We start from the raw sequence: 1153433 nt of genomic DNA on the forward strand, positions 1-1153433 counted from the left end.
CGGTAGAGAGCTGAAATTGCCTTCCGTGAGAAAAAGTGGTGTTTGGGAACCTGCCACCGAGGAACCACACATTGTAAAAACTCACGGAAGGGGACAGAATCTACCAACTGAAAAGGCAGCAGTTGAAGTGCTAGCAATTTAGCCAAGCTAGCATTCAACCCCTGGGCATGTGGATGACTGGGAGTGAACTTCTTTCGACGGTCCAGCAGCTGGGGCAGGGAAATTTGCCTGCTACAATCGGACATCGGTGTACTGCTATCAGATTGGCCGCAAGTACTTGGCTGTAACACACCTAATTCTACACCTTCATTCCTCTCAGTGCAGGTTTCAGGGAGGACTGAAGGTCTAGTGGGGTTGGAGATCCCAGCTGATGAGGAGCAAGGAGAGGTTTGCTTTGTTCTTTAGTGCGGGTCTTTAAGGTGCGCTTGCGAACGAGCTGCATGGCAGATCAACATATGTCTGGTCAAGCATGTGGTGCCCAAGCGGCTGATGTTTAAGCCACGTGAGATACGCTTGAGACATATGTTGCAAATAGCAGCGGTGCGATCTGATGCACTTGTCTCAAAAAAGGCCCACACCAATTTTGGAATAACACGCAAAGCTCTGCGCTGTGATTCAGTCGGTGTGCTGCCCTTAAGCTGGCCCCCAGAGGGCATCCTGCCTCATTGGAGATGTGCCTCCTCCTCCTCCTCTCTCCTATCAGGCACCCACATGGAGTCAGTGACCTCGTAATCCCCTCCCTCTTCATCACTGGAGCAAAACTGTCAGTATGCTGATGGAACATGACTGCCAGATTGCTCTCCTTCTTGAGCATCCCCTCTCTCTGCACTCACGCTACGGCCTTCCTGGTATCATCATCAAAGCCTTCAAAATGCTGGGCATCCTCCTGGAGCATGTACCCAACACTGTGATCAAACAGTTCGGGGGACTCCTCAGGAGGTCATGGTGGGTCTAGGGAAGGAGTGACTGATGACATTGAGACGAGGGAAGAGGATGCATTGGCAGGTGCTTTGCTAATACCCTGAGCCTGGGTAAGAGAGGATGAGGAGGATGAGGAGGGCTTGGTCATCCACTCTACCAAGTCTTCAGCATGATTCGGCTCAACGCTTCCAGCTGCCGAAAATAAGGACAAGCGTGTCCCATGGTCACGTGCTGATGACGATGCACCGCGTCCACGACAAGCACTGTTGTCTCTAGACACAGAGCCTGCTTGCCCTCTTTTATTGGCTCGTGACCGTCTGCCTCTCCTTGTTGGCCTTCCAGACATAGTAATGGCCTGCAAGGAGATGGGAAAAACAGCAATTGGATAGCTTTAGGTGCACACTGAGCAGATGACACAGTACACCGACTGTAATTGCTGCAGCTGCCTGCCTGTGTTACAGAAACAGAACAACACCAGCAATAAGGGGTATCCAGGTGTATACTGTGCAGGAGGCACACAACACCCACTGTAAATCCTGCAGATGCCTGTATTACAGAAACAGAACACCAGAAATATGGGGTATCTTCAGGTGTATACTGCGCAGGAGGCACACAACACCCATTTTAACTTTTGCAGATGCCTGTATTACAGAAACAGAACACCAGTAATAAAAGGTAGTTTCAGGTGTATACTGTGCAGGAGGCACACAACACCCACTTTAACTGCTGCAGATGCCTGTATTACAGAAACAGAACAGCAGCAATAAGGGGTATCTTCAGGTGTATACTGTGCAGGAGGCACACAACACCCACTCTAACTTCTGCACTGCAGATGACTGTATTACAGAAACAGAACACCAGTAATAAAGGGTAGCTTCAGGTGTATACTGTGCAGGAGGCACACAACACCCACTGAACAAGCACTAGGTTCCCAAGCAGTAAAAACACTGTCCCTGCCTATCGTCCTCTTTCCTTGACCGCTGCAACACACTACACAAGGCCATCGCACTGGCGGACTTATAAAGTGTGGGGCATGTACTAAACCCCCCTGAGCTTTAATTGGCCACAGTCATCCTTCCTGTGGCCAATTATGGCTCTCCTCACTGCCGACACTATGATTGGCCAAGCATGCGGGGTCACAGTGTGTGCTTGGCCAATCATGTGCTTGGCCAATCATGAGCCAGCAATGCACTGCGATGGTGCAGTGCATTGTGGGCTGTGAGCGCCACACAAATATGGCACGAACGGCCCACAGAGTTCTGGCATCACCAAACAGGCGAACAGCCAGTGTTCGAGTCGAACATGCGCTCGACTCGAACACCAAGCTCATCCCTAGTATTGTTTTAAACATGCCTGTTTACCACAAAAAAGGATATATCTACTGTCCCCAAAAAAAAAATAAAAAAAATATATATGTGTGAATGTGCAGTGTAAACATTTTTCTACTCAACAAGGTGTGGCTTTTTCTTTCATTGGCTAATAGCAGTTTTTTGCTTATGTTGATGTTTACAGTGACAATGGGGGTTATTTCTTAAAGGCAAATCCACTTTGCACTTTCAGTGCAGTTTCAGTGCACTTTCAAGTGTACTTTTGCAGTGCACTTGTAGTGCAAAGTGGATTTTCATTTAGTAAATAGCAACCACAGTGCTTTATAATTTGCAGGCCATTATCATCACAACAAAAAAATTAATTCAGGGTGCTGAAAATTATGAATATTATTATCATTAATACATTACATACATTAAAAACAACAACAAAAGGTGTGTGTGTAGCAGACCCACAACATAATAGTTAGCTGAAGAAGAGATTGTCACCTCATGTATCAAAGAAATTATGTTGGAACTATTGAAGAAAATGGCCAAAAAAAAGCCCATTGGAGAACCTAGGAGACAGCTAAAAGAAACCCAAGCAGTAAATCAAAGGAAATATTTTTCATTTTTAAATACAAATTTATTTAAAAAATACATTTATTTAAATACATATAATGTGATGTTAAAGGATAAAACTTACCCTAAAAGAGTCCTTCTGCAGGACCTCAATGATGGCAAAACAAGTCTCTAAAAAAATGATTCCCAGAGCCTGGGGGGGGGGTGCCTGATGAGAACTTGATATCCTGCAGACTTCTCCCCGTCACCAAGTACCGAATGGTTGTGACTCTAGCCTCTGCTTCATAATATAAGGGGACAGCAAAGCCAACAGATGGTGAAAAACGGGGTCCGTCATCTGGAGATAATTCCTAAAATCATCAGGATTATTCTCACAGATCTCCTGCAACAAAGGCATATGAGAGAATTGGTCACAATGGAGCAACCAATTCTTTGTCCATGAACTCCTCCTCGCCCTGTTCATGGACTGGGCTTGGGTCAAAGTGAGAACCCCAACACCAAGCTCCTGCACAGCACAAACTCTACGATAAGTACGTACCTGCAACATGGCTTAAAAATGGTCGGCTGGTCAGAACGAACTAACAGAACACACTGGAAATCAGAAAGGCCTGAGAAGAGCGAGCTGAAATTCTGAAACGCGTGGACAAGAACGCACTGAAAAGCAAATACGTAATATAAAAATAAACACTGAAACCCAGATGCGAACTGACTACACACACTGAAAACCAGATACGAACCCACAAGCATAAACTGAAGAGCAGTAACGAACTGAAAAGCACGAGGCTGAAAATCGCGAATCACCTCTCACCAAACTTCTACTAACATGAGATAAACACAAGATTAGCAGAAGGAGCCCAAAGGGTGGCTCACTGGCTATTGAACTTCCTCCTTATAGTGCCGTCATACGTGTTGTACGTCTTGACGATTGGAACAACATTTGTGCGACCGCGTGTATGCAAGACCAGCTTAAGCCAACATCCATCAGAAAGAAATCCCAGGATTTCGTTGTCGGAATGTCCGATCGTATGTACGCAGCATTAGAATGTAATATCTGCCAAGCAACGGTTATTTAACTTTGACAAAATTGCGCATTAATAACAGCTTATACAATTACTGGCATAACAACATTTTTTGTTTAGCAACTTAACTTTACTGGTCTCTTGCAAGGATTTGAAAACTTTAGAATGATGTCTTCTAAGTGTATCCATCTTTAGTTGCGTTCTGACCTTGCAAAAGATTTGCAGGTGTTAGGAGACCAAATAAGCTACTTAGCATGTAAATTACACATTATGATTGATGGACAAAGGTATGATGGTGCCTAAGAAACATTTTTAGTATATTAAACATATGTCGGTCACTGAGAAAGGGCCCTCTATGATTTTTATAATGTTTTAACTATTATAATAACATTTCCAGTCTTGTTTTAAGGTGGATCTTTACTCAAAAAAATAACTTAAAGATATGTCGATGTCATGCTGGAATAGATAAAAAAAAGTGTAATAAGGACGAACGAAACTGTCTTTGTGGATGGTCGATGGAGGATCCCTGGACGGATTTCTCTCTTTTTTCCTCCTTTTTTTAAAATTTCTATTGTTCTTCTAATTCTTACCAGCCTTAGCATCAGGCTAACAGATTCTCTCACACGTTTCTTACTTAAGTTACTCAAGTCTACATTTGGTGGATTGGAGCCCCTCATGTGGGAAAGTTATATTGTTTGACAATGGGCAGTATTTTGTCTCATTCTTGCTGTAAGAAATATAATATTTTAAAAGAAGATTTTTTTTTATATTTTTTATATATGAAATCAAATTTGATATTTTTTATACTATGTATTAGTCTAGTATCTTGATTCAGGCACCCTTAATCACTTGGTATGAAATGTATTCCTTTGCTATTCTACTTAAAACTAAATAAAAATGTTTGGCTAAACTTACACAATAAATTCTGTCTATGAAGTTTTTGAAATATTTTGGGCTGCAAAACTGCATGCAGTTTGTAATTTTCAAAATTAATTGATTGAAATAGTCTGCACAGTATATGCAACATTTAATTGCTATAACAGTGAAGTAAATTTAAATTGAGTTTTGACCTCAAAAGCTGCATGAGGAAAATGTTTTTTTTTTTTCAAATGAGGCTTCTCCGAAATGTATTATAATTATGTCTTTGAAGTATTTCTTACATGTTAATATGAAAAATATAAACTCAACATTTCTGGTTTCTGTCCACAGCTAAATATGAATGTGGTTTAGTCAATGACGTCTACAAGAGATTGTAGAAATAATATGCAAGCTGTGTATAGCATGTTACTTCTACTAATAAAAGTGGTCAGCCTTCGCGCCGCTAAGTGGTAATAAGTGACTAAAGTGGAACAAAATCCAAAATCAGATATAATGAAACACAGGTGCTGTGAAAAAGAGCCTGAGTGATATAAAGTGCAAATGCTAACTAAAAAATGCAGCAGGACAAAATAGTGAGCACAAACTATCAAATAATGAATATAAAGGGGTGGGTCCTGCGCAAATCGTGCCACTCAAATAAAATACACAAATTCAAAATAATATAAATATGTGCATACATACAATGCCGTGAAAAAAAATATAGTCCAAAAAACAGCACACATAAAAATATATAAAAAATATATAAAAAAATGGAAAAAAGGTTTAATGATAGAACAATAATAAAATGTCCGCTACTCAAGGCTCCCAGAACTCTCATCTTTAAACGAAGTGAATAAGCAAATCAAACAAACTCCAGGATTCTCTTATTTCATTCATAAATAATAAATAATAGCCATCAGGAAATCCAAAGGAGGGATGCAATGATACAATTCCGCCACTAGAGGGCCAGTCCCAGCTTCCAGAACAGGTGAAATGGATCTTCACTTCTATTTCACAGTGTATGGCATCCCCATGAAGAAGTCACATGACGTAACGCGTAGGGATTGGCCAGAGGACGAACCGGAAGTAGAGTAAGGCGGGAGGAAGTTGTCATTATACCCTCTTCCTGATTGTGCTTGTTTTTGCAATTAAAATGTGAGAGTCTTTACTGCTTTTTAATAAATCTACCTGCCGTTTTTTAAACTACTACACTATGGAAGTCTCCTGTTTCTCTCTCTCCCCCTCCTCTCTCTTATTTTGAGCCATACACTGTGAAATAGAAGTGAAGATCCATTTCACCTGTTCTGGAAGCTGGGACTGGCCCTCTAGTGGCGGAATTGTATCATTGCATCCCTCCTTTGGATTTCCTGATGGCTATTATTTATTATTTATGAATGAAATAAGAGAATCCTGGAGTTTGTTTGATTTGCTTATTCACTTCGTTTAAAGGTGAGAGTTCTGGGAGCCTTGAGTAGCGGACATTTTATTATTGTTCTATCATTAAACCTTTTTTCCATTTTTTTATATATTTTTTATATATTTTTATGCGTGCTGTTTTTTGGACTATATTTTTTTTCACGGCATTGTATGTATGCACATATTTATATTATTTTGAATTTGTGTATTTTATTTGAGTGGCACGATTTGCGCAGGACCCACCCCTTTATATTCATGTTACTTCTACTGCAACCTTAAAAGTCAAAGCTTTAATTTTTTTTGTTCCTCAAAACCTCAAAAGTGATGTGATTTAGGCAATATGGCCTACTAAAATTTAGCATAATACTTCTATTCTATTTAGAAAAATAGAAACCTTATGTTTTCTTTTTGGTCCTACAAATTTAGAGATATGCTTTAGGCAACAAGTTCTACAAGAAATAGTAGACATTCTATGTATGCTGTAGCATGGGAATTATTTTTAAACTAAAAAAAATATAAACTTTAGTTTGTTTTTTGACATCCAAAGCTAATATGACAAGCTTTAGGTTCCAACGCCTACAATTATTTGTAGATATACTAGGTATGCTGTCCGTTGCCCATTGAATCTGTTTTAATCAGAAAAATATAAAATGTATTTAGATTTTTTGGCCTCTAAAGCTAAATGGGGATGTGGTTTAGGCACTGGAAGCTACATGAAATTGCACCTAGCAAAGTCAATTGTGGTGTAACATGAAGGGCAGAGTATGAAGAATACACAAGCTGGAGGGCTTTCTATACACCTTTCTAATCACCTGTTAGCACTTTTGTTATGGAAGCAGTAGCCTGGACAGGATAGCACGATGCAAGCCCCTCTGGATCGTGCAGCATGTAAGTGTAATAGTTTAATAAATATTTTAAAGTATTTTTGAATATATGGAAATCACTATAGATTGTTTTTGTTTCTTTTGAGATAACATTCTTGGTAAGGATCCACTAAAGGTGGGTTACCCACAAATGATCACTTGCCAAATTCCCAGCTTAAAAAGGAAAAACAAAAAATGTTTTGTAAAATGCCTCTATAAAGGTGATAGTGTTTTCACAAGAGGAAGGTGGAGGTCACATTAAGTTTGAAGTTTTTCTGTGCCATAAGAGTTTAAAGATTTGCCACATTTAAAGAGGGATTCCACCTACAAAAAAAATATTAAAAGCCAGCAGCTTTTAATAAATGGACACTCACCTGTCCCGGGTTCCAGCGATGCCGGCAGCCGAGGCCGATCGATCACTCGGCTCTCGGCTGCTGCCGCCACCATTCTAGGTGAGGGAATCAGAAAGTGAAGCGAATCGGCTTCACTTCCCAGTTCCCTACTGCGCATGCGCGAGTCGCGCAGCGCAATAGGAATTGTCCGCGCTGTCTCTGAGACCCGTGTGTGTCCCAGCAGACAGCGCGGGAGCACAGGAAATGGCGTAGACTCCCACGGGAGTCTATGCCCAGAAGTGGGTGAAAATACCTGTCTTTGACAGGTATCTGCACCCCCCTCGCCCCTGAAAGGTGCCAATTGTGACACCGGAGGGGGGGAGGGTTTACGATCAGCGGAAGTTCCACTTTAGGGTGGAACCCCGCTTTAACTGCTAAAATGACAGTGTTAGACTATATGGACATTTTTGGATGATTTGTTTCACATATTTATATCTAATGTATAAATAACTTTTGGTTGTAATTGCTTTTTAAACACATATTTATTATCATTTGAGCACATTCAAGAGAGTAAAGAGGAAATTGGATATAATCATGTTTGGAACGCCAACATCCTAAACATACAAAAGGTTTGTACACCTACACCCTAGTGCAGGATTGGAGTAGCCTCCTTGGACTTTTTAGGCAGAAATGGTCATAAAGATAATTTTACAGTAAAAGGCAATATAATGCCACTTTTATTAAAACAAAACATAAAAACTTGTTTATATATAGACATAGCCAACAAGACAAATAATGTAAAACACACAGTACAAAATTGAAAAAATTAAATGGTGGTACATCAAAACATATTTGTCAAACCCAACAAAAGGTGTTCAAGACTCTTAATACTACCAAGACTCTTAATACTAAACCTCTGTGGCTAGGATGTAGGTGATCCAAAGCCAGAAAATGTACCTTAGGGATAGATGCAGCATGGACTGAGGCCACATGTCAAGCAATAGGTACGTCAGGATCACGTGTGCGTATACTTAATATATGTTGATACATGCATTTCCAGAATTCATTTATAGATTTCCTAACATAGTAACATCCACAGATGCAAGAGAATAGATATACTATGGTGGGGGTCATGCAATATACATAATGTTTAGGGGGAAAAGTATGCCCATTGAGTAACTGAATATTTGTTAGTCTGTCCATATATTGACAGTAGGCACATCTCCCGCAGGGAAAGTGCCCAAAGTTTTACACATGTCACCTCTTGAAGCCCTATATTCACTTGATACCAGCTTCTCGCCCTCAGAGGGGGCCTTCCTGTAGGCAATAGCTGGTACCTCCAACACAAAAGGAGCAAGCAAAGGATCCATAACAAGCAGATGCCAAAACTTGCTTAGGATATGTCTAATTTACTTGTGTTATGTAGAGTCGGTAGTGATGACACGTGTTGTGTCATCATTTACACGTTTTTTAAGGATGTAAAGCAATTTTTAGACAAGATAGCTTAATTGTTTTCTGATGCGCCTTTTTGAGGGAGGACTTGGAGTATCCTCGCTCAAAGAGTCTGGTCCTCAGGACATCAGCTTCCTTTTGAAATCTGATGGAGCAATTATGGTGAGCCCTTAGGTAATGGCTGTAAGGGCTAGATGCCATCAATGGCTTGGGGTGGAAGCTCGAGGCGTAGAATAGCAAATTCCCCGCCGTGGATTTGTGGTAAAGCTTGCTAGGTAAACTGCCATTATTTTGCTTTTGAATGGATACATCCAAGAAAGTAATTTCACTCATACTATGTGACAAAATTTTAAATTAAAATCATTGGTATTGATACGAGTCTTAAATTCATATTGAAGATCGTTCAACTCTTTTTCCAGAATATGAGAATGTCATCTATGTAACTATGCCATGGTATAACATGGGTCATGTACAAAGACAGCGTGTCATCTGCCAACAACTGACGTTCCCACTCCCCCAGGTACAGGCTGGCATAGGATTGGGCACAGCAGGTCCCCATAGCCACACCCTGTACCTAGAGGAAGTGGGAGACGTTGAAGGGAAACATATTGCATTTCTTGTGGATATTTGTGTTGGGATTAATATGGTATTTCTATATACCTGACAAAGACCAGCTAGGTATAATTACGGCAATTACCATACTTACGAAACCCGCTCAGCACTGCAGCACTAAGGAGACAGCATTTTCTGACCACAAGAAGAGATGAGTCAAAGTTGGTGTTAAGAGCTTATCTGGTTTAATTCTGGGCGGGTCTACAACTTATATGCACTATTATTAGCCAATCATTGCATAGAACATGGGTGTGTTTAATACAGAGGTGTAAATGACATATCGTTACATATCAGTAATTATGTCATCTGCTTTCATGAGTCACAGTCATGAGTCCTGTGGCCCAGACATATTGAGACACAATTTCTTTATTTTGACAATACAGAATAAAACTGCTTATGCAAGCTATATCTTCTTATATGTATGCTTTATAGTAAAACTGCTACAGTCTGTAAATACAGAGTTTAAACTAACTAACAGAGTCACTCCGGTTCAGCCATATCACAACAATCCCCTCTTTAAATCATGAAATCAAATCATGAACATGACTTACTTCTTCTAATTGTGACATACTCATCCCAGTGAGCATAGTAAAAGTTAAGATATATTCTATTAGCTGTAGCTGGGATGGAAGGTCAAGTACCTTGGGAAATCATGCACATAATAAACTTGAAATGGGCATATAACAGTAATACCACAAGCAAAATCAGTACAACAAACAAAGCAATATCCCTAATCCAGGACTAATCCAGGATCAATCCAGGATCCAGCATTGAAACCAAACCCCCCATGTTACCCAGGGGGCTCCCAATCAATTATTTTGCCTTTTTATCATGTCAATATCCCCTTAGGCTCCTGAAGAGAACCATGCCCAGGTCATGTTCTTTTCCAGAAACATTGACCCAGCATAACTGTGTTTGAGGGGGCATCCAGGATGAACTCTAGCCTTGAGCAAGTGACGTTCCCCACTGTCCCTGAGAATCACCACTATCGGAACCAATGAGGCCAAGTAACACCATCCCTTGGAATCATTCAGAATCCATGGATGGCATGTCCTTCCACAACATATGTACGTGCTGTTGCCCAAGACCAGTGGCTGTCTGCTTAAGGACCTGTTGGGTACCCTCAGAGAATCCTGCAAGGGCAAGCTGTGAAAGTAGCTTGGCCATCTCAGTATGGTTGTCAGAGGTATGCATGAAGTGTGATGTAGGGCATGATGTCAAACACTGTGGAGTTCCTGTAGACTCTGAATACACATCCCCTCTATGTCCAATGAGTGTGTTATTAGTGGTGTTATCAGGTGGGCCACATATAATCTTAATAGAAAACAAGATAACGTCTTTTGCTGCCACTGTCTGAAGGCTTCACAATTGTTGGCTCGGCTATGTGTAGTGGTGAGTATAGGGCCTCCATTTATTAGGCCCCTCTTACCCTCTGCCTTTAAAATACCAAGTATTCACCATATACCAAACTGTATCCTTTCACCTTAGGTACAATTCATACACATCTACCCCTGAAGAGTGAGCTGGGACTCGCAAAAGATGTCGGTTACACCTGATGTTTGTATGTTATGTGACTGTTCATACACAATTGTACTACTACTACTACTACTACTACTACTACTACCAATTGTATTCAATCCAGTTCTATGTACCTTGTACTAAGTGGCTTTCTTTGATGACAATATGCTTGTAATATTTTTACTGAATAAAAACATATACTGTACTTACCCTTGTTACTCTTATTGGCTTAGTGGTGCTCACCTCATCTAAAGTCCCAGAGCGAATTTCTCTTTTTTTGTTACATATAATCTTAAAGCTCCCCCTAGAACACAGAGGCTGATAGATGACATGTGAACCAATACATATATAATGCAGTGCCTATGCCAGCATCCCTTCAAACAGTATACATACTGAAATGGTCGAGCATGTCCTGGGCACACTACAAAAACAATCCCAATATGCCCCCTGACCCTCACCCGGACCGCCTTCTAAGCATGCAAAAATAGAAAACAACAAACACGTAATCTCAGCTGCATAGCAATTGTTCATGGAATGCAAAAGGGAGGAAGGAGCGTGACAGTCCATAGAAACAAGTGGGAGGGGCATGACAGCCTTTAGGCCAAATAAAAATAGTCCCAAAGAAAAGCTCAAAAAGAAAAGTCTCTTGGATGGCTTCTGAATGTCCATTAAATTCGCAAAAAAGAAATGTCCACATTATAACTCTCATTCTGCTCAACTTTTCCCAAAACCTTTTGGTTCAATTCTGTGATCACTCATATGTACAAACGTGAATTCTCTACCCCAAAACACTGCCTCTTTGTAAGGACAGAACTTGATATCCACAGACTGGAACTGATGCGTTGGGCAAGACCAGGGACTTTGGGCTGGCGCATCTGGATCTCTTTCATGTGGTGCTCACAGGAATTTTGTACCCCATGTTTGTGTCATCTGGCTCCCCCTTGAGGTGTCATTTGCAGGAACATTTTCCAGCAGGAGTTCGCCTTTAGTCATCTGGGCACCTCCTATGGTATTTGAACAACAAAGATGAACAACGAAGATTTCCATGTTAACCACTTACCGACCAGCGCATGACGATGTACGTCCTATTTTTGAAGAGGGATATCTCGGTAACGGCAGCAGCTGCTGCCACAACCGAGATATCTATCTCTTCAGGCGCCGGTAGGCTGTATGATAATGGTGGTCTGCACGGCGGATTCACCGTGAGATCACCGCTATCGGCGGCGGGAGAGGTGCCACCCCCCTCCCGCCGCCCTCCCGCACCTTCCGCCGCTTACCGGAGCCGTCGGTAGTGGCGGAGGCGATCGGGTCCTTTCGTTAGCTGGGTATGGAGACGAGTGAGGCTAAGATGGCCCCCACTCGTCTCTATATCATAGGAGGGCGGAAGTGATGTCAAAACGCCACTTCCGCCCATACCTCTTAAAGGTATATTTTTTTTAAATGTAATTGTTTTTTCTTTTTTTTTTTTGTTGCATTTTAGTCCAAATATGAGATCTGAGGACTTTTTGACCCCAGATCTCATATTTAAGAGGACCTGTCATGCTTTTTTCTATTACAAGGGATGTTTACATTCCTTGTAATAGGAATAAAAGTGATCCATTTTTTAAAAAAAAACTGTGTAAAAATAAATAAAATCAATTAAAATAAATAAGAAAAAAAAGGTTTTTAAAAACACCCCGTCACGACGAGCTTGCGCACAGTAGCGCCCGCATATGAAAACGGTGGTCAAACCACATATGTGAGGTATCTCCACGATCGGTAGAGCGAGAGCAATAATTCTAGCCCTAGACCTCCTCTGTAACGCAAAAAATGCAACCTTTGGAATTTTTTTAATGTCGCTTATGGAGATTTTTGAGGCTAAAAGTTTGACGCCATTCCACGAGCGGGCGCAATTTTGAAGCATGACATGTTGGGTATCAATTTACTCGGCATACCATTATCTTTCACAATATAAAAAAAATTGGGCTAATTTTACTGTTGTCTTATTTTTTTATTCAAAAAAGTGATTTTTTTCCAAAAAAGTGTGCTTGTAAGACCGCTGCGCAAATACGGTGTGAAAAAAAAGTATTTCAATGACCGCCACTTTATTCTCTAGGGTGTTAAAAAGAAAATATAAAATGTTTGGGGGTTCTAAGTAATTTTCTAGCAAAAAAAAAACTGTTTAAACATGTAAACACCAAATCTGAAAAAGAGGCCTGGTCCTTAAGTGGTTAAAGCTGTAGTCATCACTTCATCTGGATAGGGTATAGGGCAGGGTATGAATGGGGTGTAGGGTATGACTGGGGTGGGCATTTCTTCACGTGCATAGGGCTGTGGGTGAATGCAGGCTGGCTGGGGCAGATACTCCTCATCTGACATGAGTAATCACAGAATCTACCTGATCAATTCAGGCCTTAACCATTGGAGGTATTAAAAATAATATTCTTAATTGACTCAAACATAAGTAAAACATGCAGGAATGAAAATGTTTCTCAGCAAGGGTTCTCATTATATAGATTCAATATATTTAACTAAACATTTTTCCAAATCCAGTATTATAGCAGAACTTCAACAAAACTTAAACCTCTTTAGTTTCTTCTATTCCCGGGACCCAAGTGGACCCAAGGGACTTAGGATAGAACATTTTACCCAAACACATATTCTGACTTAGAAGTCCCCGGACTTTGCAAATATGTCTGATCATCAGCAACAAACAAAACATTTATGGATAAACAACATTTCATCATCAACACTTCATAACTGACACCCTGGGAATTCAGAAAGTAAATATCCAGAATAGTCATTCTGATTGCTTATTTCACATAAATCCTTCCCATCACATTTTAGTACTATGGACTCAATATATGCAGCAATGTATATTGATCCCAGTCATTTAATTTCAGTAACTTCTTCAAACGTTTTTTTTTAACTTTCACCCTTCCTTTACCAAAATTCCTTTATCAATTCTTTTAATTTAATTTAACCCCAACCTTTTAGGGAAAATATAACATGGGCAGAGAATCGGGGAGTGATGAGGGAATCTGGGGGAATCTGAGGGGGGAGATTCATAATCTCCCTCTACCTCATTCAGACCCCCCAAAACAATAACCATGTCCCCCTGTCAGTGCATCCAGCAGCAATTTAATCACTGCCCAATAAAATGACATCTTGGTGTCTCTATGAATCTCTGGTACCGTAATCCCGCAAAAGTCTCACCAGACCCCAGCATCAGGGACTGCTCATTGCACGAGGTGGGGGTGCTTTCAACAAGGGTTCTAGCCTCCCCACCAACTCTCTCTCTTTTTACCCTTGGTTGAACCCTTTCCCGTGCCTGTTGTCAAACAGTGATCTGCACTGATCTGCACATTCTACCGGAACCCTCTTGTCCTGACTCAGCAAAGAACAATAAACAACAATAAACAAATAATCAACAAACAAAGGCACAAACAGACAAACAAACAGACAAACAGGGTAACAGGGTAAGTCTACACAAAAAAATCCTTATTTTAACAACAACTGTTATCTGATAATCCAAATGAAACTAGCTGTGACACTTTAAAAATCCTTATTTTAAACAAAACTCTCTCTGTGTTAATTTCCTTACCTGCTCAAAACCTCCTATCATGGCTGTCCTTTAAAATCGTTTCCTCAAAGATACTTCTTAATCAATAAATGCATGACCACGAATATTTCCACATTGCTACAGCAAACATGAGAAAAAATCCCCAAGCTCGATATGCAATGCCAGTAAAATGTCCCCTTTAAATCTCAAAACAACTCTAACTGCTAACTTCCCATTTTTAAAAGTACTTTCCTTCACTTTTTTTTCTTTCTCAATGTGTCAGTCTTAAAACAGCTTTGAAGTCGGCTTGTCTAAAAAGAACAATGCATTGAAAAACCTTGCAAAATGCACACCTTCCTTTATTAAATAACTCAAATCTCTCTTTTACCTTCTTACTTCACTTACCTTACCCTCAACAATGTAGGATGTTCTTATTAACACCCTTACTAAATCACTTAATTAATCTCATTACACCGTAGGGCGTTTTCCAAAACACTCACTTACCTTACAACCCCCTCTCCCATCTAAACACAAATTCTTCCACAAAATTCAAAAAATACCATTCTGATACCATTCCAAGAGTTACCAAAACACATGTTAAACATGTCCAAACAAATTATGCACTTTTCAAGCAGCATCAAGCACCTATCATTCCAGAGCTCCATAACCAACATACTAGCAAAGGGGAGAAGTCATATTATTCATATATTATACCATTGTCTCTTAAAAGAAAACCTTAGCAAACTTATATGAACATGCACATAACAGTACTCACCCTTTCCATGATACCTGAACATAACAAGGGAAATTTATTTCACTCTAATCTAATTTTCCCCTTTTGGGACATCATATAACAGTGAAAACAGTAGCTGCCTTACCCCATACAGCCCTGTATTCCACACAACACAACAGATATCTTATTACTTTAATGTAAATGCGATAGACAAGAAAAGCCAGATAGAGCAAAAGTTTTGGGGGTCCCGGTAGTAATTGGTAATTGCCCCATTACCCTTTTCTTATTCTCTTTCCCAAAAAGAGTGTAATATTACATTTTAAACTTCTCAACGGTCCCACAGGACACAGGCTTCCCAAGAGCCGCTTCTTAATAGCCTGGCCCGTCTCACAATTCTCTTCTTAATTAAAATTTATCAGACCAGGGTTGTGTCTGTCAAAGCTAAGGCAATAAACAATTATTAGTTTACTTCAAAATCAAAGTTTGACCACCCACCCCATCATGTCCTAAATTCAAATCTCAGCAGTGCCTCCATCTGTTGTGATTAAAATGGTATTTCTGTATACCTGACAAAGACCAGCTAGGTATAATTACGGCAATTACCACACGAAACCCGCTCAGCACTGCAGCACTAAGGAGACAGCATTTTTCTGAACACAAGAAGAGATGAGTCAAAGTTGGTGTTCAGAGCTTATCTGGTTTAATTCTGGACGAGTCTACAACTTACATGCACTATTATTAGCCAATCATTGCATAGAACATGGGTGTGGTTAATACAGAGGTGTACATTACATATCATTACATATCATTAATTATGTCATCTGCTTTCATGAGTCACAGTCATGAGTCCTGTGGCTCAGACATATTGAGACACAATTTCTTTATTTAGACAATACAGAATAAAATTGCTTATGCAAGCTATATCTTCTTATATGTATGCTTTATAGGAAAACCACTACAGTCTGTAAATACAGATTTTAAACTAACAGGTTAAAGATGGAGTGACTCCAGTTCAGCCATATCACAACAGTTTGTAGCTTGTTCATCCTGGAATGCACGCCCATGCATCTGCTGCTCTGCGGACTGCTTCAGCCACTTTGGGAGTCCTCAGTGATTTTATTCTTTGTGTTTCCTTTTTTGTTTATAATACCGTGGAAACATCATGTGAGTATTAGAATGGTTACATATATTATATACCAAATGTATACTGTTATACATGGCTTGCTATGTTTACATTGTGCTTTACAGTGCAATTATATTGAGAATATATTTACATTTCAGATAATGAGAATTAAAGTCACCCAGACATAATCTTCCCTGATGAAGGAATACACATTGTTCATTCTGAAACATGTTGGGCTATACACAAGAAATCCCTATTGACTGACCACAGCTCATCTCTGGCAGCACAGTACATACTTTCCTTTTGTTGGGTTTGACAAATATGTTTTCATGTACCACCATTTTTACTAATTTTGTACTGTGTTTTATTTGCCTTGTTGGCTATGTCTGTTGTGGTAGTGAGGGTCGTAGCGATCCGGGTGGGATGAAATCCCCAGTCCTGGGTCCAGGTTTTGAGATCCACCAACATACTGACTGGCCAGGTGTGTGCTGGGCTATTTGTAGACACCTGACCATGGTTCTGGGCTCCACCCTCCCGAGGAGTCCAGGCAAGCAAGGGAGAAGTGTGCATGTCTGCACAGGTCGGTCTGACAGAACAGACAGAGGGTCCAAGCCTGTGGGCTGGAAAAGGAGGCTGGAAAAGAGCGCTGAGGTACTGGATGTACAGGAACTCTGTTATAGAGCCGAGATGGCTGAAGCATAAGTCTGAGCAGCAGTGCTGCTAAAGAGAGCCAGGTGGCTTGGTATTTTTGGTTTTACTTACATTGTTGCTGTGGAAAGCTGAAACCCCTGTGTGGGCAACTCTTCTGCTATCAGACTTTCTTTCTTTAATAAAAGGACCTACAAGCCCTTAAAACTGCATATCTGGCGTGGACTCAGCTCACTGGTAAGCTCTACCCTTAAGCTAAAACAACCCCCGATGTTACACTATATATAAACACGTTTTTATGTTTTGTATTAATAAAAGTGCCATTATATATAACGGGTCGTGGCCTGGGCATGGCTGGATAGAGACGTGTTGTCTGGAGCTCCCGGCCGTCTCCCGGTTATCCCGACCGATATACACTACCCACCACTGCATGCCCTCCTCAAGGAAGAGACCCTCACAGCGACAGAGCAAACCCAGCCATCCCTCGCCTAAAACCCCCGGCTCCCGGCGAACTGAGACGATTTTTCCAGCTCCCACAGCGGCACACTCCGGAGGCAAACATGGCGGCTGCACGTGAGGACCGTCCGGGCTCTCCGCAGTCAGAGAGGGAGCCGGACGATACGTTTCATGACACGCCGCCTGACCTGCACTGTGCATCGGGTAGCTACCAGCAACCTTCCTCGCTCTCCCTCCAGGCGGACACAGAACTCCGTTCCCTGATTCAGGCGTTACCCACCAGAGCAGATATTGTCGCACTGATAGGCACAGTGGAAGCGGCCCATAGGACAGAGATGGCGGCGGTGAGAACGGACGTACGCAATCTCGTGGCCAGGGTGACGGAGGGAGAATCTTCTGTGGCATCTATAGACCTCCGTGTGGCGGCCCTAGAGGAGAGACAGGAGCTACAGATGGAGATGTTAATCGACCAGCAGCTACACCAGGAAGATCTGGAAGACCGGAGCCGGAGGAATAATGTCCGGCTCCGCGGACTCCCGGAGGCCACGGGAGGGGAAGACCTGAACGATACAGCTCTGGCCATCTTCCGCAGTATCGCAGGTGTGGAGCTGCCTGAAAGAATGACGCTGGACCGAATACACAGAACACTTGGACCTAGATCGCCCAACCCAGAACGGCCCAGAGATGTGATCTGCAGGATCCATCACTACACACTTAAAGAGCAGATCGTTAGAAAAGCGTGGGAATCGGGAGTTCCTGACTTTGATGGGGCAGCAGTTAAAATACTCCCAGACCTCTCTCGCGCTATGCTGCAACGCAGAGCACTTCTCAAGCCCCTGCTGGATCTCGCCAGGCGACAGAACTTTACCTACAGATGGGGCTACCCGTTTTCTGTAACTTTCCGGAGAGACCAGCGGTCCTTTACACTCCGGAAACCTGCATCGCTCCCAGCCTTGTTTGCCTTCCTGGAGGTGGAGCCGATAGCAGTCCCCAACTGGCTGGCACTCATCCCCCGGTTCCCTGCACGCCAGGACCAGCCGCCCCAGCGGAGAGAAGGGCCTATCCCAGGACAGTCGAGCAGCCGCCGTCGTGTGGGAGCACTATCTGCGGAGGGAAGTCGGGAAACGTAACTCGGTGATGCTGTAAGTACACTCCCCGGTTGCATTGCCAATTGTTTTACCCCTGCCCTGCTTCTGTGGACCTCTACAACCCCCCTGTTGCTTTCGCTCCCTGTGGGCGCTGACTGTCCGAAGCCGTGCTAGAGAACAGGAAAGATTCTCACGCCTCATAATCCCTATGCCCCCCTCCACCGGTTTTGCGTCGCCTGCTGACGCCTGTCCAACATGGAGGACAGAGGACCCTTCATCCCTCACGCACTCGTAGGTTCTCAGGGGACCTGCAGGGGTGCCAAATGCGGGCAGAGACCAACCCTAGGTTCGTTCTGCCTGGGAAGTGTGTCTACCCTTACAATTCACCATCCATTGGAACTGTCCATACAGGCGGGGGGAAGCGACACGGGCTTTGCTATGAAGGTGGACATTTGGGGGGGTGCGGGTTCATGGGGGAGGGGGCAGGAGATATGGCGGTATTGTGGGGATGTACAGCTTTATTATCTGTTAGATTCCGATGCCCTGCTTGCAGGTTCAGGTTTAAAGGTTAAGTTCGAAGTTTTTTTTTCTTTCCTGTCAAATTCTGAGTAAAACTGGTTGTTTCTTCCTTGCTGATGTGTATGTTTAACTGAATGTCATGTGAATATACGCGGTCGGGTGGGGAGGGGCGGTTGCGGGGGCTCATCTATGGAGCCCTGCCCTCCCTCTTCCCCCAATTAGGATTGCATATCCACTCGGGATGCACCTGAGCACCTGAGTAAGATGTATGCTAGCTCCGTGCAGTCGCACGAACTCAGGCCCCCGGGCCGAGGTATAGTGGTTGTAGTTCTTTTTTCTTTTCTTCTCTCTTTCTCTCCACTCTTCTCCCCTCTCTCTTCCCCTGTAATCTTCCGTCTCCCTTGTTCGGAATACTCTCCTCTTTTGCACCCTCCTGATTTTTCGACCCCTTACCTGATCTCGGCTAACCCCACCGACCGGCTACCCCCGCCCCACATCCTCCCCCTTCCCCCCCCTCCCTTGTCTGCCCTCACTCACCCTCCCTCCTTTTCTTCCTCCTCCCTCTCCTCCTGTCCTGGACATGGCCCTAGACGCTGTAAGGGTGTTGTCCCTCAACGCCAGAGGGCTTAACACGCCGGAGGAAAAGGCGGATGTTACTGCATGATCTCAAAAAAACGTTTACTGACATCGCGTTCATCCAAGAAACACATTTCAGGTCTGACAAACTGAATTACTTACAAAACAAACACTTCCCCTTGGCTTTCCACTCTACTAACCCATCGGCTAGATCCAGAGGGGTATCCATCTTAATCTCTAAGCATATCACATGGTGCACCCAGGCTACCATGGCAGACCCCTTGGGACGCTTTTTGTTTCTCAAGGGGTTGGTGGGAGAAACGCAAATAACACTAGCAACTGTATACGCCCCGAATGATGGCCAGACCGCATTCCTGGAAACCACGCTGAACAAACTACAGTGCTTTCAACAAGGCCACTTGATACTAGGCGGGGACTTCAATGTCCCATTAATACCGTCCACGGACACCTCTACGGGTAAATCTTCGATTCCCCCAAGTCACCTCAAACGTATCGCCAAAAGATTTCATAGAGCCCAATTAATTGATGTATGGAGATTACACCATTCTGGTGAAAGGGACTACACGTTCTATTCTCCCCCGCACAGAGTCTATACTAGAATAGACTACTTTATGATTCCACATGGCCAATTACATGCAGTAAGCGCTACGTCGATCGGACACATTACCTGGTCCGATCAAGCCCCTATTCTCCTTACCTATTCCTTAGTTGGTAACGCGTCACCTAGGCGACGGTTCTGTTTGCTACAGACTCCGGAGGTATTGGCAGAGGTGACCAGAGAACTCGACCTGTACTTCCAGACGAATGACAGGCCGGACTGTGACCCCGGCGTGCTGTGGGAGGCCCACAAGCCAGTCATCAGGGGCATCCTGATTAAGCATGGTGCCCGTATTAAAAGGGAACGAGCGAAACATCTTACCCAACTGCTGCAAAAATTAGACGCCCTAGAAGCTCGGCATAAACACGCCCCGTCCCGAGTGACGGAGGCGGACCTGACAACGGTTAGAGGACAGATTACTGATCTGCTGTGGTATAGGGCCAAGACGGCGTTACAGTTTTGCCGTAAGGCGAATTATGAATCCGGGAACAAGTGTGGGAAACTGCTGGCGAAACAAGTGAGGGAACATAAACTCTCCTCCTATATCCCCAGAGTATCCAGGAATGACGGGCAACAACTGACCCTCCCAGAGCAGATTACTCAAGAATTTAGAGAATTTTACTCTCAACTGTATAATTTGCAGTCACCTGGGTCACCTCTGGCCGACATGGTCGACTACATTAGGGAGTCCCAAGTGCCATCACTGCCTCCAGAAATCCGAGAGGAGTTAGACTCACCCATCACTCTCATGGAGCTCCAGAAAGCGTTGAGCTCTATGAAACCAGGGAAAGCACCGGGGCCAGACGGCTACACCACACAATATTACAGAACACTGATGCCAATTCTAGGTCCCCGTCTGCTACAACTGTTTCATGCATTAGACTCAGGGTCGGTTTTCGCCAGTGACACACTAAAAGCCCACATCTCGGTAATACATAAAGACGGGAAAGACCCTATATTGTGCAGTAGCTACAGGCCCATCTTGCTCCTAAACATGGATCTGAAACTGTACACCAAGATTTTGGCCACCCGCCTGGCCCAACATATACCACGGATAGTACATCTAGACCAGGTGGGATTTATACCCGCGCGAGAAGCAAGAGATAGCACATCCAAGGTGCTTAATCTGATACACATAGCCCGATCTAGCGGTACACCCTGTGTCCTTCTTAACACGGACGCAGAGAAGGCATTCGACCGGGTGGACTGGTCGTACATGTTCTCCATCCTGAGGCAGGTGGGGCTGGGAGAGGTGATGTTGCGTCGCATAGCGGGAGTGTACTCTAATCCCTCGGCACAGGTAAAGGCAAATGGGATATTGTCCGATTCCTTCCAGATTAAAAATGGCACTAGACAGGGCTGCCCACTCTCCCCCTTACTGTTTGCTATCTCCTTGGAACCATTTCTGGCCACGATCAGACTGAACCCCGACGTCCAGGGCATACGGGTTGGTAAAATGCAACACAAAATTGCGGCGTACGCGGATGACCTCTTATTCACACTGACAAACCCAGAAATATCTCTCCCAAACTTGCTTAAACAATTTGAGCTCTATGGGAATATGTCCAATCTAAAGATTAATTTCACGAAATCGGAAGCGATGGGGATAGCGATACCGCCAAACACCCTACAGACGATGCAAAATGACTTTAGATTTAAGTGGACGTCTACTGCGCTGACTTATCTTGGCACGAAAATTCCAGCCCACCTTTCGCGAATATATGAGCTGAACTTCCCGCCCCTGCTTACAACTACTAAAGCACTGTTGTCTAAATGGCATACGAATCTACTCTCCTGGTTTGGGAGATGTAACTTGCTAAAGATGAGTATACTTCCAAAATACCTCTACCTCTTTCAGGCCCTTCCGGTGGCTATACCGAGCACATTCTTTAAACGAGTGCAGGCTCTGTTTACGGAGTTTGTCTGGGCCCACAGGAAACCCTGCATCAAGCGCTCACAATTGACTGCGCCCAAACATTTTGGAGGCCTTGCCCTCCCGGATGTCAGAGGCTACTACTTGGCGGTTCAATTATGCAGAGTCGTCGATTGGCAACGACACGGGGCACTGAAGCTGTGGGCCCAGATAGAACAGGAGCAATCCACCATCCCCCTGAATAGGGCACTCTGGTGCTGGGACGGGATCCCAACTGACCTTAAGACACATCCCCTGATTGGAAACACTCTGACACAAAGTGCAAAAGCTATACTGAGGACACAACAAACCACTCAGACATCGCCTCTGACCCCTATCTTAGGGAATCCTAGATTTCCACCGGGCATGTCAACCGCACACTTCCGGACTTTAAGAGACACAGACAGGACCATGGCGTCAGGCTTCATGAGGCAGGACAGATGGCCTACCATTGCGGAATTGATGGACCCCTTAGGCCTTTATCGACTTACATTCTGGCCGGCAGTACAACTACACCATTTCCTTCAAACCTTGAAGGATCCGCAAGCATATGATAGGCGACTTACGACTTTTGAAGAGTTATGCTCAGGGGTGGAACCCCTTCCACATGTGCTGTCCAAGACATACAATCTGCTGAACACCCCCCCTGACCAGCCTTTGCTACCCAGCATAAGACAATGGGAAGCTGACCTGCAGTGTACATTCATGGCAACACAAATACAGAATATGATCCACTTGTCCTTTAAATCCTCAATTTGCACCAAAACACAGGAAAATAACTATAAGATTTTGACGAGATGGTATCTGACACCCAGCAGACTCCAAACTATCTTTCCCGAGACATCGGATAGATGCTGGAGATGTGGGACGGGCAGGGGTACGATCCTACACATTTTCTGGTCATGTTCCAAATTAACCTCCTTCTGGACAACAGTCCGCTCGATCTCTCAAAAATTTACGGATTTCATAATCCCGGAGGACCCCGCTTTCTTTCTGTTGCACGTCTCTACCATGTCTGTCAAAACGTACAAAAATGCCGTCCTACGTCATTTGGTGAATGCAGCCAAGTCCTGTATTCCCTTACTCTGGAAACAGCAAAACCCCCCTACTGTAACACTCTGGTTAAAAAAAGTAGAGGAAATTAATAGAGTGGAAGATCTGATAATGACCACGAATAACAAACACGAGATGTATCAGAGAACCTGGACCCATTGGAATATTTTTAAATACTCAGAAGAGGGCAAAACCCTCCTTGGTTTGGGTCACACTAGTTAATGCTAGGATTGGATAAGCTCTAGTACAGTGAACCTGGCTGTTTCAAGGGCCATGTTCATAATTGTTTCCCATCCCCCTTTCCCCCCCACCCCACTCCCCCTCCCCACTCTCCCTCCCTTGACCCAACTCTCCCCACTTACCTTTCCTGGCCTGTCTCCACCCCCCCTCTCCTCTCTCTCTTGCCTTTTCTCCCCTTCTCCTCTCTTTCCCATCTTCACTCTCTCTTCAGTCTTTCCTCTTTCCTCTTCGGTAAGGCCCACGGGTCGCCGACCTTCTATGATCTGCGTGTCAGAGGGGTGCTGAAAATATGAGAACATAGCGCAAGAGAATTGTACTATAGACAACATTACTCACATGCCAATGTGTTCTAGCTGGTAGCGTGGATGTCTTGTGCTCACTTGCAGAAGTTACCTTTTTTCTGTATGTACGTTTTTGTATCTGACCTCTTGGGACCGGGATTTGTGGGCCTATCTTCTTCTATTTTTTGTTTCTGTATTCATGTGTTATAAAACCAATAAAAAAGATATTTGCAAAAAAAAAAAAAAAAGTGCCATTATATTGCCTTTTACTATAAAATTATCTTTATGACCATTTCTGCCTAAAAAGTCCAAGGGGGCTTCTCCAATCCTGCCCTACGGTGTAGGTGTACAGACCTTTCACATTTAAGAGAGTATTTGACTATGGCACATCTTATGTATCTATTTAGATATATATAGTTAGGTGTCTGCAGCATATTAATAAACATTTTCTCTTATGCTGCATAAACACGACCGGACTTTTCGAGGGACTAGGACCGATGGTCTTTCCGACAGACTTTCGGACAAGTTCTGACGGACTTTCCGAATGAACGGACTTGGCCACACAGAATCACACCAAAGTCCGACGGATTCGAACGTGATGACGTACGACTGGACTAGAATAAGGAAGTTCATAGCCAGTAGCCAATAGCTGCCCTAGCATCGGTTTTTGTCCGTCGGACTAGCATACACACAAATGGATTTCTCAGTCCGGCGGAGTTCCGGTGGAAAAATGTAAAACATGTTCTATTTCTAAAGTCCACCGGATTTTTGGCAAGCAAAGGTCCGATGGAGCCCACGCAAGATCTAATTGCCCGACGGACTCGTTCCATCAGACCTTTGCTGTCAAAAAGTCCGGTCGTGTGTACGTGGCATTAACCTCCAAAGCTAAATAGGGAAGTGAATTTGCCAAAATGACCTACCAAAAGTGGTAGAAATAGAACTGACACAGTGTTCCCAATATTCCTTCCTTTTTTAGTGTACAAAATAAACTTTATTATGGATATTTTTCCCAAACAGCTGCAGGAATTGTGTCAGATTTAAAATAAAGTTTGCACCAACTACTGAATTGCTGTCTATGTATATTCTATACAATATTTTTTCTTTTTTTTCTGTAACATAGAGCATATGCACTTAGACATACAGTTTAAGCAGTACGGCATGTTTTATTGAATGAAAAGCTGGATGCCGTGTGTCACTTTCTAAATATGTTCTACTCCAACTGTATCAGTGCTGACTGTTGAGTCAGTACCATATGTTTGGTCTTTTGTCTTCATAAAGAATAAAGAATATACTCTAACATGTATTTCAAGATAAAACTTGTCTTGTCTCTCACTCCTCAACTGTCTGTGACATAGCAAAACCACTAACATGATGAGCAGCTTGTCCGTGCAATATTTCTGTCTCTTGCATAATACACAATTTTTTGATAGCTACTTTCTCTGTCATTGTAGTTAATACAACATTTTAGGAGTTATCTGAACAACAGCAGTAAACAACCCTAAAAGGAATTATCATTACACAGCACACGCACAGCACCCACATAACTAACACAGATATGCCTATATCCATACAAATATTTATCAACATATACAATCACATTGTCCCGTAAATAATTTCCAAAATACCACAAAAACCTAAAAACAAAATACTAAGAGTAACACAGATATTCAAAAACCCTAACTAATACTTTAAAACAAATGTAAGAAGCTGGCTAGGGATGAGCTTGATGTTCAAGTCAAATGTAAGGCATACAATGCCAGTGTTTGGCTGGCTGACATTCAAAGGGAATGCAGCTTGCCCATTGATTGCCTCATTTGTGACCTGCTCACCAGGTAGAACTCAACATTGGCAATGCTGCAGTGGCTGGACACACAGCAGAGGGCCATCAATGAATACCTGTGAGAGTATGGCACCAGGACAGGATCAGGGAGCTTAGCTTATTTTTTCCAAGCCAGTGCATGCACTCTCCAGTCACCATTTGAGGAGGCCACAAGGACGATGAGCAGCAACAATGCATGCATCAGTAACACTGTCCCTCTAGTCTTCCTGCTGGAGCACACATTTCATGGAATCATGGACAGGGCACTTGAGGCAGAACAGTGGGAGAAAGAGGAGGAATTCCTTTCCTCTCAAGGCCCCCTTTATCCAGATAGCATTCCTGCAGGTCTGTCAAATACACAGGAAGAAGAGGAGGAGGATTGTGTCAGCATGGATGTCGAGGATACCACGCAGCAGTCTTCAAGAGATGGCTTTCAGTCCCCAGAAACCCAAGGAGTTGTACGTGGTTGGGAGGAGGTAGTTATGGATAATGTGATCCTTAGTGACCCAGAGGACTCAGAATTGAATGCCTCTGTAAATGTATGCAGCATGGCCTACATGATTCTGCAAAGCCTGCAAAAGGACCCTAGGATTTGTGGTATTAAGGAAAGGGATCATTACTGGCTGGCAAACCTTCTTGATCCACGTTACAAGAGTAAGTTTGCAGAACTCATCCTTCCTACAGAGAAGGTGTCACACAGCTGCAGTGGAATCGAGTGCTTCGATACAAAGGCAGCATCAATGAACAGGCCCACAGCCCCAGAGTTGATTAGAGCCTGTATCTTGACGTACGACTCAGTCTAAGAAAGGGTAACCCAAACCAGGGGCTTATCCTTCTGGATAACTGGGGACAAAACAAACCCCACCTAAGGTCTGTCCGTAACAGGACCTTAAGGTTGGGGCGTTCCCTGGATGGGTAGGACAAGACTTCAAAAAGTGACCTGCCTGACCACAATAAAGACACAATCTCTCCCTCCTCCTAAAGGTTCTCTTATCCGTAGAGAGACACGTGAAACCCAAATGCATGGGTTCACCTTCACTGACCGACTTGGTACCAGAAGGCATGGGAGGTTAAGGAGGCAAGGGTGGGACTGCAAAAATCGGAGACCAATGTACAGGAGGCTTTCACAAGCGCTCCTTAAAAGAGACTCTTTGTCTGAGTCTGGAGTTAATGAGGATGGCAAACGTGATCAATTTCTCCAGCTCAGTGGTTATATCTCGGGCTGCTATCTCATCCTTGATGGTATCCGGGAGACCATGAGAAAAACAGTCACAAGGGCCTCATTGTTCCAAGCAACCTCTGCTGCCAGAGTACGGAATTCAATGGCGTAATCGGCAACAGTTCTTGTACTCTGTTTGATGGACATGAGGCACTTGTCAGCAGAAGTGGAGTGTGCGGGAACATCAAATACCCTTTTAAAAGAAGCCACAAACTCAGGGTTTGCCCAGGCCAAGGCTCTCTCGGAAAGCAAAGATATCACAAAACCTACTTTGCTTCTGTCCGTATGAAACGACTGGGGCAGCATTTAAAAGTATATCTCAACCTGGTTGAGAAATCCTCTGCATTGGACTGGATCACCCCCAAATCTCTGGGGAAGTGGAGCGGAATCAGACATACCTCTTATAGAGGTAATACTCAAGGCGGGTGCCTGCCCAGAGACTGGAGCAGCAGCAGGGATGGCCTGCCACAAAGGTTGTACTGGAGCTGCCACAGTGGGATATTCCAGGTGAGCCGTATGACTCAGGAGTGTTTGTAATGCCACGGCAAACTTATCCATGCGGTGATCCTGCTTATCCAGTCTGGAAAAAATATTACCAACAAGTGGATTAACTGCATCTTCTGAATTCATGACCTTCACCTACTGTCAGAAATCATGAATCAAACTGAGACAGAAGTACAGTTAAATCACACTTGTTTAATAATAATAAAAAAGGTAAACAGAGTAAACATAGTCAAAACATAGCCAAAGTTCAGAAACCGTAACGGATAGTCAGACAAGCCAAAACGTCAGGGAGCCAGAGAACAGCATAGCAGAACAGTAAGCAGGATCTGGAGCCAGAGGGAATGTCAGCCAAGCAAGTCTTTAACAGGAACACAGGAGAGTGTCTCTAGAGATGTGACCAAGGCGAAGGCAGAGATCATCTGGACTGGACGGCTTAAGTAGGCAGGACTGACAAGCAGGATCATCAACAGGTTGCATCACTGTGGAGAGATAGGAGCTGACAATTAGCCAACAGCTGAGTGGCCAGCTCAGAGAAGGAAGGGCTGAGCCGAGCCCAACAGAGGTTTTGTAATTGATCAAATGCCCTGTACACACAGTCGGAAATTCTGACAGAAAAGTTCTGATCGAATTATATTGTTCCGACAAAAAAATCTGATCTGACTTTTTCCGATCGTTTGTAGAGATTTCCGATTGGACAAAGTGCCACGCATGCTCAAATCAAATTATGAGAACAAAGCTATTGGCTAGTAGCCTCAACGTAGTCCCGTCATAACGAATGAATGTCATCAAATTCTAAACGATCGGATTTTCCAACAACTTTGTCCGACTGTGTGTATGCAACACCAGTTTAGGACAAAATCCGTCGGAAAAAATAAGATGGATTTTGTTGTCTGAATGTCCGACCATGTGCTCAAGGCAAAAGAGTGCGCCTGCTCACAGACTCCGTTGATAGGCTCACATTTATCAAAATGAATCGGTCCTGAATCAGCAGCTATCAAGTAACTTATGTTGATTTAACTGATTGAATTTGCTATGGATCTGAGATTCCTTGAAAACTGCCTATGCTGCCTGTCCTATTCCTCCTCAATCATGATGATGCTAGCTGATGCTAGCTTCCAACAATATTTTTGGTTTAGGGCACCACCACAACCCAAGGCCCAATTTTTCTGCCCCTGTTTAACAAGGACATGTAAATACATTTTTTTAAATAATATTTAACAGCAGAGCCCCTTCCTGCGCCCAAAAAGAGTGACTGTGTTTCCGCGTACACATGACCGGACTATCCGGCAGACTTAGTCCAGCAGACAACCCGCCAGACTTTGCAGCGGAGGTCCACCAGACTTTCCAAACGAGCGGACCTGCCTACACACGAACTGACTTTTCCAGCGGACTTTTGAAATTAATGGACTTGCCCACACATGGAGTAAAGTCCGTTCATTTTGAAAGTGGCTCCAGGTAGCCAGGACTAGCAAAGGAATTGAATGTCACCACCTCCATTGGCGAGATTGACACCTCGCTAGCCCCATCACCTGGTATGGATTTAAAGGGGAAGCCCTACGCCGAAAAAACAGAGTGGGGGTCCCCCCAAAGTCCATAGCAGACCCTTATCCGAGCACGCAGCGGAAGGGGGTGGGGACGAGAGAGCGCCCCCCTCCTGAGCTGTACCAGGCTGTGTGCCCTCAACATGGGGGGTGCTTTGGGGAAGGGGGGGCCCTGCGGCCCTCACCCCAAAGCACCTTCTCCCCATGTTGATGAGGACAAGGGCCTCTTCCCAACAGCCCTGGCTTATCAGAATCCGGGAGCCCCCTTTAATAAGGGGGCCCCCAGATACCGGCCCCCACCCTATGTGAATGAGTATGGGGTACGATGTACCCCTACCCATTCTCCTGGTGAAAAAAGTGTAAATAAAAAAACACAACACAAGTTTTTAAAATAATTTATTAGACAGCTCCGGTGGTCTTCTCTTCTTCCGTCTTGGGGGTCTTCTTGCCGAACTCCTCCGCTATATTTTGCTCTTTTGCTAGCTTTTACTAGTGGAGGAGTCCGGCTTTCTTCTTCGTCGTCGCCGCCATCCGAGGGTCTTCTTCCGACTTTGGGGTCTTGTCCCGCTCTTCGGTTCTTCTTGCCGGGCCTCTGCTATCTTCTTATAGCTCTTTTACTAGTGTTGGCCCCGTCTTCTGTCGCCGCTGCCTTCTTCTCTTCTTCTCTTCTTCTTCCTTGTGATGTTTTTAAAAAATGGTTTGGAGTTCCCCTTAAGGGGGGGGGGGGGGGGGACCCATGCTGTTTTTTTCAATGATTTTTGTATGTATATTGCCAGGATCTGGCAATACATTACAGTTGTGAGCAATTTTAAATGAAATTTTCTTTTTTTGAAATTTTCTTTAGAAATGTAATTTTGCTCCTGAAAAAACGGTTGTTTAAAAACTTTTTTTTTGCATTGATACTGTAACCAGCAAATATGAAAGTGAAAGAGCAGATGTGCTAGAACACACATACACATTCTCCTCTGTTCAGGCACTGTCTGTGTCTCTCTGTTGACCTTATCCCAGAGGAGCATTTCATTGGGAAACTTGTTAGGTATACAGAGTTCTGTAACCTGGAAAGGGCATAGTATTCAGGAGTAAAGTGTCAAACTTACTGGGATCCTCTGAAGAGCAAAGGCATCCAGGTTCCCTTTCTGCAGTTCCAGGTTTTCTAACTGCTTTCATGCTTCTCAGCAGAGGGGGATAAATAACACACACACCCTGCATCTTGTGATCTGCCTTTTATCTGCTCAGCCTGGCTAGTATGTTCTATTCAGGTAGTGTGGGAGTGGACCCCTCTCAGAGTGCATTGCACTTTGAGCTGCATATGGTGGTGGGAAAATTATGTTAAAATGCAGGGTCCGCCCCAGAGTGCCATCAGCCATCACTCTAAGCTTGCTGCATTCCAAGTTTAGCTGATAAGGAACAGCTAGCTGTTAAACTGTGCACATACAGTTTGTGTTTTCCAGCAGAGTTGTCATTATTACTGACAGCTCCCCCATGTTTACAGACTTTCTTTCAAATAGTTTTTATTGGTATTTTGCACATAGTACAAATATTTTCACATACACATTATAAACTAAGATAAACAGATAATTCCTTGCTATCTTTAGTTATATACCTTACTGAGTATTAGAATGCAGAGCTATTACCATCAATACTCTGATAGTATGTCCAAATTGCGTTATTCACTTTGACATAGAAATCGGGATGTTTTCTATGGAAGTGTTTTATTTGTGCTGCACTATATAAGGTTTGCATATCCTGGGACTTTAGCATCTCGTCTAAGGACAGTTGATCTGTATTGGATCGGGGGACCATTGAGAATGAGGGAATGAGATATTCATAGGCTGTTCATGTTTACAGACTTTCACAGTTTCACATGTTCACAGAGTGGCAGAAACTTGTGCACCTGGGGCCCTGGACAGTGCCCAGGGGTGCCCATGTGTTAAAACGGCCCTGCTCAGTATAGAAGTGCCTAGAGGCCAAAAAGAATGAGCTAATCTAAGTGCACAATAGGTCCCAGCAATATTGACAGCCATCCATACAGCCATCAATAATGTTGATAAGCAAATTACAATTTCTGAGGAAGACACATGGCAAAGCTGGTCTATATAAATACCCTTTGCTTATTTATCCTTTACTTATATACCAGATCTCTTAACTTTTTTGTTTTCTTTATTTTCAATAACCCCACTGCCAGCACGATTCTTATCTAAGCACATAATAGTTCCAGCAGCAGTGTCAGTAAGCTTCGGTGATTATAAAATCTCCAACTGAAGTTTTTGTTCACAATACCACTGTTGCCTCTATTACATCTCCAATGAGACTGTAAATGCTGAATCAGCTGCTCCAGTTGAGACAGCAGCATCTTTAGTGGCAGCCCCAACTAGCTCATTTGAGCACAGGATCATCATAGAAATCCAGAACAGGATGTACAGCAGGGCATCTGATAGATGAAGACATTGGGCAAGTGGTTAAAAACAGTCCAAACCTTCCAAGTATGACTGTGCTGTATACTCTGGTGTAATGTTCCACAGTTCTCCTCATCTAAAGCATACTAAAGCATACTAGCTGGTGCAAAAAGTGCCCAGCTGCCCTTGCAGAGAAGAAGGTAAAGACTGCCTTGTCCATCCATCCCCCATTGCGGTCTTGTAAAACTGCTTACGTGATGTGCAGAATGTCTGTGCAATATTTCTGGCTCTTGTCACTGACATAATACACTGTCAATGGCTTCCCAGGGTGCCAGAGAAGGGTGGGGCCACCTGGTTATGTAACCTGGTGTCCCCACCCCTCTGACTACAGGGAAGCCATAGGGAAGTCCCCGTGAGTCAGAGGTGGGCAGGGTCACCCGGGAACGTTGCGGTGTGGCCCCGCCCTCAGTTATAAAAGAACTGTCAAAGCAAAGACGCTTCATACAGCAGTAGCCTCCCATGGAGGCGGGTCGTTCACATTTTTTTTTCGGTCCATCGGCAGAGCAAGAGAAGAAGAAGAAGACTTTGTGGGACATTTTTATTTTTTCATTTTTTAATAAAGGACTTGTCCCAAGCCATGTCATGTCCTTTTTAACATTTTCACACTTTTTTTGTGAAATGGTAGGAGTAAATTTGTACCTCGTTACCATTTCACATGAGAGGAAGGCTGGGATCTGGGGGTCTCCTTGTTAAAGGGGACTTCCAGATTCCAATAAGACCCCTGCCCACAGACCCCCACAACCACTGGACAAGGGTTGTGGGGTTGAGGCCCTTGTCCCCATCAACATGGGGACATGGTGCTTTGGGGGGCTACCCCAAAGCACCCTCCCCATGTTGAGGGCATGTAGCCTGGTATGATTCAGGGGGGGGGTGTTCTCTTGTTCCCCATCTTTTCCTGTGGTCTGCCAGGTTGTGTGCTCGGATAATGGTCTGGCATTTTTGGGGGACTCCCACGCCATTTTTTTAAAAAATTTGGCACGGGGTTCCCCTTAATATCCATACCAGACCTGAAGGGTAGACCTGGTATGGAATTTGGGGGGACCCCCATATAATTTTTTTTTACATTTTGGTTCGGGGGTTCCCCTTAATATTCATACCAGGCCTAAAGGGCCTGGTAATGGACTGTGGGGGAATCCCATGTTTTTTTTCAATGACTTTTTATGTGTGTTACCGGGACCGACAATTCATTATAGCCACAAGTACTTTTAAATTACTTTTTTTCCTTTAGAAATGTCATTTTGCTCTTGGACTGTTCTAAACACGGGAAACATGTGCCACTTTACAGGCATACTATAGACACCCCCAGGTACGAAATTTAATGGAATATTTCACTTTTATTGTTTTATTTTAAGCATTATTAAAATCACATTGCATTGATACATGTCCCCTGGGGCAGGACCCAGGTCCCCAAACACTTTTTATGACAATACCATGCATATAAGCCTTACAAATTAGCACTTTTGATTTTCTAACAGGCTTTAGAATTTGCTGCAAACACCCCAAATTGTTCGCTATTTGGCAAAAAGGCGAACACCCGAACATCGGGCTCATCTCTAAATAACACATCCATCTTATAAGTGATATATATATATATATATATATATATATATATATATATATATATATATATATATATATATATATATATATATATATATATATATATATATATTTAAAACAGAAGAAGGAGACTCAGGTTACATACATTAAAACATACATGAAAATAAGGTAGACAATTCTGAAGATTTTTGTATGCACAATAAATCGTATTAGTGGCTTCAGGGGATAAATCTCTTATAACTGTTTGGCATTGTGTTTTAGGGCTAGTCATGTTGCTACCTAAAAGTGATAAAATAAACAATACTTAAGGGGGATAAAACGGGATAAAATAGTTGGATGGAAATAAAATAGGACAGAAAATATGGGAAAGATAGATCCTCATATACTCTATTAGTTAATCAAGATTTATAGGACTGTAACTTATGGAGTCAAAGCATGGAGTCAAAGATAATTAAAGTTTTACATACAGTATATCATACAGTATATTGAAAAATTAGAACTGTGTCCCTCAGGTTATGTCTGCTATCACCTTATTATCAGGGGGATTCCTTGCTGAAAGCAGAATATAAACAAACCAGTGCTGGCATGGTATGGATTGTGGGGAAATCCCACAGCGTTTAAAAAAAAAATAATGTAATGCTGGCACTGGTTTGTTTATATTCTGCTGACACTGGGAAATCCTGCTGACAGTAGATGAGTCATGGTTGTGAAGGACAACCAGCTTTTATTGAAATAATTCAAATTCGGATGCTTCAAACATCTGAATGAAATTAATGAATTTCGTTTATTTCATTAACCACTTGCTTACTGGGCACTTAAACACCCTTCCTGACCAGACCAATTTTCAGCTTTTGGTGCTCTCGCACTTTGAATGACAATTACTCAGTCATGCAACACTGTACCCAAATGAATTTTGTGTCCTTTTTTCCCACAAATAGAGCTTTCTTTTGGTGGTATTTGATCACCTCTGGGGTTTTTATTTTTTGCGCTATAAATGAAAAAAGACCGAAAATTTTGAAAGAAAACGCATATTTCTTTGTTTCTGTGATAAAATTTTGCAAATTATAATTTTTTTTTCATAAATTTTGGCCACAATTTATACTGCTACATATCTTTGGTAAAAATAACCCAAATTAGTGGATATTATTTGGTCTTTGTGAAAGTTAGAGAGTCTACAAGCTGTGGTGCGAATCGCACAAAATTGATCACACCTGATGTACTGGTGGCCTATCTCATTTCTTGCGACCCGAACAAGTCAGGAAAGTACAAATACCCCCCAAATGACCCCTTTTTTGAAAGTAGACATTCCAAGGTATTTACTAAGATGCATGGTGAGGTTTTTGATGTTGTCATCTTTTTCCCACAATTCTTTGCAAAATTAAGATTTTTTATTTATTTTTTTTCTCACAAAATTTTCAATGTAATAGGTTATTTCTCTCACATGGCATGTGTATACCACAAATGACACCCCAAAATACGTTCTGCTACTCCTTCTGAGTATTACGATACCAAATGTGTGAGACTTTTACACAGCCTGGCCACATACAGAGGCCCAATATTGAAATAGCACCATCAGGCGTTCTAGGAGCATAAATTACACATCTTATTTCTCGACCACCTATTACAGTTTTGAAGGCCCTGGAGCACCAGGACAATGGAAATGCCCACAAAGTGACCCCACGTGGCACTGATAACACGTGGCACTGACGACACGTGGCACTGACAGATGGCACTGGAGGCAGATGGCACTGGAGGCAGATGGGGCTGACAGATGGGGCTGACAGATGGGGCTGACAGATGGGGCTGACAGATGTCGCTGGCAGATGTCGCTGGCAGATGTCGCTGACAGATGGCACTGGGGCTGGCACTGGCAGATGGTGCTGGCTATTTGCTCTGGCTAATTGCTCTGGCAAATGGGGCTGGCAGATGGCACTGCGGCTGGCAGATGGCACTGGCAGGTGGCACTGGCAGGTGGCACTGGCAGGTGGCACTGGCACTGGCGGCACTGGCGCTGACGGCACTGGGGCTGACGGCACTGGGGCTGACGGCACTGGGGCTGACGGATGGCACTGGCGCTGGCAGGTGGCACTGGCGCTGGCAGGTGACACTGGCACGTGGCACTGGCGGCATTGGGGCTGGCAGCACTGGGGCTGACGGCACTAGGGCTGACGGATGGCACTGGCGCTGGCAGGTGGCACTGGTGCTGGCAGGTGGCACTGGTGCTGGCAGGTGGCACTGGCAGGTGGCACTGGCACTGGCAGGTGGCACTGGCACGTGGCACTGGCGGCACTGGGGCTGGCAGCACTGGGGCTGATGGCACTGGGGCTGACGGATGGCACTGGCGCTGGCAGGTGGCACTGGTGCTGGCAGGTGGCACTGGCAGGTGGCACTGGCGGCACTGGCACTGGCGGCACTGGTGGCACTGGTGCTGGCAGGTGGCACTGGCAGGTGGCACTGGCGGCACTGGCACTGGCGGCACTGGGGCTGACGGCACTGGGGCTGACGGCATTGGGGCTGACGGATGGCACTGGTGCTGGCAGGTGGCACTGGCGCTGGCAGGTGGCACTGGCACTGGCGGCACTGACGGCACTGGGGCTGATGGCACTGGGGCTGACGGATGGCACTGGCGCTGGCAGGTGGCACTGGTGCTGGCAGGTGGCACTGGCGGCACTGGCACTGGCGGTACTGGTGGCACTGGCGGCACTGGGGCTGACGGCACTGGCGGCACTGGGGCTGACGGCACTGGGGCTGACGGATGGCACTGGTGCTGGCAGGTGGCACTGGTGCTGGCAGGTGGCACTGGCACTGGCAGGTGGCACTGGCGCTGGCGGCACTGGGGCTGACGGCACTGGGGCTGACGGCAGGCACTGGCGCTGGCAGGTGGCACTGGCGCTGGCAGGTGGCACTGGCGGCACTGGCACTACTGGCAGATGGCACTGGGCTGACAGATGGCACTGGGGCTGACAGATGGCACTGGGGCTGACAGATGGCACTGGGGCTGACTTACAGATCGCTCTCCCTCCTCACACGCTGTCTCTGTGTGAGGAGGGAGAGACACGGCAATGGGAGATGATCTCATATGTTTACATATGAGATCATCTCCCATTGGCAGCTGCGATCGCGCTGTGAACGGCCGCTTTGATTGGCCGTTCGCGGCGATCTGTATTTGCCTGTCTCCGGGAGACACAGCGAATACAAAACTTCCACAATGCGCGCCCCCGGCGGCGCGCATTGCGGAAGTAAACACAAGGCCGTCCAGGGACGGCCAGGCGAAGTAACCCGCCTGCTCTACGGCCGTCATTCGGCTATAGGGCGGGCGGGAGGTGGTTAATGTTCTTTTCTGATTCATTGAAATTGGTTACTGTTGTAATAATGAACATTTCGTCAGAATTTCAATTCAGGAACGAAATGAACCACATAACTCTGGATTTTTTTTGTCTGTTTTTTTTTTTTTTTTTGCATGTCTCTGGAGCTCCACTCATCTGATCATCTGGCAGCATTAGTTTCAGCGTAAGGTATTTTGTCAGATGGCTATATTTTGGATATGTATGCATAAATATTTATATTTTAGATTATATTTTGTGATTGTTTTTCATTGATTTATTTGTATTTTAATTTTCATAATTTTTATACATCCTACTGCCTACTTATAAGGTACCCTTATTGCCATCACCCCACAGCATAGGGATAGGTATTTATATGTATTCTTTAGTTTCAGCACAGGTTGCTCCTTGAGCCCTTATCATTCATTTTTTGTCATTTTTTGTAAAACATAGTATAACAAGTGCAGTGATCAGGACTATGTCATATATAATCCAGCAGTAGTCAGAAATACTGTATAAAATGTACAACATTTATAAAGTGCAAGAGTGCATAACACACAAAGTACAGGGCTCGGAAGTTAATAATGCATGAAGTGAAGGGCTTAAAGTGATTTTAACCACTTGCTTACTGGGCACTTAAACCCCCCTCAGTCCCAGACCAATTTTCAGCTTTCAGCGCTGATGCACTTTGAGTGACAATTACGCGGTCATACAACACTGTACCCAAATGAAATTTTTATCATTTTTTTCCCACAAATAGAGCTTTCTTTTGGTGGTATTTAGTTACAGCTCGGAGTTTTATTTTTTGCTAAACAAACAAAAAAAGATGCAAAAAAAAAAAAAAAAAAATCATGTTTTAATAGTTTGTTATAAAATTTTGCAAACGGGTCATTTTTCTCCTTCATTGAAGTGCGCTGATTAGGCGGCACTGATAGGCTGCATTGGTGGGCACTGATGGGCTGCATTGGTGGGCACTGATGGGCTGCATTGGTGGGCACTGATAGGCTGCACTGGTGGGCACTGATAGGCATAGTTAAGGCGGCACTAATAGGCACAGATAAGGCGGCACCGATGGGCACAGATAAGGCGGGACTGATGGGCAAAGATGGGCACAGATAAGATGGCACGGATGGGTGGCACGGATAAGTGGCACGGATGGGTGGCACGGATGGGCACTGATAGGTACCACAGATAGATGGGACTGATGGGCACTGATAGGTGGCACTGATAGGTGGCTCTGATAGGTGGCACTGCTGGGCACTGATGGGCGGCACTGCTGGGCACTGATGGGCGGCACTGCTGGGCACTGATGGGCGGCACTGGGGTGCAGCACCTTTGAGGCAGATTGGGTGGCACTGTGGGTGGCACTGTGGGGTGGCACTGTGGGTGGCACTGTGGGTGGCACTGTGGGTGGCACTGTGGGCACTATGGGCACTGACAGGGGGCACTGACGGGGGCACTTACTTTTTCTTTTATTTTACTTCAGGATGGCACTGCGGGAGGCAGGTGGGCACAGGCAGGTGGCAGGTGGTCCCTTTTATTGATGGCCGTGATCGGGACTGATGTCCCGATCACGGCCGCCGGTGATCGGCTTTTTTTTTAGCTCTGGCTAGGCCCCACCTCCTCTCTCTCTTCATCGGCTCACTGACTTTGACAGCAGCAGGAGCCAATGGCACTCTGCTGCTGTCTCAATCAATGAGGAGGAGAGTCACGGGGCAGCCAAGTCTCTCCTGAAAAGTTGCTGGATAGAGATGGGTGCAGGTAAGTATTAGAGGGGGATGGGGGGAGCTGCTGTTGAACACAGAAGGTTTTTTATCTTAATGCTCAGAATGCAATCTAATAGAAAAAATGTCTGGCCTTACAATCACTTATGCATAAGAGTGCATATTGCACAGACTGCAGGGCTTAGTGGTGCATATTAAAGTACTGGGGTACAGGGATATGTGATCCACAGGTTACAGGGTTAAGGGATGTTTATTCAACAGAGTGCAGGGCAGGGGAATGCATTTTACACATGGTGCAGGGATCAAGAGTCCATATTGTACAAGGTATTGGGGTCAGAAGTTTATATCACAAAGGGTGCAGGGCCCAGGGCTCAAGAGGGCATATCCTACAGGGTGTAGGGCTCAAAATTACTTGTTGCTCAGAGTTCAGAAGTTAAGAGTGCATATTGCATAGGGCTCTGGAACATGTAACAGAAAGAATGAAGAGCGCAGGAGGGGATATTGCACAGGGTTCAAGAATATGTAACACATGGGGTAAAGGGGTTAGCAGTGCAAAAAGTACAGGGGTCAGGAGTAATTAATGCACAAGAAACAGAGGTCAGCAGCAGGTAACACAAAGGTCAGTGTACAACCAACAATTACTACCCCATCCCTAAATCCTCCTGCACTACAGAGCTCTCTCCACAAAACTTTACCCATGACAGCGTTCTTTCCCCAAATCCTCCCCTGGTACAGAGCTCTCTTCCCCACCCTCAAATGCTCCCCAGTACAGAACTGTCAACCCCATCCCCAAACATTCCCCAGTACTAATCTCTCTCCAGTACTCCTTCTAAGTACAAATATGCTCTTAGTAAAGACCTCTCATTTCCACCCCAAATTGTCCCCCAGTACAGAACTTTTACCCCCACCCCCAAATCTTGTACAGTTACAGAACTCTTACCCCACCCCCCATACACCAGTACAAAGTTCTCATGCATTCCCTCCATTCACCAGACCTCAGATACAGAGCTAGTGCATTGCAAGGGGAAGGCCTGTGATCAAAGCTGAGGAGAAGCCTAGGGGCCTTGGATTTAGCATTGAAAATATGCTTTTTATGTAACTCTTTGCTGCCATGATTGCATATCCTACATCATGGTTGCATTATTTATTAGCTTGTCAGTGATATATGTAACACATCATAGCAAACAAAGAGGTAAAACATGCTTACAAGTGCATTGGCACAGCTGTCTGCTGCTCTTTTTGCAGACCAGAAAGATAGATGCATCCATTGAAATGTTCAATAAAAAAAAATGGTTACCATAGAGCAGTGATTCTCAGCCAGGGTTCCGTGGAACCCTAGGGTTCCTCCAGAGGTTGCTAGGGGTTCCTTCAGCATTGGGCAATTTATGCCTCTCAGATAAGTTCCCAGTCACGCCATTGATCTTTTTAGCTATCTGTAAGGAGGTAATTCTTCCCAATGACCACAAGTGTAAGGACCATTCTTCCCACTGACCATCACATTAATATATCATGAGTTGTAGATTTCTAATTTTTAGAAGGGGTTCCCCGAGACCAGAGAACTATTTCAAGGGTTCCTCTGTGTTGAAAAGGTTGATAAAGGCCGCCATAGAGGCTAGTAAGTGACCCATGACTGTAACAGAGCAAACAAAATGTTGTCCCCTTATTTAGTGTTCAACACTCTGTCACATGCATCTCCTTTTGGTGACAACATGTAATTTCTCAGAGATTCTAAATCTGTAAATATAATCACGCAAGTCAGAACTTTTAAGAAAAACTCTCCACTATATACCGTATCACCTCCAAAGCAGCAGAGTCAAATGCTTAAAAAAGCACTACTCTTATATGAATAGGAAAAATCTCTACTAGCTATGTGATAACTTGGAGCAAACTCAGCTAGCTTCCTTCACAACTAGATTTCCTTATAAAGAGTAACTAGTGATCTTGCTATAATACGATTTTTTTTGCATTTGGAAAGCAGGTTGTCATTTTGTTTGCTTTATGGTAAGGTATGGTAATGTTTGTTGGACAGTAGTTGATAATTAATTTTCAAATTCGGTATACTAAAATCAGTATTTATGTAGGAAAAATAGGCACATTTTTAAAAAAAAACACATTGCAATGCTTTTATCAAGAGAGCTGAAAAGGTCTTTGCAACCTCAATAAATGAACAACTATACCTATTTAAGAACAAATATAGGTGTTTTTTTCCACAAAATATATTGCTGTTTTAGGTCCTAGTACTGCCCATTTTGTTTTATAAATTGAATTCTAACAGCGGTACTATTTGGAACTAAAATTACAATCCTTTTCCATAATCTGTATGAAATCTGTATTTTTAAAAAAGAGTTTAGGTGATTTATGAAAGAACACATTGCTATTATAGTTAAAAAGTGGACAGTCTGTTTCCATTGTCATGTTGATTAACCTGTTTTTAAAAAAAAATCATGCTTTCCTGATTAAAATACCTGACTGATTACAAAAACTGGCAACCTATTTTCCTGAAAGACTGCCAACACTGTTCAGTACTGCTAGAGAAAAAAATGAAGCTTTGTATGCTCAAAATCCTGTTACAGAGGAGGATGCAAAGCTACTTAGAGGCTCCCAAATTTTAAAAGACAATCATTCCTTGAAGATACTGTATATGTTCCAAGGAAGGAAACCTTCTACAGCTTCCCATGTTTACTCTTACATCAAATAAGTATCCAAGAAACAATGCCATTGGCCATAATGATTTTGTAGTTTTAAGTAAAAAAGTATGAAGCACAACCCCATTGCTGTCATGCCTCCAACACCGATAGCTGCTTAAAAAAGAAGCAGACACAGTTGCTCATAACCAACACCATAACCATCACCTAAAGCTGCTCTGCTAGCTAAGTCATTACTAGTATTTAATCTAAACAGAAGTTTATTTGCTAGATGTGTATGGGGGGTTGTTCAACTAAATATGTGCCAGTGGAGGTTGTCATCCTTGTTAAAAGTGTATAGCACAAAAGTAAATGGTAGGACTTTAAATACCCCTCCAGTGAACACGCAGATACATTCATATACAGAAACATACTAAAATGTTATTTCTGAAAATACAATGTCTAAACACTCATATAAATGTCATATTAATACCAACAAACATTATCCACAGCAAATATCCATGGCTATTGATCGTAATAGAGAGCTAAGGTCAAGGTCAGGTCAGGATCTCCTGTCTTTCACATGGGTGAACATGACCAAATAAATATATTCTAAAGACAAAAGAAACATATGTATAAGTTACAAATCATCAAGAAACATAATTGAGTTTGTTTATAATGATCATTAAGTAAGAAATGTATATGATATCTATCCCCAAAGAGAAGCTTTTATATATAAATATATAATCTACCTTTTTCCATAATGATTTCATACATGTATAATATATATTTTTCAGCAGCCAAATCGTATACAGAGATGTAATAGTGGGAAACCATGTGGTGTTGGTAAAGGTCTTGCCAGCCCATGGGAGAGTGATCATCCCCAGAGTAGAGCTCTACAGAGGATGTCAAAAATATATAGTAAATGAATAAAGGAGCATGATGGCTGGCTAATAGGTTGAAAGTGTGAAATTGTGTTGAAGGGTGTGAGAGGTGTGTGAATGAGAGTGTATAATGAGGCAATGCAGCATAATGATGTTTTAACAGGTGTGCATAGGTAAGCTTGCGATATACCATATTTATCGGCGTATAACACGCTCCGGCGTATAACATGCACACCAAGTTTAGGAGGGAATTTAAAAGAAAAAAACTTTTAGGAGGGAAGTTTAAGGAAAAAAAAAACTTACATTTAAATGCCCATCAATGCAGCCTTTTCAGTCATTTGCAGCCTTTCATTGCAGCCTTGTCAGTCATTTGCAGCCTTCCATTGCATTTAGCCTTGTCAGTCATTTGTAGCCTTGCATTTAGCCTTGTCAGTCATTTGTAGCCTTGTCTGTGGCTTTGCCATTTAAAAATGGCACCACCGAGATACAGAGCAGATGTCCTGTGTATCTCGACAGCGCTCGGTAATTCTCGGCCACTCTCTGTGGCTTTTGGTTATTTTCGGATGCACTCGGCCACTCTTGGCTATTTTTGGCCGTTCTCGGCTATTTTCGGCCACACTTGGCCTTACTTGGTGGCTTTCGACTTTCCAAAAGCCGCCGAGAATAGCCGAGTGCAGCCGAAAATAGCCGAGAATAGTCGAAAATAACCGAGAACGGCCGAAGATAGCCGAGAACAGCCGAGTGCGGTCGAAAATACCCGGAAGCCGCAGAGGGCAGCAGAAAGGGTTAAAAACAGCAATTTCCCCCTGATTTTTGGGGAAAAAAGTGTGTGTTATACGCCGATAAATATGGTAAGTAAGACCTGTAAATAATGTAAAATGTGAAATGGGAAATGTTGCCTGATAGGTGAAAAACAAATGGTTTGTGAGCACTTATTTGTAAGGTTGTATGTCAGTGAAAAACAAAAACAAAACTGTGAATTAAACTCAATAACATAGATACATGTATATGTGAAAGGTGATCAAGTGTCATAGAAGAAAGGAATAGAATGGTGATAAAAACAGCTAAATGTAATATAATCTAAGAGTGACTCCTTTCTAAATGTTGCAGTCTGAAATTATTACCTGTGGCACTGGAGCACCCTCTCAGTGTGATAGTAAGAGGAGCAAGCTTGGGTTGATTGTCCAAACCTGCCTGTATGTGTATATATATATATATACCCCACCTGGGGAGGTGATCACCTCCGGTGGTCGCTCATAGCAGTTGGGCAGGGACCAATACAATGGTCCCAGGCTCGATTGCAGTGGGAGGGATCCTTCCCCCCCCCCAATCAATTAACCCCTGATGGACTGCTGATCGCCCACTGGACTTTACAACTTAGACAAGGGACATGACTATGCAGATATCAGGACTGAATTGTAAGAGTTGTAAAGTCCGATGAGCGATCGGTAATGGCAGTCAACACCAGCGTGGAGGGGGTAAGATTGCCGTGAAAACCGCTATCGGATTCTTGTACATAAAATGCTGAATACAAGTTTTTAAAATGTGAGTGTAATACTGGACTTTTAAATAAACATTTTTTTATGGGAATAATGCACTATGAAAGCTTTTCTGTTCCTTATTTCCTATATATATCTTTGATGAGAGGAGAACAATCTTTTTAATGTGGAAAGTGACCAAATTTTTCTGAGATCCAAAATTAGATCCAATCTAATATCAAAACGTTTGAGCCTACCCAAGAGAGTGGGAGGCAATTTCTTCTGGTGAGTGAGTTTACAGAGGGAGAAGGGTTCACTTGTGTCACAAATGGTGGTGGAATCAGGGTGTATTATTTACCCACAACTTCTCGAATGAAGGGTGTGATTATTATTTGGACTATACACAGTGGAAAATTATTAATATTCTATTTGGACTGTATAGAGGCCACAAATATTTTTTCAATATCTTTTTTTTGTTTATTTATTGTTGTCAAATTGTATTTATGTTTGCACTTATATACTAAATATATGTGCTACTGTAGAACATTTGATTATTTGAATGCAAAAAAGGGTTTCACACGTTTTAATATATAAAAAGGTGGTTGAAGGTAAAGACTCTGTAAGATGCTTAGAATAGGGACTGGTGTCGAAATAGCCCCAAAACAAACTGGCAAGAACTACATCCAGAGTAGTTGGCCAATGGTGAAGCTGGAAGACATCGGAGTCAATCACAGAGGATGTTGGTACAGTAACTAAGTTGATGTTTCACTTATGTAAATAAGTACAAACAATAATAGCTTTAAAAAAAACGAACTAAGGAAACATTACTTATTGCAATGCATCTTATGATTAGATTTATTTCTCAACCGCATCATTACCAAGAAACAGTAACAGATTATATAAATAATAAAACAAAGGTGATTCTTAAAGGTTGTTCAGTAAAAAAAAAGAAAGTGGTGTATATTAAATGTTGTTTTCAAAATCAGAGACTTTCAAAAAAAAACAAAGAAAAGAAAAAAGAAAAAAAAAAACAATTTATAGTTTAGTCTCTGAAAAAGTCTGCTTTACAGATATTAAAAATAAAAGGACAATCAGGTCAAGCATTTTTGGACCTTGCATTGAAAATCTAGTTTCAACCAATGCATGAATAATAACTGTCAAATTGACATTCCTGTGATTGCTGATCCCAGAGAGGATTCAGATCTAGCCCTTTATCTTTCGAAATGCCAAGACTTTTATCTCTGTGGTCTCTGTCTGTAGATGAGGTTACTGATATGTTATGCACTACACCTTGGTGAACTGTGCCAGTTAAGTCACTGCTATTTGCAGTGTCTGCATGTGGTCACGAATTGTACTTCTGTAATGAATGACATTTTCTGATGGAAAAAAAAACTTGTATAAAATGTATGCTTAAAAAAGTGTATAACTTCAAAACAATTCAATTTTTTTCCTCTCCTGAACATTTTGACTTATATTTTAATGGCAAATGCTATTCACGTTTTTGTTCTTTAAACAACAGTACATTTTGTTTCCATGAAATGATATCTGCTGTACATTATGTTATTCAAAAGCAATAAGAAACAATGATGATAAAATGCATTTATACATTATTATGAAAGCTCTTAAATAATAGTAGTAGTAGTAGTAGTAGTTAGCAATTGACCTTGGAGGGCAAATAATAATAAAAAGGTATGAGTTCTTACAATAGTTGGAAAGTCTGAATAAAGCAAAGGTCTATCACGCTGACTTTGATTAAGTGGATAAAAATGCATACATAATCCATAGCTCCTAAAAAAGCCAGTTTGTAATTTGTTTTATCAAAATGTAATGTTATGTTCTAAGCAAACCTGGCTACATCTATTATCTATATACAAGTTTTCGATACAGCTGGAAAGAGTTGGACTTTTTGTCAAGTTCCTTTTTCTGTCCCTGCTGTAGAGATTCACTTCTATATTTGTCCTGTTGACTATTGTCCCTGAGATAGACAGTGATTAAAAATGCTAAATTTTGAATCTCTAAGATGTGAACACCATTTACTTTGGAGTGATTTCCACTTATTTTTTTAGGACAGAAATTGAAGGGAAATCTAATCAAAACAAAAATGTTGAACTTTTGATTTCTTAGTATTATAATTATCATTATAAGGGATTTCTATAGCAACAACAGTTTGCACAGCACTTTATAATATGTAGGGAGAATGTATAGTAACAATACAAGAAAATACAAGAAGGTTAAGAGGGCGCTGCTCATAAGATCTTACAATTTATTAGGGTGGGACAAGTGATGCAAAAGGTAATAAGTGTGGGGGATAAGCTGATGGAAGAATTAAAAGTTCAGTTGTAACTTAGGTGAAGGAGGAATAGGCTTCCCTGAGGAAAGTTTTCAGGGATTGCCTAAAGGTGGCCAGAGTAAGAGAGAGATGGACAGATTGAGGTGGAGAGTTTCATAAAATGGAGAAGGCTCAAGAGATGTCCTGGAGATGAGCATGGCAGGAGGTGACAAGAGAGCTAAAGAGCAGAAGGTCTTGGGGAGGAGCAGAGAGGACAGTTTGGGTGATATTTTGAGGCAAGATTGGTGATGTATAAGAGTGTTTTATTAAGGGGTGCAGCTTGTAAGACGTGTGAGTGCTGAGCTCCTCATACCCAGCACCAATCCAACACCATCCGCTGCCCTTCTTTGCATTAACGGGTCCACAGACCATATACATCTGTTCCTGGACCCCTCCTGCTCCAATCCAGGCAACCATTTGGGACTTTAACTGGCTGGATCCGATTCTAAACCACGGTTACCTCCACGCTGCCGGGGCTCTCCACCATCGTGAGGCCTACGGATCATCTGAGGTTTCCTACAGACTATGGCCGCGATCCGTGAGGCAAACAAGCATCCCATACTCGCCAAACAGCGCGATTCACCTCCTGAAGAAACAGGACAGACCTTCAGCTCAGGGAAACCACTAACGGTCCCCCGACAACAAGCTCCGGAATATCCTGCAGCCTGCCATCTTATTGCAGCCTACAGACTCGGCTACAGGCACTCTCCCAGGGCACAGTGAGTAATACAATATACATACCCTTCCACAGTCGAGCCCCCCAGAGGTGTCTGTCTATTTGGGATCCTGTCCCAAGGGTTTTTTGGCCTTAATAAAGCGTAACTCACTCACCCGGAGGCCATCCCTTAGAAAAGTCCGTGGCTTCGGCCTACCTTTGGAGGACGGTGGCCATCTTGCTACTCCAGGGACACCCTGCCTCATTCCTTTCCACTGATGCATGGCTAACCTCCTTTCTTTAAAGCTTGGCGAACCACCTGAATTATCACTCACCCCTCACAGCAATTACACAAGTCTCAGGTGCCTGTCAGCCCTGCAACACATTCTCTTCTAAACCGGCATCAAGCCTTTAAAGAGACATCCCCCCTACAATTACAATTAGATTTAATGACACTAGTTCTTCTGCTCATGCCCTAACAGAGCAAAATGCTGGACATGTAAGCCTTCTGATCATGGCAGACATGTGAGACTGGGGCTCTCTTGCTATCTCTCCAAGACCACTTCTGACTGATCTATAGCTTCAATATACACAGGAGTCACCTCCTCAGCTTTCCGTAGCAGCTGCGCACCCGATGGGCAAAATTGGAGCCCAACCCTTAAGCCTCAGACCTCTTCTATGGTGGATCGCTTTTTAAAGCGGGAGTAAACCCAGTTTCAAAAAACACTTGCATTCCCGGCATGCCGGAAATGCTAACTTTCACATTGGTTGTCCTCTCAACCAAACTTTCAAACCATCCAATGGCTGATTTCATAACTGATCACATGTGCAGCATTATGGCAGTTGAAGAATCGTTAGAGGCCAAGATGGCAGCTTCCTCGACTGAAAATGATAGAAGGGTTTACTTCCACTTTAAGTAGACCATCAGCACACAGACCACATCGGAGCAATCAGAACTGAGCACAGGTACTCTTTTTGATATTGCCCCCACTCCTATATCAGGACCTTCCCCCCCACTGACAGCGGGAGTTTTATATGCTAAATTACATTCCTTGCTCCAGGCTATTATCCACAACATCGCACAAGAAGTGGGAAAACTAGCCAAAGAATTAAAAGGGGAAATCGACCAACTAGGAGAAGGCACCGACTCCCTAGAATATAAATTCGATGAGATGGTGCAGTATGTACAGGTGCTGGAGGAGGACAATGCTATGATAAAAAACACAATCACCTAGCTCCAAGCCCAGCAGGAAGACCTGGAAAACAGAGAACGCAGGCAAAACTTGAGATTCAGAGGTATTCCTGAAGCTGTGGAAGATAGAGACCTCCGTTCCTACCTTTTAAGCCTTTTCAATGTGGTTGCCCCCAATATCCCTGACATAGACTGGCGTTTGGATAGGGCTCACAGGTCACTGGCCCCTAAACCTCCAGAAGGAACTAATCCCAGGGATGTGATTGTCACGTTCCATTACTATGATAGTAAGGAAGCTCTGACCTTAGCAACCCGCAACCAATCCAGAATTGAATTCAAGGGATCCAAGATCCAAATCTTTAGTGATCTCTCACCTATTACTCTAGCTAGAAGGAGAAACCTTCGCCCTCTAACCCTGCATCTTCAATCCCACAAAGTAATGTATCGATGGGGTTTCCCCTTTTGCCTTTCTGGATCCCGGGATGGCATACAATACTCCTTACGTGATCTGCAGGAGAGTGACACCTTTATGCGTAATTTGGGTATACCACTCCTCCCTGACGAGGACCCTCTGCCTCTCCTAGCTACTCCTAAACCACCGATGGCTCTGAGTTGCATTTGGACCCCGGTGAGACAGAAACCAGCCAAGTCAAATTTCACACCCCAGAAGCGCCATTCCTCAAGATTTCCAACTTGAACGCCCTTGCCACTGGCTGAGGCTGAGTATACCATTTTTTTTGACCCCCAGTTACTTTGTTTTTTGAGTGGTCAACAACCCTTTAGTGGATTCATACACCTCCTGGCCCGTGGGGTGTGCGGCTTGTTATATTGCAGCTGCCCTGGTTTAACAGTTTGTTAACAGTTCATTTTTTTGTTTTTGGATTCCGGGCAATTTTTACTTCGGAGAGTGGTGGGGACCCCCCGGTCCCTATGATCAGAGGTCCCTATGCTCCCTCTCCTGACCCATGGCTCAGACCTGGGCTTCCTGGTGGCATCCGGCCTTCAAGGTTTCTACTTGGTGGACGTTGAGTTTTTTATTTTTATTTTTTTTACTTTTCTTTTTCTTTTTTGTCTTCTTCATTTTGTTTTTTCCTCGGTTTCTTTTTTTCTTAATCTGGGGCTGCTAATTTTTATAGAGACAATATCACTCAGTCACTTTGCTACCACTGTTGCACATGTTCCTATGATACTTGATATGTATTTCATTTATAATATACCATGGAATTCTTCCCCTATTGTATGCTGTATAAAGTATCTAATGCTTTTTCTTTTGTCTAAGTTGTTTTGGCACTGAAATTCCTGATGTATAATGTAGAGAAAATTGAGTACTGTCCGTAATACTTTTTTTACTTTTATTTGCACTAACATACAATTTTTCAGAACAAGCTTTCGGGGTAGGTCCGCTTCTTCAAGATCCAAGCAGTACTGATTTACAAATTTTTTAATTTAAAAAGCACATATCTCTGAGGGAAAGGAGAGAGAAAAAAAGGGAGAAAAACAAACACATACAAATCAATGGTAATAAAGATAGCAGCAGAGTTAGTGAGATAAGACAGAGGAAGAGCAATAGAATGGAGGGGAAGAACGCTAGTCACAGAGGGGGTTGTAAAACTTTAGTATAATGGGTAAGGAAACCTATATCTAAATTCAGGCCATTATTTTTTGTGTCAAAAAGAATTATCATTCTTAGTTCAAAGCTTTTACTTTCCTGGATAGTTCTGAAATTCCCTTTAAGAACTAAAACATTGAGGGCTTCTATAGTGTAGTCCAGTTGTCCAGTTGTGAGAAGTGATGTCCCACAGGTGTGCATAAACTGTCTTCTTTATGTTCCTTGATGGTATGTCTGTGCAAATTCATTCTCGCTTGCAACTTCTGTCCTGTTTCACCAACATAAGATCTTTTGTTGCACCTTTTGCATTGGATGAGTTGCTGTTCTTTTCCTTTTTGTATCCTGCTATTGTCCTAGGTTCCTTTCATTACTGTGACAGTTTATGCACGCCTTTGGGACATCACTTTGGGACATCACTTCTCACAACCGGACCATACTACAGAAGACCTTGATATTTTAGTTCTTAAAGGGAATTTCAGAACTATCCAGGAAAGGAAAACCTTTGAACATATTATAGCTCTCCCCCTGTCTTATCTCACTAAGCCCTTGTACACACGGTCAGAGATTCCGACAACCAAATCCGTCGGATTTTGTCCGTCGGATTTTGTCCAAAGGATTTTGTCCGAAACTGTTTCATACACACGGTCGGACAAAGTTGTCGGAAAATCCGACGTGATGACGTTATTTCGTTACAACAGGACTACGTTCATGCTAGTAGCCAATAGCTTTGGTATATTTGATCTGAGCATGCGTGGCACTTTGTCCAATCAGAATTCTCTACACATGATCGGAGTATGTCCGATCGGAGCATTTTGTCGGGAAAACATTTTTTTGTAATCTTTTTAACATTCTGCTTAAAAATGTGTAAATCAGTACTGCTTGGACGTTGAAGAAGGGGACATACCCCGAAAGCTTGTCCTAAAAAATTGTATTATAGTGCTAATAAAAATAAGTTTCACATACAGTACTCAATTTTCTCTGGCACAATTGCACTAATACGGCTACAATCACATGACATATAATGTTAAAGGTTTAAACTCCATTCAAAAAAGATAACTGGCTTTGAAGAAGTTTAAAGCTTCCAAAGCAAACATAATCCTAGTTCGGGAGACTCATTTACGCCCTGGGGGATCCCTCAAATTCGCTAGCAAGCACTTCCCAACATCTTTTCTGGCTTCAGATCCATCTGCAAAGGCAGGCGTAGCAATTTTGATTAACCAATTTTGCCCTCTATGAGTTAAATCTTCCCACCTGGACCCCCAGGGCAGATTTATTATCCTAGAATGCTCATTTCTCACCCAATCCCTCACTATTGTCAATGTTTATGCTTCCAACTCTGGTCAGATTAGCTTCCTATCCTCCAGGTTTGACACTATAGACAAATTCTCCCAACCCTTTATGGTGATCGGAGGAGATAGACGTACATTATTTCCATCGACTTCACCTTCCAAATCCAACCGCCTCTCTAACTCATTTCATAAACTAATAAGAGCTAAAAATCTCTTGGACATTTGACAGATTAAACACCCCACCCACAAACAATAGGCATCCCCACAAACTCTATTCTAGACTGGATCACTTTTTCATTTGTACACCTCTGCTGACATCAACGGTTTCTTCTGAAATCAACCCCATAACATGGTCGGATCATTCCTCCGTCCATCTTGACATTCACCTCTCCTCTGCTTCCCCTAAAACCTGTCACTGGAGACTTAAAGAGAAGTTTCTTCGCACACCTGAACCTAAAAACCTCCTATCTAATGGCCTGATGGAATATTTTCAACTTAACGTGGGCACAGTCTCAGAGCCCTCCACTCTGTGGGAGGCACATAAAGCCATTTTCCGGGGACAATGTATAGCTATAGGTTCCCATCTTAAAAAAGACGCAGCATTCCAATACTCGTCTATCATGTCTAAATTTCAATTGGCTGAGAAACTATTGTTAACTTCCCCCACAGTGGCTGGACTCCGGACTGTAGTGTCATTACGAACCAACTTAGATCCCTGACGATGAGCAAAATTGATAAATCCCTTCTATGGTCCAAGCAGAAATTCAACGAATATTCAAATAAACCCCATAAAATGTTGGTAAACAAGTTGAAAACCTTGTCCCTTTCAATCTTCCCCTGACTTTCTCAGACAAATTGATGGAACTCCCACCTATTGCCCCTTTACTATGTCTAAACTTTTTGGAGAATTTTATACAATTATATAATTGTCTACAGACAGATCATAACTATAGTATCACACAAGAGAAATTCAATCTATTCTTTGAACACCTGCAGCTACCCAAACTTTCACCCGAACCCCTTGCATTCCTGAATTCAGCAGTTACACCCACAGAGTTGGAAGAGGTAGATAATCATCTTCCCACCCAGAAAGCCCCTGGTCCGGACGGTCTACCCTACTCTTATTATAAAACCTTACTTCCAAATCAAAGCCCCCATATGATTTCTCTATATGCTTCACTGTTCAAAGGGACTATACCACACCCACAATTTCTTCATGCCCATATTTCTGTGATCCCGAAACCTGGCAAAGATCCCTACCTTCCTGATAACTATAGGCCCATTGCATTACTTAATTCAGACTAATGGCTAATAGGCTATCCCATATAATCCCTAGACTTATACATAAGGATCAGGTAGGCTTTGTACAAGCCAGACATGCAGGAGACAATACGAGACGTACAGTTGACCTCATAGATCTATTAAACAAGGCATCCCGTCCAGCTCTAGTCTTTAGTCTTGATGCGCAAAAAGCCTTCGACCGGCTTAGCGGCCAAATCTGTTTGATACCCTCTCCAACTATGGATTTGAAGGTCCTTTAATAGCAGCCCTAAGTGCCCTTTATTCCAGTCCTTCATCCCAAGTTCAATTAGCTTCTTACTTATCATCACCTTTCTCGTTAAGTAATGGGACCAGACAGGGAAGCCATTTATCCCCCCTCCTTTTCATTCTTTGTCTGGAACTCCTAGCTGCAGCTATTCACATCCACCCTGATATACGGGGAGTTCTGCTATGCCAAAAAGAGTATAAGCTGTCCTTGTTTGCAGATGATGTCCTTTTGACTAGGCCTCATATCGCTCTCCCTACTCTTTAGCCTTGTTGAAGGACTTCAGCTCTATATCTGGATATAAAATCAATACAAGTAAAACAGAAGCTCTACCTCTACACATTCAGCCTTCAGATCTCACCATTCTCAAACAAAACGACTCTTTTCATTGGTGTCCAAAAATATCTAGGTGTAAACATAACCTCCTCGTACTCAACTTAGTATAAAGCTAACCATCCCCCACTCTTTCGGGACATTGACCGTCTCTTACGACAATGGGATATTTATCCCATTTCTCTCTTGGGCTGCATCAATGTCCTAAAGATGTATATAATGCCAAGACTCCTTTACCTATTTGACACACTCCCGATTTCTATTCCCATGTCACAACTTAAAGCCATGCAGAGAACATTTCTTAACTTCATCTGGCACTATAAAGCACACAGGATCGCAAGCTCAGTAATGTTTGCACCCAAGTCACGAGGTGGGTTGGGAGTCCCAGATCTTATTAAATATTATTTTGCTACACATCTTAAAACAATTATCACTTGGTCCTCCAGACCAACATATGGGCAGAAATTGAAATGAGCATCACTAGACTGGTACATTCCAGTGCCATAATCTGGGCGGATCTAAACTCTTCCATGTGCCAACTTAGAGACATATGCCTAGACCCAATGTTATTCCCCCTTGCCATATGGAGGAAATGCTCCTGTCAGTTCTCTCTCGCATTCCCTGTGTCCCCCGCTGTTAAATGTGTTTTTCAATCCCGATATCCCTGACAGCCTATCATACAATTGAATGCTTCCATGGACACAGGCAGGCATTTTCCAGCTTCAAAACATTGTACATGCCCTTACTCATACACTTTTACCCTTTGAAGAATTGCAAAAGAAATACCAGATCCCTAAACAATTATTCTATTCCTACCTTCTGATTAGACACTACTTTGCCTCTAAATCCTCTACTGTGAGCCTTGATAGACCTTCCCCGTTTGAACTCCTCTGTGCTCAAGGACCATATCAGACTCATCTCATTACTGACATTTACAGGTTCTTACATAACGCAACCCCTATTACTGGCACCTCTCATTCTTATATGCAAAAATGGTCCCAGTTGGTGAATCGCTCTCTCTCTCTCTCTGAATGGCAGAAGATTTGGGAAGCTATTTCCAAATTATCACAATGTGTGGAACAAAAAGAGACGGCTTATAAAATATTATTTTTCTGGTATAAAACCCCTGAAATTTTGCATAGGTATGATCCCAAGATTCCTCGAGTATGTTGGAGATGCCGGGGAGACATTGGCTTGCATTTCCACATTTTTTGGAACTGCCCCCTGATACACCCATTTTGGATAACCATTCAGACCTTTATACAGGATTTGTTTAGTATTTCCCTCCCACTTTATCCTGTCCACTTTCTGTTAGGTCTGCCAATCCCTGGACTCTCCAAATATGCCCAAAAATTGGCCACCTTTATTTTGCTTGCTGCAAAAAGGGCTATACCCTTGTGGTGGCTTTCCCCCTCCCAGGTCCTACCAACGTTGGAACAGATATGTAGAATGGAATGCCTTACTGCAATAGTACATGATACCCTCCCACAATTTTCCAAAACCTGGGATCTGTGGGATCATTTGGACCTTAATCCTGGTATTAGTTCTCTATCATCCGCTGACCTACCACTCCCCTGAAATGCCCACCCATTGGGTACCCATTTATCTGCCTCATGTCCTTTTATCATATCATTATTGTTTTTTTTTCTTTTTTTACCTGATCCTCTTCATCTACTTATATCTCCATTGAACTATATAGCTAAAGTCTAGATTTTTTCTGTATTGGTAGCGATGTGACTGTTTTGAAAACATCTTTTTTCAGATATGTTATATGTTGTATACAAAACTTGAATGTTTCTACACATGTTTTTGTATGGAATTTTTTTTCAATAAAATCACAATTAAAACATTGATACTGTTTGGATTACTGGCAAATTACATTTCATTGCTAGTACATAAAGGCACATAGACCACTCCAAAGGTCCCCGAAATACACAGTAGACCCTTAGATAGCAGATAATGTTAGAAATATTAGCCAATTGTCCATTCTCCAGTTTATGGACACTCTCCCCTAGTCATAGCTGAGTGGTTCTAAAAATATCTACATATTTTAGTTTTTGTACTAAAAGTTTCTCTCTGCTCTGCTGTTTCATGAACTGTGTTTCCAGGTGGTATGTCAGGGGCATACATCATATCCACCACCCAGAATTCACAGCAGCCCTATTGGATTCTGACATTTCTTGGCGCCGCCCCCCCCCCCCCCCCCTCCAGGCAGTCAGTCACAAAAATAAAAAAAATGGAAAAAAAAATTGAAATTTTTTTTTTCGGGGTGGGGGTCCTAACTGGTTCGGGCATTCTTTGCACCCCCCCCAAAAAATGGTACCCAGCCGCCACTGGCGCCAGCATCAATCATGGGTGCGCAAAAGCGTCGGATGTGCGACGGCTTGTGTTTGTGTGCGAGTTTGTGTACACATCTATTTGCCAATGCCAAATTCTTATGAGCAAATTGAACCAGTGATAGCTTGCACCCAGGAGTTCTTCTGGAGGGATTAACTTGTCTGCTGGCATGTGTATCTTGACACTGTGTATTAAAAAGGTGTGATTAGTTGTTCGATTTTTCAGAGTTAAGATGCGTTCGCTATATAAAAATTTTCCATCTTGTAAAGAAACAACTGGTTGGGCCAAAGGATTGTACTATCGTGTCTAACCTTTCGCTATACAATAGAGCCTTTAGATCAGGGGTCTCAAACTGGCGGCCCTCCAGCTGTTGCGAAACTACAAGTCCCATGAGGCATTACAAGGTTGACAGTTACAGGCATGACTCCCACAGGCAGAGACATGATGGGATTTGTAGTTTCGCAACAGCTGGGGGGCCACCAGTTTAAGACCTCTGCTTTAGATCATTTTTGACTGTCAACATTGGTGGAGTAGATGATGTCCAAGTTTTAGTATTGCTTTACGAGCAGCTAAAAGGTATAACAAATACCACTTGGGCATGTAAGAGTTTCAAAGTCTTTCAGATATGTCAGATTTTTCAGTGTAGCCAAATAGGCAAATTGTCGTGTTTTTGGGAATATGTACTGATGTAATTCTAAAAATGTATTTCAGCATTCGGTCCCAAAATATTGTGAAATTTCAAACATTCCCAAAACAGTGTGGTAAAGTCGGACAGAATGAAGCACACCAGGAACAGGTGGAGATAGACGGCTCCCTTTTATTTATTAGACTTGGGATAAACGTCCTGTGCATAAGTTTAAACTGTGTTTTGCTCCAGTTTATTCTAATGATTAGACATTTCGTTTTGAAATATTTTTTTTGATAACTCTCGGTCTGTAAAATCTCTTTCCTAGCTTTTTAGAAGAGTATTTCTCTGGCGATGTCAAAAATTAAAGTTAAGGGGTGAGTATAATTCTGATATAGTATAAGAGCAACGTTCTATTGCTTGGACAATAAATGATTGTTGAAAAGGGTTTTTTTTTTGCAGTGCACACACAACCAGACTTTTCGACGGACTAGGTCTGACGGAATGAATCCGCCGGACAATTCAATTGTGTGTGGGATAAAGTGCTAAAAGTGAAAAAAATGTGCAAAAGAAAAATTCATATATTTACAAAAAAGTGCAAAAAGGCATCAATCATAAAAAGTCATAAAAAGTCTACAATCCTCTGTGCATATATTTCTATATGTGCTCCCCACATATAGAGGAGGCGTGGGTAATACTATATCATTCTTTGTGGCAGCGCCGTAGACCCTACAGTTATACTCTTTTAAAAACCCTTTTTAAGATAGTTTGCTAGACTTTTATAGGGACTCTCATGGTGGGGAGGCAGATAAAATTCCTGAGATAATGAAGGATCATTAAAATAGACTGAGTGTGCTCATTTTTGGAGCATGAAAAATACTTAAGGTTCAGGCACAGCTCAGGCTGTCAAAGTCCGATGAGTTAGATGCCACTGACCCATGAAGGTGCAGGCTAAAGAAAGGTCCATCCAGACCAAAAGCATGCTGCAAAGATAGAAAAAGGGATGCCGCATGTAACGAAAATGTAAGCGTAGGATAGTTTTGCCTTAGCAAGATGTGATGTGATCTGTCGAAGTAGTGTAATTGTAGATGTAGTTTAATTCTGGGTTATTAAAAATATAGTATTCAATGTCAGTCATGCGCATATGTTCTTTCATTAGCATTTGAAAAGGACAGAGACAGTTTTCTAGGATCGAAGTGACACCTAGATGGCAATAAAAGTTCCCATTAGAGTAAAAATAGATTGCCACCTTCCTGAGGCTTCAAAGACAACTGCTAGTCATTTTGGCTACATTGATCCGCAGGGAACATTTGCAAGGCCCCAGCCGGTCTGCAAACTTTGATCAATATCAACAGACCTAAGGAACCTATTTTATCTCTCATAAAAGCTAAAATATTAGCGGCAGAGATGTGTGGAATCCTAGAGAACCACACAAAATCGTTCTATGGCACCTGATTGCGGCAGAAAGGCAGTAATTGGTACCGCTGTGATCGGACTAATGCACTGGTTTTGGAAATCCTATCCATGACTCAGCAATTAGCGTCCTTCTGGGTAATTTCAGAACACAAAACATTCTATGGGCTGATACAGGAACACTCCCAGGGTTGATTGGCCAAGGGCTAATGTCCAGCCCACATCCATATTTTAATAAATTGGGTAGCTTGAGATATGGACATCGTTCTTCCATGAAGCCAGTTCAAAACTGGGGAGTTTCCACATGTTCCAGTATGCTTCTACTAACTTCGGGTAACGTTTATTTCTGTTTTTATCCCCTTTTATTTTCATAGCAAATTGCCAATTTGTTTGTCTTTTTGTGTATTTTTTGTATCTTTTTTGGTAAATCATTTTTCTTTGTATATCTTACTGCCCACTTTCGAGGTATTAAATAATAAAATGAACAAGTGACTTCTGTGTACTCAGCTAGGACTCGTATATCTGGAGTAAGGATGAGCCGAACACCCACCGGGTTCGGTTCGCACCAGAACCTGCGAACAGACCTAAACTTCGTGTGAACATTAGAACCCTATTAAAGTCTATGGGACTCGAACATTCAAAATCTAAAGTGCTAATTTTAAAGGCTAATATGCAAGTTATTGTCCTAAAAAGTGTTTGGGGACCTGGGTCCTGCCCCAGGGGACATGTATCAATGCAAAAAAAAGTTTTAAAAACTGCAGTTTTTTCGGGAGCAGTGATTTTAATAATGCTTAAAGTGAAACAATAAAAGTGTAATATTCCTTTAAATTTGGTACCTGGGGGTGTGTATAGTATGCCTGTGAAGGGGCGCATGTTTCCCGTGCTTAGAACTGTCCCTGCACAAATTGTCATTTCTGCAGGAAAAAAAGTTATTTAAAATCACTCGCGGCTATAATGAATTGTCAGCTCCCGTAATACAGAGAACAGCCATTGAAAGTCATTGATAAAAAAACATAAACGTGGGGTTCCCTCAAATTCAATTACCAGGCCCTTCAGGTCTGGTATGGATATTAAGGGGAACCTCGTGTCAAATTAAAAAAAAAAATTATGTGGGGTTCCCCCTAAATATCCATACCAGACCCTTTATCCGAGCACGCAACCTGGCAGGCCGCAGGGAAAGAGGGGGGACGAGAGAGCGCCCCCCCCTCCTGAACCGTACCAGGCCACATGCCCTCAACATTAGGAGGATGCTTTGGGGGTCTATGACCTCTCAAAGCACCTTGTTCCCATGTTGATGAGGACAAGTGCCTCATCCCCACAACCCTGGCCGGTGGTTGTGGGGGTCTGCGGGCGGGGGGCTTACCAGAATCTGGCAGCCCCTTTAACAAGGGGACCCCCAGATCCCAGCCCCCCCTGTTTGAAATGGTAAGGGGTACAAAAGTAACCCTACCATTTCACAAAGAAAGTGTAAAAGAATGTTAAAAAAGGCAAACCCTCTTTTGAAAAAGTGCTTTATTAAAAATATTTTTAAAAAAAAAAGATTCCAGCGATGGTAATCCACTCTTGCTATCCAGCGACGGATGATCATCTCTCCGGGGTCCAGCGATGGCTGATCTTATCCAGTGACGCATGATCTCTCTGTCCAGCGCAGCGCAGTCCAACCATCCTCTGTCTACACTGGCAGAGACACTGCGGGGATCCCGGCAGCCTAACATTTCTTATATGAGGGGGGCGGGGCCACCCGTCACTTGACTCCGCCCTCTTCTGATGCAAGTGGGAAAGCCTGGCTTCCCCAATGACATGTGGGTGACTATCTGATGTAACAGAAACCTGCGTTACATCAGAGGGGGGCGGGGTCACCCACTGTGGGTGTGCATAATCGCTACACTGCACGCTCCAAAACTCCAGGATTAAGCCCCAGTGGTGGGGAGAAACATGTCGGACACATGGTGTGGATGAATCGAGCTGAGGCTGATTTTACTTGCTTCTACCTGCTTACCACTGAGGCCAGGTGAGCTGTGTGGCAACTGGGCTACCTCTTTCTATTTTGGCAGCATCTTTGGACCACCCTTGGGCAGTTGTTGACTCACTTGTTAATACAAGGGGTCAAATTAATCCAGTGAGTGCGGTGTGTATTGTGAGTACCACGTGTCTACTGGGAGAGAGTCTAACACAGAGTACTAAATGTATTACAGAGCACCTGTTTGGAGGACGTTTGGAATGACACTGAGCACTTTGGAGTTTTTATTTATTTTGTGGACTTATATTTATGTTTTTGTTTTTTTTCACATTGTTTACACTAGTAGAATTTCCATAAGGGATAGCACTGCTTCCAAAAGTTTATTTCTTTCTTATTCACATTTTGAGATAAGTGCCTTAGGCACTTTATACCAGCAGCTCTTATTGATGTTTTATGAGCAGGTGATTTTTTTTTTTTAGGCACATTTAAGGTTTGACATGTTGGGTATCTATTTATTTGGTGCAACCTCAATAAATTGGGTAATTTCTGTGTGCCCTACAAATAACTTTGCAGTAATATCATATAACATAAAAGTTGGGACTACCACTATTTTACTCTCTAGGGTGTCTGCTTTTAGAAAATATATAATGTTTTGAGGTTTGTATGCAATCTCCAGGCCTAAAATGATTTTTTTTTAACGTGTGTAAAAAATGCAAAAATAGCTCTGGTAGCGAAAGGGTTTTTAAAGCACTTTGCTAAAAAATCGTTTCTGCACTTAATTTTATTACAGCTGCATTTTATTTTTTATAAAAAAAAGATTTCACTCAACTCACACAATTTTGTATTTCAACAACCTTAGATTTTGAAAATTAAAATGAAAATGAATGAGCAAAAGAAATAATCCATAATATTAACAAAATATGTAAGAGCTTTACTGATTGATATAATGGATTAATGAATTCCAATTTTCATGTAATATTTATGATATGCACTGAAGAAAATTAAAAGAGGCACAATGTTTTCCTACTTCAAATGTCTGTAATTTTTTTTGTCGGATCATTCTAGGAGATTACAAATTGACTGCAAAGTATGAAGTGCTTCTATAATTGACTTTAAAATGCAACTACGCTTAAAATACTAGTTGATTCATTATGTAAAACATCTTCTAAATGTAAAAGTACATTTCATGTAATAGTCCATGTTTTTTTCAACAGACGATCTGCAGGCAAATGTAAAAACCTTTATTTTCCCCACAAAAATATCTAAAATATAACCCTAAAACCTGAGGTTACATTTAAACCCTAACTTGTAAGAAATGGATGATATGTTATCACTGGAACAGGGAAACACAGACAGCAAAAGCAACCTAATGCAACTGAGGTCTTTTGTTCAGTGGGAATGCAGGAAAGCAGTTCTGGCACCTCCAGCACCGATTGTATCTAAAAGCAAGGGGTGGTAGGGTGTTTTGGAGATTCTATTGATGCCGGCTGCTGGTAAATAAATTGTTCCTGGGGAGATCAAATTTTGCAGGGGGGTCTATCATTGCTGGTGGGGGATATACTATCTATTGTTGCTGGGAGGTATCTACTGTTGAGGGAGAGTTCTACTGACTGCTGGAGGATGCATTGTTGTTGGGGGATCTATTGTTGCTGGGGGATCTGTTGTTGCTGGCTACAGGGAATCTATTTTACTGCTTTTCTTGTTATCATTAACAAATCACTTAACACCACAAAATGATACTTGAGTCTCTAAAATGGGTAGTACTGGAAGGTGGGCAGGGGCAGTGCTAGGAGGTGGGTAGAGGTGGAGATAAGGGTACCTGTACCTATTCTCTGAGAAAAAAAAGCCCTGATTCAACTAAGTAAAAAAGTCCACACAATAATTTCCAAACACTTTATATTAAATCATAAATCCTCAGTTGTGTGGACATTTCTGCATGAACCTTACTCTTTGCTGAATAGTGTTTCATTAGGGCAAAGATGCAGTCACACAGTGTTCCTAAGGTGGAAGTTGGGCAAGTTCCCTGGCACCAGTGGTATGCATTTACCAGAAGTTTTAACCCTTTTTCCGTTCTACTAAAAAGTGTTGTGAAATAAGGGTAATCTCCCTGTTAGAAAAGTTTTAAATGTTTATTGTGTGACTATTAGAAAAACAATAGTCCTGAGACTGATTTGTTAAAAAGCTTACTTCTGAGCACATTATTGTATTAACTCATTGTATTGTTTTGTCCTAATTAACTCCATAGTAAGTAGGATGATTAGATTTAACTAAATATGATAGCCTAAGAATGTACGGGAATATGGATAGCTAATAAAGGTACTAGTTCGTACCATGACAACGTTATTTATGTTCCCTCAGCCAATAGAATCATAGAGATGTTATTCTTGTGGGATATGTGAGGGCGGAACACTTTCTTTTGTTGGGACTTTTTTCCTGCAGCTTGTCCTGTAAGCATGTCTCCCTGTTGTGGGCCACATCAGAAATAAATTGTTTGCTTCTCAAGAACACCCGGAGTTTTTTTACTGATCACAAGGGAAATTCCTAACATTTTTGGTCTTTCGAGCCGGGACCCGACAAAACTTCGGTGCGTATTGGACTTTGAAGCTCACCGAACGCTTACAAGTCCCCCCAATCAATGTTATTGGTGAAAAAGGGGCGGGGCCACAGATCTGAATTCCACTGTCTGTTTCCGAACCTTGTGTGATCCAGTCCAGGTGTTTGAGAGGTAAGATAATTTAAATTATTCTTAATTCTTTCCAAGAGTCTTTTCTTCTTTCTCTTTGCTTCTGGTTTAATGTGTTGTAATTGCCGACATTGGTATTGATCGTATAATATCTAGATGATCCAGTGCTCGTAGACAGAGACACTTGGGGACGTTGTCTAAGGTAAAAAATTACGTCGCCCGCTGTCCGGACAGATAACAAAAAGATTTGAGGTATACGGAATGTCAGAGGTTGAATGCCTGACTATTTCAGCGCTGTTTAGTTAAGTGATCTACAAAGATCGCAAGGCTATCTTTTTTCTGTGTGTGTTTACTTATCTTTGTTCATGTTTAACCCTTTTTGATTCTCTCGATAGTGTGGGGAGTGCTGATGTTTTTTCTCTTGTATTGACATGTTTTTTGTGCTGGTATTTCTCAGAAGATAAGAAGCCAAGCACTGCTCTCTCTCCCCCTCCCCCTCCCCTCATGGAAGGATTGCTTCTGCAAGAAGTTGTAAAAGTTAACCCTTGATTAGCTATGCCAATACAGAAGGGTTATATTGTAAATATTGAAACTTAGCATAAAAGAAAAAGAAGGTAGATTGCATTTTGGAGTAAATAGAATGTGTAGAATTATCAGGTGGCTTGATGAATGTGAAAAGAAAAGAAAAAAAAAAAAAAGGCTGAGGATGTTTTCATTGCTATGAAGGTCAAGAAGCTGTTTCTCAGAAACAAGAAAATGCAGATTGCCTGACAGAGGTTAATTTGTGCATCTGTGAAAATATTAGGACTTTTGGTGGGAAAGAGTCTGAATAATAGTTTTAAAGTAAATATTTATATTGGATTGGAGTTGATGATGCAATGCTGTTTATATTTGGGTACATTTATAAAGTCAAAAGGCTAAGTTCAAAAAAGGTATGGGTTGGAAATGGCGGAGTATTGGCTTCAGCATGCTAGAATTAGGGTAGAAGGAAGAACAAAGGAAAAAATGCCAAGCCCAATTGTCCCTAGTGGACAAAGAGGATGATCTCATCTGCTGTACCCAGAGACCACCTCCCTATAATGGTCCTCCCCCTCAGGTGCAAGTAACTGCCCAGAGTAACACCTTCCCTGTGACATCCACCCCTGTCAAAGGAACCGCCTCTGAACAAAACCCCAACTCCACTTCCTCAATCTCTCCAGACAGTAGTTCAGTCCTGGAGATGAACAGATCGATCCTTGAAACATTAAATGACGCCATAACTCATGCACTAGGTGCCCCAGCAGGAGCCAAGAGACTAGGTAAACCTCCTATTAGGTATGGTGTGGAGGACGGTGAGGAATACCCCTGCGCCCCAGAAAATGCACAGGGACGGGGGGATCCATTGCCTCCAGAAAGCCCAGACTTAGGGAACAGGTTGACTGCCTTATTGAACAGATGCCAGCTTAGATGGGTACAACGGACTGATTGGCAAAAAAATAAATATGACAGTACAAGAAGATAAAGAAAGTGTCAGTGACTACCTAAATAAATTACGAGAGATTTTTAGAGTGTTCTCCGGGCTCCCCGAAGCTGAGGATGTGAATAGTGCATATCAGCAACAGCTAAAGACTGCTTTTTTAAATGGATTGAAACAGGATCACAAGGATTACATTGTTAAAAACATGGTTACTTACCGAACTGCATCAGTTTTAGATGTTTTACAATATGCTAAGCATTCTGAGAAGTATTTAAAAGCAAAAAAGAATGTGAAAGTAAAGGTTTTTGTGCAAGGTGATGAAGGAGAGGAGGACGCAGAAGAGTACACTGCTGAGGCAAAACCAGAGGGGTCTCATAGAGGAAGAGGCGCAGGTGGTTTTAGAGGAAGGATTACTCTACAGAAATAGACAGTGCAACGAGAGTACTTCCACCCTGTGTACAAGCACTGGTAGCATCAGCGGTGTAGTGGTTAGCACTCTCGCCTAGCAGTGAAGGGGGTCACTGGTTCGAATCCCAATCATGACGCTGCCTGCCTGGAGTTTGCATGTACTCCCTGTGCCTGCGTGGATTTCCTCCCGGTGCTCTGGTTTCCTCCCGCACTCCGGGGACATGCAGGTGGGTTGATTGGCTTCTGTCCCGGTTTGGCCCTGGTATATGAATGGGGACGTTGGATCCTTGGGGGTGGAGAACGATGTGGGTGTACAGGGGTAGAGGCTAGACACTCACTCAGGCTGAACCGGATGGACTGGTGTCTTTATTCAACTTTACTAACTGAAAAGGTACCACATGCAGTGTTTGTTATCCTGTTACAGCAAAAGATATCACATTTGAGCCCAGCACAGCATCTTTCCTGCATGACAATACTCTTGACAAAACCTCACTTAACAATACAGAGGTGTACTACATTAAAACCATCCACACTACTACCACTTCCTACTGACGGGTATAAACATGACTGCACTGCTGCCATCATTGAAAAGGTACTGCCACGAAGTGATCTGAAAGATGTACCATTATCTAACCCTGACATGATACTTTTTGTTGATGGTTCTAGTAAGAAAAATCCAGATGGCACAAATGCAACAGGATATGCAGTAGTGACACAGGATGAGATTTTGGAAGCGGGGCCACTACCAAAACATTATTCAGCACAAGTTGCAGAACTTGTAGCACTGACAAGAGCATGTATACTGTCAGAAGGAAAATCTGTAACCATATACACAGTCAATATGCCTTTTCAACAGTGCATGTTTTTGCACAACAATGGAAAAACAGGGGGATGGTCACCTCCAGTGGTAAACCAATTTCACATACGGACTTCATTTTAGAACTCCTAGATGCAATACAGTTACCAAAAAAGCTTGCAATCTGTAAATGTCAAGCACACACAAAATATACGGACCCTATCTCAAAGGGAAATAAAAGGGCAGATGAAGCTGCACATAAAATAATGACGAGAAATCATAGTGATAGATCATACAGTCCTTACTGATATGCAGCAAAATGCCCCCCTGGGGAAAAACAATATTGGAAAACAAAGGGTTGCACAATAATTGATGATATTTACACATCACCTGAAGGGAAACCGGTATTACCAAAATCTTTATTTAGGTATGCAGCAGTATTGACACATGGAGTAACGCATGTGTCAAACAGGGGGGTGACTGAGATGTTAAATAAAGTATGTACAGCCTATGGATTCACAAATTACTAAAAAAACCTTTTGCTCTCAATGTCTTATATGTGCAAGACACAATGCTCAGGGAGGTATAAGACCACAGAAAGGGAAGTTCCCTACACCACAATATCCATTCCAACACATTTGCATGGATTTTATTGAATTAGACAAATGTGAAAGGAAGAAATATTGTTTGGTACCCAGGCACCCTGACCAAATGGGTGGAGATATTCCCGACAGGAAGTGCAGATGCATAGACTGTAGCCAAAGCATTACTAAGAGATTTTATTCCTAGATTTGGAATCCCTGAAAGGATTTACAGTGATAATGGACCCCATTTTGTAATTAAAAAATATACAACATTTGATAGAAGTGATGAGAATTAAAGGGAAATACCATTGTGCCTATCATCCCCAATCAGCTGGATTGGTAGAAAGACATAATGGCATTCTAAAAAGCAAACTGAGAAAAGCTATGGAAGAAATAGGTAAAAATAATTGGATGTATTGCCTACTAGTAGCTGTGACCAGTATGTATATCACACCCCCAAAAGAAGATGAAAAAGGTGCATGTGGGAGATTGGGTCTCAATAAAAAGTAATAAGAAAAAAGCAGTGGTAACTCCCCAAGGTGGGATGGTCCTTTCAAAGTCCTTTTAACTACCCCTACTGTGATAAGGATTGCAGAAAGGTCTACCTGGATTCACCAGTCCCATTGTAAAAACGTTTTACAGGCAGAGTAGGGCCAGTTGGCTACAAGAGGTCCAGAAAATCCAGCTACAAAGGGAGGTCTCACACAAGGTGGGACTTGTCTCAAACCGGTGAAGTCTCCCTCCCCTTCCAACTCCCCTATCCTATCCGCTGGAACTCTGTAGCTGGTTAGGATGAAAGGGACAGTAATTATCCTTGGGTTACTGATGACTCTAGGAGAGGCATCCATAAGAGGGGGTAGGCGCTATGGAAGAGTAGAGGACCCTTTGGATTGGGAAAGAACAGGAAAAGCATTAAATCTAACCTTTATAGAGGGAATAACTAGCACTATACTGGTAGACTTCTGTCAGGTTGCAGATTGTGGGAATACAACTGGGGCTAGAGGACTTCTATGGGCAGATAAATATATCTGCTGGGTCTGGAATAAGGCAGGATGTCAAGCATGGGATCAGGCCCTGTGGACTACAGTGCATCAAGATTGGGGGTATAATCAACCAAGGGCTAAAAAGAGTGGTATAAAGGAGAGACTCATAATCACAAAAGCGGCCAACTCCCACTGCATACATAGTAAGAACTGTAACCAACTATTAATAACATTAAAGGAGCCGAGGAAGGAAGATCAGCGGTTGTATTCCATGGGAGCATGGGTGTCAGGAACTGATCCCTCAGGAACATTTTTCCTTGAGGTATTACCACCTAATAAAATTAAACAACAGGAAAAAGTAGACTCAGAAGGGAAAGAAGAAGGCCATACTAAAATAGAAGTTCTGAGTATAACTATAAGATTCACTAACCTAACAATAGAAGATGCCATAGCTTTGGAGACGGGCTACCAAGAAAAAAATGAGTGGTTAGAATGGTTGAGGTACACGGTTAGAACTCTGAAAAAGGAAAACTGTTTAGTTTGTGCCGGAGCCAGACCACATTTAGCAACAGTTCCTTTTCCTCTAGATCACAATACAGATCCAGAAGGTTTAAAATGTATGTTGCAATTGTATAATAAGAGCTATAAACCTGAAACAAATTCTACTCGTCACACATTGAGTTTGTTGTTTCCCCCAGTACAGAGACCTCAGATACCTCCAGCGGTTGCCGCTTATCCGGGCAACTTTACTTGTTTTGCACTCCCAGGGAACCGTAGCGTGGTGGATCTTGGGTCACTACCTGATGACTACTGTGTGGAGAGGATTAACACGGACAACGGTGACTGGGTTGGACATGACATTCAGAGAGCTGATGTCTGGTGGATGTGTGGGGATAAGAAACTGCGAGCTAGACTACCGGCCAATGCCCAAGGGGATTGCGCTATGGTCCAGCTGGCTATGCCCCTGAGAATCCTGTCAGAATACCCGTGGACTAAGAGTCACCGACAGTATCGTAGGGACACCTCTCCCTTGGGGTCATTTGACTCTCAGATCTACATAGATGAGATTGGGGTTCCTCGCGGGGTGCCGGACGAGTTTAAAGCCAGGAATCAGGTGACAGCTGGGTTTGAGTCTCTTCTCTGGTGGGTGACTATAAATAAAAATGTTGACTGGATTAATTATATATATATTATAACCAACAACGATTTGTAAACTATACTAGGGATGCTGTGAAGGGCCTAGCAGAACAGTTGGCCCCCACATCTCTAATGACCTGGCAGAACCGAATGGTTTTAGATATGGTCTTAGCTGAAAGAGGAGGGTATGCAAAATGTTTGGTAGCATGTGTTGTACCTTTATCCCCAACAATACAGCTCCTGGAGGGACAGTGACCAGAGCCTTGGAAGGACTGACTGCGCTATCGAATGAATTGGCGGAAAACTCAGGTATTAATGATCCATTCACAACTTGGCTTGAAGGATGGTTCGGTAAATGGACTGGATTTATCACATCATGTTTGATCTCAATCGCTGTGGCTTTGGCTGTTTTGGTCACTTGCGGATGCTGCTGCATTCCCTGTATTCGAGGACTTTCACAAAAACTCATTGAAACTGCAGTCTCAAGAACAATGTATCAAACCCTCTCTACCTCTGAGGATACCTATGTGGACATTGAAGCTCAACTTAATGACATACAGTCCGAAAGTGTATAACACAGGGACTTTCATCGAAATATGTGGAGATAAAATAGTCACACAAAGAGGAGGGAATGTTAGAAAAGTTTTAAATGTTTATTGTGTGACTATTAGAAAAACAATAGTCCTGAGACTGATTTGTTAAAAAGCTTACTTCTGAGCACATTATTGTATTAACTCATTGTATTGTTTTGTCCTAATTAACTCCATAGTAAGTAGGATGATTAGATTTAACTAAATATGATAGCCTAAGAATGTACGGGAATATGGATAGCTAATAAAGGTACTAGTTCGTACCATGACAACGTTATTTATGTTCCCTCAGCCAATAGAAGCATAGAGATGTTATTCTTGTGGGATATGTGAGGGCGGAACACTTTCTTTTGTTGGGACTTTTTTCCTGCAGCTTGTCCTGTAAGCATGTCTCCCTGTTGTGGGCCACATCAGAAATAAATTGTTTGCTTCTCAAGAACACCCGGAGTTTTTTTACTGATCACAAGGGAAATTCCTAACACTCCCCAATAGGGACACACGTCAATAAAAATCCCAAAGCTCCAAAAAAAAAAAAATTGGCTGGTGCAAGACTTTAATCTGTGCAATTAAAAAAACACATAATCTTGTTTTAAACACTTTCATATTTTAAGCTAAATATGTTAATAGCTAAAATAAGATTCAGTCTGGCAGCAAAAAAGACAGCGCTTTTAATAGACAAACTAATTTAAACAAATGTATTTTTGTTTAAAGTAGAAGTATGGCAACACTTTTTTAGCCCTACCTCTCCTATGGATCACAGGAGAGCAGTTTGTTTTACACTCTTGTGACCAGTTTTCAGCTGACAGTGGGCTAAAGCCCACTGAGGCAGTGGGTATTAAAGTGGGAGACCGAGCCAGCGGCTCCTGTCCCCTCCACAATCTAGCACTCCAGTGGCCACAGTAGGGCCAGGAAAAAGAGCCAGATGACTGAGAGTCACCGCTGTCTGCACAGAGTGGAGGGGAGAACTGAGCGATCAGCTGTCTTTGACCAGAATTCTCAACATTGAATTGATGCTGCATCCATCTAGGTGAGCATATACACTATATTGCCAAAAGTATTGGCACACCTGCCTTTACATGCACATGAACTTTAAGGACCCCAGTCTTAGTCCATAGGGTTCAATATTACATTGCAGCTATAACAGCTTCAACTCTTCTGGGAAGGCTGTCCACAAGGCTTAGAAGTGTGACTATGGAAATGTTTGACCATTCTTCCAGGGGCGTATTTGTGAGGCCAGTTACCTATGTTGGACAAGAAGGCCTGGCTTGCAGTCTCTACGCTAATTAATCCCAAAGGTGTTCTATCGGGTTGAGATCTGGACTGTGCAGGCCATTCAAGTTCCTCCACCCCAAACTCACTCATTCATGTTTTTATGGACCTTGCTTTGTGCACTGGTCCAAATCATTTGGTGGACAGGGATTATGGTGTGGGGTTGTTTTTTTCAGGTGTTGGGCTTGGCTCCTTAGTTCCAGTGAAGGGAACTCTTAAGGCATCAGCATACTAAGAAATTTTGGACAATTTCATGCTCCCAACTTTGTAAGAACAGTTTGGGGATGGCCCCTTCCTGTTCCAACATGACTGTGCAGCAGTGCATAAATCAAGGCAAAGCAGAGGAATCTTTGAGCAAACTTATATTAAAAAGTGTATTTTTCTGTTCACAGCAGATATTGCCCTCTAAGGTTATCCTCTGGGGGGAAAACAGCAAATAATGTGGTTGATTTACTAAAGGCAAATAGACTGCTGCTTTAGAGCTTAGTAAAGGAACAAAAAAAACAGAATGTTTCCTTGCACATGATTGGACGATGGAAGTCAGCAGAGTTTCTGCCCTTATACTAAGCTCTGAAGCGCCTGCTCCAAGTTTATTTACCTTTAGTAAATCCACCCCAATGTCTCTGTCAGTTCAAATGCTTAGGGCAAAAGCTCAGTCCACTGCTGCTTTACTTTACTCACAGACAGAGTTCAGAGTCTTTCCATTCCTTCCTTCCTACAAGCCTCCATGTCATCACAGGATTTACACCACACTCCTTCCTTCCAGTGCTCTCCTGTGATGAACACTATTAACCCCTTCTTCTCCAAATGTGCTATATTGCAAACAGAAACACACACTCTTCTTTGAATAATATCACAAATATTGTTTATTGTATAAGAACATCATTGTAATCAGTGCTGGGACAAGATCGCCCATCGCCCAGGGTGAAGATGCCAAACTGCGCCCCCCTTTTAGGGTTAGGATTCGCAGTGATATTGCTGTCACTACTCCTGTCAGCCCTGTAACAGAAGCTTCTGGCACAGGGCACCCCCATCCCTGCAATAAATCATTGTGCCCAGGAAAATTGTCCCTCCTGCCCTCCCCCTTGTCCCAGCTCTGATTGTACATACAAGCAGATCTGTAATATAGGCTTATCAGAACAGGCATTCCCGCTAGGTTTGTCTGCTGGAAGTTGGCTCTCCTATTGCAATAACCAGATGTAATTGATTCAAACACCACTACAGTGCTCTGCTCTCCTTTACCCTTCTTCATTACTTTATTATTTCTACCCACTTCTTAATCAGTGGGAAGGAGCAAGCAACTGAAACTGCTTTATAACTGGTTAGTAAATTATCCTTACCTGATTTGCATATAAATTATTTGTAGCACAGATCAAGTAAAACCATAAAAACATACACCAAGCATAAATATAAAACAGTGAAAGCAATAAAAATGTACATACAAATAAATAAGCCAATAAAAAGATGTATCCCAATAATGTTTTTAACATTCAACAGTATTGTGCATATTTTTTAGGCAGGTGTGATCAAAATGCTTTAAATTAAGAATCCTTTCAAGAAATAGGAGTGTTAACAGTTTATTTTTTATCAATTTACAAAATGCAAAGTGAGCGAACAGAAGAAAAATCTAAATCAAATAGAATTTTGGTGTGACCACCCCTTTGCCTTCAAAACAGTATAACATCTTCTAGGTACACTTGCACACAGTTTCTGAAGGAACTTGGCAGGTAGGTTGTTCCAAATATCTTGGAGAACTAATCACAGATCTCCTGTGGATGTAGGCTGCCTCATATCCTTCTGTCTCTTCATGTGATCTTAGACAGACTCAATGATATTGAGATCAGGGCTCTGTTGGGGCCAGACCATCACTTCTAGGACTTCTTGTTCTTTACACTGAAGAAAGTTCTTATAGACGTTGGCTGTATTTTTGGGTCATTGCCCTATTGCAAAATATATTTTGAGACCAATCACATGCTTCCCTGTTGGTATGCCATGTTGGATATGTATCTGCCTGTATTTCTCAGAAAAAAAAAAAAATATATATTTTTGAAAACATTCTTACTTTATAGCATTTTTTCACTCCTCCTTAAAAATTTACTTATGAAGAAGTTAAATAGCACTACACATAAAACCTCATCTAATTCAAAAAGCCTTTATTACTCAATACCTCCAAATCTTACAGAGAGGTACTAATCATGGTATATACCCTCCAGTTTTTAGAGGGCTATAGCAAAATTATTGGAGTTTAGCTTCAATTTGATTGTGTATCTAAATCTTGAGGCCCTTTTCACACTGACACCAGTGAATCTGTCTGCTCACCTGGAAATCTATCACTGATTAGGCGGATGACATGTCCATGTCCCCTGAACTGATGTAGAGTGGACACAGACACAGCTCACTTTCCTCTATGGGCTGCCGGATGGAAACGGACCATCTGTCCGTTTACATCCAATCCAGCAGACAGAAGCGGAACAGATCCCCCATCCATCTGTTTTTTAGCAGATATAATCGGATTGCATGTCCGTTGACATCCATCGCTCCATAGATGGCAAGGACTGTCTGATCAGGTCCACCTAAAAAACTCACTGTGTCTAAGGAGCCCAAGAGGGAGAGTGGATGCTCGGGTTGGGGACATTATACACAGGGTGTTTGAAAGTGGATTTTATTGTTAATTAAGACCTTTGATGAATGAAACAGGGCAGAGAAGCTATCTGGGCCTGTTCTTTTAGGCTAGGCAAGATTTGCATCTTGCAGGAATTCAAGAGAGATGATGGAGAGATCAATTTTGAAAGGATGAGATGTGTTCATTATGTGGAAAGAAAGAGTCAGAGTATAATTTTGACAATTGAAATTGGGATTTCTTGCTAGTTTGGACATTACGACTTTAGGGATATAAGGTGGGATTGAACAAAGTTTATTACCCAACATGGTGCCTGCCTTGTTGGCTTTGGCATAGAACTTTTGTTTAGTTTTATCTGAGGTGGCATTCTGCATGAGCACCAAACATAGATTAAGATCCATATGAATTTATGTCCTATTAAAATATTCAGTCATTTGAATTAGGAACTGTTTATTCCTTGTCGGGTATTTGAAGTGAACATGGTTTATTGGGTTCAAATAAAGCGGTTACATTTTTAATACACCATTTCTATAATCTTTTACTTTATTTTAGGGAGCAGTGAAGAAAGTGTACCAGGATAATTCATTAAATGTATGATCAGTAGTGGGGCAGGTAAGGTGTGCACACATTGTCTATTATGAACTGTTGACATGATCCTTTGGAATCAAAAACGCAAAGTTAAAACTGAATTCTCTGCGACACTTTCAGTTGTGAATAGATTGGGTAAATGTTTGATCTTCTGTCAGGTTTGTACTGCTGTGTGAGTCTGTCTTTGGAATATTTCCCATCACTTAATGTTTTGGTCACTGGGGCCACCTGGAAGAGCAAGTAAAGGAAATTTTTCTCAATCGGTAAATCATAAATTTTCCAGTATAATACATATAACTGATTTTATAAGAATCTTAGACTACATCACAGCTATTACCTCTATGGTGTATATTTGTTCATACGGAATTCATGTCATTACATGCAAAGCAAAAATGATTACTCGTCTAGTAACTTTGTGAGTATATATTCATAGACGTTTGCAGGTGTATATATTAATATATGTTTGTTTACATATATATGGAATTTGGTAAGTATTGGCTAGATAAGACAGGTGATAGCTCAGCTTCTGACATTAATTGGATTAAAGATTAAATTCACATTATATTTAAAAAGTATACCTTGAAAACGAGCTGTGCCAGCACTGCGAGGGATAATAGCTCTTTTTGTCTACGACAGAGGAGAAAAGATTCACTTACCTGATCTTCTGCTCCTCTACGACTCTAGACTGTCTTTTATCATGCAACTATGCCTGCGCAGCCGTTGACTTTGCATACAGGTACAGCACAGAAAGAACAGGTGCACCCACTTGAATGAGCCCCAAATCTGCTAACCCATGCACATGAGCTAAAAGCCTGTGTACATGGGGCCTAAAGCTAGTCACTGCAGCAGGAATTGTAATGTGGAACACCTAAATCTAGGGAAAAGTAATCTCTCTCTCCCTTCGCCCTTCCTTCATGGGAACATGTACACTCGATCATTTCAGATGTATAAAGGTGGCCATACACTATTCAACCTGATTTTACAATCCCCTTTAGATTTACCAAAGCTATACATTAAGAGGACACACATATCTATCCAATCACCAGATTGTCTAGTGTGTGGTGGGCTTTACAAACCTCCAGGCACACACTTCTACTGTTTTCAATACTACAGCTCTGCTCCACGTAGTCTGTTATTTGATTAATTAACATCTTCTTCTGCGCCAGTATGCACACTCTGGCAAATGAACAATCTATGCAGGAAGAAGGAAAGTTATAAAATGATCTATCAGCAATAGAGGACACTTGTTATGTCCAAAATATATGATAAAAGCTAAGGGGGTACCTCATCCTAAATAACGTTAACAAAAAAAGGAAAGGAAAAAGACGGACTATATCGGTACCTGAACAAGATATACAGACAAAAATTAATACATTTCTAGTTTTATTGATACAAAACACAGACCATATACATATAAAAGTTAAAAATAAGAACACATGTTCAAGTATACTGTAATAATCAAGATCATAGATACTGGTTGATGCGTTTCGCCAATAGCTTCCTCAGAACCAGATAAGTATGACCCTATAACCTAAAAAGATCAAAAAAATGGGAGAGCAGAGGTATATAAGTCAAATCCTTCAAGTATACATTCCTTAGGATGCTTCTACTTTACTTACGCCTATATACTTTATGAATTTGTTATGAATTTACTTTTTTAACTATATACTAAATTTATTTTTGTTTTACATCTAGTGGATGCATATGTATTATGTGGATGTACTTGCTGATGTCGGTTTTGCTGTCATAGGCACTACCATACCATATTACCCAATTATTTTATTTATTACTACTATGTGCTGCTATATGTGAATACTATATATCATGCTTCTACTGTACTTACGCCTATATACTTTATGAATTTGATCTTTATTATTTTTTATGATCTGTTACTGAACAATCAATAAAAAATTATATATATTTTTTTCAATGTGGTTAAAACCTACCTCCATTATCCTAGTGCTTCATTTTAAAGTCCCAAACTCCCTCTATTACGTACCGATTAGCGGGATGGAGGCACATACTTGTGCTTCATTTAAAGTCCCAAAATTCCCCTCCTTTTTTGCATATATATCGGGATGGAAGTACCTGGATATACGGGATTGATAGTGTCCCCCTATCTTCCCGGCGTGAGGTCCATTTATATATTGCTGATGTCTTTAGTATTTTTTATGTACCTACATACATTTATTCTATTCATGTTTATGTTGTACATTGACAGCATTACCGACACCGTATAAACGTCCCACCTGGATATCTAATTAATAGGGTCCAGTGCACACTCGCTGGCCGATTGCGGTTATTGTTATGTGTGGGGCGGTTGGGTATTTGGGTGTTGCTGGGGTCTTTTCTTTCCTTGCGGGAACTGCGATGCGCCAGTTGGTCCTCCCCTCCTCCCCCTTCACATCTGATTGGGAGGTTCGGGTGGACTCTACTTTGCGCATCGGCGCCACGCGTCCTACGTCGTGCGTGTGACGTCACCTTTGACGTCATCACGCCGACGTTTTAGTGATTTCCGTCTCCGTGTCTCTATTGGGGGGGATCTGGCGCGCCTGTCGCTGGTTTTTTTATCCAGGTTAGGTGTGGCTCCTCCCCCTATGTTTCACGCACGTGGCGTTGGCGGCATATTTAAACCCCACTCAGAGATGGCTGTGTGTGCAGCTGGTCTCTGCATGGAGTCTGCACACACTGGCCGTCTTGTCTGCTGGTGTTGTTTTTAGGAGCGATGTTTAGGTGAAAAATCTCTTTTCTCCTTCTACTCACACTTCATCTCTGTTCTGATTGTACTTGACCCTGCCTATGCTCATGGTTACTACCTTTTGTCTTAAGCCACTATACTAGCTTTTATAAATATCACCATTACTATCATTAAAGTTTACCTTATATTTTTTTTTTTTCTTTTCTCCATGCTGGTTGTGCAATCAGTATCAGCTGTGGATAGTTAAAGGGGCCTTTATTTTCAGAGCCGCCCTGACCGGTGTCTGCAGACCTTATTGGCAGGACGCCGGCTGGATGGATCTCTCATCCTAATATCTTGTCTGCTGGTGTTTTAGGAACGATTTTTAGGTGAAAAATCTTTTTTCTCCTACTACTCTCACCTTTTCTTTTCTTGCTGACTGGTAATTCTGTCACTCTCCTTGTCTATCATGGTCTATGTACACCCTTCATCAATTTTCTTCACTTTTTGTTAAACTGCACACTCACACTTTCTTTTACACTATTAAATTTCTTTAATTTTTGCACACCATTCACTGTTTACATTCATCTGCATATACTTACTACATAGTATATACTTGGCTTATGGCCAGCACTCTCTCTGTACTCTTTGAGGGTCACCATCAATTTTCAATTACTTTTGCATCACATTATTTTCATTAATCATACATACTATTAACATTTTGTTTTTAGATATGTTGTTTTCAACAATTGCCACACATTCCATATCTGATACTCTTCAACACTGCTGTATCTTTTTGGTTTCGCCTGATATCGCATCCATGTCTATGCTGCCTCAGTTCCCGGGGAGGGATCTTGCCCATGGCCCACCCTACGCCCACTGCCGCACACTGCACTTTCCATCCGGATTGGTGAGTCTGCCCTGGCTAACCATTTACACGCATTAAATCCCCATTAATTAATTTTTATTTATATGGTTAGTATATTATATTATTCTTTATTCTATTCCATAGGAATTTTTTGGTCGCATCAGCTCCTGATGAGTGGGGAGACACCCACGAAACGCGTCGAGCTTTTGAAATGATGTCCCAGTTATACTTTATATGGAACTATATTTATTTTATTATGAATTTACTTTTTTAACTATATACTAATTTTTTTTTTGTTTTACATCTAGTGGATGCATATCTATTATGTGGATGTACTTGCTGATGTCGGTTTTGCTGTCATAGGCACTACCATGCCATATTACCCAATTATTTTATTTACTACTACTATGTGCTGCTATATGTGAATACTATATATCATGCTTCTACTGTACTTACGCCTATATACTTTATGAATTTGTTATGAATTTACTTTTTTAACTATATACTAAATTTATTTTTGTTTTACATCTAGTGGATGCATATGTATTATGTGGATGTACTTGCTGATGTCGGTTTTGCTGTCATAGGCACTACCATGCCATATTACCCAATTATTTTATTTATTACTACTATGTGCTGCTATATGTGAATACTATATATCATGCTTCTACTGTACTTATGCCTATATACTTTATGAATTTGATCTTTATTATTTTTTATGATCTGTTACTGAACAATCAATAAAAAATTATATATATTTTTTTCAATGTGGTTAAAACCTACCTCCATTATCCTAGTGCTTCATTTTAAAGTCCCAAACTCCCTCTATTACGTACATTCCTTAGGAATAATCAAATAACCATCATTATAAACTCGTATTAAAAATACTTACAACTGTCCTATCAAGATATCCCCTCTGAGTAACCAAGGTGGTTACTTTGATTATTCCTAAGGAGGCCGAATACTATGAGTTATATTTCAAATAATTGTTTCTACAGATAGATCTATTTGAATGTTATCCCGGGTCCTAGGCTTGCACAAACATCGTCCACTTTTTCCCTAAGTTTCATCTAAGGGTATTACACTGCCTCCACCTTACGGGCCTTCTCTTGATGTCGGCCTGTTTGGGGCTGTACACATGTAAGTCAGTCCGATCCAATGTATAAGTAAAATAAAATATTTATTAGGGATGTATGTATAATGAAGTATTGTTAATGTATACTTGAAGGATTTGACTTATACACCTCTGCTCTCCCATTTTTTTGATCTTTTTAGGTTCTAGGGTCATACTTATCTGGTTCTGAGGAAGCTATTGGCAAAACGCATTAACCAGTATCTATGATCTTGATTATTACAGTATACTTGAACATATGTTCTTATTTTTTAACTGTTATATGTAAATGGTCTGTGTTTTGTATCAATACAACTACAAATGTATTAATTTTTGTCTGGATATCTTGTTCAGGTACCGATATAGTCCGTCTTTTTTCTTTCCTTTTTTTTGTTGACACTTGTTATGTATTAAGGGAGAATGATACCCACTGACAATGACTGCATTAGGGAAGCATGTAACTGCAAAGCTGTAGGTGGGTTTTAGAAAGTGCGCTGAAGAAAGTGGAGAGGTGGACAAAAGCAATCTCCCGGAGGAGGATTGCAGGATCAAAGTGTGGTTTAATTACATGAAACACCTACTTGAGTTCTCTAATATCCATCACTGTGTCCTCTGCCGCAGCACTGCCCATGCCTCGCTGAACAGGGCGGTCAGAGGTAAGGTGCATATTGCTGCTGACTTATGGTCCAGCAGGCATGGACAGGGATGTTACCTATCTTTCACGGCCCATTGGGTCACTCTTCTGGCAGCTGGGAAGGATGCAGGACAAGGTGCAGTAGTGTTGGAGGTTGTTCCGCCACCACGCCTCCAAAATGCTATTACTGGTTGTGACACACCTCTCTCCTCCATCCCCTCCTCTTCTTCTTCCTCCATGGCCTCTTCCAGTGCTTTGTCCTCGGAACCAGTGGTGCTCAGAAGGCGTTCAAGGGGCTACGCAAGTATGCAGGCAAAAAGATGCCATGCCGTGATTGCACTGGTTTGTTTGGGGGACAGGAGCCACACTGGGGCAGATATTTTGTCAGCTCTGCAGGTGCAGGCTGAGAGGTGGTTGACGCCACACCAGCTTAAGCCAGGAATGATGGTTTGTGGCAATGGCACCAACCTCCTCTCCGCCCTCCGACAGGGACAACTGACCCATGTGCACTGTGTGGCTCACATCCTTAACCTGGTGGTGCAGCGGTTCTTGGGCAGGTAACCTGGCTTACAGGATGTCCTGAGGCAGGTCAGGAAAGTCTGTGTGCATTTCCGCTGATTATTTAATGTCAGTGCTCGGCTGGCTGAGCTCCAAAAGGAGTTGAACCTGCCCAAGAACCGCCTTATATGTGATATGCCCACCAGGTGGAACTCAATGTTGGCCATGCTGCAGCGGCTGCACATGCAGCAGAGGGCCATCAATGAGTACCTGTGTGACTATGGCACCAGGACAAGGTTAGGGGAACTTGTTTTTTTTCACCACGCCAGTGGGGCATGATCGGGGATGCATGCACTGTCCTGTCACCATTTGAGGAGGCCATGAGGATGGTGAGCAGTGACATTGCATGCATCAGTGACACTGTACCTCTTGTCCACCTGTTGGAGCATACGCTGCGTGGAATAATGGACAGGTCACTTGAGGCAGAACAGAGGCAGGAAGAGAAGGACTTCTTTGCCTCTCAAGGCCCCCTTTATCTAGACAGTGTTCCTTCTGTCCCACCCATTACACAAGAAGAGGACGAGGAGGAGGAGAAGGCTTGTGTCAGCATGGAGGTGGAGCCTGGCACTCAGCATCAGCAGCAGCAGTCTTTTAGGGATAATTTACAGTCCCAAGAAACCCGTGGACTTGTACGTGGCTGGGAGGAGGTGGCTGCGGATCATGTTGTCCTTAGTGACCCAGAGAACTCCGGAACGAATGCCTCAGCTAACCTACACTGCATGGCCTCCCTGATCCTGCAAAGCCTGCGGAAGGATCCTAGTATTCTTCGGATCAAGGAGAGGGACCATTACTGTCTGGCCACTCTCCTTGATCCATGGTACAAGGGTAAGGTCCTTATCTTGCCATCGCAGAGGGAGCAGAGGATGAGACATCTCCTGGAGGCCTTGCAGAAAGGTCTGTGCAATGCGTTCCCAGAGACTAGGATGTTACAAACTCCTGGTCCTGGACAACATGTTGCTGAGGCTTCGGTCAGTCACAGAAGGAGCGGTGGAGAAGGTGGCTGTCTGACCGATGCATTCAGACAATTTTTTAGTCCGCAGCCCCAAGGTATGATCGGTTCCAGCAACCATCGCCAGCGTCTGATTTACATGGTGCAAGAATACCTAGGGGCAAGGTCAGACTTGGACACCTTACCCACTGAAAATCCTCTGGCTTACTGGGTCTTGAGGATGGATCACTGGCCAGAGCTTGCACAGTATGCAATTGAGCTACTGGCCTGTCCTGCATCCAGAGTTCTTTCGGAAAGCACCTTCAGTTCTGCTGGAGGCTTTGTAACCGATCACAGGGTGCGCCTGTCCACCGGCTCGGTTGATCGACTGACCTTCATGAAGATGAATCAGTCTTGGATCACCACCAGCTACCAAGCACCTGAAGCTGATGTAACCAAATATTTTTTTTTTTAAATGTCACATCCCTTCAAGACTGCCTATGCTGATGCTGAGTGACTGTCCTGTTATGTTGACTGACTATCCTCTTCCTCCTCAATGATCCTGCTGATAGCTTGGAAGAACATTTTTGTTTCTGAGTGACGCTACCAGTGGCTAATGCCCAATTTTTCAGCCCCTGTTTAACAGGGGCATGTAATTAAAATTTTTGATGCAATGCTTTGCAGCAGGGCTCATTCCTGCACTCCAACTAGAGTATCTGGGAGAGGTTGCAGTGTCGTGGCACCAGCACCAGTGCCTAAGGCCCAATTTTTCAGCCCCTGTTTAACAGGGGCATGTAATTACAATATTTGATGCAATGCTTTACAGCAGGGCTCATTCCTGCACTCCAACTAGAGTATCTGGGAGAGGTTGCAGTGTCGTGGCACCAGCGCCTAAGGCCCAATTTTTCAGCTCCTGTTTAACAAGGGCATGTAATTACAATTTTTGATGCAATGCTTTGCAGCAGGGCTCATTCCTGCACTCCAACTAGAGTATCTGGGAGAGGTTACAGTGTCGTGGCACCATCACCAGTGTCTAAAGCCAAATTTTTCAGCCCCTGTTTAACAGGGGCATGTAATTACAATTCTTGATATAATATTTCACAGCAGGGCCTGTTCCTGCACCCACCGAGAGTAACTGTGAGGACTTATAGTGTTGTGGCACCAGCACCACCAACACCACAACCACCAATTTTTCTACCACTGTTCAACAATGACATGTAATTACAATTCTTGATATAATCGTTCACAGCATCGCTGTAGCACAGTGACTGCAGGATTTACATCTGAGGCAAAAGAATCTGAACTCACATGGCGAGTCAATTTTTCAAAGGGAGCCAAGATATTGAACATCTTCTCCATGAGATTCCACTGATTTGCAGTGATAGTTGCAGGCAGCTCATGTTCTGACACATATACTCCAATCGCCCGCTTTTGATCGGAGACTGCAGCATGTAAAATGTGCTGTTCCAGCGAGTCTGAATATCTTGTTGAAGTCTTTTAATGGGTTGACCAAGCTGGATCTGAATAACTTGCAGCCAAGAATATGCTAGGTTTGAATGTTTAAAGTGGCCGACTATTTTGCGCCCAACTCCCGCAGCATCCGTAATGCTGCGCTGTGATAAAAGCCCTTCTGAGACAGCCAGCTGCAGTGTATGTGCCACACATGAAAGACTCTGAAGACCAGCATCTTGTACACCTTTTATCATATTTCTGCCATTATCAAAGACTACCACATGGAGAGAACTTTTGGGAATCGCCCAATTGTCAAGCCTTTCTTCAAGTATGCTCCTTATAGCTTGGCCTGTGTGAGAGCCTTGAAATTTCTTTGTGTGCAGCATGACTTGGTGCAGAGTGAAATTGGCATCAATCCACTGTGCAGGTAAGCTAATTATAGACACGGGACTCACACTACTGCTCCAAATGTCTATGGTGAAACTGATAGCCTTTATGTCCTCCTGTAGCATGTTGGTAATGTGTTTTTTCATTGTGTTGTGTAATTGTGGAAAGATGACATCTGTGACATGACGGTGGCTGGGAATTTCATACTTTGGCTCCAAAACATTCATAAGTCGCCAAAAACCCACATTGTCAACTATTGATAGTGGCTGATCATCAAGAACAATGAATTGGGTAACTGCCTCAGATAGCTTTATAGCCCTTGGGTTATCCATGGAAATCAAGTCTGGCAAGGGTTTGCTGCAGTGTCAGCTGCTGAGTGCAAGTGCTAGTGACAGCTGTAAATTCTCCATGCATAGTCTTGCATTTCATTTTTAGGTGTTTTATGAGATTACTGGTATTATAAGAACTAACCTTTGAACCTCCTCTTGATATTTTTGCAGAACAAAGTTTGCAGTCTGCAGTGCGTTGGTTGGTTTCATTCATTTTAAAAAACTTCCAGACAGATGATATTTTGCTGGCAGTGGCATTCTTTTGCATTGCACTTTAAGCCAGAAATAAATAAGTCTCCAACTTAGGGGGGAAAAAATTAGGTAAATGGGAAAAAAATTTGCGCCAAAATGTTTTTTTCACACATGACACTTTGTATTATTTTTCGAGATAATGAAGCTGCTCTCACCACTGCTTGTTGGTCGTTTTTCCTGCTGCATCCAGCATCTTGGTATGGCCAAGTAAACTAGCGGGAAACATGAAAACCATCTGTCGTGTACGATCGGTGCTGTAACGGTCAGTAACTCTACAATACAAAAAGCAGAGGATGGTCTCAGAAAGACACATGCAGGAAAATGTTAGGCAAGAGACAATGTGGAACAGTGATCTAACAGCACTCATCGGTCGCCATGCGGGACATGTTAGGCAAGAGAGACAATGTGAGACAATGTAACAGCACTCACCGGCCACCATGCGGGACATGTTAGGCAAGAGAGACAATGTGGGACAATGTGACAGCACTCACCGGCCACCATGCGGTACATGTTAGGTCAGAGAGACAATGTGGGACAATGTAACAGCACTCACCAGCCGTCATGCGGGACATGTAAGAAGAAAGCAACAGAACAGACAATGTGGGACAATAACAGCAAGAGAAGAGGGAAGAAGACAATGGAGAAGACCGAGCAAGAGCTAGCAAAAGAGTGGGCAAAAGAGCAGAAGAACCCAGTAGAAGGCACCGGGCCATGGGAGAGCATAGAGAAGAGAGTGGAGAAGTCTTAAGAGACCCTGGAGCTGCCTAATAAAAGACTTGTCAAAAACTGTCTGCTGTATTTTTTAACACCAGTAACAAACCAAAAGGCCCCTGCACCCACCTATAATTGGCCTTCATAGCAACGAGCACATGGAAGGGCAAACACATGAAAGACTAAAACAGAACATACCATAGCTCAACTCACCAGCCAGTCTGCCAACTGACCAAATTAACCTTCCAACAGTCTGCGTTAAAAACAGGGGTTTAGTTAGCACACATTTGCAAATGCATGCATAAGCTGCAAGGCCTCTTCACAGAACCCTGTGTATGCTTGCAGTCCTAACGCTAATGAATTTATAAGCGTCTCCACAATGGAAGCACATGCATTAAATGGATAGATGAGGGGCAGGTAGGCCTGGAGGAAGCCCAATCCCCCTTAAAGGACCAGGAGCACACTGGACACCCAGCAAGAGCACAGTGGTAGAAAAGGTGTACAGTGTGTCCCCGGACCATATTTTACACCAGTACCAAACCAAAAAGCCCCTGCTCCCACCTATAACTGGCATTCACAGCAAAGAGCACATGGAAGGGCAAACACAGGAAAGACAAAAACAGAACATACCATAGCTCAACTCACCAACCAGTCTGCTAACTGACCACTGGCCAAGAGTTGTTGGGAAGAGGCCCTTGTCCCCATCAACATGGGGGCAAGGTGCTTTGGGGTGGGGGGCAGAACCCCAGCCCCAAAGCACCCATCCCCCATGTTCAGAGCATGCGGCCTGGTATGGTTTGGGGGGGGGGGGCGCTCGCTCGTCCCCTCCCTTTCCTGGCCTGCTGGGCTGCATGATTGGGGTAAGGGTCTGGTATGGATTTTGGGGGGGACCCAAAACTGATTGGGGCAGACTGACAACTGATGACTCATCGGTTGTTAAGGATGTGGCGGCCGGCTTCCCGGTCCCGTCCTTAGCAACCAGCTATATACAGTGTAAAAAAAACACAAATCGTGGTAAAATCGTGGTAAAAACGTGTGTCCAAAAACGCGGCAAGCACTTCAAAAAGCACTGCAGAAATGCTCAAAAGCAACATGCATAGATGCAAATCGAGCCTTAGAAATTAGCTGGGGTTCTCTTTTCAAATAAGAATGGGTGTTGGGATTTACAGATTTATGAGCTGGGGCAGGTTTTATGACTCATACACACGATCAAACAATCCGGTGGAAAAGTCCAGCGGACTCAAGTCCGCCGGACAATCCACCCGTGTGTAGGGTCCGGCAGACTTTTTTTACCCAAAAGTCCGGCGGATTAAGAAAGTAGTTTTGCACTCCAATCTGTCCGCCGGACTCGGTCAGTACGGCCGGGTGTGTGCCAGTCCGCCGTACTTTTGAAATGAACAGACTTTTCCCGCCCGGAGAAAAGTCCACTCATTTTGAGCTCAGCTCCAGGTAGACGGGGCCAGCGAAGGAGGCGTCGCTGGCCCCGTCACCTGGTATGGACTTAAAGGGGAATCTCTATGCCGAATTTTTCGGCGTGGGGTTCCCCCCTAGGTCCATATCAGACCCTTATCCGAGCACACTACCCGGCCGGCCAGGAAAGGGGATGGGGACGAGCAAGCGCCCCCCTCCTGAGCCGTACCAGGCCGCGTGTCCTCAACATGGGGGGGTGCCTTTGGGAAGGGGGGCCGTGCGGCCCCCCACCCCAAAGCACCTTGTCCCCATGTTGATGAGGACAAGGGCCTCTTCCCGACAACCCTGGCCATTGGTTGTCGGGGTCTGCGGGTGGGGGGCTCATCGGAATCCTTGAGCCCCCTTTAATAAGGGGGCCCCTGGATCCCGTCCCCCCACCCTATGTGAATGAGTATGGGGTACAATGCACCCCTACCCATTCACCTGTGAAAAAAAGTAAAAAAAAAAAACACACAAGGATTAAAATAGTTTATTGCACAGCTCCGGGGGTCTTATTCTGTCTTCGGCGGTCTTCTCGCCGGCTTTCTTCTTCGCCGCTGCCCTCTTCTTCCGACTTCGGGGGTCTTGTCCCACTCTTCGGGGGTCTTGTCCCCCTCTTTGGTTCTTCTTGCCAGGCCACCGCGCCTTCTTCTAGCTCTTTTACAAGTGGTGGCCCGGTCTTCTGTCGCCGCTGTTGCCATCGCCGTCTTCTGTTCTTCTGTTATTCTCTTCTCCTCTTCTGGAGATGTTGCCTCGTCGCTGTCTCCGGTCAAAATGACAGGCACGCGGCATGCGGCGACTTATATAGGGACATCACCGGATGATGTCCCCGCCCATTATGATGTCACAGTCCCAGAGGATGCCGCACGGCCCCCACTTCCCCAAAGCACCCCCCCATGTTGAGGGCACACGGCCTGGTGCAGCTCAGGAGGGGGGGGGGGTCGCTCGTCCCCACCCCCTTTCCTGGTCGGCCGGGTAGCGTGCTCGGATAAGGGTCTGATATGGACCTAGGGGGGAACCAGGTGATGGGGCCAGCGACGCCACCTTCACTGGTCCCGGCTACCTGGAGACGCGCTCAAATGAGCGGACTTTACTCCACGTGTGTGGGCGAGTCCGTTCATTTCAAAAGTACAGCGGATAGTCCGGCGGACTTAGTACACCGTATTAGTCCGCCGCAAAAGTACCGTGTGTGGGCAGGTAGCTCGTTCGGAAAGTCCGGCGGACAGTCCGGCGGAAAGTCCGCCAGACTAAGTCCACCGGATAGTCTGCTACGTGTTACGGCATTAGAGTTTTAGTTACATAATAGGGGTTAATTTAAAGGAATAGTTTAAGCTAGTTTAACTGTTGAAAAATAAATAGACACAGATAACCTTATCCTTCATACAGAGACAAGTAAGTTGTGACCCATACAGCACTTACAGTAAAGTATTCCTCAGATGCTCTTTTGACCATGCCTGCATTTTGTCAATTGTACATGGTGTTCTTTGATTAGCTCCTCCTCTTTCAAGACCCCTTTACCTGATGACACCATGAATGTATACTGGAGTTCACATTTAGTCACCATGCTTAGATACAGGCACAGGCCACTTTACCTACATCTCCAAAACTTCCTGGGCTCAGTTAACATATGAAAATGTTAACTCTGTCTATGCAGTACCATGAAAAATGTACATTTGTTGGAAATTTCCATATGTGAGCTTGCCCAGGCACTCCTGTGCCTATTTCATCACAGCTGTATACCCTTAAAGTGAAATGCAAACCTCTGACTTGTAGTCCCAGTAGATTTACTGACATCACTTATCAGGGAATGATTAGACCAGACTGTGTGGACTGCACAGAGGAAACCCAAAACGCATGTGAGTGAAATAACAAAAGTGTTTATTATAAATTAAAGGAAAGTGAAAACAAACAGTGCACTACCAACCACAACAACAAGTAATATATATATATATATACAATAAATGGGAACTACCAGAGACGTCAACGAAAGCCAGGCCGAGGTCATACACCGGGGAATCAGTAGATGGGTAAGGACGGATGGATGGGCTGCAGAGCAGGGATCTAGGTAGCAGGAGACAAGAGGGACAGGTCCAGGATGGGCTCAGGATCGGGAAGGAACAGGTCAGGTAGATACAAGGTTCAGGCTCAGGCTCAGGCTCAGGCTCAGGCTCAGGCTCAGGCTCAGGCTCAGGCTCAGGCTCAGGCTCAGGCTCAGGCTCAGGCTCCAAGGTCAGGGCGCATGGAGAGAGTGATACCAAGGCAAACATGTTAGGGCTTGCCGGGTATTTATAAGACTACCACTGATTACCCTCACGTGACAGCTGAGCGCAGCAAGTGCTGTCTGCTCCACACTGCCAGAGTACACCCGCTGGTGGGCACCGGTACTACAGTCCAAGGATCCAATAGTGCCACCAGGAGGTAGGTCCTCTTATTACAGGCCCTGGATGTTAGAAGACACCCGCTGGTGGATACTGGTACTGCAATCCAAGAGATCAACAGTGCCACCAACGGGTGGACCTTTTTATGACATCACTGTTGTGCTTCTCTGTATTTCTTTTTGGATTCTCTGACATTTAGGAATCAAAGCCAAGATGACTACTTCCACACATACAGTGCCTTGCAAAAGTATTCATCCCCTTGGTTTTTTACCTATTTTGTTACATCGCAGCCTTTAGTTTAATGCTTTTTTTTTAATCCTAATTATATGTGATGGATCAAAACACAATAATCTAAGTTGGTGAAGTAAAATTAGAAAAATATATAGACAAAACTATTTTTCAGAAATAAAAAACTGATAATTGGCATGTGTGTATGTATTCATCCGCTTTGTTATGACACCCATAAAAAGCTCTGGTGCAACCAATTACCTTCAGAAGTCACATAATTAGTGAAATTATGTTCACCTGTGTGCAATCTAATTGTCACATGAGCTGTCATTACATATACACGCCTTTTTGAAAGGCATCAGAGGCTGCAACACCTAAGCAAGAGGCACCACTAACCAAATACTGCCATGAAGACCAAGTCAGGGTTAGGTTATAAAACAATATCTAAATCTTTGATGATCCCTAGGAGTACCATCAAATCTATCATAACCAAATGGAAAGAACATGGCACAACAGCAAATCTGCACAGAGACACCAAATCTCATGGACCGGGCAAGGAGGGCATTAATCAGAGAGGCAGCACAGAGACCTAAGATAACTCTGGAGGAGCTTCAGAGTTCCACAGCAGAGCCTGAAGTATCTGTACATAGGATGACAATAAGCCGTACATTCCACAGCGTTGGGCTTTATGGCACAGTGTCCAGAGGAAAGATATTAATTTCAGCAAAAAACAAAATGGCACGTTTTGAGTTTGTGAAAAGGCATGTGGGAGACTCCCAAAATGTATGGAGGAAGGTGCTCTGGTCTGATGAGACTAAAATTAAACTTTTTGGCCATAAAAGAAAACACTATATATGGCGCAAACCCAACAGATCACATCACCCAAAGAACACTATCCCCACAGTGAAACTTGGTGGCAGCAGCATCATGCTGTGGGGATGTTTTTCAACAGACTTTGAAACTGGTTATAGTTGAGGAAAAGATGAATGGTGCTAAATATAGCGATATTCTTGAGCAAAACCTGTACCACTCTGTCTGTGATTTGAAGCTAGGATGGAGATTCCTTCCAGCAGGACAATGACCCCCAAACACATTGCTAAAGCAACACTTGAGTCGTTTAAGGGGAAACATGTAAATGTGTTGGAATGGACTAGTCAAAGCCTAGCTCTCAATCCAATAGAAAATCTGTGGTCAGACTTAAAGCTGCAAACCATCCAACCAGAAGGAGCTGGAGCAGTTTTGCAAGGAGGAATGGGCAAAAATCCCAGTGGTAAGATGTGGCAAGCTCATAGAGACTTATCCAAAGTGACTTAGAGCTGTGATAGCCGCAAAAAGGTGGCTCTACAAAGTAGAATGAATAATGAATAGTTATGCACATTGACTTTTTCTGTTATTTTGTCCTATTTGTTGTTTGCTTCACAATAAAAAAAACAAAAAATCTTCAAAGTTTTTGCCATGTTCTGTAAATGAAATGATGCAAATCCTCAAACAATCCATGTTAATTCCAGGTTGTGAGGCAACAAAACACGAAAAATGCATGAAAAAACATGAAAAAAAGGGGGGTAAATCCATTTGTAAGGCACTGTAGATAATACAGAAAAGGCATGGTATGTAGTGATAGATGAATCAAATTTTTGGACATTTATGGAGCTAATATGTTAACTATTGTCAAAAAAAAAAATCGTACAGCAGGGAGAGGATCTTTTAATTTTAATGAGACTTTTGAGGATGTAATCAATATTGTATAGGTCATACCATCCACAGTGGGAGAATGCTGATGAGGGGGTTAGGGGGTTAATGTGCATGATACAGGAGGTGAAGACGTTTATTCACAGGCCACATGGAGACAGCATGCATTTGAGATGTACATTTGAGGAGAAAGGGGTAAATACGTTAAAAAAAAAACAATCCCACAATCTATTAATAGACTTTATCATTGATTCTGCTCTTGCTGCTGCCGATCCCTTAATTTATAACTCTTCTTTTACAAATAAACCTTCCTCCTATTGCTCTGTTGTGAGAAGAAGAGGAGGGCTCTCAGATGTAAACATGGGGAGTGTTTACATTTGTGATCATTTTGATTAGTCATCACAGCAATGATCACAACATACAGAACCACTGGGATTGATTGTTTATATCTTGTTTAGGAGCTGAGCTGTCTAATGATGGTTCAGATTACTGTCATTCATGGGTGCAGTGACCACCCATCTGTGTTTTTCTGAAGTGCTGTTTTATTTTTACCTTGCAATTAAAGGTCTAATTAATTATCTGAGAGACAATAGCCAGACATTTTGTTCAGGGGCTGGACAGTATGTAAGCCATTTGGTTAAGACTCAATATAAGAGGGAGAGATGAGGCAGATTTATCTTGAAATAAACATCAGAGTTTATTATCTGGGAGACAATAGCCAGATATATTGTGAATGCCTGGGCACTGAAATGAGCTGTAAACCTTGATACACAAAGCAGAATTTATACATATGTAGCACTAACCCCCGAAGGAGCTGCTGGTTTGATTGGGCTTACCGTTACTTTCTTTTCCTCAATTCATGTCTAGGGGTGTCCCGTGGTAGATGGCCCAGTAACTTGAGAGACTGACGATAGATCCGCATAAAGGGATTTTATTTGCAGAAATTTAAACAATGAACAGTCTCTTAAATCGGGATCAGAGGGTTAGGAAGAAAGATCAGGTACTCTTAGTGTCAAAGTCAATAATGAAGAACTAGCTTACTTTGACTGAATCCAGAGAATAGCCATTCACAACTGGATGTTCACTCAAGTTGGATAGTCCCTCTCTCACAAGGTCTAGCAGCCAACAAGGTGCTTAACTTCAGGAGGAACAAGTCTCTGCCACAGACGTTGTTGTAGAACATACAAGAATAAGTCTCTGCCACAGACTCTGTTGTAGAACACGTAGGAAACTAGGACTTGTAGAACACTCGTGGGATACCTGGATCTTTCAGCCAGCTTGGCGATATCCATGAGACCGGATTCACTTTGGTACTTCAGCCCTTCCAGGCTCTTGCTAAGAAACCAACCCGTACGTGGTCTTCCCCTGAAGAGTCCTCCCCTGGAATGCTATGAAGCTAATGTGTCTCTCCCAAACCAGAGACGGCACCCAAACACCTCATAATCCTCCTTTAGTTTCCTTGCCTTGGGCTAACCAGCCCCGAGGCAACAAGTCGGGTGGATCCGCACCCCAGGCCATAGCCTTCCTGGAGGCTGGTCAGGAGGACCATGACCATGAAGTCAGCACATCCTTCTGGACCGAAATCCCGAACCACGTGACATCCGCATCTTAAGTACCCTCTCCCAGAAAGCACAGCAAGAGCACCACTCCAACTCAGCAGGCTCTGAGAGAGGATAATCTTAAAGCACCCTACCAGACTGTAGTTCCATGCCTGCCAGAAGAGACAATGCCCCGTGTGGCCAGGCTGAACATCCCATAGTCCAGTCAGAGTTATGCCGAGGTCCAAATTCAGACAATTTCACCCAAACCAAACTGCAGTTCAGGTGTAACCTTAAATTTATAAAAACATAGCTCGTGCTCTTCGGGAGCCGGCGCTACACATACAAAAAGACTCCCAAAGAATCTGAACACAGACAGCCAGGACAGAGAGACAGAAACTGAGTACACTCCCACCACCGAGCATATACAAATATAGTGTATTTATTATTATTTTTAATCAAAAATCTGTATATCTACCTGTGTACATATATCCCACACCAGTGGGAAAACCATCAAATCAAAAACATTTACTGCAATACTGGCATATTTGTTTGAATCCAATCCTGTAAGCAGAATGATGCAAACTGTGCCACTGTATGGCTAAGAGTAAGATAATCAGATACAAATCTCCACTGCTGGAGATTTGTGGCAAATCTGACTACATACAAATTATCCAATAATGAGACATTGGAATTAGCCCTACTTCTTAAATCCAGATCAATGATGGACCACTGAATCCACATAAAATTGAGTCTAATTCCAATAAATGAATTTCAACATCTCACTAAGGGTCCCGAAGGATACACATAAATTATGTCTGAGGGCAGATTATTGCAGCCCCTTACCAATAAATATTATTGCTGCTGTGAATGGAAATCAAAGTTCAATTTAAGTGGATAAATTCCCCTGTAACAAAACACATCAGAGGCAGTAGGCTAAGCACATCTCTGGAACAGATCCATAGAAGGCATTTGCAGAGAGGCACTTATTGCTACAGTTAGTGTTGTTGGGTGAGTTATGCGGCTCAGGACTGTGAACGCTGCAGTCATATGGATCTGTTACATAGTATGCAGGTAACTAGTCTCGGTTTATGTACTTGTAAATGTGGGTGTGAAAGTTTTTTTATTTTTTGTGCTTTAATAAATAGTTTTATTTACACTGTTTGCAGCAATTTTTTTATGTGATATGAAATGAGGTGAGGGCATTGTACTGGGCTGGAGGAAGAGTCTGAAGCCTAAAACAAAATTATCTTACAATAAAGCATCTTCTGACCTGAATCTGCAGTAATGCTAGGTTCACACCTATGCATTTTGTGAATGCTGCATTGGGCTGCTATGCCTGCGTTTCTACAGAGCAGGGCATTTTTACTGTGGGTGGTTGCGGGTGTGGGAATTGGTGCAGAAGTGTGAACCTAGGGTTAGATCACATGGGCTGGTTCACACCACATGTAGTCAAGTGCATTTTTTTCTACTTGAAAAATGCATGGACAGTAGGTTACATGGATTCCAATATCAAAGTTCACACCATTGCAGTGCGAAGCAAAATGAATCAAAAATACACTTGAATACATCAAATTGCATCAAAAACACACTGGAATGCATTACACCTTAGAAAATTAATAAAAATAAAAAAAAAGCATTCAGACTGCACTTCTGTGGTGTGAGTCTGGGTTCACAATGGTAGGACACGACTGTTGTATGACTGTCATGCTACGTTGCCCTGCTACATATTGGCTCAATGCTCTCTTCTGCTCTAATGCTATGTGCACGGTGTACTACTACTTATATTAGCATGGGGCTTATGATGTCACATGCCCTGGGCGGTGAATTCATAAGGAGGGGGGGCTCCGTATGACATCACAGGGTGACTCCGCCCCATGTCAATATAAGTAGTGGCACACTGCGCATCCGGCATTAGAGAGGGAGAGAGCATTAAGTCAACATCAGAAGAAGAACAGAGGGAGAAGACAGTGGACAGAGGGACAAGAACTGGAGAGAGAGTGAAGAAGACCCGGAGAGGGGAGACAAACCGGAGAGGGCTAGAAGACATCAGCAGAGGAGGCAGAAGATCCGGAGAGGGGAGAAGAGATCCGGAGAGACGACAAATTTAAAAACCTGGGTAATGTGTTTATTTTTGCCATTTTATTTAGGTGAATGGATAGAGGTACATACTCATTCACATAGGGTGGGGGTCTGGAATCTGGGGGGCCCCTTGTTAAAGGGGGCTTCCAAATTCCGATAAGTCTCCCACCCGCAGACCCCGACAACCAACGGTCAGGGTTGTCGGGAAGAGGCCCTTGTCCTCATCAACATGGGGACAAGGTGCTTTGTGGTGGGGGTTACAGTGTGCCCCCTGCCCCAAAGCACCCACCCCCCATGTTGAGGGCATGCGGCCTGGTACAGTTCAGGAGGGGGGGCACTCGCTCGTCCCCACCCCCTTTCAATGATATTCAGTGGGCTGAAGTAGGATCAAAGTCGGACCAAAGTAGTGTAGGGAGCATTTTCGAAGTCAGACCGACATGTGTCGGATCAGTTAAGACGACTCCCATAGGGAAACTATGATTTTTACACGTCATGCGACATGAGCTCCCAATGTCGGAGCGTTTGTCGCACCAGTGTAAACCCAGCCTCATACAATTGTCATCCTACTTTGCTCTGTGACATCAGTCCTACATCCATCAGACTTGAATGAATAGGATACTACTTTGATCCGATTTTGTGATAGTCTGACTTGTCCTTTGACCAATCAAAATAATCCCAGTTTGACATAAATTCCTTTTACTGCTGCTGTAATCACCATGTCGGATGTCACAAGTTGGATGGTTAGAACAAGGATCCTACTTTTCGAAAGATATTCAATGGGCTGAAGTAGGATCAAAGTCGGACCAAAGAAGTGCAGGGAGCATTTTCAAAGTTGGGCCGACTTGTTTTGGACCAGTTAAGACGACTCTCATAGGGAAACATTGATTTTCACACATCATGCAACATGAGCTCCCAATGTTGGAGCATTTGACGTACAAGTGTGAACCCGGCCTTAGTCTGGTGAGTTCGTTTTGGAGCACAGGTATTGTGCATGTTTGATTTGCAGTTCTGACATGGTGAAAATACACCGAATACCAAAAACATACTTGATCTTCACTTAGGCCCCTTTCACACTAGCGGACCGATTGGGTCCACCTGTCCATTTTTCAGGCCGACCTGATCGGACTACTCATTGTTCTCTATGGGGCAGTGGATGTCTGCTGTCACCCCCTGACATCCAATCCATTACGGTCCACTAAAAACAGACGGATGGGGATATGTTCACAGATTGGATGACAATCAGATGGAAATGAACATGCAGTCTGTTTACATTTAACCACCTCATAAAGAATAGCGGTCTGTGTTTGTGTCCGCTCTGCATAGCGGAGCGGACTCTGCATAGTGGAGCGGACACAGATCTGTTATCCGCCTGCTCAACGGGGATTGGTGCAGAGATTCCCCATTGAGCAGGCGGATCCACTTGGATGGATTCCGCTCTGTCTAAAAGGGGCCTTATGTGAACTTTGTTTTGATTTTATGTTGATGCAAATTTAGCTTTTCTTGGTCTTTTATAATAGAAATTCTTTGTATTTATTTTGATATACAATTTTTATTGATTTATAGATACAACATATTCTTTTTTTTTTTTCCAAAAATTTTTTATTTTCAGTATAACAAGATACAGAGAATTACAACCTCATTACATATATGCATCATAAAAGGAAAAAGAGGTGGACAGTCAGCATGTTGTTTCTCAATTAACAAACAATTCAGATGTAACATAGGACATATAACTGATACGATGGGACTCATCTGATATAGAATAAAACACAGTTACGAACCGTATATAAATCTAACTAAGACCGAAGCTTGAGCTTTAGTAACCTGTATGGTACTATCGATATCTTGATTTACTGAAGTGGATATAGGCCATGTAGAACATGGCTGTGTGAGGGGTATGGAAGGGGGAGGGGTAATAGAGAGATAAAGGGATTGGAGTAGGGAATGGGACGGGGACACTGATAGGTGCTCCACCACTCGTCTCACAATATTGATCAACAGATTGTACCATTATGGTTATCATCTTGTTAAAGCTTGAAAGGTATCAGAGGTTATGAATATTTGCCAAGGAGTCCACTTCGAACCAAATTTAGCCGGCGCATCTTTAGTAATATGGATCAGTTTTTCCATGTTAGCAATTTTGTCAACTCTGTGTAACCATTCTTTAATGGAGGGTGCATTAGAAGACTTCCAATGGATCGGAATGCACAGCTTGGCTGCGCTAATAAGATGTAGTGTCAGTGATTTTCGATAAGAGGATTTCAGGGAGGTATTATGATGTAGAAGATATTGGGCTGGAGTAAAGGGGATATTTACGTTTGTTATCTTGTGTATTAGTTCATGAATTTGTTGCCAGAAGGGTTGTATAGCTGGGCAGGACCACCACAGGTGTAGAAGAGTGCCGCGGTGGCTATGGCATCTCCAGCAGGTATCTGGAGTATGAGGGTCCCAGGTGTGAAGTAAAGCTGGAGTTCGGTACCAACGACTTTGAATTTTGAACCCGTTTTCCTGTGTGGAGACATTTAGTGTGCCTTTATGAATGTTAAGCAATATCTTTTCCCATTCCTCGCAGGAGAAGGATGTTTCTAGATCTCTTTCCCAGGCCTTACAGGCTAAAGAGGTTGTGGGGTTGTGATCTTGAAACAGGAGAGAGTGTGTTAGAGAGATAAGATGGGTCATGGGTGTCGTGGAGGAGCAAAGTTTCTCAAATGGGGTCAGTGGTCTAGAATAATCTGAGTGTTGTGCAGAATGGTTCAGGAAATGTTGAATTTGTTGGTAGGTCCATAAGGGTATGGGTGGTGATCGCATAGCTAGAGCCAATTGTCCAGCTGTGAGCATTCGTCCATTTTTGTAGAAGGATTTAACCAATATCGGTTCCTGTGTCCAGTGCTTAATGAGAAAGGACTTGTGCATACCTGGTGTAAAATTTGGATTCAGTTTCAGTGGAGTTAGGGGACTTGAAATAGAAGATACGTTATTTTGTATGCAAGCAGTGTGGAAACATTGTAGAGTGGGAGCGACAAGTGGATGGGATTTAACCGTGGCCATCCGATTAGAGTGTTTAATCCATGGTAGGTATCTCAGGGGAGCGGCCATGAAGGAAGCTTCTAGGGCTACCCAATCTTTAAAAGGCGAATGAATGTTCCAATCTATTATCCTGGTTAAGTGAGTAGCTTTGTAATAATTACTAATGTCTGGAAGGCCTATTCCACCTTTGTCTTTAGGAAGGGAAAGTTGAAGGAAACTAATTCTGGGTCTTCGCCTATTCCATAGAAAGTTGGTGCAAGTCTGTTTGTAGGATTTGAAGAAAGCCAAAGGGAGTTTGATTGGCATAGCTTGTAGAAGATAAAGAATACGTGGCAGTATATTCATCTTCAAAATGGAGGCTCTACCAAACCATGAGAAGATCGGTTTATTCCACTTTTTTAGGTCTGATATAATTTTATTAAGTGTAGGTATATAGTTTTTTGCGTATAAATTATCCAGGTTTTTTGTGATTTGGACACCCAAGTAAGTGATGTTCTCGTCAGTCCATTGGAAAGGGAAATTATGTTTACATTGTTCTACTACCGTAGAGGGTAAGGATATATTGAGGGCGTAGGATTTCTTGAAGTTTATTTTAAGGTTGGAGAGGGAATTGAATAGGTTAAATTCTTTTAGCAGGGAGGGGATCGTTATGTGAGGGTTAGTGAGGAACATTAAAATATCGTCTGCATATGCGGCAATTTTATATTCTTTCAGTGTGGAATGGACCCCTTTGATGTCTGTGTTTTCTCGTAAGCTATTCAGAAAAGGTTCTAGAGTAAGGATGTATAAAATTGGGGACAGAGGGCAGCCTTGTCGGGTCCCATTGTGTATGGAGAAGGCATCCGATAGGGTGTTATTGACTCTAATCTTCGCTTTTGGGTGTACATACAATGAGTCCACAAATCTAAGTAATTGGGGTCCCAAGCCAATGGTCTGGAGGACACACTGCATATAATCCTATGCCACCCTATCGAATGCCTTCTCCGCGTCAAGTGAAAGGAAAAAACCCCTCTGCCCAGTAGACGTAATCAGGTGATGAATGTTGAGAGCTTTAAGCGTGTTGTCCCTGGCCTCTCGGCCAGGGACAAAGCCAACTTGATCAGAAGAGATTAGTTTGGGGATAAGTGGGAGAAGTCTGTTAGCAATAATTTTTGAGAATATTTTCAAATCAGCGTTTAGGAGGGAGTTAGGCCTATAGTTTTCAGTCTTGGTCGGGTCTTTGTCGCCTTTCGGTATCACTACTATGTGGGCTTCAAGCATGTCCTGATGGAGAGGCATAGTGTCAGATATGGAATTGAAGGCTCTTCTGAAGGGCTCTTGAAGAACCTCTGAGAAGGTCTTATAGTAGACTGATGGCAGACCATCTGGGCCAGGGCTTTTGCCACTCTTAGTTTGTTTGAGGGCATTCGTCCATTCTATCTGTGAAATAGGGTTATCCAGGTCTGACACTATGTCTGCGTTGTCGATTTTGGGACAGAATTTTTCCAAGAAATCAATGATTTTACGTTTTCTAAGAGGGTTAGTCGAGAGGGATGTATCAGACTGGTTAATGTTATATAAGTTAGAATAGAAACATTCAAACTCCTTGGCTATATCTCTGTTGGATGTGAGTTTTTTACCTGTGGGGGTATGTATGGCGTGAACAGTGTTTTTAGATTGTTTAGCCTTCAGAGCCTGGGCTAGAAGATGGCCGCTCTTATTGCCGAATTCGTAGAATTGTCGTTGGGCAAGTATATATTTCTTGTGAATAGCCTTTTCTAATTCCTCTCTAATGGAGGTACGAATGAGTTGAAGATCATTCAGAGTTTGGGAGGCTAATGTGCGTTTATGAGTCGCTTCAAGGACCTTAAGTTTCTCATATAAACCCGATAAGCGTTGTTTCCTATCTCTTTTTAGTTTGGCCGTGATAGATATTAGTTTCCCCCTTATCACACTTTTATGCGCAGCCCATTGTGTAATGAAGGAGGTGTCTGGTGTATTGTTGTTTATGAAGTATTCCTGAAGACTTTGCTGAATTTGTGATGTCAGTTCAGTATCGGTCAGTATGGTGGGGTCCAGTTTCCATGTATGTGTACGGTCTTGTAATATAGGCATCGTCAAAGTGATTGAAATGGGATGGTGATCTGATAGTATCATAGGCTCTATCGTAGCATGCTGAAGATATGGAAGGTCAGATTGAGTCATCAGTAAGTAGTCGATTCTAGAGTACCGGTCGTGTGGATTGGAGTAAAATGTATAGTCTTTCTCGGTCGGATGTAGGGTCCTCCAAGTGTTGTGGAGTAGAAGTTGTTGGAAAGATAGCTTGATCTGTTTAAGGGCTCTATATGGAAGATGAGAGGTACCTGTTGATGTATCTAAAAGAGGGTCTAGGGGGAGATTAAAATTGCCCCCTAATACTAGAATACCAGATTGAAAGGCCGCTAGGTGATCTGTGATTGATCTAAAGAAGGGGACTTGCGAGGTGTTAGGGCTATAGATGTTGGCTAGTGTGATGGGTTTGTTATGCAGAACGCCCTTGATGAAAACATATCTGCCCTGATCATCTATAGCAGAATCAGTTAATTGAAAAGGAGTATGTTTGGCAACCAGAATGGAAACGCCTTTCGTCTTGGAGTTTGGAGTAGTTGAATGATAACTGTGGGGAAAGTGGTAGTTGGCTAATTTGGGTGTAGCTTGAGAGCTAAAGTGAGTCTCCTGAACGAAAACCACATCAGCTTTCAGAGACTTCATATGTGCTAAGAGACTAGATCGTTTTTCTGGGGTGTTCAACCCTTTAGCGTTCAAAGACACTATCTTTAGTGAATTAGAATTTGGCATCTTGGTACACGTTCTGGGGTGTGTGTTGGGAGAGAAAAATGTAATATTGCAGAGATGTGTATGTCGAGTGGTGGAGCTCTAAGTAAAGCGGAAGGGGGGTATGAAAGAGAGAGGGTATAGGGAAGGGAGAGCAATGTTAAGGAGTGGTCAGAGATACGAATGAGTAAGTACGATAACAATAGGTAGATCGATCAGTAGCGTGTGGGATGGAAACTCACTGGGGTCGGGAAGTACCGTAAGGTATTCCCAACTTAATATAAAAACCAGTATAGGTCAGGAGAATCTCACAGAGATTTCCGATGTGGAGAGTGATTGGTGGCCGAAACAAGATGAAGCGATCTCGTGTTTCCTTGAGGTCAGAGATGTGGGGTTATAGGATACCAAGTATAAGGGGTGGTTGAGTTGCACGGGGAGGAGATTAAGATGTTCATGTTCGAAATTGGTAGTATAAGAGGAGCAAACTGGACCTAAGTGGGGGGTCACCTTAGAGTGTTAGTGATAGGTAAGTGATTGATCGTTATATATGTGTAAACCTAAAACCTGAGAAAATAGCATAGCAGTATATCAAAGAGATGTCACCCATCTACATATTAATCTTAACAAAGTATCATAGGAGTCAAAAGAGCATTATTGAAAAGGAGAATCGTGGTCTAAAGACCAATGCATAACAGAACGTTCCATCTACTGCATATTCAGGATATTAGTCAGATTGGTAACCACCTTATTGGCCTATGAGATAGGTGCTGCTAAATAACAATGGTAAGTAACAGAGAGCTCTTAGGACTGTAACGTAGTGGAAAAAGGACCATTAAGTAAACACAAAGCAGAGTAGATAAATCATATCTTTGGAGCCAATAAGGAGCAGTGGTGAAGACAGATATTATGCTTATTATAAAGGGTGTATACTCACAGATAGAGAGATGGGCAGATGGGAATAGAGTGTCTTCCCCCTCCTCTATGTCTATAGTACTAAACTTGACTATAAGAGATAGTAAAACTGAGAGAGGCAAGCCTCTAAAAGCTAACAATTTAGAAAACAGGTATGAGCTAACAAACTCGTAAAACAGGTAAGCAAAGAGGCAATGCGGTATAAGATCAGTGCAAATACCAGTATTGTGCTGTACAAGCAACAAACGGAGTTCCATCAGAAGTCTTCCCCTCAAGGGTTACAAGAAGAAGATGAGATGTGTCGTCTTGAGGAAAGGGAACTCCCCTTGAGATGGCAACGATAACTAGCCCGTGCATAACTGGAAAATAAACAAAAAAGATGAAAAGGAAAAACAGTTTATCTCTGAGTTGGAGGTATGCTGCGTGTCGTAGCATAGCAGTGAGCTGTCTTTTTGTCACAGCGTTGTGGCAGAGAGTTAATGGCTGGAGCCTGTGGTGTCTGCATCGCTGCGTCTCAGCCAAGAAGTGGGTTAGCAAGTCTTATAGGACGATCGTTCCTGTAGTCAGTGCGAAGCCCAGAATGGAAAGAGGAGGGGGGTCTGTTGCAGAACTGCCCACGATCCAGAACAGTGTAGCGATGGAGAACTGAAGCTGTAAGTAGTGAGCTGGGTAGAGGCGTACAAGCATCTTAGAAGTGGAGAAAGTTAAGATCTTCGTGGTTTCCTGTGATCAGGCGAGGCAGTGGGGCTGTGGTTTCTATAGTTGCCTCGGGCGTTCGGAGAGGGTGGAGGGGGGTGAGCCCTCCTGCGTCTGTTGACATTGTAATTCCCAGCCTCAGATATTCCGTCCATGGAATCTGCTCTCTGTAATGTAGGCAGACAAAAATCGCTGTACCAGTCAGGTACTTCCACAGGTGGTAGGTTAAGCGTACTGCAAAAATGTTCTAAGTCTTCTGGTACCCTGAGATTGACGGTATGGCCGTTGTACGTGACAGATAGACATAGAGGAAACTTTCATCTGTATGGGATGGCACGGGCCCGTAGCACATCCAGTACAGGTCTCAGCTCTCTTCTTCTTTGTAGAGTGATGGCTGATAGATCCTGGAAGATCTTTATTTCAGAACCTTGGTGATGTATTCTTTCTCCATTTCTGGCCTTTCTCATAATCTCTTCTTTTAAAAGAAAGTCAGCGAGGCAGCAGATAACATCCCTGGGGGGATCGGTCTCTCTGCCTCTGGGTCTCAGGGCCCTGTGGATTCTCTCAAGAGTAATGGGTGCATCTGGGGGTCTTTCTAGTAGGCCGTTGAATATGGCCGTAACAGAGCGGGGTAGTTGGGACGGTTCGATGGACTCAGGCAAACCTCTCACTCGTATATTATGTCTCCGTCCGCGGTTATCAAGATCTTCTAAGTGGCGATTCATATCGCGGAGGTGAATTGCATGGGATTCGGACACTTGTTGAACTCTGCAAAGGGTGACATCATGGCGGGCTTGCGTCTCTTCTACTTCCTCTACTCTCAGGACCATGGTCTGAAAATCTGCTCGCAGCTCAGATACTGCCGCCGATAGTGCCCCTTTGATGTCCGCTGTCATTGCCTTCAAATCCGCTAGACTAAGCGCCTGTGTCGGTAATGGATCGAGCGATGCAGCTTGTGGGCTTCTGCTCCTGGATCTGTTAGATCCTCTTCCATGAGGGGATGCCTCGTGTGGAGCGGCCTGGTTGTCTGTCTCCTGTCTTCTAGGCCGCGCTCGGAAAATCTCCGGAATCTGCTGATTGCTGTGGGTGTCCTGGCTCCTAGAAGAGCGGGAGGACATCCCCAATGGGTTCTGCGGTGTGCTCCCCATTTTATTCGTATGAGAGGTATCCGATTGTATAAAAGCAGGACCTCTGGGAGTGAGAGCTCAGCAACTAGCGTCCATCTTCCTCGGACCTCAAGCCACGCCCCCCACAACATATTCTATACACGATTGCATTGCTTAGAATCATAATTTGACATCATTTTAATCTTTTGGTTTAGGAACCACATGCAATTGCTGCATGTGACTGTGTTCTCTACAAGCTGCTCCTGGACAAATTTATTCTACAATATACTTTTGCCTCTCCACTCAGAACTTTCCTCCTCTTTAACCACTTGCCTACTGGGCACTTAAACCCCCCTCCTGCCCAGGCCAATTTTCAGCTTTCAGCGCTGTTGCGCTTTGAATGACAATTGCGGGGTCATGCAACACTGTACGCATATCAAATTTTTATCATTTTTTTCACATAAATGGAGCCTTCTTTTGGTGGTATTTAATCACAACTAGGGTTTTTATTCTTTGCTAAAGAAGCAAAAAGAGCAGCTCACACAGTTTCATTTATGCCCTTTGAATTTTGGTGGAAGATTTTTGGCACCTGCCTATGGACAGTCACGTTTAAAGTTTTTTATTCACACTTGTTTTTCATGGACAATCATTTTCTTTTTTCACATTTGTTTTTTATGAACAATCACATTTAAAACCTTTGTGTAGCGCTGCACTATTGGACTTTACACTTATGGGCAGCACTGAATGGCACTAATAGGTGGCACTGATATGTAGCACTGATAGATGACCCTGATGGGCATTGATAGGTGGCACTGATGGGTTGCACTGAATGGTATTGGTAGGTGACGCTGATAGGCAGCACTGATGATAAGGCAATGATGGGCACTGATTGGCAGCACTGATCAGCACTGATAGGTAGCACTGGTGTGCATTGATAGGTGGCATTAGTGGGCACTAGTAGGTGGCACTGGTGGGCACTGATAGGTAGAACTGATTTTTTACAGATAGGAGACAGTGGTGGGCACAGATGAGGTGGCAGTGGCTCTCTGTGTTTGGGACTCATATCCCTCTGACAGATGTCACTGATTGGCCTTTTCTTTTCTTCTCACGCTGCCAGCATGAGAAAAAAAAATGCTGATTACCGGCTCTGTTTACATCACGTAATCAGCTGGTAAGGGGTCGGGATGGTCCCCTTTCTCCAATCTATAATCAGTCAAGTCTCGTGGACTCACTGATCACAGACCGCACCGCACGCACCCGGCAGTGGGCGTGCAGGCAGATCATGCACAGGAGAACGTACATGGAAGCCCTCCCGGCAATTTAGGCCTGTGCTGTAGCTGTCTTTCAGCTATAGTGCAGGCACAAAGGGTCTAATCAGTGACACCCAAGGACAGTCTGCCACCTCATTATCCACCCCCTCCTTATTGCTGGCGCCCACTTTGCAATAAGCTTCATCTACTGGAACATCACTGCCTCTTGCTGCCTTATGTCCCCATGATCATACAGCTATTGTCATCATCCTCAATATCTGAAGAGAAAGGCCTGTGCAAAACCAAGATCATCTTCCTTTGGCAAGTCAGCAATCATGTTACATAGTTACATAGTAGATAAGGTTTAATAAAGACAAAAGTCAGTGTCGATAATTATTTCCCATATCCCTGTATATTGGGTTTTTTCAAAATATCAATACTCCCCACTGACACCACCACATATGGAAGAGAGTTCCACATTCTTACCACCCTGACAGTGAAAAACCCCTGAGCTTCTTAAGGTTAAACCGCTTCTCCTCCAATCTCATTGTGTTGCCCCATGTCCTCTTACACCTCCTGCGATTGAATAGCTTTTTTCCTATGCTGGGATCACCATTGAGGTATTTGTAAATCGCTAGCATGTCCCCTCTCAAGCGTCTTTTCTCCAACGATCAAAAAATTCCACTGATTCCTCACTGCCACTTTGCGAGGCTATGGGAGAGCTAGCAGAAGAAAAGGGAGTAGGAAAAAGAGGGTACATTAGTCCAGGAAAGAATATTTTTTCACTGCCCCTGAACATGTTATGGACTGGCTTCATGCTAAACACATCCCACCTGTGCCCCACCTTGGTCTGTATGATTAGTATAATGGCAGTTATTCCATCTTGTTAATGGTACGGATACTCAGATAATCTTTTCCACTTCTACTGGATGACCAGAACTTTATTTCTCCACTACTACAAATTTTCCCCGTTGGAGAAACATTTCTGTGGTTCCTAAGTGCTTATATTTCTCCCTGAGATATTTTACCATATTTTACCATGGAGTTTTCTCCTCTACAACTACTTAACACAGGATGTTTCTTTCCTATTATTTTCTATACTAACCCCGCTGGTTACAAATAATTCATCTTGTGAATTTCCACATTGTTTTGCCTGGGCCAGGAATTTCAAACACACTGCATCCATCACAAACCCATAGCAGTGGCATACTGGAACCTCATCCCTAATTGCAAGTCAGTAATAAGAAAAGATCAGCTGCAATAGCCAATAACTATACTAATGGTGTTTTCTATGCTATTAGAGTCCCCTTATCTGCTTTCCTGGTTGTCAAGTTTTGCTCATATATACTTTAAAAATACACTCTTATGAAAACTGACATAGAACATCTGTAATTGGGTAATATGAGAGCCACTGACTGTGATGTAGGAGAGCTCATTACTGTGGGCTCTAATGTACAAAAAGCCTTGTATAGAAATTACAACATTAAAGTATTTCTCACAGCTACATATCAGACTCAAACTTACCTTGGAAGTTTTATACAAGCGGCAGAATAGGAAACAGAAAGGGAAAAGTTATGCCTCGTACACACGAGCGAAATGTCCGACAGAAAAAGTCAGACAGAAGCTTTTCATCGTATATTCTGATCGTGTGTGTGCCTCAACTAACTTTTTTTTTTCCGAAAATTCTGAAGGACCTAGAAATAGAACATGTTTTAAACATTTCCGACGGAACCAATTCCTATTGGGAAAACCGCTCGTCTGTATGCTGTTCCGAAAGAACAAAAATGACGCATGCTCTAAAGCAAGTACAAGACAGAAGCTATTGGCTAATGGCTATTGCACTTCCCTTTTCTAGTCCTGTCGTACGTGTTGTACGTCACTGTGTTCTTAGCGGTCAGACTTTGGTATGATCATGTGTACGCAAGACAGTTTCAGTGGAACTCCGTCGGAAAAACCTTCAGAGTTTATTCTGATGGGAAAACTGGTCGTGTGTACAGGACATTACACTTGACCAGCTTCATACTTCCCAAGAATGTGTGAGCTGCTCTTTGGATTTGTAAGGTGCATTGCACAGAACGTAGTAAACAAAGTAACTTGACTGAGCTTTCTGCCATATTTTCTAGAAAGAAAGCCATAGCTCAGTGATTATTTTCACTTTTTGCCTTTAATTGATCTTTAGGCAAGCCTAAATATTAAATTTGCATAGGCTCATCTCTACTGACCTACAGTATATGTTTGGAGTTGTGCTGTGACTTCAATTCATGATTATTGGTTCATTTTTGTAATGAGACAGAATGGCTTTGATTTAATTTTCTGCAGAGCTTTGTTCACAGAATATGGTACACTGATTGGAATTCAACTAACTAAAGCATTTCTTTTTCTATAGCTTTTATTAACATTTATTACCCCAGCAAAGATTTTACTGTAATTTTTACAGATTTTTATAATACTATGTTATATAATTATTTACATCAAATGACTTGGATTTTGCATACTGTTAGTAAATGTGTGATTTTGTTACCATACCAACGACAATACTAATACTCATTAGTATCACAGTATAAAAGATACAATCAGCCACAAAGTGATAGTCAAACAGCTAATTATACTGTCTGAAGAATTCAATGGCTAACTTCAGATTTTTTTACAGGAATAAATATAAACTGTGCGAGCCGATCAATGACCTAATCAAATTTAAAAGCTTGTTAAGGAACCTATAAATAATTTGCTTTAGGTCACAATAAAAAACAGTGATAACTAATGATCTATAATTCATAACATAACATAACTTAAAATGTAGGTATCGGTCTTGTGACAATTAATTAATTTGCAATATAACTGGTGAGATGGTCGGTTTGAAATAATACATAGATGGACTATGCTATTATTTAACCGTGACAGTAAAAAACAACAGCATATGTTTACTCTGTTGTAAATATCGCCAATAAATTCTCTGTTATTTAATCATCTTTCTTGAGTGCTATTATTACGAAATATATATACACCTACACACAATTCTGTATATGTGGTATTTTGAAGAGTATGACTTAGCACTGTCAGATAAAAGGTATAATCCCTCTTTTGGAAGTGTAGCACTGACCTCTTATGGAGCTGCTGATATGCTGGGTCTTCCTGCTTCTCCCAGTGGTGGCTCGGAACTGAACTTAATGCTCACCAACACACTAGCAACAATGCAAAGAGTTTTGTTAGGGCTGGGAGAAGCATGGAAATAAAAATACAGTACTGATCATGATATGATTATCATGTTAAAGGATACCAAATTGCCTGTGGTGGGCCTAGCCAGACCACACCAGGAAGAAAACCAATAGCAAGGTGCTTACTCCCTACCTACACCCCTGGCCAGTGGGAGAATAAATATAATCTGCCTCCAATGGTGCCTGTACATTCTCATTGGAGTGCTCAATCAAAGTGAGAGTATCTGCAATTCACCCAAAGTGTCCTGAGCAGGTACTCTTGGTGGCTGACAAGTTTGTGTCAGCTGTCTTTTCCCTGAAAGCCAGACAGGAAGTCCCACCTTACTCTAAAGCTCCCCTCTCAAACCTGCAACTGTGACTCATATCCATTTGGATCCTTAGCCTAAGTACCCTTCTTTCTTCTTCCTATGAGTTCACAACCCATGTCCCTGTACACAGAACTCCTCGGGGCTCAACCCGCAAAGCCCCAGCAATCTGTCCTTCACAGCACACAACTATCCCTGGGTTCCTTGAACTTGATTATCCCTTCTCTTTATAGAAAAAAATCTGTGTTAGTGTGTTGTAAAAAGTAAATGCAGCAGCTGTGCACTAAAACTTAAATACCAGGTTAATCAAATATGTATGTCTTAAAGGTGCAGCACTAAATAAAATTACCATGTGTAAAACACCATATATGACAGTGCAAAACCTTTGAAGTGAACAGAAAACCCAATCAAAATATTATTCAACCCAAAAATGCCTTTATGCAAAAGTGCAAAATATAACATATTCATAAAGTGAAAAGTTCATAAATTGATCAGTAAAGTGCTCATGCATGCCAGTGACCCACACTGGATAGATCGATCCTGATGGCACAGTGCTTGGTGACATTCACCGTTGTGACACCTTCACCATAAATCAGATGGGGGTTTACCAGATCACCAGCGACCTTCCTTACTAAGGAAGATCATCCAAATGGAAATCCGGAAATGTTCCCCCGCCAGCCTCACTGTGTTCCCCTTATGGTGACAAGATGATCCAGCTCACCGTCTCCAATGGGATGGATGGATGACTCCTCAGAATTAAAATGGGTAAAAAACAGGGAGACTCCTCATGGTGTAGTATGGTCTCAACCATTTTATTTCAAAGTCAGTGCACTTACATATAAAACAAAGTTGCTGCTGGCTGTAAATCTCTCCACTATAGCCAGTGCTATCCTTCAAACAGCCTTTAATTCAAAAAGCTTCTGTGCAGCAGCGTGTGTGCATCGTCCCTACAATAGTTTCATTATATGCAATGTCATCAGGAACATTAATTAATGCGCTTACATTTCGTTTTGCATTTCACCCTGCACCTGGGTTTACACACATGCAGCATCCTCTAGTGTGCTAGGATGTAGCTGTTAGTGTAGAAAAATATAAGGTTAGCTCAGAGCTAAGCCTGAGCTGTGAATCTGGGTCAGGGTTCAGTGACTCAGGGCTGGATGACTCATCTTCTGGTGCCTCCCCTTGTTTTCTGAGACATTGGAGAATATTCTAGACATAGTGGGTGGAGGCTAGGAAGAGCTTCATGGAATATTTATAAGGATCTCAGCCATGCCCCAGCAAGGGGCTGGCAGGGGGCAGTCCACCTCATAAATAGGCATGATTCATGCTAGCAGGGAGAGTCAGGTGGAAGATGGAGATGGAGTGCTGAGGAGGCTGTCCGTGGCCCTTGTGGGTGCCCCCTTGTCTAGGGGAGTGACCTCGGGCTCACACGGAGGAAGCCCTTCCTGGAGGCATGTGAGCAAGGAGAGAGGATAGCAAGAACAGGTCAGCATGTCTGGAAGATCTCCTGAGAGTCAGCCGTTTGAGTGTCAGTCTGGAGGACTGTGGGTAGAAGTTAGAATGGAGGACTAGTGGAAGAGGCAGCTGCAGCCAGGCGGTAGGCAGTGTCTGGAGAGGTGGTGCTGGGATCAGTAGCCACAGGAGTGATACAAGTTGGACACTGTAACGCTTGCTACACAATAAGGGGCCTTGGGTTCCTGCCTGTAATGGACTATTGCCTTTTATCTGACTGAGTGACTGTCAGATATTCACAGTGATCCAGCTGGGTTCTGCAAGCAAGTGTGTGCTGGAGGAAGAAGAGGAGTTGTATATAGAGACTGTTATTACCCTCAATAAAAAAAAAGAAAAAAAAAGAAAAGGTTCTCTGTCTCAAGAGTGCCTGTGAAAATCCAGTGTGCCTGGCTGTGCAGGGTGGGGAATCCCAGTTTTCTAGTGGCTTCCCAGGGGGTTCGCTAGACACATTATGTTATTTCCAGTTGGCTCCACTCTGTGACAGTCCGAGCATGGTCCATGTGTAAGCTCACCGCTTCCAGCTGTCACCTCATAGATGCTTGCTTCTTGTATGCCCCTAAGTACGTATCATCATAATAAGATTTGATCAATTATGGATGCACTCGATTAATTGAGGATTGATATATATATGCACCATAGCACTTCATATGTAAGAAGAGAGTGATTTGTTTTGGTTGATATGTTTACATTGTAGCATATAGCAAAATTACAGTGGCAATGTGGTTTCAATATCCTGACCGGACGTCATATGATGTCCAGCAGGATATCAGTCGCCGTGGGCCCGTGGGGGGCGCACATCGTGGCGATCGGTGGTAAAGAGTCTCTGATGGAGACTTTTTACCAAGTGATCAGCCGTGATCAGCCGTGTCCAATCAGGGCTGATCACAGTATAAACAGGAAGAGCCGTTAATCACTTTTCCTCACTGTCATTTGCGAGTAGAGGAGAGCCGATCGGCTGCTACTCACATAGGGTGGCTCTGTGCTGAATGATTATCAGCGCAGCCCCCTGAGGATGCCCACACTGGACCACCAGGGATGCCACCACCAGGTATGCCACCCTAGACCACCAGGGATGCCAATCAGTGCCCATAATGGGCATCACTGATTGGCAGGCATTATTGTTTGGCACTGATTGGCATCCATCCATACCATTGATTACTGTACATCAGTGCCACCTATCAGTGCCCATCCATGCCCACCCATGCCACCTTTCAGTGCCCATCAGTGCCACCTATGTGTAACCATCAGTGCTGCATATCAGTGCCACCTATCAGTGTCCATCAGTGCCGCATATTAATGCCCATCATCATTGCCCATCAGTGCCACCTCATCAGTGCCACCTCATTGGTGCCACCTCATCAGTGCCCATCAGTGTCACCTTATCAGTGCCCATCAGTGTAGCCCCATCAGTGAAGGAGACAACTTACTTATTTACAAAGTTTTGTAACAGAAACAAAAAAAACATTTTTTTTCAAACTTTTCAGGCTTTTTTTATTTGTTTAGCAGAAAATAAAAATTTCAGAGGTGATTAAATACCACCAAAAGAAATCTCTATTTGTGGGAACAAAATGATAAAACTTTTGTTTGGGTACAGGGTAGCATGACCACGCAAATGTCATTCAAAGTGCGACAGCGCAGAAAGCTGAAAATTGGTCTGGGCAGGAAGGTGTATAAGTGCCCCGTATTAAAGTGGTTAAATACTGCAAAAGATGTAGTTCTTGCACTTTCCTTTTATTTGAAAATAACATAGTATTGGGTAGAATTCCCCTTTAACGGACAGGTCACTTAGAGTTCAACGAGATATAAAACCATTTAAATGGACCAATTCAATTCCGGTAAAGACAGCAATGAAAAACACCATCCCTGACCTTCATTACAGAGGTAAAATGGAATCCATGTAATTGAATTTAGAAATAACTGGCATAGGGTTAAACCTATTTATGTTCCTTGTTTAAATCATATATGGCAGAGTGCCACAATATAAACAATCCTTTTCATTTCCAGAATATTTTTTTTTCTATTAACATTTTTTAAAATATTGACTTTAGAGAGTTTAGAAAGAAGTTGCGATAACACCAAGACTATTTCCACCTTTTATATGGAGCTAAAGTATTTACTAAATGTTCTGTAGTTCTGAAAGGTTTTATTTAGTAATGTCTATACCTTTGACTTCCATTATAGATTCCCCTTAAATAAATAAAGTATTCTCAGAGGATTCTGGATGTGAGTTCTGTACAGTATAGTTGCACACTAATTACGAATCATTCTTAAATGGAAATTACCAATTAGCACAGAATGCAAGTTACTTTATTATATGTTACTTGGACATTTGGCACATTAACTCATTTTAATTACTAAACTGTATTTTTGCAGAACATGGAGAGAGAAGTGTTATAGTCAATATTTTCTCCTTAAAAATTGACTTGAGGTTTTTATTTTATTAGTATTTTAAGTATTTATGCAGCCTAAACTATAACAATGTAACTTAACTCATTATTAAAGGAAGCTTTAAATCTGAACTCCAGACAGACGCAATTAAATACATAGTAATTGTTTTACCATCTAAGGATTTTTTTTGTAATGGCCTTTTTTTCTAAATTTGGCACCCCTGTCAGACAACATATCCAGGTCATTGGCCTCACTTTTTTTCTACTGTAATTAAGTAATACAGATCATTAATCTCCTTAGGGTGGCACAATGGTGTAGTGGTTAGCCCCCAGATCCCCCCCCCCCTATGTGAATAAGTATGGGGTACATTGTACCCCTTACCCATTCACCAAAAAAGTGTCAAAAAAGTAAAAACAACAGCAGACAGTTTTTGACAAAACCTTTATTTAAAAAAAAAAAAGTGTCCTGTGATGTAAATCCATTGTCAATCACAGCATCCGACTGTCCCAAGAAAGAAAAAATGAAAAACTCTGCTACCATGGGAGGCTTTGACAGCGTTTCACTTTGACAGCTGTTATGTAAGCAAGGGCAGGGCCACCCAGTAATGTAAATTGGTGACCCCCGCCCCTCTAACATCACATGACGTCAGAAGGGGTGCAGGGTCACCCGGTGATCACCGAGTATCCCAGCCCTTTCCTATATAACAGCTGTCACCGTGAAAAGACTGCAGTCGGCAGGACTGGAGATTTTCAGGTTTTTCTTTTTCTCTGGATCATCGGCACCATGATTGAAGATGGATTTACATTGCAGAACACTTTTTTTTTTAAAGGAATTGTCAAAAACTGTCTGCTGTCACACTTTTTTTGGGTGAATGGGTAAGGGGTACAATGTACCCCTTAAATGGGTAAATGGGTAAGGGGTACAATTTATATGGGGGGCGGGTTCTGGGGGCCTGGTATGGATTTTGGGGGGACCTCCAAGCCATTTTTTTTTAAATTAGTGCAAGGTTCTCCTTAGAATCCACATGAGACCTGAGGGCCTGGTATGGATTTTGAGGGGACCTCATGCATTTTTGTTTTATTTTGGTGCAGGATACCCCTTAACCACTTCAATGCACTGTGCAATATAAACAACACTGCCTGCATTGACTGAATATCTGAATATAGAGTCTATACTGAATATCTAGTCTACACTAAATATATATATATATATATATATATATATATATATATATATATATATATATATATATATATATATATATATATATATATATATATATTACACTGCCACTAACTAACCTGCCTGGCCTAGCTTAATCTATCTTGTCCACACACTATACACGGCGGCTATGTAAGCAGCCTTATACAGTGTGGGGCGTGGACTTATTCCCCCTGAGCTTTGATTGCCCAAAAGCACCCTGCCTGCATGGTGTGATCCCCTATGTATACCATCAGATTCCTCCAGGTGCTGGGATTCCACTTTCCATCATAGATAGCTCTACATGTTTTGAGACCTAGTCACTTCTTCAGGACCCTATAGTGCATCTACTTAAAAAGGAAATACATTTTATAAGTACACAATTACATACATACACAAAACTCATATATCTCAAATGGTTTAATACTTACTGGTATTGCAACACAGATATTTATACGCTCACTCTCGTGGTCAGAGAGGAAGCTTGTGAAAGACCACCACATCAATCCCTGTGTGGGTGTACATTCTTCTGTTGGAGGAAAGGCAAGGGACAAGATAAGGTATAGATTTTAGATTGTATATGACAGTATCACACGGATAGTTACTTACAATACATTGCTATGAAATCATTAGGTCCACTTATGCCATGGTTGGGAGTTAATGGGTCCAGAATAGAGCGGCCAATAATCCTACAGCAGTGATGGCGAACCTTGGCACCCCAGATGTTTTGGAACTACATTTCCCATGAGGCTCCACTACACTGCAGAGTGCATGAGCATCATGGGAAATGTAGTTCCAAAACATCTGGGGTGCCAAGGTTCGCCATCACTGTCCTACAGCATAATCTAAAAATGGGTCCATCTGATAGTATAAGCAATTTTTAGGGCGCACCAAATCTGCCTAAAAGCTCATATACCTTGATCTGCATGCACAAAGAGACTGCCAATTATAGGATGCGAGGCCACTTGCGCACATAGAGAGACAACACCTCACAATTCCATAAGGAGCACATTACACATCACAGTGTGGTTCATCCTTTGAGAGTGATAACAAACCCAACCATTCTTTACAATCATTACAATCTCTTCCAAAATTACTATCCAATTACGATCCAAAACCCCACAAGGGAATTTGCACCAATGCCAATCGTCACTGCTCTTTACAACACCGCTTACAACAATTGTGGCAGGATCACCTGTTCCTCCACAGAGCACATCCCTGAGCTACTCAAACCCCCAGCCTTAAATGCATCCCAACCGGAGAGTATGTGTCGTGCCCGGCATGAAAAATCACTCTGCCCGCCTGCGAACCTACTGCACACGCGCCGCCATCCAGCGCATGTGCCCAGGACCAATCCTCAGAAACGCTGGATGCAAACACCCGCACCAAGGTATTGGGACCAATGTGGCAAAGTCACAATGATCCCCAACTAACTGCAGACGACTGCAGCGGCCAGCTGCCAGATTTTTTCAATTTAGTACCCCTGTCAAACAACATATCCAGGTCATTGACCTCAATTTTCTCTACTGTAATTAGGTAATACAGATCTGGAGTTTGCATGTTCTCCCTGTGCCTGCATGGGTTTCCTCTGGGTATGCTGGTCCACACTCCAAAGACATGCAGGTAGATTAATTGGCTTCTGTCCAAAATTGGCCCTAGTATATGAATGAGGACCTTGGATTGTGGGCTCCTTGAGGGTAGGGACCAATGTGAGTGTGCAATGTACAGGGATAGGGACAATTGTAGATACTCACTCAGGTTGGAATGGTGTCTTTATTCAACCTTAATAAACGATATAACTCCTTCTGTACCTGTACAATACTGTAAATAGAAGCAGCCCAATAATGAAGTTATCACTTTACTAGTTGTTCCTGTTAATTTACATCACTGTGGAAAAATATAGAGCTTGTTTTGGCTCAGAGTGCTAACCCCCTCTCCCAATTTGAAGTCAACTGTACTGGGAATAACAGGACACTAAAATCTGTACACATTTAGGTATTAATGCCAAGAATACAATAAATAGCATTTGCCTTAAAGTGGTTTTAAACCGCTATATATACCCAGGAAAGTGAATAGCAGTGGCGGAATTTTAGGGGTCACCAAGATCGCCATGGTGACTGGGCCCCTTGCTGCAGGGGGCCCTTGAGGGCCCCCTGTACTCTTCAATAGAAGGGGAAGCTGAGATTAGCTTCCCGATCATCAGCCGAACTGAAATCGGCACTGTGCAGGAAGCTCCTCACATTAGCCTAAGTAAAAGCACAGTGTGTGCTCTTTGTTTCCCCCTAGAGTGCAGTACCCGGCAGGAAAAGCCAAGGTAAATGTCTGCCTTTTTTTTTTATAAGACTATCTACTTTATTTGTCTTTATATGTATGTGTGTGAGCATGCTTGTATGTATGTGTGTGAGCATGCTTGTATGTGTGTGTGCGTGTGAGCATGCTTGTATGTGTGTGTGTGTGTGTGTGTGTGAGCATGCATGTGTGTGTGAGCACGCTTGTATGTGTGTGTGTGTGTGTGTGTGTGTGTGAGCATGCTTGTATGTGTGTGTGTGTGTGAGCATGCTTGTATGTGTGTGTGAGCATGCTTGTATGTGTGTGTGTGTGTGTGAGCATGCTTGTATGTGTGTGTGTGTGTGAGCATGCATGTATGTGTGTGTGCATGCTTGTGTGTGTGTGTGTGTGAGCATGCATGTATGTGTGTGTGTGTGTGTGTGTGTGAGCATGCTTTTATTTGTGTGTGTGTGAGCATGCTTGTATGTGTGTGTGTGTGAGCATACATGTATGTGTGTGTGTGTGTGTATGCTTGTATGTGTGTGTGAGCATGCTTGTATGTTATGTGTGTGTGTGTGAGCATGCTTGTATGTGTGTGTGTGTGTGTGTGTGTGTGTGTGTGTGTGTGTGTGTGTGTGTGTGTGTGTGTGTGTGTGAGAGAGAGCATGCTTGTATGTGTGTGTGTGTTCATATATGTATGTGTATGTATGCATGTGTGTGTACATGTATATGAGTGTGAATGTATGCATATGTATGTTTGTGCATGTGTTTATCAGTGGCGGTGCATCCAAAAGGGTGCACAGGTGCCGCCCCCTCTCTTCAGCCACCCCCTCTATGACCAATGGATAGATTCATGCATAGCATAGCATGAATCTATCCATGGCCACCACTGCCATCCCCATATTTAGGTGTCTGGTCCCTTTTGGGGTGCCGGACGCCTGAATTACAGCAGCGGGGGGTGTTTTTGCAGCACCTGATTAGAGCCATAGGCTCTAATAGGCTTCAAAATAGGTGAACTGCGAGCACCATGCTTGACGCTCACAGTCCACCCAGGTGTGTTAGAAAAGTGAATTAATATTCACTTTCCTAACACTGAACGGCATCTCCGCCAATCAGGTGTGCGGGTCTGTTACCCGTCACCCGATTGGCTGAAATGATAGGCGCAGCTATTGGACGCCTATCAGGAGGAGAGGACGGGAGATGAGGATGGCAGGAGATGCATGGAGGACCCCGCTCATGGCCGTTACCCACTGCCCCACCAAGACAGGGTAAGTGGCAGGCAGACAGCGAACGGGCGGTGGGGATTCACAGTGGCAGCATTTGATGGACACACCAACAGCATTTGATGTGCACAGTGCGCCATTTAATGGCCACAGTGGCAGAGCTTGATGGGCACAGTGGCAGAGCTTGATGGGCACAGTGGCAGCATTTGATGGGTACACTGGCAGCATTTGATGGGCACACTGGTGGCATTTGATGGCACAGCGGCAGAGTTTGATGGCACAGCGGCAGAGTTTGATGGGCACAGTGGTGACATTTGATGGCACAGTGGTGGTGTTTGATGGTACAGTGGCTGCAATTGATGGGCACAGTGGCTGTAATTTATGTTTTTTTCTGAATTTTTCAGTTTGCTTGCTCCCCCCTAAAAATTTTGAGCACCGGCTGCCACTGGTTTATATGTGTGTGCATATGTGAATTTTCCTCCTGCAGCCGCTGAATGCCTATGGGTGGGAGAGGAGGAGAAGCGGGGGGAAATGGAGAAATCAGTTCCTTTATATGCAGCCACCCACTTGGGACTGGGCCCTGGTGTTCCACCATCGGGCTCAGAGAAAAGAGCCCTGTCCGGAGGTCGGGGGAGGGGGGGGGACCCTCCATGGTTTCTTGCATCGGGGCCCTGAAGGTTCTAGTTACGCCACTGGTGAATAGCCTTTAGGTGATACACAGAGATTAAACTAATCATCTTGCATAAGTTGTACCTGTTTATCTGCAGCCCTCCCTTTCTCCACATCAGTTCAGAGCACTCAGATCAAATGATTTTTCTTAGCAGCAGAAAGATCTGATGTCACACATACTACAGAGCTAAAGCACAGAGTTGCGTGTAATCTGAGAGCTGATTGGAGGGAACAGACACAACTCCTGCTACAGATTGACATAATAAAACATACAAAGCTGAGGCTATGAGTCACCTGCTGTGTGTTGGGGGGGGGGGGATAATCTCCCTGGGTGGTGTCGGCATAGAGTATTATCAATGACTCATGCAGATAGCAGAGTTATTAGTGATCAGAAAGAAATAGAGGCGATTACACACTATAAAAGGAAGTGCTTTGTTCATTTTTCATGCTAGAGGTTTACAACTACTTTACACCACAATTGGATTAAACTGTACTGTTATATATGTCTACAAATACATCTTAAAGAGTGTTTTCCATTTTAGAGAAAAAGGTAAAACCTCTTTGCTTTTCTTCCTTCACTTACTGGCTTGAGAGCCCAATTTTAACCCCTAGTCATCAATTGTTTTTTCCAAGCATCAGAGCAGCTGGACAAAAAAAAACTTCTATAATTGTGATGAATGAAGGTACTGTCAGATAAGCTGTGCAATACAAAGCCTTTATATGGTTTCTTCAAACATGTAAAGAAATTATAGAAAACCCAAATAACATCAGTGCACTTTTATAACATATCACCAAATCGCACAAATGGCTAAAGCATTTGTTTTAGATATTTGTTTATCTTATGATTGTGTGTGTTTAATAGCATACATTTACTCTCAGAGCAGAACTATAATCGGCTGTTTTAATTAATACGCCATTTCTCCTGATTCCTGATTGGTAACAAAGGCTGATTGTGCATTCTTCTTGTTCTTATTGTATTTAAAAAAAAAAAAAGGCAAAACATAAAAAATTCACCAAATATCCCTTCCTTCTTATGTGCTTCCAAGCGGTTTGATAGTTGAGGTTGCCTGAGGGCTGTAATCTAACAATGGTTTGTAACACACATTACAGAATGATGATGTTACTACTGCTGTGCTAAAAGAATACAACTTAAATTCCCTTCTGTAGATATGTCTATGATTAAAATGTAATGGTGATTCTATGCTCACTCAATAACATCAGCATTTGCTCTGTAATACATTGTTATACTGTATAACTGTGTACTATCAGTAAGCCGTGATAAGCTATATGTATCACAATGCAATTTTATCCCTTGCCCATTTTAATAACTGATCATGTTGTTCTACATCACTGAGTAGTCAGTCCATCTATATATACAGATGACAAAAAAACTGAGCAAATCACTAAAACACTGCTGTTAAAAAACACTGTACTACTGTCACTACATGGATGGCAAGCCTCATTATTTCCTATGACAGGCAGTCCCTCTCCCAGGACAGGACATCACCATGAATTCTATTTGGTTGTAATGGAGTTTTGGACTGGAACTCTGTATACTATCACTCAGGTCATTTAAGCTACTCAAAGTTAGCATTAGCTTCCACTGAATGATTTCCAATTAGTTCACTCAAGTGAGAAGCCATCACTCAGGTTAAGGGGCTAGATATTAATGTAAATGTCAACTTTGACAGCACCTAAGACCAAGGTCCATCTTGGAAGGCTAGTTTAGGAGTACTAAATTTCCCATTTATAAAAGTGGGCTAAGGGATGTGCCCATTCTTACTGCCATTACAGGACTGATGAACACGCCAATCCTTGCCTTTCTGATATTTGCAGTATAACTATATTAGATTATTTTTTTCATAAAGCAATCAATTAGGTTTCCCAACATGTTAGAAGCACTGCAATTAATTATAGGAGTTATGCATTTGTGTTTTGTCAGGTTTTTCCCATATCACTGGAACATACTTTCTGAAATAATAATTGCATATGCAAAATACAGCTGGCAAGAAGGCTTATATAGCATCCCTGTCCATGAAATATGATAAGTTACAACAAATTCTCTTACAAACAATATAAGCATGGTTACCCATAAATACTGGGTTACTGTATATTCCTGAAACCTAAGAGATGAGAAGCTTATGTGGATAGTAGTCAAGTATAGTCTCAATAACAGAGCAAGATCATTTAAATGTGGATAACAATTATACCATGACAAGGATAAATGAGAACCTTCACAAACATTTTCTTGGCAATGTAAAAAAGGTTTACATACTGGTTATTCATACAGTCAATGCAACCATAAGGAGAAGCGCTATTCGAGCCATTCTTGTGTGTACAGATAAACAGAGCTAGCCGAGGGAAGCATTGAGAAAGCACACAGCCACACGCTCTCCTGGCTTCCCTCGGCTTGCTCTTCATCATCCTGAGCTCCAAGCTTCGCTTTGAATTTGGTCTCCCTGAGCTTTTGACATCATGCCCGGGAGTCTCACGCTCACTGGTTCCTATTGGGGCTTGCTTTGACTGTCTCCCGGCCCCTTTCCCAACTACGGCTGGCTAGCTGTGCTGCCGCTCACCGCTGGATACCATCAGGGACTCAGTTGAGGCTCTACATCGCTTCCTGGTCCACACTAAAGTTGGGTTTTCCCTCCCGCTTCCCCGTTTGTGAAGATTTCATAGGGGATGCATGAGGATTCCATCATTGAAGCAAATCTATCAACAAGGCGGTTCATTGTCCACCACCATAAGGTACCATTATAGTGGTGAGCAAGCTGATTGTCTACCATCCATGAAAAGGACACTTTAATTGTTTTTTTAACAACTTCAGCCCCAGAAGAATTTACCCCCTTCCTGACCAGAGCACTTTTTGCTATTCGGCACTGCGTCACTTTAACTGACAATTGCGCGGTCGTGCAACGTTGTATCCAAACAAAATTGAAGTCCTTCTTTTTCCACAAATAGAGCTTTCTTTTGGTGGCATTTGATCACCCCTGCGGTTTTTGTTTTTTTGCGCTATAAACAAAAAAGAGTGACAATTTTGAAAAAATGCATTCTTTTTTACTTTTTGCTATAATAAATATCCCCCAAAAATATATAAAAAAATGTTTTTTTCCTCAGATTAGGCCAATACGTATTCTTCTACATATTTTTGGTAAAGAAATTAGCAATAAGCGATAATTGATTGGTTTGCACAAAAGTTATAGCGCTTACAAAATAGGGGATAGTTTTATGGCATTTTTATTAATATATATATATTTTTTTTTTAAATGGCGGCGATCAGCGATTTTTATTGTGACTTCGACATTATGGCAGACACATTTTTGGGACCATTGTTATTTATACAGCAAGCAGTGCTATACAAATGCACTGATTCCTGTGTAAATGGCACTGGTAGTGAAGGGGTTAATCACTAGGTGGCAGTGTAGGGGTTAAGTGTGTCCTAGGGGCGTGTTGCTAACTGTGAGGGGCGTGTGTTTTACAGATCACTGGTCTCTGCTCCAATCACAGGGAGCAGAGATCAGTGTCACTTGTTGCTAGGCAGAACGGGGAGATGCTGTTTATAAAGGCATCTCCCCGTTCTTCCTCTTCGTGAGGTGATCGTGGGTATCCCCGCCACCTCTTAAATGGCAACATACAGGTACGTGATTTTACCTGTACGTGCCCTTCTGCCGACGTATATTAGCGTGAGGCAGTTGTGATAGCTTCTCCACGATTTGTGTGTACCCATGCACAAGACTACATTAGGTGATGATCAGATATATATCTCAAGTTACATATTTTATGTAAAAAATGATACTTCTGTGTAAGGTTTACTCAATATATAATGAAAAATACTAGTCCCTATTAATTTGTATTGACTCCTTTGCAGTTGTATATAGTAATTGATATTCAAATCCATAAATGAGCAGTAACAAAATAGTGTGCACTATTTTGATTCACATATTTTAAAATCAAAATAAAGAAATTTACTGTAAATTGTATTCACCATGTTGGCATTTGAAAATTGTAGAGAAAGGCAACAATTCCAGATAGAGAAACATACTGGGCCAGACAACCTTGCCACAAAACCATAAAAAAAAAAAAAAGTCCAGTTTGGAAATCTGAGTGAAAAAAAAATGAAAATTTTGACTTTCATGCCAAATAAGTCTTTGTAAGATGTTTCATCTGAACACTCACAAACACACATACAAATGCAGCGTGCAAGGCCATTATTATACTAGTGTCATGATCTGGATAATATATCTGCCAGGATGTGGTTAATGTACTGTGCATGAAATAAATGAAGCTAGATGCCAGCATAAAATACTTCTGTTAACTCATCTACATATCCCATCAATACATTAAAGTAGTGACAAACCTAAACAAGATCTACATCCTTGCAGGGTTTGAAACTGCTATGTCAATTGCTCTTATGGTATGCTGTATGTATCTTACTTTTAAAATACTTACATTGTAACTTAGTATAAGAAAAATATAATCTGTATATGTTGTTTTTTCACCTTGAGACTACCAAGGCATGGTCACCTTCAGATTGTATCATCTTGATTTATCCCTTGTAGAGTTTGTGTAGACTCTTCACCGTTCAGGTATATATGTTCTTTAATAATGACAATAAATGCATCACCGTGACTATTTAAAAAATGGTTACATTAAACTTTACCAAGGTAAACAAAACAATTTATTGCAAGAACTTCACAGGAATAAATACATCTCAAAACTCTGTCATGACACTGCAACTCTATTTGTGTCAATGCAAAAGTCTTGCATATTAAATATGCATAATGAAGTTGACAAGAAGGCTCACATAGCATATCTAACAACAGTGAACTAAAGGTCCCTTTTAGTACCATTCTTCCTCCTCCTTGTACCAGAGGATATTTATATTTATTATAGTTAAAAATGATTGCATATATAAAATTAATACATGTAGTTTATGCATATCACATGTGCTGTCCCTGTACTCGTTGCCATTTTATTTGCAAATTGCTGGACCCAGATTGAAGTTACTAAGCACTGGGCATTACTGCGGAAACTGTTGGTGCTATATAAATCCAGAATAATAATAATTAACCGTTCTTAGTGGACGGGACCCTTATATTTGAAGGGCTTTAAAATTTACATAAAAACCCATAATAGCATAATAATAGCAAAACCAAGAATATAGTCATCAGCAATCAGTTATCTCCTTGCGCCTGCCCCTAATCTCCATGCTGGGAGCCATATGCATAGATTTCTACAAGCTTTTTTTTTAACCACATGATTACAGCCTGAGGCTCAAATTGGCTTCAAAAAGGTTGAGCCCACCCACTTGTGACATTAGCCAATCAACATTTGCTATTGTCTTCTTGCTTCAGGTCTTAAGACCAGATTGGCCAGGAGAAGAATCCGGGGGAAGCCACCTGCAACCTGGATCCTGGATGGGGTAAGTGTGGACCTTGTGGGGGGACTTTGTTTGCCGCCGCCGCCCCCCCCCCCCCCCAAAAAAAAATAGAGTACAAACAGCCACTGATAGTCATCATAAAAACTATGTTGATCTCTCTTCTGTCAGGAATATAAATCTGAATTCACAATTGCAGCCTGACAGGTTAGTACAAGCACAACTGATCAGACAGTTTCTGCATGCATCAATCAAAATCTAAGAGGGAAAATACTGTCTGCAACCTGCAATTTGCAGTTGCAGATGGAGTGTTACCAATCCAAGTTGCCCTTTATATTTGAAGATTTTTTTTCTCACATCTAAAGCATTCCTACTTGAGTGTTAGACATTGTTGAAAGAAAATGTGAAAGTAAAAATGGCAAGAAAATAGAGACCAAGCTTTAAAGGGAGATATTATGGGTATGTCAGGCCACCTGAGACCAGGTGACAGATGCACTCCATAGGAGTCAGAAGTGCACCGCTAAGGTAATGGACCCTAGAACTGACTGCTGCGGATAGTACCCAAAGAGGTTCAGGAAGCAGGTCACAGATTCCCCAGTCTAATGCCCTGTACACACTGTCGGAAATGCCGACGGAAAAGGTCCGATCGGATTATATTGTCGGAAAATCCGATCGTGTGTGGGCTCTATCGGACTTTTTCCATTGGAATTTCCGACGGAAAAAATGTGAGAGCAGGACCTCAAATTTTCCGGACTTTTTCCGATCATTTGTAGAGATATCCAATCGGACAAAGTGCTCAGATCAAATTACAAACCCAAAGCTATTGGCTACTAGCCTCAACGTAGTCCCATCGTAACAAACGAACGTCATCACGTTCCGAACAATCCAACAACTTTGTCCGACCATGTGTGCAACACCAGTTTCGGACAAAACTTTTTGTTGTCAAAATGTCCGACCGTGTGTATGATGGCTAAGAGCCAGCAGGTGTTCACCAGAGCCTCTAGTGGTGAAGATGGACTGCATTTCAGTCTGGCTCCAGGTCACAGGCCCCAGGGTCTCTCAGCTCACGCTCACGGCAGACTACAGGAGAAGGAAGCAGCAGGCTGGAACAACAAGGATAGTAAGGGATAAGGTAGAGGTCAGGGCGACTAGCAGACAGGAACAACAGAGTACACGTCAAAGGTTTAGGGTCACAAGCAAACAGGGATAGTCGGGGACACGCCAAAAGGTCAGGATCACTAGCAGACAGGAATAGTCAAGAACACGCCAAGGTCGGTAACAAATGAAGAGCACAAGGCAAGCAGGAAACAGGAAGCCAAATACACAATGAATACACAATGGTTGATCAACACCTCTGGCTTGCAGTACACAGGTTAATATCGGGTTCCCTGATAAGGCCTGGGGTAGAGCCATGATTAGAGGAGAGGTTATAAAAACAGCCAGGTGAGAGTGGCTGGCCTCTTTGTCTGAACACATGAGGAGAGGTAAGCTGACAGAGAAAGATTACTGCATAACCATGACAAGGTAATTATGTAATTATTTAAATGTGTATTTATTTTAATTAATTCTATTGTAATTTGTGTTTAATGTACAAGAACCAATGACATCAGCACTGACTCCTATTCATAGGTGTGTGCAGCCTATTGCATTAGGGTACACATACATGCTTTTATAAATAAATGTAAACAAACATTTTAAAATGTATTTAAACATGTTTTAATGAAACACTTATAAAATGTAAAAAAAAAAAAGAAATTGAATTTTTTTAAATTTATTAAAACATTAAATTATTCACACTAGAACCCTGCTGTTGAGCTGTGCTTTTACCGCCCCTCAACCACTACTATCTTTTAGCTTCAGAGGCAGTGGCTGGGCATGTTCACATGCCGCAGCTGAAATTGTACTCCCTGTTGCTTTCAGCAGGTATAGCACCCACTGACCGTGACATATTCAAGTGATAGCCGTCACTCTGCAAGCAGCCTGCAACTGCGTTCAAAGTGGAGTTCAAGGGGTTAAAGCAGGTTGTGTGGAGACGATATAACCCCTCCTCACTGCCTCTGAAATTCTCTCTGCAGGTGCGGGAGTGACATCATTGCGGTTCCGGCCACTCATACAGCTGAAGCCCGTGAACCTGAAAGGAAGACCAGGGAAGATGTACGCCCTGTCAGAGGGCTTTGTTGTACAGTGAGTATTTCATAATGCGCCAGTATGTGATGCATACTAGCACATTATGCAATTGCCTTACAGGGGAAAGTTTATACCGCGCAATTGTCAGTTGAAGCGACGCAGTGCCGAATCGCAAAAAGGGGCCTGGTCCTTTGGCTGCAAATTGGTCCGGGACTTAAGTGGTTAAAGAAAAGTAACTATAAGGCTCCTTTCACACGGGGTGGATCAGTGATGATCCGCCCCGTGGATAGCCGCTTGCAGAGCGGGGATCACCGGAGCTATCTCCGCTGAGCAGGCAAAGGACAGGTCCATCTCTGCACACTGTGCAGGGATGGACCTGTCACAGCACCGCTCTCCCCTATCCGATGATGGATGGAAAAATAGCTTTTTCCTCCGTCACACTTTTTCGGACCGGAGCAGGTCAGATGTCAGCGGATATGTCACCGCTGACATCCGACGCTCCATAGAGCTCTATGGAGCATCCGTTCAGGTCCGCCTGAAAAACGAACAGGCGGACCTGAACGGATCGTCCGTGTAAAAGGACCCTTAGACTTTGAACACCTTTTGTATTTTAGAACCTGAAATATATTAAACATGCAGTTCTTGTATTCTAATTATTATATTGTGTTTTTTATATGTATGAATGTTAATATCATTTTTTTCTGTTCTTAGAAACAAAGTTGATGCTTGCTCTGTAAATACACATCAAGCCCCTGAAGAAGCAGAAGTTTATACACTAAATATGTTGAGCAATAGCTATACAAATGACATGTGACAACATGTTAGCCCTTTAGTGTCACTGCATCTGTGTGTTTTTGACTTTATAGAGAATTTAAGTGTCCCACAGTGACACATATTACTGTCCTTTTATATAGGTATGTCTTTTTTACCTAATTATCTTTGTAATAAAATGTATTTTGTATAATTGTGTTGTGTGTGTAAAGCCTTTGTATGGTACCATGAAAGTCCATGATAGCCTCAACCAAATATTTCCCTTTCGTTACTAAATAGTATAGGATTAAAAAAGTCCTATACAGTGGAAAAAATAATGGTATATTAAAAACTACTTTTAATGTATGATGTTTTATTAATTTAAGAATTTAATGACAGATATTATATACTAAAAAATCATTGGCCATTATTGCTGAAAGAAAACGAAACCCAGGAAGATAACAGGATTATCTTTAACAAATTATACTGTGACCGTGTAAGAAGTTTACATTAAAATGTATTTGGTAAGAATGTTATGGCAGACTTTTAAGGTTGATTTGGCTATAGATATATATATATATATACGTGCCTGGTACTAAATTGCTTTTATTAACCAATTACTGTGAAAGACAAAAATTCCACATCGTAATTCCTAAGATGGACATATACGGCCAGATAATGTGAAGGAATGTTACCATCTAGAGTAGCATTGCACACAGTTGCTGTGAAGTTGCAGCATGGCCCCATTCACACTGTGACAGGGGGATCATTTTTGTTTTGCAACGATTGTGGCCATGGCATAAGTGTGTCCCTCTATGACTGCATTTGAAACTTAGGGGGGACATTTGTGGGTTGGCAAAAATGTGGCTGAATAGTGTATTTTACCCCCCACACCCCATCTGCAAGGGTAAACTAAGCCAGATATATTTACCACCAACATTCTGTCTGTCTATGGCTGCCCTACACAGCTGTATTTGCGAAGCAAGCCAAGTGTCTCTTATAAACTGCACAGAATACTCTGTTCTTATGTTTCCTAATCACGTTATGAGCAAGAACTAGACTCCCCTGGTTAATGACAGGCTAGCAGAATATAGCTAAAAATTTCATTAAATACTATACCAATTACATTTGCATGGTAAAGAAGAGAAAAGAATTACTGAAGTGATATCTCCAATGCTTAATGGAAAATTAATAAAGTTCCAACTTAAGAAACACTGAAACACCTTTGTTGGAACTTAGGATAAAATAGCACAAAACTCTTTACACATTTCAACCTGCTGAACAGAGTGGGTTGATGTGACTGCATTACATTCTTCAGTTACATCACTTTGATATATTATAACAGCCTGATATGGACCAATACCAGATACACTAGCTAGGAAGAAATTAAATGATAATCCTAATTTGGTTGCATCATGCTAACGGCATGTGCATAAATAAGCAGAAAAATATAGCCATAGATTGAATGATATTGTTTTAAAGAGGAAGTATACCCTGATGAACTTTACTTCCTCTTTATTCCCTTGCAAAGTAAAAGTATAATGAGCTAGTATGCATCGCATACTAGCCCATTATTTTGCACTTACCTGCAAACGAAGCCTGCAATGTCCCCGAGGTCCCCACTGGTGTCCTTCCAAGCCAAGGACTCGACGGTCACGACATGGGCCCTATAGAAACAGCACGATCGTGCACTTCCTTCAGTGCGCATGCACCAATGACGTTGGTGCAAATGTATATGGTAAGTATCTCCTAAACAGTACAGGTTTAGGAGAGATTTCCAGTACCTACAGGTAACCCTTATTATAGGCTTACCTGCTGGATAAACATGGTGTGTAAGGGTTTACAACCACTTTAAGGGTAGCAACAATCTGTATTAAAGTAAATCTCTAAATTTAAAGTGACCCTTTAGTGAAACATACATATTAAGATCTCTTTTACGTATAAAAGAAGATTATAAATACCCACTTTTCTTGATGTCCGTACCACCCAACACTAATCTATAAGGTCTAGGGGTATTGATCACATGAATAACCCACAGCTCTCACTTGTTGCACCTGCTGAACTTGTGGAAGTCACCAGAAAACGTTGCAGGGGACTCCGCAGATGGACACTCCTGCAAGCGTTGGTTTTCCAGCGGACTTCAGGGGCTGAGAACTCATGATTGGTGTGGTAAGTGGCACTGTGGGCATCAGGAAAGATGAGTATGTACATCCCTTTGTTTAAATAGAGGCTTTATTATTTATTTTTCAGAAAATACTATTTTAGAGTAATTTGGATGAAAAAAAAGGGTACCCTAGATGTTTTAATGTAATTGTATTTGGCACCAGATCTAAGCAAGACAAAGAGGTTATTACAAAAGAAGTTTCGTTTTTCTTTTGTTTCTGTTAGTGTGATGGAAATGCATCTACATCTCTATTCTGAAGCAAATGACGGGTCCTTTTTTCCAGAGCCCTCACTTCTAAATTCTCATTACCAATAAGTGTTTCAATCAATGTGGCTCTGTAATCAGATTGCTGAGCTGAAACTATTGTTTAATGTTTTGTGTATTTTAAATCGACTATCCTCTTTAATCAATAATAATTATATTTCTCCTGATTGTGTTTAAAATAGATATTGATAGAAAGAAAGAAAAGGCCAGTTCCCTTTACATAGCTCAATGCTACCTATGTTTCAGGCAAAGTTTGCAACTGTTTGTTGCAAATGTCAGGAGTCCGGTTAGAAACCAGTCATAAACATACTTCAAAAGGTCACCTGCTTCAAATGTTAGGTCTTTCATGTATTACACCAGATTGTTATATTTCAAATATAATTAAAGTCAGAAAAATTTATTTTATATTTTGTTTCTGAATTACCAAAAAAATAAACAATGAAAGGGGTCTAAAAAAAACAAATAGAACTGCATTTGTCTTTTTTTCTCCCTGACTTTATCAGCTGGATTTATAATTCAGGCATTTTATAGGCATTTTACAGGTAATTACTAAACAAACAGAAACATTGATCTCAGGATTTCAAGTATTTCCCAACCACATCCTACCCCTTGGACCTACACTCATGGTCACATGATGCTCCGGGCTCTGAGCCCACTACTATCAATACTGCAGATTGGGAGGGCCCTTCATTTGGTGTCCACATTGGTGTCTGGGGAATAAGGACACTTCCTATTGGCTGTACTGCATGACATGGTGAAGTCACAATGAGAAGAACAGTCTGTGGTGGGTACAAATTGCAGTGCTGGATCTACTCCCAAGAGGAGATGCCAACAAGAGACATGTGGTTGCAGACTTAGGTAAATGTAAAACTATTTCAAATAGCTTTAATAAGGCTTAAATAAGGCAAGGAGATGTGTGGAACAATCAGAATCATATAGCAACCAGTCAGTATTCACCTTTCACTCGTCTGACATTGGCAAATTCAATTATAATTGGTTAAGCTGGGCTGCCATGTTTTACTTATCTTCATTATACATTTAATAAGCCAGAGAAAATCTTATTTACTAAATTATAAATTGATTTGGCTCTGTCACAAAGAATGTGTGCCAGTGATGTTTGATTTTACACAATGTTTCATCTGGTAACATATAACACTTCTGGCTATTGGAACATGGCACTTTTATGACAGTGATGTCAACACATCATTATTCTGATTCTTATAAAATAAAATATTTTATTTCTGACAAATACTCTGACTCTAGCAATAATATCTAGAGCAGCTGGGTCAAATGGGGTAATATTTTAGTGCAACAGTTAATTGTATGCATATTTAAAATTACATGTCTGGTCACTTAATAGGCAGAGATTAAGGTGGTGGACATTCTATACATACGGAAATAAAAAAGAAAAGGGAGAGAGTAGCAATGTTATTAAAGGTACCAATTGAATACCAAATTGAATATGCATAACAAAACCCAAAAAAAGAAAAAACTACTGAACTTTTAAAGCACCAAACCCCAATATCAAATAAAATCACTTGTTTATTCATATCATAAGAATTATAAAAAACATTTTTTACTTGCTATTCCACATACCTAGCTTAATATACATAAATTCACCCCAGAAAACCTAGTATTCATTTTTACATTTTAATCATTTTACAGTACATGATTCCAGTATTTGATGCACATATTTATCAGTATATCCAAAATTCAACGTGTTTCTTGGGTCAAGCCTACTTCATCAGGAATAATAGGGGGACAGAAACATGCCATGAAAATCACAAACACATTTGTAACATATCATATCAACAATGTCATACAATTAATCTATAGGCATCAGATACCTGACTGTGGAGCCCATGATGACAAGGATGGGCTCTTGAGCAATTCCCATCCACATCTGGTAGTGAAGACAGGGACTACTAGGTCAGTGGTAAGATAGAGGTGCCAGAAAGCTGCAACGGTGAACTTGAGTTTGGAAACACAGAATTCCTTCCAGTGGCAGTGTCGAGTCAGGTCACAAGCTATGTTCAGCAGCAGCCAGGCAGACAGGTGCAGAGTCAAGTTCAAGGCCAGGAACAGGCAGGAGTTGGTAACGTGCTGGTGGTGAGGTGCCAGGTCAGAAGTCTAAGTTGTGGTCAATAACATGAGTAAACAGCAGACATAGCTGGCAGGGGTGATCAAAGAGAAGTGTCAGACATAGCTAGGGTCAGGAACAAGGTAAGCAGACTTTCAGGAGCTCTGGATACATGAACTAGAGCTGAAGACAACCCAGCATGAGGCTGCTGGGCACCAGGATCAGTGGGCGCACCTGTGTGCACACGTATGCGCTAATGCCCATACACATTCTTGTCCTTGCCCTCTAGACTTCTATGCTCATAACTGTCATGAATCGTCAGTAATACCTTCATGCCTTGTCTGTCTGCTTACCTCTGGTCAGTACATCAGCCTTGGGCCTGCACTCTCAAATCTGCTATCTTCTCTCAGAGTGGCTCTACCCTAGCCTCTACAGGATACACTATTTAACACAGTGCTATCCAAGCCTAAATTGCCCGAGCAATATTGTGTGTTTGGTTTCCTGTCTCCTGCTTGCCATGTGCTCTATGTCTATTTCTGTTACCAATTTTGGCGTATTCTTTGACTTTCCCTGCGTGTTTGTTAAACAGACCTTTGGCGTGTTCTCTGTCTATCCTTGTCTGCTAGTTGCCCCAACCTTTGCCTTATTGCCTGACTATCCCTTGTTGTCCTGGCCTGCTACTTCCTCTCTATCCTCCTGTAGCCTGCCATGAGCGTGAGCTGGGAGACCCTGGGCGCCGCGATCTGGAGCCAATTGCAGCACAGTCCATCCTCACCACTGGAGGCTCTGGTGAATACTTGTTGGCTCTTAGACTCTGTGCCCTGGGGAATATTATGCTCTAGCTCCCAGTGGGATCCTTGTTGGTGCTCCAGTGGACCTGCTTTCTTGAACCACCCAGAGTTCCATCCGCAGCAGTCAGTCATAGGGGCCACTACCTTAGAGGTGCACTCCTGACTGCAATGGTGTACATCTGTCACCTGGCCTCAGGTGACCTGACAAAAAATGTACACATGTCCATGAAGATGAGCACTTGCTGCAGGGGACTGAGCACTTACTGTGCAAGCTCCCTGACAACGTATCTACCTCCTGGACAGCAACAGCTCATAATTACATTCATTTTTATTTATTTATTTATTTTTTACTAGTAATAGCGACGATCTGCAATTTTTACCAGTACTGTGACATTTCGGCAGACAGATACAGACACTTTTGACACATTTTTGGGACCACTGACATTTATACAGCGATCAGTGCTATAAAATTGCACTGAATACTAATGTCACTGGTAGGGAAAGGGTTAACACTAGGGGGCTATCAAAGGGTTAAATGTGTTCCCTAGTTATTGTATCTTACTGTATAGGGATGTAACTGACTGGGGGAGGAGACATATCACTGTTCCTACTTACTAGGAACAAACGATCTGTCTACTCTCCCCTAACAGAACAGGGATTTGTGTGTTTATACACACAAATGCCCGCTCTGGCTCTCATGCCCGTAGGTGGCCTGTGGGTGACATGCGGGTGGCTGGCAGGCGAGCGCTCCCCTCCTGAACCATACCAGGCCACATTCCCTCAACATGAGGAGGTTAAAGTGAAACAATAAAAGTGTAATATTCCTTTAAATTTCATACCTGGGAGGTGTCTACAGTATGCCTGTAAAGTGGCAAATTTTTCCCGGATTTAGAACAGACCCTGCACAAAATGACAATTTAAAAGTACTCATGTCTATAATGAATTGTCAGTCCCAGCAATACAGATAAAAGTCATTGAATCTGAACCATAGCCTCCCAAAGCACCTTGTCCCCATGTTGATGGTGACAAGGGCCTCATCCCCACAACCCTTGCCTGGTGATAGTGGGGGTCTGCGGGCGGGGGGCTTATCGGAATCTGAAAGCCCCCTTTAACAAGGGGACCCTCAGATCCCAGTCCCCCCCTTGTTTGAAATGGTAACAGGTACACTGTACCCATACCATTTCACAAAAAAGTGTCAAAATGTTAAAAAAAAACACAAGGCACACTTTGGGACAAGTTCTTTATTAAAAAATAAAAAATAAAAATGTCCCACGAAGTCCATTCATTTTCTTCTCTTGCTCTGCTAATGGACTGAAAAAGAAAAAAACAAAAACAAAGCCGCGACCGACCGACCCGCCTCCATGGGAGGCCCCCACTGTACTACACGTCTTCGATTTGACAGTTCTTATATAACTGAGGGCAGGGGGACCCGGGGACATCACATGTGGCCCCGCCCTCAGTTATATAAGAACTGTCAAAGCGAAGACGTGTCATATTGTGTTGAGGGCATGTGGCCTGGTACGGTTTAGGAGGAGGGGCATTCTCTTGTCCTCCCTCTTTCCTGCGGCCTACCATGTTGCATGCTTGGATAAGGGTCTGGTATGGATTTTTGGGGGACCCCTATGCCATTTTTAAAAAAAAGTTTGGCGCAGGGTTCCCCTTACTATCCTTACCAGACCTGACCTGAAAGGCCTGATATGAAATTTGTAAAGTATTTAAAAAAACTGTTCTCTGTATTACCGGGAGCCGCGAGTGCTTTTAAATGACTTTTTTACCTTCAGAAATGACACTTTGTGCAGGGACAGTTCTAAGCATGGGAAACAAGTGCTACTTTACAGGCATGCTATACACATCCCCATGGTATGAAATGTAAAGGAATATTTGACTTTTATTGTTTCACTTTAAGCATTATTAAAATCACTGCTTCCGAAAAAACTGCCGTTTAAAAAAAAAAAAAATTGCATTGATACATGTCCCGTGGGGCAGGACCCAGGTCCCCAAACACTTTTTATGACAATAACTTGCATATAAGCCTTTAAAATTAGCACTTTTGATCATTCATGTTTATGTCTCATAGACGTTAACAGTGTTCGTGTGTTCTGCTGAATTATTTGCCTATTCAATATGTTCTGGGGGGTGTTCGGCCCATCCCTAATTGTATGGCCAAAAATGCATTTTTTTCATGTGTGCAAAGATGAAAAAAATGTTCTAGAGCAGAAGTGATTCAATTTATAATATTTAGTACAAATTACACTTAAGACCAGTAATACTGTACTATTACAATTTGCATAATTTATGCAGATATTGGTTCCATGTAAGTTGTTTGTTATATAAAGAATTATTTCTATTTAAATTGTGCAGAGCCCTAAATTTTGGTTTTAAATGATTTTAACCTCTTAGGCTCCGGAAGATTTTACCACCTTCCTGACTAGAGCACTTTTTGCGATTTGGCACTGCGTGCTTTCACTGACAATTGCGCAATTGTGCGACATGGCTCCCAAACAGAATTGACGTCCTTTTTTACCCACAAATAGAGCTTTCTTTTGCTGGTATTTGATCACCCCTATAAACAAAAAAAGCGACTATTTTGAAAAAAACGCATTTTTTTTTTCATTTTAATATAATAAATATCCCCCAAACATATATAAAAAAAACATTGTTTCCTCAGTTTATGCCGATACTTATCTTCTACATATTTTTGGTATAAAAAAAATCACAATAAGCGCTTATTGACTGGTTTGTGCAAAAGTTATAGCGTTTACAAAATAGGGGATAGTTTTATGGCATTTTTATAAATTTTTTTTTACTAGGAATGGTAGCAATCATCGATTTTTATCGTGACTGCGACATTATGGCGGACACATTTTTGGGACCATTGTCATTTATACAGCAATTAGTGCTATACAAATTCACAGATTCTTGTGTAAATGACACTGGCAGTGAAGGGGTTAACCACTAGGGGTCAGTGTAAGGGTTAAGTGTGTCCTGGAGAGTGTTTCTAACTTGGGGGCGTGGCTATGTGTGATACGTCACTGATCTCTGCTCCTGATCACAGGGAGCAGAGATCAGGGACACTGTCACTAGGCAGAGCGGGGAGATGTTTGTTTTTCATTCACATCTCCCAGTTCTTCCTCTCCGTGAGGCCATCGCGGGTATCCGCATGGTGATCGAGTCCGTGGGACCCGCAACCTAACTCACTGAGGTCACACGCTATGGCACGGCAGCAAATTTAAAGGGACGTACAGGTGCGCCCATTTGCCCAGCCGTGCCATTCTGCTGACGTATGTCGGCGTACGCCAGTCGGGAACCGATTAAAATTGTACTTCTTCATTGTAAGGGAGCACTTCTTCACTGACCATCAATGTAAAGGGGCACTTTTCTAGATACCGCCAATCTTAGGGGGCACTTCTCTACTAACCAGCAATGCAAGGGTACTCCTTACTGACCATCAATGTAAAGAGTAGGGATGAGCTTCGAGTTCAAGTCAAACTCATGTTTGACTCGAACATTGCCTGTTCATCCATTCTCCTAACAGGGAACAATTTGGGGTGTTCGCGGCAAATTTGAAAAGCCACGGAACTCCCTGTAAAAGTCTATGGGGGAAATCTAAAGTGCTAATTTTAAAGGCTTATATGCAATTTATTGTCATAAAAAGTGTTTGGGGACCTGGGTCCTGCCCCAGGGGACATGTATCAAAGCAAAAACATTTTTTTAAAACTGCCGTTTTTTTCGGGAGCAGTGATTTTAATAATGCTTAAAGTGAAACAATAATAGTTAAATATTCCTTTAAATTTCGGACCATAGGGATGTGTATAGTATGCCTGTAAATTAGCGCTTGTTTCCCGTGCTTAGAACTGTCCCTGCACAAAGGGTCATTTCTGAAGGTAAAAAAGTCATTTAAAAGCACTCACGGCTATAATGATTTGTCAGCTCCCGATAATACAAAGATCAGTCATTGAAAGTCATTGATAAAAAAACATGCGTGGGGGTCCACCCAAATTCAATTACCAGGCCATTCAGGTCTGGTATGGTTTTTAAGGGGAACTCCACGCCAAATAAAAAAAAAATGGCTTGGAGTTCCCCCCAAAAATCCATACCAGACCGTTTATCCGAGCATGCAACCTGGCAAGCCGCAGGAAAAGAGGGGGGGGCGAGAGAGCACCCCCCCTCCTGAACCATACCAGTCCACATGCCCTCAACATTTGGAGGGTGCTTTGGGGGCAGCCCCCTAATGCACCTTGTCCCCATGTTGATGGGGACAAGGGCCTCATCCCCACAACCCTTGCCCAGTGGTTGTGGGGTTCTGCGGACGAGAGGCTTATCAGAATCTGGAAGCACCCTTTAACAAGTAAGAATGTAAAGGGGCACTTATTCACTGACCACCTATAACTTTAGTACTGATTACCAATATTAGGAAACATTAAAATGTTAATGGTCTGCATTTTTTTTCTAGTAGTATTTGTTTAATTTATTGGATTTTCCTGACAATATTGTGTTATGCCAGTCATTGTTCTGACCTAGTAGCCTAAGGGTGTATTTATCTTTATTTAGAAATGTTTTGTTCAACCTTTCCCTGACTCCCCAGGTGGATAAAAAAACTGGAAGTAGGGGCAGCGATTAAGTGGAAACTTTTACCTACTTCAATGTACATCCTACTGACAAACGGGAGATATATTCAGCTTTGTGAAGGAATCATTTAATAATCCACTTCCCACATTACAAGCACAGTGTATTAGTAAGTGGGCATACATCTGTATAGTGTAAATCTGATAAATGTGATATTATATATACAGAACTAGCAATTATTTATTTTTTATTGGAAAATCAATCCAAAACTAAGATTCCAAGTCTGAGCAAATGCAGATTGATTGTCTTTATTTTTTATCTTTTTAGAAATCTTCAAATTCTTTTCTTTTGAGTCATTATATGTAGTTATATAGCATTATTAAAGGGTTATACTGTTCTTGGATTATCCATTCTTTCCAGTTTCAATCAGTTTTATTTCTATTTTTATCCACTTGTTATGGAAGTTGACACTGAGTATGTTACAGTGATATTACATGTTTTTAAAATCAAGAATCAGATATGGTATTTATATGAGAAATGTGATTTGTGAAATAAGTCTCTAATTAGCCATTTAAACATTTGAGGCATATGATGTTCCTATTTTAGTTTTAGCGATGCATCAAATGCAGATAGCAATAATAAGACTTGAAGATTAAATTCATAATACTGGTTTACTTTACTCTGTTTCCAAACACTAAGCAGTAGTTGAGCAACAGCCATGATAGAAGCAGTCATAAGAAGTATAAACATCCTGGGAAAAAAAATTAGCTTGGCCATGAAAAGACCATTGGCACATTAACAAGCATAAGTAAAGAGCCAAATATGTGAGTCAGTCCTGGGCATCGGACGATTTGTTAGTGCCATTCTGGATGATGATTTATGACTTTGCCTTAAGTGGAAGATCTCTGAGACTCTGCAATCTGTTGCCTCAGTGCTAGAGTCAGTTTAATTAGCTATCTGGGTGGATTCTTCAAGATGGTGCACCATCTGCTCTTGCTAACAAGCAAAACAATCATATTGAAAGGGGATGGCAAAAATAAATAATAATGAATCCTGAAGGCCAGTTGGTAAAACAGGTCAAAACTGTTAAGCTACAGGATACAAATTACAGCAGCTGATTACTGGGAAGAAAGGCAATAGGTGTGACATATGGCATAATGGGTCAGGAACTCCAGTATATTAACTTGTGATGCCTAGACATGAGTCTTAATGAACTGGAGGGGCTTAATAAATTTTTAGAAAGGATAAAATGAATTTAGACATTGCAAGCATGTTGTTACATTCCAAAATAAATTTTAAATTCCACTTGAGCATACTAGCTTGTACAAATCATAACTATAGAAATAGCTTAAGAGTGTTTCTTTATAATTTAGATATAAAAAGCATATATAAAAGCATTTTGTCATGTATAGTGAAATATAAGTGTTTTCACTCAGTTACATTTGTGTTTTTTCTTGTTGCATGGCTTTTCAGTTTAGTCCAAACAATGCTTTGTGTTTGACTGAAATATAAAACCTTTGTTCTATAAGTCCTAGGGATAAGTGAACAGTGACTGTCTAACACAATCAGCTTTGTTCGCTGCATCTTTCATTTAAACTGCGAGTGCAGACTCTACCACTATGAGCCAAATTACAAGTTACATGGTAAATAATGCTGGAAAAACACAAGTCCACCCAGTCCAACATGTGTCTGTGTGTGTGTAAATATGTCAAGAATCCTAATTGATCTAGCTACCTGGAGAAAAAGTGCCATATTTTGTTGCTCTGACCTTCTCCACCATTCCAGATTAAACCTCTTTTCCTTAACCCTAAATTGTGTCCATTTGCTCTCATCGGGGATATATGATTAATCAAGGTGTTGCTGCCTTAGTCACCATTAATTGATTAGTAGATAGCGGCCGTGTCTCCTTTTAAGTGCCTTCTATCTAGGGAAATATGTTTACAGTAACTTACTTAATCATTAGCCATAGCTGAGGTCCTCCAGCCTGCATAATAATTTTTTATTGCTCTTCACTGGACTTTGTCTAATTCTAGGACATCCTTTCTATTGTTTAGGGGTCAAAACTGAACTGCATATTCAAGATGAGGCTGAACCAATGTCTTGTAAAGGGATAAAAATATGGATTTGTCCCTCAATTAATTACCATTTTTAATGCATGTGTGGTATGTAAAATGTGTTACTAACAGCCTACATGCTTTTGCTGTGGTCCACTAAGATGCCAAAATCAATTTTTCCTTTTTTTTCCCATTACTGCTTCTACCAGTGTAACTCCACCTAGTGAAAATCGTGACTGCAATCTCTTAGCACTCAAATGCATAACTGCATAAGCCAAGCCTCCATTCATCCCCCTATTTTTCCAGGTACTTTTGTAATGTTGCTACATCCTGTGTGGATGTACTGCCTTGCATAATTTTCTACCATTAGCAAATACATAATTAAACTTGATACTCCAACCTCAATGTCGTTTATAAATATGTTTAACAGCATAGTCCCAAGACAGAACCCCAGGGCTCACCACTCACAACCCCTTAGCTCACTTAAAAGTAATTTACCAATACCCATTCTTGAAGCCAGCTTTTTATCTAAATACATACCTTACATCCACTGCAATAGACTTTACTTTAGAAATTAAGTGTTTCTTGGGTATGATGTTAAATGCTTTTGCAAATTCTAGATAGATTGCATGTACTGCCCTTCCTCGCTGAATGTTACCAGGTTGGACTGACAAGAGGGACCTTTAAGAAATCCATATTGATTGTTATCTATAATAATTTTCGCAAAAAAAATTCTCCAATGGAGTTTATTACCATTACTCCAAACAACTGGCAAACTATTGATGTTAGGCTGACTTGTCTGTAGTCCCTTTGTATATATCTAGACCATTTTCTGCCACGTTAACTATATGCCAATCAGCAGGCACTATTCCAGTCATTAAACCATCTCTGAGTAAATCTCCCTGAGGACTCAGAATCCTTCTTTTTCAAAAGTACCATATTTGACCTTCATAGAGCCCATGTTTTACCTTCATGGAGCTACAGCAATCCTGCTTTTAATCCTGCACCATCTGTGCATCTGATGGCCTGGGGGGCATTCCTACTCCAATAGATTGTTTATCTGCCTCCCCTACACCGATCCTGACCTGTATATTTCTTCCTGCCTACCCGATCGCTGGATAATTCTGGCCATTGCTTGCTACCCCCAATCGCGGCCTGCCACTATCTTCCAGGCCTCAATCCAGCACCATCCTCACTCCTGCTGGCCCGGGGAGTGTTCTTACTTTCACAGACTGTACATCTGCATCCCCTGCTCAGGTCATTACCTATATTTTTTCAGCCTGCCTGCTGGATTAACCTGGCTGCCATCAGCTCCACTCAATAGTGGTCTGCTGGCCTTCTGTGCCTCAATCTAGCACCATCTTCACACTTGCTGGCCTGGAGAGCAGTCCTGCTTACACAGATGGTACATCAGCATCCCCTGCTCTGGTCCTGCTCTGTATTTTTGATTCTGCCTGAGTGATTGCTGGATAAATCCAGCTGTTTGCCATGTTACGGCCTCCTGTGCTGACGGTGGCCATCTTGCTACACCTGGATCAGCCAAAAGGACATAGAAAGTGTCGGCAACCATCTTGCTACACCCTGGACAGAAAAAAAGGACATAGAATTTTACTAACTTTAAGACTTTTAAACTTTTTTCTAAACTTTTTTTTTAACTTGAAATCTTTAGCTTTTCAACGGACAGCTCCTCCCGATATTGCCCGGGTTGCCCCAGCCTGCAGCACCTGCTGGCCACTACCCCTTCCACCACCACACAACCGATCACTGACATGCCAACTCTGCTCCAGGACAGAGCCCGAGTGTCACCATGGCAACTCAAGCCACTCACTTCATAACACGCACCTCAGAGCACTCTCCTATCAGGTGTGCCATCAATTATTCAGTTGACACTCTCTGCAACCTAAGGAATACCTCTACAACATTACCAACCACCACCCAAACATTACTACGAAAAGAACAACTTTTAAAAACAAATTTGAAACCAACCATCCAAAACAGGCATACACCACATCCAGCACAACACTTATCATGCGCCCTGATCAAAACTAGATCAGCAGTCAAGCACACACACGAAATTCATGATTTTATCACTCAACACAACACAGACTCTCTCTTCATCACGGAAAGCTGGCTAACACCTGACTGTAACACCATTCTAGCAGAGTTAGTGCCTGAGAACTACCTAACTGAGCACAGAGTCAGTCAAAGAGGAGGCAGCCTAGCAGTGATCTACAAATCTCACCTCACGTTCACAAAACCAACTTTACAGATCTCACTGCCATTCATGGAAACACTCACACTTCAATGTCAAACAACACCCCAGGACACCATTCATATATACTGTGCTACAGACCACCGGGACCAAAGACACACTTCCTTGCACCTTTTATCGAATTCCTCTCTACATACACCTTGAAAACCAAAAATCTCCAACTACTTGGGGACTTTAATCTCTGGACAAACTCCTCCCAGGACTCCATTGCTACTGCTTGCATCAACCAACTGGAAGCACTAGGCCTGCAGCAACTGATAAATGCTCCCACGCAGGCTTCGAGCCATACCCTCAACCTCATCTTCAAACAAAGCATTGATATTAACACACTTGATAATGTGCCATTGCCTTGGACTGGTCACCATGTGATCAAATTCAAAATAAACATCACTTACCAAAATACCAACATACTCAATGAAAATACACTGCACAAGATCACAGAAGAAACTATACTCACAAGTCTTCAAAACTACATTATCCAACAAAATAGTGGTGTTAACCCAAAACTACTCAACTGAAGACACACTCAACTCCCTTAAGACAGCATTATCACAGACAGCAGACATAGTCGCACCAATACGCAGAGCACCCACCAGCAAAAACAATTCGGGCTGGTTCAATGACTCTCTTACATCACTCAAACAAGAACACAGAGCTGAAGGAGCATGGAGAAGGAACCCAACAATGGAAAACCACACAAATTACAAATCACTCACCACAAAGCCATCTTCATAGCAAAAAAAATAAAATTTCTCCAAAACCATCTCAAAAGCCATAAACCACCCTCGAGCACTCTCCAAACTAGTTGCCCAGACTATGAACCCCACCTGTTTAGAGTCTCCAGCAAACGAAACACAAGAATTCTGCAATGCGTTATCTAATTTTTTCATTGACAAAATCGCAACCATTCGGGAAATAAATCAGCAGAATATAGCAAGTAACCCCACTGGGCCAGAACAAGAAGACAAAAACTACACAAAGATTCTACAACCACCGAGATTTACTCTGGTCCCAATCACTATTGATACCACCAAAACCATCATCAGAAACCTGCGAGACAGCACATTGCCAAGCGACATTATTCCCACAAAACTTCTGAAAGAATGTACCGACATCTTGGCACCTATCATAACATACCTCATAAACCAGTCATTTAAAGAAGGAATCGTCCCGACCTCCCTCAAGCAAGGCACAATCAAACCCCTCCTAAAAAAGCCCAACCTCAATCCCAAAGACCCAAACAACCGCAGACCTCACAGAAGTAGCTGCAGTTGCAGACTCAGACTTACCCTGGTCCGCATCCTTCCTAGAGAACCGATCTCAGAAAGTGAAACTAGGAGCTTTCATTTCGGAAGCAAGAAAAATTACGTGCAGCGTCCCTCAAGGATCACCCCTGTCACCCATGCTCTTTAACATCTATCTCCACCCACTCCTCAAAATCATCAGCAACCAGGACCTACTTTATCACTCCTATGCGGATGACATCTAACTCTACCTACGCATCACCAACAAAAAAGACCAATAACAGGCACTGGAAAACTGTCTCTCATTGATCGACGATTGGATGACGGGGAGCTCCCTTACACTCAACGGATCCAAAACTGAACTCCTCTTCCTCCACACAAACTGAAACAAAAACTCTGGCATGATGTCCACACCACTCACCAACCTCGGATAACCCAGCACTAAAGCCAAAAGCCTTGGAGTCATCTTTGACTCAAATATGATGATGGATGCACAAATAGGATCAGTAGTCAGCAGATCCCACTGCCTTCTTCGCCTACTGCGTAGACTCATCCCCTTCATCCTGGAAAAAGATACAGCAGCAGTAGTTGAAACAATCATCAATTCCCAACTCGACTGCACAAATTCCCTCTACCTAGGACTTCCAAAATACCAAATTTCACGTCTATAAACCATCCAGAACACAGCAGCCAGACTGGTAACTGGAAAAAAAACATAGGAAACAATCACCCCATCCCTGAGGCGGTGAAGGATCGAGTTACATTTAAGACCCTCTGCCTCACTCACAAATGTACACAAGGAAAAGCCCTGCAATAACTCTGTGACAAAATAAAGCACTACACCCCAGGTAGCACTCTCCGGTCAACTAACCAGAACTTCCTCCACATCCCCAAGATTCGTTATAAATTAAAAGGCGAATGAAGGTTCACATTTCAAGGACCACGGCTATGGAATGCTCTACCCGTGGACATCCACTTGGAAGAAAACAATCTGGCCTTCAGGAAGAAGCTCAAGACCCATCTCTTCTGAAATCCCAGATGGACATTGGCGGCAAAAGCGCCCTGAGGCGATTTACTTTGCATATGTAGCACTATAAAAGTTATTCATTCATTCATACTTACCTTTTTACTCTCATAATCAATTTTAGCTGCTCTAATTGCATTCTTGCAGGTTTTTTTTTTCTTTGCGATCCTTGTCTATAAATGCAGAAGCTGTCCCTTGTTTTTTTTTTCTTTTTAAGTCTAGAATTGAGCCACATACTATAGGTTTACATTTTGTTCTCTTGCATTTTATATAAAATATAACCTGGTCTAGTAGAGAATTGTTTCTAGCTGAGATGTCTATAATTTATCCCATAAGATAATGCTAAACTGTGTTTAGGAACTGGCAAGTCTTATTTAGGTGTACAGTACCATTTTTCAAGTCAGTTTCCAGCTTATTGAAATCCCCCATAATACAAATATTACCATGTTTCTGAGCTAATTTTATTTTTGAAAGTAGATTCTGCTCTTCCTCCTTCTTAAAGCTTTACTAAATGCAGGACCGTGCATTCACTATAACTGGTCTCTCGCAGTACACAGAATATTAAAATGCAATTATTGTAGTAAGTATAAACTGCTAAATACCTTTTCTCATCAGCAGTTAAATCAGTATAGTGACTTCTATGAGTGTCTGGTTAAAGCTTGTTGGAGGGGGTTTCATTCTGCACAAACCTCTCTAGCAATACACACCAAACTAAGCATGTGCTTAGTATTATCAGAAAATGTATTGGGGACAGTGTAAGAAGGGGAGGATGAGAGAAGGCAGAACCAAACAGCCTTTTGACATAAAACAGAGGATTAACCCCTTAGGTTCCACAGTGATTATAACAAGTATGCTTTACTGGATATTCAGACTGATTTTACTGTTGTGGGTTTAGGAACACTTTAATGTCAGGCAGCCTTTAACATACTCCTATAACAAATTTACTGTTAATGTTACTCATATGCAGCTTCAGTTAAAAAGACTCTGCACCATCACAGCCCCCATTGCTGATTTCCTCTTTCACACTCACTTTCAGATGGATTTTGACATATAACCATACCCCTCAACCTCTCCTATAAAGTCTGGGCACTCAGAGAGTGAAATATTGGCAACCCGGTCCTGTGCGCAGTTCATCCCGATTTCTTATATTCCCTCAAAGCCAAAACTCTCCTCAAATATTAAAAGTACCAGCTCATCCATTTTATTTGCAAGGTTTTTAGTATTTGTATTTTTTAGTATTTTGTTTTAGCACCTAGTTTTTTATTATTTAGTAATGCATGGAAGAATCTTTGATAGTTATACTTTGGCACACTTTAAAAATAATAATATAAATATATACTTTAGAAATGACGTGTAGTTGCATATAAATATCCACTTTGCAGTCTATTTAGAAATATTTTCAACCAAGATCTACACAACTATTTACCCATGATTCACACATTTTTCTAATTAGATTTGATTGGAAATGTGTGTCTTTCAGGTGTTAGTTGTGTGAAACCTAAATAGACTCCAACTGTACATGTACATAGTATTATAATCTATTGTTTGCCACAAACCTCTTTAACTTGATACATGATACATGTCCCCTGTGGCAGGACCCAGGTCCCCAAACATTTTTAGGACAATAACTTGCATATTAGCCTTTAAAATTAGCACTTTTGATTTTGAACGTTCGAGTTCCATAGACTTTAATAGGGTTCTAAAGTTCACGAAAATTTTAGGTCTTTTCGCAGGTTCTGGTGCGAACCGAACCGGGGGGTGTTCGGCTCATCCTTAATCTTCATATATAAAGTTATATCACATGGTGGGCTGTGTCTAATGTATATGTAATGCATGGAAGAACCTTTTGATAATTATACTTTGGCACACTTTAAAAATAATAATATAAATAAATATTTTAGATTAAAATAAAGATATATACTTGCATATAAATATTCACTTAGCATTCTATTTATAAATGTTTTCAACCAAGATCCACACAACTTTTTACCTATGAGTCACACATTTGTCTAATTAGATTTGATTGGAAATGTGTGTCTTTCAGGTGATAGTTGTGTGAAACCTAAATAGACTCCAACTGTAAATGTACATAGTATTATAATTTATTGTTTACTTTTACCACAAACCTCTTTAACTTTTAACTTTTGTTTTGTATGTGTTTTATTTTTGAGTTTATAAAGTTTTGGACATATGATCTACAATTAAGGACTATGGGAACACAGGCAAAAGTGTTTTTTTTTTTTTATTATTATTATAGGAACCAACAGTGAAAATCAATAAATGGATTGGACAAGTGTGTTATTAGTCAACAACTACTATTACATGTTACCATAAGCAATTGTAAGTGATATGATACACACTGTCAAATGCTACTTAAAGTACCGTATTTATTGGGGTATAACACGCACCGGCGTATAACACGCACCCCAAGTTTAGGAGGGCATTTTAAGGAAAAAAGTTTTAGGAGGGAAGTTTAAGGAAAAAAAAACTTACATTTAAATGCCCATCAATGAAGCCTTATCAGTGTGCATCTGCAGCCTTGTCCATCATTGCAGAATGATCAGTATCATTTGCAGCTTGCCCAGCATCATTTGCAGCTTGCCCAGCGCTGTTTGCAGCCTTGCAGAGTGTCATTTGCAGCTTGCCCAGCACCTTTTGCAGCCTTGCCAGTGTCATTTGCAGCTTGCCCAGCGCCGTTTGCAGCCTTGCAGAGTGTCATTTGCAGCTTGCCAGTGTCATTTGCAGCTTGCCCATGTTTAAATTTCCCGCCGCCGAGACAGACCGAGCGAGCGCCGCCGAAAAAGACCGAGCGCCGTCGAAAAAGACCGAGCCGACTGCTCGGCTCCGCTTGTAGTCCCGCCTCCCTGCTGTTTCTGGAGCGACGCTGCCGAAAAAGACAGAACCGACTACTGTGTATTTGGCTTGGCTCAGCTCGCAGTCCCGCCCAGTATGGGCACTTATCTTATTAAGATAAGTGAATATAGATATAAAAACACCTCCGATACCAAACAGTGTACAACTAGACAGTGACCCACAAATAATAACAGACAAAACAGGTATGTACAAAAGATGGGGAATACCGGAAATCATAAATGTAGCCAGGCCAGGGTTATAAACGGGAGATCAGCAGATGAGGGCAAGGAGCAAGATAGGACAGGGAAATAGTGGAAGGAATCAGGCTGTAGTGCAGGGGTACAGGGATACAGGATCACAGGGTGGACAGGAACAGGCACAAATACAGGTTCAGGTTCTGGTTCTCAGAATCACAGGACACAGGTCGGGGCTCACGGACAATACCAAGGCAAGTGTGTGAGTGCTTGCCAGGTATAAGTACACATCTCCTGCAATTAGCCTCAGGTGATGCCTGATCGCAGGAGATGATGTCAGCTCCACACTGCCAGGCGAGACCCACTGGTGGACACCAGTACTGTGGCCAGAAGTTCAGACAGTGCCACCAGCAGGTGAAACCTTTCCTGACAGTTCCAGACTTCTAGGAGACACCCGCTGGTGGGCACCAGTACTGCGGGTCAGAGGTCTGACAGTACCACCAGCAGGTGAAACCTTTCCTGACACCCTCTCTCCTCATTGGCTCAGTGACTTTGTTTGACAGCAATGGGAGCCAATGGCACTTTGCTGCTTTCTCAGCCAATATGGAGTGAGAGTCCCAGACAGCCTAGTCTCTTGTGCAACATCACTAGATAGATATGGGGCTCAGGTAAGTATTAGGGGGGCTGCTGCACACAGAAGGCTTTTTTATCTTAAAGGGCATGTAAAGTTTTTTGTTTTGTTTTAAATATCAAACATGTTATACTTCCCCTCCACTGTGGAGCTCGTTTCGCACAGAGTGGCCCCGAACCTGGTCTTCTGGATTCCCTGGGTGGCTGTCTCAGCTCCCCCCTGCAAGGACTTCTCACGTTCATGGGAGCTCTCTCGCATGGTGAGGAGTGCTCGTGGGCACGCTCCAGTGATACATCCGGCAGCCATAGCTGCTCACTGTATCACCTGGCCCCGCCCCCTGGTGCACCGCATCATTGGATGTGATTGACAGCAGCACGAGCCAATGGCTACGCTGCTTTCAATCCATCCACTGTAACCATTCAACGGCCAGGCTGAGCGGCGAAGAGGATGTCGCGGGCGAGTGCTGGATTTTCGAGGGGTCAGGTAAGTAAAACGGGGAGCTGGGGGGGCTGGCATTGTCGGATGTTTTTTCACCTTAATGCATAGAATGCATTAAAGTGATATTTTTTTACCTTTACAACCCCTTTAATGCATAGAATGCATTAAAATAGAAAATTTTCTGCCTTTACAACCACTTTAAGTCATGTTTTATGTAACTTTGTGACAGATTGATGCTCCCCGCTGAGACCACTGACTGTAGAAGGGAATTCCACATCCTTGCCGCTCTTACAGTAAAGAACCCTCTAAGTAGTTTAAGATTAAACCTCTTTTCTTCTAATTTTAATAAGTGGCCACGAGTCTTGTTAAACTCCCTTCCACAAAAAAGTTTTATCTCTATTGTGGGGTCACCAGTATGGTATTTGTAAATTGAAATCATATCCCCTCTCAAGCGTCTCTTCTCCAGAAAGAATAAGTTCAGTGCCCGTAACCTTTCTTCATAACTAATATCCTCCAGTCCCTTTGTTACCTTTCTCTGTACTCGCTACATTTCTAGTACATCCTTCCTGAGGACTGGTGCCCAGAACTGGACAGCATACTCTAGGTGAGACCGGACCAGAGTCTTGTAGAATGGGAGAATTATCGCTTTATCTCTTGAGTTAATCCCCTTTTTAATGCATGCCATTATTCTGTTTGCTTTATTAGCAGCAGCTTGACATTGCATTCAATTGCTGAGCCTATCAGACTCCAGGTCTTTTTCCATCCTAGATTCGCCCAGAGCCCCCCCCCCCCCATGTATAGATCGCATTCATATTTTTGCGACCCAAATGCATTATTTTAAATTTTTCCACATTGAACCTCATTTGCCATGTAGTTGCCCACCCCATTAATTTGTTCAGATCTTTTTGCAAGGTTTGCACATCCTGCATATATTATTGTTATTGTCTTGCTTAGCTTAGTATTATCCGCAAATACAGAGATAGAACTGTTTACCCCATCCTCCAGGTCATTTATGAACAAATTAAACAGGATTGGTCCCAGCACAGAACCATGGGGTACCCCACTACCCACCCCTGACCATTCAGAGTACTCCCCATTTATCACCACCCTCTGAACTCGCCCTTGTAGCCAGATTTCAATCCATGTACTCACCCTATGGTCCATGCCAACAGGCCTTATTTTGTAAGTAAACGTTTATGGGGAACTGTGTCAAATGCTTTTGCAAAATCCAGATACACTACTTCTACGGGCCTTCCTTTATCTAGATGGCAACTCACCTCCTCATAGAAGGTTAATAGATTGGTTGGGCAAGAACAATTCTTCATGAATCCATGCTGATTACTGATAATCAGAAGACTCAAGTTTGGAGCACTGGAATTTCTTAATGTAGCACTACTAATGAGTACTCGCTATACGTTTAGTTTTTGCCTAAAACTGTAGAGTTTTGGGACTAATTGTGCTAAATTGTACTTTGGCATCAGTTTGGCTGGGCTGTATAGAAGTTATGCCTGGTCATAGGTGAGGTTGTACACCTGTGGGAGGCTATAGAACACAGTCTGGTTGGGCGCATTGGGTACCAATCTCTGTCATGGAACCAATTTGTGGGCGTTTGTCTCGCTGCGTGATCCGGGAAGGGGTACTTAAGGTGCTAGTCTAGAAGTTGTTGCTGAATCCGTGGTCCTGGTCCTCCTGACCAGCCCCCAGGGGCCCTCATGGCCTGGGGTGCGGATCCATCCATTTCCGAGCCTCAGAACTGGCTAGTTTGAGGCGCAGCAGCTGGAAGGAGGATTCTAAGGGGATCCGGTGCCGTCTCGGGTTTTGGAGAGGCCCAGCAACTCTACATGCGACCAGAGGAGGACTCTTTGGTAAGAGAGCCACGCAAAAGGCTGGCTGCTCGGTAAGAGCCTGGAAGCTGAGCTGCCATAGGCATTGATTGAACTCACAATTCTTACGGTATTGCCGGGCTGGCTGAAAGATTCTGGTACAGTAAGAAAAGTTCCTACCTCTACCCTTCCAGTTGTAACTAAGTTTCCAAGTTTCCAACCAAGTCTGCGTGAGAGACTTTGAAAAGCTAGAATTACCTGTTGGCTGCTAAACCCAAAACTTAAGGATTTATCCAACAGCTAAAGAATCCAGTTGCGAGCGGCTGTTCCCTGGATTGTGTACATAGAGAGAGACTTTTATTGAAGTCAGCAGTTCCAAGCACCTGAGCTAAACTTTACACTGATACCCTCTATTCCCAACTTAGAGACTGAGTTTGTTCAACTGTTCTATGCAAATTAAAAATCCTAACAAGGAATTCAAGTGTTGGCCTCTACAGTTTCTGGGTTATCAACCCTGGGAACCCCTAGACTAGGACAACGAGTACGAGCTGGAAGAGGTAATCGGTAGGCCCAGAAAAATTCAGCAGCTCCTTCGGGGGTAAGTGCTACATTAATACAGTGAATTATTACTGATTAACAAATCTCCTCAGTGAAAAAAGCTAGTGTGATTTCTAGATAATATATGAAATACATTTGTGACTGCATCATAGTTAGCACACAGGCGGGGCCTGTATGTAACGCCATCACCCACAAGCTGCTGATTGTAATCAGGCTTTCTTTGACTGGATTCTAGCAGGGTTTTTTTTCTTTGCATTCCTTGTCTATATATACAGAAGCTGTCCCTTCTGTTTTTTTACTTTTTAAGACTAGTAAAACCACTTACAGTAGGTTTACATTTTTGTTAAAGATCAGCTGGTCTAGCAGAGCATTGTTTCTAGCTGGGACGTCTACAATTTATCCAATAAGATTATGCTAAACTGTGTTCAGGAACTGGCAAGCCTTAGGCCCCTTTCACACTGGGGCGGTTTTCAGGCTTTACAGCGCTAAAAATAGCGCCCGTGTAGCGCCTGAAAAAAACGGCCCCTTTCACTCCAGTGTGAAAGCTCGAGGGGCTTTCACACTGTAGCGGTGCGCTAGCAGGACGGTGAAAAAGTCCTGCTAGCCGTGTCTTTGGAGCGGTGAAAGGCGCAGTGTATTCACCGCTCCTAAACCGCTCCTACCCATTGAAATCAATGGGACAGCGTGGCTATACTGCTGCAGCGGCACTGCAGCGGCATTTTGCGGCGGTTTTTACCCTTTTTTGGCCTCTAGCGGGGGTTAAAACCACCCGCTAGCGGCCGCATACCGCCGCTAAAACGACGGCCGCACCTCCCCAGTGTGAAAGGGGCCTTAGTTAGGTGTGCAGTACCATTTCTCAAGTCAGTTTCCAGCTTATTGAAATCCCGCATAATAAAAATATTACCATGTTTCTGAGCTAATTTTATTTTTAAAAGTAGATTCTTCTCTTCCTCCTCCTCAAAGTGTTACTAAACCCAGGACCCTGCATTCACTATATCTGGTCTCCCACAGAACACAGAACATGGAAATGCAATTATTGTAGTAAATATAAACTGCTAAATACCCTTTCTCATCAGCAGTTAGAGCAGTATAGTGACTTCTATGAGTGTGTGGTTTAAAGTTTGTAAGAGGAGTTTTCATTTTGCCCTGACTGTCCTTTCAGATTGCAAAACCAAACATTTTTTTTTAACACAATGTAGAGGATTAACCCCTTAGCTTCCACAGTGAGTATAACAAGCATGCTTTACTGCATATACCGACTGATTTTACTGTTGTGGGATTAGTAACACTTTAATGTCTATGTGGCCTATAACATACTCCTACAACTAATTTACTGTTAACGTTACTCATATGCAGCTTCAGTCAAAAAGACTGCACCATCACAGCCCCCATTGCTGATTTCCTCTTTCACACACACTTTTAGATGAGTTTTGGCATATAACCATACCCCCAACCTCTCCTATCAACCTTGGCACTCAAAGAGTGCAATGTTTGCAGCCCGATCCTGTGAGCAGTTCATCCAGATTTCTGATATTCCCTCAAAGTCAAAATTTTCCTCAAATATTAAAAGTACCAGCTCATCCATTTTATTTGCAAGGTTTTTAGTATTTGTATTTTTTAATATTTTGTTTTAGCACCTAGTATTTTATTATTTATTGTTTTTATATTACAGTTTTTGATTGTTAGACTTCCTAAATTCTTGTAGGTAATAATATTTTCCCTCTGCCTTGTTTATGCCCCACTTTGCCACCCACCTCTACAACAGATATCCTGTATCTTCATTAGGGATGAGCTTCGAGTTCGAGTCGAACTCATGTTTGACTCGAACATTGCCTGTTCGCCTGTTCGTCGAACAGCGAACAATTTGGGGTGTTCGCAGCAAATTCGAAAAACCGCGAAACACCCTGTAAAAGTTAATTATTCAAATTAATTGTTAAAATTAAAAGCTAATTTTAAAGGCTTATATGCAAGTTATTGTCATAAAAAGTGTTTGGGAACCTGGGTCTTGCCCCAGGGGACATGTATCAATGCAAAAAAAAAGTTGAAAAAAGTGACGTTTTTTCGGGAGCAGTGACTTTAATAATGCTTAAAGTGGAACAATAAAAATGTGATATTCCTTTACATTTTGTACCTGGGGGGTATGTATAGTATGCCTGTAAAGGGTCGCATGTTTCCCCTGCTTAGAAATGTTCCTGCACAAAGTGCAGGAAAAAAAGTGATTTAAAAGCACTCGCGGCTATAATGAATTATCAGCTCCCTGTAATACGGACAACAGTCATTGAAAGTCATTGATAAAAAAAAAAGTGTGGTGTTCCCCCAAATTCAATTACCAGGCCCTTCAGGTCTGGATATTAAGGGGAACCCGCGTCAAATTGAAACAAAAAATTATGTGGGGTTCCCCCAAATATCCATACCAGACCCTTCAGGGCCAAATTAAAAAAGTTCCCCCCAAAAATCCATACCAGACCCTTTATCCGAGCACACAACCTGGCAGAACGCAGGAAAAGAGGGGGGATGAGAGAGCGCCCCTCCTCCTGAACTGTACCAGGCCACATGCTCTCAACATTGTGAGGATGCTGTGGGGTCTGTGACCCCTCAAAGCACCATGTCCCCATGTTAATGGGGACAAGGGCCTCATCCCCACAACCCTGGCCGGTGGTTGTGGGGGTCTGCGGGCGGTGGGCTTATCAGAATCTGTAAGCCCCCTTTAACAAGGGGTACCCCCGGATCACAGCCCCCCCTGTTTGAAATGGTAAGGGGGTACAAAAGTGCTTTTAAATTACTTTTTTTCCTGCAGAAATGGCACTTTGTGCAGGGACAGTTCTAAACACGGGAAACATGCGCGCTTTACAGGCATACTATACACACACCCCAGGTACGAAATTTTAAATATTCCACTTTTATTGTTTCACTTTAAGCATTATTAAAATCACTGGTCCCGAAAAAACTTTAGTTTTTAAAACTTTTTTTGCATTGATACATGTCCCCTGTGGCAGGACCCAGGTCCCCAAACATTTTTAGGACAATAACTTGCATATTAGCCTTTAAAATTAGCACTTTTGATTTTGAACGTTCGAGTCCCATAGACTTTAATAGGGTTCTAAAGTTCACGCAAATTTTAGGTCTTTTCACAGGTTCTGGTGCGAACCGACCGGGGGGTGTTCGGCTCATCCTTAATCTTCATATATAAAGTTATATCACATGGTGGGCTGTGTCTAATGTATATGTAATGCATGGAAGAACCTTTTGATAATAATACTTTGGCACATTTTAAAAATAATAATATAAATACGTATTTTAGATTAAAATAAAGATGTATACTTGCATATAAATATCCACTTAGCATTCTATTTAGAAATGTTTTCAACCAAGATCCACACAACTTTTTACCTATGAGTCACACATTTGTCTAATTAGATTTAATTGGAAATGTGTGTCTTTCAGGTGATAGTTGTGTGAAACCTAAATAGACTCCAACTGTAAATGTACATAGTATTATAATTTATTGTTTACTTTTACCACAAACCTCTTTAACTTTTAACTTTTGTTTTGTCTGTTTTATTTTTGAGTTTATAAAGTTTTGGACATATGATCTACAATTAAGGACTATGGGAACACAGGCAAAAGTGTTTTTTTTTATTTTTTATTATAGGAACCAACAGTGAAAATCAATACATGGATTGGACAAGTGTGTTATTAGTCAACAACTACTATTACATGTTACCAGACGCAATTGTAAGTGATATGATACACACTGTCAAAAGCTACTTAAAGTATATTGCGTTCAGTTTAGAATGTTTTATTTCCTACAGTAGACCATATCCACCTACAAGAATGCTCTCACAAATAAAAGTATCAATACTTTGCAACGTTCAATTATAGTACTTTTAGTACAGGGAAAAATCTTTCAAAAGCATCCCTTGTTAACTGAATTGTTTCTGATTACAGAATACAGAAACTCTATCCTCCTTGCATAGAGGTTTTATTCTGCAAAATTGTATCCAAACCAAGTTGTACAAAAGCTGGATTGCTCAGTTGTCCAGCCAGCTCCATATATGGCAAGAAGCGATGAGGCTTGGCCTTGAGTTTGCTGTGATGCAAGGTTTGCAGCTAACTGTATCTGTACGAAGTTCACTAAACAGGCAAACCTAATGGACAGATTTGGCCTGTTCCCTTATAAGACCCCCTGGCTTTTAACCAGAAGTGCTAATTAATTTAGTAGTGGTATTATTACTGCTGCTAAATGGCAATGTCTCTCTGTGTGGGACAAGTGTCTTTGGTTGCTAGAATGCAAGTGGACACATTACATCATTGGTTGCTAGAATGCAGATGACTGCCTGCATCCTGGCTTCCAAGGATCTGTGCTGGATAGCCAAATGTGTCCTGTAAACCAATGACATCATTGATTGCTATGACACCAACAGCCGCACAGTCACTGCAAAGTCAAAATGATGTGAGCTCACCCCAAATATTTTCACCATACTCTTATCATATATAGGAGTCTGGAATGGATTTTAAGGGACGACCCTATGCAGAAAACAAAAAATAATGCATTGAGGTCCTTCCAAATTCATATCAGACCCTTATCTTAGCATGCAGCCTGGCTGACAAGGAAAGGGGGCAGCAAGCATGCCTTTTCTCCTCCTGAACCATGTGCCAGGTTACATGCCCTCAATATGTGGAGGGTACAATGTCTGGCCCGGTAAATGTGGGGGACTGTGGGGGAAATATGGAAGCCTCCTTTTAAATAAAATAACCAGACCCCCTACGTGAATAAGGATCTGGCATGGATGTTGAGGTGGAACACTTACAATCAATTCAATGTTGAGGGAAACCCTGACCTGTTTGCACACAGTGCAAAGTGGTTGTCATTTAGTGGCAATTCAAATGGTAACTCCGCTTTCATTGGGAAAAAAGCAAATAAAAATATAGCATATACAATTGCCACACTGCTATGATGCTCATACATCTTGGGGGGTGGGGGGGTGTAGGTGCGCAATTTGGCATGTTCGCACTGGGATCTGGATGGCCTTTTCCCAGCACTGATTGGGTGTATGGGCCTTGTATATGAATTTGTCTTGCATACTTGCACATTTGCACTTCATACGTGTTTTTTATTCTTCTACTTTAATATGTATTGATTGTAGGGTGGGTGTACACTTTCTTTTTTTTTTTTTTAACGCTACTTTTCTTTTTCTTATTAACTGGTATCACAATTGCACAAGTGGCTACTTACAATATATATTAATTTATTGTTGAACTACCCTGAATTTAGTTATATATTTAATGCAAGTTAAAGCGGTAGTAAACTACAATTTTTTTTTTAAACCTGCAAGGCAATGTCATAATGTGCTAGTATGCATCGCAAAATAGCACATTATGTGAAACTTAATTGTTTAGTTTAAAAGGGGATCAACTCCAGAGAAAAAATGATAATTCTCCAGCTCTACAATACTCTGGTCCGGCCGCACCTGGAGTATACTGTTCTGGGCACCAGTACTCAGGAAGGATGTACTGGAAATGGAGCGAGTACAAAGAAGGGCAACAAAGCTAATAAAGGGTCTGGAGGATATTAGTTATGAGGAAAGGTTGCGAGCGCTGAACGTATTCTCTCTGGAGAAGAGACCCTTGAGAGGGGATATCATTTTAATTTACAAATACCGTACTGGTGACCCCACAGTAGGGATAAAACTTTTTCGCAGAGGGGAGTTAAACAAGACGTGGCTACACATTAAAAGAGGTTTAACATTAAACTATGTAGAGGGTTCTTTATTGTAAGAGAGGCAAGGATGTGAAATTCCCTTCCATAGGCGGTGGTATCAGCGGGGAGCATGGATAGTTTCAAAAAACGATTAGATAAGCATCTGAATGACCACAGCATACAGGAATATACAATGTAATACTGACATATAATCACACACATAGGTTGGACTTTTTTTTTTCTTTTTTGTAATTCCTTTATTTTTCCAAAGAAAGTTACATACAACAGCCAAAGAAAGCAATGTTTACAATATCACAGTCAAATACAAAGAGGGTCTCAAAGGCAGAGTCAAGGAACAACAGGCCCAGCGTTGCACAGAATAGGTGGTCATATAAAACGATTATGGCTGTGAAGATAGTGCTCAGTGTGTCATGCTGGGATTCCCAAAATGCATTTATATAAAGGACTAAGACAGATATACTTTGATGCATGAAACAGTAAAATAAAATATAATAAAGTGAAATAACTTAGATTGGAACTTTTTTTATTAACTTAGCGGGGAATAGTATTTCCCTAAGGCCTGCCTAGCCCAGAGATGGGGCAGCATAAAAAGCGGAATGTAGGCAGGGATATACACCATATCTGAAAAGCATATCCCATCACTGATTTCGGGAGACAGAGGAGGGGGAGCAGCCAGAGGGGGAAAGGATGTTGAGATTAGAGGAAATGGAGGGATGCAGAGAGGGCCTCTAGCCCAGGGAGTAGAGTTGAATCCAGGAGGTTAGCTCGATTGTGCCACCTCCTGAAGATAGATGTTAATGTACACAAAATGGTTCCAGAGTCGCCAGGTCTCTTGGAAGGTCTCCTCCTGGTTATGCAAAGTAGTGGTGAGATCCTCCATGTCTCTCAATTCGTTCACTTTAGAGAACCACAAAGATTTTGATTGGGGGTTTTCCGATCTCCAGCAAAGGGGGATGCATGCCTTAGCTGATTTCAGCAGCTGGATTGTGAGGGAGGCCTTATACTTCTTGATCAGTCTTTCTGAAAGGTGAAGCAGATAGGCCGCAGGGTTCGCTTCCATGTCAAAATTTGTCAGGTGCTTGACTGTGCATATCACCTCACGCTAAAAGTGGCCAAGTTTAGGACAGTCCCAGAAAATATGCAGCATTGTTCCCTCAGCATTTCCGCATCGCCAGCATACACTGGGTATCTGAGGGAAGAAACGATGCAAGGTGGTAGGCACTCTGTACCATCTGGTCAACATCTTGTAACATGTCTCCTGGATCGTGGGGGCTATAGAGGACTTTTGGGTAAAATGGAGGATCTTCTCCTTCTGAGAGCCCGTAAACTGGGTGCCTAAGTCTGACTCCCATTTGGTTAGGAAGGGTGGAACATACCCATCCGCCGGTCGAGTCAAAGCAGCATATATCATTGAGAGGCTATGGTGGACAGGTTCCCCCCAACGACATATATATTCCAATTCCGTGAGTTGACGCCGGGTTTCTGTAAACACCCACGCAGAAAGTTGCGTAGCTGTAAACCACTCCAGAAGTCCAACGGAGGGTCAGTGGCAAACACCCCTGCAGAAGGGGAGAGTTGGCCATCGGAGCCCACAAAGCCACAAAGGTGGAGACGTCTGCTTGTGACTAAATGCTGGAAATGGGGATTCAGGAGGCCGGGTGGGAATTCCGGGTTGCTCAGTACCGGTACCATAGGAGAGGGTAGTGGTGACACTGAAGTATGTCTAAATGCGTCCCTGGCCACCAGAAGAGTGCTAGCCAGTGTAGGGTGATCAGAGAGGGCCTTTGGGAGAGGTGATGATATCTAAGGCCAGCTCTTGGCTGTGTCATCAGAGTCCTCCATCTCTATGGCCACCCAATGTTTCACCTTTTCATGACAGTGCCAGTCCACCAACTTGGTGACATGTGCTTCTCTGTGGTAGGCTTTCACATCCAGGAGACCCACTCCTCCCCTATGCTTCACCAGAGGAAAACTCTAAACATTGAGTTTACCCGTTTAAAAAACACTGGAGGAAGGCAGATGTTAACTCATGTTAACGTGAGTGAATGCCAGTGAAGAAGGTCTGCTTTAAGAAGGGTAAGTAATGGTACGAAATTTTCTGAGTACAGAGTGGAGGGGTTGGGAGTTATATCGACACACAAGTAGTGAATTGAGTCAGTTGCCCAGTGGAAGGAGAACACCGGGCGTAGTGATTTGATCATGTCCTTTTCCCCTCGATGGACTATTTGGATAAATTAATTTGAAAAAAGGAGAGGGCATCTTACTCTTGGAAAGACTGGAGCAGCTTCAGAAGGGAGGTAAGTGGATCCGTTAGGAAAAAAATCAAGTCATCTGCAAATAAGGCCACCTTGTGTGTCCCAGAAGCTTTTTGAAAGCCAGCAACAGCAGAGTCCGCCCTAACCCTACACAGGAAAGGCTCTAAGGTGAGTATAAAAATCAAAGGGACAGGGGGCATCCCTGTTGTGTGCCGTTATGGATGTTAAAAAAGTGAGATCTTGTCTCATTGACCTTGACTGTGGCCGTGGGGTTTGAATAGAGGGACAGTATCCAACTCAGCATGGAGGACCAGAGACCAACATGTTCTATGGTGGCTCGCAGGAAGGTTCAGTTTACCCACTCAAAGGCTTTCTCTGCATCTGTAGACGTCAAGATAAGAGGCTGATTGGAGGCCCTGGCTGCATGGATCAAGTTCACCACCCAGATGGTATTATCATGTGGTTAACGTCGTAGGGGCACAAAACCCGCTTGGTCTCTGTGGACAAGACTTGGAATATGTGAGAGTAACCTATTGGCTTGAATTTTTGCAAATTGTTTCAGATTCCGTATTCAGGAGTGCTATCGGGCAGTAGTTCCCACAGCGGGTCCTTCCCTTCCTTCGGAATAAGGAAGATGTAGGCTCATAGTGTTTGAGAAAGGGTCTCAAAAAAGACTTTGTAATAACTCGGGGTGAGGCCATCTGGGCTAGTGGCCTTCTTCGGCTTTGAATGGGCCAGGGCCACTCGCAGCTCCGCAACCATGCTAGGCTCCTCTAATTCCTCTTGAACTGCAAGAGGAAGAGATGGGATGCTAGAGGAGGCCAGATAGGACTGAGCGCCACCAAAAGGGGGATCCAAAGGAGGGGAACAGTCTAAGCTGTATAGGCCCTCATAGAAGGATCTGAACTTCGTCACCATGTCAGAAGAGGTATGAAGCTTCTGCCCTAAGGAACCCATGATGTGGGAGATGTAGGTTTTTGTGCGTGGACCTCTCAGTGCCCTAGTCAACAGCGTGCCAGGTGGTTTAGAGAATTTGTACATTGTACAGTGATCCCATGCTAGTTTTTGCTTCGTTTTGTGGAATAGGAGCACATAGAGCTCCTCATGAACTCTAAGAAGGTCCTGGTATGTGGAGCGTGCAAGGCTGCTCTTATGGGATCACTTCAGACTACGCAGCCGGGCAAAAAGTTTGTTTTGACCTCTCCCTCTTAAGACAGGCTTCCATTCTGATCAATGCACCCCGGATCACTGTCTTGTGGGCCTCCCCTACCACTAGAGGATTAGCGACAGAGGCTTTTTGATGGCAAAGTATTCACGCAGGGTGGTCAGAAGCTTGTCTGATTGGAGCAGGGACTGGTTCAATCTCCAGGATGGTGGAGATTTAGTCACAGGGCCCAGTTGAAGGGTCATATGAACCGGGGCATGGTCTGAAAGAGAGATAACAACAATGCTAGTAGACACCACTCTGGAGAGGTCCTTATGCGGGATCAGCAGATAGTTTAGCCCCGAGTAGGTTTGATGTACCAGGGAGAAGAAGGAATAATTACAGTCTTGGGGGTGTAACAATCTCCAGGGGCAACCAGATGCAGAGTATGCAGGTTTGTCTTTAGGGGCTTGAGACGAGAATAAGGGAGATGAGAAGAGCCACGTGAGACATCAAGAATGGTATCCATAGCAAAGTTTAGGTCATACCCAAAAATGAGGAGCCCCTCTGCAACTCTAAGATTTCAGAGAGAAGCTTCCAAAAAAATTGCGGGTGATCCACATTTGGAAAGTAGACATGGCAAAAGTGACCTGTCTGTCAAACACCCTTGCTTTCAGGATAAGGAAGTAACCCAGCTCACCCGTCCGCTGTTCCTCATAGATCCAGGGGACTGATTTGGCCAACAGAATGCTAACCCTCTTGGACTTGGAGATAGGAGACACACTGTGGTATACAGTACCCATTTGTCAGCTTAGGGATTCCTGTAGGAAAGCGACTTGAATCTTACCCTTCCGCAATCCAGCTAAAAGTTGAGGACGTTTTTCCAGTGTGTTAAGGCCACGCATGTTGAGGGAGATGACCTTGAGGAGACTCATGGTATAGACTGGCCAGGATGAGGACACAATAGAGTGCGGGGGACTTACCCCAACCGGGGCAGTCCCCCTTGGTGAGAGGCAGAGAGTGAAACTGGAAAAGGAGAGGAGGAAATGAAAAATAAGAATATAGATACAGTATCTCACAAAAGTGAGTACACCCCTCACAGTCCTGTAAATATTTGATTGTATCTTTTCACGTGACAACACTGAAGAAATTACACTTTGCTACAATGTAAAGTAGCTTGTATAACAGTGTACATTTGCTGTCCCCTCAAAATAACTCAACACACAGCTATTTTTGTCTAACAAATTGACACTGTTACACAAGCTGTACACTCACTACTTTACATTGTAGTAAAGTGTAATTTCCAATGAGACAATGGGGGGCAGACAGGTGCAGATGGAAGCAAAATCATTGTGGCCCTGAATGCCACTGGAAAATATGAAATATATATATAGGTGTAACACCTATAATTCAGATATATAATCAATATAAACAGGTATAGAGTATATACATTTCAAATGAAAAAAAAGAAAAAGAATAAACACCAAATGTGAATATAAAGACAAAATGATACATGAAAAATCCCGTAGTGAGAATATGCCTTAAAATTGTTGAACAACTCTGTAATATGTAACAACTCATGTAGTTGTAACAATCACGGCTTGAACACCAAATGTCCGCCCCTAGACAGCGCAGGAGCATGCCCAACAGAAAGCCATTTTTTGGACACACAGACTGCATGAGCCAAAATACACCACTTAGGCCGTGTACACACGCGCGGACTGTTCGCCCAACTTTGTCCGTCCAACAGTTTGAGCGAACAGTCCGCTCAAACTTAGCATGGACGGACATGGCCACACACGACGGACGAACAGTTTGCTGAAACCGTGCGCGATGACGTTTCGGCACGCACGACGGATCGAAAATTTCGACGTCCAATACACTGCAATGCAACCTTCCGACGTGGAAATCCTTTCTGAGCATGCGCGAGACTTAGTTGGCCGAACAAGCCTACACACGAGCGAACAGTCCGCTGAAACCTTGTTTCAGCGGACAGTTTTTCGGAATTTCCGTAAGACCTTGTTCGTCCAACTGTCCGCTGAAACTGTCCGCTGAAGCCCCACACACGAGCGGACTGTCCGCCCAAACACTGTTCAGCGGACAAGGTTGGGCGAACAGTCCGCCCGTGTGTACGCGGCCTAAAACAGAATACTGTAAAGCTCCTTAATGCAAAGAAAATCGGAATGTAGTCACTCATACCTAAAGCCCTGCAGCAACACACTGTCACCACTGAAGGAGCTTCCATCTTCACCCCGTCTTCCTTCCAGGTTTGCAGACTCCGTTTTTGTGAATGGCCGGAATCGGGATGATGCATGCATGCGCGGGAGCTGCCGTTTACGGCACAGGACAAGGAATGGCACGGGTATGCCGTTCCTGCAGAGCGCATGCACCAGTGATGTCACCAGCTGCATCTACAGTAAATATCTCCTAAACAGTGCATATTTAGGGGATATTTAAAGTACCTACAGGTAAGCCTTATTATAGGCTTATCTATAGGTAAAATTCATGCATGGGCGTTTACTCCTTTACTACTACTTTAAGTGTGTTGGCACTAAGGGTCCATTCACATCAGTGAGCACACATATTCTGTATTTAAAGTGAACTAATTTTAAACATATAGGCCTCACTTAGCAACATCCTGGGGGCATTCCAGTAAAGTTTCATGAGGTACAAATTGCTTACACCTATATCAAGTGCATTATTCAACTTTAGTCAAAATTTCTGATTTTTTTTTTTTGTGTATAGACGATCCTTATCTGCATATGCAGTTTTTTTGTGAAGGTGTCCGCCACCTTTGTATAGCAATAAAGGTAAAGAGAAAGAATTTTTTAAATTTTTTAAATTTGAGTTTAATAAAAATTAATTTAAAACACTCATTCCTACACACATAAAAATGCCAGTGTACAAAGACCGAATTGTTCCACATATATTAGGCAATGCTGCACATGCCGGAGTGACAGCAAGAATTCTAGGACCATAATTCAGCTACCTGTCACTATGACAGGCTTAGCCCACGTACACACGGTCGGAGATTTTGGCAACCAAATCCATCGGATTTTGCCCGTCGGATTTAGTCTGACGGATTGTGTCCGAAACTGTTGCATACACACGGTCGGGCCAAGTTGGCGAAAAATCCGATCTTTCAGAACGTGATGACGTAATTTCGTTATGATGGGACTACATTCAGGCTAGTAGCCAATAGTTTTGATGTAGGAATTTGATCTGAGCATGTGTGGCACTTGGTCCGATGAAAATGCTCTACACATGATTGGATTAGGTCCGTCCGGCCCAGTTGGTCGGGAAATATTTGGTGGGCTGAATTAAAAAGAAAACTCAATTCCTGCATCCACACAAACAATGTGGATGCAGGGATCTCCCCTGTTGCACTATTGTATTCTAACATTGTGGAATACCCCCATGTCAAAATACAATGATCAGCACTGCAACCATTGATTGCAGTGCCTGATCAAATTCAAGTTTTCCAGTAAGACCGTTTGACGGAAGCCAGTCTTAGCCCTTGTACACACGGTCGGAAATTTCGACAACCAAATCCGTCGGATTTTGTCCGTCGGATCTTGTCCGAAACTGTTGCATACACACGGTCGGGCCAAGTTGGCGAAAAATCCGATCTTTCAGAACGTGATGACGTAATTTCGTTACGATGGGACTACATTCAGGCTAGTAGCCAATAGTTTTGATGTAGGAATTTGATCTGAGCATGTGTGGCACTTGGTCCGATGAAAATGCTCTACACATGATTGGATTAGGTCCGTCCGGCCCAGTTGGTCGGGAAATATTTCCAACATGTTGGAAAATTGGGTCGGACGGAGATTCGGATGGAATCAGTCCGATGCATACCACACACAGTCGGATTATCTGACGACACTGTCCGATAAGACTCATTCCGACAGATTCTCCGACCGTGTGTACAAGGGCTTACAGATTCTTAAAGAAATACTACCAGTTAACAGATTAGGTAACTGGCTGTAAAATGTTTTTTTTTTTTGCTTAGAACACTAATTGAGAATAAATCTTCCAATTTGGACACCAGTTCTAGTGACCCTGGTAACTCACTGGGATTTCCTCACTTTGGAGGGATTTCCTCTCACTTTCTTTTCTGGGTATGGGACAGGAAGTGAAGGGAAGTCTCCACAATGGGACACAGTTGGCAAAAAAACCCTCCCTTACTCTATCCAAAAAAAAAAAAAGTTTACGTTTAGTTACACTTTAAAGAGGAAGTAAACCCTGATGGGTTTACTTCCTCTTTGGCTCCCTGCAAAGGTAAAGCATAATGAGCTACTATGCATCGCATAGTAGCTCATTATGTGTCACTTACCTGACACAGGAGCCAGCGAAGTCACCGCTGTCCCCTGTAGTCTGGAGCGTCTATCTTCTTTCGGGTATCGCTGCTCCGGCCACTCACAGTGCCAGAGCAGCAATTACGTTACTTCAGCACATGCGCACGGGAGCCGACAATAATGGCATATCGCCGTTAGCAGCGGCATGCTGCTAACGGCAATAGTGCACCTGCACTGTCTTTTAGTAAATATCTCCTAAACCGTGTAGGTTTAGGAGATATTTCTTGGACCTACAGGTAAGCCTTAATCTAGGCTTACCTGTAGTTCAAAGTGGTTTGTAAGGGTTTACAACCACTTTAAGGCCAACTCTGAACTGGTGAACACAGGTTTGTCAATACCTAGGTCAAGCCGTGCCTGTCATGAATGTGATAGCTTCTTCCCATTCAGCTGTCAGTCAGCAGATTCCTTGTCCGAATGCTAAAATAAATGGGGATACAGGCAATGTTATTACCCAATAACTTTACTTTTGATTGACAGCATATGGCAGTGGGCAGATCTGAAAGCCATTATTTGACTGAATAGCAGCTCTCAATCCCTTCAATGTCCTGCACTGTCAGTCTAAAGCAGGGATCTCCAAACTATGGCTCTCCAGCTGTTGCGGAAAAACGCGTCCCATGAGGCATTGTAAAACTCTGGAGGACCATTGTTTGAAGGCCCCTGGTGGACCTGATGAGGAAATAGTCTCTTAGTTACCCATCAGGATGCACCCATTGCAGTAGAGAACACCTTGGCCATGCATCTGTCAGCATGTGGGCACAGTGCCGGGGAAGGTGAGAAGGGAATGCACTGAGGAAGAATATCCAATGTGGACACTCTTTCCTCAGTTCAGGCAGGGACAGATTCATGTAATCATCTGTAATGAGTACATGAATTAAGTGCAAGCACTGACACTTTCTAATTTCTCTGATAATGTTTTAATACTATTTCAAAACTATCTTCAGTAAAAATGTAGCTTACATTTTTTTATTTTTTTTAGTTTTATCTTGATTAGAGATTTTAAAAAGATGATTACAAATTGTTTCAGCAGGTGAAATTATACAATACAGGGAAGAAAGTGATAACCGTAGGTGAGTGATTGGAGATATGTATTGGAGAAAAACAGAAAGTTGTGTCACAAAGTTTAACATCGAGGACTACACCTGCCAGGAATTATTAAACAGCTAAGAAGTGAAGAAAAAGTAAGGGACCAAAATATGATCCTGCACTGAAAGGCAAATGAGATGAAAAAAATCAAAAAAGGTAAAAGATATAATGAGGTGTAGTTTCCATTTTTTCAGTTTTAAACAAAACTCAAATTTTAAACTTTCCAGTCTAAAGCCTAGTACACACTGTTATGCCCTGTACACACGGTCGGACATTCTGACAACAAAATCCATCAGATTTTTTCAGACGGATTTTGTGCCAAACTTGTCTTGCATACACAAAGTTGTCGCAAAATCGCTCCTATCGAGGTGACATACAACACGTACGTCAGGACTATAAACGGGCCAGTAGCCAATAGCTGTGGTCTCTTAATTTATTCTGAGCATGCATGGCACTTTGTCCATCGGAATTGTCCACACACGATCGGAAATTTAAACAATCGGATTTTGTTGTTGAAAAATTTGTGTGTTGGAAATTCCAACGGAAAAGTCCGCTGGAGGCCACATACGATCGGATTTTCCGACAACGCGATCTGATCGCACATTTTCCGTCAGAAATTCAGACCGTGTGTACAGGGCATTCAAACAAAACCCTGACAGCTCAAGTCGGAGCGCTGTACTAACAATCCAATGTTAGTTTATCGATTTCTCCTACTTTTCTATTGTGTTCTGACAGGGGGACAGCCCCTCCGCCAGGACACGAAGAGCCCGCTTCTGTTGGACAGGCTACAATACACATGGACTGAATGTTGGCTGGTTTCTATTTAACCGATCAATGCTGCCTGACATTCGGCCCATGTGTATGGCGCTAAATGTAATTTTTACAATTGTTATACCCTGGAAAAATTTTAATGTTCATGCATGTAATACTGTGCAATCTTTTACAGGCTTTCTACAAATTCAATTTTTGAGACTTATTTTTTCTTGGACATACTTTGTCATATTCTCCAATACCCGAGAGAATAAACAAAATATATAAAATCGAGTGGGTTTTATTGCATTCATTATGTAAAACAAAAAAAGTATAGTCTTGATATTTTCCACAAAAATCAACGTATTTCAAATGCAGATTTATATACTTTACTTTGGAAATCTAAATAGAACAATTCAGTCGGGGTCATGCAAGAGTTTCATTTTGGACAGAGCAGGGAATTGTTATGATCCTTGCAAGGTTTCTTTTTGTTATATGTGTCCTGTAGACACAACAGGTGGTAACAGTCTAATAATTCAAAAGGTGCATGATGTGCTTGGAACCTACAATTTTCAACTGCTACCAAGTTTGAATAGATTTCTTATGCATGGCATCAGTGGAGGTGCACAAGTTGCCCCAACTGCATTTCTCAATATACTGTAAACCAGCATAAGAGTGCCTAAAGACATGAACAGGGTGAGGAAGAAGTCCTTTACAGCAGTGGTTATCAACCCTGTCCTCAGGGCCCACTAACAGGCCAGGTTTGCAAGATAACTGAAATACATCACAGGTGATATCATTTGCTGCTCAGTGATTGCAGTATTATAGTCTGCATCTCCCCAAGATAATACATAAAACCTGGCCTGTTATTGGGCCCTGAGGACAAGGTCGATGACCACTGCTTTACAGACCAAAAGAGCAACAAGGAGACCAGGTGAGAGGCAGGCTGATTTAGCTGCCAAGAAGATGCAGGATGCTGGAGAACCTCCGCCCACAGCATGGGCTTCTTGCCCTCTGCTGTCTTGGCAGTCTGCCTGTGAACTGTTCAAATTAACTGGGCAATAACCAGGGCCATCTTTAATAATAATGGGACCCTGGGCAAAATTTTTTTGCCCCCCTCTCCCTCACTCTGAGGCATACAATAAATAGCAGCTAGGCTGAAAAATCAGTTTATGGCAGTAGATCAGGCAGCGAATGTGATTGGTTGCCAGAGTTTAGAGCATATCATTACCGCTCACTGATTGGTTTCTAGAGGTTACTTCACATCATTACTGTTCACTGATTGGCTGCTAGAGGTTACTGCACATCATTACCGCTCATTTGTTGGTTGCTAGAGGTTACCATACACCATTACTGCTAACTGATTGGTTTCTAGAGGTTACTGCTAATCATTATTGCTCACTGATTGGTTGCTAGAGATTACAGCAGATCATTACTGTTCACTGATTGGTTTCTAGAAGTTACTGCACATCATTACCTCTGCATCAAATTGTGGGTGGGGCAAAACTGCACTAACATTGAGGCATTGTTACATATCAGGAGTGCACAATATACAGAAGTGTGCGCTACATACAAAGTGCAGGAGTACAAGGTTGAGGGGTGAGCTATATACAGACTGCAGTGTTGAGCTACAGACAGAGTGTAGGGTTTAGGGGTGAGCTACGTAAAGAATGCTTAGTTGAAGGGTGTGCTAATTACAGAGTGTAGGGTTGAGAGGTGCGCTTTGTATGGAGTGAAAAATTGAGGGGTGCGTTACGTATAGGATTGAGGGGTGCACTTTGTATGGAGTGTAGGATTGAGGGATGTGCTGTGTACAGAGTGCAGGGATGAGGGGTGCGCTATATACATGATGCAGGGTTCAGGGGTGTGCGATGTGCAGGGTTGAGGGGTGCGTTATGTACAGAGTGCAGGGTTCAGGGCTATGCTATGTGCAGAGTACGGGGTTCAGGGGTGCACTATGTACAAAGAGCAGGATAAAAAGGTGCGTATGTGCAGAGTGCAGGCTTGAGGGGTGCACTATGTACAGAGTGCAAGGTTGAGGGGTGCGTTATGTACAGAGTGAAGGGTTCAGGGGTGCCCTATGTACCAAGTGCAGGGTTGAGGAGTGAGTTACATACAGAGTACAGGGTTGAGGGGTGTGCTACATACAGACTGCAGGGTTGAGTTACATACAGAGTACAAGGTTGAGGGAAGAGCTACGTACAGAGTGCTTTGTTAAATAGTGCACTTGTACAGAGTACCGGGCTGAGGTGTGCGCTATGTACAGTGTAAAGGGTAGATCTACATACAGAGTGCAGAAGGGAGGGGTGTGCTACATACAGAATGCAGGGTTGAGCTACATACAGAGCGCATTGTTAAAGGGTGGCTATGTACAGAGTCCAGGGTTGAGGGGTGCACTTTGTATGGAGTGCAGGGTTGAGGGGTGCACTATGTACAAAGTGAAGAGTAGAGCTACTTACAGATTGCAAGATTGAGGGGTGCGCTATATAAAGAATGCATAGTTGAAGGGTGCACAACATACAGAGTGCAGGGTTGAGGGGTGCGCTATATAAAGAATGCATAGTAGAAGGGTGCACAACATACAGAGTGCAGGGTTGAGGGGTGTGCTTTGTACAGAGCGCAGGGCTGAGGTATGTGCTATGTAAAGAGAGCAGGGTTTAGGGGTGTGCTATGTAAAGGATGCAGGGTTGAGGGGTGCGCTATGTATGGGATGCATGGTTGAGGGGTGCGCTATGTATGGGATGCAGGGATGAAGGGTGCACGATGTACAGAGTGCAGGGTTCAGGGGTGCTCTATGTACAGAGTGCAGGGTTCAGGGTGCATTATGTACAAAGGGCAGGGTAAAGAGGTGTGCATGTGCAGAGTGCAGGGTTGAGGGGTGCGCTAAGTACAGAATGCAGGGTTGAGGGATGTGCTATATGCAGAGTGCAGGGTTGAGGCCTTGAGGGGTACGCTATGTACAGAGTGAATAATAGAGGGGTGTACTATGTACAGAATACAGGATTGATGGGTGCACTATGTGCAGAGTGGAGGGTTGAGGGGTGCATTATGTGGAGAGTGCAGGGTTGAGGGGTGCGCCATATGTAGAATGCATGGTTGAGGGGTGTGCTGTACATCCAAGTTTTCCTCCCCACATACAAAGCTCTCCTCCCCTCAGGTTCCAGTTCAGAGCTAACCCCCCAGTACAAAGCTTTCCCCCCACCACCTAGAAAACAACAGAGTGGTGCTGCAGAAGAGCAGCTACAACTCACAGCATGTCTGTGCATTCTACCGGTCTCTGGAGAAGTGTCCGCCTATGTATATGCCCCTCCCTCTTCTGCTCTCATAGAGATCAATGTGTGGAACAGGGAGGGTTCTGAACAGCCACTGGGGGAGGAGCGCTGTCAAATATAAAAGCAGCGTTCCTCTCCTGGAGGACAGCAGCAAGAAGGGGCAAATTCTTTGGGCCCCCCCAACAGTGACTGGACCCAGGGCAGCTGCCCTTTTTGCCCTGCATTAAAGACCGCCCTGGCAATGACACCAAAAATAGCCAGATAAATTGATAAAGGTCCATTGGGTGCAGTAGAAAACCAATATTATTTGAGTTTTTGTGTTGAATAATTCGGCTCAATGCTTTATTCCAATACCAGGCATCAAATAGTGCTCTGTAATCTCCAGCTTTTGTCATGTGTACTAATTGGATATATGCATGTACTTAGCTAATAGACAGAAAGAGCATGCATTTTAACTCCAGTCAGACCATTTCCAGTTAGTGGGTTTGCTAACCTGGACATGTCTTTTAAAACTGTATAAGGATATACTCAAGAGATAAATCGAAAATTCTATCAATTTACAAACTCTGGTTTGGCCACATCTTGCGTATACCATCCACTTCTGGTCTCCAGTGCTCAGGAAAGATGTACTGGAATTGGAGAGAGTTCAGAAAAGGGCAACTAAACTAATAAGGGGGCTGGAGGATCTCAGGTATGAGGAACGGCTAGGCACATTAAGCTTGTTTTCCCTGAAAAAGAGACACTTAAAGGAGAAGTCCAACCAAAGCTTGTTTGTACTTCTCCTATAGATCACAGGAGTGCTATTTGTTATGCACTCCTGTGACCCGTTTTCAGCAGAGAGCGGACTGAAGTCCAGGCACCACGTCATCCTGACAATGGGAGTCTGGATCCACCAGGTGCCTGGACTGACACCCCACTCAGCCTCCCAGAGACCCCCCGCTTCCTCCACAGCCCAGCACTCCAATGAGCAAGGAGGGAAAAGAGCAGAGAGCTGTGACTGACAGTCTACAGCTCTCTGGTTGGGGGAACTGCCAGAACCAAGTGATGTTCTCAGTGCAGAAGCGCCAGGGGACAGATGAAGCATCGGACCCATACTGCTTCCACCAAGGTAAGTATGATTCTAAAAAAAAAAACGACAAACCCATGCTTCTCTTTTAAGAGGAGATTTGATTTCAATATATAAATATCTAAATGGTGATTCTAGCATAGGGAGAAAACTGTTTAGTCTCAGGTTTCTCAAGTTGACATGGTAACTCAATGAAGTTGGACGAGTAGCAATTTAACCTTAAACTGGGTAAGAGGTTCTTTACTGTTAGAACAGTAAGGATGTGGAACTCCCTTCCACAATCAGTGGTGTCACCAGGAAGTGTTGCAATTAAAAAAAAACTCTTACATAGGCTTCTTAGTGTAACCAAAATACAAGGATGTGGAAAGTGTTAGACACATACAGTAAAGGCATACACACGCACACATATTGAACTGGAAAGGCTGATGTCTTTATTTAACCTTACCAATTATGTAACTATAAGCACAGAGCATCCATTATAAAAGCAAAAACTGACTGGAGTAATTGAATGAATCAAAACAGGATTTTTTATATTACATGTATACAGTGATTTACTTCTTGTAGATTTGAAACATCCGTATTAAATAAGAAATAATATATCGTATTGCTATGCATGTAATCATAGATGATTTGATTATAATGTTAACAAAATTATTTTCCTCAAATTCTGCTGAAAATTCCATTACATTTTGCCAGTATTCATTATAAATGATCACATTATCTGAAGGCACAAAGGCTTTGTAGTATTTCATTTAATGTCATCCTTGGCTTAATATATGGATCTTACTTTGCTTAGCAGAGCCACATTCCACAATTTGTAAAAAGAAGAAGTCTTCCTTTAAATTGCTCTTTAACTTCAGGAGACAAAGAATTGAGCTGTTGCTCCTTGACATTGAGAATGTCCTCATGTGCCTCTTTGAAGACTTCTGGACCCAATGCTTCCTCTACTCTTTTTTTCCAGGCTTCGAGCTTTGGCCTTTGTTCAAACACTGGAACCCCACTTGCAACTACCTACAAAACAAAGAATTGCTGAATCACCTTCTCTCTACTTTTTATTTCAGAATTCTGGCCATTAAATTAAATGTTCTGCAACACTTTTAAAATATCGTTTCAAACACAATAGCTACACAGCTACACAACTGCACCTACAATAGGTGGTATCCCAGTCTTTACTCACCAATGTAGGAATGTGGATAGATGCTTTTAGCAAGTGATGATAAACACTAGAGTGGTGGCAACAAGATTGACCAGAGACCAAAGAGCAGCTTTGGTAGACTGGTTGTCAAAGAATGGTGTTTTTTTATCACATAGTTGAAGTTATGATTTAGGGTGCTTATTCCGGTTGAACTGTACATATCATAAGGAATTTAGAAAATGTCATTTGGTTTTGTTCTAGACGCATTAATTAGGCCTTAGCAAAGCCTTCCTAAAACTGATCAAGCTCAACTTCATTACATTTTTTTTAGCTTTGGACAGAGCTAGTAAGGGATAGAACCAATATCAGGCTTTTACAGTGGTCTGTGCTCTCCAGCTTGGATTCATACTGAAACAATATACATCTTTCTCAGTAAAATGGGGAAGGGTTAGAACCACTATCAGGTTAGTCAGGTTAGTATGGTATGTGTCCTCCTATTCTGGTAACAATAACTCCTTTCATTCTAGATCTGCTGTCACAGGAACAGTAAGGCAGGTCATACACGGCCTGCCTTAGCCCTCGTACACACGGTCGGACATTCCAACAGAAAATGTCCGATCGGACCGCGTTGTCCGATAATCCGACCGTGTGTGGGCTCCATCGGACTGTTTCCGTCGGAATATCCGACCAACAAAATTTTAGAGCTGGGCTATAAAATTTTCTGACAACATGATCCAATCGGACCTTGTCCGATCGTTTGTAGAGAATTCTGATCGGACAGAGTGCCACGCATGCTCAGATCAAATTCCTAGACCAAAGCTATTGGCTACTAGCCTAAACGTAGTCCCATCGTAACGAAATAACGTCATCATGTTACGAACGATCTGATTTTCCGACAACTTTGTCCGACCGTGTGTATGCAACACTAGTTTCGGATAGAATCCGACGGATTTTGTTGTCGGAATGTCCAACCGTGTGTACAAGGGCTTACTGTTTTTACTGTTTTACTGAATTTCTTTTCTGCAACCACAGGAAGTTTACTAGATGCAATGTGAATGCATTTTATTTGTGTTGTTAATAAATTCCGGAATGTATTGTACCATTAATGCTCTTTTTGTAAAAATATATTTACCCTTACTGATGGAGTAGAGGTTGTATATCTGCGATTAGTTTGGTGCTGGTGCTATGCAAGTTCACTATACTGTATGGATTGGATTTGAATGCAAAACATTTTCTTTTGGTATGGCATATAATAATAAGTGGGATTTATGGTGAATTATTTTTGCACTATACTGTATTTATGGATAAGATTTAAATGCAAAAATGTTTTGGTTATAGCATTTAATTATTAGTAATATAAATTTATATAATTTTTTATGTTTGTTTTAAAAAAAATGCTGGTTGACTGTACTAAGCTGTAATTAATTTTCCCTATATTTTGTCTAATAATGTTACTTACTTTGATCATAAGCTCCATCTAGTGGCTATAATATGGCATTTTCCTAAAATACCTCAATCTGTAAAATACCATAGTAAGGTCAGTGGTGGAGCTGATGCTCATAGGAATTAATCATATTGGACAAAATACAAGGACAATTCATGAAGACTGAGTAATTGTGATGTTTCTCCAATTATTTATTTATTTTTACACCCCCAAGGCGTTTGATCATTTAGGAAGCGCTGATCATACTTGATTTCTAGCTAAGATTATGCAGAATTGTCTAAACTGGTTAATTAGATTAAATTAGATTTAATGGTATTCAGGAATAACCTTTTCATCAAAATGTATATTTAGTTACATAGTAGGTGAGGTTGAAAAAAGACACAAGTCCATCAAGTCCAATCTGTGTGTGATTATATGTCAGTATTGAATTGTATATCCCTGTATGTCATTATGGTGTTTATCTAATAGTTTTTTTAAACTATTGATGCTCCCCGCTGAGACCACTGCCTGTGGAAGGGAATTCCACATCCTTACCGCTCTTATAGTAAATGTAGATTGAGGTTAAACCTGTTTTCTTCTAATTTAAATGAGTGGCCACGTGTCTTTTTATACTTCCTTCCGTGAAAAAGTTTTATCCCTATTGTGAGGTCACCAGTACAGTATTTATAAATTAAATTCCTATCTCCTCTCAAGCGTCTCTTCTCCAGAGAGAATAAGTTCAGTGCTCACAACCTTTCCTCCTTTCCTCATAACTACTATCCTCCAGACCCTTTATTAGCTTAGTTGTCCTTCTTTGTACTTGCTCCATTTCCAGTACATCCTTCTTGATATATAGGCATACCCCTCCCCCTTTTTTACCCTCTCTATCCCTGTGATAAAGGATATACACTTGAATGGTTGCCAGTCAATCATGAGAGCTGTTGAACCAGGTCTCTGAAATTCCCACAAAATCCAAATCCTCCTTGTACAACAGTATTTCTAGTTCACCCATCTTGTCCGCCAGGCTCCTGCCATTGGTGAACATGCCGCGTAGTTTAGTCGCATGCTATCCTCTTATTGGGTGTTCTGAGATTGCAACTCGGACTTCTTACTATATTTACCTTGGGTTGATGTGCTTTAGTCAACCTACCACTAATGCCCCTAATACTACCCTCTGGAATATGTTCCACGCTGACTATCTCTACCTCTGGTCCCTCCTCCCACTGCCTAGTTTAAAATTCCCTCTAACTTTTTGGCCATCTTTACTCCCAGCTGATCTGCACCCTTCTCATATAGGTGCAGTACATCCCTTCTATAGTACTGGTGATCGACTGAGAAGTCGGCATAGTCCTCCAAGAAACCAAACCCCTGCTTACTAAACCAGCTCTTCAGATACTTGTTTACTTCCCTAATCTCCCTCTGCCTTTCTGGTGTGGCTTGATGTACCGGTAGTATTCCTGAGAATATAGAGAATACTACCTTGGAGGTCTTTTTCACCAATTTAGCTCCCAAGTCCCTAAAATCGTTCTTTAGGACACTCCATGTACCATGACAGCTGGGTCTTCCCCAGCCCCTCCCAGTAATCTGTTTCATAGTTTCATAGTTAGTAAGGTTGAATAAAGACACTAGTCCATCCAGTTCAACCTGAGTGAGTGTCTACCCCTATCCCTGTACAATGCACACTCACATTGGTCCCTACCCTCAAGGAGCCCACAATCCAAGGTTCCCATTCATATACTAGGGCCAATTTTGGACAGAAGCCAATTAACCTACCTGCATTTCTTTGGAGTGTGGGAGGAAACCGGAGTACCCGGAGGAAACCCATGCAGGCACAGGGAGAACATGCAAACTCCAGGCAGGTAGTGTAAGTGGTTGGGATTTGAACCACCGACCCTTTTTACTGCTAGGTGAGAGTGCTAACCACTACACCACCGTACCTCCCAAGGTCACCTGTTCACCAGGTCCGTGATGCGTCAAACCCGAGCATCCGGTAGACAACACACAGTTCGTCTATTCAGGTCTTTGTTACAGATTGTCCTCTCTGTCCTTCTAAGAATTGAGTCCTCTGTAACCAGAATCTGTCTTTCCTTTCCCTTCACTTTCCCCCACTCTCACTGGAGGAGTTCTTCCCCCAGCAGCTAGGAGAGTACCTCAGCTCAAACAGTCCTGGTCCTTGACTGGTTTCACAAATGCCACTCAATGGAGAGTACTTATTGGGATGCTCCAGCCCTGGATTAGCTTCCCTGGCACTTCCCCCTCTACCCTCCCTGACTGTCACCCATCTACTCTTTCCTAGTGGCTGCACCTCTTTGTCTCCACCCGCTTCTGTGCTGGCCCCTGCCGACACCTGCCGTGTACGTTCCTGGCTCTCCATTAGTATGGAGGGACTTCTCAGTGCTGACTTTTGCTTCCCAAGATTCAGAACCTGGGCTTCCAGGGAAACGATGTGCTTACATTTTGCACAGCAGTATTCGCCCTTGATCGCATGATCAAGGAACGTATACATGCCGCAAGATGTACGCCGAGTCGCATCTCCACACACATTGGGCATCATACCTACCAATTTAATGAGGATTGGGGATTTTACCCTGTCAAAATGATCTAACAACAAGCTTCCTGACACTAATACTCAACTTTAGGTAATGCCCACTACAGTATCTCACAAAAGTGAGTACACCCCTCACATTTTTGTAAATATTTTATTATATCTTTTCATGTGACAACACTGAAGAAATGGCACTTTGCTACAATGTAAAGTCATGAGTTTACAGCTTGTATAACAGTGTAAATTTGCTGTCCCCTCAAAATAACTCAACACACAGCCATTAATGTCTAAACCGATGTCAACAAAAGTGAGTAAACCCCTAAGTGAAAATGTCCAAATTGGACCCAAAGTGTCAATATTTTGTGTGGCCACCATTATTTTCCAGCACTGCCTTAACCCTCTTGGGCATGGAGTTCACCAGAGCTTCACAGGTTGCCACCGTAGTCCTCTTCCATTACGACATCACAGAGCTGGTTGATGTTAGAGGCCTTGAGGCTGCACCACAGATGCTCAATAGGGTTTAGGTCTGGAGACATGCTTGGCCAGGCCATCCCTTTACCCTCAGCTTCTTTAGAAGGCAGGGGTCATATTGGAGGTGTGTTTGGGTTCCTTATCATGTTGGAATACTGCCCTGTGGCCCAGTCTCCGAAGGGAGGGGATTATGCTCTGGTTCAGTATGTCACAGTACATGTTGGCATTCATGGTTCCCTCAATGAACTGTAGCTCCCCAGTGTCGGCATTACTCATGCAGCCCCAGACCATGACACTCTCACCACCATGCTTGACCGTAGGCAAAACACACTTGTTTTTGTACTCCTAACTTGGTTTCACCGCACACGCTTGACACCATCTGAACCAAATAAGTTTATCATGGTTCCAGTTATCCATGTCCTTAGATTACTTGTCTTCAGCAAACTGTTTGCAGACTTTCTTGTGCAGCATCTTTAGAAAATACAAAAAAATAGAAAAAACACAGACCAATGTGATGCAGTGTGTAGCGTATGGTCTGAGCACTGACAGGCTGACCACCGACACCTTCAACCTCTGCAGCAATGCTGGCAGCACTCATACGTCTATTTCCCAAAGACAACCTCTGGATACGACGTTGAGCATGTGCACTCAGCTTCTTTGGTCGACCATGGCAAGGCCTGTTCTGAGTGGAACCTGTCCTGTTAAACTGCTGTATGGTCTTGGCCACCACGCTGCAGCTCAGTTTCAGGGTCTTGGCAATCTTCTTATAGCCTAAGTCATCTTTACATTGAGCAACAATTCTTTTATTTTCAGAGCCTCAGAGAGTTCTTTGCCATGAGATGCCATGTTGAACTTCCAGTGACCAGTATGAGAGAATGAGAGCAATAACACCAAATTTAACACACCTGCTCCCCATTCACACCTGAGAGCTTGTAACACTAACGAGTCACATGACACCAGGGAGGGAAAATAGTTAATTGGGCCCAATTTGGAAATTTTCACTTAGGAGTGTAGTCTCTTTTGTTGCCAGAGGTTTAGACATTAATGGCTGTGTGTTGATTTATTTTGAGGAGACAGCAAATTTACACTGTTATGCAAGCTGTACACTCACTACTTTACATTGTAGCAAAGGGTAATTTCTTCAATGTTGTCACATGGGAATATATAATAAAATATTAACAAAAATGTGAGGGGTATACTCACTTTTGTGAGATACTGTAACAGTGGGCTCACCCACTGCGTCCCACTGCATCCCTAGGAATGATTGAATCACTGGTAATTCCCACCATTTAAGCCGCTGGCCATAAAGAGGGATTCCAGATTTCAGTAAGTCCCTCTGCCCGCAAACCCCCACAACTACCAGCTAGGATTTTGGAGAAGAATCCCTTGTCCTCATCAACTTGGGGTCAAGGTGCTTTGCTATGGGATATCCCCTCTGGCAGGGCACCTGCCATGTTGAGGACTTAAGGCCTGGTAAAGTCCAGAAGGCCACACACTAGAACCCCCACCCCCCTTTTAATAGCTACAGCAGAAGTGACATTTATAAAGAAATTGACTCCTAAAAAAGCCTGCCAAAATACATAGAAAACCCTTGGTAGGGACTGTTTGCTATATAAAAAATAACAACAACAAAAAATAAAAGCTGGGAATTAAATGTTTCCTGCCAGCAATTGTAACTGCTAGCCTACTGGGCACTTAAACCCCCTTCCTGCCCAGGCTAATTTTCAGATTTCAGAGCTGTCACACTTTGAATGACCATTGCACGGCCATGCAACGCTGTACCCAAATTCAATTTTTATCCTTTTTTTCACACAAATAGAGCTTTCTTTTGGTGGTATTTAATAATTGCTGTTTTTTTTATTTTTTGCTAAACAAACAAAAAAAAGACCAAAAAAAAAATGTTTTCATAGTTTGTTATAAAATTTAGCAAATAGGTAATTTTTCTACTTCAATGATGTGCGTGATGAGGCTGCACTGATGGGCACTGATAAGGTGGCACTGAGAAGCATGGATAGGTGGCATGGATGGGTGGCACTTATGGGCATTAATAGGCGGCACTCATATATAGCACTATGTGGCACTGTGAGGTGGCACTGATGGGCACTGATAGGCACTGGTAGGTAACACTGACAGGCAGCACTAACAATGAGGCACTGATTGACAGCACTGATCAGCACTGAGTGGTAGCACCAATGAGCATTTATAGATGGCACTGATGGGCATTGATAGGTGGCACTGGTGGGCACTGGCAGGTGGACTGGTGGGCACAGATGAGGCAGCGGTGGCTCTTTCTTTGAGGAACCCATGTCCTTCTGACAGTAGATGATGATCAGGGTTTTTTTTTCCTCCTCACATTTTCAGCGTGAGGAGAAAAATAAAATGATTACCGGCTTTGTCTACATCACATAATCAGCCATCATTGGCTGACAGCGGATCACGTGGTAAGGGGTCAGGATCAGCCCCTTAGTCTGATCTATGTTCAGTCGAGTCTCCTTGAATTGCTGATCTCAGAGCACGCAGGCCCCTCGAGCATGGGAGGACATACATGGACACCCTCCCAGAAATTTAGGCCCATGCTGTAGCCGTATTTTGGCTATAGCATGAGTGGGTTAAACAGTTTTTTACTCTGTAAATATTGCTGCAGCACTTTCTGTACATCAGATATGCAGCTATTCACAAGCATGTTATTTAAAGAAATTGGACATTTTGTAATAGTTTATTTTAAGCATTTGAGTATTCGCTGCTGGCTGGCTGCATTTAATAAAAAAAAAAAAAATTGCTGCTATCTTTTTAGATACCTGCCTATTTGCCCAGATAATGACATTTTTAATAAATGGATACAGTCCCTTTGGGCAGACTCGGAGGTAGGCCTGTGTAAATGGACACAAATCTGTTTATATCTGATTGTCCATAGAGGTGCAAGGAGCTTCCGATCAGGTTAGCCTGAAAAACTGGCAGGCTGACTATTAGGAAGCCAATCTGAAAGGGCTCTAATTGTAAAAATAAAGTTAGGGTTAAATGAAAAATTATAATGACTATGGTAATTTTTTTTTACTTTAAATGTTTTTTTAACTGTCATAGTAATGACACAGGATTCCTAGAGCTTTATAGGGAGAGAGAGGGATCGACGAGCCACTGCTCTAGTTAATTCAGCTGTGCATAAAAATTTCAATATGAGTTAGGGCTCATTTACACTTGCTTTGGCTTCAACACACATTAACCGCTAGTTTACACTTGCTTCAAAACATGGCTTCGGGCAGGCTGCCACTAAATAAGATGGTTAGCTTAAAGTCCTGTTTACACCTTGCTTTTGCTTTGCTTCGGCTTTGCTTCAAAAATTTATATATATATATATATATATATATATATATATATATATATATATATATATATTAGTTTTAGTCATGTTTCAAAGTGTCTTCAGAGTCTCCATAGAAGTCTATGACAAAGCTCGCTTGAAGCTCCGCAAAAGCCCAATCTAAACCCCATTGAAGCGCAACCAAAACCTCATCGAAGCACCAAGCAAAAGCAGGTGGAAACAGGACTGTAAGCTAACCATTTTATTTAGTGACAGGAGCTTTGACTGGCATTCAGAGAGCTGTAAACTAGCTCTAACTCATATTGAAATCTCTGAACAATAGGTGTATGAGGGCTGGAAAATATTAGATAGAAGCCTAGAGCTTCATACGCTAAAAAAATTTAATATTTACATAACCTAAAAAAAATCATATTTTTATCAAACCTACTTTTTGGTTCTCACCTTAATTAATAAATAAAATAGGTACAAACCACTACACATTTCTTTTAACTCAGAATTTTCAAATGAAAGTTCTCAGAATGTTGATCTTCATTTGATTTAGAACTAGGAGCACATCAACTACTAATTTACACTAATGACCCAGAGTCAATCAGTGTGGTTCCCAGTCATGTAATCATAGCTCCCAACTGTCCCTGATTTCAAGGGACTTTCCCTGATTTGGAGCAATGTCCCTCTGTCCCTCTTTCCTCCTCATTTGTCCCTCATTTTGGTGTGATCTATATACAGTAGCTGTATATAAAATGTACTTTCTATCTATCAAAACGTGTTTTCCAGTGCTAACCCTTTCATCTGATTTCTAAATCGCTGCATTTTTAAATTCCAAAAGCCAATATAAAGAAATAGTAGTGGTAAAAAAAGCACTTGTGGGTTTAACCAATCTTGTGTTTTTTGTACCATTCTCCTTTAAGGGGGCGTGGCAAGGGGTGTGTCCTATGCCTACATTATTTTTCTGATAGGTGTCACTCATTCCCATCTCAAAAATTTGGGATGTATGATGTAATCACCATGACAGTCAGCCACAGTGATCACATTTTTCAGACTTCTGCTGGGTACCGCCATCTTGGATGTGACATCAGCAGACCCATACAGACTCAGAGGTGTCACTATGAGAGGGTAGAAAAGCTCATAGCAGAACTTTGCACAGAGCAGATACACTTCCTCTGCTATGAGCATACACCAATCAGCTCCTACTTGGTTTACGTGTTTTTGCACTCTGCTCCAATAAGCACTTCTGTTTCATTAGTTTATGGATGCACAGATAACTTATTTTGCCCAAAACTTTACCATTTTAGAGTAATTAATGGTGCAGGTTCCTACTATGTGTTTATACAGGACCAGGGAGAGAGGACAGAAGCAGAGGTCAAGACAGACAGTAATAGACATGGGTAATAACATAAAAAAAGTGGGGACATTTTTTAGGTAGGCATTGTTGTGTAAATTGTGTAATTAGTCACAGAATTACTGTTAACCAACACTTACTGACACTGCTAAAATTGGCATGTAGATCTCAGTCATTTCTGGTCAGAAAGGGGGTAAAATAATATTGTTCTTGTATTGGCAGTATCTCACCTGCATAATCTCCACAATAGCCACAAGATCTGCCAGTGAGATTTCATCACCGGCAAGAAAAGGTCTGTCCTTCAAAAATGTTTCCTCCAGATGTTTCATGACAGCAATGAACTCAGCGAGGACCAGGTTCAGTTGGTCTGATTCAGCATTTTGGCCCAATATTGCTGGAGTCATACACTGTAAAAAAAAGAAGTATGCAGGTTTTTACAAAATTTCCTCAAATTTATATAACTATGCACATTAACATTTAGTAGATAACAAAAATCAAAGAATGCCAATACCTTTTCTATATTAAAGAAAATCTATACTGATAAAAATATTGAGTGAGTCTTATTCTAATGTTTCAGTTGGGGTTGTCTAGCTATGTTGGGTTTAAGACTTTGAGATATTGATACTGATGAGCTCTAAGTTTGGTCCAAACACAAGTTCAAACTAAACTTTGGCTAGTCAGACATTTGTCTGAACACCAGAATTTTTATGCATTTGGCAGGAGCCGAACATCATACATAGTAGTAGTTTTTCTACCACTACTATCTACAACAACTTCCTGTCAATGATTGCTAAGGAAATGGTCCTTAGGAACCAGTGACATGAAAGGGGCTGGGATAGCTCTAACATCATTGTCCAAATATGCCCACACTACTGCACTTCTAAAATTGCTGCTCTCCAACAAATGTAGCTTTAAAGAAAATGTGTTTTTGCTTAGGTACATGCTCTTTGGAGCTCAGTCCCAATTAGGTTATTAGCCTAGAAAATAGCCATTACTGCTTTTCACCATTTGGTTCCCATTCATGTCAAAGGGGTTTAACTCATCACACAAACTTTAGCTTTATTAACTGAAATTACCTTGAACCAAACCCAGTTATATTCAGGTCATCCCTATTGATGATCTGGAACAAGCATGCAGTATCAAGGCCTTTTTGTAAAGCAATCTACTGAGCTGAGGATCATCATGAAAACTGGAAACTGACAGCCTTCACAAATTTCCTTTAATATTCCTAGCTCATGGGTAAGGATGAGCCGAACACCCCCCAGTTCGGTTCGCACCAGAACTTTCGAACGGACCCCAAATTCGTACGAACTTTAGAACCCCATTGAAGTCTATGGGACTCGAACGTTCGAAATTAAAAGTGCTAATTTTAACGGCTAATATGCAAGATGCTGTCCTAAAAAGGGTTTGGGGACCTGGCTCCTGCCCCAGGGGACATGAGTCAATGCCTAAAATGTTTTGGCGGGAGCACTGATTTTAATGACGATTAAAGTGAAAAAAAAGAGTAAAATATTCCTTTAAATATCGTGCCTGGGGGTGTCTGTAGTATGCCTGTGAAGTGCCACGTGTTTCCCGTGTTTAGAACAGTCCCTGCACAAAATGACATTTAACGGAAATAACATCATTTAAAACTGCTTGCGGTTTTAATGTTATATCTGGTTCCTGCAATATGGTTGAAAATCATTGAGAAAAATGGCATGGGTAGCCCTCCCTGCCCATTACCAGCCCCTTTGGGTCTTGTTCGCATATTAAGGCAAACCCCGTACCCATATTAAAAAAAGGAAATGCGTGTGGCCCCCCAGGCCCTATATACTCAGAACAGCAGTATACAGGCGGTGCAAACAAGACAGGGACTGTGTAGGTTTGTTGTGTTAAGTTGAATCTGTTTGTAATTTTCAACTGGTACATTTTTAAAGTGTAGCTCCAGTAAAAAAAATGATTTTTAAGCTTTTTGGAAAACATAGGGAAGGGTTATCACCCCCTGTATAATTTGTTTTGTCGTCCATCTTTTTTCATCTCACTTGCTGTTGTCTCCTTCCGTTTGCAAGTAGGAGATGTTTGTAAGTTGGATGTTTGAAAGTAGGGGCCTGCCCTATATGCTCTGTAGAAATGGTGGAACAAGGTGTTGGTTTTGCCACAACATTGTAAGCCCTCAAAGTGACTCTTGGTGGGCGCTGGAGTGCTCTGCTGTGAACGATTATATCAAGAATTGTAATTACATGCCATTATTGAACAGTGGTAGAAAAATTTACCTTTGGTGGTTGTGGTGCTGGTGCCACAACACTATAAGTCCTCACAGTTACTCTGGGTGGGCACAGGAACGGGCCCTCCTGTGAAATATTATATCAAGAATTGTAATTACATGTCCCTGTTAAACAGGGGCAGAAAAATTGGGCCTTAGGCACTGGTGCTGGTGCCACCACACTGCAACCTCTCCCATATACTCTAGTTTTATTGCAGTAATTAGCCCTGCTGCAAAGCATTGCATCAAAAATTGTAATTAAATGCCCCTGTTAAACAGGGGCAGAAAAATTGGGCCTTAGGCACTGGTGCTGGTGCCACCACACTGCAACCTCTCCCATATACTCTAGTTTTATTGCAGGAATTAGCCCTGCTGCAAAGCATTGCATCAAAAATTGTACTTAAACGCCCCTGTTAAACAGGGGCAGAAAAATTAGGCCTTAGGCACTGGTGCTAGTGCCACGACACTGCAACCTCTCCCATATAATCTAGTTTTATTGCAGGAATTAGCCCTGCTGCAAAGCATTGCATCGAAAAATGTAATTGAACACCCCTGTTAAACAGGGGCAGAAAAATTGGGCTGATGGCATCACCCAGAACCAGAAATGTTCTTCCAACATATCAGCGGAGGAGGAAGAGGATAGACAATCAACATAACAGGACAGTCACTCAGCATCCGCATAGGCAGTCTTGAAGGGATTTGATATTTTAAAAAAAATTATTGGGTTACATCAGCTTCAGGTTCTTGGTAGCTGTGGGTTATCCAAGACTGATTCATCTTGATGAAGGTCAGTCGATCAACTGATTCGGTGGACAGGCGCACCCTGTGATCGGTAACAAAGCCACCAGCAGCACTGAAGGTGTGTTCCGAAAGAACGCTGGATGCAGGACAGGCCAGTAGCTCAATTGCATACTGTGCAAGCTCTGGCCAGTGATCCATCCTCAAGACCCAGTAAGCCAGAGGATTTTCGATGGGAAAGGTGTCCAAGTCTGACCTTGCCCCTAGGTATTCCTGCACCATGTAAATGAGACGCTGGTGATGGTTGCTGGAACCGATCATACCTTGGGGCTGTGGACTAAAAAATTGTCTGAAAGCATCAGTCAGACGGCCACCTTCTCCACCGCTCCTTCTGACCGATGCCTCAGCAACACGTTGTCCAGGACCAGGAGTTTGTAACCTCCCAGTCTCTGGGAACGCGTTGCACAGACCTTTCTGCGGAGATGTCTCATCCTCTGCTCCCTCTGCGATGGCAAGATAAGGTCGACAACCTTACCCTTGTACCGTGGATCAAGGAGAGTGGGCAGCCAGTAATGGTCCCTCTCCTTGATCCGAAGAATACGAGGATCCTTCCGCAGGCTTTGCAGGATCAGGGAGGCCATGCAGCGTAGGTTAGCTGAGGCATTCGGTCCGGAGTCCTCTGGGTCACTAAGGACAACATGATCCGCAGCTACCTCCTCCCAGCCACGTACAAGTCCACGGGTTTCTTGGGACTGTAAATCATCCCTACAAGACTGCTGCTGCTGCTGATGCTGAGTGCCAGCCTCCACCTCCATGCTGACACAATCATCCTTCTCCTCCTCTTCCTCCTCCTCATCCTCTTCCTGTGTGATGGGTGGCACAGCAGGAACACTGTCTGGATAAAGGGGGCCTTGAGAGGCAAGGAAGTCCTCCTCTTCCTGCCTCTGTTCTGCCTCAAGTGCCCTGTCCATTATTCCACGCAGCGTATGCTCCAAGAGGTGGACAAGAGGTACAGTGTCACTGATGCAAGCACGGTCACTGCTCACCATCCTTGTGGCCTCCTCAAATGGTGACAGGACAGTGCATGCATCCCTGATCATGCCCCACTGGCGTGGTGAGAAAAAACCAAGCTCCCCTGACCCTGTCCTGGTGCCGTAGTCACACAGGTACTCATTGATGGCGCTCTGCTGCGTGTGCAGCCGCTGCAGCATGGCCAACGTTGAGTTCCACCTGGTGGGCATGTCACATATAAGGCGGTTCTTGGGCAGGTTCAACTCCTTTTGGAGCTCAGCCAGCCGAGCACAGGCATTAAATGATCGGCGGAAATGCACACAGACTTTCCTGGCCTGCTTCAGGACATCCTGTAAGCCGGGGTACCTGCCCAAGAACAGCTGCACCACCAGGTTAAGGACGTGAGCTACACAGGGCACATGGGTCAGTTGTCCCTGTCGGAAGGCGGAGAGGAGGTTGGTGCCATTGTCGCAAACCACCATTCCTGGCTTAAGCTGGCGTGGCGTCAACCACCTCTAGGCCTGCCCCTGCAGAGCTGACAAAACATCCGCCCCAGTGTGGCTCCTGTCCCCCAAACAAACCAGCGCAAGCACGGCATATCATCGTTTTGCCTGCGTACTTGCGTAGCCCCTGGAACGTCTACGGAGCACCGCTGGTTCTGAGGACAGAGCACTGGAAGAGGCCATGGAGGAAGAAGAAGAGGAGGGGGTGGAGGAGAGAGGTGTGTCACAACCAATAGTAGCATTTTGGAGGCGTGGTGGCGGAACAACCTCCAACACTACTGCACCTTGTCCTGCATCCTTCCCAGCTGCCAGAAGAGTGACTCAATGGGCCGTGAAAGACAGGTAACGTCCCTGTCCATGCCTGCTGGACCATGAGTCAGCGGTAATATGCACCTTACCGCTGACCGTCCTGTCCAGCGAGGCAAGAACATTGCCTTCCACATGCTGGTAGAGAGCCGGAATCGCCTTCCGTGAGAAAAAGTGGCATTTGGGGACCTGCCACTGAGGAACTGCACATTGTACACGGAAGGGGGCCGAGTCTACCAACTGAAAAGGCAGCAGTTGAAGTGCTAGCAATTTAGCCAAGCTAGCATTCAACCGCTGGGCATGTGGATGGCTGGGAGTGAACTTCTTTCGCCGGTCCAGCAGCTGGGGCAGGGACATTTGCCTGCTATAATCGGACGTGGGTGTACTGCTAGCAGAGTGCCCGGAAGCACTTGGCTGTGACACACCTAATTCTACACCTTCATTCCTCTCAGAGCAGGTTTCAGAGAGGACTGAAGGTCTAGTGGGGTTGGAGATGCCAGCTGATGAGGAGCAAGGAGAGGTCGGCTTTGTTCTTTGGTGTGGGTCTTTGAGGTACGCTTGCCAACGAGCTGCATGGCAGGTCAACATATGTCTGGTCAAGCATGTGGTGCCCAATCGGCTGATGTTTTGGCCACGCAAGATACGCTTGAGACATATGTTGCAAATAGCAGCGGTGCGATCTGATGCACTCGTCTCAAAAAAGGCCCACACCAAAGAACTTTTGGAATAACGCGCAGAGGCAGCGTCCTGCACAGGCGGAGCTCTGCGGTGTGATTCAGTCGGTGTGCTGCCCCTAAGCTGGCCCCCGGTGGGCATCCTGCCTCGTTGGAGATGTGCCTCCTCCTCCTCTCTCCTACCAGGCACCCACGTGGAGTCAGTGCCCTCATCATCCCCTCCCTCTTCATCGCTGTAGCAAACCTGGCAGTATGCTGCAGCTTGTGGAACATGATTGCCAGATTGCTGTCCTTCTTGAGCATCCCCTCTCTTTGCATTCACGCTACTGCCTTTCTCTAGCTGAGTGTCATCATCAGAGCCTACAAAACACTGGGCATCCTCCTGGAGCATGTACCCAACACTGTGCTCAAAGAGTTCAGGAGACTCCTCAGGAGGACGTGGTGGGTCTAGGGAAGGAGTCACTGATGATGACATTGAGACGAGGGAAGACGATGCGTTGGCAGCTGCTTTGCTAGTACCCTGAGACTGGGTGAGAGAGGATGAGGAGGATGAAGAGGGCTTGGTCATCCACTCTACCAAGTCGTTGGCATGTTGCGGCTCAACATGTCCAGCTGCCGAAAAGAAGGACAAGCGTGTCCTATGGCCATGTGCTGATGATGACGATGCACCGCGTCCATGACCAGCACTGTTGTCTCTAGACACAGAGCCTGCTTGCCCTCTTTTATTGGCTCGCTCCTGTCTGCCTCTCCTTGCTGGCCTTCCAGACATGGTAATGGCCTGAAGGGAGTTGGGTAAAACAGCAATTGGGTAGTGTATATTGTGCTGGAGGCACACAACACCCACTAACTCCTGCAGATGCCATTATTATAGAACACCAGCAATAAAGGGTAGATAAAGGGGTATACTGTACTGGAGGCACACAACACCCACTAAGCCCTGCAGATGGCTCTATTAGAGAACAGCAATAAAGGGTAGATACAGGTGTATATTGTGCTGGAGGCACACAACACCCACTAACTCCTGCAGATGCCATTATTATAGAACACCAGCAATAAAGGGTAGATAAAGGGGTATACTGTACTGGAGGCACACAACACCCACTGAGCCCTGCAGATGGCTCTATTAGAGAACAGCAATAAAGGGTAGATACAGGTGTATATTGTGCTGGAGGCACACAACACCCACTAACTCCTGCAGATGCCTTTCTTATAGAACACCAGCAATAACGGGTAAATACAGATGTATACTGTGCTGTGCTGGAGGCACACACAACTTCCAATAACTTCTGCAGATGGCAGATGGCTCAAATAGAGAAGAGCTATGTAGGTGGATATAGCGGTGTGTACTGGGTACAGAGCACGCAGACAGCACGCACAAGCTCCTAACACTGACTGCAAGCTCTATTATAAAAGATAGATATATCGCTAGCTATATAGGTGAGGTGAATATAGCGGTGTATACTGTGGTCAGGGCACGCAGACAACAACCACTACAGAAAAACAAGATCGAAAAATCGGCTGATAACGATCGGTGTATACTGTGTTGAAGGTACACAGAACACCCACTAACTGCTTCAGACGCCAACACACTACACAAGGCCGCCGCGCTGGCGGCCTTATATAGTGTGGGGCGTGTACTACACAGCCTGAGCTATGATTGGCCACAGGCATCCTGCCTGTGGCCAATCATGTCTCTCCTTGCTGCCGGCGCTGTGATTGGCCAAGCATGCGGGGTCACAGTGCATGCTTGGCCAATCATGAGCCAGCAATGCACTGCGCCATCGCAGTGCATTGTGGGCCGTGAGCGTCACACGAATTTGGCACGAACGGCCCATAACGTTCGGAATTCGCCGAACGGGCGAACAGCCGATGTTCGAGTTGAACGTATGTTCGACTCGAACACGAAGATCATCCCTACTCATGGGATTAGCAAGTTTTTCTTTTGATATGCACAAGACGTATTAGTACTTGTGCAAAGGTGTCGTCATTTGTATATAACCATATGTATATAACCATTGAATCAGTGAAGCGGCTCCCCCTTTGGTGTCCCCACTCACCAAAATGATTGGATCCTCAGCTTCGCAGTCTGGGATAAAAAAAGCATTGATCAAATGATCTGGGGATATGCTGGATGGTTCCTCAGTAAAATTTTGCGGGGAGATGTTTTAAGACAGGAAGGATATACCACACTCCATAGATGGGGAAACAGATAGAGAACTCATAGTGAAATAAGGTTTGACATCAATTACCAAGCGCATGCAATGAACAACTTACAGGATTTTGGGCATTAATACAGACAGTGAGCTGCAGTATTTTGTTTTAGTGTCCTTTGCACAGTGTGCACCTAAAGCTTTACCTGAATACAATTGCCGGCGTTCTCATACAAATACAGGTAGGGAGCTGCAGTATTTTGTTTTAGTGTCCTTTGCACAGTGTGCACCTAAAACTTTACCTGAATACAATTGCCGGCATTCTCATACAAATACAGGCAGGGAGCTGCAGTATTTTGTTTTAGTGTCTTTTGCACAGTGTGCACTTAAAGCTTTACCTGGGGTCTGGTCTGGGCCTGGTAATGGACTGGGGGGGGGGGGGGAGTACCCATGCCGTTTGTCTCACTGATTTTCATCCATATTGCCGGGACAAGACATTACATTAAAGCCGCAAGCAGTTTTAAATGACTTTCATTCCTTTAAAAATGTAATTTTGTGCAGGGACTGTTCTAAGCACAGGAAACATGCACCACCTTACAAACATACTATAGACAACTACCAGGTATGATGTTTATTGGAATATTTCACCTATTTTTCAGTTTAAGCATCATTAAAATCACTGCTCCTGAAAAAACTTTCATTTTTAAAACTTTTTTTTGCATTGATACATGCCCCCTTTTTAGGACAATACCTTGCATATTAGCCTTTAAAATTAGCACTTTTGATTTCAAACGTTTGAGTCCCATAGACTTTAATAGGGTTCTAAAGTTTGCGCACATTTTCGGTCCGTTCGCAGGTTCTGGTGCAAACTGAACCAGGCGGTGTTCGGCTCATCCCTAGTCCTAATATAGGGAGACTATGGGTTAAGGGGCTGACTTGGTGGTTGGCTCCTTTTCCCACCCCTCTCAGATCTTGCAAAACAAACAGAAATCAAATTAGGAGTATTTGCAGAGGCAATGAATTTTCAGCAGCCCTGACATGTCTATAGATACCTGAAATATCACACTCAAAACTGGCAATGCATTGATATCTCGAGGAGCATTTTAGGCATTCTTATGTCAGGAATGTTATTTGCAATTTATACAGGGAGCCCCTTGTTGGCCACGTCATTTGTATATAACCATGGTCTGTATTGTACTTGGAGCCATGTCCTCTTATATTGAAATTTCTGTATTGTTAACATCTTTAATGAAATCTTTACAAAAAAAAAAAAAAAAAATGAGTGTTCTTCATCTGGATATATAGCAAATGTTTTATTGCTAGAAAGAATATCAAAGGAAAAGTATAGTGTATTTTAAGTACTATAAAAGAGATATCAGCCAGTGTATGATTTTTTTTTTGTTGTTTTTTTTACACTATCACCTCTGTTTTTTTTTTTTTGCATTTAGGTCCAGTTCATACTGGTGTGACCTTGCGCTCCGACTTTGAGAGCGCATGACATCTAAAAAATAATGATTCCCTATGAGTGCCATCTTAACTAGACTTAACTAGATTTAACTAGAGTAGTGTCGGCCCGACTTTGAAAAAGTTCCTGTACTACTTTGGTCTGACTTGTGTGCAATTTCAGCCCATAGAATTGACTGTAAATTGCATTCAAGTCGGATCACCATCTTAACTGATCCGACTTCTGGAATTTGACGTGTGATCTGAGGTCAAGTGTGTGCAATGTTAGCAATGTAAAATGACAAAAAAAAAAAAAAATGGCCATACCAGACCCTTATCTGACCATGCAGCCTGGCAGGTCAGGAAAATGGGGGGGGGGGAGGGACGATCACCCCCCCACCTGAACCATACAAGGCCACTTGTCCTCAACATGGGGGGGGTGGGTGGTCTGCCCCCCCACACCAAAGCACTTTGCCCCCATGTTGATGGGAGCAAGAGCCTTTTCCCCACAACCCCGGCCAGTGGGTCTGCGGCAGAGGGCTTGCCGGAATCTGGAAGCCCCCTATAAGAAAGGGTACCCCTAGATCCTGGCTACCCCCATGTGAATGAGTATGGGGTACATCGTACCCCAACTCATTCACCCTAAGAAAAGCAGTGTAGTGTAAATAAAAACATGAGACGATTTTTGACAAGTCCTTTATTAAAAAAAATAACATTCCCCATTGTAGCCTCAATGTCAATCACAATGTCTTTCTCTGCCGCCGACTCGCAGAAAACAACGAAAAACGCTCCTCCACCGATGCTGGCTCCCACCGTTCTGCCAGCTGCAGGGGGCTAACAGTCCTTTTACAACTATAGGTCGTAGCCATCTGGTTGATGTCACCTAGAGACCCTGCCCTCTTGTGACGTCATGGACCAAGTCTTCCCCAGAACTATTTGCAGGGGAAAGGCAACAATGAAACTATTACACACTTTAGGGGTATCATTTGCTAAATTTTCACAAATGTTGATACATTCACAAAGTTAAATATCTTTAAAAATAGCCCCTTAAGTGTACAGTATGTTCACGGAGTATAGTGAGAATATGAAGCTACTGTATGTTCAACATTAAATAACTAACCATGTGCAAGGGGAAAAATAAACAGGATTTATGCAAGCATGTGATTTAAGCTGGCCATAAATGGATAAAAAATTTGGGGCAGGGATAGGACTCTGAAGCTGTTCTAATATGGAATGTTGTAATTTTACAATGAAAGATGTGGTGTGATACCACAAAACAATTCAATAACCAAACATGTTTTAGCTTTTCTTGGTCAAATCTAGTGATAAGATACAGCTAGTTCTCTAATTGCACATCTGGATAAGGATTTTCACCATAGCCTGCACAGCTAATACGCATTTCTCACAGCAGAGGGTTTGTAAAGAAGATATAAACTGAAAGTTTTGCCTTAAGGAATATACAAGATCTATATCAGCATCTGCATTTGCAGACAGTGAAGCTTTCCATGGAATGTGCTGAATCACAAATAACATAATGTATTACTGGGTCATATTAAAACAGTTGATTTATATTATGTGGCAATGAAGGCAGTCAATTTAATAACAAACAAATAGGGATCGGATTGGGATAACTGCTACCATGGGCGTCCACAGAATTTGTTTTGGGTGGGGGGCATCATTTTAAGGTCACCCATGCTCCGTCCCTTTTCGACAATGTCATTATGACAGTCAGAGACTGCAGACATAGTACAGATACACCCAGATACTTTACACCCTCATACACACAGATACATTACACCCCCATACAAACAGATTACATCCAGATACATTACACCCCCATACACAGAGATACAATAAACCCCCATACACACAAATTACATCCAGATACATTACACCCCCATACACACAGATACTTTACACCCCCAATACACACAGATACTTTACACCCCCAATACACACAGATACATTACACCCCCATACACACAGGATTACACCCAGATACATTACACCCCCATACACACAGATTACACCCAGATATATTATATCCCCATACACACAGATTACACCCAGATACATTATATCGCCATACACACAGATACTTTACACCCCCATACACACAGATACATTACACCCCCATACACACAGATACATTACACCCCCATACACATTACACCCCCATACACATTACACCCCCATACACATTACACCCCCATACACACAGATTACACCCAGATACATTACACCCCCATACACACAGATTACATCCAGATAAATTACACCCCATACACCCAGATACAATACACCCCCATACACACAGATTACATCCAGATACATTACACCCCCATACACCCAGATACAATACACCCCCATACACTCAGATACTTTACACCCCCATACACACAGATACTTTACACCCCCATACACACAGATACTTTACACCCCCATACACACAGATACATTACACCCCCATACACACAGGATTACACCCACATACATTAGACCCCCATACACACAGATTACATCCAGATAGATTAGACCCCCATACACCCAGATACATTACACCCCCATACACACAGATTACATCCAGATAAATTACACCCCCCCCCCCCCACACACACACAGATCACACCCAGATACATTACACCCCTCATACACACAGATTACACCAAGATACATTACGCCCCCATACACACAGATTACACCCAGATACATTACGCCCCCATACACACAGATTACACCCAGATACATTACACCCCCATACACACAGGCTACACCTGGATACATTACATCCCTTCTACATTGCATACACAATCATTAGTATGGAGAACTCCCCTCCAATCAATTTCTATAGTGCAAGCTTCGGATGACATTAGAGAGAATTAAATGGATTACAAACCCCAGAAAAGGCAGATGGAAGGCTCCAACAACAGCTGTACATGCCAAGCAGCTCAGATGAGGCTGGGGACCCATGCAGTGGATGTTCTTGGGGCCCCTATCTAGAAGGGAGCACTGGGCCTCCCACACATGTCCAAGCAGAGCACACACAGCCAGCAGTCCGAGCCGAGGAGGAGAGGAGGGAAGAGAAATCATCAGTGACCTGGTCAGCCTGAGCATTAGCAGATGCTGTCCAGGCAGCAGGTGAAAGGTAACAGGCAATCTGCGGGAGAGCTTTGTATTTCCTGCTTCTGGCCGAGGTGCCTCCCCTCAGCTCAGGGGCCGCAAACACCACCACTCCCTGACACTCCATGTTGTGTATGTGACTCCCAGTCCTGGAACAGCGCAGCACCCCCGACTGATTGTGCGCACTTGTCTATAGGTAGCACCAGCCCTGCTGGGGGGGACTTGACCCTCCTTACCCCTACCTGCAGACGCCCATGACTGCTACCATGAGTTTGTAATGGATCCTGCTTGTTCATGGTTTACAAATCTAACAAATATATGTGGGAATTCATCATAGTAATCATAATGCACTGCATGACTTTTTAAACTTGGATCTACTGGCTTATGCCTTGTACACATGACCGGTTTTCCAGACGGAATTCGGCTCAAGCTGTCTTGCATACACATGGTCACACCAAATTCCAACCGTCAAGAATGCAGTGACGTACAACACGTACCAAGGCACTATAAAAAGGAAGTTCAATAACCACTGCGCCACCCTTTGGGCTCCTTCTGCCAATCTCGTGTTTATCTTGTGTTAGTAGAAGTTTGGTGAGAGACGATTCATGCTTTTCAGACTCATGCTTTTCAGATCATTTTACTGCTGTTCAATTTGTCAATAATACAAAAAAAAGGAGATCTTGATGAAATAAAAATAAAGAAAAGACTATAAAAAATAATTCTAAACATTATTATGGAGATCTGGCTTTAAAAAAAAAACAGATTATTCATGAGATCATGAGAAATAATAAAGAAATACGTTTGTCAGAACTCTGTGATAATATTAGCAGCAAAACAACTTCACTATCCTAGCATTATAAAGCACAAAAGAATGCGCTGCATTAAAAGGTCAATTATGGACGCTAGTTTTACCACACCGAACGCTTCCATCTCGTACTTGCTTCAGAGCATGTGTGGCTTTTGGTGCGTCAGAACAGCATACAGAGGAGCGTCTTTTCCTATAGGAATATTTTCAGTCGGAAAAATACAGAACATGTTCTCTATCTAAGTCTGTCTGAATTTTTGAGGGAAAAAGTCAGATGGGGCATACACAAGGTCAGAATATACAATGAAAAGCTCCCATCTGACTTTTTCTGTCGGAAATTCCGACCGTGTGTACACGGCATAAGAAGGGCCAATAAGGTGGAATTTGAATGAACCAGTTCATCAGTTCGAGGTGAGTTCCCAGCAGCCATATTGACAATGTGCTCTAGCTGTGATAAGAAAAGCGTATAAAGAGCATAGGCAGAAATTAGTTTAACACTTTTGCGCCTAAGGGTAAAACAATTCCTAATGCCTAAGCACAATTTTGCAATTTTGACATGTGTTAGAAAAACTGTACATATCATCACAACTACTTTGGTCATCCAGGTGGCTTATGCCTTGCGTTTTTCAGGAAAAATGTAGCTTTCATTTAGTGGTAAATGGTAATAAACATCTCCTGATTTTTGTTTTATTACCAAGAGAAAACTGGCCCATAATAGTAAAAAAAAAAAAAATGATATAGCTGTACATTTCTTGCTACTACCATAATCTTCCACCAAAGAACAACCCGCAATAATTTTTTCTACTCCTGATGATCACAGCAATACCACATATGTGTATGTGATTTGTTGTTTGTACCCATAGTACAGCCCAGAAACAATAATGCGCATTTTGCTTTTTTTTTTATTTTTTTTATCTTACCTAAACACACTGACAATAACTGACACTGATACTAATTAAAAAAAAAAATCCTGTCCAAAAAATACTGACCTTGACCTTTGAGCCAGACACTAACCCTGGCACTGACCTAGATCTAACCTTGATCTAGGTTTTTTTTTAATTTATTATTATTAATTACAAAAAATGTAACACACATTTTTTTTTCCTTTCTCTGGGGTCTCTACAATGTATCTCTCTCCTCCATTCACAGAGAGAGAAAACAAGGGGGTGGACTTCACAGTGACTGATCACTGGGATAGCCAGTAAGAGGCTATCACAGCGATCAAGTGACCTGGAATCAGAAGTTCCAGGTCCTGATCGCTAGTATGGGGCCCGGGGCTCTTGTGAGACCCCGATTCCTGTGCCAAGAGCACACTGTGCAGCATGCTCCCAGCACAAAGGGAGATAAGTAAATATGCAAACCCCATGAAAAAAAAACCAGTCTAGTGGGTGTGCAAATTTGTGTATGCTCTGCGCCAAGGGGGTTAAAGCTGGATACACACTGTGAGTTTTTTTTTGTTCTGGTGGGCTGAATTAAAAAGAAAACTCAATTCCTGCATCCACACAAACAATGTGGATGCAGGGATCTCCCCTGTTGCACTATTGTATTCTAACATTGTGGAATACCCCCATGTCAAAATACAATGATCAGCACTGCAACCATTGATTGCAGTGCCTGATCAAATTCAAGTTTTCCAGTAAGACCGTTTGACGGAAGCCAGTCTTAGCCCTTGTACACACGGTCAGAAATTTCGACAACCAAATCCGTCGGATTTTGTCCGTCGGATCTTGTCCGAAACTGTTGCATACACACGGTCAGACAAAGTTGTCGAAAAACCGATCTTTCAGAACGTGATGACGTCATTTTGTTACGATGGGACTACGTTCAGGCTAGTAGCCAATAGCTTTGATGTAGGAATTTGATCTGAGCATGCGTGCCACTTTGTCCGATCGGAATTCTCTACACATGATCGGAGTATGTCCTATCGGACCAGTTTGTCGGAAAATATTTCCAGCAAGTTTGAAAATTTGGTCCGACGGATATTCCGATGGAAACAGTCCAATGCATACCACACACAGTTGGATTATCCGACAACACGGTCCGATAGGACACATTCCGATGGATTCTCCGACCGTGTGTACAAGGGCTAACAATTGGCTTCTGCTGACCAGAGAGGACTACACACAAATCAAAATTCATCCATTTCCAGTTGCCAAATTTTCCTATGTGTGTGCCCAACTTAAGGCTTATAGGCACTGGCAGGTTTTTTGAACTACATGTAAACCCTTGCTGAATTCCATGTAGGAAACAAAATGTTGTGCATTTTGGAAAAATTGCCCGAAGTCGAATCAGCTGTAATGGTAATTGTGAGAGAGAAGAACCTTTACAGAAGTATCACCAGTTGATGTTTTCATGAATGCTAACAAATAAAAATAGACTTTTAAAGTGATTTTATAATGTTAAAGCTTTTATTTTATTTTAGTGATCAGGATTCTACTTTAACAAACTAAGCTTGAGTTTTTTAAATTGCAGTGCTGCAGTATATTTATTTATTTCCCTGCCTGTGTGCACCCAAGACAAATATCTGTCTGCAACAGCTGATCAATAACTAACTCTTCAATCGTCAACCTGAAACTATAACTTTCACGTTGGGGTGATTTGTTGCTAGTTTTTTCTTTTTTGCAGATGCTGAGTTACAGAATAGTACAATTCTCCAGAACAGCTTCAATGTTACAATACCATTCTGCCATCCCATAATTTGTACGTGATAGATTTTTTTATTATACATTGTTCCGGGGCTTAGGTAAAGAAAATTGTAACTTTTTAAAATATCTCTTTTCAGGTAGCTATTGTTATGGTGCATTTTTTTTTATCTAGCAGTAATGGGCTAGAATTGAGCAGTTGATGAAGTAAAGAGAACAGATCAATAATCTATGGGAAGGTTTACTCTTCAAAATCTCTCAAATTTGTAACAGCCGGAAATTCTTTTTTTTTTTTTTGTAGCATAGTTTGTGATCTTCTTTTAGTGTGGAACTACAAAGTATTTTTTTTACAAAGTTAAATAAAATGTCTGCAGGTCATACATCCACCATACAGCCGGAAAGCTTGATAGGGGTGTGAACTAAAGTGCAGAGACTATGGAGCCATTGGTGTGCACCAGACCTCCTAGTGGTAGAGATGGATTTGCTGTGGATGGTTCCCAGGTGGCAGCCCTTGACAAGGTCCATTCAGATTGCAGCTGACTATATACAGAGAAGCACAAAAATGCTGGACTCACAATAGTGATTGAAGTGCTAGGGTGTCTATGGCACCAAAGTTTTGGAACTGCAGGAAGGCAGAAGTGCAGTTATATCACGCAGCACTGAGATGCTAAACTTCACTGGAAGACAGAATAGGGTTGCCACCTCAACCCTTAAACCCGAACACATATTAATTACACAGGTTCTGAGGGTAATTTAAAGCAGGTAAGGCACCAAGTGAGTTTAATCACCAACTTAATCAGCCACGGAACCTGTGTAATTAATACGTGTTTGGGTTTAAAGGGATGAGGTGGTAACCCTAAGGCAGAAGTGAGTGCTCAGGGGCACACAGAGGCACTGGAAAACAGTGGAGAGTACAAAGTCTTTGGCATTACTAGGCTGAAATAATTTCTAAGGGTATTGGATACATCCCAGAAGATGCAGGTATGCTGGGTGTGTGGGTGGAGTACACAGGGAAAACATTATGGCAGAATTCCTGAATGTGGCTGGAACGCACAGCGAACACACTAAAGGAGGGATGTTGGAGGTGACTGGAGTGCATGGGGAACTTATTAGAGCTTTAGGGCTGGATGCAGCTAGAGTGCACAGGGAACACACTGGAGGTGGTAAATGGGGTCATTTGAGTTGGATACAGGCAGGAATGCACAGAGATACAGGAGCAGAACACAGGATGTAATGCGCAGAGTCAAAGGATCAATAGCAGCCTGAGAACACACTGGAGCTGGAAGACTGTCTGGAGTACTTAGAGTCACTAAAGCATGATATAGGCAAGAGTGCATGGAGACAGTAGCAGGACACAGACCGTAATACACAGGGTCATAAGATCAGCATGCATGCTAAAAAAAAAATCACACTGGGCTAAAGGATGCAGGGCAGTGGGGACACTGAATGTTGCTAGAGGTACACGGCCACAAGAGCCTCTGGAACATGAAACAAGGAATGTTGGTTATCACGAGAAACACTCCCACAGGAACTAGGGCCTGGAACTGGCAACACTAGCTGTTGATCCAGCAACAACTGTGTGTGTGTGTGTGTATGTGGGCGGGGGGAGGTTGAATTTGTGACTAAGGCCTGGTTCACACCTATGAATTGTTTAGTGTGTTTTCAGTTTTGCAGAAACACACTTCAGTCCATTTAACATGGTTTGCTATGGATGTAGTTCACATCTGTGCATTTTATGGAAAGAATCAGGGACTTTTTTCTGGTTTTTGGTTCTATAGGCATTAAATGGATCAAAAAAGTGTATTGAAAAAAGCAAAATGCAACTGGAATATGCAAACTGCAGCCTGCATAGGTGTGAATCAGGCCTAAGAAGCTGACTTAAACTCACTTCCCTGAACACCTTCTCTGTCGGTCATCAACCGATGATGAGCAAACAGAACCGCTACGCACAACCCACACGATCCCGCCACTCCACTGCAGTGTCAGCGGGAAGGAACATCTCAGAGATATTTAAAAACCAAGCAGCGATACAGCGAATCCCACTCTGCTATAGAGGATAATGGTAGGAGAAATGCGAGACCCGACCATCCCCTCACTTATGCAGATATGTCAGGCTTTGCAGCTGACATCAAGGCCTCATTTTCTGCAGCCATCACAGACCTTAAAACTAATTTGTTAGTCCTCACTGAAAAGATGGCCACCACTGAGACTGCAGGGAAGAATAGGGACAAGGCAATACACAGGCTGGATAGAGTTGCTTCCTCCCACGCAATGCATTTTATTGAGATGAACAGACATATGGAAGACCTCGATAATAGGGGGGAGAAGGAACAATATCGGAGTCCGAGGCATCCCAGAGTCAGTTATTGCAGAGCAAATAACACCTGTCCTCCAGAGGGTTTTTTCCAGCTTATTAGAGAGGCCTGAGGATTCAGACATCAAATTTGTCAGGGCCCACAGAGCCCTCAGAGCCAGAGGGCCTGACACACTGCCTCCACGTGACATTATCTGCTGCCTGCAAAATTTTTCTCTGAAAGAGGAAATTATGTACAAAGCGCACAGAAATGAACAGATAGTGTTTAATGGCGAGAATATAAAACTCTTCCAAGACCTCTCACAGATAACACTTAAAAATCGCAGGGTTCTGCGACCCCTATTGGATGCCTTGCAGGAAAAAGGTCTATGCTACACGTGGCGCTTCCCCTTTGCCCACTTGGTGTCTCATAATGGCAAGCAACACACACTCCGCATACCAAGTGATCTTCCGGAATTTTGCAATGCCTTGCATCTAGACCTTATTGACCTTCCGGAGTGGTACCAAGAGTTCACGCTGCCACCAAAGGATAGAAGCCTACCTCATTCTCCCTTGGCGACACTCGAAAACCACCACTCCAAAAAACAACGACAGAACCGGTAGGAGGGACATTGCACGGGTACACCTCGCAGCAGGGCCCATTCCTCCAGGTCCTCACTAGAAGATTAACCGTCACAGCTACAAACCTTCCAGATTCCGGATTTCACTACGCACAGACTGCCACCACAATACATCCACTAGTTACACAGAGAGCCTGTACCTCAATGTACAGTGTCCCAAACTGAAAACCTCCCTTTGCAGACCGTACGTTAAGCAGCACATGTTTATTATGGCAACTACCTTTCACATTAGCTTGTCAATGTAGGAGAAGAAACTTGCATTCAGCACACATTAGGAATCGTCTGACCACCTGCTGAGCTCACTCAGCATGGTCACACCAGCTCCATGAATATGATGAGTTCAGATGTTGGAGAAGTGGCGATCTTTTCTGGGTCCTAGACAAGCAAGTACAGCACCCAGAGACAGACTCATTTGCTTTCCAGCAACAGAGCATACATTGCAGGAGGTACTGTCTATGCAATTTTCACTGCAGGATCATATTGCTAAGGTCTGCTCTGAGGCATCACAGGAACTAGACGTCAGTCCACACTCTGGTGATATATCACCCTATGATTGAAACCCATGATGTAAAGAAGTGGTACAGTCACAGAATGCGTTCACTCGGGGTCACATGAGGCTCATTATATTCAACCAGAAGTCGCCATGAAGGGGAGGTTGAACAGGATGGGAGGTGATCACACTTTTCCCACCTTGGTCACTCCTCCCTAAATTATTCCTTTAAAGTTCAGATTAACCGATGTTCTGTTATTATGCTCCATTACTAAGTTTGGTTTACAGTCTCCAATAATTCATTCTTTAACACAAGATAGTTAAATATATTTCTTCTCACGGCAGAGAAGATCATTAAGCACAATTAATATGCTTAGTTGGGCCAGGGTTTGACATCTCCATGTCACTGATAGTTCTTTATTGTTATCCTCATTTGGATAACAGTGGTTGCCACTTTGACCGCAAGTCTCCCCTGCCCCTCTCCCCCCAAAGAAGTGTACCTGAGTGGGGAGAGTAGCCCTCACTTGGGCGCTAGAAGACTGACCCACCCGGACGGATTAACTGTTTAGGTGGGTCGCTAACACCAAATCTCCCTCTATCTTTACCTGCTTCTCTCATTCTAATGTTTCACTGTGTTTTTCTCTCCTATCCTAGTTGCTAACAAAAGTGATACATCCAATACAAGTGTATAAATCTAACAGGTTTCAATCTCTACCTAGTTGTGATTGCAGGCATAGTCCACCTTCTCTCACTACTCCTGAACAATGGCTTATTCGGCACTGGGCAGAGCGCCTATTTTGGTGTCCTACAATGTTAAGGGCTTATGTTAGGAACTTCAGGTATTGAGTCTGTCTTAGTAGAAGGGGACCTCTCTTACGGCTCTGGTTCTGGTCTCACTGGAATGGGAACAGGGAGACCGGAGCGCAGTGGGGTAGGAGAGTCCAGCCAGGAGCAGTAGCAGGTATCCGGAGATGAGGGTTCTCAGAAGCAGGGACTCTCTGTAGTAAGAAGGCTGAGGACTGCAGGCCACTGGATCAGGTTGGATGGGTCCTCAGGATACAGGGTAGCGATGCAGGAACAAGCAGAGGTGTCAGGTACAAGCAGAGTTCGGCAACAGGAGATCAGTTCAAGAAGGGTCAAAACAAGCCGGGGTCGAAGCAGGAGAGGTCAACAAGGTCAGACGGAGCCGGGTCGGATATCAGGTAGGTAGCAGGTAGACAAGCAGGTATACACAGGCACAAGCTGCAGACGAGACAGCACAGAGCTGCTGCAACTGTGCCTTTAAAAAGGGCTACTGGCGCCAATCGTGCTAACGCTCGCCCGTGCGTGCGTGTACCGCGCGCACACACGAACGGCGTGCACCCGCGCGCGTTGGAAGACGCTCGTACCTACGACGACCCGCTGCACGAACGTGCACGCGCGCACGGAGAGCCGATCGCGCAGGACGAGCGGATCCCTGACAGCTTATATATAGCGGAGAAACGCTCTACCCTCCTGAGAGAATTTAGAAAAGGTAAGCCAAAGATTGTCTTCCTACGGGAGACCCACTTCAAGACAAACCAGGTTCCTAGGCTCACCGACTCCTACTTCACAGAAGCTTACCACTCGACAAACGACACTTCCAAGTCAAAGGGGGTATCCATCTTACTGAGTAGGGAGGCCTCATTGGAGGTAACGGATAAGTTGGTAGACCCAGGAGGGAGGTTCATTTTCCTCAAAGGGACCTACTCACGAGTGCCCACCACTCTAGCAAATGTTTACTCCCCAAACACCTCTCACTTGTCATTTTGCAGAACATTAGTGAGGGAACTTGAGGGATTTAGCACATGATGCCTAATTTTGGGAGGGGATTTTAATGTCCCTCTCAACCCTCTAATGGACACCTCCTCAGGGAAGACATTCATCACCTTCCAAATCCTAAAAAAAAAAACACTTCTGCACATCTTTGACCTAGTAGACACATGGCGCTATTTACACTCCGATGACAAAGACTTTTCCTTCTATTCGATCTCTCATGACTGCCACTCAAGGATTGATTATCTTTTTATCTCTCAAAGGGACTTACATACAGTGTTGGAAGCAAATATTGGGATTCAAACAATCTCTGACCATGCACCAGTGTCAGTTGGCCTTAGCCCAGCCAGCACCACCTATAAATCTTCATTGTGGAGGCTGAATTCCTCCTTACTAACAGATCCAATTTTGCTTCCAAAACTTAACACGGCCCTGAAAGAATTTTTCAAACACAATGTGACACCTGGTATGGACCCATTAACAATATGGGAAGCTCACAAGTGTTCTATAAGGGGGTGCTGATGAATATGGGAGCTCAAAGAAAGAGAGAGCGAGACATAGAAATCCAACAATTATCACAAACAATACGACACCTAGAAACCCTTCACAAGCAGTCCTTATCTGCGCAATCAGCAACAACACTCCTTGAGACCAGGAAAACCCTCAAACAGCTACTAGAATCTAAAACCAAACAAATCCTTTTTTTTCCGAAAAAGGTTTATTATGAACAAGGGGACAAATCTAGACACATGCTCGCCAGAGCCCTGAGAGATCTTACAACCAAAAACAATATCACGGGCATCCAGAACAAGGGAGGGCACATAGAAAGGACGACTGACAAAATAGGCCAACACTTCCAAGAGTTCTATACCAAACTCTATATACCAAACTCCCTCCACAGCACAAACCACCTGACCTACGTGGAGAAAGGCTCCAGGTGATACAGGAGTTCCTGAAGGACTCTGACCTCCCCTCACTCACGACAAATGACTCTAATACTCTTGACAATCAAATATACCAATCAGAAATCAGACTAGCTATCAAGGAACTAAAAACAGGCAAAAGCCCGGGCCCAGACGGGTACACAGCCATATATTATAAAACGTTTGTGGACACATTAGTCCCACATCTTCAAGACGCACTGAACTCCCTAGCGGACAGAAAGACGATTCACCCAGACTTTTTATCAGTGTACATCTCAGTAATACCAAAACCGGACAAAGATCCGGCACAATGCACCAGCTATAGGCCAATATCTTTGCTGAATCTAAATCTCAAGATAATGGCGAAAATCATCTCCACAAGACTGAAACACCTACTTCATGACCTGATAGGACCAAACCAGGCAGGTTTATGCCTGGCAGAGAGGCTAGGGATAACGTCACTAAAGATCTAGACCTGATACATGCCAGCCACGAGTGAAAAATTGAGGGCCTTCTCCTGTCGACGGATGCGGAGAAGGCCTTTGATCGAGTAGCATGGGACTACATGTTTGAGACCTGCAGACACATAGGCTTAGGACCAAACATGTTAAACTGGATATCCTCCCTCTACCAAAATCCATCGGCCAGACTTAAAATAAACTGCTCCCTGTCCAATAAGGTAGATATAAACAATGGTACCAGACAAGGCTGCCCATTATCCCCCCTACTATTCATCATATCACTAGAACCATTCATCAGGAGCATACTTGCCAACAGTTCCATTCGGGGATTTAAGGTCGCAAAGAAAGAGTTCAAGGTGGCGGCTTAAGCTGATGACCTTTTATTCTTTTTGACCGGACCTCACATTTCTATCCCCTCCCTCTTGGAGGAGTTTTCAACATATAGCTACAGCTCTAATCTTAAGATAAATCACTTTAAGTCAGAAGCGATAAATATTATGCTTCCAGTCACAAAATTAAAGACTATCATGGAAAACAGCTCCTTCAAGTGGGTTACTCACGCCATTAAATATCCACACCCAAGATCAATTCCGTCTTCACCCACAACTTTATATCCCTTCTCAAATCTATTGAGAGAGAGTTACTGCACTGGCAAACTAAATTCTTCTCCTGGTTTGGCAGGGCGGCAGTTTGTAAAATTACCATTTTACCCAAAGTCCTATACTTACTACGCACTCTACCTATCAAAATACCCCAAAAAAATTTCAGGTCCCTCCAGGCCCTTCAGATGCGATTTATATGGGCCCATAAAACACTGCGCATCAAATTCTCCCTACTAACAAGATCCAAAACCTTAGGAGGGATGGGGATACCAAACTTTAGAAACTATTATCATGCCACACATATTGCGAGAATATTAGACTGCCACTGCCACTCTGGCCTGAAGGACTGGGTGTCATTGGAAAATGACTCAAGTCTGATTCTCTTACTTTTCTCCCCGTTGGTTCCGAAGTCTATTTATCCCCCAAAACTAAGAAACATCCTTTAATAGGGACAACCTTGGGAATCTTTCATCTTCTATCCAAACAGGACAAACTTTCTTCTCCTCAGGATCCCCTCACCCCACTACAAAACAACCCAGACTTCCCACCAGGAATGGGGAACCAACTTCTACAACCCAATAACAAACAACTTCCACCCCTCGCACTCCACTGCTTCAACAACAGGACAGTAAAAGACTTGACCAACCTCAGGACCGACAATAACATACCATCCTTACCTCTGTGGACATACTTCCAGATACTTATGTCAATAACTCCTCTTGTAAAAAACATTTCACCAGAGATCTTACTGAGATGGAATCAGTGTGCCTGAAAGGGGAGTAGGTGTTAAAAACTACCTCTACAGCCTATGAGTGGCTGCAGCACCTGAAGGAGATGACGAACGATAGGTTTAGAGAGAGATGGTCAGACAATCTGAACATGGACATCACAAATGCACAATGGGAAAGAGCCTGCATATTGGCTCATAAATGTTCTATTAGTACAAGAATGCAGAAAACAGCATATCAAATTCTCACTCATTGGTATGTAACACCCGAAAAGATCCACAAATGCTATTCCCAATCAAGTGATACATGCTGGCGTTGTAATAGAGAAAAAGGCACCTTGTTGCATATTTGGTGGCAATGTGAGAGAATGACACCATACTAGAACAGAGTAATAGAGATGATATACCGAATCACGGAGACAAAACTTACATTAAATGCAGCATGCTGCCTACTTCACATCTCCAACTTCACCTTGAAGAAATACAAGAACTCCCTTTCCAGGCACCTGATAAATGCGGCCAAAAACTCTTATTCCATTATATTAGGAAGCTACAACCACCCCCACCTTGAAAGAATGGCTGCACAAAATCTCTTTCATCTGTGAAATGGAAGATACAAGGGCCCAATCTGAGGAAAAAGTTGAGCGCTACCATAACACTTGAGCCGCGTACACACGGGCGGACTGTCTGGCCTACTTAGTCCGCCGAAACACATTTCAGCGGACAGTCCGCTCGTGTGTGGGCTTCAGCTGACTTTTTCAGCGTGCAGTCTGGCGGACTAAGTATTTCGGAATTTCCGTAATACAGTCCGTCGGACTCGCATTTCGGCGGACAATCCGCCCGTGTGTGTGCCAGTCCGCCGTACTTTTGAAATGAGCGGACTTTTCCTGCCCGGAGAAAAGTCCGCTCATTTCGAGCGGGTATCCAGGTAGGCGGGGCCCGCGATGGAGACGTCGCTGGCCCCGCCGCCTGGTATGGACTTAAAGGGGAACCCCAACGCCGAAAAAAATCGGCGTGGGGGTCCCCCCAAGTCCACAACAGACCCTTGTCCGAGCACGCTACCCGGCCGGCCAGGAAAGGGGGCGAGCGCCCCCCCCCCCTCCTGAGCCGTACCCCCCCACCCCAAAGCACCTTGTCCTCATGTTGATGAGGACAAGGGCCTCTTCCCGACAACCCTGGCCGTTGGTTGTCGGGGTCTGCGGGCGGGGGGCTTATCGGAATCCGGGAGCCCCCTTTAATAAGGGGGCCCCCGGATACCGGCCCCCCACCCTATGTGAATGAGTATGGGGTACAATGTACCCCTACCCATTCACCTGTGAAAAAAAGTACAAAAAAAAAACACAACACAGGGTTAAAATATTTTATTGCACAGCTCCGGGGGTCTTCCGTCTTTGGGGGTCTTCTCGCCGGACTCCTCCGCTATCTTCTTGTAGCTCTTTTGCTAGCGGAGGAGTCCGGCTTTCATCCTCACCGCCGGCCTCTTCGCCCGACTTCGGGGGTCTTGTCCCCCTCTTCGGTTCTTCTGCCGGGCCACCGCGCCTTCTTATAGCTCTTTTACAGGCGGTGGCCCGGTCTTCTGTCGCCGCCGTCGCCGCCGCCTTCCGCTCTTCTTCTTCTTCTTCTTCTCCAGGAGATGTTGCCTCGACGATCTCTTCGGCCGGAATGCCAGGGACGCACTGCGCGGCCACTTATATAGGGACAATGGGGCGGTGTTACATGGCTTTATGTCACAGGGGTTGGTGTCACATGGTGACCCCGCCCCCTTACGATGTCATAGTCCCCATGTGACATCAACCCATGTGACCAACCCATGTGACATAAAGCCATGTGATACCGCCCCATTGTCCCTATATAAGTGGCCGCGCAGCGCGGCCCTGGCATTCCGGCCGGAGAGATCGTCGAGGCAACATCTTCTGGAGAAGAAGAAGAAGAAGAAGAACGGAAGGCGGCGGCGACGGCGGCGACAGAAGACCGGGCCACCGCCTGTAAAAGAGCTATAAGAAGGCGCGGTGGCCCGGCAGAAGAACCGAAGAGGGGGACAAGACCCCCGAAATCGGGAGAAGAGGCCGGCGGCGAGGAAGAAAGCCGGACTCCTCCGCTAGCAAAAGAGCTACAAGAAGATAGCGGAGGAGTCCGGCGAGAAGACCCCCGAAGACGGAAGACCCCCGGAGCTGTGCAATAAAGTATTTTATCTCGTGTGTTGTGTTTTTTTTGTACTTTTATTTTACAGGTGAATGGGTAGGGGTACATTGTACCCCATACTCATTCACATAGGGTGGGGGGCCGGTATCCGGGGGCCCCCTTATTAAAGGGGGCTCCCGGATTCCGATAAGCCCCCCGCCCGCAGACCCCGACAACCAACGGCCAGGGTTGTCGGGAAGAGGCCCTTGTCCTCATCAACATGGGGACAAGGTGCTTTGGGGTGGGGGGGCTGCGCGGCCCCCCCTTCCCCAAGGCACCCCCCCATGTTGAGGGCACGCGGCCTGGTACGGCTCAGGAGGGGGGGCGCTCGCTCGCCCCCCTTTCCTGGCCGGCCGGGTAGTGTGCTCGGACAAGGGTCTGTTTTGGACTTGGGGGGGACCCCCACGCCGATTTTTTTCGGCGTTGGGGTTCCCCTTTAAGTCCATTCCAGGCGGCGGGGTCAGCGACGTCTCCTTCGCGGGCCCCGCCTACCTGGAGACGCGCTCAAAATGAGCGGACTTTCCTCCGCGTGTGTGGGCGAGTCCGTTCATTTCAAAAGTAGGGCGGATAGTATGGCGGACTTAGTACGCCGTATTAGTCCGCTCAAAAAGTGCCGTGTGTGGGCAAGTCCATTCATTCGAAAGTATGACGGACTGTCCGTCGGATTGTCTGACGGACTAAGTTGGCCAGACAGTCCGCCCCGTGTGTACGCGGCTTCGGTCTCCCTGGTTCGAATATAGATACTCTAAGGAGTATGAGACAATGATCAGGTAACAAAGTTGAAGTTAAACACTCGTTATTCCAAAACCTAAGCAAAATGCTGATTAGGCACTAACTTAGATCGATCTGTCACATTAATTAAAGATAAATCACTAGCAGTTACCTCACTGAATGTTTTCAACCACTCCCTACGAAGCCACAATGTATAGGAACTTTCACTCTTCCTCATAATGTCTTTACTTCCTTTCTTTTCTACTCTGTCTATACTGAATTCTCCACTTCTCATTGAGTACAGACCCTGGCTTTAAGTTCGGAGGCGGACATAGCCCACATAAGCTAAAACTGTTTGAACTGACCCACCTGCTTTCGTTAGGCTAGATTAAATGCCTATGAACCACCGTTATAGCGTTATAGTGTAATCAATATTGTTTTTCGCTTGATATCATACATATGTATGAAATTTACTTGTTCATCTGTACTTAAGTTTGTATACTTCAAGCTCTTCAATTAAAACTTTTATGCAAAAAATAAATAAAAAATAAATAAAATAAGACCTGCATCACTGAGGACTACCAAACATCCAGAAGATTTTACTGGTAAAATCAATTCCTTTTATATACAGTAAGGGGAAAAAATTGTATTTGATCCCCGGCTGATTTTGTACATTTGTCCACTGACAAAGAAATGATCAGTCTATAATTTTATTGGTAGGTTTATTTTAACAGTGAGAGACAGAATAACAACAAAAACATCCAGAAAAACGCATTTCAAAAAAGTTATAAATTGATTTGCATTTTAATGAGTGAAATAAGTATTTAACCCCTTCACAAAACATGACTTAGCACTTGGGGGCAAAACCCTTGTTCACAGAGGTCAGACGTTTCTTGTAGTTGGGCCCCGGGTTTGCACACATCTCAGGAGGGATTTTTCCCACTCCTCGTTGCAGATCCTCGCCAATAGGAATGGGCGAACTGTTTGCCTGTTTGGCCGTTCGCGGAACACCTGAATTTGCAAGGTGTACGCTGAGTGTTCACCCCGACAAACACCCTGCAATGCACTGAGCACTGCCCAGTGCATTCTGTGCCCCGATTGGGTAAAGCTTTGTCCAATCAGGGCACAGTGTAAGCTGGTTGTTAAGGAACAGGGCCGAGAGGTCGTTTGCTGCATCCTTAAGAACCGATGAGTCATCAGCTGTCAATGGGTTTCCCTGCTGACAGCTGAATAAAAAAAAAAAGTGCATGTAAAAAACATTAAGAAAAAAACAACTGCATTATTTACAAGTAATTGGCCATAAAAGGGGTATGGGGTAAGGGTATGGGGGTTATATCAATAACCTTTTTTTCGTTTTTAAATGATCATTGTTCAGGAGCAGTGACTTTAATGATGCTTAAAGTGCAACAATGAAAATTAAAAATTCCTTTAAATATCGTGCCGGGGCTATGCCCCAAACAGTGCCTTTTGGGTGTTTTCCCTGATCCGGACTCGGACAAGTACCACAAGATATTTTTGCATGAATCTCTATTTATGGCTAGGTTACTGGTGGCGAGAAAGTGGCTACAAGTCCAGCCCCCCACGCCTCAGGAATGGGTGGCTGCGATTAATCAAGTACTCCCATACAAGAAAGAACTATATGCCCATAGGGGTTGTCACTCTAAATACGCTAAAGTTTGGGACACATGGTTGAATGAGGCCGCCACATGCGATGAGCTTCCCTCATAGGGGCTAGGTGATCCTGCATAATTGGACCGGGGAGGGTCGGGACTGCACTGCGCAATGATGATACTGCAATGTTGAAACTTGTGATCCCCTGATGTAGTGTCCCCTTGGATTCGCCTTATGGACTTGTTCCCCCTGCTATTTATGTCTGTTTTTTTTATTAGTTTCTTTCAGCTTCTTGCTCATATTGATGTATTGGGGACCTGCGCCCCCCCTGCCACACCGAATGTATTTCTTCTAACTCTCCCGCTGTCGTGATTTCTGTATTGACCAATGTCTGTACATTCTCTTTTTTGTATTCTCAATAAACCACCACGTTGTTTGTAAAAATATCGTGCCGGGGGGGGGGGGGGGCTTTAATGTGCCTGTAAAGTGGCGCATTTGTAGCACATGCTACAGTAAAACTGACATCTCCAAAGAAAAAAATCCAATTTAAAATGATTTGTGGTTACAATTGCCGGCACCTGGCTACTATAACATGAAGAAAAAAATGACGTGGTGTCCCCCCCCTCAAATTCCATACCAGCCCCTTATCCAGGCATGCAGCCTGGCAGGTCAGGAAAAGGGGGGGTGGGGCGAGCGAGCCTCCCCCCTCCTGAACCATACCAGGCCACTTGCCCTCAACATTGAGGGGGTGGGTCCTTTGGGGCAGAGGGTGGCTCTGCACCCCCCCACCCCCAGGGCCATCTTTAAGGCAGGGAAAAAAGGGGCAGCTGCCCTGGGGCCTGTCATTGTTGTGGGGCCCAAAGCAGCTGCCTCATACTTGCCAACTATCCCAGTTTAAATTCCCTTGTCCCTTGAAGTTTTAGTCCTGTGCTGTATCCTGATATCTCAGTGTGAATTGCTGGTACTAATGCTGCCCAGCTCTGCCCTATTGTTGTGTACAGATGACTCACCTGCAGCCCCTGTATTTACATGAAAATAACCGTCATTCATATGTAAATAGCGGCAACATTACTAAGTAAATAGTTGCGGCTGGCAGCATTGATATGTAAATAAAGGCAGCATTCATATGTATATCATGCTCCCCTACAGTGAGGAGATGATGTGCTACAATCTCTAGCAACTAATCAGTGAGCCGTAATCTGGTCTGTAACCTCTAGCAACCAGTCAGTAAGCAGTAATGATATGGCAACCAATCATAATTTCTGCCTAATCTGATATAGTAAATTGATTTTAAGTCTAGCTGCTAGTTATTGTATGTCTCAGAGCAAATGGAGAGTGAAATTGCATGGGGGGGAAAGAAAATGTTTGCCCGGGGTCTAATCAATATTAAAGATGGCCCTGCCCACCCCATGGCAACTTGTCCCCGTGTTGATGGGGACAAGGTCCTCTTCCCAACAACCCTGACCTGTGGTTGTCGGAGTCTGCGGGTGGGGACTTATCAGAATCTGGGGCCCCCTGATCCCACCCCCCATGTGAATGGGTATGGGTAAGAAAAACAGAGACAATTTTTGAAGTCACGTGATGAGGGCTTGTGGCCTGGTATAGTTCAGGAGGTGGGGGCACTCGTTTGTCCCCATCTTTTCCTGGCCTGCCAGGCTGTATGCTCGGATAAGAGTCTGGAATGGATTTTGGGGGACCCCACGCCGTTTTCTTCTTTATTTTTTAGTAGCCGACAATTGTAACCGCGTGTCACTTTAAATTGAATTTTTTTCTTTAGAAATGTCAGTAGCATGCTCTGTATAGGCTACAATTACAGGCATATTAAGAGGCATTCCTACTCTCCAGGTCATTAAAGTTTTGAGGCTGACATTTGGTAACACGAACCTTCAGCTCCCTCCACATATTTTCTATGAGATTAAGGTCTGGAGACTGGCTAGGCCACTCCAGGACTTTAATGTGCTTCTTCTTGAACCACTCCTTTGTTGCCTTGGCCATGTGTTTTGGGTCATTGTCATGCTGGAATACCCACCATTTTCAATGCCCTGGCTGAAAGAAGGAGGTTCTCACCCAAGATTTGATGGTATAAGGCCCCCGTCCATTGTCCCGTTGATGCGGTGAAGTTGTCCTGTTCCGCAAAATACCTCCAAAGCATAATGTTTCCACCTCCATGTTTGACGGTGGGGATGGTGTGCTTGGGGTCAAAGGCAGCATTCCTCTTCCCCCAAACACAGCGAGTTGAGTTAATGCCAAATAGATTGATTTTGGTCTCACCTGACCACAACACTTTTACCCAGTTCTCCTCTGAATCATTCAGATGTTCATTAGCAAACTTCAGGCAGGCCTGTCTTGAGCAGGGCGACCTTGCGGGCACTGCAGGATTTCAGTCCTTCGTGGCGTATAGTGTGTTACCAATTGTTTTTTGGTGACTATGGTCCCAGCTGCCTTGAGATCATTGACAAGATTCTCCTGTGTAGTTCTGGGCTGATTCCTCACCATTCTCATGATCATTGAAACTTCACAAGATGAGATCTTGCATGGAGCCCCAGACCGAGGGAGATTGACAGTTATTTTGTGTTTTTTCAAGACAACTGTTGCAGTAAACCTGGAGTGTGAGGTGTTTGGGGTACACAATGTTTTTACAATTTTTTTTCCCAATCAGGCAGCGAGCTAATAAAAGTCAGCTCTTAAACAGAACTGTGCCCGAGGGTAGCAGTTCTCTCCATTCTCGCTCTCCTTACTGGGCAGAGAGGCAGCAGCGGGAGCCATTGGTTCCTGCTGCTGTCAATCAGTGCCAAGTCACACTCTGTGTGTCAATGGACATACAAAGCATGGCTTGGGATTGGGCCCACAGATGTCCCACAATAGGATGCAGAGGAGGAGCCAAGACCGCTGGGGGTTGGGTTTGCCCTTTGCAATACCAGTACACATAGCAGATGTGTAAAACATGTTTGTTATTTAAAAAAATTTTAGGTTTACAATAACTTAAGATGTAACAAAGGATATACAAAAAAAACTAAAACCATTTTTTATGGGACTTTAAATGGGGTAAAACATTTTTCTCTCTTTTCCTGTGGGACCTGGAGTCATGTCTGGGATAATTTCTCACTCACACATGTCAGCACTTGCTACTGCTCCTTGTTTTTCTCATTGGAGTGCCATGTCTCCACCCCCCCCCACAACTACTGAGCCAGACACCTGTCAGTGGTTTCCATTTAGAGGTGTTAGCTTAGATTGCTATATAGCTAATTTTATTTTATTTGTTTTACAAGGGCATCTGTTCTTGAAGAAGTGAGATTATTGTTACAAAACGCGTTGAGATAAAGGATGTACCCATCATTATGTTTTGTGAAAAACTCGGAAGAGTGGAATTTGTATATATTTCATTATATGAATACTATGTTAGCCTTTTCCAACCAGGGTGCCCAGGCACCCTGGGGTACCTTGAGGTTTCTTCAGGGGTGCCTTGGCAAAATGCCTAAAAATGCCTAAAAATTGTATACACATTGGCAAGTGGATGAAGCATGCCTTTTAGTTACACAAAACCACAGGTTTTTATTGTGCACCATTACGACCTTCTAGCTGCCGACCTCCTAATGACTAATGGCATCATCAGTTGATGACATGGATGCTTGCATAGTGATGAGTGATGGAGAAAAACTAAGAAGAGAAACATAGGAAGTACAAGCTTGAAACCCTAATCTTGGGTATCCTAAGTGTGTGGATGTTGCTGCATTATGTAAAACTATTAGAATAGTTTTTACATTTTAGAGAGCAGTGCTTCAAGACTGTCTATAATTTTGTAGGGTGCATCAAGATTGTCCATAACTTTGGAGAGTACCTCAAGATTGTCCATAATATTGGAGGGTGCCTTGAGATTGTCCGTTATTTTAAAGGTTGCCTTGACTGAAAAAAGGTTGAGAAACACGGTACTATATTGACTGTATACCGATACACAGTGGTATTTACAAATCAGCTTGCTTTTTTTTAAAATGTTCTTATGTAAAAGATTTTCATCTATTGCTCAATAAATCTTTTTATGCAAATGTTGTACCTCATTTAAAGTTCCATGAAAAACGGTTTTAGTTTTTTTTGTATATGCAAATAGGAGATGGAGGCATGACATTATAAGGCACCAGCACACATTATTATTTATATGTAACAAAGGATGGGAAAAAAAAAACATAACTTCTCCCCACCCCCTATTCCCCTAAAAAAAAAAAAAAAAAAAAAAACACAGCATTTTGCTACCAACAGGACATTCAGTAAGCGTGTATATCTACTCAGCACTAAAAGAGAGTCAGTGCTGTAGGCGGAGTTATCTCCACCCACAGTAAAGTAAAGTCCCGGCCTGAGGATAGAAAGTGGCATGGAAGCCTGTGATCAGGTAAAGGGGATGGATGAGGATAGTAAACTTTCACTACCATGGCCTGAAATGAAAATAATTCTTGGGGGTGAATATTCAATGGCCTGACCAGCAATGGAAAGGATTATTGGGGGTTAACTTTCACTAATAGAGGAGATTACAGGGGGGGTTAACTCTCACTGCCATGTCCAGCAATGAAGAGGAATATAGCGGGGTTTAACTTTCACTGCCATGACCAGCAATGGTGGGGATTATTGGAGGTTACTTTTTACAGCCACTGACCACCAATGTTGGGGGGAGGGGTAAAATTTCAGTGCCAGTAGCCACCAATGCAGGAGTGGGTGTTACCTTCCACTGCCAGTGACTACCAATGTTGGGGGAGGTAATGGTACCAGCACTAGTACTGGGGGCTTTTATTACACCCACTGACACCACTGTTGGAAGTTATTATTGTACTTACTGAAACCAATGTTGGGGGTTACTATTGTGTCCACTGACATCAGTGTTGGGGGTTATTATCGCACTGAGGGACACCAATTCTAGGGATATTGTACTCCAACTCCTTCAGTTGCAATACGCTGCAAAAAATACAGTAGGACCTAAATGCTGCTATTGTCCCTCTGGAAGTGTCAGCGGCCACGCGTAAGGCCTTCTATCATTTTTAGGTTGACCACTACTGCTCTACTTTATTAGCAAAACTTCCTATGTATTCACTTTCACAGCTAAAGTCAGCTGGCATATTGGATCCTCTAAACTAACTGATAAAGCTCAGCTGACAAAAATCTCAAAGGCCAGGCAATTTATTAGAGTTACTAAGGAAGAATTTCTGAATACATTTTTCTGATCCATGAAATTCAAACACATGGTTTGCCTCAAACCACTGGTAATAGTGAACTAAAACCTCATCCCTATGCTGCAGACTACTGGGATAGGGTGCTACAGAGTGTTCGATGTTGAGGGCAGCAGGAAAAGTATGTTTTAGCATTGTTCCTTCATAGCATGAGTTTGGCAAGGTTTAATTTTAATGATGGGGTCACTTTAATGTAGGTTCTTTAACCACTTGCTGTCATAGTACATAAATTGACACTCCTCTGTAAAGGCACAGGGATACAATAGATGCCCAGCAAAAGCACAATGGCTCTTGAAAACATCCCATGCATCCCCACACACAGTTCAGCTGACAAGCTGTGCAGAAGTGGCAACCACCCCAATCTATAACTAGCCTTCACAGTAAAGTGCTCATGGAAGGGTCTTAGCACATTACAAACAACAAAAAATGTCCCAGCACACTTACCAGCTAGCCTGCAAAATGAAGAAATTAGCCCAGTCTAACAGTTCATGTCAAAGACGGAGGGTTACTGTGTCATCAACCTGAACATCTCTGCAGTAGGCAAGTACCAGCAGTGCAGTACATCCTGGTGAAATGGCAAGCACAAGTAATGAGATGTTACCTCAGCCATGCAGAATTAAGGCCCATGCTAGTGTACCAGAGGCACATTCAAATTTTTTGTGGCTACCCTCTACTTCAATAGCACCTGTCACCCCCCCCCCCCCCCTATTTACAGCCCAACTGTATATACAGGTAGAAACAGAAAATGTTATTCAATAGCAAAATGTGGGTGCTGCCCACATTGCCTCAATAAATTAGATAGGCAGTCCGAATAACAAGAACACATTTTTATTTATTTTTTAAACTTCAGGTTTTTTTTTTTTACCTCCTTATCCTCTTACCTCTTATACCACCAAAAGAAAATGCTATCTGTCTCAAAAAATAAAATAAAATGAATTTGAGTTTTGTCAAGTAATTTTTCAGTCAAAGCATCCCAGTGCTGAAAATAGAAAAATTGCCTGAATAGGGACTTTAATGTGAAGGTCTTTAAAATTTGTGATGGTCTTTTAAGTCGTTACTACTGAGAGAAATGTAAGGGTTGAAAATGCTTGTTGTCTGACTCTTTTGTTGATCAAAAAACAAATCAAAGGCCAGACTTCACCTCAATATGACGTACTGCCAATTAACCAGAGACAGCCAATGAATTTGTGTTCTAAGAAAGATGTCTGTAATGGCTGTTTTAATATTTCTCTCAGTACAGGACTAATTAGCACTATAACAGTAACTAATTATATTCTGTTGTATTAGGCCTAGTCAGTTAGGTTGGAAAATTAAAAAAAAGAGTGTTTTGCTATTTTTAGTTAATTTAAATGCAAATACACCCAGAATTCTGGTTTGGTCACTTGGTGAAGTCAGCTGTTATACATACAGTAGATATATTGGAGGCTGTCATTATTCATACTTTCATTTCTTTGCCCAGCTTCAAAATAGTACACAGGGGAGTGCGGAAAATGTTTATTCTTTTACATCAAATCATTTTCAGCCCCAATGGAACTGCCAACAAGCACCAAAAACCACTGATGTCAATTTTGTCAGAAGTGATTTACTGGAAGAATATTTTTTACAGTTAGATCATAAGAGGGAGGTGAAGGTTTTATGTTAGCGTGTTATGCTAAGTGAAAATTCTCGACTTCTTTGGTAAATCAATCCTATTTCATAAATTATACTAGTGAGCTTGTTCTGTTTTAAATGTGAATAGCAGGCATGTAAGTGGCGCAATCATCCTCCTTGATAAATAATAAACATTGTTTGACTTTTGGCTATTAATGGATACTATACTTAAAAAATAACACTTAGGCCGCGTACACACGCGCGGACTGTTTGCCCAACCTTGTTCGTCAAACAGTTTGGGCAAACAGTCCGCTCAAAATTTGCATGAGCGGACTTGCCCACACACGAGCGGACTGTTTGACGAACAAGGTTGGGCAAACAGTTCGCTCAACTTTTGAAATGAACGGACTCGCCCACGTAAGAAGGAGGCAAATCCGCCCATTTCGAGCGCGTGTACAGGTAGGCGGGGCCCGCGAAGGAGACGTCGCGGGCTCCGCCGCCTGGAATGGGCTTAAAGGGGAACCCCAACGCCGAAAAAAATCGGCGTGGGGGTTCCCCCAAAGTCCACACCAGACCCTTGTCCGAGCACGCTACCCGGCCGGCCAGGAAAGGGGGGCGAGCGAGCGCGCCCCCCCTCCTGAGCCGTACCAGGCCGCGTGCCCTCAACATGGGGGGGTGCCTTGGGGAAGGGGGGGCCGCGCGGCCCCCCCACCCCAAAGCACCTTGTCCCCATGTTGATGAGGACAAGGGCCTCTTCCCGACAACCCTGGCCGTTGGTTGTCGGGGTCTGCGGGCGAGGGGCTTATCGGAATCCGGGAGCCCCCTTTAAGAAGGGGGCCCCCGGATACCGGCCCCCCACCCTATGTGAATGAGTATGGGGTACAATGTACCCCTACCCATTCACCTGTGAAATAAAACACAACACAGGGGAAAAAAATATTTTATTGCACAGCCGGGGGTCTTCCGTCTTCGGGGGTCTTCTCGCCGGACTCCTCCGCTATGTGTGTGTAGCTCTTTTGCTAGCGGAGGAGTCCGGCTTTCTTCCTCCCCGCCGCCGGCCTCTTCTCCCGACTTCGGGGGTCTTGTCCCCCTCTTCGGTTCTTCTGCCGGGCCACCGCGCCTGGTCCGGTGGCCCGGTCTTCTGTCGCCGTCTTCCGTTCTTCTGTCGCCGCCTTCGGTTCTTCTGCCGGGCCACCGCGCCTTCTTGTAGCTCTTTTACAGGCGGTGGCCCGGTCTTCTGTCGCCGCCGACTTCCGTTCGTGTTCTACTTCTTGTTCTTCTCCAGGAGATGTTGACACGTCGCTCCCTCCGGCCGGAATGCCAGAGCCGCCCTGCGCTGTCACTTATATAGTGACAATGGGGCGGGGTCACATGGTATATGTCACATGGGTTGGTCACATGGGTTGATGTCACATGGGGACTATGACATCGTAAGGGGGCGGGGTCACCATGTGACCAACCCATGTGACATATACCATGTGACCCCGCCCCATTGTCACTATATAAGTGACCGCACAGCGCGGCTCTGGCATTCCGGCCGGAGGGAGCGACGTGTCAACATCTCCTGGAGAAGAACAAGAAGAAGAACACGAACGGAAGTCGGCGGCGACAGAAGACCGGGCCACCGCCTGTAAAAGAGCTACAAGAAGGCGCGGTGGCCCGGCAGAAGAACCGAAGGCGGCGACAGAAGAACGGAAGACGGCGACAGAAGACCGGGCCACCGGACCAGGCGCGGTGGCCCGGCAGAAGAACCGAAGAGGGGGACAAGACCCCCGAAGTTGGGAGAAGAGGCCGGCGGCGGGGAGGAAGAAAGCCGGACTCCTCCGCTAGCAAAAGAGCTACACACACATAGCGGAGGAGTCCGGCGAGAAGACCCCCGAAGACGGAAGACCCCCGGCTGTGCAATAAAATATTTTTTTCCCCTGTGTTGTGTTTTTATTTGTACTTTATTTCACAGGTGAATGGGTAGGGGTACATTGTACCCCATACTCATTCACATAGGGTGGGGGGCCGGTATCCGGGGGCCCCCTTCTTAAAGGGGGCTCCCGGATTCCGATAAGCCCCCCGCCCGCAGACCCCGACAACCAACGGCCAGGGTTGTCGGGAAGAGGCCCTTGTCCTCATCAACATGGGGACAAGGTGCTTTGGGGTGGGGGGGCCGCGCGGCCCCCCCTTCCCCAAGGCACCCCCCCATGTTGAGGGCACGCGGCCTGGTACGGCTCAGGAGGGGGAGCGCGCTCGCTCGCCCCCCTTTCCTGGCCGGCCGGGTAGCGTGCTCGGACAAGGGTCTGGTGTGGACTTGGGGGGAACCCCCACGCCGATTTTTTTCGGCGTTGGGGTTCCCCTTTAAGCCCATTCCAGGCGGCGGAGCCCGCGACGTCTCCTTCGCGGGCCCCGCCTATCTGTACACGCGCTCGAAATGGGCGGACTTTCCGAGCGGGAACAGTCCACTCATTTCGAAAGTACAGCGGACAGGCCCACACACGGGCGGACTGTTCGCTCAAACACAGTTTCAGCGGACAGTTTTTCGGAATTTCCGAAAGACTTTGTCCGTCCAACTGTCCGCTGAAACTGTCCGCTGAAAGCCCACACACGAGCGGACTGTCCGCCCAAACACTGTTCAGCGGACAAGGTTGGGCGAACAGTCCGCCCGTGTGTACGCGGCCTAAGGGGTCTATTTAGCTGGCAAAACTGCTCAGTGAATATTAACACAAAAGTTCCCCCCAAAGATTTAGGGGGATTCAGTTTCTGGCAATATTCACTTTATTTACTATATAGGCAGGTGACATCCAATGCCACACGGTCGGACTTTCCGATGGAAAATGTGAGATCGGATTGTGTTGTCGGAAATTACGATCGTGTGTGGGCTCCATCAGACTTTTTCTGTCGGAATTTCCAACACACAAAGTTTAAATTCCGATCGTGTGTAGACAATTCCGACGCACAAAGTGCCACACACGCTCAGAATAAATTACGGGATGAAAGCTATTGGTTACTGACCTCTTTATAGTCCTGTCGTACGTGTTGTACGTCACCTCGTTCTGAATGATCAGATTTTCCGACAACTTTGTGCGACCGTGTGTATGCAAGACAAGTTTAGGCCAAAATCTGCCGGAAAAAATCAGACGGATTTTGTCGTCAGAATGTCCGACCATGTGTACAGGGCTTTAGTCTTAATTTTTTAGAATGTTACTGAGGTGACTCTCATTCAAATATCAAATAGTGTGTTGGGATCTGGGTCCTGCCCCAGGGGACATGTATCAATGCAATTTTTTTTTTTTTTTAAACGGCCGTTTTTTTGGCAGCAGTGATTTTTTTAATTTTTTTTTTAATGCTTAAAGAATAAAAATGAAATATTCCTTAAATATCATGTCTGTGGGGTGTCTATAGTATGCCTGTAAAGTGGCGTAGTTTTCCCGTGTTAAGAGCAGTCCCGCAGCAAAATGACATTTCTAAAGGAAAAATTGTCACCTAAAACTGATCATGGCTGTAATAAATTGTCAGGTCTCGGCAATATAGATAAAACTCATTGAAAAAAACAGGATGGGGTCCCCCCCACCAGTCCATTACTAGCCCCTTTGGGTCTGGTATGAATATTGCGGGGAACACCAAACCAAAAATGTAAAAAAAGTTGGGTGGGGGTCCCCCCAAAATCACTACCAGGCCCTTCAAGTCTGATATGGAAATTAAGGGGAACCCTGCACCAAGATGAAAAAAAAATGGCTTGGGGTCCCCTTCAAAATCCATACCAGACCCTTATCCGAGCACGCAACCTGGCAGGCCGCAGGAAAAGAGGGAGGAGAGAGAGCGCCCCCCCTCCTGAACCGTACTCGGCCACATGCCCTCAACATGGGGAGGGTGCTTTGGGGTCTGACCCCAAAGCACCTTGTGTTGTGTTTATGGGGACAAGGGCCTCATCCACACAACCCTTGCCCAGTGGTTGTGGGGGTAGCAGGTAGGGGGCTTATCAGAATCTGGAAGCCCTCTTTAACAAGGGGAACCCCAGATCCAGCCCCCCTAGGTGAATTGGTAACGGAGTACCATGTACCCCCTACCATTTCACAAAAAAAGTGTCAAAAATGGTAAAAAAGATAAGAGACAGCTTGGGACCAGTCCTTTATTAAAAGATAAAAAATAAAAATGTACAGCGATGTCCATTCATCTTCTAGCATGTCTCCGATGAGCCATAAACGCAACACCTCCACCTCCATGGCAGGCTCTCGCTCAGTGACGTTTCCCATTGGTGACAGCTGTTATAAAGCTGAGGGTGGGGTCACCCGTGACGTAAACGGGTGACCCCACCCCCTCTGACTACACAAAATGAGCACTGATTTTTCATGTTAGTGTCTCATAGACTTTAACGGTGGTTGTGTGTTCTGAATTTTTTGCCTGTTTGGAACTTCTGGTGCGAACCAAACCGGGGAGTGTTCGGCTTATCCTTAGAGGCTGCAATAATGACACTTGTGAGGCTACAGATGGGCAATGACCCTTATTTTGCTTCAAAGTTCCTTATTTAAAATGTTTAAGTTTTTTTTTTCCTGAAAGTTAACTCTTAAAAAGAATGTGCGTGTTATATGCCTCGATACATCGATAAATACGGTAGTTACTTTGATCCTCTCTGTGTTAGGTCAATGTTTAATGCAGTGTGTGTTTGCTTAAAATTATAATGCCAAATACCTTTTTTGCACAGTGCTGCTGTGAAGTCATGTGTTCCTCCCTCTGCTTCCCTTACCAATCTAAGAGACTATAGTGGGAGAAGCTGAGATTCCCTTCTGATGTTTGCAAGATGGCAGATGGAGGACACGTGCCTGCACAGCAGATCTGTGCAAAGAAGGTATGTGGCATTATAATTTTAAGAAAACACACACACTGCACCAAACATGGGCCTAAAACAGAGAGGATCAAAGCAATTAATAGATGTTTCTTTAAAAGCACTGGAACAGCTGCAGAGAATAGTATTACTCAAGGCAAGAGGGGTGGGCAGGAGATTAGCTTCACAGTTAACACACAGATTATGGAAATGACAGGGAGAGAGGGAGAGGGAGAGACATTGAGATGAGAGCAGAATGACGAAGGCACGTAATCTGACCATGATATCATGGTTTAGCAGCCATGATAAGTGTGCTCATATTACAGAGGGGGACACAGAAACAGGCTGGATCAACCAAGTATTGTACAAGCAAAGGGCCAACTGAGGGCCATCTGACTCTGCAAAAGCACTATGCTATATATCATGGCTTTAAAGGGACAGTTTATTTTTTTCTAGGGTTACAACCACTTTACCTTAACATCTTTAACTGCAATATGAATAATAATACTCTAACTAGTCTAGAGTGATCTCTAGAAGTATGGCTAGGATATGGTGAAAGGTAGCTGAGAGGTACTGTACCTCTAAGTATAAGCACTATGTAAAGGTCTTTAGTCCTAACTCTTCAGCTTGCTTGCGTTGGGGCCACATTGTACCATTGCTGCACATGACAATAGTCCCAGTCATGCTAGCAAGCAGCAATAAGGTTACTAGAAGGCTGCATGTTCAGTTCTTAAAGGGCTTAGTCGTTCTAGCAGCAGTAAGTCCCCACAGCAGCAGCTCACCAGTCCCAGCGATATTGCAGCTCACCAGTTGGTCACACATAGGAATTAGTCTACTCTCTGCCCTGCACCCAGGTAACTCTGGCTGTCAGCAAACATGGACCAATCAGTCCGGACCCTGCTCAGGTTGCCATTTTGCAGCAGTGGTAGTGCACACTGGACAGCAATGTGCACTCTCATGGCAAGAGGAATCTGTGTCCTCTACAGCCTGAAAAAATGCATCTCTTTTCCCTAATCCTTGTATCCTCTGTTTGGGAAGTGCAGTACAAAAGTGTTTCTCCTCTGGACTACAGTTCCCACAGTGCAAGGCTGTCTGACTCAGTCTGTTGAACTCTTCTTGCTCAGCAGCTTCCTCCTCTTGTTGATATAGCTGTTAACCAGTTCATCACCACCAGAGCAGCTGCAATCAGTGTTTCTCTTACTCTTCTTTCTTAGCCAAGCACCTGGCTGCGTATTAAAAAAAATGTCCTGCCAGGGCCAGTGAGATAGCAAGCCCCTTTTCTCCCAGCTATTTGGATACTTGCTCACAGAAATAGGAGTGCTTAAAGAGGAGTACCCAAAAATGGTAGTTCTCCTCTAATACCACTGGTACCCCATAGTGATGGGTACCAGACTCTTCAGCAGCCTGGTACGCAAAGGTGGGCTTATGTACTACATACTTGCTTCCCAACTTTTTGGTATTAAAGCCCCCTTTGCTGGTGCCCCAATCCTGGGCAGCTGGGGTGCCAGTTAGCCCAGTAACATCAGCATCAGACATGGTTTCTTTTGGAGGTAGAGCCCCATTTGTGTGGGGAACCCCTATGAATGTACCCCCTCCCCCAATACCGAAGAACTAGTATCCAAATAGCAGGGGGGTACTTAGTTTGTTTGAATCCCTTGCTAGGTGAAAAAATTGTAAATGTTGGGTGAATTTCAGAATGAATCTACATTTTCAGAGTGATAAACAGGGTTAATTGTACAGTAAAATTTTTTTCTCATTGATGAACAGATGTAGGCTAACATGAGTAAATGTTATTTGATTCAATTTGCACCTGATGAGTCTTCTTTGAAATTTGGTTAAAACAACTGTGATAAAGAGTGGATGTGAAAATGTGACTCTTGCGCTTAACTCAGCCTTTTTCTGACATTTGTTGCTGTTGCTTACAAGTAAAAATCAGTATGTTTTGCTAGACGATTACTTAGAGCCCCCAAACAGTATATAGGCATAGAGATGAGCGTGGCCATTTTGCTATTGCTTATCTCTATGGGAAAACCCTGCCGACACCGGATGGTTCCCGAGCTCAGCGATCGGTAACGTTAGCCTGGGAACCGCCTGGAAGTAGCCGGAGGGGACGGCTCTCTCACAGCTTTTAAATGTGAATCTGCAGAGCACAGTGGTAACACACCAACAGAGCATTGTCACCACTATAACTGGAAATGCCTGAACTAGGTATTTTATATGGCAGGATTGCCAGGTGTTATTTTATTGAAGGCTGGAAATGTACAAATATTGCAAGAACTTTATGCTTTTATGGGGTTTAATGATTGGGTCAACATATAATTTAAAAATCTAAATATTAATGTTAACATTACATGTAGCAAAACTGACTGTCTATTATTATGTACTGTATTTTATTAGTTATATTACATTAAAGTATAGAAGAAATATGCACAGCTATCCATCATTCCCGTAAGTGAAATTGACTGTATTTATTCTCATTGCCTTGGAATTAGCATGAGGAATACGTGTTTTTACTTTTAAAATAGGTTGTTGCATTCCTGAAAGCAAACAAGTTTTTAGGAGTCTCTTTTTTGACCAATATGGGGCATAGAATTTTTATATACCTTGTTCAATTGTATAGAAAGTTCTGTGTAAAGTGTAAAAGTAAACATTGAATAGTTATAGATGCTAAAACACCTAATGAATATGCAAGTGGATAGGCTGAAGTTTACAACTGTAACTATTGGCAATTTGCTGATTGGGTGAACTAAATCACCAAATATTGCTAGTTTGCCTGCCCACCCAAATCTAAGGCTGCTGCATCCATAAGGCATTTGTTTAGTGGGAGTATTATCACTACCACTAAATGTCAGCTTCCTGCCTTGGCTTGTTTCAAATTATAAACAAGACAGTGGGTATCCCATGTGACAATATTTTGTCACGGGCATCACCCAGGAATGAGGTACGAGTTTTATTGCTATAGACAGATTTAATCCACAGTGGCGAGGCAGTTCATCAAAAAGAGAAATTTCACGATTAGAAACCCGGTGGATTTTTGACTTGAAATGTCATACTCCTTTGGGAATGAATATTGACTGGGACATGAATTGCTTTATCAATAACAGTTAGGTTGTTTATGAATTTATATATTTATTTATTTGTATATATTTTTTTTATGATTTTTTTTTTTATAATTCATGATTATGATTGCTTTGTACATTTGTAGAGGTGCTAATGAATAATTGTTATTATTTGATTGTTTAGGTTTTTAAATTATCATTCGCATATATGCATTGCCTCCATATAATTGATTTTCTTATGCCAATTATATATATTTTTTATTTTTTATATTGATTTTGCGCTACATATTAGTTTGCGCTACATATTAGTCCACTTCTGATTCTCTATGCTTAACATCCTTCATTTGGATGCTGATGAATTTGGTTTTTGGAGGATGGACTATATGTGCGTATTTAATTCTATGGCACATGTGCTGGTTGTAATGTAGCGCTAGACGGCATATTATGGTGGTTACTTCCGCTTTTTATAATCCCTCATAGCTATTAGTATTGGAGGGTATGACTCTGTGTTCCACAGAGTACTTCCGGTTTTCATTTTATTGGCCACCGGTGTGCTCTAGTGACCACTTCCGGTTTCCAGACTCGTGGACTGGTGTGCTCCAGTGACCATTTCCGGTTTCCGGACTCGTGGACTGGTGTGCTCCAGTGACTACTTCCACTTTCTTATTCTTTCTTCCGGAGGTGGTCACTTGTTACCTCTCACAGGTGAGAGGAGATTAGTGATTCTTTCCATTCTATTGGCTGACTGTTATGCTCTAGTGACTACTTCCGGTTTCTGGATTCATGGACTGGTGCGTTCCAGTGACCGCTTCCGGTTCTTTATCCGTTTTTCTGGAGGTGGTCACCTGTTGCTTCTCACCTGATAGGTTGAGAGGATATTGGTGAACTTTTTATTGGATTATTCTTTACTTTTTCTAGGAAATGAGTGAGTTTTCAGCTCCATAATGCGCATGTTCTGACGTTCATTCTGACATACATTGCATACAACCGCTGCATTGTGAGTAAAGTACAGCACCTGACATTCATATTGGGTTTATTATATATAGAGCATGCTTGCATCATTTGGTCTTGCCTCTGACAATATCCCTCTTGGATGAAACATGTAAGGCTGACTGAAGCAAGCATACTGAATATGAAATTCTGATTTTAACCTACCGTCTTTTGATGCCCTTGTGTAAGTTCATTATTGTAAGTGCACTACAATAAAATGTATCTTTTTTTATGTACGGGCTTCACTATGTTCTGTCGCTTCACTTTTTGCTTTACATGTCATATGAAAACATTTAGATGGCTGTGGTCTGACGTTAAATGGGTTATCCTGATTGCTTCTTGGATACATTCATATTGGTTGTGAGAGATTGATATCAGCTAAGAGTGGCCTATTCCTGGGGATCATCTGTTCACCAAGCTTTCTCACTATCATAGAGTGTTTTCAGCATTTTCTTCAATGATTGAGCTTGAATAAGCGCAACACTTTGGACTATATTTTATTGAGTTTGATGATCAACGAACTGTGCTGGCTGCTATATATTCTTTTCTCTTTAAGACTTGTTTTTTCTAGCTCTGACCTACCTTATTTACATCACCCAGGAATGCCAGCCAGTTTGTTAACATTTTGAAGCTGACCAGATAGCTGTCATTTGGGGTAGAAATGCAAACAGGACAGTGCGACAGAAGAGGCTCGTCATGGCACAAGTTTTTAATTGTGTCGGTGGGTTATCAGGGTATCGTCATCATGAATGCCAATAGATCCACATCGCTGGATGATGTGATTGATGTTGGGTTTACATTGTGGGATATGTTTTTTTTTATGGCAACTGTGTACTATTTACTCATTATGCATTCATGTATGTAGGTGCCTGGATATCTGGGGGGGGTCCCCTATTTTGCAGAGGAAAAAAAAACTCTCCTTATAGACCCCCACATACACTGGGCCAGAGATGTAGGGATGAGGCTCCCCCCTCTCCCTTTTAATGTCCTAATGTTAGTGGCATGTGGCCTGGTTCTGGGGGGCACCTTTCTTCTCTGACTAACATTTTTTTCTTTTCTTTTACATAGTAATATCACCACAACTACTTTGTATATCCAGGTGGATTATACCTTGTTCTTTTTAAGACAAATTGGGCTTTTATTTGTGGTAAATGGTAATGCATATTTCCTTCTCTACCATCAAAGAACAACTCAAAATATGTTCTCCTGCTCCAGACAATTGCAACAATGTCACATGTGTGGTAAGGCCCAGAACAATAGTGCGCATTTCACTTTATTTACCCTACCTAAAACACACTGGCACTGACACTAATTTAAAAAATGCTTTTAAAAAAATTCTACCGAGACATTTGACCCTGAAATTGACCTAGATCAAACTTTGATCTAGCTATTTTTTTATGCAGTTTTGTTCACATACATCTTCATCTCCTGCAAGAAGAGGAAAATCCCTCAGTATCTTTCTCTCCATTCAGAGGGTGGGGTGTACAGTGACCGATCACTGCGATAGCCAATCAGAGACTACCACAGCAATCAGGTGATCCAGAACCTGTGATTCCCAGGTCTTGATCATTAGTACAGTCTCTCCAGTCTCTGTGCTGTGAGCACACTGTGTGGTGCACTTCCAGCACAAAGACGAGTACATAGATATGCATCCCCGCTGATAAAGGTCCACTTCAGTGATCTCGTGATGTCTACATACCATCGGAGTGAAGGGGTTAAAATGTTTTTGCTGTTTTTTTTTTTGGTTTTTTTTACTGGACCAGTTTGTTTCAGGAGGTTGGGGTGCCTCCTCTCTTCCTAACCACCCTGTCTGCATGTCTGGGTAAGAATTTGTTGTGAATTTGTTTTGGGTCCCACCCAAATAAAAAAATGGCATGGGGTACCCTCAAAAAGACCTTTAGACCCTTATCCTAGATAGAGGCCCTGCATGGATTTTTAAGAGGGAACCCATTAAAAAAATTACAGTAAAATGCTGTGAGGTCTCCCCAAAATCCATGCCAGACCCTTATCTGCTTGTGCCCCCCCCTTAACTATACCAGATGGCATTCCCTCAACATTGAGAGGAAATCTTGGCACTTGGGGTACTTTAAGACCCACAAGACATCCACATCCATGTGGATGGGGCAAGAGCCTTATTGCCACTGCCGTGGTTCAGTGAACATGGGGGGGGGGGGGGGGCTGCAAAGGGGGACTTATTGTATTCTGGTACCACCTTTAACACAAGAGTGCCTCAAATATCTGGCCCGAGTACTCTATGTGATTGAGTAAGGGTTACATAATACCCCTTTTTAATCATTCATTAAAAACAGAGTAAAATAGCAAAAAAACACAGACACTGTTACAAGCCCTTTATTAAAATAAATAAATACATAGATAAAGTTGTTTCCTTATGTAAATCCACAGTAATCACATAGCTCAGGGATGTAGAGCCATTGTCAATACTGATAAGCAATGCCTTGACAACCACAGACATGACAACCCATGCCATTCTACCCTCTCCCATTGCACTCCCGCCACAAATGACAACTCCTTTGCTGGCTAGTGAATGTCAATAAAACCCTTATCACTGACCGCATAAAATAATGACCGTAGATGGTAAATGACATCACCCAGAATCACCTGACATATGTAATTTAGCATCAATATATATATTTTTTTGAATATATCCTTTATTGTAGGTTTAAGACATCCCCTAAGCATATTATTTTAAGCAATTGTGTATTTTTTTTTAATGTTACTCTATGAGCTGCATTAAAAAAAAACACTTTCTGCTAAAAGATATATTTTAAAACATTTTTCTGCAATGCTACATGTCGCTAATGGCAGTGCCCGGCTACTCTTGCACTTTTGTTACTAAAAGATTGCAAACTGACCGTGAAAAATGCCAGAAAAAAATACAAGATTTGGCTTTCATAGATCAGTTGGATTCAGTTTCTCAAGTGTTGGGGCGACCCTCACTTTGCTTAATTCTCTCTTAACTATTCCCAAGTTTCTTGTCACAAATTTATTTCATACTGGAAGTGTTTAGCTTCTGATAGTAATCAAGAGCTATTGCAGGCTTCCCACTTGCAAATTATAACTACCAGTAAACGCCTACATCCAAAATACTGTAGCTGTAGTTAGACAGGAATAAATTTGTTTCTTCATTTTATCAACATTATTTACTTAGTTGGTTCTGACAGAAATACAGTAACACAAAAAAATATACATTTATGAGTAAATGAATCTGACATTGTATTATTACCTTTACCCAGAAGACTCTGCAACCATTGGGACGTGTATTGGCATGTTGCCAAGCTAGGTATTCATCTACGCGGGCGCGCTTCTGTAGATCAGATGGGTACCAGTGATCAGGCGTGTCATATTTCTGTACTAGGTAGCGCAACATTGCAGTACTAAAGGGAAAACAAAATACTTTATTTTGCCTTCCTTTTTTCTAAACAACGATTAACAATTTATTTGAGACCTACAGAATATTGCTTTAATTTTTTTTTTTTCATGTTACCTCTCAACAAGTGTGAATTCTCCTTCTATTAGAACAGGCACTTTGTGCATTGGATTCACCTTCTTAAACTCGTCAGTGAGATGATCCCCTATTGAGACATAATGTTACTTAGACAAAGTGTAATGACAGTGGCTCAAATATACCAATAATGCACTTTAGGTGAATATATATAATAACTATATTAACAAAGGTATTGGGACACCTGCCTTTACACACACATGAACTTTAACCACTTCAGCCCGGGTAGGTTTTACCCCCTTTCATGATCACGCCATTTTTTGTGATATGGCACTGTGCTGCTTTAACTGACAATTGTGCACTTGTGCGACGTTGTACCCAAACCCAAATTCATGTCCTTTTTTTCCCCACAAATAGAGCTTTCTTTTGGTGGTATTTGATCACCTCTGTGGTTTTTATTTTTTGACAAGAAAAGATTATATTTTTTTACTTTCTGCTATAAAACATATCCAATAAAAAATTGAAAACATCACATTTCTTCAGCAATTTAGGCCAATATGAATTCTGCTACATATTTTTGGTAAAAAAAATCCCAATAATAGTATATTGATTGGTTTGCACAAACGTTATCGTGCCTACAAACTATGGGATATTATGGCATTTTCTTTTATTTTTACTAGTAATGGCGACGATCAGAGATTTTTAGCAGGACAACGACATTGCGGCAGACAAAATGGACACTAATTCCGCGTACACACGGTTGGACCAGAGTACGCCAGACAATCCATCCGCGTGTGGGCTCCGGTGGACTTTTTTTTTCTCAAAAGTCCGGCGGACTTAGAAAGAAGTTTTGACTCAAAATTGTCTGCCGGACTGCTGTGCGCTAGTCCGCCGGACTTTGGAAATGAACGGACTTGCTCACACGGAGAAAAGTCCGTTCATTTTGGATTTGGCTCCAGGTAGACAGTACTAGCGAAGGAAGTCAATGTCGCCACCTCCATCGGCGAGATTGAAACCTCGCTAGCATCGTCACCTGGTATGGACTTAAAGGGGAAGCCCTACACCAAAAAATGGCGTGGAGGTCCCCCCCAAAGTCCATATCAGACCCTTATCTGAGCACGCAGCCCGGCCGGTCAGGAAAGGGGGTGGGGACGAGCGAGCGCCCCCCTCCTGAGCCGTACCAGGCCACATGCCCTCAACATGGGGGGGTGCTTTGGGGTCTGACGGCCTTTGGGCCCTGCGCCCCCCACCCCAAAGCACCTTCTCCCCATGTTGATGAGGACAAGGGCTTCTTCCCGGCAACCCTGGCCGTTGGTTGTCCCCGGATTCTGATAAGCCCCCTGCCCGCAGACCCCGACAACCAACGGCCAGGGTTGACGGGAAGAGACCCTTGTCCTCATCAACATGTTGAGGGCACGCGGCCTGATATGGCTCAGGGGGGGCGCTCACTTGTCCCCACCCCCTTTCCTGACCGGCCTGGCTGCATGCTCGGATAAGGGTCTGATATGGACTTTGGGGGGGACCCCCACACTGTTTTTTCAGCGTAGGGCTTCCCCTTTAAGTCCATACCAAGTGAAGGGGCTAGCCACGTGTCAATCTCGTCCATGGAGGCGGCGACATTGACTTCCTGTGCTAGTCCCGTCTACTTGGACCAGCGTTCAAAATGAACTGACTTTTCTCCGTGTGTTGGGCAAGTCCGTTCATTTCAAAAGTACGGCGGACTCCCGCCATAGTCCGGTCGTGTGTGGGCAGGTACGCTCGTTTTTTGGAAACTTCCGGCGGACCCCCGCTGCACAGTCCGGTGGTTTGTCCACCAGACTAAGTCCACCGGATAGTCCGATCGTGTGTACGCGGCATAAGTGACACTTTTTGGGGACCAGTGACACCAATACAATGAACAGTGCTAAAAAAATGCACTGTCAATGCATAAATAAAACTGGCAGGGAAGGGGTTAACATCAGGGGCGATCAAAGCGTTAAGTGTGCTCCTAGGGAGTGATTTCTAACTCTGTGGAGCATGGTTTAACTGGAGGAAGAGAGAGATCTGTGTTCCTGAGGATGAGAAACACAAGTTTTCTCTCATCCTCTCTGACAGAACGTTGGTCTGCCTTCTTTTTTTTTTTGCCACAGGGTTTCCCTTAAAATCCATACCAGACCTGAAGGGCCTGGTATGGAATTTGTGGGGACCCCACGTCATTTTCTTTTGTTAATTTTGGTCCGGGGTTCCCCTTAATATTCATACCAGACCAAAAGGGCCTGGTAATGGACTGTGGGGGAATCCCATGCCGTCCCGTTGTCGGGGCCGACAATTCATTATAGCTGTGAGTACTTTTAAATTCCTTTTTTTCCTTTAGAAATGTAATTTTGTGCAGGGACTGTTGTAAACACGGGAAACATGCGCCACTTTACAGGCATACTGTAGACACCCCCGGTACGAAATTTAAAGGAATATTTCACTTTTATTGTTTCACTTTAAGCATTATTAAAATCACTGCTCCTGAAAAAACGGCCATTTTAAAAACTTTTTTTTGCATTGATACATGTGTCCTGGGGCAGGACCCAGGTCCCCAAACACTTTTTATGAAACTAACTTGTATATGAGCCTTTAAAATGAGCACTTTTGATTATTCATGTTTGTGTCCCATAGTCTGTGTTCGCATGTTCAAACAAATTATTTGCCTGTTCGCATGTTCTGCTGCGAACCGAACCGGGGGGTGTTTGGCTCATCCCTAATCAGTATGATAACTTCTGACAAGTTCTCCAAGACAGGAGATAAAAGCAGCTGGACATTTGTGTTGGGGTGGGTGCTATAAATAGATTAGCAGAGGGCTTGTCTATTCACAGCACAGATCTGCACATTCCTTCCCTCCTCTGCCTATGTGACGTGGGGGTGTGGGCCTTTCCTCCAACTAGCTGTCACACAGTGAAGGCCAAGACTCCACTACCACAACTGAAACAGGAAGAAAAAAAATGAACATGATGTTCACTTTCTAAACAGTATATAAAGCTGAAGACATCAGATATACAAACAAAATGTAAATTTTTTTATCTCGTGTATCATCTGAGGATATTCACTTCATATTCTATAGGACAGGGGTTACAACCACTTTAATGTTCATGTACGTGTAAAGGTAGCCATCCCAATATTTTTGGTAATATTGCATGTGTGTGTGTGTGTGTGTGTGTGTGTGTGTGTGTGTGTGTGTGTGTATATATATATATATATATATATATATATATATATATATATATTTAGACCTTCTGTCAAGTTTTTATTACTGTTTCGGTCGCTAAGATAGACAACAAACAAAATCTTGATATTATCAGATATTTAGTAATAAAATAATACAATAATATATACAACAAAATTGTTTTCTAAAGAAAATATGGCTGAGAACCTCTCAAAGTTGTATTACTGCTTTTATCCTCACAGTAGAGTTCTCATTTCTGATTGTTTGCCAGGACAAAAAGTGAGCTGAAATCTCCTTAAGGCTACTTTCACAATGAAATCAGTGGGTGTCGGCGGTAAAGCACCGCTAGTTTTAGCGACGCTTTACCGTAGTTTTATCAGCGCTTTTTGGCCACTAGCAGGGCACTTTTAACCCCTGCTAGTGGTCAAAGAAAGGGTTGAAAGCACCCGTGTTGCGGCGCTGCCAAAACACTTTGCTGGTGCTTCGACAGAGCTGTCCATCCATTTCAATGGGCAGTGAGTAACGGCACCAAAAATACTGCTTGCAGGACTTTTCTAAACGTTCCGCAAGCACAACGCCCCAGTGTGAAAAGTCACACAGAAATGAATGGGGAAGGCGGTTTTCAGGCATTAGTTAGAGACTATTTCTAAAACGCCTCAGTGTGAAAGCAGCTTAAAGGTACCGAGATTACAATACAAACGTAACAGAGGTTCTATACCTTCTCTAAGCTAAACAAAAGCAAACAATTTGTTTTGGATGGAGCTGGGCTTTAAAGAATAAAATGCTCTATTTTTTAAACTCCCCTTTACGATTGGATATTTGAAGTGAACACAATGCATATTAAGCAGTCCCATTCCTGTGACTATAATGCACTGAGCTTAACAGTAATTATTTCACATCACAAAAAGCATACCTTAGATAAATACTGTTTAGAAAATCAATAAAGGAGTGTCTAAATGTAAAGTGCAAGATGAATATTCTTTAGCGTAGAAACATGGGAAAGGTTCTGCTAGCTGCTTACACAGCATTCCACTGGATGCTGCCCCCAGGTTAGTAATTAACCTGTTCCAACTCATATGCAAGCAAAACACTCTCAGAAATATAGAATGTACCTAGATGTAAAGTTCACGGTTACTGATGCAAGTGAAATACTGTAGGCAAGCGAAAACAATACAGCTAAATTCGAAATTCTGCTCTGAGCTTCTGATCATTGCCATTTGTCTGATGTCATGCCCAAAGGCACCAGGAAAGAAAAGAAGCTGACAGTCTTTTGTAATTGAGGGAGGCTTGTCATCAACTTGACAAATGTACAGTACAGACCCAGTAGATGTTTTCAAGGATTTTTCACAGTATTGTAATTCTTGAACACAGCTGGTACTGGATACAGTTAGAATTTTATGTTTCACTGGCAAAATGCCAGGCGTAACAGATAAGTAAGTATGCAAAAGTAAATCACATGTTCTCCAGTTACAATTCTTCCTTTTCATTTGCTTTATCTGTCGACAAACAAATGCAAGCAATCAAAAGGTTTTTTCTTTTTACATCTTAAAAATACGTTAAGATTTACTTTAGATAAAGTAAGACTAAAGTTTTCTTTCACAGTTTATAACAGATTTTTACCATGTTTCATTCATATGTGCTAAAACAATTCATCTGTTCTTTCCATTAGATGCTAGTTTCATTAGGCTTTGGAATTTATGAATTCATGTTTGCATTAATGTATAAGAAGAGCTGTTCCTAACAGTAGGTATAACAACTACATATTAAACCATCATAATCTTCATTGCTGACCTTTAAAAAGTTTCACCTCATGGTGCTTGAATGGGATGTCGTTGACCTTAGCAAACAGATACACAGAACGGCATGGCTGGGACAGAAGATCCAAGTATAGTTCCAACTCTGACATTCTTATAATGGCTGTTGAGATCTGCTCTGCAAAACAGGAAAACCTGCAATGGTTTATCTCTTTTTTTTTCAGATCACGCCTCTAAGAAATCCTGCCTATTACCACTCCCATCTTATTCTTTCAATGGAATGGAAATGGAAATGTAACAGCAAAAAAAAAAAAAGAGTAGTTTGAAGGTATAGACAATCATTTTCAGTGTTATAAATGAGTAATACATATACTGTACTGTTATGCCGCGTACACACGATCGGAATTCTCATCGGAAAAAGCTCTGATGGTGTTCCCGATGGAATTACGAAAGAATTCGGCTCATGCTGTCTTGCCTACACACGGTCACACCAAATTCCAATAGTTTATAACGCAGTGACGTGCAACACGTACGACGGGACTAGAAAAAGGAAGTTCAATAGCCAGTAACCAATAGCTTCTGTCTCGTAGTTGAATCTGAGCATGTGTGATTTTTTGGCGTGTCAGAATTGCATACACACGATCGGAATTTCGGGAAAATTGAGAACATGCTATCAATTTTTGGCTGGCGGAAATTCAAACAGCTAAATTCCGATGGAGCATACCCACGGACGCATTTTCCGATGAAAAGCTCTCATCTGTCTTTTTCTGTCCGGAAGTCCGATCGTGTGTACGCGGCATAAGTGAAACAAAGAAAGTTTGCAGCACAAATTGACCTATTTGATGTAACAATATATACTGTATATGTCACTATAATGCAGGAAGCATTGCAATGAAAAGAAATGTGGTGCAAGCAGAGAAGAAATGGAGTGTATTCCCCTGAATACCAAAATCCAAACAATCAGCAGCACCTATTGTCACAAATTTGTACACAATTTTTGGACTGGTAAAGATCCATTCTCTGGTATGACAAGCTTATGTAACATATCCCATGGGTAAACATATATACCTTACTGGAAATAAGTATTACATTACTAGTCAAAGTAGTATATACAGTACAGTATTCAAATGAAACAAAAGGGAAACATGATGGCAGTACCCACTGACTATTCAAAAAGATAATACCTAAATGAAAAAAGGGATGAAAGAAGCCATAGTAGATACAGAATGCATACAAATAAATTAATATCAAAATCCGTGTTTAATTGTTTAGGTGCCATGTAATCATAACTGATATCAGCATTATTTCTTTCTTTCTGAGTAACAATTTCCTGTCATCTCCCCTTTGGTGTTGTGGAACATGGGATTGCAGACACCATAAGCACACCATAAGCACCCCCTTAACCAAATAATAGAAAAAACACCTGAAATAGAAAAGGTAATTAAATGTAACAATAAAAGACAACTGTCTTAAAAGTAATTAGGCCGTGGCCCTTTAATGGGGTTGAAAAATACTAAACATCAAAGCTCAGTCACCGAGACTGGAGTTGAATGTAACAACAAAGTCTTTAACCACACTGTCCATTCAAAAAAGGAAAGCCGCAAGAAAAGGAAGGGAGGGTGGGACAGCTTGCCTTCATTGAAGGTCTAACTGCCGACACCTCAGGGAATTTTTTTTAAAAGGTGAGTGTGAATCCTGGTTGGATGACAGGTTTACCTCAAAGTCCAACCAAATGGTGAAAAGCAACTAGTTGATAGAGTTGAGCACTGCCCGGTTGACACCATGTAAAAAGTTTGGACCAAACCTCGAATCCTAGTAAAATCTCCCCGAACTTGAAAAATCAAGTCCCCATTTTGAAGGCTTATATGCAAGTTATTGCCCATAAAAAGGTTATGGGGTCCCGGGAAGTACCCTGGGGGACATATATCAATGCAAAAACATTTTTTAAAAAGATAACTTTTACAGGAGCAGTGATTTTAATGATGCTTAAAGTGAAACAATAAAAAATAAATTCCTTTAACCATAGTGCCTGTGGGGTCCCTTTATTCTGCCTGTATAGTGTTGTGCATAGAACCTGTTGCAGCAAAACTGACATTTATAAAGAGAAAAAAATGACATTTAAATTGCTGGCAATAGAAAAATGTGTAAAAAACTGGTGTGGGGGTCTCTCAATTCATACCAGACACTTATCCAAGCATGCAATCTGGCAGACCAGGAAAGGGGGGGAGGCGAGAGAGTGCCCCCTCCTCCTGAACCATATCATGACCTTTAACAAGGGGGCTCCCAGATCCCAACCCCTTTCTATGTGAATGAGTATGCTCGCGATGAATGCTAACCGCTTACTGCAAGCTCTGCCATTTGACAGTTCTTATAGAGGAAAGGGGCGGGGCCATCTGGTGATGTCACCTGGTAGCACCTTTCCCACTCCCCTTTTTTAAACATTTTTCTATTGCTGGCAAGGTTTTTTCTTTTCATTCAGCTGTCAGTGAAAAAGGTAATTGACAGCCTGCTCCTTAACAACCAGCTATTCACTGTGCAGCATGCAGTGCATTGTGGGGCGCTTGGCAGGTGAACATCCCACTGAGCGTCCCATGAATTTGAGTGTTCACCATACAGGCAAATAGGAGATATTCTGTTTGAACTTTTGCTAGGCTCAAACTGTTCACCCAACTCTTCTTGTTGATCTGCCTAGCAACAGCTGATTAAAAACTAGCAAAGGGTGTGCACGAAACCAACAAAAAAAGAGTTAAGAATGTGCCTAGTACAAAGAGCCTATTACTACCTAAAACAGGCCTTAATTTTAACAAGTAATAACAAGTAATACTTGTGGCCTTTTTATGATCAATGGCCATGAATCTCATTTGAGAAACTGAATGTCCACAAAGAATGGAATGTTGCTGCAATGATAACTCTAATTGTGGGGATCAAATAAAATATTTATGTTGTGCCAGTCTATCCTTGATTTATTTTTATTTTTTTGTGTGGTTTCCCCCATATAGTATAAACTTTAGACATTTCGGAAGGTATATGACAAATCAGCTTGGGCACGAGTAATATTCTTTTGTATAGATTTTCTTCTGTGTGAGGATGTGTGAAAGATTCACCTTTAAATTGTATGTAAACCCTCACCTTGTAAAACAACCCACTCAGTTTAAAATAGAAGTTAAAGGCAAAACAAGTGTGTATAGATATATACAGTATCTCACAAAAGTGAGTACACCCCTCACATTTTTGTACATATTTTATTATATCTTTTCATGTGACAGCACTGAAGAAATTACACTTTGCTAAAATGTAAAGTAGTGAGTGTACAGCTTGTATAACAGTGTAAATTTGCTGTTCCCTCAAAATAACTCAACACACGGCCATTAATATCCAAACGTCTGGCAACAAAAGTGAGTGCACGCCTAAGTAAAAATGTCCAAATTGGACCCAATTAGCCATTTTCCCTCCCCGGTGTCATGTGACTCCTTAGTGTTACAAGGTCTCAGGTGTGAATGGGGAGCAGGTGTGTTACATTTGGTGTTATCGCTCTCACTCTCTCATGCTGGCCATTGAAAGCTCAATGTGGCATCTCATGGCAAAGAAGTCTCTGAGGATATGAAAAAAAGAAAAGATGGCCTAGTCTATAAGAAGATTGCCAAGACCCTGAAACTGAACTGCAGCATGGTGGCTAAGACCATACAGTGGTTTAACAGGACAGGTTCCACTCAGAACAGGCCTTGCCATGGTCGACCACAGCAGTTGAGTGTTGTCTTTGGGAAACAGACGTATGAGTGCTGCCAGCATTGCTGCAGAGGTTGAAGGGGTGAGGGGTCAGCCTGGCAATGCTGAGACCGTACGCCGCACATTGCATCAAATTGGTCTGCATGGCTTTCGTCCCAGAAGGAAGCCTCTTCTAAAGATGATGCACAAGAAAACCCGAAAACAGTTTGCTGAAGACAAGCAGACTAAGAACATGGATTAGTGGAACCATGTCCTGTGGTCTGATGAGACCAAGATAAACTTATTTGGTTCAGATGGTGTCAAGCATGTGTGGTGGCAACCAGGTGAGGAGTACAAAGACAAGTGTGTCTTGCCTACAGTCAAACATGGTAGTGGGAGTATCATAGTATGGGGCTGCATGAGTGCTGCCATCACTGGGGAGCTACAGTTCATTGAGGGAACCATGAATTCCAAATGCCAACATGTACTGTGACATATGGAAGCAGAGCATGATCCCCTCCCTTCAGAGACTGGGCCACAGGGCAGTATTCCAACATAATAACGACCCCAAACACACCTCCAAGATGACCACTGCCTTGCTAAAGAAGCTGAGGATAAAGGTGATGGACTGGCAAAGCATGTATTCAGACCTAAACCCTATTGAGCATCTGTAGGACATTCTCAACAGAAAGTGGGGGAGCTCAAGGTCTCTAACATCCACCAGCACTGTGATGTCATCATGGAGGAGTGGAAGAGCACTCCAGTGGCAACCTGTGAAGCTCTGGTGAACTCCATGCCCAAGAGGGTTAAAGCAGTGCTGGAAAATAATGGTGGCCACACAAAATATTGACACTTTGTAAAAAAAAAAAAATTTAGGTATGTGGAGCCTTAGTGGCTTCAAAGTCTGCTCTAACAACAAAACCTCTAATTGATTTGCTTCTCCCAAATCACTAAAAAGGTAAAAATGCTAAAAATTCTTCAATATTGGAATAATTCTCCCTTAAAATATTTTAACACCTTTTAATGATTTCATAACTGTGTCGGGAAGGGAGTATGCTATTGGGACACAAAAGGAATCCTGTACTTTTTATATCCAGGCACAGGACTCCCTCACCAGTGTCCATTAATTCCTCAATCCTTCGCATCTCAGATTCTAACATATAACCCCTGCTGTTTATTTTGTTGTGAATCTCCAACAATCTCTTGCTTCTAGTGTTTTTCACCTACTTTTCTTCCCATCTATGTATTGTCTGCGGTATCAAATTAAACACAGCAGGAGGATGACAGCTAGAATACAACGGTATTTATATATAGTCTATGTATACAATAGTAGGTTTCAGATACAAAGCAGTCACCAACTTATCCTTGTTCCTTTTAGGGTTAGAGTTTATAGGAAAGACAGTCTACATGAAAATACATGAAATGGTATCATACGTGCCAGAGCTCAGTTGTCATATACCTTGTGAAATGTTCATTGTGTTTAAACTACATTGGAGGAACCACACAAAAGAATCAAGGATAGACTAGCACAACATACATATATATATATATATATATATATATATACTGTGTGTGTATATATATATATATATATATATATATATATATATATATATATATATATATATTATTTATGGTCGTGGCCCTATGACCAAGAGAGATGTGAATCACATAAACACGTGACAAGACTTACAACATAAATAGACCTGAAGTGTGCCTTGATGGTCTGGTCGGTATGCCAAGAAAAGGGGTCATACATGAGATAAGTAATGAGTAGTTTGTGAAGAAGGATGTGTTGAGGAGTGCCCGGAAAAAGGAAAGGGCATGAGGGTATCATGCACTGGAACCGACAATGAGTATGGACGAGTGGGCTGCTTAAATACCTTCCGGGCTCCTCCCATAAATTCAGGCCACCATACTGGCCTTCTTATTTATGACTGAGAGAGATGTGAATCACATTAACACGCAACAAGACTTACAACATAAATAGACTTGAAGTGTGCCTTGATGGTCTGGTCGATATGCCAAGAAAAGGGGATAAAAGACTCAGATTGTGAAATATCTCTTTATTGATTTCTTGTGGTTATTGAGCCAGCTTGGTGAAGGCTTGTGCCATTTCTTCCTGAGGATTTGGGATGTATGTGGCAAAGCAAGCGGACTTCCATCGGCCTAGTTTCTTGATTCAATCAAATCCAGAAGGAATGTCCATAGAACTGACTGGGGTTGAAGCCCAAGTTGCTTAGGAGCAGGGCTTTTTTTCAGCGGGAACATGGGGGGAACTCAGTTCTGGCACCTCCAGCACTGAATATATGTAATGGCAAGGGGTGCTGGGGTCTGCTAGTGGGTCTTTTGTTGCTGGGGAGGGGGGGCTGGGGGTCTTATGTTTCTGGGTGGTCAATTGTTGCTGGGTGGGATCTATTGTTGAGGGAGGGGTCTATTGATGCTGGCTGCTGGGAGATCTGTCGTTGCTGCTGGAGGTCTATTGTTATTGGGAGGTGAACCATGCAATGGTGCTTGGAGGTGGATAGGGGGTGGGGAAAATGGGGTGACTCAGAAAGGGGGAGTTTCTGTACCTATTCTCTGAGAAAAAAAGCTCTTCTTAGGCGGATCCTGACATGCTTGACAAACTGGCTGCCACTGAGGGGGCTGGTTAGAAAGGGTAGCAATAGGCTATCTTCAGATTGGTTGGGTAGCCGGAACAGTAGTCGGTCAAGGACCGTCACTGGGCACCAGCCGTTAATAGTCTGAAATAGGTTGATGTCAACCCCTGGGCTGGTTTGTTGCGTTTTGCTAACTGTAAGATGAAGGGTGTAATGGTTCAGAAAATGAGTCAGGTGGCGTCGGAGCAGTGTCTGACTGCAGGAGCCACTGACGGTAAATTCACTAGGTCAGTAGGAAACTGAAGAAGGCCAAGTAGATGGCTGCTCAGATGACTAGCCTGGGCAAAGCCCCAAAGGTGGAATGAGTAAAGATTTCAGACATGTCCCTGAAGATGGAACTCGTGATAGGTAGGCGTTTGACACTGGTCACAGGTTGGTGCTTCTGTTTGTCTCGTAGGAGTGACTTGACTCCGTGGGCTGAGAATACTGATGGTTTACTGGGGTCCTGTAATGATAGAAAATGCTGGACGCTGGCTAGGTATAGCCTGATGGTGTTGTAAGCAAGGCCTAGCTGGGTATGGCAATATGATATGAAGGCTAGGACGTGTCTAACGTCGCCTATTGCTGCTCCTGGGCAAGAGGCCAAAAACTTGCGTTAAATGTTCCAAGCAGTGCGATAGGCCTTCGATGTGTTGCATGCCAAGGATTAGTTGATAAGCTGGGTTGCATTGGCGATGTGCGATTTTAATCCATGGTCAGCAACGACCAGGGCGGGACAGAAGTAGTCGTTGGGTTGGCTCCAGGTTCCTGCTGGAAAAACAAGGTAAGGGTGATATCAGCAGTGATATTGTATTTGCCTGGAATATGTCTACAGAAAAAATTAAAGTGGTGATGGAGTGACAGCTACACGAGCCAGCACAGGAGGGACATAATGGGGATTGACTTGGATCTACCTTTATTAATGATGTCGGCCGTGGCCTGATTGTCCGTGGTGAAAAGCACCATCTGTTTTGTCCACGTATGGCCCCAGACTTAGGCAGCTGCAACAATGGGACATAACTCGAAGAGAGATGAGGACTGGGTAAAACCAGGGATTAAGAGAATTTCTGGTTGCCAAGATTCGGCGAGCAGGTGGTGGCCAAATATGGCCGCAAAGCCAGTGGAGGCTGCGGCATCAGTGACCACCTGTGGTGACTCGTCTGACACTGCCGGAATGAACATTGAAATGCCGTTCCAGCTGGTGAGGAACTCGTCCCACATAGCCAAGTCTGCTACTGCTGCTTGAGCTAGTTTGAGAATTTGGTCTGGGTCTTCTACTGGTGTGAGAAACTAAAACCCATGATATGACGGAGCATCTTTGAGGAATAATTCTCATTGCAAAGTTCATCATCCCTAGTAAGGACTGCAACTGACTCCTGGTGCACTCTTGTGACTAGGTTAAGTCATGGATAGTTGGCCTGATACAAGCTAGTTTGTCAAGAGGTTCTACTTTGTGTTCAGCTATGGACAAGTTGAGGTTGTTGAAAACAATTTGTCTAGATCTGCCGGGGGTGTGCCTGGTTGCTCGATAAGCAGGAAGTAGTCAAGGTAGTGGATGACCGAGTGACAGCAGGCCTGGTGAGACAGAACCCATGTGAGGGCCTGAGCGAAAACTTGGTGGCAAAGTCTTAGGACTCCCTCCACTTAATACCATGCCACTGCCAGAGGGACGTTTGATAGGGAGGAGCATCAGATATATCTGCTTTGGATAGACAGGCACCAGGGCCTATCCCAATGATGGTTTATATTGCCAGGTCTACTGAGGTAAACTTGAGGGAAAAGTCTTCGGAGGAAATCATGGAGTTCAAGCTGGAGATGTGGGAAGAATGAGGAGCAGAAAAGTCATACACTAAGCGGATTTTATTATTGAACTTGCCCTTGACAAGCCCAATAGGGCTGACTCTCCAGACTGGGAAAGGCAACTGAGGGAAGGGCCCAATAATAAAGCCTTTGTCCACTTCGGACTGCAGTAAGGAGTCAATTGCTCCTGTTTGACTTGACAAGTGTTGCTCGGATGAGCTTTATGGCATGCTGTGCAAAAATGGAGTAGCCTGCACTGGCTATGATAGCATCCGCCGTGATTAAAATTGTGGCAAGTGGGAGCTCCTCCTAGAGAAAAGATAGGCCGTCCTAGTCTATCCGCTGGCCGTGATTGACTGGGGAATTGGAGGCCCTGACTGGTGCCGGAGGAGAAATAAGGGTAGAAGGGGAATCTTGCAGTCCTTCAGAGCTCCAATTCACCATGTGGGTAGTGGACTGGCAAATGGTGCACTGTGGTGAGCGGAGGCCTGCGAAATGGCTGAGCTTGGCGGCTGCCTTGGCCGAAAATGAGCGGTGGTAGTCATAAAAGGCATGCCCTCCATACTTGTACCCTAGGTCTGTGACTGAATAGAGATATATGTCCAGCTCTTCCCTTCTGTTGGGGATGGCTGAGCAGACAACATCCCTGAACATCACAAAAGCCAAAACGAATTCGGGGACTGTAAGTTTGCAGGTGAGCCCGTGGTCTTTCGACTTAATGACCACCGAGACATTCCCCCAGGCATATGCTCTGTTGTTGGCCACATCGTGCACAGAAATCAGCAGAGATGCTATATTTACGTCCTTACCCTCCAAGATGTTCTTCCTGAGGCTGGCAGGAACAAGGTGAGCAGGGAGAACAGCAGAAGAGGACTCTGGCATACCTGCAGGAGGGGATGCCAGTGCTGTGACCACAACTTGGTCAGGGAGGGTCGTGGGAGGGCGAGCCTCCAGGGCTGAGAATCTGGTATGCACGTCAGTAACTGTTGCAGACAGTGAGGAAACCATGAAGTGCCATGGGAGATGGCCCTGGATATGGACTGCAAGGATGTCTGAGGGGCGCTGAATCCTGTAGCATCTGTCGACGGGAAGAGTAGCCTGAACAGCTCTACCTTCCTGGCCATAGCAGGGTAGGCAGGGTAGGGGATGGCCTTGTGTCTAAGCTCAGCTATGATCTTGGGAATGGTCCAAGGATTTGCGTAATTTCATTTAAAGAATATGCCTACAACTTTGAAGATTTTTTTTTTTTTATTGTGATGCAAGCTACAAATAGGAAAAATAACAGAAAAAGTCAATGTGTATAACTATTCACCCCACTAAAGTTAATACTTTGTAGAGCCACCTTTCGTGGCTATCACAGCTCCAAGTCGCTTTGGATAAGTCTCTATGAGCTTGCCACATCTTACCACTGGGATTTTGCCCATTCCTCCTTGCAAAACTGCTCCAGCTCCTTCAAGTTGGATGATTTGCATTTGTGAACAGAAATCTTTAAGTCTGACCACAGGTTTTCTATTGGACTGAGGTCTGTGCTTTGACTAGAGAATTCTAAAGCCCCGTACACACGAGCGGACTTTTCGACATCCAAACTCCGACGGACTGAGTCCGTCAGACTATCCGATCGTGTGTGGGCTGAAACGGACTTTTGATTCGCCAAAGTCTGACGGACTTTAGAAATTAAGCATGCTTCAAATTTTCCTGACGGAACTCCGCCGGACCCGGTCCCCGTCGAAAAATCCGCTCGTGTGTATGCTACTCCGACGGACTAAAACCGACGCTAGGGCAGCTATTGGCTACTGGCTATGAACTTCCTTATTCGAATCCAGTCGTACGTCATCACGTTCGACTCCGTCGGAGTTTGGTGTGATGGTGTGTGTCCAAGTCCGTTCGGTCGAAAAGTCCGCCAGAACTCCGTCGGAATTCCGGCGGAACTCCTTTGGAGGTCTGTCGGAGATAAGTCCTCTCGTGTGTACGGGGCTTAACACATTTACATGTTTCCTCTTAAACCACTCAAGTGTTGCTTTAGCAGTGTGTTTGGGGTCATTGTCCTGCTGGAAGGTGAACTTTCCTCCTAGCCTCAAATCACACACAGACTGGTACAGGTTTTGCTTAAGAATATCCTTGTATTAAGCACCGTGCATCTTTCCCTCAACTCTGACCAGTTTCCCAGTCCCGACTGCTGAAAAACATCCCCACAGCATGATGCTGCCACCACCATGTTTCACTGTGAGGATGGTGTTCTTTGGGTGATGTGAGGTGTTGGCTTTGCACCAGACATAACATTTTCTTTGATGTCCAAAAAGTTCAATTTTAGTCTCATCAGACCAGAGCACCTTCCTTTTGGGAGTCTCCCACATGCCTTTTCGCAAACTCAAAACGTGCCATTTTGTTTTTTGCTGAAAGTAATGGCTTTCTTCTGACCACTCTGCCATAAAGCCCAACTCTGTGGAGTGTACAGCTTATTGTCCAATGTATAGATACTCCAGTCTCTGCTGTGGAACTCTGCAGCTCCTCCAGGGTTACCTGAGGTCTCTGTGCTGCCTCTCTGATTAATGCTCTCCTTGCCCGGTCCGTGAGTTTTGGTGTGCTGCCATCTCTTGGCAGGTTTGCTGTTGTGCCATGTTCTTTCCATTTCATCAAAGATTTGAATTTTTTTATAGCCTAACCCTGATGTACTTCTCAACAACATGTGCCTTACTTGTTTGGAGACTTCCTTGGTCTTCATACAAGCGTTTGGTTAGTGGTGCCTCTTGCTTAGGTGTTGCAGCCTCTGGGGCCTTTAAAAAAGGTGTGTATATGTAATTACAGATCATGTGATTGCACACATGTGGACATTATTTCACTCATTATGTGACTTCTGAAGTTAATTGGTTGGACCAAAGCTTTTTATGGGCTTCATAACAAAGGGGGTGAATACATATGCCAATTATCAGTTATTTTTATTTCTGAAAAATAGTTGTATGTATATATTTTTCTAATTTTACTTCACCAACTTAGACTATTGTGTTCTGATCCATCACATATAATTCAGATAAAAAAAAAAAAAAACATTAAACTAAAGGCTGTAATGTAACCAAATAGGTAAAAAGCCAAGGGGGGGGGGGGGATATATATGTATATATACCGTATATACTCGAGTATAGGCCGACCCGAATATAAGCCGAGGCCCCCAATTTACCCCCAAAAAACTGGAAAACTTATTGACTCGTGTATAAGCCGAGGGTGAGACATGGCTGTCCATCCCTGTGTGTCCGTCCATCCCTGTGTGTGTGTCCGTCCATCCATCCCTGTGTGTGTGTACATCCATCCATCCATCCATCCATCCCTGTGTGTCCGTCCATCCATCCCTGTGTGTGTATCCATCCATCCCTGTGTGTGTGTGTGTGTGTGTGTGTGTGTGTGTGTGTGTGTGTGTGTGTATCCATCCATCCATCCATCCATCCCTGTGTGTGTGTGTGTGTGTGTGTGTATCCATCCATCCATCCATCCATCCCTGTGTGTGTGTGTGTGTGTGTGTGTGTGTGTGTGTGTGTGTGTGTGTGTGTGTGTGTGTGTGTGTGTGTGTGTGTCCGTGCAGCCTTGTGTGTGTGTCCAGCCTACCTGTGTCCCAAGCCTCCGTCCCGAGCCGCCGTCGTCCCGAGCCTCCTCTGTCCCGTGCCTCCTCTGTCCCGTGCCTTCCGGTGTCCCGTGCCTTCCGGTGTCCCGTGCCTCCTCTGTCCCGTGCCTCCTCCGTCCCGTGCCTCCTCCGTCCCGTGTCGTGCCGATGGATCGCCGCTCTTCTCGGCGGCCATTCTACGATTCAAAAGCTGCGCCTCCGTCCTCCGCCTGTGATAGGCGGAACACTCAATTTCCCAGCAGCCTGTGTTCCGCCTATCACGGACATCCTCTCATACTCGTCCGTAGTATGAGAATGAACGGATGTCCGTGATAGGCGGAACACTGACTGCTGGGAAATTCAGTGTTCCGCCTATCACAGGCGGAGGCGGAGAAGGAGGCGCGGCTTTTGAATTTTAATGTCCGCTGTCTGTCTGCTCGATACGCTGATCGAGCAGTCAGACAGCGGTGACTCGAGTATAAGCCGAGGGGGCACTTTCAGCCTCAAAAAAGAGGCTGAAAATCTCGGCTTATACTCGAGTATATACAGTACATACATATACACACACATTTTTTTGATGATTAAGGGATAGCTGAGACGATATTGCATTTTTGCAAGGGTTTCAATAAGAGTGACAGGCTGCTAATAGGTTTTTGCGTAGGTGTGGGGTCTCAACAAGCGGGAGTTGGGTTGGTGATAAAGGATATAAACACCTGGCTTGTTTGTCGGTTCATCGAACCCCTAAGCGGGCAGTATAAGGGATAAGGACAACATCCTTCTGATTCATAGGTTCCATAGGGGGAACTAACGAACGACCTGGGGGACAACGAATAGCAACGAATAGATATGACATAAAGAAAGGTGGTGACGAATCTTACCTGCGACAGTGAGCCATGCGAGTGGTTTGCCGTGGATTGTGGCGGGACTGCGACTTATCAGAAGGTGTGGTGCTGTGCACGACGCAACAAGTTTGGTGTACAAAGTAATGAGAGAAGTGCATACGAATGATTCATAAGTTGCACTGCGGGACCCGAACACATGGTATGGGTGACATTGAGTGGCTATGAATTGACATGAGAAAAACCTGGTAATGAATCCAACCTGCTACAGTGGCCGTGCGACTGGGTTCGCATCGGTATGCAACATATCCGAAGAGTGTGGTGTGGCATGACACTCGCAACATTTTTTTAACTTGATTCGACAAGTAATGGGGGGGAGAGCCACGTAGAAACGATTCTTAAGTTCCACGGCAGGAACTGAACACATGACATGAGGGATACAACGAATGACAGCGATTTAAGACAAAATGCTAATTTAAAGTAACGACTCCTATCTGCGACAGCGAGCAAGACTTAATTGAAAAACTACGAATGAGCAACTGCAATGCACTACTCAGGAACAACAGACGAACACGCAGTGAGCTGAAGAGGCAGCCTGGGGACGTAACAAATCGCGCACTGGAACCGACAAAGAGTATGGGCGAGTGGGCTGCTTAAATACCCTCTGGGCTCCTCCCATAAATTCAGGCCACCATACTGGTTATATATGTGCAGATACTGTATAAACAGTGTGTGTGATATATATATATATACAGTACATGTATGTATATATACAGTGGTGTGAAAAAGTGTTTGCCCCCTTCCTCATTTCCTGTTCCTTTGCATGTTTGTCACACTTAAGTGTTTCGGAACATCAAACCAATTTAAACAATAGTCAAGGACAACACAAGTAAACACAAAATGCAATTTGTAAATTAAGGTGTTTATTATTAAAGGTGAAAAAAAATCCAAACCATCATGGCCCTGTGTGAAAAAGTGATTGCCCCCTAAACCTAATAACTGGTTGGGCCACCCTTAGCAGCAACAACTGCAACCAAGCGTTTGCGATAACGTGCAATGAGGCTTTTACAGCGTCCTGGAGGAATTTTGGCCCACTCATCTTTGCAGAATTGTCCTAATTCAGTTACATTAGAGGGTTTTCGAGCATGAACGGCCTTTTTAAGGTCATACCACAACATCTCAATAGGATTCAGGTCAGGACTTTGGCTAGGCCACTCCAAAGTCTTCATTTTGTTTTTCTTCAGCCATTCGGTGGTGGACTTGCTGGTGTGTTTAGGATCATTGTCCTGCTGCAGAACCCAAGTTCGTTTCAGCTTGAATACACGAACAGATGGTCGGACATTCTCCTTCAGGATCTCTTGGTAGACAGCAGAATTCATAGTTCCTTTTATCACGGCAAGTCTTCCAGGTCCTGAAGCAGCAAAACAGCCCCAGACCATCACACTACCACCACCATATTTTACTGTTGGTATAATGTTCTTTTTATGAAATGCAGTGTTCCTTCTACGCCAGATATACTTGGACACACACCTTCCAAAGAGTTCCACTTTTGTCTCATCGGTCCACAGAATGTTGTCTCAAAAGTCTTGGGGATCATCAAGATGTGTTGTGGAGAAATTGAGACGAGCTTTGATGTTCTTTTTGCTCAGCAGTGGTTTTCTCCTTGGAACTCTGCCATGCAGGCCATTTTTGCCCAGTCTTTTCCTGATGGTGGAGGCATGAACGCTGACCTTAACTGAGGCAAGTGAGGCCTGCAGTTCCTTGGACGTTGTTGTGGGGTCTTTTGTGACCTCTTGGATGAGTCGTCGCTGCGCTCTTGGGGTAATTTTGGGCGGCCGGCCACTCCTGGGAAGGTTCACCACTGTTCCATGTCTTCGCCATTTGTGGATAATGGCTCTCACTGTGGTTCGCTGGATTCCCAAACCTTTGGAAATGGCTTTATAACCCTTTCCAGACTGATAGATCTCAATTACTTTCTTTCTCAATTGTTCCTGAATTTCTTTGGGTCTCGGCATGATGTGTAGCTTTTAAGGATCTTCTGGTGGACCTTACTGTGTCAAGCAGCTCCTATTTAAGTGATGCCTTGATTGTGAACAGGTGTGGCAATAATCAGGCCTGGGTGTGGCTAGAGAAATTGAACTCAGGTGTGGACAACCACAGTTATATTATGTTTTAACAAGGGGGGCAATCACTTTTTCACACAGGGCCATGATGGTTTGGATTTTTTTTCACCTTTAATAATAAACACCTTAATTTACAAATTGCATTTTGTGTTTACTTGTGTTGTCCTTGACTATTGTTTAAATTGGTTTGATGTTCCGAAACACTTAAGTGTGACAAACATGCAAAGGAACAGGAAATGAGGAAGGGGGCAAACACTTTTTCACACCACTGTATGTATATATATATATATATATAAAAAGGCCAGTATGGTGGCCTGGAATTATGGGAGGAGCCCGGTGGGGTATATAACCAGCCCGTTCGCCTGTCTTCCTTGTCGGTTCCGGTGCGTGATATCTGATATGTCAGAAATCAAGGGCCGACTGTTCGAGACCATTCGCAGTGAGTTGTGTTCGTGAGTTCCCGTGTTTGTTAGTCCCGATTATGTCCGTGTTGTCAATTGTCTCGTCTTTCTAAAGCGTTCATGTGTTTTCCCGTCTGAGTGTCGCATACTCAAAGAAATTTCCGTTGTCATACAACACATCTGGGCAGGCTGTCGCAGGTAGGGCTTCCGCACCCATTTTTCATTTCATGTTTTCTATGTCACTTAACCACTTTCAGACCGGACCAATTTGCTGGTCAAAGACCAGACCACTTTTTGCGATTCGGCACTGCGTCGCTTTAACTGACAATTGCGCGGTCGTGCGACGTGGCTCCCAAACAAAATTGACGTCCTTTTTTCCCCACAAATAGAGCTTTCTTTTGGTGGTATTTGATCACCCCTGCGGTTTTTATTTTTTGCGCTATAAACAAAAATTGAGCGATAATTTTGAAAAAAACGCATTATTTTTTACTTTTTGTAATAATAAATATCCCCCAAAAATATATAAAAAAACGTTTTTTTCCCTCAGTTTAGGCCGATACGTATTCTTCTACATATTTTTGGTAAAAAAAAATAAGCGATTATTGGTTTGCGCAAAAGTTATAGCGTTTACAAAATAGGGATAGTTTTATAGCATTTTTATTAATAATTTTTTTTTTTTTTTTACTAGTAATGGCGGCGATCTGCGATTTTTATTGTGACTGCGACATTGTCGGGGACCCATTGGACATTTTTGACACATTTTTGGGACCGTTGTCATTTATACAGTAATCACTGCTATATAAATGCAGTGATTCCTGTGTAAATGACACTGGCAGTGAAAGGGTTAACCAGTGGGTGGCAGTGTAGGGGTTAAGTGTTCCTAGGGGTGTGTTACTAACTGTGGGGGGGTTGGGCTTTCATTTAGTGTACACTGATCTCTGCTCCAATCACATGGAGCAGAGATCAGCGTCACTAGTTGCTAGGCAGAATGGAGAAATGTTGTTTACACAGCATTTCCTCCATTCGGCCGCTCCGTGAGACGATCGCGGGGATGCCCGCGGCGATCGAGTCCGCGGGTCCCGCGACCGGACTCACGGGGTTCCCGACCAGCGTGGGAGCGCGCCGCCGGCGGTGCGCTCCCGATGGCACGGCGGCATCGAATATTGGACGTACATGTACGCCAATATGCCTGCCCGTGCCATTCTGTCGACGTACATCGTCGTGCGCTGGTCGGGAAGTGGTTAAACACGATATCCTGAACTCACGAACCTCTCACTTTACATTTCACGAATGTTTTAAATCATGTCACCCTTACTTGTTACCTCATGTCACTACTCCTTCTCCTTTCGAAGAGAAATCGTTATCACCTATTCGTGACATGTCGGTCATGCCACATCAGGCACTTCATATCGTAGGCTTACATTTCTAGTCGAAACGACTCCCCAATCATTTCAAAGTGTTTAAATCGTTGAAATCATTTCGAAAAACACAACCGACTGCTCGTCATGTCAAAATTAAGCAGTCCGGTTCAAATTGATTTCGAATCGTCTCATATCGTTACGAGTCGTCTCAAACCTTGTCGGGTCATTTCAAATCATTTCGTATCGTTTCATATAGTTTGAATCATTTCAATCTTTTCGGTTGAATCATTTTGATCATTTCATAGCATTTCGAATCTGTTCAATCAGTTTCATATCATTTCGAATCATTTCAAATAATGTCACGTCTTTTTCCGAATCATTTCAAATCATTTCATATCATTTCGAATCATTCGTTCATTTCTGTCACTTACCGCGCTCCGATTGGAATCCTGTCGCATCCCCGATGCACCGTTTCGCTCCGAAGTGCCCCAGGTTTCAGCCTCATTTCGATACATGCTCCAGAGACGGAGTCACTCGCAGGTTCAGGCACAGTCCCTGATTCCAGTCTTTGTCATGGCATATCATTTCTGTCACTTATTACGCTCTGATTCGAATCCTGTCGCATTCATTGATGCACCGATTTGTTCCGGTGTGCCCAGCTGTTCACGCCTCATTTCAGTACATGCTCCAGAGACGGATTCTTTGTTACAACCATCAGTCCAGTCGTTGATTCTTGTCTCTGTCAGGGCAGGTCATTTTTGTCACTTATCACGCTCCGATTCGAATCCTGTCGCATTTATTTAATGCACTGATTTGTTCCGGTGTGCCCAGCTGGTCACGCCTCATTTCCGTACATGCTCCAAAGACAGGATTCATTTTTCATTTCATGGGCTCACCCTCTGATTTTTGTCTTTGTCATGGGTATCATTTCATCTCACCTATCACGCTCCGGTACGAATAGTCACACCTGTGTACCAAATTCGTCCCGGCGTGCCCTAGGACAGGCCTCATTTCAGTACATGCTCCAGAAACCGTTTCGTGCTCGGTCGCAAGATTGCGGCATGACGATCCGGACCTCTGGCATGACAGATTCACTCATTTCACTGTCACATACCGCTTCCCGGTTTGAATCCAGTTGTTTTTTCAATGTTTTGATTCCGCCCGGGGGGCCTTGCTCATCGGCCTCATTTCACTAAGGTTGCCTCAAAATTCAATACATGCTCCAGAGTTCGGTTCGCTGTCAGTTGCATCTGCGACGCGACCAAATCACATCTCTGTCATGGTAGGCGTTTCATTCAAAAAAGCAACATTTCATTTGGTGGTTTGTCTCATTTCATTTATTTCATTTCATTTTCATTTCTAAAATCTCACCTCCATGAAGTCACTATTTAGCTAGCATCTCTGTTTAGGTATTGAACTCTCAAACAAACCTCACCTTCATGTCCTCAGGTCAGTCGAGTTTTCAGTAGGTCCACCCTGCACCTGGTCGGACGGTGCCTCCTTAGGTAATAAAAAATAAAAAAAAAACACACATCTATGAAGGAAACGCACATGAGCGGAAGCATCCTTCTCGTCAAGCATGTATTTCTTCAGGAGTCACCAACGAGTCTTGTAATCCATGTCACCCTTATGTAGGTTCCGCTTAGAAGAAAACCCAAACCCAAGGACAAGTAGGCTCACCTAGGCCTGGATTACGCCACCATGTCTCGGGCCGGCAGTGAGGATCTCACAGCCCCATTATCTCCATCTATAGTCTCAGAGAGTGGCAGCCAGCGGTCCCCCAGAGCATGGACCATTCCCAGACTGACAGCTGAGTTGAGGCGCAGAGGTGTACCCTTTCCGGCAACAGCCAGAAAGGCCGAGCTTTTCATGCTCCTCTTTCCTCCCCCAGCTGTGGCAGAAGCTAGTACCCAGCAGGCCTCCCTGGGCTCTATCGCCTCTTCAATTTCACAGCTACATACCCTGGTATCTTCCCTGGCGACCTCAATGTCAGAGGTCCAGAATCGAGAGGCCCTCCTTGAGACCCGCCCGCCCGTTTCTCCTCCAGTACCAGCAGCCCAGGCAGTGACTAGCCCACTCGCAGGTATCGTGTACGTCAGTTGTGTACCCTTCTCATCTGGTATCGGCTAGCATCAGGAAGGACATCCTAGAGGGCAAGGACATCAATCTGGCTTCTCTACTCATCTCCATCCACGAGCTTGCGGAGAACAAGGCTTATACGTGGGGGGACGTGTCAGTGGTCCTCAAAGCCAAAGACCCCAGGCTGGACAGAAAGCTTTTGAGTTACCGAGTTTACGTTGGCCTTCGGCATGTTGAGGGATATCATCTGCTCAGCCTCCCCCAACAGGAGGGAGGAGCTGGATCGCTACCTCCATGTAATAGTAGATCTAGGTTACAAATACGGCGGTTTTTTGTTTTACGACTACCACCGCTCCTTCTCCGCTAAAGCGGCCGCCAGGCTCTTCCAATTCCAGACGCCTACTGACTGGAGCGTCATGGATACCAAGCTATTTTGCCGCCACTTCGCGGGTCTACGGTCTCCCCTCTGTGCGATTTGCCAGTTGGCTACTCATACCGCGACCTGGTGCGCTAACTCAGTGACAGCCCGGCCCTCAGACAATCCTTCTGCCTCAGGTACTGCTCAGGGCCCACAGGCGCCGGCACGCCTGCCGCAGACAGATAAATTTGGGCGCCCGGTCAAGACCATGGGAGGGGCAGCAATCTGCAACAACTACAATAGCGGGTCATGCAATTTTAGTCAATGCAGGCTGCTCTACATATGCACGCAGTGTCATAGGGCTCATCCCAGGCTTATGTGCGAGGTCAAACAGATTAAGAAATCTTGACTGAGCCGGGTCAACGTCTCATGGCTCAGCATCTACCTTACAGCTCATACTACTCCCTCACTATCCGTCTACCTTGTTCAGGGCTTCACTCAAGGCTTTCACACTGGACTTATCTCTCTCCCTCACCTCACGCACGAATGCCGGAATCTGCGGTCAGCAGCTATGGATGAACGAGCCATTGACCAACTTCTACAGACAGAGTTAGACCAGAACTTTATCATAGGCCCTTTCACACAGCCCCCATTCAACACCTGGAGAGTCAGCCCTATTGGGCTTGTCAAGGGCAAGTTCTCAAATAAACTCAGATTGGTGTACGATTTGTCAGCGCCTCATTCCCCTTCTGTCCCCAGTCTTAATTCCCTTATCCCCTCCGAAGAGTTCTCTCTTAAGTATGCATCCGTAGACACGGCCATCCAGGCCATTCTCCAAACAGGCACGGGCACCTGGCTCTCCAAGGCCGACATCTCGGATGCTTTCAAGCTCCTTCCCATCCATCCATCTCTCTGGTGCTGGCATGGCATCAAGTGGAGGGAGCTGTACTATTTTGCCACCAAACTGACATTCGGGTACAAAAGCAGCCCCTGGCTCTTTGACACTTTCGCGCAGTCACTCACGTGGATCTTGCTGCACGTAGCCCGGTGTCGGGGAGTCATACATTATCTGGATGACTTCCTGCTGATCGAGCCACCTGGCTCACCACCAGGAGATCTGGATAAGTTAAGGGTGGTCTTCAGTAACCTCAACGTCCCCATTGCCGAGCACAAGGTGGATGGTCCAACGCAGTCCATCACCTTTCTCGGGGTTAACCTAGACACCAACACCATGCAGGCCAGCCTCCCCCCGGATAAACTGGCCCGCATCAGGACGGTCCTGAGGGACTTCACCCGCGCCAGAACTTGCACCAAAAAACAGCTACAATCCCTACTCGGCATGTTGAATTTCGCCATGCGCATCATCCCTCAGGGTCGCGCCTTTGTATCACGCCTATTGGTCTTACTGTCCCTCTCACAGGACCCGGAGCAAGTCCTCAGCCTGGATCCCGCGGCGATAGCGGACCTCGCTATGTGGGAGGAATTCCTATTGTCTTGGAATGGCGTGTCCCTGTTCATTCCCTCCGTGTCTTCCCTTTCACCCCAGGTGGTGACCGACGCAGTGGCCTCCACAGGCTTTGCGGCAATTTTTGGCCACCTCTGGCTCGCAGCTCCCTGGCCTCCCCAGATACTGGCGATACCTGGCTTCACCGAGACATCCTCCCTGTTTGAATTATACCCCATCATAGCTGCAGCACACATATGGGGCCGTAGGTGGTCGGGTCAAACTGTGACCTTTTCAACAGATAATTTAGCCACTGCAGAGGTCATTAATAAAGGCAGGTCCAGGTCTCTAGCGATGATGTCCTTCCTACGTCGGCTGGTCCAGCTCTCGTTATTATTTCAGTTCAATATCCATTGTTCCTTTATCCCTGGTAAATTCAATCAGGCAGCGGACGCCCTCTCCCGCTTTAACTTTGTCTCATTTTTCGATCAGGTGCCCGGAGCCGGACCAACATCAGCAGCTATCCCGGACTGGTCTCAGCTGACCCTGGACTAGCCCCACACCTCCTAGCGGCAACCCAGCTCATCGATCTCTCCCTCTCACGTAATACCCTCAAGGCCTACCAAACGGCCTGAAGGGCCTTTAACCACTTTATGACACGTCACAGCACAGAGACGTCCCGTGTCAAGCAAGTCCTGGCCTTCATTTCCTACTGCCATTCGGAGATGGCATTATCCTATAATATTATCCGGCTATACCTGGCCGGTGTACAACATTTCACGTCCCTCCAGGACCCTACCGAACCTTCCTTATTTTCTTACCACGCCGTTCGGGCTATCATGCGCGGCGTCCAGAAGCGCCAGCCAGTGGCCAGCACCAGACGGCTGCCTATCACAGGAGACATTTTTAGAAACATGTCGGATATCCTGGCCACATCACCTTTCGGTCTCCTCCTTAGTGTCATCTTACAAGCAGCCATACATCTGGCCTTCTACGGCTTCTTACGGCCAAGCGAGTTTACTTGTAACAGCCCCACAGCACGCATGCTGTGCAAACGCCACCTGGTCCGATACGAAGACCATTTCATCTTACACTTAGCAGTCTCCAAAACGCAGCAGCTTGGCTTGGGTACGGACATACATTTCTATAAGACCAACAACCGCTGGTGCCCGGTCGCCACTCTCACCCGCTTGTTGACCCTTCTGGCCGATCAACCAGAAACTAGCCCGCTTCTGCCATTTCATACTAAACCTCTGAACGCTGCCCGGTTTATGGAACATGTCAGGATACTCCTGAGTATCCTTCAGCTCAATCCTACTCACTACTCCGGACATTCATTCCGTATCGGAGCAGCCTCAACAGCCTCCCGCCAAGGGGCTCCGGACCATGTCATCAAGAAGTTGGGCAGATGGAAGTCCACCTGTTTTGCCCGTTATATACCCAATCCACAAGTGGAGATGGCCCAGGCCTTTTTCAAGCTCACCCAGTAACAAACTTGAAACAATAAAGTACAACCCCTACCTGAATGTTTTTGCCCCCTTATTTTGGTATACCGTACGTTAGACCAGGACACACTTTCAGGTCCATTTCAAGTAAGCGAGTTTATGTTAACCTTGTTTGTCATCCTTATCCGTATCGGTCAGAGGGCTCTGAACCATAAATAAAAAGGCCAGTATGGTGGCCTGGAATTATGGGAGGAGCCCGGTGGGGTATATAACCAGCCCGTTCGCCTGTCTTCCTTGTCGGTTCCGGTGTGCGATACCCACCCACCCATCCCCTTTTTAGGGCATTTCTCAAGCATTATACTCCTCATGAGAGTACTCATTTCACTCCATTTCATATTTATCTCATTTAACACTCATTTCTCAATCTAGGGTATGCCCCCTTATTTTGGTATACCGTACGTTAGACCAGGGCACACTTTCAGGTCCATTTCAAGTAAGCGAGTTTATGTTAACCTTGTTTGTCATCCTTATCCGTATCGGTCAGAGGTCTCTGAACCATAAATATATATATATATATATATATATATATATATATATATATATATATATATATATATATATATATACACACACACACACACATATATACATACACACACACACTGTATATATACACACACACACTATATATATGTATATATATATATATATATATACACACACACATATATACATACACACACACACTGTTTCTACAGTATATAAATATATAGAGAGAAAAGATGTTCTTAACAAATGTTGCTTTGATTTTATAAAGTGGCTGCTGATGTCTAAAAATTATCAAATCACTTTCTGAATGCAAGCTGGAACTAGCAAGATATTTTAATTATTTTAATTTTGTTTTAACACTTGCAAAATCAGTGCTGTTAATATCATTTAAAGTGGTTGCAAAGGCTAAAGATTGTTTACCTTCATGAACTGTATTCATGAAAGTGCAAAACCTTCTGTGTGCTGTTCCTACCACAGCCCCCCAATACTCACCGGAGCCCCCTCTTGATCCAGCGATGTGCATGGGAGCCAGGCTGTCCAAGGTCTCTCTCGCCTAATTGGCTGAGACATTGTCTTTCACAGCCAATGAGCCAATGAGGAGAGAGCTGGGACAGGGCTGAGGCATGGCTCTATTTGTTTTATGGATGCATAGAGCGGGGCTCAGGAGAGATCATGCACCAGTGCCCCCACAGACAGTGGCTTGCTGTTGGGGAACTGGTCAAGGGGGAGAAGCCAGGAACACCAGAGGGGAACCCGAGAAGAAGAGGATCAGGACTGTTCTGTGTAAAGCCATTGCACAGAGCAGGTATGTATAACAGTGTATTTCCTGAAGCCTTTTTCTTTAACCTAAAGACACTTTTCACACTGAGGCACTTTCCGGGCATTTTAATGGGCATGAAAGCGCCTCTCATGCCTCCCCAGTGTAAAAGCCTGAATGCTTTCACACTGGGGTGGTGTGCTTGTGGGATGGGAAAAAAAGTCCTGCAAGCAGCATCTTTGGGGCAGTTTGGGAGGGGTGTATACACCCCTCCCAAAACGCTATTCCCATTGAAATGAATGGGCAGCGCTGCCAAAGCACCTGCAAAGCGCATCGGCAGCGCCACAACACAAAAGCTTTTAACCATTTCTACGGCTGCTAGCGGGGGGTTAAATGTGTCCTGCTAGTGGCCGGAAAGCACAGCTAAAAGATGGTAAAGTGCCACTAAAACTAACATCAATTTACCATTAACAACGCCCCCTCCGCCAAAATGTGAAAGTAGCCTAAATACAATAATACTAAACCTTTGCCTTTTTTTTTATACACTCTGTTCTCTATGATTCATTCAAAATTGTAAAGCCATTTGCAGCCACTGGCTATAGGAACTTAATAAATTGAATTGCAAATCTGCTTTTTTTTTTCTTAAAAAGCTTGCCTATGAAAAGTATAGGATGTAAGGACTATGGGGAAGACTGCACCCATTCCATTAAAGGAATACACATGCAGTTCTCCATTCTTTAAACAATATTTAATTCCAATAATTAAAGAGGAGGGCCGGTTAAAAAAAAAAAAAAAAAAAGTCAGCAGCTGCAAACACTGCAGTTGCTGACTTAATAAACACACTCACCTGTCCAGGGCGCCCGCGATGTCGGCCGCCCGAGGCCGACCCGTCCCTCGGCTCTCGGGTCCCGGCGCCGCCATTCCCTGTAAGGGAAACAGGCAGTGGAGCCTTATGGCTTCACTGCCCGTTTCCTACTGCGCATGCGCGAGTCCCGCAGCTACTGCGCATGCGCGAGTCCCGCAGCGCTTTCCGAATGGGACGCGCTGTGTTCTGGAACACACAGTTCCCAGAACACAGCGCGACTCATTACCCAGAAGACGCCGCGACGAAGACAGAAGACAGAAGATCTCCGCGGAGGAGGAAGAGGAAGATTAGGATAAAGTGCCTAGCAACAGGCATTTCTGGTAAGTAAAAAAAAAAATTTTTTTTCATTTTTTTTTTTTTTAGATTTTTTTCTAATTTTTAAAATGTTTTTGTTTTTCAGGGTGGCCCTCCACTTTAAGTAAAGTCCAAAGATAACAAGCATTTGTGAACACATTCCATACATTAGATTATTGAGTTTGGACGTGTGAAGAATACTGATGATGAATATATTGTATTAATCTATAGAAGTTAATCAGATTTGAAATTTATTCAGATCTAAGATAGATACATTCTGAATTGCTGTTGTAAGTTACTGAACAGTACATGTACTTTGCACATTGTGTTCATGATATAAGGAATGTATATATATATATATATATATATATATATATATATATATATATATATATATATATATATATATATATATATATTCTTTCATTATTCATAATAGGATTGCAATTTTTTTTTCTTCTTTATGGCCACATGAAGCAAGCAGATTGCATGCTTAAGGCTGTTCTTTAGCATTTCAGCTGTGTGACCTAAGGCCATGCTGAGTTTAGTTTATGGTGTAGGGAAACCTTAAAAACAGGTGATAAACTTACATATGCACATCTAAATTAGTGAGAGAATGAGCACACCTGCTTCCTCTCACTTAGAAAATATGCACCATAGTGATTTTCAGTTATAGAGAAACCATTAGCAATTGAAGAAGGCATTTCTGGGGTTTCTTAGGGTTATGTATTATGTATGTTATGCACCGTGTATTAAATATATACTATAGAGGTTGTCAACTTTTATGTCAATCTAAAGGAGTGAACCTTCTGGGTTAAATTCAGCTCTGCCTTTTACTAATACTGTAACTGTTATAGATTCCGAGCAGCTCTACATCACAAGCAACATTTTTTACCAAAGACTTACTTGGAACGTTATGTTTTTAACCAGTATCAGATTTTTAACATACATTGGGTTTCATTTCTAGGTTTATTGGTTCTTTAATGCAGTGACTACTTTCAAAGACATTAAATAAGACTGACCATAAGCTAAATTAGCTACTTTTTAGACAAATGAAATCCTAAAAGTATCAGTAAATGCTCCATCTATTTCAGCGTAAGGGCATTATCTTAAATAAATCAACAGTTGACGTGATTTAATGTTATCTTTAAAGCGATCACAGTGAAAGTAAAGGTGAAATAAGGAATTATACTGTATATTATTCCCAGTTCTATTTAGTGAATTCCCTTGGCTTTAGCTTTAGTAGCATCAAGTGACATGTTCATCAACATCATTATACTTTAGAGGAAAAGAAGACAGACACATTTTGTGCATAATTGCTCTAGGAAAGTTACAGGAGCTCTTAGACTCATTTTTGTTACAATTGCTGAATCATTTAGCGAGATCACATGGGGCATCACAACAGCTGCTTAGAGAGTCTTTATACTACCAAATCTGTAAGACCAGTCATTCTGTAAAGTGAAGCGATAGAACTAAGCAAGAACAGCTACTCTTCCCATGATTGCTCGAGTGGCTGCATTAATTCTAACATACTGACATAATGAACAAGGTAATATAACACAATTAATAGTGTAGGAGGTATTCTAACAGAAGGACATCATTAGCTTTTCATAGTCAACATAATATTATTTAGAAGTGTCCATGTGACCTATTTCTGCTCCTGTAATCTATTTCATTTAACCTATTTCCAAATGTTTTATACAATGGAATGTTACAAAACTGGTAACTAAAATTACATTGAGATCTATAATTAATTTTATTTTATTTTTTTGTTAGTGTAATGGGTCAGAATACACTTTTCCCTATATGAAATTCTCCTAGAAACTCCTTTATAGCCAAAGGGGATTTTTTTTCCACGCATGTTATGCATCAAGTATTCCTATAGCTCTCTATTTTGCCACATGCAAAAATAAATAAATAAATATTATTTTTATATATACATACATACGCATATTATCTCTCTCTCTCTCTATGTGTGTGTGTATAGTATATATATATATATATATATATATATATATATATATATATATATATATATATCACATACACACACACACACATACATACACACACACACACACATATATATATATATATATACCCATATATACACATATATATATATACCCACCCTTAGCAGCAAACAATCTTTAACTAACATGAATTTGATACTATGGAACAGGATTTGTTACTATTTTTGTTTATGCTTATTTGCATGTTTAATTGTAGTTAGTTTGCAGTTCCCTTCAAATATCTGTGCTAGAAACGGCACTATATTCCCAAAACTATTGGGACGCCTGCCTTTACACGCACATGAACTTTAATGGCATCCCAGTCTTGGTCCGTGGGGTTCAATACTGCGTTGGCCCACCCTTTGCAGCTATAACAGCTTCAATCCTTCTGGGAAGGCTATCCACAAGGTTTAGGAAAGTGTCTATGGGAATATTTGACCATATTTGGTCAGGCACTAATGTGAACGAGAAGGCCTGGCTCACAGTCTCCACACTAATTCTTCCCAAAGATGTTCTATTGGGTTGAGGTCAGGACTCTGTACAGGCCGTTCAAGTTCCTCCACCCCAACCTCGCTCATCCATGTCTTTTTGGATCTTGCTTTGTGCATTGGTGCAGTGATGTTGTGACAGGGTGAGGCCATCCACAAAAAGTTGGGAGTATGAAATTGTCCAAAATGTCTTGGTATGCTGAACCTTAAAGGGGTTGTAAAGGTAAATGTTTTTTCACCTTAATGCATTCTATGCATTAAGGTGAAAAAACATCTCACACTGCCCGCGCCCCCAGTCCCCCCGTTTTACTTACCTGACCCCTCGAAAATCCCGCGCTCGCCCCCGCCGTCCTCTTCGCCGCTCAGCCTGGCCGCTGATTGGCTGGAGTGGATGGATTGAAAGCAGCGCAGCCATTGGCTCGCGCTGCTGTCAATCACATCCAATGACGCAGCGCGCCGGGGGGCGGGGCCTTGTGATACAGCGAGCGGCTATAGCCGCCGGCTGTATCACGGGAGCGCGCCCGCAGTGCTTCTCACCAATGCGAGGGAGCTCGCATTAACGTGAGAAGCACCTGCGGGAGGAAGCAGAGACAGCCACCGAGGGACCCCAGAAGAGCAGGTTCGGGGCCACTCTGTGCAAAACGAGCTGCACAGTGGAGGTAAGTATGACATGTTTGTTATTTTTAAAAAATAAATTTTTTTACTTTACAACCCCTTTAAGAGTTCCCTTCACTGGAACTAAGAGGCAAAGTCTGATCCCTGAAAAACAACCCCACACCATAATCCCCCCTCAACCAAATGATTTAGACCAGTGCACAAAGCAAGGTCCATAAAGACATGGATGAGCGAGTTTGGAGTAGAGGAACTTGACTGGCCTCAATCCAATGGAACACCTTTGGGATGAATTAGAGCATTGACTATGAGCCAGGCCTTCTCATCCACATCAGTGCCTGACCTCACAAATGTGCTTCTGGAAGAATGTTCAAACATTCCCATAGACACACTCCTAAACCTTGTGGACAGCCTTCCCCAAAAATGTAAGCTGTTGTAGCTGCAAAGGGTGGGCCAACTTTATATTGAACCCTATGGACCAAGACTGGGATGCCATTAAAGTTCATGCGTGTGTAAAGACAGATGTCACAATACTTTTGGTAATATAGTGCATATATTTTATTTGTATGAATGATAAGAGGGGGGCAAGTCCACATAATTTTTATTTGAAAGGGGCTATTGATAAATTTATAAAAGGGTTAATATTCTAAAAAAAAGAGAGAGAGGAAGTAAGTATTGCTTTCCTTTTTTACTCTAAGGTTAAAATGCTCTGCGTTGGCTTTACCGTGTTATAAAATGCTCTAATGATGTGAGAAATGGACATTGGGCTATGCATGTACTACCCCATGTTCCTTTCACTGCTCCCACAGTCTAATTTTTTTTCTACAGTAAAACCACTCTTCTTGATCTGTTTAGCTTTCATGTTGCTTCATATTTAGAGTTTATTACAGTCGTGCAGATTACTGTCATTTAGTTGGTTTCCTACAGCTTTCCTTCTTGATCATTTTGATGTATCTCTTTTTCCAGATCAAAGAGACAAGGTTTGCTCCCCTTTTTAGGCAACATAGTGTTCAACAATATCAAAACAAAAAGCATTAAAATAAGTACTATTTATTCAAGTTTAACATCATAAAATTGATATAGATATGAAACAATGACCAGCAGATTATAATCCTCAAATATTACCATATAGATCACATATGATAAGGCCTCCTTACGCCCAACGCGGTTTGAGATTCCTTGATTTACATGTATACAGGTCAGTAATATTTACTTACATAATAGTGAGGAATTTTTTTCAAAGTTTTATTCATCAAGCATTAAAAATTGAAGTAAAAAAACACATATGACAGTTATGCCAATGGGGCCCTCAACTCAAGATGGACAAGGCAGGCAAAGAGAATGTGTTGTAGTAATAGAGGTTGTTGTCTTCAAGAAGTCAGTCAAAATTCTCTCAGATGCCCCTAAGGCCAGGCCAAACCCCCGAACATACTGGAGCCTGGCAAGGAAATCCCTACAAGATATATATTATTAATATCATAGTAACGATATACTACGATGTGTGACCATGTGTATGCAAGACAAGTTTGAACCAATATCCGTCGGAAAAAATCCCATGGATTTTGTTGTCAGAAAATTCTATCATGTGTACAGGGCATTAGAAAGGCTTGTATTACTTTGCTTTCTGACCTACACAGGTTCAGCAGCTGGGGCAGGGAAATTTGCCTGGTACAATCGGATGTCCGTGTACTGCTAGCAGATTGCCCGCAAGTACCTGGCTGTGACACACCTAATTCTTCAGAGAGGACTGAAGGTATAGTGGGGTTGGAGATCCCAGATGATGAGGAGCAAGGAGTGGTCCACTTTGTTCTTTGGTGTGGGTCTTTTAGGTACGCTTGCCAACAAACGGCATGCAGGTCAACATATGTCTGGTCAAGCATGTGGTGCCCAAGCGGGTGATGTTTTGGCCATGCGAGATACGCTTGAGACATATGTTGCAAATAGCAGCGGTGCGATCTGATTTACTCGTCTCAAAAAAGGCCCACATCAAAGAACTTTTGGAATAACATGCAGAGGCAGCACCCTGCACAGGCGGAGCTCTGCAGTGTGATTCAGTCAGTGTGCTGTCCTTAAGCGGGCCCCTGGAGGGCATCATGCCTCATTGGAGATGTGCCTCCTCCTCCTCTCTCCTATCAGGCACCCACATGGAGTCAGTGACCTCATCATCCCCTCCCTCCTCATGACTGGAGCAAACCTGGCAGTATGCTGCAGCTGGTGGAACATGACTGCCAGATTGCTGTCCTTCTTGGGCATCTCCTCTCTCTGGGCTCATGTTACTGCCTTCCTCTAGCTGGGTATCATCATCAGAGCCTTCAAAACACTGGGCATCCTCCTGGAGCATGTACCCAACACTTTGCTCAAACAGTTCGGGGGACTTCTCAGGAGGACATGGTGGGTCTAGGAAAGGAGTGACTGATGCCATTGAAATGAGGGAAGAGGCCGCATTGGTAGCTGCTTTTAGACATGTGCATTTCATTTCATTCCGAATCGAAATTCGGACGAATTTTCATTATTCAGACATTCGGATGCATCCGAATTACCGAATTACAATGCTAACAAATTCAGACGAATTCAGACGAAATTCGAATCAAATTCGAAGAATGAAATTTTGCGACCCAAATTTTGCGTCCCGAATTGCGTCTAGAAATTTGGGGTTTCTAGCTGCAAGTGACCCCGAGTTACGGGGCCCCAAATTCGGGTAGCAAAATGTCAAGCACTTTTCTGCAGCAGAGAATGACATTTTGCCACCCGACTTTGGGGCCACATATCTGGGGGTCACTTATAGCTAGAAACACCAAATTTGATATGTAAACACAATAGAAATAGCACTACAATATCTCCAAATGGAGTTTCTAGCACCAAGCGACCCAGAGATACATGGCCCTAAAGTCGGTTCACAAAATATTTTCTAATCCGGTTGAAATAGTTTCGAATGCGGTTGAAATAATTTAGAATCATGTTAAAATCATTTCGAATCCAGTAGAAATATCATCAGAGCCTTCAAAACACTGGGCATCCTCCTGGAGCATGTACCCAACACTTTGCTCAAACAGTTCGGGGGACTTCTCAGGAGGACATGGTGGGTCTAGGAAAGGAGTGACTGATGCCATTGAAATGAGGGAAGAGGCCGCATTGGTAGCTGCTTTTAGACATGTGCATTTCATTTCATTCCGAATCGAAATTCGGACGAATTTTCATTATTCAGACATTCGGATGCATCCGAATTACCGAATTACAATGCTAACAAATTCAGACGAATTCAGACGAAATTCGAATCAAATTCGAAGAATGACATTTTGCGACCCAAATTTTGCGTCCCGAATTGCGTCTAGAAATTTGGGGTTTCTAGCTGCAAGTGACCCCGAGTTACGGGGCCCCAAATTCGGGTAGCAAAATGTCAAGCACTTTTCTGCAGCAGAGAATGACATTTTGCCACCCGACTTTGGGGCCACATATCTGGGGGTCACTTATAGCTAGAAACACCAAATTTGATATGTAAACACAATAGAAATAGCACTACAATATCTCCAAATGGAGTTTCTAGCACCAAGCGACCCAGAGATACATGGCCCTAAAGTCGGTTCACAAAATATTTTCTAATCCGGTTGAAATAGTTTCGAATGCGGTTGAAATAATTTAGAATCATGTTAAAATCATTTCGAATCCAGTAGAAATATTTTCGAATTTGGTTGAAATATTTTTGAATGCGACCGATTTTTCTAATTCGGTAGAAAACGGAACGAAATCCGAAAACAAATTTAACAAATATAGCTAAACAAAATTAATTAGTTAACGAATTAAAACGAAATTAAACTAAACAAATTTTTTCCTTTTGCACATGTCTAGCTGCTTTGCCAGTACCCTGAGCCTGGGTGAGAGAGGATGAGGAGAATGAGGAGGGCTTGGTCATCCACTCTACCAAGTCTTCAGTATGTTGCGGCTCAACGCGTCCAGCTGCCGAAAATAGGGACAAGTGTGTCCCATGGCTACATGCTGATGCACAGCGTCCATGACCAGCACTGTTGCCTCTAGATACAGAGCCTGCTTGCCCTCTTTTATTGGCTCTTGACTGTCTATCTCTCCTTTTTGGCCTTCCAGACATACTAATGGCCTGCAGGGAGATGTATCTGCACAAAGCTGATACTGATTATACTGCAGCTAGCAGAATCAACTGCCTGCCTGTAGTATTATTTTTATGAGAACACCAGCAATTGGGGTAGCTTTAGGTGCATACTGAGCAGGTGACACAGTACACCGACTGTAATTACTGCAGCTGCCTGCAGTATAGGATCAGCAGAACTCCAGCAATTGGGGTAGCTTTAGGTGCACACTGTGCAGATGACACAATACACTGACTATAATTACTGCAGCTGCCTGCCTGTCTGTGGTATAGGATCTGAAGAAAATCAGCAATTGGGGTAGCTTTAGGTGCACACTGTGCAGATGACACAGTACGCCAACTGTAATTACTGCAGCTGCCTGCCTATGGTATAGGATCTGAAGAACACCAGCAATTGGGGTAGCTTTAGGTGCACACTGTGCAGATGACACAATACACCAACTGTAATTACTGGAACTGCCTGCGGTATAGGATCAGCAGAACACCAGCAATTGGGATAGCCTTAGGTGCACTCTGTGCAGATGACACAATACACCAACTGTAATTACTGGAGCTGCCTACGGTATAGGATCAGCAGAACACCAGCAATTGGGGTAGCTTTAGGTGGAAACTGTGCAGATGACACAGTACACCAACTGTAATTGCTACAGCTGCCTGTGGATAGAATCAGCAGAACACCAGCAATTGGGGAAGCTTCAGGTGTACACTGTGCAGGTGACACAATACACCAACTGTAACTGCTACAGCTGCCTGTGGTATAGGACCAGAAGAACACCAGCAATTGGGGCAGCTTTAGGTGCAAACTGTGCAGATGACACAGTACACCGACTGTATTTGCTACAGCTGCCTGCAGATAGAATCAGCAGAACACCAGCAATTGGGGTAGCTTTAGGCGTACACTGTGCAGATGACACAATACACCAACTGTAATTACTGGAGCTGCCTGCGGTATAGGATCAGCAGAATACCAGCAATTGGGGTAGCTTTAGGTGCAAACTGTGCAGATGACACAGTACACCAACTGTAATTGCTACAGCTGCCTGTGGATAGAATCAGCAGAACACCAGCAATTGGGGTAGCTTTAGGCGTACACTGTGCAGGTGGCACAATACATCAACTGTAATTGCTACAGCTGCCTGTGGTATAGGACCAAAAGAACACCAGCAATTGGGATAGCTTCAGGTGTACACTGTGCAGGTGGCACAATACACCAACTGTAACTGCTGCAGCTGCCTGTAGTATAGGGCCAGAAGAACACCAGCAATTGGGGTAGCTTCAGGTGTACACTGTGCAGGTGGCACAATACACCGACTGTAACTGCTACAGCTGCCTGTGGTATAGGTTTAAAAGAACACCAGCAATTGGGGTAGCTTTGGGTGTACACTGTGCAGGTGGCACAATACACCAACTGTAATTGCAATAGCGTTAAAGGAAATTCAGATACTGTCTCTCCGTCTATCTCTCTCTCTCTTTGCGATGCGCAGGTGGCCTTATATAGTGTGGGGCAGGTACTAAACCCCCTGAGCCATAATTGGCCACAGGCATCCTGCCTGTGGCCAATTATGGCTCTCTTCGCTGGCGGCACTGTGATTGGATAAGCATGCGGGTCATAGTGCATGCTTGGCCAATCATCAGCCAGCAATACACCAAATTCGAGTGGCACTCGCGGCCCATAATGTTCGGATTTTGCCAAACAGGTGAACAGCCGGTGTTTGAGTTGAACATGGGTTCGACTGAAACACTCAGCTTATCCCTACCGGATAGTTAAAATCCCCCATTATTATCACTATCCCAGCCCTTGCATCCCTTTCTATCTGTGCAAGGAGCTGAGTCTCCACTTCCTCATTAACACTGTGAGGTATATAACAAACTCCAATGATAACCTTTGTAGGGATAGACACCACCACCCTTTTAGGAGCGTGTAATCTGAGGAAGGGGTTAGACCCCGAAACGTGTGATCCAACACCGCTCAAGCTCTAGCACCCGCTCTGTCATCCCGACATCCTTCACATCCCCTGCTCTGATTCGTATGACTCATCGGGCTTTGCCAATGTCTGCCCGTGGTTGGAGTGTGTGACGCAGTCGGGGAGGAGTCCTGTGGTGTCAAGACACCCTGAAGCTGAGCCTCACTCTTGCTGCTACTCCAGCATCCACAAAAAAATTACGGTTAAAAAAGGGGGAATGGGAAGGCAAGTTTAACCACTAATTTGTACTCGGAGTCAATCTGTGGATAGTAAGGAAAGGAACAAAGAGCAACAAAGAACATAGATTGGGGCAGCATAGTGGTGTAGTGGTTAGCACTCTCGCCTAGCAGTAAAACGGGTCGCTGGTTCAAATCCCAACCATGACACTACCTGCCTGGAGTTTGCATGTTCTCCCTGTGCCTGCGTGGGTTTCCTCTGGGTTCTCCGGCTTCCTCCCACAACCCAAAGACATGCAGGTAGGTTAATTGATTTCTGTCCAAAATTGGCCCTAGTATAGGAATGGGGCACGAGAGAAAACCCAAACCCTGGGGACACGAGAGAAACCTGGAAAATGAAAGAAACCTGGAAAACAAGAGAAACGTAACATTGCACGAGAAACGTAATATTGCACGAGAAACGTAACATTGCATGAGAAAACATAACATTGCATGAGAAACGTAAATTGCATGAGAAATGTAAATTGCCTAAGGACAACCGTATGAGAAACTAACTGCATGAGAAACGTGATTTAGAACAAAATGTGAGTGGTGTAAAAACAGATGAGAAGACTTGCCACCGACCATGCCAATTAAAAACGATCACCTCAATCTGTTAAACCCATAGGCGTGATGGGTAACCCGCGGTGGAAGAACATGGACAACCCAGCTGTGTGAGACAACCAGAAAACCTAATAACAACCTGCCCATGACACAACAAACCCCCTGGTACCTGACAAGTAAAGGACGTAGGACCTAAAGTGTAATGACGTGGGTGCCAAAATGACAGGACCAACAGCGCATGAATGTGAACCTGATGCTAACCCACCCTAATAAATGCCGAAGTGAGCCCGAGCAACCTGCAGCGCCAAGACAGGAAATTAAAAACTAAACACTCAGGGCTAAGGTACCCACAGACCATGGTGGGTAGTACTAAAGGTGTAACGGTGAACGTGTACGTATGATGTGTGGACTACAGGCGAGAAGATTGTGGGACGACAATCAATTAACAACGAAACCTCAGAACGTATGGACCTGTAGACGTGACAGATCCTGGATGTAAGTACCAGCTAATGGAAATGCCACAAACGAAGGTCAACATGAAACATGCGACACATGGGAAAATTGTAAACATTTTGGGAAAAACGTAACATATGGGAAAAACGTAAGAAACATGGGGAAAACGTAAGAAACATGGGAAAAACTTAAGAAAACATAAAAGTCGCCTGATACATGTAAAATACAACGGACACGTAAATTGCATCAGACACATAAAATTGCATCTGACACGCAAATTGCATGGGAAAATGTAAAACCTGAGAACCATAAATTCCTTGAAAACCCTATAAGAACCGTAAAACTTCAACTGCCTGAGTAACGCAAAACGAATGGGCAATGCAAATTGCAAGAAAACCGTAAATTGCAGAAAACTGTAAAATTGCGTAAGAAACCATAATTTGCAGAAAACTGTAAATTGCGTAAGAAACCGTAAGTTGCATGAAACGTAAATTGCATGAAACCATAAATTGCACGAGAAAAACGTAAATCGCATGACATGTCAACTGCATCAGACACACAAATTGCATGAGAACCGTAAATTGCGTAAACCGTAATTGCAAATTAGCATGATACCGTAAATTTGTATGAGAAACCGTAAATTTGCATGAGAAACCGAAAATTGCATGAGAAGACCATAACTGCATGAGAAGACCACAAACTGCATGAGAAGACCGTAAACTGCATGAGAGACTGTAAACTGCATGAGAGACTGTAAATTGCACGAGAAACCGTGTTTTGCACAAGAAATCGTAAATTGCATGAGAAACCGTGAATTGCATGAGACCGGAAAATAGCATGAGAAAACGGGAAATAGCATGAAAAACCTAAACTAGCATGAGAAACAGGAAATTGCATGAGAAACCGAAAAAATTGCGTGGGAAACCGTACATGTGTGAGAACCGAAAATTGCATGAGGACTACCAAAAGGCAGACGGACCCTCCCCTCCCCGGCAGAACCAGGTGACCGAATCCTCCCCCCAGCAGAACCACCAGGAGAAGGAGGCGGGCGGGAGAAGCGGCTCCCCGGAGCCACCAGGCAGACGAACCCCCCTTCCCCAGCAGAAGCAGGCGACCTGAACCTCCCCCGATGGAGACACCGGGAGAAGGAGGCGGGAGGGAGAAGCATCTCCCCCGCAGCCACCAGGCGGACTAACCCCCCCTTCCCTCGGACAAGCCCCCCCTCCCCTCGGCAGGTGATCAAAACAACCTTCCTACCCCCGGCAGAACTACCAGGAGAAGGAGGCAGGCAGGAAAGGGGGCTCCCCTGGAGCCACCAGGCAGACAAACTTCCCCCCGGAAAGCAAACAGGTAGGAGAAACGGCCCCCCGGCGGAACACCAGGAGAAGTGGGGTCAATGAGTGGAGCTGCCGGGGACAAAACACCCCCCCAGCATGAACACCGGGAGAGAAGGCGGAGGTGGCTGAAACAACATGGGGAGAGAGGGGCGGACTAACCCCCCCGCCACTCGGCAAGAGATCGAAACCTCCCCCCAGCAGAATCAACAGGAGAAGGAGGCGGGCGGGAGAGCCCGCAACTGACACCTCCCTCCCCCCTCCCCTTCCGACAGAGGCAGCCGGAGAGGGAGGCGGGCAGGAGAAGGGCTCCCTCGTGGAGACCGGAGCTGCCAGCGAACCTCCCCTCCCCCGGCAGAACCACACGAGGGAAGCCTGTGGATGAAAAACCTCCCTCCCCCCCTCCCCTCCGGCAAAGGCAGCCGGAGAGGGAGGTGGGCGGGAGAAGGGCTCCCTCGTGGAGACCGGAGCCGCCAGTGAAGCCCCCTCCCCGGCAGCACTACACTGGGGAAGCCTGTAGATGAAAACCTCCCTCCCCCTTCCCCTCCGGCAGAGGCAGCCGGAGAGGGAGGCGGGCGGGAGAAGGGCTCCCCCGTGGAGACCGGAGCCTCCAGCGAACCCCCTCTCCCCCAGCAGAACCACACGGGGAAAGCCTCCCGGAAGTGAAAACGGCAAGAAAGCCAGCGTCCACGAAAGAAGGAGGCAGAGGAGGGCAGGCTTTATGCAGCCCGACTCCTGACTCCTCCTACAAACACAGGCTAACCTCCGGTCAGCCTTACACAAACGATCATATATTGTGACCAGAATGGACCATTCACCCACTAGGGCGTTGTTGACGTAACACTTAAGCATATGGAGAAAAAAGAAAGAAGGTATAGCCCGTTGGACCGGGCTACTAAGCAACAATAGATAGATCAAGTTTCTTAGTATAATTAATTTAACCAATCAATTTTATTCAATTCAAAATTAATATTATTTACAAAAGGTGCAATTCAAAAAAATGAGCCTATATGATCAGACATTGCTTGAATTGCTACAGACAAGTTGAACACACAGGACATACATAAAACAAAGACACAAAACACACAACACAGATAGGTTGCTTTAATCAATTGAAACCACAGCATCCACCTTCTGGTCTCACCTGGCCATTGCAGCAGCTCTGCCATCCCCTACTCTGGTCAGAGTGATCGTGTACCCCAGGTCTGTGCTGAGCCTTCCTCCTCTCTGATGTTGCCCGGTGCTCTGTCTACGGTCACTGCTGCCAGTACCTGAAAGGTTTTTTATCAGGCTCCCCACTTTTGGTCAGTAGTCTCATCCTCCCACAGCCCCCACAGAAGCGAGGCCATCCCTTTAACACCTGTGGCTCCATTGCTGGCACTATCACAGTGAGTTAGTGAGGCCCGAAACGGAAAAGACAAAAAAGAAAAAGTAGTGCAGGGCTGGGCGTGACCATGTGTTTAGGGGAGACAATGCATGGGTTAATATGAAGAGATAAGAGGGGAGGGGACAGTGAGTAAAGTCCAAGGGGGAGTGGTAATATATAAGGAGGAGGTGGGACTGGGCTGGGGAACAGAAAGTTGTGGAGAAAGAAAGGAGGAGGCAGTTTTGGATTGGCTGTGTTTTGTTGGTCTTTGACGGTGGCAGTAAACATATGTGATGGAAAGGGGTGGGGGGCTCATCGGTAGTATGTGCCCCTCCGGTGTATTCCAGCAAAAGGTTAGCTAGAATTATGTAATGGTTGCACTGCGGGAAGGGGGTTGTCTCCGAGCTCATTATCTGCTGGAGGCCTATCGTGTGGAAAAAGGTCCTGCAGTGTATTGGTGGAATATGTGTTGGAGTTCGGGGGTGCTGTCAAAGACCAACAGAGTGGAGTTAAACAAGTTGTTACGGATGTGATATTTTGGTATATATTTGATATTGGAGTTATTTATATGGTGTGAATAATAAATAGGCTGCTATGGCCATTTATACTCCAAAATTAAGGTGTGGTCTCATCACTTTAGAAGGGTAAGAAATGGGGATGTTGGAGTACAAGTGGTATAGCAGTAAGAGGCAGGTTGGGTACCTCTGAACTACACTGGTCATGGTCCTTTTGACTGTTATCCCCATTTGTACTGTGTATTGGTTACATTATTATTCCACAATAAACTGTTTTTAAATCTTGGAAAAAAATTGACTACCGGCACAAAAGGAGCTACCAATCTGTATTTTTGTTTGCTGCAACCTAATGTAGAAGTGTCACTCTGTGAACCAATCTAATTTAAACATATATATGAAGCGTGGGATGTGCTAACTTAGTTCTTTAGTTTAGGCAAAGTACCGTGCTTAAATAAAAACCTCTTTAGCAAAAGAAAATGACTCCTCTTTCACAATAGTGAATACTACAAAAGTGCTATATAGTAGTGAAAATCAAAAAAACTAAATAATCAAAATATTCAGAAATGTTAATACCTCTGCAAAGCTATCCACCTGACCCATGACACGGGCTGGTCACCCCTGCAGTGGTATCAAATAATTAAAGTCTGTTGATGAGATCCCTAAAAGGAGTGGTTATCCTAAATGAACTAAAGGTGCATATACAGATTAGATCTGGTGAGTGGTCATTTCATTTGGTGGTGGTGAAGTCACTTGGCTGGTGATTATAAGAAGCACTTTATATCTGAAAAGAAGCACTTTGAAATAAGAAGAATCAGTCAGCACTGGAGTGATTGTTCATTCATGATATGTATTGTGCACTTTTATCATAGGAGTGATCACTCACTTGGGACATTCATAGTATATTGCAATTGTTTTTATGTGGTTTAAGGCACTGTTAGGCACTTTAATTATTTGATACCACTGCAGGGGTGACCAGCCCGTGTCATGGGTCAGGTGGATAGCTTTGCAGAGGTATTAACATTTCTGAATATTTTTATTATTTAGTTTTTTTGATTTTCACTACTATATAGCACTTTTGTAATATTCACTAATGTGAAAGAGGAGTAATTTTCTTTTGCTAAAGAGGTTTTTATTTAAGCACGGCACTTTGGTTAAACTAAAGAACTAAGTTAGCGCAACCCACGCTTCATATATATGTTTTTAAATCTTTCATGGATTTTATCGCCATTTGATCCTTTGCCACTTCCTGTATCTGCGCTCCCCGATTTTGTTGTCTTCAAGAGAATTAAGCCAAGATTAAGCAATACCAATTAAATCATAGTTCTCTTTGTGCACCAGAGCTTCCAACTCACCTATTTTGCTTGGCAGACTTTTGGCATTGGTGAACAAACACTTAAATTTATTGTCACATTTTGCAAACTTATTTTGAATATTTTTTATTTTAGTACAAATAGTTTCCAATGCGTGTTTGTAACATGGGAACTTTCATATGACCTGCCATAGCCCTCCCCCCATTTTTTTCCATTCCACCTACCAAAAGGGTCTGACCTCTGTCTGACTTGTCTTCCCCATTATAATCTAATTCACCCTCCCGCCTAAATCCTAGTTTAACCAGTTGCCGACCGCCGCACGACGATGTACGTCAACAGAATGGCACGGGCAGGCATGTGGGCGTACATGTACGTCCCTGCCTTCCCGCGGGTGGGGGGCCCGATCGGGCCCCCCCCCGGTGCCAGCGGCGGTCAGAATCCGTTCAGGAGCGATCCGGGATGAGGGGGCGGCCATTCGTTCATGGCCACCCCCTCGCGATCGCTCCTGACGAATGGAAGTGCAGCGTGACATCACTTCCTCTCCTGTAATGTAAACACAGGCAGAGGAAGTGATGTAATCTCTCCTCCGTGTCGGTATTTTTCGTTCCGGCACCGAGGAGAGAGGATCGGTGAGTTACACCAACACTACACTACACAGTAGAACATGCCAGGCACACTCTCACCCCCCCTTCACCCCCGATCACCCCCCAATCACCCCTGCACCCCCAGTCACAGTGACACCAATTGCATTTATTTTTTATTTTTTTTGCATTGGTGTCATTTGTGACTGTAATAACTGTTAGGGCAGTTAGGGTTAGCCCCCTTTAGTTCTAGGGTACCCCCTTAACCCCCCCAATAAAGGTTTAACCCCGTGATTACCCCCCGTCGCCAGTGTCACTAAGGCTGGGTTCACATTGCAGCAGTTTATGAGAACGGATGTGATTCGCACCGCACTGCAGTGCAAATCACATCCGATCTCTGTGCGATTCGAGTTCAGCCATACAGATAGTATGGCTGAATTTGCATTGCACCCGCCGCACGCACCGCAAACTCGCACGGGACCCTTTTTTTGGTCCGCAGCAGAATCGGATCGCATGGGTGTTCACACCATGCGATCCGATTCCTGTCCGAGTTTGCAGATCGCACTGCGATATGCGAACTGATCTGGGGGTGTCATTAACATTTCACTGACACTCCCAGCAGTTCGCATAGGGCAGTGTGATGCGGGAACCCGCCGCGGATTCGTGGCGTTCCCGCATCGCTCCAGTGTGAACCCAGCCTAATAAGCGATCGTTTTTCTGATCGCTGTATTAGTGTCACAGGTGACGCTAGTTAGGCAGGTAGGTATTTAGGTTCGCCGCAGCTTTTTATAGCGCCAGGGACCCCCATATACTACCGCATAAAGCCCCCTGATTGCCCCCTAGTTAACCCTTTCACCAGTGATCACCATATAACTGTTACAGGTGACGCTGGTTGGTTAGTTATTTTTTTATAGTTTCAGGGCACCCGCCATTTATTACCTAATAAAGGTTTAACCCCCTGATCACCCGGCGGTGATATAAGTTTGAGGGTCAGATAAGGTCTGCGTCGCCCCAGGCAGCGTCAGGTTAGTGCCAGTACCGCTAACACCCACGCACAAAGCATACACCTCCCTTAGTAATATAGTATCTGATCAGATCTATATTAGCGTCGCCAGCAGTTTAGGTTTCCCAAAACGCATTGTTAGCGGGATAAGCCCAGATACCTGCTAGCACCTGCGTTCGCAGAGTCAGGCCTGATCCCTGCGATCGCTAACAGTTTTTTTTGTAGCGTTTTGATACAGTCGCTGACAGCCTAGGTGCTTTTTTACCAGTGAGTCTCACTAGTGTACCCCTACATTTATGGGTGTCTACTTTCCAAAATGGGGTCATTTGACGGGGGTTTGTGCCATCTTGGCATTTTATGGCCTTCAAAACTGCGATAGGTAGTGAGGAGTAAAATCAAAAATTTACACCCTTAGAAATCCTGAAGGCAGTGCTTGGTTTTCGGGGCCCCGTACGCGGCTAGGCTCCCAAAAAATCCCACACATGTGGTATCCCCGTACTCAGGAGAAGCAGCAGAATTTATTTTGGGGTGTCATTTCACATATGCCCATGGCATGTGTGAGCAATATATCATTTAGTGACAACTTTGTTAAAAAAAAAAAAAGTTTGTAATTTTCCCGCAACTTGTGGCAAAATATAAAATATTCCATGGACTCAACATGCCTCTCAACAAATAGCTTGGGGTGTCTACTTTCTAAAATGGGGTCATTTGTGGGGGTTTTGTGCCATCTTGGCATTTTATGGCCTTCAAAACTGTAATAGGTAGTGAGGAGTGAAGTCAAAAATGTACGCCCTAAGGCCACGTACACACGGGCGGACTGTCCGCCCAACTAGGTTCGTCAAACAGTTTGACAAACAGTCCGTTCAAAATTAGCATGAACGGACTTGACCACACACGACGAACGAACAGTCCGCTGAAAACTTGCGCGATGACGTGAACGGCACGTACGACGGGACGAGAAATTCGACGTCCAATACACTGCAATGCAACCTTCGCCGTGTAAATTCTTTCTGAGCATGCGCGAGACTTAGTTTGTCGAACAAGCCTACACACGAGCGGACTGTCCGCTCAAACCAAGTTTCAGCGGACAGTCTTACGGAAATTCCGAAAAACTTTGTTCGTCAGACTGTCCGCTGAAACTGTCCGCTGAAGCCCACACACGAGCGGACTGTCCGCTGAAACACTGTTCAGTGGACAAAGTTGGGCGAACAGTCCGCCCGTGTGTACCTTAGAAAGCCTGAAGGCGGTGCTTGGTTTTCGGGGCCCCGTACGCGGCTAGGCTCCCAAAAAGTCCCACATATGTGGTATCCCCGTACTCAGGAGAAGCAGCAGAATTTATTTTCGGGTGTCATTTCACATATGCCCATAGCATGTGTGAGCAATATATCATTTAGTGACAACTTTGTGAAAAAAAAATAAAAAAAAATAAAAGTTTGTAATTTTCCCGCAACTTGTGGCAAAATATTAAATATTCCATGGACTCAACATGCCTCTCAGGAAATAGCTTGGGGTGTCTACTTTCTAAAATGGGGTAATTTGTGGGTGTTTTATGCCATCTTGGCATTTTATGGCCTTCAAAACTGTGATAGGTAGTGAGGAGTGAAATTACAAATGTATGCCCTTAGAAATCCTGAAGGCGGTGCTTGGTTTTCGGGGCCCCGTACGCGGCTAGGCTTCCAAAAAGTCGACCACATGTGGTATCCCCGTACTCAGGAGAAGCAGCAGAATGTATTTTGGGGTACAATTCCACATATAACCATGGCATGTGTGAGCAATATATCATTTAGTGACAACTTTGTGTAAAAAAAAAAAAAATTTTTTTTGTCATTATTCAATCGCTTGAGGCAAAAAAATAAAATGTTCAATGGGCTCAGCATGCCTCTTATCAATTTCCTTAGGGTGTCTACTTTCCAAAATGGGGTCATTTGGGGGGGGTTTGTACTGCCCTGCCATTTTAGCACCTCAAGAAATGAGATAGGCAGTCATAAACTAAAAGCTGCGTAAATTCCAGAAAACGTACCTTAGTTTGTAGATGTGACCACTTTTGCGCAGACCAATAAATATACAGTTATTGACTTTTTTTTTACCAAAGACATGTGGCTGAATACATTTTGGCCTAAATGTATGACTAAAATTGAGTTTATTGGATTTTTCTAATAACAAAAAGTAGAAAATATCATTTATTTTCAAAATTTGCGGTCTTTTTACGTTTATATCGCAAAAAATAAAAATCGCAGAGTCAGTCAAATACCTTTAAAAGAAAGCTCTATTTGTGGGAAAAAAAGGACACAAATTTTGTTTGGGTACATCATTGCATGACCGCGCAATTACCAGTTAAAGCAGCGCAGTGCCAAATTGTAAAAAGACCTCTGGTCATTGACCAGCAAAATGGTCCGGTCTGAAAGTGGTTAAATACTCCTCCAGCCTTCCCATAATCCTCTCCCCCAGCACAGCAGATCCCCTTCCATTTAAGTGCAAATCATCTTTAGCATATAGGTTGTACCTCAATGAAAAGTCAGCCCAGTGCTAAAAACCCATATCCCTCCTTCTTACACCAGGACTTTAGCCATGCATTCAGTTCTCTAATTTCCCCCTGTTTTTTCTGTGTTGCAAATGGCACAGGCAATATTTCAGAGAATATCACCTTGGAGGTCCTTCCCTTCACCTTCCAGCCTAGTTCAATAAATTGATTCTTAAGGAGCCTACACCTTACATATATTCTGTCATTGGTTCCAACGTGGACCAAGACAGCTGGGTCATGCCCAGTCCAACCCAGTCATTTATCAACCCAAGTCCACCACATGCCAAACCCTGGCACCAAGGAGATGGCAAACAATTTGATAGAGGTGATCTTGGTGAAAAAATTAACTATCAGTCCTTCTGAATATAGAAATCCCCTATTACAGGGATATGTAATTAGTGGACCTCCAGCTGTTGAAAAACTACAAGTCCCATCATGCCTCTGCCTCTGGGTGTCATGCTTGTAGTTTCCATAGTCTTGCTATGCCTCGTGGGACTTGTAGTTCTGCAACAGCTGGAGGTTCGCTAATTGCATATCCCTGCCCTATTACCACCAACTGTCTAGGCCCACCTGCACTACCCTTACCGACCCCAACTAGATGGGCTGCTCTCCCGGCTGTTAGGGGTAGCAGTGACATCTAGGGCTGCCACCTCTGAGCTTGCCACCCTCACATCTTCACCCAACTTGGCAAATCTGTTAGGGTGCTCAAACCCAGCCCCTACCACTCCCTCTAACTGCATTAACTCATCTTCCTACCTGATAATCCTGACTTGCCCCTCCACCCTCCCCATTAACCCTACTAGCCACCTACTTAGTGAGCAGAGGACCTCTTTCAAGGCTGTCAGTTCTGCCCAGTTTTGCAACTTGCTCCTCCAGATCTCTAATGTGAGCTTCCAGAAGGTCAACCCACTCACATCTGTCACAGTGGTATCCATCCTAGAGGTGTTCCTTTTTTATTGTATACATGGGGCACACTGTGCACTGCACAAAACCTTCACTCTTGCTAGCACACATTTTTCCATTTACAATAATGATATTACGAACATGAAATTTCAGATGTTACTTACAGGCTTAAAGACTTCTGTTCTAATCTCCTGTTTTCTTTCTTTACAAACATTTTTATTGTTTACTTAATGATATAGTTACACAGTACAATACAAGATTGAAACAGGTAATGCTAACATGAGAATGTTTTAAACAATGGTGTAATTGAAGGCTATACATTAAATCCTGGGAATAGCACCGAGAACTAGTCCATTGTCTACAGATTAACAGTTGAGATGGGGTAAGCCTGATCAGGAACTAGAGGGACCAGATGTCCCAGAGCCTCGGAAGGTTGGCTAATTGGGTTACTCCAAAGACAGAGATCGCTATATTGTGTTGGAGGGCTAGTACTGTCTGAGCAACATTTCTTTAATTACAAGGGTGTAGGGTAGAAAGGAGCGAAGTTCGGAAACAGGGAGAAAAGGAAGCAGTAGGAAGAGAGACAGAACATAGGGTAGAGCAGAACGGTCGGGAGGCCCGCGCGGACCCGGGTCAGCAGTCACCGACATCTTGCCTAAGGTAGGCATAGTCATAGCTCCGGAAGGCGGGTGTCTAAGTTAGGGGGTAGGAAATGCTTGACCCAAGGTTACCATATCATTCTATGCCAGGATAATCGATCTTGGATCCTTGCTTCTATCTTACAATGTATCATGGCTTGGGTGACTCTGTTTTTCACTTCTGTAATGTTAAGGGTCTGCGTTTTCCAGGCTCTCACTATGGTTTGCTTTGCCGTCGTGGTTAGTTGAAGAAGGAGACACAATTGGGATTTAGTACATTCTTGAGGTGCTAAATTGAGCAAAGCTACCGATGGGTCGGGATTCAAGTTTTCATGTGTCAGCACAGATGCCATCTGAAATATTGTCGTCCAGAAGCGTTTCACTACTGGACACGTCCACCAAATGTGAATATGGGTGCCCGTTTCATTACACCCTCGGAAACAAACCGAGGGGTAACCTGGAACAAATTTGGCAATCCTAGCCGGTACCAGGTACCATCTCATGAGAATTTGCTTCTGAAGCGACAACATTCTGGGTAGCAATCTCCTGTTTTAAACTCTGTTTTTTAACTCCCCACTGAATCAAAGTTCTACTTGGTCTAAGTTCCAGCAAGAAAAAAGTGTAAGCTCAAGGATGAGCATGCTCAGAAATTAGTTATAAAGGAAGTTATATTGGACCTGAAGTTCCTGTGACCAATTAACCACTCCCCTTAATTAGCTGCTTAAAAATGCAACCACGGCAATCACCAGCAGTCAAAAGCAAAAACTGTTTTTCACTCTTCACTTAAAATTTCCGCTCTTCAGCTTCCAGCCAGCAAAATTTGGCAAAAACATGACCATCAAATTAAAGCAAAACTCCAGCTAACACATTTTAATCAGTTACAGCCACAGATTTGTTTTCCTTTTGAGATAAAAGTTTTATATAAATAAATAAAAGCTGATCATCATAAGCACCCCGCCAGTGGTACATAGTTTGTTTCAACACTTTAACTTTCAGTTTTGCTGAACAGCTTGGTCAATTAAAGGAAGTGGAAAAATAACAGACTTATTGGCCTGATCACCAGGTGAAAATACAGGAAAAAGCTTAAAAACAGAAAAATAATGTAGCCATAACATCTAATGCCATGTACACACGATCAGAATTTTGGTTGGAAAAAGCTCTGATGGTTTTCCGGACAGAATTCCGATGGGATTTCGCTCAAGCTGTCTTCCATACACATGGTCACACTGACCGTCAAGAACGCAGTGACGTACAACGCATATGACGGGACTAGAAAAAAGGAAGTTCAATAGCCAGTAGCCAATAGCTTCCATCTCGTAGTTGAATCTGAGCATGCATGAGTTTTTGTGTGTCAGAATTGCATACACTTTCTGGTTTCGGTACCAGTCCAGCCGGGTTGCATTGGGTTCTCCTTGACCGCAAGTGTCGCTGTCACCACCGGCAAGAGTAAGAACGCAGTTTAGCTGGGTGTATTGAATGCCACTGTTCTCTCGGAACCAGCCCAGTGGGAGTGTTCTCCTGCTGTGCATTCTTGGAGGTGGTGTTTAAGGTACTGACATCACGTGCTTTGGGGTTCCAGAGTTTATTATCTGCCTGTTCGGTTCAGGTGGTCCTCCTGACCCAGCCCCGTGGCCCTCCTGGCCTAGGGTGCAAAACCATGCATTTCGAGTCTCAGGGCTGGGTAGCCCGAGGCAACGCAACTGCAGGGACAGGCCTGAATGGATTTCAAGGCCTATTGATCCAAAGGTGGTCCGGTGCCATCTCATCTGAAGGGAGAGGCCCAGCAACTGGAGAAACCCCAGGGGAGGACTCTTCAGGAGAAGGCCGTGCGCAAGGCTGGCTTCTCTAAAGAAGCCTGGAGGCTTAGTTGAAGGACACTACATGGATCTACACTCATATGGTATCGCTGGATCGGCTGAGAGATACTGGTACCATATGATAGCTCTTTAAATGTATCTACGTCCCTCAGTAACGCTTAAGTCTGTGGCAGAGACTTTGTAAAATATCCTACGCTCAAGTCTGTGGCAGAGACTTTGTCAAATATCCTACGCTCAAGTCTGTGGCAGAGACTTTGTCAAATATCCTACGCTCAAGTCTGTGGCAGAGACTTTACTCCACCGACTGCTAGGCCTAGTGAGAGGAGGTCTATCCAGGGGTTGTAAAATTCAGTTGTGAAACGGTTGCTATTCTGTGGATTTTCCTATAAGAGACTTTCCATTTTTGCAGTTTAAAGTACCCGAACTTATTCCTAACCCTCTACCCTAAACTGAGAGACTCTGTTTCTGTTTCAAATAAATAACCCAAAAGAAGATTCAGTGTCAGTTTCCACATTTCTTTGGGCCATCTACCACGGGAATAGCTAGACGGAGAAGCAGTCAAGAAGGTAACGGTAAGCCTAATAAAACCAGCAGCTCCTTCGGGGGTCAGTGTTACATCTGTATCTCTTCAAAATTAATTAATTCTCTCTCTTAGATAGCTTTCTCCAGAACAACTGCCCGCTTTGGGAGATTTACCTTCACCATTTGTTCTGTTTATACATATGATAAAATTCTGTTTGTTACTGTTGTATAGGAAAAAAATGGCTGGGGTTCTATTCCTTCCCTACTCTATCCAAAGCTAAAAAACAATGTTTTGGCTTTAGAAACACTTTAAAAACATGTTACCATTGTACTGCTGCATGTTACTCAATTCATGAGAATTCCACTTGAGCTCCATTTCAAGGATATAATAATGTTTTGTATTAAAAGCAAAATGCCTCTTTGAAATAGCTTTTTATATTATTCATATTCATAGCCACCCACCTTAGCTCCTAGTGATCTATCCTTTTATTTTTGGACAAAGCTTTTTTATTTAGACTATATCTTGATTCACTCCCACTGACAGCCAACAGTACGTTAAATAAATTTAGCATTTTTGTGTTAATTGCTTTTACGTTAGAGATAATGATATTTTGAACCTCTAATCCTCTCATAAGCCTTGATCGTTCCAGCATTATAATCAATCAGCCTCACACCACAATAATCTTGAAATTAATATTAAATTAGATAGCAGAGCCTGTGTAAAAACTTCTGATTTTGAAAATAGTGTCATGCTCAAAGTGTAAATTATTTAGCCTTTTTTTTATTTTAAATGCAAATAAAAGTGATACATTGTGCATACTTAATGAATACAAGCTTTGTATAATGGAATTTTCTCTATAAATCTCACTTTTACTTTTGTGCAGTTAAACTCTGTTATATAAATATATTTCACATGCCAAATTTCAGCTGCAATTTCCTCAAACCTTTGAGGATATCAATGTAAACATGTATTCTGTTTCATAGAGGCAATTATTGAAGAACAAAAATTGTATATATGTATATTCATAATTAAAAAAATAAAATAATGATATACATCCCTCACATTTTTGTAAATATTTTATTATATCTTTTCATGTGATGACACTGAAGAAATGACACTTTGTTACAATGTAAAGTAGTGAATGTACAGCTTGTATACCAGTGTAAATTTGCTGTCCCCTCAAAATAAGTCAACACAGCCATTAATATCTAAACCGCTGGCAACAAAAGTGAGTACAGCCCTAAGTGAAAATGTCCAAATTGGGCCCAAAGTGTAAATATTTTGTGTGGCCACAATTTTTTTTCCAGGACTGCCTTAACCCTCTTGGGCATGGAGTTCACCAGAGCTTCACAGATTGCCACTGGAGTCCTCTTCTACTCCTCCATGATGACATCACGGAGCTGGTGAATGTTAGAGACCTTGTGCTCCTCCACCTTCCATTTGAGGATGCCCCACAGAGGCTCAATAGAGTTTAGGTCCTGAGACACGCTTGGCCAGTCCATCACTTTTACCCTCAGCATTTTTCACAGGGCAGTGCTCTTCTTGGAGGTGTGTTTGGGATCATTACCATGTTGGAATACTGCCCAGCGGCCCAGTCTCTGAAGGGGATCATGCTCTGCTTCAGTATGTCACCGTACATGTTGGCATTCATGGTTCCCTCAATGAACTGTAGCTCCCCAGTTCCGGCAGCACTCATGCAGCCCCAGACTATGACACTCCACCAACATGCTTGAATGTGGGCAAGACACACTTATCTTTGCAATCCTCATAAAAAAGTCCCACGAAGTCCATTCTTCTTCTCTTGCTCCGCCGACGGAACAGGAAAAAAAAACGCGACCGACCCACCTCCATGGGAGACTTCTGCCATATGACGCGTCTTCGCTTTGACAGTTTTTATAACTGAGGGCGGGCCACACAGTGATGTTTCCGGGTGACCCCGCCCCCCCTCTGATGCATGGGGACTTCTCCATAGCTTTCCCAGGTGTCAGAGGGGGTCGGGGCCACACATTTTTTTTTCTTTTTCGATTCAGTCAGCGGAGCAAGAGCAGAACAAGAAGACTTTGTGGAACATTTTTATTTTTAAATAAAGGACTTGTCTTGTAATTTTTACCATTTTGACACTTTTTTGGTGAAATGGTAGGGGTACATTTGTACCATTTCACATGGGGGGGCAGGATCTGGGGTCCCCTTGTTAAAGGGGGCTTCCAGATTCCGATAAGCCCCCTGCTTGCGAACCCCCACAACCACTGGGCAAGGGTTGTGGGGATGAGGCCCTTGTCCCCATCAACATGGGGAGAAGGTGCGTTGGGGGCCTACCCCAAAGCACCCTCCCCATGTTGAGGGCATGTGGTCTGGTACGGTTTAAGAGGCAGGGTGCTCTCTCGTTCCCCCCTCTTTTGCTGTGTCCTGCCAGGTTGCATGCTCAGATAAGGATCTGGTATGATTTTTTGGATGACCCCCACGCCATTTTTTTTACATTTTGGCACGGGGTTCTCCTTAAAATCCATACGAAACCTGAAGGGACTGGTAATGGACTGGGGGGATCCCATGCCATTTTTTTCAATGACTTATTTTATCTGTATTGCCGGGACCGACAATTAATTATAGCCGCGAGTAGTTTTAAATTACTTTTTTTCTTTTAGAAATGTCATTTTGTGCAGGGACTATTCTAAACATGGGAAACATGTGCCACTTTTCAGGCATGTTATAGACACCCCCAGGTACAGAATTTTAAAGAATATTTCACTTTTATTGTTTCACTTTAAGCATTATTAAAATCACTTCTCCAGAAAAAAAACTTTTTTTTGCATTGATACATGTCCCCTGGGGCAGAACCCAGGTCTCCAAACACTTTTTATGACAATACCATGCATATAAGCCTTTAATATTAGCACTTTTTATTTTTCTCATAGACTTTTAAAGGGCGTTCTTCAGCTTTCGAATTTGCCGTGAACACCCAAAATTGTTCGCTATTGAGCGAACAGGCGAACAACTGACGTTTGAGTCAAACTTACATTAGACTCAAACATCGGGCTCATCCCTTCTTACTATACCAACAATCTTCAAGATTATATTTACCTGCACAAGCAGCCAGAGGTGAAGAGTATAGAGTTTTAGAATGGAGTCTGTCTAGGGCAGGAGAGAACACTGCATTAAAGTCCCATGCAACAATTAATGGACCTTCTGCCACCTGAACCACCTGGGTGGAATAGCGCAAAATCTGCTCTGGAGTATACCAGGAGCCTAGGTACATGGAGAAGCTTGCTCCAGAATAGGGTTGGTAGGAGGCACCGTGTCTCAAACAATCCATACAAACTTACAGCACAGCTGAAGGACAGGGAAGTTTGTAGCAACTGTCTCAGGCCCTCATAACCACCCCATAAAGGTATTAGAGAAAGTGGTGTAATATACTGGAAGGCTCTTAGGAGTCTGGGCTAATGTATGAGGACAGTTGAGAGGGCCTAAAATGAAATCAAACAACCGTTAACATTCGCCCATCAGTATAGCCAAACAGCTGGGCAGGGGAGCCAGGATACATTGCAATAGATGCTCATAGCAGTCCAGGAGGGCCTTTACAGGCAATTATGGCACCAAGGACATCCTGTGGGCCTGATTAGATGTGTAAGAACAAATCAGGAGTAAGGCTGATAGTGAGCAAAGTGAGGCAGAACAATCTTCAACAGTCGTGCATAGTCAAAGTACAGCAACACGTCAGGGATATCCATATAGGAAACCGTAAATCCTTACGACTTCCCCAGGGATTCAAGCAAACAATCCGCCTCTGCAGGGGTGGTAAAAAAATTGGACTTTTCCTTGTTGACCACACAAAGAAACCCCCTGAAATGCAGCCCTTTGTTTCTGTGTCACAGCAGAAAAATTGGGAAAGATTGTGATGACATTATTGTTATATAGCAGATCTGTCTGGTTGCGAGCCTTCCTCATCACAATCCCTAAAATGCAGGATTTTTGCCAGCAGTGGATGTGGTGGAGCTCCTGGAGGAGGGTGGGGCTTCAGAGGGAGAAGGTATCAGAACCCAGCATTGTCTGCAACCATTCCGTAAGGAATTTTTCATTGTTCTTTCCGTCAGACCCCTCCAGGAACCCCAAGAATCTTAGATTATTCAGAAGAAGTCTGTCCTCCGTGTCCCCTAACTTTGCCACCTGTGCTCGCTGTGCTGTTTGAATATGTTAAACTGCAGCAGACAGAGGGTATAATTCATCCTCCACAGTACTAATCTTCTTCTCAGTGCTAGACACCCTGTAACTTATGTGCATCCTCCTTCAGGAGGGAGAAATCCACTCTGAGGGTATCAGTTTGTGTGGACAAGGACGCATGGCACAATTTAATAGTGATTTGGGAGAGTGTCGGCTCCTGTGGCTCCTCTGGGGGATCTAAGGCATTTGTTTCCCCCGATTCCATTCACCAGAGGTGGTGTCCTGTAGGTCCTGCCAGACAGCTGGGTCCTCTTCCCATTCAGGGGAGGCCTGAGGCTGCGGTGCGGCCTGCAAGTTCGGGTCACGGGCACTATTTGGTCTTCTCTTCGAGGGGTGACAGGATGATCTCTCCCATATTTCACCATCCTCAGGTTGGTCAGGATGACAAAGGCTTAGCATATAAACAAAGTGAACATGAGTATATTTATCTATATGCACAAGACAATGGCATACAAAAAAAAGGAATTCATGTATGTACATGCACGCATCTGAAATCGCATATTATCCCTTGGAAGTAACTAGTATAAAAAGCCAATGCTTATGGAGTAATGGATACAAATGGGTTATAGAATGCAAATGAATCCCAGTTGAGGTTAAGCTATGTGTTGGGGACATGATGACATTGATAGGCTCGATGCGTTTCGTGGCCAGTTGCCACTCATCAGGAGAAAATGCATAGCGTATCTGAAAATATTAAAAAAAGGTACTAAATAGGATCTTGATGTATATCTCCCTGGAATACATAGTTCTAAATAAGCAGTGTTGTAAGCCAGGATCTGCGAGGCAAGTCTATCCCGAGAACTGGGGATGAGCCAAACCCCCCCCCCCCCCCGGTACGGTTCGCACCAGAACCTGCGAACGGACCAAAAGTTCGCACAAACATTAGAACCTTATTAATTTACAATGGACGCAAAGCGAACGTTCGAAATCTAAAGTGCTAATTATAACGGCCAATATGCATGTTATTGTCCTAAAAAGGGTTTGGGGACCCGGGACCTGCCAAGGGGGCATGTGTCAATGCAAAAAGAAGTTTTAAAAACTGAAGTTTTTTCTGGAGCAGTCATTTTAATGATGCATAAAGTGAAATAAAAGTGAAATATTACTTTACATATCGCACCTGGGGGTGTCTAAAGTATGCCTGTGAAGTGGCACGTGTTTCCCATGTTTAGAACAGTCCCTGCACAAAATGACATTTGTAAAGGAAAAAAAAGCCATTTAAAACTTCTTGTGGCTATTAAAGCATTAATTAAGTAATTATTAAGTAATGTCTTGTCCTGGCAATATGGAGGAAAATCTTTGAGAAAAATGGCATGGCTACCCCATCACCCCCCTACCCCAGCCCATTACCAGCCCCTTTCGGTCTTGTATGGATATTAAGGGGAACCCGGCACCCAAAATATGTTATGTTAATGTTAGGCAGATGCCTGTGTTGCACAAATGAACTACACAACACCAGCCACGAGGGATTCGATTCAGGTGTATGCTGTGCAGGAGGCACACTACACTGATTGAATATTAGGCAGATGCCTGTGTTGCACAAATGAACTACACAACACCAGCAATGAGGGGGGGGGGTAGATTCAGGTGTATGCTGTGCAAGAGGCACACTACGCCCACTGTAACAGCGCTAGGTTAGGAAGCAAAGCAAAGCTGACACTGTCCCTGCCTATCCTGCTCTCTCCCTGAACACTACAATCACTGTAACAGTGGTATCTAAAGAAGCAAAGCTGACACTGTCCCTGCCTATCTTGCTCTCTCCCTGAACACTACACTCACTGTAACAGTGCTATCTAAAGAAGTAAAGCACAGCTGACACTGTCCCTGCCTATCCTTCTCTCTATGAACACCGCAACACACTGCACAAGGCCGCCACGCTGGCGGCCTTATATAGTGTGGGGCGTGTACTAAACCCCCTGAGCTATAATTGGCCACAGGCATCCAACCTGTGGCCAATTATGGCTCTCCTCGCTGCCAGCGCTCTGATTGGCCAAGCATGCGGGGTCACAGTGCATGCTTGGCCAATCATCAGCCAGCAATGCACTGCGACTGGCGCAGTGCATTGTGGGCCGTTCGTATCACACGAATTTGATACAAACGGCCCACAAAGTTCTGTTTTCGACGAACAGACGAACGGCCGATGTTCAATTCGAACATGGGTTCGAATCGAACACCGGGCTCATCCCTACCGGGAACTGAGGGAATGAATCCAAGGAGAAAGTGAGCACACCAACACACCCCAGGAGCACCCTCCAAAGGTAATAAGCAAAGGTGAAAAAATTCAAATATGTCTGTAGAATAAATTATATTGGACCAATATGTGTGAATAGTACCAGTATATACATACAGTATTCATGAACTATAAACCAACACTCATTATTGCCTGGAAAAGTCAAAAGCATAGTAGATACAAAGTGAAGGGAATTATATATCACAAAGAGAAAAAAAAGTGAAAAATCGCATAAAATTCATGCAATACTCCAAAGGACAAAGGATGAAGAAAAGCAATAGGTGTGCAGTCTTGGTGATAGGGAGGAAATCACAGGGATAATTACCTGGTGATATTGCACAGAGACATGCTCTGAGACATGATGTGCATGTGTAAGGAGAAAAGTCAGAGTGTGAACAAGACTTGTTAAAGGGGGCTTCCAGATTCCAGATTACAATTAGCCCCCCGCCCACAGACCCCCACAACCACCGGGCAAGGGTTGTGGGGATGAGGGCCTTGTCCCCATCAACGTGGGGGCAAGATGTTTTGGGGGGACCCCAAAGCATCCTCCCCATGTTGAGGGCATGTGGCCTGATACAGTTCAGTTGAGGGGGGCGCTCTCTCGCCCCCCCTCTTTTCCTGTGGCCTGCTAGGTTGCATGCTCAGATAAGGGTCTGGTTTGGATTAGGGGGGACCCCTACGCCATTTATTTTTTACATTTGGCACAGGGTTCCCATATATATCAATACCAGACCTGAAGGGCCTGGTATGGATTTTGGGGGGACCCCCACGCAATATTTTTTTTAAATTTTTGGTTCGGGTTCCCCTTAAAGGGCCTGGTAATGGACTGGGGGGGGGGGGGTGGAACCCATGCCGTTTCTTTCAATTAGTTTTTTTCCTTTAGAAATTTAATTTTGCTGTGGTACTGTTCTAAACGTGGGAAAACTGTGCCACTTTATGGCATACTATAGATACCCCCAGACACGATTTTTACTGTAATGGAATATTTCATTTTTATTGTTTAAATTTAACCATTATTAAAATCACTGCTCCCTAAAAACAGCCATTTTTAAAACTTTTTTTGCATTGATACATGTCTCCTGGGGCAGAACCCGAGTCCCCAAACACTTTTTTATGACAATAACTTGCATATAAGCCTTTAAAATTAGCACTTTTGTTTTTTCATGTTAGTGTCCCATAGACTTTAACGTGAATTTGCCGTGAACACTGCATATTGTCCGTTGTTCGCCGAACGTCCAAACAATCAAAGTTCAATCCAAACTTATGCTCATCCCTACTAGTTACTTCGATTGGATACTATGCAATTTTAGATGCGTGCATGTACATACATGAATTCCTATTTTTTTGTATGCCATTGCCTTGTGTATATAGATAAAAATACTCATGTTCAACACTTTGTTTATATGTAATTAAACAATTTTACAATTTCTCCTACCACGTGTCTTGTGCCTCACTCAAAGTCCCAAAAACCCCTTTCTTGTTTCTTATTTTTGGATGGAGGTTGATGTTATGCAAGTCATTTAAAGTCCCTCAACCCCCTTGTTTTCTATGAAAAGAATATAACCTAACTGTATTTTTTTTTTTTTTTAGCATTGGGACATGTTACCAATGGCAGTGCCCAGTGTTTTTGAATAATAATCTGACTATTAACCATAAAAATGGGCAGAATTTAAAGCTATTCCAAAAGCAAAAGTCAGCAGCTACATGTACTGTACCTGGCGACTTTTAAAAAACACATACTTATCAGTCCAAAAAGTCAAGTGCTGTTTTCTTAAAATCTGAAATCTTCACCACTGTTTTCATTCCTGTGCCACCACCTTGGATATGGGAGCTGTCTGTCTGCTGGGTACCTACTGTACATGCTTGAGATCTATTGACAGAGAGAGACTCTTTTGAAGCCTCCTGGGAAGTGTGATGTTTATTCCTGGAGGCTGCATGTTTATTCCTGGAGGCTGCGGGTAGAGAGGAGGATGAGGAAGTGGGAGCAAATATCCTCTGGAAAAAAAAAAATTTCACCCCAAAAAGTTGCAAAAGTGTAATATGCAAGTTGGAGTATAAACTTCTAACAAGTTCACAAGTTACTTAACCATTCAAATAAGCTGTTTCAATGTCAGTTAGTAAGTGTAGTCAGTGTCCATTTATTCAGAAATGTTCAGATGTAGGCGCAGACTTGGCTTTCATGAGGGCAGCAGGGCAAGAGCCTTACAGCACAGCTTCTCTGGAAGATCCAGCTACTTCAGGGAGCCCTTCTCAAACTACTATAGAGTACTTCAGTTCCAGTGAGGTTGTGCTTTGTTTTTGGGGCTTGATTCCCTCTTGACTTCACTGAGAGAGACACTGTTTATCAGGATAATCACAAGTAAGGCTGCATTCACACCTGAGCGTAGCGTCTTTAAACATTTTTCTGGCATTTTTTTGTGCCTGGTTTTGGCGCGCTTTTATGCGCAAACTGCGTGTTTTATACAGCATTTTGAGCTTTGCTGTTTTTTTTTTAAGCCAATAGAGAAAACTATCATCTGTTGCATTATTTGTTGCTAAATATTTCAGATTTTTTTGCTTTTCCATTAGCTTTTATTTATTTTTTTACTATTATTATTTTTTTTTTCATTAGGGTAAGGGGTTAGTTAAGGTTAGGTTAGAGGTTAGGGTGTCATGTAAAGTACCTTGGTTGGAGGCCAAGTTGATGAGCAGGCTTCCCTTGTGGCTTTGGTTTGAGCACTCCTGAATAGGGATGAGCCGAGCACCCCGGTTTGGTTTGAACCAGAACTTGCGAACAGGCAAAAGATTTGTACGAACACGTGAACACCGTTAAAGTCTATGGGACATGAACATGAAAAATCAAAAGTGCTAATTTTAACCACTTGAGATCTGCGCTATAGTCAATTGACGGCTACAGCGCGGATCTCCTTTTCCGGGACTACGTCTATTGACGTCGTCCCGTGTACGAGCGCCCTGCGCGCCCCCTGAGGGGCGCGCGCGGCGCGCTCTGTGATCGGCGAGTCCATGAGACTCGCCTGATCACCGATCCGTGCAAGGGGTCGATCCCGACCCCTTATCACGTGATCAGCTGTCAGCCAATGACAGCTGATCATGTGATATAACGAAGCCGGTAATCGGCTATTATTCCTCCTCGCGCTGACAGCGCGAGGAGAAAAAAAAAAAGCCGATCACCGGCGGCCGTGATCGGGACATCAGTCCTGATCACGGCCAGCCCTGCTAGTGACCATCTGCCCCCTGACAGTGCCCACCTGCCCCCTGCAGTGCCCCACTTAATAAAAGTAAGTGCCCCCCGTCAGTGCCACCCAGCAGTGCCCATAGTGCCACCCAGCAGTTCCCACAGTGCCACCCAGCAGTGCCCACAGTGCCACCCAGCAGTGCCACCCACAGTGCCACCCACAGTGCCACCCAGCAGTGCCCACAATCTGCCTCAAAGGTGCTGCACCCCAGTGCCGCCCATCAGTGCCCAGCAGTGCCGCCCATCAGCGCCCAGCAGTGCCGCCCATCAGTGCCCAGCAGTGCCACCTATCAGAGCCACCTATCAGTGCCACCTATCAGTGCCCATCAGTCCTATCTATCAGTGGTGCCCATCCGTACCCATCCGTGCCACCCATCCGTGCCACCCATCCGTGCCATCTTATCTGTGCCCATCTTTGCCCATCAGTGCCGCCTTATCTGTGCCCATCGGTGCCGCCTTATCTGTGCCTATTAGTGCCGCCTTAACTATGCCTATCAGTGCCCACCAGTGCAGCCCATCAGTGCCCACCAGTGCAGCCCATCAGTGCCCACCAATGCAGCCCATCAGTGCCCACCAGAGCAGCCTATCAGTGCCGCCTAATCAGCGCACTTCAATGAAGGAGAAAAATGACCCGTTTGCAAAATTTTATAACAAATTATTAAAACATGATTTTTTTTTTTTTTTGCATCTTTTTTTGTTTGTTTAGCAAAAAATAAAACTCCGAGCTGTAACTAAATACCACCAAAAGAAAGCTCTATTTGTGGGAAAAAAATGATAAAAATGTAATTTGGATACAGTGTTGTATGCCCGCGCAATTGTCATTCAAAGTGCATCAGCGCTGAAAGCTGAAAATTGGTCTGGGACTGAGGGGGGGTTTAAGTGCCCAGTAAGCAAGTGGTTAAAGGCTTATATGCAAGTTATTGCCATGAAAAATGTTTGGGGACCTGGGTCCTGCCCCAGGGGACATGTATCAATCTAACATTTTTTATAAAAATTGACGTTTTCAAGGACACCCCCAGGCCCGATATTTAAAGGAATATTTCATTTTTAGTGTTTCGCTTTAAGCATTATTAAAATCACTGCTCCCGCAAAAAACTGCCATTTTTAAAACTTTTTTTTGCATTGATACATGTCCCCTGGGGCAGGACCCCGATCCCCAAACACTTTTTATGACAATAACTTGCATATAAGCCTTTAAAATGAATACTTTCATGTTAATGTCCGATAGATTTTAACAGTGTTCTGACGGCTTTCGAATTTGCCCCGAACACCGCATATTGTTCAGTGTTCGCAGAATATCCGATCAACCAAAGTTCAGCCCGAACTTATTCTTGGGCCGAACCGTTCACCCATCTCTACTTAGCACCAAAAAATAATACTTGAATCTCTATTCTTTGAAAGGGCCATTACTGGAAGGTGAGAAGAACCAAGCGATGGTAGGGGGCAGAGACACGGGGTGACTCTGAAGGGGGGGGGGTACCTGCACCTATACTCTAAGAAAAAAAGCCCTGGTTATATATGGCATGTGTATGTCATTCTTAAACTGCTAAACCTAAAGAGCCAAGATAAGCCGATCCTCTGAACAAGATTCTACTACCCTCTTAATATGTGATGAATTGCATGTGCCCATATTTTGTTGCAACCTGTTTGAAAATAATACAAATTCTTGCATAATAAAATCAGGGCTTGCTGTTGCCTATTTACTTAAAGAGGAAGTAAACTCTCCCACTGTGATGCTTCTTTTCATTTAGACCATTATAATAAGTAATTATTAAACTATAGCCACTGTAATCCAGCCCAAATCGCATATTACTTACTGTTTAAAGAAACTTTAAAAAAACTTGTTTTCAGGAGTTAGGCAAGGCAGCACCCTCTTAAGTATTGTTTTCTGAGTCCACAGTGGAGTGTATTTCTGCCCTTACATTGAGTACTTCCTGTACTGTACTGTTAACCAAGCCTCTTTCTCAATCCAACATTTCTATGGCAACCCTGCTTCCCTGTTCATAGCTGACTTGTTTTATTTCATAGTATTTACTGTGCTGATTACCTAGTGTTTGCCTGTGTGAGTCCTATCAGCTTCAGCTGATAAGACTGCAGCACTGCTGTCCCATGCCCTGCTTTACACTGCATGTGATGTCACATGGTCACATGGTGTGTAGGATGAAGCTCTGAGTGATTATGCAGCCTTCTGTGAGTTCAGTGTTGTGTGCTGTTGGAAGTCCTGATGACAGATAGATAAGCATATAGAGAGTGTGCCGTAAATCAGGGGAGATCTGGGCATGTTCAGTGACGTCATTCTAAAGAACAAAAAGGATTACAACAATACTAAGCAAGTAAGGAGATATCTACAAGCAGTGTTCATTAGGGTTTTTATGCTGATTTACATGGGACAAAGTAGTGGGGGAGGGTTTACAACCTCTTTAATAAGCTGTAAAATACATGCGTTTACAACCACTTTAATAAGCTGTAAAATACATGCCAGCGTATTTATTTTCTTTGTCCTTTGTATGGACCAATGTTTTATTATTTACTGACATATGTTATTTATAAAAGATTTCACTCAACATCAGGGCAGTATTATGATATTCAAACATGCAGCCTCTATACATAATCTCTGGCCAGATGTGCAAATATACAAGATCAGGTTTTCTGTTATAAATTCAAATACAGTACAAGGGCAGCCAGGGGAAATCACAGAATACATTATATTTACAAATAAGTAGTAGGGCAAAGAATATTTTTAGACATGATTATGCTGAATTTTAAGAGGCATTCTCTCAGCAGGATACTGATATCTGCATAAGGTGAGGCAAAAAGTGAAATAAATTAGGTTTTTGTAAAAAATCTTATAATATCACTGCTTTATAATCGCACAATTTTGCACTTACTTAAAGTGTAACTGAGATTATAAATACAATCTTCCTTCCCCCTGTCCTGATATGAAAATTTAAAATGGCATCATGCTACATTTTAAATACAGGCCTGCCCAATGCTGGTATGCAATTCTCACCTTGCAGTATTCAGTCTTCTGCAGTTTTTTTACCACTCGGGAGGCATGCATGGGATCCAGCTACAGAGAATTATGGTAGAGTGACTAGACATCCCCGGTTTCTGGGGACAGTCCCTGGACTAAGAACACTGTCCCCAGACCAAGTCTGTCCCGAATTTTGTCCCCGGGTGGCAGGGGCAGTGCTAGGTGGGTGCTTGGGGTTTCTGAAGCATTCCTGTAGGTAACGCACTGCCGAGCCCTGCATTTTGTAGGTAACGCACTGCTGAGTCCTGAATTTTGTAGGTAACACACTGCTGAGCCCTACATTTTGTAAGTAACGCACTGCTGAGCCCTGCATTCTGTAGGTAACACACTGCTGAGCCCTGCATTTTTTATATAGTGCGCTCCTTAGTCCTGCATTCTTTATGTAATGCACTCCTGAACTCTGCACTCTGTAAGTAGCGCACTCCTGAACTCTGCACTCTGTAAGTAGCGCACTTCTGAACTCTGCACTCTGTAAATAGCACACTCCTGAACTCTGCACTCTGTGAGTAGCGCACTCCTGAACTCTGCACTCAGTTTTTTCTCTATCATAACATTTGGTAATCATATCCCCAAAAAAATTCTAAGAAGTATCTTTTTTTTTCTAATGGGCAAAATGTGAGACACATAACACATACCACATACACTGCATATATAATTTGAGGAAAACATGCTTATAAAATAGTTTATCATTTGCCAATAAAAAAATATGTCATCTGATTTCATTTTTAAATATGGTCACCTTAAATTATGGATTGCGCAGTGTACAAAGTGCAGGATTGAGGAGTGCGCTACATACAGATTGCAGGATTTAGGGTGTGCTATGCACAGTGTCCAGGTTCAGCTCTTCCACAGGTTGATACCCCATCTGCACCTGCACCTCTCCTGTCTCCGCTGTGAGTGCAGGGCAGGCAGGGATCTGAGAGAGCTATTGAGAGGAAAGCTATCCTTGTAAACACAGTGGTGGGAGAGGGGCAGAGGGAGAGAGCCGGAGGTGACAGAACAGAGTTCTGTCATGTCCTGGTTGAAAAAAGTCCTGGGTGTGAGGGCCACTTGAAATGGCCTGGTGGGCTGGATTTGGCCCCCGGGTCTTGTGTTTGACACATGTGCCCTAGGGAATAAAATGGCAATTATTGCAATTTTTTATGTCACATTGTATTTGAGCAATGTTTTCGGAAAAAATACACTCAAATTAATGAAAAAAAAAACATAGCTTATACCCCAATTTTTTGGGGGGAAAATAAAAAAGACGGTGCTATGTCAAGTGAATAGATACCTAACATGTCATTCTTTAAACTTGCATACACAATGGCCACAAAGTATGGTACATAAAAATCTCCAAAGGCGACGCTTTAAACATTTTAACAGATTACCTGTTTAGAGTTTCAGAGGAGGTCTAGCGCTGGAATTATTGCACTTGTGCTAAAATTTGTGGGAACACCTTACACGTGTGGTAAAAACACAGTTTACATATGCATGCGCGACTTACCTCAGGGATGGGGGTGCTTTAATTTTTTTTTTCTTATTTATTTTAAGTTTTTTTTGTTTTAATCACTTTTATTCCTATTACAAGGAATGTACAAATCCCCTGTAATAGAAATAAAGATGACAGGTCCTCTTTATAAAGAGATATGGGGTCAAAAAGAACCCATATCCTTTCTTCACCATTTAAAAGCAAAAGATCAAAATGTTTATTTTTATCTTTTCCTTAAAAAAAAAAAAAATTGTTTATTTCTACCCTGGACCAGAAGTGCCGTTATGATATCACTCCGGTCATCCAGGGCCATAGAGGCAATCAGAGACGCAGGTGAAAATGGTATGCCCGAGAAACATTGTTTTGTTGAGACATCTCCTCTCGCTGCTTCGGAAAGTGATCCAGTGGCTAATGAGCAGCTAGGATCATTTTCACGAGAAAGCCAGCCACCTGCTGGGGAAAAAAAATACTTTTCACAGAATCTACTCATTTTCAATAAGATGAAAATATTAGATGCCATGGATGGAAGTTTGGAGGCTTTCACATGGAAAGAGGTATACCATGGAGAGATACCTCAAAAGGGTTTCTCTCAATGTCATAAATATGAATAAGTTATTATTGGAATGCAATGTACTTACTTTGCTCTACTATGGTAGCCGAGGGCCATGACAGCAGAAATCCCTTTTGCTACACATTTAAAACACATGCCACGTAAGAGAAATAACATATTACAGTGACAATTTTGTGTACAAAAATTAAAATAAAATAAAAAATCTTCATTTTGCAAAGAATTGTGGGAAAAAATTACAACATCAAAAAGCTCACCATTCCTCTTACTAAATACCATGGAATGTCTACTTTCAAAAAAGGGGTCATTTGGGGGGTATTTGTACTTTTCTGGCTTGTTCGGGTCCCAAGAAATGAGATAGGCCACCAGTGCATCAGATGTGATCAATTTTGTGTGATTTGCACCATAGTTTGTAGACTCTCTAACTTTCACAAAGACCAAATAATATCTACTAATTTGGGTTATTTTTACCAAAGATATGTAGCAGTATAAATTGTGGCCAAAATGTATGATGAAAAATTAATAATTTGCAAAATGTTATCACAGAAACAAAGAAAAATTAGTTTTTTTTCAAAATTTTCACTTTTCTCATTTATAGCCCAAAAAATAAAAAACCCAGAGGTGATCAAATACCACCAAAAGAAAGCTCTATTTGTGGGAAAAAAATGACAAAAAATTCATTTGGGTACAGTGTTGCATTACTGAGTAATTGTCATTCAAAGTGTGAGAGCACCGAAAGCTGAAAATTGGTCAGGGCAGGAGGGGTGTTTAAGTGCCCAGTAGGCAAGTGGTTAATGAGAGGGAACTTATCCTATCCTCAGAACAGACTCACTCTGGCATTGTTTGAAAGTCCTTGCAGTAAGCCATGACACCCTCTGCTGAGAAACATCTAAAAGGTATAGCGGTATTTTCTCAAATTTGACTGCATAAGTGAATATACAGTTCAAGGTGGGCTAAGACACTAAAGTGTTAACTTTCCAGAAAAGCATACGTAATGGGTTAAAGTACATTTAAAGTTAAGTTATTTTTTTTTTTTTTTAATAATGATCCTCACTGGCTGTGTCCTTACCACACCTTGCTCATTGACTGGCTGTCCTCACCACACACTGTTCACTGGCTGGCTGTCCTCACAGCACACCGCTCACTGACTGGCTGTACTTACTGTACACCACTCACTGATTGGCTGTCCTCACCGCGCACCGCTCAGTGACTGGCTGTCCTTACCGCACACTGCTCACTGACTGGCTGTCCTCACCAAACACCACTCACTGACTGGCTGTCCTCACCACACACCACTCACTGACTGGCTGTCCTCACCACACACCGCTCACTGACTGGCTGTCCTCACCACACACTGCTCACTGACTAGCTGTCCTCACCACACACCGCTCACTGACTGACTGCCCTCACCACACACCCACCGCTCACTGACTGGCTGTCCTCAACACACACCGCTCACTGACTGGCTGTCCTCAACACACACTGCTCACTGAATGGCTTTCCTCACAGCACACTGCTCACTGACTGGCTGTCCTCATAGTTACATAGTTACATAGTAGGTGAGGCTGAAAAAAGACACAAGTCCATCAAGTCCAACCTATGTGTGTGATTATATGTCAGTATTACATTGTATATCCCTGTATATTGCGGTTGTTCAGGTGCTTATCTAATAGTTTCTTGAAACTATCAATGCCCCCCGCTGAGACCACCGCCTGTGGAAAGGAACCCTCTACATAGTTTAAGGTTAAACCTCTTTTCTTCTACTTTTAATGAGTGGCCACGAGTCTTGTTAAACTTCCTTTTGCGAAAAAGTTTTATCCCTATTGTGAGGTCACCAGTACAGTATTTATAAATTGAATTCCTATCCCCTCTCAATCGTCTTTTCTCCAGAGAGAATAAGTTCAGTGCTCGCAACCTTTCCTCATAACTAATATCCTCCAGACCCTTTATTAGCTTTGTTGCCCTTCTTTGTACTCGCTCCATTTCCAGTGCATCCTTCCTGAGGACCGGTGCCCAGAACTGGACAGCATACTCCAGGTGCAGCAGGACCAGAGTCTTATAGAGCGGAAGAATTATCATTTTAACTCTAGAGTTGATCCCCTTTTTAATGCATGCCAATATTCTGTTTGCTTTTTTAGCAGCAGCTTTGCATTGCATGCCATTACTGAGTCTATCATCTACTAGGACCCCCAGGTCCTTTTCAATGCTAGATTTCCACAGAGGTTCTCATATATCATCCCCTCCAAGAGTTTACATACTATTGATGTTAGGCTAACTGGTCTGTAATTCCCAGGGATGTATTTTGGGCCCTTTTTAAATATTGGTGCTACATTGTCTTTTCTCCAATCAGCTGGTACCATTCCAGTAAGTAGACTGTCATTAAAAATTCGGAACAATGGTCTGGCGATTACCTGACCGAGTTCCCTAAGTACCCTCGGGTGCAAGCCATCTGGTCCCAGTGATGTATTAATGTTAAGTTTCACAAGTCTAATTTTAATTCTGTCCTCTGTTTACCATGGAGGTGCTTACTGTGATGTGTCATGAGGATAAACACTGCAGTTTAGGTTACTGAAGCCCCCAAATTCCCTCGTGAAGACTGAAGAGAAGAATGAATGCAATATCTTTGCCATCTCCCCATCCTTTGTAACCAGATGTCCTTCCTCATTCTTTATGGGGCCAATATGGTCTGTCCTCCTTTTTTACTGTTTACATAATTAAAGAATTTCTTTCTTTTTTTTGTGTCTTTCATGTTCTATCTTAGCCGTCCTTATTGTACCCTTACATATGTTGTTTCATTCTTTATAAAGTCTGAATGCTGATGATGATCCCTCAACCTTGTATTTTTTGAAGGCCTTATCCTTTGCTTTTATATGCATTTTTACATTGGAGTTAAGCCATCCAGGTCTTTTGTTCGCTCTTTTAAATGTATTACCCAATGGGATGCATTGGCTAATGCTCTTATTTAATATGCTCTTAAAGCAAACCAATCTCTCCTCCGCCTTCTTTGTTCCTAAGATTTTATCCCAATGTATGCCTTCTAGTAAGTTTCGTAGTCGCTGGACTCAGGGAGTGCTAAAAGTCCATAAGTTAGGTGGCGCAAATTACTTGCCTTGCCGTACTGTAGGTGGTGACAACCTACACTACGCCACTACTCAAGAGGTTAAGAAGTTACACTTTGCAAAGCTCTCTTGCCTTCCAACATCCAATCATGCACAAGTAAAAATTTTGTTTTTTTTTGTTCCTTACATTAGATGTAAATAGCCTATTTGGTTTTAGTAGTTCACCCCCATTATCTTAAAGCAGTCTATATTAAAGAAAAAGATATGATTAATTGTAAGGGCTCTGAATTTTATTTTTATTTTTTTTAACTCAAGCCAAATCTATAGAGTGCAAATGATAATAAATAGGATACTTGTCCCAGGCAAATGGTTCTACCAGAGTCTCATGCCCCATACACACGATCACACGATCGGACTTTCCGATAAAAAAAACGTGGATTTTTGTTCGAAGGATGTTGGCTCCAACTTGTCTTGCATAAACACGGTCACACAAATGTTGGTCAACAATTACGAACATAGTGACGTACAAAAGGTACGGGGAGCCGATGTGATATCTTCATTACGAACACTAGTTTTACAAGACTCCGAGCATGCGTGGACTTTTGTCCTACGGACTTGTGTACACAGGATCGGAAAGTCCGACTACAAACATTTGTTGACGGAAAATTTGAGAACCTGCTAGCCAACATGTCTTAACAGGAAGTCTGACAACAAATGTCCGATGGAGCATACACATGGTCAGACTTACCGCCAACAACTTTTTGACAACAAACATGCAAATTAGCCGTTTTAAGGCAACATCCGACTGTGTGTACACTCCATCGGACAAACTTTTTCAGTTTTCATTGGACAGATGTTGGCTGTGCGAACAGACAAACTTGGCAGCAACAAAAGTCATACATCAGCTAATCCGGTTGGTGTGTCCACACCAAACAATCAGACTTTAGTCCAAAGTACAAACACGCATGCTCGGAAGCAAGAAAGAGCCGGAAGCAGTGAGTCTTGTAAAACTAGCGCTCGTAATGGATATAGCACATTCATGATGTGCCAAATTATGAAATTTCAAAATGCAGCGCACATTCTCTTCTTCTTTCTAATGGCTTAATAATAAAGTTGCTTTGCTGGTGATACTGACTGAGTACTAACAAACATATTTACAAAGGATTTGTGTTCTAGTGATATCAATAAAAAATTTCATTTTTTTGGCAAGTTAGCACAACCCCATTATCCCATAGTGGTTTTGAAGCTCAAAGCTCCAACTCTATTTGTGTCCCCTGTTCCTAATTTTATAAATATACCTGCCTACTCCCAAACTGTCAATATATGTTAAATACATAATCTTTATTTTGTGTGAAATGTTATATTTTTTGAATAGTAAGCACAAGAATGCCATATCAAAATCAAGAAGAAGGCAGTAATGGATCAACTGGTGGAACTGGTGAAGCCTCTGTACCCCAGGGCAGACATACATTTTCTGAAGAGCTAATTTGGGAACTTGAGAAGTGCATACAATAGGGGGCACAAGTAGGTCATGGACTCCAAGAGATAGTGAGCAGCAGCAGATGACACATATGTCCTCAGGCTGTGGTACTACAACAGGCTGTGTTTTTTGGCAGGCCAGATCAAACCACGAACATTACTCTCCACACTTCTTTACACATCAGCTGAGGCCATTTTGTTTATTGTGCATTCGCAACATACATAGAAATAATAAATTAGTAGACAATACATATTCTCTTTTATCCAAATTCTAAATTAGAAACTGAAAGAGCAAATGATATACAGAAAAGTGTAAAAATTATAGCCTCGTAAATCATACTCGTAGGTTTGCTGGGGTGGGTAGGCTTGTTGAGGAGGTGGAGGTGTGTGGTCCAAATAACACACGTGATTTTGTGGTTAGCTCTCGTTTCCTGGCCTTGTTGAGGAGCTGGATGATTATCCCCTCACATAGCTCCCTTTGAACCACGTCAATCTCACAGAGCTTATTAGCACTATCGGGTGCTGTGGTGATGACAGATGTAGTCCTAGTTAGGAAGTCAGCTGTAGCCTCATCCAGTTGGTGGCTCTTCCTGGCTATTTTGCTGGGAGGGTGCAGGGGAGGGATTCTGCCCTCAGTTGTCTGGCTGCTGGGCCCGGCCTCTTCTTGGCTCAAAAGTTCCTGTGTGTGAAAAACCAACAAACTATTATCCATACTAACATCTAATTAACATCATTGTATTTTTTTCATCCAACCTTTAAAACAATGCTATACCTGGGTCAAATGCAAAGATATATATATATATATATATATATATATCAAGCACGGCGCTGTCCCCACCTATCCAATTCCACTAGAATGCTTCTAAACAATATGTATTAGATCCACTCCAGGTGTTGCTGCTCTTACTGGAGTCCACTGGGTGGCAGACAATTCTATAGAGTACAAAAGCAAGAGAGAGCGCACACCAGCCCTAGTGCATTAACGTTTATTAAACTTAATAAAAGAATAAAAAGCCAAGTGTTACACTCACAAACTGCCGAATTGGTTATGGCATTGACAACAGAAGCCTCCACGGCTACCTCATCCCCCGATTTCTTGCTCCCTGCAGCGGCTAACAGCAAAGGTGACCAGGCATTCACTTCGCCTGCTTGCTACAAGTACGCTATCCCTCTCTCCGCCTCTCACATGCACGGACCTGCCGGCTGTGGATGACGTCACTTGCGGCGGGGGGCGGATCTTTCGGCGTGTGTGCTGGCTCCAAGGCTATACAATGAACTGTTTCCATGACTACATGTTTCGGAGGCTTGGCCTCCTTCTTCTGTTAGCCGCTGCAGGGAGCAAGAAATCGGGGGATGAGGTAGCCGTGGAGGCTTCTGTTGTCAATGCCATAACCAATTCGGCAGTTTGTGAGTGTAACACTTGGCTTTTTATTCTTTTATTAAGTTTAATAAACGTTAATGCACTATACCTGGGTCAAGCTTAGCTCCTCCTCCTCTTCATCCTGTGTAGGATTAGGCTCAGTATCAGTGGCCACAGCTGCTGTGGAGGGTAGTGTGGAGAGAGATCTGCGTGGTATAGTTTGATCAGACAAAAATTGGAGGCTGTTGAAATACCACAGCTTGGGTACATAGACGTCTTCAGCTGCTGCTCCTGATTTTTTGTATTCTTCGACTTTGATAAAGACCTCGGCCCATCCCTCATGATCACATGTCTAAATTATGTGATTTTCCATACATTTAGTTAGCAAAAGTCAACAAACACAGTGGGTGTTATTTAATAAAGGCTAATCAACCTTGCACTACAAGTGCACTACAAGTGCAGTGGAAATTTTCATTGGATATTCTGATCATGTGTGGGCCTACGTACGGAATGCATAGACTGCACATGCATGAAACTCCGCCCACGTTGCCCGCCCCTGACATTATTTTTCTCGAATATTCCCGGTCCCTTCTCTCTTCGGTTCGCAGTAGGAGCAACATGGCATAGACACAGATGTTTGGCAATTTCTCAATTAGTGAGGAGGAAAGCCCAGAGCCACAAACATCCCGATCCAGGAGGAGGAGATTTAAGGCCACCAACATGTGATGATATGGTGGAGATGGTAGAGATCTTGCACAGGGAGGAAACATGGTCCATACACCCATCCTAATTTGCGAAAGGACCAAATCATGACTACAGTTGTGAAGACTCTGGAACACAAGTTTGGGGTACAAAGGTTCAAAGACCAATTACGGAAGCGCTGGTTCCGACATTAAACTGAGGGAGCCGGATCAGTATCGCAAAATAAAGAAGGTAATTCAAAAAAGTAAGTACTTGTCGTGTGTTTCTATTATGATTATTAAACGTGAATGCTGCTCCATGTGCTTTTCTTTTTTTTTTTGCAAAATCGTTTTTATTAAAATAAAATAAAAAGGTAAATAGAGTAAGCGTAGCCAAAGCATAGCCAGAGTCCAGTAACCAGATCGAGTAGTCAGCCAGGCCAGAGTTCAGTAACCAAATCGGGTAATCAGCCAGGCCAGAATTCAGGGATCCAAGTAGAGGAACAGCAAGCAGGATAAGGAGCCAGAAGGGATGTCAGCAAGCCAGTCTTTAAACATGAATGCAGGAGATGGTTTCTTGTGATGTGACTAAGGCGAAGGCAGAGATGAAGTGAGCTGGACAGCTTTAAGTAGGCAGGTCAGACGAGCAGGATCAGGAACAGCTGGGTAACTGTGGAGAGATGAGAGCTGGCAATTAGCCAACAGCTGAGCAGCCAGCCCAGAGAAGGAAGGGCTAAGCCAACCCTGACAGTCTTCACTTTGACTCCTTTGATTAGCTACAATATACAAACCTTATTTAAAGTCCCGACCCTCTTTCTTTATGTATTTCAATGCTCAATACCAGTATATTTGTAAAGTTGGTGTAGTTACATTGACAGTGTACTCTAAAATGTGTGTAGCCGAGCCACAGCGCAACATAATAGTTAGCTCAAGGCAAGATTGTCACCTAATGTTGCACATCAGGTTGGTTTGCACTAGTGGCAAAAATGACAAAGATCAAGGCTTTTTGCAAACCTAGTAAACACAGACAAGAGTAATTCAAATGAAATATTATTTTATGAATAAGTCAAATATTTACTCATTATCAAGTACTTTTTACTGCCAAGGCACTGCCCCTCTACCCACAAAGTAGTCCATATACTGTTCCTGGACAAGACAGCATTCTGGGAGGCAAGAGCAGCACGCACACTTTCAAGAGCTGGAATCACAGCCTCTTCAGCTGGTAATGAAAAAGAAGGCTCATCTGTTTTCCCTGAGGCAATGTAGCTGGTAGCATTCCTCCTTAAAAAAATAATGTAGGATGCAGCACCACATGGTTGATTTTATACTCTGCTAAGTTTATGGCAGTTAAAAACAGCCTAAATTGACTTGCAAGGATGCCAAAGGCATTTTCCACAACCCTTCTGGCACAAGAGAGCGGATAATTGAAAATGCATTGTTCTGGGGTGAGGTTCCTCATTGCAAAGGGCTTTAGAACATGTTCCCCCAAAGCAAAGGCCTCATCTGCCAGAAACACAAAATTTAGGCCCCCAACATTGTTGTGAGCATGCGGAAAATGTAAGGTGCCATTCTGTAGCCAACATCATGACACCTCCATCAGAGTGGCGTCCATTCATACCAACATCCACGTACAGGAACTTGTAGTTTGCTGACACAACAGCAAGCAGAACTATGCTGTAAAAGCCATTATAATTAAAAAAATAGGATCTTGAGTTGGGTGGTGGCACAATCCTCACATGCTTGCCATCGATGGCACCCACAGTTGGGGAAATTACACAAATTGGCAAACTGGGCTGCCACATCCTGCCATTTCTGAGTTTTTGAAGGAAACTGGGCAGTCAAACAAAGAAAAATTAATTAATACTTGAGCACATAAAAGTGCAACCATATTTGATGCAAACATTGCTGGGCAACATAAAATTGTAACATTTAAACATTTATTTCCAAAAAAAGGGTAAGTTATAATTATATCATTCCTCACCCCCTCTGGTGGCACATTCTAAAAATGTTAGTGGTTGGGGAGAGTTGAATGTGTAGATGTTTTGGACAGGTAAACCTCTACACTTCCATGAGAGCTAAATGCATTAAAAATGCAGGTGAAGGTTAATTTGACCAGCCCCTCCATCTTTGCAAGATTGGCAGCCCAGTGGACAGGTAAGAAGTTGCATAATCCAAAAAGAATACACACTGTCCAAATCTATGCACATTTTGACATACATAACTTATCATTAAGATAATAGGAGAACAAAAATGAATAGTGTACATTTTGAAGGTAATCATTCAGGCAGAGGCGTAACTAGAACCTTCAGGGCCCTCATGCAAGAAACCATGATGCCCCCCCCCCCCACAGTGGCGGAATCCCGGGGCCCCACTGCAAGTGCGACTGTTGCAACCCTGGTAATTCTGCATCTGCAGGCCCTTGCACTACATTATTTGTAGAATTAATGCAGAAATTAACAAAATTAGGTATACTGTGTATGGGTTTTGCTAAGTCAGCAGATAGAGAAGTTGTATCGGTTGCTTCTGCATTTGGGTGGGGGGGTTTAAAAAAGTTAGTATACCACAAACAAGGGACTCTTGTACTATGCATGAATTTGAGGACAACAATACGATTGGGACACATTTTAGGGGGTGTTTAGGGTAAACATAAAAATGAATAAAAAAAAAGACAGTGTTAAGTTACAAGTCTAGGTGTATGGGCCCAAGGTAGCATGCTGGGGAGGTTAGTGAAGTAAAACATGCATGTAGGCCACGAAAAAGCTTATAGCATGCATAAGGATAAAGAGGACATTCATTCACAGCATATTACAAACATGGGAAGGATGGAATACAAAAAATATAAAATACACTAGAAAACATGAAGGTGATATTAAAGCAAAACACTTACACAAATATAGTCCTTCTGCAGGACTTGGATAATGGTACTACATGTCTAGGGAATAATGACTCCCAAAGCCTGGGGAGATATACCAGTAGTAAACTTTGTATCCTGGAGACTTCTCCCTGTCACCAAGTAATGTAAGGTGGCTATGAGCCTTTGCTCTGCTGGAATGGCAGACCTCATGCAGGTGTCCTGCTTCATAATATAGGGGGACAGCAAGGACAATAGTCCGTCATCCGGAGATAATTATGAAAATCATTTGGATTATTCTCCTGCAGCTCACGCAGCAAGGGCATATGACAAAATTGGTCACAGTTCAGTAACCAAGTTTTGACCTAAACACTCCTACTACTCCGATTATTCCTGGACCGGGCTCACAGCAAGAACTCCAAGCCCATAAATAGTGCACTCTCTCGTAGGATTGCACAACATGGCTGGTTGACCAACGAACGAACGCTCAGAAACAAACAGGAAATGCATGAAACTGAAAAACGCGAATCAGCACTGACCAAACGTCTACTAAAATGAAATTAGCAGAAGGAGCCCAAAGGGTGAAAATTGAACTTCCTCTTTTGAAGTGTCGTCAGTATGTTGTAACGTCACTATGTGTTTGTTGCCTAAAAAGTCCTGCCGTGTGTATGCTTAACAAGTTTGCAGTGAATGCTCTTTGTACAGAAATTCACAGAAAAGTTTATTTGAAGTCCGATCGTGTGTACGAGGCTAAAGGGTGTCTCACACAAGTTTGTACTTGCTATGTCTTCTACATATTCTAGATGTGCAAGCTTGCAGTGGATAATTATGTTTTGGTGTTAGGGCTGTGATTTTCTTATGGTAGAAAGTCTTACACCAAGGCCCAAAAATAAAGATATGTACTACTGGTATTATGTTATTTTAAATCAGCTTTGGTTAATTGTTAGAAGAGGCTATGGGTTTTCCTAACATTTATTTGTATTTCAATCGGGTTTACTGGCATCAAATAATGTATGTGAACATTTTCATTTAATAATAACAGCATATCTCAATTGTTTACATTTGAGATATGCTAAGTTTATTTGTCTGAGAGCGCTTTACTTCCTAGTATATCTTTCAGATTAATTTACGGTGAGTCCCTGTCATTCATTTTCAAAGAAATTAATGTATCTCAGCAAGACAGAAATAAATGTCCAACTGGTTTAGGAGCAGCATTAATATACAAGGTGCAGCTTGTCTTTTACTTGGTGGATAAAATCCCTTATTGAACCACACATGAAAAGCCCTTTACATAAATCATACAAGACACAGAAGATTACTGGCAGTAAAGGATTATCCCAACTCGTAAAACATTCAAAAGTCTTTGGCACTCTTATCCTTTGCTTTGATTTCCCAGTCACTGGAGATTTACAATGGAAGTTGCAAAAGTCCCAATGCAAATCATTTTTATTTTAGGTCATTTTCAATTTTAAAGGCTTCATGTTTCTGGATTTGTTATATAAGGCAGGCAAATTGATATCTTGCTGTCATTGCAACACAAGTTTGCATTATGTAAGATCTGCTATTTGTGATTATCAGGGCATGTTAAAGTTTGCCTAAATAATGTTTGTCTGCATTCTTGTGTGTACAGTTAAATCCCTAAATTGTATGCTTGAAAAAAGGAAATCAATTTTGTTGGGGCAATTGTGTTGGTGCTTGAGTCATCACGGCACCATGGTTGATATGGTGTCAGGAACATTGAAGCACATTATTTCTATTATTACATTGATTTAGCCACCAGATTTAGCTTATCACTTGCCACATTACCTGCCATCAGATTCAGCTTGTCACTTGCCACTTCACCTGCCACCAGATTCAGCTTGTCACGTTGCCGGCCACCAGATTCACCTTGTCACTTTTTTACCAGATTCAGTTGTCACTTGCCACATTACCTGCCACCAGATTCAGCTTGTCACGTTGCCTGCCACCAGATTCACCTTGTCACTTTTTTATCAGATTCAGCTTGTCACTTGCCACATTACCTGCCACCAGATTCAGCTTATCACTTGCCACATCACCTGCCACCAGATTCAGCTTGTCACGTCGCCTACCACCAGATTCAGCTTGTCACTTGCCACGTCACATGCCACCAGATTCAGCTTGTGACATCACCTGTCAGCAGATTCAGCTTGTCACTTCACCAGATTCAGATTGTTGCTTGCCACGTCACCTGCCACCAGATTCAGCTTGTCACGTCACCTGCTGCCAGATTCAGCTTGTCATGTCAACTGCCATCAGATTCAGCTTGTCACTTTTCACCAGATTCAGCTTGTCACTTTTCACCAGATTCAGTTTGTCACTTGCCATGTCACCTGCCACCAGATTCAGCTTGTCACTTGCCACATCACCTGCCTCCAGATTCAGCTTGTCACTTGCCATGTCACCTGCCACCAGATTCAGATTGTCACATCACCTGCCACCAGATTCAGCTTGTCACATCGGCTGCCACCAGATTCAGCTTGTCAATTGTCACCAGATTCAGCTTGTCACATCACCTTCTACCAGATTCGGCTTGTCACTTGCCACGTTACCTGCCACCAGATTCAGCTTGTCACATCACCTGCCACCAGATTCAGCTTGTCACTGTTACCTGCCCCAATGTGAATTGTCACTATCCTGCCACCAGATGTGAATTGTCACTGTTACCCGCCACCAAAAAGCAGCTTGTCGCTAATTTATTTAACTGGTTCCCGACCAGCTCACGTACATATACTGTGGCAAAATGGCACCGCTGCGCAAAACCCTGTATGGGTATGGGGTTCCTTTAAGAGACGCCAGAGGGCGCGTGCGCCCGCCGCATGGTGGGGGACCCAATACACGTGGCTGGCGATTGCATGCAAAAGTGCCAGCATAGGGATTTTTGTGTGTAAACACGAAAATCCTCTGCTGTCAGGAGAGGAAACATGTTGTTTGTTCCTAGTAAGTAGGAAAAGCAAAATATCTCCTCTCCTACTCAGTCCTATCTCCATACAGTTAGAACACACTGAAGGAACACACATTTAACCCCTTGATCACCCCCTAGTGTTAACCCATTGCCCATTTACACAGTAATAGTGCATTTTTATAGCACTGATAACTGTATAGATGTTAACGGTCCCAAAAATGTGTCAAAAGTGTCCGATCTGTCCACCGCAATACCGCTAAAAATCACAGATCAATGCCATTACTAGTAAAAAAAAAATGGCATAAATCTTTCCCATAGTTTGTAGACACTATAGCTTTTGCGCAAACCAATCAATATACACTTATTGCGATTTTTTTTTTACAAAAATATGTAGATTTATATATATTATATATTTAATATATTTACCTTTTTCAAAATTGTTGCTCTTTTTTTGTGTATAGTGCAAAAAATAAAAACCACAGAGGTAATCAAATAGCACCAAAAGCAAGCTCTATTTGTGGGAAAGAAGAACACAAATTTATTTTGGGTACAGCACTGCATGATTGCGCAATTACCAGTTAAAGTGACGCAGTGCCAAATTGTAAAAAGTGCTCTGTTCAGGAAGAGCGTAAAACCTTCCTGGGCTGAAGTGGATAAATGTAAAAAATCACGTCCCCCCCTCCCCCAGCATTGCAGAGTACAGTACAGGTCCTGACAGCCTCTCCTCAGTGTGAGTAAAATAGCTAGTGGTACTTTCCCGCACTGAGGGCGGTGTAAACTGAGGGAACAGCGGTGGGGGCAATGAGAGATAAGGTCATCTCTCTGTGTGGCCGCCGCACCACTGACATTTTCTTTCACGGTGTGGCCCGGCAGCAGAGACGCCATGGCCCGGTGTTGGGCCAGTTGACGACCTCTGTGCTAAAGCATTTCTATTCCTGTCCATCCAGTTACGAGATTCGCATAACTCTGCCACTCCGCACAAACCTATCTGGCAGGGCAATAGACCTAATTTTACTCTTTTGCAGCTCAGAAACAGCCACAAGTTTTCTCCCCACCCTAGCCTTTAACTGTATAATCAAAGGAGAAGCTGCAATATAAGCTTCTTATAATTCTGTCAGTCTGCTCTCACCTCCTATCAGCATGTTCTTAGCACTGTAGCACAACTGATTTACTTTTTGTGCTTCTTTTCCTTTGCCCAGTCTGCTTTCTCCTGTACAGGAACTGCAAGAGGATGATACCAAGTCAAATTCAGATACTTTCAATGCCTCATCTAAGGATTGGTAAGCTATAATATATTACATTTTTGGGTTTAATAATACTTTAATGCATATAACCTTTGTTTTACAAATAAACATGTAGTATGTGACAAATGCTTCACAGAGCACTGTGGGTTATTTAATGAGAATGTTTGTGCTTCTTCTTCTTCTTCTTCCAGTCTGCTTTCTCCTGAACAGCAACTGCAAGAGCATGATACCAAGTCAAATTCAGATACTTTGGTTTACAGAGCACAGTGAGTTATTTAATGAGACTGCACAACATAAACAGCCTGCCTCCCAAACTGTTTTGTTTGATTAAAATCTTTGAAATAGCCACCGAATAAGAGATTATTCATCAGGAATTGGAAAGACCAGACTGTGTGGACTGCACAGAGAAAACAAAAATGTAAGTAAAGTGAATATATAAGCATTTATTAGGATAATGATATACAAACACACAAACGCCTCCAAAACCAAACAGTCAATAAACCCAAACAGTGACACCCAAATAACAAATAACTATATACAGAAGATGGGAAAAACCGTAATCAAGAATAAAGAAGAAGTCATGTGATTGGAGGGAGCCAATGTGTTATCGATACAGACAAGCATAATTGATCTATAAAACAGACACAGGGTAACTTCTCGTTATATTACAGAGGGGGTGGGAGATTTTAATATTAAATATGAAAGCAGCAAAAGCAGGCGGGTGCTAACATGAGCAGACAGGGGGGAGGGGGGAGAGGATGGAGTAGAGGACACAGGAGACAGAGAGCAGGGCTGTGGATGATGGAGTCACGTACGCTGACCACGATGTCAGCGCTCAGCAGCCATGATTCACCGTGGTCAGTTTACAGAGGGGTATAGCTAGACAGGATCAGCCAGGAATTTCAGGTGATACAGGGGGTCAAATTACACAGCACAAACAATGTGCTGTATAACATGCTTTAAGGGAATAGGATCTGCTTTTTTTTTGGTTAACAAACGCTTTAAAGATCTATTTTCTGCCTATATACTAAATAGATTTTCATGCAATATTTCATATTTACCTTACTCAAAGAAAAACACCATTCATTCCCCTTAAATCTCTTAAGCAGTGTGGGCTCCCAAAAATCACAAGCCTGGTAATGAATGCCACCTTAGCAGCCCTTGTTTCTTATCTACTGCTTGGTAAACAATTTTTTTTATGATACTAAGGTAAGTAAACGGAACTGCAGCATAAAGATAGAGCAAAAGTAAACAGAAAAGTTCTGCAAACATAATATGGCTGAAAAGACTTTCCATCACTTCAGGCTTTATGAATTGATTGCCTGGTATTTCATACTTTAGGTTGCCAGTTCTAAAATAAATTGCTATCTTATTTATCCTTAGTATAGCAACCATCCATTACTACTAATTTCTGTAAGTGCTTATACAGTAGTAACAATCATTATCACTTTAAGTTTCTTGCTACCAAATGTGTATTAAGGGGCTATAGGATTAAAATAAAAGTAAATTATAAAAACTAAATGCTTAACCACATTTTGTGTGGCATAAATGTTATCAACAGAATTTTTTAAAGCTAAAATAAAATATATTATATTATATAATACATTATATTAAAAAAAAATTTAAACAGAACAATGACCCTAAGGCTTCATGCACATGGGTGGGTAGGACTGTTTAATTGGCCAGGTACTTATAGCTTACCATAGACTTTTGTGAAACTTGGATATTAGATAACAATTTCACTACTGTATCATTTATGTTCTGTGTTCTATGTGAATGAGTATGGGGTACATTGCCATCTGGAGGCCCCCGCCCCTTAGGACGTCACTGCCCCCAGGTGGTGACATCATAAGGGGTGGGTCCACCAGATGACATTACCCAGTGACCCCGCTCCATGCCAATATAAGTAGTGGCACATCGGGCACCCAACATTGGAGAGAGCATCGAGTCAACATCAGAAGGAGAACAGAGGGAGAAGACAGCGGAGAAGATAGTGAGGAAGAGCCAGCAGAGGCAGAAGACAGCGGTCAGAGGGAGAAGAACCAGAGAGGGCTAGAAGCCCCAGAGAGGGTAGAAGAACCGACAGAGGCAGAAGACATCAGCGGAGGAGGCAGAAGAGCTGGTGAGGGGAGAAGAGATTGGAAGAGACGCTGGAGCTGCTTTAATAAATTACTTTAAAAACATGCATAACATGTTTTATTTTTGTCACCTTTTTAGGTGAATGAATAGGGGTATAATGTATCCCATATTCCTTCACATAGGATGTGGGACAGGAATCTTGGGGCTTCCAGATTCCGATAAGCTCCCCATCCACAGACCCCAACAACCAACAGCCAGAGTTGTCAGGAAGAGGCCCTTGCCCCCATGTTGATGGGGACAAGGGCCTCTTCCTGACAACTCTGGCTGTTGGTTGTTAGGGTCTTTTGATAGGGAGCTTATCGGAATCTAGAAGCCCCAAGATTCCGGCCCCACATCCTATGTGAAGCAGTTCCAGGCCCCCTTGCCCCAAAGCATCCACCCCTCCATGTTGAGGGCATGCAGCCTGGTACGGTTCAGGAGTGGGGTGCTCACTCTTCCCCACCCTCTTTCCTGACCTGCCGGACTGTGTTCTCAGGGTCTGGTATGGATTTTGGGGGGACCTCTCACAGTTTTTTCGGCATTGGGGTTCCCCTTAAAATCCATACCAGACCGAAGGGCCTGGTATCTTCTTGGAGGGGGAACCCATGCTGGTTTTTATTTTAAATTTGGCGTGGAGTTCCCCTTCGAGATCATCAGAGCACAAGTCGCATGCCAAAGTCAGATCCGTTAAGACAGCGATCTGCATTTGATCCGAATTCAGTAATATTCAATGGGCTGAAGTAGGATCAAAGTCAGACCAAAGCAGTGCAGGGAGCATTTTCAAGTCGGACCGAATTGTATCGGACCAGTTAAGATGGCTCTCATAGGGAAACATTGCTTTTCACATGTAATGCGACATGAGCTCCCAATGTTGGAGCGTTTGTCGTACAAGTGTGGACCCGGCCTAAGATGTATCAATCTAACTATCCACAGGTGTTCTCTCACATCAAGCAGCTGTTAAGGGTGTGGTCAACATATATTTATTTTCTAGGCAGGGTTCAGGCAGTGAAAATATCTATACACCCTACATTTCTGTTATTTCTGCATATTTTCAGGCCGTGCCTTTATGTCTCTTGCCAAATGATTGAGGTGATACAGTTGGAAGTGGATACATTTATCCAGCAGGACAAAAAACCACGTCTGGGTACATTTTTTTTTACAGACCAGCTTAGGGTAGTTTGCGATTACCTAATCTTTGGTTATACTATCTTGCATCCAGACTGGTTTAACAGGCCCAGTGCATGCCCGTCCGCCAACATACCATGGCTCTGCTTTGATGGCTCCTTTATTATTTTATTGAAATTACATTAAAAACATGACATACAGCCAGTTCAAAAAGTTCAGCAAACTCGTTTCACACACCTGAGCTTAGTCTTTGCAATGACTTGGCACAGGTGTGTGATACGCATTTTCTGAACTTTTTGAGCTGGCTGCATGTCATGTCCTCATTTTTAATGGAATTTCAATAAAATAATGATTTTACTTCCATTTCCAGTGCCACATGTAGAGAGGTTTGGAGCGGAGGCTCCGATAGTAATCGGCCTACAAAAACAGCCCTGCATAGCCCACGGACAGCAATTGCCTCCCTCCCACCTCCTCTGTGACATCCCTGGGCTTAGCGGAGATGGAACGGTATGTGGTACATGGCACCTCCAGTGCCGCTACAGCTACACGCTCGGAGACCCCTCAGTCTGCCTCACGTGCAGCCAATATGGCAGAAGCTGTGGAGATGTCTGAGCCAGCAGATCCTGCGTAGCCTGCGGCCACAGCTCCTATCATCCCTGAAGACCAGTACAGTGGTCTGGCTCAGGCAGTAGCAGCACTCCTCTCTCCCACCATCACTGCAGAAGCTGACAAGGATATAGCTGCGGGCAACACACAGCTCAGTAAAGAGCTGGGAGATCATGCCAAGCGCCTATCTGAACTGGAACACCGCATATCAGATCTGGAGGATGAAATCCAATACTCACATACATCAGAGCAACAGTCAAAACACACACAGCAATTCAAACTCGACGATCTCGAAAATTATTATAATTTATAGGTCTCCCCAGGTCCTTCAACTCCCTTCAGGAAAATCTGTGCGGTGCACATGAAACCATTCAAAAGACTCATTATGCCTCATAAAATAGACGTTGGGGTATTCGCTTTCCAAAATGGGGTAATTTTGTGGGTAATTCCATTGTCCTGGTGCTCCAGTGCCTTCAAAAGTGTAATAGGTTGTTAGGAAATTAGAGGTGTAATTTATGCTCCTAGAACACCCGATGGTGCTCCCTGCATGTTGGGCCTCTCTATGTGGGCAGGCTGTGTAAAAGTCTCACACATGTGGTATTACCATACTCAGGAAGAGTAGTAGAATGTATTTTGAGGTGTAATTTTTGCTATATACATGGTTTGAGTTAGAAATATCTTATAAACCACTTAAGACCACTTTGTGTAAAAAGAAATATGTTTTAATTTTCTTTCCATATGTTCTGAAGACTTGTGGAAAAAAATGAACCATTCAAAAGACTCATTATGCCTCATAGAATAGACGTTGGGGTGTCTGCTTTCCAAAATGGGGTAATTTTGTGGGTAATTCCAATGTCCTGGGGCTCCAGGGCCTTCACAAATGTAATAGGTGGTTAGGAAATTTGAGATGTAATTTTATGCTCCTAGAACCCCTGATGGTGCTCCCTGCATGTTGGACCTCTCTGTGTGGCCAGGCTGTGTAAAAGTCACACACTTGTGGTATCACCATACTCGGGAGGAGTAGCAGAATGTATTTTGGGGTGTAATTGGAAGTATGCATATGCTGTGTGTGAGAAATAACTTATGACAATTTGGGGAAAAAAAAAATAAAAATAAAAAATAAAATTCTTAATTTTCCTAAGAATTGTTGGAAAAAATTACAACTTCAAAAAACTCACCATGCTCTTGCTAAATACCTTTGACTGTCTACTTTTCAAAAAGGGGTCATTTGGGGGGTATTTGTATTTTCCTGACATTTAAGGGCCTCAAGAAATGAGATAGGCCATCAGTGCATCAGGTGTGATCAAGTGTGATCAATTTTCAATGATTTGCACCATAGCTTGTAAACTCTATAAAACTTTCACAAAATAATATCCACTTATTTGGGTTATTTTTACCAAAGAGATGTAGCCATATAAATTTTGGCCCAAATTTATGAACAAAAATTACTTATTTGCAAAATTTTCTCATAGAAACAAAAAAAGTGTGTTTTTTTTTCAAAATGTTCGCTCTTTTTTCGCTTATGTTGCCAAAAATAAAAAACCTAGTGGTGATTAAATACGATCAAAAGAAAGCTCTATTTGTATGAAAAAATATATAAAAATTTTGTTTGGGTACAGTGTTGCATGACTGAGTAATTGCCATTCAAAGTGTGAGAGCACTGAAAGCTAAAAATTGTTCTGGGAAGGAAGGGTATATAAATGTCCTGTATTGAAGTGGTTAAACTGCTCCCGAAAAAAAAAACAGACTTTTTTTGCATTGATACATCCTGGGGCAGGACCCGGGTTCCTAAACATTTTTATGGCAATAACTTAGATATAAGCCTTTAAAATTAGCACTTTTGATTTTTCAAGTTTGTGTCCCATAGATTTTAACGGTGTTTGCATGTCCGAACAAATTTTTTGCCTGTTCGCATGTTCTGCTGCAAACCGAACCGGGGGGGGGGGGGGGGGAGTGTTCGGCTCATCCCTAAGCCCTTGTACACACGGTCGGACATTCCGACTGAAAATGTCTGATCGGACCATGTTGTCGGATAATCCGACCATGTGTGGGCTCCATCGGACTGTTTCTGTCGGAATATCCGACCGACAAAGTTTTAGAGCTGGGCTATAAAATTTTCCGATAACATGATCCGATCAGACATTGTCCGATCATTTGTAGAGAATTCAGATCGGACAAAGTGCCACGCATGCTCAGATCAAATTCCTAGACCAAAGCTATTGGCTACTAGCCTGAACGTAGTCCCGTCGTAATGAAAATACGTCATCACGTTACGAACGATCGGATTTTCCGACAACTTTGTCTGACCATGTGTATGCAACACAAGTTTCAAACAAAATCCGTCGGACAAAATCCATTTTGTTGTCGGAATGTCCGACCGTGTGTACAAGGGCTAATGGTGAGCAGTTACAAAATATAATACATAGTAGCATATATATATGCTACTATATAGGTTACATACAATCCGCAATCAAATGCCAATAAACATCGCAATAAAAGTCACAATAAAAAATAGAAGTGAAAATAGATATAAAAATAAAAATAAAAGTGACATTGTGAGATATCTTTATAATCTTTAGAGTCCATATACATAGCCTCTGTATTGTTGCATGATAGAGGTATTAATATTAGATTACCATAGGTTTGGTGATAATAGTGGATGGCAGGTATGGTAGTCTTGCTAATTGTGACTATGCAAGTATTGGTGTTACTAGTAGCATAGGAGAGTTTGTGTGCATACCTCATCTGGATGACTCTTTGTGCGGGTAAGCAACTATTTTAGTCCAAATCCATGGTTCTCTGTTCATTACTGCTGCTATTTAGAGCTTCCTCTCATTCCTGAGTCCCCTGGAACACACACCCGCACTAATATAAGGAAGTGTGGCTGTATCCTGCATTCCAGGTCAGGCTTTCTTCTGCCGACGTGGCCGCGTTACCATCCATTTCCCTGTCATGTGATGCACTCACATGCGCACACTGGAGAGCAATGTGACCAGCCCACCAGCATGGGTAGGATCCTCCTTTATTGCTGAAGCCCCTACTCATGCCGCTGCAGCCTGCAGCTCTCTCTACAGTATGTGACAGATTGTTACCTGTTTATTATATTTAAGATTTAATACCTCAAAGATATGATGTGGGTTAAATGAGAGTTCTTTGACCAAGAGTGAAAGCTTTAACACAATAACAACATTTATTGGTGAGTAGTTGAAAGTCTAATACACATCCATCTATCTATAGTTTACCTCAAGGAAGAAAATAATAGGTTCAAATATAATAATACAGAGTATATTCATCAAAATACAAACATCAAACAAACAAACATATGACAAGCAGGTATGCTTTTAAGTGCTGGGAGTTGACCTGATATTTACCAGTAGTGATGTCTTTAGGCCCACGTTAGATTCATCTCTCCTCTCCTCTATTCTGAACTCACACTAATATAGGCCCATCTCTCATTGACTTGAACAGGGCCTCCCTGATTGGTGATTCTGTTACCCCTCTCCTCCCTCTGGGCGTATATCCTCCAAGATTGGACGATTTCCCCTGCCCTTTAATTTAGCATAGCTCAGCCCCTCCATAGCACCTCCTCTCTTGGGGAGATAATTAGTTTGAAGGGAAATTAATTACAGAGAAGGTCATCCCTTCTCTTTAATGGGGCACTTAACTATGCATGGTCATAGCCAGGGCAAATTGTCCATTCCTGAACAGATCAAATAAATGAAGTGAATAAAGGGTTAACACAGGAGACCACAAAGCCTTTATCTTAGCTAATGAATTTGGCCCGCCAAATCTACACTACAGTATTCAACTCAGATGGTATCTCTTCCTTGCATTTTAATTTACGACAAGTAAATATTGGAGCATCTCCCATAACACACAAACTCCTACAATTCCTGCAAGTCAAAAGGAACTGTTATGAATTAGAATACTCAAGCCCAAAGCCTATCATACATTTACACCTAGATAGGTTAACCCCTTACCCACAGCAATATTTCATACACACTAATCGTATTTCTTATTATAAACTCTATATATATATATATATATATATATTTATATACAATTATTCCCAGGTGCTAATAAAAATTACTCATAAACTCCTCATAAGGCACCACAGATCTTGCAGGTTACAATACTGTGCCCAGAGGCTGTATATGGTTCAAATCACCTATATCCTGGCCTTTCCATAGTCATTCTCTCTTAATATTCTAGTTAGTTAGTGGATGATAATTTAAATTAATATTTAAAATTGTATACAATGTGAAAACTCAATAAAAAATCTGTATACTTGAGAGTGGTCTCAATTTCTACCAGAATTAAAAGAAAAATATGATAAAATGAGTTTGTGGACTCAGTGGTACGTTACATAAGCAAACAAGTCTATGGGGATGCTTAAAAGACTCATATGATTATCAGCTGGAATGTAGGAAAAATTATAAACACATTTACCCATATGCACATGCCCACCAGCAACAATGGAGGAAAAAGTGCATATACACATAAACATGTATTGAGGATGATGCGCTAGGCCTACGCACCCTCTGTGTTTTTCTATGCTTTCAGTTATCTTGGACTTCCCCGGTCTGTGGAAAGCAGCAAGGTGTTCATCATCCACATACATAAATATGTCAAGTTAGGAGTCTGTTATCAGGTTGGGACTTACCGCACAGTGCAGGAGAGTGAACATTGTGGTATTCTCTGCATGACCGAAAAAAATTCTGATGAACGGCAGATGGCTGAGACTGCTGACTGGTGTGTTCTTGTGGGGGGTTAGTCCCCCTGTCAGAACACAATAGCTCAGTGGGCAAGTCCCTGTACTAACATCGCATAGCTAGTATAGTGAGCTCCTTGGCTGGGTTGAATGAAAAAAACTGATAGTGTGTACCAGGCATCAGATGCTGTCTATGTCTACACAGAGAATATTTCTCTTGTCTTTATTATATGTCTAATACCCCTCATCTTGAAAGGAAGTGAAAGGAAATCTCACTCATGGAGACATAACAAATGCTGAAAGAGGTTCTAAAAATATTTACTACTCTACCATAAAGTGTGTATTTATTGTAGCACTGACCCCTGAAGGAGCATTTGGTTTGGTTGAGCTTACCGTTACCTTCTTGACCTCGTGTGCGTCTAGGGGTTTCCTGAGGTAGATGACCCAAAGAACTGCAGAGACCGACACTGGATCCACTTTTAGTGTATTTATTGGACAGCAAGTAGACAGAACAGTCTCTCAATGAAGGATAAAGGGTTAGGTAGGAAATTCGGGTACTCTTGGAACTGTACAGGATAGGAAGTCTCTCACTATAGAAATCCAGAGAACTGCCACTCACAACTGGATTCTCACAGCTACCGGATAGACCTCCTCTCACTAGGCCTAGCAGCGAATAGAGTGTTTGAATAAAGCAAAGCCTCTCCCACAGACTTGCGTATAGGACACTTAAAAAAAGTCTCTGCCACAGACTTGGATGTAGAACATTTGTGAATAAAGTCTTTGCCACAGACTTGAATGTAGAACATTTGTGAATAAAGTCTTTGCCACAGACTTGAATGTAGAACACTTGTAAATAAAGTCTCTGCCACAGAATTGGATGTAGAACACTTGTGAATAATGTCTCTGCCACAGACTTGAATGTAGAACCCTTGTTAATAAAATCTCTGCCACAGACTTGGCTGTAACTGAAGGATGTAGATAAATACAGTACCAGTATCTCGCAGCCGGTCCGGCGATACCGTATGAGTGTAGATTTGCTTGGTGTCTTTCAACTGAGCCTCCAGGCTCTTTCTGAGAAGCCAGCCTTCAGCATGGCCTTTTCCCAAAGAGTTCTCCCCTGGTTGTTTCTCAAGTCGTAGGGTCTCTCCACAATACTATACAATGTGGTTGACCCTACGAATAAAACACTAACAGCGCTCTATTGCACAATCTGAGTGGTTACTCAGATCTTTAATGTGTTTGTAAACAAAAAACTCGTATTATCACAGTGTAAATCACATGCCAAACATGATTATAATTTTTCAATATAAAATAGTATCAAGCAGAGAGACGTGTAGATATAGCAATATCTTGCCCCGTGAAGTGGTATTTCGAAAGCAGTAGATGACTGTCCTACACCATCACCGTTTCCACCAACATGTGTGCCCACATACAGTGCCTTGCGAAAGTATTCGACCCCCTTGAACTTTTCAACCTTTTGCCACATTTCAGGCTTCAAACATAAAGATATAAAAATTTTATTTTTTGTGAAGAATCACCAACAAGTGGGACACAATTGTGAAGTGGAACGAAATCTATTGGATTTTTGAAACTTTTTTAACTAATAAAAAAATTAAAAGTGTGGCGTGCAAAATTATTCGGCCCCCTTGCGTTAATACTTTGTAGAGCCACCTTTTGCTGCGATTACAGCTGCAAGTCGCTTGGGGTATGTCTCTATCAGTTTTGCACATCGAGAGACTGAAATTCTTTCCCATTCTTCCTTGCAAAACAGCTCGAGCTCAGTGAGGTTGGATGGAGAGCGTTTGTGAACAGCAGTTTTCAGCTCTTTCCACAGATTCTCGATTGGATTCAGGTCTGGACTTTGACTTGGCCATTCTAACACCTGGATACGTTTATTTGTAAACCATTCCTTTGTAGATTTTGCTGTATGTTTGGGATCATTGTCTTGTTGGAAGATAAATCTCCGTCCCAGTTTCAGGTCTTTTGCAGACTCCAACAGGTTTTCATCCAGAAGGGTCCTGTATTTGGCTGCATCCATCTTCCCCTCAATTTTAACCATCTTCCCTGTCCCTGCTGAAGAAAAGCAGGCCCAAACCATGATGCTGCCACCACCATGTTTGACGGTGGGGATGGTGTGTTGAGGGTGATGAGCTGTATTGCTTTTACGCCAAACATATCGTTTTGCATTGTGGGCAAAAAGTTGGATTTTGGTTTCATCTGACCAGAGCACCTTCTTCCACATGTTTGGTGTGTCTTCCAGGTGGCTTGTGGCAAACTTTAGACGAGACTTTTTATGGATATCTTTGAGAAATGGCTTTCTTCTTGCCACTCTTCCATAAATGCCAGATTTGTGCAGTGTACGACTGATTGTTGTCCTATGGACAGACTCTCCCACCTCAGCTGTAGTTCTCCCTGATGAAGTCACATGTCCAAGTGACGATACGCGTAGGATTGGACTAGGAGGATACAGGAAGTGACGTCCGGAGTACGAACGTGTGTTCCGTTCATTTGATGCTGCTGCCTTGTTAATAGTTTGCCTATATGCTTCATTTTAAATGTGAGTACCCAGGACTATGTCCCTTTTAGAATAAAGTTTGATTTTAGTACATACTTCATAGAGGTGACCACCCATACTGCCTATACCATCTGTTTGTTGAAAGGAATATCTGCTGTTTACCTACAGCAGTAAGGTAAGGTAGCTATTGCACCTACTCACGTGATCACCGGTGGAGTTATTGTTTACTCACGGAGTCATCATACGTTTATGACACAGAGTGGATATATAAAATACATGTCTTGATATGGACTGAGAGCTTTTTCATATAGAAATAGACACTGTCACTATTACTATTACTACACTATTGCACCTTATTGGACATTGAACTATTCATTATTTGGCTCTTTTTCATAATCTTTTACTCTATTTTTTGAGTTTTACACTTTTATGCACTATGGACTGAATTATATCTTATATCTAATTATATATATATATATATATATATATATATATATATATATATATATATATATTATTTTTTTTTTGATTATATGTTAAACATTTTTGGCACTGAATCCACTTTATTGCTTATTGTCACTAGATGCACTTTTGTGGAAGAAGTTTTCTATGATAGCTTGCATGCTTTTAGAAGCAAAATAAGTTTCTGAAAGAGCATTTACTTACTATTGAATAAGATAACAGTTATTGGATAATTTTTTGCACATTGTATATTGATAGTTATATCCATATTTATCTATTTTATTTATTTATCTGTACTTTTAGTGGAGCGCAACACCATTCACCATATATAAAGTTTATTTTCCTGTGTCCCCAGCGCTCCGGTGTCCAGCGCCCTGTGATTGGGCGTATGGGCATCATGTGCGATGTGGGGATGGCCTGTCCGTGATCGCAGTTGCTCCTGAAGTCGGGCCTCTGCACATGACCCCCATGTGCCCAATCACAGTGCACTGGGAAACACTGAACATGGTGGCTGGAGCGCAGGGGACACAGGAACATGTGAGCTGCCGGGACCACTGTCTCCTCCTCCTATCCTCTTGAGTATGGACCAATGCAGGACAAGAAGGTGAGGAATGGATGTGGGGGGGGGGGGGGGCACCGTAAATGTCAGTATAGGAAGGTTATAGGCAGGACAGTATAGTGGTCAGTATTGTGGTTAGTATAGTGCAGTGGTCAGTAAAGTGTAGTGGACAGTGTAGCGTACTGGTCAGTATAGCGTAGTATAGTGGACAGTATAGTGGTCAGTATAGTGCAGTGGTCAGTATAGTGTAGTGAACAGTATAGCGTAGTATAGTGGATAGTATAGTGGTCAGTATAGTGCAGTGGTCAGTATAGCATAGTGGACAGTATAGCGTAGTATAGTGGTCAGTATAGCGTAGTGGTCAGTATAGTGTAGTGGACAGTATAGTGTAGTGGTCAGTATAGCATAGTGGATAGTATAGTGGTCAGTATAGTGGTCAGTATAGCGTAGTGGACAGTGTAGTGTAGTGGACAGTATAGTGTAGTGGTCAGTATAGTGCAGTGGACAGTATTTTATTGTGGACAGTATAGCGTAGTATAGTGGTCAGTGTAGTGTAGTGGACAGTATAGCATATTGAACAGTATAGCTTAGTATAGTGGACAATAGAGTGGTCAGTGTAGTGTAGTGGACATTATAGTGTAGTGGTCAGTATAGTGTAGTGGACAGTATAGTGGTCAGTGTAGTATAGTGAACAGTATAGTGGTCAGTGTAGTGTAGTGGTCAGTATAGTGGTCAGTGTAGTATAGTGGTCAGCATAGTATAGTGGTCAGTGTAGTGTAGTGAACAACTTCTCCTGCACTCTGGTGTCGGGATCCTCAATATGTGATACAGGCAGCTTCACAAGGTAGTGTCTAGAAGTCTTGCAGCCCTCCTCAGAATAATGGGTATTCAAACGCTGGAGAAAACAAAACAGAAAAGGAGGGCGCACTGACCTAGTGCATTACCATAGACAGAGCTTTATTCAAACCAAACATATAGCAAAATGGCTACTCACAAACAAGTATTGCCCATCTAGGCTCTGTGGAAAGGGTTTCTCCTCTGAAATGCATCAGCCATTGTGTTGGGATATCGGTCGATTTACTTGACATCAGATCTGGGCTTGTTGATGTTCGGTGAGGTGGACCCTGCTGTATTGATTATGCCTTTTATCAATACTCGTTTGTGAGTAGCCATTTTGTTATATGTTTGGTTTGAATAAAGCTCTGTCTATGGTAATGCACTAAGTCAGTGCGCCCTCCTTTTCTGTTTTGTTTTCTTAAGTGTAGTGTAGTGGTCAGTATAGTGGTCACTGGAAAGTGTAGTATAGTGGACAGTATAGTATAGTGGTCAGTGTAGTGTAGTGAAGTGGACAGTGTAGTGGTCAGTGTAGTGTGTAATGGTCAGTAAAGGAATCAGGTTAGTCAATGTTGAAATAAAGTAGGTTAGTGTAGTGGTCAGTATAGGAATCGGGTAGGTCAGTACTATTGTATTGGAAGGAATTCGGGCTAGTACTAAAAGTCTGCAGGTTAGGGGGAACAAATTATTTGCCTCGCCCTGGGTTCTGACAACCCACGCTACGCTACTGCCTGGATTTGAAAGTCTGTGTTTACCAGCTCCAAATATAATTTAAAAATGAAGACCAAATAAAGTGAGTATATCCATACCTATAGAGAGGGCTCCTGTGCTGCCTAAAAATTATGGTTTGCCTGAAAAAAAAACAAAAAAAAAACATAAAATAGGTTTAGTTAAAAGATTGCATTAAAAATAAGAGAGTACAGCTTAAATATAGCATTCAAAAAATCTGTAAAAAAAAACGATTAAGATGCAAAGGACAATTCAATGGCAATATGCAAATCAAGAGGTCAACATAATATACAAAAAGACAAATGTACACAACATAATCATGCATCCCATCAAATGTGCCCAGAATAATGAAAGCAAATGACATAGAAAATACTATTTTTTTTTTTTAATGGAAGCAGGAAATCCAGAAAAACTTTGCCAAATGTGTGTTACTGAATGTGATCAGAAACATTTGGCAGATGCTGCCCTTTGTCAGCAAACCTGCATAACTACTGGATTCATACACTGGAAGAAGGCACTTGAGTAATTCCAGACATATGATGCCAGCTTTCCTATATGTTTTCATGCTGTCAGATCATACAGACACAGAACTTGGCTATGATTAGGCACAGCTGCCACAGCAGGTTGCAAGGCCAGCAATGTTTATAAAGAATGTTATCTTTAATATCTTCAAGATTTACCACTAAAGGAGTCGAGTAAACACGGTAGCTGCAATTTACTGTACAGTTTAAAAATTATTAAAATTTAAAAATAGCTTACAAATGCACAACACTTCTATATCCTGGTGATACACATAGACTACCTGTAAAGACATTTTATAGCACTGATCAATGTAATAATGTCACTGGTCCCAAAAAAGTGTCATTTGGGGTCAGATTTGTCCTCCGCAATCTCGCAGTCCTGCTAAAATTTGCAGATTGCCGCCTCTACCAGTAAAAACAATAAAAATAAATAAAGGTCCCTAAATCTATCCCATAGTTTGTAGATGCAATACGTTTTGCGCAAACCAATCAATATACGCCTATTGCGATTTTTTCTTTTACCAGAAATACTTGGCAGAATATATAATCACCCTAAACTGATGAATAAATGTGTTTTTTTTTATATTTTTGGGGATATGTATTATAGCAAAAAAGATATCAAAATTGGCGCTCTTTGTTTATAGAGCAAAAAATAAAAAACCGCAGAGGTGATCAAATACCACCAAAAGAAAGCTCTATTTGTGGGAAAAAAGGACATCAATATTGTTTTGGATACAGTGTCGCAGTGGTCGGTTAAATCAACATAGTGTCATATCACAAAAAATGGCCTGGTAATTAATGCGGCAAATACTTCCGGGGCTGAAGTGGTTAATATTATAGCTACTATTACGCATACAATCACCATTAGTATCATCAAAGCCTTAATAGAATAACCCATTCTAGGAACACACAAGATAATACATATTTATTATAGCTATTATTAGTCATAATATCACCATTAGTATTATCAGAGTCTTACCAGAATAACCCATTATAGAAACAGACAGGAGAGTACATATTTATCATTTAAGTAGGGGGAATCCAAAAAAAACAAAACTCTATTTATTTTAGGGTTTTAGGTGTCAAAAGTTCAGGCAGGGGAGAGTTAAGTTGAATACATTTGTTGTTAGGCCCAAGGGTTCTGCTGTGTTTCCGTTCATATCTTCTGTAAGCCCTTGTACACATGGTCGGACATTCCGATGGAAAATGTCCGATTGGACCGTGTTGTCGGATAATCCGACCACGTGCGGGCTACATCGGACTGTTTCCATCTCAATATCTGACCGACAAAGTTTTAGAGCTGGGCTATAAAATTTTCCGACAACATGATCCGATCGTTTGTAGAGAATTCCGATTGGACAAAGTGCCACGCATGCTCAGATCAAATTCCTAGACCAAAGCTATTGGCTACTAGCCTGAACGTAGTCCCGTCGTAATGAAATAACGTCATCGCGTTACGAACGATCAGATTTTCCGACAACTTTGTCTGACCGTGTGTATGCAACACCAGTTTCAGACAAAATCCACCGGACAAAATTTTGTTGTCGGAATGTCTGACCGTGTGTACAAGGGCTCACAGAGCTGGATACCCTTGCTTAAGACCCTCTCACATTAACCCTCTGTGTAACAAAAACTCTCACATTGACCCTAATTCTAACAGCTAGCAATAGCTAGTCACATTCAACTGGGCTATTTGATAAACATTGAAGATGTGGTTTTCTTAATTCACATGATCATTGGGAACATATTCTATTTTTTATACTAGCATGGGCAACTCATTCCCCTTAGTCCCCTTAAAATTAATCAACATGGATGATGATTGTTTAAGAACATGACTGAAGGTGTGAAAAGTTGTAAAAACACTCTGTTCTTATTAACTCATTTAACTAACATAGGGGCATAAATTCTAGGGGTGGTGTTCAAATGGCATTAAGATTACTTAAAGCGGGAGTCCGCCGTTTTTTTTTTTTTTAAAGCCAGCAGCTACAAATACTGCAGCTGCTGACTTTTAAAATAATGACACTTACCCACCCAGCGCGCCCGCGATGTCGACACCCGAAGCCGATCTCTCGATCGTCTCTCGGGTGCTGCCGCCACCATCTTGGGTATGGGAATCAGGAAGTGGAGCCTTGCGGCTTCATTTCCCGGTTCCCTACTGCGCATGCGCAAGTCACGCTGCGCAATAAGGATGGTCCCCGCTGTCTCTGGGATCCGTGTGTTTCCCAGCAGGCAGCGGGGGACCTTCGGAAAGGGGCATAGATTCTGCGGAAAGGGGCGTACCTTCTGCAGAATCTACGCCGGAAGTGGGTGAAGATACCTGTACTGTACAGGTACCTGCACCCCCTCCCCCCTGAAAGGTGCCAATTGTGGCGACGGAGGGGGGGAGGGTTCTAATGAGCGGAAGCTCCACTTTAGGGTGGAGCTCCGCTTTAACAGATATTTAATATTACAAAATTACTTTAGCAGTCAGAATTACATGCACTTAAATAGGACTAAGTATTATAATCTATAACATGATATAGATAAATGAAAACATTTACAAACTTACAGAAACCCCATAATTTATTCTGCCTTAGATATCTGACCATAAAATTTACTGTAACCCAGCCTTTCTCAACCTTTTCAACACAGAGGAACCCTTGAAATAACTTTCCAGTCTCAGGGAACCTTGCTAAAAATTACTAATGCCCCATACACACGGTTGGAAATTCAGGCGGAAAAAGTCTGATCGGTTTATGCTGTCAGAAAGTCAGATCGTGGGTGGGCTCTATCGGACCTTTTCTGTCTGAATTTCCGACGGAAAAAGTTTGAGAGCTGAATCTAAAATTTTCCGACAACAAAAAACGATCTGACTTTTTCCGATCGTGTGTAGAGAATTTCCGACAGACAAAGTGCCATGCATGCTCAGAATAAATTACAAGACGAAAGCTATTGGCTACTGGCCTCTTTATAGTCCCGTTGTACGTGATTTACGTCACCTCGTTCTGAACGATCGGATTTTCCAACTATGTCCGACACAAGTTTCGGAAAAAATCCAACTGATTTTGTGGTCGGAATGTCTGACCGTGTGCACAGGGCATTAGTCTACAACTCATGATATATTAGTGTGATGGTCAGTGGTAAGCCCTTACACTTGTGGTTACTGAGAAGAATTACCCCCTTACAGGTAGCTAAAAAGATCAATGATGTCAGTGGGAACTTATCTGAGAGGCAGAAATTCTAATTTCTCAAGGAACACCTAGCAACCTCTGGCGGAACCCTAGGGGTCTACAGAACCCTGGTTGAGAAACCCTGCTCTAACGTCTTCATTAAATTTATTTTATCTTTGCTATAGTGGTACATGTTTCCATTCATATAGCAAAACTATTAACTACTCGTTTAAACTAGATACCTAGCTTCCCACTATTTTAAAGAGGAATTTCAGGTATGGATATTTTATACCGATTTGGACCAATATAACTATGTATATACTATACCTGGTCAATGCCCACTGGAAGTTGACATCTCTACTCCAGTAATCTCTACTTGCTTCTAGTTCCCATGTTGAGCAAATGCCCTGCTGCATTCTGAACACAGAAGTATGGCCACTCAGCACGGAAGCCATTCAAAGAATGCTTTGCAATCTCTGAATGCAAAGCTTTCTCTGATTGGACGAGGTGGAGAGGGGGGACAGTTCGGTCAAACTCTCTATGGTATCTGCATAGTTACATTGTTCCAAGCTAAAACAATGTAACTATGTATGAAATATCCATATGAGGAATTCTTTTTTTTTTTAAGGAGGAGTTAAAGTGGAAGTAAACCCATCAATTTAAACAGTTAAAAAAAAAGGCATGCCGGGAATGCTAAATGCACATTGGCTGTGCTCTCAGCCAAACTATCAAACCATCCAATGGCTGGTGTCATAATGAATCACATGTGCAGCACCATAGCAGTGGAAGATTAAACAGAGGCAAAGATGGCAGCTTCCTTGGCTGAAAACGATAGGGGAGTTTACTTCCACTTTAAGGAGTTAATGTTTAAAATAATTTATCTTATCTGTACTCTGCTGGAATATTTCAGTATCAGTCCTAAACTAGATTTCAACACCCTCTGACCTAACAGATCTCAAGGCTTGGATTCAGCATTGAATGTTAATAAGGGCAAATAGACTCCACACTTAATCTCTTAAATTGTTCAGAAACAACTAGAAAGGTAAGAAATATTTTATTTTATTTTCAAATAAATTAAATTAGCTACGTAAATGGGAACACAAAACAAACAAAGTGGATGGAGAGGATTCTTTAAAATTGACTGTAAAATTGTAAATACACTTTTAACAATAAGGTTTCCTTATGTAAATGTAACCCCTTATCTCTCCATCTCTCAGGATCCTCTGTTCCAATAACCATTCTTGGGATCCCAACACTGGATTCAACTAGGATTAAAAAAAGATACATGGCACCAAAACGAAATTCCTTTTTGAAAAATATATAACACATGAATAAAAACTAAAAACGCTGCTCCCCTGAAAGCGTAGAAAAACTAACTTTGTGCGAAAAAGAAAAAAAGGGGGTGCTAGTGATACTGTGTATCTATTGTGCTACTAACTAAAGTGAAATAACTGCAGTAGCATAAAATAAAAAAATGATACAACCTCAAACATCAAGTACATTAAAGCAGAGTGCTACATCATATTGTGTTTTATAAGCCAGGTTATAAATAAACGTCCATTATACAGGTCACAAAATCTTCAATGATGTGTCTTCAATGTGACATACTGTGAAAAAACAATAACGCTTCCTGAGGACATTGTAAAACGAAGCGTACGTCAAGGCGCTTTCCGGTCACGTCAATTCCGGGTCCCTGGCTTCTGGTTTTGTCCATCAAAGCAGTGGAACGCACGTCGACCCTCAAACGTCAGCCGGGTGGTGATGGTTCCTTCTAGCATGTATGTAGGCTACCCTCCAGTGATTTTAATCTTTTTTTAAATAAATAATATTATGCTATTGGTTCCCTCCCTCTTTTATTTTTACTGGGCTACCATGGTGGAGAGGACAATAGAAAGATGAAAGATAGAAAGATAAAGCAAACCCCAAGACCTTACTACTTAAGTGAAATTTGACCTTCTTTTTAACTAACCACTTGCCACCCATTGCACTCCAATATACGTCGGCACAATGGCAGCGGTGGGCAAATGGGCATACCTGTACGTCCCCTTTAATTGGCGGGGCTAGCATACAGCGTGCCCGTGCCTGTGGGACCCGAACACTTGATGTCCATTGGTGTCCTGACGATCATGTCACGGAGCCATAGAACGGGGAGATGCCTATGTAAACAAGGCATTTCCCCGCTCTGCCTAGTGACATGACAGGGATCTACTGCTCCCTGTCATTGGGAGCAGTAATAGCTGTCATGTCAGTGGTAGCCCATCCCCCCACAGTTAGAATCACTCCCTAGGACACATTAAACTCCTTGATCTCCCCCTAGTGTTTAACCCCTTCCCTGCCAGTGTCATTTACACAGTAATCAGTGCATTTTTTTTAGCACTGATCGCTGTATAAATGACAATGGTCCCAAAATAGTGTCAAAAGTGTCTGATGTGTCCACCACATCGCAGTCAAGATAAAAATTGCAGATCGCCACCATTACTAATAAAAAAAAATCATAATAAAGAGGCCAATATAACTATCCCCTATTTTGTAGACACTATAACTTTTCCGCAAACCAATCAATATACGCTTATTACAATTTTTATTTTTTATTTTTTACCAAAAAATGTGTAGAGGAATTCATATTGGCCTAAACTGAGGAAAAAAATATGTTTTATATATTTTTGGCGGATATTTATTATAGCAAAAAGTAAAAAATATAGCTTTTTTTTAAATTATCACTCATAGAGCCAAAAATAAAAAACACAGAGGCGATCAAATACCCCCAAAAGAAAGCTCTATTTGTGGGAAAAAAGCGACATCAATTTTGTTTGGGTGTAAAGTCACACAGCCACGCAATTGTTAGTTAAAGCGACGCAGTGCTGAATCGCAAAACGTGTTCTGGTCAGGAAGGGGGTAAAATCTTTTGTGGCTGAAGCGGCTTTGAAGAGGTCATGGCTCTCTGGTGAGTAGGACATCTTATTGAGCCCATTAGGTGTTTGTTTGGATGCATTGCAAGTCGGTGATGTTTTTTTCACAGTATGTCACATTGAAGACACACCATTGAAGATTTTGTGAACTGTATAAAGGGCGTTTATTTATAACCTGGCTTATATAACACATTATGACGTAGCACCCTGCACTTTAATGCACTTGATGTTTGAGGTTGTAACAGTTTTATTTTTTATGCTACTGCAGTTATTTCAATTTAGTTGGCAACACAATACATACTAGTATCACTTGCGCCCCCTCCTTTTTCTTTTTCAATGGATTCAACTAATTTCAGGTTAGCATTAGAGGGAGATTTAGTGTAGGGCAGAGATATGCAATTAGCTGACCTCCAGCTGTTGCAGAACTACAAGTCCCATGATGCATAGCGAGACTCTGACAACCACAACCATGACACCCCGAGGTAGAGGCATGATGGGACTTGTAGTTTTGCAACAGCTGGAGGTCTGCTAATTGCATATCCCTGGTGTAGGGTATACTTTGTTTGTGGAGCATCTAAACTATTTACCTTAGTTCTAGTCAGCTGGAGCTTTGCAACAAAAAAAAAAAAAATAATACAATTGTGCTGAGCATAAATGTATCAAAAGCAGAAGCCGGACAAATGACAGGGGGGGTTTGCTGTCACACATTTTTTTTTTGCATATTAAAATTATACAATTTTCATATATCACTGGACTACATTTCAGCAATGCCATGGATGGATTGACTCTGTATGTGTGAAGGCATGTCCAAAGACTTTTCTTATCACTGTTCTGCATTCTCTGACATGGAATATAACTTTCCTATTTTAGATAAAATTAAGCAGCTCTGGGGAAATCCTGCATACAACCTATCAATTTCAGGTGAGTCGCAATTTCTAGTGCTAATACTGTCTGCCACCAGCCTTTATAAATTGAGCAGCTCAATCTTTTTAAGCATTATGGTTTACCTAGTCTTCCTCATGAGACATTCTCTTATTGAGCAATTACTGTAATCCAGCTGTGTGGCTGCTGAACTGTGAGACACTGATTTGAAAGACTTTCAGAAGTGTTTAGAAAACCGGCAACAACATCTTTTGGATATTGTCAAGTGCAGCAGACATTCCAGTCATAAACAATATTCACAATGGCTCAATACAATAAATCATAAAGTGATACTTTAGAATTGATGAATTATTTAAGCACAAAGTACCCTGAAAGCTTAAAATATTTTATTAACGCATAATGTAATAAAAGAATGTATTATTTGAATACCTTATTCAATATGGTATAGATAAGAAAACATTGGCTTTAGTTTGGGCTAAATTTGGTCATCATGTTGTCCTATGTGCATGTGACTATTGACTCAGTTTTGTACTAGTTTTGCTCCTTGTTTCATGGTTATTTTAATGCAAAATACTGTAATGCCCCGTACACACGAGCGGACTTTTCGACATCCAAACTCCGACGGACTGAGTCCGGCGGACTATCCGATCGTGTGTGGGCTGCAACGGACTTTAGCGAAGCTAAAGTCTGACGGACTTTAGAAATGAAGCATGCTTTAAATTTTCCCGACGGAACTCCGCCGGACCCGGTCCCCTTTGAAAAATCCGCTCGTGTGTGTGCTACTCCGACGGACTAAAACCGACGCTAGGGCAGCTATTGGCTACTGTCTAGGAACTTCCTACGTCGAATCCAGTCGTACGTCATCACGTTCGACTCCGTCGGAGTTTGGTGTGATGGTGTGTGGTCAAGTCCGTTCGGTCGAAAAGTCCGCCAGAACTCCGTCGGAACTCCGGCGGAACTCCTTTGGAGGTCTGTCAGACTTAATCCCTCTCGTGTGTACGGGGCATAAGAAGGTGTTATCAGGGGCATAGAACAAGAAAAGGCAGAGATTGCTTTATGGTTCCTGTACTATAAGGAGCATTCTGACTCTTCTCAATATCCTACACACCTTACCAGTCCTCTTTCTATGTTTAAAGGGGCTGTAGAGGTTCCTGTTTTTTCACCTTAATGCATCCTTAAAGTGGTTGTAAACCCTTGCAAACCACTTTGACCTACAGGTAAGCCTAGATTAAGGCTTACCTGTAGGTCCAAGAAATATCTCCTAAACCTACACGGTTTAAGAGATATTTAGCGAAAGACAGGCACCGCTACAGGCACCGCTATCTACGGCGCATGCGCCGTAGACAGTGGCGTGCAGGAGCACTGAGAGCGCAGCTGTCAACGGCGATATGCCGGGAGTGACGTCATCGCGGCTTTGTCGGATGACAGCGGCGGAGCAGCGAGACCCACCAAGAAGATGGATGCTCTGGACTTCAGGGGACAGCGGTGACTTTTCTGGCTCCTGTGTCAGGTAAGTGACACATAATGGACTACTATGCGATGCATAGTAATCCATTATGCTTTACCTTTGCAGGGAATCAAAGAGGAAGTAAACTCATCAGGGTTTACTTCCTCTTTAAGGTGAAAAAACACCTGGCAGTCATCGGCCCCCTAGCTCCCCCATTTACTTAGCTGAACCCATCGCGGCTTTGTCGGATGACAGCGGCGGAGCAGCGAGACCCACCAAGAAGATGGATGCTCTGGACTTCAGGGGACAGCGGTGAATTTTCTGGCTCCTGTGTCAGGTAAGTGACACATAATGGACTACTATGCGATGCATAGTAATCCATTATGCTTTACCTTTGCAGGGAATCAAAGAGGAAGTAAACTCATCAGGGTTTACTTCCTCTTTAAGGTGAAAAAACACCTGGCAGTCATCGGCCCCCTAGCTCCCCCATTTACTTAGCTGAACCCCTTCATTCAGTCAACGGGAACAAACTGTCTCTCTTCACAGGCTCCTGGCTCTTGATTGGATAGATTGATAGCAGCACAGCCATTGGCTCCCTCTACTGTCAATCAAATCCAATGAAGCGGGGATGGGACTGAGTTCAGTATTCGGCCTCTATGGACGCCGAATGTTGGACTCAGGAGCACACCCAGGAGCACACCCACAAGGTAACAGGGAGGAGCCGCAAAAGCCACCCGGGGGATCCCAGAAGAGCTGCACAGTGGAGTTAAGTATGATATGTTTGTTATTTAAAAAAAAAAAGTTACCCTTACAATCACTTTAAGCACTCATCCAAAGCTGGGCAGAGAAACAATATAAGGAAAACAGAATCACAATTTATACATTTTGAAACTTGCCGCTTCCCCTAACCCTGCTACACTAGGCATCTATTTAAACCAAATAATTCTACCTAAAAAACAATGTAACATGCCATAAAAGATGACACATTAAATAAAATACTTCAAATATCATAAAAAAACACATTATAATATTGAGAACTTTTATGGAAGTTTACAAAAATGTCAGTATTTAGCAATCAGTGACATTTAGGGTATTTGAAATATGTAACAGCCGCATGATTACCATATTATACAGTTGCAGACAATTCTCCAGTCCCCATCGCAAACAGAGCATAACACGGGTAACTAACTGAACTGTGTCGCACCCTGCTTGATAAAGGTATGGTATAACTGGTGTAGTAATTAGGGATGAGTGACAATTGTGACAGATCTTGATTTTGCACTATAATTAACATTTTTACCTATGTCTATATTTTGCTAAAATTAGACACTAATTTTATCATGCATTACTGTTAGGTAACATCGGAGGGAAACAATATTCCCCTTTAAATCTAAGCATGTGAAAAGCTTTTAGCTGTCATGCCTTCATGCTTTTTGAAATGCCTTTGTTAAGTTCACCAAGTTTCAGTGGATCATATTTGAAATTACACAAACCTAAAAAAAACCTTCAGGTCTGGTATGGATTTTAAGGGGAACTCCACTCCAAATAAAAAATAAATGGCGTGGAGTTCCCCCTAAAAATCCATACCAGACCCTTTATCCGAGCACGCAACCTGGCAGGCTGCAGGAAAAGAGGGGGGTGAGAGAGCGCCCCCTCCCTCCTGAACCGTACCAGGCCACATGCCCCTCAACATTGGGAGGATGCTTTGGGGTCCCCCCCAAAGCACCTTGTCCCCATGTTGATGAGGACAAGGGTCTCATCCCCACAACCTCATCCCCACAACCCTTTAACAAGGGGACCCCCAGATCCCAGCCCCCACCGTTTGAAATGGTAAGGGGGTAGTACCCCTACCATTTCACAAAGAAAGTGTAAAAAATAGGGAAAAAAGACACACACACCGTTGCAAAAGTCTTTTATTAAAATTAAAGAAAGATAAAAAAAAAAAGATTCCAGCGGTGGTAAGCCCGGCTTCCCCAATGACGTGCGGGTGACCTCACCCCCCCTCTGATGTAACGGAGAACTGCGTTACATCAGAGGGGGCGGGGACACCACACGTCATTTTTTTTATCAATGACTTTCAATGACTGTTCTCTGTATTACGGGGAGACGACAATTCATTATAGCCGCGAGTGATTTTAAATGACTTTTTTTTCCTGCAGAAATGACACTTTGTGCAGGGACAGTTCTAAGCACTGGAAACATGCGCCCCTTTACAGGCAGACTATAGACACCCCCCAGGTACAAAATGTAACTACTTCAATACAGGGCACTTAAACACCTTCCTGCGCAGACCAATTGTCAGGTCACCTGAGACCAGGTGACAGATGCACTCCGTAGGAGTCGGAAGTGCACCGCTAAGTAGTGGACCTTAGGACTGACTGCTGCGGATTGTACCCAGGGAGATTCAGGACACAGGTCTACAGGATCACTAACACAGATCCCAATGGGAGCTGGAGCATAGATTCCCCAGGGCGCAGAGTCTAAGAGCCAGCGGGTGATCGCTAGAGCCTCCAGTGGTGAGGATGGACTTCGCTGCAGTCTGGCTCCAGGTCGCGACCTCTAGGGTCTCACAGCTCATGCTCACAGTAGACTACAGGAGAAGGAAGCAGCAGGCTGGAACTACAAGGATAGTAAGGGGATATGGCAGAGGTCAGGGCATCTAGCAGACAGGAACAACAGAGTACACGCCAAAGGTTCAGGGTCACAGGCAGACAGGGATGGTCAGAGACATGCAAAAGGTCAAGGTTGCAAGCAGACAGGAATCGTAAAGAACACGCCAAGGTCGGTAACAGAGTCAAACGTAGAGCACACGGCAAGCAGGAAACAGGAAGCCAAACACACAATGATACACAATAGTTGATCAGCCCCGCTGGCTTGCAGTGTTAATATAGGGTTCCCTGATAGGGCCTGGGGCGGAGCCATGCTTAGAGGAGAGGTTATAAAAACTACCAGTAGGAAGTGGCTGGCCTCTTAGTCTGAACACATGAGGGGAGGTAAGCAAACAGGAAGATCACTGCATAACCATGACACCAATTTTGAGCTTTCAGCGCTGTCGGAATATGAATGACAATTACGCGGTCATGCTACACTATACCCAAATTACATTTTTAGCATTTTTTTCCCACAAATAGAGCTTTCTTTTGGTGGTATTTGATCACCTCTACGGTTTTCATTTTTTGCTAAACAAATAAAAAAATACTGAAAATTTAGAAAAAAAAATTTTTTATTTCAGTTTCAAAACTTTGTAAATAAGTAAGTTTTCTCTTTCACTGATGGGGCTACACTGATGGGCACCGATAAGGCGGCACTGATGGGCACCAATGAGTTGGCACCAATGAAGTGGCACTGATGAGGTGGCATTGATGGACACTGATATGTGGCACTGATAGGCAGAACTGATGGGCACTGATAGGTGGCACTGATGGGCACTGATAGGTGGCACTGATGGGCGACACGGATGGGCACTGATAGGTGGCACAACTTGGCACTGATAGCTGGCACGGATTGGCATGGATAGGTGGCATGGATGGGCATGGATGGGCATGGATAGGCGGTGCAGATGGGCATGGATAGGCGGCACAGATGGGCATGGATAGGTGGCACAGATGGGCATGGATGGGCACTGATAGGTGGCACAGATGGGCACTGATAGGCGGCACAGATGGGCACTGATCGGCGGCAATATATCATACTGTACTAATGGACACCAATCAGTGCCAAACAATAATGCATGCCAATCAGTGATGCCCATTGTGGGCACTGATTGGCATCCATTGTGGGCACTGACTGGAATCCCTGGTGGTCTAGGGTGGCATACCTTGTGCTGGGCATCCCTGGTGGTCTGGTGGCGTCCCTGGTGGTCCAGTGTGGGAATCCTCGGGGGGGGGGGTGCACTGATAATTGATCAGCACAGACCCCCCTGTCAGAGGAGCAGCTGATCGGCTCTCCTCTACTCGCGTCTGACAGGCGCAAGTGAGGAAAAGCCGATCACCGGCTCTTCCTGTTTACACTGTGATCAACCGTGATTGGACACGGCTGATCATGTGGTAAAGAGTCTCCGACAGAGACTCTTTACCGAGATCGTAGTTGCGGAGTGTTAGACTGACACTTCGCAACAACGATCGCGGCGATGCGGGCCCCCGGAGGCACGCATCGGCTTAAAATCCTGATCACGTCATATGACGTCCGGTCAGGATTTTGAAACCACTTTGCCGCCGTGTTTCTGTTATAGGGCGGGCGGCAAGTGGTTAAAGGAATATTACACTTTTATTGTTTCACGTTAAGCATTATTAAAATCACTGCTCCCGAAAAAACGTCAGTTTTTAAAACTTTTTTTTGCATTGATACATGTCCCATGGGGCAGGACTGAGATCCCTAAACACTTTTTATGACAATTACTATCATATTAGCCTTTAAAGTGAGCACTTTTGATTTTGAACGTTCGAGTCCCATAGACTTTAATAGAGTTCTAAAGTTCACACTAAGTTTAGGTCTGTTTGTGGGTTCTGGTGTGAACCGAACTGGGGGGTGTTCGGCTCATCCTTACTCTCCAAGTGTGATAGGTACATGAATCTGGCCCAAAGACTGACAATTTCAGTGCAGAGGCTTGACTGAATTATAAATTGTGTTTGACGGCCATTATGTAACTATAGGTAACATTTTTAAAGGATAAAAAATTACTTGATGATCAAAGTGGAGAGCATTTTAACTAAAACACGTCATGCGACGAGAAGCTCTTTGTTGTATTCACCAAAATGTTGCTGTCAACAATAAATTGGTCAGTAGCCAGGCTGAGATATTTATAATATACAGGCATACCCCACTTTTAAGTATGCAATGGTGTTTATTTACTAAAGCTGGAAAGTGCAAAATCAGGCTCACTTCTGCATAGAAACCAATGAGCTTCCAGGTTTTATTACCAAAGCTTAATTGAACAAGCCAAGGTAAAAAGCTCATTGGTTTCTATGCAGAAGTGAACTTGATTTTGCACTTTACAGCTTTAGTAAATAAACCCAATTGTGTACTTAAAAGTGGGGTATACCTGTAGTGTTACCTCCGTCACGCACCAGACATTTATATTGTGACCCCCTTTGTAGACACACTCAATATAAATGAAATGAGCCCATAAAACTGTGGTTTTATTCTGAGTTTAACTCACAGAGAAGAAAATGTAAAAAAAAACTGTACAACGCTGGTAATGCTAATATTGTTCATTAAGTTGATAAAATATCTGGGAATTTTATGACTGCTTGCAAATATTAAGTGTCCTTTACATCCAAGAGTAACTGGTGACAGCTCAGTATAATATAATACATTTAAATCTGTACCAACTGTTGTAAATGTCATACCCATGACTGCTTGAAAGTCATCTATGCTGTTCTTGATTATGTTGAACTGTGTAAAATTGAAGCAATAAAGGCCAACTTAAAAGAATAATCTGCTTTTGATTTAAAGCAAAAATATCAAACTCACTGGCTGAAACTTAGAAATGGTATAAGCCTACCAAAACATCAGTCTGTGTTTTTAATTGGAATTTTTCTTATCGAATACAGCGAGACACTATTCTTCATTGGTTTTGCTACTGCTTTCTGTTAGTTATAGTTTCCATTAGATAAATACTGTATATGTACGACTATATATTTACTCTTTAAGACTTCTGTATCAACAGACACTTATGATTTAACTCTTTGATTCTAATGCCAACTTGCATTCAAGTCTGGTTGCAGGTTTAAAAGATGAAAAGCTGTGTGGATTAGGAGAAAGTCCAGTATGTTTGTACTATATATATATATGCAGTTAGTTATGCAGCTAACAGTCAGAGGTGAATACAACTGCACTGCAGCTCTCATTGCACATTTTATCTGGATATACCAGTCTCCACTTTTTCATGCAGCATTCTTTTATTTACTTTAGAATTGAGCCTTCATACTTACCAAACGCAGTTCTACCCTTTCTCTCTCTTTCCTTCAGATGTCATTTTCAAAGCCTTTAATGGTCAATTCGACTAAAGAATAAATCATCCAGTATTTTTATGAACACAAATTTTGTAATGGAAACTATATTTTCAATTTACTAAATAATTTACTGCACAAATCAGATACATTTATCAAATACACATACTGTAAATAATAAACTTGCCAAAGGGGGCACATTCTCTAAGCAGAACGAAATATTGAATTCCCCCAAATTCTTGTGGTATGCACGTACACTACAGTGTACGGATTTCAACAATCCGAGGAATGTATTGTATAGCATAAAGTACATAGGGTAACATATTATGATATATGGTATGCTGTTACATTGTCGGTGATCAATTGCAAAGTGGGTCAGTAAAGTTGAGTTCAATTAGGAAATATTCTGGCACAGTTGCATTTGGTGGAGAGGTGAGCCAATATAGTAGATTTCAGTGGAGAACTGCACTGGTACAGTGATGATCATGAGGAGGAACATTGGTATAGTGGCAGTCAGTGGAGAAGTGAGTTGTTACAAGTAAATACCTTTCGGTGATACAAGTAAGTACTTGTAGCGGTAGGCAATGGAGAAGATGTTTGTGGTTGGAGTGGTGGTCAGTAAGGAAGTATATGCATGTAGTAGCAGTCAGTGTATAACTATGTTGTGTGTATAACCGGCCGCAATGCAGGTTTTTGCTGTGGCAGCCAATGAATTGTGTGGTTGCAGTGATGATGAGTATCAATACAGTGGTGGTTAGTTGAAAGGTGTTTGTGGCAACCAGTGGAGAAGTGCCGCAATGTATTGACAGTAAGCAAAGAAGTATGTTGTTGTTGTTGCAGTCAGCTGAGAAGAGCATTGTTACAATGAGAAGTGGACAAGTGCAGCAGTACAGTGGAGATCAGTGGAGAACACAGATCCTTTGCCTTTTACTTTCTATTGAAAAGCAGAATCTGGTTATGCATCACACTGTTATGCTCATTCATGCAATGTGGTACCATTGATCCCTAATGGCACCTAATCCCACCTTAACAAACACTTGTGTTGCAGTGCACTACAATGTAATGGTAATGCAATATTGTGCATTGTGGTGCACTGCATTTAAAAAAACAGTACATGTTCAATTAATTTTTAAGCATTGTCAACCCATTAACATAATGCAACAAATTGCAAGAGTGTAAATGGGTCCTTAGATTCTCTGTTGTGATCTTTGTGAATTAATTACTTTACAATAGATGCAGCTAGAGAGGTTGGTTGTGGCTTGGTTTAAAGCTCTTTTACTGCCTGTCTGGAACATATAAACACTGTAATGTCCATAAACATGTAAAAAGGGAGTTTCTTTGAATTGACCATAAAAAACAGTGGTGCAGCAAGTTTTTCTGCTGCTACTCACTAACACATTTCAAATTAGAGTTCTGAGCCCAAGAGGGTTAAAGCAGTACTGGAAAATAATGGTGGCCACACAAAATATTGACACTTAGGGCCCAATTTGGACATTTTACTTTGTTGCCAGCGATTTAGACATTAATGGCTGTGCGTTGAGTTATTTTGAGGGGACAGAAAATTGACACTGTTATACAAGCTGTACACTCACTACTTTACATTGTAGCAATAGCAAAGTCATTTCTTCAGGGCTGTCACATGAAAAGATATAATAAAATATTTATAAAAATGTGAGAGGTGTCTATATATATATATATATATATATATATATATATATATATATATATATATATATATATACAGTATATATAGTATGCCTTGCTGGGGCTGAGTGCTGTCAGGACTGGGGAGCTACAGTACAGCTACAGTCACATGCACTGTGACATAGTGAAGCAGAGCATGATACCCTCCCTTCGGAGACTGGGCCGCATATATATATATATATATATATATATATATATATATATATATATATATATATATATATATAAAACTGCCCTCCTAAAACTCACTAATGACTTACTAACAGCCAAAACCATAGGTCTTTATTCCATACTCTTACTCTTGGACCTTTCTGCTGCCTTTGATACAGTTGAACACCCCCTCCTCCTCAAAAAACTATTTGCTTTGTCTCCATGGCTGCACTCTCCATTGGTTTGAATCTTACCTATCTCATCGCACCTTCAGTGTCACTTACAACTCCGCTTCCTTTTCTCCAACTCCCCTTTCCATTGGGGTCCCCCAAGGTTCTGTCCTTGGACCTCTACTATTCTCAATCTACACGTCCTCCCTGGGTCAGATGATTGCCTCCCATGGCTTTCACTACCATTTATATGCTGATGACACCCAAATCTATCTCTCTACCCCTCAGCTCACCCCATCAATCTCCTCACGCATCGCTGATCTACTAACAGACATATCAGCCTGGATGTCACACCACTTCCTCAAACTTAATCTATCTAAAACCGAGCTCTTAATATTTCCTCCCCCACGTACCCCTTCGTCTGACTTCTCTGTCAAGATCAATGGCACAGCTATCAGCCCATCCCCACATGCCAGGGTGCTAGAGGTAACCTTAGACTCCGAACTGTCCTTTCAGGCCCACATACAAGCCCTGTCCAAATCATGCCGCCTTAGCCGCCACAACATTTCCAGAATACGCCCCTTTTTAACTAATGACACCACCAAGCTTCTAATTCACTCCCTGGTCATCTCTCGCCTCGACTACTGCAACTCCCTCCTCGTTGGATTACCTTTACACAGATTATCCCCCCTCCAGTCCATAATGAATGCCGCTGCCAGACTCATCTACCTTACCAGCCATTCAGTGTCCTCCACCCCTCTCTGCCAATCCCTGCACTGGCTTCCACTCACCCAACGAATAAAATTCAAAGTACTAACAGTAATTTACAAAGCCATCCATAACCCTGCCCCCAGCTACATCACTGACCTAGTCCCAAAATACCAACCAAACCGCCCTCTTCAGTCATCTCAAGACCTCCCGCTCTCTAGCTCCCTTGTCACCTTCTCCCATGCTCGCCTCCAGGGTTTCTCCAGAGCTTCTCCCATCCTTTGGAACTCCCTACCCCAATCTGTCCGACTGTCCCCTAATCTATCCATCTTTAGACGATCCCTGAAAACCCTTCTCTTCAAAGAAGCCTATCCTGCTTCTAACTAACACTATTTTACTTCCTCCATCAGCTCATCCCCCACAGATATTACCTTTTGTATCATTTGCCCCTTCCTTTTTAGATTGTAAGCTCTAACGAGCAGGGCCCTCTGATTCCTCTTGTACCAAATTGTAATGTAAATGTAATGTCTGCCCTCATGTTGTAAAGCGCTGAGCAAACTGTTGGCGCTATATAAAACCTGTATAATAATAATAATATATATATATATATATATATATATATATATATATATATATATATATATATATATATATATATATATATATATATATATATATATATATATATATATATATATATATATATATATATATATATGTATATGCTATGAAAAATGTTATTCCATGATCTCCTGTGACTATGCATTTAAGAACTGTGGGTATTGTGACACAGCTCCTTTCTTAGACCATTGATTAGTACACCACCTTCAGGAGAGGACTAGGCAGAACATGTTAACATGTTATAACAAAAACTAGAACTTTCTAGTTCCGCCCAAGGGGCGGTCCCTTAGGTAACAACCCCCAGCCTACCTCCTGCAGCTTCAGTACGTGAACAAGCAGTATAACGTAAAAAATAGAAGGGGAGGGTGCTGTGTCAGTCTGTGAACTACAAAGAAAAGGATTTTACGGTGAGTACAAAAAATCATATCTTCTCTTACGTTCACAGACTGACACAGCTCCTTTCTTAGACCATGGGGATGTCCCCAAGCAGTGCCAAAATGAGGGGTGGGAAACAGCATAAAAACTTCACCCACAATGGCATGTGGGAACCAGTATAAAACTTCACCCACAAAAAAACAGAGTGTGGGAACAGCAAAAAACTTCTTCCCACAGTGCTCCTCAATCTGGGAGTCACTACCTCACAAACAGCCTCAAAACTTGTGGTAACAAATGCAACAGTGCATTTACAAAAAGGTACTGTGTTTTTTTTGTGCAATTGCGAATTACACGGCCGTCTGCAAAACTTTGCAGCCAAAACAGGCTTCAGCCGATGCACCGACATCTACCGTGTAGAATTTTGTAAGGGTGTGAACAGACGACCAAGTCGCCGCTTTACACACTTGAGCGACAGACGCTTGATGTCGGAAGGCCCAAGACGTTCCAATTGCCCTGGTGGAGGGGGCCGTGACTGGAAATGGAGGCAACTGCCCCTTCAAGGTGTAGGCCTGTACTACAATCTGTCTGATCCACCTGGAAATGGTGGCCGACGAGACCACCATGCCTTTTTTCGGACCAGCCACCGAAACAAACAAGGAGTCTAACTTCCGAAAGGGAGCCGTAGCAGATAAATACACCCTCAGAGCCCGGACCACATCCAGGGAATGGAAGGCCACCTCTTAAGGATGTGTCAGTTTAGGACACAGAGATGGTAACACAATGTCTTCCTTGATGTGGAACGCCGAAACCACCTACAGCAGAAAAGAAGGTTGCAGACGCAACACCACTTTATCCCTATGGATAACCAAAGAGGGCGACTTGCAAGACAAGGCCGCCAGTTCCAAAACCCTCCTGGCTGATGTAATGGCCACTAGAAAGACCACTTTCTCAGAAAGATTCAACAGAGGGATCTCACTGATATTTTCAAATGGCGGTTTCTGAAGCACTGATAACACCAGGTTCAGATCCCACGGGTGTAACGGTGGACGGTGGAACTACATGTCAGACCCCTTGAACAAAAGTGCTCACTAGAGAGTGAGACGCCAGGGGTCTCTGAAAAAATACAGCCAAAGCTGATATTTGTCCCTTAATGGTGCTTAACGCAAATTTCTGGTCTACTCCTTGCTGTAGAAACAGCAGGATCCTGGATATAGAGAAGGAGCGCGGACTCCATCCTTTCTCCTCAAACATGGAGATGTAGGCCTTCCAGGTACGATGATATATCTTCCCAGAAGAAGATTTCCGTGCTCTCAGCATAGTTGGAATCACAGAGTCCGAAAGACCCCAGGTCCTCAATACCTGGCTCTCAATAGCCATGCCGTTTAAACCAGCGATGGTAAAGCAGGATGGAGAACCGGACCTTGAGACAGAAAGTCCTCTCGTAACGGCAGTCTCCATGGGGCATCCACCACCAGGCGCACTAGGTTTGCGTACTGGAATCCCCTCGGCCTCCACTCTGTGGAGCAGACGTTTTAGCAGTTTCAGCAGAGGAAAAGCATAGATCAGTTGGTACTGATCCCACTGAGCCACCAGCACGTCTGATGCATCTGCCCAAGGATCTCTTGTCCTGGATAAAAATTTCGGCACCTTCTGATTGAGACGGGAGGCCAGAAGATCCTAATCTGGTGTGCCCCATCACAGGCACAGTAGCCTGAACACCTCCATATGCAACGCCCATTCTCCTGGGTCTAGCATCTGGCGACTTAGATAGTCCACCTGCCAGTTCACCACTCCCGGGATGTAAATAGCCAATAGGGCCGGTACATGTCACTCTGCCCACTGAAGGATGTGAGCGACCTCCCGTGTGGCGGCCGAGCTTCTTGTTCCTCCTTGGTGATTGACATATGCCACTGCCGTGGCGTTGTCTGACTGGATCCTGATTGGATGCCCTCAAAGTCTTATCAACCATGTGGAGAGGCATAGCCTGATCGCTCGCAGCTCAAGCACATTGATCTGCAACTTGGATTACTCCTCTGACCAGAGTCCCTGGGTCGACTGAACTCCCATTACTCCACCCCAGCCAGTTAGGCTGGCGTCTGTTGTGATCACTGTCCAATGTAGCGGTAGGAACGACTTCCCGGACCGAAGTGCTGGGGATCTCAGCCATAAAAGCAGGGAGTCCCTGACTAACTGGCTCACCTGAATCTGCAGATCCAGGGATAACGGAGATTTGTCCCATCTCATCAAGATCTCCTTCTGCAAGACTCTGGTGTGAAACTGGGCATACGGTACTGCCTTGAAAGAGGCTACCATGAGCCCCAGGACTCGCACGCAGAAGCGTAGTGACAACCTCCTGTGGTTCATCAGCAGTTTTACCGCGAGTCTGCAGCTTGTCTGAAGGGAGAAAAACACTTGCTTCCATGGAGTCCAACAGCAAGTCTTGGTACTCCAAGTGCTGAGTCGGTACAACTACCGACTTTTTTAGGTTCAACAGCCACCCAAATTCCTGCAGGTTCTGCATGGTGATCGCCACATCCTCCTCAAATTTTGAAGCGGAAGATGCTCTCAGGAGGAGACTGTCTAGGTAACCTATGATCGTGATCCCGTGTTGTCACAGCAATGCCAAAAACAGGAGCCAATACCTTGGTAAAGACTTGGGGGCTGATGCCAAGCCAAAGGGGAGAGCCACAAACTGGTAGTGGGCTTCCCCAACTGCAAATCACAGAAATGTATGATGCCGAAGGCATATGGGTATGTGCAGGTAGGCATCCTGGATGTCCAAAATGCCAGGGAGTCCCCTAGATGGAGTGCATCGACTACTGAGCTAACTGATTCCATTTTGAACCTCTGTACTTTTACAAAGTAATTGACGGCTTTTAGGTCCAAGATTGGACATACCCCTTCCTTTTTGGGGACTACAAAAAGATTGGAGAAAAAGATTGGAGTAGAACCCCTGGAATCTTTCCGGCTCCAGAACAGTTACTATCACCCCGCGACCCAGTAGGTTTCCTTACTGCCCCCATCAGGGCCTCCCGGCGAGCCGGGAGTATGGGAATGCTGGAGGGGAAGAATCTTTTTGGCGGCCAAAAGAGTAACTCTATCTTATCTTGTAGCCGGAGGAAATGAGATCGCAGACCCATTGGTCGGAGAGCCAAGAGGCCCACTGGGCTGAAAACTCCAGAAGGCGACCCCCCACCCATGTTGCAGGTGGGGGAAAACCTTCATGCGGTAGCACTTTTGCTCGCAGGCTTTTAGGCTTGTGGTTCCAGGGATGTTCTTGTCCTTCAGAGATCATCCTGTTGGGCTGGGGGTGTTTAGCCGAAGCCCCAGGCAGACGAAAAAGCCACTTGTGAGTGGAAAATGAGGGCCCTTGCCTACAGCGTGGCTCCTTAGCCTTCCTGGCCTGTGGGAGTAGAGTACTCTTACCACCTGTGGCATTTTTAATAATGTCATCCAACGAAGCTCCAAAGAGCTCACCAAGGAAGGGTAAATCTGTCAGGGCTTTTTTATATGCCTGGTCAGCCGACCAGCATTTTAGTCAAATCAGGCAGACAGCACCACAGCTGACATTGAAGCCCTAGATAACAGAGGGAGGGTATCCAGGGCTGCGTCACAAACGTACTTAAGGCCTTGCACTAACTGGTCTGCTAGCTCCAAGCAGACAGGAGAAGCCTGTTGCTCCCCCAATTCACGGTGCAAAAGTTTTGCCCACTCAGTACGTGTCTCTGACACAGGTGCGGATGCCAGTACTGGTCGCATTGCTGACCCCACAACCACGGAATACACAAGGAATGTGCCACTGCCTCTGCCTTCCTGTCCTTGGGGTTCTTAAAGGCAGGAGTCCCCTCTACCAGAATCGTGGTTACTTTGTTTAACCTGGATACCGGGGGGTCCACGACCGGAGGAGCCGACCATTTTTTGAGAAGGCTTTCCTCAAAGGGATAACGCACCTCCATGTATTTGGGGACCAAAAAGGTCTGTTGTGGTCGACCCTATTCCTTGTATATGAACTTATCAAAATAAGTCAGATACGGAAAAACCTTAGGTGTATGGGCTGGCTTACGGGGCCCAAAAGGGACCGTTACACTACATCAGCAGAGGGATCTGCTGTATCCTGAATTTTCAGGGTATCATGCACAGCTGTGATAAGTGCTCCAACAAGCGCTTTATCGCGCACAGACCGGACGGGGAATCATCCTCACTGTCTGAATGGTCCTGGTCAGCGTCATCTGAAACAACAGAAAAGGGGTCACCAGCCTCAACAGGGCCCCACTCTGCATCAGAGCTCTCCCCCGGAGGATGGGGCGGCAGGGGCTGTTTTTTACCACCTTTGCGCCCACGCACCCCCTCTATCTTGGCGACAAACGTATTAAGAACCGCTGACAAAGCGTCTAGAGGCACTGCATTGTCTGCAGGTGAACCGGTTGCAATTGCATGGATTTCGGGGGAAGAGACACGGGTTTCTGAAGCTATGCTGACCCTAAACTGTCTGCCACCTGTTGGGGACTTAGGACAGTGATGGTCCCACCCTCCTAACTGCTGCAGGCTGAGGGGCCCCCACCGCAGGACTCACCACTCTGACCGAGTTCTGCGCCATCCAGATAGGTGTACTCGTGTCTTGTGTCAGCTCCCAGATGTTTATGAGACAAAACCGCACTGTGCTGAGCTTCTCTGTACAGCGCTGAAGCTGAAAAACGTGTTCAGGCTTCAACAAAATGGCCACTGAGCATCCAGTATAAAGGACATAATCACAGGGAAAATGGCCGCTGGAATACAGTAAAATAGAGTCAGAGCATGCTGCTCCCTGGTCACACCAAAAATGGCCGCCAAACACTGTATGCAATGAAGGACAGGGAAAAACAGGCAGAGAAATGGCAGTAAACAGCGCTACAGCACTCAGCAGACACAGCCTCCAGACACCCAGGGGAGAGACCTACAGACATCCAGGGCACAGCTACCCAGCGCAGTCCCCACCCCAGGTGAGAGCCCTCCCGGGGAGCCCCTGTCTATGGCACACACACCGCTCAGCAGCCCATGCAGCATTCCGCACAGGGAAGGGGGGGGGAATCTAGGGACAGGGAAAGAAGAGAGGGAGGTGAGAGACCCCCAAATCGACCTCCCAGGTCATGCCCAGCTGCTCAGCCCCACCGAGGCAGGGGAGCTGTACTTATCAGTCCTGACAAGCTGGGAGACATTCCATCACAGACCCACTCCTCGATCAGTACGGGGTGGCTGCTGGCTCGGCACACTGTGATGCAGACATCAGTAGCCCGGTCACATGTGTGCCCCGGGGAATTACGCCCACCGGCCGCACCTGGAGCTGGTGGGCATTTCGTGGGCCAACCCAGCATGGAGCTCTGGTCTGCACACGCTCTCTGGCCAGGCTGGGGAGACTACAAGGATAAGGGTATCCAGCCTGTTACCCAGCCAGCTGTTGATAGCAGATCACAGGATCTTTAATCAAAAGGCGAACTTCTGCAGAAAATTCCACAGACCAATGGGCCCGCAGGGTTCCTAGTTCCTCCTCACTCACTAGGCAGAAAAAAACTGAAGCTGCAGAATGCAGGTTGGGGGGTATTTACCTAAGGGACCGCCCCTCGGGCGGAACTAGAAAGTTCTAGTTTTTGTTATAACATGTTAACATGTTCTGCCTAGTCCTCTCCTGAAGGTACCATAACAACCGATGGTCTAAGAAAGAAGCTGTGTCAGTGAACGTAAGAGAAATATCATAGCATCAAGAAACATAGGAACCTATGGAGAACATGCCATGACCCTGGACAGATGCAAATACATTTCCCTTCACATGCTTGCTCTGTAGGATGTGACAAACTGGTGCACTCCATGTCTTTCTAGGGGCTTGTGCAGACAAAACCTTCCTGGAACTAAGCCCATTTAAAACTGTTGTGATTACTGTGGCCCCTTTTCCTACTGGCACTGTTTATAAACCACCTGCAATCTCTCCTTCAGCAGCCTTAAAGTGGTTCTAAAGACAAGACATTTTTTACCTCAATGCATTCTCTGCATTATAGTAAAAAATGTCTTACTACTTGCTCTCCCCCCAAATACTCAATCCAGAGGCAGAATGGGAGCCATTGGATTCTACTACTGTCAATGAAATTCTGTATGGTGGGAGCGGGGAGCATAACTGAGCCGCGGTGTCTGTTTATGGACACACAGACTGCCTGAATCAAGAGTGCACCTGCACAAGTGCCCCCACAGCACACAGCTTGCTATGGGAACACTCAGAGAAGAGGAGGAGCAAAGAGCACAGACGGGGGACTCGAGAAGAGGAGGATCAGGACTGATCTGTGCAACACCATTGCACAAAGCATCTAAGTATAACATGTTTATTATTTTAAGAAAAAAAAAAGGAGCCTTAACGCAACTGTTTTCAATGCTTTAGGTCCTATATATTGTACAATATCAGCAAACAGGGTTTTCGTATATTTGTGACACCTAAATGATTCAGATCGTCAAAAAAATGTAATATTACACAAAGATAACCTGAGTAAATACAAAATGCAGTTTTTAAGTGATGATTTAATTTAATAAGGGAAAATTGACGAACTCCATGGTATTGACCTGCGTCTATGTTCTCCTTGTCTATATCTCCATTAGTCCGAGTTCCCTGAATCCTTTACCCTTTTCTAATGATTTTTTTTTTCTTTCTTTTTGTGTGTTTTATTCTATCTCATTTCTACAATGATAAGACTACCACCTGTGTATGCAAGAATGTCATGATAATTCATTTGTCACACCACTTTTTGTATGTCTATTGTGTATAAAGTATAATATATACACCTCTTGTACTTATATTCTTGTTAAAACCAATAAAAAAAAAAAAATTAATAAGGGAAAAAAAGCTGTACAAACCTGCCTGGCCTTATGTGAAAAGGTAATTGCCCCCTAAGCCTAATAGCTGGTTGTGCCACCCTTGGAAGCAATAACTGCAATCAAGCATTTGCAATAACTTGCAACGAGTCTTTGACATTGCTGTGGAGGAATTTTGGCCCACTTTTCTTAGCAGAATTGTTTTTTTTTTATAATTTCTTTATTTTTATTTTTATATCAGGAGAGAAATGAACAATCCTTCTGTATATTACATTCCATTTCTGCACATACAGCCAGACAAGAAAGAATAAAAATAAAACATAATTATAACTTGTTACATTCCATTCCATCTGCTCCTGTCTGTTTCTGATATACTATCCAATAAAGATGAGTAAAAGAATGAACCCTAATAAACATAAGGAAGCCACAAAAGAGGCTAAGAAGACATATAAATAAGAACAGTCATTTTCCTCTCTCATTTCCGCCCTCCATGTTGTTACTGGACGCTTCCACCAGACCCGGCCATAATACTCCAAATACATCTCTGGATTCTGACTACAGTTTCTATTTATAGTCCATTTCCCCCACCTTTCCTTACCCCCTCCCGAAAAAAAAAGCCCCCCATTTAATTTCCCTCCTTTTATAATTAGTTTCCTGTATTTTGGTAAATATTGCTGTCTTAAATATTGAATGTATCATATTAGTTTCATGTTCCTCCGAAAAGGTCCTCCCCAAATCTGTTTCCCAGATAGTTCTACGAACTGGTAGTTCAGCGATAGTTTAATCAACAATGCGTAGATTCTGGAGACAGCATGCTTTATTGGTTCCGTCTCCATACAATATTTCTCGAATGGTAACAGATTTGGATCCAGAGGACTTGACGGTACCCCAGTACATAGATAATGTCATAGGTGTGCCGCCGACCAAAAATCAAATTGGAAGTGGCCAATTCCTGCACTGTTGGCCATCTGCCAGAGCTAAAACAATATGATGCCTGGTAATGGCCCCGATTGATCAGTATGTCGTCCTTTTTTTCCAAACCAGGAATGTAATCCCTTATGCCATCTCTCCAATAAACCTCACACCTTATTTAGTGCTGGCAGGAAGTTAAACTCATATGTTTTAGAAGGATCCACTGTTATACAAGTCCCTAAATACTTCAGGAATTGATCTGCCCATTTAAATGTATAATTTGCTTTTATTGACATCATCATTTCTTTCGGGACAGCTACCGCCAATGCCTCTGATTTAGAGAAATGTATCTTGAATTAAGATAGTGTACTATATGTCTCAATTTTTCTAAATAGGTTCGGGAGCATGATTATGGGATTGGTCGTTGGGAAGAGCATATCGTCTGCATATGCTGCAACTTTATGTTGAATTCCTCCTACCATTATTTGGCAAATATTCTTATTAAGATGAATTCTACATACCAGAGGTTCCAATACAGGCATACCCCACTTTTAAAGCGGAGGTCCACCCTAAAGTGGACCTCCGCTCATCGGAACCCTCCCCCCCTCCGGCGCCACAATTGGCACCTTTCAGGGGGGAGGGGGGTGCAGATACCTGTACAGTACAGGTATTCTGCACCCACTTCCGGGATAGCTCTCTGCGGAAAGGGGCGTAGATTATGCCCCTTTCCGCAAGTGCCCGCCCCTTTCCGCAAGTGCCCCGCTGCCTGCTGGGAAACACATAGATCCCAGAGGCAGCGGGGACCATCCTTATTGCGCAGCGCGATTCGCGTATGCGCAGTAGGGATCCGGGAAATGAAGCCGAAAGGCTCCATTTCCTGATTCCCATACCCAAGATGGCGGCGGCAGCACCCGACAAGACGATCTAGAAATCGGCTTCGGGTGCCGACATCGCGGGCGCGCTGGACAGGTAAGTGTCACTATTTTAAAAGTCAGCAACTGCAGTATTTGTAGCTGCTGGCTTTTAAAAAAAAAAAAAACGCGGAGTCCCGGCAGACTCCCGCTTTAAGTACACAATGGGGTTTATGTACTGAAGCTGGAAAGTGCAAAATCAGGCTCACTTCTGCATAGAAACCAATTTGTTTCCAGGTTTTATTACCAAAGCTTAATTGAACAACCTGGCGTTAGAAGCTCATTGGTTTCTATGCAGAAGGGAGCCTGATTTTGCACTTTCCAGCTTTAGTAAATAAAGCCCATTGTGTACTTAAAAGTGGGGTATGCCTGTATAAATGCAAACAATAAAGGGGACAATGGGCATCCCTGCCTTGTCCCGTTCTTTATTGAAAATGGGAGGGAGACTACTCCATTTACCTTCACTTGGGCTGTGGGTTCTTTATACATGCCTGCGATCCATCTAATAATTCCCCCCCCCCCCCCAGTTTTATGTGACGAAGGACTGCAAACATAAAACAAGAAAAATAGCCTTGGGACTTTAAATGAGGTGAGAGAGGTTTAGCCAATGTCCACAACAAACACTGAGACAAAATCTATTTATTTGTTTCAAAATGTTGTGTAACAGAGCGGCAACAACAATGATTGTGAGTTACCCGGCATAATAGCCAATGTGCACAACACAAGTGAAAGTAAATATACAAAGATTTATTACAAATGTTATACATCCATGAGCAACAATAAAACGTAAAAGTTGCTGGGTCAGTAAATACACATACACAATAAAAAATGTACATACATGTGGACAGATAATATGTAAACATAATTCAGACATCAATAATACCCAGCATGTACTGGCATAAAACAAGCATCAATAGAGCCCTATGCATTTTGCGAGACCCTGCTCGCTTCTTCAGGGGCGGATACATGAATGTTGTGTTGAAGGTCTGAGATAAATCGCAAAACATTGGATATCAAAATGGCAGCCGTGTAGTACATCCAGCTTGGGAGCTGAGGGGGCGGAACAAACAAAAGCCACAACAGGGGAACATCCGGAGGATCAGCACGATCTGGATAGGGGTATTTCTCACTGCGGTCTCCACTTAGCCCCTTAACTCGTGTCTTGAAAACATCTGTTAAACAGTTTCCTGATCCTCTGCACAGGGCCGGGGCTGCTGGAGATGGTCTCCGCCGGCAGGTTCTCGATGGTGGACATGGTTGGACGTCTCGAGAATCATCGATGTTCCAGTCTCAGAGGACAGGGCGCATCTTCTGGCTCCTGCGGGAGAGGAGGTGGCCGGACACCATACGGAGGAAAGAGCTAATCATTTTCCCTCCTAGTTTTATGTGACGAAGGACTACAAACATGAACCCCCATCCCACCCTATCAAATGCCTTATCCATGTCTGTTCCTAGGAACACACACAGAGTCTTAGTTGAGTTTGCTATATGCATCAGATTCAGGGTTTTGATGGTATTATCCCTTGCTTCTCTTGTTGGAACAAACCCTATCTGATCCTGATGGATCAGGAAGGGTCGTTGCTGTTGTATTCTTAAGGCTATAATCTTACTGAATATCTTTAAATCTGCATTCAATAGGGATATTGGCCTATAACTTCCACATTGCTTTAGATCCTTACCTTCTTTTGAAATCACCGCTATCATTGCTCTTAATGTCTCTGGATGGAAAGAGGCTCCTTCTCCCAGCTCATTAAACATTTTAACCAGGTAGGGTCCCAATACTGATGAGAATAACTTATAGTAATGAGCCGAGAGCCCATCTGGTCCTGGTGCCTTCCCCATTTATGCTAATCTTATTCCTCTCTGTACCTCTTCTAAGAGAGAATTGTTGCAAAATTGTTTTAATTCAGCCACATTGGAGGGTTTTTGAGCAGGAATCGCCTGTTTAAGACCACGTCGCAGCATCTCAATCGGATTTAAGCCTGGAATTTGACAAGGCCACCTTTTGTTTTAGCCTTTCAGAGGTGGACTTGCTGGTTTGATTTGGATCATTGTCCTGCTGCACAACCCAAGTGCGCTTGAGCTTGAGGTCACAAACTGATGGCCGGATATTCTCCTTCAGGATTTTTGAGAATTCATAGTTTCATCAGTTATGGCAAGTCATCCAGGTCCTGAAGCTGAAAAGCAGCCCCCGACCATCACACTACCACCACCATGTTGCATAATATTACAAAATACTCCCACAAATGAGGGACATTGATTACAACCAAGATTTGTTAATTTGCACACACAAAAAAAATATTTTTCCTAACAAATTAATTCAAGACCATGTTGCAAAAAACAAATACATCCCAATGAAAGTCTTAGGAGCAAAGCTACCTTTTAGACAACAAAATCTTAATTAACAAGAATTCAACTACAGGTGAGTAGGGATGAGCTGAACACCCCCCCTGTTCGGTTTGCATCCAGAACATGCGAACAGGCAAAAAGACATTTCGAACATGCGAACACCGTTAAAGTCTATGGGACGCAAACATGAATAATCAAAAGTGCTAAATTTAAAGGCTTATATGCTTAGTATTATCATAAAAAGTGTTTGGGGACCTGGGTCCTACCCCAGGGGACATGTATTAAAAAAAAAAGTTGTTTCGGGAGCAGTGATTTTAATAATGCTTAAAGTGAAACAACAAAAGTGTAATATTCCTTTAAATTTTGTACCTGGGGGGTGTCTATAGTATGCCTGTAAAGAGGCATATGTTTCCTGTGTTTAGAACAGTCTGACAGCAAAATGACATATCTAAAGGAAAAAAAAGTCATTTAAAACTACTAGCGGCTATAATTAATTGTAGGTCCGACAATACACATAAAAGTTCATTGATAAAAAAGGCATGAAACGGAGGACACAGTGACCCCGCCCCCCTCTGACGCACGGGGACTTCCCTATGGCTTTCCCCGTGATGTCAGAGGGGGGCGAGGTCACCCCATTTATGTAAACGGGGTGACACCACCCCCCTCTGACATCACGGGGAAAGCCATAGGGAAGTCCCCATAAAGTCCCTGTGCGTCAGAGGAGGGTGGGGTCACCGTATGGCCCCGCCCTTCATTATATAAAAAGTGTCAGAAGAACAGAAGCATCACACGGTGAAAGACTTCCACTGAGGCGGATCGTGCGGATGTAGCGGAGAAGAACCTGAAGATGCGGGACTAGAAGAGTGGAGGAAGAAGAACCCTGCCGGGTTGCGTGCTCTGATAAGCGTCTGGTATGGATTTTTGGGGGGACCCCATGCCATTTTTTTTTTAAATGGCGTGGGGTGAAAAGATGAAAATGTGCGCTGCATTTCATCATTACATCAATTGCCGTGTCACAAATGTTAATTCTAGATTACGAACAGTAGTTTACAAGACCAAACTCTTCCCAGTCGTTCCTTGATTCTGAGCATGGACGTTTGTACTTTTGAACTTTTTTGTGTGACGATTTCTGTACCTACCATCCAAAAATCAGACGTTGAATTCACATCCGACAAAAAATTTATATCCTGCACATCCAGCTTTTGTCTGACAAAAAAGTTAAATCAGCTGTCGAAAGCACCATACTAATGATCCAAAAATCCGCAGACAGCTCGTTTTACAAATTTTCCCTTCTAATTTTCATATCGTATGTACGAGGCCTTACTTTACTTTCATGGGAAAAAAATTTGCCAATGAAAAAAATAAAATAAAATATACAGTAACATATACAATTGCGGCACAAATCATATTGTAATTGAACGTTATTAAAAATAACCTTTTCTTTTCTATCTGCAGCGCTTTACATTTCTGTAAAATGCAATGCACTATGGCTACCTGGAGGTGTTCTGTGCACATTCTGTGTACAGAATGCCTCCAAGATATGTAATTTCCTGCTCGTGTGATTGGCTCATTGATTTTTACAGAAGTCTGCATTAAGATACAAGTCAGATTGCAAATTTTTAGTAAGACTCCCAAAGGGAAATAACTTCTAAATGGATGCAGGCCCTGCCACTTTCCTCATTAGCGCCCTGATTCTGCATCAGCTGGTTGATAATTATGAAACCACTCCCATTAAGCTCACTCGGCCCATGGGCACAGAGGAACAAACATGGTTTTCTTCAAAATAACAAAAGGTAGGAATCTGCAACAAAGTTTGTTAAAATCCTTGCAATGTACATAGATCACCGAGAGGGGAATGCTTTTTTCTTAACAAAAGTGGAGTTACCCTTTAACAAAGAAAACCCCTTCCCATTTCATGTTGTCAGCAATGGCACCAAATGGACGAGAAACGTCACAAGGCCTGAGAAATAAAAATATTTATTTACACAAGGAAGGTGCAAGATGATTAGCAAAGCTTTATTTATAAATCAGAATACTGTAGGGAAAGTGATACAAAAATTTGACAAAGATGGAACTGCAACCATCTCACAGAGACATCTAGGCCATCCACAGAAGTTAACGCATCGACAGGAGCGTTTCCTGATGAGAAGGGTTAAAGAAAATCGGCATGAAAGTTAACTGCAGATAGCTAAAGAAGTAGAAAACCAAACTGAGGTGATTGTTTCTTGTGACCCAATAAGACCGTGCACAAAAAAGCCTGCCTAGAATTTGCCAGGGCCCATGCTGAAAAAGAAAAGACTACTGGGACTCTGTACTCTAGAGTGATGACACCAAGATAAATGTTTTAGAACTGATGGCTTCAAAATTGTATAGTGTTGCAAAGTTGAGGAGTAGAAAGAAAAATGCATGATGCCTACAGTGAAACATGGTGGTGCCAGTGTCCTTCTGTGGGGCTGCATAAGTGCTGCTGGTGTCGGGGAGCTGAATTTAATTTATGGTATAATGAATTCAAAGATGTACTGCTTTATATTGAAAGAGACAATGCTACTATCACTCTGTGCCTTTGTTTTTCATCCATTTTTCCAACATGATACTGTAGTCTACCGTGAGCTAGAGCTGTGAGACCCTGGGGGCCGCAACCTGGATCCAGACTGCAGTGTAGTCCATCCTCACCACTATAAGCTCTGGTGAACACCTGCTGGCTCTTAGACTTCGTGCCCTGGGAAATCTATGCTCTAGCTCCCACTGGGATCTGTGTTAGTGATCCAGTAGACCTGCTTCCTGAAACTTCCAGGGTTGAATCAGCAGCAGTCAGTTCTAGGGTCCTTAGTGGTGCACTCCTGACTCCTATGGGGTGCATCTGTCACCTGGTCTCAGGTGACCTGACACAGTGATTCAAAACACAAATATGGCCACTGTTGCATATCTGAAGAACAGGGTGAAAGTGATTCAGTGGCCAAGTGTGTCTTATAAACTGAACTCAATCGAACACCTATGGGGAATTCTGAATAGACAAGTTGAGCATCACTCTCCATCCATCATCCAGGCTCTAAGAGCCCTTTCACACTGTGCTGCCTAGGGCGTCAGCTTTACCGTTGTTTTAACGGCACTGTTTAGCCACTAACGGGGCAGTTTTACTCCCGCTATGGGCCGTTAAATCTGCCATCAAAATGCTGCCACAGCGGCGTTTTGTGGGCGGTATAGCAGTGCTGCCCCATTGAAATCAATGGGGAGAAGCGGTGGAGAGGCTGTGAGTTCAACACTCCTTCACTGCTCCAAAGAAGCTGCTGGCAGGACTTTTTCTGATGTCCTTCCAGTGCATCACGAGCTTTCACACTGGAGTGAACGGAGACGCTTTTTTCAGGCGTTATACAGGTGCTATTCTTAGCACTGTAGCGCCTGAAAAATGCCTCCAGTGTGAAAGGGGTCTTAAAGAGGTTGTTCTTGAAGAACAGAAAAATATAGATGTTGCAATATGTTGCCAACTTGTTCATCCCATGCCTAGAAGACTTTGGTGCTGTCCTTACAAATCATGGAGGTCATGCAAAATACTAGATGTAGTAGTTTTTGTTGTGGGGTGTATTCATTTTTGCATCTACTAATTTGAGTAAAACTGAAGATTTTGTAATCTAAGTTATATTATTACCCTTACTTTCATGTAATGAGCTAAACAAATGTATCAACATTTTTGAAATTGATCTTGTGTTCATTGAGATATTGATATAAAATCTTACTAAAAGTGGTGTACTCATTTATGCTGAGCACTATATATATATACAGTATCTCACAAAAGTGAGCACACCCCTCACATTTATGTAAATATTTTATTATTTCTTTTCATGTGACAACACTGAAGAAATTATACTTTGTTGCAATGAAAAGTAATGAAAAGTAGTGAGTTTAACAGTTTAAATTTGCTGTCCCCTCAAAATAACTCAACACACAGCCATTAATGTCGAAACCGCTGGCAACAAAAGTGAGTACACCCCTATATGAAAATGTCCAAGTTTGGCCCAAAGTGTCAATATTTTGTGTGGCCACCATTATATTCCAGCACTGCCTAAACCCTCTTGGGCATGGTGTTTACCAGAGCTGCACATGTTGCCACTGGAGTCCTCTTATACTCCTCCATGATGACATCATGGAGCTGAAGAGCAAAAAGACTCAAAAAGGGGATACTAATTTCACACGCTATTTAGGGCTGATGGTACCTCTTTCAATGTTTATCTATTGTAGTATCCCCTTTTTGAGCCTTTTTGCTTTTCACGTGCTATTTAGGGATGATGGTACCTCTTTCAACATTTATCTATTGAGGCAATGCTCTTTGACATCATGGAGCTGGTGGATATTAGATATCTTGTGCTCCACCTTTCATTTGAGGATTCCCCACATATGCTCAATAGGGTTTAGTTCTGGAGACATGCTTGGCCAGTCCATCATCTTTACCCTCAGCTTCTTTAGCAAGGCAGTGGTTGTCTCAGAGGTGTGTTTGGGGTCATTATCATGTTGGAATACTGCCCTGCGGCCCAGGGAGGGGATCATGCTCAGCTTCAGTATGTCACAGTACATGTTGGCAGTCATGGATCCCTCAATGAACTGTAGCTCCCCAGTGCTGGCAGCACTCATGCAGCCCCGCACCATGACACTCCCACCACCATGCTTGACTGTGGGCAAGAGACACTTGTCTTTGTACTCCTCACCTGGTTGCCATGACACACGCTTGACACTATCTGAACCAAATAAATTTATCTTGGTCTCATCAGACCAGAGGACATGGTTCCAGTAATCCATGTTCTTAGTCTTCAGCAAACTGTTTGTGGGCTTTCTTGTGTACCTTCTTTAGAAGAGGCTTCTTTCTGGGATGACAGCCATGTAAACCAATTTGATGCATTGTGCGGCGTATGGTCTGAGCATTGACAGGCTGACCCCTACCCCTTCAACCTCTGCAGCAATGCTGGCAGCACTCATACGTCTACTTCCCAAAGACAACCACTGGATATGACAGTGAGCATGTGCACTCAACTTCTTTGGTCAACCATGGTGAGGCCTGTTCTGTGTGGAACCTACCCTGTTAAACTGCTGTATGGTCTTGGCCACCGTGCTGCAGCTCAGTTTCAGGGTCTTGACAATGTTCTTATAGCCTAGGCCATCTTTATGTAGAGCATCAATTCTTTTTTTTCAGATCCTCAGAGAGTTCTTTACCTTGAGGTGCCTTGTTGAACTTCCAGTGATTGGCATGAGAGAGTGAGAGTGATAACACCAAATTTAACATACCTGCTCCTCATTCACATCTGTGACCTTGTAACACTAACGAGTCACATGACACCGGGGAGAAAACGGCTAATTGGGCCCAATTTCACTTAGGGTGCACTCACTTTTGTTGCCAATGGTTTAGACATTAATGGCTGTGTGTTGAGTTATTTTGAGGGAACAGCAAACGTACACTGTTATACAAGCTGTACACTCACTATTGTAGAAAAGTGTAATTTCTACAATGTAATAAAATATAATAAAATATTTACAAAAATGTGAGTATACACTCACTTTTGTGAGATAAGGTATATATATATATATATATATATATATATATATATATATATATATATATATATTCTTGAGGCTTGTTGGAACTAAGCCATCCCACCAGAATATTGCTATTTAATGTTAATTTAATGGTAATTTCTCTTTCTTATAATGCAATACAATCTCAGCAGGGTTGCTCAGGCCTGTTTACTTAGTAGCTCAGTTGCACTGAGAATACCACCTCTGTATGCAATCTCTAATGACAGGATCTTACTGCAGGCTTTTCTTGTGATTGCCTGGCTAACAATTACTCTTCATGTGACACTATGCCCAAATTAGTTTTGTACAGTTTTTGAGACAGAGCATTTCTTTCTGGTGGCATTTAACAAATGTGAGGTTTTTTTTTTGTCTCATTTTGTTTACTAAATAAAGGAAAAGACAATTTGACTTTTCTTACCTTTTCTCTTCTTTCTTCTGCCCTACTTTAAATAAATCCCACAATCATTGGTGGTCAGTGGCACTTTAACAACCCCACCCCCCTCTCCCCCAACCTCCACTCATGGGTGGTTTGTGTAAATTTAACTCCTTACTCTAAAAAAAGATCCCATCATTATTAGTAGTCAGTGGCACTTTAAAACCCCACCTCCTTCCCCCCAACCTCCACTCATGGGTGGTTTGTGTTACTCTAACCAGTTGCTGACTGGGCCATAGCTGAATGACAGTGTGATCAGATAACTCTGGGGAGAGCACCCAGGAATGTCCATGACTGTTGGGTCTTTAACCCCTTCCATACCGGGCCATAGTAAAATGACGGCCACAGGAACCCTTCCTCCCTCCGGGTGAATGTCATATGACGTCCTCGGCTTCCTGTGACTAGGCAACAGATGCATTCCGTAGGAGTCGGAAGTGCATCACTAAGGTAGTGGACCTTAGGACTGACTGCTGCACATATTACCCAGAGAGGTTCAGGATGCAGGTCTACTGGATCACTAACACAGATCCAAGTGGGAGCTAGAGCATAGATTCCCCAGGGCGCCGAGTGTAAGAGCCAGTAGGTGTTCACCAGAGCCTCCAGTGGTGAGGATGGATTTCGCTGCAATCTGGCTCCAGGTCACGGCCCCTAGGGTCTCACAGCTTATGCTCACAGTAGACTACAGGAGAAGGAAGCAGCAGGCTGGAACAACAAGGATAGTAAAGGGATAAGGCAGAGGTCAGGGAAACTAGCAGACAGGAACAACAGAGTACACGCCAATGGTTCAGGATCACAGGCAGACAGGGATGGTCGGGACACGCCAAAAGGTCAAGGTCACAAGCAGACAGGCATTGTCGAAAACACGCTAAGGTCAGTAATAGAGACAAACGTAGATCACACGGCAAGCAGGAAACAGGAAGCCAAACACACAATGAATACACAATGGTTGATAAGCATCGCTGGCTTGCAGTGCACAGGTTAATATAGGGTTCCCTGATAGGGCCTGGGGTGGAGCCATGCTTAGAGGAGAGGTTATAAAAACCACCAGGTGGAAGTGGCTGGCCTCTTAAAAACACATGGAGAAGGTAAGCTGACAGACACACATCACTGCATAACCATGACACCAGCATTGTGGAGAGCGAACACTCGCCGCATCACTGGGGACCCAATACGTGTGCCTGGCGGCCACGATGTCTGCTGGGCACCCGCGATTGCTCATCACAGAGCAGGGACATGGATCTGTGTGTGTAAACACACAGATCCACGTCCTGTCAGGGGAGAGGTGAACTGATCGTATGCTCCTTGTATATAGGAACACCGATCGGTCTCCTCCCCTCATCAGTCCCCTATCCCCACAGTTGGAATCACTCCTTGGATGCACATTTAACCCCTTCAGCGCCCCCTAGTGTTAACCCCTTCCCTGCCAGTGATATTTATACAGTAAATCATTGCATTTTTATAGCACTGATCGCTTTACAAATATCAATGGTTCCATTAGGGGTAAAAAAAATAAAATAATAAAAATGACATAAATCTATCCCCTATTTTGTAAACATTATAACTTTTGAGCAAACCAATGAATACATGATTATTGTGTATTTTTTTTACCAAAAAATTGTAGAATAATACATATCAGCCTAAACTGAGTAAAAAAATGTAAAAAGAAAAAAAAAATAGGGTATTTATTATAGCAAAAAGTAATAAATATTGTGTTTTTTCCCAAATTGTCGGTATTTTTTGTTTATAGCGCAACAAATAAAAAATGCAGGGGTGATCAAACATCACAAAAAGAAAGCTCTATTTGTGGGGAAAAAAGGACCAAAATTTTATTTGGGTACAACGTCGCATGACCGCAGAATTGTCATTCAAAGTGTGACAGTGCTGAAAGCTGAAAATTGGCCTGGGCAGGAAGTTGGTGAAAATGCCCTGTATTGAAATGGTTAAGACCCGGAACATCACGGATTGGGGTAAAGGGCCAGTAACAGTGGCCTTTTACCATGTGATCACGCTGTCTAATGATGGCGTGATCACTTGTAAACAAACTGGAGCATGTCCAGTTTGGCTCCTCCCCTCTCCTCATGCCGATCGGTACAGCGTGTGAGGAGAGGGGAGAGCTGAGTGCAGCAGCGCTGTGGGCTGGATCTGAGGCGCTGATTTGTGCTCATCCATCCCCATTCATAGCTCATCCATCCCCATCCATGGCTTATCCATCCCCATCCATGGCTCATCCATGTCACATCAGTGCACATCCATGCCACATCAGTGATCATCTGTGCCACATTCATGCCACATCAGTGATCATGCCTGCCAGATCAAAGCCACATCAGTAATCATCCATGCCACATCAGTGATCATCCATCCCACATCCATACCACATCAGTGATCATCCGTGGCACATCAGTGAACATCTGTGCCACATCAGTGATCATCCGTGCCACATCCATGCCACATCAGTTATTATCCATGTCACATCAGTGCTCATCCGTGCCATATCCATGCCACATCAGGGCTCATCCGTGCCACATCCATGCCACAGCAGTGTTCATCCATGCCACATCCATGCTACATCAGTGCTCACCCGTGCCACATCAGTGATCATCCATGCCACATCCATGAATGAATGAATGAATGAATGAAATACTTGTATAGTGCACAATGCGAACTGAATCGCCTCTAGGCCACATCAGTGCTCATCCTTGCCACATCCATGCCATGTCAGTTCTCATCCCTGCCACATCAGTGCTCTTCCATGCCATATCGGTTCTCATCCATGCCACATCCATGCCACATCAGTTATCATCCGTGCCACATCCATGCTACATCAGTTCTCATCGATGCCACATTCATGACACATCAGTTCTCATCCGTGCCACACCCATGCCACATCAGTGCTTATCCGTGCCACATCCATGCTACTACAGTGCCCATCAGTGCCTTAAACAAGTGTAGGTAGCCAAATTAGATTTAAAATGTATCTCCCTAGAATGCCTGCTGGTGCTCCCTCCATGTTGGGCCTCTGTATGTGGCCAGTCTATGTAAAAGTCTCACACATGTGATATTTGCTATGTACATGCTATGTGTTAAAAATATCTTATAAATGGACAACTTTGTGAAAAAAAAAAGTGTTTTCATTTTCTTTCCACATTTTCCAAAAACTTAAAATGAGCCCTGTGGATTTCTCAGTCCGGTTCAGGTATGATTTCAGGTACAAATTCACCGCACCAGACTCCCGCACTGAAACCGAGGCTGCATATATGTGAACCCTGCTTAAACTTTGATCTGCTGAAATCCTGCTGTGAGAGAAGCTTCCTCCATCCTGAATGGACTGAAATTTTGTAAACAACACTAATGTTTACACTTGTGACCGTAGTGTCTGGTTCACAGGGATCGCAAGGTACACAGCCACTTTACTCTGGTCTGTACATGATGTCTGTATTCCAAACTGTCCAATAACAGTTCAGATTACAGCCATTCACAGGTATTTCTCAAGTGTGCTCTCTGAAGCGCTATTTAATAATGGTGCCTCTGAAATACACATCCGCCTCCCTGCCGGTATTTTACAATACAGGTACCAAAGTGAATAAAGCGGAGGTCCCCCGAAAATAAATATATTAAAAGCCAGCAGCTACAAATTCTGCAGCTGCTGACTTTTTATATATGGACACTTACCTGTCCAGGGAGCCCGCGATGTCGGCACCTGAAGCCGATCTGTCCATCATCTCTCGGCTGCTGCCGCCGACATCCTCAGTAAGGGAATCAGGAAGTGAAGCCGTGCAGCTTCACTTCCTGGTTCCCCACTGAGCATGTGCGAGTCGCGCTATGAGTCCTCATTGGTCCCTGCTGTGTTCTGGGACCTGTGTGTCTTCCAGAATACAGTGGGGGAGGACAGAGTAGGTGCCGGAAGTGGCGTAGTTCACCGTGAACGCCGCAGTGATCTATGCCAGGAAGTGGGAGCAAATACCTGTATTAGACAGGTATCTGCTCCCTCCACCCCCTGAAAGGTGCCAAATGTGACACCAGAGGGGGAGGGGGGATTCCAAAAAGTGGAAGTTCCATTTTTGTGTGAAACTCCACTTTAAGCTGATTTTTCACCCCAGATTGGGAAAATATTTTATACCTGTCACCATGATTCATCTCTCTGAAAAACAAAATAAAACTTCAGTACTTATTCAAAAAAGCACCCATGATAAGCAACTCCCTGTCTACTTTCAGTTAAGGCACTGGTGATGTAGTCAATGACTTTCCACAGCCTTCTGGGAAGCGTATGTAGCACTCTCAAGATAGTGTGCTAGAGAGAGAGATCGTTTTTTTTTTTCTCTGTACAGTGTAGGCAAATTGTCAGGCTTGGCACCTCTGAGACATCCCCCTACTTCTAGAAATGTACAGAATATGGGAGTGGAGGAGAGAAGGAGTTGCCTGGAGTATTCATGAGGGCCAATCACGTGACCTCAGAAGGGGCGGGGTCATCCGTTTAAGTTATGGCCCCAAAGCATACTCCCCATGTTGGTACGGATTTTGGGGGGAGGCCCCTACGCCATTTTTTTCCATTTTGGTGCAGGGTTCCCCTTAAAATCCATACAAGACCTAAAGGGCCTGGTATGGATTTTGGGGGGACCCCCACGCATTTTTTTTGTTTGGTGCAGTAATCCCCTTTATGTTTATACCAGACCCAAATACGCTACTTTACAGGCATACTAAGGACACCTCCCAGGCATGATATTTAAAGGAATACTTAATTTTTATTGTTTCACTTTAAGCATTATTTAAATCATTGCTCCTGAAAAACTGCAGTTTTAAAAACTTTTTTTTGCATTGATACATGTCCCCTGGGGCAGGACACAGGACCCCATACACTTTTTTATGGCAAAAACTTGCATATTAGCCTTTAAAATTAGCACTTTTGGCATTTCATGTTAGTGTCCCATAGACTTTAACGGTGTTCTGCGGCTTTCAAATTTTCCCTGAACATCGCATAATGTTTGCTGGTCAGCAAACAGGCAAACACCCGATGTTTGAGTCGAACCTACGTTCGACTCAAACATCAGGCTCATCCCTAACAACCAGTAGAAATGCAGTCAATGCATTTCAGGGGCCAAATAATCCTTCTTCATCAGGGCTTGGGCTAAGGTTGCTGGTTCTCCAAAATTTCAAAAAGGGATATGGTTATTTAACCACTTAAGGACCGAAAGATTTTCCCCCATAATGACCAGGCAATTTTTTTGTGATACGGCACTGCGTCGCTTTTAACAAAGAAAATTGACATCCCTTTTTCCCACAAATAGAGCTTTCTTTTGGTGGTATTTGATTTGATGGGGTTTTTATGTTTTGAGTTATAAACAATAAAAAAGGGCGACAATTATGAAATATATACACACACACACACACACACACACACACACACACACACACACACACACACACACACACACACACACACACACACACACACACACACACACACACACACACACACACACACACACACACACACACACACACACACACACACACATATATTAATTAGACTTTTTGCTATAACAAGTATCCAAAAAAAAAAGTAAAAAAATTAATTTCCTCATCACATTAGTTCAATATATATTCTTCTACATATTTTTGGTAAAGAAAATTACAATAAGCATATATTGATTCGTTTGCACAAAGGTTATAGCATCTACAAAATAGGGATTTATGATTTGTGGCATTTTTATTATTTTTTTATTCTTTTCACTAGTAATGGCGGCACAATTTTTAGCTGGACTGTGACATTGGGGTGGACAGATCGGACACTTCCTTCCATTGACATTTATACAGCGATCGGTGCTATAACATGCACTGATTACTGTGTAAATGTCACTAGTAGGGAAGGTGTTAACACTGGGGGATGACCAAGGGATTAAATGTGTTCCCTTGTGTGCGTTTACACACACACATCCCTGTTCTGGCTCTAGTGCCCCCTATCGCGCATATTGGGTCCCCACTGTGCAACGCACACCCATGCCTGTTATGTCTGTTTAACTGGTTCCTGACCAGCGCACGCCGATGTACGTCGGCAGAATGGCACGGGCAGGCATATTGGCATACAGGTACGTCCAATCTTTAATGCTGCCCTGCCATAGGGAGCGCGCCGCCGGCAGCGCGCTCGTGTGCTGGTCAGGACCCCCGTCCAAAAAATGTGTGGCAATGTTAAATTGTAGGTCTGTTAACTTGCTGCACATTTTCACTGGCAAGTCGTACACTTGCAGAGCACTTGAAGCACAGGTTCTAGTTGACACTTTTCAAATTTGTAGCAAATTTGCATGGGAAGTCTCTACCAAGAGCAAAGTTGTAGTAGTGCGTCTACAACAAGAGCTCTGCAAGTCTGCAGCATGAAAATTCAGCCACAGTGCTGTGGTGAGATGACTATTGCACAACATAACTGAACCAGAACTTGCAGCAGACTTGAAGAATATTTGCAGAATATTTGCAAAGAAATTTGATCTGGAGTCATGCAATGCAGACTTGCTGGGGGTAAAAATGGTGTAGCACTCAAAATAAAATATAAAAAAGAGACATAAAGTTCATGATATAAAGTTCATGTAGAAGATTCACACTGATGATTCGTCTATATGAACTTTATATCATGAAATTTATGTATATTTTATTTTGAGTGCTACACCATTTTTACCTCCCATTACGTTTATTGTTTCCAGCAATTTAGTGTTAGCAGCTATTTTTGTTTAATTGATTTATTATTTAGCGCAGACAATTCTATTATACAATGCGGACTTGCTGCAGTTGTGTGACAAACCTGGGAAGCCTGGCAGGTCTAGCAATAGCTTAGCAAGTCGTTTTCAAACTTGCAGCATAACTGCTTGCTCTCTGAGTAGGGGGCGAGGGGGCGATACTGGTAATGAGATTTTTTTTTTTTTACTTAAATGCAGAGAATGCATTAGGGTAAAAAAATGTCCAGCCTTTAGAACCACTTTAACTCTTCCCTACACTATACAAAACAAGCAAAAAGAAAGCCTTGAAACAAAAAACAAAACAAAAGCAAATCTTGAATTAAAGTTAAACGGTCATCATTTTATTTAAATATAAATATAAATATATATATATATATATATATATATATATATATATATATATATATATATTTTTTTTTTAAATAAAATGATGGTCGTTTAACTATATATATATATATATATATATATATATATATACTGTATATAGACAGATGATTACATGATGGGTAGGTTATTAATATATTCTTTCATTATATTGCTTATATATACATCATGCCTACATTCTACGTACTGTATGTGCTTATTCAATATGCTGTAGAGTCACACACAAAGTTCAGCTGCCAGCAGCAAAATTCATCTTTCGCAATTCTACTTTTAAGCGAAATTTAATCCACAGACATCCTCCTTGCTTTGTGCACTGCCATATTAATTAAGCTTGCCTATGTAACATTGGAACGCTGTATTAAGCTTGTTGAGTACAATTCTGCAGGTGTTATTCTTTTATGCCACAAGATGGCAATCTGAAAGTGCAAATATTTTTCAAGCTGCAACGTGAACGTTGCCGTTAGGAGAATCAATTAGAATGACCCCACCTATTTACTGTAAATATGAATCAAAGTATGTACAGGAAGGATAAGATCATCCTGAATCTACTGCTTTCTGAATATAAGAATGATTATTTAAAAGCGACGCGTCTTGAGTTGTTATTTGTTTGTTTAAAATATGTTTAAGCTTGTACCTATACCAATAAATTACACTGGTTGTGTAATTATAATCAAAACTGCTGTAAAATGTGCACGATTCTAAAACTGGTGGATATTTTCTTTTTGTTGTTGTTGAAAACACTTGTGAGTTAGCTGATACTTTGGCAATGTATCGCAGAAATGTAACAGCATACACAAAATTATGTTATTATACTTAAAATATCAGTGAGGCTGAGTAATATATCTAATAGAGCCATTTTAAAGCACAGAACTTAAAGTGCAACTACAACCAAAACATTTTTTTCTGTTTTATTTTGGATGCACCAGATTTCAAATTTCTTATCTGTGCTTCAATCTGCGAATGTTTCTTTCACTTCTTGTGTGGTCCCTGGTACAGGAAAAGAAGGGAAACGTTTTAATATCTTTCAGTTCTTGATAAACCAGATAAAATTCACTCCATATGCAGGCATGTTGCTAATTACGTTGCGTCAAATGGAAACGTTTTGCCCAAACTGTACCTTCATCCAATCAGATCCAGCTGCTGTTAGTGTATTCTATAGGTGAAGGTATTCTGCCACTTGCAGTGGCTGTCAGAATACATTGGGTGTAGTAGGAGATTAGTCATAACGTGGATGAAGGAGTGTCTTGAGTATATTGTTGCATTTACAGTTTTTTTTTTTTTTTTGGAGGGAATCACATTTTTAAGTGTTGTATTTAAAATACATTTCTTTACCATTTGTAATGACTGGGTGTCAGTGCTAAGATGTCAGACAATGGTTCAGGTGGTACTAGAGGGTAAAATAGTTTTAGGGTGGTTAAAGCAGGGGTGGCCCATCCATAGGGGGCATAGGGGTGCTGCCCCCTATGGATGCTTCCGGCCCCCTAATCTATATTTGGGGCGTCAGATGCTTGGGGGGGGGGGTTGAAGCACGTGATTAGAGCCAGAGGCTCTAATAGGCTTCAAAAAAGGGTGGGCTCGGGACACAAGCACTGCACCCCAAGCCCACCCAGTTGGGTGACATTTTCACACTGAATCTCCTCCCAGACAATCTGGAAGTGAGTCATGTTATCTGAATCATTATCTGAACCTAATCTCAATCCAGCGCTGTGCACATCTGCAACTGTGCACATATGCACTTCTCCCCTCGCCCCACTCATATAGGCTTGTTTTAGAGCAGTGGGAGCCATTGGCTCCTGCTGTTGCCAGTCAAAACCTGTGAGAAGAAAGTGGGGGGCAGGGCCGAGCTGAGCTGTATGTCTGAATAAATGCAAATATATTGATTTGGGATTGAGCATCAATGAGTGCCCCCATAGGAAGCGGCTTCCTACGGGGGCACTTGACAGGTGGAGGAGCTAGGAGTGCCTGCAGGGGACCCCAGAAGAAGAGGTTCAGGGCTTCTTTGTGTAAAATTATTGCACAGAGCAGATAAGTATGACATGTTTATTAAAAAGAAAATCTTTGCAACCACTTTAAGGGACTAAATGTAAGAGCTAAATTCAGGGGCAAGGGTGGGACTAAGTGCAAGATAAGCATTTATTTTCTGGCTTGGTGTTAGGGGATGGGCTTAAGGCTACAATTAAGGGTTACTATAAACCTCTGAGAATAGAAATATAGAGCCTACTATGACTATACTCTTACTTAAAAGTGCAGTTGCCTGGTTCTTACGCTAATTTAGTAACTTTAGTATCTTCTCAATCACAGAAATTCTACATGTGTTCTCACTTTTACTGGTTGCATGCTTGCTTAAGGTCAGTTCTTCAGAAAATACTGAATCCAGAGACATCCAGGCAACTTCCAGAAAGGTGCCCAATGGCGGCCTTAAAGAGGGATTCCACCAAAAAAAAAATATTAAAAGCCAGCAGCTATAAATACTACAGCTGCTGACTTTTAATAAATGGACACTCACCTGTCCCGGGTTCCAGCGATGCCGGCAGCCGAGGCCGATCGATCGCTCTGCCCTCGGCTGCTGCCGCCACCATTCTAGGTGAGGGAATCAGGAAGTGAAGCGAATCGGCTTCACTTCCCGGTTCCCTACTGCGCATGCGCGAGTTGCGCCGTGCAATAGGAAATCTCCGCGCTGTCACTGGGACTCGTGTGTGTCCCAGCAGACAGTGTGGCAGGGTAGGAAATGGCGTAGACTCCCACGGGAATCTATGCCCGGAAGTGGGTGTAAATACCTGTCTTTGACAGGTATCTCCACCCCCCTCCCCCCTGAAAGGTGTCAATTGTGACACCGGAGGGGGGGAGGGATCCGATCAGCGGAGGTTCCACTTTAGGGTGGAATCCCGCTTTAATATCTCTTTCAGATCATGTTTCTTTAGAAGAGGTTAAAGTCGATTTCCGCACCCCCCCCCCCCTCCAAAAATTAAAAGTCAGTAGCTACACATACTGTAGCTGCTGACTTTTAATATTAGGACACTTACTTGTCCTGGAATCCAGTGATGCTTTCATTGGCTGTCGGGTGCTGCTGCAGCCATTGCCAGTAAGAGAACCCAGCAGTGAAGCCTTGTGGCTTCACAGTCAGTTCCCTACTGTGCATGTGCGAAGAGCGCTGCACTCTTTTACTGGCCCAGCAGCAGGGGAAGGAGGAGGGAGGCTGTCAAAAACAGGAACCAGCTCTCCCCTCCCCCTGAAAGGTGCCAAATGTGGGGGGGGGGGGGATCAGATAAGCAGGAGTTCCACTTTTGGATAGATCTCCGCTTTAAGGGTTAATTTTCAGAGAAAGCTTTGGGGTTACATTTTTGTGTTAGGGGATGGGTTAAGAGTTAATGTTTAATATTCATGGTAAGCTAGGGAGTTATATTTCAGTGCTAGGGGACATGTTAAGTATTAATGGTTAAGGGGGATTTGGGGAATACGCTCATCTTGGGGATTAAATCATAATATTTGCAGAGAGGTTAATTAAAAAATACTCAGTGCCCCCCACCCATTTTTACATAATATGATACTATATGAAATAATTTATATAATCTTATAATTAGTCTAAGGTGATCTGATAGGAAATAATTCATACCATATTCCATGGTGTCATTGAAGTCAACCCTTTGGTCTTCTTTTCACCTGCCCAACAAGCAATCCTCTTCATTATAGCCCCCTGAATATATCAAATAAGATAGGGACCCCTACATTTCATTTTTTAAAGATGAATACTAACAAAGTTCAGCTTTTATCTCAAGGGTTAATTTATCCTATAGGTAATAATGAGTAACGACAGGTTAAATATTAACAGTTTATTTTCATGGCATATCTTGGGGGTTTTATTTAAATGTTAGGATAAGCATTAAATGGCTAATTTTAGGAAGTAGGTAAAGTATATTTTTAAGGTTAAGGTTATGAGGAAGGATAGGTTAAAAGTTAAGAGGTTATTCCTATGGGATATCTTGGGGTTGATATTTAAGTGTTCGCTTAAGCATTAAAGGGTTTATTTTAGGGAGTAGGTTATATATGTTTTTAAGGTTTAAGTTGAATGGTAGGAAAATGTGCGATCGGATCTTGTTGTTGGAAAATCTGATCATGTGTGGTCTCCATCATACTTTTTCCATTGGAATTTCTGACATACAAAGTTTGAGATTCAGCAGGATCTAAAATTTTCCGACAACAAAATCCAATTGTTTAAATTCCGATCGCGTGTAGACAATTCCGACGGACAAAGTGCCACGCATGCTCAGAATGAATTACAAGACAAAAGGTGGCACAGTGGTGTAGTGGTTAGCACTCTCTCCTAGTAGTAAGAAGGGTTACTGGTTCAAATCCCAGCCACAACACTACCTACCTGGAGTTTGCTTGTTCTCCCTGTGCCTGCATGGGTTTCCACCAGGCGCTCCGGTTTCCTCCTACACTCCAAAGACATGCAGGAATGTTAATTGGCTTCTGTCCAAAATTGGCCCTAGTATATGAATGGGGACCTTGGATAGTGGGCTCCTTGAGGGTAGGGACTGATGTGAGTGTGTAATGTACGGGGATAGGGACAATTGTAGACACTCACTCAGGATGGACTGGTGCCTTTATTCAACCTAACTAACTATGAAAAGCTATTGGCTACTACCCTCTTTATAGTCCCGTTGTACGTGTTCTACGTCACCACGTTCTGAACAATCAGATTTTCCCACAACTTTGTGCGGCCGTGTGTATGCAAGACAAGTTTAGTCCAAAATCCATCTGAAAAAATCGGATTTTGTTGTCGGAATGTCCGACTGTGCGTTCAGGGCATATCAGATTTTCTGCTGAGTTTTTCCTTCAGATTTACCAAAACCATATAACATGACGTCAAACCTTAGGAGTTTCAATTTGTATGCAATCAAGCAGGCCCTTGCACTACATGGTTTTGGTAAATCGGAAGGAAAAAATCAGCAGGAAATCTGATAGTGTGTATTGGGCTTAAGAGTGAAAGTACGTGCTGGGGTAAGACTTGTTCTAGGTGAAATTCCGGTTTGTACTATGGGGTGACTAACAATAATGCTAAAAGTAATGCAAAAAGATGGGGTCGGCAACACTGTAATCTGTATGTGGATTTATTAACTACATAACAGTGAAAATAAAACAAAGAAGCTGTCGCGTTTAGGCGGGAGCCTTAGTCGTAGCACCACCAATCTAAAAAGTAACATACCATATGTATACTGTGTGTGTGTGTGTATATATACATACTGTATACTCTATATACAGTAATATGTATATATATATATATATATATATATATATATATATATATATACACACTACATACTATATGCTGTATATACCGTTTTATATACACACAGTACATACTGCATATTCTATATTCTATATACAGTAATATATATATATATATATGTGTGTTTATGTATATATATGTACACTCTATATACAGTAATATGTATATACAGTATATAGTATGTACTGTGTGTGTGTGTGTATATATATATATATATATATATATATATATATATATATTTATTTATTTATTTATTTTTTATAGAAAACTCTGTGACATTTGTATTGCTGTCCATGTCTCTCTAGGGAGAAAAACTGAATACCCATCTTATGTTACAGTACAAAGGATAATTGAAAATATACTTAAACCAGAGCTTTAGTTTCCATTCATCAGCCACAAAATACTGTAATTCTTAACAGTTAGTTTACAAAAAATGATATTCCTGCTCTGAATTTCACTGAAGACTGACAACGCATGCATGGTGTTTGTAAATATGTCATGCATGAAATTTTTAAATAGGAAAACCTTTTGACAGCCTAATTGCTGTAGACAGCATATGGTGCAGAAAACATGATCTGACTGTTCTCCCTTTTGGTAAAGCCTCTCCTCCCTCTCAATTTTCACTTGTCTTTCATACATGGCTATGAATTGTGCCAAGACGTTCAGTGAACAGGATAGGGTCAGAGCAGGAAAGACATCTGCAGAAGGCACATGTGCAAAGGCTGCTTTCTGTTTTTTTGTTTTTTTTTTATTGTCTGCATTTCATCGCAGAGTCACATTTCCCACCTGTCACCACAAGGGGTATGCAGGACACATTGTGAATGTGAAGCTTCAGCAAGCAAACTGATCAGGAAGGAGGGGAGGGGAGCAGGCTGACAGTTTAGCCCTTCAGTGATGGTGTGAAATAGGAGAGATCCTTGCTTGCCATAAGAAGCTGCTGCTGCTGCTGATGCTGTTGCTAGTGATGCAGCTGCTGTATTAGGAAGAAGCAGCATCCACATCAGCCAGAGGCTCTGGGGCTGTCAGAAGATATAGGCTGAGCTGTTTGTCTGAGTTGTCTGCCTACTGGAAATCACTGCTAGACAGCAGAGTCTAGGAGGCAAAGGGCAAGTGCTGAACACACAAGTGCTGAGCACTGCTACAAGGGAACAATCTCATACTTTTTTTTCTGCTCGTGTGGATATAAGGATGGATTTTGTCCCAGCACCAGCCTTTCTCAAGCTGTTAATTTTGTCCTTGCTTCCTAACAAGATCACAGCATTGGCAGGGAGTAAATGTAAGTATAGCAAATGTTTTACACTCTCAAATCTGATTTGTGTTAATTGAATGTGTCATGCTGTGATTACAACTGCTGTCCAAATGCTGAAACATTTACAGTGCTAGCAAGACAACTGGTACAGATTCTAGTGCAGGGTCTGCTGCAGACATGGAGAGCTAACTTACTTCTCCCAAGCCATCTCACAGCTACTGTATAGAAAAAGTTTCACCCATGTGCATATATGATAGCGGTATGTTTTATGCAGAATTCTGGATGGAAGCTGTGTGCACTGCAGTGCTTCTCTAAGTACAGATCCTATTTTGTGGAGGGGAAGGAAAGTAATGGATTTTATTTTTTATTTTTTTTAAGCCAGCATCACTTTTGCTTTTTACAATTCACTAATTTGCTGCCTTGTAGCAAACTGCAAAAATGAATCTTGCCCTGAGTGGACAGTGATGCCTATCACATTAATTCCTCCCCCTCCCCAAAAAAGAAAGAATAATGGAATTGTGAAACCAACAGGGGACAGAAAACTGACACACAAACTGCAGATGGGAACAACTCACTATTAGTGGAGGTTAAAAACTGTTGTGTGTGTATGTGATATATAGGTATATAGATGTATATCTATATACCTATATATATATATCTATAGAGAGAGAGAGAGAGAGAGAGAGAGAGTGAAATTTTAAATAATTTTATATATATATATATATATATATATATATATATATATATATATATATATAGCTCTCTCTCTCTCTCTCTCTCTCTCTCTCTCTCTCTCTCTCTCTCTCTCTCTCTCTCTCTCTCTCTCTCTCTATATATATATATAAATAAAATATATGTATTTGTACACGTGCATATATAGGCATACCCCACTTTTAAGTACACAATTGGGTTTATTTACTAAAACTGGAAATTGCAAATTCAGGCTCACTTCTGCCTAGAAGCCAATGAGTTTCCAGGTTTTATTACCAAAGCTCAATTAAACAATCTGGGGTTAGAAGCTCATTGGTTTCTATGCAGACGTGAGCCAGATTTTGCACTTTCCAGCTTTAGTAAATAAACCCCATATCTGTATATATATATATATATACAGGCATATCCCACTTTTAAGTACACAATGGGGTTTATTTACTAAAGCTGGAAAGTGCAAAATCAGGCTCACTTCTGCATAGAAACAATGAGCTTCTAACCCCAGATTGTTCAAATAAGCTTTGGTAATAAAACCTGGAAACTCATTGGTTTCTATGCAGAAGTGAGCCTGATTTTGCACTTCCCAGCTTTAGTAAATAAACCCCATTGTGTACTTAAAAGTGGGGTATGCCTATATATATATTAGTATATGCCTTCAATGTATGTGTTTTCTGTTGCACGCAACTGAGCTAAAGTTTCCGTGAACTATATCGAGTAGGTGTTTGCTGTCTTTGTGTTGTTTTAAAAACTCTGATCTACATAGTACATGGATAATGCAAAAATATCATTAAATAATTAAGATCAACTTTGTGTTAAGGATTGCCATTTGTTGGGTAGTGATGATAATCCATATAGCTCCTAACATTCTCTACTAAGCATTAGCGTTTCATGTGGGGGCTGCACAAAGCAGGAGGTAGTAAACTGCACTGAATTGCACTAAAGAGGCTGAAATATGCAATCCTTTGCAGACTTAAAGCTTTTTTTGTGAATCTCAGTTGCTTTTCCCTAGCTTTAAAACAAAGCTGTGAAAATCCCATCAGTCGCTGTGCCGAGTCGTCTTTAACACTTACATCTTCCAAATATGTATCAAAACAAGAACAGAGTATAGATGCATTCTCTTCCATTGCTGGTGCTTTTTTTTTTTTTTTACCCATCCATATCCATGGGTGTAAGATGAAGTGAAATTGATCTGCTACTCATCTGGTTTAATGCATTATGCAGTGGGATTTCATGTGGGCTTTCAGCACCAATGTGCATTTTGTTTAAATACCATAGGCATTTGAACATTATTTGACTTCATATGTAATAAAGCATAGCATGGGATTGGGCTGAGTGGATTGTGAATGTGCTGTGTAGCCTGTTAAGAAAATCTATCCTGCTGCATCAAGGTATTTAGAAAGCACTAGAGGTCACTCTAACAATTTAATAAGCACAAGAATGGTAGCAGCACAGGGAATAAAATATTAAAAAGCAACAAAGTGCCTAGAACTGACGAACATAACAAATTCAAAGCAAAATGCTGTTCAAAGTAAGTTACAGCATGCATGACATAAAATATAAATATATCTTCTGCAATACAGAAACCATCATGCAAAAAAGTGAGGAAACGCTTTCATTCTTAAAATGAACAGTGAGTCATGTTTAACATGAAATACATTTTCTAGCCTCAGCATCTGTTATGAATTCTGCAAAGTTGTTAGCACTGATATTTAAACAAGTTGGTGAATAATATCCATTCCTTAATAATAAATATTTCCATTTTGTTTTTAAACGTTCAGTAAATGTAAATGTGATTGGACAAACGGGTATTTTTTTTATTATTATTATTAAAACAGATGAAAAGATTGAATGTTTGAAATTGAAATTAGAAGAATTTAATTAAAAATAAATTAAATTATTAAAATAAAAAAAAATGTAAAAATCAACCCCAATATGCGTATCAACTCAATTTCCTAACTTTAGAAACTCAGATGTGTAATGAATATTTGTTTGACTTAGTAATTACTTAGCCAATAACTAACTGGTAACTTCAAGGTTTGCCTAATATGAGTTATTCTTAAAAATAACATGCAACTGGGTTCCTGAAATTGTGTTATTTACGCTACCACACAGTAGGTAAAAGGTATTTCATAGATAACCATTAAAAAAATGTGGAATGGAAAGTTTATTGAAAGTCTTTAATGTAGTCACACAGAGAATATTATAGACCAAGTACACAAAACCAACACAGAAAGTCTAGAAAAAGTTTTGAGGTAGCAGCTACATAGTTGATGAGCTTGTTTTATCTGTGTCAGGTTCTGAAATAGTAAATCAGTCAGTCAGTAAATCAGCTTCTGGCTGGTAGCCTGAAACTGGGTCATGAAACACTAATAGATTTAAGGTGCAATGTTTTCTGTGCTCAAAGAACACTGGATCAGGCACAACAAAATGGGTGGAATTGACATGAACGCCCAACCAAATATTTGTTTTTAAAAGAATTTGTTTCTGAAAGATTTTAAGAAGCCTATTCCTTTCTTGCTGACACAAAATACCAGGGATCTTAATCTAAAAGTTTGTTTTCTACATTGTCTTTATGTCAGTTGGGCATCTTTTTTTTTAACAGAAATGTGCTCAGTATTTCTAAGTTCTCTTATTATCTCACCAAATTAACAACAGTGGAATGCAATTTTTTTTTTTTATAGTAGAGCTATGTAATAATGCTGGATTAAAATGTAATGTAACTAAAGGGTTGTATAATCCAGCTTGGCTATAAAACAGTCATTCATAACAGTGTTAGAAGCATACTCGATAAAAAAAAAAGAAAGAGCTCATGCAATATGCAAATCAACACAACTCAGCTGAGCACTTCACAGCTAAAATTAAAACATTGCAAATGACCTGTGAAGAAATGTATTGATTTTTACCCAAAGTGTGTCTAAATCCTAAACTTTGTTTGTTTTGGTTAGAGTGATGAGGGTTTAGCACTTCAGTAAGTTTTTATGCTAGATCTCTATGTGTTCTGGTGGCTGCTGTCACCATAACTGAAAGCGAAAGGGCAACATTTTGAGTTGCCACCAAAGACAGCAATAGAGGAGAAATCTTTCAATGGGAACCCAATAAGGTTGATTTACTAAAAATCAGGTGTTAAAAACATTTTTGACAGTACAGGCTTGTCTTGATTGATTTGCTCTTATGTTGGATAGCGTGTGGAAGGCTTAAAACCTTTAGATGTTTTACATCTGCCTCAGTTAGGGAGATTCTCTTCATTAACTGTTCTGTAGACATTGGTATTGATTTACAAAAGTTGTATAGTGCAAAATATGGCGCAGCTGCATATGGTAGCCAATCCGCTTCTAACTCCAGCTTGTTCAATTAAGCTTTGACAGAAAAAAACTGTAAGCTGATTGGTTTCTATGCAGAGCTGCACCTGATTTTGCACCCTCCAACTTTAGTAAATCAACCCAATGTCTTCGGGACAGGAAATGAAGAAGACCTCCCTCACTGGAGACAGATGTAAAAAAAAAAAAAAGTCAAGGTTTTAAGCCTTCCAGACTCTATCCAACATAAAAGCAAATTAATCAAGACAAATGGGGCCTGTACTATCAAAAATGATTTTAACACCTGATTTTTGGTAAATCAACCCTATTGGATTCCCATTGAAAGATTTCTTCTCTATTGCTGTTTTGGTGGCACCTTAAAATGTTACACTCTCACTTTCAGTTATGGTGACAGCAGCCACCAGGACACATAGAGAGGGTGAACATCTAGCATAAAAAATACTTACAGAAGTGCTAAACCTTAATCACTCTATCTGGAGCTTTCTCTCAAAGATCGTTACTCATATTCTCTGCCCCAAAAACATTGAACTACATCCCGGGCATAGTAAATGTGTGCAATCTTCTATTTCTGGCTACCTACTCCTGGGCACTAAGGGGTGCATGCATGACCACAGTGGTGAGTGGATTCTAATAGACCTTCAACAGGGGGTCATGACCAAGGGTATATCTGTCAGTGTCTACTAATGCTCTGAAAAAATGACCTGTGGTTTCATCCAAAAATAGATTTTTTTTTGGATGAGCCTACACTTTACAGGTATGTTCATAAAAGGAGAACTATGAACACTTTTAAGAAGTACCTATATACTAGTGAATCTTTTTATATGACTGTTTCTCCTTCCTTTTTGTATCTTTGTTGATTCAGTATCTGTCATTCATAGAAGCTGTTATTGACGCAAAAGTAATTGGGAATAGATTGGGTCTAAAATAGGTTAACATGATGTTATAATACCAGTATTTATAAGCATTTTAGCCTTGTTTAGCCAAACTTTTAATGACAGTTTTAATCAAACTGTAAATACAGTGTCCATTAGAGCAACGAGTATTCTGGGAAGGGGTGTGGCAAGCAGACTATGAATGGTCATTGAAGTTTAACTTAAAATGCTATGTATGCAGTTGGCATTGGTCTACAACATGGTGTATAATGAATATGAGTACAATGTCTAACATAATGGATTCTGTGCAGATATGTACACAATGTGAACTCCAAATAATGAATATATTTTGTTATTTTAAAATGCCATGTAAAGATTTGACATATTTCCAGTAAGATGCATAATGGGATGTGCCTTTTAACATTATTGTGCATCTAAAGTTTTTATTCAGCAAGTATAATTGGAGTGTTTACCCATTTAAACTTTAATTTTCCACATATTGTTGGAGGGAAAAAAAACTGTGAATCAATTACCCATTTCTTTGAAATGCAGATGTCAATGCAATTCCCTTCACTAAACACAGACATTACAATTCTGCTGCTGACTATGAACTTTTGTAAATTAAAGCCATTTTACTGAGATGAGCCTCCATCTGACATTGACTTTGTGTCTATCATAATGCCAATACCTTAAAGAAAAGGGTTCTTTCCTCTGTAGAACTCTCTTTTGCCAGTAAATTTCATTTTTGCATTCTCCGATTTCAGTCAGTGTCATGCATTAAAGTATTCTTGTCCTCTGGTGCAGATTGTATATGTTTAGTCATATGGCCCTTGGAGCAAATTATTTCGTTTAGTAAGTAAAAAGGTTTTAATAAGATTTTTGCTTGTGTAATATATGTAAGACAAGCTAGAATGGTAAGGTGCATAGCATAGAAAATAGATGAAATATCACACCTGTTAAAATGCTAAAGATGTAAAATATCCCTTTAACCAATAACTCCACAATTTGATGAAACTCTATTACAGGCATATACCACTTTTAAGTACACAATGGGGTTTATTTACTAAAGCTGGAAAGTGCAAAATCAGGCTCACTTCTGCATAGAAACCAATGAGCTTCTAGGTTTTATTACCAAAGCTTAATTGAACAAGCTGGGGTTAGAAGTTCATTGGTTTCTATGCAGAAGTGAGCCTGATTTTGCACTTTCCAGCTTTAGTAAATAAACCCCATTGTGTACATAAAAGTGGGGTATTCCTGTATAACCATGAAGCCTAATTTGTTGTGATAATGTTCTTCAAAAGGAAAAAATAAGGAAGTGGAAAATAATCATCTCATTTCCCCAAGAGGTACCATCCTAACAAAGGTACAACTACAAGGTGCCTCTAAACAGGCTTGTATGTGCCACTTGTACATTGACAGAACTCTCCTTTATAGTAATTTTGGAAATGTATATTCTAGGCGAACAAAAAATGCCTAAGCAGTGTCCATAGATGTGAGATGATCTTGACCTATTCCGAGATGATCTAACAGAGAAATTATCAGGATGTAGGAACATGTCCAGTTTGGGACCTCTGCAAACATCCTATAAAGAATTTGGGTGTTGTTCTGAGATAAGATGGGCATTCAGAGTGGGAAACATGTTTGTGTCATCAGTACCATCTTGAATCTAAAGGTCTATCGTTTGTTTTACTTAAGTTTTCATTTTTTACAATGTGTATGCGATAGTTCAACTGGATGATATTATGCAGTTCCAAATACAGCAGAAAAAATACTATTAACAGTTAGTTCTCCTAAATTTTCCTTGACCGGCCAATATCATTATGACCAGCTCATTATCTAAGGAAAAATGGCAACAAAATGTAATTTGTATTTTCCTTATTTTTATATTTTAAAGATGATGTAAAATAAAAACATTGAATTCGCCCTAGGTAATCTTCAAGTGAGTCCTCTAAATAATATACAACTCTCGGCACATTAACTAGAGCAAAGGACAATCCCTTTTCTGACATCAGCTGTGCTGGGACATGTGGGTGATTAGGTGAAGGGCTGTCATAGATACATTCTTAATTCAGTTAGTGTTTGTTGTGGTATTTTCCTTCAAAATGAGTCAGTTTCAGAGTGGCTGATTTTAGAAAAGGACTAAGGTCCAGTTTATTAAGGTACTAAGTTCACATGGGGGCCAATGATCCCTGGGTTGATGTCCTCCTTGATTTATTAATACTCAGTTCAATGTACCTACCAGGCGTGAAAGTACTGATTGGATACCAGGGTTAGAAGGTCACATTTTGTCATAGAAGAGATGATAGGAAATTAGCGATATCAATAAAATCCTTTTCTCTGTGCTTAATGTAATTTTATGTTGGATCATTTAATGAATTGATGTAAATTTCTAGATAAGGAATGTCATTACATTGAGTGAACTATAATAAATATTGTCATCTCATATTTAATTTTAATTAACATGTGGTATCATTCAATTTAATGTAAAATGACTAAATTTGAAAAAGAAAAATTAACAGCAGATTTTGATAGGGTAAATAAGACATGCCACTTAAAGAATATCTATGTTTTCAGTGACTATTCGATTTAATTGTATTTTTTTTTTCTTTTTAATTAGACCTTAGTACATTAAAGTGTATGTATAGCCATTGTTTCTAGTTTTGCATAAGGTAGGAAAGAGTTAAAACCACTAGTAGGTTACTTTTCACTGCCTGTGTCCTGCTGGGTAAATTTCACTTCACTGCCTGTCTTGGAGACACAACAGGAAGTGAGATGAAATCTCTCCAAAGTTAGGAGAATTCCCACTTTAGACCATTTGTAGCAGAAAATTAGTTTCCATTGGAAGATTCACTCTCCCATCTTGCTCTTTTCACAACTCTAAACTTTGGACCTCTGTTTATGTTTTGTCTAAGGCCTGTCTAAATGTGTGTATGTTGGTGTCCTCAGGCATGGGAATGGCACCCCAAGGCATCTTTACAATGCACCTGAAAAAAATCCACTAGGTCCATTATTTGGTCAGTCTTTCTAATGATTAGGCTGCCTTAACACACATTCATGCTCAATGTAATAAACATTACCACTTATGCATCAAACACTGTGAAAAAGGCCACCCTGGTGTGACAAAGCCATACATTTATTGGTAAAAAAAGTCAATGAGTGTATTTTTAAAGCAAGGAATATAGCATTCACCAAACACTCACAGGTGGATAATCATTATCATTTAAAACACGTGCATTTGGAATACTCGCCTGCAGGGAACATTTGGTGAATGTCACATTCACTGCTTTATAAACATACCTCCAAAATGAAAAAATACGATCTTAACTAATTTTTCCATCCCACAAATAAACTGTTGAGCTTGGCCATACTGGTCTTTGCTAAGGCTCATGAATGTCTGTAAAGATATTCAAGCAACATTACACCATTTCTGTCAATGAATGATCAGATCTATTCGGCAGAAAGAGTTTATAAAGTTCATGGACAGCCAAGTGAAGAAATATTTGCAATGATCAGAAAAGAATCAGGTAATCTGAGGTACCTGTAGAGGTATAACAAGTATTTTTGATCTTCTTCATTAGTGCTTTCACAGCAAGTCAGTTTCTGGAATAGTTTGGTTAAAAGCTTTCATGCATTTTCTCAACTTCATTTAGTTTCAAATGTATATAAATATAACTCCATCAGTTCAGTGCTCTTTCAGTAATGCTTTTCATTACTGCATTTTCTTCTTTTTGTGGATGCAATCTGTTGATGTGTGGTGTGTGCTATGTGTTCTGTAAATGACATTTACATTTACATTTGCTATTTTATTGATTACATATTTATTGTACTAATAATTGAAAACGCTATGTCTGATATTAATAAAGCAATATTTGAAAGTGCTGGATATTTTTCTTAGCAGGAAATGACTTACTTGGAAAAAATTAACTTACCCTAGCCAATCAGATTCTAACTTCAGCTTGTTCAATTAAAGTGGTTCTAAAAGCAGAAGCTTTGCTCTATGCATTAGGATGAAAAAACCTTACCTGAGCCCTAGCTTGATCCAGCGATGTTGCATGGGAACCTCATCTGCCCTGGACTCTCCCCCCTGCGCAATTGGCTCCTGCTGCTGTCAATCAAAGTCAGTGAGCCAATGAGTTGAGAGAAGGGGTAGGGTCAAGCAGTGGCTCCATGTCTGAATGGGCAGCTGCTCAGCTATGGTGCCCCCATAGCAAGCTGCTTGCTGTGGGGGCACTTGGCAGGAGGGAGGGGCCAGGAGTGTGGGCAAGGGACCCGAGAAGGGAAGGATCTAGACTTCTATATGCTTGTTCTAAATCAGTAACTCATAATTGCATTTAAAGTAGAAGTCCAGTCAAATCCAAACTATACTTAAACCTGCTCCCACTCCCATTCTAAGCCTATTCTAACTACCTTGTAAAGAAAAGATGTCTACACTTACCTATGCTGAGGGAGCACTGGTCTGGTCACTTGATCGGCTCCCAGCAGCAGCTTAAGCCAACAACAGATGCCCATAGTAAGCCTATGGGTGATGTCACCACATAGACTCTCCTGTTCACTGAAAACAGTTGCTGGAGAGATCATGTGATCTTAGCATAGGTAAGTATAGACATCTTTCCTATACAGGGTAGTTTGAATGAACTTAGAATGGGGGTGGGAGAAGGTTTATGTATATTTAAGTTTTGATTGGACTTCTACTTTGAGGACAGCCTGTAAACTGGAATTTTTAAAAGGAAGTTGGCATTGGCAGCCTTCACATTTCTCTCTATACAGGTTTTCTTTAAAAGCTACACAGACTCACTATTTTTCTTTCACTCGAGGGCTCTTCATATTCCTTCACAAACATATAAATGAAATGCCATGACCAAGGTAGAGGTAAAACTGGTGAAGAATTAGAGACCTGTCAGTGATCAAGATGGAAACACCTAAAATAAAGTAAAAAATAGATTAAAATACAATATTACATGTGCCCATAGAGCTACTGTTTCTTTAGGAACAAAGCTTATTATTTTAATAATATAAATATTTATGAATTATTTTTTGCTTGAAAAAATGTTTACCCCACAAATATACCAGTCTAGGATGCTAGCAATCCCTAGCTAGTCTTTTCATTGTAAAGGCCCGTACACACGATCAGACTTTTTGACAACAAACATGCAAATTAGCTGCTTTGGAGCAACATCCGACCATGTGTGCGCTCCATCGGACAAACTTTTTTCTGTTTTCATCTGACTTTTGTTGGCTGTGCGAACGGACAAACTTTTTGACAACATAAGTCCGATGGAGCAAAGTCCGATTATGTGTACACAAAACCATCAGACTTTTGTACAAGGTACAAACACACATGCTCAAAACCAATGCAAAAATGCAAACAATCAGACAACAATACAGAAGTTGACGAAAGGTGGCACTGGAGTAATTGAACATCCTCTTTTGAAGTGTCGTCAGTATGTTGAAACGTCACTACATTCATGTTTGTTGCCTAAAAAGTCAGACTGTGTGTATGCAATACAAACTTACAGCCAATGCCCTTTGTACAAAAGTCCACGGGAAAGTTTGTACAAAGTCAGATCGTGTGTATGAGGCTTTAGAGGCAGCAAGTTGGGGAAACAATAATAAATAGTATTCCGAGAGGGGTCCTAAAAATGATGACACCCCTTTGAAAGTACCTTTGTCCAATGATCATAAAATTTTTCAGAAGACGTGGATCTTTGGAAGGGATGTTGAGGAGAAGCGTCATATGCCATTAACCTGACCTCTCCCTAAAGGGAAGCAAGTAGGTTAGGACCCCCTTCTATTTGACCTAGTAATCTGGTCTTTATGACCGTTAGTAAAACATACACCATCACATTTTATTGTTTTACATGCAACTGCAAGAACAACTTAATTACCCTGAAATGTACTGCTGTAAAGATATTGCTGGTAAAAATAAATAAAAATGTCAAATTGACTCTGGGACAAATTTATGAGAGAGTTTTGTGGAAGCTCCATACAGTTTTGTGGAAGCTCCACACAGAAGTGGTACTTTAGATTTGTTCAGTGTAGTGTTTGTAGTTATGCCAGGAATATCCTAGTCACACAGATCATAGCATGATTTATATATATATATATATATATATATATATATATATATATATATATATATATATATATATATATATTGATATAACTATGAAAAATAAAGATAGATTGGAAAGATAAAAAATAAAAAAATATAATTTTGCCCATGCTGAGAGTTACACTTTAAAAAAATAAATAACATAATAACCACTTTTGTGGGCCTTAGTTCTAGTGATGAAACAGGAATAAATAATGAGAAAATTTACTGAATTAAACTACAAAAAAATAATGAGCTACAAGAAGTATATCAAAACAGCATTGGAATATTTGTATTGCATATTATTACCTATCTACAAGGACACCCATATCATTTTCTATCCATATTTCTCTTACAGTTCTGCAGTGCAACCTGCATGCAAATTACCAGTGGGAAAATGGAGATCTTTAGTGGAAACCTGTTCTAGATAAGCCCTCTCAAAGGATATGAGAAGTGCTTTACTAACTATAAGAGCTGTGGAAATCAGTTCTTTATGGAAACTAGTTCAGCAGATAGAGCTGACTTTATAAAAAAACAATACCTTTGATGAACCCAGGTGATGAAACATTTTCAATTTAAGGAATTAGTTATGTTGTTGTAGGGTTATTGTTATGTCGGGGTAGTCTCAACACTATTCTATGGAGTTTCTGGTGCTGGATTTAATTGATGGCCTTCCTCAGGTCATGTCTTAGATTTTTGTATTACACATTTTGGAAAAACTTTTATGATCAAATATGTGACAAGTTGCTGTTCCTTGTTGCTCAAGACCCTAGCTTATCAAAATTGTGTCTGTATGTATGGAACACTCAATGTAGTTTATAGACACACCGATATTGTTTTCTTAATAAAAATATTATTGCAAAAATGATGGACAGGGATTGTTTTGACGGGTGACTTATGCCAGGATATACATTCCTGGTCTCCATAAATTTCAGGAAAGAATTGTGGATTATGTGAGGTCTGGGTTTACCTGCCTTATAAACCTGAGGCAAGCTGCTTACTAAGGAAGGTTCTGCTTCATGGATATGCTTAGAAGAGTTCAAGGAGAATTTAAATTGGAACATCTTCTCTAGCAATCTTAGCTCTGAATTTATGGAGTACATGCCAAGTAAAGCCTATAAAACAACTCTGCCCTTATTATCAGAACCATATTCTGTGATACATAACAGACTACATAGAAAACAAAGTGCCTTCTAAAAGGGAACTAAATGCTGAAAGAAATGTCCACAAAGGTAATCTTTTTCCATTGCCCACTTACAATGCCTTGGTTTATACTAGGGCTGATTTACTAAAACTGGAGAGTGCAAAATCTGGTGCAGCTCTACATGGTGGCCAATCAGCATCTAACTTCAGCTTGTTCAATTAGGCTTTGACAACAAAACCTGGAAGCTAATTGTATGCAGAGCTGCACCAGATTTTGCACTCTTCAGTTTTAGTAAATCAACCACAGTAGGGTTGATTCACTAAAACTGGAGAGTGCAAAATCTTGTGCTCCTCGTAGAAACTAAGCAGCTTCCAGTTTTATTTAATTTTTTTGTCAAAGCTTAATTGGACAAGCTGAAGTTAGAAGTTGATTGGCTACCCTGCACAGCTGCATCCAATTTTGCACTCTCCAGTTTTAGTAAATCAACCCCACTGTGTCTTTGTGTGGATGCAGCCCCCTTACTAGAGACAAGGCTCTGCTTCCTCATGTCAGAGCCTCCAGCAAGGAGTACAGTGAGCAGCACTGTAGTGATATCACCAAATCTCATTACAAATCTTCTAACAGTAGCAGTCGGAAGTAAACAGTGTCTGCAGATATACAACTATGAAGCTGTAAGCATAGGATTGTCTAGGCACTTTCACATACCAGTGCACTGTTGTTTTCCAAGAGGAATTCCAGACAAGGCCTTGATCAAATGGGCAACTATAGCACCAAACCTCTGAAAAGCGATCCTTGGTGTATCATTTTTCAGAGGATGCTTGATAGGCTGTGAAGAGAGGATGTCACCACCTAACTGGCTGCTTAAGGACTCAAAATGCTGACCCAATGCCCTGTAATGGCAGTTGAGGCATGGTCACATTCATTTGAATGGGTCATGTCCCACAGTGATATTGCCTGAAGAAAGCAGCATGCTGTTTCATTTTTGCTGTAGCTGGGAAGCAATACAAAGTTGCTGTGGCATGTGTACAGCTCTGAGAGGCTTCAGCCCTAGTTTAGATGGATACTGCTTAGGCATAATTAGCATTTTTAGACATAACCTATAATATAGCAAATATTGACTTTTTGAGTTCAGTTCCACTTAAGAGTAATAGATAAATTGCCATCACTTCACTGCACAAAGCCAGTGGGATTTATTTACTAAAACTGGAGAGTGCAAAATATGATGCACCTCTGCATAGAAACCATTCAGTTTCCAGGTTTTTTCGTCAAAGTTTAACTACTTCCGGAACGCCCACCACACATATATTGCGGCAGGCCTGCGCAAAACCTGTACATTGTTTATGCTTCCTTGTCTGGGGTGCACGCACACGGCCGGCGACTCCCTCCTGCCGTGATTGAACACAGCGGGAGCCAATCAGCGGGTCCGATGGCTATGGTGGTCGCCAATTACCCACGAGAATGACAGGGTGGCAGTCTGCCTATGTAAACAAGGCAGGCTGTCGTTCTGTCACAGAGGAAGAGAGAGATCTGTGCTTCCTACTAATCAGGTGTCTAGTGTCAGCATCCCTCACACAATGAGAAAGCACACATAGGGAACACATTTAACCCTTTGATTGTCCCTGATGTTAACCCCTTCCATACCAGTGTCCTTTATACAGCGTCCGTGCTTTTTTTTTTTTTTTAGCACTGATCACTGTATTGGTGTCACTGGTCCCCAAAAAGTGTCACTTACTGTGAAATTTGTCCACCACAATGTCACATTCCTGCTAAAAATTGCTGATCACCGCCATTACTAGTAAACAATAAAAAGACACAATAACTTTTGGGCAAACCAATCAATATACGCTTATCAGGAATTTTTTTACCAACAATGTAGCAGAATACAAATTGCCCTAAACTGATGAAGAAATTCGACTTTTTACATATTTTTATTGTATGTGTTTTATAGCAGAAAGTACATTTATTTTTTATTTTTTTCAAAATTGTTGCTCTTTTTTTGTTTATAGCGCAAAAATAAAAACCGCAGAGGTGATCAAATACCACCAAAAGAAAGCTCTATTTGTGGGGAAAAAAAAGACATCACAAATATTACAAACTTTTTTTTGGCTACAGCATTGCGGGACCGTGTATTTGTCAGTAAAATTAACGTAGTGCCATATCACAAAAAATGGCCTGGTCATTAAGGGGGTAAATCCTTCCAGGGCTGAAGTGGTTAATTGAACAAGCTGAAGTTAGAAGTTGATTGACTACCCTGTACAGCTGAAACAGATTTTGCACTCTCCAGTTTTGGTGAATCAACCACAATGACTAAAATAGCATACCTTTTAGAGTAGTAGATATAGTTGTGTAAGGTTGGCAGATAGTCATTGATGTAAATACTGCCATAATGAGCACTCTTACCCTTTTTCTCACGCCACCGGACCCACTGTGTTTTTTGCTCCTACTGGCATTTACCCCCTCAACCACACACGTCTTTGGTAGATAGGGCAAAATTGGCTACTATTTTTTTCAGCTTACACTGATAAAAAAGTTTATACTTTTAATATAAAAACACATATCCCCATACACTATAAAAAAGCTGTGTGTTTGAAAACGATTTGTTGTTATCATATCATTAACACGTATCCTCAAAAATTATAAAAACCTGTACGTATAAAAATGATTTTTAGTTATCATTATTATGTTAAAAGAAAATATACCAATGCAATGCATACTAAATGTAATATACACAGAGAACTCCTTAAAGGAAACCTTTTCTTAGATAAACATGGTAACTCCCATTGTCAATCTCTGATTTTTCAGATGCTAGTGCCTGTTTGGCTCTCTAGCTTCTGTAAATTTACTAGATCAGAAGGCAGACTTTTGACTTTCATAGTTTGCACATTTGTTTCAGGTCACTAATTCAGAATATGTTAAAACCAGAGGGTCAGCATAATAGTCAGGCAACTAGCATTATTTCTCAAAAATAGATAAGGTTTTTAAATGACATTACCTATAAATACCACTAGATGTCCTCGGTGGACATATTTTATGAATCTCTAAATTATATGATGCAATAAAAAACACAAACGTTTGAAAATTAAATAAGGAAAAAAGTTACATTTCCTAATGGAAACACCCAAAAACTCTATGTCTGAAATAATATTGCTTCAATTGTATATATCACTCTAGTGGTACTAATTGTGAGATTTGAAAAATTAACAGAAACTCATATTGTATTAATGCTTGTTGAAATATTGGTACATACTTTGATTAATTGGTTGGGCATATTACAAACCACATAACAAAAAATGAACAAAAATGTTATGTCCAAAATTAAGAATTGAATTCATTAAACTAAGTGTTTATTATGTGGTTGATTTTCTAGGATACAATTGGTTAAACAGACAGCAGATATAGTTGGTTCCCAATGCAGAATATACCACAGTTTTATTTAACTTGCAGGTTATGTGATAACAAATTGCTTAAGGTTCGTATTCTGAAATGTCAAATTTGGTTTTGCTGGGAATCTAGCTTTAGAAAATAGATCCTATGGTAATATATGCCAATGAGTAATAGTGATGTTTCTAAAATATCTACTTTAGGAAATGTATGTGATAGTGAATGTAAGATGTTTCCATTTGGATTTTTATACTTGTAAACTAAACATTACTGTGAAGATGAAGATTTTATATTGCAAATTCATTGCTGCGTTTTTGCTGAAATACATATATACAGGTTGCAATAGAGCACCACAATGCAAAGATGTGAAAGCACAGTGGGAGTTATTTACTAAAGGAAAATCCTCTTTGCACTGAAAGTGCACTTGGAAGTGCAGTCACTGTAGACCCAAGGGGGACATGCAAGGAAAATAAAAACAGCATTTTAGCTTGCACATGATTGGATGATAAAATCAGCAGAGCTTCCCCTCATTTCAGATCTACCCCTTAGATTTAATGTGACTGCACTTCCAAGTGCACTTGTAGTGCAAAGTGGATTTGCCTTTCGTACATAAGCCCCGCTATGTTGCATTGCAGTGAGCTGCATTTTTTTAAAACCATGCAAAAACAATAGTTTTTTTTGTTAAGATGCATTGACTTGGTGTCAGTGCGGGCTGGCCAACCCATATGCCTCAGTGCACCAAAAACACATGTCTTAAAGTGCACTCATTGTAGCATAACTGAACATTATTTAAAATGGTTGTAAAATCCGGAAATGAAATATGAACAAAGTATATCCCTCTATAGTGTGTACTTGCCCTTATCCAAAGTGATTTCTGTCTGCTCTCTCATTCCTCAGCTATCTGCATGAGTCACTTTTGACAATCTATGCCGACATCATATAGGTTTACATAGATATAGATTTAGATGTTGAATCTAAAATAGATAAAATTTGGAAACTATTTGATGAAATATATATATATAAAAAAAGTAAGCTTATAGAGCAGTATTTTACAGATAGTTGATGTTCCTTAAAATAGAATCATGTTAGCAGCATATTAATGCAAATGTTCTTACTAAAAGATGTAGCAAGAGATTATTTAATGTTTTTATAAAGTTGTTCTGCTAAGTAAATGTTCATTGTAGTTTTCATTTATTGTAAACTGGTTAAAAATTAAAAAGCTTTTAGCACATCTTAGCCAACAGCAACCCAAAAGCAACATAACCAGTTGCAGATCAGCTTTTACCAATTTAATGTAGTGATGGTAATTAAAGCCAATGAATATCCAATTAGCTCCAGTGAGTTGTTGTCATAATGCATCCACAAGGCCTACTAACAGTTTATTGTTTCTTAACTATCGTGAAGGGTGGTGCAGCTAAATAAACTCACTGTTCTGGGTGACTGATTTTGAATGAGCACAGTAACTATTGTTGCACAGTCAGTGGTAAGTGCAGATCACAGAAAAAAGGTACAAAGCAAATTAAAGTGGCTTTGTATAATGTTATCACTGTGACAAATGACAGCATTCACAGCTGTAAACAATGTCCATGATTGCATGTGTGAATGGATAAGTGCAGATCACAGGCAAGAAGTATAGAGCCAATGAGAGCAGCTCTGTACCATGTGATCACTGTGACCAATCACAGAAATCACAGGTGGCTGTGATAAGCTCATCATAGTCAGTTTTACACTTCAAAACTCAAACTTCTCCTTGCTGATCGCAGTTTCCCTACCTGATCACAGTGTTACCTGATCAGTGTCCCTACCTGATCAGTGTCCCTACCTGATCCCAGTGTCATTACCTGATCAGTATCCCTACCTGATCACAGTGTCCCTTGCCTGATCCCACAGTAACCCTACCTGATCAGAGTGCCCCAACCTGATTACAGACATTGCCAGATTACAGCTACCACCAGATTACAGCCAGTAACAAGCAAACAGTAAACAAAGTAATAAAAAAATAGATATAAATGGTAAGAAAAAAAAAACAGTCACAAAGAACACAACCCACTAAGTAAGCCAAGAAATTAAGAAAAAAAAATAAGCACACCTAAAAAGTCCCATCTCTCTTCAGGTGGCACAGCAAAAAAATAAAATAAAATAAACATAAGTAGACGAATTAGAGTTAACAAGCGTTAAAAGGTGGCTAATATGTTTTTTGTTTTTTTTAAACTTTTTAAAAATGTTTTTACAATTTACAGATAGCAGTAATTTACAGTATCTCACATAGTACATCCCTTACATTTTTGTAAATATGTTATTATATCTTTTCATGTGACAACGCTGAAGAAATTACACTCACTACTTTACATTGTAGCAAAGTGTCATTTCTTCAGTGTTGTCACATGAAAAGATATAATAAAATGTTTACAAAAATGTTAATGGGGTGTACTCACTTTTGTGAGATACTGTATAAGTGCAGTCTATCACTATCTTTCATTAGTAAATCAATTTAGAGATGAACCAAATGAGCAGGTAAATTAACAGATTCCTATGTACAAATGCCATACAACTCAGTTTTGACCTACACACTGCTTGCCTATACACCCTTAGCAAAATCTCCCCAACTACTTTTTATTGTTTTTTATTCCTCTTTCTGCATCTGACCGTTAGAGCTTCACATTACATGTGCCGCAGATTCGCTCATGTGTCTGGGCAGCCTGACTTGTCTCTCCTTCTAGATTTCTCTAGGGTTGTTGACAGGTTCTTGGATTCAAAACCTCTAGACAACCATAATTCTCCAACACAAAGCAGGAGGTCTTCAGGCACAAAAACATTGACAAAAAAGCACATACAGTAGATGCCGCCGATAATGTGTTTCCAGCGTGATGGGATTGCGCTTTAAATCACCGCTGCGAGCTGTGCTTCTCGCGCTTGCCACCCCCATGAGATGCCGCGCATACATAGGAATGTATTGGGGGCAGCAAGCGGGAGGAGCGGCATAGCTCAGTGCTGGCTCCTGCGACGGGGCTTGCGGGGCTCCTGCGTCGGGGCTCACGAGCGTCAATCTCGCCGCTAACAGCGGCAAGATTGACACAATATCAGAGGCACCCATTGTATTGTGTGTTTACAGGTGCTCACATTGAAGTCTATGGGGTAATACACACAAAATAAAAAAGACTCATGTAGGGCCTAGAGCATAGGGTGGCTGGGTGTATAAGTGTGAACAGGGGCAATCTAGAAGAATGGGATTGTGTAGGTTGGGCATAGTCAAGTGTAGTCAACTGTAGCAAAATGACATGGAAAACTCATTCATGAACGGGTGCTTATTCAGATGCAGCAGAGGGCGCACGGACAGAAATTGTTTTGGATTTAAGAGAACAGCTATCTTTCATATTAGTAACCCACCCCCACTTATGAAACAGAGACAACATTTTTTTTCTATCAGGTTAAAATAATCAAACAGCTTTCAGAATACATTAAAAAAATGTTGTTTTTTTCAAAGTATAACAAATTATATTTTTATATATTTTTAGATTAAATATTCCATAGAAATATGCATGGTGTGCATTCACCTTAACTGCAGTCTAAATGATTGAGATAAATAGATCAAATGTAATGGGAACACAGGCTGTGAAAACATTTCCAAAAGCTTTACCTGCTGGGTTCTTGAGATGCATTAATTAAAAATGAAACCTAATTAGTATTAATACCATAAAAATACAGCTTTGTCTGGCTTTGTCGTAACAGAAAATTAGACCTTCTGTTATTTTCAGATCCATTATTGATTTGGTGTTATATTACCTATCATAATATGTGTCAGAACCTAAAATATGCATATTTATTCAAAAAGTATCATCACAGGTAATATTATTTTATTCTTAGCTGAGCAGACTGGGTCTTTATTTTTTTGAGTGACATCCATACTGCTAATAAATGGTATATCAATAACACTAATGTGCAAATCTCAGTATTTCATCAGTATTCGGTAAACTCTCCAATCCTGGGCGGGCATCATATGACCGTCCTCTGCTTCTCGCCACTACTGTGGGCCCCCTGCTCGGAGATCAGATATGTTCCTTGGGACACAGCCCCTCCCCGATCAGGGTAAAAAGCCAATGAAATTGTCTCTTTACCATGTGACCGGCTGTGTCCAATCACAGCCGGTCACAAATGTCAAAAAACGGCTGTAGCGCCATTTCTAGTTTCTCCTCCTCAGTGTGTGAGACCTGGAAGAAAAAGTGCAGTGATATGCCCGATCTCCCCTCAAATAAAGAGTACCTGTCACAGCCCATCGGAGTACCTGTCACAGCTCATCAGAGTACCTGTCACAGCCCGTCACAGTACCTGTCACAGCTCATCAGAGTACCTGTCACAGCCAATCAGAGTACCTGCACAGCTCATAAGAGTACCTGTCATCAGCATCAGTGTACCTGTCACAGCCCATATGAGTATCCATCACCAGCCCCAGAGTACCTGTCACCAGCATCTGAGTACCTGTCACCAGCATCTGAGCATCTGAGTACCTGTCACCAGCCCCAGAGTACCCGTCACCAGCATCAGAGTACATGTCACAGCCCATCTGAGTAGCCATCACAGCCCCAGAGTACCCGTCTCCAGCCCCAGAATACCTGTCACCAGCATCAGAGTACCTGTCATCAGCATCAGAGTACCTGTCATCAGCCCCAGAGTACCTGTCACCAGCCACAGAGTACCTGTCACCAGCCACAGAGTACCTGTCACCAGCAACAGAGTTCCTGTCATCAGCCCCAGAGTACCTGTCATCAGCCCCAGAGTACCTGTCAACAGTATCTGAGTACCTGCGAATAGAAGAAATGGCCGCACACCACTTTAGGTCAAAATCCTTTATTAGGACATACCAATGCTACAAGAACAAGAGTGCTGGGCAGACGCGTTTCACACACTTCACGTGTGCTTAGTCATTTGGTAATGTTATACAAGCTGTACACTCACTACTTATTAGGTAATGACTAAGTGCACATGAAAATGTGTGAAACACATCTACCTAGCACTCTTGTTCTTGTAGCACTGGGATATCCTAATAAAGGATTTTGTCCTACAGTGGTGTATGGCCATTTCTTCTATTCATTGTATGCGGAGGCGAGCCAGGGCAGACACTCACTGGATCATTAGGCTTCCTGGTCTCACCTGGAGCTGCCGGTTTTCTTGTTTGATCTGAGTACCTGTCACCAGCCCCAGAGTACCCGTCACCAGCATCAGAGTACCTGTCACAGCCCAACAGAGTACCTGTCACAGCCCATCTGAGTACCCGTCACCATCCCATCAAAGTACCTGTCACCAGCCCATCAGAGTACCTGTCACCAGGATCAGAGTACCTGTCACCAGCACCAGAGTATCTGTCACAGCCCATCTGAGCACCTGTCACAGCCCATCTGAGTACCTGTCACCATCACAGAGTACCTGTCACCAGCCCCAGAGTACCTGTCACAAGCCCTTCAGAGTACCAGTGTACCTGTCAAAAGCCCATAAAAGTACCAAAGTACCTGTCACTAGCATCAGAGTACCCAAGTACCTATCACCAGCTCATCAGAGTATCCGAGTACTTATCCCCAGCCCACCAGAGTACCCGAATACCTGTCCCCAGCTCATCAGAGTACCCAAGTACCTGTTCCCAGCTCATCAGAGTACCTGAGTACCTGTCATCAGCTCATCAGAGTACCAAGTACATGTCACCAGCCCTTTAAAGTACCCCAGTACCTGTCACCAACCCATCAAAGTACCCCAGTACCTGTCACCGGCCCATCAGAGTACTGCAGTACCTGTCACCAGCCCATCAGAGTACCTGAGTACTTGTCACCAGCCCATCAGAGTCCCCGAGTACCTGTCACCAGTCGGGGTGTTTTATTTTAAATATGAGACCATTTTGTAGGTAATTCCACTGCCCTGGTACTCCAGGACCTTCAAACGTGTCATAGGTTGTCAGGAAACTAAGACCCCTTTCATACTGGGGCATTTTTCAGGCGTTTTTCATGCGCTTTAGCGTTAAAAAAAAGCGCCTGAAAGAAGCTGCAACTGCAATCCCAATGTAAAAGCCTGAGTGCTTCACACCAAGATCCCTTTCACACTGGGGCGTTTTTCAGGCGCTTTAGCGTTAAAAAAAGCGCCTGAAAGAAGCTGCAACTGCAATCCCAATGTAAAAGCCCGAGTGCTTTCACACTGAGGCGCTGCGCTGGCAGAGCGTCAAAAAAAGTCCTGCAAGCAGCTTCTTTGCAGCGCTTTTGGAGCGGTGAATACAACGCTCCTAAAACGCCCCTTCCCATTGAAATCGATGGGAAGCGCTTGTAAAACGCCTGAAAAACGCTATTGGCAGCAGCGTTTTGTGGGCACTTTTAACCCTTTATTTGGCCATTAGCAGGGGTTAAAAGCGCCCCATCAACGCTCAAAAAACGCTGGTAAAGCGCTGCTAGTTTAAGCGGCGCTTTACCAGCGTTTTTCGGGCGCTGACATTTCACATTGGGACTGCAGATGAGGCTTCTTTCAAGCGCTTTACAGGCGCTTTTTTTAACGCTAAAGCGCTTGAAAAACGCCTGAAAAACGCCCCAGTGTGAAAGGGGTCTTAATGTGTAATTTATGCTCCTACAACACCTGCCGGTGCTCCCTGCATGTTGGAAATCTGTATATGGCCAGGCTGTGTAAAAGTCTCACACATGTGGTATCGCCATACTTAGGACACATAGCAGAATGTATTTTGGGGTGTAATTTTTACTATATACATGCTATGTGTTAGAAATATCTTATAAATTGACCACTTTGTGTCAAAAAAAAATTAGGTTTTCATTTTCTTTCCATGTTTTTGAAGACTTTTGGAAAAAAAAAATTAACCTTTCAAAAGACTCATTATACCTCATAGAATATATGTTGGGGTGTTTGCTTTCCAAAAATTGTCCTGGTGCTCCAGGGCTTTCAAAATTGTGATATGTCATTAGGAAATTAAATGTGTAATTTATGCTAGAATGCCTACTGGTACTCCCTGCATTTTGGGCCTCTCTATGTAGCCAGGCTGTGAAAAAAGTCTCACAAATGTGGCATCGCCATACTCAGGAGGAGTAGCAGAATGTATTTTGGGGTGCAATTGGAAGTATGCTGTGTGTGATAAATAACTTACAATGTTATTATGACAAATTTGTGTAAAATAAATAAATAAATAAATAATTTCTTAATTTTCCCAAGAATTGTGGGAAAAAAATTACAACTTCAAAAAACTCGCCATGTCTCTTATTAAATACCTTGGACTGTCTACTTTTCAAAAAGGGGTCATGGGGGGGGGGGGGTATTTATACTTTTCTGACATTTCAGGGCCTCAACAATTGGCCGCCAGTGCATCAGGTGTGATCAATTTTCAATGATTTGCACCATAGCATATATAACTTTCACAAAGACCAAATAATATACACTTATTTGGGCTATTTTTTTTTTTACCAAAGATATGTAGCAGTATACATTTTGGCCAAAATGCATGAACAAAAATTACTCATTTGCAAAATTTTATGACAAAAACGAAAAAAAAAGTGTTTCTTTTTCAAAAATTCTCACTCTTTTTTCACTTATGTCACAAAAAATAAAAAACACAGTGGTGATTAAATGCCACCACTCTATTTGTGTGAAAAAAATTTACATTTTGTTTGGGTACAGTGTTGCATGACTGAGTAATCGGCATTCAAATTGCGAGAGCACTGAAAGCTGAAAATTGGTCTGGGCAGGAAGGGTGTATAAGTGCCTTGTATTGAAGTGGTTAAAATACGGCAACATTTTTGGAGCAATTGGCTAAAGCAAATGAATTCAATAAGTGGCTATGTTATTAATATTTATATTCCAATTATGAAATAGGAACCTATGATGACAGGTTTCCAATGTGTGAACAATAAAAAAATTGCTCTCACTTTATTCAAGACTTATTAGTACATCCCATAGATGTCAAGAGCAGGCATGCAGTCTCACTATCAAAAGGAGAAAATCAGATTGCTTCCTGTAAGGATGCTAGTAATGTCATGGTGCTAATCTACAGTACTGTTATAAAGGGAAGAAAACTCATCAAAGCAATCAAAGGGAAATCTTCCAATAGGGACAACTGTCGAAGAAGGAATTTCCCTATTTTTCTTCCCTATTGTAGCTAGGGGACAAAAAGTAAAGTGAAATCTCTCCATTAGGGGTACAAACAGTGATATAAACCTACCAGGAGTTTAACCATGCCTTACTTTATTCAAAATGATCAGGAAAAAAATGGCTTTGGATAAATGTTAGAGTGCTATTTAAAGCAGAAAGGACAGACATCATTTACTATGTGTGCTATAAATATATATACCAGCTATAGGTCAGTTGCCATATGCAGATATTGTATACCAGGATAGAGATCTGCAGTGCAGGATTTGAATGATGACCTATGCTATGGAGGCAGTTATTCAAAGCAGGAAAGGGCACTCTGCAACCAGAAAGGATGCAGCATATGCACTTGAAGATAAGGCAAATGGAAGACTGATATAACTTTCCAGTGATGAGATTAGAGCAGAGGCAGCATAGCACGTAATGCGAAAAAATGTCTTTATATGAAACACAGAATCCCCACTGAGAGATATCCTGCAAAGAAAAATATAAACTGACATTTTGGCAGGCCATCTGTTCTAATGTTAAGAAATATTGACTACCATAATGTTTGTTCTGAAGCAGAAGCCAGAAGTCAGTTTTTTACACAGTTACAATACATTAATTCTTTATTTAGTAGCACTCTCTATCATGCAAATCCTTGTTTGACCTCTATAATAAAATAAACACAGAATAGCTTAAATTGTTTCAAGGTATTATTTTTTTTAAATGGAGGATAGCTAGGTTTTTCTTTGAACATTTAATCTCTGAAAGCTACTATTCAGGTCCCTTGTCTCACATGTGTAGAAAAACAAGACATTGTAAAAGATGCAGTATGTATATAAAGAATGAACCCAAAGGTACCTACATTTAACCACTAAAGGACCAAGCCTTTTTCTGAGATTTGTTGTTTACAAGTTAAAAACTGTTTTTTTTTTGCTAGAAAATTACTTAGAGCCCCCAAACATTATACATTTTTTTCTAACACCCTGGAGAATAAAATGGCGGTCGTTGCAATACTTTCTGTCACACCGTATTTGCACAGCAATCTTACAAGCGCACTTTTTTGGGAAATAATATACTATTTTGAATTAAAAAATAAGACAACAGTAAAGTTAGCAAAATTTTTTTTATACTGTGAAAGATAATGTTACGCCGAGTAAATTGATATCCAACATGTGAAAAACTTCAAAATTGCACCTGCTCGTGGAATGGTGAAAAACTTTTACCCATAAAAATCTCCATAGGCAATGTTTAAAAAATTCCACAGGTTGCATGTTTTGAGTTACAGAGGAGGTCTAGGGCTAAAATTATTGCTCTTACTCTACCGATTGCGGTGATACCTTACATGTGGGGTTTGAACACCGTTTTCTTATGCAGGTGATAGTCACATATGCGTTCGCTTCTGCGCGTGAGCTCAGCGGACGGGGCAAATTTAAAAAAAAAACCTATTTATTTTACCTTTGATTTTTTATTTTTACACTGTTTAAAAAAAATTGTGTCACTTTTATTCCTATTACAAGGAATGTAAACATCCCTTGTAATAGAAAAAAAGCATGACGGGACCTCTTAAATATGAGATCTGGGGTCAAAAAGACCTCAGCTCTCATATTTACACTAACATGCAATAAAAAAATAAAATAAAATGTGTCATTTAAAAAAATGGCCCTTTAAGATCTATGGAAGGAAATTATGTTTTGACGTTGCTTCCGCCCTGCAATGTCATGGAGATAGGTGGCCATCTTCCCCTTACTCGTCTCAGTCACAGAAAGGACCAGATCACCTCCGCCGCTGCTGATGGCTCCTGTAAGCGATGGAGGGCACCGGAGCGCGGTGGGAGGGGGGCCCTCTCCCACCACTAATAAAAGTGAATCCACCGCAGAGACCACTTTTATCTTGTAGCAGGCCGCCGGGCCGAACACAAGCATACCAGGGTTATGGCAGCTAGCTGCTGCCATAACAACAATATCCGTCCTCAAAGTGAGGATGTATATCGGCTTTCGCTGGTCCAGAAGTGGTTAACCACTTAAACCCCGGACCATTTTCCATCTAAAGGACCAAGCCCCTTTTTGCGATTCGGCACTGTGTCGCTTTAACTGACAATTGAGCGGTTGTGCGATGTGGCTCCCAAACAAAATTGGCGTCCTTTTTTTCCCACAAATAGAGCTTTCTTTTGGTAGTATTTGATCACCTCTGCGTTTTTTATTTTTTGCGCTATAAACAAAAATAGAGCGACAATTTAGAATTTTTTTTTATATATTTTTTTTTTTTTTTTTTTGCGCTATAAACAAAAATAGAGCGACAATTTAGAATTTTTTTTTTATATTTTTTACTTTTTGCTATAATAAATATCCCCAAAAAATATCTAAAACATTTTTTTTTCCTCAGTTTAGGCCAATACGTATTCTTTTACATATTTTTGGTAAAAAAAATCGCAATAAACGTTTATTGATTGGTTTGCGCAAAAATTATAGCGTCTACAAAATAGGGGATAGTTTTATGGCATTTTTATTAAATTTTTTTACTAGTAATGGCGGTGATCAGAGATTTTTATTATGACTGCGACATTATGGCGGACATGTCGGACAATTTTGACACATTTTTGGGACCACTGGCATTAATACAGCGATCGGTGCGGTTAAAAATGCACTGATTACTGTAAAAATGTCACTGGCAGTGAAGGGGTTAACCACTAAGGGGCAGTATAGGGGTTAAGTGTGAGTGTGTGCTTTTTTTTTACCGTAGGGGGGCATGGCTTGGCATGTGACATCACTGATCATCTTTCCCTATGACAGGGAACAGACGATCAGTGACAGCCTCACTAGGAAGCACAGGGAGAGGTTTGTTTACACAGACCTCTCCTTGTTCTTCAGCTCTGTGACCCGGTCGTGGGACATCGGCGGCGATCGGGTCTGCAGGTCACGTGGCCACGGTCACGGAGCTCAGGACCGGGTCGCAAGTGCGCCGCCGCTGCGTGCGACCCATGGCTGGGCTCTTAAAGGGCAACGTGCCTGTACGTGCCCGTGCCCAGCCGTGCCATTCTGCCGACGTATATCGGCGTGAGGAGGTCCTTAAGTGGTTAATGATCTCCATTGTCTGTTCATAAAAAGAATTCCAGGAAAAATGGCTCATACTTTTTCAGGAATGAAAACAAAGACAATTTCATGTTATATTTTCTGGAAGTACTGGCATTAAAAGGCAAGAAAATGTGCTGTATTGCATTAGCCAGCAATAACTACAAAGGCAGAGAAAACGTATATTATCGTATTATCCAAGTGATACCTTTTAGGGGCTACCTAAGAATAATAAAAATGCAAGGTTTCAGGATGGAAGATTTAATCTTCAGGCATTCTAACAGATGAAACCTGAATTCACAGAGTACAAAATATATACAGCTTTTTAAATAGGCATTGAATACAGATAACAACACACGAATGGCCTTATATTGAAAGAAAACATAATTGATAGTCAGCAGATAGTAAGTGGGTCCAGACCTTATAATATGTTATAAAATCAGAATTCTCAATTTGCTGGAGTAGTTTCCTGTTATGTGAAACTTACTGAAAGATGATTTCTGCATAAATCTCCAGAAAAACCTTTACTCTCAAAGCTTTCCATTTAGTTTTAGGTAAATTGTTTAAGGGTTAGAACCTGTGCCAGGATTTACATAGTTAGTCAGGTTGAAATAAGACACATGTCCATCTAGTTCAAACAAAAAAAATACAATCCCATATACACAATCCTTCATCCACAGTTGATCCAGAGGAAGGCAAAAAACTCCAGCATAGCATGCTGCAATTTGCTAAAGCATGGGAAAAAAATTCCTTCCTGATCCAGAGAGCCAATTGTATTTTCCCTGGATCAACTTTACCTATAGATGTCAGTACCCAGTTATATTTTGCACATTTAGGAAATAATCCAGGCAATCTACTGAGTTGGCCAGAACCATCTCTGGATGGAGCCTATTCACATTTTCATAGCTCTTACTTTGAAGAAACCTTTCCGTATTTGGAAATTAAATCTTTTTTACTCTAGCTTTAAAGTGTGCCCCCTCCTCTGTGATGACTTTAAAGTGAATAACTCAACATCAAGTTCACTTTATGGACCGCTTATGTATTTGTACATGTTTATCATATCCCCCCTTAATCTCCTCTTCTCTAGAGAGAATAAATTCAGTTATTCTAATCTTTCCTCATAGCTGAGGTCCTCCATGCCTCTTATCAGTTTGGTTGCCCTTCTCTGCACTTTCTCCAGTTCCCCGGATAACCTCTTTGAGAACTGGTGCCCTAAAAATGAACTGCATATTGCAGATGAAGTCTTACTGATGATTTGAACAGGAACAAAATTATATCTCAATCTCTGGAGTTCATACCTCTTAACACAAAATAGGAATTTGCTCACTCTGGAAACCACAGCTTGGCATTGCATGTTATTATTGAGCTTATGATCTACCAAAACCCCCAGATCCTTTTCCACTATGGATTTGCATTCTATGTTTCCATTAGGCAGATCCACCCCAATATATCTCGTGGTGAAATGAGAGGAGCTCTAAATATTTACAATTGTCTCTAGGAATAGAACACATAAGGTTCATCTACCAGTAGATAATATCTACTGGTGGATGGGGATCTTTCTAACTTCTCTACTATTTCTGGGAAGGCACGGGAAGCAATAAATTGATCTATATTTCACACCTTCATCTCATTATTCAAAACAAAAAAAAAAGATATAGCAGGAGCTCTAGATAAAGTGCTTACCGTGTCTCCAGGCTAAAGTAGGTAAGTATTTAGTATTTTCCACCCCAGACCTGGAGCTGTCGTGATAGTATGTGATCTGGCACCGAGCGGCTGCTCTGCCACAGTATGTGTACGGTGGGGGGTCCACAAGTGGTTAAATGAGATTAGGATTAATTATAGGTTAGGTCTCTGACACTTCTGTATTATTAGAGGTCTGGTGGCAATTTAGAAAAAACACCACAGACAAGGACTACTATTAAGTTGTTTAGGTTTTCTTAAGCTGTATATACAGGTATATATACTGTCAAGGGGTCCTGTTGGAAAACCAGCATTAGATCAGCATTTGCAGCTAATGGCTGTAGCACTGATTAGTGTATTGTGAATGTGTGGGCTGTCCCCACTGTTAGAATAAAATAGTGCAGCAGGGGAGATCCCTGCATCAACAACGCTTGTGTGGATGCAGGGATCTGTGAGGGTTTATTTTTGTTCAACCCACTGGAAAGAGACTTAAATTCTCATCATTATCAGGGCCCCTGTAATGGGACTATTATATTTAGATTAAATATGTTCCTTTTCTAGTAAAGATTACCTGTTCTTTAACAAAACTGATAGAATGATAGCTGCATTCCCCAGACATAGCAGAAACGCACTGAGGAAGATTTAGTAAAACTGGTGCACATAAAATCTGTTGCAACTCTGCATAATGACCAATCAGCTTCTAACTTCAGCTTGTTTAATGAAACTTTGAGAATAAAACCTGGAAGCTGATTGGTTACTCTGCATAGCTGTGCCAGAGTCTGTGTGCACCAGTTTTAGTAAACCACCCCCACTGATACCTGCCTACACAATCTGTGTTACATTGGAAGTCAGTGTAGAGTACTCTGTTGCATTATACTCCCATAAAATCCCCTGTTACTGACTAAAAGAGGACTTCAGAGACTAACTACCAAGAGGAAGCAGGTGGTGGCTGAAGTGATTGTACAAAAAGCATACCTCCCAACACTCCCGGATTTCACAGGAATGTCCCATGATTCTAACACAGGCCCGGTGTCCCACAGATCCAGGCTGTGTCCTGCAGCCACTTTAACCAGCACCTGCCCTTCCTTAGCATTATTAGCATTATTAGCATGGCGCCACTATTAGAAGCCTGTAGTTACAACCAGTGCAGTGCCCAGGGCTTTGTCACTAAGCCCTGCCCACCATGGGAATTTAGTGTAAGCAAGAAACTTCATGCTGCTGGGGAGAGGGGAGACCTGATGAAAGGTAAGGGCTGTTGCACATGGTAAACCAGTTTAATGGAAATGTTTTAGGATGACATATTCTGGTCCTGATATCGGTCCTGGTCCTGATGTAACCTTGCCAGAGATTTATTTTATGTGTGCTGCTTTCTGGTTCTAGGATTAGGTCCCATTTCTCAGCAGCACTGTGCCTTCTCCAAAACGTCATATACCTTTGTATTGTTGTGATCAATTTAAGGGAGGCTGATTTATAAACTGTGTTCAGTGTGCAGTCCTATTTGCATATTTGCAGTGCACGTTTGTCACATTGTCATTACTTTTTTTTCACATTTGCAGCCCATTAGTCTGATAGAAAAGTGGATTTTCTAGTGGCTTCTATCCTGTTAGTTACTTCTTTATATAAATTAAATGGATCTTGCCTAGAACATAAGTTGGTATTTTTCTGCCAGGAAACTAGGTCATGATGAAGCTTGATCAGTTAGGACATCATTCACATGGGTACTGTGGACCATACAGCATGCATGAGCCACTTACACATTTGGAGGTGCCTGGAGCTGTGCACAAGTAGTCTTTGTTAGTGAATTGACACACAGTGGCTGTACGTAAATAACTGAGAGTTTAACCAGCATTAGGGATGAGCCGAACACCCCCCTGTTCGGTTCGCACCAGAACCTGTGAACAGACCTAAACTTTGTGTGAACTTTAGAACCCTATTAAAGTCTATGGGACTCGAACGTTCACAATCTAAAGTGATAATTTTAAAGGCTAATATGCAAGTTATTGTCCTAAAAAGTGTTTGGGGACCTGGGTCCTGCCCCAGGGGACATGGATCAATGCAAAAAAAAAGTTTTAAAAACTGCAGTTTTTTCAGCAGCAGTGATTTTAATAATGATTAAAGTGAAACAATAAAAGTGTAATATTCCTTTAAATTTCGTAGCTGGGGGGTGTCTATAGTATGCCTGTGAAGGGGCGCATGTTTCCCGTGCTTAGAACTGTCCCTGCACAAAGTGTCATTAATGCAGGAAAAATAGTCTTTTAAAATCACTTGCGGCTATATTGTCAGCTCCCCGTAATACAGAGAACACTCAATGAGTGTTCTCTGTATTAGCCGACAATTCATTCATTCATTGATTAAAAAAAAAAAAAAAAAAAAGCGTGGAGGTTCCCCTAAATTCAATTACCAGGCCCTTCAGGTCTGATATGGATATTAAGGGGAACCCCGCATCAAATAAAACATTTTTTTGCCGTGGGGGTCCCCCTAAAAATCCATACCAGACCCTTTATCCGAGCACGCAACCTGGCAGGCCGCAGGAAAAGAGGGGGGACGAGAGAGCGCCCCCCCTCCCTCCTTAATCGTACCAGGCCACATGCCCTCAACATTGGGAGGATGCTTTGTGGGTCTGTGACCCCTCAAAGCACCATGTCCCCATATTGATGGGGACAAGGGCCTCATCCCCACAACCCTGAGTGGTGGTTGTGGGGGTCTGCGGGCGGGGGGCTTATCAGAATCTGGAAGCCCTCTTTAACAAGGGGACCCCCAGATCCCGCCCCCCCCCTGTTTGAAATGGTAAGGGGGTACAAAAGTACCCCTACCATTTCACAAAGAAAGTATAAAAATTGTTAAATAAGACCAACACACTTTTGAAAAATTCCTTTATTAAAAAAAAAAAGATTCCAGCGGTGCTAATCCACTCTTGCTATCCAGCGATGGATCTCCAAGGTCCAGCGATGGATGATCATATCCAGCGACGGGGGATTTCTCAGTCCAGCGCTGTCCATACATCCGCCTTCTGTCTCCACTGCGGAGACACTGCGGGGATCCCAGCGCTGACGTTTCTTATATTAGGAGGGCGGGGCCACCCGTCACCTGACCCCGCCCCCTCTGACTCTGGCGAGGGAAGCCAGGGGTTCCCCAGTGACGTATGGGTGACCCCGCCCCCTCTGATGTAACGGAAACCTGCGGTAAGTGAGTACACCCCTAAGTGAAAATGTCCAAATTGGGCCCAAAGTGTCAATAGTTTGTGTGGCCTCCATTATTTTCTAGCACTGCCTTAACGCTCTTGGGCATGGATCTCACCAGAGCTTCACAGGTTGCTACTGGAGTCCTCTTCCACTTCTCCATGATGACATCACAGAGCTGGTGGATGTTAAAGATCTTGCGCTCTTCCACTTTCCGTTTGAGGATGCTCCACAGATGTTCAATAGGATTTAGGTCTGGAGACATGTTTGGCCAGTCCATCACCTTTACCTTCATCTTCTTTAGCAAGGCAGCAGTCGTCTTGGAGGTGCGTTTGGGGTCGTTATCATGTTGGAATACTGCCCTGCAGCCCAGTCTCCGAAGGGAGGGGATCATGCTCTGCTTCAGTATGTCAAAGTATATGTTGGCATTCATGGTTCCCTCAATGAACTGTAGCTCCCCAGTGTCGACAGTAGTCATGCAGTCCCAGACCATGACACTCCCACCACCATGTCTGACTGTAGGCAAGACACACTTGGCTTTGTATTCCTTGCCTGGTTGCCACCACACACACTTGACACCATCTGAACCAAATAAGTTTATCTTGGTCTCATCAGACCACAGGACATGGTTCCAGTTATCCATGCCCTTAGTCTGCTTGTCTTTAGCAAATTGCAGGCTTTCTTGTGCATCATCTTTAGAAGAGGCTTCCTTCTGGGACGATAGACATGCAGACCAATTTGATGCAGTATGCGGCGTATGGTCTGAGTACTGACAGGTTGACCCCCCACCCCTTCAATCTCTGCTACAATGCTGGCAGCACTCATATGTCTATTTCCCAAAGACAACCTCTGGATATGATGCTGAGCACGTGTCATCAACTTCTTTGGTCGACCATGGCAAGGCCCGTTCTGAGTGGAGCCTGTCCCGTTAAACTGCTGTATGGTTTTGGCCACCATGCTGTAGCTCCATTTCAGGGTATTGGCAATCTTCTTATAACCTAGGCCATCTTCATATAGTGCAATAATTCTTTTTCCAGATCCTCAGAGAGTTCTTTGCCATGAGGTGCCATGTTGAATGTCTAGTGACCAGTATGAGTGAGTGAGAGTGATAACACCAAATTTAACACACCTGCTCCCCATTCACACCTGAGACCTAACACTAATGTGTCACTTGACACCGGGGAGGGAAAATGGCTAATTGGGCCCAATTTGGAAATTTTCACTTAGGGGTGTACTCACTTTGTTGCCAGCAGTTTAGACATTAATGGTTGTGTGTTGAGTTATTTTTAGGGGACAGCAAATTTACATGGTTATACAAGCTGTACACTCACTACTTTACAGCTTTGTAGCAAAGTGTAATTTCTTCAGTTTTGACACATGAAAAGATATAGTAAAATATTTACAAAAATGGGAGGGATGTACTCACTTATGTGAGATACTGTACGTTTCTGGATGGTGGATTTTGCTATTACAGTGCAATATGTTCTAGTGACTATTTACCACATTTGTTTTAATGATATGATACAGTAAAATGTACTTTTGCTGAATGACATAATGACATCATTTGCTGTTGCAGTGAAATGTGTAATGCTATGTAGCATGACATTTTAGGCTCATTAGGTCAAGTTATTTTAACCAAGTATGTAATTTATTTCTTCTTTCTATCTTTTGAATGTCTTATCTTTCTTTAAAATAATTTGTATTGGTATTTTTCACAAAGCACAAATAATTGCAGACATACAATATGAGATAAGGTAACTAGGTACTACCTTGCGTTTACAATCATTAGGTGGGTAATGAACAAGGTGAGATAAAACTGTTACAATCAGCTTGTAATTCGAAAACAAGGTATTACATAACTGTGTCCTGCAATTGCACCCAACTAAATAGTGTGATATATATTAAAGTCCAAATAATTATCTACAAACATTGGATCTGGTGGTGCCGTCTGTACATCTTAATTTTTGATGTATCTGCTGTCTAAATCAGAGGATATCAGTTGAATGTTATTTCAGAAATGGGTTAGGTTAAAATCCTGGACCCAAGACATCCATTTTGATCAAATGTTTTGATCAAAGTATTGAGTTGTTTTGGCCCACCATGTATTTTTCACAAATACAGTTTACATTTACTCTATGGATAACTTCAGAGATATTGGGAATTGTCGTCTGTTTCCATGTATACGTTATTTATTTTCAGGCTGCTATTATTCTATGTGAGACTATTGTTAAGAATTGTTTGGGAAAGCGGTCTAGTCGCATTCCAAAGAAGGCCAGTGTTTGGCATGGCTCAGTGTTCGTTCTAGTAATGTGTGAAATTAAGGTGAATACTGATTCCCAGAAGTTTCTAATGTCCTTGCATGACCATAGAATGTGGAGTAAGTCGCCTTTTTGTCCACATTGGCACCAGCATACCAAAAAGGTATCTGGAAATATACCATTACGTTTGGCTGGTGTCATATACCAGTTGTAGGTTATTTTTATAGCATTCTCCCAATGAGAGGTACAGTGGGAAGAGCTCAGTGTTATATTGAGTGCTTTATTCCATTCTATGAGGGAGTATTCTGATTTTAGAATTTTTTTTCCCATCTGGTAATATAGGGAGGTTTAGACATAGTATTTTGATTGTTTAGGTATTTATAGAACCACAATATCCCTTTCTTAGGTGACGATATATTGTGATAATATGACCAAATTGCATTATTCACTTTAACATAGGAATTAGGGTAATTTCTGTGAAATTTGTTTTATTTGGGCTGCTTTAGATTTTTCCTATCTGTGGACTTTTCCCATCTCTTCTAGGGACATCCTGTATTGGTCTGGAATCTACGGAAAATGAAAGTATGAGGTATTCATAAGCAGTTGCAGGGATGGCTATGGCTCTTAGGGAGTCATTGTAGGGAAGGTCTTGGAGGAAAGCCTTGCCTATATATACTTTCTGGTGTGTGGCACTTGCGATCAATAAGAAGGTTAGGTCTCTATTTAGTAAGCTACATTTTTCTATATTTACCCAACATTTAGTAGGAGTAGGTTTAAACTATGCTTTGAGTTGGTCTAGTATCATTGCCTTATGATAAAGTTGAATATTGGGTAAGTTTACCCCACCTTGTTGTTTTGATCTATGGAGGATGTTACGTGCTATTCTTGGCCTACCTGAGTTCCAAACATATGCATTAATATATTTATTTACTGTGGTTTAGAAACTGGTTGGGATTTTGATACGGATGGTTCAGAAAAGATAGAGTATTTAGGGAGAGACCACATTTTAAATGCAGCTATGCAAACAATCCAGGATATTTAATTTTTTTTGTAATTAAGCAAGTCTTATTTGATGTTTTGTAGGCGTGGAGGAAAGTTTGTTTCGTATAGTATAGTATGGATATGGAGAAAGTTAGTTCAATGCCTAAGTAATCAATTTTCTTGTTATCACAGTAGGGGAACTTTATTTTTAAGAACTTAATGGCCTGTTTATTGATATTGATGAGGAGTAGTGAGGATTTTTTTTTTATATTTACTTTATGGTATGAAATTCTCAATCTCATCTTGTACTGAACTCAGGGAAGGAGCCACATTAGTCAGGGTTAGCAGGACGTCATCCGCAAATAGTTCAATTTTTTGGGCATATTCTGCCGTATTCCTTGAATTAGGGGATTTTGTCGGATAGCTTTGTCAAATGGTTCCATTATAAGGGAAAAGATTATGGGGCATAGTGGACACCCTTATCTAGTCTCATTGGTTATCTTAAATGGATCTGACAATGTATTGGATGTATATACTTGAGCCGAGGGACAGGAGTATAGTGCTGAGATTGTCTTAGATGGGGGCCTTGAATACCAAACTTACTGAGGGTGGCCTTAAGTTTTGCCCAATGGACCCAATCAAAGGCCTTCTCAGCATCTAACATTACAAAGGCTGCCGGTTATTTCATAGTTTCCATTATTGAGAGGAGGTTGATCATTCTCCTAGTGCTGTCTGGGGCCTTTTACTAAGCCTACTTGGTCCATATTTATTAGAGAAGGTGTAATTTCTGCTAATCTATTTGCTATCATTTTTGAGAAGATCTTTATATCTGTGTTTAGGAGAAAAATTGTGAGGAAGTTTTGTGGATTAGTTGGCTCCGCTGATTTCGGCAAAGTGATGATAATGGCTTTGAGCATTTCCTCAGGGATTGATCCAGAGGTTGCAGCTTCATTGAATAGTTTTTGCAAGTGTGGGGTTAGAGCGATCTGGAAATTTTTGTAATATGCTGATGATAGTGCATCCGCTCCTGGCAACTTATTATTGGGAAGGGATTTAATGACTTTAGAGATTTCTGTTTCGGTCATAGGGGAGTTTAACTTTAGGAGTGTGTCTTTGTCTATGTTAGGGAGCTGAAGGTTGGCCAGATATTTTTGTACTACGTCATCTTTGGGATGTGTAGTTTTGGGGTCAGTCAGAAGGTTATATGGAGATTGATAATAATCACCAAAAGAGTTTGCTATATCTTTTTTTAAGTATCTTAGAGTTAGTTCTTGGTTTCCGAATATATGCTATTGAATTTGTCATTTGCCGTGTTTTGAGCTGGTTAGCTAAAAGTTTACCAACTTTGTTTCCTTGGGAGTAGTAAGTGGCTTTGAGTCTACGTGTCTGTTTCTCATGGTCTGAAAGCATAAGAAGTCTTAATTTCGTGTCTACATGTCATTAATTCAGTAAGGGTAAGGTAAATCCAGGGTTGTGGATTTTAGTGAGAATAGTTTCAATAGACTGCAACCTGTGTTTCTTTTCCCTCGCTATCAGTTGTAGTGTTTGTCTGATATGGGAACTTGGTTTTGATACATCTGTTTTTGCCTACTATAGTATTGAAGTCTCCAATAAGCAGGAGTGAGCCCTTTTGGATCATCTCTATTTTCTTGTAAAGAGAGTTTAAGAACTTAGGTTGGCCAGCATTGGGTGCATATAGGTTGAAAATTGTATAAGGAATGTTATTAATAGTACAAATTATAATTATATATCGTCCTTTTTGATCTTTGTGGACTTCTTACATTGTAAAGGCTACTGAGGAATTAATGGCTATAAGGATGCCATTTTTCTTGACTGGAGTTTTTGCAGTAAAATTGTGTGGAAATAGGTAATGTGAGCACTGTGGGGCTTTGGAAGCATTGAAATGGGTCTCCTGAATGCAGGAGATGTCTGCTTGTAACTTCAGAGCTTCTTTCCACGCTGCCTTGCGCTTAACTGGACTATTTAGCCCATGGGCATTAACTGATACTAGTGAGATAAGCATGGTATAGGGTTAGTGGTGCATTGCTTTGTAAGTTACCAGATGCTTGGGTAGTGGAGGGTTGAGTGTTCATCCTGATCCATGAGCTGGCAGAGTCCTCATGTGAGTAAGAAAGGTACTACACATTATTTGGAGTTATTGGACGCTGTTGTAAAGGAAGGGTGTTCATCTGAGGAAAAAAAAGTTGCTGCAAGAAACAAACAAAAGGGATCTTTTCCTTGTAGGTAACTTGAAACGCAAGGAATAAACAGAGCAACAAAGGAAAAACTTGTACCATTGCTGCATTAATGAAAAAGGTGAGCGGGGGAAACTTCCAACTTGCTAGGGACAGCTTTCTTGGAGTGGTGCTGTAGGGGAGTAGGGACCAAAAACTGAGAGGTCCCAACAACTTCAGATTTAAACAGTTTCTTTCTCTAAGGTGAGGATTGTGTTTATCATTCAAGGATGTTCAGTGATCTGAGATGTTATCAGGGTATCTAGGCTGGGTGTCTCTTCTTTTTTGCTGGTCTGGGTCATCAGGGGTGGGAGAAGGTTCCATGTTCGAAGGAGGTTGAGGCTATCTGCTAATGTAGTGATTACATGTTGTCTGTTGCCACTATTGATCACTAGTTTAACTAGTGGGCTCCATCTGTGTAGTATCAATTGCCTGCGGGCCATTAAGGTATGTTGTGAGAAGTCTGCAATTGCTTAATCCCTGCATAGGGATCTGGAAGCGGGTTTGCTTGTTTGGTGAGTTGGAGTAATTTTTCCTTCACATGGAAGACGTGGATCCTCGCAATGACATCTCTAGGGATATGTTCTGATAGATATGGGGGTTTTGGCAGCCCGTGGGCCCGGTCAATAACAATTTCTTGTGCCGGAATTTTCAATAGTAGGGTAGTCATCATTTGGTGCATGTATCTTTTGAGGTCCCCCGGTAACACAAACTCTGCGACCCCCCAAATTTAAGGTTGTTACGCCTAGAGAGGTCCTCAAGGTAATTTTGAGCTGTGTAATGGTGTCCTCTGTATCTTTGTGTGTGTCCATTAGGTCATTATGGGCCTCTGCATACTCTCCCATCTTATCTTCCATGTGGTCGACCCTGTTTCCTAGCTCTGCCACTTCAGCTCTTATGTTTGAGACCGCTGAGAGCATGTCTCTGTGCAGTGTGCTCCGGAGAGCTACTAGCATGCTCTTGTGTCCCCAGTCGGTTGTCCTGTGGTAAAGAATTGTGTAACGGGGTCAATATGATCTGTGATCTCCTCTATGCGGCCTCCCTCCCCTTCTTCCTCATCAGTATCCTGTAGTGTAGGGTCTAGCCTGGGTCTAGATTTCTGGGGACTTTGGGAAGGAGAGATTTGGTTACCTGCCTGCCCCGAGTGATGAGGAGATGATCTCGCCTGTGTATCCAGCCTGTGGGACCCGGAGTGAAGCCTAACTCGTTGCTGAGGCGGCAACGCCATTTTGGTTGCGGGGGCTCCGGACCATTGTAAGCATCTCTGCAAGGTTGTGGGGACCACCATGGTAGTCTCTTTTGCCCATCTTCGCTCTGGTATGTTAAAGGGGGGGGGGGGGGGTGCGCTGTTGGAAGCTTGTATGTCCCGGAGCTCTCTTACTCTGTGGCCATCTTCCGCGCTGCCAGCCATGCCCCCCGAATTACTTACCTTTCAAAAAGATTATAATATATAAGGCAGCACTTTTTTTATAGTTTTGGATTTAATAGGAAATAGTTAAAAGAGATGTATAGGGATTTGTTTTTTTTTTAATCATAACTACCTAGGTAGATGCAGAATCAATACAGTGCTGCATCTGTCCCCCGCTGGTTTTAAACACCTCTGATAGCTCAGTTCTCAGGGCTCCGTGACCAGAGAGCCGGTGACTGTCAGCCATTTGCCAGAGATTTATTACTCTGTTTTTGGGGGAAACTTTTACCAGGCATCAAAGAAAAATCTGCAACAAGTAAACAGACAACAATAATAAAACAATGACATAGCATTCCCCTGCTGAACTTTAAAAAACAAAACAAAACAAAACACAAAACTTAAAAAAAAGCATTTTCTTCTGTATGTGTTGCTGTTGGAGAGTTTTCTTTATGCCCCGTACACACGAGAGGACTTAAGTCCGACAGACTTCCAAAGGAGTTCCGTCGGAGTTCTGCTGGAATTCCGACGGAGTTCTGACAGACTTTTCGGCCGAACGGACTTGGCCACACACAATCACACTAAACTCCGACGGATTCGAACGTGATGACGTACGACCCGACTCGAATAAGGAAGTTCATAGCCAGTAGCCAATAGCTGCCCTAGCGTCGGTTTTAGTCCGTCGGAGTAGCATACACACGAGCGGAGTTTTCGAAGGGGACCGGGTCCGGCGGAGTTCCTTCGGGAAAATTTGAAGCATGTTCCATATTCTAAAGTCCGTCAGACTTTGGTGAATCAAAAGTCCGTTGCAGCCCACACACGATCGGATAGTCTGACGGACTCGGTCCTTCGGACTTTGGATGTTGAAAAGTCCGCTCGTGTGTACGGGGCATTACTTCTTATCTGGTGAAAAGGTTATCACTGGCACATTGAGCAAGGGAAAATCTCTCTAATGCAGTCCCGGACAGCAATAAATCCCTATCCACTCTATCCAAAACGAAAAAAAAATGTTGCATATACATGCATTTTAACTGAAAAACAACTGCTGTATGGGCATCCTGAAATATTTACCATATCATCAAGTTAGTGTCTGCATACTGTCAAGGCTTATTGTGTGGACAGTTGTTTACTGTGGGATTAGCCTTCAGAGCATTAAAGGACATGAACAATTAAAACATATCCAAGCAGTGATATAGACAGTGCTTGGATTGTCAAAGCCAGTCCAACAACATCCAGGAAAACCCAAGGACCAGTGAAAAGAAGTAAGAAAGTAAATACATCATCTAATACATTGTTTAAGCACCAAGTAACTGTAAACACCAAAACACAATCCAGATCGAAAAAACAAATTTGCTTGCTAGATCCTGTTACTGTGCAGCCAGAACTGATTGACAGGTGCTAAGTACTAAAAAATAAGTATATTACTTAAATAATTAGATTACCTTTTTACTATTTGTTTTGAATAAACCAACCATTTTACACGCTACACCTACTAGTCCATATAATTAGCAACTAAGAACAGATAATTCCATCATATAATTTAAAAGCCACTTGCCATCCATAGGCTGTATATAAACCAATACTGTTTTTTTAGGCCAGCAACTGGCTTTTCTGCACTTGAAAGTGAAGAACCACAATAGATACATGAGACTGGGAAGGAGCTCCAATTCCTAATCTTCCCCGTGATCAGTGAGTGATCCCATACAGTAAGTGACCAGCATTTCTCCATTTCTGGTTTCAGAGCTGTTATTTCCTGCCTACTGTAGCCAGGCAAGCAGATAACCAAGCGCAATCTGTGGTTAACAACTTGCCCACTGGCAACCAGGCCAATTTTCAACGTTCAGTGCTCTCATATTTTGAATGACAATTACTCAGTCATGCAATACCGTACCCATATGACATTTGTGTCCCTTTTTTCACACAAATAGAGCTTTCTTTTGGTGGTATTTAAAAAATACCATAACTTTTCTTCCTAAATTTTGGCCAAAAGTTACACTGCTACTTATCTGTGATAAAAAATAACCCAAATCAGTGTATATAATTTGGTCTTTGTAAAGGTTATAGAGTCTACAAGCTATGGGGCCAATCATTGAAAATTGATCACATCTGTGCTGACGGCCTATCTCATTTCTTGAAAAACCAACAAATACCCTCAAATGACCCCCTTTTTAAAAGTAGACATTTCAAGGTATTTAGTAAGAGGCATGGAGAGTTTTCCGAAGTTGCAATTTTTCCCCAACATTTTTTGCAAAATTAGGAGAAATTTTTTTCACAAAATTGTCATATTAACAGGTTATTTCTCTCACATGGCATATGCATACTTGCAACTACACCTCTAGAAACACATTCTGCTGAGTATGGCAATACCACATGTGTGAGACTTTTTCACAGCCTGGCCACAGGCCACATACAGAGGCCCAACATGCAGGGAACACCATTGGGCATTCTAGGAGCACCAAAAATTACTCAATTTTGGAAAGAAAACACTCTAATGTATATTCTTTGAGGCATAATGAGTCTTTTGAACAAGAATATGAAAATGCATTTTTTTTTACACAAAGCTGTGTATTTATAAGCTATTTCCAACACATAGCATGTACATAGCAAAAATGACCCCATAAAATATATTCTGCTACTCCTCCTGAGTATGGCGATACCACATATGTGAGACTTTTACACTGCCTGGCCACATACAGAGGCCCAACATGCAGGGAGCACCGTCAGGTGTTCTAGGGACACACTTAATTTCCTGACTACCTATAATGCCTTGTACACACGGTCAGACTTTCTGACTGGAAATATGCGATCAGAGCTTGTCGTCGGAAATTCTGACCATGTGTAGGCTCCATTGGACAGTTTCCATCAGAATTTCCATCGCACAAAATTTGAGATCTGGTTCTCAAATTTTCCAACAGCAAAATCTGTTTTTGCAAATTCCAATCGTGTGTACACAATTCCGATGCACAAAGTGCACACATTTAATTTCCTGACTACCTATAATGCCTTGTACACACGGTCAGACTTTCTGACTGGAAATATGCGATCGGAGCTTGTCGTCGGAAATTCTGACCATGTGTAGGCTCCATTGGACAGTTTCCATCAGAATTTCCATCGCACAAAATTTGAGATCTGGTTCTCAAATTTTCCAACAGCAAAATCTGTTTTTGCAAATTCCGATCGTGTGTACACAATTCCGATGCACAAAGTGCCACACATGCTTGGAATCAAGCAGAAGAGCAGCACTGGTTATTGAACTTAATTTTTCTCGGCTTGCCGTACGTGTTGTATGTCACCATGTTCTTGACGTTCGGAATTTCCGACCAACTTTGTGTGACCGTGTGTATGCAAGACAAGTTTGAGCCAACATCCGTCGGAAAAAAAAACATGGGATTTTGTTGTTGGAATGTCCAGTCGTGTGTACAGGGCATTACACTTTTTTGAGGTACTGTATGGCTCTGATGGCACTGTAGGGACACTGATGTGGCACTGATGAGCACTGTAGTGGCACTGATGGGCAATGTAGTGGCACTGATGGCACTGAAGGGCACTGATGGCACTGTAGTTGCACTGATGAGCACTATGATGGCACTGATGGGGCACTAATTCGCACTGTGATGGCACTGATGGGAAATGTGATGGCACTAATAAGAACTGTTATGACACAGATGTGGCATGAATGAGCACTGGGGTGACACTGATCTGGCATGGGATCAGCACTGTGAGGGCACTAATGTGGCACTGATGGGCACTGTTGTGGCACTGATGGACACGGTGGTGGCACTGATGTGGCATGGATAAGCACTGTTATGGCACTGATGGGAACTGTGATGGCACTGATGTGGCACTGTGAGGGCACTGATGTGGCCCTGGCGATCACTGTGATGGCACTGATGTGGCATGGCTGAGCACTGTGATGGCACTAATATGGCACTGTGATGACACTCATGTGGCACTCATGTGGCACTGATGGGCACTGTGATGGCACTCATGTGGCACTGATGAGCACTGTGATGGCACTCATGTGGCACTGATGAGCACTGTGATGGCACTGATGAGCACTGTGATGCCACTGATGTAGCATAGGTGAGCACTGTGAGGGCACTGTAGTGGCACAGATGAGCACTGCGATGGCACTGTAGTGGCACTGATGAGCACTGTGATGCCACTGTAGTGGCACTGTTGGGCACTGTGATGGCCCCGATGTGGCATGGATGAGCACTGTGGTGGCACTGATGAGGAACACTGTGATGGCACGGATGTGGCACATATGTGGCATGGATGAACACTGTGATGGCACTGATGTGGCAGGGATGAGCACTGTGATGGCACTGATGTGGCATGGGTGAGCCCTGAGATGGTACTGATGTGGCAAGGATGAGCAGTGAGATGACACTGATGTGGCACTGATGGGCACTGTGATGGCAATGATGTGGCACTGATGGCACTTTGATGGCACTGATTGGCACTGTTTTGATGGCACTGATGGGCATCGTGATGGCACTGATGTGGCACTGATGAGCACTGTGATGGCACTGATGAGCACTGTGATGGCACTGATGTAGCATGGGTGAGCACTGTGAGGGCACTGTAGTGGCACAGATGAGCACTGTGATGGCACTGTAGTGGCACTGATGAGCACTGTGTTGCCACTGTAGTGGCACTGTTGGGCACTGTGATGGCCCCGATGTTGCATGGATGAGCACTGTGATGGCACTGATGAGGAACACTGTGATGGCACTGATGTGGCACATATGTGGCATGGATGAACACTGTGATGGCACTGATGTGGCAGGGATGAGCACTGTGATGGCACTGGTGTGGCACGGATGAGCACTGAGATGGTACTGATGTGGCAAGGATGAGCAGTGCGATGACACTGATGTGGCACTGATGGGCACTGTGATGGCAATGATGTGGCACTGATGGCACTTTGATGGCACTGATCGGCACTGTTTTGATGGCACTGATGGGCATCGTGATGGCACTGATGTGGCACTGATGAGCACTGTGATGGCACTGATGATCACTGTGATGGCACTGATGTAGCATGGGTGAGCACTGTGAGGGCACTGTAGTGGCACAGATGAGTACTGTGATGGCACTGTAGTGGCACTGATAAGCACTGTGATGCCACTGTAGTGGCACTGTTGGGCACTGTGATGGCCCCGATGTGGCATGGATGAGCACTGTGATGGCACTGATGAGGAACACTGTGATGGCACCGATGTGGCACAGATGTGGCATGGATGAACACTGTGATGGCACTGATGTGGCATGGATGAGCACTGTGATGGCACTGATGTGGCACGGATGAGCACTGAGATGGTACCGATGTGGCAAGGATGATCAGTGAGATGACACTGATGTGGCACTGATGGGCACTGTGATGGCAATGATGTGGCACTGATGGCACTGATTGGCACTGTTTTGATGGCACTGATGGGCATTGTGATGGCACTGATGTGGCACGGATGAGTACTATGATGGCACCAATGAGCACTGTCATGGCACTGATATGGCATGGATGAGCACTGTGATGGCACTGATGTGGCATTGATGGGCACTTTGACGGCACTGATGTGGCACTGATGAGCCCTGTGATGGCACTGATGAGCACTGTGAGAGCACTGATGGGCACTAATGGGCACTATGATGGCACTAATGTGGCACCAACATGCACTGTGATGCCACTGATGAGCACTGATGACACTTATGTGGTGTGGATGAGCACTGTGATGGCACTGATGTGGCATGGATGAACACTGTGATGGCACTCATGTGGCACTGATGGGCAATGTGATGGCATTGATGAGAACTGTGATGGCACTGATGTGGCATGGATGAGCACTGTGAAGGCACTATTGTGGCACTGGTGGGCACTGTGATGGCACTAATGTGGCACTGACATGCACTGTTATGACACTGATGAGCACTGATGACACTGATGTGGCATGGGTGAACACTGTGATGCCACTGATGAGCACTGATGACACTTATGTGGTGTGGATGAGCACTGTGATGGCACTGATGTGGCATGGATGAACACTGTGATGGCACTCATGTGGCACTGATGGGCAATGTGATGGCACTGATGAGAACTGTGATGGCACAGATGTGGCATGGATGAGCACTGTGAGGGCACTGGTGAGCAATGTGATGTCACTAATATGGCACTGATGGACACTGTGATGGCACTGATGGGGCATAGAGGAGCACTGTGATGGCACTGATGTGGCACTGTGATGGCACTGATGTGGCACTGATGATCACTGTGGTGGCACTGAAGTGGCACTGATGGGCACTGATGATGTGGCATGGATGAGCACTGTGATGGCACTGATGTGGCATTGATGGGCACTGTGATGGCACTGATGAGCACTGTGTTGACAGAGATGAGCACTGTGATGGCACTAATGTGGCACAGATGAGAACTGATGTGGCACTGATGGACACTATGATGGCACTGCTGTGAAACTGAGAAGCACTGTGATGGCATGGCTGTGGCACAAATGAGCACTGTGATGGCAGTGATGTGGCATAGATGAGCACTGTGATGGCACTGATGAGCACTGTGTTGACAGAGATGAGCACTGTGATGGCACTAATGTGGCACAGATGAGAACTGATGTGGCACTGATGGACACTATGATGGCACTGCTGTGAAACTGAGAAGCACTGTGATGGCATGGCTGTGGCACAAATGAGCACTGTGATGGCAGTGATGTGGCATAGATGAGCACTGTGATGGCACTGATGTGGCATGAATGAGCACTGTGATGACACTGATGGGGCACAGATGAGCACTGTGATGGCACTAATGTGGCACTAATGGACACTGTGATGGCACTGATGAGGTATGCATGAGCACTGATGGGGCACTGATATGCACTATGAAGGCACTCATGGGGCATGAATGGGCACTGTGTTGGCTCTGAAGTGGCACTGATGGGCATTGTGATGGCACTTATGTGGCATGGATGAGCACTGTGATGGCACTGATATGACATGGATGAGCACCATGATGGCTCTGATGGGCACTGTGATTGCACTTATGTGGCATGGGTGAGCACTGTGATGGCACTGATGTGGCATGGAATCAGCACTGTGATGGCACTGATATGGCATGGATGAGCAGTGTGATGACACTGATGTGGCACTGATGGGCAATGTGATGCCACTGATGGATGGATGAGCACTGTGATAGAAGTGTTTTGCACAGATGAGCACTGTGATGGCACTAATGTGGCACTGACGGCACTGTGATGGCACTGAGGGGCACTGTGATGGCACTGATGTCACATGGATGAGAACTGTGATTGCACTGATGAGCACTGATGTGGCATGTATGACCACTGTTATGGCACTGATGGGCACTGATGTGGCACTGTGATGGCACTGATGTGGCATGGATAAAAACTGTGATGGCATTGATGTGGCATGGATGAGCACTGAGATGGCGCTGATGTGTCATGGATGAACATTGTGATGGCCCTGATGTGGTACTCCAAATCCAGTCTCCCTCCTCTCCTCACACGCTGTAAAGATCAGTGTGGTGTGTAGAGGGGAGGAGCTGAACCAGACATGTCGCCGGTTTGTCGCTCCATCATTGGACAGAATGATTATGTGCTAAAGGGCTGCTGTTATTGGCCCTTTACCCTGATCCGTGATGCACTGGGTCCCGAGGACCCAGCCATCACAAACACTCCCGACTGCACATCCCATGGGGTGGGCGAGAAGAACAAGCACAGGAGGAGGTCAAAAGATGCCCTCCCACAACTAGCTGGCTGCGCTGTAGCTGTCATTCGTGCATAGCTTGGGCGGCAAGTGATTAGTTAGTTGCAGTGGAGGTCAGTGGTTAAAGTAGCGGTCTAGAAAACCCCTGATGGCTCCAAAAAAAAAAAATATCACCTGCTTATATTATCCTGTAAGGGGATTTTTACTTCTCCCATATGATAGCAATAAAGTTAAATGGAAAAAAAAAGATTATATATATATATATATATATATATATATATATATATATATATATATATATATATATATAATATATTTATATATAATATAATATAATATTATATATATATATATATATATATATATATATATATATATATAATATAATATATATATAATATAATAGATAATAAATAGATATTACATGATAATAAAATAAATACGAAAAATTTAAAAATGTCTAAAGGAACCCCATCATCCTGTGTGCATATATGTACATGCAAATTAGCTTTAAAAGCCATATTCATTGTTAACTTGAAATGAATAAATGGTAAAAGCTTTTTTTTAGAGCCGCCTATGGACAGTTTCGGGTACCATAGTTTACCTCTATTTCATGGGTGAGCGCAATTTTAAGGCTTCACATGTTGGGTGTCTATTTACTTGACACAGCCCTATTTTTTGTATTTTTTACCACCAACTTGGGAATATACTTTGTGTGTTTATGTCAATAAATGTATTTTAGTATTTTTTTTTTTACCTGAAAATATGTGTGTGATAAACAGATGTGCAAATATGTGACATGAAAAATCACAACTGCCACTATTTTATTTTTCATGGTCTCTGTGTTCAGATAATATATAACTATTTATTAATGATAGATCATTTTATAGCATAACATTCAGATCCTAACATGCATATAAAAAATTAACAAAATGCCCTGGACTTCAAGAAGTTACATAGTATTACTACCAATTATTATTCATTCGAAATTCCACATACGTAAGCTACTACATAAACTGTTACTATCATCTAGATGCCTTTTTATTATACCTCTGCAACTGTTTTATATAAGGAAGGAGACCTAAATTTTTAAAAAGCAATTCAAATGCAGATGTTTGTTTTGTTTGAAATTTTCCGCAGTTCAGCAAATTGCCAATTAGGGTTTTTAATTTTTAATTTTGTTAATTTAACAAGTTTGTAAAACATGAATTCAGCTTCCACAATATTCTATTACTCTGTCCAAATCAAAGTTTTATTTAATATTTTGTCTTTTTTTCATTTGTTTAATATTAATAATTTAACATAATACGCGTTAAATCTGTAAAATATTTTCAAAAAATACCATGCATTAAAATAAACAATAATGTAAATAAATAATGTTAAATCAGAAAATAGAAAGCTAGAAATAAGAGCCAAATTTTGAATATATATTGCCATAGATCACATAAACTTGCAGATATGTGAAACTACCTTTGAAGTGGCCAAATATTATACAGATACTGTATGTGAACCTACCTTTAAAGTGGCTACATACACAATAAAGTTCCACAACAACTTTTTTACACAGTCCAACAATGCAAGTATAATGTGTCATTTCATGTTTGTTCTTAAGTTAAAAAAAACTTGCTGACCTCATCAGTTTGCAGTATTGTTCACACTTAACCTACACTTCTAGAATGCCAAAATATATTGTAGTTATGCTTTAACATTCCATTGAACACATAGCCAAAGCAAGAGTGGCTGTAGAAAATACTAATAGATAAATTGTACTTACACATTACTTTAAAAGCTATATAGCACACAATTCTCTTCTCATTAGTCTTTAGGATTGGCTGGCTCAATCACCAGTTTGCTGGAGCGGCTAATTACAAACATGCATTAAATCTAAATACTGAATTTAAACTGTTATCTTATACTTATTAAAAGGCAGAATGAAGCAGGAGAAACCTGACTCCGCAAAAGAAAAAATGAGCCAATGGCAGTATAGATTAAGATTCTGTTTATGGATTTTTCATTATGTGAAATATAGTTTCTCTTGAAGGCAATCAATCTATACAGAACTCATTTTAAAAAGTAATATCTTTTGAATGTGTATTTTGAATCTGTGGATGCTAAATAATCATTTAAACCACCACAAATGTATTAAAGTGAAACTTCAGGCATATAGCTTAATAAATAGTTATGACACATGTGTTTATGGTTTCTTCTATTCTTGTTACTTATGTATCCAACCTCTTGAACCCTGCACAGCCAGACAAGTGAGATACTTATTTCATTGTTCAGCACACGAGCCTTGGGTCCTCCTATGACACCTCTCTGCCTCCAGCCTGATAACTGCGTAAAGCAATTTTCAGGGCTACTTCCACCCCCCACACTAATTGCTGACATATTAAATAAAAGAACCTACCTAAATTCTGCTTTAACCTACCTAAAATCCCTGGTCATATGATATTCCAGTCCCCAGCCTTCTCCTTTCTTTTAAGCACAAGAGGCCTTTCTTATGATGCCTACATCACCACCTATCTGATGTGGACACTTTCCATTTGTTGCCCAGTTGTGGGTTCCTCTTAGATCCCTTTTTTTTTATGCAGACCTGATTGGAGGCTACATGCAGCCCTACGGACAGTTGGATGTAAAAGGACTTGTGTCCATCCAGGTCTGAAAAAAAAAAACGAAACAGACTGTATAATTTTTTATTTTTGAGGGCCAAAAACATGACTAATCGGAGGTAACCTGATGTTAAAGGACAATATAGTTAATTTACACCCAACTGTTCATAGAACTGTCACGGGTCCGCCTATGCCCACGAGCACAACCTGAATGAGCAAAGGTGTAAAAAAATAAATAAAACTGACATCTGTCTCATTCAGTTTCGATTCAGCAAGAGATCTGATCATGGATTCTTTGCTGATCAGAGAAGACTCAGTTCCATGTAAAAGGAGCCTTAGGATCTAGAAGGTAGACTGAAGTGATGACATTGGTGTGAAGCTTACAACCAGGACTGACTGGCACAAACACATCTGCCGAACTGGATTAATGGCCTCCCACACCAGGTAAAGGCACTTGCGAGGGACATTGACAGCAGATTTAAATGAGTCTAGAATTGCTTCACCAGGTATTAAAAAAGTGCAGGAGGAGTGAGGGTAAAATTTAATGTTTTTATTCATAGATTTAAGAAATTATCATTATCCTCTCTGTCACAAGAACTGTGAATGCAGCTGTTTGTCCCGATATTCTATTCATAACAAGCACCAGTTTATTTATTTATTTGATTTGATTTACAGAGTTGAGGTTGATTCATGAAAAATCTTAACTTCCTTATATAATGTAATCCTATGCCCATTTCTCATACCTTTGACATGCAATTTCTTTAACTCATAGAGAGGTTACAGCAAAATGAAACAAAGTCACCTTCCAAATCAATACCACTGAATAACATGCCAAACACTCTCCATTATTATAATTTGTCAGCAGGTACAACAAAGACATACAATTAAGATTCAAACCATTATAATAAAGACGCTGACAATTTTCTTCACTTGTATATGGGAATAGGGAATTGCTTTCAGGTAAGGTTAGCAAAGAAAGAGGAAACATGGAAACAGAATGAAAGATTACTTCTAAAAATGTTTTTTGGCTGCCAACCTGCGGTAAAATCAATGCAGGCTGATTGCACTGAATTTATCTTTCAGTATGGTTCTTAGCAGCACACAGCAAATAAAAGCCACATAAGAAGGTTCAAGTTGTGAGGTGAAAGAAAAGAGACAAAAAGATAGGTCAGACCTTAGAAAAGGTATAATACACATCAATAGGAGATTAGAAGTAGTGGGAATGGTAGACACTGAACAGAAATTGATTAGGTTTCAAGGAGCACAAACTAAAGTAAATATAACAGCTTTGATTTACTAAAGATTTATAAACTGAGCTTTAGTACTTCTGTAAATAATACTCAACTTCAGGCATAAGTGCCTACTGGTAATTTGTTTAAAACTAGCATAGGGAAACTTGCATGTGATGCTAATTGAAAATGGCCAGAAGTAGTAGTGCTATATCTAAGTTTATCATATGTTTTAAACAAGCTTTCAGCTTTCCTTAGTCATATCCTTAGATGTTGTGGTTGCATTCATTTTCTTTTTTCAGGCTTTTTTAAAATGTATTCTTACCTGGTGAATGACATACTTTCTGTATTAGAATAGCTACACTCACTGCACTGTATTAATATTGGGAGCCTTGATTGTCACCCAGGCTGGACTTCTAAAATAACTTCTATTCCCCCCATGGGGCGGGGGGGGGGAGTTAATCATTACAAATGGAATATAACATTATTTGTGATTTCAGTTAAGCTAACAGGATGTGACAAGAACACTGCATTTCTGTCAAGATCAATAGAATTTTCTGTACTTCCTGAAAATTTTCTTAGTTTGAAAAATTTAAATGAATGCAGGCACCAAATCTATGGACTGGAAAACTGCAATATATAAAATTTTTATTCTTGCATTTAGAGATGCTTTAAACAAGTAATAAATCACATCTTCTAAACGGGTTCGTCAACACAGGGTGACAGTCTTAGAGGGTTCTACAATATGGCCGATTAACATCCACGTATTGCATTTTGACAAGTAAAACAACATTGAATTAAACTACCATGTTTTATTGGATAGTTGAACAGTCTGTGGAGGGTGATTATTCCACAACTGAAAGTTAGTAAAACAAAATGTAAACTAATGCACATCCAAATCACAACATCAGAAAATAAAGGGTTATTTGCACAAATGTGGGTGTTGGAACCATATATTGAGCTTCTTCAAAAAAGACCCTGGAAACAATGATATATAACTAAATAATAAGCAGCACTTAATATTTCGATTTTCATATATTTATGAAAGAAAGCAACATATATAGACAAAACAGTACACCAGTGTACATGCACAAGATCTTCTCACGGTTTTTCTATCTATACAAAGACACACTCTCAGCTACAAGCAACATATGCATTTTCATTAGAACAGAGAGGAGATTCAGGCTGATAGTACAGCAATTATCAAACATCAATACACATTAATAGATACCAAAAAAAAAAAACCCTTCATGCAGATACTCAAAATCAGGCACAGGTGGGAATCACAAAGTTTCGAAGTAAAAACCCCTTTCTCAAGTGAGATCTGAACTGACAAAACGTAGATCCATATTAATATAATATTACGATTTTTTTTTCACAAATGATTTTATGTTTAATCTTTGTTAATTGATTTTTATTTGCGTACAAATACATATGAAAAGACAAAAGGGTCAAGAGGTCCAAGATAAGATGTGCATTCAGTACAGCATACATAGCAGTAACAGTAATTCATGCATACGAGTACATAAGGCAAATAAGAGTAAGATTATGATTTTAAACTTAAAAATTTTGAAAATTAACGACTCAGTGTGTAAAAAGGTGGTTTCCCAACTAGTAAGAATGATCAGCAAGTTAAGACTAGAATACTTACCTTTTTAAACCTACTAAAATGAAAACATGTGAGACCCCCTAAATAAATGCAGCTATTACTGTTGTTTCCTATATAATATAAAAGATGATTTAAATGTGCCACAGTCCATCTGCCAAAAATCTCAAATCAGCAGCTGATGAACCTTGAGTCACCTTTTACTCTTTAGAAATCTGTCAATTCACAAAATCTCTGCCTTCAAAATAAAGCACCTGGGCAGATGAACTTCCTAATAAATGTTACCCTTATTGCCAAAACATATTGGTTCCCCACCTTGCCACTGGGTTTAACTACTTCCGGACTGCCCCATGTACTTTTACTGCGGCAGGGTGATCCGTGCAAAATCACGTACAGGTACATCATGGCTTCTTCTGGGTCTGGTGTGCCCGCGTGTGTTGCCTGGCAACCTGCTCCCAAAGTAATTGGACAAAGCAGGAGCAAATCAGCAGGTCCAGCGGACCCGAAGTTCATTGGCTCCCAGTGATCTCTCCCAAGAGAGTCAGCATGGCGGTCTGGAAGGCAGATTGCTCTTCTGTGAGGGGAAGATGGAGATATTGTGTTTCTGCAAAGCAGGAATACATATCTCTCTCTTCCCCCAGTCAAAGCATCCCCCGCACAGTTAGCAAACATTCCCTAGGAGCACATTTAACCCTTTGATCACCCCTGATGTCAACCATAGTCATTAGTACAGTGACAGTGCATTTTTTTTAGCACTGATCACTGTTTTGGTGTCACTGGTCCCCATAAAGTGTCACTTAGTGACAGATGTGTCTGTAAAAATGTTGCAGTCCCGCTAAAAATCGCTGATCACTGCCATTACTAGTAAAAATAAAAATGCTCTAAAATGATCCCATAGTTTGTAGACACGATAACTTTTGCACAAACCAATCAATGTATATGGTTATTGTGATTTTCTTTTTAACCAAAACATGTAGCAGAATACATATTGGCCTAAGTTGATGAAGAAATTCGATTTTTTACATTTTTTTTATTGGATATGTCTTATAGCAGAAAGTAAAAAGTATTGTTTGTTTTTTCAAAATTGTTGATCTTTTTTTGTGAAGTGGTTAACAGTGCTGCTTATATGGGAGATGAAATGCTTTGGGCCAAAGTCATCACTAATTCAAAACTGGATAAATTGCCACTTCAACTGTAGGCAAATAGAAAATTAACAGTGGTGCGCTGCCATACGTGTATAATACACAACTCAAACATATATAAATGTTGTATAAACCAATAATTATAACATTAATAAAATGCCACAAAACAAATATAATTATGCAGTGTGAATGCAAGATAAACAGCTCCTTCATCCACCATCCTCTGGGTGTTGTTTTGGGATTTACCCTTCTTTAGGAGGTTGGGGGTTCCTGGTGACCTCAGACATGCCAAGTCTTTTCTCCCCTATGTGAATAAAATAAAGGTATACTTAGCACACAGATATTTGAGGCAAAAAATAAGAATATGAAACATTGCTTGGAAGTGTCGTACAATTGTCTGTTTTGGCAGAGTTCCAAGCTGAATACATGATTTTTTCACTTTATTAAAGCTGGAATACTTACATATTTGAGTAAAGTTTCACACATGTAGACACCCCTAGTACCTACTGGAGCACCTGTGCGGGACACTCTAAAAAGTTTGTTCTGGTGTTTGTGGCTCCAGCCTTTTATCGTTGCTCTCTGCTGCATGCACCTCTCTCTCCGCCATGTGCTTTCCCACTGCGCAGAAAGACAAGGGGCAGGGAATATACTATAAAGAAGGTCAGGGGCGGGCGTAGTTTCATGCATGCACAGTGTATATAAAGCATAACACGTGTGTGTCGTACGTACGATCTGTGAGTGGAGGAATGAGTATTGGAAGTACCGATCATTGCAATGAAGATACAGTTTTAACTTTAGCTTTAACTAAGGTGCATCAGTGGCCTATACTGCTTCTACATTGAGGCCTATATTGGGACAAGATTAGGAGAGTTTAGCCTGACATTAGGGTTTGTCTTGTGTTGTGTCTTGCAGAGAAAATGGATCCATTCAATGATAGGGAATTGCTAGCAATATTCATTGACATGTTCAGTGAGCTGCCCTGTCTGTGGCAGGTGAACCACACATTTTTTAATCAACTAAGAAAGAGGAAGGAAGCACTGGATACACTGCTTGAATTTATGAAGCCGATGATCCCCACGGCAGGCATCACATATTTGAAGGCCAAAACTTGGTGGCATGAGGAGCACTTATCTTAGTCAGCGAAAGGAGGTACAGGATTCCCAGAGATCAGGAGCAGCAGATGACGTTTATGTAACCAGGCTGTGGTACTATGACAGACTGCATTTTGTGTCAGACCAGAGTGAACCCAGGCCAGCACTCTCCACTCTTCCTTCAAGGCTTCCTTCCACCTCAGCTGAGGCTTCCGATGTCCAACCTGGGCCTTCCACCCAGGAAGTAGTAGAGAAGCCCAGCTTGAGTCAGGTATAGCATTGTTCAACATATTTCTTATAAAATGAATGATGTTAACTAGATGTTATTATTGATCACTAATTGCTGATTTAACAAAGTGGTTTACATATCAATAGACAGTAGTGGCCAAAAAGGATTGGGAAAAGAATGAAAAATGCTGGGCTCAGAATGATCGTCTTTTATATTTGTTAACATTCAATTTGCAACAGTCATGAGCACAAAATTGCTTGTGATTGATGAACAAAAAAACAAAATCTATGTCCCTTTTTCATACATAGGAAAGCCTCAGCCATGAGGTGGCAAGGTTAAGTGGCAGACAGGAGGTTGACCATCATCCTCCTCCACCTCCTGCCACAACTACAACACCAGAGCCACAGCCTGGAAGGAAGTGTCTAAGGAAGACAAGAGTGTAATGGCCTGGGTTCAGTCTGTTCTGGCAAAAGATGCAGGCTATTGTAAGACCACAGCCTGGGGACAGATATGTCATCTGCTGCTGTTCCTGATCACTTGTTTGCTGTTCCTGATCTGGACCGGATTGTGCTCACTATTATATGAACTCCTCAGGCCACCAATTTTGACTGTAAAATAATTGCTGTGTGCCCTTGGGTACAAAGGCTTTGCAAATTTTACCAGTTTCTCCGGCATTGTCTTCCTCTTTATTTTGTTATGACCCATAATAAATGGCTATTTATTTTTGGCAAATACTTGCCTATGTGATTTACTTCAAAAGTAACAGTTTGTTTGTGAGTAGGGAGGTACATTTCAAAAATACAAGGTAAAATTAAAGGGACATCCACCAACCTCCTTAAGGTTAAAAAAATACAACATAATAATGGCGTTGTGGTAACTTGACACACTGAATGAAAAACAATATTATGGAGAGCATTAGAAAAAAAAAAAGCAGAAGATTTGGATAAAAAAAAATCTAAACAAAAATTTTAAACATTATTATGAGATCTGACAAAAAAATATTCAAGAGATCTCCATTATGAACACTAGTTTTACCAGACCGATCGCTTCCGTTTCCTAATTGATTGAGACCATGCATGGAACTTTGTGCATCGGAATTGTGTACACACGATCAGAATTTACAAGAACGGATTTTGTTGTCGGAAAATTTGAGATCCAGATCTCAAATTTTGCTTGTTGGAATTTCCAACAGAAAATGTCTGATGGAGCCTATAAACGGTCGGAATTTCCAACAACAAGCTCCCATCGAACATTTTCAGTCGGAAAATCCGACCGCGTGTATGCAGCATTATTGTTTTCGTACTTTATCTGTTCTTTATCTGTTCTGCTGGCAAGGTCTTTAATACGGCCCAAAAATGCTTTAATCGCTATGTATGGATGTATATTAAGGGCAGAATGCAAAGTTGTAATCTTTTATAAACATAAAAATGTAGATATGTTGTGCCCTCCTCATTTGCATTCTTACTATCAAGCAGCCCTGTTGGACCAGAATTAAATACTGGTTGTTACCCAATGTTTTCCTACTATACAAGCTACTATAGAAGCATAGGCAGCTGCAGAGTTATGTCCACTTTAAGCTAGTTCATCTCAAAATATTCAACTACCACTAGAGTGTTTGATCTTCTTTATTCCAGATCATCAGATAACCAGGTGGAAAGACCACTATAGTTTATTTATATGGCAAAGGTGGATTGAGATCCATCCTGGGTCTATGCCACCATTTCAAACTTCCAACTACCGTTGAATACATGGATATTAAAATGTATCACTTGCTAACTAAAAGATCTTTTGCATTGCCATGCACTGTAAACTCTGCAGTTTATAAATTCCTAGAAAATTACAACTTCCGTAAGGGGAGCTCAATATTTTATAACCTATTCCAAAGTAGAACAATACTCACACAATGCTCACACAATGCTCAAATGGGAATGGGACATAAGAAAGTAGTCTTCCATCACTAAATTAAAACATGCAGTATAAAGTTCCTTTCCCAATTTGTACTACTCACACCTCTGGGAACCATATCAGAAAATATTGGTGATATAATATCCTGTACAAGCTATTCTTATTTTCCATAGCTGTTTTACATTTGTGTTAGGAAGATGTGTGGAAATTTAGGTTCACTGATTTATAACCTCTGGTATCGTAAATTACTGGGTTCTGTGAGCAGATAAGTGTTTTCATTTTGGAGATATTTGTTCACCCTATACTTCCCTCTTACATGTAGGCATTAAGAGATTTAAAATGGACTATAGAGCCATTATAATGCCCAGCCTATTGGCTGCCAAACTCAATATTACAAGGTGAAGGAGATCCACTTTGCTCCTTGGGATTGGAAATATAATAGATGAACTCAATAATTACTACCAAACAACTGCCTTGAAAAATATCTAAAAAATGCTGTTAAAGTTGGAATGCATGGCTTATGCATGGCAATCTAACAGTCTTTAGATTTATAACTCAGCACCAAAGAATAGATGGATCTGGTCTATTCCTTGCTTCATCCACTAGTTTGACATCACTGTCTAAAATATTATGTATTTTTCCCTTTGTCCTTAATTTTTCTTCTCTTTTCCCCTCCTTATCTCATGCTATACTGGTAGTGTGAAATCATAGTGATGTACTACATTTAAAATTAACTTATCATCAATTATCTATAACTGATATCTACTGCTTTTTTACTTTATGTCACAGAATAGCATCAGATTTGAGATATGGGACACAGCTTTTATTGTGATGAGACCACATATGAGACTGTGGATAAACCTATATTATCTAAAATTATCTAAAATTTTCAATAAAAATAAGACAGAAGCTAGGCAATTTTTTTATGCAGAATGTCAACCATATTCACTAATTAATCACTATCCTTCTGGCTGAGTCAAGTGATTTGTCATTCCTACCCACCAGTACATTGGGGCATGAAGATAATGGTTCTGATGGTGCAGCAATTTTCCCCTATGCTTTGCAATTTTTCACCGAAGAAGTAAAGACTGGGCATAACCAGATCATGGGACAAATGTGAGTATAAAACACCTGGTGATGGAGCCCAAAGTGCAGAGGAAGGCCTCTCTTATTGCTCTGGCTCAGGGGTCCTGGTAATGTAACAGGGAATGCCAGAGCAGGAAGGGCAGGGGCAGGAGTGCCTGATAAGACTTCTGCTGGAGAGTGTCGATGTGCATCTGAATGTTCAGGAGAAGCTGGCTGATAGCAAGCAGGCAGAAAAGCAGGAGCTGATGACAGGCAAAGGTACGGCTGGATCAGGTGCAGGGAGAAGATCCAAGCCAAGGTCAGACAATCCAAGTAGGCAACTGGTAGGCAAATCAGACACAGACTGCAGGCAGAAGAGTAGTCAGAAATCAGGCTGGGTTCAGTAACAACAAGGCAGATAAATAGAAGGCTAAGGCAGAAGCGTAGTCCAGGGGCGAGTCAGGGGTTGGTGCAGGCAGAGTTCAAGCAAAGTCAGAAGCAGATAGGGTCGTCAATGGATGAATGATACAGGAACAGATACACAGATGCTTCAGAAACATAACAGACCAAACAACACTGACACAAGGCACCAGTTTAAACAGCCCACCTAGTGCCAATGTGCCACTGGGGTGAGCTGAACACCCCATAGTTTGGTTTGCAGCAGAACATGCAAACAGGCAACGATTTGTGTGAACAAGCAAACACTGCTAAAGTCTATGGAACACGAATGTGAAAAATCAAAAGTGCTAATTTTAAAGACTTATATGCAAGTTATTGCCATAAAAAGTATTTGGGGACCCGGGTCCTGCCCCAGGGGGCATGGATCAATGCAAAAAAGTTTTAAAAACGTATGTTTTTTTCAGGAGCAGTGATTTTAATAATTCTTAATGTGAAACAATAAAAATGAAATATTTCTTTAAATATTGTGCCTGGGGGAGTCTCCTTAGTCTACCTGTAAATTAGCACATCTTTCCCATGTTCATAACAGTACTACAGAAAAATGACATTTCTAAAGGAAAAAATGTCATTTAAAACTGTTTGCGGCTGTAATCTATTGTCAGATCCCGGGAATATAGAGAAAAATCATTGAAAAAAATGGCATGAGTTCCCCCCCAGTTCATTACCAGGCCCTTTGGGTCTGGTATGAATATTAAGGGGAACTCTGCTCCAAAATGAAAAAAAAATATGGCGTAGAAGTCCCACTAGAATCCGTACCAGGCCACATGCCCTCAACATGGAGAGGGTGCTTTGGGGTCCAGCCCAAAACACCTTTTCCCCATGTTGATATGTTGATGGGGACAAGGGCCTCTTCCCCACAACCCTTGCCTAGTGGCTGTGGGGGTCTGTGCTTGCCTGGTGGCTGTGGGGGTCTGTGGGTGGGGGGGGCTTATCGGAATCTGGAAGCCACCTTTAACAAGCTGACACCCCATGTGAATGGGTGTCGGGTACATTGTACCCCTACTCATTCACCAAAAAAAGTGTCAAAAAAGTAAAAAAGGCAGGAGACAGTTTTGGATGAGTCCTTTATTAAAAAAAAAAAAAAAAAAAGTGTCCCACGATGTCCATTTATCTTCAACCATAGCTTCCGATGTTCCAGAGATAAAAAAATTGAAAAACTTTGCCTCCATGGGAGGTGTCCCCGTGATTGCCATCTTTTTTCTGTGACAGCTCTTATATAGCTGAGGGTGGGGTCACCCGTTTACGCCATCGGGTGGCCCCACCCTCAGCTATATATCAGATGTCATCATGAAAAGGCTGCAGTGGCGGGGACGCCTCCAATGGAGGTGGAGTTTTTCTGTATTTTTTTTATTTACATCATGGTACACTCTCTCGTTCCTCCTTCTCCTGCTGCCTGCCAGGTTGTGTGCCTGGATAAGGGTCTGGTATGGATTTTGGGGGGCCCCACCCCATTTCTTTATAGTTTTGGTATGGGATTTACTTTAAAATCCATACCAGACCTGAAGGGCTTGTTATGGATTTTGGGGGGACCCCCCCTCACAGCATTTTTTTTTGTTTTGTGTTTTTTTTCAATGATTTTTATGTATATTGCCAGGATCTGACAATACATTACAGCCGCGAGCAGTTTTAAATGAAATTTTTTCCTTTAGAAATTTAATTTTGCAGCACTCATTCATTACACTATGTACGGCCACTGTGTAAGCAGCCTTACACAGTGTGGGGGTGGACTTAGCCTTCTGAGCCATGATTGGCCAAAGACACCCTGCAGCAGAGTGCACTGTGATTTGCCAAAGATTGCAGGTTAGGTGCATGCTTTGGCCAATCAGCAGCCGTCAATGCACTGCGAGATCCCGCAGTTCATTATGGGGTGTTCCACGGGCACTTGAATTTCCCACGAATGCCTCATAATGTTCTTAATTCGGCGAAAGGGGGGAAAAACTTACGATCGACTAGAACATCGAGCTCATCCCTATGCACCACGTGCACCCTCTTAATGGCAATGAACAGGACTAACAGAAACCATGCATTTGCACTCATGCGTGTGTCTTCCCTAACAGGGGGAGAGATGAAGAGTAATTGATCTCCTGACTAGTGATGGACGAACTTCCGACGGGACGTTTCGCGAACGCGAAACGCGAACGGACACAAACGTTCGCGAAAACGACCGTTCGCCGCGGGCTCCATTGACTTCAATGGGAGGCGAATTTCGCAAACCTTTAGGTCGAATTTGCGGCCACGGGGTAATTATTAGGGGGTAGCACGTAGTCCCACCACCTGGACAATAGCATAATACATGTATGAGGTGAATTTGGGATCGATAACTACAAGCATTTTTTTTTTATTTGGGAAATTGTTCTGACAATTCAGGACTATGGAGCTAATGAAGGCAATGGAGGAGAGGGAAGGTCAGGGACCAGGGTAGGCAAACAAGAGGGTGCAGGAGATACAGAGCACTGACAGCAGCACCGTAATACAGAGCACTGACATCAGCACCGTGACATACAGCGCTGACAGCAGCTCCGTGACATACAGCGCTGACAGCAGCTCCGTGACATACAGCGCTGACAGCAGCTCCGTGACATACAGCGCTGACAGCAGCTCCGTGACATACAGCGCTGACAGCAGCTCCGTGACATACAGCGCTGACAGCAGCACCGTGACATACAGCGCTGACAGCAGCTCCGTGACATACAGCGCTGACAGCAGCTCCGTGACATACAGCGCTGACAGCAGCTCCGTGACATACAGCACTGACAGCAGCTCCGTGACATACAGCGCTGACAGCAGCTCCGTGACATACAGCGCTGACAGCAGCACCGTGACATACAGCGCTGACAGCAGCTCCGTGACATACAGCGCTGACAGCAGCTCCGTGACATACAGCGCTGACAGCAGCTCCGTGACATACAGCGCTGACAGCAGCTCCGTGACATACAGCGCTGACAGCAGCTCCGTGACATACAGCGCTGACAGCAGCTCCGTGACATACAGCGCTGACAGCAGCTCCGTGACATACAGCGCTGACAGCAGCTCCGTGACATACAGCGCTGACAGCAGCTCCGTGACATACAGCGCTGACAGCAGCTCCGTGACATACAGCGCTGACAGCAGCACCGTAAGCAGCCCCAGGAGGAAGTCAGCACAGCACAGGGATGGTGTGATCCCCTCATAATAAGAACCCCCAGGAGGAAGTCAGCACAGCACAGGGATGGTGGGAGCCCCTCATAATAAGAACACCCAGGAGGAAGTCAGCACAGCACAGGGATGGTGGGAACCCCTCATAATAAGCAGCCCCAGTAGAAATATGACACCGCTCAACCTCTTCAAAGAGGAGGGTAGGGGCATATAGTACGGTGTGCTTTTTTGGGTCAGGGAAGTGAGCCAAATGAATTAAGAAGGTCTGTGTGCTTGATTCCAAAAATTGTTTATAGACATATACATGGTCTACTGATCACATGTGTTGAATTCCTCCGAGATCCATGCCTCATTCATTTTTAGAAATGTGAGGTAGTTAACACTGTGGTGAGCTAGGCGAGTACGCTTATCGGTCACAATCCCCCCTGCTGCGCTGAACGTCCTTTCGGACAGGACACTGGATGAGGGGCAAGCCAACAGTTCGATTGCAAATTGGGCAAGCTCTGGCCAGAGGTCAAGCCTGCCCACCCAGTAGTCTAGGGGTTCATCACTCCTCAGAGCGTCCACATCGGCCGTTAACCCAATGTAGTCGGACACCTGACGGTCTAGGCGTTCCCTGATGCTGGATCCGGATGACACCTGTCGATGGGTCGGCTGAAAGAATGACCTCATATCCGAAGTCACCAACACATCTTCAAACCGGCCTCTTCTTGCAGGCGCTGTTGGATTGGTACCCGCAAATCCTTCTCTGGGAGTGGGAATTGCTCCTCTGCCAGCGCACGCAAAAGCAGAATGCAGCATTTCTCGAAGCAAGGCCTGGAAGTGCTGCATTCTGACAGCCCTCTGCGACGGCGGTAACATTTCCGCCATTTTGTGTTTGTACCGGGGGTCTAAGTACGTTGCCACCCAGTACTGGTCCTTGACCCTCATGCTTTTTATACGGGGGTCCCTATTAAAACACTGGAGCATGAAGGCCCCCATTTGCACTAAAGTGGAAGCGGTGTGGTGGCCTGGCTCCTGCTCATCATCCAGGATAATGTCGTCCTCTTCATTCTCCTCTCCCCATCCTCGCACAACAGGGATCCCAGAAAGGTTTAAAGCATGCTCTTCTTGCTCCTGCTCATCCGCCCCGGCACCATCCTCCTCTGACTCCTCATCAGACTCCTGTTGTTGACTTGTCTCAGATAGAGTAGCCCCCCCTGGGAATTCATCCAGCATTGCGACTTCCTCATCTTCCCGCTCCTGCTCCTCCACAGCCTGATCAATGACACGACGCAATGCACGCTCCAGAAAGAAGGCATAAGGTACCATGTCACTGATGGCGCCATGGCTGCGACTGACCAGTTTGGTGATCTCCTCAAATGGCCGCAGAAGTCTGCATGTGTCGCGCATGAGCAGCCACTGGCGCGGTGAAAAAAAACCCAGCTCCCCAGAACCGTTTCTTTCGCAGAGTTCATACAGGTAGACGTTAACTGCACGTTTCTGCTGGAGCAGCCTATCAAGCATATAGAAGGTTGAGTTCCATCGCGTCGGGCAATCGCAAATAAGACGTCTGACCGGCAGATGGTGTCGCCGCTGAATGTCAGCAAGGCGAGCCATGGCCGTGTAAGATCTTCTGAAATGGGCCGAGATTTTCCTTGCCTGCCGCAAGATGTCCTGGACCCCAGGGTATTTGACAAGGAATCGCTGCACGACCAAGTTTAAGACGTGTGCCATGCACGGCACGTGCGTGATTTTGCCCTGTTTCAATGCGCTAAGCAGATTGGCACCGTTGTCACACACCACTTTACCAACTGTCAAATTGAGCGGTGTTAGCCACTCATCTGCCTGTGAACGCAAAGCTGAAAGGAGTGCCGGGCCAGTGTGGCTCTTTGCTTCCAGGCACAACAGACGCAGCACGGCATGGCAACGTCTCACCTGGCATGTGGAATAGGTTCTGGGGAGCTTGGGCGGTGCAGTGGAAGAGACGCTAGCAGCGGAAAAGGAGGAGGCAGCTGAGGAGGAGAGGGAGGAGGATGGAGTAGGAGGAGGAGAAGAAGAGTCAGGCCTGCATGCAATCCGTGGCGGTAAAACCAAATCTACACGGGTGCCACGGGTTACATGCTTGACGGCCGTCAGAAGGTTCACCCAGTGGGCAGTAAAACTGATATACCTTCCCTGCCCGTGTTTGCTAGACCACGTGTCTGTGGTCAGATGTATCTTGGCACCGACACTGTGTGCCAGAGATACATTCACTTGCCGCTGAACATGGCCATATAGCTCTGGGATGCCCTTCTCTGAGAAATACTTCCTTCCTGGGACCTTCCATTGTGGTGTTCCAATGGCCACAAATTTGCGAAAGGCCTCCGAGTCCACCAGTTTATATGGCAGTAGTTGGCGGGCTATGAGTTCTGACAAGCCAGCCGCCAACCGTTGGGCAAGAGGGTTATCCGGCGTCATCATTTTTTTACGCTCAAACATTAGGCCCACGGAAGCCTGCCTTTTTGCAGAAAAATGTGAGCTTGGCGTGATGGAAGGTGGAGTGGAGGACAATTGTGAGGAGAGAGGAGAAGGAGAAGTAGAAGACGAGGCTGGACGGTGAGAGCCTGCAGTGTGGCTTTGTGTGTTCCGTTGCTCCCACTGGGCTCGGTGATGGCTGCTCATGTGCCTTCTTAAGGCGGTCGTCCCTAGGTGAGTATTGGGCTTACCGCGACTAACGCGTTGACTGCAAAGATTGCAGATGGCAACGCTATTGTCAGCAGCGGACACGTTAAAAAAAGCCCACACTGCGGAGCCATGTGCCGGTGTCCTGGGAGCGCCAGATGTGACCGTACATGGTCGATGACTCGCTCCTGATACATTTGCAGTCTGCTTTGTCCCTGCTGTGCAATGTAAGTCATTGCTGCTTCTCCTCCCTATCTGCTGGTCCATATCTCCCTCTGAACTCCCCTCCTCTTCCTCTCTTGTGGGCACCCACGTGACATCACTAGACACGTCATCATCAACGTCACCTTCCCCACCGCTATAAGTAGAGATCTCGGAGTAGGCAGCAACACCGGGGACCAACCTCCTCCTTGGGCTGATCTGGGTACTGGCGTCAGACTGCTGAGTAGCGCTTGTTGCTACCTCCTCTTCCTGATCCAATACCAAGAGTGGCTGCGCATCAGAAATGTCCTCTTGATATGGATCGGAAAATAATTCCAGTGACTCAAGCGGAAGGTATGTGGTGGTGGTGGTGGTGGTCGTGTTGTTGGTGGTAGTGTCTTTGGGGGTGCACATAGCAGAGAGTGAAGAAGAGGGTGCAGATCGAGAGGATGAGGAGGGTGCAGAAGAGTAAGGCTGAGCGAGCCACTCAACCAAGTCTGGTGCATCCTTTAAAGTAATTGAACGCACCTTCTGCAACTTCCCACTTTGGCTCAAGCCTGTTGCTCCTGCCCTACCCCTACCACCCCTGCGGAAGGGCCTGCCTCTTCCTCTGCCTGTCATTTTTTAAATGACCCTGTGACAAAACTCTTAGTCCCTATACCGATGAAGGACTGCTGCAGTATAGGGCAGCGGTCAGCAGTGGTGCACGTCAACCCTATCTATTGTGGACCGATAGCGGTCCTTACAGAACAGCAGACTGTACCGCACTCAAGCCTATGTACCGTAGCACCCTATACCAAGTTACCAGTCCTTATAAGAACTTTTGTGGAACAAGCAGGTTGTGTGTTAGTGATTAGCAGACTGTACGTCAGTCCCTATACCGCTGAAGGACTGCTGCAGTATAGGTGAGCGGTCAGCAGTGGTGCACGTCAACCCTATCTATTGTGGACCTATAGCGGTCCTTACAGAACAGCAGACTGTACCGCACTCAAGCCTATGTACCGTAGCACCCTATACCAAGTTACCAGTCCTTATAAGAACTTTTGTGGACCAAGCAGGTTGTGTATTAGTGTTTAGCAGACTGTACGTCAGTCCCTATACCGCTGAAGGACTGCTGCAGTATAGGGCAGCGGTCAGCAGTGGTGCACGTCAACCCTATCTATTGTGGACCGATAGCGGTCCTTACAGAACAGCAGACTGTACCGCACTCAAGCCTATGTACCGTAGCACCCTATACCAAGTTACCAGTCCTTATAAGAACTTTTGTGGAACAAGCAGGTTGTGTGTTAGTGATTAGCAGACTGTACGTCAGTCCCTATACCGCTGAAGGACTGCTGCAGTATAGGGCAGCGGTCAGCAGTGGTGCACGTCAACCCTATCTATTGTGGACCGATAGCGGTCCTTACAGAACAGCAGACTGTACCGCACTCAAGCCTATGTACCGTAGCACCCTATACCAAGTTACCAGTCCTTATAAGAACTTTTGTGGAACAAGCAGGTTGTGTGTTAGTGATTAGCAGACTGTACGTCAGTCCCTATACCGCTGAAGGACTGCTGCAGTATAGGTGAGCGGTCAGCAGTGGTGCACGTCAACCCTATCTATTGTGGACCGATAGCGGTCCTTACAGAACAGCAGACTGTACCGCACTCAAGCCTATGTACCGTAGCACCCTATACCAAGTTACCAGTCCTTATAAGAACTTTTGTGGACCAAGCAGGTTGTGTATTAGTGTTTAGCAGACTGTACGTCAGTCCCTATACCGCTGAAGGACTGCTGCAGTATAGGGCAGCGGTCAGCAGTGGTGCACGTCAACCCTATCTATTGTGGACCGATAGCGGTCCTTACAGAACAGCAGACTGTACCGCACTCAAGCCTATGTACCGTAGCACCCTATACCAAGTTACCAGTCCTTATAAGAACTTTTGTGGAACAAGCAGGTTGTGTGTTAGTGATTAGCAGACTGTACGTCAGTCCCTATACCGCTGAAGGACTGCTGCAGTATAGGTGAGCGGTCAGCAGTGGTGCACGTCAACCCTATCTATTGTGGACCGATAGCGGTCCTTACAGAACAGCAGACTGTACCGCACTCAAGCCTATGTACCGTAGCACCCTATACCAAGTTACCAGTCCTTATAAGAACTTTTGTGGACCAAGCAGGTTGTGTATTAGTGTTTAGCAGACTGTACGTCAGTCCCTATACCGCTGAAGGACTGCTGCAGTATAGGGCAGCGGTCAGCAGTGGTGCACGTCAACCCTATCTATTGTGGACCGATAGCGGTCCTTACAGAACAGCAGACTGTACCGCACTCAAGCCTATGTACCGTAGCACCCTATACCAAGTTACCAGTCCTTATAAGAACTTTTGTGGAACAAGCAGGTTGTGTGTTAGTGATTAGCAGACTGTACGTCAGTCCCTATACCGCTGAAGGACTGCTGCAGTATAGGTGAGCGGTCAGCAGTGGTGCACGTCAACCCTATCTATTGTGGACCGATAGCGGTCCTTACAGAACAGCAGACTGTACCGCACTCAAGCCTATGTACCGTAGCACCCTATACCAAGTTACCAGTCCTTATAAGAACTTTTGTGGAACAAGTGAGTTGTGAATGTTTAGCAGACTGCAGCAGAAGGGCAGCAGTCAAGTATAATATCCTTTCTATATTTGGAAGAAAGAATATTATACATGTACAAGCCTATTACTGTACCACTGATACCAGTCCTGAAAAGAACCTTTGTGGAACTAATAATAACAGCAAGTCTTTAAAATTACCCTCACTGCCTGACAACACTGCTTCCTTCCTGTCCCTATACAAATTGGCAAAAAAAGAGAACGATTAGTGGTTACTGGAACAGCTCTTTTGTGGACCTTGATAGTAACAGCTAATGATGATGATGATGATGATGATGATGAAAGACTAATCTGGCTGTCCCTGTAGCATACACCGTCCTTTCCCTTTCTCTAAACTAACAAAAGACACTCAGGCTGCTGCAAGAATCAGCAGCACAGCAAACCTATCAACACCTAACACCTATACCAGTCCTGAAAAGAACTTTTGTGTACCAAATAGCTAGTGGTTTATCTCTCCCTACTCCACACAGGAACCTGTCCCTATCGTAACAGAAGAAAGAATGTAAAATGGCCACCGGATCGGGTGTATTTATAGGTTAGGGGGAATGTACAAGTGTCCATGTGCTGTCATGTCTCAATTGGCTGTCCTGTATCACATGATAAACGTGTCACCAAAGGTTAAAGTTCTTGTATACATTAAACACGTAAGTCCGCCGCGGCGAACGACGGAAAAAGGCGTTCGAACGTGCGGACCGCGAATGTCGGAAATTCGCCGCGAAACGACCGCCGGGCGAACCGTTCGGCCATCACTACTCCTGACTCAGTCTTATCATTTGCATAGATTACATGGCGAACGTTTAACATTCCCACAGGAATCAGATTTTTTGAAGAGTTCACATACCTTCTGGCACTTTTCTGTGCTTTCAGTTATTCCAAATTCTTATACTATTTTGTCAGAATGATGACATGGAAATAGTAGCCAAGAACAGTACACGCTACATAAAATTGTTCAACAGGTTAGTGTTCCTTTCGATGGTGTTTCTTAAATTAAAATGGAGCTTCTGATGTATGGTATTTGTCTATATTATAACCTGTACATTATGTTGCCTATACCTACTAATGTAGCATCACTAATAATACATTAAGGCTTGCCAAAGCATATAATATACATTTGAGAGCCTTAATGCTAATGGAATTATATAGTATGTTGCCCATATAACAGTAGTACCAAATCAGTTAGAGATGATTATATAATAAACTGTCAACTGTATAGTAAATGAGCAAAAAAGAAAAGCTATTCTGAGAGTTACAGTATATTTTATATTCCAAACCCAAGTCCATAACCATTTGTCCCTCTTGCTTGTTATTCATAACATAATTGATTTGCAGCAGTGGTCTATGAATTAATTTGCTCACATTGATCTGTTTTAGAATACAAAACACACATGATTAATGTCCAGGATATGTTACTACTATTAATCAAATAGTGATAACCGAACTTTGATTTCCTGAGGGACAAGGTTTAGGGAAGTTGGTCCCAAGATCTTGTTCCTGTCTTTTTATTGATTGTGTGTCAAGATGTAGCCATTCTTTTAAATGTGTGTACATCATGGCACTTCACATCTCTCTTACTGTCTTAATGTCTAGTTCTTTGTGCCTAAGCATGAACTGTACAATGAAACCTGCTCAGTTTAATGTTTTTTAGAATCACTAAGCAGTCTGTTAACATCAGATAAAGTCTTGTATAACAGTAGATACAGGAACGTTTTTACTTCTTTTTTTTTTTAAATGTTGTTAACTGTAAATAGTCCAAAAATTCATGGATTTTTTTTATGCATTACTGTTTGATAGAATTTTTTTTATTTATAAATGAGAACTAGCCTACCCAGTGAATTCTCTATATATGAAGGTTTAAATTATTATAACTCTGCAGGCTTATGCATGAAATAAGTACGGTATATCTCCCCACATATTTAACTTTGCTTACTTTCTTTGAACCTGACACTTGAGAGTGTGGTTCAAACTATTGTGCTGTGGTAACATGTGGACATTACTAAAAAATACGATAAAAGGCCAAATAGCACAGCTCCACGACAAAAGAAATACCCTTTTGAGGAATTTATATTAGCTGAATACAGTTCAGTTTAGACCTAAATAAGACATAACATCAGCAACTTCTGTACTTATGTCAGCAGGTGCTGTCAAATAAAATGTAAATGGAATGATGACAATAAAAAGTGGCCCATCTCCCACCTCCTGCTGCATACCGCTGCATAGGTAGCGTATGTAGCGGGAAGTGGGCAGCTTTCCTATTGCTCCATCCATCAGAGCGAGATTGGTGGCTTCCATACACTGCACAATGTCATAGACTTGCCAATCAGTGAAGTGGCTGGAGAAGCTGGGATATCTGAAGAAGCCACTCAGGAAGAATTGCAGATTTTTGGAAAGACAAGGCAGTGATTCACAGATGCTAAAGCATACCGCTTTGGAACTGCATGAGCAGGAACAAGCTCAGGGGTGTATCATCACATTCTGCTTAGCCTTGGATGAAATCCTTGGGGGAGGCATGCCACAGGGAAAGATTACTAAGAGTTGTGGGCCCCCTGGTGTGGGGAAGACACAATTATGTATGTAGCTGCCAGTGGATATAGAAATACCAGAGTGCTTTGGAGGCGGTGATGGTGAAACTGTTTACTTTGATACCGAGAGTAGCTTCAGAGTGGAAAGACTGGTGGAAATTGCAAATGCTTGTGTTTTGCACTGTAGTCTTATTACTCAAGCCCACCAAGAAGAAGGTCACAGACTAGCTATGCAAAGATTGACTGCTAATAACATCCTATCACAGATTTATTACTTTTGTTGTCAAGACTACATTGAGCTACTTGCTCATATAAATACCCTCAAAGACTTCCTAGCAAAGCACTTAAAGGATCATACTATATTGTATTGAAGCCATGAATACCCAGTAAGAATCCTAGCAAAGCTGGTCGATGTTCTTTTGAAGCTGCAACTAAAGATTATTAGAAAAGGCATATACATTTTCTCCATCTCGTGAGCCCATTCCCAAAGGGGAGAAGTTTTTCGCACTTGCTGGTATTTGTAGTATGTGGTGCATGTGTGACATCAATTAGAATCAACGCAACAAGAATCACACTTCTTCTGAGAAATTGTTTCATCTCTTCTTCTTATATGTTTTGAAATCATATAACAGCTTGTCATAATGGGATTGATTGACATGAGCTCTGCTATGACATTCTAAGGACACAAAGAATATCTTTTTATTGTCATCATTCCATGTGGACAGTACTGCCAACATGTTATAATGCATGTTGTGTGCTTTGGTGTAGGGTACTTTTTAATGCCACCCCATACACAAAAGGGCATCACCCCTGAACTGCAGTGTGGTAAAGCACATGGCAACAAACTTCTATGCATTATGCTTTGGCATGATTAAGTGTGTTGGCAGAGAATGGGCTGCCTTAACCCAACAAGCGAAAACATGCAACTTAATATGCATACAGTAACACACCTCTAAGTGTGAACCTGACCTTAAAGCGATATTAAAACCTTGTTTAAAAAAAAAAACATGTGAAACTTACCTTCTCTGTGCAATAGGTTTGCATAGAGCAGCCCAGATCCTCCTCTTTTCATGTTCCATGCTGGCACTCCTGGCACCTCCCTCCTGCCGAGTGCCTCCACAGCAAGCAGCGTGCCCTGGGGGCACGTAATCAGATGCGCTTCTGAGACGTGGCACTCTGTGTCCATTCACCCACAGAGCTGTGGCTTGGCCCCACTCCCTCTGTCTCCTGATTGGCTCACTGGTTGTGATTAACTGCCAAAAGCCAATAAGGTGTGGGAGTCCCTGGAGACATAAAGCTCTAGTGGACATTGCTGGATCAGGAGGGGGCTCATGGAAGTATGCATACAATGCATGAAGGTAAAAAGCCTTGTGCCTTTACAACCCCTGTAAGCTTGAATTAAAAGGGTTAATGGTCATCCAAAATGTAATAGTTGCAATCCAACTGCCAGAACTCACTCACTGTTAACCATGTTGCAGGAACACATAACATTATCAAATGACAGTCATGCAGTTGTATGAAATACTCTTACATACAGCAGCCTGTCATATTTTACTGATATGCGCTCTCAAGAGCTGAAAGAAAGCACATGAGGATAGGCTTTAAAAGAGGAACTAAAGTTAGAAAAAAATATTTATGAATAGGTAAGCACCTTATTGTAGAAGAGACATGCAATGTTTAATCTCCTGCAAAGCGTACACTGATCTGCACATGGATAGTTTAGTTTACATGTCCAGCATGATGCCAGTGTGCTGGCATGAATGACACTTGCACACAACATTATCCCTCACCAGCCAATCAAGATGGCCAAAGACCATCACTCAGCAGAAGCTGAGGAGAAGATGCTGGCACCAGTGAGGAACCTCATGGGCATCTGACTGTTGGAACAGAGTTAAAGAGTAACACAACTTGGGAAAAAAAATAGCAAATAAAAAAAATATATATATAGCATATACAATTGCAAATCAAGTCATATTGTAAATGAATGTTATTGAAAATGACCTTTCCTTTTCAATCTGCAGCTCTGTAATTTTCTATAAAATGCCATGCAATATGGCTACCTGAAGGTGTTCTATACACAGAATGTGTACAGAACACCCTCCAGAAACATAATTTGTTGCTTGTGTGATTGGCTCACTGATTTTCCCAGAAGTCTATGCTAAGATACAAGTCAGATTTCAGGTATCCCCTGCAACAAAAATGTAATTTTTGGTGAGATAAACCCAATAGGAAATCACATCTAAAGGGATGCAAACCCTGCAATTTTCCTCATTAGAGCCCTGCAGCTGCTGCAGCAGATTGATAATTATGAAACTACTCCCATTAGATGCATTTAGTCACCTGGACACAGACAACCACACATGGATTTCTTCAGAATAACAAAAGGTAGGAATCTGCAACAAAGTTTGTTAAAATCCTTGTAATTTACATAGATCACCCAGAGGGGAATGTTTTTAATCGACAAAAGTGAAGTTACTATTTAAGTAATTTTTACTTTAGATCCACTCTGAACTGGCTATAACTGTCATGCGTTAGGCCTGACACTCAAACTGAAATAGTTACATAGTTGGTCAGGCTGAAAAAAGACAGAAGTTAATCTAGTTCAACCAATAAAAAAAGATTAAAAGAAAACCTCCATGAACGCAATCTTATGTAGTTAATCCAGAGGAAGGCAGAAAAAAACCCTATAACACATGGGCCACTTTGCTCCCGCTGGGTAAAAAAAATTCTTCCTGTTTTTGACAGGTACCCGCTCCCACTTCTTGGGGACTTCCCCATGGTGAAGTCCTCTGGAAGTTTGGTCCGTCTCCTCCTTGCCCTGCTGCTGGGCCATTCACAAAGCACAGCGCATTTCACACATGTGCAGTTCCTTACAAGGAATGGCAGTGGCAGCACTTGAGAGCCGATTGAAAAATCAGCTAAGGTTCAGACATCGTGGGATCCCTGAACAGGTAAGTGTCCTAATATTAAAAGTTGGCAGCTACAGTATTTGTAGCTGCTGATGTTTATTTTTTTGGTGGGTGGGCTGGAGCTTCACTTTAAAATAGAGTATTAATTTCCTTTTGGAAATCCAGTTGTGACTGATTCTCTTTAAATTTCTACATGTAAAAGAGAAGAGATTGGCACTATGCATGCACTGACAACAGGGGAAGGAATTTTCTTTTTTAATCATCAAATTATAATTAAGCTGACATTGGGATTGACATTATCCTTTAATTGACACCAGGAGCTACATAATTTCAATGTATTACATTTAAGGGTCTGTGTAGAAAAAATTTGAATTTTGAAATAAACATTGTGCTACTCAATAAATTAAGAAAAGCTGCAAGCACTAAAATCAGACAAATTTAGCAGATAATAAGAATATTCAAGTGCAGCGCTAATCCATACTGTATGTATAAACTGAAAATAATTGTGCACATTTGCAAACAATATATATATATAACACCTTGAATGTGCAAATAAATCACTGAATGATAAAGAGCTAGGTGCAAAAAACAATTAATGACTGTACATCTACATGGGTCCACTTAGTCTGGTAAGAGTACCCAATCTTTCTTATCATTGGGGTGGATGCACAATCTATGGTGATTTATTTTTGGATGGTGGTCAATCCTTCAGATATTGCCTATACCTTCAATTCTTATCATTGAAATTTTATTCTGTTTCTGTGATCTAATTTCACTTTTTGTGCTGTTTTTTTGCTTTTTCCCTCACGGGTTATTGCCCACAATTCATGATGTTATTCACATTAATAGACTATTTAGTGCTTTCACATTTATGAATTGTATGTAGATTCATTAATTGTTTTTTGCACCTAGCGCTTCATCTTTCGGATGATTTAGTTGTACATTCAAGGTGTTATATATATTGTTTGCATATTTGTACAATTCTTTTCAGTTTACACAAACAATATGGATTAGCGCTACACTTGAATATTCTTATAAAAAATGTGCTCTATGGGTAGGTCACGGTAGACCTTTTTGGTACAATCGATACTTGATGACTTGACACTCAACCACTGCCAACCTTATTGTTTTATTGTTAAATAATCTTTGTGTACGACCAGCCTTACTACTGATACTATTGTTCTTCATAACTCGAAAGCCCCACTTTCTGTCATACAGAAGAGATTGAACAAAAAAAATCTGCTTTATGAATGTTCCATCAATTTTCGGAAAAGTAACGAATAATACCCAAAGGTTTTTTGTGTTTAATGTTAGTTTCAATTTGTTGTCTTTTTCTTGGTGAATGTAACATTCCCTTATCAGTCCATCCTAAGAGAAAATAACCATAAGTTGACCATAAGAGTTGAAGAACATAGAGAAAATAGGCTAACACTATAAGGGAAGAACATTCAACCAGAAGGGAAAAAAATATGAGAGAGACATCGGGACTGTGTACACAGTCTATAAAGATTCCTATCTGAACGTTTGAACAAATGGATGTTTTGCCAAGGGACTCTCCAGCTGCATTGTGAAATGAAACATTTAGCAACAGTATTATTACCACTGTTGAATGTGAAAGCTTCCTGCTCAGGGCTCATGGTTTTTATGTTCAATATGTTTTTATTATCTTTTTTGCATAAGGAAAATTACATAATAAAACACATTCAACACAAAATGAAGTTATAGAAGTCAAAAGCCATGTGTTGCCTATTCAAGATTGATATGTCACAAGTTACACCAAGAGAGATAATAACCAATTACAATATATATATATATATATATATATATATATATATATATATATATATATAACTCTAAAATATAGATCAACATCCCCAGTATCCAGAGGGATCATGGCCAAATAAGGGTAGGCTCTTGGGTGCTAGGGAGCAGGCACCTGCAACTGCTGGGAATATCCAGCTAATAGCTGGATGTATACAAAAAAATACTTTGGCCTTCCCTCCCAAAAAGCCCTTCATTTCTGGTATGAATTTAAAGTGTAAGTCCTGCCTAAAACTAAAATCCCTGTATCTACAGACATCCATATTCTAAGACTAACCTATCTAGCCCTGTAAAGAAGAAATCAGTATACTTACTTTTTATGAAGCCGAACTGACCCGATCTCCAGTAGCGGAAGCTCTGCAGAGGACACAGCTGACAATGACTGTGAAATGAATGGGTAGTGACATCGCCCATAGACTCACTACGGGGCTTCCGTTGCCAGATGTGTCCTCTGCACCCACCTCTACAGAGAAGCCGCGGCTGACAGCTCAGCATGGGATTGGGTTAGATTGACTGCACAATAAGTATGTACTATAAACAGATTTCTTCTTCACAGGGTTAGATAGGGTAGTGTTAGATTGTGGATATCTGTAGATGCAGGAATTTTAGTTTTAGGATGGACTTCTACTTTAAAGGGAGCCAGATTAAAAAAAAAACAATGTACATGCATCTGTTCCAAGCACCGACAGTTGTAAATGGAATTCTAATTAACTCTTTATGAATTCCAGGCTATAAGTCTCTGATTGCATATGATTGTAAACCAGCTAACCCCAAATGCCAGATTTACTCTAGTTACAGTGTTACCAAAAAACAGTTTTCTCTTGCGAAATAGTTGGAAGTAAAGGGGCCTGACAGGTGGAATAGCCGTCTTATGATACAGGCAGAAATAAAAAAAGAGGCATTCGTTTACATTTAGCACATATAAACCTTTCCGCTGCCTGGCCCTGCGCTTCACTTTTAAACTCTGGTGGCCAGATACTTTTTTGGCAATTTTTCCACTGCTTTTATATCTTTCCCATACAGATTCAGAATTTGTGAAATACCCCTCAAACCATATATTTTCTGAAAGCACATGACCTAACATGACCATTAAAAAAAGTGCTACTGATTTTTTAGGCCCCACAATATTTGCTTAAATGTTTATCAAATCGCTATTTTCACTAATATCATTATTAGCAGATACATACCTGGCAAAATTTACCAAACTTCTGCTAAATTTCTACTAAATAAAGTTGTTAAAACTGTGTTGCATTAATAAATAACAAATATATGTTTTTTTGTGAAATGGTGAGAACTGAAAACTGTAAAATAAAAAAAATTACTCACATCCCCGTACAGGCAGCTCTATTTATGTCAATTAGAATGCAATGATTGCACAAGCACAGCTGCTGCTCCCAATCTGATGTATCAATGTGAGATCGGGGACATGCACCCTGATCCACATGAATGTCAAATTGTGAGCAATGGCTGTGTTTGTGCAGTTGCTACATCCCAAATAACATGAGACTGCCAGCACGGAATGCACGGAACACCTGTATAGGTAATCACGGCCTTGCAGAGGGATACGCTGTAGTATGCCCTGCATGAACAAGGCATTACTTTGTTTGTTTTTTTTAATTTTATTTTATTTTTATCATTCTTAATTTTATTTTGGGGGGGGGGGGGTAATGTGGGGGCTTTGGTGAGATATCAGAGGTCTAAGCAGACCATTAATGTGTCTTTTTTGAGGCAGAGAAAATTATTGTGTGACGGGGGTCACTTTGGGCAGAGGGGCTCATAGAACCCAGCTTACCTTAGAAAACTCTGGAAACCCATTTTACAGCTTCCACGCCCCCTCTTATGTGTAAGCTACTCCGTGTCTACCAGGGGTACAGGGTGACCGAGAACCCCAGTCGGGTCTGTCCTAAACAGACCCACTGTACAACTACACAGGACTCAGAATTTAGTTTTACCCCTGTTATTCTATATGTGGTTTGTGTTGAAAGAATGAAGGGGGTCCTATTATGCCCCCAGCATCAACCCGAACCCTTTCTTCTCCCACCTCCTGCAAGTTATTAAATCACATTGCAAGGGCACACTCTTTATGTGTGGTGATTCTAACCTGACACTTCTCCCCCACTTAGATTAGTCTCCCTACTCAGCTGAACATCAAAGCCTATCGACACAATTTCGCAAGCAACTCCAGAAAGCCTCCCTTATTGACACCTGGAGGGAATGTAACCCAGCTAAGAAAAACTTTACATTTTATTCATACCCACATAATTCCTTTTCAAGGATTGACCATATCTTTATACCAGTGGCCTCCTTCCCGATTGTGCTCCAGTCTGTGATCTGTCCAATCATCTGGTTAGATCACTGTGCAGTAATCATGACAATCTCCTCACTAATCCCCCAGCCCAAAGGTAGAGTCTGGTGCATGAACAAGTCCCACTTGACTAATCAATCCTATTGCTTTGACGTTCAGCAGGCCCTCAAAGATTACTTACATTTTAACTCATCCCCTGATGTTTCCCCAGTCCTCCTTTGGGAGGCGCACAAGCCTGTTATCAGGGGCAAATGTATATCAGTTGCCACCCATCTTAAGAGAGATAAGCAACAGAAATTAAATTCCCTGGAAACAGATTACCATCTCCAATTCCTCCAATTCCAAACTTCCCCCACTGATTCTAATAGGACGACTCTTGAAAAGACTAAATTGGAACTGTCCGAATCTGCTGAGAAAACATTGCGCCGATCCAACCACACCATCTACACTAAAGCTAACAAACCTGACACATTTATGGCCCTACACCTCCGCCGACAGGATCGTTTCCATAAACCCATCAGACTTAAAATGACTTGCGGCACCCACACGAGTAACCCTGAGAGGGTGCTCCTGGAATTCCGCAAAAGGCTTACGACTTTATACGAGTCTAAGACTCATTTTCAACCTCACCATGCGGAGTCTCTGTTCCAAGATCTGCCATTACCCAAGATGTCTTCATCGAGCAAGACCTCCTTGGAGAGTCTGATTACGGTTGAGGAGGTTTTGGCGGCCATAAAGACCCTTAAACCAAACAAACTCCCCGGTCTAGACGGCCTTCCTAGTACCTATTATAAGAAATTTGCAGATATTTTGGCCCCACTCCTTGTTAACACCTTTAACGCTCTCTTACGTCAGCAAACCTTTGGCAGGGACACATTGACAGCCATGATCTCTATGATACCTAAACCTAACACTGACGATACCCTTTGGTCCAACTACAGGCCTATCTCGCTACTTAATGTAGACGTAAAAATCTTAGCCAAAATATTAGCACTACAACTCAACCCAATTATTGGTAAGCTGATCCACAGGGACCAAGTGGAGTTCATCCCCAAGCGCCAAACCAGCGATAATATACGTAGGGTCATCCTACTTCAAAATATAGCCAGAACGCGCAGAGTACCTATGCACCTATTGTCGCTTGAAAGCGTTCAACACTGTTTCCTGGTCGTATCTACACTTTATACTGGAATGCTGGGGTTTTGGCCCCCACTTTCTCTAGTGAATCAAAGCTTTATACACCAACCCTCTGGCCTTTGTGAGGTACTCGGGGTTTCACTCCGAGTGCTTCCCGATTCAAAGGGGAACTAGACAGGGTTGCCCCTTATCCCCATTGCTGTTTGCCCTGGTGATTGAGCCCTTAGCGGCATTCGGCCGGGAAAACCCTGACATCCGGGGCTTGGAGTTGGCATCGACAACACATAAAATTTGCTTATTTGCCGACGACGCCCTCTTGTTCGTTACGTCTCCTCATACCATGCTTCCAAATCTCATCCAGCTTCTAGACAAATTTGCCCTGGTCACAGGCCTAGAGGTCAACCAAACCAAATCGAGGGCCCTCAATGTGTCCCTGCCACCTGATGTACTCACCCAGCTCCGACATAATTTTCCCTTCCAATGGTCTACCTCTTCCCTATCTTATCTAGGTATAAAACTTACTAGCACACCCTCAGAACCTTTCCGAGCCAACTACCTTCCCATGCTGACACATCTATCCTCTCTTCTTAATGACTGGCGCCCCCTGTGTATCTCCTGGCTCGGACGTATCGCAACTGTCAAAATGACCCTGCTTACGAAACTTCTCTACCTGTACAGAGTCCTACCAATAGCAATTCCCCCCTACTTCCACCGCGTCATTCAGAGAAGAGTGTTTAAATACATATGGGGTACCACAAGGCCTAGAGTCCCCAAAGCTGTTCTGCTCCGTAGTAAAGCAACTGGTGGCCTGGGAGTACCCAATTTTGTGAGATACTACCAAGCAGCTCAGCTGGCCCAAATGGCTTTATATCACGCTAAAGAAGAAATACCCATCTGGGTAAGTTTGGAGACGGTCGAGGTCTACCCCATATGTATATCTAACCTGTTATGGCTCCCAGCCTCCACACGACGCTCTGTAACTAACCCTATAACCCTCCATACACTTAGACTCTGGGACAGGTTGAGGACCCCATTCAAATTATGTTCTTCACACTTTCCACTCCTCTCCTTCTTAGGCCACCCCCATTTCTATCCCGCCCTCTCGGATCCTCTGTCATTTCAAGCATGGGCCCGTGCGGGACTGAGTCGCATTTGTGATTTGATAGAAGGTAACTCTGTTATGTCATTTTCCTCGCTTCAAGCCCGGGCACAACTACCTCCTAGAGAGTGCTTCCGATATTTACAAATCTCCCATTTTTTACATTCAACTATAGGCCCTGGCTCTGAACTGGACTCCATGTCCGTATTTGAGGAAATATGCGACTCGGACCCCCGCGCCCCAGGTATTATATCCCGCCTCTACTCTCACCTCACTTCCCTCCTGACCGCTATCCCACATTATGCACACCAATGGGCCAATGACCTTTTGATAGAGCTGGACCCTGAAGATTAGGCCAGAATTTGGGATAATACTAGAATATCCTCTCAGAACATTGTCGCCCTCGAAGCAAACTACAAAGTCCTTATGCGATGGTATTTAGTGCCAGTCCGGATTGCCAAATTCTTACCGTCATATTCCCCAAACTGTTTCCAGAACTGTGGAGAGCGGGGCACCCACCTGCATATCTGGTGGACCTGTCCCATAGCGCATGACTTCTGGGCGACAGTGTTCCAAATGATCTCAAAATTGTTTCGGGATATTTTTAATCCCGACCCGTCGTTGGCCCTCCTCAATAACATCCCTACAGACCTCACTAAGGCACAACAATGACTGTTTTTACAAGTTACCACAGCGGCTAAGCAGACCATCGCTAGGGCGTGGAAAAGCCCTACTTTACATATAGCCGAAGTTAAGTATAGGGTCACCCGAGCGATGGTCCACAGTAAGATCGAAGCCACTATAGTGGATAAGATCCCCCGTCACGTTAGAATATGGCAACCCTGGATCGACCATTTCCTACCCCCTAATTTTGATGACCACCTAATGGCACCGTGATCTGCATTACTGTACCAAAGATCTAAAAACACATTAATGTGGGTCCGCATGGGTGGCCCGGCCTCCTCCTTTCCTCCTCCCTCTTGTCCTTTTCCCAAGCCTTATCCTACTTGGTTTTCTTCCCTTCTTTTTCTTCCCTCTTTTCTCTCCTATTGCCCCCCACCTTCACTATACTTCCGGTTGACATGTACGTTTACCTTTAAAGTTTAGCTCTCTTGAACCTCCCAACTGATCATCGGAACTCAGTTTTGTACGGTTTACATCGGTTGAGGCTTTAGCTTCTTATTGTTTGTAACTCATAAATGTACACAGTTACGAGAAATGTACAGGTTAATTGTGCTTTGTCCTATATCTTTCTACTGTTTTGCATATGTAACTCGTTTACTGTTGAACTAGCGTGTCTGTGCATATCGTATTAAGCTACACCTATATTGTATTCTTCCTGTACTGTACTTGTTACCAATAAAACTTTTGAAAAGAAAGAATGAAGGGGCTCTTTCACTTGGGACATTAATATTCATGACAAATTTCCTTCAAGAAATGTATGATGAAAAATAATTCCACCTTTGAAACTACTAGAATATTGTAGGAGTGTCTCATACCATGGCTAAAGAGTCTGAGGTGGGGTGGGGGTTGCTATGTGTTTATTATTAAGTGTTTGTATCCCATTGTTCTATTGTTTCTGTCTGTCTTGGGAGCAACCTATCATAGGATCTACATGTGTATGTATATTAGCTGCTAGAGGGAAGGGGAAATTTCTCCTGCAGCCCCTCCTAAAGTTTGTCTGTGTGTCTCTTGTTACTGAATGTAGTTTACCCTGCCCTGTCATTATGCAAATATCCCCTGAGTGTATATCTCCTTGTGCCTGTGTTTGAATAAACAGTCTTATGTCTTCCACCAACCTATACTGATGCCTCAACTAGTGACTGGGTGGGCTAAGGGATCTTGGCTTGTGCTGGTACTGGGCAAGGGAAGCTTATACAGCAGACATACTTCCCTTGAGTACGGGGGTCCATCACAGACTGAATGCAATCCCTTTCTCTGCAGCCTGAGCTGCACTATACATGAATGAATAGAAGTCTGTATAGAGGCTCCTATTCATTCACAAAGCAGAAGCATAGTAAACACTGTTTACTATACTTCAGTGATGAATGGAAACAGGAGTAATCAGTAGTGACTTCTCACTGTGTCCATTCAAGAAAAGGAAGGGGGCTGGTAAACATATGTTTACTAACTCCTCTCCCCACTGTCCATCCTGACAGCTTCTCTGTGTGCCCCAGGTGAAGCTGCAGCCAGTGGGAGGGGAAGGAGGGAGAACCAGTCAGCGGCACAGAGGGGGCGGGACTGAAGGAGGACCAATGCCATTGGTAAGGGGGGAAACATTGCAGGGGTGGTCAGAGAAACAATGAGAAATAAAAAACCTGTCAGGATGCCGAAGCTGGCAAGAAAAAAGCTAAAGAGGCCAGCAGCCGGCAGGATGACAGAGCCGGTGCCGACAATGGGCACATTTATAGTGATTAGGGAAGGGGCAGACACTGAGGCAGTTTTCAGGCATTTTAGCGCTAAAGGACCCGCCGCCCCGGTGTAAAAGAGGTCTTAAAAATCCTTTCTTTCTAAATATTTTATTTTTTTCTCATGTCTCCACTTACGTAGAGCTGATCTTTAGTCGTTTTTTCTTAATGCACTATTGATTTCTCAGTGCTGTATTTAAGAAGCTGAAAAGTTATTATTGCAACATTTCTGTAAAAAAAATCATACAGGTCTTTTTCACTCCAACAAAGTGACTCAAAACAGTCATTGTAACCACAAAAGATAAATAGCTCCTGCAAGGCCACAATACTTATCTAGGAATTATTGTGTACATATACATTATATTAACAACGATTGACTTACATCAGGCCTAGAAATACAGGTGCTATTTTAAAATTTCTCTTCAAAGGCCACAATAGAGACACTTAAAGTAGAATGAAAGGCAAAAATACTTACCTAACTACCAACTGTCTGATGCCCGTGAGGGCCCTTGTCTTTGCTGGTATCTTCTCACTGGCTTCTTCAGGTTATATCTTGATTGGCAGGTGTAGGATGATATCACTCCCGCACATGTGTAGGAGTGCAGTAATCCCAGGCATACAAGTAGTGTACCGAAATATAAACTAAGCTGCACAAGCAAGCACATTGAAAACAATTGTTTTCCTCTTAACTTTCATGGACAGCAGAATCTCGGCAGCCTGTCAGCTTTCTAATGTTAACACACAGCAGGTGTTGCTAAGTTGTTAGAAATTGACTGAAGGCCAACTTTAGAGTCTATGTTGTGATCTTTGAGAATTACTTTTCAGTAAAAACAGATAAAGAGGTCAGGGATAGTTTGCCTCTGCTCCAGGAGTTCCCTGCTATCCGACCGTATGGTGGCAGAGACATTGCCAATGACCATGTAGAGGCAATGTTTCCTCGCGGCTCTCCCCGAGCCTTCTCCTGCGATCGGCGAACCCCCCCAGAAGGGGATGGCCTCTTGCAACTGTCTAATATGCCATTCCTCACTTCATCCAGCTGACTCTGATCCCCAGTGGAAAATTCCCTCCCTTATATATGAGGCCCACCCCCTGCCAATACCGATTGGGAATTGGTCAGGGCTCACACACAAGCTGCCTGCCACTCCAGTTCCAGGCCCAGCTCCTTTTCTAGAACATTCTCCTCAGAAACAGGGGAGGCGCCTCAGAACTGATGTGCAGATGGTCACATTCACTGCTACTCTGACCACTCCCAGCCCCCAGATCAAAGAAGACAGGCCTAGTGCGCAGCATAAGCCTGCCTAAATTTACCTGTGCTGGCTAACCTAGTAAAATAAACCTTACTAGCACCTACCTATTGCTAGAGGGTGCTACAATCAAAAGTAAAAGTGGAATCCCAAATGTTGGACTGTCCCCAGAATAGTAATAGAGGGGAAAACTTTAAATAGTGAGATTAGTTCTGGTGACCCTGGTGGCAACCAGATATCTCATAATTTTGTAGGTTTTCCCCTCACTTCCTGTTTTTGCCATGAGACAGGAAGTAAAGGAAAATCTCCCAAATAGGACACAGATGGCAAAGAAAACCTGACAGGGGGTTTAACCCTCCCACACTCTATCCAAAATGAAAAAGTGTCTTTATTTCTGCACTAAAGCTCTTTTATTGCTTGTTAGGAATATTTATATACTTTCATATCCATAGTCTGCATACACCTGCACTTTAAAGAAAAATGGTCCATAAGAGAGAAAGTAAAAGGTGGTACTACCCAAATTGTGCAAGAGTCCACGTGGGCTGTCGGGTGCAGGATATGCAGTCACTGAGCTGCAAACACAATAATTAGTAGAAGATGATCCACAACTCAATACATACTGTTGTGAACAAGGTCGTTACTGTTGTGAACAAGGCTAAAACACATTAACATCTGCTGTACCTTTCTGTCTTCTAGGGAACATTAATACATTTTCGAGATATTTAAGAGCATGTATGGAGTTGCGAATCATCCTCTACTTTAACCACTTGCAGATATACTGCGGTAGGGTAGTCCCCCTGCGTGAAATTACGTACAGGTATGTGATTTTGTGCAGTGAGTCTGGGGCGCATGTGTGCTCCACCAACAACCCGCTCCCACTGTTATTGGACACAGCAGGATCCAATCAGTGGGTCTGGCAGCTGTGATTGCCACCAGGACCCACCAATCATTCACAGGAGAGGTACAAAGGCGGTCGCCTATGTAAACAAAGAACACTACCTTTCTGTAAGGGGGGAAGATTGAGATCTTGTGGATCTCTGTTTTTCTCCAGTGACAGCATCCCCCAAGTTAGAAAGCACTCCCTAGGAGCACACTTGACCCTTTGATCACCCCCCTGATGTTTACCCCTTCCCTGTCAGTGTAATTAGTACAGTTAAAGTGCATATTTTTTAGCACTGATCACTGTATTAGTGTCACTGATCCCCAAAATGTGTCAAAAGTGTCACTCAGGTATCCAATTTGTTTGCCACAATTTCGCAGTCCGACTAAAAAACTCGAATCACCTCCATTACTTGTTTTTTTTAAATTGACGATATTTTTTGTTTATAGCGCAAAAAATAAAAACCGCAAAGGTGATTAAATACCACCAAAAGAAAGTTCTATTTGTGGGGAAAAGGGGACATCAGTTTTTTTTTGGGGTACATCATCGCACGACCGCACAATTGTCAGTTAAAATAACGCAGGGCCGTGTTGCAAAAAAGGGGGTTGGTCATGAAGAGGGGTAAACTTTCCAGGGCTTAAGTGGTAAATGAAAACCTTTAGTATTTTTAGAAAGTATTTAGTTTTAATAGAGAATGCTTCATGAACAATAAAATCATAGTGGGGGGGATTTACTAAAACTGGTGCACACAGAATCTGGTGCAGCTGTCAAAACTTAATTGAAAAAGGTTCATTTAGAAGCTACAGGCGGAGAACTGTCATTTGTGGCTATTTGCTACTGCTGCAAAATGATGAATGCCTGGCTAATGTTTGTAAAAAATGGCCTGTTTGTTTGGCCCTGTGTCTTATGCCACTTACACACGATTGGAATTTTGTTCGGAAAAAGCTCTGATGGTTTTTCTGATGGGATTCCGCTCAAGCTGTCTTGCATGCACACTGTCACACAAAAGTTCTCTGAACGTTCGACTGCCAAGAACGCGGTGACGTACAACACTAAGATGGGCCGAGAAAATTAAGTTCAATGCTTCTGAGCATGCATAAAATTGTTTCCGAGCATACATGGGAATTTTGCACATCGGAATTTGTACAGATAATCGGAATTTCCATTCGGAACTTTTTCCAACTGAAAAATTGAGAACATGCTCCCAATCTTTTGCTGGCCAAAATTCCGCCAGCAAAAGTCTGATGGAGCATACACACGATCGAATTTCCCGACCAAAAGCTCTCAACAGACTTTTTCTGGCGGAATTTCCAATCGTGTGTACGGGGCATAAGTGTGAAATGTACACAATACAGCACATACCAGCCCTGTCTTTTGAAAGATCTTTCCATAAAAATGCATGCTCAGATCTCAACATGCCTAGAGCTTGTTTACCTCAGGGGAAAGCAATAATTATCAGTCAGGGAAATCCAGCCCAGCTAATTGAAATGCCTAACTGTGAAATATTTGTGTGTTTCTGTAACAAACTCCAACTGTTGGTTCTGCAAACCACTGATAGAGAAATATGATATAAACTAAACAATTTAGACAAATTCCAGATTGAAAGTAGTTCTGGCAATAACTTAGTCAATAAGCATACGCTTCACTGCCCATTTAAAGAAAAATAAATCCACTGTATAAGCAGGATGTATTTTATATGCAAATCAACATGAATTAGCTGTTTGGTCATTACACTTTTCTGTATCTGTAGCTAATGACTTTAAATCATCATTTTAATTGCACTTAATTGTTTAGAGTGTAAATGCAGCTAGTAGCATTCCCTTTCAAAAGCCTTTATTGCACTTTAGATAATTATTCTTCCACTGCCAACAAACCTGCACTTTATAATTGATATAGATTATGGTTTACAGTGAATATCTCTTTGGTTGTATTTTGTGACAGGTAGTAATTTTAGCTATCAGAAAAAAAATTCATGTACGGATCAGATATTTGGTTTTAGTAAATAGTATAGTTTAGTAAATAGTAAATTACTCCTTAAAAGCGGCGTTCCGGACACATTTTTTTTTAATTGATCCGAGTATAATGCATTATTAAATAAAAAAAAATTATACAAGGTTAATAGTGGATATTGCTAAAATATACATTTAATATTCACAAGTTTGTCCCTCCTGTTGTGGCTGTTGCCTTCATGATTGTGGGCATGTGAAGCCCAAACGATAACTCTTCTGGGATAAGCGTTGGAGAGGTGCATGCTGGGTAACCAGCATGCACCTCTCGATCTCGTGCTTGCATGATTCACCAGCGGCCATATCGATTTTTCATCACAGTACTGCCCATAGACTCCATGGAAATGATAACACATCATTTGCCAGGAGCACAGGCGAGGGATTAAGTGACAAGAAGCTCCAGGAAGTGGCAGATTAGGAGCACTACATAGAAGCAGGGCATTTCTGGCAAGTATAAAACATTTTTTCCTCCAAATGTTTCTTTATAGGTTTAAAGGATTATGGTGATTTGTGGGGCGCTCTAATTAATTTAAATTAATTGATTGAAATCCTGATTAGTGAACCATGATTGTAACAAGAAGAAATTAATGAAAAATAATAAATATAATGTAAATAACAGTGATAGCACATGAACCAATCTCAGCAGATTAATGCTTCCAGTGTATCTATCAGATTATTGACATTTGTGACCATGTGAATACAGAACGATTAAGTCCAAAATAATTAAATTATTATAATCTCATAAGTGACCAAGTGTACCACATAAAACAAAAAGTCCCATTTATGTGACACAAAATTAGAAGAATGAATGATTCAAAATCCACCAGCATATACAGTGGTGTGAAAAAGTGTTTGCCCCCTTCCTCATTTCCTGTTCCTTTGCATGTTTGTCACACTTAAGTGTTTCGGAACATCAAACCAATTTAAACAATAGTCAAGGACAACACAAGTAAACACAAAATGCAATTTGTAAATGAAGGTGTTTATTATTAAAGGTGAAAAAAAATCCAAACCATCATGGCCCTGTGTGAAAAAGTGATTGCCCCCTAAACCTAATAACTGGTTGGGCCACCCTTAGCAGCAACAACTGCAACCAAGCGTTTGCGATAACGTGCAATGAGGCTTTTACAGCGTCCTGGAGGAATTTTGGCCCACTCATCTTTGCAGAATTGTCCTAATTCAGTTACATTAGAAGGTTTTCGAGCATGAACGGCCTTTTTAAGGTCATACCACAACATCTCAATAGGATTCAGGTCAGGACTTTGGCTAGGCCACTCCAAAGTCTTCATTTTGTTTTTCTTCAGCCATTCGGTGGTGGACTTGCTGGTGTGTTTAGGATCATTGTCCTGCTGCAGAACCCAAGTTCGTTTCAGCTTGAGTACACGAACAGATGGTCGGACATTCTCCTTCAGGATCTCTTGGTAGACAGCAGAATTCATAGTTCCTTTTCTCACGGCAAGTCTTCCAGGTCCTGAAGCAGCAAAACAGCCCCAGATCATCACACTACCACCACCATATTTTACTGTTGGTATAATGTTCTTTTTATGAAATGCAGTGTTCCTTCTACGCCAGATATACTTGGACACACACCTTCCAAAGAGTTCCACTTTTGTCTCATCGGTCCACAGAATGTTGTCCCAAAAGTCTTGGGGATCATCAAGATGTGTTGTGGAGAAATTGAGACGAGCTTTGATGTTCTTTTTGCTCAGCAGTGGTTTTCTCCTTGGAACTCTGCCATGCAGGCCATTTTTTCCCAGTCTTTTCCTGATGGTGGAGGCATGAACGCTGACCTTAACTGAGGCAAGTGAGGCCTGCAGTTCCTTGGACGTTGTTGTGGGGTCTTTTGTGACCTCTTGGATGAGTCGTCGCTGCGCTCCTGGGGTAATTTTGGGCGGCCGGCCACTCCTGGGAAGGTTCACCACTGTTCCATGTCTTCGCCATTTGTGGATAATGGCTCTCACTGTGGTTCGCTGGATTCCCAAAGCTTTGGAAATGGCTTTATAACCCCTTCCAGACTGATAGATCTCAATTACTTTCTTTCTCAATTGTTCCTGAATTTCTTTGGGTCTCGGCATGATGTGTAGCTTTTAAGGATCTTCTGGTGGACCTTACTGTGTCAAGCAGCTCCTATTTAAGTGATGCCTTGATTGTGAACAGGTGGGGCAATAATCAGGCCTGGGTGTGGCTAGAGAAATTGAACTCAGGTGTGGACAACCACAGTTATAGTATGTTTTAACAAGGGGGGCAATCACTTTTTCACACAGGGCCATGATGGTTTGGATTTTTTTTCACCTTTAATAATAAACACCTTCATTTACAAATTGCATTTTGTGTTTACTTGTGTTGTCCTTGACTATTGTTTAAATTAGTTTGATGTTCCGAAACACTTAAGTGTGACAAACATGCAAAGGAACAGGAAATGAGGAAGGGGGCAAACACTTTTTCACACCACTGTATACTCTTGCAAAATGTGGCAAAAAGTCTACCAATTAAGTTGCATACACCTCCACCAGAGATTTCAACAAACGACACCCAATCGTGATTGAAAATGCAGTCTGCTTACCAGATCCATTTGACCACTTTAATTAAAAAGTAAGTCAAACAAAGCCTCTGCAGGTTTGTGCCTGCTCACATGAATAGTGGCATGGATACATAGGAAAAACCTCCCTCTTCACAGACTTAAACGGGATATATGGAAAGAGCAAGAAACATCCATAGCATAATACTGTTTTTATTTAAAATAAATGATTAAAAGATAGCCAAATGGCTCCTTACATTGTCGTGTGCCCGACCCAGCACTGGGGCTGCTCGCCTTTCAAACAGGGATTTGCTGGCTGGAGTGTTCCTATTAGGAACCGCTACTATGGCATGCGTTCCAAGCTGTCAGATCGACAACCAGGGGAACCAGATATGGCGTCAGAGAAAGCGTGACCAGGTACCGCCTCGATGTACGTTTTGCCATCAACATCTTCAGGAAGCGTTTTTCTTGGCGCGGAGTTCACGCAGTTGATATTCAATTGTTTTACACATACTTTAGTTATAAGGTTTAAAGGAGTCTGATTATGGAAAAAAAATGTCAAGGTGGAAATCTGTTTTAAATTACATGTTTATTTTTGCTAATCACTTGGCCTTTAGGAAGTTGGTAGTATATCTCTGACCTATATTTAAAGAATACTATTGGGTATGGATTAGAACATGTTAAGTGTAAATGTTTGTAGATGAAGAATTTTAAAAAGCTGTACACTCTTTTTAAAGGCAATCACAACTGTTGTTAGCATTAAACAGCATAAAACAGTAGGACAACTAAACAGCTGGATCTAGAAATAAATCATGGAATAGTTTTCTTTAACAAAACTTTAACTGTTTTTTGTTTTGAAAAAGAATAACACGGGGCACTTCATACTTAATCATGTGGGTGTGTGTGTGTGTGTGTGGGGGGGGGGGGGGTTATATATCTCATTATTGTAAAGCGGGTTTTCAGATTTTGATAAGTTCCGCCCCTGACCCTCACATCCTCTTGGGCATCAGATATAAGGACGAAGCCTTTGTGTGCATCAACATGAGGACAAGGTGGATTCTCCCACCCTGGAGGATACCCTCCCAAAGATGTGGGATAGTGGCTTAGTATGGCTCTGGTGTGTGTGGGGGGGTCCTTATCCCTGCTTTCCTGGCCAGCCAGGCTGCATGCCAGAATTAGGGATTGGAATGGAATTGATGAAGGCTCCACATCATTTTTATTTTCATAAAGAGGCTGTACATTTTTTTTACAATAATGCATGCTGTCCCTTTAAGAAAAACTGGCAAAAAAGAATAAGAGAGAAAAATAATACCGGGGAAAGAATAAGATAGAAAAAAGGAAATAAATGAAGTGATAAAAATAGAAAAAACAGTCTGTATCTTCAATTAATTCATGATAGTGGGGTAACATCCCATTCAAACGTATTTCTTTTGGAATTAATCCAGTCATACATGGATCGAAATTCATTAGGGACCAGCCGAGATTTGATACCTTTATGGGCAGGCTGATCATACCCAAATTGATTGATGGACAACTAGTCTGTCAGATTTTTTAACATTTGGTTACTGTTGGCAGCTATAGCCGCTAGCAGTAATCATTGTGTTCTGCCAACCAGGAAGGCTCCCCGCACCCCCTGCCAGCAGAACACAATAGAAAAGTGGGTGACATTTCTCCATCAACCCTGACTGTGTTGATGGGGGAATTGAGTGATTTTCTTTCCTTTCACCCGTAGTGGAAGGAAATAAAATCAAGTAGTCTATGATCTGATTTTCTTAGTGAGGGACAAAATGATCACCTCCACTGATGAGGCGTTAATCCCTTTATATTATTTGTAACACTCAAGCTTACAGCAAGATTCAGTTACAACAAGATTCAGTTACATGCATACATACTGTACATGCATATTTCATCACTTACAGCAAGATTCAATTATATTAATAACTCCCTCACTACATATAAATAAATAAAATACAATAAATCAATAAAACAATGGATATATTTCATTGACCATCAAAACAAATAGTGCAATATCATATATGTATAACCTCTTTCAGTGATAAAAAAGTGCTGGTGCTTACCAAGATTTATATAAATCAAAAAAAAAGTCTTATACTTTGCTAAAAGCGCTGTATGACCTTCTTTTTAATTAAAGAGGCCATATCCATCTGGTAAGTGGAATCTACTTATGGAGCACTTTGTGTATATGATCCACAGTTGGTGACGGATTATTTACTTTTGATGTCACATTGAAGATGACAAGCACTGAAGATGTTTATCTAAAGGGCTTTTTATTTATTCACAGATATTTACTATTCTGAATTCACTACAAGATGATCATTATTTATTGAAGATGAACTTTATATCATGGCACATTGCACATTAATATCGCTTTAGTGATTTGTTTTTCATTATTTGTATATAGCACATAAAAACACTATACTCATTTATATTTGTACTAGCATTTGCACTTTTCAATTGGACCACGTCCCTTATAATAGCGCACCCTCACATTAAATTTATTGCTATCTAAAGAAGTATCTTCTACCTGCTTTGTTACTGATATTAATTGGCGCACGCTATTAATTATTCCCCAAAAGTTAATACTTGGCTTTAAATGAGTAGCAGAATATGTTACTAAGAAAGAAATAGTATTGTGTATATTTTTAAATGTCTAGATAGCCAATATCAATAATATAGTTCAAATATGCAGTCTTGTTGAACAAGCAATTCCATTACATGTAAGAATGCTGTCTATGCAAAACATGCGCTCTCTAATTAGGTATTTTTGGTGATATCCTTTCCTAAGTTTTACTCAACCAGTCTGACTCAGCAAGAAACAGCTAAAGGCACCCATAATACTATACTAGACACCTCTGACAGATATAGAAGCTTATAATAAGCTGTACAAGGATGCTTATTTGAGATCTGCATGAATACAGTCAAACCAGCCCTCAAATATTTGCATCTATCTGATATTCAAATCATAACTGAAACTCATGGCATGCCTATTGGCAGTTTTTACATGATTAGTAATAACAACCTAGGTGCCTCCCTTCCAACTTTGTTTAAATTAACATAATTTTAGGAGAACTGGTGTACATTGAAATATCTTCTTTACAATTATTAATAATAGATATGAGCAAGGGACATTCAAAGGCAACATCTAGAAATTGGATATCTACAAACAGCACTTAAAAGTCTAAATTACTGCTAAACAAGATATAATGCTATTTATCTGGTGCACTGCTGACCTATTATATAAACAATAAGGTAAACTGCATAAATTAGTGCTTGTGTCTTTCCATTCCTACTGTATTTTATGGCTCTGGTAATGAGAAGGTAACTGGCTGAATAAACCAATATTAACAAACTTGTGATTCATAACAGCAAATGAAATGATGTCTACAAAGGCTCTAACCAAAGTTTAGAATAGAAAAAAAAGGGGGATGAATGCAAGGGAATCAACGTTCTCAAATGTGAGTCAAATCACATTTTAAATGACTTGTGGTTGCAATTGCAAATAAAGAAAAAAACGGTGTGGGGACCCCTCAAAAATCTATACCAGACCCTTATTCAGGCATGCAGCCTGGAAGGTCAGGTATGGGGGAGGGATGAGCGAGCACCCCCCTCTTGTACCATACTAGGCCACATGCCTCAACATTGGGGGGTGGGTGCTTTGGAGCACACTTTTTTGGTGAATGGGGGGTACTATGTACCCCATACTTATTCACATAGGGGCTGGCAGGATCTGGGGCACCCTTGTTAAAGGGGGCTTCCAGACTCCAATAAGCACCTTGCCCACAGACCCCCACAACCACTGGCCACGGTTGTGGGAATGAGGCCCAAAGCACCCACCCCGCCATATTGTGGGCATATGGCCTGGTATGGTGCAGGAGGGGGGCACTCACTCATCCTCCCCCTTTCCAGACCTGTCAGGCTGCATGCCCAGATAAGTGTTTGGCATGAATTTTGAATTTAATATTAAAACAAATTGGGGAAAGCCATACAGTTTTTTGTTTACTTTTTTTTACTGTTTTCTTTTTTACTCATCTGTCAGCGGGGAACCCCGTTGACAACAGATGACTCATCTGTTGTTAAAAGAGAATTCCATCCTGAGCTTTTATGGCTTGGCTTCTCCTATGGATCACAGGAGTACAATTTGTTCGTTCTCTCCGCTGACATCACTGGAATCAGTCCAGTCACCCCGACTTAGGAAGTTTGGATCCACCAGCTGCTTGGACCGATGGCAGTCTCAGCTTAGAGATAGCCTGAGAGGCTGAGACAGCTGCTCCCCACCCCTCCACAGTTCAACGCTCCAGTGTGAAGGAGCAGAGCAGGAGAGCTGCTGATTGACAAGCAGCAGCTCTCCACTCGGGGAGGTGAGAGAACCGAGCCATCAATGATGTTCGGTGGCTCAGTTCTCAGTGAAGAAGCAGCGCGGGACAGATGCAGCATCAGTCTGATTCTGCATCCACTTAGGTAAGTATGAATCTACAAAAAAAGCCCCATACTTCTCTTTTAAGGACACCGCTTCCCAGTCCCACTCCTTAAAAACCAGCTTATATTGTGCCCTGACTGGGCAAAGTTTTGTGCAGCGTGCAGTGCTTTGCATGGTGTTCGGAGGAGCGAATGCCCGCTGAACACCGTGCAAAGTCAAGTGTTCCTTGAATGCGGGGAACCGTTCACCCAACTCTAAATATGATCCTTTAGTGCTGCAAAATTGAGTATTGGGGATTTTCACGCCTGAAGTATTGTCTATTTCATGGCCATCCATAAAGATATGAGTAATGAGTGGGCATACCCTGATATTCCCAGATGGAATATTATCTATATGCTTATGTGAGAGAGTTTCCAAGGGGTCTTTGCAGAGATTTGAAGAACTGTATTGACCATGGCATACACTTGAATCCAGAGGTAGAGGGATAAGAGGGTAGGCATTTAGTGATTTTTGCAGGAGTATAGTAACATCACGACAATACTATATGGGAATTTTCCAAAGATAACTCATTATGTGGAGATTTAAATAAGGCCATCTGGGATTTCAAACATCTTGATAGGCTGGTCCACAATTACTATACTTCCAGGTATGCGCATAGGAGTTCAATAAATCTGGCACCAATCTGTTCCCAGAATATCCACTGTGGTGTGCATGCTCAGCTTAATGTACATTCTAGAGAAGATTGTCGATAGGTAAGTTTGCTTTATAGCAGAAGAAACATATCATGCCTCTTCTGCAATAAAAAATCCTTTCTGCTCACATTTTTTCCCCTACAGTTTAGTGTTGTCAATAAAATAACGTTTCTCAAACGAAGTTCTGAGCATCCGTTGTTCTTTTCCAGCGAGTGTAGTATTTATTGGATCCCAGAAATAGATGACAAGTTTCACAGAGAATATACAGAATGATATGATCAGAAGCCCTATGAGTCCATTCAGAAAGTTCTTCAATTCATAACTGTGGAAGATATTCCACATTCCACACATACAGACATTCCACAAACTCAGCATTTACTGTATGTCCACTCTTTATTAGACATGTGCGCCATCAATAAATTTGTTTCATTTTGTTCCGTTCCTAATTAAAATTAATTTGTAATTCGTAATTCATGTCCGGAATTCGATTCGGACTCATGCGAAATACAAATTTTCATTATTTTTTCGTAACAATAACGAAAGTTCGTTATGATAAATTTATCATTATGAGGGTCTCCCACCATCCCTGTGCTGTGCTGAATTCCTGGGTTTTTAACTTTTAGTTTCGTTAACTTTTCGTAACAATAACGAAAGTTCGTTATGATAAAATTTATCTGAAATTCGTAAACAAAATGTTGTATTTCGTACAAAATTCGTATGCATAAAAATTAGTATTTTGGATCCTCACGAATGTACGAATTTTCAATTTGTACGAAACTAATCGCACATGTCTACTCTTTATATGAATCTGTGTCTTCCAGGTATATGTATACATTCATGTACCTTAGGCCATGCCTCTCATCACTCTATAACCTGTTTTCATCATTCCCTTAATATACAGATCACTAGCAATGGAGGGATAGTTAGGAAAACAGGTTTATTTTGAAGAAAATTCTCTACAACTGTTTAAATTGTATACGATCAGACAACACTTCTTGACTTTGAAAACAGTCTTATCACAAACCCAACTGGTTAGAAGGTTATTCACAACAAAGACCTCAGTTAACATATGACTGGAGGTGTCTTACACATTAGCTAGAAGATTCCTTGCCACTGAATGCAGTATATATCTCTCTATATACACTCTACATTTATATTCGCAAACCAGCTTCCAATGATACCAATATTCATAACTCATAACTTTTAATTCCACTTTAAGCTAAACCTTTCATGAGAGAAATACAGGAACTGTCTAGCTATATTCTTTCTACAATGCTGGTTTCCTGCTGACCCACTGGCTTTAATATTTTATGAGCCACTTATCTGGAATAAGTATGTAGATTAGAAAAGTCAGAGTAAAGTCATAACTCCTTATCTGCATAGTTGTTCTGGGTCAGTGATTCAGATTTTTGAAGCAGAAGAGTTAAATTGAAAGACAGGAAAATAAAATGTTCAGATGGAGAGGTCAGCAATAGCAAACCTCCATATTTATATCATGACAGGTTTCCTTTAATATGCAATGATTTCAAACTCCTCTTAAAGGGGCACTCCACTCTACAAGGCATGCAATATGTTAACATTAAAGGGTATTCTCTAATCAATGGTGCCAATAACATGCTGAATAGAATACATTCAATAAGAGTCTGGAGTTAGACAGAAGTAGCTATTCACTCTAGCTGCCTTTTTTTAAAGTTTATACACATGTTTTTATTTAGACTAAGTAACTTGTTTCCACTGATTAATTTTTGTATGTCAAAATCTAGCTCATTTGGGCACTACAGGAATCATGAAAATGTTCTGGCTCTGGTTGTTCACAACATAAGCTAACCTTAGCTACTATTTAAAGGCATCATGCTCTGAATGAATAGTTTGGAGAAGAATTTTGGTGGCCCACATCAGGAGAGAGTGGAAATTAGTGAGTGAGTGTTGGACTAGAACTGAGAATAAGACCTATGGTGAATTTGAAGTGTGCAGGGGAACCCAAAGGAAGTCAAAAGAAGACAAAAAGAAGGTGGTAAAAATGGCTGAGAGAGCTAAACTCAAAGCAGGGCTGAGGAAGACAGAGTGAACAGGGTGAGGAGGGCTGAGAGAGAGGGGTGTGGAGCTCTGATTTGTGCCAAGGAAGTCTGAGAGGGCATAAAACAAAGTGAGGAGAGCAAGAGCTCAGAGCAAGGCTAAGGAAGATTGAAAGAGCAGTTATATAGAATATGAAGGACAGGTAGTTAGTTGTCATGGTGTCAACAGAGAAGTGAAAAAACATATGTGGTGCACAGTGGCATAGCGTGTGTCGTCAGTGCCTGGTGCAAGGCAAGTAATTTGCACCCCCTAACCTTTTGACTTTTATATACCCCCACCCTGATCACACCCCCAGATCCCCTCCACTCTGATCACACACCCTAGATGCCCCTCCAGTTCCTCCATTCTGATCACACCCCCAGATTCCACCCAGATCCTTCCACTCTGATCACACCCTCAGATCACCCATCTTTGAACACACCCCAGATCTCTACATCCCTCCACTCTGATCACACCTACAGATACCCTTAGATCCCTCCACTCTGATCACACCCTCAGATACCCCATCAGCTCCCTCCACTATGATCACACCCTCAGATCCCTGCCAGATCCTTTCACTCTGATCACACCCCCAGATCTCCCCATCCCTCCACTTTGCTCACACCTCCAGGTACCCCCCAAGATTCCTCCACTCTGATCACACTCCCAGATCTCCCATCAGATCCATCCACTCTGATCACACCTACAGATCCCCCAAGATCCCTCCACTCTGATCACTACTCTAGATGCCCCGCCAGATCCCTCCACTCTGCTCAAGCTGCTTCCAGATACTCTACCAGATCCCTCCATTCTGATCACACCCCCCCCCCCCAGATATCCCTCTCTCCCATCACACACACCCCCATCACATTTCACAATTCCTGCAGCCCCAGGAGGGTGGAGCTGTGTCCTGTGCAAGCAGAAGGATATCACCAGCAGGATCTCAAGATTTTTCAACCAGCAACGGATGGATGAAAAATGGACAGATGAAGTGTGAAAGGGGCTTTAGAAATATTTATAAAGTGTATTATGTTACCAAGCAAGAGTATAGTGTTTAATAGCATGTTTTTATCTATGTATCAATAAATGCTATTTTTTTAAGCAATCAGTTGTAGTTTTTATGTAGCAGGTGTGTATACATATGGCTCTTTGATATATGATGTGAAGTGAGGTCTTTGGAATGTAGCAACAAATTTGCGGTATTAGCTTTTCCTGAATGATTTATAATGTTATAACCACAGTCTGCACTTTCAGATTCCCTTTCTCATTTGAGTGTTATATAAAATCACCCATGACATGTTACAGAGGAAAAACTAGGAAAGTAAAGATAACTTCTCTGTTTTTCTATTACTCTCCTTCACTGAAACTCTTTTCTGTTTGTCTTTGTGCTTGTAATATTATTTTTTTACTAATAACTTATTGGCAAGAGTGAGTTTTTAAATGGCTTAAAACCACTGTGTTCCGCAAAGCTGCAATTAATAATTCACATTATTTTTAATTAATGTTGATTCTTTGGACATGGTAGATGTAGATAATTAGATTAAACATTGTAACATCATCTCAGAAATCTGATTTTGCACTATGCTGCAATTTTGTTGTTCCCATTACTACTTAACTATGTTTACTATGTAATTTGCCACTGAAAATTGTATCAAACATAAAGTAGATGTAATTGCAATTTGTCCAGTGTTTATTGAAATACATCATGAGCCGTGTTTTGTCTTTATAAATGGTTTTTGTTTCAAACAGTGATAATTAAGTAGAGAAAGATAGTGTACAGGGATTTGTTTAGATTCAGTAAAAGTTCACCAAAGCTATAAATTTAAATATAATAGCTTGTGATTTTTTTGGAAACTCTATTAATTGGGCAGGAAGGATTTAGGGGAATATTATCCTAACAAAGAAAACTAATTGATTCAGTTTTCTTTATAGGCAATTATAGCTTCTACCGCAATCACGTTAATAGATTTTGAGATGATCATTACTCCTGGTTTATTCTTGGAAACAACTGAACACATACATCTGAAATTCTAGATTTTTTTTTTTTATTGGATTGGAGAATGCAATTTACAACTCACTTCGCACAGGTTTGATATGCCAAACTCTCCACCATTACCTGTGCAGATTTCTTGATGATGATGATGGCTCTTTTTCCTCAAATGGGCTCATCCACCCTGCTGCAGTTGTCATCAATGACTGAAGTTGATGGACATAAGAAAAATAGGAAAAGATTCCGAAAGTACTCTTCAAAAAGGAAAAACCGGTATAATTAACTAAATATCTTTATTGATTAACAAGGTGTTCACCTCTCCCAGTCATACAACACTCTCAGACACCGTAGACAGAGAGATCTCCCACACAACCAATTTCACCGATATTCATTGCTTGAACGAATTTCCTTTTAAAAAAATTCCTGTTTAGGTAGTGTATATATATAAGAAGAAAGTTCAAGCAGTTGAATGAAAAGCATATAAATGGTTGAAAGTACAAAGTCAATCTCTATGCTCCGCTTCAAAGTAAAGTGCATGTGCATTTAATTACAATGTTGCCAGTTTTATCTAAGCAGAGGCCACAAGCTGATATATCACTGTATAGATCATTTTCATGACTGGAATTTAGATCAGTAATTACATCTGTTGGTCACCGACTGGTGAAAATCATAAAGATCAAGGAAACAAATGGATGTAGATTAAACTGAATATAGCTTCCCCTTCCAATGCATAGGGGTAAGATACAGCTCACCGTTTCAGATGTCTTGATACATTCCTCCAGTGTGATCTTCAAACAACATGTCATGTAAAGATATTTTTATTTAGGCATTGCTCAGTCAAGCTGGCAAAATATAGGGATGAGTCCGTCTTGGTTATCCAGACAGGCATTCCAGATTGAATTGCATGATTTTAAAAGTCCTTCAAATAAATTGCTATAGCCTCAAGTCTGCACACACTCAGGCAATCAATCTTCCATAGAGCATATGAACACAGTCACTTGGAGCATAGTTGTTGGTGGGGAGTTCAAAAAGTTAAGTCCAGAAATAGGTGGAGGTAGTAGAAGGGTTTTTTTTTTGGCGCACCACTGTTCCCACCACAGCAGGCGTGATGGCATTCTGCTGGCATACGTTTCACTTGACAGCAAGCTTCTTCAGAGCATGAATGGATTGACAACCACTCCATGACTTGTCAGAAATTTCAGTTTCTCCCTTTTTAAAGTTAATTTTACATCACTTAAAATGACTGCAGTCACCATACACATTCTTCTGCATATTGGGATCTCAACATACAAACAACCCTCTTTCATCAGAAACGGAATTACTGCAGTTTGTTTCAACCTCTCATTATTGATTCACTTTGTGCAACCTGAAAACCAGACGCACACAGTGACTGAGTTATGCCGCGTACACACGACCGAACTTCTCGACGGACTTGGTCCGGGGGACAATCCGACGGACTTTGCAGCTGAGGTCTGCCGGACTTTCATATGAATGGACTTGGCCACACACGATCACTCAAAAAGTCCAGTGGATTCGAACGTGATGACGTAGAAAAAGGAAGTTCATAGCCAGTAGCCAATAGCTGCCCTAGCGTCGGTTTTAGTCCGTCGGACTAGCACACAGACAAACGGATTGTACACTAAAAACCAAGTCCCGTGGACAAATTTGAAGCCAGTCTTATTTCTAGGTCCACCAGACTTCTGGAAAGAAAAAGTCCGCTGGAGCAAACACACGATCGAATTGTCCGAAAAGTCTGATCATGTGTAAGCCCACGTACACACGGTCGGAGATTTTGCCAACCAAATCCGTCGGATTTTGCCCGTAGGATTTAGTCCGACAGATTGTGTGCGAAACTGTTGCATACACACGGTTGGGCCAAGTTGGCGAAAAATCCGATCTTTCAGAACGTGATGACGTAATTTCGTTACAATAGGACTACATTCAGGCTAGTAGCCAAGAGCTTTGATGTAGGAATTTGATCTGAGCATGCGTGGCACATGGTCCGATGAAAATGCTCTACACATGATCGGATTAGGTCCGTCCGGCCCAGTTGGTCGGGAAATATTTCCAACATGTTGGAAAATTGGGTCGGACAGAGATTCGGACGGATCAGTCCGATGCATACCACACACAGTCGGATTATCTGACGACACGGTCCGATAAGACTCATTGCGACAGATTCTCCGACCGTGTGTACAAGGGCTAAGTGGCATTAGACCATATGTATGACATTAATCAGGCATGTTTATTTTAAGTTCCCATGAACAGCAGGTATGAAACAAAAGGTATGACTTTTTGATAGAATAATCTGTGTTAATTCATTTTTACAGGTTTAATAAGGAAATAGCAAAAATAAAAGTACTGAAGCTATGTTTAGGAATACTGAACCTTTGCATGACAATGAAACACTTACATAACTATTTAGAATAGAAAATTCTTAAACATAATAATCAATGAAAAAAATGTAAGTCTTCAGGCTGGCTAAAGATTTTTCATTTATTCCTGACTAAACAAAGTGGATGGGATAATTGTTATGATCTGTTCCTACTGAATGCTGAAAGAATTGTACTTTTGGAGTGTCTGTACATGTGTGAACCTTACTTGATCTACAAAATACCTAAGGTAGCAACAATGCCGCTGTGTAGACACCTTGTAGTACCTGTAAGTACCTGTGCTAGCTGATCTCTGTGTCCCTCTTGAGCTTCATAGATCCTAGGCTTCTTTCTCAAGTCCAGATTAGGTCATGTTCCCTCTTTGAGATGAATTAGATCCCTGTCTTTTAACCATTACATGTTAAAAGGTTATCCCTCCTTAGTAATATCAATTATCTATTTAATCTATTTGATACACATATTTGTGAGAGAGTATACATTCAAGATCAAAGATGTTTAAGTTTAGGAGCAGCCTGTTATTGAGAGCACATTATATAAGGCACAGTTCTCGCTTTAATTACTATTGTAAGGTAGCTAAAAAAAAATAAAAAATTAGCATTAGAATTTTATCCTGAGAAGGGCTTGTCAACCACATATAAAGCAAAATAAGTTCCTCTAAATAATCAGACAAAGACGCATTTTTGTTAAAGGAAAAAAAACCCCAGCAGGGACCTAAGTACAGCAGCAATGTATTGTGATTACATTAATATAATGTTGTTCAGTCTGTGTAGATCATTAAAATAAAGCTGTCTTAAGAGAAATATAGGGGCTACCACTGCTGACCTTGTGTGAGAAAATATTAGTTGCCTGTCTTTTAAACTGACCTGTTGGCTTCAATACTGTCTCTGCCCTGAGAAGTTCTTTATTTGCATACTTCTTACAGGTCAGTGACAATGCGCATATACACTATATTGTGAAAAGTATTGGGACACCTGCCTTTATACGCATACTAATGGCCTATGGGAATGTTTGAGCATTCTTCCAGAAGTGCATTTGTGAGGTCAGACACTGATGTTGTATGAGAAGGCCTGGCTCGCAGTCTCAGCTCTAATTCATCCCAAAGGTGTTCTATCGAGTTGAGGTCAGGACTTTGTGTAGGCCAGTCAAGTCCACCAAACAGTGCACAAAGCAAGATCCGTAAAGACATGGATGAGTGAGTTTTGGGGTGGAGGAACTTGTCTGGCCTACAAACATTAGATATAATGTATCAAATTACCATGTGTAATCATTTTAAAACCCAAGTTGGAAATACATTTTATAAACTTTATACTGTATATACAAATGTGTTATATTTTTATATAGTAAATATTTTTTGTCTGGATGACTCCTTGGTGTAGCATACAAAGTACCACATAGGACACCATGCATTGGGCTGTGCTGTGGTGCATTGTGGTACACATGCATTTTGGATGTACAGTGCCTTCGGCCCCCATGAACTTTTCAACCTTTTGCCACATTTCAGGCTTCAAACATAAATATATAACATTTTAATTTTTTTGTGAAGAATCACCAAGTGGGACACAATTGTGAAGTGGAATGAAATCTATGAAATACTGTTGTGGAGAAGTTTAAAGCCGGATTTGGATACAAAAAGATTTCCCAAGCTTTAAACATCCCAAGGAGCACTGTGCAAGCGATCATTTTGAAATGGAAGGAGTAACAGACCACTGCAAATCTACCAAGACCTGGCCGTCCCTCTAAACTTTCAGCTCAGGCAAGGAGAAGACTGATCTGAGAGGCAGCCAAGAGGCCCATGATCACTCTGGATGAACTGCAGAGAACTAGAGCTGAGGTGGGAGAGTCTGTCCCTAGGACAACAATCAGTCGTACACTGCACAAATCTGGCCTTTATGGAAGAGTGGCAAGAAGAAAGCCATTTCTCAAAGATATCCATAAAAAGTCTTGTCTAAAGTTTGCCACAAGCCACCTGGGAGACACACCAAACATGTGGAAGAAGGTGCTCTGGTCAGATGAAACCAAAATCCAACTTTTTGCCCACAATGCAAAACGATATGTTTGGCGTAAAAGCAACACAGCTCATCACCCTCAACACACCATCCCCACTGTCAAACATGGTGGTGGCAGCACCATTGTTTGGGCCTGCTTTTCTTCAGCAGGGACAGGGAAGATGGTTAAAATTGAGGGGAAGATGGATGCAGCCAAATACAGGACCATTCTGGATGAAAACCTGTTGGAGTCTGCAAAAGACCTGAAACTGGGACGGAGATTTATCTTCCAACAAGACAATGATCCCAAACATACAGCAGAATCTACAAAGGAATGGTTCACAAATAAACGTATCCAGGTGTTAGAATGGCCAAGTCAAAGTCCAGACCTGAATCCAATCGAGAATTTGTGGAAAGAGCTGAAAACTGCTGTTCACAAACGCTCTCCATCCAACCTCACTGAGCTCGAGCTGTTTTGCAAGGAAGAATGGGCAAGAATTTCAGTCTCTCGATGTGCAAAACTGATAGAGACATACCCCAAGTGACTTGCAGCTGTAATCGCAGCAAAAGGTGGCTCTTCAAAGTATTAACGCAAGGGGGCCGAATAATTTTGCACGCCCCACTTTTCATTTTTTTATTAGTTAAAAGAGTTTCAAAAATCCAATAGATTTCGTTCCACTTCACAATTGTGTCCCACTTGTTGGTGATTCTTCACAAAAAATTAAAAATGAATATCTTTATGTTTGAAGCCTGAAATGTGGCAAAAGGTTGAAAAGTTCAAGGGGGCCGAATACTTTCGCAAGGCACTGTATCTTGGTGTTTCTTTTTACAACGAATAGCATTGCAGGACACATAACATGTTAACACCACTTGTATGCAATCCTCTGTAGCTCAGATGTCCTGAATCACAATCTCCTATAACCACAACGTTTTAACCCTTCCTGGTAGCAATGAGTACATTCTCTACCTCCTACATATCTTTTTTCTCCTTCACTAAGGGGAGTGGTCTTACTGGCCAAAATTAACACATAGGAAAGGGGGCAGAAGTGGGCAGGGTCAGCATTTAGCAAAATCAGAAAGTACATAAACAATTTGGTTCTCCTGGGCTTCAGTAGAATGTGTATGATGGTATGTTTATCATGAACCTGTCAGTATTGTTTGGATACTGAGATATAAATTCTTCAGGTAATAAGCTAAAAGTATGTAGCCATCCTGCTATAAGAAGCAGTGTCTTTAAATTTAGTCTCTGTTTACTCAGCCTTCTTTTAAAATTATAAAAGAAACGGGGGGGGGGGGGGTGCCTCTAAGTGTAGTGTTAAAATGTTATCATCTATTGCACAAGATTAAAAACACTTACAAGATATAAGTGGGAGTAATGCAGGACAGTCTCTGTGAAATGAAAAGCAGCCTTTCATTCCACAAAGGCAGTCCTGACCCCTTCCTCCCGTCCCCTGCTGGTGACAAAATTTCCTCTTCCGGTTCATGCTGAACAGCATGGAGCCGACTACTTCTTAGTTTTCTTGAACTTACAGCTATTCAGCACAACATCACAACTGCCAGGACTACATACTTATGAGGAGCCCACTTATATCTTGTGTTTTTTTTTTTTTTAAACATATTTTTATTAGAGTTTAACACAATACAAAAAGCATATCAATTGACAGAGTGTATGAGATATGAATGCCAAGTATCGGGGACGTCAAGCCTTAGGATAAAACCCAAACATTAGTGTACTTGAAAGAGAAGAAGAAAAAGAGGGGGAAAAAGAAAAGAAAAGAGAAAAGGAAGGGGGGGGGGAAAGATGGGGGGGGGGGGGTTGTGTGCCATCATAATTACAGCATAGTTTAGTAACCCTCCTTTGCATGGGGGACTAACAAACACAGTAAGCAAAATGTCCAATACCCCTAATTACCATGAACAGTTAGCAGGCTTATGACTAAACGATAGTAGACCTGTGGGAGACCAGAAAATACGTGTACTTAAGTGAACGGTGAATCGAGAGATCAACCGCCTATGAAGCGGTAGGATGACCAGATCAATCCGAGGGATACCAGATGGGCTCATGGTGGATAATGCACGACGTTGAGAGGGTGAGTAGAAAGATGGGAGGTCGGCAGCTTAAGCAACCCCAACGAGTTCGTGAGGCTCCGTTTGAGGTACCAGTCAGTATATCTGAAAGGGTACATAAGCGATGGAATGTCAGCAGGAGAAAACGAATGTTCAATGTAATTTTTCCAACGTGAGAAGAACCGGGTAGTAGACTGAAAATGTGAGGAAATAGTGTCCAGCCTTTCCATGTAGAAGAGTGACAGGAGAGCTTGTTGTACTCCGTGAATACTCGGAGGAGATGAGTTGATCCAATGAGACATAACGGACGTGCATCCAATGAGAGAGCACCACAGATCCTGGTTGAGGCCCTGTAGAATTGGCGGGGTCACAGCTAAACAAGCAGATGAGTTGCTCCTTAGGCAAGCGTACATTAGTAATGGTGAATATGTATTGTAGCACCGAGTCCCAGAAGGTGGAAATAGAAGTACACTCCCAGAGGCGATGAAGCAGGGTGGGCCGATCCAGAGAACACCATGGGCACTTGGATTGGGAGGGATCTCCATTGTTAGTGCGAAACGGATAGTAGGCCCTGTGGATAATTTTAAATTGAGTTTCCCACCAGACTTCAGAGATGATGAGTTTATGGATAAGCCTGTATGCCTTTAGGATGTTGTCGGACAGGCCCGTGTCACCAAAGATGGAGGCCCAATTTTTGAAGGGAGCGAGGTGGTATTTGTCAGCTTGATAGGTGATTAGCTGGGTATAGAGATCGGAGATAGAATAAGTGTCACGTTGAAGCATAGAGTCCAGGGGAGAAGTAGAGCAAGAGTCAGGCCGAGACCCTCCTATAGCTTGTAGATAGTGAGTCAGTTGGAAGTAGTGGAACACCTGAGAGGGAGGGAGGGAATATTCGCAAGCCAAAGCACGGTAGGGTTTGAGTCGTCCCTGAGGAAGGTCATATAGGGAGGCAACTGAAGTAAGACCTTTTGTGCCCCAAAGTGCGAAGGCCTGATGAGCAGTGGAGGGGGGAAACATTGGGTTTCCTTGGATGGTCAGATGCTTAGAGATGTTGGTAGGTAGTCCCATGAGTTTTCTGATTTCCCTCCAGGCAATCACTGTATCCCGGTTGAGTACATTAGCCTTGAGATGACCCGGGAGGACATGGAGATTGGAATGAAGAACAGCGGAAAGAGTATAGGGATGTACCAATGCACTTTCAAGAACATAGTTTGAATATCTAGACTTACCCACTATCCAATCCAACCCTTGGCGTACTAGGCAGGAGAGATTGTAGAAGCGAATATTGGGCAGGCCAGCCCCTCCCTCAGACTTCGGGAGACTTCGTTTCTGAAGAGCAATGCGAGGTTGTTTGTTGGCCCATAGGAAAGCAGTCAGGGCTTTGTGCAGTTTTTGAACATCAGAGTGTTTTTTTTAATAAAAGTGGGATAGTTTGCATCGGGTATAAGAGTCTCGCAAAGGATACCATCTTGAAGAGATGACATCTCCCAAAGAGCGAGAGCGGCAGGCCTGCCCAAGACTCCAATTCCTGCACGATCTTGGTCAACAGTGGGGGGTAATGCAGAGAGTATAGTGAGGAGGGTTCTCTACCGATACATATACCCAAATATGTGATGAAGTGCCGTGCAATGGTGAATGGCGAAGATGATTCCCAAAGTTTGGCCTTGCGTGGGTGTAGGGGTAGGACTTCAGTTTTATCAAAATTAATTCGAAACCCTGAGCAAAGCCGGAAGGTTGCAAATAGGTCTCGAAGGGTGTCAAAATCAGTTAAAGGGTTAGATGAGAAAAGAAGGATGTCATCTGCAAAGAGGGCGGATTGTAACTTATAATCATGTATGGGGATACCACTAATGCCGTCAGGGGAATTCAGGATTCTTGACAGGGGTTCAATGGCCAAATTGAAGAGTAGGGGAGAAAGGGGACAGCCTTGCCGTGTGCCCTTTGTGAGAGGAATAGTTGAGGAGACGAAATCTGGAGTCACCAATCTAGCCGTCGGGGCAGCATACATCTGGCGCAGGAAATGTAGAACCGGACCAGAGAAGCCGAAAGACTGGAGAACTTTGAACAACCAGGTAAAATTGATGTTGTCAAAGGCCTTCTCGGCATCAACCGAAATAATGGCCATGTCACAATCCGGATTTCGCTTGGCACATTCCAGTGCCAGGAGAACTTTGCGGATGTTAAGGGTTGCAGATCTGCCAGTGGTGAAACCAGATTGCGCTGGGTGGAGAAGAGAGGGGAGGAGTGTAGCTAGACGGGAGGCAATAATTTTGGACAGGATCTTTACATCAACGTTTATTAGGGATATCGGTCTGTAGGATCCAGGGTGGGAGGGGTCTTTGCCTTTTTTCGCTATCAGTTTAATATGTGCCTGAGAACCCGTAGGGAGATAGGAGCCCCCCCGCCAAAGAGTGGACATAATATGTCCGGGATAAAATCTTGAGTAATTTTATAAAATTCTGCAGTATAGCCATCAGGGCCTGGGGCTTTGGAAGAGGATAGGTGTTTAATAGTGGACTTAACATCTTCTAGTGTAATAGGGGCATTAATGGCTTCCAGTTGCGGGGCAGTTAGTTTTGGCAAGTGGATTTTGGATAGTAGCCGGTCTGCTAAGGATTGGTCAATAGGGTCAGTTGCATATAAGGAGGTGTAATAATCAGTAAGAATATTACTAATTTCCTCAGGGGCAGAAGCAAGAGATCCATCTGTGCGTTTTAAGGTATGTATATAGGTGGGGCGATGAAAACCTGAACAGAGTCTGGAGAGGAGTTTTCCCGATTTGTTGCCATATTTATGGAGGCGTAAGGTGTGGAAAGAGGAGGTCAGACGCTCTTGAGTGTCAGCCCACAAGTCGAATTCCTGCTTGGCTAGTTGCCAGGCAAGGATGTTGGCAGGAGTCCGACTGTGTAAAAGTGTTAAATGCGTTGCACATAGTTTTTGGCTGGCTAGCAAGTATTGCTGTTTGGAGTGTTTCTTGTGTCTGGAAACATAGGCTATGATTTTGCCTCTGAGGTAGGCCTTACCCGCTTCCCAAAATAGATTGGGGTCAACTAAGTGTGCTTGATTAGTTTCAGTATATTCCGACCAGCTAGTTAGCAACATCTGTTTAAAATCCTTGCTGTCGGTCAGATGTGAGGGGAAGCGCCATGTGCTTAATGGTGAAGAGGGCTTGGCATGTAATAAACGGACCAAGACTGGGCTATGGTCTGTGATTACCATGTCCTTAATCTCTGGGTCTCTAACGAACGACAGTAGGGGCGGGGATGCAAAAAAGTAATCAAGTCGCGAAAAAGATTTGTGGGGGGGGCGAGAAAAAAGTTAATTCCCGATCGGTAGGATGGGTTAGGCGCCAGACATCAGTGAACTGCAGAGTGGAAAACGTCCTGTCTAATGGAGTGACAGTGGATGTGTGGGGACTGGTCGTAGTGGAGACGGGAAGATCCCGACATTGCCTATCTTCCAGTGGATTAACGACAGAGTTAAAGTCACCACCCACTAAATGCAGACCTTCAGGTACGCGTGATATCCAGGCCAACATGTCCTGGAAAAATGCAGTATCAGGTGAATTAGGGGCATATATGTTGGTGAAGGCTAGGTCTTTGTTATTCAAGGACAGACGTACAGTAAGCATACGTCCACCCGAGTCAGTACGAACGTCCCGTGTCGTATATTGAAGGTGCTTGTGGAGCAGAATAGCTACACCTGCCTTGCGACCATCAGCAGGGGAGCCAAAGACCTCTCCGACCCAAAGTTTTCTGAGGCGAAAAAGATCATCAGTGGACAGATGGGTCTCTTGGAGGAGCGCGACATCTGCCCGCAGACGCTTAAGGTGTCGGAGTATTTAAATGCGTTTAGCAGGCGATCGAAGGCCCTTGACATTCCACGTAACCACGGTCAGTTGGTTTCCACTTGTGTCAGCCATCAGGTGTGTGGGGAGCGTGTAAGAGCATCAGAGCTAGTTCTAAAGGAGACGTGGAGGGGTTCAGGGTGGATACTGTAATGAGCATGGGTAGGTATACACAAAGTGGCACACAGGACCGGGGGGGAGGAGAGAGAGGGAGGAGGAAGGAGAGAAGTAGAAGGAGAGACAAATCAGAGCGTAAAGAAGGGAGAGAAAGAGAGAACAGTAAATTAACCAAACAAGTGCTATCAACACCTTCACCTTTTTCCACACAAGGAACGTTGTGTGAGTGCATCTGCCAGAGAGTGACCGCACCCCCTGGGAGAGGCGTGATTTGTACCCCGGGGAGGAGGGAGGGGTAGAAAGGGGAAGCAAGGGAAAGAGTGGGAAGGCCAGGGTAGAGCAAGGAGGGGAGGGATGGGAGGGGAGGAGAAGGGGAGAGGAGGGGAGGGAAAATCAGGGAAGGAGGGCAGGAGGAGGGACTGCGGGAGATATCAGAGAATAACAGCAAAATACTGAGAGCGTCAAGATATCAATTAACATATATGAAAAAGTAAAACATAACAGTGAGCAGCCTAGCGGAGGCAGTAGGGTCTAGACCCATAAAAAAAACCGCAAAAATATGAACCATATCCATGTATCATCCGATCTGGAACAGAAAAATAAAAAAAGGACAAAAAGCGAGTGAACAGTTACAAACCGACATACTGAGGGTTTGCAGGAAAACTTGTGTACCTGCAGTGCAGTAAACTCCCAGCCTGCACTGAATCAATAGGGATATCAGGATCCCCAACACCTAAAGTAGTACAGATGAGAAGTAGCAGGAAATCTTCAGCGAAGTGCTGTGCGGTGGGGATGGTTGGTCGAGCGGCTTCGCTTGTAAGGTGGCTTTTCAGGACTCATACGTTGGGAGGCACCCGCATGAGGCTCCAGTGCCGATCCCGGCGAGAGGCTTCTTGTTGAGGGGGAATGGGTAGTGTCCATTTCTGCAGGGTAGTTAAGAAAATGTTCTGCCTCAGCAGGGGAATGAAAAGTGCGACGGGTACCATCGGAAGAAGTAACATGAAGCACCGCTGGGTATGCCAAGGTGAACTTAACATGGTTGTTGAAGAGGGCCACACAGATCGGTGAGAAAGCCTTGCGCATCTTCATGACTTCAATGGAGTAGTCTGCAAATAGAAGCAAGTTTGCCCCGTCCACAGTCAGGGAGCGTTGAGAGCGAAACTTTTGTAGAATGGCATGCTTATCAGCATTGTTGAGATAGCGGACAATGACCGCCCTGGGTTTAGAGCGCTGTTCATTGGGATGGCCTAGGCGGTGGGCCCGTTCGACAATGCATGGCGTAGTGAGGCCTAGTTGTGCCGGAATGGCTTCGGCACAAATGTCCGTCAGCTGTGCATTAGTAATCGATTCAGACAGTCCCACAACCCTCAGGTTGTTCCTTCTAGCACGATTTTCCAAATCGTCAATTTTGATCCAGAGGTCCCTATTGGAATGGGTAAGGCGTGCTATGGCCGCAGACTGGGCTGTGGTGTCATCCTCCATGATGGAGATACGTTCCTCAGCATGTGTGAGGCGCTGCGCCTGTAGGTGAAGCTCGGTGCGGAGCTGCTCCATGGCTTTATGTATTGCAGTGTCTATGGTAGAGGTTAACGTGGGGGTCAGGAGCGACACTACTGCCTGGGCAATGTCAGCAGAGGGGACCGTGGCAGTGCTGGGTGCCGCCGGAGACAGCGGAGGAAGCTCTGTGAGGCAGTGGACGGGCGCCATCTTGGCCGCTGTCTCGGCCGCGTCCATCTCGGCGGTGATCGCCGTGGAGAGCGCCCGTTGCGCGGGTCGCTCCACAAAGCGATCCATCGGCGGCTCGTCGTCTCCCGGAGTCAGGAGGGGGGGTTCCCCGAGGCGAATAGCAGGCTAGAGGCCGGTTTCAGGGGGGTGAGCGGTCGGAGCGATGTCCGCTTACCTCCTCCTCATGTGGCGCTGGAACCGGAAGTGATATCTTGTGTTTTTAATCTTGTGCAATAAATTAAACTGTTTTAATACTACACTTGGAGGTGCCTCCCCCCTTGTTTCTTTTATATGTTTTGCAGAGTTGTTGGACACACTCTGGGGTTGGCTGCCCATTTTTAAATCACCCCCTTACCGTGGTTCCATTTTGTTTTTACCTAAAGACTGACTAATCAAATGTACATTATTACAAACTAAGGGCATTGCCTCCTGGAGTGCTAGATATCCAATTTACCTCTTCTTTTAAAATTAGTCTGGCTGTCAGTTCTCCCCTACTGTCAGTGGGTGACACTGTCACCTCTGGCATTAATGTGAGATCACACTCAGTGGTGCATTATGATAAAGAGTATGAACATTTGATTGTATTTTCATTTAATTCAAGCTCTTTTCCCCCCAGGCTGCAGGCTGGGGAGGGTGCACAGTGACTAAGTTTCTTCTTTAGGGCCTGCCTGAAGAGTTCTAGACGCATTTAGACCTGGAGCTTAGGCCTGTTGCTGTTCCTGTCTGGATACAAAGTGGAGTCCCAAGGAAGCTTGCGAACCTTCCTGGAGAAAGCAGGAAACAGGATAAAGCACCATAGGGGATGGTTGGCTATCTTGGGCTGATTTAGTACAGAGACCCAGAGGAGCTGGTTGAGTCTCCTGCAGAAGGAATTCAGCATTTTCCACAGTGTTTACTGAAATATCCAAGTTCACAGGAGTGTTGGATTTACCTTAAAGACTCTTTCCTGTGCTGTAACATGTGGAAACCAGAGTTCTGCTTTAAACTGGAGCATCTGTAGACTCCATCTCCTATGGTATCGTGAGCAGTAAACTCCTTTTGCATTACCTAAAAATGACTAGCTCCAATCTGTTCACATTTCATATTATTGCCTGAGAACTACATCCTAAAGTGAAATGTCAGCCCACCAGGTCTCTAGGGATACCACCATGCCTCCAGGGTTCAGGGGTGCTACGAGGAAAAATGTATCCACTTTTATTCTATGTAGACCCATGCTGCACACAGAACATCCCTCTCATCTGGTTTAGAAGCAACATACAAAGAAAAATCTGCGACAAACTGCTAATTCCTCCACAAACATCTTTATTGAAAATCCATGTCACACTACAATTGGCCACTGAGGATTGTTACATGCATTTCCATGTTTATTCCCTTTCATATTTGTTATGTCATAAGGAATGGCCCACCATGTCAATGTCTCCATTTTTATAAGTGTAAGTTACCAGTGTCCATAAAGTATGAGGTAACCTCTAAATATTGCCAAACATACTGCATATAAAAATTGAAGTATTAAGCAGTTAGGCTGCACTCCCGAGAACGTACTTCAAGGCTTAATTGTCAGTCTTGACAGTGAACCTTTAAATGTGATAGGTTACTATGTAAAGCTGCTTCATATTTCATAGCTTATACATTATAAACACTTGGAGGTATTTGCTGAATGTACTTTATTTTCAAATAATGAAAATAATTATTTAGAACCTTCTGCATATAAACACTTTAATGTACCTGTATTAACATTGTTATATATTAGATTGTCTATTTAGCCCTGATGTTCTGATGTGACAATAGCTAGACTGTGCAAACAGACAGGAATGCCCCATGGAGAAACGTCACTGAAATATAAATATGCTACAGGAACTCCAGATGAATAAATAATGCTTGAGTCTGTTAGATCTGTATTAACTTTAGTCTGCAGTGCTTGTAAATTTGAAAAGTTAATTGAACAGAAATTTTACACTAAATGTATAAATCTGCAGCAACGTGAGACTTGTTGACACTTTTCAAAACAAACTTAGTATTTAAGAAAAAAGAACAAAGGGTAAATGCTATAGAAAATATATAGTTAAGAGTACTTAATATTATTTTATTTACAGCAGTGTTCTACTATGCATAAAATAGATAATCATGTTTAGGACACTTTCTGTGGAACATGATCTCCAGTTGCATACCATGATGAGGATGGCAATGACGGGTGTATTATACAATGATGAGGATGATGATGATGATGGGTGTATTATTCAATGATGAGAATAGGTGTATTATACAAGGATGAGGATGATGAGGATGGGTGTATTAAACAATAATGAGCATAACGATGACAGGTGTATTATACAATGATGAGGATGATGATGATGGGTGTATAATATGGGGATAAGGATAGTGATGATGAGTGTATAATATGGGGATGACAATGATGGGTTTATTATACGATTGGAGCATCAGGGTGTGAGACAGTGTCAGTGAGTGTACCACATCATGTCTCGCTGGCTGCTTTGTAATACATGATTTTGGAAATTTCTGCCATGCCATGTACTGACTACGTTACACTACATAATAGTCACAAATTGTGAGTACAACTGTCCTGTAATGTCACATCTCACAGACATTGCATGTGATCAGCACCGCAGGGAGCAAATCACATGCTATGTCTTAGATCACAATAGTCTGAACCTGAGCTCATACACTACCTCCGGTAGGTAATAAGAGAAACCAACAAAACAAATGCAGGGAAATAAAGGGTTAACCTCCTCACCTTATAACAGAACCTTCACTGCACACTCAGGCTCAGACTTATTTACTGCTAGGACAGTATAACTCCATAACTGGAGACAAGTTCAACAGACAGTGCAGGGATAGCTGAAGATAGCAGCACTCAGGCAAACTGTCACAGGGAAAGATCAGTGTCTCTCCAGCAATAAAGCCTGAGCCTAGCGTGCAGTGAGCTCTGTTATCATATCTGTTATGCATCTATACAGAGACGCTTCTCCTCCATCCATGCCTTGTTACTGCCCTGCACACAGGCTGGCCTCTGCCGTTACTGAGCGGCACTGGCAGTCTCAGACCATCGATCCGGGTTCACTTCACACTGCAGTGAGCCAGGAAATCGGAGGTGATGTGGGTACGTTGAAAAAAGCCCCGCCCACCGTCCTCTGATCCCCACCAATTAAAATACAGGAAGGGAGGACAGAGACAAATCAGTGTAGCTGATTTGCGCCCTGAACATGTCCTAAACACAGGCAAATCAGCTTGAAATAAGCTGATTGCAAGCTGGGAAGCTTCCCATAGACCACCATGTGTCCAGTGCTTAGGCACTCTTAAAGGGCCCTTTTTAAATTTATTTTTTTATTTTATTTTGTATAGCTTGGGGGGGGGGGGGGGGCGGCTCCTGTGCGCCCCCTATGGACGGGCCACCACTGTTGATAGACTATCAAAACATAACCATAAAAATTCATCTACCCACATGATATTGGTTTTGTTGTCGATATGTTGGAATCTCTGCTGCTCAGAAAAAATATGATATGGTGATTAATCATGGAGAATGTTTCTAACATATGCATAACTAGATATAACTTTATGTTTGGTTTTGTAGCCATACGTAAGTTGCTGGTCTGTTGGCTTTTTATGATAGTTAATAATATTACTAGCATTATTATTATTTAGGAAATCTATGAACCTGCTTAGGAAGCCAAATATATAATTTGATGAGGAAATTGTGTAGTATATATTAGGACAGGTAAATGTGAAGGGTAGATGTGATGACCATTATGCTATCCTTATTTTGTACTTTGCTCACTATGCTGAAATGGGGACCAATTTATTAAACTTTAATTACAAGCATGCTGAAAGGTCTCATGAATAGTACAGATGTCAAACTCTCTTCGTTCATTAACAGGAATCATCTACAGTATATGGTTAGTGCCTTGGGCAGGTGATTAAATTAGACCACTACCAGACTGTTTTGTCTCCTTAAGAGAGGTAAATAGATTAGATGACTAAAACGTATTAAACAGTGTGGCAGTTAGTCTCTGTGTTACTATGGCTATGGAAAAACTCTCTATCTTTAAAAAAATCTGATTTCTTTTTTTTTAATAATGTTTATTTCATTATGTTCCTTTTTCAGAAAAAGGCAAGAGGAAAAAGAATATGTACACATGTTACACAAAAAACAGTGTACAAAATGAGTATTAGCAGAGTGGTGTTGCATTTAATTTTAAGCAGGGGACTGGGGGGGGGGGTTAATGTTTACCACAATGACTGCTTCACTGAGTGCTGATACTTCCGGCACTCTGACACCCCAGCTACAGATGTCCTACTCAGCAGCCATAGCATTGTATGTAGTTGCAATGCCCATCTCTCCTTTCCCCTTGCCCAGTCACAGAACACTTTGCATTCTATGGACTCATTTACAAACTCCAAAGCTTTCTGTGAATTGGCATGGGAGAGGAGGGGCATTAGGGTGTGCAGTGGCGCAATTCCAGAACCATTGTGTACGGTTGACATAGAAGATTTCAATGCTTGGTATACAGCTGCAGTGAGCGGCTGGGTTATCATGTGGTCACTATGATTGGTCATAGTGATTACATGATTACCATGTCAACAAAATAGTAATGAATGGCTTCCATTTATGACTATTTTTCTTACTATTCTGATGCTGTGATTGGCCCACAGCTATCACATGGTACTGGGGCCAATCACAGCAACCTATGCCATGTGATTAGATGTAGCCTAACAACAGCATATCAACAATAAGCAAGATGTCATGAATGGAGTCATTCAGGACTGTAAATCACTGCTTATATAACAGTGATCTTCACTGTTATAAGCAATAACAGTGTCAAAAAGTCTCATTGTAATGCTCTATTGCACTGGTGACAGCACGTAAAAAAAAAATTGAAAAAACAAATTTTATATAATTCCTTCTTTTCCCAAAATATATATATATACTATAATTTGTAAATTCTATAACCTTCACACAAACCAAATAATATACACTGTTTTGGGTTATTTTTACCAAAGAAACATAGCAAAATACTTTTTGGCCTAAATTTATGAAGAAAGATTATTTGTTTGCCAAATTCTATAGCAGGAACTAAGAAGATTGTGTTTTTTTTTCAAAATTTACGGTATACATAGCAAAAAAAACCCCCAAAGAAACAGTGGTGATTAAATTACAACTAAAAGAAAACTCTATTTGTGTGAAAAAAATCTATAAATTTCATTAAAGTTTTTCATGACCAAGCAATTGTCAGCAATTGTCGGTTATCGTAGCACAGTGCTGAATAGCAAAAAATGTCCTGTCATGAAGGGCATAAAACCTTTCCGAGGTCAAATGGTTAATTTCAGTGAACCACTGAATTTTCATGTATGCTGTGAACCTATTCACAATATCCAAGGCTTCTGTGGATTGACAGGGGAGAAGAGGGGCGGCAGAGTGGCTGTTGTGTAGGAGAGACGTATCAGCATTAGAGAATAGCAAAAGCTATACTACCGGTGCTCAGTGAACCAGTACATTTTGAAGACAGACTGAAGGTGGCATACACTTCCTTGAAATTAGAGGGTTACTAAAACCCAGGACCCTGCAGTCACTATATTTGGTCTCAGATACACATAAAATGAAAATGCAATTATTTTAGTAAATATAAATGGCTAAATACCTTTTCTCATCAGCAGTTAGAGCAGTTTTGGGACTTCTATCAGTGTCTGGTTATAGCTTGTAGGAGGAGTTTTCATTCTCCTCTGATGATCCTATGAAGCTGCAGGACCCCTGATCCTCTGTCTGGACAGTGCTGATTGGCCCTGTGCTGATCATTTGCACTGTCCCATAAAAAAAAAAATCTCTAGCAATACACACCAACTGAGCATGTGTAGCTTTCTCCCAAGGCTCTGTTCTATGAGCAGATAGATTGGAGACAGTAGAAGAAGGAGAGGATCAGAGAAGCCAGGATCATACAGTATTTTTACACAATGCAGAGGATTAACCCCTTAGATTCCACAGTGAGTGTAACAAGCATGCATTACTGCATATACAGACTGATTTTACTGTTGTGGGTTTAGTAACATAACACTTTAAGTCCTTTTATAATAGCAGATTTTAAATGTTTAGTTTTTCTGGAGTTCCTCTTTAAGCCAGTAATTATATTACTATGAGAGGATTGCATAATGTTAAAAAAAGACATAACAATTTTTTACAGATGAGTAAAAATGCCAGGAAAACAAGCGCTGGGTTAGAGGTTAATATTGGAAGAAACAATTACTTTTTTTTAATAAAACATGCATAGGTAATTAAGTGCATTGAACTAAAGAACAGGTAATCAAAGTGCTATAAAACCAATAAATGATTATTTGTATGTTTTTAATGCTACTTTCTGCAATGGTAATATTTCTAGTTTAGTAAAAAATTGTAACTGGATTATAGTTTATATTGTTCTTGTATACAAGTATCCACAATTGAAAAGCTACATGTAGATATCTACATGGAATACATGCAACAGCAAAACTGTAAAGATGAATTGGAAACATAAGCTATTTAACCACTTCATCTCTGGAAGGTTTTACCCCCTTCCTGACCAGGCCATTTTGTTTGCAATACAGCACTGCGTTACTTTAACTGACAATTGCACTGTTGTGCGACGCTGTAGCCAAATAAAATTGATGATCTTTTTTTCCCAAAAATAGAGCTTTGTTTTGGTGGTATTTGATCACCTCTGAGGTTTTTATTTTTTGCGCTATAAACAAAAAATAAAAAAATTGACTTTCTGCTATAAAACATATCCAATAAAGAAATGTAAAAAATTAAAATGTCTTCATAAATTTAGGCCAATATTTATTCTGCTACATATTTTTGGTAAAACAAAATCCCAATAAGCGTATATTGATTTGCACAAAAATTATAGTATCTACAAATAATGGGATACATTTAGGGAATTTTTATATTTTTTTAATTTATGGCGACGATCAGTGATTTTGACACAGTAAGCACATATGTGTGGCTGGCAAGAATCCTTGTTGCCCATATGCTACGCTCATACGTCAGAAATGGGCTGGTGGCACAATCTTCCCAGACAGCAAAGATTATTACTATGCAGTAATACTGGACAAGCTCACCCCCTCCTTGGCTAAACAATGGAGCGATATAGAACAATACTTCGTCCCTTAAGGGGATTTGAGTACTCTTCTCTTTGCCGGTTCACATTATCACTTACAGCCCCCTACCATTTCACCATATCAGTATGGAACTACTTTTTAGACTCTATTAACTAGATGCTGACCGCTGGCTGTCAAATGACGGCCAGGCGGCACACCTATTGTAGCAGGAGGCCGTCATATGACGTCCTCCCGTTTAAACAGGCAACGCGCGCAATCATAAACTGCTCTCCACTGAGAGGGTGAACAGCCATTGGGCATGGCTGTTTACCACGTGAATGATGAAGTCACGGCCGATCACAGATGGTTCCACCCCCACTGTGCACAGCGTGTGCACGCGATCATGTATACTGCTCGTCACCGATGCTGGTAAACAGCCAGCTGGCTGTTTACCCACGTGATCGGCTGTGATCCTTTCACAGCTGATCACTAAATGTAAACAAACCTCGGTAACGAGATGTTACCGGGTTCTCCTCCTCACACACCGATCGTGTGTGAGGAGGAGATTGCGGTAACATCTCGTTACCGCTTACAGTACACATCAAGCACACTAATTGCCCCCCCCCCCAATAAAGAGGACCTGTCATCATCCATTATAGTACCTGTCATTCACAGTCCATCAGAGTACCCAAGTACATGTCACAGTCCATCAGAGTACCCGAGCACCTGTCACAGTCCATCAGAGTACCCAAGTACCTGTCACAGTCCATCAGAGTACTTGAGTACCTGTCACAGCCCATCAAAGTACCCGAGTACCTGTCACAGTCCATCCGAGTAGCTGTCACAGTCCATCCGAATACCTGTCACAGTCCATCCGAGTACCTGTCACAGCCCATCAGAGTACCGGAGTACCTGTCACAGCCCATCAGAGTACCCGAGGACCTGTCACAGCCCATCGGAGTAACCGAGTACCTGTCACAGTCCATCCGAGTACCCGAGTACCTGTCACAGCCCATCAGAGTACCTGAGTACCTGTCACAGCCCATCAGAGTACCCGAGTACCTGTCACAGTCTATCTGAGTACCCGAGTACCTGTCACAGTTCATCTGAGTACCTGAGTACCTGTCCCAGTCCATCTGAGTACCCGAGTACCTGTCCCAGTTCATCTGAGTACCTGAATACCTGTTACAGTTCATCTGAGTACCCGTGTACCTGTCACAGTCCATATGAGTACCTATCACTGCCCTTCAGAGTACCCAAATACCAGTCACCAGCCCACCAGAGAACCTGTCACCAGGCCACCAGAGTACCAGAGTACCTGTCACCAGGCCATCAGAGTACCCGAGCACCTGTCACCAGGCCATCAGAGTACTCAAGTACCTGTCACCAGCCCATCAGAGTACCAGAGTACCTATCTGCAGCCCATCAGAGTACCCGCGTACCTATTTGCAGCTCATGCCTCAAAGAATATACGTTGGGGTGTTTGATTTCCAAAATGGGGTAATTTTGGGGGTAATTCCATTGTCCTGGTGCTCCAGGACCTTCAAAAGTGTGATGGGTAGGAATGAAATGAGATGTGTCGTTTATGCTCCTAGAACACCTGAAGGTACTACTTCAATGTTCGGCCTCTGTATGTGGCCAGGCTGTGTAAAAGTCCTACACATGTGGTATCGCCATACTCGGGAGGAGTAGCAGAATGTGTTTTGGGGTGTAATTTTTGCTATATACATATATGTGTTAGAAATATCGTATAAATTGACAATTTTGTGTAAAAAAATGCGTTTTCATTTTTTTTCCACATTTTCCAAAAACTTCTGGAAAAAAATGAACCGCTCAAAAGACTCATTATACCTCACAGATTATACGTTGGGGTGTTAGCGTTCCAAAATGGGGTCATTTTATGGGCAATTCCATTGCCCTGGTACTCCAGGGCCTGCAAAAGTGTAATAGGTGGCTGCGAAATGAGATTCATTTTTACTCGTAGAATGTCTGAAAGTGCCACTTCAATGTTGGTGCTCTGTATGTGTCCATGCTGTGTAAAAGTCTCACACATGTGGTATTGCCATACTCAGGAAGAGTAGCAGAATGTATTTTGGGGTGTAATTTGTTGTATGCATATGCTGTGTGTGAGAAGTAACCTGGTAATATGACAATTTGGTAAAAAAAAAAAAAAAAACTTCATTTTGCAAAGAATTGTGGGAAAAAATGACAACTTAAAAAACTCACCATGCTACTTACTTAACCACTTCAGCCCCAGACCAATTAACAGCCTAAGGACCAGAGGTCTTTTTACAATTTCACACTGCACTGCTTTAACTGGTAATTGCGCGGTCATGCAATGTTGTACCCAAACGAAATTTGCGTCCTTTTCTTCCCACAAATAGAGCTTTCTTTTGATGGTATTTGATTGCCTCTGCGATTTTTATTTTTTGCGATATAAATGGAAAAAGACCGAAAATTTTGAGAAAAAATGATATTTTCTACTTTTTGTTATAAGAAAAATCGAATAAACTCAATTTTAGTCATACATTTAGGGCAAAATTTATTCAGCCACGTGTCTTTAGTAAAAAAATGTCAATAAGCGTATATTTATTGGTTTGCGCAAAAGTTATAGCGTCTACAAGCTAGAGTACATTTTCTGGAATTTACACAGCTTTTAATTTACGACTGCCTATCTCATTTCTTGAGGTGCTAAAATGGCAGGGCAGTACAACCCCCCCCCCAAATGACCCCATTTTGGAAAGTAGACACCCCAAGGAAGTTGTGGAGAAGCATGTTGAGCCCATTGAATATTTTTTTTTGTCCCAAGTGATTGAATAATGACACAAAAAATTTTTTTTTACAAAAAGTTGTCACTAAATGATATATTGCTCACACATGCCATAGTTATATGTGGAATTGCACCCCAAAATATATTCTGCTGTTTCTCCTGAGTACGAGGATACCACATATGTGGGACTTTTTTGGAGTCTAGCTGCGTACGGCACCCCGAAAACCAATCACTGCCTTCAGGGTTTCTAAGGGTGCAAATTTTTGATTTCACTCCTCACTACCTATCACAGTTTCGAAGGCCATAAAATGCCAAAATAGCACAAAACCCCCCCAAATGACCCCATTTTGGAAAGTAGACACCCCAAGCTATTTACTGAGAGGCATGTTGAGTCTATTAAATATTTTATATTTTGCCACAAGTTGCAGGAATTTAAAAATTTTTATTTTTTTTGCACAAAGTTGTCACTAAATGATATATTGCTCACACATGCTACTTCTCCCGAGTACGGGGATACCACATGTGGGGGACTTTTTGGGAGCCTAGCCACGTACGGGACCCCGAAAACCAAGCACTGCCTTCCGGATTTAAATATAAAATGCTACCAAAAAAAACTGTTAGCGATCGCAGGGATCAGGCCTGACTCTGCGATCGCTGTAGTTATGTGTTTAGTGTTTTGTAAGTGACAGTGATCGATCGATACTGCACTTGGGTGGGCTGGGCAGAGGGTCGAAAACGCAGGTGCCAGCAGGTATCTGGGCTGATCCCGCTAACAATGCGTTTTTTTGGAACCCTAAACTGCTGGGGATGCTAGTATAGATCTGATCAGATCAGATATTGATCTGTTCAGATTCTATACCACTACGGGAGGTTTATGCTTTGCGTGTGGGTGTTAGCGGTACTAGCACTAACCTAGCGCTGCCTGGGGCGACGCAGACCCTGACCCTAAAACCTGATCAGGGGGTTAAACCTTTATTGGGTAATAAATGGTGGGTGCCCTGATGCTATAAAAAGCAAACTAACCAGAGTCACCCGTAACACTTATACGGTGATCACTGGTGAAAGGGTTAACTAGGGGCAATCAGGGGGTTCAAATTTTTATTAGGTAGTATATGGGGGTCCCTGGCGCTATATAAAAACCTGACGGGGAACCTAAATAACTAACTGGCTAACCAGCGTCACCAGTGACACTTATACTGTGATCGCTGGTGAAAGGGTTAACTAGGGGCAATCAGGGGGTTAAAACCATTATTGGGTAGTATATGGGGGTACCTAGCGCTATAAAAACCTGGCGGTGAACCTAAAAAAAAAACTAGCTACCTAGCGACACTAGCGACACTAATGCAGCGATCAGAAAAATGAACCCTTAGTGACACTGGCAAAAGGGGGTGAAAGGGTTAACTAGGGGCAATCAGGGGGTTAAAACCATTATTGGGTAGTATATCGGGGTACCTAGCACTATAAAAACCTGGAGGTGGACCTAAAAAAATAACTAGCTACCTAGCGACACTAGCGACACTAATGCAGCGATCAGAAAAATGATCGCTTAGTGACACTGGCAAAAGGGGGTGAAAGGGTTAACTAGGGGCAATCAGGGGGTTAAAACCATTATTGGGTAGTATATCGGGGTACCTAGTGCTATAAAAACCTGGCGGTGAACCTAAAAAAATAACTAGCTACCTAGCAACACTAATGCAGCGATCAGAAAAATGATCGCTTAGTGACACTGGCAAAAGGGGGTGAAAGGGTTAACTATAGGGGCAATCAGGGGGTTAAACCTTTATTGGGGGGGTGGTAGGGGGCTACCCTGGACCTAACACTAACTGCCCTGACAGTTTTTACTGTTACAACTGACACTGAATGCAGTGATCAGTAAATAAATGATCACTGCAATCAGTGACACTGTGACTGATGGGGGATCGGGGGGCGATCGGGGGGGGGATCGGGGGGGGTTGTGTGCCTGTGTGTGCCTACATGTCAGTGTAGTGTTGGTGCACACTTACTTTCTGTCTTCTCCTCGTAGTCCGGTCAAGAAGACCACCCCGAGGAGAATGACATCACTTCCTCCCTGCCTGTGTATACAATACACAGTGGGAGGAAGCTTCTCATTCGCCAGGAGCGATCGAGAGGGGATGGAGAAACCAACGGCCATCCCCTCATCCCGGATCGCTCCTGAAGCGAAACGGACCGCCGTATCCAGCGGGAGGGGTTCCGATCGGACCCCCCACCCGCTGGAAGGCAAGCACGTACATGTACGTGCTTGTGCCTGCCGGTGCCATTGTAATGACGTACATTGGCAATACGGCGGTCCTTAAGTGGTTAATACCTTGGGATGTCTACTTTCTAAAAAGGGGTCATTTGGGGGGTAGTTGTACTTTCCTGACTTGTTAGTGTCTCAAGAAATTATATACACCTGATGTACTGAAGGCCTGATCAGATGTGATCAATTTTCAGTGATTGACACCATAGTTTGGAGACTCTATAACTTTCACAAAGACCAAATAAGATAATAAGATAATATAACACTAATGTGGGTTATTTTTACCAAAGATATGTAGCAGTATAAATTTTGGCCAAAATTTATGAAGAAAAATTACTAATTAGCAACATTTTATGACAGAAACAAAGAAAAAGGCATTTTTTCCACAACAACGTTTTTTTTTTTTTTTATTTATAGCACAAAAAACCCACTAGTGATTAAATACCACTAAAAGAAAGCTCTATTTGTGTGGAAAAACGTATGCAAGATTCATATGGGTACAGTGTTGACTGAGTACTTGTCCTTCAAACTGTGAGAGCGCTGAAAGCTGAAAATTGGTCTGGTCAGGAAGGGGGTGTAAGTGCACGATATTGAGGTGGTTAAAGCCTCTTCACCTAGTACACCTGCTCTGATCCCTTTGGAGGTATTTCATTTTCTAATACCAAATGTATTTCTTAAGCACAGGATGTCAATTAGAGTTGAGCATCAGGTGGCAAACTTCCCCCCTTTCATTCCCTACATGAAGCCTATAACATTCCTCCCCAGAGTTTTTTTGCTCACATGCAGATTACATCATGTTTATGACACAATCACATCCAAACATTAAAACTACCAGAGAAAGGATGGTTCTTTTGGTCCTCCAACTCACCAAAAGTGAAAGGTATTATACTCCTGTATAACTTCTTACATTCTGAAAATGTATTTGTGAAAGGCTCCTCTTTACAGAAATAGGAACAAGCCTTGGACATGTCCTTTTCAGACACACAATGTCTTCAAACTATACACAATAACTATAAAGCTTTGTGTGGTGTTATAGAACAGGGTACCAGAGAATACCTAGTCCACCACTGTAATCCACAGTATAGCACAGTACTGCACAGTATAGCTCAGTATAGAGATACATGCTACTCATGAATTGTCAGCTCTCCCTAACATTTCTAACACACTTTGACAATATGGCAAGCCCACCCTTTTATTGTGAAGGGGATTGGTCAACAATTCCATTAGTTTGCTAGCTCCTGTGGCTCAATTGCCAAGGGCCAATGCCTAAGCAGTCCTTAATGGGTTGTTTCTAATCTCTAACATGGACTGTGGAAACAGCAGCCAATAGTTTGCAATTTGGCCTAAGTGCAAATCCTTAAACCAGAAAAAGATTCTCCTCCATTGTATCTCAAAGTTAAATCTTTAGTTTTGATTTTGATGTACCGTTACTACGCATTTATCTTAACTTTCAGCTATAATATTTTAATATTTCTGCTAAAATATACAAATAAAAAGTAAGGTTTGAGCATAAACATACAATATAATGTTCAATCAGGAAATCATTTTATTTTTAGTTAGGACCAGAGTAAAGGTGATAGATTTAAACTGTAAACCTTTGTCCAATAAACCATCTTTTAGACTAAAATGTGACTACCTTTGCAAAGAGTCTAAGTTGAAGGAAGACCAATCCAAATGGTTGAATTTATAAAAATGGACTTCATGTACCACAGAAACTTTATTGGAAAACACAACAGCGTGGCACACAGAAATTAGATTGAGCATATATAGAGTAGTTCAAAAGGTGCTCCAAACATGGGTAGGATCGAACATACCCTCTCAGGGGTTGTGTGGATCTTGTTTTGACACAGGTAAACATGTAACATGAAAATGTGTACATCGATGATAAGTCCAGAGCAACAAAAAAATCATAGTAATTATGGGATGCAGGGGGAACCTGTATTTGTGTCCCATAATGTGCAGCCCATAATTAAGTGCATTACCTAAGAGTTAACAAGCTAATCTTAACATGGCAGGTGATGATGATGCATCAGAGAAAAGGGTCACATGTCTGCAAAATGCAGTAGAGAAAAGGGGAGTGGAAAAAAAGGGGGAAGAAAAATAGGCCTAAAAGTAAGGAGAAAAGGGTAGGGAACTGACCCCAGAAACAGGGAGAACGAAGAGAAAGGTAGGGAAGGGGACTTTGCCACAAGGGACATCTGAGAATTCCTGAGGGCTAGAAGATAGATGAGAGGGACAGTGGGTCCTTAGATTATAGTTGGAGCAGTCATGTAGTGAAATGAGAGACCAATTGATAGTCAAGACAAGGTTGCCATATAGAGAGGAATTTATCATGTTTATCTTCCAATATTGGGGTTCATTCTTCAAAGTTGAGGGTTGGGGATTGCCATGCATAGTCTATGGTTTGTTTTTTTGTCATAAAAATGAAGGAGATTAGAATGCAGGAACACCTCAGCACATCTACTATTGGTCTGTGGAGAAGAGCTTCCCAAGAATTTTTCGGGATATAAATTTGCATAAGTGATAGGACCATGTTGTACACTCTTATCCAGAGGCAATGCGCAGCTGGACAGGATCACCATATATGACACCATATATGACAACTCTACAGCCCCAATAACAGGAAGATTTGTAATTAGGGACATAATTAGCAATACACAATGGTGTGAAATACCCCCGGGAAAGAACCTTGCACAAATTTTCAGGAGCTTGTATGTTGCGGGAGAATTTCGAGGTGGTTTGCGAAATCAACATCTAGTCTGCTAGTAAAAAGAGACTTGTTCAGGTCTCACTCCAATCAGGCGGAGTACAATGGCATACTTTCGGAGATGTGACCCCTAATAGACATGTAAATTAGGGAAAAGGCATCCTTAGTGGTTGTAGTGGATTTACAAAGAGATTTGAAGTCTGCAAGGGTGTTAGGAGAGGAAATGTTTTACTTCAATGAGTCACAGAAGTGGCGTAAGTAAAGATAGTGAAAAATTTCACTCGGGGGAAGGTGATGAGGTAAATTAAAATTATAACTTAGTAATTATAGTAAAAACAAGCCAAGGGTCAAAGGTGACCACTCGAGGAGAAGGTATCAAAGAACCAACTGCGGTGATTATGAATATACAAAAAAATTATTAGTAATTGACAAAAATGCACAGAAATATTGATAATCTGCCGACCACTGGCCTGCAACCCTCCAGAGCACAAAAGGATAAGATTGAGACAACGTTTTCACAAATTTAAAATACACTCCACTGAGCTCAGAGCCACAATCACACTTGTCAGCCTACATGCAGACAGCAACAGTAGCAGCAGCAACAATTGTACCCAAGCCAGTGTTATATTGTCACATCAATGAGCATTGAGAATATCACGCTGTCCCATAATATGGGTGGGTTTCCTTCCACTTAACTTGCGTGTTCGCTATAACATTAAGGCCACAGCATTGATGCACTTTGTAACATCCCCTATAATGGCTGTGAAGGAACAATAATTGTCATGTGTGACGGGAGGGCCCACTGAACCCAGAATCCATTGGAGAGGTTGGGAAACCATTGTTTCAGCTCCCCATGCACCTTCTATGTCTAAGTCACCCTGTGTCCATTGGGGCACAGGGTGCCTGAAAAAAATGTGGCTTGGATTACTTAAAATGGGACAGTAATTATTCACAATATCTCCCAGGATATATATAAAGACTATTCTCGGTTTGTTTAATTCTGAACTCAACATGTTAATTGAAAGAACTGATCACATTGGCCTCTGTACAATGTAGGAGACAGGCTGACTCCTACTGGAGCTCCTGCTATTGTGAGAAGGTGTCCTGTGTTTATACTTATGATAATGTATAATTTACTGTGTGAAGCTCAGTGACAAGTCTGATCTGTAGTGAAATCCTGATTAATCACAACAATGGGAAGGTAGGCGTGGAGTCACCTCAGCTGCTTTGAAGGACTAGCTAATCATATCATGTTAATTTATGTTTCTGGTTACAGGTGTATTGTTAGAGTAATATGAGCGGGGGGGGGGGGGGAACCTCCTCTTCAACTGTATAGAAGACTGCATTCTTGTTCTAATAAACAGCTCATGGTGAGCAACAAAATGCATTTTGCCCTGTTTGTGGTTGTCAGTGGTTTGGAATATCTGATATCTATATTCAGACTGGGAGGAAGTAGTATATGACGAAATCACTCAAGCGGAGTGTGGGACGTTTCATTGCATCATGTATATGACAGAAGCTATTACTTCTGATTACTACTGAGTTCCCACAAAATTAGAGCGTCAATTGGTAGAGACAAGACAGTCTTCCTGATAAATCAATATGCGATTCTTAAAACTGGAGCAGTCTGACAGAAATAGAGCAGTGGAGTAATGAGACAGTTTCACACTACAGGCTGAGCAGAACAGTCTCGCAATAGTCCATTAAGTTGACATGATCAAAAGGGTGAACAGCTGTGATCAGCAGACATAAATAGACCCTCAGAGGCAAAGTAAAAACTTTTTATTATTATTAAAAAAATAATAAAATGTTCACCAAGACATACAGCAGTCAATTGATGGTCATGCAGAGACTTGGATTAAAAAACTGACAGTACCTGGAGGCTGGAGCCACATGGATAACACAGGGGCTTAAGGGAACCCAACACAAAGCCGTTGGGCAAAGAACACAGGAGCACCGCTGGTGGGGGTCCCGTCCAGGACTGGGGACTCTAATGAAGGGGGAACCAAACTGCAGGCACAGGAACTGTTGAAGCCAGTATATAGCGGCTGCTCGCACTGTGTACAAAGCCCGGAAGTGATGTCACAGCCTGGCGGAAGTCAGTCAAGGGAATCCAAAGAGTATGGGCAAACCCTGCTGCTGCGGCCACTTAGGAACTGCTGATGCCAAGGGATCAAAGAGAATCACACATCGCCAACTGGAGGCACTACATGTGAAGAAGGGGCGTGTCACCGAAACATGACATCACTTCCAGGCTTCGTACACAATGTAATAAAATAATTAAAAAAATGTCTTTGCCTCTGAGGATCCTATTTATGTCTGCTGATCAGCACTGTTGACCCCTTTGATTATATCTTCTATCCTCATTTGTCTATGAGTTTTGGACAGCAGCAGCTACAGCTACATTTCATTTTTCTTTTTGACTTTTCACTTGGCCTCTGGTCTGTGCAGCCTGGATTGACAAGCCACCGTAAATAACATTTGCAATGTATGAAAATGGCCCGAGGGCTCTCATTTCTCCCTTATGCTCTCATCCACTGTAATCCACTTAGCCGGTACTGGTATAGTAGGCATGGATGCAAGATAGCCAAGGTTTGCAACAATGTCTTAGGTTCTCAGCCAGAAAACTCAGAGGAGTCATTAAATGACACAACCCTCTTGGGTCTTCCCACGCTTCCCTCTTTATGCTGTGTGCCGTCTCATTTGTTCCATATGGGCTTCATGGAGATGTGTATGGTGTATCACCGTAGCTAGCTGTGTCAGCGGGCACCGAGCTCACTGATGCGTCTTACGTTGATGAGTTTTGCACGTCATCATGTGCTTCATCAGGACGTAGGTGCATACTACGTCACCAGCTTTAAGCACTAGCCGACCAGCCGCTGCAATTATACTGCAGCAGGTTGGCTTGGCTGGGAAAATCACCAAAGCTGTACATCGCTCCTTTAAGATGTCACAGCAGGGGCGTACACAGCACTGGAGGCACCCGCAATGACCGCCGGGCACCCACGATCGCTTGTGTCAGAGCGAGAACCGGGATCTGTGTGTATAAACACACAAATCCCTGTTCTTTCAGGGGAGAGGTGACAGATCATGTGTTCATACTAAGTATGAACACTGATCTCTCCTCCCCTAGACAGTCCCATCCCCCCTACAGTTAGAATACACCCAGGGAACACAGTTAACCCCTTGATCGCCCCCTAGTGTTAACCCTTCCCTGCCAATGACATTTACAGTACACAGTAATCAATGGCTATTTTTAGCTCTAATCGCTGTATTGTCAGAAACCATGAATCAGACCGAGACAGAAGTACAATTAAATCACACTTGTTTATTAAATAAAAATAAAAAGGTAAATAGAAAAAGCGTAGTCAAAGCATAGCCAGAGTCCAGTAACCGAATCGAGTAGTCAGCCAGGCCAGAGTTCAATAACCAGATCGGGTAATCAGCCAGGCCAGAAGTCAGGGATCCAAGTAGAGCAAAAGCAAGCAGGATAAGGAGCCAGAAGGGATGTCACCAAGCCAGTCTTTAAACAGAACCGCAGGAGATGGTTTCTTGTGATATGACGAAGGCAGAGGTGAAGTGAGCTGGACAGCTTTAAGTAGGCAGGTCAGACGAGCATGATCAGGAACAGCTGGTAACTGTGGAGAGAAATGAGAGCTGACAATTAGCTGACAGCTGAGCAGCCAGCCCAGAGAAGGAAGGGCTAAGCCAGCCATGACATGTATAAATGTTAATGGTCCCAAAATTGTGTCAAAAGTGTCCAATCTGTCCGCCGCAATGTATCGGTTCTGATAAAAATCGCAGATCGCCCCCATTACTAGTAAAAAATTATAAAAATGGCATAAATCTATCCTGTATTTTTTAAACGCTATAACTTTTGCACAAACCAATCAACATACACTTATTGCGATTTTTTTGGGCAAAAATATGTAGAAGAATACATATCTGCATAAACTGAGGACATTTTTTTTTTAAGTGGGATATTTATTATGGCAAAAACTACAAAATATTGTGTTTTTTGCAAAATTGTCACTCTTTTTTTGTTTATAGCACAAAAAATAAAAACCACAGAGGCGATCAAATACTACCAAAAGAAAGCTCTATTTATGGGGAAAAAGGGACATACATTTTGTTTGGGTACAAAGTCACAATGCCACGCAATTGTCACTTAAAGTGACGCAGTGCCGTATCGCAAAAAATGGCCTGGTCAGGAAGGGGGCAAGGGCTGAAGTGGTTAAAGGGACAACGTTCCCTCCCACTATTCTAAAGCAGTTGGGACTTCTCTTTAAAGGTAAACCCTTCTTATAACTTCTAATCCTATGTTTCTTTTCTTAAAATGTGGAGAGCATTTAGATACTGTGAAATCACCTTCACATTCACATAAGTCACTCACATTTAGCTCAAGGGGAAGACATTGGAAATAGAATATATATACCAACGCCAACTACAGATAGGAACCATTTTCATAACACTTAACCCAGCTATAGGTTGATGATCTAAGGCCGCGTACACACGGGCGGACTGTCTGTCCAACTTAGTCCGCTGAAACACATTTCAGCGGACAGTCCGCTCGTGTGTGGGCTTCAGCGGACTTTTTCAGCAGACAGTCTGGCGGACTAAGTCTTTCGGAATTTCCGTAATATTGTCTGTCCAACTTTGGTTTCAGCGGACAGTCCGCTCGTGAGTAGGCAAGTTGGACGGACTAAGTATGGCGCATGCTCAGAAAGGATTTACACGGCCGAAGGTTGCATTGCAGTGTATTGGACGTCGTATTTCTAGTCCCGTCGTACGTGCTGTACACGCCATCGCGCAAGCTTTCAACGGACTGTCTGTTCATCGTGTGTGGTCAAGTCCGTTCATTCAAAAGTAGGACGGACTGTCTGTCGGATTGTCTGACGGACTAAGTTGGCCAGACAGTCCGCCCGTGTGTACGCGGCTTAAGGTTCCAAAAAGATGTTCAAACTCTTTCTGTTGCTGAGCCCTTTCTGCACTAAAGTACCAAGTTTGAAAAGCCAGGACATAGCAACACTGTGTCGAAGTCACCCCTCCTACTTGTTAGATTCAGGGCATACATTTTCAAACCAAGATGCTGTCCTGCATGATATTCATTAAAGTGCACTGCAATTGGGGTTTCTTCATTTTGGTTGATGTCTCACAGAATCTCATATGCAACTACCCTTTCGTCTTTCCCACATATCGTTTTTTACATGGACATGCCATGATATACAGTACCCTAATTGTTGCCCAGTTAATAAAATGTTTAATCTGGTATTTTTTGTTGCCATCAGAGTTGGTGAACACACGGGGTGTACACAATATGTTAGTTTGATATTTTGTGTATTTTTTCTGAGTTCATTCATGAATTGCTCCCGTTCAAACCTGGAGCTGTGCCATAGCATAAACACATCATTAATGTACCATCGGCCACAATTTGGCATGGCTAAGGTACAATGTTGAGGCGAATACTAATTCCTCCTACCTCCACCCCAGGTGTAGATAGGCATGAGGGGCACCCGCTCTGCTGGTAAAATCCCCCATGAATTGGAAGAAGTTATTGTTGAGCGCTGAGTCCAAAAGCTCAACAATAAATTAATTTTGGGCTGCCATGCGAGAAAATTAAACACTGACGATATCCTCCATTCATGCGGTATAGATGTGTACAGTGATTTCACATCTATACATACCAGGAGTACATCATCAGGCATCTCATATCCTATGATTTTATTTAGCACATCACCTGTATCCTTAACATAGGATGGCAGGTCACAGACCAACTCTTTAATTAGAGAGTCTATGTACTTGCCTAGTCTTTCAAGAGGTCTCTTGATTGCTGATACAATTAGCCTCCCTGTTTTTTTGTTTTTTTTTGCATCCTTATGTATTTTGGGCATGATATAATAGGTTGGAATATTAAAATCCTCTACTTTCAGAAACTCCAAAAACTTTTTAGATATGAGATCAGCCTCAAATGCAAATTGTAATTTGTAATTAATTAAAGACACCAGTTTTTGAAAATTTGCATACGTGATAGGATCATGTTGTATACTCTTATCCAGAGGTAATGCTCTGCTGGACAGGACCATCATATATGAAGCACATCCCCAACAACTCTACAGCCCCAAAAACAGGAAGATTTGTAATTAGGCACATAATTAGCAATACACAGTGAGGTGAAATACCCCCGGGAAAGAACCCTGTACAAGTTTTCCAGAGCTTGTATCTTGCGGAAGAATTTTGAGGTAGCTTGCGAAATCGACATCTAGTCCGCTGGTAAAAAGAGACTTGTTCAGGTCTCGCTCCCATCAGATGCAATAGGATGGCATACGGTCAGAGATGTGACCCCTAATAGACACATAAACTAGAGAAAAGGCATCCTTGGTGGTTATTCTGGATTTACAGAGAGATTTGAAGCCTGCAAGGATGTTCAGAGAGGCAATGTTTTGCTTCAATGACTCAGTGAAGTGATGTAAATGAAGATAGGGAAAAAACTAACTCGGGGGAAGGTGATGAGGTTCCCAAAGTTGATCAAAAATACATACATCTTTGGTTGCAAGCGTGGAGTGAACCGTCATCAGGCCATGCAAGATCCACCATCCAAATAAATTTTTATTAGTCATGTCCAGAGGGAACATGGGTCAAAAACAACTGAAGAAGTGGAAAGTGAGGGAATATTAAGCTTTCTGAATATTTGATGGAGTCTCAGATGGATAGGTTGTGCATAATAATGGGATTCAGTGGCGTTGTGCGGTAGTCATATGAGGGTGGTCAGGAGAATGTACATCCATAACGTTGATCATATCCCAAAGGGGCAAATACGTATCTGAGAAGAGTTGAAGCTATGAAGTCATTTTGGCCACTTTGTAGTAATGCTGTATGTTAGGGACCCCAAGACACCCACAAATTCTAGGTCGATAAAGCAATTAACGGTTTAATCTAGGTCAAAAAGGACAATTTAAAAATAAAATAAAAATGAAAGCAATTTTGTGAACATGTATAATCAAATCTAAAGTACTGGTGACTCACAAATTTATGATTCAAATATTTGATCTCTTTGATCTGCAGAGAATCATGCAATCCAGGAAATCAGAGAATTGTGGTTTATGAATTTAGGATTCCCTGCATATAGAACAACACTGAATGCATCATTTACAGTCAATGAAAACAATTTACATTTCATTGAATCAACAATTCAGCTAATTTGTATATGAATTCACTAATCATAGAAAACATAGAAACATAGAAAAATGATGGCCGAAAAAGACAGAGTAGTAGTAATCACTGCATCTTAAACTCAATTTCATGCATTTTTGTTCTACACAAAACTGTTTATTATTATATACTTGGTTTTTGATTAGTTGAATTATGATAATTGCTGTAAAATATTAAAAACGCTAGAAGAAAATGTAATGTAATTTTTCATGACTAATCTTTGTTTTTGTAGAAGAAAACTGAATGACAGTATGAAAACAGGGCTGAAACAATTTGTGTGTAACTGTGGCCTTTAGAATAGCATAGTACAAGCTGCGTACTTGTACTGTGACATTGTACTGAAACTGAGCACGTCAGGTTTTATCAAGTTACATACAGTATTTCTCTGTTTCCTGTTACATTAAGCCTATATTATTATTCTTTTCCTACTGCAAAGTATTATAAAACCACCATAATTCCTAGATGCATCTCAGTATTAGAGAATTATATGAATTTCTTCAGTGCTACAGTAATTTTAGGAGAGTGATATGAACCAATGTGAACCAATGCATTCAGTTGGCTCTGAAATATCATGCATGCTTTCTTTGTAACTGAAATGTAATGTATAATAATACCTAAAACACTATATGCTTTGTGTAAAATATCTAGCTGTAGAACCCCTAGGTAGTTAATAGGCATTCATTGTGCATTGGAGATTTCTAAACATAAATACAGTGTATAATGTACTTTGCAACAAATGAGACTGCATAGATATCATAGATATGCAGCATCATTAGTTCCTTGCCAAACAGCTGAGCATTTACTTCGTCACACGGGCTTCCACAAGAGACTTAAAACATAGGCATGGTCCACTGCTGTTACCAATAGTGAATATTCCCTAAAAAATTGCCATGCAACCATTGCTGTAGTGCATGCATGTAGACAGGAAGTGGCTACGAGTATGAAGGAGATTAACATCAGGGTGAAATGTGTCAGTAGAGGAGCCAGTGTCCAGTGGAATGTGGATGATCTTGGGACATCAAAGCTTTATTAAAAAGTAAATACCAATGGTGCACCCCACCCTTTCTACATAGGGTATGCAAATAGGGAGAAAGCCAATCCCTGATTATCCCAATCACCTGTGTCTGGTTCAGCTTCAGGTGAAGCCTAGGAATGGTATCATGATCATGGTCTTATTAGTTTAGGGGTTTACATATTAAAGGGAAAAGAGCTGCTGCTCGTTAAAGCCAGCTGCATGTCACAGATATAGTGTAGCACAGAAATTAAAGTCTGAAAAAAAACATGCAAAATGTGCCATCATTTTTTTTTCTTTAACCTTATTGGTTAACTATTGAGTTTATAGTAAAACAGAACTACCAAGGAATAGCATTCACCTAGCCTTGTTTTTTGATAACTTCCAGATTACCTCTAACGTTCAATAATAAAATAAGCATGACTACTGTATATTCCTTCTGGATCTTATTTTACTTTACCTTACAAAAATATGGTTGCTACAGATTATCTTTCTATCCCTAAAGCACTGACTTACAATACATATAATGAACTTTTCATGATTTCTACTCACCTAGTAGCCATTGGAACAAAGTTACAAATATAACTATTGAAGATGGTGCGCATAGGTAGACAGGAGGACTGAAAAAATAAAGTTTTTACTTCTGCCATAAACATATACAGTAAAGGTGGAGAGGTAGACCACAAAGGTTAGCACACACCTATTTAAATAAAAGCACCCAAAAAGAGCACATAGACTATTTAACGTTAATAACTGTTTTGTGAAAATGTAAATTAGTAATATGATACAAGCTTCTTAAAGCAGTTCTCCACCCTGAAGTTCCGCTCATCTGATCCCTCCCCCCCTCCGGTGCCACAATAGGCACCTTTCAGGGGGGAGGGGGTGCAGTTACCTGGATAATCCAGGTATCTGCACCCACTTCCGGGACAAGACCCCCGCAGGTCGCCGCAAATGCACCCCCCCCCCCCGTTGTGTTCTGGGAAACACACAGTTCCCAGGACACAGTGGGGACCAGCAGAGACGCGCAGCACGACTCGCGCATACGCAGTAGGGAACCGGGCAGTGAAGCTGCAATGCTTCACTTCCCCATTCCCCGACAGAGGAGGTTGCAATATTTGTAGCTGCTGGCTTTTAATATTTTTTTTAAAGGTGCAGAACCGCTTTAAGTCCCAGTAATGTTCATTTTAATAATAATAATACTAATAATAAAAACAATTTAAAAAGAATAATAACATTTTAAAAATAACAATAATAAAAAATAAATAGATTTCTGAATAAAACGGCACACACCTTAAGTTGCTAACAAAGATGAGGTCATTAACAAACATGATAACATATTTAAAATCTCCACTAATCCTCTTGATGAATTACTAAACAACCAGTGGCAAATTTGGTTCCCGAAGTCATTGTTCATTAATTATATTGAGGAAATAAAAAAATTTCAAAGCGTTTTGTTATAATTATTAAATATATTAAAGAAATTAAAATATTTATTCAAAATATTTTGGATACTCTGGATCTGCATGAAAATCCTTTTAGACAAAATCATCTAGAAATTATTTATTCATGTATATGGGTTTTTAAAATAATTTAAATACCTTTGTAACATATTATTACAGTAATCATTTCACTACATATCAATGGAAAAAACATTTTTATATAAGAAATTAATCTTTGTGAACCACCTGTGTTACATGCAGTGAATCATTAGCTATCATTTTTATGTAGAAAATGAGATCATGTTTTGAGTTCATGATGAAGTGTAATCAGTCTGACTTACAACACCCATAGAGCTAGTCGACATCTGTTATGTCCGCTTGATCTTTACATCTTGCATTTGAGTTCTATCAGGAATGACAGATGTCACCATATACATTTTAAGACATAACAACCTTGTTATGCAGCAGATTGTTCATCAAAGAAATCTCAATAGAAAACCAAAATAGGTAGACTGTAAGAAATGACTGGAACAAGCAAACTGGGAATAAGAAAGAGGTCTAGAATCACTGAAGATGAAATGACACAGGCAGCTGTGTAATATATACTGCACAAATATTATCCAAAACTTTACCAAGGACTTTCTGAGAAATGTAACTCCATTGAAGTTCAGTTACCTAGACTCCCAGCAGACAGAGGTGGAGGTAGCCACATTGGGGACAGTATCTACTGATGTGTTTCTTTAAGTCTAACATTCCAAACTACAATTTATTTTACAAATGACCATTGCTAAGAAAGGTGTCAAGATTGGGGTCTGTAATTGCAACTTTCATCTGCAGCACCACCTGAAAGAGAAACCTGATATTTCAGAACAACCATGATTGGTCTTGTAAACTCTAAACAACCATAAGAACTATGGAAATGGGGTGCTGCTCTAATCCAAGTAAACTAATAGTGAGAATACAAAAAACAATTAGTGAGCTGCTGCGTGGTCACACACAATGGGGGTTAAAAACCACTTTGCACTGCAAGTGCACTTGAAAGTGGAAGTGCACTTGAAACTTGGAAGTGCAGTCGCTCTAAATCTGAGGGGTAGATCTGAAATGAGGGGAAGCTCTGCTGATTTTATCAACCAATCATGTGCAAGCTAAAATGCTGTTTTTTATTTTCCTTGCATGTCCCCCTTGGATCTACAGCGACTTTACTTCTAAGTGCACTTTCAAGTGCACTTGCAGTGCAAAGTAAAGTTTCCTTTAGTAAATCCACCACCATGTTTCACATGAAGTCCTACCAGAGAAACATGTCCCCCCCAGCAAAGAGTGGTCATAATGGTCATAGTGGTTACGAAGGCTTTATCTGCCATTTATTGTCAAGAAGCTCCTCCAAACATTACTTGTATAAAGAGAGAAGAGACAAGAGCCAGGTGCTCCCAATAATGTGAATCTAATATAAAAGTTTATATTTACTATGTAGCAGCTCACTGATTTTTCTTTTTTGTATTTTCACAATTTGTTTACTTGGATTAGCACAGCACCTGTTTTTCCATTTGATGTCTAGCATATTGAATATCTTATGCTGTGCGGGCTGCTTTTCCTTTAGATTTATTTATTTTTGTTGTTTAACCATACATTTAAACTCATTTATTTTTTACAGTTGAACCTTAAGAAATATGTTTGCCCATTATTGACAGAGAAGGGCAGGGGTGTATAGAGGGACCACATAAAAACAGTGGCTTTTCATTTTACTGAGCACTCTATTGGGGTACATGCGCTAACAGTGACATTGCAATTAGTAAATGAATGGGTGATTTGCATAAAAATAAAACCTATTATAGGTCTAAAGTTCATCAACGAATACTAGCACTTACATGCAAGCACCTCATGGTGCCTGTCTGTTTTTCAATTCTTGCCTATATTGTTTTGATTCAACTGAGATTTACCTACATTTGGTTGCATCCAATCCTAAACTGTCCTCTGCCTTTAAAACTCCAGCACATATTCCTGACAACCTACTATCCAAAAGAAAATGCTTGCTATTAGGATATTCCATTAGATGGAGGGATGCTTTAAAGTGAAACTTTTTTTGTTGAAAGACAAAATCATTTAATGTCAATTATATCTAGCTACCTTTTCCTTTCTGAGTGGCAGAGCTTGTCTGCTTTAATCCATGATCACTTAAAGTGTTGTAATAAGAGAAAAAAAACAGTTTAGGAAAAGCAGTGGTCCAAACAAATGGACAGGAGATGGGTTTAGTGGGGAAAATTATGCAGACAGTGTAAAGAACCCATTGGTTGTCAAGCTAAAAAAAAAAAAAAAAAAAAAAAAGAAGCATCAATTTTGTTTTGGTAGTTTAGCAAATAATAGCTAGCTGCAGACTAAAATGGTCATTTTTTAAACATTAGATGATAAAATGACTCATGGAGCAATTATATGTAAAACTGTCTTTTTTTAATGAAAGGTTCATTTGAATGATTCTGTAAATATAAACAGCATAAAACCATTATCCTCTAAATAGCATTTGTAAAACAAATCTATGTGCTTTTAGACATGAAAACCGACATATTACTATCAGGACTTTTAGACTTCAATATTCAGTAAAAATGTGTTATTACTAAATAAATGGTTGGCTATACATGCTTAGTAATGCAAAATAAACTTCTTGACAATGACTTGTCTGGTAACATACATATTTCAACATGCTACAAGTGTTACAAGGGGTAACTATTCAACAGAACTGTCACTATTTAAAAAAAATAAAAAAGCACTCCCAAAAAAGAAAAGGATTACTACTCATATAACTGAATTTTTGAGGAGATAATCTTGTTGAAACATTCTTCTGGATGTGTCAGATGCCTGGTCCCCAACTGGGATCTGTGGTTTCTTACATTGGCCTCTGTGTCACTACTGTTAGCTCTGTAGCTACAGGTATGGTCAAGCAAGCCATCCTCAAACTTCAGAAGAGAAATAATGAAACTGCCAATGCCTGGTCTCTGAGCAGCTTAATCTTCCTTTACTCTCCTCTGCCAGATCACCTTCCAGAGTACTTCTGCTGGCCTCTTTGCACTGATTGTGACTATTGCCTATTTATGATCAATGGCAAAACTAAAGAAAGGACACCGGGGCATTGATGTTTTTGTGAAAGACCTAGGCCACCCCTAGGCACTGTAATGAGAAAAAAAAGGTTAATGGAGGGTGTGGCCATGCTATGCTAACAGTGGGAGGGGCTTAAAGAAGGATAGTTAAATAGGACCTGAACCTACATGTTGTATACATACCACACATATGCCACAGCCCCCATACCCCCATATGCCTTAGAGAGGAGTATGCTTTACCATTATCAGTGTGCAACTTTGCAGGGAGTCTCTCAAAAGCTGTACACAAGAAGAAAGTAGACATGTGCAGAGTGAAATATTTTGTTTCGGAATTTCGTTTTAGTCTGAAAAATACATTTATTTAGTTACACCCGAAATTCATTTTTATTTATTTAGTTTTTCGTTCAAAAATTGCATTCGTCCGAATATCCACATGAATTACGGTCGAATCTGTATTTGAAGGCTTATGGTGTCTGTCGAATGTATAAAGAAGATTCAACGGAGCTAGTATATAGCATACTTCGTGTGAACTTTAGAACCCTATTAAAGTCTAGGGGACTCCAACGTTCAAAATATAAAGTGCTAATTTTAAAGGCTAATATGCAAGTTACTGTCCTAAAAAGTGTTTGCTCCAGGGGACATGTATCAATGCAAAAAAAAGTTTTAAAAACGGCAGTTTTTTTTGGGTGCAGTGATTTTAATAATGATTAAAGGGAAACAATAAAAGTTTAATATTCATTTAAATTTCGTACCTGAGGGGTGTGTATAGTATGCCTGTGAAGGGGCGCATGTTTCCCGTGCTTAGAACTGTCCCTGCACAAAGTGTCATTTCTGCAGGAAAAAAAGTCCTTTAAAATCACTCACGGCTATAATGAATTGTCGGCTCCCGTAATACAGAGATCACTCATTGAAAGCCATTGATAAAAAATAAAATTAAAAAAAAGTGTGGGGTTCCCCCAAATTCAATTACCAGGCCCTTCAGGTCTGGTATGGATATTAAGGGGAACCCTGCGTCATATTTAAAAAAGAATTGACATGGGGTTCCCCCTAAATATCCATACCAGACCCTTTATCCGAGCACCTAACCTGGCAGGCTGCAGGAAAAGAGGGGGGACGAGAGAGCGCCCCCCCCCTCCTGAACCGTACCATCCAGCATTCTACAAAATTACAGATGGGACAAACACCCCCCGGTCCAGGGGGGCAAACAAAGAGCCTAACATGGGCAAAAGTTATACAACAAATATCATTGCAGTCTATGGGAACTGCCTTGTTAATTTTGATAGTCCCCACTTGGCTGGCTTATATTCTAGTAATCAGCCTTAAAATGGGTATGGGAGCCCAAGTCCCACCCTGAGGGACATATATCAATGTGACCAATTTGGACAACCCCAAAAATGGAACAAGGAGAAGTGCCTTTAAAAATGCAAAATAGCTTAAAAGCTAGTAAATGGGGGGGGGAGTACTCTGCCTGTAAAATGGTGCATCTATAACATGTATCCAAAACGCTGCTTCAAAGATGTACGGCTTTAGAGAAAGCTTACAAATCTACATTGCAGCTGCAAGATTTTAACCCCCCAAAAAATAGCCTGCCCCCAATATATACAAGGCCATTTGGGTCGGTTAAGGCTTAAAATGAGAACCCCATATGAAAAATACCACCCCAAACTTAAAAAATATTGTTCACCTTCCACACACTGGGAAACAAACCCCTAGCCAAACACACAGCAAGCCAGCCCATGAAAGGGGGGTGGATGCTTGGGAGTAAGAGGGGCTGGGCACCCCAAAAGTCAACCACCTTGTTCCCATAATCAGGGAGACAAGTGCATCTTCCACACAACCTTAGGCTGGGGTTGTGGGCTGCAGACAGGGGGCTTTACAGAATGTGAAAGCCCTTTTAAACTAGTGGGTACAAGGTGCTTTGTGGTTGGTATTGGCCTGAGCCCAACATGTCCCAAAGGCAGCCAGCTATGTTGAATGCATGTGACCTTGTATGGTTCAAGGGGGGGGGGGTGGGTGCTCACTCTTCTTGCCCCTTTCCTAGCTGGTCCTGTTGTATGCTGTGAAAAAGGATGCGGTTTGGATTGGTGAAGGCAGCTCACAGCCTTTTAAGAATGGAGTGGAGTGTAGAGTTCCCCTTTAAAAGCAAAAGTTAGCCATGGAAAACCAAGGGATTGGGGGAGGGGGGGGGGGACAAGAGCATTGGAGAATGGAGTGTGGAGTCCCCCCCTCAAAAGCAAAAGCTAACCTATGGAAATCCAAGGGATTAGAGGTGGGAGACAAGAGCATTTGAGAATGGAGTGCAGAGTTCCCCTTTAAAAGCAAAAGTTAGCCCATGGAAATCCAAGGGATTAGAGGGGGGAGACAAGAGCATTGGAGAATGGAGTGTGGAATTCCCCTTTAAAAGCAAAGGTTAGCCCATGGAAATCCACGGGATTTAAATCCAAGGGATCCAAGGGAGACAAAAGCATTGGCGAATGGAGTATGGAGTTCCCTTTTTAGTTTAGCGCCCGTTCAACCCATGCAATTGCATATTCGTTGCTTAACATTTACTAAGATTTTGGGTGCACAGTGAACAAACTCATGTGAAAGAGCCGATTGCGCATGCGCACTGCTTACATTGAGCTCACACAGTTCTAAACATACTTGCACGCACAGCAAAGGTTCTCTGAAAAAGTTACTTTCTCATTCTATTTTGGGCATATTTGTTACTTGGCCAGTTGTTACTAAACTTCCTCACATCACCCCATAATATTGGAACCTCTATCTTCTGTTAATATTCAATTGGAGATGCCGTGCGCCATGTCCATAGTGATGCACATATTGCATTCTCCCGTGCGCCGAGATCGCTATAGTGACTCTGCTACCGGCGCACCATGTCATAAATATGGAAATGTGCATTGCACCTCACTGTGCACCTCTACTGATGACGCACAGCTTTAGTAAATCACCCCCAGGGTCTCTTAATTACAGTGACACAAACAAGAGTTTCACAGGCACAGACTGCATATACTGTACCTCTACACAATAATTTTCCAAAACAGAAACTCTGTTTTTACATATTCTTTTCTACACAAAGAATATAGCCAGAGAACTAACACGTCTGAACCTACAGTAAAAAAGAACTTCAATAAAATAATCAGGGACTAGCCACCCTCAACTGTTGAAAAAATGACCACTTTGGTCGGGTGTCTATAGTTACTAGTTACATATATAGTGTAGGGAATGGGAGTATATAAAGTATGATGTGCAGCAGCTATGAGAAGGAAACAACTTTAAGGCTGGATTCACGCCTATGCATTTTTAGTGCTTTTTGCATTTTTCAGATGTGGACTACAGGCCTTTTAACTTTGTTTCCTATGGAACACGTTCAGTAGTGCAAATCTGCAAAATGCGAAAAGCACTAAACTGCATAGGTGTGAATCCAGCCTAAGGATGGGTTCACACTAGAACACAGAGCGGTTCGCAGTAGGGGGTCCGGTGCATTTCTATTCACTGTTTCAGGTCCAATTTCAGCCCCGAATTTTTGGCTGAATTCGGACCTAAAATGGACCAGTAGATGTACAGGACTCCTGGGGAATGCACACCATAGCCGTTCCGGAGATATGTTAACCAGCTCCATAGAGAGTCAGCGACAATCTCCTGCTATGTGAATCGGATGTAGTGAAACCCGCATCCAATTTGCGATAGCGTGAACCCAGCCTAAGCCCTTGTATACACGGTTAGACATTCCGACGGAAAATGTCCGATCGGACCGTGTTGTCGGATAATCCGACTGTATGTGGGCTCCATCAGACTGCATCTGTCGGAATATCCGACGGATGCAGTTTTAGGGCTGGGCTATAAAACTTTCCGACAACATGATCCGATCGGACTTTGTCCGATTGTGTGTAGAGAATTCCGATCGGACAAAGTGCCACGCATGCTCAGATCAAATTCCTAGACCAAAGCTATTGGCTAATAGCCTGAACGTAGTCCCGTCGTAACGAAATAACGTAGTCACGTTACGTACGATTGGATTTTCCGACAACTTTGTTTGTGTATGCAACACAAGTTTCGGACAAAATCCGATGGATTTTGTTGTTGGAATGTCTGACCGTGTGTACAAGGGCTAAGATGTGTGTACATCACAGAGTAACAGAGTAGGGAGGTCAGGTGAATGAAATGTAGGCAATGGTGTTGATTTACTAAAACTAGAGAGTGCAAAATTGTGTATAGTTCTGCATAGAAACCACTCAGCCTCCAGGGTTTTTTTTGTCAAAGCTTAAAGTGTTACTAAACCCACCACAGTGAAATCAGTCTGTATATTACCATGCTTGTTATACTCACTGTGGAAACTAAGAGGTTAATCCTGCACATTGTGTAAAAAGACTGTTTAATTCTGTCTTCTCTGATCCTCCACTTCTTCTACATTCCCCAATCCATCTGCTGATAGTACAGAGCCTTGGTGTCACTCTGCACATGCTAAGTTTGCAGTGTATTGCTAGAGATTTTCTTTGCTTAGGAGGGTGCATCTGATCAGCACAGTGCCAATCAGCACTGTCCAGACAGAGGGTCAGGGGTCCTGCAGCCTCATAGGACAGTCAGAGTAGAATGAGAACTCCTCCTACAAGCTTTAACCAGACACTGAAAAGTTGAAGTTAGAAGCTGCACCAGATTTTGCATTCTCCAGTTTTAGTAAATCAACTACATTCTGTTACAAAATCTTGATAGCTGCACTCTTTACGCTGTGCCACACGCTGCACCTTCCTCACTGCTGTACTACCTTCTGTATTTAGAACAGCACACAGTTTTGGCATTCAAGAAAATATCATCTCAGCAAAGCCCTATCCCCACCCCCCTCGAAAACAAAGGAACCCTGCTTCCCTCAAGCAAAAGCACCTCAAATAAGAATTCCCCCTGCAGTAAAATCCTCCCTCCAAAAGCAGTTTCTCCCCCCTAATAGTATTCACCACTCACTTATGTCCCCCTGCACCTCTTTCCTCTGCGTACATTTCTGCATCTCTTCATCACCTGCCTATCATTTGCTCCTGCACCCCTTTGCCCACTGTTCTCTTAAGCACTCCCTCGTCCACTGCTCGACAGAACATTTTCTCTCCAAAAGTAACCCTCTATAAAGTCACCACTCACCTCTAAACTCTGCTGCTGCTCTCTTCTGCCCCCCCTTATCACACTCATATACCATGCAGCCACCTACCCCCTTCCCCTCACACATACCGAAGCCTCTATACACTCACATACAATGTAGCCTGCTGCCTCCACCCTTATCAACCTCACTTACAATGCATACAATGCATATCCTTGCCCTCTCATATATACATACAGTGCAGACTCCCCCTTCTCATACAAACATAAAACATAGCGCCTCTCACCCTCCTTGCAAATGATACAGCCCCCTTACACATATTCTATGCAGCCCCAACCACAGTAACTCATCACAGCCCTCCTGTTGATGTTGACAACTGAAGGTGGGCTTGGCAGGAACAGGAATTGTATAGGAAACGTGTTCTCTGCCAGCAGGGTTTGCACAGGTGTAATACAGGTAAAGGTAAGTTGGGGCAGTAGTCATCAGCAAGCTTGAGGGGTGTGTAGCTCTCCATGCAGCATGCATCTCCACATAAATACACTGTGACCATGGCAGTTGTCCCCTGCCATTCCCAATCCTGCTATTGCTGCCAATGACACAAACCTTGGAGTTTATGCTACTCCTACACTACAATCCATACACCATGAAGCAACACTGACAATATTATCCATGCTTCCAGGTGTTCCGAAGGCAGCATGATATGCAAGCCACATTTTTCTTCTCCCTTCTACCCTTCCCTCCTAACTATGCATGAACATCTTGGTGCCTTTTATTCTGAATCTGTTTACTTTGTCTTTATACTTTCCATATTAACTTCTTGTTCCATAAGTCTGCAATCAGTTGTTTGAGGGTGTGCTACAAATGGTGACATGTTATGGAGAGTGTGGTTAAAAGTGGATGTGGTCAGTAGAGTATCTTTGGATTTCATTTTGAAAAGTTGATAACCATAAATTGTCAGTATGGCAGTAGTACTCACTTTGGATGGTAAGATATGAGCAAATCACTTCAAATTGGAAACATTTTCACTAATATATGATTACCCATGAATTTATCTAATCCTGTTTGAATCTCAGTTAATGCGTATTTGTGAATAATGGATCCCAGAAGATAGGGATTTGCTGGAAAGACAGTGGATTCAGCATGTTTATTAATTGCTAACTTGCTTGGGTCACGAAGAAAAATACTTCTACGGGGAAGAATTTCCGGATGTTTTTTTTTTTTTTTTTTGTTATAGTTACCTTTTAAGGCATTTCTTCTTAAGTTAGGGGATAATGTTGCATTATTTTTGCAATCAGCATGTCAGTACATTTGCATAAGAAATATGTTCAAAATAACAAATGTTCATAAAGTTATAGTAAAACAAAATGCCCATGTTATTGCCAGTAAACCAAAAGCTTGCAGGAGTAATTTTTTTGTCAGTAGCCATGGTTATCAAAATGTTACTACATACATTACATGCTGATTTGTAGTACATATGCAGATACCTATCTGGATGTAATAGCTGATATATTACAACTTGACAGATTTGAAGGAGAAATGTGTTGTACTCCATCTGGTTATAAGTGCAGCAAGCCTACATTATGTCTGCATTATGTCAAATTTACTGGCACATTAGAGATATTTTTGTCATATTATGTAAAATCATGATCATACAGTATACAGTACTTATAGACATATGGAGATATATTAGAGTGCCTTAATTATGCATTTATTTTCTACACAGATGATTGTGATGGTCAGCTTGTGTCTTCTCTGCCTCAATCCTCCTTCAGCAGTTCATCTGAACTTTCCAGTACAGATAGCGCAGGCTTTGCTAGACTCAACAGGAGAGAAGGTAAGTTGTCCTTATCATTATGTTTGTTTATCTAATGAGAAAAAAAAATTCCAATGAAATTTTTTCTGGTTCCAATTCAGATAATATAAATACTCTGCTGATGCATTACACTAATTATGTATTCCTACACCTAAGATGCCTTCAGTCAATTTATTGTTTTCCTCCATGACAGGTCAGTACTCCAAACAAGCAGATGCTAATAGGCATTCTTATACAACAATGGTTTGTAAGAACAATAATTTGGCCCAAAGTATCATTAGATACGTTGGAACATTCCTGAGGTGTGCACCAGTTCCTTTCTTCCCCCTAATTGAACAAGCTGATTGGCTACCATGCACAGCTGCACCAGATTTCTCCAGTTTTAGTAAATCAACCCCTATGTATAATTATTAATGATTAATTTAATTTGGTTGACATAACTGTTAGTGGTATGGTCTAGTAAATGCTAAATTAATCTTTCTATTATTTTATAGAACCTAGGTAATAGTACAGCACTGCTGTTATTTTTACTCCAATATACGCTTCATCTAATGTAGATAATTGCATAATTTATTGCATAATTGCACCTTTCAATCATCATATAATAAGTCTCAGCAGAAACCATTACTGAAATACTGAGGAGAGATTTACCAAGCATTTGGCACAATGCAAACATCACTGCAATGTAGTACATTTGCACGGGAATATACAAGATTTTAATATATATCTCAATTGTTTTTCCATGCATTATTTTTTTGCTTTTTAAATTATTATAGAGCTGAAAATTTTATAGCTGGATTATATGTATGAAAAATAAGTTAAGCAAAATGTATCACTCAATACTCTAGGTTCAGTTTACTTATGTATTTGGGAACATTTTAATGAGATTATTTTATTATATGGAAAGGAGACAGTTACTTTAGCAGCACAGTGGTATAGTGGTTAGCACTCTCACCTAGCAGTAAGAAGGGTCACTGGTTCAAATCCCAACCACGACACTCCCTGCCTGGAGTTTGCATGTTCTCCCTGTGCCTGCGTGGGTTTCCTCCGGGTACTCTGGTTTCCTTCCACAATCCAAAGACATGCAGGTAGGTTAATTGGCTTCTGTCCAAAAATTGACCCTAGTATATGAATGGGGACCTTGGATTGTGGGCTCCTTGAGGGTAGACACCAATGTGAGTGTGCAATGAACAGGGATAGGGACAATTGTAGACACTCACACTGGATGGACTGGTGTCTTTATTCAACCTTACTAACTATCAAACTTTAGGTACATTTTTGCAGCACATTAACAAGAATAACATAAAACAATATAAAAACTATATATTTTTTTTTTATTTAACAAGCACTCCACAAAATTTTTGGATATGGAAGTTTTTGATGAGGAAAACATGATAAGAACAAAACGTTTTAGGACCATAGAAAGGAATGGCTATATCTGATATGTAGTAGACACCATACTGACTGGATTAGAACTACCCCTAGGAGCCAATTCAGTAAAAGCGCAAAGATATAGTAAGAGTGACCACCTAATTTAGCATTTGTTACAAATTATAATTTCTAATATAGGGCTATGGAAAAGCTTATTCATGGATATTGGCCTATTTTACATAAAGACAAAAAATGAGGTCCTGTATTTCCATCCAGATCAGGAAGTATACAGCATATAGAAGTGTGTCCTCTTTAATGGATAAATTGACCCTAATTGTAGTTGATCCCCCAAAGCATAGAGATTACTAGTTATTCTTGCAGTGCCAGCACTGCAGTGTATGTAAGGCACTTATATGTAGTGACCAGTTTTTACACCCACATATTGACACTTAATATAAAATAAATGACCTCAGAGGGATGGTAATAGAACAGGAGTGAATCAGAGCCTGATTGAACAGGGGTCAATCAAAGTGGATGATAAGGAATGACAACTTCTTCACAGAGAGACATTTTTGATTTTTCTGATACTTATACAATACATGCCAAAATCCTGAATATGAACTTTTCATTTACATGTTACCTTTATAATAGATAGCTACAAAGTAACAACATACAGTTGTGCTCATACGTTTACATACCCTGGCAGAATGTATGATTTCTTGGCCATTTTTTAGAGAATATGATAACACAAAACGTGTATTTCACTCATGGTTAGTGTTTAGCTGAAGCCATTTATCATCAATCAACTGTGTTTACTCTTTTTAAATCATAATCACAACAGAAACTACCCAAATTACCCTTATCAAAAGTTTACATATCCTGGTGACTTTGGCCTGATAACATGCACACACGTTGACACAAAGGTGTTTGAATGGCTATTAAAGGTAAACACCCTCACCTGTGATCTGCTTTCTTGTAATTAGTGTTTGTGTGTATAAAAAGTCAATGAGTTTCTGGACTCCTGACAGACCCTTGCATCTTTCATCAAGTTGTGCACTGACATTTCTGGATTCTGAGTCATGGGGAAAGCAAAAAGCATTGTCAAAGGATCTGCGGGAAAAGGTATTTGAACTGTATAAAACAGGAAAGGGATAAAAAAAGATATCCAAGGAATTGAGGATGTTAACCACTTCAATACCGGGCACTTAAACACCTTCCTGCCCAGACCAATTTTGAGCTTTCAGCGCTGTCGCACTTTGAATGACAATTGCGCGGTCATGCTACACTGTACCCAAATGAAATTTTTATCATTTTTTTCTCACAAATAGAGCTTTCTTTTGGTGCTATTTGATCACCTCTACGTTTTTTATTTTTTGTACTACAAATAAAAAAATACCGAAAATTTTGAAAAACAAAATGTTTTTTTTGTTTCAGTTTCAAAACTTTGTAATAAAGGACGTTTTCTCCTTCACTGATGGGCACTGATGGGGCTACACTGATGGGCACTGATAAGGCGGCACTGATGGGCACCAATGATGTGGCACCAGTGAAGTGGCACTGATGAGGTGGCATTGATGGACACTGATAGGCGGCACTGACAGGCGGCACTGATGGGCGACGCGGATGGGCGACACGGATGGGCGACATGGATGGACACTGATAGGTGGCACAAATTGGCACTGATAGCTGGCACGGATTGGCATGGATGGGCGGCACAGATGGGCATGGATAGGCGGCACAGATGGGCATGGATAGGCAGCACAGATGGGCATGGGTGGGCACTGATAGGCGGCACAGGTGGGTACTGATAGGCGGCACAGATGGGCACTGATAGGCGGCACAGGTGGGCACTGATAGGCGGCACAGGTGGGCACTGATAGGCAGCATTGGTGTTATACTGTACTAATGGATGCCAATCAGTGCCAAACAATAATGCATGCCAATCAGTGATGCCCATTGTGGGCACTGATTGGCATCCATTATGGGCACTGATTGGCATCCATTGTGCTGACTGGCATCCCTGGTGGTCTAGGGAGGATTACCTTTTGCTTAGCATCCCTGGTGGTCTGGTGGCGTCCCTGGTGGTCCAGTGTGGGCATCCTCGGGGGGGCTGTGCTGATAATCGATCAGCACAGACCCCCCCGTCAGAGGAGCAGCCGATCGGCTCTCCTCTACTCGCGTCTGACAGACGTGAGTGAGGAAAAGCCGATCACCGGCTCTTCCTATTTACACTGTGATCAGCCGTGATTGGACACGGCTGATCACGTGGTAAAGAGTCTCCGTCGGAGACTTATTACCGAGATCGTAGTTGCTGGGTGTCAGACTGACACCCCGTAACAACGATCGCCACGATGCGCGCCCCCGGGGGCGCGCAGCGGCTCATAATCCTGATCACGTCATATGATGTCCGATCAGGATTATGAAACCACTTTGCCACCATCAATTTGTAATAGGGCGGGTGGCAAGTGGTTAATTAGCACTGTTCAAACTCTAATCAAGAAGTGAAAAATGGGGGGTTCTGTTGAAGCCAAACCACGGTCAGGTAGACCAACTAAAATCTCAGCCACAACTGCCAAGAAAATTGTTTGCGCTGCAAAGAAAAACCCACAAATAACTTCAAGTGAAATACAGGACTCTCTGAAAACATGTGGTGTGGCTGTTTTCAAGATACACAATAAGGAGGCACTTGAAGAAAGATGGGCTGCATGGTCGAGTCACCAGAAGAAAGCCATTACTACGTAAATGCTACAAATTATCCCCCTTACAATATGCCAAACAGCACAGAGACAAGCCTCAAATCTTCTGGCACAAAGTCATTTGGAGCGATGAGACCAACATTTAGCTTTTTGGCCATAACCATAAACTTTGGAGAGAAGTCGACAAGGCTATGATGAAAGGTACACTATTTCTACTGTGAAACACGGAAGTGGATCACTGATGTTTTGGGGATGTGTGAGCTACAAAGGCATAAGAAATTTGGTCAAAATTGATGGCAAGATGAATGCAATATGTTATCAAAAAATACTGGAGGAACATTTGCATTCATCCGCCAGGAAGCTGCGCATGGGACCTACTTGGACATTCCAACATTACGATGATGCAAAACACAAGGCCAAGTCAACCTGTCATTGGCTACAGCAGAATAAAGTGAAGGTTCTGAAGTGCCCATCTCAGTCTCCTGACCTCAATATCATTGAGCCACTCTGGGGAGATCTCAAACGTGCAGTTCATGTAAGACAGCTCAAGAATTTACCGGAACTGGAGGCTTTTTGCCAAGAGAAATGGGCAGCTTTACCATCTGAGAAGATAAAGAGCTTCATCCACAAATACCACAAAAGACTTCAAGCTGTCATTGATGTTAAAGGGGTCAATACACGGTATTAAGAACTGGGGTATGTAAACATTTGATCAGGGTCATTTGGGTAGCTTCTGTTGTCATTATGATTTAAAAAGAGTAAACACAGTTGATTGATAATAAATGTCTTCAGTCAAACACTAACCATGAGTGAAAGAAAAGTTTTTGTGTTATCATTCATATTCTATAAAAAATGGCCAAGAAATCATAAGTTCTGCCAGGGTATCTGAACGTATGAGCACAACTGTATATATTTTACATCTCCTTCACATCTGTACAATTACATCTGGTCTTCTGCATGAAATTATATACTACTTTAATATTTAATCTCTTTGCTCTGAGTTTATTAGTGTCACTTTCTCAATAGCATTGCCAACCTGCTATAGTGACTCTATATGACTACTCAATCTAGGATATCGGTGTTGCAAATTTAGAATTTTGTAATCCTAGGAACATTGTGGCCAGTGCTTAACCTTTTATACCTTTTCAACAATTTTTTATAAAAAAATAATGTGTCCCACACTACCCGATAAGCTTCTTTTTTTGTTTTCTGTTTTGACCATTACAGACACATGCTATTACTATGATCTGCACCAGTAGGAGACACTTCTTACGTTGGTGAACCCAGGAAAGGATGATTTTCACACTGCACATGTGCAGGTGGGCAGGACCACCATGCGGCACACAGAATGACCAGGTTTCCCATGCAGGGGATGCTCAGGAGGTGTATTCACTTCTGTGCTTGCCTCCCTGTACAGTGCATGTAGGGCTATGCTTTCTGGTAGCAATGTATGCCCACAGGGTGTGTCCAAACCCCTAGCTCTCCTTCATGTGCAGTACACATAGGGGCATGCGTGCCATGGTGGTGGTGCCAACACCAGATGTTTATTCTACATAAGTGTGATTGGATATCCATGCAAATGCATGGCATCCAGGATTATGTATGCAGTTTAAAGTGGGAAGCTGAGTATGTTATATGCATCTAGGCGTTTAGACACTGGGCAGTTTTCATATCTACTGTACTTAGGCTATTATTTAAAGCTATTGTTTACTACTATTCTGTACTCCTTTTGGCTGGAATATAATTGCACAATCATTATAATTGTACAATAATATTGTATCATAATTGATGCACTTGAATGTTTATTATTATATTTATGTATTTTGGAAAATTTGCAGAACTAATGCATTTAGGTTTCATGAGTGTTATGATTAGAAGCACATACATATAGTACATATTGATCATTGTATACTGTATATATTGTATTGGGTACATCCAGATGTACCTTGACCAGTTAATATATAGACTTTTTCTTTTCCGTTTGCTCTGCACATTGAAGGGTTAACTATTTCAAATGGTGCATTATGCATTGGCCTACCTCCATACATCTTGATATGCTAGAACAATATGGTCACCTGATGATTCAACTGAATCCACAAACAGCTAAACTCTCAAATTAGACACAAAACTTGAATCCAACCCAATTTTACTTTTCAGTGTGCGGCACAGAGGATATTTTTTCAGTCTCCTGAAGTGTATAAAGAAAATAATCTTTTCAACCTAGTGTCAACTATGAGGACTAGAAGATAACTAAGGGACGATGAAAAATACAGGGAGGGTCTATTGAGGCTGTATCATATAGCACTAAACAGGAGAGGAACACAGAAGGAACAATGGCAAATGCTACATAAACATGACGCTATGACATTACTTCAACACTAGATTTCAGCATAGATGAGAACATTAGTAATCAAATACAATATATAGCAATAACAGAGAATAAAGTCACAGGTGGGACACAACATGGATTTTAAATAGCTTGATCTTCCTGTTTAAGTGAAGGTTTAAAACTCAATTTTGGAGTTCAAGTAGCCTGATCTTTCTGTCCAAACTAAAAAGGGCAATACTCCATTCTTAGTTTTAAAACACCTGATATTTCTATTCAGGCACAGAGGGTTAATACTCCGTCTTGGACTTTATCTGTCAAAGAAATTAAGGGATAGCAATCTATTTTAGGTTGTAATTTGAAGTTATTTCCCAATCTACACTTCTGAAGAGGTCCAAGTGATGAAACACAACAGACGGGCTTGAAGAAACATCAGTACACTTTCCTTTAAGCAGGTGCTTATTTTAATGCGATGAGCTCCAGTCCAGTAGGAGCTAAGATTGCACCTCTTCTCTTGAGTGTTACACATAGACGGATTTATTACATTATTATACACCGTATGGATTTATTGATTATTCAGGATTGCACATAGAGATACAAAGTATTGTTTTATGTTTTATTTTGTTTGAATTACAAATGTATTTTTTTTTCCATGTTGTTATGTGCACTGCCTAAAATTTTTTAACATCTTAGATATGCACACATTTCTAAAGGCTGCAATGTTATTTCAGACTTTGAAGGGGGCTGTAATCAACAAAGAACAATGAGATTCATCCACATTAAATCATAACTGCATGCACCTTTTTGCTTAGGATTTATCTGTGCCTCACACTTGTCTTATCTCCTTTACTTGTTTTGCATTGCCTATATTCTAAAAACGATGTAAAATGCAAATATGGTTAGACAGCATGCAAAAGTGACACAACCATTCTAATGGCATAAATAAAAGATACAAGATAGACTTTGCATGCCATTTCTTTATAGAAATTTACAGTGACTGAGCAATTCAGTCACAAGCATTTATTTCAATATAAAACTGCACAGACATTATGAAAAAAAAGTCAAATCCGTTACACAAGGTGGAAGGTAAGTCTTGACATGAATATTCAACATCTTTTTTTGTTTTCTGTTAAGGCACCATCAATTATATAATAACTCAACACATATTATTTGTATATTTCCAAGACCAGAAACTATCATGAATCATGATAAATATTAGAATGGCATGCACCTTTTCATTCACCCAGATTTGTACTCTCTTGATGGTGCACATGTTATTAGTATTGAGATTATGATATATTATATGTCAAGCGGGCAAACAATAAACCTTCATTGATTGTTATGAAAAATGAATTTTTATGGAGATAAATTGCTACAAAAAACTAAACTGCAATGTTTATATTCAACCAAGTGGCTTTAGTGTTGTTGCGTACATATCTCTATTGCTTTACTTTTATTCAGAATATATATATATATATATATATATATATATATATATGAACCAAGGTGTATTTCAAAAGGCCTATAATGCACCTCTCAGTGCCAGTTTCAGCAAACCAAAAATCACAAAAAATCCTAAAAAATATATAACATATATACGTGACCTATCCAGTTACTAAAAAGTACCAAAGAGGTTGACAAGATAGCAGCCGTTTTAAAAAATAAAACAATTATGTAACAAGTAGTACAAAAATCAATCAGTCCAATTACTGAAAACTTCAGTACTAAAACAGAGCTGTAGGCTAATCCGAGATAGAACCATGTAAAATTGATAAAAGTCCTTAATGCGCAGGAAAGGTGACAATAGTGGTTTAATCAGCGTTGCAAGGTGATATCAGTGTTTATTTCAAGTGCTATTAGTATGCCATCCACCAGATTTTCACAGGTTTTCACCACGTGTAGCTCGTCCCCCTAGGGGGTTAAACTCACCAGACAAAGCTGAAAAAAGCACCTTTAACCACTTGCCGACCGCCGCACGACGATATACGTCGGCAGAATGGCACGGGCAGGCATATGGGCGTATATATAAGTCCCTGCCTGCCCGCGGGTGGGGGGCCCGATCGGGCCCCCCCCCGGTGCCTGCGGCGGTCGGCATTCCTTCGAGAGCGATCCGGGATGAGGGGGCGGCCATTCATTCATGGCCACCCCCTCGCGATCGCTCCCGACGAATAGAAATCCCCCGTGACATCACTTCCTCTCCTGTAATGTAAACACAGGAGAGGAAGTGATGTATTCTCTCCTCCGTGTCGGTATTTTTCGTTCCGACACGGAGGAGAGCGGATCGGTGAGTTGCACCAACACTCTACACACACAGTAGAACATGCCAGGCACACTCACACCCCCCCTTTACCCCCCGATCACCCCCCCAATTACCCCTGCCCCCCAGTCACAGTGACACCAATGTCATTTTTTTTTTTTTTTTGCATTGGTGTCATTTGTGACTGTAATAACTGTTAGGGCAGTTAGAGTTAGCCCCCTTTAGTTCTAATGTACCCCCCTAACCCCCCCAATAAAGGTTTAACCCCGTGATCACCCCCCGTCGCCAGTGTCACTAAGGCTGGGTTCACATTGCAGCGGTTTATGAGAACGAATGTGATTCGCACCGCACTGCAGTGCAAATCACATCCGATCTCTGTGCGATTCGAGTTCAGCCATTCGCCGCACCCGCCGCACCCGCCGCACCCGCCACACCCGCCGCACCCGCCGCAAATTCGCACGGGACCCTTTTTTTGGCCCGCAGCAGAATCGGATCGCATGGGTGTTCACACCATGCGATCCGAGTTTGCAGATCGCACTGCGATATGCGAACTGATCTGGGGTTGTCAGTAACATTTCACTGACACTCCCAGCAGTTCGCATAGGGCAGTGTGAACTGCCGCCGGGAGGCATGCGATGCGGGAACCCGCCGCGGATTCGCGGCGTTTCCGCATCGCTCCAGTGTGAACCCAGCCTAATAAGCGATCATTTTTCTGATCGCCGTATTAGTGTCACAGGTGACGCTAGTTAGGCAGGTAGGTATTTAGGTTCGCCGCAGCTTTTTATAGCGCCAGGGACCCCCATATACTACCGCATAAAGCCCCCTGATTGCCCCCTAGTTAACCCTTTCACCTGTGATCACCATATAACTGTTACAGGTGACGCTGGTTGGTTAGTTATTTTTTTATAGTTTCAGGGCACCCGCCATTTATTACCTAATAAAGGTTTAACCCCCTGATCACCCGGCGGGTGTCATTTGTGACTAATAACTGTTAGGGCAGTTAGGGTTAGCCCCCTTTAGTTCTAAGGTACCCCCCTAACCCCCCCAATAAAGGTTTAACCCCGTGATCACCCCCCGTCGCCAGTGTCACTAAGGCTGGGTTCACATTGCAGCGGTTTATGAGAACGGATGTGATTCGCACCGCACTGCAGTGCAAATCACATCCGATCTCTGTGCGATTCGAGTTCAGCCATTCGCCGCACCCCGCCGCACCCGCCACACCCGCCGCACCCGCCGCAAATTCGCACGGGACCCTTTTTTTGGCCCGCAGCAGAATCGGATCGCATGGGTGTTCACACCATGCGATCCGAGTTTGCAGATCGCACTGCGATATGCGAACTGATCTGGGGGTGTCAGTAACATTTCACTGACACTCCCAGCAGTTCGCATAGGGCAGTGTGAACTGCCGCCGGGAGGCATGCGATGCGGGAACCCGCCGCGCATTCGTGGCGTTCCCGCATCGCTCCAGTGTGAACCCAGCCTAATAAGCGATCGTTTTTCTGATCGCTGTATTAGTGTCACAGGTGACGCTAGTTAGGCAGGTAGGTATTTAGGTTCGCCGCAGCTTTTTATAGCGCCAGGGACCCCCATATACTACCGCATAAAGCCCCCTGATTGCCCCCTAGTTAACCCTTTCACCAGTGATCACCATATAACTGTTACAGGTGACGCTGGTTGGTTAGTTATTTTTTTATAGTTTCAGGGCACCCGCCATTTATTACCTAGTCTCACTAGTGTACCCCTAAATTTAGGGGTGTCTACTTTCCAAAATGGGGTCATTTGGGGGGGGTTTGTGCCATCTTGGCATTTTATGGCCTTCAAAACTGTAACGCCCTTAGAAAGCCTGAAGGCGGTGCTTGGTTTTCGGGGCCCCGTACGCGGCTAGGCTCCCAAAAAGTCCCACATATGTGGTATCCCCGTACTCAGGAGAAGCAGCAGAATTTATTTTGGGGTGTCATTTCACATATGCCCATGGCATGCGTGAGCAATATATCATTTAGTGACAACTTTGTGAAAAAAAAAAAAAAAAAAAGTTTGTAATTTTCCCGCAACTTGTGGCAAAATATAAAATATTCCATGGACTCAACATGCCTCTCAGCAAATAGCTTGGGGTGTCTACTTTCTAAAATGGGGTCATTTGTGGGGGTTTTGTGCCATCTTGGCATTTTATGGCCTTCAAAACTGTAATAGGTAGTGAGAAGTGAACTCAAAAATGTACGCCCTTAGAAAGCCTGAAGGCGGTGCTTGGTTTTCGGGCCCCGTACGCGGCTAGGCTCCCGAAAAGTCCCACATATGTGGTATCCCCGTACTCAGGAGAAGCAGCAGAATTTATTTTGGGGTGTCATTTCACATATGCCCATGGCATGCATGAGCAATATATCATTTAGTGACAACTTTGTGAAAAAAAAAAAAAAAAAAAAAAGTTTGTAATTTTCCCGCAACTTGTGGCAAAATATAAAATATTCCATGAACTCAACATGCCTCTCAGCAAATAGCTTGGGGTGTCTACTTTCTAAAATGGGGTCATTTGTGGGGGTTTTGTGCCATCTTGGCATTTTATGGCCTTCAAAACTGTAATAGGTAGTGAGAAGTGAACTCAAAAATTTACGCCCTTAGAAAGCCTGAAGGCGGTGCTTGGTTTTCGGGGCCCCGTACGCGGCTAGGCTCCCAAAAAGTCCCACATATGTGGTATCCCCGTACTCAGGAGAAGCAGCAGAATTTATTTTGGGGTGTCATTTCACATACGCCCATAGCATGTGTGAGCAATATATCATTTAGTGACAACTTTGTGTAAAAAAAAAAAAATATTTTTTTTTTGTCATTATTCAATCGCTTGAGGCAAAAAAATAAAATATTCAATGGGCTCAACATGCCTCTTATCAATTTCCTTAGGGGGTCTACTTTCCAAAATGGGGTCATTTGGGGGGGTTTTGTACTGCCCTGCCATTTTAGCACCTCAAGAAATGAGATAGGCAGTCGTAAACTAAAAGCTGCGTAAATTCCAGAAAACGTACCTTAGTTTGTAGATGTGACAACTTTTGCGCAAACCAATAAATATACAATTATTGACTTTTTTTTTACCAAAGACATGTGGCTGAATACATTTTGGCCTAAATGTATGACTAAAATTGAGTTTATTGGATTTTTCTAATAACAAAAAGTAGAAAATATCATTTTTTTTCAAAATTTGCGGTCTTTTTACGTTTATATCGCAAAAAATAAAAATCGCAGAGGCAATCAAATACCATCAAAAGAAAGCTCTATTTGTGGGAAGAAAAGGACGCAAATTTTGTTTGGGTACAACATTGCATGACCGCGCAATTACCAGTTAAAGCAGCGCAGTGCCAAAGTGTAAAAAGACCTCTGGTCATTTACCAGCAAAATGGTCCGGTCTGAAAGTGGTTAAGGAGGTATTCCCTCTCTAGGTTTACTACATTTCCATTGCCATCCACTAGGGTCCAGCTGCCAAAAGTGCTCCAAACACGTCAAAAAATATAAAGAAGAATTTGCACATAGCGTAATTCTGTTTTATTTCAACGTTAGTCACACAAGCTAAAAAGACCCCCTATAATAATCTGCGTACATTATTCAAAAGTAATACAGCATTTAGTCAGCAAGGAGACACATGCGGACGCTCCTGGTGTTGGAAAATGATAGAACATACATTCTCTAAATGCTGTATTACTGTGAAAACCTGTGAAAATCTGGTGGATGGCATACTAATAGCACTTGAAATAAACACTGATATCACCTTGCAACGCTGATTAAACCACTATTGTCACCTTTCCTGCACATTAATGACTTTTATCAATTTTACATGGTTCTATCTTGGACTTTGCCTACAGCGCTGTTTTAGCACTGAAGTTTTCAGTAATTGGACTGATTGATTTTTGTACTACTTGTTACATATATATATATATATATATATATATATATATATATATATATATATATATATATATTTTTTTTTTTTTTTTTTTTTTTTTCTGGAGGTATGGTCTCTTTAAATGTCCTGTGTTAAATTCATGAAAGCATTTCAACAACTTTTGACAATTTTGACAATTTTGACAATTATGACATGTATGTAGTTCCCCTTTGTGTCTCTTTTACAATGTGTTAGTCATGACTGTGACAAATTCAAGCATAATTTCTCCAGTGCATGGATAAAGAAACTGAAGTTAATTATAGGCAACTAGTGTACATGGACAAACCATAGTTGGGGGGAGGGGGGGAGCAATGTTTTTATCTTCAATTATAGTAATTTACAGTTGTGCTCAAAAGCTTGCATACCCTGCCAGAAATTGTATAATTTTGGCATTGATATTCCAAATATTTTATTTAACCACTTCCCGACCAGCGCACGACGATGTACGTCGACAGAATGGCATGGGCAGGCATATTGGCGTACAGGTACGTCCAATATTCAATGCCGCCCTGCCATCGGGAGCGCGCCGCTGGCCGCGCGCTCCCGCGCTGGTCGGGACCCCTGTGAGTCCGGTCGCGGGACCCGCGGACTCGATCGCCGCGGGCATCCCCGCGATCGTCTCATGGAGCGGCCGAATGGAGGAAAAGCTGTGTAAACAACATTTCTCAATTCTGCCTAGCAACTAGTGACGCTGATCTCTGCTCCATGTGATTGGAGCAGAGATCAGTGTTCACTAAATGAAAGCCCAACCCCCCCACAGTTAGTAACACACCCCTAGGAACACTTAACCCCTACACTGCCACCCACTGGTTAACCCTTTCACTGCCAGTGTCATTTACACAGGAATCACTGCATTTATATAGCAGTGATTACTGTATAAATGACAATGGTCCCAAAAATGTGTCAAAAATGTCCGATGGGTCCCCCACAATGTCGCAGTCACAATAAAAATCGCTGATCGCCGCCATTACTAGTAAAAAAAAATAATAAAAAATTATTAATAAAAATGCTATAAAACTATCCCTATTTTGTAAACACTATAACTTTTGCGCAAACCAATCAATAATCGCTTATTGCGATTTTTTTACCAAAAATATGTAGAAGAATACGTATCGGCCTAAACTGAGGGAAAAAAATGTTTTTTTATATATTTTTGGGGGATATTTATTATAACAAAAAGTAAAAAATAATGCGTTTTTTTCAAAATTGTCGCTCTATTTTTGGTTATAGCGCAAAAAATAAAAACCGCAGGGGTGATCAAATACCACCAAAAGAAAGCTCTATTTGTGGGAAAAAAAGGACATCAATTTTGTTTGGGAGCCACGTCGCACGACCGCGCAATTGTCAGTTAAAGCGACGCAGTGCCGAATCACAAAAAGGGGTCTGGTCTTTGACCAGCAAATTGGTCCTGTCTGCAAGTGGTTAAGGATAGTGATCATATGAAGCAACGTATTATTACATGGTTGGTTGTTTATTAAATCATAATGATAACATAAATCACCCAAATGGCCTTGATCAAAAGTGTACATACCCTGGAATGTATGGCCTTGGCACAGACACATAAGATGACACACACAGGTTAAAATGGCAATTAAAGGTTAACTTCCCACATCTGTGTTTTTTTAAATTGCAATTAGTGTCTGTGTATAAATAGTCAATGAGTTTTTTAGCTCTCACATGGATGCACTGAGCAGGCTAGATACTGAGCCATTGGGAGCAGTAGAGAACTGCCAAACGACCTGCATAACAAGTTAATGGAACTTTGTAAAGTAAGAAAACGATATAAATAGATATTCAGTCTTTAATATGCAATTTGTTTGCCATTGGAAGTAACAGGGATCGCAAGTGCATTTCGGAATTGCATACAAAATCACAACAATTTCGCCCGCATTCTGGAAAGCCATAGTGTGAATGGAACCTTACTGTGATTTTCACAACAGAATATTTCAGCCTCCTGGCTCACTCTCTTGTGACATGGCTGCTTCAGGCCTCAAGTCTAGACCTTAGGTATGATCCTCAGATCAACACACATAGTTCCTTCAACTTAAAGCGGTTCTTCACCCTAAAGGGGAAGTTCCGCTAGTATTATCCCTCCCCCCCTCCGGTGCCACAATCGGCACCTTTCGGGGGGGAGGGGGGTGCAGTTACCTGGATAATCCAGGTAACTGCACCCACTTCCGGCCAGACCGCGGCATGGCTCCGCCCACCGCCGCATGGCTCCGCCCCCCCCCCCCCGTTGTGTTCTGGGAAACAGACAGTTCCCAGAGACACAGCGGGGAACCAGCGCAGCGCGACTCGCGCATGCGCAGTAGGGAACCGGGCAGTGAAGCCCTCTCGCTTCACTTCCCGATTCCCTGACAGAGGATGGCGGCGGTGGCTGCAGCGAGACGAGCGATCGCTCGTCATCTGCCGCCGACATCGCTGGAACCTGGGACAGGTAAGTGTGATATTATTAAAAGTCAGCAGCTGCAATATTAGTAGCTGCTGGCTTTTAATATTTTTTTTTTTTGTGCAGCTCCTCTTTAAGCTTTCTCATAGCTTACTCTCAATCAGATCCTTGCTGCTCTGTCACAGACTAAATCTGCCTCCTGCAGATATGCACACTCTGGCTTCCCCATACAAACTCTCTCACTCTTGGAGAGGGATTGGAGCCCTCCTACCTCCTGCCACAGACCTCTAGTCTGTTGGGTGGAGTCCTGAACTACTGTGAACACCTGCACACTCAGCCTGCTGGTTCCTGGTAAAATCTTGACATAGGATTGGAGAAGCACTTTGAAGTCTCTGAACTCCAGTCCCTGATCTTAGAATTACAAAACCTGGAGAAAGCCAAAACCCCATCTTTCTCCACTCCAAACTGACATCCTGGAGCCATTCAAAGTGTAATCTTGATAACCCTTTGTCCATTTCTCCTACTGTATGGTTTCATACAAGCAGGGCCTTACAGTGCCACTGAGTAATTGAAAAAAAAAAAAAATCAACATCTTCCTAATCATATATTCGGCTCCCATCAATGTATAAAACAAAACTCATTTAGACTCAAATGAACCTCAAAATGCTGTCACCAGCTAGTTTAGATGACAAATCCCTAGAGAAAATTATTTTACAGTCATAACATATCACAATAGTATGAGGCCCATTCAAGGTTTTACTATACATTATGTGTAAAGAAATGAATAATCAAACTCATTGCATAAAGTGTATAGGACTAAATCCTTGGTTCTGGACCTGGAAATCTCTGTAAATATTTTTTTAGTTTTACATCATATCGAGGCAAGTCCCCCATGGTAATCTTGTGCGTAACGTGCTGTATTAAAATCATGCTCGTATGTATCAACCTGTGTTTAGCTGTTGAGCTTGTGTGCAATCCTGCTGGCATCAACTGGTAACCAGACAATACTGGTGTGCATTTGTTTCAAGAATCCAATAATGGAACACGGTTGACCTAGTGAGATAGCCAGCCACTCTAAAAAGGCAACTGCCAATAGTATTTTATAAGTAGTGTATTCCCAGAGGTAAACCAATAAGTATGCCGGCAAACAAGGACTCAATTGCAATCTTGTCCCAAGTGTGTTAATAACACCATATCCATACAACGATGACAACAGAAAGCTTGCCAGAGTCTGAATTGCAATACAAATGCCATATACTTATCAAAGTATCATGTATACAGAGAGCCCATGAAAAAAAAAGGAATGTGGTAGCAACACACAGCATGACTGGTTTCACCAGTATTACACTAGCTACATTGGAGGCTATAGTAATACTTACACTGAGCCCTGGCATTCTAAGTATCAGATGATGGACACCATCCAACCCCCCGCCACCATCAGGAACAACGAGATGATTTTTTTAAAGGTAAATTGTGCACTATGCTTAAGTACCGCATATGATTATGCATTTCTGGGCAGGAACAGTGTAGTGATGTTTGCATGCTCAAGAGGCATGACGACATCACTGTGTGCATCACACGAGTGTCACACATGAAGACTACCCAATGCAATGGTACTTGCCCATGAGGCAGCATGATGGAATGCCACCACTTTCCCCCTAAATAGAACAACCAGACTACAGGTGGCAAGTACTTTAAATAATAAACAACCAAAACAATAAAAGCATAAATAACAAATTGAATACCATTTTTAAATAACATTTTTCTTTGAACTCTCATTGTAGGGAAATAAATCTCCTAACCATATAAGTGATTTAAATTTAGATTCAAATTACTACCTGTCATGATTTAATATCTGTCCATTATGGTATACACTGAACGTTTGGGTTGTCAATATTCACTGCTACTGATAGATACTTATAGCGTCCTCTAGTGGCTAAGGCATCCCAACTACTCCAGAAAGATTTCATATCAGATGCTGTTCTGTTTGTTTCCGTCCAGTCCTGCTTAGGGGAGGGGGTGGTCATATTATTTGATATATGGTGTCATGTTTTAATATGCTGTTCAAATTAGGTACTTGGTAATTTACTCTACTTTTTGGAATTGCCATGGGAGAATAACCAGAATGCAATGGAAAGGGTGATATTAAAAACATTGCTGATGTGCACTAGCTCTTGTTTCAGACATGTAAGTGCCTCCAACACATATGGATGATAAATACATATATACAGCATATAGAGAAAAATAGAACAACTATCTAGCTATATAAATTAGTCATCAAATTATAGTCAAACAGTTGCTGCTAAATTTGATTTGCACATCTCAGATTCAGTGACCTCTAGTTACAAACCATTTGGTTAAAATACAGTATAAGTAAATTCAATATAAATTATTTTAATAAAAAAAAAATCATAAATAGCCTATTTTGCTACAATACCTGTATAGTACCCTAGCAAATAAATGCCACAGTCAATAATTTTTTGTTGGAACCAAAAAGATTTTCTAGCAAATTATTTAATTGCGAATGTTAAAGATATTGCCTTCTTGTATAACTAGGTCCTCTTATCAGTTTTTATGTCATTCTGTATTTACTTATTTTTGTCACAAACTCTAGCACACATTTGCTAGGAGAAAGTACAGTACAATAATTTGTAGAAGTCTTTCAGTTTTATAGCAAAACCTTCGGAGCCAGAGAGCAATAAATAATTGTATAGTACACTGATAAGCCTGCTCTCTGTTTTGCAAACAGGTTGCAAAGCTTTGTACTCTATCTATAAAGAACTTTTATGTTGGTTATTATAAGGTACAGTATTACCAGCTACATTCAATTTGCTTTCCTCCCAGACCAATGTTACAATCAATACTTTGTGCAACAAAGAGCGGGAGGGACACATATTTCAGCAAAGGAGAAAAGAGACAGACCACACTAAGGCTACAGTGGATGGTAGCTAGCTGATAAAAAAAATACTATTGTAATTAAAAGTATAATAAATATGTGAAACTGACTCCAATTTTAGAGGACAAACCATATGGGAAAAATTTCAACGAGTCTTTGGGTTTATGTATGAGTTAAATCTTAATTATGTCCTAACCTTATCTTTATACTGTTTATACTGTATATACACTCACTGAATAGTAGAAATGGAGAAGCTTCAAAGTATGTTTGTTTTACTATGCAGAACACTGCACATGTTAGGCCGCGTACACACGGGCGGACTGTCTGGCCAACTAAGTCCGTCAGACAATCCGACAGACAGTCCGTCCTACTTTTGAATGAACGGACTTGACCACACACGATGAACAGACAGTCCGCTGAAAGCTTGCGCGATGACGTGTACAGCACGTACGACGGGACTAGAAATACGACGTCCAATACACTGCAATGCAACCTTCGGCCGTGTAAATCCTTTCTGAGCATGCGCCATACTTAGTCCGTCCAACTAGCCTACTCACGAGCGGACTGTCCGCTGAAACCAAGTTTGGACGGACTGTATTACGGAAATTCCGAAAGACTTAGTCCGCCAGACTGTCCGCTGAAAAAGTCCGCTGAAGCCCACACACGAGCGGACTGTCCGCTGAAACACGTTTCAGCGGACCAAGTCCGTCAGACAGTCCGCCCATGTGTACGCGGCCTTACAAACAACACCTTCTTATTATGTCTGTACAAGGCACTCTGAATATTTTTCTTACAAGGTCTCAGTATAATATCTTTCATTATGTCACAACACGTCATTATGCCAGCATATGTTGCCTCTCTATTAGTTATCATCTATCATTCTTCCTTACCATGCACACTTATCACATCGATGGGTGCATAAGAGAGGTTATCAAGGATCACGATTTGGGTGTTTTGATCTGTCCTCAACCCAGTTGGTTATGGACTTCAGTAAGAGGAGGTATGTTATATTTTCCACATATTTATTAAAGAAATGGCCTGGTGTGCACATTTATTTAACTCCCCAAGCGACCAAGTGCATATAACGCTTGGTCCTGTTCTGATTGGTGGCCCACTTTATCCTCAAAATGCATATTTAGATGCTGGCTATACCAGTACCCCTTTTGAAGCCCAAATGATGGGTGTTCCTGTAGGTATAGCCAGCACAGAGCCCTGCCCCATCTCTAAACTGAGTGATCTGTGACTATTATGGATGAAGGATCAGCAATGCTTGTTCCTTCATTGTAGTAAAATATCTCTCAGAATTTGTGTAAAGTATCTACTGATTCCCTGTATGAAGTAAAAGCAGTTACAGATACATTACACAGAGCCACAGCTCTGGGTGAACTTATATATGAATGAAAAAAAACAGCGCTTTAACACATGCACACACATTTACAACCCAGCTTATGGATCACATATCACTGCAGCATTACAGTGTAATCATTGTATACTAGGTCTTTTTCTAGAAACAAACAATAAAGTGAACTTTTTTTTTCACAGACTACCCCCCCCCCCCCCATATATATAGTGCTCAGCAGAAATGAGTACACCCCAACAGATTTGTCAGGAAACCTTTACTTTCCTTTCAGAATCAACATTTTCTATGGGACACTATACTACAAAATACTCCTACAAATGGAGGCCATTGATTGAAACCAAGATTTGTTAATTTGCATACACAAAAAAATATTTTTCCTAACAAATTCATTCCATGTTGCAAAAATGAATAAACCCAAATGAAAGTCTCGTACACAAGATGCAATTGTTGCCAGGGGATTGTCTGTTGAAATCTGACCATTAGTAAGCTCCTTTTGACAATTGTTGTCCAACTTTCGGCCAACAAATGTTGGATGGCAGGCTAGTAAGCAGGCTGGACAATGGTCTGTCAGATTTTCGTATGGTCAGTACACAAACCCATCATTCAAAAGTCGAAAGTACAAACACACATGCTCAGAATCAATGCTCACCAAACATGAAATTAGCAGAAGGGGCCCAAAGAATGGTGCTCAAGAGCTGAAATCACTTGCAGTACACCACTACATTCATGTTTGTTGCATGACAATTGTGTACTGTTAGTATGCAAGACAAGATCCTGGCACATGCCCTTCGGTTGGCCAACAATCATACCGCTTGTATGAGACTTTAGGAGCAAAGCTAAATTTTAAAGAAAATCCTAATTAACAAGAATTCTCCTAAAGCCCATACGGCCTGGTACATTTCATGAGGGGGGCACTCTCTCGTCCCTCCCTTTTTTCCTGCGGCCTGCCAGGTTGTGTGCTCGGATAAGGGTCTGGTATGCCATTTTTTTATTTTGTTGTGGGGTTTCCCTTAAAATACATATCAGACCTGAAGGGTCTGGTATGGATTTTGAGGGGGGCCCCACCCCATTTTTTTTTAATTTTGGCGGGGGGTTCCACTTAATATCCATACCAGACCTTCTGATATGGAATTTGAGGGGGCTCCCATTAAATTTTTTTTTACATTTTGGTTTGGGGGTTCCCCTTAATATTCATACTAGACCCAAAGGGTCTGGTAATGGACTGTGGTGGAATACCATGCGTTTTTTTCAATTACTTTTATGTGTATTGCAAGGACTGACAATTCATTATAGCCATGAGTAGTTTTAAATTACTTTTTTTCCATTAGAAATGTCATTTTGCTCTCAGATTGTTCTAAACAGAGGGAACATGTGCCACTTTACAGGCATACTATAGACACCCCCCCCCCCCCCCCCAGGAATGAAATTTAAAGGAATATTACACTTTTATTGTTGCATTATTAAAATCACTGCTCCCGAAAAAAACGTCAGTTTGCATATAAGCCTTTAAAATTAGCACTTTTGAGTATTCATGTTCATGTCCCATAGACTTTAACGGTGTCCGTGTGTTTGAACAAATTTTTTGCCTGTTCGCATGTTCTGGATGGGAACCAACCGGGGGTGTTCGGTTCATCCCTATTAAAGAGCATGGTAACTGCAGAGAGTTACAATATGATTTTATGAAGAGGTATTATTGTTTGGGCACCAGCTGGTAAAGGTTAATGTATGAATAAGTTAAACAGAAAGAATTTGATGCTAAAGGCAAAACACTGATGTTACAATCTGTGAACTTTGTAGAAGTGCTCGGCTTTCAATAGCAATCCACATAGCTAAATGAGACAATAATATGCAGCATTTAAGGATATACTTTTGTTTCAAATGTCCATGGCATGCAGAATATAACATATTTGCCAATTGTCACTGTAAATTAAGTTTTAAAGCATTGCATTTACTGTAAAATTAAAAGAAAGTTTAAAATGTTTCCTTCTACAGACGTTCATTAAAAAAATAAATAAATAAAAACCCATCCACATAGTAATTCAAAGTTATCTTCTTTGTTCACACAAGCCTTTTGCTTGAAACCATATTTTTTTCCACAAAGCACAATGTGAATAACAGCTTCTGAAGAACCAGCTACAAGGTGATGTTGTATGTAAAATTCAATAGATGTTCTCTTTCCCTCACCATTTTATTCTTGGGCTTTATAACTTTTCATCTTGAACCATCTTTTTTTTTTTTTTACAAAGAGCATTTTAAGCACTAACACTGTGAATTTGTCAAGCATGTGAACCTTGTTTATAGGAACTAGGGGAAAGAATAATAGTGGTGACATTCCACATAATAACAAGGCAATTTCAAGCTCCCATTTTTTCTCCGTTTTTTTGAATATGAAGCTATTTTTGACTGTTTCTCTGGACAGAAATGTCATTGTCATATATTTTAGTGAGAGGAGAAATGCAAAAGGTGGGAAAAAGGTTTTGACACTAAGAAAACAGTGACTGGTAATTTGTGGCATGGAGGTTTCAGTACCAAAAACAAATGGTGAAGAAGCATTCTCTGATCCCTAATTTAAAGGATAAGTTCACCTTTTTTATATAAATTCCAGCTTCCCTATATACCAATATACCATAAGTGTACTTTTTTTGCAGTAATAAATATTTATCTTCACTCCCTTACCTCTGTGTCCAGCTGGCTGTCTGAAAAAAACTTCTCAGATACTTCCAGGACGGACCTTCAGACATAACATAGGAGTTTACCAGCTGACATCATTAGAACCCTGCATTATCTACCCTCCTACTCCAGCATATCACTACCACCTCTTATCAGATGCATTAAATATACAGCTGTAGATCGTTCACTTGGCAGAGTATATGGAAGCTAAGCATTCAGATAACAGCTGCCCAGACACTATGCAATCTGATTGTACAATCTCTGTAAACTTTCCTTTAGATTTACCAGAACCATGGAATAAGAGGACTCACCTATCTATCCAGTCCCTCTCTATCCACTCAGGTAGCCCCTTGCACTGCATACAGTAGTTGATGGTAGATCAAAAGGAAATTGTATAATCAGATTGAAAAGTGTATGGGCAGCTTTATATAAGTACATAGGAGGGAGTGGATGGAGACACTCAGCTGTCAAGCCCCGTTCACATCTCTGCATGCAGAACTCACACTGGTGCATGTGTTTTTTTTTGTTTTGTTTTTGGGGAGGGGGGCGTTTTGAAGCACTTTGCTTGTCTTGCATAGGGCAGCCCATTCCTTGAATAGGCTGCCCTACACACAATTGCCCTAAAGAAGCTCCAGAACCTTTTTTTAGAGCAAAGCATGGTACATTTTTTACCATGCTTTCCGATGCGTTTGCAGAGCACTTCTGAAATGCATGGCAAGGTGCACATGTTCTGTGTGGTTTGCCATGTATTCCGAAATGTACAGATGTGAATGGAGCTTCATTGATCTTGAGTAAATACATCAATTTCACTTTTAGGCACCATTCATACTCAGCTTAGTGGGAGTGCACATTTTTTGGTGCTTTTTTCCTGTGACACGCATATGGCAGCCTGTTGATTTCAGTGGGCTGTCCTACACATGGTAAAGTAGCTCCTAGGACATTTTGGTGAAGAAAAGGAAGTCTGGGAGCCGCTCCCTGACATGAAACACCTCCATCCCTATATTGCATGAGGAAACAAAAATTTGCCCAGGGGACTTTAAATGAAGTGTCCATGATGATCACAGGTAAAAAAGAAGTATGGGTATAAATAAGTGACAACGTTTATTGGAATGTTATCACTATCGTCCAGTACAAGGCATGAACATACAGTGGGGATCGAAAGTTTGGGCTCCCCAGGTAAAAATGTGCATTAATGTGCATAACAAAGCCAAGGAAAGATGGAAAAATCTCCAAATGGCATCAAATTACAGATTAGACATTCGTATAATATGTCAAAAAAAGTTAGATTTTATTTCCATCATTTACACTTTCAAAATTACAGAAAACAAAAAAATGGCGTCTGAAAAAGCAGACTGCAGAATTTATAGCATGCACTGCCCCCTTTGCAAAGCTGAGACCTGCCAGTGTCATGGATTGTTCTCACAAAAACAACAACTTCTCCTGCGCTCTGGTGCCTTGGTCTTTGAAGTGTGATACCGACAGTTTAGGATGGCCGTGTCAAAAAGGTCTTGCAGCCCTCCTTTAGAACATTGGGTGTTCAGATACTGGAGAAAAACAAAACAAAAAAGGAAGGCGCACTGACCTAGTGCATTACCATAAAAAGAGCTTTATTAAAAACAGAACAAATAGCAAAATGGCTACTCACAAACGAGTATTGATCAAAGGCAAAATCAATACAATTAGATCCATCGCACCGAACATCGACAAATCCAGATCAGATGTCAGATGAATTGACAAATACCTCAATTAAAAATGGCTAACACGTTTCAGGGGTGAACCCCTTTCCTCAGAGACAAAATAAGCAACAAGATTTTTCACGAGCTCTCCTCGCTTTATCAGGGGCTGATGTGTATATCTGATGGGACATTTTGGTGTTCTGCGGGTTGCACATGTTTTACTGTGTGCTTTGCTGTGTTTTTTACAAATTTTTCACGTGGCAAAATGTGTGTTTGCTTCTGTGTTTGGTGTGCCTTTAACAAATAATGGCACCAAAAGTGCAGCTAGTTAATTTTAGGTCTATAAAGGTGGCCCTACACTATAAAATTGTATTGTACAATCTGTGTATGATTTACCAAAAATATATAACAGGAGGACACACATCTGTACAATCGCTCTGTATCCAATTAGGCAGGCAATTGCACTACATAGTTCATAGTTGATCTAAAGGATATTGTATAGTGTATGGTGAGCTGTACAGAACCCAGGACAGACGTCTTCTGTTTTCAATATTACAGCTCTATCCACATAGGCTGTTATATGATTGTTTAGCTCCCACACACTCTACCAAGTGAACAATGTATGGCTGTGTATTTAGTAGGAATTATATTCACTAATTGCATAGAAAAAAATGTTCATTGGATAAGGGATGGTTAGTGATCTGCTGAAGTAGGAGGGTATATGATGAAGGTGTATGCTAATGAAGTCAGCTGGTAAACTCTTTCCTGTGTCACGTCCCAAGGTCCGTCCAGGAAGTAATAAATATGTTTTTTCCTACAGCCAGCTAGACAGTGAGGTAAGGAGTGTGAAGATAAATAGAAAGTTTTTTTATTTCTGCAAAAGAAGTATACTAATGGCATATTGGTACACAGGGAAGCTGGAATTTAGAAAAAAAAAGGTGAACTTATCCTTTATATAGATGCTTGAGCTTTACTTTACACTTGACATCACTCACATCATAAACTGTATAGCAGACAAAGACTTCGGCAACATTTTACTACAATTAGTGAAAACCTAGTGATGACTGAATTTACTTGGTTTAAATTTAATGGCTGGTTCAGTGACTACAGACAAAAATCACCAAACTTGTGAACTGTAGCGCACAAAGGAAAGTGATTTTCAAACCATAGTGAGAAGCTGGTCACTGCCAGGGGCTCAGGGGGACATCATGAGTTAAATATCTTTCACAAAATACCATTCACCAAGGAGCAGCTCTTTAATAAAGCCTAAAAGGAAACATTAAAAAGGCTCAAGATAGCTGGAATTCCACATGCATCCATCAGACAGTTCAGTGGGGTAGGTTCCCCATTGACTTTTCCCTTTAATTGGATGGGAAAATTTGGATTGCACCTGTTTTAGCGTACTTTTCTTGCACAATGTTTCCAATTAGTATATGGTATACTTTTATCTAGCTATTTTTTATAGTCTTGGCACTGATGATTTTAGAGACAAAGGACTCTGTGGCAGTTGTATGTCTGCAACATGTAGTTTAGTGCGCATTGGTTTGCCATGTGGCAGTAGGTCAGCTAGTAATGCTTATGTAGTTGAATGTCTAGTCACTTTGTAGACATGTAGGAACTCTGTAGTAAAGGGTTCCCCATATTTCCTTAGGGTTTATGTTGAATTTCCCAATTTCTTTTTTGCAGGGGTTATAAACAGAACATTTCCTATGCAGAATAATTCTCTCTTTGGGTTGCCTTTCCTGCTGAAGACTGTGGAGAAAAAAATATATATATACACTAGCATATTTGTTATTTGAAGCACATACAATTTCTGGTCATTTAGTGTCATAATCCTATATTATAGGAAATTAGCTTGCACAGGTGCCCTCTGTGAAAAGATCTGCAATATCAATATCAAGCTTCCCCCAGCTAGAGGCAGGAAGAGACACTGGCTGGCGTGGTAGATTGTGTGTGACAGCAAGAACTATTTTTTACTATTCCTATATTTAAAAAAAATGCATTTGCTTTACTTGTAGCAGTGTGTTTCTTATATTCTATATTAGCCGCCCTGTGTGTTCCCTTGCATTTCTTGTTGTAATCCATGCAAAACTGGAATGCCAAGCTTGTTTTTTTTTTTACTCTTGATACTGGGTTCAAACTAGTGCAAATTGGATTCCCTGCAATCAATTTGCACAGCAGGAGATTGTGACTGGCTCTCTATGGAGCTGTTTACATACAGTATCTCGGCAGTTGCTCTGATGCGATTTGCACAGGAGCCCTCTGTGTCTTTTGGTCCATTTCAGGTCCAAATTCAGCCAAAAATTCAGGCTGAAATCAGACCTGAAATGGTGAACAAGGATGCACCAGACTCCTGTTGTGAGCCGATGCATGCTCACATGTGAACCCAGCCTTAAAGGCCTGATTTTTATCATTTTTTTTACACTAGAATTTAGCCACCTTTTTATTGATGTTCTTTTATGTGTGTTACCCAATGGAATACAATGAGTAATGTATTTTTTAATACATCTTTAAAACACTCCAACTTGCCTTGTTTGCTCTTTATTGCTGATATTTCGTCTCATTGAGCTTTAATAATGCAGTAAGGATCACAACTTATTGAAATGAGCTTTTTTTAAATAGCAACATGCCTCTCTTTCCTGTGGCAAATGTGATTTCACCCTTGTCTTTGTACTCCTCACCTGGTTTCCAACACACACACTTGACACCATCTGAACCAAACACATTTATCTTGGTCTCATCAGACCACGGGTCAAGGTTCCAGTAATCCATGTCCTTAGTCTGTTTGTCTTCAGCAAACTGTTTGCAGGCTTTCTTGTGCATAATCTTTAGAAGAGACTTTCTTCTGGGATGACAACCATGCAGACCAATTTGATGCAGTGTGCAGCGTAGGGTTTGAGCACTGACAAGCTGACCCCCCCACCCCTTCAACCTCTGCAGAAATGCTGGCAGCACTCATACGTCTATTTTTCAAAGACAACCTCTGGATATAATGCTGAGCATGTGCATTCAACTTCTTTGGTCGACCATGGCAAGGCCTGTTCTGAGAGAAACCTATCCTGTTAAACCACTGTATGGTCTTCACCACCATGCTGCAGCTCAGTTTCAGGGTATTGGCAATCTTCTTATAGCCTAGGCCATCTTAATGTAAAGCAAAAATTCATTTTTTTGAGATCCTCAGAGAGTTCTTTGTCATGAGGAGCCATGTTGAATTTCCAGTGATCAGTATGTGAGAGTGAGAGTGATAACACCAAATTTAACACACCCGCTCCCCATTCACACCTGAGACCTTGTAACACTAATGAGTCACATGACAATGGGGAGGGAAACTGGCTAATTGGGTCCAATTTGGACATTTTCACGTACGGGTTCACTTTTGTTGACTGCGTTTTAGACATTAATGGCTGTGTGTTGAGTTATTTTGAGGGGGCAGCAAATTTACACTATTATACAAGCTGTACACTCACTACTTTACATTGTAGCAAAGTGTAATTTCTTCAGTGTTGTCACATAAAAAGATATAATAAACTATTTACAAAAATGTGAGGGGTGTACTCACTTTTGTGAGATACTGTATATTAGGGATGAGCTTAGAGTTCGAGTCGAACTCATGTTCGACTCAAACATTGCCTGTTTAGCAAACAGTGAACAATTTGGGCTGTTTGCGGCAAATTCGAAAAGCCGGAACACCCTGTACAAGTCTATGGGAGAAATCTAAAGTGCTAATTTTAAAGGCTAATATGCAAGTTACTGTCCTAAAAAGTGTTTGGGGACCCGGGTCTTGCCCCAGGGGGCATGGATCAATGCAAAAAAAAGTTTTAAAAACTGAAGTTTTTTCAGGAGCAGTGATTTTAATAATGATTAAAGTGAAACAATAAAAGTGTAATATTCCTTTAAATTTCGTTCCTGGGGGGTGTCTATAGTATGCCTGTGAAGGGGCGCATGTTTCCCGTGCTTAGAACTGTCCCTGCACAAAGTGTCATTTCGCAAGGAAAAAAAGTCTTTTAAAATCACTTTCCATTGTTGGCTCCCATAATACAGAGAAAACTCAATGAGTGTTCTCTGTATTAGCCGACAATTCATTCATTGATTTAAAAAAAAAAAAAAAAAGTATGGGGGTTCCCCTAAATTCAATTACCAGGCCCTTCAGGTCTGGTATGTATGTTAAGGGGAACCCTGTATCATTTTTTTTTTTTAAATTGACGTGGGGGTCCCCCTAAATATCAGACTTCAGGTCTGGTATGGATATTTAGGGGGATCCCCACGTCAATTTTTTTTTTAATTTGACACGGGGTTCCCCTTAATATCCATACCAGACCTGAAGGGCCTGGTAAATAAATTTAGGGGAACCCCCACGCTTTTTTTTTTTTTTTTTATCAATGAATGAATTGTCGGCTAATACAGAGAACACTCATTGAGTGTTCTCTGTATTATGGGAACCGACAATGGAAAGGGATTTTAAAAGACTTTTTTTCCCTGCGAAATGACATTTTGTGCAGGGACAGTTCTAAGCACGTGAAACATGCGCCCCTTCACAGGCATACTATAGACACCCCCCAGGTACGAAATTTAAAGGAATATTACACTTTTATTGTTTCACTTTAATCATTATTAAAATCACTGCTCCTGAAAAAACTGCCATTTTTAAAACTTTTTTTTGCATTGATTCATGTCCCCTGGGGCAGGACCCAGGTCCCCAAACACTTTTTAGGACAGTAACTTGCATATTAGCCTTTAAAATGATCACTTTAGATAGTGAACGTTAGTCCCATAGACTTTAATAGGGTTCTAAAGTTCACACAAAGTTTAGATCTGTTCACAGGCTCTGGTGCGAACCGAACAGGGGGGTGTTTGGCTCATCCCATATATATATAGTGATTACAATTTTAAAGACAGGTGGCTCAATACAGAAAGAAATATTAATATAGATGGGTAATGAATTGTATCGTTATAGTGTAGCAGGACACTAGGAAAGTGGGTGACTTCTACCCTATTTGGCAATATAGTGAGGTATCACTATAATCTGTATCAATCTCTATCATGTAAACAGCAAACTGTTCAGCGTTCATCTCTCCGTCCTTCTAATAATCAAGTTCCCTACCACCAGTATCTGGCTCTCTTTGCCTAAACATCTGTTTCTATCTTTACTGGAGCAGTCATCCCTCCAAAGGATATGTATCAATATTATGCAATGAAGCATATTTATTGGGATGTATCAATTTAGGATTAGCCTCTCTAACACTTTGCTCTTTACCCCATCTTCCAACTATGACCCACCTACTGACTTCTGACCCCACCTCCTCTATGTATTTCTGATTATCTATACTGGCCCCAGTCAGCACCTGATGAATGATGTCCAAACTCTACTCCCTTTCAGCCACTACCACGTTTCAATATGAACAGGCCACATCCAGTATCACTGGTGCAAGCTACGTGCACTGCAGAATTTCTTTCCGCAGTATTTCCAAAGTGTCCTGAGTCCTTCACAATCCTAGCAACACTCCTGGATGTGCTATGTGGAATTATAGCTACATATTAGTATAATGTACACTTTCTGTACATTTGGTATCTAGAGCACTTAAAGGGGATACTTAGGAGTAAGCTCAACATAAGCCGTTGTATTGTGAGACTGATAAAACATTTAACTTGTGACCAAAAAAAAAAAGCATTGCAAGTATGCAAAAGTACTGTGAAAGATTCAAATGTGTAGAAATCATTTAAAGGTCATCAGATTGTCTAGTTCTGTAGACAAAGAGCAAATAACTACTGTCTTATCTATCTTGTAATCAGTCTGCGAGTAGATAATTGAGCACTTAGGGTTAACAAAGGCTGGCAGTTTTTTCTCTAATTGTTATTTTCTGTCTCATTTGCATTTTAAATACATCTATAAATGTTACTACCTGACATAATTTACTTTTACTGCATTGAAACATACCTGCCTACTATATTAGGCTTCTTGTATCTAAATTTGGGATAGACTGACTATTTGATTACTAATCAGAGTAAACTGTATACTATATCTGTACAGCTGTCTAATTACAGTTTTGGTGTTATTCATGAAGTTATCAATATGGTTCTTTATCACAACTAAATAAATTTTAAATATCTGCAATTGAAAGTCTACAATCTGTAAGCACTTAATCAGAGATTTTATCTAAGTAAATTGTACATTCATTTGCAGTTCTTTGCCAAATACATAGTTTGTAAAACTTTGAAAATAAATTTAGGTCAGGACTCGGCGTGAGGATCATCTTATTTTCTTTATGAGCAGGTGTGATCCTTATATAAATGTTATATAATACTTAAGACAGTCTTCACACTTCTCAACAGTAGGAATGAGCTTCAGGTTTACCTCAACATGAAATTTATTGTAAAGGATACATTTTATATTTTTATTTTTCTTGGGTTCACTGCCATTGCTTCTGCCCCCGCCCCAACTGAGTGCCTCCATAACAATCCGATTGCTATGGGGGCACTCGTGCATGCTCACTCATGAGCCGCCTCTGTGTGTCTATAAGCCAATGGTTTCTGCTACTTGGTCTGAGCCAATGAAGAGGGAGAGAGCCGCAGCTCTTGTGTACATTGCTGGATCAATATCGGGCTCACGTAAGTATTTAGGGGAGCTGGGAGATAGTTACTTGCAAAAGTTTTTTTTACCTTAATGCTTAGAATGCATTAAGGTAAAAAATCTTCTGCCTTTAGAACCACTTTAAGTTCAACCCAAACTCCAGCTGTTTAAGGCTTGCCAAACTAAATGCCCAGTTTTGTCCTGTTTGTAATTCGTTTGGTGGTGAGGTTAAAAAAAGCATGTGTTTATTTACATTGTTTTTTTTATTTTTTTAATGAGTACTATGTACCCCTTACTCAATCCTGTCAGGGGAGATATCTGGAGGTCCATTAGTCCAATATTCATTCATACATTATTGGCGGCTTTCAGATTCCAATAAATTAATCCTGCACACTCTGCTGTGAGCAATCTCCATAGAGATTTAACACCATTTGAGGCTCTTTGTTACCATGATTTGGACTGCCTGCACATAGGGGTTGATTTACTAAAGGCAAACAGACTGAAGTTGCTCCAGAGCTTAGTAAATGAGGGGAAGCCCTGCTGATTCTCATCATCCAATCATGTGCAAGAACAAAAATGTTGTTTTTTTGTTTTTTTCCTTGCATGTGATTGGGTATTGTTTACAAAGTGATTTACGGAGCAACTGCACTTGCAAAGAACACCATCTGTTTGCCTTTAGTAAGTTCAACCCATAGTGTCCAGGTTATACAACATATACTTATCCCATGCCTTTCAACCCAATTATTTATGCGACTGAGAGAAAGAATTAGGACATTCTCTTATTGATCAGGAGTGTGACAAATCCATTTTGTTTACATTCAAGTTGAGTATATCAAGTAATGTGCAGGAAAGGAACTTGAAGTTACTCACCTGGAAGTATAGGAGCCTGATAGCTCTAAATAAGATCTAACATTTTATACCAGAGAGCTGTGATGTGGTAAGGCGAAGGGTACCAGTTTAAAATTGTGGTGGTCCTGCTCCCATTTTAGACCCTTTTGAATCTCCATTTTAAAGTTAAGCCATCTGAGCATGGGCCACTCATGGCTGGAGACTCCTGAGGTGACACTACTTTCTGTCATACCTGGGTCTATTACCCAACTTAAAAGGGGTGTCTTCGCTTCCTCATTGCTGCGGCTCGTGCACTCATTCCTAGACATTGGACACTGTCCCTTTCATCAAGGAACGGGTTGAGGGAATGCATTCCATTATCTGCAAGTATACATGATACCTTGACTTCTCTGCATCTTCCAAACATCAGCCTTTTTTATGACAACACACTTATGGCTGGGCTGTGTTGGGTGCCTTGTAGACCCCTGATTGCGGGCCTCCCCCACTTTATTTCTCTCTCTTCTTTTCTCTACTCCTTTTTCTCTTACCTATCCTCCAGCTTTATCTATACTCCACACTGTCCCTTTTTCTTTCCCAGATCTGTGATGTCCTTGGATATTCCCATTTATAGTAGAATATTCTGATTATATATTGGTAAGTTATAGACAGCAAATATCCTACAGAATGCCTACTCACCTACAGTATGGAAGGCACTTTGTTATAGTTTCAGAAATTATACTTTTAAAATTGGATACAGAAGAAAACCATTCTTAAAATTGAAGACATATACTGCAGAATACATTCTAAAACAGCATAAATGTAATCCTAGCACAGATAGCAGTTGAATGCCAAGAAGTAATTTTACTTTCATGAGCAACAACATCTTTCTGAACTAGAAATTAGGTGTAAAAACTGTTCAGTTTTTTTGCCAGCTCTTGGGCACTTTGTGATCTAGGTTCATCACATGTAATGAAACCTAATGCTGTAATGTATTGAAATAATGATTATGGTTGAGGAAAAGTGTCCTCTGGGGCCTGAACTGTCAAGAAGGCCTGGGGCACGGGTATATGAGTTACTGACAGAGAAAATAGCTAATCTAAAATCTAGAATGGTAATCACAAATACAGCATGCTAGAATTAATGTGGGTCACCAGATAGGGTTATTTCATTATAAACACACAAATAAGCTCAATTTTTCACGGAATAATAAAAGTTGATTATGTGTAGAGTCTTAGCGATGTAAATTGATCTAAGAAAAATATTAAAGCCCAGTTAATGTGTATAACTACTTCAAAGTACACAATATATATTGTACTAACCCTGCCAATTAAAAATGTTAAAACTTCCATCCTACCTTGGTTAAACATAACACCTGATGTTAGTGCATAATAATAATAATAATAATAATACTTATTTACCTTGAAGGTTTTCATTAAAAAGATAATTGTTCTGACACAACCTTCTGCCCCTGTGCAGTTTCATAGGTTGCAGCTATAACATCTTTCTTTTTCCAAATTACTCAGTTTGGTATACTTACACTGTTTAAAAAAATTAAAGGAACACTTTGAAAACACATCATACCTCAGTGGGCAAAAATATCATGCTGGATATCTATACTGATATGGACTGGGTAATGTATTAGGAACCAAAGCACGCCACATCATTTAATGGAAAAAAAAAGAGATCAACCCACAGAGGGCTAAATTCAAAGACATCCCAAATATCAAAGTGAAAAAATTCACTAGCAGGCTAGTCAATGTTGCTAAAATGTCATCGCAGCAACTTAAAATGGTACTCAGTAGTTTGTATGGCCCCCATATGCTTGTATGCATGCCTGGTAACTTTGGGGTATGCTCTCAATTAGACAACAGATGGTTTCCTGGGGTATTTCCTCCCAGATCTGGGCCAGGGCATCACTGAGCTCCTGGACAGACTGAGGTACAACCTGGCGGGGTTGGATGGAACAGAATGTCACAAGGTGTTCTATTGGATTTAGGTCAGGTAAGCGTGGGGCCATTCAATAGTTTCAATTCCTTCGTCCTCCAGAAACTGGCTGCATACTCTAACCACATGAGGCAGGGCAGGGAACCCAGGACCCACTGCACCAGCATAGGGTCTGACAATGGGTTCAAAAATGTCATCCCGATACCTAATGGCAGTCAGGATGCCATTGTCTAGCCTGTAGAGGTCTGTGCATCCATCCATGGATATGCCTCCCCAGACCATCACTGACCCACCACCAAACCAGTCATGCTAAATGATGTTACAGGCAGCATAACATTTTCCACAGCTTTACCAGACCCTTTTATGTCTGTCACTTGTGCTCAGGGTAAATCTGCTCTCATCTGTGAAAAGCAACCAGTGGTGGACCTGCTAATTCTGATGTTCAATGGCAAATGCCAATCGAGCTCCACTGTGCTGGGTAGTGACCACAGGGCCCACTAGAGGATGCTGGGCTCCCAAGCCACCCTCATGTAGTCTGTTTCTGATTGTGTAGTCAGAGACATTCACACCAGGCCTGCTGGAGGTCATTTTGTAGGGCTCTGGTAGTGCTGATCCTGTTCCTTCTTGCACCTCCTCAGTCATGCTGATGGGTTAAGGACCTTCTAGGGGCCTGTCCACCTCTCTAAGCCCCTGTACACATGGTCGGAGATTTCCACAACCAAATCCATCCGATTTTGTTCGTCAGATTTAGTCTGACGGATTGTGTCCAAAACTGTTGCATACACACGGTCGGACTAAGTTGTCGAAAAATCCAAACCTTTAGAACGTTATGATGTAATTTCATTACGATGGAACTACATTCAGGCTAGTAGCCAATAGCTTTGATGTAGGAATTTGATCTGAGCATGCCTGGCACTTGGTCCGATCAAAATTCTCTACAAATAATCGGATTACGTCCGACCGGCCCAGTTGGTCGGGAAATATTTCCAACATGTTGGAAAATTGGGTCAGACGGAGATTCGGACGGAATAAGTCCGATGCATACCACACACAGTCAGATTATCTGACGACACGGTCCGATAAGACGCATTCCAACGGATTCTCCGACCGTGTATACGCGGCATTAGAGTAACTGCCTGTCTCTTGGGATCTCCTATATATACTTGAGATTGTGCTGGGAGACACAGTAAACCCACAGTAAACAGTTCTTCCAATGATACATATTGATGTTGAGTTGTACTGCCTGTGCAACCTCTATAGAGTCCAGGTATCACCTCATGCTACCAGTTGTGACTCTGACCCTAGCCAAATCCAAAACTAGTGAAAAACAGTCAGAAAAGAAGAGTAGGGAAAAAAATGTCAGTGGCCTCCACCTGTAAAGCCATTCCTGTTTTGGAGGTCGTCTCATTTTTGCCCATATAGTGCACCTGTTGTCAATGTCATTAACATCAAAGCAGCTGAAACTGATTAAAAACCCCCTCTGCTACTTAACTGACCAGAACAATATCCCAGGAGTTTAATTGACTTGATGCTATACTCTGATTAAAATGTGTTGTTTTCATTTTTTTGAGCAGTGTATATAGCTTTTGCTGTAAGCTCCACCGCTTAATCAGATCCAAACTCTGGAAAAATATACAATAAAATAAGCAAGCAAGTATGGTAAAATGTATATATGTAGAAAATACAAAGTTGGCTCATTTGGGCCCAGACATACAGGAGAACCAGGTTCTTGTGTTTTAGGCAAATTGCTGTATTTGTTGGGCTGTTTGACCCATGGCACACCACTGTGTGCTTACACGGTGTGGATTCAGAAATTGTTTATGTGATTTTCACTCAAGTGACCCACTGTGTATGACAAAGTCCTTTCTGTTCTCTTACAAGTCCTGCTGTTCCACTTTGGAAAGAGGCCTTAAAGAAGAACTTCCCCTTTTAGGTGGAGTTCCACTTTAACAAGTGGGACTTTTATAGGTGTATTTCTTTAAAAAAAAAATACATAAACCACTTTAAAATAAAATTAATTTATTAATACATAACCAAACATAAAAATGATTTAAAACCATATATATAAAAACATATTAAATACACCCCCTGTATAGAACCTCCTATTGGCCCATCCATGGTACAGCAAGGGAATCCCCTTACATACACTGTACATATACAATATCTCACAAAAGTGAGTACACCCCTCACATTTTTGTAAATATTTTATTATATCTTATCATGTGACAACACTGAAGAAATTACACTTTGCTACAATGTAAAGTACAGAGTGTACAGCTTGAATAACAGTGTAAATTTGCTGTCCCCTCCAAATAACTCAACACACAGCCATTAATGTCTAAACCTCTGGCAACAAAAGTGAGTACGCCCCTAAGTAAAAATGTCCAAATTGGGCCCTAAGTGTCCATATTTTGTATGGCCCCCATTATTTTCCAGCACTGCCTTAAATCTATTGGACCAGAGCTTCACAGGGACCTCTTTTACTCCTCCATGATGACATCACAGAGCTGATGGATGTTAAAGTCCTTGCATTCTGCCACCTTCCATTTGAGGATGCCCTACAGATGTTAAATAGGGTTTAGGTTTGGATACATGCAAATGTACAGAAAATGTACACTGTTATACAAGCTGTACACTCATTACTTAATATTGTAGCAAAGTGTAATTTCTTCATTGTTATCACATGAAAAGATATAATAAAATATTTGCAAAAATGTGAGGGGTGTACTCACTTTTGTGAGGTACTGTATTGCCCTCTACAGTGTAGGTAGTTGTGTCTATGAGTGTCTAACACCTAAATCTAAGCTCAAAAATAGATGTATTTATGATAACTCCCAGCTATTGTCCTACAGACAGTCCCTTCTGCAGGTGTATAGTTGTTACCACAGGCAAATATCTGCAAGAAATGTAAAAACACACAGACCACCATGTTGTCCTTAAACTCTCTCCAAAGTATCCCATTCCCAAGGAGTGCTTCCTACATCTTGGGTACTACGTCTCTGTTGTGTTCCTCCACAGGAGGTCCCTGGACTCCCATCACTGTGCTTCAGCTTTCAGGAAGTTTACCTCAGATTGTGCTGTGATAACATCAAGGGGTGCTTCTATTTAAAGTGTGCGGTTGCAGTTTGATCCCAAGCTACTGAACAAGTCCCATTGGAAAGCACCATGTCAAGCAGTGTTGGTCCACGCTACTGGAAGGAGTTTTTGGCAAAGCCATCAGGTGAACTAAATGGTTTCAGTGATTGCAGTGAGACCAGCCACTGGAGTGAATGCACAGGTGCCGTTACTTGCAGTATTACAAATTCTGGTTATGTGAGTTTTATTTTGAGGTCAATAAACTTTATTTTATACGGAGAGCATTTGATGGTCCTCTTTAGTCTTTTTGAGGAATTGCTGTATTAAGGCTGCGTGAAGGCTGCATTATCATGCAGGGAGATGTCTCCCTATAAGTAGGATTTTGTGCTTTGGCTGGCATTCCACATGGAGAGTGTGACAAAGGGCCTGACTATACTATCTACATAGGACGAGCATTTATTGAACTTGAACCTTGAGCCCAGGATTGGGGTCAAATCCTGACAGTGAGCACATTTTTTGCGTGTGGTGTGTGGTGATCACAGGGTGATACTGAATGAAGAACAGGGGAAGGGAGGAACCAAAACTGGGATGAGGAACAAAGGGAACAGATATAAGGCAGCGGGTAAAGTTCAGGATGCAGGGCAAGAGTAGGAGCAGGGTAAAGGGCAGCATCTACAGCAAAGCAAAGTAAAACACTGATTTAAGGTGTTTTCCCAGAAGAGAGACTTAAGTCCCCTCCCAGAATCCAACATCAGGTACAGACTGATTACTAGAAACTAATGGCTGCTGGGAGACACCCACTGGTGGTCACTGGAACAACCCTCTGCCCAGGGAACCACAGTGCCACCAGCAGGTGAACCAGGTCCTGTAAAATATTTTTGGGGTGCATATATATTCACATCCTGATTTCATTACTATAAGGAGTGGGGCATTACCCATTTTTTAGTATATAATTTATAATTAATATTGAGGTATATGTGGTATGCTTTTTTGGTGCTAGCTAGCTTTACAAATAGGTTATTGGAGGTGTTACGTAGCTGTGCAGGGGAATATTTTAAGTATCAGTTACACACAGTGGCAGCCCGTGCTTTAAGGGCGCATGACAGGCACCCCCTCTCTCCTGCCACCCCCCTCTAGCACCAATAGATAGATTCATGCATTGCATGAATCTATCTGTGACCGCCACTGCTATCCCCTATTCAGGTGCCCGGCCCCTCGTCGGGCGCAGAGTACCTGAATTACAGCAGCAAGGGGTAGTTTTGAAGCACCTTTTTAGAGCCATGGGCTCTAATAGTAGTCAAAAAGGTGACCAGTGGGCGCCATGCTGGGTGCTCGCAGGTCACTCAGCTGTGTTAGAAAAGTGAATGAATCTTTGCTTTCCTAACACTAAATTGCCTCACTAACACTAAACCGCCAATAAAGTGCTTGGATCTGTTACCCGTCACCTGACAGGCGTCCATAGCAGAGGATGGGAAGAGAGGACAGGAGAAGGCATCGAGGAGCTGTCCCACTGAGCCAGGTAAGTGCAGATAGCGGTTCGGCGGGGGGCACACTGGCGTTTGATATGGCATTTGACATCGGACATTTTTGCAGGATTGTGCCAGCCTGCCGCAGTAAAATGACGGCAGCTGGTCATCAAGCGGTTAATGCTCTTATGCCGCGTACATACGACCGGACTTTACGGCAGAATAGGTCTGATGGAATCCTTCCGTCGGATAGTCTGATCGTGTGTGGGATAGTGCGATCGTTTTTCTTTTAAAAATTCAGACGGACCTAGAAATAGAACATGTTTCAAATCTGTCTGACGGACTCAATTCCAATCGGGAAAACCGTTCGTCTGTATGCTTGTCCGATGGACCAAATACGACACAAGGGCAGCTATTGGCTACTGGCTATTGAACTTCCTTTTCTAGTTCCGTCATACATCATCACGTTCAAAACAAATGGACTTTCGAACGAACTTTAGTCCATTCTTGTGTGGCCAAGTCCATTCGTTCGGAAGTCTGTTGTAACTCCAGCGAAAGTCCGTGGGGAAGACTGTTTGACTTTTTCTGCCGGAAAGTCGGGTCATGTGTACGCAGAATAAGTAATAGTTTAGTGTCAGCAGGTCTCTGACTGGGAATAACTGACCACTACACTATAGGCCTATTTAGTAATTAATTACATAATGAGTGTTAGGTAGGTGAAACATCTGTCTCTCTCATAATATACAAAATTTATACAAAAAAAAAACATGTATTACTGTGTGGTGAACTAGTAAGGGGTCTTAAAAAACCTTTTAAAGCCAAACTTCAGCATGAGAAAATATCACCTTGATACAAAAGGCATAAACATGTGCATTATTACTTGACTCTTGGTGTGATTTGTGTATTTGCTTCTGATCTGTGCAGTAGTCCAGTGTGAAACATTGTCTCTGTGCAGGATACTGCTCTACGGCCAGTAACTGCTATTCTCTAATGTTGTGTAAGGTGATTGGTCTTGTATCTGCCCCTCCTGTAGTTTTCTGCAGGCAGCCTGTACTGGGGGACCTGCTAGATCCAAACCCACAGCACTGCTGTCTGCACAGGCTAGTTTCAGATGATGTCACCATTCATTTTACAAGGTAAACTCAGTTAATACTGGTCTTTAGTGCACACCAAGTAGATTTGTACCCATTGTGACTGTTGCAAAATTATTTAAATAAAGTATTTTTGTTCCTGAATTTCAGTTTTAAAAGCTTACTTTATGAATGAAACAATATTGTTGTTTTTATTTTTATAGTTTTAAAACAAAGAAAGTTATTGTGCAAGTTTGAGAATGATAGGGTGACCGGCGAAATGCTGGCTGTCAACTTCATTGACACAACAGTATGTAGGTAATAAAAGGGGTTTTGTTCAACAATATTTCACAAGGATAATATTTGTTTTCAATGTGTGCAAAACACTTTTACAGTGGGACAAACAGGAAGGTAAATTCCCTATTAACCTGACAGAGGTTAACTGTGCCCAACTCCATCAAAAACTATAAAAAGGGACATACAAACTTAAAAAATACATTAAACATCTAGACACCAGATTCTCATTAAGGACTAGATACCTTTTAAATGTGGTGTTAAATCAAGTGTTGTGATCTTTACCTTTACCTTTATTCATCAAAAATGTAAATGTTTAAATAGGTAATGGCAAGTATTTGATATCAATTATATATTATGAACTGACTGGGCACTCTAGCCCTCTTTGCATATTTCACATAAATGAAGCCATCTGAATGAATTCCTGATGAAATGATTCAAGGTTAGCCAAGGTAACCAATTTGTATGCACTCATTTAAATATATTCCAGAGCCCTACTTTAGACAGATTAAACGATTTTTGCAATGCTTCTAGGAAACTGATAATATACATGTAAGGAGGACATTTATTAACTATTCTTCTTGATCTCATACTAGATAAATAAGTCTCCTTTTTGTAATTCAATAATCTTGTATGTAAAAAATAAAGTCATACATACATAAATTAAACTGAAGATTAGAATGAGTAACTCACTCATAGGTAATATTTTGGATAATATGTAGGAATAGTTCATATGTGTGTTTAGTGATATTATAGTTTCCCCAGTGAATATACAAAATCACAATGTAGTAAATTAAAGTCTAGGTTTATTGTCCTAGAGACAGAGTGAAGAGAAAGGTTAACAGGCAGCTAGCTTAGCATAACTTTCCGCCATGGCAAAAATGGAACACACAATAAAACATAAAAAGATAAGAGACAACATTACAGCTCACAGGGAGCAGAGAAATGTGTTGAAAGCATCATTCCTTGTATGTACACAGTGCACAAATAATGGCCTGCAGTATTAGTGTGTAGCTTGTAACACTACAGAGCACTGATATTCTATAGTATCTTGTTTATGTAATTATTAAAGTTGAAAAAAAAGCCGATCACTGGCGGCTGTCAGGGGGACATCAGTCTCGAACAAGGAGAGCAGTGCCAGCTCATCAGTGCCCACCTGTGCCACCTGCCAGTGCCACCTACCAGTGCACAACAGTGCTGCTTACCAGTGCCCACCATCACCACCTGCCTGTGCCCAGAGTGCCACCCATCAGTGCCCACAGTGCCACCTATCAGTGCCCACAGTGCCACCTATCAATGTCACCAATCAGTGCCTCATCAGCAGTGCTGCCCATCAGTGCCCATCAGGGCCACCTATCAGTGACACCAATCAGTGCCCATCAATGTCATCTATCAGTAACACCTATCAGTGCCACCCATCAGTGCAATCTATCATTAGCACCTATCAGTGCCCATCAGTGCCACCCATCAGGGCCCATCATTGCCATCTTATCAGTGGCAATCAGTGCTGCGTTATCTGTGCCCATCAGTACCGCCTTATCTGTCCCCATCATTGCCGCCTTATTTGTGCCTATCAGTGTCGCCTTATCTGTGTCTATCAGTTCTGTCTTATCCATGCCCATCAGTGCAGCCCATCAGTGCTCACCAGTGCAACCTATCAGTGCCCATCCGTGCAAGCTCATCAGTGCATATCAATGAAGGAGAAAAATTACCTGTTTGCAAAATTGTATAACAAATGATGAAACATGATTTTATTTTTTCAAAATTTTCCGCCTTTTTGGTTTGTTTAGCAAAATAATAAAAACCCCAATGGTGATTAACCCCCCTAGCGGTAATCCCGAGTCTGGCTCGGGGTAGGAATATACTGACAGGAGCGGTAACCCCGAGCCAGACTCGGGATGGCTTCGCTCGATGCAGGGGAGGACACAGGGAGCGTTACTCACCTTGTCCCCTGGATCCAGCGATGTCCGCCGCGCTGTGCGATCGAGCTGTCCTCCGCTCGATTCACAGTGCCGAATGCTGCCGAGCTCCGTTCCCTGCGACGTTACGGCGCACGGGAGCGGAGAACGGCGGCAAATTAAAAAAAGTTAAAACACACTAAACACACACAGCACTGTAATCTTACAGATTACAGTGCTGTATTAAAAATGACACACCCCCTTTGTCCCTAGTGGTCTGTGCATTGCCCTGCATGCACTTTTATATTATAAATACTGTTTTTTACTGCCTGGAATTTGGAGATTGTCCATAGCAACCAAAAAGTGTCAATTTTTCAGTGTTTTAGGATTTTATTACATTATTGAATAATTTTATTATTCTTTATTATATTATAAACTTTATCATACCCGGGATGTCTGCTAGACTCTGGTTTGAACAGATTTAAGAGCGTTATTCCTAAGAATTACAGGACTACAAAATAAAAGCCAGATTTCCGTGCAAAATAATTGTACCGCTTTCAGCACCTAATTCCAGACTGAATCATACCGCCAGGGAGGTTAAATACCACCAAAAGAAAGCTCTATTTGTGAGAAAAAAATTATAAAAATTTAATTTTGGTATAATGTTGCATGACCGCGTATCTGTCATTCAAAGAGTGACAGCTCTGAAGCTGAAAATTGGTCTGGGCAGGAGGGGGGTTTAAGTGCCCAGTAAGCAAGTGGTTAACAAGGTTATGTATTATTTAAAAAAAATTCCAAGCATGTATAACAGAAATAGTTTACGTATCCAATGTTCCTCCAAATATCCCCCTCCAGTAATCCTTTGCATAGCAACACTCAGATTGCAAGAGTTAGGCTTTTTTACGGGTGTGGAAGGCACAGGCACAAGTTAATTTATATTTAAATATATATCCTGATAAAATAACATGTCATTTATCTCAGAGTAAAATAAAAAGAAATGTTTTGCAGCCAGCACTATAAAATAGCATAATATGATATAACTGGTAGAATTTCCCCTTACAGCTGAATTGCTGCATTTACAGTACTAGATAGATCTTAATACTAAATAATAAAAAAAGGCATTACCTTACCTGGTAATAATGCTAATGGGGCTCAACACCCACCATAGCAAAATAAAACCCTAAATTCAAATTGTCTTCTGGCAATATTCCTATGAATTGCACATTGCTGTGTTAAAATGAATGTGTTCAAATAAGAACTAATTTTTCTACAAATCTGGCCAACTGCCCAGATTTCGTTTTAGAAAACGAAATCTGGACAACGGCTGAATTGACAGAAATCTGGCTGACTATATACTAAAACTGTCTCTCCCTTCACTTGTTTCCATATTAACCATGACACTTAAATACCAACCTTTTGTGGCAAAAGTGTGTTTCTTACATATAGACAAAAGCAAACTTTTTTTCATACTATCTATTTTATGCTACATATAATACTAAATAAACTATATGATACTATTGTTTATTCAGATATGATGCATTAAGAATCAATGTACAGTATCAGTGTCTTTTTTTGTGGTATATTCTATTTGTGTGTGTTTTCAAATTTGAGTGGCTGGGGTGCAGTGAGAGCATTTACTTGCACTTAAATCTCTGTGCTCTTCATCGTTGCTTTAAAACCACAAGTGCCATCTCTTTTCAACTTCTTCAAAAGTTGGTTTCTTCATTTCTCCAACAAGATGCATCATCTCAACCTTAGGCTTCACTCTGACATTTTACATATGATGAAAGTGTTCCCACTGACACACTTTTTTTGTGAGTTTAGTTTCACTTTAAGACCCCTTTCACACCACACCGCTGATAGCGTCGGTGGTAAAACGCTGCTATTTTTAGCGGCGTTTTACCGCCGGATTTGCGGCGCGTTTCGGCCGCTAGCGGGGCGCTATTACCCCTGCTAGCGGCCGCAAAAGGGTTAAAACCGCCGGCAATATGCCGCAATAGCGGCGTTTTGCCGGCGGCATTACATCGCTGCCCCATTGATTTCAATGGGGAGCAGCGGTGGAGGAGCGGTAAACACACCGCTCCTTCACCGCTCCAAAAAGGTTGCTGGCAGGACTTTTTTCTGACGTCCTGTCAGCGCACCGCTGTAGTGTGAAAGCCCTCGGGGCTTTCACACTGCACACAATGGTGCAGCTTCTTTAGGGCGGATTGCAGGCGCTATTTCTAATGCTATAGTGCCTGCAAAACGCCCTGGTGTGAAAGGGGTCTAAGGGATTATTCACATGGGCTGTGTTTTATGTTGATGGAAATACTATCCCCATGCACATAATGCGTGTTGAAAGCATGGTAGCTAGATTTGTATCCTGTATGCGTGGCCAGCATCAATGCTTAATGCATGTAATCTCTAATCTGGGTAGTAAGTGTGTTTAATCGCTTTGACCAGCTTTGGACACTAATGGCACGTAAAAACGATCTGAATTCTCGTCAGAAAAAGCTCTGATGGCTTTCCCGACAGAATTCGGCTCAAGCTGTCTTGCCTACACACAGTCACACCAAATTCCGATCGTTTATAACGTGGTGACGTACAGCACGTACGATGCGACTAGAAAAAGGAAGTTCAATAGCCAGTAGCCAATAGCTTCTGTCTCGTAGTTGAATCTGAGCATGCGTGATTTTTGGTGTGTCGGAATTGCATACACATGATCAGAATTACCGATAGAAAGTTTTTCCATCGGGAAAATTGAGAACATGCTATCAATTTTTTTCCTGGCAGGAATTCGGACAGCTAAATTCCAATAGAGCCTACACACGGTCACATTTTCCAATCAAAAGCTCTCTTTTTTTGTGTCCGGAATTCCAATCGTGTGTACGCGGCATTACAGTATGCATCCATGGATGGTGTTTCTGCAGTGCATGCAAACTGGATGCAACTAACTTTCCAGTTTGTATGCAATCATAACTAAGATCTAAGAGTGCTGCTGCAGACTATTTGCATTAGTTCACCAGTCTGAATGAGGCCTTAATGACCACCCACATGAAAATTAGGATTTAATGAAGATCATTACCTAAATTATCAATAAAACATCAGTGTAGTTAGTGGATTGTATTTAAACAAATGTAATAACATTTGTATTTCAGACAGCTATCAAAGTGGGCATTTGGCTTTTGATTAAAAAATTGCAGTGCTATAATGGATGTTTTGCATACATTTCAAATCTAAGAATAACTTACCTTTGTGCAGAAGTCTCCTATATTAAAACTCAGTCACTGCTGCTCTATCTCCTTGTGCCAGATGGTTGGTCTTGTATCATCCCTTCCTTCCCCTAATTTTATGCAGGAGGTGTAATGCAGGTGGGCCTGTTGGATCATTCTCACAGCTCTGCTCTCTGCACAGGTTATGTGCCACAAAGTGATGATGTCACTACTACTTTTACAAGGTAATAATTAGGTAGGGATAAGGTTCTTCTTCAGGCCGGATGTAAGTTTGGTCTGAACTTTACATGTTCTTTGTTTGGTTAAAAGTCAAACTTTTGAGGTGTGTTGGGAGCACCAAGTTAAATGTGCCATAATTCATTGCTGTGCACTGTGAAGTCTAGTCAGGGAAAATAGTTTAACCACGTCAGCCCCGGAAGGATTTGCCCCCTTCCTGACCAGGCCATTTTTTGCAATACGGCAGTACGCTTTAACTGATAATTGCGCAGTCGTCCTTTTTTCCCCAGAAATAGAGATTTATTTTGGTGGTGTTTGATCGCCTCTCGCGGTTTTTATTTTTAAACAAAAAGAGTGACAATTAAAAAAAAAACACAGTATTTTGTAAGTTTTGCTATTATAAATATTCACAAAAAAAAAACAAAAAACTAATTCCTTCAATCATTTTAGGCCACTATGTATTCTTCTACATATATTTGGTAAAAAAAATCTCAATAATCGTATATTGATTGGTTTGAGCAAAAGTTATAGCGTCTACAAAATAGGGGATAGATTTATGGCATTTGTATTATTATTATTATTTTTTTTACTAGTAATGGCATTAATCTGCAATTTTTATCGGGACTGCAAAATTGTGACAGACACATCGGACACTTTTGACACTTTTTTGAGACCAGTTACATTTATATAGCAATCAGAGCTAAAAATAGCCATTGATTACTGTATAAATGTCCCTGACAGGGAAGGGATTAACGCTAGGGGGCGATCAAGGGGTTAACTGTGTTCCCTATGTGAGTTTCCAACTGTGGGGGGAATGTGGCTGACTAGGGGAGGAGACAGATCATTGTTCCTACTTAGTAGGAACACACCATCTGTCTCCGCTCCTCTGACAGAACCGGGAATTGTGTGTTTAAGACACTGTAGAAGGTGCACGCAGCAGTGTGTCCATGCATCAGCTCCATGGACACACTGCGGCGTGCACCTTCTACAGTGTCTTAAACAGCTGACCTATAGCTACGATGGCTCACACAGCTGTGCCAACCTGCCACAGTATAACTGTGGTGGCTGGTTGGGAAGGGGTTAACCAATAATGCGTTTGGACCAAAGTTCCACCCCCCCCTTAGTATAATAGTTAGTGCGTCAGGGGGACATTGTATTCACCCAGTGAAAGGCAACAAATATAAACTTATATTACACATATATTACAAAAATGACAGTTATCATTTATGACTTTTGCATGAATGTTAAAATGTAATTTTATATTTTTGTGCAGAAATCTTCCTGCTCTCTGCCTCTGAAATTGCATCCAATTAAAAGGGATGAGATTGTGTGCAGCAAATCCACATTATTTTAATATTCTTTCTCAGAAAAATATACAGAGTGGGATTATGTGCAGCAATTCTGTACAACTGAATGATTTCTCTGGAAAAATATAATCTAAGTTAATATTTATAGATGGAATTGCCTGCTCTCTTGCCCTCTTCCTCGGAGACCCCTCTCCAGCTTAAAAGCTATGGTGCAAAATGTTTTTGTCTTCAATTTAAAAAGAAGACACCATTTTTTTTCCAGATGCAATCTTCTTGCTTGTTCCCTAAGAAATAGTCTTAAAAGATGTAAAAAGTGTGATGCCAGTTGGAGCAATGTTTCTATTTTCATTTTAAAATAAAAACAAAATGCTTTTTTTCCTGATGCAATGTGCTTGCACTATCCCTTAGATATTGTGGGCTATACAATAAAGGTTTAAAAGTTGTTCTAAAAATCTGTACAATTTTTCTGTTTTCAGAAACAAAGACACTCACGTTTTTTTTTTTTTTATTGCCAGGCACAATATACCTGCTCTATTCTATGAATATGAATATTTTCATTTTATAATCTGTATTTTCCAAAAACTTGTGGCAAAAAATTACATTTTCAAAAGACTCCCTATGCCTTTCACAAAATACTTTGGAGTAATTGTAAATTATCCTAAACCTCACAGTACATTTGCGAGCTATGCATACACAAATACCCTTTTGTTCATCTACTTTGGTGCTTTTAGAATGTGAAGCATTTATTCACAGACATTATCAAAGTGTTTGTATGTGTTTATGAAGATACATTTTATATCTAGGCTCAGCCCTAGTCTTGCTGGAACATACATTGAAAACCAGATTAAGCAGCAATTAATATACTCTTGCTCCAAAATTTAAGCAACTTCAGACATAGGTGAAGGCCTGTTCTACAAAATGACAGCAGGAATACTCCAAACCCAAGTACAAGCAAAAAAGTATACTCATATTCAAACTTGCCTCTCAGCCGAGCCATCAGGAAACACAGAAATAGACCTGTCACTGAAGTTGGCTTCCTGCCATCACTAGACCTGTTAGAAATTAACACAATTTTGTACAGTTTAATTTTCCTTATATTTGGTAGCAGTGTACCAGGCAATGGACCAGAAATGATTCCCCAATGTAAAGAGAGGAAAAATGTGAAGCTAATGAAACTCATATCATGAATATGGAAAAAAAAATCTTTAACTTCAACTAGCTGAAAAAAAAAAAAATAGATAGATAGATAGATAGATAGATAGATAGATAGATAGATAGATAGATAGATTTAAAAAAATAAGTTCAAGACGTGCTCAAGATGGCTGCAATTTCATTTGTCATGAGAGCAGCTGTAAAAAATATCTATATTTTATTAATTATAATCATGTATAGTTGTTGACAATTCTCTTATAATATACCGGAATGTAATATGTAGGTTGCGGTGCCTTATAGCTTAATAATTTGTCATGCCCTGAGTCCGCAACAATAAGCAAAAAGAAAGGTTTTCATTGGGATTGACATAAGTGAATACACTGCAGAATATAGCATATCCCGTGTCCACAATAATGAAATAGTTTTTCCATGTTCGTGCTGTCACAAGAGAGCACACAGTATGTAATAGACACACAGCGGCTCGTATAGGGCATTCCCACAGTAAAGATGGCGCTAATACACTCGCGCAAGCGCAGAAGAGCACTGCACCCTACATAAACGTGAGGGTGCACCAACATGGCCGCTCCAGATGACGTCGCTCTGACGAAACGCGTAGGGCGTGGCCTAGGACGTGCACCTTACACTGGTATACAAGCAGCAACGCCGGCGCAGTTAATTTTAAAGCGATTTGTCTCTTTGGATATTGTGAGTAACCTGACTTCTTAATAAACAAAAACGTTCAAACAACAGTATTGCACTATGTTTGTACTTCTGTTTCCCTTTATGTATAATTGCTAAACGGACTATCTGCGGAAGGAAAAGTGTAAAGCATCCCCCCAGCATAGCAGAAGCAGAGCCCAAAGAAAGCTGCACAGTGGCTCATACTGTGGCTGCTCGGTTAACCCATTGAGGGTTTTGGTCTGGTGAGCACATATATATACCTTTTTCCTAACACAGAGTGGCGCACCGGAGAGGAATGCATTTAACCCTTCTGCACTAGTCACTTTGCTCTACCTTCCTCATTTGATGAAAGTTCCATGCGTTTTTTCAGCAACCAGATGATGCGACTTTGAAAAAAAAATTTTTGTTGGACATTATAAGATTTTTGTTATTATTATTTTTTCTTGGTACTTTCACAAAACGCTTTTTGATTGTCACTTTGAACATAGAGCATAATTTTTGGATATTGGTTTGCATATGATTTTTCAGATATTGGTTTGCGTATGTTTTTCTATTGAGCACATTAATATTTTTAATTGTTTATTTCTATGTGATTGATTCACCATTTATTTTTTTTAATACATATGTGCATTTTTGAGGTGTAAGTCAACAGACACACATCCTTTTCTCTTTTTCACGCATTTTAATATCACGTATATAGTGGTTTTTGGGAGATTTCCACCTTAATTTGTATTAAATTCTCCAGAGCACTAGCAGAGATAATAGATCATTTCATACTCATACATGATTTTGGTATCCACAGTGCACAAAAAGGTTTTAGCGCCAAAGCTTAATTTATATCTCAGATTTCTAACCTATTCCTATTTTTAGGGACAGGTTTCAAGCACAGGCAGCTTTAACCCCTTGAGTTCATTTCAATTCATCTTTATTTCATTTTGTTTTTTCCCTTGCCTGTGTGGCAGACGGGTGGAATTTGTCCATAGCGCAATCTTATCTATTTTTATTGCTATTCTTTGTGAAACATATTGTTTCTACTCTAAGTTGCAGCAATGGACATTTTTAAATATGTTAACAGCAGAAAAGTCAACCTAATGGAGGTGTTCAATCAAGAACATGTGGTTATCAGACAGGACTTAGAAAGTTTATTCAAACACCTAAAACACTGCTTAGAAAAGCAATTGAGAGTATGGTGGGATGTGGCCATACTAGAGATGTATATAACTGAGAAAATAACTCCCAGAAGATTACGTTGGGATGTTTCTCCTAATGATGCAGTCAATGATAAACAGCTGATGGATGAATGGTATAGGTTCTTTAATCAAAGTGAGACTGAATTGTTACAAAAAATAGTTGTGAGGCGACAGCATAAATTAAGAAATATAGAAATGGAGATCACACAACTTAGGGATCAATTAACACCATTTAAAGAAACAGAAGAATACATAAATAAGGAAAAGGAACTACAGGAAACCATAAAGAAGTACGACAAAGAAGTGCAACAGAAAAAACAAAAGAAGTTTAAAAGGGACGTATTGGATTATAAGAATCAGCAGGTTTACAAATGGCAGACAGATAACAACTATAGCGATGTAGAAAATGAAACTTCCCTGATGGAAGAATCAGGAGAAAATGAAACACAAGAAGAAGAGCAACATTGGGAAAGGGGCATACAGACACAAAGTAACACCATCAGACTGGATACCCCTGCCACACCAGCTCATAGAAGGTCAGAAGGCAGAAATCTTATGGAACAAACTCAGAATAGATATTGGGACAACCGCACTCCCTACACGCCAAACATCCCAAGACATTCCAATAGATACTCGCCCCTGAGGGAATACCCCCAACATACCCCCTATGGAAATAGGGGATACAACAGGAATTTTTTTCACAGGGGGCAGGAGCGCAGACCACCCAGAATACCGGATATATATCACGACCCACGGAGAGAGGGAAGACCCTTCCGATACCCGGAAAGAAACCAGCAAAGAGGTCATTACAGAAATGGAGGTTGGAATCCGAGATGGACCAGACAAGACAACCCAAGGAGAAATCATGGAGAATACGAACGCCCCTGGCAACAGAGGAGGGCAGAACCGTACAGACCATCAGACTGGCAAACAGAAAACGTACAAGGGGGAAGAGAGGAGGCCTCCAGAAAAAGAAGAAGAGAACAATAGGAGATGGTATTTACAATCTCAGCCAGGTCGTATTTACAGAGGAAGAACTTAGAGTTTTGGATATGGGGTTGAAATTTGCCCCTGATAGAGGCCTGGACAAATTCGAAACCTACATTGATCTTCAAAAATTCGTGAGAAAACTCAACATTAAAAAGTTTTTTGGCCCAACAAAGCCAAACATAAGGGATAATGACAACACTTTATATAAACACTCACAATTAAGGAACAACTCCACATTTAACCCCAAGGTAACGCAGGATGAGAATATAAAAGTCTTTAAGAAGATGGTGGAGAACGATCTGAAGAATTTGGAAGTAAAAAGAACTAAGGGAAAAAATATATGGGAAACCATTAAGCGGATAGAGAAGCAGAAAGGTATAGTCATTAGACCAGCGGACAAAGGGGGGGGTCTGGTAATCTTAAATAAGCAAGACTATGAGAAGGAAATGGAGAACTTACTTAACATCCCCAACACCTATAAGAAATTGAAGAAAAATCCTAAAGTCGAGTATGAAAAAAAACTTAAAAAATATGTAGAAAAGGGGAAAACCCTCAGTATCTTAAACAAAAAGGAATCTAGATATCTGATACAGAAGGCACCCAAAACTCCAATCATATATTACGTCCCCAAAATACATAAAAATCAAAACAACCCACCAGGGCGACCAATTGTGAGTGGGATCGATTCCTTGTTCTCCAGATTAGGGGCCTACATTGATGGTTTCCTACAACCGTTGGTAATCAAAGGAAAATCTTATTTACGTGACAGCAAACAACTGATAGGAGAATTGAGAAACCTGACAATTGAAGAGAAAGACTTATTGGTCACTATTGACGTGGAATCGTTATATACCAACATAAAACAGGATGATGGGCTCAGTAGTGTCGAGTGGGCATTGCAACAGATGTCTGACCTAAAACAAGAGCAAATAAAATACTTAATGGAAGGCCTAAAAATGGCAATGCACCACAATTATTTTTGGTATAAGGGAACATACTACAATCAGATCAAAGGCGTAGCCATGGGGGCTAAATATGCCCCAAGTGTAGCGAATTTATTTCTTAATAGATGGGAGGAAGAGCAAATCTATGGCGTACATAGGGAGAACCTCAAAATGTACCGACGGTATATAGATGATATTGTGATAGTATGGGGCGGTACAATAGAACAATTACAAGAATTTTTTAGTGAGATCAATAATAATATCTACAATATAAAATTCACCGGTAATTATAACAACAGCAATGTGGACTATTTAGACCTACAAATATATAAAGAAGGAAACAGGCTGGGCACACGCACTTTTTTCAAACCCACCGACCGCAATGGCTACATCCCCACAAACAGCTGCCATCATGCCAAATGGTTGGGGAACATACCAAAGGGCCAACTGATGCGACTATATAGAAACTGCAGCAGAAACATTGATTATGAACAACAGGCGGAAATAATCATAGAAAGATTCAAAAATAAGGGGTATGATGAAAAGGGCCTGCGCAAACTGAAAAACGAAATAAAACAAATGGAACGAAACAAATTATTGGAAGACAAAAAACGAGATAAGATTAACAATTTACCAATTGCTTTCCTCACAGGATACAATAGACAACATAAGGATGTGGAATCCATCATCAAAAAACACTGGCCCATCCTGAAAGCTGATCATACACTCAAAGATATCCTACCAAAAAAACCACTGTTTATTTACAGAAGGGCACCTACACTGAGAAATAAACTTGTTAAAAATACCATTGATCCCCCAAAACAAATTAAAGTAGCAGGTAATCTAAAAGGTTTTTTCAGGTGTGGCAAATGCCTCCCTTGTAAAAACAGCAAAAAAACTGAAAAGAAGAGAACTACCTTCCAGTCATCTTCAAACAAAAAAGAATTTAGAATAAATGAGCTCATTACATGCAAAAGCACTCATGTCACCTACATTATAGAGTGTCCCTGTTCCAGACAATATGTGGGGCGAACCACAAGGGAACTCCAAACCAGAATTGGAGAACACATTAGAAACATTAAAAAAGGGTACCCCAATCACAGTGTCTCCAGACATTTTAGGGATTACCACAATCGGGACCCAGGACAAATGGTGTTTTACGGTATTGATAAAATAAGGGCCCATTGGAGAGGTGAGGACAAAACCATCAAAATATCCAGAAACGAAACCAAATGGATATATAATTTAGATACCCTTCAACCACAGGGAATGAATGTGGAGTTGGATTTAAATTGTTTTCTGACTAATTTTTAAAACTCTCCTAGTCCCAACTCTAGAATATACATCACCTACTTAAGGTAGGACCATCTACACCCCAAAAAATCATAGTACAACATTCGACCCGTATCTAAGGAAGTTCTCCCAATAAGCTGTGGCATTACAGTAAAAAGACCCACCTAAAAAGTTCTGGCCCCCACAAGAGAGCCCATACACACTATCTGAAGTTACACATATATGTTCTCAAATGAGAACAGTATACATACACACATATTGGCCTTCGTTTCCCATTTATTCTCATTGTCAGTTTCTTTTTACTACATATTCTCATCCTGACTGTCGTTTTTAAAAAATAGTTTTAAATAATGTTTTTAAAAATGATTTTTAAAAAATGATTTCAAAAAAATGATTTCAAAAATGAATAGACTTCCTCACAACATACTCCTTTTACCTTACCTGTAATTGCCCTCCTGATTTGTATTACAGGGAAGTGCAGATATAAAAGCATACATATGTATACATACACTCATATTTCCAGTTTGTTCCATTTACCCATTTTCCCCTTCCTTCTTTTCCTCTATTTTATTTTATTTTATATTTTTCTTTTCCCCCTGGAGTATATTCATTTACTAGGGAAGTGACCATACAGGTTGACGTAATTTGTTTCTCAGCAACTGTAATCATGATCCACATTCAAAAATACAGATAAAAACCCTGCATTCTGATAGGTCGGCAGGAGTCATATGTATTAGGTGGTTAGTTAGGAAATTATTGTTTTTATTAACATAGTCTTTATGCATATATAAATAAATTTTTTCTATTTTTTCTTTTTTATATTTTATATAAATTTTTTACGATAATTCTTTATATACATTTTATTAATTATAATCATGTATAGTTGTTGACAATTCTCTTATAATATACCGGAATGTAATATGTAGGTTGCGGTGCCTTATAGCTTAATAATTTGTCATGCCCTGAGTCCGCAACAATAAGCAAAAAGAAAGGTTTTCATTGGGATTGACATAAGTGAATACACTGCAGAATATAGCATATCCCGTGTCCACAATAATGAAATAGTTTTTCCATGTTCGTGCTGTCACAAGAGAGCACACAGTATGTAATAGACACACAGCGGCTCGTATAGGGCATTCCCACAGTAAAGATGGCGCTAATACACTCGCGCAAGCGCAGAAGAGCACTGCACCCTACATAAACGTGAGGGTGCACCAACATGGCCGCTCCAGATGACGTCGCTCTGACGAAACGCGTAGGGCGTGGCCTAGGACGTGCACCTTACACTGGTATACAAGCAGCAACGCCGGCGCAGTTAATTTTAAAGCGATTTGTCTCTTTGGATATTGTGAGTAACCTGACTTCTTAATAAACAAAAACGTTCAAACAACAGTATTGCACTATGTTTGTACTTCTGTTTCCCTTTATGTATAATTGCTAAACGGACTATCTGCGGAAGGAAAAGTGTAAAGCATCCCCCCAGCATAGCAGAAGCAGAGCCCAAAGAAAGCTGCACAGTGGCTCATACTGTGGCTGCTCGGTTAACCCATTGAGGGTTTTGGTCTGGTGAGCACATATATATACCTTTTTCCTAACACAGAGTGGCGCACCGGAGAGGAATGCATTTACCCCTTCTGCACTAGTCACTTTGCTCTACCTTCCTCATTTGATGAAAGTTCCATGCGTTTTTTCAGCAACCAGATGATGCGACTTTGAAAAAAAATTTTTTTGTTGGACATTATAAGATTTTTGTTATTATTATTTTTTCTTGGTACTTTCACAAAACGCTTTTTGATTGTCACTTTGAACATAGAGCATAATTTTTGGATATTGGTTTGCATATGATTTTTCAGATATTGGTTTGCGTATGTTTTTCTATTGAGCACATTAATATTTTTAATTGTTTATTTCTATGTGATTGATTCACCATTTTTTTTTTTTAATACATATGTGCATTTTTGAGGTGTAAGTCAACAGACACACATCCTTTTCTCTTTTTTCACGCATTTTAATATCACGTATATAGTGGTTTTTGGGAGATTTCCACCTTAATTTGTATTAAATTCTCCAGAGCACTAGCAGAGATAATAGATCATTTCATACTCATACATGATTTTGGTATCCACAGTGCACAAAAAGGTTTTAGCGCCAAAGCTTAATTTATATCTCAGTAAAAAATATCTGTATGCAGGTTTCTGTAGGTATGTTAGAAGTGAAGAGAAGAAGAAGTGTCCATCTAGCCACGTGTCTTCCTTTTAAGTAAACTCACTTTTATTGTTGAAAGCGCGCCTAAAAATAACCACTCCCATGTTACTCCCGTTATCACCTCCCTGCCACTCCCCCCAAGGGTGGGGTTTAGGAGTAAGAATTCCATTTGGCCAGCATGCCTAATTAAAGACAGAGCAGGAAGTGAGTTTGAGAGACAGCTTGGCTCAGAGTAATTATATAAAAACCCAATTTCTCGAACGTGTCAGTGACATAGGAATACCTTTAAAAACATAAAACTAAAAATTATCAATCAAAATATCTTGACAGCTTCTTGAAATTGAGAACTCGGTTCAAATGTCAGCCGTTAATCACTAGCTCAAAGACCTTCCATGCACACTTATTTACAGGGGATTTCATAACCTCAGCTATATACTATATGATCAAATTAAAATTTAGATACTAAGAGTATAACAGATAAATAGATAGATAGATAGATAGATAGATAGATAGATAGATAGATAGATAGATAGATAGATAGATAGATTTGTTCATGCTAAGTTTGTCTACACAGCTTAATGAGTGAAATTAAGAGTTTCCACTTCAGCAAAATTCTGTCTGCAAGGAGATCAGTAATTTAACTCTGCTTAGCTATAATCATGACATTTACTCTTATTGCAAGGCCTTTAAACAGGACATCATAGCTGGTTTAATGAATGATCAATAAAACCAAGAATGAGTAGAGGACTCAAGCGCATCAAAAGAGATGCAGGTGAGTTATTTAGGATATGTTGTTGGTGTGCATTTTTAAAAAGATGGCAAACAAAATAAAATAACATTTAAATTCTCTGTTTTTTCTCAGCATTGCTGCAGCTGGTGGAGCATCAAAGAGATTCATAATTACAGAGTCAAAAGAGAACCTGTGGCAGAAAATTAACACCGCAAGACTTTTTTGATAATGAATTGGGGATGAGCGAGCTGGACATTCAGAAAACAGAGCAGAAATTCCCTAAACCCTGAACGTAGTAACGAACTGGAAGTCTATAGAAGCCTATGTTGCTATTTTTCTGCCTCTTTTTAAGGCTAATTTGCAAGTGAATGTCTTAAATCTGAATTCTGAAATCTGAAGTGTTACAGAACAGTATGACGTTTTGACATTTAAATGTTTAAAGATGTTCACTTCACCGTTCTCCTATCTATGCTGCCTAATCTGTGTAAAAAAAATGTGTATACTTACCTATTTACAGTCCACTCTGGTCTGGTCGTGTGATCCTCAGCTCCAGCTCCCCTGTGTCAGTCAGTGGAAACTGCAGGCAAGCAGATGGAGCATCAAACAGGAAGTTAATCCCTCTAATGAATGTGCTAACAGTTCTGTAAGTAGTAAGTTTTCATTTCATGTTACACAAGTCTTTTTAAGATCTTATCTTGTAAACTTCTCTCTAAGTGTATATACAATGTAGCTAATATTGGCCTTTCTCATCCAGGGTTGTGCAGTGCGGATTGATCTCCCGCCTGACAATGGCTACATAATTCTGAAATCAATGTAATTTGGCAAAGCCAGTGGCATACTACCCTTTTAACCTTTCCCTTCACCTCTCAGGTAAGTAACCTCTGGCACCAGATTTTCTTTTTATCTTTTTAGAGAATTCTGTCCACCTAATACCAATGTATGAGGGCTTTTCTCCACATTAAATGGCCATTATTTTATTTGTTCAATTTCATATTTATTTGTACAAATCATTTTAACCTACGGGGTAAGGGAGTTTTTAAGATTATCAGTTCCGGGTGTCAAATACCTTATGTATACCACATAAAGCGGAGTTCCAACGACATGTAATAATATTTTTTGTTAACATTTCTTAAGTTCAGAACATTGACATATAACAGTCATGTGTTTTTAAAATGTTGTCCCCTGATGTCCACTTTAATATAAAAAATTAACTTATGGTGTCCTGGCCATTCCCATATTGGTTGTGGGCATGTGAGTGGCCAGCATGCACCGCCCGTTCTTGCGCACGTGCAATATGACAGGCTTGCAGCAGCATAAACTTCTCACGTTGCCATCACAACGGGTGGCATAGTCGGAATGTGCCCGTACCATTTTGGTGGCAACAAAGCCCCTCGGTGCTGCCCACTGACTCCTGTGAAATGATAACACACATCATCCAGGAGCAGTAGCAAGCAGAGGAGCTGAGGGAAGTGACATCAGGAACCACAGTGAGGAAGGGGAAGATTTGAGGGGACCACATAGCAACAGGGATTAAAAGTTAAGTAAACAAAAAATGTTCTCTAAATGCCATTTGTTATATTATTTTCTGCACAGTAATAAAATTTTTTTTCATGGGGGGAACTCCACTTTAAATCTGTCCAAACAAGAGTCTGGTAGACATCCTGGTTATGATAAAGTTTGAAATACAAAATCATAAATTATAATACAGTGGTGTGAAAAAGTGTTTGCCCCCTTCCTCATTTCCTGTTCCTTTGCATGTTTGTCACACTTAAGTGTTTCGGAACATCAAACCAATTTAAACAATAGTCAAGGACAACACAAGTAAACACAAAATGTAATTTGTAAATGAAGGTGTTTATTATTAAAGGTGAAAAAAAATGCAAACCATCATGGCCCTGTGTGAAAAAGTGATTGCCCCCTAAACATAATAACTGGTTGGGCCACCCTTAGCAGCAACAACTGCAACCAAGCGTTTGCGATAACGTGCAATGAGGCTTTTACAGCGTCCTGGAGGAATTTTGGCCCACTCATCTTTGCAGAATTGTCCTAATTCAGTTACATTAGAGGGTTTTCGAGCATGAACGGCCTTTTTAAGGTCATACCACAACATCTCAATAGGATTCAGGTCAGGACTTTGGCTAGGCCACTCCAAAGTCTTCATTTTGTTTTTCTTCAGCCATTCGGTGGTGGACTTGCTGGTGTGTTTAGGATCATTGTCCTGCTGCAGAACCCAAGTTCGTTTCAGCTTGAGTACACGAACAGATGGTCGGACATTCTCCTTCAGGATCTCTTGGTAGACAGCAGAATTCATAGTTCCTTTTATCACGGCAAGTCTTCCAGGTCCTGAAGCAGCAAAACAGCCCCAGACCATCACACTACCACCACCATATTTTACTGTTGGTATAATGTTCTTTTTATGACATGCAGTGTTCCTTCTACGCCAGATATACTTGGACACACACCTTCCAAAGAGTTCCACTTTTGTCTCATCGGTCCACAGAATGTTGTCCCAAAAGTCTTGGGGATCATCAAGATGTGTTGTGGAGAAATTGAGACGAGCTTTGATGTTCTTTTTGCTCAGCAGTGGTTTTCTCCTTGGAACTCTGCCATGCAGGCCATTTTTGCCCAGTCTTTTCCTGATGGTGGAGGCATGAACGCTGACCTTAACTGAGGCAAGGGAGGCCTGCAGTTCCTTGGACGTTGTTGTGGGGTCTTTTGTGACCTCTTGGATGAGTCGTCGCTGCGCTCTTGGGGTAATTTTGGGCGGCCGGTCACTCCTGGGAAGGTTCACCACTGTTCCATGTCTTCGCCATTTGTGGATAATGGCTCTCACTGTGGTTCGCTGGATTCCCAAAGCTTTGGAAATGGCTTTATAACCCTTTCCAGAGTGATAGATCTCAATTACTTTCTTTCTCAATTGTTCCTGAATTTCTTTGGGTCTCGGCATGATGTGTAGCTTTTAAGGATCTTCTGGTGGACCTTACTGTGTCAAGCAGCTCCTATTTAAGTGATGCCTTGATTGTGAACAGGTGTGGCAATAATCAGGCCTGGGTGTGGCTAGAGAAATTGAACTCAGGTGTGGACAACCACAGTTATAATATGTTTTAACAAGGGGGGCAATCACTTTTTCACACAGGGCCATGATGGTTTGGATTTTTTTTCACCTTTAATAATAAACACCTTCATTTACAAATTGCATTTTGTGTTTACTTGTGTTGTCCTTGACTATTGTTTAAATTGGTTTGATGTTCCGAAACACTTAAGTGTGACAAACATGCAAAGGAACAGGAAATGAGGAAGGGGGCAAACACTTTTTCACACCACTGTATAATAAAGGCCTTGTGAGCGCTGCACGATCACTTATATAGGAATGGGGCGTAGTCACCGGGTGATGTCACACAGTGACCCCCCCCCCCCCTTATGATGTCACAGCCCCAGCATGCCCTGGGACCTGACATCATAAGGGGCAGGGCCACCGTGTGACATCACCCGGTGACCACGCACCATTCCTATATAAGTGACCACGCAGCGCTCACATGGCATTACAGTGGGAGAGAGCGTCGTGTCAACATCGGAAGAAGAAAGAAGAAAGAAGAGAGAAGAGGGAAGAAGGATGGAAGACAGAAGAGACCAGGCTCCTCCGCTAGTAAAAGAGCTGCAAGAAGATAGCGGAGGAGCCCAGAAGAAGAACCAGAGAGCAGGAGAATACGCCAGAGAGTGCGGAGAAGAACCGGAGAGCGCGATGGAGTCGGAAGAAGACCCCCGAAGTCTGAACAAGACCCCTGGAGCTGCCTAATAAATGACTTTGAAAACCCATGTTGTGTGTTTTTTTATTAACACTTTATCCCCAGGTGAATGGGTAGGGGTACCATGTACCCCATGCTGATTCACATAGGGTGGGGGGCTGGGATCTGGGGGCCCCCTTATTAAAGGGGACTCCTAGATTACGATAAGCCACCCGCCCACAGACCCCAACAGACCCCGACAACCAAGCCAGGGTTGTCGAGGAAGAGGCCCTTGTCCTCATCAACATGGGGACAAGGTGCTTTTTGGGTGTGGGGGCCCCCTTACCCCAAAGCACCCACCCCCATGTTGAGGGCATGCGGCCTGGTACGGCTCAGGAGGGGGGTGCTCGCTCGTCCCACCCCCTTTCCTGACCGCCCGGGCTGCGTGCTCGGATAGGGGTCTGGTATGGATTGTGGGGGGACCCCCACACCGTTTATTCGGTGTAGGGGGTTCCCCTTAAAATCCCTACCAGACCTACGGGCCTGGTATGCCCCTGAAGACATGCAGGTCTCATTAGAGAGGCGACATTGTCGCTTATCTCTCGCGCTCGCTAGTATATGAAAATGTGCCATTTTCCTATTGCAGCCAGCGCGAGAACTAGCGCGACGGGATCGTGCTGGTTAGAGAAGCCTGTTTGCCGGGAACCAGCTTGACGGGATCGTGCGGGAAACACAATATCGGCGGCACCTACTGTATGTGAAGAAGATTGTTGGTTATGTGTTAACATTGCTAACATATGCCCTGTAGTTTCTCCTTCCTCAAAATGTTTTTGTTGTAGAAAAGAATGTTTATCTTTAGCTAATTGTAATGTTATTTTGACTTAGCTTGGGCCGCAAACCATACCCACTGAGAATCATCTGCCAGGTTGGCTATATAGGCTATATATATGCTCTGTCCTCCATGCCTTCTGAAGAATAATAGTTTCCCATGCTTTGGTATCAGTCTTAATTTGAGAGACAAGTTTATTTTACTGTCCCCTCATATAGGCCTTAGCTGAGTCCCAAATGGTGCCCAGTCCCGCTGAACCAAGATTCTGGCAGAAAAAGATCTCCAACTTGGCCAGAATTGGATCCTGTTCAGGGAATAGGGACAACCAAACGGGGTTTAGCTTCCAAATAAGATAGTTTTGGAAGAAGCGGCATCAACAACTCAACCCATATCGGAGCATGATCAGAAATATGTCTACCCCATAGTTAGAAGTACCGACTAAGGGTAACTTAGCATCATTACCTAAGCCCAAGTCTATCCTGGATAGACCACCATAGATAGCTGAGTAACATGAGAATATTTTGGCATATGGGTGGTGTGAAATATGAGAGCTGGTGTCCGGGCTGGGCTCAGCCCTACCTTCTCTGAGCTGGTGACTCAGCTGTCAGCTAATTGCCAGCTCCTATCTCTCCACAATTAATCAGCTGTTGATGATATCCTGCTCGTCAGTCCTACTTAAGCTGTCCAGTCCAGAGGAGCTCTGCCTTTGCCTTAGTCAACATCACAGAGGCGCTCTCCTGCATTCCTGATAAAAGACTTGCTTGGCTGACATCCCTTCTGGCTCCAGATCCTGCTTGATGTTTTACTACACTCATCTCCGGCGCCCTGACGTTTGGCTTGTCTGACTATCGGTTCCTGAAGTCTGGCTATGTTTTTACTATGTTTGTTCTATTTACTTTTATTATTAAAAAAGTGTGATTTAACTGTACTTCTGTCTCGGTCTGATTTCATGGTTTGATTGTATCTTCTGAATTCATGGCCTTCACCTACTGTCACCTGTATATGGATACCTCAGTTTTTCCAGTGCACCCTGGATCCAAGTTTGATGCTATATGTGAAGCTATATCCCATCCTTTTAGGTTTTCGCTGTCCCCCTCCCCCATTAGCCATATACAGGTGAAGTAGGCACCAATTCGGGCCAAAGGGCACATATGTAAACATATCGGTGGAATGTCATGTGCAAAAAACAAAAGAACTCACATAGGACCAACTGGGTTCTCAACCAGTATAATAAAGAAGTAACTAGTCCACACAGGACCTCCGGAGGGGGGGGTGAAAACCAATCCATCCATAGGATCAGGTACAGGCGCTGCCATTCTAACTAAGGTAAACCGGCAGTGGAGCCTTGCGTCGTAACTCCAGGTTTCCAAGTTGCCCCGTGCTTTGTGAATAGCCAGCTTGTCCTCTGGCACAAACACATGGCCCTTAAGACAGCGGAGGGCTCGCCACACAAGAGGACATAATGTCCTGCACCTTAGCTGGCACAGTGCACCATAAAAATTGTCTGGTCTCTTCCTTTGAAAGTGTGGCCTACCAAAGCCACTTATAGTACATAGTGTGCATTGTGCATGTACAATTTCTGTCTTTTTCTGTGAACTAATACACTATAAATTGTATTCATTAATAACAATCTGGCTGGTCTCTCACTTAGAAAAGGCAACCTAGTAAATATTCTTACATACTGTGCATAGTTTCTGCGCAATGTTTCAGTTTTTTAAAATAATACACGCTAGTTTTAATTTTTTTATTAAAAGCTGTTTGATGTCTCTCTCTGGAACTTCAGCCTTGTAAAAGTGCATGCATCCTGTGCATAGACACTCTAATTTTGATGTATTGATTTTTAACCTACCTGGTACCATCCTGTAAAAATGTGGCCCAGTAAAAGCTGCTTACATAGTGTGCATAAGGTCATTATAATATTTCAACCTTTTTCAGTTAAAAAAATAAACTAACATTTAGATTTCTTGTTTATAACTCTGCCTGGAATTACCCTGTAAAACTGCAGCCTAGTAAAAGCTACTTACATAGTATACATCAAGTTATTATAATATGTATTCAAATATTTCTGCTATTTTTCTATAAAACAATAAAAATTAATTTTGATTTCTTGATTATTACCTGCCTAGTATCACCTTGTAGAACTGCGCCCTAGTAAAATATACTTACTTCATGTTCATGTGAATGGCCAGCTTGGCTTCTGGGACACACACAGGTCCCAGAAGACAGCGGGGGGGGGGGCTTGTCGCACAAGAGGACATGACGTCCTGTGCCATGGCCCAGGTGGAATGGAAGTACACTTAGTGCATCAGAAAAGGCGAGTTTGAAAAAAAAAAATTGTTAGCCAAAAAAACAAGTGGTGGAGGGCTCATCGTTCCTTTAAGGCTAAGTTCTAAAAATGGGTGGAACTCCGCTTTAAGAAGATCAATGGCATGGTCTTAATATCTTTTAAACTGGTATAGATCACACCTTCTAGTTAGGGATGAGATTTGCACCAATCATGCCAATAAACCTACCTGGCGTCATCCTGTGAAACTGTGGCTCAGTAAAAGCTGCCTACTTAGTGTGCATAAGGTCATTATAATATTTCTACTTTTTTCTGTGAAAAAAATAAGATTTTTATTTCTTGTTTATAGCTTTTCCTGGAATTATTCTGTAAAACTGCAGCCTAGCAAAAGTTGCTTACATAGTGTACATCAAGTTATTAAAATAGTTTTGCTGTTATTCTGTAATTAAAGGGATTATAAAGTGAATTTTATTTATTTTTTTAAATAACAAACATGTTATACTTGCCTCCACTGTGCAGCTCGTTTTGCACAGAGTGGCCCCGCACCTGCTCTTCTGGGGTCCCTCGGCGGCTGTCTCGGCTTCCTCCTGCAGGTGCTTCTCACGTTCATGCGAGCTTCCTTGCATGGTGAGAAGCATCTGCGGGCACGTTCCCGTGATACAGCCGGCGGCTATAGCCGCTCGCTGTATCACATGGCCCGCCCCCCGGCGCTCCGCGTCAGTGGATGTAATTGACAGCAGTGCGAGCCAATAGCTGCGCTGCTTTCCATCCATCCACTCCAGCCAATCTGGACGTGCATCAAACTCACCGTGAATTATGAAAACTGAAAATTAAACCAAACCAATGTGGGGTGAATTTTGAAAAGCTGTTCTGGTTATTTGCAAGGCTATTATGCAGGTGATTTCAAACAAAACTCTATGGGGAGCAGGACACTCATCTGAGTATTTGGGTATAATAAAAACAGATCTAAAATCTATAGAAAATTGCACTCTTCAAAAAAATAAAATGTAAGCCCTTAACTTTAAATTAGCCAGTTGCACAATAGTTTGATATACCATAGTTGATGTTCTTTTCTTTTTTGCATTGTTACCTTTTTTTTTTGCTGTACTACACAGCATTTTATTAGAAGTTTTACATTTTTCACACAAAACGATTTCAAAACCACAATCCCGAACCTCCTATCACATCAATGTATCCCTAATTATTACCATATTATTTAAGTTATGTGTTCAGTAGAAATGGGCTAGCATCAGGACAATACATGAACATATAGTTACATAGTTAGTAAGGTTGAATAAAGACAGCAGTCCATCCTGAGTGAGTGTCTACAATTGTCCCTATCCCTGTACATTGCACACTTACATCAGTCCCTACCTTCAAGGAGCCCACAATCCAAGGTCCCCATTCATATACTAGCACCAATTTTGGACAGAAGTCAATTAACATACCTGCATGTCTTTGGAGTGTGGGAGGAAACTGGAGTACCTGGAGGAAACCCACACAGGCACAGGGAGAACATGCAAACTGCAGGCAGGTAGTGTCATGGTTGGGATTTGAACCAGCGACCCTTGTCACTGCTAGGTGAGAGTGCTAACCACTACACCACTGTGCCACCACAAAGATGAGTAAAGCTTGTTAAACACTGGCAGCTCAGCTGTCAGAACTGCTGTTCTAGCGTTCCAAAGTTAGCACAGATATCTTCCCTGCTGTTATTTTGTGTTCTGACCCTGCCTCCCTGTCAGAACACTCCAATCAGTGCTCTCAGCCATTGCCTGAGAGCACTGATTGGAAGCCAGTCGGGTGCTGGTTTTCCAGCATGCTTGTCTGACAGAAGCTGGACAAATGGCCAAACTGTCGGACCGGCTGCCTTACGTGTCGTCTGAATGTCGGGCAGTTCTTATTGAACTAGCTGATGTTGTCTGACATTTGGCACTTGTGTATAGGGCTTAACTAGCAAATTGATAGAGCTCCGCAGCAAATCTGTGGTCTGCAACCCTTGCCTGCAGTGCATCAACCATGGTAAAAATACCTGCCATTTGGGAACTGCACAAGGATTATGTGCCAAAAAATATGTCAGAGTAGCACCTCAATTAGAAAAGTCTGCAGAAAAAGGCCCCCATTCAGTGATAGGACAATGTCTTCGAGCACACACGGTGAAAAGGCAAAGGCATGGACCCGCCCAGAAGAGCTATGAGCTAGTACCCTTTTTGCACCCCCTCTTCTGTCAGTTTATGGCCTTTGCTAAACCCAGAGGTGGGTACTAAAATGCAATTTTTTGTCCATAAAGTCAACTGCCCTGGGTTCAGTTTGGTAGGTGTTTTGCGAACTTTAAAGAAGTTAAACCCCATTTAAATACATTTTTAGCTGAATCTGTCAAATTACATTTTTTTTGGCATAAGAAGCCAAGGGGGGTGTCAAAAATAGATCCCCTCTGTCCCATTCTCACCCATGTCCATTTCCCTTATCTTTTTCTCCTGCTATGTCAGGACTTCTGCCTTGTCAGGGGGTGTCAAAAAAGCATACCTCTGTTCCATTCTCTCTTATGTCTCTTTCCCTTATTTCTTCCTCCTGCCTTCTCTTTTTATTCTTCTCCCTAGTTTTTTCCTGCGTGTAGCTAAATGGTTATATAGGATATACCTCAGCTAGTTTTTTTTTTTGCCATATGTGGACATACTGCGTTTAGATGTGATTGATCTTCAACACGCACCTATCAAATGATGTTGCTGACTATTCGGTGCTTGAGACAGTGGATGTTTAATTTCCATGTGTGCACTGTTCAAAGCCCATGATGTGTGTTACAATGATGTTTTAACTGGATTGATTACTCATGCCCTGAAAACTACAAATAAAGAGTAATAAAAAAAATAATATGGAGGGTGCACTACCCTGGAAAACATGTACACATGCAAAAAAAATGAAATTTAAGAATTTCAAAACTACATTCAGCCGGGAGCAGTGATTTTTTTATTTTAAATTGTATTTTTTATTAAAATATTTCAAAAATACAGAAAGAAAGGCAACATCAAACAGCTGTCAAAATAAAATAAGTACAATCCCTTGAAAAGTACGTAACATAGGCCAAAGCCTTAAAGGTACAGTACAATTACAATGCTACCAACTTTGCAGGTTTACAATATGGCATTATATAGGTCAGAGGAAAGAGGCAGCGAGAGGGGGTGGGGTGGAGAGGGACCCAGGGAGCAGGCAATCCAGGTATATTGGTATATCAAGAGATAAATGAGGTATAACTATGGCATATGGGTCACCCACTATATATTGGTATATCACACCATAGAAATTAATAATCACTGGGTCTAGGGTTAGTGGGTTCTTAGGAGTACCTATTCCAGACAGATGCACTCCATGGGATTCATACATAGGAGGGGGGGCACCATGGGATCTTTAAGAGAATATATTAGCAGGGTTGAGGGAGTAAAACATTCAACATACACGTTTAGAAAGCTATTGTGCTATTGGAAGGTAATGGGAGAGTCCCAGGGTTGAGTTCTGAATGATAGACCTGGAAGAAATTGGATCGGATCTAAAGGAAGATTGGTTTCAAAAAGATTTTGCAAATAAGTATGGATAGAGGACCAAAAGGGTTGAATAATGGGACATTCCCAAAAAATATGAAAGTGGGAGCCAATGTCACCCTGGTATCTCCAACACACCCAGGGGACCCAGGGATCACATCTATGTAAGACCTCTGGGGTTCTGTACCAGAATAACAAAATTTTATAGGTCGTCTCTCTCTGCTCCATGCATCATGATGATTTGGAAGCAGCTTCCCATATTCTCTGCCATTGAGGGATAGGAATGGATCATTTGATGATCTGGGATAATTTCTGCATGTAAGAATGACATATGACGATAAGTGGAGGGGCCTCATGTAGATATTTGTAAATTTCTGAAATAAGATGGGCTTGGTATGGGCCCTGGAAACATAGGAGTTCAAATGGAGTGAGTCTATCCAAGGTGAGGGTGGAGGATTTGGAGCTGAAATAATGTTTCATTTGGAGATAGGAGTAGAATAAATGTTTAGGGACTTGGTGTTTCCATTGAGTTTCATCAAAAGATAGGAGTATGTGGGTGAGTGGGTGTACGAGATTCCGGAGCTGAAAGATCCCAGCCTGTGTCCATGGGAGCATTCGAGTATAGGATAAACTATCCGGTATGTCAGGGTTAAACAGCACATTTAACAGCGGTGGACATGAAAATGAGAGGGAGAACTGATGAGAGCATTTCTTCCATATAGAGAGAGTGAAAATCAAGTATAGGCATACGTTTCTAAGTTGGGTTATGGAGGTCTCCAAATCCGTCCAAATCATGGAGCAGGAAAGAAATGGCCTAGTAATGCTCATTTCAATTTTCGACCAGATACTGGATGCCATTCTATGTGACCAAACAATGATCAGTTTTAGATGGGTAGCAAAATAGTATTTGATGAGGTCTGGGGCTCCCAACTCACCTCTGGATCTAAGGATAAATACGACTGAGCTAGCTATTTGGTGAGCTTTATAGTGCCAAATAAAGTTAAGGAAAGTCCTCTGGGTAGCTTTGAGTTGTGACATTGAGACAGGGATCGTTAGGGTTTGGAATAGATAGAGTCTCAGCAGAATAGATTCAGGACATTCAGGATTTTGATGAGACCCAAGAGAGAGATGGGATAAGCACCCCACTGTCGCAGGAGTCGGTCAATGTCACGGAAGAGTGTGGGGAAATTAGCCTGGTAGAGGTTTGAATATGAAGAGGTTTGATTAATCCCTAAGTATTTGAGGGAGTTTGGGCACCAATGATAGGAATAATTTTGTTGTAGGACAGTAAGATGAGTATGGGCAGAGCTTCTGTTTTGCTTGTGTTGATCTTATATCCAGAGAGGAGATTAAATTCCTTAAGCAGGGCGTGTAGGTTTGGGAGGGAAGTGTGGGGTCTGGTCAAAGTCAGCAGAATGTCATCTGCGAACAAGGACAGTTTGTATTTGTTTTGATGTAATGAGACCCCACGGTTCCAGACAGAGAATGAAAAGTAGGGAGATAGCGGGCATCCCTGCCTGGTTCAATTACTTAAAGAGAAGGATGGCAATAAGTAGGAGGATAATTGGACTTGGGAGGAGGGTCAGGAATATAGAGCATGTAGTGCAGCAATGAAGGGTCCTTTGAAACCATAGTTTACAGGTTCATAGGAGAGTGTGGTGAACATAAAGGGCCAACTGAGCCTGTTAAAGGTTTTTTGCGCGTCGAGGCTCAATATCAGAGCTGGTCGTGTTGTTTTGTTTAATAGGTCCATGAGGTCTATGGTGCGTCTTGTGTTATCGCCTGCATGTCTGGCGGCCACAAAGCCTACCTGGTCCTAATGTATGAGTCTGGGTATTAAGTGGGATAATCGATTAGCTAGGATCTTTGTAACTATTTTGTAAATATTTTGTAATCTGAATAGAGTAGTGCAATATAGTTGTCTGGATTTGGGGTCACGGAGATATGAGCATGGAGGAATTGAGGGTGGTGTTCAGTACCTTTAAATAGGGAGGAGAAGAGGGATATCAGATGTGGGCTCAAGATTGGTAGAAAAGTTTTATCATAGGAATAGGGCAAACCATCAGGGCCAGGGGATTTTTGGATAGGGAGGTTTTTTACTACATCAGCTAATTCCTCAGGGGTGATTGTAGAGTTCAAAGATAAAAGGTGGTCAGGAGAGAATTTGAGTAGATGTAGGGACTCAAAGAAAATGTCAAATTTATCTTGTGTAAAGTTGTAGTGGGAGTCCGTTTGTAGGCAATTGTATAATTTGCGATAGAATTCTCTGAAAACTTTAGACATTGTGAAAGGGCAATAGGTGGGAGTACCATCAGGTTGTCTGAGGAAATCTGGGGATGAGTGGAAGGGACGAGGTTTCAGTTTGTTTACCAGCATCCTATGGGGCTTGTTTGCGTATTCATAGAATTTCTGTTTGGACCACAGAAGGGATTTGTCAATTTTTTTCATGTCTAATGATCTGAGTTGATTGCACAGAGAGATAATGTAGCCCAGCTACCGTGGAGGCAGAAAGTAAAAGTTTCTTTACGGATTTTAGAGAGGGTAAAGGAGCATTGGAGAGCTGCGTCTTTTTTTAATGCAATTAATGTCAATGCAATGTCCCCTAAAGATGGCTTTATGAGCTTCCCACAGGGTGGAGGGCCCCAAGACCATATTAACATTAAGCTGGAAATACTCAGCAAGGCTATTGGATAGATGTCCTCTGGTTTCAGGGATTCGGAGAAGGGTTTTATTGAGGCACCAGATCCTCCAGATGTCTAAAAGTTTCTTGGCTCTAATGAGTTAACAAAATGATTTGGAAAGGCAATCAGAGTTAGATGGAGTCTTAGACGGGAATAATACATGTCTGTCTTTACTGGGGGACATGGTCATATTAAAATCCCTGCCAATCACTATGAAAGGTTGAGAACATTTGTCTAGAGTGTCAAACATGGTGGTAAGGAAATGGACCTGTCCAGAGTTGGGAGCATAAACATTAACTATTGTGAGGGATTGGGAGAGAAAAATGCATTCCAGGATAATAAATGGGGGTCCAGGGGAAGATTTAATTGGTAGGGGACAGGAGCGATTAATTAGGACCGCCACGCCTGCTTTACCAGATGGGTCAGAGGCCATGAAAGATGTCGGGAAATGTTTACTGGCAAATTTGGGAGAACCTCCAGGACGGAATTGGGTCTCCTGGACTAGGATTACATCAGCTTTAGAAGCCTTAAATTCTTTCAGAGCCAGCAATCTCTTCTGAACAGAGTTTAAACTTTTTACATTACAGGTAAAAATTGTTAGCGCCGTAATAACTCCACCTGGTAGATGAGCAAATGATAAATATATAAAAAAAATATATATAAGCATATATTGGGTAGGGGATTCCATGTAAAAAGGCCTGGGTCATGAAAAATATAAACCTTGGGAGATGTGAAACTGTTGAACCAGGGTGTCCTAGAAAAAAACAGGCGATGCACCCTGCGGGCAAAGGGTGGATAAGTAGGCCCACTAAGGGGTAGTCGGCCAAACAGGATCATCAGGAGGCCAGACAGAAGTAGTATACAAAGTCGTAGCCAAGTGGGAAGTTCCTCAGGTTGGGAGTCTGGAAGATGGTCGTCTCTGAGGAGTGAAGTTGATCTTGGGTGGTTTCTGCCTCACTGGTGTCCAGATGCGACCTAGGACTGTTGGCGGTTTAGGAGTGGCAGGAAGCGGCTCCGGATCCTCATCAGGGAGAGGCAGTAGGCCTAAGTTGGGTATGAAGGTATCACTTTCCTAAAGGTCACGTAGGGAATATTGGATGCCATCTCGTGATGCAGAGAAGCAAAAGGGGAACCCCCAGTGATACAGGACTTTGTGGATCTGGAGGTGTAGTGTCAGCGAGCGAAGATTTCTTTGTCTTGCCAGGATGATAAGTGAAAGGTCATTGAAGATCTGGATTCTGGACATAGTAGTGAAATCTGACAATCAGATCTCTCAGTCTGGCTCCAGCTGGAAGTTTAGTGGCTAAAGATCTGTGAGCTCTGCTAGAAGGCCAGTCAATATCAGGAATTTTAAGGGCTACCACATTAAACAAACTCAGAAGATATGAACGAAGGTCCCTGCCCTCCATTGCTTCAGGGATGCCTCTGATCCACAGGTTCTGCCTGTGTTCCCTGTTTTCAAGGTCTTCTTGTTGTGCTTGAAGCTGAGTGACTGAGTGCTAAAAGGCAGCTTTGTCTTCTTCTAAAACATGATCATATTGGACTAGCTCATCAAACTTAGTCTCAAAGGGTATCCATGCGATCACCCAGTTGTCCTGTATCCCCTCTCAGCTCTTTAGCAAGTTTTTTTTTTTTTAAATAACATTTTATTGAAATTTTTGAAAATACATAACAGAGAAAATATCAACAGTTGCAGATACATCCATTTGTTATAAGACACAGTTAAGAAATATAATAAACAATATATAATGTTGAAATGAGCACAATATGTCTGTTTATGTTACTATCATAAACTATATAAGTTTCTGTGGATGCAAAGATCCTATAGCTAAATAAAAAAAAAAAAAAAAAAAGTAGTATAAGTAATCAAATTATATAATACTAAAAGGATATGGAGAGCAATAATTTAAATACGGCTATAAGATAGCTCAAAATTCGAATATGTTGCTAAGGAATTCATGAGGAAATTATATAAGTAAATTTATATTGGTTTTAAGAAAATATAAAGGCATAATAACTTGTACATAAGGTACGTTTGGGAAATAGAAGGGGGAGAAAGTAGGTAGGGTCGAGATTAGTTTGTGTGTTTATAAAAGAAAAAAAAGGGAATTAAGGTCAATTAAAAGGCATCTGTATGTTATCAAGATATCATATTGAAAATTCATGTGAGGATCCTACTATATGTCGCTGTTGTACGGAAATGTAACCAGTAGGTCCAGGTTTGCGTGAATTTAGGTTGTGTTTCTTTCGCCTGGTGGATAAGTTCCTCCATTTCAGCCGTTTTATTTATGCGTATGAACCATTCTTTGAGGGATGGCGGTTCAATGGATTTCCATCTGTTGGGTATACACATATTCGCTGCCATGATCATGTGCATGGGCAAGGATCTGAGGTATGATCGTGTGGGAGATGGGAAGTGTAATAACATTTGTGCCGGGGAGTATTCAAGAGAAAATTTAGTTACTTCATGGGTGATGTTATGTACTTCCTTCCAAAATGGTTGGATTTTGGGACACGACCACCATATGTGAATTAAAGATCCAACCTCTGTATTGCATCTCCAGCAGAGTGGGGAAGTGGTTGGGTACATGTGATGCAATTTAGATGGTGTTCTATACCATCGAGATAATATTTTGAATGCATTCTCTTGAGCATAAACATTCAGAGATCCTTTATGTACCACTGTATAGATATGCGTCCAATCTTTCTCCGTAATCTTAATGGAAAGGTCTTTTTGCCATTTATCTAAGATCCAATTCTCAGGACTGGTTTGGGTGGGGAATAGAAGATTATAGGAGAAAGAAATTAAGTGTCTTTGTGGTTCGTTTTTCAGGCACATTACTTCAAAGGGGGTTTTAGGTCTCGTCCATTCATAGGTTTTGGCGTTTATGTTTAGAAAACGTCTAATTTGTTGATATGTCTGTGATGAAAAATTAGAGGCGTTTAGCTTAAGCAAAAGGGTAGCATAAGAAAGCAGGCGGTTGGTGTCAAAAAAATGTTCAGCCCGGATCGTGTTGTGTGGCCAATCTGGTAGAAAAGAGGGTTGAGTACCGGGTACGAATGCAGGATTCATCTTAAGCGGAGTCAAGGGTCCCATGATAGAGGAAAGGTTGAATTTGTCACAGAGTTGTCGGAAGGTGTTCAATGTCGGGGATATAATTGGATGATTTACATATACTGGAGGGATGTGCTTCCTGAGTAACCAAGGAGATTGGGCTATCGGTATCGAGGAAAGCGAATCTTCAATTTTAACCCATGTTTTTTGTGCAGAATGAACATTCCAATCTATAATTCTAGTCAGTTGACATGCCTGGTAGTATTTTTTAATATCTGGCATACCCAAACCCCCCTTGAGTTTGGGGGTGGTAAGTCTCTCATAATTTAATCTAGGTTTCGTTGTTCCCCAAATAAAATCTGAGCACAATTTGCGATAGGTAGTAAAAAATGAGTTTGGTAATTTAATTGGAATCGTTTGAAAAAGGTATAATATTCTAGGTAAGATGTTCATCTTCATAATAGCAGTTCTGCCAAACCAGGAAAAGACTCCGGTGGACCACATGGTGAGGTCAAGTTTAATGTTACGTAAAAGAGGCAAGTAATTCTCGGAATATAAGTTTGTCAGTGATGTAGGTAATTGTATACCCAGATATGTGAGACTGTTACGTGTCCATTTAAAGGGAAAGTTAATTTGACATAGTTTATATAATTTTGTGGGTAATGAGATATTTAGGGCATTAGATTTAGAGAAGTTTATCTGGAGATTTGATAATTTTTTAAAATATTCCAAAGTTTGAAGCAAATTAGGGATAGACGTCAAGGGTTCAGATAGAAACAGAAGTATATCATCAGCAAATGCTGCTGTTTTAAACGTGGTTCCCTTGATCTCTATGCCCTTTATGTCGGGGTTATCTCTAATATTGCGTAAGAGAGGTTCAAGAGTGAGCACAAAGATCAGAGGGGATAGTGGACAGCCCTGACGTGTACCGTTCGTAATGGAGAAGGCATTCGATAGATGACCATTTACCTGAACCTTGGCTGTTGGGTTGGAATATAATAGATTGATATAATTTATCATCCGGGGGGGGGAGTCTAATCATGTGTAGCGTTTCCATCATGTAGTCCCAATTCACTCTATCGAATGCCTTCTCGGCATCTAATGATAATAGAAAGCCTTTGTGTTTTTGGGAAGTAATCCAGTGATGAATATTGATTGCTTTAAGGGTATTATCTCTTGCTTCTCTGCCAGGTATAAAGCCTACTTGGTCGGGATGGATCAGGTCAGGAAGTAAGGGGAGAATTCTGTTCGCCAAAATTTTGGCATACCATTTTAGGTCAACGTTTAATAGTGAAATGGGTCTATAGTTCGTTACTTGTGAGGTGTCTTTGCCTTGCTTAGGGATCACCGCGATGTGTGCTGTAAGGAGGTCTCTGGGTGGAGTGGTGTGTGGAGTTATATTTTCAAAGGAAGCTACAAAGCAAGGGGTCAATAGGTGTGCATACATTTTATAATACCCAACAGTTAGTCCATCTGGACCTGGGCTTTTACCCAATTTCAGTAGTTTCAAGGCAGATGTAGCTTCATCTATTGTTATAGGTGAGTCCATTGTTTGATAAGCGGAATCAGAGATTGGGGTGGGACTATAACATCGTAAAAAGTCGGTAATCAATTGCTTCCTCTTAGAGGAGATTTGGGGGAGGTAGTTTCGGATACCGTATATACTCGAGTATAAGCCGAGATTTTCAGCCTCTTTTTTGAGGCTGAAAGTGCCCCCTCGGCTTATACTCGAGTCGCCGCTGTCTGACTGCTCGATCAGCGTATCGAGCAGACAGACGGCGGACATTAATTTTCAAAAGCCGCGCCTCCTTCTCCGCCTCCGCCTGTGATAGGCGGAACACTGAATTTCCCAGCAGTCAGTGTTCCGCCTATCACGGACATCCGCTCATTCTCATACTACGGACGAGTATGAGAGGATGTCCGTGATAGGCGGAACACAGGCTGCTGGGAAATTGAGTGTTCCGCCTATCACAGGCGGAGGCGGAATTTTGAATTGTAGAATGGCCGCCGAGAAGAGCGGCGATCCATCGGCACGGGACGGAGGAGGCACGGGACGGAGGAGGCACGGCACGGGACGGAGGAGACACGGGACGGAGGAGGCACGGCACGGGACGGAGGAGGCACGGGACGGAGGAGGCACGGCACGGGACGGAGGAGGCTCGGGACGACGGCGGCTCGGGACGGAGGCTTGGGACACAGGTAGGCTGGACATACACACAAGGCTGCACGGACACACACACACACACACACACACACACACACACACACACAGGGATGGATGGATGGATGGATGGATACACACACACACACACACACACACACAGGGATGGATGGATGGATGGATGGATACACACACACACACACACACACACACAGGGATGGATGGATGGATGGATGGATACACACACACACACACACACACACACACAGGGATGGATGGATGGATGGATGGATACACACACACACACACACACACACACACACACAGGGATGGATGGATGGATGGATACACACACAGGGATGGATGGATGGATGGACACACACACAGGGATGGATGGACGGACACACACACAGGGATGGACGGACACACAGGGATGGACAGCCATGTCTCACCCTCGGCTTATACACGAGTCAATAAGTTTTCCAGTTTTTTGGGGGTAAATTGGGGGCCTCGGCTTATACTCGGGTCGGCCTATACTCGAGTATATACGGTAAGTTATATAATTTAGAATAGTAATCTACAAATTGTTGAGCTATATCCTGAGTTAAATTAATTTTGCGGCCTAGTGGATCCGTAAGCGAATGAACAGTATGAGATGCTTTCTTGGATTGAAGGGCTCTTGCTAAAAATTTGCTAGTTTTGTTTCCATATTCATAAAACGTTTTTTGGGAAAGAATATATCTGCGTCGAGTTTGCTTACCAAGAAGCTCTAACATTTCTTTCCTAGCATTGGTTAATGTAAGCATAGTGGCGGCGGCCCTTGTGGCTTTATGTGCTTTTTCAAGTTGTCTAATTTTATCAGTCAGTTCACAGAATTTTTTCTGGGCTTCTTTCCTGCGTTTGGCAGCAGCTGCAACAAGAATGCCTCTTATTACGCATTTGTGGGCTTCCCAATTAATCAGGGGCGAGGTATCAGAAGCTTTGTTTTCCAGGAAAAAAATTGTAATGCCTTTTTCTACATCGCTCTTTAGCAAGTTTACCTACTTATTGAGCAATATTGTGGGTGATGGCCTGCAGCAGGGATTTCAGTTTGGTGTCTAGAATGTCTGCTTTTAATGGGGGAGATGATCCCTGTATCGGAGTGAGTGTGATGTCAAATAGAGTACCTGTCTCAGGCTCAAAGCGTTCTTGTGGGTCCTGCACAGCGTCCCAGGCACTAGAGGCAATGGATGTGGGCCTATGCAGGAAGGCGGCCCTTGTGGCTTTATGTGCTTTTTCAAGTTGTCTAATTTTATCAGTCAGTTCACAGAATTTTTTCTGGGCTTCTTTCCTGCGTTTGGCAGCAGCTGCAACAAGAATGCCTCTTATTACGCATTTGTGGGCTTCCCAATTAATCAGGGGCGAGGTATCAGAAGCTTTGTTTTCCAGGAAAAAAATTGTAATGCCTTTTTCTACATCGCTCTTTAGCAAGTTTACCTACTTATTGAGCAATATTGTGGGTGATGGCCTGCAGCAGGGATTTCAGTTTGGTGTCTAGAATGTCTGCTTTTAATGGGGGAGATGATCCCTGTATCGGAGTGAGTGTGATGTCAAATAGAGTACCTGTCTCAGGCTCAAAGCGTTCTTGTGGGTCCTGCACAGCGTCCCAGGCACTAGAGGCAATGGATGTGGGCCTATGCAGGAAGCGGTCCATGGTGGAGGAAATCTTTGGTCGCCAATTTTTACCATGGGGTGGACGGCCACTGTGTGAGGCTGAGGAGGTTACTCCCATGGCTAGCAGAGCTTTAGAAAGGTCAGCAGGAGTCCGGGAGAGGCGGCAGAGGACGGAGCTCCGAGCTTACATGTCCACCATGTTCAGAAGCCGTGCACTTGCTGTATTTTTTAGTATTGACATTTATAAAGGTAAAAAAAAGAAAAAAGCTTTCAAATTACCGACAAATTACTTTGACAGCTCCTTTATTTTTATTTTTTTTAAAACACACAGATCCCCCTGATCTACTATGTATTTTGGTTGAGCTTCGGAGGGATTGATGTGCTGTTTTTAAAAAAAAAGAAAGAAGAAATTCAATAAATGTCATTTGCCATCAATTTAAACTGTTTCTTTTTAAAAGTAATTTTTGCTGTTGCACAACCTACAGCAAGATTCAAAAAATTGCAAAGAGTTCCCCCCACAATGTATACCAGACCCTTTGAGTCCCCATTTAGAACAGGACCTCTGCCAGCCATATTAAGAAATCAAAATTACATATTGTTGGGTCCATTTCTTTCAACAAAAAGAAGAAATCCTTGCCAATGCTGGGGGCAGTGGATTCCTAGCCCTCCATTGGAGACAGGTATCTCTGCTCCTAGATATTTCTTGCCCATCCCTCACCAAGTGCAGAGCCCTGAGCCCCCTGATAAAAGCCTTGAAGAATGCAAACATTCAGTACCAATGGGGGTGCCCCTTCCACCTACTTGCTCATAAAAGCAGCAAGATGCACGTCCATTATTGGGATGTATGAAAATGCAGGTTAAATAGAAATGGCATTCTATGTAGCTGGTTCACATATGTGTACTGCTATTTAGTTTGGAAACAAAGTAAAGCTCTATGGGCACATTTAACTCTAAATGTTTGTGTTACCATGGGCACTGCATTTACACAGAACAGTGTAAATACAGTCTAAGTAAATGCATTTTTGGTTTACCTTTAGTAACTCAACCTCTCCAGTTCTTGCAGAGTTCTTCCTTATTTTTAATTGTTTATTTTTCTGATAAAATAGGTGCTTTTATCAGCAGTAAAATAGTAGATTTAAATAAGAAGATACTAAAGGAAATTAAAGCAGATAAACAAAACAGGTATTATAATTCACTGCTAAGTGTAATGTGAAGATTGTGCTTAATGCAGAAACATCCTTTTATAGGAATGCAATTAGGAAGGTTATGCAAAAAAGTAAAGAGCTACATTAGTCTGTGTTGTTTAATAATGTGTAAAATAAATGCACACACCATTTTGTAGACGTGAAAAAGCATTGTAGTTGGAAAGCAATTTCCTACAAAGTGTAGTTTCAATCCAAAAGCATTGCTGATGAAAAAAAAAGTGTAGCTTGCTGTGTAATACCGTCTATGAAACACTGCTCACAGAATTAATCCATATAGTTAATACCTGCAGTAGTTAAAGCATACATTGGGAAGATGGGAAACAGTTCACAGAAAGTAACTTGATATCCAGAAAAGCTTATCTTAGGTCGTTCTGAAAGTGAGTTTTACTATTTAAAATGGGTGACATACTAGTATTGCTGTACAGGTGTTATAACACATTTTTAACTTTTTGTGAATTTATTCTCACATAGGCCCCACATTTAGCTAAGATCATGGAATATTAAGTAGAGTGTATTATTTTAAAGTCAATAACCAGAAATATTGTACAGACTTGATGCACACTATGTAAGCTGTTTTATTAAGCTGGAATTTAGGAAGGAGAAACCAGATAGATTTTATTATAAAATTAAATTTAGTTAATCTCAATAGATGCTAGAATGGCTGATCCGGACATCCCACAAGCAGGAAGTAGGAAGCAGCCCTGTATGGTTGGGGGATGGACATAACAAATCACTGTTTTGTTTTGGAGATAACACAAGTGAGTGTAATCTGGGAAGTGAGGGTGGGAGGGATGTTAACAGCAAGGACTGCTTACCTTTCCCTCTCCCTTCCCCCTCCTTTCCCTTTCCCAGTGTCCCCCTTTTTCTGTTTTTTCTCCCTAGACCTTTGTGATCTGTTTCCTCCTGGTTCCCCAAAGGGCATGGTATGGATTAGGGGTGACCCCCTCGCTGTTTTTTTTTCATATTTTTCTGCTGCCAGCAATGTTTTTCTTTTTCAAGAAACCCTGCAGCCGGGAAAATCTAAAAAAATGTTTTCTTTATATATGTCAGTTTTGCTGCAGCAGGTTCTATGCATGGTACTAGGGATGAGCCGAACACCCCCCGGTTCGGTTCGCACCAGAACTTTCGAACGGACCCCAAATTCGTACGAACGTTAGAACCCCATTGAAGTCTATAGGACTCGAACGTTCAAAATTAAAAGTGCTAATTTTAACGGCTAATATGCAAGATACTGTCCTAAAAAGGGTTTGGGGACCTGGCTCCTGCCCCAGGGGACATGGGTCAATGCCTAAAATGTTTTTAAAAATGGCAGTTTTGGCGGGAGCACTGATTTTCTTTCAAAAAGTTTTTATTATCAATACACAGACAGAATATACAGTACACTGTTAATGTAGTTTTGGTATAACAGAGTATATAAAACAATAAAACAGAGAACAAGCGACATCATGCTTAATAATACGGTACAGACAAGCATATGCGTATGTCGCTTAGAGTTGTACAAAGAGTATCTACTGAAGCATATATCGAACAGAATTGAAACACTCCAATCGAGTCGGAGTCAGCTAACTTAGATACACTCTTCCTCTAAATTAGTTGTAAATAGAGGAGTAATGGTACTGCATGTACGAAAAGATTTCCATATAAAGAGAAGGGTGGAGAAGGAGAGAACAGCTAGAAGAAGACAGAAATACAAGTCGGAAGATAGAATGAAGGGAAAGGGGAGAGAGAGAGTAGGAGAAAAGAAAAGAAGGAGAGTCAGTCAACCGGTCCGCACAGACCCAGGCCTTCATACGTCTGAAGCCATCCCAATTCTGCAAATAACTTAGGGCTCGAATAGATAGGGGTCAAGATCTGGGGGTAGAAAGTGTTGTATCCAGGGCTGCCATATTTTATAGAATTGGGGCATACGATCGAGGAGTTTCGCTTCTGATTTAGAGTGAATCATGGCCTTTGTAACCCTATTCTTCATTTCCGCCACCGGGAGCGTGGGGGTTTTCCACGCCTTGGCAATAGTTTGTTTAGCTGCTGTGGTAAGTTGCAGAAATAAAGCCAATTGACTACGAGTGTAGTTATGGGGAGTAGAGTTGAGAAGGACCAACGAAGGGTCTGGTAAAATAGAGCGCCCCGTAAGGGTCGATGCTATCTGGAAGGAAGTTATCCAAAAACGCTGTGCGACTGGACAAGACCACCATATGTGGAAATGTGTGCCCGCTGTGTTACAGCCCCTGAAGCATGTGGCAGGATATCCCGGAACAAATTTGGCAATCCTGGCTGGGACCAAGTACCAGCGCATAAGGACTTTATAATTAGCCTCAGAGGCTATAACATTCTGCGTTGCTTTATTTGTGTTAGTCCAGATTGTGCTCCATGTGTCTTCTTCGAGGTCTAGTTCGAGGTCTGCGGACCAGCCCCTAGTATAAGATGGGAGTGTTGTAGGGGGGAGGAGAATTGAGTGTACAGTTGGGAGATAATGCCTGGTGTATGTGGGTCTGTTTCGCATATTTGCTCGTAAAAAGAGTTAGTATCATGGGGACTAATAGGTTTAGGGATTGAGTTGAGGAAATGGGCGATCTGTAGGTAACGAAAACATTCGCCATTAGGTAAGTGCGATTGGGCCTGGAGTGCAGGGAAGGACCTGACTTTGCCATTGCGCATAAGGGTGCCGACTCGGTCGAGCCCTGCCCCAGACCAAGCCGTAAATAATCCAGGTTCAGAAAAGGCAGGGACAAATGATGGGTGGCCGATAATAGAGAGTAATGGTAGATGACGAGATTTAAGCCGGAAAGATTTGTGGGTCTCGTCCCAGACTCTGAGGGAGTGGGTTGTGATCGGATTACTAAGTCTGCTTCTCAGTGTAGGGGGGAGCCATAATAGATTAGATATATTTATCGGAGAGGCATCTATAGCCTCAAGGCTGACCCATATCGGTATCTCCGTTTTAGCATGGTACAGGGTGAGTTGTGCAATTTGAGCTGCACAGTAATAGTGTCTAAAATTAGGTACTCCTAATCCACCTAATGATTTGTGGCGGTACATGGTGGCTTTAGTGACTCTAGGCCTAATTGTTCCCCAGATGTATTTGAAGACTTTACCTTGAACCAGTCGGTGAAAATATAGCGGGACACGAATCGGGAGGACTCGGTATAGATATAATAGTTTAGGCAGCAGTGTCATTTTGACTGCCACTATGCGACCTAACCACGATACGCACAGTGGCTGCCAGGATGATAGGAGACTAGTCAGCTTCCTAAATAGCGGAAGATAGTTATATTGGAACAAATGCAACGGATCTTTCGTGAGATTGACACCAAGATATGGGATAGAGGATGAGGACCATTGAAAAGGGAAATTGCTGCGAAGAAGATTAAGCTCATCACTCGGCAGAGATACGTCTAGAGCTCTAGATTTAGCCTGATTGACCTCTAGGCCGGAAATAGCAGCGAACTGCTCCAGCAATTTACATAAATTAGGCAAGGTCGTATGAGGAGTTGTAACGAACAGCAAAGCATCATCGGCAAACAGACACAATTTATGTGTCGTGTTTGCTATCTCCAATCCCCGGATGTTCGGGTCTGCCCTAATTAAAGCAGCCAAGGGTTCGATAGCTAAGGCGAACAACAAGGGGGAGAGGGGACAGCCTTGTCTCGTTCCTCTCTGTATAGGAAAGCGTTCTGACTTAAAGCCAGCATAGCGTACATAAGCACTAGGCTGGGTGTATAGGGCTCCTATCCATTTGAGAAAGTGAGGACCAAATCCCCAATATTGAAGTATATATTGCAGGTATGGCCAAGAGACCGTATCAAATGCCTTGCGTATATCCAGCGAGAGCAAATGCATGGGGATCTTACGAGCTTTAGCAATATGCTGCAGCAAGACGACCCTCCGGACATTATCACTGGCTTGTCTCTTGGGGATGAACCCAACCTGGTCCTTATGTATCAGCTTCCCAATTACTGGATTGAGTCGTAGCGCTAGGACCTTGGCCAGAATTTTGACGTCAACATTGAGTAATGATATCGGCCTAAAGTTGGACCATATTGTTGAGTCAGTGTTTGGTTTAGGAATCATTGAAATAATAGCTGTTAGCGCATCTCTGCCGAAGGAATGTTGCTGGAGGAGAGAATTAAAAGATTTAGTTAAGAGGGGGGAGAGGGTGTGGGCAAATTTTTTGTAATATGATGCCGGTAAACCATCGGGGCCGGGCCTTTTGTTAGGTTTAAGGGACTTGATAGCTGCAAGAATTTCTACATTAGATATAGGTTCTTCTATTGCTGAATGGTCAGCGCTTGAAAGATTAGGGAGAGATAGCGGATGGAGGAGGGAATTCGCCTGGGTGCTAGAGAAAGGCGTACCTGGTTCATACAGTTTAGATAATCGAGTGCTAAATTCTGTTAAGATTTTCACAGGGTTATTGGTCATGCCACCTTGTGCCCGCCGAAGTTTAATAGGTTTAAAGGACCTATCAGGTTGCCGTAGGCGCAGTGCTAAAAAGGTGCTAGGCTTATTCGCCTTCGTATAAAGTCTATGCGCCGATTTGTGGATAGACTTATCTGCCTCTTCAGCAAGCACAAGATCCAGGGCCAACTTGGCTTTATCTAGAGCAAGTCTGTTAGTCTCAGTGGGGTCAGACTGAAAGAGAAGAAAGGAACTAGTGATGGACGAACTTCCGACGGGACGTTTCGCGAAAGCGAAATGCGAACGGACCCAAACGTTCGCGAAACCGAACGTTCGCCGCGGGCCCCATTGACTTCAATGGGAGGCGAACTTTGCAAACCTTCATGTCGAATTTGCGGCCACGTGGTAATTATTAGGGGGTAAAACGTAGTCCCACCATCTGGACAATGACATAATACATGTATGAGGTGAATTTGGGATCGATAACTACAAGCATTTTTATTTTATTTGGGAAATTGTTCTAACAATTCAGGACTATGGAGCTAATGAAGGCAATGGAGGAGAGGGAAGGTCAGGGACCAGGGTAGGCAAAGAAGAGGGTGCAGGAGATGATCACCAGCAGCGTGACATACCGGAATGACACATGCACCGTGATAGAGGCATCTGACAGCAGCACCGTAATACAGAGCACTGACAGCAGCACCGTGACATACAGCGCTGACAGCAGCACCGTGACATACAGCGCTGACAGCAGCACCGTGACATACAGCGCTGACAGCAGCACCGTGACATACAGCGCTGACAGCAGCACCGTGACATACAGCGCTGACAGCAGCACCGTGACATACAGCACTGACAGCAGCACCGTAAGCAGCCCCAGGAGGAAGTCAGCACAGCACAGGGATGGTGTGATCCCCTCATAATAAGAACCCCCAGGAGGAAGTCAGCACAGCACAGGGATAGTGTGATCCCTTCATAATAAGAACCCCCAGGAGGAAGTCAGCACAGCACAGGGATATCATAAGCAGCCCCAGTAGAAATATGACACCGCTCAACCTCTTCAAAGAGGAGGGTAGGGGCATATAGTACGGTGTGCTTTTTTGGGTCAAGGAAGTGAGCAGACTGTACGTCAGTCCCTATACCGCTGAAGGACTGCTGCAGTATAGGGCAGCGGTCAGCAGTGGTGCACGTCAACCCTATCTATTGTGGACCTATAGCGGTCCTTACAGAACAGCAGACTGTACCGCACTCAAGCCTATGTACCGTAGCACCCTATACCAAGTTACCAGTCCTTATAAGAACTTTTGTGGACCAAGCAGGTTGTGTATTAGTGTTTAGCAGACTGTACGTCAGTCCCTATACCGCTGAAGGACTGCTGCAGTATAGGGCAGCGGTCAGCAGTGGTGCACGTCAACCCTATCTATTGTGGACCGATAGCGGTCCTTACAGAACAGCAGACTGTACCGCACTCAAGCCTATGTACCGTAGCACCCTATACCAAGTTACCAGTCCTTATAAGAACTTTTGTGGACCAAGCAGGTTGTGTATTAGTGTTTAGCAGACTGTACGTCAGTCCCTATACCGCTGAAGGACTGCTGCAGTATAGGGCAGCGGTCAGCAGTGGTGCACGTCAACCCTATCTATTGTGGACCGATAGCGGTCCTTACAGAACAGCAGACTGTACCGCACTCAAGCCTATGTACCGTAGCACCCTATACCAAGTTACCAGTCCTTATAAGAACTTTTGTGGACCAAGCAGGTTGTGTATTAGTGTTTAGCAGACTGTACGTCAGTCCCTTAACCGCTGAAGGACTGCTGCAGTATAGGGCAGCGGTCAGCAGTGGTGCACGTCAACCCTATCTATTGTGGACCGATAGCGGTCCTTACAGAACAGCAGACTGTACCGCACTCAAGCCTATGTACCGTAGCACCCTATACCAAGTTACCAGTCCTTATAAGAACTTTTGTGGAACAAGCAGGTTGTGTGTTAGTGATTAGCAGACTGTACGTCAGTCCCTATACCGCTGAAGGACTGCTGCAGTATAGGGCAGCGGTCAGCAGTGGTGCACGTCAACCCTATCTATTGTGGACCGATAGCGGTCCTTACAGAACAGCAGACTGTACCGCACTCAAGCCTATGTACCGTAGCACCCTATACCAAGTTACCAGTCCTTATAAGAACTTTTGTGGAACAAGTGAGTTGTGAATGTTTAGCAGACTGCAGCAGAAGGGCAGCAGTCAAGTATAATATCCTTTCTATATTTGGAAGAAAGAATATTATACATGTACAAGCCTATTACTGTACCACTGATACCAGTCCTGAAAAGAACCTTTGTGGAACTAATAATAACAGCAAGTCTTTAAAATTACCCTCACTGCCTGACAACACTGCTTCCTTCCTGTCCCTATACAAATTGGCAAAAAAAGAGAACGATTAGTGGTTACTGGAACAGCTCTTTTGTGGACCTTGATAGTAACAGCTAATGATGATGATGATGATGATGATGATGAAAGACTAATCTGGCTGTCCCTGTAGCATACACCGTCCTTTCCCTTTCTCTAAACTAACAAAAGACACTCAGGCTGCTGCAAGAATCAGCAGCACAGCAAACCTATCAACACCTAACACCTATACCAGTCCTGAAAAGAACTTTTGTGTACCAAATAGCTAGTGGTTTATCTCTCCCTACTCCACACAGGAACCTGTCCCTATCGTAACAGAAGAAAGAATGTAAAATGGCCACCGGATCGGGTGTATTTATAGGTTAGGGGGAATGTCCAAGTGTCCATGTGCTGTCATGTCTCAATTGGCTGTCCTGTATCACATGATAAACGTGTCACCAAAGGTTAAAGTTCTTGTATACATTAAACACGTAAGTCCGCCGCGGCGAACGACGGAAAAAGGCGTTCGAACGTGCGGACCGCGAATGTCGGAAATTCGCCGCGAAACGACCGCCGGGCGAAACGTTCGTCCATCACTAAAAGGAACGCTGGTGGTCTTCCTCTAGCTGTTGTAATTGAGCCTGTCTGAATTTCTTAAGGTGAGAGGATACCGAAATAATTGTACCACGGATAACTGGTTTTTGAGCTTCCCAGAGGAGGGTAGGAGATATTCCCGGGGTGTCGTTAAATGAAACATAGTCGTTTAAGGCCGTCTGAATGATTAGACAATAAGATGGGTTAGAAAGCTGAATTTCATTTAAAGACCATGTCTTATCTGTGCTCTGTGGGATTATTGACGAAACTGTCGTGATCACCGCGCTATGGTCAGACCAGGATATCGGGTGTATGCGGGAGTGCAACAGAGTGGGCGCAGCAGCAAGTGGGATGAAGATGTGGTCAATCCTCGAAAAGGATTTATGTGGGTTTGAGTAAAAAGTATAGTTCTTTTTAAGGGGGTTGCATTCACGCCACGTATCGAGGAGCGTCGCGTGAGCAAGCTGCTTGCTTAGTCTTTTAGAGAGAGAAAAATTTTCTGACGAGTATGGGGACTTATCAAGGTGTGGATGCAGGACTAAGTTAGAGTCACCGCATACGTACAGCGCTCCTCTAGCATGCGTCTGAATTATCTGTAGTAAATGTGAGAAAAAAGGGTTAGGGTTAGTATTGGGGGCGTAGTATGACACAAAGGTAACTTCCATGTCCTGTATATGTCCCGAAACTAATAGGTAGCGACCTTCTGGATCTCTTACCTCCGACGAGATAGAGAATAGAAGTGAATGGTGGAATGCTAAGAGAACTCCTCTGTGCTTCGTGGAGGAGGAGGCTGTGTAAACTTGGGGGAATTTGGCGTTGAAAAATGTAGGTGTGGTATGGGCTGCAAAGTGTGTTTCTTGTAGTGCGACTACTTGGGCTTTCAAGGAGATAAAGGTTCTAAAGGCCTTAACTCGTTTGTTGGGGGAATTGAGTCCCTTCACGTTGAGTGATAAGATACTCAGGGGGGCCATGAGATTTGGTAAAAATAAGCGAACATTAGCCTACCCAGGGCTGCACGGACCAGTCGACCATAGAAGCAAGGGGGAGAGGATAGAGAAAGACATGAAAGAACAAAGGTTAGAGTAGAGAGTAAAAAATAGAAAAGGTAAGAGGAGAAAAAGAGCGTTGCATGGGGCGGTGTGGGCCGAACCCAGCAACTAGGGGGAACGACAATCAACCTGCTGACTCGCCAGTCAACAGGGGGTCGTACCATCAGGAGGGGGAGCAGTGACAATTCACCGCTGCGAACCGGTAACGAAAAAACATACATTTGCAAATAGATAACACAGTTAATGACAGAATACGATTCAACTATGAAGCAGGCTAGAAAGCCTAAGGGTATGGACTGTGAAACTTAAAGGTTATCAAGCAATACTAGTAATATTATTCATTTTAAACCTTGTTTCTGTTCTGCCGGGATTTGGAAAATCACGGCTGCTCAAAAAATAGGGAGGTAAGGAGGGGACGGGGAACAGGGAAAAGGTGTTGGGGGGGGAGAAGGGAACAGGGGGGGGGGGACAAGGTAAGGTAGGGAGGGGGATCCAGGAGGGTATGAGTAAACACAGACAATAAAAGCATCGTGCGACATTACCATTCTGAAAGTAGATAAAAATATATAAATAAACAAATAACTCGCGAGGAGATGATCAGGCCTGCGAGCCAGTGACTCGTCAATCCTGGCCAGATCATCGGCCCGCGAGAAAATATCTAGGATGGTCAGAAGGTACAACCATTACCGGTCTAACTTGGTCGCCAACTGTCACGTAGAACACATATAAGGCTGGACTGGTTTAGCAAATACTGTGGCGGCACAAAATAAAAGAAAACAATGAGGGCATCAAAGCAGGAGAGCTCAATATAGTGCCCAATATATGTGTCTAAGTTAACCACTTTCAGACCGGACCATTTTGCTGGTAAATGACCAGAGGTCTTTTTACACTTTGGCACTGCGCTGCTTTAACTGGTAATTGCGCGGTCATGCAATGTTGTACCCAAACAAAATTTGCGTCCTTTTCTTCCCACAAATAGAGCTTTCTTTTGATGGTATTTGATTGCCTCTGCGATTTTTATTTTTTGCGATATAAACGTAAAAAGACCGCAAATTTTGAAAAAAAATGATATTTTCTACTTTTTGTTATTAGAAAAATCCAATAAACTCAATTTTAGTCATACATTTAGGCCAAAATGTATTCAGCCACATGTCTTTGGTAAAAAAAAAGTCAATAATTGTATATTTATTGGTTTGCGCAAAAGTTGTCACATCTACAAACTAAGGTACGTTTTCTGGAATTTACGCAGCTTTTAGTTTACGACTGCCTATCTCATTTCTTGAGGTGCTAAAATGGCAGGGCAGTACAAAACCCCCCCAAATGACCCCATTTTGGAAAGTAGACCCCCTAAGGAAATTGATAAGAGGCATGTTGAGCCCATTGAATATTTTATTTTTTTGCCTCAAGCGATTGAATAATGACAAAAAAAAAAATTTATTTTTTTTTTTACACAAAGTTGTCACTAAATGATATATTGCTCACACATGCTATGGGCGTATGTGAAATGACACCCCAAAATAAATTCTGCTGCTTCTCCTGAGTATGGGGATACCACATATGTGGGACTTTTTGGGAGCCTAGCCGCGTACGGGGCCCCGAAAACCAAGCACCGCCTTCAGGCTTTCTAAGGGCGTAAATTTTTGAGTTCACTTCTCACTACCTATTACAGTTTTGAAGGCCATAAAATGCCAAGATGGCACAAAACCCCCACAAATGACCCCATTTTAGAAAGTAGACACCCCAAGCTATTTGCTGAGAGGCATGTTGAGTTCATGGAATATTTTATATTTTGCCACAAGTTGCGGGAAAATTACAAACTTTTTTTTTTTTTTTTTTTTTTTAACAAAGTTGTCACTAAATGATATATTGCTCATGCATGCCATGGGCATATGTGAAATGACACCCCAAAATAAATTCTGCTGCTTCTCCTGAGTACGGGGATACCACATATGTGGGACTTTTTGGGAGCCTAGCCGCGTACGGGGCCCCGAAAACCAAGCACCGCCTTCAGGCTTTCTAAGGGCGTAAATTTTTGAGTTCACTTCTCACTACCTATTACAGTTTTGAAGGCCATAAAATGCCAAGATGGCACAAAACCCCCACAAATGACCCCATTTTAGAAAGTAGACACCCCAAGCTATTTGCTGAGAGGCATGTTGAGTCCATGGAATATTTTATATTTTGCCACAAGTTGCGGGAAAATTACAAACTTTTTTTTTTTTTTTTTCACAAAGTTGTCACTAAATGATATATTGCTCACGCATGCCATGGGCATATGTGAAATGACACCCCAAAATAAATTCTGCTGCTTCTCCTGAGTATGGGGATACCACATATGTGGGACTTTTTGGGAGCCTAGCCGCGTACGGGGCCCCGAAAACCAAGCACCGCCTTCAGGCTTTCTAAGGGCGTTACAGTTTTGAAGGCCATAAAATGCCAAGATGGCACAAACCCCCCCCCAAATGACCCCATTTTGGAAAGTAGACACCCCTAAATTTAGGGGTACACTAGTGAGACTAGGTAATAAATGGCGGGTAACCTGAAACTATAAAAAAATAACTAACCAACCAGCGTCACCTGTAACAGTTATATGGTGATCACTGGTGAAAGGGTTAACTAGGGGGCAATTAGGGGGCTTTATGCGGTAGTATATGGGGGTCCCTGGCGCTATAAAAAGCTGCAGCGAACCTAAATACCTACCTGCCTAACTAGCGTCACCTGTGACACTAATACAGCGATCAGAAAAACGATCGCTTATTAGGCTGGGTTCACACTGGAGCGATGCGGGAACGCCACGAATGCGCGGCGGGTTCCCGCATCGCATGCCTCCCGGCGGCAGTTCACACTGCCCTATGCGAACTGCTGGGAGTGTCAGTGAAATGTTACTGACACCCCCAGATCAGTTCGCATATCGCAGTGCGATCTGCAAACTCGGATCGCATGGTGTGAACACCCATGCGATCCGATTCTGCTGCGGGCCAAAAAAAGGGTCCCGTGCGAATTTGCGGCGGGTGCGGCGGGTGCGGCGAATGGCTGAACTCGAATCGCACAGAGATCGGATGTGATTTGCACTGCAGTGCGGTGCGAATCACATCCGTTCTCATAAACCGCTGCAATGTGAACCCAGCCTTAGTGACACTGGCGACGGGGGGTGATCACGGGGTTAAACCTTTATTGGGGGGTTAGGGGGGTACCTTAGAACTAAAGGGGGCTAACCCTAACTGCCCTAACAGTTATTAGTCACAAATGACACCCGCCGGGTGATCAGGGGGTTAAACCTTTATTAGGTAATAAATGGCGGGTGCCCTGAAACTATAAAAAAATAACTAACCAACCAGCGTCACCTGTAACAGTTATATGGTGATCACAGGTGAAAGGGTTAACTAGGGGGCAATCAGGGGGCTTTATGCGGTAGTATATGGGGGTCCCTGGCGCTATAAAAAGCTGCGGCGAACCTAAATACCTACCTGCCTAACTAGCGTCACCTGTGACACTAATACGGCGATCAGAAAAATGATCGCTTATTAGGCTGGGTTCACACTGGAGCGATGCGGAAACGCCGCGAATCCGCGGCGGGTTCCCGCATCGCATGCCTCCCGGCGGCAGTTCACACTGCCCTATGCGAACTGCTGGGAGTGTCAGTGAAATGTTACTGACACCCCCAGATCAGTTCGCATATCGCAGTGCGATCTGCAAACTCGGATCGCATGGTGTGAACACCCATGCGATCCGATTCTGCTGCGGGCCAAAAAAAGGGTCCCGTGCGAATTTGCGGCGGGTGCGGCGGGTGTGGCGGGTGCGGCGAATGGCTGAACTCGAATCGCACAGAGATCGGATGTGATTTGCACTGCAGTGCGGTGCGAATCACATTCGTTCTCATAAACCGCTGCAATGTGAACCCAGCCTTAGTGACACTGACGACGGGGGGTGATCACGGGGTTAAACCTTTATTGGGGGGGTTAGGGGGGTACATTAGAACTAAAGGGGGCTAACTCTAACTGCCCTAACAGTTATTACAGTCACAAATGACACCAATGCAAAAAAAAAAAAAAAAAAATGACATTGGTGTCACTGTGACTGGGGGGCAGGGGTAATTGGGGGGGTGATCGGGGGGTAAAGAGGGGGTGTGAGTGTGCCTGGCATGTTCTACTGTGTGTGTAGAGTGTTGGTGCAACTTACTGATCCGCTCTCCTCCGTGTCGGAACGAAAAATACCGACACGGAGGAGAGAATACATCACTTCCTCTCCTGTGTTTACATTACAGGAGAGGAAGTGATGTCACCGGGGATTTCTATTCGTCGGGAGCGATCGCGAGGGGGTGGCCATGAATGAATGGCCGTCCCCTCGTCTGGGATCGCTCCCGAACGAATACCGACCGCCGCAGGCACCGGGCGGGGGCCCGATCGGGCCCCCGACCCGCGGGAGGCAAGGGACGTACATGTATGTCCTTATGCCTGCCCGTGCCATTGTACCGACGTACATCGGCGTGCGGCGGTCGGCAACTGGTTAACATAAAAAAAAAAAAAAAAAGGGGGGGGTGGCGGGGGGGGGCGAATGGTTGGAGGGGTAAAGATGTGGTAAAAGTACTTTGAAGAAAGTGGTAGCGTCTCAGTCTCGGCTTTCTGCCTGGAACAGTATAGGCTTGCAGGCCTGTGCCCAAAGAACGTGAGTCTCGTGGTGAGTTCAGGTTACGGCATTAAAAATTGGAGAGAAAAAAAAGGAAGAAGTAACTGAACAAAAGGGGATCAGCGAGGTATGAATACCTTTGGACTAGGATAGCTCAGTCTAGAAGAGGATTTAGGGGTGCCTCGCCGAGGCACAGAAACGCCAGGGAGATCCTGCCGATTCCTCCTAGGGGTAGCCATGTTAGGATAGGGTGTAGCTCGTGCCGGGGTCCGAGGCACCATTTCCCCCACTGGAGGGGGTGGGGCTGACGGAGCCAGTTGGAGGTTCTCTAAGAGGGCTTGAAGAATCGCTGGCGTAGAGCAGGTATGTTGCTGTCCCTGGTATGCGAAGTAAAGAGCAAATGGGAACCGCCATGCATACTTAATTTGATGCTGTTGAAGGATTAGCAACTGTGGCTTCATTGCACGTCTCTTTGCAATTGTTATTGGGGCTAAATCTGTGAACAGCTGGTAGGAATGGCCCTGGAACTGAAGGTTATTCTTTTCGCGGGCTATAGACATGAGTTGCTCCTTCGTTCGGAAGTAATGTAGCTTAACGATAATGTCGCGGGGTGGTCCGTCCGCTTGGCGCCTAGTGAGAGCTCTGTGGATACGATCGAATTCTAACCGTTCGATTGGAATAGAGGGGGATAGCTCTTGAAACAAAGCCGTCGTAAATGACTGGAGATCATCGACTGATTCAGGAATACCTCTCAAACGAAGGTTCGACCGACGCGAACGGTTCTCGGTATCTTCCAGTCGGGACAGCAGAGCAGCATTTTCCTCCCGGAGAGCCTCCTGTTCTTGTGCCAATTCATGCAAATTGAGCTCGGTGTCGTCAGCCCTGGTTTCCAAGTCCGCCGTGTGTTGACCCAGCTCACAAATTTTTCTGGAAAGTCTATCAGTTATCTGATCCGATGTTGTTTTCAGCGCTTTCTTAAGCATTAGGTCCATATGTGCCAGAAAATCGGCCTGAGACATGCCAGATACCGGTGGCGTTGGGGAGGCCGGAGATTCAGGCCTCTCACCTTCCTCCTCGCTACTGCTACCGTGATCCCGAGGTAGGCCTTGTAGTTGTGTGGCGGCAAGGGCCTTCGCCGCCATTTTAGAGGTGGCGTGCGCTAAGGCCTCTTTAATAGGTTTCTGCTTTTGCTTCCCTCGCTGGCCTGTAAGAACCATCCCGGGTGAGGGGCAGTGGGGTACCCGAAGGGCCGGAGCAGATTCGGAGATCGTTAGCAGCGAAATACAGCGGTTTATGTGCCGGTTCAGCAGCGGTGAGTGCGGAGCTCTAGTGACTTGCGTCCGCCATGCTGAGCTCCGCGCATGCGCCCCCGGGAGCACTGATTTTAATGACGATTAAAGTGAAAGAAAAGTGAAATATTCCTTTAAATATCGTGCCTGGGGGGTGTCTGTAGTATGCCTGTGAAGTGCCACGTGTTTCCCGTGTTTAGAACAGTCCCTGCACAAAATGACATTAAACGGAAATAACACCATTTAAAACTGCTTGCGGTTTTAATGTTATATCTGGTTCCTGCAATATGGTTTAAAATCATTGAAAAAAATGGCATGGGTAGCCCTCCCTGCCCATTAACAGCCCCTTTGGGTCTTGTACGCATATTAAGGGGAACCCCGTACCCATATTAAAAAAAGGAAATACGTGTGGCCTCCAGGCCCTATATACTCAGAACAGCAGTATACAGGCGGTGCAAACAAGACAGGGACTGTGTAGGTTTGTTGTGTTAAGTTGAATCTGTTTGTAATTTTCAACTGGTACATTTTTAAAGTGTAGCTCCAGTCAAAAAAACTATTTTTAAGCTTTTTGGAAAACATAGGGAAGGGTTATCACCCCTGTATAATTTGTTTTTCCGTCCATCTTTTTCTGAGCACGCAGACAGCACGCACAATCTCCTACCGCTGACTGCAAGCTCTATTTAAAACGAGCAAGATAGTTAGCTATATAGGTGGATATAGCGGTGTATACTGCGTTCAGAGCACGCAGCCAGCACACACAATCTCCTAACACTGACTGAAAGCTCTATTTAAAACGAGCAAGATATTTAGCTATATAGGTGGATATAGCGGTGTATACTGCGTTCAGAGCACTCAGACAGCACGCACAATCTCCTAACACTGACTGAAAGCTAGATTTAAAACGAGCAAGATATTTAGCTATATAGGTGGAAGTTTTTATTTCCAGGAAACTGCTACCATATTAACAAATATAACATTTCAAACTATGAAATTACATCATAAACAAACACAGAAAACTAGACCAATAAACAACTTAACCAAACTTCTTATGTGTTTTCAGCACTCTGCCCCGAAAGAGTAAGGGGTTATTAACTCCCGAAACTGAGCATCAGTTAAGTTTTCAAGAATTTTATCCCACTTACTACGTTCCTTCAACTTTTTCTTCTTTTTTTTTCCAATGCCACCCTTATTACCCAGCACCGGGCTCTTTGAACCCTCTGCCACCACCTTGGACTCTTGACCATGTTGGGGTACCCCAACCTCCTCACTATCTCCCGTATCGGACCCCTGCTCATCATCAGACATAGATGAGCCCGAGGACTCCCTCACTACCACAGAAGGCCCAGGAGGCGGGGAGGGGGGTACAGGACTAGGGGACCTGAGAGGGCTCCTACTCCTAGAAAGACTTGCACACACAGGTTTTTGTCTTACTCCTCTTCTCCCAGTAACCCTTCCCTGCCTCTCCCCCACCAGACTCCGCTCCCTTCGGGCCGCCACCTTCCCTCCAGGAGCCACACCGGCGGCAGGAACAGCAGGAGAGGGGTCCCCAACCTTAGAAACACCAGAAGAGGGAGGGGGTACTTTACCCGGAGGAGGCACTTTACTTGAAGGAACCTCTCCCCCAGGGCATCCGCCACCTTCCGCAGGCGCGCCCCCAGCAGATGAGGCAGCGCCCGCAGGTGGGACACCACTGGGACACGGGACCTCCCCGGGAGCAGGGACATCAGCAGGTCCCGGGGGCCTCTCCCTATGGGCCCTAGGGCACCTGCTGAATGGATGCCCCATCAGCCCACACAAATTACATTGAATGAGCCCACAGGACTCGCTAAAATGACCAAACTTATTACATTTGGCACAACGCACCACCGTGCAGTCCGCACTGAGATGGGTTGGGCACCCGCACCGGAAACAGCGGCGGGGCTGACCGGGATAGAATACCAGAATACGATCCCTGCCTATAAAGGCACTACCCGGGATGTGGGCAACGGTGTTACCTTGCCTCCTTAACCTCATTCTGGCATTCCAAGCCCCGGTCCACACCCCGCGCTCATCCATCCCCTTTCTCAGCGGGCCCTGCAGTTGGCCGTGCCTGCTCAACCAAGTACTAATGTCTTCTGGTGGCAGACTTTCGTTGCGCACCAGGACAGTAATACTTTTAACCTCTTCCTGTCTACTTATTGGGAAGACCTTAAACCCTTTCCAGGGATCTGTACCGCTAATAAGCCCAAAGGTGGTTATAAACAATTCCATAATAACCACGCTTACAAAACTGATATCAAAGTCGCGGGACCCCGCGGGATGAATCACCGCAAAGATTTCCGCGACCTTGATACCTAAGGAGATCACCATGTCCACCACCTGCCCCCTACTAGGGCACTGACCCTCTCCCTCCCACCTCAATTGAACCACATTTCGGCGTTTTCTTTCCGGTCCCCCAGTCCCCCGTGACCATGAATTGGCCCCGGAGAACTGGTCTGCCGGAGGGACCCGGAAATTTCCCGCCCCAAACTGTTCATATATTGGGCCGAGCGGCGCCACAGATCCTGCCACATTGGCATATGAACGCCGTTCGCCCAATGCTGTCAGGAGCTTGACCTCCGGCGACCCCTGCAGAACCCGCCCAGGGACGGACCTCGGGGCAGGAACCGGCGCAGCCACCACAGGTGTCGCACCAACAGCATCCTTCCCTGGGACTCTCTTGCTATTACCCTTAGGCTGGACCAAGGACCCAGGAGGCTCCCTTCCACCGGCAGAAGCACCCTGAGCCTGTCCTGCCAGAAGCGCATCCCAGTCCTCAGACCACCCTTCACTTAACTCCATATGGGCCCCACAGGAGTCCACTCTAACTTCCTCCTTCTGAGAACCCTCCAAACTACGAATAAAGGCTAGTGCCGGATCATTCTCACCCAAAGGCTCCATAGGGCAGTCCCCCCAAGCCACATTCTGCGCTGGACATAAAGAATCACCAGCCGATGATCCAGACTCCTTTCCCGCATCGGCAGAGGCCCGAGAACCGGAAGCCGCGGAGGACGCGGACCGGAAGTGACGCGTGACCACCTCCGCCGGAACTCCGCCCACATCCGGCGCGCCACTCCCGGAAACCGAGGGAATCGCGGCCCAGAAGTGACGCTCGGCAACCTCCACCGAGGCTCCTCCCCCTTCTTTCGCGCCATTCCCGGAATTCACCATCTGATTGGGTTGAATCTTGCTAGAAACACCCCCTGCCTTCCGGGAAGACGGCGTGCTTCTCCCACCCTCCGCCATTGCAGGAATACCGATAACAACCCGCTTAGGCACCACTAAACAGTCCGAGCAGGATTTCCCAGCTTTGGTCTTCCCCTCACCTTGAGACTGATTTACAGCAGTGATGGCCGACATCTCTGCTGACGGCACATCCTGCTCACAGCTGACTCCAAGGCTCACCGGGGCATTTACAGGTAAGTCCTTTTTTCCTTTAATCTTCTTTCCATCCTTCAACTTGGGGATCTTCACAATCGGGGTTTTTTGTATACACTTTGGGTCATTTGCTGTATCCTCAGGCACCCTGTTTTTTACACCATCACCCACCTTACTGACAGGTAGGGGTACAGATGACACAGAGGCACCCTCCACAACATCCCCTTCTAAGTCCATCACCTCACCGCCAGTCTCTGGAGCTACCACCTCCATTGCTGAGGCACTATCCAAGTCCTTCTTTCCTTCATCTGAACCATGGGCTTTGGCTGTAATGGCCGCTGGCTCCCTATCACCCAGTGGGGTTTCTTCCTCCATAGCCGGGTCTACCTTACTGCTTTTGTCCTCCGCCGCCTGGGAAAGACCACGTCTTCTCACGGCCTGGGAACCTTCCTTATTAGCCACACGAAGGGTCTCAATAATCCCTTGCACTGTCTGTGCACTCTCACTTGTGGGTTCCTCCGCCTCTCTCATGGGCTCCGCCGCCTGTGATAGACGCTGGTTGCGGCGTCTTACCGCTTGAGAGCCTTCATCGCATGCCACTCTCATAACTTTTTCTATATTCAACAGAAAGTCCTTTTCGCTTGAGGCACTTTCAATTAGATTTGATAAAAGCTCACCAAGCATGTTACACTGCTCTTTCAGTCCATCTATGACAGGTTTGAATTCTGTTCTCTTCTTGATACCTGATCTGTCGCGTCTATTCCTCAGCTCGGCCAAAACTTTCATTTTCTCGCAGTAACAGCGAGAAGCCTTTACCATTAAGCTCTTGGCTTTTCTTTTCCTCTCCGTAGATTTCTCCACGTCTTCTCCTGGCTGTCTCAGAGACCAGTCAACCAAGTCAAGCTGGTTTTCCAAGTACAGCCTCTCCTCCTCAACGAACTCCAGGAGCTTCAGGGCTCCACGCTTTTCCTCAGGCCGAGGAACAGGCTCCTGGCCTGGGCTGACCGACGCCATCAGCTCCCTGTCCTCCTCCACCTCTCTGGAAGTCCTCAGAGATCAGAGCACGCAGCCAGCACGCACAATCTCCTAACACTGACTGAAAGCTCTATTTAAAACGAGCAAGATATTTAGCTATATAGGTGGATATATCGGTGTATACTGCGTTCAGAGCACGCAGACAGCACGCACAATCTCCTAACACTGACTGAAAGCTCTATTTAAAACGAGCAAGATATTAAGCTATATAGGTGGATATAGCGGTGTATACTGCGTTCAGAGCCCGCAGAAAGCACGCACAATCTCCTAACACTGACTGAAAGCTCTATTTAAAACGAGCAAGATAGTTAGCTATATAGGTGAATATAGCGGTGTATACTGCGTTCAGAGCACGTAGACAGCACGCACAATCTCCTAACACTGACTGAAAGCTCTATTTAAAACGAGCAAGATATTTAGCTATATAGGTGGATATAGCGGTGTATACTGCGTTCAGAGCACGCAGACAGCACGCACAATCTCCTAACACTGACTGTAAGCTCTATTTAAAACGAGCAAGATAGTTAGCTATATAGGTGGATATAGCGGTGTATACTGGGTTCAGAGCACGCAGACAGCACGCACAATCTCCTAACACTGACTGCAAGCTCTATTATAAAAGATAGATATATCGCTAGATATATAGGTGAATATAGCGGTGTATACTGCGGTCAGGGCACGCAGACAACAACCACTACAGAAGAGCATGAACGGCCGATAACGACCGGTGTATACTGTGTTGAAGGTACACAGAACACCCACTAACTGCTACAGATGCCAACACACTACACAAGGCCGCCGCGCTGGCGGCCTTATATAGTGTGGGGCGTGTACTACACAGCCTGAGCTATGATTGGCCACAGGCATCCTGCCTGTTGCCAATCATGGCTCTCCTCGCTGCCGGCGCTGGGATTGGCTAAGCATGCGGGGTCACAGTGCATGCTTGGCCAATCATGAGCCAGCAATGCACTGCGCCATCGCAGTGCATTGTGGGCCGTGAGCGCCACACGAATTTGGCGCGAACGGCCCATAACGTTCGGAATTCGCCGAACGGGCGAACAGCCGATGTTCGACTCGAACGTATGTTTGACTCGAATACGAAGCTCATCCCTACATGGTACAGATGCGCCATTTTACGGGAAGACTAACAAGCCATTTTTTTGCATTGATACATGTCTCCCAGGGCCATACCTTTTTTATGTCAAATAACTTGCTTACAAGCCTTCAAAATGGGAACTCTTCTTTTTCTAAGTTCAGGTCCCATAGACTTTAATAGGGTTTGCAGTTTGGGTCTAAACTTTTTTCATGTTTGGGAGTTCTAGTGTGAACAATGATTGACAAGGAAGATAATAGCAATATCAACTGAGGTAGCTTTCTTTAGATTACAGCTATTCTTGGGAGGGTGGTTTGTAGTTGCCTAGAATATGATTCTTTTATAGCTCTTCATTCAGTTCTTTTTTCTGTTTGGCTAACTTCACTTAACACGGGGTGTGTCTCTGATCTCTATATTGCCTATTGTTTGCTATTTTGTTAAAGGATATATACCCAGCATATGTTGCACTGTATGCACCTATGCTGTATATGTGAAGTGATTGTAATAAAGCCTGTTATGGAAAAAAATTTGATATATATAGATAGATACATATATCTGAGACAACAGCCAGAAATAAAGATGGGCTAATGGTTTAGCCAGGGCATGAGTTTGGGCTGAACATTGGCTGTTCACCTATTCAACTACCACATTATTGGTGCATTCAACCGCTTGTTCAGCCTGCCACACGACCTCAATGCACTGCGCTGCCACACAGTGCATTGGAATCCTTGATTGGCTGAAGCAATGAAAGTCGGGCACAGAACACCGTTAAAATCATGATTGGATGCTGTCATGATGACTCTATCCAATTATGGCTCATTGCTCTTAGTCCCGCCCCACACTATATAAGTATTCTTTCAACCGCGGCCATTTTTTGTGTGATATCAGTGTGGAGATACAGAACAGGGCTCTGTTCAGTGCTACTAGAATGTTCTATAGTGTGCTATTCTGATTCTATTGTCAGTGTAGAATATCAGTTTAGTGTGACTCTAGTGATAGTTCAGTCAGTGTGAGTGTAGTGACCACCATTCATCTTTACATTAGTGTGAATCTAGTGATAGTTCAGTCAGTGTGAGTGTAGTGAACACCATTCCTCTTTACATTAGTGTGAATCTAAAGATAGTTCAGTCAGTGTGAGTGTAGTGAATGACCATTCATTTTTACTTTAGTGTCACTTTAGTGTAAATCTAGTAATAGTTCAGTGTAAGTGTAGTAATTGATTAACACAGTATATTTCAGTGCTTTACTGCAAGATTAATGCTGTATATTTCAATGCGTTACTGCAAGTTTAACGCAGTATATTTCAATGCGTTACATGTCATTTAAGGCAGTATATTTCTATGTGTTAGTGCATGTTTAACGCAGTATACAGTAGGTGCCGCCGATATTGTGTTTCCAGCGCGACAGTATCGCGCTGGTTCCTGGCGACAGGCTCCTCTAACCAGCGCGATACCGTTGCGCTGGCTGCAATAGGAAAATGTCATTTTCCTATAGCAGCCAGAGCGAGGCGATGATGTTGCCTCACTCATGAAGCCTGCATGCCTTCTCGGGGGCATACCAGGCCCTTAGGTCCGGTAGGGATTTTAAGGGGAATCCCCTTCGCCGAAAAAAACGGCGTGGGGTCCCCTTCAAAATCCATACCAGACCCCTATACGAGCACGCAGCCCGGCCGGCCAGAAAAGGGGATGGGGACGAGCGAGCGCCCCCCCTCCTGAGCCGTACCAGGCCACATGCCCTCAACATGGGGGTGCCTTGGGGAAGGGGGGCCGCCCGGCCCCCCCACATCAAAGCACCTTGTCCCCATGTTGATGAGGACAAGGACCTCTTCCCGACAACCCTGGCCGTTGGTTGTTGGGGTCTGCGGGCGGGGGGATTATTGGAATTCAGGAGCCCCCTTTAATAAGGGGGCCCCCAGATCCTGGCCCCCCACCCTATGTGAATGAGTATGGGGTACAATGTACCCCTACCCATTCACCTGTGAACAAAAGTAAAAAAAAAAAAACAACACACAAGGGTTAAAATAGTTTATTGCACAGCTCCGGGGGTCTTCCGTCTTCGGGGGTCTTCTCGCCGGACTCCTCGGCTATCTTCTGCTAGCTCTTTTGCTAGCGGAGGAGCCCGGCATTCTTCTGGCTCCCGCGACGGAGCTAGTAGGGTGTCACAATATCGGCGGCACCTACTGTATTTCAATGCATTACTGCAAGTTTAACACTGTATATTTCAGTGCATTACCTGCCATTTAACGCAGTATATTTCTGTGCATTAGTGCACGTTTAATGCAGTATATTTAATTGCGTTACTACAACTTTAATGCCGTACACTTCAGCACATTACATGCTGTTCAATGCAGTATATTTCATTGCATTGCTGTAAGCTTAATGCAGTATATTTAATTGCGTTACGTGTCACTCTACGCCATATATTTCAGTGCATTACGTGTCGTTTAATGCAGTATATTTCAGTGCGTTACATGCCATTTGACGCAGTATATTTCGGTGCATTACTGCAAGTTTAATGCTGTATATTTCAGTGTGTTACCTTCCATTTAACGCAGTATAGTTTAGTGCGTTACCGCACGTTTAACGCTGTATACTTCAATGCGTTATTGCAAGTTTAATGCTGTATACTTCAGTGCATTACGTGATGTTTAAAGCAGTGAGTGGTGCATTAGTGCATGTTTAGCACAGTCAATCCACATTTCCATTTCCACATCTTTATTACATTTTGTTAATAAGCACCCCCATCATGTCTGGGAGGACAAAAAGGAGAGGCAGATGTTCTCATGGCACTGTGAGGGAGCCAGCAGCATATGTGTCCACAGGCAAAGGTGAATGCGGTCAGTCCTCAGGCAGGGTATCGTTTCCTCTGTTTAGTGATGTTGACCGTGCTATCCAGCCACAACATGCAGAGGATGTGGTGGATTGGCTTACTAAACCATCCTCATCCTCCTCATCCTCCGTCACCCAAGCAAAGACCAGTGTGCAGTCCACTGCAACTGCCAGAGTGGCTAAACCTGCCTCTTTGTCCACAGCTATTTCTGCCATAGCTCCAGCATCAGGCATGGAGGAGTCAGCTGAGTTATTTGAACACAGCATCGGCCACTTGCTCCTTGACAATGTACAGCCATTACTTCATTCAGATGTTGATTCTGAGGTTGAGGAAGGCAGGAACATGAACCTATAGAGAGTGGAGGACACTGGTGCACAAATTGACAGTCATGTTTCCCCAGCCGCAGTGTATTGCCAAGTTGTCTCCAGTGGTAATGAGGATGGAGGAGATGATGATGAGGTCACTGATGTGACATGGGTGCCATATAGAGCATAGGAGGAAAGTCAGGGTGAGGGTGAGGCTAAACCCCAACAAGGCAGCCATCATAGAAGAGTAGAGAGCAGCCACCCCATTCCATCACATTGTGGAGCTGTTATCTCCCAGCCCACTTCCCACAGCTCAGCTTTCTGAGCCTTTTGTTGGCAAGAGTACTTGAAAGCCACACAAAAGGGGTGCAATTCTGTTCCTCCTCCTTCCTCACCTCAGTCTGCCCTCGCTATACCTCATGATCTCTCAACAGCCTCCACTGACAGGGATGATGGTATAGCACAGGGTGTCCCAAGTCCTTGCAGCACCTCTACCAGTAGCACACCACTATCTTTAGAATATAGCTGCCAAATTTCTCTGCCCCATCTGCTGCAGCAGAAAAAAAATACAGTCACTGCCACCCATATGCCCAGCGTCTAAATGCAAGCTTGTCAAAGCTGCTGGCTCTACAACTTCTGCCTTTCCATCTGGTGGATTCTGCCCCCTTCCGTGAATTTGCAGAATGTGCTGTACCACAATGGCTGGTTCCTAGTCACTATTTCTTTTCAGGTAAGGCCATTCCAGCTCTGTACCATCATGTGGAAGGCAATGTTGCGGCATTGTTGGGCAAGGCAAAAATAAAAAAATATAGTGTATTATTTCAGAAACATATGAGTAGTGCAGCACATTGTAGTACCTCATATGTGAGCTACACATCAAACCCTCAAACAATAATATATTATATTAAATACACATAAACGTGTATAATATACTGTAAGTCAGCTCTGTAAATCTTTTGTGAAACTTTCTTCCTTAAAACTTGAACCCACTGTGGTTTATATGCACAAAAAAGTCTATTACACTCCCAGTGCTCAGTTAAAATCCCTTTGGTCACTTACCTTTTTTCCCGGGCATATACTAATATACTGTACATCCCCTAGGTCAGGCAAGCCTATGATTCTATACATAGGGAATTTTGTGACCCCCTTGATTGGATCTCACCCATACACAATCAGACCAATCGGAAGTAGCAAAGTTGATATCATAAACTGCTATAATGGAATAGAGTAGAAACTACATAAAGTGTAAAATTATTAAGCAAATTTATTAAGATACAAGTACTCACTCACATTCTGTTTGTGCCTAATATTCTTGCACTATAACCTGAATACCTAGCCTGTCTGTCTCAGTACTCCACTTCAACTTCCAGGATTGCATCAACCAAGATAAGATAATCAAAGGGCCTCTGGTTTCTTCCAACACAACAAGATGGCCTTACGTGCATAAAAGAGTGAAAGTGAGAGAAGAGTCATTTGGGCCCTGTGAGTTGCTAACGCCTCCTCTAGGTCTAACAGACAAACCAGGATGGTTAGAGGGACTGGAAGGGAAAGCAGGTCTTGGAGGGTATGAGTGACCCCTGTCCAAAACTCCTGTATCGGCTAACAGTGCCAAAAGACGTGATCAAAACTTAAGGGGAGGTGGTACAGCACCAGCACTCCACTAAGCCAGTGCCATAAATAATGTCTACTCTTACTGGAGTATAAAAAGCTCTATGGAGCAGTTTAAATTGAACAGAGTCCTAAACGTAGTCCCACATATCATCCCAATCACCCCCCTGAAAATTGGGAATTAATGGCATCCAACTTTCCCTACATTTAGTGAATGTTTTCGGCCCATCTACAAACAATTCTCTAAAGATTTCATATAGAGGCTTCTTCAGAGATTCTGACATAACAGCTGCTCCAAAGCAGAAGACCTAAACTCTAGGGTTTCAGAACCAAATTGTTCTAAGAATGCATACTGCAGCTGCAAGTGGCAGAAGAGATACAAATTCAGGTCAAACATGTGGAGCCCCCCCCCCCTATAATATCCCACAGTTGTTTGATACCAACCCGGGGCCACAAAACTGGATCTGGGAAGTCACCAAAGTAAGAGATTCTAGGATTAAACCAAAGTTAGTAGATGGTGAACAGGCTAGGCCGTTGAGTTTCATCAGCACCTGCCCCTTATCCCAGGCATGCAGTGTGGTGCGCATTGAACCAGTAAAAGGAGAAGCCACTTGAGGAACCCTATAAACCACTGAGATTGCATACTTACCTCAAGTTAAAACCCAAACTGTGTCTGTTTGCCCCATATGTCCAGTAAAGTATGGTAGAAGCAAGTAAGTATTTGGTATTTTGCATAAAAGAGTGGGGACTGACCAGAGAGGGATCACTTTGATGTAGTTTGCCAGCTTGAACATGCATTGCAATACATGTGAACAAAGAATACTTTTATGTAAAAGGTTGCTAGGAATATTATATGAAAGAGTTTACAGCAGTGTGCAGAGGGTTAATTCAGAATTTTCACAATGATTTTTACCTACTATTGCAAAAAAAATAAAAACTATTTTATTTATTTATTACTTTTCTATGTTTTAATTAATCTGTTATAGATATGTATCTGTAATCTGATAATTAAAGCATTAACTATTCCAGAGCTGAGATAGTGATTACATGATTGGGAACTTTGACTGGTTCCTGATCATCAGTGAGGACCAGAGTAGAAAGTGACAGGTTTGAGAACTCCTAGCTGCATTAGTTTTGGCTAGTGGCTCTTAAGGGGGAAAATGTTTACAAATGTATTCTCACCACAAAGCATAGGGCTGGGGAGTTATCATTCTGCAATTGTTATCTATATCTGTTTTATACAACCCGGAAATATAGTATATACAGTGGTGTGAAAAAGTGTTTGCCCCCTTCCTCATTTCCTGTTCCTTTGCATGTTTGTCACACTTAAGTGTTTCGGAACATCAAACCAATTTAAACAATAGTCAAGGACAACACAAGTAAACACAAAATGCAATTTGTAAATTAAGGTGTTTATTATTAAAGGTGAAAAAAAATCCAAACCATCATGGCCCTGTGTGAAAAAGTGATTGCCCCCTAAACCTAATAACTGGTTGGGCCACCCTTAGCAGCAACAACTGCAACCAAGCGTTTGCGATAACGTGCAATGAGGCTTTTACAGCGTCCTGGAGGAATTTTGGCCCACTCATCTTTGCAGAATTGTCCTAATTCAGTTACATTAGAGGGTTTTCGAGCATGAACGGCCTTTTTAAGGTCATACCACAACATCTCAATAGGATTCAGGTCAGGACTTTGGCTAGGCCACTCCAAAGTCTTCGTTTTGTTTTTCTTCAGCCATTCGGTGGTGGACTTGCTGGTGTGTTTAGGATCATTGTCCTGCTGCAGAACCCAAGTTCGTTTCAGCTTGAGTACACGAACAGATGGTCGGACATTCTCCTTCAGGATCTCTTGGTAGATAGCAGAATTCATAGTTCCTTTTATCATGGCAAGTCTTCCAGGTCCTGAAGCAGCAAAACAGCCCCAGACCATCACACTACCACCACCATATTTTACTGTTGGTATAATGTTCTTTTTATGAAATGCAGTGTTCCTTCTACGCCAGATATACTTGGACACACACCTTCCAAAGAGTTCCACTTTTGTCTCATCGGTCCACAGAATGTTGTCCCAAAAGTCTTGGGGATCATCAAGATGTGTTGTGGAGAAATTGAGACGAGCTTTGATGTTCTTTTTGCTCAGCAGTGGTTTTCTCCTTGGAACTCTGCCATGCAGGCCATTTTTGCCCAGTCTTTTCCTGATGGTGGAGGCATGAACGCTGACCTTAACTGAGGCAAGTGAGGCCTGCAGTTCCTTGGACGTTGTTGTGGGGTCTTTTGTGACCTCTTGGATGAGTCATCGCTGCGCTCTTGGGGTAATTTTGGGCGGCCGGCCACTCCTGGGAAGGTTCACCACTGTTCCATGTCTTCACCATTTGTGGATAATGGCTCTCACTGTGGTTCGCTGGATTCCCAAAGCTTTGGAAATGGCTTTATAACCCTTTCCAGACTGATAGATCTCAATTACTTTCTTTCTCAATTGTTCCTGAATTTCTTTGGGTCTCGGCATGATGTGTAGCTTTTAAGGATCTTCTGGTGGGCCTTACTGTGTCAAGCAGCTCCTATTTAAGTGATGCCTTGATTGTGAACAGGTGTGGCAATAATCAGGCCTGGGTGTGGCTAGAGAAATTGAACTCAGGTGTGGACAACCACAGTTATAGTATGTTTTAACAAGGGGGGCAATCACTTTTTCACACAGGGCCATGATGGTTTGGATTTTTTTTCACCTTTAATAATAAACACCTTCATTTACAAATTGCATTTTGTGTTTACTTGTGTTGTCCTTGACTATTGTTTAAATTGGTTTGATGTTCCGAAACACTTAAGTGTGACAAACATGCAAAGGAACAGGAAATGAGGAAGGGGGCAAACACTTTTTCACACCACTGTATACTATACTATATATACTATACTATATAGCATATAGTATAAACCTCCTTGGCATTCTTTTTGTTACCTTTGTTATTTGTACAGGATAATCTGATGCTTGTGACCTGCTGAAACCAATTGCGCCTTTATTGTTCTTATAGTTTATTATCTATTTCTTCATAAGAGCTATTTATTGTCTTTTCTTATGTACTGTTTGTATATGATTATCCTCTTAAAACAATAAAAATGTATTGTTGAAAAAAAAAAAGCATGGGGCTGGGGAGTATTTTTATACAAATGATAGAAGGGAAGGGTTTTTTAGTCAAATGAAAGAGCCTGTATTGGCCACTGAGGTTGCAGTACTAAACTTCTGAATAACAAGGGGACTGAGAGTATCACCAAGGGGCTGGATATAGTGCCTATAAACATATATATAAACATATACTGTACATAAACATGTTTATTAACAATAATATCAACATTTATCTTGTAAAATATGTAATTTGAGGATTGAAGCAGGTGTTGGTATTATTGTTAGATAACATATTTTTCAGCCCTGAAATGTTTAATGGTAGGTTACACGATTTCTTAAAAAGGGAAGGGTGGGATGCTTTAAAGTGAATCTGTGCTTTACCCATGCTGGATAAAGCATCAGGATAAATTTAATAGCAGCCCCATCAAATGCACATACTCATTTTTCCTTCACTCCTGGGATTTGTTTGGCTGCCAGCAGTGAAGAGAAATATCTGGTAGTCTTGATCTCTTATGTGACATCACTGTTGTGATTGAAGTTATTGAATACACTCAAGCATATTAATATCTCACATTAGTTAATCATATTATTAAAATTACAGTCCTGGTCATATTTACAGGTTACACTTCAAACATGTATCTTTTTTTCTTTTTAAGTACAAAAGAATGTCATTTGTCAAATGCAATGGTGAAATGCATTTCACACATCATGGATTTATTACTGACTTTGAAACAGTTTATTGAGCTTCTTCTCTTTTGTCTTATTACTAAATTGGTCTGTTAATGTTCTGATCCTGGAAACATACATTTTTACTTTTCTAATTCAGATGGGAAGTATAACTACTAGCATGTATTGACAATTTAGAAGCATGGTCATTTACTGCAAGGTCTTACAGTACGTGTCATGTGAAGTGACTAATTGCTAATGATCACTAGCATGACCACAACATATGACCACTAGCTACTTTGATATGAGCCCAGATATTGTATGACAGCCATATAAAGAGTAAGAAAAGCAGGGTCTAATTAGAAAGCCAATATCTCTAGAAATCTTTTTACTGTTTTCATGTTTTGCCTTTATATCCACTTTAAGGTTATACATTATTTTCTTTACACAGGAGCTGGAGGGTGGTCTCCACATTTTTCCAATAAATATCAGTGGCTCCAGATTGATTTGGGAGAAAGAACAGAGATTACTGCAATTGCAACGCAAGGCAAATATGGAAGCTCAGACTGGGTAACAAGCTATCTGTTAATGTACAGCGACACCGGGAGAAACTGGAAACAGTATCATCAAGAAGAAGGCATTTTGGTATGTTTATAAATTGTAACACTACATCCATATTTTAAAAGTCATAGCATTATAAACTGCAAATACAATTTCTTGAATTACTAGTTTTAATGTTTCTCTAGGAAATAGCAGAGTAAAGTAATACATAGAATGATATGTATTGTACTTAAATTTTAAAGTACTTTTCTTGAACAGTGAAATAAAAAAGTGAAACTGGATGTTTCTTTCACTTAGCTAAAGACTATAAAATATATAACTCAAAGGAAAGATTTACACTTATATGAATTTGTTTTATGATTTTAAACAAATACATTTCAGAGTGCAGTTATTATATGATACTTTAAAAACTGAAGGTGAGATTTACGCATAAACATACTGAATAAGATTTCCAGGTCAAACATAAGTATTCTTCAGACCCCTCTAGTAAAAACACAAAGGCATCTCTTTGATCAACCTTATAAGGGGATGGGGGAATGGGTAGGAGGGGAATGCGTCCCTCCCAGGTATTAAGATAGTGATATGTGACTCCATCTGGAATGCAGGAAAGTGATGGAAGGGGATGGCCAATATGGAGGGGGTCTACAGGTTGAGAATTTGGTGTAAGATTGTGTGTAATCCTAATAAAAGAGGTTGGGTCTCAGGGAATGACAGCTCTAGGATTAGGTGGGTGAACTATGTAATTGGGAGTATTCTGGTGCTGACCGAAAATGTGTCCAGCAGGCCAATTTAGTCCCAAATTTTGTGGGTTTTTCTTTTTTTAGATTTTAACAAAACTTAGGCTTTAACCAATAAATTGCATTCCTATAATTCGAGTCTGCATTTTCAGTTTTTTTTCATGTCTAATATGGAAAACCAAAATGTTTCTTCTCTTTATTTTTCCAAAGTAAAGGTTTTTCAGAGGATATAACAGTGATCTTAAAATGCAATGAAAAAAGAATACAGTATGAGTTCTTGCCAAAAATCATATAATCATTATATGTGCTTCTACATTCTACAACTTAAATTTTAAAAAGCATTTAGTAAATCAACATATTTCTTTAGGAATAACCTTGTAAGATGCTTTTACTAAAGCCTATTCATGTTTCACAAAAAAAAGCAACTACTGTACTTTACTGTTCAAAAGGGAAAAAGGTATAGCTCTGTGTACAAGTGAATTAGGCCTTTATCAAGGACTACTTGTATATGATAAGCAGACTTATTTTACAGTTATTTTTATTGAAATGCAAAAGTATTTGGTGAGTTTAACATAGAAGCCAACTATGTCTTTTGTTTCAAAATTATCTTACATTATGCATTCAAATAACAGTGCTCAATTCAGAATTGGTTCAATGAATAAGAACAATGGGAATAAAACAATGGGATATTCAAACAAAAAAGAGTAATCACAAGGACGTATGGATTACTGCTAAAATTAAGTATTGTGCACAGTACAGCTGATAAGCCTTTTCAGTCCTGGCTACCTTCCACAGCAATAGTAAAGGAAAAGCACACATTGACAATGCTAGAAACACACACGTTAATTTTTTTTTTTACATTCATGCATTATGTATTCCCTTTACTGTAGAGTATCATGTATTTCCTCAGTAGTTACATTTGTAAAGTATTCTACATTAGGTTAACTAAATAGAAAATGGAGATACCCCCATATTAACTGGGATTTTAAAGGCAACAGAGTACATATAAAGTATAGAAAAGTATATTCAAAGACTGTGTACATATATATAAATTATCAACATTTCCAACCAATAAAAACATGGATAACAATTATGGTGACTTCCCATTTAAGATCCGGAAGTCCCTACACATTTCAGGACACAATACATCCCTTCGTCAGGGGTGTTTGTCAGGAGTGGGTCACACAATAATATAAATCAAATACAATAATACATAACATTATAGACAGTCATTTTAAACAATTGCTTCAAGTATAGGACATAGCATAGTAATTTCATAAAAAGACATACTCAAAGCCTCAATCATGAAACTCCACTGCTGGACCAATGGCGGAACAACAGTATGTCTGAAGGACACAGTTGTACCTGAAGGGTCCCAGCCTATTCACACAAGTCCAAACCCAATGGCACCAAGGAAAAATGCACAGACGCATAACACCCTGCGATGTTCCTAATGTGTTACCTTAGTATGCAATCTGGTGAGGAGGTAGGGAAAATATTCAGTTTTTACAATAATTGAGCTACTTTGTGTCTGAAGGGTTCATCCCTTTGACAAGCACAGGTCAGCAGGAGAAGAAAAAAATTCATTAAGTATGTACATATATCTTACCTCCATAGATACAAATCCAGAGCAGAGCAGGGAACTACAGCAGCCAAGGATATAAACACAGACGTTCGCTCTTCGAGCTTACTGGTTTGTTAACTTGGAAGTGAATTGAAATAAAAGCAAAGAGGGTATGTCATAGTAACAAAAGAATTCATAATTGGGTTCATGTCAGAGGGATTATTCCCTTCAGCAGACATGTATTCCAATATACATGTAGTAGATTGTTGCTCAATGAAAGGCAATACCAGCCAAAGCATACCTTATTCGTTATAGTTCATACAGTCAAAAGGGGTTGATAAGCAGTGTTATCCCATTCCAGTCGTCCAGCGATGGATGCGTATCCTCACCGCCTAGTGCAGTGACAGGACAGTAGCGTCCAGTGCCGGCTTCAAATGGATCCGATGGTGGCCCGTGGTGCGATGATGTCACCGCGCATAGCGCCTCAATGACACTACGCCAATTGCTGTCACAACAATGGAGCACTTCCACTCTCCACATGGCGCATGTGTGGGATTGCAGTCAGCGGTTGCGTAGCAACTGGTGACCACAGGAGTCAAAATAACTGGAAAAATCAAGTAAGATATAACACTCATGTCCGGAATTACAGCTTCAATTAAGGGGTCAAGTAGTTGCATAGCAACCATATCACACACAAAGTGCACTAAGAACAGTGCCAAGGAGGACCCTGGATCTAAAGTGCACAGGCAACCCACCACAAGACCCATCATAGAGGAGGACATTGTGAAAGGCGTCCTGCACAAAAGATCCACCAATACAAACAAGCGGTCCATGAAGGGAGCACAGTTCCAGGCACCACAGAAGTAGTGCTTAAGATACCATGTCCACATCCGAGCCGCAATAGACATCCGCCCAGGTTAGAGGGAGGCCTATGTGCGCTGGGCGGGATAGGGGAAGATCCACCTAGGAGATTGTAAAAACATCCGCGGTTGCCATAACTGGTCCCAACAGGTAACACCATGATAAAACAAGAAAGAGGAGAGACCAAAATGTAAATATATACAGAAAGATTAAATCAAAGGCATATATACATTGAACTATACATCAGACCACATCACAACCAATTGCAGGTAAGTAGCATGTTTATGAGTGGACTGTTCCAAGATGCCACAAAAAGTGGCCCTCCCACACAGCCCACACATCCACATGTCATAAGCTTCCCCCCAATAGGGGTGCCCAAGGGCCCAAGGGCACGTGTCCTCTATTCTTTCTCGCATCCACCAGAGGAAAAGTCCTCAAGAAAGGGTCTGAAACTTAGCTGTTCATTGAGTCTGGGGGGGTGAGGTGGCCCCAAGGTCCACAATACAGCGTGCTTCCCGCTGAAGGAGATCCCCACCCTCATCCCCACCCCTTTCAGTTTAGTTTTGCCCACATAAAAAAAAGTTCCATAATGGCTCTAACCCCTCATTCACATTAAATGCGGCTTTGAAATCATGCAACTTCATCTGAAATCTGACAATTTCAAAGCTGAATTTCAGCGCGACATCAGGTGCAACTTTGCAGACATTTGTGCAAGCACCTGATGTCGTGCTGAAATTCGGCTTTGAAATTGTGCTAGATGTCTATGCAAGTCGCACCCAAAAGTAATGCAGAAACTACTTTTTCAAATCGATGCGGCACTGCAAAGTCAGCATCACATCGATTTTAACATTGCCATTGCAGACAATAGAGTGTGACTTGTCATGCATTTTGACCTGTGATATCGTATGACAATTCGCACCAATGTGAATGAGGACTAAGTTCAATTCTATTTAATGTATGTGAGCACATTTTAAATGTGGTCACTGTCTTAGTTTTTGTCTACAAATTCAAAAATGAAGAAGGTCTAAGTCAGGGGTGTCCAAGCTTTTTCAAATAGGGCCAGATTTGATGAAGTCAACATGCGTGAGGCCCGACCATTTTGCTTGAGATTCTTTGAACCATTACAATTTAGTGTAAGTGTGTCCGTCCGAGCACTAATACACTGCCAAACAAGAATTCTCTTACCTTTGTGGCTGTGTGTGGTGAAGAGTTGAGCTTGGGTGTGTTATTTGTGTATATATATATATATATATATATATATATATATATATATATATACCAGGATATATACCAGTGTGTCAGCATAGTGTGAGTTAGGGTTGTGCCGAGCAACACCCTGTTTGGTTCTCACCAGAACTTTCAAACACCGCAAACGTTCAGAACCAAATAACCATACCCAAACTGTACAAATCAAATGTACCCATTTTTAAGGGTTATATGCAAGTAATTGGGCATACAATGGTGATGGGGGTCTGTGTACTGCCCTGAGGGACATGTATCAATGAAAAAAAAAGTTGGTAAAAAAATTAAATTTTTAAATGAGCAGTAATTAACTGTGATTTACTGCTAAAAAGTGAAAGGCTAAAAATGAGAAATAACAATAAAAATGAAAAATTCCTCTCAATATAGTGCCTGAGGGGTCCACTTAGTAAATCTGTAAAGTGGCACATCTGTATTGTGTATGGAAGTTGCTGCAGCAATAAGTGCATTTATAAAGCCAAAAAAATTAAAAATTTCCCTGCAAGCTTTCTTTATTTATTTAACGGCTTGGGGAGCCAGTCTGTATGATGAGCAGTGTTAATTTTGGCAGCAAAATTCGACTTAGTTTTAGTTATTGTCTTTTTACTAAAATGGCATTTTAGTTTTAGTCCCATTTTAGTCTTCTGCAATTGTTTTAGTTTTAGTCATATTTAGTTGACTAAATATTCAATACATTTTAGTAGACTAAAATCATTTTAGTCGACTAAAATGTATTTTTGTTGTCTAAAATCTAATGGGTATAGTTAAATTGTAATGCATTAATTAAGCATTTCTCTACAATTTCAAAACTCATTATATATGTAGCACTAACCCCCGAAGAAGCTGCTGGTTTGAATGGGCTTACCATTTCGTTCTTCACCTCGATTTGTGTCTAGGGGTTCCCATGGTAGATGGCCCAGTAACTTTAGAGACTGACGACATATCCGCATAAAGGGATTTTTATTTGCAAAAACTTTTTGCTCTTAAAATAGGATCAGAAGGTTAGGAGAAAAGTTCAGGTACTCTTATGCCACATACACACGATCAGACTATCCGGCGGACTTAGTCTGGCGGACAAACCGCCAGACTGTCTGAACGAGCGTTTCTCCCCACGCGGTACTTTTGCGGCAGACCTAGTCCGGCGGACTATAAGCCGTACTTTTGAAATGAACGGACTTGCCCACACACACGGAGGAATGTCCCCCTAGGTCCATATCAGACCCTTATTCGAGCACGCTACCCAGCTGGTCAGGAAAGGGAGTGGGGACGAGCAAGCTCCCCCCTCTTGAGCCGTACCAGGCCACGTGCCCTCAACATGGGGGGGTGCTTTGGGGAAGGGGGGCCACGTGGCTTATCGGAATCCGGGAGCCCCTTTAATAAGGGTGCCCCTGGATCCCGCCCCCCCCCCCACCCTATGTGAATGATTATGGGGTACAATGTACCCCTACCCATTCACCTGTGAATTTTTTTTAAAACACAACACACAAGGGTTAAAAATAAAAATAATTTATCGCACAGCTCTGGGGGTCTTCTTCCGTCTTGGGGTGTCTTCTCGCCTGACTCCTTCGTTATCTTCTGCTAGCTCTTTTACTAGTGGAGGAGCCCGGCTATCTTCTTCGTCGCCGCCTGGGGATCTTCTTCTGACTTCGGGGGTCTTGTCCCCCTCTTTGGGGGTCTTGTCCCCCTCTTCGGTTCTTCTTGCCGGGCCTCCGCACCTTCTTCTAGCTCTTTTACAAGTGGTGGCCCGGTCTTCTATCGCCGCTGTCTTTGTCGCCGCCTTCTGTTCTTCTCTTCTTGAGCTGTTGACTCGTCGCTGTCTCTGGCCACAATGACAGGGACGCGGCGTGCGGCGACTTATATAGGGACATCGCCGGGTGATGTCCCCGCCCATTATGATGTCACAGTCCCAGCATCCTCGCTCTGTCCCACCCCCTTTCCTGACCGGCCGTTTTTTCAGCGTAGGGCTTCCCCTTTAACTCCATACCAGGTGATGGGGCCAGCGACGCTTCCTTCGCTAGTCCCGGCTACCTGGAGCCACGCTCAAAATGAACAGACTTTTCTCCGTGCGGGAAAAGTCTGTTCATTTCAAAAGTACAACGGACTAGCACACACTGCGAGTCCGGCAGACATATTTTGGTGCAAAACTACTTTCTTAGTCCGCCGGACTTTTGGGTAAAAAAAATTTGCCGGAGCCCACACACGGGGGGATTGTCTGGCGGACTTGAGTCCGCCGGACTTTTCCACCGGATTGTTTGATCGTGTGTGCACGGCATTAATGTCAAAATCAATAATGAAAGACTTGCTTACTTTGACTAAATCCAGTAGTCCCTCTCTCACAAGGCCTAGCAGCCAACAAGGTGCTTAACTCAGGAACAAGTCTCTGCCACAAACGTTGTTGTAGAACATGTAGAAATAAGTCTCTGCCACAGACATTGTTGTAGAACATGCAGGAAACTAAAACTTGTAGAACGCTGATCTTTCAGCCAGTTTGGCAATACCCACGAGATTGGATTCACTTAGGTACTTCAGCCCCACCAGTCTCTTGCTAAGAAGCCAATCCGTACATGGCCTTCTTCTGAAAAGTCCTCCTCTGGATAGCTACGAAGTTACTGGGCTTCTCCACTACCGGAAACAGCACCGAACCACCTCAGAATCCCTTCTTTAGTTTCCTTGCCTTGGGCTAGCCAGGCCCGAGACATAAAGTCGGGTGGATCTGCACCCCAGGCCATAGCCTTCCTGAGGGCTGGTCAGGAGGACCAGGACCATGGAGTCAGAACATACTTCTGGACCGGAACCCCAAACCACGTGACATCCGCATCTTAAGTACCCTCTCCCAGAAAGCACAGCAAGAGTTACACTCCCACTGGGCGGGCTCGGAGAGAAAGTAGTCTTAAAGCACCCAACCAAACTGTGGTTCTATGCCTGCCATAAGAGACAGTGCCCCCCTATGGCCAGGCTGAACATCCTATAGTCCAGTCAGACTGATGCTGAGGTCCAAATTTGGAACAATTGTACCCAGACCAAACTGCAGTTCAGGTGTAACATTAACTTTGAAAACATATAGCGTGTGCTCTTCAGGAGCCGGCACTACATATAGATCTGGAGTGAAAAATCTAATGTTATTATTTATGGTATTAGGTTTGAACATGCACAAAAGACCAGTGGTCATTTTGACATCAAATTTCAATTAGGTTTTAGTCATACTCTTTTGACTAAATTGCCATATTAGTTTTAGTCGCATTTTAGACTTTAGACTAAAATGCCTTTTTAGTTTTAGTCCTAGTATTTTAGTCATCTCAATTGTTTTAGTTTAAGTCAACTAAATTAGTATTAATTTAGTCAACGAAAATGTTTTAGTCAATGAAATTAACACTGATGATGAGGCTACAATGTGGTGCACTGGGAACAATATTACAGATTTTTTGGATGAATTCTGGTGTCTCTTTTGCAGACTTTGAAAAGAAGTAACAGGTGTGGAAAATTTGATCTTTGGGTGTCGGAGGTGCCTTCACACCGTAACCCTATAGAGGTACTCTTGATGAAAGCAAGAATTGGCTTTTCTGTCAAAAAAAATGAAATGATATTCACCTGTCAAACAGGTGCAGGAAAATTGGTCTTTGGGTGTCAGAGGTGCCTTCACACCGTAACCCTATAGAGGTACTCTTGATGAAAGCAAGAATTATCATTACTATCAAAAATGTAAATGATATGCACCTCCCAAACAGGTGTGGAAATATTGGTCTTTGGCTGTCAGTGGCACCTTCACAATGTAACCCTATAGAGATACTTTTGATGAAAGCAGGAATTGGCCTTTCTGTCAAAAATTTCAATGATATGCACCTTTCAAACAGGTGTGGAAAAATTGGTCTTTGGGTGTTGGAGGTGCCTTTACACTGTAACCCCATAGAGGTACTCTTGATGAAAGCAAGAATTGGCCTTGCTGTCAAAAAGTGAAATGATATGCACCTGTCAAACAGGTACAGAAAAAGTGGTATCTGGGTGTTAATTGTGCCTATGAAATCTACACCCAAAACAATTCTTCCAGATGAAATCAACACCCACAATGCTAGGCAGCCTAGAAGTCTTGCAGAGATTCTACATCCCAAAAAAACACTTAATCAGAGACATCTGCATCAGGGGCTTCATAGCTGCTGGTAACCCAGGACTGATTCATTTTGATAAATGTCAGACATCCACAGAGTCTGTGGACAGATGCGTTCTATTATCAGTAACAAATCCTCCAGCAGCACTTAGTGCCCATTTGAAAAGCATGCTGGATGCAGGGCAGCTCAATTGCATACTGGGCAAGTTCTGCCCAGTGGTCTATTCTCATGACCCAGTAACCTAGGGGATCATCAGCTGGGAAGCTCTCCATCTCTGTTTTCACCCCTAGGTAATTGTCCACCATATGCAGATGCTGCCGATGGGATGTGGAAGCTGACAGCCCTGAATGGTGCGGACTAAACAAAAATTATTAAATGCATCACTTAGGCGGCCCCCTTCTCCACCGTTTCTCTCTTGACCAACAGAAGCCTCAAAACTATGTTTTCTACAGTTCTGGCAATGGGAAACAATCTCTTAAGGTTTGACACTTGTCTTGCTCTACTTCAATGCCTCCAAAACTGCCAGAATACTTATCCTCTTCCTCTCTCTTATTTGTGTGTTCTGGGGCATAGGAAGAAGGGTGTCTGCATAAAGCTGGCCTTGAGAGTGCCCCGTCCATAATGCCAAGCAGAGTCTGCTCCAGCAGGAACACAACAGGGATTGTGTTACTGATGTATGCATTGTCATGGCTCACCATCCTTGTGGCCTCCTCAAATGGTGACAGTACAGTGCATGCATGCTTTATCAGCAGCCATAGGTGTGGGAAAAAAAGCTGAGCTGGCAACCTGAACCCTTTTGCCATACTCACAGAGGTACTCTTTGACAACCCTCTGCTGCATCTGCAGCATTGCCAATGTCACGTTCCATCTGGTGGGCATTTAACTAATCGTTTACGGGCAGATGGATTTACCTCTGAATTTCAGCCAACTGAGCACTGGCTGTGTATGACTACCAGAAATGGCTACAGACTCTTCAGACTCTTCTGGCCTGCTTTAGCAGATCTTCCAACCCTGGGTACCTATTTAAAAACCACTGCACCACCAAAATGCTTGCTGGACCATGTGTCTGCAGTAAGGTGGACCCGCAGCTCACTGCCTTGCCCAACGGTGCCACAACATTGCCTTCCTTGTGATGGTAGAGCTGGAATAGGCTTACGTGAAAAGAAATAGCGACTGGGAACATACTATTGTGGTACAGTACATTCTGTAAATTCACGGAAGGGGGCAGAATTCACCAGATGGAAAGGCAGGAGTTTGACCAGCTTGAATTTAGATGCTGGGCATGTGGGTGGCAGTGAGTGCATGTGTTTTCGCTGCAGCAGATGGGGCAGAGAAATTTGCTTAGCACAGCAGCACTTTATTCTATTGGGGCTATCATTAGTATAGCAGCAATTTTTTTTGGATAGAACGATTCACTCTATATTTGAGATTTGTTCTCTTTTTACATTATTTATTAATTGGATAGCACGATTCACTTTATATTTGAGATGTGTTCTCTTTTTACATTCTTTAGTAATACCTTTTGGTTATTTATTCATCACTGTATATTATATATTGACACATTCACGTTGGGAGGGCAACACCATTATTTATTATCATTGTTTAAGGAGACGTTTATAAGTTGGAAGTTTGAAAGTAGGGGCCTGCCCTATATGCTCTTCAGAAATTTGGCCCTAAGGTGTTGGTGTTGCCACAAGTTAACACTGTAAGCCCTCAAAGTGACTCTTGGTGGGTGCTAGAGCACCCTGCTGTGAACTATTATATCAAGAATTGTAATTACATGCCATTGTTGAGCAGTGGTAGAAAAATTGGGCCTTTGCTGGTTGTGGTGGTGGTGGTGGTGGTGCTGGTGCCACAACACTGTAAGTCCTCACAGTTACTCTCGGTGGGTGCAGGAATGGGCCCTGCTGTGAAATATTATATCAAGAATTGTAATTACATGCACCTGTTAAACAAGTGCTGAAAAATTGGGCCTTAGGCACTGGTGCTGGTGCCACGACTCTACAACCTCTCCCAGATACTCTAGTTGGAGTGCAGGAATGAGCCCTGCTGCAAAGCATTGCATAAAAAATTGTAATTACACGCCTCTGTTAAACAGGGGCTGAGAAATTGGGCCTTAGCCACTGGTGGCATCACCCAGAACCAAAAATGTTCTTCCAAGCTATCAGCAGGATCATTGAGGAGGAAGAGTAAAGTCAGTCAAAATAACAGGACAGTCACTCAGCATAGGCAGTCTTGAAGGGATGTGACATTTCAAAAAAAAAATATTCGGTTGCATCAGCTTCAGGTGCTTGGTAGTTGGTGGTGATCCAAGACTCATCTTTATGAAGGTCAGTCGATCAACCGAGTCGGTCCCAGCTGATGAGGAGTAAGGAGAGGTCCGCTTTGTTCTCTGGTGTGGGTCTTTAAGGTACGCTTGCCAACAAGCTGCATGGCAGGTCAACATATGTCTGGTCAAGCATGTGGTGCCCAAGCGGCTAATGTTTTGGCCACGCGAGATGCACTTGAGACATATGTTGCAAATAGCAGCGGTGCGATATAATGCACTCATCTAAAAAAAGGCCCACACCAAAGAACATTTGGAATAACGCGCAAAGGCAGAGACCTGCACAGGCGGAGCTCTGCGGTTTGATTCAGTCAGTGTGCTGCCCTTAAGCTTGCCCCCGGAGGGCATCCTGCCTCGTTGAAGATGTGCCTCCTCCTTCTCATCCTCTCTCCTATCAGGCACCCACCTTCGAGTCAGTGATCTCATCATCCCCTCCCTCTTCATCACTGGAGCAAACCTGGCAGTATGCTGCAGCTGGTGGAACATGACTGCCAGATTGCTGTCCTTCTTGAGCATCCCCTCTGGGTATCATCATCTGAGCCTTCAAAACGCTGGGCATCCTCCTGGAGCATGTATCCAACACTGTGCTCAAACAGTTCGGGGGACTCCTCAGGAGGACATGGTGGGTCTAGGGAAGGAGTGACCGATGACATTGAGACGAGGGAAGAGGACACGCTGGCAGCTGCTTTGCTAGTACCCTGAGCCTGGGTGAAAGAGGATGATAAGCGCTTGGTCATCCACTCTACCAAGTCTTCGGCATAATGTGGCTCAACACATCCAGCTTCCAAAAATAAGGACAAGCGTGTCCCATAGCCATGTGCTGATGTAGATGCACCGCGTCCACGACCAGCACTGTTGTCTCTAGAAACAGAGCCTGCTTGCCCTCTTTTATTGGCTCATGACTGTCTGCCTCTCCTTGTTGGCCTTCCAGACATAGTAATGGCCTGCAGAGAGATGGAAAAACCAGCAATTGGGATAGCTTTAGGTGCACAGTAAGCAGATGACACAGTACACCGACTGTAATCACTGCAGCTGCCTGCCTGTGTTACAGAAACAGAACAACACCAGCAATAAGGGTTATCTTCAGGTGTATACCCTGCAGGAGGCACACAACACCCACTTTAACTGCTTCAGATGCCTGTATTACAGAAACAGAACAACACCAGCAATAAGGGGTAGCTTCAGGTGTATACTGTGCAGGAGGCATACACCACCCACTCTAACAGCTGCAGATACCTGTATTACAGAAACAGAACAACACCAACAATAAGGGGTAGCTTCAGGTGTATACTGTGCAGGAGGCACACAACACCCACTCTAACAGCTGAAGATGCCTGTATTACAGAAACAGAACAACACCAGCAATAATGGGTAGCTTCAGATGTATACTGTACTGGAGGCACACAACACCCACTTTAACTGCTGCAGATGCCTGTATTACATAAACAGAACAAAACCAGCAATAAGGGGTAGCTTCAGGTGTATACTGTGCAGGAGGCACACTACACCCACTCTGGATCAACGGGAGGGCAGTAGGTCAGCAGCTCCCCCCTCCACCACCCCCTCCGGAACTATTTCACACTCTCTTTAGCACAACCATTCAGCTTCACCAGCAGTTTTCTTCTGGTCTGGGATCTTCGCTTCAAGCAAAGGTAGCTGGAACAGCCAGTAATTCACGACCCTAATATAAAAACTCCTTCCGCATAGGTGACCCAAGATCAACTTGCGCGCTTACAAATAGTCTCAACACGGCGGCAAGGCTGATAACTAGATAAAACCCTGATCAGGATCATCATCTTAGTCCCCCCAGTACTATAAACTTCATTCTCGGTCCACGTGCCACTTCAAACACTCAGTAGAAGTTCTCCACAGACTAATGCCGCGTACACACGACCTGACTTTTCGAGGGACTAGGTCCGACGGTCTTTCCAATGGACTTTCGGTGGCTTTGCGATGGACTTTCCGAATGAACGGACTTGGACACACACAATCACACTAAAGTCTGACGGATTCAAATGTGATGACTTACGACTGGACTAGAATAAGGAAGTTCATAGCCAGTAGCCAATAGCTGCCCTATTGTCTGTTTTTGTCTGTCGGACTAGCATACACGCGAATGGATTTCTTGGTCCGGCGGAGTTTCGGTGGAAAAATTGAAAACATGTTCTATTTCTAAAGTCCGCCGGATTTTTGTCAAGCAAAGGTCAGATGGAGCCCACACACGTTTAAATTGTACAAAAAATCCTTCAAAAAGAACAACTACTAAAGACCAGTCGACAAGCAACCATCAAACACAGGAAAATATCTACCCAACCACAACAATTTGCATGCGCTTTGATTAACACCAGGTCTGCAGTCAAACACAGACTGGAAGTACACGCCGAAAACAACATAGATTGCCTCTTCATCACTGAAAGCTGGCTAACTCCTGACTGCAACACCATCCTCACCGAATTGGTGCCGAAGAACTATAGGATCCTAACCGAGCATCGGAAAGGAAAAAAAGGAGGAGGCTAGCAGTGATCTTTAAATCTCACTTGGTGCTCACCAAACCAACTTTACAGAACCCAGTGCCTTTTATGGAGACACTGACGCTACATCTTCAATCAACACCCCATGACACCACTCATATTCTACTATGCTACAGACCTCTTGAACCAAAGACTAATCTTCTTTCACCCCTCACGGAATTCATTGCAATACACACCTTGAAATCCAAAAACGTCCTGGCACTCTGGGATTTTAACCTCCGGGCAAACGATCCCCAAGACCCTTTAGCGACCGCCTGCATCAACCAACTGGAAGAACTGGGTCTCCAGCAACTAATAAAGACTCCCACACATGGGTCAGGACACACCCTGAACCTCATCTTCAAACAAAATATTGACATCAACATACTAGACAACATGACATTACCGTGGATGGACCACCACGCCATCAGATTCAAAATCTCCTCCAACATCGCCCACGAAAAATGGAAACCTGCAACAACAACGCATTGGACCAGATCGCAGAAGAAACTACACTCCAAAACCTTCAAAACCATTTTATCCAAGAAGATAACAACACTGAATTTAAGCCATTCATCGGAGAAAACACTGAAATCCCTGAACAAGGTATTAATACAATCTGCAGACTCAGTAGCTCCAAAATGCAGGACACTCATCAGGAGAAAAAACTTGTGATGGTTTAATGGCTCCCTCTCTCTACTAAAGCAAGAACGCAGAAGAGCTGAAAGAACATGGAGAAGAAATCCCACCGAGGAAAACCACTCAAGCCACAAAGGACTCACGGAAAATTATCACAAAGCAATCTTCAAAGCTAAAAAGGATCATTTCTCAAATACGATCTCAATGGCCTTAAATCGCCCTCTGGAACTTTTTAAAATAGTCACTCAATCGATGAACCCGGTATGCTTAGAGCCCCCAGCAAACGAAACCCAAGATTTCTGCAATGAACTGTCAGATTGTTTTCATCTACAAAATCGAAATCATCAGGAAAAACAATTCTTCAGAAAAAAACAGCCAACTTCAGTCAACAAAAACAAAAAGAAGATATCTACACCAACATCCCACAACCGCCAAAGTTTTCTCTGACCCAATTACCGTGGACACCACTAAAAACATAATCAAAAAACTTCAATAGTACATCACCAAATGACATCCCCACAAAACTCCTGAAAGAATGTTTCGACATCGTGGCTCCCACTATAACGCACTTCATAAACCAGTTGTTTAAAGAAGGGATTGTTCCAGGTGCCCTCAAACAAGGCATCGCCTGCTAAAGAAACCTAACCTCGACCCTCAGGACCCAAATAACCATAGGCCGATAACAAGCCTCAACACCATTTCCAAGATCATGGAGAAAGCGGTAGTACAACAGATACAACTCCACCTGGATACACACAAACTCCTGGATCCGCTGCAATCAGGCTTCCGCCTGGGCCATGGAACAGAAAAAGCACTCCTCAAGATATGGGACGACGCCCTCGAAGCAGAAGATGACAGAGAATCATGTCTCCTGGTACTGTTGGACCTCAATGCAACGTTTGATACAGTGGACCACAATACTCTACTCATCCGCCTCACAGAAGTAGCAGGAGTTACAGGCTCAGATCTTCAATGGTTCGCGTCCTTCTTTGGAAATAGTTCACAGACAGTGAAACTAGGAGAATTCACCTCTGAAACCCAGACAGTCGCTTGCAGAGTCCCTCAAGGATCACCCTTGTCACCAGTCCTCTTCAACATATACATCCGCCCACTCCTCAAAATCATCAGATTATCAGACCTCTGCTTCCACTCGTACGCTGACGACACACAACTTTACTTCTGTATCACCGGACAAAGAGACCATCATCAACAACTAGAAAATTGCCTCACTCTGATAGAAGACTGGATGACCACTAACTCCTTAAAACTCAACTAATCAAAAACAGAGCTTCTTATCCTACACGCAAACCATAATTCCCAAACCAAGACCCCCCTGGACATCACCCACCATCTTTGGGCAGACCATCTCCCCAAAGACCAAGGCCAAGAGTCTCTGGGTCATATTTGACTCACAAATGTCAATGGATGCTCAAATAGGAGCAGTAGTCAGTGGTTCTCACCATCTGCTCCGCCTGCTACACAGACTTTTCCCTTTCATCCCAAAGAATGACAAAGCTATGGTAGTTGGAACAGTAATTAATTCAGGACTTGACTACACAAACTCCCTTTACATAGGATTACTCCAATATCAACTTGCGCACTTACAACTTATCCAAAACATGGCGGCAAGACTGATAATAAGAAAAAAACCCTGGGAATCAATCTCTCCTTCCCTGAGAAGCCTACATAGGCTAACCATAAAGAATCGGATCACAATCAAGACCCTCTGCCTCACCCACAAATGCATGCATGGAGACGCTCCTCAATACCTACTTGAGAAAATAAAACACTACACACCGAACCACAGTCTTCGATCATATAACAAAAACCTCCCCGTCTTTCCCAAATCCCGGTACAAATCAAAGGGGGAACGGAGATTCGCTGTCCAAGGACCACGGCTATGGAACGCTCTACCAACCAACATCCGCTTGGAAGAAAACCACCAGGTCTTCAGGAAAAAACTCAAGACCTTCCTCTTCTAGAAGCTGCACAACAAAGCTCATTGCATCGCCTTGAGATGAAACAGAACACCTGGCTTAACGTGGAACCTGGACAGACTTCACTACAGCGACTATCACTGAAGCGCTGGACGCTTCAGTTGTTTTGCCTATTTTAATCAACTTAAATGTGAGTGGAATTTTTTTTCTTAATAAATTGGGCATAGTTTTTTAAGATATCTGCACAATGAGCGTTGTTATTTTTCTCTATCCACATGATTGCTGAACTGCATGGGAATCTTAATACCTGTTCATGATTGGAGAGATTTCTGGTTCCAGTGTACTGCTTGTGAGGAGTAGTGGAGCAAAGTGGCTTTTCTATTTGTGCATTATCGTTGCACTGATGGTAAGGGTCTGTCGTGTTGGGTGATGGTATGCCTGATGAAGGAGCACGCATGATCTGAACATGTGCATGCATTTACGTCATCTCAGTGCGACTCCATACACCCCATCAGTTAACCTCCGTGATGCTTCGCTAATCAGAGCCAGAGACGCTGGAATCCAACGGCGCCACCGGACGAGAGGCTACAGCGCAAGAGGATCGATCACCCATCCTTTCTTTGGAGTCCTGTGACAAAACATTTTTAAAACATGATGTGCCTAATTTTCTACTATAAAGAGTGAGTGTACTACCTTCTAAATAAATAAATGTGGATTATACTACTGCACTTAGGTTAACGCTGTTTGTGTTTCTGTCTGTATAGCTCCCCAGTGCTGGCAGCACTCATGCAGCTAACAAAAGGAAAACGCTGCACACATACATAAATAATATAGATAAAATTAAATATAAACACCTATGAGTGATTAATTAATTGAATAGAATACTAGTGAGAAAAGTTGATCAACCCCTCTAGTAAATAAAACATACCACAATTTATAAAAAGAAATATAAATAACAAGTGTTAATAATGAAATTCGAAAAATCCCAGTGAAGCAATAATAAAGTCCAATAAATGAAAAATAGTCCAGTGAGAACTTAATAAATACCTAAATTGATATAAAGTAAAAATTCATAAGAATTCATGAACAAATAAATAAAAATAAAGTGTAAAAATAATATTTATTAGTGATAATAATAAAAAAATAGTGATAATAATGAGTGTGAATAATAATTAAAAAATAAAAAGTGTTCAATCTTCTGTGCAACCAAAAAACATGACCACTGCCACACAAAATATGCGCTTACCAAAAGGCAAGCGATTTCATTCCCATAGTCAATCTCCACAGCACCTCCTCAGACCATGATCAGTAAAAACGCCCATAAAAAATGACGGCCGGCATGCAATCACCCAGACAACCAACACTGTATGACACTGTAAAATCGAACATATCCCAACACCCTACAAAAAAATGGAAATAAAAACCAGATGTCATATAGTCCATAGTCCATAGTATACCTATGTGGTGATACCTCACTCTACTCAATATGGATAAAGGTATATTAAAATAAATAACAACACCATTGAAGCAAAAAATGCCACAATGTGTTCGCTAATGGGATGGATGTTATTTCATATCCAACCATCGTATCCCAAATCAGCCTCAACCAATATGTAGAGTGATTTATCACCACGTAGGTATACTATGGACTATATGACATCTGGTTTTATTTCCATTTTTTTTAGGGTGTTGGGATAGATTCGATTTTTTGAGGTCCCAGTTCCTTTGGGTTATGTTAATGGTATTTAATTCCATATTGTCCCACTAGATGTCAGTGTTGAGGTCTATCCACATCTATATGGGATGTTATAACTGTGGATAGAGATGAAACAGCCTGATTGTAATTATGTATTGCCCCACCAGATGTCAGTGAGGAGTTCTGTCAGCACTTACATGTGATGGCTAGGGATGAGCTGGGTGTTCCTGTCAAATGCTGTTCTCCCGGTTGGTGAAACCAGAACTTTATGGGCCGTGAGCACCACTCAAATGTGCATTGCTGGCTGTTGATTGCCCAAGCATGCACTATGACCTGCATGCTTGGCCAATCACAGCACCGTCAGCGAGGAGAGCCATAATTGGCCAGAGGCAGGATGCCTCTGGCCAATTAGGGCTCAGGGGGTTTAGTACACACCCCACACTATATAAGGCTGCCTGCGCGGTGGCCTTGTGTAGTGTGTTGCGGCGGCTCATAGAGACAGATAGGCAGAGACAGTGTCTTCATTTCCTTTGAACCTAGTGCAATTACAGTTGGTGTATTGTGCCCCCTGTACAGTGTACACCTGAAGCTACCCCAATTGCTGGTGTTGTTCTGGTCCTATACCAGAGGCAGATGCAGCAGTTACAGTCGGTGTATTGTGCCACCTGCACAGTGTACACCTGAAGCTACCCCAACTGCTGGTGTTGTTCTGGTCCTATACCACAGGCAGCTGCAGCAGTTACAGTCAGTGTATTGTGCCACCTGCACAGTGTACACCTGAAACTCCCCCAAATGCTCCTATTGTTCTGGTCCTATACCACAGGCAGCTGCAGCAGTTACAGTCGGTTTATTGTACCCCCTGCACAGTGTACACCTGAAGGTACCCCAATTGCTCGTGTTGTTCTAGTTCTATACCACAGGCAGCTGTAGCAGTTACAGTCAGTGTATTGTGCCCCCTGCACAGTGTACACCTGAAGCTACCTCAATTGCTCGTGTTCTTCAGATCTTATACAACAGGCAGGCAGCTTCAGTAATTACAGTTGGTGTACTGCGTCGTCTGCAGTGTGCACCTAAAGCTACCCCAATTGCTGGTGTTCTGCTGATCCTATACCGCAGGCAGCTGCAGCAATTACAGTTGGTGTACTGTGCCATCTGTGCACCTAAAGCAACCCCAATTGCTGGTGTTCTCATCTCCCTGCAGATCATTAGAATGTCTGGAACAAGGAGAGGCAGACAGTCACAAGCCAATACAAGAGTGCAAGCAGGCTCTGTGTCTAGAGGCAACAGTGCTGGTCATGGATGCGCTGTATCATCATCAGCACGTGGCCATGGGACATGCTTGTCCTTATTTTCGGCAGCTGGACGCGTTGAGCCGCAACATGCCGAAGACTTGGTAGAGAGGATGACCAAGCCCTCCTCCTCCTCCTCATCCTCTTTCACCCAGGCTCAGGGTACTGGCAAAGCAGCTGCCAACGCGGCCTCTTTCCTTGTCTCAATGGCATCAGTCACTCCTTCCCTAGACCCACTATGTCCTCCTAAGGAGTCCCCCCGAACTGTTTGAGTACAGTGTTGGGTACATGCTCCAGGAGGATGGCCAGCGTTTTGAAGGTTCTGATGATGATACCCAGCTAGAGGAAGGCAGTAGCGTGAGCTCAGAGAGAGGGGATGCCCAAGAAGGACAGAAATCTGGCAGTCATGTTCCACCAGCTGCAGCATACTGCCAGATTTGCTCCAATGATGAGGAGGGAGGGGATGATGAGGTCACTGACTCCCCATGGGTGCCTGATAAGAGAGAGGAGGAGGAGGAGGAGGCACATCTCCAACGAGGCAGAATGCCCTCCAGGGGCCAGCTTAAGGGCAGCACAGCGACTGAATCACATCGCAGAGCTCAGCCTGAGCAGTGCACTGCCTCTGCTATTTGCAACATATGTCTCAAGCGTATCTCGCATGACCAAAACATCAGCTCCTTGGGCACCACATGCTTGACCAGATATATGTTGACCTGCCATGCAGCTCGTTGGCAAGCGTACCTTAAAGACCCACACCAAAGAACAAAGTGGACCTCTCCTTTCTCCTCATCAGCTGGGATCTCCAACCCCACTATACCTTCAGTTCTCTCTGAAACCTGCACTGAGAGGAATGAAGGTGTAGAATTAGGTTTGTCACAGCCAAGTACTTGCGGGTACTCTGCTAACAGTACACCGATGTCCGATTGTACCAGGCAAATTTCCCTGCCCCAGCTGCTGGACCGTCGAAAGAAGTTCACTCCCAGCCATTCACATGCCCAGCGTTTGAATGCTAGCTTGGCTAACTTGCTAGCACTTCAACTGCTGCCTTTTCAGTTGGTAGACTCGGCCCCCTTCCGTGAGTTTGTGCAATGTGCGGTTCCTCAGTGGCAGGCTCCCAAATGCCACTTTTCCTCACGGAAGGTGATTTCGGCTCTCTACCGCCATGTGGAAGGCAATGTCCATGCCTCACTGGACAGGGTGGCCAGGGGTAAGGTGCATATTACCGCTGACTCATGGTCCAGCAGGCATGGACAGGGATGTTACCTATCTTTCATGGCCCATTGGGTTACTCTTCTGGCAGCTGGGAAGGATGCAGGACAAGGTGCATTAGTGTCTGAGGTTGTTCCGCCACCACGCCTCCAAAATTCTACTTGTGGTTGTGACACACCTCTCTCCTTCACCCCCTCCTCTTTTTCTTCCTCCATGGCCTCTTCCTGTGCTTTGTCCTCTGAACCAGCGGTGCTCCATAGGTGTTCAAGGGGCTACGCAAGTACCCAGCCAAAAAAATGCCATGCTGTGCTTGCGCTGGTGTGTTTGGGGGACAGGAGCCACACTGGGGGCAGATATTTTGTCAGCTCTGCAGGGGCAGACCGAGAGGTGGTTGATGCCACACCAGCTTAAGCCAGGAATGGTGGTTTGCAACAATGGCACCAACCTCCTCTCTGTCCTCCGACAGGGACAACTGACCCATGTGCCCTGTGTGGCTCACGTCCTTAACCTGGTAGTGCAGCAGTCCTTTGGCAGGAACCCAGGCTTACAGGGTGTCCTGAGGCAGGCCAGGAAAGTCTGGGTGCATTTCTGCCGATCATATAATGCCAGGGCTCGGCTGGCTGAGCTCCAAAAGGAGTTGAACCTGCCCAAGAACTGCCTTATATGTGACATGCCCACCAGGTGGAACTCAACGTTGACCATGCTGCAGCGGCTGCACATGCAGCAGAGGGCCATCAATGAGTACCTGTGCGACTACGGCACCAGGACAGGGTCAGCGGAGCTCGGTTTTTTCTCACCACGCCAGTGGGGCATGATCAGGGATGCATGCACTGTCCTGTCACCATTTGAGGAAGCCACGAGGATGGTGAGCAGTGACAGTGCATGCATCAGTGACACTGTACCTCTTGTCCACCTGTTGGAGCACACACTGCATGGAATACTGGACAGGGCACTTGAGGCAGAACAGAGGCAGGAAGAGGAGGACTTCCTTGCCTCTCAAGGCCCCCTTTATCCAGACAGTGTTCCTGCTATCCCGCCGTTGACACAGGAAGAGGATGAGGAGGAGGAGGAGGAGGATTGTGTCAGCATGGAGGTGGAGCCTGGCACTCAGCATCAGCAGCAGTCTTTTAGGGATGATTTACAGTCCCAAGAAACCCATGGACTTGTAAGTGGCTGGGAGGAGGTGGCTGCGGATCATGTCATCCTTAGTGACCCAGAGGACTCCGGACAGAATGCTTCAGCTTACCTATGCTGCATGGCCTCCCTGAACCTGCAAAGCCTGTGGAAGGATCCTCGTATTCTTCGGATCAAGGAGAGGTAACATTACTGGCTGGCAACTCTCCTTGATCCACTGTACAAGGGTAAGGTTGCGGACCTTATCTTGCCATCGCAGAGGGAGCAGAGGATGAGACATCTCCGGGAGGCCTTGCAGAAAGGTCTGTGCAACATGTTCCCAGAGACTGGGATGTTACAAATACCTGGTCCTGGACAACGTGTTGCTGAGGCTTCGGTCAATCACAGAAGGAGCGGTGAAGAAGGTGGCCATCTGACTGATGCATTCAGATAATTTTTTAGTCCGCAGCCCCAAAGTATGATCGGTTCCAGCGTCTGATTTATATGGTGCAGGAATACCTAGGGACAAGGTCAGACTTGGACACCTTTCCCACCTTTCCTTTCCCAAATTCTCTGGGCTACTGTGTCTTGAGGATGGATCACTGGCCAGAGCTTGCACAGTATGTGTCAGAAACCATGAATCAGACCGAGACAGAAGTACAATTAAATTACACTTGTTTATGAAATAAAAATAAAAAGGTAAATAGAAAAAGCATAGTCAAAGCATAGCCAGAGTCCAGTAACCGGATCGAGTAGTCAGCCAGGCCAGAGTTCAATAACCAGATCGGGTAATCAGCCAGGCCAGAGTCAGGGATCCAAGTAGAGCAACAGCAAGCAGGATAAGGAGCCAGAAGGGATGTCAGCAAGCCAGTCTTTAAACAGAACCGCAGGAGATGGTTTCTTGTGATGTGACCAAGGCGAAGGCATAGGTGAAGTGAGCTGGACAGCTTTAAGTAGGCAGGTCAGACGAGCATGATCAGGGACAGCTGGTAACTGTGGAGAGAGATGAGAGCTGGCAATTAGCTGACAGCTGAGCAGCCAGCCCAGAGAAGGAAGGGATAAGCCAGCCCTGACAGTATGCAATTGAGCTACTGGCCTGTCCTGCATGTGTCCTTTCTGAATGCACATTCAGTGCTGCTGGAGGCTTTGTAACCGATCACAGGGTGCGTCTGTCCACCGACTAGATTTATTGACTGACCTTCATAAAGATTAATCAGTCTTGGATCACCACCAGCTACCAAGCACCTGAAGCTGATGTAACCGAATAATTTTTTTTTAAATGTCACATCCCTTCAAGACTGCCTATGCTGATGCTGAGTGACTATCCTGTTATGCTGACTGACTATCCTCTTCCTCCTCAATGATCCTGATGATAGCTTGGAAGAACATTTTTGGTTCAATTTTTAGCCCCTGTTTAACAGGGGCAGGGGCATGTAATTACATTTTTTGATGCAATACTTTGCAGCAGGGCTGATTCCTGCACTCAAACTAGAGTATCTGTGAGGGGTTGCAGTGTCGTGGCACCAGCACCACTGCCTAAGGCCCAATTTTTAAGCCCCTGTTTAACAGGGTCGTGTAATTAAAATTTTTGATGCAATATTTTGCAGGAGGGTTCGTTGCTGCGCTCAATTACAATATTTGTGAGTCGTTGCAGTGTTGTGGCAGCAACACCAGTGCCTAACGCCCAATTTTTAAGCCCTTGTTTAACAGGGGTGTGTAATTACAATTTTTGATGCAATACTTTGCAGCACGGCTCATTCCTGCTCTCCAACTAGAGTTTCTGTGAGGTGTTGCAGTGTTGTGGCACCAGTGCCTAAGGCCCAATTTTTCAGCCCCTGTTTAACAGGTACAACAACAAATAAAGGATAAACCATGTTCAAAAGTAAACACAGACTGTTTAACAGGTGCATGTAATTACAATTCTTAATTTTTCACAGCAGGGCCCGTTCTTGTGCCCACCGAGAGTAACTGTGAGGACTTACAGTGTTGTGGCACAAGCACCACCACAACCACCAAAGGCCCAGTTTTTCTACCACTGTTCAACAATGGCATGTAATTACAATTCTTGATATAATAGTTCCAAGCAGGGCATTCCAGTGCCCACCAAGAGTCACTTTGAGGGCTTACAGTGTTGTGGCAACACCAACACCCTAGGCCTAAATTTCTGCAGAGCATATAGGGCAGGCTCCTACTTTCAAACATCCAACTTACAAATGTCTCCTACTTGCAAACGTCTCCCACTTGCAAACGGAAGGAAAAATTATACAGGGGTGATAACCCTTCCCTATGTTTTCCAAAAAGCTTAAAAATTGATTTTTTGACTGGAGCTACACTTTAAAAACGTACCAGTTCAAAATTACAAACAGATTCTACTTAACAGAACAAACCTACACAGTCCCTGTCTTGTTTGCACTGCCTGCATACTGCTGTTCTGAGTATATAGGGCCTGGGGGCCCCACGCCTTTCCTTTTTTTAATTTGGGTACAGGGTTCCCCTTAATATCCGTACAAGATACAAAGGAGCTGGTAATGGGCAGGGGGGCTACCCATGCCATTTTTCTCAATGATTTTCATCCATATTGCCGGAACCAGACATCACATTAAAACCGCAAGTGGTTTTAAATGACTTTTTTCCGTTAGAAATGTCATTTTGTGCAGGGACTGTTCTAAACAGTGCCACTTCACAGGCATACTATAGACACCCCCCAGGCACGATATTTAAAGGAATATTACACTTTTTTTTTTCATTTTAAACGTCAATAAAATCAGTCATCAAATCGAAGAAAAAGGGTATTAAAAAAAAAAAATTTGCTTTGATACATGTCCCCTGGGGCAGGAGTTGGGTCCCCAAACCCTTTTTAGGACAATAACTTGCATATTAGCCTTTAAAATGAGCGCTTTTGATTTCGAACGTTCGAGTCCCATAGACTTTAATGGGGTTCTAAAGTTTGCGTGAATTTTCGGCCTGTTCGCAGGTTCTGGTGCGAACCGAACCGAGGGGGGAGGGGTGTTTGGCTCATCCCTAGTGATGGCATCATTGTAGACAGAGAGGAATAGCCTGATTCACAGATGTCAGTATATACAAATATATTTTTTTAGTTGTTATTTCTTTATATATGGCATCTGGTTTTATTTCCTTTTTTTTTTAAGGTGTTGGGATATTAGATTTTTCGAGATCCCAGTTCCTTTGTGTTATGGTAATGGGATTTTATTTTTCCATTGTCGCACTAGATGTCAGTGTTAAGGTCTATCCGCATTTATATGGGATGTTATAATTGTGGAGAGAGACGAAACAGCCTGATTGTAATTACTTATTGCCCCACTAGATGTCAGTGAGGAGTTTTGTCCGCACTTACATGTGATGGCATCATTGTGGACACAGAGGAATAGCCTGATTCCCAGATGTCAGTTCATTTTTATATATATATATATATTTTTCTAGTTGTTCTTCCTTTATATATTTTTACTTTTCAGGTACATTTAAATAGCTGCTATTTTTATTTATTATTTAATTTAAATAAGTTAGAGTATTTATTGACATTCTTATATTGCATTGTGGCGAATCAGCCAAACTGGAAGGGCCGTTTATGCTTCACAGCGAGGCTTGGTTCTGATGTGTTGTTATAGAAAGTGAAGAGTCAGTGCATCGCCTGGTCCCCACGGATAAGTCTTTTTATGACTAAACGTGTGTTGGGTGAATGTGCTCCCCTCATCGCGATACAGCGTTGGTTGGACAGGCGATTGCATGCTGGCCGGCATTTTTTATGGGCGTTTTTACTGCTTTCTATGTCAGTGTATTTCTTTACTTTTATTAAATTTGTTATACGGAATTATGCTATGGTGAGTCTTCTTTCCATTTTCCTGGCATCCCTAGTACAGCCTTTCTGCTTCACGTGCTGCTGTTGACGGTCCCGGCCTCTTTTATTCAATAAGGGAGCCTACTGTGATCATGGTCTGAGGAGGTGCTGTGGGGATTGACAATGGGCATGTAATCGCTTTCCTTTTGGCAATCGAATATTTTGTGTGGTGGTGGTCACAATCCTTGGTGTTTTTTTGGTTGCACAGAAGATTGAACACTTTTTATTTTTTATTTTTTCATTATTGTTTGCACTCATTATTATCACCATTTTTTATTATTATCACTAATAAATATTTTTTTACATTTTTATTTTTATTGCTGCTATATTGCTACAGTATAGCATGTGCCGTTGATACCTTTTTCCTTTACAGCATTCTGTTTATTATTGATTTACAGATGCATGTTAACATCTATATTGCTCAGTAATAGCAGCTTACTTTGCAAACATTGGTCCATAAATGTGAAAACTTAACCAGTGGTTTGAAATATTTATACAAGTCAGTATAGTCTAATTTTTATCTCTTCACCAGAAAAATGAAAGCTGTTATGTAAGTGATGCCACTTAGGAATAGGTCTTCACCACATTTTTCTGTGCCTGAAAATAATTTGGATGGCTAAATGAAGTTGGCAATGTAGCAGTAAGATGATGCCCCCTCTGGAAATTTGTTTTGATAAAAGTGTGATCCTCATTGACAGCTTCACAAGGATATAGCCATTTCCAATTATCATCAGATACAGCTCATCACAGGGAGAAATTTGAGTGGGATAGGATAGAAGAATAGTGTCTGTCATTGTTTATTAGGAAAAGCCTTTATGGTCTTTTAGAATATTTCTCATCTAGTAGGATGATATTGATACATCTTGCATTAAAAGAGCAAAATAACACTTCTGGAAGGAATAATAATTTCCGTGCACAAATCTAAAATGTGGAGGGTGAACAGCTTTTCTAAAGAAAATATTTATAGTGGCTAAATCTTTGATGTTAATGTTTTCATGCTGAACATTATTTCTAAAGGACTTTTGTTTGTGGTTTCTACATTGATTGTATTCCATGATAATTTGCTAATAAATGCTATGTAGGCGGCATTGTTTATTCTTGTTTTGGAAGATTGGATTTGATAATCATGTTAATTTGAGTGATCATCCAGACATCTTAGCTTGTCAGTTTGCCATTATTGTTTGGCTTCTTTTATTTAAAATATTTAATAATACAAAACAAGCTAGCAAGCTATTGGGCATTAATGTGCAATAATTATAATGCAATTGAAGAGCCATTTCCAATTTTCTTTATAAAAAAAAACTCCTTGGACTTAAAACAGATCAATTGAGTATTATGTTTGTCAGTGTCCAGATTGAAATAGACATGTTAAAGGTCCAGTAATGCCTCGTACACATGATCAGATTTTCTACAGACAAAACCTCTGACTTTTGTCCAAAAGCGTGTGCCTGGATTTTGTTTTGCATACAAAGGGCAAGGAATTGTTGGCCAACAAACACAAACGTAGTGACATACTAGGTGGTTTTTCAGCTCTTTAGCGCCACCCTTTGGACTCCTTCTGCTAATTTCATGTAAGTGGAAGTTTGGCGAGTGTTGATTTGTGCTTTTCATTTTGCACTTTTCATTTAATGCTTTTTAGTTCATTTCTGAATGGCCATTCGTCGACCAGACATGTTTCAGAATCAGGGGAGATAACATGTTATTTATTACTGGCCTTGCCGTTATTGCTTTGACCCTAGTCCAGTCCAGGAACAGGAGGAGGAGGAGAAGGAGGATTTTTCTGACCAAAAATTGGTTGCTTTATTAATCATGACCAATTATGTCATATGCTTTTTCTGCGGGAGCTCCAGGAGAATAATCTGGATGATTTTTGGAATTATCTCTGGATGATGGACCCTTGCTTTCACCAACTCTTGGCATTGGTGACCCCCTATATTAAGCAGGACACATGCATGAGGCTTTTATTTTATTTTTTGGTTGAATAATAATGATTTGATTTGTTATATATATTTTCTATATTTTCGGATGCATAGAATGCACTTTTTAGTTAAGTTCTATTGGCAGATAGCATGTCTAATTTTTTTGTTTTCTTTTTTGAATGCACAATAAAAAAATTGTGGAGATTAATACTTGGCGTCTATGTGTTTTACTTCAAATGACAGTTTGAGACTAGGCAGTTACATCTAAAAAAAAATACAATGTAAAATTGACAAGGGACACCAACATCTTGCCTCTTCTTGTATCTTTGATCTTAAAAAACCACGGGATAATGGTGTTCTGGTAACTTGCACCAAGAAAAAAACAAAAAACAACAACAAGCGTAATATTCACTTCAGCCCCGGAAGATTATACCTCCTTCCTGACCAGAGCACATTTTGTGATTTGGCACTACGTCGCTTTAACTGACAATTGCGCGGTCGTGCGACATGGCTCCCAAACAAAATTTACATCCTTTTTTTCTCACAAACAGAGCTTTCTTTTGGTAGTATTTGATCATCCCTGCGATTTTCATTTTTTGCACTATAAACAAAAAAAAGAGCGTCAAGCGTTTATTGATTAGTTTGCGCAAAAGTTATAGTGTTTACAAAAAATATGGGATAGTTTTATGGCATTTTTATTTTTTATTTTTTACTAGCAATGGCGGCGATCTGTGATTTTTATCATGAATGCGACATTATGGCAGACACGTCGGACATTTTTTACACATTTTTGGGACCATTGTCATTTATACAGCAATCTGTGCTATACAAATGCACTGATCCATGTGTAAATGACACTGGCAGTGAAGGGGTTAACCACTAGGGGGCAGGGAAAGGGTTAAGTGTGTCCTGGGGAGTGTTTCTAACTGTGGGGGGCGTGGAAACATGTGACATGTCACTGATCACAGGAAGCAGAGATCAGTGTCACTAGGCAGAATGGGGAGATACTTGTTTACATTAGCTAAATTATCTAAATCTGCTTCTGCATCTAACGCTCCCTCCCACAAGTATAACAAAACTGTTGTCCAAAGGTGCTCCTATGGCAAGTGACAATCCGCAACGTGTGGCAGGCTACGTGGCAAGTGACAATCGGCAATGTGTGGCAGGCGACGTGGCAAGTGACAATCCGCAACATGTGGCAGGCTACGTGGCAAGTGACAATCCGTAATGTGTGGCAGGCGACATGCCAAGTAACAATCCGCAATGTGTGGCAGGCGACGTGGCAAGTGACAATCCACAATGTGTGGCAGGCTACGTGGCAAGTGACAATCTGCAACGTGTGGTAAGCTACGCGGCAAGTGATAATCCACAATGTGTGGCAAGTGACAATCCGCAACGTGTGGCAGGCTACGTGGCAAGTGACAATCCGCAATGTGTGGCAGGCTACGTGGCAAGTCACAATCCGCAATGTGTGGCAGGTGACATGCCAAGTAACAATCCGCAATGTGTGGCAGGCTATGTGGCAAGTGACAATCCGCAACATGTGGCAGTGATGTGGCAAGTGACAATCCGCAATGTGTGGCAGTGACCTGGCAAGTAACAATCCACAATGTGTGGCAGGCTACGTGGCAAGTGACAATCCGCAACGTGTGGCAGGCTATGTGGCAAGTGACAATCCGGAATGTGTGGCAGTGATGTGGCAAGTGACAATCCGCAATGTGTGGAAGGCTACGTGGCAAGTGACAATCCGCAATGTGTGGCAGGCTGCGTGGCAAGTGACAATCTGCAATGTGTGGCAGGCTACGTGGCAAGTGACAATCCACAATGTGTGGCAGGCGACGTGGCAAGTGACAATCCACAATGTGTGGCAGGCGACGTGGCAAGTGACAATCCACAATGTATGGCAGGTGACGTGGCAAGTGACAATGTGCAGTGTGTGGCAAGTGACGTGGCAAGTGACAATGCGCAGTGTGTGGCAAGTGACGTGGCAAGTGACACCCTCAGGGCTTCCACTGATTCTGCATTATGGTGAGTTGAACCATTTATTTTTATATTACAATGTAATAATAGGAATAATGCACTTCAATCATCCTGACACCATAACAACCATGGTGCCGTTATGATTGAAGCGCCAATACCAGCAATTTCCCAGATAAATTGCCCCCAAAAAAGCATATTTTGTAGCAGTGTCCCTCCGGAGACTAGACTCTGGATCCGCCCCTGGTATATATATATAAATATATATACCAGGGGCGGATACTGTATATATATAAATATACAGTATGTCACAAAAGTGAGTACACCCCTCACATTTTTGAAAATACTTTTTTACAGCTTTTCATGTGATAACACTGAAGAAATTACACTTTGCTACAATGTAAAATAGTGAGTGTACAGCTTGAATAACAGTATACATTTTCTGTCCCCTCAAAATAACTCAACACACAGTAATTAATGTCTAAACCGCTGACAACAAAAGTGAGTACACCCAACATTGAAAATGTCCAAATTGGGCCCAAATAGCCATTTTCCATCCCCAGTGTCATGTGACTCATTAGTGTTACAAGGTCTCAGGTGTGAATGGGGAGCAGGTGTGTTCAATTTGGTGTTATCACTCTCACTCTCTCATACTGTTCACTGGAAGTTCAACATGGAACCTCATGGTGAAGAACTCTCTGAGGATCTAAAAAAAAAAAAGAATTGTTGCTCTACATGAGGATGGCGTAGGCTAAAAGAACTTTTTGAGCACAAGTCACTTTCTTTTGTTTGTTATTAATGCACTTGATGTGATAATCTTTGTCAACTTTTTTATGTTAAAACTCAAAAATAACACTGCGCTATCTGAATGTAGCAGCTAACACGCTAAAATTGATATTTTAGTACAAATAATATAAACAATATACAAAGTGTAGCGCTGAAAAAAGAAAAAATAGTGCAAAATCTGTACAACAATTTTGCCCATACGTGAAAAATCACATGGGTATTAGTGATCTAAACCAAAGAGCAGTAAAGGAATTTATGTCCTCAACATTTAATATACACTTGTGCATATAAATTATTATACAAGCATCAATACGTAAATAAACCTCACGTGTAAAATAAATGACACAAAAGAAGTTATATAAAAAAAAGTCCTTTTAAGAAGTGAAACATCCAGTCCCAAATGTGCAATTGGATATCAGATGAACCGTCCGATTATAGAACTCAACCATGCAGTCACCCGTGTGCCGATACCACCACCTTAATAGATGTAAGCTTACCAGATGGTGTTGACCCAAACGAAAATATATTCTAAGCCCTTGTACACACAGTCGGACATTCCGACAACAAAATCCGTCAGATTTTGTCCAACGGATTTTGTCCGAAACTGGTGTTGCATACACGCGGTCGGACAAAGTTGTCGGAAAATCCGATCGTTCGTAACGTGATGGCGTTATTTAGTTACGAAGGGACTACATTCAGGCTAGAAGTTAATTCAGAAGTTACCTTTTTTAACTTCCCTGGCGGTATTATTATTTCAGATTTTAGGTGCTGAAAGGGGTACCATTATTTTGCATGGAAATTTGGTGTTTTATATTGTAGGCCTGTAATTCTTAGAAATAAATCTGTCCAAACAAGAGTCTAGTAGACATCCCGGGTATGATAAAGTTTGAAACACAAAATCATAAATTATGGGTATGATAAAGTTTGAAACACAAAATCATAAATTATAATATAATAAATAACTATAAATAATTATAACAAATAATATATAATATAATAATAATCAAAATTATTCAATAATGTAATCAAATCAAAAACACTGAAATTTGCTCAGTTACAGAATTGTCACTGTCATTACTTTTAGTGTTTGATGATGAATTTCCCCACTAATCACTATCGCTCAATTTGGCAAGTCATTCTAATTTATTATCGCTGTTTTCTAGCTGGTCTAAAACCACTGACATTTTTTGGTTGTTATGGACAATCTCCAGTTTCCAGGCATAAAGAACAGTATTTATAATATAAAACTGCATGCAGGACACTGGACAAACCACTAGGGACAAAAGGGATGTGTAATTATTAGATACAGTACTGTAATCTGTAAGATTACAGTATACTGTATCTATACTGTGTTTTTTACTTTTTGAATTTGGCGCCGAAATCTGTCGCCGTGCGTGGCAACGCTCGCAGGGAATGGAGCCTGGCACTGTGACAGACTGAACGAGACACGGCGGCTCGCAGATCACAGCGGGTAGACATCACAGGATCCTGTGATGCAATCCCAAGTCTAGCTCGTGGTTACCGCTTTTGGTACTAAAATCTCACCCTGAGCCAGACTCGAGAATACCACCAGGGAGGTTAATATGGGAGTGGGAGACTGGTACTGGTAGTTGATGGGAGATTCAGAATCTGACAAAATAAGAATGTTTGTTAATTACAATTAGACAAATTTGCATTTCGTACAAATCCAAATTGAATTTCAGACAGGAATATACGAAATACGAATTAACAGCTAATACAAAACAGAACGAAACAAAACTAAACATATTTATTGACGGCACACATGTCTACAATACTGTTACATGGTAATACCTGGGAATGGGAATCAGGGAATGGGTTTTCATTTTTTTTTGCCCCACTTCAGCAGTAAGTGTAACAGACCCAGCTGTCATTTGGAGCTGCAGAATAAAGCTGCAATGGGCAACCTACCTATACCTATACTGCATATTATTTTCCCCCTAAACTTAAAGTGTTACTAAACCCAGGACCTGCATTCACTTTATCTGGTCTCCCACAGTACACAGAACATGGAAATGCAATTATTTTAGTAAATATAAACTGCTAAATACTTTTTCAGGTCAGCAGTATATAGCAGCCTTGTGACGTCTATCATTTCCTAGTAAAGCTTGTAGAAGGAGTTTTCATTCCCCCCTGATCCTCTGTCTGGACATGTCTGAACAATGCTGATTAGCCCTGTGCTGATCACATGCACCCTCCCAAGAAAGCTGAGCATGTGCAGCCCATCCCCAGGCTCTGTATATATCAGGTTATTTTTTGGAGACAGTGGAAGAAGAGAAGTATCAGAGAGACAGGATCAAACAGCTTTTATACACAATGCAAAGATTAACCCCTTTGGTTCCACAGTGATTATGATAAGCATGCTTTACTGCATATGCAGAATAATTTTACTGTTGTGGGTTTAGCAACACTTTAAAATGCCTTGGAAGCATCCATATGATAATGTGCATGCACTCCCTCAAAAAATAAAAAAATAAAAAATAAACTGATATTACACCACACACCTGCTGTCATCAACGTTTTCCTGAGTTGTGGAGAAAAGTAGCTTTAGTCAGACTGGTCTGAAAAATGTAACATACAACTACAGTAGCTACTGTATATCTGCAGGCAGTGACACGGAATGTAAATCTGATTAAAGGTGATTTTTATTTTTTCTTATCAACTGTTTAAAGTAGAAGTTTGAAGTAGCCAATATTAATAGACCAACCAAAAATAACCACATCAACCAAATAAAATGTCTTAAGGCCCATACACACGGTCAGAAAATCTGAAGATAAATTTTGTCCGATGAGCGATCTGATGATTTTCTGATCGTTAGTATGCTGCTCTTGACAGCCGATTACGAGTTTTCGGCAGACAAAAACTGGATGTGCAGGCTTGAAAATGTTTGTCTGATGTGACCACCATGTCCGATTTTCTTTTCATTAGTACGGTTTTCTGACAAAAAAAAAATGAAGATCAGGACTAGGCATGTTCGAAATGAAAGAACACACACAAAACAATTCAACACATTACATCACTTCTGACACTGAATTCTGTCATCAGTAAATTTTCTGATGGTGAGTACCCTCTTCACTTTCGACTTGAGACTAGCATCAAACAAAAAACTGACGAAAATGTGTCCAATAATCTGCCCGTGTGTGCAAAGCTTTACTCATTGATACTGCAGTAGAACAAAAATCGAATCTGACTGAGTTCAGTAAGATTTTATGTGCTTTGACCATTATAATTCACACTGCTTTACTGAATAAAGCCTCGTACACACGGTACGATTGTTGGCTAACTGATCGTCTGATTTTTGTTCAAAGGTTGTGTGCCTGGAACTTGTCTTGCATACTAATGGTACACAATTGTCGGCCAACAAACATGAACATAGTGACGTACAAAAAGGAATTTCAGCTCTTGATCGCCACCCTTTGGCCCCCTTCTGCTAATTTCGTGTTTGGTGAGCATTGATTCTGAGAATGCGTGTTTGTACTTTAGACTTGTGTGTGACGGACTTGTGTACTATACGAAAATCAGACAACAGACCGTTGTCCGCCAAAAATTTACTAGCCTGCCATCCAACATTTGATGGCCGCAAAGTTGGACAACAATTGTCAGAAAGAGCATACTAACAGTCAGATTTTAGGACAACAGTCTGTCAACAGACAATCCTCTGCCAACAATCATACCGTGTGTATGAGGCTTAAGCCTGCATAAGCCAGGCACTTGTGAGATCCAGATGTTGGTGGAGTTGGTAGAGATGGAGTAGAAGGAGGAATAGGTACAAGTGGCAGAGATGACTGATTCTCCCATTGCTTAAGGTGGTACCACCAATTCAATGAGTGTACCATTTGTTTGGTTTGGTTTGTTTTGTTGTTTAATCACCACCACCTAGCAGTGTGCTGTAAAGATATGTGCCATGCCTTGCCCATGCAAAACTAACCAGATATTGACTGTCAGGTACATTCTGCCACTGACAGTGTTCTGTAGTGGCAGGGACATGTTTTGGGTCACATGGTCATGCAAAGCAGGGACAGATTATTGGGAAAAATCATGGCAGCTGGGAATGTGGTACCAAGGGAAAGTACTGTGTAGGCCACAAAGTGTTGGAAGAAGTGTCTGTCTACTAATCTGTAAGACATCAGTTGCAGAGTTAGAAGTTGTGCAAGAGTAGCACTAAGGCACTGGGTGTCAAGGTGGTTGTAAATGAGCTTTTTCTTTCATTCCAATACCTGCAGGAGGAAAGGCTGCCTGGTGAACACCAATACAGAAATGTTGGAGTGGAATACAGTGATGAAGAGGATGATGGCTGCACCTCCAGCAGCCGTTTCTCACTGCCACTCTTCCCCTCATTACAGTAGTTGCATGAATGGGGAGGAGGGGGTAATCAGGAGCATGCAGCTATAGGAGCTGAAGAGGGAGCAGGGGGAGCAACCTGCTCTGCCTTCTGGGCCACGTGGGCCCTTTTCTTAGCTGGGTGGGGGACTCTCATTTGGTTACTCATACATATATGTGATGTTCATGTTGTTAACATTTTTGCTTTATTTCAAGGCCTGAGCACAGGTATTGTAGATGATGACCGCTTTACCAGAAGTTTCGTTAAGAACAGCCAGAGAGCAAAGGTCCTGTGGCCAGAACTAGCATAGGGCTTCAGTTTTTCCTGCATATCTCTGCTGACAGATTAGGGTGGCCTGATGTGGCTGCTAACTGATGGCCACTATATTGGGACCCTGCTATTTTTATGTACCCTGCTACTTCTCCCAGGATGTTACTGCTATAAAACTTTATTCCTGTTCTCCCCCTGACCACATCTTTACTCGTCAATGCCTTTATAATTTGATGGACTAGAGTGGATTTACTAAAGGAAAATAGACTGCACTTTGCAAAGTGCTCAAGAGTTTAGTAAATAAGTAGAAGCTCTTCTGATTTTCATCATCCAATCACGTGCAAGCAAAAATGCATTTTTTTTTTATTTTCCTTGCTTATGATTGGGTTTTCTTTGGAAAGTGGCGATTCAACTCATTTACTAAGCTCTGGAGCAATTGCAAAGTGCACAGTCTTTTTGCCTTTAGTAAATCAACCCCCAGTGTGACTACAATTGTACACACACTGAATTGAGTTCTTTTTTTTCAACATGAACACTAACATGCTCTGACAAGTCATACATACAGTGCATCTGGAAAGTATTCACAGTGCTTTACTTTTTCCACATTTTGTTATGTTACAGCCTTATTCAAAAATTTATTAAATTCATTATTTTCCTCAAATCTACAAGCAATACCCTATAATGACAACATGAAAAAAGCTTGCTTGAAATCTTTTCAAATATATTAAAAATAAAAAATAAAAAAAATCCCATGTACATAAGTATCACAGCCTTTGTTCAATACTTTGGTCAAGTCTTTTTTATTAAGATGCTACAAGCTTGGCACACCTATTTTTGGGCAGTTTCTCATATTCTTCTTTGCAGAACCTCTCAAGCTCCATCAGGTTGGATGGGGAGTGTCAGTGCACAGCCATTTTCAGATCTCTCCAGAGATGTTCAATTGGGTTCAAGTCTGGGCTTTGGCTGGGCCACTCAAGGACATTCACAGAGTTGTCCTGTAGCCACTCCTTTGTATCTTGGCTGTGTATATAGAGTCTTTGTTCTGTTGGAAGATGAACATTTGACCCAGTCTGAGGTCCAGAGCACTCTGGAGTAGGTTTTTATCAAGGATGTCTCTATACATTGCTGAATTTGCCTTTCCCTGGATCCTGACTCATGATTGACCCATTTACCTTTGCTGAAAAACAACCCCACAGCATGATGCTGCCACCACCTCGCTTCACTGTGGGGATAGTATTGGCCCGGTGATGAGCGGTGCCTGGTTTTCTCCAGACATGATGCTTGCCATTCAGGCCAAAGAGTTCAATCTTTGTCTCATACGACCAGAGAATTTTGTTTCTCATGGTCAGAGTCCTTCAGTTGCCTTTTGACAAACTCCAGGCGATCTGTCATGTGCCATTTACTGAGGAGTGGCTTCTGTCTGGCCACTCTACCATACAGGCATGATTTGTGGAGACCTGCAGAGATGGTTGTTCTTCTGGAAGGTTCTCCTCTCTCCACAGAGAAAGGCTGGAGCTCTGTCAGAATGACCATCGGGTTCTTGGTCACCTCCCTGACTAAGGCCCTTCTCCCGAGATCACTCTGTTTGGCCAGGCGGCCCACTCTAGGAACAGCCCCGGTGGACCAAGCTTCTTCGATTTACGGATGATGGAGGCCTCTGTGCTCATTCGAACCTTCAATGCTGCAGACATTTTCCTGTACCCTTCCCCAGATCTGTGCTCTGTCTCTGAGATCTACAGACAATTCCTTGGACTACATGGCTTGATTTGTGCTCTGAAATGCACTGTTAACTGTGGGACCTTATATAGACAGGTGTGTGCCTTTTCAAATTATGTCCAATCAATTGAATTTACCACAGGTGGATACCAATTAAGTTGTAGAAACATCTCAAGAATGATCCGTGGAAACAGGATGCACCTGAGCTCAATTTTGAATGTCATGGAAAAGGCTGTGAATACTTTGTGAATGGGATTTTTTTTATTTTTTATAAATTTGCAAAGATTTCAAACAAATTTCTTGCATGTTGTCATTATGGGGCATTGTTTGTAGAATTTTGAGGAAAATAATGAATTTAATCCATTTTGGAATAAGGCTGTAACAAACAAAATGTGGAAAAAGTACAGTGCTGTGAATACTTTCCGGATGCACTGTAAAATAAATGACAGATCACCTGTATAATTGGATGGACTGTGTGATTACAAATGTGTGTAAACACTATGTACTTTTTTTATTTATTTTTTTATTTAACAAAGGTAACACTATCCTATGTGTCAGGCATAAAATAAATGACAGAGTACTTTTATAATTGGGTAGACTGTGTGACTAAAACTATACCAAGTTGTGTGGTTTACTTCTGCCTTTAACAAAAGTAACACAAAGCTGTAACGACTGGAGATGCTGACTCTGTAAATTTTAGCAATACAACTGCCTCCCTGTTCTAATATGGTATAAATCCTGGAAGATAAACCCCAAAGCACACAGCAATGAACGGTTACAGAAGTTTACAATACAGCTATACTGTGCTGACCATGCAGCACTGGTGCTGAATGTCTGATCTAATACACTGCAAATTTAGTATAAGAAGCCCCACAGTAGACATGTGCAGAGTAAAATATTTCGTTTCGGAATTTCGTTTTCGTCTGAAAACTTAATTTATTTAGTTACTCCCGAAATTCGTTTTTATTTATTTCGTTTTTCGTTCAAAAATTGCATTCGTCCGAAAATCCACATGAATTACGGTTGAATCTGTCTTGGAAGGCTTATGGTGTCTGTCGAATGTATAAAGAAGATTCGACGGAGCTAACTATATAGCATACTTTAGAACCCTATTAAAGTCTATGGGACTCCAACGTTCAAAATCTAAAGTGCTAATTTTAAAGGCTAATTTGCAAGTTACTGTCCTAAAAAGTGTTTGGGGACCCGGGTCCTGCCCCAGGGGACATGTATCAATGCAAAAAAAAGTTTTAAAAACGGCCGTTTTTTCGGGAGCAGTGATTTTAATAATGATTAAAGTGAAACAATAAAAGTGTAATATTCCTTTAAATTTCGTAGGGGGGGGTTGTCTATAGTATGCCTGTGAAGGGGCGCATGTTTCCCGTGCTTAGAATTGTCCCTGCACAAAGTGTCATTTATGCAGGAAAAAAAGTCCTTTAAAATCACTCGCAGCTATAATGAATTATCGGCTCCCGTAATACAGAGAACACTCATTGAAAGTCATTGATAAAAAAATAAATAAATAAATAAATAAAAAAAAAAGCGTGGGGGTCCCCCAAATTCAATTTCCAGGCCCTTCAGGTCTGGTATGGATATTAAGGAGAACCCTGCCTCAAATTTAAGAAAAAATTTGACGTGGGGTTCCCCCTAAATATCCATAACCAGACCCTTCAGGTCTGGTATGGATATTAAGGGGAACCCCGCGTCAAATTAAAAAAAAAATTGACGTGGGGTTCCCCCTAAAAATCCATACCAGACCCTTTATCCGAGCACGCAACCTGGCAGGCCGCAGGAAAAGAGGGGGGGACGAGAAAGCGGCCCCCCCTCCCTCCTGAACCGTACCAGGCCACATGCCCTCAACATTGGGAGGATGCTTTGGGGGTCCGTGACCCCTCAAAGCACCTTGTCCCCATGTTGATGAGGACAAGGGCCTCATCCCCACAACCCTGGCCGGTGGTTGTGGAGGTCTGCGGGCGGGGGGCTTATCAGAATCTGGAAGCCCCCTTTAACAAGGGGACCCCCAGATCCCGGCCCCCCCCTGTTTGAAATGGTAAGGGGGTACAAAAGTACCCCTACCATTTCACAAAGAAAGTGTAAAAAATGTTTAAATAAAACAAACACACTTTTTAAAAATTCCTTTATTAAAAATAAAAAAAGATTCCAGCGGCGGTAATCCACTCTTGCTATCCAGCGACGGACGGTCAGCTCTCCATCGATGTCTAATGTCATCCAGCGCAGCGCAGCATCCTTCTTCTGTCTCCTCCACGGAGACACTGGAGGCATTCCGGCGCTGACGTTTCTTATATACGGAGGGCGGGGCCACCCGTCACCTGACCCCGCCCCCCTCTGACGCAAGGGGAAACCCAGGGTTCCCCATGACGTATGGGTGACCCCGCCCCCCTCTGATGTAACGGAAACCTGCCTGTGTTACATCAGAGGGGTGCGGGTCACCCCTACGTCACAGGGAACCCCGGGTTTCCCCTTGCGTCAGAGGGGGGCGGGGTCAGGTGACGGGTGGCCCCGCCCACCCTATATAAGAAACGTCAAGCCGCCGGAATGTCTGTAGTGTCTCCTCCACGGAGACAGAAGAAGGATGCTGCGCTGCGCTGGATGACATTAGACATCGATGGAGAGCTGACCGTCCGTCGCTGGATAGCAAGAGTGGATTACCGCCGCTGGAATCTTTTTTTTATTTTTAATAAAGGAATTTTTCAAAAGTGTGTTTGTTTTATTTAACCATTTTTTACACTTTCTTTGTGAAATGGTAGGGGTACTTTTGTACCCCCTTACCATTTCAAACAGGGGGGGGGGGCGGGATCTGGGGGTCCCCTTGTTAAAGGGGGCTTCCAGATTCTGATAAGCCCCCCGCCCGCAGACCTCCACAACCACCGGCCAGGGTTGTGGGGATGAGGCCCTTGTCCTCATCAACATGGGGACAAGGTGCTTTGAGGGGTCACGGACCCCCAAAGCATCCTCCCAATGTTGAGGGCATGTGGCCTGGTACGGTTCAGGAGGGAGGGGGGGCCGCTCTCTCGTCCCCCCCTCTTTTCCTGCGGCCTGCCAGGTTGCGTGCTCGGATAAAGGGTCTGGTATGGATTTTTAGGGGGAACCCCATGTCAAATTTTTTTTAAATTTGATGCGGGGTTCCCCTTAATATCCATACCAGACCTGAAGGGTCTGGTTATGGATATTTAGGGGGAACCCCACGTCAAATTTTTTCTTAAATTTGAGGCAGGGTTCCCCTTAATATCCATACCAGACCTGAAGGGCCTGGAAATTGAATTTGGGGGACCCCCACGCTTTTTTTTTTATTTATTTATTTATTTTTTTATCAATGACTTTCAATGAGTGTTCTCTGTATTACGGGAGCCGACAATTCATTATAGCTGCGAGTGATTTTAAAGGACTTTTTTTCCTGCATAAATGACACTTTGTGCAGGGACAATTCTAAGCACGGGAAACATGCGCCCCTTCACAGGCATACTATAGACAACCCCCCCCCTACGAAATTTAAAGGAATATTACACTTTTATTGTTTCACTTTAATCATTATTAAAATCACTGCTCCCGAAAAAACGGCCGTTTTTAAAACTTTTTTTTGCATTGATACATGTCCCCTGGGGCAGGACCCGGGTCCCCAAACACTTTTTAGGACAGTAACTTGCAGAATCTTTTCTCTCTGTCAAATCTTTTTTCTCTGTCGAATATTTTCTCTATATAATCTTGGACTAATAGAGGTAAGGTTAAGCACATTCGACCACAGGTTCTATAGACAGATTGTTATCGTCAGAGTCATGTCGAATCTCCTATTCTATATCGAACTGTTGTAACAATGAAAACGAAAATAAAGCATTTATTTATGTCGGATCTTTCGTTTTTCGGATTTTGTGCTTTCGTTATCGTTTGTCAAAACGAAAACGAAAATAGCTGAAATTCGGACGAAAATGCATTCGGACGAAAACGAATGCACATGTCTACCCCACAGCACAGGGCAATGATGAACAGTAAAGGGTAGTTTATGGGTATACTATGCACACCAGAAGAACTAGTGATCAAAGCCTCTCTAATATGCTACAGTTGAAACTGTAGTAAAATATGCCGCACAGCAGAAAGTTTTGATGATGATCAATAAAGGTATTAAGAGGTTACACTGTGCAGACATACAGCACTAGTGCTCTGTGCCTGGTCTAATATGCGGCAATTGCAAAAGTAGTAAAATAAGCCCCACAGCACAAATCAATGGGTATTAGAGGCAGTTTTCAAAATGGCTATAAAGTATGAGTCTGTGCCTGACATGCACTGACTGCAATAAATTCTAATAATCATGTACAATTTTCTTACACAACGCAGTGAAAGTATGTTTTCTCCCCCCCACCCCCTCAGAAAACTGTCCTATCTTCCCAGCAAAGTACTGGTCTAACTAGCTATACCACCAGGCCTGGTTACTGTAAAATGACTTGTATTGACAGGTCTTTGGTGGGACCATATTCCAGGTGTCCAATAGGATGTGTGTCACAACACACATGGGGGGGTTATTTACTAAAGGAAATCCACTTTGCACTGCAAGTGCACTTGAAAGTGCGCTGAAAGTGCACTTGGAAATAAAGTCGCTGTAGATCCGAGGGGGACATGCAAGGAAAATAAAAAACAGCACTGTACATGATTGGATGATAAAATCAGCAGAGCTTTCACTCATTTCAGATCTACCCCTTAGATTTAGGGTGACTGCACTTCCAAGTGCACTTGCAGTGCAAAGTGGATTTGCCTTTCATAAATAACCCCCATGGTGCCTGGAGTCCAAGTTGGGAATTATGTTTATCCTATATAGGATTCACAAGGCACTGGACACTTTGTTTATTGGTCTGCATATTCAGCACAAAGCACTTTGGCACTTTTTACTGGTTTAGATTATGTTATATATTTAATATTGTGTTTTTGATTGTTTTCATTATTTTTTTTATTGTATTTTTTTTGGGAGAGAGCTGTATAATATAGCACTGTATGATGCACATTAGGTATATAAATGAGGGAAGCGCTGCATATTTGGAATACATATCTGTGAATAAGGCTGTCTAATGATTGGTCAGTTCCCAACCATTAACTAGCACAGTGGCTGCATAATGGTTATTTATCTATTGCTGTTCATAAACAACATTTTTTAAATGACAGCCATCAGCTTTGGCACTGATAACTGTATTTCTGTAGAAAAACAGTTAAACACTAACAGTGAGTAGTATATTGAACCTTCTTCTTTTTATTGCTGATAAACATACAAAATCATTATATCAAAAAGACAGTGCAGCGCTATTAATAATAATTTTAAAAATGTAAAAAATTTAAAGATATATAATAGATTTAAATGTCCAAATAACATGTATACAGAGTGATCCGCGTGAAAATCTTCAGTGATCTACAATCAGACCATGCAGAAAGTGACTTAGTGCCGGTGACCAGCTAGGTGCTGGCTGGAGGGCCATCCTGCAGATATCACAAGGAAGCATGTACAAGGGCTGCTGCTTGGACTTCTCATGTAAGGTATTATATCCTACATATGTCCCAATGAACTTCATATACAATATCTCAAAAAATAGGCAAAGAGAAGCAGAATTACTGCCAACAACTGCCATAGCTGCCCATGAGACTGCTTTGAGGTTTGTTGAGCTTCAAAGACAAGGGTGTGCAAACTCACCTGGCCTGCAGATTACACCATGATATGTGATTATTGCCATACACTTTCCATTGTGAATATTTACCGTGGATTCACCAGCCATTAGACTCTGAATAGGAGGGGGTGTGGTCATCTCTTATGAATTATAAAGATCTATGCTGTGAGGAGGAATCCATTGATTGGCCAGCTGATAAGCATCTTGGACAACAATGTGTGTTTGACCCTCTGTAATTAAAGGGTCCACGCTGTGAGATGAGCAGCCATTCTTACCATTGGTGGAGGTTCTACTCAGCACTTTCTGCATGGTCTAATTGTTCATCAATGAAGATTTTCACGGGGATCACTCTGTATACATGTTATTTGGACATTTAAATCTATTATATATCTTTTAATTTTTTTAATTTTTTTAATTATTATTAATAGCGCTGCACTGTCTTTTTGATATATTTTGATTTTGGGGATTTGATTATTGACCCTTGGTGCTCAGCAGCTTTTTCTGTAAGGGTTTTTCACTGCGCAGATCTTCTTGGTTATATATAAATATAAATATAAATATATATATATATATATATATATATATATATATATATATATATATATAAAGTACAGACCAAAAGTTTGGACACACCTTCTCATTCAAAGAGTTTTCTTTATTTTCATGACTATGAAAATTGTAGATTCACACTGAAGGCATCAAAACTATGAATTGACACATGTGGAATTATATACTGAACAAAAAAGTGAAACAACTGAAAATATGTCTTATATTCTAGGGTCTTCAAAGTAGCCACCTTTTTTGCTTTGATTACTGCTCCGCACACTCTTGGCATTCTGTTGATGAGCTTCAAGAGGTAGTCACCTGAAATGGCTTTCCAACAGTCTTGAAGGAGTTCCCAGAAATGCTTAGCACTTGTTGGCCCTTTTGCCTTCGCTCTGCGGTCCAGCTCACCCCAAACCATCTCGATTGGGTTCAGGTCCGGTGACTGTGGAGGTCAGGTCATCTGGCGCAGCACCCCATAATTTTCCTTCTTGGTCAAATAGACCTTACACAGCTTGGAGGTGTGTTTGGGGTCATTGTCCTGTTGAAAAATAAATGATGGTCCAACTAAACGCAAACCGGATGGAATAGCATGCCGCTGCAAGATGCTGTGGTAGCCATGCTGGTTCAGTATGCCTTCAATTTTGAATAAATCCCCAACCGTGTCGCCAGCAAAGCACCCCCACACCATCACACTTCCTCCTCTATGCTTCACGGTGGGAACCAGGCATGTAGAGTCCATCCGTTCACCTCTTCTGCGTCGCACAAAGACACGGTGGTTGGAACCAAAGATCTCAAACTTGGACTCATCAGACCAAAGTACAGATTTCCACTGGTCTAATGTCTATTCCTTGTGTTCTTTAGCCCAAACAAGTCTCTTCTGCTTGTTGCCTGTCCTCAGCAGTGGTTTCCTAGCAGCTATTTGAAGGCCTGATTCACACAGTCTCCTCTTAACAGTTGTTCTAGAGATGTGTCTGCTGCTAGAACTCTGTGTGGCATTGACCTGTTCTCTAAACTGAGCTGCTGTTAACCTGCGATTTCTGAGGCTGGTGACTCGGATGAACTTATCGTCCACAGCAGAGGTGACTCTTGGTCTTCCTTTCCTGGGGCGGTCCTCATATGAGCCAGTTTCTTTGTAGCGCTTGATGGTTTTTGCGACTGCACTTGGGGACACTTTCAAAGTTTTCCCAATTGTTCGGACTGACTGACCTTCATTTCTTAAAGTAATGATGGCCACTCGTTTTTCTTTACTCAGCTGCTTTTTTCTTGCCATAATACAAATTCTAACAGTCTATTCAGTAGGCCTATCAGCTGTGTACTGTATCCACCTCCTGCACAACACAACTCATGGTCCCAACCCCATTTATAAGGCTTTAAATCCCACTTATTAAACCTGACAGGGCACACCTATGAAGTGAAAACCATTTCAGGTGACTACCTCTTGAAGCTCATCAACAGAATGCCAAGAGTGTGCGGAGCAGTAATCAAAGCAAAAGGTGGCTACTTTGAAGACCCTAGAATATAAGACATATTTTCAGTTGTTTCACACTTTTTCTGTTCAGTATATAATTCCACATGTGTTAATTCATAGTTTTGATGCCTTCAGTGTGAATCTACAATTTTCATAGTCATGAAAATAAAGAAAACTCTTTGAATGAGAAGGTGTGTCCAAACTTTTGGTCTGTACTGTATATATATATATATATATATATATATATATATATATATATATATATATATACACAAAATCATTAGGTATTGTTAAATTGTAATACTGTAAGTCGTTAAAATGCTGCCATGTTAAGAGTGCTGATATGTTAACAAGGCGCAGACATGTTCCAGAAATACCATATTATTTGAAAATGCTGCTGTGATGTTTTTACTAAATATTACCATCCATGTTATGTGGATGTAACTTGTTAAGAAAGCATAGAGGAAGTCAGAGTGCCAAATGATGAGTGACAAGACAGTAGGGTCATACACGCCATACACTCTCCTTCTCAAGCTACTGGCTAGAAAGGCATACTGAGCGCAGGGTTCTGATTTCAAGTTGTCCAATGACTACCAGTTTTTAGTTTCTAATTTCTACCTTCTATCCAGAGCAGCTGTTTTTCTTTTTTTTCTTTAAATTTTTTTTTCAAAAAGTTTTATTAACAGTTTTGTCAATACATTACAGTATATAGTTACAGGAGAAAAAGAATAAGGAACACTTTAAGCCCTATGAAATGCTCAAACCAACAACAGTTCGCCTTTTACTTGTTATGAGTACAATATCAGCGTAGTGTTATATGGTCTCTGTTGACATTCCAAAAGCATCCTTTTATCGTGGTGTAACTCTGTCTCTCCCTCTCCAGCACCCCAACTGGGAGCTATCTGTGCCAGAAAGGGCTAGTCAGAGCCCCACAGTGTTGCTCGGTCATGGTTGGTTACAGAAAGAGAAATGTATTGGACATTAAAACACATTCATAGCAATAGAAATACGTAGATCGTCTTGTGTCGCCTCAGGATCAGATGGCATTAAGTTCCAGGTAACCTTGTTTCCCCCCTTAGGCTAGAGCGGGAGTTGTGTGTTATCTAGGATCTTCTATTGTTTCAGTTTTCAGGTGGATAGGGACTGTGATCTCGTGGGGGAACCCTGGACCCGATGCGTTTAGTCAAGAATTTGGCTTCAGCAAGGCATGTGGTTGATTTGGTGCAAGGACTAATTCTCGTGGGTCCTGTCATATGCCAGGAGCCACATATGGGTCAGTGGTCTCGAGAGTGTATCGGGGGGCTGCATTGTGAAGTTGATTATTGGATGTCGGAAATATTGTTGTTGCAGAGCAGCTGTTTTGAGAGAGTGTAATTATTCCAGTAGGTTAGAAATCATGCCCCATTTGCTAATGTTCACACTCTGATATATATTCTGTCATCGCCAGGTTGCCAATCCTGTTTCCTTTCATCTCTTAGTTCTTACAAGTAGTAACATTCAGTCAAGCAGAACACATACCATTAAAACTTTTATCTGCCTACATGAAGGTAATTTCTTAAAAAAAGAAAGCATATTGTGTTACAGAGTAAATTACCTAAATTCTTGTTAAAATTAAAGGGTAATTTGTCATTAGTTGTAGCTTTCACGGCCTGCATTGAATTGCTGTCAAACATGGGGATCAGAGTTGAATGCAAATTGAATATTTCTTCCCTTTAAGTTAGCTGCATGTAATGATTTTCTATAAATGTATTCTTAAAAAAGAAGTGTGGGATTAAAAAAATAAATACACATTCATTTTCATTTAGGTGGATGCAGCATTGGTTTGATGCTGTATCTGCCCCTTACCACCTCTACACTGGGAAATGAGTGACCAAAGACACCTGGCCTCTCAATTTTTGGGTCTGCTCAGAGCAGAGACTGCCAGTCTTTGCTCTGTGCTCTGACCATCCAGTGCTAGGCTGTAAAAGGGGAGGAGGAGGGAGAGGCTGGCTCAGTCTCCCAGCAGCATGCTAAGAGGCTGAGCCAGCTGCCTGTCAGGCATCTGGGTGGATCCCTACATTATTGTGGGATCACTGCAGAGCCTGGACCTGCTCTGTGGCATCAGCCAACAGCAGACTTTAGCTCATACTTTCTCTATTAAGTAACCAGAAACATTTGTGACTAGAAGGCTTGTGTGCTTCAAAATTTTCTCCACCAAACTTACACTATTATTAAAAAACAAAAAAACAAAAAACACAATAGATGTAATATATAAGCAAATCTTCCTTTTTCAGGCATTCATTGGAAATACAAATGCAGACAGTGTTGTTCAACATAAGCTTCAGAATCATATAAGAGCAAGATACCTGCGTTTCACTCCTTTGAACTGGAACTTGAATGGCAGGATAGGAATGAGAGTGGAAGTTTATGGATGTACATACAGTAAGTAACAGAACATTGACTGCTGTTTCATTCTTTTTACCACTGTTTTGAGGACCACCCAACTTGTTCTTGGGAAAGTAAAAAAAAATGTAGCAATTTTAGGCTTTTATATGTCCGTTCAGATATGTTTCAGATAATGTGCATTTTGTTATCCTGTTTTTTTTTTTTTTTGTGTATAGTAAAACAAAAGTTGTTTTATTATAGCAGCCCAAATTAAAATGATAAAATAATTACTATGATGTAGTGAGCTTGAAATACAGTATATAATGTATAATATAGGCCTTCAAGCAACCCAACCCTCTACTTATAAAGAACAAAATGCTTTCCTAGATCTGTCTTGCTTAAATTTACCGCAGAGGAACCATTAAAATACTTATTGGCTACAGCTCATGATACAATAGTATAATCTGTAAATTGAATGTTTAGACATATATACAAGAATAAGGAAAATGGCAAACTTATAGCATTTGGAGGACCCCACCCAGAAAAAGAAAACAGTGATTCCCCCCATAAATACATTCCACACGGGTCCCCCCTTTGTATATGGCATGGATTTTAAGGAGAGAACCTCTTGCAAAAAAGCAAGAAAAAATATATTTTTTTTAATATAAAAAAATTATTTTTTATGGAGAGAACCTCCTGCAAAAAAGCAAGAAAAAAAATAGCATGTGCCCACTACCACTGCCATCCACACCAGATCCTTATCTGAGCAAGCAGCCTAGTTGACCAGGCCACATACTCCTAATCTGGGGATGGTGAATACACAGTATCCCTTCTCAGTAACAATAAAGTATAAATAATAAATAAACATACAGATATTGACATTGATTAATTCATTAAGTCATATTCAATAAATGTTGTAAATCCATTGCACTCATGGCATCCAAGGTTGCAGATCCACATCAATCACAATGAACAATGCTCACTAATACAATCTGCTTCCCATGACTGCTTACTTTGAATAATAGTTCCGGTTCCTATCACAAAATATAAGCAAAAGGTGTAACATATAGCTTTGCATGGTATGTAGGGTGAGCTACAGCCCAGTGTACAGATTAAAGCGGAGGTCCACCAATTTTTTTATTTTTTTTAAGTCAGTAGCTACAAATACTGCAGCTACTGACTTTTAAAATAAGGACACTTACCTGTCCAGGGCGCCCACAATGTCAGCACTCGAGGCCGAACTGTCCCTCGGTCCTCAGATGCTGCCACCACCATCTTCGGTAAGGGAATCAGGAACTGTAGCCTTGCAGATTCACTTCCTGGTTCCCTACTGCGCATGCACGAGTTGCGCTGTGCAATCTGAATGGTCCCTGCTGTCTCTGGGACTCATGTGTCCCCCAGCAGACAACGGGGTTGGACGGGAAGTGGCGTAGGTCACCGTGATAACCATGGTGATCTATGCCTGGAAATGGGTTAAAATACCTGTATTATACAGGTATCTGCACCCCCTTACCCCCTGAAAGGTGCCAAATGTGACATTGGAGGGGGGGGGGGGGAGTTCCAAAAAGCGGAAGTTCCATTTTTGTTTGGACCTCCGCTTTAAGTTGTTAGTATAAGTAAGTGAAAGTTTTTAAGCAAGATACACAGGTTAGCACACATTCCACCTGCCTAGTGACATGACAGGAATCTACTGCTCCCAGTAATCTGGAGCAGTAATATCTGTCATGTTCTGGTGAGCCCAACCCCCCTACAGTTAGAACACACTGAGGGAACACACTTAACTCCTTGATCGTTCCCTAGTGTTTTAATGCTTTCCCTGCCAGTGACATTTATACAATAATCAGTGGCTATTTTTAGCTCTGAACGCTGTATAAATGTCAAAGGTTCCAAAATAGTGTCAAAAGTGTCCAATCTGTCAGCTGCAATGTCACAGTCATGATAAAAATTGCAGATCGCTGCCATTATTAATAAAAAAAAATAATAATAATAGAAATGACATAAATCTATCCCCTATTTTGTAGACGCTATACATTTTGCACAAACCAATCAATATACACTTATTGCAATTTTTTTTTTACCAAAAAAAGTAGAATACATATCGGTCTAAACTGAGAAAGAAATTTGTTTTTTTATATAATTTTGTTGGGATATTAATTTTAACAAAAAGTAAAAAATATTGTTTTTTTTTTTCAAAAATGTCGGTATTTTTTTGTTTATAGCGCACAATATAAAAACCGCAGAGGTGATCAAATACCACCAAAAAAATGCTCTATTTCTGGCAAAAAAAGGACGTCAATTTTGTTTGGGTACAGCGTAGCACGACCGCGCAATTGTCAGTTTTTTGGAATTTCATTGCAAGATTATCTACTACCTCTTCTGTTATTTTTGGAAACAAAAGCATTTTAGCTGTGGAAAGGAGGCTTTTTGTTCTTTTGGGCATAAGCCTTTTGGCTCAACTATTAGTGTATTTGTTATTTTTACTGCAGGTCCAGCTTTGTCATTGGACTGACTATACTATGGAGATGATAACATTTGTTCAAATTTCCACTCTCTGCAAAACCAGTCAAATTCTAAGTTGACTAATTGTGGAGATGATGTAACCACTTAAACAGTTAAACCATAATATGTGAAGTATTCCATGTTGACTAAAATATACCTTGCGGTATCCAGCTATTGTTTTGAAAGTGTTTCATGCAGTACATCAACTATATTTCCCAGATGTCTGAATATTAATCAATGAATATTAAGTAGTTTTGTCCAAGTACAAAAATAAAGGTTAACACAGAGTTTACTCCAGGGTAGAGTTGGTGATATGTGTGCCATAAGGGTTTCCATTGTCTGCTTGCATAGGTATTCATTGCAAGTATACAATCCTTTATCCTTTTGCTACGATAATGTTGAAAACAATATGTTGCCAGAATAGCACATCTTTGGCCTTGCAAAGGCAAGATTCTATGCTTAAGTGACTTGAATGGATTTGTGCTATTATTTAGTATTTCTATGCTTTAATATGCTTTTCCTAGCTGTCAGGTTTAACTGTATGTGTCTAGCTTAGTTCCTCATGGTGCTGAGATCTTTAGGCTTTGTTTGTAAAAATGTGAATGAATTTCAGCCTAACTCTAATGCCGCGTACACACGGTCAAACTGTATGACGTACTTAGTCTGGCGTACTTTCCGCCAGACTGTCCGTTGGACTTTCCGAACGGGCTACTTGCCTACACACGGCACTTTTTCAGCAGACTAATACGGCGTACTAAGTCCGCCGTACTATCCGCCCTACTTTTGAAATGAACGGACTCGCCCACACACGCGGAGGAAAGTCCGCTCATTTTGAGCGCGTCTCCGGGTAGGCGGGGCCCGCGAAGGAGACGTCGCTGGCCCCGCCGCCTGGTATGGACTTAAAGGGGAACCCCAACGCTGAAAAAAATTGGCGTGGGGGTATCCCCCAAGTCCACAGCAGACCCTTGTCCGAGCACGCTACCCGGCCGGCCAGGAAAGGGGGGCGAGCGAGCGCCCCCCCCCTCCTGAGCCGTACCAGGCCGCGTGCCCTCAACATGGGGGGGTGCCTTGGGGAAGGGGGGGCCGCGCGGCCCCCCCACCCCAAAGCACCTTGTCCCCATGTTGATGAGGACAAGGGCCTCTTCCCGACAAGAATCGAAGAGGGGGACAAGACCCCCGAAGTCGGGAGAAGAGGCCGGCGGCGAGGAAGAAAGCCGGACTCCTCCGCTAGCAAAAGAGCTACAAGAAGATAGCGGAGGAGTCCGGCGAGAAGACCCCCGAAGACGGAAGACCCCCGGAGCTGTGCAATAAAGTATTTTATCTCGTGTGTTGTGTTTTTTTTTTGTACTTTTATTTTACAGGTGAATGGGTAGGGGTACATTGTACCCCATACTCATTCACATAGGGTGGGGGGCCGGTATCCGGGGGCCACCTTATTAAAGGGGGCTCCCGGATTCCGATAAGCCCCCTGCCCGCAGACCCCGACAACCAACGGCCAAGGTTGTCGGGAAGAGGCCCTTGTCCTCATCAACATGGGGACAAAGTGCTTTGGGGTGGGGGGGCCGCGCGCCCCCCCTTCCCCAAGGCACCCCCCATGTTGAGGGCACGCGGCCTGGTACGGCTCAGGAGGGGGGGGGGCGCTCCCTCGCCCCCCTTTCCTGGCTGGCCGGGTAGCGTGCTCGGACAAGGGTCTGTTGTGGACTTGGGGGGGAACCCCACGCCGATTTTTTTCGGCGTTGGGGTTCCCCTTTAAGTCCATACCAGGCGGCGGGGCCAGCGACGTCTCCTTCGCGGGCCCCGCCTACCTGGATACCCGCTCAAAATAAGTGGACTTTTCTCCGGGCGGGAAAAGTCCGATCATTTCAAAAGTACGGCGGACTGTCATACACACGGCCGGATTGTCCGCCGGAGTACGACGGACAGAATTTCGAAAAAAACGAAATTCTTAGTACGCCGGACTGCATGCTGAAAAAGTCCGCTGAAGCCCACACACGAGCGGACTGTCCACTGAAATGTGTTTCGGCGGACTAAGTACGCCATACAGTCCGCTCGTGTGTACGCGGCATTACTTTGCCTAAAAATGTCCCCTCCCCTGCTACCTATTCTGCCAAACTTGTGAACAAAAATATCTGTATACTTACCTATTTTAGCTCGTTTCAGTTTGGTCATGCAATCTCTTGTGTCAGTGAGCCACAGCTGCAGGGTACAGAAGGGAAAGCTTGACAATGGCTAGGAATTCCAGGAGCTGTGAGATCACTTATAGACTCCCATGTTCCAGCTGTTGTGGTGCTTCTTCCTCTCCCCTGAAGCGGCTGCTCACTGACACAGGTGAGACAAAGTTTCAGGATCACATGACCAGAGCGGATTTAAAATAGTTAAGTATACACATTTTTTAACACAGGTTAGGCAGGATAGGTGGCAGGTGACATTTGTAAGCATAGTTTATGGTAGGATGACATTCTACTTTAACTGGAGACAATGGGGGTCATTTACTATAGCACTGCAGCACTAATTACCGCAAATTACCCCTAATTAGCGCTAAATCGGTATTCACTTTAGCGCTGGTAAAAAAAAGTACTCCCAAAATTAAATTTACTATAATTCCCTGAAACCAAATAGTGCCCAAACCCTTATTCTGCTAAAACCTGGAGATTTGCACATGGAAATGTTGCATGATATAATTGCCTAAATGGTACTGAAATATGCGGTATATTATTTAAAGTTAATCTGCTTTTAAACTGTGTGAAACGTGATTTCTACACTGAAATATCTTTAAAAGTCTGAGAAGAAATAAATTCCTTGTTTTTGTTCAACTAGGTGCCAACACAACTGAGCCTGCAAATAGCTCTCATTTTAGCACAAATGTCTTTTTTACAGGACGCTATAGTAAATACCAAAATGAGCGCTGTGTTAAAGAGCATTTATGGGAGTGAAAATCGTCGCTATTGGCGAGGTCCCTCTTTAGCAAAGAGGAGGCTCTGCTCATTTGTAGGATATGTACTTGTGCTTATTCAATGTGGGGGTGGATGTAGTAGTTAGATTTGGTGTGGGTGGGGTTCATTGATTTGTTTGGCATCACCACACATTTGCTTCTGGCCCATGTGCACACATCACTTCCTGCATTTGTTCTGCTGATGGAAATCAGTAAGGACTATGCCAATATAAATGAGAGCTCCTTTCTATTAAAATATATGTGCCTTGTTTCACAGTTGGGTGACTTTTCCAGCAAATTTGGACCTCCGAGTTGCATGACAAGTTGTACCCCATGATTCTCAATGATAACCATCCATATCTGTGCTACTCATTAGGTTCCTTTCACACTTGCCTCACTTTTCATACAACTTGAGGTCCATAAGGCCCCTTTCACACTTGTTGAAAGTCCCGCGATTTTGCAGTGCTTTTTGCCACAAATTTGGTGTGATTTGAAGCAATGCCAGTATAATCTTGAGATCTATGGATGCAGGAGTCTCAGAACAAGTTGCACAAGTGTGAAAGGGGCCTTAGGGCCAGTTCACACTGTTGTGGTGCCCAATATAGGATGTGATTTGCACCGCAGTGTAAATCACATGCAATGCCCGTGTGATGCAAACTAAGCCATACAGATTGTATGGTTGAATTTGCATCGCATTCAGACCAAACTTGTACAGGACCCTTTTTTTGGCCTGCAGCAGAATCGGTTGTCTGAAATTGCAGTTCACTCTGCGATAAAAAAACTGATTAGGGGGTGTCATTAGCTTTCTACTGACACTCCCAGCAGTTCCCACATAGATCTAGTGTGAACTGGCCCTGACCCTAGGCTCACACCTATGCATTTTTTAGTGCATTTTGCAGTTTGCAGAAACACTCTACAGTCAATTTAACATGGTTTCCTATGATACTAGTTCACATCTATGTGTTTTTGGGCCAGTGAAATTTCAGGAATGGTCGGGGACTTTTTTCACACGATTTGCAGGTAATAGATTTCAATGGAACCGCACCAGAAACACAACTGTTGCATTTGTGATGTCATTTTTGATGTGTTTTGCAGTTATTTTTTTAACACTGTATATAGCTGGTTGCTAACCAGGGGGCCGGGAACCCGGGAAGCCAGCTGCCGCGTCCTTAACAACCAATGAGTCACCCATTGAAAGTAAAAAAAAAAAGCCAGCCAAAAAAAATGCATGGGGTCCCCCCAGGTCTATACCAGGCCCTTCGGCTCTAGTATGGAATTGGAAGGGACCCTCCCATGCTAAAATTAAAAAGGCTGCAGGAAAAGCGGGAGGACAAGAGAGCCCCCTCCTGAACTGTTCCAGGCCACATGCCCTCAACATGGGGAGAGTGCTTTGGGGTCCTCCCTAAAACACCTTGTCCCCATGTTGATGGGGACAAGGGCCTAATCCCCACAACCCTTGCCCGGTGGTTGTGGGGGTCTGTGGGCGAGGGGCTTCAGAATCTGGAAGCCTCCTTTAACAAGTGGGCCCCCAGATCCCGCCCCCCCATGTGAATGGGTATTGGGTACATTGTACCCCTACCCATTAACCAAAAAAAAGCAGTGAAATGTGACAAAAAAAAACAATAACCGTTTTTGACAATTCCTTTATTTTAAAATAGCTCTGAGTGGTCTTCTCCCCCGAGCCGTGCCTCCCACCATCATCTTCTCCTGGTGCTGTCTCTCTTGCTACTATCTTCTGTCGCCGTCTCTCCCACCACTGCCTACTTCTTCCGCTGCTGTGTTCTTCCTCGCCCCCTTCTTCCTCCGTTGTGTTGTCCCCCGCTGTCTGGTGTCTCTTACACAGCCATGGAACGTGACATCCGTTGATGTCACACGGAAAGCCCATCCCTTTTCTCCAGAAAACAAAGGGGGCGGGCTCTGCGTATGACATTATGGATGGTCACACCCCATGGCTGTGTAAGAGACGCCAGACAGCGGGTACAACACAACGGAGGAAGACGGCACGAGGAAGAACACAGCAGTTGGAGAACTAAGCGGTAGCAGGCGAGAAGACGGCGGCAAGAGACACAGCACAGATGACAGCGGGAGACACGGCTCAGGGGAGAAGACCCCTTTTACAATAAAGGAGTTGTCAAAAACCGGCTATTGTTTTTTTTGTCACATTTCACGTTTTTTTTTTGGTGAATGGGTAGGGGTACAATGTTCCTGATACCCATTCACATGGGGGCTGGGATCTGGGGCCCTCTTGTTAAAGGGGGTTTCTAGATTCCGATAAGCCCCCTGCCCACAGACCCCCACAACCACCGGGCAAGGGTTGTGGGGATGAGGCATTAACATGGGGACAAGGTGTTTTGGGGGGACCTCAAAGCACCCTCCACATGTTGAGGCATGTGGCCTGGTATGGTTCAGGAGGGGTGGGGGGTGCTCTCTCGTCCCCCCTCTTTTCCTGCAGCCAGCCAGGTTGCATGATCGGATAAGGGTCTGGTATGGATTTTGGGTGGGGCACACCTTTTTTTTACATTTAAGGGTTCCCCTTAATATTCATAATTAACGGATGCACAACAGTTTGGTTTATTTCATAATTTTAACTCTTCAAATGCATGTAATGGTATGTAATTATTCAAAAATATTATGGTGTGGAATTCCAAAAATCCAGCCATTTAAAAATCAATGAAAAAAAAACGTGTTGTGTCCCCCCCCCCCCTCCCCCTGCACACAAGGCCTTTCAGATCTGATATAGACTTTAAAGGGAACCCTGTGCCAAAATTAAAAAAAACAATGGCGTAGGGGTCCACCCAAATACATACCAGGCCCTTATCCAAGCACACAACCTGGCAGGTCAGGAAAGAGGGGTACGAGCAAGAGCACCCCTCCTGAAACATACCAGGCCACATGCCCTCAACATGGGAAGGGTACTTTGGGGTCCCCCAAAGCACCTTGTCCCCATGTTGATGGGGAAAAGGGCCTCATCGTCACAACCCTTGTCCGATGGTTGTGAGGGTCTGCAGGTGGGGAGCTTATCGGAATCTGGAAGCCCCCTTTAACAAAGGGGCCCCCAGATCCTGGCCCCCCATGTGAATGGGTATCGGGTACATTGCACCCCTACCCATTCACCTAAAAAAGCAGTGAAATGTGAAAAAAGACAATAGCCCTTTTTTGACAATTCTTTTATTAAAAATGTCCTCTTCTTTCCCCTGCTTCTTCCTCTATCTTCCTCCGGTCTTCCTTCTGTTTTCTCCTTCTTCTTCTGACTTCCACTTCCCCCTCTTCATCCTCTGGTCTTTCTCCTCCTCCTGCCATGACCCACTAAACATGAAAACAATGGCCCTCCTCCACCGCCAGCCGATCTGTTTGCTTCCACAGCGCACATTTCATACATAACTGAGGTGTGAGGCATGGCCACCAGATGACATCAGCAGGAGATCCCGCCATCTTGTGACATCACTGACCCATCATGCCCCAAGTGGTGTAGTCACACGGGGTGGGGTCTCGGAGTGACATCATGCGCCCCATCGCAACACCAGAGGAGGTTCGGTTTTTGAGTCTTCAGTGGGAGCAGCGGAGGAGAAAGACCCGAGGATGAAATGGGGGGGAAAAGAAGCCAGAGGAAGATGAAGGAAGAAGCAGCTGGAGGAAGAAGGAGAAAACTGAAGTAAGATGGAGGAAGAAGCAGGGGAAAGAAGAATATATTTTTAATAACGTAATTGTCAAAAACCGGCTATTGTCTTTTATCACATTTCACAACTTTTTTTGGTGAATGTGTAGGGATACAATGTACCCCATACCCATTCACATGGGGGTGGGATCTGCCTCCTTGTTAAAGGGGCTTCCAGATTCCAATAAGCCCCCCGCCCACAGACCCCCACAACCACTGGGCAAGGGTTGTGGGGATGAAGCTCTTGCCCCCATCATCACAGGGACAAAAAACCCTCCCCTTGTGAAGGGCATGTGGCCTGGCATGGTTCAGGAGGGGTTGCTCGTTGATCCCCTTTCCCAACCAGCCAAGTTGCATACTCTGATAAGGGTTTGGTATGGATTTTGGGGGGGTCCCCTACGCCATTTTTAAAAATAAAAATTGGCGTGGAATTCCCCTTAATATCCGTACCAGACTCAAAGGACTTGGTATGGACCGTTGGGGGAACCTACACCGTTTTTTCTTTGATTATTACTATATTGCTGGGAACTGGCAATTCATTGGAGGCGCAAGCAATTTTAAATGACACTTTTTCCTTTAGAAATGTCGCTTTGCTGCAGTACAGTAACAAAGACTGTAAAGATGCACTGCTTTACAGGCATACTAAGGACACCTCCCAGGCACGATATTTAAAGGAATTTTTCACTTTAAGCATTATTAAAATACCTGCTCCTGAAAAAATGGCCGTTTTAAAAACATATTTTCCAAATGATGCATATCACCTGGGGCGGGCCCGTGTCTCCATACACTTTTTATGGCAAAGAACTTGCATATATGCCTTCAGTGAGAACTTTGGATTTTGCAGGTTCGAGCCCCATTGACTTCCACTATTCCAGCATATGTGATCTGACAGGCATGTTTGTGTGTTTTCCATTTGCTGCTTCCCATTTGCATTAGCGCCCAGTTTCTGAAAGTTGAAGTCTTAATCGGCCTTAATTAATTGGGCATCATTTTCCCAGACTGCAGGATCATTTATCGGCACTATAGTAAATGACCCCCAATGTTTTACTTTTAAAACAAAAGCTCTAATCCTTCACCACTCTAAAAATCCTTCCCCACTATGAATACCTTTTCAAAGTGCTGATTGGTCTACTGAGTTATGTTCAGGCACAGAAGACTTGGTACAATTACTTCTTTTATTCCAACTATCCAAAAAGATTTAGCTCATCTGCTATAGCTGGACATGACCCTCTGATTTTAAATATAGCATGTATCTTGGATTGTAAGTTCTATAACGAGCAAGGCCCTCTTATTCTTCCTGTATTAAATTGTATTGTAACTATACTGTCCATCCTTACATTGTAAAGAGATGCACAAACTGTTGGTGCTAGATATATATATATATATATATATATATATATATATATATCTAATATGCGTTTACCAAGTCAAATGACTTTTTTCAGGCAGTGACTACATGCAACGATTCCTAGACACTGTTTACTCTTACGTAAAACAAAAACACGATTGACATTAACAATATTAATAACATATTGCATCATAAACTATTTTGGAAATTAGCAAGTCATTTTGAACTACAAGTAGCTACAATACTATTACCAAATATAACTGAACATGTGAACACAGACTAACACTGACTAAAATATACATCATTTCATTTCGGGACAAGCCAATGGCCCATGCCATCTTTCCATAACGGTAATTGAGTAGCGTTGGATTTTAGAAGCACCTTTGGCATGGTGTGCCTGCAAACACTCTTGGTCATTTTTGTCTTTTCTTTATGTCGAATGCCACATTTGATTATTCCAACCACTCCAGCTGTGCCTCTACTATAATCAGCAAACCTGGAATCACCTTCTTTGAGACTGGCAGCACTAATAACCCAATTTCAAGCCAAAGCTTTTTAAGAGTTGAGAATCTAATTAGGCTTTTGTCCCGTCACAGGAGGGTCCAAATGTTGAGAGTGAAAAATCTCTTTATCATTTTGGCCACCTGGTTTTTACTATGGCTCCCCAATGAGGGTCCTTCGTTATTTGGAACCCTATTGCAATTACACAGGCAAAACTTAAAATGGTAAAGGGACAGCAAAATAATTGCAGGATAAAAGGATGTAGGTTACAACACCTTTATCTTAGTTGAACTTTATTATGTTGTATACTAGTATTTATGCGCACAATGTCATAATTCAAATTCTTTAAACACCATTGCTAATACATGGGACTCTTATTTAATTTAGAATTCTCTGATAAACCTTTGGCATTGGATTTCTTTGTAGGGATACGCTCAAGGTTCAGTCTTAAGACAGATTCAGATCAAACTTTGGCTGCTTAGGCATTCATCTGAACACTGGACTTTTTGCTCATTCAGTGGGCGCTGAATTTCAAATATAGTAACAGTTTTCCTACTGATACTATAGGGCAGCTATCTTCCTGTCAGTGCTTGCTTAGAAAGTGACGGGTGCAGGATATATCCTAAGTAACCAGTGACATCACCTAGTCCCATTTGATTACTGGCTGGGAATCCACATTAATAGGACACAAATAATGGGACACATTTGGGAAATTATATTGACTAAATACGGCCATGTTCATATTTGGTCAATAATGTCACTCATCCCTTTTATTTTAGCATGGGGCTCCGGGAGATGTCAATCAGTGCAAGCAATTCATGAAAGCAGATTGTGTTGGTAATCAGTAGAATTTATTTTTTTCACCAGTCGTCAGGTGTTGTTCATCACGTTTATTGGATGTGCATTAGTAGATAATGTGATTGTCAATAGATTATAAAGACTTGTATCAAGGAACTTTTTCTCCAATTAACTGCTTGCTACCTGCCCACAGTAGTTGTACTGCCAGTAGGCAGCAGCTCCGGGCCGGGTGACATACCTGTACATCACAACCTTTCTTCTGGGTTTGGGGAACGCATCTGCGCAGCACAAGTTTGGCAGCTGATTTCAGCCAATGATTTTGGCAGAGAGAAAAAACACATAGTAAAATAAGAGAGGAGGAGAAGTCTGGAGTGCTGCAGGGGGAAGTGAAGTAGAGAGAGAAGACTGTTGGGAATCAGAGCAAACAGTGAAATGGGGTCGAAAAAGGGGCACAAAAGAACACAGCATGTAATCGCAGGAATACAGAGGAAAACAGTGCAGTGCTGGCAGCATTAGCAAAAGGAGAGAGTCATATTTTGAACATCAGTGATCAGAGGTTTCCCAGCCACTGATCACAGCTAGTTTTTTAATCAAGAGCCTGGGAGACAATTCTACTATAGATTCCATGAAGACTATGAGCCTATAGCAGGAGGGAGAATGCAATGGACATACAATAAGGCATAACGATCTGGCCAGCTGGTAGCAGTTTCCTCTGTATGCCTGATGTCGATGGCAGAAAAACTGTATTCTAAATATCAGTTTTGCACTACTTGGTTTTATACATGTACAGGTGTGCCACTTCGTAAATAGATTCAAGACACACCCCAGGCCATAGGAATCATTAGCAGGTGGTTATTGAGGCTGGAGCCCCAAATGTGGGGTCAATAGTCTTGAGTGTCTAAGCGGGTCAAGCTTTTTGTGTAACGAGAAAGGGAGAAAGGACAGACAGCAGTGGCAGCAGCCGCATTTTAGCTTCTGTGTGATCCACCCGTTGCGGCACCACCCACTGCAATGTTACCGAAGGAGTGATATACCGCCTGAGAAAAGCAACAGGAGATCAGGAGATCTCGGTGGTGCTCGATTTCTCTTTGTATAGAGCCAGTGTGGCAACGCCCCCTTCTCCCTCCAGAGTCACGCTGTGTTTATGCCTAAGGGCAGCAGCCAGCTGGAGAATAGAATAACGGCCATGGTGGCTGGGACAGAAGAGAAGATTAAAGTTATTAAGGTGCTTCTAATGTCTCCCCCTCTCTTACCCCCTTCCCCCTCCATCCCCCTCCCTCCCCCTCCCTCCCCCTCCCTCTCCCCCTCTCACTCTCTCTCTCCCCCCTCTCTTTCTCTCTCGCTCTCGCCCCCCCTCTCTTCCTCCCTCTCTCTCTATTCTCTCTTTCCCTCCCCTCCTCTCTCTCTCTCTCTCTCTCTCCCACCCCACCAAATATGTAATATTCAGTTCAATTGCTATTAACTACGCTCTCTAATAGATATAGAAATAAAATAGGTGCTGTTTTTCTTACTTTTCATTGGCACAGTGGCTGCATTTGATGGGACACAGTGGCTGCATTTGACAGGCACAGTGGCTTCATTTGACGGGCACAGTGGCTTCATTTGACTGGCACAGTGGCTGCATTTGACAGGGCACATTGGCTGCATTTGACGGGGCACAGTGGCTGCATTTGATGGGGCACAGTGGCTGCAATTGATGACACAGTGGCTGCATTTGATGGGGCATTTATTTTTATTTTGCATTTATTTTTTGCATTGCACCCAGATGTATTTTCCCTGGGTGGGGAAATACAACCATGTTTTACATTGTACGTCCCTATACACCATGTGCCCTATAAAAGGGGATAGGCGTTATTTATTACATTTGTGTGATATTGTTACTATATTTTATATATATCATCGTAATTTCTTGACTGGGGTGTACAACATATGCAAATGTAGAAGACCATTGTTTACATATGGTTATTCATAGATCTCTTTCCTTAAGTATTATGTTGGCAATTTTATAAAAAAAAAAACTGAAGCAAATGACTCTTGCTTTATTTTCTTCCTGCATATCAAATTTTTATATAGTAAAGGTGGCCAACAGTTGGGTTTCGATATTCCTCAGTCACATATGTGGGTACAAATCTCACTAGTAGAAATGAAAAAATCGGAAGTCAGATATATTTTTATTGTGTAAATAAATAATTATTATAAAAAAACCATGGGATCCACACCAAGATATGTATATATATATATATATATATATATATATATATTATCATTATTATTGTACACTATTTCTATAGTGCCAACAGTTTACGCAGCGCTTTACAACGTATACACCAAAGGTACATGAGGGTCCCGCTTGTAGAGCTTACATTTTAAAGGGAGGGGTGGTACAAAAGGTAATAGCTGCAGAGAATGATTTGATGGGGGTGTGTATGTGTGTGTGTATATATATATATATATATATATATATATATATATATATATATATATATATATATACACGCACACATATATTATTTACATGTGTATGCCCGCCCAAGCGTATGACTTTCCTTACTTTGCTGCTATGGGCTCTAGCCCCAGATCTTTTGTAGACCTAGCAATGCCCCTGCCCTAGGCATTCTACTTAAAGGAATTTTGCATGTATATTGTATAAATTAAGTATTAGTAAAATCACTACTGCCCATCAAACTGATTTTTTTTTTTTTTTTTTACTGTGGTGTGTACTCCAGGGCAGTAAGCAACCTCTCGTGTCATTTTTTTTTACATTCTTTGAATTCTTTGCTTATTAACCCTGGTAATGGTAATTTCTGTTTTTAACATTCAGCTCTTATTGACTTGTGACAATGTGATTCAGATTCAGCATCAGAACTTAAAGAGGAAGTAAACCCTTCCAAACAACTTGGACCTATAGGTAAGCCTAGATTAAGGCTTACCTGTAGGTCCAAGCAATATCTCCTAAACCTATATGGTTTAGGAGATATTTGCCCGAAAATGGGCACCGCTGTCTACGGCGCATGCGCCGTAGACAGCGGCGCGCAGGCGCACTAAATGCGGCAAATCCAAGAATGGATTTGCCTAATTTGTCGACTCCCGTGCGCATGCGCGGGAGTGACGTCATCGCGGCTTCGCCGTATGGCAGCGGCGGAGCTGCGAGACGCGACTCCCGTGCGCATGCGCGGGAGTGACGTCATCGCGGCTGCGCCGCTGTGATTCGTCGGAGCTGCGAGACGCCACCAGCAACATGGATGCGGCGGACTACAGGGGACAGCGGCGACTTCGCTGGCTCCTGTGTCAGGTAAGTGACACATAATGAGCTACTATGCGATGCATAGTAGTCCATTATGCTTTACCTTTGCAGGGAAAAAAAGAGGAAGTAAACCCATCAGGGTTTACTTCCTCTTTAAATAATATCCACTTCAAGCCGAACCTAGGTACATTCACCTGATCCATACAGGATCAAGACACTGTTATAAAAGCGTTTTTATTATTATTCCTGCTGAGCTTGCATTTATTGGTGGTGTCTTGCTTTTTGATCATATGTTTTTGTTTGCACTACTTTTGCAACATTGTAATATTTTAGCTCTTTCTTTGAATAGTCCAGAACCTTTCAATAATCTAAAATATACATTTACTAATGGAAAGCATACACAGGTAAATGGTGTTTTCCAAAGGCGTGAGTAGATCCTTCAGGGGTCCTTTGCATGAAGCCATGACCCCCGGCCAGGACCACTCCTTGTGAGCCCAGGGAGCTTCCCTCCAAGCCTGGTGGTGGAATGCCAGAGCCCAGTCACACGTACCACCTTTGTGACCCTGGTAGTTCTACCTTTAGTGTCAGAAGTTTTTTTTATTTCTGTTATTTTTTTACCATTTCATTTTATTTCTATTTTTTATCATTTTATTTTTATTATTATTATTTTTTTTTTTCATTTGGAGCCCCATTTGAGGGCTTTGGTGAAATATCAAGGGTCTAAACAGACCTCTGATGTTCCACCTTTGAGACAGAGAAATGAGATTGAGGAACAATTACATTTGTTGAAGTACACAGAATTAGCCTTTGGATGCCAACCTATAGAGTAAGCATGATATGTAGGATTTTAGGACAATATGCATATTTATTATATTAATCATTTTATGTTAGGGGTAATTTTGATAAGTAAAGCTGGACATACAGTGCAAATGTTGTCTGATTCCTGAGGAACAGCCAAAAGTCACTTACAGTAGTGGTTGCCCTTTGTACGATCAACCTTTGTTGATGGTCTCTGCTGAGAATTTTTCAGCCAAACAGAGGGTGCATCCAGCAAGATTATTTGAGTGTCAAAATATGACTACAGCCATAGGTGCAGGGGCCGGTTCATTTGTAACATGTTACACCCTGAATATGTTATGAAAGTTGAGCTTATCCTTTCAGTTAGCACTGGTAAACTTGATTGTTTGTTATGAAAACTTGAATGTGGCTAACCATGAGTGGATTTTTTGTTTTAGCTTAGCTGTCTCAAAGACTGACACTCGGTCTTATGGCTGATAGCTGTTCCCCTCAGTTATTTTCATTTGAGCCATTCAAGGAGGGATTGTGAGTGCATATTCTTTAAATGTAAACATATTTAGTGTCTTTTTGTTTAACCGATTCCCGACCACCTCATGCAGATATACTGTGGCAGAATGGCACGTACTGGCAGATTAACATGCCTGTACGTTGCCCTCTAAGAGGCGGCTCGCGGGCGCGCTCCTGTTGAGAGCTCAGTGAACGCGATCGCTGATCCCGCGGACCAATGATCCGTGGGGATACCCACGATCGTCTTATGGTGAGGAAGAACGGGGAGATGCTAATGTAAACAAGCATGCCTAGTGACACTGTCACTGATCTTAGCTTCTTGTAATCGGGAGCGCTGATTAGTGACGTGTCACATAGCCTCCTCCCCACAGTTAGAATCACTCCCTAGGACACACTTAACCCCTACAGCGCTACCTAGTGGTTAACCCCTTCACTGCCAGTGACATTTTTACAGTAATCAATGCAATTGTTTAGCATTGATCACTGTATTAACCTCTCTGGCGGTATGATTATTTCAGATTTTTGTTGCTGAAAGTGATACAATTGTTTTACATGGAAATTTGGCGTTTTATATTGTAGGCCTGTAATTCTTAGGAATAACTCATTTAAATCTGTCCAAACCAAAGTCTAGTAGACATCCCGGGTATGATAAAGTTTGAAAAATGTATCATAAATTATAATATAATAAATAATTATAAACAATTATAACAAATAATAATATAATAATAATAATAAGTATTCAATAATGTAATCAAATAAAAATCACAGAAATTTGCTCAGTTGCAGAATTGTCCCTGTCATTAGATTTAGTGTTTGATGACGAATTTCCCCACAAATCGCTATCGCTCAATTCTGCAAGTGATTATAATTTATTATCGCTGTTTTCTAGCTGGTATAAAACCACTTTTGACATAAAGGGACAGTTTTTAGTTGCTATGGACAATCTCCAAATTCCAGGCAGAAAAAAACTGTATTTATGATATAAAAGTGTGTGCAGGGCACTGGACAGACCACTAGAGACAAAGTAGATGTGTAATTTTTTTTATACAGTACTGTAATCTGTAAGATTACAGTGCACTGTATATGTACTGTGTTTTTACTTTTTTGAATTTGGCACCGTTCTCCGTCCCGTGCGTCGCAATGCTCCCAGGGAATGGAGCCCGGTGGAACTTGGCACTGTCAAGCAAGGAGACAGCTTGCACACACAGCACGGAGACATCGCAGGATCCAGGGGACAAGGTAAGTAACTTTCCCTGCATCCTGCGATGCGATTCCGAGTCTGGCTCAGGGTTACCGCTAATGGTACTGAAATTATACCCAGAGCCAGACTCGGGAATACCGCCAGGGAGGTTAATGCCAATGGTCCCAAAAATGTGTCAAAATTGTGCGATGTGTCCGCCATAATGTCGCAATAATGATAAAAATCGCTGATCGCTGCCATTACTAGTAAAAAACAATTATCAATAAAAATGCCATAAAATCCCTTATTTTGTAGACACCATAACTTTTGCGCAAACCTATTAATAAATGCTTATTGCGATTTTTTTTTTTTACCAAAAATATGTAGAAGAAAGAAAGGACATCAATTTTGTTTGGGAGCCACATCGCACGGCCACACAATTGTCAGTTAACCTCCCTGGCGGTATGATTAGTTCTGGTTTTAGGTGCTGAAAGCGGTACAATTATTTTGCATGGAAATTTGGTGTTTTATATTGTAGTCCTGTAATTCTTAGGAATAACTCTCTTAAATCTGTTCAAACCAGAGTCTAGCAGACATCCTGGGTATGATAAAGTTTATAATATAATAAATAATGATAAAAATTATTCAATAATGTGATCAAATCCAAAAACACAGAAATTTGCTCATTTGCAGAATTGTCGCTGTCATTAGATTTAGTGTTTGATGATGAATTTCCCCACAAATCTCTATCGCTCAATTCTGCAAGTGATTATAATTTATTATCACTGTTTTCTAGCTGGTCTAAAATCACATTTGACATAAAGGGACACTTTTTGGTTGCTATGGGCAATCTCCAAATTCCAGGCAGAAAAAACTGTATTTATAATATAAAAGTGCATGCAGGGCACTGGAAAGATCACTAGGGACAAAGGGGGTGTGTATTTTTTTTATACAGTACTGTAATCTGTAAGATTACAGTACTGTGTGTGTTTTGTGTGTTTTTACTTTTTTGAATTTGGCGCTGAACTCCGTGCACCGTAACGTCGCAGGGAACGGAGCTCGGCGGCATTCGGGCACTGCATGAATCGAGCGGAGGACAGCTCGCACACACAGCGCGGAGGACATCGCTGGATCCAGGGGACAAAGTAAGTAACTTCTCCCTGTATCCAGCAATGCGATCCCGAGTCTGTCTCGGGGTTACCGCTTATGGTACTAAAATCCCAACCTGAGCCAGACTCAGGATTACCGCTAGGGAGGTTAAAGTGATGCAGTGCTGAATCACAAAATGTGCTCTGGTCAGGAAGCGGGTAAATTCTTCCGGGGCTGCAGTGGTTAATACACTAGCGGTGCACTTGTTGTCACTTTCTCTTGTTGCATGAATCAAGAGTGGGGTGTAGAAGTGGTCCCTCTCAAATAAGAACAAAAAGACAGTTAATTAGTACACAAGTATTGCTATTATCCCACCCCCATCTGACATCAGTGAAGCTAAATGAAAAATAAAGTTTAAAAAAATAAACTTTTAATAAAATCAGTTAAAAAATTTTTTTTTTTATTTTCAGTCAGTCACCTGCAAATACACAGACATTTGTGCACCTTTATACAAAAACAACAATTGTGCCACACATGGGGGGTTATTTACTAAAGGCAAATCCACTTTGCACTGCAAGTGCACTTGGAAGTAAAGTCACTGTAGATCCGAGGGGGACATGCAAGGAAAATAAAAAACAGCTTAGCTTGCACATGATTGGATGATAAAATCAGCAGCGGTTCCCCTCATTTCAGATCTACCCCTCAGATTTAGAGCGACTTTACTTCCAAGTGAACTTTCAGTGCAAAGTGGATTTGCCTTTCGTAAATAACCCCCATACTGTATTAGGTATCGTCACACCTACCAGAGTAAGAGTAATAGTTTTAGGGCCATTATTCACAGTTAATGCCAAAACTGATAATCTGTAAGGGAATTTAAAATGTTGCCAATTAGTGATTTTGGTTAACATCGTTTGCAGTTGTTAAGGCTTCATGTACACTGTGCTCCTTTGGATACCTTTTCTCATTACAAAAATAATTATTCTGGCCATTAGACGTGCATGTTTATGTGTGTTTATGCACTTTCTATAATTCATTCCTATAATGTGCCTTTTAACATGTATGCAAAAATAAAAATTCACAAAAAAATTCAAAAATGGCCCCAGCAGTGAAAGGGTCAAAGAGATATATTTAAATAAAGGAATAATATATAAATTGGAAACTGAAGTGGAAGCACGGTGTTAACAAAGTGAAGTACTTTTTGACATTTAAGGTATGTGCTAACAATCCAAATATGCAATACATACGTGATCTGATTCTTAGAAAACCAGAACTAATTTTAAATTAAGTGTTGATATACCGGTTTTCTGTTTTTCTGTTATTGGCTTAAGTGGACTCAATTTTATTTGTCCGTGTGGCTTTTGCATTTTTGTAGATGCCAAGAATAAATAATGCTTTTTTATTAAAGTAAACAATCTTATATATTAGAAGCATGAATTCATATACCTCACAGCTGCTACATAGATATTACCCTTTCATCCCAGTTTATAGCTAGTAATTTTGGTGCCTTACTGGTAAGTAATAGGAAATAACGAAGTCTGAACTTTCCTAAACTATAGCGCATATACTGCTGTGCTGTTTGTTTCAACTCGGAAGTTCAGAAAGTGATGTTTTACTGGCAGCTGATTGTTCACATAGTTCCTCTTTCACCTTCTCGGGGTCCTGTAAAAAGTGCTATTATAATATATTGCAGCCAAATAAAAGGTTAGAACCGAAATATTGGAACTTTGCTAACCTTTCTCTAAAGTTCTACATTTTATTATGCTACTCGTTACAGTACACTGACAGAGAAACTCAAAGAATTTGCAGGCACTAAAACATCTTTCCTAAAGCTAAACTCAAGGCAGATGTAACAGACGCTACAAATTACTACATCTCTTCATTCAATAATACAACATTAATAAATATATGTTTTTAAATGCAAGCAGTATAAGTTTTTTTTTTTTTATTTGACTTGGTATGAGCCTCTTGCAATACCTATACCTTTATTCATACCGACAAAAGACTGGCAGCCCCCCATAAAGGGTCAGAAAGAGCAGTAGTTTCCTTACAGGGGGATCAGACGATTAAAAATCAGCTACTGTTTGGAAATGAGTAATTGGTTAGGGTACACATTATTGCACTGTCAGTTGATAATACACTTGCCAAAATTTCCACAAGACTTTGTGGGATCATTTTATAAGGGAGGAGCAGAAATAGCAACACACCTTGGGTGGCACTACATTCCTCCATTTTTTGACCTGCCATTGCTGGATTGGGGGCTGGCCAGTACTTAGACATCAACAGAACCCAAAAATATCAATATTATAAAAAAAAAAGAGAATGAGGCGTTTTTTAGTTGTGTGTATTTTTTCATCTTACATTTACCCATAAGCACTGGAGAGACTGCTAAGATGTTCAGAGGACCCTAAAACCAGGCATGAACAACTACTTGGCCCCATAGTGGGTCAGCTAGGTGGTAGATGAACCTTCATCTTGCTGGCACCCCTCTCTGGGTACTAGGCGCATCAATGAGATTAATACTTGTTGGCACTGAGACTTTAGGAGATCCACATTTTTTTGCAAGCCCCTCTCATGCTAAAATGCTGAAAGGTATGTGGACTGGTAACTGCATAGCATGCTCAATGCTCCCAAGCTATGGAAATACCAACCTGCATACCTGATGTGCTGGGCTGGTTAGCTTTGTTGGGGGCTGGGGGAGGGGGTATGCAGCTTTGTATCTATCTATCCATCTATCTATCTATGGTTTACAGTGGGAAGAAATTACATGCTGCTAGCATTCCATATGCAAGGTGATGAAGCTGTGTTTTTACACAGGTTCAGCACCATGGATAGCACATATCAGCATGCAAATGAATTAACTTCTGTTATTTAGCAGCTTAAAACATTTCTACAACAATTAACAAAAAAAGGAGAAAAATAGCTGCTGTTCTACTATCAAGAGTCACCCTTACAAAATGCAATTTATCAGCTGGCAGAAAACGTTGCCTTTTCAGTCTTACTTTGGCAAATGTCTCTGGCAAATCCTTGAAAAGTACTCCACGGTGTTGCCAATACAATGGGAAATTAGGAGCTAAACATAGTTATGCCAAGTTCAACTGGTAACTTCTGTACTTGCAGGGAATTTAAAGGGATCAAACAGGGAGAACTGTTCTGTATTATGAGATATAATGCATATCTGGTTTTGTTTGTTTACTTTTTTATATTTTGCCCCGTCATACACTTGAAGGCTATGGTTTATGCTGACTCACTTTTCTGCCTGTTCATTCCAAAGATAACTATATATTTGTTATTAGATATAAGATGATTACTGATTTGTAAAAATACCATTAACATTAACTTGTCTAAATAGCACATCCTTATCTGAAAGAATTTTCAGCTTCCTTTACCATATGAACTTAACACACCTACCAGTACTGTCATTGCTCAACACGAACAGATTAGATTCGATTCTACAATGAATAAAGTGTATCCCAGATAAAATCTTTTTCCTAAGGACTAAATTAATACAGAACAGAGAAAACGTTAAAACCGAATTTTACCCTAAGGTAGATCATTAGTACACTTAATGCATATAGTACAGAGCAACCAGTTCAATAAAGCAGCAAAATCCTATAAAAACTTACTAAGCAAGTGTGGAAAAAATGTATACTTTACATCAGATACCATTCTTTGCTCATAACTGTTTAATAACAGTTATGTTTAATTCTCCAACATCTAGTTCTTAAAATACATTTCACATTGTATATGACAATATATGACATTCATATATGCTGCCATATTAGAAACATACTCCTGCCTATGGATCAGTACAGTATAATTATCTATTATTCACGGCTTTTGGAGCTTCCTGATGCATGTTTAATGAATGATAAAGTTAGGCTCTGGCACACTTTGCAGCTATTGATAGCAGTTAGCACAAGTTATGGTATGTTGTATATTAAGTGAATGACATCTATTTTGGCTTGAAAAGTAGTTCATTTTTTTTTATCATAATAATAATATTTATAAATTACACGCACACTATATTCCATATACTATAGAATTTATCCCATTATAATTGTGGATTAATAAACAATTCCTGTATTCAGTTTCAAAATTATTTTCCATATCTACCACAAAATGTAAAGCTTGGTAGTCTGCATTGCGCTGAAAGATACTCATTAGACTTTGTAAGTAGTTTATCAGGAGCTGTGCTACACACTATATTACGCAAAGTATTGGGACTCCTGCCTTTACACGCACATTCAATTTAAAGTGATACTAAAGTCTTGTGTTTTTTTTCTGAAAAAATAACAAACATGCTAACCACTTCAGTCCCAGAAGATTTTCCCCCTTAACATCCAGGCCATTTTTTGCGATACAGCAATGCGTTGCTTTAACCGACAATTGCGTGGTCATGCGACAGTGTACCTAAACAAAATTGACATCCTTTTTTTCCACAAATAGAGCTTTTGGTGGTATTTGATCACCTCTGCGGTTTAGATTTTTTGTACTATAAACATATTTATATAAAAAAAAGAGCAACAATTTTGAAAGAAAAACAATATTTTTTACTTTTTTCTATAATAAATAACCCCAAAAAATGTATTAAAAAAAACTAATTTGTTCCTCAGTTTAGGCTGATATGTACTCTTCTACATATTTTTGGTAAAAAAATTGCAATAAGTGTATATTGATTATTATTTTTTTTTTAAACAAATTCTTCATCTGTTTAGGCCAATATGTATTCTACATATTTTTGGCAAAAAAAGCACAATAAGCGATCAAGGGGTTAAACATGTTCCCTCATGTGTGTTTCTTACTGTGGGGGGATGGGACTGACTGGAGGAGGAGACATATCACTGTTCTTAATTACTACGAACAACGGATCTGTCTCTCCTCTCCTGTCAGAATAGGGATTTATATGTTTGCATACACAAATCCCCATTCTGGCCCTCAGTCATTACGCCCCCCAGCCATGCGCACCTGCTATGGTTCTTAAAGGAACCAACGTATGGGTATGGCGATTTGCGGGAACAAAACACTTTGCTGACATATATATATGTGAACTGGTCAGCAAGTGGTTAAACTTACCTGCTCAATAAAGTGGATTTGCACAGAGTAGCCCAGATCCTCTTCTCCGGTTTCTCTTTGGCACTCCTGGGCCCCCCCCGTTGAGTGCCCCCACAGCAAGCAGCTTTGCCATAGGGCACCTGAGCCAAGCTGCAGCTCCTTGTGTCCACTCAGACACGGAGTCGTGGCCCACCCACTCCCCGCCCCTCTCTCTCCTCACTGACTTTAATTGACAGCAGTGGAAGCCAAAGGTGCTTCGCTGCTGTCTCTGCCAATGAGGAGGGAGAGTCCCAGACAGCTGTCTCTTGTGCAACACTGCTGGATCAAGATGGGCTCAGGTAACTATTAGGGGGGCTGAGGGGGCTGCTGCACATAGAAGGCTTTTTATCTTAATGCATAGATTGCATTAAGATAAAAAAACCTTCTGTCTTTATAACCACTTTAATGGCAACCTAGTCTTAGTCCGTAGGGTTCAATACTGAGGTGGCCCACCCTTTGCAGCTATAAAAGCTTCAACTCTTCTGGAAAGGCTGTTCACAAGGTTTAGGAGTGTGTCTATGGGAATGTTTGACCATTCTTCCAGAGCATGGATGGAGGAACTTGTCTGGCCTACACTGAGTCCTGACCTCAACCTGATAGAACATTATTGGGATAAATTAGAGCAGAGACTGTGAGCCAGGCCTTCTCGTCCACATCAGTGCCTGACCTCACAAATGCGCTTCTGGAAAAATGGTCACACATTCCCATAAACACACTCCTAAACCTTGTGAACAGCCTTCTCAGAGAGTTGAGAGCTGTTATAGCTGCAAAGGGTGGACCGACACAATATTGAACCCTACGGACTAAGACTGGGACGCCATTAAAGTTCATGTGTGTGTAAAGGTAGGTGTCCCAATAATTTCGTTAATATAGCGTATATATAACATGTGCATACTCCTAGTTACAGTGCAAGATAAATATTTTTGTTTTTTTACATATTTTACAAGATCATATTTAGTTAAATTAAAATTTACTGGAAAGAGTACACTACATTTCATTAGGGTGTTTTATGTTCGTATGTATTGTCACACGCTTAACACAAGGATTTCTTCATTTCCTATGAATAATTTATGTGTCTTTTCAATACCTGGTTAGCAGTGGGAACCCCTTATTGAGAAGGCCAAAAGGCCCTATATAATGTGAAGAGAAAAAACATATGCACATTAGACAGTTCTGATAACACTTGGAGCTTTTAGGGGTGTAGAGGGGATCGTCACCAGAAACTCACATACCACTTCTTGTCTGCTATTTTCAAAATTTGATTTACCTACTCTCTGTGTATGGGACCGATGTCCCTCTGACAGAAGCCAGTAATTGGCTTTTTTTTCTCCTCACGCTATCGACATGAGGGGAAAAAAAGCTGATTACGATCTTCTGTTTACATCACGTAATCAGCTGTCATTGGCTGGCATCCACTAACAACAAAGCTGCCTAAAATACAGTTTTTTTTATACACAGTTATGGTAATGTTGGCAGCTGACATTGTCATAAATCGTGATTAATATTTTCATTTTAACTTATTTAAATATACCTCTAAATAGCAGATTAACATTTTTACATACATTTTTAAATCAGTGTTTAAAAGGACAATGGGTGTGTAATTAGCACCTTATGAAATTATACTTTATGTGCTAGCCTTCCTTTGATTTTTATTACAAAAGTGTTTGTGAACCAAGAAGATAATGAGTTCATATTATTTGAAGCCTCAATTACATCTGTTTAGTTACATTATTTTAATGTCTAGATTTGGACGGAATCAGAAATAAGGAAAATGTTAAAACATTGCTCATCATGAACAAACTCCAAATCTGAACCTGCAATCTGACAAAAAGAAACAATAAGTCACAGTTAGGTTGGCCTTGTTTTTCCTTACCCGAATCCCATTGTTTTTGCCAAGTCTGAGATGATGGTGCCAGTGGACAATGTTTGATTGTGAAGAAAAGTCAGCATGATGTGCCTTTCATCTGGTGCTCTGTTTTTTTGGCCAACCACTGTGTTTTTGGCCTTCAATGTTGCCTATTTGTTTGGCTTTGGCAGAAAAGCTTGAACAGCACTTCTGGAAACACCTGCCTTCCTTTAAATTTCTGTTTGTGGGAAACCTTTTTGAAACAGTAAAGACAACCATTATCTTGTTTCTGTGTTCAATCTTTCATTGTGTACTTTACACTGAACTGCCTTGTGCAACCTCAACTTGTTAGTAAAGCATATTTTTTCCTCAGTTGGTTTAAATCCCAACTCCAAGCTATTGAGTCTGCATTGTACATAGGTGTGACAGGAGTGTGACCGCAGCCAGGATAGTCGTAAGCCCCATACACACTATCAGATTTTCTGCTGCGTTTTTCCTTCAGGTTTACCAAAACCATATAGTGCAGGGGCCTGCCTGATTGCATACACATTGAAACTCCTAAGGTTTGACCTCATATTATATGGTTTTGGTAAATCTGAAGGAAAAACTCAGCAGAAAAACTGACAGTGTGTATGGGGCTTTAGAGATGAAGTTGCAAGAGAGTGGATGCATCACAGAAAGGACCCCTGCTTCTCAGGCAAAAATTAACAAGTAAACTTTGCATTGTGAGGGGCACTGCAAAGGCTACTTTTTTCTCTTCCGCAGGGAGTCAGACTTTAACCATTTTCCTACTGGATACTTTTCCCCTTGTCCTGCCCAGGCTAATTTTCAGCTTTCAGCGCTGTCACACTTTGACAATTGCCTGGTAATGTAACACTGTACGAGTATAAATTTTTTTATCATTTTTTTCACACAAATAGAGCTTTCTTTTGTGGTATTCAATCAGCACTGTTTTTTTTTATTTTTTGCTAAAAAAAGTCTGAAAATTTTGAAAAAAACTCAAACATTTTTCATAGTTTGTTATAACATTTTGCAAACAGGTCATTTTTCTCCTTTAGTGATGTGCACTGATAAGGCTGCACTGATGAGCACTAATAGGATGCATTGATGGGCACTGATGAGGCAGCACTGATGTGGCAGCACTGATAGGTGGCACTGATGAGGCGGCACTGGTGTGCACTGATGAGGCAGCACTGATGAGGCTGCACTGATAGGCGGCACAAATGGGCATGTATAGGTGGTACTGTTTGGCACTGATGGACTCCGAAAGGCAGCACTGGTGGGCATGTTGAAGGGTAATCTTCAAAAAAAAATTCCCAGTGGAAAACACAATGGGTGACATTATATATATGTTTAAAAGTTGTCTGCCAATCAGAAATTGTTGGCCCAAATCCCTTTCCAAAGGGTGGGGATTTTATGGTCTGTGAGTGAAGCTGTAAAGGAGAGTAAAATCACTACCACCCTTTACAGTAGAAGGGTTATGGTAATGTTTCCCTATTGTCTATTCTTTACCTATGCGTTGGCTTGGGAAATTCTGATGGAAATTACCAATTTGGGATAATTTATAAGTATCACTATCCTGTTTATCTGCTAGAACCTCATTCACACTAAAGTATCCCTTGTCTAGCCAGGTTTTGACTGAGTAGGAAGGAATAAGAAACTTGTAGGATTTTAGTAGCATCTCGGTTAACGATAGTGTAGGGGGCTTTCTAGATTTGTAGAGTAAGTAGTCCCATGCCGCTAAAGTAGCTGAAATACAAGGATGAACCTAGACATGTAGTGGGTGCCAGCAGTAATGCCTTGAGTTACCAATTGGAGAGCATAGCTTTTTCTATAGTTACCCAAGGCCTCATAATGGTAGGATTGAACCAAACCTTCAACTGGTCTAAGAGCATTTCCTTATAATAATCTTAGAGCACTGGAAACCCCATACCACTTGTATGTATGTTTAGTGAGAATTGAGAACAAAATTCTCGCTCTATGGCCTTTCCACATATACTGCTTAATAGCTGTATTAAGAGTAGAGAAAAAATAAGAGGGAAGCATTATCCAACTCTTTAAAGACATGTGCAGAACAGAAAAAAATTGTTTAGTTTTGGCTAGATTTGTTATGTTACAAATTTAGTTTTGCTGATTCATTTCAGAATTTGTTTAGTTTAATTTTATTTAATTGCATTTTAACAAGTTCCAAATTTTTGGAACAATTCAAATTCAGATTGGTGGAAAAATTATTGATCGAAATTTGGTGGAAAAATTTGATTGATTTGAATTCTGTAAAACCCATTGCCGCATTCTTAACAACCGATGACTCAACACTCCGGCATGGAGTCCCCCCAAAATCCTTACCAGACCCTTATCCGAGCAGGCCAGGAAGGGGAGGATGAGAAAGTGGCCCCTCCCCTCTTGAAGTACACCAGGCCACATGCCATCAACATGGGGGGTGCTTTGGACAAAGGACAAGGGCCTCTTCCCCACAACCCTGGGCGGTGATTGTGGGGGTCTGTGGTCTGTGGGCGGAGGCTTATCAGAAACTTAAAGCCGCCTTTAACAAAGGGGCTCTCAGATCCCTCCCCCCCATGTGAATGAGTATAGGGGTACATAGTACCCTTACCCATTCACCAAAAGTTTTTAAAAAGTGAGTAAATACACAATAAAAACTAAAAAGTCCTTTATTAAAAACTGTAAACATTTGAAAAACATGTCCCCGGAGTAGATCCATTGGGTGGGCATCAATCACCGTCCAGTTCAAAAAAAGAAAAAAAAACCTGCAGTCTCGTTGAAGGCTCCAGCCGTGTGCCTGCTCTGCACTCTGACATTCCTTAAATATCAAAGGGGCGAAGTCAGCTGATGACATAATCGGGTAACCCTGCCCCTTGTGACATCATCAACCATCATGCCTGAAGCCATGGCATCACAGGAAGGCGGAGCCATTCTTGGTTTTGTTTGGTAAAGAGAAACATATTATAAGGTAGAGGGGCTGACATTGAATTTTTCTTGGATCTCAAATGTAGACGGTGAGTGATCTGACCAGGTTATAATGTGTGGATAGATACCTGAGAAACCTTATGGAGTAACTAGAGTTCTGAAAGTATACATTTTAAGTCTTAAGGCACCCCTAAGCATTTGAATGACCTTAAATAAAAGAAACTCTCCACTCCAAGCAGCTTTTCCCCATTGCCACTCTACCCCAGGAGCTGGAGGCCAGCCAAGCTGTCCATGCTTGCTGATCATAAGCAAAAAAAAAGAGCAACCGCATACTGGATAAATCAGATGTCCAAGTTTATTGTAAAACATCCACAAACAAGGACCACTCTAACACATTTCACTCAAATATCCCACTAACACATTTTACCCAATTAATTGTAGAGATTTTTACGATTAAGCCCTGATTGGGCATTCCTAGAGTTGGAACTGGGATTGTCATGCTTGTGGATGTTTTACAATAAATGTGAACATCTGTGATCTTTTGACACCCCCCCCCCCCCCCAAAAAAAAAACATTTTACTAAAAGGATTTGCTTATTGTAGATGTTGCCCAATAAGCCACATTAAAAGACTCTCCTTCCATCAAATGATATTTAAAAAAATATTTTAATTGGTATATGATGGCATTGACCAGCTTCCCAGATCATTTTTAAACAAAAGCTTGCAAATTAGCATTGAAAAGGGCTAGAAAAAAGGTACAAAATTTGACTCCCATCAACTTCAATATGGTTTGGCGTTCAAGAAATACTATTAGTGCAAATAACATCCAAAACTTATAATAAAAATCATAAAATGCCTACAAATTCAAAAGCTTAACAAAATGCTAACATCTGATATGAGTACGTAGCATCAGTATTTCTAAAACGCTACCCTACATGTTTCAGCCAAAAAGGAGCCATGGAGGACATTCTTTTTTTGGGCAAAATGCAATCTGTATTCTTATTTAAATTTGTATTGTATTGTAACCATGAGTCCATTAAGTTTTCCTTTTTTATTTTTTTTTATCAGGTTCAGACATTATTTATCTTGATGGTAAAAGCTCCATATTTTACCGCTTCCATCAAAAATCAATGAGTACAACAAAAGATGTAATTTCTCTCAAGTTTAAGTCAATGCAAAGTGATGGCATGTTACTTCATGGGGAAGGACGGAATGGAGATCGTATCGCATTGGAACTTACAAAAGGAAGACTTTGGTTAATTATTAACCTCGGTAAAATTTTGTCATGTCTTGCAACATTTACCATTCATCAACACAGCTGACCAAAAAAAACATGTGTAATATGACATTATATATATATATATATATATATATATATATATATATATATATATATATATATATATATACATTTAGATCTACTTCCAGGCCAAATTGTTGTTTGTTTTGGATAGCTTGGGGAAGAGTTTAAACCCCTGTTAGGGTTGAATTACCCTCTTTGTTCCTATAAAGGACAGACATTACTAGCACTTCCGTTCCCTACCCAGTTTAATATTTTGACCACACTTTATGCTTTATGTTGTACTTCATTAAGTTATTATTTTTAAGAAGATATGTGTGTGTGTGTGTGTGTGTGTGTGTATATATAATATATATATATATATATATATATATATATATATATATATATATATATATATATATATATATATACACATATATATATATATATATATTTATGGTTCAGGACCCTCTGACGGATACAGATAAGGATGACAAACAAGGTTAACATAAACTCGCTTACTTGAAATGGACCTGAAAGTGTGCCCTGGTCTAACGTACGGTATACCAAAATAAGGGGGCATACCCTAAATAGAGAAGTGGGTGTTAAATGAGATGAATATGAAATGGAGTGAAATGAGTACTCTCATGAGGAGTATAATGCTTGAGAAATGCCCTGAAAAGGGGATGGGTGGGTGGGTATCGCGCACCGGAACCGACAAGGAAGATAGGCGAACGGGCTGCTTATATACCCCACCGGGCTCCTCCCATAATTCCAGGCCACCATACTGGCCTTTCTATTTATGGTTCAGAACCCTCTGACCGATACGGATAAGGATGACAAACAAGGTTAACATAAACTCGCTTACTTGAAATGGACCTGAAAGTGTGCCCTGGTCTAACGTACGGTATACCAAAATAAGGGGGCAAAAACATTCAGGTAGGGGTTGTATTTTTTATTGTTTCAAGTTTGTTACTGGGTGAGCTTGACAAAGGCCTGGGCCATCTCCACTTGTGGATTGGGTATGTAACGGGCGAAACAGGTGGACTTCCATCTGCCCAACTTTTTGATAACATGGTCCGGGACCCCTTGGCGGGAGGCTGTAGAAGCTGCTCCGATACGGAAGGAATGTCCGGAGTAGTGAGTAGGATTGAGGTGAAGGATACGCAGGAGTATCCTGACATGTTCCATAAACCGGGCAGCGTTCAGAGGTTTAGTGTGAAATGGCAGAAGCGGGCCAGTTTCTGGTTGATCGGCCAGAAGGGTCAACAAGCGGGTGAGAGTGGCAACCGGGCACCAGCGGTTGTTGGTCTTATAGAAATGTATGTCCGTACCCGAGCCAAGCTGCTGCGTTTTGGAGACTGCTAAGTGTAAGACGAAATGGTCTTCGTATCGGGCCAGGTGGTGCTTGCACAGCATGCGTGCTGTGGGGCTGTTACAAGTGAACTCGCCTGGCCGTAAGAAGCCATAGAAGGCCAGATGTATGGCTGCTTGTAAGATGACACTAATGCGGAGACCGAAAGGTGAAGTGGCCAGGATATCTGACATGTTTCTAAAAACGTCTCCTGTGATAGGCAGCCGTTTGGTGCAGGCCGTTGGCTGTCGCTTCTGGACGCTGCGCATAATAGCCCGAACGGCGTGGTAAGAAAATAAGGAAGGTTCGGTAGGGTCCTGGAGGGACGTGAAATGTTGTACCCCGGCCAGGTATAGCCGGATCGTATTAAAGGATAACGCCAACTCCGAGTGGCAGTAGGAAATGAAGGCCAGGACTTGCTTGACACGGGACGTCTCTGTGCTGTGATATGTCATAAAGCGGTTAAAGGCCCTCCAGGCCGATTGATAGGCCTTGAGGGTATTACGTGAGAGGGAGTGATCGATGAGTTGGGTTGCCGCTAGGAGGTGTGGGGTTAATCCAGGGTCAGCTGAGACCAGTCCGGGATAGCTGCTGATGTTGGTCCGGCTCCGGGCACCTGATCGAAAAATGAGACAAAGTTAAAGCGGGAGAGGGCGTCCGCTGCCTGATTGAATTTACCGGGGATAAAGGAACAATGGATGTTGAACTGAAATAATAACGAGAGCTGGACCAGTCGACGTAGGAAGGACATTATCGCTAGAGACTTGGACCTGCCTTTATTAATGATCTCCGCAGTGGCTAAATTATCTGTTGAAAAGGTCACAGTTTGACCCGACCAACTACGGCCCCATGTGTGTGCTGCAGCTACGATGGGGAATAACTCAAACAGGGAGGACATCTCGGTGAAGCCAGGAATTGCCAGTATCTGGGGAGGCCAGGGAGCTGCGAGCCAGAGGTGGCCAAAAATTGCCTCAAAGCCTGTGGAGGCCGCTGCGTCGGTCACCACCTGGGGTGAAAGGGAAGACACGGAGGGAATGAACAGGGACACGCCATTCCAAGACGATGGGAACTCCTCCCACATAGCAAGGTCCGCTATCGCCGCGGGATCGAGGCTGAGGACTTGCTCCGGGTCCTGTGAGAGGGACAGTAAGACCAACAGGCGTGACACAAATGTGCGACCCTGAGGGATGATGCGCATGGCGAAATTCAACATGCCGAGTAGGGATTGTAGCTGTCTTTTGGTGCAAGTTCTGGCGCGGGTGAAGTCCCTCAGGACCGTCCTGATGCGGGCCAGTTTATCCGGGGGGAGGTTGGCCTGCATGGTGTTGGTGTCTAGGCTAACCCCGAGAAAGGTGATGGCCTGCATTGGACCATCCACCTTGTGCTCGGCAATGGGGACGTTGAGGTTACTGAAGACCACCCTTAACTTATCCAGATCTCCTGGCGGTGAGCCGGGTGGCTCGATCAGCAGGAAGTCATCCAGATAGTGTATGACTCCCCGACACTGGGCTACGTGCAGCAAGATCCACGTGAGTGACTGTGCGAAAGTGTCAAAGAGCCAGGGGCTGCTTTTGGACCCGAATGTCAGTTTGGTGGCAAAATAGTACAGCTCCCTCCACTTGATGCCATGCCAGCACCAGAGAGATGGATGGATGGGAACGAGCTTGAAGGCATCCAAGATGTCGGCCTTGGAGAGCCAGGTGCCCGTGCCTGTTTTGAGGATGGCCTGGATAGCCGTGTCTACGGATGCATATTTAAGGGAGAACTCCTCGGAGGGGATAAGGGAATTAAGACTGGGGACAGAAGAGGAATGAGGCGCTGACAAATCGTACACCAATCTGAGTTTATTAGAGAACTTGCCCTTGACAAGCCCAATAGGGCTGACTCTCCAGGTGTTGAATGGGGGCTGTGTGAAAGGGCCTATGATAAAGTCCTGGTCTAACTCTGACTGTAGTAGTTGGTCAATGGCTCGTTCCTCCATAGCTGCTGACCGCAGGTTCCGGCATTCGTGCGTGAGGTGAGGGAGAGAGATAAGTCCAGTGTGAAAGCCTTGAGTGAAGCCCTGGACAAGGTAGACGGATAGTGAGGGAGTAGGATGAGCGGTAAGGTAGATGCTGAGCCACGAGATGTTGACCCGGCTTAGTCAAGATTTCTTAATCTGTTTGTCCTCGCACATAAGCCTGGGATGAGCCCTATGACACTGTGTGCACTGACTAAAATTGCATGACCCGCTATTGTAATTGTTGCAGATTGCTGCCCCTCCCATGGTCTTGACCGGGCGCCCAAACTTATCCGTCTGCGGCAGGCGTGCCGGCGCCTGTGGGCCCTGAGCAGTACCTGAGGCAGAAGGACTGTCTGAGGGCGGGGCTGTCACTGAGCTAGCGCACCAGGTCGCGGTATGAGTAGCCGACTGGCAAATCGCACAGAGGGGAGACCGTAGCCCCGCGAAGTGGCGGCAAAATAGCTCGTTATCCATGACGCTCCAGTCAGTAGGCGTCTGGAATTGGAAGAGCCTGGCGGCCGCCTTAGCGGAGAAGGAGCGGCGGTAGTCGTAAAATGAAAAACCGCCGTATTTATAACCTAAGTCTACTACTGCATGGAGGTAGCGATCCAGCTCCTCCCTCCTGCCGGGGGAGGCTGAGCAGATGATATTCCTCATCATGCCGAAGGCCAGCGTAAACTCGGTGACTGAAAGTTTTCTGTCCAGCCTGGGGTCCTTGGTTTTGAGGACCACTGACACGTCCCCCCACGTATAAGCCTTATTCTCCGCAAGCTCGTGAATGGAGATGAGAAGAGAAGCCAGATTGACGTCCTTGCCCTCTAGGATGTCCTTCCTGATGCTAGCTGATACCAGATGAGAAGGGTACACAACTGACGTACACCCGGTGATACCTGCGAGAGGGCTAGTCACTGCCTGGGATGCTGGTACTGGAAGAGAAACGGGCAGGCGGGTCTCGAGGAGGGCCACCCGATTCTGGACCTCTGACATTGAGGTCGCCAGGGAAGATACCAGGGTATGTAGCTGCGAAATTGAAGAGGTGATAGAGTCCAGGGAGGCCTGCTGGGTACTAGCTTCTGCCGCAGCTGGGGGAGGAAAGAGGAAAGCTCGGCCTTTCTGGCTGTTGCCGGAAAGGGTACACCTCTGCGCCTCAGCTCAGCTGTCAGCCTAGGAATGGTCCATGCTCTGGGGGACCGTTGGCTGCCACTCTCTGAGACTAGAGACGGAGATAACGGCGCTGTGAGGTCCTCACTGCCGGCCCGGGACATGGTGGCGTAATCCAGGCCTGGCGAGCCTACTAGTCCTCGGGTTCGGGTTTTCTCCTAAGCGGAACCTATATGAGGGTGACATGGATTACAAGACTCGTTGGAGACTCCTGAAGAAATGCATGCTTAATCAAGAAGGATGCTCCCGCTCATGAGCGTTTCCTTCCCAGATGACGTTTTTTTGTTTTTTTTTCCTTACCTAAGGAGGCACCGTCCGACCAGGTGCAGGGTGGACCTACTGAAAACTCGACTGACCTGAGGAGATGAAGGTGAAGTTTGTTTGAGAGTTTCAACACCTGAACAGAGATGGCTAGCTAAATAGTGACTTCATGGAGGTGAGATTTAGAAATGAAATGAAATAAAACAAACGAAATGAGACAAACAAACAAATGAAATGTTGCTTTTTATTTTATTTTATTTTTTAATGAAATGCCTAGCATGACAGAGATGTGATTTGGTCGCGTCGCTGATGCAACTGACAGCAAACCGAACTCTGGAGCATGTATTGAATTTCGAGGCAACTTTTAGTGAAATGAGGCCGATGAGCAAGGCCCCCGGTAGGAATCAAAACATTGAAGAATCAACTGGACTCAAACCGGGAAGCGGTACGTGACAGTGAAATGAGTGAATCTGCCATGACACAGGTCCGGATCGCCATGCCACAATCTAGCGACCGAGCACGAAACGGATTCTGGAGCATGTACTGAAATGAGGCCTGTCCTAGGGCACGCCGAGATGAATTCGGTACACGGGTGTGACTATTCATACCGGAGCGTGATAGGTGATATGAAATGATACCCATGACAAAGACAAGAATCAAAGGATGGGCCCATGAATGAAATAAATGAATCCTGTCTTTGGAGCATGTACTGAAATGAGGCATGACAGCTGGGCACACCGGAACAAATCGGTGCATCAATAAATGCAACAGGATTCGAATCGGAGCGTGATAAGTGACAGAAATGATATGCCATGACAGAGACAAGAATCAACGACTGGACTGATGGTTATAACAAAGAATCCGTCTCTGGAGCATGTACTGAAATGAGGCGTAACAGCTGGGCGCACCGGAACGAATCGGTGCATCAATGAATGCGACAGGATTCGAATCGGAGCGTAATAAGTGACAGAAATGATATGCCATGACAAAGACTAGAATCAGGGCCTGTGCCTGAACCTGCGAGTGACTCAGTCTCTGGAGCATGTACAGAAATGAGGCCAAACCCTGGGGCACTTCGAAGCAAATCGGTGCATCGGGGATGCGACAGGATTCGAACCGGAGCGCGGTAAGTGACAGAAATGAGCGAATGATTCGAAATGATATGAAATGACTTGAAATTATTCGATTTGACATAAAGAGATTGAAATGATTCGAAATGACATGAAATGATTGAAATGATTCGAACGATATGAAATGACTGACATGACTCATTTATATGAAATGATTCAAAATGATTTGGAATGGTCCGACCGGTTTGAAATGACTCGTAACGGTTTGAACGATTCAAAATGATTTTTAGAAATGGTCCGGACTGCTTGACTTGATGTAACGAGCAGCCGGCTGTGATTTCGAAATGATTCGATCGATTCGAATATTTAAGAAATGATTGGGGAGTCGTTCAGCTAACAATGAAGTGCCTACGAAATGAAGTGCCTGATGTGGCACGACCGACATGTCCCGAATAGGTAATAACGACTCCTCTTCGAAAAGAAAAGGAGTAGTGACATGAGGTAATGAGTACGGGTGACATGGTTTAAAACGTTTGTGAAAGGATAAGGTGAGAGGTTCGTGAGTCCAGGATATCGTGCTTAAGTGACATAGTAACACATTAAATGAAATGGGTGCCGAAGCCCTACCTGCGACAGCCGGCCCAGATGCGTTGTACGACAACGGCAATTTCCTTGAGTATTGCGACACTCGGACGGGGAAACACACGAACGCTTACGAAGACAAGACGATTGACAAACACGGACACGATCGGGACAAACACAGGAACTCACGAACACAACTCACTACGTTTGGTCTCGAACAGTCGGCCCTTGATCTATGACGTAACAGATATCGCGCACCGGAACCAACGAGGAAGATAGGCGAACGGGCTGCTTATATACCCCACCGGGCTCCTCCCATAATTCCAGGCCACCATACTGGCCTTTCTATATATATATATATATATATATATATATATATATATCCATAACAGGTATATAGACATGCACAGATTTTGCTGAGGAGATAAAAACGTCATCATTTTTATTGTCAATGTTTTGATGAAGCTCAGTCTATCTTCTTCGAGGTCTTGAGACAATGAAAACGTTGCTGTTTTGATCTCCTCGGCAGCTGTATGGTTTCCTTTGTGAGTGAGCACCTGGACATTTACCTCAAACTTTGAGTGCAGTATCTACCCAGAGAGAGAGAGAGAGAGAGATAAAGAGAGAGACACTCTCTCTATAACCCTTCGAGGCATGGACTCCACTAGACCTCTAAAGGTATGTTGTGGTTTCTGGCAATATATTGTTAGTTTTAGGAAAAAAGTCAAACATCTTTTTTAACGTTTTTTAACTACATATCCTAAATAATGAGATCCAGAAATTTATGACCACATTTTCAGAAATTTGAGCCAATCCCACTTGAAATCAAGCTTGTTGAAACCTGCACTTTGGTGATTTGCAGCACACATATAAGTTAATCTCATTTATTTCACAGATTCAGTAACTACACTGTGTAGGGATATCAGGCCCCATTCGCTATACGATCTGTGATGGTCTACGGGACCAGACCAGATCTAGTGGACCAGTTGCCAGAATAGCCATTATTCATGAATACCTATTATTTGAAAATCAACTCAGCCCAGTGAATTGGTTGACTCATATCTAACTATTTCTTCTTTTGGAGCCTCTATAGCCAATTCTTTATCTAACCATCAACATTTACTATATAACATTTGATACATATACATAAATGCACAACATGCAACACAGTTATGACAAAGTTCTAATAACTAAAATATAAATAATTTTTGTGGTAGAACCAGTGTACCAGCCAGTGCATACCTGCTTTAATCATATGATAGTAAATAGTGTATTGGAAGTTAAATAACTGAAGAAATTATTTAGCTTTATTGTGCAATTTTGCACACAGACATCAGCAAAGTAAAAAGATTTTAAAAGCACTTTATTTGCAAAATGATTCTAAATACATACCAGTGGTGGCCGGTGGTATATTGTTTTGGGGGGAGTGGCAATTCATCCAACCCCCCTCACCCCAGTGGTCAGTCGGGTCTCCCAAACCAACCCCCTGGGTCAGTCAATCAGTCCCCACACTTACCCCATCCAGGTCATGGGCTTCCTCTGAGCCTCTGTGTCTCCACCTTCCTTGGCTTCACGCCGGCGCAGCTTCCTCTGTGTCTCCTTCCTCAGCGGCCAATCTCCTCTTCGCCAATCGGGTCTCAGAACCCACTTCCTGAGCCAGGATTGGTCAGGAGGAGAAGCAGGAAGGCAATAGCGAATATTAACACAAGTGGGTGGGCTCACCCTTTTTTCAAACCAGTTAGAGCCTCAGGCTCTAACCATGTGCTTCTAAAAAAAAAAAACTCCCATTGGAATTCATTTGTCCGGCGCCCTGCTTGAAAAGTATGGGCCCGGCACATGGATTAGGGGGCCGCGCCCCCATGACCCATATGCACGGGTCACCTCTGATACAGACACAGGATGCTGGCACCTTTCTTGTACATTTATCCATAAAAGTGGTTTATTATTTAAGTTCCAGATTCAGACCACTTTGCTGAACAAAGGAAATGTGTTACCTATATATAATTTCTGCATGAAAATACAAAATGTTGATGTCTTATTGTTATTGTACTACTGGTTTAATAGAATATTTGTTCTCTTTCAAGGGAATGTACAGTTTCATACCTCTAATCCTCATGTTAATGTCTCATTGGGAAGCCTGTTAGATGACCAGCAATGGCATTCAACTGTCATAGAGCGTTTTGGACGACAAGTCAATTTCACTGTTGACAAACATGTGCATCATTTCTTCATGAAGGGAGACATCTCCTACTTGGATATTGATTATGAGGTGTGTATTTTGTGTAAATTAACATATAAATTTAGCCATGTGCAGATGAGCATACCTCTTAAATCAATACTAATGAAGATTTGCTATTATCCACATAAGACAAGCTGGTGAAAACAGAAAAAAAAACAAATACTACTGCATACTGTATATTTAGTACATTGAGTTTAGTTCAATGTGATTTCACACAGTGTAATCACAGGCTGCAGATCTAAGGGTCAAAATTTTCAGCATATCAAAAGGCAATAAATCTACTGCCTCATGTTCCTCAGTGGAATATCCAATCATATCCAGTCCCCTTGCACCAAGAGCAGCTTGTAACTTATGGTCTCAACGATAGGCATGCACAGCCTATTGTATTAGGGTGTGCACCTCAAACCAAAGCTCAAACACACGTGCGTCTGTGTGTGTGTGTGTGTGTGTGTGTGTGTGTGTGTGTGTGTGTATATATATATATATACACACACACACACACACACACACACACACACACACTCTTATATTTTAAATAAATGTTAACAAACATAAAACCAAAATGTATATTATCAATGTAAACAAACATATTTTTTAACGTACTAATTAAATATACTTTTAACTTAAACAAAGCTTTTAAACAGATCTCTAAATCATATAAGCAATTTTAGGTAAGTAAGCAGGATTTTTTTTAATAAGTGTCATGTTTTAATATCCTGATTTGTATTTACTGCTTTAAATAAATTAGTTAGATCCCCCAGCAACAATAGATTCCCTCAGCAGCAATAGATCCCCCAAGAACAAGACATCTCTCCAGCAACAAGAGACCCCTCACGACAACTATAGATTCACCAGCAACAATAGATCCCTCCCAGCTACAATAGGCACCCCCCTGCAACAATAGATCCCTCCCAAAAAAGTATTATAACCGGTGCGATAGACCAGTGGCCCCAAAACGACCGATTGAAGCGGGGTGTTATATACCTTCTTCCACATACATACTGCACTTCTCTAGATACTTTTGTCACAGGGTCATTTAATAAATGACAGGCAGAGGAAGAGGCAGGCCCTTCCGTAGGGGTGGTAGGGGTAGGGCAGGAACAACGGCTTGAGCCAAAGTGGCAAATTGCAAAAGATGCATTCGATTACGTCAAAGGATGCACCAGACTTGGTTGAGGGGCTCACTCAGCCTTACTCTTCTGCACCCTCCTCATCCTCTCAATCTGCACCCTCTTCTTTACTCTCTGCTGTGTGCACCCCCAAAGACACTACCAGCAACAACCGCCACTCAGCAGTCTGATGACAGTACCCAGATCAGTCCAAGGAGGAGGTTGGTCCCCGCTGTTGCTGCCTACTCCGAGATCTCTAATTATAGCGGTGGGGAAGGTGACGTCGATGATGACGTGTCTAGTGATGTCACGTGGATGCCCACAAGAGAGGAAGAGGAGGGGAGTTCAGAGGGAGATATGGACCAGCAGATATGGAGGAGAAGCAGGGGGAACTTACATTGCACAGGAGGGACAAAGCAGACTGCTAATGTATCAGGAGCGAGGCATCAACCATGTACGGTCACATCTGGTGCTCCCAGGACACGGCACATGGCTCCGCAGTGTGGGCTTTTTTTAACGTGTCCGCTGCTGACAATAGTGTTGCTATCTGCAATCTTTGCATTTAATGCATAAGTCGCGGTAAGCCCAACACTCACCTAGGGACGACCACCTTAAGAAGGCACATGAGCTGTCATCCCCGAGCCCAGTGGGAGCAACAGAACCCACAAAGCCACACTCCAGGCTCTCACCGTCTAGCCTCGTCTTCTACTTCTCCTTCTCCTCTCTCCTCACAATTGTCCTCCACTCCACCTTCCATCATGCCGTCCTCACATTTTTCTGGAAAAAGGCAGGTTTCCGTGGGCCAAATGTTCGAGCGTAAAAAAATGATAATGCTGGATAACTCTTTTGCCCAATGGTTGATGGCTGTCTTGTCAGAACTGATAGCCCGCCAACTACTGCCATATAAACTGGTGGACTCGGAGGCCTTTTGAAAATTTGTGGCCATTGGAACACCACAATGGAAGGTCCCAGGAAGGAAGTATTTCTCACAGAAGGGCATCCCAGAGCTATATGGCCATGTTCAGCGGCAAGTGAATGTATCTCCGGCACACAGTGTCGGGACCAAGATACATCTGACCACAGACACGTGGTCTAGCAAACACAGGCAGGGAAGGTATATAACTTTTACTGCCCACTGGGTGAACCTTCTGACGACCGTCAAGCATGTAACTCGTGGCACCCGTGTAGATTTGGTTTTACCGCCACAGATTGCATGCAGGCCTGGCTCTTCTTCTCCTCCTCCTACTCCATCCTCCTCCCTCTCCTCCTCAGCTGACTCCTCCTTTTCCACTGCTAGCGTCTCTTCCTATTCAACATGCCAGGTGAGATGTTGCCATGCTGTTCTGCGTCTGTTGTGCCTGGAAGCCAAGAGCCACACTGGCCCTGCACTCCTTTCAGCTTTGCGTTTACAGGCAGATCAGTGGCTAACGCCGCTCAATTTGACAGTTGGTAAAGTGGTGTGTGACAATGGTGCTTAGCGCATTGAAACAGGGCAAAATTACACACGTGCCATGCATGGCACATGTCTTAAACTTCGTGCTCTCTATCTCAATGCTGGTGTCAGTGGTCAGTCTCTATCACGGTGCTGGTGTCAGTGTTCAGTCTCTATCGCGGTGCTGGTTTCAGACAGTGAGGGAGACAGCAGCGGAGAAGCCAATCAGCAGGCAGTGCCAGCACCATGGCTGATGATCAGCACTGGACTGGCACCTCCGGACCACTGCAGTGGAGCCCTGCATAGGTGGGTGTAAGGGCCGGGCAGAGGGAGGGGCTCAAGCACAGGTTGGCACACTGGGAGACTGGCACAGGACTGCACTGCCCTGACTGTGGCACTGATCATCTCCTGTACCCCCTTCATAGCCTGGCCTGACCTTGCCTCTCCTCCATGGCCTTCATGCGCTCCTAAATTGTCAAAATTTCACAGGTAAAAAAAGAATGCTTGTCGTTGTCAATCCCAAATTCACTTAATACTTTTGTTATGTCAGTGTCCATGTTGTGGAACTATGTGCGCACAGCTAGTAAGCATTTTGTGGCTGAAAATATGACCTGGAGGTTTTTATGGTTCCCCTGCCATTAAAGTCAATGGGGTCCGCCGCGAAATGTCCCATCGGAAGTTTGCCCATCACTAATATGGAGTACTGGTCCCCATCTATTAGGGCTTAAAATTAAAGAGTGTTGACCAGGGTTTTGGTGTGGGCTGAAGCAGGATCTGATTAGCTGATGATAGTGAAACACTAATGATGGCGTGAGAGAGTACTGCTTAGTCAGCTCCGAAAAGGGTCTAAAAGTACCTTGAGCAGGATCGAAGATTTTAGAGATGGTTGTTAGGCCGGAGGATGACCATTGAGCAAAGGCCATGTGGTCCATAGAAGAGGGGAACATTGTTTGATTGGTTGCCAAGTATGGGAAGGTGGCTTGAGATGGTGAAGGGTAGAACCAGGAGTCTCCATATTTCTCTCCAGGCAATAACTATTTCTCAAATCTGTTTTTTTTTATAACAAACATGTTATCCTTACCTGCTCTGTGCAGTGGTTTTACACAGAGCAGCTCTGATCCTCTTCTTTTTGGGTCCTGGCCCCTCCCGCTCGAGCAGCTGCCTCCACTTGCCCTGGGGACACCGCTGCATGCTCACTCCTGAACTGCTGTTCTAGGCATCCATAAGACACATTGAGCTGCAGCTCAGCCTTGTCCCCTGCTCTTCTCAGTGGCTCACTGGTTGTGTTTGAAAGCAGCAGGAGCCAATGGGCTCCTGCTGCTGTCTCAGCCAATGGGGAGGGGGAGTCACGGGAAAGCGGAGGCTATCCTGATTATCGCTGGATTGGAGGGAGCTTAGGAAAGGATTGGGGGGGCTGGGGGACCGCTGTACACACAATGTTTTTTACCTTCATGCTTAGAATGCATGAAGGTAAAAAAAACTTCAGCTTTTGGAACCACTTTAACCCTCCTAGCGGTATCCCCGAGTATGACTCGGGGCTAAAATTCAGTACCATTAGCTGTAATCCCGAGCCACACTCAGGATTGCATTTCAGAATCCTGGTACAAGTAACTTACCTTGTCCCCAGGATCCTGCAATGTCCCCCCGCTGTGTCCTCCCCCACATCATCCGCCCCAAGGCCCTGTTTGCCAGGCTCCATTCCCTGTGAGCATTGTGACGCATGGGGGCGGAGCTCAGCGGCAAATTCAAAAGACATAACATATACAGTACACTGTAATCTTACAGATTACATTACTGTACCAAATCATTTCACCTCCCTTTTGTCCCTAGTGCTTTGTCCAGTGCCCTGCATGCAGTTTTATATTATATATACTGTTCTTTCTGCCTAGAAACTTGAGATTGTCCATGGCAACCAAAAAGTGTCTCTTTACGTCAAAAGCGGTTTTAGAACAGCTAGTAAACAGCGATAGTAAATTAGAACACTTGTAGAATTGAGCGATAGTGATTCATGGGGAAAATAATTTTATTATTATTATTATATTATTTTATTTTATAATTTATATTAATTTATTATATTATAATTTATGATTTTTTAGTACCCAGGATATCTCCTAGACTCTTATTTGGACAGATTTAGGTGTGCAAAAAAAGCCTAATTTATATGCAAAGCAATGTACCACTTTGAGATTCAAAAATCGGACATAATCATACCACCAGGGAGGCTATGTGATTTAAAAAAAATGGGTGTGAAAATATTGTCTCAAAATACAAGTAGCACGCTTTTAAAAAAAAACACATAAATAGGGCATTAGTGTACATGTTTTTCTTTGGTGTATTTTCCTGCAAGCTCACAATTACACATAATATTATATAAGTCATGCAATACCCCTCAACAGTGTGAAAAAAATGTAAAAATCTGTTTTTACACATGCCTGGGAACCTTCTGATCTCTGTGATTGGTCATCACAGCGGTCACATGCTATTGTTTACATTGTTGATCCCTCCCCTTCCTCTTACAACAGAATAAGGGGGAAATCAGATTAATTGTGAATCAGGAAAGAATGAATGGATGAGCAGCTGCATCTGCAGATTTATTCATTTTGTTTCGCTGATACTGGGATCATTTGTTTAACCCTTTCATGCTTTTTGTCATGCTAAGTACATTTTCAGCAAGTACAACAAAATAATCCTTGCTTGCTAAAACCTTTGGGAATTAGATGAATTAGTACTGCTTGGGACTTAAAGAAGGGGACATATCCTGAAAGCTTGTCCTGAAAAATCCTATGTTTCCATCTTCCACGATGGCAGATGACTTGTAGTTCTCAATGAATTACGAGAACGTTTGTGAGTGCTCTAGTAGTTCATTTATTCTTACTGGACTGCTATATGGGAGCTATAGGCGGACAGCTATACTGAGAGTCTGCAGGATCCTGACATCTCACCCACGATCAAGTGATTGCAAGTACAATGCTCTGCAAGCTCGCTGGAAAAAAAATAATAGATGTATTTTTTTTTTTACCTTCAAAAAAAACGTGCATTCATTTTTTTTTTTAAGTAAACATATCCTTTTATTATAAATCAAACATGCGGTTATTTCTGCTGTTAGTGTAACCACACCAAAAGCCCTTGTTTAATCTCTCTGCATTTGAGTTAATATTCACTATTGTTAGCTTTGGAAAAGATAAAATCTGCAAAAGCAGCTTGTAGAAATACAGAAAATGTACATATAAAACAAAATACAACAAAACATTGATTCTCAACATTGATTGTGTATTTTAAGAAATTTGAAAATGAAACAAAGAATAAGAATTATTTTTTGCAAAAGGAAAAAAGTATATTAAATACAAGGAGAACCATAAATAGACTGGTGTAATTAAATGCTCAATTAAGAATGTAACTGCAACATTCTGTAACACACTATAGAAACTAGCCTAATGGCTATATTGATTTTTCTTTTCTTTCTAAGCTTAGCTTTGGAGGTATCGCCTCACAAGGAAAATCAGCATCACTGCAACAGAAGAATTTTCATGGATGCTTTGAAAACCTTTATTATAATGGTATGAACATTATTGACTTGACCAAGAGGTATAAACCTCCGATCTACATTGAGGTAAGACTAAATTAACATTTGGTAAGACAATCAATACAATTATCAGATTTTAGCAAGTGGTCTTTAAAGGCCCTAACATAGAAGTGTTAAAATATTGTTTGTTCTATAAAACAAAGAGCCAGCATCCTCTGCATTGCTAGCTAAAGAAATCATAGCAGAATTCTTAACCACTTTAGGTCTAACACCTGTACAACCCATGTGGACCAGAGCAACTGTTACATTTCTGCTATAGGCATTAAAGTGAAATTAAAGTCTCATTTTTTTTTCTATAATAAGAAAACGTGTATACTTACCTGCTCTGTGCAGTGGTTTTGCACAAAGCAGCCCAGATCCTCTTCTTCTCGTATCCCTCTTCGGTGCTCCTTGCCCCTCCCTCCTGTTGAGTGCCCCCACAGCAAGCAGCTTGCTATGGGGGAACCCGAGCTGAGCCAGTGCCTTTGTGTGTCCATTCAAACACAGAGCTGTGGCCTGGACTCTCTCTCCTCATTGGCTCACTGACTTTGATTGACAGCAGAGGGAGCCGAAGGCACTGCGCTGCTGTCTCAGCCAGTGAGGAGGGGAGTCCCAGACAGCTGAGTCTCTTGTGCAACATCACTGGATCTAGATGGACCTCAGGTAAGTACAGGCATACCCCACTTTTAAGTACAGAATGGGGTTTATTTACTAAAGCTGAAAAGTGCAAAATCAGGCTCATTTCTGCATAGAAACCAATGAGCTTCTGTGCTTTATTATTAACGCTTAATTGAACAAGCTGGGGTAAGAAGCTCATTGATTTCTATGCAGAAGTGAGCCTGATTTTGCACTTTTCAGCTTTAGTAAATAAACCCCATTCTGTATTTAAATGTGGGGAATGCCTGTAATAGTGGGTCTGCTGCACAAAGAAGGCTTTTTATCTTAATGCATTTAGATAAAAAAAAACCTTCTGCCTTTACACCACTTTAAGATGACCAAGTAATACATACAGTACATCTTATTTTCTTTTGGTGGTATAGTAATAAAAAAATGATGCTCCAGTCAGCTCTGTGCCCTTAGTCAATGCTCTCTGCTGCTAATGATAGTGGAATCAGTGACTTTAGTGCATGCCCTAGGCATGCACACAATAGTAAACAACAAGGACATATGGGCATGTCTTCCTTCCTTTCAGTTACAACAGCTGGACATAAAATGACACTTTTTTTTTTGCACATCTTTTAATGCAACACTACAAAAATGTAACAATTAAAATGAGCAAAAGCAAACATTTAAACATTAAATATTAATGATTAGCAAAATATATTCAGTAATAAAACAAAGCAGCATAAAAATTGTTAGAAAAGAAGGAGAAAAAAAAAGGAACGTTAGGGCTAAATGTTTTTTTTATTTATTTATTTATTTGCTATTTACATGCCAGGCCTCTTTAACTGAAACATATGCAGATACATGCTCATCTCTTTGATCTACAGATAATTGAAACAGAATCGATAAAAAAGTAACAATGCTGTTTTGTATCACTCTGGAGTGGACTTACTAAAGGCAAATAGACTGTACGCTTTCCAAGTACAGTTGGACCTCTGCAAGTGCTGTTGCTCCAGAGCTTAGTAAACGAAGTGAAGCGTCACTTTGAAAAGAATACCCAATCACATGCAAGGGAAATAAAAACAGCATTTTTTTCTTGTACATTTATGGATAGTAGAAATTAGCAGAGTTCCCTCTCATTTACTAAGCTCTGGAGCAACTGCACTTGCAAAGGTGCAACTGCATGTGCAAAATGCACAGTCTTTTTTGCATTTAATAAATCAACCCTTCTGTCTCATGTTTGACAGTGTTTAAAAACACTGCACCAGACAGTCTGTTTTTTGACAGCCAAGCTGCTCATCAAATTATCAAAATAACAGCTAAGAATTGCAGGCAAGTGCAAGGAAGGGGATCAGCAGCAGAGTAGGGCATATTACACACTCTCTCTGTATTTCAATAAAACTTTTGTTTGTGGCTGAGAAATGGTCATGATGATGTCATGATCTCTGCCTCAATCAATCAGAGGAAGCTTGGCCAGTGCTCATCCCAACTCAGTTTTGTTCAGGGAGTGGGCAGGAAGTCTCTGTTCTACTGCCGAAATATAGTGCTGTATACCATATAACGCTGATGCTACATACAATTTGTACTGTGCACCCAGCAGTTAGTGAAGGAAATTGTTCCTTGGAGTTTAAAAACCAAGCATTTTTTTGCTTAAATTGCCCTGCTTAATATTTAAAACCCCCTAGAAACAAGGTAGAAATTTAGGGAAAGTATATACTCTTCAAAAAAAAAATATGTATAATCAGACATTGCCTGGTTTTATGGCTTCATAATAATTAATATCCCTCGTGATATAAAAAAATAGTTTGAAGGCAAAAATTGAATCAAGCAGAGCTGTGCTGCATATACTGTGTTATATTCAATATTTTGGTGTTTTAAAAGCTGACCTTAACCGCTTGTTGACCACCACACGCCGATATACGTCGGCAGAAGGGCTTGCACAGACAAAATCACATATCTGTATGTTGCCCTTTAAGAGGTGACCAGCGGGCGCCCGCGGCAAGCTCCATGAGTCGGGTCGATACCCGCGATCTCCTCACAGGGAGGAAGAATGGGGAGATGCTAATGTAAAGGAGCATCTCCCCGTTCTGCCTAGTGACAGTGTCACTCCTTGTCATTGGGAGCAGAGATCAGTGACATGTCACATGTAGCCACTCCCCCCACAGTTAAAAACACGCCCCAGGACACACTTAACCCCTACACTTCCCCCTAGTGGTTAACCCCTTCGCTGCCAGTGTCATTTACACAGGAATCAGTGCATTTTTATAGCACTGATTGCTGTAGAAATTACAATGATCCCAAATGTCCAATGTGTCCACCATAATGTCGCAGCCATGATAAAAATTGTTGATCACCGCTATTACTAGTAAAAAAAAAAATGAATTGATAAAATGAATAGAAATGCCATAAAACTATCCCCTATTTTGTAAACGCTATAACTTTTGCGCAAACCAATCAATAAACACTTATTGAGGTTTTTTTTTACCAAAAATATGTAGAATACGCATCAGCCTAAACTGAGAAAAAAAGTGTTTTTTTATATATTTTTGGGGGATATTTATTATAGCAAAATTTCTTTGTTTTTAGCACAAAAAATAAAAACTGCAGTGGTGATCATATACCACCAAAAGAGAGCTCTATTTGTGTGAAAAAAAGGACATAATTTTGTTTGGAAGCCATGTCGCATGAGTTAAAGTGTCGCACTGCCAAATAGCAAAAAGTGCTCTGGTCAGGAAGGGGTTAAATTCTTCCAGGGCTGAAGTGGTTAAAGAAACATTAACAAGCCATGTTTTCTAAGTCTATTCATGGGTGAAATAATTAATAAACAGAATTCCTTTAACGTTATGCTAATTAATGCACTTGTGTGCTTGTATTGACTTTTGTAAAACCTGCATTGTTAGTGGTTATAAATGTTCAAGGAACATTGCCTTCCATGTCACACAATCTAATAAAATACTTTATATCTTGGTCATTATGTTGCTGTTGACTATGACTGTAAAACATTGATAATTAAATATTTTATAGCTTTTGCTTTCTCTTTTTAACCCCTAGGGAAATATTTCATTTTCTTGCCAAGAGCCTACAATTGTCCCAGTTACATTTCTTAATTCAAACAGCTATTTGATCCTGCCTGGATTATCAATGCAAGAAGAATTTATCATCTCTTTTAATTTCCGTACTTGGAACAAAGAAGGCACACTTTTTTCCACTAAGCTTAGCTCTGCTCCATTTATTTTCGTATTATATCTTGCTGAAGGAAAGCTTAAAATGAGCCTTTTTAAATATGACCGATTGTACTTAGACACGACAACAGGTAAGCATCACATTGCCACCATCCACATGACCTCTATTTTTAGAATTGGCTGTTCGATCACATAATGCTCATTATGAATTTTCTTAAAGAAAAACTATGAACAAAAGAAAAAATAATATACACTATATTGTCAAAAGTATGGGGATGCCTGCCTTTACATGCACATGAACTTTAATGGCATCCCATTCTTAGTCCGTAGGGTTCAATATTGAGTTGGCCTGGCCCTTGCAGTTATAATGGCATCAACTCTTTTGGGAAGGCTGCTCACAAGGTTTAGGAGTGTGTCTATGGGAATGTTTGACTATTCTTCTAGAAGTACACTGAGGTCGGGCACTAATGTTGAACGAAAAGTCCTGGCTCACAGTCTCCACTCTAATTCATCCCAAAGGTGTTCTATCGGGTTGAGGTCAGGACTCTGTCTGTCACACAGATTTGAATCATTCTATTTCTAGGAACTTTTTAAAGAAAAATGATCGGACTATCCCACACGTGATCAGACTATCCGACGGAATGATTCTGTCTGACCTATTATGCTGGAAAGTCCAGTCATGTGTATGTGGCATTAGATGGACTTTAAGACAGATGTGATCTCACTTATGGTTCTCCCTCCAGCACAGGAAATAAAGCTAGCTCAGACCAGCCAAATTTCAATCCATGGCCTGTAGCTGCTTATTGGTGTATTCTAACACCTGCATGTGCCACTGACAGAACACACTGTCATGGCGGTGGGAGAGGGGATTCCTTCATCTACCTAGCTTGGATGGAGGAGTCTATTTGTTTTTCTAATTCAACCTGCTGCTTTTAAATCAAACAATGTTCGGCCTGCTTAAAGGTAAATCTCCCCAAGAAAGAAAGAAAGAAAGAAAGAAAGAAAGAAAGAAAGAAAGAAAGAAAAGTCAACAAGTATTTTAACCAGTCCATACTCCAGAATTTTAAGTAAATAAAATTGTATATGGCTTTGAAAATACTGTACGACTGTAGGTAATTGACAAACAAAAGTCCAACTCCAGAGAATACTTTTAAAGCAGTTGCAGCAACACTTGTTTTTCTTTTGTAAAAGTTTGTTTTAGTCATATAAGTAATAGGAGGATATTGAAAGAACCACACACAGTTTTATAGCTTGTTCCAACCACTGTACCAGATCAGCCTGCATGTAAATAAGTAGAAAAATATAAAGACATATGAAATTTAAATTAATACATTAATATGCTGAATACTATCATTGTAAATAATAACGTGTATTAAAGCATAGGCCAAAACGTTTTTTTTTTTATTATATATAGATTAGGGACGGGTTAAAACCAGTATAAGGCCGCGTACACACGCGGGGACTGTTCGGCCAACTTTGTCCGCTGAACAGTGTTTCGGCGGACAGTCCGCCCGCGTGTGGGTGTTCAGCGGACAGTTTCAGCGAACAGTCCGCTGAACAAGGTTTTTCGGAATTTCCGAAAAACTGTCCGCTGAAACAAGGTTTGCCGAAACTGTTTGACGGACAAAGTTGGCCGAACAGTCCCCGCGTGTGTACGCGGCCTTAGGATCCTTTTATTGCTCTATTCCGGGTACTGAATACATGTATGTATTTCTGAACATCAGCTGCTATGTAATTTACTGGAAGTGGTGCTCATTGAACCTATCTACAGTACATGCATGCATTCTTTGTCGGTTGGACTTAGAGGGGTAAATACCTGTATTATGCATGATGTGATATGACATATATGGATATTTTGTACTTATTAATTGTATGTATATGCCTAATACAACTTTATTACTAAAGCATTTTGTTATGTGGTGTGCTTACTCTATATATTTAAAATGAAAATCGGGATTAGAACCCCTGTCAGGCTCTTTTTTGCTAACATGTCCCAAAGTGAGTGGAATCTCCTTTTTAGACAGTTGTGCCTGGAGCAGGTGTCTCCATTGGAAGATATTTGCTCACAAATATTGAAAATCAGTAAAATAACACACATAAAACATGAAAAAGTGACATTCATGTGAATGGTGAACTTAAAAGTTGTGAATAATTTGAATCATGAACAAGTGACTATCACACATGCTCGCAAGATGTGTGGGCTAAAAAAGTGCAGATCAAATATAAAAGATAATAACATGAACAAGTCCAATTAGGCATGTGAGGTAGATGATCACAAAATGGTAATCCAAGAAATGATGAATAAGTCCCAAAGATAAAAGGGTCACCACAGTGGAAGGGTCTACCACCAATAAAACCTGAGGGGGCTTACTGTAACGTTTGGACCCAATTAGCTTATACCAAATGGGTCCAAACAGGTGGTGGTGTTAAATATCTATTAAAGAGTTGCCACTCCACTTAGCCGGACAAACTTTGAACCAGTTAGGGGGGATAATCGACTTCCACCGTAATTGCTGCAGCAAAGTTGCTCACAACTATGCGGGACCACCAAGGTCAATTCAGAGATAGAATCCTCTCACCATCACCCCATTACCACATAAATCCAAGGAAGAAAAACAGAAGACTCGACATAGGGTAAAATAAGGCAGAAGTTTCATTGAAAATATTGTAGAACACTCACATTTCATCAGATATAAAAGTGCATATCGGAATATTTATTTTGGACAACAAGACAGAACTCAATGACATAAACAGGACTAGGACGCGATGCATTTCATCTTAAACACACATCATCTGGGGTTGATGATGATGTCTGTTTAAGAATAAATCCCCTTGGTCCTGGCCCTGTTTGTGCCATTGCATCCTGTCTTGTTGCCCAAAAGGAATATTTCAATATGCGCTTTTTATATCGGCTGAAATGTGAGGGTTCGACAATATTTTAAATTCTCCTGTCTTATGGTTTTACACTGTCGAGTCTTCTGTTTTTCCTGGTTGGTTTCATGTGGTAATGGAGTGGTGAGAGGTCTCTACCTCTGAATTGACCTTGGTGGTCCCACATAGTTGAGTGCAACTTTGCTGCAGCAATTATGGTGGAAGTCGATCAGCCCCCCCCCCCCCAAGTGGTATAAGCTAATTGGGTCCAAATGTTCCGGTAAGCCCCCTCATGTTTTATTGGTGGTAGACCCTTCCACTATGGTGACCCTTTTATCTTTGGAGCTTATTCATCATTTCTCTGAATACCATTTTGTGATCATCTACCTCACATGCCTAATCGTTTACTTTATTGTCTTTTATATTTTGACTTCACTTTTTTAGTCCACACATCTTGCAAGCATGTGTGATAGTCACTTGTTCATGATTACCGTAATAATATTTTCACCATTTTTAAGTTCACCATTCACATGATTTTTCATGTTTTATGTGTGTTATTTTACTGGTTTTCAATATTTGTGAGCACTTCTTAGTCATTATTTACTGTATTTATATGGATTTCCCTATTCATGTGATTAGCACTGCACTGTTTTTTATTTATTTAATAAAGAAGTAACACCAAAGAGTAACAATGTAGTTGGTGCATACATGATAGTTGACATCTAAAAATGTTGATTGTGCCTAAGTAGTACCTTCAAAATTGTTACATTTTTATTTGAATTCCTCATATATAATAGCAGTTAATTTCATGTGCTTTGAGAATATCTGCTTCCTGTTACTGCTAGTCTCACAACATTTGATGTGAGGTTTTACAATCTCACTACTATGCTGCTTTTTGTTCTCCTTCCTAAAGAGAAAGCTGTAACTAAGATTCACCCTGCTTCATTATGCTGAATTTAATTCTTCACCTCCTCTGCTGCTTCTTGAATGTAATAATAATAGTAATTAGATCATTGGTTATTAGGGGGGGGGGCAGCTTTGATATGAGGAAACAAAGCTCTGCTACTATCCCAATATGGCCACCCCCACACAGTGACATAGTGCAGAACAAGGCATAGTAAGTCAATATTGGGGAAAAGTTTGGCTGCTTGGAGCCTATAGTCAATACTGTTTTTGAGTCCTTTGCTCTTGGCTTACCTTTTTTTGGGTACATCTTTTATAGCACAGGTCTTCTTTAATGGACTCATTCACTTCATTTCTTCATTCATTTTGTTGACAATATTTATATACCTGCCACATAATTATTGAAATAGTGCTTGGATTGAATAACCCTAAATTTCATTATATGAATGCTTTAATATGATGAGTGGGTATTTGTTATATAAATAAATAACATACTCTGTTCTTTTTATTTGATTGCAGCTTTTGAGTTAAATAATGGACAGTGGCATGTTGTTTACCTTGTAATAAAAAAAAGCCGAGCAAGTTTGACAATAGATAATGATGCATCTGCAATCTTATATATGCTCCTACCTTTTCAAGTGTCATCTGGAGGAAATCATTACTTTGGAGGTATGGCATGCCATTTTTTTGTTGTGTATTTTTGTTTCTATGTTGGCAGAAAGACATAGATACCATTTCAGATAGGTATAAATATACAGTCAAGCTTCAGTTTGTACTAAATAGCTAAAAATATGACATTTGACAGTTAAAGCTGCAAATACATACTGGGAAATAGCAGATTAGTTTGGTGCATTTGTGAGACAATGGTCTACAAATTTATACCAGTAATGCATAATACAACAACATATGTTGGGTGCAGTGAGACCTCCCCAAGGGTTGGTTAATTCAAATCTCGAGGCACAGAACTGTCTGCACTTTAATACTTTGTGAGGGCAATTTACTAAAACTAGTGAAGCAAGAGAACATCACCAGCACAATGGGCCCAAAGCTTTATTCAGCGATCACATTAGTACAGTAGAGGCAGCATTTCAGAGTCTCACAGGACCCCTTCAGTAGGCATGTGGCATGCCACATGCCTGCTAAATGGGTCCTGTGAGGCTCCGTACTAGTAACATTCTCTCGCTTTGACTGTATTAGGTTATAGCTGATGGTCGCTGCAATGTGTACATTGGGAATTGTGCATTAGAATGACTAAAACTGGTGCACACAAAATCTGGTGGAGCTATGCATAGTAACCAATCAGCTTCTAGGTTTTGTTGTCAAAGCTTAGTTGAACAAGCTGATTGGTTACTATGCACAACTGCACCATATTCTGTGTAAATCTCCCCTTTTAACCACTTGCTGACCAGCCGGCATCATTATACATACTGCAGCAGGATGGTTACATTTTTGTTTTGGCTTTATATATGCTTAATGGTATTGAGGTAACCTCAAAATTAATGTTCAGTGGCATTAACTAATTGCTGCCCGGCCACCGTCAATTGACTGCGAAGCGGGGCGGCTCTCATTCTGGGACGAACATCATATGATGTTGCCCAGTTTAGCCACAAACGTGCCCGCGGGGCTCATTACCCATGTGAGTGTGAGGTGAGAAGAGATGATCAGCGGCATCTCCTCACAGGGAAGACGTGAAAAGGTACTGATCATCGGTGCCCTGATTACAATGCAGCCCCAGCAGTGCTCATTAGTGATACCAATCTGTTCCCATCAGTGACACCAATCTGTGCCCATCAGTGAGGCCAATCTGTGCCCATCAGTTATGCCAAGCAGTGCTGCCTTTCAGTGCCCATCAGTGCCTGCCCATCAGGGCCACCCATCAGTGCCCATCAGCGCTGCTCATCAGTGCCACCTATCAATGCGCATAAGTGCCACCTATCAGTGTTCATCGGTGTTACATATCAGTGCCCATCAGTGCTGCATATTAGTGCCTTCTCATCAGTGCAACATCGCTGAAAGCTGAAAAATAGCCTGGGCATGAAGTAGGTGAAAGTGTCCAGTACTGAAGTAGTTAAAGCAACATTTGGCTATATCCACATTATACATTTCAATTAACTTATAAATATGCTGTACGTTTTGAAAATAAAATTGCACCATAACACCACATTTGCAAATATAAATTTTGCATTTACAGGATTTCAAAACATGTCTTGATGATCTGAGACACAATGACATCTCTATTCATTAGACTGAGAGCAAGGGTGAGGCTGGGTTCTCAAACTAGAGCAGGGATCTCAAACTAGCGGCCCTCCAGCTGTTGCATAACTACAAGTCCCATTATGCCTCTGCCTGTGGTAACCATGATTGTAACTGTCAGCCTTGCAATGCCTCATGGGACTTGTAGTTTTGCAACAGCTGGAGGGCCACCAGTTTGAGGTCCCTGCACTAGAGCATGGATCGGCTCACAGCAGGGGGTCCCTGTTCAGTGGTTCAGGTCCGATTTCAGTCAATATTTTTGGCTGAATTCAAACCTGAAACAGACCAGAAGATGCATAGGACTCCTATGCAAGTCGCACCAGAGCTGTTTCGGAGATGTGTGAACTGACTCCATAAAGACCAATTCACAATAGTGCAAACCTAGCCTGAAGGATTTAGATGACAGGGAATTTGTTATAATATATGCAGGAAAATGGTGGTAAACAGGAGACTGCAGACTGAGGTTACTGAAATAAGCCAGACCAAGCCTAAACAGCAACATATGGTTCTATGGTTCCTATAAGAGAGCTCTAGAAAGAGTTATAAACTCAATGTAAAAATTCACAATAGGAACCATGTTGTGTGTTTAATTTTTAAAAAAGCCAATAACTTTCAGAAAATTTATTAAAAAATGCCTGTCTTTGTTCTTTCAAAAATATAGTAGAATATTATATATATTTTTTAGTTTAAGAGATAACCCCCCCAAAGTCTAAAGTATTACTAGCTTTATTTTTTTCTATGTAAAGTACATGTATGCTAAGTGTAATACTTATATGTATTATTTTTCATGAAGAGCTTAGTACAACCCCAAGCAAAGCCTTCATATGATTTTCTTTTCTGATTCTGGGATGTTACCATAATATAAATCATGGTGCTTGCACAGTTCTTGTTCACAAATATCTGACACAGATCAGCCTCATCTCTGAGGGACAAGAACCTCTGCCCAGGCAGGAACATGCCTGGAGCCTGAAGAACTGCTTTTTAATGCCTGCAGTTATAGCTTTTAAAACATATACTGTATTTATTGGTGTATAACACTCACTTTTTCACCATGAAAATCGGGTGCATATAGCACGTGTGTGTTATACGCCAATACTTCAATTTTAGCTGCCTCGGAGGGGACAGGACCAGCGCCGTCAGATTACATACAGTGAGAATCTCCTGTTTACTTGGCAGCTTCTGTAATAGGAAGCTGCTGCATTGAAGGCAATGGTGAGGCTTCTGCATTGATGGCAGTGGTGAGGCTGCAGATGGACATTGATCAGGCTGCATGGATGGCAATGGTGAGGCTGCAGATGAGCACTGACCCTTATTTTGCTTCAAAGTTCCTTATTTAAAATTCACGTTTTTTCCTGAAACTTCCCTCTTAAAATGAATGTGCGTGTTATACACCTGTGCGTGTTATATGCCGCTAAATACGGTATATACTGTTGCTCTTTTATTATGAGTAGTCAAGTATGTATCCATTCAAACTTTTTACTGGTATCAAACCGGTATGGTGTATTAACACACGTTAAAAGGCGTCACCACAAAGCAAGATGTGATACTGCCCTTAAATTTCCTGAAAGGTCCACTTTAAGCTATTAAAGAAGCATGCTTTCAAAACATGTACAATTTCTTTCTCAGGCATTAAAGACTTGTATCCTTACATTTCTAAGTAGGGACAATAAATGATTTCCCTTGAAAGGAAAGGGTTTCAAATTTTTCAAATTCAAAACAACTTTAGGTAAATTAGGAGTCAGGCTACACAAGGATTCACATATATGTAATGATCAGTAAATTATCTAACTGCAGGCACTATGGAGAAATTCATCCTCACAATTTACAATAGAAACACTAAAATCTGTCAAGTCTTCTCTCAACAGCTCAGCTCACTTTGCTCCCACTTCCAGAGCACCTATTCTATGTTTACATTAGAGATTAGCAATTAGAAATTCAAATTAAATCTTTTATTTCCTTACCTAAGATGTAAGCTTTTAAACAGTTTAGGTTCCTTCCTCAGCCAAAGAAATCTAACATGTTTTTTAAAACAGCAAACAAATCATTGCTAAGTCACTGTTGATTTAGAGAACCAGGGGAGAGCTTAAACAATGACTTCAGTGCTTCAGCTGTGTATATTGAGGATGGATTGCTCCACAGTGCCTACAGCTATAGTGATTATCTCAGTGAAGTGCATGTACTGTATTTAGAAAGTGGATGCCATTAGTGAAATGGGGTTTAATGATAATTTGTAAAGTTTCTTTTTACTGTTTAATTGTTTCCCAATCAGAAATTATTGTTGTGTTCTATAAAATGTGTTTTAACTTGTTCCACTGCCTTTGTTTTCAGGATGTCCCAATAACAATACTGATTATGACTGTAAAAAGCCTGTTGGCACCTTTTTGGGTTGCATGAAATCAATTTCCATTGGTTCCAGGATGGTGGATCTTATTTCAATCCAGCAAAGTTTGCTTGGAAATTTCAGTGATCTACAGATTGATTTATGTGGAATCACTGACAGGTAGGAAAATAATCTTTGTGTTTAACATCTTATCCCTACATTTTCTGACTTATCCATATTATTTCAATTTGTTTTTAAAGTGCTCAATGTCCAGAATATAAGGCTTTTTTAGCTGTCATTGAAATGATAATTGTATATATATTGCATCAATTATTATCATGAAATTTAAGATTTTCAATTGCAGTGTATGGAGGGAATTAATAGCTGAGGCTGTGCCACTTTTTATGGACCGTATACACCTATATCTATTTATTCAGGGCAAAACCAATGGTTTGTTAACCCCTGGTTCCCCTGGAGCATATACTAATTGATATGCTCCTTTGCTGCTTATTTGGAATGAAATAAAATATGTGTTATTTCTGAGTATAGAGGAGCATGTGACTTATTACATGTGAGAGCACTTGGTAACTGGCATAGCCGTGTAAGGGCACAAAAGGATAAAACCAACAACAGGGGAATAGAAAGAAATGTTTCATTGCCTTCGGCAAAGCACACAATGTTCTTTGACTTCTCTAGTTTCTTCTCTATCCACTCTGATTGCATTTATCACATGGAAAATGCAAATCATCTAGCAGTATTGGCTTCCTTGGGCCAGGTCAGCCAAGAAAACAGGGTTCAAAAATTGTCCTGGTATATATAATGTCTACAAAATGTAACATATAATATGCTAGCAGGCAATAAATGAAGGAATCACTAGAATCATATCACAGACTAGTAAAGCTTCCAGCCACTTATGATTTTACTGATCCGAGCAAAGAAATAAAGCCACAAATTAAACAAAGCTGTTCATCATCTTCACTGCACAGATGGAGACAGGAAAATGAAAATCTGACATTCTAAAATGAACTAACATACTGTATGTAAGGATATTAATATCAACAGAAGATCAGTCAACAGGCATAGAACAGGCAAGCTCAGCAACAGTACTAACCTAAAAGTGTATGACTTATTAAAAGTTTCATTTTTAATAAACAGAAACAATTATTATACTAATATAATAGTCTTATGAAGAAAATCAGTCTCTGTCCTAGCAGATCTGGGCCACATTTGCTTAGAAAAAAAGGCTTTAAGTTAAGCCAGGACTAAATCTACCCATTTTAATTTGGGTGAGTAAAATCAAAATGGAGAAAGTCCCAATCCTGTCCATACAGAAAACTGTCCATATGCAAACTCGTTGCAGATATTTGTCTGGTTAAATGTGAGGCTAGAACTACAGTTTGCCATATTCCAGTATGCCGTTAGTGTTAATTGTTGAGTTAGCTTGTAGCCTCTAGAGATGGGCAGAATACCCGCAGAACATGCGAACAGGCAAAAATGTGTGCAAACTTGGGAACCCTATTAAAGTCTATGGGATACGAACATGAAAAATCAAAAGTGCAAGTTATTGCCATAAAAAGTTTGTAGGGATACTACCCTTGGGGACATGTATCAATGCAAAAAAAGTTTTTAAAATTAAAATTTTTTCAGGAACAGTGATTTTAATAATGCCTAAAGTGAAACAATAAAAAATAAAATATTTTTTTCAATATCATGCCTTGGGGGCCCCCTTAGTCTACCTGTGAAGTGGCACATCTGCGTGATGTGTACAACAACAATGCCACAGCAAAATTATATTTCTAAAGGAAAAGATGTAATTTAAACTTGTCTGCGGCTGTAATGTATTGCCAGCTCCCAGCAATATAGATGAAAAATCAAGGAAAAAATCAGTGTGGGCCCCCCCTCCCCCAGTCCATACCAAGCCCTTCAGGTGTCTGGTATGGATTTTAAGGGGAACACCATGCCATTTTTTATTTTTTTTAACAGCATGGGGTCCCCCGAAAATCTATACAGGCCCTTTGGGTCTGACATAGATTTTAAGGGGAGCTCCACGCCAAAATGTAAAAAAATTGGCATGGGCCCCACCAAAATACATACCAGATCCTTATACGAGAAAGCAGCCTGGCAGGCCAGGAAAGAGGGGGATGAGCGAGCCGTGCTGAACCATACCAGGCCACTTGCCCTCAACATGGGGAGGGTGGGAAAAGGGCGTCGTCCCTACAACCCTGGTTCGTGGTTGTGGGAGTCTGCAGGTGGGGGGCTTATCGGAATCTGGAAGCCCCCTAGATCCTGCCCCGCTTATGTTAATGGGTAGGGATACATTGTATCCCTACCCATTCACTAAAGAAAGTGTCAAAAAGTAAAAACCACAATAGACAGTTTTTGATAATTCCTTAATTAAAAAAAAAGTGTTCCGCAATGTCCATTCATCTTCAAACACGCCGCCCGCGGACCACCCGAAAAATAGGGAAAAAAAACAAAAAAACTCCACCTCTGTGGGAGGCCTCCTGGTGACTGCTGTCTTTTGGATATGACAGCTGTTACATAGGCAAGGGTGGGGCCACCCGCTGACATAACCAGATGACCCCACCCCCTCTGACGTTACATGACATCAGAAGGGGGGTCACTCGTTTACGTCACCGGACACATAAGCGGGGCAGGATCTGGGGGCCCCCTTGTTAACTTCCCTGGCGGTATTCCCGAGTCTGGCTCGGGGTGGAATTGTTATACCAAAAGCAGTAACCCCCAAGCCAGACTCGGGACGGCATAGCTGAATCCAGGAGGAGGCTTACTTACCTTCTCCCTCTGATCCAGCAATGTCCCCACGCTATACGAGCGGCTCGTCCTCCGCTCGATTCATCACGAAGCTGATCTCCGTTCCCTGCGAGCGTTGCGACACACGGGGACGGAGATCGGTGCCAAATTCAAAAAGTGAAACACACACATTTCATACAGTATAATGTAATCTTACAGATTACATTGCTGTATGTAATTATTTCACATCCCCTTTGTCCCTAGTGGTCTGCCCAGTGTCCTGCATGTAGTTTTATAATATAAAAACTGTTCTTTATGCCTGGAAACTGGAGATTGTCCATAGCAACCAAAACAGCGATAATAAATTAGAATCACTCGCAGAATTGAGCGATACAGATTTGCGGGGAGATCCGTCATCAAATACTGAAAAGTAATGACAGTAACAATTCTGCAACTGAGCAAATTTCAGTGTTTTTGATTTGATTACATTATTGAATAATTTTTATTATTGTTATATTATTATTTGGTACAATTATTTATAATTATTTATTATATTATAATTTATGATTTAATTTTTCAAAACTTTATTATACCCGGGATGTCTGCTAGACTCTGGTTTGGACAGATTTAAGTGAGTTATTGCTAAGAATTACAGGACTACAATATAAAACGCCAAATTTAGCACCTAAAATCCAAAATAATCGTACCGCCAGGGAGGTTAAAGGGGGCTTGCCTATATAACAGCTGTCACACCCAAGAGACAGCAATCACCTGGAGGCCTCCCATTGAGGTGTATATGAAATGACAGAAAGGGGTTGCTGCACAAAAAGCTTTTAATGAAAAATGTAATCAAAACATCCAAAATATATAGGCCATCATCGTAACAGTTTTGGGCTAATACAGATCACATCCTTCTTCAAAACATGGTGATAACTGGCACGCGCATCAGCTCCCGAGTGATGCATCGGGGGGGGGGGGGGACGCGCCCCCCCCAGGTGGCCAGGAAGCCCAGGACATCACATGAAGTTTGTGTCAGGGTGGGAACTATAAATAGGTTAGCACAAAGCTGAACTATTCACAGGCAAGCTCTTCATGCGTGGGGAGAGGTTGTGTGCCTTTCCTCCAATCAGCTGTCTCACAGTGTCTCACATTTAGGGATGAGCTTCGAGTTCGAGTCGAACTCATGTTCTACTCGAACATTGCCTGTTCGCCTGTTCAGCGAACAGTGAACAATTTGGGCTGTTCGCAGCAAATTCGAAAAGCCGGAACACCCTATACAAGTCTATGGGAGAAATCTAAAGTGCTCATTTTAAAGGGTAATATGCAGGTTACTGTCCTAAAAAGTGTTAGGGGACCTGGGTCCTGCCCCAGGGGACATGGATCAATGCAAAAAAAAGTTTTAAAAACGGCCGTTTTTTCAGAAGCAGTGATTTTAATAATGATTAAAGTGAAACAATAGAAGTGTAATATTCCTTTAAATTTCGTAGCTGGGGGGTATCTATAGTATGCCTGTGAAGGGGCGCATGTTTCTGGTGCTTAGAACTGTCCCTGCACAAAGTGTCATTTGTGCAGGAAAAAAAGTCTTTTAAAATCACTTGCGGCTAAATTGTCGGGTCTCCGTAATACAGAGAACACTCAATGAGTGTTCTCTGTATTAGCCGACAATTCATTCATTCATTGATTAAAAAAAAAAAAAAAGCGTGGGGGTTCCCCTAAATTCAATTACCAGGCCCTTCAGGTCTGACATGGATATTAAGGGGAACCCCGTGTCAAATGTAAAAAAAAATTGACGTGGGGGTCCCCCCAAATATCCATACCAGACCCTTCAGGTCTGATATGGATATTAAGGGGAACCCCGCATCAAATTAAAAAAAAAATTGGCGTGGGGGTCCCCCTAAAAATCCATATCAGACCCTTTATCCAAGCACGCAACCTGGCAGGCCGCAGGAAAAGAGGGGGGACGAGAGAGCGGCCCCCCTCCCTCCTGAACCGTACCAGGCCACATACCCTCAACATTGGGAGGATGCTTTGGGGGTCTGTGACCCCTCAAAGCACCTTGTCCCCATGTTAAGGACAAGGGCCTCATCCTCACAACCCTGGCCGTTGGTTGTGAGGGTCTGCGGGCGGGGGGCTTATCAGAATCTGGAAGCCCCCTTTAACAAGGGGACCCCCAGATCCCGGCCCCCTCCTGTTTGAAATGGTAAGGGGGTACAAAAGTGCCCCTACCATTTCACAAAGAAAGTGTCAAAATGGTTAAATAAGACAAACACACTTTTGAAAAATTCCTTTATTAAAAATGAAAAAAAAAAAAAAAAGATTCCAGCGGTGCTAATCCACTCTTGCTATCCAGCGACGGGTCTCCGGGGTCCAGCGATGGGTGATCATATCCAGCGACGGGGGATCTCTCAGTCCAGCGCTGTCCATACATCTTTCTTCTGTCTCCACTCCGGAGACACTGCAGAGAGCCCAGCGCTGACGTTTCTTATATTAGGAGGGCGGGGCCACCCGTCACCTGACCCCGCCCCCTCTGACGCTGGTGAAGGGAGCCAGGGGTTCCCCAGTGACGCGTGGGTGACCCCGCCCCCTCTGATGTAACGGAAACCTGCGTTACATCAGAAGGGGCGGGGTCACCCACACGTCACTGGGGAACCCCTGGCTTCCCTCTCCAGTGTCAGAGGGGCGGGGTCAGGTGACGGGTGGCCCCGCCCTCCTAATATAAGAAACGTCAGCGCTGGGCTCTCTGCAGTGTCTCCAGAGTGGAGACAGAAGAAGGATGTATGGACAGCGCTGGACTGAGAGATCCCCCGTCGCTGGATATGATCATCCATCGCTGGACCCCGGAGATCCGTCGCTGGATAGCAAGAGTGGATTAGAACCGCTGGAATCTTTTTTTTATTTTTTTCATTTTTAATAAAGGAATTTTTCAAAAGTGTGTTTGTCTTATTTAACCATTTTGACACTTTCTTTGTGAAATGGTAGGGGTACTTTTGTACCCCCTTACCATTTCAAACAGGGGGGGGGCGGGATCTGGGGGTCCCCTTGTTAAAGGAGGCTTCCAGATTCTGATAAGCCCCCCGCCCGCAGACCCTCACAACCAACGGCCAGGGTTGTGAGGATGAGGCCCTTGTCCTTATCAACATGGGGACAAGGTGCTTTGAGGGGTCACAGACCCCCAAAGCATCCTCCCAATGTTGAGGGTATGTGGCCTGGTACGGTTCAGGAGGGAGGGGGGCCGCTCTCTCGTCCCCCCCTCTTTTCCTGCGGCCTGCCAGGTTGCGTGCTCGGATAAAGGGTCTGATATGGATTTTTAGGGGGACCCCCACGTCAATTTTTTTTAAAAATTTGATGCGGGGTTCCCCTTAATATCCATATCAGACCTGAAGGGTCTGGTATGGATATTTGGGGGGACCCCCACGTCAATTTTTTTTTTAAATTTGACACGGGGTTCCCCTTAATATCCATGTCAGACCTGAAGGGCCTGGTAATTGAATTTAGGGGAACCCCCACGCTTTTTTTTTAAATTTATTTTATTTTTTTTAATCAATGAATGAATGAATTGTCGGCTAATACAGAGAACACTCATTGAGTGTTCTCTGTATTACGGAGACCCGACAATTTAGCCGCAAGTGATTTTAAAAGACTTTTTTTCCTGCACAAATGACACTTTGTGCAGGGACAGTTCTAAGCACCAGAAACATGCGCCCCTTCACAGGCATACTATAGATACCCCCCAGCTACGAAATTTAAAGGAATATTACACTTTTATTGTTTCACTTTAATCATTATTAAAATCACTGCTCCTGAAAAAACGGCCGTTTTTAAAACTTTTTTTTGCATTGATCCATGTCCCCTGGGGCAGGACCCAGGTCCCCAAACACTTTTTAGGACAGTAACCTGCATATTACCCTTTAAAATGAGCACTTTAGATTGTGAACGTTCGAGTCCCATAGACTTTAATAGGGTTCTAAAGTTCACACGAAGTTTAGGTCTGTTCGCAGGTTCTGGTGCGAACCGAACAGGGGGGTGTTCGGGTCATCCCTACTCACATTGTATAGCCATAATCCACACCCACAGATGAATCAGGAAGAGAAGATTCTAACAGGATGTGCACTTTTTAAACAATATATAAAGATGAAGACAGCAGATATACATGTAAAAATTATGCAGAAGGATTTGTTTCATCCCTGTGTATCATCTGAGGCTGTTCACTTCACTGGGTGTATGTGAGGGTTTAGAGGTGTGCCCGTTCAACCCATGCAATTGCATGTATGTTGCTTAACATTAACTAAGATTTTGGCCACACAGTGAACAAACTCATGTGAACGATCACAAGAGCCGCTTGTGCATGCGCACATGCACTGCTTACATTGATCTCACGCAGTTCTAAACATACTTGCAGGCACTGCAGGCTTTCACTGAAAAAGTTACTTTCTCATTCTATTTTGGGCATATTTGTTACTTGGGCAGTTGCTACTAAACTTCCTCACATCACCTCATAATATTGGCACCTCCATCTTCTGTCAATATTGAATTGGAGATACTGTATGCCATGTCCATAGCAGCGCACAGAGTGCATTCTCCCGTGTGCGATGAGATTGCTATAGTAAATGGGGGATTCGCATTCTGTTACTGGCGTGTGATTTTTTAAATATGGAAATGTGCATTGTGCCTCGCCATGCGCCTCTACTCATGGTGCACAGCTTTTGTAAATCACTCCCATAGTTATAGTGGTCCAGGCTGGACCAATGCAACTATGTAAAAATATGCCATGCCTGGAATTTTTCTTTAAGTGAAAGGGCCTAGAACAACACACCATTTTGTTCTTACACAACATGATTTAATTCTGTCATACTGTCAGATATAGGAGTGTGTATGTTTGTATATACACAACGCATATACAATTTACTTTTCAAAGTATCTTCAAAAGTATCTGATTTTTAGCAAATATAAATGTCAGGCAAATTATTTGGATTGCCGTTATGCAAAATCACGCCTGGTGATTATATTCTCGTGTCCAGATGGTATCGTTCTTTGTCAGTTGTTTTAGTGGTTCAATGAAGGAAATAAAATTAGGTATGGAGCTGGAACAGTAATTGGCCATTCCCTTGCAAACTTGTTATATCCTGAGGAAATGATGGTGAACTCACTCTGATAACTGCTTGAAATTTCCTAAAACTTCAACATGTCCTTGTTAAATTCACATCAGTGCTAAGTGTAAGCCTTTATTGTGGAGCCTTTGGAATACTTGTAAAGACATTCATGGACACTGCTGAGACATAACAGTGATATTGCAGCAATAAAATTGATTCAGTTTGTTCCAAAACTATGTACACCACTTTTTGAACATTGCCAATTAACAAAGGTTCTCTGAGTAAAAAAAAAATGATCACAGCATGCACAGAATCACAACAAACCTTTTTAACACGTTATCATATTTACTGGTCAGATATTATGTATGCAAATATTACAGTCAATTGTTAAACTGCCTAAAAAATTTTGCAAGGCAATTATAACCTTTGAATGAGTAGCATATTTCAATCATTTCTGTCTGAATATATTAGTAAGAGTAGCATTAGCATCCATTTTGTTGTTTTACTCCTAATACAACACACAGCAGGTCATCTCTAACTGAAAACATATCTTCAGCAGAAAATATAAAATAAAATTCACACACAGAGCCCAATTTTCAGCTTTCAGTGCTCTCGCATGTGCCTATTACTCAGTCATGACACACAGTACGCAAACTACATTTTTATCATTTTTTAATACAAATAGAGCTTTATTTTGATGGTATTTAATCACCACTGAGTGTTTTACTTTTTTTTAATTTCTGTGATAAAATTTTGCAAATAAGTGATTTTTGTTCAAAAATTTGGGCCAAAATTTATACTGCTACATATCTTTGGTGAAGATAACCCAAATAAGTGAATATTATTTGGTCTGTGTGAAAGTTATAGAGTCTACAAGATATGGTGCAAATCATTGAAAATTGATCACACTTGATGCACTGACAGCCTATCTCAATTCTTGAAGCCCTGAACTGTTAGAAAAGTACAAATATCCCCCAAATTACCCCTTTTTGAAAGTCCAAGGTATTTAGTAAGAGGCATGGCAAGTTGTTTGAAGCTGTAATTTTTTCCCACAATTCTTGGGAAAAGAAAGAAATATTTATTTATTTATTTATTTTTTACACAAAATTGTCAAAAGTTATTTCTCACACACAGCATATGCATACTTCCAATTACACCCCAAAATATATTCGGCTACTCCTCCCGAGTATGAAGATACCACATGTGCGAGACTTTTTCACAGCCTGGTCACATAGAGAGGCCAAAACATGCAGGGAGCACCGTCAGGCGTTCTAGGAGCATAAATTACGTATTTCATTTCCTAACAACCTATCACAGGTTTGAAGGCGCCGGAGCATCAGGACAATGGAATTACTCACAAAATGACTCCATTTTGGAACTCAAACATTCCGAAATACCGTTTTTATCGGGGTATAACATGCACCGGCGTATAACACGCACCCCAAGTTTAGGAGGGCATTTTAAGGAAAAAAGTTTTAGGAGGGAAGTTCAAGGGAAAATAAAAACATACATTTAAATGCCCGTCAATGCAGCCTTATCAGTGTGCATCTGCAGCCTTGTCCATAATTGCAGAATGATCAGTGTCATTTGCAGCGTGTCCACCGCTGTTTGCAGCCTTGCAGAGTGTCATTTGCAGCTTGCCAGTGTCATTTCCAGCTCGCCCAGCGCCGTTTGCAGCCTTGCCAATTTTTAAATATCCCACCGCTGAGACAGACCGAGCGGCGCCGAAAAAGACCGAGTCGTCTGCTCGGCTCCGCTCGTAGTCCTGCCTCCCTGCTGTTTCTGGAGCGAGTGCTGCCGAAAAAGACCGAGCCGACTCTACTGTGTACTCGGCTCGGCTCGGCTTGCAGTCCCGCCCATACTGGCTTTCCTGTGTTGGATCACGTACCTAGTACATGAGCCCGCATTTCTGGGTATGGGGTGCACTGCTTCTGCTGTGATAAGTCAATCAGGGGGTACCAGCCAATGGATGTCCACAGGCAACCGCTGATCATCAAGGAGAACAACAGGACAGAGAGGTGGGGATGTGCTGGATTTTGTCTGGATGTAGTAAACACAAAACACTGGTTAGGCACACATTTAACCCTTTAATCGCCCTCGATGTGTAACCCCTTCCCACACAGTGCAATAAGTTCAGTGACTGTGCATATCTTTAACACTGGTCACTGTATTAGTGTCAAAAGTGCTAGTTAGCGTTAGCTTGTCCTCAACAATACTGCAGTCTCACTAAAAGTTGCTGATCACCGCCATTACTAGTATAAAAAAGAAATAAAAAAAATTCCACTATATACAGTATCTCACAAAAGTGAGTGCACCCCTCACATTTTTGTAAATATTTTATTATATATTTTCATGTGACAACAATGAAGAAATTACACTTTGCTACAATGTAAAGTAGTGAGTGTGCAGCTTGTATAACAGTGTCAATTTGCTGCCCCCTCAAAATATCTCAACACACAGCCTTTAATGTCTAGACCACCAACAAAAGTGAGTACATCCCTAAGTGAAAATGTCCAAATTGGGCCTAAGTGTCAATATTGTGTGTGTCCACCATTATTTACCAGCACTGCCTTAACCCTCTTGGGCATGGAGTTCACCAGAGCTTCACAGATTGCCACTGCAGTTCCCTTACACTCCTCCAAGACAACATCATGGAGCTGGTGGATGTTAGAGACCTTGTGTTCCTCTACCTTCCATTTGAGGATGCCCCACATATGCTCAATAGGGTTAGGTCTGGAGACATGCTTTATCAGTCCATCACCTTTACCCTTTTTTTAAGCAAGGAAGTGGTCATCTTGGAGGTGTGTTTGTGGTCATTATCATGTTGCAATACTGCCCTGCGGCCCAGTCTCTGAAGGGAGGGGATCCTGCTCTGCTTCAGTATGTCAAAGTACATGTTGGCATTTATGGTTCCCTCAATGAACTGTAGCTCCCCAGTGCTGGCAGCACTCATGCAGCCCCAGATCATGACACTCCCACCACTATGCTTGGCTGTAGGCAAGATACACTTTGTATGCCTCAACAAGTTGCCACCACAAATGCTTGACACCATATGAACCATATAAGTTTATCTTGGTCTTATAAGAGCACAGGGACATGGTTACAGTAATCCATGCATGTCCTTAGTCTACTTGTTTTCAGCAAACTGTTTGTGGGCTTTCTTGCGCATCATCTTTAAGCCCCATACACACTATCAGATTGTCTGCTGAGTTTTTCCTTCAGATTTACCAAAACCATATAATATGAGGTCAAACCTTAGGAGTTTCAATGTGTATGCAATCAGGCAGGCCCTTATACTACATGGTTTTGGTAAATCTGAAGGAAAAACTCAGCAGACAATCTGATAGTGTGTACGGGGCTTTAGAAGAAGCTTCCATCTGGGACGACAGCCATGCAGATCAATTTTATTCAGCTTGTGGCATATGGTCTGCGGACAAACAAGCTGACCCCCCCCCCCCCCCCCCTTCAACCTCTGCAGAAATGCTGGCACCACTCATACATTTTCATCCCAAAGACAACCTCTGGATATGACACTGAACACATGCACTCAACTTCTTTGGTGGGCCATGGCGAGGCCTGCTCTGAGTGGAGCCTGTCCTGTTAAACTGCTGTATGGTCTTGGCTACTGTGCTGCAGCTCAGTTTAAGGGTCTTGGCAATCTTCTTATAGCCTAGGTCATCTATATGTAGAGCAATAATTCTTTTTTTTCAGATCCTCAGATAGTTCTTTGCCATGAGGTGTCATGTGGAACTTCCAGTTACCAGGATGAGAGAGTGAGAGCGATAACACCAGATTTAGTACACCTGCTCCCCATTCACACCTGAGACCTTGTGACACGAATGAGTCACATGACAACGGGGAGGTAAAATGGCTAATTTAGGCCCAATTTGGACATTTTCACTTAGGGTTGTACTCACTTTTGTTGCCAGTGGTTTAGACATTAATGGCGTGTTGAGGTTTTTTTTGAGGAGACAGTAAATTTACACGGTTATACAAGCTGTACACTCACCACTTTACATAGCTACTGTAGCAAGGTGTCATTTCTTCAGTGTTGTCACATGAAAAGATAAAATATTTACTAAAATGTAAGATACTGTATACCAATGTTTGTAGATGCTATAACTTTCATAATTGTACAAACCAATCAATATACACTTATTGGGATTTTTTTTAAAATATGCATTACAAGTAATCAATAAACAGTGCTGCGCTATAAAACAAAAACAATTAATAATGGTACAAGTGTAACTAAAAAATGGTAATCAATGAACATATATTGCTAAAAGTTCATATATAAAGTTCATATATTAAATCTGTGACCGAATGAACTGATTAAAAAAAAATCAATATATCAACTGTGTAAAAATCTAAAGTGCTACTCCTCCACCAGTCTCACAGGCTGCTCACCTCAAATCAGCAGTACTCTCCTCTGGGGATAATAGGTTGGCCTGGTGCTGGTAATCACGTTCCTCCTCCAAATCACCTATTTCCAGGGGATAAAAACCAATATCATCTCACCAAATATGATGAATATGCAAAAGAAGGAAGACAGAATCTAGTGCTCTCCATTTAAGAAGTTTAATTTTATATAAAAAAGGGTAAGGTATACAACACACAAAGACGGCACTGTAAGCTGTGAAAGCTGAAAACACATTTCAAACACAATAGGTTTCAAGATGAACGCTATGTAACCTCAATACGCAGGCTATGCCCCCTAGACGCATATCGTCGTCAAAGCATTGACTTCTTCAGTAGGGATCTACCATTGATATATTGATTTTTTGAACCCGCTTCAATCAGTCACAGATTTAATATATGCACTTTATATATGTAATTTCATATATATATATGTAAATTTATTTATTACTTTATTTTTTCAGTTTCTTTTTGTAACTGTATACGCTGCAACATCCTGAAGAAGCTCAGGAGAGCGAAACATGTAGAGAAAAATGCAGCATATTTAATGTACAAGCTCGGTAACATGTATAGTTATCTTTGATTTTGTACCTTCTCTTGTACTTTAGTAGTTGTTACATATATTTATACTTTTCCATATTTTTTGGATGATGGAAGTCTGCAGAGCTTGAACTCAACCTTGAAAAGTCCCTTGCAAGATGAACAGTTTATTTTCCTTTAGTAAATCAACTCCAATGTGCATATTGAGGTCTCCGATGTGTCCACATGGTGGAGCATAGGCATATACTGTCATACTGTGGCAAGATGGAAATTCCATTGATTTTGGAAAGATTTCTTCCCAATTTCTGTTGTCTCAAGGATAGAAAATAAAAGGAAATCCCTGCAGTGGGACACGGGTTGCATAATATTACTTGAAAGGGGCTACATCATATACCATACATCTATATAAGTCTAAAGCCCCATACACACTATCAGATTATCTGCTGAGTTTTTCCTTCAGATTTACCAAAACCATATAATATGAGGACAAACCTTAGGAGTTTCAATGTGTATGCAATCAGGCAGGCCCTTCTACTACATGGTTTTGGTAAATCTGAAGGAAAAACTCAGCAGATAATCGGATAGTGTGTATGGGGCTTAAGATGGGCAGAGGAATAAGCCATGACTACAGCTGCTTGTTTTTAGAAAATAAAGGAGCGTTCAATCATTGGCGCATGAGCTGGTGATAAAGTATGGAGGTATGGATCACAACCATATTGTTTTGACTATCAATTATTCCATTTATGTACAAAGCTGAAAGAACATTCACATTGCTACATAAACAGTCTTTATTGCTGTATCAATAGATCAACATCTATGTTCTTGTACATGTGCTGTGAGCAATTTATTTATTTATTTTTTTAGTTTTTGTTGTGTTTTTTTTTATATTTTACTTTTTTCTTCACTTATATTTTTAACTGACATAAACAAACTGACAAACCACAGTATGACAGTATATGCCTATGCTCCACCATGTGGACACATCGGAGACCTCAATATGCACATTGGAGTTGATTTACTAAAGGAAAATACACTGTTCATCTTGCAAGAGACTTTTCAAGGTTGCGTTCAAGCTCTACAGACTTCCATCATCCAAAAAATATGGTTTAAAAAAAAAAAACTTGTACATAAATGTCTTTAATTTTTACCTAATTCCTTTGCAAAATGAATACTCTAGTCATGTTTAGTAAATCAACCCCCTAATATCTTCTCTGTGTAGTAGATCGATATTAGGGACAGAAAGACACAATCTTCCTCCTCCTGACACCTGATGCATTTTGAGGTTGAAAATGCACAGCACTTAGTGTTTAAGCAAGGATATGAACCAGGGCAATAAAGGCCCTAGTACAAGGTAATATACAATTGAGCGATACATATTGTTTGTAGCCACTTGAATCTCCTCCAGAGTTTGCACATGGGCCATCCTTTAAAATTAAAACAGTAGCAGCTGTGAGCTTGATTCAGCATTTATATTCACAATCCACATGTCATTTGTTATCTAGGTAAGGGTACATCCATTACCTATGGAGTACATCTTTCAAAAGATAAAACATTTTCCATGCCTGTAAAAGGTTTACACTACCCCAGTTCATTCTTGATATTTATGGTCCCTACCATTCTCCAGCTTCTGACGCCATGCCATCTTATTGTGGTGCTTTATGCTTGGAGAAAGAGCATGGATAGCATGTTCTTAATCCAAATTTATACTCAGCATCTAACAAGAACAAGACAACATAAGCAACACCCAGAACAAACAATATTATATATAGATATTGGGGTTGATTTATTAAACCGAACAGTGCAAAATCTAGTGCAGCTGTGCATGGTAGCCAATCAGCTTCAAACTTCAGCTTGTTCAATTAAGCTTTGACAAAAAAAATGGTTTCTATGCAGAGTTGCACCAAACTTTGCACCCTCCAATTTTAGTAAATAAATCAATCCCACTGTGTATAATATACGTTTATACAACAACCATTGATATGTTTGCAATGTTATAATGTTTCTGAACAATTTTAATATTTATATTAACATTTTAGGTGTTTATTCACAGGGCATATTTTGTATATATATATATATATATATATATAAAGTAACATTAACCACTACAATACAGGGCATTTTCATCCCCTTCCTGCCCAAGCCAATTTTCAGTTTTCAGCGCTGTCGCACTTTAACCACTTCAGCCCCGGACCAATTGTCAGCCTAAGGACCAGAGGTCTTTTTACAATTTCGCACTGCACTGCTTTAACTGGTAATTGCGCGGTCATGCAATGTTGTACCCAAACGAAATTTGTGTCCTTTTCTTCCCACAAATATGGCTTTCTTTTGATGGTATTTGATTGCCTCTGTGATTTTTTTTTTTTTTTTGCGATATAAATGGAAAAAGACCGAAAAAAGATATTTTCTACTTTTTGTTATAAGAAAAATCGAATAAACTCAATTTTAGTCATACATTTAGGGCAAAATTTATTCAGCCACATGTCTTTAGTAAAAAAAATGTCAATAAGCGTATATTTATTGGTTTGCACAAAAGTTATAGCGTCTACAAACTAGAGTACATTTTCTGGAATTTACACAGCTTTTAATTTATGACTGCCTATCTCATTTCTTGAGGTGCTAAAATGGCAGGGCAGTACAAACCCCCCCAAAATGACCCCATTTTGAAAAGTAGACACCCCAAGAAAATTGCTGAGGGGCATGTTGAGCCCATTGAATATTTTTTTTTTGTCCCAAGTGATTGAATAATGACACAAAAAAAAGTTTACAAAAAGTTGTCACTAAATCATATATTGCTCACACATGCCATAGTTATATGTGGAATTGCACCCCAAAATATATTCTGCTGCTTCTCCTGAGTACGGGGATACCACATATGTATGACTTTTTGGGAATATAGCCGCGTACGGCACCCCGAAAACCAATCACTGCCTTCAGGATTTCTAAGGGTGCAAATTTTTGATTTCACTCCTCACTACCTATCACAGTTTTGAAGGCCATAAAATTCCAAAATAACACAAAACCCACCCAAATGACCCCATTTTGGAAAGTAGACACCCCAAGGAAATTGCTGAGGGGCATGTTGAGCCCATTGAATATTTTTTTTTGTCCCAAGTGATTGAATAATGACACAAAAAAAAGTTTACAAAAAGTTGACACTAAATGATATATTGCTCACACATGCCATAGTTATATGTGGAATTGCACCCCAAAATATATTCTGCTGCTTCTCCTGAGTATGAGGATACCACATATGTGGGACTTTTTGGGAGTCTAGCCGCGTACGGCACCCCGAAAACCAATCACTGCCTTCAGGATTTCTAAGGGTGCAAATTTTTGATTTCACTCCTCACTACCTATCACAGTTTCGAAGGCCATAAAATGCCAAAATAGCACAAAACCCTCCCAACCCCATTTTGGAAAGTGGACACCCCAAGCTATTTACTGAGAGGCATGTTGAGTCCATGAAATATTTTATATTTTGCCACAAGTTGCAGGAATATTAATTTTTTTTTTTTTGCACAGAGTTGTCACTAAATGATATATTGCTCACACATGCTATGGGGCATAAGTGAAATTACACCCCAAAATAAATTCTGCTGCTTCTCCCGAGTACGGGGATACCACATGTGGGGGGCTTTTTGGGAGCCTAGCCACGTACGGGACCCCGAAACCAAGCACTGCCTTCCGGATTTAAATATAAAACACTACCAAAAAAAACTGTTAGCGATCGCAGGGATCAGGCCTGACTCTGCAAACGCTGCAGTTATGTGTTTAGTGTTTTGTAAGTGACAGTGATCGATCGATACTGCACTTGGGTGGGCTGGGCGGAGGGGCAAAACGCAGGTGCTAGCAGGTATCTGGGCTGATCCCGCTAACAATGCGTTTTTTTGGAACCCTAAACTGCTGGGGACGCTGGTATAGATCTGATCAGTCAGATATTGATCTGTTCAGATTCTATACCACTACGGGAGGTTTATGCTTTGTGCGTGGGTGTTAGCGGTACTGGCACTAACCTAGTGCTGCCTGGGGCGACGCAGACCCTGACCCTAAAACCTAATTGATATCACCCGCTGGGTGATCAGGGGGTTAAACCTTTATTGGGTAATAAATGGTGGGTGCCCTGATGCTAGAAAAAGCAAACTAACTAACCAGAGTCACCCGTAACACGTATACGGTGATCACTGGTGAAAGGGTTAACTAGGGGCAATCAGGGGGTTAAAATCTTTATTAGGTAGTATATGGGGGTCCCTGGCGCTATATAAAAACCTGACGGGGAACCTAAATAACTAACTGGCTAACCAGTGTCACCAGTGACACTTATACGGTGATCGCTGGTGAAATGGTTAACTAGGGGCAATCAGGGGGTTAAAACCATTATTGGGTAGTATATGGGGGTACCTAGCGCTATAAAAACCTGGCGGTGAACCTAAAAAAATAACTAGCTACCTAGCGACACTAGTGACACTAATGCAGCGATCAGAAAAATGATCGCTTAGTGACACTGGCAAAAGGGGGTGAAAGGGTTAACTAGGGGCAATCAGGGGGTTAAAACCATTATTGGGTAGTATATCGGGGTACCTAGCGCTATAAAAACCTGGCGGTGAACCTAAAAAAATAACTAGCTACGTAACGGCACCAGTGACACTAATGCAGCGATCAAAAAAACGATCGTTTAGTGATACTGGCAAAAGGGGGTGAAAGGGTTAACTCTAGGGGCAATCAGGGGGTTAAACCTTTATTGGAGGGGTAGGGGGCTACCCTGGACCTAACACTAACTGCCCTGACAGTTTTTACTGTCACAACTGACACTGAATGCAGTGATCAGTAAATAAATGATCACTGCAATCAGTGACACTGTGACTGGGAGGGGGGGGGGGATCGGGGGCGATCGGGGGGGTGATCGGGGGGGTTTGTGTGCCTATGTGTGCCTACATGTCAGTGTAGTGTTGGTGCACTTTCACTGTTCTCCTCATAGTCCGGTCAAAAAGACCGCCCCAAGGAGAATGACATTACTTCCTCCCTGCCTGTGTTTACTATACACAGCAGGGGAAGCTTCTCATTCGCCAGGAGCGATCGAGAGGCCATCCCCTCATCCCGGATTGCTCCTGCAGCGAAACGGACCGCCGCATCCAGCGGGAGGGGGTCTGATCGGACCCCCCACCCGCTGGAAGGCGAGCACGTAGATGTACGTGCTTGTGCCTGTCGGTGCCATTGCACCGATGTACATTGCCATGCGGCGGTCCTTAAGTGGTTAAATGACAATTGCACAGCCATGCGATGCTGTACCCACATTTTATCATTTTTTTTCCCACAAATAGAGCTTTCTTTTGGTGGCATTTGATCACCTCTGCGGTTTTTATTTTTTGCGCTATAAACAAAAGAATAGTGATAAGTTTGAAAAAAATAATTTTTTTTTCACTTTTTGCTATAATAAATATCACAAATTAAAAAAAAAATGTCCTCAGTTTCAGTATTCTTCTACATATTTTTGGTAAAAAAATCGCAATAAGCATATATTGGTTGGTTTGCGCCAAAGTTACAGCATCTACAAAATAGGGGATAGTTTTATGACCTTTTTTTTTTTTTTTTTTTTTACTAGTAATGGCAGTGATCTGCGATTTTTATTGTGACTGCATTATTGTGGTGGACACATTGGACACTTTTGACATAATTTGGGGACCATTGGCATTTATCCATGCTATAAAAATGCATTGATTACTATATAAATGTCACTGGCAGGGAAGGGGTTAACACTAGGGGGTGATCAAAGGGTTAACGGTGTGTCCTAGGGAGTGATTCTAACTGTAGGGGGAAGGAACTCACAAGGGGAGGAGACCGATCGGTGTTCCTCTGAACTAGGATCACATAATCGGTCTCCTGTCCTCTGACAGGATATGGATCTGTGTGTTTACACACACAGATCCACGGTCCTGCTCAGTTAACGGGCAATCAGGGGTGCCCAGCGGACATAGCGGCTGCCGGGCATGTGTATTGGGTGCATAGTGACACTGCGGGGGCAGGCGAGTGCCCCCCAGACAGCCGGGAAGCCCAGGATGTCATATGACTCCCGCCCAAGATGGGAGATCCCATCTGTGGACGTCATATGACAATGGGCGTGTATTGAAGTGGTTAAAAAGTATTTAAACCCAAAAGCACATATGTAATATATTGTAGAATATATTTGCAGCTTACCTGTCCCTAGATGTAGTGGCACCATCTATCTATTTATCTATGAGGAACCTCATTGTCCATCAAGGCTGGTCTGTCAATGTGGACTACAAACACATTCCCCTTCTACTTATTCCTATCACCTGAGCAGAAAGTGTTCTATAGTTCATGGAAGACACCTGAAAAGGCAAATAACATTGTTTTAGACCTCAGTTTAGTGCACATGAAGTTACAACTACAGTTCTAGCAGGATCAACAGGATTTTTTCTGAGCTTGCAGAAAATGTACTTAGTTTACAAACAGAAAACTAAATGTAGCACTGATCCCCGAAGGAGCGGCTGGTTTGATTGGGCTTACCGTTACCTTCTTGACCTTGTGTACATCTAGGAGTTTCCCAAGGTAGATGGCCCAAAGAACTGCAGAAACTGACACTGGATCCTCTTTTGGGATATTTATTTGACAACAAGTAGACAGAACAGTCTCTCAATGAAGTATAGAGGGTTTGGTAGGAAGTTTAGGTACTTTTGGAACTGCAAAAGATAGGAAGTCTCTCTCCAGAGATTTACTGCTCACAACTGGATTCTCAAGCCGCGTACACACGGGCGGACTGTATGGCCTACTTAGTCCGTCATACAATCCGACGGACAGTCCGTCATACTTTCGAATGAACGGACTTGACCACACACAACACTTTTTGAGCGGACTAATACGGCGTACTAAGTCCGCCATACTATCCGCCCTACTTTTGAAATGAACGGACTCGCCCACACACGCGGAGGAAAGTCCGCTCATTTCGAGCGCGTCTCCAGGTAGGCGGGGCCCGCGAAGGAGACGTCGCTGACCCCGCCGCCTGGTATGGGCTTAAAGGGGAAGCGTGCTCGGACAAGGGTCTGTTGTGGACTTGGGGGGGACCCCCACGCCAATTTTTTTCGGCCTTGGGGTTCCCCTTTAAGTCCATACCAGGCGGCGGGGCCAGCGACGTCTCCTTCGCCGGCTACCTGGATACCCGCTCGAAATGAGCGGACTTTTCTCCGGGCGGGAAAAGTCCGCTCATTTCAAAAGTACGGCGGACTGGCATACACACGGGCGGATTGTCTGCCGAAATGCAAGTACGACGGACAGTATTTCGAAAAATCCGAAATACTTAGTACGCCGGACTGCACGCTGAAAAAGTCCGCTGAAGCCCACACACGAGCGGACTGTCCGCTGAAATGTGTTTCGGCGGACTAAGTAGGTCATACAGTCCGCCTGTGTGTACGCGGCATCACAGATACCGGATAGACCTCCCCTCACTAGGCTTAGCAGCCGATAGAGTGTTTAAGTAAAGCAAAGTCTCTGCCACAAACCTGTATGTAGAACACTTGAACAAAGTCTCTGCCACAGACTTGAATGTAACTGAAGGATGTAAATAAATTTAGAGAGCTATCATATAGTACCAGTATCTCGCAGCTGGTCCGGCGATACCGTATGAGTGTAGATTGCTCCCCTGAGTCCTCCCCTGGTTGCTTCTCCAGTTGCTGGGCCTCTCCACAGATGAGATGGCACCGGACCACCTTTGAATCCTTCTCCCAGTTACTTTGCCTCGGGCTAGCCAGCCCCGAGACTCGGAATTGGATTGATCCGCACCCCAGACCATGAGGGCCATGGGGGCTGGTCAGGAGGACCAGGACCAAACAGACAGAAAGATCTTCTGGACCGGAACCCAGAAGCACGTGATGTCAGTACCTTAAGTACCCTTTCCCAGAATTCACAGCAAGATGACACTCCCACTGAGCTTGTTCCGAAAAAGGATGGCACTCAATACGCCTAGCTAAACTATGTTCTCACACTTGTCAGTGGTGACAGCGACACCTGTGGCCAAGCAGAACCCAGTGCAATCCAGCTAGACTGGTACTGAAATCATAATTTGGTATAATTGACCCTAAACCCAACTGTGGCTTTAGGAATTTTAAATAGAAAAAAACACATATCGCGTGCTCTTCAGGAGCCGGCGCTACATAAAAGACATACATTATAGTATATAAATTTTGGCTATATAGAATAGTGTAGTTTTTTTTTGCCATACACTACGTTCAGTGCTGGCAAACAAAATGGATATCTGTCCATGGCAACAGTTCCTCATATCTATCTGTGACAAAATATGTATTTAATGTGTGAGCTTATAATGAAGTACCATAAATGAAATAGCAGGAGCATCAGAAGGAAACTCATTATAGTAAAAGAGTTTGCGGTGTCACCCTTAGGAAAGGCCTGACCAACTTGATTAATAGCTTTCATACTAGCATCCAAACCTGCAAACCCTGCTAATGTTGTCACCAAATGTTAACTTGAATGCAGACCTCTCTCACATAAATCAAAAATGTCACGTGGAGAAATGGAATTTGTATTATACTCTAATGCATTTTTGTGGATGTGTATGGCACATAAAAATACAAGATATAGTTTGTGAGCTTGAAATTTTGTTTGAAATATTTACAACTATTAGTATGTAAATAGTACAGAATACATCACATCTATTCACTACTGAGAAGACTCATCATGACATAAGAATACACATTTGTTAATAGCACAGATCTTTTATTATCACAGTTTTATATTAGGAAAAGTAATATAACAGAAGAAATATATTCTAGACATGTATACCAGACATAAGAATAGGTATCGGTATAAATTAGATTCAGACCTATCATTAAGCTCAGTTCACATGGGTGTTTTGTCATTTTGTGAACCCCAGTGGCAACTACTACTGATTCTTGCTGCTGGGATTGACAGCTGTGAGATAGCAGCAGCCTCCAAGCCCATGTACTGCAATGACAGGCTGTCGCCGACCTCAATCATTTGTTCCTGTTTGCAAAGCCAGTAATTACCTTCAGTGATTTTGGCCATTTGTGTAAGAATGTAAGGATTGACGTTCTGAGGGGGTAGAAGTCCTCTCTGTAATACTTTTGTGGGATCATTATAAGGAGATGTTTGAAAAAACAAAGGTCTTTATGATTTAAGGTCCTATGTACTTGGTGAGGGAGTGTGTTTTTTTGACAAAAAAAACTGCGTGTGGTGCCCCCCAATTAGTACCAGGCTCTTTGGGTGTGGTACATTTTTTTTTTAAATGGCGTGGGGCCCCCAAAATCTATACCAGACTATCAAACCCTTATCCGAGAGTGCAGCTTGGCAGGCCAGAAAAGGGGCAGGGGGCGAACGAGTGCCCTCTTCTCCTCAGTCATACCAGGCCACATGCCCTCAACATGGGGGGTGCTTTGGGGCATGGGAGGCTCTGCCCCCACCTCAAAGCACCTTGTCCCGTTGGGGACAAGGGCCTCATTCCCACAACTCTGGGCAGAGGTTATGGGGGTCCGCAGGCAGGGGGCTTATTGGAACCTGGAATATATACACAGCTCCTGTAAAAAATTACGAGTACAGCTTAATTACAATTTCTTGCACTGGCAAATTTATTAAACATTAACTGGCTTCTGATTGTGTTTATAGAGCAAGATTGCTGCATTCATTCTAGAGCAGGAATGATTCTCCATTGACAGAAACAAAGTTGTGTTTTTGTATAACTTTTGTGTAAAGTGCTTCCTCTTAACACTCACTTTCTTTCTCTAAGCTTTGAAAGTAAACCTGAGTCAGTTCTTGACACCATTCTGTTGCAAGTTAAGTTTTTTTTTTTTTAATTCTTGGTACCGTTTTCTTAGCTTTACACATCAATAATATCCTTATGACCTTAAAGTGAGTTGAAAATTGCTTTTTCTCTTCATCCTATGTTTACACTAAATCTCCCTTGACTTTTATTAGATCCTTAAACCAACTTTTCAACTTGGAAAAATCTGTTTTAACTCAGTTCAGCCCTTAGGAAAAAGAGTTTGTCCTTGAAATCTCTTCTTAATTGTATTGCAAAGGCCCAATAAAATAGATTTATCCATTTAACGGAAAAATATAATGTATAGCTCTCGTTTTTACAAAATGTCATAAGTTTCATAGGGCTTATTGGCAGGTGCCATTTTTGTAAGGAAGGAAGAGATGTTATAAAAGTTTTAAGTTATTTTTTTAAAGGAATGCTGCTTTAAAGAAAAACAAGGTATCCAATGCTTAAAATGTACTATAGAGGTTATATAATCATCTCAGGTGTGTGTGTGTGTATATATGTATATATATATATATATATATATATATATATATATATATATATATATATATATATAAGAATCTGAGAAAAGGGTTTTTCATATACTCATAGTCAGCTAAAACAAAGATTGGTTGAACATGAAAATTTTAAATTGTAGTAAATATCTTGGGAATAAGATGGATGTGAGTAAAGTAGGTGAAGCAGGGAAGTGACACTTAGCTGCACACTTTGATTTCTTTAGGCTGAATAACCAAGAATAAACTGTGTTATAGAGGTTGTTCAAAACATACAGCACTATTGCTGCACATTAGTGATGGACGAACTTCCGACGGGACGTTTCGCGAACGCGAAATGCGAACGGACCCAAACGTTCGCGAAACCGACCGTTCGCCGCGGGCCCCATTGACTTCAATGGGAGGCGAACTTTGCAAACCTTCATGTCGAATTTGCGGCCACGTGGTAATTATTAGGGGGTAAAACGTAGTCCCACCATCTGGACAATGACATAATACATGTATGAGGTGAATTTGGGATCGATAACTACAAGCATTTTTATTTTATTTGGGAAATTGTTCTAACAATTCAGGACTATGGAGTTAATGAAGGCAATGGAGGAGAGGGAAGGTCAGGGACCAGGGTAGGCAAAGAAGAGGGTGCAGGAGATGATCACCAGCAGCGTGACATACCGGAATGACACATGCACCGTGATAGAGGCATCTGACAGCAGCACCGTAATACAGAGCACTGACAGCAGCACCGTGACATACAGCGCTGACAGCAGCACCGTGACATACAGCGCTGACAGCAGCACCGTGACATACAGCGCTGACAGCAGCACCGTGACATACAGCGCTGACAGCAGCACCGTGACATACAGCGCTGACAGCAGCACCGTGACATACAGCGCTGACAGCAGCACCGTGACATACAGCGCTGACAGCAGCACCGTGACATACAGCGCTGACAGCAGCACCGTGACATACAGCGCTGACAGCAGCACCGTGACATACAGCGCTGACAGCAGCACCGTGACATACAGCGCTGACAGCAGCACCGTGACATACAGCACTGACAGCAGCACCGTAAGCAGCCCCAGGAGGAAGTCAGCACAGCACAGGGATGGTGTGATCCCCTCATAATAAGAACCCCCAGGAGGAAGTCAGCACAGCACAGGGATAGTGTGATCCCTTCATAATAAGAACCCCCAGGAGGAAGTCAGCACAGCACAGGGATATCATAAGCAGCCCCAGTAGAAATATGACACCGCTCAACCTCTTCAAAGAGGAGGGTAGGGGCATATAGTACGGTGTGCTTTTTTGGGTCAAGGAAGTGAGCCAAATGAATTAAGAAGGTCTGTGTGCTTGATTAAAAAAATAGTTTATAGACATATACATGGTCTACTGGTCACATGTGTTGAATTCCTCCGAGATCCATGCCTCATTCATTTTTAGAAATGTGAGGTAGTTAACACTGTGGTGAGCTAGGCGAGTACGCTTATCGGTCACAATCCCCCCTGCTGCGCTGAACGTCCTTTCGGACAGGACACTGGATGAGGGGCAAGCCAACAGTTCGATTGCAAATTGGGCAAGCTCTGGCCAGAGGTCAAGCCTGCCCACCCAGTAGTCTAGGGGTTCATCACTCCTCAGAGCGTCCACATCGGCCGTTAACCCAATGTAGTCGGACACCTGACGGTCTAGGCGTTCCCTGATGCTGGATCCGGATGACACCTGTCGATGGGTCGGCTGAAAGAATGACCTCATATCCGAAGTCACCAACACATCTTCAAACCGGCCTCTTCTTGCAGGCGCTGTTGGATTGGTACCCGCAAATCCTTCTCTGGGAGTGGGAATTGCTCCTCTGCCAGCGCACGCAAAAGCAGAATGCAGCATTTCTCGAAGCAAGGCCTGGAAGTGCTGCATTCTGACAGCCCTCTGCGACGGCGGTAACATTTCCGCCATTTTGTGTTTGTACCGGGGGTCTAAGTACGTTGCCACCCAGTACTGGTCCTTGACCCTCATGCTTTTTATACGGGGGTCCCTATTAAAACACTGGAGCATGAAGGCCCCCATTTGCACTAAAGTGGAAGCGGTGTGGTGGCCTGGCTCCTGCTCATCATCCAGGATAATGTCGTCCTCTTCATTCTCCTCTCCCCATCCTCGCACAACAGGGATCCCAGAAAGGTTTAAAGCATGCTCTTCTTGCTCCTGCTCATCCGCCCCGGCACCATCCTCCTCTGACTCCTCATCAGACTCCTGTTGTTGACTTGTCTCAGATAGAGTAGCCCCCCCTGGGAATTCATCCAGCATTGCGACTTCCTCATCTTCCCGCTCCTGCTCCTCCACAGCCTGATCAATGACACGACGCAATGCACGCTCCAGAAAGAAGGCATAAGGTACCATGTCACTGATGGCGCCATGGCTGCGACTGACCAGTTTGGTGATCTCCTCAAATGGCCGCAGAAGTCTGCATGTGTCGCGCATGAGCAGCCACTGGCGCGGTGAAAAAAAACCCAGCTCCCCAGAACCGTTTCTTTCGCAGAGTTCATACAGGTAGACGTTAACTGCACGTTTCTGCTGGAGCAGCCTATCAAGCATATAGAAGGTTGAGTTCCATCGCGTCGGGCAATCGCAAATAAGACGTCTGACCGGCAGATGGTGTCGCCGCTGAATGTCAGCAAGGCGAGCCATGGCCGTGTAAGATCTTCTGAAATGGGCCGAGATTTTCCTTGCCTGCCGCAAGATGTCCTGGACCCCAGGGTATTTGACAAGGAATCGCTGCACGACCAAGTTTAAGACGTGTGCCATGCACGGCACGTGCGTGATTTTGCCCTGTTTCAATGCGCTAAGCAGATTGGCACCGTTGTCACACACCACTTTACCAACTGTCAAATTGAGCGGTGTTAGCCACTCATCTGCCTGTGAACGCAAAGCTGAAAGGAGTGCCGGGCCAGTGTGGCTCTTTGCTTCCAGGCACAACAGACGCAGCACGGCATGGCAACGTCTCACCTGGCATGTGGAATAGGTTCTGGGGAGCTTGGGCGGTGCAGTGGAAGAGACGCTAGCAGCGGAAAAGGAGGAGGCAGCTGAGGAGGAGAGGGAGGAGGATGGAGTAGGAGGAGGAGAAGAAGAGTCAGGCCTGCATGCAATCCGTGGCGGTAAAACCAAATCTACACGGGTGCCACGGGTTACATGCTTGACGGCCGTCAGAAGGTTCACCCAGTGGGCAGTAAAACTGATATACCTTCCCTGCCCGTGTTTGCTAGACCACGTGTCTGTGGTCAGATGTATCTTGGCACCGACACTGTGTGCCAGAGATACATTCACTTGCCGCTGAACATGGCCATATAGCTCTGGGATGCCCTTCTCTGAGAAATACTTCCTTCCTGGGACCTTCCATTGTGGTGTTCCAATGGCCACAAATTTGCGAAAGGCCTCCGAGTCCACCAGTTTATATGGCAGTAGTTGGCGGGCTATGAGTTCTGACAAGCCAGCCGCCAACCGTTGGGCAAGAGGGTTATCCGGCATCATCATTTTTTTACGCTCAAACATTAGGCCCACGGAAGCCTGCCTTTTTGCAGAAAAATGTGAGCTTGGCGTGATGGAAGGTGGAGTGGAGGACAATTGTGAGGAGAGAGGAGAAGGAGAAGTAGAAGACGAGGCTGGACGGTGAGAGCCTGCAGTGTGGCTTTGTGTGTTCCGTTGCTCCCACTGGGCTCGGTGATGGCTGCTCATGTGCCTTCTTAAGGCGGTCGTCCCTAGGTGAGTATTGGGCTTACCGCGACTAACGCGTTGACTGCAAAGATTGCAGATGGCAACGCTATTGTCAGCAGCGGACACGTTAAAAAAAGCCCACACTGCGGAGCCATGTGCCGGTGTCCTGGGAGCGCCAGATGTGACCGTACATGGTCGATGACTCGCTCCTGATACATTTGCAGTCTGCTTTGTCCCTGCTGTGCAATGTAAGTCATTGCTGCTTCTCCTCCCTATCTGCTGGTCCATATCTCCCTCTGAACTCCCCTCCTCTTCCTCTCTTGTGGGCACCCACGTGACATCACTAGACACGTCATCATCAACGTCACCTTCCCCACCGCTATAAGTAGAGATCTCGGAGTAGGCAGCAACACCGGGGACCAACCTCCTCCTTGGGCTGATCTGGGTACTGGCGTCAGACTGCTGAGTAGCGCTTGTTGCTACCTCCTCTTCCTGATCCAATACCAAGAGTGGCTGCGCATCAGAAATGTCCTCTTGATATGGATCGGAATATAATTCCAGTGACTCAAGCGGAAGGTATGTGGTGGTGGTGGTGGTGGTCGTGTTGTTGGTGGTAGTGTCTTTGGGGGTGCACATAGCAGAGAGTGAAGAAGAGGGTGCAGATCGAGAGGATGAGGAGGGTGCAGAAGAGTAAGGCTGAGCGAGCCACTCAACCAAGTCTGGTGCATCCTTTAAAGTAATTGAACGCACCTTCTGCAACTTCCCACTTTGGCTCAAGCCTGTTGCTCCTGCCCTACCCCTACCACCCCTGCGGAAGGGCCTGCCTCTTCCTCTGCATGTCATTTTTTAAATGACCCTGTGACAAAACTCTTAGTCCCTATACCGCTGAAGGACTGCTGCAGTATAGGTGAGCGGTCAGCAGTGGTGCACGTCAACCCTATCTATTGTGGACCTATAGCGGTCCTTACAGAACAGCAGACTGTACCGCACTCAAGCCTATGTACCGTAGCACCCTATACCAAGTTACCAGTCCTTATAAGAACTTTTGTGGACCAAGCAGGTTGTGTATTAGTGTTTAGCAGACTGTACGTCAGTCCCTATACCGCTGAAGGACTGCTGCAGTATAGGTGAGCGGTCAGCAGTGGTGCACGTCAACCCTATCTATTGTGGACCGATAGCGGTCCTTACAGAACAGCAGACTGTATCGCACTCAAGCCTATGTACCGTAGCACCCTATACCAAGTTACCAGTCCTTATAAGAACTTTTGTGGACCAAGCAGGTTGTGTATTAGTGTTTAGCAGACTGTACGTCAGTCCCTATACCGCTGAAGGACTGCTGCAGTATAGGGCAGCGGTCAGCAGTGGTGCACGTCAACCCTATCTATTGTGGACCGATAGCGGTCCTTACAGAACAGCAGACTGTACCGCACTCAAGCCTATGTACCGTAGCACCCTATACCAAGTTACCAGTCCTTATAAGAACTTTTGTGGACCAAGCAGGTTGTGTATTAGTGTTTAGCAGACTGTACGTCAGTCCCTATACCGCTGAAGGACTGCTGCAGTATAGGGCAGCGGTCAGCAGTGGTGCACGTCAACCCTATCTATTGTGGACCGATAGCGGTCCTTACAGAACAGCAGACTGTACCGCACTCAAGCCTATGTACCGTAGCACCCTATACCAAGTTACCAGTCCTTATAAGAACTTTTGTGGAACAAGCAGGTTGTGTGTTAGTGATTAGCAGACTGTACGTCAGTCCCTATACCGCTGAAGGACTGCTGCAGTATAGGTGAGCGGTCAGCAGTGGTGCACGTCAACCCTATCTATTGTGGACCGATAGCGGTCCTTACAGAACAGCAGACTGTACCGCACTCAAGCCTATGTACCGTAGCACCCTATACCAAGTTACTAGTCCTTATAAGAACTTTTGTGGACCAAGCAGGTTGTGTATTAGTGTTTAGCAGACTGTACGTCAGTCCCTATACCGCTGAAGGACTGCTGCAGTATAGGGCAGCGGTCAGCAGTGGTGCACGTCAACCCTATCTATTGTGGACCGATAGCGGTCCTTACAGAACAGCAGACTGTACCGCACTCAAGCCTATGTACCGTAGCACCCTATACCAAGTTACCAGTCCTTATAAGAACTTTTGTGGACCAAGCAGGTTGTGTATTAGTGTTTAGCAGACTGTACGTCAGTCCCTATACCGCTGAAGGACTGCTGCAGTATAGGGCAGCGGTCAGCAGTGGTGCACGTCAACCCTATCTATTGTGGACCGATAGCGGTCCTTACAGAACAGCAGACTGTACCGCACTCAAGCCTATGTACCGTAGCACCCTATACCAAGTTACCAGTCCTTATAAGAACTTTTGTGGAACAAGCAGGTTGTGTGTTAGTGATTAGCAGACTGTACGTCAGTCCCTATACCGCTGAAGGACTGCTGCAGTATAGGGCAGCGGTCAGCAGTGGTGCACGTCAACCCTATCTATTGTGGACCGATAGCGGTCCTTACAGAACAGCAGACTGTACCGCACTCAAGCCTATGTACCGTAGCACCCTATACCAAGTTACCAGTCCTTATAAGAACTTTTGTGGAACAAGTGAGTTGTGAATGTTTAGCAGACTGCAGCAGAAGGGCAGCAGTCAAGTATAATATCCTTTCTATATTTGGAAGAAAGAATATTATACATGTACAAGCCTATTACTGTACCACTGATACCAGTCCTGAAAAGAACCTTTGTGGAACTAATAATAACAGCAAGTCTTTAAAATTACCCTCACTGCCTGACAACACTGCTTCCTTCCTGTCCCTATACAAATTGGCAAAAAAAGAGAACGATTAGTGGTTACTGGAACAGCTCTTTTGTGGACCTTGATAGTAACAGCTAATGATGATGATGATGATGATGATGATGAAAGACTAATCTGGCTGTCCCTGTAGCATACACCGTCCTTTCCCTTTCTCTAAACTAACAAAAGACACTCAGGCTGCTGCAAGAATCAGCAGCACAGCAAACCTATCAACACCTAACACCTATACCAGTCCTGAAAAGAACTTTTGTGTACCAAATAGCTAGTGGTTTATCTCTCCCTACTCCACACAGGAACCTGTCCCTATCTTAACAGAAGAAAGAATGTAAAATGGCCACCGGATCGGGTGTATTTATAGGTTAGGGGGAATGTACAAGTGTCCATGTGCTGTCATGTCTCAATTGGCTGTCCTGTATCACATGATAAACGTGTCACCAAAGGTTAAAGCTCTTGTATACATTAAACACGTAAGTCCGCCGCGGCGAACGACGGAAAAAGGCGTTCGAACGTGCGGACCGCGAATGTCGGAAATTCGCCGCGAAACGACCGCCGGGCGAACCGTTCGGCCATCACTACTGCACATACTATATATGATTAAACAACAAGGTAGGCAGAATTAAAGTTTCGTTGATTAATATCCCAAAACAAACCTAAAAAAGTACAGGTAGTTATCCAGACTCAGGCTCATTAACAGAGTAAATGTGTAAGTGTGAACAGAGGGGGTACATGATCTGACACTTTTGGGTGTGCGGCGTGTGCGTGCTGCCGATGATCTGCTCCATGATTATACACAGTGGGAGCCCAGTGGCAGGTACCGCTGACTCTATGTCCACCAGCGCCCGGCAATTACACAGTACAGAGGCAGAACGACAATCTGCCTTGTTTGCATAGTTACATCAGAGGGGAAGGTATTGATCCTGCGTTTCTGCTAAGTAGGAACATGGATCTTTGCCTTCCCCTAGTCAAAGCACCTACCCCACAGTGAGTATGCACAATTTAGGTATACATTTAACCCTTTGATCGCCCCTGCCCCCTTAATCCCTTCCCCTGCCAGTATCATTAGTACAATGACAGTGCATATTTTTTAGCACTGATCACTGTATCTCTGCCATTCCTGGGTAAAATAAATAAATATCCCATAGTTTTTAGACACTATAAACCAATCAATATAGTTATTGGGATTTTTTTTTCATCAAAAACATGTAGCAGAATACATATTGGCCTAAACTGATGAAGAATTTTGATTAAAAAAATATATATATTGGGTATATTTTATAGCAGAAAGTAAAATGTATTGTTTTGTAAGTTAAAGTAATGCAGTTCCATATCTCAAAAGGGCCTGATCATGAAGGGGGGGGGGGGTAAAACTTCCGGAGCTGAAGTGGTTAAAGAGTGATATTTATATACTTATGTTATGTGTGCCTACAATAAAGAACTTACTCTGTTCTGTTTTCTTCTGTATGGAACAAAACATCTTAATAAAAATGTATTCTTTAATAAAAGCCTTTCTAAGACTGCTAGCAATAGTTCAATGTAATGCAGTCAGTACCTTATGGCTTAAAATAAATTATTCTAAGCAAATCTTCACAAAAAATATGCCAGGGCCATGAATCTACAGCATTACCTTGGACCCACGGTAGCAAAGAATCCAAACCATTTTACTAATTATTGTTATTGTTACAGGAATGATCATACAATGCTTTTGCAGTTTGCCATTATTGTAGACCTCATACAAAAGCACTGCTGAATACAACAAAAGGGAAGATCAATTACATAGGAGTATAACTGATTTTCAGTAAACTCAATGACCTGTCAGTCATCCCTAATAATATCCAGCCAGAAAACCTTCCAAGGCTATATCACAGAGATTACAGTGAACTGTATCTGTAATATAAAAGGTATGGTCACAACAGGTTACCACAACATTCTACTGTATATAACTTTTCAACAGTGAACAGTATTATGTGTTGATAAAGGAAATATGCAGCTATAAGACCCCTTTCACACTGGGGCCTTGGCTGCTTTAGCACTGTTTAAGCGATGCTTTTCAGCTGCTAGCGGGGCACTTTTAACCCCAAAGAAGAGGTTAAAAGCATCCGTGTTGCAGGGCTTCTGAATCACCTTTGACGTGCTTTGAAAGCGCTGCCCAATAATTTCAATGGGCAGACCTTTTTGAGAGCGCTAAATACAGCGCTCCCAAACTACCCCAAAAATGCTGCTTGCAGGACTTTTCTTAATGTCCCGCAAGTCACACTAAAATGAAAGGGAGGGGGTTTTCAGGAGCTTTATGCCCTGTACACACGGTCAGATTTTCCGACAGAAAAGGTCAGATCGAATTATGTTGTCGGAAAATCCTATCGTGTGCGGGCTCTATCGGACTTTTTCCGTCAGAAAAAGTTTGAGAGCTGGATCTAAAATTGTCCGACAACAAAATCTAATCAGACTTTTTCCAATCATTTGTAGAGAATTCCGATGGACAAAGTGCCACACATGCTTAGATTAAATTACGAGACCAAAGCTATTGGCTACTAGCCTCTACGTATTCCCATCGTACGCAACGAACGCCACCTAGTTCAGAACGATCGGATTTTCCACCAACTTTGTCCGACCGTCTGTATGCAAAACAAATTTGGCAGAAAATCCATCGGAAAAAATCTGATGGATTTTGTTGTCGGAATGTCTGGCGTCGTGTGTACAAGGCAATACAGGCACTATTTCTAGCATTAAAACGCATGAAAACCTCCTCAGTGTGAAAGGGGTTTAAGTCACACAAAGGCAAGGCTCTGAAGATCTATATACAAGTAGGGCTCCTTTACAGCAATATACATTTCCTTTAATTGAGGAAGAACACATATCATTCCTAGCACTTCAGGGTGGTGGTGCTATTCATAGCGGCATTTTCCTTTAAAAAAAAAAACATTATCGGATGAATGCCATTTCATAAACTGAGGCTTGTGTTGGTCACTTAAAAGTATACCTGTGCTCACATCATGCACGCTAAAATATTTACATATTTAAAACAAATATTAAAAGCACTTTAAAACAAGCCCCCATATTTCTCTGTATCTGTAAGCATTGTGAAAAATGTACTTTGAAACCTTAGCGCTTTCCCTATTACTTTTTTTTTTAGCACCAGAATCTTGGCAGGCTGCCAGACTTGCAATATAAAAAAAAACAGCAGATGTTTCTAAGCTGTTATAAACCAACATAAACCCGACTCTAGAGTCTTTTTATGATCTTTAAGGATCTTCACACAGGTGATTATCTGCACACACAACGGATTCCAGCAACGAGAATCAGTAGATTCTTGCGGCTATGATGACAGGTGTATGTGATCAGCAGTGGCCACTTAGCCTGTAATGTATGCTGTAATGACAGGCTGTCACTATTGGCATGTATCTGCACAACGAGTGCTTACCTGCTAATAGGGATAGAGTGACCCTGAACACAGACAAATATGTTCAAGATTGACCATTTATTCCTAGCCGCAGGTAACCACTAGACATGTCTGATTAGTTTCATACGAATCGAAAATTCATACAAATTTCCGTAAATTCGTACATTCGGGAGATACGAATTGCTATGCTTCCGAATTTTGTACAAAATACAAAATTTTGTTTACGAATTTTGGATCCAAATTCCGTTACAACGGAAACGTGACTAGTGTTTTGTTGACCAATCAGAGGTTTTCTTCTACTGCTAAGGATTGAGGTTTGGAAAAATTACCTTTTTTTAAAATGGGAGTGGGAGACTGGTACTGGTAGTCGATGGGAGATTCATAATCGGATAACAATAAGAATTTTTTGCTAACTACGATTACAATGAGTGCAGCACAGGGATGGTGAGAGCCCCTCATAATCATAAACTCGTCATAACGAATATTCGTAATTGTTACGAAAAGTTAACAAACCTAATGAAAATTCATATTTCGGACGAATCCAAATTGAATTTCGAACACGAATCACGAAATACGATTTAATGGCTAATACGAAACGGAACAGAATGGAACAAAACAAATGTATTGACGGCGCACATGCCTAGTAACCACTGGGTGTGCAGATTTATGCAAACTGTAACTGCTCCTCTGCCTGTCATTTCTTTGTACAGGCTAAGCATCCACTGTTGGTTGCATACACGTTATATATTTGATAGCTTTTCCTTCAACCCTACAGTTCCAGTCTGAATAATGAAAGGAAAGGCTGCACACCAAACTGGGATCCAAATGCCTTTATTCGCATAAAACCATGAAGAACATGAAAAGCACTACATGTTTAAGCTAAGGAAGGGACGGCTTACACGTTTCACACAAAAATTGTGCTTTAGTAAAGCCTATTTGTTTCATCTATGAACTGGTCATTTATACCTAGCCAGACCCTCCCCCATGGGGGTGTTAGCCGATAAGTTAACCAATTCAATACCATGTTCTTATCATGGCTTAGCAATCCAAAACTTGTGTTACAAAAAATGAAAAATAACACAGAAAAATAATGATGCAAAATTTTACAAAAATATACAATTCAAGCCTGTACACTAGTATTTAGCGAGAGTGATTAGCTTGGTGTGGCTTTTTGGTAAATTCACAGACCTTAGAGCAGGAGTTCTGTAGATTGTTATGGATTTCCCCATACTCCCATCATCAGACTATTAAGATTATCATCACCACAACCAATACTGTTTTACCAGTTTGACTTTAAAAGATGGCAAATAGCTTGGTGTTACCTGACATATACGTAAATACATAGCTAAAACCAGAACAGCAGAAAGACAATTATTAGGATTATTTTTTAATATTTATATAAAAATACAAATACAAAATACAAATACACAAGTTGCCTACAAGTAGTGAGATTTTTTGCTTTCACTGTTGTGCAATAAGAACATGGAATTTTGGCATAGTTATTGATAATAGTATGCAAATGTCATCTGAAATATTATCATAATTTCATAACAAAATCTGAGAATCTTGTTTCAATTTTGTTTTATATATATTAAGAGATACAATTCCATACCCCCATAATTTGATTTCTATATCCCTAGAGAGTATGGATCCCACCCCAAGTTAAGAACTCTTGCTATAGAGCTTGCTGCATATCTTTTTCTTACAAATCTGAAAAACGTCACTGTTTTATAGAAATACATTTCTTTTATTGTTTCTCTAACTCTATGATTTATAGGTATTATTAATATTCACATTTAGGCTTGTGAATGTTCTTGTATAACACCATTATTATGTGAGGGCTCAGTATTTTATTCATTTGAAATACATAATCACTTGAATTCACTTTTTTTGACAGGAATACCTTAGAAATAACCATTACAGAATATTTCCTATTTAGCAAAGAACAGAACTTCTAATCAGACTAATGCAGTAAGCAATGAAGCAATTTAAAGAGAAATTTCTAAATCTATATCTATTAATAATTTTTAATAGTCATTTTTATGCTGGTAATTAATTTCTGTGATTGATCTGATGTTAATCATGACTAAAATGAGGACCAATTTGCTCTATGTGGATCATTACTAACTATGTGTTATATTGGGTATTAAATTATGAACCATAATATTGCCAAGAATGACATTTACAGCTGCAATTTTGAAATATGCTATCACTTGTATTCTTGTTAATGAGCCTCACTAAGTACTTTTATATGTTACATTCCAATATTATTCTAAATTATCCTAATAAAATGTATTTCTTTTTCTAGTGTTGCTGACCTCAGCATAGATATCAGTATTTTTTTAATCTTTTTTTATATATTTTCAGATGTTTTCCTAACTACTGCGAGCATGGAGGAAAATGTTCACAAACATGGAGTGATTTTTACTGCAACTGCTCTGACACTGGATACATGGGAGGGACTTGTCATTATCGTGAGTATAGGTGTTTTAAGAGATTGGACTTATGGTAGATATAGAATCTCTTAGATTGTAAGCTCTAGGGAGCAGGGCTCCAATTCCTACTGTATTAAAGTGTATTGTATTTGTACTGTCTACCCTCAAGTTTTAAAGCACTACGTAAACTGTTGGCACTGTATAAATCCTGTATTATAATAATAATAATAATAATAATAATAATAATAATAATAATAATAATAATAATATGGAGTTTATAGAACCTTCAGGGCTGTTTCAGAAGAAGTGTTATGCCGCATACACACGACCGGACCTTCTGGCAGACGAGGTCTGACGGGATCAGTCCGTCTGACAATCCGATCGTGTGTGGGCTAATCCGATTGTTTTTCGTTATAAAAATCTGACAGCCCTAGAAATAGAACATGTTTCAAACCTGTCCGATGGACTCAATTCCTATGGGGAAAACCGTTAGTCTGTATGTTGATCTGACGGACCAAATATGACGCAAGGGAAGCTATTGGCTACTGGCTATTGAACTTCCTTTTTTAGTCCTGTCTTACATCATCACATTCAAAATGAACGGACTTTTGAACTGACTATGTGGCCAAGTCCATTCGTGTGGAAGTCTGTTGGAACTCCGCTGAGAAGTCTGTCGGGAAGACCATCGGACCTAGTCTGCCGAAAAGTCTGGTCGTGTGTACGTGGCATTAAAAAACTGGGGAGATGCTTAGTAGTTTCCTATTGTCCTTAGCAAGCAGCTGACCCGGTACAAGTTAAAGCGGCAATAATGATGGATTGGGTTTAGAACCAGGGCAGTGGAGGGAGTAAAGAGCAAATGGTCTGCACTGCAGACACAATGTATATGCATTCAGGGTTAAGGTGGTCAGTACACATTGCTGCAGCTATACCAACTTGCAAAACCAACTTGTTATCATCAATTAGACAAAGACCCAGTTTGTTTTTATATTATTGAACATATACATATACTTTTTTTTCTTAGTCACAGCATGCCTGATCCTGCATAGTCTCATAACAAATAACAATAAAATAAACACCCCAAACATATGTAAAAGTATTTTTTTGTGACATGGATCATGATCAATGAACGTATGGTGGCTATCCACCAGGACAAGCTAGCCCACTTTGAGAAAACATCAATTCCATGGATAAAATACCTGTCAGAATCCATCTGATCTAGAGGGAGAGAAACTAGCACCCAGTATAGCAGGGCCATAGCCTGGCACATAGACACTAGCACTTTCTTCCTGTCTTTTCCCATCTCCTTGTCTATGGGTTTTTCTCTTATCTTACCTAATTCTCCCCCCCCCCTGTTTTTTTTTCTACTCCCACACATCTTTCCTTCTCCATTCTTTCTACAAGATAGATTAACCTTTAATCCATTGTTGGTCCGGAGCGACTTGGTCAATAAATACAAAGTGTAAGGGCTCGCATGAGTCCAAATAAGGGAACAGGCAGAAGTTAATATGTTCAAAGTTAAGTACAGAATGCCCTGTGCATATTATTTATTCACACTTACTTTATTTCATATTACGCAATAGCTGTTGGAGATGATGCAAATGATATTCAGGTTCACGGTCTACTGTTCGAATTTTACATCTATAGTAACCTGACTACCCGACCAATGAGTGGGAAGCCACTCATGACACCCGAGAGATATTGGACTATTTGACTTTGTCATCCTTTATCTAGAAATGCACCCAGTTCCTTAATATGTTGGGCCAAAGTTGTCTTTTCATCACGTATTACACTTGTGTTATTGTTGAAAAAAATACCAAAAAAATGATTGAAACAAAAAATCCAGCTCATGATGGGCTCTTTTTTCATGGGATTTTGACCTCCCAGCTCTGCAGGAAGGTGACGGTGACATCCCCTGTGCCTTCCATATGTTTGGCAGGCCAACTGTCAGTTGGACTGAACATTTAACCATTATCGATTCACTGTTGGTGTACAGATATGTGTTTAGTCATATGTATACTTATTCTGCATTGTGCCACTTTAAACTATAATATGCTAATTTTGTTGAAGATGACAGCTAGTTGGACATTTCACCAGAAAAGTTGGAGCAGATCTTGCAGAATGCTGCAGGTTCAAAGGAAACTGTGCTCCCACCAACCTTTGACACTGCCCACAATTACAACTTGGTTGTAGTAACCAATAGCATGAAGGCTTTAATTTCAAAGGTGTCCTCAAATGAAGGAGCAGAGGTTCCCTAGTTTCCTTTTAAAGCTCCAGTCACATTTGTTGTTGACTCATTTACAAGCGCCTTGGAAAAAATACTTGGTCCAAGTCCAGAAGAGCTGCATTCTGATGATCTAGAGTCTGAGGAGGATTTTGACATGATGAGGATGGCAATGAGGATTCACTCCTTGGTGCAGACACTTTAAAAAGCTTGCATTCCTATATGGATGTATTGGACAGAAAACTGGCACACACCAACATTGGCAAAAGTTTTGCCAAAAAGAAAAGAAAAAATTAGCATTCAGCATCACAGCCTAAACCCCAGGATTGCGATGATGATAGCTCTGGAGAAGAGGTATGCCCAGAAAAGTCGGGTTTGGCTCCTGTAGATGTGGACTTGAATCTAGTGACCAATATCCTTGAATCCTACAGTTCCCAGTCTGGTCTGGCTGAGCCCGGTTCCTATTTATTACAGAGTATGGTAGTACACCTGCCGGACAACACTGACCAAGAGACATTTGATAATGCTTCTACGCACTGAGCACATAGGTACCTATTTATTCAGACTTCTTCACATATACTGTGTCACTCAAAAGCCATCTGTGGCAACTGATGCTTCTACCACATATAAAGGATAAATACCATGGACGATTTTATATATTGTCGATCAGTGAAGTCTATTTTTGAGGCAGAAGGAAGTCGTCGGTCGTTAAATTTTGATTCACATGCACTGATTTGAGAATAAGAATGGCAAAAATTGCCTAAATGTTAAGAAAAAAAATGCTTCCAAATCCTTAAAACACTCCTTAGATTTACACAGTTTAGCCACAAAGTACAACCATATGGGTGACACCACTTACAGTTGAGGAATACAGTGGTGTGCTCGCACTGCTGACTGGGCAGTGAAAGAGCAGATACAGATCAATAAGGTCATCGCTCTACTTGCTCTGCTTTCTCCTCCTCATATTGTCATGTCCTTATTAAGACAAATGCATGCAGTATACTGTACCTGATTGGCTTCCAGTCCTGCCTGTCCCTCTGCCTGTCAAGGTGCTGCTGCATACATTTCAAGAGGCTAATATCAAGACAAATTCAGATGTTTACTTTAGATGGGTTTAACTCTTTATTTTTGAATACCTTGCTGGGGGTGCACTTGGAGGTGCAGTCACTGTAGATCTGAGGGGAAGATCTGAAATGAGGAGAGAGCTCTGCTAATTTTATCATCCAATCATGTGCAAGCTAAAATGCTGTTTTTTTATTTTCCCCTTCGAGTCTACAGCGACTATGCTTTCCAGGTGTACATTCAGTGCACTTTTCTGTTTGTGTGTTTGTTTTTTTATTCCATGTCAAAAGTAATGCAACTTCCTTGTTTTGCAATATTTTATAGCAAGCTAAATAAATGCTATAACTTACATGGAAAAAACAAAAGAAACAACAAAAAAAGTATTTTTTAGATTTTTTTCCCCTCATTTTCTTTTATGTTTGTTTTTGGTGCATTTTGTTGTTAGGCAATAGGAACAAACAGGGTCAAAATAGCAACCTTTGCATTTTTAACATGCTTTGTTACAATGAATCGTTTAAGCACAAAAAAAAATTAACGTTCCAAAAACTTTTGCTGTAATTTTTTTCACATCTCTACATTTGAAAGATTTTAGCAAAGGAAAGTTTCCTAGAAAAGCTCCTGCCTAGTCTCTACTGAAATCAACACCATTGGATACTGTCAATTCTCTGACCAATTAGTTATTTTGATTACTTGGAAAAAAAGACATGAACTGTGTGGATGTGGTACAAAAGGTAATAACTGTAGGGAATGATCTGATGGAGGAAGTTAAAGAGGGGCAAAGGATATATTGTTGTATGTGAGCCTGAAAGTGCACTGAGATAGGTAGGAGCAGAACCAGGAAAGAGCAGAGTCACGAAAGCCAAGGGAGTGGAGTTTATTTAGGAGGAGTATGGCATACTGGCCATTGGTTATAACAGTTAGTAGGTTGTTGAATTTTAGTTAGTAGGTTGGTGAATTTTAGTAGGGCAGTTTCAGTGGAATGTTGTGGGCAGAAGCCAGAGTGTAGGGGATCGAGAAGGTTGTTGTCAATGAGGTAGCAACTCATATGGTGGTGGACAGGGCGTTCAAGAAGCTTGGAGGCTAATGGGAGCAGGGAAATGGGCCTTAAGTTATTTAAACAGATGGGGGTCAAGTGATTGTTTTTTAAGCATGAGGTAACCAGTGATTGTTTCAGTGGGGAGAGGAATGTGCCAGAAGAGAAGGAAAGGTTGAAGATGTGGGTTAAAGAGTTTAGGATAGAGCAGGAAGGTGGTCACAGTAATTGTGAGGGGACAGGTGGTGAGGTGGGCTGTGGAAAGGAAGCACCGCCTGTCTGGCATAGAAAATGTGACGTCGACACGCAGTGCGTATGCACCCATGCCTCACAAAAGAACAGAGGGAGGGAACCATCGCAGTGTGCATCGCAGCTTCTGGATCAGAGGAAAACATAAACCACATCAAGACTGCCGTCACAGCACACACAACCCTGAGTGATCATATGGGGGAAAGGGGGATATATATATAATAATTAATTATCATGGGAAAAAGAAAATTAAAATAAGAAAAGAATAAAAAAATACAGCATGAAATACTTACAAAGCAGGAACATGATGGTTACATTAGGCAGTCCACTACATATACGTCCATCCCTTTTTTACTTTATATAATCTTTCTTCATTTTCTTCATTGTTATGCCTTCATATTAACTCCTGGTGTATTCTTTAAAACTCACTTTTACTCTTTTTCTTCTCTTGTTCAGTTCCCCTTCTCTTTTCTAGATATTATACTTCTATGGGGCCAGAAGGGCATCCCATCCTATCCAACCATGGTTTCCACATTTTTTTTTAATTCTTTTAGATTTCCTCTCCTTGTATAGACTACCTTTTCCTTCCATACTGTTTCTGTGATTAACCTCACCCAGTCTACTACCGAGGGGGGTTTCTCTGCCTGCCACCTCTGCGCTATCAGTTTTCTTGCCTGAAACAATCACCTCAATACTGCTTTAATTGTACAGGACGCTCCTCCTATTCCCTCATCCAGACCCAGTATACATAATCTAGGGTCTCTTTTCAGCCCTACACTGAATGTCCCATTCAGGGTATTAAGGATCTCTGACCAATAACGGAACAGTTTAGGACACTTCCAGATCATGTGTGCCAGGTCCCCAGTGTCCTGACACCTAGGACACCTGGCATCTTCTCTCCACCCGAACTTGAACAGTCTCTTAGGCGTATAGTATGTCCTATGTAACAGCATCAGATGTGAGACCTTCTGTGTGGGCGAGCTGATACCAAGTGTCCTCTCTCCAGTATCCTCTTCCACTGCTCATCCGAGAATGTTCCAAGTTCCTCCTCCCATTTCCCTCTACTTTTAGGCTGTTCCGGGCTTTCTATGCTCCCTTCACAAATATATGGATACATTTCTGTTATGAATCCTCTTCCCCTATCCTGGGAGCCTAGTCTTTGATAGACAAGGGAGTTGCTCCAAGCCGGTCCTTGTTTCTCAAATTGTGTATCTAGAGCATATCTAATTTGTAAGTATTTGTAAAATTAGTGTTTTGGTAGATCATATTCCACTCTCAGTGCGGTGAATGTTTTTAATGTGCTACCTTCATATAACTGGGCCAACCTGTCTATCCCCTTTCATTCCCATTCTTTAAATCTCCCCATCATCTCCAGTTCCTGCAAATTTGTATTATTCCATAGGGGGCATATTTTGTCACCCCACCTAGTCCCTTTACTGCCTTCCACACTTTTAAGGCTAATTTTACCGTGGGAGTTCTATAAATAAATTAATTTGCCTCCAGTGCTTCCATTATTGTCTTATGGGGTGCCCCTGCAATCATTAGTACCTTATTTATTCCTGTATCTTTACTTATTCCCAAATGTTGCAATTGAGCTGCTAAGAAGTAACTCCATATGTGCGGCACTGCCATTCTTCCCTTATAGTTGGCAGCTGTAAAGTTTGTAAGCCATTCCTTGACAAGCCTCCTCTCCATATAAGTTCTCTAAATAATGCTTCAATTTTTTTAAACCATTTTTTTTATCTATCCATGTCGGAGAGTTATGCAACAGATATAATAGCTGGGGCATCCACAGCATTTTAATCAAGTTGTATCTCCCTGCGACCGATAGTGGGAAACACCTCCAAATTTCTATTTTGCTTTTAAATCTGGCTAAAAGTTGGACTATATTGTTATTTATATACTTATTAGGATCTCTTGTTATATGTATCCTTAAATATTTTATTAGTTCAACCACTTCTAACTGAGGGATTGCCAATAAGCTCAGATTCCCTAAGGGATCTACTGATATCAGGGCTGATTTTTCCCCGTTTATAACCAGTCACGAGAATCTACCAAATTCCATGAGGATGTTCATCCCCTACCTGAGGGATTGCTCTGTATCCCCCAGGAAGAGGAGGACATCATCCGCATACAATATGATTTTCTCCTCACCCATCTTTCTCTGGAAACCTTCCATATTTGTATTCGATCTTATTGCAAATGCGAAGAGCAGGGGTGACAAAGGAAACCCCTGTCTTGTCCCCCTCTCTAATAGAATCGTATCCGAATAATCATTGTTAACCCTGATTCTAGCACTAGGGCCATTATACAGGGTTTTTATCCAGGCAATAAACGAGGGGCCGAATCCAAATTCTCCCAACACTCGCCAGATATATCCCCATTCTAGGCTGTCGAAAGCTTTGACCACGTCTAGGGTCATAACTGCCTTTTTACCTGTGTTCTCTGTTGGTATCTGCAAATTAAGATATAGCCTCCTAATATTCATGCTAGTAGATGCCAGGAATGAATCCTGTTTGATCGGAGTGTACAAGTCTAGAAATTATTCTATTTAATCTGGCTGCCATTACTTTGGCTAATATTTTAGCATCTGAACAGAGAAGGGAAATAGGTCCAACGGGTCCTTCCCCTCCTTATGCAAAACAATTATCGCATACTTCCATCCCTAGTTGAGTTTCTAAAACGGGGGGGGGGGGGGGTCTGTGGGGCATTATATGAGGAGATTACATTGTCATCAGCCTCCATTCCTATTATTTTATCCAAAAAAGAACAAGGAGACTGGACTTTAAATGAAGTACGCAGAGGGTAAAGTGTTGTGGCATTATAATTAACATATCTATAATATAAGTAAAGGAGTAGGACATTTGTCTCATAATTCATATTCAATAGAATATTGGTATACCACACATATAATTGAATACCTGCATGGAGTTAGATATTAATCACAGTCTGATGTATGACCGTCCCTTGGAGCCTTGCCTGTTGGGCTGACTGTCACTTAACATACCATCTCAGCTCCCGGAGGAGATGTTTCCCATGGGATATTTATGACTCTCAATACCGTACCATTTTCACATGGTTGCCCTGTAAGTATCATATAGGGTGTTTTACCCCCCATTTCTTTTTATATTTTCACATCTGTGATTATAATAGACCAACTAGAAATGCACAATATATCATTACAGAGTTGTCTTGCATGTGTACACACTTTCTCCTGATGAGTAACATCAACTCACAAAATGTGTTGAGCTAACAGATGTCCTGTTCAAATCGCATACTTCATCCTACATACATCCTGTATTTGACTATATTTTAATCATGTGCTTGTCAATTTTCGACTTTTCTATATGTATCCTGTGCCATCCATTTTTTGGATTATTTATGTATTATATATTGTTGTATGAAATAAAGTTTTTAATTAAATATAACATGTTTCTTATTTTAATTGAAACAAAATAGACTTTACAACCACTTTAGGTAATTGTTTAGCAATGGCACTTACATTTCTGGTAGGCTTTTTGGTATTGTAGTTACATGACAGCCTGAACTTAAACATGCAGTTGAAAACATGTTATTTCTGGTCTGCAATGCACATTTAACTCTTATGGTATATTAGCCATTTGCAATACTCTGCTGGGCATTCCTTAAGAGCATATCATTTTAGGTAATATATATATTCTTTATGCAGTGCTGAGTTTTTACTAGTGTTCAGCTCTGCAGGACTTTGAGTCAGCTCAATCAGTAGGCAAGCAGCTTGGGAAAAAAGCTCTTCTATATTTCATAGTGTTTATCCTGCTGGCGGGTGAAATATTACCCAAAAGGTTCTATATTATTACTTTGTAGGCAGATTCAGTTTGATTGCTGGTATTTCAGGTGTTTAAGATATTCTTTAGACTTGTATTAATCAGATAATAGCTAAGCTGCATGTACTGTAGCCTTAATGAAGAAGAACATGGTAAGTGTTATTTACATGTACATCTAAACTAGCTACATAACACACCATTTCAGAAAAACAACCTCTCTTTCTGCGAGGAAAAAAAGCACTATAATTTATAGATTTTTCATACTGCTAACAGTAATTTACTTGTGGAAGACTACAATTAATGAACCCTGTGGCCATTCCATCTTTATGTCATAGCAGTCAAAGGTGGAGGCCTAAGCAATCTTAGCATGCCTTCCACTGACTTCCAGCTTTTGTAAAGAAAATCTATAGTCTTTTTGATGTCTTATTTTAAATATGTATTTGATCAGCTTAATGTTTAAAGTTGAACTTCAACTAAACAGCCATGCATATGATGTTAGACATCGAAGCCGAGTTTGAGAAGATTGGGAAAAGGTTCTTTGTCCCCATTGGATAGGGATAATACTTCCTTTATCAGTGATCAGGTGACTGAAACCGGGAGTGAGAACGAATCTCTCTAGTATAACAAAGGCAGCAGTAAAAAAAAAAAAAAAAGAAGTTAGTAGTGTTTGGAAGGATGTCAGTTGAAAAAGTCTACAAGGAAGAACAGACCATCTAAAAGGTGCTGGGACTTTGATGTGGGTTCATACAAAGTAGTGAGAGGAAAAACATTCTGAGAGCTCACTGGCTTAGTTTAGGCTGCTCATAACAGAAAGGGCTACCCTTCATGTGACATTTGATATTAATCCCCACCTCTGATTTTCTGATGGTCAGTGCACAAATCCGTCACACAAAAGTAGAAAGTGCAAACACGCATGCTCGGAATCAATGCTCACCAAACACAAAATTAGCAGAAGGCTGCACAAAGGGTGGCGCTCAAGAGCTGAAATTCCTCGTAGTACATCACTATGTTTGTGTTTGTGGCATGACAATTTGTGTAATGTTAGTATGCAAGCACACGCCCTTTTGACAAAAACAAGATAGTAATTTTTCCAATAATCATACTGCGTGTACAAGGCTTTATTCATTAGTTGCCTATTGTTATTATGCTAAGGAGTTATTTGGGTGTAAAAGCAGAGGTGTATGTAAAGAACTTACATAAATAAAAGAAGAATATCTTCTGCAAATAGTTTTTCATCATTAAAGAAATGCTTTCACTCAAAAAAATAAATAAACTTAGCATTTTATAATACAATTATAATGATGTCCAACAATGCTTTTACTCCAGCCAAGATTTTCTTCCTGTAGAGACATAAGAAGAGGTCACATTTTTATCATCCGGCACTTCACAGTATGTCTGATGCCTGCTTCTCTTAGCTGGCTGCTGTGTTTCCCCCACTAGCATGTTCTGCACCTTTTTGACATAACAGTTGGGGAAGAGCTACAGTACACAATGATGAGAAGCCAACATCTGTCACCCTAGGAAGCGTCAGATGCTAAATATTCCACCAGCGCTTCCAGCTCTGAAAGAGAACAAAGTCTGACAGCAATGGAGGCAGTGGCACTAAGCATTATAACTGTTCCACCTTTGTCTCTTTTTCTGTCTCTTTAACCACTTCAGCCACGGAAGGATTTACCCCCTTAATGACCAGGCCATTTTTTTTGTGATAATGCACTACGTTACTTTAACTGACAATTGTGCGGTCGTGCAACATTGTACCCAAACAAAATTGACCACCTTTTTTCCCCACAAATTGAGCTTTCTTTTGGTGGTATTTGACCTCTCTGTGGTTTTTATTTTTGCACTATAAACAAAAAAAGTCTGACAATTTTGAAAAAAACTTTTTTTTTTTACTTTCTGCTATAATACATATCCACAATATATATATATATATATATATATATATATATATATATATATATATATATATATATATATATATATATATATATATATATATAAATGTATTCATCAGTTTAGGCCAATATGTATTCTACATATTTTTGGTAAAAAAAAACAAAAAAAGCAATACGCGTATATTGATTGGTTTGCACAAAAGTTATAGAGTCTACATAGAGCAGGGATATGCAATTAGCGGGCCTCCAGCTGTTGCAAAACTACAAGTCCCATCATGCTTCTGCCTCTGGGTGTAATGCTTGTGGCTGTCAGAGACTTGCTATGCCTCATGGGACTTGGAGTTCTGCAACAGCTGGAGGTCCACTAATTGCATATCCCTGACGTAGGGGATAGATTTATGGCATTATTATTATTATTATTTTTATTTTTTTTACTAGTAATGCCAGCAATCAGTGATTTTTAGTGTGACTGTGATATTTTGGCAGACAGATCGGACACCTAACTGACATTTTTGACACTTTTTTTGGGAACCAGTGACATTACTACAGTGATCAGTACTAAAAATATGCACTGACATTGTACTAATGACACTGGCAGGGAAGGGGCAATCAAAGGGTTAAATGTGTTCCCTGTTTGTGATTGCTAACTGTATGGGGGACTGTGTGACTGGGGAAACACACAGATCCGTCTTCCTGCTTAGCAGGAAGACAAATCTCAGTGTCATCCCTTGACAGAATGGAGATCTGCCTTGTTTACTTCAGCAGATCTCAGTGCTATCTCTGTGGAAAACATTTGCGGATGGCTGGTGGACATAGAGTTCGCCGGACCTACTGATTGGCTCTCCCACTGGCTAATTGGAGCGTGCACGCCCATGAATGCTAGTGCATGAATCCCCGTAGTGGTACATCGATTTGCGTAGCCGAGCCACCTTGCAGCAGTACATCTGCGGCTGGTGGTCTGTAAGTAGTTAAAGGAAAAGTATGACCAAAGCTTTTTTGGCCAAACTTCTCTTCTGGGTCATAGGAGAGCACTTATTTTTGCACTCCTGTGACCCAGATCGAGCAAACAGCAGGCTTAAGCCCACTTTTGGCTGACATCACAGAGCCAGTCCAGGCTCTTCAAGGATGCCAAATTTAATGTTGGGATCTATCCAGATGACTAACAAGCAGCTGACTCAGCCTCTCAGTGTACTGCCGATTGCCTGAAACAATCCCTCATGACCCCTCTACAGCCTGGCAGACCGGAAACTGGAGACCAAGACCTGAGCGATCAGCCGTCATGTGATTGCTCATTTCTCAGTCTCAGCTGTGACAGGGGACAGCTGCAGCAACAGATCAATGATGCAGTCACATAGATGAGTATGTATGTTTGTTTTTAAAAAATCACACACTTCTCCTTTAAGCAAACCTTTTGAGTGCATCCATTATTCCTGTAATTTCCTGTTTCTTTTTGTTTGTTGTTTTCTCTAACTGAATTGCCTGTGTCTCTCCTGATATACAACATTGTAATGTCAACATAGTTTTGTTGTTGTGATGACATCTCAAGTGTATACAAGTAACCAGCAATTGAATGTGAATGTGGAAAGGCAGTGATCAAGGGAGAATAGGAGCTGGAACAGGAGAGCACAATAGAGATACATCAGTTATATTAAGCAGACGTTTCATCTTCTTGCAGCAAATGAATATGTCATTATTCTGTATCATTCTGTTATAACCCATAATAAAATAAAAATGAAAATGGAGCAAAACAAGCCAGACTGAAAATGCACAAGATGAAGCATACTGCTTTGTGGTAATATTTTGCAGATTCTGGATTCCACATTTTCTTTTTACTTTTAGCAATATTAAACTAACTTCAAATCAATCATATGTATGCTGAGGAGTAACTCATCTTTTCACAAAGTACCATAACTACAATCCTAAATTGAAAACTGCTCATTGACTCAAAATGTCAGTCATTGTCCAGATTAAGCTATTATGTCTAATGTGGTGTACACACGACCGGACTTTCCGGCAGAAAAGGTCCAACGGTCTTTCCGACGGACTTTCGATTGAGTTATGATGGACTTCCGAAATAACGTACTTGTCCACACACGAATGGACTAAAGTCCGTTCGAAAGTCCATTCATTTTGAACATGATGACATACGACAGGACTAGAAAAGGAAGTTCAATAGCCAGTAGCCAATAGCTGCCCTTGTGTCATAATTGGTCCGTTGGACCAGCACACAGACGAACAGTTTTCCCGATAGGAATTGAGTACGTTGGACAGATTTGAAACATGTTCTATTTCTAGGCCCGCCTGAATTTTTTTAAAGAAAAATTATCGAATTATCCCACACACAATCAGATTATCTGACGGAATGATTCCGGGATGGTCTTGTGTACGCGGTATTAGTGGTTAGACTGAGTCTGGCTGCCCACTCACCTACATAGAATAGTTGAGAAGAATCATGTATTCCATAATAATGTCAATACATTTAATTAAAGAGGACCCAAACTGTTAAAACACTACCAGAAAATTTTAGACGGGGTAAAGGACTAGTTACCAATACTTCCTGTGGTCTCCCTGCAGCTGATCTCTTACGTATTACTGACTTTTAGTGCACTGTGCCTCTGTGTTGAGGTAGAAGAGAAAAACGCTTTGTTTCCTTGTGTTAGCCCTTGTACACACGGTCGGAGATTCCGTTGGAATGTGTCCGATCGGAGCGTTTTGTCAGATATTCCGACTGTGTGTGGTCTGCATCAGACTGTTTCCGTCGGAATATCCGTCGGACCAACTTATCCAATTTGCCGGAAATATTTTCCGACAAAATGCTCCGATCGGACATACTCCGATCATGTGTAGAGAATTCCGATCGGACAAAGTGCCACGCATGCTCAGATCAAATTCCTACACCAAAGCTATTGGCTACTAGCGTGAACATAGTCCTGTCGTAACAAAATAACGGCATCACGTCGGATTTTCCGACAACTTTGTCCGACCGTGTGTATACAACAGTTTAGGACAAAATTTGTCGGACAAAATCCGACGGATTTGGTTGTCGGAATCTCCAACCGTGTGTACAAGGGCTTAGAACTGTCTGCCCTTATGTCTGGTGATCTGATAAGTGGTGGGATACTATTCAAAAAGCAACAGGAGAGATCACAAATCCACAGAATGAAAAGAGAAGCAGGGAGATCCTTGCACTGCAAATTCCTAGGTACAGTGTCCCCCCAGTGAGCAGCAAAGCAATATCACATAACCCTGCTTTAAATCTTGTGAGACTAGTAATCAGTATTACAGGCATATAGGGGTTTATTTACTAAAACTGGAGCGTGAAAAATTTGGTGCAGCTGTGCATGGTAGGCAATCAGTGTCTAACTTCAGCTTGTTCAACTAAGCTTTGACAATACAACATGGAAGTTGATTGGTTTCTGTGCAAAGCTGCACCAGATTTTGCACTCTTCAGTTTTATTAAATAACCTCAATAGTGCATTAGATGATCTTACACTGTAGATATAAATCTATGAAGTCCAAGGCAAAGGAGGTGTGCTGCAGTTTTTCAAGAGGGATTCTAGGCAAAGGATACATTTTAGGGGACTACTACTACAAATCTTTATTTTTTGTAGTTCAGTTAATTTTGTGCCATTTCCGAGTTGTCCTAGCATGCTCCACAGAATCTGGAATTTTGTGAAATAACACAATTGTGTGCTATGAAATGATGTAAACAAAGAAAATTGAAATTCATTTTACAGCTGATGTTTCTCATAAAATATTAATGTATCTGTAACTATACAATTAAATTAGGCTTTGTAATAATGCATAGTAAATCTATCAGTATCACATGATGGATCAGCTTTGGACTGAAATATGCAGCAAAAAAATATACCTGAAAGTTCGTAATAACTTTACAGTTTTTCGTACTAAATGTGCCTACATGATTGTTAAAATATTTTGTTGATTTTGGTGTTATATGCAAAAATCAGGCCTCAATGAAAACGTTTTACCAGTCTATTTCTGGGGAAAGCTGTATTTAAAGGCAAACTCCAGTGCTCTCCATCCCAGAGAACTCTCTCCTGGTGTGTTGTTGTTTTTTTTTTGTTTTTTTATATACTTATCTTTCCTGAAGTCTTCAGGCTGGTGCAGGTTGTCTTAGTAATGCCGTGCATCATTAAAGCAAAAATAAGGTTATTGGGGTCCTCAGGGCTCTTGCCATAATGTGCATGCGTGCACAGCATACAGTATTTGCACATTGATAAAAAGAAAAAAAGTTGGATCTGTATACACTGCTCCTAAAGCACCTCAAAGAAGCTGCTTGCAAGACTTTTTTGACATCCTGCCTGTGCAGTGCCCCATTGTGGAAGCACTCTGGCTTTCACACTGGGATTGCAGATGAGTCTTTTTTCAGGCGTTATTTTTAGCGCCTGAAAATGCCTCTACTGTGAAAGGAGTCTATGTGTTACAATTATACAGTAGTTAAAAGAAAAACTTATTTGTTGTGCTAACCATATGCAAAGAAAAAACGGTGCAGCTGCTCGTGTTAGCCTAAATACAAAAAAGCTCAAACATATATAATCCAAAAGATACAAGCGCGCATCCCCTAATATTCACTGATTCTCAAACAGTGAAAATATGTTTTAACAAATGTAACCGTAAACCACCTAAGTATCTATGTGTTACCATATGTAACTGTGTAAAAACAGTAATTAATATATTCCAATGAAAAAACCTGCAAATAAAAAAAACATCCATATGAACTGTGATCATGCCGTGAGGTCTGTGTTCAATATGTGCTATAAAGCAAATTCATTTTTATCCATGATAATATAAATGTATAACTGTCTAAAAATAATAATTAATATATTCACATAAATAAAATAAAAAACACAACCCAAGTCGTCCAGTTCATTTGGATGTTTTTTTATTTTCAGGTTTTTTCCTTGGAATATATTAATTACTGTTGTTACACAGTTACATATGGTAACACATAGATACGTAGGTGGTTAATGGTTATGGTTTATGGCTACATTTGTTAAAATATATGTTCACTGTTTGAGAATCAGTGAATATCGGTGGATGCACGCTTGTCTCTTTTGGATTAATTATACAGTAGTGCACTTACATTTACTAGAAACATGACACTTTGACATACTGTAGGTCCAGCAGGTGGCTCACTTATTAAATCCCAGTAGATGACAGCATAATGATAGTGTAAGGTCTTCCGCTGTAAAACCACGTAGGACGTCATTCCGGTCGTCCTGTCAGACAATTGCTGCTGTCCTTGCGGTCCCCAGAGGATACACCGCTTTACCCATAAGATGACAGTAATTCTAAGGTTGTCTGCTAAGCATGTGCATTTATGTAAGACATGAATGTGCAAGTCTATATTGTGTTCTGTAAAAAAGAAAAAAAAAAGATTATGTGTAGATAAGTCTGTTGTCTTTAAATTGTAGTGAAGATGATCTGATTGTTGTCAGTAAAAGCAGAGAGCAGGGTGCCCCATAAACTTGTGCACCTTTACATGTTGGAGTTTAAGCCCACATACTAGTTTAAGTCAATGCAAAGTGTAAATGACAATAGGGAAGAAGTATGTGAAGAATGCTCCTGATCAAATAGTTTCTGCAGGAAAACAGTATTGCCTGGATAACATTTTTAAACCTGTCTAGTTGATTGTAACCCCTGTAGAATAGTCAACTAGGCCTATCTATTAGTAATATAGACATGAGATGACCACTGCACTGAATATGGAACCTCCAATTTTGAGTCGCACATTTCATGTCTGTGACCAGCTTTACTATTATGCATTATTGAGGTGTAAAACAGTATTGTGGGATTATAAGAACAATAATAAGAACAAAGATGCTAATAAGATCCAAATCCAATCCAAAATCCTAGCAAATGCTATTTAATTCTTCAAACATTCACATGCGTTAATGTATATTTTCTAGGGTACTCAATGGCATAAGACTTTGAATAGGTAGGCAATGACCATGTCTATAGGTCAATAGAAGACAATAACAAATAAATCTGGACAACTATTGTTGGTGAACCATGGATTGGTTGAATGGATTTGACAATGCATATTAATGAAAAAAATCAGAATGATCCGCAAAAGTTGCAGTAACCATCTGATGTCTGTTCTCAAATTTATGGATTGCCATCATGTCTTTACTAAAAGACATTATATAGTTAAAGTCATTTTCTAAATGAGCAGTTCTCTAATAATAAGACCTTATGCACACCGACAATCCTGTGTATAACTTTTCTAAATGTATACCCTGCAAAGTTTAAACAACTTTTATACCCCCTTAAAACTTTTTTAACTTTTTACTGCATTTAGACGTTCCTACCACAATGTGTACGCTGCTCAGGCAATCAGTAGGTTGCTGACCGCTGCAAGTGCTCACCCCAGTTCTCCAACGAAAATGCAAATGAAGGAAGGAAGATGGTGGCACACCACAGTGGAGTCAAAATATTAGAAGTTCTTTATTGTCACCATGCCAGACAAAGACACAAGAACATAGTAGACGTGGTTCACACAAATCATAACACGTTGTGAGTAAGCAGGACTGGTTTGAGTAAAATGGTGACAATAAAGAACTTCTAAGATTTTGACTCCACCATGGTGTGGCAATCATAACTCTGTTTTCTCTAAACATAGCTAAACTAATCACAGCTAAATGCATATAAATGCACAGTATGAAAGGTTACCATTGAAAAAGCATTACATGCATTTATATGCTTTTACAGTAGCAATGTTCTCTAAATTCGATTTTGACAGTGCTAGTGTAAATGAGGCCTAAGACACTTGTTGTTCTGTTTGCACAGATTTATACTTCTGATTATTTAGTGTAATTACATGAATGGCCTTGGCATTGAATTTATTTTTAGGAATCTGTAAAATATTTGCCTTATTGCCTTAAATTTATTTTTCAGCTATATATGAGCAATCTTGTGAAGCATATAAACACAAAGGTGACTCCTCTGGATTCTTTTTCGTTGATTCTGATGGAAGTGGCCCTCTGGAACCATTTGTAGTTTACTGCAACATGACAGGTAACATATATGTCACCTTCATCAATAATTCCCACCACCTTTCAATAAATGTAATATGTATTACTTTCTAGTCATGAATACAGAACATGGATTAAAGTACTACGCTCTACAATTTTGCAAATTTAACCCGTTGGCAAACTGTTGTCCAGAAATGGAACAACTTATAGTTTGGGGTCTTCAGAAATAAACATTTAAAAAACAGTGCATATAACACTCATAAAACATTTACTGCAGAAAAATCAGTTACTGCAATTTAATACACGCGCACCAGGAAGATTCACCTCCAGCAAATGTTTAGTGAATGTCACATTCACTAATTTCAAAATGTACTTCAATATTTATCTATAAGCTATTCTTTTTTCTCATTTTGATCCCATGAAATGCTTTATGCATTTAGAGGTTATAGTCCAATCATTTTTGTTTGCTTGTTTGTATATAATAAACAGTAACATTTATGCTAGCTTCATAGATATTTTAGCGTTTACCTCTTCTAACATTTTCTTAGAGCAGCAGAGAAAATGTTTATTAAAGCTTTAAACTGTTCATGTGAGTATGGGCTGCATATATTTGCAAGGACAATATTTTACCAGGAATGTAATCCACCTTCTCAGCTTATAAAGCATAAGGTAGTTTCTACCTCACCCGCGGGAATTCATGAACATATGCTGATATTTTCATCCATTACTCAATGTTCACAAATGTAAGACAATTTTGCTGGTCTTTCCACCGAATATTTAACCTGACAGAGTGAAACATATGTTTATTTTAAAAAAACTAAGTGAAAAACTTTACATCCTTCATCCCACTTATTCCCATCTGTGGCAGATGCTTTTAATCTAACTTGTCTGTCACTTAATCACAATGCGATAGCATTATATCACCAGGAAAAAAATAATTGGAGGTTACTCTGGTTTATAGTACACATGCTTTTTTTTGGTTACCTTGGTATTTTAAATGAATTTCTCTAAAATTACAGCACTTTTTAAATGAGTATTTGATTAAAGAAATTTCAATTTTAAAGAAGAGGAAGTACAAAATAATATATAAACACAGCTGCCAATAATAGAAAAAAGATAAATATCATAAATGTCTAATAATAATAGTAATCATCATTATTACCACAATCATCATCATTAAGGCCCAAATACAAATTACTTAAATACGCCTTTAGGCTAGAAAATTAAATGTTGCTATGGAAGATTATTAAATATAAACATTTTTAGCCACCTTAATCCTATTGACTTTGACTTTAATAATTAAAGGTCTGGCAAATGTATACCGTATATCTGTAAAAATACCAAAGGTTTTCCTGTGTTGGCATGAACTTATTTAATTTAGGGTGAGGCAAGAGGGAAACATTTGCAAAAGATAACTAAAATGTATTATCTTTCAGACATTAGATCAGGGTTCTCCAGGCTATGGTCCTCCAGTTGTTCAGGAACTACAATTCCCATCATGCCTAGTCATGTCTGTGAATGTCAGAGTTTTACAATGCCTCATGGGACATGTAGTTCTGCAACAGTAGTAGTTTGTACTTTGGAGATTCCTGCGTTTGATGATCAGATTGGTGTGCTTTTAAGACTTGTAATTTTTCAGCAAAAATCCATGCCATTCAAAGAACCCATGTGAGGCATAGCTCTAGCTATGCATGCGACTGTTTGGAATCATATAGACAGGTAAGATGTGCAAGGCATAGCTAAACATTTTCATGAACTGCCTGCTTTTAGCACTTTGTGATTTCCAGTGGTTTCATGAGTGAAGGGCAGCACTAGCATAGCATGGGCAGGGCCACAGGAACAGTTGCCCTGGGCACAAAATTAGCAAAGATTCTGTTAAAAACAGGCAGTAGAATGATGTGTGTGTGCGCCCCCCCCCCCATTCTAGTCTTGCCCAGTGTGTACCCTCCTCTTTCTCTCTTTCTTGGGCAGTGTGGTCAGGTCTGGCTGAGTGGTTGTAGGTCAGAGAGGGTGAAGTTAAGCACAACAAACCATGCTCTTCAACTGAGTGTGTGGTAGTGCAATGCTTGGTGCAGTTGAGGATTGCTCTTATCTCTTTTTCTTCCTCAGCTCTGCCCCCCCCCCCCCCCCCAGATCACCACTGACTTGCATATTTTGCACTAAAACTCCTCCAACTACCAGTTATGCTGGCAGGGAAGGAGGATTATATGGAGCTGAGGTGTGCACAATAAAGTGGTTGTGACTGGGGGGGACAATGGGGGTGTACTGTTAGTGGGGTGCACACTCTGTTATAAAATCCTTTCGAACTTTTGTCACCATAGATGTTGGGAGTAATATACTGAAGGCAAATAGACTGCACTGTGGTGAAGCTCTGCTGGTTCCATCTTTCAATCACGTGCAAGCAAAAAAGCTGTTTTTTTTTTTTTTGTATTTACCTTGCACCTGATTGGGTATTCTTTGCAATGTGAAGCTCCATCACAAATTCACTAAGCTCCTGGGAAAATGAGTGCAATGGTATGTGCAAAGTGCACAGCTTATTTGCCTTTAGTAAGACTGTAGACAAGCATAATGTATACAATATGGTTTTGCATACTGACTTATGATTGTGATGACAAGATACAGTATATATTTAAAGAGCTCACTTTTTTTGAAAGTATAATTTTTGTGCAAACTTTAGAAACATTTAAACCTTTGATCAAGCACTGTTAGAAAAAAAAATGTTAAATATGTTTTAATACCTTTTAATACTTTATTTGTTGTTCTTTTACTCTAACTAGATACAGCAATAAGTATTTTGCATCACAATAATACAGAGCTGAACAAGGTAAAGAATTCAAATCGAGAGTTTCCCCATACAATGAATTTCAAATATTCTGCTGACATGGAGCAGCTCCAGGCTACAATTAACAATTCTGAACATTGCATACAGGAAATTATCTACCACTGTAAAAAGTCCCGTATTCAACAAAAGCAAGGTAATATACTTGTTTTTATTTTCTTGTTCAAAAAGTTTTTATTTATTTTTTATTTTTTAAAGCAGCTTTCAGTATTATGAGCTTATTTGTTTTATGATTTTATGCACTAGATGACAACAGCACTAGTCGTTTCTTTAATTTACCTGCGTCAGACATGTAGTATGGATCCACCTAGGGTCAAGTGGCACCAAATTAGTCTCTGGTAGTTGCCCATGGCCCATAAACCAATACATGTTCACCTCCTAATTTACTCCCTCCATTAATACTGCTGGAAGTCACCTCTTTTTAGCTGTGTTTGCTTAATTACAGAAATTGCCTAGTTTATTGTGTTATGTTCCTATGCCATTCATCCTGATTCTGCAATTGAAATATCACAAATGTTACTTAGCAAGACAAACAGAAATCTGAATTTTGTTGTTTATCCGATTAATCATATAACACTACAGGTAATGCACAAAATGTGATAATAAGCCACTGAATGAGTCTGCATTATATTTTTTCTTGGACTATTTGTCAATCTGTTGTCAGTTTTTTGGGTTGAGTCATGCCAGGCATTATTCAAACTAAAAAAGTAAGGACATCTTGCCGCAAAGAAGGGTACAGTTCTGAACTGAGAGTTAGCATTACAGCATTATAGCCAAAGTGGAATAAGGATTAGAAATAAGCTTTATGTTTATGCAGAACAGGGGTTTGAGGTGAACTGACATCATTCAGAGTTTGAAAAAACAGCCAGTTACATAGTTGGCAAGGTTGAATAAAGACACCAGTTTAACCTCAGTGAGTGTCTACAATTGTCCCTGTCCCTGTACATGGCACACTCACATCGGTCCCTACCCTCAAGTAGTCTGCAATCCAAGGTCCCCACACATATACTAGGGCCATTTTTGGACAGAAGCCAATTAACCTACCTGCATGTCTTTGGAGTGTGGGAGGAAACCAGAGTACCCAAAGGAAACCCACGCAGGGACAGGGAGAACAGGTAAACTCCAGGCAGGTAGTGTCGTGGTTGGGACTTGAGCCAGTGACCCTTTTTACTGCTAGGTGAGAGTGCAAACCACTACACCACTGTGCAGTTAATGCAGCTAATCACCACTACAGCAGTAGATTACCAATATTGCACTTTCAACCTTTTGTTAGGCATCCACGTCAATGCTGTAAGGCCAAGGCAAAACCATAATAAGATCATTCCATAGGTATACATGCCTGTGGCAGTAGAAGCAGGCTGTCCCATCTTTAATGCGCTGCCCACATCAGGAAACAAATTGGTGAGGCAGAACTTTTATGTTCTGCATCTCTAGGAAAACCAAAGTCTCCAGTGATTCTTCTCTCTTGATTTACAGCAAACATGTCGTTTTTATGTAGAGTACCAATAACTATATTGGCTGCATGCCTTCTGTCATGCCAGTCATTACTTTTACAGTGTATCAATTTAAAGGAAAAATAGCCTGGAGAGTGCTCAGACTCTCCCCAGCATAAAAGCATAAAACGGATCCATCAAACATTTCTCTATCTGTTTCTGATATTGCCTGTCCATTGTGAACCATGCTATGGTTATTTGGATATATTCTTGGTCCACTACCATGTCTAGGGGCCACTACTTGCTGGATGCTTTGGTGAGGATTTAGTGTGTGTACGTTTGGATAGAGAGGACAGTGATTGGAACACCTGTAAGGTTTTTGTTGATGTCTGGTGACTATGGTGGGATTTGTTCACTTTGGAGCGATTTCCTCTGAGTTCTTGTTTTGGCTATATGACAGGAAGTAGAGAGAAATCTCCCCAATGGGACACAGATGGCAAAAATAAAACTGGCAGGGCTTATAACCATCCCTTGCTCTATCCAAAATGAAAAAAGTTTTAGCTTTAGTTCTACTTTACGGGTTCACACACATTCCAATATGCAGACAGCACAGAGGGTCTACTATCCTTTTTCTGTGAAAATCGGGTTCTCTGATTCATAAACAGACTTTTTAACCAATTAAAACAGTCTGCTCTGCTCTCACTTACAATGTAGTTTTCTAGTTTCCAGGAATGTGTGACAGGGCTATGCCTTGACACTGTGTCCCTTTAGTATAGGTGCTGACTATGGTTTAGGGCTCTATTTTGCTGAGGAGTTGTGATGCCAGGGAGCAACAAGTGCATGGAAACACAAGGGATATGTATTTGTTTGCACTGACCTAATGTATTGAGATACTGGACTTGAGGCTGATATCCAGTATGGCCCAAGATGGGCTGCTTTATAGCCAGGAGGCTTTGATTTTGTGAAATGCTTTGTGTAACCTGCTGCATGGAATCTTTTAATTAATTTCCCTTTAGGTTCATCTACTGTATGTACATATCTAAAAATATATTTTTGTTACGTTGTAATGAGTCACATTTGAATGCTGCTTCCTCTAATTAAAACTAAGCAATAATAAAAAATAAAAAAAACATTCACACATGCAGAATGTAGTACTGCTGATGCTGTCCATGAGAATCTTATTCAATAACATTACATACACCTTTAAAGGCATCTTCATAGCATGTAATTTAGAGAAATGCTGTTTGTTGCCTTCAAAGGTACATGAAATGGAGGACCACCTCCTCCAGCCCCCTCTCCTCATATTGTTTTTTTTTTTTGACAATCCTAGGCCTAGTAGTCTTTAAAATGGCGGCCAAAAAATCGGCAAGGTTCACCCCCATAGACTACAGCAGAGTTTGGTTTTAAAGCAGAACTAAAAGTATCGGTACTCACCTTTCCCATGGTCCCCTGCCGGTGCTGGCATCTTCTCCTGTGTGCCAGTTTTTGGTCATCTTCATTGTCTAGCACAGTATGACATCACTCTAGTGATGCTAGCTAGTCATTCTGGCACACAGGGATCGGGCCGGCCACTGTAAGCTCAGCTGTGCATGCACAATTTCATTTCCATTCTGGAGATTGCTGTGAGATGGCAGGTAGGTGTAGTTGCTTTTTATTGTATGTCTCTTCTGCGATAAAATGCCTGCCCACAGTATGTACTGTATGTAAAATTAATTTCCCTTTAGGTTCACAATTTCTAGACTTCACTCTGGATTCAGTGAATCCCTTGTGAACCGAACCAAGGCATGTTCACTCATCCCTAATTCTTTAAAAATTATAGTATCAGGGAAAGAAATTAGAATCTTAAACTAGATTTAAAAGTAAAACTTCCTCCAAAAGAGGAAGTTCTGCTTGTCTGCCTCTTCCCCCCTCCTCTTAAAGTTTAAGCCCTGTTTCTTGGGGAGCAGTGGGAACCTGGTTTTGACAGGTCCCCACTCCCACTTCTGGTGGGATCACTGCAGCATTCTGAGTGGAAGTTTGGCCTCCCTCATTCCCCCCCAGCCTTCTGAGACACGTCACAGAAAGCTACACGACCATTCAAAAAATCGCAGCTCATGCATGTCTAGTGGCAAGCTACAAATAGTCACAGCCGGCATTCAAAAGTAAACATGGGCTGGATTCGAAGATGGCCAAAAAGCTGACTTGGGTGAGGACAGTGCTGGATCCCTGGGCAGATACATATCCTATTTTTAAAAGTTAGCAGATACAGTATGTGTAGCTGCTTTTAATTTTTTTTAACACTTTAAGTTAGAAAATGTACAATTTTATTATCCTCTTTTATTTTATAACAGAAGTTTTATAAATTTCAAAGGAACTAAAGGCTGTTCATACAGTAGATGAACTAAGAACACCACACTAAATTAGCCATGACAGTTAATATTTATTATGTTTCTGCTTTCACTTTACTAAAGAAATAGAGTGTCTGTTAAGAACTCATTTTATAATGATCATAGCTGTTTAAACATGTGAGGTTGTGCACCACATGCAATTCAATAATGGTCAGTCAAACAGTAAATAATATATTATAGTACAAACAGTCTATGAATTACTGCAATTATAGAAACATTAATTTTAATGAACTAGCTTGAGACCTTTAATGTAATGCACAGAACCCACAATCAATTTAACTAGTGGGAAAGCAGTTTAGATGGTGCTTAAAATTACTATTAAAAGAAAATAACAGTCTATGCGCCTGCAAATATACTGGTCACTATTATTTTTGAGCCAAAATGTGCCTGGGTTCTCTTCAAGGGAGGTTTGCTGATTAGTCAAAAAAAGTTTGGAAATTGTGAATGCTCCCCAAACTCTACTCCCCACAGGAGGGGGTCATGCAAATGTTGCTAATTTTTAAGGCTAATAGGAAAGATATTGTTAAACAAAAGGCATGAGAGCTAGGCAATATCAGGGGGAACATGCACTAATACAAAAAATAAAATGAAATATTGTTTGATGGGGAGCAGCACTTTTAAAAAAATCTCTTGAATGACTAAATTAAAAATGCACAATTCCTTTAAATAACATGCTTGGGGATACTCCAATCCTGCCTCCAAAGTGAAGCATCTGTATGATGTACTAACAGCTCTGTTGGTAAGCAAGTAGGTAGGGATTCCCTTCAACATTTATCCAAGATGAGGGTCAGTTATGAATTTTAAGGCAATTAAGTGAAATAAAATGCAGCACAATCCTCTAAATAAATATTATAATTGCATGTGAATTAAGTGTAATACCACTTATCTAATAAAAATAAATTAACAATGCAAATAAAGCAAATGAGTGAATATGAATGGTGGTGACACCTGTTACCGAGCAGGGTGTATTTATACACCTCTCAATCCAATATTGCAACAAAGAGTGTTATGCCTCAGTGCAAACTTACGATGACAGCAGTATGTGAACAATGGTGACACCCCCAATAATCGGACCCTCTGCTATGCAGGGTATGTCTGAACACCACTAAATCAATAATGCAACAAAGAATGTTATGCCTATAGAAACCCCTGCTATAAATATTCAGTACAATCTTACAATGACAACAGTATATGATCAATGGTGACACCCCAATGAAATTATGCCTGGTGGCCAGCCACGGTTCGGTTTCAAAAAGCATTCTGTGCACCTGACCCCAGACTGAAAACCGCAGCCGCACATAAAGTATGTGAACCTGGCCTCAATCAACATCTTCAACAACTTCTACGTGTGCTAAGTATAAAAGAAGGTCCACCAAGATGTTGCTCCACAATAAGCTGTGATGTGCCTATAAATAGTTCACCATGTGCAATCCTACACCAGCTGCACCACCTGCTCACCTTTATTATATGATATACATCTAGTATAGATCGATAAATGCTCTATGCACACAATTTCACTCCAGATATTACTCCAATAAGTGGCATGATTGGTAGTGATAGGTGGCACAGGGAGGTGGCACTGATAGGTGGCACATGGGGGCAATGATAGGTGGCACTGATGGGCACTGATAGGTTGTAGGGATGAGAGCAATGGTGTTCACCCATTCGCAGAACAGCAAACACAATGGGGCATTCGCGGGAAATTCAAGTGCTGCGGATCGCCCCATAATACACTGCAAGATTGCAGTGCATTGCGGTATGATGACTGGCCAAAGCATGCACCTGACCTGTATGCTTTGGCCAATTACAGCGTGCTCTGCTGAGAGAGCCATAATTGGCCAAAGACAGGGTGCAACTTTTATTGAATACAATAAAAGTTTATTGTGATCTGTAGGTTTAGTGTAAAGGTCAATAACTATGTGTTGTTCATTAATACTTAACAGAGTGTCCAAAAATGATATTTGGTTGTCACCAACTGGCATGTTAAACTTTACACCAGGGATTAGGGAATTTAATGCATTTAAAGATTCTAAGTCGCCCGACTGAATCGCAAAGGCATCTTCGATAAATCTATACCAACATGTGCAATTTTGAAAGAATACAGTGTAATGGTAAATAAATGCAATCTCTATCATCTGCATGCATACATTAGCATATGGGGGCAACATTAGAACCCATTGCAGCTCTGAGTATTTTTCTTTGAAAATAAAAAAAATAAAAATGTTTCCTCCAAAACGATCAACAGCAATTGTATCAAGAAGGTAATGTGTGTAGATGTATATTTCTTTGAATGAATCAATAATCATTGGCAGGCTTCTATCCCCAAATCATAGGGTATATCAGTGTATAGATTAGCCACATCCCAGGTAACTAATATTGACCTGGGTGGTACTGTTACAAACCTTTTGTAAAAAATGTTGAGTGTTTCGCATTGAGTGGTTTCTCTAAGGGGTTAAGAAATATAGAAAGCGGTGTAGTGATGGAATCAGTGCTTGAAACTATGGGACGTCCTAGTGGATTTAATGTGTCTCTATATATTTTAGGCAATACATATATAATGGAAGTGATGGGATTTTTTAACAGGGGCATGTAATTACAATGCTTGATATAATATTTCACAGCAGGGCCTGTACCTGCACCCAACAAGAGTAACTATGAGGGGTTACAGTGTTGTGGCACCACCACCCAAGACCCAATTTTTCTGCTCCTGTTTAACAAGGTCGTGTAGTTACAATTTTTGATATAATATGTCAACGCAGGGCCCGTTCCTGCACCCAACAAGAGTATCTGTGAGGGGTTACAGTGTTGTGGTACCACCACCACCACCCAAGGCCAAATTTTTCTGCCCTGTTTAATAGGGGCATGTAATTACAATTCTTGATATGATATTTCACAGCATGGCCCGTTCCTGCCCCCAACAAGAGTTACTGTGAGGGCTTACAGTGTTGTCGCACCACCAAAACCAAAAGCCCAATTTTTCTGCCCCTGTTTAACAGAAGCATGTAATTACAATTCTTGCTATAATATTTTACAGCAGGACCCAAGGCCCAAATTTCTTCTAGTATATAGGGCAGATCTGGGGGGCCCCCACGCTATTTAAAAAAACTTTGATGTGGGGTGCCCCTTAATATCCATACCAGACCTGAAGGGCCTGTTATGGATTTTGAGGGGACATCCACACCAATTTTTTTTGGGTATTTTTATCTCTATTGCTGGGATTCGACAATACATTACAGCCGCGTAATTAAATTTTAGATTTAGAAATGTAATTTTGCTGTGGCACTGTTATAAACATGGTAAAGTTGTGCTAATTTACAGGCATACTAAGGACAGGCCCCAGGCATGATATTTAAAGGAATATTTCATTTGTATTGTTTCACTTTAAGCATTATTAAAATCATTGCTCCCGAAAAAAATACTGTTTTAGGCCTCTTTCACACTGATGTCCCGTTCAGGCCCGCCTGTCAGTTTTTCAGGCGGACCTGAACGGGTGCTCCATAGAGCTCTATGGAGCGTTGGATGTCAGCGGTGACATGTCCGCTGACATCCGACCCGCTCCGATCCGAAAAAGTGTAACGGAGGAAAAAGCTATTTTTCCATCCGTCTGCGGATCGGATCGGGTGACGACGGGCACTGCGGTCCGTCGTCATCCGATCTCCCATAGTGGAGAGCGGCGCTGTGACAGGTCCGTCCCTGTGCAGTGTGCAGAGACGGAGCTGTCATCTCCCTGCTCAGCGGGGATCGGCGAAGTGATCCCCGCTGAGCAAACGGATATCCACGGGGCGGATCAGAACTGATCCGCCCCGTGTGAAAGGACCCTTAAACCTTTTTTTTTGCATTGATACATGTCCCCTTGGGCAGGACCTGGGTCATCCAAACACTTTTTATGGCAATAACTTACATATACGCATTTAAAATGAGCACTTTTGATTTTTCACATTCACGTCCCCTAGACTTTAAAGGTGTTTGCGTGTATACAACATTTTATTGCCTGTTCTCATGTTCTGCTGCAAACCAAACCAGGGGGTGTTTGGCTCATCCATAATAGGCAGTACTGATGGGCACTGATCAGGGCACACTGCTGATGGGATACTGATTGACAGCATTGATGGGCACTAATAGGTGGCACTAGTAGACACTGATAGGTGGCACTGATAGGCACTGGTAGGTGGCACTGGGGGGGGCACTAAATCAAAAAAGATTTGATTGAAAAAAAAATAGGTGGAAATGGTTAACAGCTTTCTTCTTTTCTTCACACTGACAGCATGAAGAGAAAAAAAGCCGGAAACCGGCTTATGTTTACTTCTGTGATCAGCTGTCTTTGATGACAGCTGATCACGTGGTAAAGGTCCCACTGTGATTGACCCTTTATCCTGCTCTGCGATCAGCGGAGTCCCAAGGATTTGGCAATCACAGAGTGGGCGAACCGAGAACAAGAGGACGTCCATGTATTCCCTCACGACATTTTAAGCTCACGCTATAGCTGTATTTTGGCTATAGCATGGGCTCAAAGTGGTTAAACTAAGGTGAAAGTAATATATCTCTTGCTACTGTGCATTCACATGCTATTTTTACTATACCCTGGTGCAGATAAAAACACCCATATAAACAACTGTGCTGTGCCTTTAAATATTTCACCATATGCACCCCTTCAAACTCACACTATCAGACCTCTGTTGGGGTCACTTCAGGTTGTGTGCTAATGTCATGGGCACCCAAATTGTTTCCTTTGAAGAAGTCATGGCGTAATGGTGAAACATGTCGGGACAGGATGTCAGTGCACTGAGTATCTAAAATAGGTGTTCCTAAAAGCATTAGATTCTTTGTTTTAACATTTAAGAGGTGTTTAGCTACACCCTGCTTCGCAAGGGGTGTCACCGCCATTCATATACACTAATTTACTTTATATGTATTGTCTTTTTATTTTTATTAGTGGATTACATATGATTCACGTGTATTTATAATTATTTGTAGAGGATTGTGCTGCAATTTATTTCTTGTAATAATTTACATAGGTGTAGAAACACATATCAATGCTAGCAGCAATCATTTAAAGAGGAAGTAAACCCTGATGAGTTTACTTCCTCTTTCATTCCCTGCAAAGGCAAAGCATAATGGACTACTATGCATCACATAGTAGTCCATTATGTGTCACTTACCTGACACAGGAGCCAGTGAAGTCACCGTTGTCCCCTGTAGTCTGGCGCATCCATCTTCTCGGTGGGGTCTCGCAGCTACGCCGCTGTCATTCGGCGAAGCCGCGATGACGTCACTCCCGTGCATGCGCATGGGAGTCGACACACCCGGAAGCTCCATCGTTGGAAATGCCACACTCAGTGCGCCTGCGCGTCGCTGTCTACGGCGCATGTGCTGTAGACAGCGGTGCCTGTATTCGGGCAAATATCTCCTAAACTGCATAGGTTTAGGAGATATTTCTTGGACCTACAGGTAAGCCTTAATCTAGGCTTACCTGTAGGTCAAAGTGTGTTTAAAGGGTTTACAACCACTTTAATCCATGAACTCACTGAGGTAGTATATATTTTCCATTGTGCTGTGTTTTTTACATTATTATTATGGATTTCAAGAGGATACCTCACAAAAAACAGTGTAGGGTTCAGCATGGCTGAACAAGAAAGGGGGCAGAAACAGTAAGTTTCTATATTAAATTGAATTTGTTAGTGCTGTATAGGCATGTACTGGCAATCGGGACTACAGGGAGTTTCCCGGTGGGCCGATGGCTCAGTGGGCCAGTCAGGTGCAGTCCTGGAGCCGCTCCTCTCTGACAGTGAGTGATCGCTGTTAGGAGGAACAGCTGCCATCACTTGCTGGAGAGAGCATTCGGCTTTCTGCTCCCTCCAGTCTGTAGGGGGAGATAGACAGCTGGTAGACGTTCCATCCTCTCTCCCTTTATCACTTGTCACTTATCATATGACTGGAGAGAGGAACGAGAAGCTGCCTTCAAAACTGTGAGTACACGTGGGAGGGGGAGGAGAGGGAGGACACTCTAATGTAAGGGCAAGTGTTGATGGAGACACTCAAAATTAAAGTGGGACGGTCATGATGAAGTCCAGGGCCAAATTTTTGTTCCAGCCCAGCCCTGGTACTGTATGAAGTGGTCAGATTCCACATTGCTTCCTGGTGTCAAGGATGCCACCCACTGGCTTTTAGATGTGTCCACCAAATTGTCCTCACAGGGTCTCCATATTTAAAGGTGTGGCATCATGTTGTTACAATGGGAAACAGAAACAAGACTAGATACATGGCCTGGAATGCAGCTTCCAATCCTCATTGGAAGAGGCGCTGTCACACTACTCCAGGTATGTTTGGTTCTAATAGTTTTTTAGGTTGGCTGGAGGTTGGCTGGTTCTAATAGTTTTTTAAGCTGACTCGATGTGGGTGGGGTGAGAGGTTTTCTAGCTTGGTTTTGTGATTCAAATCTAGTCTTTTAGCATCCATGTGTGACATTGTTGTGACATTGACAAGTCTGCCAAGATGTTACCCCCTTCCTGACCAGAGCACTTTTTTGCCATTTGGCACTGCGTCATTTTAACTGACAATTGCACGTGCGCTGTTGCACCCAAACAGAATTGTCCTTTTTTCCCACAAATAGAGCTTTCTTTTGGTGGTATTTGATAAGCTCTGCGGTTTTTATTTTTTTGAGCTATAAACAAAAAAAAGAGCAACAATTTTGAAAAAAAAAAGCAATATTTTTTACTTTTTGCTATAATAAATATTCCCCAAAAATATATAAACATTTTTTTCCTCCATTTAGGATGATATGTATTCTTCTACATATTTTTGGTAAAAAAAAAAATTTCAATAAGCGTAAATTGATTGGTTTGCACAAAAGTTATAGTGTCTACAAAATAGGGGATAGTTTTATGGGATTTTTATTATTCATTTTGTTTTATTAGTAATGGTGGCAATCTGCAATTCTTATCATGACTGTGACATTATGGTGGACACATCGGACACTTTTGACACTATTTTGGGACCATTGTCATTTATACAGCTCACATGACAGCGATTACTGCACCCGATGATAGGGAGCCGTGATTTCTGTCATGTCACTAGGCAGAACTTTCTGTGGCTCCGTGATACAATCGCTGGGAGACCGGTGGACATTGAGTCCACTGGTGCCGTGGGCACGGTCATGCTGTACGCATCGGGTGTGTGCTCCCGCTAGCCCTGCCAATTAAAGGGGACGTACATTCAACTTGCCCACCGCTGCCATTGTGCCGATGTATATCGGCGTGCAGCGGTCGGCAAGTGGTTAAAAAAGGCCAAACAACAGAGCTATATGACCCAGTCCTGAACATAGCAGTGGCCTCTGTCTGGAGGTTGGCACTACCAGATAGATTAAGAATGGCTGCTGCCTCAAATCCTCCATAACCTGTAATCCTCTGTAATGTAACTACGGTACATTAAACCTCCCATGGGCAAGACTTTAAAAGACATTATAGGTGATCAGTTTAAAGTTACACAGGAAGTCAGGCACTGGGGTTATTGGAATCATTTCTGTCACATCTTGCAAGATTTCTCATGCTGGTGGATTTGGGATCACCTATCAAAGAAGTTGTTGTGCTACATTGATGGGACTCTTTGAATAGAAGATTATAATTCATTTTGAATCATTTGTTTATAGTCACTTGATCACTAGTGGTATTAGATAGAGATATTGTTTCCACATTTTTTTATGTTTTAATATTGTGTAATTTTTTTCCTATGGTTCACTAGATAGGATTGGCACTGATACATTTATCATTATATTAAGTAATTAGAGCGCTCCAAAAATCACTATCAATACATTATTGAGGAGTTATATACTCCCCTTTTATACGGTGCAGCTTTTTCGTTATATAATTGTATTTACACGTTTTGTATGGCGTGGAGTTTTTGCAATTGATATTCAATTGTTTTTTCACAGTTTTGAGGTACTGGGGTTATTGCTTTCACTCTGATATACACAGGTATTACAGCAAAACCTCATATGTGTGCTGTGATTTCCATTTACATATAAGTGCGGGACCTATGTGCGCATTGACATTTACGCATGAGCCTTTTTTTATTTAAATTTTTTTTATACTATACGTTCATTGATTTTTGTTTTTTTGGATCAACTTTATTGTTATCAGAAGGGATGAACAACATCCCTTATAATAACATGGGCCATAACAGGTCCTATTTCTACAGAGATCTGACTGAGATCTTTTAGACCCCATATCTCTTCTCTGGCCTCCAAAGCTTCTGATCAAACTGAGATCGGTGTGATCGAATGCGGTACAAACTGTTAAAGGTTTGCAAATAAACAAACCAGAAGTGACACAATCCTTGTTGATTTCAGTTTCTTGATGTCACAGAAGAGGGGCAGAAACTTTTTTTCCATCCACTCTTCACAGGAAATGCGACCCAACCAATTGGACGGGACAGCCCAGTATAGGCAACAGCTGTATAGCCACTCACATCACCTAACAGAGAATATCCAGTTTATTCTCTCCTTTAGTAAACATTAGAATAAGAAATAGATTTTCTGGAAGAGTGATACGTTACTAAGTCTAAGTTAGACTTGAGTATGTCCATTAGATTTTAAACACTTCTCACAGAAGACTCATCTTTGCATCCCCGCACTTTTAATTATACTCTTATACAGAGCACATTTATGTACTGTAAAAGCATTTACCTTCTTTAGTTTTGTAAATTGATAAAAGAAAAACATTTTTTTGTCACTTCTGGCTTACACAGAACTATTTTCATCAATATTAAATCAACCCTTTTCTTTTCTGAATAAACAAATTGATATATTATCTCTAAATCCGTAATCCATAAAGCTGATATAAACACATGATGTGACACAAACTTAAGGAATGTTTATCCATCTTAGGACAGAATCTAATGCAAACAGTAGGGCAAAAAAGGGGGCACATTCGTTCCTACATCCCTTGAAGTTGTTACCTTATTTAACATGTTATTAGTACTTGGAGAAAAGCTATCTTGCATTGACACAAATACATATAATACACTTGTTGCTTTAAGTAATTGCATACTGTAGATTATTGAAAAAAATATAAAATCTCATTGTTACATGCAATTGTAATAATAAAATCTTTAATATACATGGAGGAAAAACGTACATGTTCAGTTTTATGCTGAAGCTCTGTCTCTAGTCTCCTCTTTTGGATATATACTTGAATATGTTTGCACAATGATTTGTCTCACATATTCATAAATGTTAGCAGTTGCTGGCTAGTAATACAAATTGTTGACAACATAACATTTGTAGAGGGTTTCTTCATTGCTCAAAATATATTTGTCCCTGAGAGCAGTTCAATAGTGCCTGCATGCCTTATTATCTTCTAAAGTGTATGGCTTTGAAAATATTTTAGAACCTTCACAAATATAGTAATCACCTTCTTTAAAACAACACTCAATATTATAGCAACGTCCAGATTACAGCAATTGTCATAATATAAAATCACACCTAATTTGTATTTACGTTGAACATTGATTGAATAGCAAGGTGTTATATTCATTTTCAGTGATGCTTTTCTGTGTTAAGAAAAAAGACTGTGCTGAAACAAAAAAAAATAAAAACTTAAATCTAACAAAAGCTGAGATACATACAAATGCGAATGGGAAAAACAAAAATGGCTGCGCTCAAAACCAAAACTAGGTGATACAGATATAATTGAATACTCTGTAAATAAATATCATATAACTAAGAACTTAAGAAGTGGCAAAGCAAATAGTGACTTCCTTTGTGAACCCACCACCGCATAGATTGTACGCTTACCAGCTGGCAGGCAAATAATGCCTGTGGCTAACACCCAGCCAGGGCCTTTTCTCCAGTGAGTTTCCAGTCCCGATCCAGTCATCGTGTCTATGGAGAGCAGGGATGAGCTTTATGTTCGAGTCAAACTCATTTTCGACATGAACATTGGCTGTTCGCCAGTTCGCTGAATAGCGAACACTCTTGGGTGTTCGCGGCAAATTCGAAAAAGCCGTGGAACACCTTTTAAAAGTCTATGGGAGAACTCAAAAGTGCTAATTTTAAAGGCTTATATGCATGGTATTGTCATAAAAAGTGTTTGGGGACCTGGGTCCTGCCCCAGAGGACATGTATCAATGCAAAAAAAGTTTTAAAAATGTCAGTTTTTTCAGGAGCAGTGATTTTAATAATGCTTAAAGTGAAACAATAAAAGTGTAATATTCCTTTAAATATCGTACCTGGGGGGTGTCTATAGAATGCCTGTAAAGGGGCGTTTGTTTCCCGTGTTTAGAACAGTCTGACAGCAGAATGGCATTTCTAAAGCAAAAAAAAAGTAATTTAAAACTACCCGCGGCTATAATGAATTGTCGGGCCGTAATACACATAAAAGTTCATTGATAAAAATGGCATAGGGATCTCCCCACCAAAATTTTAAATAAATAAATGCGTGGGGGTACGTATTCTTCTACATATTTTTGGTAAAAAAAAAATCACAATAAGCGATTATTGATTGGTTTGCGCAAAAGCTATAGCGTTTACAATATAGGGGATAGTTTTATGGCATTTTTATTATTTTTTTTAAATGGTGACGATCAGCATTTTTTATCGTGACTGCGACATTATGGCGGACACGTCGCAAATTTTTGACACATTTTTGGGACCATTGTCATTTATACAGCAATCAGTGCTATACAAATGCACTGATTCCTGTGTAAATGACACTGGCAGTGAAGGAGTTAACCACTAGGTGGCAATGTAGGTGTTAAGTGTGTCCTAGGGGCGTGTTGCTAACTGTGGGGAGCGGGGCTGTGTTTTACACATCACTGATCTCTGCTCCAATCACAGGGAGCAGAGATCAGTGTCACTGTTGCTAGGCAGAACAGGTCATCAGAACAGATGCTTGTTTACTTTAGCATTTCCCCGTTCTTCCTCTCCGGGAAGCGATCGCAGGTATCCCCGCGGCGATCGAGTCCGTGAGACCCGCGACCTTACTCATGGAGCTTCCCAAAGGTGCGTGAATGGCGTGGGGGTCCCCCTCAAAAGCCATATCGAAGGGTCTGGTATGATTTTAAGGGGAACCCCGCACCAAAATTAAAAAAAAAATGGTGTGGGGTCCCCCCAAAAATCCATACCAGACCTTTATCCGAGCTCACAACCTGGCAGGATGCAGGAAAAGAGGGGGGATTAGAGAGCCCCCCCTCCTGAACCGTACCAGGCCACATGCCATCAACATTGGGAGGGTGCTTTGAGGTAGCCCATCAAAACACCTTGTCCTCATGTTGATGGGGAGAAGGACCTAATCCCCACAACCCTTGTCCGGTGGTTGTAGGGATCTGCGTGTGGGGGGGCTTATCGGAATCTGGAAACGAGTGACCCCATCCCCCTCTAACAACACGGGGAAAGACATAGAGAAGTCCCCATGCATCAGAGGAGGGCAGGGTCACCGGGGTGGCCCTGCCCTCCATTATTTAAGAACTGTCAGAAGAAGCGGAGCATCACACTGCTGAAGACTCCCACAGAGGCGGATGGTGTGGACGGTGCAGAGAAGAAGCCGAAGCAAGGTGTGGGGCAAGAAGAGCGGAGGAAGAAGAAGATGGAGAAGAAGAATAATACCGGAGGAAGACCAGAAGAAAAAGATTAAAGAAGAAGTGCAAAGAAGAAGAATTTAATAAAGGACTTGTCAAAAACTGTCTTTTGTCTTTTTTATTTTTTTTTCACTTTTTTTTGAAATGGTAGACATTACCAATTCACAAGGGGGGGCGGGATCTGGGGGTCACCTTGTTAAAGGGGCTTTCCGATTCTGATAAGCCCCCCACCCACAGACCCCCACAACCCACAACCCTTGCCAACATGGGGACAAGGTGCTTTGAGGGGCTACCTCAAAGAACCCTCCCAATGTTGAGGGCATGTGGCCTGGTACAGTTCGGGGGGGGCTCACTCATCCCCCCTATTTTCCTGCGGCCTGCCAGGTTGCATTTTGGCGTGGGGTTCCCCTTAAAATCCTTGAGGGGGACCTCCATGCCATTTTATTTTTATTTTGGCGCAGGGTTCTCCTTAATATTCATACCAAATTTTGGTTCTGGGTTCCCCTGTGGGGAAATCCCCATGCCTTTTTTATCAATGAACTTTTATGTGTATTGCGGACTGACAATTCATTATAGCCGTGAGTAGTTTTACATTACTTTTTTTTTCCTTTACAAATGTCATCATTTTGCTGTCAGACTGTTCTAAACATGGGAAACATGTGCCCCTTTACAGGCATACTATAGACACCCCCCAGGTATGAAATTTAAAGGAATATTACACCTTTATTGTTTCACTTTAACCACTTGACCACTGGGCACTTAAACACCCTTAATAACCAGACCAATTTTCAGCTTTCAGTGCTCTCACATTTTGAATGACAATTACTCAGTCATGCAACACTGGACCTATATGAAATTTTTGTCCTTTTTTTCACACAAATGGAGCTTTCTTTTGGTGGTATTTAATCACCGCTGGGTTTTTTATTTTTTGTGCTATAAAAGAAAAAATACAGAAAATTCTGTAAAAAAATGAATTTTTCTTTGTTTCTGTGTAATTTTTTCTTCATAAATTTTGGCCAAAATTTACACTACTACATATCTTTGGTAAAAATAAGTACAAATTGGTGGATATTATTTGGTCTTTGTGAAAGTTATAGAGTCCACAAGCTATGGCGCCAATATCTGAAAATTGATCACACCTGAAGTACTGATGGCCTATTTGAATTCTTGAGACCCTAACATGCCAGAAAAGTACAAATACCCCCCAAATGACCCCTTTTTGGAAAGAAGACATTCCAAGGTATTTAGTAAGAGACATGATGAGTTTTTTTGAAGTTGTCATTTTTTCCCACAATTCTTTGCAAAATCAAGATTTTTTTAACTTTTTTTTTTTTCACAAAATTGTCATATTATCAGTTTATTTCTCACATACCACAAATTACACCCCAAAACACATTCTGCTATTACTCCCGAGTACGGCGATACCACATGTGTGAGACTTTTACACAGTGTGGCCACATACAGAGGCCCAACATGCATGGAGCGCCATCAGGCGTTCTGGAGCACCCAGGACAAATCTGACATTTCTCTCCTACATGTAAAAATCATCATTTATTTGCTAGAAAATTACATAGAATCCCAAAACATTATATATGTTTTTTTAGCAAACACCCTGGAGAATACAATGGTGGTCGTCGCAAATTTTTCGAATGTTTTTTTTGGAAAAAAAAAACAGTTTTGTGCTTAAAAAAAAAAACACAGTAAAGTTAGCCCAATTTTTGCATAATGTGAAAGATGAAGTTACACCGAGTAAATCGATACCTAACATGTCACTCTTCAAAATTGCACAGGCTCGTGGAATGGCGCCAAACGTCGCTACTTAAAAATCCCCATAGGCGACGATTTAATTTTTTTTTACTGGTTATATGTTTTGAGTTACAGAGGAGGTCAAGGGCTAGAATCATTGCTCTCGCTCTAACGTTCGCAGCGATACCTCACATGTGTGGTTTGAGCACCGTTTTCATATGTGGGCGGGACTTACGTATGCGTTCGCTTCTGCATGCGAGCACATGGGGACAGGGGCGCTTTAAAAAAAAAAATGTTTTATTGTTCATTTTACTTTATTTATTTTAGTTTGACATTTTTTTCCCCAAAAATACATTTTTTGATCACTTTTATTCCTATTACAAGGAATGTAAACATCCCTTGTAATAGGAATATGGCATGACAGGTCCCCTTTACAGTGAGATATGGGGTCAATAAGACCCTGCATCTCACCTCTAAGCTGGGAAGCCTGAAAAAAAAAAAAGATTCTGGATTTGATCGTATTGGCGAGTCGGTAGAAGCACCGGAGGGCGGCGGGAGGTGGGTGTCTATGGCTGGGTATTGCAGGGTATCACCGACTATGGCTGGGTATCTCAGAGTATGGCTGGGTATCTCAGAGTATGGCGTTGCAGAGTATTGCGTTGCAGAGCATTGCAGGATATTGGAGGGTGTTGCAGAGCATTGCAGAGTGTTGCACGGTATTGGCGGGTGTTGCAGAGCATTGCAGAGTTTTGCAGGGTATTGGTGGGTGTTGCAGAGCATTGCAGAGTGTTGCAGAGCATTGCAGAGTGTTGCAGGGTATTGGCGGGTGTTGCAGAGCATTGCAGAGTGTTGCAGGGTATTGGCGGGTGTTGCAGAGCGTTGCAGGGTGTTGCAGGGTATTGCAGAGTGTTGCAGGGTATTGCAGAGTATTGCAGAGTATTGCAGTGTAATGCAGAGTAATGCAGTGTAATGCAGAGTATTGCAGAGTATTGCAGAGTAATGCAGAGTAATGCAGAGTATTGCAGAGTGTTGCAGGGTATTGCAGAGCAATGCAGAGTATTGCAGAGTAATGCAGGGTATTGCAGAGTGTTGCAGGGTATTGCAGAGTAATGCAGAGTAATGCAGAGTAATGGCAGGGTATTGCAGGGAATTGAGGGGTTAATTTTCGGTGAGCAGCGATGTGGGCACTGCAGATGCAGCCCACATCACTGCTGACACCGATCTCTTCCCCCTCCGCTGTTCAGAGTACAGAGAGGGGACGGGAGGAACCGGCGTCATAACATGACGCCGGTTTGTTTACAAGTGGTAATTTAACGGAGCGATCACGTGGTAAACGGGACGGGAGGAACCGGCGTCATATGACGGCCACGTCATATGACGGCCTCCCAGAGTTAAGAAACCGCCCTGTAGCCGTCATTCGGCTATAGGGCGGTTGTTAAGTGGTTAAGCATTATTAAAATCACTGCTCCAAAAACATGCATTGATACATGTCCCCTGTGGCAGGACCCAGGTCCCCAAACACTTTTTATGACAATACCATGCATATAAGCCTTTAAAATTTGCACTTTTGATTATTCATGTTCGTGTCCCATAGACTTTAACAGTGTTTGTATGTTCAAACACATTTTTTGCCTGTTCGCATGTTCTGATGTGAACCGAACAGGGGGTGTTCAGCTCATCCCTAATGGAGAGATCTCCCGAACCGGACAACAGCAGACCCGAACATCAGATGCAAGCTTAGACACAGCTCAGTGTATGGCAGATCAAGCGTGGCCCAGAAAAAACAATAGTGGACAGCTATAGGTAAAACCCATTGGGTGATTAAGGCCGCGTACACACACACGGACTGTTTGCCCAACCTTGTTCGTCAAACAGTTTCGGCAAACAGTCCGCTCAAAATTTGCATGAGCGGACTTGCCCACACACGAGCGGACTGTTTGACGAACAAGGTTGGGCAAACAGTTCGCTCAACTTTTGAAATGAACGGACTCGCCCACGTAAGGAGGAGGCAAATCCGCCCATTTCGAGCGCGTGTACAGGTAGGCGGGGCCCGCGAAGGAGACGTCGCGGGCTCCGCCGCCTGGAATGGGCTTAAAGGGGAACCCCAACGCCGAAAAAAATCGGCGTGGTGGTTCCCCCAAAGTCCACACCAGACCCTTGTCCGAGCACGCTACCCGGCCGGCCAGGAAAGGGGGGCGAGCGAGCGCGCCCCCCCTCCTGAGCCGTACCAGGCCGCGTGCCCTCAACATGGGGGGTGCCTTGGGGAAGGGGGGGCCGCGCGGCCCCCCCACCCCAAAGCACCTTGTCCCCATGTTGATGAGGACAAGGGCCTCTTCCCGACAACCCTGGCCGTTGGTTGTCGGGGTCTGCGGGCGGAGGGCTTATCGGAATCCGGGAGCCCCCTTTAAGAAGGGGGCCCCCGGATACCGGCCCCCCACCCTATGTGAATGAGTATGGGGTACAATGTACCCCTACCCATTCACCTGTGAAATAAAGTACAAAAAAAAACACAACACAGGGAAAAATATTTTATTGCACAGCTCCGGGGGGTCTTCCGTCTTCGGGGGTCTTCTCGCCGGACTCCTCCGCTATCTGTGTGTAGCTCTTTTACTAGCGGAGGAGTCCGGCTTTCTTCCTCCCCGCCGCCGGCCTCTTCTCCCGACTTCGGGGGTCTTGTCCCCCTCTTCGGTTCTTCTGCCGGGCCACCGCGCCTTCTTGTAGCTCTTTTACAGGCGGTGGCCCGGTCTTCTGTCGCCGCTGCCTTCCGTTCTTCTGTCGCCGCCTTCGGTTCTTCTGCCGGGCCACCGCGCCTTCTTGTAGCTCTTTTACAGGCGGTGGCCCGGTCTTCTGTCGCCGCTGTCGTCGCCGCCGCCGCCGCCGCCTTCCGTTCTTGTTCTTCTTCTTGTTCTTCTTCTTCTTCTCCTGGAGATGTTGACTCGACGAGCTCTCCGGCCGGAATGCCAGGGACACGCTCCGCTGCCACTTATATAGTGACAATGGGGCGGTGTCACATGGTATATGTCACATGGGTGGTCACATGGTGACCCCGCCCCCTTACGATGTCATAGTCCCCATGTGACATCAACCCATGTGACCAACCCATGTGACATATACCATGTGACACCGCCCCATTGTCACTATATAAGTGACCGCACAGCGCGGCTCTGGCATTCCGGCCGGAGAGCTCGTCGAGTCAACATCTCAAGGAGAAGAAGAAGAAGAACAAGAAGAAGAACAAGAACGGAAGGCGGCGGCGGCGACGACAGCGGCGACAGAAGACCGGGCCACCGCCTGTAAAAGAGCTACAAGAAGGCACGGTGGCCCGGCAGAAGAACCGAAGGCGGCGACAGAAGAACGGAAGGCAGCGGCGACAGAAGACCGGGCCACCGCCTGTAAAAGAGCTACAAGAAGGCGCGGTGGCCCGGCAGAAGAACCGAAGAGGGGGACAAGACCCCCGAAGTCGGGAGAAGAGGCCGGCGGCGGGGAGGAAGAAAGCCGGACTCCTCCGCTAGTAAAAGAGCTACACACACATAGCGGAGGAGTCCGGCGAGAAGACCCCCGAAGACGGAAGACCCCCGGAGCTGTGCAATAAAGTATTTAATCTCGTGTGTTGTGTTTTTTTTTGTACTTTATTTCACAGGTGAATGGGTAGGGGTACATTGTACCCCATACTCATTCACATAGGGTGGGGGGGCCGGTATCCGGGGGCCCCCTTCTTAAAGGGGGCTCCCGGATTCCGATAAGCCCTCCGCCCGCAGACCCCGACAACCAACGGCCAGGGTTGTCGGGAAGAGGCCCTTGTCCTCATCAACATGGGGACAAGGTGCTTTGGGGTGGGGGGGCCGCGCGGCCCCCCCTTCCCCAAGGCACCCCCCATGTTGAGGGCACGCGGCCTGGTACGGCTCAGGAGGGGGGGGCGCGCTCGCTCGCCCCCCTTTCCTGGCCGGCCGGGTAGCGTGCTCGGACAAGGGTCTGGTGTGGACTTTGGGGGAACCCCCACGCCGATTTTTTTCGGCGTTGGGGTTCCCCTTTAAGCCCATTCCAGGCGGCGGAGCCCGCGACGTCTCCTTCGCGGGCCCCGCCTACCTGTACACGCGCTCGAAATGGGCGGACTTTCCGAGCGGGAACAGTCCGCTCATTTCGAAAGTACAGCGGACAGGCCCACACACGGGCGGACTGTTCGCTCAAACACAGTTTCAGCGGACAGTTTTTCGGAATTTCCGAAAGACTTTGTCCGTCCAACTGTCCGCTAAAACTGTCCGCTGAAAGCCCACACACGGGCGGACTGTCCGCCCAAACACTGTTCAGCGGACAAGGTTGGGCGAACAGTCTGCCCGTGTGTACGCGGCCTTATTCAAGTTTAAAAAAGCTACCAAAAGCGTATTTTGCAGCTGACCGACTACAGTACACACGCCCGTGCTTGCGGTGGTGGGTTCACAAAGGAAGTCACAATTTGTTTTGCCAGAAAAGTCACAAGGTTTTGTAGCTGAACACAAGTCGCTATCTGTACCAATCTGATAAAGATGTTTTCTATTTGAGATTTGTTTATCAACATTGGACTTTTTCACCTTTTTTTATTGTATTTATTTATTCCATATTGATGATTCACTAGATTCACTGTTTTTTTATTCATAAGTTCTTACTTATATGATATTTATTTACAGAGTATTCAATTATATATGTATTACCTAGTTTTTACAGCGCAGCCATTTTTATTTTTCCAAGCTTTTCTGTGTACCTGCATATGTCACTGCTTGTTATTTTCAAAAAGATTATTTCATATTTAGAAGTAAAGATGAGGACTTTACATAGAAAAAGGCGCAAGCAGATATTAGGTTTCTTAGGTTTATTAAAGAGGAACCACAGTCTACTCACATAATTTGTAATTAAAACATATTTGTTATTCTGAAACTTCCCTCCAACCACTTTGTATATTATTTTGTATATACTGTGATTCTGTACTTCCCAAATATGCTGCAGAATTCTTCCTCCACTAAGTCTGGCTGCAGCCATTTTAACTGTGGGCAGCTGAAGCTGCTGCCTGTTCACCTCCTGGATTTACACAGACACATTTAGATCTCCTTATATCTCCTCCATCATCCAACTCCCCCCCCCCCTCGCTGGCTAACGCTCATGAAACAAGCTGAACAGGAAGTCACTAGCCTAGGCAAATGATCAGACAAGAAACAGGAAGTGGGCTGTATAAGGTATTTTCTGGCAGAAAAAAACAAGTTTCACTATCCAAAGTTAAAACAGCAAGGGCAAAAGATTTAATAGATGGAAAGATGAAAAAACTACTGAAGGTCCACTTAAAGCGGGAGTCCGCCGGGAGTCTGCATTTTTGTTTTTTAAAAAGCCAGCAGCTACAAATACTGCAGCTGCTGACTTTTAAAATAGTGACACTTACCTGTCCAGCGTGCCCGCGATGTCGGCACCCGAAGCCGATCTCTCGATCGTCTCTTGGGTACTGCCGCCGCCATCTTGGGTATGGGAATCAGGAAGTTGAGCCTTTCGGCTTCATTTCCAGGTTCCCTACTGCGCATGCGCGAGTCGTTCTGCGCAATAAGGATGGACCCACTGCCTCTGGGATCTGTGTGTTTCCCAGCAGGCAGCGGGGGACTTTCGGAAAGGGGCGTAATCTACGCCCCTTTCCGCAGAGAGCTATCCTGGAAGTGGGTGCAGATACCTGTACTGTACAGGTACCTGCACCCCCCTCCCCCCTGAAAGGTGCCAATTGTGGTGCCGGAGGGGGGGGGGGGATTCCAATGAGCGGAAGGTCCACTTTAGGGTGGACCTCCGCTTTAAGTGTAGTGTTATGAAAGCAAGCCTCAGTGCCACAGAGGTACAGTAAATTGCTATCCTTGATTGTAATATGATAACCAATGCAGCTGCTCTGCAGTATAAAAACATATTCTGTAAAAGTGAACTTCATCTACTCAGCATGAATGACTGTATCTTATGTTGTACGTATATTTAAATCAACCACATTAATATTTTAATCTATCTTTTCATGTGACAACACTGAAGAAATTACACTTTGCTACAATGTAAAGTAGTGAGTGTACAGCTTGTATAACAGTGTACATTTGCTTTCCCCTCAAAATAACTCAACACACAGCCATTAATATCTAAACCACTGGCAACAAACGTGAGTACACCCCTTTCACACAGTGAAAATGTCCAAATTGGGCCCAAAATGTCAATATTTTGTGTGGCCACCATTATTTTCCAGCACTGCCTTAACCCTCTTGGGCATTGAGTTCACCAGAGTTTCACAGGTTGCCACTGGAGTCCTCTTCCACTCCTCCATGACGTCATCATGGAGCTGGTGGATGTTAGAAACATTGCGCTCCTCCACCTTCCGTTTGGGGATGCCCCACAGATGCTCAATAGGGTTTAGGTCTGGAGACGTGTTTGGCCAGTCCATCACCTTTACTCTCAGCTTCATTAGCAAGGCAGTGGTTGTCTTGGAGGTTTAGGGTCGTTATCATGTTGGAATACTGCCCTGCTTCAGGGAGGGATCATGCTTTGCTTCAGTATCAAAGTACATGTTGCCATTCATAGTGCCCTCAATGAACTGTAGCTCCCCAGTTCCTGAAGCACTCATGTAGCCCCAGTTTAAACATGAATGGCTGTTTGTTGAGTTATTTTGTGGGGACAGCAAATTTACACTGTTATACAAGCTGTACACTCACTATTTTACATAGTAAACCCTGTCATTTCTTCAAGGTTGTCACATGAAAAGATATAATAAAATATATACAAAAATGTGAGGGGTGTACTCACTTCAGTGAGATATTGTATATACATATACTGTATATACATTTATTAGAGAAAATAGATGCTTACTCCTGGGTACCACTTTGTTTTCACCTTTATTTTTTAAAATGTAGAAATGAGTGCTTCAAGATAAATGGTTCTAATATCATGCCTCAGTGAGTATACATGCTTCTAGTGCTCTTTCCCACTAATAAAAGTAAAATATATGGCAATAATGAAAAATTAGGTTATTTTCAGAGCATCCCTAAATTTTGAATAAATCGGCAATGTATCCAGAAAGATTATAAATCCTGTGTATCCAAATCTATACAGGATTTTTGGATATGCTGTATACTAAATATGATATACCTATATAAATGAGGCATATCTTAAAGTATAATTCTAGTGTAAAAAAACAAAAAATGGAATATCCCTAACTATATAAGGGGCCAAAATGGATATGTGCACTTCATGTTAAAGCACAGTTTTATTTTAATTGTTGGCTTGCATACAAAGCAGCACCCCAATTTTATTTATTCTAACTTGAAGACATTTTTTTGGGGAAAGTTTTGTTTGTTTTATCTGTTTTTTTTATCTAAAGGAAAAATACCTGAATCAAAACAGCAAGCCTTTAAAAGTTTACCATTCAGTGTACCATTCAGAGGTGTAAGAGCATTATCAAAGAGAAGAAAGGGTGTCGCTTAGCAACTCAGTGCATTAGTATGTAGATGAATGTGGCCTCAGCAGGGTCGCTCTGGACACGTACCCCTGACATGTTTCACCCTACTCATGGGGGCTTGGTTACAGGGGTCTCTGTGACCAAGCATGGTGAGCAGAGCAAAACATGTCAGGGGGATGTGGCTGAAGCGACACTGGCTGAGGTCACATTCATCTACATACACTGGGTTGGTGAGTTGCACCCTTTCTTCTCTTAGAGGAGAATTACATATTTGAGTGGATTAAGATGTACAGTGCACTTGTGTTTTGTATTTTTTGTTTTGTTTAATTATTACAACTAATAAGGATCATTGTGTAGGTCAATCCATGTATTTTACTTTTCTCTTTACTACTGTAGACAATGTCCCATTCACTTGGTGGGTTGGACGAACTAACCAAACACATACCTATTGGAGTGGCTCATCAGTAGATGCTACAAAATGTGCATGTGGACTTGAAGGAAACTGTATTGATTCTCAACATAACTGCAACTGTGATGCTGACAGGAATGAATGGTAATATAATTATATAATTACCACAAAGTGTAAAACTGTGTGTGTGTGTGTGTGTGTTCATTTATTTACATCATTAAAGTACAACTTACACAACATATATGCATGTGAATTGGCCATGTTTGAGGATTCTCCATTTATTGTTTCTGTGACACATGAATATCTATTTTTTGTGTGGAGTGGGATAGGGGCCACTTCCAATTTGGTCTACCCTGCAGTCCAGGAACATGTCTTTCTACCCACAATCCCCTCTAGTGCCTCCTCTTTTATTTTGTGGTGAGGTACTCCCAAAGAGAAATCGCATCTAAAGGGATTCTGACCCTACAACAAAATGTATTAAAATCTCTGCAACGTAAATTGATCACCCAGAAGGGAATGTTTTTGTTCTCAATGAAAGTAGAGTTACTCTTTAATGTGAAACAGTGGCGAAAGGTCTATCTGCTTTGCTTGTGGAAGACCAGCAAGGAGGTTGGTTGACTGAGCCCAGCCCTACTCGCCCTAAAAGCTATACATACATTATTTGATAAACACGATTTAAGAATCTTGAATAGAGCAAAGAATTCGTTTAAAGTGTACCAAAAATGTAAGGACTTACAGAAACTGTGCTGCAAAATCAAAAATAATAATGAAAATCGTTTCATTGTTTAAAATACAATTGTGTAATTGTATATCTCTAATTCAGTAATCACAAACATAAACCAACGTATGAGGCAGAACACCAAACAGAAAATACAAATTTGAAACACTGTAATTGTGGCAGGTGTTGGCTTTCCCATCAATTTCTGTCCTGATGAAAATATGAGGATAAAGAAAACAATACAAAGCTCAACAGGGGTGCTAACACTTCCCTACGCTATAAAAAATTATATTTTTTCAAAAGGCAGTGGTAGTGAAGATGTTTATTTCCATTGGTGCTTGAAACTATGTTAAATTTCAGCTGCTGCAGATTTCTGCACAGTAAGCAGTGATGTATCTACATCCCTACTCACTGTAGTTCACATACCTGGGTGTCTCAGACTCACTGTAGCTGTGTAGAATCGAGATGTAATCGAGATACAGCCCTTAGCTTCGCTCACAAACACACACATCAAAAAAAAAAAAAAACATGATTTTTTACAATTTGTCAGCAGCTTAATAGAACCTGGAAAGTGGGACCTATAAATTAGAAGAATCCTGGAGTTCTTCTTTAAGAACAAAAAGAAATTAGACTTTTATGGCCTCGTCCAAACCATACACAGAAAAAAATCTGGACATTAACCAGACAAAATTCTCTAGTAAACTACAATAGCAGACTATAGAAGACAAAACAAAGGAGACAATGATTAGGTAAAAATATATTCTTTATTAAAAATATTAAAATGGACAAAAATCAAGGTAATGCACCCTAAACATTTGGGGAAAATGATGTTATAATGAGCATACAAACATAGGTATACTAAGTACACTTTAAGTGACATTGCGCTTAGGCTGCTGTCTGTAAGGTCAATGCATTTCACCAGAAATTAGGCTTCCTCAGGACCCAGACAAGAAGAGCGCATGTTGTTTAAAACAATACAATATTTGTATATTTGTACCAAAATACAATAAGTTAATCATAATCACAACACGATGTGCGCATCTTTTAGTATGTATTGATCTGTACATTTCTACCAAGTGTGCAAGTGTGTTAGCCAGTGTGATAACATCCATCCGATTAATGTCTGAGGCAATGCACAGGGGCACATAAAGCTATAGACCTCCCCAATGGACATAGAGGGAGGTGGCCAGACTAAAAATTCTAAATATATAAAGTATATTGTGTATAAACATATAGAATACTTGAGGCTATTGCAAAGGCATGAAGTGTATAAGTAGGGCATACTGTATGTGCAAAACATACTTAAATGGATATGTCCCAGTAGGGATACAGGAAGAATTCAGTAAGATACCTATCCTGGGTAGTAGGATTATGCAACCGCAGAGGGACCAATAGCAACAACCAAAATGTAAGTATAAAATATAGTAATTTGTCCCCAAGTAATGATTACCAGAGAGGCATAAATAAAGTTTTATCTAGAGAAATTGTATACATTTTTTAAACCAACACTGGTATACACTGGAAAAAAAATGTTCCTGCTGTAATTCCTTTTCCCTTTAAAATATGCAGACATTAAAATTAAAATGATTCTTGGAAGATAATACCACCAAACAAAAGCCTTGTGTCTTCCACACCCCCCCCCCCCCCAGCCCCAAAATATATACATATCATTCCATTATCATAATCAATGCAACATTATTAGTAAATCATCAAAACTATGCTTTAGTTGTTTAAGTTAGCTAAAGTAGTTAAATGCATATTTAGCAGTGTGTCTGGAGTTTTGCTTTAAGATACTGTACATATGGGAAAGGGTGTTTCTGGTTATGTAAATCTTTTCTATGACTTAATCAAGTGTTGAATTAAAAATATTTCATTTTTTTAAGGTCAAATGACACTGGATCACTTTCTAATAAAGATCACTTACCAGTTACACAGATTGTTATAACTGACACAAACAGACCACATTCGGAAGCTTCTTACAAACTCGGTCCTTTGCTTTGTTGGGGAGATAGTAAGTATATTCAAATGTACATTATTTTTGTATATATTTCTTTTTTATACATTTTTTGTACACAAAACACAAAGTAAATGAAAATGTCAAGTCTAATACAATATTTTTCACCATAAATTAAAGTATATTTAAGGCTGATTTTTTTTTTTTAAAACAGTAGAGCATGGTTAAAACCTTTGGTTTTTTTTTTTTTTTCATAAAGATTTTATTGAGGTTACAATATAGGCAGGCACAGGTATGTACAATTTAAACAGGTACAGCGTTCAATACAAGCAAAGACATAACTTATGAAAAGCCAGGAGAGATCTCCTGGGTGTACCCAGCTAGAAGTAGGGGGGAAAATGCCCGTTCCAAAAGGTATGCTAGCTTTAGTGCAAATGTCACTTCGTGTGAATATTGACGTTGGAGGAGGTGGCATGGACGGCGACCAGCGCGCGTCCATGACGCCAGCTTATAAGTGTGTGGGCCAGGGAGGGGAAAGGGAAGCAGGAAAGAAGGAGCAAAGATATAGGGAGACGGAGCAACGGGGGTTGAGGGGGAGAGGAACAAGGGGGGGTGGGGGGAAGAAAGAAATAAAGAAAGAAAGAAAGGGGTGTAGCACCTCGCCCACTGTCCGTAAGGGGGGAGTGGGGAGGGGTTGCCAGAACCTGGGGAAGGGTCTATGCACAAGTGGGGGGAATATGCCGTTTGAATTCTGTGGTAGTTGTAAAGTGAGACCAGCAGGCCCAGGTGATCGAGAATTTCTCCGTCCTTTCTTGTGCAATATGAATCAACTGTTCCATGTCACCAATCCTGGAAATGGTCGCGAACCATTCGCCCAAAGTTGGGGTGTGGGTAGTCCGCCAATGTCTGGGGATGCACAGTCTTGCGGCATTGACCATGTGCATGGCTAGGGATTTGAAATAAGCCCGTTTAGATAGAGACGTGTGGTGGAGGAGAAATTGCGCCGGTGTAAAGTCTAAAGTATAGGTGGTAACTGATAAGATGAGTCTGTGGACTTCCCTCCAAAAAAGTTGGATGCCTGGGCAGGCCCACCAGATGGGTATCATCGTCCCTACATCAGCGTTACATTTCCAGCAGATATTCGGGACAGCAGGGGAAAATTTGTGGAGGCGGGAGGGGGTCCTGTACCATCTAGTAAGGATTTTGTATCCATTCTCCTGGATAGGGACATTCATTGAGCCGCCGTGTGCGTATTCATGAATCCTAGTCCAGTCTCCAGGTGTTAAGGTGGTCGTCAGGTCCCTATGCCAGGAGGATTGCGACGGAGAGAGGGTCAGGTCGCCCGGGTCCAGAATAAGAGCATACAGGAGGGAGATGAGGTGTTTCTGAGGCGTCTTATGGTTGCATAAGTCCTCGCTCGAACGGGGTGAGTCTTCTCGTCCAGCTGTCTGACACATCTTGGGTGGATAGAAAGTGGCAACTTTGTCGATAAGTCCAGAACGAGAAGGACGAGGATCTCGAGAGGCTCATAAGAGTGTCAAAGGAGGCAATCCTACCCCCCGGGTAGAAGTGAGAGGCAAGGACGTCCTCAAAAGGCCATTCCTGCCGGTGAAAATTGGGTGAATTTCCAGGGGGGAAGTCAGGATTACCTCGCAGTGTGGTTAAGGGGCCCGGGGTCGGAGCGGGTGCGTGGCAAGCGTTTGTGGCCATTGTTTCGGGAGCAGCCAGGGAAGAAGGTGGATAGGGACAGGGGAGCACGCGTTTTCCAGAGAAACCCATAACTTATCACGGGGATGAATATTCCAGTCCGCAATTCTGGTGAGATGGCAGGCTACATAGTATTTATAAAGATCCGGGAGGGCTATACCTCCTTTAGATTTGGGCAGTGAGGCGGGCATACTTGATCCCCGGGGGTGAATCCCTCCATAAAAAGGCAGAGCACGTCTTCCGGTAGGAAGAGAAGAAGCAAGGGGGTAAGGAGATAGGTTTGAAAAGTTTGAAAACCTTTGTTTTTTACTGTGCATCCCATTGTGGATATTGTCCTTCACTTCCTGTCCCATAGATAACAACAGGAAGTGAGAGGAAGTCTTTCCAGAGGAAGGGGAAATGCCCCTGTAGACACTTGTCACCAGAACATGGTTAATTTGAAGATTTTTTTACCTTATGTTCTAGTGATAACTGTACAACTTATGGATGCCCATCACTTTCTATCCTAGTGGCAGTGGTCATGAAAACATATAGTAGGGACATATACTGTACATTAATCCAAACCTAGCATTTTCATCCTCTATGGAGAACGAACTTAGATTCATATTAGTTCTTAACATCCAAACAGTTCAGGAGAGAAAAAAAAAGGAAAATAAAGACATTTCCCTTTTTAGAAACAGGGTTTTCTGAGCCAGTATAAAAATTAATCCTTTACTGAATTATTAAACCCATTGGGGTTGATTCACAAAAAGAAAATAGGCTTTAAACTTGCCAATAAAACTTTTCACTTTGCTTGGTGAATGTGGTCAAAATTCACTTTGCAAAGATTACCCAACCACATGCAAGGAAAATAAAAAAACTGTATTTTGCTTGCATATGATTGGATGATAGAAGTCAGCAGAGGTAATGACTAAGCGCTAACATTTGCACAAAATGCATCTACCTCTTTGTCATCTGCTTCATTTGTTAGCCACCTGTCATATGAAGCTTCAATAACAAGGATTATTGGAAATGCAGCTGTCTGGAATCATTTGCTATATGATACACATTCTGTGAGCTAGGCTAGCACCCGACTAGTGAGTGTGGGGATTAACTAGAGCAGTGATTCTCAACCAGGGTTCCGTGGAACCCTAGGGTTCCTCCAGAGGTTGCTAGGGGTTCCTTCAGCATTGGGCCATTTCTGCCTCTCGGATAAGTGTAACGATCATTCTTCCCACTGACCACCACACTAATGTATCATGAGTTGTAGATTTCTAATTTTTAGCAGGGGTTCCCCAAGACTGCAGGACTATTTCAAGGGTTCCTCTTTGTTGAAAAGGTTGAGAAAGGCTGAACTAGAGACTTGCTCACCTGGAGCGGCTTTCTTTGCTTCATCTGATTCTCTAAGATAAAGGGAAATACCAGTGCAAATTGAAAATGTCCTTGCAAAGTTAACAGGATATTTGGTTTTAGCAAGTCAACCGCATAATCTCTTGCATTTGTCCTTAATTAAAATAAATACCCTGTATCATTATTTTTATTTTTTTTATTTTGTAATACATTTAAAAGCTGAGCCACAGGCAAGTAGCTAAATACACAGTTAAATCACTCACAGTAGAACTGTTTACCTGGGAAAGATTTGTAACTCTGATCAACCTGCCAGGCAAAGAAGCCAGGTCATCTGCCATACCAGCAACAGCACAGGCAGAAAGACACTGTTGGGGTCATTTCTGAGCTCACTCTGTTACTCCACCTACTGGCACGTGCACTGTAGCAAAACCCGATTGTCAATATTGCTTACTCTACTTGTCCCAGTCTGCACTGTAAAGATTTCAGTACAAATCCAGGTACATGGAACCTTAAGGAAACCTTTAATCGTATGTCCCTGGGGTTCTGCTTTAAAAATGTATTTATACATTTTTTTGTTGTTTTGGAAATCTGTATATAATAGAAAATTATCAGAACATACTGTTGCTAAAATGTTTTTAAAAGAGCTTTTACAGAAATCACATAGTACTCACTAAAATTGATCAGACTTTAATGGAAATGTCTAAAAATGTCAACTTGTTATTGTATTAAACACCTCCTCAATCAAATGACTTTGGATGTGATTACATTTGCCTTTGAATATGTAGACCTTATAAAATGTGCTCCCTGTAATCATTCTCTCCTCAGCAGCTTGCAATTGTAACCTTTAAATCAATATTGAAAGAACATAGAATTTTTACTTTTTAGGCACACCAGCACACAATAGTAAAATTGAATTATCTTTGATACAAAAAAAAACAAAAAACAAACAAACAATTAGGTTTAAAATTCACGCTAATGTATACTGCCCGTATAATACAGTGTTCACCACTATACTGCCCGTATAATACAGTGTTCACCACTCATCAGTTGTTGCACTACATAGGAATTGCAGACGATCTGTACGGTAGGGTTCATTCCAGAGTGCTTGATGTACTGTAGAGTTGTGGCATAAAGTATCTTGGCTAGCGTACCAATTACTTCTTTAGGAGCTTAAGACAACGTATAGTCATAAAGTCAGCAGTTAACAAAAACAGGTAGGGCATGGCGGCTGTTCAGGGACCAGAGAAAAAACCTTCAGGGGATGTGTGCTGATACAGAATTCTAGCTATGGCCACTAATGGCCACTAATATCTATGCGATGAAATACAGGGGAATATTGGTGATCAAATGATGATCAAGGGATTCAATCACATAAACTTCCCATCATCAGTAATAGTGAGAAGCAGAGGGCACAAATTTCATAAAGAGTGATCCCCAATCAGCAGGCAAGCACTATAGCATCTGTCAGGGAAGCCCTTAAGATGAACAGCCCACTCAAATGCCATAGCAAAATAAGAAAAATAGTTGTGTCAGATACCATGTTTAAAGTTATTTATTAAATTATTACAAGTTTAGTGATACTTATATACTCACTGCCTGCATGAAAGTTCAATACATCTAAAGTATACTCTAATTAAACATTTTTTATGCTTGCATAATAAAAGGCGTAAGTTTTATACCAGTACAACAGTATAGCAAACACAAGTTTATCTGTTCCCCTAATGTAGCATTTTAAAATAAATGTGAATATCAGGTACATACATAGAGCAAATTCTTTTTAAGATCTGTAAGGCGAACGCATAATGAGCTAGTATGCACTGCATACTAGCTCATTATGAAATACTTACCTTAGAACGAAGCGTCGGCATAACATCCCGCCAAGGGAGCTGACATTTTCCCCAAGACGTTTCATTTGGGTTCATGGCCCCGACGCTGTGAGTGGCTGGAGCCACGATGACATCACTCCCGTGCATGCTCATGGGAGTCTAATTACTGGCAAGGAGCTCTGATTTTCTGGCAGCATCCACTGGACCTTCAGAGCGCATGTGCCGCTGACATCAGCAGCTGCATGCAAGGTGAATATCTCCTAAACTGTACAGGTTTAGGAGATATTCATTTTACCTACAGGTAAGCCTTATGATATAATTCAAAGGAACGCTATATGAACCTGATGAAGAGAAAGAGGTATGAGAGAAGAAAAGAAAAGTAAAGTAACAGAGGGGTTTGATGTTTATTTTTTAAATGTTTTTATTAGCTTTTTTATTTGACAGGGATAGAGTTTAATTGGATCTTGCATTGTTATTCAAGGTCACATTTAAAGTAAAAAAGACAGGCAAAAACATTGCATACAGTCTTCTCCTGCAAAAAAACAACAAAAATCTGCAAAAAGGACATAACTTACTAGTAAAACAATGTGTCACTTGTGTTGCTGGCTCCACTTCATCAAGATCTTTACACTATGTCCACCCTTTCTACCCTCACCCCCTCCATCCATATAAACTGTACTACAGCTTCTATAACTAAATGTGATTTATGAATGGAACAGACCTGTCCATAGTGACCTTTGTCCCATATCTCCATGTGCTATTTTTTATTTTTATTTTGAATACACTTAAGTTTAACAATGTAAGGAAGGACATATCACAAGATTTTTATAGTAATAGCCATGTAGGACTTCATCCATGTTATGCTCTGCATCCAATTTAGGACCCAGCAGAAAAATAAACTTAACACATTACAAAATGACTGTTTTATACAATATTTGTAAGAAAGTGTAAGAGATAAAACAGTGTGGAGTGGGTTAATTAAAAATATAAGATGTTAAGGTAAAAATATAAGATGTGGGCATACACCTTTAGCAACATACAGTATAATATAATTTTATTTTGAAATAATCTTTTCAGTTGGTTATAATAGGATATCAAGGACTAAGGGATGAATAAAATAAAGTAGTAGAAATGACATTCTTGTTTATGACACCACACCACATTTGCAGTGCCTTGAAAAAGTATTCACACCCCTTGAAATTTTCCACATTTTGTCATGTTACAACCAAAAATATAAATGTATTTTATCAGGATTTTAAGTTTGAGAAACACAATATGGCACATAATTGTGTAGTGGATGGAAAATGATAAATGGTTTTAATTTTTGAATATGTGAAAAGTGTAGCGTGTATTTGTATTCATCCCTCTTTACTCTGATACCCCTAAATAACCAATGGAACTAATTGCCTTCAGAAGTCACCTAATTAGTAAATAGAGTCCACCTGTGTGCAATTTAGTATAAATACTGTGAACAAACAGCATCGTTAAGGCCAAAGACTACACCAGACAGGTCAGGGATAAAGTTGTGGCGAAGTTTAAAGCAGAGATAGGTTATAGAAAAATATCCCAAGCTTTGAACATCTCACGTAGCACTGTTCAATTCATTATCAAATGGAAAGAGTATGGCACAACTGAAAACCTACCAAGGCATTGTCATCCACCTAAACTGACAGGCAGAGCAAGGAGAGCATTCATGAGAGAATCAGCCAAGAGGCCCATGGCAACTCCGCAGGAACTGCAGAGATCCACAGCTTAGGTGGGATAATCTATAAACTATTAGTTGAGCACTCCATAATTCTGGCCTTTATGGAAGAGTGGCAAAAAGAAAGCCATTTTTAAAAGAAAGCCAAGAGAAGTCCCATTTTCAGTTTGTGAGGAGCCATGTGGGGGACACAACAAACATGTGGAAGAAGGTGCTCTGATTAGTTGAACACACCATCCCCACCATGGAACATGGTGGTGGCAGCATCATGTTGTGGGGTTGCTCTTATTCAGCAGGGACAGGGAAGCTGGTCAGAGTGGATGAGAAGGTGGATGGAGCCAAATACAGGCCAATCTTAGACAGAAACCTGTTAATCAGTCGTCAAAAGACTTGAGACTGGGGTGGAGGTTCACCTTCCAGAAGGACAACAACCCTAAACATACAGCCAGCGCTACAATGGAATGGTGTAGATCAAAGCATATTCATGTGTTAGAATGGCCCAATCAAAGTCCAGACCTAAATCCAATTGAGAATCTGTGGGAAGACTTGAAGATTGCTGTTCACAGACACTCTCCATCCATCAAGATGCTTGATAAAGGAGCGTGGTTGCCATAACACACGCAGCGTGCATGCTCTGAAATGCGTTGTGCCTTTGTGACAACATTACCCCATGCCTCTCTGTTCCATGCTCTCCAAGTCTCGTTTTGAATCACACACCGCACGCCTGTTTCTCCATCTATAGTGATATCAGCAAAGACTATTTTGCATCCTATGTCAGCAGTACCATGCGCGAGGGCCTCTGACAGTCTACCATCCTTTTGGGATATACATTTCATGTGCCTGCTATACCTCTCTCCAGACCAGCTCACCAGTAGAGGAACTGTGGCCTGGCTCCCCATCCTGCTCCTGGGGCTCTTTCATGTACAGATGTGCATGCTTTTATCTTCACCCATGTGAGTTGCCATTTGTCTTTACTATATAAATTTTTTAAAAATCTCTACACTTAGAGGCACCTCTTTTCCTTGTTTATTTAGCAAAGAAAGCTGTAATTGCAGCTAAAGGTGGTTCTACAAAGTATTGACTCAGGGGGGCTAAGTGCAAATGCCCATCCCAATTTTCACAGATTTATTTGTAAAAAATGTTGAAAACGATTTATCATTTTCCTTCCACTTCACAATTATGTGCCATTTTGTGTTGTTCTATCACATAAAACCCCCATAAAATACATTTATGTTTTTGATTGTAACATGAAAAATTCAAGAGGTATGAATACTTTTTCAAGGCAGTGTAAGTACATCAGACCAGCTGGCCTGCTGTTGCTGTTCATTTGAAATACATGTGTAAAATAAATAGCTTTCAATTAACCTCTTTTTGTGCTGTAGATATGAATATCTTTATAAGTTTTTATTTAGAAAATGATTGCAGTTATTAATTTATTTTGCATCCATCATGCAAACATGAAAACCAACAACATTTCATAGTCAAACAGAGGGTGAAAAAATCATTAACAGATGATTCATTCATTTATAAAACTTGATCAAAAGTCATTCAGAATACAGAGTTCCATGAAAAGTCCCTGAAGATGAGGGAGTTTAAATTAGTAAATGAAAATTATATTTAAAAGCGAGTTTACTGATTGTGCCTTGCAAAAGAATTTGTGTGAAAAATTATTTAAAACCCATTCACCCTTAAGTGTTCTGTTTTGGTGCATTAATGCCCATTTATGTACACTGAGGCACACATTGATATGTATTACATTAGGGCTGCTCATTCATTAATGCGTGGGCGTCCAACACACACAATAGATTAAACAATCTATATGACCTTTTGTTGATCCTTATTTTATGGAATGTGGTACTTGTGGAAATCGTGTACTGCGGTGCATTGTGCATTGGTCACTAATGTACATTGCGTTGGGGGTATCATTTACAAAGAATAATACCACAATGCATCTCATTTAGAGCAGGTTCATTGCCATGCATTGTTTGAACGAGCGTTGCCACAATACACAAATATGGATGGACCATAATTTGTTGAGAAAAGAGAAAAATATGCTTTGCTACTATAATGTAAAGATTGATGTAATTACAACATCATAATCACTTTATGTCTGCTATTTTGCAGTATTACAGGTAACTCTGCACAACTAACTTAGTCACTGACCCTGTCCCAGTAGAGATTAGATTCTAATGACTTTGAAACGCTATTTTCTACAGACACAAACTGTTAACCTACTAAATGTGTTTTGGGTTTAGCATAAACATTTGGAAACAATGAAAAAACATACTGTGTATATTAAAAAAGTCAATGATTTCTATGCCTTTCATCTATTGTCAGTTCACATATTCACATACTATTCATGCAGGCAACCTTTTTATAATACACAATGCATTTTATTCTATGTGCTAGTAGATCTACCAGTCTTTGGAAAAATCCTGTTTCTGATTAACATATTCAGGAAGGCAATCTTCACCAAGAGTTGTGCAATAACATATGTGACCTAATATTATACCACAAACCACACATACAGATAAGGAAATGCATTAAAACATTACTAAATTCCAGCTATGCAGGTATTTTCACTTAAAGCATGGTTTAACTACAGTAAACATTCACTAGCCTCCTCTCTCTCACTTCTCATAGACTAAACTACAACCCCCCCCCCCCCCCCGCCCATCCTAGTTGCTTACCTACCTCTGCAGCATTGCTTCCTCTGGTGTTTACAGTATGTCAGCAAACTGAGTCCTTATTGACCCAAACAAGGATCTCAAGTCTTGATACAAGGGCCAAATCAAATCAAAGGAGACTATGGAGACAACAGTAAAGACCTTTTTTTTAGATAGAATGTGAGATACAGCATTGCATTCATATAACAGAAGGTAATTCCAATTACTCACTTCAAGCCCAAAAGCCAAATATCAGGAGGTTAGTCTCTGCCAATGACTAAGTGGTTGGAGTCACACAGATCATTGCTTTTTGTCCCTTTTAGTTATCAGTGCATCCAGAACAACTGGTGTATAGCACAGATATAGGTGTATTTTACTGAACCAATAATACCATCTTGCATTCAGCTGTTTCAGATTTCTTATCAATGCAAGATATTTTTCCACCACCTCAATGGTGTAGGGCTTGCAAGTTCCTGAGAACAGTACAAATATTAAGGTCTTTGTAAGGTGGTAGAAAAGTAACCAAAAACCTCATGTCTAATGTACTGTGAAATATAGCTTTGCCTTCTTATAACAGAAAGTATTTACATGTCATCATTTCCAGCACAAAACCTCAAAACAAAAAACTCAGTTCTGCTTATTGGTAAGTAGGGATGGGCTTTATGTTTGGGTCGAACGTGAGTTAACCTCGAAAATTGGCTGTTCACCTGTTCGCCGAAGAGCGAACAATTTGGGGTGTTCGCGGCAAAATTAAAAGCAGCGGAACACCCTTTTAAAATCTATGGGCAAGATATTGTCATAAAAAGTGTTTGGGGACCTGGGTCCTGCCCCAGGGAACATGTATCAATGCAAAAAAAAGTTTTAAAAACTGCAATTTTTTTCGGGAGCAGTGATTTTATTAATGCTTAAAGTGAAACAATAAAAGTGTAATATTCCTTTTTGTACCTGGGGGTGTTTATAGTATGCCTGTAAAGTGGCGCATGTTTCCCGTGTTTAGAACTGTCTGAGAGAAAAATTACATTTCTAAAGAAAAAAAAGTCATTTAAAACTAATCGCGGCTATAATGAATTGTCGGTCCCGGCAATACACATAAAAGTCATTGAAAAAAATGGCATGAGATTCCCCCACAGAGGAACCCCGAACCAAAAAAAAAATGCATGGGGGTCCCCCTAAATTCCATACCAGGCCCTTTAGGTCTGGTATGGATATTAAGGGGAACCCCGCACCACAAAAATGGCGTGGGGAATTTTGGTTCGGGGTTCCCCTGTGGAGGAATCCCATGCCATTTTTTTCAATGACTTTTATGTGTATTGCTGGGACCGACAATTCATTATAGCCACAAGTAGTTTTAAATGACTTTTTTCCTTTAGAAATGTCATTTTGCTCTCAGACTGTTCTAAACATGGGAAATATGTGCCACTTTACAGGCATACTATAGACACCGAAATTTAAAGGAATCTTACACTTTTATTGTTTCACTTTAAGAATCATTAAAATCACTGCTCCTGAAAAAACGACTATTTTTAAAACTTTTTTTTTTGCATTGATAAATGTACTCTGGGACAGGACCTGGGTCCCCACTTTAATGATAATAACTTGCATATAAGCCTTTAAAATTAGCACTTTTGATTATTCATGTTCGTGTCATAGACTTTAATGGTGTTCGCTTGTTCGAACCAATTTTTTGCCTGTTCGCATGTTCTGGATGCAAATCGAACCAGGGGTGTTCGGCTCATCCCTATTGGTAAGTGGATGAGTCATAAAAAATCATAAAAAATCATTTATTTTTGCCCCTTTTAGCCATCAGTGCATCCAAGAACCACTGGTTTATAGTTCAAATATAGTCGTATTTTTCCAGATCCAGTAATACCAAATTGCATGCAGCTGTTTCAGATTTTTTAACCTTTATCAGTACAAGATATAACTTTACCCAGTCTGTGATACAGGTCTTGTGACTCCAGAGGAATAATTGAAGTGTTCATTTTACAATGAGGTTGTACAAAAGGAACTGAAAAAAAAACTACCTCTAAAGTCCTTTAGACAGAATGTAAACACAGGGGCAGAATGTGTGGTGGGGGGATAGTGTGGTTTTATACTAAAAGTACACACATACTGTATTTCAAGTATTTTTGTTAAAGGATATTGAGCATAAAGAACAAAGCAGTAAAACCATTAAAGTTTTACAAAATCATGTAATAAAGACCATAAGCAACAGAAGTAATAAAAAAAATAGACAGAACAGTTGTTGAAAATTATGGACTTTATAGGCATAACTTCTTGAAAAGGATTTTTAACAAAATGTATTTACAAAAATAAAAAATAAAAAATACTTAATGCAAAGCATACATAGATTTGCATAAAACACTGACTGCCTCGGAGCATAACGATTACACTGTCAAAATAGTCTATTTAAATCACAAATTGATAAAAGACTCATACATTTCCATTTTGCTATGACAAATAGTAATTAACATAGGCAAAGCAAATAAAAAAACAGTAGTATAGACAGTGTATCATGGATGACTCAGCTCGAAATTGCCCTACATGTTACACGTTATACAAACACTTCATCAGGAGCTTTTGGCGTTTTATTCCCTAATATAGGATTAAACGTGTGTAGATGAGCGGGGGATAGTAGTATGGACCTAGGCGTACAACCAAGGACAAAGGATACTTCTTAGGAAGTTAGGAAGGTGATCTAGTGGTTAATGAAGTTGAGAAGAGAATAATCCTTACTTATAGATTTACCCGGGGATCTTCCAGGAGTAAAATCCTCCAGGTGCAGTCAATCCCGGGATAACCCAAGAATGAGAAATCATATAAAACTGATTTGTTGATAGAAAACCATCATAATCTTTAGACCAAAGGATTAAAGAGGAGGGCCAGCTGTAAACATTTTTTTTTAAAGTCAGCAGCTGCAAACACTGTAGCTGCTGACTTTTAATAAGCACACTTACCTGTCCAGGGCGCCCGCGATGTCGGCCGCCCGAGGCTGACCCGTCCTTCGGCTCTCGGGTCCCGGTGCCGCCATTCTACCTTGCGGCTTCACTGCCCATTTCCTACTGCGCATGTGCGAGTAGCGCAGCGATTTGTGAATGGGGCGCTCTGTGTTCTGGGACACACAGTTCCCAGAACACAGCGTGACCCATTACCCAGAAGACACCGTATGGAGGAGAGAAGACAGAACATCACCGCGGAGGAGGAAGAGGCAGATTAGGATGATATGCCTAGCAACAGGCATTTCTGGTAAGTTTAAAAAATATATATTTTTCATTTTTTTTTCTGATTTTTTGCTAATTTTTAATGTACTTTTGTTTTTCAGGGTGGCCCTCCACTTTAAAGATATTCCCCCGCTCAGAGACAGCACCCCTCTCAGAGACAGCACCACATAGTAACAAGGTCTTGTTACTACATGATGCTGTCTCTGAGCGGGGGAATATCTTTAATCCTTTGGTCTAAAGGACATTACTGGAGATTTCCAATGGCTGGTGAGGGAAATCCTAGCTGCAACCAATATGTGGACAAATATGGTTCTGCTTGTTACATGGAATGTTTCTATTCCTGTATTGAGAAGAGCCAATTCTGGGTTTAGAGGCAGCAATTATCATCCAGTACACACATACTTTATGTACATTTATTTTGCTCCAAAAAGTAATTTGATATTGACCTATATTATTTTAAATGAATGATAATTATGTGAAGAAAAATTGCAAAAAGCAGTGGAAGATGTCAACTCTAATTTCAAGCTTTCATTTTGGCACCAATTCAGCTACAGCAATCCAGTTCCAGCTCTGAGCCAGCTTTGGACTATTATGTCTATTATAATTGTAACATTTCAACAAATATAACACCCTAATGGTGGTGAATATTATGTTTTGTGGCTTGTGTAAGGATTCTAGATATTGTAAGATGCTGTAGAAAAATACTTAATTGCCACAACAGAATGGAGTGATAATTTATATTCAATAATTTTATAGCATGTTTAGTTGAACTTTTGGCCTTCCAGAAAAAATATTACACAGGTGAGCTGTCTTTATTTTGCTATTTACTACCCTCCCAGTGTCTGCAACATCAGAGTTACATTTCCATACAAAAATTGGATTGTTAGTACCTACACAGTAAATCATATAATATTTGTATTTATTAAGAAATCATTGATTGCACTGAAACATATAATATTCACATAGTTGTTTGAGATAGTAATAACTAGAGTTGATTAATCCGAACAAGAAAATGAAAGTCACATTTGAAAGATTCAATAAAATCCAGTCTTGTAGAGGACACATAATGTTGAGGATTTAACAGTTGGCCAGACTTTATCTGAACACAAATTATGAGCTATTTTATTGTATTAAGGTATCTTATCTATTTGCTCTCATAGAAAACAGGAGACATAAATATGTCCATACAGTGGGAACACTTATAATGAGAATTGGGTTTCACTGCATAATGCTTCTAAATTTGCCCCACTAATAACAGCCAGAAAAAGAGGGTAGCACTAGCATGGCAAAAAGATTAGTCAATGTAAGAAGACATGTTTTATTCAATACATTAAAAAACATGACATAGCAAAATGAGTGCATGCATGGCAAATCACATATTATTATCAAATGTTTTATAAAAACAATCATAAGAACTTGGAAATTACATATTGAAGTATAGGACAGTTGCCCATCATAAAGAATTGCTTGAAAAGCAACATGGTGGGGTAACGTAGAAGTGGATTAAATAAAACCATCTAAAAAGAAAATGGTGCATCAAAATTGGCCTGACACGCGCTTCACGGTTTCCTACCACATCATCGGGGTGAGTGCACCAAATTCTGTAAAAAAGCATAAATAGCAATATGGTCCACTCATAACAGCCAAACATTCAAATGCCTAATTGAACCAAGTTGAAGGGCAAGAGCATAGTCCATAAAAAGCATGGGAGGCAGCATTTTGATGGCGTTGTTAAGGTTAGGACAGTCATCATTCAAGGAGATTGATAACATGGTCATGGCTCCTGGTGATCAATCACAGAGCTGACATGTCATAGTAAACAATGACAGCATTGTTTACTACTGTGACTGTGTTCGTTGTGATTGGTCACAGTGATCACATGGTACCAGGGCCACTCACACTGGGTCACAGATCATGCCAATGCATGCTCTGAAGGGCACACACCAGTAGCCGGGTAAGTCCATCTGCAGCTGCGCTTGTCCTGTCCTGTTTTATGCAGTGGCAGGAAAGGAGGTGGTTGATTTCCCATATAATTTTGTATTTAATATATGCCCTTTATTATAATGATATATTTTGAATGCTAAATTTTGAATGTAAGATGCAACAAGTTGAATGAATATTAAAGTGATTGTAAACGATCACCTTGTAAAACAACCTATTCAGTTTAAAATACAAATGAAAGGAAAAAAATGTTTGTATAGATAAAAAGAAAACATTCTAAATACCTTTTTCCCTTTCTTATAAATGATCACATTGCCTCTGTTCTCAGCAGCATAAGAGCTGACAGGAGGAGAAGTAGCAGCACAATGAGCTTGCCAGTGAATGGCTGTACAGTGGGGGCATGTCAGGGCAAGTCCATTGGAGGAGAATTCACTGAGTTCCCAGCATAGTTAGAGAACTGACCACAGTGTGCTCTCCTGCTTAGTGTGGTCAGTTTTTAAAAGGAAAGCAGAGGAACTAACAGGAACACCAAGAATTTTACATAAAGGAAACAATAAAAAGAGAACAGGATGATTTCTCATACAAGTACATGGTACAGAAGTTACATATCAGGAATATAAAGTGTTGGAGTAACAAACGCTTTAAGAAAATCTATGCTTAGAGGAAATAATATGCTTGATTATATGTGGGGATCCAAAGAAATCCTAGGTAGTGCCACTGCTACATACATGGCACTAAGACACGGAGGACAACACTGCTATCATAATACTGTATATAATCAATAACAGTAGTTTTACCCTGATTGACCAGATGGTGGTCATGGGGTTAGTTTAATATGACTCTAACACTAATTCTCCAAATTGAAAATAAAGGCACCCTGTAAAAGAAGGTAAAGCGATCACAGAGAGTGGTGGAAGGGCCAGGTATCCAACACACCCAGAAGTGTTTGAAGCAAGCAGCAGCCTTAGAGAGAGAAGACTGGAGTTACTCCACAATAGTAAAGCACTACTACTACTCCTCTTACTACTACTATTACTACTACTACTACTACTACTACTACTAGTAGTAGTAGTATTCTTGTTTTACAGAATAAATAAAAAACACTTCTGTGTTGAAACAGAAGAAAAGTGTTAAGAAAAGTGTTAAGACAAGAGATTGCCAAACAAATAACAATTAAAAACATAAAAAAAACTTTAAATTACAAGCACGGGAATGCCCTGACCCTGCCTGTGAATACAAACAACTGCATCCAAATTTACAAACAGTAAAGTGTGTTTAAATTGTTGGCAAAAGGACAGCTCCCGAATACTTTGTTCTGTTTGTAAACAAAGTGGTCAGTGATTCCTCTATTCATCTATACCAGACCCTTTTTTTAGATTAGGGTCTCAATGGGGCACCCACACAAAATAAAATGGCATAGGGTTCCCTCTTTATTCAAACCAGGCCCCTCAGCTCTGGTATTGATTTTAAGAGGGACTCCATGCAAAAATAAAGATGAGGTCTACCCCAAACATCCATACCAGCCTAATATCTGAGCATGCAGCCTTGCAAGTCATTAAAGAGGGTGTCAGTGTGTGTACCCCTCCAAACCCTACCAGGCCACAGTCCCTCCACCTTGTCCACCCAGGCCTGGTGTTGGTTGGGGACTTATCAGTATCTGGAAGCTCCCTATAATAATAAAGACACTGCCACCCCATGTGAATGAGTTAGGGGTAAATAGTACACCTATGCATTCACAAATAAGTAAAGTGTAAATAAAGGCAGAGACAGATTTTGACAAGTCATTTATTTAAAAAAAAGTCCCACAATGTACAACCATCATTGATCACATCGTCAAGCAATGATCCACATCAAATGTGGTGCCCAACATTTGCTGAATGAAGGGACAAGGTCATCTAGTTCCCATGTGAAGATACCAAATTGCCCCCCCCCCCACCCCAGGTGGAGTACAGAATGAGGTGGAGTTAATAGTGATGTTTGCAGCATGCTGTACAAAAATATATGTAACATATGAGTTTATTGGTAATACACATTCTATCCTACAGTGAGATATGGGGCTAATGGTGATGTAGAAATAAATGCTCCAGCATTGGTGAAATGTCCCTGCATCAGTGTTGTCACTAAAAGGAAAAGATGTCCCAACATCAGGGGTGTCACTAGAAGGAAAGGTATCCCTGCGTTAGTGGTGTAATTGCAAGGAAAAATGCCCCTGCGCCTGTGGTGTCACTGTAAGGAAAAATGTCCCTGCATTGGTGATGGCACTGGAAGGAAAAGTGTCCCTGCATCAGTGGTGTCAACAGAAGGAAAAGTGTCCCTGCATCAGTGGTGTCAACAGAAGGAAAAGATGTCCATGTGTCAGTGGTGTCACTGGAGGGAAAAATGTCCCTGCATCGATGGTCTCACTGGAAAGAAAAATGTCCCTGCATTGGTGGTGTCACTGGAAGGAAAAAATGTCCCTGCTTAAGTGGTGTCACTGGGAGGAAGAAACTCCATCTGTGTTATGGTGTCATTGGAAGGAAAATGTCCCTGCATGGTAATGTTACTGAAAGAAAAAAAAAAATATATTTCTGATCAATGACTGTGAGATAAACAACAATGTTGTGTTAGATGCAAAGAAAGTTCCATAAGTGCTATTTAAACACTTTTCTTTATTGTGCTTCGAATGCTGTGTTTGCAATAACTCAACATTGAATGCAATAGCCACACTATTTTCAATTTTGAACCTAGTCAGTTATATTTTCCTTTTTTTTTTGCCTAGGAAGTTTTTGGAATGCGGCTTCTTTTAATACAGTATCATCCTACCTACATTTCCCTACCTTTGATGGAGAACTTAGTGCAGATGTATCTTTCTTCTTCAAGACTGCATCACCATCTGGACTGTTCTTAGAAAACCTGGGAATCAAAGATTTTATTCGAATTGAATTGGAATGTAAGTCTCTTTTTGTAACCCCTATTTAAGAACAAAGTCTATAACAGATTATAACCAGCTAAGTTTGTCTCTTGGGCATTTTTTAAATTAACTATGTTAATAAGATGACATTTCTACTACATTAAGCTGTTTGTGTATTGCTAAAACAGACGTATTTATCTTGTTGACTGTAGACCCCTGTATTTATAAACTAGATGATCTCACAATATAGCTGCCAATAGACCTTTAAATGGTCAGTCCATCCAAAATTCATATTTAGTTATTGAAACAGCCTGGTAGGTTACCTGGCTTATAATATGCCTTGAGTAGATTAACAGTAAGATCTATTTTCTGTTGCTTTCCCCCTTTGTGTTTTTGATGTTTCTGCCCACCTATCCTTTGAAATGGCAGGGTCATAGGAAGCATTTGTATCCTTTTAGTATATGTTAGGGCATTCATCTTTTCCATTGCTATCATATGTTGCTTGATGCAAATATAAATTATTATAAAATATAAAAAGTTAAAAATAAGTCTGTATATTCTGTTGCTTTTTTCCAGCTCCAACAGATGTGGTTTTTTCATTTGATGTTGGGAATGGGCCCCTAGAGGTTAGAATACACTCGCCAACTCCTCTGAATGATAGCCAGTGGCATTTTGTAAAGGCAGAGAGAAACATTAAAGAAGCGTCTCTACAAGTAGACTATTTACCACAAAAAACATACGCTACTTCTTCTGATGGTCACATACGACTACAACTCTACAGTCAGCTTTTTATAGGTAAGTAGTAAATATCAACAGACACATTTACACAATTGAGATTATAAATCAAAATGTATTTTATAATTAGTTACAACTAAAAAACGCAAGGTTATAGCCTTTTCCTAAAAAAGTATTATGTGGTTGTCTCTTTCCTTATTCTAGAGGTTTCCCATGAATTTCAGTCCTTATAACATCCACCCAATTATTAGAACAGGACGTAGGGGGACATTTATCCAGGGAACCCAAACAAAAATATAAGCATCAATACACCTCTACAAAAACCTGAAAAAAAGTTTAGATGTTAATAGAACGGTGAGTCCCACCCCTTAGATCACATGCCACTGTAAAAACAGTCTTTAAGAGTGGTATATATGCTATTGTTTATCTTTACAGCATTGGAGTTTGGGATTTTTTTTGCCCATATTATATTATTGGCAATAAATGTTTTATGCTTAGAAATGACACTGTATATATACAATTGATATGTAGTATCATACAGATTTAGTTACATAAAATAGCCACATGAGGCCAGGGTGTTACATTACAAATAACGTAACTTGCTTTGCAATTATTTCAGTACAACTCAACCTATTGTCATAATATAATTAATTAAAAAAGTTAATCTGTATTTACTTTTTTGAAAGTTTGTAGATCAAGGTAAATGTATTGGTTAAAAATATAGAATGGTGATTTAACAATATCCTCTACACATTCGTTCTGTAGACTTCTACATCTATTTAAAAAGTAACTCTGAATTTGAAGTGATTATTAACTTGGAAGTAATAGAACCAATTTATCATGGGCGGTTAACTGACCTTGAATGTCTCCTTTTTTGGATTTTGACTTCCTCTATTTATCAAAAAGGAGAAATTGATTTATTGGAATAATAGTCATTATAGGACAGGCATTTCCATGAATTACCTTGAAAATTAATTGTTTCTTGTTAAATGAAGTGTTGCTACTTTTTTGGAATTATGCTGCCCTATGCAAAGCTAATTCCGTTAATTCTCATAGTACATTTGTTTGCCGTGTAGGCAATTTATAACTATTCAGATATTTTGAATATATGCAGATTTGTTCCCATAATCCAATGTACCTGCAATTTCTTTCTAGTTGACTATGTCTATTTTTAAATGTTTACCTGAGTATTTCAACAAGTCTTTAATTTTAATTTGTTACAATAGTCATCTCGTGAAAATTGTGGAGATCTGGTTTATATACATGTTGACAAAACATGGGACCCACCTCCCCTGGTTGTGGACAGAATACTGCTAGCCCGATAGCATATATGAAGAGAAACAAAATACTCCCAGGGGCCTGTACCCAGCTTGCAAGTAATAAATGTACTTGTTTTATATAAAAATATTATTTATTTATCAATTGATATAAAAAATCAGCAATAAAATCAGCAATATCAAAGGAGGGGAGGAAGGGAAGGAAAACAAATGAAAAAAGGGGAACAACAACATGAGCTCTGGTATACACGACATTTTGCATGATAGATGTCCAATATGATATAGACATTGAACAATACACAAACAATATGTCTGTGAATGCTACTGTTAAGGATAACCTCAATGCATTTCAATCATAATGTTGAATTCAATCTTCTTCAAGAGGATATAGACATCCATAACATATCAATACATAATATTAATAATATCAATTGAAAATAAAATAATGTTTTTATATAACACAAGTACATTTATTGCTTGCAAGCTGCATACAGGCCCTTGGGAGTATTTTGTATCTTTTCATATATACATTCTGACAAGCTTTGGGCTTTTGTCAATGGGCAAATGCGTCTTGTTTTCAGATGAGTTCTGTTTGCATTTGATGTTAGTTTGAGATGCTTCTGAAATCAATTTGAGTTTTACAGGTGCATATGATTTGCATTTGACCTTTATGTAACCTGCATTTGACCCCCATCTAAGCTGTGTCAATCTGCTTCAAGCTATTTTTGCATTTTTATTGACTGGTATTGAGAGAGATGTCGTTCCGATGCAAACAAACACTCTTTGATGCACGTTCTTAGGCTTATATTACACTAGAGATTAGTCCACTGCTGACAACTTTCTCCTCTGGCATTCATCCTTCACTGCTTCCATCCAAGGGCAGATATGCCAGTGTGAAATGGCCCTAGTGGGTCTACAGTGGATCTACTTTTTAAAAAAAAGTTCTAGATGCCGATCTGGTGAGAGAAACCGTGGGATTCAGAGAATGATTTTCATTTCTACCTTTTGTAGTGGTTGCGACAGTCTGCTTGTAATTGTAATATGGATGCTGCCTTAAAGTTTATCTATACAGAAGACTTTTTTTTTACAAGGTTCTAGCAGTCCCCTACTTAACCACCTCCGCCCTGAAAGGTTTTACCCGCTTTGTGACCATGGCATGTTTTGCTTTTCATTCTTGTGATATTTTAAATGGCAATTGTGCAGTAATGCAAAGCTGTACACAAATTGAATTTTTACCAGTTTTGTCACATGAATAGAGCTATCTTTTGGTGATACTTGACCACCACTGGGTTTTTTATTTTTTGTGATATAAGCAAAAAACACCAAAAACTTTAAACAAAAACTATTTCCTGTTATAAAACATAGCCAATAAAATCGAATGTATTCATAAATTTAGGCTAAAATGTACTCTGCTACATGTCTTTGGTAAAAAAAAAAAAAAAATTACAATAAGTTTATATTTATTGGTTTGTGTGAAAGTTATAGCGTCTACAAACCATGGTATATATATATTTGAAAATGTATTAATTCTGAAGTACTGACAGCCTATCTCATTTCTTGAGGCCCTTAAAATGCCAGGATAGCACAAATAACCCCCAAATGACCCCTTTTTGGAAAGTAGACAGTCTGAGGCATTTAGTGAGAGTCATAGCAAGTTTTTTGAAGTTTTCATTTTGTCGCAATTTGTTTGAAAATTAATAAATTTTATAAAAAAACATTTTTTCACATGCGGTCACCAGTATAGTATAGTATCTGCGGTGATCAGGGACACTACCTGGTGAAAGTATGTAAAAAAACATAACATTTAAATTTTTTTTTTTTTTTTTTTATAACTTTTTTTTACATAGTTTCAACAGAGTAGTTAAGTGTCACCATAGTAACACAGTACTACTCTTTGATTGCTGTTACAGTGATGAACATTGTAACAGCAAAGCTTCCGTCTGTCATGAATGGGTTAGTGACAGTTGTGATTACTAGTGCTCTGTCATCAGCTATTCACATGCACATGGTACAAGGTGCTATGACTGGCCCAGGTATCATATGATAGATGTGGCATAGGAAGCATCACAGCATAGGAAACACAACTGTTATGAATTAATTCATTTATAACCACATTGTTGACATTGTGATCATGTGATCCTGTGGACACTGCAGTTGTGGGAGTGGTGCGCTTCACACCCTTAACCCGAGATAGGCTGGATGATGTACATGTATGTGATTCAGCCTGCCCATGCCAGCTGCCTATAGTAAAAGTATTGTGGGTGGTTGGCCAGTGGTTAATAATTTTTGAACTGCCATACACCTAAAAATGTAGTGGATGGTTCTTTACCCAGTACTATTTATAAATGTCAGCCACTGTCAGACAGCCATTCTGCTCAATAACACCTGTGAACCAAGCCATCCTCAGACTACTCTGTTCACAGACACTGTGATCAATCCCAGGGTTCTCAGATGTAGACAGTGTATAAATAGAACAGGACAGAGCTCATACAGGAGTTACTCCAGAAATTACCCTTGAGCACGAAAAGTGAAAGGGACTGTTGTGTTACCCAAATGGAATATTCATAAGTAATAAAATTTGAATTGACATTTATTAAATAATTTATAAAAGAAGCAAACAACAAAGAAATAAATCAAAAAGACAATACATTTTACAAAGTAATAGGGGTAACAATATTTATGGAGGACCCCACATAAAGGGGGACACATTCAAGTAGAGTGAGCATGTTCCTCGACCGGTTTTGCGGCTATGACAGTGTATGTCATAAATTCTGGGAGCTACAATTTGATTACATTTAATCTTCGCATATGTGCAGGTGAACCTATGTTCACCCCACACAAACACACACACACACACACACACACACACACACCTGGCTGGACAACAGGCTCTGTGGATTGAACACAGATCTACGGTCTACCATACACTCTCCAATTTGCACAGTAAATCTCAAGAAGGATCCATTCTGCTTTTTATCCCTATAGTATGCACTTGCACACGCTGCATTGCTTGCTGCCATGGTGTTTAAATTGATCTTTGTTAGCCTTGTATCTCTTTATTATAGTTATATGGGCACACGCAGGTATTGGGATTTATTTTTAAATGTTTTAAAGTGGATGTAAGTGGATGTAAATTCTCCATATACCCAGTGAAGTGAACAGCCTCAGATGATACACAGGGATGAAACAAATCTCCCTACATATGTTTTACATGTATATCTGCTGTCTTCAGCTTTGTATACTATTTAGAAAGTGCATGTTCTGTTATAATTTTCTATTCCTGAATCATCTGTGGGTGTGGAATCTTGCTATACACTGCGAGACACTGTGAGACATCTCATTGGAGGAGAGGCACATACCCCCTCCCCACACATGCAGAACTTGCCTGTGACTAGTTCAGGTTTGTGCTAATCTATTTATAACTATAAAGAACAACTCATAAGTTATCAGGCTGATAACAGAACGGAGAAGGAGAAAGCCATAGCAGATATTTGTGCCTTGCTCAAATTTCATGAATGGGTTTACATTCATTTTAAACTTGCGTGTTGTGCTCTACTTGCTGTCACAATGTTTCACTTTGTTTAAATAAAATTTACAATAGATGAAGGGGAGCAAACAATAAATAATAAATGAATGAGTCATTCATTAGTTCTTATTCCTTATCACAGTGTACCCATGACAGCAGCACATTCAAGCAATGCTTTTTAACTCTTTCACACGCCCCTTCCCTCCAATACATTGCTTTTTTGTATCCGCTGTATATTACCCCTTCACCTCCCTTATTCATTTTCTCCTCCCTCTGTGTATGACCTGTATGCGTTGTATCTAGTAGAGCATTAATAAGATCCATAGTTCCCTCAATACCATAATTTTGTTTTTTAATTGGGGCAAAAATGGCAACCTACTGTACCGTAGAAAGTTTCACAGCACTGGAAACTGAAATATGACATGTAAATTAGAGAATATTACAAGCTGGTACTCAAGAGTTTTTTTTTTTTTTTACTTTGGTCTGGGTTGCTTTAAGAGAGACTTCCCCAGACTTCATCCTCATCCTGAGGATAACCTTTTTACGACAGGAAGTGAAGGAATCTCTCCAACAAAGCCTAAACTAAAACAGTAAGAAAACAGTACTAAAACATTAAGAAATCCTCTAAACGTTCAAATTTTGGTTATAGCTATAGTTTAATATTTCCTGTTACCCTAGGGCAGGGATGTCCAAACTTTTTTCAAAGAGGGCCAGATTTGATGAACTGAACATGCGCGAGGGCCGACCATTTTGCCTGACATTCTTTGAATCATTAAAATTCGGTCTAAGTCTGTTCGTCCGAGCACTAATACACTGCCCAACAATAATTTTTTTGCCTTTGTGGCTGTGTGTGGTGAAGAGATGAACTCAAGTGTATTATTTGGATACACCGTATTTATTGGCGTATAACACGCACCTTCACTTTAAGAGGGAAGCTTCAGGAAAAAAAAAAATTTAAATTTTAAATAAAGAACTGTGAAGAAAAATAAGGGCCAGTGCCCATCTGCAGACCCACAATTGCCAGGAACGCAGAGCCCACCATTGCCAGGAACGCAGAGCCCACCATTGCTAGGAATGCAGCGCCCACCATTGCTAGGAATGCACTCCCACCATTGCTAGAAATTCACTCACCATTGCCAGGAATGCAGCCCCACCATTGCCAGGAATGCACCCACCATTGCCAGAAATTCACTCACCATTGCCAGGAATGCACCCACCATTGCCAGGAATGCACCCACCATTGCCAGCAATGCAGCCCCACCATTGCCAGCAATGCAGCCCCACCATTGCCAGCAATGCAGCCCCACCATTCCACCATTGCTAGGAATGCAGCCCCACCATTGCCAGAAATGCACCCACCATTGCCAGGAATGCAGCCCCACCATTGACGGGAATGCAGCCCCACCATTGCCAGAAATGCACCCACCATTGCCGGGAATGCAGCGCCCACCATTGCTAGGAATGCAGCGCCCACCATTGCTAGGAATGCACTCCCACCATTGCTAGAAATTCACTCACCATTGCCAGGAATGCACCCACCATTGCCAGAAATTCACTCACCATTGCCAAGAATGCACCCACCATTGCCAGGAATGCACCCACCATTGCCAGCAATGCAGCCCCACCATTGCCAGCAATGCAGCCCCACCATTGCCAGCAATGCAGCCCCACCATTCCACCGTTGCTAGGAATGCAGCCCCACCATTGCCAGAAATGCACCCACCATTGCCAGGAATGCAGCCCCACCATTGCCGGGAATGCAGCCCCACCATTGCCGGGAACGCAGCCCCACCATTGCCGGGAACGCAGCCCCACCATTGCCAGGAACGCAGCCCCACCATTGCCGGGAACACAGCCCCACCATTGCCGGGAATGCACCCACCATTGCCGGGAATGCAGCCCCACCATTGCCAGGAATGCACCCACCATTGCCAGGAATGCAGCCCCACAATTGCCAGGAATGCAGTCCCACAATTGCCAGGAATTCACCCACCATTGCTAGGAATGCAGCCACCATTGCCAGGAATTCACTCACCATTGCCAGGAATGCAGCCCCACAATTGCAATTGCCAGGAATGCAGCCACCATTACCATCAGTGCAGCCATGGAGGGCAGGACGAGAGCCAAACACATCCTACAGGAGAATTTCCTGTTTACACAACGGCCCCTTTAAGAGAAATTCCCGCCTCCTCTGATGGACAGAACAGTCGTCCAATGGCAGAGATGGGACTTCCTATTACAGCTGCTGTGTAAACAGGAAATTTTCCTCCTGTGTGCACGGCACTCGTCCTGCCTCCTCCCTCTGAGGCAGCAGGACTATATATCTTTTGTGACCCCGGCGCTGGGAGATCGGCGGGGGCCACAAAAGATGTATATGTTTAAATAACCAGGCGGGCCGGACTTTGGACATGCCTGCCCTAGGGGGTTATCCTAAATTGTATGTTTTTTGTGTTGTTGGGATGCCATCACCTACATGCTTATATTCCAGCATTACAGTAAATGTGCATATTTCAGCTTCTGAAAACTACTTGACACTGCCACTAGGGATGAGCCGAACACCCCCCGGTTCGGTTCACACCAGAACTTTCGAACGGACCCCAAATTCGAACGAACTTTAGAACCCCATTGAAGTCTATGGGACTCGAACGTTCGAAATGAAAAGTGCTAATTTTAATGGCTAATATGCAAGATACTGTCCTAAAAAGGGTTTGGGGACCTGGCTCCTGCCCCAGGGGACATGGGTCAATGCCTAAAATGTTTTTAAAAATGGCCGTTTTGGCGGGAGCACTGATTTTAATGACGATTAAAGTGAAAAAAAAGTGAAATATTCCTTTAAATATGGTGCCTGGGGGGTGTCTGTAGTATGCCTGTGAAGTGCCACGTGTTTCCCGTGTTTAGAACAGTCCCTGCACAAAATGACATTAAACGGAAATAACACCATTTAAAACTGCTTGCGGTTTTAATGTTATAGCTGGTTCCTGCAATATGGTTGAAAATCATTGAGAAAAATGGCATGGGTAGCCCTCCCTGCCCATTACCAGCCCCTTTAGGTCTTGTACGCATATTAAGGGGAACCCCGTACCCTAATTAAAAAAAGGAAATGCGTGTGGCCCCCAGGCCCTATATACTCAGAACAGCAGTATACAGGCGGTGCAAACAAGACAGGGACTGTGTAGGTTTGTTGTGTTAAGTTGAATCTGTTTGTAATTTTCAACTGGTACATTTTTAAAGTGTAGCTCCAGTCAAAAAAACTATTTTTAAGCTTTTTGGAAAACATAGGGAAGGGTTATCACCCCTGTATAATTTGTTTTGTCGTCCATCTTTTTTCATCTCACTTGCTGTTGTCTCCTTCCGTTTGCAAGTAGGAGATGTTTGTAAGTTGGATGTTTGAAAGTAGGGGCCTGCCCTATATGCTCTGCAGAAATGGCGGAACAAGGTGTTGGTTTTGCCACAACATTGTAAGCCCTCAAAGTGACTCTTGGTGGGCGCTGGAGCGCCCTGCTGTGAACGATTATATCAAGAATTGTAATTACATGCCATTGTTGAACAGTGGTAGAAAAATTGACCTTTGGTGGTTGTGGTGCTGGTGCCACAACACTATAAGTCCTCACCGTTACTCTGGGTGGGCACAGGAAGGGGCCCTCCTGTGAAATATTATATCAAGAATTGTAATTACATGTCCCTGTTAAACAGGGGCAGAAAAATTTGGCCTTAGGCACTGGTGCTGGTGCCACCACACTGCAACCTCTCCCATATACTCTAGTTTTATTGCAAGAATTAGCCCTGCTGCAAAGCATTGCATCAAAAATTGTACTTAAACGCCCCTGTTAAACAGGGGCAGAAAAATTGGGCCTTAGGCACTGGTGCTGGTGCCACCACACTGCAACCTCTGCCATATACTCTAGTTTTATTGCAGGAATTAGCCCTGCTGCAAAGCATTGCATCAAAAATTGTAATTAAACGCCCCTGTTAAACAGGGGCAGAAAAATTGGGCCTTAGGCACTGGTGCTGGTGCCACCACACTGCAACCTCTGCCATATACTCTAGTTTTATTGCAGGAATTAGCCCTGCTGCAAAGCATTGCATCAAAAATTGTAATTAAACGCCCCTGTTAAACAGGGGCAGAAAAATTGGGCCTTAGGCACTGGTGCTGGTGCCACCACACTGCAACCTCTGCCATATACTCTAGTTTTATTGCAGGAATTAGCCCTGCTGCAAAGCATTGCATCAAAAATTGTAATTAAACGCCCCTGTTAAACAGGGGCAGAAAAATTGGGCCTTAGGCACTGGTGCTGGTGCCACCACACTGCAACCTCTGCCATATACTCTAGTTTTATTGCAGGAATTAGCCCTGCTGCAAAGCATTGCATCAAAAATTGTAATTAAACGCCCCTGTTAAACAGGGGCAGAAAAATTGGGCTGATGGCATCAACCAGAACCAGAAATGTTCTTCCAACATATCAGCGGAGGAGGAAGAGGATAGATAATCAACATAACAGGACAGTCACTCAGCATCAGCATAGGCAGTCTTGAAGGGATGTGATATTTCCCAAAAAATTATTCTGTTACATCAGCTTCAGGTGCTTGGTAGCTGTGGGTGATCCAAGACTGATTCATCTTGATGAAGGTCAGTCGATCAACTGATTCGGTGGACAGGCGCACCCTGTGATCGGTAACAAAGCCACCAGCAGCACTGAAGGTGCGTTCCGAAAGAATGCTGGATGCAGGACAGGCCAGTAGCTCAATTGCATACTGTGCAAGCTCTGGCCAGTGATCCATCCTCAAGACCCAGTAAGCCAGAGGATTTTCGGTGGGAAAGGTGTCCAAGTCTGACCTTGCCCCTAGGTATTCCTGCACCATGTAAATCAGACGCTGGCGATGGGTGCTGGAACTGATCATACCTTGGGGCTGCGGACTAAAGAATTGTCTGAAAGCATCAGTCAGACGGCCACCTTCTCCACCGCTCCTTCTGACCGATGCCTCAGCAACACGTTGTCCAGGACCAGGAGTTTGTAACCTCCCAGTCTCTGGGAACGCGTTGCACAGACCTTTCTGCAAGGCCTCCCGGAGATGTCTCATCCTCTGCTCCCTCTGCGATGGCAAGATAAGGTCGGCAACCTTACCCTTGTACCGTGGATCAAGGAGAGTGGCCAGCCAGTAATGGTCCCTCTCCTTGATCCGAAGAATACGGGGATTCTTCCGCAGGCTTTGCAGGATCAGGGAGGCCATGCAGCGTAGGTTAGCTGAGGCATTCGGTCCGGAGTCCTCTGGGTCACTAAGGACAACATGATCCGCAGCTACCTCCTCCCAGCCACGTACAAGTCCACGTGTTTCTTGGGACTGTAAATCATCCCTACAAGACTGCTGCTGCTGCTGCTGCTGCTGCTGCTGATGCTGAGTGCCAGCCTCCACCTCCATGCTGACACAATCATCCTCCTCCTCCTCTTCCTCCTCCTCATCCTCTTCCTGTGTGATGGGTGGCACAGCAGGAACACTGTCTGGATAAAGGGGGCCTTGAGAGGCAAGGAAGTCCTCCTCTTCCTGCCTCTGTTCTGCCTCAAGTGCCCTGTCCATTATTCCACGCAGCGTATGCTCCAAGAGGTGGACAAGAGGTACAGTGTCACTGATGCATGCACTGTCACTGCTCACCATCCTTGTGGCCTCCTCAAACGGTGACAGGACAGTGCATGCATCCCTGATCATGCCCCACTGGCGTGGTGAGAAAAAACCAAGCTCCCCTGACCCTGTCCTGGTGCCGTAGTCGCACAGGTACTCATTGATGGCCCTCTGCTGCGTGTGCAGCCGCTGCAGCATGGCCAACGTTGAGTTCCATATGGTGGGCATGTCACATATAAGGCGGGTCTTGGGCAGGTTCAACTCCTTTTGGAGCTCAGCCAGCCGAGCACAGGCATTAAATGATCGGCGGAAATGCACACAGACTTTCCTGGCCTGCTTCAGGACATCCTGCAAGCCGGGGTACCTGCCCAAGAACCGCTGCACCACCAGGTTAAGGACGTGAGCTACACAGGGCACATGGGTCAGTTGTCCCTGTCGGAGGGCGGAGAGGAGGTTGGTGCCATTGTCACAAACCACCATTCCTGGCTTAAGCTGGCGTGGCGTCAACCACCTCTCGGCCTGCCCCTGCAGAGCTGACAAAACATCCGCCCCAGTGTGGCTCCTGTCCCCCAAACAAACCACCGCAAGCACGGCATGGCATCGTTTTGCTTGCGTACTTGTGTAGCCCCTGGAACGCCTACGAAGCACCGCTGGTTCTGAGGACAGAGCACTGGAAGAGGCCATGGAGGAAGAAGAAGAAGAGGGGGTGGAGGAGAGAGGTGTGTCACAACCAATAGTAGCATTTTGGAGGCGTGGTGGCGGAACAACCTCCAACACTACTGCACCTTGTCCTGCATCCTTCCCAGCTGCCAGAAGAGTGACCGAATGGGCCGTGAAAGACAGGTAACGTCCCTGTCCATGCCTGCTGGACCATGAGTCAGCGGTAATATGCACCTTACCGCTGACCGCCCTGTCCAGCGAGGCAAGGACATTGCCTTCCACATGCCGGTAGAGAGCCGGAATCGCCTTCCGTGAGAAAAAGTGGCGTTTGGGGACCTGCCACTGAGGAACCGCACATTGTACAAACTCACGGAAGGGGGCCGAGTCTACCAACTGAAAAGGCAGCAGTTGAAGTGCTAGCAATTTAGCCAAGCTAGCATTCAACCGCTGGGCATGTGGATGGCTGGGAGTGAACTTCTTTCGCCGGTCCAGCAGCTGGGGCAGGGACATTTGCCTGCTATAATCGGACATGGGTGTACCGCTAGCAGAGTTCCCGGAAGCACTTGGCTGTGACACACCTAATTCTACACCTTCATTCCTCTCAGAGCAGGTTTCAGAGAGGACTGAAGGTCTAGTGGGGTTGGAGATGCCAGCTGATGAGGAGCAAGGAGAGGTCCGCTTTGTTCTTTGGTGTTGGTCTTTGAGGTACGCTTGCCAACGAGCTGCATGGCAGGTCAACATATGTCTGGTCAAGCATGTGGTGCCCAAGCGGCTGATGTTTTGGCCACGTGAGATACGCTTGAGACATATGTTGCAAATAGCAGCGGTGCGATCTGATGCACTCGTCTCAAAAAAGGCCCACACCAAAGAACTTTTAGAATAACGCGCAGAGGCAGCGCTCTGCACAGGCGGAGCTCTGCGGTGTGATTCAGTCGGTGTGCTGCCCCTAAGCTGGCCCCCGGAGGGCATCCTGCCTCGTTGGACATGTGCCTCCTCCTCCTCCTCCTCCTCCTCCTCTCTCCTTCCAGGCACCCATGTGGAGTCAGTGCCCTCATCATCCCCTCCCTCTTCATCGCTGTAGCAAACCTGGCAGTATGCTGCAGCTTGTGGAACATGACTGCCAGATTGCTGTCCTTCTTGAGCATCCCCTCTCTCTGCGCTCACGCTACTGCCTTCCTCTAGCTGAGTGTCATCATCAGAGCCCACAAAACACTGGGCATCCTCCTGGAGCATTTACCCAACACTGTGCTCAAAGAGTTCAGGAGACTCCTCAGGAGGATGTGGTGGGTCTAGGGAAGGAGTCACTGATGATGACATTGAGAGGAGGGAAGACGATGTGTTGGCAGCTGCTTTGCTAGTACCCTGAGACTGGGTGAGAGAGGATGAGGAGGATGAAGAGGGCTTGGTCATCCACTCTACCAAGTCGTTGGCATGTTGCGGTTCAACATGTCCAGCTGCCGAAAAGAAGGACAAGCATGTCCCATGGCCACGTGCTGATGACAATGCACCGCGTCCACGATCAGCACTGTTGTCTCTAGACACAGAGCCTGCTTGCCCTCTTTTATCGGCTCGCGCCTGTCTGCCTCTCCTTGCTGGCCTTCCAGACATGGTAATGGCCTGAAGGGAGTTGGGTAAAAAAGCAGTTGGGTAGTGTATATTGTGCTAGAGGCACACAACACCCACTAACTCCTGCAGATGCCTTTATTATAGAACACCAGAGATAAAGGGGTATATACAGATGTATACTGTGCTGTGCTGGAGGCACACACAACTTCCAATAACTCCTGCAGATGGCAAGTGGGCTCAAATAGATAACAGCTATGTAGGTGGATATAGCGGTATGTACTGGGTACAGAGCACGCAGACAGCACGCACTATCTCCTAACACTACTGACTGCAAGCTCTATTATAAAAGATAGATCACTAGCTATATAGGTGAGGTGAATATAGCGGTGTATACTGCGGTCAGGGCACGCAGACAATAACCACTACACAACAGCAAGATCGAAAATCGGCCGACAACGATTGGTGTGTACTGTGTTGAAGGTACACAGAACACCCACTGCTTCAGACGCCAATACACTACACAAGGCCGCCGCGCTGGCGGCCTTATATAGTGTGGGGCGTGCACTACACAGCCTGAGCTATGATTGGCCACAGGCATCCTGCCTGTGGCCAATCATGGCTCTCCTCGCTGCTGGCGCTGCGATTGGCCAAGCATGCGGGGTCACCGTGCATGCTTGGCCAATCATGAGCCAGCAATGCACTGCGCCATCGCAGTGCATTGTGGGCCGTGAGCGCCACACGAATTTGGCGCGAACGGACCAAAATGTTCGGACTTCGCCGAACAGCCAATGTTCGAGTCGAACGTATGTTCGACTCGAACACGAAGCTCATCCCTAACTGCCACCATCAATATTCTTATTTAGTGGAGATGCAGCTGTGGTTGATATTTTATACACTTTTTATAATGCATCTGAAGTCTGTTATCAGATTTTGAGGGCCTTTCAACTTTGTAAACATTTTTGTAAACCATCTCCTGGGAAAGAAACTTAAAAAAAAACAGTAACAGAGTGATGGCATTGACAGAAAGCTGCTGAAACAATAAAACATAAAAAAAGTAAAATTTTGAAAGTGAAAACAAAAAATAAGAGAAATCCAGTAGGAAAATCTATATTTTGGTGAAATGACATTATTATAGTAGCTAACTGATAAAGCTCAAAAATATTTTGATAAACCTCAAAAGTTAAAGCACTACCATATCTTTTCCAGGAATATATATATATATATATATATATATATATATAAATGTAACTGGCTATACTTTTCAGATTATGCTGTTTGTGAAGATTAGAAAATATTATAGAAAATTAGATAATAACGACATAATCTCAATTTAAAAAATTGCATAACTATGGAAAACGTTTGTCAGGTAGAATTACCTTGTTTAGCACTGCCTTCCTGAGGGTGCTATCAAATGGACAAGCAATTCACAAGGTATTAACTTTAATGGGCTGTCATTACTACACTGTGAGCGGAATACATTCACCTGGTGCTCAATACATCTTTTGGTTCAGCTGCTGTGTTTAATGAAAGTTATAAACCCTGTCAAACTGATTGCAAAAGAACACAGAATAAATGATCTCCACGAACTAATAAGATTAAAGAAGAACATATGGACAGAAATGGGAAAGGTGTGTTGCAGCACAATTCAAGCTTTTAAAGAACTTTCTTTTAATTTCAGCCACTGTTTTTTGTGTTTGTGACCATTTTCAAGGTTGGGATGTAGAACTAAACATGTACAGTACACTGTAATCTGTGCCATTTATTTTAGAGAATAAAAGGTGGGAGAAATGTAGCAGCCAAAAGATAATTGTTCTAAAGTACTATGTTAAAAACTATAAAAATAGCAATTCAGCAAATTATACTACAACACCGTTGAAAATTATATGGTAATATTTTCTTCCAGTCTATGCAGGCTTAGTAATGACACGTTGAAAATACTTAATTTTCTTTTTTTTTCTTGAAGGGTTATAATGTAACTTTAAGATGTCACAAAATAAACTGAGCTTTTGAAAAAAAAATGTAAATGATGTTCCAAGAACAATTCCCAAACAATAGGATGACTCATGCCTTGTAAAAGAATAAGAGCATCAAATTTCATAAAATGTTGCTTGTATGTGGCATACATTTCGGTTATGCATTGCTCAAGGAAAGTATCAAAAAATGTTCATTGTCTCCATCTGTCACTGAGTTTTAGGATAAGTTGTCAGAGCAAATTCAGATATATTAAATCAGTTTGGAGGACTTGGACTAAACATGCCTGAAATTTAGCAGAATGAAATTAAACTGCAGTATAAACATTTTAAAATAGAGTTGATTTCTGTGTTACATGACATGACATTAAAGAGCTATTAAAACAGTAACTTTGATTAAAGCATATGCAAAAGTTTAAAGCTATCGAAAAGTAACAGAATTTTAATTAATGTTGAAATAAGTTAGGATGTCAAGAATAAAGACTCAGAAAGAGTGTATTATCAGTTACTTGATGGCTTGATCTTGTTTTACACCAAAGTAAGATATTAATGACACGTATCAGGCAATTTTGTATATATGTATATATATATATATATATATATATATATATATATATATATATATATATATATATATATATATATATATATATATTAATATCTACAAAGTATATATAGGCTACAGCAACAATTGAACCTTTATGTTCACTTACTTGCACACTTTTTAAAGGAAATCAGCAGGTAGTTTGTTCCGAACATCTTGGAGAACTAACCACAGATCTTCTCTGGATGTAGGCTGCCTCAAATCCTTCTGTCTCTTCATGTAATCCCAGACTCATCAATGTTAGGATCAAAGCTCTGTGGAGACCAAGCCATCACTTCCAGGGCTCCTTGTTCTCCTTTATGCGGAAGATAGTTCTTAATGACATTGGCTATATGTTTGGGGTCGAACAAATCTGGGGCAAATCACATGCTTCCCTGATGATATGGCATCATGGATATTATCTGACTGTATTTCTTAGCATTTAGGACACCATTGATCCTGACTAAATCTCCAACTCCATTTGCAGGAAAACAGGCCCAAACTTGCAGGGAACCTCCACTTTCACTGTTTTCTGCTGACACTCATTATTGTACCTTTCCAGTACTTCAGCGAACAAACTGCCTCCTGATACAGCCAAATATTAAAAATTTTGACTCATCAGTCCAGATGACCAACTGCCATTTTTCTGCACCCCAGTTCCTATGTTTTTATGCATAGTTGAGTCGCTTAGCTTTTTGGATACAATTTTTCCATGATGACCATTTCTGCCCAGACTTCATCAGACAGTAGATGGGTGTACCTGGATCTCACTGGTTTCTGACAGTTCTGTGCTGAGGGTACTGTTGGACGTCTCCTGTTGTCAAAGGAAAGTAAGCATAATGTGCATTTCATCTGCTGCATTAAGTTTCCTTGGACAACCATTGCCTGTTTATTTGTGCTTATTTAAAAGAGCTTCAACAGCACATATTGAAACCCCAGTCTGCAATCAAAATCTTTTCCTGGGAGAGACCTTGCTGATACAGTGTATCAACTTGTGTCTTGCTGCTGTGCTCAGTCTTGCCATGATGTATGACCTGTGAGATGAAACTGCCTTCAGGACCTCACCATAGTTTAGCTGTTCCTCACCCAGTTTTAACCCTTCTATGCAGCTGTTTGTGTTTTAGTTAAAGGGATAGTAAACCACCACTAAAACAAAAATAAAGTGGACCCCCTTTCAGGGTTAAGTCATAATGTACTAGTATGTTGGGAGATCCCTAACCAAACCCCCCACTTACAACAACCAACATTTATTGACTATATGGCAATCCCACAAACTACCTAATTTAAGATCATTTACCCTAAACAATGAATTTCACACTTTTACAGACTTAGAAACAGATTATAACCTCCCACAATCAGAACAAACAAATTATACAAAAATCAGACAATTCTATTTAAATATATTATTCTCTCACCCTTCATACACAATTTGACCGCATATGTTTATCCTCCCCAAGGGATAGAGGATTGATAACTAGAATTTACAAAAATCTTAATGAATTTTGCATGCCAGAAAAATCCAAACCTATGCTCCAGTGGGGGACCGACTTGGACCATTCTTTCTCTCAAGAACAATGGGATGTTATGACCCAAAATCTACAAAAATGCACCAGAACAATCTCCATCAGGGAATCAGGGAATCAGCTATCAAGCCCCACCCCAGGTGGTATTTAACCCCTGACAAACTTCATTATTTCTATCCATCAACATCCCCCTTCTGTTTTAGGGGCTGCTCTGAACAAGGTACCCTATTACATACCTTTTGGGACTGCAAACATCTCAAAATCATATGGCAAAAAAACAACAATTAAACTAGAACAATTGAGAGCCTGCTCCAGACTAACCCATACATTATTTAGTTCTATCCAATGGACCATAGCTTTCAGCACTCTACCGGCATTCCCTGGCCTCAGGTCTTATACAGAATGGAAAATCTCAAACTATCAGAACACATACACCATACTCTTTTTGACACCATGCATATATATATATATATATATATATATATATATATATATATATATATATATATATATATATAGAGGAAAAAAAGTGGATACCCTGGGAAATATCTTTAGCTTAATTACATTTTTCATTTTTTCCATAATCTACTTGCATATTCTACCCATCGTATCTTTTCAGTTGCACTTATCTTTTCCTATATCCATAATATCTTGATAAGGTCTTACAACAAGTGTTGCGGACAGAAAGCTTCTTTAAGATGGAGTAAAATTCCAAATAATATATATATATTTGATTTCACCCATATGTGTACTTGTAATACTACCTTTTATATACCTTAACATGAGTATTTTATATTATGACCTTGTCTATAATAAAAATTGTAAACATAATGTACTAGTACATTATGACAGACTTACCTGTAAAGTGGATCCCACCTGTGCAGCACTGTCATGGATCCCTGGAGCTGCCGCCTTTCTTCCGGATTTATCATACACCTGACTCCAATCCTCCAAAAAAAATCCCTGACTTTGTGCAAGTGTACATAATGTATAAGTGTACAAATTGAGCCTGGTTTGACGCCAAAGTACAGTCACATCAAATATTGTTTTGATTTTGATTTCTATTCTTTTCACTCACTTTACATTTTGTAAATTCATAACAATAAACAATTCAAATATATTTTTTGAAGGCATTATTACTTTACAACATTTTTTTACACTTGTCTAAAACTTTTGCATAGTACTATATATATTGTATATTATAAATATCCAACAGACTAGTAATGGACACTACACTAGCTTTAAACAGGTATATAAAGTATAACAAAAATTACACTGACATGTGGGTGAGGTGCAGCCCACCTTTCCCTAAGGACCAGCACACAGAACAATATATATCAGCTACCCTCTGTTGAAACTCCTCCCAACCAAATGATACCCAAAAGTAACATTCAAAACCAAAGTTTAAACCATTACATATATGGATAAGAGTTTAAACCCAACAGGGGTTCTTAATAAATTATAAAAGCAAGCCCTGCATGGCTCCACAATAATTGGCCCCAAACCTAGAGCCATATTCAGTTCGTCTGTATGACAGGGAAAACATGACGGGGAGGATAAACAATACCTATGAAAGGTAGGATGTGGTGACACAGAAACTGCCATTGTATAGATATGCTGAGGGTCTTTACCAAAAAAAAGTAATGAAAACCCTCAGTCTGTGCAAACTATAAATAAGTACATAAGTACTGAAAAATAGTACTAGCACACCATAAACTCAGCAAGTGTGTGGATTAGTAGAAGATGAATAGGAGAAGAAATCATCAGTGCAGCCTCATCAGTGCCTAGCAGCACCTATCAGTGCAGCCCCAACAATACCCATCAGTGCAGCCTTATCAGTGCCCACCAGTGATGAAGAAAAATATTTATTTGCTCAATTTTACAACAGAAACTAAGAAAAAAATGTCTTTTTTGTTCGTTAAGCAAAAAATAAAATCCCAGTGGTGATTAAATACCGCCAAAAAAAAAAGCTTGATCTGTCTCAAAAAATGATAAAAATATAATGCAGCTGCACACCTGACCAGAATTGTGGATTGGAATATTCATGCACAGATGAAAGATTGGGTAAACCTGGAAATGTCTTTTACCAAATTACCTCTAAGATCGCTTCCTTGGCTGAGATATTTACATTACAGTAAAGACACCGATCCACATTCTTTTATTGCACCAACATTGCAGTGTTTCCGCAAATTATGTACAAACAGCTTAATTTCCTCTATACCAGGACCGCTTACATCACTAAAACTGAACCCAGACTTCCCCCCGGGGATGAAATACAACTTTCTCCAACAAAACTGGTCGCAAGATCAAATTTTAATGAAGCACTTTTACTCTAATGCGAGATTACTGACTGCTTCTCAACTAGCTATGATACACCAAAAACCCCCCATATCAGCGTGGACCTTCCAACAAATGTCACATTATATAAGAGCCACCACTAAAATCCGAGACTGCTCTAGGCCACTAACACTTTTTGAATCTTTATGCACCTCCACGACACCTCAAAATCATCTAATATCCCAAACACATTCACTTTTATTTCAAAATCATAGACCCAACATTTCCAAATCCTTTGAGGTTTGGGAAAAAGAGTTAGGGATAACTCTGACACCTGAGGAGTGGGAGAATATCTTTCTCCATATACAAAAGGGTTCCCTTAACGTCTCCACTCAAGAGAACGGGTATAAACTTCAATCACGGTGGTATAGGACACCAGTGCTTATACACAAATGGAATCCAAACATCCCAGATACATGCTGGAGGTGCCTACTATCAAGGGGCACTCTATTACACATCTGGTGGGACTGTCCCAACATTCGATCATACTGGAGGGATGTTCATGAACTGATACAGAGGATCACCACTTATGACCTACCTTTCACTCCGGATCACTTTCTCTTGCATCACACTAATGTAGGTAATACCTCTTATAGGAAATCACTAACTATTCACCTCATCAATGCAGCAAAACAATGCGTTCCACTGTTTTGGAAGTCCTGCACCAGTCCTTCCATTAAAGATTGGATTCTGAGAGTCCAAAAGATAGCTGAAATGGAAGAACTGATAAATATTTCCAAAGATACCCCACAAAAATTCAGCCAAAAATGGGCCTGTTGGAAACACTTTGAATCCACTGCCGACTGTAGAGCTATCCTTCAAAGACCTGCCTGACAGCCCCTTGAGGCTTCTTTTTGATAACAATCTATCCCTTCTGTAGGAGACCCCCTACTCAGTTCTTTCCTGACGCTACTGATAAGACTCAACCCCTCTGATTGTTGTAATACTAAAATCTGATCATTATTTGATCGAGGTAGATGCCCCTGTTGCTGGTTCTCCACAAAAACAGAAAAGGTTCATTTAAGAGAGTTATGGAGAAAAGATCAAGTGACCCAAACTTGAAAATACATGTGTCCCCTTTCCTTTTCCTTCTCCTTTTTGCTTTTCCTTTTACTTTTCCTTTTCCTTTTTCTTCTCTTTCCTTCCTCTTCCTACCCTCATTTCCCTTCTTTGTAACCCCGACCTCAGTTCCCCACCTCACCCTTTCCTCCCCTTCCCTAACTTCCTTGATTTATGCATAAGGGTATTGTAATCTTCACTGAATAAGGATATCCGTTACTAATGTGACCAACGCCCTGTATCGGCGAAATGTTGAAAGGTTTCTAATGTTGATGCTTGTTGGATTAGCTAGATATACATTTCATATACAACTCCTACATAATGGAGGCCTTAATTAGCAGACGTGGTCTTTTCCCTTTTTCTTTCCTGTTCATGTTATGGAAATTAAGAATATATCATACCCTGCAATACTCATGAGTTTATCTCCAACTTATCTTTAATTTGCGACCAAGTAATTAAGAGACCAATCTACACCGACATCAATCCATATACTGGGTCTTTACCGTCCTAGGTAATCCCCTTTCTTAGTATAGGTGAAACCTTAATGTACCTAGTCCTAATTATAACAGTTATGATGTGTTTTTTTTGTTAAACTTCTATATCATCGAAGGTGATGTTGGTTTATGTTGTCAGCTTGACTGGTACTTCATCTCTACAACTGCTTGGTTACATGTACTTTCTTCGGCAATGTACCCTGTGCACTCTGTACCAAAATGTCTTATGCTGTATATTGAAAACTTTTCAATAAAAAATTATTTAAAATAAAAAAATATATAATTTGGGTACAGTGTTGCATAACCGCATGCTTGTCATTCAAAGTGCAACAGCACTGAAAGCTGAAAATTGGCCTGGAAGGGGGTAAAAGTTCTGAATATTGAAGTGGTTAGATAATCATTAGTCGTCATCTAGTCATCATTTAGGTAATACAATATTTTAAATAGATTACTGATTGAACATAGTTGAACTTGACATGAAATAGATGTAAGTATATAGTTAAGTAGAGGAAAATACTATTAATTGTCTTTCTTTGAAATCAATTCAATTTGTTAGAAGCTGAGTGCTAGTCTTAAACTGGAAACCCTCAAGAAGCCAGATCAAATCATTTTTTCTTTATGACTGTGACATTTAATTAACTGAATGATAAAGAATGGCACATAATTGGAATGCTATTTTTAACAGCCACTTCTAGTTGTACTTATATTAAAGCGGAACGTTACCCATAACAACTTGATAAAAAAGTATGTTTTTTAGCAAGGAACATACATTTCACATGAATAGTTATGTTACTAAAACAAGCCATAGCAGAAGTCTGTGGTTCACTGCAGTTAACCCGCAGGTGCACTTCGGTGCACTTGCAGATCAGTTTGGGAGAAGCCTGGTAACCACTGCAGAAGAGCTATGCCCATATATACACTGTGATTTTAGAATATAAATTAATCTTTAATAATAATTTTCTATTCAGGAATCTCTCTTATTACAGGTATTTCTGGCTATTGCTGTCCCAGGCGGAGTGCAATTGGTATCACTCCACCTGTGACAGGAGCGGACACTATACAGGAGGCATTGGCTAATGCGGCTCTGCTCCCTCCACAGCCATTCTTCCTGTAGTGTCTACTCCATTCAGAGCACTGATGCTCTGGGATGGCAGGTTGGGAGTCCGCGATCTTGACTTGCCAACCCACTATCCCAGAGTAGGAGGTCATGTGCCACATTAGAGGGCATCATGTGGCCCATGGGCCATTGGTTGGGCACCCCTGCACTAAGAGATAAATCCTGCGATAATTTTTTTGTTAAAATAACTCATGCTGTATTTATGTCAAAAGAAGTCAATTCACTAAAAACATGCATTATTTCATCACAGAGGAAGATAGTTCTGTAAATAAATACACACAGAAAAAATATGAAACATTATTATGAAAAATTACAAATTCAAAAAACTCACCATGCCTCTTACTAAATACCTTAATCTGTCTACTTTCCAAAAAAGGGTAATTTGGGAGCTATTTTTACTGTCCTGACATTTTAGAGCATCAAGAAATGTAATAATATGATACAGTAGTGATTAAATACTACCAAAAGAAATCTCTATTTGTCACAAAAAAATGATACAAATTTAATTTGGGTACAGTGTTGCATGACTGAGTAATTGTCATTCAAAATGTGACAGTACTAAAAACTTAAAAGTGGCCTGGGCAGGAAGGGGGTGACAGAGTCCAATATTGAGGTGGTTAATTTTTTTGCTATGTTTTTCCCATAAAAGTGGACTTACCCTTTAAGGTAGTTTTGTTGATTTGGTGTTTTTTGTGTGTTTTTGCCTTTTATTGTATATTATACTATTTGTGCACTGTTGCTTTGTATTTCACATCTCTTTTCACATTTGTTTTTGCTTCTATTAAAAAAAAAACTGAAATGATGAATAGGTCAAAGACAGTTATCGTAAATATTGTCCACTTCATCATTAAAAAATGACCAAAACAAGCCTAATTTTCACTTCTTCATTAGCTCTATTGCATTTTGCTTACATGTTGCTGAAATTTCAGGGAAATGCAAGCTCTCAATTCAATTTCATTAATACAGAGGGGAAGAAGAATTAAGCTAAGATATAGGAGACGTTGAATACAGACCAGTCTGTACTGCATGGAAAGACATTTTCCTTTATATCATAATCGATAATGAGATTGTAATTGGACATTTTATTTGGATGTGGGTTTACTGCAATAGGCATAACAAGAACAAGTAGGCAAAGAGACTCTGTAACATTCGATTTTTACTTTTGCAAACAGTTTGTGAAATGCTACAGTTAAAATGTAGAGTAAAAATCAAAGAAAAACATGGCGTAGGTTCCACCCACCAATCCATACTAGGTCCTTCAAGTCTGGTATGGATATTAAGGGGAACTCCATGCCAAAATAAAAATAAAAATCCGTACCAGACTCTTATCCGAGAACGCAAAATGGCAGGTTGGGAAAGGGGGTGACGAGAGAGCGCCCCCTCCTGAATCATCCCAGGCCACATGCTCTCAACATGGGGAGGGTGCTTTGCCTGGTGGTTGTGGGGGTCTGTGGGTGGGGAGCTTATCGGAATCTGGAAGCCCACTTTAACAAGGAGACCCCCAGATTCCAGCCCCCCTTTGTGAATGGGTATGGGCTACATTGTACTCCTACCCATTAACCTAAAATAGAAGTGAAATGTGACAAAAGTAAAACCCACCAGGGTTTACTTCCTCTTTAAGGGCCTGGTATGGATTTTGGGGGGACCACATGTGAATTTTTTTTTTTTACATTTTGCTGTGAGGTTCCTCTTAAAGTCCATACCTGATCCTAAGGGCCTGGTATGCACGGTGGGGGGGGGGGGGGGGGGACACTACACCATTTTTCATTGATTTTTGAATAACTGGATTTTTGAAATTTCACACCATAATATTTTTGAATAGTTACATGCATATCAAGAATTACATTTATAGAATAAACCAAACTGATGTACAATCACTAGTTATGAGTACAATGTATGTTTTCAGGAGTTGATACCATTGGTGGTATTCAAATCCATTGCATGAACCTTCAAAGGTAGCAGGGCATACCAAAAACGCTATGGAACTGAGCATAATCATCCCCAAAAAATATTACTAAAGTTTGATTCTTTTCACTATATGCAATAATGTTTTGCATTTGAGGCATTAATATTATTGTACCGACCATGCTCATGTGCCATTGGCTATTGGGTAGGGATGGACCGAAAAAAAACCTGGTTCACACCAGAACTTGCGAACAGGCTTCCAATCTAAAGTCCAAAACTAACTTTCTTACATTAGAGACGATTTCGACTGGAGCCAAATAAAATACCAGCATCTCTTTGGATTGTGGTGAGAAACCCACACAGGGAGAACATCAACACAAGCATTAAGATGTTGGGGAAATTAATGTACCACTACCATTTCACAAAAATAGTGTCAAAATGGTACAAAAGACAAGACACAGCTCGGGAAAAGTCCTTTATTAAAAAATAGTCGTCCATTAATTTTCTCTCTCTCCACCAATGGACCGAAAAAGAAAAAACAAACCCGTGTAAAAGAGCGGGTGCCTCCCATGGAGGCGGGTCGGTCGTGGCTTTGTTTTGTTTTTTTGTTTTTCAGTCCGATTGTGCCCCATTACCATTTCACACAAGGGGGAGGCCCGGGATCTGGGGGTCCCCTTAAAGGTCCTGGTATGGAATTTGGGGGGACCCCATGCAATTTTTTTTTACATTTTGGGTTGGGGTTCCCCTTTATATTCATACCAGACCCAAAAGGCCTTTTTATGGCATGTATGTATTTTTGGGGGGACCCCAAGCCAATTTTTTTACATTTTGGCATGGGGTTCCCCTTAAAATCCATACTAGACCTGAAGGGGACCCCACGCTATTTTTTTAAAAAATGTTGGTGCGGGGTTCCCCTTAATATCCATAGCAGACCTGAAGGGCCTGGTATGGAATTTGAGGGGATCCCCACGCAATTTTTTTTTTAAATTTTGGTTTGGGGTTCCCCTTAATATTCATACTAGACCCGAAGGGCCTGGTAATGGACTGGGGGATCCCATGCCATTTTTTTCAGTGACTTTTTTTATCTGTATTGCCGTGACCAAAAGTTCATTATAGCCGTGAGTATTTTTAAATTACTTTTTTCCTTTAGAAATGTCATTTTGTGCAGGGACTATTTTAAACATGGGAAACATGCGCCACTTTACAGGCATACTATAGACACCCCCCAGGTATGAAATTTAAACGAATATTTCACTTTTATTGTTTCACTTTAAGCATTATTAAAATCACTTGTCTTGAAAAAACGTCCATTTTTAAAACTTTTTTTGCATTGATACATGTCCCCTGGGGCAGGACCCAGGTCCCCAAACACTTTGTATCACAATAACTTGCATATAAGCCTTTAAAATTAGCACTTTTGATTATTTATGTTCGTGTCCCATAGACTTTAACAGTGTTCTGCCAAATTTTTTGCCTGTTCAGTATGTTCTGGTGCGAACCGAACCATGGGGTGTTCGAGCCATCCCTATTTCCATGTGCACTACTCCAGGTTTTAGCAGAGTAAGGGTTTGGGCATTATTTGTTTTCAGGGAACTATAGTAAATTTGATTTTGGGAGTATTTTTTTTACCAGCGCTACAGTGAATACTGTTTTAGCGCTAATTAGTGCTAATTCATGGTAATTAGCTCTAGTAATTAGTGCTGCATCGCTATAGTAAAGTACCACCATTGCCTCCATATATAATATGATATACATGATAGGCACTTTCCACACTTTCTGAAGTTCAGATCAAAATGTATTTTTAAAAAAAGAACTTATAGTTGGTTCTGAGCTTGATGCCAAAGTACAAAAATGCTTACCTGTATAGCTTCACATTAATGTATAAGTCAGTGACAGTAAGAGACTAGACAAAACCCTGAGAGGTAACAGCAGTAATCTCTGAGATTGTCCAAGACTGGCAGATGGCACTCCTAAAAATTCCTATCAGACCATACGCCTTTTCCTGACAACGGGATCAAATAAAGGCTTAAAGAGTACAAACAGTCCTTTAGTTTATCATGTACATTATAATGAAGTGATTTTGTATGTCCATGTATTCTGGATATTTTTTTTATTCCTTAAACAGGCGGAACTCCCTCAAGGCAGAAAGGATTTTTAGGATGTATTCGTTCTTTAAAATTAAATGGCATTGCCATTGATTTGGAAGAAAGGGCTAAAGTGACGCCAGGAATTAAACCAGGCTGTCCTGGACATTGTAGCAGCTATGGAAACTTATGCCACAATGGAGGGAAGTGTTTTGAAAAGCTGGCTGGATTTTCATGTGACTGTAGCTTATCTGCATATACTGGAGCATTTTGTAAAAAAGGTGAGTGTCAACTGCATATTTTGAATATTAATATGTACTTGTAATGGAGAGTTATGTCCATTATAGGAAGGGATCCAACCTGTCTTCAACAGTGTGGGCTGTACTTCCTCTCCATAAATAGGATATTTAAAGTGGGAGAGGAGAGTGGTGAATGGAAAGAGACAACCATGAAGGACTCCAGCCTGTGATGGTGAGGTTACCACTGGGTTTCCCCTATGCAGGCTCCAGCTTGGGCCTGGGAAATATCCCTTTAGGTAATAGACTGGAAGAGTAACCATGTAGAGACTCAGTACTGGCAGCCAGCCCCTACACGCAGGATGATCTAACCAGAAGATTTTGTGTTCCACAGTCCTACAGAAGTCCTCCTGACACAGGAATTAACAATGCACCATTATGCAGTCCTCTTAAATACACATGCATGTCTAGATTTTGTTGAAGCTAGGAAGCGCCATTTAAATTTGCCACTGCCATTGATATACTTTAGAGAAAAAAAAAGAAAGAAGTGTATAAAAACACATTGATAAAAATTTTCCAAGTACTAATATCCAGTGAGTGTCTTCTCTGCTGTTTCATTATCATCACAAACAGCTTGAAGGCTATCACTACTCAAAGCCCCTCAGCTCCATTCCAGAAAACACAGGGGTGGGGTTCTTTCTTAAATAAGAAGTAAAGATTGTTCATTTAGAATAGCATATAAAAGTAAATTCAATCATCCAGGAATGTGTAAACTCAGGTTCTTGGTGGCAGGCCGGATTATTTTATTTTTCCATTGCACATAATTAAGTATTCAAATAAATATATACACCATATTCAATAAACCAAGTAACTATTAATTATTTTAGGGAAAAATTATCTCCTTATTTACTATATCAACCCCAATAGATTTAATTTTTAAACCAGTGAAAAATATACTGAGTTGATTTACTAAAGATGATCATACACCTTATAATGTTCTTTAGCTGGCCATACACCTATAGATTATCTGCAGATTTTCTATGGTTAGATGGAAGTAAAAGTGCAACAGATTTCTCCATGTTCGCAAAACTGTGGGGATGGATTAATCTCCCACTTTTCCCATCTAACCATAGAGAATCTGCAGATAAGCTATAGGTGTATGGCCAACTTTATTCAATATTCTTTAGATTTACCTTCAACTATGTAGTGCAAGGGCCTACCTGATTGCATGCAAATTGAAAGTGTTTAGGTTTGACCTCCTCCTTTGGTAAATCTAAAGGAAAGTTGTACAAGAAAATTGTATAATGTATGGCCAGCCTTAAACTGGAGAGTGCAAAATCTGGTGCATCTCTTCATAGAAACAAATCAGCTTCCAGTATTTTCTGCCAAAGCTTATTTTCTGCCCCTTTCACACTGAGGCACTTTACAGGCATTTTTGCACCTGTAAAACACCTGTAAACTACCTCTTCTGCAGCCCCAGTGTGAAAGTCCGAGTGCATTCACACTGGGGTGGGGCGCTTGCAGGACCGGAAAAAAAGTCCTGCAAGCAGCATCTTTGGGGCGGTGCGGTGCGGAAGCAGTGTATACACTGCTCCTCCACCTCCTGTGCCCATTGAAATGCATTTCAAAGCACCTTAAAGCACTTTGAAAGCAGCACTAAGCAGGCTCTTTTAACCCCTTTTTAATCCCTTCTGGGGGCGCCGAAGTAATGCTATAACAGCAATAAAGCACCGCTAAAACTAGCAGAGCTTTACTGCTAACACCGACACTGCCCCAGTGTGAAAAGGGGTCCAATTAAACAAGCTGACATTAGAAGCTGATTGGCTACAATGCACAGCTGCACCAGATTTTAGTGAAACAACCCCCGGAAAATTAATCCATTGCTAATCTGCCACTCATCTAGTGCCATTATAATATGTAGTGATAAATAAGATCATGTAAGTTTGTTAATGGGGTGATACAGGGAATGATCCATCTGATCCTGTTGTTCATTACTGCTTAATATATCCTAATAATGTGCAAAAGCAGAGGTGGCAAAAATCATTTATATACACCCAGATGCACACATAAAGAATACTAGACATTTATTTCTATTCAATTTCCTTACTTATATGAAAAGCAAAAATAAATGAAACCCATTTTCAATTTCCTCTTTTGCAGAAATTTCAGCATATTTTCAAGCAGAGTCATCAATAACTTACAATTTCCAAGAAAATCACACGATGGCTAAAAATTCAAGCTTGCATCCTTTTTCTCCTAATGCAGGCATATCTGCTAAAGAAAATATTGCATTTAATTTTAGAACAACACAAGCACCAAGCTTATTATTTTTTGTGAGTACTTATACTAAGGAGTATTTTTCAGTCATTATTTCAAGAAATGGTAAGCACATTGTCTACTCATATATATAATATTATATGGCATGGCATTTGAAGAATTAATCTTGAAAACAGTATACACTGTGTGTATGTGTATATATAATATATATAATATAAATACCTTTTTGTTCTTTTTTTTTTAAATGATCACATAACCTCTGTTCTCAGCTACATAAGAGGTGGGGGTGGGAGAAATAGCAATACACTGAACTTCGCAGTAAAGAGCTGTGCAGGGGCTGTGTGGTAGCACAAGTCTGGACCATTGGAGCACAGGCAAGCTGTACTCCCAGCACAGCCAGGAAACCTACCACACTGGAAAGGATGTGCATCTATGCTTAGCCTGGTAAGTTTGATAATAGGAAAGCAGTGGGACTGCCAGGATCGCAAGGTAATTTCACACAAAGAGAAAAATATAAAGAGAACAGGATACTTTTTATTAAAAGTATGTGGTACAACAGACACATTTCAAAAAGATGAAATGTTGGGGTAACAAACATTTTACACTCCTTTATACCATTACACCATGTGGGCAGGCTTAATGTACCAAGCTGATCAATCAATCAACTTGGGTACAACCAGCCTGCCAGATTCACTTGTGATTATCACTAGCGGCTGCTATAGCCACTAGCAATAATCACTGTCTTCTCCCTGCTGGGGATGGCTGGGAGCAGACAATTGCTTGGCAGGAGGGATTCCCCTGTCAGCACTGTCTGTGTTGATGGTGGAATCAAGCAAATGTCCTTCCTGCAACCCGTGATTGCAGGAAAGAAATGTCACCATCTATGGCCTGCCTTACTTTACATAAATTTTCAAATCTCTGTATTCTATTATTTTCCGATGGACCTGCACGCTTTACCTCAACTGGCTGGCCCCATGGCTCAGCTCAGGGTCCTCCTTCTACAACTTATATTAAAATGTTTATTTTTCTTAGATTTTGCTGTGTGTAAATGCTTTGCTCATGGCATGTGTTTTATAGAAATCATTATTTTATTGCTTCTAACACTGAAGGTGATGTACTGTGCATACCAGGAGGCAACATATAATTCATTTTTTTGTAGCAAAAATATGCTTATTTAATTAGTTGATTTGCCATTATGTAATTTTATAGATGGGAGGCAGCAGGGTTGCATTTGCAATACTTTAGGGTTCCTGGGGCAATGTGGAGCTTTTATTTCCTAGTGTTTAAAAAAATAAAGAATGAACCCTGTATCTAACAGAGAAATAGGAATATCAGAATGGCTTGTTTTTACAGGGACATTACAGTGAGATATTAATACATGAACATACTTGTAAAATGTTTTTTTTTTTTTTTTTAAACTGAAAAACATTTTAATTTCCCAGACTGCTCAATATTACTCAATAGTAGGCATTAGAACAGCAGTCATATTGAAGATTTTTACATTTAAAGGTGAGCTCTGAGTTTAAATAATGGCAGATTTATTAAAACAATAGATAATGTACTGCCTATCCCAATTTTTAGAAGCCAGGATTGGTAATTGAACCAAGACAGCAGCACATCTTGATAGAATTATATTCTTAAAAACAGAAAATGCAACCACAAGATCATTTTTTAAAATGTACCTAAAGCTAAAATTTTGTAAAATAAAAATGTGCTCTCTACTCAATCCTGTAGTGTTATTCTTTACCACTTTTCATAGCTTTTCATAGGAGCAGCAGTGTTGTCACCCTAGGATGCATGTCTCTTGTGAACTGCAAGCTGACTGTAAAACTTAGCTTTCCATCACTCACCACTTGGGGTTCATGGGGAGCACAAGACATCATGGGTTGGTAATGTTACTGACGAGAGATCTCCACCTGCAAGTAGAGCAGTTCTGTCTCAACTCACGCTTTGGGTAATGACATACGTCCATGGATATCAAACTTTTCAGACAGTATGGCCACTTCCTGGCTCAGCCTGTCCACAAATAGTGTAACTATCAAACAAGACGCAGAGGTTGTTCCTAAAAAGGTTTTAATTCACCATGTACAATACAGAGAATGTTGTTGAACACCAAAATGACAATGACCATACCAAATGTACAAATAATCTAGTTGTTGTGGCATTACACTACTACTAGGTACCAGTAGATACACAATATTAACAATGCAAAGCAATACATTGGCAAGAGAATAAAACACAGAATAGGTGGAACACAGCACCTCCACCTGAAACCTTTAGATTTCACTGTATAAACAAACATTAGACCATGCATTGATGACTTGGACCTAAAAAACCTAAAATAGAAGAGAAAACATGAACATTTGAACAAAAGTTAATTAAGAAATATAATCTTGAAAGAATCCCTTGAAGAACCTGTCTTTAAGGCAAAGAGACTACAATATGTCAAACCTTAGCTGACTCAGTGGTACTCAAAAGATAAACAGAACAGGTCAATTGAGTAAATGCTGGAGACATATACATTGATAAGTGAAGATAATAACATCCCAGATAAGTCTTTGATATCTTGAACTTGAGATCCTGAAACAGTCCATAAAGACATCAGGTCACTTCTTAAAGTTGGGCAAAGCTTGCAAGGTCACCGATGGGTGGATGTAGGACCATCTAGTTAGTTGAAGCAACTCCTTGGAAAGTCTAGGAGATCCTAAATTCCAGCTTGCAAAGAAGTAGATGATTTAGTTATTTTAGTGTTAGCGTGGTTCTTGGTGTGTTTTCTGAGCTGCCAGCTGTATAAGCTTGGGCTTGCTGGATGAATCAATTGCTAAGTTGCAACTCAGGTGAAGACTGTAGAATCAAAGTTTTTACAGCTCTGGCTAGGATTCTTTAAGTGAAGTGACAATACAGTTTTGCAGTTGCCAGGTAAAGCTTTATTATTGACAGAACAGCTTGAGGTTGCAGCTGGTCTTCTGTGAGCAATTTTGTAGCATCTATTGAAGTAGGTACTGATTTAGAGTCACTATTTACATGGTCAATGAACTGAAGAACATTCACATTGTTGGACAGGATCTCAGCATTTGAAGTTTCTTTGTCACCTAATGATTCAGACTTGCTTTTTACATCAGTGGTTTGAAGTGTTGTCTTACCAGAAATATCAAAAGTGGTTACCTGATGAAGCCTTAATTTGCCTGTAAGATAATTTGTTGAAGCACTAACTGTTCGGACCCTGCTTCTCAGTGAAACAAGAAGCAACAATAACAACTTAACCTAACTCAGTCCTTTAGGCATTGGTATCATTGGTCCAACCATTGAACTGTTCAAGTATTTTGTGTAACCTTTGAATGTTTCTTCTGAGCAGAAGCATAATTTGGCATCATTATCTACTGGTGGGATATAACTAGTCAAATAAAGAAAAGTATGTCTTCTGCTACACAAATCGTTTATTTGTCATTAGGTATTTGGTTCTAGTCAATGGGGTTAAATACTAAAGCCACATTTTCTGTTCAGTTTGCAATAGAATTTAAGCCACAGTTTGCATGGGAGTATTTCCTAGAGCTTAGAAAATGTAGTATAATTTTACTTTGCTAAGAATAATCATGTGCGAGAAAAATTTAAAAAGCTGTATTTTTGTTTTCACTTGATTGGATGATGGAAGTCAGCAGAGCTTAACATCATTTAATAAGCTCAGGGTCAAGTTTCCTTGCAAAGTACAACTTCCCTTGCAAAGTAGTCATCCTATTTGCCTTTACTAAATCAAACCCAGTAAGTGTAGGAAAGTGAATTCCTTGCAGTTTCATTCATATCTGAAATAATAAATTATTTAGCACATGTGTGGAAGGTTTAGGAAAATGCATCTGAAGTTGCAAGTAAATGACTGGTTTGGTCATCTAAAACTGCAAACATCCTGACTACTTTCTTTGGTTGACCTTAAGGAAAAACCTTGACCAAACATAATCTTGCTCTAGCTTTCTCCCAAAATCCATTGCAAAGTATCTAACTACATTTTGACCTGATCATTAGAGAGGAATGTTTACAGATCTCCCCACTATGATCTAATATCTAATGTGGCAGGAGGAGGATTTGCAGGATTATATTTTATAAATGTTCATCTTTTAAGCTGCATGAGGCAAATCCAACACCCATAACTAATACAGTAGATAATTCTGCAGAAAAAGCTGACAATAATAAGGTTGGTCCCAGAGGGCCCATGTGAGGGTACAACAATTTTAGTATATGACAAGAATCCAACAAACTATACTAGGTCAATGAGTTTTTTTTAAACATACTGTCAATTGAACTTGAAATTTTTGTCAATTTGACAGTTACTGAAATCATATAGTCTCTACATTTATTGGGGACACATTTGTCTTTTTGGAGGAGGATGGCTCATGCTGTACTCTCTGAACATAAAACTTTTTTTCTTTCTTGTACCTTGACCCATGGTTGACCACTTCTTCTGTATGCTGTATATCAGTTTTGAAACAATTGTAATTACTCTGTGAGTGATGTTTAAATAGCTAAGGCCCGGTAGGCGAAGACCTGCCTTAGCAAGTTGTAGTTCAAGCAAAACAATTACTTAGGTCTTGAAACTTCTTTCCCAGAAATGTTAGCACAGCTGTGCACACTTTGAAATAAAGGATTTTTTTATGGCTTCTGGACTAAAAAAATGTACTCTGTTTCTTTTTAGGAAGTTTACAGATTAGATACAGATTGGATCACCAGCAAGATCCTGAAGTCTTTAGTTTACATTTAAAGAATGTAGCTGATGGTCATCTACAGAAAGTAAAAATTTTAAGAAAGCAAGAGATTCTCTCTGTAGAGGTATTCACATGCTGTTTAATAAATTATAAAAGTGAAGAATAATGTGTTTATAGGGGCAATTCACATAAACATGCAATGTAATTGAGGTTAAAAAAGATGCACCTACTTGTACTTGGATGGATAATTTTCTGTTGTACATCCCCTTTTTAAATATCGTATAATATTACAGTGTTCTTTGTGTTCCTCACAAGAGCAATGATGCCTGATTAATTAATATATTTCTTACACTATGACATGATGGCGTAGCGAATGTTGAGGAACACCATCCATGTGTATGAAAAAGATAACTTTAACTCTGAGATAGGACAGAATTATAACTACATTTCTTATAACTACATTTCTTATAACTACATTTCTTATGTAATGGTTGGATAGCAATGTTTTCATATCGTAGATGTTCAGCATTGCAACAACTGTCTATTTTAAAGCTAAACTTGTGCATCTGGTAAACAGATTAGTGCAAGACATGGAAGAATAAAACTAGCTATAAGATAACTAATGGCTACATGGATTATGCTTGGAAACAGAAAAATACAGTAAGGATACATGTTGTTAGGATGCAGTTTCAGGTGCATCAGTTTACATTAATGGTACAGTTATATTTGGAAACTCCTAATATTCACAAACGCAACATGCCATGTTTAGCAATAGTTTTGCCGCGTACACACGAGCGGACTTTTCAACATCCAAAGTCCGAAGGACCGAGTCCGTCAGACTATCCGATCGTGTGTGGGCTGCAACGGACTTTTGATTCACCAAAGTCTGACGGACTTTAGAATATGGAACATGCTTCAAATTTTCCCGAAGGAACTCCGCCGGACCCGGTCCCCTTCGAAAACTCCGCTCGTGTGTATGCTACTCCGACGGACTAAAACCGACGCTAGGGCAGCTATTGGCTACTGGCTATGAACTTCCTTATTCGAGTCGGGTCGTACGTCATCACGTTCGAATCCGTCGGAGTTTAGTGTGATCGTGTGTGGCCAAGTCCGTTCGGCCGAAAAGTCTGTCAGAACTCCGTCGGAACTCCGTCGGAACTCCGTCGGAACTCCGGCGGAACTCCTTTGGAAGTCTGTCGGACATAAGTCCTCTCGTGTGTACGGGGCTTAAGGCCTCCTTCACTCGCATTTTTCTGAAGCTGTCTCTGTACAGGGCACAAGTGTTTTCTATGTGCCCTTGCAGAGACCTTTGTGTTGCATATTTCTGCACAGAAATAAATGCACAAATCGGCCAAAATTTTGTAATTTAGACTGTTAGTTTCTTTTTTCGGCCAGTTAATGGGCACAAAAATTGATAATCTTTGGGACATTTTTGAGCCAAAAAAATAATGTTTGGAAATTTTCTGCCGAATGAAAGATAAATTGAAAGCTTAATGTGTTTCCCATCCAAACTGTCTGCACTAGGTATATGTAAGAAAACAAACAAAAAATGCATTTTTATCCACCGAACGATTTATCGGTCATTACATGATGGCATTATCATTTGTGCTCACGGCCAAATGTTCGTTTTTTGAAAATGGGTTCGGACGTTTTTTGTATCATGTATGGCCAGCATAAGTATTCAATGCAAATCAATTCTGCAATTTTTTTTCTATCAGTTTGTGAACATGAACATGAGTTCTCAAACAGTTTGAGAACATGTGAACAAGGCCCTAAATGCATGCAGTTTACACACACGCACACACACACACACACACACACACACACACACACACACACACACACACACACACACACACACACACACACACACACACACACACACACACACACACACACACACACACACACACACAACAGACATTAGCAATGGGATAGTTATAACTAATTAAGGGACATTTATTAATTCTGTCACACAGATAGGCAGTACTAAACAGGACCAGTTAGATTGTTTTGAGACAGTTTCATCATTACACGCACATTTGCTCATTTTCTCTAAAATAACAGTTACAGAATAAAATCTGCCCCTGACCACTTAATTGTGTGCCTATTTTAGGTGAAAATCTGTCTCATTCGAAGAAAATCTGTCTTGTCTTCAGTGGTTAAAATAATCACAGACCTGTTATGTTCTCTTTACAGTTTTTTGCCCAGGATAACAGGTGCACAAAAACATTCAAATATAATTACCGGTAGTTAATTGATAGGTTTTATGATTTGTGTCTGATTTGTTGTCACTAATTTGCTTTATAAATGTCACCCAATAATATGTACCGCACCCACCCTCTACATACTCACAAAGATACACTGCCTCATCTGTCTAGGACATGCTCTAAATTCCTACCATTCAATCTGGTAACTAGGAACTCAAATTGGAAAAACAATATTAAGGCATTTATTGGGAGACAGTGAAAATATAATCCATCGCATAGCTATGAACAACTAAATACAAGAAAAACAACAACAAAAAAACAGTAGTATAAATCATGCAGCAGATAAACTGCTACTATAGAAATATATAGAGATGGTCTGGGGTAATGCAGGGCAGGAATATACTGGGGACAAGCAGAGCAGGACATTCTTGGATTCAACAAGATTGAGTACAAGATAAAGGGCAGAATAGGAGATGGTGGTAATGCATGTTAAGCTGGAAAAACGCTGAGGTGCCCAATTGTTGAAACAGGATTATAATGCTGGAACTTTTAGACTACTCACCAACTGTTAGATTGATCAACTGTATCACAAAAGCAGTAAACAACTTCTGGCTGCATCTTGCTAGCTTTGCAGAATCCTGACCTCCTGCTGGCTTTGGTTGTGTTCCTACCTTCAACTGCCTGTGAGGCCTTTGTATCCACTGCATACTCAAAAAGCCAGCCTATGCCATACCGCCTTTACTTGCTGCTTAGGATATCATCTTAGTGGTGTCCCTCTGCCAGGCGGCCCTCAGTAAATAAATGTTCTGCCCAGAGTGCCCTTCCTCCCCATGTTGAAGACACTGCCAAAGGCTGAAAAGGCACAGTCATTCAACTGATGGTGATAAAGTCATCCTACTGTGTACAGGCAGTACACAGACGGAGGGCTCACACACACACTATAGAATAGGATTTCTGCATATCAGTCTGGTTGCAACCGATGAAGGGGTGAAAAGGAGGAGGGAATAAAAAAAACATTGTTGTAAAATCTGCCATCCATGACACTGGCCCAAAGGTAAAATTATTACAAATACTCCCATGATTACAGATATGTCAGTTTATACAATTGTGAAGGTTGGGGATGCACAGTCAATTGTTTAAATGAAAAGACTCCCTATAAATGTGTACAGTGCCTTTCAAGCTGAGCATTTCAATTTATGGAGGAATGGACAGATAGTGAGATATGAGAATGGGCATGCTGCTTAACATATATCACCCTATTAAGTCTTAGGAAAACGCATAGCTCTAAACAAGTTTATGAAAATCTTGACTTCATTGTATATATAATGATTCAGAGAGCAGTGTCTAGGTATTGCTGCGCCCCCCTTTTGTCCCACATAACATAAATGCAGCATGTTTTCTGGAAAAATTATGATGTCATCACTGGCTCACCTTTAGCTTGTACACATGTTGACTTCTGGCAAAACTCTTGTTGTGTGCCACATCATATCCTGTTAAATTTGTTGAGCTTGGGAATAATGGGGCACAGTTTATGGGTGGGGCTTGGGCGGAACTGGAGCATGTAGCATATGCCATCTGATTACCATTTAATCATCCCGAGCTATGCTTTTTACATATTTGTCACATACAAACCCTCCTCTTTAAGGTGCCATCTTTTGTCACTCTATAGATGTGCTCTCTGTTACCTATCTCTTGGCACACACATGTCCTCTGTCACCTTAGATGGGGCTACAAAGAGTCACTTTTCCTGTGACTTAAAACATAAGTTGGGATACACATATGTGGTACCAGAGACAGTGGAACAGACCCAAGCTCAGTTTTCTTTCTTAAGACAACACCAAAAACAAGTCATCCAGTCTCAAACAAGTTGCAGCTCAACTTTGTTACCAGCACACATCATGTCCTAGTTTCTGATAATCATGCCCTGCCAACCAAGACAAGTGGTGGTGGGGGGGGTTTGCGCACAGTTAGCCCTTGTACACACGGTTGGACATTCCGACAACAAAATCCGTCGGATTTTGTCTGGCGGATTTTGTCCGAAACTTGTGTTGCATACACACGGTTGGACAAATTTGTTGGAAAATCTAATCGTACGAAACGTGATGACGTTATTTCGTTACGTCGGGAGTACGTTCAGGCTAGTAGCCAATAGCTTTGGTCTAGGAATTTGATCTGAGCATGCGTGGCACTTTATCCGATCGGAATTCTCTACACACAATCGGACAAAGTCCGATCGGATCATGTTGTCGGAAAGTTTTACAGCCCAGCTCTAAAACTTTGTCCATCGGATATTCCGATGAAAACAGTCCGATGGAGCCCACACACAGTTGGATTATCCAACAAAACAGTCTGATCGGACATTTTCCATCGGAATGTCCGACCGTGTGTACAAGGGCTAAGACTGGGAAATGAAGTGAAAGTCCTACCTGATCTAGGTGATTACATAAGTATTTCCTGTCTTGGACTACCAAGGGGAGTTAGTTACACATAAAAGGAATACAGTGCTGACCAGTAAGCTGAGAGGAAATTCTGGTAAGAATAGGCAAGTACATCCAGTATGCTACCTTTTTTAATGCACTAATATACATGTAATGCAATACTCCTTGAACTGTTTTGCCTGTGGTTCAGCTTTAGATTTATTCACTGTTATGTTTTAAAAATGGATCAGTCTTGAATGTGCATACATTAGTTTAAACAGACTCTACTAGCAATTGCATTTCTATGAAAGCATTTTTAGAACAGGCAGCATAATCAGCACACTCTGCATTGTTTCAGCTTAGATAAAGGAATACGTTATTAATTGGACACACTATCTTTAAAGTCACAGTGCATGAACTAGTGACAGTGATGGAAATGGACAAATTAAAATACCCATAAACACGCTTCCCTGGTATTTTGTGTCAGCAATTTTCATGCGATTCTGAGTGTCATGCATAGGGCAGCCATTCATTTCAAAAGAAGCTCTGGTTCTGTTTTGGGTGACAAGCTGAGCAAGACTTTTAAAGGCACATGTTTCTGCAATTGCAGTGTGATTCTCTTGTGTGACAATCATGGCAAAATCACACCATGTTTGGAATGGCACCCAAATGCACCCGATTCCAAATCATTGCATGTGAATGGGGCCTAATGCTAACAGATCCAGTCTTATTTATATATATATATATATATATATATATATATATATATATATATATATATATATATATATATATTTATTAATTTTTCAAATAATCTAGTTACTGTAGCTCATTGCTCTTTTGTACTAGACTCATTCTTGCAAGTGCCCATGTGCAGGATATTAGATGACCACATGGATCTGCCAGCCCAGATGCTGGTTAGGCTGCTGCAAGATTCCTTTCTTTTGGTTTAGAGTTATGCCCCATACACACTATGAGATTTTCTGCTGATTTTTACCTTCAGGTTTACCTAAACCATGTAGTGCAAGGGCCTGCCTGATTGCATACAAATTGAAACTCCTAAGGTTTGACCTCTTATTATATTGTTTTGGTAAATCTGGAGGAAAAATTTAGCAGAAAAACTGATAGTGTGTATGGGGCTTTAGATTGCAAATTAAACTGTGCAAAATATGCACAAGAGAGAAGAAATCTATTTGCTTTAAAAGCAAAAAAAAACAAAAAAACATCTATTTCTTTTGATTTTATACTAAAATGCTATTAAAAAAACAAAAAAAAATTACAAAACAAAAACATATATCTAAGGTAAACCTACTGTTTATCATTGTTTCTATTATTTATCCCTTTAAAACTTAATAACAATGCATTGTACTTTTCCTTTAGGTTAACCAATATGCAAGTGAGAAATTTATTTTGACTTCTGGCACAGACTTCAGTTCAATCCATTCTCTTGGGCTTGGAAAAATATTAGGTAATAATTTTTTTTAAAGAAATGTGAAAGTGCCATAGTTTATCTCATTGATAGAAAAGTATATCTGTTCTGTGAATTTAATTAAAAACTGACAATCAAGAGAAAAATGCACTTTTGTCAAGTCAAAGCATCATTTCAAATAAGTGCTTCCTTCAGATGAGCAAGTGGGTTCTCTTAAAACTAATTTCACACTTATCTCTCCATTTTATAATCAGACTTCCTGGAACATGATATTTTCCTCAAAAGAGGGTTGATTTATAAGTGCAGTACGTGATTCTGCTGTGATCAGAGAAAAAATTGCTAATCTGATTTCAAAGTCAAATAAACCTAGTCGTATTGAGTATAGCTGATGATAGAAAAATATCACAATTACTAAAGCAGTGTCAAATTTAAAATATACCTGATAGAATGTTTTTTTAAGATACAATGACAATTTCATTATTTATGATATTACTTTTTTTTCAAAGCAAAGTTGGGCAGATGTTTAAAGGATAAGTTCACCTTTTTGGGCAAAATCTCACTTTTCATAATAAATAGAAGTGATTTCCAATGCCATTCCTGACCCAGCCCTCCCAATATGCTTTTCTCTCACTAACCTCATTCAAATGATATTTAGAATCTTGTCAGTCTTGTTGTATCTTTGAATGGATTTTCATATTACATCACTTTCTGTAGCTTGTATCAGCATTCACTTCCTGTTAGGTCATCTCCCAGAAACCATCACTTTCTTGTTGCATCACAGAAGAGGGAGTGATAGGGTGTGTTCACCACTCTGGACCACTCTTCCCTCATTACAATACCCACTTCCTATACAATCTGATTGTACAATCTCCTTTAGATTTCCCATCAACTATGTAGTACAAGGGCCTGTCTGATTTGTTACAAATGTAATGGATTGTTCAGGTGTGTCCTCTAATCCATAGTTCTGATAAATCTAAAGGAAATTGTACAGAGATTGTACAATCAGATTGCATAGTGTATGGCATCTTTATACAAGTACATAGGAGGGAGCGGACGGAGACACTCAGTCTTGAGGCCTCATTCACATCTCCACCTAACAAAAACGTACATTCCCGCATGCGTTTGTTTTGTGTGTTTTGCAGTGTTTTCACTCATCACACATAGGGCAGCCCACTCACTTGAATAGACTGCCCTAGACCCAACAATCATCCAAAAGAAGCTCCCAAACTATTAATGGAGCTGCGCGTGGTGCGTTGCTGCAGTTTTCAGTGTGTTTTCCACACTTGGGGAGCCTTTAACACAACATAAACAACACAACACAAATACGGTACACATTTACAGCATTTATGAAATGCATGGCAAAGTGCATATTTTCTGTGGAGTTTACCATGCATTTGGAAACAAACAGATGTGAATGGAGCATCATTGTTCTTCTGTGAAAGCACCAATTTCAATTTCAGGCCCCATTCACATCTAGAGTTGTGGGAGTGCATGTTTTTTTTAGCTTGTTTTTCCAGTGACACACATAGGGCAGCCAGACAATTTCAATGGGCTGCACTCCACCTGGCAAAGTAACTCATAGGACATTTTTGTCAATTTGTTACTGCATTTGTCACCTGTTTTTTCCTGTGGCAAAATGTGTTTTTTCTTCTGTGTTTGGTGTTCTGTTTTGATCAACAATTGATGACACTGAAAGCACAACTAGGTAATTTTAGGTGTATACATGTGGCTATACACTATAAAATCTGACTGTACAATCTCTTTACAATCTCCTTTAGATTTACAAAAACTATATAATAGGAGAAGACACCATCAATTCAATCACTCTGTATCCAATCAGGCAGGCACTTCCACTGTGGGCTGCATGTGACCCCAGGGGATTTAGCATGCACCCTGAGCCTGTCCGAAGGGATTCTGGGAAAGTCAGGCAAATTCACAAAGAGAAATGCAGGGGGCGCTGTGAAAACTTTTTTGATGGGTGAAGGTGTGCTAAGAAGGACAGCTGGTAAACTCTTTCCTGGGTCATACTGGCTGGTCCATCCTCTGTCTACCAGGAAGTTTCTGAAGTGATCTGCAGACTACAGCCATGGATGAAGGTGAGGATTAAAGTTTAAAACCCCACTCTAAGCCAAACTTTAAAAAAATGTTTTAACAATTCTAGTAAGAAAAGAGAACTTGGCACAAACCAAGATTATTCAGGCATATAGATTGCTTGCACAATATTGCAATAATACAAAATTCTTATGAAAGGTAAAGAAAACTAGTAAAAGAAGATAAAGTACGCATTGGGCTCCAAACAGGAAGGGCAACTTCTGTGATCAAAGCAGTAGTACCAATAGCCAACGTGAATGTACTTCGAGAGATCACATATAAAGATGTAACAGGTTAAAATCAATTGGTACATCTGAATGTCAGATATAGTACTGGGCAAAAGCAACATAAAAATATTATCAATAAGTAAAAAGAAAATTGATTTTAAAGTGTCTGTACATCTCTGTGTGCAGTTTTTCACATGCATATTTTATGAGGTATACAGGTGAGAGAGGAACAGGGGAAGGAAAGAAATATGGGGAGTGGAATTAACAGCAGCTATGTACGCTGTGACAATGAGGAAGAAAACTTCCCTGTCTTAGCTGGCAGAAGCTCTATGCAACTTAGACAGGCCATAGAAGGTGCAAATTTCGATTCCCTCATCAATACAGACAGTGCTGTCAGGGGAATCCCTTTTGTCGAGTCTGCTTCCTGCAATTGAGTGTTCCGGGCGGGTTTAATGGTGGGGTAAGCCGTCCCCACCTAGAGAAGACAATTACTATTCCTAGTGGCTATAGCAACCGCTAGCAATAATCACAAGTGAATCGAGCAGGCTAGTTGTGCCCAAGTTGATCGATCAATTAACTTGGTATATTCAGTCTGACCATAAACGATTCAAACCATCTATGGCCAGCTTTAGCAGTGCTCATGTATCTCTGCTATCTTCCTTTCAGCTGTAAACCTTTTTTTAGGCAGTAAATCTCCTAAATCTAAAGTGTAGTTTCTAAAGTGCGAAGTTTAAAAATTTTCATTTTAGAGAATGCCACAAATTTAGGCTTGTTGCACACTAATGTAAAATAAATGCCACTAACAGCAGCTTTTGCCAATTTTTTTCTGCTTCTGGATGTAAATAGTGTTATCCTATGTGTCAGTGCACGCTTGATTGTCAAAAATAACTATTGTTTGTATTACTATATGAATGGGGCTCCTTGAGGGTAGGGACCAATGTGAATGTACAGGGATAGGGACAGTTGTAGACACTCACTCAGGTTGAACTGGATGGACCGGTGTCTTTATTCAACCTTACAAACTATGAAACTATTATGATGCCGATGTTATAAAATTAAAGTGTATGCCGTGACTATAATTCTCTTTTAATGTTCAACTTTTGTGAATTTCTTTGTCAGGTATTCCTTCCACAGCTTTCACTCCATCTGAGCACAGATGTTGAATTTTAGACTATGGAGATTAAAAAGTGTTTTACAGCTGAAGAAAGGATAGAGGTGTTTAACTGAGCACTGTTAAGTGTGTCAGATTAGAGGACACTTAAAATACTCTGATGGTGTCCTCAGTACCTAGTTGCCAGGTTACTGAGAACACTATCATTGTTGTCTCTGCTAAGGAGAGAGATGGGGGAGGAAAGTAAAGGTAGGCAGAACAGCTAGATCTGTATGCATACGGTACACTTGGCATAGATCTCTCCTTCTAATTGAACAGTGCTGGCATAATAATTTCTAAAGTAAAGTTGATGGTGGGCATTAAAGGGGCACAATCACTTGTACACAGAGACCAGTCAGGAGTTAAGAGCCACTTGAAAGGAAATACAGGCATTACCCAGCTTTGGATTAGCTTTTCCTCAAGGATTGAGGAGGACACATCAAAAACAGAAAAATGTTCACTAAAGGTGAGCAATTTACTGCATTTGAAGAATATGGAATTTGTTCCCAGGGTTCAGCTTTAATGAAACACCCTTTTTTATGAAAAAAGCACACTTCTAAGTAAAGTTAATTGGTAGATTATGTATCTGAAATTAAATTCCCACATTACCTCTAGATTCACTTAAATGTATTCTTCGATATAAATGTAAACATTTCAACAACAAAGGGAGCATGTGGCTATCACAAGAAATCCCAACAAGAAGATGTGTGTTTCACTGCATGACTTTCCTATTGAGGCTTTCAGGATTGCACCGATGAGAGCTTAACTGCAGATAAAAGATAAAAGCAAGGTACAATATCAAACTGTAAGAACATAGCTTGGAAACAATATGTGGTCATGGCTACTGATCGTTAAGCACACAAGCACAATTTTAAGGCAGATGTAAACAAAATAATTTAAAAAGATTGCTTGGGTGTGTAAGCCACAACAAAAATGAAATGCAGATCTGAGCAAAAACAAAAGTCAAAAATACTTTTTTTTTTGCTCAGGTTCCTATCATATGTTATATTTGCTACCTATGGATGTCACACAGGCATAAGTTAACCTTTCCTGAGCTGTAAGGCCCATAAACTCCAATAAATAGTAGGGAAGCAAGTCTAATAACAGTATATCAGTGCAGAAAGGAAACCTTGCAGCTAATCACCTAGAACATTGGCTGATGCTTGCTTGCGGTAGATCAGTGAATGAATGAATGAATGAGATATTTGTATAGCGCACAACGCAAACTGACTTGCCTCAAGGCGCTGTGAAGAGCTTTGATCATCAGCTAGAAGAGGAAGGTCTTGAGTTTCTTCCTAAAAGCCAGGTGGTTTTCTTCCAGGCGGATGTTGGTTGGTAGAGCATTCCATAGCTGAGGTCCTTGGACAGCGAATCTCCGATCCCTCTTAGATTTGTACAGGGATTTGGGCACGAGGAGGAGGTTTTTGTTGGCTGCTCGATGACTGACGGTTTGGTGTGTAATGATTTATTTTCTCAGCTAGGTATTGAGGAGCGTATCTATGTACGCATTTGTGGGTAAGGCAGAGGGTCTTGAATGTGATCCGATTCTTTACGGTTAGCCAATGTAGGCTCCTCAGGGAAGGAGAGATTGATTCCCAGGGTTTTTTTCCTATCAGCCTTGCCACCATGTTTTGGATAAGTTGTAATCACGCAAGTTGATATTGTGGTAATCCTATGTAAAGCGAGTTTGCATAGTCAAGTTGTGAATTAATGATTGTTCCAACTACCACTGCTTTGTCATTCTTTGGGATAAAAGGGATGAGTCTGCGTAGCATGCATAGCAGATAGTGAGATCCACTGACTTCTGCTCCTATTTGTGCATCCATTGACATTTGTGAGTCTCAAATAACCCGAGACTCTTGGCCTTGGTTTTAGGGGAGATGGTCTGCCCAAAGACGGTGGGTGGTGTCCAGGAGGTTTTGGTTCCAAAATTATGATTTGGGTGTAGGATAAGAAGCTCTGTCTTTGATTCGTTGCATTTGAGGGAGTTGGTGGTCATCCAGTCTTCTATTGAATTGAGGCAATTTTCTAGTTGTTGGTGGTGATCTCTTTGTCCAGTGATACGGAAATAAAGTTGCGTGTCGTCAGCGTACGAGTGGAAGCAGAGGTCTGAACATCTGATGATTTGGAGGAAAGTCGCTTATTTTTTATACCCAATACCCCTTTCCTATGACTTTCTGTGTAAGTATTTCCTCTTGACTTACAGACAATATGAATAAAGAGATGAATAAAAAAAAAAGATATATATATACATATATATTTGGCACCTTTTGGGGGGGGAGCCGGTAACCAGCCTGTAGCTCCTGTACTCATGCAGCCCTAGACCATGACACTCCCACCACCATGCTTGACTGTTGGCAAGACACACTTGTCTTTGTACTCCTCAGCTGGATGCCGCAACACACGCTTGACACCATCTAAACCAAATAAATGTATCTTGGTCTCATCAGACCACAGGACATGTTCCAGTAATCAATGTCCTTAGTCTGCTTGTCTTCAGCAAACTGTTTGTGGGCTTTCTTGTGCATCATCTTTACAAAAGGCTTCATTCTGGGATGACAGCCATGCAGACCAGTTTGGTGCAATGTGCGGCATATGGTCTGAGCACTGACAGGCTGACCCCCCACCCCTTCGACCCCTGCAGCAATGCTGGTAGCACTTATACGTCTATTTCCCAAAGAAAGCATCTGGATATGTCGCTGAGCATGTGCACTCAACTTCTTTGGTCGACCATGGCGAGGCCTGTTCTGAGTGGAACCTGTCCTGTTAAACCCCTGTATGGTCTTGGCCACCATGCTGCAGCTCAGTTTCAGGGTCTTGGAAATTTTCTTATAGCCTAGGCCATCTTTATGTAGAGCAACAATTCTTTTTTCCAGATCCTCAAAGAGTTCTTTGCCACGAGGCGCTATGATGAACTTCCAGTGACCAGTATAAGAGAGTGAGAGCAATAACACCAAACTGAACACACCTCCTCCCCATTCAAACCTGAGACCTTGTAACACTAACGAGTCACATTACACTGCGGAAGGAAAATGGCTAATTGGGCCCAATTTGGACATTTTCACTTAGGGGTGTACTCACTTTTGTTGCCAGCAGTTTAGACATTAATGGCTGTGTGGTGAGTTATTTTGAGAGTACAGCAAATGTACACTGTTATACAAGCTTTACACTCACTACTTTACATTGTAGCAAAGTGTAATTTCTTCAGTGTTGTCACATGAGAAGATATAATAAACTACTTACAATAATGTGAGGGGTGTACTCACTTTTGTGAGCTACTGTAAGTGTCCTACTATTAAAAGTCAGCAGCAGCTGCAGTATGTGTAGCTGCTGGCTTTTCATTTTTGAAGGGATGGGCGGACCTCCTCTTTAATTTATTGCTCACACATGATCAAATCACAGCAGTATCACTGTTGTGATTTATTAATGTGTGAGCAATTTCTGCTAGTGTCCATCAAGAGGGTAAGGTGAGCAAAGTGAACAATGGATCCTTCTGATTCACAATGATATAAAATAACATCATAATCATACCATCTTCTCTTGCCAATGCCTGCACGTTCTCTCCTCTATTCTATTTATCTTTTTCAATTTGCAGCTCACAGTGTGCCTTAGCAATATGTGTATATGATGGATAGAATAAATATATAACTCCCGCACTGTCAAATCAAAACTAAGGGTACACTACAACAAACACCTGGTAAGATGATTCTTAACAGATAGGGAGGTAAATTAATAAATGGTGGTGGTGCACTGTGAACTAAATAGAATAATAATAAAGTGCTAGTGCAATAAACAACACATAAGTAATGTTCATTGTCTTTAGAAACTCCATTTGTTTCACTTTTCACTTGGCACTTTAGTACCCAGCAAGTTTTTATTTTATACTTATCTGTTGATTATTGCACTAGCACTCTATTATTCTTATAGTCAGTTCACAGTGCAACGCCACCATTTTGTTCATGTGTATATGATTGTTGAAACTTTTCTGAAAAGTTGTGAAAATTCCTTAAATTGATCACATTTCTGTTATTGAGGTATCTGTTCAAATATTATCCTTGCATGATGTTAGTTTTCTTTCGAAAAATAAGTATGTGGCAATAAGAGACAGAAATAACCCCAGATTAGAATGTTTTGAAAATGCCAATTTAATCACATCTGCAACTTACAAAAGCACATGTGAAACAAGAAGATCTTTGACCTTTTGACACAGCACTAAGTATACCTAATCACAGAAAATCTATACTTAAAATGCATGTAAACCTGATTCATGAAATGTGACCATGTATCTGCAGTGTTTTCTTATCTCTCTTCAAAACCCTAAGTCCCGTGTCTTTCTGCAGCTCAGTTCTTCTGTTATCAGCATGACAAGTTCTCTGTCAACTGAGATAAAACCAGCCTAAAATTTGCGTCAGAGTGAGTACTATAAATAGATTAGCAGAGAGCTGATCTATTCACAGCACAGCCCTGCACATTCCTTCCTTCCTTACTCTGCCTATGTGGCGAGGGGGGGTGTGCCTTTCCTCCAATCAGCTGTCACACAGTGTACGCAAAGACTCCACTCACCATGCTGAACAGAAAGAAAACATTCTAACACAATGTTCACTTTCTAAAGAATATAGCAAGCTAAAGACAGCAGATATACATGTAAAACATATGTAGGGAGATTTGTTTCAGCTCTATGTGTCATCTAAGGCTGTTCACTTCACTGAGTATATGTGAGGGTTTACATCCACTTTAAGCAACACAAAAAAACAAAGCAAAATCTGTAAAAAAAAGAATAATCCAATCAAGTAATGTTGACATGGCCTTTGCTTATACGTCATTATTCTTAGTATATTTAGGTCAAGTCTTACAAAATTTGCCAACATTTTACTATTGCAATTACTTTTTAAAGTAGACATAAAACCACTCACTAAAATCTCATATACAGTACACACATTTGATTTCAAAGCTGTTTTTAATCTGTTTAAATATGTAGCTTTCATTAAAAGAATACCTGGTAATCCTACCAAGAAGTTTATTTTTCATTCACCTCCCATTATAGGAAGACAACTGTCTCCCAATTTTACTTCTGCATGGTCACCTTGTCACATGCAACCCTGAAGGAAACTGCAAGTAGCCAAGCCAGCACATTACGCAGTTATATTCCATTATTGCTGTCAGTAGGCCAACCTAGAGCATTGATGTGTCATTGGCGTTGAAGTGAGTTTATGTAGACAAGAAGTGGCTGAAAAAGTATAGAAAGACAGAGATTCAAAAAAAAAAAAAATACAAAATGAAATGAAAAAGGTCAAAACAATAATTTCTGAAACAAACAACATTGTATTTGTTTATGGCACATTATGTTTTAGCAAATTAAATGTAAGGGATTACATAAACTTTAAACTCACAGTACCAATGCCATGTTGCTGTTACCACAACAGTAACATTTGTAGCATTTTGTAAAGAAGAAAAGATGGGGTTGCACTATTCCAAATTCCCCTGTAACAATAGCTAATGTTTGATATCTGTTACCACTTCCAGCTTCTGATTAATTATTGCAGACTGCCATTCACTAAGCAGTGAATTACAGTAATACTGCATCATGCAAGTAAACAGAAAAATACAACTGCTTTTCAGTTTGGAAAATAATAGTGGACCTGACAGTTAGTGCCCCATTTGAAAACGAACCCTAGGTGCCCTGACTAAATAGGGCACAAACTGGTCACACGTTACTAGGGCTAGCTAAGAGTATATTAGTATCTACCCATCCTATATTACAATGGCTGCAAATGTGCAAAAATGTATCCATCCATGTTATTTGCAATTAATGGCAAAATCTACAGTATCAATGACTTGACAAAAACGCATTTTAAAAATGACTCCATTGCACTTTGTTGTTTTGATAATTTACGTTGACAATGAACCCTGCTTATTGCTAGTCATTTTATTATTATAAGCTGAGTAAAACATGAATTAACTGCTTTTTCAGCTGAAGACATCAATATTGACCTAGAAACCATGAAAGCCAATGCAAATGGATTCACTGGATGTCTTTCTGCTGTGCAATTTAATAATATTTTCCCACTGAAGCTTGCATTCCAAAATAATCCTAGCTCTCAGATTATTATAAAGGGTCAAGTGTCTGAATCTGGCTGTGGTTCCCTAAATGGTGAAGATGCAACATCAGGAGAGGCAACCCATTCATTTGCAGGTACTATGACTACTACTGGATTTAATAGTGTATGCAAAATGTTGGCTGTACTTTGAGTGCTTTTTTAAACTATAAAAAAAAATGGAGATCATAATTTTGCAAAAATTGTAACAGTTCAATAAACAAAATGTACTGTTTATTTAAAAAGGGCTTGTACACGTTAAACCATAAATGGTTGTAAGAAAAAGAATAGCAAAAGCAGAATTTGTTTGTGCAGAACTTACAATTAAAAATCAAGTAATTATTAGCATAGGAAGTGATACACTAAGATATATGGATAGATCTGATTACTGTGGGTAGAGTGCCATTATCCCTGTGTATAGACAAATGGAGAGTACCCTCTGAGGTGGGAATATACTGGCACTAAATAAGTACAATACATTTATTGGTACAAAAGATTAAAAATTAGAAGTAAAATAAATAAAAAATAGTAATTTTTATTAACTATTTTATTAATTATTATTTTCTATTAATTATTATTGTTTATTAATTATTAATTATTTTAGTAAAATAATATAAAATAATAAAAAAAAATTGGTGTCCCTGAATTGTCTCAATATATTTGTATCAATAGATGGCAATTTTTTACTCCTATTGTACTTATTTAGTGCTGGTATAGTCCCACTTCCAGAGGGTACTCCCCATTTGGTGATACAATAAGAAAGCATTACAATGACACCAAACAGTGTTTGTCAAAAAGGTCTACTCAAGTATATATTCTTAACTCAAAAAATTACATTACATTGCTCTGTCTCCTCCAAATCTCTGACTGTTAGAAGGTGGCTACATTCATTCTCTATGATCTGACTGTATGTACAGTAAGAATGCAGCCACCTCCCTTGCTTGCTACCAAGATGGACTAGGGTCTATGGACAATGGGATTTGCAGTGTACACAGAACAGTGTACATGACCACAACTAACGTGCACCACTCATTCCAAACAGAAGTGAGGGGGAAAAGGAGAGGTTCAAGAATTCTTGGAGGAAATCACAAGGAGACAGGAAAATTAAGAAATTATTTAATGAAAAATATATTGCAGGGTCAATAGGTAGTGGATGTTTTTGAATTATTTTTGATGGGTAGGGTTATTAAGAGCAGTGAAAACCCCATGCTAGGGTGTGTATTTCCTTGTAGCTGCCTGTACTATGATTATCCTGTATGGGATAATCTCAATGCTAACACCGCTAAGTATGTGTGGTGCTATTTTAAAATATACAATAGAGTGCTCAAAGTGCTTAAATCAATAATAATCTCAATAAATTAAACTATAAAAAATAAATTCATATAAGTGAATCACATTGAAAACTGCAATAAATCTCATTAAAGTGCTATGTGCTAAAAAATTTGTACTTATAACATCCAATCACAAAATACAGTTAATGTGCTTAGAAAGTGCTTCAGTGCTTCAACAGTTCATTAATTCATGATTTGCAGTGCTGCATTCTGTAACCAAGTACTTATACATCCATTCACAAATAAAGTTCATGTATTGTAAAACATGCTCAGTGCTTCAACAATTCATAATGCTGTGCTTCAAAGTGCAACCACTCCATGCTCGCCTACTTGTCCTCTCTTACCAGAATAGTAAGTTATCAGCACCTGTTTTAACCTTCTCCTTTAGCTATCTATATATATCCTTGTGTAAATCAGCAACCTCCTTTACCAGCAGTACTCCATCATCATTCTATCATATGCATGCATAGAGAGGGAAATAGAAGCCATGCAACATCCCACAGTGTGACTCCATTTAATAAAAAAAATTAAAATCATACAGTATACTACTCCCATTATAAAAAGGTCTACATCACACAAGCTACATCCACATGTAACCCATACAAATGCATTTGCATTCCACAGTCCAGAACTAGACAGACATAAATAACTCCAGCAAACCCCGCCCAATGTGTTTTGTCACTCTGACATGATCAGGAGCAGTGCCATGATCTTTATTTTGTGATTGGATGTATAAGTACTCATTTTTTAGCACATAGCACTTTAATGAAATTTATTGTACTTTTCAATGTGATTTACTTATATTAATTTATAAGGTTGTTGTTTTGTGTCACTCTCATGCGGTGGCTAATCATATCTAACATACAGTCTCAGTTACGTCAGAGGGGAGATTTTTTTTTTTTTTTAATATCACATGAGCAGATTGAGTCTCCCCCACTCTCCAAATAATTTCATGCAAGGCATCTAGTTGGCAATTAAGTTACTTTTTATTTGGATTTATATAACACCATTTTTTACATAACACATAGGAGTCAAACAACAGAAGCCAATATAGCTCACAGTGTACAAGAAGTTACAATCTCAATGTTATGCGGTAAACCTTTTCATGAGCATTGTAGAAATTACATGTTAGCATATCAGTATTAAAAAAAAAAAAAAAGATGCTAAAAAAGCTTCCAGCCTGTTAAAATGCTATGGCAAGTTGCTGGCAGATAATACATAACTTACCAGCTTCTGAAAACCTCCTTCATTTTTAGTCTTTTTTTGTGCATGGAGCCAACTTTATGACTACAACTCCATGCAAAACAGTCCATTTACACTTGTGCACTGTAGTAAAAGCTTTGAGTTTCTATAATACAGGACTCTATGTAAGCAGCATTGTGGTGCCAATCAATGATAATAGCACTCCATCACACTGCACAGTAGAGGCCAACACACAGCAGTGCACCACAATGCACATACCATAAACATACCACAAGGGCCTTGCACTTTTTTATGTCTATTGCTGTGTGTTGGCAGCCCATTCATAATGAGTTGACTATGACTAAGGCCAGGTCTGGCCAAAATGCACAAGTCTAAAGAACTTTTAACTTTGTGCAACATGTTTTGCCTAAAGAAAAAAAAAAGGATCATTAATGGACATCGTCGTAAGTGCTGACTTGGGAGTTGAAGGCCGCGTACACACGGGCGGACTATCCATCCAACTAAGTCCGTCAGACAATCCGACAGACAGTCCGTCCTACTTTTGAATGAACGGACTTGACCACACACGACGAACAGACAGTCCGCTGAAAGCTTGCGTGATGACGTGTACGGCACGTACGACGGGACTAGAAATTAGACGTCCAATACACTGCAATGCAACCTTCGGCCGCGTAAATCCTTTCTGAGCATGCGCCATACTTAGTCCGTCGAACTAGCCTACTCACGAGCGGACTGTCCGCTGAAACCAAGTTTGGACGGACAATATTACGGAAACTCCGAAAGACTTAGTCCGCCAGACTGTCCGCTGAAAAAGTCCGCTGAAGCCCACACACGAGCGGATTGTCCGCTGAAACACGTTTCAGCGGACCAAGTCTGTCAGACAGTCCGCCCGTGTGTACGCGGCCTTAGAATGAATGAACTGCCTTAACACACCACAACTGGAAGCAGTCTAGATGTAGCCTAAATAAATGACCATGCCAGGTTAAAATGAAAAAAGAATCCTAAAACTTTAGACCAGTTAGCTTTTTTCATATAAATGTGAAATAGAATCATACATTATTGTCTCAAAACATATATTATGTATTAAACATAGTGCTGTGAAGCCATCAAACATAATTAGTAAATAAATGTCTATCTTGGTAACAACATACAATGTGGTACTTTATTTTTTCTTGGATTCAAACTACATTTGAATGAAATGAGGCCAGGCTGCTAATGTCATCAGTCAGGATTAAACCCTATGTACAATATGTGTACACTGTGAGAAGAGACATTACTAAAGACTAATTTTTATAGTCCAGTTTTACATCGATATCCAGAATATTTCCTTTTCTGGTCATATTTTTTTTATGCTCACTGAAAAAAAACATTTTAAACAATTCAGCTCTTACATGTGTATGCACCTTGTGGACCAGAGAAATGTTTATATTTTTGTTGTCTATAGGACTCAAAGGGAGGACTCTCACTATGATGTCCATAGGACACAGTTAGAGGTCTCTCTTTGTTGTGACAATAGGACTCTGGCAGAGGATTCTCACTGTGGCATCTGTAGGACTCAGAACATTTTTTCTCCTTGTTTTGTTTTTAGTCAGATCTGTTGTTTCTTTTTCTTTTTTTTTTTTTTCTCATCAATAAGTTTTTATTGAAATTTATGTAGGGTACAAAAAGAAAAGGGTGGAATAAATGGGGGAAAGAAAAACAAAACAAAGAAACTAAGTTAGGCTCAGAAAGAATTAAGTGTGATATACACAATGCGTCGTCGAGTAATATACAAAAGAGAAACAAGGCGGAGTGGTAGTATAGATCATCAGGACTAAACAATCTAAACTATACAATCATGTATTCAAATATCAATGGCGGTATTATGGAGAATTATCGTATTGTATCAAGTGTGCTGTTTAACTCCTAGTTCAGCTTCTAGTTTATACCTTTTTTAGGCCAGATAGACCATCTGTTATCAAATTTCTTTATTTGTAAAGAATTGAGTGCAAGAAGGCGCTCGAATGTATAGTTCCTGTGTACTGCTTTAGAAATATCAGAGAGATTAATAGTAGTATTCGTTTTCCATGTGGGTAGAATATACGCTCGAGTCTCTAAGAGAATGTGACTGATTACTGCTTTGTGCTCTGTCGGAAATTTATCAATACCTATATGTAATAGTGCCAAAGCTGGTATAGGGGGAGTAAGTATTCCAGTGATAGAAGAGATCAAACAGAACACTTGATTCCATATGCTACGAACATTCGGACATTCCCAAAACATGTGTAATAGGTTACCTATATGACCACATTGTCTCCAACATTGTGGCAATGGGTGCAGAAAGTATTTTGATAATCTATATGGCGTGTATTGCCATCTGTTGACAATTTTAATTGACATCTACCAATGTTGAGTACAATGTGTCGAAGTATGGATCGCTTTGATGGCTGATAACCATTGGTCATCTGAGAACGTAGTATTTAAATCATTTTCCCATTCACACATTGCAGCCGTTTTCCTAAAGGTGTTCTTATTTTGTAATTGGTTATAGAAAAAGGAGATACCTTTAGTGGTCTTAGTAGTATAAAAGTGCCAAGTTTTGGGAGGTATACTCACTTCTGGAAATAAGCGTTTTTTGAGAAAGTTCATGATGCGTAGGCCCGAGAACCATGAAGTATTAGGTAGGTTATCTTGGGTGAGCAGTTGTGCCATTGGTTTGGTGCGATGACCATCATAGAATTCCAAGATCAGGGAAATACCATGGTCAGTGAATACTTTCACTGATAACATTGGGATTTTGGCTTCAAGTAAAGTTAAGGGTAGGTGGTAAGGCAGGGGATGAGCCTCATCGGATTTCAATTTTAAGTATTGTCGCCATGCCATTAAGGAGGTTTGCATGGGTGGGGACAGGTAGGTCATTTTCCAGGGGTCCCAACTATCACTTAAAAGAAAAAGTTTGAGGTCGGTAGTAGGTGCAATAGATTGTTCAATATCAACCCATAAGGGAGGTTCTGAAGTGGTGAACCAATATTTAATGCTATCAAGTCGGACGGCCAGCAAATAATCTTGTATATCTACCAGTCCCGCACCTCTTACTTTCTTGTGTGCTATTAGGTTGTTTCGGGCAGGCCATATTTGAAAGCTCGTTAAGGAATTTAAAAGGGATCGAGATGGGGATGGCACGAAATAGATAAAGGATTTGTGGTAGGATCATCATTTTATAGGCCATAACCCTCCCCATCCAGGAGATTTCTCTTTTGGACCTTTCCTTGAGTTGGGATTCCAATTTAGGGACGAGTGTGGCCAGATTTTTTTTAACTAGAGTAGATATAGTGTTAGTTAGGGTAATGCCTAGATAAGTAATACCATGATCACTCCAGGTATAGGGCAGCTGATTACTCAGGAGTTGTTTTGTGTCGGGGGATGTTCCCAGGTTTAATATTAGAGATTTACCAAAATTCACCTTGTAATAGGACACTTCCCCAAAGTCCATAAGGATTTGTGTGCTTGTGGTAATGAATGGCGTGGATCAGTCAAAATCAGGATGACGTCATCCGCAAAGAGGTTAATGGAGTGTATATTGGAGCCACAGGAAAACCTATTTATGAGAGAATTAGTTCGAATGGTTTCGGCCAGAGGTTCGATCATGAGGTTAAATATGAGAGGCAATAATGGACAGCCTTGTCTGGTTCCATTTTTGATGGGAAATGTTTTAGATAAAAATCCTGCGGATTGTACCTGGGCTAACGGGCAAGAGTAAAGGGCTAATATAGCTGTTCGAATGATACCCTTGAAACCAAATTTTGTTAAGACCATTTGCATGTATTCCCAGTGAACCCGGTCAAACGCCTTCTCTGTGTCAATAGATAACAACAGAGAAGGCGTTTTGTTCAGCTCTGCAGAATGTATCACATTTATTATACGCCTAGTGGCGTCTGAAGTTTGTCTCCCCTTCACAAAACCCATCTGGTTGCGTTGTATAAGTGTTGGCAATATAGACATCAATCTTCTGGCTAGGACCTTCGCATATACTTTCACGTCCGAATTAAGTAAGGAGATAGACCGGAAATTAGCCGGTGTATTGGGATCTTTCCCTGGTTTAGGAAGCGTAACAATGTGAGCTTTAAGCATTTCTTGGAGAAACGATGCAGTGATAGTGGCTTTGTGGAAAACTGGTGTTAAGTGTGGAGTCAGTGAGAGTTTAAACGTCTTAAGGTATTCATTGGAAAAGCCAAGATCTGTTGTTTCTAAAGGACCAGATAAAGGAATCTCATTGTGCTGTTTTTTGGAGGAATCTCTTTGTTGTTTCTATAGGACTTAGACGGAAAACTCTTACTGTTGTTATTACAGGACTCAGACAGGGGCTTTTGCTTTTTTATGTCTACATGACTTAGACAGTGGAATCTCACTGGCGTGTCTATACGACTCAGGCAGAGTACTCTGTCTGTGGTGTCTGAAGGACTTGGGTGGAGGATTTTCAATGTTTTTCCTATAGTGCTAAGGTGGCAGACTCTCACTGAGCAGTCTATGGAACTCTTGCTAATGAATCGCACTCTGGTGTCCATAGGATTCAGAGGAGTGACTCTTTTGTATCTATGGATCGAAGGTATTTGTAATGTTGTCCTTTTAGTCACCTCCCAGAAAAAAAAATATTTTTTAATTTTAATTTTTTAATTGATGCAAGTCTGCCATGGCAGTGCCCAGCTAACCATGCCCTTTTAGATAAAAGCTTATAAACTGGACTTGGAAAAGGATATAAAAAAAATTTGCCTCCCATAGACTTAATTTAGGTGTGTGCATTATGTTTTGGGTTTGTGGATTTGCTTCTGGGTTTGGCAAATGTCCAGTAAACCAAACTTTGCTTATGCCTTCTAGTCCCCCTGACATACTGTATCAGAAAGTGCACTGTACTAGATTTCAAGTCAAAAGATATACTTTCAGGTTACTGCTTAGGCACAATTAACACTTTTCATTGTTTCTTATATCTATAGTAAATCTTTGATTTTTGAGTAAGGTCCACTTTAAAATAATTTATAATGAAAACAATCATTTAAAAAAAGTACTGTATATTATGACTGAGTATTAAGACTACATGCACAATAACCTGCTGTTTCTTTTGGATGCCTGCTCTTATATGTCCTTCTGCAGATCACTCAAGACCAATGGATAATGGAGAGCCACTCACTAATGTGTTGAAAAGTAGTTTTGCTGTTGTTGGAGGTAATAAAATATATGTTTTATTTTATATATCCTATGGTTAGGTAATGATATGCCTAGATCAGAGTGTAAAATAAGTATAATCTTAAATGTTTAACAATAGGTCCCACCTAGTGTGACTTTTATCCCTGGCTATTGGAAACCATTTAAAATATTTAGATTGCATTGTATCTAAGTAAAATAATATAAAACAGGTATAGAGGCACTCACGGGTCTTGCAGAGGAGATAGATTAAAATAGCAGCATTTTTATTGTTAGGCGTTTCAGTGAAGTTTAGGCCATCTTTCTCAAGATGGTAGAAGAATAAATGTACAGTTACCTTTAAAGCAACTATATGTTTGAATCATCAGCAATACATTGACTGGCTAATAAAATTCTGTTAAACTCTCTGAATCAAACATATCAATAATTAAGGTCTATAGCCCAGTGGTTCATTAAGAATATGTACATGTCCTCATCTTACTGTGGCAGTGCATACAAATGGCCATGTGTATTTTCATAATACAATTATTGTATAGTATAAACAACAGCATATAATAAAATAAATAAGTTAAAGCATGCTAATAAAAAAAATAAAAAATATTCAATATGTAGTAATAATAGATGTTGTGATGCACATGGGGAACTTTACCAGAATCTTTCATATATGGTTCTGTGCATGAAAAGATCCCCAACAACCATAGGGGCTACAACACCTTGGGTATACAGACATCTTGAGCAACTCCAAACAATGTTCAGAAAGCTGCAGATGTACCAGCATCTTAGTACTGTATGGTTGGAAAGAAATAGAATAAGCTTATACATGGACCATCAAATACCCAAACTCACACTGTGGTAGGGATGAGCCGAAGACACCCCTGTTTGATTAGCATCCAGAACATGAGAACAGTCAAAAAATTTGTTCAAACACGCGAACATCGTTAAAGTCTATAGGACAGGAACATGAATAATCAAAAGTGATGATTTTAAAGGCTTATATGCATGGTATTGTCATAAAAACTGTTTGGGGACCTGGGTCCTGCCCCAGGGGACATGTATAAATGCAAAAAAAAAGTTTTTAAAACAGCCTTTTTTTCGGGAGCAGTGATTTTAATAATGCTTAAAGTGAAACAATAAAAGTGTAATATTCCTTTAAATTTCATACATGGGGGATGTCTATAGTATGCCTGTAAAGGGGCGCATGTTTCCCGTGTTTAGAACAGTCTGACAGCAAAATTACATTTCTAAAGGAAAAAAAGTCATTTAAATCGCGGTTATTGTTGCTATAAGTCCATTGATAAAAACGGCACTGAATTTCCCCACAGGGGAACCCTGAATCAAAATTTAAAAAAAAAATGCATGGGGGTCCCCCTAAATTCCATACCAGGCCCTCAGGTCTGGTATGGATATTAAGGGGAACCCCGCACCAAAATGTAAAAAAAATGGCGTGGGGATCCCCCTCAAAATCCATACCAGACCCTTCAAGTCTGGTATGGATTTTAAGGGAAACCCGCGCCAAAATAAAAAAATGGTGTGGGGTCCCCCAAAAATCCATGCCAGACCCTTATCCGAGCACGCAACCCGGCAGGCCGCAGGAAAAGAGAGGGGGATGAGAGAACGCCCCCCTCCTTATTAATTTCTTCTTCTTTCCGCTTCTTCTTCTATCTTCTTTCTTCTGGTCTTCCTTCGGTGTTCTTCTTCTTCCTCCATCTTCTTCTTCTTCTTCCTTCACTCTTCTCATGCAACATCTTGCTCCGGCACCTTCTCCGCTCCATCTGCACGATCCGCCTCAGTGGGAATCTTCCGCCGTGTGATGCCCCCCCCAGTAACCACGCCCCTTCTGACGCATGGGGACTTGCCTATGGCTTTCCTCATGTTATCAGAGGGGACAAGGTCACCCGTTTACGTAAATGGGGTGACCCCCCCTCTGACATCCTGGGGAAAACAATAGGGAAGTCCCCGGGCGTCAGAGGGGGCAGGGTCCCCGGGTGGCCCCACCCTTCATTATATAAGAAGTGTCAGAAGAACAGAAGCGTCACATGGCGGAAGACTCCCACTGAGGTGGATCGTGCGGACAGAGCAGAGAAGAATCCGGAGCAAGATGTGGGACAAGAAGAGCGGAGGAAGAACGAGATGAAGATGAAGAAGAAGAAGATGGAGGAAGAAGAAGAACACCAAAGGAAGACCAGAAGATGGAAGAAGAAGCGGAAAGAAGAAGAAATTAATAAAGGACTTGTCAAAAAACGTCTCTTGTGCTTTTTAACCCTTTTGACACTTTTTTGTGAAATGGTAGGGGTACATTTGTACCCCATTACCAATTCACACAGGGGGGGCTGGGATCTGGCGGTCCACTTGTTAAAGGGGGCTTCCAGATTCCGATAAGCCTCCCGCCCACAGACCCCCACAGCCACCAAGCAAGGGTTGTGGTGATGAGGCCCTTCTCCCCATCAACATTGGGACAAGGTGTTTTGGGGGGCCGCTACCACAAAGCACCCTCCAATGTTGAGGGCATGTGGCCTGGTATGGTTCAGGAGAGAGGGGGGCTGCTTGTAGAAATCTGCGGGAAAACCGCCTGGGCCCGGAACTTTCTGGGGGGGAAATGCCAGTAAGGCCGTCTCGATTTCCAAAACTGAGATAGTTTCATCTAGTAAAACCCTATCTGTGGCAGACAGTTGTGGTATTGAAAGGCTTTGTAGCAGTACCTCCAATTCTGTTTGATTGTATGGAGCAATCGGTGAATACAGTGACTTGTAGAAATGTACAAATTCCTCCAGGAAGACGACTCAGGTACAGCATGCTGTATTTCAGTTCCCCTTCTCTGAGACTTTTTTTCACCTCTGGAGCAACGTCTTCTTTGCGTTTCTCTTTGAGAAATCTGGAAACAGCATGATACGGGGATTTTCAAATTTTAATTCTTTATGTTTCCTTGCTTCCGCCAACATGTCAAGGTCTCTATAGTTTAGAAACCGGGCCAGGAAAGGCCGCGGTGGGGCGCCTGATGGTCTAGCTGCCGTTGGGACCCTATGTGCCCGCTCAGCAACATAAGTAGGAGGGAGATTGCCCAATGCCAGCAAGGTTTTAAAGAATTGCTCAGCAAAAATGGTAGTAGCAGTCCCTTCCACTCCCTCCGGCAACCCCACCACCCTCACATTGTTTCTTCCTTGGCGGTCTTTGGCATCATCTGCAGGCCAGCTGGGAACCCTGTATATGAGAGATGTCCTCCACTTCTGAGATGTGGTCCTCCGCAGTGGTCAGTCTGCCTCTAATTTTATCTAGATCATGGCAGATGAGATTGCATTCTGAAGCTAACAAGTCAATGCGTCCCATCAGCTCCGATTGTGAGACTGCTATGGCTTCCACAATTGGGTCGGTGATAGCAGCTGTGTCTACCCCTATCTCCTGCAGCATGTGGGATGAATCTGCCGATCCCTCTGGGAGTGCTGTGCCTTGTTGTTCGGCGGCTGGGAAAGATATTTCCTGTGCTGCTTTTTAGCTGAAAATGGCATGTCCCACTGCCGAGGCTTCTCCGCTCGCCTACTGTCACTGTCAGTGCTGCAGATCGTCGGTCTATCGGCTGCTATCAGGATGGCAAGTCGGATGGAAGCCAGAGCTCTGTATTAGCACATCTTGCCACGATCACATCCAGCCACGCTCCCCAGCCACGAGTAGTTTTAAATTACTTTTATTACTTTAGAAATGTCATTTTGCTGTCAGATTGTTCTAAACATGGGAAACATGCGCCCCTTTACAGGCATAGTATAGACACCCCCCAGGTGTGAAATTTAAAGGAATATTACACTTTTATTGTTTCACTTTAAGCATTATTAAAATCACTGCTCCTGGAAAAACTTCAGTTTTTAAAACTTTTTTTGCATTGATACATGTCCCCTGGTGTAGGACCCAATACAATACCATGCATATAAGCCTTTAAAATTAGCACTTTTGATTTTCCCAAAGACTTTTAAAGGATGTTCCGCGGCTTTCAAATTTGCCATGAACAACAAAAATTGTTCACTGTTTGGCGAACTTGACTCGAACATAAAGCTCATCCCTACACTGTGGAAATAAAAATGTTTGCTGGATGAAGCTTTGACATTTAAAACTATAGTTTAAAATGTAACTGCATTTTAACTATATTTTATGGATCCATTCTTATCAGCTTATGAAGGAATGTCAATGTTATTTGCAAACTCTACCAGGCTGGGTTCACACTGGTGCCATGTTAGACATTGCATGTGATTTGCATGTGCAGATCACATGCGAAGTCTGTGCAATGCAAATTCAGCTATACAGATGGTATGACTGAATTCGCATCGCATTTGCACCAAAATGGGACAGGACCCTTTTTTGGTCCGCATTGGAATCGGATGGGTGTTCACACCCATGCGATACGATTCCTGCACCATTTGACAGTTCGCACTGTGATATGCAAACTGATTTCTGGGTGTTATTAACTTTCTATCAACACCCAGAGTGGTTTGCATAGGGCAGTGTGAACTGCCTGCGAGTTCTATGCGATGTGGGAACTGGATCGCCCTGGTTCCCACATCACGCTAGTGTGAACCGGCACTCAAAGAAAAATTCTGTTCCCAGCTGCATGGCTTGGCTTTGTTAACATCCATGTTTTTTGACACTTATCATCATAAGATGGTGCTATTTATAAATTGAAGACTCACTCTATATTGAGCTGAATGGGCAACCCTTCTCTCATCCTCTGGCAGAATGTATTCAGAGCCAGCAGTCTATATGCAGTCTTGCTAGAGGCAAAACTTCTTAGTAAAAGCAACCTGTCAAGTTGCCATTGTATGAAAGTGTATAATTGCAATTTATGATTAGAACCATAGGGGTTGTAAACCATTGCATATTCCCAGTTAAGTGACTAGTCTCAGGTGATACACAGAGATGAAACAAATCTTCCTACATATGCTGTGCCTGTTTATCTGCAGTAATCTGTCCTGTACATCCATTCAAAGTCCAGAATTTACACAGGATCCCTCAGCTGTCAAAAGCAAGGGGCAGGGAGCTGAAGTTAGACTCTGCAGAGCTCAATGAAAGCTAATTTAAGGGAAGGGGCATGCCCCCCCCCCCTTACCCCCTCACACAGCATACAGGAACAAATATGAGCCTATCAATCACAGGTTGTGTGCTGGAGCTCCCTCCCCTTCATCTTTTTACCTCTTGGTGTCAGAAGTGACTCATGCTGATAGCAGAAATTACACTTGGTGCTCTGGATTGAGGCAAGTACACACTATAGTGGGATATGCTTTGTCCATATTTCATGTCAGAGGTTTACAACCACTTTAAATAAGAAACTTTTCAATTTTAACCCTTCATGGTCATTGATGGGTGGAAGCCCAGACCAAACATAGCAATGTCAGGATGCATCAGTTAATTTGGCAATAACCCCGTGATGACATTGCCTGTCTAAATTACTTTAGATTTTTAAGGACAAACTGTATAAGGTTTTTTAATTCAAACATTTACAAATACCTGAGCGGGTTAATTATTATAGTATAACAAACAGACAAACATTAAATTAAACAAAACAAAATGAAAAAAAATAAAATACTTTTTTTTATTTCCTAAAAAAGACTGTAATGTCTTTATTTTGCACTGAAAAATATATACCGTACACATTTAGCTGCAATCTGCTAGGTTTATTCATGTCATAGCTGACATAGTGATCACATGATCACAAACATGTTGATTGGTTCCTGATTGTTAGTAGAAGCTGTCAGTGAAAGAAATGTATATGTATATGTAGGCTGCTCTCACTAACTTCTTTTTGTAGAATCTAGCTGTGCTGTGGTCAGGGGTTCATCCAGCACTGTCACTTAGATGAAATAAATATGTAACAACTAAAGTTTAATCTGCATACTTTTTCAGTCAGTGACTCAGACATACTTAGGCCTCTTGCACACTGCAGCTTGAAAACGCTCAGTAAAGCTTTTTTTTTTTTTACTGAGCTAAAATACAGCCCATTAATTGTAATGTGTCTATGTACACAGGCGCGTAAACAAGCACTGTGTATTCTTCAGTAATTTTTATTTTTTTTCATCTGCATTTTTGGTCAATAATTTGCGTCTTGTGCATCAAATGCACGCAAATCTGCGCGATTGCGCACGAATGAGTGCTAATGCCCATTTACATACTGCAGAACAAGAACGAATAACAAATGAATACGTTTGTATGAAAATGTGTGCAAATTTGTGTGAATTATGTGCAAAAGTATATGTAGGAAAAAATGCGTGAAAATACATGCAAATAAAAAAAAAAGAAAAAAGAAAAAGTAGATGCTCAAACAGGAGTATCATGTACAAGAGGCCCTATAGCAGTTATAAAGGTGGAAGGTTTTTTTTTTTTTTTTTTTTTTTTTTTTTTTTACTGTAATGCATTCTATGTATTGGGGTGAAAAACTTTCTGTGTGCAGCTTCTCCCAAGCCATGCAGCTTGATGAAGAATATGGTTATGTTCGAAAATATGCAGTCACTTATCACAATTGCTTACGAACGTGAAGATTTGAAGTAAAGGAAATATTGCAAAGATCGAGATTGCATCTCCTACATTTTAATTGGGATATACAATGTTGTGAAAAAGTATTTGCCCCCTTTCTGGTTTTTATTTTTTTTTGCATATTTGTCACACTTAAATGACTAAGATCATCAAACAAAAATGTTATTATTACCCAAAGATAACCCGAAAAAATACAAAATGCAGTTTTTAAATGATGGTTTCATTTATTACGGCAAAAAAGCTGTCCAAACCTGCCTGGCTTTATGTAAAAAAGTAATTGCCCCGTAACCCTAATAACTGGCTGTGCCACCCATGGCGGCAACAACAGCAATTATGCGTTTGCGATAATTGGCAATGAGTCTTTCACATTGCTGTGGAGCAATTTTGGCCCACTCTTCTTTGCAGAATTGTTTTAGTTCCGCCACATTGGAGGGTTTCCCAGCATGAACGGCCTGTGTAAAGTCATGATACAGCATCTCAGCTGGATTTAAGTCTGGGTTTTGACCAGCAAAATTGAGGTTTTCCAGCATGAACGGCCTGTCTAAAGTCATGATACAGCATCTCAGTTGGATTTAAGTCTGGGTTTTGACCAGCAAAATTGAGAAATCCTCAATTTTGCTTTGTTTGAATCATTTGGAGGTGGACCCGCTGTTGTGTTTAGGATCATTGTCCTGCTGTACAACCCAAGGGCACTTGAGCGTGAGGTCAAAAACTGATGACCAGATTCTCCTTTAGGATTATCTGGTAGAGCTCAGATTTCATGGTTCCATCAATTATGGTAAGTCATCCAGGACCATCACCCTACCACCACCATATCTGACTGTTGGTATGATGTTCTTCTTAGGAAATTCTGTATTCATTTTATGCCAGATGTAACGGGACACACACCTTCCAAAAAGTTACATTTATGTCTCATCAGTCCACAGAATATTTGCCTAAATGTCTTGGGGATAATCAAGATGTTTTTTGGTAAATGTGAGATGAGCCTTTGTGTTCTTTTTGGGCAGCAGTGGCTTTGGCCTTGGAATGCTCCCATGGATGCCATTTTGCCCAGTCTCTTTCTTATTGTTGAATCATGAACACTGATCTTACCTGAGGCAAGTGAGGCATACAGTTTTTTAAATGTTGTTCTGGGTTCTTTTATGACCTCCTGGATGAGTTGTCATCATGCTCTTAGAGTAATTTTTGTAGGCCGGCCACTCCTGGGAAGGTTCACCACTGTTCCAAGTTATCTCCATTTGTGGATAATCCCCGTGGTTCACTGGAGTTCTAAAGCCTTAGAAATGGCTTTGAAACCCTTCCTAGACCGATACATGTACATTAACCAGTTGCCGACCGCCGCACGCCGATGTACGTCGGTACAATGGCACGGGCAGGCATAAGGACATACATGTACGTCCCTTGCCTCCCGCGGGTCGGGGGCCCGATCGGGCCCCCGCCCGGTGCCTGCGGCGGTCGGTATTCGTTCGGGAGCGATCCCGGACGAGGGGACGGCCATTCATTCATGGCCACCCCCTCGCGATCGCTCCCGACGAATAGAAATCCCCGGTGACATCACTTCCTCTCCTGTAATGTAAACACAGGAGAGGAAGTGATGTATTCTCTCCTCCGTGTCGGTATTTTTCGTTCCGACACGGAGGAGAGCGGATCAGTAAGTTGCACCAACACTCTACACACACAGTAGAACATGCCAGGCACACTCACACCCCCCCTTTACCCCCCGATCACCCCCCCAATTACCCCTGCCCCCCAGTCACAGTGACACCAATGTCATTTTTTTTTTGCATTGGTGTCATTTGTGACTGTAATAACTGTTAGGGCAGTTAGAGTTAGCCCCCTTTAGTTCTAATGTACCCCCCTAACCCCCCCAATAAAGGTTTAACCCCGTGATCACCCCCCGCCGCCAGTGTCACTAAGGCTGGGTTCACATTGCAGCGGTTTATGAGAACGAATGTGATTCGCACCGCACTGCAGTGCAAATCACATCCGATCTCTGTGCGATTCGAGTTCAGCCATTCGCCGCACCCGCCACACCCGCCGCACCCGCCGCAAATTCGCACGGGACCCTTTTTTTGGCCCGCAGCAGAATCGGATCGCATGGGTGTTCACACCATGCGATCCGAGTTTGCAGATCGCACTGCGATATGCGAACTGATCTGGGGGTGTCAGTAACATTTCACTGACACTCCCAGCAGTTCGCATAGGGCAGTGTGAACTGCCGCCGGGAGGCATGCGATGCGGGAACCCGCCGCGGATTCGCGGCGTTTCCGCATCGCTCCAGTGTGAACCCAGCCTAATAAGCGATCATTTTTCTGATCGCCGTATTAGTGTCACAGGTGACGCTAGTTAGGCAGGTAGGTATTTAGGTTCGCCGCAGCTTTTTATAGCGCCAGGGACCCCCATATACTACCGCATAAAGCCCCCTGATTGCCCCCTAGTTAACCCTTTCACCAGTGATCACCATATAACTGTTACAGGTGACGCTGGTTGGTTAGTTATTATTTTTATAGTTTCAGGGCACCCGCCATTTATTACCTAATAAAGGTTTAACCCCCTGATCACCCGGCGGGTGTCATTTGTGACTAATAACTGTTAGGGCAGTTAGGGTTAGCCCCCTTTAGTTCTAAGGTACCCCCCTAACCCCCCCAATAAAGGTTTAACCCCGTGATCACCCCCCGTCGCCAGTGTCACTAAGGCTGGGTTCACATTGCAGCGGTTTATGAGAACGGATGTGATTCGCACCGCACTGCAGTGCAAATCACATCCGATCTCTGTGCGATTCGAGTTCAGCCATTCGCCGCACCCGCCGCACCCGCCGCAAATTCGCACGGGACCCTTTTTTTGGCCCGCAGCAGAATCGGATCGCATGGGTGTTCACACCATGCGATCCGAGTTTGCAGATCGCACTGCGATATGCGAACTGATCTGGGGGTGTCAGTAACATTTCACTGACACTCCCAGCAGTTCGCATAGGGCAGTGTGAACTGCCGCCGGGAGGCATGCGATGCGGGAACCCGCCGCGCATTCGTGGCGTTCCCGCATCGCTCCAGTGTGAACCCAGCCTAATAAGCGATCGTTTTTCTGATCGCTGTATTAGTGTCACAGGTGACGCTAGTTAGGCAGGTAGGTATTTAGGTTCGCTGCAGCTTTTTATAGCGCCAGGGACCCCCATATACTACCGCATAAAGCCCCCTAATTGCCCCCTAGTTAACCCTTTCACCAGTGATCACCATATAACTGTTACAGGTGACGCTGGTTGGTTAGTTATTTTTTTATAGTTTCAGGGCACCCGCCATTTATTACCTAGTCTCACTAGTGTACCCCTAAATTTAGGGGTGTCTACTTTCCAAAATGGGGTCATTTGGGGGGGGTTTGTGCCATCTTGGCATTTTATGGCCTTCAAAACTGTAACGCCCTTAGAAAGCCTGAAGGCGGTGCTTGGTTTTCGGGGCCCCGTACGCGGCTAGGCTCCCAAAAAGTCCCACATATGTGGTATCCCCATACTCAGGAGAAGCAGCAGAATTTATTTTGGGGTGTCATTTCACATATGCCCATGGCATGCGTGAGCAATATATCATTTAGTGACAACTTTGTGAAAAAAAAAAAAAAGTTTGTAATTTTCCCGCAACTTGTGGCAAAATATAAAATATTCCATGGACTCAACATGCCTCTCAGCAAATAGCTTGGGGTGTCTACTTTCTAAAATGGGGTCATTTGTGGGGGTTTTGTGCCATCTTGGCATTTTATGGCCTTCAAAACTGTAATAGGTAGTGAGAAGTGAACTCAAAAATTTACGCCCTTAGAAAGCCTGAAGGCGGTGCTTGGTTTTCGGGGCCCCGTACGCGGCTAGGCTCCCAAAAAGTCCCACATATGTGGTATCCCCGTACTCAGGAGAAGCAGCAGAATTTATTTTGGGGTGTCATTTCACATATGCCCATGGCATGCATGAGCAATATATCATTTAGTGACAACTTTGTTAAAAAAAAAAAAAAAAAAAAGTTTGTAATTTTCCCGCAACTTGTGGCAAAATATAAAATATTCCATGAACTCAACATGCCTCTCAGCAAATAGCTTGGGGTGTCTACTTTCTAAAATGGGGTCATTTGTGGGGGTTTTGTGCCATCTTGGCATTTTATGGCCTTCAAAACTGTAATAGGTAGTGAGAAGTGAACTCAAAAATTTACGCCCTTAGAAAGCCTGAAGGCGGTGCTTGGTTTTCGGGGCCCCGTACGCGGCTAGGCTCCCAAAAAGTCCCACATATGTGGTATCCCCATACTCAGGAGAAGCAGCAGAATTTATTTTGGGGTGTCATTTCACATACGCCCATAGCATGTGTGAGCAATATATCATTTAATGACAACTTTGTGTAAAAAAAAAAAAAAAATTTTTTTTTTGTCATTATTCAATCGCTTGAGGCAAAAAAATAAAATATTCAATGGGCTCAACATGCCTCTTATCAATTTCCTTAGGGGGTCTACTTTCCAAAATGGGGTCATTTGGGGGGGTTTTGTACTGCCCTGCCATTTTAGCACCTCAAGAAATGAGATAGGCAGTCGTAAACTAAAAGCTGCGTAAATTCCAGAAAACGTACCTTAGTTTGTAGATGTGACAACTTTTGCGCAAACCAATAAATATACAATTATTGACTTTTTTTTTACCAAAGACATGTGGCTGAATACATTTTGGCCTAAATGTATGACTAAAATTGAGTTTATTGGATTTTTCTAATAACAAAAAGTAGAAAATATCATTTTTTTTCAAAATTTGCGGTCTTTTTACGTTTATATCGCAAAAAATAAAAATCGCAGAGGCAATCAAATACCATCAAAAGAAAGCTCTATTTGTGGGAAGAAAAGGACGCAAATTTTGTTTGGGTACAACATTGCATGACCGCGCAATTACCAGTTAAAGCAGCGCAGTGCCAAAGTGTAAAAAGACCTCTGGTCATTTACCAGCAAAATGGTCCGGTCTGAAAGTGGTTACTTTGTTTCTAATCTGTTCTTGAATTTTTTTTTATATTGTGGCATGATGTGTGGCTTTTTGTGATCTGTTAGCGTGCTTCACTTTGTCAGACAGCTTCTATTTATGTGATTTCTTGATTCAACAGGTCTGACTGTAATCAGGCCTGGGTGTGGCAAGTGAAATTTATGTCAGCTTTCTAAAAAATTTTGGTAAATGACAGTTCATTCATGATTCAGCATGGGAGGGGGGCAATTACTTTTTTACATAGGGACAGGCAGGTTTAAACAGCTTTTTTCCCTTAATAAATGAAATAATATTAAAATTTGCTTGATGATCTGAATCATTTAAGTGTGAGAAATATGCAAAAAACAAAAACAAAAAAAAAAGTAAGGGGGCAAATACCTTCTCACAGCACTGAATGTATATATAAGTATATATATATATATATATATATATATATATATATATATATACAGTATCTCACAAAAGTAAGTACACCCCCACATTTTCTATTTTTCAATGTGACAACACTGAAGAAATGACACTTTGCTACAATGTAAATAGTGAGTGTACATCTTGTAAACAAGTCTAAATTTGCTGTCCCCTCAAAATAACTGAACACACAGCCATTAATGTCTAAACCACTGGCAACAAAGGTGAGTACACCCCAAAGTATCAATATTTTGTGTGGCCACCATTATTTTCCAGCACTGCCTTAACCCTCTTGGGCATGGAGTTCACCAGTGCTTCACAGGTTTCCACCGGAGTCCTCTTCCACTCCTCCATGATGACATTACGGAGCTGGTGGATATTAGAGACCTTGCGCTCCTCCACCTTCCGTTTGAGGATGCCTCACAGATGCTCAATAGGGTTTAGGTCTGAAGAAATGCTTGGCCAGTCCATCACCTTTACCCTCAGCTTCTTTAGCAAGGCAGTGGTCATCTTGGAGGTGAGTTTGCGGTTCTTATCATGTTGAAATACTACCCTGCGGCCCAGTCTCCAAAGGGAGGTGATCATGCTCTGCTTCAGTATGTCACAGTACATGTTGCCATTTATGGTTCCCTCAATGAACTGTAGCTCCCAGTGCCGGCAGCACTCATGCAGCTCCAGACTATGACACCCCCACCACCATGTTTGACTGTAGGCAAGACACACTTGTCTTTGTACTTTGCCACCACACACGCTTGACACCATCTGAACCCAATAAGTTTATCTTGGCCTCATCAGACCACAGGACATGGTTCCAGTAATCCATGACCTTAGTCTGCTTGTCTTCAGCATCTTGTGCATCATCTTTAGAAGAGGCTTCCTTCTGGAATGACAGCCATGCAGACCAATTTGATGCCGTGTGCGGCGTATGGACTGAGCACTGACAGGCTGACCCCCAACTCCTTCAAACTCTGCAGTAATACTGGAAGCACTCATACGTCTATTTCCCAAAGACAACCTCTGGATATGATGCTGAGCACGTGCACTCAACTTCTTTTGTCAACCATGGCGAGGCCTGTTCTGAGCAGAACCTGTCCTGTTAAACCACTGTATGGTCTTGGCCACCATGCTGAATCTTAGTTTTAGGGTCTTGACAATCTTCTTATAACCTAGGCCATCTTTATGTAGAGCAACAATTCTTTTTTTAGATCCTGAGAGAGTTCTTTGCCATGAGGTGCCATATTGAACTTCCAGTGACCAGTATGAGAGAGTGAGAGCAATAACACCAAATTTAACACACCTGCTCCCCATTCACAGCTGAGACCTTGTGACACTAAAGCCCCGTACACACGAGAGGACTTATGTCCGACAGACTTCCGAAGGAGTTCCGTCGGAGTTCTGCCAGGGTTCTGACAGAGTTCTGACGGACTTTTCGGTGAGCGGACTTGGCCACACACAATCACACTAAACTCCGATGACGTACGACTGGATTCGAATAAGGAAGTTCATAGCCAGTAGCCAATAGCTGCCCTAGCGTCGGTTTTAGTCCGTCGGAATAGCATACACACGAGCGAATTTTTCGAAGGGACCGGGTCCGGCGGAGTTCCTTCGGAAAAATTTGAAGCATGTTCCATATTCTAAAGTCCTTCGGACTTTGGCGAGTCAAAAGTCCGTTGCAGCGCACACACGATCGAATAGTCTGACGGAATCAGTCCGTCGGACTTTGGATGTTGAAAAGTCTGCTCGTGTGTACGGGGCTTGAGGAGTCACATGACACCGGGGGAATGAAAATGGCTAATTGGGCCCAATTTGGACATTTTCACTTAGGGGTGTACTCACTTTTGTTGCCAGCGGTTTAGACATTAATGACTGTGTGTTGAGTTATTTTGAGGGGACAGCAAATTTACACTGTTATACAAGCTGTACACTCACTACTTTACATTGTAGAAAAGTGTAATTTCTTCAGTTTTGTCATATGAAGAGATAGAATAAAATATTTTTAAAAATGTCAGGGGTGTACTCACTTTTGTGAGATACTGTATATATATATATATATATATATATACATACACAGACACATGTATATATCCTAACTTTTCAACTTCCATTTTCAAAATTAATGTCTGTTTTTCCATTTCTGCAGGTGTCATAACTGTTGCTGTATTCATTCTGCTATGCATTTCTGGCATAGCAATAAGAATATATCTCCAGAAGAATACATATAGAAAGAATGAAGCCAAAGAATCAGAAAATGAGGACAATGTAGAGGCAGCAGCAGCATTGAAAGCTGAAATCAGTATGCAAAACGCAATCAATGAAAGTCAAAAAGAATACTTTTTCTAATTCGCTCTCATTGTGTGGCCAAACAATGGGACAGACAGACTTTCTTGCTAAGCAAGGGGCACTAGATGAACAACAATATCAAACCATTGTACATGCACTGCAAGCAAATGATGGACTGGATCTGTTTTAAAATGTATATGATCAGCCACGGTGATGTTTAAAGAGCCCTCTAAATCCACTTCCTTTGGGTGGCATTGAAAGCATTCTCGGTGATGGCAATCACTGTATTGTGCACTCTTTAGTTGTTGATAGTTCCAGTTTGTTCTGATGTGACTTTTCAAATCTGCAGATTTCCATACTGAGTTATGAATTTCAGACTATCCTGATGATGAAACTCTTATAATGTCTGTGTGGTTGAAACCTTTTGTTTATGGTACAATCTGAACTGTAATATTTGCTTCAACAAGAGAGAAGTAATTTATTGTTTTATATTGTGATCTTGTTTTCTGGTTCATCACCAGAAATGCCTCTAAATGATTTATTTCACATTAAAGTTTCTTCAAATCAAATAGAACCCTTGTGTAAGAATTAACCACAATAGTTGCGCAAAGTGGAGTTGCTATATCTCAACGATAAACTGCAAATCCTTAGGTTGGCTGTTCAAATTTATTTAATTCTAAAGAAATCAAGACAGTATATTAAAATAAGAATGATTTATAGAGGTAGCTAGAGGAAAAAAACATAAAATTCATGTCTTCAGTAAAAAGAGCTACATTTTATTTGTAATGCATATACTAATTTAGTACACATTTTCATTATTTTTAATCACTTTCAAAAATAAAAAAAAACAACTCAAGCAACAGCTAAAATTAAAGCTGTTTATTGCCAATTGATGGGTAATTATGTTCATCTGGCTTTGTGAATCACATACCTCTTAGCCCTTGTACACACGGTCGGAGATTCCGATGGAATGTGTCCTATCAGACCGTTTTGTCGGATATTCCAACTGTGTGTGGTCTCCATCGGACCAACTTTTCCAACTTGCCGGTAAAATTTTCCGACAAAATGCTCCGATGTCCGATCATGTGTAGCCTACTCCGACGGACAAAGTGCCATGCATGCTCAAATCAAATTCCTAGACCAAAACTATTGGCTACTAGCCTGAAAGTAGTCCCGTCGTAACGAAATAACGTCATCACGTTATGTACAAACACATTTTCCGACAACTTTGTCTGACCGTGTGTATGCAACAGTTTCGGACAAAATCCGTCGCACAAAATCCGTCGGACAAAATCCAATGGATTTGGTTGTCAGAATGTCCGACCGTGTGTACGGGGGCTAACACACTGCATACCCAGACAAAGCATTTTTTGCTTTGCTGCATCCTGTGCATGACAATTCTTTGTCTGGTGAGAAGTCAGGAGATACAAAAAGCTGAAAAAGGATGTAGATGAACCACCTACCTCTCTGGTTACACAGTAAGGTAGAAGTGAAGAAATCACAAAAGCAGCTGAACCGATTTACAAATATTTTGGTAGGTAGACTAGTTTACTCTCTATTTAACTTTCAGACTGAAGTTCAGCTCCAACTATTTATTCTGTTTAGCTATCTGATTGAAGGTGAAGTCCTGTTTATTTTTTTGGTTCTTTTACCAGTTTATGCTAACTTTTATTTTCTTTCTGCTATTTCACATACTGGAGGTGGGGGTATACACAACCTTTTTTTTCATTATATTGCACTCTCTTTATGTGATAGATTGCTGATTCTATCCATTTCTGTGGAGGAAACAGGGTGAATCTGCTGTTGCTCTTGTCCATTATTCATTATGTTTGTGGACGCTTCTAAACCAAACTGCCATTTTTACTTTATGCAGAAACTTGGTGAAACGCACAATAAAATCTGGGAAGTACAGTGTCTGAACATTTAATGCAATCCATTTGGTGTTTAAAAAAACAAAAGTGCCCCTTTACAGTACTTCTAAAGAACCGCTCATTGACATTTGTTAAAATAAATACATCTGAAAAGGCATCATATGTTTGTGTATTATACTGCTGTTGCAGTCCTTGTTTTTACATTTTTCATCTGTCTAAACTTATTTTGGAAGATCTACTTTATGAACATGTTTTTACATTGCTGTACGAGAGGCTGTCACACATGATCTTAAGACAGTTAATTTTGCATGAAATCCATACAGTTGCACTTTGAGACTAGCATCATTGGAGAGCTGTAAAGTATTCTAGCAATGTTAGTCTCACAGTGCAACTGCTTAGATATATTTGAAATGCTTTTTCCTAGTACATCACTGAATGGTGATAAGTATCTGCCCTGTGATACTTAAAGCCCAATTTAACTTTCAGTTTGAATCAACTTAAACATTTCCAGGTGCATCAAAACTAAAGGTATGCATAATCTTGCAGTTGGTTTTATTTGGAAAGCATCCACATCCTGACAATAAAAGCATGTCCTCCTCCAGCATGGTTTAGAAAATGATAGAAAAGGAACCTTGTTCTTTGTGTGGAAGCAGTGGTCTCTCATCATGCTGATTGGAGAGCTCCATCTCTCACATCAACGAGGGCACTTTAACCACTACAATACAGGGCACTTTCACCCCCTTCCTTCCCAGCCCAATTATCAGCTTTCATCGCTCTCGCGCTTTCAGTGACAATTGCGCGGTCATGCTACACTGTACCCAAATGAAATTGTTATCATTTTGTTCGCACAAATAGAGCTTTATTTTGGTGGTATTTATTCACGACTCCGTTTTTTTTTTTTTTGCGATATAAGCGCAAAAAAAGCGGAAATTTGGAAAAAAAACAATATTTTCTTTTTTCTATTTGAAAAGAAATCCAATAAAATCAAATTTTGTCATAAATTTAAGCCAAAATGTATTCTGCTACATGTTTTTGGTAAAAAAAATTCCGTTAAGTGTATAATAATTGGTTTGTGTGATCACGGACATATGTACGCAAATGATCATGTACATATGTGTGCAGGTGATCACGTACATATGTGTGCAGATAATCATTGGGACATGTGATTTTAGTGGGACATATGTGGGGGACATGTTTTTATTATTAGGGACATGTGTTTTTATTATTTGGGGACATGTATGTTTTGGGGACATGTGTGTTTTGGGGACATATGTGGGGACTGTGTTTGTACTGTGTGGTGTGTTGTGTGTTTACACTACACTGATGATCAGTGAGTAAAAAGCAGCCCATACTCACTGATCATCAGCCGGCTGCAGCGATCTGCTCTCCTCTCCTCAGCGGTGACTTCCGTGTGAGGAGAGGAGAGCCGATTGCCTAGCAACCGGCTGTTTGTTTACATCACATGACGGCCGTGATTGGACACGGCCGTCATGTGATCAGGAGGGCCAATCACAGAGCCCTCCTGCCGATCTGAGATGTGCCGTGTCCGGGTGACACGAGCACATCGGGATCGCGCCGCTGCGCGGGCACACGCGCGCGCGATCCCGCTACTCCTGAATGACGTTCCTGAACGTCCTATCAGGAGTAGACGGCTCCCACCCGGCCGTATATATGCATTGGCCGGGTGGGAAGTGGTTAAACATCTGCTTCCGCATTCTCTGTGGTTTGCTGGCAGGGGACAGGCATTTCTACACTTTGCACACCTTCAATGTGTTTAACTAATTTAAACTTGTAGTTCAGTAGGGCTTTAACAAGAGGCAGCTGTAGAAGACTGCCTGGTGTACAATGACTAATTTATTCACCAGGCAGATAAATAGAAGGCCTGCAAGGATCTATTAAATTGATTCACATCTACAGGTATAGTGAGTCTCAGAATAACGTAAATGATATAGGTTTTTTAAAACTGAAAAAAAAAAGTTTTGAAACAGAACTACAATTTCCTATCACACACAATCGGATTTTCTGACAGGAAACGTGTGATGACAGGCTGTTGGTGGAAAATCCAACCATTTGTATGCTCCATCAGATGGATTTTCCATGGACAAATGTTGGATAGCAGGTTTTAAAATTTTCCACGGACAAATGTTGTTGGATTTTCTGAACGTGTGTACACAAGTCTGTCGGACAAAAGTCCAAAGTACAAACACGGTTGGTCTTGTAAACTAGCGTTCGTAATGAAGAATTACTATTCGTGACGTAGCAAATTATTAAATCTTGAAATGCAGTACACAGTCTCTTCTTCTTTAATAGGGATGAACCCGATGTTCGAGTCGAACATAAGTTAGACTCCAACATCGGGTGTTTGCCTGTTTGCCGAACAGCGAACAATATGCAGTGTTTGCGGCAAATTCGAAAGCTGCCGTAACACGAGCACCGTTAAAGTCTATGGTACACTAACATTAAAAATCAAAAGTGCTCATTTTAAAGGCTTATATGCAAGTTATTGTCATAAAAAGTGTTTTGGGACCCAGGTCCTGTCCCAGAGGATATGTATCAATGCTAATTTTGTTTAAATGCCCGTTTTTTATGGGAGCAGTGATTTTTTTAATGCTTAAAGTGAAACAATAAAAATGAAATATTCCTTTAAATATTGTGCCTGGGGGGTGTCTATAGTATGCCTGCAAAGTGATGCCCTTCAGGTCTGATATGGAAATTAAGGTAAACCCTGTGCTAAATTAAAGAAAAAATTACATAGGGGTCCCCCCAAAATCCATACCAGACCATTATCCGAGCATGCGACCTGGCAGGCTGCAGGAAAAGAGGAGGGATGAGAGAGCGCCCCTCCTTCTGAACCAGACCAGGCCACATTCCCCCAACATGGGGAGGGTGCTTTGGTGATGTTGATGAGGACAAGGGCCTCATTCCCACAACCCTTGCCCAGTGGTTGTGGGGGTATGCGGGTGGGGGGCTTATCGGAATGGCAGGGAATTTTTATTTATTTTTTATAAGGACTTGTCCCACACTGTCTCTTGTTTTTTTTACCATTTTTGACAATTTTTTTGTGAAATGGTAGGGGTACGATAGGGTACCCCATTACCAATTCACATGGGGGAGTCCGGAATCTGGGGGTCCCCTTGTTAATGGGGCTTCCAGATACTGATGCATACGCCTGCATACCCCTACAACCACCGGGCAAGGGTTGTGGGGATGACGCCCTTGTCCTCATCAACATCACCAAAGCACACTCCCCATGTTGGGGGAATGTGGCCTGGTATGGTTCAGAAGGGGAGGGCGCTCTCTCATCCCCCCTCTTTTCCTATGGCATGCAAGGTTGCGTGTTCGGATAAGGGTCTGGTATGGATTTTGGGGGACCCCTACGCCATTTAAAAAAAATTTTGGTGCAGGGTTCCCCTTAAAATCGGTCTGGTATGGATTTTGGGGGATCCCTATGTCATTTTTTTCTTTAATTTGGCACAGGGTTCCCCTTAAAATCCATACCAGACCTGAAGGGATTTTAGGGGGACCCCATGCCATTTTTTTATTTTGTGCAGGGTTCCCCCTTTATTTCCATAACAGACCTGAAGGGCCTGGTATGGATTTTAGGGGACCCCCACGCAATTTAAAAAAAAAATTGATTTCCTTTAATATTCATACCAGACCCAAAGGGCCTGGTAATGAACTGGGGGGACCCATGTTCTTTTTTTCAATTTGTTTTAACTATATTGCCGGGACCCGACAATTCATTAACCAGGACTAGGCCTCTTTTTCAGATTTGGCGTTTACATGTTTAAAACTGTTTTTTTGCTAGAAAATTACTTAGAACCCCCAAACATTATATTTAGTTTTTTTTCTAACACCCTAGAGAATAAAATGGCGGCCATTGCAATACGTTTTTTCACACCGTATTTGCGCAGCGGTCTTACAACCGCACTGTTTCTGGAAAAAATTCACTTTTTTCAAATTTTTACCCTCAAAAATCTCCATAAGCGACATTTACATTTTTTTACAGCTTGCATGTTTTGCATTACAGAGGAGGTTTAGGGCTAGAATTATTGCTCTCGTTCTACCGATCGCGGTGATACCTCACATGAGTGGTTTGACCGCCTCACATGCGGGCGCTACTCACATATGCATTCGCTTCTGTGCGCAAGCTCATTGGGATGGGGGGTTTAAATATTTTTTTCCCCTTATTTATTTTACTTGATTTTATTTATTTTTACACTTAAAAAAAAATTTAATTAATGGATCACTTTTATTCCTATTACAAGGAATGTAAACATCCCTTGTAATAGAAAAAAGCATGACAGGTCCTCTTAAATATGAGATCTGGGGTCAAAAAGTCCTCAGATCTCACATTTGGACTTAAATACAATAAAAAAAAAGAAAAAAAATGTAATTTAAAAAAATGACATTGAAAAAAATATACCTTTAAGAGTTATGGGCGGAAGAGACACTTTGACATAGCTTCCGCCCTCCTATGGTATAGAGACAAGTGGGGGCCATCTTAGCTTCACTTGTCTCTATACTCAGCAGAAGAAAGGACCTGATCACCTCTGCCACTACCGACGGCTCCAGTAAGGGGCGGAGGACGCGGGAGAGCGGCGGGAGGGGGGTGGCACCTCTCCCACTGTCGATAACAGTGATCTTGCCGTTATCGTACACAGGACTGCCTCCTGTAAAGAGGGATATCTTGGTTGTGGCAGCAGCTGCTGCCATTACCGAGATATCCCTCTTCAAAAAAAAACAACGTATATTTACATGAGGCGGCCCCTAAGTAGTTAAAGCCGTGATCAGTTTTAAATGACAATTTTTCTCATAGAAATTCAATTTTGCTGTGGTACTGTGGTACTAAATACAGGAACACGGCACTTTGCAGGCATACAATAGACACCCCCCAGGCACGATATTTAATGGCATATTTCATTTTTATTGTTTCACTTTAAGCATTAAAAAAATCACTGGCAACGGCCATTTTTTAAAACAAAATTTGCATTGATACATGTCCCTGGGGCAGGACCCAGGTCTCCAAACACTTTTTATGACAATAACTTGCATATAAGACTTTAGAATTAGCACTTTTGATTATTCATGTTCATGTCCCATAGGCATTAACAGTGTTCGTATGTTCTGCCAAATTTTTTGCCTGTTCACATGTTCTGCTGCGAACTGAACTGGAGGGTGTTCGGCTCATCCCTATTCCTTAATGGGATAATAATGAAGCTGCTTTGCTGGTGATACTTATGGAGTTATTTCAAACACATTTTCAAAGGCTTTTTTTTCTAGTGATATCAAGAATAATATTATTATGCTTTTTTTTTTTTTGCCCAAGTTACCACAACACCATTATCCCATAGTTTTTAAGATCAAAGATACAGTATATATGATATGAAGGTGTCCCTTGTTAATTTTACATTGTATTTTTTCAAATGTAACTGCCCACTCCCAAACTGTCATTTGAAGTAAAACACATAGCCAAGTATTATTTTCCAAATTTTTTTTTTGTGCATTAACCACTTGCCGACCGCCGCACGACGATGTACGTCCTATTTTTGAAGAGGGATATCTGGGTAACGGCAGCAGCTGCTGCCACAACCGAGATATCCATCTCTTCAGGCGGCGGTCGGCTGTACGATAACGGTGGTCTCCGCGGCGGATTCACCGCGAGATCACCGCTATCGGCGGCGGGAGAGGTGCCACCCCCCCTCCCGCTGCCCTCCCGCACCTTCCGCCGCTTACCGGAGCCGTCGGTAGCGGCGGAGGCGATCGGGTCCTTCCGTCTGCTGGGCATAGAGACAAGTGAGGCTAAGATGGCCCCCACTCGTCTCTATACCATAGGAGGGCGGAAACGACGTCAAAACATCACTTCCGCCCATACCTCTTAAAGGTATTTTTTTTTTTTATGTCAGATTTTCATTTTTTTTTTTTTTTGCATTTTAGCCCAAATATGAGATCTGAGGACCTTTTGACCCCAGATCTCATATTTAAGAGGACCTGTCATGCTTTTTTCTATTACAAGGGATGTTTACATTCCTTGTAATAGGAATAAAAGTGATCCATTTTATTTATTTTTTTAAAAAGTGTAAAAATAAATAAAATCAATTAAAATAAATAAGAAAAATAATTTTTTTTTTTAAAAACACCCCGTTACGACGAGCTTGCGCACAGAAGCGAGCGCATACGTGAGTAGCGCCCGCATATGAAAACAGTGGTCAAACCACATATGTGAGGTATCGCCGCGATCGGTAGAGTGAGAGCAATAATTCTAGCCCTAGACCTCCTCTGTAACGCAAAAAATGCAACCTGTAGAATTTTTTAAATGTCGCTTATGGAGATTTTTGAGGCTAAAAGTTTGACGCCATTCCACGAGCGGGCGCAATTTTGAAGCGTGACATGTTGGGTATCAATTTACTCGGCATACCATTATCTTTCACAGTATAAAAAAATTGGGCTAATTTTACTGTTGTCTTATTTTTTTATTCAAAAAAGTGAATTTTTTCCAAAAAAAGTGCGCTTCTAAGACCGCTGCGCAAATACGGTGTGAAAAAAAGTATTTCAATGACCGCCATTTTATTCTCTAGGGTGTTAGAAAAAAAACAATATAAAATGTTTGGGAGTTCTAAGTAATTTTCTAGCAAAAAAAACTGTTTTAAACATGGAAACACCAAGTCCGAAAAAGAGGCCTGGTCCTTAAGTGGTTAAAAAAAGAAAACAAATAAAATTAGACATGCTATCTGCCAATAGAACTTAACCAAAAAGTGCATTCTATGCATCCAAAACTATAGAAAATATACCAAATCAAACCATTATTCAACCAAAAAATAAAATAAAAGCTTCATGCATGTGTCCTGCTTCTTAATGTAGGGGGTAAACAATGCCAAGAGTTGGTGAAAGCAGAGGTCCATCATCCGGAGATAATCTTCTGGATTATTCTCCTGGAGCTACCGCAGCAAATGCATATGACATAATTGGTCACGATTAATAATGTAATCAATTTTTGGTCCAAGAATTCCTCCTCCTTCTGTTCCTGGACTGGACTTGGGTAAAAGCAATAACTTCAAGGCCAATAATAAATAACATGTTATCTCCTCCGACTCAGCAACATGTCTGGTTGATGAACGGCCATTCAGAAATGAACTGAAAAGCACAAAATGAAAAGCATGAACTTAAAAGCACTAAATGAAAGCGCAAAATGAAAAACGAGAATCAACACTCACCAAACTTTTACTTACACGAAATTGGCTGAAGGAGCTCAAAGGTGGCGCTAAAGACCTGAAAAAACACGTAGTACGTCACACGTTTGTTTTGTGACTGACAATTCATTGCCGTTTGTATGCAAGACAAAATCTAGGCACATGCCTTCGGAAAAAAGTCAGAGATTTTGTCTGTGGAAAATCTGATCATGTGAACAAGGCTTGAGCCTCTGTTTCATCTACAATTGCCATGTTACTACACAAGCGATGGCCTCTGAAACCAGGCATTTGATGGCTCGGCAGTTTGGTTGATAACTGACATAAGCACACTGGTAACTGTAACAGATACAGTATATCCTGAATTTCCTGAAACAAAACCCATAGATTTTAAAGCGGTATTAACGTCTCCATACTTACCTGTGAAACAGTTTTACACTGGCATCAGCATCTTCTTCTGAGTGCTTAGGCCCGAGGAGACAGTGACCTGGAAGGAAGGGACATTTTATTGCAGAAAAGACATAGTGCATATCTCTTCTGCAATAAAATCCTGTCTGTTCACAGTTTTTTTTTACAGCAGGACCACTTTAACTGTTTCCCAAAGTAGTTACATTCAAAGCGGGTCAGGGAATAATAACCGTGACAGTTGTTTTTTCTCTCAGCCAAACTATCAAGCCATAAAATAGCCAATGTCATAGTTCATCACATGTGCAGCACCGTGGCAACTGCAGATCTAACAGAAGCTAAGATGGCAGATTCCTTGTCTATAATAGATAAGAAGGTTTAGTTCCCATTTAAATTTCTTAGGCTCTTTTTAATATGTGCCCTTAATTACTCTGGCAAAAGATTGCCACAGACTGGAAAATAACATTCAATACTTTAACAGAAACCATCCATACATGAATTATGGAATTGCACACAGTTGGACAGCTGTTTGAGCTTTTTTTAGACTTAAATGCCTAGACATGCATGATTATAATGCTTAAGCCTGAATGTCTTTGCACCTCTGGATCCAGTCTTGGTTTGGGAGATCATTAATGATTGACTTTGAAATGCAACATGGACAATCAGTTATATGTATAATTAGCCTGGGGAATTTTGTATAATGTATAGACATAGCAACATTGTCAGGATTCAGTGACAAATTGTTTAGAAATCTATAGCACCGGAAAATTGTAGTTCACAAAATATGTATGAATCACTGAGCCAGCTGTACAGTCCATTATCAATCCAAATGGATCCCAATGGGACCAAAAAATTCAAATTCAATAATTACTTTTAAAAGTAAAAATCTATAAAAACATTGATATACCTGAGAATAAGGGCAGGTTAGCTTTCATACAGAAAATGTATTTATTTTGAGTAAAAATGATTTAAATCTGAAAAAAAAAAAACATTTGAACACTATTATGAGCATGGCATACTAAATAAAGTATAACAGCCATATATTGTTTCCCAAATATTCTGTATTGGTTATTAATTAACTGCTAATGCAGGCAGATTAGTCCTCAAATGTATTATATTGGTTGACTGTATTTGATTAGGTTATTTTTATCTGAAATATTATAAACAATACTCAAGAAATAATTTTTAATTTCACTGTAGAAAGCTATTTTACTCAGTAACAAATTAAACACTGTCTTTTATCGCAATTTGTTTTCTTTTCTAATAAAAATTTGAAACTCAATTAAAAATCTGGTTATACATCTATCTATCTATCTATCTATCTATCTATCTATCTATCTATCTATCTATCTATCTATCTAGCTATCTATCTATCTATGCTATGTTCTTTTACTTTTACCCAATGTTCCTTACATGTATATGCTGTTATTAAGAAAATCTATTCAGCATATTGGTATAAATATTAATCTAACACGTGATAGCTAAAATAAAAAAAAAAAAAAAACACACACATGCCAATATTATGTAAAAACATATGTCTTTTAAACTAATTAGGTTAAGAACACACTATATTGCATATATAAGAATGCACATTAAATCACATCGTAGATAATAATTTTTTTTCTGCAGTCCCCACCATCTGAAATGATACATACTTATACAGCTGTCCCAATGTGTTAAGTCTCCATTCAAAGAAGGCTGTGGTAGTTCTATGCATTGTGTGAAATTTATTTTAATTCTTCAGGAGAGTGTGGTCAATAATGTCTGGTTTGGTTCGCTGAACACCTGAATTTGCGGGGCGCTCACCGGGATGTTTGCCTGCCAAGCCCCCCACAATGCACTGCTCTGCAGTGCATTCTAAGCCCTTATTGGCTGAAGCAATGCACCTGACCGTAGGTGCAATGCTTTGCCCAATCAGGGCACAATGATTAGCTGGTTGTTAAGGAACGGGCCAGGAAGCTGGCAGCTGTGTCGGATGAGTCATCAGCTGTCAGTACGATTCCCCGCTTACAGCTGAATGAAAAAAAAGAACATTTCTGGCAATACGAAACAAGTGTTTTTTTCTACATTTTTGTTCTATACATGGTAAAGATGCACCCCTTTACAGGCAGACCCCTTGTTTGACTTTAAGTATCGTTAAAATCACTGTTACTTTAAAAACTGTATTAAAAAAAAATGTTTTGCTTTGATACATGTCCCTCAGGGCAGTACCCTGACCACCAAACTCTTTTTATAGCCAATAACTTGTATATAAGCTTTCAAAGTGGGAACTTTAGATTTTTCAAGTTTGGGTCCTATAGACTTTAGTAGGGTTTTCGTTCGGGTCCAAACTTTTTCCATGTTTGGGAGTTCTGGTGTGAACCGAAACAGGGGGTGTTCAGCCCATCAATAGTCTATAATGTAAAACAATGTATTGTAGGCAGAATCACAGATATCCATTCTATGTTCATATTTATAGAGAAATATTCATTGTTTTAATGTGTCACATCCCCAAATGCTCAGAAAACAACTTGTGGGAAGGACTTTAAAGGCTCAAACAATAATGAATCAACAAACACTCTCAAAGGTACAGTATATAAATATTACACATTTTATCATACAATGTGGTGTGGTGTGGAATCCTATCATAGTGACTTAGGCCTGGGTTCACACAGGGGAGGTGCAGGAAACCACATTGATTCGGACAGGAATCACACCGCATTTCTGTTCAAATTGTATGCGATTCTTTGCTGTGCAATTTGCGTACATTCAGTTTGTATGAGCTCAAATCGCACCGCAAAGGTATCAGTACTTGGTATCAGCAAGTACTTGACCGAAAGTATTGATACTTGTACTCGCCATTAAAAAAACTTTATTGGTGTAACCCCTGTAGGTACCCCATGCAGCCACAATATATCTTTGATGAACACTTGCTCAGTTTCCACAGGGGAGGGGATCCCAATCATCAGTACCAATTAAACCATTTTGGACAATCTATTGACTATTACAGAAATAATAATAAACATTTCAGATGGAGGAAGTTTGACAATAAAGTCCATGTTAATCACCTCCCAAGGCCTGTTGGGAATGGGAAACGGACCTTAAAAGGGCCCCATATGTTGGTTTTATCACTCTCTTCTCCAAATGCATAGTTCACAAGCTCTTACATAGTCTACAATTAGACTTCAAACTGGACCACCAAAAGTATCACTAAAAAATGTTCTCTTCTTTTTGTGTGTTCCAAAATGTCCTGTCAAGGGATGGTCATGACACAAAACCAATATCTCTGGATGCATATCAGAGGCACGAAAACCTTCTTACCATGGGGGAATAGTCCATCTCAATCTAGTAGCTAGAGATTCTGTGATAAAACCTCTTTTTTACTAAAGCTTTCTTGAGCCATAATACTTGGTCAGTTTGAAGTAATTGAAAACTTTGAGGATACAGAATTGTATCTGGTTAAATAGCTTTCTCATCTTCTGGGAAGCTTTCTGTTAGAATGTCTGTTTTTGCCATTTTGTTAACCCAGTCTGTAGGTTATAGGAAATGAGGACTGAGAAAAGAATAGAGCCCATAAGGCTTGGCAAGGTTTCAAGTATTTGGCTGTATGAAAATATTCTAAATTCTTATGATTTGTTAAGATCAAAATTGGATCCCCTCAAGCAAGTAGTGCAGCTCTTTCAAGAACGATTTGATGGTAAGTAGTTTAATGTCACCCACATCAAAAAGCTAGCAGATGCAGCAGAAACGTGACACACTGCCATTGAGAACTCCTACCACATTTTTTAAGTTGTCCACCCTAAGAACAAAGAGTAATACGGGGTCAAGATGTTGCAAAATTGGTGCTGAAGAGTCTTTAACTTTTCAAATGTAAGCTGTGTTGCTGATGTCCACTGGAATTGGGTGTTCTGTTTTGTGAGATAAGAAATGTAGCTGATGTTATCGGATAAGTTGTTAATAAATTTGCAATAGAAATTGGCTAAATAAATTGGCTAAATAAATTAACCTATGAGCACCCTTTCAGTCAACTGGTGCAGGTTACTAGAGAATGCAATTGAACTTTTGGGGATCCCTTGAAAAGCCCAAAGTGGAAATAATCAGTGCCAAGAAATTAAATGTCTATTTTTTGAACTCACACTTTTCAGCTTTGGCATACAGCTTGTGTTCCAGAAGATGGATGAAGATCTTTTAAACATACCCACGGTGCTCTTCTATGAATAGAGAGAGGATGAGTATATCATTGAGCTAGAGAATCATGAAGTGCTGGAAGGTAGCATTGCATAGTCCAAAGGGCATGGCCAAGTATTCCGAGTGCTTGAAACAGGTACAGAAGGAAGGTTTCCTCTCATCCTCTTCCTGCATCCTTACCAAGTTGTATGCCCCTCACAAGTCAAGTTTTGTAAAAATCTTTGCTTTCCTGAAATGCTGAAAAGTTATTGGGTGATAGGTAGGGCATATCTGTTTTAAATAGTACCTTTGTATAGTTCCCTGTAATCAACACAGGGCTGCAGGGAATGATCTTTCCTCTCCACAATGAATATGCCTCACAATGAATATGCCCTGCATCAGCAGGGGATGTCGATGAAAGAAAAAACATTTTTTTTAGGCTTTTGTCAATATATTGAGGCAAGTTCTTTGGCTCGGGTTCTGACAAGGTAAATATCCACCCTAAATGTTTTTCAGCCTCTGCTGTTAGATTGGGCAATCATAGGTCGATGAGGTGATATTATAGTGGGTATAGAAAAGAATCATGCTGCTTTAAAATAATCACATTTCATTGCTTTGTAGCCTGAAATGAAGATAGACACCATTTTTTTTTTTTATCCAGCTGTAATTACTAGTGCAACTTATAACATCCAAGTGTAAAATATAACACCAACATGTCATAAAAAATAAAAATAAATCAAAACCAGATTCACTGAATTGGAAAAAGGATCACCCCCCTTATGTCAGTATTTTTTGAACCACATATTGCTTTAATTACAGCCTTTATTCTGTTGGGCTGGTCTCTACTAACTTTGCACATCTAGACTGCATTATTTGCCCATTCTTCTTTGCAGGGCAAAGGCGACCATTTGTGGACTGCAGTCTTCAAGTCATTCCACAGATTTTCAATGAGGTTTAAGTGTGGGCTCTGACTAGGCCATGCAAGGACATTCAACCTTTTCTCCTTAAATCACTGTGTGGTAATTTTTGCTGTCTGCTTTAGGTCATTGTCACATTGGAAGGTAAAACTTCTTCCCATTGATAACTTTCTGGCAGGGGGCAGCAGATTTTCTTCAAAAATTTGATGGTATTTTGCTCAATCCATGTTTTTTATCCTGACAAGTGCTCTAGTCCCTGCTTCAGAGAAACACCCCCTATAACAGGATATTACCATTGTGACGGATCCCTGTCGCATGCCGCTTGAGTGTTTTTTTCAGTACACTGCTTCCTCCAATCTGGACCTTTAGATATCAGATTTTACAGCCAAATATTGTAACCAAGAACCAGAGGAGACTAGCTCAGTTACTCAGTTTTAAAGTTGGGACATGAACTGTTTATTGAAACACAGGTACAAATATAAAAAACACTCAGGGGCAATGCCCCTTCCCTTGGATTCAGGGTGGGGTAAACTGTCTAACCAGCAATAAGGAACACACAGGTATTTAAACATTTGAACAACAGACCACTTTATCAGCAAGAGGGGCTCCTGGAGGAATCCCCCCTTCCCTGCCCCCAGTTTACATGCCAGGAACACAAATAAAAACATCCATCCCGGGGGGCGTGGTCTGGCCGCTGCTGAGGATGGCCGCCTGAAGAGTCTGCTCCGCTCCTCCACAGCCTAGTTCAGCGACATAGGCAGCCTGCTGCATTCGTAAATCCTCCGGAACGGAGGGCACAGCTGCGGGTCATACAGCGGAGTATGTCCCGCAAGAAATCTAAGCTCAAAGGACCCCGTAGGCTCCTAGACTTCTACATGAAGCCTCCAAGGCCTAGAAGCCAAGATGGCGCCGACCGCGCGGACCGCGCCGAGTGCAGGAGACCTGGGACCCCGCCGCTTGTACAGGCGAACGAATCACCCGACGGCCCTGCGCTGCTGGAAGATATGGATCAGCTAGACAACCACAGCATGTCGCCGGGGGATAGAGGTAAGAGGCTTGCTGACTTCCCTGCTCCCTCTCCTGACAAACAGCCTCCCTCTAAGAAGCAACACAGCGCTGGGACTTGTAGTTCCTCTCTACCGCAACCCCAGGCACAGTCACAGTCACTTGCTGAGTTTCCTTCCACTGATAATCCAGCCTCAGAACACAGCATGAAAGCGATGCTAATGTCTCTTCAAGCTGAATTGCACAGAGAGCTTAAAATATCTGTTAATCAAATCCAGGACACAGTTAATGTGTTAGAACGCCGTACTGAGCACATTGAACAACACCTGTCTGAAGCCACCATTGCGCATAATAGGATGGTTGACTTACAGGATGAGCAGGCCGCAGCGATTTCCCAAATGCGATTAAAAATCGCAGACCTCGAAGATCGCTCACGCAGGAATAATATCAAGATAAGGGGAGTGTCCGAATCCTTAGCAACTCCAGATATAATTCCATACCTGCACCAGTTATTTCGCAAACTTGTTCCATCTCTGACGACACAAGATTTACTGATAGATCGGGCGCAAAGGCTGCACAAGCCACAACACCTCCCATCCTCAGTGCCCAGAGACATTTTAGCGAGAGTGCACTTCTTTCATGCTAAGGAAGATATTATGCGTGCTGCGAGAGCCTTGCGCACCCTGCCTGAGCCCTTTTCCAAAGTGCAACTGTTTAACGACATCTCGGCAACTACGGCTCAAGCTCGCAGAGCGTTCGCCCCAGTTACATCCATCCTGACCGAACAAAAAGTGGCCTACAAATGGGGTCACCCCACCAAGCTCCTGGTGTCATACAGGAACCAACAAGTTGCCATCCTGTCACCAAAGGAAGGCCTTAAGCAACTACATAACTGGGGTATGACCCCCCAAGCACCGCCGCCTAATACACCTGGTACGAGACCATCGTCAAGAATGGCTACACCTTGGGACTCTCACGCTCTCACTTAGATTGATCTGGCCGGAGCCCTTGCGGTAATAAGTATGTTCAGTAGTTACGATTATATGTTGCTGCCTATGTTTAACGTTTAATGTGTTATACCATTTATATACAGTGTTGCTGTGGGGGAGGGGAAGCGGTTATGATACCCCTTCCACACTCCTCATTTTCTTTTGATGTGCTATGCACATCCACTGGTTTGATTTACCTGTTTCAACAATTGGCCTGGTAGTTACCAATACACTACCTTACAACTGGTCTTTTTTTAGATTTCTCCTATTTGTTTTGTTGCTCCTGTTATTACTCTAGCGTTTTCTTTTATTTTTATTTTTACCCTCCTTTTTTATTTTTTTTGTGTCCGCATAGTACGCTATAGGGGCTTAGTCGGGACGCTCAGTCTCTCTTGTGGACTGCCTGACTTGGTCATCCCTCTTAGCGACTACGAAGTATTTGAGCTAACCTACTCTAACCATCGCATATTGCTCTAGTTTCCTCCTGTCATCACTCATCCCTACAGTGAGGATAGTCTCTCTCGGTACTGTAGTAAGATTCATAGCAGGCCTACTATTCGGGGGACATGTCGATCACAATAGTCTCACTAAACGCTAAGGGCCTTAACAGCCCCTTTAAAAGATCCCTGTTGTGGCGAGAGGCATTAGCCCAAAAGGCAGATATCTTATGCGTCCAGGAAACGCATTTCTCTGAGCTTAACTCCCCAAAATGCTCTCACAGGCTATTCTCCCATTACTTCCATGCCCGCTCAGACAAGAAAACGAAGGGTGTGATGATTGCTGTACGTTCATCCATATCATTCTCCCTCAAACACATCGAACAAGATACAGCGGGTAGATACTTAATCCTATCAGCCGTTTGTAACAACCAACCCCTGGTCTTGGTCAATCTTTATGCCCCCAATACGGGCCAAAAAGAATTCTATAGATCCATACTGAGCAAAATTCAGCCATACCCCAAGGAACACCTAGTGATATGTGGTGACTTTAATGATGTTCTTGACAATCAGCTGGACACTTCTAATACGAAGCGTAGACACTCCACAGCCATTTCTAGCGTAGCTTTACAGGAGGACCTCCACGATCCTTGGAGGTGCCTCCATGGTACCGAGAGGGACTATTCCTTTTATTCGCATGCCCAACGATCTTACTCTCGGATCGATCTATTCTTAGTCTCGAAAACGGCACTTCAGAAAATTAATCGCGCTACGGTGGGCCTCATAACCTGGTCCGACCACGCCCCAGTATCAATTACTATCGCCACCTCTCCACCGGTGGCCAGACATACACTTTGGCGTTTGAATTCCGCACTCATTAGTACGCCGGAGACTCGAGAGCTGATTCGATCCGAGATATTGCAATTTTTTGACTCTAATTATGATTCTGTTTCTAGTCCCACTACCCTTTGGAATGCTCACAAGGCGGTAATCCGCGGAGTATGCCTCAAGCTGGGTGCACAGGAGAAGAAAAGGAGGTTGGCAACGATTGAATCCTTTCTACAGAAAATTCGTGGTCTTGAAATTTCGAATAAAAACGCCCCTTCCCCCCAAATTACCAAAGAACTTAGTACCCTAAGAAATGACCTTAGCTCATTTCTTCACAGAAATTTTGAATTTTTCTTAAGCAGGATGAGACTTACGTGGTATTCCCAAGGTGATAGGGCGGGGAAACACCTGGCACAGCAATATAAAAAAAGAGCCGCACAACATAGGATCCCCTTTCTTTTAAACCAGAAAGGTCAGAAAGTTAGCAACCCCAAAGACATAGCCGAGGAATTTAGTCTCTTCTACTCAAAGCTATACAATCTCTCCAGTTCCCCTTCAGAGCCACGTCCCGAGGAGGGGAATATATCTGGGTTCCTAGATCCGCTGCAGCTTCCCTCACTCTCCCCAGAACAAGTAGAACTTCTCTCCCGGCCTTTTACCCATCAAGAAATATCTGACGCAATAAAGGGTCTCCCCCTTCACAAAGCTCCTGGGCCTGATGGGTACACTAATAGCTACTATAAAACATATGTAGACCAATTGTTACCTCACCTATGTGCCACACTTAATGACTTCTTAGCAACTGGGAAGATACCCTCAGAATCCCTTGAGGCGACTATCACCACTATTCATAAAGTAGGCAAACCTTCTCATGACCCCGTAAATTATCGGCCCATATCTTTGTTAAATACTGACACCAAACTTTATTCAAAACTTCTAGCTGCTAGGCTGGCGAGTTATATCTCTACCCTGATCCACCCGGATCAGGTGGGTTTTATCCCCTTGAGACAGACCTCAGATGGAACCCGTAGAATAATTGACATGCTTCACTGGGCAGAGCATCATCAAATGCCTTCTCTGCTGATATCATTAGACGCAGAGAAGGCATTTGATAGGGTCAACTGGCTCTATTTGAAAATGGTCCTTCAAAAATTCGGCATCACGGGCAAATTTCTCCAAGCCATACTAGGACTATATTCCACCCCTAGTGCTAGGGTCCTGAATTCGGGTCTACTTTCGTCTCCCTTTATGATTACAAATGGGACACGTCAGGGGTGCCCTCTTTCACCTTTAATATTTGCATTAATGATAGAACCGCTAGCGCAAGCTATTAGATCACACCCGGACATCAAAGGTTTGGAAATCAACCAATGTAGCCACAAAATCAGTTTATATGCAGATGACGTAATCATCTGGCTCACTGACCCAGTTCATTCTCTTCCCCCGCTTTGTGATCTTTTACAAACTTTTAGCCAAGTCTCTTTGTATAAGCTGAACCATTCCAAATCGGCGATGCTAGGCATATCCCTCCCCACCCATCTTAAAACAAGTATATCGTCCATTTCTCCTTTCTCCTGGGCACCCAACTCCTCTGTCTCTTATCTGGGCATCCGATTGACTTCCCCAGCATCCTTGTTGCTACGTACCAATATGGCTATTCTGACCCAGAAAATTCAGGAGACTGCCACCTCACTCCTCTCAATTAAAGCCTCCTGGGCAGGAAGAATTGCATTGGCTAAAATGTTTTTGTTACCTCACATTCTTTATATGTTTAGAACTTTGCCTTTACCTATTTTGAAACCTGATATAGCTGGACTACAAAGAATTGTTAACAAGTTTATATGGGCGGCCCACAAATCACGTATTAGGTCCTCGTTGTTGTGCATCCCGACTAAATATGCTGGGATGGGAGTTCCGGACCTCAAGGCTTACTACAAAGCCACTGTTTTAGACCAAACCAGGAAACTTTGGGATCCAACCTCCTCTCTGCCATGGACTTCAATTGAAACCGCTGATATGGTGTCGCCTCCATCACACCTACTCGCAGCCATCTGGATGGGTTTACACCCCACACACTCTCTATTACCAACAGTCAAAGCCCTCACAAACAACTGGAAAGCAATTGTACAATCTGCGGGCGGACTACATATACAAGCTTTATATCGGCTACCACTCGCCTCCATTTCACTTATGTCTCAGGACTTATCGCTTTTTAGCTGGGCCTCAAAAGGCATTAAAACCCTCGGAGACTTATTTCAAAATGGTCATCTTAAGTCCTTCGCTCAACTTTCTAAAACCTTTAACATTCCTAGTAAAGACTTCTACATCTACCTTCGGATCCGTCATGCTCTTTCCTCTGTAAATATGTCGAGCTGCTCTTTGACTAAAGACATAATACAAGCATTTACCTCAACGATTAACAACTTTAGGGGTATTTCATACTTCTATGGTCTTTTGACAAAGCCTAACCCGGAACGAGCCACTCCAGCGATTGTCTCATGGGAGCGAATTCTACACATACAAGTCTCCCCAGCGACCTGGTACCGGGCAATCCGTTTTCCAGCTATAGTATCCAGAAATGTGTCACACTGGGAGACTGTGATGAAAATCCTTTACAAGTGGTATTACACTCCGTCTAAATTAGTAAGGTTTTTTCCGTCCATGTCTGGAAAGTGTTGGCGAGAGTGTAATCAAAACGGACATATTTACCATATTTGGTGGGAATGCCCGCTCATAACTACCTTCTGGGCCGGAATTTCCTCCTTCATCCAGAGCATAACGAATGTCACTTGCAGACTGACACCGCAGACGGCTCTCTTTGGTCTTGATCTTGCATCCTGGCCTTCAAAATTTCATACCATAATCACTCACATCCTAATAGCGGCTAGACTCGCTATTTCCCGTCGTTGGAAACAATCTTGCTCGCCCTCTGTCCCAGATGTAATCATAATATTAAACAACCATCTGTTGATGGAATTCATGTTTGCGAAAGCACATATGAAATTGAGTAAATTCTATGCATCTTGGCAGCACTGGATACAAGATCCCAGAGCTCAATTGCACCATTGATTGTAACAGTCTTTCGTGTGCCCATATGCCACTGTCCTCAGACGGATAGATGGGGGGATAGACCATCTGACCCCCATAGGTCCTGGACCCGAGCCCCCTGCGGTGTGCCTGCCTACAGTATTTAAGTATTTCTCGTCTTCTACCCTCTTTAACGCCATAATCACCCTTTTCTCAGCTAATCCTCCACCTTTCTCGAACTTTCTTTAGATGCTCTGAGGGGGAGAGATATGAGGCAGTCTCTCCTCGCCAGTTATTCCCTTCTTGCTAAGGTATCATGATCCTACGCCTGTCACCTCTCTGCCCCACGCTTCTCGCTTCTCTCTCCACAATTTGCTGTGTAGCATTACCCTTTTGTCATGTTAAGTGTATTGGCTTTGATATGGCATTATTTACCTTGATTTTTTTTTATGTTATCTGTGCTGTACCTGCAGTTTTTGGTTCAATAAAATTTTTGAAACCTTAAAAAAAAAAAAAAAAAAAAAAAAAAAAAACATCCATCCCATAATACACTTCTCCTAGGGCAGACACAACAGAAGAGTGGGACACAGCCACACCCCAATCTACCCCAGCAAGGAGTCCACAACAGCATGAGACAACACACAATATATACATATATACAATATTCCAGTGTAGCTGTACAGCAAGTCCGAATAGAAGAGATCAGACGGGGGTTCTCGGTTACCCTGTGCCTCTAATGGACATAGAGTGATTTAGACACAGGAGGGGATCAGGAGCCTCCAGTGCTCTCCAAGACAAGCTGGGCTCCACAAGCCCCCCGCCCAAAGTGACTCCTGTCACAGCCACCTCCATGCTTTACTGAAGGAATTGTATTATTTGGATGGTGAGCTGAATAGGATTTCCACCAGACATATCCTTTGGTATTGAGGCCAATTAAGTTATTCTCATCTGACCACCTTAAATGCACCTTGACTAAAATTTTATTATTTGGCCTCAACACCAAACGATATGTGTGACGGAAACCCAATACAGCTCACCATCCAAATAACACCAAACAGTTACCAGCAAATTTAACTGAACTTGAGCAGTTCTGAAAAGAAGAGTGGACAAATATTGTAAAGTTTAGGTATGCAAAGTTAGTAGAGACATATCCCAGCAGACTAAAGGCTGTAATTAAAGCAAAAGCTGGTTCAACAAAATACTGACATAAGGGAGGTGATTCCTTTTCCAACTCAGTGATTCTGGTTTTGAATTTTTCTTTTTCTTCTCACACATTGGTATTAAATCTTTTACTTGAATGTTATAGGTTGCACTAGTAAATACAGCTGGATAAAACAAAAACTTCTCAAACTACCCCTGGATGACATCCTGCCTCACTGATGTTGTGTCTCCCTCACTTTCCCTCTCTACACTCTTGGGCACCCAAATACAGTCTGCCACCTCACCATACCCACCCTTCTCATCACTTAAGCCCATATGGTAGTAAGCTGCAGCTACAGGAAAATCACTGGATATTGGTTCTGCCTTTTGTCACCTTCATTTATGCTACATTTTCTCTAGTCCTCGACATCAGATACGATTTATTTCTGAGCATCCTCCTGCAGCAAGTGACTGATGGTGTGCTCTAATAATTCACCTGCCTCTTTAATATCAGTTTGCATGGTTACTTTGGAATTTGATAATGAAGAGAAGGTACAGTACAAGAGGGGGCATTTGCAGCTTCTGATGACACTGTAGCACTCTTCACCTGGGAGAAGGAGGATGATGATGATGATGTATGGAAAAGGATTTGACCCCCTGTACATTGCCCTGCTGACCCCATGTCCTCCATCCTGCTGGCTCTTGTCATCCATCCTGCTGACTCCTGTTGTCTGCCCAGCTGACCCTTATCATCTGTCCTGCTGACCCTTGTTCTTTGTCCTATTGACTTTTGTCCCCTATCCTGCTGACCCCGTCCTCTACTCTGCTGACCCCTGTCCTTCATCCTGATAACCCCTGTTTTCTGTCCTGCTGACCCTTGTCTTCTGCCCTCCTGACCCCTATCATCTGCCCAGCTGACCCCTGTCCTCCGCCCTACTGATTTCTGTACACTGCTCTTCTGATCACTGTAAATTGCCCTGCTGACCCCGTTTCCTTTGCCCTGCTGACCCCCTTTGCTCTGCCCTGCTGACCCTCTTTCTTCTGCCCTGCTGACCCATGTCATCAGTCCTGCTGACCCCTGTCCTCTGGTCTGCTGACTCCTGTCATGTGTCCTCTGTCCTGTGTCCCGGCAGACAAATGAGACACCTGACACTTTTTGGGGACCAGTGACACTAATACAGTGATCAATGGTAAAAAAAATATGCACTGTTACTGTACTAATGACACTGGCAGGGAGGGAATTAACATCAGGGGGATCAAAGGGTTAAATGTGTTCCCTAGGAGTGATTGGGGGAGGTGCTTTGACTGGTGGAATGCAAAGATCCATGTTCCTGCTTTGCAAGAACACAGGATCAGCCCATCCCCCTCTCACAGAGCAATTATCTGCCTTGTGTACATAGGCAGACCACCATTCTGTGTTTCTCCTGAACGATCAGTGTGGCCCGGTGGATTCCACTGATTTTCTCCCGCTGTGTCAAATCACAGCAATAATGGGTTGCCAGCAGAGCGCACATGCCCCAGACCCAGAACTATCAGATCACATACCAGGTACATGATCTGGTGCAGAGTAGCCACCCTGCCACAGTAAATCTACAGTGTGCGGTCATTAAGCAGTTAAAGCACCATCCATGCATAATTGAATGTACTGTAGTTTGTCACTATTCCACAGACATGCATACTTTTAAAGTGTGACATGTTTGCTCTATTTACTCAGCTTACCATTATCTTATATATTATACCAAACAATTGGGTATTATATTGTGCTTGTGTGCACTAAAATTCATTAAAGTGCATTTTTACTTGAAAATTTCAGTTTGATAAACTGCTGCACGAATATTGTGTGACATAAAAAAATTGCAACAACCATTTTATTTTCCAGGGCCTCTATTGAAAAACCATATATGTTTGTGGGTTCTAAGTATTTTCTAGCAAAAAATGCTAATTTTTACATGAATGAGAGAAATGGTCTGGAACTGGATGGTAAATGATGTATTACTAAGAGCCTAAAGTAAAGAGGTGAGCTTAACCACTTCAGCCCCGGACCAATAAACAGCCTAAGGACCAGAGGTCTTTTTACAATTTCGCACTGCACTGCTTTAATTGGTAATTGCGCGGTCATGCAATGTTGTACCCAAACGAAATTTGCGTCCTTTTCTTCCCACAAATAGAGCTTTCTTTTGATGGTATTTGATTGCCTCTGCGATTTTAATTTTTTGCGATATAAATGGAAAAAGACCGAAAATTTTGAGAAAAAATGATATTTTCTACTTTTTGTTATAAGAAAAATCGAATAAACTCAATTTTAGTCAAACATTTAGGGAAAAATTTATTCAGCCACATGTCTTTAGTAAAAAAAATGTCAAATAGCGTCTACAAACTAGAGTACATTTTCTGGAATTTACACAGCTTTTAATTTACGACTGCCTATCTCATTTCTTGAGGTGCTAAAATGGCAGGGCAGTACAAACCCCCCCCCCCCAAATGACCCCATTTTGGAAAGTAGACACCCCAAGGAAGTTGTGGAGAGGCATGTTGAGCCCATTGAATATTTTTTTTTTGTCCCAAGTGATTGAATAATGACAAAAAAAAAAAAGTTTACAAAAAGTTGTCACTAAATGATATATTGCTCACACATGCCATAGTTATATGTGGAATTGCACCCCAAAATATATTCTACTGCTTCTCCTGAGTACGGGGATACAACATATGTGGGACTTTTATGGAGTCTAGCCGCGTACGGTACCCCGAAAACCAATCACTGCCTTCAGGATTTCTAAGGGTGCAAATTTTTGATTTCACTCCTCACTACCTATCACAGTTTCGAAGGCCATAAAATGCCAAAATAACACAAACCCCCCCCCCCCAAATGACCCCATTTTGGAAAGTAGACACCCCAAGCTATTTACTGAGAGGCATGTTGAGTCCATGAAATATTTTATATTTTGCCACAAGTTGCAGGAATTTAAAAAAAAATGTTTTGCACAAAGTTGTCACTAAATGATAAATTGCTCACACATGCTATGGGCATAAGTCAAATTACACCCCAAAATAAATTCTGCTGCTTCTCCCGAGTACGGGGATACCACATGTGGGGGACTTTTTGGGAGCCTAGCCACGTACGGGACCCCGAAAACCTGACGGGGAACCTAAAAAACTAACTGGCTAACCAGCGTCACCAGTGACACTTATACTGTGATCGCTGGTGAAAGGGTTAACTAGGGGCAATCAGGGGGTTAAAACCATTATTGGGTAGTATATGGGGGTACCTAACGTTATAAAAACCTGGCGGTGAACCTAAAAAAATAACTAGCTACCTAACGACACTAGTGACACTAATGCAGCGATCAGAAAAATGATCGCTTAGTGACAGTGGCAAAAGGGGGTTAAAGGGTTAACTAGGGGCAATCAGGGGGTTAAAACCATTATTGGGTAGTATATTGGGGTACCTAGCGCTATAAAAACCTGGCGGTGAACCTAAAAAAAACTAGCTACCAAGCGACACTAGCGACACTAATGCAGCGATCAGAAAAATGATCGCTTAGTGACACTGGCAAAAGGGGGTGAAAGGGTTAACTAGGGGCAATCAGGGGGTTAAAACCATTATTGGGTAGTATATCGGGGTACCAAGCGCTATAAAAACCTGGCGGTGAACCTAAAAAAATAACTAGCTACCAAGCGGCACTAGTGACACTAATGCAGCGATCAGAAAAACGATCGCTTAGTGACACTGGCAAAAGGGGGTGAAAGGGTTAACTAGGGGCAATCAGGGGGTTAAAACCATTATTGGGTAGTATATCGGGGTACCTAGCGCTATAGAAACCTGGCGGTGAACCTAAAAAAAAAACTAGCTACCTAGCGACACTAGCGACACTAATGCAGCGATCAGAAAAATGATCGCTTAGTGACACTGGCAAAAGGGGGTGAAAGGGTTAACTAGGGGCAATCAGGGGGTTAAAACCATTATTGGGTAGTATATCAGGGTACCTAGCGCTATAAAAACCTGGCGGTGAACCTAAAAAAATAACTAGCTACCTAGCGACACTAGCGACACTAATGCAGCGATCAGAAAAATGATCGCTTAGTGACACTGGCAAAAGGGGGTGAAAGGGTTAACTAGGGGCAATCAGGGGGTTAAAACCATTATTGGGTAGTATATCGGGGTACCTAGCGATATAAAAACCTGGCGGTGAACCTAAAAAAATAACTAGCTACCTAGCGACACTAGCGAAACTAATGCAGCGATCAGAAAAAATGATTGCTTAGTGACACTGGAAAAAGGGGGTGAAAGGGTTAACTCTAGGGTCAATCAGGGGGTTAAACCTTTATTGGGGGGTGGTAGGGGGCTACCCTGGACCTAACACTAACTGCCCTGACAGTTTTTACTGTTACAACTGACACTGAATGCAGTGATCAGTAAATAAATGATCACTGCAATCAGTGACACTGTGACTGGGGGGAGGATCGGGGGGGGCGATTGGGGGGGGGATCGGGGGGGTTTGTGTGCCTGTGTGTGCCTATGTGTTAGAGTAGTGTTGGTGCACACTTACTTTGTCTTCTCCTCGTTGTCTGGTCAAAAAGACCGCCCCGAGGAGAATGACATCACTTCCTCCCTGCCTGTGTATACAATACACACTGGGAGGAAGCTTCTCATTCGCCAGGAGCTCCTGAAGCGAACCGGACCACCGTATCCAGCGGGAGGGGGTCCGATCGGACCCCCCACCCGCTGGAAGGCAGGCACGTACATGTACGTGCTTGTGCCTGCCTGTGCCATTGCGATGATGTACAATGGCAATACGGCGGTCCTTAAGTGGTTAATTTACACGATAGCTAAAAAAAATTCAGTGGATAAATATTCAGAGCATTTGCCTTGTAGCTTTGGGGTTCTGGATACAATGTCCTTCAGAGCCAGTATCTATAGGGCGTTTGAATGTTTCTATTAGTGTGAATCCCCTATGGGTTCTTGAGTTGCCTCCCATAGTCTAAAACATACGTACTAGACATGTGCATTCGTTTTCGTCCGAATGCATTTTCGTCCGAATTTCAGCTATTTTCGTTTTCGTTTTGACAAACGATAACGAAAGCACAAAATCCGAAAAACGAAAGATCCGACATAAATAAATGCTTTATTTTCGTTTTCGTTGTTACAACAGTTCGATATAGAATAGGAGATTCGACATGACTCTGACAACGTGTTTATAGAACCTATGGTCGAATGTGCCTAACCTTACCTCTATTAGTCCAAGATTATATAGAGAAAATATTCGACAGAGAAAAGATTTGACGGAGAGAAAAGATTCTGCAAGTTACTGTCCTAAAAAGTGTTTGGGGACCTGGGTCCTGCCCCAGGGGACATGTATCAATGCAAAAAAAAGTTTTAAAAACGGCCGTTTTTTCGGGAGCAGTGATTTTAATAATGATTAAAGTGAAACAATAAAAGTGTAATATTCCTTTAAATTTCGTAGGGGGGGGTTGTCTATAGTATGCCTGTGAAGGGGCGAATGTTTCTGGGCCTTAGAACTGTCGCTGCACAAAGTGTCATTTATGCAGGAAAAAAAGTCCTTTAAAATCACTCGCAGCTATTATGAATTGTCGGCTCCCGTAATACAGAGAACACTCATTGAAAGTCATTGATAAAAAAATAAATAAATAATAAAAAAAAAAAAGCGTGGGGGTCCCCCAAATTGAATTACCAGGCCCTTCAGGTCTGGTATGGATATTAAGGGGAACCCTGCCTCAAATTTAAGAAAAAATTTGACGTGGGGTTCCCCCTAAATATCCATAACCAGACCCTTCAGGTCTGGTATGGATATTAAGGGGAACCCCGCGTCAAATTTAAAAAAAAATTGACGTGGGGTTCCCCCTAAAAATCCATACCAGACCCTTTATCCGAGCACGCAACCTGGCAGGCCGCAGGAAAAGAGGGGGGGACGAGAGAGCGGCCCCCCCTCCCTCCTGAACCGTACCAGGCCACATGCCCTCAACATTGGGAGGATGCTTTGGGGGTCCGTGACCCCTCAAAGCACCTTGTCCCCATGTTGATGAGGAGAAGGGCCTCATCTCCACAACCCTGGCCGGTGGTTGTGGAGGTCTGCGGGCGGGGGGCTTATCAGAATCTGGAAGCCCCCTTTAACAAGGGGACCCCCAGATCCCGGCCCCCCCCCTGTTTGAAATGGTAAGGGGGTACAAAAGTACCCCTACCATTTCACAAAGAAAGTGTAAAAAAATGGTTAAATAAAACAAACACACTTTTGAAAAATTCCTTTATTAAAAATAAAAAAATAAAAAAAAGATTCCAGCGGCGGTAATCCACTCTTGCTATCCAGCGACGGACGGTCATCTCTCCCGCGATGTCATGTCATCCAGCGCAGCGAATCCTTCGTTCTTCTGTCTCCGCAGAGGAGACAATGCAGGGATTCCGGCTGGCTGACGTTTCTTAAATACGGAGGGCGGGGCCACCCGTCACCTGACCCCGCCCCCCTCTGACGCAAGGGGAAACCCGGGGTTCCCTGTGACGTATAGGTGACCCGCACCCCTCTGATGTAACACAGGCAGGTTTCCGTTACATCAGAGGGGGGCGGGGTCACCCATACGTCACGGGGAACCCCGGGTTTCCCCTTGCGTCAGAGGGGGGCGGGGTCATGTGACGGGTGGCCCCGCCCTCCGTATTTAAGAAACGTCAGCCAGCCGGAATCCCTGCATTGTCTCCTCTGCGGAGACAGAAGAACGAAGGATTCGCTGCGCTGGATGACATGAGACATCGCGGGAGAGATGACCGTCCGTCGCTGGATAGCAAGAGTGGATTACCGCCGCTGGAATCTTTTTTTTATTTTTTTATTTTTAATAAAGGAATTTTTCAAAAGTGTGTTTGTTTTATTTAACCATTTTTTTACACTTTCTTTGTGAAATGGTAGGGGTACTTTTGTACCCCCTTACCATTTCAAACAGGGGGGGGGCCGGGATCTGGGGGTCCCCTTGTTAAAGGGGGCTTCCAGATTCTGATAAGCCCCCCCCCGCAGACCTCCACAACCACCGGCCAGGGTTGTGGAGATGAGGCCCTTCTCCTCATCAACATGGGGACAAGGTGCTTTGAGGGGTCACGGACCCCCAAAGCATCCTCCCAATGTTGAGGGCATGTGGCCTGGTACGGTTCAGGAGGGAGGGGGGGCCGCTCTCTCGTCCCCCCCTCTTTTCCTGCGGCCTGCCAGGTTGCGTGCTCGGATAAAGGGTCTGGTATGGATTTTTAGGGGGAACCCCACGTCAATTTTTTTTTAAATTTGACCGGGGTTCCCCTTAATATCCATACCAGACCTGAAGGGTCTGGTTATGGATATTTAGGGGGAACCCCACGTCAAATTTTTTCTTAAATTTGAGGCAGGGTTCCCCTTAATATCCATACCAGACCTGAAGGGCCTGGTAATTCAATTTGGGGGACCCCCACGCTTTTTTTTTTTATTTATTTATTTATTTTTTTATCAATGACTTTCAATGAGTGTTCTCTGTATTACGGAGCCGACAATTCATTATAGCTGCGAGTGATTTTAAAGGACTTTTTTTCCTGCATAAATGACACTTTGTGCAGCGACAGTTCTAAGCCCCAGAAACATGCGCCCCTTCACAGGCATACTATAGACACCCCCCCCCCTACGAAATTTAAAGGAATATTACACTTTTATTGTTTCACTTTAATCATTATTAAAATCACTGCTCCCGAAAAAACGGCCGTTTTTAAAACTTTTTTTTGCATTGATCCATGTCCCCTGGGGCAGGACCCGGGTCCCCAAACACTTTTTAGGACAGTAACTTGCAAATTAGCCTTTAAAATTAGCACTTTAGATTTTGAACGTTGGAGTCCCATAGACTTTAATAGGGTTCTAAAGTATGCTATATAGTTAGCTCCGTCGAATCTTCTTTATACATTCGACAGACACCATAAGCCTTCCAAGACAGATTCGACCGTAATTCATGTGGATTTTCGGACGAATGCAATTTTTGAACGAAAAACGAAATAAATAAAAACGAATTTCGGGAGTAACTAAATAAATTAAGCTTTCGGACGAAAACGAAATTCCGAAACGAAATATTTTACTCTGCACATGTCTAATACGTACTAGTAAATTGACAGATTTTGTTAGGTCCTAGATTATGTAAGTGATTGTTTATTTAGCTTAGTGAATAGATTTTAGATGTATCCAGGTCAATTATCCAATCATGTAAAAGGCAAAATATTACATTATTAAATTCCACTGCACCTGACTGGATATTTAAGGGGAACGTGGCTTTACTTTCTTTACTTGACTGTTAACTGAACACTCACTACTTCAAGTCTATGCCAGAAATTAAATAGTTTGCAAAATTTGCTATTGCTACATAATTCTCAAATACTTGAAATGCTAGAATGGACAAAATGCCTCCAATAGCATTATTGCTCTATTTTTATCCATGAGACAAAAAAAATGTGTACAGTACAATGCTATTGCAGGAAATGTCAATGGACATTTAAAAGCCTAGCAGAACAGATTTAATAAAAAGCTTCCACGTAAAACTTTAGATCATCAATTCAAGTATTTATATACAGTATATTTATGACTACTCCCTGTAACAGGAATAATCCATTACCTTCTTAAAATTCAAGGTGTTTTCATGTTATCACTCCAATTAATAAACTAAAAGTGTAAGAGGGGGTCAATGAGTAAGGCTATACAGCCCAATTTTTTTACATTCTGGTAACTACTTGCCATAATGAACCTTTTATTTTGCAGGCACAGTCATGTCTCTCAATTGTATTTGTGAGTTTCAGGCTTGCTGTAAACAAGGCTGTATTTACAAAAATGTCACTTATGGTCCATTGACTAGGGTAGCAGGTTAAGGGGTGCAGCGCTGAGCTTTAACATTTTCGAACTTGTATAACTTTTTCCATATCTTATTTTGTACGTCTGACCATCTCTGCACATTTCTAGCTAAATTAGTCACATTATTTAATTTAATATTGAGCTCCCTCCCCTTAATCGCATAGTGGGTTGAGGAGGACTTTAGCAATAACAGCAGCAGATTTGATTAATTTGATTAGTTTGATTGTGGGATCCTTTGATCTTTCACCCTCCCTTACCTTATCTTATCTCTATCTTATTTCTGTAGTCGCCACAGTATAATAATGCTTTCACTTCCCTTATCCTGCACATTAACCCACTCATCTCGTTTTTCTAGGAATGAGCTGAACATGCCTGGGTTCAGTTTGGGGTTCAGCCAAACAGATCAAAAGTGTTTCCAAATCAATTTTCTCCATTCTCTATTCTTAAGGTGTACAGCAAAGAGATTGGCAAAACATGCATTGGGGTTGGGCACTGCCTTGAGAAGTTTTTCCACAACAAACAAACATTTTTTTTAAAATACCGTTTTATGGAAAAATGCACCATTCCTTAAAAAAAACTGCTTGGGGTCCCCTAAACCTGTCTGTGAAGTGAGAGCTGGATTAAGAGCATCATGGGCCTGGTGGTGAGGATTTGGGTGGGCCTTTTTATGGAAATAAACAAAATAAAAATGCAAACAATTAAATGTGCCAGTTTAAGAAATAATAACCCACAGCATTGATGTGAGTAGCAGCAATAATAATCCTCAGTATCAGTTCCAGTTTCTGCAACAATGATCCTCATCAATAGTACAATCTTACGTAATAACCCCCAGCACTGATGGCAATAATAAATGCCAGCATAAGTGCCAGTTTATGAAATAACAACCCACAGCATCGGTGTCAGTAGCAGCAATAAAAACCCACAGAATCAGGGCCAGTTTCTGCAATTATAACCCCCAGCATTGGTGCCAGTTTAATCCTACATTCACACTGAGGGTGGGTTTGAAATCGTACGAGTTCAGCTGAGCTCGCATGATTTCAAACCAGCATTACATTCTAACTTGGGGAGCGATTTCACAGACATCTGTGTGGGTTCATGCACAGATGTCTATTGAAATAGCCCTCACAGTCGCCAAAAGAATTGCACAAACTACTTTTGAGAATTTATGTGGCGCCGCAAAGTTGGCATTGCATTGATTCAGATGGTTCCATTGCCGTCAACAGGCTCCAATTTAGCATGCTATTTGACATGTCAAATCGCATGTCAAATTGGCCCAATGTGAACATGGGCTAAAAGTAATAACCCCCCAGCACAAATGGCAGTTTCCATAATAATAAGGGCCTGCATCAGTACCAGTGTATCCATAATATGTAACCCATAGAATTGGTGTCAGTAGCAGCAATAATAACCCCCAGCATTAGTGCCAGTTTCTGCAACAATAGTCCCCAGTAATGGTGCCATCTGACATAATAACCCCATCACATACCTTGTGGCAGAGCCTGACGTGTAGAGAGAGGCCTCTTATACAGCCCCGACTCAGGGACCACTGATGTTACGATAGCGGCCGGGTGAGCTAAGTGAGGTATGAGTACCTGTAAGATTTTCTGCTGATTGCAGAGGTGCATGACAGGTGAGTACCAAGAGTTGGGCCGGGTAGCTGAAACAGCAGATGGCAGCAGTAACAGAAGACCCTGGACTGGGTAGGCAGCAGGTAGTAGTTGCTTGGCAGACAGCAGCTGGTTGCAGGTGCAGGAGGACTGGCAGCTCATGACAGGTGAACAGCCAGTGAAAGCCAAGCAGTATGTAGAGCAGGGCAGACAAATGACTGGATGCAAGGTCAGACAAGCCAGGTCAGCAACTGATGGTCAGATGCATGCACAAATGTTAGGCAGAGAATGGTCAGGATACAGGCAGAGGTTGGCAACACAGGATCAGGCAGAAGAGCAGGAGGTAAGCAGAGTCTAGAGGCAAGCCAAGGTCAAGGCAGATAGCATTCAAACGTGGTCACGACAAGCCTGGTCTATCACAGAAGTAAGACACAGGAACAGATACAAGAATACAGGTAATGGCTGCAGATCAGACAGCAAACAATTAGTGCAGCTGCTGAACTTATAAAGGCCACTCAGCACCAGTATCAGTGGCAAATGCTTACACACCTGCGTATGTGCATATATGTGTGCATATGCACCACTGTGCACCGCAAGACAGGTGCAAGGCTGCACTTGCGCACTTGTGTGTGCTTCAGAGCGATTCAGAGCTTCACTTGTATCATGGACAGTACATCCCCAAGAAACTTCCAGCATTGATGTCAGTTTCTGCAATAATAAACCCCATGTGAACTGGCTGTAGCGGTTAACTCTTGGGGGGGGGGGGGGTTAAATAATTAATAATGCTATTTTTAATATGCAAGATGATGGGAGTTAATATACTGCCAGTGGTCACTGATGCATTAGTGACCAGTGGCAGTTAATTAACCCCTGTGTGCTGCATCAGTAGCACCAGTGTCTGTGTTTATAAAACCCCTTCATGCTGCTGCCCCTGCCACTAATGAAGCACAAAGGGGTTAATTATCTGTCAATGGTCAGTACTGCATCAGTGACTGCTGGCAGTACATTAACACTCTTCATGCTGCATATTACAAATAGCCTTTGGTAATAAATTAACCTACCCTCCTCATCCACCCCCCACCCCAAAAGAGTTAACCACCTCAGCCAGTTCAGACTGAGCTGACACTGTGATACAACATAGAAAATAATCATCTGTCAGCCAAGCACCTCCTTTGCTAACATTTACATTGCTTTCTCATGGGTTGCAGCACTACAGCACTCTCCTCTTCTACCTAACAGGGAAGTGAGTGTGTTGGTCCTAGACTTGTGCCGGGTGCAGGAATGCACTAGGCACACTGGCACTGCTCTGCTGCAGCTCTACAACTATAGCAAAGTGTAGCAGCTGTGTATGTGTGTATGTACAGTGTCAGCCTATTGGGCTTGTATTAATGTAAGGGCCTGGAGCTGCAGCTCCAATAGCCCCTACATTAATTCGGCCCTGTGTGAAGTGGTACATTTCTATGTAATCAAACAGCACAGCAAAAGTGAAATCTACAAAGAAAAAAAAACATTTAAAATGCTTTAAGGAGGATGAGGGTCTGGTATGTATTTTGGGGTCCCCATTGCATTATTTAAAAAATAAGCTTGCATGGAAAAGTGTTTTTTTTTCCTAAAAATGTTCTTACTACTATCCTGTGGTACAATTTTCTTTCAGATTTTAAGTAGGAACCCCAAAAAAAAAATGGCTATACAAAATCTATACCAGACCATTAACCCCTTCCCGACCAGCCACCGTAGTTGTACTACGGTAAGTTGGCTCCCCTGGGTGAACCGACGTAGCTGTATGCCGGGTCACTTTTTGACCACTGGGGGTGTGACGCCGGAGCGTAAAAATCGAAAAGGAACATCACCCACCAATCTTAGGAAAAAAAATCCACTGTTATACTAATCTAACTGCTTGCACCACATTCCCATGCTAATGACTACTCTCTAGAGCTGTCATTCTATTTATGTACAGTGTGACGGGGATGTCGTTGATAAAATATGCCATGGCCATATTTGTTCCATTGCCATGACCATATTTGGTCATGATGTCACCACCACCCCATCCCTTTGCTTACACTGTCAGGGATTTCTGGGCATGTAAGTGAATGGGGTCAGTGATGACATTAGCTGTTGTGCTGAAAGAGGAAGTAAACCCTGATGAGTTTACTTCCTCTTTCATTCCCTGCAAAGGCAAAGCATAATGGATTACTATGCATCGAATAGTAGTCCATTATGTGTCACTTACCTGACACAGGAGCCAGTGATGTCACCGTTGTCCCCTGTAGTCCGGCGCATCCATGTTCTCGTTGGGTCTCGCTGCTCCACCGCTGTAATTCGCCGAAGCCGCGATGATCTCACTCCCGCGCATGTGCACGGGAGCCACCATGCGCGGCATCTTTGTCGTTGACGGTGCCGCGCTCAGTGTGCCTGCGCGCCGCTGTCTACGGCGCATGCTTAATCTAGGCTTACCTGTAGGTCAAAGTGTGTTGTAAGGGTTTACAACCACTTTAACAACCATTGACAGCAGGAAGTTTCCATCTAAAAATAGTAGTAGCAATACTACGATCATACATGGCGTTCGGCTCCTGTCAAATGAACAGTGAAGAACTGAACTTTAAGCTTATCCCTTCTATCTTACCATTGTGTATGACCTGTATATTAACCACTTCCCCTCCTTCTCCCTTTGTGCATGACCTGTACATACTGTTGTGTTTTATCTAGTGCACTAACAATAAGTTCTATGTCTGACCCACCTCAATATCACCTCAATATCAATGTTCTTACTGTTCCTATAAGCTGTGGACACAGTGTCGTCACCCTGAGGTATCCACTTTTTTTAAATGGATCATTTGTGGAATGCTTGTACTTGGCTGTTTTTTGGTCTTTGGAAAATAGAAAATCCAGTGGATAATAAATACCACCAAAAGTAAGCTCTAAAGTATATAAAATGTATTTGGGTACATTGTTATATTAGTAATTGTTAGTCAAACTATCATTGAGAACTAAAAAAAATGGCCTGTAATAAGGGGATAGGCAAACTTTTAGAAACAAATTGCATAACATGCAATGAACACAAATAAATGTGTCTTGCTCATTAAGAAGCTCAGTATACTTTGCCATCAAACAAAAACGTTGACACATTTTGCACCTTTAGTACTTATTCTTTTGTATAAACTAGGGGACTAAGGTTGTTTTCTGATGCTAAAGTACAGGTATGATGTGCTGCTCATTTGATGCAATATGCCACTGAGGAATCATTGTATTGTTTGGTGTATCAAATCTAGGCAAGGTCAAGTCCAGGGACCAGTGATATCCACTGCATGCAGTATGATTTGGCTGGATCTCCATTGGGCGCAGAAAAGCAATGTATCAGTGGTAACGTTTGCATTCTAAAATCATGACGGCGCTTTCTGTAGTGTGTGCCCAACACAATAAATCTATAAGAAAGGAGAACAGGCTGTACATTGCTTTTATTTGTTTTTCTTTTTTATCTTTTAGTAGCTAGTATATTAAGACAACACTGATAAGAAATTATAGTATAGTGTTGTAAATTGTGTTGCACTATCAATTACATAAACACACCAATATTTTTAAATGTTTAGTGTACCCTGTTAAAATATTATGAACATTTGCAATAATTAACTAATTTAATAAGGCATATGGTAAAATGCTTACAAAATGAGTGACAACTTATTGAGAGCGAAATTATTTTAATTATTTTTTGCTACTTGTCTGGCTACAGTCTAAAATGTGTGGCAACAGCAATACAAAATGTTAAATTATTGTTTACTAGTTTTGTATCAATCTTTATGACATTCCTAGTTATGCAAATATGTTGACTTTTTAGGATAATAGGAAAAAAAATATTTTCACAGTTTGATGAATAGAAACAACAAAAGGTCACTGCCGCCTTTCTCTAATATTAGTTCCTAAATTAATAGTTATATTAATTTAAAAGTCAAATTGGGGTGTAAGAAAAATGTATAATTCTTCGCTTGAAGAAATACCTGAAATGGATATAAAAACATGCATAAGCAATATGTAAAGCACCATGTAAATGGCGGGCACTATATAAATGCATTTTATAAAAAAAAAGAAGCAGTACAGCATGAATATCAGAAATCTCAAAATTCACTACCATTTAAGTGGGTAGATCATAGCCTCCCATATCTGGGTGTGCAGTTTACTCCTAACCCCTCCGATATATTTGCAGCTAATTATCCAGCTCTATTAAAAAATATTACAAGGTCGTTATCTAATTGGTCATCAATGCCGATATCATGGTTTGGGAAAATCAATATCATAAAAATGTCTGTTCTTCCGAAATTTTTATATTTATTCAGAACTCTCTCGATTCATATTCCTGCATATTTTCTTAGGCTGATTCTACAAAAAGTAACGAAAAATAATAATAAATAAATAATAAAATAATAATAAAATAAAACCCAGACCTCACAAAAAAACTCTTGTTCTCCCCAAAGCTTTGGGTGGTTTGGGATTTCCAGACTTTAACATATATTAAAAGGCAGCTCAATTATCTCAATTAACAAAATATCACTCTTCTACAGAGATTCCTTTATGGGTCCTCATTGAAGCTGTAGACTGTGATCCTCTTCCTATAAACAATATATTATGGTTACAACCTGCGGATCGTAAGTCTATAAATAACCCCATTTCTAAGCACTCTCTATCTATATGGGATAGGTATAGAAATTCACATGGTCTGCAATCTCCACAAAGTCCGCTATTATCTTTCCACAAGAATCTGACTTTTACCCAGCCTGTAAATATCCCAAAACCTTTAAAGCTTGGTCTAAGGCTGGTATCACTTGTCTATATAATTTAACTTCAACTACATCAATAAAATCTTTTACAGATCTATGTGAATTATATAAGCTTTTACAATCAGAAATATTCAGATATCTCCAAATCAAAAATATTTATACTCCTCTTCTCAATTTAAATGTAAACTTACATAATATTTCTCAATTTGAAAGATTTTGCTCAAGGAACCACACGCTAAAGGTCGTATTACATCATTGTATACACAATTGATATCTAATTCTAATACTATTATACCTAAACATGTGGCCAAGTGGGAAAAAGATTTGGATTGTACGATTGATTCTAGGTCTTGGTCCAACATATGGTCTTTCACAAACTCTTCCTCTATAAATATATTGGCGTCTGAATCATCATATAAAGTTCTCACATGCTGGTATTTGGTTCCTGCGAGAATCACCAAATTCTCAACAGACAACACTGGCCTCTGCTTTCGTGGCTGTCCAGAAAAGGGTACCTATATACATACCTGGTGGCATTGCCCAATTGTACAATCATTTTGGAAAAAGATCTTTCTGATAATTACAAAATGTTTTGATCGTCCAATTTTTCCAGACCCAATTATAGCTCTCCTTAATTTAAAACCAGCCTTTCTGAATCAGAAACAATTCAAATTAGTTCTTACACTCCTGATAGCAGACTATAGCCAATGCGTGGAAAACAGACGTGGTGAATATTGCAGAAACCAAACGTAGAATGAATCAATCTTTCATCCATGCTAAAATGGACGCTATAGATAAAAACCAGATAACAAAGTTTGATGATATATGGAAACCCTGGATTAAATATTATACGTCAGATAATATTGACAACCGAGTTTTATTGTTATGGTGATTAAGATTTTTTATAGAATTACAACATTAGCTGATATATAAAACCTCCTACGGAGAATTATTCCCTCCCCTTCCCCTCCTATATACCTTTTATGTGCTTCCCTTACTATAAGATACTTACTATAAACATACTTTAGAAGTTATGGTCAAAACTTTAAAATCATATATTTTCTTTTAGACATATTTATATTTTCTTGGGATTAAAATGTTTAAAACTCAGCTATAAGAATGTTTTCAAATTCTAAAATATATAAGGCCGTTTATTGTCATTCCCACGAGAATATCTTGAAATTCTTCTTTGCTTTGTATCATCCGTACTTCAATATGTCTACTTTTTATTTCTGGTATCACATAATTTGTCTTATATTCTGTACATGTAATTTATTTTAACATAAAATAAAAACTTTTGAACGAGAATATCAGAAATCTTTAAATACTGATTCAAAACGGATGTGGAAGTTTTACAGAAAAAAGTGATAAAAGTCAACTTAGTAGTACCTAGTAACTCTTTTTATTAAATACTGCATTATTGTGTGGCCTTATTTTCTTGTCAGTTTTAATAAATAGTTCTTATCAATATTAGAATAAAGATGCTTTTTTCTTTACAGTTTACAGCTTACAATTATACAAAATAAGGTATGTCTAGAAATCTTACATGGCTATTGTATAACAGAGGTGTCATGTTAACTTCAATTACCATCACCCACACTTACGACTGCTACATACCCCAGAAAATGAGACCACACCAATCTGGAGAAAACGTGGCCATAACAGCCAATTATCTTTATTATTAAATATTCAAATAAACATTAACATAAATTAGCATAACCGTATAAACCTGTATTAAACCACCTCCTCCATTAAATTCCACCCATTGGTCTTTGCAGGAAAAAAACCCCAATCTTAACACCAGATCCACTCCGGCACTGCGGTACTTTAAAACTTAGAATAGGCCTCAAGCTGACATTCTAGCTCAGAGACAACAAATACTGCCCGCAGTGCACCCGAAAACCAAACTGCCAGCAAAACCACTTTAGTTGGCATACCACCCTCGGGTACCATATCACAATGGGTCCCAAACTTTTCCAAAACCTGGGGTTAATCCTTCATCAGCAAAGACCAACATCATGCCACAGCACACTAGGGGAAAGCCTTACCCTTGTGTGCCCTGTCAAACCCTCAAAGCTTGTTGAATCCCGTCCTGTATTCCTAGTGCCCACAAGTCCATCCCCACATCATTCAGGTGGACTCCATCCCTCTTCAAATACTGCCAGGTCTCCACTTCAAATTCCAGGTGCTGGATAGCCAATCCAACATTCCTGACCACAAAGCCACTAACCTCCTTGTTAACCTTCTTCCTGGCTCGATTTATTTTATCCACTGACCGTGCTAAACGCCAAATGGTACGTGCCACCATGTCAGACCACACAATAATCATGTGTGGGAAGGCAAGGCAGAGCTGCTAAAAATCGAACTTGATATCGCGTACCAAGTCCAACATGGTCCTACTGCCCAAATCGTTGCACCCCACATGTAGAACTAACACGTCAGGAGGTCGGTCCATCCGTGCAAACCTATGCACCTGTGAAACCATCCTACCCCACAGCATGCTCGGCGACCCAAACCACTTTATACATGCCGTGAAAAACCCAACTGTCTACCTTCCGGGTGAGCATCATCCCTCCTAGCCCCCCAACACACATAGGAGTGGCCCAAAATCCAGACCAATCCGCGTGTTCTTCCTGAAAGAAAAGAAGAAAAAACAACCCCTCAACAAAATCAATATCAACTTTATACCATACCACAGCATAAAACGCTTATCCTTAAACTGTTTACATTACACCATCAGCAGATGTGGGCGGACATATGATTTAAACCTAGACTCCCATCTCTCAATCTTCTTCACCGCCGCCTCAGTGAGCCCCCATCTGACCGCCCCTGTAGCCGCCCCTATGCGGAAGGAACGAGACAAAAACTTTTGATCCTCTAAGCCCAAAGCCTCCAAACATTTTTTTAAAACAGCAATAAATTGATATCTAGATAAGGACCGCCCATTCCGGTGCACTAAGAGGGACCCACCTACCTCCGGGCACAGAGTCAGGAAACCCCTCACCAAAGCTACTGGGCCCAAGGGGGGGAACCAGGCAGTGAGTATACTTGCACCGTCCGACCCTTGCCCCGCTGATCCATTTTTGACTTGCGCACCAGTAAGGACAGCCTATCCCCTGCACACGCAACCCCCTAACCCCCCTTGAACCTTCGTGGAAGAACTCACCCGTTTGCTGATCCGAAAGGCCCCAAAGAATGCCAACGCAAACGCTGTCCTGAATAACACTACCTCATACTCTGATGAGCATGTAACCTCTAATTGTGCCAATAACCTGCCCAATAATTCAAATGAACCCGGTCGTCTTGTATCCCGGCCTGGCTTGGAAAGCCTATAACCCTTCACCGGATGCCTTACCCAAAAATCCTTGGTCATGTCCTGAAAACCATTCAACTTAAACCAGAATGCTAACCCCGCCAATTTTTTGACCGGACACAGACACCCCAGCCTCCAAATTACTAGAAACAAAATATAAAACTAACAAACGGAGCTCCTTTTCTTCTCGCCCCCCTTCTACCTGCTGTACCAATGCCATCCATTCCTCCCAAACCCTACTGTATGCTGACCATGTAGAATCGCTCACCGACCATCTGATCCAGCCGGCTACTCTTCCAAGGCTATTTTCCACAGCCAGTGGGGACAAGGGACCCCGCATTGTTCCACCCCCGGTGTCAATTCTCTGAATTTGTCCCACTGAAAGCAAGACAACTCATCAGTGATGACATTCTCCACCGCCGGTAGGTGAACAGCCTAGATAAACACGTTCATCTGTAAACAACGTAAGAGCAAGTGTCCGAGCAACCTGATTACCGGCAGGGATGAAACGGATACCTTGTTGATCACCTGCCCCACACCCAAGTTGTCCCCATGGAACGGCACCTTTAAATTCAGAAAAGATTCCCCCCACAATTCTGTGGCTAACACGACGGGAAATAATTCCAACAGCAACATGTTCATCACGAAACCCTTCTGCCTTCCATGAATCTGGCCAAGGCGCCGCACTCCACTTACCCTGGAAAAAGGCCCCGAAGTCAGCCACTTCCGCCGCATCCGTGTACAACTCCAGGTCGAAGTAGCTAACAGGGCCCAACATCCACAACGCCCTGCAGTTAAACTGAGCCAGGAACGTGTGCCATGTCGCCAGGTCATCCCTATGTGCCCTCACCAAGTGTATATAGTGCTTGGGGGATGTAACCCTCACGGTACTTGCTGACAGCCACCGGCAAAATACCCTTCCCATCGGCAAGATGTGACAAGCAAAGTTCAACTTACCCAACAACGATTGTAATGGTCTAAGTTGCACCTTACTCAGTCCCATGATCCCCCCGATCTCCTCCTTCAACGCCGCTAATTTGTCCTCAGGCAACCTACTTCTTCTCCAAATCCAATTTCTGCCATCACGCTCAGTAGTGCCCCCCGCCGTCTGCATGGGGTGCCCGGCGGCCATCTTTTTGGTCCTCTCCCGACTAGGCCCTACCCCCACTGACCCTAGGCCAGAAGCCTGGGCCTCTCCTGCTTGTCTGAACTTCTTACTGGGCCCCGCATGCACTGTGAAGCTTCTGGCACTGTCCCCTACCGATCGCTGCATTGACTGCCACTTGCTGCCTGCCGCCCCCCCCTCAAGGAACTGGCGTGCACTTCGCGAGGGGCCCGGAACCAGCTCTGTCTGCCCTGGCCTGTCCTGCATCTTTCCCAGAAAGGAGGGGAAGAGGGGGGTCAGGGCAGAAACGAGCCGGCGGCTTGAGCCCCATCCCGTCCCGCTGGCCATTCCACTGTACCTTGATCGCCCAGCACCGCTGCCAGCCTGCTCTCACACTTTAAATGACAATTACATGGTCATTGGACACTGTACCCATTAGAAATTTTAATTATATTTTCATACAAATAGAGCTTTTTTTGGTGGTATTTGACTGCTTGCAAGTTATACTGCGGTAGGTTGGCTCGGCTGCGCGAATCGCTGTATCTGTACGCTGGTCCCTTTAATAGCTATATACCTTTATAGCTATAGCAGGTATGTGCACACACTCTGTGGCATGTCACCGGAGCTGATGCGCATGGTCCGCAGCTACGATATCCGCTGGCCATCTGCGATCACTCCACAGAGAGCCAGAACGGGGATCTGTCAACGTAAACAAACAGATTTCCTTTCTGACAGGGGAGTAGAGAGAGATTGTATGTTCCTAGTGATCAGGAACAGTGATCTCTCTCTACTCCCTGTTAGAACACTCCCGCCTAAAGTTAGAAACCCCTTGATCACCCACTAGTGTTAACCCCTTCCCTGCCAGTGCCATTTATGCAGTGATCAGTGACTATTTTAGTCCTGCTAAAAATCGCTGATCACTGCCATTACTAGTACAGAAAAAACTATAATAAAAATGCCATAGATATATCCCGTATTTTGTAGACGGTATAACTTTTGCGCAAACCAATCAATAAACGCTTATTGCAATTTTTTTTCTCAAAAAAAGTATAAGAATACATATTGGCCTAAACTTATGAAGAATTTTTTTTCGATATTTATTATAGCAAAAAGAAAAAAATATATATATTTTTTTTTTAAATTGTCAGCATTTTTTGTTTATAATCAAATACAACCAAAAGAAAGCTCTATTTGTGGGGGGAAAAGGATATACATTTTGTTTGGGTACAAAGTCGCACAACCACGCAATTGTCAGTTAAAGCAATGCAGTGCCGTATATAGCAAAAAATGGTCTGGACAGGAAGGGGGCAAATACTTCCGGGGCTGAAGGGGTTAAACTACCTTTAATGCAACCAGTTCCATGCAGCTTCAAACAAGGGTGATTCTGGAAGCCATCATAGTTCAACTCTTCAATCAAACTCAAGAACAGATACTTATGGAATATGATGTCTTTTTTAACCTTTGCACATTTTTCTTTTCTTTTGCCATCTCTTCCTTTTATATTGAACATGCTTCATCAGTTTCTTAGATATTCAAGATATTACAAATATATAATTATATGTGACTGCTTCCGTTTTAGAAATATATTACCTGTACTTTTCTGTATGGTTAATACATACAGATTGAGACTACTATGTATCCTGTTAATTGGTTTTCAGTTGCTAGAAACACGCCAAAAAGAAATGTATGTTCTTTATTAAAGCGGCGTTCCACCCAAAAGTGGAACTTCCGCTCATTTGTCTCCTCTCCCCCTCCCGTGCCACAATTAGCACCTTTCAGGGGGAGGAGGGACAGGATACCTGTCAAACCTGCGGGAGTCCGGGCCATGGCCCATGACATCACTGTGGGGTTCCCTCCTTCTCCCACCTCCTCTCCCTGTCGCTGGGCCAGCAGGAATGAGGAGCGGAGCCTCGCACATGCACAGTAGGGTTCTTGGCATGAAGCCGTAAAGCTACAATGCTGGGTACCTTCACGTGCAATGGCGGCGGCAGAACTTGACAGCTGATGGAAACATCAGCTGCGATGGTGACATCGCTGGACTCCAGGACAGGTAAGTATCCTATTGTTAAAAGCCAGCAGCTGCAGTATGTGCAGCTATTGTCTTTTTCTTTTTTCATGTTGGGCGGAACACGGCTTTAACTATAATAACTTTTCATTTTTCAGTAACCCAAAAGCAGACCTTTTGAAAAACAGGAATAAGGTTAAAGGGGTTGTAAAGGTAAATGTTTTCTCCCCTTAATGCATTCTATGCATTAAGGTGAAAAAACATCTGACACTACCTGCGCCCCCAGCCCCCCGTTTTACTTACCTGACTCCTCAAAAGTCCCGCGCTCGCCCCCGACGTCCTTTCCCCCATTCAGCCTGGCCGCTGATTGGCTGGAGTGGATGGATGGAAAGCAGCGCAGCCATTGGCTTGCACTGCTGTCAATCACATCCACTGACGCGGAGCGCCAGAGGGCGGGACCGCGTGATACAGCGAGCTGCTATAGCCACCAGCTGTATCACGGGAGCATGCCCGCAGGTGCTTCTCACCATGCGAGGGAGCTCGCATGAACGTGAGAAGCACCTGCGGGAGGAAGCCGAGACAGCCGCCGAGGGACCCCAGAAGAGCAGGTTCGGGGCCATTCTGTGCACAACGAGCTGCACAGTGGAGGTAAGTATAACATGTTTGTTATTTAAAAAAAAAAAATTCACTTTACAATCCCTTTAAAGAATAGTGTTTTGTATTTCACTCTTTTCTACACTTCTGTGCTGCAATTTGTGTTACCACATAGGTTATGAAAGACTTCATGAACATATAACCTTCACATTAGCAAGACTGCTGTGTTTTGTTATTATTGCTAAACCAAAATCTATTTGCTTTTAAGTTATTTATAGCAAAACCTGTGGCTAAGAAAGTCAGGAACAATAAACTGTGTTTCAATTTATTGAGCTCTAGCTAACTTATATTTCACCTCTAAAAATTAAATAGATGCTTGTTTTTGTTCTATGATTGTGTCTCACAGGTATGCACTGGCACTGCACATGTGCACATGGCCATACTGGAAGGAAATAGAATCCCTCAATATTTCTAACTTAAAAGCTTGGGATGGTCGTTGCTAATCTTAGATATAAGAGTATTAGTTGCATGCCTGGCTTTGACTTTCTGAGTCACTGGCAAGCCTCACAACCTCTGCTGAAAGTTTATTCTAATTATCAACTACCCTTTCAGCAAAATAATACTTTCTAAGATTAGTTTTGAACTCTCCTCCAGTTAGCTTGAGGTCATGTCCCCATGTTGTTGATCATTGCCCTCTTGAATGACCTCATTCACCCCCTTGATGCATGTAAAGATTCCAATCATGTCCACCCTTTCCCTTCTCTCCTATGTACTGTACATATTAAGTTCCTGAAGTATTTGCTGTTATGTTTTATCCCTCAGGCCTTTCACCATGTTTGTTACTTGTCTCTGGACTTGTTCTATCTTATCAATATCTTTTTGTAAGTGAGGTCTCCAAGACTGGACACAGTATTCCAAATGAGTTCTCACTAAAGATGTATATAGAGGAATCAGGACATCCTGCCTCCTGCTGGTGATCCCTCTAATGATGGATCCTAGAATTCTATTCGCTTTCCTTTTTGCAATCATCTGAAATGAGTACCCCCAAATATTTCTCCACTGTAGAGCTGGCCAACACTGTACTTCCAATGTTGTACTCTGTCAAGGGATTCTTTTTCCCTAGGTGCATTATTTTACATTTAGAAACATTGAACTGCAGTTTCCACTGCTTTGGCCAACCTTCCAGAAATGCCAAATCATGTTCCATGTTACAGAAACCTGTAAGATGACTGTACTTGGTGTGGCACCAGAGAAAGCAGGCCGCTGGAGTTTGGATCAGGTGAGTAAGACATAAGAATCTTCATGACAGGTTAATATATTTAGAATGAAAAGAAGCATGTTCATCAAGGTAAAACAAAACACAAAAATAAATTATTTAGAAACCCAGAACCCTAAGCTCACAGCGGAAGGCATGGTCCAAAATGCTCCAATAGTAAAGAATTTTCTTTCTGATCCCCCGAAAGCAATCAGATATTTCATGGATCAACACTTCACAGTGTTATTTTTTTATCAATATTAATATTCAGAAAGACACAGAAATGGAAGAGTTTATCCATGTAGCACAAGGTAACCCTTCAAAAATTCACTCGTACCTGGCATTACCAAGCATCAGCTTATTTCAACCTGTTATTGACAAACCTCAAAAATAGGAAGAGATAGCCCTAGCTGCCACACACCTCACCCAACCAGAGTGGTTAGCAGGTAAAATCAACCTCAGCTTGATTCATTCAGGCCACGTCCCCAACATGTTTCATCCTGCCTTGGGGCTTAATTATGGAGATGAGGGTCTGTTGGTGGCAGGTAATAAATAGCATCATCCTCCACCTAAATATGGATGTGGGTAAACCACTCAAAAATGTAAAAGGGTTGGTGAGTGAAAAATGCACCATGTAGAATAAGCCCCTGAAAAGCAACCACAATAAAAAACCTAATGTGTGGTATAACAATGATAGACAGATTATTGAATGCAAAAAAAAAGAAAAGGGAAGAAAAATGACAAACTGACAAAAGCAATCCTTCAAATGCCCAATCCCCTAGTTAAAAAAAGTTTTATTTGGTTATTGGCGTTCACTATAAATATGTGTAATACGAATAAAGCTAAGGTGGTGAGGATGGAGGTTGTGAAATTACAATTAAATTAAAATCAAGGAAAAATTAAAATGACAAAAAAGGTCCAAGTTTCACAGAAGGAAAAAGGGATAAAGACCCCATACAATATCTCTCATTCCCAACAATACCAATCAATGCACAAATGTTTTAGGAGAAATATTGTGTGAGATATTTTATTTCATTTTTTTAAACTAGGGGATCAGGCTTTGGTAGGATTGCTTGCAGCAGTTTGTAATTTTTCTTGATTAAGCCCCGGGGCAGAACGAACATGTTGGGGACGTGGCCTGGACAAATTGAGCTGGGGCTGCTTTTACCTGCTAACCCTTGAGATTGGGTGAAGTGTGCAGGGGCCAAGCTAACTCTTCCTATTTTTGCAGTGGGCTTTGGATCTGGGTGGTCCTCTCCTCAGCCTGCACCCTCATCAGTCAGTGGCATCCAACTCATCGGACCTTGATACCCTGAGCAGGGACCCTTAAGCATTTATCATGGGTAACATTTTCCAGGCTGTCCTACTCTCCATGTCCATTTTCTTCAGCCGAGAGAGGTGGGGGCACTTTAGGTGAACCCACTCCTAATTGATAACTCTTCCCTCCCCATCTCCCACTTACTTCTTCTCCCCCCCCCCCCTTTTTTCTCTCTCTCTCTTTTCTTCATGTAGGTCCTGAACCCCTACGTCAAAAGATGTATGGGCACACCCATCGCTCACCAATCTGATTTATGGCACCTGAAATTAGGAACAAGGTTCTAAGACATGGAGTCTGGCACTATCTGCTTATTTTGTTATGTGCTCTACGATGGTCATGGAGTATCACCAGGGCCACCACATTTTCAAAATATCCTGGTTTCTCTATATTCTCTTTATTGTCATGTTAAATTCTCTGTCATTTATTTTGCCTGCACATAACACCATGCAGTTATGTTTATACATGGGGATGATTACCCTATTTACTGTACTCTTATTGAATCAGTCTTGCTTCTACTTTCAGAATGATTTCCATTTTTGTTTTTAGTGCATTCTACCTTCTATTTTGAGAACCATTATAAATTATTTGTGAAACTAATAGCCAGTTATACTCTGTGTGTTTATAAACATATGTCTGTTACTCTCATCCATTTCACTTTGATGTTCTAGGACCTGTTGTGAAGTGGGCAGATGTTAAAAGATTTTTCCTTCATTTCAAGCTCAGCTGTAGCCAAAATATTTTGTTTTAGTCTTAGATAGAAATTTGATACTAAACTGTTAGGGGTATTTCACCTCACTTCCTGTTTCTGTGACAACAAGTCAATAAATGATAGGAGTGGTTGTTATCAAGACAGGAAGATACAAACAGTAATAAAACCTGACAAAATTTCTAATCCTTACTCATTTACTGAAAAAAAGGGAATCTGTTTATTGACTGGAGAGATTTTACATCATGTGAGAAGAGAGGAAATGACACAGTGGAGTCTCAGACTGCAGTAGAAATCCAAAGAGAGGTTCTAAGCCCCCCCCCCCCCCCCCCCAAAAAAAAAACATAAAACAAATTGGCTGAAATTGGGCTTTAACATTATTATAAACAAACTAAAGAGGAAGTAAAGGCACTTTAAAAAAAAAAATGCAACCTGCAAGGCAAAGGCATAATGAGCTAGTATGCATAGCATACTAGCTCATTATAAATAAGTTACCTGAGAACGAAGCCCCCGAAGCGGTCCTCCTTCTTCATCTTCGCCGCTGCCATGTATCCCAGAGTGACTTCTGGGTCTCGTTGCTCCGGCGCTGTGATTCGCCGGAGCTGCGATGATGTCACTCCGGCGCATGCGCACGGGTGTCGACACGAGCGGCATATCACCGTGATCTGCGGCCTGCTCAGTGTGCCTGCGCACCGCTGTCTATGGTGCATGTGCCGTAGACAGCGGTGCCTGTCTTTTTGTAAATATCTCCTAAACCATATAGGTTTAGGAGATATTTCTTGGACCTACAGGTAAGCCTTAATCTAGGTCAAAGTGGTTTGTAAGGGTTTACAACCACTTTAACTCCCTTTAATAACAACTGCTTACTTCAGCTCCTGGCTTTTAGGGCTCTCAGTCAAAATGTGGAGGGAAAGGGGTCCACATGATCTACATCGAACTGATCAGCCCAATAAAATGTAGGTTGTCAGTCTGCTCTTTTGACAATTTGTGACATGAACTGGCATCATGGTTCTAGTGTGATTCTCATAGGTAGATAATGTGAATTATAGTTTTGTGCAGTATGTAAGATATACAGTAGATGACACTGAGAGCACAGCAATTGCAGTCACTAAATGCTTATTTAAGACAGAAAGTAGATAACGTAAAAGCAGTTATAATTAGTGATCAAAATTGATACCCCAATTTAGAGGCAATATCCTGCATTTTAATTAGGCCACAAATATTTAAAGGTATATGAAGCAGGTTAAATAAGTGCATTTGAAACTAGCAAGTTGTCAGTCCAGTTGCTCAATTACCAACAGAGGAAACTGCCAGGCTGCATCAATTATATTTGCCTGAAAAGCTGACATTTGTTAAGTAGTTGAATTATGTGGTGTTCTATATGTAAAACACGTGTAGACATGCTGGCAGTCCATTTTACAAACTGCAAACAAAGGAGACTGCCAGCCAACAATTTTTGTAATTGTCAAAGTAGTCACCTATTGTATATAATTGTTGACTTTTCATTTTTAAATATTGCTGGTACATAATCATATAATTGATATTCAGACTTTATTTTTTTGTTTTATCATTCCTTACAATATTAAATGTCAAAATTAACATTTTTTTATTTTAGTAGAATGTTACTTTTCAAAACATTTAGAATGTAAATGTAAAAGGCAAAATATTATGCTTGCAGATCTGGCTCCATTTTCAAATTTTATGTTCAAATGCTAATCATTACACTGTTTGATAACAGAAATTGCACATATTATTTTAAGTGCAATGACCTTTCAAATGTTGCATTTGAAATCTTTTATGTACTTTCATTGTAATCTTCTGAGATTTATTACTTATTTAAATGTCTATTTAGCCTAAAGCTGAAAGATTCTGCCAAGCCTGTGTGCTCTTTTCTAATGTAATGATCCTTGAAATTAAAAACATACACACGTGTAGCAGCTATAAACAATTTTGTCTGCTAAGTTTAGCATTCGGCTTCAATTTCTTTTTATGTAAGTGAAATTATACTGTCATTTTATTCTATTGTAGCCTAGCTAAATCGAGTTTACATTAATAGCACGCATTATGCTTTTTCATGAATGAGCATTTCTTTTGCATTTTAAATCGTCATCATTGCTATATGTGATGATCACTGATTAGGACTCACTAATGTTAAGATCAGCATAATTATTAAATTATATTTTCTCCTGTTCTAAAGTTTGATAGCAACGCCATATTAGAGTGTTTATAAAAGCTACAAACGGTGATGCATTAAACACTTATAGTAAGTACAGATTGTGTCACAAAATGATTACATAAACCTTCTAAATATATGATCATAATTAACATTCCTAAATAACCTTTAAAATCATTTAGAATAAATAAAGAATCATAGAGTTATATTTCGAGGACTTTCAGGTTTAAACTGTAATTTTCCCCTCTCAGTATAAGTTGTGCCTCCGCCCTTAAGAAAAATTCAGAGCACCTCAAAAACTCCACAATCATACTTGAATAAAACTGCAATCTTCCTTCGCCAATGTAAGGTGTGCCTCCACCATTCATGGAAACTTAACAAATTGATTCCCTCACCACCAGATATCACAAAGAGCTGCTTACCAGATCCTTTGATTCCCACCAATACAGGAAGGTCAAACAGTGCATGTGTAGTCACAACATCCAGTTGCTAATAGGGATCACTAGATATCTCCATTATAAATTCAGCCGTCATCACCTATGGAACTGCTTTCACATAAGACACATACGCTCCATATCCAAGGGAGGAAAATAATTATGGATTATGCACTTCAATAGTTTCTTTGAAATATACAATATCTCACAAAAGTGAGTACACCCCTCACATTTTTGAAAATATTTTATTATTTCATATGACAACACTGAGGCCAGGTTCACATTGGTACGACAAGCGCTCCGACATTGGAAGCTCATGTCACATGATGTGTGAAAATCAATGTTTCCCTATGAGAGCCATCTTAACTGGTCCTAAACAAGTCTGTCTGACTTAGAAAATACTCCCTGCGCTACGTTGGTCCAACTTTGTGGCCATTTTTTGCTATACGGCACTGGATCGCTTTAACTGACAATTGCATGCGACGCTGTACACAAACAAAATTGATGTCCTTATTTTCCCCACAAATAGAGCTTTCTTTTGCGCTATAAAAAAATAAAATTCCGACAATTTTGAAAAAAATATATATTTTTTTTACTTTTTGCTATAATAAATAACCCCAATTTTTTTATTGATTGGATTGCACAAAAGTTATAGCATCTACAAATAGGGGATATATTTATAGCATTTTTATTATTTTTTTTTTTTTACTAGTATTGGTGGGGATCAGCGATTTTTAGCAGGATTGCGACATTGCGGTGGACAGATCGGATGCGTTTGACACTTTTTTGGGACCAGTGACATTATTACATCACAGCTAAAAATAGCCACTCATCACTGTATAAATGGCACTGGCAGGGAAGGGGTTAACACTTGAGGATGGTCAAGGGGTTAAGTGTTCCCTAAGGAGGTGTTTCTAACTGTGGGGGAGTTCACTGGCTGGGAGTAAAGATAGATCACTGTTCCCGATCACTAGGAACAGACAATTACTCTGTACTCCCCTGACAGAACAGTGATCTGTTTGTTTACATTGACAGATCATCATTCTGGCTCTCTGTGAAGCGATGGTCAGAGATTTCAAAGCCTCCGGCCACACGCATCAACTTCAGTGATGCACCTGCAATAGCTATTAATGGGACCGGCATACAGCTATGGCGATTCACTCAGCAGTATAACTGCGGCGGCTGGTCGGCAAGCGGTTAAACAATGAACAGTGATTACATTTTCCTTATTGTACCAGCAAGACAAAGTCAAACATATTTATATGAGGGATTTGTCTCTAAAGATGTGAGACCTAAATCCAAATCCAAGGTGTGAGGAACTATAGCATAACAATCATTGAGTACCAGAAACATCATGTGGTTGTGTTAGTAGGTGGAAATGTAGATTACTATGAATGTGGGGTTTCTACTTATGCTCCCAGAGACTCTGCATATAAAAATTCGGCATTGGGTGTCATTTAGAACACTTTCACACTGGGGCAGAGAGGGCAGTAGTGGTAAAGCCCAGCTAGTTTTAATAGCACTTTACTGCTGTTATAGCGTTTTGGTGGTGCTATTCGGGTGGGAGCAGGGCACTTTTAAGAGAAGGGGTTAAAAAGGAGTTAAAAGTGCCCATGTAGCGCCGCTTTGCAAGCACTTCAGCAGTGCTGCCCATTCGTTTCAATGAGCCGCTGCAAAGATGCTGCTTGCAGGACTTTTTCTAATGTCCTGCAAGTGCACCTCTCCAGTGTGAAAGTACTCCATTTCATACTGGGGCTGCAGGGTAGGCATTCGTCAGGCGCTACAGGCGCTATTTTTATCCCTTTAGCGCCTGAAAAATGTCTCCGCTTGAAAGGGGTCTAAATGTTTTCTGGGTGGTCAGATTAATAGTAGGCGTGATCGCACATTAGTTGGGATGTGCACATAGGTTAGGAATATGTAAGTGGAAAGTTGCATAAAGGATACAGAAAGTAGAGATCTGTACGGAAGTACAAAGAAGGAAGTGAGACTATAAAGATAGAAGATGAGAAGGGAGATGTGATTGGGGGGGAATGGTTGGCAAAGAGAAATAAAAAGGGAGGGGTTGCTGAGAATGGCCAACTGTGCGATCTGGGATATAGAAAGGGCAGATAGGGGTTCCTGCCTTCCCCCCTGCCCTCTCTTTTGGGAGGTGCTCTGAATATTTTGTTGAATCTTGAAGCATATGTTATACTGACAGAAAAAGATTGCAATTTAAACCTGAAATGTTTGGACTAAAGGTCTTTGATCCTGTATGGATTTGTATGGATTTTTTAAGATTATTAAGGAATGTTTATTATGATCATACATTCAAGAGGTCTATGTAATCATTCTGTGACATAAACTGGATTTGCTATGAGTGTTTGTAGTAGTTTACAGTATATAGGAGAGCATGGTGGTGATATCTCTTTGGTCTTCCTATATTAGAGCATTACCACACCGTATTGTTACATTAGAAATAAGACATATGGGTGTAGTTAGTACACTACAGCAGTGGTACACAATTTATGGATCAGAATCATTTGGCATACAAGAAATAATGTTGGGGTAAAATAATCATTCAGTTGGTCTTTAGCTGCATTTTTGGGTCCAAATGACATATAAATATGTGTGACACCTGGGCTAAATAAAAAGACTGACACTGCAAAAGAGCAGCTTGGCTTTTACATCATAGACACTTTTAGTTCATTTTGTGATGTCAATCATTTTACATACCTGAATCCCATATTCTTTTGTGTCCTCATCATTATGACACTATTGAGATGTTGCTGAATTGCAGCTCTACTCTCACAGGGTTCAATAAACATCAAGATGCCAGCCTCTCTTTTCTGTTTCTAAAATTAAGGCAGCATGTAGAATGGATAGAGGCTTTAGAGAATAAATCTATTATAAAAAAAAAACGTGGTTCTAATATTTATGTAAAATAACACACTGTAAAATAAATGATGCATTATGAGTATCAAATGGGTGCTTTATATTAATTTGTTAAAGTTGATATGTGTGTTAAAGATGTATAAGCCCTTGTACACACATTCCGACAACCAAATCCGTCGGATTTTGTCCGACGGATTTTGTCCGAAACTGTTGTATACACACGGTCGGACAAAGTTGTCGGAAAATCCGACGTGATGACGTTATTTCGTTACGACGGGACTATGTTCAAGCTAGTAGCCAATAGCTTTGGTGTAGGAATTTGATCTGAGCATGCGTGGCACTTTGTCCGATCAGAATTCTCTACACATGATCGGAGTATGTCTGATCGGAGCATTTTGTCGGAAAATATTTCCGGCAAGTTGGAAAAGTTGAAAGTTGGTCCGACGGATATTCCGACGGAAACAGTCCGATGCAGACCACACACAGTCGGAATATCCAACAAAACGCTCCAATCGGACACATTCCGACGGAATCTCCGACCGTGTGTACAAGGGCTAAGACCCATCAGTTAAGGTTTGTATACAGGACTGACTAAAGTAACATTTTTCTTACACTAGAAATGCATTTATTGCAAACAAATTAATAAAATAAAATGGGTAGGGGAATACATGCAGGAGATTTGCTTTCATAACATCATATTTCAATTGTTAATTTGCTTTTGCTATATGTTTCTGTCCGCATAATTATTATTATTTATTTTTATTTTTTCTATACTTTAAAAATGTAAAATGTATCCAAGCTTTTTTAGTTTTGTATAGCGTGAGGAACCATTAGAACCAACATCGGGTTATTATTGCTGTTCGGTGAATATGAGGTGAAACATTTCTTCATTGCAGATCATGTTCTCCTGAACATCTCCCAACATATGGTACCTGTCTTCCTTAGTTGTCTTTTATTATAAACATAGCATTGACTGCTATGCTCTCTTTGTATGTATATTGAAATAGCAAATACTCATCCTCTAAACCTCATTTGTCTCAATGATGCCTTTAAATGTCACTGTTGTGGGATGGATCTGTTTCTTTTCTTACCATGCACCAAGAACCTTAGTCAATGTTGATATTGTTTTGATTATCAAAAATCATAAGCAAGAAGCACCTTTTTTCTCCATTTCTATTCACTCGTTTATAGTGCTCCTGTAGGAAAAATGTAAATTCCATAACTTAAATATGTTCTCTAGCAATAATTAAATGTATGCTTCTTAGTTATTCACAATATTTATAAAACTTGGCTTTGAAAAATGACTGTTTAATTCCCTAATTGTATAATATGTCTGGTGCGAGAGAAAGATTGGTAAGGAATGGATGCATGGAAGGAGAAAGGGTGCAATGAATGAATTAATAGATGGATAGAGGATTGTAAGTATAAAGAGATGTGGAAAATAGCCCAGCATTCTCTCTTCTTTCATATACTTTCTTGTTTCTTAATTTTCTAAAATGTCTGTTCAAGAAAGGAAAATGCACATTTTGAATAAATAGGTTTACTTTTTTACAGAATTCTCATATTAAATCTTAAAGGGGGCCTCCTTTACAAATACCTCTTTAATGTGAATGCCGAACCAAGTTTTCTCTTTACCTTCTCATTTAATATCATAAAAGATTGTTATAGTTCTGAGCTAAAAGATAGTAGCAGCCAACAGAGTCATGGTCCTCCATTGATTTTTAATCATATCTCTCTATTTAGCCCCATTAGATACATTACTATTGTAGCATATTGTTGGGAGTAATTAACTGTTTGCATCAAATAAGCCTAAATAAATCAACCCTTCTAATGCCCCTTATAATTTCTTCTTAACTTTTATTGTGAAAAAGCACTACTGTTGCCATCTCATCTTCAAACTATATTATTGTATTGTCCCCTCTTGTCCTGTGTGGACCTTTTTTTACTGCTGCATGTCCTACCCCTGCTCTCCTGTATTCCTGTACTTTCTGCCCCCTGTTAATGGTTGGCTCTGAATCCTCAGTCCTCTGTCTAAATCCTTCACCTTCTCCTCCACTGCTTCTCTCATGTATGACCTGTGCATATCTATGGCTAAACCTTGTTACTGGTGTTACCATCTGTCATCATAACAAACCCCCTCAATCCACATCCAAAACCATCTGTGACCCCTTGGGTAAATTCTACCTCAGTGAACACAAAGTATGTGAGGTAAAATCTCTTTAACCAGAGTAAAATCAACAATATAAGCCTGAAATGGGATAAAATAATACCTACTCTTCAAAAAAGTATGACTGGTTGAATGTCTTTCACTAGTGAAATTGAGTAAACTTTGTTAAGATTCACAGCACTTTCTAAATTTGTAGGTTGTAATATGATGGTACTTTTTCTCTGATACCATACACATTCAATTTGAATTAGTGATGAAAAGTGTTATCTTAAAAGACATTTTTTTTTAGGATAACAATGAAACTTGTTGGTTAAATTACCTGCTGACGGGGGGGCGTGACCGGAAGTCGACTGGAGCGGACGTGTTGTGCCTGAGCTCCGACACAACCGCCGCCTAATCTACCGCCATCGGGGCGAGCCTTAGACTCCCCCCGGTGAGTGCTGGAACCTCCCCGCACCATCCTGGGGGGTTCTTGTTTCTTTCACCGGCCGCTCGAGCCCCGCTCAGGCTCGCGGCCTACTTCTGGCTGCCGGAGCACCGCCGCCATCTTGGGGCCTACTTCACCTCCGGACCTCCGCGCTGCCCCCGGTGTTCTGTGGCGTGGCTGACGTCTCTCTACAGCCGTCCGGGAAGAGGCCCACCTACGGAGGTGACCTGAAGCAACTACGGACGATCCGGCCGCGTTGAGGCCTATTCAGGAGCCCCACACACACAAGGCCGGCTGCCATCTTTAGGCCTCAGGCCTGTCCAGCCCACTCGGCCAGCGGAGGTGCTGGTGGCCCCTGTTGTGGTGGTTTGCATCCATCACCGCCCTCCACCTGTGGTGCAGCCTGTCAGAGGGCCCTGGAGGACTCCCGACCGTTCTTCCCTACTGCACCTGACCCCTACCTGGACTCTTCAATCTCCAGCACAGTGCTCCTGCCTTCTAACCAGGTACTCTCCTCCATCCATCCCCCCCCCCGTATCTCCCCTGTGTCCTTGGCCTCCCCCCACGTTCACCTGGGCTGACTGCTCTGCCCCCATCCCCCCCTATTCTCCCCGTGCCTCTCCCCCCCCCCCCCACTCTTGTGCCAACCTGGCCAGGCCTATTCACTATCAGAAGATGTGAGAATCTCCCTATTATGACAACCATGAGTTCACCTCACCCCCGCCTTCCTAAGACTCCTGTTCAACGTTTTGCAGCTTTACTACCTCCGGGAGTCGCATCCTCACCCACTCAGCCCAGCCGTGCACCCCATGGGGAAAATAGGAGACCAAAGAAAGTCCTACGCTTCCGCACTTCTCCCCCAATCTTCATCCACCATGGACCGCGATCTACACAAACCCGCCCCCTCCTCCCAACTGGAGGGAGACCCTGCATCAGACCCTCATGCTTGCCACGAACCAGATTTGAACATCCCGGACGCTCTTTCGCCCACCCTAGACCAGTGTTCACCCACCTTATTGACGGCAGATGTCCTAGACGCTAAACTCCAATCCCTGCTCAAAGCTATCACTTACTCCATAACTCAGGAAGTTGCTGAGAGGTGAGATCAATCAATTGGGCGGTCGAACAGACACCTTAGAGACTAAATTTGATGAACTGGTTCAGTATGTCCAAGTGTTGGAGGAAGATAATGCCGCTGTTAAGCACTCTGTTTCTCAACTCCAAACACAACAGGAAGACCTCGAAAATCGTGAACGCAGACAGAACCTGCGTATCAGAGGCATCCCTGAAGCGGTAGAGGACAGGGATCTCCGCTCCTACCTTCTGAGCTTGTTTAACGTGGTGGCCCCCCAAATTCCGGATATTGATTGGCGATTAGACAGGGCTCACAGATCACTGACGCCTAAACCCCCAGCAGGTGCTAACCCAAGGGACGTGGTGGTACGGTTCCACTACTTTGACAGCAAGGAAGCTCTTACGCTCGCCACTCGTAACCAACCCCGGCTGGACTTTAAAGGAGCCAAGATTCAAATATTTAATGATCTCTCGCCCATTACCTTAGCGAGATGAAGGAACCTCCGTCCACTGACGCTTCATCTCCAAACCCACAAGATCCCATACAGATGGGGTTTTCCCTTCCGCCTCTCAGTGACCCGAGAAGGCACGCAATTCTCTCTTCGTGATCTACATGAAAGCGATGCCTTCCTGCGCAGCCTTGGCCTACCTCCTCTTCCAGATGAAGAACCTACTCCGCTTCCCTCTACCCCTCGGCCGTCTGCACTTCCAGCCTGGATTTGGACCCCAGTTCGACCGAAGCCTCCTAGATCCAACCTCACCCCTCAACGGAGACCGTCCTTCAGACCCCCGACTTGAGGGGCACCGCATCGGAACACAACTGAGTTTACCTACTCCCTTTGATGGGGTTTTGTTGGATTTTCCATGGCGCAATTTTTGGCCATAATACCATGGTGGATCCCCCATACCTATTCCCCGACACCCACGGGGTGCACTGTTCATTATTTACTGTTTACAGTTCTGGTATATTGCATATTGACTGTTATTTTATTTTTTATTTTTTTCTCTTCCTACACAGCTGCTTGGTTCTTTTTTGTAGGCTGGCTGAATCAGATTTTTTGGCTATGGAAGGCGGGGGATGGCCTCTAGGCCCCCCTCCCTCATACTAGGTGGTCTTCGTGACCCCCGCTCTGGCCCTAGGCTTAGACCTGGGCTTCCTGGAGGTTATTTTTCTCCAGGTTTCTCTTCGGATGTCATTTATATTTTAGTTTTTTTTTTCTTTTTGTTTTTTTTGTTGCTGTTCATACAGTCTCTCCATAGACTGTTTTTCTTTGTTTTTTTTTGTCTTTTTGTTTTTTGACTACAGCTTTTCTCCAGTGCCTCACATATCCTTGTGACTCAATTTTACATTTTATTTTTTGGGGAAGTTTTTTTTGTTATGGCCTCGGTCTCCTTTGTTTTTCTTGGTGACCAACAGCCGCAATTTTTTTGCTGATTGTCACTGTCTATATTGCTATTATACCGATGTTCTCCAGAGTGTCAGGCTTTCTTTCTCTATCTTCTTCTGTTTCTTTTTCTCCTCTTGCTTCTTATTCCCTACCACATGGGATTCGATACCCACTGACTGTTCTGTAATTCTTCATATGCTCTATCACCAGTCTAATTTGTTGTCACTGAAATTTTTTACCAGTAATGTGAAAGGTTTAAACTCTGTTCTGAAGAGGTGGTTGGCTCTGAAAGAGTTTAAAGCTTCCAGGGCTGACGTGATACTGATCCAGGAGACGCACTTCCGTCCTGGGGGCTCCCTTAAATTTGCCAGCAAAGCTTTTCCGACCTCTTTTTTGGCTTCGGATCCGTCTGGCAAGGCAGGCGTGGCAGTCCTGATTGGTCGCTCCTGTCTGATACAAATTAAATATTCTTACCTGGACCCCCAGGGCAGATTTATTATTCTGGATTGTACATTTCAGTCTCAATCTCTCACAATCTTGAATGTATATGCTCCCAATTCTGGTCAGGTTCCCTTTCTCAATGCTGTTTTTGACATGTTGGATAAATATGCACACCCTTTTACAGTGATTGGTGGAGATTTTAATATGATCATTTTCCACTGGTAAAGATAAGCGTGTCTTGCTCCCCTCTAAAACCCCCTGCAATGCGGACTCCCTCTCCAAATCGTTCCGCAGACTTATCAGAGCCCGACGCTTATTAGATATATGGAGGATTAAACACCCCACTCAGAAACAATATACCTTCTACTCCCACCCTCATAAACTTTTCTCTAGATTAGACCATTTCTTCATCTCCACGCCCCTCTTGACAGCTGCGGTATCCTCAGAAATGAATCCCATCCCCTGGTCGGATCATTCCTCCGTGCATTTGGAATTCTCCCTATCCTCGGCCTCCCCCCGAACCTGTCACTGGCGGCTCAACGAGACTTTTCTGCGTAACCCTGAGACTAAAGCTCGACTGTCTGCTTGCCTTACTGATTATTTTAAGCTCAACACTGGCACCATCTCTGAGCCCTCCACCCTGTGGGAGGCACATAAACCTGTGTTCAGGGGGCATTGTATTGCAATAAGCTCCCGACTTAAAAGAGATGCCACACACCAGCGAGCCTTGGCTCTTCTCAGGCTTCGCAAAGCCGAGGACCGTTTGTTCTCTTCTCCCATGGTGTTGGGGCTCAGGAATGTTGTCTACTTACGCAACCACCTTAGATCACTTGATATGCAGAAAATAGATAAATCCCTCCTATGGTCTAAAAAGAAATTTTACGAGTACTCTAACAAGCCCCACAGGATGCTGGTGAACAAACTTAAACCTAGGCCCTTCCAAGCTTATCCAGATTCCCTTAAACATCCTGATGGTACCCCCTCTTATTGCCCTCTCACAATGTCCAAAATATTTGGCCAATTCTACCATAAGCTGTATAACTGCTTGCTCACTGATGACCAGTACGCTTTTACCCAGGAGAAATTGAATTCCTTCATGGAATCGTTGCCCCTTCCCAAGCTCTCTCCTGACCATCTCCCATCCCTGAACTCCGCAATCTCCCCTGAGGAATTGTCAGAGGTGGTGGAGAATCTTCCCACCCAAAAAGCCCCTGGCCCTGATGGTCTACCATATTCTTACTACAAAACCTTTCTTCCGATTCTGAGCCCACACTTACTCTCCCTATTCTCCTCCTTACTGAAAGGCACCATACCTGACCCCCCGTTTCTTCATGCCCACGTCTCTTTGATTCCGAAACCGGGTAAAGACCCCTCCCTCCCAGATAACTACAGGCCTATTGTGCTGCTAAATTCCGATTAAAAAATCTTCACCAAGATCTTGGCGAATAGGTTATCCTGTTTAATACCACAGCTCATCCACAAGGACCAAGTAGGTTTTGTCTTGGCTAGGCATGCTGGGGACAATACCAGACGTACCGTAGATTTGATTGACTTACTAAATAAAACGAACCACCCAGCCCTAATACTGAGCCTTGACGCTCAAAAGGTGTTCGATAGACTCAGCTGGCCATTTATGTTTGCCACGCTCTCTCACTTTGGCATTGAAGGTCCCTTTATTGATGCCCTACGGGCCCTGTATTCCAGACCCTCTTCGCAGGTCCAGCTATCCTCCTATCTATCACCTTCCTTCTCCCTCAGTAATGGCACTAGGCAGGGCTGTCCGTTGTCCCCCTTGCTCTTTTTTCTCTGTTTGGAACCTCTGGCAGCTGCTATTCGTAATCACCCTGATATTCGAGGGGTGACATTACGCCAAACAGAGTATACATTGTCTCTATATGCTGACGATATTCTGCTGACCTTGACCAGACCTCACACCTCCCTTCCCACTCTCCATGCCCTCCTGCACCAATTTAGCTCTCTCTCTTGATATAAAATCAACACCAACAAGACAGAAGCTTTACCTATTCTTATTCCCCCCTCAGACCTTGTCCTTTTGCAGCGTAACTACACTTACCATTGGTGTACAGATTCCCTTAAATACCTAGGGGTTAACCTTACATCTTCCTACTCTAGTCTTTATCAAGCTAATTTCCCACCACTCTTCCGGGACATTGACCGACTCTTGCGACAATGGGACCCTTATCCCATTTCTCTCTTTGGTCGAATCAATGTCTTGAAGATGTCTGTAATGCCACGACTTTTATACTTATTTGAAACTTTACCAATCCCTGTTCCCATGTCCCAACTTAAAGTATTACTACCCCGGTCCACCCCTGCTCGATGATCTGGGCAGAGTTGGAAACTTCCATACATCAGCTTAGGAATCTTTGCCTACGTCCCATGCTTTTTACTCTTTCTATATGGAAGAAATGTGCCCAGCGTTTCTCCCTGACCTCCTCATGTTCACCATTATTAAATGTATTGTTTAACCCTGACATTCCGGACAGCCTGTCTTACTCTCGCATGCTCCCCTGGACACGCGCTGGTATCTTCCAGCTCCGTAATTTGGTACACCCACTTACTCATTCGCTTCTGTCTTTCGCTGACATTCAAAGTACATTTCAGGTCCCCAAAGGTCTATTTTACTCCTATCTTCAAATCAGGCACTACTTTAGCTCCAAAAATCCCACTCTTACCCTGAACAACCCTACCCCTTTTGAGCTTCTTTGTTCCCAAGGCCCATACCAAACGCGATTCATCTCAGAGATTTACAAATACCTACAGGCCTCTCCCTCTCTTTCTGGCCCCGGTCACCTCTATATGCACAAGTGGTCCCGGCTTATTGGCCAGACCATTACTACTCCCCAGTGGCTGAAAATCTGGGAGGTAGCCTCTAAATCATCTCGATGTGTAGAACAAAAGGAGACAATCTATAAAATTCTAATGTTTTGGTACAGGACTCCGAAGATCCTACATAAATACGATCCCCGGGCCTCCCCACTTTGCTGGAGATGTCGGAAGGCTATTGGCTCTCTTTTTCACATTTTCTGGGAATGTTCTGTCATTCAACCTTTTTGGTCCTCTGTCCATGCATATTTGCAAAACCTTTTCGACACCACCCTTCCACTAACCCCAATCCACTTTCTGCTAGGCTTGCCCTTCCCTGACCTACCCGCAAACGCCCAGAAACTATTAGGTTTTATTCTATTGGCAGCGAGGCGAGCCATACCAGTCAGATGGTTATCGCAGTCTCCGCCAACGCTCCCACAGGTATTACAAACTCTGGAACAGATCCATAGAATGGAGCACCTTACCGCTATTATTCACGACATACTGCCTAGGTTTTTCCGAGTTTGGGACTTGTGGGACCATTCCCAGCTTAACCCAGGACTTTCTACAGCCCCCCCCCTGGCAATGCTCACCCCCTTGAACAGAAGTGCAATGGGGTAGTTCCACTGCCCCCTACCTATAGCCTGTTCAGGAATCCTTGGTATTCTCCCTCATCCTTCCGCCTGTGTGTGTTTCACCCCGAAGCTGCCTCAGTCTGGTATAGGCTCCTCGGGGAATGAGCGTATCCCAGATTCGGTGGTTGGCTATGCTTCTTTTGTGGAATACCCATGTGTTTGGCCTACCCATACACTGGATCCTTCCCCACCCCCCCTCCTGCCGCTTCCCCCCGTCACCCTTTTTCCACATGATGGGTGAATTAATACTTTAGATGTGCCTGTGACCAGATATTGCCTGACCACTGCATTTTTGTTTTTGTTCTTTTTCTTGTTCTTTGGCCTTTTGTCTGTAACATTGTTGACAATGACAATTGTTTGTTGTTGTACTTCCCTTTGTATATTCTCTCTGAAAATGTTTCAATAAAAATACAATTAAAAAAAAAATTACCTGCTGACACCTTTTTCACTTTTATACGTTTAGTGGACATACTGTAAGTGGCATGATCTCCATACCTGTGTTCTCTGCCCAACTGCTGTCATAACAAGATTAAAAGATAATGGGGTTGATTTACTACAGTCAAATTTACTGTACTTTAGAAAGTGCAGTTGCTCCGGGACTTAGTAAATTAGGGAGAACGCTGCTGGCTTCTATCATTCAATCATGTGCAAGTAAAAGTGCTGTTTGTTTTACTTTACTTGCATGTGATTGGTTGTTTATTGTATAGTGTAGCTTTATCTCATTTACTAAGCTCTGGAGCAACTGTACTTGCAGAGTGCAACTGAACCTTCCAAAATGCACAGTCAATTTGCCTTTAATAAATGAACCCCGTTGCCATACTGCTTTTTTATTTGGATTTTCCATAATGAAGAGTAAACAAATAAATGGAGAATACAAACTCAAAAGACTGACACCTTTATTATGATCTCATGAAATTATGTGGAACTTGAATGTTATCAGGCTCAGGCAAAATTGTTATGTCAGCCTTTAATGAACAACACCTAGGCTATAGTAATAAATAAAGGAATTATCTTTAAAATGTTTAAATCTGATCCACCTATTATTTGTAAAAAAAAAATCTACAATTGGGATATGGCATTAATATCTGTTGTGATTTATGACGTGGTATTAAAACTTAGCTTTTTTTAGTTTAGTATTACCTTTGCTCTAGGCAGGAACTGTAGTTATTGACAGTATTAGCCCAGACTGTGGGGAACTCTTTGATATAAAGGCTTTTATGACAGATTATGCTCGAGTTTATATCTAGGAGGAGTTCTAATCACAGGTGGTACAGTAAATACTAGTCAAGACCAGTACATATTCTTACTGGAGAGCCTGGGTTGGCTTAGGGTCAGAAAGACACAGTACCTTCACCGGAAAGCCAGAGCAGCCAGTCACTGACAGTATAAGCTTAGACAATGAGGAACCCTTTAATCTTGGGGCTGTTATTACAGGGCGAGCCCAAATATATACTTAGCAGAGGTGCTGATCACATGAGCCACAGTGGATACTAGTCAAGATCTAGAATGAGTTCCTAGGAAGCCTGGTTTGGATTGGGGTCAGATAGACTCAGTACCCTCAGCAGACAGCCAGACCTGCCAGAATCCTTAGATACTGTGATTAGGAGTGGTTTAAGTCATGCATATTCAGTAAAGGAGGGATTTTTATTCTTCTTTTTCTTTATTTCTGTTGACTGTATCTACAAAGATCATTGCTGATGCCATTTGCCAACCAATAAACATGAATTCTCCCTTGAAGTAAACACATACACACAGTGAATACATTGTATATAAGTTGAATAGCTAAGTTTTAATACCAGTGGCCTTGGTGCATGGGGTGACACACCCTCAGTCAGTAAAAAGTATTTGATTGCCAGTATAGGTATTATCTCCTGGTACTTAATGCAGTAGTGAGTAAAAAGAGATTTTTGAATGTTTTCACTTTTATCTTTTATAGTTCTTTCAAAAGCAGAGGAGAATATGCTCTCTTGAGCAGATATGAGCTTTAGGTAAATCATGGTTTATAGCAATCCCAAATCCTCCACTGTTTTGGGATGTGACAAAGTAATGTGGGCATTCATCACCACAGCAACCAACTCACAATAATGTATTTCCTGACTTTTTTGTTCAAAGTCAGGTGGCTTAGAATGGTCAATAATGGGGGCTCTGTTATGATAAAGACCCCTCCTGCCACAAATCAGGTTTCTCAGCAGCCATTGTCAGTGTGAGTTGGAGTAGATAGGGGGGAGCTGATATACTGTGCTATTTTGTGTTGCATTTTCAGAGAGAGATGGTTGCTTTTATACAGTGGTATGGTTGCTTTTATACAGTGGTATACAGTGCTATACAGTGATGTATTGTGTTACAGTACTGTGAATTGCAGTGTAGAGAGCTACATATTATTGAGTACCCCCCTGTTTTTCAGTACAGATATGTAGTTTCTAAGAGTATGTGTTTGTGTGCGTCAGCAACAACTTCAGTCGCTAACCCCTTTCCCCCACCACAGTCTTTTTTTTAATTTCCTTTTGATTCACACATTTATATATTTTTTCACTTTCTGATGACTCTCAGCAAAAAACCATGTGAAGAAAGAAAAGAAAAGAAAAGCAAAGAGAGAGAGAGAGTGCCACTGTCTGAATGTAGTATATATTAAAACCCTTATGTAAAATGAAAATAAAAAGTATTACACTCATATATTAAAAGAGTATACATACAAATCTACAAGCACTCCAGTAGCTGACAGCCCTCCTGGGTGGGCAATGCTGTGGCAGGAAGCCCTCTGTAAGCCCTTGTACACACGGTCAGAGAATCCTTCGGAATGTGTCCTATCGGACCGTGTCGTTGGATAATCCGACTGTGTGTGGTATGCATCGGATTGATTCCGTTGGAATATCCGTCGGACCCAATTTTCCAACATGGAAAATATTTCCCGACCAACTGGGCCGGTCGGACATACTCCGATCACGTGTAGAGAAGTTTGATCGGAGCAAGTGCCACGCATGCTCAGATTAAATTCCTACATCAAAGCTATTGGCTACTAGCCTGACTGTAGTCCCATCGTAACCAAATTACGTCATCACGTTCTGAAAGATCGGATTTTTCGGCAACTTTGTCCGACCGTGTGTATGCAACAGTTTCGGACAAGATCCGACGGACAAAATCTGACGGTCAAAATCCGACGGATTTGGTTGTGGAAATCTCCGACCGTGTGTACAGGGGCTAAGGATGGGATGTCAAGCAATTGGAACCAGGAAGTAAGCTGGGGAATCAGGATGAACCAACAAAAGGAAAAACTTTCTCCTGGTTCCTCAGCATGGCTTTTGTAGCAATTGTACTTTATATGCTGTATTTGTTTCCCATGAAAGTGGAGTTACCCTTTAAGTTTTCAGAATTAACTATGTCAGTATTGTGCTGGCATATTTCATTTTAAAATATAAACTAGATTTAGAACTAATAAAGAACACATTTCCATCTATTCACAGTGAAGCTTGTCTTTAGTGTCCATTGCAAAAATCTGCTCCAAAGAAACAGGTAAAAAAGTAAGAAATATAAAAATATATTTATATAATTTAGATAGATAAATATAGGTATAGTTTGGGAATAGAAACAAATACATATTTGGGGTTTTTCAAATTTGACAGCAAAAGTGGAAATATGTTTTAAGTTCATCATTTTCAGACTTCATGCTGGATTTGACGAATCTCCCCATGAACTGAACCAAAACACTTTCGTTCATCCCTACTCTTTAGCTATTATACAGTACTGTGCAAAAGTTTTAGTCAGGTGTGAAAGTATGTTACACAGTAAGAATATATATATATATATATATATATATATATATATATATATATATATATATATATATATATATATATATATATATATATATATATATATAGTTTATTTGTATCAATTTACACAATGCAAATTGAGCAAGCGGAAGACAAATCTAAGGGTGGTGTGACCACCCTTTGGCTTCAAATCAGCATGAATTCTTACACTTACACATTGTACACTTGTACAAAATCAGTTTTTTTAGGATTAGAGTCAGGTATATGATTAACCGATTATACCTAGCAGGTGTTAATGATCATCAATGTCATATATAGGTTGAAACACAGTCATTAACTGAAATCAAAACAGCTGTGTAGGGGGCTTAAAACTGGGTGAGGAAAGGGCGCATGCTCGGCGACCTGTGAGGGCTGCTTGAATACAGGGCTCTGCACCGCTCCATCCCGCCCGCACACCCTGCAGCTGAACAACGCCCGCCGCAGCCGCTAGGCCGAGACCGGAGGTGCCCGCCAGCATCAGGGCACATTTTGATGCATGGGAGGGCAGCGAGGAGAAGCCTGGGAACCCAGTTTGCAGTCCTCCTGGGAGCGGCCGACATAACCAAGATGGTGGCGGAGCGGTCGCCTCATGAGGCCATTACAGGACTAGCAGGCTCCTCTCCCTGGCATGACAGGCTACATGAAGAGGTATGTGGAGGGGCTCATTCACCTGTAATCAGCGGAGGCCCACTATCCCCTGCTACTACAGTTTCCCTGCTCAACCAAACACTGGATGAAATACAGGGACTTTCCCCATCAAGAATTCACTCTCCCAGGCATACTAATTCCTTCCAGGAAGCAGCCCAGCTCATACCTCAGCACTCACATACATCACAGCCCCAGGACATTTCTCTCATGTTCTCTAAATTCTTTTGAGTTGGGCTTATATTGGACTCATGGGCATTGGTCTCTTGTTACTACTTTTACATTTACCTGCCCTCTAAACAGTTTCATATTGCACCACTAGTTCTGGTCTATCCAATAGCTATTTAACAGGGACTCCAGACCAGTTTGCCTAGGTGTTCATTCTTTTATATATTGCATGTTTATTAGTTAGGGGTGCGGAGTAAGGAGCGGGCTTCCTGCGCATTCTCCCACACTTGGAATGGCTGACCGTTGTGATCTTGCCTTTCCTTTGTATGGGTATTTCCTCCTTAGTGAGGAACACCATGATTGTTTCCTCAGGAGGGGTGACTTTGTCTTCATCTCTGCCTCAGGACTATCCTTTCTCTGTTTCTCTAACTTCCCTCTCTTTCTTTCTACTTTCCTTAATCTCTACTTTCTTTTTTGCAGCTCTAGAAGTGGTCTCTCTCATCTGCGGTGACCAAAGGGATGCTTGGATGTTCCCACATACAACCCTTGTTTTGCGGTTGGCTTCTAGCATGAAGGTAGGTGGTCGAGAATCGTCTGCCATTCTGCTCCATGGCTAACCCATCCTCTCAAAGACCAACCCTGCGCATAGCCTCCCACAACGTGCATGGTCTTAATTCTCTGATAAAACAAAAGAAAATATTCCAACATTATCATGCTTATCATGGTTGATAAGATTTAGGGAAACACATTTCCCTAAATCTTATCAACCCTCTTTCATTCACACCAATCACCCCAGATTTTATTTAGCTAACTCTGATAACAAAACTAAAGGTGTTGGCCTGTTCTTCTCGCATAGGGCTCAGTTCTCCCTGGTTTCCGAATTCAGGGACCCGGAGGGCAGCTTCCTGTTGGTCAAAATCCTCATAGATGAACAATTTTATTCCCTCATTTCATATTATGCACCAAACAAGGGACAAGCGAAGTTCTCTCAGTCCCTCTTCTGTACTTACTACACATACCAGAAGGTATAGTCATTTACGGAGGTGACTATAACCACTTGCCGACCGCCGCACGCCGATGTACGTCGGCAGAATGGCACGGGCAGGCATAAGCACGTACATGTACGTGATTTGCCTCCCGCGGGTCGGGGGCCCGATCGGGCCCCCGCCCGGTGCCTGCGGCGGTCGGTTTTCGTTCGGGAGCGATCCCGGACGAGGGGACGGCCATTCATTCATGGCCACCCCCTCGCGATCGCTCCCGACGAATGGAAATCCCCGGTGACATCACTTCCTCTCCTGTAATGTAAACACAGGAGAGGAAGTGATGTATTCTCTCCTCCGTGTCGGTATTTTTCGTTCCGACACGGAGGAGAGCGGATCAGTGAGTTGCACCAACACATCCCACACACAGTAGAACATGCCAGGCACACTCACACCCCCCCTTTACCCCCCGATCACCCCCCCAATTACCCCTGCCCCCCAGTCACAGTGACACCAATGTCATTTTTTTTTTTTTTTTTTTTTTTTTTGCATTGGTGTCATTTGTGACTGTAATAACTGTTAGGGCAGTTAGGGTTAGCCCCCTTTAGTTCTAATGTACCCCCCTAACCCCCCCAATAAAGGTTTAACCCCGTGATCACCCCCCGTCGCCAGTGTCACTAAGGCTGGGTTCACATTGCAGCGGTTTATGAGAACGAATGTGATTCGCACCGCACTGCAGTGCAAATCACATCCGATCTCTGTGCGATTCGAGTTCAGCCATTCGCCGCACCCGCCGCACCCGCCACACCCGCCGCACCCGCCGCAAATTCGCACGGGACCCTTTTTTTGGCCCGCAGCAGAATCGGATCGCATGGGTGTTCACACCATGCGATCCGAGTTTGCAGATCGCACTGCGATATGCGAACTGATCTGGGGGTGTCAGTAACATTTCACTGACACTCCCAGCAGTTCGCATAGGGCAGTGTGAACTGCCGCCGGGAGGCATGCGATGCGGGAACCCGCCGCGGATTCGCGGCGTTTCCGCATCGCTCCAGTGTGAACCCAGCCTAATAAGCGATCATTTTTCTGATCGCCGTATTAGTGTCACAGGTGACGCTAGTTAGGCAGGTAGGTATTTAGGTTCGCCGCAGCTTTTTATAGCGCTAGGGACCCCCATATACTACCGCATAAAGCCCCCTGATTGCCCCCTAGTTAACCCTTTCACCAGTGATCACCATATAACTGTTACAGGTGACGCTGGTTGGTTAGTTATTTTTTTATAGTTTCAGGGCACCCGCCATTTATTACCTAATAAAGGTTTAACCCCCTGATCACCCGGCAGGTGTCATTTGTGACTAATAACTGTTAGGGCAGTTAGGGTTAGCCCCCTTTAGTTCTAAGGTACCCCCCTAACCCCCCCAATAAAGGTTTAACCCCGTGATCACCCCCCGTCGCCAGTGTCACTAAGGCTGGGTTCACATTGCAGCGGTTTATGAGAACGGATGTGATTCGCACCGCACTGCAGTGCAAATCACATCCGATCTCTGTGCGATTCGAGTTCAGCTATACAGATAGTATGGCTGAATTCGTGTCGCACCCGCCGCACCCGCCGCAAACTCGCACGGGACCCTTTTTTTGGTCCGCAGCAGAATCGGATCGCATGGGTGTTCACACCATGCGATCCAAGTTTGCAGATCGCACTGCGATATGCGAACTGATCTGGGGGTGTCATTAACATTTCACTGACACTCCCAGCAGTTCGCATAGGGCAGTGTGAACTGCCGCCGGGAGGCATGCGATGCGGGAACCCGCCGCGCATTCGTGGCGTTCCCGCATCGCTCCAGTGTGAACCCAGCCTAATAAGCGATCGTTTTTCTGATCGCTGTATTAGTGTCACAGGTGACGCTAGTTAGGCAGGTAGGTATTTAGGTTCGCCGCAGCTTTTTATAGCGCCAGGGACCCCCATATACTACCGCATAAAGCCCCCTGATTGCCCCCTAGTTAACCCTTTCACCAGTGATCACCATATAACTGTTACAGGTGACGCTGGTTGGTTAGTTATTTTTTTATAGTTTCAGGGCACCCGCCATTTATTACCTAGTCTCACTAGTGTACCCCTAAATTTAGGGGTGTCTACTTTCTAAAATGGGGTCATTTGGGGGGGGGGGGTTTGTGCCATCTTGGCATTTTATGGCCTTCAAAACTGTAACGCCCTTAGAAAGCCTGAAGGCGGTGCTTGGTTTTTGGGGCCCCGTACGCGGCTAGGCTCCCAAAAAGTCCCACATATGTGGTATCCCCGTACTCAGGAGAAGCAGCAGAATTTATTTTGGGGTGTCATTTCACATATGCCCATGGCATGCGTGAGCAATATATCATTTAGTGACAACTTTGTGAAAAAAAAAAAAAGTTTGTAATTTTCCCGCAACTTGTGGCAAAATATAAAATATTCCATGGACTCAACATGCCTCTCAGCAAATAGCTTGGGGTGTCTACTTTCTAAAATGGGGTCATTTGTGGGGGTTTTGTGCCATCTTGGCATTTTATGGCCTTCAAAACTGTAATAGGTAGTGAGAAGTGAACTCAAAAAATTACGCCCTTAGAAAGCCTGAAGGCGGTGCTTGGTTTTCGGGGCCCCGTACGCGGCTAGGCTCCCAAAAAGTCCCACATATGTGGTATCCCCGTACTCAGGAGAAGCAGCAGAATTTATTTTGGGGTGTCATTTCACATATGCCCATGGCATGCATGAGCAATATATCATTTAGTGACAACTTTGTGAAAAAAAAAAAAAAAAAAAAAAAGTTTGTAATTTTCCCGCAACTTGTGGCAAAATATAAAATATTCCATGGACTCAACATGCCTCTCAGCAAATAGCTTGGGGTGTCTACTTTCTAAAATGGGGTCATTTGTGGGGGTTTTGTGCCATCTTGGCATTTTATGGCCTTCAAAACTGTAATAGGTAGTGAGGCGTGAAATCAAAAATTTACGCCCTTAGAAAGCCTGAAGGCGGTGCTTGGTTTTCGGGGCCCTGTACGCGGCTAGGCTCCCAAAAAGTCCCACATATGTGGTATCCCCGTACTCAGGAGAAGCAGCAGAATTTATTTTGGGGTGTCATTTCACATACGCCCATAGCATGTGTGAGCAATATATCATTTAGTGACAACTTTGTGTAAAAAAAAAAAAAAAATTTTTTTTTTGTCATTATTCAATCGCTTGAGGCAAAAAAATAAAATATTCAATGGGCTCAACATGCCTCTTATCAATTTCCTTAGGGGGTCTACTTTCCAAAATGGGGTCATTTGGGGGGGTTTTGTACTGCCCTGTCATTTTAGCACCTCAAGAAATGAGATAGGCAGTCGTAAACTAAAAGCTGCGTAAATTCCAGAAAACGTACCTTAGTTTGTAGATGTGACAACTTTTGCGCAAACCAATAAATATACAATTATTGACTTTTTTTTTACCAAAGACATGTGGCTGAATACATTTTGTCCTAAATGTATGACTAAAATTGAGTTTATTGGATTTTTCTAATAACAAAAAGTAGAAAATATCATTTTTTTTCAAAATTTGCGGTCTTTTTACGTTTATATCGCAAAAAATAAAAATCGCAGAGGCAATCAAATACCATCAAAAGAAAGCTCTATTTGTGGGAAGAAAAGGACGCAAATTTTGTTTGGGTACAACATTGCATGACCGCGCAATTACCAGTTAAAGCAGCGCAGTGCCAAAGTGTAAAAAGACCTCTGGTCATTTACCAGCAAAATGGTCCGGTCTGAAAGTGGATAACCTAGCTTTTGATGCAGGTATCGATAAAACACATCCCCCAGGCAAAAATCAGAAACGCCCAACCAGGCAGAGTCTAAAAGTAGCCAGGCAATTATTTCACTATGGTTTGGTGGATATCTGGAGGGGACTTAATCCCAGGGCTCAGGACTACATTCATTACTCCAGACCACATCAAACCTTTGAGAGAATTGATCATTTTTTTATTCTCCAACAGCATGTTCCACTAGTACAGTGGTCAGTTATTAGGGATTCTGCTTAGTCGGACCATTCTCTTATCCTAATGTCCCTACGTAGCGTCCCAACACCACGCACAGGGTTCCACTGGAGACTGAATGCCTCCATTCTCAGCAACCCCACCCAGATCCGGGAAATAGAAAAACACATTCAGGAGTATTTCCTATTAAATGACATGGACGATGTCTCCCCTTCCTCTCTGTGGGTTGCCCACAAGGCCACGATTAGAGCCCCCCCATTTCAAATCTCGACTAGACTGCATAAGGCCCATAAGGCGGACATCGATAGGCTGAAACGGGAATTTGCTTCCCTAAGCAAACTGAATAAATCCAAACCTTTGTCGGGCTCCACTGACAGATTAGATGCTGCTCGCACAGCTTTGAACTTGGCTCTCACCGCAATAGCGGAAAAGGACCTCAGATGGGAGGGAGGACGCTTCTATCACCAAAATGACAAACTCTGTACATTACTAGCAAAACGGTTATCTCCTAAAACCAGATCTTATACTCTTCCCAAAATAAAATTGAGTGACGGCACCCTCATGCAGAACCCCAAAAAAATTATGGAAGCATTCCATAACTTCTACCTCACTCTTTATAGCAAAACGGGGACGGGACCCTCCCCCAATGCTATAAACTCATTCTTGGCATCGGTGCAAATCCCCAGCCTAAAAGATCAGCACAGGGAGGAACTTTAATCCCCAATCTCCGCAGAGGAAGTGGAGCAGGTCATTAAAAATCTTAAAACTAATACAGCTCCGGGGCCAGGTGGCTTCTCCATCCCGTATTACAAATATTTGCCCCAGATACTCACCCCGTACCTAGCACTCTTCTTTAATCATTTCAGGTCTGGATTACCCCAGATAAAGCCATTACTTTGGCGTTCATAACAGTAATTCCTAAGCCAGGAAAGAATCCCAGTTGTACCCTCAATTATAGGCCCATATCTTTGATAAATAACGATCTTAAAATCTTGACAAAAACTTTAGCCGACTTCATTAGCCTTTACATCCATGGGGATCAGGTCGGTTTTATCACCGGGCGACAGGAGCCAGATCAGATCAGGAGGGCAGTGGACATAATCTCGCTCTTGGGATCGAGATGGGATGGGGGCCCCCACCAACAGGGATTCCTACTCTCACTAGATCTTATGAAGGCTTTTGACTCAGTCTCCTGATCTTTTCTGGTCCCCACCCTAGAAAAATGGGGATTTGGTCAGTCCTTTATGAACATAATAAATGCACTATACTCAACCCCAGAAGCCCAAATAAAGATGCAGGGGTATTATTCAAACCCCTTCCCAATCCTCCATGGCACGAGACAGGGGTGGCCCTTATCACCGCTGATCTTTGCCATGATCGTCGAGACTCTGGCCATTGCCATCAGAGCTCATCCTGATATAAAAGGGATCCAATGTGGTCCAAAATCTCATAAGTGCGCTTTGTTCGTGGATGATGTTTTACTTTTCATATCGTCTCCAAACACCTCTCTCCCGATTATATGCCAGTTACTGGATGATTTTGGCAAAGTATCAGGATTTAAAGTCAATTACTCCTAGTCTCTAGCGCTCAATATTAACTTACCATCTCAGCTGGTATCTCAACTCAAAAACAATTTCAGGTTCGGCTGGATGGAGTCGGAGCTCCCTTATTTGGGGATTAATTTGACGGCATCTATAGACAGACTTTACTCAGCTAATTTCCCTGCGACATTTCGCAAACTGGAGGAAGATCTCGCCTTTTGGGACAAGCTGGGCCTTTCCTGTTTGGGCAGGGTAAATTCTGTAATAATTACCTTACTCCCACGTATCAAGTATCTCTTTAGATCCCTACCTATCCCCATCCCTAAGGACCGTCTCCAAATCTTCCAGTCCAAAATTATGATGTTTATTTGGGGATCCAAGGGACATAGAATTTCCAAGGGAACTCTCTTCCGCAACAGGAACCAGGGAGGACTGGGAGTACCGAATGTTCTATGGTATTACCAGGCAGCTCCACTTTCCCAACTATCCACTATCTATTCTAAAATTGCTCACCAAGATTGGGCGCACATGGAAAGGCAGGCTATCCCTATCTACACCCTTGACTATATTCTATGATGCCCAACCAGGAACAGACCAGCCATACTAGCACCCACACTTTCCCATTCTCTCACTCTTTGGGACTCCCTTAAAATGAATCCACGCTTAATCTCCCGCTGGCAGCCCCTCTCCCACATTTTCAGGAATCCCCTCTTTCCTCCTGGACAAGATATTAAGGCCTTCCGCTGGTGGTTAGATAAGGGGATATACAGGATTGGTCACTTTGTAACCCCATCGGGCCCTATCACTTTAGCCCACTGCATTAGTAAACCTGACGGAGAAGTTCAGATTTCAGGAATGAAGAAGTTCAGATTTCAACAAATTTCCCACTTTTTCAGATCTTTGGGGCTCTCTACTCCTAAACCCCCACCCATAACTGAGTACGAACTTTGGTGTGGCCAGGCCATGGAGCAGAGGGGGGGGGGGGGGGGGATATCTGTGATTTACCGTGCACTTGCTCAGGCTGACTTCAAAACACTTTTCATGCGAGAATGTTAAACTGATGTACAACAACTACAGCAACAATGGACCCTAGCTAAATGGCATAAGGCATCGGTTGCTGCCTCAAAAGGTTTACTTAGCACAGCATTGGTTGAGGCTAACTTGAAAATCCTGATGTGGTTGTATATGGTGTCTTTGCGACTGGCCAAAATCTATTCAAACATGTCTCCCTTATGTTTTCGCAACTGTGGTTATATTGGCTCTATTCTACATATTTGGTGGGACTGCCCGAAAATTAGAAACTTGTGGAATAATGTTTTTCATATTATTAGGAAGATTACAACAATACCCATCCCCACAACTCCTCAGTAAGCTTTACTTAATTTCCCCCAACAGGGAGTTCCAAAATTAACTCAAAATCTTATTAGGTTTATCATAATTGGAACCAAACTAACAATTGCTCGAGTTAGTAAGCAGCCCACAGTTTCCCTGAGGCTAGTTAAAAGGAAGATATCTAGGAAAAACGGTAAGCATCTTTCTGGACACGGTGGATAGACACACAGCAGGGTGGGAACCCTGGATCAGATATATCTCTGGGTCTCTACACCTCTCTGCGCCACCGGACTGATTGCGGGTGAGTGAGTACCACTTCATATGTAGCTATTTACTAGCTCTTGTCCTCTTCTCCTTCCTTCTTTATCACTTTCTCTTCTTTTACTCTGTTCTCTGCTCAATTCTGGTCTCCTTCATTTCCCTCTAAATTGTTCCGTTCAGGTAAAGTATAGTGCTAGACAAAGCAATAGTTAAGTTTCAAAAACTTTTATGCCAAGTGATATGTTATCGTCTGATCTCCTCTCCTACTTGTTTTTTTATACCAAACGCAGGCTCACTCAGGAGCACTGACCACTGTTGCATTCATCAGATATTGATTGTTCGCTGTCTTCTTGGCTCCTGGGAGGTAGTGTTTTCCAGTGCCCGGTACAGTTAGCTCCCTTTAGGGGTGCTGGGTCTGGGGAGCCTGCCCCTTCGGTGCAGAGAAGTTATTAGAGGTTGTGAAGACATTTTACTCTCCTTTATGTTATATTCTCTTGGTTATTATCAAAATTAGACCCAACATACTAGAACTGCCACCTTTCCATACAATACAAGGTCTCAGCAAAATGTTTATTTTTGGCACTATGCTTCTGTCTGTACTAATATGCAATGTTCATGTTTTGCATTACTTCTTTGAATACTCAATAAAAATCTATTGAAATAAAAATGGGTGAGGAACAGCTAAACTGTGCTGCTAAGGTGAGTTTGTGGAAAATAGTTTTATGTTACAGATACACTGTGGTAAGACAGAGCACAGCAATAAGAATTAAGGTAGTTATACTGCATTAGCAAGGTCTCTCCCTGGCAAAGATTTTAGAGCATACTGAGGTTTCAAGATGTACTGTTCAAGCTGTTTTGAAACACAAAGAAACCAACAATTTCGAGGACCGCACAAGGAGTGGTTAGCCAAGAAAACTTAAAGGGGTTGTAAAGGTAAATGTTTTTTCACCTTAATGCATTCTATGCATTAAGGTGAAAAAACATCTCACACTGCCGGCGCCCCCAGTCCCCCCATTTTACTTACCTGACCCCTCAAAAATCCCCCGCTCGCCCCCGCCGTCCTCTTCGCCGCTCAGCCTGGCCACTGATTGGCTGGAGTGGATGGATTGAAAGCAGCGCAGCCATTGGCTCGCACTGCTGTCAATCACATCCAATGATGCAGCGTGCTGGGGAGCGGGGCAGTGTGATACAGCGAGCGGCTTTAGCCGCCGGCTCTATCACGGGAGCACGCCCACAGGTTCTTCTCACCATACAAGGGAACATGCATGAGCATGAGAAGTACCTGAGGGAGAAAGCCGAGACAGCCGCAGAGGGACCACAGAAGAGCAGGTTCGGGGCCACTCTGTGCAAAACGAGCTTCACAGTGGAGTTAAGTATAACATGTTTGTTATTTAAAAAAAATAAAACATTTTACATTACAATCCCTTTAATGCAGCAGAGGAAATGCCATCATACTTACTTTCCTTCAACATAGGAGGATATCTAGAAGTGCTATCAGCACAGAACTAGCAGAAAGCAGTGGGACCCAGGTACACCCAACTACTGTCTGGAGTAGTCTGGCCCGAAGTCATCTTCATGTAAGAATTGTGGCCAAAAAGCCAGACTTCTAATGTAGAAACAAAGCTAAGTGACTCAACTATGCAGAAAAATATAGGAACGTGGATGCAGTAAAAAGGCATTAGGTGCTCTGGACTGATGAGTTAAAATTTTAAATATTTGGCGGTAACGGGAGGCAGTTTGTGTGCCAAATGGCTGGAGAGAAGTACAATAATGAGTGTCTGCAGGCAACAGTGAAGCATGTTGAAGATTTCCTGCAAGTCTGAAGTTTGCATTTCTGCAAATGGAGTTGGGGATTTGGTCAGAAACAATGGTGTCCTTATGTCTGAGAAATGAAGGCAGATACTCATCCTTCATGCCATAGTATCAGGAAGGCATGTGATTGACTTTTTTTTTTCAGCAGGACAGAAATCCTAAACATAAGGCTTAAGGAGATCAAATACCTGGGAGTTTTCCTCTCAGATACTATTAGGAAAATATACATGAATAACTACATCCCATTATTAAATGAAATTAAGAGAGAAATAAAAAAAAAATTTCAACTAGTCCTCTCTCGTGGTTAGGACGGATAAACGTGGTTAAAATGATTTTGGTCCCGAAGATCATATATAAGTTCCAAATGTTGCCCCAATTTCACTCCCTTCGGCCTTCTTTAGAATATTAGGAAAATTAATTTCTAAGTACATATGGCAATATAAAAAGCCGAGAATTGCTTTTGCGGTGTTAAGGAGGGGAAAAAAACAAGGGGGGTTAGCGGTCCCGGATTTGAAAAGATATCATAATGCAGTGGTACTCTCACGGGTGGCGGAGTGGGCGAAATATGTAAACGATAAGAGATGGGTTAGTTTAGAGATTGCAATATGTCAAGCACAATTAGGGAGAATAATATGGAACCCTCCACAATATAGGCCAATAGGTCCTAACACACATGAAATAACACGATATGCACTCAAAACCTGGGATCAAATCCATACACAAAATAAATGGGGTTATAATTCACCTTTGATTTTTTTGAAAGAAAATTATTATTTTTTACCTGGAAAACAGGAAGTGGGGGGTAATTGGATAATAACAAATAATGCACAATTAAAAAGATATATTAGTTAAGGGTAAGTTAGTCACTTTTCAAGCACTGAGGGAGGATACTGAATTTATGAGGATTGATGCATGGCGGTTCCTCCAGTTACGTCAGTTTGTCGCAAAGCTTCCCCATCCAGTACGAAGGGAAGAAGAACTAAGGCCCTTTGAACGGCTTTGTCAGAGAGAAAAATCAAAAAATAACATAGCTCGAATATATAAAATACTCTCAGAGGGGGACGAATTGGAGGACCCGGCGTTTATCAAAAAATGGGAAAACGAGTTGGGGTCACAGTGTAGCACTCAAACTAGAAAGAAAATATTTAAATTAGTTCACTGTGCGGTGGTGGATAATAAACTGATAGAGAAAAATTATAAATGCCTAGCAAGGTGGTATGCCACCCCTGATAAATTGAGCAAATTTGGAGTTGAACAATCCTTGGATTGCTGGCGGGGATGTAAAAAAATTGGGAATATGGGCCACATTTGGTGGGACTGTCCCATTATTAAAAAATATTGGAGGAAGATTATTGATATAATAAAAGTTGCAACAAAAAAAGAAATAAGAGAAGACCCATGGATTGTTTTATTCCATGGGACAGACGAACCCATAAAGCAATATAAATCCTCGCTAATCCCCATACTGCTTGACACCGCGAAAGGTTTAATTCCGAAAAATGGAGAGAGAAGGAGAGCCCTAAAATACAGGATTGGATCTTCCGAGTAAATGAAATACAAAACATGGAATGTTTTAATGAAGGGGGAGAGGACTTAACAGTAAAAGAGGGCGGTGTTGGGAAATGGGAACCCTGGGAAAAATGTAAAAAATCATGGAGATATGTTGAGGAAATAACACAATAATATTAAGGAAAAATAACTCCTGTTAGAAAAAGATGATTTAATCATGAATCCCACGAGAAACTTGCAAGGAAGGGTAGGAGGGTGGGTAGGGAGGGGACGGGGGTAGACAGAAGGGAATTTAAGGTTTAGAGGGAGCATGTATAAATTAAGAAGGTATTAAGAAATGTTTGTAAATGGGAATAATGTGTTTCTTACTATTTTTGTACATTGATGGAAAAAAAAAGAAAGATTTAAAAAAAAAAAAAAAGAAATCCTAAACATGTCACTAACATCATTAAGAACTATCTTCAGTGTAATGAAAAACAAGGAGTCCTGGAAGTAATGTTTTGGCCCCCACAGAGCCCTGATTTCAACATCTTCAAGTCTGGGATTACAAGAAAAGACAGAAGTATCTAGTTAGTTCTCCAAGATGTTTGGAACAACCTACCTGTTGAGTTCCTTCAAAACACTGTGTGTTCTTAGAAAAATTGATGCTGTTTTGCAGAGGGTAGTCACAACAAATATTGATTTATTTGAGTCTATTTTCTGTTCATTTTGTTTCCATTTTGTTAATCAATACAAATAAACTATTAGCACTTCTATTTCTGAAAGCATTCTTCATTTACAGCATTATTTTCACACCCAGCTAAAACTTTTGCACAGTAGTGTACATATATTAACACTGCTTTTCTTGGACACATACCTGAATATATTCATGAGTGATATTGGTAATGAGTATACAAAATAGGGAGTTATGCTATAAATGTATTGATCTGATCCAATTACTAAATTACAAATGAGTTTTCCCACATCATTGCTCAACCCACAGCCAAACACTTTATAACTAGAGTTTTAATAAAAGGTGTGACATTTAGTAGTCCTTTATTACCATCATACCTTTATCAAGCTTTAAATTGACTAGTGAATTAATTTTCAGCACAAGTACCGTATATACTCGAGTATAAGCCGAGATTTTCAGCCTCTTTTTTGAGGCTGAAAGTGCCCCCTCGGCTTATACTCGAGTCACCGCCGTCTGACTGCTCGATCAGCGTATCGAGCAGACAGACGGCGGACATTAAAATTCAAAAGCCGCGCCTCCTTCTCCGCCTCCGCCTGTGATAGGCGGAACACTGAATTTCCCAGCAGTCAGTGTTCCGCCTATCACGGACATCCGTTCATTCTCATACTACGGACGAGTATGAGAGGATGTCCGTGATAGGCGGAACACAGGCTGCTGGGAAATTGAGTGTTCCGCCTATCACAGGCGGAGGACGGAGGCGCGGCTTTTGAATTGTAGAATGGCCGCCGAGAAGAGCGGCGATCCATCGGCACGACACGGGACGGAGGAGGCACGGGACGGAGGAGGCACGGGACAGAGGAGGCACGGGACAGAGGAGGCACGGGACAGAGGAGGCACGGGACAGAGGAGGCTCGGGACGACGGCGGCTCGGGACGGAGGCTTGGGACACAGGTAGGCTGGACACACACACAAGGCTGCACGGACACACACACACACACACACACACACACAGACACACACACACACACACACACACACACACACACACACGGATGGATGGATGGATGGATACACACACACACACACACAGGGATGGATGGATGGATGGATGGATACACACACACACACACACACACAGGGATGGATGGATGGATGAATACACACACACACACACACACACACACAGGGATGGATGGATGGATGGATACACACACAGGGATGGATGGACGGACACACACACAGGGATGGATGGATGGATGGATGGATGGACACACACACAGGGATGGATGGACGGACACACACACAGGGATGGACGGACACACAGGGATGGACAGCCATGTCTCACCCTCGGCTTATACACGAGTCAATAAGTTTTCCAGTTTTTTGGGGGTAAATTGGGGGCCTCGGCTTATATTCGGGTCGGCCTATACTCGAGTATATACGGTAGTTCTCAGCATGGTAATAGTATCTTTTAATGCGTCTGTAGAGTTAAGTGTTAAGGTCTAATTTTGGAAGTTGGGTTAAGGGCTAAAAGCACGTTAAATAGGAGTGTTGGGGTTACATTTAAGAAAATGTATAAAGTACAGGTGCTCCTCACTTAACCCCCCTAGCGGTAATCCCGAGTCTGGCTCTGGTTAGGAATTTACTGATAGGAGCGGTAACCTCGAGCCAGACTCTGGATCGCATCGCTGAATGCAGGGGAGGACACAGGGAGCGTTACTTACCTTGTCCCCTGGATCCAGCGATGTCCCCCGCGCTGTGTGATCGAGCTGTCCTCCGCTCGATTCACAGTGCCGAATGCCGCCGAGCTCCGTTCCCTGCGACGTTACGGCACACGGGAGCGGAGAACGGCGGCAAATTCAAAAAAGTAAAAAGACACAGAACATACACAGCACTGTAATCTTACAGATTACAGTGCTGTATTAAAAATTACACACCCCCTTTGTCCCTAGTGGTCTGTGCAGTGCCCTGCATGCACTTTTATATTATAAATACTGTTTTTTCTGCCTGGAATTTGGAGATTGCCCATAGCAACCAAAACATGTCCCTTTTTCAGTGTTTTAGGATTTGATTATATTATTGAATAATTTTTATTATTCTTTATTATATTATAAACTTTATCATACCCGGGATGTCTGCTAGACTCTGGTTTGAAGAGATTTAAGAGAGTTATTCCTAAGAATTACAGGACTACAAAATAAAACGCCAAATTTCCATGCAAAATAATGGTACCGCTTTCAGCACCTAAAACCGGACTGAATCATACCGCCAGGGAGGCTACAGACCAGGTTCCATTCCAGCGACCAGGTCATTAAACAAAATTAGTCATTAAACGAGAAACCACAAGTAATCAATATTTTAAGCATTCTTAACCACCTCAGTACAGGGCACTTACACCCCCTACCTACCCAGACCAATTTTCAGCTTTCAGCACTCTCACACTTTGAAGGACAATTACTCAGTCAACACTGTACCCATATGAAATGTGTGTCCTTTTTTCACACAAATAGATCTTTCTTTTGATGGTATTTGAGTGTGTTTTTTATTTTTTGTGCTATAAATAAAAAAAGACTGTAAATTTTGTGAAAAAAATGCCATTTTCTTTGTTTCTGTCATACAATTTTGCAAATTCGTTTTTTGTCTTCATAAATTTTGGCCAAAATTTATACTGCTATATAGCTTTGGTAAAAATAACCCAAATGAGTGTATATTGTTTGGTCTTTGTGAAAGTTATAGAGTCTACAAACTATGGCATCAATCACTGAAAATTTATCACATCTGATCAGGCCTTCTGTACATCAGGTGTAACTCATTTCTTGAGACACTAACAAGACAGAAGAGTGCAAATACCCCCAAATGACCCCTTTTTAGAAAGTATATATTCCAAGGTATTAAATCCGTTACATAGTAAGTTTTTTTAACTTGTAATTTTTTCCCACAATTCTTTGCACATTTTTTTTTTTACTAAATTGTCATATAATCTGGTTATTTCTCACACACCGCATAGGAATACAACTAATTACACCCCAAAATACATTCTGCTACTCTTCCCAAGTATGGCAATACCACATGTGTGAGACTTTCACACAGCCCAGCCACATACAAAGGCCCAACATTGAAGTAGTGCCTTCAGGCATTCTAGGAGCATAAATTACATATCTCATTTCATTCCTACCTACAGTATCACACTTTTGAAGGTCCTTGAGAACCAGGACAGTGGAATTACCCACAAAATGACCTCGTTTTGGAAAGCAAACACTCCAACGTATATTCTATGAGGCATGGTCTGCAGATAGGTACTCGGGTACTCTGCTGGGCTGCAGATAGGTACTCAGGTACTCTGATGGGCTGGAGACAGGTACTCAGGTACGCTTATGGACTGGTGACAGGTACTCGGTTACTCTGATGGGCTGGCGACAAGTACTCGGGTACTCTGATGGCCTGGTGACAGGTACTTGTGTACTCTGATGGCCTGGTAACAGGTACTCGAGTACTCTGATGGCCTGGCGACAGTTACTCGGGTACTCTGATGGGCTAAAGATAAGTACTTGGGTACTCTGATGGGCTGGTGACTGGTATTTGGGTACTCTGAAGGGAGGTACTCAGATGAACTGTAACAGGAGCACGGGTACTCAGATGGACTGGGACAGGTACTTAGATACCTAGATGGACTGTGACAGGTACTCGGGTACTCAGATGAACTGTGACAGGTACTCAGATGAACTGTGACAGGTACTCAGATGAACTGTGACAGGTACTTTGATGGGCGGTGACAGGTCCTTTTTTTTAGAGGGCAATCAGTGTGATTGGTGTACACTGTAGGCGGTAGCAAGATGTTTCCGCAATTTCGATTGTCATGTGAGGAGGAGCACCCAGTAACATCTCGTTACTCTGTGTTTACATTTAGTGATCAGCTGTGAAAGGATCACAGCCAATCAAGTGGTAAACAGCCACCGACCAATGGCTGTTTACCAGCATTGGTGACGAGCAATATTTCTGGGAACATGCTGCTATCGACGTGCATGTGCAGCACGCTCTCAATCGCGTGTATGTGCCTTGCAAAGGGGGGAGGTTCCATCTGTGATCGGCTGTGACTTCATCACAACCAATCACGTGGTAAACAGCCATGCTAAGTGGTGTCTCGATGATACACTGCCACCGAAGGTACAGGGCTGCGCACAAATAATCGCACACATGCCCTGTTTAAATGGATGGATGTCATATTACGCCCGCTTAGAACAAGAGCCGTGCCGCCTGGCCATTATATGATGGCCGGTGGGCGGAAAGAGGTTAACTACTGTATTGTATTGTAAAAAAAAGGTCTAAAACACAAAACTCCAGCTCAAAAACGTTGTTTTAATTTGTATAAGTACAGAACACAAAATAAATTCTGTACTGTACTGGGGAGAGCTGGTCGTAAGTCCGAGTGGTTGTTAAACATGTAAATCGTTAAACGAGGAGTATCAGTATACAATAACTACATTATTATTGTAACAGTTTATTACTGCAGTGTTTACAATGTACAGAAGTTTTGTACAGAATACATTTAAAAATGTTAGTCAGGTACTTTAGATATAAAATATTGAATGACTGATTGATGACTTACACCTAGATGAACAGAGACTCTGAGCAAAAAAATGCATGCTGGGCTGTTTCTTAATCCATGTCACTTTGGAAATCCTTTTGCATGTATTAAATGTTTAGGGCTTATTCACATGGGCAAAGCGGTCTGTACAGCATGAAGAAGTCAGTCAGCCTGTTTATGCAGCCAGGAGGTGTCCAGAAGTGTCAGAGTTTGTGTACAGTTGCCTGTACAAATCAATAACAAGCAGTAGTTGTATGCTGGTAGTTTTTTCTAAGCATTTTAGCCACCTTTCCACTTTTAACTCCCATTACAGTGCACCCTTGTGATTTCTTAGGATATACGCCATCATTTTTGAGTTCCACTTTTTTCCCTATTATAGGGGTTTTTCAAAACCTTGACCCTCCTTTTGTGTCTAACCCCAGGTCATCCTACACCTTCAGCTGCCGGTTGAAACCATCCTTATGGATTCCTTTCCATAGTATTGTTATCAGTACATACATGCCTTTTCCATCCGTCTGCAGATCGGATCGGGTGACTACAGCCTCTACAGTCCATCTTCATCCGATCCCCCACAGTGTGTAGAGACGGACCTGTCATCTGCCTGCTCAGCAGGGATCGACGGAGCGATCCCCCGCCGAGCAGAGGGGTCTCCGTACACGGACACGTCCGTGTGAAGGAGCCCTATGTTTTTTATTTTTCTGAACTGGGACAAGCTTTTTTGGTACCAGATAGGTCAGACAGAAATGTTCTCTCTCATTAGACATGACTCCCCCTCCCCAGACCCATTTCACCCAATAGGCGTAATCATAAATGAATCAATTCTGCTACATGTATTGAAATTACTATACAATACCACATCATGCATATGTTAGTGTGTTATGGTGCTATTAACTTTGAGTGATGCCCTAATACACTAGGGCAATGTCCCTATGTTCCTGTGTGCTACATTACAATAAAAGTATCAGGTGTGCTTTGGTCAACAGTGGGGTGCATTGACAACCTATTCAAAATTAATATGTGTAAATATGTGCAGCGCCAGCAGTAACATTGTAAATAACAGGAATCACATTAAAACACTAAAGTGTATTATACTGTGTAAATAATAAAATTAGGAAACATAATTCAACATATGAACAAATATGTGAAAAAAAAACAAGAAACAAGAAATATATGAAAAGTCCACATTGATAATATTGTAATAACAGTCTTAAATCCATCTAAAGTAAAGTCCACAAAAAATAAATCTCCAGTTTATATTTCCAGTGATGCTGTCAACTTAGGCTGGCCATACACGGTTCTAATCTCGGTCGGTTCAACAGGAACAGGCTGAGATTCGAACCATTAATGGGCAGGCTGAATGTACGAAGTTGATCAATTGATCAACTTGGGTAAAACCAGCCTTCCGGAATATAGCAGCTGCTAGCAATAATCACTGTTTTCTCACTGTCTTCCACGGGGATGGCTTCCCCCAGCTGTCCCCACCCATAGTTGCAGGAAAGAAATTTGCACTGTGTATGGCCTGCTTTACAAAGGTAAGTGACACACTTCCAATAATGGTAAAAAATAGCATTATTTTGTCTTATCGGCTACGAGACTGACCACGTGGCTATAGAGAAAAGACAAACCTATTCAGCTCTTACTGAGTGGGAGCTTACAATTTCAATAAATATAGCAACAAGTGAGGTTTGGAATGTGCTCATTTATGAAAAGCTTGCTCTTTACAGAATATAAGTGGTATTATCCTCCCATCACTTACCCTAAATAATCCTACTCACCTTGTATCTTCCCTGTTGGACAAGTAGACTGCCATGTCACAGGGGTGATTTACTAAAGGAGTATAGACTGTTCAATTAGCCATGTGAATATACACAGCTTAGTAAATATAGTGTAACTGGGCTCACTTTACATATCAAATTAGGTGTAAGGAAATTTAACCACTTCAGACCGGGAACGATTTTCCCCCTTAATGACCAGGCCCTTTTTTGCAATACGGCACTGCGTCGCTTTAACTGACAATTGCGCGGTCATGCAATGCTGCACCCAAACAAAATGTACTTCCTTTTTTACCCACAAATAGCGCTTTCTTTTGGTGGTATCTGATTACCTCTACAGATTTTATTTTTTGTGCTTTAAACAAAAAAAGACCAATGATTTTTAGCGGGACTTCGACATTCGAAATTAAACTTTTTGGGGACCAGTGACATTATTACATTGATCAGTGCTGTAGAAATGCACTTATCAATGTAAAAATGACACTAGCAGGGAAGGGTTTAACACTAATGAGCGATCTAGGGGTTAAGTGTGTTTCCTGGGTGTGGGTTCTAACTGTAAGGGGTGGGCTTACTGAAACATTACAGAGATCATTGTTCCCGATCACTGGAAAAAGTAGATTTCTGTCATGTCATCTGGCATAATGGGGAATCTCCTTGTTTACATAGGCAGTTCCCCATTGTGTCTCTCCTCACTGCGATTGCGGGTCGCCGGCAGACATCGAGTCCGCAGGACCTACAGGCATGCTCCCATGGCACGCGCACCCGCTATGCTCCTTGCACTGACCAATGTACAGGTACATCTGTTCGTGCAGAGGAGAGCCGACCTACTGCAGTATATCTGTGTGAGCTGGTTGGCAAGTGGTTAAAGAAAAAGATTTTGTTCAGTTTTATTTAGAAAACTCAGTGAACTGTCACTGCAACTTCTGTAAATTGATCTCTATGTTTTAAAGATTTTCATATATTCCCCCACACAATAAATTTGGAGAACAGCTAGAAGGCAAAAACACATTTTTCAGCTTTGATATAATTTCTCGCAAAGAAGAAATCCATTAACATGCTGATCAAGTATAATTTTTACTTTAAGAACAATTCTGCTATCAAATGGAGGATATCACATGGGGAAAAAAACAGATGGGGGTCTGTTTTAAGGCTGCACATAAACTATACCAGATTGAACTTTGATGTGCACTTGATCTTCAATCTTACAGCTTTGTTTACTTTACAGATTGGCAGTTTTGCATAGTTTGAAAAGCCACATTTCCCTTTCACCATAACTCACCATCACCAGTAAAATGTTTTATCAAAATATTAATGATTTCTATATTGTATACATAAAAATAGAAGGAGCATGTGGCTCTATCATAGTGAAAAAATACTGTGTTTAATGATTCTTTTCTTTTGATATTTTAGATGGATACTATTAAAGGATTTTTCTTAGTGTGACTTTTGATGTTAGAAAGCCTTTGGAAAAGCCTAAGGGAACATACTTTGATCTTTCTGGTTCTGACTTTAGTACAGAATTACAAAATCATTATCTCATTTCAACAGATTGGTGTGATCCATTTACCAATATTCCACTACACACTATAAACATTGTTGTAGATTATTTATACCAAAGTAAAGCAATGTCTAAGACATTTTCACAAGGCTCCTATCAACAGCCTTTTAGGAATCTTATGAAAAACCAAAGTATCTATAGATTTTTCTTTTTGTTAAAAGAGATGTGACAATGTCCTACTGCTATAGTAGTCTAGAAAAAGCATTACTTGTTATGCTTTCCACGTTTATTCAATATACATAAAAAAAATTCTCTGGAAAGAAGTACAGCATGACAAAAATCAATAGCCTATAATTTGTAAATACAATTAATCTTATATCAGTTCTGATACCAGATCAATTATTTTTTAAGGTTATTAGTTGTGTCTATTCTGAAAAGGAAATATAAACTAAGTTATACTGTATGTGTTATGATGACTTATGACTATACTGGGGCCATGTTTTTGGCAGATTATAACCGAATTTCATTTAACAAGGCAGTCATTGCTGACTTAAGAACAAAATACCCTAGCTTAGTGTCATATGGTTATAAAAGATTCAAAAGGTAGCAAATGAATCTTTCCCTCCTCTATCTCAGTGGTAGGGATGAGCTGAACACCCCCCTGTTCGGTTCGCATTCAGAACATGCGAACATGCAAAAAATTAGTTTCGAACACCGTTAAAGTCATGGGACATGAACATGAATAATCAAAAGTGCTAATTTTAAAGGCTTATATGTATGGTATTGTCATAAAAAGTTTTTGTGGACCTGGGTCCTGCCCCAGGGGACATGTATCAATGCAAAAAAAAGTTTTAAAAATGGCCATTTTTCTGGGAGCAGGGATTTTAAAAATGCTTAAAGTGAAACAATAAAAGTGTAATATTCCTTTAAATTTCATACCTGGGGGTTGTCTATAATATGCCTGTAAAGGGGTGCATTTTCCCATGTTTAGAACAGTCTGACAGCAAAATGAAATTTCTAAAGGAAAAAAAGTAATTTAAAACTACTCGTGGCTATAATGAATTGTCGGTCCGACAATACACATAAGAGTTCATTGATAAAAAAGCATGGAATTTCCCCACAGGGGAACGCCAAACCAAAATTTAAAAAAAAATGCGTGGGGGTCCCCCTAAATTCCATACCAGGCCCTTCAGGTCTGGTATGGATATTAAGGGTAACCCCACAGCAAAATTTAAAAAAAATGGCGTGGGATCCTTCTGAAAATCCATACCAGACCCTTCAGGTCTGACATGGATTTTAAGGGGAACCCCCTGACAATTTTTTTTTTTTAAATGGCCGAAATGGGGACAAAAAATGGGGATGAGAGAGCGCGCCCCCCTCCTGAACCATACCAGGCCACATGCGTTCAACATGGGGAGGATGTCCCCATGTTAATGGGAACAAGGGCCTCATTCCCACAACCCATGCCCGGTGGTTGTGGGGTCTGCGAGCAGGGGGCTTATCGGAATCTGGAAGCTCTCTTTAACAAGGGGACCCCCAGATCCTGCCCCCCCTGTGTGAATTGGTAATGGGGTACAAATGTATCCCTATCATTTCACAAAAAGTGTCAAAAGGGTTAAAAAACACAAGAGACGGTTTTTGACAAGTCCTTTATTAATTTCTTCTTCTATCCACTTCTGCCATCTTCTTTCTTCTGGACCTCCTTCAGTGTTCTTCTTCCTACACCTTCTTCTTCATCTTCTTCTTCCTCCGCTCTTTTCATCCTGCCTCTTCTTTTCTGCTACCGTCCGCGCGATCCGCCTCAGTGGGAGTCTTCCACTGTGTGATGCTTCTGTTCTTCTGACACTTCTTATATAATGGTGGGTGGGGCCTGGGGTCCCTTTTTTAAAGGGAAAGCCATAGGGAAGTCCCTGTGCATTAGAGGGGAGCGGGATCACCCGTTGGCCCCGTCCTCCATTATATAAGAAGTGTGAGAAGAACAGAAGCGTCACACGGGGGAAGACCACTAAGGCGGATCGTACGGATGGAGTGGAGAAGAAGCCAGAGCAAGATGCAGGACAAGAAGAGCAGAGGAAGAAGAAGATGAAGAAGAAGATGGAGAAGAAGAAGATGGAGGAAGAAGAACCGCGAAGGAAGGCCAGAAGAAAGAAGATGAAAGAAGAAGCGAAAAGAAGAAGAAATTAATAAAGGACTTGTCAAAAATGGTCTCTTGTGTTTTTTAACCCTTTTGACACTTTTTTGTGAAATGGATTCCGATAAGCTCCCCGCCCGCATACCCCCATAACCACTGGGCAAGGATTGTGGGGATGATGCCCTTGTCCCCATCAACATGGGGACATCCTCCCCATGTTGAGGGCATGTGGCCTGGTACTGTTCAGGAGGGGGGCTCTATCTCGTCCCCCCTCTTTTCCTGCGGCCTGCCACGTTGCATGCTCGGATAAGGGTCTGGTGTGGATTTTTGGGGGGACCCCACGCATTTTTTTTAATTTTGGTTGAGGGTTCCCCTGTAGGGAAATTCCATGCCATTTTTATCAATGAACTTTTATGTGTATTGTCGGACTGACAATTCATTATAGTTGCGAGTAGTTTTAAATGACTTTTTTTCCTTTAGAAATGTCATTTTGCTGTCAGATTGTTCTAAACACGGGAAACATGCGTCCCTTTACAGGCATACTATAGACACCCCCTAGGTATGAAATCTAAAGGAATATTACACTTTCATTGTTTCACTTTAAGCATCATTAAAATCACTGCTCCCGGCAAAAAACTGCTCCCAGAAAAATTGCCATTTTTTAAACTTTTTTTTGCATTCATACATGTTCCCTGGGGCAGGCCCCAGGTCCCCAAACACTTTTTTATGAAAATACCATGCATATAAGCCTTTAAATATAGCACTTTTGATTTCTCCCATAGACTTTTAAAGGGTCTTTCGAATTTGCTGTGAACACCTAAAATTGTTCGCTGTTCAGCGAACTGGCGAACAGACAATGTTTAAGTCAAACTCATGTTCAACTCGAACATAAAGCTCATCCCTACTCAGTGGTATTTGTATTGATTGAATCACTATGAATACTCAACTATATACCAGGGAAGAAAAAAAGAATCATATTTTTTTTCAGCACAAATCTTTTGTATTCAAAGTGAGTTCAAAGTTCAAAATATTCAAGTGAGTTCACCTTTTTCACTAATACTCACTTTGTTAAGTGGAAAACATCTATTTTTTTGGTGTATCAGGGCAGAACTCCTCAAGTCCTAAGGCAGTAATCACAACTTGACAGAGGTTCTAACCATTTGTCACTTTATCAAAAACGAAAAAAAAAAAGAGAAAAAACATGGAAATCATGGGCTCATAAATGCTAAGTTCTTACAGTCCAAATGCCATCTGTTGTAGTCCCTTGTGAATTCTTGGGGTGAAGCATGCACTAGTGGCAGCCCTTTTGAAGAGTAAGCCAGCTCTAATAAATCAGGATGAAAAGAGAAGAGAAAAAAGTGCCATCTAAGTGCAGCATAAAATTACCGTTTAATGGAACAATGGTTAAAAGTACTCACAAGATATAGAATGAATACAGGCTTGTCTCACACGTCCACCATATTTATAATCTGAAAGAAAATTTGGAGAGCTGCGCCAGTGACCCTATATATACATAAACTAACTGCATAAATAAAAAGTCAATGAGGGGTTAAATGGCGTTCGTACAAATTGAATGTTTGCTGCCAATAGCACTCACTTATTATACATGAGACAATCAAGAAAAATGTTTTTGCACAAAACATATAATCAATATGTCATAAAACAAAGGAAACTGAGGAAATAAGAGTGAAAAATAAAGTCCAATAAAGCGATCCAATGTAGCAACGATTAACGAGTCACCACTGTGAGTCCACATACAACTGCAAATCTGTGCCCGTCACCAGATAAGTGATGCGCTTACCAGATGTAAAAACAATAACAGCCTTGTTAGTATTTATCCGAAGCAGGTTACGATTTGAGTAGTAGAACATCAGATCATGGTTCTTGCATCCAGATAACACTTATCGTAGGTGTATGGCAATACCCCAGCCTTTAAAGCTTCAGTAGTCAATGATCACGTATGTCACCGGTAACAACATCAAAGAGAAAGAGATGCCTCCATAGCGTAAAACCATTCGGATAGTTTATTAAAGTAAAAGTATCGCACTTACATTAAAATATCTTTGTATCAGCATCAAACAGAATCAAACAACGCCGGCCGGCATTCAAAAGAGCGTCCCGTCCTCCCCTCGTAGAGCGTGGTGGCGTCACTGCGTACCTTCCCAGACGCGTTTCATCATAAATGACGTTATCAATGGGGAACGGGCAACGCAGCGACGCACCACCTTTTATGCCCACACCTCGTTCTGAGATGCGAGATCCGGCCTCCAACGCCATCTTAACTGATGGCAAAAATAGCTAATATTCCCATATAGTGAAAAGGGAAAAAAGGAAAAAAGGAAAAAGATTAACGAAAAACGAAATATTGCAAATAAATTCATGATGACAAAGGTTTGTAATAGTGGTGTAATAGTGGTTATACTAAATGATAATCCCAGAAAATTCCACCATAAATGCAATATTGAAAAAGCCATATCGCAAGTGGGGATCTAAATTCCGGTGTGTATAAATAAGTAGGTAGATACGTGTGTATATCAGCAAAACGATAATAAAAATTAATATATATGTGTGACAATAAAACATGAATTTACTGTGGAGATGTACCTATACAAGGAATACGCATCCCAAAATGTACATAAATACTAATTTATAAGACATAAAATGTCGGACATATGTGAAATGAAAATTATGTGTACAGTGCAGAAAAAATTGTATATGCAGTGCAAAAATCTATGGTAGATATATGGAAACCATAAGATAAATACGTGAATGTATTTACTTAAAAAGTAAATTTAACTGTGTAAAAAATAATATAACTAAAATGAAAAGTTATTGGTACAGCAAACCGTTACCCATAGTTAATATGTACAAAACAAAATTAAAATGGGCCGAGAGATATTTATAATCTATTCTCCATGAATCCGCTTGTGGCAGGTGGATTGGCTGATTTTGTGGGGGGAACCGAGGATGATGTCCCAGGGCTACCTCACACAGAGCCAGAAACCTACTTACAAAGCAGATGTGACGTCGCAGGAGAGGAGACGGATGTGACCCAGTATCTCAGGCAGGCTATGTGCTTGGAGCCAACTGCTCCTTCTATAGTACTTGATGTCATATCTGCCTTGAGAGTGCATTCCAGATGCTCTCTAACTCTGTGTGAGGCAGCCCTGGGACACCATCCAGAATTCTCGGTTCCCCCCACAAGACCAGAAAATCCACCTGCCCTAAGCGGATTCATGTAGAATAGATGATCCATACAACTCACATTTGAGATGAGCCTGTATTCATTCTATATCTTGTGAGTATTTTTAACCATTGTTCCATTAAATGGTAATTTTATGCAGCACTTTTACATACTTACATAGTTACATAGTAGGTGAGGTTGAAAAAACACACAAGTCCATCAAGTCCAACCTATGTGTGTGATTATATGTCAGTATTACATTGTATATCCCTGTATGTTGTGGTCGTCCAGGTGCTTATCTAATAGGTTTTCGATGCTGCCCGCTGAGACCATCGTCTGTGGAAGGGAATTCCACATCTTTGCCGATCTTACAGTAAAGAACCCTCTACGTAGTTTAAGGTTAAATCTCTTTTCTTCTAATTTAAATGAGTGGTCACGTGTCTTGTTAAACTCCCTACCGCAAAAAAGTTTTATCTCTATTGTGGGGTCACCAGTATAGTATTTGTAAATTGAAATCATATGGTGCTTTTTTAGTTTCTCTTTTTATCCTAAACAAAAATAGGAATTTATGTACTCACCATAACATTCTTTCTTATTTGTTTATTGGAAGATACAGTTCTGCTTTAAATAATCACCAACTAGGTATATCACTACCTGTAGGAGTAGGACACTAGGTAGACTAAAAAACAAAAAAACAAAACCCTAGAGACAACTAGAGACCCTAATAATAACAAAGTGTTTATCCATATGGTAGCAGCAAGACAAAGGGGCAAATGCTGCATCTTATGCCGCGTACACACGACCAGACTTCTCGACAGACTAGGTCAGGTGGAATGAATCTGTAGGATATTACGATCATGTATGGGCTCCAGCGGACTTTTTTTTCCAAAAAGTCAGACAGACCTAGAAATAAAACATGTTTCAAATCATGTTTGACTGGACTCGAGTCCGGTGGAAAAATCTGTTAGTCTGTATGCTAGTCCGACAGACGAAAACCAACGCTAGGGTAGCTATTGGCTACTAGCTATGAACTTCCTTATTCTAGTCTGGTCTTACGTCATCACGTTTGAATTTGTCAGACTTTGGTGTGCTTGTGTGTGGCCAAGTTAGTTAGTTTGTGAAGTTCACCGAAAGTCCGTCGGGAAGATCGTTGGACCTAGTCCATCGAAAAGTCCAGTCGTGTGTACGCAGCATTACAGTTAACACATAGCAAAGGATTTCTGATGATACCAAGTTTTCTCTTTCCCTTATTGGAGGTCACAGCTCTGCTTTAGATAATCACCAGATGTCATATTTTTGGACTTTTACTAAATGCTTTCATTAGCATAATTAATGAGTAACTCCACTTTTGTGGGAAAAAATAGCAAATAAAAAGAAAAATAATATAGCATATACAATTGCAACTAACATCATGTTGTAATTAAATGTTATTAAAAATGACCTTTCCTTTTCAATCTGCAGCTCTGTAATTTTCTGTAACATGCAATATGACTACCTGGAAGTGTTCTATACACAGAATGTGTACAGAAATCCCCCCAGAAACATAATTTTCTTGCTTGTGTGATTGGCTCACTGATTTTCCCAGAAGTCTGTACAAGATACAAGTCAGGCATCCCCTGCAACAAAAATGTCATTTTTGCCGAAATACACCCAATAGGAAATCAAGTCTAAAGGGATGCAGACCCTACCATTTTCCTCATAAGACCCCTGTAGTAGATTGATACTTATGAAACCACTCCCATTCAATTTACTTAACACATAGACACCAGTGGCGGCTGGTAAAGTTTTAGGATGGGGGGGCGCAAGACCCCGCCCCTCCACAGTTGGCCCCTCCCACTTCGCATAAGCCACACCCCTTATATAATCCACATCATATACCAGGCTGCACATTATACACCGGGCTCTGCACATCATATACCAGGCTGCACATTATACACCGGGCTCTGCACATCATATACCAGACTGCACATTATACACAGAGCTCTGCACATCATATACCAGGCTGCACATTATATACCGGGCTCTGCACATCATATACCAGGCTGCACATTATAAACCGGGCTCTGCACATCATATAAAAAACAAAAGAAAAATATCGTGCTTGGGGTAAACCTAAAAGCTGCAACTACAACCATCTAATATCAAGATATGAAGAAACTCAAAAAAAATTTTTTATATAAAGTTGCGCTAAAGTCACATGAAAAATGAAAGTGAAAAGTCCAATACAAATTATTGAGATTAAAAATCAAAAAACATCCTATGTAGAGTTCAATGAAGAAAAAAGGAGTCTTTTTGTAATAAGGGACTCTTTGTTTTCACGAAAAGCCAATGAATAGAAAAATCAATCCTTTTTACGAATTCAGTGTAATCTTCTTACAAATCCAAAGTTGAAAAAAGTTTGACCCTTACCACAATGGGTGGACTCCCAGTCAATGGAGTCGTTAGCGCGAGCAGACAGCCCTCTGCGGGGTTCTTTTGCGTGTAATCCGTTCCGTTATGATACTAAACGTATAGATAGATGTGGATCATTCGGAAGTGATCGGCATAGGTTACGACAATTCCGTACGTCCTACTTCCCTTCTCGAACACTGTAGGCAGTGGTAATCCGATCTCTCTGTGCGTCTGGAGTTTGTTTATAGCTCCCCAGCGAATCCTCCGATGTCAGGGTTTTACAATACGCAAACCTGTGGTAAAACACAAAGTAGAAGGAAGGGGAAAACAAAGAAGGACTCCGATCGTGAAAGTACCATTTGGCAAGCGACAATTTTATCGGTCTAACTCTAACACATGAAAAAAATATATATATGCATAAAAAAACGGTTAAAAATAAGAACAAATATACACCCGTGCTAGGGAATATTCTAAGCAAAACATGTCGGGCTGTTTGTGCTGATACCACCACGCTTAGAATATTCCCTAGCACGGGTGTATATTTGTTCTTATTTTTAACCGTTTTTTTATGCATATATATTTTTTTTTTCATGTGTTAGAGTTAGACCAATTCGGTCGTACCTTTGGTCTATTGTATACTATAAGTTTCCTCTAGAATTGGACCTATTCGGTCATTGGTCTGCTGTATGTTCAAAAAAATAAATAATTTTTTTTTACATTTTTAATAAAATTGTCACTTGCCAAATGGTACTTTCACGATCGGAGTCCTTCTTTGTTTTCCCCTTCCTTCTACTCGTGGCCTAGAGGCCCGAGTAGTTTGTGTTTTACCACAGGTTTGCGTATTGTAAAACCCTGACATCGGAGGATTCGCTGGGGAGCTATAAACAAACTCCAGACGCACAGAGAGATCGGATTACCACTGCCTACGGTGTTCGAGAAGGGAAGTAGGACGTACGGAATTGTCGTAACCTATGCCGATCACTTCCGAATGATCCACATCTATCTATACGTTTAGTACCATAACGGAACGGATTACACGCAAAAGAACCCCGCAGAGGGCTGTCTGCTCGCGCTAACGACTCCATTGACTGGGAGTCCACCCATTGTGGTAAGGGTCAAACTTTTTTCAACTTTGGATTTGTAAGAAGATTACACTGAATTCGTAAAAAGGATTGATTTTTCTATTCATTGGTTTTTCGTGGAAACAAAGAGTCCCTTATTACAAAAAGACACCTTTTTTCTTCATTGAACTCTACATAGGATGTTTTTGGATTTTTAATCTCAATAATTTGTATTGGACTTTTCACTTTCATTTGCACATCATATACCAGGCTGCACATTATACACAGAGCTCTGCACATCATATACCAGGCTGCACATTATACACAGAGCTCTACACATCATATACCAGGCTGCACATTATACACCGGGCTCTGCACATCATATACCAGGCTGCATATTATATACACCGGGCTCTGCAAATCACATACCAGGCTGCACATTATACACCAGGCTCTGCACATCATATAACAGGCTGCACATCATATACACAGGGCTCTGCACATCATATACCAGGCTGCACATTATACACAGGGCTCTGCACATCATATACCAGGCTGCAAATTCTGTGTAGTAGTATGAGATCATACTATGATCATGGGCCACAGGTATAACATTATAAGTCTTAAAAACACATGCAGACAGTGATAGGAGCCGATATATACTAATCTCACACACACACATATTAGATGTGTATTTAAACACTGCGGTATTTAATAAAAAATATACTATATTTTGTATAGTGATGATGTACTTGCACGCATTACCTTATACTGTAGCAAATAGCTATACATGTACAATGTTGGACAAGAGCGGAGATTATTATATTTTGTACATAAATGTGCAATTATCATTGTCTTCAATGTATATCAGCCTCAGCCCAGATTATACGGAACATTCAGAACATTTTATAGAAAATAAATTGCTGGGGACAAATACATTTCTCGCTATAAGAGCGGAATCTATAAATAAAGGATAATAAGATTATGGCAGCATTACATGACCATCGCGATAAATTATTATTATTGCAATGCCACCATCATACATCCGATATAAGGTATATTTAATAATTTAATTAATAACAGTAACATACCCACCACAAACTGTATAATTATTCATGTAATCGTTATAAAAGGGAAAAAAAAAAAAGGGGTGGGGGGGGGAGAGGAATTTCTGCTAATCCATGAATAAAAAATGTTGTTACCCCATAAGGACCATTCTGTAATCAGATTATTGAGAAATCAGTTGACAAACTGGTGGCGCTATATAAATCCGGAATAATAATAATAATAATCCTACTATTCACTAAGTGGCTGCTACCCCTAAATATAAAACCCATCAGACAGTGGTTACCCCTATAAGCCATTGTGCGTCAATAAATTTCTCAAGACCACCATTGTGATCAGTTTTTACCCCTAAGAACAAACAAACATTCAGTATCCACTGTTTCTAGGGATCACGCAACATCAGTTGTAACCCATAAAAAAAAAAAAAAGCATAGTCCCTACCCCTGGTAACCATACAGCATCAGGCATTGCCCCTGCTCATCATTCAGCATCTGTTACTGACCCTAGTCATCGTTCAGCATCAGTTATTGTCCCTAGTATTCATTCAGCATCAGGTATTGCCCCTGGTAACCATACAGCATCAGTTATTGTCCCTGGTAACCATACAGCATCAGTTATTGTCCCTGGTAACCATACAGCATCAGTTATTGTCCCTGGTAACCACACAGCATCAGTTATTGCCCCTAGTATTCATTCAGCATCAGGTATTGCCCCTGGTAACCATACAGCATCAGTTATTGTCCCTGGTAACCATACAGCATCAGTTATTGTCCCTGGTAACCATACAGCATCAGTTATTGTCCCTGGTAACCACACAGCATCAGTTATTGTCCCTGGTAACCATACAGCATCAGTTATTGTCCCTGGTAACCACACAGCATCAGTTATTGCCCCTAGTCATCATTCAGCATCAGTTGCGACTTCAGCATCGGTTGTTGCCATTAAATACCATTCAGCATAATATTACCCTAGTGATCATTCAACATCATTTTTTTTCCCTCTAGCGACCATTCATCATCAGTTGTTACCCCTAGTGACCATTGGGCATCAGTTGTAACCTATACAACCCTTCAGCATCAATTGTTACCCCTAGAGACCATTCAGTAGTCAGTCCTTGCCCTCTTTGACCATTCAGTAGTCAGCCCCCCTTCTCTTGGACCATGGGACGGGTATGTTGGTTGTAGTAGTCCCTGTTCCAGTCCCCTCTGGTCATCACAGTATCACAGCACATAGCCCTCCTCGATCTGTAGAGATCACAAACCTCCATGGAGGGGATCTCACCCTCCCTGTCCTCCCCATGCCATGGCAGGGCTCTCTGGGCGCTGTGTGTATGGAGAAGGCTGCAGCAGACCCACACCAGACGATAATTATCCTTTGTCTGTGAAGAAGAGCAGATCCTCTGCCTGCAGCCATCAGACCCCTCTGCACACCAGTTCCAATTATTTGCCTTTTACTTCATGGCAGCCTGAGCGCTTAATGCTAATTAGCAACCTTCAGCTTGATTTCCAGCTAGTCTCCCCCTCACACATGGATGGAGGACTCACATGTTGCTTTTTGTCCTAATGAGAAAATCTTTTTTTTTTAAGTCAGGATCTGTGCAGTTGGTATGGAGCTATTACTTTAACCTTAAAAATGAAGAAGAAGAAGAAAAAAAAAAGGCTTTCTTGCACAAACACTTCCCTTCCTTCTGTCAAATGGGATTGTATGTGCTTCATATGATGTTTACACCAACACTGAAAATGGAAGGCAATGCAAAATAGGGGGTTGTAATATACATATATATATATAACATAAATTAATGAAAATAATGTATGTTAATGGAAATATTCCTCCTATTTAATGCATGGCCTCCCCCTCCACCCCCCTTCTCCATGGGAGCACAGGATCAGCACTTACCTTGATGACTGTGTGCTCCTCTCCGGTGTTCTCCGCTCCTCTCCTGCGGTGTGCTCTACTCCTCTTACTTCCTGTTTCCTCTCTCGGGTGCAATGGGAGAGAGAAGACAGGAAGTGACATCTGAGTCAGATGTCAATCAAACTGCCCAGCCGTAGTAATACATACTACAGCGCCGGGCGGAAACTACTCAGCACTTCAGAACGCGCCCCAAGGTGGGCTAAACGCCCGCAAATGAAGCGCCACGTCTGCAATCTCATGATTGCATTGACGTGGCGGTTCCCATAGTGCACTGTGTCCGCCGCTCGAACACAGTGCACTTCCTTAAAGAACTTTTTTTTTTTTTAAAGGAGCAGTTTTAAACTTTTTTTTTTTACATTTTTTTTTTTTTGTGACTACACAGAAGGGGGGGGGGGGGGGCGGCGCCCGGGCGCCCCCTATGGACGGGCCGCCACTGATGGACACAGACCAACAGTAATTTCTTCAGAAAAGCAAAAGGTAGGAATCTGCAACAAAGTTTGTTCAAAACCTTGCAATGTACATAGATCACCCAGAGAGGAATGTTTTTTTTTTCTCAAAAGTGGAGTTACGCTTTAAACAAATCTCTTCTGTTGTTATTTGTGCCTTTTTTTCCTTTTTTCTCTTCCTCTGTGATTCTTGGGAATATCATCACATCTCCTTAATTACTTACAATTACTTGGTATTCTGTCATTTATATTTATATTATTAGCTCTTCAGTTAGTCATGGTTTATTATTGATTTCATCCCTCCATTGATAACGCACTGAAACGCGGCAGTGACTTACCAGTGCTAGAATAGAAGAGAATACCTTTATTATCATTGTAAGAATAAAATATACAACAAATTACAATGGCACTTCTCACATTGAAAACAATGCCTTACATACATATAGGCAACATTTAATTAAAAAAAAAAATAATAATAATAAATAAGTTGAACATTCGCACTATTAAAAATCTATGAACCAAATCTACCTTTTGTTATTGCACATGCCTTGCAACCAGCTATTTCTAACTAGATTTAATTTTCACATTTATAGCATTTATGGCACTCAGAAAGAAGCTATCCCTGGGATTATAAATGCTGTAAATGTGAAAATGAAATCTAGTGAATACCAGTGAATGACTTCATCAGATTTAAAATTGGAATCCTGGCTTAGATTTCACTGGTTTGGAGTGACCCTGTAAATGTGATTTAATTGATCCTAAGCTGAGGTCTGCTTTAACACTACTTTCCTTATACAGTAAGAAAAGTTATTGTAAATTTGCAGGTAACCTTCTCTCTCATACTTTATTTTCATTCTTAAACTCTAATTACTTTTTCTTTGTAAACAACACATCTGCACACATAATTAATTACCTATATCGCACCAGAGGAAAACAATAAATATATTTAAGTTGTACTGTTACATCATATTTCTTTGTACAGTTGCTTTACTAAATTAGAATTTTGAACATTACTGATTTACTTTGATTATAATATTGCCCAGTATGTGTTCTTTGACTGATATTTAAATTTTACCTTGTTGCTTTAGAAAAACAGTCAGACCCAAGTAACATAACTTTAAATACAAAAAATTACATTGCTAATATCAGTGTTTATTTATCATTTATTATTATTGTTATAGTTGCTGCTCCCAATTCATCTGCATGGGTACAGGTGTGTGTGAGTTTGTGTCCCAGAATGTAGACCGTGTGAGTTCAGAGACAAGCACCTGCACCCACACGCACACAGATGTCAAATTGGGAGCAGTGGCTGTGTCTGTAACACTGAACATCTATGCATCCCATGCAGACAAAACATAGCCCACACACAGGTATAGTGTTTTTTTTCATTAAAAATAACAAACATGTTATACTTACCTGCTCTATGCAGTGGTTTTGCACAGAGAAGCCAAGATCCTCCTCTTTTCTGGTTCCTCTTTGGTGCTCCTGGCCCCTCCCTCCTGTTAAACACCCCCACAGCAAGCAGCTTGCTATGGGGGCTCGCAAGCCGAGCCACAGCTCCATGTGTCCATTCAGACATGGAGCACTGGCCCGGCCCTGCCTGCCCCCTTTCTCTCATTGGCTCACTGACTTTGATTGACAGCAGCGGGAGCTAATTGCGCCACGCTGCTGTCTCAGCCAATGAGGAGGGGAGTCCTGAACAGCCCGAGTCTCTCGGGCAACATCGCTGGATCTAGATGGAGCTCAGGTAAGTATTAGGGGGGCTGTCGCACACTGAAGGTTTTTTTTATCTTAATGCATAGGATGCATTAAGATAAAAAACATTCTGCCTTTACAACCACTTTATGTACATCCATGTTAACATGGCCTAAAGGATTCAGGAGGATACATGTTACGCCCATAATCAGGTAAGATGCTACTGCTGAAGCTACCCCATGCCCCTCGAGTCCTCACTGTGACAGCAGGCCACGGTTCTTCTTCACGCACCTGCTTTCACAATTTAACCTCTTCCCACTGACCTATGCATATATGCGGCCTCACAGAAGTAGGTATTTATCCATAGGGCCGCATAAATGCGTATCTCTCTTTGTGCTGTGCATGCTGGGCCGATGGCATCACAAGGGGACGGGGTCACCCGGTTATGTCATTGGGTGGCCCTGCCCCTTATTTACTTAACCTCCCTGGTGGTATGATTATGCCAGATTTTTGCGTCTCAAAGTAATACATTGTTTTGCACAGAAATTTGGTGTTTCATATTGTAGGCCTGTAATTCTTAGGATTAACACACTTAAATATGTCCAAAGAAGAGTCTAGTAGACATCCTGGGTATGATAAAGTTTGAAACACAAAATCATAGGTTATAATATAATAAATAACTGTAAATAATTATCAAGAACTAATGGGGAAAAGGGCAGTGGGACTTTAAATGATATATATATATATATATATATATATATATATATATATATATATATATATATACAAATTCAAATATATTAACATAAAAACAAATCCTCATAAAATAGACAGTTGATATCGCAAATCGGGGACCCACTAAGGGCATCGCCACCAGGAGCTAAGGTGGTGTGGAATGGCCCCCATTGCCTGGCAAGGACAACATTCAGGGAGGTAGATCTCCAAGAAGTGAAAAATGGGTCGTGGGTAACCAACATGCTGAAACCAGACACAGACTACTATGAGAGTAATACAATAAAAAAGAAAAAAAAGAATATATATATATATATATATATATATATATATATATATACAAATATACACAGGGCTTTTTTCTCAGACAATAGGCGCAGGAACTCCCCTTTTCCGAGTCACCCCTTTTTCCTACCCACCTCCGAGCACTGTCCCTTGGTTCTATTCCTTACCCACCTCCCAGTTCCACCCCTTTTAGACAATACATAACCAAGCATCATTTTGTGGTGCTAAGTAATTTGTATGGAATTTAATAATGATATCGGAAAGCAATAAAATAGATCCCCTTCAGCCAGAAACAATAGCTCCCCCTAACAACAATGTACCACCCACAACAATAAACTCCCGGCAGCACTAACAGATCTCCGCAAAGCCAGCATTAATAGACTCTCTGGCAGCCATCAACAATAGACCCCTCCCCCAACAGTAGATCTCCTTCAGCAACAACTGACCCCACAGCAACATAAGACCCACTCCAGCAACAATAGGTCCCCACTAGCAACAATAGACCTCATCCGCAACAATAGACCCCCCTGCAAAAATAGATCCACTCCAGCTAGAATAGATCACCCAGCAGTGAGCATCAATACCCTGCAGCACACCTCAGCACCCCTACATACAGTCAGTCCAGGAGGTGCCGGAACTGCGTTTCCTTATAAAAAAAGTTATATATATATGTATATGTATATGTATATGTATATATATATATATATATATATATAGTGTGCAATATGTCCTGCTCACGAGGGCAATACAAATAATGTTATTATTGTAGTGAAAAGTGTCTGTAAAATCGGAGCAGGTGCAGAAAGGTTGCAAGGGTGGTGAAGTGTTGAAAGTTATAAAGTAAAATTTTAAATTATGAAAAAGATTAGAATTTACCAAAAAGGTCCAATAAAAAGTGATAGGGTGAATGAAGGGTGAATGAAGGGTGTACAAATTACCCGAGACTAAGCCATAAAAAGCTTCCAATCCATAGTGATGCAATGTGAGCCATACAGAATATATGAGTGAAACCACCAGGGTAAATCAACCTCCCATGAATGGAGCCTATATAGAGACAGCTACCCCATGCCTACCAATGTCACATAGGCATGTGCTGGGGGAGGGAGGCGCCAACAATTGGATGGACAAGCCGCCCAAGATTTGCGCCAAATAAATCCCTCCAATCCAGGACAGCGCTGGCACAGAATTATCAAAAATAATAATATAATAATAATAAAAAGTATACCGTAATGTTACATGTAATAATGTAATCAAATTAAAAACACTAAAATTTGCTCAGTCGCAGAATTGTCGCTGTCGCCACTTTCCATGCCTGATGACATATTTCCCCACTAATCACTATCGCTTGATTCTTATTTATTATTGCTGTTTTCTAGCTGGTCAAAAAAAGCTTTTGACGTAAAGGAGCGCTTTTTGGATGCCATGGACATTCTCAAGTTTCCAGGCAGAAAAAATGGTATATATAATATAAAAGTGCATAGAGAGCACTAGACAAAGCACTAGGGACAAAAGGGAGGTGAAATTATTTGATACAGTAATGTAATCTTCAAGATTACAGTATAGTGTATGTGTTATGTTTTTTGCACTTTATGCAGTGGCAGAACTACCAGAGTTCCGCCTGGTCATTCTCCACTGTCAGGGGCCTGCTCTGCCATTCTGCACTGTTCTGGCTGTGCTTAGCTACTGCTAGGGACCCAGCTCCATGCTCCAGAGGGGCCTTGGGGGAGATCTGTCAGTACCCTCCAGCATATCATAATCTTTTTCCCTGTGCAGGCTCCGATTCCCCTAGACTCATAGAGTGATCTTGCTCCTATCTCCAACCGTACCATGTGCAGGGGAAGGGGGGAGACCTGTTACAGGGCTGTTCTATATGCAATTAATATGCAGCGTGGGCTAAAGAGCACAGAGACATCTGCAGAGTGTGAACACAGGGGGTCTATACCTGGCACTAGGGATGGTCTTTATGTTCTGGTCAAACAAGAGTTCGACCCGAACATTGGCTGTTCACCTGTTCGCCGATTAGTGAACAATTTGGGGTGTTCGCGGCAAATTCGAAAGCCACAGAACACCCTTTAAAAGTCTATGGGAGAAATCAAAAGTGATCATTTTAAAAGTTAATATGCAAGTTATTGTCATAAAAAGTGTTTGGGGACCTGGGTCCTGCCCCAGGGGACATGTATCAATGCAAAAAAAGTTTTAAAAAGGGATTTTTTTTTGGGAGTAGTGATTGTAATAATGCTTAAAGTGAAACAATAAAAGTGTAATATTCCTTTACATTTCATACCTGGGGGGTATCTATAGTATGCCTGTATAGTGGCGCATGTTTCCCATGTTTAGAACACTCTGAGAGCAAAATGACATTTCTAAAGGAAAAAGAGTAATTTAAAACTACTCACGGCTATAATGAATTGTCGGTCCCAGCAATACACATAAAAGTCATTGAAAAAACAGCATGGGAGTCCCCCAAAGGGGAACTCCGAACCAACATTTTAAAAAAAATGCGTGGGACTCCCCCCAAATTCCATTCCAGGCCCTTCAGGTCTAGCATGGATTTTAAGGGGAACCCACGCCATTTTTTTTTTAAATGGCGTGGGGTCCCCCAAAAATCCATACCAGACGCTTATCCGAGCATGCAACCTGGCAGGTCGCAGGAAAAGAGTGGGGACGAGAGAGCACTCCCTCTCCTACACCCACAGGTATGAAATTTAAAGGAATAATTAACTTATACAGTTTCACTTTAAGCATTATTAAAATCACTGCTCCCAAAAAAAGGCAATTTTTAAAACTTTCTTGCATTAATACGTGTCCTCTGGGGCAGGATCCAGGTCCCCAAACACTTTTTATGACAGTAACTTGCATATAAGCCTTTAAAATTAGCACTTTTGATTATTCATGCTCATGTCCCATAGACTTTAAAGGTGTTCGGATGTTCGAACAAATTTTTTGCCTGTTCACATGTTCTGGATGCGAACCAAACCGAGGGGTGCTCAGCTCATCCCTACCTGACACCTTCTTACCTGGGCTGAAATGCCTGTATATGGGGAACTGTGGGTACAAGACTGTGTGTAATGTGTGCTGCATGCAGTCTGCATGTCATGTGAGCACAGTGTAAAGTTCATATAGGATGTGTATGGTGGGCATAGTAAAGTCTGCATAGTTGTTTTCAGTATAGTCACACCACACACTGTGTAATCTATAGTGTGAGCATGGCATAACCCTGGTATGGTGGTACCTGTGGACACAAGATAGTTTGTACCTTGCACATCTGCCTGCCGTATGCTCTACATCATATATGTCAAACACAAGGCCCACAGGAAAAATCCAGTCCACCAGGCATTGTCATGTGGCCCTCCCACCCAGATTTGCAGCCATAATGTGTCAGAACTCCATTCTGCCATTCTGCCACCCCCAGCTGTCACCTTCCGCTTCCACTCACTGCTGTCACTTGTAAACACAGAAGATTTCTGTGTTTACATGGGACAGCTTTGCTCTCAGTGGCTTCCAGATGTACTAGATCCCTGCACATACATACAGTGAAGTGGAAGGCCTACACAGGGAGGTATAATGCCCTGTACACACAGTCGGACAAATCTGTCTGATTTTTTTACGACGGATTTTGGTCCAAACTTGTCTTGCATACACATGGTCGCACAAAGTTGATGGAAAATCCGATCGTTCAGAACGGGGTGACGTAAACCACGTATGACGGGACTATAAAGAGGCCAGTAGTCAATAGCTTTAGTCTCGTAACTTATTCTGAGCATGCGCGGCACTTTGTCCTTCGGAATTGTCTACACATGATCAGAATTTAAACGATCGGAATTTGTTGTCAGAAAATTTTAGATCTAGCTCTCAAACTTTGTGCGTCGGAAATTCCGACAACACGATCCGATCGCACATTTTCCGTCTGAAAATCCGCCCATGTGTACAGGGCATAACAGTGCCACCTACACAGGATGGGCCTGGGGCTGCCTACATAGGGAGTTACTAGAGCAAGTTGGGGAGTGGGTGTTGCACACTGCAAAGAGCACCACTAAACCCTGCATTTTGTACACAGCGCACCCCTAAACATTTTACTCTGTGCAAAGTGCACCCCTGAACTTTGCACTTGGTGCAAAGGGTACCCCTCGAACTACTCTCTGTTCATAACGCACCCCTGAAATCTGCACTCTGTACATAGGGTTTCCCTGAAACTGCGCTCTATACATAATGCACTTCTGAACTCTGAAATCTGTATGTAGTTAGTGTACCCCTGAACTCTGCACTCTGTGTGAAATGTGGAGTGCACCTGCGACTGGGCCCTGGTGTTCTGTCAATATGAGGGTCCCCAGCTGGGGTTGGGGGGGCCTTTATGTTTTTTGCACCAGGCCCTGAAGGTTATAGGCCTCTGACTTTTTGAATTTGTGCCTGGCTCCACCCCCATGCATCCCCACGCTCGCAGAGAACCGAGCCCGGCACACAGTACATTGAACGGAGGACCCAGCCCATGGACACAGCGGGAGAACATCGCAGGATCCTGGTGACAGGGTAAGTAACTTTGCCTGGATCCTGCAATGCAATTCCGAGTGTGGCTCGGGGTTACCGCATTTGGAAGTGAAAATTCACCCCGAGCCACACTCTAAAATACCACTAGAAAGGTTAAGAACTACCAGACAGTGAAACTGTCGCATGGCGGGAGCCTTCATTGGCGGAAGCAGTGTTCATCATCACGATTGACCCTGGATTTACTTCAGGGGACATTGTTTTGTTTTTTGTCTTTTTTTAATAAAGGACGTGTCAAAAACTGTCTCCTTGTTTTTATTTATATTTGACACTTTTTTTGGCAAGTGAGTAGGGGAACAATACCCCATGCTTATTCAAAAGAGGGGGTTGGGATATTGTTAAAGGAGCTTCCAGTTTCTGATAAGCCCCCTGCCTGCAGACCCCTTTCTGGGATAAAGGTTTGCCAGGCAGCAGATCCTCCCAGGCTGCATGCTCAGATAAAGGTCTGGTATGGATTTTGGGGGGACTCCACACCATTTAAAAAAAAAATGTTGGTGTGAGGTATCCCTTAAAATCTGTACTAGACCTGAATAGTCTGGTATGGGTGGTGGCGGGGCGGGGGGGGGGGGGGGGGGGGTGGGGGTAGGTAGTTCAGTACATTTAACAGCATTTAGCTGTTTGCCTGGAGTATTAATTAATGCTATTCAGAAACGATTTTATTAGCAACAGAGTAAAATACTTTTGACATATTCAACACCTCTTTTATGCCTCTTTTACACCATATTTTCAACTGTTTATTACACAGTGCTTCATATATAATATAATTTTCAACCTTTTAAAATACTAGATTATGTTATTTGAACAGTTGAGTAAAAAAAAAAGAAGTAAAAGGAACCATTTAATTTGAATTTTATTTTCATAAATTGGCTCATTAGTGCCTTGTATCACAGAAAATTTTCATGAATTACTATTTTAAAATGTAGTTAATACGTTACAGTGTTATAATTGTAAACACTTTATTTTCTGATTTTTAAGGCTCGATCCAACAGGTTTAGTAGCCACCCTATACTTTTTATTATTATGACTAATAAATACTTGTCATTTTCTTACAAATCTTTATAGCAGCTGCTGACCCTACTAGACATCTGTCCCTACAAAAAAACAGCTGCAACAGTACAGTGCCTTTATGTAGATCTAGTTCTCTAATTACAAATTTCAAATGAAATGACAGACTGACTATTTAATGTCATATTTTGCTATGCCAAGAAAAAGAATTGTTAAGGCCTTAAAGGCCCATTCTCTCTCTCTAGCACTGCTGTAGGTCATTGAATTAGAGGTGGGATCTGACCATTTATGGGCATCCTAATAAATTGGTCAGAGAGGGTATGATCTGTAAATGGAGATATTGAATGCAGTTTTGGAATCTGCATAAAGGCAAAGGCACATACAATAAACACCATCATTTTTGTTTTATTATGCTAACTCTAGCAGCTATTACGTATGCATGGTATTTATTTTACCCATTACAGTCTTTTTTTTTCCGTAATACTTTGACATTTATACATTTGGGAAGAATTTTCCATCTGTTATTTTGCTGATTTTGCATTGCCCTTTCTGTTGGTTTTCTCTATGCTACAATAATCACAATTTATATAAAAAAAAAAAATATATATATATATATATATATATATATATTAGGGCTGCGGAAATTAACGATTAATTGTTCGATTAATCGTTAATTTCTTTGATCGATCAAAATAATTTTAATCGAGGACGATCCGCGGAGTCAGTTCCGCGGTCTCGCCCATAGGAAAGGCCGCGGCTTCGGCCTAGCTCCGGAGCCGCGCCCATCTTGGTCCACCCGGCGGCGGCCTAGACGCGCGCGCTGACGTCATCATCGCCCGCCTGCTTGTGTCTACTCTGAGGATGGACGGGTCTGCCTACTGTCTATTCCAGACAGAGCAGACAATCATGAATATTAAGGTATGGGGGAGATGTGGGCAGTACTTTATGGGGGGAGAAGTGGGCAGTACTTTATGGGGGGAGAAGTGGGCAGTACTTTATGGGGGGGGAGATGTGGACAATACAGCATGGGGGGAGATGTGGACAATACAGCATGGGGGGAGATGTGGACAATACAGCATGGGGGGAGATGTGGACAATACAGCATGGGGGGAGATGTGGACATTACAGTTAAAGTTAAACTAACTTTCTACGTTTTTCTTAAAGTTTAATAAAAAAAAAATGTAAAAACCGTATGTACATTATAATTAATCGAAATTAGTCGATTAATCGATTAAAAAAAAATCGATTAATCGAACAGGAAAATTTTAATCAGTAACAGCCCTAATATATATATATATATATGTGTGTGTGTGTGTGTGTGTGTATGATTATCCACTTAAGGACTGACCGGAAGGATTTACCCCCTTAATGACAGGCTATTTTTTGCTCTACGGCACTGCATTGCTTTAACTGACAATTGCACGGGCTTACGAGGTTGTACCCAAACAAAGTTTATGTCCTTTTTTTCCCTCAAATAGAGCTTTCTTTAGATAGTATTTGATCACCTATGCGGGTTTTATTTATTTTTATTCTTTAAACAAAAAAAGAGCCTCAATTTTGAAATAAAAGCAATATTTTGTACTTTTTGCTATAATAAATATCCCCCCAAAAAATATAAAAAACAAATTTTTTCCTCAGTTTAGGCCAATATATATTCTACATATTTTTGGTAAAAAAAATCACAATAAGCATATATTGATTGGTTTGTGCAAAAGTTATAGCATCTACAAAATAGGGGATAGATTTATGTCATTTTTTATTATTATTTTTTTTACTAGTAATGGCAGAGATCAGCAATTTTTAGCAAGACTGCGACATTGCGGTGGACAGATCAGACACTTTTGACACTTTTTTGGGACTAGCGATATTTATACAGCAATCAGTGCTATAAAAATACACTGATTACTGTATAAATGACACTGGCAGGAAAGGGGTTAACACTAGGGTGCAATCAAGGTATTAAATGAGTTCCCTGGGAGGTGTTTCTAACTGGGGCGGAGTTTACTGACTGAAGGATGAGGGAGATTGCTGTTCTGATCTCTGTGGCCAGTGGACATGGCGGCTGCCAGTCATGTGCATCGGCTCTGGCGCCGTGCACGCACCCACTGTATCTATTGCATGAATTGATGCACAGTCACACCGATTAACACAATAGAGCCAACCTGCTGCATTATAATGATGATGGCTGGTCGGCAAGTGGTTAAATAAAAAAATAAAACATTGTGTAGCATTCAATCATTAAAGGGGTTGTAAAGGTTTGTTTTTTATTTTCTAAATAGGTTCCTATAAGCTAGTGCATTGTTGGTTCACTTACCTTTTCCTTCGATTTCCCTTATAAATGTTTTTTTCTTTGTTTTCTTTGTCTGAATTTCTCACTTCCTGTTCCTCCTCAGTAAGCTTTTCAGTAAGCTGTTCTGGCTGACTAACCACCAGCTCGGATGATGGTGAGAAGTTTACTGAGGAGAAACAGGAAGTGAGATATTCAGACAAAGAAAAAAAACATTTAGAAGGGAAATCGAAGGAAAAGGTAAGTGAACCAACAATGCACTAGCTTAGAGGAACCTATGTAGAAAATAAAAAACGAACCTTTACAACCCCTTTAAGTCCCCAGAGCATTTTTTTTTATTTGTTTTATAGAAAATGTAGATTTTTTAGCTTGTAAATAAACACTAACAAAGTTAGGAAATAAAGCATTTATCTGTCATTTTTACCAACACACAATTTAGGTAATTATGCGTACCCTCGTATATTTACCACAAAATATATTCAACAAAGTTTGCTGATGAAGATGATATCACATTATTTTTATGTAACATAGGGGTGTTATAAAGCTCAAAGTGAACACATGCCTTTTACTTTAGGAGAGCTTCATTCCCCCTTTGAAAGTATTCTATTTACTTTTGCTATTACAGTATGCTCCTACTGAGAAATGAGTAAAAGCATCAGAAGCTCTGGAGATTAGTGCTGGATGCTGATTGTCACAGACAGCTGGCAGTTCCAGACTGCACCTTTAAAATGGCACTGGGATCTCAAGTGGTTAATGTGTGTATTGTATTTGACATATTTTTCCCGTTCTAAAAAATAAGACAATATAATGGCGCACAACCCTCCAAAGGCCTCATTTCTATATATAGGAATCATTTTTAAAATTTTTATTTTTTGAAAGAAGGTTGATTAGATTTTATATTTTTTTTACTGCAATTTTCAAACAGTAATAGTAATAATTTTATCAATTCCAACAGTCACATAAGGATCACCAAAGAGGGACCCGTGAAGAGGATGATCTTGGTTGCTCTGTGAAAAACAATTTCACAGCGCAGGTAAGTATAACATGCTTGTTATTTAAAAAAAAAACAAGATTTTAGTATCACTTAAATGTTAGAGGTAAGACAAATAAAAGGATCATTTTGGGATGACTATATTATATTTATGATGTCCACACCTTCAAAACCTAGTAGTAGTAGTCACATTTAAATGTTTTGTTCTGTAATGTTGAACACGCTTTGCAATTCAACTAAGTTGCTTACTTTGCTCATATGAGTGTCAGGAACATACCTCAGCATTTATAGCCACACAAGTCACCTTGATTCAATCACCAAAATTGTACCAATGCAGTTGATAGCCATACAGAAACAAATTAGAGGTTTAACCGTTTATAAAACCACTCTTTTGTTATTACAGTATAAAATCCTCACGGGGCCACAACACGGGAAGGGCCCTTTGAGTTCATAGAGTTGATTTACTGAGGGCAAGTAGCCTGTTCACTTTGCAACATAATTTTGACTTTGCAAGGAAATTTACCTTAGCTCAATAAATGAGTTGAAGCTTTGCTGATTTCCATCAAGCCGTCATTTGCAAGCAAAATAAAAAAAAATTCCTCCTTGCATGTAAATGGGTTATCTTTTCAAAGTTATTTTTCACCATATTCACTAAGGTAAGGGAATTTTTTTTTTGTTAAGTAAACATTTGCTTTTAGTAAACCCACCCCATCAGTCATCCACATATAATGCCATTTTAACACCTTGATTTGACAATAGTTCACACTTTCAGACATGTACTGCAATTCAAACAATGTATACTTCATGGCACCAAGGTGAGTGTATTATTTTGTTAGAGCTAAGGAGTTTCACAAGTTTTCAGACCTTCCATCCTATTTTTGAACAATTAGCCTTTGCCTTGACATATTCCATGGGGAATAGATTAAAGGGATTGTAAAGCCTCTAGTCATTCTTTCATTTTTTCAAATCTCTTATTTCAAGAAACACAGAAAAAAAAAAAGAAAAAAAGAAGATAAAAAAAAAAAACACACACTTTTTCTAACAACAATTCAGATACTTCAAATTAACATCATTCATCTTAATCATAACCTTCGAAATATCATGATATACATTACATAGTTGCCATTTCTACCCCTCTTAACGGAAAAACTGAAATAGAACAAAAAAAAAATGAAAGTAATTTTTTTTTTAATAATAATCTTTCCCTTTCTCCCTCTCTTCCTACTCTCTATTACTACTCCCTTAGTTATTGCTCCTTCCAAACAAAATCTTTTATATCCTCCAACTTTCTTCCGAGGGACCCCTTAGTGTTACGTTCATTTAATCTACCAGATCTCTTTCGAATAGGGCCCTTCCCTCTTCAGAAAAGATATACAAATTCCAAGAGGTCCAGCTCCTGTTATAACATTCTTTTTGATAACGCTTAGTAAGAATCAATTCTTCCATTTTCTTAATTTCTTTTTTAATTTTTTAAACCACATACCTATAGAGGGCAATTTTGTTGATTTCCAACTTAGGAGAATGCATGCCTTTGCTGCATCAGGAAGATGTCGAAGCACTGATTTTTTATAGATTTTATTAGGGATATTAGATGCATAAAGCAGGAAAAAAGCCGGGTCATTAGGAATTCTGCTCTCCACAAATTTTTTAGTTATTTGACGGATCGTCTTCCAATAGTCTTCTAATTTTGGACATAGCCAGAAGACATGGAGGATTGTTCCCCTGTCTTCCTGACATCTCCAGCATTGATCCGATAAAGAAGGATTTTTTTTGCAGTTTTACTGGAGTTTGATACCATCTAGTGAGCACTTTATAACTTGCCTCCTGTGTCTTCGTACATATAGAAGATCCCTGTGTAAACTTAAGAATGTTTTGCCATTGACGTGCTGTAAACTTATATCCTATATCTGTCTCCCATGCACAGAGGAATGGGAGCTGATAGTCCTCAGCTGGTTTAGTCAGTAACTGATATGTAGCTGACAAGGCATGGGAGAAGGAGCCCCCTATGTCTCATATCTGGTAAGGCTCCAACTGAAACTGTCTGGTGGGGGTAATGAGCGGAAAAAGTAAGTCAATTGGACGGCTCTCCAATGGTCCAATTTAAAAGTACCTATTGTGTCCATTAATTCTAGTATCGTCGGCCATTTATTATTGATCAGAAAGTGCAATGCCTGATAACAACCCTTTTGCCTCAATGACTTAAAAACTAGATCCTGAGTTCCTGGTAAGAATGTGGGGTTCCCTAATAGCAGAAACAAAGAGGAGTATGTTGATATAAGAGGGTACTTAGTAAATAGCAATGCATATATTCGCACCATCAGTCTAATTATCGGATGGTTCTTTATGTCCTCTAGCTTTGATAGATTACATCAAGGTGCTCTAGTAATTAGATTTTTACTTTACTCAAAGCCTCTAGTCATTCTATGCATTAAGGTGCAAAACCTTCCTTGCTGCAGCTGCCCCCAGATACCCCCCCCCCGTTTTCTTACTTGAGTCCATCCGTTCCAGCGATATGCATGAGCCCAGTGGCTTCAGCTGCTGTCTCTGTCCTCATTGGATAGATTCATAGCAGTGGGAGCTGTTGGCTCCAGTGACATAGGAGCCAGGGGCTGTGTCAATGGCAAGGCAAAAATAGAAACATATAAAAGGACTATCTAAAAATACATTTTCCCCATACACACGGTCAGACATTCCAACCACAAAATCCGTCTGATTTTTTCCGACGGATTTTGGCTGAAATTTGTCTTGCATACACACAGTCGCACAAAGTTGTCTGACAATACGATCATTCGGACCGAGGTGACCTTATACACATACAACGGGACTACGTAGAGGCCAGTAGCCAATAGCTTTCGTCTCCAAATTTTTTCCGAGCATGCATGGCACTTTGAGCATCGGAATTCACTACACACGATCGGAAAAAGTCCGATCAGATTTTGTTGTTGGAAAATTTTAGATCCAGCTCTCAAACTTTTTCCGTCAGAAATTCCGACAGAAAAAGTCCGATAGAGCCCACACATGATCGGATTTTCTGACAACATAATCCGATCAGACTTTTTCCATTGGAATTTCAGACCGTGTTTATGGGGCATTAGATAGTAAGAAGAGTATGGTCAAAGCCCACCGGCATGTAGTGTGTAATCCAGAGATCCTATACTGTACTTTCTGAAATTTAGATAATCTATCATCCAATGTGGCTGACATTTTTACATATGTCATGCTCCAATTGATGCAAGATTTGAGCTCCTGAAAAGCGATGTTTGGCTTTCTCTAACAATGGTCTGTTTTGCAGCAGTAGTAGCCATAGGTACTTACCATTTTTACACTTTTTTTGTGAAATGGTATGGGTACATTTGTACCCCATTAGCAGTTCACACGGGGATTCCGGGATCTGGGATCCCCTTGTTAAAGGGGGCTTCCAGATTCTGATAATCCCCCCGCCCGAAAACCCCCACAACCACCGGGCAAGGGTTGTGGGGATGAGGCCCTTGTCCCCATCAACATGAGGAGAAGGTGCTTTGGGGGGGTGCTATCCCAAAGCACCCTCCCCATGTTGAGGACATGTGGCCTGGTACGGTTCAGGATGGGCCGCACTCTGTTGTCCCCCCTCTTTTCCTGAGTCCTGCCAGGTTGCGTACGCAGATAAGGATCTGGTATGAACTTTTTTAATTTTTGGCACAAGGTTCCCCTTAAAATTCATACAGGGGTTTGAGGGGGATCCCCACGCCATTTATTTTTAAATTTTGGTGCAGGGTTCCCTTTAATATCCACACCAAACTTAAAGGTCCTGGTCTGGAATTTCGGGGGACCCCCACACAATTTTTTTTACATTTTGGTTTGGGGTTCCCCTTAATATTCATACCAGACCCATAGGGCCTGGTAATGGACTGTGGGGGAATCCCATGCCATTTTTTTCAATGACTTTTATGTGTATTGCTGGGACTGACAATTCATTATATTACTTTTAAATTACCTTTTTTTCCTTTAGAAATTTAATTTTGCTCTCTAAACACAGGAAACATGCGCCACTTTACAGGCATACTATAGACAACCCCCAGGTACAAAATTTAAAGGAATATTTCACTTTAATTGTTTCACTTTAAGCATTATTAACCCTTTCCCGCCGAGCGTACGCAGATGTGCGTACTCGGCTTCCGGGGGGTATACCGGGATGATGCCCGCACCTGCAGGCATCATCCCGGTACCGTTTTGTTCAGCGGGCGATTGGCTATCCAGCCATAACAACCGATGCGGCTAAAAGCCGCTCGGCTGTTATGCCGGAGGAGCGGGAGGGGACGTCCCCCCTCCCGCCGCCTCCTGCCGCTGTTACCGGTGCTCCCGCTTGATCGGGAGCACCGATTCCTGCTGTGATGCCTCCGGCCGCTGGGGAGGAACTGGAACGAAGCCGTAATCGGCTTCGTTCCAGTCTCCTCATAGTAAACACGGAAGCGACGTCATGGCGTCACTTCCCGTTTACTCGGCTGCCAATGGCGCCGGTTTAAAAAAAATATCCGGTATTCAGAATCACCGTTTTCGGCGATCTGAATACACTGAAGTGTAAAAGACCCCCCATCCCTCCATAAAGAGTACCTGTCACCGCCTATTACTGTCACAAGGGATGTTTACATTCCTTGTGACAGCAATAAAAGTGATCAAATTTTTTTTTTTTTTTAAACAATTTAGTCATTTTAAAATAAATAAAATAAATAAAAAAAACATTTTTTAAAGCGCCCGCCGTCCCCGCGAGCTCGCAAAGCAAAGAAAACGCGTATGTAAACGGTGTTCAAATCACACATGTGAGGTATCGCCACGATCGTCAGAACGAGAGCAATAATTCTAGCACTAGACCTCCTCTGTAACGCTAACCTGGTAACCGTAAAAAAAATTTAAAGCGTCACCTATTGAGATTTTTAGGTACCGTACTTTGTCGTCAATCCACAAGTGCGTGCAATTATAAAGTGTGACATGTTTGGTATCTATTTACTCGGTGTAACATTATCTTTCACATTATGCAAAAAAAATGGGATAATTTTACTGTTTTTTTTTTTTTTAATTCATGAAAGTGTCCCTTTTCCCAAAAAGTTGCATTTAAAACACCGCTGCGCAAATACCGTGTGACATAAAATATTGCAACAATTTTATTCTCTAGAGTCTCTGTTAAAAAATATATATATAATGTTTGGGGGTTCCAAGTAATTTTCTAGTAGAAAATATGGATTTTAACTTGTAAACACCAAATTCCAAAAATAGGCTTAGTCATGAAAGGGTTAAAATCACTTGTCCCGAAAAAATTGACATTTTTAAAACTTTTTTTTGCATTGCTACATGACCCCTGGGGCAGGACTCAGGTCCTCAAACACTTTTTATGACAATACCATGCATATAAGCCTTTAAAATTAGCACTTTTGATTTCTCCCATAGACTTTTAAAGGGTGTTTCCCGGCTTTCGAATTTTCCGAGAACACCCCAAATTGTTCGCTATTCGGCGAACAGGCAAACACCCGATGTTCGAGTCAAACTTACATATGACTCGAACATCTCGCTCATTCCTAGTCATAAATTGCATAGAATGTCACATTAGAGAAGCTACTTATTAAGCTTTCAAGATTTAATGTGGTATCCCGGAAAAGGAAGCTCAGTATACAATATGTTATCAAACTGTTGTGACACAAGCTATTTTGTCTGAAGGTAATGGCTCTCTTTTTCTCAACTTTTTTTAAACTTGTCTACAGCTTTTAGATCCATTGCTAGTTCTAGTCAATTCAGGCCTATTCCAGCTTGATAAAAAAAATCAGTTGTCACAGACAAAATGACCCCAAAAAAGTTGAATTTAATCAGATTGGATTGTGGCTGCTGTATCTAAGGAAAAATACATTACACATCCAAAATATGTGATGCCAGATGTATCAGCATCACTGATGCTGTCCATGAAAATCGTACTGTTACAAAGCACTGCATATATAACTTTTTTTTTTGCTTTTTTGTATGTCCCCCATAGTGGTGTCCAGATCAATATTTACCCCTTGCCCCTCCTCCCACTCCCTTCACAGACCAATAGGGTTTGATGTCAAATGCAGGTTTTATAGATTTCAAAGCGGTAATCAACAAACTTCTCTGCAAACTGAACCCAGATTTGGCAGTCCCTATTCCAGAAACAAACAGTCACACACATCTTGGTAATCTTCATTGACCCTTAATGATAAGGGAAGAGAAGTACTCTGATGGCCCAACCCCACCTAATTCTGGCCATTTTCTAAGCTAACAGGCAAGAACACTTTAAACATTATAATATTCTGAAACATTAAAAATAATGTCTGAGGGATGCTCTGCGATACTGGCATTTGCAGCAAACAAGCAGCTGGGGATTCCATTCATCTATGCTACACCCTTATAGCAGATGAAAATCTGGTATAGATGTTAACCACTTCAGCCCTGGAAGGTTTTACCCCCTTCATGACTAAACTGTAAAAAAATATTGTGCTGAGTCTACTCCAAAAAATTGAGGCAACTATTTGCATCAGCTTTCTAAGTACTGTCAACTAAACTTACTTTTGTCTGACTCATTAGACTTTTCATATTTTCAACTTTGTTGTTTTAAGTAAAGTCAACTAAATTTTTTTCAGTTTATAGAACATATTGCTTTAAAGGGGTGTTCGGCTTCACTGACCACTTCCTACGGTGCATGCACGAATCGTGCAGCGCTTTGTGAATGGAACGCGCTGTGTTAGGAAACACACAGTTCCCAGAACACAGCGTGCCCAATTACCCAGAAGACAACGCAAGGAGGAGAGAAGACCGAAGTTCATGGCGGAGTAGGAAGAGGCACATTAGGAAGACTGCCTAGCAACAGGGATTTATGGTAAGGTAATTTTTTTTTTTAAGAATATTAATGCTGGGGTTTTTTTTTTAGGGTGGCCCTCCACTTTAAGTTAGGAAAAGTGGTTACTACTTTTTGGAAAATATTTCCTGGTCATTTTTTCTTTTATGTTGCTGGTACACATTGTTATTTGGTTGCATGAGACTCTTTTCTATTACTGCCAATGTTGATCTTCAGATAGCTTTTCCCTCTTTGATAGTGTTAAAAACTTCACTGCACTTCAGTTGATATAATTCATTTGTGTTTTTTTTCCCTTTAGCTAATATGTAGTTTCATTTTGTAATAATACAGCTGTTACCTCTAAACTACCTCTAAACTAAACGATAAGCTTATTCACTGACAGGAGGTTATATTCAAGAGTAGGAACATATAGGTAACACATATTTATAGGTATCTTTCTAGTGACTGTTTGGGATAGAAGGCAGTATAGATAGCATTCCTTTTTTTTTCTTTGGAAACCATACACTATCCATTAACTGCTGTATTTTTTTTTTGCCTTTGATTAAGCTGATCGAAGAATTTTCTTTATCATTGGTCATATGACTTATAGCTCCAGAGTCAATGCCCCGGGTGAAAAATGACAAGGCAGCCTCTATGCAGTGAAAGCATTCCATTTGTATGTCCTTATTTTGTTTAAATTATTATTATTATTATTATTTTGCTAAATCTTTTGAGCTTTCTAAAACTCTGCAGTTTGCCTTTAAGTGATCTGTCTTTTTGTACACAAAACATTAAGTATTTGACGCTGCATAGTAATGTATTGCAGTCATAGATAGGGGTTGGTTTACTAAAGGCAAAAAGACTGGGCACCTTACAAAGTGCACTTGTTTTTCACCTATAGTATATTTATCCACCAGCTTTTAGCATATTCCAGAAAATGCTCATTCTTTGGGTGAGTTTAAAGTGCTGTAACATGTGTCTAATAGCTGTCTTAGGCCGCGTACACACGCGCGGACTGTTGGCCCAACTTTGTCCGTCCAACAGTTTGAGCGAACAGTCCGCTCAAACTTAGCATGGACGGACATGGCCACACACGACGAACGAACAGTTTGCTGAAACCGTGCGCGATGACGTGAACGGCACGTACGACGGGACGCAAAATACGACGTCCTATACACTGCATTATAACTTTCGGCTTGAAAATCCTTTCTGAGCATGCGCGGAACTTAGTTTGACGAACAAGCCTACACACGGGCGGACTGTTCGTTGAAACAAGGTTTCAGCGGACAGTTTTTCGGAATTTCCGTAAAACCTTGTCCGTCCAACTGTCCGCTGAAACTGTCCGCTGAAAGCCCACACACGAGCGGACTGTCCGCCCAAACACTGTTCAGCGGACAAGGTTGGGCCAACAGTCCGCGCGTGTGTACGCGGCCTAAGAGACCACTGAGTATTTTTACTTCTATGTGTAAGATGTTTTATTTCTTCTTCCATAGTTCATAGGCATTCTACCATTTCCAAGGTACATCTTATATAGCTCTATGTGTGCTGGCTTCTCATCAGCTTAGTCTGGTGTATATTTCCAATTAGTTTATTGCTAAGATTTTGATAAACTTAACTGGCTTTTCTACTTTTACCAACCCCAAGCAGCTGGAGTAAAATGTATCCCCCTAGATCATGGGTCTTCAAACTACGGCCCTCCATTTGTTCAGGAACTACAATTCCCATCATGCCTAGTCATGTCTGTGAATGTCAGAGCTTTACAATGCCTCATGGGATGTGTAGTTTTGCAACAGCTGGAGGGCCGTAGTTTGAGGATCCCTACCCTAGATAGTACGAATACTCTTTCATAAGTATACCAGTGCAAGAACCATAAAAATATGTGCTAAAGCATAATAACAATATGCCACATAAATATAACACACATCAAAAGTGCTTTACAAAAATATGTGCCGTTAAAGATAAAGTGACAAAGTGCAGCACGCTCCCCCAATTCCCAGCAATATGTGCATCACAAATGATCAAAGTCTTTCCCTGAATAGAAAAAGAATACACAAGTCTCTCTCTGTATATATATATATATATATATATATATATATATATATATATATATATATATATATATATATATATATATATGTATATGTATATATCCCATAAAAATCTTCATAAAAGCAACAATCCTGCTTCTTCTCAAAAAAACTTATCTGTGTACTGCACACATCAAAGGCTCACTGGATATAAATGACCCCTTATATAAGTATGTCTCAAATCGCAAGGCAAGTAATACAGGATACTTTCAATTCCTCTCTCCTCTCCTGAATTTATTGAGGTCAGGATTCAAAGTAAGTAACACAGTACACATCCAATTGCTCTCTCCTCCCCCCTGCTGTCTTTTGGTTACAGCTCAGCACCAAACCTCTCCTCTACTTATCATCAGGCGGCAAGCACTAAAAAGAAATGCACGCCATATCGTAATGCTGTTATAAAAAGTGATACTTTAATAATAAAAGTGGCTACTCACACATAAAAGTTGCCAGCAATTGTAATGCTACTTCTGGGCCCCCTAGCATCTGATGTCACATCCGCATCTACACATTTTGTCACAAGGACTTCCTCAGGAGATTGTGATGTGGATTTTATGGGCTATATATAGAGACTCATTCATTATATGTTCAATGAAAGATTTTGATAATTTGTGATACACATATTGCTGCCCATTGAGGAGTGTGCTGGACTTTGTCACTTTACACTATAAAGTGGTTGTAAAGGCTGAAGGTTTTTTACCTTCATTTTATGAATGAAGGTAAAACACCTTCAGTGTCCAGCTGCTCCCTCGCCCCCCCCCCCCCCAACTTAATACTTATCTTAGCCCGATCATACAATGTGCATGAGAGATCAAGGCTCCCCCGGGTCTCTCTCTCCTGATTGGCTGAGATGCAGCAAGAGAAGCAATTGGCTCTCACTGCTGTCAATCACAGCCAGTGAGGCTCAAGCAGGGATAGGGTTGAGCCAAGCTTTCTGTGTCTTATGAAGGCACAGAGCAGGGCTTGGGAGCAAACGTGCATGAGTGCTGCTATAGCAAGCGACATGTCATGGGGCAATCAGCAAGGGAGAGGGGCTCATAACATTTTAGAACGTTGCTGCAGATTTGACTCTAACGAATCAAAATATTGCTGGATGCCTGGATGAGCCATCTTGTTTTATTGGAAACAGCAAGAACACAAAGACAGAAAATGACATCACAACCATGTAGTCATATTAAAGAACACAATATATTATACAAGCATTAAACATAACACTACTATAACTATTATTCACAGTATAATATTTGAACATGTTTGTCGCACCCATGTCTGTATAAACACCAAGCAAGCTAACACCAAGTTGATTATGGCTCTGCTCCTGATTGCCATTATCACAAATCCTGTTACTTCAGTACTTCATACAGGTCTATCAATATAGAGAATTCTGACACATATAGATAATGAAGAATTAAAAAAATGCAGTGTAATAAAAATTAGGCTGAATGGCAATTTTGGTGATATATGCTTTTCTATAGCAAATAATGTCTATAAAAATCTACTTTTAAATATAGTTGTGATAAAAGTTCAGAAACATATTTTAATTGCATCAAAGAGTTATAACTGCACATACATATTTATGAATGTAGCATAAAAACATGGTTTAATTGCCTTGTGTCAGTTTTAAGATGATGCAATTGTTCATGGAGTACTGTTAAACTCTCTATCCTTCAAGTCGACCATCATTGCAGACATTCTAGTCATTCAAAGCTCAATCAATCATTCTTCAAATCATTCACTTGTTTTCTTTGATCTAATAATTCCCTTTTATCTTTGTTTTTATGAATATGATTTTCGTGGATCTAAAGTTTCTTCTTAATCATAGTTTAGTTTCAAGCTGATTTGAGACAATCTTGAGGTGACATTTCAGTTTTTCATTGACATAATTATATTTTTAAAAAGTATACAAATACTTTACTTTGAATGTTTAAAGAACAGACTCTCTTGACTAGAGTATGGATGTCAACGCAGGATATCATCAACTCTAAGTTTTTTTTGCATCATATTTTATTTATAAAATATCCAAGTGAGATTTTTTTTTTTCCTCCTCATGCTCATACTGTACATCTGCTACAGTGGACAGGGAAATTCATAGACAGGGTGCAGACAGCAAAATCATGTACATGTTGTGAACATGTACAGTACATGAATCTGCGGCATGTACCATGTTCATAGGCACACTGAACCAGTGCAATTGATTTTTTTTTTCACTGCAACAATCACACAGACAATATGTTATTATTGGCTATAGAATCTGCCCATTGCCTGCTGTCAATCACAAGGAAAAAGTGGACCTGATGTGGAACTATTGTCCAAGTTTCCCCCAAAGACTGTCAGTTGTGAAGCTGACAGCAGCCTTTAAAAACAATGACAGCTAGGGGGGTAGAGAGTAGTGGTGGCAAATATACCATCTACTACCCAGCATATAGAGGAAGACACTCTACGCATCTCTGTATTCCAACCTAAAGTTGGTATTAATTATCTACAGCTTTATTGTCTATGAACTGGAAGTAAGTATTTTTTATTCTGGTGCAGTAATGCTTTTAAAGTGATTGTAAAGTTTTGTTATTTTTTTTTTAACCACTTGCTTACTGGGCACTTAAACCCCACTCCTGTCCAGACCAATTTTCAGCTTGCAGCGCTGTCGCAATTTGAATGACAATTGCGCGGTCATACAACACTGTGCCCAAATGGCATTTTTATCATTTTTTCCCCACCAATAGAGCTTTCTTTTGGTGGTTTTTGATCACCTCTGTGGTTTTTATTTTTTGTTAAAAAATTTTAAAAGACCGAATAAAAAAAAATATATATATTTATTTTATATTTTGTTATAAAATTTTGAAAACAGGTAATTTTTCTCCTTCATTGATGTACGCTGATGAAGCTGCCCTTATGGACACTGATGGGCTGCACTGATATGTACCGACGGGCTGCTCTGATGGACACTGATGGGCTGCACTAATGGGCACTGATAAGGTGGCACTGGTGGGCACTGATAGGTGGCACTATTGGGCAATGAGAGGTGACACTGAGAGGTGGCACTGATGGGTGGCACTGAAGGGCATTGATAGGTGGCACTGGTGGGCACTGAGAAGTAGCACTAATAGGTGGCACTGATATCTGGCACTGATAGCTGGCAGTGATGGGTACTGATAGGTGGCAGTGATGAGCACTGATGGGTGGCAGTGATGGGCACTGATAGGTGGCAATAATGGGCACTGATTGGCACTGGTAGAATGCACTGATAGGCAGCACGTCTTGGTGGCACTAATGAGGCACTGATTGGCACCACTGGTGGGCATTGATAGGTGGCACTTGTGGGCATTGATAGGTGGCACTCATGGGCATTGATAGGTGGCACTGGTGGGCAATGTGGGCACTGGCAGGTGGCAATGGCCAGTGGCACTGGCAGGGGGGTACTGGTGTGCACATATGAGCTAGATGTGCCTCCTTCCTCTTCGGGACCAATGTGCCTTGCACATAAGCTGGTGATCAGCTTTTTTCTCCTTGTGCTGACAACATAAGGAGAAAAAAAAAACGATTACCGAGCTTTTGTTTACACACGTGATCAGCTGTCACTGATCATGTGGTAAGGGGCCGGGATCAGACACTTACTCGTATCTGTGATCACCCGAGTCCCGGTGACTCGGTGAACACGGTGTGCTCCGCGCGCGCCCTGCAGGAAATTCAGGTCCGCACTGTAGCCATCATTCGGCTATGGCACCAACATCAAGTGGTTAAATAACAAACATGTTATACTTACCTAACCTGGAAACTTTACAACTCCTTTAAGTGCTATTAAGAACTACATGAAGCTGCTGTACATGTTCGTTACGTTATGAAATAGGAGACAGGGATTATTGAATCTGGTACAGTCACAGACCAGAAAGTGCAAAAGAGCAATGGTGTACCCAGTGAATTTCGCTCCTGAGGAGGAACATATTTTCACACATATTTTCATGTAATAACAATAATTGCCAGAAAACACTACAATATTTTCTAAAAATTCCTTTCAATTAAATAAATAAGCTCTAATGTTGATTTTGTGACCTAAAATGGCTTGCATGAATCCCATTGACAAACCAGACCAGTGAAAGTGTTTAAAAACTATGCAAGTGTTCATTTCATTATTTTGAAAGTTTTTTTTTTTCATGAAAAATAAACAAACTCTAATGCTGATTTTATTTATTTATTTATTTGTTTAAAATAAAAGCTAGCTGGTGTGGGTCCTCTTTGCAGAGTGGCCTAGTCTACTACTAAGCATGCACTCACAACAATTGTCATATTCACACAATTTATTGAGTGAAGATTCTCAAATCCATTGGTAAATCAGCCTCCCCACTTCCAGATACTCAGCCCTGTTGATTTTATTTGTGAATTAAACATCTTTTTTGAAGCTGATCTCCAGCGTTTAATGAAGTTTAAATAGTTGATTTTGATCAAATTGATCCAAATAAAATATTATCTTCACTAACAGATGCAGTGGCTGGGAGCACTGTATAAGCTGCGTATAGCCTCAGCTACATACAGTATACAGTGCAATGTTTTGTCAGTGGGTTAAAACTTTCCTTCCCACTTGCAAACAAAATTGAGCCTGGCTGAGCAGAGCTCAGCCTTTCAAAGGGAGCTTTGTATTATAAGAATTAATACAAAGCTTCCTCTGATTGTCTGAGTTGGAGAAGCAGGCGGGTGATGTCACAATCTCTGCAGAGGATAGCTGAGTATACACAGTCTATACAGTGCTTCCAGATGCTGCATCTGTTAGTGAAGGTAATAGGTTATTTGGATCTGCTTGGTCCAAACATACTATTTAAACTTCAGTAAAAGCTGTATACCTGCTTTAAGTACATTTTGGTAGTGCAGAGTAAAAAACATATGGGCATTGGTGCATTGCAGCGCACACCAATGCACCGTAGTGCACCACAACACACTTTGTACATTTTAATGTGCTGTGGTGTAGTTAACATAACGTAAACCTAATTGTTGTGCACTGAGGTGGGTTACAGCCCATTTGTTTTGTAAAAAGCCTCAATGTTTTAAAACACATGCATTGCAGTGAGCTGTAGTGTGAATAAGCCCTAAAACGCACCACATTTTATATTAATTGTAGTCAAAGGTAAGACACCTATGTTCATCTGGAGATACATAAATTTAAGCTTGGTGCAACATGACATGTTTGTTGCCTTTCTGGAAGTGATACTTAGCCATTTACTTTTTTTTTTTAATTCCTCTATTCTTAAGCCTTCTTGTTTAACAGAAATATTCTTAATATTTAATCTTCTATTGATATTACTTTTAAAGTACATTCTTATTTTTCTTGCTATTAAGTAAATTAATTAGCTGGTCTTGAATCTAAAATTAATGTAACATCACTAAAATTCTGTTTTATTTGTTTAACTTTCTAAAAGGGATGGAGCACTAAGAACATGTAAGGGATGAATTATAAAAAGGAGGAGAGAGAAGCGCCAAGCCTATCCTTTAAACAGCTTAGGAATTTATTCAGTATATAGTTATAAATCAACACTAAAACTTGCATGAAAAATGTTGGAGCACTTGCAGAGTGCTAGAGCGGGTCAGAGCTTCCACGTGCAGTGTCACAGGAGCACAGGAGGACCACTGGAAAGTCTATATTGAGGGATCCAGGAGCGTCGTGTGTTAGCAGCAGCTGGAGCCTTGGTAAGCCTCATGGAGATGTCGGCTGTGTGTCTCTGAGTGGGAGTGGTCCAGGGCTGTCAAACTGGGGAGCCACCCACACACTGTCTGGCCAATCAGAACGTATTTTGAAGGCACGGCCTCGCCTTCTTCATCAGCGTGTGGGCAGCTCCTCAGTTTGACTCTGCAAGTGCTCCAACATTTTCCCTGCAAGTTTTTACTGTTGCTTTATATTTATATACTGAATAAATTCCTAAGCTGTTTAACCACTTCGCATCCAGGCCAATTCTGACATTTCTCTCCTACATGTAAAATTCATAATTTTTTGCTAGAAAATTACATAGAACCCCCAAACATTACATATTTTTTTTAGCAAAGACTCTAGAGAACACAGTGGCGGTCATTGCAACTTTTTATCTCGCACGGTATTTGCGCAGACATTTTTAGAAAATGTCATGCTTTTAAAAAAAAAAGTAATTTTTTTGCATAATGTGAAAGATGAAGATACACTGAGTAAATAGATACCCAACATGCCATGCTTCAAAATTGCACACGATTGTGGAATGGCGCCAAACTTTGGTATTTAAAAATCCCCATAAGCAACGCTTTAATTTTTTTTACTGGTTACATGTTTTGAGTTACAGAGGAGGTCTAGGGCTAGAATTATTGCTCTCGATCTAACGTTCGCGGTGATACCTCGCATGTGTGGTTTGAACACAGTTTTCATATGTGGGAGGGACTTACGTATACGTTCGCTTCTGCGTACGAGCTCCCGGAGACAGGGGCGCTTTAAAAAAAGTTTTTTTAATTTTACTTACATTTTTTTTAGTTTGACACTTTAAAAAAAATGTATTACTTTTATTCCTATTACAAGGAATGTAAACATCCCTTGTAATAGGAATATGGCATGATCTGACCTATTTACAGTGAGATATGGGGTCAATAAGACCCCATATCTCACCTCTAGGCTGGGAAGTCTAAAATAAAAAAAAATAAAAAACGATCACAGCTTCCCAGCTGAGGCGGCACCGTTATTTTGAATGCAGAGGCCGGGCGTGAAGTCATAACATCGCGCCCAGCCTCCAAACGATCCTAAAGACTCCGTGAAACAGCCACTATGATCGTTCTTATGGTGCAGGGAATCGCTGGCTGAAAATGCCGATATCTGAATGATGTCTGTAGCCTCAGGCATCATTCAGATATAACACGACAAAGCCGATGACGTCATATGACGTACCTTGGGCGCCAAGTGGTTAACCACTTGCCGTCCATACTATAGGCGAAAGACGGCTACAGCACGGACTTAATTTGCCAGGAGGGCATCCCTGGACGTCCTCCCATGCTTGAGCGGCCTGCACGCCCCCGCCGCGTGCACCCTTTCTATGAGACCCACTGATCACAGATCGTAGTAAGGGGTCGATCCGGACACCTTACCATGTGATCAGCTTCAGCCAATGACAGCTGATCAATTGATGTAAACAGAGCTGGTCACCAGCGGCTGTGAGAGGGACATCCATCCTGATCGTGGAGGTACCTACCAGTGCCCACCAGCACCACCCACCAGTGCCCACCAGCACCACCTACCAGTGCCCACAGTACAACCCATCAGTGCCCACAGTGCCACCTACCAGTGCCCACAGTGCCACCTATAAATTAATTAGTGCATCATTACCAGTGCTGCCTATCAATACCACCTACCAATGCCACCTATCAGTGCCAATCAGTGCCACCTACCAGTGCCCATCAGTGCCACCTGTCAGTGCCCACCAGTGCCCATCAGTGACATCTATCAGTGGCACCCATCAGTGCCCCCCATAAGTGCCACTCATCAGTGCCACCCATCAGGTCCCATCAGTGCCATCTTATCAGTGCCCATCATTGTCATCTTATTTGTGTCTATAGGTGTTGCCTTATCTGTGCCTATCAGTGTTGCTTTATCTGTGCCCATCAGTGCAGCCCATCAGGGCCCATCAGTGAGCCCATCAGTGCCCATCAGTGCCGCCTCATCAGCGTATATCAATGAAGGAGAAAATGTACCTGTTTGTAAATTTTATAACAAACTATGAAACATGTTTTTTTTTTTAATTTCTGTATTTTTTTGTTTAGCAAAAAAAAAAACCCACATGGTGATTAAATACCACCAAAAGAAACCTCCATTTGTGTGAAAAAAATCATAAAAATTTAATTTGAGTACAGTGTAGCATGACCGCACAATTGTCATTCAAAGTGTGACAACACTGAAAGCTGAAAATTGGTCTGGGCAGGAGGGGGTGTTTAAGTGCCCAGTAAAAGGATTGGCTTGGCGCTTCTCTCTCTCCTCCTTTTGTTTTCCTTTTGTTCACAGTGATTGGGTTCCCCAGCACGCTCCTAAATCAGCCTCACTCTCTTCACAGCATCCATTTAGAGACTTTTTTAGAGACAAATTTTTAGGGGTTCATCCCCAGAACTTTCAATTAACTCACCATTCACATGGTTGCACCTTCACGTATCAGTACGCAGATGCATGCCTTTCTTATTTAAGTTTTAAACTTCAATCTTTTTCATCAGATGGTTTAGCACTGAACATTATGCCAATATTGTGTATGTGTTTTTCGTCATGACTAATGACATAATAATAGCCTTTGCAATTGTGTATGTATTGTCATAAATAAAGCTTTTTGTGAACAGTAATATCTCATTAACCAGTTAACGCCCACCCATCGTCAGATGACATCGGTACGATGTGGCTCTCATTCTGGGACTACGTCATATGACAGCGTCCCAAAACGGGTCGCCCTGTTTTGCTAGGACACGGCATGAACCCGATCTCTGTTAAGAGCCACATCCATGGTTATTTAACTATGTGATTGACTGTGTCCAATCACAGCTGGACACATACATACAGAGATGTTGGTAATTGTCACTACTCACCTCACACTGACAGAGCCCTGATTAAAATATAGCACCAACAGTGTCACCAATCAGTGCCCACCATTGCCCACCAGTGGCAGCAATCAGTTCCCACCAGTGCCAGCAATCAGTGCCCACAGGTGCCAACAATCAGTGCCCATTAGCGATGCCACTCAGTGCTGGCTATCAGTGCCGCCTATCAGTTCTGCCCATTAATGTCCATCACTGCTGTCCATCAATGCCCATCAGTGTTGCCCATCAGTGCCACCCATCAATGCTCATTGATGGGTGGCATGCACATAAGCACGCACAGGCATCTGTAGTCGCCCGCAAGCGCACACGCATGTGCGCCAGCATGCGTCCATGCGCGCTCATTTCCTTACATTGCCCCCCCTTAAGGGCAGACTCTGGATGCCCACTAAGGATTTATTTTCAGGATGGAGACGAAGTTAGGCTTGAACTAAACGTGAAGCTTGTACATTAGAGCAAGGTTCCCATGAATTATATTCATTCCCTTCAATCAGCAGTGGGGCAGGAGTTTCAGGTTCACGGTCAGGGAATGGATTAGCCACGGGCCCTTTCCAGAGGGACACATGGAATACTGGATTTATTCTTAGATTCTCAGGCAGACATAACTCAACAGCGTTAATCCGCCTCTTCACCAAGAATGGACCAATATATCTCAGCCCTAACTTTTTTGAAGGGCAAGCCAGTTTCAGGTTTGTGGTAGATAACCATACTTTATCTCCGGGCTTCAGCTCCAGATTACCTCTCCTTCTTCTGTCATAGAATCTTTTGTCATCACTCTGGGACTTAGAAATGGCTTCCTGCAAAAACTGGTTATTGGTTCTCCAGAATTCCAAACGATCCTGGACTGCAGGTATCGGGGACTCCTGGGAAACATCGGGCAAGAAAGTTGGGTGAAATCCATAATTGGCAAAGAAGGGGGTCTGCTTGATAGAAGAGTGAACTGAATTGTTGTAAGCAAACTCTGCTAACGGTAAGAGGGAGGCCCAGTTGTCCTGTGCGAAAGAAGAAAAACATCGGAGATATTGCTACATGATCTGATTTGTCCTCTCTGTTTGACCGTTTGTCTGAGGGTGGTAGGCAGATGACAGGCAGAGTTTAATGCCTAACACTTCACACGAAGATTTCCAAAATCTAGAAGTAAACTGTACTCCAGGGTCTGATGTGATATTGACAGGAATTCCATGAAGAAGCACCACTTCCTTGACAAAAGATGAGGCAGTCTCTGCAGCAGAAGGGGTACCCTTTAGGGGCACAAATTGGGCCATCTTGGATAAATGGTCTATTATGACAAAGATGGTGGTAAATCCTTCAGATGGAGGTAACTCAACAATAAAGTCCATAGAGATCATGCTCCATAACTTATCTGGTACAGGAAGAGGCTCCAGCAGACCCCAATTCTTGGTTCTATCCGTCTTGTTCCGAGAACAGGTTGTGCAGCTTGTGCAAGATTTTACATAGTCCCGACAATACTGTATCAAGTCCAGCCACCAAAAGGACTAGCTTCGAAGTCTTGAGTACCCCAAAGTGCCGTGCCAGAGGATGATTGTGACACATATAGAGAACAGCTGTCCGTAAGTGTTCAGGAATGAAGATCTGCTCTCCGTGGAAGTAGAGGCCTTTTTAGGTTGGAGGTGAAGCTCTTGGGCAGGAGGATGATTCAGAGCTGCTGACTTGATTTGGGAGATAAGATCAGTTTGAAGCAAAAGGAACTTTTTAGCAGTCAAGATGGTGTCAGGTTCGGGTAAAACTTCTGTAACCTGGAATATGTGTGAAAGGGCGTCTGGCTTCCCATTCTTGGAACCGGGCCGGTAGGTTATGTGAATGTTGAATCTTGCAAAAAAGATCTGGCTTGGCGGGATCTTAATCTTTTTGCTGTTCTTAAGTATTCTAGGTTGCTGTGATCCATAAATACAAGAACAGGGTGTGCGGGTGTGCGGCTCCCTCAAGCAGGTAGCGCCATTCTTTGAGGGCTCACTTGATGGCAAGTAGTTCCCAATCACCAACATCATAGTTTCTTTCAGGAACACTTAGTTTCCTAGAGAAACCTGCGACAGAGTGCAGCAGAGATGTTGCCCTTTGTGACTGGGAAAGAATGGCTCCGAAGACTACTTCAGAGGAATCTACCTCAAGGACATAGGGCAGTGCAGGATCTGGATATTTCAGCATGGGTGCAGATGTGAATAGGCCCTTCAGTTTCTCGAACGCAGTCTGGGCTTCTGAGGTCCACAAGAAGGTCATGCAAAGCTTAGTTAACTGAGTTATAGGGGATATAATGCTGGAAAAGTTTTTAATAAATTTCCTATAGAAATTAGCGAACCCCACAAACCGCTGCACAGATTTCTTATCAGTAGGGGGGGGCCAGTTGAGCACTGCAGAAACTTTTTTGGATCCATGGTGATTCAGTCTGCAGAGATAATGAGTCCCAGGAACTGCATGGTACACTTCTCAAATTCAAATTTTTCCGCCTCAGCACACAGATGATGTTCTCGATGTTCACTCGATGAGACTCCAAAGTGGTGGAGAAAATTAAAATGTCATTGAGATAAACAATAGTGAACAAATCAAGAAAGTCCCAGAAAACATCATTTACAAAATACTGAAAGGTGGCTGGGGCATTACAAAGTCCGAAGGGCATCACCAGGTACTCAAAGTGCCCAAAATGAGACCTGAAAGCAGTTTTGCATTCACCCCCCTTTCTTATTCAGATTAAGTTATATGCTCCCTTTAAATCTAGCTTGGAAAACAAATGAGCCTCCCGTAGTCTCTGAAATAATTTGGGGATGAGGGGCAAGGGGTACCGATTCGTGTTACTTTGTTTAAGTCCCGGTAATCAATGCAGGGGTGAAGGGAGTGATCTTTTTTTTCCACAAATAATATCCCTGCTCTGGCAGGAAATGAAGAAGGCCAGATAAACCCCTTATCAAGGTTTTTATTGATGTACTTCTTTAGCTCCTCCAATTCTGGTTCTGAAAGTGTGTAAATTCTACCAAAGGGGATTTCTGCACCAGGTAAGAGCTTGATAGGACAATTGTAAGGTCTGTGAGGCGGAAGGGTGTCAGCATTCTTTTTATTAAAAACATCCAGGAAATCATGGAACACTGAAGGTACCAACTGAACAGTTTCAGGGTCCATATTGATACAAAGAAGTGGCTCTTCAGGAGCAGGTGGAGGAAGAAGGCAGAACTCTCGGCAATAATCAGAAGAAAAAGTCACTGTTCCAGTTGCCCAATCTATGAGAGGGTTGTGTGCCCTCAACCAGGGCTGCCCAAGGATGACAGGAAATAGAGGTGATGTAATGACATCCAAATGAAGAAGCTCACAATGCCCAGAGGTGGTGAGGCACAGGATGGGTTCGGTCTCTAACTTGACGGGTCCAGATTTAATACCCGACCCTTCTGCCAGGTGAACCGTGAAGCTGTCTTTCTTGGCACACAGAGGTAGTTCATGTGAGGTAGCAAAGGCAGAGTCCACAAAACAGCTGCAGTCCCCAGAGTCCACAATGGCGGAAACAGCAAGAGTCTTTCCATTTAACTGAAAGGAGACTGGCAGCAGGGTATGGAGTTGGCTGGAACTGAGTGCTGCAATTGTGGCAGATGGAAGGAAAGTTTTCCTACGATGTCTTTGAGTACAGGTCTGTAAGAAGTGCCCTTCATCGCCATAGTAAAGGTAGAGATTATTGCAGCGGCAACGAGACCTTTCTTGTTGAGACAGAGGAGGCCTAGGAAAGCTGGTTTGTTGAAGCTTCTTACCATCCTCAACCTCTTTAGGGAGAGTCGAGAAGGCGGCAGGTGATGGTGAAAGGTTCTTGGCTCTCTCCAGCTGTCTTTCACACAGACGACTGTCAATCTGGATATATAGGTGGATTAAGTCATTCAGGGAGTAGGGTATTTCCACTCTGGCTAGTTCATCTTTGGTGGCTTCGACCGAGTCGAAAACGGAAATGTAACACTGAACTGTTCCATTTAGTATCAGCACTCCACAAACGAAAGTCAGAGACATAGTCCTCCATAGGCCTGGAGCCCTGTTGTAAATGGCTCAGCGAGGTCTCAGCCATCTGGTTAGCGAAAGGGATTGGCATACAATTGGGCCATAGTGGCAAAGAAGGACTCGACTGAAGCCAGGGTTGGGTCGTGTTGTTCCGAAGCTGAAAAGCCCAGGCCTGGGGTTCTTCCAACAGCAGAGAAATGAGAAACCCCACTCTCACTTCCTCAGTAGAGACTTTGCGAGGAAGTAGGGAAAAGTAAAGATTTCATGCATTTTGAAAAGTCCTGAATTTACATTCGGGCAATGGTACCCGGGGTTCAGGAAGGTAGTACAGTTCGGGCAATGGTACCCGGGGTTCAGGAAGGTAGAACAGTTCAGCTTGGGTACAGGTCATGGTTTGAGCAGCAAAGTCATTGGTTCTTGAATGCTTGGATGTGAGAGCCAGGGTGGGTGCATGCTGTAGCTGGTTATGGATACAGGCCAAGTCCATATGCATCCCTACACTACATGGGAGAGTGCAGTAACAGTCTCACAGACGGTTGGTAGCAGAGAGGCCTCCCTTTCAGACTCCATTGCTGGCTGATTGGTACTGTCACATACCTGAAGGTAGACTGAAATGACGAGGTCGGCCTCTATTGTATCTCCAATCCAGGTCCCACTGAGGGTGAGATAGAAGGAGCCAGAGGCACACGAGTGCCTGCAGATGAAGACCAGAAGACTTGTAGCAGGAAGTCTCAGCCGGTCGCAGGACTGTAGTTACAGAACAGGTCTCAGCCGGTTGCAGAACTGTAGTTGCAGAGCAGGTCGCAGGACCATGGTGGCAGACACTCGGATAGTAGCACTGAGCCAAGCAGGGCACAGAAGAAGGGTCGTCAGGAACATCAGGCTGAACCAGGTCAGGGAGGAAGCCGGTGTCGTCAACAGGCAGGCAGCAAGGTACTTGAGTATCAGGCAGAGACAGGTCAGGTGGGGAGCCGGGATCAGGAGCCAGGAATCAGATAGACAGAGTCCAGAAGCAAGGTCAACAGGAGCCAGGCAAAGCAACGGGATCAAACAGAACAGCACAGGTTTCAGGGCAGCAGGATACAGCTGAAGACCAGAACCGACTGGGACCCCTTTAAATAGTCTGTCTGGCACCAATTGGCACCAAGTGCGTGTTCCTGCATCTGCAGTCGCCCGCTCGCAAGGGCATCTGCAGTCACCTGCCAGCGTGCGCTTGTGCGCAAATGTGCGCCGGGCGGTTTCTCTTAATTTCCTTACAGTATGGACCATAACTTATTATTGTGAAATTATTTATTTCTGTAAAAATAAAGGATTTAAATATCAGGTATTTGCAGATATTGCACCTATAACTATACAGAGAGGAAAAGCCTTTAAACCTCTCCTACTACCTTTAATCTCTCACAATCATCAATCATTGCTATCATTGTGCTTATCCGTTTAAACTTTAATTTACTTATAAAGGGAAACATGACTCTTTCTCTATGCTAGCTGAGGGCGAACAATAGATGTCAGCCAGTAACTGTTTGGAACACTTCACAGTAACTGGTATCTTTTAAATATGGATATATATTTTTTGGACTATCCACTAGTATTCATGACCTCTCATAACATATATTATTAATGGGCTTACCCATTTGGGCCTTTACTTGCCTTATGTGATATATCTACTTCATTAAATCTGCCTTGGTTATCATTAAAAAAGTGAAATTCAAATAATTGGAGTGGAAAGGGGCTGGGGAAAGACATTTTCAATATATTCAATATTTATTTGAATTACACCTCCCCCTTTTTTTCATTTTCACTTTATACATTATATCTATACTTGTGAGATGATATAAGACATTTTCTCAACTTTCACTATCTTATTATCTAAAAAAAAAATTGGGGGGGGGGGAATTATATGTTTTCATTTTATTTTTTGGTTAATATTTCAGGAGCGACTTTTTATATTTCAAATGTGTGCCTTTGGGGCTATACATGCTTCTCCACTAAAAGGTTATTCGCCAAGATATATCTTGGTGAGATTACCTTATTTCTGGACTTACCTCCAGAACATACTATTGACAGTGGTGGTGTTATTATACCATCTTTACCAGAGTACTTTGGTTATTACTGATATATTTTTATATATTGGTACTTGTTTAATTCATATTATTTTATTTGTTTTTGTTTTTTTGTGTTTTTTTATTATTATTATTTGTTTTTTTTCTCTCTCTTCTTCTAACTTATTCTTTTTTTTTATTACCGGTACCCTCCTTCTTCAGGACAGTACTTGATTCTCTTTCTACCTATTTAGTTGGTAAGTGTTATTATGACATTTTCATCTGTTTTACCTTCTAATATAAAAATTGTTAAGTATCTTTTATTCAGGGAATAACCAAGCCACATGGTTGGATCTTGGCCCTGAATTATCTACTTACCTCTCTATACCTTCCTGGTAACAACCTTTCTTTTACCCTATATTATACCAAATCTCCTCCAACTCTAAACTTTGAAACTACAATTTTTACTATGTATCTAATCCAGTTATTAAACTTTATACATGTTTATCTTTAGCTAAAATGTGTTAAACTAATATATCCCAAATTACATGACTGTTATTATAGTATTCACCTCCTGTTAATATACTGAAAAGCCTAATTTCACACTTTTATACATTCTACTTAACTATAAATCTATTGTATGACTCTTTTTATTGCATTATATTCAATAAAATATTTGAAAAAAGAAAAATTGTTTCCCACAAAATGCAAGGTTTAAATTCACAAACAAAACGTATTAAAGCCTTCTCTTTTTATCGTTCCTTAGGCGCTATATAATCGACTATCATTTACTGAAAATACAATTATTAGAGATAAAGATGACCATTACCTTCTGGTTAAAGCTGAAATTATGGATACATCTTTTACATGTGATGAACTTATTCAAGTTCTTAAGACACTGAAATTAAAAGGTTTAAATTCACAAACAAAACGTATTAAAGCCTTCTCTTTTTATCGTTCCTTAGGCGCTATATAATCGACTATCATTTACTGAAAATACAATTATTAGAGATAAAGATGACCATTACCTTCTGGTTAAAGGATTATTGGGAGAAGATTTAGTTACCTTTCTAATATATTACACCCCAAATTCACATCAATTGGACTTTTTTCAAAATATTTTCTCTTCTCTACATTCTGAAATTGAAGGTACACTCATATTGGCTGAATATACAAATTTAGCCCTTGATCACACTTAAGATACATTTTCAATTGTTTATAAACATCCTTCTATATATAGCTACAAATTTGCTGATCTATTATTCCATAATGATCTTATTGATGCAAGGAGAGAAGCCAATCCAACGACGAGAGATTATTCTTTTATTCAAACACTCATCAACAATATTCTAGAATTGACCATATCTTCATTCACTTAAGACTCATTCCTAACTTGTTTTCAGCTAAATATATCCCAACTCCCTGGTCTGATCATGAACCATTATTACTTTCCTTTTCTAATCTAACCATACTTGCAAAGGGAATAAATTGAAAATTTAATTATTTTGATACTACATTACACCTAAAAACATATTTGAAATTAACAAATCAAAGGATACTTCTCCATTTATAAATTGGGTAGCCCATAAAGCCTCTGTAAGGGAATTTTTTTATCCAATTATCTTCAAAACTGAAAAAAGCTCATAAAGAACTTTGATATTAAAACTAAACTATGTGATGACTAAATAATAACTTAATTGCTCTACTAGATTCTATTATTTTATCTCAAATAGAACATGCACGATTTAAATTTGTGTCTAACCACTAGAGCTGAAATTTTTTTTAATCGGACACAACATACATTTTTACATGGAAAGATAAGCCAGGCTCTCTCCTAGTGAAAAAGCGTAATTCTAGATCTTATATTTCTGCTTTACCCAAAATTCAAATTAGCAATGGCATATTATTTCAAAATCCTATTTACGTTCTTACAGGATTTCATTCATACTATAACAAACGTTATCAAATATCCCCAAATGATTCTGCAAATTCACTCCCCAGTTTTCTAGAAAGGACACAACTTCCTACACTACTTACTATTACAACATGCTGAAATTATGGATACATCTTTTACATGTGATGAACTTATTCAAGTTCTTAAGACACTGAAATTAAAAGATTCTCCAGGACCTGATGGTTTACCCAACGGTTATAAAAAATACGCTGATCTATTAATACCTCATCTGGTCTTGTATTTTATTCACCTAAGAGATGGAAACTTTGTTCTGAAAGATGAAAACATAGCATATATTAGCATAATTCCCAAACCACATAAAGACCCCATGGAAATATCAAATTATAGACCAATCTTCCTAATTAACTGTGACCTTAAAATGCTTACAAAAGCTTTATCATTACGTCTTACTTCTCTCTTAGAACATTACATTCATAAAGACCAATCGGGTTTTATCAGATTTTGGCAAACTTCAGATAAAATCCAAACATCATTAAATCTTATAACAGCTGCCCATTCACATTGGGACTCCCCATTAACATGCATGTTATTATCGTCAGACCTTCACAAGGCCTTTGATAATTTGTCTTGGGATTATTTATTCACGGTGTTAAACACTATGAAACTTGGCCTTTCCTTTTTATACATTCTAAATGCTTTACTCCTACTCACATATTCTTCTTAAAGGTCATAAATCAGATTCCATAACTATACATCGTGGTATATGACAAGTTGCCCCCTATCACCTCTATTATTTGCATTAGCGATTGAACCACTAGCTATAGCTATACGTGCTGATCCAAATATCAAAGGCATTCATTGTGGACAATACAAACATAAATGCATGTTTTTTGTGGATGATGTTTTTTTTCCCCTCATACAACCATACCTAACCTAACTTTTAAACTCCTTTTCACAATTGTCAGGACTGATGATAACTAAAAATAATTCTATCACCTTAAACCTCAATCTCTCTGAGTCTACAGTTACACCACTTAAGCATGATTTTGATTTCCAATGGGCCACTCATTTTCTTTCTTATCTAGGAATTCAGTTTACTTCTTCCAAACATTCTTTATACTCAGAGAATTATCCTCCTATGTTTAGAAGGCTTTCAGAAGATATGAATAAAGTGTCAGAGCCAAATCTTTTTTGGTTTGGAAAAATTTCTTCAGTCAAGATGAATATATTACTAAGAATTTTATATCTCTTTCCAAATCTCCCTATCACAATTCCTAAATGAGACCTTCTTATTTTTCAAAGAAAAATCTTACACTTTATTTGGGGACAAAAACCCTAGATTTAATAAATTAACAGTTTACACTTAAAAAAAATGTGGAGGCCTAGGAATCTCAAATTTGATTGCTTACGTTTATGCTGCACAGATAGCCCAATTAGCAGTCACCATTATCCCTGGTCCGACCCCTCATTGGGTTGACATGGAATCTCTTACATGCTCCAAAGGCTCAATTGCAGCTATGATGTGGATTCCTAGTACATTAAGACCTCCAAGCGTATGTCCTAGTCTTTTATTCTCTTTATCGATTTGGGATAAACGTTGTATGAGAAACAGTCTTTGTTCCCCTCATACACCTTTATCTCCTTTGTTTGATAATCCTGAATTTATACCTGGATTATTTTATGAACTTTTTTAATGGTGGAGGGGTTTATCGCGTTTTCTACACTTCTTATCTGTGGATAAATTATATTCGCTGGGTTATTATGAATCCGTATTACAATTGCTTTCCTCTGAACTATCTTGATACAATCGAATTACTTTATTCTTACAAAAAAACTTAGTAAAATGAATGAACCATTCCTCTAAAATTTTCTTGGGAACCCTCAGTTTGGTATAAAACTGTCAATAATATCGCCAAAATATTATCAATACATCTTTAGTCAAATCTAATTACAAAACTCCATTGCGATGGTACGTGGTTCCATTGAGATTAACTAAAATAAATAGACAAATCTCTTCTAAATGCTTTAGGAATTTTGGTCTAGAAGGTTCTATGGTACACATGGTGGCGTTGTCCCATCTTACCCACATCTTTCTTTCTTATCTTTACTCTTTTGCTTGTTTAATACCTTTGGTATGGTATACCTTATGTTCTTAGCAATATGTTATATATACTATGTTATATATATATATATATATATATATATATATATAACATGTTCAAAAAAGACAATGAGTAATTTTTTAATAGACTTGCAATTTTTAGATATTTTAAATCACAGTTAGCATCTAACCCATCAGAGACCTTCTCCCTGGTTAGAACCAATTGCTCCTACAAAAATGGGTTCTTACCTATACCTGACTTCTACCAACCCTAGATAGAGTGGAATTTAGATCACAAAACTCAGTCTTACTAATATACTATTGTAGTTTTGATACATGTTGTGGATCCATATCCAATGTTTCATTGTTATTTTTATTTTTTTTATGTTTACTATGTATTACTTGGACCATGAGCTCTTAAGCATCTGTGTATGCTATATTCTTTGTTCTTACTTTCAAAATTAAAAAAAATATATATATTAAGAACAATGTTCAATGACAAATATGTAGTTTTTAGTGTTACTTGCATGTGATTGTTTCTTCTTTATAAAGTGAAGCATGACCTTCATGTACTAAGCTCTGGAGCAATCCAACTTGTAGATTGCAACTGCACTTACAATGTTCACAGTCTGTTTGCTCTTACTAAATGAACCTCATCTTGTCTTCCTGTTAATTACTGCACCAAAAAGACAGAAAATACCTGTTTTAACAATTTTACCAACATCTCACCTGCTGTGTTGGAACTAATTATACGAGTGCAGAGGTGGCCAGTGTATTGATTATTTAAATGTGTTGTAAGTCACAAGTTAAATGTAATACCTAAAACCCTAAGTTTGTTTTATTTTCTGCCAAAAAGAAACACTGAAAAGATATAATAGCACAAAAGATTGCGCATCTTCATTTCTTCTATGAAAACAAAACTGATGGCCACTTAAGACATTATGTTAGACTATGAAAAAATGTTGATATCCTTCATCCATGAAGAGACTGACAGAATTGGCCAAAGATTTAGATGTCTTACTCAACCAGAAAGATAAATACATTGTGTTGGGTAGCCAAGTCCACACACGTCCTGCGCTTGTGCGATCGCAATTTAAAACCACATACAGGCTTTTTATCTGCTAGCAATTTTATTTTTTGTTTTCAACGCTGTTTGTATTTTAAATGCTATCTGTACATTGGACACTCGGTGGAGTCCTTTTTACAGCATCTGACTTTATGCAATAAAGAAAAAAAAATAGTATGGTGTTAAAACATATTGCACAATTCAGAGCACTTTTTATTTTGCATGAGCCTTCATGCTGACAAATATTTGGGAAGTTTGCGGTGACTGATCACCTGAGCTGCGGTGTCTGCAGATAAGAGACACCTGTTTTTTCACATCTGGTTGTCTGGAGCCAGAATTTGTGACATTATACGTGCTGACTGACCTCCCTTAAACAGGGGGTCACTGATGATCTGGTAAGCCCCCATCTTATTAGTGGTGATTAAAGGTGACGGGTCCCATGTGGTCAAGTATATAATTTTTATTCCATCAAGTCACACTATCTGTTGAATTTTTTTGATATTTCTATGGACATGTATCTATGATTTATGGACTGACATATGAATACATTTTTATTATTTTTGTATTGCACATTTACATGTTAATATTGATTTCGTTTTTGAATGCCACTTTATTTTGGTTTTGGATTGTCACCATTTTTGCATGTTTCACTTGTGCGATTATTTAATCATTATTTATTGAACAAGCGCTGCACTTTATTTTTTCTTTGCATTTCTGTGCCCAGTATCTGGGTTATGGTGTTCAGCAGCTGTTAGTTGTTTAAGTACTACAGATATTTACTTACTTACATGTAAACTATTTATATTCAATGTAAGCTGCCGGGAGGCTCTCCCCCCTCCTTCAAAATGCAATGTTGGTTTGGCAACCTTTACCTAGAGGTGAGCATGGGACATCTTTGCACAGTGCTGGGTCGACTTGGGTGAGTTTTCAAGAAGGGGAGAAGATAGCATATATTTAAAATTAATCAGTGCCTGTTGTCTTGTAGATAACCTCAAAGAACCCTCCTACTGTATGCTAAACCAGCAGATGTTCCAGATATAGCCTTCACTCCATCTCAAAAGAATGATAACAACTTCAGCCATTCTACAGAACAACAACCTAATGTGAGTGTAGCATCCTCAAGGTCCAAACCAACTGATACCAACTTACAAAATAAATAAGCAGATGTCAATGCAGATTTGGTTTGTCCCACTCCACCAACAGATATATGACATGGGCTTATCATATGTCGCACAAAAAACCTTGACCAAGAAGAACTTATTTTTGAGCGACAGCAGAATGAGAGGTTTCACCAAGTTCAAATAGAGCATTGTGAGATGTTAAAGGGCTATTTAAAGGCCACTGGAGGTGAAATTAAGGGCAAAATCAAGGCGTGTATGAAGAAATTCTTTACATATCGATGAAGGTCACTTGAGTGACTCAGTCAGTGTCTTAGCAAGTCTTTAAGTGTTAATTTAAGTGCTCATTGTGCTAAACTTTATCCACCAGTTATGTCTAAGGTTTATTGTTTAGATGTGCCCTGCAACTAAGGGCATTTTTTTTTTGATACAGCAGAGAGGGATTTGAGCAACTGTAATCTTTTTTTATTGTCTGTGCCCTGTTAGGGGGATTTACTTTTCCTTAAAAGTGAAAGGACTCTAAAATCCCACATATTGCCTTGATATCAGAACATTAATAGGGAGTAAATATCCCCAATTTGACACAGGTGGCTGCAAGAAACAATGTGGGTTTAGACCCTCCATTAGTCTATCCAAAAAATAAATAAAATAAGAGTTATGCCCTTAGTTACACTTTGAAGTAATTTTAGCTGTTGTATTTTGTAAAGTCATTGCAAAATCTAGATGTAGGTGGATATTTACTAATACTGGAGGGCAATCTGTTCATAGTAACCAATCAGTGTCTACATTCAGCTTGGTCAGTGAAGCTTTGACAATAACACCTAGTAGCTGATACTAAGCACAGCTGTGCCATATTTTCTGTGCTCCAGTTTTTGTTGTCATTCTCTGATGTTGTTGAAAGTCGTACTCTGGTATCCATCTGCCAAACCTTTAAACTGATCACATTCCTCTCCTAAGAGCTCAGCTTACACACCTTTGTAAGAATACATATCTATTCCTAATCTGCTACTAGCTGTTCTAGTGAAATTCCCTTAATCAAGCAGATGCAGCCACATGTAGAGTTAATAGCATTACAAATTAATTGTTTTGCAAAGGAGCGTAATGCTACCCATAGGGCTTCTTTTTTTTGTTTTGTTTTTTGTTTTAGTTTCAATCGTTTTTATTGAAGTTTCACATATAACATCTATAAACATTGTCATACTTTGAGATTCAGTAGTGAGAGGTTCGCTATACAGGTACATATGACATAATATGATATGAACATCTGTAAACAGTTTCAACAGTGTTAACAATTATAAATGCTATGCGAAGGGTTAAGAGTGCTGTCTATAATCATCAGATACCCCATATGGGTGCATACTGTGTCAGGGGGAGGGAGACAGCGCCTCTCACCCTAGTGTTTTAGGAGGGAAGGAAGGCAGGAAAGGGGGAAGAACACAAAGGTGGAGTATACTAATTAATTCAAAGGTTGACGAGTCTGTTGTACCAATTGTTCCAGGGAAGCCATTGTTTAAGAATTTTAAAGTGTGTAAGTGACTCATTCGCAATTGAACGCTCGTAGGTGTAATGAGTCTGTACCATAGTAATCACATCTAGTATTGTTGGAACCTTGTCAGTTTTCCAGTGTCTGGTGATCAGTAGTCTTGTTGCTAATAGTATATGGGTAGTGGTTGTCCTAAAGTATGGTAGGATGGAATCAATGTTAATGTTCAAGATGGTTAGTTGTGGGGTGATTTTACATTGTGTTTGTGCAATGTCTGAAAATATGTTAGATATGTCTGATCAGCGCTTATTCAGGTGTGGGCATGACCAAAATATGTGACGAAGGGTTCCTGTTTGACCACAGAGTCTCCAACAAGTGGGGGTGGGGTTGATATGGAATTTTGCTAGTTTCTGTGGTGTTTAGTACCACCTCAGAGTTAGTTTCTGGGTTAATTCCCAAAGTGAAGTGCATTTTGTGGATTTATAAATAGAGCGCAGGGCTGATTGCCATTGTTGTTCAGTAAATTGTTGTTGTAGGTCTTCTTCCCATCGCCTGAAGGGCATTGATTTAGTAAATATTCTCTTTTCATGTAAAGTTGAATAGATTAAGGAAATGCCTTTGAAATTCCAACTGTTGGAGAAGTAGTAGTTTCACATGTCTGTAGGTATTGCCCCTTCCATGTGAGGGTAGGAGGAGGTGCACTGGTGAATTCTGGGGTATATCGTGAAATCTTTGGATGGTGCATTGTATAATTTTTGGATTTGTGTAAATGACTTATGAGCTATTTTATCGCGGAGGTCTGAAGTAAGGGTTATTTGATCTGCTAACCAGGTAATATTAAGTCTGGGGTTAGTAGATGCAGTGTGCAAGGGGGGATGGGAGTGATTTGGTGGCAAGGTGGGACCACTTAAAGAGGCGTAGTTATTTCCAAGCATTAACAGAGGACTGGATGGTTTGGGCAATGAATTTGTAAGTGGCAGGATTCAAAGCTGTGCTGAACAGCCAAAGTTTAAGATTGCCTCCTGAAATCATGGTATATTCTATTTGTCCCCATAAAGTTGTGGTATGTGTGGAAAGCCATTCTTTAATTTGTGTAAGTAGTGTGGCAATGTAGTAATCTTTTATGTCTGTATAACCTGACCCATGACCAGTCTGTTTTTGATGAGTTTATCGTGACCACTTCTAGCCTTTTTCCCCTGACAGAGAAAGTGATAAATGGTGGACTGAAGGGATTTGAGGTAGGAGCAGGGTAAGGGTATGGGTAGTGTATGAAATAGGTATAAGATTTTGGGTAGAAGCATCATCTTGAATTCTGCTAGTCTTCCGGTCCAGATGAATTCAGATTTGGAAAGTTTGGTCAAGTCATGGGAGAGCGTGCGTTTGAGGTCAACATAGTTGTTAGCAAAGAGTTATTTCACAGATCTAGTGAGCGTGATTCCCAGATAGGAAATGCCTTTGTCCACCCATGAGTATGTATACATATTTCTAAGTATGTTGCTGGTGATGCCATCCATTCCAAGATCATCATAAGTATCCATCATCGGAGAATAAATAAATTTTGTGTTCTATGGCGCCAATCTGGAATCCAGAAATGAGTGGCTGTGATCTGATATGTTCGTCAAGAATTTTAATTATTTAATTAAATATGAGAGGTGATAGGGGGCACTCCTGATGGGTCCTGTTTAGGGATGAGCTTCGAGTTCGAGTCGAACTCATGTTCTACTCGAACATTGCCTGTTCGCCTGTTCAGCGAACAGTGAACAATTTGGGCTGTTCGCAGCAAATTCGAAAAGCCGGAACACCCTATACAAGTCTATGGGAGAAATCTAAAGTGCTCATTTTAAAGGGTAATATGCAGGTTACTGTCCTAAAAAGTGTTTGGGGACCTGGGTCCTGCCCCAGGGGACATGGATCAATGCAAAAAAAAGTTTTAAAAACTGCTGTTTTTTCAGGAGCAGTGATTTTAATAATGATTAAAGTGAAACAATAAAAGTGTAATATTCCTTTAAATTTCGTAGCTGGGGGGTATCTATAGTATGCCTGTGAAGGGGCGCATGTTTCTGGTGCTTAGAACTGTCGCTGCACAAAGTGTCATTTGTGCAGGAAAAAAAGTCTTTTAAAATCACTTGCGGCTAAATTGTCGGGTCTCCGTAATACAGAGAACACTCAATGAGTGTTCTCTGTATTAGCCGACAATTCATTCATTCATTGATTAAAAAAAAAAAAAAAAAAAAAAAAAAAAGCGTGGGGGTTCCCCTAAATTCAATCAAAAGGCCCTTCAGGTCTGACATGGATATTAAGGGGAACCCCGTGTCAAATTTAAAAAAAAAATTGACGTGGGGGTCCCCCCAAATATCCATACCAGACCCTTCAGGTCTGATATGGATATTAAGGGGAACCCCGCATCAAATTAAAAAAAAAAATTGACGTGGGGGTCCCCCTAAATATCCATACCAGACCCTTTATCCGAGCACGCAACCTGGCAGGCCGCAGGAAAAGAGGGGGGGACGAGAGAGCGGCCCCCCCTCCCTCCTGAACCGTACCAGGCCACATACCCTCAACATTGGGAGGATGCTTTGGGGGTCTGTGACCCCTCAAAGCACCTTGTCCCCATGTTGATAAGGACAAGGGCCTCATCCTCACAACCCTGGCCGTTGGTTGTGAGGGTCTGCGGGCGGGGGGCTTATCAGAATCTGGAAGCCCCCTTTAACAAGGGGACCCCCAGATCCCGCCCCCCCCCTGTTTGAAATGGTAAGGGGGTACAAAAGTACCCCTACCATTTCACAAAGAAAGTGTCAAAATGGTTAAATAAGACAAACACACTTTTGAAAAATTCCTTTATTAAAAATAAAAAAAATAAAAAAAAAATTCCAGCGGTGCTAATCCACTCTTGCTATCCAGCGACGGGTCTCCGGGGTCCAGCGATGGATGATCATATCCAGCGACGGGGGATCTCTCAGTCCAGCGCTGTCCATACCTCCTTCTTCTGTCTCCACTGTGGAGACACTGCAGAGAGCCGAGCGCTGACATTTCTTATATTGGGAGGGCGGGGCCACCCGTCACCTGACCCCGCCCCTCTGACGCAGGAGAGGGAAGCCAGGGGTTCCCCAGTGACGTGTGGGTGACCCCGCCCCCTCTGATGTAACGGAAACCTGCGTTACATCAGAGGGGGCGGGGTCACCCACACGTCACTGGGGAACCCCTGGCTTCCCTCTCCTGCGTCAGAGGGGCGGGGTCAGGTGACGGGTGGCCCCGCCCTCCCAATATAAGAAATGTCAGCGCTCGGCTCTCTGCAGTGTCTCCGCAGTGGAGACAGAAGAAGGAGGTATGGACAGCGCTGGACTGAGAGATCCCCCGTCGCTGGATATGATCATCCATCGCTGGACCCCGGAGACCCGTCGCTGGATAGCAAGAGTGGATTAGCACCGCTGGAATTTTTTTTTTATTTTTAATAAAGGAATTTTTCAAAAGTGTGTTTGTCTTATTTAACCATTTTGACACTTTCTTTGTGAAATGGTAGGGGTACTTTTGTACCCCCTTACCATTTCAAACAGGGGGGGGGCGGGATCTGGGGGTCCCCTTGTTAAAGGGGGCTTCCAGATTCTGATAAGCCCCCCGCCCGCAGACCCTCACAACCAACGGCCAGGGTTGTGAGGATGAGGCCCTTGTCCTTATCAACATGGGGACAAGGTGCTTTGAGGGGTCACAGACCCCCAAAGCATCCTCCCAATGTTGAGGGTATGTGGCCTGGTACGGTTCAGGAGGGAGGGGGGGCCGCTCTCTCGTCCCCCCCTCTTTTCCTGCGGCCTGCCAGGTTGCGTGCTCGGATAAAGGGTCTGGTATGGATATTTAGGGGGACCCCCACGTCAATTTTTTTTTTTAAATTTGATGCGGGGTTCCCCTTAATATCCATATCAGACCTGAAGGGTCTGGTATGGATATTTGGGGGGACCCCCACGTCAATTTTTTTTTAAAATTTGACACGGGGTTCCCCTTAATATCCATGTCAGACCTGAAAGGCCTTTTGATTGAATTTAGGGGAACCCCCACGCTTTTTTTTTTTTTTTTTTTTTTTTAATCAATGAATGAATGAATTGTCGGCTAATACAGAGAACACTCATTGAGTGTTCTCTGTATTACGGAGACCCGACAATTTAGCCGCAAGTGATTTTAAAAGACTTTTTTTCCTGCACAAATGACACTTTGTGCAGCGACAGTTCTAAGCACCAGAAACATGCGCCCCTTCACAGGCATACTATAGATACCCCCCAGCTACGAAATTTAAAGGAATATTACACTTTTATTGTTTCACTTTAATCATTATTAAAATCACTGCTCCTGAAAAAACGGCCGTTTTTAAAACTTTTTTTTGCATTGATCCATGTCCCCTGGGGCAGGACCCAGGTCCCCAAACACTTTTTAGGACAGTAACCTGCATATTACCCTTTAAAATGAGCACTTTAGATTGTGAACGTTCGAGTCCCATAGACTTTAATAGGGTTCTAAAGTTCACACGAAGTTTAGGTCTGTTCGCAGGTTCTGGTGCGAACCGAACAGGGGGGTGTTCGGCTCATCCCTAGTCCTGTTAGATATAAGGAATGGTTTGGATAACATTTCTGCTGATTATACTTGTGCTGATGGAGATGAATAGAGGGCCATGATGGCCGATAGGATACAACCTTGGGATCTGAATTTGCAAAGTGTATTTTGGAGTTAGTCCAATGAACTCTGTTGAATGCCTTCTCTGCGTCTAAAGACAGAAGCAGAGAAGGCGTTCGGTTGATTTCTGCATTATGTATAATGTTAATGAGCCTGTATGTGGCATTGAACGTTTGACATCCTGCTGTAAAATCGGATTGGTCTTGGTGTGTCAGGAATGGCATTATATCAGTTAATCTAGTAGCTATTAGCTTGACATAGATATTTGTGTCAATGTTAAATAGGGAAATTGGTCTAAAGTTTTGGGGTGAGGTAGGTGCTTTCCCTGGCTTCGGTAGGGTAATAATAAGAGCTTTGAGCATTTCAGGAGGGAAAGAGAAAGAGGAGGCAGCATCATTGCATACTTGGGTCAGGTAGGGCACTAAAGTTGTCTTGAATTGTTTGTAATATTCTCCAATCTGGACCTGGTGACTTATTAGAAAGTAATTTTGAGATTATGTCTGACAGTTCTTGAGTTGTAAAAGGGTCATTAAGCATTGAGAGCTGTTCTGGAGAGAGTATAGTTAAATTAATTTCTCACAGGAACGAGCTTATTTTGTCATTAGATGGTTGGGGTATCGTGGTGTTGTCTTTGAGGTTATACAATGTGTTGTAGTAATGGTTGAAAGCATCAGCTATGGCTTGGGGGTCAATGAGTTTGGTATTAGTGGAGGGATGGAATAGGTGTGGAGTCTTTGTTTTGTTGTGGTATCCTTTCATTTTTAAGGCCATGGCCTTCCCTGCCTTATTGCCCGTATTGTAGTGTTTGGCCTTAAATTTTTTGGGGGATTTTTCAAAAGATTCTAGTAAGAATGTTCTTAGTTCCTGTCAAAGAAGTACAAGCTTTGTTGTGATGTCAGGGTCTGGTTTAGAATGGCTAATCTTTTCTAGTTGGATGTGAGGGAGTTTAGACATTGCCCCCTTTTCCTCTTCTCCCTAGAACCTATTTCTATAAGGATTCCCATTATGAATGCCTGTCTGAGATAGATCCATTGTTGATGGTGAAGAATTCTTCCAGTCATTCAAATAGATAGATAGCATATGTGGGAGATTGTAAGATGGAAGCGTTGGCTCTCCATAGTCTAGTGGTAGTGGTCTTTGGTAGGGTGTCAATATTGATAGTGACAGGTGCATGATCTGACCATGTTATTGTAGAGATGGTCAATTCGGTGATGTTGGGAAATAACCATCTGTGTACCAGGACATAGTCAATTCGGCTGTATGAGTTGTGCCGATGGGAGAAAAACGTGTAACCACATTCAGTGGTGTGATGGAATATAGATCATTGTTCCTTATGAAAGTTCCCATTGGTGATGGGTATCTATTGGTTTGGGAGGATTTAGGTTAGGTTAGGTTATCTGGTACTAAGTTGAAGTCCCCCCGCAGATTATAAGATGACCTTGTCTGAACTTGCATATTTTTTTCATGAGTTTTGTCAGGAATTTGATTTGCCTGGTGTTGGGGTGTAAATGCTTACTAGGGTACATCTGGTGTTTTCCAGTGTGCAGTCTAGGACTAGGTATCTCCCCTCAACATCTATAAGACTGTCGTTAAGGGTAATGGATGTAGTATTTTGACTGCTATTAGTACACCATTTTTCTTGTGTGGGACTGAGGCTTTAAAGATGTGAGGAAAGTTCTTGTTGGAGCAGTGGGGCTCCTCACTTATCTTGAAGTGTGTCTCTAGTACACATATCACGTCACAGTGCGACTCATGAGCTGTGCGCAAAGTGAGGCTCTTTTAGCTGGGTGGTTTTAACCTTTAGTGTTGAGTGACATGAATTTCAACATTTTGGCTGATGTGAGAAGGCTGGTGTAACGGCGTCTGGTTTACTTATAGTTGGATGAAGTTAGAGGTGTTGAGGTCTGACTCTTTATACAGCGGATTGTTGATACTTGGGGTTCGCTGAGTACAAGATATGATAAAGCTTGTTCAGAAGTCCTTTGTGTGTTCTCAAGAGTAGTAGTCACAAGGATGAGAAAATGAGAAAATGACCAGTTATATATATGGTAAATGTTGCTAGACAGTTCACCTGCCTGTGTATAAGGAGAAAAGTAAGAACAAAAAATCAAAACAAATGGAAGTAAAAGTTTAGAAGAGATTCAGCAGGATTTAGGTTTAGCGCTGCTGAGCTATATTGGGGTAAAAGTTTGTGAGCTGGCTGTAACAAGTGTAGTGCCGAACCAGAACATAACTCTGTATTTAAACATGGTAGTGGAAGCACTCACTTTGGATCATTAGCTTTGATGTTGGTGTGGGAGTTCCCGGATGAAGAAGGTTTGTTTTTTCCCTGATTAGCCTGCATTTGGATCGCAGGATCAAGAATGATTCCCCAAGACTGGACTAACAGGAGCCCTTCTTTGACCATGTGAATGTTGTGTTTTTTTCCCATTTTTAGTGACCATTAGCTTTGTGGGAATCCCCATTGATAGGGAATCTTATGGTTGTTGAGAGGTTTGGTTATTGTGTATAGTTGGCGTCTGAGCTGTAGATTATATTGCCACAGGTGCTGTTTGCAGTTTGGATTACGGTGCTGGGAGTTGATCCAGTTGTCTTGCTTTAAAAAAGCTAATATTTAGTGCGATAGAAATGTATTCTCAGTAGTACATCACAGGGAACTTCCTCAGGGAGGTGAGGGGGTTTAGGTAGACAATGGATTCGGTCAATAATGGTTTCCATGGAAGACAGCTCAGGAATCAGGGTGAAGATTAGCTATCTGATGTAAGCATTAAGGTCATATGGTTGGACATTCTCAGGTATTCCACGTATTTTCACGTTATTGCGATGAGACCTGTCTTCCAGGACCACCCTCATCCATTGGTGGTCATAGCATGTGTGTGATTGCACCCCATTATCTCCCCAATGAGGATCTGGGCACTTTCACTGGTAAAATGTGATTCTTCTTCCACATCACCTAAAAAAATAAACACACCATGTATTATAAATATGCAGACATACATTGATTAGCTTACCAGAAGCTGTGGTCTCCGACACTCACCTGTTGTGGTGACAATTTGGCCAACTTCAACAATCTCTCCTTCCTCCTCCTCTGCTTCTGGTGTTGGTATTTCCCCTTCCTTGGGAGGTGTGGGGTCCCTGGTGTCCTCAGACGTCCCAAGTCTTCTCTCCCCTATGAGAATGTAAAAAAGGAATACTTAGCACACAGAGGGCAGAAATAGGAATATGAAACATTGCTTGGAAGTGTCATACAATTGGAGGCGCATGTGCGGATGCCTAGGAGGATGGTAATGCCGGCTTAGAGCTCCTCTCCTGTGATGAACGCGCCGGAGGACTACAGGTCGCAAAAGTCCCTAATTCTACACAAAACTAGAGAAAAACCTACTACTAAGACTCAGGCACATATAAGTATGGTTTTAAAGGGTACAAAAGCTAAATTTAAAAGCGGAATGAGCAAAGAGAAATGACCTCAGCCGTCTTACAAAATGGCGGAGGCAGTCTCCTCACAGCCTCGTTCTTCTCAGCAGGCTAAACCTCCTAAATCCAATATAAACACCACAGAAAATACTGAGGACTCTGACTCTGATTGTGGTGCTTCAGTATTAGAATCAGAGTTTCAATCTGTCATATTTAAAAAATGTGAGCATATTTTACAGAAGGCTTTGAAACAGACATCAGACCATATTACTGACAAGAGAAATTAGAGAGCTGGGTCTGAGAACAGCTGAATTAGAGAAACGAGTAGATGATATTGAAAGTCAAACTCAGCACTACATTTCTGAATTTAATAGTCTCAAAGAAGAGAATGTCATATTTCAGTCACGTTTAGAGGACCAGGAGAATAGGGACCGAAGGGCCAACTTGAGGATCAGGGGAATTCCAGAGACTTTCATGAATGCGAATGCCACTATGATTGCTTTATTTCAGGAATTGCACCCTGGTATCCCTGTGGAGAGATTAGAAATGGACAGAGTGCATAGAGCGTTAGCGCCACGTAAACCTAACTGCCCTCCCAGGGACATAATTGCCAAGCTGCACTATTTTCGTACAAAAGAACAATTGTTGGCAGCAGTGAGAGAAAAGGGTTCCCTAATGTTCCAAGGACAAGTATACCAACTCTTCTCAGATTTATCTCCTATTACAGTGGCTAAAAGGCGAGCTCTTAAGCCACAGCTACAAATACTTCAACAGCACCAGATCACTTATCAGTGGGGGTTTCCTTTCTCTCTCAAATTCACACATCTGGAAACCAGATATGTATGTCACTCTTCAGAGGACTTACAGTCAGCCTTGGTCGAATTAGGTCTTGCAAATCAAGCCACAATTAAAGACCAATCTCGTAGAAGATCAGCCTCCAGGTCCCCTCAATAAAACACTGCAACCAGCTCTAAGTCATCTACTCCTTCTTGCCATAATCAGCATAAACGTGGTCGATTTGAACATCAGCCTCCTAATACTGAAGACACTATGGACTGAGTTTAAAATATATATATTTTGTATCCTCTTTAATACATTTCCTCTTTTTCAGAACTGCAGGATTCCACTTTTTCTGAAAAAACTTACTGAAACAAGTTTTAGAAACAATTTTTCTGAAACAAGTTACAAGTTTTTAAGTTACACATTTTTGCAACTTTATGGCCCTTTGGCTTACAATTCTTTGCTGGTCCTCTTCTATATAAAACTTTTATTTTTTTTACTGCTTATTTACTTAAATTTCCCTCGCCCCCCCTTTTTTTTTGTCTCCCTCTCTCATATCAGTCAAAGATACTTATGTGGTCATTTCCTGAGGTTATGGTCTTGATAGTTTTCCAACACCTCCCCCCCCTTTTTATTTTTATTTATTTATTTAAATTTTTTTGGATAATATATATACAGTTATTATTATGATAGTATAGATGCTTTTTGTATAGTTCCTGTGGTTCTCCGGCATGGTTCGTCACTTTAGGAACTACTTGCTGCCCTTTTGCCATCCTCGGACCCTTGCTTTTATTATGCAAGCCTCTGATGATAGCTGTGGAGCCCCTGTGAGTCCTTTGTTAACTCCCAGGAGTTTTTCTCGTTCCCTAGTGATTTCTTATTGCATTAACTCACAGATTTTTCATATTAGGGTTATTCTACCAAGCTATGTTCTTCTTAATTCTATTCTTTCTTCTCTTCTTTTTTCTCTCGAGGTGGTGACCTGTATTCCAAGTTCAAGTCATTCTTCTTATTTTGAGCTAGTTTACTTAGACTTTTTATGGCCCCCATAAATATTTTATCTCTTAATGTACAAGGATTTAATATTCCACACAAGCGAACAAAAGCGATGAGATCTTTCTCGGCCAAGAAGGCACATATAATCTGTTTGTAGGAAACCCATTTTATTGACAAAGCTGCCCCTAAATTTCTTTCCTCCTCATACCCGGAATTTTTTATCGCTTCTACCATGGTTAAACAATGCGGAACTCTTATTGGATTTCACCGTTCCATGCCATTCACCATCTTAACACAACTAAATGATCCCGAAGGTAGATATATACTCCTTACTGGATATATAGAAGATATAGCTATTACCATTGTTTCATATTATGCTCCAAATAAAAAAACAAAATCTTTTTTATCCCATCTTTTTCAAGTGGTTGAGACATATAAATTTGGTACTGTAGTCCTATGTGGTGACTCGAATACGATGGTATTTCCTTTTCTAGATAAGTCTCCCCCAGCCCCTATCACTAGTTCTAATAAGCTTAATCTTCAACATTTACTTGCCAAACATAATCTGGTTGATAAAATTGGGGTATCCCCGCTCTACCATATACAGATCTCACTATATACTAGGGGTGGGTTGCAGCAGAACACCGACAGCGGTATAAACCCTACCACTGAAAAAATGTGTGACAAAAATCAAATAGGTGATGTTGCGCTCCCTTACAGTGAATAAACACCTCTCAGCTGCATACAAAGTTGCATACAAAGTTGCATATACCAATATTATAAATCCAACTATCGTGTCAGACCGTAGTCCGTAAATAAAGTGTCAAATGCTAAATAATAAGCTAAGAATATGATATAAAAGTGTCCAAGTGCTTAATAAAAATCACATAAAATCTAAGGTGCCTAATAATTGTAAAGTGCCTAATAATTACATACACAGTTACATATGACTACACAGTAATGTGGACTCCTCTATCGTGATCAAGAGTGGTCCGTAAATAAAGTGTCAAATATAACAAATTGCATAAAAAATAAACAACATTTACACAATAGGAGTGTCCAGTGTCTCCAAAAATCGCATACACCAGTGAACATATGTCATGCACGTAAACGAATTACTCCAAAGACGTAGCAAACTGTATTAGTAATAACATAAACGTGAATCACACAGTGCAATTAAAGCATAAAAATTAAAGAGAAGAAAGACAACAGTCTCTTAGGCAGCATATAAAGTGCCACGTGCTTTATATAGTGCTTCTCCAGATATAAGGTGCCAGATAAACCCGTGTATATACACTCCTGTGCCTCTTCAGTGTCCCACACGCATCAAGTGAAATGGCCCCAAATTTTCCCTGATGAAGTCATGTGACACATGACGATACGCGTTGGAATAGGAGGAATTAGGATACCGGAAGTAGCGTCCGAGATACGAACGGAACGCTGGACTAATTTTCTGTGAATTACCTGTTTATCGTTTGTGAGTACCTCTCCACTGTTTTTAGTTTGAGTTATAATAAAAGTGCTTATTTACTTCACCATTGGAGCCCTCCCCTTTCTTGTTTTTATGAGATCCTGCCATTTGTATTAACTGATGTGGGGACAGTTTCCATAACCTGGAAGTAGGGGTACACCACCTGGATAGCCTGAGATCCCTGTTTTCTGCTGTTTACCTTACAGCAGTAAGATCCTGCCATTTGTATTAACTGATGTGGGGACAGTTTCCATAACCTGGAAGTAGGGGTACACCACATGGATAGCCTGAGATCCCTGTTTTCTGCTGTTTACCTTACAGCAGTAAGGTAAGGGGCCATTTCACTTGATGTGTGTGGGACACTGAAGAGGCACAGGAGTGTATATACACGGGTTTATCTGGCACCTTATATCTGGAGAAGCACTATATAAAGCACGTGGCACTTTATATGCTGCCTAAGAAACTGTTGTCTTTCTTCACTTTAGTTTTTATGCTTTAATTGCACTGTGTGATTCACGTTTATGTTATTACTAATACAGTTTGCTACGTCTTTGGAGTAATTCGTTTACGTGCATGACATATGTTCACTGGTGTATGCGATTTTTGGAGACACTGGACACTCCTATTGTGTAAATGTTGTTTATTTTTTATGCAATTTGTAATATTTGACACTTTATTTACGGACCACTCTTGATCACGATAGATGAGTCCACATTACTGTATAGTCATATGTAACTGTGTATGTAATTATTAGGCACTTTACAATTATTAGGCACCTTAGATTTTATGTGATTTTTATTAAGCACTTGGACACTTTTATATCATATTCTTAGCTTATTATTTAGCATTTGACACTTTATTTACGGACTACGGTCTGACACGATAGTTGGATTTATAATATTGGTATATGCAACTTTGTATGCAACTTTGTATGCAGCTGAGAGGTGTTTATTCACTGTAAGGGAGCGCAACATTAGTGATGGACGAACTTCCGACGGGACGTTTCGCGAACGCGAAACGCGAACGGACACAAACGTTCGCGAAAACGACCGTTCGCCGCGGGCTCCATTGACTTCAATGGGAGGCGAATTTCGCAAACCTTTAGGTCGAATTTGCGGCCACGGGGTAATTATTAGGGGGTAGCACGTAGTCCCACCACCTGGACAATAGCATAATACATGTATGAGGTGAATTTGGGATCGATAACTACAAGCATTTTTTTTTTATTTGGGAAATTGTTCTGACAATTCAGGACTATGGAGCTAATGAAGGCAATGGAGGAGAGGGAAGGTCAGGGACCAGGGTAGGCAAACAAGAGGGTGCAGGAGATACAGAGCACTGACAGCAGCACCGTAATACAGAGCACTGACATCAGCACCGTGACATACAGCGCTGACAGCAGCTCCGTGACATACAGCGCTGACAGCAGCTCCGTGACATACAGCGCTGACAGCAGCTCCGTGACATACAGCGCTGACAGCAGCTCCGTGACATACAGCGCTGACAGCAGCTCCGTGACATACAGCGCTGACAGCAGCACCGTGACATACAGCGCTGACAGCAGCTCCGTGACATACAGCGCTGACAGCAGCTCCGTGACATACAGCGCTGACAGCAGCTCCGTGACATACAGCACTGACAGCAGCTCCGTGACATACAGCGCTGACAGCAGCTCCGTGACATACAGCGCTGACAGCAGCTCCGTGACATACAGCGCTGACAGCAGCTCCGTGACATACAGCGCTGACAGCAGCTCCGTGACATACAGCGCTGACAGCAGCTCCGTGACATACAGCGCTGACAGCAGCTCCGTGACATACAGCGCTGACAGCAGCTCCGTGACATACAGCGCTGACAGCAGCTCCGTGACATACAGCGCTGACAGCAGCTCCGTGACATACAGCGCTGACAGCAGCACCGTAAGCAGCCCCAGGAGGAAGTCAGCACAGCACAGGGATGGTGTGATCCCCTCATAATAAGAACCCCCAGGAGGAAGTCAGCACAGCACAGGGATGGTGGGAGCCCCTCATAATAAGAACACCCAGGAGGAAGTCAGCACAGCACAGGGATGGTGGGAACCCCTCATAATAAGCAGCCCCAGTAGAAATATGACACCGCTCAACCTCTTCAAAGAGGAGGGTAGGGGCATATAGTACGGTGTGCTTTTTTGGGTCAGGGAAGTGAGCCAAATGAATTAAGAAGGTCTGTGTGCTTGATTCCAAAAATTGTTTATAGACATATACATGGTCTACTGATCACATGTGTTGAATTCCTCCGAGATCCATGCCTCATTCATTTTTAGAAATGTGAGGTAGTTAACACTGTGGTGAGCTAGGCGAGTACGCTTATCGGTCACAATCCCCCCTGCTGCGCTGAACGTCCTTTCGGACAGGACACTGGATGAGGGGCAAGCCAACAGTTCGATTGCAAATTGGGCAAGCTCTGGCCAGAGGTCAAGCCTGCCCACCCAGTAGTCTAGGGGTTCATCACTCCTCAGAGCGTCCACATCGGCCGTTAACCCAATGTAGTCGGACACCTGACGGTCTAGGCGTTCCCTGATGCTGGATCCGGATGACACCTGTCGATGGGTCGGCTGAAAGAATGACCTCATATCCGAAGTCACCAACACATCTTCAAACCGGCCTCTTCTTGCAGGCGCTGTTGGATTGGTACCCGCAAATCCTTCTCTGGGAGTGGGAATTGCTCCTCTGCCAGCGCACGCAAAAGCAGAATGCAGCATTTCTCGAAGCAAGGCCTGGAAGTGCTGCATTCTGACAGCCCTCTGCGACGGCGGTAACATTTCCGCCATTTTGTGTTTGTACCGGGGGTCTAAGTACGTTGCCACCCAGTACTGGTCCTTGACCCTCATGCTTTTTATACGGGGGTCCCTATTAAAACACTGGAGCATGAAGGCCCCCATTTGCACTAAAGTGGAAGCGGTGTGGTGGCCTGGCTCCTGCTCATCATCCAGGATAATGTCGTCCTCTTCATTCTCCTCTCCCCATCCTCGCACAACAGGGATCCCAGAAAGGTTTAAAGCATGCTCTTCTTGCTCCTGCTCATCCGCCCCGGCACCATCCTCCTCTGACTCCTCATCAGACTCCTGTTGTTGACTTGTCTCAGATAGAGTAGCCCCCCCTGGGAATTCATCCAGCATTGCGACTTCCTCATCTTCCCGCTCCTGCTCCTCCACAGCCTGATCAATGACACGACGCAATGCACGCTCCAGAAAGAAGGCATAAGGTACCATGTCACTGATGGCGCCATGGCTGCGACTGACCAGTTTGGTGATCTCCTCAAATGGCCGCAGAAGTCTGCATGTGTCGCGCATGAGCAGCCACTGGCGCGGTGAAAAAAAACCCAGCTCCCCAGAACCGTTTCTTTCGCAGAGTTCATACAGGTAGACGTTAACTGCACGTTTCTGCTGGAGCAGCCTATCAAGCATATAGAAGGTTGAGTTCCATCGCGTCGGGCAATCGCAAATAAGACGTCTGACCGGCAGATGGTGTCGCCGCTGAATGTCAGCAAGGCGAGCCATGGCCGTGTAAGATCTTCTGAAATGGGCCGAGATTTTCCTTGCCTGCCGCAAGATGTCCTGGACCCCAGGGTATTTGACAAGGAATCGCTGCACGACCAAGTTTAAGACGTGTGCCATGCACGGCACGTGCGTGATTTTGCCCTGTTTCAATGCGCTAAGCAGATTGGCACCGTTGTCACACACCACTTTACCAACTGTCAAATTGAGCGGTGTTAGCCACTCATCTGCCTGTGAACGCAAAGCTGAAAGGAGTGCCGGGCCAGTGTGGCTCTTTGCTTCCAGGCACAACAGACGCAGCACGGCATGGCAACGTCTCACCTGGCATGTGGAATAGGTTCTGGGGAGCTTGGGCGGTGCAGTGGAAGAGACGCTAGCAGCGGAAAAGGAGGAGGCAGCTGAGGAGGAGAGGGAGGAGGATGGAGTAGGAGGAGGAGAAGAAGAGTCAGGCCTGCATGCAATCCGTGGCGGTAAAACCAAATCTACACGGGTGCCACGGGTTACATGCTTGACGGCCGTCAGAAGGTTCACCCAGTGGGCAGTAAAACTGATATACCTTCCCTGCCCGTGTTTGCTAGACCACGTGTCTGTGGTCAGATGTATCTTGGCACCGACACTGTGTGCCAGAGATACATTCACTTGCCGCTGAACATGGCCATATAGCTCTGGGATGCCCTTCTCTGAGAAATACTTCCTTCCTGGGACCTTCCATTGTGGTGTTCCAATGGCCACAAATTTGCGAAAGGCCTCCGAGTCCACCAGTTTATATGGCAGTAGTTGGCGGGCTATGAGTTCTGACAAGCCAGCCGCCAACCGTTGGGCAAGAGGGTTATCCGGCGTCATCATTTTTTTACGCTCAAACATTAGGCCCACGGAAGCCTGCCTTTTTGCAGAAAAATGTGAGCTTGGCGTGATGGAAGGTGGAGTGGAGGACAATTGTGAGGAGAGAGGAGAAGGAGAAGTAGAAGACGAGGCTGGACGGTGAGAGCCTGCAGTGTGGCTTTGTGTGTTCCGTTGCTCCCACTGGGCTCGGTGATGGCTGCTCATGTGCCTTCTTAAGGCGGTCGTCCCTAGGTGAGTATTGGGCTTACCGCGACTAACGCGTTGACTGCAAAGATTGCAGATGGCAACGCTATTGTCAGCAGCGGACACGTTAAAAAAAGCCCACACTGCGGAGCCATGTGCCGGTGTCCTGGGAGCGCCAGATGTGACCGTACATGGTCGATGACTCGCTCCTGATACATTTGCAGTCTGCTTTGTCCCTGCTGTGCAATGTAAGTCATTGCTGCTTCTCCTCCCTATCTGCTGGTCCATATCTCCCTCTGAACTCCCCTCCTCTTCCTCTCTTGTGGGCACCCACGTGACATCACTAGACACGTCATCATCAACGTCACCTTCCCCACCGCTATAAGTAGAGTAGGCAGCAACACCGGGGACCAACCTCCTCCTTGGGCTGATCTGGGTACTGGCGTCAGACTGCTGAGTAGCGCTTGTTGCTACCTCCTCTTCCTGATCCAATACCAAGAGTGGCTGCGCATCAGAAATGTCCTCTTGATATGGATCGGAAAATAATTCCAGTGACTCAAGCGGAAGGTATGTGGTGGTGGTGGTGGTGGTCGTGTTGTTGGTGGTAGTGTCTTTGGGGGTGCACATAGCAGAGAGTGAAGAAGAGGGTGCAGATCGAGAGGATGAGGAGGGTGCAGAAGAGTAAGGCTGAGCGAGCCACTCAACCAAGTCTGGTGCATCCTTTAAAGTAATTGAACGCACCTTCTGCAACTTCCCACTTTGGCTCAAGCCTGTTGCTCCTGCCCTACCCCTACCACCCCTGCGGAAGGGCCTGCCTCTTCCTCTGCATGTCATTTTTTAAATGACCCTGTGACAAAACTCTTAGTCCCTATACCGCTGAAGGACTGCTGCAGTATAGGTGAGCGGTCAGCAGTGGTGCACGTCAACCCTATCTATTGTGGACCTATAGCGGTCCTTACAGAACAGCAGACTGTACCGCACTCAAGCCTATGTACCGTAGCACCCTATACCAAGTTACCAGTCCTTATAAGAACTTTTGTGGACCAAGCAGGTTGTGTATTAGTGTTTAGCAGACTGTACGTCAGTCCCTATACCGCTGAAGGACTGCTGCAGTATAGGGCAGCGGTCAGCAGTGGTGCACGTCAACCCTATCTATTGTGGACCGATAGCGGTCCTTACAGAACAGCAGACTGTACCGCACTCAAGCCTATGTACCGTAGCACCCTATACCAAGTTACCAGTCCTTATAAGAACTTTTGTGGACCAAGCAGGTTGTGTATTAGTGTTTAGCAGACTGTACGTCAGTCCCTATACCGCTGAAGGACTGCTGCAGTATAGGGCAGCGGTCAGCAGTGGTGCACGTCAACCCTATCTATTGTGGACCGATAGCGGTCCTTACAGAACAGCAGACTGTACCGCACTCAAGCCTATGTACCGTAGCACCCTATACCAAGTTACCAGTCCTTATAAGAACTTTTGTGGAACAAGCAGGTTGTGTGTTAGTGATTAGCAGACTGTACGTCAGTCCCTATACCAATGAAGGACTGCTGCAGTATAGGGCAGCGGTCAGCAGTAGTGCACGGCAACCCTATGTATTGTGGACCGATAGCGGTCCTTACAGAACAGCAGACTGTACCGCACTCAAGCCTATGTACCGTAGCACCCTATACCAAGTTACCAGTCCTTATAAGAACTTTTGTGGACCAAGCAGGTTGTGTATTAGTGTTTAGCAGACTGTACGTCAGTCCCTATACCGCTGAAGGACTGCTGCAGTATAGGGCAGCGGTCAGCAGTGGTGCACGTCAACCCTATCTATTGTGGACCGATAGCGGTCCTTACAGAACAGCAGACTGTACCGCACTCAAGCCTATGTACCGTAGCACCCTATACCAAGTTACCAGTCCTTATAAGAACTTTTGTGGACCAAGCAGGTTGTGTATTAGTGTTTAGCAGACTGTACGTCAGTCCCTATACCGCTGAAGGACTGCTGCAGTATAGGGCAGCGGTCAGCAGTGGTGCACGTCAACCCTATCTATTGTGGACCGATAGCGGTCCTTACAGAACAGCAGACTGTACCGCACTCAAGCCTATGTACCGTAGCACCCTATACCAAGTTACCAGTCCTTATAAGAACTTTTGTGGAACAAGCAGGTTGTGTGTTAGTGATTAGCAGACTGTACGTCAGTCCCTATACCAATGAAGGACTGCTGCAGTATAGGGCAGCGGTCAGCAGTAGTGCACGGCAACCCTATGTATTGTGGACCGATAGCGGTCCTTACAGAACAGCAGACTGTACCGCACTCAAGCCTATGTACCGTAGCACCCTATACCAAGTTACCAGTCCTTATAAGAACTTTTGTGGACCAAGCAGGTTGTGTATTAGTGTTTAGCAGACTGTACGTCAGTCCCTATACCGCTGAAGGACTGCTGCAGTATAGGGCAGCGGTCAGCAGTGGTGCACGTCAACCCTATGTATTGTGGACCGATAGCGGTCCTTACAGAACAGCAGACTGTAACGCACTCAGGCCTATGTACCGTAGCACCCTATACCAAGTTACCAGTCCTTATAAAAACTTTTGTGGACCAAGCAGGTTGTGTGTTAGTGTTTAGCAGACTGTGCGTCAGTCCCTATACCGCTGAAGGACTGCTGCAGTATAGGGCAGCGGTCAGCAGTGGTGCACGTCAACCCTATCTATTGTGGACCGATAGCGGTCCTTACAGAACAGCAGACTGTACCGCACTCAAGCCTATGTACCGTAGCACCCTATACCAAGTTACCAGTCCTTATAAGAACTTTTGTGGACCAAGCAGGTTGTGTATTAGTGTTTAGCAGACTGTACGTCAGTCCCTATACCGCTGAAGGACTGCTGCAGTATAGGGCAGCGGTCAGCAGTAGTGCACGGCAACCCTATGTATTGTGGACCGATAGCGGTCCTTACAGAACAGCAGACTGTAACGCACTCAGGCCTATGTACCGTAGCACCCTATACCAAGTTACCAGTCCTTATAAAAACTTTTGTGGACCAAGCAGGTTGTGTGTTAGTGTTTAGCAGACTGTGCGTCAGTCCCTATACCGCTGAAGGACTGCTGCAGTATAGGGCAGCGGTCAGCAGTGGTGCACGTCAACCCTATCTATTGTGGACCGATAGCGGTCCTTACAGAACAGCAGACTGTACCGCACTCAAGCCTATGTACCGTAGCACCCTATACCAAGTTACCAGTCCTTATAAGAACTTTTGTGGACCAAGCAGGTTGTGTATTAGTGTTTAGCAGACTGTACGTCAGTCCCTATACCGCTGAAGGACTGCTGCAGTATAGGGCAGCGGTCAGCAGTGGTGCACGTCAACCCTATGTATTGTGGACCGATAGCGGTCCTTACAGAACAGCAGACTGTAACGCACTCAGGCCTATGTACCGTAGCACCCTATACCAAGTTACCAGTCCTTATAAGAACTTTTGTGGACCAAGCAGGTTGTGTGTTAGTGATTAGCAGACTGTGCGTCAGTCCCTATACCGCTGAAGGACTGCTGCAGTATAGGGCAGCGGTCAGCAGTAGTGCACGGCAACCCTATGTATTGTGGACCGATAGCGGTCCTTACAGAACAGCAGACTGTACTGCACTCAGGCCTATGTACCGTAGCACCCTATACCAAGTTACCAGTCCTTATAAAAACTTTTGTGGACCAAGCAGGTTGTGTGTTAGTGTTTAGCAGACTGTGCGTCAGTCCCTATACCGCTGAAGGACTGCTGCAGTATAGGGCAGCGGTCAGCAGTAGTGCACGGCAACCCTATGTATTGTGGACCGATAGCGGTCCTTACAGAACAGCAGACTGTAACGCACTCAGGCCTATGTACCGTAGCACCCTATACCAAGTTACCAGTCCTTATAAGAACTTTTGTGGACCAAGCAGGTTGTGTGTTAGTGATTAGCAGACTGTACGTCAGTCCCTATACCAATGAAGGACTGCTGCAGTATAGGGCAGCGGTCAGCAGTAGTGCACGGCAACCCTATGTATTGTGGACCGATAGCGGTCCTTACAGAACAGCAGACTGTACCGCACCCAAGCCTATGTACCGTAGCACCGTAGACAGACCAAGTTACCAGTCCTGATAAAGAGCTTTGTGGAACAAGTGAGTTGTGAATGATTAGCAGACTGCAGCAGAAGGGCAGCAGTCAAGTATAATATTCTTTCTATATTTGGAAGAAAGAATATTATACGTGTACAAGCCTATTACCGTACCACTGATACCAGTCCTGAAAAGAACCTTTGTGGAACTAATAGTAACAGCAAGTCTTTAAAATTATCCTCACTGCCTGACACACTGCTTCCTGCCTGTCCCTATACAAATTGGCAAAAAAGAGTAGGCTGGAACGATTAGCTGGAACAGCTCTTTTGTGGACCTGATAGTAACAGCTAATGATGATGATGATGATGATGATGAAGAAAGACTAATCTGGCTGAGCTGTCCCTAAAATAGCAGCATACAGCGCTCTGTCCCTTTATCTAAACTGACAAAAGAAACTCAGGCTGCTGACCTAACACCTATACCAGTCCTGAAAAGAACTTTTGTGTACCAAATAGCTAGCGTTTTCTCTGTCCCTACTCCACACAGGATCCTTTCCCTACAGTGACAGAAGAAAGAATGTAAAATGGCCACCGGATCGGGTGTATTTATAGGTTAGGGGGAATGTCCAAGTGTCCATGAGCTGTCATGTCTCAATTGGTTGTCCTGTAACACATGATAAACGTGTCACGAAAGGTTAAAGTTCTTGTATACATTAAACACGTAAGTCCGCCGGGGCGAACGACGGAAAAAGGCGTTCGAACCCGCGGACGGCGAAAGTCGGAAATTCGCCGCGAAACGACCGCCGGGCGAACCGTTCGGCCATCACTACGCAACATCACCTATTTGATTTTTGTCACATAATTTGGTTGATACATGGCGTGAAACCAATCCGACTAGTAGACATTTTACATATTACTCCTACCCACATAAATCTTTCTCCCGTATTGATCATATTCTGGTCCCTTCTAGTATGCTACCTGAAATTCTATCATCTAATATTATCCTGTTCACATGGCCCGACCATTGTGCCGTATTCACAACTAGTGATGGACGAACTTCCGACGGGACGTTTCGCGAACGCGAAACGCGAACGGACACAAACGTTCGCGAAAACGACCGTTCGCCGCGGGCTCCATTGACTTCAATGGGAGGCGAATTTCGCAAACCTTTAGGTCGAATTTGCGGCCACGGGGTAATTATTAGGGGGTAGCACGTAGTCCCACCACCTGGACAATAGCATAATACATGTATGAGGTGAATTTGGGATCGATAACTACAAGCATTTTTTTTTTATTTGGGAAATTGTTCTGACAATTCAGGACTATGGAGCTAATGAAGGCAATGGAGGAGAGGGAAGGTCAGGGACCAGGGTAGGCAAACAAGAGGGTGCAGGAGATACAGAGCACTGACAGCAGCACCGTAATACAGAGCACTGACATCAGCACCGTGACATACAGCGCTGACAGCAGCTCCGTGACATACAGCGCTGACAGCAGCTCCGTGACATACAGCGCTGACAGCAGCTCCGTGACATACAGCGCTGACAGCAGCTCCGTGACATACAGCGCTGACAGCAGCTCCGTGACATACAGCGCTGACAGCAGCACCGTGACATACAGCGCTGACAGCAGCTCCGTGACATACAGCGCTGACAGCAGCTCCGTGACATACAGCGCTGACAGCAGCTCCGTGACATACAGCACTGACAGCAGCTCCGTGACATACAGCGCTGACAGCAGCTCCGTGACATACAGCGCTGACAGCAGCTCCGTGACATACAGCGCTGACAGCAGCTCCGTGACATACAGCGCTGACAGCAGCTCCGTGACATACAGCGCTGACAGCAGCTCCGTGACATACAGCGCTGACAGCAGCTCCGTGACATACAGCGCTGACAGCAGCTCCGTGACATACAGCGCTGACAGCAGCTCCGTGACATACAGCGCTGACAGCAGCTCCGTGACATACAGCGCTGACAGCAGCACCGTAAGCAGCCCCAGGAGGAAGTCAGCACAGCACAGGGATGGTGTGATCCCCTCATAATAAGAACCCCCAGGAGGAAGTCAGCACAGCACAGGGATGGTGGGAGCCCCTCATAATAAGAACACCCAGGAGGAAGTCAGCACAGCACAGGGATGGTGGGAACCCCTCATAATAAGCAGCCCCAGTAGAAATATGACACCGCTCAACCTCTTCAAAGAGGAGGGTAGGGGCATATAGTACGGTGTGCTTTTTTGGGTCAGGGAAGTGAGCCAAATGAATTAAGAAGGTCTGTGTGCTTGATTCCAAAAATTGTTTATAGACATATACATGGTCTACTGATCACATGTGTTGAATTCCTCCGAGATCCATGCCTCATTCATTTTTAGAAATGTGAGGTAGTTAACACTGTGGTGAGCTAGGCGAGTACGCTTATCGGTCACAATCCCCCCTGCTGCGCTGAACGTCCTTTCGGACAGGACACTGGATGAGGGGCAAGCCAACAGTTCGATTGCAAATTGGGCAAGCTCTGGCCAGAGGTCAAGCCTGCCCACCCAGTAGTCTAGGGGTTCATCACTCCTCAGAGCGTCCACATCGGCCGTTAACCCAATGTAGTCGGACACCTGACGGTCTAGGCGTTCCCTGATGCTGGATCCGGATGACACCTGTCGATGGGTCGGCTGAAAGAATGACCTCATATCCGAAGTCACCAACACATCTTCAAACCGGCCTCTTCTTGCAGGCGCTGTTGGATTGGTACCCGCAAATCCTTCTCTGGGAGTGGGAATTGCTCCTCTGCCAGCGCACGCAAAAGCAGAATGCAGCATTTCTCGAAGCAAGGCCTGGAAGTGCTGCATTCTGACAGCCCTCTGCGACGGCGGTAACATTTCCGCCATTTTGTGTTTGTACCGGGGGTCTAAGTACGTTGCCACCCAGTACTGGTCCTTGACCCTCATGCTTTTTATACGGGGGTCCCTATTAAAACACTGGAGCATGAAGGCCCCCATTTGCACTAAAGTGGAAGCGGTGTGGTGGCCTGGCTCCTGCTCATCATCCAGGATAATGTCGTCCTCTTCATTCTCCTCTCCCCATCCTCGCACAACAGGGATCCCAGAAAGGTTTAAAGCATGCTCTTCTTGCTCCTGCTCATCCGCCCCGGCACCATCCTCCTCTGACTCCTCATCAGACTCCTGTTGTTGACTTGTCTCAGATAGAGTAGCCCCCCCTGGGAATTCATCCAGCATTGCGACTTCCTCATCTTCCCGCTCCTGCTCCTCCACAGCCTGATCAATGACACGACGCAATGCACGCTCCAGAAAGAAGGCATAAGGTACCATGTCACTGATGGCGCCATGGCTGCGACTGACCAGTTTGGTGATCTCCTCAAATGGCCGCAGAAGTCTGCATGTGTCGCGCATGAGCAGCCACTGGCGCGGTGAAAAAAAACCCAGCTCCCCAGAACCGTTTCTTTCGCAGAGTTCATACAGGTAGACGTTAACTGCACGTTTCTGCTGGAGCAGCCTATCAAGCATATAGAAGGTTGAGTTCCATCGCGTCGGGCAATCGCAAATAAGACGTCTGACCGGCAGATGGTGTCGCCGCTGAATGTCAGCAAGGCGAGCCATGGCCGTGTAAGATCTTCTGAAATGGGCCGAGATTTTCCTTGCCTGCCGCAAGATGTCCTGGACCCCAGGGTATTTGACAAGGAATCGCTGCACGACCAAGTTTAAGACGTGTGCCATGCACGGCACGTGCGTGATTTTGCCCTGTTTCAATGCGCTAAGCAGATTGGCACCGTTGTCACACACCACTTTACCAACTGTCAAATTGAGCGGTGTTAGCCACTCATCTGCCTGTGAACGCAAAGCTGAAAGGAGTGCCGGGCCAGTGTGGCTCTTTGCTTCCAGGCACAACAGACGCAGCACGGCATGGCAACGTCTCACCTGGCATGTGGAATAGGTTCTGGGGAGCTTGGGCGGTGCAGTGGAAGAGACGCTAGCAGCGGAAAAGGAGGAGGCAGCTGAGGAGGAGAGGGAGGAGGATGGAGTAGGAGGAGGAGAAGAAGAGTCAGGCCTGCATGCAATCCGTGGCGGTAAAACCAAATCTACACGGGTGCCACGGGTTACATGCTTGACGGCCGTCAGAAGGTTCACCCAGTGGGCAGTAAAACTGATATACCTTCCCTGCCCGTGTTTGCTAGACCACGTGTCTGTGGTCAGATGTATCTTGGCACCGACACTGTGTGCCAGAGATACATTCACTTGCCGCTGAACATGGCCATATAGCTCTGGGATGCCCTTCTCTGAGAAATACTTCCTTCCTGGGACCTTCCATTGTGGTGTTCCAATGGCCACAAATTTGCGAAAGGCCTCCGAGTCCACCAGTTTATATGGCAGTAGTTGGCGGGCTATGAGTTCTGACAAGCCAGCCGCCAACCGTTGGGCAAGAGGGTTATCCGGCGTCATCATTTTTTTACGCTCAAACATTAGGCCCACGGAAGCCTGCCTTTTTGCAGAAAAATGTGAGCTTGGCGTGATGGAAGGTGGAGTGGAGGACAATTGTGAGGAGAGAGGAGAAGGAGAAGTAGAAGACGAGGCTGGACGGTGAGAGCCTGCAGTGTGGCTTTGTGTGTTCCGTTGCTCCCACTGGGCTCGGTGATGGCTGCTCATGTGCCTTCTTAAGGCGGTCGTCCCTAGGTGAGTATTGGGCTTACCGCGACTAACGCGTTGACTGCAAAGATTGCAGATGGCAACGCTATTGTCAGCAGCGGACACGTTAAAAAAAGCCCACACTGCGGAGCCATGTGCCGGTGTCCTGGGAGCGCCAGATGTGACCGTACATGGTCGATGACTCGCTCCTGATACATTTGCAGTCTGCTTTGTCCCTGCTGTGCAATGTAAGTCATTGCTGCTTCTCCTCCCTATCTGCTGGTCCATATCTCCCTCTGAACTCCCCTCCTCTTCCTCTCTTGTGGGCACCCACGTGACATCACTAGACACGTCATCATCAACGTCACCTTCCCCACCGCTATAAGTAGAGTAGGCAGCAACACCGGGGACCAACCTCCTCCTTGGGCTGATCTGGGTACTGGCGTCAGACTGCTGAGTAGCGCTTGTTGCTACCTCCTCTTCCTGATCCAATACCAAGAGTGGCTGCGCATCAGAAATGTCCTCTTGATATGGATCGGAAAATAATTCCAGTGACTCAAGCGGAAGGTATGTGGTGGTGGTGGTGGTGGTCGTGTTGTTGGTGGTAGTGTCTTTGGGGGTGCACATAGCAGAGAGTGAAGAAGAGGGTGCAGATCGAGAGGATGAGGAGGGTGCAGAAGAGTAAGGCTGAGCGAGCCACTCAACCAAGTCTGGTGCATCCTTTAAAGTAATTGAACGCACCTTCTGCAACTTCCCACTTTGGCTCAAGCCTGTTGCTCCTGCCCTACCCCTACCACCCCTGCGGAAGGGCCTGCCTCTTCCTCTGCATGTCATTTTTTAAATGACCCTGTGACAAAACTCTTAGTCCCTATACCGCTGAAGGACTGCTGCAGTATAGGTGAGCGGTCAGCAGTGGTGCACGTCAACCCTATCTATTGTGGACCTATAGCGGTCCTTACAGAACAGCAGACTGTACCGCACTCAAGCCTATGTACCGTAGCACCCTATACCAAGTTACCAGTCCTTATAAGAACTTTTGTGGACCAAGCAGGTTGTGTATTAGTGTTTAGCAGACTGTACGTCAGTCCCTATACCGCTGAAGGACTGCTGCAGTATAGGGCAGCGGTCAGCAGTGGTGCACGTCAACCCTATCTATTGTGGACCGATAGCGGTCCTTACAGAACAGCAGACTGTACCGCACTCAAGCCTATGTACCGTAGCACCCTATACCAAGTTACCAGTCCTTATAAGAACTTTTGTGGACCAAGCAGGTTGTGTATTAGTGTTTAGCAGACTGTACGTCAGTCCCTATACCGCTGAAGGACTGCTGCAGTATAGGGCAGCGGTCAGCAGTGGTGCACGTCAACCCTATCTATTGTGGACCGATAGCGGTCCTTACAGAACAGCAGACTGTACCGCACTCAAGCCTATGTACCGTAGCACCCTATACCAAGTTACCAGTCCTTATAAGAACTTTTGTGGAACAAGCAGGTTGTGTGTTAGTGATTAGCAGACTGTACGTCAGTCCCTATACCAATGAAGGACTGCTGCAGTATAGGGCAGCGGTCAGCAGTAGTGCACGGCAACCCTATGTATTGTGGACCGATAGCGGTCCTTACAGAACAGCAGACTGTACCGCACTCAAGCCTATGTACCGTAGCACCCTATACCAAGTTACCAGTCCTTATAAGAACTTTTGTGGACCAAGCAGGTTGTGTATTAGTGTTTAGCAGACTGTACGTCAGTCCCTATACCGCTGAAGGACTGCTGCAGTATAGGGCAGCGGTCAGCAGTGGTGCACGTCAACCCTATCTATTGTGGACCGATAGCGGTCCTTACAGAACAGCAGACTGTACCGCACTCAAGCCTATGTACCGTAGCACCCTATACCAAGTTACCAGTCCTTATAAGAACTTTTGTGGACCAAGCAGGTTGTGTATTAGTGTTTAGCAGACTGTACGTCAGTCCCTATACCGCTGAAGGACTGCTGCAGTATAGGGCAGCGGTCAGCAGTGGTGCACGTCAACCCTATCTATTGTGGACCGATAGCGGTCCTTACAGAACAGCAGACTGTACCGCACTCAAGCCTATGTACCGTAGCACCCTATACCAAGTTACCAGTCCTTATAAGAACTTTTGTGGAACAAGCAGGTTGTGTGTTAGTGATTAGCAGACTGTACGTCAGTCCCTATACCAATGAAGGACTGCTGCAGTATAGGGCAGCGGTCAGCAGTAGTGCACGGCAACCCTATGTATTGTGGACCGATAGCGGTCCTTACAGAACAGCAGACTGTACCGCACTCAAGCCTATGTACCGTAGCACCCTATACCAAGTTACCAGTCCTTATAAGAACTTTTGTGGACCAAGCAGGTTGTGTATTAGTGTTTAGCAGACTGTACGTCAGTCCCTATACCGCTGAAGGACTGCTGCAGTATAGGGCAGCGGTCAGCAGTGGTGCACGTCAACCCTATGTATTGTGGACCGATAGCGGTCCTTACAGAACAGCAGACTGTAACGCACTCAGGCCTATGTACCGTAGCACCCTATACCAAGTTACCAGTCCTTATAAAAACTTTTGTGGACCAAGCAGGTTGTGTGTTAGTGTTTAGCAGACTGTGCGTCAGTCCCTATACCGCTGAAGGACTGCTGCAGTATAGGGCAGCGGTCAGCAGTGGTGCACGTCAACCCTATCTATTGTGGACCGATAGCGGTCCTTACAGAACAGCAGACTGTACCGCACTCAAGCCTATGTACCGTAGCACCCTATACCAAGTTACCAGTCCTTATAAGAACTTTTGTGGACCAAGCAGGTTGTGTATTAGTGTTTAGCAGACTGTACGTCAGTCCCTATACCGCTGAAGGACTGCTGCAGTATAGGGCAGCGGTCAGCAGTAGTGCACGGCAACCCTATGTATTGTGGACCGATAGCGGTCCTTACAGAACAGCAGACTGTAACGCACTCAGGCCTATGTACCGTAGCACCCTATACCAAGTTACCAGTCCTTATAAAAACTTTTGTGGACCAAGCAGGTTGTGTGTTAGTGTTTAGCAGACTGTGCGTCAGTCCCTATACCGCTGAAGGACTGCTGCAGTATAGGGCAGCGGTCAGCAGTGGTGCACGTCAACCCTATCTATTGTGGACCGATAGCGGTCCTTACAGAACAGCAGACTGTACCGCACTCAAGCCTATGTACCGTAGCACCCTATACCAAGTTACCAGTCCTTATAAGAACTTTTGTGGACCAAGCAGGTTGTGTATTAGTGTTTAGCAGACTGTACGTCAGTCCCTATACCGCTGAAGGACTGCTGCAGTATAGGGCAGCGGTCAGCAGTGGTGCACGTCAACCCTATGTATTGTGGACCGATAGCGGTCCTTACAGAACAGCAGACTGTAACGCACTCAGGCCTATGTACCGTAGCACCCTATACCAAGTTACCAGTCCTTATAAGAACTTTTGTGGACCAAGCAGGTTGTGTGTTAGTGATTAGCAGACTGTGCGTCAGTCCCTATACCGCTGAAGGACTGCTGCAGTATAGGGCAGCGGTCAGCAGTAGTGCACGGCAACCCTATGTATTGTGGACCGATAGCGGTCCTTACAGAACAGCAGACTGTACTGCACTCAGGCCTATGTACCGTAGCACCCTATACCAAGTTACCAGTCCTTATAAAAACTTTTGTGGACCAAGCAGGTTGTGTGTTAGTGTTTAGCAGACTGTGCGTCAGTCCCTATACCGCTGAAGGACTGCTGCAGTATAGGGCAGCGGTCAGCAGTAGTGCACGGCAACCCTATGTATTGTGGACCGATAGCGGTCCTTACAGAACAGCAGACTGTAACGCACTCAGGCCTATGTACCGTAGCACCCTATACCAAGTTACCAGTCCTTATAAGAACTTTTGTGGACCAAGCAGGTTGTGTGTTAGTGATTAGCAGACTGTACGTCAGTCCCTATACCAATGAAGGACTGCTGCAGTATAGGGCAGCGGTCAGCAGTAGTGCACGGCAACCCTATGTATTGTGGACCGATAGCGGTCCTTACAGAACAGCAGACTGTACCGCACCCAAGCCTATGTACCGTAGCACCGTAGACAGACCAAGTTACCAGTCCTGATAAAGAGCTTTGTGGAACAAGTGAGTTGTGAATGATTAGCAGACTGCAGCAGAAGGGCAGCAGTCAAGTATAATATTCTTTCTATATTTGGAAGAAAGAATATTATACGTGTACAAGCCTATTACCGTACCACTGATACCAGTCCTGAAAAGAACCTTTGTGGAACTAATAGTAACAGCAAGTCTTTAAAATTATCCTCACTGCCTGACACACTGCTTCCTGCCTGTCCCTATACAAATTGGCAAAAAAGAGTAGGCTGGAACGATTAGCTGGAACAGCTCTTTTGTGGACCTGATAGTAACAGCTAATGATGATGATGATGATGATGATGAAGAAAGACTAATCTGGCTGAGCTGTCCCTAAAATAGCAGCATACAGCGCTCTGTCCCTTTATCTAAACTGACAAAAGAAACTCAGGCTGCTGACCTAACACCTATACCAGTCCTGAAAAGAACTTTTGTGTACCAAATAGCTAGCGTTTTCTCTGTCCCTACTCCACACAGGATCCTTTCCCTACAGTGACAGAAGAAAGAATGTAAAATGGCCACCGGATCGGGTGTATTTATAGGTTAGGGGGAATGTCCAAGTGTCCATGAGCTGTCATGTCTCAATTGGTTGTCCTGTAACACATGATAAACGTGTCACGAAAGGTTAAAGTTCTTGTATACATTAAACACGTAAGTCCGCCGGGGCGAACGACGGAAAAAGGCGTTCGAACCCGCGGACGGCGAAAGTCGGAAATTCGCCGCGAAACGACCGCCGGGCGAACCGTTCGGCCATCACTATTCACAACTATTGCTTCTATAATACCCAGATCACCTGATACCACCTGATGCATAAACGACTCTACATTAGCTAACCCTCTACATTGACAGACAATAGAAAAAGAGATTAATGACTATCTTTCATTTAATGATACTGGTGACACTTCCGACTTGACATTGTGGGAAGCCCATAAAACCGTTGTTGATACAACTAGCTACAAAGCTTAAAAAAGAACGTAAACTCATGTTTACAAAGCTGGAAGCTAACTTCACTTCCTGTCATGATATGTTTCAATCTTCCCCGAATGCCATTAATAATGCTAAATTAGATAAAGCCCGTTTAGATTTAGATCTATTTTTAACGGATTCAGCAGATAAACTCCTTCGTAAACGCCAACATACACAATACCTCAAAGCTAATAAACCAGAATCCCTTATGGCCAGAAGTTTAAGATCAATAAATCAAATCAGATCCTCCATAAGATTGAAAACGTCCCGTGATTCATATACCAGTAATCCAGTCAAAATTTTAGAGGTGTTTCGTTCCAAATTAGCTAAAATTGACTCCCCTGCTACTGATTTCAATCAGGCCAGTGCGGACAGGCTATTTTCTAATATTAATCTCCCTACTCTTGATATTGAACAAAGAGAGAGACTATAAAGCCCTACTTACTACTAATGAAGTTCAGACTGCTATAAAGTGACTAAAATTACATTAAAGGCCTGGCCCCGATGGCTACTCAGCATTGTATTATAAAAACTTTGAGCATATTTTAACACCAGTCTTAACCAGAGCCTTCAACTCCCTTCTGTCGGGTCATTTATTTCAGCCTGAGTCATTATCTTCTATTATAGTTATGTTACCTAAACCACGATCAGATTTCACTATTTGGTCTAATTATCGTCCCATTTCTCTCCTTAACTTAGACATTAAAATACTAGCTAAGGTCCTTGGGTCTCGCTTGAATAATTTTATAGGTCACCTAATTAACCACTTTCAGACCGGACCATTTTGCTGGTAAATGACCAGAGGTCTTTTTACACTTTGGCACTGCGCTGCTTTAACTGGTAATTGCGCGGTCATGCAATGTTGTACCCAAACAAAATTTGCGTCCTTTTCTTCCCACAAATAGAGCTTTCTTTTGATGGTATTTGATTGCCTCTGCGATTTTTATTTTTTGCGATATAAACGTAAAAAGACCGCAAATTTTGAAAAAAAATGATATTTTCTACTTTTTGTTATTAGAAAAATCCAATAAACTCAATTTTAGTCATACATTTAGGCCAAAATGTATTCAGCCACATGTCTTTGGTAAAAAAAAAGTCAATAATTGTATATTTATTGGTTTGCGCAAAAGTTGTCACATCTACAAACTAAGGTACGTTTTCTGTAATTTACGCAGCTTTTAGTTTACGACTGCCTATCTCATTTCTTGAGGTGCTAAAATGGCAGGGCAGTACAAAACCCCCCCAAATGACCCCATTTTGGAAAGTAGACCCCCTAAGGAAATTGATAAGAGGCATGTTGAGCCCATTGAATATTTTATTTTTTTGCCTCAAGCGATTGAATAATGACAAAAAAAAAATTTTTATTTTTTTTTTACACAAAGTTGTCACTAAATGATATATTGCTCACACATGCTATGGGCGTATGTGAAATGACACCCCAAAATAAATTCTGCTGCTTCTCCTGAGTACGGGGATACCACATATGTGGGACTTTTTGGGAGCCTAGCCGCGTACGGGGCCCCGAAAACCAAGCACCGCCTTCAGGCTTTCTAAGGGCGTAAATTTTTGAGTTCACTTCTCACTACCTATTACAGTTTTGAAGGCCATAAAATGCCAAGATGGCACAAAACCCCCACAAATGACCCCATTTTAGAAAGTAGACACCCCAAGCTATTTGCTGAGAGGCATGTTGAGTTCATGGAATATTTTATATTTTGCCACAAGTTGCGGGAAAATTACAAACTTTTTTTTTTTTTTTTTTTTTTCACAAAGTTGTCACTAAATGATATATTGCTCACACATGCCATGGGCATATGTGAAATGACACCCCAAAATAAATTCTGCTGCTTCTCCTGAGTACGGGGATACCACATATGTGGGACTTTTTGGGAGCCTAGCCGCGTACGGGGCCCCGAAAACCAAGCACCGCCTTCAGGCTTTCTAAGGGCGTAAATATTTGACTTCACTCCTCACTACCTATTACAGTTTTGAAGGCCATAAAATGCCAAGATGGCACAAAACCCCCACAAATGACCCCATTTTAGAAAGTAGACACCCCAAGCTATTTGCTGAGAGGCATGTTGAGTCCATGGAATATTTTATATTTTGCCACAAGTTGCGGGAAAATTACAAACTTTTTTTTTTTTTTTCACAAAGTTGTCACTAAATGATATATTGCTCACGCATGCCATGGGCATATGTGAAATGACACCCCAAAATAAATTCTGCTGCTTCTCCTGAGTACGGGGATACCACATATGTGGGACTTTTTGGGAGCCTAGCCGCGTACGGGGCCCCGAAAACCAAGCACCGCCTTCAGGCTTTCTAAGGGCGTTACAGTTTTGAAGGCCATAAAATGCCAAGATGGCACAACCCCCCCCCAAATGACCCCATTTTGGAAAGTAGACACCCCTAAATTTAGGGGTACACTAGTGAGACTAGGTAATAAATGGCGGGTGCCCTGAAACTATAAAAAAATAACTAACCAACCAGCGTCACCTGTAACAGTTATATGGTGATCACTGGTGAAAGGGTTAACTAGGGGGCAATCAGGGGGCTTTATGCGGTAGTATATGGGGGTCCCTGGCGCTATAAAAAGCTGCGGCGAACCTAAATACCTACCTGCCTAACTAGCGTCACCTGTGACACTAATACAGCGATCAGAAAAACGATCGCTTATTAGGCTGGGTTCACACTGGAGCGATGCGGGAACGCCACGAATGCGCGGCGGGTTCCCGCATCGCATGCCTCCCGGCGGCAGTTCACACTGCCCTATGCGAACTGCTGGGAGTGTCAGTGAAATGTTACTGACACCCCCAGATCAGTTCGCATATCGCAGTGCGATCTGCAAACTCGGATCGCATGGTGTGAACACCCATGCGATCCGATTCTGCTGCGGGCCAAAAAAAGGGTCCCGTGCGAATTTGCGGCGGGTGCGGCGGGTGTGGCGGGTGCGGCGGGTGCGGCGGGTGCGGCGAATGGCTGAACTCGAATCGCACAGAGATCGGATGTGATTTGCACTGCAGTGCGGTGCGAATCACATTCGTTCTCATAAACCGCTGCAATGTGAACCCAGCCTTAGTGACACTGGCGACGGGGGGTGATCACGGGGTTAAACCTTTATTGGGGGGGTTAGGGGGGTACATTAGAACTAAAGGGGGCTAACTCTAACTGCCCTAACAGTTATTACAGTCACAAATGACACCAATGCAAAAAAAAAAAAAAAAAAAAAAAATGACATTGGTGTCACTGTGACTGGGGGGCAGGGGTAATTGGGGGGGTGATCGGGGGGTAAAGGGGGGGTGTGAGTGTGCCTGGCATGTTCTACTGTGTGTGTAGAGTGTTGGTGCAACTCACCGATCCGCTCTCCTCCGTGTCGGAACGGAAAATACCGACACGGAGGAGAGAATACATCACTTCCTCTCCTGTGTTTACATTACAGGAGAGGAAGTGATGTCACGGGGGATTTCCATTCGTCGAGAGCGATCGCGAGGGGGTGGCCATGAATGAATGGCCGCCCCCTCATCCCGGATCGCTCTCGAAGAAATGCCGACCGCCGCAGGCACCGGGGGGGGGGCCCGATCGGGCCCCCCACCCGCGGGCAGGCAGGGACTTATATATACGCCCATATGCCTGCCCGTGCCATTCTGCCGACGTATATCGTCGTGCGGCGGTCGGCAAGTGGTTAATCAAGACCAAATGGGTTTTATACCCAAGAGACAGGCAGGAGATAATATTAGAAGAACACTATTACTTATTCAAGTCGCTAAAAACAGACGTATCCCAACTTGCCTTCTATCTTTGGATATCAGTAAGGCTTTTGACTCAGTCACCTGGCCTTATATGCAATTTACTCTCAAAAAATTGGGTTTTGGTAATAATTTCCTGACTTTGATCTCTTCCCTCTATAACAATCCCAGGGCGTATATTAAATATGCAGGTTATAAATCAGCAATAATAGACATCAGAAGAGGCACAAGACAGGGTTGTCCCTTATCCCCACTACTTTTTGCCCTACTTATGGAACCTTTGGCACAATTAATTAGATCCAACCCAGATATCAAAGGTATTGAACAAGGAGGGCATCACCATAAACTGTGTCTTCATGCGGATGACATACTTATTTATCTATCTCATCCCCATATTTCTGCCCCAATTCTTCTGCGAATATTGGATACATTTTCACATATTTCCGGTCTCTTTGTAAACCCCACCAAATCAAATGCATTGAATATTTCTATAAAACACTCTGACCTATTACAGGCTCATATCAGGTCTGATATGGATATTAAGGGGAACCCCCGCATCAAATTAAAAAAAAAATTGATCTGGGGGTCCCCCTAAAAATCCATATCAGACCCTTTATCCGAGCACGCAACCTGGCAGGCCGCAGAAAAAGAGGGGGGATGAGAGAGCGGCCCCCCCTCCCTCCTGAACCGTACCAGGCCACATACCCTCAACATTGGGAGGATGCTTTGGGGGTCTGTGAAAGAAAGTGTAAAAATTGTTAAATAAGACAAACACACTTTTGAAAAATTCCTTTATTTAAAAAAAAAAAAAGATTCCAGCGGTGCTAATCCCCTCTTGCTATCCAGCGACGAATCTCCGGGGATGAGAGAGCGGCCCCCCCTCCCTCCTGAACCATACCAGGCCACATACCCTCAACATTGGGAGGATGCTTTGGGGGTCTGTGACCCATTAAAGCACCTTGTCCCCATGTTGATGAGGACAAGGGCCTCATCCTCACAACCCTGGCCGGTGGTTGTGAGGGTTGTGAGGGTCTGCGGGCGGGGGGCTTATCAGAATCTGGAAGCCCCCTTTAACAAGGGGACCCCCAGATCACGCCCCCCCTGTTTGAAATGGTAAGGGGGTACAAAAGTACCCCTACCATTTCACAAAGAAAGTGTAAAAATGGTTAAATAAGACAAACACACTTTTGAAAAATTCCTTTATTAAAAATAAAAAAATTTTAAAAAAAGATTCCAGCGGTGCTAATCCACTCTTGCTATCCAGCGACGAATCTCCGGGGTCCAGCGATGGATGATTATATCCAGCGACGGGGGATCTCTCAGTCCAGCGCTGTCCATACATCCGTCTTCTGTCTCCACACCGGAGACACTGCGGAGATCCCAGTGCTGACGTTTCTTATATTAGGAGGGCGGAGCCACCCATCACCTGACCCCACCCCCTCTGACGCTGGTGAAAGGAGCCAGGGGTTCCCCAGTGACATATGGGAGACCCCGCCCCCTCTGATGTAACTGAAACCTGCGTTACATCAGAGGGGGCGGGGTCACCCACACATCACTGGGGAACCCCTGGCTTCCCTCTCCAGCGTCAGAGGGGCGTGGTCAGGAGACGGGTGGCCCCTCCCTCCTGATATAAGAAACGTCAGCGCTGGGATCTCCGCAGTGTCTCCAGAGTGGAGACAGAAGACGGATGTATGGACAGCGCTGGACTGAGAGATCCCCCGTCGCTGAATATAATCATCCATCGCTGGATCCCGGAGATTCGTCGCTGGATAGCAAGAGTGGATTAGCACCGCTGGAATCTTTTTTTAATTTTTTTTATTTTTAATAAAGGAATTTTTCAAAAGTGTGTTTGTCTTATTTAACCATTTTTACACTTTCTTTGTGAAATGGTAGGGGTACTTTTGTACCCCCTTACCATTTCAAACAGGGGAGGCGGGATCTGGGAGTCCCCTTGTTAAAGGGGGCTTCCAGATTCTGATAAGCCCCCCGCCCGCAGACCCTCACAACCACCGGCCAGGGTTGTGAGGATGAAGCCCTTGTCCTCATCAACATGGGGACAAGGTGCTTTGATGGGTCACAAACCCCCAAAGCATCCTCCCAATGTTGAGGGTATGTGGCCTGGAACGGTTCAGGAGGGAGGGGGGCCGCTCTCTCATCCCCCCTCTTTTCCTGCGGCCTGCCAGGTTGTGTGCTCGGATAAAGGGTCTGGTATGGATATTTAGGGGGACCCCCACGTCAATTTTTTTTAAAAATTTGACACGGGGTTCCCCTTAATATCCATGTCAGACCTGAAGGGCCTGGTAATTGAATTTAGGGGAACCCCCATGCTTTTTTTTTTTTTATCAATGAATGAATGAATTGTCAGCTAATACAGAGAACACTCATTGAGTGTTCTCTGTATTACGGGACCCGACAATATAGCCGCAAGTGATTTTAAAAGACTTTTTTTCCTGCACAAATGACACTTTGTGCAGGGACAGTTCTAAGCACCAGAAACATGCGCCCCTTCACAGGCATACTATAGATACCCCCCCAGCTACGAAATTTAAAGGAATATTACACTTTTATTGTTTCACTTTAATCATTATTAAAATCACTGCTCCTGAAAAAACAGCCGTTTTTAAAACTTTTTTTTGCATTGATCCATGTCCCCTGGGGCAGGACCCAGGTCCCCAAACACTTTTTAGGACAGTAACTTGCATATTACCCTTTAAAATGAGCACTTTAGATTGTGAACGTTCGAGTCCCATAGACTTTAATAGGGTTCTAAAGTTCACACGAAGTTTAGGTCTGTTCGCAGGTTCTGGTGCGAACCGAACAGGGGGTGTTCAGCTCATCCCTAATCCTCACTTTCTGATCTTTTTGCAGCTAATTATTTACCCCTGCTGAAGCAAGTTACAGGCTTATTAAAGCAATGGTCCACACCACCACTATCATGGATGGGTCAAATTAACGCAATAAAAATGTCAATACTGCTGAAGTTTTTATATTTATATAGGGTACTTCCCGTTTCCATACCTTCATATTTTTTACGACTCACACAGAGTAGAATTATGTCTTTTATTTGGAAACCCCGTATACCTAAATCCACTTTATATCTTACTAAAACTAGTGGAGGCTAGGGGCTACCTAACTTCGCTTCTTACTACTTTGCAGCTCAACTATCGATACTCCCTAAATATCATTCAACAGAAGACATACCTTTATGGGTATCTATTGAAGCCATTGATTGTGACCCCATATCAGTGGTCAATCTGCTATGGATTCAGCCAAAGGACAGATCGCATCTGACTAATCCTATCACAAAACATTCATTGGTTATCTGGGATAGATTTGGTAGTTCATTTAAATTACAATCAGTACATAATCCACTTCTTTCCTTTCTAGGGAATCCAGCTTTTTATCCTGCATGGACATTTCCAAAATCTTTTTCAGCATGGTCTTCTACTAATCTGACTAGATTCTATAAGCTATTATCCTCAAATACTTTTCAAACATTCCCTATGTTATGTACGAACTACGGGCTCTCAAACAATGAGATATTTAGATAACTACAAATTAAGAATTTCTATATGCCTCTTATTGGGTCAGGTTTAGCACTTAGTCAGATGTCTAAATTTGAAAATATTTGTATAAGTGACCCACATGTTAAAGGTTTAATTTCATATGTGTACCAAACCCTTATTACTACCCCCAATGAGGTACTTCCATCATATTCTGTTAAATGGGCACAGGATCTGGGTCGAATAATTAACAACAATGACTGGTCCAACATTTGATTAGCTACTAAGTCATCATCTCCCAACTGTTATGCTTTGGAAACTAACTTTAAAGTTCTGGCACGATGATACCTAGTACCAGCAAGGATTGCAAAATTTTCTCCATCTTACCCTAATCATTGTTTTAGAGGTTGCTCCTGTCCTGGTACTCATCTTCATATATGGTGGGATTGTCCGGTGGTGCAAGAATTTTGGAATAACATATTTGCAATGGCCTCTAAAGCTTTAGATATCTATTTTTCCCCAGACCAAGCTATTGCACTTTTAAATCTCAAACCAGATTCACTCACATGGACACAATTCAAACTACTTGTTTATATTAATACGGCAGCTAAACAAACCATAGCTAAGGCATGGAAAACCAAAAACAATAATATTAGTAAATTTCACATGATTTGGCAACCATGGGTTAAACATTTCTTTCCTTCTGATTTCGACCAGTCATTGCTGTTTCCACAATAAAATCCTTGTGTATTGCTGTTGTGCTATTGATTCATGTCATGTACCAGGTCACTACCTCAAGAGTTTTCATCTCATCCCTTTTCTTCTCTCTTTTCCTCCTTTTCTATCCCTCTTCTTCTTTTTTATATATTTTTTATTTATGTTTTATCTTTCAAAAGTTGGTTTATTTCTCATCAACATAGAGAATCGATCTCTCTTTTAGAGGATCTATTCTTCAAAACTTTCTTTAAATACTGCTTGTGCTGAGCTAAGGTTAACCAGGAAAAGTTTTACTTTTTAATTATGCCTGCCCCCACCTGTTCACAGCTTGAACCCATTTGGGGTGGACAGGTGGTCTGGAGGCATATTTCATTAATTCTCTCATATAGTTCGTTCCTAATTTAGTTCAGTACTTATAATATTATAGTATACAATCTCTATGTTACTTATACTTTCACTTATAACATACCTAATCTATGTGATCAATACCTGATTATAACTATTTTGTTCATTTATGATACTCATGATATGATGCTCGTTATGATCTGTAAACTTTTTTTTTCTTCTTGAAATTCAATAAAAAGATTTAACAAGGAAGTGTCGTACAATTGTGTCTTTTGGCCGAGTTCAAAGGTGAGAACATTATTTTTGACACTTTCTAAAGCTACAATAATTACCTATAGTGTGAATAAATGTAGTGAAGTTGGCAAAACATTGTTTTTGGAGTGGACTAACGAACGATTGAATCCATGAACTTGAAAGTGGCCATTTTAAACGGTACAACATTAAATCAAAGCACATGGAGCAGTATGCAAGCAATAATAATAATAATATGAACACACGACAACTACTTACTTTTTTGAAGGACTCGCTTGATCCTTCTGTACTGATCGTGCTCCCTCAGTTTCAGGTCTGACCAGCACTTTCTCCTTGGATCGTCATACCCCAAAATTCTTCTGAAGACTCTTCACAACTTTAGTCATGATCTTGGCCTTTCTGATATTTGGGTTTGGTTAAGGTCCATACTTCCCATCATAGTCGTTCATCTTCAATATGTCCACCATCTCCAACATCTCTCCAAAAGACATATTTGAGGCCTTAAATTTTCTCCTCCAGGACGTTTCAGGCTCTGGGCTTTCTTTGACCTCCTCCTCATTAGTGGAACTATTATTAGTGCGTTCCTGCTGTGTCTCCGCCATGTGCTCTCCCCACTGCGCAAAAAGAGAAGAGGCGGGGAATAGTCTAGAAAGAACGTCAAGGGCGGGCGGAGTTTCACGCATGCACACTGTAGATAAAATGCAACACACATGTGTCGTACGTGCAATCTGTGAGCAGAGTGAGGATGATCGTGCAAACGAAGGTACAATTTTTAACTTGGTACATCACTAGCCTATGCTGCTTCTATATAGGCCTATGTTGGGACAAGATTAGGAGAGTTTAGCATGGCATTATTATTAGGGTTTGTCTTGTATTGTGTCTTGCAGACAAGATGGATCCCTTCAAGCACTCAAATTTTATTGGGCTAGTCATTGATCTGCTCAGGGAGCTGCCCTGCCTGTGGCACAAGAACAACCCCTTTTATAATGACCTAAAAAAAAAAAAGGCATCGCTGGAGAAATTGCTTGCTTTGGTGAAGATCATGGTCCTCACGGCAGACATGACCAAAGTTGGGAAGAGCGGCGTGCTGACGTCACCGTGATCTATGCTGAACCCGGAAAGCAACGGGCAGCGTTATATGAAGCCAGCCGGCAGACCTTTTTTATTGGAAGCGAGTTCTTTTATGTTTTATGTAAGTGCAATTCTTTATTTTATTAAAATATCTTGACAATATCACACTATGGCGATTCCTCTTGTTTATGCATGTGCTTGGCAATGAGCGTTGTGGCCGTAGGAATATACCAGCTACTGGAACAGAATGCTTAAAGGGATACATCCTCCATGCAGTTCATGTCCAGAAGGAGTGATTTAACAGTGGCGATATTAGATCTCTGAGATGGGATCAGTGTAAGAGTCAGTATTGTTGGTGGTGGAAAGCTTTTTCCTGCAGCCTTGGCGACACACTTTTCATTGGTGTGGTGTGACAAATCACGGTGGGGACCACAAGCAGAAACGTTGTTTAGTGGGAAATGGACTAATACTTTGGATATCTTGTATATTTATTTTATTTATTTATTTTTCTTCAATTTTTTTTGGACTTTCGGATTCATTTATATGTTCTTTGCATGATCAATTTATTTATATTTATAACAAATTGGATTGAATCACTATAGCGCAGCTTTTTTGGAAAAGTTAGTAGATAACAGCAGTCCAGCAATAAAACTCCTGTGATAAATTAAGGCCGGTTCACCTCTCATTTGCTGATTTTGCAGGGGTAGAATAGTATCAGCTTAGGGTGAGAAAAAGATATAAGAAAAAATGTGTATTTGTGTGTGTGTGGACCCCCTCCGGGTGCTGGAGGCAGGGCAGGTAGTGGGAAGGAAAGGAAAATACTCCCTCTTGGACTTGCTGCTTCAAAGAGCCCTTCAGGGAGCCCTTGCCATCAAGATTACTGTACTCAAACCAAGGGGTTGAATTTTTTTAAACGTTTCTCTGGTCATTCAGATCAGCTGGTAATTGCTCCATCAACTGGAGATCGGACACTTGGTCCAGCCATTGCTCAAGAGTTGGGGAAGAAGATTTCTTTCATATGACCAGGACGCAGGCTTTGGCTGCACTCGAGATTATAAATTTGTGGATAATATTTTAAAACCATGGGGGAAAAAAAATTGAAATTTTGGAAAGAAAATATTCAGTGTAGAGTATTTTTACAAATTGAAAGTAATTTTGTTACACTGGGATGGTGAAAGGCATTGTACAGTATATAAATGTATTATTCTTGAAATAAAAGTACAGCTTATTCAGTAAATAAAATAAGCTTGCTTTTTAACCAGTTCCGGACCAGTGCACGCCGATGTACATCGGCAGAATGGCATGGGCAGGCATATTGGTGTACAGGTACGTCCATTTTTAAATGCCGCCCTGCCATCGCGTGTGCGCCGCCGGTGGCACGCTAGCGTGCCGGTCGGGACCCCCGTGAGTTCGGTCGCGGGTCCCGTGGACTCGATTGCTGTGAGGATACCTGTGATTGTCTCACGAGGCGGCTGAACGAGGAGATGCCATTGTAAACAGCATCTCCCCATTCTGCCTAGCAACAAGTGACGCTGATCTCTGCTCCATGTGTTTGGAGCAGAGATCAGTGTTCACTAACACAAAGTCCAGCCCCCCCCATAGTTAGTAACATGCCCATAGGAACACTTAACCCCTACACTGCCACCCCCTGGTTAACCCCTTCACTGCCAGTGCCATTTACACAGGAATCAATGCATTTGTATAGCATTGATTGCTGTATAAATGACAATGGTCCCAAAAATGTGTCAAAAATGTCCGATGTGTCCGCCACAATGTCGAAGTCACAATAAAAATCGCTGATCGCCGCCATTACTAGTAAAAAAAAAATATTAATAAAAATGCCATAAAACTATCCCCTTATTTTGTAAACACTATAACTTTTGCGCAAACCAATCAATAATCACTTATTGCGATTTTTTTTTCTCTTTCAATAATTTTTATTGAATTTCATTCTTTGGTAAATACATCATGTATAGACAGAAAATAGAAATAAAGCAAAAACATAACATAAAAAAAGAACAGAGAATTCAAATGAAGCAGGATGCATCAATCAGAAAAAAAGTCAAGATATACAAGGTATCTTATACAGATATAATTGGGGCTATTATATGTCAAGAAGGGCTTGGAGTGTAAAGATCCACTTCGTTGAAAATTTGTAATAAAGATGTATATAAGAAAAATGGACACAAAAATTAAAAAATATATATATATGTAAATATATATATATATATATATATATATACATACAGAAACATAGATAAAAAAAAAAAAAAAAAGAAAGGAATTTGATTAGATTTAAATGTGAGGTGTAGAAGATTTAAGATATAAACATATCGGCAACTTCTAAGGAGACCCCCAAGGTCACCACTCCACCCCAATGGGCTCACACTGTGGAGTGGGATAGCTCGGGGGACACCCGCCGAAGAACTCCCCAACTACGTCCCTTTAAACCCCCGGACAGCACCCAGAAATTGTGCTCCCCGGAGGGAAGTGAACAGTTGGACTTCAAAATTCCTAATTAAATTCCAAATGAACTCTTTAGAACTAGTAAACTCCAGTCCGAACCACAAAGGTTAACTATGGAAAAATGTAGTAGAATAAGGTAACATCTGATCAATTACTAAATATGAGAAATCCTGCTTAAAGAAAAACAACAAAAAAAAAAAAAAAAAAAAGGAAAAGTAGAAAGTGTAGTCAGGAGAGAAGAGGGAGGGTAAGGAAGGGAGAGTTGTACAGGATTCAGGGTCCTGGCTCCATCCATGTAGAATTTAAGACAGAAGGTGTCCTGGAAACAATTGTACTTTGATGTGTTGGGCCCATGGATCCCATGTCATTTCAAATTGTTGAGTGGTATTCCGTAATTTAGCTACTATTTGTTCCTGAATCATAATCCATGAAATTTTTTGCCTGGTAGCCACAAGAGAAACCCTAGAAGTTTTCCAAGCTTTTGCTAAAGTGATCTTGGCTCCCAAGCACATAAAAAAGATTAGTTGTTGAGTATGTTTAGGGGTATTGTGTAGCCTGCGGTTCAGAAGGATATATGAAGGATCTTGTGGGATTGGGGCTTTCGTGACCTTCCTCACTAGATGTATAAAGTTATTCCAAAAGTTTCGTATGCGAGGACAAGACCACCATATATGTAACATTGTACCTAAAAGACCACATCCTCTGAAACAGAGCGGTGAAACCTCTGAGTACATCTTTGAAAGTCTCACAGGAACATAATACCATTTCGTTAGAATTTTGACATTGGCTTCGATTAAGGAAATATTTAAAATACCTTTGGAAGAACGTCTAAAAACTTGAAACCACAATTCCGTATCTAGTTGGATGTCCAAGTCTTCTTCCCAAGAACAAGCATATGTCGGTTTGTCACTCCTATCTGCCAGGGACGAGTAGATAAGGGAAATACCTCCTTTGCGATGACCATGTTTTAAGCACCATTGCTCGTAAATCGTAACATTGTAACTATTTGGTTTGTCAAGTTCCAGAGAATGTATAAAACGTTTAATCTGTGAAAGTCTCAATTGTTCTGAATCGGGCATCTCTAGTTTGGAGTAGCAGTGTCCCATGGAGATGGGTCCATTTGGTGTAATGAAATGTCCAATTCTGAAAAGGCCCTTGTTCAACCACCAATGAAAATCTTGGATGTTCAGGCCAGGAGGGAAATCAGGATTATGGAATAAATGTACGAGAGGTCTCAGTGGGGAAATCAGGTGTTCGTTTTTGTATAGTCTGTCACAAAGTGCTAGGGATTGAGAAAGCGTTGGGGATAATATGGCAGGTCTTTGCTTTGTTGGTCTCCATATTAGATGATCTAATGTGTAGTCAGGTACTGCCTGGTTCTCAATAGAAACCCAGTCTGGACAATTGGTTTTAGTATATATTGCTGAAAATTGTGCTAGTTGTGCTGCTTGATAATATAAAAAGAGGTTAGGAAGTCCTAAACCACCTTGGGTTGTCCGGCGGAACAGGATGTCACGCGCCAGTCTATGTCCCTGTTTTCCCCAGACAAATCCAATCACTTTTGATTGGAATTTGTTGAGATTCGATTTTTTAATAGGTATGGGAAGGGCTCTGAATAAGTACAAAATTCTAGGAAATAAGTTCATCTTGACTGCATTGAGCCTGCCCAGCCAAGACAATCCTTCTTTAGACCATTTAGTTAAATCTGCTTCTAAAGATTTGAAGGCGGGTGGGTAATTAGCATTGTATAAATTACTGACGCTTTTGGTGAGAGAAATACCCAAATAGGGAATCCTATCTGTAGCCCAGGAAAAGGGAAAGAAGGGCGCAAGTCGGGAGATGGTTAATGAGGGAACTGAAATATTGAGAGCAACTGACTTGGAAATGTTAACTTGGAGACCTGAAATAGTTCCGAAATCCCGAAGGAGATGAAGTAAGTTGGGGGTGGAAATTAAGGGTGAGGTCAGAAATATAAGCATATCATCAGCAAAGAGAGCACATTTATGCTCTTCTAAACCACAACGAACACCTTTAATATTTATATCTGCTCTAATGGCGATGGCTAGAGTTTCTATAGCTATAATAAAGATTAACGGTGACAAGGGACAACCCTGTCTAGTACCTCTATGGATATCTAATGGTTGAGAGAGGTGGCCTAATAGACGTACTTGAGCAGAGGGGGTTGAATATAGGGATTTTAGAATGTTCATAAAATTTGCTCCGAAACCCCATTTGGTGAGAATTTCAAAAAGATATGGCCATGAAACAGAATCAAATGCCTTCTGCAAGTCCAAAGACAGCAGAAGGCCTTCTTGTGCCGGGCCCCCGTCCCAGTGCGAATTCAATAATGATATTAAGTCAATTGCCCTTCTCACCTGATCCGTTCCCTGTCTCCCCGGGATGAAGCCCACCTGATCCTTATGAATATAGTTAGATATAAAACTGGACATTCTGTTGGCTAATATTTTAGTCATAATTTTAAGATCATTATTGATCAGCGAAATGGGTCTGTAATTTCCCACTTCACTAGTATCTTTACCAGGTTTCGGAATAACAGAGATAAATGCAGTGTTAGAATCATTCGGGAGGGGGGCTCCATCCCGGAGAGAATTAAAGAAACGAGCCATGTAGGGAGCTAATTTTGGACCAAAAGTCTTATAATATCTGACTGAGAAACCGTCGGGGCCCGGTGCTGATTCTGATTTAAGGGCTTTTATGACGTCAAGTATTTCGGCAGGGGAGAAGGAATCATCCATTAGTTCTTTATGAGTTTGATGTAAGTGAGGTAGATCGAGGTGATCGAGAAACTGATTTCTAGCTTTGGAATGTGTATGAGTTGTCTTAGAGTAGAGGTTTTCATAAAAATCATGAAATGATTTCAAAATTTCTACCGGATTTTGTGTAAGGGTACCCGACGATTGTCTGATTTTAGGGAAGACCAAGGTACGAGTTTGAGGACACAATTTACTCGCGAGTTTGGCACCTATTTTATCTTTTTGATAATAGAAGCGAGCACCTGTCCATCGCAGATGTTTTTCTGCTGAGGTAGTGAGTGAGAGATTAAGTGCAATGCGTGCTCTATCAAGTTCAGCCAGGCTCTCTGGGGTAGGATGTTTTTTATGACTTTTGCTAAGTGTTTGGAATTCCTCTTTGAGTCGTATAAGCTCTGCGGAGTATTCCTTTTTGAGTCGGGCTGAGAGTTGAATTATTTTACCCCTCATGACCGCCTTGTGTGCCGCCCACAGGGAGCCTGGCGAAATTGAGTCTGTATTATTATCTGTAAAGTAGTCCGAAAGGGCTGAGTTTAATACCGCACAGTGAGCTGGATTGTTTAGAAGAGACTCATTAAGCCTCCATTGGAACGGTCGTTTATCTCCTCCTCCCCCTCTAATAATTAATGAAACGATGGAATGGTCAGAGAGAGAGGAATCATAAATTTTGGAGGATTCAACCAAAGATATGAAATGTGGAGGAATAAAGATATGGTCTATTCTGGTTAATGTATTATGAGGGATAGAAAAGTGAGTGTAGTCTTTGGATCGGGGATTCATTTCTCTCCATATGTCTATTAGGCCTGCTGCTTGGATGGAATGTGCAACCCTAAGACTGCATTTAGGAGGTCTTTTGGGCATTGGCTTAGTAGGATTGGATCTGTCTGAGGAAAGGTCAAATGGGATGTTCGAATCTCCCGCCAGAACAACAATTCCCTGCAGATGGGATTTCAGCGTCAAGAGAGTCTTTTCAAAAAATTTGTCCTGGCGGGAGTTCGGAGCATAGTAGGAAACAAATGTGTATGTTACTGTATTAATTGATCCAGAGACCAGGATGTATCGGCCTTCTGGGTCTCTAATTGTTTTAGAATGATGAAAATGAACTTTGTTGGCAAAGCATATCGCAACCCCTTTTGTTTTATTGGAAGCATTAGCTAAATAAAATTGAGAAAAGTTTTTGTGAAGGAAAATGGGGTTATAAGAAATGGGAAAGTGTGTCTCCTGCATCAAGATAACATCAGCTTTGAGGGCATGAAATTGTTGCATGATTTTACGCCTTTTCACTGGGGAATTAAGGCCTTGAACATTATTGGACATTATACATAGATCAGATTGTACCGGTGAGGTAGAGTTCATGAGAAGAGCATGTAGGAGTTAATACTATGAACAAAAGGAATACCTGTCTTTGTGGTGCTCCCTGGCAGATAGGAGATGACACCTGTTCTTTTGAGGAAATGCTTGTGAGAAAAAAACGAGGAGAATCCAACCAGGCCCTGATCCTGTACAAGGGAGATGGGAAGGAAGATGTGATTAGACTGGGAAGGGTAAAAAAGGGAGAGTGGAGAGGGGGAAGAAGAAAGTAGGGAGATAGAAATAAAATAAAAGTACATCAGAATATGCATTATATAAAATAACAATTCAAGCCAAAAAAAAAAAAAAAAATTAGTAATGTATACAATAAATAAAAATAGGAAGGGAAAAAAAATCCCAAAGCGGCCCAAAAGGGTCGCTGTAAACAAACCCCGGTAGGAGAAATAGTTCTCCTATCGAAGTAAACAGGGGGGTGCATTGTACCCACCCTGGACAACCTCGCCACATAGGTTGATTATCTCAAAGGCACTAAAACAAAAAAAAAATCTGAGCCCAGACTATAATAAACATAGGGGAAATATAAATAAAGTGCAACTGCCCCCCTCTTCCTCTACAATATGAGTGACCGTGACTTAACGTCAAAAAGAGCCATTATAAGAAAAAAAATAAAGAAAAAAAAAAACATCAAATAAAAAGCCAAAAGGTCAGTTGAAGAGAAAAATAAAATTATAGAGGAAGAGGGGTCTAATACAGGCATTACAGTAAATTTATATGTCAAAAAGGAGAAATATTTTGAAATTTTCCACTTTAGAAAAGAGAGAAAAAAAAAAAAAAAAAAAAATTATCCTTTTTAATGTCTTCTGTGGGAAAAAGCCTGGAGAAGTTTCCAGGAAAAACAGGACCAAATGTCAACCCGGTCCTGGTAAAGGTTCGGCCCTAAGGACAAACCGTAAGGAGGACAAAAAACTTTTTCTTCCTTTTTCTGTCCTTTTTCTTTTTTTTTTTTTTTTCCTTCCTTCCACAAAAATTGGACAGTTCAGGTGTATCTTCAGGTTGGTGGAGATTCCCTCGATCTCTTGGGCATCTGTTTCTGCCATATTTGCGTCAAGGGGCTTGTCGGTGATGGGCGTTTGGATGACGAGGATCCTTTCAGTGTAGAAGTCTGTGGAAGTTCCTGGGTGATCATTCCCAATTGAAGCAGAAGCCGTTCACCATCTTGGAACGTCGAGAAGTGGTATGGTTTATTATTATAAGAGAAATTCAGGCGGAGAGGAAAGGCCCATCTGTAAGGGATTTCATTGCTCGTCAGAACTTGAAGTAGAGGTTTAAGAGCTCGTCTTTTTTGGACTGTGTATGGTGATAGATCGGTAAAAATTTGTATGGAATGATCCTGAAATGTCAGAGAATCTGAGGTTCTGGAAACTCTCATTATCTCTTCTTTCACTGAATAGTAGTGAGGTTTCACTATAATGTCTCTAGGAAGACCATCTGTGCGAAGAGGTTGCAGAGCCCTGTGAGCCCTGTCTAATTCTAGACGATCTTGTGAAATAGTGGGAATTAAGCTTTTGATGAGGTCTTGGATAGCGAGATGAATGTCCTTGATAGATTCAGGAATGCCTCTAACACGGAAATTATATCTCCTCGACCTATTTTCGAGGTCGTCAATTTTGGCTGTGGCTGTTTCTAAATGATCCTGGAGTTCTTGAATCCTGGCTGTGTTGTGGTTAATGCGTAGGCATGACTGATCTGATTTTTGCTCTATTACATCAATCCTGGTTCCTAGTTGTTGCAAATCAGCATGGATGGAAGCTGTGATCTGTGTGGCAGTCTGAGATAAACCTCTGGACAACATTTGAGAAAATGCGTTCATCATGGAGGCAAAATCTGTGGGAGGTGAGGGCGCATCTTTAGGAACTATGTCCCATGGGGTAAAGCTTACAGGTAAAATATGCTGTATGGATGAGTTACTTTCCCCCCTAATATGACTCAAAAGAGGGTCTGTGGATGCTGGGGATAGGGTCCCGAGTTGAATTTCACTCACTGTGCCGTTTGAAGTTGAAGTTGAGGTGGAAGAAAGGTGCTTAACTGTGTAGTCTTGGTCCGCTATGGATTCCTCATTGCAGGCTGTATTTTGTGAGGTAACGGCGGCCATCTTGGATCGGCCTGACCTCTCTAACGCTGTGGAAAGCGCGGGTTTGGGGTTCCGTCGGGACTTAGAACCGGGCATTCGTGTGAAGCCTGCGTTTTCCCCAATCCGAAGTGACTGTTTGCCGGTAGAAACGAGGGCTCAGAACGTCGTGGCGGCGAGCGTTAGTCCAGGGTGGCGCGGAGCTCCCGGTCTATGCGGCCATCTTGGACGCTTCCGCGCATGCGCCTCTATTGCGATTTTTTTTAACAAAAATATGTAGAAGAATATGTATCTGCCTAAACTGAGGGAAAAAATGTTTAACAATAAGTAAAAAATTATGCTTTTTTTTCAAAATTGTCGATCTATTTTTGTTTATAGCACAAAAAATAAAAACCACAGGGGTGATCAAATACCACCAAAAGAAAGCCCTATTTGTGGGAAAAAAAGGACGTCAATTTTGTTTGGGAGCCATGTCACACGGCCGCGCAATTGTCAGTTAAAGCGATACAGTGCTGAATCACAAAAAGTGGTCTGGTCTTAAGCCAGCAAAATAGTCTGGTCTGAAAGTGGTTAAGATCGTGAATGCAAGGATGTGTTTTGTCATCCTTGTAGAATTTAGAACAGAATATTTATTTTCACAATATTTTCAAATGGCAGCTTTGCTCTCAGCAGAAATTGCACTGTTGAAATGTTTCCAAATGCTAGATGCTGGCCTCCTACTAAGAGGAGAAAAAGAAAAAAATACTGACCAGACTATAGGTAAACACTCTACTGTGATGGTGAAAAACATTACTAGGACTCATTTAAAGGTTATAAAGATAAACTAATTTGTCAGACAAATTCACCCTCTTACCTGTCAGTTAAGGCCTGAGAGGACAGAAACTATCATCTACTGTAGCCCAACAATCACCGAACTGTGGAAGATACAAGTTAGAGCAGACAAGCAAACTAAACTGGAGCCTTTCCTCTGCTGTGCCCCCTAGTGGACAATATAAATATGTCTCTTGTTTGAGAACTGCATTGAGAAGCACAGTGTTAATTGAATTGTATTCCAGGATTTGCTTGTCTTCAGCTGAGAGAACTTGCAATAATTTAAGACTTTACATAAAGTCTCAGAAATCTTTCATTAGGGTATTCATGTTACATAGTTTGAATATTATGGCATAGAAATAATATTTATCATTGTAAAAGAACATTATTCCACACTTCTTTTTTTCCAATTTTTCTGGAAAAAAACATCTTTGAGAAACGTACAGCAGACAGTCAGCAGGGCCATCTGCCAGAGACACATCCTTCACCCTGTGGATTATATCAGCGACTTGCTTACAGAAGTTACGTATATTAGGACACCTCCAGAGAATATGTAGTAATTTTCCAAATTCCAAGTTACATCTCCAGCACAAGGAAGATATAGTCTGATCAATTTTATGCAAGATTCGGGGAGGTTATACCAATGAGTCATGATTTTGTAACCATTTTCTTAGTAATTATTAGCTATGAAGGCTTTATGAGCAAAGAGCAAAATTAAGTATTTTTGCAGCTGAGAGAAAAAAAGTCTTAAGTTTGTGTTTCCATTAGCATAGGAAGGAGAGATCATGTTTATGGAGATCTGAGGTTAGCAGATTGTAGGATAACAACAAACAATGATGCAGAGGCATTTAATCAAGATAACCATTTTTAAAGGGAGTGAGCTGACAAAATTTGTGGCATAAGCAAAAGATCATCTTGAGATGAGTGCCTAGCTGCTTGCACTTCATAAAGTCAAGTTGTGGGGCAAAATTCACAGTAACTTCTGACATTAGTTGTGGTGAGAGAAGTGAACTCCCTGGCACAAGCCATTTGCGATCAGAGATAAAAAATGCATATCAGTTATTGTATTGGGGAAATTGGAGAGAACCTACGACCAAAGTCAACAGGTCAAAAAAAACTTTTGCAAGATCTGGAGAAATGACAACAGCAAGTACACATATTTTACTAAATGTCATGTCTGTGTTTATTTTCACAAACTACTATCATATCGTGTTGAAGTGTTCCTTTCTAACAACCACAGATTTCAAACATGGCAAGATGTTTATATTAAGAGCTGATGCATACTTTCATAATAGCTTTGGTTAAAGTGCTGTAGGACTTGATCTCTCATCATGATAGGCTTAATGGAATAGTGTCCTCATCAGTGTCTTGAACCTCAATTTTAAAAAACAATCCAGGCTACAACACAATAAACCACCAGATAGTGAGATACAGAACCTGCTTTTAAGGACCCCAAAGGTACGCTCAATGACACTTGTCTTAGTAATTGCAGCATTGTACCGAGATTCTGCCACTGTGGAGCATCTTAAGAGTGGTGTTAACAGCTATGGCAGACAAGAATAACCAATAGATATTACAATTTCCATTTTTAAGACAGCAATAGTAAATCATGATGAGTAACAACAGTACCATATCTTACATTAATTTTGTAGTTAATAGCTAGACATATATGTGGAAGGGCTTAGTTGGAAATGGTTACACCAGGATTATTGCTGCAGGTGCAGCTGTGGGTCTAGTGTATTATTGTTCAGCATGCGATGCCCTTTCCTCTCCAGCCAGCTAAATAAATCTACAGGGGGCAGAACAGGGCACCCTCTTCAAATCACCATTCACCATCCTTCCTGGGCCCTGGCTGTACATTACAATGGGGAGCAAGGGGATACTGCAAGCTGATGTGGCAAAAGCACACGAGGTGTGGGAGAAAGTTCCTGGCCCTAAACTCTTGGGTGATGTAATAAACCAGAATAAACAAGGCTTTTCTCAATTTGGGTTAGTTAATTGTTTAATAGCCATCACAAGCTATTAAATGAGGCAATCCAAACAATCACATTTGTATTGTTTGTTTGGGAGGTGGGAGAAATTAACAGAGAGAAGTTGAACATATATTTCCATGCACTGTGTCATATGTTGAGATATCTTTGACACTATTTTGTGTGGCCAACATTATTTTGCAGCATTGCCTAACCCTCTTGGGCATAGAATTCACCAGAGCTTCACAGGTTGCCACTGGAGTCCCCTTCCACTCCCCCATAATGACATCATGGAGCTGGTGGATGTTAGAGATCTTGTGCTCTTCCACCTTCCATTTGAGGATGCCCCATAGATGCTCAATAGGGTTTAGGTCTGTAGACATGCTTGGCCAGTCCATCACCTTTACCCTCAACTTCTTTAGCAAGGCAGTGGTCATCTTGGAGGTGTGTTTGGGGTTGTTATTATGTTGGAATACTGCCCTATGGCCCAGTCTCCAAAGGGAGGGGGATCATGCTTTGCTTCAGTATGTCACAGTACATGTTGGCATTCATGGTTCCCTCAATGAACTGTAGCTCCCCAGTGATGGCAGCACTCATGCAACCCCAGGCCATGACACTCCCACCACCATGCTTGACTGCAGGCAAGACACACTCGTCTTTGTACTCCTCACCTGGTTGTCGCCACACATGCTTGACACAATCTGAACCAAATAATATATTGGTCTCATCAGACCACAGGACATGGTTCCAGTAATCTATGTCCTTAGTCTGCTTGTCTTCAGCAAACTGTTTGCAGGCTTTCTTGTGCATCATCTTTATAAGAGACTTCCTTCTGGGATGACAGCCATGCAGACCAATTTGATGAAGTGTGCAGCATGTGGTCTGAGCACTGACAGGCCCTTCAACCTCTGCAGCTATGCTGGCAGCAGAAATATGTCTATTTCCCAAAGACAACTTTTGGATATGACGCTTTGGTCGACCATGGTGAGGCCTGTTCTGAGTGGAACCTTTCCTGTTAAACTGCTGTGTATAATCTTGGCCACCGTACTGCAGCTCAGTTTCAGGGACTTGGCAATCTTCTTATAGCCTAGGCCATCTTAATGTAGAGCAACAATTCTTTTTTCAGATCCTCAGATCCTCAGAGAGTTCTTTGCCAAGAGGTGCCATGTTGAACTTCCAGTGACCAGTATGAGAGAAATTTTACACACCTGCTCCACATTCACACCTGAGACCTTGTAACACTAATGAGTCACATGACACCGTGGAGGGAAAAGGGCTAATTGGGCCCAATTTCAACATTTTCTGTATTTTTTGTATATATACTGTATATATTTGGGTGGAATTTGCCTGAAACCCTGCAAGGCCTTAGTAAGGAGATGTGAAAATGATGCCTGGGATACTCCAACCACCTCTAAAGCAACCGTGTGAAATGAGGACATTCCAAGTAAGTGCAGGACAGTGAACAGTTTGGTCATTGGTGGAAATGCATAACTGCACTGTGTGGTCAGTTCCATAAAACCACAAAACTCCCCAAGCAGAACCATGATTAGCTACCCGGAATGGAAAAATTTATTCAGTGCTTCTGTGAAATGATCGTGCAACGTGCACTGTTTAAATGAATGCTGACACAATTGCAACCACTCTTCTCCTTTTCCTCACCCACTTTTGAAATTCCAACAAATTTGCCTCAAAAAGCTCCTTTAGTCATGTAGGTGAGATCAATGCTACAATATTTCCTTTAGTGAATTGACTTTAATGTTGTTTGGCATCTGCGTATGTATTCACCCCCTTTGTTATGAAGCTGTCATGGTCTGGAGTTAGGCTCAGAGGCCAGTAGCTATAGCAGCAGAGCAGGTATTCACATAGGTCACCCTGGCTGATGACACAGGGTCTAAGCACTAACTGGTATTCACCAGAGCTCCTGATGGTAGACATGGGCTTTGCTGCGTGTTAGTGCCAGGTCGCAGTCCTCAGGATAGCTCCACCAGGAGGTGAGCAAGCCGGGGTCTGGTAGCAGATATAGCAGGTAGGGATGAAGCAGAAGCGTAGTTGAGAAACAAGCCAAAAGTCGGTAGCAAATAGTTGCAGGTTGGGATTCAGCAGAAGCGTAGTTGAGGAACAAGCCAAATGTTGGTAACGAATGGTAGCGAAGATACGGTCAGCAGCAGGAGAGCTAGGAGCAAGATATTGGCTGGTGAAGGCACAATATTCTAGTAACCAGGAAGTGCAGAGACATGGCTTAAATCAGGAAGTTCATGGGAGGAGCAAAGGGTTCAAGGTTCAAGGCAAACAAAATACAACACAAGACAATACAAGACAAATTGTCCACAGAGCTGTCCAGCATTCCAGGTGGCTCAGCAAGCAGAGTCACTGCCGGACACACCAGAGGTCCCAGGTTTGAGCCCAGGTCCTAACAGAAGCCTATAAAAACAAATACCTTCAGAAGTCACATAATTAGTGAAATGATGTCCACGTGTGTGAAATCTAAGTGTCACATGATCTGTCATTACATATACACGCCTTTTTGAAAGGCCCTAGAGGCTGCAACACTGCCATGAAGACCAAGGAATTCTCCAAGCAAATAAGGGACAATGTTGTTGTGAAGTACAAGTTGAGGGTTAGGTTCTAAAAAAATATCCAACTCTTTGATGATCCCTAGGAGCACCATCAAATCTATTATAACCAATTGGAAAGAACATGGCACAACACCAAACCTGCCAAGAGACGGCCACACACCAAAACTCACAGACCGGGCAAGGAGGGCATTAATCAGAGAGGCAGCACAGAGACCTAAGGTAACCCTGGAGGAGCTGCAGAGTTCCACAGCAGAGACTGGAGTATCTGTATATAGGATGACAATAAGTCATATGCTCCATAGAGTTGGGCTTTATGGCAGAATGGCCAGAAGAAAACCATTACTTTCAGCAAAAAACAAAATGGCATGTTTTGAGTTTGCGAAAAGGCACGTGGGTGACTCCCAAAATGTATGGAGGAAGGTCCTCTGGTAAGACAAAAATTTTACTTTTTGACCATCAAAGAAAACGCTATGTCTGGCGCAAACTGAACACATCATATCACCCAAAGAACACCATCCCAACAGTGAAACTTGGTGGTGGCAGCATCATGCTGCGGGGATGTTTTTCAGCAGTCGGAAGTGGGAAACTGGTCAGATTTGAGGGAAAGATGGACGGTGCTAAATACAGGGATATTCTTGTGCAAAACCTGTACCACTCTGTGCGTGATTTGAGGCTAGGACGGAGGTTCACCTTCCAACAGGACAATGACCCAAACACACTGCTAAAGCAACATTTCAGTGGTTTAAGAGGAAACATGTAAAAGTGTTGGAATGGCTTAATCAAAGCCCACATCTCAATACAATAGAAAGCTGTGGTCAGACTTAAAGATGCTGTTCACAAGCACAAACCATCCAACTTGAAGGAGCTGGAGCAGTTTTGCAAGGAGGAATGGGCAAAAATCCCAGTGGTAAGATGTGGCAAGCTCATAGAGACTTATCCAATGCGACTTGGAGATGTGATAGCTGCAAAAGGTGGCTCTAAAAAGTATTGATTTTAGTGGGGTGAATAGTTATGTACATTGACTTTTTCTGTTATTTTGTTCTATTTGTTGTTTGCTTCACAATTTAAAAAAAACATCTTTAAAGTTGTGGGCATGTTAAACTATGCAAATCCTCAAGCAATCCATGTTCCAGGCTGTGAGGCATCAAAACACAAAAAAAATGCCAAGGCACTGTACATCAGCCAATAGAACCTTTGAACTATATGCTCATTGCCTCACACCTTCCTTTATCATTCTATGCTTTTGTTCAAGCCAGCTTATAGTGTATACAAGGCTTATGTAGTAAATAGGATGATTGATGTTTCAAACACCATAAACAATAAATAGTATATATCACAAACTTTTACACTTCCTGGGCAATATAAATGTTATAATTTTTTATTCTTCTCTTTTTTTTTTGTATTAGGTATTCAGACATATTCAGAGAGGTATTCAGAGAGGTGGTATCTGGGTTCTCCACAGAATCCCACAACCACCAGGCCAGGGTTGCCCCCCCCCCATGTTGAAGGCATTTGGGCTGGTAAGGTTCACAAAGGGGGGGGGGTGCATGCCCACCCCCCTTTCCTGGCCAGCCAGGCTGTATTCTAAGATAAATGTCTGGTGTGTATTTTTGAGGGGTATCCGCTGCCATTTTGTTTAAGTTAACCCCCACCAATTTGCTTACATGGCTTGGGATGTTTGTATGTGAATGGGACCAGTGATGTCAAGGAGTAATGACAGTGGAAAGCTGTCAAGTGTAGTAGCAGAAGTTATACCACTGTAAGCCCTTGTACACACAGTTGGACATTCCGACAACAAAATCTGTCAGATTTTTTCCGTCGGATTTTGTCCGAAACTGGTGTTGCATACACACAGTCGGACAAAGTTGTCGGAAAATCCGATCGTTCAGAACATGATGACGTTGGTTCGCTACGACGGGACTACGTTCAGGCTAGTAGCCAATAGCTTTGGTCTCGTAATTTGATCTGAGCATGCGTGGCACTTTGTCTGATCGGAATTCTCTACAAACGATCGGAAAAAGTCAGATCGGATCATGTTGTCGACAAATTTTATATCCAGCTCTCAAACTTTGTTGGTCGGACATTCCGACGGAAAAAGTCAGATGGAGCCCACACACGGTCGGATTATCCGACAACACGGTCTGATCGGACATTTTCCGTCCGAATTTCCGACCTTGTGTACAAGGGCTTATGCATGAGGTTGTACTCCTATCAAATAGATTAATGCTCAGTAATTAATCCAAAAACCTGAATAGCCAAAAGTTTGATCTGAACTTGCATTCGGACTGAGCTAAGCCATGAGCTCATCTGTAGCTACCATTGTAAGAAGAGATAGGGGGGTGAAATAGGACAGTAAACCCAGAGAGGCAGTAAATATAAATTCAGCTATGTTAAATGGCACAAAGAACATTTTAATTCAATACACTTCTTGTATAAATTTGGTTCCAATTAATTTAATAGCTTTTTCTTTTCTTTAATTTATATCTATGAATTGTATACTTTTTTATTCCTTCATGAAGTTTAAAGACTTTTTCTCTTTTGACACCATTGAAATTAACATCCATGTATTGTTTACCTTTTCTTCTCAGATTAATTAATGGAAGTTAATCTTTTGAACTGTCAGTTTATAGCTTTTGAAGTTAGCTGTTTCAAGACAGTTTAGTAGACTTCAGTTACTGCGTTTGAATATCGTTTTGTAATTTTCTCTTTTATATCATATTTTTTGCTGACTTAAGTGCCTATAAAATGTGACACAGAGACAGCAAGTTTAGCTAGGAGGGTAGAAAAGCAAAAGCAAGTAAAACACAAACAAAAACTATATCAGTGATGAGATACAGTGAACTTAACTTCCACGAGTAAAAAGGAAAACTGAAAAGTTTCCCTCATATTGCACTGCTACTGATTTTATATTTAAAAAAAATAGGTGGAATGGAAAACTTAGGACAAATAATGTATTATTTTAATAAGAGATATTTTCTCTTCTCCCATGACTTGAATTTAGCCAACTATGTTTATATTATTAACCTCTTTTCGTTTATTTAATTTACTGATATATTTTACAAATGTTTTATTACAGTACGGTGGCATATTATGGGTTTAACTTTTGATCTAATATTCTTCTAGAAAAGTATGAATGGACTAAAATGTCAAAACTGCAAAAATATAGTTTTCCAAAGTTATTCTAAAGTATCACTGCACAAGTTATAATTATTTGTTTTATTTAAAGCTACCTTGAAGCCAGGCTTATTTTGCTTTAAGGGGGTGTTGTCAACCAAAAAACATTGAATTCATTGCCTTTATTTGATATTTAACCTATACGAGGCTGGTTCATTGAAAGCAGCTAATAGTAACTTTATGGTCACAAAAAGATTTTCATTCTGGTAATGTATGATAGAGCTCTTTTGCTTCTATTTCACCTTGTCAAGTACCTGAAGTGATTGAAATGACAAGGGTGGACTCTCTTTGTATCTCCAGCCCATGTGCCCCTAAAAGTGAGACAGATGGTGCAAAGGGACAGGAGCAACACAAGTGCCCAAAGTTGTTGCTTGTAGGATCTCTGACTGGAGATGCCAACCAAGAAGGTCCAGCAGAATGTGTGAGCAGGAGTTTGAGCCTAGTAGTCAGCAGAAGGAGAACCAGTAGAAGTTCAAGGGGAACTCTGGCTAAACTGCAGACTGAAGGCAACAGGGTTCACCAGTGACACCAGCAGGCAGACAGCAGAAGTACTGTATACATAGACATATACAGCTGATTCTTGGAGTAGTCACAGCAGGCACTAGATGATACCATGAAGCAGAATCAAAGGCACTAGTGTAGTCACAGAGAAAGTACCAAGTTATAAGCCAGATCAAGTTAAGGACAAAACTGAGGTCAGAAACTAGATAAGTAGCAGTGCAAAGCAGGATTAAGAAAAAAGGGTCAGGAGAAAGCCAGGTTAGTAATGAAAACTATATGCAGAATACAGGTAAGGACATACTGTAGGCTGAAGATCAGTCCGTTAAGACACCAAGTGAGACCATCCCTTAAGTAAGCTGTTTGGTGCCAATGCTACTGTAAGCCTGGGCTTACACGTGCACTCCTGCATGTATGTGCATGCCTGGCCACGATTCTGCACAAAGACATTGACAAAGGTGTGCATGGGCAGGTTCCTAAACTGACTGGCTAACAGGTATTTCCTAATACAATCCCCTCAATTACTTTTATTCCTGGTCTACAGCCAATGAGAAGTTAAGCCATCATGAATAATACATACAAACCATATGATTTAACAACAAAACATTACAGAAGAACAAATTAAATGCGCTTCTGGAAGAATGGTCAAACATTCCCAAAAATACACTCCTAGACCTTGTGGACAGCCTTCCCAGAAAAGTTGAAACTGTTATAGCTGCAAAGGGTGGACCAACTTAATATTGAACCCTACAGACTAAGACTGGTATGCCATTAAAGCTGTGCGTGTAAAGGCAGGTGTCTCAATACTTTTGTTAATATAGTGTATTATCCCTATAAAGAGCAAGTATGCTAAAGAGCTTGCTATTGATTTTGCTTGAGTTTGAAGATTATTAGCCAATAAGTTGTTACTTATCAGCAACCTGATTTGTGCTGCAACTTAAATTCTGTTACATATCTCATGTTTGGGCCCCCTTTACATTCATCCACTATAATTCTTTTTTCGTATGGTCCTATAACATTGTTGTTTTCATTTACATGGATAAAAGTCCATATAGTCAATTCCACATTTACTGTGCTATACTCTGTGCTAAGAAAAACTATTATATATCATTAAATCAATAACCCGATCTTCAAACGGGGAAGCCACACTACCTGAATATGGGATAATAAATAAATAAAACAAATTCTGTTGTGCTACCCCTTTAACCACTTGAGATTCGCGCTATTGCCAAATGACGGCATTAGCGCGGATCTACTTTTCCGGGACTACGTCTATTGACGTCGTCCCGGTTACGAGCGGCCTGCGCGCCCCCTGAGGGGCGCGCGCGGCGCGCTCTGTGATCGGCGAGTCCACGAGACTCGCCTGATCACCGATCCGTGCAAGGGGTCGATCCCGACCCCTTATCACGTGATCAGCTGTCAGCCAATGACAGCTGATCATGTGACAGAAGGGAGCCGGTAATCGTCTATTATTCCTCCTCGCGCTGACAGCGCGAGGAGAGAAAAAAAAAACCGATCACCGGCGGCCGTGATCGGGACATCAGTCCCGATCACGGCCAGCAATACAGCTGACCACCTGCCTCCTGCCAGTGCCCACCTGCCCACCGCAGTGCCATCCTGAATGAAAGTAAGTGCCCCCCATCAGTGCCACCCAGCAGTGCCCATAGTGCCCACAGCACCACCCACAGTGCCACCCACAGTGCCACCCACAATGCCACCCACAGTGCCATCCAGCAGTGCAAACAACAGTGCCACCCACAGTGCCCACAATCTTCCTTAAAGGTGCTGCACCCCAGTGCCGCCCATCAGTGCCCAGCAGTGCCGCCCATCAGTGCCCAGCAGTGCCGCCCATCAGTGCCCAGCAGTGCCACCTATCAGAGCCACCTATCAGTGCCACCTATCAGTGCCCATCAGTCCCATCTATCAGTGGTACCTATCAGTGCCCATCCGTGCCACCCATCCGTGCCACTTATCCGTGCCACCCATCCATGCCATCTTATCTGTGCCCATCTTTGCCCATCAGTGCCGCCTTATCTGTGCCGATCGGTGCCGCCTTATCTGTGCCTATTAGTGCTGCCTTAACTATGCCTATCAGTGCCCACCAATGCAGCCTATCAGTGCCCACCAATGCAGCCCATCAGTGCCCACCAATGCAGCCATCAGTGCCGCCTAATCAGCGCACGATTTTTTTTTTTTTTTGCATCTTTTTTTGTTTGTTTAGCAAAAAATAAAACTCCGAGCTGTAACTAAATACCACCAAAAGAAAGCTCTATTTGTGGGAAAAAAATGATAAAAATTTCATTTGGGTACAGTGTTGTATGACCGCGCAATTGTCATTCAAAGTGCATCAGCGCTGAAAGCTGAAAATTGGTCTGGGACTGAGGGGGGTTTAAGTGCCCAGTAAGCAAGTGGTTAAATTAATGTGCAAATAAACATCAAGACTAGGCACACAATGTAGTTTACTATAGTGAGAATTTGCATAAACACTAGTGAATGAAGAATAACAACTTTAAAATATAAATAAAAGTCCATATTAAAGATATATATTATGTGTGTGAAAAAACTTTTTGAAAGAGAACCATAATGTGTGGCAACTTCAGTGATCCTCCACCAAAAACTCAGGCTTCTTACCAGAAACATATGACCCCTATATGCAGAGGTTATGAGTAGAGTTGAGTGGACACTTGGATGTTCGAGTTCGACGGGTTCGGCCAAACTTCGCAAAAAACTTTAGGGACCCGAACTTGACCCAAACTTGACCCCGAACCTGAACCCCATTGACGTCAATGGGGACCCGAACTTTTGAAGACTAAAATGGCTCTAAAAAAGTAATGGAAAGGGCTAGAGGGCTGCAAATGGCAGCAAAATGTTGTTAAGAGCATGGCAAGTGCTCTGCAAACACATATGGATAGGGAAATAACTTAAAATAACATAACATTTATAAAAATAAAAATAATATGCTGGAGGCCCCCTTCTCAGAATGATCAAGTGGGGTTCATCTAAGGCAGTCAGGGCCCTGATCAGATCAGAAGAGCCATAGACATAGTCTCCATCCTCCAGACAAACTGGCCAGGAGGTCCAAAACAATCAGGCATGCTTTTATCACTGGACCTTCAAAAGCCCTCCGATTCGGTCTCCTGGCCATACATCTTTACAATGCATGAACGTTGGGGCTTTGGCAACAAGTTTTTGGGCCTGATCCAAGCTTTTTATTCAAATCCTAAAGCCTATATTAGGCTTCAAGGCCACTACTCCAAACCAATACATATAGCCAAAGGCACCAGACGAGGCTGTCCTTTATCTCCGCTAATCTTTGCAATAGCAATTGAGACACTCGCCATCTCCATTCGCCAGGACCCCAACATACAAGAAGTTCAATGTGGCTCTCAGGTTCACAAATGTGGCCTGTTTGCAGACGACAAAGACTGATGCCTAGTCACGGAACCTGTGTTTCGTCATCATTCGAGACATGCTGCGATGGTCCTCCAATGTACTCATCTTGAAACATAAGTGGTTGGGCATCGGTGCACACAATCTCTTCCACTTCTGGAGCAGGGCGAGGTGGATGGTCCTGGGAAACCCTGCTAAAAGAGTAATCAAAAAGCAGAAGAGACTGCTGCATGGTTTGGGGCTCAGACTACTTGGCTGATTTGCAAGGGGGTGAGATGAAAGACTGATGGACATCGGCTGCAGGTGCCAACTCTGATCTTTCACCCAGGGGACTGGGTGGGAGCCAATGTGAAGGAACTGGAGGCACTGTCAGCAACCCAATCTACTACCACCTGTACAACATTTGTAGAGCCGCATTAGGCCCGACCAAATACCGCTGCAGGCTATGTGGCCTACTTACACCTGAGGAAGGTGTTTCACTTGTGCGTGTAGCTGGCACAGACCGACCACGTCCTCTCCCTGCAACAGGAGCTCCACCAGCAGGGCCATGTCTCTTCTTTGACATTCTCCTCGTATTTCTCAAACTTAGAATCTTGCCCTAAATGGGTGTTTTCCTGAATAGCAGAATAGAAGAACTGTACCTAAAGTGTGTATCTCACACGTACAGATATGCAGGAAACACTGTAAAATATTGTTTTGGCCCTAAATGGGTGTTTTTAGAATAGCAGAATAGAGCAACAGTATCGAAAGGGTGTATCTCACACGTACAGATATATAGAAAATATTATTCAAAAAACATGTTTTTTGCCCTAAATTATTATTTTTTGTATAGCAGAATAGAAAAACAGCATCTAAAGTGTGTATCTCACACATACAGATACGCAGGAAACACTGTAAAATATTTGTATCTGCCCTAAATGGGTGTTTTTAGAATAGCAGAATAGAGAAACTGTATCTAAAGGGTGTATCTCACACGTACGGATATGCAGAAAACGCACCAAAAAATTTTTTTTTGCCCTAAATGTTTTTTTTTGAATAGCAGAATATAAGAAGAATAGTATCTAAAGTGTGTATCTCACACGTACAGATATGCAGGAAACACTGTCAAATATTTTTATCTGCCCTGATTGGGTGTTTTTAGAATAGCAGAATAGAGTAACTGTATCTAAATGGTGTATCTCACACGTACAGATATGCAGAAAACGCACCAAAATATTTTTTTTGCCCTAAATTATTATTTTTTTGAATATCAGAATTGAAGAACAGTATCTAAAGTGTGTATCTCACATGTACAAATATGCAGGAAACACTGTAAAAAAATTGTATCTGCCCTAAATGGGTGTTTTTAGAATAGCAGAATAGAGCAGCAGTAGCTAAAGGGTGTATCTCACAGTAACATATGCAGTGCTGGTGCACTGAGCTTGCATAAAATGCCCACCAACGCCAACCTAAATAACAGACGGATAAAAGTTATATTTTCTCTGGCACTGGGCTCAGGGCAGGGTAAAAAGATTGTGTACTGCAACCACACAACAAAATCAAGGTAGATCGCTGAGTAATTAGATTTCGGAAGCAGGACTCCTATCTAATCTCTCCCTCAAAGCAGCAGCAGCAACCTTTCCCTACGCTATCTAAAGCAGAGTGACGTGCTGTGCTATGTGCCTCTAGCTTATATAGAGGCTGGGTCACATGCTGCACTGGCCAATCACAGCCATGCCATTAGTAGGCATGGCTATGATGGCTTCTAAGGGCACATGAGTTAAACAAATGTTGATTGGTTGTCCTACAGCTGTTTAAAAAGCCCCATTACATTACAGAACACCGAACTCAAACCCTAACATACAGTAAATTGTTCAGGTTCAGGTCCGGGACCCAAAAACCCAAAAGTTCGGTACGAACCCGAGCTTTACAGTTCAGGTTTGCTCAACCCTAGTTATGAGATAATATGGTTTCTATAAGTCATCACTAGAATACAGATAAGTCCATAGCCATCCACCAGGAAGCAATAGACACCTCAAGCAGCATGAATTTTTATGCTCTTTGTTCACTTCTGTTTTTGAGTATACTCTTGATTTTAAATAAATAATACCTTATTTACTGGATTATGTTATGTGAATAATTCCCTTATTATAGGTAACAACAAAAGGGGTGTAAAAAAATTAAAGCTTCCAAACATACAGGTGCCTGCCAAGAAATCCACAGAGGGAGATAGGGTAACACAATCTGCATATCCTCATAACCTTCCTTCATGAGATCTAAATGTCGGAAAGATACATCTTTTGTCAAGGACTCTTTTTTTCCCCACAACAGACCACTTCAATATATTTATTTATAAGGGCGTTATTAAGTAACATAATTTTGGATATGGGGGATTCTAGTTCACCTTCAGTCAGATAAAGTTTAATCCAAAGTATTTTATTCAGTTACATTTTTGCTACTAAGAGCAGTCAGTGAATTTTTTTTCTTTGGGTGGGTGTTGTTAATTGTGATTGATGTAAATCTGCATCGCTGGACAACATGATTCACCACTAGGCATCCGCGCTATAGCCAAAAGACGGCTGCAGCGCAGACGCCAATTGCCAGACTCCTGTTTACTTCTGCAATGCACGCCCCCGCGAGCGTGCATCGGAGAAGTTCTGTGCTGGCCGTGTATCTTGGACACAACCAGTCACAGATCACTGTAAATGGCAAATCACAGCGGCTGTTTACAGCATGATCGGCATGTCCAATGAGAGATGATCTCATATGTAAACATATGAGATCATCTCTCATCGCCGGCTCTCCCTCCTCACACAGAGACAGCATGTGAGGAGAGAGAGATGAGCGGCTGCAGCAGCCGTGAGTAAAAAAATAAAAAAAGGAAAATAAAGTGCCCAAAGTAAATGTCAGTGCCATCTTTCCCCACTGCCACCTGTCCCCACTGCCACCTATCAGTGCCATCTGTCCCCAGTGCCACCTGTTGTCAGTGCCACCTGTCGCTAGTGCCACCTGTCCCCAGTGCCACCTGTCAGTGCCATTTGTCCCCAGTGCCACCTGTCAGTGCCACCTTTTCCCAGTGCCACGTATAAGTGCCATCTGTCATCAGTGCCACATCAGTGCCGCGTGTCATCGGTGCCACATAGTGCCATGTGTCATCAGTGCCATATCAGTGTCACGTGTCATCAGTGCCACATATTAGTGCCATCTGTCATCAGTGCCACCTGTCAGTGTCACGTGCCATCTGTTATCAGTGTCACGTGTCATCAATGCCACATATCAGTGCTGTTTGTCATCAGTGTCACGTGTCATTAGTGCCACGTATTAGTGCCATCTGTCATCAGTTCCACGTATTAGTGCCACATGTCATCAGTGCCACCTATAAGTGCCATCTGTCATCAGTGCCACATATTAGTGCCCTCTGTGATCAGTGTCACATATTAGTGACATCTGCCATCAGTGCCACATCAGTGTCATGTGTCATCAGTGCCACGTATCAGTGGCATTTGTCATCACCACGTCAGTGTCACGTGTCATTGTCCTGTGCTCCAGGGCCTTCAAAAGTGTAATAGATAGTCAACAAGTTAGATGTGTAATTTATGCTCCTAAAACACCCGATGGTGCTCCCTGCATGTTGGGCCTCTCTGAGTGGCTAGGCTCTGCAAAAGTCCCACACATGTGGTATCGCCATACTCAAGAGGAGTAGCAGAATTTATTTTGGGGTGTCATTTGTGGTATACACATGCCATGTGAGAGAAATAACCTATTGCAATGACAATTATGTGAAAAAAAATCTTAATTTTGCAAAGAATTGTGGAAAAAAAATGATCAAAAACCTCACCATGCCTCTTACTAAATACTTTGGAATGTCTACTTTCAAAAAAGGCTTTTTCGGGTCTCAAGAAATGAGATAGCCCACCAGTACATCAGATGTGATCAATTTTGTATGATTTGCTCCACAGCTTGTAGACTCTCTAACTTTAACAAAGACCAAATAATATCCACTAATTTGGGTTATTTTTACCAAAGATATGTAGCAATATAAATTGTGGCCAAAATTTATGAAAAAAAATTAATAATTTGCAAAATGTTATCACAGAAACAAAGAAAAATCATTTTTTTTCAAAATTTTCGGTCTCTTTTCATTTATAGAGCAAAAAATAAAAACCCAGAGGCGATCAAATACCACCAAAAGAAAGCTCTATTTGTGGGAAAAAAATGACAAAAAATTAATTTGGGTACAGTGTTACATGACTGAGTAATTGTCATTTAAAGTGTGAGAGCACTGAAAGCTGAAAATTGGTCTGGTCACAAGGGGGGTTTAAGTGCCCAGTTGTCAAATGGTTAATGATGGCTACACACTTTTTGGGGGGTTTTACTTTTTATTAAAATATTTGTCAAAAACTGCTGTATCATGATTTACCATTTGCACTTTTTTTGAATTGATTCCCCTTTTTTTTAAGGGGGTTGCAAGATTCCAATAAGCCTCCTGCCCACAGACCTCTACAACCAGTGGGCCAGGGTTGGCGGCGACATTGACCTCCTGAGCTAGTCCCGTCTACCTGGAGCCACGTTCAAAAGGAACGTACTTTTCTCCGTGTGCGGGAAAGTCCGTTCATTTCAAAAGTCCGGACTAGCAAACAGACGGCCGGATTGTCTGCCGGACTGCGAGTTTTTTGACTCAAAACTACTTTCTAAGTCCACACACGTCAGGTTTGTCCGACGGAATCTGGTCCGCCGGACCAAGACCACCGGATAGTCTGAACGTGTGTACGCGGCATTAATGTACCGGAGTGTACAGGCTTGCTGGTGTTGTGTCAAAACAGCAATTCATCTAAATCTCCAATTACTGATGCTTTACAGTAACCGGAAGTGTTGTGATTGGAGATCTCGATGAGTTGGCTAATTTGACAGAACTCCGACATGACATGCAAACTGGATAATCGGTGGGGGCGTGGCTGAATGGACACGTGATCACACAGCTCCACTCCAGGCACGGGAACTGCCAGCTTTTGGGGTGACACCGCCAGCTAAAATCACCTCCACTGCCCGTCTGAAGGTGCAGTATCACCCACCAGATGACCCGCAAATGAAAAGACGTGGCCCAGCCGAAGAAACTTAAAGATTTATTCCCGCTAAAGAGCCACAATCCTCTCCAACACTTCCCCGTCCTCCTCCTGCAGCTCGGGGTCTACTGCATCCAGCCCAGGATCACAAGCAGGTCCTGCGCATAAATCTCCGGAGGCATCAACCCCTCTCTCCCACAGCCCTGCGCAATCAAAGCCTCGTTTGGAGGAAGACATCCGACAGGTGAGGACAGGACATGACTTCATGGAGGACACGAGAGAATTCATGGATCCATTTACTGCATTCCCCACCATGGGCAAGCCTGTGTCTGACACCACCCTAAAAGACATGCTTGTCCCCCTCCACAGTTCCATGCATGCTGACATGCTGCAATGTATGCACAATTTTAAAGCTGAAATAGGAGATCTGAGTGGGAGGGTGGACCACATAGAGGAGAAAATGGGGGACTTTGCATCATCCCACAACACATTAATTGATGCCCATGCTGATCATTCAGAGGAACTTACAGTGCCTTGCGAAAGTATTCGGCCCCCTTGAACTTTTCAACCTTTTGCCACATTTCAGGCTTCAAACATAAAGATATAACATTTTTATTTTTTGTGAAGAATCACCAAGAAGTGGGACACAATTGTGAAGTGGAACGAAATCTATTGGATATTTTAAACTTTTTTAGCAAATAAAAAACTGAAAAGTGGTGCGTGCAAAATTATTCGGCCCCTTTACTTTCAGTGCAGCAAACTCACTCCAGAAGTTCAGCGAGGATCTCTGAATGATCCAATGTTGTCCTAAATGACTGATGGTGATAAATAGAATCCACCTGTGTGTAATCAAGTCTCTGTATAAATGCACCTGCTCTGTGGTAGTCTTAGGGTTCTGTTGAAAGCGCAGAGAGCATCATGAAGACAAAGGAACACACCAGGCAGGTCCGTAATACTGTTGTGGAGAAGTTTAAAGCCGGATTTGGATACAAAAAGATTTCCCAAGCTTTAAACATCCCAAGGAGCACTGTGCAAGCGATCATTTTGAAATAGAAGGAGTATCAGACCACTGTAAATCTACCAAGACCTGGCCGCCCCTCTAAACTTTCAGCTCAGACAAGGAGAAGACTGATCAGAGATGCAGCCAAGAGGCCCATGATCACTCTGGATGAACTGCAGAGAACTACAGCTGAGGTGGGAGAGTCTGTCCATAAAACAACAATCAGTCGTACACTGCACAAATCTGGCCTTTATGGAAGAGTGGCAAGAAGAAAGCCATTTCTCAAAGATATCCATAAAAAGTCTTATCCAAAGTTTGCCACAAGCCACCTGGGAGACACACCAAACATGTGGAAGAAGGTGCTCTGGTCAGATGAAACCAAAATCAAACTTTTTGCCCACAATGCAAAACAATATGTTTGGCGTAAAAGCAACACAGCTCATCACCCTCAACACACCATCCCCACTGTCAAACATGGTGGTGGCAGCATCATGGTTTGGGCCTGCTTTTCTTCAGCAGGGACAGGGAAGATGGTTAAAATTGAGGGGAAGATGGATGCAGCCAAATACAGGACCATTCTGGATGAAAACCTGTCTGCAAAAGACCTGAAACTGGGACGGAGATTTATCTTCCAACAAGACAATGATCCCAAACATACAGCAAAATCTACAAAGGAATGGTTCACAAATAAACGTATCCAGGTGTTAGAATGGCCAAGTCAAAGTCCAGACCTGAATCCAATCGAGAATCTGTGGAAAGAGCTGAAAACTGCTGTTCACAAACGCTCTCCATCCAACCTCACTGAGCTCAAGCTGTTTTGCAAGGAAGAATGGGCAAGAATTTCAGTCTCTCGATGTACAAAACTGATAGAGACATACCTCAAGCGACTTGCAGCTGTAATCGCAGCAAAAGGTGGCTCTACAAAGTATTAACGCAAGGGGGCCGAATAATTTTGCACGCCCCACTTTTCATTATTTTATTAGTTCAAAAAGTTTCAAAAATCCAATAGATTTTGTTTCACTTCACAATTGTGTCCCACTTGTTGGTGATTCTTTATAAAAAAAATGTTATATCTTTATGTTTGAAGCCTGAAATGTGGCAAAAGGTTGAAAAGTTCAAGGGGGCCGAATACTTTCGCAAGGCACTGTACATGGCTTAGGGCCAAGGTCGCTGACCTCGACGACAGGTCAAGGAGAAACAATATAAAGATCGGGGGGTACCTGAAACCATACTCTCTGCAAAACTCCAACAATACGCCCACGATTTTATGAAACAGTTTCTGCCATCTGTACCTGAGTCTGAAATGCATGTTGACTGCATCCATAGATTACCAAAATCGTCCCATCTCCCAAACAACATACCCTGAGATGTCTTGATGCAGGTACATTTCTACCAGGTTAAGGAGCAGCTCATGACTGCATTCTGCAAAAACCAGCAACCCCTGGAACAATTCGCACATATCCAGCTACTTGCAGATCTTTCACAATTTACGATGCAGAAACATAAATCTCTGCTGCCAGTGACCAAGGCCCTATACAATCACAATATCCCATATCGCTGGGTAGGGATGGCCTTGCGGTTCGCCCGGTGGTCAGTTTGCAGTGAATTTTGAGTGTTCGCGATTCGCCAAACCGGCAGACTTCTGGCGCTGTTCGCGTGGCGGACATATGCGTTTAAATTGTGAAAGAACTTTGACCCATGATGACACATCCATCATGGGGTACAGGACAGCCAATTGAAACATTTCAGCACATGGACAATTGGACATTCCCCCTACCTTATAAATAGACCTGATCTGGCGGCCATTTTACATTCTGTCTTTTGTCAGTGTAGGGAGAGGTTGCTGTGTGGAGCAGGGACAGACTGTAGTGACACAAATCACTAGCTATTAGGTCCACAAAAGTCCTTTTAAGGACTGGTATAGGTGTACAGTATATAGGGTTCTGGTGCACTGCTGCTGACTGCTGTGCTGCTGATTGCTGAGTGCACTGCTGACCGATTCTGCAGCTGTCTTTTGTCAGTGTAGGGACAGGATGCTGTGTGGAGCAGGGACAGTCAGTTTAATCACTAGCTATTACTATTAGGTCCACAAAGGTCCTTTTAAGGACTGGTATAGGTGTACAGTATATAGGGTTGTACACGTATAATATACTTTCTTTCAAATATAGAAAGCCTATTATACTTGACTGCTAACCGATTCTGCAGCTGTCTTTTATCAGTGTAGGGACGGAGGGACAGTCTGAAAATCACTAGCTACTAGGTCCACAAAGGCCCTTTTAAGGACTGGTATGGGTATACTATTTGGTGTGCAGTATATAGGGGTGTAATACACATATAAAATACTTGCACATATAGAAAGCATAGTATAGTGCATTTCCACTGTGCAGCATTGTGACTGCTGAGCGGTTCTGCAGCGATACTACAAAGAGTGACAAACGCAATTTTAAAAAAATTATTATAACTGGTGTGATAGACCAGTGGCCCCCAAAAACGACAGATTGAAGTGGGTGTTATATACCTTCTTCCACATACATACTGCACTTCTCTATCTCGGTGCTGGTGTCAGTGCTCTCTATCTCGGTGCTGGTGTCAGTGCTCTCTATCTCGGTGCTGGTGTCAGTGCTCAGTCTCTATCACGGTGCTGGTGTCAGTGCTCAGTCTCTATCGCGGTGCTGGTTTCAGACAGTGAGGGAGATAGCAGCGGAGAAGCCAATCAGCAGGCAGTGCCAGCACCATGGCTGAGGATCATCACTGGACTGGCACCTCCGGACCACCTCAGTGGAGCCCTGCATAGGTGGGGCAAGGGCCGGGCAGAGGGAGGGGCTCAAGCACAGGTTGGCACACTGAGACACTGGCACAGGACTGTGCTGCCCTGACTGTGGCACTGATCATCTCCTGCACCCCCTTCATAGCCTGCCCTGACCTTGCCTCTCCTCCATGCCCTTAATGCACTCCTGAATTGTCAAAATTTCAAAGATAAAAAAAGAATGCTTGTCGTTGTCGATCCCAGATTCACTTAATACTTTTGTTATGTCAGTGTCCATGTGGTGGGACTATGTGTGCACAGCTAGTAAGTATTTTGTGGCTGAAAATATGACCTGTAGGTATTTAAGGTTCGCCTGCCATTAAAGTCAATGGGGTCCACCACAAACTTTGCGGTTCACAAACTTTTGGCCGCATTCGCGGTTTGCGTTCATGAAACGTCAGAAGTTCATCCATCACTATCGCTGGGGTTATCCTGTAAAGCTAACGGTCACACATGATGGTAAAACCACTGTGATTACAGAGGTAGAGGAGGGGCTCACACTACTATGCTTCTTTTGCCGCGTACACACGTAGCGGACTGTCCGCCGGACTTTCCGAACGGGCTACTTGCCCACACACGGAACTTTTTCAGCGGACTAATACGGCGTACTAAGTCCGCCGGACTATCCGCCGTACTTTTGAAATGAATGGACTCGCCCACAAACGCGGAGGAAAGTCGGCTCATTTTAAGCGTGTCTCCAGGTAGGCGGGGCCCGCGAAGGAGACGTTGCTGGCCCCTGCCACCTGGTATGGACTTAAAGGGGAACCCCAATGCTGAAAAAAATTGGCGTGGGGGTCCCCCCCAGGTCCACATCAGACCCTTGTCCGAGCACGCTACCCAGCCGGCCAGGAAAGGGGGGGACGAGCAAGCGGCCCCCCTCCTGAGCCGTACCAGGCCGTGTGCCCTCAACATGGGGGTGCCTTGGGGAAGGGGGACCGGGCCACCACCTGTAAAAGAGCTAGAAGAGCTAGAAGAAGGCGCGGTGGCCCGGCAAGAAGAACCGAAAACGGGGACAAGACCCCGAAGTCGGAAGAAGAGGGTGTCGGCGAGGAAGAAAGCCGGCTCCTCTGCTAGCAAAAGAGCTAGAAGAAGATAGCGGAGGAGTCCGGCGAGAAGACCCCCGAAGACGGAAGACCCCCGGAGCTGTGTAATAAACTATTTTAACCCTGGTGTGTTGTGGTTTTTTTTACTTTTTTTTACAGGTGAATGGGTAGGGGTACATTGTACCCCATACTCATTCACATAGGGTGGGGGGCCAGTATTCAGGGGCCCCCTTATTAAAGGGGGCTCCCGGATTCCGATAAGCCCCCAGCCCGCAGACCCCGACAACCAACGGCCAGGGTTGTCGGGAAGAGGCCCTTGTCCTCATCAACATGGGGACAAGGTGCTTTGGGGTGGGGGGGCCGCGTGGTACCCCCCCATGTTGAGGGCACGCGGCCTGGTACGGCTCAAGGGGGGGGGGCGCTCGTTCGCCCCCCCTTTCCTGGCCGGCCGGGTAGCGTGCTCGGACAAGGGTCTGATGTGGACCTGGGGGGACCCCCACGCCGATTTTTTTGGTGTTGGGGTTCCCCCTTAAGTCCATACCAGGTTACAATCCGGCCGTTGGTATGCCAGTCCGCCCGTACTTTTGAAATGAGCGGACTTTTCCCGCGTGGAGAAAAGTCTGCTCATTTTGAGCGCGTCTCCAGGTAGACGGGGCCAGCGACGCCTCCTTCGCTGGCCCCGTCTACCTGGAGACGCGCTCAAAATGAGCAGACTTTTCTCCACGCGGGAAAAGTCCGCTCATTTCAAAAGTACGGGCGGACTGGCATACCAACGGCTGGATTGTCTGCCGAAATGCAAGTCCGGCGAGAAGATTGGAGTGCAAAAATACTTTCTAAGTCCGCCATACTTTCGGGCAAAAAAAGTCCGCCGGAGGCTACACACGGGGGGATTGTCTGGCGGACTTGAGTTTGCCAGACTTTTCCACCCGATTGTTTGATCGCGTGTACGCGGCATTTGAAATACTTCCTGACCAAACACCTGCAGGCCCTTCACCCCCTGCGAGGCTACACACCCAATATGATTGGCAAACGATGTCGAGAAAGAAAAGCAACAAAAAGCTCAACACATAATCACCCATGCATGAGAGTTAAATATATCTACACACGTTGAGGTTCCTGACGTGTTCTGGAGATCTCTTTTTTTCCCCTCCCAAGTTATGGGCAGCAGCTCTGCCCTCAGATTCAAGTTTGAATTCACTTTTTTCACTTTGTTCTTTCTGTTCACCATACCTTATTCCCCCCACCGCTGGTCTGACCTACGTGTGATCTGCCTTACCTCCACCTATATGGGAGTGAATACTCTAGTCTACTCAGCCTACTACCATGGACCCGATGTGGGATGCCTCCCATCACCAAAACTAAGGTACTGTCAGCACCCATACTTACTCCATACACATGGCTCTTAAAATAGTTTTCTTCAATGTAAACGGCCTCATTATACTAGTGGGAGAACTCAATAATAAACCCTTCACCATTGTTAACTTGTATGCACCAAACTCCCATCAACTCTGCTTCCTAAAAAGACTATCCCGCAAAATTGCTGCCTTTCAAAAAGGCTCCCTGGTGGTATCTGGTGACCGCAACTTAACCCAACTACGGATTACACATTAGATTCTACATCCAAGGCCAAACGCCCACCCCCTATGCTTCAATATCTGCTCCACACGGAAGACATCTATGATATATGAAGGTTCCAACATGCGAACGAACAAGACGATGCTTACCATTCTGCTAGACATAACTCTTACTCTAGAATCGATCTGATACTCATGGAAAAAATACTTCTGCAGGCAGTGTCCTTCTCCACCATACATGACATTACATGGTCTGCTCACGTACCTGTGTCTATCACGGTGGTGAAGGGGCACACTCCTAACCCTGCCTATATAAGGCAATCGGGCAGGCAAATTCCTAGCCCAGAGACTCAAAACTGTTAAGACTAAATCTAAAATCCCATACCCGCTACACCCATCTGATAAGCATAAAATATTCAACCCCAAAGAAATAGCAAATTCCTTTGCTAAATATTACTCTATTCTCTCACCATACATTGATAAAGATCCTAACACCCCTCAACCAATTGATGAGAGAATTCAAGCCTTTCTGGCAAAGATTAAACTTCCCTTCCTATCACAGATGCACTCATAACGGAAACTGAGATCAAGAAAATAATAAAGACACTCCCTTTGGGCAAATCCGAAGGTGCTGATGGACTACAAATTGACTATTACAAATCATTTCAAAATAATTTAGTGCCAACTTTACAGATGGTCTACACAGCTGCAGTGTCCTCTGCCTCGTTTCCCTCTGTGATGCTTAAAGCCAATGTGGTCACTATCCCTAAGCTGGTTAAGGAACCCACGGCTCCATCTAACTTTAGACCAATGTCATTATTGAATACTGATGTCAAATTATGTGCAAAAATTCTAGCCCATGGATTACTTCCTATGCTCCCCTCCCTTATTAAGCCTGATCAATCTGGCTTCACCCTGGGTAGACAGGCATATGATGCCACAATAAGAGTCATTAATATTATGCAATATGCTAGATACTATCGGATGCCTTCTCTGCTCCTCTCTTTGGATGCGGAGAAGGCATTCAACAGGATATATCGGGGCTATATGAGATATACTTTGCAACAGTTTAGATTCACTGGACCCATTCTCTCTGCCATACTGGCCCTCTACTCCTCCCCCTGTGCACAAGTTTACACTTCCAACCTGTTATCAACTACTTTCACCATCTCCAATGGCACAAGGCAAGGATGTCCTCTTTCCCCCTCAATCTTTAACCTTCTTATTGAGCCACTGGCAGAGAGAATCAGAACTCATCTTTATATTGCAGGCTTTTCCATACAAGGGAGATCTCACAACATACATCTATACATCTATTTGCAGATGACATTATTCTGTTCCTAACCTTGCCCACTAAATCATGCACATGACACTCTCAATGAGTTCAGTAGAATTTCCTTCTATAAGATCAATTTTACAAAGTCAATTATCCTAGAACTAGGTATTCTACCTCCTTTAAGCCCTTGTACACATGGTCGGACATTCCGACCACGGGTAATTTGCGACGGATTTAGCCTGGAAGTGGTGTTGCATGCACACGGTCGTACAAAGTTGTCGGAATTTTCGGGTCAACAAGAACGCGGTGACTTAAACTACGTATGATGGGACTCGAAAAGGGATGTTCAGCACCACGTGAGGTACCCTTCTGCTGATCTTGTGTTTATCGCGTGTTAGTAGAAGTTTGGTTAGAGACGATTCGCGCTTTTCAGATTTGTGCTTCATATTGTTACTGCTCTTCAGTTTGTGCTTGTCGGTGTGTATCTGCTTATCAGTGTGTGTAGTCAGTTCACATTTGTTGGTCATTGCGAACTATATCTTCATATAGTACGCTTTGATTTTCAGTGCTTATTGTCCGCTGGTTTCTGGTTTTCAGTTCGTTCTTTCAGGCCTTGCTGTTTATCGGTGCTTTCTCTTAGTCCATTCTGACCAGCCGACCGTTTTGAAGCCATGTTTTGTGCACATACTCGTCGTAGAGGTTGTGCTGTGCAGGGGCTTGGTGTTGGGCTTTTAGATTTGACACAAGCCCAATCCATGAACAGGGCGATGAGGAGTTCATGGAGCAAGAATTGGTTGCTCCAGCGCTGCCTCCCTCTTTATTTGTTTATGACACCTAAATAATTTTTTGGGTTCAAGAAATACTTGCCTATGTGTTTTACTTCAAAAAGGACAGTTTATTTGTGAGTAGGCAGGCACATTTCAAAAATACAAAGTCAAATTAAAACAAGGGGCACCAACACCAAACAACCTCCTAGAGATTAAAAAATAAAACAATAAAATAAAAAGATAATAATGGTGTTGTGGTAAGTTGACACACACAACACACCAAAAAAATTACGAACATGAGCAAAATGTCGAAAAAGGAGATCTTGATTAAAAAAAAACACAAAATTGAAACAAACAAAAAAAATGATTGGGGAGATGTGGCGAATTAAAATATTGCATTTATGAAATGAGGAAAAAGAATAAAGAAATACATTTTGGAGAAGTGTGTGTGAATATGAGCAGCAAAACAACTTCATTCTTGTAGCATTATAAAGAAAAAGAGAATGCGCTGCATTAAACAATTTTTAACATTGCAGTGTGACGAATGTGCTATATCGATTACGAACGGTAGTTTTACCTGACCGAGCGCTCCCGTCTCAGAATTTATTCTGAGCATGCGTGGCACTTTGTCCATCGGACTAGGCTACACACGATCAGAACTGACGTGCATCGGATCATGTTGTCTGAAAATTTTATATCAAGCTCTCAAACTCTGTTGGTCGGACACTCCGTTGGAAAAAGTCCGATGGAGCCCACACGGTCGGATTATCCGACAAAATGGTCCAATTGAACATTTTCCATCAGAATTTCTGACAGTGTGTATAAGGGCTTAGAACCAAACTACAGGTGGCCTTCCCCTATTCATGGAGTAAATCTACTATTTCATACTTAGGAATAAAATTGACGACTGACCCACAACATCTAGCATAAGCCAACTACAAACCACTGATTGACAAACTCTCCATAGAAACAAAGAGACTAACCAATATAAAACTGTCATGGTCTAGCCGCCGAGCCGCATTTAAAATGTTGTTCTTGCCTCAGATACTATATGCATTTAGAACACTTCCTGTCCCACTGCACAATGCTCATCTTAAAGCTTTAAATTCCCTGCTTCCTAAATTCATTTGGGGTCCGAAAAGACCAAGGTGCTCTAAAGCTCTTCTGGTCAATCCCAGACTGGTGGGAGGCATGGGCCTAGTTGACATCCAAGATTTTTTTCCAAGCATCCATCCTCACGAATCTTAAAGGATGACTAGACCCGACAACAGGTAATCTGTGGTGCGGAATCGAACAGGTGTTGAGCCCTACTAAAAGTCTCAGCCTTCTCTTGCTCTTGGATGTATGGAAACCATTTTCCATGCATAGATTACCACTCACTATCCAAGCCTCACTGGCGGTGTGGAGAGATCTCCAGAAACTCCCAATTCCACTTTCCAACCAAATAGAGGTCCCTGTACCCATAACAATTCTTTCTCATGCTATTCCTAACCTCTCCCTCACAGACTGGCAGGACAAGGGAATCAAGCTGATTCATGACCTATATCAAGACAACTCCCTCATCCCCTTTGATTCCCTCAAGAGACAATTCACACTATCACCTGTTGACCACTATAGATACATTCAAATTTCCCACCTTCTTGGATCCGTTAAATCATATCACATATATCTCTCAAAAGAAGCGTGGCGGTTTTACATCACTAGCCCAATACATTACACTCTCTTCCAACACAAACTAGACTTCACAAAATCCCACCCCTTCAGGAAATGGGAATCCGATTTAGGTACAAACATTACAGACTCACAATGGCAACACATGCTTCAATCACTCTACAAAGCCTCCAAGTGCATTAACCCCTGGAATCTGTCCCCAAAAAAGCTCCTAGATGGTATCTTGCACCCTACAGAATCTCCAAATTTGTAAACCCCAATTCCCCCTGTGCTGGAGAAACTATGGAGCAAGAGGTAATCTGCTCCACATGTTCTGGGCCTGCCAACACTTGACTAGTTTTTGGAACTCCTTCTAACTTGCCCCAACCCAAGTTTGGCAATACTAAATATAGGTATCAAAGTCTTTCCCCCGATTTCAGAGTAGTGATAACTCATATTCTTTTGGCTGCCAGAACATTAATAGCAAAACATTGGAAAGCAGATAATGCACCAAACATGCCAGAGGTACTTATAACCACCCAAAATCACTATATATATGAATCCCTACTGGCTAGTAGGAGTGGTAACAAGAAATAGTTTGATAATCGATCAAAAATATGGACAACTTGGTTTAAAGGTAATAATTGAAATATCCCTGTATGGTAATACATATTATTCTCACTTAAGTTTTTTTGCTCACATGATGGTCGGACCCTAGTTAGACTCCCTCCATCCCCCTCCCCTCTCTTCCCTCTTACTGTATAATTTCTATCCTGTAAGTTTTACTATATTATTGAACTACGGTAATGTTGAAAGTATTTTCACTTGTGCCTTGACACTACGTCTCCAATACATTCAACTGTATATATACTGTCATTCCTGATAGTGCTGTATTACTTGCTTTCAATTTTACATTTTGTTATTTGAAACATTTTCAATAAAAACCAATAAAAAAAAAAAAAAAACTGGATAATCACAAAAAAAGAACTACTGTATATTCTAATTAAAGATGTGAGTAATACAAATATTTTGACTTATTTATAAAAGTATAGGCATAGTTTGCTACTGTGAAGTGTGTAGATTGAACTGCTGATAAGTTTTTAAACTTTAACTTTCTCTGGCTTTCTTTAGCTGGCATATTTAAAAAAACATTATGTATTAGTATTTATGTATGGATCTGCTTCCATCTTCTGTCTGTATTTGTAAGTGGCTAGGTTACAGAGTTAATTATTTAAATCACTTCCTGTCTCTAGTGGCTAGATTAGAAACCCCAGGAGAAGGAATTATATAGCGAAATAGGGTCTGAGATCACATGTCTTGCTAGGCAGGAGCTTCTACTCCAGGCCAGAAGCAGTAATCATTAGGCAGGCGTTTCTATGTTTAATAGTTTACTAATGATAAATATGAATTTCAACAGTCAAGCGCTGATATGAATATTATCAAAAAAAACAAAAAATTCAGCTGCAACTATTCATGTGTGCTCTTAAATCACATAAAATTAAATGAATTCATTAGTTAATAGTGCGCTAGAACCTATACACCTAATAAATCACAGTGATATATCCTCATGTAATTAATTGGCCATAATGTACAAATGATCACCAATCTTCATAAAAAATATATATTGAAATAAAAATAAAAAGTAATAAATTATTATAAAATAAAAATAAAAATATTGATAAAAATAATGATAAAAATGAAAAAAATTAAGTGCAGACAGAAAGTCACCACCACCTTAGTGTGTACTGCCTGCTCACCTTACTGAAGTTTTCAGACATAAACGGTCCTTATGGTGATTAGTCTGTGTGTGTTCCAATCCAAGGACACAGTACAAGCACCTTTCCCCAATGCTTCCACAGGCTATCCAGCATCTCCAGGGAAAATGGTTAATCTCTCAAAAACAATTTAATATATAATCATTGCGCAAGGTTCCTAATACAATGATTCTTTCTTCTAAGTGCAAAATAAACACTCACATTTGCTTCAATCAAATATCACGTATTGCACGATCAGTGTAGTGAACTTAGCTTTCCTCCTTAATAAACACCCAGCGTGTTCAGCAAACACACACTCGGACATGACGTCACGGGCTCCTCCCGACGCACTGTGCCACAGGAAATATGGACAATTAATTAAATGAGGATATATCACTGTGATTTATTAGGTGTATAGGTTCTAGTGCACTATTAACAAATTCATTAATAGTTTACTAATGTTGTCCATAACTCCTGGGTCTATATATGTATATATTTATAGACTGGTGACAGAAGCATATCTATCCTCTTGTTATCTCACATGTGCTATACCATTAAGGTTCCATCTGTGACACAGTGTGCTCCTTGTTGTATGTTAGTAGGTGAACCTGTTTATTTCAATAGAATTTATATGAATCTCATATTATTATAGTTAACCCTGTTCTTTGTAGTCTGGGATACTATTAGAGGCGTTGCTAAGGTCTCCAGAGCCTTTGGCAAAAATCTGTATTGGCACCCCCCCACCCCCCGAAACCCCCCTTCATTAACCACTTTCAGACCGGACCATTTTGCTGGTAAATGACCAGAGGTCTTTTTACACTTTGGCACTGCGCTGCTTTAACTGGTAATTGCGCGGTCATGCAATGTTGTACCCAAACGAAATTTGCGTCCTTTTCTTCCCACAAATAGAGCTTTCTTTTAAAGGTATTTGACTGACTCTGCGATTTTTATTTTTTGCGATATAAACGTAAAAAGACCGCAATTTTTTAAAAAAAATGATATTTTCTACTTTTTGTTATTAGAAAAATCCAATAAACTCAATTTTAGTCATACATTTAGGCCAAAATGTATTCAGCCACATGTCTTTGGTAAAAAAAAATCAATAACTGTATATTTATTGGTTTGCGCAAAAGTTGTCACATCTACAAACGTTTTCTGGAATTTACGCAGCTTTTAGTTTACGACTGCCTATCTAATTTCTTGAGGTGCTAAAATGGCAGGGCAGTACAAAACCCCCCCAAATGACCCCATTTTGGAAAGTAGACCCCCTAAGGAAATTGATAAGTGGCATGTTGAGCCCATTGAATATTTTATTTTTTTGCCTCAAGCGATTGAATAATGACAAAAAAATTTTTTATTTTTTTACACAAATTTGTCATTAAATGATATATTGCTCACACATGCTATGGACATATGTGAAATGACACCCCAAAATAAATTCTGCTGCTTCTCCTGAGTACGGGGATACCACATATGTGGTACTTTTTGGGAGCCTAGCTGCGTACGGGGCCCAGAAAACCAAGCACCGCCATCAGGCTTTCTAAGGGCGTAAATTTTTGATTTCACTTCTCACTACCTATTACAGTTTTGAAGGCCATAAAATGCCAAGATGGCACAAAACCCCCACAAATGACCCCATTTTAGAAAGTAGACAACCCAAGCTATTTGCTGAGAGGCATGTTGAGTCCATGGAATATTTTATATTTTGCCACAAGTTGCGGGAAAATTACAAACTTTTTTTTTTTTTTACACAAAGTTGTCACTAAATGATATATTGCTCACACATGCTATGGGCATATGTGAAATGACACCCCAAAATAAATTCTGCTGCTTCTCCTGAGTACGGGGATACCACATATGTGGGACTTTTTTGGAGCCTAGCCGCGTACGGGGCCCCGAAAACCAAGCACCGCCATCAGGCTTTCTAAGGGCGTAAATTTTTGATTTCACTTCTCACTACCTATTACAGTTTTGAAGGCCATAAAATGCCAAGATGGCACAAAACCCCCACAAATGACCCCATTTTAGAAAGTAGACACCCCAAGTTATTTGCTGAGAGGCATGTTGAGTCCATGGAATATTTTATATTTTGCCACAAGTTGCGGGAAAATTACAAACTTTTTATTTTATTTTATTTTTTCACAAAGTTGTCACTAAATGATATATTGCTCATGCATGCCATGGGCATATGTGAAATGACACCCCAAAATAAATTCTGCTGCTTCTCTTGAGTATGGGGATACCACATATGTGGGACTTTTTGGGAGCCTAGCCGCGTACGGGGCCCCGAAAACCAAGCACAGCCTTCAGGCTTTCTAAGGGCGTTACAGTTTTGAAGGCCATAAAATGCCAAGATGGCACAAACCCCCCCCAAATGACCCCATTTTGGAAAGTAGACACCCCTAAATTTACGGGTACACTAGTGAGACTAGGTAATAAATGGCGGGTGCCCTGAAACTATAAAAAAATAACTAACCAACCAGCGTCACCTGTAACAGTTATATGGTGATCACTGGTGAAAGGGTTAACTAGGGGGCAATCAGGGGGCTTTATGCGGTAGTATATGGGGGTCCCTGGCGCTATAAAAAGCTGCGGCGAACCTAAATACCTACCTGCCTAACTAGCGTCACCTGTGACACTAATACAGCGATCAGAAAAATGATCGCTTATTAGGCTGGGTTCACACTGGAGCGATGCGGGAATGCCACGAATCCGCGGCGGGTTCCCGCATCGCATGCCTCCCGGCGGCAGTTCACACTGCCCTATGCGAACTGCTGGGAGTGTCAGTGAAATGTTAATGACACCCCCAGATCAGTTCGCATATCGCAGTGCGATCTGCAAACTCGGATCGCATGGTGTGAACACCCATGCGATCCGATTCTGCTGCGGGCCAAAAAAAGGGTCCCGTGCGAATTTGCGGCGGGTGCGGCGAATGGCTGAACTCGAATCGCACAGAGATCGGATGTGATTTGCACTGCAGTGCGGTGCGAATCACATCCGTTCTCATAAACCGCTGCAATGTGAACCCAGCCTTAGTGACACTGGCGACGGGGGGTGATCACGGGGTTAAACCTTTATTGGGGGGGTTAGGGGGGTACCTTAGAACTAAAGGGGGCTAACCCTAACTGCCCTAACAGTTATTAGTCACAAATGACACCCGCCGGGTGATCAGGGGGTTAAACCTTTATTAGGTAATAAATGGCGGGTGCCCTGAAACTATAAAAAAATAACTAACCAACCAGCATCACCTGTAACAGTTATATGGTGATCACTGGTGAAAGGGTTAACTAGGGGGCAATCAGGGGGCTTTATGCGGTAGTATATGGGGGTCCCTGGCACTATAAAAAGCTGCGGCGAACCTAAATACCTACCTGCCTAACTAGCGTCACCTGTGACACTAATACAGCGATCAGAAAAACGATCGCTTATTAGGCTGGGTTCACACTGGAGTGATGCGGGAACGCCACGAATCCGCGGCGGGTTCCCACCTCGCATGCCTCCCGGCGGCAGTTCACACTGCCCTATGCGAACTGCTGGGAGTGTCAGTGAAATGTTAATGACACCCCCAGATCAGTTCGCATATCGCAGTGCGATCTGCAAACTCGGATCGCATGGTGTGAACACCCATGCGATCCGATTCTGCTGCGGACCAAAAAAAGGGTCCCGTGCGAGTTTGCGGCGGGTGCGGCGGGTGCAACGCGAATTCAGCCATACTATCTGTATGGCTGAACTCGAATCGCACAGAGATCGGATGTGATTTGCACTGCAGTGCGGTGAAAATCACATCCGTTCTCATAAACCGCTGCAATGTGAACCCAGCCTTAGTGACACTGGCGACGGGGGGTGATCACGGGGTTAAACCTTTATTGGGGGGGTTAGGGGGGTACCTTAGAACTAAAGGGGGCTAACCCTAACTGCCCTAACAGTTATTACAGTCACAAATGACACCCGCCGGGTGATCAGGGGGTTAAACCTTTATTAGGTAATAAATGGCGGGTGCCCTGAAACTATAAAAAAATAACTAACCAACCAGCATCACCTGTAACAGTTATATGGTGATCACTGGTGAAAGGGTTAACTAGGGGGCAATCAGGGGGCTTTATGCGGTAGTATATGGGGGTCCCTGGCACTATAAAAAGCTGCGGCGAACCTAAATACCTACCTGCCTAACTAGCGTCACCTGTGACACTAATACAGCGATCAGAAAAACGATCGCTTATTAGGCTGGGTTCACACTGGAGTGATGCGGGAACGCCACGAATCCGCGGCGGGTTCCCACCTCGCATGCCTCCCGGCGGCAGTTCACACTGCCCTATGCGAACTCCTGGGAGTGTCAGTGAAATGTTAATGACACCCCCAGATCAGTTCGCATATCGCAGTGCGATCTGCAAACTCGGATCGCATGGTGTGAACACCCATGCGATCCGATTCTGCTGCGGACCAAAAAAGGGTCCCGTGCGAATTTGCGGCGGGTGCGGCGGGTGCGGCGAATGGCTGAACTCGAATCGCAGAGATCGGATGTGATTTGCACTGCAGTACGGTGCGAATCACATCCGTTCTCATAAACCGCTGCAATGTGAACCCAGCCTTAGTGACACTGGCGACGGGGGGTGATCACAGGGTTAAACCTTTATTGGGGGGGTTAGGGGGGTACATTAGAACTAAAGGGGGCTAACCCTAACTGCCCTAACAGTTATTACAGTCACAAATGACACCAATGCAAAAAAAAAAAATGCATTGGTGTCACTGTGACTGGGGGGGGCAGGGGTAATTGGGGGGGTGATCGGGGGGTAAAGGGGGGGTGTGAGTGTGCCTGGCATGTTCTACTGTGTAGTGTCATGTTGGTGCAACTCACCGATCCTCTCTCCTCGGTGCCGGAACGAAAAATACCGACACGGAGGAGAGATTACATCACTTCCTCTCCTGTGTTTACATTACAGGAGAGGAAGTGATGCAATGCTTCACTCCCATTCGTCATGAGCGATCGCGAGGGGGTGGCCATGAATGAATGGCCGCCCCCTCATCCCGGATCGCTCCTGCACAGATACCGACCGCCGCTGGCACCGGGGGAAGGCAGGGACGTACAGGTACGCCCATATGCCTGCCCGTGCCATTCTGTCGACGTACATCGTCGTGCGGCGGTCGGGAAGTGGTTAAAGAATTAGAATTTCAGTTGTTTGTTTCTTTACATCAATTTCCTTAATTGTCTGCATATACATTAAAGAGCACAGTGAGTATCAGAAGTACAAAAGGAATATAGTTCAGGAGTGAGGGGTGTGTAATGTACAGTTCAGGGGTCAGGGAGAGTGCAAAATTTCCCCCACAAGCAAAACTTTTCCCACTTTACCCTTTCAGCAAAAATACCAACTCTCCTAAAAAAAATCCAGTACTTATTGAACGAAAAGTTAGATTGTCTAAAGGTGATTTCTTAACCCCTTCATGTTTGTCAAAGTGTGACGTTCAATCCCCACACAGGCCTAATCTTTATTCTTTGGTGTGAATATTTAAAGGGGGCTTTCAGAAAGTACCGCCCTTTGAACGTGTCATACAGATTATCCAATCATATACAAGTACAGCCTACAATAAAAGTGAAACTAGCAATTCCTCAAAATCATGTGATTTCCAAGAAACTAAACAACTAAATAAGATAACAGTAACATGGGAAACGAAACTAGACTAGCAAAACTTGAGCATACATTTTGTGAGGTGGATGTTAGAGAGAGACACAAAATGGAAACCAAATTTCTTAAAGAATGAAAGCGGTTAAGCTAAATATCCCTTCAATCCCCTCTTAGATCATATAAGATGATCTCTACATTCTATGTTGTGTCTTAATACTTCTTTGGGATTGTGGCATTGATTGCCTGATGACTCTTCATGTATGTCATGTAGGATAGAACCTTATCAGGAGATTGAAGGCGTGCAACTATGCAAGTGCAACACTTAAAGCAGAGGTAAAGAATCAGAGCAAGGATAAATATCATAACAATAACAAGGACAATGTCTTTTAACCATGAAAATATACCTCCAAGCCCAAATCCTGCATTGGCAAATGGGCTCCATGTTTTAGCAATGTCCCTAGCTTCCTGCTGGAGCTGACCTCTAAGGGATGTCCCCTTTTATCATACCCTACCACTCCCATGACAGGTACCAAGTATGCAAGGTAACACCATCCCTTAAAATGAAGGGGCACCCAGGGATAACACACTTTCCCACAACATACATAAATACTTTGTCCTAGTGCAAAAGGTCTCTTAGCGACAATGTACTTGTCCTGTGTCGCGATTATTGGTGCAATATTTCACCTACATTTTTAGGGAAAGAAGAAAAGTTATGCAAAGTACAGTTTAGCCCTGGGTCAGATACTTGAAACAGTGAGCAGGCATTCCCACAGCTTGATGTTAAATATTGACCTGCTGCAGAAAGAAGGGCTAGTCTGTGTCTCATTCCCTAAATTAAAACACCAATCAGGGGAATGACTTCTACCTGCTATTGGAAAGTTAACAAAGTTGTTTATGTACAGAGTGGATATGTTAGTCAGGAATATAGGACAGTAAGAGTCTCGTTGAGAAAGGAGGAAATATTTAAAGGTACAGACAAAAGGGAAATTCAGGCAGTGCTAGAATGTAATTTGTTACATATCCTACATTCTTCATACCCTGATTTTTTCCCAAGCATAAGCATACTTAAATTTTAGCAAAAGCATCTTATCAGTAAAACTATCTCCAGTCTCTATCTTGATTCTAACTTGTGTCACTGTAATGTTCTCTTGTGTGTTTGTGTGTGTGTTCCAAAAGATACTTTCAATTGCACCCAAATCTTCAGGTGGGTAGGAACACTGTCAGAGAGATCAGGATCAGGAGGCAAAATGCCTTGCCAGAAGTCTGTGGTGAAATAAGCGAGGTCATCTTCTCTGGCCAGACCTGCTTTCCCAGGAACTCCTCCTTCCTCTGCTTGGACTTCGGCTTGAGGGTCTCCTGTATCCAAGATCTCCTTCCAGCTCTTGGGGCTTTGGGCAACCTTTTTCACTCTGTTGGCATGGATCCAGGACTGCCAATTTTCCACTGGGATGGCTGTTCTGGTCACTGCAACCACTGTGGTAGGAGGTCCAAAGGGATACTCTTGCTTCTTACTTCTGTTCAGCTGTTGGGCCACCACGGTGTGTCCCACCTTAAAGAGGTGAGTAGCTTCCTGTGAAGAAAAAGGAGAGGTGCGAGCAACATTTTTCTCAACTGTATCGAATGTTTCAACCAATTTCCTTACATATTCTTCCTGTATTAAGTCTAAATCTCCCTTTTCTATCATTAAAGGTGCTCTGGCCTATGGGGTGGGGAAAGGTAGACCCATCAAGACTTCAAAAGGTGAATACCCTGTTGTCTTGGAAGGGGTCATTCTTATTTCTGCCAGGACTGCTGAGAGGACCTTCTTCCAGTTGGCAAAGATTCCTCCTGTGGCCTTTCTTATTTTGTCTTTTTAATTGTTCTGTTCGTTCTTTCTATTATCCCTGAGCTTTGAGGGTGGTAGGGAATGTGAAACTATCATTCTATCTTGAGAGTTTTTACCAAGTCCCGGCAGACCCTTGATACAAATGTAGGTCCATTGTCTGAGTTTATCTGAAGTGGGCATCCCCATGGAGGAATGATTTCCTGAATGAGGATCCTCACTACTGTTTGTGCATCTTCTTTTGTGGTTACAAAAAGTTCAACTCATCTTGAGAAAATGTTCACAATTACCAAAAGATATTTCTGTCTTTTGCCTAGTTTAGGCATGTGTGTGAAATCAATCTGCAAATGTGTAAAAGGAGTGTTTGGCCTTGTGTGGGTTGCTTCTGATACATGTGATGCATCTTGATACATAATCTTTAACCCTCCAGGAAAGTTCTGGAAAATAAAAATCTTTCTCCAATAGTTCACAAGTGGCCTTCCAGCCTCTGTGACCTATTCCATGGTACTGAGAAATAAAAAGTGATGCACTAGCTACTGGTATACATGGCTTCCCCTCTTTGCAGAGAAGTCCAGTCTTTGGATCTTTCTGCACACTTATTTTGTCCCAATCCCTGAGATCAGCTTCTTCTGCACATCCCTGCAAATCTGAAAGAACCTGATCAAAGAAGGGCAATTCTGGGGCTAGCATGGGCATTTAGATCTGTGCATTTTGTGAAATAGCAGCTTGTTTAGCAGCTAAACCAGCCAGAGCATTGCCCTTGGCTATCTGTTTGTTGGCCTGTGTGTGCTCTGCAGTGCTGTGAAAGATAAATCAGACCTGGGTGATGTGTCTTGGTGAATGAGGTTTATGCAATCATGTTGTGGAACAACCTCATCCTGCTCTCCTTTTAATTCTAAAGGGCATTTAAGATTGGTGCTGGTCCTGCAGTGGGAGAAGCATATTTGATGTGCAATTTTGGATTAGACACCACGATCACCTCATAGCCGCTCAACCTCTGAGCAGACATGTGCTGTGTATGTACATTTTTCAATAGGATTGATACATTGTGGGTGGTGTGAAGTGTGGTGTCGTGCCCCAGAGTGAAAGAAGTGGTCATCTGAACCATCATCACACAGGACACGAGAGCTCTGAGACACACAGGCATGCCCTGAACCTGCACCGGAACCATCTTTGAGGAAAAAAAAAAATAGGGCGCAACTTGCCTCCATGCTCCTGAGCGAGGACACCTGACAAAGTCTTACAATTTTCCCTTGCAAACAAATAAAACATTTTTCCATAATTAGGGAGGCCGAGCCCTGGAGCCATTACCATAGCATTTTTCAAATACACAAAAGCATTGCACATTTCATCTGACCATTTTATACAGTCTGGCATGTCTGAACCTCTGGCTTGTCTCAGGAGATTGTCATAGTAGGAACAGTCAGGTATTCATTGGCGGCAGTAACCAATCATACCAAGAAAGGTAAGCATGTCTGTCTTAGTAAGTGGGCGGGGCAGACCCACAAGAACTATAGCTCTTTTGTGATTGACTTTCCTTTCTCCTTTTGAGAGTACACAACCAAGATATGCAACCATTTCCTGACACCATTGCAATAATTTCTTTGACACTTTGTGACTACTTTCAAAAAAACATTTCAAAAGATCCCTCCCATCCTCCAGGGCGGCCACCGAGTAGAACTGCAGATGAGGAGCCACATACTGCAGCAGGGATGAACAGTGTCCTGGTATCCAAGCTCTGAGAGTAGTTTGGAGGACAATGGGATAGACTGCAGAGGAGTCTACATAGCCCTGGGGCATTCTACACCATATATGTTCGTTAGAAAGCAAAGATTGTCTGTGTCTCCTCATCCACAGGGACGGAAATAAAAAAAAGCATTCAATAAATCAATCACAGTAAAATACTCTGCATCCTGTGGTATGGCACTATTTATGACACATCAGGCACTATTGGGGCAATCAGTACCATTAGGCTATTGATGGCCCTTAGGTCTTGTACAAACCTATAGTCACCATTTGCCTTCTTACTGGGTTAATGTTAATGTAGGGTGAGACAATTTCCCTCTTGGTTGTCTCTGTGTGTAACCCCCTCTTTGTCCTTGCCCCCTCCCTTTTATAAAAGTTACCCCTTTTATTTCCTGAGAAACCATTTAGATAATGTGTCTGAACTGGTGTTTGCTTAAGGATGTCAAAACATCCTGCAGCATCCTTCACTGTCAGAAATCAGTTATTGTTCTTGTAGCCCACTCTGATATTTGCTGTGTGTCCTCATGTAATGAAGTCTTTCATAAAACTCTTATCTGGTTGTGGAATGTAAGGGGGAGGAGGGGGGCGCATGGTACATGCATAGAAAACATTGATTTAACCCTTAAATCCACCATTTCATGTCTCTGTTAAACCCATCGTGGACAATGTTGTGGCTAGGATGCTATAGGGAGCCTCGGTCCAGCCGGGGATCTCCACAGCATGTTTATTTTCATCCTTATTTTTCTTTATAAACATTCTGACTTTTATTTCCTTTACTTTTTTACTTTTTTATTTATTTATTTATTTATTTTTTGGCAAAATTCCAACAAGCACTCCTTATGGCCAGAGGTTCCCCTGATCACAAGCAAGCTTTGTGCATTATTACTTTTCTTATTTTTATAACCAAACTATTTTTATTTATATTTCAAATGTTTGGCAGAGTGCCAACAGGTTCAAACACTACTTTCATTTGCTGTAGTACCTATGCCGCAAACAATTCCTCACTATCTATTACGGTCAGTGAGATATTAGCACTTGAACCCTGTTGGCAAAAAGCCAAATGTCCAAATTTTGCATCTGGATTCCCCTGTGCAAGAGATGTCAGTAGCAAAAATAATTATTCAAATAGCATGTTTTGATCAAAAGTCAGCCTCAGAGTATACTACCGACTATGCCAATTCATGCATTACCTTAAGAGAGTGTTATAAACACTGCTACTATGCTCACTATCTCATACATTGGAGTCAAAGCATTCATATGTAAATCATTAATCATTGCCCCCCCCCCCCCAATCCTCTAACCCCCTTCCAGTACCACAACTATTCTACCTGGGAAAAAACAGACAGGCTGGTTGTACACAGTAGGTAGATTGACCTGTGTACAACCAGCCATCCCATACATGGATCAAAATTCATCTTGCTGAACCGTCTGAATTTCGACCCATGTATGGTCAGCTTAAGTTTACGTTATAGAAGGGCTGAAGTCAGACCTCAGGATCATTGCAAGCCACTGATCCCCCTCTGTGCAATAAGAAACATTTGCTTAGCTGTCTTAGCAGTGTACATTTATTGCCCACTGAACTTAGCCCTGTATATCTAATGCAAGCAAAGTTTCTATTCAGTTAAAACTTTATAGGACAGCTGATTTCATGTTATTATTGCTACTACAGGAAGAACTTTTATCCACAATTTGTAGTGTACTGAGTATCGGCAACTCTTCTCTTTCTGCCTGTCTTTGATTATTTATACTTTAGGTTAAGATTGATGACACAGAGGGTCATAGTACATTTCAAGCTACTAGACATCATTAGCCAGGGAAACGCCTTCAAAATTTTGCTGTGGGGCACTTTGAATCATAGTTATGCCCCTGGCCCTAGTGCTCAAATGAATCAATGTTGACTGAAATTGTACTATCCACCTCATAGTTTTAAAAACGAAAAGCTAAAAACAGATTGTTTACGTTACTCCCACTCTCACGTCCAGATTTTTTGCAAAGTGACAGTGGGACTTGTGGATTTAGCTACTTAGTAGCCAAGAGGCACAAGTTTAAGTAACCAGAATATGTGCACTCATTAGCTTTCCATCAAAAGGACACAAGAAGTATATCTGGGAACTGTGCATGTATGCACTAGTATCAGAACTATAATGTCACTACCAGCTGGGGGATCCATCGATCCCGGCTGCTGAGCACTGCACTGCCCTACGTTGACTGCGTAGTTCTGGTGCCAATGTGGACGTCACTCTGCAAAGTCAGCAGCGCAAGACCAACAGTCAGGTAAAAAACCTAACCACTGACACCAATGAACGCTTCCTGCCATTGACCATCAATGTAAGGGGGCATGTATACATGTCACCAATATAAAGGGGCATTTACACTGACCACCAAGGCAACATTGTATTTACACATATCAGATACAGATAGTTACAGGTATTAACAATGACCACCAATTGAACAGGGGAATTTACAGTATGCATCAAAGTTAAGGTGGAATTGTTTAAAAATTACCAAAATAATAGGCAGTTACATTGACCACAAGTGTAAATGGGCTTTTGTAAAGGGGACTGCTTTACTTTATATGCCATGCTGTAAATGACATGCTAAAAAAGGCTGCACTAGTAAAGTGTTTTGTATGTTACATGTACAAGACCATTATGCCCTCTTCTATGTTACATATGCCGGCCACCTGCACCATATAAAAATGTGCTGTACATTACATACTCTGAATCAGTGGTGGAACTACCAGACTGAGAGGAGCAGTGTGTGACAGGCAAAAATGAATGGATCTGTGGGAGGAGAGGATGACAGGGAGCAGGACGGCTGAGGCGGGGGTGAAGATGCCAGGGAGGGAGAGAGAGAGCATTGCAGACATCATCAGTGAGACAGGTAACAGAACTGACCTGTACAGTTGTACTGTAGCAAAAGAGACACAGCCAAAGTGAAGAGAAAACTTACCAGTATCATGGCACTGCCCGATACTGCGGTGATCGGGAGGAGAAAACTTCAAAGGCCCCCCATGCACCTAGGACCCCTGGGCAGTTTGCAGAAGTGCCTGTGCTTTAAGACATGCAAGCCCTCCCCCTCTCTCAGTGTCCTGACAAATCCCTGACCCTGCTCTCCAGGAGAGGAAAACAGGCAGCACTGGGGAGAGACCAGGCACATGTGGGAGGATCATATGTGCCTGAACAGGGAGGCAGATCAGTGTGCTGTGACAGACAGTTACAGAAACAATGCAGTGTATCTCTTCTCCCTCCAGCAGCTGAAAAAGCTGCCAGGAGGGAGAGAGAGACTCTCCCCCTATCAATGGCTCTGCCAGCTCAGCACCGCCAGCCCACCGCTGCTGTGCTTGTGCTGAAGTGGAACACTGCCAATTGGCGCCCCCCCCCCCCCTGGCCTGCGCCCCTGGTGGACACCGGTCTCTCCAACCACTTGGTACACCCCTGGATACTATAACTAATTTTAGCTCAGGGCACAGTAACCAACATAGGCTAGAGCTAGATTAGAAGCTACTAGGGACTAAGAGTAAATTGACTGGCTCTGTAACCTTGTATCTCCTCAGGGTTTCTGCTGGTGAAAATCTGTGCTCCAGGACAGTTGGCCAATGGTTAAAGGATCTCTGCACCATTCCCGATCTTGTCTTCAGATCTTAGGCACCAAGACGGAAGCCCCATCACAATCATCCTCAGAGGCTCCTGCAAATGGACTTCGGTACAACATTCATCTGGAGGTATCTTTACACTAGATATCAAGTATAAAAGTAAGTGCTGTGCTATGTGTAATACAAAACAAATATTATAAACGAATGTGCAAACTTAATGCATATACAGTAGCTCACAAAAGTGAGTACACCTCTCATTTTTGTAAATATTTTATTATATCTTTTAATGTGACAGCACTGAAGAAATGACACTTTGATACAATGTAAAGTAGTGAGTGTATAGCTTGTATAACAATGTAAATGTGTTGTCCCCTCAAAATAACTCAACACACAGCCATTAATGTCTACACCTCTTAAGCCGTGTACACGCGATCAAACAATCCAGTAGAAAAGTTTTACCCAAAAGTCAGGCGGACTAAGAAAGTAGTTTTGCACATCTTAATGTCAACCGGACTCGCATTTCGGCGTACAATACGACCGTGTGTGTGCTAGTTCCGGCGGACAATATGGCTGTGTGTGTGCTAGTCCGCTGTACTTTTGAAATGAATGGACTTTTCCCGCCTGGAGAAAAGTCCGCTCATTTTGAGCGTGGCTCCAGGTAGCCGGGACAAGCGAAGGAGGTGTCGCTGGCCCCGTCACCTGGTATGGAGTTAAAGGAGAAGCCCTACGGTGAAAAAACGGCGTGGGGGTCCCCCCTAGGTCCATATCAAACCCTTATCCGAGCACGCTACCCGGCCAGTCAGGAAAGGGGGTGGGAACGAGCGAGCGCCCCCCCCCCCCCCTCCTGAAACGTACCAGGCCACGTGCCCTCAACATGGGGGGTGCTTTGGGGAAGGGGAGCTGCTCTTCTGTTCTTTTTGCCAGGCCACCGTTTGTAAAAGAGCTAGAAGAAGGCCCGGCAAGAAGAACCAAAGATGGGGATGAGTCCGGCGAGAAGACCCGCGAAGACGGAAGAAGACCCCCGGAGCTGTGCAATAAACTATTTTAACCCTTGTGTGTTTTTTTTTCCACAGGTGAATGGGTAGGGGTACATTGTACCCCATACTTATTCACATAGGGTGGGGGGCCAGGATCCGGGGGCCCCCTTATTAAAGGGGGCTCACGGATTCCGATAAGCCCCCCGCCCACAAACCCCGACAACCAACAGCCAGGGTTGTCGGGAAGAGGCCCTTGTCCTCATCAACATGGGGACAAGGTGCTTTGGGGTGGGGGCCGTGTGGCCCCCCTTTCCCAAAGCACCCCCCATGTTGAGGGCACGCGGCCTGGTACGGCTCAGGAGGGGGGGCGCTTGCTCGTCCCCACCCCCTTTCCCGACCGGCCGGGTAGCGTGCTCGGAAAAGGGTCTGATATGGACCTGGGGGGGACCCCACACCGTTTTTTTGCCGTAGGAATTCCCCTTTAAGTCCATACCAGGTAAAGGGGCCAGCGACGCTTCCTTCGCTGGTCCTGGCTACCTGGAGCCACGCTCAAAATGAACGGACTTTCCTCCGTGTGTGGGCGAGTCCGTTCATTTCAAAAGTACGGCGGATAGTCCGTCGGTACGGCAGATAGACCTAGTCCGCCGCAAAAGTACCGTGTGTGGGCAGGTAGCTCGTTCGGAAAGTCCGGCGCACAGTCTGGCGGTTTGTCCGCCAGACTAAGTCCGCCGGATAGTCTGATACGTGTGTACGCTGCATTAGTAAAAATGTACAAATTGTGCCCAATTAGCCATTTTCCCTCTCCGGTGTTATGTGACTCATTAGTGATACAAAGTGGTGTTAAATTTGGTGTTATCTCTCTCTCTCATTTCAAATGGTTGCTTTAGAGGTGGTTGGACTATCCCAGGCATCGTTTTCACATCTCCTTACTAAGATCCTGCAGGGTTTCAGGCAAATGGTGCCCAAAAATATATATAATATCTCACAAAAGTGAGTACACCTCTGACATTTTTGTAAATATTTTATTATATCTTTTCATGTGACAACACTGAAGAAATTAAACTTTGCTACAATATAAAGTAATGAGCCTATAACTTGTATAATAGTGTCAATTAGCTGTCCCCTCAAAATAACTCAACACACAGCCATTAATGTCTAAACCCCTGGCAACAGAAGTGAGTACACCCCTAAGTGAAAACGTCCAAATTGGGCCCAATTAGCCATTTTCCCTCCCCAGTGTCATGTGACTCCTTAGTGTTACAAGGTCTCAGGTGTGAATGGGGAGCAGGCGTGTTAAATTTGGTGCTATTGCTCTCACTCTCTCATACTGATCACTGGAAGTTCACCATGGCACCTCATGGCAAGAACTCTGAGGATCTGAAAAAAATTATTGTTGCTCTACATAAAGATTACCTAGGCTATAAGAAGATTGCCAAGACCCTGAAATTGAGCTGCTGCACAGGGGCCAAGACAGGACAGGTTCCACTCAGAACAGACCTCGCCATGGTTGACAAAAGAAGTTGAGTGCACGTGTTCAGTGTCATATCTTGAGGTTTTCTTTGGGAAATAGATGTATGCTGTCGGTATTGCTGCAGAAGTTGAAGGGGTTACAGGTAAAAGTATCTGGGTATTTGTACAAGTCTTTTTTCGGGTATCTCTGAATTCACTGTGATCTAAATCGTCCCAGATGGACCTTACAGTGCCTTGAAAAAGTATTCACACCCCTTGAATTTTTCCTCATTTTTGTCATGTTACAACCAAAAAGGTAAATGTATTTTATTGGGATTTTATGTGATAAATCAACACAAAGTGGCACATAATTGCAAAGTGTAAGAAAAATTATAAATGGTTTTAAATTTTTTTTTTTACAAATAAAATATCTGAAAAGTGTGGTGTGCATTTATATTCAGTCCCCTTTACTCTGATACCCCTAGCTAAAATCTAGTGGAACCAATTGACTTCAGAAATCACCTAATTAATAAATAGATTTCACCTGTGTGTAATTTAATCTCAGTATAAATACAACTGTTCTGTGAAGCCCTCAGAGGTTTGTTACAGAACCTTAGTGAACAGACAGCACCACAAAGGCCAAGGAACACACCAGACAGGTCAGGGTTAAAGCTGTGGAGAAGTTTAACCACTTCAGTACTGGGCCATACTCATATGATGTCCACAGATGGGATCTCCCATCCTGCGTGGTATTTTGCAGCTCCTGAGGGCCCCCGGGGGCCCGTAGCGCGGCGATCGTGGATGGGCCGTGTCCCTTGGACACAGCCCATCCCTGATTTGTGTGATTGGCATCCCTGATCCACCCCCGATACATATGACTGACCGTGTCCAATCACAGCCTGCCACATGTACTGTGTACATTCACGGCACTCATGCACGCCCCTAGGGCGCGTGCAGAGCGGCGATTGGGGATGCGGCTTGTCACCCTGACACAGCCCAACCCCGATCACAGTAAAGAGCCAATGAAACAATGAAATTGGCTCTTTACCACATGACCGGCTGTATCCAATCACAGAATGTAAACAAACCGTGGTAACGAGAGGTTACCAGGTTCCCCTCCTCACACACTGATCGTGTGTGAGAAGGAGATTGCAGTAACATCTCGTTACCGCTTAGTGTACACACCAAACACACTAATTACCCACCCCCCTAATAAAGAGAACCTGTCACCAGCCATCAAAGTACCTGTCTTCACCCATTAAAGTACCTGTCACCAGCCATCAAAGTACCTGTCATCACCCATTAAAGTACCTGTCATCACGCGTCCCAGCCCATCTGAGCATCCGAGTACCTGTCCCAGCCCATCTGAGTACCCGAGTACCTGTTACAGCCCATCTGAGTACCTGAGTACCTGTCACAGTCCATCTAAGTACTTGAGTACCTGTCAGAGCCAATCTGAGTACCTAAGTACTTGTCAGAGTTCATCTAATTACCTGTCACAGTTCATATGAGTACACGAGTACCTGTCCAAGCCCAACTGAGTACCCGAGTACCTGAGTACCTGTCACAGTTCATCTGAGTACCTGAGTACCTGTCACAGGTCATCTGAGTACCCGAATACCTGTCACAGTCCATCAGATTACCCGAGTACCTGTCACCAGCCCATCGGAATACCCAAGTACCTGTCACCAGCCCATCGGAGTAACCGAGTACCTGTCTCCAGCCCATCAGAGTACCCGAGTACCTATTTGCAGCCCATGCCTCATATAATACACGTTGGGGTGTTTGCTTTCGAAAATGGGGTCATTTTGGGGGTAATTCCATTGTCCTGGTGCTCCAGGACCTTCAAATTGTGATAGGTAGGAATAAAATGAGATGTATAATTTATGCTCCTGGATGCCTGAAGGTACTACTTCAATGTTGGGCCTCTGTATATGATCCGGCTGTATAAAAGTCTCACACATGTGGTATCGCCATACTCAGGAGGAGTAGCAGAATGTGTTTTTGGGTGTAATTTTTGCTATATACATGCTATGTGTTAGAAATATCTTATAAATGGACAACTTTTTGTCAAAAAAAAAAAAAGATTTTAATTTTCTTTCCACGCTTCCAAAATTAACCATTCAAAAGACTCATAATGCTTCATAGAATATACTTTGGGGTGTTTTTTTTCCAAAATGGGGTCATTTTGTGGGTAATTCTATTGTCCTGATGCTCCAGGGTCTTTACAAATGTAATAGGTCATTAGGAAATTAGAGGTGTCATTTATGCTCCTAGAACGCCTGATGGTGCTCCATGCATGTTGGGCCTTTGTATGTGGCCAGGCTGTGTAAAAGTCCCACACATGTGGTATCGCTATACTTGGGAAGAGTTGCAGAAAGTATTTTGGGGTGTAATTGGAAGTATGCATTTGCTGTGTGTGATAAATAACTTGTTATTTTGACAATGTGGTAAAAAACAAAACAAAAAAATTCAACTTTTCAAAAAGGGGTCATTTGGGGGGTATTTGTACTTTCCTGACATTTCAGAGCCTCAAGAAATTAGATAGGTCATCAGTGCATCAGGTGTGATCAGATGTGATCAATTTTCAGTGATTTTCACCATAGCTTGTAGTCTCTATAACTTTCAAAGAGACTAAATAATATCCACTAATTTGGGTTATTTTTTACCAAAGAGATGTAGCAGTATAAATTTTGGCCCAAATTTATGAACAAAAATTACTCATTTGCAAAATTTTATCATAGAAACTTGTTTTTTTTTCCAACATTTTTGCTCTTTTTTCACTTATGCCACAAAAAATAAAAAACCAAGTGGTGATTAAATAGCACCAAAAGAAATCTCTATTTGTATGAAAAAAATGATAAAAATGTTGTTTGGGTACAGTGTTGCATGATTGAGTAATTGACATTCAAAGTGTGAGAGCGCTGAAAGCTAAAAATTGGTCTGGGAAGGAAGGATTTATAAATTTCCTGTATTGAAGTGGTTAAATTAGGGTTAAGTTGTAAAAAAATATCCCAAGTTTTGAACATCTCATGGAGCACTGTCAATCCATCATATTAAAATAGAAAGAGTATGGCACAACTGCAAACCTACCAAGACATGGCTGTCCACCTAATCTGACAGGTCGGGCAAGGAGAGCAGTATTGAATGACGCAACCAAAAGGCCCATGGTAACTCTGGAGGAGCTGCAGAGATCCAAAGTTCAACTTGGAGAATCTGTCCACAGGACAACTATTAGTCGTGCTCTCCACAAATCTGGCCTTTATGGAAGAGTGGCAAGAAGAAAGCCATTGTTGAAAGAATGGCATAAGAAGTCCCATTTGCAGTTTGCCAAAAGCTGTGTGGGAAACACAGTAAACATGTGGAAGAAGGTGCTCTGATCAGATGAAATGGGTGAAAAACTAACACTGCACATCACCCTGAACATCCCATCCTCATAGTGAAACATGGTGGTAGCAGCATTATGTTGTGGGGATGCTTTACAGCAGGGACAGGGAAGCTGGTCAGAGCTGATTGGAATATGGAATATGGATGGAGCCAAACACAGGGCAATCTTAGAAGAAAACCTGTTAGAGTCTGCAAAAGACTTGAGACTATGGCGAAAATTCACCTTCCAGCAGGACAACAAACCCTAAACATGCAGCCAGCACTATAATGGAATGGTCTAGATCAGAGGTAGGGAACCTATGGCTCTCGAGCCAGATGTGGCGGCTCTTTTGATGGCTGCATCTGGCTCTCACCTATCAATGCGCGGATTGTGTGGTGTGCCGATCCGTGGATTGAACCCATACTTAAGGCCGCAGCTGCGGCCTAGCTCTGAGGCTGCAGCCATCTTGGTATACCCAGCGGCGGCCTAGGTGAGCGGCGTGCTGACGTCATCATTACCCGCCTCAACTGCTCATGGATCTGCCTGCCTGTGTAGTGGTAAGCAAGCAGACAATTGTAGGGGAGATGTGGATATTACAGTGGGGGAGATGACGTAGATATAACAGTTATAATTGAAATTAGTGGATTAATCGATTAAAAAAAAAATGTGTTTTAAACATATTGTATGGCTCTCATGGAATTACATTTTAAAATATGTGGCATTCATGGCTCTCTCAACCAAAAAGGTTCCTTACCCCTGGTCTAGATCAAAGCATATTCATGTGTTAGAATGGCCCAGTCAAAGTCCAGGCCTAAATCCAATTGAGAATCTGTGGCAAGACTTGAAAATTGCTGTTCACAGAGGCTCTCAATCCAATCTGACACAGCTTGAGCAATTTTGCAAAGATGAATGGACAGAAATTTCACTCTCTAGATGGGCAAAGCTGTTAGAGACATACCTAAAAAGGCTTGCAGCTGTAATTGCAGCAAAAGGTGGTTCTACAAAGTTTTGACTCAGGGGCCTGAATACAAATGCATGCCACACTTTTCAGATATTTATTTATTTGTAAAAAAATTGAAAACCATTTATAATTTTCCTTCCACTTCACAATTATGTACCATTTTGTGTTGGTCTATCACATAAAATATCAATGAAATGCATTTATGTTTTTGGTTGTAACATGACAAGATGTGGAAAATTTCAAGGGGTATGAATACTTTTTCAAGGCACTGTACATGTTTGTATATGAACGCAGGTACCTCAAGGACCAGTGTGCTTATGTCTGGATCACCGGTTAAAAAATGCCAATATTTACTTAGAATTTTTCTCATTTGTATATATTGGTTAGAAAAGGTGGTAAAAACCTGGATTGAATCATTGGTCTTCTGTCCTTTTTCACTGTATAGTAGTTCCTGTCTTTTTTTTGTGAACATGTTTAAATGCTTTTTTGAGGCATGTGAAGGAGTACCTTCTTGCAAGCAATCTTTTCCTCAAACTGTCAGCTTCAATCTTGAAGCTTCTGTTCCTCAGAGCAACTTTAATGTAGCCTCAAATACTGGCTGTATCAAATGGAGGCAATTAGAGATGGGATGAAAACTACCAGCGTGCAATATAGTATTTCCAGCTGTGGATTTGTGGTATAAACTATTGGTTAAGCACCCATCATTGTTTTTAAGGATAGTTACATCAAGGAATGGTAGAGATTCCTGGCTACAGGACATTGTAAAGCTTAGTTTGAACTCATTGGTGTTTAATTTATGTCCAGTGAGCCATCCTATATCGTAAATACATCATCTATGTATCTTTGCCACAAGGCTATGTGGCCAACATACATAGAAAATTCCTCTGATTCCATAATAGTACCTTCCTACTTCCCCAGGTACAGATTGGTGTAGGATGGGGCTCAACAAGTCCCCATCGCTATATCTGGAGGAAGGAGAACTGTGGAATGCAAAGTAATTGTGACGTAAAATGAAGTCAAGGGACTCAATGATGAATTAATGGAAAGGACAATCTTGGCAAATACGTTGGGAAAGAATTCACCTTATACATGCAATGCCTTTATTGTGGGGTATTGAACTGTAGAGTGCTTCTACATCAATCCCCACTAGGAAGCAGAAGTGGGTATATATATAAACCATCAATATGTTGCAAGGGTGTATAGTATCACGTATATAAGTAGGTAGCTGGTAATATGTGTTCTGAGCTATTCGTCCACAATTCTACTTTAGTTAGGGAGCCATAACCTGAAATGATGGGATGCCCAGGGGGTTTATTCAAATTCTTATGAAGTTTATGTAAAGCATAACATGTGGGTGTGTGCTGGTATTGCACATGTACAAATTACCATTTATCCCTAGAGATCACCCCATTGAGAGAGGACAAATCAATTAATTTATCAAATTCATCATGAATCTTGTTAACAATAGTACTGGTGATGGGGTGATACCGTTAGTTTTGTTCAGAATCTTAGTACACGTGTGTATATTGTTGGTTATTCATTACAACAATATTACCCCTTTATCAGAGGGCTGGATTGTTATATTGGAATCTGTAGATAGATTGGGAAATGCTTGTCTTTCTCGCTGTTGAGATTAGAATCATAGTCACTGGTTTTAACTTTCATTTTTATGATCTCTTCAGAGGTGAGTTGGATTAATGCAGCTACATTTGAAATTAGTTTTTATATTTATCAAAGAGTCATCCCAATCCAGCAAAGCGACATCCCCATATATTCAGAAAAGAGACATCCCTATATATTCAGCAAAGAGACACCCCCATATGTATAGCAAGGTGTCATCTCAATCCAGCAAAGAGACATTCCCATATATTCAGCAAAGAGATATCCCAATCCAGCAATATGACATCCCAAAATATTCAGCAAGAGACCTGTACAGACGTAGCCCCCCCCCCCCCCCAGGCCTGTACACACTCAGCCTCCACACACCTGTGCACACTCAGACCCCTTCACATCTGTATACATTTCAGCCCCCACAGACATCTGTAAACACACACACAGCTCCAGCCCCCCTCTACACAAACAGCCCCCTCCCTTCACTTATATACACAGCCCCTACTTGTAAAGGAGGGCTTCCTAGTCTCAGTTCTTGTTTACACAAAGCTGACACATGTCCCTGAGACAGATATAGGAGCTGAAGCCATGCACAGTGTGTGCTCAATGACACAGAGCAGCAGAAACTGCCTACTCCTAGTGCACTTCTATAGAAAGCTAGCAGAGTCATGCGGCACCCCTTCACCCACATGAAAATAAGTGCTCCTCCTACCCCTGCCTTCTCCTAGCCCGGTTGGGCCCCTTGGGCTGCCTCCTAAATGTATATGGGCTGTGTAAGAGAACTATTAGTTCCCGCCCGGTGCACACTCGCACGCATCAATGCGCATGACAGCGGACTGCATGCACATGCAGGAGCATGCCCATAATGCCAATTGGCACCAGATGGCCTGTTTAAGGAAGTGCTTTGACCCCAGACCGTTGCTGACTGGTCTTCAGCTGTTGCCTGATATCTGAATCCTGCTACTATCCTGCTTGATGCCTGTTGATGAACCTGGCTTGCCTTGACCCTGCTTCTGGATCCTGTTCCTGCTCTGATTACCGGTTTCTGATCCTGGCTTCCCATTTGAATCTGCTTCTGCCTGCTGCCTTGTACTGTGCTGTCTGCCAGTTACCAGATCCGGCTATCCTTGTGACCTTGCTTCTGCCTGCTGCCTTGTACCTCGCTGCCTGCCTGTTACCAGACCTAGCTATCCTTGAGACCCTGCTCTTGCCTTCTGTGTTACTCCTCATCATTCTCTGAGTGTCTGCAACCATGGTCCTGCGACCCGCTGCAACATCTTGCTGCAAGTCTACCAGGAACTTTACATCACCTAACGTTCCAGTACCACTGTTTCTGCAGATTGCTCTTTAATCCCAGCTAATCCTTGGTGCATGACTACTTATCCTGATCTGACGGTTCTCCTGCTCTTCCAAGATCGCATACTCTGCTGCAAGTCTCCGGGTCCACATCTGCAGGCACTCGTGTTCCTCCTGGCCCATGGTTCCCTCTGCTCCACTTCCAGCGGGACCTACAATAGAGGCCGACCTCGTCATCCCCTGATGGCGGCTCTGTGTGTGTGTGTGTGTTAGGTACTTTTTGTATTTATTGCTCTCATATTTTAAATGAAACATGTGCATTTTAATTTGCAAAGTGTTTGCAGATTTTCAGCTCCTTGGCATATCTGAAAGTACTCTAGTTTGAAAAACACTTGAAATTCTGCTAAATGCATGCTGTACTTGCATAATGTAAAATAAAGTAGCAATACAACTGCTTTTTTTTTAAATTGCATTACAATACTGATGTTATGTGTAGAATTACTCATTGAGTGTGTATTATTTATAGTTAGTAAAACTAAAAATACTTAAATATGATGGAGCTCACTTTGGTGTTCTGGAGCTGAAGTTCTGACTCCGTACTGAATAGCTCAAGTTGACTGTTAAGGGAAACAGCTAAATACGCAAAATAAATATACAATATATATATATATATATATATATATATATATATATATATATATATATATATATATATATATAGTGTATATGGGAGCTGTATTTCTGCAAATCCAGTTTTGATATTTATATACTTGCAGGTCTCTTCCCTACCCTCACCCTATGACTTTACATTTTTCGGTTTTATACCAATTATTGTTTCTGCGGTAAATGGCTGCTTTACATGTTTCTTTACTGATTTGAAATCCTGTATTGTCTGTTTCAGCTCTGAATGGAAAGTGTAAAACATATGTGTGATTTTATTGTTTGACCATAATAGCTGCACCTTTGATCAGAACGATATATGCCTCTAACATTTTTTTTTTATATAATTGTAATTTTTATTAATTTTCATAGAAAATACACTATAATAATAACATTAACAGTGATTACAGAAGACAGAGAATAATGTCCACATATGCAGGCACAAGGGTGAACTACATATCCATATCTTAAACAGTGAGTAACAAGCAGTTTGAGTAAACCAAAATGAATAATTCCGTTCAACAGAAGGTCTGAGGCCAGAGAAAGCCAAAGCAACCAAACAATCACGTGGTCATTATGGTGAACCCCCGAAGGGGGTGAGTTACCTGGAGGGTTATATAGTGGAAGATGGGAGAAGTAGTCAACAAGGAGGAGCTACGACCGACAGCTGCGATCAAAAGGGTCTACAAGTAGGGGGGGGCACCATATTCCGACCGATCCCAGGGTTCCCACCCTTTGTCGAACCGGGGAACCAAATCGTGCACCGAGGCCGTCAGATACTCCATTCTCCAAATTTCAGACACCAATTGAAGAAATCTAGGCCAGAGAGGAGTTGCACCAGACAGCCAACACAACGGGACAAGCCTCTTAGCAGCTAATAAAATGTAGGAGACCAGCCGGTTGGTATTTTTAGGTACGCCCGGGACAGGGAGACCCAACAAACAATATAAGGGATCGATCGGGAGGGACGCCACCGTCACCTTCACTACCAATGACCCCGCCGCTGTCCAAAAAGGTCGTATCAGGGGGCATTTCCAAAAAATATGCAACAGTGACCCAACGTCAAGTCCACAACGCCAACAACACGGGGAGGCTGAGGGGTCATATTTGTGGATGACATCAGGGTCCTATACCAAAACATGAGGATTTTTATTGCCGTTTCCCTTTGTGTGACACACTTGGAGGATTTAAAGGTAGAGGACCAAATCCTATCCCATGTCTGTAGGGTGATAGGTTTGTCCAACAACTGAGACCATTTACCCATATATAGATGTGTAAGTTCAGTTAAAGGAGTCGACTCATGTAGGATTCGGTGAATAGAGGAAATTAAATGTAGTTGATGGGGGCCCTGAGCACAAAGGTGTTCAAAGGCCGTGGGACTGTCAAGGATTAAAGTTGGAGATTTGGAGCTAAAGAAGTGTCTAACCTGTAGGTAAAAGTAAAATGAGTGCTTGGGGATGTTATATTTTTCTCGTAAAGTCTCAAAAGCATGAAGTCTATGTGAAACAGGGTGTACCAGGTTTCTGAGTTGTAAAAGGGGGGGGATCTAGCCACTGAGAAATCATACCCAGAGACAGACCATCAGGAATGATAGGGTTAAACAAGACATTCGTAAGGGGGGGGCAGGCTGAGGAGAGGGAGTAATTTTTGTTGCACTTTTGCCACAGGTCCAAGGTAAAGGACATTGGGGCTGTGCATTGACGTCTAAGGTTAGGATGTAGTGGGGATGGAGTTCCCCAGATCAAGGAGCACGGGTGAACCGGATATAAGACTCCCTTCTCAATAGCAGTCCACCGACTCGTGGCACTAAGAGAGGACCAGGTAGCAATGATTCGTAAATGGGTAGCATGATAGTATTTCACGATATCCGGAGCCCCCAATCCTCCCCGATCTCTAGGCGCAAACACCACTGAACTGGCAAAGCGATGAGACCTGTCAGCCCATATAAATTTTAGAAAACGCCTTCGAAGAAGTTTAAGCTGTGGGGTAGGGATGGCAACTGGCAGTGTCTCAAAGTAGTAGAGCAGTCTGGGCAAAACTGACATTTTAAGGACATTAATCCTGCCCAGTAAGGAGTAAGGACAAAGGGTATTTAGACCAGGTCAGTAGGGAATTATTTATATCCTGAAACAGGGCAGGGAAGTTTGCACGGAACAGGTGGGAATAAGAAGGAGTAAAAAAAAAACCCAGGTATTTGAGGGAATCATTGCACCATCTATAAGGATACGTTTCTTTCAGTCTAGAGAGTTGTGTAGCGGGTATGTGTATGGGAAGGGCCTCAGTCTTGGAGGTGTTAACTTTGTAACCAGAGATACCCCCAAAGGATGACAATAACTTATGCAATGAGGGGAGGGAGACCTGTGGATTGGTAATAGTTAGCAAGATGTCATCCGCGAAGAGTGATAGTTTATACTCCCCCTGTCGCATCACCACCCAACTAATATCTGGATGGGATCGTACGGCCTCGGCTAAGGGCTCTAGACATAAGATAAATAACAGCGGTGATAGAGGACACCTCTGCGGAGTACCGTTTATCAAGGGGAAGCTAGGCGACAAGAAGGACAACATCTGTACCTGGGCAGTAACCGTTGAGTACAAAGCCTCAAGTGTGTTTAAAAAAGGGCCCTTAAACCCATATACTTTGAGCGTGGCGAACATATAAGGCCAACTAAGGCTATCAAAGGCCTTTTGTGCGTCTAAACTAAGTAGAAGTGCTGATTTGTTGGTCCTGTCCAGAAGGTCAACCAGATTGATTGTGCGGGGATTGTTGTCTCCGGCATGCCTGCCAGGGACAAACCCCACCTGATCTCTATGAATAAGTTTGGGGGCAAGGACTGATAGTCTAGAAGCAAGAATTTTCGTAAATATCTTGTAGTCCGAATTCAGAAGGACTATAGGCCTATAATTATCTGGGATAGAAGGATCCTTACCCGGCTTGGGAATGACTGAGATGAAAGAGTGTGAAAAGTGGGGGTAGAGAATCAAAAAAGTTGAGCATGTGTGGTCCCAAAATGTCTAGGTAGGTTTTATAGTAGAAATAGGGGAGACCGTCAGGGCCGGGTGACTTATGCGTTGGGAGCTCCCGTATTACATCAGAGAGCTCTTCTGCCGTTACTGATTTATTTAGGGCCTCTAAATCACTCGATGAGAGCTTGGGAAGTTTCAGGTTGGAGAAAAAGGACCTAAATTTCTCTTGTGTAAAGTGAAAATGATTTTCTGGGGATAGACAATTATAGAGTTTATGGTAAAAATCGGCAAAAATGTTTGAGATTTCACGGGGGCAATAGGTCCTAGATCCGTCAGGCCAGAAGAGGAACTCAGGAAAGGAATTGAATGCGCGTGGACGTAGTTTATTAACTAACATTTTATGGGGTTTATTGGAAAATTCGTAGAATTTCTGCTTCATCCAGAGCAGCGATTTGGCTGCCCGATCGAGTTGTGCCGTTTTAATCTGTTCCCTAAGTAGAATGACTCTCCACAGCCTCTCCACCGTGGGGGCGCCCAGAAGCCTCCGCTCAGCCGAGAAAAGAGCAGTAGTTAACGATCTAATATGTTCGATTCTGTCTCTCTTCAGTCTAGAACTTTCTGCAATAGAAGCGCCTCTAAAAACGGCCTTGTGGGCTTCCCACAGGGTGGAACAATCGGGAACCGACCCTTTGTTTAATTGGAAGAATCCTGTAAGGCTCTTCGCAAGGACAGAGCGGGAGCTTTCAGACTGTAAGAGGTGATTATTAAGCCGCCAATGGCAAGATATGGGGTAGGCCTGGGTGAACAAGAGGTCTAGGGTAATGGGGGAATGGTCAGACCAGGTAATCGGCATCACCTCAGAATCAACCACGTGTGGGATGAGAGGAGCGGATATAAAAAAGTGATCAAGCCGTGAATACATTTTATGAACTGGAGAGTAAAAGGTAAATTGCTGAGCCGTGGGGTGTTTAATCCTTCATGAGTCGAAAAGCCGGTGGGATCTAATAAGCTGACGGAAGGAGGTAGCTTGGGAGGCAATCCTCCTGGGGAGTGTTGATGAAAACAGAGTTTGTTTATCTCTGGAGGGAGACATTACCAAGTTAAAGTCCCCGCCGACTATCATAAAGGGCTGTGATGGGTAATAGGGGGAATCAAACAGGCCACTAAGAAAGTCAATCTGACCACCATTAGGAGCATACAAGTTGACGAGGGTCAGAGAGGTGTTGAAGTATTGACACTCTAAGACTAGGAATCTACCATGGGGGTCTGCATGGGATTTTTTAACCTTAATGGGACATAACTTTTTGATCAGGATCGCAACACCTGCCCTGCCTGTGGAATCAGAGGCTAGGAAGGAGATAGGGAAGTGTTTGGAGGCAAACTTAAGGGAGCCTTCTGCTTTAAAATGGGTCTCTTGCAACATCATCACGTCCGCACCGGAGGAACTGAATTCCTTCAGGGCCAGCCAGCGCTTACGTATAGAGCCTAGGCCCTTTACATTATATGACAAAAGTTTTAAGGCCATAAGGGCAAGTCAAATGGGTAAGCCTGTGTAAGTACCTGGGGGTTATAGTACAGCCAAAGATAAGCAACATTGAACCAGGGCATCATTCGACAGAATATGACAATAGCGTCAGTTATACCCAGGCGATGGGAAAACAAAAGGAATATCCAGGGCCAGGGTAGCCTGAGGCCTAACCAACCTATGTAATTCATAAGAAACCAGTGAAACTGAGCTTTAAAAATTGACATTTTAGAACAAAAAACGTTGAACAGAAACATTAACAAAAGAATCAGAAAAATAAAAAAGAGAAAAAAAAACAAAAAAGAATAAATCATCTGGAGGACCTGAGGGAGTTATGTGCCTCAGGGGGCCCAGGGTACCAACCCAGGCCAAGAGGGTCATGGCCGGACGATCACCGGAGGTGGTCGAACTTGAAAGTGGAAGGGCCATCTACTCTCCTTATGAGAGCGGAAATTTGCATATAGCATTAACAACATATAATCATTTGGAAGGACGAAACCCCATGGGATGGGGAAAAATAGTCCCAGCCTGAACTATCAAGGCAAAGGAAAAACTTAATGTTATCATAGCAACAGAATCCTCTCATTTCAAATTCACAGGGGAATGAGAAAAGATGAGGGAGTATAAGCAGCATACAAAACTGAACCAAGTGGGATCTGGCAGGAGAGTTCAGGGGGGTTGTTTGGAGAACCGTGGGCGTTGAGGTGTAGAGAGATGCCTCCTGGATTTGCTCCTCACGGGTGTGCAGATGCGGCTTGGAGTATTGGGAAGTGGGTGAATCTGGGCTTCAGCAGGGTGTATGTCCTCCTCAGGAAGGGGGCGAGTCCAAGGCCCTTTAAAAAGGATTCACTCTACGGAAGATCCCGTAAGGTATGCTGAGCTCCATTTTTTGACACCAGCAGACGAAAGGGAAACCCCCAATAATACGGAACCTTGTGGTGTTGCAAGTAGGAGGTGATCGGCCGAAGGTTCCTGTGTTTAGCCAGGATGATGGAAGAAAGGTCACTAAAAATCTGCAATTTCACCCCTTTGTAGATGATTTGAGGTTTGTTATGCGTGGATTGGATCAATGCCTCTTTGCTTTCAAAGAAGTGGAACCGGACAACAACATCCCTGGGTCTGGCTCCAGCAGGAGGCTTGGGGGCCAGAGAGCGGTGGGCTCTATCAAGATGCCAGTCTATGTCCACAACCGTAGGGGCCAAGGTGTTAAAAAGGCCTAAGAGGTAAGGACGTAAATCAGAATCTACCAGTCTCCGGGATACCTCTAAAGCGCAAATTCTGACATCTCTCTCTATTTTCCAGGTCCTCCTGTTGCAGCTGTAATTGGGAGACTGAGAGGCGGAGGTTATGGTTGTCCTCTTCGACGGCCTGGACATAGCTAACCATCTCATCAAATTTATTTTCGAGTGTGTCCGTGCGCTCACCCAGCTGGTTAATCTCCGTTCTCAGTTCCACCGCAAGCTTGTTAACCACGGCTGAGACATTAGTTGTAATCTGTTGGAGCAAAAGATGTAATTTGGCATCCAGCTTGGCATCCAAAATAGCAGGTGTAAGAATCCCCTGCATTAGAGGCGGACGCGGTTCAGAGGCCTTGGAGACAATAGCTGGGGGGGTGTCAGAACCCCCGATCCCCAGAGGCGAATCCATGGTGGAGAAAGGATCCGGAGAGGAATGAGAGGGTGTAGGTTGAGATCTGGTAACAAAACGGTCCATAATAGACCCTGTCTGCTGTTCAGGGATTTGTTTGTAATGTTCCTGTTGCTGACCAATTTTTCCCATGGGGTGCTTTGGTACTGTAAAGAAAAGGAAAGCTTACCCCCGGAGCTGTTAATAGCTAGCGTGGCTTAGCCGGGGTCGTGGGGAGCAGATAGACCCTTTAACTCATTTAAAAGTCACGGTGGTTAAAGATGATAAAGATCATGATGATAACTGATGATGGGTACAAACAATTCCAGGAGGAGCCACTTCCCCTTCACCCTGTTAGGCTGTGATAAAAGCCACTATGTGATGCTGGGTGTAGCAGGGTGTAGCAAGATGGCCTCCAGCATCCAGTATAGGCCGAAGCCAGGGCCTTGCCTGAAGAGGGCAGCAGAAGATACTATCTAGGCCCGCTGCGGTCAGATGGGGATTTCAGCCCCTCAGAAATACTTGATGGTACCCCCAAAGATGCGCCCACCCAGCAATGGGGAGGGGGGGCTAGGAAGACAGGTCCAAACGGCCCCTTAGAGGACTCACCAGGCCGGAGGAAGGCTGAGTAGGGGATCCCAGGAGGCTCCCGTTCTGGTGGATGCAGCGGCCGGGTTCCTCCTCCCCGGATGACACGAATCCGCCGGCGGAGCGGACCTCGGTATGCTCCGGAGAGGCCGGTGCTCGAGTAGGCCTGGAAGGCTGCAAAATGGCGTCTAGCGAGGCGGCTAGTAGTGGCCGAAACGGGCCGAATTACGCAGCCCACGGATGGCAGGGAATGTCCAAAACCACCTAGAGTTATAGAGCAGGGCCCAGCGGACAAGATGGGCTGGATTCTGGGTGTCTGTGGTGATCCGCTGTGGAGGATGGCGACAGATTGCAGAGAGACCGACGGAGCTCTAGAGACAAACGTCCGTCCTCGGTTCCGGCCGGCCACGCCCCCCCCCCCCCGCCTCTAAAATTTTAAATGCTGATTTTTTTGGATTCTTGCCCCAGGTCAATGGCTTAAAAATATTGAAGCCATTGGATCAGTATGAGAGTCAGACAATGGGACCTACATTTATTTTCTCCATACAGGTTTATTGGAGTTCCAAAATATGACTTTTAAGATAAAAATACCCCTAGAGTGCAATATAACAAAGCTATGCTGTAAACTATGCCCCACTTTTTATTTGTGCAGCATCATTTTCTTACTTTGTGAAGTTCCTGCACAGCGTGGCCATCTCCAATGTGGGCATCTGAAGCCACAGTGTCCTTCCTGGATTCCGTGCATACTGGCTACCCAGCTTGCACTTACCGATCTCGCACATTTGCATTGTGGTGCAGTCCTGGTCAGCATGCCATGCCAAGCTGATCAAGATTTTCCGTAGACGCCAGCATTAAATGTTACGGGAGCAGTGCCATGCCAAGCTGGCCAGGATCTTATATAGATGCCAATGTTAAATGTTATTGGAGCAGTGTCATACCAAGCTGACCAAGATCTCCCAGGAGCCAATGCAAAACCGGAAATAATGTCGCTGCAACGACTAAAGGAGGAAGTGAAATTAGATATAGTGATAAATCAGGTATGTGAACAGAATTTTTTTTTAAATAAATTGGCAATTCATTTTAAGGGTGCACATTAGTACTGCATTATGAGGAGTAAAAAAGTGTGTGAAACTCTGCTTTAAGCAAGAAACTAAACTTGAAAAATAACTGCTTTAAAATTATACTAGAATTTTTTTTTTTATCATTTCAAAAGTGTGACATTTACAGTTTCCATGCAACTATTCTGTATTAGATGGTAAATTTTCAAATGATAAAGCCTAGATAATTAGAGCATGGAAGAACTTCAAAGTACTTGGAAAACAAATTGTCCGCTTTACATGTTGAAATTGTAATATGGCAACAGTGAGTTGCATTTGTCTTTTGAAATTCAATTTATTCCCTTGGTACTCATTGTGGTATAGTATTTTAAATGTATCAATAATGGCTGTGGCTTATTGCCATTATGTTTATTGGTTGATCCTTTTAAGACAGGGGAGATTCAGATGTTGTATAAAAAAAACACATCCATTAAACCCCCATTTGTTTGAATTCTATATGTAGTTGTTTTTTATACTTTGAACCTAAATAAAACAGACTGCAAAAATAATCGACTTTTCTCTGCTAAGATGCAAATAAAATCAATAGGGGGCCTGCATATTGATAACTTCAAGTAATGATCATTATGCTAGAAATCTTGATTATTTTTGTTTACGTTCTACTTCAATCACATTATAATACTTATACACTTCACAGACATTTTATGATGTTGTTTATCAAAGTCCCCCCAAATGCTTCTGACTGTGTTCAATTATATAGAATTCAATTATAATAAATGCACCACAAATGCTGTTTTAATTAGCTGCTTCATAAATGATGCTTTTAACGTTCCTTAGGATGCATCGACGATCATCATACTACTTTTTTTTCCGCCCCAGCATATAAAAATGTTTGCATAGCTACATTTAATAGCATTCATATGTACGTATTTTCCAAGAACTGACCCAGTAGTAAGTAAATAAATATACATTTTTATCTTTAAAACCTCCAGCTCAATGAAATATAAGAATGCTACCTAGCAGTGGGCCATCTAAATGCTTGTTCAGGAAACCAAGAACAGCTTTTTTTCTTACCCAATCCTCTGCTCCCCTGGGATTTTCCTTTACTCCTGTATTCTGAGGCAGTGTACTCTCCCTCAGTGGTCTCACAGCCAGTGCAGGGCTATGGGCTCTGCATTGAACTTGATGCCATTTGAGAACCTGTGACTGCAAGAGTATAGAGGAGAATAGTCTGTAGGGAATGGTCTTACAGCCTGGAGGGAGTTTAGTATCAAGTAAGCAAAAGTGATTTTTGCAATGCAATAAGCATTTAACCATTTCCGTGGGGGAGGGGGGGCATTGGAGCATTTTTATTTCCTCTGGAGGTCAGTTTTACAGACAGCATGGATGATTTATTAAAAAAATTGACAGTGCAAAGTGAATGTTCACTGAGCTTAGTAAATAATATGAAGTGAATGTTCACTGAGCTTAGCAAATAATATACAGCTGTGTTAATAATGCCTGAAGTTCTGGGAAAAAAAGTGCAATCCACTGGGATCAGTGCACTTAATTAAGGGGAGTGGTTAATTGTTCACAGGTGTATATTCGTGTCTATACAACTCTCTTTGGACCTGGCTCCCTGCTAATGCTGGCTTTCATCTGGATTTTGTGAACATAAGTGGAATTTTGAACTAAAGTGGAGAGTTAATAACTAGGAGTTAAAAACAGGAGTTTTCTAACCTGTAAGTAACATCTTAAACTTCCTATAAGTAATTATATTGTGACTGGGAAATGAGTGCTAGCAGGGTTGAAGTTTTTGCTCAGTGCACAGTGTGCCACATTGAAGAAACAGCTCCAGGATGGATACCACTGTGACAGATATGAGTGGGTTGCCCTTCTGGAAGCTCACATTAGAGATCTGGAGGAGCAAGTTGCAACACTGGGCAGAAAGGACAACCTCAAAAGGAGTCATCTGCTTGCTGAGCAGGTGGTCAGTAGGGTTGATGTGGAGGGTGGAGTGGCAAGTGAGGATTATGAGGTAGGCATATGAGTTAATGTAGACAGAGGGAGTGAAAGGGGCTCACAGAAAAGGAAGCCCAGTCCTGTGTTTGTGCATCAAAACAAATTTGCCAAGTTGAGTGAATATGTGGAGGTGGCAAACACAGAGGTGGCATGTCACTGCTACCCCTAACAGCTGGGAGAGCAGCCCATCTAGTAGGGGTGGTGAGGGGAGTGCAGGTAGGCCTAGACAGTTGGTGGCAATAGGGGATTCTATAATCATAAGGACTGATAGAATAATTTGTCGCCAGGATCACCTAAACCGAATGATTTGCTGTCTCCCTAGTGCCAGGGTTCAGCATGTGGTGGGCCGGGTTGATACTGTTTCAAGTTGGAATCAATGACAGAATACGTAGAAGGTGGAGGTTCCTTAAGAATCAATTTAAAGAACTAGGCTGCAAGTTGAAGGGAAGGACCTCCAAGGTGATATTGAAAGATTGCCTGTGCCATGCGTAACACAGGAAAGGCAGGGGGTGATTAGAGAGCTGAATGCATGGCTTAAGATCTGCTGTAAGAAGGAAGAGTGTGGGTTTCTAGAGCACTGGGCTGACTTTTCATTGAGGTGCAACCTATATTCTAAAGATGGTTTGCACCTGAATGTAAGGGGGTCTGCTGTGCTGGGGGAGAGGTTTATGGGAAGGTTGGAGGAGTATTTAAACTAGGATTGAGGGGGGAGGGAGAACTAGAATTCAGTTGGGCAGACCGGTCAGTTAGAGGTCAGACATTGATGGAGGGTGGATTGGGGATAGATGTGGGTAGGGTTATGGCAGGTGACAAGAAAGTTCCCATGTTGCAAACAACCATTGGAAATTATAGTGCGATTTGTACTACTAAAAAATATATGCAAAACACCAGAGTAAAATGTAATAATGCATTAAAGTGTTTGTTCACCAATGCCATAAGTCTGCCAAGCAAAATAGGTGAGTTGGAAGCTCTGGTGCATGAGGAGAGTTATAATGTAAAAGGTATTGCTGAAACTCACATGACTGGGCTATTAATATTCCTGGTTATGCACTCTTTCCGAGAGACAGGGTAAAAAGGAAAGCTGGTGGGGTCTGTCTCTATGTGAGAAGTGATCTCAAAGCGAGTGTGAAAGAGGACCTAATTGATGGAGAGTGTGATGTGGCTGAAGCATTATGTGTGGAACTGCATATAGATGTGCGTAGTTCAAAGTTAATCATTGTATTTTGTTATAGACCACCCAATGTAATTGATGAGGTGAAGACTCAGCTCCTTGTACAGATGGAAAGGGCTGCAAGTGCTGGGATGGTGATAATAATGAGGAATTTTAACTATCCAGAAATTAACTGGCATAATGGCACTGCTGGATCAGTTAAAGGGCAACAATTTCTAAACCTATTGCAGGACAATTTTATGGTCCAGTTTATTGAGGCGAGCACCAACTAGGAATGATGCTCTGTTGGACCTGGTAATCTCAAACCATGCAGAGCTTAGTACTAATGTTCATATGATGCAACATCTGGGTAGCAGTGACCATAACATGATTTTATTTGATGTTAGCTGTAAGCAAAAAACACATACAGGAAAGATAAAAACACTTAACTTTAAGAGAGCTATTTTTCCAAGGATGTGCTCAAGGACTCAGACTGGGAAGGAATATAAGCATCAATGGACACAGAACAGAAATGGGAATTCTTCAAAAAGACTGTTTGTGAACTCACTGCAATGTATATTCCCATGAGCAATACGTTTAAAAGGCTAAAAATGAAACATATGGCTCACGACCAAAGTAAAACAAATCTATAAACAATAAGAAAAGTTTTTAAAAAATATATAAATGAAGGAACACTATTGTCGTTTAAATGGTACAAAGAATATAACAGAATATGTAAAAAGGAAATCAAGGACACAAAAATTCTAAAGGAACAACAGATTACAAAAGATAGTAGGACAAACCCCCAAAAATGATTCCAATATATTAATAGTAAAAAGGTCAGGTCTGAGCATGTTGTCCCTTTACAAAATAATCTAGAATGGGTGACTGGGGACAAAGAAAAGGCAAATTTATTAAATACATTCTTCAGTTCTATGTATACAAAGGAGCATGGGGGAGCTCAAGTCCACAATGGGGATGGTATTAACACAGCCCCAAATGATCCACAATGGCTCAAAAGTGATATGGTCCAGAAATATTTAGACAGACTAAAGGTCGATAAAGAATGCGGACCAGATGGCATCCACCCACGGATCCTGAAAGAATTGAGCTCTGTCATTTCAAAGCCATTGTATCTCATTTTTAGGGACTCATTAATGGATTGGCGTATGGCCAATGTGGTGCCTATATTTAAAAAGGGAACAAAGTCTTTACCAAGTTACTATAGACCTGCTCGTTTAACCTCCCTGACTGACAAAAACACTGAAATTAGCTCAGTTGCGGAATTGTCACTGTCTTTACTTTCAGTGTTTGATGATCACAAATCACTATCGCTCAATTCTGCGAGTGATTCTAATTTATTATCGCTTTTTCCTAGCTGGTCTAAAACCACTTTTGATGTAAAGGTACGGTTTTGGTTGCTATGGACAATCTCCAGTTTCCAGGCAGAAAGAACAGTATTTATAATATAAAACTGCTTGCAGGGCACTGGACAAACCACTAGGGACAAAGGGGATGTGAAAAAAATTGATACAGTAATGTAATCTGTAAGAATACAGTGTACTGTATATGTATTGTTTTTGACTTTTTGAATTTGGCACCGTTCTCTGTCCCCGTACGTCACAATGCTCGCAGGGAACGGAGCTCGGCGCTGTGATGAATCGAGCGGAGAACGGCTCACACACAGAATGGGGAGGAAATCGCCGGATCCTGGGCAGAAGGTAAGTTTGCTTTACCTGGATCCTGCGATGCAATCCCGAGTGTGGCTCAGGGTTACTGTTTTTGGAGTTGAAAATCCACCCACAGCCACACTCGGGAATACCGTCAGGGAGGTTAACTTCTATAGTCGGGAAGATACTGGAGAGTTTAATAAAAGACCACATAGATGAGTTCATGCTGGAAAAAAATATTTTAAGCAACAGACAGCATGGGTTCACGAAAGACAGAGGTTGTCAAACAAATCTGATATCTTTTTATGAAGAGGTAAGTAAAACCTTGGATAGAGGGGAGGCTGTGGATGTGGTATACTTGGATTTTGCAAAAGTGTTTTAACACAGTTCCCCACACGGCTAATGTGTAAGGTGAAGTCTACAGGCTTGGAAATATCAGTTTGTAAATGGATAGAAAACTGTCTAAAAGACAGAATTCAGAGAGTAGTGGTTAATGATTCTTACTCTGAATGGTCTAAGGTTATCAGTGGTGTACCCTGAGGTTCAGTGTTGGGACCCTTACTTTTTAATATCTTTATAAATTATATACGGTCTGGGATTAAAAGTACCATTTCAGTCTTTGCAGATGACACCAAACTATGCAGTGGAATGATGTCCTTACAGGATGTCTCCTATTTACAAGCCAACCTCAATGCACTGTTTAGTTGGGCAGATGAGGTTTAATGTTGATAAATGTAAAGTTATGCACTTGGGGGCTAAGAATATGCATGCATCATACATAGTAGTGGGAGTACAACTGAGGAGATCCATAGTGGAGAAGAATCTGGGGGTTTTGGTAGATCATAAGCTCAATAATAACATGCAATGGCAAGCTGAGATTTCCAAAGTGGGCAAAGTTATTTCTTGTATTAAGAGAGGTATGGACTCCAGACAGAGCAATATAATTTTGCCCCTGTTCAAATCATTAGTAAGACCTCATCTGGAATATGCAGTTCAGTTTTGGGCACCAGTTCTCAAATAGGATATCGGGGAACTGGAGAAAGTGCAGAGAAGGGCAACCAAACTGATAAGAGGCATGGAGGAATGCTATGAGGAAAGATTAGAGGAACTGGATTTATTCTCTCTTGAGAAGAGGAGATTCAGGGGGGATATGATCATGTGCAAATATATAAAGAGTCCATATAGTGAATTTGGTGTTGAGTTATTCACTTTATGGTCAACACAGAGGACAAGGGAGCACTTTTTACACCTAGAGAAAAGGAAATTTCATCTCCAAATATGGAAAGGTTTCTTCACAGTGAGAGCTGTGAAAATGTGGAATAGACTCCCTCCAGAGGTGGTTCTGGCCAGCTCAGTAGATTCATTCCTAATAGCTGGATACTAACATTTCTAGGTAAAGTTGATCCAGGGAAAATCCGATTGCCTCTTAGGTGTCCGGAAGGAATTTTTTCCCCTGCTGTAGCAAATTGGATCATGCTTTGCTGGGGTTTTTTGCCTTTCTCTAGATCAACTGTGGGTATAGGATTGGGTATATGGGATTTTTTGATATTTTTTATTTATTTTTATGGTTGAACTAGATGGACTTGTATCAATAGAAAGTTAATGACACCCCCAAAGTTAATGAAAATCCCAAATTAATTTGCATATCTCAGTACAAACTGTCAATTCAGACAGTCGATTCAGGCAGGAATCGGATCGCATGGGTGTGTATCTGATTATGGTGTAGACCAAGAAAAGGGTCCTGTGTGAATTTTGTCTGAATGCAATGGGAATTCAGCCATACTATTTGTGATTTGCACTGCAGTGCGGTGCGAATCACATATGATCTCGCACAGTGCACTGGTGTGAACCGAGCTTTAATGTTAATTTTGCATCACTTATCACCTGCAACATCTTTCTGTTTATACACATGTACGCCAGAAGCTTATTCACATCGTTTTTCAAGGTGGGTTTCTCCTAATGACAACATTGGTACATGCGTGTGAAACATGTGTCAGTATAGGGGCTTGGAGTTGCCATTGAACGTGTGTGTGTGACAGGGTGACAATGCAGGAAAAAATTAGGTGTCAGGAACAGAAAGTAGTCATCCTATAAAAAGAAATGTCTATACAAGAACCATTAGAATTTCCTATTTTAGGTCCAGGTATTACTTTAAAAAAAGCAGCAGATTCAAAATATTGAAAATTACATTTACATTGATGTAGTGTTACCCCCTCATGAGCCGCTAAGTATAATGGAACCCATGTTCACTTCTGAGACCTCAGTGAGGCATGACCCCTACTGACACCACCTTAAAACTGTAACCAAATGTCACCTTGGGTATCATACAAAGGATAGACACACCACTTTTGATGAAGAAAATGTTTTGTTTATGTAAGATTTAGATGCATGTAAAGAGAGTCACATATAACAAAGCAAGCAATAAAATAAATAACAGTGCCACTTTAAATAGAACCAATTTGTCCTGCAGGACCTTCTTTTTTTCTCTTAAAAATAGTTTTGCTCAGTTTGTCCCTAACACCCCTAATTTCTATTGATACCTTTCTAAGTCTACTACAATGGTCAGTGATTGTACGCATTGAGGACCATGCTTGTTTTTGAAATCTCTCACTAAAACAGTTTGTGAACAAAAAAATATTATAACAATGTTGTCAAAATTTGCATTAAAAAAAGCATGCAAACTGAAAAAATAGCAACATTTCAAGCCTGCACTTATTTTTTTTCAAGCCAAACAAATGTAAACAATTTTGGCTTAAAAATATATATTTTTTTTTTATTTAAAGTTTATTTTTCCATATACAATAAAAGTTAACAAACACACTTTTCAGATATTTATTTGTGTAGCTCTATCACATAAAATCCCAATAAAATCTGTTTACATGTTTGGTTGTAACATGACAAAATGTGGAACATTTCAAGGGATATGAATACTTTTTCAAGGCACTGTATATTATATTGGTGCACACTAATAAGTGCAGTGCTAAAATACTATTAAAAGTGCAAAAATGCAATGAAACTAAAATTCCATCTCTTAGCCCGATGAATCTATAAATATACATAACTACACCTAATACAACGTGTAGAATAAATCAGTGTAACCAAACTAATAAAGTTAAAAATGAGAACGTCATATATCTACATACAATTCATATAATACATTCATGCAAACATAAATAATAGGTAAAAGTGAAAAAAATCTATGTGTATTTTAGCACTGGGGAGATTAAACACAAGGGACAGGTGCTTTTACAATAAATTGTGCCAGTCAAAAACTGCATTTTAGGGCATGGCATCCCACTTTTTTAACCACTTTCAGACCGGACCAATTTGCTGGTCAAAGACCAGACCACTTTTTGCGATTCTGCACTGCGTCGCTTTAACTGACAATTGCGCGGTCGTGCGACGTGGCTCCCAAACAAAATTGACGTCCTTTTTTTTCCCACAAATAGAGCTTTCTTTTGGTGGTATTTTGCGCTATAAACAAAAATAGAGCGACAATTTTGAAAAAAACACATTATTTTTTACTTTTTGTTATAATAAATATCCCCCAAAAATATATAAAAAAACATTTTTTCCCTCAGTTTAGGCCGATACGTATTCTTCTACATATTTTTGGTTAAAAAAAAATCGCAATAAGCGATTATTCATTGGTTTGCGCAAAAGTTATAGCGTTTACAAAATAGGGATAGCTTTATAGCATTTTTATTAATCATTTTGTATTATTATTTTTTTTACTAGTAATGGCGGCGATCAGCAATTTTTATTGTGACTGAGACATTGTGGGGGACCCATCGGACATTTTTGACACATTTTTGGGACCATTGTCATTTATACAGTAATCACTGCTATATAAATGCAGTGATTCCTGTGTAAATGACACTGGCAGTGAAGGGGTTAACCAGTGGGTGGCAGTGTAGGGGTTAAGTGTTCCTAGGGGTGTGTTACTAACTGTGGGGGGGTTGGGCTTTCATTTAGTGAACACTGATCTCTGCTCCAATCACATGGAGCAGAGATCAGCATCACTAGTTGCTAGGCAGAATGGAGAAATGCTGTTTACAACGGCATTTCTTCATTTGGCCGCTCCGTGAGACGATCGCGGGTATGCCCGCGGTGATCGAGTCCGCGGGTCCCGCGACCAGACTCACGGGGGTCCCGACCAGTGCGGGAGCACGCCGCCGGTGGCGCGCTCTCGATGGCAGGGCGGCAAATTTAAAAGGGACGTACATGTACGCCCATTTGCCTGCCCGTGCCATTCTGTCGACGTACATCGTCGTGCGCTGGTCGGCAAGTGGTTGAAATAAATAGAAAGTTCACAGGCACATTAGTTGCCCATGCAGGAGTTTCTTTTACACAAAGTCCAAACAATGAAAATGCTGAGCTACCTGGCAGTACAGCTGCTCCTCTTACCAGTCCCTATGACTGTCTTGTCCAGCATTTCTGGATCACTTGGCTCTCTTAGCCTTTGATCACAGTGCCCTGCAGCATGGCCCACCCCTGGCCCATGGATTGGGGTTCTCTTTACATCCTGATAGGAGCTGATCTTACTCCTGGAACGAGACTTTCAATCTCCTGGCTGCTAGCTGGGGCATCTCTGACCCCTTGGTGAGACCCTCTGTCTCTTGGCTTCTTGCTGGGGCACTCTGACCCCTGTGTGAGACCTTCCATCTCCCACGCTGGTGAAGCTGGGAACTCTGAGCTGTCCTCAGACCTGAATATATAATGACCCTGCACACCTGTATACTCAGACAGGTTGCAGGCATCTGATAAAACCTGGAAACAGGATTGAAAGAAGCTCAGAAAATGAAACTTGGACCCCTAAATGCGAATCCTATGTCACGTCCTATATTCTCGCAGTGATGTGGCCTCTCACTGTCACAGTCTTCATAAAGTGAAAAATTTCCATGCAAAAATATCCCTTTCTTCTTTCTTTCTTCTTCATTCTTCTGATGAAATGGCAATTCCACCTCCACACTCAAAGTATATGTGAATCCTTTCACCTTACTATTGAATTCTAAACTAAAGTTCTAAACAGGCACATGTAAGTAAAATGATGGTACTGGTCACATCCAACTTTAGTGGAATATTGCAGGTAAAGCTTAACCTTCAAGCGGACAGATCCATATTCATAGCTCCCTCTGAAAAAAACATACAGTGCTCTCCATCTTAACCACTTTAGTACTGCGCTGAGCCAAAAGATGGCTACAGTGCTGTACTATAGTTCTGGGAGGGCAAATAGACATCCTTCCAGAACCCCGTCCTCTGCATGTCCCCTGCGACACGTATCAGGTATGCTCTTTGACTGTCTTGTTCTTTGGACACAGTTGATTACAGATCATGATAAAGGAGCAATCACAGAGGCCTTTTACCATGTGATCAGCTGTGTGCAATCACGGCTGATCACTTAAAAACAGACTGCCGGTTATCGTCAATCCTTCCTCATGCGCTATAACTGTGCGAGGAAAGGAGTGCTGATATCTGACAAGCCTGTCAGCTCACTGTTTACACTGATCATCAGTGTCCTGATTATCAATGTGACCATATCGGTGTCAATCAGTGCTTATCAATGCCTATCAATGCCTATCAGTGCAGCTTATCAGTGCCCATCAGTACCACCTATCATTGCCACCTCATCAGTGCCCATCAGTGCAGCTTATCAGTGCCCATCAGTGCAGCTTCATCAGTGCCCATCAGTGTGGCCTCATCAGTGCACATAAGTAAAATTATTTATGTGCAAAATTACAAATTTGCAAAAATGATAAAAATTTCATATGGGTATAGTGTTTCATAACCGTGGAATTATCATTCAAAGTGCGACAGCACTAAAAGCTGAAATTTGGCCTGGGCAGGAAGGAGGTAGAAGTGCCAGTATTGAAGTGGTTAACCATCTTACTAAAATAAGAAACAATCCAAATGCACTCACATAAACATAAAAATATCCAGTGTATCAAGTGTTAAACTTACGATGAGGATTGGGAACACTAGCCTCAGTTACATGTAAAGCATCCTGTCAAAGTAAAAAGTGAAAACTGAAAAAGCGAAAAAAAAAACCAATTAAAAATAAAAACATGCAAAATATGGCAAAATAGAAAGAAATGGTACCACCCTAAGGAAAGTTCTTTTGTGCATTCCAGCATTGTTCTAGCTTGGTGCAATTGATCTACAATATACTTTTTTTTGCATTCTTTTTTACATATGTTGCTGTAAAAATTAATGGAACAAAAATGTTCAGAGCACAAAAATGGCAAAATATCAGTGTTTTTATAAATAGGTTCCTGGGAGTTTATTATAAGGACAGGAAAGCAACAGATGTTTGCAATGTAAAGAATAGGAAAATAGAAAATATAAGCTATCTATCTTATACTACACGTCTGTCATTCAAATATGTAAGATTATATTCCAGCAACGTTTTCTATTTTTGCATGCATAGTGTTTTGGCAAGTACTGTCAAAAATAACTGAATTAGAAAAAAAACAAAATAACAAGTTTCACCTTCAGCAATTTGATGTTCCAACAAACATTTCAGGGGCCCTTTTGTGCCTGAACATTGCAGTAAAACTGCTCATAGAGTCAGATAATGTCATTATTTTAAAGTTCTCTGTGTACATTATGCAAATATACACTATGCAGCACAATTATCACAGTTAAAATGTGTGCAAGTCCATTAACTTTAAAACAGACTGCTATAGTTCAACTTCAATTTAATCTACAACTAAAATGTTCTAATTAACTGCAAAAAAAAGGTATCTTAAAAAGATATATATGTACTGTTGGGTTGATTTACTAAAACTATAGAGTACAAATTCTGATGCAGCTCTGTATAGAAACCAATCAGCTTTAATTTTTTTTATAAAAGCTTAATTGAATAAGCTGAAGTTAGAAGCTACCATGCACAGCTGCACCAAATGTTACACTCTCCAGTTTTAGTAAGTCAACCCTTGTATGTCTGAAATATTGGGTTTTGTAGACAGACATTTAGCACTGAAATTTTTTTTATAAAATAGAAATATAAAAATAAAAAAAATATATATATTTTTTTTATAAAAAGAAAAAAAAAATATTTTTATAAAAAGGCAAAACAGGACAAAAACAAATTCATCTTTGTGTGGAAATAAGGAAGGTCAAGCCAATGGTATTTAAGCAACTCCAGGAAAATTATAAATGGAAGCAGAGGAAAGAACTAGGGAAATAACAAATGAGGGCACAAGACACAGTAGCCATATTAAAAAGCATAATTACAATCACAAGCAACATAATTAACTCTATTAATTTGCTCTGATGACCATTGACACTGAGACAAAAAGTAAGGGGAGAACCAAAAAAATTCAGTTGCTCTTAGAGCAAGAGGTAGCAGAAAAACTAAAGGGGACACCTGTTCCCATGACAACTCACTCAGATAGAAATTAAATGAATCTCCCTAGTGAGACAGACAGCAAAACAACTTGATAGAGATAAAGTAAACTACACTAATTACACCTAAAATAAAAAACACACACACTCTAAATTAAGAAAAAATAGAGCAGATTGATTTCTTCAGAGCAAATTTCATCAATTTCTCATGCAGCTCAATGAGAAAAGTGAAGGTTTGTACTTCTGCGGAAATTTCCCCAACAACCAAATCATGAATTTTGCTGATAAATCAGTTCTCCAGTCATCTCTATTCACAAGTCATTAAGAAAAAAAAAATATTATCTATACTGTTATTCTACTTTTTTCACCAAGCTAACTATATTTCGAGTAGCATTAATCAGTACATAGATTTTTTGGTGCTGGGCTTAAGGCACTGATGGAAATTAAGTCAAAACATTCATACTTTCCCTACACAGGTGTATAAATAAGGGCCTAGACAATTTAGCCAAACACTTCAACTAATTTCACCATCAGAATGTACAATCCTTTAGAATTCAGATTGTCGAGAGGGTTGATTGTCCTGCCCGTAGTGGTGACTGTTTCTCTCTCCTCTGTAGAAGGGAGGTATACTAGACTTTCAAATTGGACAATCATGTCCCCAATGGCCTAAACTTTGAGTGGGACATTACCCATTAACCACTTGCCCACCATACATACACTGTGGCAGGGCGGCCGCTCTTTGCCAGATCACATACCTAGTACATGATCTGACACTTCCGGGTCTGGGGCTCACGTGGGAGCTGATAGGTGAGTACTGTGGACTCGATGTCCACCGGCACCCGCCAGTGCTTCCATACGCAGGCAGTAAAACAAGGCAGATTGTCGTTCTGTCAATACAGAAGGCATGGATCCTATATTCTTGTGAAGCAGGAACACCAATCCATGCCTACAACTAGTAAAAGCACCTCCCCCACTACACTGAATCACAGGCTAGGCACACATTTATCCCTTTGATCACCCCTGATGGTAACCCCTTTTCAGCCAGTGTGATTAGAACAGTGACAGTGCATATTTTTTTAGCACTAATCACTGTATTAATGTCGCTGATCCCCAAAAAGTGTCAAAGGGGCAGTTAGTGTCCGATTTTTGGATTTTTTTAATCGCAATATCGCAGTCAGCTATAAGTCGCTGATTGCTGCCATTGCTGTATGATCATTGGCCAAAACATGCACCTGGTCAGGTGCATGCTTTGGTCAATCACAGCGCTGTTGAGAGAGCCAAAGGCATGGTGAGGCCTGCCAGGTTGCGTGCTCGGATAAGGGTCTGGTATGGATTTTGGGGGGACCTCACGCCATTTTTATTTTAATTTTGGTGTGGGGTTCCCCTTAATTTCCATACTAGACCTGAGGGGCCTGGTATGAAATTAGGGGGGACCCCCACACCATTTTTTTCTAATTTTGGCACAGGATTCCCCTTAATATTCATACCAGACCCAAAGGGCTTGGTAATGGACTGGGGGGGAACCCACGCTGTTTTTTTTTTCAAATTTTTTTATGTCTATTGCCAGGATCGGGCAATACATTAAAGCTGTGAGCACTTTTAAGTAAAATTTTTACCTTTAGAAATGTCAATTTCCTGCGGGACTGTTACAAACATGGGAAAAATGTTCTACTATACAGGCAGATTAAGGAGACCCCCCCCCCCGGATGATATTTAAAGGGATATTTAATTTTTATTGTTTCACTTTAAGCATTATTAAAATCACTGCTCCTGAAGAAAACAGTAGTTTTTAAAACTTTTTTTGCATTGATACATGTCCCCTGGGGCAGTACCCAGGTCCCCATACACTTTTTTATGGCAATAACTTGCATATAAGCCTTTAAAATTAGCACTTTTGATTTTTCACTTTTGTGTCCCATAGACTTTAACGGTGTTCGCATGTTTGCACAAACTTTTTTGTTTTTGCATGTTTTGGTGCGAACCGAACCGGGGAGTGTTCGGCTCATCCCTAATTTGGAGCCTTATTGGTCTCAATTTTTTAAAACCAGATTTACACCTTAATTCTTTTATTCTCACTTGTGCGGAAGCCAATGATGCTTAAAAACCTCCCATCAGCATGATGTACACCCCCTGATGTACTGCATCCCACATTGCCTGTTTACATAATATCACTTACCTGATGGATTTACCAGACGCAATTTGTGTGCTGTGATATGGGATCATCCTACTTCACTATAGCCCGCTGCTCTGCAGCTGTCCTGTGCTCTATAGGATGTCAGCAGCTGGGATTATTGACAGGTAACACTGCACACCCATACTATTCACACAGGACACCTGTAAGGACTTCTACTGTACTTGCCTGCTGAATGAACTGGCTGTGAGGCTCTCTGGCTATTTCCACTAAGGACTATGGACCATAGGAACAACATATAATGGCTTCTGAAAAACCACAGAACAGTGAGTATTTTATACACAGACAGCCCGACCATATCGGCAGTATTCATGAGGTACCTAGAGGCTCTGGGACACAGTGGTTTAGTACTGGCCAGATCGGATGTCTATTATGCTGCCAGATATGTTTGAGCTTATGTATTTAGAAGCTATATCCTAGTAGTAACTATTTCTGTGCCATTCACCTTTGAAACCAAGCGGAGCAAGCATTGAATATCACTTATATTCCTTAGGAGGTGTTCAATAACGATACATACAGTAGCAGATTGCTGGATATCATCTTAGCATCCGCTGCCTCTGTGTGTTTATCCTACAGGCACTTACTATTACCTGAGACTGATTGAATGAGGACTTACTGTGTTTTTTTGTTTTGTTAGAGGACTAACAGCATAGTTCAATTTCATTAATCAGACTTTACATCCATCCCCCAGTTGCAGCCGTCTGTCAGATTGCACTGCATTTGCCCATAGTGGCTTTAAGGTGCAGTGCTCTCCTCTTAGCTGCTTGGGAGGATTTATGAATCCCCATTGTTAAATTAACTATCTTTGCAGGTGTAGTCACCAGGGGTTTGTTTCATCTCTGTCAGGGGTTAGCAGCATAGCCACACATTCTCAGCTCCTTGGTGAGATCCCGGTGAGGCAGTTCATAGGTCTAGGGGGTGATGGAATTGATTGGGTTTGGAGGGTTGTCTGGGAGGGAGGTGGGGGAGGCATGAGAAGTGTTCCCTACATGGTCTGTACTGTTTTTATATCTTTTTATATGTACTATTTTTGCATATGATTAATAAATGTGATGAGGTAGCCTTTTGGGTATACACAATTTTTTGCTTTTTTATTTCTATGGCCCTCTGACATTACATAATTTCTGATGTTATGCTTTTTAGAGATTACATTTTGAATGTATTTGATTACATTTGGTCTCTAATTGGCTCCATGAATATATGATGATTTTGGTGTAGTGCTTACAATGTTAATTATGCACTGTTTGTTTTTTCTGTATCACGGATGGTGTGGGTTTCTTCTCTCTTCTTGCTCCTAGGGGGTGTTTGGTTCTGCCAAGTTGGGGAAACAGGCACCACCGAGCATATATGGGCCCAATCCTGGGTGGTCTCTGGAGTTGGACTCACTATTTTCGAAGGTCTGGGAGCATCAGTTTCTCCCAAATGTGTGGCAAGGTGGAGGGATGGCTTACATGCTTACTGCTTACATGCCTCACGGTGGGTTGGAATTGGTGGTCCCCCTGTACACCTTGCCATGGGTGAAATACTTGTCATTGTGGTAGACAAGAACTATATGCATGTCAGTGAACATGAAGCATCATGGTGTCTTCACACATATGGGCACGGTGGTGCAGGATGCTCTAATTCCAGGAGGCCAACACAGGTTATTCTGTATGGTTTTGCTGATAATGGCACAGTCATCACCACATGGTTTTGAACATCACACTTTTGATTGGCTGAATCCCCTGAATGTGGTTGGAAAGTGATATATATAGAGTGGAGATAAGTGGGCTACACTGACTTCATTTTGATGCGGGGATGATAACGACATCCATACATCCTTGGACACTGTGATAACATGTGAGTGTTTGATATGGGTATGATACTTTCTAAACAAGGGATTTAAAGGCTTCTCTGTAGTCTCATTTGAAGATCAGAGGCATTTTTTCTTTTCATCAACCCGCTCATAGGGGTATACATGTTAGGGCACTAGTTGGTCACTAATCAATATATGAATCCTATACCATTTATATTTGCACTTATGTGGGATGGTTAAATTGCCCTCACTGGTGTCTCAGGGATGCTTGGTATTTAATAGGGGTTAACCCTCAGTCCCATATTGGAAATGTTTTTTTCCGATATGAGAGGACAACGATGCACTTTTGATCTATAGTTTCCCTCTGTCTTTTTTTGGTGCTTTTTATTCCCAATTGACTAATATCTACTCAATATATACTGTATATTTTTAATTTGAGACATGTCTTGTTAAATTTTTACAGTCTGCTCCTGTGGCCTTTGTGTGCTTACTCCCCCCCCCGGGGGGTTTGTGCTGTCCAGTAGGCAGCATAAAGGAGGAGACTTACATGTGTCTCTTTTTTTATAAGATCGGTTGATGTTATGTCTATGTGGTTTGTGAGTGCTTTCAGTAAGTATTCATATAACCGTTAATATTCCTATAATGGAGTCCTTGTTTATGTAGGGAATTATTTGGATTTATTTATTTGGATCTATGATTGTATTATAGATTGATTTACCTTGCAACACCTGAAGAAGAGTAAAGAAGTAAAACACATTGGGTATCACCCAACAACAGAGATCTATAGCTCAAGCATACAATGAAAATGTTATTATAAATTTCCCCAGGTTAGGATGAATGGGTATTTTTGCTTAATATAATAAATAAATACATTTTTATGTATATGAATTGGAATATATCTTTCCCCTCAAAATCCTATGGGAGTTTTTTTATTTTCTCTTCTTCTTATACAATATGCCATACTTCATGCATACATTTGCTGTTCCAGAAAAATAAAGGATTGTAATAAAAAAATATGATTTAAACTAAATCATTAGTAGAAACATACAGTGTTTTTTTGTATGCGTGTTTCCGTTTTTATTATCTGCAGGACTATAAAGGTAACATTTTAAAAGTGTTTCTATTTCTTTTTGCTAAGCCATTTTACCATTTTGCTTTGTAGGTTTTGATCTACTATTTTGAAAACACACACAAAACTCAATAGGTCAG

General features: G+C 42.1%; 2 protein-coding genes, 1 long non-coding RNA gene and 1 pseudogene across 4 annotated transcripts; 2 read left to right on the top strand and 2 right to left on the bottom strand.

Moving 5' to 3' along the window:
- Nucleotides 1-69513: 69513 nt before the first annotated feature.
- Nucleotides 69514-109546, bottom strand: LOC143975993 (uncharacterized). Its single transcript, XR_013272436.1, has 3 exons — nucleotides 109307-109546; nucleotides 80552-80668; nucleotides 69514-71428 (listed from the first exon to the last, which is right to left on the bottom strand). It is a non-coding gene; the product is annotated as an uncharacterized LOC143975993 (long non-coding RNA).
- A 54757-nt stretch (nucleotides 109547-164303) lies between these two features.
- Nucleotides 164304-226462, bottom strand: LOC143973898 (glutathione S-transferase theta-1-like). Its single transcript, XM_077474780.1, has 5 exons — nucleotides 226302-226462; nucleotides 221363-221450; nucleotides 221102-221252; nucleotides 174358-174534; nucleotides 164304-164906 (listed from the first exon to the last, which is right to left on the bottom strand). Exons 1-5 carry the CDS (start codon nucleotides 226414-226416, stop codon nucleotides 164688-164690), a joined length of 750 nt encoding a protein of 249 aa, XP_077330906.1. The 5' UTR covers nucleotides 226417-226462; the 3' UTR covers nucleotides 164304-164687.
- Nucleotides 226463-364152: 137690 nt separating this feature from the next.
- On the top strand, nucleotides 364153-888505 carry CNTNAP4 (contactin associated protein family member 4). 2 transcript variants are annotated; one of them, XM_077474781.1, is made up of 24 exons: nucleotides 364153-364716; nucleotides 507320-507430; nucleotides 612000-612193; nucleotides 658143-658290; nucleotides 687714-687917; nucleotides 696442-696626; nucleotides 702604-702747; nucleotides 706354-706615; nucleotides 710778-710927; nucleotides 714840-715011; nucleotides 750201-750307; nucleotides 767450-767569; nucleotides 770304-770501; nucleotides 795337-795493; nucleotides 797951-798078; nucleotides 815172-815342; nucleotides 815880-816098; nucleotides 841797-842036; nucleotides 844152-844373; nucleotides 848953-849086; nucleotides 854970-855057; nucleotides 864458-864679; nucleotides 872243-872314; nucleotides 886338-888505. In XM_077474781.1, exons 1-24 carry the CDS (start codon nucleotides 364629-364631, stop codon nucleotides 886535-886537), a joined length of 3936 nt encoding a protein of 1311 aa, XP_077330907.1. In that variant the 5' UTR covers nucleotides 364153-364628; the 3' UTR covers nucleotides 886538-888505. The 2 variants fall into 2 exon arrangements, with proteins under 2 accessions (XP_077330907.1, XP_077330908.1); XM_077474782.1 differs by lacking the exons at nucleotides 364153-364716; nucleotides 507320-507430; nucleotides 612000-612193; nucleotides 658143-658290; nucleotides 687714-687917 and having other exon boundaries at nucleotides 696496-696626; nucleotides 702609-702747.
- Nucleotides 433014-433679, top strand: LOC143976005 (DNA repair protein RAD51 homolog 3 pseudogene; annotated as a pseudogene).
- Nucleotides 888506-1153433: the final 264928 nt, after the last annotated feature.

This window comes from Lithobates pipiens, unplaced genomic scaffold (assembly GCF_037356315.1).
Source record: "Lithobates pipiens isolate NorthernLeopardFrog02 unplaced genomic scaffold, aLitPip1_a1.2 Scaffold_13, whole genome shotgun sequence".
Classification (NCBI taxonomy): Eukaryota; Metazoa; Chordata; class Amphibia; order Anura; family Ranidae; genus Lithobates; species Lithobates pipiens.

Coding starts and splice junctions, on each gene's coding strand:
- LOC143973898 (XM_077474780.1), bottom strand. CDS start 226,416: ATGTCAGAGTTGGAACTATACTTGGATCTTCTGTCCCAGCCATGCCGT. Junction 221,451..226,301: donor TGAGGTGAAACTTTTTAAAG/GTCAGCAATGAA, acceptor ATGTCTCAATAG/GGGATCATCTCACTGACGAG. Junction 221,253..221,362: donor GAATTCACACTTGTTGAGAG/GTAACATGAAAA, acceptor TTTTCCCTTTAG/TACTGCAATGTTGCGCTACC.
- CNTNAP4 (XM_077474781.1), top strand. CDS start 364,629: ATGGATTTTGTCCCAGCACCAGCCTTTCTCAAGCTGTTAATTTTGTCC. Junction 687,918..696,441: donor TTGGTTAATTATTAACCTCG/GTAAAATTTTGT, acceptor TTCTCTTTCAAG/GGAATGTACAGTTTCATACC. Junction 855,058..864,457: donor TGGGCTTGGAAAAATATTAG/GTAATAATTTTT, acceptor CTGCTTTTTCAG/CTGAAGACATCAATATTGAC.